Genomic DNA, 1067140 nt, shown 5'->3' on the forward strand with positions numbered 1-1067140 from the left:
AGCAAATAATAGAAAACCCAGAATAGTGCTCAAGGACGCCCTCTAGTGGTTAGGGGAATAATAGCACGGCCATCTGAGCAAGCTTTTGTTTTTGTTTTTTAAATCAGTGTTGTCATCGCAGAGGATTTGACAGCTTTTATTTTGAGCCTCTTAATGCCATCTGAACATTTACGTGTGCGAGTCTGTGCAGTGTTGACGCAATCAGGGTGAGAAAATGGCTATCTAAGCAGCAGTTGTGTCGACTCTGTGGAATGAAGCTAAATCATACCCCAGCTGTCAACTAGCTGGCCTTGTTCTTGTTGTTCAGGTGCATTTCCAGTTTTTTTTTTTATGCAGCCCCGCCGGGCAGGGGCCTTGCAACTCTGAATGTTACTACGATAGCAAGCGCTAACAACGCTAAAAACGTAGCAACGCGCAAGCAAGACTTTTGCAAAGACTTTTTTTAGGAGTGACTCCAGGGCTCAGCGAGCTGCGGGGTTGAGCTTTGACACAACATATGAGATCATTTATCTCACTCTGCTGCATCATCACCTCTGGGCACACGACACACGCTCGCTCTCACACATACAGCACACTCACATGCGCAGAGGAAGTCAGGTTGGTTGTTTAATTTCACACTTAAAGGCCCAAATGATTATTTTTGGTTTCGTCGTTTTTTATGTGACGTGCAGCCCAGACAGTGGCAGTCAGGCGGCATGTGTTGTGCAAAGAAAGTGCTGACCCAGGCATCCAAAAGCGACTCTTTGATGATTTGTGGAAACAACACCTCCGCCGTTGGCAGCTCGAGTGGGAAGACGCTCGCGTGCATACTTTGGATTTGCCGCCGCCGCCGCCTTTTCACAAGGGCAGAGCCGTCGAGGAACGGATAGCATGTCTACCATGCCATTATTTGTCCAGACGTTCGGTCAATGCATGACGAGCTCTAATCTGATCTCCACCGAGTCTCATCCGATTTTCCGAGAGCAAATTTCCAGGAGAGAGGATGCCGGCGGGCCGTCTGAAAGCCTCCGCTGACACCTTTATGAGTTACGACCGAGCAGAGGCGCTCGGGCGGCGCAACCTCCCGTCACCATGGCGACCCGGAAAGAGGACAAAGTAGGCAATTGAGCGGGCGGGAGGAAGGAGGAGGCGAGACAAAGGAAAGCCAGAGGAGGCAAGGCCATTGCTCAGGCAGCAAAGAAACTCCCGAAGGCCGAACGAGACGATGGAATGCAATGACTTGGACGGACGCATCACATGACCACCAAATGTGTAAAGTGTTATGTTGGATATAACTTTGGACGCTGGAGCCAACAAAAATATCTTCCCCCTGTGGTGCTCCCGTTTTGCTTTCTACTATTGGTAGTCTACTTCCAGAAAATCCGCCCATGCTCAGGAGGGATCTGCTCAGTCTTTTTTTTTTCTTCTGCTTTGCAAAAAAATATGCAGGTAACCCACTTGCCTGTCGCCGCTTGCCGGGCTGCCCGCATTCCCCAACGGAGCGCCTAAAAATATCTACTCGCGCTTCCCAGTCGGTCCCAGCAACGTTTCGTTACGTTATTGTGGCTGGCTGGAATGAAAATGCGGGAAGTAGAGACAGAGTGTGCTGATGGTCCAGTCTAACATCTGGATAAAGTTCAGTAAGTTGCAAGAGAATCGTGATGACACCGTCTAATATCTGCAATGAAATCAAGCGGACATCACCAGCCAGCCGATGTCGCCGCTCCTTCAAGCATTACCCTGTCACGTCATTAGGGCTTTGACTGCTCACGCCATCTCGTGATAAAGACACAGCGGGCCCGGTGAAACAAAAAGACAGCCGGGTTGCCGTGGTTACCACAATAATAGCAAGCGACACCGAGAACAATCGACAGTCCAAAATCCATTTTTACTTCTGCATTTTTTTCGAGTCAATACACTCACAGGTCAGATTCCCCTCCTCCCCCTAGAGACCACCTCCTGCGATCACCCCCCACTCCCCCCTCTCATCCACCTCTCTGTGCAGCGTAGAGGCATAACGAAAACGAAAGCGCCCTTGGACAAGGACGCCCGCAAAGGCACACGTGCAACCTCAACACACACACGCGAGCAATCTGCATTCAAAGCTGTGACTTCCTCCAAGTTGAACATCAGCGGCATCAGCTCACATCCATGCCTAATGCATGAACGACATACATACATACATACATACATACATACATACATACATACATACATACATACATACATACATACATACATACATACATACATACATACATACATACATACATACATACATACATACATACATACATACATACATACATACATACATACATACATACATACATACATACATACATACATACATACATACATACATACATACATACATACATACATACATACATACATACATACATACATACATACATACATACATACATACATACATACATACATACATACATACATAAAGCGTGTGTGCGGGGGCGTGTGCGGAGGCGCCTGCTTACGTGCAAAAACGTGTCACAAGGAACACAAGAGTGCAGTCAGTCTGAATTTGCTTCTGAGGAGAAGTTTCACGCAAGCACACGTCAGCCGCTTGCTTTTGCGATTGGCTGGCGACCAATCCAGGGTGCAGCCCGGCTTGCCGGGATAGGGCACGAGCGTCGTCTAAAACGAACAGATCATGGAAGGGATTCCATTTGTGTGCCCGCAAGCCATGAAACAACATTTGACGGATTCACTTAATAAGGTCAGAGAGGCGCTGCGTATGGATCTGCTGGATTGGATTAGCACATCGATACTGGAGCCTGTGTGTTCCAAATATACACACCCGGTCAAGTATTTGGCAAACAAAGAACGTCTGGAGCGATTTATCTCATTATACAAACAACGATTCTGATGAAGAACGAATAGTCGTCAAGGGTCATTCGGCTAGGTCGCATCCAGTGAATACGACGTTTCTGAGTTACGCCACATCGGCCGCCATGAGTTCGCTGCTAAGCGGGCCTGAGGGGGGAGGGGGCGCAGATGGCCTGATGCCGCACCGGCATGGAGGACGCAGCAGATGAAAATAGCTCCGGGGGCGACGGCTGACTCACGGCGCTAAGTGGCCGCAGCAGCGGGAAGTCACTGGCACTACGTGACCAGCCAGCCACTGTCAGTGATGTCATCACAGGTGTTTCTGCTCATCGGACCAATCCTTATCTCATTTACAGATTAGCAGTGGTTTGGTCGGTCTACTTACAAAACTGATTTTGCAATTGGCCTGTTCCTCACAAATACTCGACATGGTCAAGAGTCTATCGAGTCCGTCCTGCCAAATTTAGGAGGCCTAGATGTACTTGTGTCTCCTTTGAAAGCAAATTGGTTCATATTTAATGAGAGTGTGTGTGTGTTCAGGTTGAGGACATGCAGTCTCTGTTCGGCGGCGGCGAGCTGGGCCTGCTGGGCGGGGCCGGCAACAGCGGCGGCGCCGGCCTGAAGGAAGACGGCTGCGGCGGTGTGGGATGGCGCTCGCCACCGCTCAGCTCCGACAACGTCTACTCGCCATCACACTTTGCCCTGATCGCCGCCTACCAGGACATCAAGAGCCGGCTAGGCGGCCTAGAGCGCGAGAACAGCAGCATCAAGAGGAAGCTGAAGCTCTACGAGATTAAGGTGAACGCACTACTTCCTGTTTGGCTTTGTGTTGGCAAGCAAAAAATAACTGTTTACTAGGGGTGTAAATCGTGGGTTTTGTCACGATACGATATCATATGATACAAAGAACTACGATACTTGCCGATATCTTAAAGCCTGCTGCGATTCATTCACGATATATCGCGATATAGTGCTCTACAATCGATTTTTATTATTTTTTTTAATAAAAAATATAGAACAATATCCTGATTTATAACAATTCATACGCAAAATCAACAAGGTACTGCAAACTCTTTACTTAGGAAATTACAAGAGTATTGTAGTATACAAAGTGCTTATTTTAACACTGAACTTTGATGTCGTGTTTTTTCTTTAAATGTGCGGCGAGATTTGTGCTCCCTGAATATTTGATCACCGCATGGCAGGATTTACAAACTGCTCGTGTCTTGTCCGTTGAGCCATCTTTTCTTTGGAATCCAAAGTGCTTCCAAACGAATGACTTGAAGCCTAAAGGGCAGCAAATTTCCTCGTCTTTTTGGACACTAGCCATAGCACCAGCCCAGGAGCCGCGTCCTAGTTGTCGACTCCCCTTTCACGTGCCTGCTCTGCTCACAACACAACAACGCCGCGGCGCGCACTGCTCCCGAAAGAGGAAGCGAGCAACAATGAACTGGATTTCAAAATAAAGTCGCGTCTAATGTCCGAGGTCAAACACGGCGATATAAATCGATGTTTACGTTTAGCATCGATGCCAATAAATCGTAGACCATTATATCGATTAATCGATATGTATCGATGAATCGTTACACCCCTACTGTTTACTCTTATTAGGTCGATTATTTTTAAATTGACCTTCCACGGAAAGGTCAATAGATTTCCAAGGAAACCTACCGTGTTTTTCAATGCATGATGCACCCCCGTGCATAATACACACCCTAAAAACCGCATGTCAATGCTGGAGAAAAGCCTGTACCCATGTATAATACGCACCCAAATTTTGACTCTTACTTAAGTCCGTAAACATAAAATTATTTCAGAAAAAAGATCATCTTTGGGAACAACCGGATGCTATTCTGCCGGTCAGTATCACTGCGCATGCGGTAGCAAACTCGATAGCAAAGAAATGTTTCGGATTTGTGTAGGGTACATTGCGACAGCAAACGAGCAGGTGATCGAACAAGCGTCTGATACGAGAGCATTGTGTTCGTATGGAACGTGTTTGAAGTGAACAGCAGCGAAGAAAGGAACAAGGCAAAGTGTTGTGAAATAAAATATCACCTGTAATACGCATTTAGGTAGAGAACTGAACTCTCGCTCTTTATATAGCTGCCGTGTCTTGCGCATCCGTTCTACGCATCTGTAATGGCGGCCTCCGTATGATATCCGGTTTGCGATGGAGATTAAAAAACAAACAATATTTGACAATAACACACCATCAAGGATTGCACCATCGCATCAAATGATGTGTCGTCAATTATGAATTTTAATGACTAAGTGTGTTGGGCAGGATGGCTGAATGCGATGCGCGATTGACAACAAACAAGAAGAAAGGTGTGATTTCAAGTTTTATTTCGAGGGAGATTTTCTTCAAAAATTGTTGTACCCATGCATACATAATGCGCACCCCAGATTTTAGGACAATAAATTAGTTAAATTTTGCGCATTATGCATTGAAAAACACGGTATGTAAATTGACACCAGCTCAGTGGCCTAGTGTTTAGAGTGTCCGCCCTGAGACTGGAAGGTTGTGGGTTCAAACCGCGGCCGGGTCATACCAAAGACTGTAAAAATGGGACCCATCGCCTCCCTGCTTGGCACTCAGCATTAAGGGTTGGAATTGGGGGTTAGAAGGAGTGGAGCTCGTTACAAGTCCTAGGCTTCGTCTCCCTCCTTGCACAGTTATTGATATAATAATATGTGCTAAACAATAAACTAAACTAAAAACTAAACCGTGGTCCAATCTGCCCTCTAGTGGCTAGGGGTCTGACTCATACCTCAAATTATGAGTTGTAATTCAAGACAAAAAGCATTTTCGTCACCTCGTTTGCATCCTGAGGGAGTAAATCTCAAAATTTTGGCCGAATGACCCATCACGCTCTCTCCACTTGTAGGCGGAAAAAAAACATTACAAGCGAAAACGAGCCACGAGGTCGACACATGACTCAGAGCAGATGGAAGACGCTCAACTTTGTGACTCATCACAACTTCTCTTCACACCCTTTGAAAACATATTTGGCCGGGAACAAACTATGGGCCTTTTGAAAAGAAAGAAATAGTGTTGATGACCAAATGGTATTCCACCCACCGGACGCTGACTACATTTTCAGTCTGCAGCTTATTGGCCCCATTTCAATGCAAATGAATTCAATTGAAATGTTGCAACTTCAGCACCGGACAGCGCCGCGGCTTCACCGAGGGTTTCGCTTTCACTAAGTGTGATGAGCCCCGTGGATGTGGGCGGTTGCCATAGCAACGCCGTCTCAATCTATCACCGCGCGCACGACGTCGTGGTCATCGTAGTCTAAGATGCCCTCGTAAACAAAAATGGCGTCTTCGTGGGGGACTTCTTAGAAAAACACCTTTGTTCATTTCCACACTGCGAATCGAAAACGGGCCTCCCTGTTTTCTTTTAACGTTCTGCCAGCTTTCTTTGCTCCCTCCTACGCTATTCCATTACGCTCGCTCCCCCCCACCCTCCGGAATTGCTGCACGCCAAGCCGCAAGCAAAAACTGCCGTTGACTCACAGTCAGTCCAGGGGGGGACGCCGCCTCCGGCCCAAAGTCAGGTTCTAAAGAAATACTACAAAAAAACAAAACAATGAGTGGGTTTTTTGTCAGTTTTCCTCAAGACTCAGATCCACCTACTGGGAGAAAGAGGATTTTTTTTTCTTTTTAATTTACTCCCTCGAGAGGAGCGCCACGCGTAATCCTGTTACCAAGTGTGCTCAAACCCCACAGAGACTGATGCGCATTTAGGGGGGTGGGATGACGCTTGGAGTGTACCTAAAGCCCCCCCCCCCCAAAAAAAAGAACATTTAGAGCTCAAGCTGTACTTTCTTTTTCTCAGAGTTGAGCGTTTTGCTAGTGTCGCTCCCGGGAGGCCCTCGGTGCCTTTCGCTGTTTAACTGAGCAAAGACAGTTTGGCTAAATGGAAAAAGGTAGTTAAACTCAGTCCTCGTGCAGCCGTCGCAGAAAGGAAATAAACTACAAAAAAAAAACGCCCAAAGCTGACGGAAGGCATTCTAAATGCAAATGCGCTCGTTTATGTTGCTTACATAACACGTCGCTCATGTCGGCAACGAGCCCCCACTTTAACTCTCCGGATTCACTCATGTTGCAAACAGAATTCATCCATTAACTCAACATGTATACTTTAGTTCATTTTTTTTTTTAACACACTGGATCCGTCATAAAATATTTAGCATAGGAATGAGCTGCTCAGTTTAAAGTTGAAATGATTTGAATGGATAAAAAAAATCTTATAAATAGGAGGTAAAAAAAAAAGTCGTAGTTATCCTCAGTTTAATAATATTTTTTTACTCTCTAAAGAAAATTTTGAAGTTGCAACACGTGTAAGACGTGTTGTTATTTTTCACCCCCGAGCTCCGTCAATGGAACTCGCAGTCACAGCGTGTGAAGTCACACTTGAAATAAATAAAATACATCCAAATAAATCAGCCATCCGTTTTGGATTCGGCGCGTCCTAACACATTTCCTGCTGTGTGTTTTCAGTTCCCTATGATCAGCGAGTTTGCCGAAGACGCCAATTCGTACTGCTCCTTTGAGAGCAAAGAGACGGCGTTGCTGCACTCGGAGAACGACAATCTGCAGCAGAGGGTCAACATCCTCACGCATGAGGTGGGAATGCAAGTTTGAAATTGGAATAAAAAAAGAAACATGAATGAGCCAGGCAAGGGTTAGTTTGTTATATACGTAGAGAAAATTGTAATTGGCTATAAATGCCACAAGATGGCGTCAAAGTACTTAGAAAAATATTAAACAAAGCTACGGCCTGATAAAATAGTCCCACAAGTCTGTTGTAGTTTCAAGTCTCCTAATGAGGGCGCGCTGCAAACAAGGCAAAGCGTCCTGGGACGCCTTTAAGTCTTGAATCTGATGAACATGTTGGAGCTGCTGCCTGCATGTCCTAAAAGGACTCTTGCGTAACATCTCCCTCGCTGCATTGTTGGCCTGGTTTTTTTTCCCCCTTTCTCTTCTTCTTGGTGGAGAAGTTGGACAAAGTGGAGTAAAAGTGTGCCGCTCCGTCTCGTCTTTGCCCTCGCAGTTGCAGAAGAGGAAGGAGCGCGAGGAGCAGCTGGAGGATGTGATCCAAGCCTATGAGAAGATCCACATGGAGAAGAGCAACCTCCAGAGGGACCTGGACAAGATGGTCTCGGCCCGCTTGTGTCTGCGGCATGACGGCGTTGTCGGTGGTGATCATGTGACCTTTGTGCTTGCAGACGGGTTTGGTGGAGAAGCACGTGGAGCGCATCCTGGGCCTGGAGGCGGCGCTCCGGCAACGAGACAATTCTGTGCATAAGCTCAACTTGCAGCTGCACAGCAAAGACATGCAGTACCTGCAGCTGCATGCGGGGCCCGACGCGCACAGTGAGTGTGAGCGCTCGCCGACACACACACATACTTTTGTTCATCTCGTTTTTGCGAATGTCGGTGCAGTGCTGGACTGCCCAGCCATGACGCTGCAGAGCTCGCGCAGCCTGGACACGCTGTCCGACCTGAAGGTACAGCGGCTGGAGGCCGAGCTGGAGGGGGCGCGACACGAGGTGCAGGGGGCTTGCCAGCGAGAGGAGGAGCTCAAGGCGCAGTGTCAGCGCCTCAAGGAGGATGTGAGGCAGCTTCAGGGCGGCCAACGTGACAGGGTGAGGGACAGCGCGTTTTTAGCTAGCTTCAGGAAGATGCTAAAAATAGAGCAACTAATATGAGTGCTGTATCGATGAGCCAAGAGAGGATGGACGGTTTTATACTGCCCCCAGGTGGGTGAGATGGTCACACCAGTTGGAGCGTCTTATATTTAGTATGCTTCCCAGAATCAATCCATTCATAGAAATAGATTCCTCACGCTTTCGTGCGGCTGATTTCACGCTCTACTTTGGCAGGAGATGTCGTCGCCGTGCAAGCAGTGCGACGTGGAGTGGATCAAGAAGGTGGGAGATGAGCAGTAAGTCAGGGAGGGAGGGGCTGGGAGGGGGTGCAAAGATGGCAAAAAGTCATACGTGTCGCAGTCATTTCCCGATTGGCTGGAAAATCGAAACAAAGATGAAATTGAAAGAGAAACAAGAGACAGAATCGACCGCAGCCCACTTGAGGTGGGAAAAGCCAACAAAGGGGAGAAGAATAAAAGCAAAGGGTGAGCGTGTGTGTGCCACTCGTCTTTCCACTGTGGCTTGGTTTTACTCACTGCTTTCACATCCTCCCACTGAGAGCCCCCCTCGAAGCTTTCTTGTCATTCGGAGCATTTATTGTAAACGCTACAACTCTTCACTGAAAAGATATTTCAGCATTTTTATGAGCAAATGGGAGTTGGGGAGAAAAAGTAAAATATTGGACGTTTTGCCGTGGAAACAGAACTCGCACATCAGATAAGCTATTTTAAACATTTGTCTGTATCTTGTAAATATAATTTTTAACACCATTTTTCACTTCCTGAAGGTGTCCCTGAATTTATGTCTAAAACTAACATTTATTTTGTTCAGGTGTCTCAATACTTTTGTCGCATTTCCTTTGCATTCCAGTAATATTTCCAGACAACAAAAACAATCACCTAATCGCAGTTCTTGAACTCTTATTGTCATGTTTTAAGATACCACAAGATGGCGCCAAAATCAGAGGAGCTACGTTTAGCCTAGATTCAAAATGGATATTAAGGAGAGTCTTCACCCCTCGTGCATGTACACTACCAATGCATCTTGCAAAATCATCTTTAAGGCAAATGAGGTCACAAACGAGAAGAGGCCCATACGTGCGTCTCTGTTTCCAGGGTCAACCTGGCGCTGGCCTACACGGAGCTGACGGAGGAGCTGAGCCGCCTGCGAGCGCTGAGCTCCGAGCAGACGGAGATCCTGAGGAAAGCCTCGCAAGAGCAACACAGTCCGGGTGAGTCGTCCGCAGAGACACGACAGGATGCATCCATTTTGACACCTCCGCCTTTCTGATGCCACACAACTTGTTTTCTTTTTCAAGACAGGAAACTTGTCAGATATCGAAATTCTCAACCGCATTTGAAAAACTGATGCAATTTGTGTTAACGGTGTGCTTGCAGTCCAGCTGCACTCTCCCATCCACCACCAGCGCCACTCGCCCGGATCGCAGCGCCACTCGCCCATCTCTCAGCGCCACTCGCCGGTGGCGCCGCAGCCGCCCGCGCACCACTCGCCCATTCAGCAGCGGCGCTCGCCCGTGTTACAGCGCCTCTCGCCCGACACGCACCGCCGCTCGCCTCTGCTAGACGTGGGCGAGGCGGGCCCAGCCTCGTACTCATGCCGCCCGGCCAGCCAGCACCTCCGCGCCAGCTTCCAGGGCCGCCGCAGCTACTCGGAAGTGACCGACCCGTCGGCCTACCAGTGCCCGCCGCGCTTCTCCCTGGACCCCGTGGCCACGCTGCCTAAGCCCCGCCCCTTCATGGAGGCCTACTCCAAGCAGACGTCCCAGCACTCGCAGCACAGAGGGGCGTCGTCGCCCCACCAGGGTGCTGGCGGAGGAGACCACCCCAGGGAGATGCCCTTTCCCCTGCGCTTTGAGCCGCCGCCACCGCCCTCCGCGCAGGCCGCGCCGCCGCCCCCACCACCGCAGTCCTCCGAAGATGAGGAGGAGTGGACCTGCCCGCATCCCATCAGCCCGCCCAGGACGCTGGGCGTGCTCCCCACTGCCGTGCCCGGAGGCCTTATGAGGGGTTCGGCGCCCTGCTCGGCCTTCCCTGCCCCTCGGTGTCCCAACGCCCCGGGCTGCCACCCCCAGCCCGGCTACATATCAGCCGAGCATGCTCAGTCGTGGCCCTCCATCAATGTGAGTGTTGAGCCTTGTTAGCGTGTTGCTAATTGAGATGACATGAAAGACATACAAAAGAGGTTTTATAGACACCTCGGTTGACGCTAACGTTACCTCTGGCGTTTTGCTTAACGTGGGCTCATATAGAGCGTGACTAAGTCGACATTATCGACGCGTTGGGTCTATTTCACACGAGCCCGAGCGGTCGCGGCGACTCATACGAGAGCAAACGAGATGCGTAAAGACGGCCGGCCACCGCGACGGGCGTCTAACCGGCCACCTGTGTCACTCGGCAGCTCTGGATGGAGACGGAGGAGAGCGAGGTGCGGAGCTGCCCGCTGTGCCAGCTGATGTTCCCCGTCGGTTACCCTGACGACGCCCTCATCAAGCACATTGACTCCCACCTCGAGAACAGCAAGATCTGATCGCCATGGCGACCGGAGGACCAATGTGAGAGGGTAGCAGGGATTTTCTTTTATTTTAATTCATTTATTCTAAATAATGAAGTGGTGTTGGAACTTTTTCAGACAGTAAATTTCCATGGAAATTTAAACTGAGGATTCTTGAAATTTTCCAAAGTGGAAACTTTCGATGGGAATAAACTGGATATTTTGTGTAGTTTTATGAAATTTTATTTTTAGGATTTTGCGACCCCTTGTGGAGATTAGTTTATTTTTCAGCCGAGAGTCAGCCGTAAATTTGGTAAATTTATTCCTTTGAATTTCCATTAATTTCCATGGGAAGTTTCCAATCCTACAATCAAGCAAAATGGCCGCTTCTTTTTTTTTTTTTTTTTCCTGGTGCACAGCTCCATCTTTTGGATTTCTGAGTCCCATCCCGTGCTTTTTCTTGGGCTTTTTTGCTGGAGGTCCAAGTGGCTCTGCATGTTGGTGTCACCGTCACAGTCCAAACTTTAAAGACGATCCCTACAGCATGAAATATGAACATTTGTACTCATGTTATACCTTTTACGCTTGCGGCCTATTTTATTTTACTTTTTTTAAGTATCTTAGCACTTTACGCTAGCTTTTAGCCTCTGCCGTGTGTCTGTCTCCAGGCCCCTAATATACATTATAATATAATTCATATTGTAAATCAGTCGAGGCAGAAAACAAACACAATTTATATTTTTGCATCACGTTTGAGCCTGGTGGAAACTCACACTGTACAGAAAAACACAGACGAGGTGCACTGGGTGTCTGCCTAAAATAATAAATAAATAAAACAGCACGATGTCGGCCAGACCGCCCGTTTCAACAACAAACAGCAAAAAAAAAAAAAAAAACAGGAAAAACAATGTCTGAGGAGGAGCTCCTTCTTGATCTGCTGGCGAACTTTGATAAGACAAACGTTCACACTGATGTCAGCTCATCTGAGGTTTTATCACTCACATGAGCACGTCCGGCCTTTTGTGTGTGTGTGTGTTTTCGTCACAACGCCGTGTCAGCAAAAAATGATTACAGAGGTTTAGTAACGCATACTGGCGTGAAGATCCCAAAGTAACCAATTGACATTCCTGCACTTTCTGCTGTTTGAAAAGATTTTTTTTTTGAAAGGACTACTTTGCTGCCATGCGCGTCGCAGACTGATGACATCACAACTGATGATACGAGCAGAAGATTTGAGTCCCGATGTTGTCATACTGGCGTAGAAACATTAAAATTGTTATTCATTATTTAATAATTGAAGAAAAAAAACACACGCTGATAAACTACGAATAAGCATCTTCCACCCCAAATCTTTTTTTTTTTTTTTCTCACGTTGACTCAGGAGAACTATAAAAAGAATGCCAAGCAGAGGAACAATTCATGCTTGTCCACCATGTTTGCCCCACTCAGGAGACAAAAAGGCTTTTACTGATTGTGATGTTGTTTTGCAACACGACACAATGCTGCCAGTGGAGACGTAACGAGACATCTCGATGTCACTTTTTTTTTTTCCTCTATCTGTAAATAGCCCAACCAAATAAACTTGCACTGAAACTCGCTTCCTTGTCTTAATTTAATTTCAATTGAAAAAAACTTCACAAGTTTCTACTTCATAATTTCACACAATTGATGTCTTTGTGAATAAGTGAATATAAAAAGTCCACACACCCCACGTCCAAAGGCCAGAGGCTCGCAAATCTAAAGTGGGATTGTTGCTTTTTGGTTCATATTTCCGTCAAGTGCTCAACGACCACACACACAACTCTGGATGCATTTTTTTCGCACTAAATTTGGTTTACACATTTTGAAAAGGCGGGCCGCTTACCTCAGGAAGAGCAAAAAATGATAAAGATTACTGCACCACAAAACCACACGGGACGATGTCGACCTGCAAGCATGGAAACGTTCCATCAGCTGAACACTACACCCACGACGCACTACACACATACGGGTCAAAGGTCACATTTGATTTTGAAGACAGAAGAGCGAGCATGTTTGCATGTTAAAAGTGTTCCTCCGCCCACTAGGTGGCCACATAAACCACATCAACCGCACACAAGTGCTGTGCTGTCAAGATACTTAAAAATAAATACATAAAATAGCCTTTTTGAGAATCAGAGTAAAAAAAAAAAAAATTACATAAATTCAATTAAAAGAAAACAAATAATGCTAATGTATATTTTTTAAAAATCTGTGAACATTAAAAAGCGTATCCAATTTCATTTACAGACCAGAAAAGAAGATGCGAGCATAGATTCGAACCCTTAACCTCAGAGCCGAGAAGCAAACGTGGTCAGCGATCAAACATCGGAAGTGAACCGAACGTGACATTTTCCGTTGATACATGAGCGGTGAGGCGCTGTAGCGGTGACAACGTGTTCATTATGTCAGCTGGCACAAGGCCCGGATCCCCGATCGAAGGGCCAATCAGAGGAGGCCATGTCAAGGAAACACGCAACGCAAACAAAAACAACAATAGTCTTAATGGTACCATCATACTGCACACATGCACATGTTCTGACATCATGTGGTTGTGGAAGGGGGGGGGGTTGGTTCAATGGCGTCAGGCAGAGGCGGTGAACTGTATTTGAACCCGTGACCCACGTAAGGAACCCGTATTGATGACTGGCAGCATGTTTGCTCGCTGCAGCGGGCATCACATGGCCTGCGGGGATGGAGGGGGGCACCACGTGGGAGGGAGGGGTGGACGCCCAAGAGGAGATGACGACGTTTAAGTCTTTGGGTTAGCCAGCTAAGCTACATTATACCCATTGGGGTTAAACCGATTAATCGACTAAGCAACGATTAATTGTTTTTAAAATAATGTCATCGCTGTATGTTTTTACAGTATAATAGTGGAGAAGTAAGAAGTAGATGTATGAAAGGTGGATATGACCGCAAAGACAGTCAATAAAAAGTGGCGGCGGGGCGTCACTCCCACACCTTTGATGCAAAGCTTGCGTGGCAGGTACTCAATCTGTCAAATGGAGCGTTGGCGCCCTGAGGTAGTCGCAAGGAACATGCACAAAGGTTTTGTGAGCATGGAAGGGCAGCGGAAAAATTCTTGCTGGGCTTGATATGGGCTGAGCCAATATGGCGACGGCTGTCAGTCTCCACACAAAGAGCTCCACGGCCGTCATCATTAGCCGCCTGGCAGCGAGCGCCGGGGCCTTCTCGTTTCTTCCTCGCAGGCGGCGGTATCACAGCTCCGATCTGTCACCCCGCGCCCGCCTTAATGTGTGAAAGCAAGACGTGTTGCGCCTATTAGCACGTCTTGGCCAGGCTGGCACGCTGATCCCCGGTCCCCGGGGAGCCCGGCAATATGGTGCCGCATGGTGACCGCCCGCCAGCCCCGGCCGCCGCTGTCACAACACATCACGCCTCCCCGCCCGCCTTTCTGTCACAAGCGACGGCCCGGGGGGCGGCCTCCACGGTGCAAAACTTTTACATGGATGCCAGGGAAGCCAAATCATTTGGGATTTGACCAACAGGAAGTGAGGGCAGAGGTCAAGTTGGATGACATATGCTAGCTAGCTAACCAAGGATAAGCCAAGACGTCCTGTTTGTCAGCCAACGCATCATTTTATAGAATATACCAGATAGCTTTGGATTCCAACATGTCGCCACAAATGCCACAAAGCTTACGCCAGGCACAAAAGGTCATGTTCATGCACTGCTGTCTGAAAAGTCCAAAGGTCCGAGCCCGGAGCCACAGTGACACCGTGGCTCTGGGCGCTCGCCAGCCATCACCGCTGATCCTCTGTGCCATGGCCACAACGCTGCCCGCCGGGCACATGGCGGCACCGCGGCGGACGGCGGGCAGGTTCTGACCTGAAATTAAACAAAAAGTCTTCACGCCAGAGGTGACGCCTGGACAGTAACGGATATGTAGTCACTGTGCAAGCAAGCGAGGTCAACGCAGGGATGAAACAGGGCGAGAGGAGGCGGGCAAGGGTGGGGGGGCACGACTTCATGTGATCTGTCGCAGCTCCACGGCCGAGTGACCATGCGCGTATTAACGCTGACGGGAGCGAGAAGTGACACATGCCGGCCTTCGGGGGCCCTGACTATACGCCGCAAACGTCCACGTGCCATCACACGCCAAATCCGACTCACACCTGCACCGTTAGTATTATTAGAAACAACCGGTAGCGGGAAGAAACAAAGTAACCTTGCTATTGTATTGCAGTAGATTTTTCAGATAACTAATATTGTGCTGGACACTGCAGTAAAATTAAAACGGAAAGATAAAAGAAAAATGTAACTGTAAAAAAGACACGCACAAGGAGAAGACAAGAGGCTCTAGAATTGAGGCTTGGGGCACTCCGCCTAAGAAGAGCAGTGCTGGTATATCTCTTGGCATTAAAAAAGACATTTTCCGTCTTGTACAAGTGCAACAAGCGGGCACATTTTGGTCCCGGCGACGGATGAAAGGTGCCCGAGCAGATTGACGTCACTCTGAGCAGCGGAGGGCACGCGGCGGTCACTGGGGGGCAAGGCGGCGGTCAACGGGGGCTGCAACAACATCCCGAGGAGGATGAGAGGGGAGGCGAGGATGGTGAGGAGGGGGTGATGGTGTTGATGGTGTGGAAAGAGGGCAGGGCAGGGCTGAGGTGGGGCGGGGCGGGGGGGGGGATCGTAGCTGGGGCCACGCCGCCGTCATGTCAGAGGGTGTCAGGGGCAATCAACGTTACTTGTAATTTTCTGAACAATTAGAGTGCTTATATTGAGAACGCTCACCAGCTGACAAACACTGGCTCAAGGACTTCCTCACAGCTAACAGACACATGAGAACACACACACACACATGCATGAAGCTACACACTCGCACAAACACATATGCACTTGAAAGAATGCTCATTGCTCACTTTTATCTTGGAAGACAAAATCTACATAAGCAACATTTTATTTTTTTCAGGCGTGTGTGAGAGGTAATGTCTCTGGCAGGCCCTAATATGGACGTGTGTGTCAAGCTTTAACACGTTGAGTGCGTTTCAGGCTCTAACACGCTCTTCTGCTCTTCGCAGGACTTTTCACAAAGCTTCAACATCTCACACAATACGCACACACACACACACACATGTCCCCGTGACGCCTGTAGTTGCCGTGACATCCACGCAAGCGAGTCTCTGCCCACATCCTGTCCGCTCGCATCGACTGGTCGCTCGTCATGGGCCGACTCCCGTCTCCACCTCGCCCGGACAGGAAGCACGTTAGGACCGGCAAACCCGGGACAAGACACAAATGAGGACCAGCCGAACGTGACTTCATATTGCTGGCTCCACCCACAAGGCTTACCGTCTTTTTTGTTATGTCTATTATTATTCATTTTTTAACTGCATTCTGAGTTGAACAATTGCTGTTTACATGGATGAGAGGATGATAAAGTTGGAGGCTCAACAACACAAAGATCAGCCCCTCCGTCACGCATGTATAAATACAACCCCTGACCCCGGGGGCTCAATTCAAACCAGCAAGACTCCGCCCCCCCCCCTTCCTCCCCCTCTTTGTGCTCCTTGTCCAGATCCTTCACACAGGCCTCCTCCAATCACCTCCTCCTCCTCTCGTCGTCTAATTAGGATCTCGGGCCTCATTGGGGCCGCCGCCCTTGGCGTCTGAGGGCACCAAGGCTGATTCCATCTGACGTAACAAATCAATGCCACGGGGACAGATGCTAATTTTAATTAATTAAATGGAAGGGTCAGCTTGTTAAGAACAAGGACCAGAGGGGGGGGGGGTGATTTGTACCAGACAGAACTTTCTTCCTGTGGTCCCAAAAGTAAAATGAAAGAGAGGAGTTAAGTGATGGCGCTGAAAGTCAAAGCTCCAAAAATGTGGTTTGCGTCAAAAATAAACAAGAGTGTGACACATTTGTCTTAATATTCCCCAGCCCACCCTTTCAAGCCACCTCCACCTCGACCGTGACTCCGCCCCCCTGACCTAGTTTGGGCATTTGATCCCAACTGGAAGATCAGCCCCTAGAGGGGGCGCCGTGTCAACCCGCTGCCATGTCAATTGCTGCACAAAGGGCAGCCTTTGTCACTTCACATTTTCGAGGCTTTTCCATTGTTGTTCGTGGGGTACCCCCCCCCCCTCACACACCCCGTCCCCAAAAGAACTATGAGTTTAGGATTTATGGATCTACTAAATGTCATAACCAGAAATCTTTTGTCGCCGTGCGTGGTGGGTCTGAAAAAGTCGAATACTTTAGCCGGCGCTGTTTTGCGGGTGTCCATCAGGTGGCTGGCGAATGACTCAGAGTGGCGGGGCGTTTTAGCGGCCTGTCCTTTGATGAGGCCCGGCACAAATTAGCGCTATCTTTGCCAGCGCCACTTACTATTTCACAGCAGGAGAGTGAGCGCCGCTTCTGGCGGGGAGTTGGACCTGGCATCACGGCGGCGGCGGTGGCCGCTGCGGAGCCGCCGGTCGGAAGCCATCACACGCAGCCGGCCTAATGCCGCTGATGAGAAAGAGGCCGCCCGGGGGACCCGAGTGGCCCCCGGAGGTGCGGCCTCTCGGCGTCAGGTTAACCCGAGCTGACAGACGGGCGGCGTGGACGTGCACGCGCTTGCACACGCAGAACGTCGCGGAAATAGCCGTCGCTGTGACCATGATAACGACATTTACCCCAGAGGTTCATAAAGTTTTTGGGTCCAGCCACGCGAGTTGTGAGCTCGGCGACGGAATGAATAATACGTGACGGGACTCCCGTGATTCATAGGAAGCAAAACGGAAGTCGCAATGCTGATGATTGTTTTGCTGCTCCGATAGAGATTTTAGTTGGAGGCGAAAGAAAAAAAACGCAACGTTGATCTCCTGGAATGTCGTCCACCAGCGAGCCAGCTCCACTCGCACCAAACCAAAACGCCTCGGACCCCCGCCCCGACAGTGTAACTCATCCCGCCACTCTCGCTGAAACCGGAGAGCCACCATCTCGACTTCCTCCGCCAAGCTCGACATTCCCGCATTCCGTCGCATGCCCTGCCGCCGTTTGCCAGCCGGCTGTCGGGACCAGCGTTCAGATTAGAACAGTGACGTCATTACGCTTACTAGAAAACACATGCGGGAAAATCAGAGGCTCTTTCAAGACACCGTATCAATACTTCTACTTTTTTTTTTTTTTATCTTTGATGAAGAAACTTGCAGAAGGAAAAAGCTGCGTAGCAAATGAGGCAAGCGAGCACGTTGTCACTTTGGCTGGCATCCGTCGACGTGACGGGTGCTGACTGGAGCCCTGCGTTTGTCAGGCGAGGTGTCCGCAGTCAAAGTGCCACGGCCCTCCGTGTTGACACTCATTAGTGAGGGGGCTCGTATGCGGGGGCCAGAGGGCGGCGAGCAAGGCGAGAGGCCGCATCCCGCTAAAAATAATTCATTTCTCTTGATTGATTCAGATCGCGCTCGACTGATAGCCGCGTGATTCGGAAGGCCGCTGATCGGCAAGACTTCCGGTTGGCAACTTGTTGGCAACCCGAGTGGTGCTCTGAGGGGCCGGCCCGCCTCAACGGATTTGGACCACACCCCGCTCGCTTAGCGATCATTTGAACGGAGCCAGCATCTGAAACTCTGGCACTGTTATTGAGTGCCATTTTCACAATCTCAAATGTCAATGAACACGATAGAACGCTAACCGTTGTTAGCATACCGAGCATTTCATGACATAATAAATAGCTTTTGATCCAAAAAGGTTCTTTGGGTAAAGTGTCAGTGTTCAGAGTCACATGAGTGACATCATGATGGAAAGCTCGACTGCATGATTTATAATGTGAGGTCAAGTGGAGGTCCGGAGTGACCCACTGCACTGGATGTAGCATTGATTAGCCGCTAATAATAGCCGCAGGGAGTGGCAGCTTGTTGCTTGTTGAAGAATACATTTGCATTTTGCCAAGACGCACCGTGTGTGAACCCTGCTAAGTGTTCTGGTTTTTTTTTTTTTCCTTCATTTCTTAACATAGATGGAGTCCCCCCCAAACCCACCCCCAAGCCTTCTTCACACCCGACCTGCAGATCGCGAGGAACATATGCCGCGTTAACGACAAACCCGTGCCAAGCTGACACTCCGACAGGCATACCGGATAACTTCTAACGAGGTAATTTACGTGACGACTGATTAGCAGCTACATCACAGGAGGAGGCCCAAACACCATGCAGATACCACAAAGTTGTTAAAAGTCACTCAGCTGGATGAAGCTGCACCAAACTTAGCATAGCATGCAAACCAACGCAACGCCGGCACATTGATGTTGATTTAGGGACTTTTTGTCAGGCGTGCCATAAAGGCACGATGTGGATATTTATGGCACAGGAGGTGGCAGAGGAGTTTTTGTGCAATGGAAAGGCACAGCTGACTTAAAACATGAGTGAGGAAGATGATATGAGGGGGAGAAACAGTCATGAATGACTAAAGGAAAGAGTTTTTCTTGCCATGGAAAATTGGTGGTCGTGGTGAATGTGGAAGTTTATCAATATGCAAAACATTTTTGAAATTGGATTCATTGAAATCGTCTTTAATAATACTGACTGGTCAGCAGCAACGATGGTGTCTCCAAATTTTGGCACCAATTTCAAATCCTATTTTTCTAGCACATCAGGGTTTTGAGATATATTCATGTCTTGAAGGAACGGAATATATTGAAGAGATCTTTGTTTGACTCAACTAAGAATTGGATGAAGACGTTTGTTGACACAATTGATGACTTCTTGTCACGCGCGTGCACGCGCTGCACAGGGGGACACACCTCCGCAATAAGGGCGCGCGCGTGCGCTACACATCCCACACATGAGTTTGCACAGAGAGAGTGCTGCCAGTCAGTCGGTCGGTCGGTCGCAAAGTCAGTGACAAAGTCATCGAGGGAGTCGTGCAGTCGGTGTTGCAAGGGTCCCCGGTGGAAACTCGGGAGGAGACGCTCGCTCCCGCGTTTGGATGCGCACGCGAGCCTTATGACTTTAGTGGGGTCTGCAAATGGGCGGCACGGGTGGCAACCTCTACCTCAGCATGTTGACCGGCGCCACCGAGGCGCACAGCCTGGCAAAGAGCACCGAGGTGAACGGACACCTGCACCGCGGCGGGGCCAAGGACCCGGCCGAGCTCAAAATGGGCATCCAGGACGCGCGCTTCTACTACCAGGACTCCCTCGCGGGTGGCCAGGACGCCCTGGCGCTGCAGTACCACTCGGAGCAGGCGCTCGGCGGCTTCGGACACGCTGCGCAGCCGGCACGCTTTTACGCGCAGACGCTGGGTGGCTGCAACTACGCTGGCGCGGGCTCCCCGCAGAGGAGCGTCGCCCGGCCGGGCTACGGGGACGGGTTCCCGGCGGTGGGCAAAGACGCGTATCCGCCGTCGCCGGACAGCTTCGGGGGGGCGGCGGCGGCGGCAGCGGCGGCGGGCTACCAGCGGGCCACCGCGCTCTACCCGCTGCCCGGCTTGCAGCTGTGCGGCAAGACGCAGGCGCTGCTCAACAACTACCCGCTGTGGGCCAAGTTCCACAAGTTCCACACCGAAATGATCATCACCAAGCACGGCAGGTGAGCAATTCCACGTCACAAACACACTTGATCCAACTTTGTTTACAATCAACACTTCTGAAAGTTGACTTCTACGTACTTGATTTTAATGAATGATTTTTGATTGTATGTTTTTGAGACGCTTCTATATGTTCCAAATTGTGCAAAAATTTCAGATATTCTCAAACATATTTGTAATATTCAACGTGTTATCTGCATATATGAAATGATGGAATTTTATATTGAGGGATATGCATACGAATTTGACCAATCATTTAATATTCTTCAGAATTATTCACAAAGTGACTCAAATAAGTTGCCCCACTGTTTACTAACAGTATAATTTATGAAACAAAATTATATAGTTTTTATTTCAGAATTTTAAATCTTAATTATTGCACTATTGATGTGGTTGAGGCATATGTCGGCTTGCTTGACAGAAATATTTGATCGTAATCATATTTAAAATAACAGCCCCAGTGTTTATCGCTAAACATTAAACGGATATTGAGGCATTTAAATTACATTTCAATTTGCAGTTGGCTCGCAGTGCTTTGCATTGTTAAATTTGTAACAGACATTATCCAATTTGAATAAAAAAGTTTAGTGACATTAAGTTAATTCCCTGTTTAAAAAAATAATTATAATTAATAAAAGACCGCAGTTCAAAAGGTGCCACAGAGAAATATTTAATATTCTGCATTAAAAAGCTGTCAAGGTAAACTGAGTTGCGTCGCTGTTCAAATGCAGTTCAAAAGGTGCCACAGAGAAATATTTAATATTCTGCATTAAAAAGCTGTCAAGGTAAACTGAGCTGCGTCGCTGTTTAGAAATTATACAATATAAATCATATAACCATGATGATCATATTTACTAGATATTATTTAGACACTTGTTTGGCATGCAGTGACAAAAAATATCTGATCTCTTTGGTGTTTGAAGATTTCAACTTGACTTGGAAATTCAATTTACGTCCCAATAAAAATATTCATATTCATTTTGCACAGTTACGTCAAATTATTCATTCAACTTCACTAATTGGAAAAACGTAATGTTTTGATGCTGGCACCATTTAATTTCATGGAGATGGCACTTTTTCATTGAGTTTCAAATTGTTTTTTTTTTAATTAAGTTCTACATATTTTCAAAGCCTCTTATTTAATATCAACACGTAGTCAAACATTATTTCCCCACCTGTGACAATGAAAAAAAAAGAACATATTTCTAGGACAACTGCAAGACTTTGGAGGAACAAGCCGTTGACTGGCTTCAGTCAGGTACTGATTCAAATATGGAGGAGAGAAGTTGAACAAATCTCCAGAGATGGTGAAAGTTCACAAGGTGAAGCACCTTTGAAGCCGCTTTGAGCCTTTGCAGCTCCTCGGCCAGTGCACATTTTTAATAAGTCCCAAAAAAGAAAAATCATTTGTGAGTCCATCACAAGCGGTTGCAGAAGAATCAACACCTCCTTCGCACTTCTGCGTTCCATCGTATCTTCAGGGAAGGACGACAACTCTTTTCTACCTCGCTAAGTGTCAAAATAAAACTAAAATTACAATTTTTTCTCCACTTCTTACTAAGGCTAAATAGTTAATTGAATTCAAATTGACAATGTAATGTATTGGAAGGCCATTTTCAAATTGCAATTGGAAAAATGACATTTATAGCTTGTGTCATGGGAAAAATATTTGTATAATTTATAAATATGTATTGCAATATTTACAAAATAATACAATGAGGCGACGAACTATTAATATGATTTTTTAAAAGCCTGTTGAAGCAAACCAATAAATACTTTGATGTGGCCCATGATGAAATACTTGAAGTTTGATCCTTCTCAGAGAAAAGTTCAAGATCAAACTCTAAAATATGAAGGGGTAAAAAAAAGAAAAAAATCTTTTTTAGGTGTCTTCCCACAAGAGTTTCATATTCAAAGTGGGGAAACTCAAGTGGGTTTCTTTTCTATTTCAAGTCCTCACTGATGATAAGCAACATGTCAGTCATCATGATTTGAAAATATTTCATTTGAATATTAGGAAATCATCGAAAAAAGAAAGCAGAAGTGCGACCATGTCGAGTTGTGACAGTCATTTCCTGTTCACGCTTCATCTTTGCAGAAATGGCGCCCGAGCGTGCAAGCGAGCGCCTCGTCGGACAGCAAAGCAGGCGCTATCTCGAGTCAACAAGTTTCGCAGAAGCCCAAACTGACTCGTTAATTTTACAATAAGAGGTCAAAAAAGATCGGCTGCAAACTATGTCGTATCATGTTTTAAAATCTACACGCTAGGACTGGCACAAAAATTCTATTAGCGTCTATGGTGGTGCCAAAGCACTAAATTTGTCCTGGACAAAAAAAATCCCTCCCCTAACGTCATCATAACCACATAGAGGCCACAAGGTGGCACCATAGCACTATTTTTGTTGGAAAGAAGTCTCACCTTTAAGGGGTCCCTGGACCCAACAGGTTTGCGAAGCCTTCGGACTAAATATAGCATTCCGTGTTGGTGGCAGCTGCAGACTGCCACGTCGCGGTCACAGACGATCAGGCGAGCGTACGCGCTGACAAGAAGCCGACCTGAGCTCCTGTCCACATGCATCAGCAGGTGCACCGGTGCGCAAGAGTCAACCCCCACCCCTCGACCCGACGTCCGCTTCCTCTCCCGTACATTCGCCCCTATGCAGTACCAGCCAAAATGCCAGTACCGGACTTCCTCCCAGGACTCGCTAGCATCCCCGTTGACGGATGAACCGCCGTTTGCTGTTAGCATCAGTACAGTGGAAGATTTCCAGATTTGATTATCGAAGAATCACCTTCCAAGACTCTCCAGAGTGGATTGCAGTTACATTTGTGATTTAAAAATAAATATTAAAAAATGAACATGCAGCACTATAGTATCATCTAGTGGTCAACAGTGAAAGTACACCCAATACAAACCAAACCCAAAAAAACTGCCCAAGCGTCTGACAGAGCAACGCTAAAACAACACGACTCTAAAATGGCCGCCCCTCAGGTGCCCAGCCGACACCCGACAAACGCTTTCCTGCCTTTACACACCTCACTTGTTTTGATGCCGCCAAAGCGCCTGAGGGAACAATTATATTCATTTGCATAAGCGCATTTCACCTTAAGCTAAACAGCATTGTCAACATGCAGGAGAGCCACACACATTGTGTATTTGAAGCAAAAAAACATCTGGATGAGAAGTCAAAGAAATGTTTTGCTGGACTTACTGGAGTGAAGCAGCAGGAGGACACCAAAAGACGTTCTTTTAATCCAAACAAAGTGGCAGGTGAGAAAGAAAACATCCAGATAATCCAAAGATGCGAGTCGCTAGGATGAAGCAAACTGGGTAGTTAAGTAATCAACAGGCCCAGGTGGGCTGAGAATGAATCTGATTGGCTGGCACCAGAGGGAAAGGGGAGGGGCTAAAGACCTGAGCCTTAAATACTGTGGGGTTTTTTTCAGGAGGATGTTCCCGTTTCTCAGCTTCAACATCAGCTCGCTGGACCCGTCGGCCCACTACAACGTGTACGTGGACGTGGTTCTGGCCGATCAGCACCACTGGCGCTACCAGGGCGGCAAATGGGTACAGTGCGGCAAAGCCGAGGGCAACATGCCAGGTACTCTCATTCGCTGGGCTTCCACGATTTGGACTTTTGAGTGATGTTGTGATCGACGCAGGGAACCGGATGTACGTGCACCCGGACTCGCCCAACACTGGCGCCCATTGGATGAGGCAGGAAGTGTCCTTCAGTAAACTCAAACTCACCAACAACAAGGGCGGGAGTAACAATATGGCACAGGTAAGAACCCAACCCTGCATTTTTTAGTTTTAGATTTAGTTTTGATCTTTTTTTGATATTCTTGTCCACAGATGATCGTTCTGCAATCCCTGCACAAGTACCAGCCGCGTCTGCACGTGGTGGAGGTGAAGGAAGACGGCAGCGAGGACGCCTTCCACGCGTCCAAAGCGCAAACCTTCGTCTTTCCCGAGACGCAGTTCATCGCCGTCACCGCCTACCAGAACGCTGACGTGGGTGAAAGTTTCGAAGCATGAAATTTCACTGTCTGGAAAATGTCCAATTTTCTCTTATTGTTCTTCTTTCTTGTAGATAACACAGTTGAAAATCGACCATAACCCCTTCGCCAAAGGTTTCCGCGACAGTTACGACACGTGAGTGCAGTAAAATTTCTTTAGCGTGGATTTTAAAAGTCTACACACCCCAATTCAAATTCCATTTTTTTGGAGACATTTTCCAGGGGTGTGTAGACTTTTTATATGCATTACCATACTGTATCATTATTCAAAACGATGCACGTTTAAATGCGCTTTGCGATCATGTGTTAAAACCGATGCATCTGGTTAAACAGACTAAGCACAAAAAAAGGACAAGATTAAATAGAAGATAAGATTCTTGTTTTCATTGCGGTCAAACAGACAACATGTGATGGAACAAGATAACACGACAAAAAATTATTTTTAAGAAAATTACAGAAACAAAGTCCATTTTTTTCCAAGTAAATAGTCGTGCCCTTTGTGGAGATAGTTCATAGAAGTTTGAGGTTTTGAGGCAGGAAGTCACAAGTTTCCTAACCTCCCCCCCTTCCCCTTACTCCCCCCCTGTCGCCCGCCTAGTCTGTACGCACCGCCCGACCCAGAGCGCCTCACTCCCTCCCCCACGGAGAGCCAGCCACTCCTGCCTGGAGGTTGCTACCCTTCGGGGTACCTGCCGGACCCCTACATCGGCCCCCTGCCCCAGAGCCGTTTCTACGGCCGGGAAGCGGCGCTGGGCGGCCAGCAGCACAAGGACGCCCCCTCCAGCCCGGGGCCGCACTGGTACTTGCCGTCCCAGCAGGCCGTCACCCCCAACCGGCTGGACTTTGCTTCGTCCTTCGAGGGCGACTTCTCCGGGAACACCCTCTACAAGCCCTTCCCTCTGCAGACACCTCCGTTGCCGACCCTCAGCTACTACCCCGAGCACCCGTTTGCCTCCAGCAGCGTGTCCACCACGGCGGGGTGGAGCACCACCCGGGCCCCGCCTCAGTACCTGGCCAGTAAGCCGGCCCCCAGCCTGGCTTGGTTCCGTCCCATGTCCTCGTCGCCCATGGCGCCCGGTAACTCCAGGCTGCACGCCGCCCCCCTCCACCCAGGCCCGTTGGAGCCCCTCCCCCTTGCCGACAAGGTCAAAGACGGGGCGGGGGCCGAGCAACATTGGCTGGAGCCGCCCTCTGTGAAGTCGCCCGACTCGCTGGACTCGGCCCCGTTTGAGAGCGGCGCGAGCGACGTCAAGAAGAGGAGGGTGTCGCCCTACACGTCCAGCACTGAGAACTCGCCGCCGCCCAGTTGCGAGGCGCAGATGTGTGACAAAGACGCCGATTACTTTGGCTATTATGCTCACTGAGGCCCAATTCCCCACCACCACCACCACCAGACACCGCTTCGCTAAGCAATGCCACGTACTGGAGTACACGCTTTGTCCTCGTAGAATTACTCTGGCGCACTGGTAGAACAAGGGTTCGAAAAAAGAAGGCGGAAACTTTTTTTGTGCTGACTTTCAGTATTTCAGGATGCCAAGCGGCCATGACTAGTTGGAAAAAAAACGTGAAGAAAAGTCATTTTTCAACAACACTCTATTCTCGTATTTCATTCCGGAGAAGACGCCTTTATTCTAACAAAAAAAAAAGCTTTGTATTATAAAAAAATATTTTTTTTTCCAGAAAAATGTGACTTTTTTTCCTTTATCATTGCACCTTTTGTTTACCTTGATTCCTGCAGTGATGTCATATTTATCCACGACAATCATATCAGAGCTTTTTGATTGGCCTCACGCTCAGGTACGGAGGGAGGAGTCAATTCCGGGTGACCATAGTCGCGTTACATTCAAAGTGTGAAAAATTAAATTCCGTCCCCCACTCTGAGGTCAAAAATAAATCCGAACATTTGGAGGCGGTGACAGAGCATAGAGGTGAATCAATGGTTGGCGACAGTTACCGTGATCTCCCACGGTGCGTTTGAGGCCAGTGGGAAAGAAGAGCGTTGCAGGCTGCGGTCCCTTCTTCTTCTGTGGTCCCCCAAAAGTGGGTCACTCACACACCTGGAGCCAAACAGACACTTGTCACCGCTGTAAGCAGGAAGTGGAAAGTGACCACACAGACCCCGGGGGGGAAGGGGGGGGGGCAATGTCTGTCTGCGAGAGAGCCACCAAGTCAGAACCGCAAATGACAGAAGCAGTTCCAAAGGTAGTCGAAACTGAGCATCTTCAACGTGACTGATGTCTCACGCCGAGGTCACAACGAAAAATAAATGAATCAAATAAAACGGGGTTGCTGTGCATATTTGAAAGACAAACCAAGCAATAACCATCCTGCCAAAAAGTGAGATTTCTAAAAGTGTTATTTATTCAAGGTGGCACAATTGAGTAATGTTGTACTGTTGCTTCTTATTTTCTATTCAAATAAAAGCTTAAAGGAAACATAGTATGCATTTTTTCGCCCCCATACACACACACACACACACACACACACATAAAAGTTGAAATAACAGTGATCCAATCACGGCCGTTCTCAGCCGACCACGAGCGGCTTTTGTTTGTTTTTGTGCGCAAACATCACCACAGCGTGACACACGGGAGCTTTGCAAAGCCGGGATCCTCTCGGAGTTTCCAGTAAGTCTCATTTGTCAACCACACGTCGCGCCCGCAAGAATCTTTGGCTTTTCTGGAACGACAACACAAACAATTGGTTTCAACTTTTGATCATATCTGAAGGATGGGTGAACTGACTTGAAGAACGCCGGGACGTGCTCCTCTCCTTTCTTGCCGAGCTCCTTCCTCCTCTCCCTCTGCAGCTCCTCGATCTCGTCTTTCTTTCGGTCCGTCTCCTCCACTAGGCCCTCCTCCAGCATCCTGCTCATGACACAACGAGCGGCGGCGCGTCAGCAACGTGGCTACTTCCTGCAAACTGCTCCCAGTTTGTGTTTGCGACTCCTCTGACCTCTGGTCGGGGCGCAGGCGGCTGTCAGTAGGGGGCAGCAGAGGTTTGAGGTCTGCCGTGAGCTGGTTGAGCTCCATGGCAAAGGCGGAGAAGCCGTAGTAGATCAGGTGGTCTTTGGGTTGAGGGTCTGAGGAGGCGACACAAGCCGAGATGGGAGGAAGTGAAGACAGGACGCAGTGGAAGATGCTTTAAAAAAAAAAAAAAAAAGCTCACTTGGCTTCCAGACGCATTTGGGTGTGGGCAGCGTGTCACAGAAGATCCCCTCATGCCAGAGACCTCCAAAGCGGTGGATGACGCTGCCACTCTGGTCCAGCACGGTGCCCTGGACCTCGTTCTTGTTTGCGTCCGAGCCCCAGTAGCGAGACTGCAAAGGAGGGGGACGATAAAGCACAAACAAACGGGCGGGGGGAAAACTTTTAATAGTCAGCCGCCCACCTTGACAAAAGTGATCTTGCAGGTACACGCGTTGCTCTTCAGGTTGCGGATGGTGACTTCCCCGTAATGTTCCAGGTAGCGCTGCTGACTCAGCACGTTGTGGATGCACGTCACCACTTTGTTCCACTCGTAGTGATCTCCGTACCTGACGCCACAGCGATGAGCTCGTCAAGCAAGCAAACCTCTGCTGAAGTTCTCCAGACGTCCCGCGGCTTGGCTTACCTGGGAACGGTGACGTTCACCATCCCGGTTGGCACGATCTCCAGCGACTTGCCCCAAAATTTGTTCTTCCACCTCTGGTCTGTTTTGAGAGATCAAGAGGAGCAAAGATGAGCTGAAGGCCTGGCGCCGCTTTCACTTCTACGATCGGCAAGTCTCACCTTGCCAGAAGGAGTAGTTCTCGGATTCTGCGTGACAAGCGGAGATGGGCGGGTGGTGGCACACCTGATTCATAATGAGACATCAAAATTAAAGTGTGGCCTAAAGTGTGGAAGATTGCGTGGACAGATTATTGTTTGACCTGCTCGCTGATGAAACGAAAAGCGCCGTCTTCCCGCACGCACTCGTAGGTCTCTCCCAGAACCGGGTTGAAGGGCTTGTAGCGGTTTCGGAAGGTGGCGGTGGAGTAGCCCGAAATGGCGAAGGCGGCAATGTAGACCTGACGGAGAGAGAATATTTTTTGCCTTTTGCTGACTCCTATGTTTTTCCCGTGGCGTACCATCCTCTGGTAGGGGTCGGCGGTGGCGACGGCGGTGTCGAGCAGCTGGCTGTACTCCAGCTCCTCGCACAGTCGCTGCAGCAGGTTGACGGGCTCGTTGAGAGCGGCCGGCATGGACACACGAGCCAGGTCCTTGCCTGCGCCGCAACGTCCACGCTCATTTGTCATTTTTTGCCAGGCGGTGTGAGCTGGAATGTGCCACGACGTACCGATGTTGTTGTAGAGGATGGCCATGAGGCCCACGTGGCTGTTGTCAGGACACGGCGCGGGAAGCGTTGTTCGCTGGCCGTTGCTCTTCGGAGCAACGCTGTGAGGAGATCTGGAAATGCTGGCGCGGTACTTTCGGGTGGCGGATACTGCGGGAAAGGTCGACCCAAGTGAGGTTACGTTCCACTTACGACGGAATGTAGTCAATTTGCAGATGACTCACGATGTCCTTCCTCCGGCTCGGAGTTGGACGTGCTACCGTCGCTGAGTCCCGACTCATCAGACACGTCAGAGGAACTCCCAAACAGGAAGTCATCGCTGGCGTCGAAATACTCGGCCGTCGACTCGGCCACCGAGGGAGGCCTGCGGGATGATCGCCTCCCCGCTGCCACCTACAGGACGACACAAAGCAGATCGGGCTAGCGCACATTTAGTGTGGGGGGGGTGGACCTTGAAAAGTTTCACCTCATCCGTGTGGGAGTTGTCGATGTCATTGTTTTCCCAGACTCCCCGCAGCTTCTGCCGCTCTTGGCACAATGAGTGGTGGACCGTTTGGAGCGTGGCCAAGACTGAAGATGAGAAGAACCTTTGTGACTCAACTCAAACTGTTTCGTTGAGCTTCAACTATTGTGTGCGCAATACCTCGCCGTGAAACAGCGCAGATGTCCTGCTGGATCTTCTTGCCCTCTGCAGATGAGGCAGCGTTAAGGGGGGTCAACTGCGAGTAGACGTAGTCCGGGATGGATGGAACGGAGGCGCCCAAGTGGGAGGAGCTGCTCAGAGGGCCGGAGGACAGCTGGAGAAAAAGAAAAAAAGCACAGCGTTCAATTCGTCAACTCCACCAGAATAGTCTCACAGTTTAGTACCCTGTTTCCATTTTCAAAATGGTAACAAAATAAGCACTTTTTTGACCAGGCTTGGGTGACTAAAAGGGGCAGAGCTAGACAGTGCCCGGTGTTGATTGGAGGACACGGAACGGTCACAAAACTGCGCACATCTCAAGATCTGCCCACTAGGAACTCACCGATTTTGTCATCCTACGAACAGGCTTTTGGAATGGAAAGATGAAAAGTATTTTTGACCTGTGTATATATTTAACCCCCCCCAAAAAATCATATATACAGTATACGACATTCAGTTCCTTCTAATTGAAAAGTTGTGTCCCAATACTTGTGTCCATAGAAGACTGCTCACCATTCCCAGTGCTTCTACTCTGGATAGGGTGCGAGAGTGACCCCACACTTTTCCTGGCTTTTGCTTCTTTGGCTTCTCCAGGGAAATATTCTGGATTCAAATGAACCAAAATATATCATCAGGAGTTATAAAAAAAAAAAAAAAAAAAAAAGGGGGTACACGGCCAGGCACCTGTGAGCTGATGATCCGCTGCAGTTCCCCGTTGGTGAACGTTTGGCCCGCCTCCAGCAGCTGCAGCTTCTGGACAAGGCGGTTCAGTTCGGAAAGGTCTAAATTGCAACGGTTCAGTTCTGGAAGGAGGATTAGTTCAGTGAAGGAGCATGCGGCTTTCAACAAAACGTTTGAAACGGACCTTGAGCGCAGACATCAGGAGGCGAACTCTGCTGCAGCCACGCCGACACTTTGCTGTCGACAGCATCCTTGGCGGAGCTCGGAGGGCAACTCTTTGGCCGTCCGCCGAGGAAGGCGGCGTCCAGCGTTAGTCCGTTGTGGGCGCCGCCGTGTCCCGCCGCCGCCTCGTTTTTCTTGTACGAGCGATGCGCCTGTAGCTTGGTCACCCAAATGTAGAAGAGCTCGTGGCTCTTTGCCTTCAATTGCACAAGAAACCTTTAGCATCAAACACGTGAATGAAGTTATGAAACAAAACAATCACCTTCATGTGATACAAAATGTTTCCTGCGTCCAAATCGATCCGGTTGGACTTCTTGTTGATGGACATGACAGCGCTGCTTATGTCCAGAGAGCCCTGCACTCTTCCTATGGACACCTGTTAGCATTTTGCGTTAGCATACATCCTAAGAAGCATTGATGTCATTTCATCATATGCACTTACATCTTGTTGATTTTTACAATATCTCAAGATCCCTCCCTCCAGTACAAAGTAGCGCTGTACGAATAAAAAAATATATAAAATTAGACTGAAAAGAAATATTTAAAGAGACATTTTTAAAGGGCCAGTTATCTATTTAGTCACCTTGTGCCAGCCTTTAAGCGGCCACTTCCTCCTCTTGAGAAGATAACCTTCACAGACGCCCGGAGTGCTCCTCTCTTGAGGATGCTCCCCCGCGGCATTCGCTTCCACTTGGAAGTCGTCGACCACTTCCCAGTCTTTAATCAGCTGGAAGAAAAAAAACAGTTGGTTGCCCCGTTTTGACAAAAGTCGTTTTTCCAAGCGTCACCTGTCGCGAGTGTCGAGACGACAGAGTGCTGCTGCTGCGGGAGGGCGGAGCTTTGTTCCATGTGGGCGACGACTTCTCCAGGCCGCTCGCCAACGACTGGCTGCGATTTAGGGCCAAGGAAGTCATTTGGGAACGGCTACGATCCGATGCGACGCACCCCGCCAACCACCTGCAGGGAGCACAACAGTGTGATGTTTAATTTTCTGAGTCAAGACATTTTGTCTTCAGCTGAGAGAAGCACTAAAGACGACACGACACGTGCCGCAATTAGCGTTTCCCCGGCCGACTGCCAGGAGGATTAGTAACTTTGTCCTAATTGGTTTTTCAAGCAGACCCTGTTTTAGCAACACGAGTAGATGCACACTCCAATGCAAATAGAAAATTCTCACCACGCAGGAGACAATTTTTTTTAGGTGGTTGGGAATCCCTGATATTGAAAAAATATATTTTGTGGAGACAAAAATAGTGAGACACAGCTCTTCCAACACAATCCATAAATCAATCAGAGGATGGACTAGTTTGAAGTTAATTTTTGCTATGGACCACATAGCAGGTCCCATTGACCTTTGACCTCCCAAATCATCTCCCAAGAGGTGCACATGCTCTCTTCAGGTCCTGTGTTACGTAAACGGGATGAGAGGATTTGGTGGTGAGCTCGCTAACACACAACTCTCCACAATATTTTTTTTTAACTTCACCAAGGCCTGGCTTGATTGCTTTTTCTATAACTCCCCCTCAAAATAAAAAAAGATTCAAATCTGAAATTAAACTTTTTTTTGTGACAAACATAAATGTTCATTTCCCAAGCCCCCTCAACGAGAAAAAGTTCCTCATCGCAAGTAAACACGGCGGCCCAATCGTTTGCCGTCACCCTGGCCAAAAACAGCCGCTTTGACCTTTCTGAAGATGTCAGCGCTTTCTTTACAGCTTGCGGTCGGTTGAGATAAAAAGATATCCTAGCACCATCTCACTGGTACACCCCACAAAATATTTGGGCGATAACATCCACTCTTGAGCGCTCGGGCTGACTGGTGTGATGCGGTCAGTGGAGAGGATTTCATCTAAAGCCTTTAAGATGACACCGCACCCCCTCAACCGCAAACACCCCGTCAAGTGACTCGAGCACATGAAAATTTGTGATCGCTTGTGCTCCTAATATCTACAAGCAGTGATGTCATCTCGCACTTTGATATTCATCCATAATAATAATTCCAACATGTTATTCATCATCTAAACACTTTTTCCTTTTGATTCTGATTTATGACTCCTACCTCGATTTCAGCTGTGTGAATCATGGTCCATCCATCACAAGACTCTGGAGTGGGGGGGGTCTGCTATAAGAGAACCGGAATCATCAGTTCCGTCCGGGGCGGTTGTCGGCCACTTCCACACCCACGTCACTGACTTTGCCGAATAGGATCCACGTCAACGAGGACGCACCAGGACGTCCTGGACGTGATCCGTATTAGTGGGAATTACAGCAGGCAGCCCGCAGAGGAGCAGGTGGGGGTGGGTGCCGGTCTGTGTGTGTGTGTTACACCACCCTCTTCACGGTTGTGCACCTCAGATTATCAGACGCTAATCTGAGGATTAGCGGCCTAGGAGCTGCCGTTGCTTGTGCCCTTGTTAGACCACACCACCTACAGGCCACATGGTATCATCACGTCAATTTTGCAGTTTCTATGCAGCACGTTTATTAATTTATGATATGATATTAGGCGGCTCAGTGGGGCACTGGGTAGCACATCCGCCTCACAGTTAGGAGGGTGCGGGTTCGATTCCACCTCCGGCCCTCCCTGTGCGGAGTTTGCATGTTCTCCCCGGGCCTGCGTGGGTTTTCTCTGGGCACTCCGGTTTCCTCCCACATCCCAAAAACTTGCTTGGTAGGCCCATTGAAGACTCCAAATTGTCTCTAGGTGTGAGTGCGAGTGCAAATGGTTGTTTGTCTCTGTGTGCCCTGCGATCGGCTGGCAACCGGTTCAGCGTGTCCCCCGCCTACTGCCCGATGACGGCTGGGATAGGCTCCAGCACTCCCGCGACCCTCGTGGGGATTAAGCGGTTCAGAAAATGGATGGATGGATGGATGGATGATAGTTATTTTGGTCATCACTCAATTTAAAAAAAGCAACAGAGGCTTCAAACTGTTTAATGCCACTTGCAGTTGAAGTATAAATATGGAAGTCTCAAATGTGATCATAACATGTCTACTTAGTACATCTAAAAAATAAAACTCACACTCACAAAAAAACTTTCATGTAAATAATGATAATTGAGACCTTCAACGTCATCTCACGTGGTTTCCTGGGCTTCAGCCTGCTGCGCTACATACTGCTGCAACAGCGCCGTCAGGTGGGTGGGGTGCTGCCGCAGCAGGGTGCTGGTTTGCGAAACAATCAAGCTCAAGCCGCTCACCAGCTCGCCCTGGACCACGCTGACTGACGGCAGCTTGGCGTAGCTCGCCACGCCCTGCACACTCAGCAGCGTGTTCTCCACACATGCTCCTGTAAGAGACAATTTAAAATCTCAAAAGACCGCCTGAATGCTTCAAACATTTTAAATAATCAAATGCTGGTACTGTAAAACGCTCCAGAGACTTTGACTCAAAAAAATGAAAGGTACCTAGTAGAATCATTTGCGGGCTGACCCGCAGCGTGGACAGCATTTCTTTCACTTTAGGCTCTTTGCTGACAAACAGTACGGTGGGTCCGATGAACAGGGGAGCCAAGTTGCTGTAAATGCTCTCGCTGAGGAAGGAACGCATCACCTGCACACGAGCACGGAAGGACATTACGTGACAGTTTTTGAGCAAAGGCAGACACTGTGGATTAAAGCAACATAATCTAATAACAATTCTCGACAACAACGTAGAGCCTAGAGCTGAGTTTTTACATCCTGGTTGTTGTATTTGTTTACCTGGTTGGGGAAGAACTTGACCTTAATATCATGCTTGTGGAACCTGTTCTTGAGCATCATCATGTCATCAGAGGTGGAGCCATTATTCTGTGCCACAGCCACCATCTTGCAGTCACGGAAGACCTCCTCCAGGTCTTGCTTCAGCAACTTTATCAAGTGACTCTCCTGGACACAAAGAACTTTTAGTGATACATCCTCTTGAGCTGCGTAACGGTGACATTATGTTTACTCAAAAAGGATTGTTACCTGCTCCTGGACCACGACTGTTTCAGGTGGGTACGCGCCGGGGGGAGCCGGCGGCTTTGGGGGAATGTACTCTGTCACAGCCATCAACTTCTGTTTAAGGAAGTGCATTGGTTTTCTGTGGCGGGTGACAGCCCTGGAGCCATGCCGAATGGTCTGAGTTAGGGGGAGCCATCCTGGAAGATAAACATCTACATGAACGCCGGATAGTGTCTTCTTCTTCTGTAGTGACAGCAATGACGTATTAAAGGGGCGACGGAGTAGTATTTACATCGATAAGTACAATACATATGTGTATAAAGACAACTACTGATTAAAAAGGTCAGCAGTGAGTGAATTATTCCGAAAACTACCGTAGTGCTACCGCCTGTAGTAACAGCAGTAATACTACAACATGCTATGAGCTAAACGCACATCAGTTAGCTGGAATTTAGCAGTAGTTTAGCGATCGCCGGGGGGAAAAAATGTCTATAGATTTTTTTATATTATAAAAGCTCGCATTATCGCTACTCCGTTACGATGAAAGCTGCAGTGAATGCGCTCTATAAATTAAGATTATATTGTATTACCTGTTTTAGGTAGTAATATTGCACACAAGGTCGTCGCCATATTTGACAGGAAGTGTATTGCGGAAGTGACGTAATGCCACGGGCATAATAGCGGTGATATTTTTTATAAGTGTAGTAGTATTAGCAGACCATGACTAATACACGTAAATACCACTACTAAAGACTTCCACATTTGCTTTTCTACATGTCCGCGGTCATCCTTTTTGAAAGTCATCGAGACGATAATCCATGAACCATTGGTTTGGGTATGACACTACGTATACAGTATTATTTTGCTGTCAACCAAATGCTGAAGCTAAACGAAGTTATACATTAACGTCAGTAACAAAACTTACGCAATATTTTTGCGTAACGCTAACTCGTTACGTCACATGGGCGACAGGCATGAGGCGCATACTGTCATTGGGACCGACTGTATTATTTATTCGGCCAAATTGCGCTTTCCTTTCGCCTCCGACTGCGTGCAAACCGAGCGTCTTTGCACATTTTTTTTGCCGACAGTCGACGCGTGACAGCTCCAGCATGGATCTCAGTGACATGAGGAAGAAATACAAAGGAGACGAGGAGGTGAGCATTGCAATAACACTGAAGTCGTTCTTATGGATATCTTATTGAGATCCTAAAAATTGCGTATGTCTCCATTAATGCACATGCACGCTCTGCTACACTAATGAGGCGTTGAGGGTCTGTAGGAACAAATGAATATCACTGACAGTAGAATTGTGTTCATTTCAGTGTTTTGAGGAGAACCAGCTATCTTCTCTGGACCCAATTAAGCAGTTTGGAAGCTGGTTCGGTGAAGCCACCCAGTGTCCTGAGATTGGAGAGGCCAACGCCATGTGCATCGCCACGGCAACCAAGTGAGCAACCTCTTGCATGCATGTTCACAACTATGGTGAAACCTTTTACTTCAAAGTAAGTTGCGACTTTAAAAATAAATACTCAAGTATAGATACCTGAAATTTTTTTTCGCCTGCGTCAGAGACGGACGCCCGTCGGCCCGCATGGTTCTGCTTAAAGGTTACAGCGACAATGGATTCCGATTCTTCACCAACTACGAGAGCCGCAAGGGAAGGGAGCTGGTTAGTAGCTGCGACCTTTGACCTTTTGCATCCTCCAATCTCACCGTAATCATGCTGCCGTTCATCCACAGGAGGGCAACCCTTACGCCTGTCTCGTCTTCTACTGGGAGCCTTTGAACAGACAGGTGAGACAAAATCTCCTCTCTCTCTTTGTGTTGATCGATTTCCAACTTTTGTCCCCGGCAGATCCGCATTGAGGGCGAGGTGGAGCGAATCCCCTATCAGAGCTCTTGTGATTATTTCCACTCACGGCCAAAAAGCAGCCAGATCGGGGCGGTGGTGAGCCGGCAGAGCACGCCGGTTCCCAACAGAGACGTAAGAAGAACCAAAAGCAACACGCTCCTCAAACATTAATTTTTCACTGTAAGTTCATCATGTCGTTTTAGTTCCTGAGGGAGAAAAACGCAGAGCTAGAGGAAAAGTATAAGGACACACAAGTGCCGATGCCAGACTACTGGTGAGTAGCATTTCATTGCCCGGATTATATTTGACATTCACAGAAGCTGCTGTTCTGTTGTTTACCATGCATTTTCCTTCCGTCTACTAGGGGGGGCTATGTGGTGAAACCCCAGCTGATAGAGTTCTGGCAGGGTCAAACCAACAGGCTCCACGACCGCATCGTCTTCACAAAAGTGGCTGCAGACGCTGAGCTAGGCGAGCATCAGCGGCGTGGAGAAGGTTGCTGGGCTTATCAGCGACTCTCGCCGTGATCACCCGTCATCGGCGGCATCGAACCGCAGAAGCTCCATCCTGACTTTACTTGAGTGCTTTTTATTCTCCATAATGAGCAACATTAAAACACAGTAGTCTAGTAGGCCCAAGTGTTCATCAGAAAGGTACTACTTGTAATGCAAATAGAAAATAGTGAAAATGAATCAATAATTGACGCCTTTAGCAGCCCAGGCTAAACTTAGCTCCTTCCCAAAATACAAGCATGTCTCTCGGTTAGGAGGTGCCTCTCCAACATACTTCCTTGACACCAATGACAACTGTCCTACTTAAACAAGGTGATGGTGCTATCTTGTGGCCTCCAAATAAAAAGTACAAGCAACTCCACTAGGTGAATTTGTCAATTGCAAAGTATTCAGCTGTCCTCTGGGCTTTGTCAAAGCGCCGCTGATTGTGTCCACTGTGAGTAATTAGACATGTTTCACGTTCATGAATAAATGAACGGTTTGCTAAGACTGGCGTCAGTGAGCAATTTGTTGCCAGCAGGTGACAGCAGTGCCATCTTGGAGTATGACTTGCCAACCAGTGGGACATCGTCAGGTGGGCAGCAGGAAATAATCCAATTACATTTAATCAGTCTAAAAATGACTCGTTTGGATTTCCATGTGTGTTTAATCAGTACATGTTGGGTCGCATGAGGTTTTGGTTTAATGGCGTGCTATAAATAGTGTGTCTGGAATACAGCATTAAAGGATGACGTGATTGAAATTTGCAGGAATTTTTAAAAAGTTGACATTTCTAAGCAGGAACTGCATTGAGCACGCGCACAGGTGGTTTGGTTTGCCCCCCCTCTCTTCACGCGGTGGCGTGTGCAATATCGCAGCCGCATTAGAAAAGAAGGTAGAGAGAGCATCAGCTCCCCGTGCAGGTTCGGCGTGACGGGCACGGCACGGAAAGTTTCCACGCTCCGTTCCTCTGCAGCTACTGTAAGTCTGATCTTTGTTTTTTTCTTTTGTGAAACTTGTAAAATTGCAGTGAATGATTTACCTTATTGTGAATTATTTGTGAATTGTGAGAAGAGATGTGCTCACGCAATTCCTACTCCTCGGGCAAAGATTGAAGGAAAATGCCCGTCTTATTCCAAAATCGAATTCGCAGGTAGACAGCCTGAGAGTACTTTCACATTCAAGAAGCTTCTTAAAGTATTTTCTTGACAGTATATGATTACCTCCTTGAAAATTGTTTTGAAAATACACCTCTTCATTTATCTGTCTCGAGACTTTCTGTAACTGATAAATAGGATTCCATTTATGTTCAATTTGCGGCTCAAGATGCAGCTGGTACCATTGAGAACGGCAATTATGCCGTCACTTCTTTTCTTGGAGCATTTTGAAAGCCAAACTTTATCTATCTCTATCTCTATCTATAAGAAACGGAAAAAGCCGAAGCTCTGTCTCTCTGTCTCTCTGTCTCTGTCTCTCTCTCTGTGTCTCTGTCTCTCTCTTTCTCTCTCTTTCTCTCTCTGTCTCTCTCTGTCTCTCTCTCTCTCTGTCTCTCTCTCTCTCTCTCTGTCTCTCTCTCTCTCTCTGTCTCTCTCTCTCTGTCTCTCTCTCTCTCTCTCTCTCTCTCTCTCTCTCTCTCTCTCTCTCTCTCTCTCTCTCTCTCTCTCTCTCTCCTAAACATTTTACTGAAATGATTTTTGGGGGATTTTATTCAACCTTTATTCAGCCCAACATGTCGATTGAGCGCATTTGAGCCCAGTCAATAAATAATGTCTCAAAGTTAATGGCACCCAAGTGTCTTTTTACAATTGACTGAATGTGGTGTGCATGCTTTGCAGCAAATGCTTCATATTTGTGTTTTCGCCTTCAGTGTGCAAGAACAAATCAATCACAATGGCTACAGCGGAAGACATCATGGCCGTGATTTGTCTGACGCTTGTCAAGCTGCCCATGGTAAGTTTGGTTTTGGACCTTTTTATGAGGAAAGTCTTATAAGCATGAAAGACAGACCATTGCAGAAGGTTTGTAAGCAATGGCAGAACGTCAGTGTCTATCAATAACCTTGAAACTTCAACTTTTCCCATTGAAATGAATTAAAATGCTGTTAAGCCCAAAATCCAAAATATTGACCAAAAGAAAAAAGCGTGACCCGGGCCTACGCGTGACCTCACTATCAAGAGGTCAACATCACGCCCAGACTTTGGTAATCATGGCATGAATGGATGAATCAAACATGAAACGCTGCAGTCAAGATACAATGAGTCTTTTCTCTCGGGGGCATATAATTACAGATTGACATGGCCGGCGGAAAAGTGTTAGAAGAAACCTACCACAAGTGGTTACAGTATAAGGACGACTGCATCAAGATGATTGAAAATGAGCCTCTACCTGAAGGTATGGAGATGTTTGGCATATCTTGCAAATTGCAATGAGGCATGTAAATGTCAATTTACCTTGTCTTTGTCTTGCCTTTTGGAGATGGCTTGTTTTGCAACAGGACCTTTGATAGATACGCCTGCTGGCCAGATGCTCCTGCTGGATCTCTTGTGAACATCTCCTGTCCTTTCTACCTGCCCTGGTATGATCAAGGTATACAGTTGTAGAGAATTGCAATTTGAATTGTTAGTAAGCAAAATCATTTTGTCATTTTTTCTTTTCGTTTCAGTGTCGCACGGCGTGGTGCTGCGCCGCTGCGGCACCGACGGTTTTTGGGAGCGTGATGAGAAGGGCCACGTGTGGAGAGATAAGTCCCAGTGTGAAGAGGAAAAAGAGGTGGCATCCCAGGAGGTACAAAAGTTTGAAAAAAAGAAAATTGTTTTCTGTCAACCAGTGAATGGCATTCCTGAACAGATTTGTAGCTCTTTGTAATTGACACCATTTCAAACTAATATGTCGCCATCTAGTCGTTGACTGTGGAATTACACCACAAGGTGGCAACATTTGGACCTAAACAGAGTTATTCACTTTACAAAAAACGACTTTTATATTGGATGTGACACAACCTGTTCTGCTGACTAAGATTTGTTGGAATGGTTTTCCAGATGTGGCTCAAAAAAATGATGTTGAGCTTCAGGACGTTGTACACGGTGGGCTACTCCCTTTCTCTCCTCACTCTCGTTACTGCTCTTGTTATTCTACTGAGCTTCAGGTAAACCACCAAACAATTTTCAGTACTGCTATTGTTCTCCAGGAAGCCATTTGAGCATTTATTCGATTCTCAAAAAGGAAACTGCGTTGCACGCGGAACTACATCCACGTCAACCTCTTCCTGTCCTTCATCTTGCGAGCCGTGTCCGTCATCGTGAAGGACACCATGCTGGAACGACACTGGGGACGTGAGATCGTGAAACCCGGCGACGTGAGCGAGATGCTCAGTCATCAGGTGGGCGTGGCTTCTCGCCATCGGTCAAATATGAACTGACATTTCGCTTTTTTTCCGTTTCCTCAGGCTGCTATCGGTTGTCGGATAGCTCAGGCGCTGATGCAATACTGCGTGCTGGCCAACCACTACTGGTTCTTTGGAGAAGCCATTTATTTGTACTCGGTGCTGATTGCCTCGGTCCTCATCGACAGTAACAAATATTTGCCTTACATCTGTCTCGGCTGGGGTAAGCATCGTCGATGGTGATTACTATGGAAGAGCAGGTAAAACAACAGATTTTTATGATGTAGGAACTCCGCTTCTCTTTGTGGTTCCCTGGGTGGTGATGAAGATTCTGAAAGAAAACAAAGAGTAAGTGAGCGAGCGTACATGGCTGTCTAAAGCAGAATTGACTCATGGTTGTTTGTTCCTAGATGTTGGGCTGTCAACGAGAACATGAACTACTGGTGGATCATTCGTTCGCCCATTCTTTTTGCTTCGCTCGTAAGTAGGAGACTCGGGACGCTCGCCCCTCCCCTCGCCACGCCAAACTCAAAACCGTGTTTTTTTACGCACTAACTACAGATCAATTTCCTGATATTTGTGAAGATTCTGAAGGTTATTCTATCCAAGCTACGAGCCAACAACCAGAGTGACTATTACAGTTACAAACGCCGGCAAGTCGTGAAGATGTAGCTCGTAATTATAATGGTGAATTTAACTTTGAAACCAGGCTGCTGTTTATTTCACCTGACTAGGCTCGCCAAGGCGACGCTGACCTTGATTCCCTTGTTTGGCACTCATGAGGTCATCTTCATCTTTGTCACGGATGAACAAACGGCAGGAGTTCTGCGCTACTTTAAAGTCTTCTTCTCACTTTTTCTCAATTCGTTTCAGGTAGATCACCACGGCTGCTTAATGTACTTCACAATGTCACAGTCAAATTGAATTCTTTCATTTTTGCAGGGCTTTCTCGTGGCGGTTCTTTACTGCTATGCAAACAAAGAGGTTGGTTTGTTTTTTTTCAACCCATGTGGAGAAATAGGACAGAATTCTCACATTTTTATAATCAAACTCAGACGCTAAATCACTCCCATCACTTTTGTTGTGTACAGGTGAGGGAAGAGTTGAAGAGGAAAGTGCGCATCTGGACGACAGAAACACGGCTCGTGTGCTGTGGACAGTGACTAGCCGGCGTCAAAACCCGCGTGAACACTTTTTCTATCGCCACAGTGCCAGAAAGTAACAGATCCTCCGATAGCACAAGTTGGCCATCGCCCACCTCCGACAGTTCCCTATTCCAACGTCACATTCAGAGGGCTGACCAGTGTCATGAGGCCTCACTGTTACAATGTCCCGCAGCTATAACGGGCGATGCCGCCCCGCGGCGTGCAGATGGCCATGACGCCGTGCTGGTAATATCAACAGGCATGCAGGTGTCGTTCCAAATTCATCTTCAGGACCCTGTGGAGTCACTTCCACATGTTGCTGATTTAGAGTCAGACTAAACACTGTAATTATGGTTCATTTGAAAATATTGTATGATTTGTTTTTGGAAGGGGTAAAATCGTTGTTATTTAACATGTCTTGTCACTGGTTATAAAGTCTTGTGATAATGTATTTAGCAAGCTCTTAATTGTTGTCTTGTAGTGGGTTGACATAATTCACCCGGAACCTAAGTTCACGTTGCCGAGTTCCGGTGGGATGGTTTACACGTGTGGGAGTTTCCGGTTTAGAGTAGTGTGTTAGGATCTCGAAGGGAAAAGAGTCGGCCCGTGGTTGAGAGAAGCAAGTTATAAATGTCATTAAAACAACTGCCGTTGGCACCGTCATTTATCACTCCGCCTCCGACTCCAGTCCTTGCACACCACACTGGTGACCCTGACGTCAGTCCCGCTGAGGATTCCGGGACTGAACAGAATACCGAGCGAGACGGCATGGCGCATTCCGCCGTCCTTAGGCTGCCTGAGTTTTGGGAGACTTCTGCAGCAACGTGGTTCGCACAGGCGGAGGCTCAGTTCGCCCTCCGGGGAATTACGGATGACGCCACATGCTACTACCACATTGTCTCGGCACTCGGAAGCTCCACCGCGGCCAGAGCCGTAAGTTTCATCACTTCCCCTCCGGCCCAGGATAAATATGCAGGGCTCAAGGCTTATCTCCTCAGGATTTTTGAACTGTCGCGATCCGAACGAGCCCGGCGCCTGCTTGCTATTCAAGGCATGGGGGACAGCAAACCCTCTGAACACATGGAGATGATGTTAAACCTGCTGGGTGGGGAAGAGCCGAATTTTCTTTTCATTGAACTGTTTCTGCGACATATGCCGCCGCACGTCCAAACGGCCCTCGCAAATACGACTATTACGGAGCCGCGTGCTCTGGCGGAGGAAGCGGACCGTTTCTACTTGGCCACCCAGCGTTTCGCCCCTGGTGTGCTGGCCCCAACACGCAGCTACACGTCCCCAAGCGCTGGCGTTTCCCCTGGCAGAGGACACGCTGCAACTGACGGCCGCGCCAGCACAGGTTTGTGCTACTTCCATGCACGTTTTGGCGCCAAGGCTAAAAGGTGCCGCTCCCCTTGCAACTTCAACACGACGGGAAACGCCAAAGCCTGCGCTCAGTAGTGGCCGTGACCGCAGGCAAAAAGAACCGGCTGCTGTTCATTGAGGACTCCCTCTCTGGTCGCAGATTCCTCTGTGACACCGGTGCCCAGAGGAGCGTCCTGCCGGCTACGGTGGACGACGCCGCTGGAGGGTTGCACGGCCCGCCCTTAACATCCGCCAACGACACCCCCATCAGGACGTACGGCACAAAGACTGTGGACGTATGTTTCGGGGGTCAGCGTTTCACATGGGACTTTGTCACCGCCGACATCTCCTTCCCCCTGCTCGGCGCAGATTTTTTGTGCGCCCACGGACTGCTCGTGGATGTTAAGAATGGCCGCCTGGTGGACGCGTTAACCTTCTCCTCTTTCGCATGTGTCCGCGATGAGGGGAATTATGTGAGTCTCTCTAGTTCGCTCTCCGAGGGCGACGTGTACCAGAAACTCCTCGGGGAGTTCCCCAGCCTTACACAGCCCACTTTTGCCGCCACCACAGCTAAACATGGGGTCGAGCACCACATCGAGACCAAAGGCCCCCCCATCTACGCTAGGGCCCGACGGCTCAACCCGGAGAGACTGACGATTGCTCGGGCCGAGTTCGCCAACATGGAACGCCTTGGCATTATTCGCCGCTCTGACAGCCCGTGGGCCTCCCCACTCCACATGGTGCCTAAGCCAGACGGTGGTTGGCGCCCGTGTGGCGACTACCGCCGCCTCAATGATGCCACCACGCCCGACCGCTACCCGGTCCCCCATGTTCAGGACTTTTCGGTACATCTAGCAGGGAAGCACCTGTTCTCCAAGGTGGACCTGGTGCGGGGTTATCACCAAGTCCCAGTGCACCCTGCTGACATCCCTAAAACGGCAGTGGTGACTCCTTTCGGGCTTTTCGAGTTTCTTAGGATGCCCTTCGGCCTGAAAAATGCGGCCCAGTCCTTCCAGCGGTTGATGGACTCTGCGCTTAGGGACATGCCTTTCATCTTCGTCTACTTGGACGATGTCCTCGTCGCCAGCTCCTCGGAGGAGGAGCATGCGGCACACCTGCGGGCCCTTTTCACAAGGCTCGACCAGCATGGCCTGATAATTAACCCGGCGAAGTGCGTCTTCGGAGTGCCGTCGATCCAGTTTCTTGGGCATCTCATCGGCAGTAATGGGGCCACCCCCCTCCCGACAAAGGTGGAGGCGGTCTCCGCTTTTCCCCGCCCACGTTCGGCCCGGGGGCTCCGGGAGTTCCTTGGGATGGTTACATTCTACCACCGATTCATACGCCGGGCGGCCCACATTATGCACCCACTGTATGAGGCCCTTAAGGGTAAAACCCCCAACCAGGACATCGACTGGACCCCCGAGGGGATCAAGGCTTTCGAGGATACTAAGGCTGCGCTGTGCCAGGCCACCATGTTGGTCCACCCGTCGCCTGGAGCCCCGGTCGCCCTCACGACCGACGCATCTGACTACGCAGTTGGTGCTGTATTTGAGCAGTGGGTTGGTGGCGCCTGGCAACCGCTCGCCTTTTTCAGCCGCCAGCTGGTCCCTAGAGAGCGCAAATACAGCACATTCGACAGGGAGCTACTCGGCGTCTGGTTGGCGATCCGCCATTTCCGCTCCATCCTGGAAGGCCGTGAGTTTACGGTTTTCGTCGACCACAAACCCCTCACGTTCTCTATGTCCAAGGTGGCTGAGCCATGGTCCGCCCGCCAGCAGCGTCAGCTGTCTTTTATCTCCGAGTACACCACAGATATCAGACACATCGCCGGCAAGTCCAACGTGGTCGCCGATTGCCTCTCTAGAGCGGTCATCCACACGGTTCAGCTGGGGCTCGACTACTCAGGTATGAGTGCTGACCAAGCCTCAGATCCTGGGATCCAGTCGCTCAGAGACTCGGACACTGGGCTGCGTCTGGAGGAGGTCGCGGTTGGCGACTCAGGTGTCAGGCTGTGGTGCGACCTCTCCACCGGCCAACCTAGACCACTTGTCCCTGCCGGCTGGCAGCGGGCTGTCTTTGAGGCGATACACGGCCTGTCCCATCCTGGCAGAAAAGCGTCCGTGAGGCTGGTGGCTCAGAAGTGCGTCTGGAAAGGGCTGAAGAGGGACGTGCGGGCCTGGGTCGACTCGTGTGTGGCTTGTCAGCGTGCGAAGGTGCACCGCCATACCAAGGCCCCGTTGGAGCCGTTCACTGTCCCCGAGAGGAGGTTCGACCACGTCAACATCGACCTTGTGGGCCCGCTCCCCCCTTCCCATGGTTTCACCTACCTCCTCACCATGGTGGACAGGACGACCCGTTGGCCTGAGGCCGTCCCCCTCTCCTCAACCTCGGCTGCTGACGTGGCCCGGGCGTTTATTGGCACATGGGTCGCGCGCTTTGGAACACCTTCAGACCTCTCCTCGGACCGGGGTGCACAGTTTACTTCCGAGATCTGGAATGTGGTTGCTGGAGGCTTGGGCGTCAAGCTGCACCGCACCACCGCTTATCACCCCCAGGCTAACGGACTGTGCGAGCGGTTCCACCGCTCCATGAAGGCTGCTCTACGCGCCAGTCTGGTGGATGGCAACTGGGTGGACAGACTTCCCTGGGTCATGCTGGGCCTCAGGACGGCCCCTAAGGAGGACTTGCAGTCCTCGTCTGCTGAGCTTGTCTACGGCCAGGTACTACGTGTGCCTGGGGACTTCATTCCGGACGCCACAACGCCTTGGTCGGCGGCCGGGCAGCGGTCCTCCCTGCTGGAAGTTGCCGGGACGTTCGCACCTGTCCCCACGTCACGGCACTGCACCCCTGTTTCCCGGGTGCCCGCCAACCTACGCTCGGCGGGTTTTGTGTTCATCCGCCACGACGCCCACCGCGGGCCGTTGCGTCCGCCTTACGACGGGCCTTTTAGGGTTTTGCAGCACGGGAGTAAGAGCATGGTCGTGGACATCGGCGGTAGGCCTGAGACTATCTCGGTTGATAGGATTAAGCCTGCCCACGTGGATGTTTCCCGGACATTGGAATTGGCGCAGGCCCCACGCCGCGGACGCCCCCCAGCGCCTCGCCCCTCCGACCTGACCGTGCCCCTGCCTGCCCGACCGCCAACGCGACCGTCCAGCCCAGCGGTCTTTCCGGCGGCGCCCCCTACCCTTGACCCCCTGCCAGCCCCTGCCACCTACACCCGTTGTGGTCGGTCTGTCGTTCCTTTCCGGCGCGGGGATTTTGACTATGGGTGAATTCTGGGGGGGCATGTGTAGTGGGTTGACATAATTCACCCGGAACCTAAGTTCACGTTGCCGAGTTCCGGTGGGATGGTTTACACGTGTGGGAGTTTCCGGTTTAGAGTAGTGTGTTAGGATCTCGAAGGGAAAAGAGTCGGCCCGTGGTTGAGAGAAGCAAGTTATAAATGTCATTAAAACAACTGCCGTTGGCACCGTCATTTATCACTCCGCCTCCGACTCCAGTCCTTGCACACCACAGTCTCAGTGAAACTAAAAATTGATTATAATTTAATGTGTGCTCGTGGAAAGGGTTTATACAATTTTGTGTGAGTTACAGATTATGTTTCTCTATTGTTTTTTTCCTTATGTGTTCATTCAACGAGTTTTAGTTGGAATCCAACGGGAGTAACTGTTTTCTGTGAACTACATTACCCATAAGCGTTCGAGCCACTTTGACGTTTGTACGTCATGATGTCATCTCGTTCGCTGGCAACGGCGGAAAACGGAGCGGGAAGGACAAGATGCTTCGATAGTTGTCAATTATTTTTTGGGAATTTGTTTGCTACTCTTAGAAACATGGACTACTTCTTGTTAAGTACTTTAAAGTTTATATAGTGTAAAGGGAAAAAAACGCGTTCACAGAGTTTCTCGTGTGATTAGCACTACTGTATGTTCATGTTTGCTAATGTGCGTAAATGTACATGAAAGCTATTGGGCGAGTTGTCCTTACTTTGGGAAAGATTCCGATTCCGTACAATTCAGTCGACGGGTGCTTTGGAATTGATCCCTGTCAATGGCCGCCAAAGGTACGAAATTTGTAGTTAAAATGAACTTAGCTTAATGATATCTTTATCATTTTACATACACAATAGAACAAAATGACTGCCTTGGATATTACACAACGGAATAATTTTGATTTCTGAAATACTGCCTTGATGTCTAATTCGCCAATTTGTGCTTCTAGATGATTGGCAGCATCCTTTCGTCAACATATTCAAACATTTCCGACTTTTGGAGTGGCAAAAGGCATCCAAAGAAGGAGATGTAACACTATACAAGGTAACTTTTGTGTCTGATAATATGATTAATGATATGAATGACAAAGTGAGCGCAGGTGTATACTATATCATCCCTGAACAGTCAGGTTGTCCCATTTTCTTACTACTATCTGTCTTTTTGCCCCATTTGTTTACCACGTTAGGACAAGACCCTCAACAGTACAGCGATTCGAATCAGGGGTGCCGTACCTGACAATAGTTGCATACGGATTCCTAAAAACACGCACCAGTCTCTGGCTCTAACAGGACGATATTTCTACGTCCTCTTCAAGCCCAATCCTGGAAAACCGTTTTTGATCGTCCTGGATGTCACAGCAGAGGTACTCTAACAGCTGTTTAACTCAGAAGCTGGTACCTCAATTGATACCCTGTCTCGCTCTTTATGTGGCGTGACACAAAGGATGGCCGCGTGATTCGCATCTCCATCTCCAACATGTTCAAAGAGTTCAAGTTTACCTCCACGTCGCTTCTCTTTCCGTTCCAGTGCGGATCTGAATTTGATTGGATCACCAAAACGGCCAAGTTTCCACAGCAACGTAACATACGACATTGTGTATTATTCCCAATCGCACGTCTGTGCTTTGAGACTTGTTGTTGGCTTGGTTAGGTTACAGACCTCCAGAAGCCCCCAAGGTCCTCTGGACCTGCCTGGCGATGGATCTGCAGCATACACTCGCTACCTACCTCAACCATCTCTCTTACTGTAGCCTTAAAAGCGTCAAGCTCTGCGCCTACATGTCTGTTAAAAACGCTTTTACCAGCGACCTGCTGCTGAATCCCGGTGAGACTGCCAGCATCGTCATCACATAAATGAAACAATGAATGCTATTAGGACGACCCTCTCAGATCTCCTCGTCCAACAGAGGTTTCCTACCGTGATGCAAAGCTGATGGGCCTGCCCGCTTCCGACGGCGCTGGACCTATGCCCAGAGAAATGATGTTTCCTGTGCCCAAGGGTTCCACCTGGCAAAATTGCTACAATCATATCAGGTGTGAATGTATCCAGAAACCTGTTTTTCCTCAAATTGTGGATCAAAAATGATTTTTAGAACCTAACAAATTTACCTCATGTCATGGTGGAAGACGGCGATAAACAAAAATGCATCATTGTCGCTTCAGGTTCCCATTAGAAGGAGATCTGAACTGTGGTATCATACGAAAAGGTCCTTCCAAGATGGAGACCCGTGAGTAGGGAAAAATGTTACCGATGTCTAAATGTTTCTTTTGCAGCGTCAAATGATGTGATATATTTTTAGCAAGCCTCATGGAAGATGAACGCCAATCCCAAAACCCAGAATTAGTAAGACTGGTCATCAATAGCCCGCTACTTGCGGAAATCTTTTTCAAATGTTGCTTTCCTGTCAGGTGATCATACCGCAACTACCTGAAGTCGTCACCGCTGTCAGGAACGAGCCGCGGCCCGAGCAGGAATCGACGCCGTCCAGTCGACGCTCTACTCCGCCGCCGATTGTGACTGAGGAGGACGAATTCAGCCAACTCGAAGAGGAGGTGAAAAGTAAAAAAAAAAAATGTCATTGCTGTAAATGGCCTGTACTTATCAGTTTTATCTTGTCAGGTTGCTGAAAGCCCAAAGGAAATTCAGGTACGACGAGATGCTCAACAGTAAATGTAGCAGAAGCGAAGCACTTTGCATTTAGCGCTTCTGTTCTTCTCACAGAAGCTGTTGCCTGATCCGATTCTCCGGCTCAAAAGAATCATCGGTTTTGGAGGAGCCACCGCCAAATGTGTAGGCTTGATATTTGGCATTGTTGTTATTGGGCCTATTAACATAGTTTGTTTTTTGTTTTAGGCTTTATGGACCATGTCGGGCGATTCGGTGGTCTATCCATGTCACGCCATTGTGGTCTCCATGAAGATCGACTCCAACGAGCAGAGATTCTTCATTGGCCACACCGATAAGGTAAAACGGCAACACTTTGGTATCCAACTCGGCCGTGACTTTGACTTTGTAGTAAGCAAATAAAATTCTAACTTTGTCTGTGTGTCAGGTTTCTGCTCTGGCTTTTAATGGCAACACTACATTGCTGGCCTCCGCGCAAAGTGGACATTACTGCGTGGTTCGGATATGGAATTACCTCAAAGGAAATTGCATGGCTATGCTCAGGATGCAATCTCATTCAGTCACGTCACTAAGGTAATCAGAGGCTAAATGGGGATTTTGCATATATGAAACAAAGGCAAGCAGTCTGTTGACAGTAATTGCCTGCTTGTCTTTTCAAAGCTTCTCATACAGCGGCACCATTCTGTGCGGCGCCGGAAAAGACAGCCGCGGCAAAACGGCAAGTAGCTGTCAAGCGTAATAAACCAGCTTATACTTAGATACAAAAGGAATTTCAAAAGTATGGCACTCTTTGCTGGTTATAATTTCCAAGTAAATCGCGTGATTGCTTTTTTTTTTCATCATGTTTTGTAGTTGGTGGTCGTATGGAACACGGCTAACGTTGGCAACGGCGGCGAAGTGAGTCTCTTTGCCAAGACCAAAATGGATGTGGACATTAAAGCCATGAAAATTGCCAACTTTGATGAGACAAGGTAGTCTCCCTCCCATCCTCTCACAACCCTCATCAATTGTGGAAGTTGTAAATGCGATCTGGTTTTCAGGCTGGTGTCGTGCGGTCACGACAGCATTCGTCTGTGGCGGGTACGCAAAGGCACACTGCGCTCCTGCCCGGTCAACCTCGATGAATACGGCCCGCTGGACTTCACCGACGTGGCCTTTGAGGAGGGAAACTCGCCCCAAGAGCATCTTGACGATAGGCTGCTGTCAGTGAGCCATCTGCAAAGTGTGTCAGTTTCGTAAGGCTTCAAAGTTGTTTTTCCCCGGCAGGTTTGCCAGCTGCAGGAGCGGACACATTTTTGAAATTGACTACGCCCGAGTTGTCATTAGAAATGTCAGATGGTTGTTCCCTGTGCAGCAGCAGGAGAAGTGGCCTCTCAACAAAGGTAGGTTTGGCCATTCCTGAGGTGCAATGCTTGCCCTAACAACCGGCCAACAGAGAGGAGGTGTTTTTTTTGCTTGTTTTTTTTTAATTTTATTTTTAATTTTATTTTTTTTATAACAAAAGCACAACATGTCTAAAGTAGCAAAAAAAATAACAACGTTAAATCCCTGCTAGGAAACTGACAGCAGGGGTAGAATAATTTTCACATTGAAAGGTACTCACTTGGTGGAAGGCAATCATGAAGTCATTGGTGCTAAACATAGCTGTAGGTGGATTGCACATTGTGCTCATTAATATTGCAAAAAGCGGATATAATTAACACCTTGGAAGCCTGCGACCCTTGTGGTTTTTTGTAAGCGAAGAGAAAATATCATTTGCACCTTAAAATGAAATGTTCGTGAAAAAGTATATTTGAAGAAAAATTAACGATCCCCAGTTTGAAGGATTTTTTTGTTTGTTAACTGCCAAAATTGTGTGCATGTGTATGCTTGATCAGCTCCTGGCATCGCCATCAACAGCCTCAGTGTGTGCTCAACCTTCTGTGCCACTGGCTCCGAAGATGGCTTCCTCCGCCTTTGGCCTCTGGATTTTTCCGCTGTCGTCTTGGAAGCTGGTAGGTACCAAGCGATGTGGCATAAGCTTTGACTTGAGGAAATCAGGCCATCTTAATGGCGTGAATCCCCAGCAGAGTGAAAACAGCTCGCACAGCTGTCAACATCCAATGAGCCGGAAGTCAAAACGCTTTCATCAACGTGACCCAGATGCTAAACAGATTCTTACAGATTCTCTTTTCTCATTTCAAGCGAGACGATCACTGACTTTCCAAACCATTTGCTTTTTAGAGCACGAGGGCCCCGTGAGCTTGGTATCTGTGTCATCAGACAGCACGCGCGTCCTGACCGCCACCTTTACCGCTAACCTGGGGTTCCTAGATGTGAGCAGTCGGGGTTACAACACGCTGATGAGGTCGCACACGGGCGCCGTGCTCGGCTTCAGCGTGGACGCCATTCGCCGGCATCTCACCACCGCCTCGGCCGACGGCTCCGTGCGCATTTGGTCCATGGACTCCTTGCAGCAGGTCGAACTTTGACGTTTGAAACCGATCCGTCTTTGTTATCAATATGTTATGACAAATGACTCAAGGTCTTCCCGTGTTGTTCGCAGATGTTTGACTTTGTGTCAGAGGATAAACCATGTTCGGTGGCTTTTCACCCAAGCGAGCAGATCTTCTCCTGTGGCTTTAGCTCGGGCGTCGTCCGAGTCTTTGATAACTCCTGTGGCAAACTCTTGGCCGAGCACGAGTAGGCGTGAACACGTATTTGAATTGAAGCATCCATTTCCAATAATGATGCTGATCGTGTTTGTACGTCGACACATGGCAGCCACCACAGAGGCGAAGTGGTGGGCCTCGCCTTCTCCCCCGACGGCGACTGCATGTACAGCGCTGACTCCGAGGGCTCCCTGGCGCTCTACAACTCCTGCGACAATGACAGCCACGCCATCCGAGTCGTCTGTGCGTATACACGCTCGCCCACCAACGCTACCAAGATGATTTTCACACGTTGACTCGCTGGCGGTTCAGGTGGTGTGGTGGCCCGAGGCAGCGGGCGCGCTCCGGATGCTCTCACGGTGAGCTGCGACAGCCGCTGTCTGGCTTTCGTTGGGCCCTCAGAGTACACCATCACCATCGCCGACGCGCTGTCACTAGAAGAGGTAGCACCCGTCTCGCAGACCAAAATGTTTTGATTGAACCCGAACCGTGCAATGTTAACGGACGTGTCGTTGCCTCTTGTTTTTCCTCCTTCAGTCGCTCCGTCTGGATGTGAGTATTTTGGATTCGGAGAGCACCTTTCTGGACTCGGCCATGAAGGTCTGCTTCTCCTCAGCCTCCCCCGAGCATTTGTTGGTAGCGACGTCTGCTAACAAAATCCTCTGGGTCAACACCAAGACGGGCAGTCTGCTACGGCAGGTAGTTGATTTAATTACTGACTTCAATTTTCTGTTCCATAAATGGTCTGATTATTATAAAAAATTTTCGCGTGCATGTGTGTGACAGGTGTCCAAGGTCCACAAGCACTGGTGTTCCTCTCTGGCTGTGAGCAACGACAGAAAATATTTGGTCACGGCGGGACATAATGCAATTAAAGTGTGGGATTATAACATGCATTTTAGTATGAACTCGCAGGTACAAAAATAAAACGCACCATTTCTTGTCCTGTACTGCCATATTGTTAAGTGGTGCTTTGACATTTCAGGTGAAGAGTACTCAAACGTGTTTTGTTCCCCCAGACGTTTATAGGTCATAGTCAGCCCATCAACCAGGTGAGCTTTACCCCTGGACAACAAGGCGTGGTCTCAGTGGGGGACGCCATTTTCCTTTGGGACTTCCTGGCACACACAGCGGACTTTCCGCAGACCTTCCGGTACTAATCGCCATCATGTTCAATTCTTGTCTTTAAAATGGAAATGCACATTTTTGTGATGCATTGTCTCTACCCGCAGATTATCGCCGGGCTTTCCGTCAGCCTCAGGTACACTAAACGTGTTCGATACAAACCTCAGGAGTCAAATGCCGCCACGCATGATCTGATTGATCGTTTCAATTGATAAGCAGCGGATGAGATGCCTCGAGAAAGGGCGCCGCTACCCGCGTCTCCTCCGCCGCCACTGGATGCCAGCGTCACAGACTCCACCGAGGTTGAGCTGGACGACGGTAATGTGATGCAGTCGTGCCGCAAAAATGAACTTACCCTCCTCATTATACCTGCAGACATATTTTCTAACTATTGAACTAAAAGTGTCAATGAATCGAACCGTTGAGAGCACCGTAAATGATAGCAGTGGTGCCCTGAGAGCATTGCCAAGCTTGAGGCCGCTTGTTGCTTAGCAACAGATGCATAATAGCCATTGTCTGGATTTGAATTTAATCAGCACACAAGGTTTGCACCTTGTAAGGATGAAGCGATTCAGGAAATGCATGAATGAATGGCTTATCTTTGCTCAAAACGCAGGTGTACTGAATTTTGTGTCTTTGTTCTCCATCTTTGAGACTTGAGCGATGGACCGTCAACTCCACTAGTAGTCACAGCCACCGATTCAGAGCCGAGCTCTCATTTCGATCCCGCCACCACGCCCTTCTTGAAAATCACTGAACTCGCCAATAGCTTCAGACTGAGTTGCAAACTTCCAAGCCATGGTAGGTCTCCACCTTCACAATTACGTTAAGAATAAAATAATCAATGACGAGCATGATCTTTGCCATTTTGTAGATTTCACTGGGAAGAAGCCGGTGCATCCAGATTGTTATCGACACTTCATACCGCGATTTAAAACATCCACTCGTGATGAGGTCAAACGTCACACTTGCATACAAAAATGTCTTGTGTAATAATTTTTTTGGGACTATTTGAAATATTTTCTTGCATCCAGACGGCTGTGACTCCTCATCCAGGCAAAGCGGGTATGACACTGAAGTCAGTAATCGGTTACAATGGCAACGGGCGTGGCAACCTGGTTTGGAGCCCTGACCAAGGTTGTTCAAGATTAATGAGAAGAAATGCAAGTGTAGTGCAGCTCCTCTTCTCACAGGAACCTTTTTTCTGTTTTCCGGCAACTCTTTTTTTGGTCACAGGTTTATTTGCATACTCATGCGGGGGTGTGGTGGTGGTGGAGAATGTCAACTCGGGGCATCAGAGACATTTGCAGGGCCACGGGGAAGAGATCTCTTGTCTTGCCATCTCAAACGACGCTCAGGTAGGAAGAGACTGCCAAGATCTCACCATACTTGGAGTATGTTGTTGGACAATGATAGCCGACAGAAAACCGGGGCTTCTATTCAAACGCTCGTCCGTGTGCCCAAAGCTACATGACAGATTAAATGGCTCTGCATGAAAGTATCACCATAGAAGAGCAAGTGAACCAGAGGGCCCCCTGCCAATTTTCTCAGCAGGGCTCCCGCTCGTAGTTTCTGGCTTTTTTGGATTTTCAAGCCTTGCAGCCTAATCACTGAGTGGTGGGCTAGGTGCCTCCCAGAACACACTATGTCTCCAATTATCTGGATAGAAAAAAAAGCCTCAAGGGGCTGAAGGGCTTCTATTTTTAACTCAATTTCACCCTGAGAGAGCGGGATGGGGGTGGGTGAATTGCCGTACAGTAACTTATTTTGTCTGGATCTTTTATACTGCCATTGAGCATACAGTATATTAACATTCAAAGATGTTCAGTTTGATTAAAAAACAGAAATGCACACATTTTGTCAATGATAATTGGTCTAAGAGGCAAATGATTTCTTTTTTGTCCGTGTTGTAATTTTAACAGATTTTGGCCTCTGCCACAAGCAAAAGTGCCAGCGAGAGCCTCATTCGCATTTGGGCCCTCCAGAGTGGCGCTTGTCTCAATACCGTTTCCTACCACAGAGGGGCAGTGCAGAATCTCACTTTCTCCAAAGATGATCGCTTTTTCCTCTCCGTAGGTAAGTTGGGGGGGGAAAGGACCGAAAACATTGATCTGGGCTTCACTGCATAGTCCAAATGATATTTTACGAAGAAATCCGCTTTTATTCGCTACCATGTCAGGAGACTTCTCAGATCCATCAATGGCCGTGTGGTGCGGCGCCACCTTCCGGATGCTCTCCAGTGAGGGTGTGTTGGGGCCGATCCACGACGCAGCCTTCAGCCCCTCGGCGACCGGCCAGCTGGCCTGCGTAGGCAGCCAAGGGGTTTACTTCGGCCTCTTCACTGACAGCGGCCAAGATGGAGACCTCAAAGTAAGCAACTGATGATCCACCGTTTATTTTCTTCTGTATTAAAACTTCATACGTGGCCATGCATTCAGCTCCAGAGAGCGAGGGCACCAGTAGAGGTGGGCGACGTGGAGCTGACGTCTCTGTCCTACCATTCGGACATCTTGCTGTTCACCGCGACCAGCAGAGGACACATCTGCGCTTGGGACATCAAGACACAAAGCTGCTTTATGACATGGGAGGCCGACGAGGGCGAAATTGGTAAGTATAGTTTGGCGCTGTGTCAGGAAATGGAAATATAGGTACAACACTTTGTTGTGTTTTGTTTTGTCTTTCCAAAGGTGTGTTGCTGTGTCGAGCAAACAGCCTATTGACGGGCAGCAACACCCACTGGCTGCGACTGTGGGAGGTCGAAGCTGTGCCGCGGCGTATGAAGCTTCTGGCCAAGAAAAAAGAGTGCTTGTGATTCCTCAAATTGAATTAAATGACACAGATTATTCATTTAGAAAGTTTACATAATTTCTGAGAATTTTGTATTGTCCCCTGCCACCCCATTAATTGACCAAGGCTGCGCCGTGTACTTTTTTTGACCAAAACAGGACGTCGGTGGTGCTAAAGCAGGAGATCATGCTGGACGGTACGGCAGTCAGCGCCGCCTTTGACAACACGATGGACATGGGCATCGTTGGAACCACCATGGGAACATTGTGGTACGTCGACTGGTCGGACAACAGCAGCATTCGCCTCGTCAGCGGCCACAATGATAAGGTAACAACGTCGCAGTCGTTACTCAAACTTGACTTGAACCCGAAGGGACACACACATAAGCCTCCCCTTACTCGGGCTGAGTGCAGAGCTCAAAAATGACAAGGAGCGCGCCAATCACATTTAGACGGCTGAGAAACACCACACGGCGAAAGGCTGTCATTAAATTTGATTCTGTCATTAACACCCGCTTCGAGTAGAGCACTCGACTGAAAATCAGCTGGCCGGTAGTTCCTCAGTTATTAACACGATTTCTTTTCTTACTGAACGTGAAAACTCAATGTGTAATCAAAAGCTGTTCTGCGGTGCAGGTGAACGATTTGGCCTTTCAGGCGGATGAGAGCCATTTTGCCACTTGCAGCCAAGATGGCAGTCTGAGGGTTTGGACGAACCCCACCAATGAACTGGTGGTGCAGTTCCAGGTGCTTAATCAGGTGAGGACTGGAAAGAAAATCTTGTTCTTCTTAACACTGCAATTTAATATGCAGAATTGAATTTCAGTTCATTTGCTGCTTGCTATTTCAGCCGTGTACGTGTGTGTGCTGGAGTCCGTCTCCGGGCGTACAGCGTGTGCGCGTGGCGGCGGGCTACAGTGACGGCACCCTGCGTGTCTTTAGCCTCGCCTCCGCAGAAATGGAGCGCAAGTTGCATCCCCACCGCGTTGCAGTCACCGCCATCCAGTACTCCGCCAATGGTGAGTACCTCTCACGTTATTTTCCGTCCTGATAGTCTCTCATTTGGTCCATGAAATATTTGGATGATTTCATTGTTTTAACCCAGGTGATGTGATCCTGTCTGGCGGCAAGAACGGTCTCATAGCTGTCAGCCGCGCCCTGGATGGATCAACCATCCGTGTTTTCAGGGATCACAAAGGAGCGGCCATCGCCACCATCCAGTGTGTTCGTGAACAGGTCAGATTCTAGCCAGATGGCTATGCATATTGTAGGAAACATCTCATGAGGCACCTTGATGGATTCAAATGCTGAAGTGCATGTGCTCGTCACATAATCACACTCTGCAATCACATAAGAATAGTGAGGAACATTAAGAGGATGCTTTGAGATTAATGGAGTCAAGTATGATGGAGAATTTTTTTTTCTGCCGCATACAAGTTTCACCTCTTCAACTCTAATTAATAGTTGTTAAAAATGGGTTGTTCTTGTGAAGCACCACTTCATTCTCCAGCAAGAGTGCTGTTATCAAGGGTTTTTTGTCAGCTTCTGGGAGGACAAAGAGACCAACAGGCTGGCAATTCCTTTGCTCAGCTCCCACCCAAATTATGCAAGGCTAGGGATGGTTTGTGACACATTTTGAACTTGTTTAAAAGAAGAAGAAAAAACGTTTGCTGGAATTCTTCTCCGGGCATTTTGTAACATTTGTACCCCCTAGCAATTTGTTCCTCTTTCCAGTGTAAGGACTTTGGATTAGTGGGGAACGAGCTGTGGTTGGCTGCCAGCCTTGACAGGCGCGTCAGCGTCTGGGCGGCTGATTGGTTCAAGTGCAAATGCGCTTTACTCGACTGGCTCACGCTTCCCGCTCCTCCATATTGCCAGGTACGCTCACGGTACAACAAGGAAAAGAGCAGAAAATGCCACGCAGAATGTCAAGTGCTCCAAGTCAGTCATGCAAAATGAGTCATTCCAGTCTCCAGATTGGATGTGTCATTGTTTTATAATGATATACACGATGAGATGTCACAGATGAATGAATTTCCATCCTCGTATCGTATTGCAGGATGACAGCCCACCACCGAGCCTGGCGGCCTTCTGCCCAACAGACCCCGGCCTGCTCATCTACACAGGTTACGGAACTGAGAAAGAGCTCAGTTTCTACAGCCTCTACAAAAAAACGGTATATGCTGTCTATTGTGTATTTCGTAGCTGAGCCTGGCTGACTTTGTATATATATATTTTAATATGTCTTTGAATAAGATCATCAAAAAGATCGCTTTGCCTCACTGGGCCACATGCTTCAGCCTCTCCTCCAAGAGTCAACTCATAGCGTTGGGGTCAAAAGGTAACGTGCTGCCCAGTAGTCGCACGCACTTCTTGAGTGTTTGACACCAGCACCTGACCTCTCCTCGTCCTCCCAGAGCGGGTGTTGAAGCTGATCGATTGGACCAGCGGCAAGTTCCAGGACTTCTTAGAACACAGCGATTCGTTGCAGACGTGTCGTTTCTCGCCTTCAGGGACACTCCTCTTTTCTGTGGCTCATAATGAGATTCTGCTGTGGGAGGTGAATGGCCTCTGAGAAGGCGCTGTTGTTGTTTTTTTTCTCCCAAAGTTTGAACCTTGTAGGTTTATGTGCCTCGACGTCTTAATGCATTCTCATCTTTTATCTTTGTAGGATGAATTTTGAGTAAAGATAGTTAAAAGATTTTGACACTTTGCGGCAAATGTATTATTTGAAAATACAGATTAGACATTTTCATTTTATTCTTGAATGTACGTATTACCCAATAGGCAATTCTTCTTTTTGTTGCTCCTCAGAATTTGAATATAAAAGTGAGAAATATTTCATGTTTCAGAATGTCTTTTTTTGTCAAAGGTGAATCCAGAATGTTGTCTGTAAACAAAGCGCCGAGTGCATGAGATTTATCAATTACATTTTAGTTTTAAAGTTAAGGCCGGTTGTGTACAATGTAACTGTGTGTAATTCTAATAGTGTCCAGCAGATGGCGTGATTTGCGCGCTTCTCTTCCTTTTGAACCGGAAATGTACTAGTTCACCTTGTCCAAAAAACGAAGTAGAGAGCAACGTACAGGCGAACAGTTGAGAAGCTTTCGCCGAAGTTTTATCATTCCAATGAAAAACAAATGTCCCCGTAGCACAGCGGCGTGTCTGGCTGGTCTTCGAACGGGAAGTCAACATGAAGCAGGACGTGAGGATACTTTTGCTGGGGGAACGTGAGTACAGAATGGCGCTCTATGACAGCTGACAAACTGTTAGCCGATTAGCATATATTAGCCTTGAGATGATATTGTGGTTTTCGAGCTAAAACAAGAGAATGTTTTATGAAATGTTTTTGTTTAGAAGTGAATCGCTTGGCAGTTCAACGCTAGAGTTGGTTGGATTTGAAAATGATTGAACTAAGGCTGAGTTGTCAAACTTTTGCTGCATGTGTTTACATAATTGGTTAAATTTATTCCTTTTTAGTAGTTTTTCCCCCAGATAGCTCTGCTTTGGTAACACATTCCCTCAGACACTGTTTTAAGTTGAATTGAACGTGCTGTATAGCTGTAGAATCAATATCAAATTTATTTGACTCATTTTCACCCCCATCCCTCCGACCCTAACCCTGGTCAGCCATGGTGGGGAAGACTTCCCTCATCATGTCCTTGGTTGGAGAGGAGTTCCCCGAGGAGGTCAGTGTCAGAACAATTCAGCCTCTCTCTTCCAGAGTGTAGTGTGTTGGGACTTTGGCACGCTTTCTGTTTGTCATAGCTCGATAATATCTATATGCACTGATTAATGATGACTCACAGGTTCCGTCTCGAGCTGAAGAAATCACCATCCCGGCTGACGTCACTCCAGAGAAAGTGCCCACACACATCGTGGACTACTCGGGTAACTTTATAATAATAATTGTATGTTTATTTGGAATTTGCTTCCTGTTATCATCCAATATCCTTGGCAGAAAAAGAGCAGAGTGATGAGACCCTTAGGGAAGAGATTCTCAAGGTGAGTACACGGGTAATTGTATGAATGCTAAAAGAGAACACCCAAGGAACACTTTTTTTTTTTAAATTCAAAACTGTCATCCCGCATAGGCCAATGTGATATGTGTAGTCTATGATGTCACCAATGAGGACTCGATAGAGAAGGTATTTTCGACACTGAAGCGCTTTAAATTCTTTTCATATTCCTCACAAAATTCCAATTATCTTCCATGTTTTTTTTCCCCAGATCAAGACAAAATGGATACCTTTAGTCAACGGCGATGCAGAAAAAGGAAACAAGTATGCAGCAATTTTGGGAGATGTCAGTGAGAGGTGTTGTTTAATTTCATTTTATTAATCACAGAGTTCCAATCATCCTCGTGGGGAACAAGTCGGATCTGCGCTCTGGCAGCTCCATGGAAACCATTGTCCCGATCATGAACCAGTTCTCTGAGATTGAAACGTGCGTGGAGGTGAGTTTACCTTCTGCAACTTTCATTCAAATATTTACCCATGCCCGAGCTGTGCGTGCACTGCACTGTTTATTTTGTTTCCCCTCAAGTGCTCAGCTCGCAATCTCAAAAACATATCAGAGCTGTTCTACTACGCACAGAAGGCAGTCCTTCACCCCACCGCCCCTCTGTACGACCCTGAGGATAAACAGGTCAGCTCTTTTTTTTTTTTCTTTGTTTTTAATATAAATACCTCAATCATTAGTTGGTGTTTAGCGACTTAAGTCTTTCCCGCGCCACAGCTCAAACCTCCATGCGTCAGAGCGCTCAGTCGAATCTTTTACATCTCCGACCAGGACAACGATCATATCCTCAGCGACGCTGAGCTCAACGCTTTTCAGGTGATCATCTCACGCTTTCATGATCCAGTTTGAAGCGAAGCTGATTCACTGAATGTCTGTTTTCTTCTTTTTTTTTTTTTTTACATCCATTAGAAATCTTGTTTTGGAAATCCGCTGGCGGTGCAAGCCCTGGAAGATGTGAAGACAGTTGTGTGGAAAAACACTAGTGATGGCGTGCAGGACAATGGCCTGACCTTAAATGGTATATAGTAGAGATGCACCGATCCGATATCTGGATCGGATATCGGCCCCGATATCAACAAAATAGATGGATCGGGTATCGGAAAGTACAGCCGATCTGTGAGCCGATACTTTCCTTAATCTATTGGGACGCGGGCTACGTCATACTTCAGCAGCACGTGTGCCGCATGCCACGAGAGTTTTCTAAACAAACGCAAACATGGAGCGAACGTTAGCTTCTCTTCCCGGGGTTGCTAAGCGGACGTCAAACCCTGCGCGTTCGCTTCTCTTCGGGTTGCTAATGGGACGTCAAAGGCTGCGCGTTCGCTTCTCTCCCGAATGGGGGGGGGGGGGGGTTGGCGGAGGCTAATCGGATGTCAAACGCTGCGTGTTCGCTTCTCTTCCGGGGGGGTGTTAATGGGACGTCAAACGCTTTGTGTGGCGGGCTCCATCTAGTGTGGAAACTGAGAAGCTGAGCTCAAGCTTCTTGTGCGGGCCATATTCAATTATGTTTTCAGAATTTGCTGCGGGCCAATAAAAACTGGACCGTTAGTTTGGACACCCCTAATTTAGAGCAAAGAACTGTGTAGTCTGCCTGATGCCATTGCCTTTGGTCTTTTCTGTTACACATGTAGAGTTATGTAGCTTGTTAAGTCAACCATAATATCGGATCGGTATCGGGTATCGACCGATACGCAAAGCCACGGCATCGGTATCGGTATCGGAACTGAAAAAGTCGGATCGGTGCATCTCTAGTATATAGTTTATTTTTTTTATTTTTTACGCTGTGTTGTAATGTTAAATACTAAACGACCAAATATTGTAACTTAGTTCTGCCTGTATTTCACGTCTTTTTAATTGTAAGGATACCAACAAGTTATTTTATTAATTGGAGATTTTCTAAATGAATTTGACAACGAATTGGTTGTCAGAGTTTTGAAAAATTCTTATTGGTTGAGCACTACTAAATAGTCTTCATTGGGTGTATGAAATGTAACACTGTTCTTTTCTCTCCTCCTCAGGTTTCTTGTTCCTTAATACATTATTTATCCAGCGAGGCCGACATGAAACTACATGGACGATCCTCAGGAAGTTTGGTTACGATGACAACCTCGAACTGACCGACGACTACCTTTACCCCGCGTACGTCAGATGACATTCCTCTCGTCGTTTTGTGTTTGTGTTCACTCGCTTCGCGTCATTTCTTACGCTTGTTTTTAATCACGGCAGCCTCCGGGTTCCTGCGGGCTGTACCACTGAACTCAATCATTTGGGTCAGCACTTCCTGCAGCGGCTGTTTGAGAAGTATGATGAAGTGAGTCATGATCTCCGTTGATAGTTCTTCAAGGTCTAAAAATGGTCATCGTAAATCCCTTTATCTAATTTTTATTGCTCACTTGTGCAACTGAAACAGTCTTGCCTTCATTGTAGTTAGTGCTGCCCTACTTTTTATGGAACCAAAGCACATGTTTTGCAAATTATTATTTTTTGTTTAATATGTATTTCCCCTTTCAGGATAAAGACTCTGCGCTGTCCCCAGCAGAGCTGAAGAATCTGTTCTGCGCTTGTCCTTACATGCCGTGGGGCGCCGAGGTCTACGCGACTGTCCCGACAACCGCCGAAGGTTACATCTCCAATCGCGGCTATCACTGTCAGTGGAAGTACGTGCTGACTTTGTGGGATTGTTTAGCATCGGCATCGATCATTTCAGCTTTTTCACACACTTTCTTTTTTTCCCTTCACCTCCAGGCTTTCTGCTTACCTGGACATCCACCGTTGCCTGGAGCACCTCGGGTACCTGGGCTATCCGATCGTCACAGAGCAGGAATCGCAGACTGCTGCGGTCACGGGTGCGCCAATTGAGATATAAATGTTGACACAATAGTTCCAAGAATGTTCCCCAACCGTTATTGAGTCACATATTGAACAGAATGAATTCAAAAACGACCAGTGGGATTAATTGAATCCATTTTCATTGCAGTTATGATGTTATGATGTTATGTCAACACTTAGTCTTTGCTGTTGTTGACACGTGCAGTAACAAGAGAGAGAAGCGACGACCTGGCAAAGTGCCAAACGCAGCGCTCGGTCTTTCTGTGCAAGGTGATCGGACAGCGGGGGACCGGCAAAACGACCTTTCTACAGGCCTTCCTCGGCCGCAGCGCCGTGGTGTGACGCCATCCGGGATCATGAACGGCTAAGCTGCGTGTCACTCTGGTGTCTGACTGTTGCATCTCTTTACTTGACTAGAACAACCCCGGTAGCGGCAACGGCGGCGCCTTTTCCCCCTTCGCCATCAACACGGTCCAAATCAGCAATCAAGAGAAGTCCCTGATTGTAAGTTGCCCCGCCCTCACCTTTATGGCACCATTAGCAATGTTGACCGTGCTCATTACACGGTGCAGCTCCATGAGGTGGACGTAGAGGCGGACTTCTTAAAGGAGTCAGACTCCCGCTGTGACGTCGCCTGTCTCATGTACGACACCAGCGACCCGCATTCCTTCGACTACTGCGCCAGCATATACAAGGTAATTCCTTATCATCTGGTTATCTGAGATGAATTGGGGACCTTGTGTGACTGTTCACTGTCAACGGATTGTAATTTGTTTTGATTCAGCAACACTACATGGAGAGCGACATCCCATGTGTGTTGGTGGCCTCTAAGCAAGACCTGCCCGAAGTCAAGCAATTCCACGGAGTTACGCCAGCCGAGTTCTGCTTCAAGCACAAGCTGCCTCCGCCGTTGCCTTTCTCCCACACATTTCTCAAATCTACCACCGAGAACATCTTCACTAGACTTGCCTGGGCCGCTGTGTACCCGTATGTCACACGTCACAACCCACCGCTGCCCGCTTATGTTTTTTTATGAGCAGAAAGAAGCCCGGCGGAAGCCAGTTGTGGAGTTTTTTGCTTTAATTATGGTGCCACGTTTTTGTTGTCAAGTCTGACCTGTATTGTGTTTCTCCCCCACAGACACCTGAACGGCTCAGGCATGAGCAACACGTCCTTCTGGCTGAGAGTGGCGTTGGGCTCAGCTGTGCTTGCCGTTGTGGGTTTCACTATTTTCAGAGTGGCTGTCAGACTGAAATGAGCCCGAGACCCAGCTGAGTTTTGCATTTGTTTGATTGTTGCTCCGGCCATACACATTAAGACTCATTAGTTGTGTGTTTTGGCACTGTCCTCGTGTCAAAACAGTGCTGAGATCCTTACAATTCCTTCTTTTGCCACATGCATCTTTTCTTTGCCTTACCTTTACCTGTTTGACGCATTGATTCCACAGATGACAGTTTTATCAATTGGCTGTAAATGAGATTGAAATGTTTTTACGTGCAGTGTTACCTAAGCAGAATTCAACGGCAATGCCAAAACTACCGGGCTGCATTTCCAGCAGCTATCTGGAGCCCCAGAGTCTTAATTTTGACCACAGGATGGTTACGCCTTACGTTTGCCTCGCTATTAAGCTGCAACTAGTGATAGCATGTTAAATGCACCTAAACATTCATACCCCTTTTCCCCTGAGGATGTATTCAAATGACCTGGATGCCCTTCTGTATTTTTGTAATATTAGGTTTTTCATAAAGAGTCAACTGTTCTTAACATGCTCAATAAATGAACACAACACACCATCTGACTGCAGGAATGCATTGGAGTGTCGTGCTTACATTTACAGAAGCTGGCATCTCTCCGGCATTTCCCCGTAAGGGTAAAACGTCCTTCAAATTAATATGATTATTATTATTGATATTTTTTTAGACTAATTTGAATTTTCCAGGTTTTAGCCTGCCAGCTGTTAGTGACAGTTCCCCCACACCGCCATAAGAGGGCAGTGTCGGATGTTTGAGAGGCCGGTGGTCTATGCTTTTGGACGCATCTTCAACTTGAAGTCAGACTAAAAATAAGGTAGGTGTACTTAATGATAAGGTATTTCCATATAGTAATTTTTATCATAATTTTCCCTAAAACGTTATTAAACACCGTAGATAGTCCTTTTACTTTATTCATTCCGGTGTGGGAAATTAAATTGTCCCAGCAACAATATCTGCACATAACCACTGTATTGAGCATGACCTCCCGTCAGAAAGTGTCATTAAAAAAATAAATAAAAATACAGCTCTGGAAAACAAACATGTTTTGATATTTTGACTTTTGTTTGTATAATCTTGGCAAAAAAAATGCTCTGAATTACAATGTGTTTGAAATGTGACTTAATTGCAAGAAGCAGGTAAGTTGGTTGCTTGGCTATGTTTTTTTGTTTTTTTTCCAGAGCTGTACAAGTCTGCTCCTAATAAAGTGGCTGCAGGCTGCAAAATGTATTTTCATGATTCATCATGCGTTTCCCATACAAACACACTTGATGTGACCTCTTAAGAAATATAGTGTAGGTGTACCTAATGAAGTGGCTGCTAGTGCGTGATGTTTATAGTCCCGTTAATTGGTACTTTTGCCGCATCCGCCCTCATTTATGAACATAAAAACTTTTCAGACACATTTTCTTCTGTTTTATTGAATGTCGTTGTAAAGCAATGTTGATTAAAGGCTACGGGTTTCGCTCAATGAGATGGATGGAATGCACGGATCCGCTACAGTTAAGCACTAAGACCTCCACGACGTCACTACATAGGGACCACAAATGTCACAATCGCACAAGATGGAGTCAGTAAAGTAAAGGCTCTGATCATTTATTACACTTGTCGCAATGCTTGCAATGTGTTTGTCGAGTTGGTGCTGGTGCAGGATAGAGTTAGCAGAAGTTTGCATGGAATCTTACAAAAATAATACATAGTATACCAAAAGGTGTCCTTTCAGGAATATTTACACAGTCCGGTGGCATAGTGTCCCTTCACTTCCTTTTGCCCCCTTTAGCGGCCTTCTTTGCGGGCTTGGCTTTGGGCTTGACTGCCCTCTTGACCACTTTGGGTTTGGGCTTGGCCTTGCTCACCTTAGCCGCCAGGGTCTTCTTCGGCGTCGCCGCTTTCTTCACTTTTCTCAGCTTGCCCCTCTTGACCGCGGCCGGTTTTATCTTCTTGGCGACCGCTTTCTTGGGCTTCTCCGGTGCCTTGCTCACCTTCTTGGGCTTGGACACCTTCTTGGCAGGCTTAGGTGGCGCTTTGGTGGCCTTCTTACTCTTGGCCGCGGCCGGTTTCTTGATGGACTTTTTGGCGTCGTCCGGCTTGGTGAGTCGGAAGGATCCGGACGCGCCGATGCCTTTGGTGTGGCGCAGCATCCCGGAGTTCACCAGCCGCTTGAGGGCCATCTTGATCTGGACGTCGGCATTGTCGCCCACCTTGTAGTTCTTGCGCACGAACTTCTGGATGGACTGACGGGACGCTCCGTTTCGGCTGGCGTCGTGCACGATGGCCGCTTGGATCATGTCCGAGTATTTGGGATGAGAAGCGGGCTTCTTGGGCTTAGGCGTTTTCTTGGCTTTCGCCGGAGATGCCGATGTCTCTGCCATGGTCCTTTTATTTGTAGTATTTTTTTTTTTTAATTTGTTGACAAGTTCACGCTCAGACGCACTAAAACTCCTCCACGGCTCAGCAATAAAACGACACTCACCAAAACAAGCAAACAAAAAAAGCTTCGCCTTCGGAAAAAAAAAAAAAAAAGACCCAATGCGTCACTTTTCCTTGTCTAAACTAATATTTGACGTGTTTGCGGAGGCAGACGAACCTGTACGGATGATGTCTTAAGTGTCTAATTCCACAAGCGCTCCGACGGTGCTATGAAACCTTTCTGCGGACGTGATTGAGAACAGCAACTGCCAGCAGCTGATCTAGCGGACTCCATGGATCTCGCACTGTCCCGTTTGTGTTTTTTCATCCTCCAATTCGCCTCAAATATAACAACTGCGCGTCGATTCCGACCCACGCAACACAACAGGCCGGTAGCAGAGGCATTGGGCTTCCCCGGCACACATTCGCTGCGTGTCGGGATTCCCGAAGAACAACTTTTATTCCGCGAAAACCCTCTGGAAGTAATACGCGTCGCCAACAATTTTGCACAATTCGTCTTAAATTGACCCAAACAGACAAAACCTCGGGCAAAATCTTGTCATGCATATGAAAATTGAATCTATGCTCTATCGATTGCACGCAATCGGTTCGATCCACGGTTACGTTTTCGCTTTTAATACATGCTTACATTTTCCCAACTAACACACTCCGGCCACTGACTTCAAGTGACGTGGCCCAGATTATTTACTGTTAAACCTCGTATAAATATAATGTCACCGTGTCCGAGTCACAGGTGACTCTCCTGGGGATAGCGAGGGTTTGTTGGTGTCACGTTACGATGATTTTGTCAGCCCGGTTCGCTGTTTTTGCAGCGATTTGTTTACATGTGTCACTATGGCAGTCGGCGCTCCTTGTCCATTGTCAGGAAAGTTGCCAACACATCCCGACGTGACATGCTTCAGTCGTGGGTGCAACAAATATTCGTTTTATTCAAAGTTGCAATGTGAGGGGGGCTACTTGGTTGTGCAGATGTGCAGCCAGCTGCAAAGCGAGGCTGCGGCCCCAAAGTGAAGTCTTTGAGTACGAGGCGCTGCGCTTCTTTTGTTTCGGAACTGGCGCATCAGTCAATAACACTTTGGACGTGCGTCTTTTCTCCAATATTTCAGACATTCTGCTATCTTTTGGCAGCGCGATCAGCATTCATCTCCGTAGATGTAGTCACATCTCAGATTTTTATTGTCTTTTTTTTTTTTTTTTTTAAGCTACTCCTCGTAGCGCCATTTTGTCCCAGCTCCTGTTGTGCATCTCTCCCTCCCGAGACGTGACTCGATCGTGCGTCATTTGACACAGTTGAGTCGATCATCACTTTGAATTAGTAACTCCAATGGTTGGAGGGAACAGAAGACAATCACCTGTATGATTTTGGCGAAAGGTGTCCACTTGCTGTTTTTCTTGTAAACACAAACGTATGCAGATATGATGGATGGTTGGAATTTTAGTGGTGGGTTGTATTCTTTGGGAGTTGTGGACAAGTGCACCATCATTAGGAGGAGGGGATGATGATGATGATGCCCTGTTTATCCACACTAGCCCACTGTGGCTGCAGTTGCATAACAGCATAATAGCAACATGTCTTGACCACGTCAGAGAGCGATTGCTATCCTAATATTTTGCATTTAAGCCTCGATTGAATTTTTTGCCCCAGCTTGATGAACTCGGTTCTGGCCGGTAAAGGGTTGCTGTTGGACAAAAATGCAGTCTCTTCTCCCCGGCCACCCTTCTTTTGACCTTTTATTTATTTGTTTATTCAGTTAACATTCGGTGTGGCGCTAGATTTTAATGAAATGCATTTGTTTCATATTCAGTTGTGACATTCTAACTACATATATATTTGTATTATATACTGAGAAATTAATTTACATTTTCTTTGCGAAATGGGGGGGGAAACAATTCACAAAAAGATCGCTATGATATTGGTTGACTATATTTATGCTCGTGACATCTACTCCATAGTTACTGTAGCATAATGTCATTTTAGCCGCATTAAGTCCTTCAGCTGGCTCAAAGAATTGTGGGTAAACGTAACCTACCACTACTGCGCCGAAGGCCTTTGTGTACTTTGAGCACATGATCATATCAGACTTTGTTAAAGTCTTGTCATTTATTTACCCTCGACACGTCAAATAAGGAAAATTGAAAGAGAGGAAAAAAAAGTGTGAGCCCATTAAGTAAATCAATACTTTTCGAGATAAGTGTTCCAACCTCTTAAAAGTAAATGTGACTAATGCATACAGTGCTCATTTATTGAGGTATTAATTCAGTACGCTCACGGGCCAGTTTATTAGGTACACCCGCACAATGTAAAGCAACCCAATGCTACATTTAGCTCTAATCCCAACGTTAACCTTTGCCCATTTAATACCGAAGGATTTAGTCAGCCCGAGAACGTAAGGGTTTGACCCTTACGGCGGGGTGACGCAGCATTAGGCACACCTGCATAATCTAATGACAGCCACTACAAACACTGGAAACATTAGGACATCATCGAACATCAGTGTGGTCCTTGCAAGGGAAAAAAAAATAACATCTACTATTTGGATCAGTTTTGTTGCTAAACTATTTGATGATAAATGCCCTAGGTTTTGAGTGATATGGCAACACAAAGGGGCTCAAATCTGATTGGACGAAAAAATATAGCATACACATGAGCTACAACTGCTATAAAACGAACATAATAGACTGTTGGTAGTAAATAATAATAATTATATGTAATAAAAAAAATAGACGAGAAGCGAAAGCCTTGACTGCAAAAAACAAACCTGACACTAGAGGGCGCTCTTGGCTTGAATATTACCGCCCGTTGCAAGGCCAAGAAAATGCTCCAAGCGGCTGATCAGCAAAGTGGCACTTGTCTTGCCAACAAACAGTCATTAGAATCGATTCTCACATCAGAGAATGGAATAAACAACCTATTGATCTTACCTTTTTACTTTGGAGTCAACCTCCTTTCCCCTTTCTTGCCTCTTCCGCTTTGCATCCCCCCCAAGTGGTTTGCTTTGTGGACTGAAACTATGTCAGTCGCTGACCTCATTCATACGTCTGCCTTTTTATTTGTGCGAGTGTTTCCCCAAATCACACAAGAAAGGTTATTATGCCCAATGTGCAACGGGCCCTCAAGACAACATGCTGGATTGTTTGTGTTGGTGGACCTCTTATTCCCATGTCATCAAATCTTCTCGCTTTCAATTTCTTTCCTCTTATTTCAGCTCTCTCTCTCTTCTCGCCTCCCTCAGGTCACTTAATACATTTTTAATGGCGCAAACCTTCTCAGTGGCTGTCTGCTTGATAGATGGCCAGATTGTTTCCAAATGCACAAAACCGCCGCCTCCCTCCCCTTGTCTCTCCCTCACCTGGGCATCCTCGGGGAAGCAAGTGTGGCTCGACCCTCGGGTATTGGCCCAGAGGTGCGGCGGCCCTCAGCTTTAATACAAGGCGGAGAAACCAAACTTGGGTCATAGCGAGGTGGGTGATGCGCGCCCTCAGGGGGCCGGTTAAAAAGCGCATCAATGTTTGATCACTCTGTAATCATGCACCAAAAATCACAGTTCAGTTAAGTCGCTTAGTTCCTTGTAAAGCGAGAAAGCCCCCGTCCACACAAACGTGAACGCCGGCGGTCTAATTAATGCGTCCCGCCGCTTCGTCTCCCTGGAAGGCCTCGCCCGCCTCGTCTGTCTCCCACACATGAGCTAAACTGCTCCTTTGTTTGATCTGAGGATTAAAGGCAGAGCACACAGCTTTGGATGCTTTACATTGGTTATTGGCTTTCAATTAGCTAGAAAGCTCATTTCAGTGATGGCACAAATGGTGCTCTAATGACAGAGGCTCATTATTTTGGCGCCGCTATAACAGTAGTTTTGCGGTGACCAAAAACTTTGTGCTGTAACGTCTCATTAGCCTTTCCCACCCTCACAATGTGTCGAATCACTACTTTTGAGCACTAATATTAGCAGTGCTGTTTTTATCGGACCCAAACGACAAGACGCAAAACAGTTAATAATTACAATCTCCGCCAATGGCACAATGGTGTCTCAACCCTGACGCTTTTTCGTTGCTTGTTTTACGATTTGGGATTTACGTCCTGGTCTAAACACCCCCCCCCCCCCCCCTCGCATCACCCTTGGGTTGTGTCATTTTTTCAGTTAGATGCTCACGGAAGCATCCATCCGCGAGCCAAAAATTGCGGCCCTAGTATGCATATGTCTGTGGACAGCAAGCGTGTGTGTGTGTGTGTGTGTGTGTGTGTGTGTGTGTGTGTGTGTGTGTGTGTGTGTGTGTGTCGACTGTCAGTAGTGAACCGCAGTGGTGCCCATCCACTTCTCCCTCCCCGAGACGCCTAACTCGATCGCCACTCCTTCGCCTTTTCCCATTGGAAGAGCGAGGCCACCTCCTTTCCCTGGCTCATTGGTATGCATGTGATGATGCTGTGTGTGTGTGTGTGTGTGTGTGTGTGTGTGTGTGTGTGTGTGTGTTAGGGGAGGCAAGAGACAGGCAGCAGCAGTCAGTGCGATGGGATAGAGGCGGAGGAGAGTGAATGAGAGCTGTGTCAGGGTGCATGCTGAAGCTGGGTTGAGCCTCCACGCCAACGTTTGCAACACGGAGCCAGACAAGCTAACGCGGGAATTACAATTTCCAGCCAGTCTGCACGAAAATCTCCCTCCATCCTTTCCCCCGTCCGTCCTCAGCACCGCCGCCGCCGCCGCCTCTTGCCGCTGCTTCCTCCTTATGCCCTTGTCCTCAGCGGCTCCTTTCACCACCCTGGCCAGTATATGGATAGAAGCTCCTTTTTTCAGCTCATACAAGAGCAGGTAAGCGAGAACCGGCAACGGCGGTGCTGGTTTCCATGGTTACGGGCTGCCAGAGGCTGACACCTTACTCGTCTATCCAGGGAGGGAGACGCACAGCATTGATCAATCACCACGGCTGATGTTAGAATTGAGAACCGATTGAAAGGGGGAGGCGGGGGTGAATGAGTGTCGGACTACACGCCGCATCATGGAGCCATGTGGGTCCCGACGTTGTGAGGTCAGAGCGTGAAGGTGGTGGTGGGGAAGGGGGGGGGGGGGTTTGAATAACATGACAGCATGAGGAATGGATGCAGGGAAAGTGTATGAGGTTAAGAAAAGGAAGAGAATGGCGAGCATGTTGATGCATGGGATTGTTATTTGGAATGCTTGAATGACTTCTCCTTGGAGGGTGGAGAAGAAAAAAAATCGGACCACCGTTTGTAATTTAGCTTTATCCGAACCCAATATCGCCGATTCGTTGGTGGGGTTTCCGTTTTCAAAGCTGGTGTGGATTGAAGCGCCGCGTTCAAATTAGACTCCGGCTTGATTGACGGATGGAATTGTGCGGCCGTTGCTTTCAAAATAGAGAAATCGATTTACTGCCGCAGGGTTGCGGGGGTCAAAGTTGATTGGCGCATCAACAGGAACGAGAAGCTTTGGGAGGAGGTGTGTCTGTCTGCTCTGCAAACAGATTTTTTTTAACTGAATGTGTTTGTAACAAGCCCATGTGGACTGAGTAAGAGGATGCTCGCTTGTGAGTCATCTACGGGAGAAGTACTTGAGTAATGGCTGCTGACTGATATGATGAAAAGTCCATGTGCTCTTTGGTCACACCTCTTTTATCACTTGCTTCATTTTTTATCGAGCAACATCTTGAGACATTTCACATTACTTTCTGTTTCTGTAAAAATGTGACCTTTACGACTAGGCCAGATATTGCGAGAGATGAAATATATTAACCCTTACGTTGGAACAGTCCCATGAATTTGTCCCTTTAGCGAGCTTCCCATCAATGACTCATCAATGAGTGACTTGATGCAGGTCTTCAGGCTTGACATCAATGCTATTGATCGGCACGTTTATGTGACTCTTGTCCGTATCCTCACTGTACCGTGAGCGAAGCCACACTTGAACACACCGCAGTCTCATTATACTCAAGTCGAGACAGAATCAATCAAAAATTGGCTGATGACGAGTTTTTCCCACCTTTGGCGTTTAATTCGGAAATGAAATTTAAACCGTGTTTGACTGCATATTGAAGCAGTGATTTCTGACCCCCTCATACTTTGGTAGCACCTCCCTCATCGGAATTCATGATAAAATGTCGTCACTCAAATTTATGAAAATAGTCCTCGAAACGGAGTCTTTGAGGCGTAGCTTGGGCGTGGGGAAAATAATTTGCAATTGATGATGCTGTTTGATTTAAAACAGAACAAATCTACATATGGGCAAAGGCGGGCAATCAAATCAACTAACCAAAGCCTCCCTTTCTTTAGCTTTGAGCTAATTTAAACCTCTGATAAGATTGTGACGTGTCACCATATAATGCTTTGCCTTAGGCAAGACTACTAGCTTAATGCTAACACAGACAGAGAAAAGCCATAGACGGGCTAATGAATAGCATTTAAGGTTTGATGATTTGAATTTCTATAAATCAATATAGGCTGTTTTTCACAAGAGGGGGGGGGGGGGTACTGCAGGTGTAAAAGATATTGCAGCCTTGTCACATTGAACCCTGTGAAAATGGTGCAGAGAGAGAGAGAGAGAGAGAGAGAGAGAGAGAGAAAAAAACAAAGAGGGAGATTCGGAGTTGGAAGCAAACAGTGACAACATGAGTGACTTTATTAGGCTTTGTCTCCAGGAGGTTGCAAGGCAATGCTGAGCTCAGGCTATTCCCGGCCGCCGCTGACAAATGCCTCCGGTACGAGCGTGGCGACGTATGTCACACCTTCTGATTGTCTCCATTGCGCAGCAGCTGATAAGTCGCAGGACCAGCGTGCGCTGGGTATCACCTCCACCCGTCATCTGTTTATTTTATGAAGGTTATTTATACTATCTGGCGTGAGCACTGTGAATACTATTTTGACACATTTATGTCAGGCAGAAAGAATGAGGCTCTTACACGCTGTCCTCTTTCATCATTCTCTGACGCTAATTTGCATCGAGCTGCATTGGAACGCCGCCGCCGGCTGTTTGCGCGGCGTTTACGCGCCAGGAAATGGAGTTGGATTGTTTTGCATCAAAGACAATTCCTCAGGTCTCCCTTCCGGAAGGGGAGGAGAAGAAGCGAGAGTGGCGGATATAGTGACGGTCTGAGCGAGAGTGGCGGAGTTATTGCTCTTGGGGAGCACGGGCCGTGCAAATGTATTTACGTAACTGCCACCTTGCAAATGTGCTTTGTGTCTCCGACACGGAGTAATCAGTTAAAAAAAAAAAAGAGGCGTCAAGCTCTTTATTGATACTCCCAGCGGAATTTCCATACAGCAGAGGATTAATGAGCGTTTTGTCTCACCAAATTAGCTTAATGCTAGCATAAAATGCAAAACACCATAAACGTGCTCACGAAAAATGTTGTCGCGATAGATAAAGTGGAATCTGTATTATTGTGGGAATACAGTGATGGATTTTGAAAGTTTTGTCTGAATAATTTTCCAGTTCAGTTTATAGCTTTTAAATTAGTCATAAAAATAGGAGTGCAAATATAGACTCCTTCCCTTTTCGAAAATTACCTTTACGTTGGGAATGGGGACCCGGTAGTACAATTAAAGGATGTTTATTCCTGTTATTGATTATGAGAATGATGCCGTTTTGGGTGTCTTTCCATTCTGTATTCTTCGCATCATATCTTCTCTCTCCTCTCTGTGTCATTCATTTGCTTCTCAAACGCCAATATTTCGAGATGGAGGGTAGCGAGGGGCGGAATGGGGGACAATACACTAGCAACTGGTAGCCATGGCAACTTGTGCTATTTGTCAAAATGTCGCCGTCACCACTGTTGGTTAGCTCCCTCAATATTGCCCCCCCCTCCCCTCCCTGCCGCGTTCATCTTGTTTCTCATTCGTCAACTGCTTGGGCCTGCTCGCTAATTTGTGTCCGTGTAGCTCATTTTACTAATTGACGGGCCTAATTGGCTGCTAGGCACCATCCTCCACCCCCTTCTGTACTCAGCGAGCGCTTCCTTGTGTGCTCTCTTCTTCCCGTGCAAGGTCACACCAGCTCATCCATGATGGGAAGCATGTAGGGACCAAATCCTGCTGCAAATAGAAGATGGAATTGCTGAACACAAAGTGCGTAGCAACACATATAGACAAACAATACTCACAGGTTACGCCGAAAACAATATTTACTGATTTGCACTTGTGATTGGTTTCTTGACTATACATTATAGTGCCTCCTGGTGGCTTGGGTGTGCACAACGGAAGGAACAATATGACTACTTTCCTATTTAGACGTGGCTTTGATGCCATCTTGTGGAATCTTGTGGGTTTATAAAAATAAAAAAGTACAAAATGCGAATGCTGCCAGACTAACAGACAGTGGCGAGGCGTTGGGCTTTTCGATGTTTCTTTCCATGTCTGCCTCCTCGCAGACTCTCTGGCTGTCCTTTGCATCCTCCGCATCAGTCTCTGCCCGTGTGTGTGTGTGTGTGTGTTTGGACACTTGGGAGCTGCAGAAATATGCTGACATTTTAGCAGCCTTTAAGTTTTGGTGACACTTCCTGTGAGCCAGAACGGTGCTTAGAAGCATTTGTTCTATTGTTTTTCACCATGGCATGTGTCTTAAAAAAAAAAGACAGAAGGCAGCGATTTATAAAAAAAAAAGAAAAAAAAAGAAAAAAGATTCAGAACTGAATCTTGGTTGTTCGTATATATATTTTTTTGCCACGTGGGTGCCCGAAACATCAGCAGGACTGACTATGTTGCCTGGAGGAAACCATGTTCCAACAAATGTGCATAGAAGCCACACTTTGAAGGGATTAGACTCAGTTTTCATTCCTCGCTTCTTTTGTTTTATCTGTTTCTTTCTTTCTTATGTCAAGTTGCATTTTAGTTTGCAGCCAATCACGGTGAAGTGTTGAGAGGGCGATAGCGGCGTATGGATGTTGTCCTCCTTGTGCTCACAATTTTCACAGAAACATGCGTACATGACATTGGGAGTAAATAATCACTGCCCTGGGGAGAGCAGGGCCTACGTGTGTGTGTGTGTGTGTGTGTGTTTATTGTCTGCTTCTGAATTACTTTCTTTGTGTCTTCAGTGTTATGAATACAAATCAATTTATTAACACTAGCAGCCTTTTAGACTGGTCCATTACTTGCTGCCACTAGTACGGCTCTCTGGTGAATAAACACTTCCTGGAAAAGAAATTATACATGACTGCCTGCGTAGTGTAAAAAAAAAAAAAAAGTAGTGTAAGGGGTTGCCAGGCAACAGATTTTGTGTTTTTGTGCAAGCGTAACAACGCTTTGGCTTTATCAGCTATGATGTTAAAGGTTAGAACTATGGTAGTGATTTGAAATAAATCTGCATTACAATCACCCTAACAAACGATACTTTAAATTTTTAATAAATAAGTGAACTGTAATAATATTAATTATTTTTCGCTGAGGATAAAGAATATATGCCTGTGTTATATCAAATGTGTGCCCTCATTAAAACATGTCTCGAGTTAGTCAAACAAAGCAACAATTTGCTCAAAATGACCTCATGCAGAAACGCTTTGGTCAGAACGTGAACAGCGGCGCACCTCCACTGACTTCACCCTGATGCAACGTCTGAAAGCCCGCTCGTCCTCAGGACAACAAGGGGCTGTTGCTTTACAACGCCAAACCTTAATGAGACGCTCCCCCCTCCTATCTAGAGATTAGAAAATGAGACACTTCCCATAGTTTGTCCTCGGGCCTGTTTTGGAACAGCTTACAAATTAACGCTTCATTCAAGAGAAGACAAATCTTGGAGTCGTGCCTCCAAAAGAAAAAACAGAACTCCGCACACCATACTTTGTGCGACGCTATTTTAGACCAGCCACTTTTATGGCCCTCGCCCACTAAAATCAATTACTCCAAGGGCGCACTGGCTTTAGGAGTAATAACCTGCGGGGCTCAGTGAGAGCTGATTATAGAAACCTGACTGACTGACGGGAGGCTGCAAATGTGACTGGAAGGAAAGACTGTCAAACGGAACGTCCATCAAGTGAGCACATGATAAAACATTCACATTACTATGCTAGTTTTGTTAGCCTTTTACATTATGCGTTGCTAGCAAATCTCAGTTAGATTCTCACTGATAAATATTTCAATTGTTTTTTTCCTCCAGCTGGATCCAGACAACACCGGTTTCATCGCAGTGGAGAACTTCACCAGCCTGGTGGAGCACCATGAGCTGCAGCTGGACCCATCTAAACTGGACATGCTGTTAGCGCTGGTCCAAAGCAATGAGGACGGCCAAGTGTGTTACCAGGAGCTCATCGAGCTGGTGGGTGAACATTTTGGATCCACCTAATTTGGGTTATGAGCTTTTTAGCATTTTATTGGGTTGCCGAATAGCATTTGCGTGAACGTGCATCTTGTATCGTGCACATTGAAATGCTACCGCTGCTCTGACGTGACATTTTCAAGCAGGTAATCAGCAAACAACCAACAGAGTCCGTTCGTCTCTCTGGCCTTCTGCCCACCGTCTGTCCTTCCTTCTTCTGTGAATTCATGCCGCGTGCCTCTTCTCAGCCTCCATCAGTCACTTTTCTGACTTTTACAAGTACCACTCCCTAATTTGTGACAAATAATGCTCTTTTATTGGAGCCGTTCTCTTTATTGAGGGATCGTTTCGAGTCCATGCGTGCTGCCGTTGTCGTATTTGAATTTGTATCTAAAAAGCAAAAGCCAGGCTTTCATTTCAGCTTATGTAATTTTTGTTTCTAAATGTTGCATTTATTTTCTCCCTTCAGGAGATCCAATCAGAGGAGCACTTAAATAATAAGCACTCGTATGTGCTTTCAAGCCAGCCATGATTTTGTCACATTCCCAGAAGCATTCAAACAGAAAAGCAATCAAAAGCAGCAGCAGCAGTTCATCTTCTGATTTACCGTTTTTTTCCGTGTATAGTGCGCAAAATTTAACGAATTTATTGTCCTAAAATCTGGGGTGCGCATTATACATGGGTACAAAAAATTTTTAATTTTTTTTTTTTTTAAATTTTTTTTTTTTTTTTTTTTTTTTTTTAGAAAACAAAACCAACAACAAGACTGACCGACAAAGTCGTGGAACAAAAAGACAAGGTGACATTACCAAAGACAGGAACAGAAAGCAAACAGACATCATGACAGTAACACATGCAATGATCCGACGGTGAGCGAGGGGCAGACAGGACTTAAATACAAAACACGTTACATCAATTGAGGTGACACAGGAAGAGAGGGGCGACGCGAACAGAAACTATGGCAACCTAGACACATAGCAAAACTGGGGACGAGACGTGACAAATGTCCCTCGAAATGAAACTTGAAATCACCAAGTTTTGGTTTCCAAGGGTGTTTTTATTCCTCTTCAACGTCTCTCCCATACAGAGCCGCCTTTTTCACGTCCGCACGCCTCTTTCCCGTGCGCGCACGGAGCGCGGTGGTGCGTTTATGGGCAGTCCGAGAAATCAACGCCAACAAAAAAAATTACATCCAGCCTAGTTAAGACCATACCAAAGACTATAAAAATGGGACCCATTGCCTCCCTGTGTGTGTGACGATCATTGGGATTTAAAAAAAAAAAAGGTTTCATAAAAAAAAAAATTCATAAAAATTGGGTGCGTATTATACATGGGTACAGGCTTTTTTCCAGCATCAGCATGCCATTTTTAGGGTGCGTATTATACATGGGGGCGCACTATACACGGAAAAAAACGGTATTTTGAGGCATATTTTGAGGCCAATATGGTGTCGGACCATTCTCGACACTTTTTGATAGCAATCGCCACTTGGCTGCCAGCTACAAATGAAGCACTTTAGAATGAAAAGCGACTGTGATCACGAGGTTTGGGGAGGTAAAGGTGGGCTTTCATTTTTAAAAGATTTGGGCAAAAAAAGAGCGTGAGTATTTGGGTCAGGTTGGAACCAGCCACCACTTGGCTGGGTTGCTTTCAACTCTCGGCGTGAGTCCGTTTTTATTTTTACTCTTGTGGTTGGTGAACACAAATTCAAAGCCAAAACATGACTCCAAAAATCGGCCATTTTGTCTCGTACTGCTACTCTCCTTCCGAAGGTCACATGACCAAAACCATGTTGCGTTTATTCTTTTTTTTTTTTTTTAATTGTCGCCACCAATGAAAAGGCAGGCCTACGTGGACTTTGAACAATTTGTTTGTGTGTGTTATGGTTATTACTAATTAGTATTGAGCCGGGAGGTATTGATTATGTGCCGTGGCTAATTAATCCATCATGGACAATCGACCACAGCTGATAGCAGCATGTGCGATAGACAACATGCAGCTACCATGGGGGTGGGGGGGGGTTCCTCCTCATACACACACACACATGTGCACACACACCCGCTGTTGCCATTTAGCCCATTCAGCTGTCCCTTAAGGCTGTTACTATCTTGGTGCTCCAAGCCGCAGCATCCCTTCCAAAGGGACTTTTCAAGATTAACCCATTTTCAATGTTGATTTTCCCCCCCTTAGGTTATTTACCACAGGGACCATGTACAGGAAAAAAAAATCAACCAGTTTATAGTTAATTTGTGACATCAAGTGCATCAAAAGGTTCATGTGTTCATTGCCAAGATGATGTCATGTTTTGTTTTCTTCCTCCGAGTATTTCAATTTAATTCAATTTATCGCTGCATCGTTGTAGCATGTAATGGCTTTAAAAGGGTGTTGAGCATATTGAGATCAATTTGCCTTGTGTTAATAACCTTTTTATTTTATTTGTATTTATTATATATTTATTAATTATATTTATTTATTTGATTTAAGATGAGCAGCAAACGCTCCAGCAGTTTCCGACGGGCCATCGCCAACGGCCGCCGCACGCTGCAGAGGGAGATCCTGTTGGATGAGATGGGCCTGGGTCTCTACAAACGCTTCGTCCGCTACGTGGCCTACGAGATCCTTCCGTGCGAGACGGACCGACGCTGGTACTTCCATCAGAACCGCCTGTGCCCACCGCCGGTCTTCATCGCCATCATCACCATCGTTCAGGTGAAAAGAAAGAAAGGCCGGCTTTGATTTTCAAAGGCTTCCTCTAGTGGTCAACGAAAGAATCGACTTTATCAAGTCAAAGTCAGCTTTATTGTCAATCCCTTCATATGTCAAGACACACAAAGAAACCGAAATTCCGTTTCCTCCATCCCACGGTGACGAGACACAGTACACGATAAACATACAAGTAGACGACACAAAATAAAACCAAGAAGGCACAAACAATAACTAATAAATAAATAAAATGAGTGATGAATAAATAATAAACAAATAACCCAATAAATGAGAGGAGCAAAACTGAGCCAATGTGCGTACAGCAGACAGTAAGCATACCGCAAAGTACAGGACGCTACGCAGAAAGGGGGGGTGAGTTCAGGATCCTAACAGCCTGGAGTATGAAGCTGTTGGAGAGTCTGGTGGTGCGGGAGCACAGGCTCCTGTACCTCTTCCCAGAGGGCAGAAGCTCAAACAAAGAGTGAGCGGGGTGACTCACATCACTCACAATCGTGGTCGCCTTGCGGGTGAGATGGGAGGTGTAAATGTCCTTCAAGGAGGCGAGCGAAGCACCAATAATCTTACCAGCTGTGTTCACTATGCGCCGCAGGGCCTTCAAGTTGTAGTCAGTGCAGCCGCCACCCCAAACAGCAATACAGCTGGAGAGGACGCTCTCAATGGTGCCGCGGTAAGATGTAGTCATGACGGCCTGAGGAGCGCTTGCTCGCCTGAGTTTCCGCAGGAAGTACAGGCGGTGCTGGGCTTTCTTTGCCAGTGATGCGGTGTTGGTGGACCAGGAGAGATCCTCACTGATGTGCACCCCCAGGAACTTGGCGCTGCTCACTCTCTCCACCACAGCACCGTCGATGGTCAGCGGCAGGTGTTGGGTGTGACCCTTCCGGAAGTCCACAACAATCTCCTTGGTCTTGTCGACGTTCAGCAGGAGGTTGTTGTCCCTGCACCACGTGGTCAGAAGGTCAACCTCCAGCCTGTATTGAGTCTCGTCTTTATTGCCATTTTCTTATCTCTGATGGCAGATTATCGTGTTCATGTGCTACGGCATCATGCTCAACAAGTGGGTCCTGCAGACCTACCAGCCCGACTTCATGAAGAGCCCCCTGGTGTACCACCCGGGCCACCGTGCTCAAGTGTGGCGCTTCTTCAGCTACATGTTCATGCACGTCGGGTACGTAAGCGCTAGCTGCGCAAGCCGTGCGGCGACTTTGAAGCCACGGCCATCACTTGCCTTGTCTGCTTCCTCCTCAGCTTGGAGCAGCTGGGCTTCAACGCGTTGCTGCAGCTGATGATCGGGGTCCCCCTGGAGATGGTCCACGGCGTCTTGCGGATAAGTCTGCTTTATATGGCGGGAGTGCTGGCGGGTGAGTGACTCCTGATTTTCAAGGCCCATTTGATATATTTAGCAGGCTGGCTCACTCTACTCTGCGGTGAGTCAAATTTAGAAGACTTTAATTCTCACTTTACGGGTCAAGAGGCCCACTATGTAGACAAGTCCATTTCAAACAAACCGTGCTCCAACATTAAGTCTACTTTCTGGACCTTTTTTTTTGTAGTTTTTGCAAGTCAGCAATAGATCGACGCTGACCTAGTTTGCTTTTGTCCTTTGTTTGCAGAGTCCCGCCCCTCCTAAAAAAAATGCTTAGAACTTACTTTCCCCACTTGGCTGTCATTTATCAAGTTAAAGGTCTCCAATTACAATGAAGCCCACGAGCTAATTTTTGCATAAACTTGCGGGCCAAGTCCAAATTAGACTTCGTCGGTTGGCGAGCCGTCGTCCTCGAGCGCCGGGCTCGTTCCCATGCAGAGGTCACGGCGCCGCCACTGAAGGGAACCTCATTAGCGTTCATCCTGCGGTGAGCCACTTTGGAGATTTGTGGACTTTTCATGTGGCCGCTGATCAGCGGCTGGCTCTTCTCAATGCACGTCTCTCGCTAATGCGCATCAAGCCTCCTGCGCAAATCTCTCGCCCTTCTCCTTTCCAGCACCAACAATTTGGGGCATTTGGAAATCTCGCGCTCAGCATCATTTGATTACTGTTGCAAAGCGGATGCCTTGACGAGTCAAAGGGCTTTCATCTGATCAGTCGATACGACAAATGTAATTTGAGGGACCCCGTGTTAAATCACTCTCAACGGCTTGGAGTAAGAATCGGATGACTTTGACACATTTGTTGTTGTTAATGTTTCTTCCGACAAACGAGACGGAATAGGAAGAGGCGGTGAGGAGATGAAACGGACTGTGATGTGTTGCGGAGGCATCGCAAGTCAGGATGGGGAATTCAGAGCGTGAGTTTCTGTGCACGTGGGTGGAGTTTTCTTTCGTTTCATTTTTTCCGTCGGACGTTTGCGCCGTTGTGGGAATGAACACAGCCGGCTCACGGAAGTGGCTCCTCATTCTCTTTCAATTCGGCACAGGCGACATGTTTTACTGCGGATATCAAAAGTCTACACACCCCTGTTCAAATGTTTTTGTGATGAAATTGGGAAAGTAAAAATAAGTGATTATTTTCCTTTTGTCATGTGCATAAAAAAATCAACATGCTTCAAATTCAGCGCAACTAAATGTGTCCCCTGAACACACCGCAAGAACCTCCTCCACACCGCGGGCCTCCTTTCAAAGTGTTCCTTCCTCCTTTCAAACCCCAAATTACGCCGTCCCAAAAATAACGTCTGGCACTGTATATTTTGTCCTCGCTTGCGCGCGTGCTGGAAACGGGAACATTTTTGTCATTATTCTTTGCGCGTGCACGGACCTCCGTCCTCGTCCTTGATCCCCGGCGTAGCCGCGCCGTAATCCTTCACTGCTCTGCCGCGCCGACGCCAGATGAACGGGCCTCCTCGGAAAGACGGAGAGTGGAATGTTTTCATTTTGGCTACTGTTGAACATCTCCGTGTCGCAGGCAGACCGCGGGGATTTCCATCTTTCTCTTTTCCAAATCTCATCATCCCTCTCCACTGGCGTATTTGCATGGATAAAAATGCGCATAGAATTCACGCCCATTATAAACCCATGGAATTTAAAAAAAAATATTTCTAATGTATCTAACGAGTTTGCACAGGTTGCGGCCACCCATGCAGCTCGCTCCGTCAGCCTCCTCTCCTCGCGGGTAAATAAATCGGATCCGGCATTCCCGGAGTTTTATTTGCCGTCAGAGGCATCCCTTTGGCCGCAGTATAGTGCTGACTGGGCCACATCTCTTTGTGGCCGCCCCAACGTAGGCGATAAACGGCTCAGGAGAACATAAAGTAATCCTGCGTCCGGCTCGGGAGCCCAGACGCTCTCTTGTGCAGTCTTGTGCAAAATGATGCGGGCTATAACAATGACAACAGGATGAAGAGTTTAAAGATGCTGTTAATAGCGCCATAATGATTGCAAAGTACTTCCATCCTTGATTTGGCCGGAGGGATCCTACTATGGTAATCTTGCTATTTTATTTTTTAAACTATGGAACCACTGCAACCGACGGGCGTTGCCTCAGGCTCTGTCAGAGTTTGGCCTCAGCTCACTTTAGCGCCTTCATCTCAGCAAAAACGCCACGTAAAACCTTGAGGAGAGTCAACGTTTGCGCTCGCCGTTTAGTTTTCCGGCTCAGCCTCGAGGATTAGACCGAGGTACTCGAGTCGTGTCATTGACCCCTTGACCCCCACCTGCTCCGCACCCAGTGACGCGTTTTACCGTCTTCAAACGGATGTCACGGGCTCGTCGGGAGATTTGTGGTCCTCTGCGACGATGATGGCGGCACTAAATAATGTGTGCACATGATATGACGCGTCAGCTGCACGTTGGAATTAATCGCACACCTCCCGGCTTTGCTCCCGCAGGAATGTGAGACGCCTAAATCTTAAATCCTCGCTAAGCGGGAGAAGCCACATGAAGGCTCTTGTTAATATTCATACATAAAATGTGGAAAGTCTCACCAAAGAAGAGCTTTTTTTTTTTTTTTCGAGTACCGTAATTTTGGGACTATAAGTCGCTCCAGCCATAAAATGCCCAAAAATGTGAAAAAAAAACATATATAAGTCGCTCCGGAGTATAAATCGCATTTTGGGGGGCAATTTATTCGACAAAATCCAACACCAAGAACAGACATGAACGAGCAACAACAGGCTAAACGATACGGTATGCTAACGTGACAAACACAAACGAGGAGCTGAGAACGGGCCTGACGTAACATTCAGTTATTTTAAAAAATCTATTACATAAATAACACGTTTATAAAACCATCTGTGTCACTCCAATTCATTAAATCCATCGATCGTCCTTTGTCAACAATGCCGTGTGCCGCGCCGCAGTTCCAATTATTCCACAGGGCCATACAACGATATATAAACTATATTTTAAATAACTATCACATAAACAACAATATTATCAAACCATTTGTGTCACTCCAAATCATTAAATCCAGCGATCAAATTTCCCGTCCTTTATGTCATCCTGGTGACAGCTTTAAAGTGTTAATTACTTTATTTGATTTTAAAGATATCAAAGCATGTGAAGTGATCAACTATACTAAAAATAACATGTGAAGTGGTCAACTATACTTGTAAGTAAGTGATGTGTTAATGATCAAGTAAAAATTTGTGAAAAAAAACATATATAAGTCGCTCCTGAGTATAAGTCGAGCCCCCCCCACCCAAACTATGAAAAAAAACGCGACTTATAGTCCGAAAATTACGGTATTTGCTGTATTTTGATGAATTTTTATTTTATTGCGTGTAGGTCACAAAGGCCCAATTCGATTCCCGGTGGTGCACATACGATGGTGTCGCGCTCCGCTGTGAAATTGTAATTTGGTCCGAGCGAGCGTCCAAAACGGGCCCGTGTCTCCTCCGATGTGTAGTATGAGCCTTCATCTGCGCCCATAAATCTTCACAAAAGCAGCACCTGCAGGTGCAGCGGCGAGCAGAGATGAATGGCTGCGTAGCTCTGCTCTGATTACCATCCGTCTTTGCGCCATCGTCCCGCCTCGGGCTCGCAGTCTTTTTCGGAGACAATGTTTACTCTTTTGTGCCCACACGCTGAAATTGCACGGCGTACAGATTTGACATCTCGGCCCTCCGACTGTAATTAGAAAAGAAGACTTGTTTTGTTTTATCAGCTCTCTTTGCGTTTTCTTTATCAGCTCATTTGCATAATTAACAGTCGGCTGACGCCGGCATCTCGGCATTGCGATTTCGCCTGCTCGGAATTCTGACCGGCTCCGAGATGGCGGCTGCATCTGCAGATGCTCCGTTGTCATTCTCTGTTTGCCATTTCAATAGTCTGTTTACTACAGTGATTTTTTTTTTTTGCTTGCATTTGCAAGCAACAATTCTTCAAGCTTTTTGTTACCACTTCCTTGCCTTCATGTCAGCTAGCTTGATGGTAACACAATGTAATACACTGGCTAACAAAGAGCAAGCGTCGCAGGATGATAAACCTTTCAGCTACACATATTGGACCTAACCAACCACTGGTGATTTTTTTTGGTACTATTTTGAGAAAGGCCCAAAGGAAGGTGACTGGTGCGAGACAGCATGATGAGCAATCTGACCCCCTTTTGTTTCCCCCTCTTACTCTACAAACCCTTCACGCTCTCTGAGCAGGACAGCCGATTCTCACAATGATTCTTTCGGGTACCAAAAAAAAAAAAATCTGATGCTCTGCTTGTCTGCTTGTTTTCTAACTTGGTCTAACGTCTCCGCCCTCGTAGGTTCACTGACGGTGTCCATCACTGACATGCGTGCTCCGGTGGTGGGGGGCTCCGGCGGGGTCTACGCTCTCTGCTCGGCACATCTGGCCAACGTTGTCATGGTAACCATCGTCATCGTACTCACCGCTATACGGCTATTGTGTCAAAAAAAAATCCCACTCCCCCTCAAATTGCCAAATACTCAATCCTATTCTTTTACGTGCCACTAGAGGGAGCCGTATCACACTTTGAGAATCACCGCGCAAGCGATGTTAAATTCCGATAATCATTCCTCTCTTATGTTTCAACTTCTCTAATCACTCATACTTTTGGAGGGGATTTCCTTTGTAGCATGAAAAAAAAACAATCAGCAAATACAAAGTTGGGCCTGTCAGCATGTTTGATAAAGATCTCATTTCCATCTTCTCGCTGGCCTCCCACCGCGGTGCCCTCTTTCCCTCACGATATATGAATCATTTATCTCTTGTAATATTGTGACTTTGAAGGCCTCTTCTAGCGACAAGGCTTTATCGCCGTCTATTTTTATCCCGTGTTTTTAATCTTGCATGCCTGCGCCCGCTCGGGAGCAGGCTGAAAAAGTGGCCCTGGGTCCTTTCCCCCACAATTGCTCTCAGTCCATGTCACTTAAGGATCCACGGGATTGGCTCCGTTATTCATCCGAGGGGGATTTAAGGCCAACGTCAGGATGTTGCCGTTCTTTCCTCCTAGTAGGATCATGAGTGTCCTTTATCGCCCCCTTGTCTGTTTAATTAGTGGAGCTCTAATTAACAGAATGCCCCTGGCTTGGAGCGTGCGGAACGGCAGCCAGGTGCACGCCGTTCCAATAAAAGTGCCTCCCTCTCTCTCTCTCTCTCTGGGTTAATTTTGTTCAAAAAGAGCAAATAAAATGTTTTGGGGCGAAGCTGCTAATGAAGCCATCCGTTTGCGCTCGTTTCAGAACTGGGCCGGGATGAGGTGTCCGTATAAGCTGCTCCGCATGATCCTGGCGCTCGTCTGCAGTAAGTTTCCCATCCGTGTTTTTCTTAAATAAATAAGTGTTTTGATTGTGACCTTGTTTCCTGTTCCAGTGAGCTCGGAGGTGGGTCGGGCGGTGTGGCTGCGCTTCTCGCCGCCGCTGCCCTCGTCCGGGCCGCAGCCCAGCTTCATGGCCCACCTATCGGGCGCGGTGGTGGGCATCAGCATGGGCTTGCTCATCTTGCGCAGCTACGAGGAGAGCTTGCAGAAGCAGTGCTCCTGGTGGGTCATCGTCTTCTCCTTCATCACCTTCCTGCTCTTCGCCATCTTTTGGAACATCTTCGCCTACGAGCTACTGGGCGTGCAGATCCCGCCTGCCCCCTGACAAAGGCCCGGCCCGGCACGTCTGACTTCAGAACAGGTATTGATTTAAAATCATCCCCCTTCCTGCTGACATTGGCGACTCGACGGACACCTTTGCAAAATGAAGAAGTGTCTCTTTTATCAAAGAGGGTAGCAGCAGAACAAGTTCCTCGCATCTGTTTTGAGGAGCTTTTTTTGTCTTTTTGGACTCGCACTGAGTGGCCGTGCCGATTCATTTCGTGCCTCTGGTGAAACAAACAAAGGAGCGATGCCACACAAAAAAAAGGGAAAAAATCCTTAATCAAAACATGTTTTATTTTTTAGCTTTTATCATCAAGATGGCTGATTTTCCAACCGGTGAGGGGTTAATGATCATGTGCCGACCCCCCCATTAGCTCCACCAACACAAAAACGCAGACACGCTCAACTCCAGTGGGCGTCGCTCAGTCAATACCTCAGCCTCCACTTTTTTTTGTAGAGGAATCGAAGTCGAGTGAGGTGGGAAATTGTCGCTCTTTTTTTTTTTTTTCCTCATTTAATAGTGGATGTGTATATTGTCTATTTACAGATTTCAAAGGGTGCAAAAAAAAAAAAAGGCTACGATTGTTGTCCCTTACTTGACTTTATATAAACTTTACAAAACAAGCCATAGAGAGAACTCATTGGAGACACTTTTAAAAGAGAGGAGGACACAAGTGAGGACAGTCGAAAGTGCAAGCATGTAAGTTTAATTCAAATAAAAAAAGAAGTCCTGATGACGTTTTTTTGCATCATGCATTTTTGACTGTCTCCACAAAGGGGTCGTCCGTAAAATTCATTTTCTGCTTTGTGAATATTCCAAGTCAAAGAAGACAAAACTGTGCAAGTACACGCCTGTGAAACTTTCTCCTGTAGCAGACTTTTTTATTTATTTATTTTTTTCCCGCCGCTTGTACAAGTTGTTTATAGTTGACGGTTTGTTTTGCGCAAAGTCCTCGCCTACAGTGTGTGTGTGTGTGGGGGGGGAGGGGGGATTATAAATGATATGGATTTCTGTTGCACGATTCAAGCCGAGGATTGCATTTACTCCTTCAGCGGTCCAATTTTCACTCGTCCGATCAATAACTCATTTGAACGTCACTTGGCTTTAACATTTTATGCTTTTGCCAATGGGTTCATAAATTCCATTCCTCCGCAGGATGAAACCGTCGGGTGGGTATCGCCACTCGGCCAGACTATTTGGAAAATTAGGGGGGAAAAAAAATGACGGTGGTGTAATGGATAAGTGATGGAAGCCCCTTGTGGTCAGCGGTCAGTTTGAAATGTTATTGCTGGGCTAGGCGAAGATACACAGGAGTGATGAATAATGCATACGTACCCTGCTAGCCTGTAATGAAGAAAAAGAGGATGTTTGAGCGGAGGTTAATGTGCCTCTTTAACTTTAAGATTCATAGCAACTTGTAAAAAGGGCTCATAAGTGCTTTGGATTTTTATCAAACGCGCTCGTCCGCACACAAACCAAATGAGATCAAGGCAATTTAAAAATGGATACTGTGCAAAAATAGGAGGAAATATCTGAATGACAGGAGCCAAGTAAGCTCATGTTTTGCTTTCCGGAGCAGAATGCAGCATTCCATAATCTCGTGTGCCATATTGTTTATTGTGCTGTCACGCCCGATGCCTTGTCATTGCACACTGAAGGAGAAATGCTTTCTCATCGGATGGAGCAGGTGCTCATGAAAAATCCAAAAAGTGTACATGAGCTGTTTAATTATTAACGCCATACGACGTGTTTTTTTTTTTTTTTTTTAAATAGAGGAGGGAGACGATGAATGCGTAGCAGGGAAACTAATGTAAACAAGAGTGCAGCTCCGAATGGGAAGTCAAATATTCGAGGTTTGTGGTGGCTTTGCCCCCCCCCCCCCAAAAAAAATAAAGTCTTGCCACTTTTTGTTTAAGTTGTAGCCAAACGCGTCCATAAAACGGTGCCAAACTTACAAGGTTCAATCTCGCCAACAAGCAGACGCGAGGTTGCGCCAACACAGCGTTTACAAGATGAAGAAAAAAAAATAAGAAGCTATTTTTCTCTTCGTCACGGGAAAGCACGACTAAATTCACATGTGGGAAATTTGTATCTAAGTCCTCATGAATGATTTCATTCTCTATTCTATGTACTTTTTAAATGTTCTGAAACGGAACCATTTTATATTGTATATATATGAATATATTTTGTTTTATTTTGTACTGGTCATTGTATTTTGCTTTTATTTTGAAACAATATAATTAAAGAACAATACTGTGGCGAAAATCCAAAAGGTTTTTGTACCTCGTTTGTCTATGTCAGGACAAACTTGGTCACATTTTCTATTTTTTTAAATGGACAAATTCATTTATTTTTTGTTCCGGCGTTTGACATCTCTGAAAATCTAACGAGGGAATTCTCTTTGAACATGTCGAGACGTTTTTGTTGCTGTCAAATTTCATCAGCTGAGGTTGTAATTTGTTGTGCTACTGTCAGATCTTATTCAATTTTCTCTCTTTTGGATCCAGACACAAAAGTCTTAAAAAGGTCTCGGCTCGTTTCAAGTTAAGATTGCTTAGGGGGTGAAAACGTTTGATGGTAATTCTCTGAAAAAGTCTTTATTGCTCAAGTACCAAAGCGATTCACGTTTCTTTCATCTCGTTTTAAGTTTTTTGCTTGCTCTGTGATCAGCATCCATGTGCTCTTCCACCACCCCGCCGCCCTTTACATCAAGATCGTCAAGAAACGGGAGCTGCTGTTGCTTAGCAACGCTGAGCGCCCACAAACAGCGCTCCAGCCTTTGGGGCGTCCAATCGGGTCGGGGGTCCACTGAAAAAAATTCAAAATAAGCAGAAACTGGCGTCAGAACATGAAAGGCTGAGGCGCATGTAAAAAGTTGGAAGTCAAATATTGAACCTTTGTTAAGTCTGTTGGTCATCGCCACCATCTTGTTTTGGTAGAGTGAGTAGTGTTTGGCTGTGTACTGGATGGGTTTGAGCCCTGGCACGCTTTCCATGGCCTCGTCCGACATGAACGCCGCTTGATCGGGCGCTGCTGCAGCCAACACGGCTGCAAAAAAAAAAAAAAACTGGTGAAAACCTATTGAAAGTCAGAGGAACCTCGCTGACCTGAGGCAGTGGCCGGGCCGACTCCTTTCAGCGAGCTGAGCTCGGCGATGGCCGCCGCTACGTCGGGCAGGAGGCTGAAGGCCTTTCGGGAACATTTATCCACGGCGTCCTCGCTGTTGGACGACACCAGCTGCTGCAGACGGGGCCTGAACTTCCCCCTCTGGCGACGAGAACGCGGGTGAGGCACTGCGATCTTCTGCGTGTGTCGAGGAGCGACTTACAGTGAGCTTCCACTCCATCAACTTGACCACTTCTGCCAATGTGACATGTTTCTCGCACCGACTAGAGATGATAACGGGCAGCTCCTCTTGGTACCTGCGCACAAACCTTGGGTCATTTAAAGCTCCTGTTAATATATAGATTTAAATTTTAAATTGCATTGCACACTAGATTCTGCAGGGCTCATTTCTTACCACTTATCAAGCTGGAGAAGTTTCCCAGGTTTCTTATTCTTGCTCTTGGCCTCCACCACGTCCCAATATTTACCTTCAACTCTCCTCCATGTTGCAGGATGCTCGCACTCAAAAAGTCCACTCATGGCCGCACAGCAGCTCACAAAATCGCCTGCAAGGATATAAAGAGCATGGTTAATTACGTTCCTTTGCGAAATAGAAACCATAAATGGTCACAAAAACTCACGCAAACCTAGTTGAAAATGATTGTGACGTTTCCGCCTGACTCTCAGTGAACTCTCGCGAGAGTATTGTTCTACTATTATTTCCGGCAATGCAAGCAAACATCGGTGATCAGTGATCACATCTGCTATGGTTAGTGCATTTTGTCGTTGTTTGCTTTCATGCACCTCAAATAATTTTAAAAAATCACAAATCGTATATCATCTGCAATGCACGTAGGTTCGCGTTAGTGGTGCGTGACGTTGCTTGGTCGAGCCAGCTTGCATTAGCACCTCGCTGCAGCAATCTTCATGAAAATGCGGAGAGTTGAGCTATTTCCAGACACGGGACCTCAACCTCCAAACATGATGAAGGTAGGTCTGAGATCACGGAATTAATCAATCTGGACATTGCTAAAAGAAATGTGTACTGCATCTAAGTAACACGTTTGTGCTATTCAGAACTTTGTTTTGTTTCATTTGGTGCAACAGTGCCTCCAGCAAGTTGTATCTCCTGGGAGAGCATGAAGTGGATTCTGAGGTGTTGCTAAAGTTGAGTAGGTCAGTAGCTCATACTTTTTATTTATTGTGTTTTCAGGAGAGATATTGACGCACATATTTTTTCACTACGAGGTCTTCATGGGGCCGACGATATGGCTGTAAAAAGCAGTCTCAGATATCTCACAAGAATACAATTTCAGTTTGGTCTCAGTTTGCTCCATTTCTCATTATAACCCGCAAACTACGTTTTGTTTTTTTATTTTCATAAGAATGATCTTTCATCAACAACCAGAGAAATAATATAAAAACATATATATTATTAATATATATATATTATAATGTATATAATATATGTATTTGTTGAAAACGAATCTTGTTTTAAGCCCAAAAGCGCAAAAAGTGTGTATTTGGTGCCACCTAGTGGAATCGCCTATATTTATTTATATGCACAAAGGAAAAATGGCAGTTTACGTTTATATATTTTTTACATTATTTATCTGGTCGTATATTTTATTTATATATATATTAAAATATAGTACAGTAAAAATATGTAATATGATAAATAATGATTATTATTATTATAATCATTACTATAGTCAATGAATACATATACTATACATAGGAATAGTAACGTTTATAATATTTATTATTCGTTTTATATTTTTACTATATTATATTTAATATATACATATTTTTTACTATATTTGTTATTATATTGCCATTTTTCCTATTTGCATATAAATAAATATTGGCGATTCCACCATGTGGCGCCAAATACACACTTTTAATGGTTTTGCGCTTCAAACACAAGATTCGTTTTCAGCAACTATTGGCGAATATGCAAACTGCAAAAATGTTTACTAATATATATTTATATTAGATACATTATAATCTCGAATTAATGTAATAAAATATTATATATATATATACTGTTAATGGTTAGTTATATTTTATTACATTTAATTATTAAAAGGGGTGACATCATAATTGAAAATAGCCGCCCACCATCAATTGTGTTATGTGTTTGTGTATTTTTGCCCCACAGCGTGACTCTTAAGAAAGTGAGCGCTGAGAAGAACGACGTGTTTTTATTAATATTTATATTTATATTGCATGGCCTTTGTGAACACCTTAAACGATGTAATAAGTAAAAGCCTGTGATTTCTGTAGGAAGATGGAGAAGATGTCCCGGATCACCACAGCCCTGGGCAGCAGCGCCATCAGCGGCCGAACCATGTTCTGCCACTTGGACGCCCCCGCCAACGCCATCAGCGTGTGCCGTGACGCCACGCAGGTGGTGGTAGCCGGGCGCAACATCTTCAAGATCTACGTGCTGGAAGAGGAGCAGTTCGTGGAGAAGCTGAATCTGCGCGTGGGCCGCAAGCCGTCGCTCAACCTCAGCTGCGCCGACGTCATGTGGCACCAGATGGAGGAGAACCTGCTAGCCACCGCCGCCACCAACGGCGCCGTGGTGACGTGGAACCTGGGCAAACCGTCTCGCAACAAGCAGGACCAACTGTTCACAGAGCACAAGCGTACGGTCAACAAGGTGTGCTTCCACCCCACCGAGGTGTACATGCTGCTGAGTGGCTCGCAGGACGGCTTCATGAAGTGCTTTGACCTGCGCAAGAAGGAGTCTGTCAGCACTTTCTCAGGTAACGAGCGGCCAGCACCTTTCATACACAACGTGATTTGCACAATTACCCATTTGGATGACAGGTCAGTCAGAGAGCGTGCGAGACGTCCAGTTCAGCATGAAGGACTATTTTACTTTTGCCGCTTCTTTCGAGAACGGGAACGTCCAGCTGTGGGACATCCGACGGCCGGACCGCTACGAGCGAATGTTCACCGCCCACACTGGCCCGGTGTTCTGCTGCGACTGGCATCCTGACGACAGGTGCTTGTTAAAAATGGACGGGAAGAGCTCCAGGAGAAAAAGATATCAAATGTTGCTTGGGTTCTCTTCCAGGGGCTGGTTGGCCACGGGCGGCAGGGATAAAATGGTAAAGGTGTGGGACATGACCACAAACCGGGCCAAAGAGATCTACTGCGTCCAAACCATCGCTTCGGTGGCTCGGGTCAAGTGGCGCCCGGAGCGCAAGTTCCACCTGGCTACCTGCTCCATGATGGTGGATCACAATATTTACGTGTGGGACGTCCGGCGACCGTTCATCCCCTTCGCCACCTTTGAGGAGCACAAGGACGTGACCACAGGCATCGTGTGGCGCCACCAGCACGACCCTCACTTCCTACTCTCGGGCTCTAAGGACAGCACGCTTTACCAGCACATGTTCAAGGACGCCACGCGGCCCGTGGACAAGGCCAACCCCGAGGGTCTGTGTTTCGGCTTGTTCGGCGACCTGGCCTTTGCCGCCAAGGAGAGTCTGATCAGCGGCGACGCGAACAGGAAACCTTACCCCGGCGGCGACCGGCGCTACCCCATCTTCATCTTCAAGAAGCCCGACCCGACGGAACAGTTTGCGCACGTGTCCAGCGCTCTCAGCGTCTTTGAGACGGACTTGGACAGCAATCGTATGGACTGGTTCGTCAAGACGGCACAACTCTACCTCCTCGGCGGCAAGCCGTTCGCCGAGCTGTGCGATCACAACGCCAAGGTGGCCCGCGAGCTCAAAAGACCTCAGGTACGGCACACGAGAAGGTCGGAAAAATATTTCAGCTGGTTACGTCACTCACCAGGCCTTTTTACAGGTTTCCACAACATGGACCATGCTGAGGATCATGTTCTCTGACCCAGCAAACATCACCACTCCTGGTCCCCACCTCAGTAAACTTGGCACCTTACCGTTAATGAACAGGTAGCGACACAACTCCCTGCACTGTTGCTGAGCGGGACTAATTGACGCCACAAACTGTACTCTGATGCCTTCAGCTTCAGCATGAAGGAGATCGGAACCGGAATGGGCAACGAAAGCAGGCTGGAGCGCAGCAAAGGCGACGCCAGACAAGATAATATCCACTTGGAACCTGAAAACATCAGCAATAATAATGAAGGTGAGACATTGGAATAACAGGGATGAAAAATAAAACAGGTGACCAAATTGTTTCCCTTCAGAAAACGAGGAGACGGAGGGCAGCGAGGGCCAAGCCGACTACATGTTTGGCGATGCCGAACTGGATGACGACGATCTTTATTCAATGGAGCAGGATAACCCGACAGGTCGGTCAAATTGTGACATTTTTAGCTCTTTATCTGGAAAATGGACGCATGAGCTAAGTCATTCTTAGATAGTTGTGTCTACTCAATGCTAGCTGAGGAACAAGAGTGCACGCTGCCTCAGGAAGCCTTCCAACTGCGCCACGACATCCTGGACAATCCCTCGGCCCCCGAGCACCTTCAGCAGGACAAGGCCGACTCGCCGCACGTCAGCGGCAACGAGGCCGAAGTCACGTGCCTGACGCCCATCGAGTCCTTCTCGCTCATCTCCATCTCGCAGCCGCTCTTTACGCCCGACTTGCCCGCCAGCTTCTTCTGCCCCATCGTGCGCGAGATGCTCAGCTACTACGCCGAGAAGGGCGACGTGCAGATGGCGGTGTCCGTGCTCATTGTCTTAGGAGAGCGCATCCGTAAAGAGATTGATGATCTGACACAGGTAATCTCAGACTGTAAATCTGGAGGTATCCCTCAGGGATCTATCCCGAGTCCGTGTCTTTTTTCCATTTTTGATTTATGATCTTATTTTTTCGGATTACTCTGTTGATTACTTCCACCTCAAAGCCCCTCATCTTGGAATCCTCACAACATAACCAGAACCTCAGTTTACACACTTTTGTCTTTCAGGAGCACTGGTACACGTCCTACATCGACCTGCTGCAGCGCTTCGAGTTGTGGAACGTGTCCAACGAGGTGATCAAGTTGAGTACGTGCAGCGCCATCACCTGCCTGAATCAGACTTCCACCACACTGCACATCAACTGCAGCAACTGCAAACGGCCCATGAACAACAGGGGCTGGATTTGCGACAGGTACCGAGCGATGGTATATTCTGACATTCTCTGCGGTCAATAACCCATTTTTGGGTGTTGTGTAGGTGCCACCAGTGTGCCAGCGTGTGTGCCGTGTGCCACCACGTGGTCAAGGGACTCTTTGTGTGGTGTCAGGGCTGCAGTCACGGCGGCCATCTGGAGCACATCATCAACTGGCTCAGAAGCAGTCCGCACTGTCCCGCCGGATGCGGACATCTGTGTGAGTACACCTAAGCTCAGGCCAGAGTGTGATCAATCATCCATCTTTCCTTCCTTCTGTTACTTGAGGGTCGAAAGACTGAAGCGGAATCATGTTCAATGTGTATTTAAACAGATGATATTGAAAAATATTTTTCTGTGACAGCTGTACATTTGACATTGTGTTTTGCAAATCCTTTTGTAAAAAGAGCAAAGTCAATGTTTGTCTGAATGGAAAACTAGAATTTGTCAACTTTTGATTCAAATTCTTTACTTTTGGAGTTTTCTTGTGTGGTGAAGGTGAAACACTTTAAATACTTTCCAGGAGCATTTAAGTGCACTTGGAAATCGTGTTTTTTTAATACCTAATCTCAGTAAAAGGAGGAGGCGATAATTTGAAATAAATTTTTAACACTGCAATCACAATGATGAAACAATTTGATTTTTATCAAAGAAAACATTCAGCAGGACATTTACAAAACCACAAAATTGACTTTTAAAATTGTTATTTTACTAATATCGCTGTAGTTTTTGTTGAGGTGTTTATTTAATCAAATTGATTAATTTACTCATTTTGGTTTATTTTTCACATATATAATCAGGTCATTATTAAATGGAAAAAAGAGCTGAATTATCCAAGTTTAGTTAAAAAAAACAAAAAAAAAAAAAAAAAAAAACAACCTTGCACTTACTCCTTGTTGGGTGGATTAAAGAGTAAAGCTGTGTGGAGCTGAGGGCAATATCCCTCGCTTGGTGTCGCTCGACAGCATTGCCGCATGTCCTCCACGGTTGAGAACCACGCACGAGCACAAGCATGTGAGGGTCACGGGTCCCCCCACCCTTCGCCTCTTGCCTGCTTGTCATGGAGCCCCTCGGGCATCGACCACGTCTGGCGAGCTCCGGCCCATCCGCGTCTGGCCTGGTTTCCCTTGACATCGTTTAGGGTGGTCATCTTACCCTCCGTCGTTGCTGCACAAAGCCACTGTGACAAACATCAGACAGATGGAACTCTGTAACACAACAGGTACTACATTTCAACATGAGGATGGTGCTTTTTATTTACCTGGAAAGATTACGGCCTTTCCCAACTGTCAGATACTTTTTCAGGAGCGCTCAGTCGCCGCAGACTCTGAAGCACGGTTTGCAAGGTGTCGGCTGTTGAGAGGAAAAAAAGAAATGGCACCAGGGGAGTCCGATGTGACTTCAGATGGTTGTGATGGTCTTACCTAGTTCCTCTTCGTACATGTTGACATTCTTCACCAGCTCGGATGCGCCAGAGTCTGGCGGAAACCCGGCAACTACGAAATAAAATCAGTAAGACATGTACTGTAAAATTTGTATTTTTAGTGTTTACAATAAATCAAATATTTAATGAGATAAATGAGTAAAATTATATAGACTTTAATTCACCAATTCTAGCGGGAAAAAACTAAATTAATGGCCACTAGATAAATTTTAAACAAAAAAAGATAATAACCCACGGCGATATAAAAATGTATTATTCAGCGAAGCAACCGCTCACCTGCGTCACCTTTAGCACCGTTCAACAAGGCGAGCAGTTCCGAGCGACACGCTCGGACCTTGGTCAAGGTGGCGCTCATGTCCTGGGTCAGCCGGTGGTTCTCCACCAGCTCGCCGTGCACCCTCCTCCAGGCCATCTTGTCCTCCATCAGGCATCCCTCCATCACGGCGCGCAGCTCCTTTTCTTGGGCCACCTGACTCTGCAGGACCTCCACTTCCTCGCAGCGCTTAATGTGGACCACAAGGTGAGGCGGACGTTTGTCATTTATGCTTGGTGTTTTTTTTTTTTCCAATGGTCAGTTATGTGCCTGGTTGGGGAAGCTGTTTTTTTTTAGCATTACTTTGTGCAGCTGGATGGCCATCTCCTGCATCTCGGCCTCCAGCTGGTCAGCGTAAGACTGCTCCAGTGCGTCGCTAGGAGGTCGGGCGCTGCTGTGCCATCTCGCTATAGCTGAGGTCATTTTGCGCTTCGGCCCAAATAACCTGGAAAGTCCCAAAAGTATTTAAAAAGAGTTTTAAGCCCCAGTGTCCTTTCAAAATAAGCAGAGGCCTTACGTGATGCCAATTTCCTTCAGGTCATTCTCCGTCAGGGTGAGAAAAATGCGTAGATCGATGTCTTGCTCCTCAAGTAAAGGTAGGTACTTGGAAAAGCCGAGTTGTTCCAAGAATTCTGCCAGATCCTACGGGTTAAAAAAAAAAAAAGAAAAAGGTCAGATGTTTACAATGTGTAACAGCTCTCAAGTGAAAAGAACGCAGACATGCCTTTGGCCCACTGTAGGATGCCGCAACATGCGAGCATGTGCCTGAAGCTCCGCCGTGAGCGGCATCGTTGCCACCGTGGCGGGTTTTCCCTTTGGAGTAATGAGCTTTTGTTACTCGCCTCGAGCTGCTCTTTTTGCCCGGGTCAGAGTCCTGCCGGGGAGAGCGTTAGTGAGTCGGTTACGCGTGGCTTTGTTGGCGGGGCTTGGCGTACCTCGTTGCTCTCCACGGAGCCATCCCAGCCGATCACGTGAGGCAAACATTCGCTGCTGCTACTGCTGCTCCTCATGGTTGGCATGTCGTTGTCAAAAAATGGGCTCTCGTCTGCACGTTTTTTTTTTTAGAACTCAGCGACTCAAATAGCGTGGAAATAGCGACAAGCCATTTACCCCTGCTGCTGTTGCTCTGCCCGTCCAGGTCGTTGATGGGCGAAGTCACGTCGCGGTAGCGCATGCCGTCGCTCCGGTCGCTAAGATTCCCGCACGTCGCGTCGCCTTGGCCGGCCACGCGAGGCTCTGTCGTTAGAAAACAAAATGGCAACATGCACACAAAGCCTAAATGTCTACAGCGCAGCATTTACCGCTCGGTCTGCCAGTACGGCCGGCGCCTCCGACTCGGAACTTGGCGATGGCCTGGGGCCCGTCGTGGATGCTGACGCCTTTGGCTCGGCTGCGGCTGGCTCGCGGCCTCGGCGGGGCGCTGTCCGAATCCTCCGAGGAGCTGAGGTCTCCAAAGTGTTCTGAGATTAAAGTCCCTCATTGAGATATATGAAAATGCCGTTATCACCTCCCAGAACAACAAAAAAAATTACCACATTTGTTCTTCGGAGAGCGCGAGTCGATGAGGCTGGCTATTTTTGTGTAGCCGTACAACATGGCGAGGGCTCGGGCCGTCTCTCCTTTGGCATTGCGCTCATCTGCTTTCACCTTCTGTCAACGCATTATTCAAACTCAAATTGCCATTGCAATGTTGCTATACGTCATTTTCAAATCACACAAGGTCCTCACATGATCGAGCAGGTACTGAACGATGATTTCGTGTCCGGAAGCGGCAGCCTCCATCAGGGGGGTAAATCCAGAGCCAGGCTCCCTGCAGGGGCCAAAACCAAAAACTATGTCATAGCCAGCTTTATGCCAATGATGGAAGGTATCCCCAATTATTATTTTTTTTTACCTTACGTTAGCATTGGCGTTATTATCGAGCAGAAACTTAACCATCTGCTGGTGACCTGCGCTGGTACAATGGAACAAAGCTGTCCAACCCCGACAGTCTTTCACCTCCAACTCAGCACCTTGCTTTTGGAGCCAAATTGAAAACATTTTGACTTAGGCGTGACTGTAAGGAAGTGAAAACACTCTATTGGATGTCATTTTTGTACTTGGAGTAGAAAATAGGCGATGCTTTCATTCCCGCAGCTGGCGGCAAGCATCAGGGGCGTCTGTCCTTTGGCAGTGGTGGCATTGACGCTCACGCCGGCCTCCAGCAGGAGGTTGGCGATGTTGTCGTGGCCAATGTACGAAGCGTACATCAGGGGCGTCCATCCTCCCACGTTCTTTCCGTTCAGGTCCACTTCTCGCCTGAAGAAACACACTTATCAATTCCCATGCCATACTTATGTTGAAATGGGAGTTTAAGATGCTCTAGGTTATAAAATAAGAAAGCAGCCGAGGTGGTCGTTCGCACCTTTTGATGCATTCTGCCACCACGTCGTACTGTCCGATGGAGCAGGCGGTGTGCAGGTCCAGAGGGACGTTCAGGTCCTCGGCGATCACCAGGGACTCCCCCAGCCACAGGGACAGACTCACTCCCAGCTGCTCGGACTCGCTCGCCTCGTCGCTTAGCTCCGACATTGTTCTTTGTCAGTGTTTCAAAAATTAAGCCAAAGTTTCACTGCGGGTTATTAGCTACTAGGGCTAGCTTAAGTTAGTTAAATTTCCTTTTAAAGCAGACAGTTTGCCACCTACCCAGTAACGAATTAGCACTTAAGTGGTCCAACTTTACACAAACGTATGTCATGTAACCAAAAGTAATGACAAAATATGTTATTTTATTTTTTTTCTCGCGGTTAGCATGCTTCTCAGTTTAAAGTTGTGTTTGTGTTATTATCGAAGCCCCGCCTTTTCCGGTACTTCTTCGTGTTTACCGGAAGTAACGCAATAACACATTTGTTACTTGAATTTTTTTTAAAATATCTGTACTGTGAATATCTAAAATGTTGCTATATTGACAATAATCACTAGGCTAGCTTATACTTCTATTTCTATAAATTTCTAGTCATTTAAACTGGTAGCGCTCTTGGGGGAAACACATTTGTCATACCAGCATGTAAGATGCATTAACAACAATGATGGTGTTTATTAAAAACGTTAATACATACAAGTGTGTTTTTGTTTTTCAGTTATTAGCTCCACTCACTTTTTTTTAAGCAGTTCACAACATTTAAACTATTAATATTCAACATTCCTACAAAATCACAAAAAGTTGAAGCGAAATTCCTCTTTTGACGCAGCGCACGTCTCTTTGGTTTCAGCTCTTCGATAGAAAAATGATTTTTTGGGTGACTCTGACTTTACTTTGACCTGAGCAGATGTCCGTTCTGGAGAGAAAGCAATAAGAGGGTGGGAAATAATGAAACTGTTGTTATGTATTGTCACACAAAGATCTAATTATATATAGCCCACCATTCTGCATGAGTTTGAACTGCTTGTGTTTCTCTTCTTCCATTTTTTTTCTGTAGTCTCCTGCCATGGCCCTCATCACCTGCCTCTTCTTGACCAGAGGAGCTTTGGAGCTGCGCAGTGTTTTGAGTGCATGAGACGCGTCCTCTTCTGCAGGGAAAACAAAGTGTTACCACCACAAAAGCATATTCAATTGTTGATTTGATGTGCTAAATAATCGCTAATTTATGAAATTGATCAAAATGGTTAGTCATCATCTTCCCCATTGTATCCAATACTAACTCTGCTTGGAAGTGGCCTTCTGTGACTTCATTCCCAGCTCCAGCTGTTCAATACACCAGTCCAATTGCCTTTTAAACTGCTCTTCTGAGCTCTGAAAGACACAGTCACATCGAGTTGGCACAATAAAGTACTTGGTGTTGAATTAGAGGTATGTGGCAACTTTTGTGAAATACTAACCAGCTCTGTATTCTCGCTTGCTTGATTCCCTTCATTTGCACTTGTCTCTTGGGGTGCATCAGAGAGACCAGTTGTTTTTTTCTTTCCAGATTTCTTCTTTTTCTTGGCTTTAGATTGGGAAGACTGTTCATGTGGCGAGCTGACCTCCGATACAGTGGAAGAACTGTCATCTTGGATGCAGCGATCAACTCCTTCAGTCGCCGCTGCCATGATGTCTACACATATGTCAAGGTTGCGATTTGGTCCACTCTTCTAAAAAAAAAAATCCTCACATATGATCCAGTACACAATAACATGCACTACAGATTACATGACTAAAAACTATCACAGACAGTGGCTTCAGGAAAATGTATTTACCTAGCATCATTTGCTCGCCAATAAGGACTATTCACAAATGTGTTGATCTTGACTAAGATACACAAAAGTGTTATTTCAAAACATTCACATTTTTGATTCACGCCATATGAAACTTACCACGGGTGTTACGCCCAACAACATCCGTAAAGGAACATTTCTGGAGCGTAAAAGTGTTCCTCCTGGATCATGGCTGGGACATGGATGAACAAAATGGGGGATTGTTTTGATGAGTTACAGGGAATTTATAATAATTGTGAACTTTATGCGTGAATAGTGTCGTTTTAAGAAAATATAATAAAACCAAATGAAAGGAATGGAAACATTTGAAAGAGGGTGGGCTCGTCTTTCTTTCAGCCAATCATATTTCGACTACTCTTGGCTTTGAGCCAATCACTGAGGTTCAAAGGCGGTCACTATGACGCTATATATTTTGTTCGAGCGCTGCCTTTCTATCGACAACACTGACCTCGTCTACGGTGAAGACACCGCACAGCTCCACGGAAGGAAGGCAAACGTAAGTTCATGCATTTTTAATATTGCGTTAATCATTTTAATGCGATTTAATGTAAGCCTCGATTTAGTGACTTATTACAAGTTGGTTCTCGAACAAATCAGTCGTTTGCTTATTGTCAACAATACGGTGCGCGCCATAGCAACTAGCAAAGAAGCTAATGCTGCAAAAATGCAATTTAAAGTATCCTACACTGATAATATTTTACTTTAAGATTAAGGTTTTTTGCGACTTGAAATTACATATGACCAGGCAGTGTCTTTATATTGTGTGGGGTTTTTTTAAATAAAAGGTAACCTCAGTTACGCTACATGGCGCCATTTTGCTCACTTGAAAGCGAAACGTTGTCAAAGCCTACGTGCGTGACAGCATTTATGATTAACCTTTATACCTGACCGACATTTACTTTTAATTGCCTTTGTGTTAGGGAGTGTTGTTGGGTTTTGTGAAACGTGTGTTCGTGATTATTTTAGGTAAATGATGTCTAAATGGCGCCATTTTTCCGTCCATAATTGCTAGATTTCACTCTTGTTTTTATTTTTAGATATAGTCAAACTAGTGACAAATGGCTCGTACCAAGCAGACCGCTCGTAAATCCACCGGAGGAAAGGCTCCCAGGAAGCAGCTGGCCACTAAGGCCGCCAGGAAAAGCGCGCCATCCACCGGTGGAGTCAAAAAGCCTCACAGATACAGGTACTAAGCACCCTACTTTTCATCAAATAAAACCAAAAGACATCTCTTTTGTAATTAAAATAAGTTTGACAAAAATAGATATGTTGATTTAATTTTTGTCCTTAATTCCTAGGCCCGGCACCGTTGCCCTGCGTGAGATCCGTCGGTACCAGAAGTCCACCGAGCTGCTTATCAGGAAGCTTCCCTTCCAGCGTCTGGTCAGGGAAATTGCGCAAGATTTCAAGACGGACCTGCGATTCCAGAGCGCAGCAATTGGAGCCCTGCAGGTCAGTTGGTTAAATTTTCTTCCAAGGTGTAGGGGTGGTTAATTCTGCTGTGACAGTTTTGTTTCTAATTTCAGGAGGCCAGCGAGGCTTACTTGGTTGGTCTATTTGAGGACACCAACCTGTGTGCCATCCATGCCAAGAGGGTGACTATCATGCCCAAGGACATCCAACTGGCAAGGCGAATTAGGGGAGAACGTGCTTAATCTTTTGTATATAATTGGGGGGGGGGGGGGTAGTTTGACTGTTTTTGTAAATTATGAATTATCGGAATGTGCAGCTTTGTGTCACATTTGTATCTTTTTACATTCACAATAATCGCCATTTGTGTTCATCTCTAAACTCATTTCTCTCAGCCTTTCTCAGGGCAATTAGCTTGTGACATTTTGGTCATCCTATGTGTGCATGTCATGGGATTTCTTCCTGTAAATAAACTTTCCACTACCTCAATTGGGGTCTTTTGGGTTTGTTCTTTAGCTGTGAATAGACTGAAAGTTGCCTTCAATGTGACCACAAAAATGAAAGAAGGTTCGGCGGTGCTCGTTTGGTAATAAGGCTAAACATGCCTTTTTAATCAATGCAATTTAAATAAAACATTGTATTATACACACACATCCCAGATGTCATTTATTTTTTCTCATTTTCTTGATCAGCAAGCAATCCGGGTAAATGCTGGTATAGTTCCTTCTCCAACTGTGTGTCAATGTCCGACTCTTCTCTCATGACGCACCACAACAAGAAGCCTATTCCGATCACACTGATAGGGAGCACTTTCCACCAAGGGCGTTGGTACTGGCTCCCCATGGAGCGCTCCACTTTCCAAGTCTTGTGACTTGCCTTGCTGGTGGAGAAGCGGATAGGCTCATTATTCACCTCCTGGACGTCTTCAGGTTGTTCTGACTTGGCTAGCCGATGATGGCTCACCGAAAGTGGCCGCACTCTGTTGACGAAAAACTCATTAAAACATGTTCACACTGACGCCCCCCTAACCAAAGGGCCTTTAATACAATATAACTGCTGTTACAATCTCCCTTGCAGCCATGAGCAATGTAATTCATTAAACTGACTATCTGAACGCAGAATAACAGAACTGCAGTGGGAGGTTACATGATAACATCCAGTGGTCTAAAAGATTTCATCACTAACCTGCACGCATTGGTGTGACGAATTAACGTCAACGTCCCACGACTGAACGTTTTGCTTGTCAGACCAGTGAAAACGTGAAACATTGTAGCCTACGTTTTGTGCAAATTGTCATTATAGGACACACAGGTAAATTATGTATCCTTACAACTCAGGTCACGTAACGCGGTTGTACTCCCGAGAATACATTCCGACGCAACACAATGCATTTCCTCAGAATAGTTCCCCCCCCCCCCCAGCAAGAGACCGTAATATTTGTTGATTTGTTGCAAATGTAGTTGTTTGGTCCAATACGTCTTCATGGGTCATAATTGCTCGTTTTTATATTTATTTTGTATTATTTAAGTATTTTATTTCACAATTAGTATTTTGAAACACCCTGTGGTTTAATACACAAGCTCAGTTAGAGTTTGGGATTCACACACAGCGTTGTGCAGCATTTGAACGCCTCACAGATGCCGACCAATGACGCGCCTGTAATTTCATTCATTCGTGTTGCATGTTGACGTCACATCCTGGTTGTGCCGCATGCTGATCCTCGCCAGCGTGCGCTTCTCTCAGCTGCGTAAGTATATAACATTTTATCAGAATATCTCAACAGATATTTCCTTCATTCCATCGTAATGCATTTTCCTTTAAGGTGTTCAATCACGACTCAAAAACTTACCATTAAATTGTTGTCAGTAAGCATAAAATCAGAAGAGACATCAAACATAATGTTTTCCTTAGTATTGTTGACAAGTACTGGTTGTGTTTTTTCCAGGACTTAAATTGTGTCATCATGACTAAAACCAAATCAGAACAAAAGGCCCCAAAGAGGAAAAAGTTGCCTTCAAGTGTTGATGAGGTTTGTGTGGAGCAAACCATAAAATGCAAGAAGAGGGTGAAATTTGAGGTTAGTGGAACAATAATTACATCCGTTCTTCTTTGAAAGCACCTACAGGCTGTTTTTGTTTATTATCCAGGAGGCTCCGATTCAAACTCCAGACATCAACCTTCCGGTGGAGTTAGAACCAAAGACCAAAGTAAAGAAGAACAAAAAGAAGCAAAAGAAGACGCAAATAACAGAGCAAACAGAGACGACAGCGCAAATTCAGGTTTGACACGTTTAATATATATATTTATCTGTCTGTGTGACCATCATATTTGTTTTGACTCCATTGTATAAGATTGACCAATCCAAAGAGGCATTTGAGGAAAAAATAGAGAGCAGTCTCCTACAAACATTTTGTGCTTTTGAAAAATTTGAGTCATTGCGTTTGGGAGCGCTACGACTCAATGTCCTGCAGGGTGTCTGTGATCTCGACATGCGGCGTGATGATGTTCCTGTTTGGCTGAGCGCGCGCCGCACGCGGGCAGCAGTCGGCCATCCGCCTGAACATTGCGCGAAGACTCTCTCGACTGGGCCGGTGTGTGAACGGCACGAGCACCAGGCTGGCGCCGCTCCCCGCGAAGAAGACCAGCTCGGCCACGCTCAGCAACGCCCTCTCCCGGGGGCTCACCTCGCCCTGCAGCCGCGCCGCCCTCACCAGCGCCGTCATGTACAGGAGGTGACAGAACAGCAGCGTGGCGCTCACCGCCAGGAACGCCGGACCCTCGTCGGAACCCGAGAGAAACCTACGGTGTGATTTGCGTTGCAGCACGCAGCCGCATATCACAAGTGCCAGTTGGAGAACATAAGGGATCAGAAAAGCCAGGCACAGCTTTGCCACGGCGTACGAAACTCCAGCGTCCATCGGATCTATAAAACACTCCGTCTCCCGGAGAAGACCGTCCCTCGGACCTCGGGTGCCGGCCAGAAGAAGAGAAACCAAAGTCGCTATCACGAGCACCAGCAGCACGCAGACGCCAGGCCTCTTTATAATAGAGTTGGACGGAGGGTCATGGGCCAGGATGTAAGCCATCAGCGCCAAGACCAGCAGGCCGCTGAGCGACGCGACATGGACGACGAAAGAAAGCGCGGCGCAGCCTATCGCCGCCGTCTTCAGGCTGTGAGGTCGGTGTGCCACATTGTAGAAGGAGAAGAGAAGGAGCAGCAGTTGAAGGCCGCAGAAGGCCCACAGAAGCTCGGCCAGGCGGCGCCGCGCCCTATAGGTGTGCACCAAGACGTAGAGCAAGAAGCAGCCGGCGAGCAAGGCGGTGGCAGCCAGCAAGGAGTACGCGTGGTTTGCTGAGGACACGAGGTCGGCGGCCGCGATCAGCTCCAGCACGTCGGTGGGCGTCGAGGCGTTGACAAGCGATGCCGAGCTGTTGTCGAGTGTTTGGGTGCTGCTCTCATTTGACTGGAAAAAAAGTGCATCCATCACATATTTTACAACAAGACACATTTTGGAAAAACTACACAGAGCAATAGCGTTTAATTAAAGCTCTGCTTTTTTTTTAGTTACGAGACAATCGGATAGAATCTCTCGAAGGAGGTGACCTTAGATGTCTCGTCTTTTTACCCTTAGGCCCGAGTACAGCCATGTGAGAACGTTTGCCGTCTGCGGAGGAAACCTCTGCAACATATGTTTCTACTTACCATTTTTTTTTTTTTTTGAGCGGTTGGTTGTTGTCGTCACTCCCTCGTCTCGTGATCCCGTTCGTATCTCCCGGCCCGGTCGGCTGCCGTTTGAGTCGTACCCCAAAACGACGACGATGCTCCTTGAGACAGAAAGATTGTTACATCCCGCCAGTATACTTTCAGAGTGACTTCGTGGACATGTGATCAGAACATTTTCCGCCCCTCCTTTTTTTTTTCTCTCCTCCTTCACCTTGCAGACTGAGAACCGTTAAATGGTAGAGCATACTGGCTCCCTTGTTCCACCTCCCCTGAGAGTTGAATTTTGTTTTTGGAAATGGCTGTGGTGGGTTTTTTTTTTCTGAGTATTCACTGCTACACTTTTTAAACCTGCAATGCAACAGGAAGCCTTTTTTTGGTTGTTTTTAAGCATCTGTGTGGTTTGACACATTGCACTTTGCAGAGTTGCAACGCTGGCAACAGAATATCAGCATGATCTTGGTTTTAATCAGATGACTGACACATTGTCATTTTGAATAGGGGTGTGTAGACTTTAAATATCAACTGTATATCCCGCTTAAAATGATTTGCTTCTTTTGACCTAAAATGAAAAATACCGTTTTTTCCATGTATAATGCGCACAATTTAACTAATTTATTGTCCTAAAATCTGGGGTGCGCATTATATACATGGGTACAATTTAAAAAAAAAAAAAAAAAGCTTTTTAATTTTTTTTTTTTTTTTTTTGTAAGAAAATCATGGTACAACAATTTTTGAAGAAAATCTTGTCACGGATGGAGTGTGGAAAGGAGCAGGGCGACCAAGTGCAGCTTGGACCAGGGTTCATTGGAGGAACTCAAAACACAGACTTGGTAAACTAACATAACTCTCTAACAAAACCAACAACAGGACTGACCGACAAAGACGTGGAACAAAAAGACATGCTGACATTACCAAAGACAGGAACAGAAACCTGTGTTATTGTCAAATATTGTTTGTTTTCTAATTCCCATCGCGGACTGGACGTCATACGGAGGCAGTATCACTGCGCATGCGCACTATGGATCCGATGCGAATACCGTTTTTTTCCATGTATAATGTGCAAAATGTAACTAATTTATTGTCCTAAAATCTGGGGTGCGCATTATACATGGGTACAATTTTTTTATTGTTTTTATTTTTTTTTGTAACAAAATCATGGTAAAACAATTTTTGAAGAAAATCTTGTCACAGATGGAGTGTGGAAAGGAGCAGGGCGACCAAGTGCAGCTTGGACCAGGGTTCATTGGAGGAACTCAAAACACAGACTTGGTAAACTAACATAACTCTCTAACAAAACCAACAACAGGACTGACCGACAAAGACGTGGAACAAAAAGACAGGGTTACGTTACCAAAGACAGGAACAGAAACCTGTGTTATTGTCAAATATATTTTGGTTTTTAATCTCCATCGCGGACTGGACTTCATACGGAGGCAGTATCATTGCGCATGCGCACTATGGATCCGATGCAAATAGTCCTCTTCTTGACTGACAATGAATGTGATAGTTTAATACAATCGGCAAATAACAAAATGCGTAATACAGGTAATATTTTATTTCACAACACTTTGCCTTGTTCCTTTCGTCTCTGCTGTTCACTTCAAACACGCTCCATACGAATGCAATGCTCTCGTATCAGACGCTTGCTCGATCACCTGCTCGTTTGCTGTCGCAATGTACCCTACACAAATCCGAAACATTTGTTGCGGCTCCGAGTCACGACGAGGGGCAAGTTTTGGTTTCCAAGGGTGTTTTTATTCCTCTTCAACTTCTCTCCCATACAGAGCCGCCTTTTTCACATGTCCGCACTTTTCATTTGAACCTAAGTGATCGCGGTGGTGCCTTTACGGGCAGTCAGAGAAATTAACGGCAACAAAAAAAATACATCCAGCCTAGTTAAGACCATACCAAAGACTATAAAAATGGGACCCATTGCCTCCCTGCTTGGCACTCAGTATTAAGGGTTGGAATTGGGGGGTTAGATCACCAAATGATTCCCGAGCGCGGCGCCTCTGCTGCTCACTGCTCCCCTCTCACCCAGGGGATGGATCAAAATCACATGGGGATGGGTCAAATGCAGAGGACAAATTTCACCACACCCAGATGCGTGGGTGACAATCATTGGGACTTAAAAAAAATAAATAAATTGGGTGCGTGTTATACATGGGTACAGGCTTTTTTCCAGCATTGACATGCCATTTTTAGGGTGCGTATTATACATGGGGGCGCATTATACATGGAAAAAAACGGTAGTCAATATAATTACACTAAATTTGCTCTCCTTTTGTTTTGGTGCGATAGATTTCAGACCCAGCCAAGGAGGAGGACTTGAGCCCGGAGGAGCGGCGGATTTTGGAGAGGAAGATGAAAAAGATCATGAAGAAGAAGTTGAAAGCAGAGGGGATCATCCCAGTTAAAAGCGAAGAGTCAGGGCCCACCGCGTCCCAGCAGGCTTTGGATTACCTCACCAGGTAAGTCACCTGAAGTTCAAACTGCTGTGCTACTAGCTTAATGTTGGTCTTGAGTAACAACGGTCTTTTCAGCTGGGCTCACAATCGTGAAGCTTGGAGGTTTCAGAAGAAACGCCAGACGTGGTTACTGCAAAACATGTTTGATTCTGAACAGGTGAGCTAAATTTAGCCTGGGTTGTTAGCGGAAGATGTTTTCTCTTGATATTGTGACAATTTGCCACCAGATTGAAGATGAGAAGTTCTCATTGCTGCTGCAGTACATGGAGGGGCTCCGCGGGGGGTCGAGAGACACCACCGTTCAGAAGGCCCTGGTCCTGGTCCAGGAATCGGGGGAGGCGCCCGAGGATGCAAATGTCCAGAAGAGGGCGCACAGAGCCAGAGACGTTATCCAGATGCTTTCCTGAGCGTTCCAGGCTTGAACATCAGACAGCATCGTTGGTTACCTTGTTCGTACTCGTTAATCCACGTTATCCATGGGAACAAAAATAATTGTTCTCCTTTGTGGCAAAACACGTGTTTTGTTTCAAAATTTTATTTACAAAAATCAATTTGACAAATATTAAATATTTGTTATTCCAAGCATATTTTGGACAATATTTCTTCATCAATTCAAGCCTCTCGAAATTCATACTATTTAAAAAATTCATGACATGTTGGGAAATATCTTTCACAGCTCCCATTTAAAAAAAATTCAGTCTCCCAGATCAGTTCAGCGTATCTCGGAAATTGAAATCTCTTTTTTGTGGATGGCAGGAACAAAAATCCACTTTCTTATCCCGCGTCCTCATCGGCGACTGCATAAAGGCTGACATCTGCGACATAAAGCGAAAAATTAAATATCCATTTAGCCAACAAAAAGGTGATTTTTCAGCGAGTGAGAGTTGAACCTGGCTTTGCATCCCAAGCGATATTGTGATGAGTGAGCAGGGCTCGCAGTCTCGTAATCTCTTCTCGCTGTCTTTGGAAGTCCTGCCAAGGCCGCTCTTGTTAAACATGTTGAACAATATTGAACAAAGTACATCTCCATACCTCATTACATTTCTGTAAAGAGTTGTGTGCTTCTTCTTGAGCTACAACCTCGGGCAGCTTCTGGTTCACTTTTTGACCCCTCAGGAGGCCGGCAACTTCAAAAACATCCCTTATCAGATTGTTGTAACCCTGCAAGAGATGGCATTCAGCTTGGTGCTGTGCAATTAATGACCTGATATTTTTTTATTTACTTGCTCTGTGACGAGACCTTCATAGCGAGCCTGCTCCGCTTCATCCCATTCCTTTTGCAGCTCCTCATTCAGAGTTGGGTACACTTGAAAACAGCATGCAAATTAATAAGTTATAGAGAACTAGTCAAGTTTATTGACATAACTTGTGGTCTTACCTAAAAGAGAATGCGGGTGGCAAACAAGTGGTGTCTCAAAAGTTAGCGAGTAAATGCAAGTGCTTGGCTCTGACACTTGAGCGAGCTTGGTTTGGCTGCTGCAGGCAAGAAGCACCTGCAGAAAAGGACACAAGCTACGTTTGATACAAATTATCCCGATTTTTTTGGGAGTACTTTGAGAGTCCACCCGCCTTTGCTTCACGGTTTTTGGTGCCACAAGTGTCTCCGTCTCTCATCCACATGCCTGTAAAAGTGTTGTTGCTTATCTCCCACTCATGCCAGATCCTGTAAGCAGAACATGAAATAATTTTGGGTCACTGCTGAAAAGCCAGGCCAATAGCTGGAGAAGTCTTACCCCAGGATCCCATTGTAAGCGTTCCATCGGAATGACTGTTCATGTTGGGTGATGTTGTGAAATGGACAGAACTCGTATCGATACCTAAAAGTAGGATTTGAAAAAAAAAGTACATACATAATCCGACAAAATGTTTGTGGCTTAGTTTCGGAATAAAACTTACACTGATTGTGTAAGACTGAAACACCTTCCAGCCAAATGAAACAGATGTGAAGGTCCTAATGGAGGGAAGATGTTGAATAGCAATAAAACGGTGAGACTTTCTTTTATTAATATCCAAGATGGAATGAATGAATGTTGTCATAAAATGACATTAACGTTACCGGACACTGGAGATGGAAGCGCTTTAGCTTGAAGTCTGCTTCCCTGAGCCAGAATGTTGTTGTTCAACCTTAGGAGAAATATACAAAAGCACCGGTAAATGATGGAGTGCGGAGCAGTGGAAAAACAAAATGAAATTATTTATTTGACAAACCCAAATGTATTTGGAGCCTCGACAATCTTCATTTTTCCACCGATTGCATGGGTTGCTATTGAAAAAAAAACGTCAAACAAACGTTATTCACTGCTCATCTGTCGATTAATCACATGCCAATTACTCACCGAAAAAACACAGACACACAGCAAAGGCAAATATTAAGTGATGGGTCATACTAAAAACGCTGTACGTTTTTAATTTTAATGATTAAAATATTTTTTTTGACATCTTTGTCGCGTCTGAGGAAATCCAGTTGGGCTTCCGGGTTAGGTAGTCACGTGACAATAACACGTTTTGCGCACGCGCTGTTAACATTCGACGCACGTAGCAATTTATATACAATATTTTACAGTTTGTGGTATTTTAAAGGGAAGCGCAGATCAGATTTTTTTTTATTGAGACTGACACACTCTGCTTACTTGCAAAAACGGACATTTGGGGCTTGAAGTTTACGTGCTACGAATGTTTACGTAAATGCTAATGGTTTTTGGCTAACAGGAAGCATGTGTCGGCTGTTCAGACTTAACTTTTAAAGATAAATAATAGCTGCTTACAGTATATTAGACGAGGTTACAATATACGTTTGGTGTGCAAAATGGGACGTAAAAAACAGGGCAAGTTTGTGCGCCCTGATAATAAGGGAAAAGACAAACGACACAAAATGAAGGGCAAAACATTAGAGGCTTTTACAGAAGAAATGCACTGTGCAGTTGAAGGTAAAATTACAAACCGTTTTACCAAGTTGGCATTGCATTCTTTTGTTTCAAACTTTTTTTTTATTGGTTGCTGTTGATGCATATTTAAGATTAGAACTAATCTTGGATTATTATGATTTTCTGACAGCAAGTCTAATCAGGGATGAGGAGGGAGCAGAAAGTCCCCAAGTGAAGCTACCTTGTCCTCTTGCCATGTGGGAGCTGGGCCATTGCGACCCCAAACGTTGCACAGGCCGAAAGTTGGTCCGCAAGGGCTTTGTACGCAACCTGCGCCTCAATCAGAGGTTCAACGGACTCATTTTGAGTCCCATGGGTACAAAGTATGTGACACCAGCTGACAGGTATGTACTAAGGTTTACTTTGCAATAATTTTGCTTTGAAATGTCAACTGAATCAAATGTCTAATCCATCATTTTTATTTGACAGGGAGATTGTGGCCCAGAGTGGACTGGCAGTGATTGATTGCTCTTGGGCCAAACTGGAAGAGACGCCATTTAATAAGATGGTCGGAAGTCATCCTCGCCTGCTACCTTACCTGGTAGCGGCAAATCCGGTTAACTATGGGAAGCCTTGCAAATTGTCTTGTGTTGAGGCTTTTGCTGCCACTTTTTGTATCGTGGGTAAGGTTTACCGCATACAGCTGTTGTGTCGCATCTTCGGAGTGACTCAAAATGTGCACGTCCTGTGTTTAATGTTGCCAGGTTTTGAGGAACTGGCTGTGCTCTTGTTGAAGAAATTCAAGTGGGGCACTGTGTTCCTGGAGCTCAATAAAGTTCTGCTGAAGCGCTATGCCGCCTGCCAGACAGAGCAAGAGCTGCTTGCTGTAGAAAAGGACTTTCTCACCACGAAACCTGAGGAGGATGAAATTGGTAAAAAGGGAGGGGGGCTTTATTTATGTGAAAGTACTTTAAACTCAATAAAAATGACATATTTATCAACAAAGCTTCTTTTGATGCCATAAGTTATTGTTAGAGCACAACTTTCTGTTCACAGATCCATTTGATGTCAACTCGGGAGTAGAATGTATGAATCTCAACAGACGTCACTGGTGAGCGTCTTCTATTTCATTGGAGGACATCTTTTAATTATATTTGTGTTGATGAATGCCGTCATTAGAGTCCAAATCCAATTTTAAAATGATTGCATATGACAATATATACAGTCACCATTTTATGCTCTATTCCAATTGTATTTTGTATCATTTAAATTCAGGGAAGCTGAGGAGGAGGATTCTAGCGAGGGCACTGACACATCACAGGATGATGATGATGACGACGATGATGTTGATGATGAAGACGAAGATGGAAAAAACAACGATGACTCAGAAATTGTCTCGCAAGAAGAGGAAGTAGCAACAGCAAAATCATCACAGTAAAATGTATTTGAATTTGATGCTTGTAAGAACTGGCGGCCCAATATAAAGCCTCAAATGCTTTACAAAAGGTACATTTGGGCTTTGTTTTTTTCTTTTAAACCTTGTTTAGAGCATCTTTCCTGTTTTTCAGTCCAGGAAAGTAAAATACAAACACTGTGCTGCAGATAAATGAATTTTTAAAGTATCTGTACTTCAGTATTTATTTTTTGAAATATGTTTTGCTTTTACTCCCTCCATCTGTAACAAGATAGATGTACTTTCTCATCAAAACATACTTGTTACTTTTTTCTAGAGGATGACAGTCAAAATAATGTAAATAGACATGTAAAGTCAATTTTGGTTATGATATTGATTGATTAAAATCTGGTGACCCATGATAGAACAAAGCCGAACGTTTCAACAATATTGTGTGGCCTGCACTGAATTTGAGGTTCACCAATAGCAAGGGCCCACATAGTAGTTACAAACATTGATTTTATTTGCACCCAGTTAGCAATATTCTTTTTGTTCTTTTTTTTATTTTTTTTTCTACGTGAGGGAATACCACTTTTTCCCACCGCTTCACCTGAGTGTTGTAATGGAAACCGAGGTCAGTAAACGCAGCATCTTGCTTGCGCTACCTGGCGGCGTCATTAACTAGACCGGAGTAAAGACGCTCTGCGCAATTTTATTTTGTTCAAAAATTATATATAGAGATATTTATGTGATTATGGTTTTCTGGCGTCTGACGGGGCCTTTCCAGTAAACTGAAGTTGAGTGTTGTACTGTAAATGTGGCGAGGGGGGCGGACACAGCGGGACTCTGCTGTCCTGCGGTAACATTGTTGTGGAACGACGTCACAGCTCGAAAATGAAGGCGCAGAGGCAGCCATTACCGGAGCTTCTCTAATTATTTTATTCCAAATAAATACTCGCGGAAAACTCCCATGGCAAGAGCTACAAGTCAGCTGGTGAGTCTCGCCGCATCGACACGGAGGACACTACGAAGCCGGCGGTCCAAACGTGGCGTGTGGCGGCTGTTTGACAACAAATAGTTAGGACGGGCCTTCGTTGGAAGAGCGGTAGCCTAGCCGCAGAGCTCGTTCGAATGTTAAGACCACCTAGCAAGGCTAGCCCGGCTAATTCAGGGGAACTGCGGGTAAATTCCCCCAAATTATTCGGCTTTGTGGAGATTCCGTTTTGACCTGCGTGTGTGCTATGCTCGAGTGGGTTTTGTGTTAATTTAAAACCGACACGAAGGTTGTTAATTGTTGTACACTTTATGTTGGTTTGTATCAAGCTAATGCTAAGCTAAGCAGCTTCGCGCTTTCAATGTTAACTCTGGCTGTCAATATGGTGCACAAATAAACGACAACAATCGGGCTGACAAGCAGCGCAATGAAAATATGAAATGGCGAGGGGCCGAAGTTTTGAAGTTGCCTCCACGCAACCTGACGTGGAGCTAATTTGCAGGCTATTAGCGTAAGTTTGTAACTCGCTGTCAGCCAACCAGTGCGGCTTGACAAGGTAGCCCGAGAAAGTTCACACAGGCCCGGATACAGCCGGAATCAACCCGTAGATGTGTTATTGCGATCAGGCTCTAACTAGGAAACGTTTTATGGTGGAGCTGCGGAGAATGAGTCAGGACATAGCTTCTCAGTGCGGGCCGGGTGAGCGGATAAAAAGCGGATAAATGGCCACACCTCGGTTGTGAATGAGATAAAAGCGAGACCGAGTCAACTCAGCAACAAACTTAAAGGGAATGGTAAACTTGTTGTCTTGTGTGTTGTTGGCTCGAAAAGCACCAAAAGACGCCCTGGAATTGACAACCTCGCACTGTTTGTTGTCTCAGCGACGATGATGGCAATGATGGCTTGGTTTCATGCAAGCAGAAAGGTTCTCTAATGTGTAAACAAGGATAGTTTTGACAACATTGTCACCCGCTGTTCAAATGTCCAAAAATGCTTTCAAGCGCAAACAAAAGGTTTGAGATCATCAAAGCATGCCTGTGAACTGCATATGCTTCATTTATAGCGACTCTAGTCAAAATGAAAGTGCTCAATCCATAGATTTGTTCCGTTATTGATGTGATCTAATACATGACTTATGTTTACACCACACTCGCTTGCTCGAATTTTTGTGTAGTTGTAGGAAACTCTTCAAAGACTTGAGGTCAAAGTGTTTTAGTAGGCTCACAAGTTTATCTGGAGTAGATAAAACTGTCTTTGATACGAATTAATGATTCATTTGCTTGTATTAAGTCCAGGTACCATCATATGTTGTTTTGATTCCACTCCATCACGCTGCTGACCAGCGCTTTCTCTCTTCTTGCAGTACGATGTCGTGCCTATTCAGCCCAGCGTTGTCATTTGTACCCACTCGCATCCATCAATGGTAAGGAACCACCCCGACTTAAGCAGCAGCCACTGTCCCGGCATGGAGGGCTCGCCCTCGGAGGCCCGTGCCACCGGAGCGTCTGCCAGCGGCCAGGGCTCCGGCCTCCGTGCGCAGAAGGTGGCTCAGGCCCCTCAGCCTCGCAAGAAGAAACCGGAGGACTTCAAGTTTGGCAAGATACTGGGAGAGGGCTCATTCTCCACGGTATACATCTACATATAGATCACACATTCCTCTTCACTTTTTAATTAGGCCTGGGTAGCTGTTGCTACATGCTAGCATTCCTCTGATTAATGTTCTCGGATGACTCATCCTTTTTTCTTTTTTCCCCCTCTCCTTTTCAAGGTTGTTCTAGCAAGAGAGCAGGTAACTGGCAAAGAATATGCAAGTGAGTATTAAAATCTCGCAAAGGACTCAAAACAGACGCGCGTGTTTATACTCGTGCTCCGTCTGTGTTTCAGTTAAGATATTGGAGAAGCGGCACATCATGAAGCAGAACAAAGCCCAGTATGTGAAAAGAGAACGGGATTTGATGTCAAATCTTGACCACCCGTTCTTCGTCAAGCTCTTCTTCACATTTCAAGATGACGACAAGTTGTGTATCCTTTTGTGGGGCTGATACTGCACATTCTTTGCACAGAAAGCTTTTTTTTTTCTTTTTCCCCAATAACTGCTTTTGGCTTTCTATTGTAGTCGTCCTCCTTAACTGAGATTTCTTAGATTTTGGTCTCAGCTACGCAAAGAACGGCGAACTCCTAAAATACATTCGTAAAATCGGTTCATTCGATGAGACCTGCACTCGATTCTATTCAGCGGAAATCGTTTGTGCTCTAGAATACTTGCACAGTGTGGGGATTATCCATAGGTAACATATTGGATCTTATTTTAAATGTCTTTCCATCCTTTTCCGCGAAACTGAGACCCGATGTACTCCTTTGCAGAGATTTGAAACCAGAGAATATTCTTTTGAGCGAAGAGATGCACATCCAGATAACAGATTTTGGGACAGCAAAACAGTTGTCATCAGACAGCAAGCAAGGTACTTGTACTATTTTGTCTGGACATCTCCGTGGAATTAAACGTTGCTATTCGAATTTTGCAGCGAGAGCCAACTCCTTTGTGGGAACAGCACAGTATGTTTCACCAGAGCTGCTAACAGAGAAATCAGCTTGCAAAAGGTAACTTTTTCTTTTCTTTTTTCCCCAGCCTTTTTTTTTTTTTTAGTTGCATGCCATGAGTTAAATTTTTTGACAACTTTTTTTTATTATTATTTTTAGCTCTGACCTCTGGGCATTGGGATGTATTATCTATCAATTAGTGGCTGGTCTACCACCGTTCAGAGCTGGGTAAGTAACTGCGTGTTTAGTTTCATGACAAAAAATTAAACCAAGCAGGCAAAATCAATCTTGTTTTCTTTGACCCCTCCATAGAAACGAGTACTTAATATTCCAGAAGATCATAAAGCTGGAGTATGAATTCCCTGAGAAATTCTTCCCCAGAGCCAAGGATCTTGTCAAACAGCTTTTGGTAAGTCATTACATGTCACTTGTATTTTTAATCGTAGGAGCAGGCAAATATCAACAATCTTTTTTGTTTTCAGTCACTGGACCCCTCAAATCGGCTCGGCTGTGAGGAGATGGGCGGCTACGACCCTTTGAAGCAACACCCCTTCTTTGACACCATCTCCTGGAGTGACTTGCACCTGCAGACGCCGCCCAAGCTCACGCCGTACCTGCCGGCCATGTCGGAGGACGATGAGGACTGTTACGGAAATGTACCATCATTTTTCCCCTCATAACAGAAATTGGCTTTACTATACGCAGCAAGTCAAATGAAAAACTAAACGGCAATGTCGTTTGCAGTACGACGACCTCCTGAGCCAGTTCAGCAACATGCAGGTGGCCCAGTCCAGCTCGTCGCACTCGCTGTCGCCGCACGAGTCGACGCCCCCGCAGCGCTCCAGCAGCAACATCGAGCAATACATCCACGACCTGGACAACAATTCCTTCGAGCTGGACCTCCAGTTCACTGACGAGGAGAAGCTCTTGTTGCTGGACAAACAAACCTCGGGAAATCCATGGTAAGTCGTGTGGCCGTGTTTACAAAGTCACTCTACAATGATTAAGGGATGAATGATCGTTTTTGTTTTTTTTATTCTAATTTACACAGGCACCAGTTTGTGGAAAACAACCTGATATTAAAAATGGGTCCAGTAGACAAACGAAAGGTGAGTATGACTGTTTTTTTGTTTTTTTTAAGTGGTGCTCGACTGAAACCGGTTTCCGTCGCAGGGTCTGTTTGCCCGACGGAGACAGCTGCTGCTCACCGAAGGACCACACCTGTACTATGTGGATCCTGTCAACAAGGTCCTGAAAGGAGAAATCCCTTGGTCACTAGAATTACGCCCCGAGGCCAAGAACTTCAAAACCTTCTTTGTTCACACGGTACACACGACTACTTCCCAAATTTATTTATTTATTTTCTTTGAGCTTGTCGAGTCACAGCTGCGCTGGTTTAAGTACTCCCATATTCTATTTTTCATCAAATGTTATTCACAAATATCTTTGGTGTAACAATTTTTTGAGAATAACAATTTTCTGTTGGTCGCTGTCATTGCAGCCTAACCGAACATACTATTTGATGGACCCTAGCGGAAATGCCGACAGATGGTGCAAGAAGATCCAGGAAGTGTGGCGAAAGATCTATCAAAGACACCAAAATCCCGGCCTATAGGAGCGCTCCCGCATCCGCTTTGGCTCGGAGGCCAATCAGTGAGCAGAGTAACACCCTCTTTAGTGCCCTTCATCACCGCAGTGTAAACAAACTCTTTACAGACGCTGGCATCTAGACCTTGTTTGTTTTACTGAGTAGAATCATTGGGGGGGGGGGTTGGAGGCTACAACTTTGGATTCAGGGTTGCTTTGCTTGTTCTTTGTGCTCCGTGTGAGGCTTCTGTTGCCATCCAGTCCCGCTAAGCACATCTGGGGTTTTTTTTCTGTACATTCTCGGCGGAAGGTGAAAGGCAAGCTTGGGGGAACGCAGGGCCTCTCTATCTCTCTTCTATCTAAAATCCAAGGACTGTTTTTCCTGATATACCATCACGCAAAAATCATAATTGGTGAGAATCCCAGAATCGAATTCAACCGTATCCTAAACCTGTGTCCTATGTGCAAGCTGTAGACCCCCTCCCCCTTTAAATTTTTTTTGCGTCGAGCACATATCGTCCCATAGCTCCACCGCCTAGCGCGTGCTTGATTCACTCGGGCGCAATTACCAAATTCAAATGTATTTTTGTAAGCATCCACGTATTTCCACAGTATTTGAGTTGCTTTCTTGAACCGCGCGGTACTCGCTTCTGGCGGTCCGATCCAATTCCCAGCAGGGCTAACTTAGCGCCAGCCTTCTTCCACAGCTGTAAGCGACACAGGAGGCGGGGAAACGTGCCACTAGCTTGTACTTCGGAACCGTAAAGTCGCTTACCTTTTTTCTGCATGGCCAGTCGTGTAGCGCAGCCTTGCTCCTCTCTCTCCTTCGAGCACTGGTGATATTACACTACCGGTAGTTTATTCAAGTTTTTAAAAAGGTGGGTATTTTATTTTTAATTTTATTTTTTGGACTGCATTGGCAACCATAGCAAATGTTACTGGATGATTTGGCTGTTCTGTTCACTTTGCTATTTCTTTGTGATGTGAATTTTATTTTCATTTGTTTTCGGTGGGATCGATATGCGCATCTTTAGTGCATCATGTTGAAATATTCAAAAAAGAAAAAAAAAAAAAAATCCTACGTGCTGACCAGAAAATCGACTCCCAGCAGAGATTTAAAATACATCATCCTATCGCTCTTTGAAGCAATCACAGGTTTCTCCAGATGGCTGCCACAACCATTTTCTTTTGTCTCCACATTTGCACATTCAGCTCTGGTAGAACTTCACCCGAGTTACCTGAAACTCTTTTTTTTTTTTTTTGTGTTATTATTCTTTTAATTTTGACAGAGTATTTTCAGGTCCTTCTTTTTACCCCCCCTCTCCCAAAAGCCCCTCCTCCTTTTGGCTGAGTCTGTGTGCAGTGTGTGACTGGAATTTAGGTGGCCCTGAGGCTCGGCGTGCGTGCGTCCAAGAATATCTTTATCTGATCAAACTAAGCGATAAAATTGCTGTATCGGTCTATAAAGAAATTGAGGAAGCACTACGCAAGTGTTGGCCTCCTCCGCGCGGAGAATTTGTCGGAATCTAATAGAGGGCGGTCGGTTACATTGTGCGTGGAAAAGAAAACGCTCTACCTGGCTTGTAACTGACGAGAACTGTGATGTACAGATCATGTATTATTAAAATCCGAAGCGAGTAATGCAATGACATTAGGATACAGTTTTTGTATTTTTATTCTTGTATAAGGTTATTAGAGGGCTATTGTTTAGCCTCTAGTTCATTCTGTGTTATTTAAATTCTAATATATGAATCATATTTGGATTGAAGTCATGTTCAGGGGCCATGTTGTGTATGTTTTGAGATGTAAAGCCTTTGAATGTGAATAATTATTGTAAACTATAATATTTTACAGTTTTTCTTTCTTACTATATCATGCATTTTCTATTTGCTCAGTGATTTAATCATATTCCGATGATAATTTAATGACTCTGTTCATTCTCTCGCTGATTGTGTGCTCTAGGTCAGTAGATGTTGAATGACAACTTTTCCACTTAACGCTTGGTAGTCCAGTAATTAAAGCATGTAGGGAATTTAGGCATCCGAAGAAAGCCGCGTGTCTGTTTTTCTGTTAGGTCCGCAAGTCATGACATGGGAAAAGATGCAGCGTTTCACTGGCAATGGCTTCTCACATCCTGCAGCATGTAAATAAAGTATCAGCCCACCATCTGTGTTTTCTGTCTTGTGCAAATTACTACGGGCTACTCTCGGTTTAATGCAATTGTGTGCGACACTGTGGCGGCTCGTTTGAGCTTTAATCCAATATCCAGCCTCAGTTCCATGGACCAGTACACAATGTCCTCCCTTGTGGGAAGGACAACTTCATTTTACCAAAACTGCATGAGTTGGAAATGCAATTGTGCTACTGAGTGCCAGTGCCTGGGCTGAATTTGTGATTTTTGTTTCAACAAATTAAGTGAAAGACAATTTCATTTGCTTCCATTGGAGTTGAGCAATAGTGTAATCGAGTAGGTCATTTTGATGTCCGACTATTGAGATGAAGACAAAAGAGTGTACCTGTGCAATTACCTTTGTGTGTTATTAGGAATCATTCATAATTCTGCACACCAATGACATGTTTGAGAATTTGTTTGGATATTTTACTAGTGATAGGTTACTGGTTTATGACTCTAACTGGCTGCAGTGCAGAATATTGGAAAATCATACATTTGTGAAAGGGGTGTTTAATATTACAATATCGACACTGTACCTAAATAAATTACATTTCTATGACACAATGATTTCTTAGCTAATTAATTACAATCACTGAAGTTATTTAGTGTTAGTAATGCCACTAAATACTGCTCTAGGATTAGCGGTGCGCACATCTGATTGGTCAGTCAAAAGCAGACACGATCGCCATAACTATATTTTTCAAAATGTTGGGTAGCCCTGATATTGTCAAGATATAATTGAATAATTATCCTTAAAACACGTTTGCTCTTGAAGAAACTGGAAAAGAAAATACCTGACGGTTCTTGTGACGTCATCACAAATGTCTCATGGAGAAATACGCATGCGCGCAAGTGTGCGTGAGTGCGGGGTGCAGCGAGACGCGAGTGGGCGTGGCTTGGGCTTTGCGTGAGTGGAGCAAGCTGAGCGGTTGCGGTCAGCTAGTGAGATTTCCCGTCAGCCCCTCAGCGAAACAGCCGAGGCGAAGGCGAGGGATGGCGGAGAACAACTCGGAAAGTAGCGGCTCCGTTCACCGCCGGTGTTTGAGCCATTCTTCGGCGGAGAGAAGCCCCACGCCCGGTACGGGCTCGTCCAAGTGGATTCGTCTAAACGTCGGCGGGACCTATTTTTTAACAACTCGACAGACATTGTGTCGAGATCCCAAATCGTTTCTTTACAGGCTGAGCCAAGCTGACCCGGAGCTCGATTCCGACAAGGTAAATGCTAAAAGCTAGTTAGCCCTAGGTTCCGCACCATTCTGTGTTTTTATTTTTTTGTTTTTTTTATCCACGTCATTGTTGAACAGTCGGATGTTATCGCCGTAGCTAATTTCACTGTTTATTGAGTGTATTTCAAACAACGAGGGAAACGTAAACTCGACCCCCCCCCCCCAAGCTAGCTAGCTACCATTAGCTCATAGGCTGGATTCCTACAGTCACCACATGATGTTGTATTGCTATCTTTTGAGTTTTTCTTTTTAACGTAATCTCTTATATGTGTAGGTTATAGGTGTCGTTTTAGATTAAGTCAAACGGGTGGCGTTTGAACCACTTTTTCGTTCCATTTGCATTGTGTGACAAATTGGAAACTTTCTCTCGTCGAGGCCGTTGCATTGCGTTTCACTCGTCGACCTATTGGAAAATTTTTTTTCTCATCAAGAAAGGAAATTGTTAAAAAGATTCTTGCCACCATCGTGGTTTCATTCATATAGTTTGTCTTGAGTGTGTCATCTAATTTTGCTCAGTGTTTATTCATATTTGTTTTAATATCCTTTTGTTTCAACTTTCCAAGTGTATCAGAAAAGATATTTCAAACCTGTGAGTGAGCATCCAACAGTTCCTGGCCTAGAAGAATATGGCTAAGCTATAACAAGCTCCTTTAACTCAATCTTTTTTTTTTTTTTTAATTTTCCAAGTTCAATGGCGTTGTCAAGGGAACACTTTTCAAAGACATCAATGACATCAAGATGGCCTGGGTCATTATCCTGGAAGAATCCTTCAAGTAGTGCATGAATGAATATTAGAAATCTGGCAAAGAGGGCTCGACTCCATTACTTTGATGGGAAATGTGTGTAGTTTGGAAATGAAAGCTGTTATGACATGAAACTTTTTTAGACCCGCAGGCCTTACGAAAACGACAATGACGACAGCTTAATAAGATAATAACAGACATTTTCAGAATGTATACTTGTTCGCATTGTTAATGTTTTTGCGTTGCTATTGATTGTAGTCAAATATGAGTTGGTTAAAATATATATTTTTTAATATATATTTAGCCAGCCTATGTTGTTTTGCCATCTTTCGTAGCATTAAGTAAAGACTGGAACGCTTGTGTTGTGATGGATTAAGGAACAGAACGGCCCTTGTGTGTCATGCGGGCCGGGCCGTACTTGAGCTCGACTACACAAGGGGTGCCCCATTGGTCCAACGGCAAGCAGCCAGGATGCCAGCGGCGCTGGCACAGCGCCCGGCTTGAGTAAGGGGTCGTTGCCAAGTGTGGTGAGGTGCTGCCGGGGATGGATGGAGTCGCTCCTCTGCCCCTGAATGGCTTCCACATGCTCAGCAAGCAGGAGGAAGGAAGGACCTTGTCTGTTTGTGCATCTGTCGGTTTGAACAGCAAGCCGCCTGCGGGCTCTCAAGCCCGCCGAGCAACTGTCAAACACAATAACTTAGTGTCCGCGTGCGCCGCATGACACACTTTTGTATACGTTGCTGCCGATTTAGCACCTCTGCTGCGTTTGTTTTCAACTGCTTTTATAATCTGCCCTACTTTTTGGCCAATAGGGGCCGCAGCTCTTCTTGCTTTTTTTAATGCTGATATTTTAGCCTCCCAATCATCAGCTTGCCTTCGGGTCAGTTCATCCTTCAACGAGCTTCGGGTTATGTCCATCCCGTGTCGTAAGTGCGTGAGTGCTGCGTGATTTCGGAGAGTGCTCGGTATGCAGAAGATGCTGCATCTGTCAAACATGTAGGGAAGTGTAGAAAATAATACTAAAGATAGCTTGTCGAAGTATATAAGATGGTGATATTTGATAGTTGGTTAAAAACACACTTCTTGGTGGGGTGTCAAATTGACAATTTGGATTTGACAGCCTGCATTTTTTCAAAGGAGTGTAGACGATGCCCCCCCTCTCTCTCAAGTAAACGCAGCATTGTGTTTGTGTTTCGTCTAAAGCAATGAGAGCTTCATTTCTCAGTCATGCATGCTGACGCGCTTCCGCGCTCTTCTTAAAACTGCATTATTCATGTTGTTGACTGGAGTTTGTTTTGCACGTGGGCTTGGACTGAGGGAGAAAGTGCTATCACGTGCCAGGTCATTATTAATAGGCCCGTCATTTCTTTGCTCTTTTTTTAATTCCGAGTCATCCTTTGGCTGCTGTCACATTTGTTGCTGTCTTCATGTCTTTGATGTGACCAGAACTGTTTTTTTGTTTTCAGCCCAACAAAACAAGATGGGTGCACGGCAGAGATCATTTTTAGCCGACTCCTTTCAGACTACTCAAGCAAAGGCCCGGCCGGCCTGAGAGCCGCATGAATTTTTTAGGCATCCCATCACAAAACATTTGCGTTTCTCTCCACGTCTTCATTTACCGGTCGGGCTCTTCTGCCCCTTTTGCTGGATTGTGATACCTACGTGCCTTGTGGGGAGCGACTTGACTATTTAACTGGCACGTACCCCCAAATTGTCAACTTTCCCTGCTTTGAGAGCATTGTTTGACTATTTTGCAAAATATGAGAGCACTCCCTCCAAGGCTGTCTGGATGCCAAGCGTGTATTATTTAAAAGATGAAGCCCTATTTGACTATGCCATTACCGCTTCTACTCCAGGGGGATTCTGGCTCCTACGCTACAAGGATCAGACTTCCACTTGGCTAAGTAGCTGCGGTCACGTGACTTGCCGCCCTGCCGCGACGTCTTCTGTGCGCCTTCTCGTTCTCCCGCAGTGAGCGGTCGGTGTGCTTTCCGTGACTTCCCCGGGCCTCAGTTGTACTTTTGACAGGCTTGCCTTGAATTGAGGCTCGACTCCCACGCCGTCTCCAGATGGCTCTTACTGACATCACACGCTTGACACGTTTGCGTCGCGGCACGTATGCACGGGGGGGGGGGGGGGGGGGGCTGCGTTCTCGCCCCGTTTTCCACGCCCGGCCGCAAAATACGCCGTAACGTGGCTGACCCACACACTCAATTCTCCCTGTAGGGTGTTGACATGTTTTCCTGTAATCTGCCCCGTCACTGTCTTTTTTTTCCCTTGCCTGCTCAGGGATTTCGAGCTCCTTGTACCAGCAAACTAAATGAAGCACAAGTTGGCACGGAGCAAGAATAGAAGTCCGTTGGGCTCTAATGGGACATTTTTGGCTATGGAAAGAAGGTCAACGTGCCGTCAGGGTGCAGACATTCATCGGAAAAGAAAGAACACGTATTGGGACCTTTTCCACATAATTGGACAGACAAAATTAACTCGGCGCCCGCCCACACCGCGAATGCACAAACTGAAAGGGTTTGATTTTGATTTCTCTTGCAGATTAACTTGGAAGTTGCGTGTCAGAACAAGCCACCGGGCTCATCGGCGCTCGTAAACCGAGGCGCTCTCTCCTGGCCTTGGCGCATTGGGCCTGTTCTTCACAATCCTTTTCCGCTCTAATTGTTTGAACCCATCCCTCATGAGACAAAGTAGGCCTAATCAGAGCACTTGCAGAAATAGGGGAATACCCAGTGGGGTCAAAAAAGTAAAGTGATATCCCGAAGCTTAGCAACGTGGGAGCTGACCTCATCCAATCCTGCTTTGTTATATTCACATGATGATAATGATGCAATCACTGCGGTCAAAGTTAGGCAAATGCTCAAAATTGCAGGCGCTGATCTTACTGCTCTTCTTTTCAGGACGAAACCGGTGCTTATCTCATTGACAGAGACCCAACTTACTTTGGGCCAGTGCTCAACTACTTGAGGCACGGCAAGCTGGTGCTTAATAGGGACTTGGCAGAGGAAGGTAACCAAGATGATTGATGGATGCCTGTTTTTTGTTTGTTTGTTTTTTTAACACGCATTTCACAATTACAATGCAATAAATATGCATGCCTACAAAACAAAGTGTTGTTTCAGGTGTCCTGGAAGAAGCCGAATTTTACAACATCACATCATTAATAAAGCTCATCAAGGACAAGATCAGGGAAAGGGACTGCAAGACATCACAGGTAAATGCAAAAAAAAAAAAAAAGAAGGCAGGCACTTGAGCGGCCATTTTTTGTATTTCTACAAAAGAAAAAAAAAAGGTGTCTAAATTCTCTCTGCAGGGCCTTTAAGCATTTATTTTGTCTCAGGTGCCGGTGAAGCATGTATACCGGGTGCTTCAGTGCCAGGAAGAGGAGCTGACGCAGATGGTGTCAACCATGTCGGACGGCTGGAAGTTTGAACAGGTAACAGGAGTCGATGGTGAGGTGGTCGGGGCAGGTCGTGACATCCGCAGTCGTGTTTTCATGTGCTTCACCCACCCCGCTTCTGCTCACCTAGTCCCAAGCTCAACGTCGGAATTCGACAGCGAGCCAAAAGCGGCAAACGCCTGCTGCGTGAATGTTCCGCTACTGTACGTGACGCGAGCATCCCTTCTGTGCTCTGATTGGTCGTTGCAGCTTGTCAGTATAGGTTACGGGCGGGCCCACCGGTCTGAGTTTCTACTCATTGTGTCAAGGGAGGTGAAGGGCGAGGAGTCGGCTTTGGCAAGCAACAAAGCAGAGGTGTGTCCCACATGTTTCCGTCCACGGGCCGGTCACTGCATGGTCCCCTTGTTGCCCGTACACGTCGGTGGTCGGACGTTGGTCCCCCGTCTTTGAATTGAACCTCCTCGAATCATCGGTTAGACCCACGTGTTTTCTTTTGGGAAATCTGAAAAGTGAAATGTGGAAGTTGAGGTTTTCATGCCTGTTGAGTTTGTCCGGATTTTTATTTATTTATTTATTTTTTCTGAGACCAGGAACATGACTCCAGTCCAGCCTGTTGGAACATGCACACGAGGGACAAAATGTTTGCAACGATCTGGAACAGTTGATCCTTTTTCTTTACTTATTTTTTTCCCCCCAAGGTGTACACTAAGTTGCTTCATCCAGTGCTCATTGTTTTTGTCCGTCCTTTTGACTTCTTTTATTTACAGTAAAGTTACAATTATGATGCTGAGTGATTTTTTTTTTTTTTTGTAGTCCAAATGGGATTTGGAGTTGCATTGACTAGTTGTTTTATTGTCATAGATTCAGGCTTGTCTTTCTGGGCTGCTAAAATAGACCCACCCCCACTCTTGTTTTGAGTTTTTCACCACAACAAGCTCACGCTGACTCGTTCACGGTCCACACTGACTTGTGAAGTGGCACGTTTACCTCATGTGGTTGAATCCTCCCCGGCACATCACATTTGATGTCTTTGCGTTACAGTCTGCAGGTGATTGTGTTGTTTTTTCGTGAAACCTTTTTTATCTCGACCCACATCTTTCCTTTCTAGTCTTGTCTGTGTTTTTGTGCACCTGTTTGATGGCTCCAAATATCAATTTCAAACTTGAGCAATGTCTCTAAAGGACCAATTATCAAAAATAATTATTGGTTAATCTGTTAGTAATTGATTAGTTGTTGTTTTTTATTAACCGTTGCACATTCCTTAGCAAATAAAGCTACTGCTCTACTTGTTTTACTGTCATTTGAAATAATAAAAATTAAGTTTCAGAAAAGGGTAACTGATTTAGTTCCTCCCAGAAAACCCGTAAACATTCCCAGGTGAATTCCAAAATTGCTCATCTTTGCTGTGGTGTGTCTGTAGCTGGTCAGCATCGGCTCGTCTTACAACTACGGCAACGAAGACCAAGCTGAGTTCCTGTGCGTTGTCTCCAAGGAGCTGCACAATCAATCCTACGGAACAAACAGTGAGCCCAGCGAGAAGGCAAAGGTACGAGTGTGTGTCAATCCAAGTATGTATAGCCTGTGTATTGCACGATTTTATCTTTGGCCCTTGTGATTTTTTTCCCCCACATGTCCAACTCCCATTCAATCCCGTTGTTTCTAAAAAAAAAAACATGTCTCTTGTCTTGTGTGCCCGTCCGCATGCTGCATGTTGCTCAGAGCGACGATGAAGACACGGATTATGAAATGAACGATTCTGATTAGAGTTTAGCCCTTACGACGCACCGGTGAGCGCTCAACTGGCTGTAGTCCCCCCCCCCCCCCCCCCAACTGTTCCCTACCTAGTCTTTGGCCTTTTCCCTTCTCTCCTTGCTGATGCGTTCCTCCCATCCTGAGAGGTTTCTGACGTGCTTTCAGAAGCCTCCCGAGCTGGAAATGAACTTAAAACCAAAATAAGCACACAAACCAAAATTCCCCAAGCTTAGCTGGCTAGCTATCATAGCAGAAAGGGAAGGTGGCATCATTGCAGGAAGCAAAACTAAAGATCCTGAAGTTGCACAAACGTGCACATCAAGTAACACAAACAGGGGTGTGCCCCAAAATTCTCCAGGACGCTTCCGTAGTTCACGCTTCACCTCTGCAGCAAACGTACCGATAACATGACAGTGAGTCCAGCGTAATTTATTTTTTTCTTTGCCACCCAACAGATTCTTCAGGAAAGGGGTTCCCGTATGTGAAGACGACAAGTATTAGGAGCTCCAGGTGTTATGATGCAAACATATCATTCTCATGGAAAACTATTTGGCACAAGAGAGGAGATTCAAGCAGGCGGGATGATGCAAACATATCATTCTCATGGAAAACTATTTGGCACAAGAGAGGAGATGCAAGCGGGCGGGTGCTGTGCATTTATATTATGTTTCCCTCCATTTTTGTTTGATGTAAATATGACTGCTTACTGACAATTGGTGCCTGTACATTTGAACTGGAACTCCCCCCCCCTCCTTTTTTTTTTTTTTGAAAAGCTAATTGAAAAAAATATGGCCGTCGTCATAGTGGCCAGTGATTCTCTCAGGGTCATCTATCTATTGACTTAATGATATCCTCCAACTTGATCTGGCAAGGGATCCGGGCGCTTTTTTGTAATTCAAAGGCGTCACATTGTTTGGAGATGGCAAGAAGGGAATTTGCATTTATTTCAAGATAACAACCTGAAGTCAACAACTTTTTTTAGCAGCTTCAGTGAGGTTTGCGGCCGTGGTACCTACTGTATCATTTTGTAGCGCCATGCAGTGTCTTCCAACAAGGCCCCGACGCCGCAGATGTTTGTGGTAATAGTAGTCAAGCTTTTCTCTGCACTTAAGTAGGACATTTCAAACTCAAAATTGCTGCAGCTCATTGGAAAAAAAAAAAAACTACTCGCTTGTATATAATTGAATTAGAGATACATCAGAACTGCTTAATATGATGTAGTTCAGTTTGGCAGTCATGTTCGGAACTTTTTTTTGTTTTTCCCCAGACTGACTTATTGAGTCTATTGTTTTTGTTCGAGGGAGCAACTCATTTTATATCAGTTTTCGGTGGTAGAAGAAGTATTTCGGGGCGTAGGAGGATTGCGGACTGGAATTGTTTTGTTTTACTTTTTGAGGACAGTGAACAAATCTCTGTTCATATCCAGAGAACCTAGTTTTGGTGTAAATAATCAAAAAAAAAACCATTGATATTTAACTTTTTTGGGGGGGGGTGCACGTTTTGTACACTGTATAGAAAACTACAACTTCAAATTTGAAGTTGTTCTACTGGATCTTTTTCAACAACAGCAACAAACGAGAAAAAACGATGACCCTCTGTTTTGCATTTGTACAGGAATTAAGAAATTTCCGAGTGAGATTGAACAAGGTGTCTTTTCGCTATGAACATGCCTCGACATGTTTTATTAACACAAAGCCATACTTGGCTTTGAAGTTGACTGTTACATGATATTTTTCTTTTCGCCTGCCGTGTGCTAGATTCGAGTAGACATTTTGGAAATGAGTAGTTCATACACAGCATTACAAGTACTACAGTGGGGGCGGGGGGGGGTACACACTGTGCACATTGCTAACAGCCTGTAATGTTACTGCAAATTCTGCAATTTCTTTTTGAAACAGTTATTTTAGGCTTTGATGTGCATAGGTTGAAATTCACAATTCATCATTTGGTCTTGCCTTGTTTCCCCCCTTCCCCTAATGACCAAAATCCAATGTCTTACGTGTACTGCACACATCTTTAGTGTCAGGGAAGAGCAAAACATTTTTTCTTATTGCCGGCACCCTTTGTACATATAAACTCGTTAACACATTTATTCACGCATACACTTGACTAAAATCTTTTTCTAAGTATGGATGCATGTTTTTTTTTATATAGATTCACATTTCCCCTCACACAAGGGCTCTTTAAGTAAAAAAAAAAAAGAAAGTTTTTTGTTTTTTTTTAATTAGCAAAAAGCTTCAACCAGAGTCAACTGGAGGTTCTGCAAGTGCTGTTTACATTTGCGCGAGTATTCTGAAGCCTTCCGCCGCGTGTTCTGTGTTGCACTCCCGAATACACGTCAACGGTGTGTGAGCCCACCTGTGTTAATACGCACTCCGCGAGGACGGACGACACACGCGCTGACTAATTTTATGCCACTCCATTTGCCAGGCACTGCTGCAAGATTATTTTTTTCCTGGAGCTATATTATTACAAATAATTTATAAGTATATTTTAAAATATCAAGTAAAATGCTGGAGGGGCTTAACTGGGCCGTTTGGCAATGGGGCCATTACGCTATAGCACCCCTGAAACGCCGGTGTTGTGCCATCCCTGCTATCCGCCCCCTCGAGCGTTGCAGACAATCTTCTTTTCAGCCCTCCTCTTGGCAATTATAAAACTTACCTACTTGGATTTAGAATGGTTGTCCTTTTTTTCTTTTGAAAAGCGGGGGTGTACCTTTGCAATGATATTTTTCCTATTTTGCCGTTTGTGGTTCCGTCATCTCAGTGGAGATGTTAGGGCAAGGCCTTCCGACGCCTCAAGATGACCCTTGCGGCCCTTTGCGGTCGTGCAGTTGATCATGTGGCATGTGTAATATTTTTGTGTGACATAAAATCTTATCAGAGCTGTAGCCTACTACTCTTAAGTGCCCTGTTTGTTTTTGCATCTCAAATCATAAGCCACAGACCACCGCGATGCATGAATCAAGATAATGTCTTGTTTGTAAAAGAATGGATCGTCATTGTTTTCCCCTTTGGATCTGACAGTTACATTAATGATCAATGTTCTCATATCACTAAGTACATCACTTCTATATGATCTTATGCAATGTGTATAAACTATGAATAAGGTTAAGGAGATTATTCTGGTCTTGCGCAAGGTAAACCCAATAAAAAAATGTCATCCATATCTATGTGTGGATTTATTTTATGTGAAAGTAACTGCCACTAGAGTGGTGTCTTCTGGAAAGTGTTTTGATTTGAAAGAAACTATATAAAAAATGTAAACCATGTTTAAATTTGTAGCTCCCGCTGGTAATTCCGATTTGGCCACAAGAGGGCAGTATAATCAGATCACCAACTGATTCCGGAGCGCGGCACCGCTTCTGCTCACTGCTCCCCTCTCCCCCAGGGGATGGATTAAAATCACACGGGGATGGGTTAAATGCAGAGGACAAATTTCACCACACCCAGGTGTGTGTGTGACGATCATTGGGACTTTAATCTTTTATAATAAGTAACAAAAGAGTACGAGTCTCCACTACTCTCACAACAGTCGGCCTTGTCAATTGCGTTTTGCATTATATGGCCAAGTGCATTTAAAACCTTTTTTTTTTTTTAAATAATTGTTCACTGTCCCCCACAACGTTGGAAACACTTGGAATTGTTTTATGATGAATAGCGACCTCTTCTATGTTATACTTAACCGCTGCTCCCGTAGCATAGCTGCCCTAGATATCGCCAGTTTAGAAATACACAAAGCTAGTTCATTTCAAGATTCAAGAGTTTTTTACATGTCTATATATTTTTATTCAACCATAAGATGCTTTAATAGAACACTTAAGATGTTAGACTTGATACTTGTACAAATGCACAATGTTTTCAAATGTATCAGGGGTACAATACGCCCATTTTACCCAAAGATATTTAACCATAATAAGATAGAAATCGGCCAGCGTATCCACTCGTTCGTGAAACAGCGATGGATTTTCAATGGTCAAATTTTTTTAGTTCAATAAAAAGCACCCACGTATATTTGCCAGGTATTACCACGGTTGTTTGCAGTCAAGAGGGAAGTAGCACCTGTTGACGTTAATAATAAACGACTGAAATCTTCACGGTTTATCAGCAGAAGCTGTCAACCTAAATTAAAAAAAAAAAAATGCGAGAATGCTTGACATTAAAAACAAAAGACTGAAACTTGTATATCCAAAATGACGTTGAAATTAGAAGATTGTATTGAAGCGAAGGCGGAAGTACGCGACAGATGAAATTTTGCTCGACCCTCTCTCTACAAGTCTGGCTTGAGTCGGAGCGGGTGTTTTTTTTTTCTTCAGGAGGGAAACTTTACAAGGTTTAACGCGATTTGAAACCGTTTAATACGCAACGCTTGTCCCCCCCCCGAGCCAAAGCAACCACATTAAAAGGTACGTGTGCACGTCCGTGACGGAACGTGGTTGTTAAGTGACGTACAAAGCGCTTTTACCCGCTTCGTTTTGCGCCATTTTCGCTAGTTTGATAATGCACTAATGTAATGTGCTTCCCGGCGCTGACGTTCTTTGTCCTAACCCTAAACGTCTTGTTTTTGTTGAGTGGACTATCGAATCCGTCGCAGGGGGACTAGCGAAGAGTTATTCCGTGGTTCCGCATCTCGTTGGCGGAATATGTTCAAATTAAGTGTATTTGCGCCATTTTTTGTGCTGCATCAGGCCATGACAGTCGCTAACTGCGCCTGTTGGTTCTGGCGCACACGAGTTAGCTTCGCAAGCTAACCTGCTAGGTTGCTAATCAATGGGTTTCAAGACTTTTGACTCTGTCCGACGTAAAGAATGTCAAGGTAACGCAGTTACAAACAATATTGAGACTACTTTTACGTAGAATGCAAGGAGCGGAAGCGCATTAAACGGGAGCTTAAAGCTTGGAAGTAATGTACGTGCTAACCACGGAGTGGGGTGCTACTGCTAACTCTGTTTGCGACCGATCGCTAAAGACAAAATGGTCCAAACTGTCACTTTCAAACATAAAAGTCAGCGTTCACTTCAATTAACCAACGGATGAAGACGCTATATGGAGTGGCACAGTTGCTATGTTTGCGCTTTGGTTCGCCCGTATTAGTTTTGAAAGCATTTGTTAGAAATGCAACCTTTATCTTCAGTTTGGAGCAACAAACGCCATGTAATGAAAGAACATTTTATTTATTGCGGTAGCTGTCGCTATACATCGCCTGTATAGAAAGGTGATCAAACATTCAGGTTAATTGGAGTAAAAACTATGGCTCAGAAAAGTTCCTACAGTATGTCCACATACATTTACTGGCTTTTTGTTAAAACCAAAACGTCATCCATCAATTTGTACTGTAATATTGAAGCATTCATGCACTTGTCATATTGGCCCTCCAAGGGTAAAAAAAGAAAACTACAACGTGGCATGTGACAAATGAGTTTGACTCACCTGGTTTACTCGTATGTTTTAACAAAAGTTTTCCTCTTCAATACAGGAGTCCACAAATATGTCTGGCATTGCATTGAGCCGGCTTGCCCAGGAGCGCAAAGCGTGGCGGAAAGATCATCCTTTTGTAAGTATACAGCAAACCCTCACCAAAAAACAAAAGTTTGTGATAAATCCCCGTACAGTAAAGTTTGGTTTTCTTGAATGTCTGTTCTGTCTCTTCAGGGATTTGTTGCAGTACCAACCAAAAACCCGGATGGAACCATGAATCTAATGAACTGGGAGTGCGCCATCCCTGGCAAGAAGGGGGTAACGTTGCATAATCATTCTGTTTAAACAACTAATTCCAAGTGCGTTTCCAAGAGGTTATGAATTGTCTCCTATATCAAATGAGCATGTGTACCGCGTGTATTTTTCAACCTTTGCTTTGATTTCAAAACGAAACGTGATCGGGCGAGCCGTGCGAGTATTTGCGAAGCTGATCAGTTAATTGTGTGTCACCAGACTCCGTGGGAAGGAGGCCTTTTCAAACTGCGCATGTTGTTCAAGGACGACTATCCTTCATCACCTCCAAAATGTGAGTTGCCCTTTCCTAATCTGTTGACTTTGATACAAGTAGCAGCCTTAGTCAGTGATCGGAATTCCTCGGAAGCCGTGCTCTTGAGTCCGAGGCATATTGTCGTCTTCCTAAGATAGATTGAAATGTGTTCCTCCGGTTTTACAAAGTCTCTGTTTTGTTGTTCCATTGTAATGGTCAAAATATCCCCTAGCTGTATGTAAAATCTCCTGTTTGCTCTTTTGTTGTGTTGTACTTGATTTGTAACTAAGGCTTTTTTTTTTACTTCAGGTAAATTTGAGCCTCCTCTCTTTCACCCAAATGTGTATCCATCAGGCACCGTATGCCTTTCTATTCTGGAGGAGGACAAGGACTGGAGACCAGCCATCACAATAAAGCAGGTATGTGGTGCTAGTTAGTTCTGCTTCTTGTCATGAAAAAACAGGGTAGGAAAAAGAAATCCTTTTCATTTTGTCTGACTTTGTAATTTCTCCCACAGATCCTATTAGGTATTCAGGAACTCTTAAACGAGCCTAACATCCAGGATCCGGCCCAAGCGGAGGCATACACAATCTACTGGTGAGACATTGGGGGAAAACAAATGAATGCATTTTTTTTTTCTCCTGAATGTGTTTGTCACCAAATGGCATTTCAATGACCTGACGCTTATTCCCTTTCATTTGCAGCCAAAACAGAGTAGATTACGAGAAAAGAGTCCGATCACAAGCCAAAAAGTTCTCCCCCTCGTAAGGGCAAGGACGGGCTGAAGGAATCGCCTCCCTGCTCAGTCACAATGAATGTGCTCCCCTCACATCGGGACTTGCTTAAAGACTTGTATTTAAACTCTCCACATTCTGTGCCATCCACTTTGACCTGTCTTTTGTTTTGGCGCCGTCATTTTTGCTCTTAATGGCCGGTCGACGCGTAACGTTGAGAGGGGATCGGCGCTGCAGCACCCCGCTCGTTTCTTTTTTTAAACTGTCTTGTTTGGCGCGGGGGGGGGGGGACGCGACTTCGATCCAGTTTCACAGAGTCCACGCGAGCTGGCCGCCATCCACGTTGAAGGAAGAAAGTGTTTTTGTTTCTCTTCTTTGCCACATGTAAATGTCCGCGTCTTTCATTGTCAGTATTTCAACTGCTGTATAATGAATGGCACTTTTATACTGTCGTATTTCACTTAGTGTCTCTAGATGCTTCTGTCTAATTCCTTCCTGGGTTTTTCTATTCAGCATGCTGTAACATACGATAGAATCCGCCGCCTCGGCTTTCTTTTTGTTCATTCCGAGTCTTTTGTTGTCTGGATGAATAAAAAGGCGGCCGTGACCGAGGCGGGTAGGCATACCATTGTATCAGACTTTAAGGGTAAACGGTGCTTTGTTCATGTATGTGTTGACGTAAATAAAGGTTTCTACAAAAACTCTCCTGGTCGGGGCGTCGTAGCCCAAATTTTAATATTTGTTCCATCAAGTGGTGGGTTCATTTCAATTTCAGTGTGTTTGTTATTCGGTCCTTAGATTTTTGTTGTCCAATCACGTTTAGGACTCTGCTTTCATGCTTATTTGCACTTCAAAATCAGCCAATCGGATGTCAACATTAATAGCAAAAAACAAATCTACAAGTATATTTTATGTAAGATAATCGCGGTATGCTGGTTTAGAACAAAATGTGCAACAACTGTACTTAATCTTTACTTTTTAGAGAAATGGGACAGCAATCTTTAGGAAATGAAGACCAATGCATCAGTCAGTCAAAAATATATGAACGTGGGTAGATTTTAGCAAGCTACTTTTGTTTCCTTTCTTTCAAATGTTTTTCAACTATTGTTTGGAAATGCCTTGAAATGTACTTTATATAAAGTAAAGTTGCATTTTCTTGCCTGAAAAGATTTAATGTGTTAATGTCATGATTTTTCAAATGTATTTTGCACGAATGGTCCACTATGGTGACATGTTTTTACATTATTGGAAATTTCTTAACCCTTTGCAAATTAATTCCCGGAAACTTGTGCGGACTTCTCCAAGTCGCTCATTGTGCAGTATTCAGGGCAATAGCAGGGCGGAACGCTGCCGGCCCCGCGTGCCGCCAAACGTGCTGGTTGGTTTGGGACGTTTTCGTACGTCATCTCGTCGTGCCGTGCTGGAGTCTCCTCCACGTGGCTGTCTACTTGAAGCGTGTCCTCCGGCTGGAGCGTCATAGTCATGTTTCTTTTTGTGTCCGCCCAGCTCTGTCATCAGTTGTCAGAAAATTAAATGTTGGTCGCAGCCCCAGAGTGGCCACACTCACCTTAAAGTCACCGTGACAATTAGCGTACAGGCTCTGGAAGTACGGTTCTGGCGTGGGAACGAATTCATCTCGCCTCCGCCTGTACAACCAATCAGATGCGTATTTTGCCAAGTATGGGATTTGCGGCAACGACTTACTTTTTTAGCAAAGCACAGCCCAAAATCAGGGCCAGTGTGGCTGTCACACCTAAAGCCAGGAAGATTTTTTTGCCTTGTTTGGAAAGGAAGCCATCAGGTGGGGAATCTTAAGAAAAGCAACAAGGAGAATTGACATTCTTGTCATTCACTCAAACTTGTTTATGAGCCTCACCGGTGACCGAGTCAGTCCTCCAGCGGACCTCTTGTGACCAATCACTCCATTGGCCCTTAAAGTGTGTCTCGCTGGGCTTGGACCTGACCCTGGTGGTGTATTCCGTGTTCCCCTCAAGGTCGCAGTCATCCACAGAATAGTCCGTTTTGTCCGTGTAGTGAAACCTCAGCTAGTAGGGTGGAGAAGATGTTGATTAGCCCAATGTGTGACCTTTGACCCCTTCCGTAATACCCTGCCTTACTCCGCCTTTGTCTCGCCCATCGTAGAAACGGAGCTGATACTCGAGGTTGTCCTTCAGGACGGTGAGGCGACATTTTTCGTAGGTGTTTTTCCACATGAAGTGATGTCGGCTGGCGTTGTGGCTGACTGCCAGGCAGCACGGCGCGTTGGGCTTAACTGGGCAGTGATTTTTGTCATTTGCATCTCGAGCACACAAGCTACCCATTAAGTGTCAAGAAGACTCCCTACTGTGTTCCTTGGGCAAATATCTGTCGTCCAGCATGTGGCACGTCTTCGCCCCGTCGCTCGCGTTCCCACACAGCGTGATCTTGTACGTGTCGAAATCCACAAAATTGCAAGACCTCTCCATGGCGACGGAACACGAGCCGCGGCCTCCGCCGGTATTCGACAAATTGCATTTGTACATCTCGCTGCAGAGAAACCATTATTTAGATATATTTTGTATATTTATTACCAAAAGGCGGGCAAGGGAGGGCGCTTACTCGCTATACATCTTGTCAAGATTCAGCCAGTGGAGGCCGTCGTGGGCTGACGTTAGGTCGACGGAGCAACTGATTGTAAGCGTGAAATCATTGTCGCACTGAAAATTCTCACTCGTGTCTGCAAAATAAAAGTAAAGAAATTTGGAGAAAAAAAATCATTCGAGGATATATAAGTGGAGTAAAATAAAATACCTGTGAGCCAAAGTCCGGCGTGTAATAAAAGCAGCAGCAGCATCTTGAGCTGCTCCATCGCCTCGTCTCCTTCTCAGGTTCGTTTTGCCGTAACGCTCTATTTGAGTGACAGACGGCGGAAGGGGGACGTATCGTCCTCTCTCATCTGGCGAGCAGGAGAGGCAAGTGACCGCAAGTGAGCTGAAATGCGATTTCATCGCACTGCTCTTCTCATGTCAAAGGATGAGAATTAGCCAGACGTCGAGTGACCGCTGTCGGACGCTAGATTAGGTACGGCTAGAAACTCTTATCGTCCAGATCGAAATGTGTATGGAAGCATTTCAGTTTGGAGTCATTTCATATATTTAAGTTGTTGTGAGAGCTCTTATGCAATGCAGATTTATCTGCCCTTCCTGTCTGCTTTTCAGTCACACGCTTGTGAAATGGAAATATGATCATGGTGATAAGCTTTATGATTTCTTCGCACCACTCGTGTAAATATGTTTCCTTATTTGCAGATAAGAGGCCTTCAAATTTTGTGCTGAGCAGACCAAGTTGATTATTCTGCTTCTTAATAGCTTTGAATAAAAAAAAAAAGAAAAGAAAGAAAGAAACTTGCTGGCCACAATATTAGGTACACTTTTTAATGTAGTGCAAGGGTAACCTAGGTAGCTTGTTGTTTCTTATTAAGTGTGCAGTTCAGATCCAAGATGCGGCAGACCACTTGAGGGTCACTCGCAGGCCAGTTTGCCGTCAAAAGATGAGAGCGTGACGGCGAAGGCCTGAAGGGCGCACATGGGAAAGCTGTAATCCATCGAGAAGACGTCCTCGGAAACGCGACCGAACTGCATCACGATGTAGTCGCCTGGAAGACACATCCGGCGCGTTAGGCCGACCTCTTGTTTTGGCGGTTGCGGAAAAATAAATTCACCGTTCTCCGGGTGGATGATTTGGAAGTTTTTCACGGAGGCTTGCGTGACGCGGCCGTGGAAGTTTAGCACGTACGACTGCGTCTGCTCGTTCCAGCTGGGACATTTGTTGACCAGGGTCACTAGCTTGTCCGTGTTGTTGCTAGCGTGGCGCGCTAGCAGGGTTTCCTGCTCCTGTAATTGTCGCCGGGATTCTCGTTAGACATTTCCCCCCCTCACATTGTGACACCATACGGCGACCCCGATTGTAAACCGACATTTTTGGGCTGAATGGCCACCCTCTCGTCGTTCTCCAGCATTCCCGGGATAATCACCGTCATTTTACGAGGACCTCGGAATCCCAGAACGTTAGTTTCCTATCATAGAAATCGACGAAGTTCTTAAGTTAGCGGACCGACAGCTGACATTGATTCATTCGACTCACGTAAAAAATGGCGGCCAGCTCTTGTCTCACAGATTCGCATTCTTTAACGAAAGGCTTTTTCTCCGGGTTTTCTCCCCCGTTGTATACGATGAACTTTGTTCCCAGAACGTTGGACCTGGAACGTAAAAAAAAAACGTTACACCGACGAGATGACGGACTGTTTTTTTCCATATAGAAATCAACCTTAGTTTTCCGATGTAGCAGCTAGTGTCTCGGGACAGATTGGTAGGATCTGTTGAGATGAGATAGTTGGATGTTTTGCTCCTCTTCCTTTTACGGCCCGCCATTAGGAACAACTTAACACCGACAGAGGGGACGAAGAGTCAACTAACACGACAGTGGTGACTTCCATTCTGGAATTGATGAGAACCGACCCTCTTTCCGTCCTCTTTCTCCATGTGTAGGTAGTAAGTGGGGTACATGCCCTTCTCCATGCCTCTCCTGTCTCTGGTGACCCGACACTGGATGGTTACCTCTCTGGGGGCGGGCCGCAAGGCGAAGGCCTCAAGGTCCTCCAGCGATAAAGGAGAGGCCGTCTGCAGGGACAAAAATGCACTTGGACTTTCTTTCAAAAGTGAGTTAGGTCAATTTGCTCACTCCGTTAGTGCATTGGCTGCCGCTGCCGCCCGAAGATGAGCTCTCCTTGTAGTTGGAGTTGAGAGAGGCTAAGCTCGGCGTGTTTTTTTCTCCCCTCTTCTTTTTTCGTTCTTTGGCTTCCGTTTGAAGGTCTTCGTCCTTTCTGTCGTCGCTTATTTGGCACCTGGCTGTGGGGGACATTCAGGCGGCGTCATACCAGATAGTCACGTGGATGGCGCTCGCACGAGGACGTACACGTGTCCAGATGTTTCCTCCGAGATGTGTCACGGGATGGTGTCGGGCACTCGTCTTCCTCTTCGTCAGCGCTTTCGTGGCGTCCGTTTTTCTTGGGACTCTTCGGCTTTGAAGCCGACGTGTCGTGCGGGTGCTTCTCTGCACAAAAAGCCAACGTGAAACCAAAATGTTCTTGGACCTGAAGAGAGAACATCACGCTTACTTTTGCGCTCCTGTTTCGTCATGTTGCTGCTCTTCTGTCCATCGTTACGCTCTTTGGCTTTGTCTTTCCGTTTTGTTTTTTTCTCCCGGCCGTCATTGTCCTCCTCGGCTAGGAACAACACGTTCTTAATTAGTACACTGAACCCGTCGCCGAAATGTTCCGTTTGTTTCTCACGTTTGTCTTTCTCTCTGTTCTTGGTCTGCTGGCCTTCCGCGCCGACATCGTTGTCCTCCGTTTCGTTTCCGTCTTGCTCCGTGTCCAAGTTGAGCTTTTTGGGAGCGAACGGCCTCTCGGCAACCACCTCACCTGACACGGCGGCGGCCTCGGCGTCGTCATCCTCGCCCTCCGCCAGCGTGATGACATCCATCGGGTTGTCATGCGCGTGCTCCACTTGGTCTTGCATAGGAATGATTTCTTAAAAGCTTGTGAAGACGGCGGCGTATTCGGGTTTGACGCGGGGAACTGACCGCTCAGCGAGATGTTGCTCAGGGACCGGCTGATCAGCAGCGCCGTCTCGTCGGAGCGGCCTTTTTGTCTGCGGTTCTTCTGGCGGGCATCCTGGTTAGCGACCACCATTTGACAATCGGCACGCTTCTTTTGTTGCTTCTTTAGCAAAATAGATCGCTGGGACACAATTAGACAATTAGAATTTTAATCATAAATATTAGCAGGTGATTCTGACACAAAAATGCTTCTACGTAAAATATACTATATCAATGATTTTTTTTTTTTTTTTTTTACAAAGACTAATTTATTATTCAGCTTTCTTTTACACAAAATATTTGTTTTTACCTGATTGTCCAGTTTCTGCTGCCGTATATCCGGATCCTCCATATTGCTGAGCGTCAAAACGCTTCAAAACTGAACCAAAAGTGCAAAAAGCAGGGTGCAAAGAAAGCACTTAAAGCAATTAAAAGAGGACGCGGGCATGCAATGGCGGCGCCCTGCTCCATCTGACTGTCTGCTCACCTGCGTGAAGCAGAAGGCAAAGTGGATTAAAAGGGGATAATGTTCTTAAACAGTGCTACGGCTCAGCCAACGTGGACAAGGAACGCAGAAAGGACCAGGCCCCAAAGATGTGTTTACTCTTTCAACACATCATTATTTATATTTACCTCTCCGCAAATTGCTCCAAATGAAGAAAAAGCTCCACACCGGCAAGAAGCATATTGTGTTTTAAAATCAGGCGGCATCAAGCGGGTTGCCGAGATGCACAAAACACACCCCTCGACTTAATGGTTGCATGGAAGCGGGCTATCCGGTTGCCGTGGTTACAGACACGCTGCCGCGCTGACGAAAGATGGTTATATTTAAGTGGAAGCAACGTGTTTATTACACTTTAGTGCTTCTCAAACTTTTTACACCTAGCGCGGGTTTTATTCCGAAAAATAGATTTTATCTTTATAAAATACATCGCACAATGGGAAGACCAAATAATCACATGGAGGACATTGGAGTGAATATTAAATAGCATTTATTTCGTCATGATGCAATGGAATGAGATTTCAGTAAGAAACGGTTGCTTTCTTGATGAAGAAAGATGGATATATATATATATATATATATATATATATATATATATATATTTTTAAACCATAAACATGCAAGTACAGTACACGTTGCAAATATTTCACATTTGTCTTTTAGTCCTCGGACATGTAAATATGAGTGAATACAATCTCTTTGTATGCTAATATGCTACTCACACAATGTTGTTGTAAGTAGTTCATTAGGTAGTCACAGTGTTTTCTTGAAGTGTTAGCATCCCAAATAAACATGTACAAATGCCCTTTAATGCAAAGCGCACGACAAAATTATGTGACATGAGTTTAAAACAACCCAACAACAACAACAAAAAAATGCTAATCAGAATTTTTTTTTTTTTGCTTGGGACAGCATGCAGTAAGGCATCATTTCCTTGATCCCTCCTTTCAAAATTAGACAGAAACTTGACACACAATAGCGCCATAACATAAAAAAAAAAAAAAAGAAATGAGGTTTATGGTTCAAAGTCCTCCAGTTCCAGCAGCATGACCTTGGCCGTGTTCTGGAAGAGGGCGGCCCGGTTCTGCTGCTCGCCTTTTTTCACCCAGTGCCCGTAGATGCGGAAGGCGCAGCCGTCGATGAGCTTGCGCACGCCTCGCAGAGAGTAAGGATCCCGGGCCAGAACCTCGCGGGTCAGCGGGCGGGCCCGTCGGTAGCGGCTGTACATGCGGATGCACGCCAGCACCGTCACGATCAACACCTGAGCGGGAGGGAAACCCGCATCAGATCACGTCGTGGTTTAAAGGTTAAGAAATTGGAACTGTATATTGTGAACGCGCTCACCCTGAACGACTTCCTGGGCCTGAAGATCCGCACGTCTTCCTTCTGGTACTGACTGAAGAATGGATGCGCTAAGGCCTGCTCGGCCGTCAGACGCACGGCCGCGTCCACCACCAGCAACCTGGAGATCTAAATGCAAGTGGCGGGGTAAGCGGCGTTCTTTTCACAGCACAAGCGGAAACCTTCAAGTCAATCCAGCTCACCAGATCCTTGACAGTGTCCGAGCGGTCGTCCCACTCGGGCGAGCCGAACTTGTAGCGGCCCTCCATGATCAACCTGAGCATCAGCATTTGTTTGCGGTGCCAGAAGGGCGGCGAGCCGGCCAGTAAGGTAAAGAGGATCACGCCGCATGCCCAGCTGTGGTAACACACACACCATGTTAAATTGCATATATTGCAAATAACAAAAATAAGTAATTCCCCATTGTGCCACAAGGTGGCAGTAATGTACTATTTTGCCTGAATGATTATATGCAGAATGGCAAGTTACAAAGGTTCACGAAACAGTAATTAGTGTCAAGGAAATATGTTGGAGTGATACATCTAGTGGGAAGTGTGCACACTCTCTTCCAAATTTCTTATGTTTTAATAAGACTTTTCCTGATATTCTGCTTCCAAAATTTTAACCCACACTTCCTTGACAGATGCAATAAATGGGCTCCATCTTGTCCGGACTTACAGATCAACTTCCTTTCCGTAGCCTGGGTGCATTTCATCCATGGAGCATTTTAGGATTTCGGGAGCCAAATAACCGGGTGTTCCACAAAGCTCTAATAACAACAACAAAGTGCAACAATTTTTAAACGGGTGTCGCGTATAGCGGGAACTCACTGAACACTTTGATTCTCCCTCGTGTACCTCTCAGCTTCTCCCCGGGCTGCAGCTGCACCGAGAAGCCAAAGTCGGACAGTTTGATTTGTCCCTGGTCATCCAGCAGAATATTCTCGGGTTTCAGATCTCGGTGGATGATATGGCGGGAGTGGAGGTAGCGTACCGCTTCCAGCAGAGCTCGCATTATGCTCCTGCGTCGGTGTGAAGAGGTTAGAATGGTTTCTTTGAAACACTTTGGGGAAAATGTAGATGGCACATACCTTGTTTCTTTCTCACTCAGTGTAACTTTTTCTGTGAGGTAGTCAAACAGCTCCCCCCGTCTCATCCTGTCATTTTGTTATCGAGCATCACGATATTAGATACAAACATAACCAATTCAGTGGAGAGCCGTACTAGATTTAAAATGTTCACGGCAATTACCCATTCGTGCTATTCTACTTACAGGTCAAACACCAGGAAAATGAAGGTTGTGGACTCGTAGGAATCGACGAGAGTGACTAGGTGAAAGAATAAAGGGGTGTTATCACACAGGTTTGTGTTCCCAAGCAGGTCACGAGTGCATTTTGGACCTACTGATTGACGAGTGGCCCTTGACCATGTTGAGCACTTGGATCTCCTTGAGCGTGGAGGTCCTCACCTCCTCCAGCTGCTGAATGGTCATCTTCTCGGAGGTGATCTCAATGATCTTGACGGCCAACTCCTGCCCTGTGTGTCTGTGCACGCACCGGCGCACCACGCTGCTCACTCCCCTGGGAAGAAAACAACAACACTTCGACTGCTTGCTTGCGGTTGTACACAGTAGTCAAGGTAGGACTAGCTCCTCTCCACACGTCAACAAATGTATACTCTGCCTGTTCTACAGTGATCTCCTATTTTTGTTCCTCAATGGACTCACCGACCAATCACCTCTTTGGGGTCATACTTCTGGTAAAACTCCTTTGCACCCACCCAATCAGGTAAATCATCTCCAAGCACTATGTCTTTTGTCATGCTGACGGGATGGGACTCTTCAAACAAACACAAAAACAAAAAGGTTGTCAGAGTTCAAAGCGACACAATAACAGGAACTGCACTAGATACAGGGAAGTGTGTGCGTGTTGCATGCAGGTATGTACGTGTTTTCTGCTTGATCTTATTCCACACACGCAAGGCGGACACAGTTGAAATGTGTCTTCTCCACGTCTTTCTCATGTTCTTTGTAAAATATGATATCACTGATACTCAAGTCCCAGTATTGGCTGTCCGTTCACTGACCGTGCAAAGCTATTCGGTACTCACCATGTATGACAGAGAAACGCAAACAACAACCGCCGAGGGAGCGTTCAAAAGGCTGCAGTGTGATGCGACAAAGCTATTGTGAAGCCATCACGGTACGTGCGTCAGTGGCGACAGTATCCGAAGCGATTCAGCCCAGAATAAAACAATACATAGAAAATGATGACATTTTGACCGGATTAGTGCCCGAAAAGGTTTGGGAAATATTTTGGAGGTGTCAGTACCGCCCTCACGTGGTCGGAGTCCGTTGCAGTGTTTTGTTTTTTATTGCTGTTTCCCGCCCCCCACCCTTTATAATATGATTATAACCTACACCAAAAGCCTCAGAAATTAAACACAATTATTTTAAAAACTAGTAAACATAAAAATTATCCTTCGGTATTTTGCAAGCCAGCGACCTTAATTAGCGGAAGTACGAATTGCACTTCCGCTAGCTGCTCCGATGTCGTGAAGTGTTCATCAATTCACTCCGGAGAAGGTTTGTATCGTAAATAGAAACTGTTTCACTCGCGAACTTTATTACAAAATTATGCTATGCTGTTTGTGCGTGTGAAATAGTATTCCAGTCGACAAGCACTTTAACGTGCTAAGGCTGCTTTGGTATTAGCATTAGCCTACCTTACCTTAGCCAATAGAGCTAATATAAGCTAATTGAAGCTAAGTAAAAGATGTATTTGTCGGTTTGGTTTGGCACATATTACCCGAATTAATCATTCAAGTCTACGTTAATTCATTTTCACGACTGTAACTGGAGTTGTTTAAACGTGGCTAAAGTCGTTGATAGCTGTCAATACGAATCAATGAGTATGGTCTGTGCGTCCGCTGGTTATTTATAACATGTCTAAATGTTGTCTTACACACAAGGGGAGTCGAAATGTCAGGTGCCGGAGGAGGAAAACGTCCCTCCGGGGGGGACAGTCCCCCTGGCCCACCTGAGAAGAAAAGCAAAAAGGAGGAGAAGACAACCACCACTCTCATTGAGCCCATTCGCATAGCAGGAGTCTCGTCTACGGTGAGCCCATTCACGTGGCAAATCTGCCTGCACTTGAATTCAGCACGCTCACGCCTTTCTTATTTGATGTGCAGGAGGAAATGGACATGAAAGTGATCCAGTTTAAGAATAAAAAGCTGAGTGAGCGCTTGGAGCAGCGACAAGCGATGGAGGACGAGTTACGAGAGAAAATAGAGAAGCTTGAAAAGAGGCAAGCGACTGATGACACCACCCTGCTGATTGTAAATCGTTACTGGTCTGAGGTACTACTACACAAAACAATTGTTTGACTTTGACAATTTCAAGATCCGTGCTTAGGGAAAAAAATCTTGATTACAGCTGGAAGAAAGGGTCCATATTCTGCGCAAATGTATTGAACCAGAGGCCCCAGTCCCATCAACACCGGTTCCCCCACCTGCTCCACTTCCTGATCCTGTACCCATGGAGAAAGACGCTGTCAGTATCGCCTCACCAACCTCCGGTGTGCCGCCACCTCCACTTCCTGAGGCACAGAATGACAGAAAACCACCAGAGCATCAGCAGCAAGATGAAGTAACAAAAGAGAGGCATTCGGAGGCTCCTCAGCAGCCTCCACCACCCGATGGATCGGACCAATTAAACCCCACCGAGCCCCAACGGCAAGCAACCACAGGTTAGACGCTATATTGGTCACTCAATATTTGTGAGCCCTTTTGAAAAATTGTTGATTCTCGTGCACAGAAGCATTGCCGCCACCACCTCCCCCCCTGAGCGACTGCGCCAAAGGGTTCTTAGCCACGCTGGAGTACAGCAACGAAGAGGAGGTCATGCTGCATCTCCAGGATCGCATGCTGTTCAGCAAGGACGCCATCGCCTGCCTCGTGTGCGTCTTTGACAGGCTGCACAGCTGCATTGACGACATGTGCAAGCAGATCCAAGCTGCGGGTAAGATGATGGTTGCAAGATTCTGGCAAGTTTCAAATTTAATGGGAAATATCGAGTTTAATATTTTTTATTTTTTCCAACCTGCCTGCAGCGTGCGAGGACGAGAGCCTGGCCAGCGTGGGCGCCATGAACCGTACCCTGCTGGACGAGAACCGTAGACTGCGAGATCAAGCCACCCTGCTGCAAGGCCGACATCACAAAACATCCATGGAGGTGAGATGCCTTTAGACACGCTCGAGATTGCGGCTGCGTGCGCGTGTCCTAAACATATAAGCATCCCCCCACCCCCTCTTCTCCTGACAGTACAACGAATTGGTGGATAAGATGACCAGTGCAGAAACCAAGGTGTCGGAAATGGAGACCACTGTGGAGGACCTGCAGTGGGACATTGAGAAACTCAGAAACAGGGAACAAAAGCTCAACAAGCACTTGGCGGAAGCCATGGAGCAGGTGCAATTTCCTTATTTTGTCTGTTTTTTGCCACTTTGGACATTACGATGTTTGCTATCATCTGGGGCAAGCTCCAGCTCACTCGTGACCCGAATGACGGCAAGCGTAATTTAAAGCGGACATTTTTCTCACCCAAATGTTATGGATGCATCAGTGGGAAAATAAATTGCTATCATTTTTCAAAAATACCAGAGACGGCAAATAAATCGAAATAAACACAACTTAAACCCACTTGCTCAACGAGGTTAATTTACTGCTTTTTCATAGGTGGGGTGTAGGGGTGTAACGATTCATCGATACACATCGATTAATCGATATAATGCTCTACGATTTATTGGCATCGATGCTGAACGTAAACATCGATTTATATCGCCGTGTTTGACCTCGGACATTAGACGCGACTTTATTTTGAAATCCAGTTCATTGTTGCTCGCTTCCTCTTTCGGGAGCAGTGCGCGCCGCGGCGTTGTTGTGTTGTGAGCAGAGCAGGCACGTGAAAGGGGAGTCGACAACTAGTACGCGGCTCCTGGGCTGGTGCTATGGCTATTGTCCAAAAAGATGAGCTCCCCTTTAGGCTTCAAGTCATTCGTTTGGAAGCACTTTGGATTCCAAAGAAAAGATGGCTCAACGGACAAGACACGTGCAGTTTGTAAATCCTGCCATGCGGTGATCAAATATTCCGGGACCACAAATCTCTCCGCACATTTAAAGAAAAAACACATCAAAGTTCAGTGTTAAAATAAGCACTTTGTATACTACAATACTCTTGTAATTCCCTAAATAAAGAGTTTGCAGTACCTTGTTGATTTTGCGTATGAATTGTTATAAATCAGGATATTGTTCTATATTTTTATTAAAAAAAAAAAAAATCGATCGGAGAGCACTATATCGCGATATATCGTGAATGAATCGGAGAAGAAGATATCGGCAAGTATCGTAGTTCTTTGTATCGATATGATATCGTATCGTGACAAAACCCGCGATTTACACCCCTAGTGGGGTGCCTTTTACTCTTAATAATTCATAAGTGATTAATAACCTCTCTGGTCTATTTTTTTTTTTGTGGTCTGCAGCTGAAGTCTGGCTGCAGTAGCACCGGCAGCTCGGCCGGACTTGCCGGAGGCCAAATAACATTAACCATTCAAAAGGTGAGTGCTTGTTAACCCCCCCCCATTTGCAAATGTTTTATTCACAATTGTTTTTACTTTGCAGTTTGAGAGTCTTAACACGGAGCTGGAGCACATCCAGGAGTTAGCCAATAGCCGCATGGCAGAGTTGGAGAAGCTGCAGGTGGAGCTTCAAGAGGCCGTGAGGGAGAGTGAGAAGCTCAAGGTGACAGTGACCTTTAGTGACTACTTGAACCTTTTTGTTGCGTGGGTGCACGCGGGGCGTTGGGGTCGTCTAACTAACGAGCTGCTACAGTTTGCATGTTCACATAATACCCGTGAGGGTGGCAATTAAGCCCCGTTGGAATGTAGCGTGCATGACATCAACTGGAGCAACTCCCAGCTTTTCAGCAAGTTCCCATTGTTTGTTTTGTTCCTCCCAATCGGAACGGCCGTGTTGACGAGCAGCCAGACAAAGCGCAGCTCAAGTTAGAGTTCATTTAACTAAACAAAGCAGGTGTGAGGAAAGCGGATGGTTAATTAAATTTTTTGTCTCACAAAAATATGGCAATTGAGCAGAGGTGTGTTGTATTTTTTTACGTTTATATATCCACTGTATATAGTGATCAGGAAGGAGTGAATGATTGCAAACGCAGCCTACGCCTAAACCTTTGCCACTTTTTCTTTATTCCAGATGGATTTGCGTAATATTCCGGAGGAAGTTGTGAAGGAGACGGTGGAGTACAAGTGTCTGCAGTCCCAGTTCTCGCTGCTCTACAACGAGTCCCTGGGAGTGAAAACCCAGCTGGATGAGGCTCGGGCCCTCCTGCTTACAGCCAAGAACGCCCACCTCAGACAGATTGAGCACATGGAGGTACACTTCATTGTCTGCCCCCACCAAATTATTTCTCTTTTCTGCGCGATTGGCGATTGTTGAGACAATGCCTGTGACGTGCCCTATTGAGTGATCCCGCTGTGCGCATCTTTCCCCTCAGAGTGACGAGCTGTCCCTCCAGAAGAAGCTACGCACCGAAGTCATCCAGCTGGAGGACACGCTGGCCCAAGTGCGCAAAGAATACGAGATGTTGCGCATCGAGTTTGAGCAAAATCTTGCCGCCAATGAGCAAGCAGGTACTATAAAAGCCTCCGCGACAAACTGCAACAGCGTCTAGTAAAGCAAGTCATGATGCAAAAAAACTCAAATGTTTCCTGTTATTTACCCCAGGACCAATCAACAGGGAGATGCGACACTTAATCAGCAGCCTTCAGAACCACAACCTGCAGCTGAAAGGGGATGTGCAGCGCTTCAAGAGGAAGCTGCGCGAAACCCAGATTGAAATCAACAAGGTAGACGATTCCCGTTTACGCTGCCCGCTTTCAAATGTTGCCCACTTGCCATTTTGAAGTTCACGACGCTATCGATGACAGCAAAGGTTCTCAAACGACATGTTTTTGCCCAAAGCTACGCTGCCTGAGCAGCGACGCCGGCGTTCTGGCCCTGGAGGAGTCGAGCAGCGACGGCACGGACTTGAAGAAGGAGGAAGACGACGACCAAGAGGAGGAAGAGGAGAGGAGGAAGGAGCTTGAGAGGCAGCGGGCCCGTGAGAGGGAGCGTGAGGCCGAGCGCGAACGGGAGCGGGATCGCGAGCGTGAGAGGCAGCGCAGCGACGAGTTAAAGCGGAAAGACTCGGACACCTTGAAGATGCTCAGAGTCGAGCTCAAGTACGCACCCCCCTGACCTGACCCTGTTTAGAGTCCCAATTTCTGACCCTGGCCTTGTGTAACATCTTGTGGCTTTGCCGCCCTTCAGGAAAGCTCAGGAGTCACAAAAGGAGATGAAGCTCCTGTTGGACATGCATAAATCCGCTCCAAAGGAGCAGAGAGACAAAGTGCAGCTCATGGCAGCTGAACGCAAGTCCAAAGCAGAGGTCTGCCCCCCATCTTTGTGATTGTCTTTTACCTTGCGTGTTTGTGGCAGCATCATGTTTTGCTTCTGCTAGAAAGAAAAACAATGGAAACACAAGAGTACTAGAACATCTAAAATTAATTTGGAGCTTAGACAGAGGCACTTTAATTGGTAGCCGGTGCGTGCTAAGTCCCATTTAAGATGATTTTAAATATTTTGAACATGACCGCATCCCACTGAGAAGATAAGAGTATTTCAATTTATAAATTGTGCAGCGTATAATCTTCCCCACGTCCTCGTGTAGGTGGACGAGTTGCGGATCCGGGTGCGTGAGCTGGAGGAGCGCGAGAAGAAGGAGAGCAAGAAGCTGGCCGACGAAGACGCCCTCAGGAAGATCCGAGTGGCGGAAGACACCATCGAGCATCTGCAGAAGAAGCTGGCCGCCACCAAACAGGTATTCACCACACACATGTGCTGAGGTTTAATTCAAGATAGTTTAACATGGTGCAAGAGTCAAGGGAGGAGTTGCAGAATAACCTCTGTGTCGAAATGGGGGGGGGGGGGTTCTTTTTGGGTGTGCCTCTCTGGTGTAGCTTTGTCCAAGTCTCTCAGGTCACGGAATGACGCGACACATGTGGAAGGCTGCCCTGAGATCTCTCAGAGGCGGCGTGTCGCCTCAGCAATGTCGTAATTGCTCAACCTGAGCCACGACGACATGGGACACACCCACGTTGGCTCGTGTTTTAAAACGCTTATTACCTTTGACTTGACAAGTCTTGGATTTTTAATGTAGCTCTGGGGGGCTAAAGTCCTCCAAGAGCCATTCATGCCAAATTCATGAAAAAAAATATGACGCAAAGATTGAACGAATGCAAGCACTATTTTTTGGAAGGGGGGTTGTAATGCTTCCTCTGAGGTTTTCTGTGTTTTTAGAATAGCTTGGCCGCTCCAATTATTGTTCTTGTGGGCCTTAGGTTCTTTTTTTTTTTAGTGGTCTTCTTTTCTTAAGCGGCTCTTTCAACTGGCATATTGTTGAACACAGCGCTTGTCAAACTGCTATAAATTGTAGTTTTGGGGGGGGGGGGAACCTGCACGTCAACTTATTATGCAATCGAATGTGGTTATTTTTCTGTCTCTTCTGTTGGGGGGTAGTTACATTTAGTCGCGTCCTCGGTAAAACGTCTCTCAGGAGCTAAAATGTTGAAGCTGGTTGAAATGGTCCAATGGAGACTTGATAAGCTCGAGAGACGACGGTGCTCGGAGATCCTGAGGCACCTTCGGCTTGGGAGGTCCCGCCCACCTAACGCAGTCCAGACTGATACTGATTTAGCCAGCGCCTCAGGCCCCGTGTGAAGCAGTTGTTTTACATTTGTTCAGCGTGATTCCTTCCTGCCCAAAATCCGTCCGTTCAAGGCAAAAAGATCGGACATGGTGTTCTCTTTACAGGCTGACCATTAAAGCAAGGGAAGCAAATGCAGTATTGTATAAATTTGGTCCAGTTGCTTACGTCAAGTTTCATAGCTCTGGTCGTAACGGCAGGTGTCGAGCTGAGTTATTTGTTTCTCTGGAGGAGGAGGAAGCGCTGCTGAGCGAGATGGACGTGACGGGCCAGGCCTTCGAGGACATGCAGGAGCAGAACAGCCGGCTCTTGCAGCAACTGCGCGAGAAGGACGACGCCAACTTCAAGCTGATGAGCGAGCGCATCAAATCCAACCAGATCTACAAGCTCCTCAAGGAGGAAAAAGAAGAGCTGGCCGACCAGGTCCTCACCTTCAAGACGCAGGTGGGAGCCCAAAACCCTGAATGGGTTGTCACAACAAGGCGGCAAAGCTCTTGAACACATTTCAACGTAGTTCCTTTGCACCAAGATGCCACCAGATAGAGCCAAAACTAATTGCTTTGGCCCGAGTACAAAACCAGCAATGTGAGTTTTACCCCAATAATGGAGGATTTATAAATAGAATAAAAAAATCTACCAACAGGTCAATTTGCCTCACCATAAATACCCAAATCACTGTTGTTGCTTAAGAGAATACTCACCCAGCCTTAAATGTTACTGGCTGACCCGACCCCCTCCTTCTTGTTACCAGGTGGATGCTCAGTTGCTGGTGGTGCAGAAACTGGAGGAAAAAGAGGGAGTTCTTCAAAGCACGCTGGCCACCCTAGAAAAAGAGCTGTCGCTCAGGACTCAAGCGCTGGAACTCAACAAGAGGAAGGTGAGCAAGGCCTCGTGACTCACTAATGATCCGTCGGCACGCTTTGACTGTGCACAGATGGAGCAACGCGAATAATTGCTTGCGCCCGCTCGCTCGTCACTAAACATTCCCATGTTTATTCAAAGTCGTCAGTGTGTAATAAAGGTTGCGTCATTAGGCTTCAGTGGAGAGAGAAAAAGTCTACACACCCCTGCTCAAATGCCAGGCTTTTTAAATCGGTTTTTCCATAATTAATCTAAACTATAGCCTTTACGACACATTTGAGGGCGCCCTTGGAAAAAAAAAAAATAATTCTTCCCGGACCCAGAATGTTTAAAAACCCCTCGGCATATGTTTGTAAAAAGCTGTTACAGAGTGACATTGTTGGGCTTTTTTTTTTTTTTCTTTGTTTTGTTTTCTCCTGCTCCAGGCGGTGGAGGCCGCACAGCTGGCGGAGGACCAGAAGGTGCAGCTGGAGCACACGCAGGCCAAGCTGAAGGAGATCCAGGTCGCCGTCGCCGAAAACCGCACGGCCCGCGAAAGAGAGAGCAGCAACTTCAAGCGAGCGCAGGTAGCTTCACGTCAACTCCCTTTGTTTTCTATTTTGGAAAACGTCTCACCTCACTTTGGAAAATAATGCACTTGAAAGTATCAGCAAGTCTGAGTGGTCATATTTACTCACTGGAAGGTCTTCAATTTCATTAAAGTGGACTTAAAATTGAATTATTTCAATAAAGAACAGGAAGTTAATTTTGCAAAGTTTTTGTGCTTGTTGCCTAACTATTTGTAAGCATCAAACCTCAAAACTGCGAGGCAGACATGCTACCCACTATCACACCGTACAGCCCGCAATTTTTTTTTTTTAAATTAAGAAAAAAAAAAAAAAACTACTTGCAGGTGGGCCAAAATGAAATCTATAAATCTTGCTTCCCAGGAGGATCTCTCAAGGCTGAGGCGGAAGCTCGAGAAACAGAAGAAGGTGGAGGTGTACTCCGACGCTGATGAGATCCTGCAGGAGGAAATCAACCAGTACAAGGTGCGAGAAATTTGAGCGCGATGGTAAGGCGGGCCCGTTGCAACATCCGCAGTCCACTCTTCCTGTGGGGAAGAAAACGTAACCGTAAAATACGAGCGTGTCGTTTTCCCTCCTCGTATCGCTTTACCTTTTTTTTTTAGTGAAAGCTTTCCAGCGACGTGCTTGAATTGGTTTGTTTGTGTGTGCAGGCAAAGTTGCGCTGCCCGTGCTGCAACACGCGGGACAAAGACACGGTGCTCACCAAGTGTTTCCACGTCTTCTGCTACGAATGTCTGAAAATGCGCTACGACACACGCCAGCGTAAGTGCCCCAAGTGCAACTGCGCCTTCGGGGCCAACGACTTTCACCGTATCTACATCACCTAAAAAAAAACGGACATCCAAATGGACAAGCTTGTCTCTTCTCCCTTTGGATGTCCGCTTCAAGGTGTGGTTGCCACCTGGGGACAAATGTAAACGGACGGATGGACGGCTAGCGACCGCGTGTTGTCTTTGTGGAATAAACAGCTGTTAGTCAACTTGGTGTGCTGCTCTCCGCCACTTTCTTCTCACGCCCGTCGTCTTTTCTTCTTGAAGCCTTTCTTTACATTCCGGAAATGAAAACCGATGGATTTAAGGTCTTACTTACTTGCTTGAGCGTGTTTGTAATTTATAGAGCGCGACGCTCTGTGTGACATCATCGCCGAGTTCTAGAGGGGTTGAGAAGCCCGCAGAGACCCGACCCAGTTTGGCACGCCATCAGCGCATACGGCACTCTTTACATCACCTTGGCTCAGCTGGGCGTGTGGGCGGGTTGCATCAGGATTTTGTTTGTGTGTCTGTGTGTGTCTGCAGGTTTTATGTGTTGTGTTTTTGTGTGTCAAGTGTCTACTTTGTTGTGTGCTTTTGTTTTGTCTGCCTGTTTGTTTCAATGTCTGTTTTGTGTGTACGTTTCATGATTGTGTTGTTTTTATTGTTTTTCGCCTGTGGTTTGCGTTTGCGTTTCATGTCTGTTGTGTGTTTTTGTCCCGACAGTGGGTTTTATGTTTGAGTGCGTGCCAATTTTGAGTTAGATTTTTTTGTGTCTGCCTTTAGTGTTTGTTTCATGACTTGCTTTTCTGTGTGCGTGTTGTCTGTAGTGTGTGTCATGCATTTGCTTCTTTTGTGTGTGTACGTGTGTTCCCCTGTTGCCATGGCGCCCCTCGCTGAGTTTGACACAACATCTGCAGCTTATAGTGGCTCATTACCGTATGAAATCACAGCAGTGGAAAGTCTCAGCACATATGGGCGGCCGTTGCGCAGCTCCAGGTCGTCCTAAAGGTCGAGTAGAAAAACATCTGCGCGAGGACATTCTTTGAGCGTCATGAATGCGATGAGCCTCCTTTTTCCTCCTCCCGCCGCTCGTCGGCCGATGTGAACGAGCGCTGCGAGGTTGGCTCACGTCTGTTTGACGTTAGAACTTGTGGGAAAGGCAGTTCACACCATGTTGCGCAGGAACGCTTCCAGACTCCACAGAGAAGAGGGGAGAAAAAAAAAGAGTTAATTCAGCATTTGGGAACAGTTAGATCAACGTTCCAGGAGACTTTGTTATAATGTCAGCTAAACAAAAAAAAGTAAAAGTCTGCGATATAACTGCTTAAGCTTAAAGTGTGTTTGATACCTGAGATATGATCCACTTTTAATTACTATGTCACAACTAGAAACCAGCAAAACTGGAAAACAGTCAATACTAATACTGTTCTTGTCTGTCCGAATCGTTTCATCTCCAAAATCACAACTTTTAACCACGAAGGCTGATTTGGCTCAAACTGTCCCATTTCTAATACACTGGACAGATGAAATTGTCACAGCAACATATAGAAGCTGAAATCGATTTGGATGAAACAAAAATAGTCCCATGCAAATTTCATGGAGCAATAAGTTGACTTGAAGTAGCTTGTTGGCCCTGATTGTCCCGACTTTTAAGCAGGCACGAAAAGCTTTGGTGCTGTCGCACACCTCCAGATGTTCGGTGCGGAGCGGCCATGAGTCGACGGCCTTGTTATTGTGCATTTGCACGACTGCGGGAGGCTACGCCCTACCCCCAGACGCTAATAACACCACTCTGCGTCAGGGACACTCACATCTTCCAAAGTGTGAATTAATATTTTAATTTTGCACAGCGCTCTTACCAGGTGTGTTATTTGGGGTGGAAAGTGCAACATCAAATATTAAAAGAAAAAAAATCTGGAATTTAGACTTAGATTCCTATGTATGGATAATTTAACAAACCCGGCATCCCAGATTCAAACTCTAAACCTGACAGCATGAGGGGGACATGCAAATCCCTACACCCACTTTGCCACCCCCTGCGGTGTGTCCTGTTATGGCAGGATGGTCCGTTAGCTTATTATTGAAGTTTTCCCGAAAACAAAGCACGTTGCGCCATTGGATGTCATTACGGTTTTTTTCTCTGCGCGCCTCTGCACTGTGTGCGTGTGTGTGTTGGCAGCCAGCGGGGATGACGTCGTCAGGCGTGGTAATAACAATGAGAACACGATTGAATCCAGACTACAAGGTCTCGCACCCTCGCTCGCTCTCGTATGTTACTGTAGAATCAAACAGCACGTTTAAAAGTTTAATCATTTTTGCGCGTGTGTGTCCACTAGCTTGTCGTGTGCATGTGCTGAATGTGGGAAAAAGGGAGAAAAAGTTCACTGGTGGAGTTTCCGAGTGAAGTGGAGCAGTGTAAAGTGGATAGGAAATGACTCATGGCGCGCGCGCGCGTGTGTGTGTGAGTGAGCGTGGGTGTGTTCTCCAGTGTTAAAAAACACGGAGCACAGTGGTCCCGGTGAGTCACTCCGTGATGTTCACTTTTCCATGCTGACGACCACCGCGCGCTCCTCGCTCTAAGCGTGAACATATTTTAAATTATTTTTAATAGGTGTGTTTTGAGCGCGCGCACACAATGGATTCCCACGCTCTATGCACAATTTGCGGATTTTTTGTGGCGTTGTTGAGCGCGTTCCACGGCACGTGGGCACAAAAAAGTAAGTTTTGGTTGTTCGATTTAAGCTTCTTTTTCTGTGTGTCTTTTGTGTGTGTGTGCGTGTGCAGCGTTTCCTTTACCGGCTTTCATAGTTAACCGGTTCCGCATTCCGATGGCCTGATTTCAGAGAGCCATCATCCGCTTCATGCACTGTCCTTCAACTCTCGGTCCAAAGAAAATACATCATTAACGATAATAAACACGTGAATTTTCATCTGTAGCTGGATTTGACTCTGATTTCAGGCTGACCTTAAAGGCAACACCGCACTTAATATACAGTACAGCTACTGTAATTAGGTGTATGTCAGGTGATGCCTTCAAGGACAGTCCGAAGCAACTCCGACCGACTCCGAAGGCACCACAATGTAAGGTGATGCCTTCAGGGGTTGTGAAAACCACTGCTTTCCCGTGCTCATCAATCTACATACAATACATCTCGAGTTATATATTAGCATTGCCAAAGCGTTTTAACAGAAAAATAAAATAACCGTACAATATGAAATATCACTTTAAATATTGTCAATAATTCAAATTATGATTGACTATTCTATAATAATACACAAACTATGATTGACTTTTATCTTGGCCTGTATCATAAATCGATTATAAACAATCCAACTAACAGGATTGATCCTGAACAAAGAGTTTAGTGCGGCTGTTTTGCTAAGGCTTTGCATTGAATCCCGATGGAGGACAGCAGGCTGAGTTCATAGCAAAACACTGCTTGCCCTCAGATCGTTTCCTGATGCTTTCAAGCGCCTGTCTTGTATGCGTGTCGGCATGCGCGCGCGTGTGCGTGTGGCCTCCGCCACTCCAAACACCGAGTCTCCCACATCTGGATATCAGCTGCTGCTTGGCCCGCCCCCGTCTGTTTTATGACAAAACGCAACATCCCCACACCCAAAAAGACGAGACTCCCCAACGTCAGGAATGCGAAAGCCGGCGCCAGATTGCACACGCAGCCACGGAGGGGCGAGAAAACTCCCAGAGTGAGCGCGGACACGCGTGACGCGACAGTTTGCTGCGTTGCGACACGTTGCGGTGCAGACGAGCTTTGTCGGACGGGGGTCAGTTGACGGTCACGCCTACGCTTGCTCCTTCCTCCTGACCTTGGGCATTCCCGGAGTTCTTCCTCTGCTGGTGCCACATTTGCTCTACCACTACGCATTCCAATCACACTGTGCTGCACTAGCACACTAAAGATAAAAAAACAAAACGGCTAACGGACCTTGGTTCTGCAGCATACAACTGTGACGTCGACACACGACTTGTACAACTTGTAAAGCGTTTAATAAGAGTTTTACAATGTCAAAAAATCGGGAGAATAAGTACTCATTCCGTTTGTGGCGTTTAACATTGGGTGTTAATATAATAGTTCGGCACTGGACAGTATTTCATTTTTGTATATTTTTTCATGGTTTTCTGTCTAAAATGTACGTTTTGGTCTTTAAAATACAGTGAAATTACTCAACTGGGTATTGCGTGCAACGTTCAGTTCTGATTTCATTTTTTGAAAAAGACAAAAAAAAAAAAAACGGGGCACACATTGAAGCGTTCATCTGTCTGGCTGTCATGCAAACAAATGAAGACTTCCATTGTGTCCACAGCGGGCGGGCAGGCGGAAAGGAAGCCTTTCCCCTTTAAACACCATCTTGTTTTCATCTGGGTGACGTGCCGTGGAAGAAATACTAACAAGCCCGAGGAAGCCGTTTTTTTTGTTCAGTACACTGTAACGCCATTAAGTTTATTGTGGGTGTACGTCCACTTTCAACCACATGATGGCAGCACACGGTCGTGTTTAACACTAAATTGACTGCCTCAGTAACTTAGTGATCCTCTACTGTTTTTAATTAATGGGCATCTTTTGGCTTCTTTTCGTAATGTATACTGTCAGATGATTAAATTCGTATTAAATTTGATTAAATTTAGAGGGGGGCGATTTGTAGGTGCAATGGGTTATCCATTACTCTTGCTCTTTTAACAAGTTTTCTTGTGCGTAGGTAAATGTGGACTCTCGGAATTCTGGAATTCCGATCTGGACGCGTGCGTGCCGTGTGCGTCTTGCAAGCAGTACCCCAAGACACCGTCGTGCAACACATGTGAGACATATATGAACTGCTACTGAATTGAATTTAGCGTGCTTACCACTAGAGGGAGCCCGCGTAACCGCCAAGGTTAAATATTATTTCAAGTAAGGCCTCAAGTGAACCCAAATAAGAGTTGTGATCTGTCAACCGTAGGCAAATTGGTGGAGGAAACGTCAGACGTGTGGAAGCTGGCGGCCATCAGTAGTTTTTCGGTGCTGGCCGTGATCCTGGTGGGCGCCGCGTTCCTCATCGGCGTCATGGTGCATCGCCGCAAGTCACACAAACTGCCTCTACGAGGTATATCATTATTTGTTTGGTTTTATTATGATTACATCAGACCACTGAGCCATAAGGCATCATGATTATCCTTTTTTTACTTTTAGCCTGGACTGGATTGTTTTGTGTCTTGGTCCACGTGTCTATATCAGCAACTTTGTGACAGCTAACGTTATTTGAGTGACGGTAAAAAATAAAAGTCATGCAAATGTCACTTGTAAGCAAATGCTGGTAAAGGTGAGCATGTCCGTAAACCTTTACATGACACTTTTTTTTCTACTTTGTTTTGAATTTGCAGAACCAATTGAAGAAACTGCAGGGCCACTTTATCAAGCTTAAACCTTTCAGTGAGTGTACTTTTCATGTCATGTGATTGTCTTCAATGTGAAATAACTATGGGCGGGTCAAAAGATTGTATTCCCTTTATCTAGAGTCATATTATATATTACATTTTAACCTTCTGTAATGGTCGCTCTTTGTCTTCAGCAGCCTCATCTTCCTCTGGAAACACACTCATGTGACGTACAGAATCAAGCGGCGAGTGCTCCCCCCACCCCGATCTGACCCGGTGACCTTCAGCCACGTAATAGCATGAATGTAAGTATGAAGAGGTCAAAGGTCAAGCGAGTGGGCGGGACACGCTGCTGGCGTCTGTTTGAATGTAGCTAATGTTTAGGTGAAATGTTTTCTCTAGACAATCGTGCACTGTTACTGTGGCTCCTGCCAACCAAACCCGACACTATACTTATTTTTTTAGTCTGTGACTTTTCTGTTTCCTTTCCAAATACTCGTGGTTGCTTTTAATAAACACTTAGTTCTAAACCATGTACAGAAATCCAACTCCGGACACTATTAGGAATGATTCAGAATTTATTTTAGTGAGTGTATGGTTAAAATTTGAAGTCATGTTTTGAGAAACGAGCACATTTTAAAATGAAACTTTATTAGAGATTTTTTATGTCTAAACTTCATCCATGCCAGCTTGTGATTTTTAACTCCCTAATGATTTTAATTCTCCCCCAGAAATGTTGTGTACATGCACTGGCTTCTTTTGACCTAATGTGTCCTCTTATTGCTCTTTTTGTGTACCAAATGTATTTTCACAATAAATCTTTGAACTTTGTGGTGGTGGTGGATGGTGTGAATTTGAGTAGACATTGATCCAAGTCTTTCAATCACTGCTGTCCTTTCACCCTAAATGAGCTTGTAACAAAGAAGCAGAAAACGACACTTCTATGACAAGAGTTCAATATGACGTAAATACTGAGGAGAGCACTTTTAATCCATGAGGATTACAATAAAAAAATTAGCACAACGAGTTCTCTAGGGCCAGGGTTTCAAACTACCTTGAAACCCTAACCCTAGCGTTAAACCCTAGTTTGACACCCTAACTCTAGTATGAACCGTAACCCAAGCTTTAGATCCTACTTATTTTTTATTATGTTTATTAAATATAATTATATTATAATTTTAGATAATTTAATTAATACAATATATATCATTTAATTAATATATTATCAAACATATTGGCTTTTGACTATCATCAATAAAGCGTTTTTTATCTGTTACCTCTTTCCCCTTGGTACTGTCATCCGCAAACTCAATCTGGACTTCCACTGCTACGCTGATGACACCCAGATCTATATACGTACCACACCAACCCGTAACCCTTCCCTCACCCACTTTGAAACCTGCATCTCTACAATAAAAACATGGCTGACCCATAACTTTCTCAAACTCAACAGTGACAAAACAGAGCTCCTCCTCATAGGCACTAAATACTCCCTTAATAAAACTGGATCCATCACACTCACCATTGACTCCTCAAACATCACTCCCTCCCCTCTGGCACGCAACCTTGGCGTTATTTCTGACCCCACACTGTCCTTCCACCCTCATGTTAGCTCAGTTGTCAAGACCTCCTACTTCCACCTCCGACGCATCGCCAAAATCCGGCACTGCCTCTCTCTCCCTGCCGCTGAATCCCTCATCCACGCCTTCATCTCATCCCGGCTTGACTACTGCAACTCCCTTCTCACTGGAATCACTGCTCACTCACTGCATAGACTTCAACTAGTCCAAAACTCTGCTGCCCGCCTCCTTACCCACACCCGGTCCCGTGAACACATCACTCCTGTTCTCCACTCTCTTCACTGGCTCCTCATTAAGGAGCGTATCATCTTCAAGATACTCCTCCTCCCCTTCAAATCCCTTCACCACTTGGCTCCCACTTACCTATCCGACCTCCTACTGCCCCAACCGTCCCCTCCGATCCTCCAATACTTCACGTCTGACAGTCCCAAAATCTAAACTCAAATCCTTCGGTGACAGAGCCTTCTCCTGCACATCACCCCGACTCTGGAACTCTCTCCCTCAGTCTGTCTGTGACTCACCCACACTCCCCATATTTAAGTCCCGTCTAAAAACTTACCTCTTCTCTCAAGATCATGACCTCCCCTACCCATAACTGGTTTCCTCTTCTTAATTTTATCCGATTGTTTCTTCCCCGTCCCCCTCCCCTCGTGTATGTCTTTGCCTTGTTCCCTGTAAGCGTCTTTGGGTTTTTGAAAAGCGATATACAAATTTAATGAATTATTATTATTATGTAATGACACTAATCTACCAAAAGACGGCAGTGCCCCCATTCGCTTGTTCGCTTCATAAACTATCGAGTCAAAAGCCTATATGCTTAATATCGTACGACGTACGTATTTATTTAATTCTGCTTATGTGATATTTTAAACTAAACAGATGTACAGTAAAGTACTCATATGTTTAAGTTCTAAAAACCATATTGAAACTGAATTGAAATGACATCTACATTAAAGAAACAGCAATGATGAAAAAAAAGGAAATGGACATGTTCATTTTACGCTGGGTTACATACAAGTGAATGGGGGCACTGCCATCTTGCAGTAGCTTGGCGTCATTACATGAACATATACCGTATTTTCCGGACTATAAGGCGCACCTAAAAACCTAAAATCTTCTCAAAAGCCGACAGTGCACCTTATAGTCCAGTGCGCCTTATATATGGACTAAATTTCTAAATTCAAACTGTCCCGAAGCATTGTGTCATGAAATCAAGCATAAGTGGCCTGCTGAAGACTATGAATCATGAATCAAAAATACTATGGATCATTATTTTGTGATTATAAAGTGATTTGTTGCATCTGAAGTTGAAATAAAAAAGATAAAATGGAGAATGATTTGATTTGGATTAAAAATCTGACATGATGCATTAATGATGCATTAATTAATTATAGTCTGGTGCGCCTTATATAAGGATTAAGTTTTAAAATGGGCCATTCATTGAAGGTGTGCCTTATAGTCCGGTGCGCCTTATAGTCTGGAAAATACGGTAGTCTATGTACAATACACTATCGAATAAAAAAAGCCAATATTCTCCGGCAAAATCGTTTATAACTTTACTCGGTGATCGGGAGACCATGGATCAAGCCCAACACAAAGCAGTCTGTGAGATACAGTTGGAATAGTGTGAGACTCGGTTCTCCCGAACATAAGGGGAAAGTTTTCTCCATCTCACCAGTGTTGAGTTCAGAAATCCTTGGTAATTTTGTAATTTTCTTTTTTGTTGTTGAGCAAGTTCAAACTTGTGCCTACACTACCAAAACAAAATCGCCAAATTTACCTGGCAAAATGGCAGAACGGTTTTTAACTTTGCCCGGCGATTGGGCCCCACACAAAGCAGTCTTGGAGCTAAAATTGGAACAGTACAAGACTTAAACTCGGTTCTCTCGAACATAAGGCAAAAGCTTTAATCACTATACCACGGAGTGTTCTGCAAACAGGTAATAATTTGGTGCTTTTATCTATTTAATGAGACATATCCTATGAATAGATAAGAAAACAAGAAAACATTTCAACGCCAATATGGCTGAACGGTTTTTGACCTGGGATGGTGTCCAGCTTGGTTGGAGAGACGTTCGGTGCTGCCCTCCATTCCTCACTGGTGAAACACGCACGCGTCCAAATGTTTGACACATGTCAAACATTTCAGCTTGTTCTTCCTTTTGTCCACTAGGTGGTGCCAAAAGACCTAGTTTCTGCAGCATGGATCTGCTGGGGTGGAGCTACAAGGTTTTGAACCTGTGGCATCAACCTCTTGTCCGACGTGTTAACAGGTGACAATTTACTACAAACTTGGCATTGTTTAAGAGCACTTACCTGCTTTTTTATGCCTCCCTATTCCTGCAGAGCACTTTCCAGTAAGTATGCTGTTGGAAAACTGCCCCCTGCTGGCCAAAGGAACAAGCCCTCCAAAACCATGCAGAGGTTCCTCAAGGTTGCCTCCATTTTCAGAGTTGACGCTCAAATAAAATGTACTAAATGGCAGCTTGATGGCTCCCTTGTTTGTGTTGTGTGCAGGTGTCCACCCTGGAAAGTCTTAACATTACAGGAACTCTGGCTGCTTCCAGTCTACAGTTAAAAGTAAAACCTGTCAACTTAAATAGAGTTGTGTCAATGTTTCTTTTTCTTTACAGGTGGAGGTGGCAAATCCTGGTCCAGAAAGTGCAAAGCCTGCCGGTTTGTCTTCAGCCACAGATACTCCGTGAGCTCGTTAAAAGCCCTCTGCTGGTAAGAGAAGGAAAGTAATTTACATTTTAGCCAACATGTTTCAAAATTTGAATGACTTTTTTTTGTGTCCAGCGTGGCGCACCATCAAGAAACTGCTCGTAGCGGAAGCTGAGGACCAGAGCAAAGCCGCAGCACTTTGGTTTCTTTGTTACTGCCTCAACTCTAAGGCAAGTTGAGAAGTGAGACACTTTCAACGCTGCTCATTGCACATTCTTATCTTTATTCCATTAATCTTTTTTCCTATTTTCTGACAGGCAGCAAGGAACAAAATTAACTTCCTGGGGCATGCAGCAAGGAACAATCAGCAATACTCTGTGCCATGAACAACTCTACTTGTGCACTCGTATGTTTCACGCTAAAACATTTTCTGCACAAAATGTTGTCTTAACTTTTTACTTGGCAATCTTTTTGTCTCAGGTCCAGGTATGGAGTAACACTCGTCCCACTGACCGACCACTTGTCTCTCTGGCCGACCACTTCACCACTCGTCCCTCTGGCCGACCACTTCACCACTCGTCCCTCTGGCCAACCACTTCACCACTCGGCAACGAGCAGACTGCCATCAAACTTTGTGATTGAATGTTTACTCTGCAAAATAAATAAAGCTTTATTACAATAACACAACTTAAACTTTAAAACAAAATTACAAATATTTTCTTTCCAATAAAATATTTTATTTTCTTCCCCAACCCAAAATATTTCTGAATTTTCAAATCACAAAGACTCGCATTCCACTTGAACAATTTATTGAATCGAAAAGCAGTTTGAAAAGGCCCTGCCTGCATGGAAGCAGCTTAAGTGCTTGATGAGCTCAGGTATGATGTCTCTTCTCGTGGCAGGCACTAGGGAGAAGGTGACCACATGCAAACATCTCTCACTGGGACAAAACCTAAGTGCCAGGTACTCCACAGAACCACCACCACACACTTTTGGACAAGTATATCCATGACACTGACGCAAAGCAAGTTAGTTAAATATATGTTTCTCACTAACTTGGTCTGCATCAATGTCATCAAAAAACATATCCAGACAAGTGTGATGATGATGATATTGTGCTACTTGCGTTTTGGGAGAGATGTTAGCTGCTTGCATGCGCTCACCTTCTCCCTGGGGTGCCATGACAATATGACATCTCACATCAGCTCCTCAAGCACATAACACTACCAACTAACATACCTTATACGCATTTTTTTTTTTTAGATTTATATATATTTTTAAATTCAAGTCATTATTTGAAGAACAAAGTAGTACACTTTCACTTTTCATGTGCCAACTATGATCAGAAATATACTATTTAAGTTAAAATGCAGGTACATTTTTCAAAACTATACTTCTTACATTGACATGTAACTTTAACCATTGTAGAGCAGTTATTTTGTTTCTTTTGACTGATGCCCATAAATTCAACAGGACATTATTCATTTGGAAAATGACTAATTAAAATGTCCATTGATAACATTTTGGACGCCAAATATTTGAAGTCCTATATAACACGACCTTCTATATTTAAGATTAGGAGGCAAACGTTAAGGTCCATCTTGCTAGTCGCCAGAGCCATAATGCCAGATGGAAAATGGGGAGGTATCTTTCGAGATATGCAGATAGACAACCAGCAGCCGACGTGGAGCCTCCAGTCTTCAAGTTGGACAAAAACGTTCAAGTCAAACGCTTTCGTTGATGATCCATTGATTGACACCCGAGTGAGTGTTACTTGTGAGTGGGTGGGCGTGCTAGCTAACGCTCCACCTCTTGTTTCACGAGAGCTAGCGAGTTCCACTGACCTAACGACTAACAAATATTCTCCTTTCGTGTCATTGTTTACATGTGTGCATGACATACATACAGCAAATAGAGAGCTTGGAAAAAGTTGACATTACTCACTCGAAGCCCAAAATGGTAACAACCTGAAGAGCTAGCTGCTCGCTGAAGCGGAAATGTACGGTAGCCGAGAAAGCTCAATTCATATCACACAAAAGCGCGTCTTTGGCAACTTGCACGAACAGCGACGATTACTGCACGATATGAAAATATTGACATCTTTCAATCCGTTTAATTTTAGGAAATATTACCAAATGGACCTCCACTAAAATGGTCACAAAACATGTTGGGCCCGCCACTCCAAATTATAATAAAATCAACTCCCGGCAGTTGTCGACAGCATTTCATATACTGACCAGGAGATGGCGACAGCGTGGTCCCTGCGGACGATGTACAATACTTCTGCAATATTAGCCGGGTCAATAAATTGTCCTCATTTTGTTCTTTTCTAAATACATAATAATTTGCAAAGGATAAGAGCCAAGAGCCAAACAATTAAAAAGTCAGTTTTTGATGTCTTCTTTAGTACTGAATCAAATTCAAGGAATTGCAGTGGTATTGAAAAATAACAAAACAAACCTATCAAAATCACAAATGCCTAAACTGCTAAATGTATGAGAAAATGTCAGATAGACATGTTAAAACAATCTTAAATTGGTTCCATAGAGATTAAGTGTAAACTACATTAGTTCTAAACAAGAGGACTATGTTTTGAGGACTCCACTGATCATTTATAGGAAGCTCACAATATTGAAACATCAATAAAGGTGTACATTAGATTTCGGGGTGAAAGAATGACTTTAAAGGTGTTTTCAACTCTGTGAAATGTCAATAGTTTGTCAGCGTTAACGCCATGATCATACCGCATGATGGCCTTATCTTGTGACCTCATTGGGACACCTTTGTCTTTTAACGCCGTGCAACGCTTTGGTAGTGACATCCTTAAAGCTTTGTGTTGCCTTCTTCCTATGGTGCTTGCGGGTTGTCGGGTCACTGTCATCATGGTGATGTCAGTAACAAAAGAAACTGCAGGATTCTTCCTGCTTTAGATTGAAATTGCACTTACATTTCACTCCCCAGATGAAAAAGCCAACGTGGGTGTGTTTTGTGACCACTAGATGTCATCATGGCACACTAACAAGCAGGAGATGAGTCTTTCAGTGTCCTCAGTTTACATGGATGACATCACCAATCCTGCAGGGGAACAACACCAATCCACCCATCTATTTGCTTGTGCATGTATGTATTCATCTCAACTTAGTTCCAAGCCACTGATGATATCACAGTTCACTCGCCTGACTTTCATGCTTTTGCCATCTTTGGGTTCCCACTCAGTGACAGTTGATGTGAATGTAAATAGCTGTTAGTGATTGAGTGGTTTCAACAGTAAAAAGGATTGCTAGATATTAGCAGTTCACTTCCTCTATGCGGTTAGCTCTTGCAGTGCGAACTAGCTTCTCAGTTAGGTGTGAGATATCAAATAACAATAAAACATGCGTGTGTGCCACCTGTCGGGTATTAGTCACACAGGGGAGCCTCGACACAACCCGCCGTGCCTAATGACTTTCATTATTCAGCAGCAAATGTTGCCTCTCGGCTTGTGTTCCATGAAAGTGAACCTTTGCTGCAATAGCATTTTGTTACAAATACAGTTGGAGGTACATTTCCACAATCATATGAGATGCAATACAAAAAAGGGATGAATTGGAAATTATTTTCCTGATGTCATAATGACAGGCTTGCTTCATGTTTTGATTTGCTTTTTTAACATAGGAAAGTTAAACATCATACAGAGATCCCAATATGATGTTTATGGTAAAGGATCATTAGTAAGGTGCAATAGTCTTTAATTTGTTTATTGCCGAAAAAAAAAAAAATTGCACATTTGGATGCTATAGACGTCACGAGAAGCAGTTACATAACAGCTAACCAAAGGCCTAGGAAAGGAAGCGGCTCTTTGAGCGTCACGCTATCATGATTGCGCTCGATCTAGGTCAATCTGTGATTAGCCGACCGTACAGTAGACGAGTATCTGAGGATTATTTGCTGTCCACGGTGACGCCATTCGGTTGTGGCTCAGACCGGCCGTTGCGTCATTGCCTGAGCTTTGTGTGTCCTAGCTTCAAATGATGACATCATCCTGTGCCACTACTGCTTTGAGACATCACATCTAGTTAGTGATGTCACTGAGTGAAATATGGCATCATATGATGTGTGTGTGTTTGATAGGACATTGTGGTGGCCATTTCCTGGACAGCAGGTGAATTTGGCAAGAATTGGAATCTGATCCATGATCTCTAGCATGCTTATTGAAGCAATGATGTCATCAAATAGAGAGTTTATTTTGTCTTTCTTGGACATCTGCGATCATCGCGCCACTCTCGTGAGGGAGAAAGGGGGGGTTGGGGGTAAAAACAGGACGAGTGAGAAAATGTCAGGCACTGTGCCAACATGCGGGATCAGCACTATGAAAGGCCACATGTGAATCGCATTCAGCTCACAAGTGCACGTTATCTTACTGGAGCACAAGTTGGACTTACACAACTGTCCACATTCCAATTGTAGATGGTTTGGAAATGATCAGAAATAGACATTGGGCAAAAATGATGGAGTCTGCCAATTGCAATCAAGGGTGCAAGCCACAAGGCAATACAAACAAGAAATTGCAAGTCAATGTTGTGGATTTAATAATCCCATTACTGTTTATATACAGTATGTGTCTAATGGTCAAATTCATGTTAAGTGTTCATTTGATGTTCTGTACAACCAATTGGCAGGGTCTCTGCTTGCTCTAAAATTCCCCCTGTGGTAATCATGAATGTTTCATAATGGCTGCGAGCGTAGATCTGCCTCACAGACGAGTTTGATACAAAGCAGACTAAGCTAGAAGTGCACACTGAGTCACGTATACAGTAAGTCATATTTTGGAAATGGGCCACCGTTCCACTCGGGTACTAAAGAACAGCTGCCTTCATGTGTGTGCGATAGCCTGCAGGGTAACAAGCTGCTCGTTCACCTGTAAAATGTTTTTTTATGGGACACTTTTGTCTGGCTTCACTTTGGAAAATCTAATTTGAAGCATTCCAATCTCCTCTTGTCAGAAGGGAGGTGGAGTTACTTCGGACAGGCCCGGCCGGCTGGCTGCTTTTCTGTGACTGCACATTGAATAAAAGCCTTTTTTAAAAAATTTTTTATTGGGGACACACAAAAAATTTCATTTAGTACGCAGTAAACGCATTTGGACGGTAATATAACGAGTTATTAAGTAAACTTCTGAGTAACGTTTTCATTCATCAATTACCAAAAAGCCACAAAAAGCCTAAGAGTGGCTCTTTGAAAGCAGTTCCGATAAAACTGCTGCTATGGCAACATGCGCGCTAATCTACAGTTTACAGGCTTGCTGGTTTTCTTTTGCTCACATCGCATTTAAATGGGATTGGTTTGGTCCTACTGTATTGGAATACTGCTACAGTACATCATTTTACTCATGCCATTCAGATGCCTTACAGGAAATGGGAATGTCACTTCCCCCAGTGTGTGTGTGTGTTTGTTGAGGCTGGTGCTAATGCATGCAGTCAGGCAGCACTGATACAACAGCGAGAGCAGAAAGAAAGCCGGCTTTGTGTTCCACTCAGGATCTCGGACACAAGAGTGGCCGGAATGGCACACAGCCATTGTCGCGGGTTCATTGCGGTCTCACACACATTGCTGTAATCTTTGGCAGCTATAAACGCAGACAAGTTGTGTAAAGATTTGTCAGATTAAAATTGTGAAATGTGACACGACACTTGGCTGATTGCAACAAAACACGGAATGTTTGTTGTAATTTAAAAGCTTTTAGTTTGATTACTGTAACTACAGCACATGGTAAAAAAAAAAAAAAAAAAATCTAGTTTGTGCTTCTAAAGGGGGTAAAATCAAATGGACAAAAATGACATTGTTATTTCAGTGTTTGGCAGATGGTTGTGACAAATATTACAATTTTGCTCCTCAGCTCACCCTCAGAGGTCAATAGCGGGTGAAAGGTCACGTGTCTGCAATCGAGATTGACGAGAGGAGTGTGAGGTGCCAACACTCTCTGTCCCTGTTCTGCTAGCTGGTGAGTTCAAATTTTCAGCTACTTGCAATAAGGCAACTTTTTCAGAGAAATAACAATTAATTCATAACTAATCAATTATCAAATTAGGTGGCAATTACATTTATTTGTACTGATTTTCACGGCCTTCATTACAAATCTGGGTCAACTTGTGTTCATTAGTGTTCTTTTTTGTGTTGCAATTGTCGACATACATTTCAAATCCTCAGGAACTAGAACATTGACAAATTGGCACATGCTCTCATCATCAGTACTCATAGAGGAGCAAGTGGTGTGAACGTCAGTTTAGAACATGGAGTCTTGGATTTACTGTGCTTGTGCTAATGTGTTGGAAGCTTGTGGACAGCTGGTGTTTTGTGTTTACATCTGAGGAGTCAACGATTCAAGGAGACATACCGGTTGCTTGCTTTGCAGCTGAACTCGTCTCCTTCTATTCTATCCTTCATTTTGCTTTTCATCTGAGGCACTCTTTCGCGGTGAGGTGTTACCAAAATACCTTATTGGGGTAAAGAATAAAGAGGTTACCGTTTTTTTCCATGTATAATGCGCAAAATCTAACTGATTTATTGTCCTAAAATCTGGGGTGCGCATTATACATGGGTACAAAAAAAATATATATATATTTTTTTTAATCCGGATATGATACGAAGGCCGCCATTACAGATGCGCTTTCTTCTCTGCTGTTCACTTCAAACACGCTCCATACGAACACAATGCTCTCGTATCAGACGCTTGCTCGATCACCTGCTCGTTTGCTGTCACAATGTACCCTACACAAATCCGAAACATTTTTTCGCTATCGAGTTTGCTAGCGCATGCGCAGTGATACTGACCGGCAGAATAACATCCGGTTGTTCCCAAAGATGATCTTTTTTCTGAAATAATTTTACGTTCACGGACTTAAGTAGGAGTCAAAATTTGGGTGCGTATTATACATGGGTACAGGCTTTTTTCCAGCATCAACATGCCATGTTTAGGGTGCGTATTATACATGGGGGCGCATTATACATGGAAAAAAACGGTAGTTAACAATTCCTCAAAATATCATAACATAAGATCTTTATTAACACATTAAAAGCAATGTTTTTTTTCAATAGGTTGACAAACAATATTTATTTAGGTTCACAAAAATGATAAGTTAATTATCAGGTAGTCCACAAATATTGTGGGAATGGTCTCATACAGTCATACAAAGTGGGGGAAGTGGACGTACATGAGAAACCATTTATGAACAGGCCAACCCAGAAAAACACTCAGATTTAACCAAATAAAGTAGGAAGCAAGGGAAAGATGAATTGATAAACAGGTTTGATCAAAATAAAACCAAGAAACATTTTTTTTCATTAGATTCAAAATTGCCCCAATTGTTTGACTTTAAAAAAAAAACATCCACCAGGATGATAAAATATTATTTATCTCCAAAAATAAAATAATGAAAATAACACAAAACCAGGGGTGGACCCTGCATGTAATATATTGCCATAAATGAGGGTCACCCCCACTGAGTTGCCCTTTGCCCTCCTTAACAAATCGGAGGACCAGCAACTGATTCCATGTGCACAAGCATCCTGTCTTTTTTAAAGTTCGAATTACAAATTAGGGCCACACAAAAAAAATGCATATTGTAAAATTATACAAAAAAATCATTTTGAGAAAAATAGTCACAAAATGAAGAAAATAACATTGCTATTATACAAAATTAAAATTGTATTTTGAGAAAGGGTTGAACAGAAATATTTTTTATTCCGAAAAACAAATAGCCACATTTTTGTGAAAAAAAATTCATATTGTAGGAGAAAAAATCTTTACAAAAAAAAAAGACCCACTATAGCAAAAATAACCAAATAAAATCTTACAATACTTACTTTTTTGGTATCGTACTTGAAATCCTTCAATTGTCTCAATAAACCATTGTTTTCTTTAAATATTACAACTTCCCTTTTCTTAACTATGCTTTGTAGCCTTTTCTAGCGCCCAAAAGTAGTTTTCGCAATCCTACAACTTTTCTCTCGAATCATTTTTTCTTTTTTTTTTTTGTGTGGCCCTAATATGTCGTCATCTCAAGCAACCTGTCAGGGGTATTTCTCTTTTATCTTGAGATGATCCAACTCAAATTAGCTGTCATTATTAGCTTTGGAAAGCATGTGTAATTTTGCTATAAAAGATATTATTGACAAGTCATGCAAAATGTTTACAAAGAGTCAAAAAATGGAGTAGTCACGTCTCCCCCTCCCCCCACCTAGAGCCAGTTTTGCTGCTTTCGCAGAACCGCCTCGGCTCCCAGATAATAAAACTATCATCGTTACAAACAATGTTATATTAAACCACTAGTGATGTTTTCTCCTTGTACAACCCATCATCTCAAAAGTATACAGCTGTAGACATCGGTTGAAAAATAAGCCGTTGTATTTGCGGATAAGCTAGCATGAACCAAGAGGCATCTGCATTTAAGATTGGGAGGGGGGAATGCCCCAAAATTGTTAAGAACATGTCCTGTGTCATCAGCGCCAACGGTTGGTTTAAGAAGAATCCCTGATTGGCTAAAAGAAGTCAGGTGACCACCAGGTGAGGTAAGAAGAAGCCCCGCCTTGACGATGGGGATGAGAATATGGAGGCGTTTCCTTAAACGCGTGTGTATTTGTGTTTACATAGACATTTATATAGATTTTCCACGTACGGGTTCCAACCAGAGACAACGCACACGTACACACTGGTGCATGATGCTTCAGTCACTTGAAAACACTGCATTGCAAATTCCTCTGTCGTCATGCAGCACAGACAGTCGTGGAAACACAACAAGACCAGTGGGGGGGGTTAGGGGGGTCATTAATTCGGGGGGGGGGGGGGGGGAGAGAAAACAAAAAAAGGTTGGGGAGAGGGGCTGAACAAAAACTACAAAATTTGCTGCCTTGAACGTCCTTGAACATCACATAGAATCCTTGGGCATGACTATTTTTTTTTTCCAAATTCAGATATTTCACTTGTCATTTATGTAAGAAAAAACTAAGGTTTCACATACTCTATTATTACTATGTGTGTGCGCATCTTCTATTTTTTTTTTTTTTCACGTTTCATATTTGCATTGGTTTTCTCCTCTTGAAATTGTTCACCCAAAGTTTTTCTTGGTTTGCGTCTTTCCATATCTGTCCGTCGTCCATTCTTGCCACATCCATTTTTTTTTTGTTGGGGGGGTTGGGAGAAATCGCCCGCCTCGCCGGGGTTGGGCGGGGGGTTGGTGGGGGCGTGGCAATTCATCTCTCCGCTTCCATCGCTACGCTCGCCTTTTGCTCGGCGCCCGCGTGGGGGTTGACGCCCGTGGGCCAGGCGGGGCAGGGCTGTGTGGGGGGCTGCCCCTGAGTCCAGAGTCCCTGCGGGGGTGGCGGCACGCTGGGCACGTTGGGTGACACCCCCCAGCCGCCGACTTGCGGCGGCGGGGGCGAAGTGGCGGCCGACGCCGACATAGGGCTGCCGCTGTTGAAGCTCTCGGACGCCTTGAGCCGGGAGAACATGGTCAGGGCATCCGGGAAGTTGGGGGGTGTCGCTGGTGTGTTGGCTGGCGTGCACATCTGAGGGTAGGAAAGGAAAACCACGGATTAGTGCTTTTTCAAAACAGGAAATAGACATTTTGACCATGCGCTAATGATGCTCAGAAGCTCAAACATCCCTTTGCCGCCCCTTTTCATCCGGTTTCTCCAAGGTTGGCTCAAGTGACACCCTAGTGAGTATTTTAGTGTGTATAAACGTACAAATCAATTCATGATTCACTGAGCGACCAGGTTGTCTCTTTTTTCCTCACCATGAATAGACACCAAAATAACCTTATTGTGTACCAGCAGTCTTGCTGTTGTGCTGCCAGACAACACGCCCAAAGCACACACACACCAAACTCATGACTGTACCAAAAACAGCAACCAAGTGCCTGGAAGCTTGCATGGCCAATGTTTTGTGCCTTTCACCCACTTCCATGCCCAGCTTCCCCCAAGACATTTGTGACAAGGAAAACAACAACCTGCTGTATTCCAGCGGGAGGCAAAGGTGGAGCCACCTTCATCCAGGAGGCTTACCACTTAAAACAGGACAGACACCCAAGTCACAGACTTTTTTTTTCTTTTTAAAAAGAGGTCACCGCAGGCTCATTAATATAATCAGCCCGCCGATCGATTGGCCAGGCTCTAAAAACAAAGCGCCTTGGTGAACTAGTACTACTACGTAATTTAAAATCTTGAAAAACAGGATAGGCTGAAAAACACTGAGGCTTCATGGCACAGACCTCAGTCTGAGCCACTGTATCCTGTAATGCCATGGAGATTGCCACGCGCTTGACCTCGGAGTCGGAGCGGTGGTCCGAAAAACAACAGGAGAATAGCATTCCTCTCGAACAAGGGGGTGGCTGAAAGTGAACCAGTGTGCCCCCTAAAAGTGCTGCTGCTTAAAATTTCACAGGGGCACGCTTGGCTAGGTTAGACTGGACCATAGGTTCTCCCTTTGGCACACCGTTATGTAAGGTGAGCATGGTGCACTCCTGTCAGGAAGTGCTGGCTCATGTCTTTGAGGCCGTTTCCTGCGGTAAAACGACACCCTAGAAAGTACCCGTGACCTCTACCTTTTGTGAGCACACTACGGTGGCGGCTAATGTCTGGATTTGTTTATCTTCTGGGTGGGTCACTGTGGATTAAGCCTTCAATGTCCTTGAATAGAAAATGAAGGCAAAAACCTGACACCTGTCCTCTCAGGTTGTCTGCCAAGACCTCTGACTCATCCATAAACATACGCAGTTGCATTGTTTTGCTAACACATGCCCAGGCCACGTTTAGTTTTTGTTTGAGACTCAACAGAAGAATCGGAAAGGAATGTAAAAGCATCTGTCGCCACAGTGGGATCATTAGGAACAAACTGCCTGAATGTAATATTTGTCAACGATGTCACATTAAATTAGCCAAAAATTAATCATGGAATGAAAACAACAAAATGCCTCTTTGGAATCTGCCTTAAAAGATTAATCGAATTTAGTGAGGAATTCTAACATTCCAAAATGGTCAAAATAATCCGAATTACTTTGAAATGCTAACAACATCTGACTATAGAACCACGTTGCTCGGGGGGGACTGAGATTGTGGAAAAAAATATTTTCTAAAACGAACAATGCTCCATTTGTACCGTAAAGGTCACTTCAGCACCAGACTGTGTACTGTAAACAAATAAAGGATGCACATTTGCAAAGAAGCTGTTCAGAGCAAGGAAATGGGCACGATAAGTAGATTATCAAAAAAAAAAAAAGAAAACTCAAGTGAATGAAACAAAACAGTTAATGCTTAACTTTGTTTACTACGTGCTGAGCAATGAATGTAAAGTTAATCAAAAACTGATTAGGATGATTGGTTTTCTTTCTAATGACAGAAGCCAATGCTCCAAGTGGAAACGCTGCCGGGTATAATCCGAGCAATGTTAAGTGATCGAATCAAAGAGTGACTTAAATTCAAGAGTAATCTAGCCATTTGGGGGGAAAAAACACGGCGATAACAAAGAGTTGGGAGTTTGTGTTCAAAACACAGCCAACAAGCGAGGCGTTACCATGGGGACGACTGTTGTCAGGAAAGAGCGGAGATCTTTGAGGCTCTGTGGTCATCGCCTGGCAAGCCAGACTCGATGCCGTACCAGAAATAGGCAATGGCGAGCTTCGACTCACCGAAAAACTCCACCGTTTGTGAGCTGATCGTTGTTGCGTGTTTGTTTATGTGCAAACAGATGACATGGGAGGTATTTCAAACCTCACCAAACGCATTCCTGAGAAATACTCCCGAGTGTGTGCCAAGCTTAAAGGACCAAGTGGGGGTTCTCTCATTTTACATATTACGTTACGTTATCTTCAGTGATGCTACACCACAGAACAAACTCCCAGGCTTTTAATTTTTACAATATATGAATGGCAATCATGGCTCATTTCCTATTGCTCCGGCAAGTTGAGACACATAGTCGAAACCAGAAGTTTACACAGACTATAAAAAAAGACACATACGTGTTTTGAAATGAAAGCAGACTACAAGTTTCCCAGAGATAAAGTGCATTTGCAAATGAAGAAATAAAGATTGCATTGTAACACTGGTGTTATTTTGGATGGAATGTTTATGAGGAGAAAATTAAGTCAAAAGTCTTAACAGAGTTGCAACATGGCACTTGTGTACAACTCGGGCTAACTTGAAACACATAATAGATAACTTTCCTGTTTTTCCACTGGCAAAGTGCATGAGTTAATCACTGCGCAAAGTGAAAACATTCGCCCAATGAATCAACTTGCCGGCATGGAAGTTAAGACAGTTACCAACCCTGACCTTTCAACTCCTTCCCACTCAGCTTCAAGCAGCTGAAATCCCTTCTATGCGCACAGTTGATCATTAGCCAGTCCACCTCGTGTTTTTGTATGCTTATGTCAAATGTACAGTGAAACAACACGAGGAAGACGGAAAGACATTAGGAGGCCTGCGACGGGAAAATGATACAAGTGGGAGACTAAATGGAACATTTGTTGCACTCTGTAGTACGCGCTACAATGCCAAGCATGCTAACAATAGATGCCGTAGTTCACTCATGTGTAGGAAAATAGTTTGGCTTGGTAAAAGACCGGCTACGGAAACTGGGCCAAAGGTCATCACGAGTGAGAGCAGCTGCAAGGAAAGCAATCGGGTTCAGATTGCCAAGAGAAACACTATTTGTCACTATCTGAACGAGTCTAGTGCCATCACTTTGCTTCACTCGGCAAACTTGGGATCGTACACTGCTCGGAACAAATATCAGGATGAGAAAACGGCTTACAAACGTGATCCAGGCAAGCAGGAAAAAGGATGAACTAAGCTTGTGAAGGCGAGAGCACAGGAATAGTAAGATTAGATCTTAGCTAGTCTGTTTTCAAATGTCATCTGACCAAGCCAGACTGCCAAACGGGCCAATGTGACAGCAATGTTTAGCTGCAGAAGAAAAGCGGCTTCAAAGTTTCAAGTCGTTTTCCTGGCCTGACCGCAGCGTCGGGATGAGAGAAGTGAATTGGAAGCAGAAACCTTTCCGCTAAGATGTGTGTATTGAAAAGCCTTTGTGCAAGTGGTTAGGCTTCTGGGAAAGCTGTGCTCCAGGAAACGTGCAGGGCAACATGCTGGAACAAGAAAAAGCACTGCCCTAGCTAGCCACTTCAGATGTGGCCAACTGCCTGGCATGGCAGCCTCACCACTAGTGCACGGCCATGGGATTGCTCCTGTGCATGACAAAAAGCACACACATTGGGTAAAACGCATTAAATATCGTCTATGCTATTGTCTGTCTATTGTGGCTGACATACAAAGCAGGCCTTAGTAAGCCTGGCCAAATACCTGGCATTGGCATACTCCACTTAGCTAGACGCGTCGGTGCAAACAGTCTACCTTATTCACCCACCATCTCTAAAACGTCAACGTGTGACGACACATGGAAGGTGGTCCAGACACACAGAAATGAGAGCAGACAGTCGATGCGGTCCCGTCATGATTTATGAATGGCAAATTCTGCATCTGTGAGCATGGACATGGAATCACGTCCAAGTCTAATCTCGGAGATAAACACTACAAACCCACAGGAAGTGAAAGAAAGGCTTGCTTGCTTGCTCTAAAGAAACTGCACATTGACCTTAATAAAATGCGCTGAATTCACATTGATGGTAGTGATAACCAGCAATCACGGCACAATAAACTTTGTTTGTTCCTGACATTTTATCACACAGTATGGGGGTACTCATCCATAGGAGAGGCGTTGGGCGGTGCTAACTAACAAGATAGATTTTTTTTTATGACAGCAATTTACACTGCTCTAGGTTTTTTTTGTCTTTGTCCCATTATAACCCAGTCCCGACTTTGTTCCCGGGAAACCACATGGGTCCCTTGCCGCATTTTCTTTAACTGCCATAACTGTGGCAGGATTAAAGCAGGCTTTGTCACTGTGTTAGCTTCTCGGCTGAGTCACATGATAGGGCGGGGGGGTCACATGTTCCCGGACAGCTGTGGAAGTCATCCAGCTGGGCCACTTCCTTATTTCTGGTCACATGAGGATTCACTGCTCATGTTCATAGAAGCTGTACGAGGAGAATGTATCATCATGGAAACACAGCGCTCTGGGAAGAACAATTGTTTTTCCTTCCAAGATCTTAGAGAACACCTCATGACATGCAGATAGGATCAATCAAAGATTACACAACTGCATTTTTTTCCCAAACTGCCGTTTCAAACCCGAGTAGAAGAACGTCAACACGCCCTGATGAATCCTACGGTTTGAAAACAGATAACCGTTGAACAACTGTCCCACATGTGGGTTTATTTAGGGCACTGTGAGTGACACACTGCACACATGTAAGGAAAAACAAACACTCTTGACAGCAAGTGTGTGCGATTAAGGGCAGCACGTTTACAAGAAAAGTCAAGAAAAAAAAAACCTAAATGACGACAAGAGATTTAGCAAGCTAAATCTTCCCATGGTTCTTCTTGTTCTGGTGTGTGTGCCAAGTAACATTAAGAGACTCTTTGTCAATAAAAGGCACACTGGTGAAGCGGAATGTGAAGGCTCGTCTACCTTTAGGAACAGCCCACACCAGAAATACTCGGTTGCCATGGTTAAAATAAAAATGTATTTGAAAGAGAACCTCCATTGATGTCAAAAATGGAGCTGGATAGATTTTTCTCATCTCACTCTCAAGGTACCAGTTTGTGATTTAACTAGGCCAGAAAAAACTACCGTTTTTTTCCGTGTATAGTGCGCCCCCATGTATAGTACGCACCCCTAAAAATGGCATGCTGATGCTGGGAAAAAGCTTGTACCCATGTATAATACGCACCCAATTTTTATGAATTTTTAAAAAAAAAAAAATTTTTTATTTTTTTTTTTAAGTCCCAATGATCGTCACACACGCAGGGAGGCAATGGGTCCCATTTTTATAGTCTTTGGTATGGTCTTAACTAGGCTGGATGTAATTTTTTTTGTTGGCGTTGATTTCTCCGACTGCCCGTAAACGCACCACCGCGCACCGTGCGCATGGAGCGTGTTTGAAGTGAACAGCAGAGAAGAAAGGAACAAGGCAAAGTGTTGTGAAATAAAATATTACCTGTAATACGGATTTAGGTAGAGAACTGAACTCTCGCTCTTTATATAGCTGACGTGTCTTGCTCATCCGTTCTGCGCATCTGTAATGGCGGCCTCCGTATGATATCCGGTTTGCGTGTGTGCGAGAGCGAGAGAGAGCGAGAGAGAGAGCGTGCGAGAGAACGCTCAACCGTAGCGCGCCGCCGACCGCCCAACTGCACCGGGCTGGTCGATTATTGTGACAGAGCCGTCGCTGAAATTTAGAAGATATTTTTAAAGTCCTGATGTACTTTCTAAAATTTAAGTGGACCTCAGTGCGCACTGCGCAGGGAGCTTAATTTGGTGCGGTCGCGCAACCGCAGCGCGCCGGGCGCTCACTGTCGCATTGCTTAAAGAGCGCCTTTGTGTTTTAGGATGAACAGCAGAGACCAAAGGAACAAGCCAAAGTGTTGTGAAATAAAATAATACGCATTTTGTTATTTGCTGATTGAAACTGCTAATTAAACTGTGAATTGAAACTAATAGGAAGAAAACAACTCTCGCTCTTTATATAGCTGACGTGTCTTGCGCATCCGTTCTGTGCATTTTATTTCACAACACTTTGCCTTTCTTCTCTGCTGTTCACTTCAAACACGCTCCATGCGACCGCAATGCTCTCGTATCAGACGCTTGCTCGATCACCTGCTCGTTTGCTGTCCCGTGCGCGCACGAAGCGCGGTGGTGCGTTTATGGGCAGTCGGAGAAACCAACGCCAACAAAATAAATTACATCCAGCCTAGTTAAGACCATACCAAAGACTATAAAAATGGGACCCATTGCCTCCCTGCGAGTGTGACGATCATTGGGACTTAAAAAAAAAAAAAAAGAAAAAAAATTAAAATTTTTTTTTTTTTTTTTTTTTGTACCCATGTATAATGCGCACCCCAGATTTTAGGACAATAAATTAGTTAAATTTTGCGCACTATACACGGAAAAAAACGGTATCTTTATAGAGACACCTCGACTGCACTGTCAACCTGGTCAGACAAAAAGACATTTTCTACTGACTAGCGAGTAGAGACCGGCAGAGAAACTAATTAGTCGGTTCACTGACGGTTGAGAATCCTGGCAATGGCCTGGAGTTGATTTTGGTCTTTTATGCAATTGAGGCAAAGGGCAGGGCAGTACTTGGATTGTCAACTCGGTTCCAAATATTTAGCTTTTTTTTTTTTTTTTTTAAATAATGAATAACATGAGCCAATTTAACCCTAACTCCAACCCTGGAATGAAAGCAAGTGTTCAGAACATTCAGAGACAAATTGTTTTATTCTCATCAATTAATTAAAAAAAAAATAGGTTGCCTTAGCTATTTTGCATAATTGTAGTTGCAACAAAATGGTTTACTAATAACATATTTTGTTAGTATTGCCATTTTACATGATAATCATTAAGACTGAGAACACTGAAGCAGACTGAATTTAATCTCTACAGCAATGAACAATGTGCCATGCAAGATGGCCATGCCACTCTACTGTACTATTGTTGTGAGTCACACATGTAGACACACAATGAGCAACCTCAAAATACATGATAAAGCACACGGGAGGAGAAAGGCGTGCATGTTGGCATAAGCCAAAAAGAGAAGAAGAATTTGTGATTACGCAAGAACACACCTCTAAACACAACACTGCGAAAGATTGGAATGATTTAAATTGAAGATACTTTTGTTACGACAGGAGCCACATTGTTATGAAAACATAATTAATAATTGTGATTTACTCCTAAAATGGAGTTTGATTTAATGAATGACTTTCCCGGTAAAATAAGAAATGCACATGAAAGGAAAGTAACAGTTTAGGCATGTGGTGTTATTTGAAATTTGATACTGACAACAGAATCTGCTACCTACCGCGTACAAATATCACACCAATTTATTTCACGAGGGACCCTTGCGGGATAGAAGACATAACTTCTTATATTCATACTTCCATTCCTTCCTCGCAAGAAGACACTCAAGACCGTACCAAACATAGTAAATGGCCTCCTGAAGTCACACACTACGCCACGCCCTTTAAAGACATACGTCAAAACAGTAATGCTATGTGTTTACACTGTATTTAAGGGTACGCTTCTTTGATTATAAAATGACAAACTAGGTAGTCAAGGAATCACTGCGGTGCTTGAGATTTCAAAAGGTTAAAGGGTGTGTGTGTGTGTGTTTATATAGGCCCGACACCTTCTACTTTACCCTACAATGTTGTGTCTGCCCTCCCTCCCAAGGTTGCTGATGTGTCATGAGAGAGGGGGGAGTAGCAACAAGCAAATGAAATGAATGCAAGCACAGTGAGACTATTGAGAAAGGCACTGCCCCTCTTCCAGGAAACACTGTGTGTATTTTCCGCTCTCAACTAAAACGAATGTCCTAATAAAAAAAAAAAAAATTTTTTTTCATTTTATTAAAAAGCATTAGTAGTTCCTTCGTTTTTCCTCCTTGGAGGTTCTGTGTCAGCGTGGCTGATGGCTGTGTGTGTTTACAGTATTTCTGGAAGCTCACAACATGGCCGACATGTGCTTTGTTATTGTTAGTAACACACCAACCCTCCCAGCCTGTGAGAGTCGGTATCGCCCTTCATACAACCTAGGACAGTTTAATGCTTATGTCGATTGTTTAACTACATAAACAAATCAACATTTTAAGTTTAAAGATTTATTTTCACCCCAAACTCACCATTTGATGATGATGGCCATATGGGATATTTGTTTCTTGAAAAAAGGCACTGAGGGCAGTCTAAGAAAAAAAATCGAAACAAAACAGAAGTTAGATTACATTTTGTGTGTTTTATTGTCAACAGAGAAGCCAACGCTACGGTCGATCGTGACTTGTTTCGCAATAGAACAGGCATGTGGCGAAACAATTGCATGTCCGGGTTTGCAAGACAAAACGGTGGCCATTTATTGCGGAATTGCACACAACGCTACCGTGGGTCGGATTATAGAATTTAATCTCGAGTGAAGTCTAATTGGATATGCTTAGGGAGTGCGTTTCGCAACCCTGCTACAGCTTTATCTTGTGTGCAAAATTAATATTTAACTTCCAATTCCAGTGAAATGTTTGAAAAGCGCGTTTGTTGGACTACAACGAGGTAGGAATGTTTGGCGAGGCACACAGGCGCTAGCTAGTCGATCGTCGCAAACATAAACAGTCGCCGCGTGCAGACTTCATTTTCTTTTCCCCTCACCTCAAACTGCCAATGTGCCGCCTGCAGTAGCTGCTTCGCTTGGTCTGCTGCACAACCCGCCGTCAGGACAAACTGGTTAATCATGACTTGATGTTTAAGTTCATCCATTTTCGACGAAACCCGTGTCCTAAGTCAAAAGCAGACTTTCGACCGTTTTCCTCTTTTCTTCACTCGAGTTGTATTCCGTCTTCCTCCACTTCAGTCGTCCGCCATTACAGCCGGCTGGCCAAACACAAATATTTACTGTAGGAGCGGTGGGGGCGGGACCTCGTCTGATTGGCAGCGCTATTTAGCCAATAGAGTCAATACAATGCGCAAGGGAATTGTAGTGCAAAACAGGAGGCTCTCGTCTCACGCGTGTCTTTTAGTCGTGTATGACTGCCGTGTTCGAATTCCTAAAGATATACAATTCCAGAAATCACATGAAAAAGATGGATTTCAAACAGCAACTCAGAAAATGCAATACAATTCACGCAGTAGCTCTAAACAGACGTAGAAGTGTTCTCGGCGACAGTTTGTTTTGGACTACAAGTCCCACAAGCGCCCGCTTTGTTTGTAAAGCTCCAGGAAGGTTGACTTTTGTGAATGACGGCCGCTCTCGTCCAATTCTGCCGCTCGCAGCCCCGCTCTTTTGCCAAATATGGTAAACAAATCCACCAACGCCAATTACATCGCTCCGAGTTAATTTAAGGACAACCGATAGCCATGCGTGTAAAAAGCGACAAATATGTAGCGCACTGTTCCTACAGAATTTGCTACATTGTCGCCAAATAAAACGGCAGCATGTACAAATGTGGTGCATTTATGTTGAACTAATCTGGAACAAAACATCCGGATACAAGGCAATTCAATTAAATGATGAATAACATACTGTAAGCAATTGAAGGGAAATCAAATTAAAAGTTGTTATTATGAGCACAGGAAAACAGTCACGCGTGACTTGTTCAATATGACACTAACACACGTCAAGCACACTAACAACAGGATGCGGTGACGGAGCAGCATTAGGATTACGTAATTCCCGCAATACTACTTCCTTTGTTAAATTGCAGATGTGCAGCTTATAGTCAGACAAATGCAAGGTTCTGATTAAAAGATGGCATTTTCGTACAAACTGAGATACAAATCAATCCCACATAATGATGATTGCGACTTTGAAAATTTAAACGCTCTTTTATCAATGGCAGGTTTGTAGGAAGCAGTTTCACAACAATGTTACAGTTGGAAAGAACGACCTCTGGCGGACAAATGAAGATTTAACAGCCTTGACCGCATAATGTACAGCACACACATTACGCGTAGGGTCTGTTTTGCGACAGAGTTCCGTTCCAACAAGAGCGTCGTAATTTTTACGTAAATCGGAATTGCCACCCTAAATAAATTGCCACTTTGTTTATGCGGGATGAGGGGGTCTTTTTTATGCGTGTAAATGTTAATAAATATTAAAACGAATACAATAAATCCAATTAAAAAGTTGCATGCATGCATGATATTGTCAATACAATCTTAACTGACTGCAATTTTTGTTTTTCAAATTACGTGTACGTACCTTTGCTACCATCAAGTAATTCATTGATGCATGAATGTCATTATGAATGTGCGGTAGTTCACTTGAGTGTATTTTAAAGACCGACTAAAGGTCAATGATGCCATTCACAAGACTGGTGTTGTAAAAAGCCCTCATCAAACGCCTTTTCCCAAACCATTACATGTAGATGTGCTGTGTCCAGTACTGTATTCATGTCTGCTCGCTGCTCAGTCCCTGGTACTGGAAGACAGTGGGAAACTGGGCAACAATAGGAGCAGCTGTTCAAATATTTGCATGTCTCACCAAGCAAGGCCTTTGTTAAGAGGGGACCTGAACAAACCCGGAAACACTGCTAAAATCTGCCTCTCTTGGCGGGATGCGACAGCTGGCTTGACATAAACGTATGCACATTCTTTGAGTGTCAATGCATGGGCAGCGAGTGTTTCTCAGGGCCCCTGCCCCTCCAAATGTTCATTAGATGTGTTTGTTTCTTGGTTTGAAGAATAGAGATGATCTCATTTTGAAATACATGCCCTACATAACTGTTTAGCCAATTACGAAAAACAAAACAACAACAAAAGCATCTGTGATCATACTGGTGCAATAAAAGGGTATTTGGGATTTGTAATGCGGCATATGTCCACTTGATGGCAGTGTTTCGTTGAAAATCAGAATGACGCGCTCGACCACAACTGTTATATTAGAATAAAAAAAGAATAGAACTTTCAATTTTGGATGTAAAAATGAATAAAACTTAGAACATAAAAGTGCATGACCATTTTTACTAGACGTATAGTATATTACATCGTATAGAGTTATTACTGTGCAATAACATCCTGGTCTCCACACCTTTTTTGAATTTGTCTACACTGTTTGTACTATGTGTCCTCTCTGCATCCATTGCAGCCTGGTCATCCTGGATAAGGGACCTTCCCATCTGTGGTCTCTTCTCAAGAGTTCTCATTTCCCTTAGCTGGAGTTTTGAGTTTTTCCTTGCCCTTTTGGGAGTTTAAGATCAGGGGATGTTTGAGAATATTTGCCATTTTTCACATGTCCTGAGTGTTGTTAGTCACCTAAATGTTGAACAGAGGGTGTGTTTTACCAAAGTCAAATTCCTTGTTTGGCACGCTCAAACATGGCCAATAAAAAACTCTTGAATCTTGAATATTAAGAAAAGGTGAAATAGAATAGACTTACTATGGAATTATAGACAGGCCTATATCCTTTAATATTGTGCAGTGCAGTGATCAAATGCTCAGAAATAATAACGGTAAATTAATTAAAAAAAATAATTTTGATTGACAATTTTGATTTATTTGTTAACAATAAGTTAAGGTTTACAATGCTACTTAACACAGCTGCACTCGTGGATATATCTGACTTGTAATTCTGTAAGTAAAATATGTAATTATTCACAAATGTGGTAGCAAAATGTTCTTCAGTCATTTTGCTAACTCATCAAAATGGTAATTGTAAGGTTGCCTACATTATATAAAAGTAAAATAAAAAGTCAGTCATTTTTTTTCTCCTCTTTTTGACTTTACTAGTTAGAGTGTAGCCTACTGTACTGTACGTATGTAATAATAAAGAATATTATTAAGTGATTTGCATGTAGTCATCTGCACGAGGGCCCCTGACTACTCTGAACGCGACGAAATGCAGTTTGTAATAGACAGTCAGGGGTTTCTTTGTATCCCTAGGCATGCTAAAGTATCTCATAGCGGGACGTGTGGCGCGGAAGAGGTGCACAGGTCAAATTTCAGTGTGTTTAAAAGCTGGGAGGTGAAATGGAAATAGACTATTTGAAAAGAGGCAGAGGGAAGGAGAGAAAGGGCAAGGGCAAGCAGCCAATCACAGCTCCCTCCAGTCACTTGAAGTGATGGTGGGCAGTCTTTCCTGAGCTCTACGTTCATCTTATTGTACTTCCTCCTCGGCATCTCACGTATTGGCTCGACAGCAGTTAAACAGTGTTGACTCAAAAGCGCACCAGAGTCGACATGGAAGTGATCTAAGTGGGTGTTTTTTTTCCTTTTCCCTTCTTTTCATTGTGGTTCTACATGCGCCGCAGGAGACACCAAACCGAGCCCTCCTCCTGCCTCTGATGCACTTGTTGCGCACGGACCTGATGCGCCACTTGAGTCCTTGAAGAGGCAGGACGCACTGCAACAGGTGCAGGCGCAGCATCGTCTCAAAAAACAACTGAAAGGTAACTTTATAGTCATAGAATGCATCTTAATTTGTTGTAACACAACTTTATGTACCTTTGAATCCCATTACGCAGTGGTTATATTTATGGGAGAATTGTGCTTTGTCGCTTTCAGAATAAAAACGCAACTTTAGATGCCAATCTGTTAATTATTCGTCACGAAAAACCAGGATGCCGGTTCTGACGAGCCCAGACAACGCTAATAAGTTTAAGGAGAAATGGTTGACGGCGTACCCGGAGGATCAGGTCATCGCATCCGACTCGCCCCCCCTTGATGACAGCCTCACCAGCCTCCACTGGCTCCAGAATTTCTCCATCGTGAACGCAGATCCTGAGCGTCCCGGTGGGTCCGCGGCACAGGGCTGCTGCTCCTCCTCCTTCCCCTCCTCCCATCAGCACCTTTTTCTCAAAAGCTTTCCCAGAGGGGGCACCGACTCCCCCTCCAGCCCTCCTGCTGGGGACACGGCCGCCACGGGGATGCCGCTTTACCTCGGCAGCCCGGTCACCTCCGGAAGCGACACTACTCTCGTGCCGCGCTTCTCCAATTACGCGCATCTCGGCAGTGCGTTCCAGTCCATCCCAATCCAAGCTACCCCCCCAGCGGAGGTTGACTACAAAACAAACCCAAAAGTCAAACCGCCGTATTCCTACGCCTCGCTCATCTGCATGGCCATGGAAGCCAGCAAGCAGCCCAAAGTGACTTTATCCACCATCTACAACTGGATCACAGAGAATTTCTGCTACTACAGACACGCGGAGCCCAGCTGGCAGGTAACCGAAAACAGAGCCTTCCTTCTATATTATTGATGAGTCAGATAAATGAGTGTGTGAGCGAGGGAAGAGTAATTGACTCTTGTGTCACCATCATCACACATCCCAATCTTGTAGGAGAATTTTTGGGGGGGGACAACTATGGTGAAATACACAATTTGATGATGATTTATATTTTTATTACCAATGACGGGTGGAGCAAGCACTTGAGTGTGTTTGCTAATGAGGGCTCCTGAGAGATAGCTAAGCTAGCTATCAGCTAAACACAGCTGATTATGTTTTCAAAGTACACGACACAGCTTCCTTGAAAGCCTCATTAGGTGAATCTGCTTCCAAACAACAACAAAAAATACGTATCTCCTTTCCTCCAAGTTCTCCTCATTTGGTTAAGTCGCTCGAACGTACTGTTAGTGAGTTTATGCATGCGAGTGTCTGAAGTGTGATCAGTGGCTAACAGCAGCTTTTGTGTGTGTCGACTGCCACAACTATAAACGTTTTAAGTCCATTTATCTGTGATGAGAGCCACATAAGCTTGCACTGTAGCTAAAATGTTCCTTCTTTTCATAGAACTCGATCCGCCACAACCTGTCCCTGAACAAGTGTTTCAAGAAGGTCCCCAGACAGAAGGACGAGCCTGGCAAAGGAGGTTTCTGGCAGATCGATCCTCAGTATGCCGACATGTTTGTCAACGGCATCTTCAAACGCCGGAGGATGTCTCCAAACAGCTACAACAACAATAGCGGGGCTATCAGACAGAACAAATTGGTTCCGAGTAGCCACAGTACCCATAACAGCTGCCCTTATCAAAGTGGCAAGGATATAGGCAGCAAGCGGAAGAACCACAGTAAGGCCATAAGGGCGACTGAGTCCCCTCTTTTGGCAACGGAGGCCCCCAAAACAGACATCTTGAGGGGGGATTTTGACCTGACGTCCATTTTTGATGATGTCCTCAGCGGAAACTGTAGCACCTTTGAGGATTTGGACCTCAACACGGCGCTGAATTCGCTGGGCTGCGAGATGGAGGTAACCATGCAAGGGAGGCAGCAGTCGGCCGGGTTGGGGCACTGGTGCGGCCCAGGAGACGTCATGGGACCGAGCCAGCACCTGAATCCCTCCCAGTCGTCCTACGCTTATCTGGACATGAGCATCGCCTCGGCCGTCAACATGGCGGAGCTTCACGTGCCGCCGCAGCATCCGCAACAGCTGGACGGACAAGATCAGCTCCTACAGAGTCAAAATCAGCTGCAGAATTTCGAAGAGGCTTCCTCCCTGTTCCAGGAGCAGGAGGTGTCCTGGGGGGAGCTCAAGGAAGAGGCGCAGGCCAATCCACTGACTCTGGATCAGAGCTTTGGCCTGTATGAGGGCTTCTTTATGGAGATGCAACCATGGGAACGGGTCGAAGCCTATCTGTGATCATTGAGTCCCGCTTCCATTAATGTCCGATGAAAGCCTGACTTCCAGTCCAAGGATCAACCTTTTATTGTCTTTGTATTCAAACACAATAACACCACACATGTTGACTTTTACTCATTTCCCCCAAAAGTAGGGAAGAGACTAATCAACGTTTAGCAGCTATCTTAAGCTATATTATGTACACGAAGCAGCTTTGATTTCAACGTTGCTAACTGATGAACCAGGGCGAACGTTTAAAACAGTGAAATCTTTCAACCAGATGGACGAAAGACTACAAAGTGCAAATGGACGGCAGCCATTTTTTTGGGGTGAACTACACGTGAACAAAAGGCAGGATCCAATCAAAACGACTGAGCACTGTCAGAAGTGAGAAGACACCAGGATTCTATTTTGCTACATTAGCATTCAACTGGCTTTTTTGTTGGAACTAACAGTACAGTGTAAAACACCTAAAATGCCATCTCCAATGTCTATGCTGTGTCGTGATGAAAGTTGCAGATAACTTTAAAATGTATAGTCTGAAATTAGCATAAAGTTGTTTCTATATATTAATAATATTGCATATTCACTGCAGTATACACCATAAAACAGGAACGTTTGCCACTCTTCTGTACTGAAAAGGGGTGAAGGTGTAAAATGGATCGCCTTGTTTCTCAGTCAAACATTATGCACTTTGATAGGCAGCAGATCTAGTAGATGTCTAATATTCACGATGTCAGCGTTTATTTTTTCCGCTGTTGATGTTAGGTTTAATGATCACAGTGCACTAAAATGATCACCCGGAAGCTCCAAAATCGCATTTCTGAAGAAACGATATACTTTAAAATATTTTTTATTGGCATTTGACGTCAGCACAATTTGTCTCAGGTGTAAAAAAAAAAAAATCTCTGATAAATGCGCCAATTAATTTGCCCTACTCCTGCGCTGCCATTTATCACGTTTGGCGGATGCAATCCAGGTTGTGCCTGGTCAGTTCCCACATCAATTTGTGTGTGCGATCAAGTTTCATCTGGTTGTAAAATCAGGCTAAGACTATTGCAATAATGCATCTGGCTTAAAAAAAAAAAACACGTAGTTGCTCTCTTTGGTTGTATATAAATGTTATCTGAACTACAGTTGCATATACTTAGCATTCGTTGACTATATTTCGCCAAATTATTTTGATAAAAAAAAATATGCAGGTCGTTGGTCTTTGTTGATTCAGAAATCTTGTCACTGGGTGATACTGTTTCTTTCTTTTGATCTTTTTCTAAATATAAATGAGTTTGTCTTTGGAATTAATCACCTACTTTTAAACATGTATGAGAATAATAATGCTGTTGGACTGAGAGTAGTTAATAGAACCTCAACTGGAAAAAGGCCAGTTTGAATTGATGTATGGTATGAAGCGATTTGGTTTCTTCTTTATTCTTACAATTTTGTTTCCTTTGTACTTTTTTAAAAGAGCTGTTTGAACATGCAACCATGCTTCGATGCAATACATGGTGTCAATTAAAGAAATAATGAGAATTCAACAGTGTCCTTGCCATCCATTTTGTATCAAAACTGCAACTCCTCAATTCTAAAACTGTTTCAAACAACAAAAAAAAGTGATTCAACTTTGCCACGACTTGACCTATGCTATTCTATATATTATTAGCTCGTACGCCATCAACCTGATTTGTGAAGTACCATTATGAGGTTAATGATTACATATTGTGCTTTAAGTAGATTCAAACTTTATGGAGTGTGCTTCACTATTCGGGAGACGGACTGCGCTATTAGGCATGTCGAATTATGGCCAGTAATGATGGTAATTACCCATTTGCAATCCGCCGAGAATGACGAAGAAAGCCAAATTGCTTTATTATTGTCTTACCCTCCATTTCATTCTGTCTTTTGTCGATCAGGGCGCCCTGTTGGAAAAGCTCTTCCAAACCGACCGCCTCTGCCCATGCCGGCCGGGTTATATGAAAATACGTCTTTCCAGCCCAAATCTCTTTTTAATTGAAATTGTTGGCTGGCTCAAAGCTTCCCGGTGGCGGCAGGTCATGTGTGGAGATCTCCAGGAATAACCCAGATTCCCTAAAACAGCATGGGACCACTACAGTCAGATTCAAGTCCTCAGCGTGAGCAGTGTGCACTGACCAGCTGATGGAGAAGCTGATACTGTGATAGCCAGTAGAAGAACGTCACAATCTGGATAATAGGCTAAAAAAGTCAAATTGCCACTGTCTGTGTCACACGTGGTGCCCCTGTGCCGTTTCATTACACACAGGGAATATTTGTGTAGTGCCAGAGGTTTCATTGTCCACGCCCCTGCTGATGTGTGTGTACTCGGTGGACGCCGTGGTGGCCTAGATAACACTATCTCTGTGGAGCCAGAGGCCCGCGGTTCTATTCACAAGGCAATCGGATGAGAGACCGGGACTGCCCAGCACGCGGACTTTGCTCAAAGAAGGAGAAACAAGCGGCGAGCCATCTCTGCTTGCTTTTAATGGCTTATAACCTCCTCACTGGCGCCCCTAAGGGAGGCTGTGAACCAATCCATGTGTTGGTCACAGAGGCGGGGGGGAAAAAGGCAGAAAGATGGAATATGTGGCCATTTATTGCCATTGTGGCACCCTCTGGATCGAGCCTGATTAGAGTCACACATAAACAGGGTCAGCCAGCTTTGCTAAAGAAGCGCCCCTTCTCAGTGTGACATGTTGACAGAGGCTTCAATTCTCTATTTATTGGGGATAGCCAAAGACCTATTCAAGGGGAGGAGCAGATAAGACACATGATGGGGGTCCCTCACTAATTAGACCACTTAGTGTGGCATAAAGCAAGGGGTGCTGGTGAGAAAATGTCCAAAGTCTGCTTTATAGCCTTAGCGTATCCTCTGAGCACCAGCGGTTACATGTTAGATAGCAGATAAATGAAATTTCCTGAATGGCGCATGAACTCATAAAAATCCCTTGTCTTTTTCATTCATCACTAAAAGAAACCTTGTGGGGTAACCTTAACCTCTTTGAACCAGTGGGAAATTGTCATCCAGCTCTGGTTTCCAAGCTCTCATCACATATTGATAAAGGAAAAGACTGGAATGACATTCAACAGTCGGGCCATCCATTAATGCCCTTTCCTCGTTCTGGCAGAAGAGGAAGGACTTTACAATTATTTCAAAGTCTGTTCCAAGGATTTTGTTTCTGCATGTAATGCTAATGAGAGTACGGACTCGGATAAAAATTCTACATTGGTCGAAAACAAATCGAACCAGTTTGAGTTGTTGAAGCGGTTCTCTCGACAGAAAATCGGGTATGGGCGCCATAAGAGCGAAGGGGGGGAGGGTTCATTTCTCCGAATTTAGCGACAGCTAATGGAGTCTAGGTTTCCACTTTGTCAATAAACCCAAACAAAACCCTTCCAGATTTAGTTCCAGTTTTGATGTGCTAATTTGATTCATTCGCCGCACGTCGAGCGCACTAATGCACGTGTGCAAATGAGCACAAAACAACACTGCACACAAACAGATGGCAATTAGTGACAAGTGTGTGTGTGTGTGTGGGGGGGGGATCTTTAAGGCTAAAGAGGCTCAATTCATCTTTCGCCTATTTTAGGGTCTCGATGTTTTCCCCTATTGTTCAAATGAGTCGATGCTATGTGTGGATGTTTAATGAGAAGCTCACCTCACTAATGAATTTATTAGTTGTTTATCAAATGATTTTATCATTGGTAGTTGCCTCATTATGTAGTTGCAATACACCAGAGGGATCTGTGATTTAAATTTCCTGGATGTGGTATGTTTGCATTCACCCAATAGCAGAGAGCAAAATAAATTGTATAATTTCTGATATTTTATATTTTCACTTGTCTGTGAAGTGTTTTTCCATTAGTGCCATGCTTCCAGGTAGTTCCGGAGTCAGTCTAGTGGAAAACCTTCTGAGCATGGATTGTAATCCATGCACATTGTGGAATTAGGCTTCATTTGACTGTGAACGGTGCCCACGCCATTGTTTTGTGCATGTGGGGGCAGCCTCTTGTTACCAGATTGTGTTGGCAAGATGACAGGTGTCGTGTGTCATCATCGCTCTTATACGGTGTTGTACTTTCATCGTAACTCTATTGTCTCATGTTTTGGATTCAATCAAATCTCTACATGTCATTGTATCTCATTGTCAAGCGTCTCCTCGCTTTGAAACATATTTGATCATACGGTATATAAATAGTGCCGGGAGATGAATTAAAAAAATGATCCACACAATAGCTGACAAACAATCCAGGTTGTATGTTGTCTCTCACCCGAAGTCAACAGGGACAGACTCCACCCTAATGAGAACTAGCGCTCTCGAAAATGGTTGGCTGCAACGTTTCAACCTGAGTTCCACTGACAAAGCAATTTAAATAAAAAATGAATTAGAGAGCATGTCTATGCTTAAGGGGCGTGGCCGAGTAAGCAACGTAAGGAACAATACTGGTTGGTCTTGGACTGTTGGAGTTACTCGCGGCTCTCCTTTTTTTTTCTCCTCACCAAGTCAAGGTACCGCTGTCTGTTCTTATTTTACTGCAAAATACGTCTTTTGCCAGTCAATTGAAGTTAGGGGAAACAACACCCTGAGAGTGTCTTCATTTACTTCCCGGCATTTACGCTTGATAGAATCGGTCTAAGATTAAGCCTTGAATTAGCTTCAGCCTGCAAGAATCACTTGAGCATAAAAAGTACGACTGTCCGTATTAGCAGCCAGGGTTCCCATAATATTTCGACTCCAAATCATCAGTTTATAAAGCAATGTGTACGTTTCACAATATATGGCTCATTTTGGCATGCTTTGGCATCCAACAATCGGTGACTGAAAGACATTCCTGTCCCGTGTCTTTGGTCTCTGTGGTCGCAGGGAGCGGCTGATTGTCCGGCAGACAGAAAGGAGGAGGTCGGGGGGCGTGGGGGGCACACAGCTGCCTCAAGTACACACACAAACACAGATACAATTACATGCTGCCTTTTGAGGTAGGACAACCCCACACATGCCCACAGCAAGTGGATGGAGCCACGGGGCAGTGTGTCAGGAGGGTGAGTGTGTCTGGAGCTCTGCCACTCACACAGGGTCACTTACTATTGGTGCCAGGCAACAGAGGGAAGAAAAGAAACTTAGACAGTAGCTATAACGTTCCTGGAGCTCGTAAAAAATCTCTGTCCTGAAGTGACTCGATGTTTTGCTCTAGTTGGTTTAGATTTTTTTTTACCATAGAAAGAGCCACTTTTAATATTAAAAGTAAAAAGAACTGTCTACAGCGGCAGCTTTACATCAGCTTTAGAGAGTTGAACGAGAACCTCTGGTCTACTGGATAAACCTCCTTCCACCTCCGTGCATCATCCAAGACCTCTTAAAATTGCTGAATTGCCACCTCCTCCTTAACGCAAATACGGAAACTGTTCTTCCATTCTTTTCCCAATTTCTGCATACTCCTGAGGGCATTTATTTGATTAGCCGCGATTTGCTTTGTGAAGCGCTGAAGCATTTGGCTCACTGGGGGAGCGATACACCGCACATACACTTTTGACAGACAGGTGGCTTCAGCCACACTCAGAAAAGACATTAACACCGGATTTATGCAGATATGCATTTCTGAATTCTAATCTAGCTCTTCCTTCCAATAGTGTCTCGACAGTTCATGATGGGCACACAATGGGGCGCAATCTAATCTAATAGAGCAGTGACTCACAACCACAGCTGCTTTACAGCCATGACCTCACTATCCTATCAGGAAGTCACCTCTAATTACGCAAGGATGACAGTGGCGTGACACCCTATCTGCCAAGTCTTGATCACTCTAACCACGTACCTTTTCAATAATAAATATGTGTGTGTGTCTAGTGTGTGAAAATGACACCTGATGGACACACAATGTGGGAGGTATCCAAAATACTAACACTGGAAGAAAATGCAAACTCCACACAAAACCTAAAATATGGCGGATGTGCTACCTAGTAACGTCAATTCCACCTTTTTACTATATTTTTTTTAAAAAAGCCCTGCCTCCTTTGTTCATGTGTGAATACCCATTTCTCACCCACGCCTCCTTCTGATGACAACCAGAAATTTCTCCTTGCATGATTTTTTTGTTCTCACCCACACTCCCTCCTCTCCTCTCCCCTTCCCGACATCCAACCTTCCACCACAAGGGGTTAATTAAAACTGATTGGGTCTTCTGAGACCACACCTGCCTCTGACAGGTAAGGCATCAGCACTGTGTATGTGTGTGCGTGCCTCCGTGCCGTATGTGCTTAGCGCATCACCTTGCGATAGCGCACGGCCTCTGCTCCGCTGCTCAGAGTTCAAAGCGGTCCCATTAGGACGCAATGATAGCGATCAGTTTTTATGTCTGATGCTTTAATGCATATTCACCAACGCGTGGCCCGTTTTGCATTTGACTTTCCATTTGCATGCAATTTGCGGATACATATGCATTACGCGCTGAGTGTGCTGTGTCCCTGCTTGTCAGAGCCACTTCAGGGCCTCATGCTTGATGGCTGATTAGATGCTGTCTGTGGAACCAATCGCTGCTTGGCCTCAGCTTCATGCCTGTCCGCTTGTCTGTCAGGCAGAGAGCCACAAGAAGGAGGTGACACATAGTGACCTTATCGAGCATGCGAGGTGTTTGTATGTTGAAGCGAGCGCTATGTTGTGTAACAGCAGCTAGCAGGGGAGAGCTGCTGCGCACACGCACGCACATTGACACACGCGCTCCTTGCGGCTCCCAAAGCAAGCCTGGCGAGGAGAACAGTCAAATGAGCCACTTGAGAACAATGCGATTCAGTGTCTCCGTCGGGAAAAGGTGAAATATAACGCAAGAAAGAAAGAGAAAGAAAACGGAGCGTATGACCTTAAAGATCTAAACATCTCCAGATAAAATGGTAGATGAGAAACGGCTCGTATGGAATTATGCAAATACTGTACGTCATTGTGAACATCTATGTATGGCTTTGGTGGCTGATTTGAAACATACGAACAAAGAGGTAAACACGGCTAACATATGGAAATGAAAATTCAAACCACGTCTCGCTTACACTATTGTTCTCTGTTTTCGGAGTGATCTTGAAATGAAGCGATTGCTCGCTCTAGCAGTAAAATGCAAATGTGAGTCACTTCTTGGCTAGAATGTCAGAAATCGTTTTAGGCCCCAGGATTTTCCCTTTTAGATTTAAGAGTCACAATAAAAGTGAAGAAGAGAAGAGCCATTTTACTATTTTACTCCCGCGGTGCCAGTTTACGCGTTCCTGGCCAATCTCTATTGAGGGCCGGCTGATGTGGGCAGACGTACGCTTTTGCGCCGTCCTCTCCCAACATTCCTCTGTTTGTCTGCTCCTCCTTTAAGGACATGTAGTCTGGCCATTGTGTGTTTGTGTGCCGAGCTGGCCGGCTGGCATGGGCCGTGCGGGCGAAAGGGCCATGCGGGTAGAATGCTAACTCACTTTGATTGTTAAGGCATTTATAATACATGTGAAGCTGGACGTCGACTGTGAGCCGTCATGCCCAAAATCAAAAGAAATTGAAGTCTCACTTCTTGGAAGCCAGAAATCTACATTTAACTGTTGAAAGAAGTGAACATAAAAGGAGGAACGACAAATAAAGATTGACGTCACTCGGCTTTATTAGAGAATACTGGCAGAAGCTGTGTGTCCCGCTGCGAGGGGTTATGTTGCGTGAATGGTGATTTTAATTTTGCTTGTGATTACACCTCTAAATAATTGCATGTGCGAGTGTTGCTAAATGCTGTTGTTGAGAAAAAATAAATCCAAAGAAAGAATCTAATTGAGGACTAACAACTGATTGAAAATGTATCAATGCAATCCTCATCCTGATATTAAAGACGTCATTATGACTATAAAATGGGATTTCAACTTGATATTATGTGTGTGTATATCTAACTATATATATATATATATTATGGCATTAGTACCAATTGCTGTCAGCAAACAAAGGAGGAACCCCTTTTGTCCGAGGTCCAATTCCTCAGCTATACCCCTTCTGTGCTGTCTTGTGATTAGGATCAGAGCTCATGGTGTGTGTGTGTGGGGGGGGGCGCGTGAAATCATTTGTGGTTGTAATTATGGGCTCCCCTCTCCAGAGTAATCATGAGCTATTAAACACCATCACTCGGCTCAACCCCCCAACAATGCCATTTAACATCTCTTTTCCTCCGGGAGGCTGCGGCAAAGAGGCCAACTACCCACAAACTACAGTTGACACAGAGCTGTGTGTGTGTGTGTGTGTATGTGTGTGTGTGTGAACTGGCTTCCAAAAGTGAGACTGGAGGTTTCGCATGCTTTCTTGTTTTTTCGACGAAATTCAATAGCGTCATCACAGAGACAAAGGGTTTGGCCGCCCACTTACTGTATGTTGCAATGCTACCACCTTAAAGTTAGTTTCACTCCCTCGCTTACTAGAGTTTATATTACAGATTGGCTTTTTTTTAAATTTCATTAACATATTTTGTTTAGTCAGACTGCATTTTAGAGCCAAATTATAATAACTTTTATCAAGTAGACACAAAAATGCTTAACACAATCTCAAGAATGATTAAATGGATGACTTAAAAGGGAGAGTACGAAAATGAAGTTACATTAGGGAAAAACAGATGATTTTTTTGTTTTAACTGTGAAAAAGGATTTGCAAAATCGAAGTAAGTTATAGCCAACCGGTTATACCTCACACTAATCTAAAAACTAAAGGTGACCTTTTCAGTCGGTTGCTCCTAAACGGTGGAATGCACTTCCTTACAAGCTGCTCCTACTGTGGACATTTTTAAAAGGCAATTAAAAACATTTCTTTGAACGTGCTTTCTAAGTCACATTCAATGGCTTTTCTGTTGTTTCTTTTCTCATATTTCATCCTGATATTTTATTCTATTGCTGGATATTTGGATTTTTCATCTCAATAATGCCAAGTTATTCTCCCACAGGTGTGTTTCGGTGAGAAAGTAACAGGTAACGCTCGCGAGAAGATGAAGGAATCCAACAACAAAACAAAAGGCGAAATGCTTATTTACAATCAGTGACGCGTACTTAAAACCTGCGAGGATGACTATCGCTGCACTGAGGCAGCAGGAAGTAAGCAAATAGGTGAGGAGAGAAAACGGGGAGGAAAGGGGCGAGGAGGAGTGTTTATTCTCTTCTTCCCTCCTCTACTCTGTCTTTTCCCTCCCTTTTTTTTGGCCATTCACCAATGTGTATTGTGTGTGGGTGTACACACTCTCTCCTGCACACTTGAATCTTTTACTGATTACCTAACACACGGCACGTCTTTCTGAAGGGCTTTTAACGGTGGAGGATTATCAGGCAGACAGAGGCTTTTAACCCTTTGTTTGGCCTCCCTGCTCAAGACAGCCAGATGACAAATGAATGCTTTGTGTCTCCATAAACTGACATAATTGTCATTTGGCTGGCGATAAACACATGAAATTGCTGCTTTGATATTTTCCAAAGATTGTTTAGAGCCTTGCTGCTGTACACTATACAAAATGATTCTTTTTGGAATGTCAAACTGAATTTAGGTGGATACTTTTTTTTTGGGCTGTACAGTATACAAAATAATTATATTCGGAATGTCAAAGTGGATTTAGGTGAATAATTTATAGTGAGGGAAATGGGCTTGTCACGCGATAAGATTTATACCACTTGCTACTTAACATACAAATGTGCAGGTGTTAAGATGAGCTTATAAAGCAAAAAAAAAAAAAAAGATGCTAACAGCGCAAAAAGGCGTTACATCTGTTCAGATCGCGTCTAAATAGTGGAGCACCAGATTTAATTTTTTATTTTGGCAAGTAAGCACACGCAAACAGATACTGAGCCTCGCGAACTTGAGTGGATGATATTGGATTTCATTCATGACAACAACAGGCATCAAACACAGAATCATTACACAAATCAACCGAGTTAATTATTATCATTCTTTTTTTATCCTTACTATATGATGTAATTGACTGAAGCTTAATTAAAAGTTTTGAATTGAACAATTGTTTCAGTTAAGGTCAAAGAAATACAAATTAATCTCAGAGAGTTTGAGTTCATATTTTGATATCTGATTCCAAAGAAGTCATGACCCTAAATTACTGCAACACACATATTTGTAAATAGTACTAATATAGCAAATTTGGAATTGCACATTTTGATCCTTGTTGCCGTGATGTTTGAATGCATCATAAGGCAATATGTAACGCTCCAGCTTGTCATTTTAACGATGCTGTGAGATTCACTTCTTCAATTTATCAATTGATTAGAACTCACTTGAGTGTTGTGTTACAACAAGCATTTGTGATGAAATATTTAACAGAATAATATTTGACACAATAATGGGTGAGTCCACATCAACAAGTGAATAAAGGTGCTTGCTTCCATACGTGCCATCTCTGAGGTGGTCGGGTACTGCCCTCTATCCCCGCCTCGTGTTTTCCCTCGTTTTTATGTGTATGTCCTGCCCATCCTCTTCCTTTCAAACCTCAGTTTACCATAACAATAGCTGCCTGCCGAGACGCACATCGACCACCACAGACTACTGGCAGGGGCCCATTCACTGCCGCAACCTACCTTGTCTAATAAAGGACCCGGCAGGCCTGTTGGCTCAGCACCGCGCTTGTTGTGTCTGTGTCGCCTGCGAGACTTACCGTGGACGTACAGATGTTGGGTTTATGTACTGGGGTGAACAAGAAGGGGTTTTATGTACCCAGTAGGATGGCGTTTCACTCTGAAAGGACAGGAAAAGTGTTGAGGACAAATTGTTCTTGAGTGTTATTTGAAAGGAAAGGATGGGTGACCATATTGTTTGAAGATCACACGTGTCTGACAAGTATGTTGCTGTTTACCTTCCACGTTCAGAACTCGACACAAACATGAAAAATCGCTTGCGCTTCCAAGCTCCACAATGCTCTTTTCATACCGATAAATGGCCCAAAACACTATGTAGTGACTATAAGCAGCACAGGGAATGACTTATTGACGTGAGTACATTGATCGAAAGCGTTACAAAAGAAAATGTTGTTTTGTGTGATTCGTGTAACCCAACTCTTTGTGGTAAAATGAATATCCCAGAAAGTTGGCTCATCCTATTTTGAGCCTATTTGGGCTATTTTTGACCCAAATGTGTGTAGTAGGCTCCAGTTCAACAAAAACCATGAAGAGGATAAGCGTCGGTGAAAATAGATGGATGAAACTCTGACGAATCGCAATCACATTCTGAATTTATGGCGTCCTACAGATAATTGCCCCGAAAGGGCACAGAACACTACAACAAAACATCTCCCCGGTTAATGACTGGAGATCAGACAAGTTAGCGGGGCGACTGCAGCCTCTTTAGCAGCAACATGATTGGCCTCGTCTCAAGAGCCGCTTTCCCTTAAAATCAGTCATTTTTTCGTGGGGACTTTGTAAGATTTTGGTTTGATTGAAGAAGTGTTTGTGTGCTCAAACGTTATGTGTGTGCGCATACCTCAGACCTTGGGAGGGATGCTCGTACAAGTCCAAACTTGCCACAAAGGCTGTCGGAAATGAAAGATGACGGCAGGGCGAAGGAGGATGTTCGCAGCTAAATCCTACAAGGACAAACATACACCCAACGGTCACACAAACGTCGCGATATCCGATCCAGCGCACCACAATTATTGGCTTTTTTTTTCCATCTGTCGCCCTGTTAAACAGAGACATGAGAGAACAAAGACCGAGGAGCTTATCTGGAGGAAAAGTTACATCCAACGATTATTGACGCAGGTGACCAACAGTAAAGGAGAGTTGAAGATAAACCTGCCGACAAGATTCAGACTCTGTGTGTGTTCCTACTGCGTCTTATTAGAACGACAGGCCCAATGTTTGTGGATATCCGCTGATATGCAACCAGAAGGAAAGAGGCTGCCGTTGATTTTTCCTTAATCCCTTTAAAAACGTATTGACATAAACTGGGGGTCATCTATTGGTGGCATGGGGTCGCGTGCGGAATTTTCCACTGGCTTCCCCCAACACGGGACAGAGGAGAAAATGGCTAGACATCGTTTACTCATTTCAAGTCAGCGATACATCTTTTATTAGAGCCATTATCTTGAAGTTACATGACACATTAAGGCTAGAAAAAGTTTGAAATGATTTATCTTTGAATATTGGTGTGTAGACTTTTATAGCCATGTAAAAATAAGGTCAAGGTAGTCACCGTTCTGTACACAAACCGGTACTTCAACAGCAAACTAAAACAATTACCTTGTTTGTATGTCTTTAAATTTGTGTGTCACACGAGTCCTCTGACAGCTCAGGCAGGTCCAGACTCGCCTCGTACAATGATTAGCCCCGCTTGTCTTACACTGGAGACAATGGCCTCTTCCTTTGAGCATCTCTGTTGACCCACTGTTGACCAGCTGAAACGTAGCGAAACCAAACTGTGGAATCAAAGTTTTCCATTCGAAACAATGGGACAATGCAACGTGTGAAATAATTAAACCAATTGTGGTTTGGTGTCATTTTGCATTGCACAAATGACACATTTTGACTTGATATGTTTTTAAGATGATGGCTCAAGCATGTAAAGTGCAGTTATTGTAATTGCGAGTATAGTGGTACAGTTCCTAATAATACAGAATAAAAAAAATAAAACATCCTGTCCTTCATATACGTAACATCTTCCAGCTGAATTTATGATTTCCTCTGCGAAATATTTCTGCTTGGCTTTTTTTTCAGCAGGGCTTGGTCTCTACCCACTTCGAAAAGCCACATTGTACTCCTCCGTGCGAGTTTGACGTCGTTGAAATACAAGTGATGTATTCCATACATGCCCGCTTCTGCCAAAACAACAACAAAACATAAACAGCCACTTGAAATGTGCATGGGAATAGACAAGGGCATTAAAAAGAAATTGGGCACTTGGGCCTGCAGTGAATTTTCTATGCATGTTAAAAAGCAGGCAGAACTTTCATTTGTCATTCCAGGTGGTGTCCAGGACCATGTGGCTTCAGGGGGCCGATGAGATTACTTTCCATCGAAGCGGGCATAGGTGGGATCTTTGGACAGGTGCATAGCAGGCCTGCTTAGCCCCCCCCCCCCCCCCCCCACACACACACACACAAGAATCAGCACTCAGGCCATCAGGTTAAGGAGGCCAATCAAAAGTGGGAGGCATATATGTGTGTGTGTGTGTTGTGCTAGACTAGCCACAATGATGAGAGAGGGTCTGTCAGCGGCCACCTGTTAGCCAGCTGACGGGGTCTTGTTTCAGAGTCAACTTTCAATTTCTCTCATATAGATTCCCCCCAATATTTTACTATGAACATGAAGTTGAATGGTAGAGAGGAGAGGGGGCTAGTGTCTTGCGCCGTCTTGTTTGATGCTGGCTTGAAGCTAGCACCCACTTGATGTGGTATTACCATCACTATAGGGGTTGTAATAGATCTAGAGGGTCTGCAGCTGGGGGGTGGAGAAGAGGATTGGGTTGGGGCCACATTGGAAAATCCAAAATGAGGGTTGAGTGATGAAGGTAAGAAGGCATGCAGTGGACAGGAGGAGGGGACGTGACTAAGTAGAGGAGATCATTTCGCATGTCTGGTGGGGGCTGGAAATAAATTGAAGGAGGACTACTAATTCATCAATGAAGCAAACAAAATAATCAACAGAAAAAAAAAGATTATCCAAATAATCGTTAGTTGCAGCCCTATGATATTCAAAATAGTGTCCCCCCTGATAACATAGCTTTTTTCAGATATCTGTGTGCGAGGTTTAGTTGCCTGGTGTGCAGTTGAGAGCTGCCAACTATATATACTTTTTTTCACGATCGTCCCACCGCGCTCAGCCATGTCATTTGCTGTCCTGTTTCCTCTCCTCTCCACTTCATTGGGAGACTTTGCGAATGTATTCATATACTCCCCAAACATGAAGTGAAATGTCAAACGTTGGGCCAATCAATAACAGTGGCTAGACAGAAATAAAGGTCTCCATCATTCTATTTTTTATGTGCAGGAAAGGGAAGGGGGGAAAAAAGACAGATAGTGCAGTGAATCCCTTAAGAGAAGATCGGCGTCCTTCCTAAGCAAGATGATGATGTCGCTGTTGCTTGTGATGCAAATCACTGCTTTCTGTGTTTATGCTGCTCAGACTCTCAGTGCTACCTCTCTGGCCCAAGTACACACTTAGACTCATTTACGGACAAAATTTAATGAATGCAAGCGCAATGGCGCGTGTGTGCGTGCGCCATAATAGCATGTGCACACACAAAGCCAGCAGCATAACACACAGGGAGCACTGAGGGCACCAATAAGAGTTCAGCACACCAGTGTACCCTCTTGCTTGAATAATTCAAATCAGCCATGTTGTGGTGAATGATGCATGGATTAAGATTCAGTTGGGTTTTTGTTGCCATCTAGTGGACATTCACGATATTGCAGGCACTCCTTGCACCTAACGGACCAAAAGGATGATGAAGGACTTCAGGCCCTTACGTACAATTCCGATAACATCTCGTGCTCCAGTGGCGCAATCGGTCAGCGCGCGGTACTTATAAGACAGTAGCCAGCGGAGAAATGCCGAGGTTGTGAGTTCAAGCCTCACCTGGAGCATTTATATTAATTGGCAATTTTAATTTCTGACTTTTGTTTAAATAAAGGTGATATCACTGAGAGTGGACTGTTTAGTGATAAAGACTTGATGGAGTCTATAATCCCACATTGTGCTTTGAAAAAACGTATTTTCATGTAAAAACATCCCATTCTATTCCATTAAAGCCTATTTTACGTCATTATAATTCACCTGCATTTTTTTAAAACTTATTTCATCATCATAAAACAGAAAAATCAATAATAAATCCAAACATTGCTTTTGCAATACTTGAAGACCAACTTTACCTTTTCAAGTTATTGATTGTCATCTGTTTTGGGCTTAAAAAGTCAGCCCAGCAAAGGTCAAACCACATCTTTATTTACGCCTTCCTGCCCTGCCTTCCTGTTTAGATAACTTCATCAGATCGGCGTGGGTGTGATTTGCAGCGTTCTTTTGTGTTTCGGTTTGAATTATATGTCTGATGGAAAAGTGTGATGTAATTTGATCTAAATTGTCAATTTATTGATAGCAATGTGCGAATTTGTTTCAGGAACTTCACCAATATATGTGCTCATCAATATATGTGCTCCAGTGGCGCAATCGGTCAGCGCACGGTACTTATAAGACAGTAACCAGTTGAGCAATGCCGAGGTTGTGAGTTCGAGCCTCACCTGGAGCAGTTTGTACTTTATATACCGTAAGACTTTCTTGAACTAATAGATTATGAATGGTGGTTTTGTTTGGAAAAGTGTAATGTAATTTGATCTAAATTGCCAGAATTTTAAGCAATGTACGAATTTGGTTCAGGAACTTAAGCTAAACTAAAATATCCGCCATACGTGCTCCAGTGGCGCAATCGGTCAGCGCACGGTACTTATATGACAGTAGCCAGTTGAGCAATGCCGAGGTTGTGAGTTCGAGCCTCACCTGGAGCAGTTTGTACTTTATATACGGTAAGACTTTCTTGAACTAATAGATTATGACTGCTGGTTTTGTTTGGAAAAGTGTAATGTAATTTAATCTAAATTGTCAGAATTTTAAGCAATGTACAAATTGGGTTCAGGAACTTCAGCTAAACTAAACCTTCAACCATACGTGCTCCAGTGGCGCAATCGGTCAGCGCACGGTACTTATATGACAGTAACCGGTTGAGCAATGCCGAGGTTGTGAGTTCGAGCCTCACCTGGAGCAGTATGTACTTTATATACCGTAAGACTTTCTTGAACTAATAGATTATGACTGGTGGTTTTGTTTGGAAAAGTGTAATGTAATTTGATCTAAATTGTCAGAATTTTAAGCAATGTACAAATTGGGTTCAGGAACTTCAGCTAAACTAAAACTTCGACCATACGCGCTCCAGTGGCGCAATCGGTCAGCGCACGGTACTTATATGACAGTAACCAGTTGAGCAATGCCGAGGTTGTGAGTTCGAGCCTCACCTGGAGCAGTATGTACTTTATATACCGTAAGACTTTCTTGACCTAATAGATTATGACTGGTGGTTTTGTTTGGAAAAGTGTAATGTAATTTGATCGAAATTGTCAGAATTTTAAGCAATGTACAAATTAGGTTAAGGAACTTCAGCTAAACTAAAACATTCACCATACGTGCTCCAGTGGCGCAATCGGTCAGCGCACGGTACTTATATGACAGTAACCAGTTGAGCAATGCCGAGGTTGTGAGTTCGAGCCTCACCTGGAGCAGTTTGTATTTTATATACTGTAAGACTTTCTTGAACTAATAGATTATGACTGGTGGTTTTGTTTGGAAAAGTGTAATGTAATTTCATCTAAATTGTCAGAATTTTAAGCAATGTACGAATTTGGTTCAGGAACTTCAGCTAAACTAAAATGTCCACCATACGTGCTCCAGTGGCGCAATCGGTCAGCGCACGGTACTTATATGACAGTAACCAGTTGAGCAATGCCGAGGTTGTGAGTTCGAGCCTCACCTGGAGCAGTTTGTATTTTATATACTGTAAGAATTTCTTGTACTAATAGATTACGGTTTTGTTTGTGGGTGTGAACATAAGACACTCGTTTTGTTTTATATTAAAAGAAAAAACTGCATATTTTTTGAGTGATTTGGAAGGGACAGCACAATAACTTTTTTTTTTTTTACCTTAGTGAAAAGATATCATTTTCTTCCGGGTGTTGTTGAACACACGCCAAAGCATCACTGTCCAATCAGAGGTTTGAGCTCAATGCAGCAGGCATGTCATGTGGGCCACGCAGATTACATCCTTTAATCTGCCTGTCATGAAAATCCAACCACAGATGTTAAAAAAAAAAAAAAAAAAGAGATGATGGTGTAACAAATGTATCGATGGGTGTTGGGAATACGACAAGGCATTCTATCTTCAGCTTGATGGAGAGTTGAGAAGACGAAACCAACAAGTGTTAAGTGAGTGTTTGAATGCTTATGTTTTGGTTAGTGCATTTAGGAGCATCGTCGTGCAGTAAGCAAAAGGATGTGGTTGCACTTTGGTTTTCGTTTACTTTTTTAGGCGTGACGCGCTGAAGCTAATCGTCAGTTTGGGAAAATTTGTGTAGTTGAAGTAAATTTAATGTGACATTCTGAGAAATGAATGGTACTACGGCCTTGGTGACTCAAAATTTGAAGGTAAATGCTGATGATACATTCAAAGTGATTTTACATGACTGAAAAATAGAAGTGGTTAAGTAGGAAAACCCCTTTAACGCTTCAAGAAACATTTGACAGCTTTTGCTTTCATTTCTGTAGCTGGGGTGTTTGTTTTTGCAAGTAGTAACTCTTGAGGCATGAATGCTTTGTTTTCCAGCTAGTAACATGGCTGAGACAGGCACCGGGAAAAAAACAACTTGGCTCAAATTTGACATCCCAATCATCCAGCTGACATCTGATGACATGTCCACACAAAAGGAGGTAAACGCAAACAAAGATTTATTGTGTTTTCAGTTATGAGTACCACACTCACAGAATGAATTAAATGTAGATTTTACAAGTCTTGAAGCTGCTAGCAAGATTTGAATGTAGCCTCACTTCTCACGCCCCTCAGATAGCATGAATGAGTTTGGTGTATTGCCCGAAATGAAATTTGTTTGTTTGAGATTGTATCTTTTTTTTTTTTTTTTTAATGCACAATCAATCAAAACGTAAGGGAGACATTCAATTTACCTGATGATACGATGAGCAGGTGGTTGCAGCTGTATGCAGGAAGCCACTCATGCAGATGTCCACATTTTAAACACCAATTCTCCCTTGAAATAAAGAATACAATGTTCCATTAAATTCATTATTAACTTTGTTTCTAACTGGATTTAAATAACTGGGCAATAAACTATAATAGTCACCTGTGTGAAGCATCTTTTTATTATTTGCTCGTAAGCAAATAATTGACATAGCCTTTGGTCTTTAGATAGCACTGTAGTTTTTTGGCCACATGACGGCGCCAGAATATTACTGTTAGCAACCCACCACTGAGAGAATATTGTATTAGAAATGTATTGTTAAAATGCAAACATTGTAAAAATAAGATGGTAACATACTGTATATCGAGATTAAAAACCCGAGTAGAGAAAAAAATGCAGTCTAGCTTAGTTAGCTTCAATTAGCACCTAACAAGCTAGCGTAGTGACTAAGCACTCGCGATTATCATTCGCGTCATGGTAATCGTTTACTTGCGTTTCGTTTTCCTAATTTTTTCAGTAAACTACAATGCAACATGAAAAATAATGTTTAATACTTCCAGGACTCCGGTTGGTTTAAACCAAATTCTAAATTAAAACATATTTAAGCTAAAACATGTTGTTATAACACATTAGCATTTAAGCTTACCCTCTTAGCAATTTACCAGACCACAGAATGAGCGCTCAGTCGATGGAGAAAAGCTCCTCACATCAATATACACGTACAATTCATTGTCCTAACAAACACGAAACTCGTTAGATATTGATATGAGTGAATTAATTACTGTTTTACATGATTTTCACGGGAAAACGATTGCTTACCAGAATGTCTCCTTGACAATAAGATATGCGCTACAAGTGGCGGAGTGAGGTATTACTTCTGAATGGCCCATGTTTTCCAATCATAGGTTTTATGTGGTTTATAGATGGATTTATGTTTTTCGGAATGATATCGGCTTATGAAAAGGAAAATAAATTCTAATTGATTCTTTAAACCCAGTCCTATAATATGAACTGATTAGCTCCTGTTTGCAAATTGTGTGTTGCAGCCACTCAAACGGCAACGCAGTGTCAGCATGCCTGCAGAAAACCCTCAGGCCTGCCTGGCTGCCTTAGAAACATCCCAAAACTACCTCAGACCTCCTCTGGAGAGGGTGCCCTCCATCACATCATCCAAGGGGTTAGACACACACATACATGCAACCGAACAACCTCCCCAGCTGCCAATTCCTCTCTTATTATTCACTCCTTTTCATAAATAAATCCTGCAAAAGTTTTAACTTCTTCTAAATTGTCTTGCTGCTATTGCACCACTTTCTACTGCTCCCTTTTTTTCTTCTCTCTTCTTTTGGCAACGAGGCAGTGAAAAAAAAGTGCGCTTTGAGCGTGTCAACACAATTCCCCCCAAAGGCCGACAGTGCCCCAGGAGGGTGTCCACCATCCGAAGGCGGTCGTGCATCCCCAAAATACTGACTCGCCGACGTTCCTCTATACCCAAACAGATTATCAGGTAGAGAAATCTGTTTTTTTTTTCCTCACAAACTAAAATATCAACGAGTATCTTGGGTGATTCCAAGCATCCAGCATAAAACAAAACTTCCTGAAAGAAGTGACATATTTCCTATATGTAGGTGTCAGCGCAATTGTGTGTGTGTTTGTGTGCATAAGTGTGTGTCTCCGCGTGTCATGTCCAGGCAAGACTTGATCCCCACCCTCCTTTTCTTCTCCTCCCTGCTATGTGTGATTCCTCGCTCGTTCCTTTTAATCCTGCTGTGTTATGGAGTTCTGGTATGTTAGCGGCATAACACATGTTTACACACACACACACACACACACACACACACACACACACACACATAGAGATAATAAGGCAAAAGCGACACACAGACCTCATTCACACCGGGGGCTCCAAAGAGGGAGCCACATTGACTTTGACGAGGAACAGAGACTCTCATCTTGTTTTGTCAGGAAGTTTAATCCTTTTTGGCTGAATTCCACAGACACTTTCTCACACACTGAGACACAAAGCTCTGTCATGCTGCCGACACAAGGTCAGAGCATTTAGGATCCTTCAATTCCTTGAGAGCGCGTCCGGGACTACTTCATCTCCTTCCTTTTCTCAAACCTTTGATTAAATGAGCCCAACTGTGGATGTCAAACAGAGTCTGGACATGCGGTGATTATCCCCACTGGATATCAGGAAATCGGGATTTGTTTAGATTCACTGGATCTGACTTGAAGGAGTCGTTTTTGGGGACAGTGTGTTAGCCACGCTGGTAATGGAGGTGATAAAGCTCCATACTCACTGCCCCACTCAGGTATGAGCCGCAGCCAGGAACCTTACTGGGGCTCCATCAACAGGTAAGTAGGCTTTGGGACATCATATATATTTCTACATTTCCACTTTATTAGGATTTTGTACATGGATCACGTGCGAGTGAATGTAACGTTTGCCTGTCGGTGCTTGTGTGCATAGTTGCTTATCTAAACACCCACAAACACATAATAGATTCTAAAACCTCCATTCATGACAATAATTTTGTTTATTTTGAATATGGTGCATCATGGTATGTATTCACATTCAGTATTTTGGACTAATTATGGTGTGGATAAGATTTTTAAGTTGTTCCTAGGCTCCTCCAGCTGGGGTCCTTCACCAGATGATGGCTGTGTGTTTATTACTGAGTGTGCTTCTCTCCAAACATTTCACCACTATGGCGTCACAGTTGATAGATACACATAGGTAGACTGTATATACAGTGGAATCTTGTTTTTGTGGTTTGAAAGTTTCCACTAGTTCTGACTGGAATCGAAATGCACCAAAAAATCCTATCACAGGAAGTTTCTTTCATTTTCTTTTCAGGGGTACGGCGGACTGGTTTGGTGTGAGCAAGGACAACGACAGCAGCCAGCGATGGAGGAGGAGGAGCCTGCAGCACTGCGGCCATCTCTATGGGGGTCTAAAGGCTCAGGTGATGAGGGGCATGGAGCTACCCAGCCAGGACAACCTCTCCCTGACCAGCACTGAGACTCCCCCTCCCCTCTTTCTCCCACCCCTCCACCCTAGTCACCATCACTATGGCATGCCGAGGGTAGGCTTTTTTTTAGTACCTCTTCAGTTGACGCCCTCAAAGTAGGAAGCAAGTTTGGTTAGTTCAAGTAGTATGTGTAGTATTAGTTATATGGAATCACATTTGTTTGTATGAATGGTTAAATGTTGATCATGATATTGTAAATGTATTGTGTGTGCACAGGTTGTAGACCCCCTGGCTCGGGGTCGAGCTTTCCGCACGGTGGAAGAGATTGATGGCATCGGCGTGCTGCCAACTCTCCCCAACGCCTGCGCGGCCTCCCTTTGCTCATTTTCCAGCTCGCGTTCGGCCATCAGCAGGTTGCCACGGCGACGCAAACGGGAGTCAGTTGCCGCCATGAGCCTCAAAGCTGCCTCGGCATTGATGAAGGTGCTTTGCAAAACACATTTTGGTTCTTCAGTTGTCCATCAGGCAAATATATTTAACCGTTTGCGTGGACAGGGGCGTGCAGTCGGTGAAAGCGTGACAGGACGCTATCGCAGGCGGAGTTTCCTGCACCCCAGTTTTTTTGAAGATGACACAGTGGACTTCCCTGATGATTTGGACACATCTTTTTTCACTGGAGTGAGCACATACACAAATGCTTCCTGTCAGAAAGTGAGACTTGCCTGACTTCGTTGTCGTGCACTTCAGGAGGGTCTGCCAGATGAGCTCTCCAGCTATGCAGATGAAGTTTTTGAGACGGCATCCGAGGCCGCGCGCCATCATCTTGATGACGGCGATCTCACTGGAAGTGCGCTTGATAGGAACGAACTGGAGAGGAGTCACCTGATGTTGTGAGTTTACTGTAGATGTTCTAAAAAGTACAGAAAATAGATGAATGGATGGTGCTCTTATTTCCAGGCCGTTAGAACGAGGATGGCGCAAAGCTAAAGACGGCTCACTCGTCCAACCCAAAGTGCAAGTGAACCAAGAAGTGATGAGTCAGCAGCGTGGGCAAAGGATCACAGTGCCCGTCAAGAAGCTGTTCGCCCGAGAGAAGAGGCCTTACGGGCTCGGCATGGTCGGCCGTCTCACCAACCGAACGTACCGAAAGCGCATTGATAGCTTTGTCAAGAGACAGATTGAAGACATGGACGACCACAGGTACAAAATACCCAGAAAATCTACTTCTTTTTTAAAATATTTATTTATTTATTTATTTATTTATTTATTTATTTATTTATTTATTTATTTATTTATTTATTTATTTATTTATTTATTTATTTATTTATTTATTTATTTATTTATTTATTTATTTATTTATTTATTTATTTATTTATTTATTTATTTATTTATTTATTTATGCATTGGCGGCTCGGTGGCGCACTGGCTAGCACGTCCACCTCACAGTAAGGAGGGTGCGGGTTCGATTCCACCTCCGGCCCTCCCTGTGTGGACTTTGCATGTTCTCCCCGTGTCCGCGTGGGGTTTCTCCGGGCACTCCGGTTTCCTCCCACATCCCCAAAAACATGCTTGGTAGGCTGATTGAGCGCTCCAAATTGCCCCTAGGTGTGAGTGTGAGTGTGTGTGCGGATGGTTGTTCATCTCTGTGTGCCCTGCGATTGGCTGGCAACCAGTTCAGGGTGTCCCCCGCCTACTGCCCGATAACAACTGGGATAGGCTCCGGCAAGCCCGCGACCCCCATGGGGATAAAGCGGTACAGAAAATGGATGGATGGATGGATGGATGGATGGATGGATGGATGGATGGATATTTATTTATTTATTTATTTATTTATTTATTTATTTATTTATTTATTTATTTATTTATTTATTTATTTATTTATTTATTTATTTATTTATTTATTTATTTATTTATTTATTTATTTATTTATTTATTTATTTATTTATTTATTTATATTCACCAGGCCGTTCTTCAGCTACTGGATCACTTTTGTCCATTTACTGATAACCATCCTGGCTGTCACTATCCACGGCATCGCTCCAGTGGGCTTCTCACAACATGAGACTGTGGATTCGGTCAGTAACATATTTATATAATTGACCCTAGGAAGCATTCAGTGTAAAATAAGTAAATGCTACTTTAACATAAAAAACACTTTTCAGGTGTTAATGAACAAGGGTGTATATGAAAACGTGAAATTTGTACAACAACAGAATTTCTGGATTGGTCCAAGCTCGGTGAGTACCTACCTATCAACCTATACTGCATTGATTATTTTAAAGCTATATTTTATATTCCTATTTTTTTTGGAAGGAGGCGCTAATCCATCTGGGAGCCAAATTTTCCCCTTGCATGCGTCAGGATCAAGAGATCCACAAACTGGTGCAAGACAAGATGGTCAAAGAAAGAGAGTCGGGCTGCTGCGTGAGGAATGATCGCTCGGGATGTTTGCAGACTTTGCAAGAAGAGTGTTCGGTTAGTGCACTTATGACCTTTTCTGGAAAGCACCTTACCTTTAATGACAATAAATACTAGTTCTGTCTTCTAGACCACATTGGCATTATGGGTAAAGTGGCCTCAGCATCCCAGTGCTCCTTACTTGAACGGTAAATTACGTCAATATGGCGCAGTTTGCCATCAGGATCCCAGGTAAAATCAAATTGGTGTGTATGTTATTATTAACATGCATCACATGTTTTTACCTAGAAAGAAGTAAACAAAATGTTTCACCCCCCTCACATCATCTATTTTGTAGGATTTGCCAGGAACCTGCCTCTGTCTCGCCTCACGAATGGCCTGAAGACATTACCAAGTGGCCAGTGAGTATGGAGAATCTAGTGGTGAAATTAAAAAATAAATAATAATAAATAAATACAAATAAAAACAATCATCATGATCAACATAAAACCTAGAGATGAAACACAACTGTATTTTACTGTTAAAGTTAAATATAATTGAGCTGCACATAGCGACTTTTTCCTTTACCACTAGAGGGAGCCCTTAACTACAGTCCAATCTATGTGACCCCCAGGTTTGCACGCGATACAGTTTTGTGAACCACACCAATCTTCCCCACATCGATTGCACCATCACGGGCCGGCCCTGCTGCATTGGAACCAAAGGCCGGTAAGGATCCAATGTGAATCTATATTTATTTGTATTATATGTTCCAAGTCTTTTATTGGTGTTGTTTATTTACTGTAATTATTAATATTCGAAATTTAACAATACCCTGACTAAAGCAATCCTATTTGCATACTGATTAAAATATTATATCTGATAGATGTGAAATCACTTCCAGAGAGTACTGTGACTTCATGCAGGGCTACTTCCATGAAGAAGCCACTCTCTGCTCACAGGTAGACTACACATACACTAGTAAATTTGTTTAAATTGTTTTTTAAAACAGCAACATGAAGTTGAAGTTAGCCTCAAATTAGCGCAACGATTCTTTCTCCACTAGGTGGCGTGCATGGATGACGTGTGTGGCCTCCTGCCTTTCCTCAACCCCGAAGTCCCAGACCAGTTTTCCCGACTGTGGCTGTCCCTCTTCCTTCATGCTGGGTGATCTTACACCCTCATTGGTTAATCTTCAAACAAACCTAACTCTGCATTATTCCAAAAAATATTTTTATCATTATCCTCTGTAGGATTCTTCACTGCCTGGTGTCAGTGTTGTTCCAAATGACAGTTCTTCGAGATCTGGAAAAGCTAGCCGGCTGGCTGCGGATCTCCATCATCTACATGCTTAGTGGCATCACAGGCAACTTGGCTTCTGCTATTTTTCTGCCTTACAGAGCGGAGGTACAGAAATAATCTGTTTCAAGAAGTGTTATGTAGGCTGAATGTCCCAATACGTTTGTCTTTGTCCCACATCTCTTTCTTTCAATTAGGTGGGTCCTGCTGGCAGCCAGTTTGGCATCCTGGCATGTCTCTTTGTGGAGCTCTTTCAGACCTGGCAGATCCTGGAGAGGCCGTGGCGGGCGTTTGGAAAGCTGATTGCCATCTCTGTATTCTTCTTCTCCTTCGGATTGCTTCCTTGGATAGACAACTTTGCCCATGTCTGTGGTTTTGTCTCAGGATTCTTCTTATCCTTTGCCTTCTTGCCGTATATCAGGTGAATGATGATGTTGCACTGATAGATGAAAAGATTCCAACTACAGATTCATAAATGTCATTCTTTGCTGTTTCAGTTTTGGACGCTCAGACATGTACCGCAAGAGGGTCCAGATTTGTGTGTTCCTTCTGGTTTTTGCAGCTTTGCTCTCTTCATTGGCAGTCTTCTTCTATGTTTACCCCGTAAAGTGCGACTGGTGCGAGTACCTCACCTGCATCCCAATCACGGACAAGTTTTGCGAGAAATATGACTTGAACGCAAAACTCCTTTGACCCATGTCGGCTTGCATTGCAGCATTTTGACATGAAGAGATTCTGCTGCAGAATAAGGCTTTTTTTTATTTTTATTTTTTATTTTTTTTACAAGGTCAATGACTCCAATTTTCAGTTTTCATTTGCTTGTCAGCAACAGTTTGAACCATTCTGATCCAAAAATACCAAACAAATGCAATTTTGAAGATGTATATGAACATAGTAAATATTAACTTTTTTGCACTTATTTTTCCAATAAAAAAATATATTTCAGTACAGAAGTGTATGAAATATTCTTCAGCAAAGTTAATGCATCAATTCATTCTTCCCATCCAACCTCAAAGGAAATAAACTAATTAAAATATCGTGCAGCTCTTTTCTGTTGGACATTTAAATAAACATTTTACTGAGCTGAGTAAACACTGGCACCAGAACTCCTGACTCATTGTATAAATGCCATGTGAATATATGATAAGGTTATTGGCATGCGACTATGTACTCATAACGTCACGTCATGAGACCCTTAAGCAGTATCAGAAACCGGCTGAGCGTTTCACGCCCATTGGTTGCCCCGTGCAGCTTTGCAAGATAGCAGCAGTTATCTGCAAAAACCTACTCTGCAAAATTAATTCCTGAGCACTATATATTTGCTCTGCATGTAATATTTGACCTCTTGGAGAAATGAAAGTGAATGTAGAAGAATCGTCACCTAATCGAATAAACGTTACGTGAGCTCGATTTTGGTCAGACATCAATTTTCATCTGAATGCAATTATCACAGAGTCACAAATTTTTATTTATGGAGATGACCTTAATATAAACTCCAGTTTCCACATTGTGTCACATTGACAAAATGGAATCCTCATGCAAATAATGCACATCATACAGAAGATAGCATTCAGCCCCCACCCACATGTTGTTCTCCGATAACACAGTCAAGGGAAAACACCCCCACTACTTTGCACCCTTTACTACTACTTCTAGTTTACTTCGCAAAGAAGGAAAAAATTCATTCTCTTTATGAAATCTATGTGTTTCTTTCCTTTCATGTGCAGTATCTCACAATGCTGTCTAAGAAGGAGAAAGAGCTACTTGAAAATGAATGGGGGAAACTGACTCCTGTGGCTGAATACATTGGAGCTGATGCGCTTCTTCGGTAAGTTCAAAATTCTAGGTCAAGAAAATTTGGGTGATACAAAAATGTAAGGAGAAATTGTGGGGCAGTGATATTGATGTCAGGATTTTGGACCTCCTGGAATTTGATCTTAAAAGTGTTAAATACATACAATACTGAATGGCTTTATGGAGATATGCCTCAGCATTTATTTTGAAATTCTTGATAAAGGCATTTAGCTCACTGGATAGGTTTATTCGCATTCATTTATTTAAAAAAAAAACATTGCTAGTAAGATTTTCATGTCAGGTTATGCTAGCACTAGCATAAAAGCTAGAGAGAATGTCTTCATTGTAATTGTCTGTATCTAATTAAGAATGAATTGATTTTTGTGTATTTTGCATCAATTTAGGAAAAGTCATCAAATTTTAAAGTGAAAGAATGACATGTATTTTGACAGCTTCAAACTGAGCTAGCTAGAATGTTGGGTTAAGCTGGAGCCAAATAAACAATTGATCCTGCTTGTTTAAAAGATATTGAAAGCATTCCATATCTCGTATGGTTATAATTATATTTTTATATCGATTTGTGATTTTCAGAATGTTTACGACCTTTCCCGGCAGCAAAACGTACTTTTCCCACCTAGACATCAGTCCAGGCTCCGATCACCTCTTCATCCACGGGAAGAAAATTGTCCAAGCCATTGTTGAGGGGGCCCAAAACATCAGCAGTTTAACAGAAACTCTGGCACCACTTCAGACTTTGCACGCCTACGTGCTGCGGATAGATCCGTCCAACTTCAAGGTGACCTCATGACCTTATAATTTTTGATTATCACGCATTGTTTTACCCTTACTCCTTTTTTTTTCTCTCATCTTCTCCTGCAGAACTTCTCCCACTGTATGCTCGTGGCTTTGGCGGTTCACATGGGTGAAAACTTTACAGAGGTTTTGCACGCCGCAATGGACAAGTACCTCTCAGCTTTTGCAGCGGTGCTAGCCGAGAAATACAGATGAGACGCACAATATACAGAACACTTAATGTACAGTATTTATGTATTTATTATAATAAAATATGTGAAAATAACACAATGTGTGTACTTTCTATTCTCAAATCAGACGGCTGGTATTTATGGGTACACATTTTTATAATACTAATAGTATATAAATAAGAGTGGATCTCGATTTATCCATTGACTGAGAACTCCGATGGAAAAATTGGGAATGAAAACAACATGGAGGATAAAAGATTCTGAGACGCAAGCTAATCCCCATCCAAACTTCCTTTCTTGATATGTACCGTATTTTCCACACTATAAGGCGCACCGGATTGTAAAGCGCATCTTCAATGAATGGCCCATTTTAAAACTTTGTCCATATATAAGGCGCACTGGATTATAAGGAGCATAGAATAAATAACTCAACGTTGCTCAAACGTTAATGCAATCACAATATAGTAACACTCGAAATAGGGAAAACAATGACAACATATCAATAACTCAACGTTGCTCAAACATTAATATCACACAACACGCAAATTAAACACGTACAGCTTACTTTAATAAATTAGTCCTCATCCACGAATCCATATTGGTACATATATAAGGAGCACCGGATTATAAAGCGCACTGTCGGCTTTTGAGAAAATTGGAGGCTTTTAGGTGCACCATATAGTGCGGAAAATACGGTACAGTAAATTGCTGCTCTGGAAAGATTGTGTGCATTTTCTATAACCATAACATAGAAATAAACAATTGCAGTAATTTGCTTTAGGGAGCTTTTATTTCTTTAGGGAGAAGACAAACATATGGAAACACATGTCGAATCCCCATTTCCAGTGTCTGGGTTTAGTGGTACTGCCTTCCCAGAGCAGACACAACCACACTCAAGAACTTCTGCCAGGAGGCCTGGACGTCCGGGCCGAAGCTGGTTCCCATTTTGGCGGCAATGACGATGGTCAAACAGTCAGCCAACAACTATACAGGGCACAAATAAAACAATCAAATTGAGATTCATGAGTGTGATGATTTATTTTAGATGCTATTCGTTACCTTGAAGTTATCGGGATCCACATGCAGCTTCTCAGAGTGCAGCACGCTCAACTCAGCGTAGGTCTCCTTGATGTTGTCCATGTTCTTCAGAGCCCGGTCCAGACCGTGCAGGATCTTGGTGCCGTGGGCTGCGATCTGGGGATTGTTCTTGATGGCCTCGGCGTTGTAGAGGTTGCCGAAGGCGCCAAAGTATCTCTGGGTCCAGGGGTAGACAATCAGACACCTATAAGACGGACAAAATGTGGTCAGGTGAAGATTTGCAGGAATTTTGTTTATATGCAAATATAATTGAGTCCCAGTTTTACCTGGAAAGAGCCTTGGGGCCATCAACCTCGTAGTTCAAGCCACCCATGATGGAGGTGATGGTAGAACGCTCTTGATCAGTCCACACAACCATGTTGCCGCTTGTTTGTTTTGGTTCAAGCTTGAAGAGAAAAAAGCTGAATAGAGTTGGAGAGTGACGAGGTGGTCTTTTTAAATGTCTCCAAGGTCTCCCCACCCAGAAGGAGAAGCCGCTATGATAGGCTAGAGATGGAAAGATAGATCACAGACTCTTTCTAGAACTTTCTGGATGTTTCCACACAGACTTTTATATTCATATATTGTGTATAAAAACGTTTAACTCCAAGTAAGTCAATCAAAAACCCATAAGATGGAAACTAATTAAAAGTTATTTTGTAAAAATTGAAATGTTTATGTTTAGATTTTTGTATGAATTTATGACATCACCACATATTTGTCATATCCCACCCTGTATCATCAAGTGGAGTAATGTGCACTTTTAATTTCTGCTGGCTCTAAAAATATGATCATTTTTAATTTAAAAGAATGAATTAGTCGTCAGAAATGAATAAAGCATAACATTCATCGTCATAATTGAAATATTTTGTTTCTGTTCAGGAAAGCAAAAAAATAAAACAACTTTAATATGACATCTAAATGAAGAAATAATAACATGCTGATAATACAACATAATATTCCAGCATTAAAAATGGAATTTTGCACAAAATATCTCATTTGCTGGTTTATTAACCATTACAGAAACAAAATCATAATTCTAATTCCCAAGTCTGTTTATATGTGTATGTGGTGAACTAATCAATTTGACACTGTCTTTATTTTTGATTATGATAAAAATATGGACCCACATTTTATGATGATTATCAACTTTCCATTGATGTAAAATCAAATGATAGCTTTAAATGTAGTGTTATGTCAATGGAAACAGTTGGGGAAAAAAAACACAAATAAAAACATGAAATCATCTATTCTGTTCTCTAAATGACTGCAACAAATGACAATATTTATTGTCTTTTTACTTTTTACCCTAATAATTTTAACAGATTATTCTAATATATATGTTTTTAGACATCAATTATACGCATCAGTTATCTAATTAACTAAGAATATTCAGATACGTCTTTGGGATTTTCATGTTTGAATGTTATCTCGAGAAACCACACTGGTGTTATCTTCAGGAGCGCCCCCCTCCGCCCACTAATCCATTGCCAAAATTCACATATGGTTTTCTTAGAAAGATACCACATGGTTGTTAACAGGTTCAATTTTTGCAAAGTTAAAAGGTAAATGTTTTAAAAAATATAATGCAAGAAAGAACAGGAATATTTAACAAATAAAACAAAGATGAAACACAGAAAAGATTATGATAGTAACCAAGTCTTGTCAGACATTTATTCCATGCAGCAGTGTCAATAAATTATACATAAGCAGTTAAAAATGTAAATAAGCACAACGATTAATTGTCAATACTGAAGTGACAGCTATAAATTGCTGTTGTTTTGAACAGTGAGGCCGATTCCTTTATTGTTAAGGTAGACTAAAAATATTTTAAATCTATTTAAAAAAATATCTCTGTTTCCGAACTAGAAAGAAATGTCAGCTAACTTTTACCTGACAACATAAACACACAGTTAAATGCAGTCTAGCTCATAAAACTCATAAGGTAGCACTGTATCACACATATCTGACATCCCTGCATGATTTAAGTGTTTATTTTATTTCATTATATACCAAAATGGTTACTCGTCCTGTGCGTTGGGTGGGGGTTTGAAACGGTGAAGATCTGAAGTCAATGAAACAGATATCCAAGCTGTACACACACCTTGGTTAAAGTACAAACGATTTAATTATTTACAGTATATGTCGAAAGGCATATTAAATTCCATATACAATCCTGGAACATTCTATCAACCTTGCTTGCACACTTCTGTTCCACATTTCAAACACAAATCATATTTTCATTGTGGCGTTCTCAGAGTTGGCTGGGAGGAGGATCAGCCAGGTCTTTGAATCCAAGTTTTTCCAGTGGTTCCTTTGTCATGAGTTGACTGCAATAAAAGATGAAAGTACACAGAATATTTTAATTAATTGAGCATTCCAGTAAAGTAAAATGAATATTGAAACCCACTTTTGCATGCGGCATTCCAGGTAGGCTTTGGATTGAAGTCGGCATTTAGAATTGTCAAAGCTGCTGTCTTGTAAACATCTCATGAACGTCTCCTTGAAGGTGGTGCACTCTCCTAAAATACAAATAATAATTAGCCCTAACACCACCATTAACATATTGTTTGTTCTCAGTCACATTTACATGGACACGTTTATTCGGATTAAAATGCTGATCCTGATTAAAATGCTTCATGTACCAGGACAAACCCATTCTGATTAAGATTTTATTCCGAACGAGATGATTGGTTTAAATCAATTGATAATCTGATCACCGTGAAAACAAACCGTCGTTACTGCGCATGTCTGTGACGTCAGTACATGACGTCGTTTAAGACCGGAAAACAGTCGAAGCAGAGCGTGCTAAAGACATGGCGGAATCGGATCAATATTATCAGTGCCCATGAAAACACAACATCCGATCATAATATTGATCCAAAATGTTGTCCATGTAAATGTAATGACCCACAGTTAAACACATCACTGGCTGTCATGGCATCCAGAGTAGAGCTGAGTGGCAAAGCTAAGCATGAAGAAAGATAATAACACGTTAAACGATGTGTAACGTACCAAAGTGATCCAGTGGGAACGACCCTTTGTCAGGTGGTCGAGGTTTAAAGCTCTTCGACCCAAAATTCATTGCGGTCGACATGTTTTGGTTTGGTACGGGAGAGATAGTCGCAACTGTGACGTCAGTGCGCGTATTTATGACCTCACAACACACGAAGGCAGACATTTTAGTCGAGCCTTGCAAAACCGATGACCTTCGTCACAATAGGAATTATAATAAAATACACTACAAATTGCACAAATGCATTGCACGATGCTACGAGATGTTTTAAATATTATGTCGCGTTGGCTGACTAATATTACAACAAAAGTAATGATAATTTTGGGATCCAATACAAAATTCACTTACAGGCTCCATGTAATTTCATTATTATTATTATTATTATTTTATTATTATTATTACTATTATTATTTGTATTATTATTATTATCATCTTTACAATTATTATTATTGTCGTTATGTGCGTCGAAGCAAGCACCATACGTTCAGAGGACAGCAGTTTAATAAACTCACACGAGGATTCAGAGAACCAAATCTATCACTTGGTTGCGTTACATCCGGGGAGCGAGAGCAGCTTCTTCGTCTCAGCTACGGTAGCCGTGCGGGACATTCTTTTAGCACAATACACAATCATGCAATTATCTACATCCTCTCCTTTTAGAACATTGCCTCTATAAAAAATATTGTTAACTAAAAAACTGTAATATACAAATGTGACGTGACAGTCTACAAATAAACAAGTCTGCGTAAAACTGGCAGCATAAAACTTACTGAATTAACAAATTATTCCTCTTGGAAATGCACGAAGGTACACTTGGTAATAATAACAAGTATGTAAACAACCTTAGAGCTTAACTTTTTTTTTTTTCAAAACGCAACTAACAAACATGCAGTTCAATCCTTGTACTTCGGATTCGGCTTAGAAATCCGACCTGAGCGAGTCACATAAGCAGAACAATTGTGTGACACTCGGGTGGGCACGTCAGCTGGAGATGTTGTCGATTGCTCATTGGTGGAGTAGTGAGCAGATGGTTGAGAGAAGTGAGACGGTCGGGCATGTGGACTGGATAGAAGAGGGTCCGGCGGACTCGGAACCGGTGGTTGAGAGTGATGGTCAGAGTCGGCGTGCAAAGGTGGGGTTGGTTCAGCAACAGGAAGGATGTGACGGCGATTCCTCCTGTAGATGCCTCCGTTGGATTCAACGATGTAGGAGCGCGGCTCTTTGCAAGCCTGAACCACTTTCCCGAGGCGGTCATATCCCTCTGCAGTCTGTAACCGGACAATTTGTCCTCTCACAAGTGGCACCAGAGGGCAACTTGTTGCATCATAGTACTGCTTTTGAACAAGTCTTTTCCTTTGAAGCTGAGTAGAAACTTGTCCTGCATCCTTCATTGTAGGCACAAGCAGAGTGTTGTTGACAGGAAAGGTAGAACGTGTCGAGATAAAACTGACTGACATGACTTCAAACGAGCTGTGAGCACTAGATAATTCAGAAACTTTACCGTTTGGGGCTCTTGACAGGGTGTCGGAAAGGTACATTTGCTTGCCCTTTTTATAAACCAAGGTGATGTCAAAAGCTTGTAGACGAAGTAGCATCCTCTGCAGACGAGCTGGAGCTGTGAGGATCGGCTTCTTCAGTATAGTGACCAGAGGTTGGTGGTCTGTTTCAATGACAGTGTGCTTGCCATAGATGTAGTCCTTAAACTTAGTGCATGCAAAAACAACAGCAAGGAGTTCTTTTTCAATTTGCGCATAACGGGTTTCTGTATCTGACAATGTGCGAGATGCATACGCAATTGGCTTTCCATCTTGTAAACATGCTGCACCCAACCCATAACGGGATGCATCACATGTTAGCATCACAGGTTTCCCTACATCAAAATAAGAAAGGACAGGTGAGCTGGATAGACATGACTTCAATTCCTCAAATGCCTGTTGGTGTTGGGGGAGCCAGCACCATGCAGCGTCTTTGTGAGTGTGCTGCCTGAGTGGTGCTGCAATGTCGCTGAGATTTGGGATAAACTTCCCCAAGTAGTTCACCATGCCCAGGAATCGTTGCACAGCTAGGGCATCTTGCGGGACCGGCATCTCCGTGATGGCTTCTGTTTTCGTTGGATCGGCTTTCAGACCTTCTTTTGTGAATATGTGACCAACATAGCAGACTTGGTCGAGCCGAAACTTGCACTTTTGAGAGTTGAGTCTAAGTTTGATCTCTTGTGCACGATCCAATATTTTCTTCAGATTAGCATCATGTTCTGCAGCATCGCGACCTCCCACAATGATGTCATCGACTATGACAGCACATGGGTAACCGGCAAACAGTTGTTCCATTGAGCTTTGGAAAACTTCACTTGCTGAGTTGATGCCAAATGGCATGCGGAGAAATCGGTAGCGCCCAAAAGGTGTGCTGAATGTTGTCAACATGGATGACTTTTGATCTAGCTTTATTTGCCAAAAGGAGTTCTTGGCATCAAGCACCGAAAACAGGGTGGCACCTGACATTTTGCTGGCTACGTCTTCCACACTACGCATCGGATAGTGGGGTCTCTTTAAAGCATTGTTCAAGTCTTTTGGGTTGATGCACAGTCGTATCTCTTCTTTGTCTTTCTTGTGTGCTGCTACCATCGATGAAACCCAGTCCGTGGGCTCAGAGACGGGGCAGATGACTCCTTTGCTTGTCATGTTATCAAGTTCAGCTTTAACGCGGGCCTGCATCGCCAAGGGGACACGGTGCGCTGGACGCACGACTGGCCGTACAGCTGGATCTACTACCATGGAGTAGGTGATTGGCAGTTCTCCTAATTCATCGCTGAACACATCTTTGTATTTCTCTTTGATATTTTTGACAAAGTCTGTAATAGTCTCCGTGCCGACCTGGTGGACGTGAGGGCTGAATGTGACAAGTCCGAGACGCATACATGCACGAAATCCCAAAAGTGGAATAACATCACGCTCCACGAGGAAGAAGGGTAGCGTGTGTTGCTGTTCATCCAAGTAGCATGACAGTGAGACAAGACCTGCAGTTTCGATCTTGCTGCCGCCATAAGCCACTAGATTTGTAGACTTGCCACAGGGAATAATGTTCCCCTCAGAGAGTTGTACAAACATGTCCTTAGCCATTACATTACATTTCGCTCCGGTGTCAATCTTCATTTCGATGGGTTTCCCGTGCACATGCAGAGTGACAAAGCCTTCATCTCTATTTTTCATATGTGCATTGATAGTGTCCACAGAAATTCCATCTACATAGTATGTATCATCATCAGCGGTGTATTCTTTCTCTTGCTCGACCTTCACGTGATACACTGGTCTTCTAGTGGAGCTTTTCTTTGTGAAACTCTTTCTTTCTGTGTTGTGATACGCTGGCTTTGACTTGCAGCAATCCTTGAAATGATTCATCTTTCCACATTTGTGACATTTCAAGCCAAACGCTGGACATCTATCCCTTTGCGCTGGGTGGCTGCCTCCACAATGATCACAAGTAGTGATGTTCTTTGAATCATATTGATTTGCTTTCTTATTTCTTGACCTGTACAGTCCTCTATTGGAGCTTTGTTGTAGCGCATCCACAGGGTTTACTTGCAGAGTTAATGCTTTTGTGTTTTCCTCGGTCATTTCATAAATACGGCAGATAGAAATTGCCTTAGCGAGGGTCAAGTCACTATCGCGTAGCAGAGCCTTTCTTATACTGTCGTTGTTGATGCCACACACGATTCTATCACAAATCAATTCGTCCGTGAGCTCTGCAAAGTGGCAACTCTTTGCTTTTATCTTCAAATCACTGATGAAAGATTCAATAGTCTCACCTTGCTTCTGATTTCGAGTGTGAAACTTGTGCCTTTCCATCGTCTTGTTGTGTTGTGGATTGCACATTTCTCGAAATTTTCGCTTGAGACACGTGGGGTCTTCCCGAGACTCGGCCGGGACCATAACGGCTCCATTTTCTCCTGGCGCTCTAACTTCCGCAGCGTATACAAATGAACGCTCCCGTTCAATGGCTTCTGCTCCTGCAAGGTTGAGGAGGATGTACGCTTTTGTCTTGGCAGGTTTATCCGCGTGTGCAGCCTCGATAAAAATGTCATATTCACTTTCAAAAATACGCCAATTCTCGGCAACGTCTCCTTCAAAAACAAGAGGGTCTGGCCTGCGAAATCCTTCCGCCATAGTCAGCCTTCACTTAATTCCCCTCGCACTTCGGAGCACGGCGAAGAAAAAAAACACCACTCAATACACAGAGGGCAGGTCCGAGACGTCTTCTGACACCATGTCGTTATGTGCGTCGAAGCAAGCACCATACGTTCAGAGGACAGCAGTTTAATAAACTCACACGAGGATTCAGAGAACCAAATCTATCACTTGGTTGCGTTACATCCGGGGAGCGAGAGCAGCTTCTTCGTCTCAGCTACGGTAGCCGTGCGGGACATTCTTTTAGCACAATACACAATCATGCAATTATCTACAATTATTATTAGTAGTAGTAGTTGTAGTAGTAGTAATATTTCTACTACTAATGATAATTATTGTAATGATGCATCATCACCACTGGGTGTCGCAGTGAACATATGAGAGAGAAAGAGAGAGAGAGAGAGAGAGAGAGAGAGAGAGCGAGAGAGAGCGAGAGAGCGAGAGAGAGCGAGAGAGCGAGAGAGAGCGAGAGAGAGAGAGAGAGCGAGAGAGAGAGAGAGAGAGAGAGAGAGAGAGAGAGAGAGAGAGAGAGAGAGAGAGAGAGCATCCGGCTGACAGACAGGTGATGTTCATTCTGTTTGCATTTGCCTCCAGTCGGCGAATGCGCTTGTATTGTGCACGAAGACGTTCATTATGGAACCGGAGGGGACCAACCGGGTCCTGCAAGACGTACTCACCAGACCAGACAACGAGACGTGCGCGGACTGCGGAAATCCGGGTATGTAAAGTCCATCTTGACCACCTCTTGACACAATGCATTCACTGTCAGATTTTTTGGGGGAGGGTGGGGGGGGGGGACGCTATCAGGACTGGACAGTGTGTGTGTGTGTGTGTGTGTGTGTGTGTGTGTGTGTGTGTGCATTGTCATAGTGTGTGCACACCAGACATAAACTGTCCTCTCATGAACCTGCTTTGTTCTTGCAGCAATGAGAGTGTGTCCATTGTGAGATGATGGCATCTCAATGTAGAAGACTATTGCAAACAACACTGGATCTGGCTAATCTAATAAATTCATTTTGAACTACAGACATGCCCCAATCAATGATGATTTAATCATAATGTGTAATTCCAATGTGTATTTATAGTAAAATCACTCCTAGCGTGTTATTATATCAAATAAAAAACAGTTAGCACACTTTTTGTACCATGTCACCACATGCACAAGCTAGCTTTTTACCTTTTTAACAAATCTCCCTCACCAACTGTTTGTTGTCTCGTATACCTCCACCACGGTTCTCTCTGAAGTGGTATGAAGCCAAAGTGGCCTCAAAGGTTCCAGGATGGGCTGAATGCCCGGCACTTGGAGGCGAGCCCGGAGCCCGCTCAAGATGCCTGGTATGGTTCCTCTGAGGACTGGCTGCAGCAGAGCAACTCTGGAGCCAGACTTGCTCTTGCAGATTTTGGATGCAAAATCTTTAGGGTAGCTTGGAAGCTGGATAATAAAACAAATCTCCTTCCTCCTTTTACTCACTCTCCTTTAGCTCTCATTTGAATGTCACATATTCCGTGTCTGTGTGTTCACTAAGCGTCTGTGAGAGATGGCAGCTGTCAAGTGCATGAGATGTAGAGGATAATGTAGTTGCTTCTTATTGTCGCTCTCCCTCTCAAAAAAAATCTTGGTAGTTAAATGAAGACTCTATTCAACCCATGCAGACAGATGAGTGACGTAAAATGTATAACAGAGCGTTACCCCGGTAACTGCTGTTCTGGGTGACCAGGTGTTGCGCAAGATGCGGTTGATAATATAATTTCCACATTTCATATATCGGTTCGTGTGCAATTAAACGGCTCCTACACACAATTATTAATGATAAATTACACTCAAATGTGATTGATCAATTATTGATTGATCTTTATGCATGTAAGAGATGAAGCAGAGATCTGGTGATGAAAGTGGCAGTCTAGATCTAGATGATCTAATTTCAGTAGATCTGTTTCCTGTTTGCAAGCTAAACAGGATTTCCTGAAAATTACATTTTGCCATGCTTCTGTGCTTTTTAAACAAATGCACAATGAACTAGTTGTGCTTCAAACTCATCTGTACCCTGAAATCTTATTGTTGCTCTATTCCTCTCCTCTCATTTTCATTTCCCCTCTTTTCCCCCCAAACTCACCGGCCTTCAATCACCCTGCTTGTTTACTTCCTGCCACATCTCCTTTTTCCTCTTTCTCTTCTCTTGTCTTCTGCCTGCAGAGCCAGACTGGGCATCATTGACACTGGGTGTGTTTGTTTGCCAGGCCTGCTCGCTCCTTCATCGCAGCATCCCGCACATCAGCAGGGTCAAGTCCATTCGGGACACGTGGGAAGCAAGTGAAGTGGAGGTGAGGCTCTTACAGCAAGCTGTGGAGTGTGTACTTGCAATGTAATGTTCAATGACATTTAAGGAAGACATGATGCATTTCCCCACCAATGATTTCCCTTGAAAGTCAAACGCAGCTCATATTTTTGATGTGGCAGCAAGCTGAATGTTGTCTTGAATACAAGGCTGGATATGTGAAGTCATCACATCAGTAGTTAAACAGGCTGTCGGGAAAGACCTTGGGGGGGGGGGGGTGTTAATATTGTGAGTCATTCAGTGAAGGTTGAGATGTGGGAAGTGAGAAGGCAATAAATGGGAGTTAGTTGGACTGAAGTTGGATGCAAATTTTATTCCTACCACACGGGCACATTAGTATTAGTAGTTTAGTCAATATAAATAATTGATTGCATTTAAAAAATATATAAAAAAAAGTGCTCAAGGGCCACTTTTTAAAATGGGCAAATGGGCCAGTTAATTTTTTAGAAATAAAATAAAATCTGGATGTAAAGTCACAAGAATAAATACATAATCTATGAGATAAATGAGTGAAAATAAATAAATAAAAAACATTCATTTTGACCAACTGTATGCATAAACAGATAAATTGATGATTCATGCACCCAACCACATACAATTAAATATGATGCCGTCTTTTGGAGTGATAGACTTCAAGTGACCCTGTTTTCCCCAAATCTTTGCTCGTTTTCACTTCCAATGTAGATTTTCAAATCGTAGCCCTGATGACTAATCATACAACAGAAACCTACTGAGGGAAAAAAAAGGGAAAATGATAAGTCACTTCGATGAATTATTTAGTAGGATGATAACCTCATATATTCCACGGCCAATATTCGTCTACCTTTTGGACATTTATTTTTGTCCATCGGATTAGTGATTAGCATGTCTGTCTCATAGTGACGGGAACATCTCTGGATGGATTTGCACATTTTAAAAACTCCAAATGGGTCATTGTGACTTGAAATCAATCCAGGATGTTCCCATGAAGGCGATAAAGGGATTCATCAATCTATTAATGCAATCTATTGAATAATTACATCATTTTTTCCTGTCGTTCAGATTATGGCAGATTTGGGAAACAATGTCGCTCAGGCTAAATATGAGCAGAATGTTCCCGCGTTCTACTACAGACCAACGCATACTGACTGCAAGTAAGTACTCTCATATTTCAATTAATAAAAGCAGGTTTGAAGCCCCTTTTCGTGATGAAATAAATTAGATTTAATTTGGCTTTTTACACCAAACTTTATAGCCTAAAAACACATTGGCGTGCTGAGCACTCTTTTTATTTATTTATTTTTTTTTTTAATGTGCCGGCAACTATCGGCAAAGCACAAGGCTTGGGGTTGTTCCATTATTCAAGTAAATTAAAGTCAAGAAACAAACAGGTCTGTAGGATGGAATAGCAAAACTTCCATTTTAAAAGTTAGGCTGGATGAGGAATTCAGGTTTTTTTTTTGTGTGTGTCTTAAAATAGCAGTGACTTGCTCACTAAAATGAGGATGCTGACTTTATGTCTTGCTTGGTGACTACATGTGGAACTTCCCGTTATATAGGTCACATGATTACAGTGAACCCTTGCTTTTCACAGAATATAATTTACCAGAGTTTACAATTGCTCTGTGTCATTCCAATCAGTGTTTTTTATTTTTTTATTTTATGTACCATTTTACTCAAGTCATTGCATCATGATGAATTAATTCTCTAAATGAATGACGTCATTGTGTTTCCAGGATGCTAAGAGAGCAATGGATCCGGGCCAAGTATGAGAGGAATGAATTTGAGTTCATAGAGAAGCAAGAACCTTACACAGCAGGTAGAATCAACTTACTGACATATTGACACTGACAGAGTGCTAATAATTTAGCATGCACAGCACCATTTTTGGATGTGTCTAGTTTAGCCTGTGTCGTTAGCTCAAGATGAGTGTGTAAGGGCACTTGTGTGTATTTATGAGGAGCTGCTTTCTTATTGGCCTGTAGTGACCTCACCCATCCTTTGTTCCAGTGGAAAGCCATCTGCACACACACAGAACACACACACACACAGAAAATACATGACAGAGTAATACGAGTCATTCTATCAAGCTTTCTTCATCTCCGCCAAAGTGCATCTCTCCATTTTGTCTTTGTGTGTGTTTGTTTCAAGATCGATCGAGATAAGCTATTGGCAGTAACCTGGCCTCGATGCTAGGCCAATGTCGGCATTGATTGTAAATGCATAGGAGGGAAGTAGAGGTCGAGAGTCTACCGGGAAGAAGTCGTGGGTGGGGACAATGAGGGCAATTGATTGAAGAAACAATGCTAACAGAGGTGAATGTTTCATGTCAGAAAGTCGCAGACACAAAGGCTCATCTGTAGCCCGCCCACCCACACACGCAGTTAAATCCGTGCTTGGGACAAGAAGACAAAAGCTGAAAAAAATTGCTGGGGAGAAGAAAAAAAAAGAAAATGGAAATGAGAGCAGCGGGCCGGGAGAACGGAAGATATTACCATACGGACATTTATTGTACATGATTTTCCAAAACTGAATGTATTTAAAGCCGCGCTACTTTATATTTTATTCCCAACAAGGGATCATATCATCACATGATGTCTCATTACCTTTGCAGAAAACTGGTAATGGATGCTAATGGCTTTGCATGAAGTGATAAACCCACTGTGGGTAATCAAAGCAGTTTCACTCCCCTTAATGGCAATGGCTCCCCTTTTTTTTTTTTTTTTACACCGCCAAAGTGTGATAAAACCAGAGGGAACATGAGCCTTTCATGTCTCCATTACAATACTAATTATGAGACTTTTTAGATTCATTAACATGCGTAACAAAAAAATGTTGTTTCTCTCTCGCCACAAAACCTCCACAAATGAATAGATGCACTGAATCTCAATCCCATAAAAGCCTCAAATTTGCCTTATTATGTCTGTGCAGTCTAAGTATCCAATGAACTCTAGTACAGAAATTGTAATAAAAATGTTTTTTTTTTTGCAGAGATGTCCTCCAATTCAATACACAGAAATAGATACGGATAAGAAAGCATTGACAGAAATAGAAGAGCAACAAATAGAGGCTGAGCCTTTGGCCAAAATAGAACATTATGAACAATATATTACAGGGCTAACATTGCCCCTGAGTGGAAAGGAATTTTGTACTCGATTCTCTCCACTTTGACGTCATCTCCGATCAGCTGGTAATCATCTTTATTGTAAAGATGAAGCATTTGTGGTTAAAATAGAACAGAATATTAATAACAAGGATTTAATCTGGCGGAGCGACAATATGAGCCTTGCATTTCCTTCCAAATTCTGCCTTTTTTTTCCTCGGGTACACAGCGTCACTGCCGATGGTACAAATGTTCTCCTAGCCTGCCTTACTCAAACACATTTTTCACCTCAGGATACCGCGAGGGGTTTCTATGGAAACGAGGACGAGACAACGGTCAGTTTCTCAGCCGAAAGTTCATCCTGTCGGAGAGGGAAGGTGCCCTCAAATACTTCAACAAGCAGGATGTAAGCAATATTTGACTTTTGATCGTAAAGAAGTGCAAAACTTTTTACAGTGTTTTGTTTGCGTTGCTTAAATGCAAGGCTCGAGATCCCAAGGCGATTATGAAAATCGAAACCCTCAATGCCACCTTCCAACCGGCCAAAATTGGCAACCCGTGCGGACTGCAAATCACCTACCTGAAAGACAACAGCACAAGAAACATCTTTGTTTACCACAGCGACGCTAAGGTGTGTTAACACAAATTACTTTTATGACATATTTTCTTTCACAGCACATTGTTTTGGGGAAGCAGAACCAGAAAGTAAGAAGTTATGGGAAAGGAAGTATGATGGGTTTGTTGTAAAGCGCTGCGCCCTCTGCTGGCCAAGTAGCGGCGCAGCCAGTTCATTGGGTTCATTCAGCCTCCTTGTGGAGGTATCGATCCCACACTGCAGCATCCTCATAGCCAAAGCGCACAATAATATTTTAAAGCAAGTTTTTTGTTAAAAGCAGCTACTTTGGTTGTTGTTTTGACCAGGAAATGATCGATTGGTTCAATGCAATCAGAGCAGCCAGGTTCCACTACCTACAAGTGGCCTTCCCTGGAGCAAGTAATGAAGAGGTGAGGATGGATCTTTTTTTTTGCAAGGTTTTACATTTTCAGTATTGTTCTTAAAGATACATGCAGCAGGTCCTGGAATTTTAATTATTCATATAGCCTCAGCACCGAACATGCATATTAATCTCGAAATGTTCTTTAAGTGAAAATTGCGGGCATGCTAGCAAAACCAATGTTTAATATTTCACTCATGCTTCTTTTTCACTTTAGTTTTGTTGCTTTCCAGCTGGTGCCAAAATTGACCCGAAACTTCATGAAGGAAGGCTTTATGGAGAAAACAGGTCCAAAGGTTTGTATGTCAGTGATTCTTATGTTTTTGTCAATTTCTTTCTTTTTTTTTATGTTTACTTTTGATGATGCAGCACACAGAAGGCTTCAAGAAGAGATGGTTCACTATGGACGACAGGCGACTGATGTATTTTAAAGACCCTTTGGTATGATGCAACATGCACCACCTCTCTAATTTTAAATTTGCTGAGTACAGTAAATATTTTGTTTTGTTTACTGTGCTCCCAGGACGCCTACGCCCGCGGCGAAGTGTTCATCGGGAGTAAAGAGAACAGTTACACCGTTCTGCCTGGCCTACCCTCAACCATTCAGGGCCATCACTGGAATCACGGCATCACCATTGTCACACCAGACAGGAAGTTTCTGTTTGCTTGCGAGACTGAGGCCGAGCAACGGGATTGGATCGCAGCCTTTCAGAGAGTCATCAATCGGCCCATGAGGCCGCAGGAATACGCAGGTATCAGATTTGTTATTATTATTATTATTTTTTTAGCAGTGCTTCCACTTACACTATGTGGCACACAAACGTAAACAATCGAATATGTGGCGGTTATCAGAAGCTAACACAATGCTAATCCGCAACCCCCCCCCCCCAAAACTCAATGTAACTCTGCTTACCTTTTAGCATGATAACAGGGTGTGGCACTTTTGGGGGATGTGGGTGCTTCAGCTTGATAGTGACTCTCCCGTGATAATGTTTCAGACAGTGTAGCTCGGCTAGTAATGAGCTAATTTGTTGTTAACTTTGAATTACACTATGAATGACATTAACCTGTATTTTGTTGAATATCATATTTTTTTGCAGTGGAGGCTCATTTTAAACACAAACCCTGAGGCCTTAAAAATAACCAAGACTGAAGCTGGAGTTGGCCTGATCTTGGATCAGAACGAGTGTGACCATGGAGGAAAGGTGATGAGTTAACACAAGACAGGTTGATATTATCGAAAGCTTGATGTGAGGACAAAGAGTGAACGATTTGCAGCAAGCTGTGTGAGACATGTCGACCCACCCCTGGAATTCTGTCTCGTGAATGGTTTAATGACTTTGAACTCTGTTATGAAGTGATATTTACAATGAGTAATATTGCATTGTTAATTTATTGACTGTAGGCTGTGTGCGGTTCTACGTGAGTATGTTTTAAGTGAGTTGGAACCACTGGCATTGAAACCATGTTCAACATATATCTGCAAAGTACTGTTGACCACAAATATGGATTAAAAACACACAAACTCTCAGTGACCAGTCGCTTTTAACATAACTGTGGGAAAGTTCTTTTTAAACAGATGTTGCCTTTGTTGCTCATTGTGAAATTGTTGCTGCTGCTTTGAAGGATTGTAATGTGAAGAGAACATGATGATGAGTGTTTTATTTATTAGCCTTTTTTAAAGACCAGGATGATCATTTAATTGCAGTAATTGTTTGTTTTACGATAAAACCTTACACATACATCCATTGTGTTTGTCGTTTGTGTACACACAGGTATTTTTGAAATATTCTATTCTAGATTTTTTTTACGACACATTTGATAATACTGTATTGGAATTGAAATAATACGCCTCTCAATTGCTTTAGATGATGGGAGTGGCACAGATACATGTTACGTTTTTGGTGTAGAAATGATTTATATTATATATGAACCGATTACATTTTCTATAACACCACCTGACTCTATTAGCGCACAATTATGTGAAAATGACTCGAATTTGAATATATATTCTATTAAAAAAACAAAATTAGTTACATTATTATGTCCGATAATAGCGCGTTCCTTTTATTGCAACAATGCAAAGGAAATTTTCAAAAATAAGAAAAATGAACTTTTGCCTTTGTTTTGTCACGTGACCACGTGACGTTCCAGCAACATGGCGACTTCCCGTGAGAACGATGGCGCGTCAATAAGGAAAAGACGCCTGCGAGTTGGTTTAACAACTGAGGCGAAGTTTAGTGACGGCAGCAGCAGAAAAGATGCGGCGAACACAGTTGAAGGGACCAAGAAAGAAAAACTCCAGCCTTTACAAACGGGGACTTTCTGGCTCACTCGTATTGTACTACTGCGCTCCGTCTCCTTTATTTACTGTGAGTATGGAATCCAATTTCTTTTCTCCTTTTTGGATTTGCTTTATTTTTTGCCATAACCCCCCAGCATTAGTTTCCGTGGGTTCTCTCAGAAAGAATATAAATATATTACATATAATGTGGAAAATGTTAAATAATAGTAAATAAGATCCATAATTACCATTTTATGTCAACTATTTAATGACATTGTCATGGCTTTCCCATTGTTGCTTTTAAAGAAATCTTAATATGATTCTCCAATATTCCTTTTTCCTTTAGTTGTGGCGTTCACTGTCGCTTACAACCAGAATAAACAGCTGATTGGGGAAAACGGTCTGATGCCTTGCAAGAGCTACCTCAATAGTGTCAAACGCTACGTGGGAGGAAAGATAGGCATGGGTGCTCTGGCCTACACACCCTCCATCCTCTGGTTCTTGGACTGGAGCAATATGGACGCCAACCTCGATGCCATTGCCTTGTTGGGAATGACCTTCTCTGGTTTTATTCTGGTGACGGGAATGGCGAATATGGTGATCATGGGTTCCTTGTGGGTGCTGTATCACTCCTTGGTCAATGTCGGACAGCTGTGGTAAGTTTTGGACTCACTCAAATTTTAATTGACTTTTTTATTGGTTGGATACAAATATTTTTTTATTCCTCTGCAGGTACTCCTTTGGTGAGTTTACTTGATGATACTGTACCAGAACCTCCCCATCAAACCATCCTCAATCCACATCGAGCTGAACTTGCAGTGATTGTTATTCTTTATCCAGGCTGGGAGAGTCAGTTGTTGGAAACGGGATTCCTGGCCATTTTCCTGTGTCCTGTGTGGACTCTGTCCCAAGTCCCCCGCCGCTGCCCCCCTTCTTTTGTCTGCATCTGGACTTTCAGATGGCTAATTGTCCGCATTATGCTTGGCGCTGTAAGTAAAACTTTCTTCCCTATACAAATTTAACCGGCTCCAATCAAAAATATTTTGTTTATATTACAGGGCTTGATTAAAATCAGAGGGGACAAATGTTGGCAAGACCTCACCTGCATGGATTATCATTATGAGGTTGATTGATTTTTCTCTGTGATGTAAATAAGTAAAATTGGATTAGCCACTCTCATACATTTCTATTCAGAAATATTTCCCTTCTGCTCGCCATTTTCATTTCAGACCCAGCCCGTTCCAAACCCCGTGTCTTACTACATGCATCGTTCCCCTTGGTGGTTCCATCGCTTCGAGACTATGTCCAATCACTTCATCGAACTAATCGTCCCCTTATTCACTTTCCTGGGCAGACGAATGTGTATCGTCAATGGTGTGCTCCAGATCCTTTTTCAGGTAAAATTATTTCAACCACTAATACACCTCAGGCCGAATCTTTTTAGAATCGATTATTCCAGTACTTGTCAATCACATCATCCTTAAACAAACTATTGATCATTCCACGTCTAGGTTGTTCTGATAGTGAGTGGCAACCTCAGCTTTCTCAACTGGTTGACCATTGTTCCCAGTCTGGCCTGTTTCGATGACGCATCTTTGGACTTTTTGTTTCGCTCCGAAAGCGGGGCCAAGAAAGCCGTTTTGAAGATTCAAGATGAGGATAAAAATGGACAAACACCTGAAGCCACTAAAGGTATTTATGCTGTTGTCATTTACACTGAGGGAGTGCAGTGTGAAAAGTGGACTCAGATTTCACTGAAAACTGAAAACAACATTTACGTTATTTGGTATTGGATGCAGGAATGCGAGTCCGTCAGGTGGTCAATGTGTCTTTGGGCATTCTGATTGGCTGCCTGAGTGTTCCGGTCCTCATGAACCTACTGAGTCCCAGACAGGTGATGAACACCTCCTTTGACCCACTTCGCATTGTCAACACCTACGGGGCCTTTGGCAGGTACATTGTAGCAGTAATTATTTTAAAAAATGTATCTATATTTTGGGGTGCCTGACTTATCAACTTTCAGACCTGGACTGTTTTCACTCCAGTATTACCAAGGAGCGCACTGAGGTGATTTTTCAAGGCACTCTGAGTGAGGATCCAAAAGACCCGAAGGCAGTCTGGGAGGAATACCAATTCCTTTGTAAGCCAGGAGATCCTTACAGACGGCCGTGCCTCATTTCCCCGTATCATTACCGCCTGGACTGGCTCATGTGGTTTGCGGCCTTCCAGGTTTATTTTACAATTATGCATTCAGTAATTTTTTTTTAAGACCGTTTGATTAGTTTAAAAAAACTTCACGTTCCTGTTTCCCACAGACCTACGAGCAGAGTGAGTGGGTCATTCACATAGCAGGACGCCTGTTAGCTAACGATAGCACAGTTCTTTCGCTTCTGGACCACAACCCATTTCAAGACAGAGGGATCCCCAGGTATTGTGGGAGTCTGTTGATTTGTTGCAAAATTATCTTTACAAAAAAGGTCTACGTACACAACAATAATCTATGTTCAATGCAATACTTGTCGGTTTGTAACAAGCATAAACAAGATGAGTATTAACTCCTAATTTGTCTACGTATCAGGTGGGTTCGAGGAGAACATTTTAGATATAAATTCAGCCAACCGGGCAGTACCAGTGCAGCTGAGGGTAAGTGGTGGCTACGAAAGCGCATCGGTGCCTACTTCCCTGCTGTGGACCTTGCAGCACTCAGGGGGTACTTCCAGTCCAGGGACTGGCCACACCCACATATATCAAAACGGAAAAACTAAGGACATCACCGACTTTGACACACAGAGGAGGTAAAAAAAAAAAAGGTCTTCATCATATTGTAAAAGTTAGGTGTGAGAACCTGAATACATATGGGATCAACATTGTCCTGGTTTGTCTTTTTGTTTTTTAAACATATGCTGCATTTGACCAAAAAATGAAATGAACAAATAAGTCAATTGAAACATACAGTAGTGGTCATGAACTGCAAAATATATTGCATAGAATGGAAATAAATGTTGTATATACGTGTACAAATATTACTGTGTGCAAAGGAGTTGGGCTTATTGATTTACAGAAAATGGACAACCTGTGAGAATGTTTTCATTTTACTATGTGCATTGTAAAAATAAGCGCAGATGATATTCTAAAATCAGTGCCAAAAATCTCATGGCAATTTTTTACATCAATAATTTGCATGTCAGCGTGAGGAATGCCTGTAAAGAATGAGGAAAATTAACATATTCTTTAAGGGTAATTAAAACCCTTACGAAAAAAACATGTAGTAACCATAACACACCAGCAGATGGTGCTAAAAAATAAAAATAAATTCCCAATTAATATTTGAACACTATACAATGTCTTTAATGCTATACGTATGTTTAAAGCCTGGAACAAAATGTGCAGTAAACAATCATTATAATGAATCATATTTTAACATTTTGTTCTTCCTCGTTTAGTCCAAACATTGTCTTTTCATCAGCGAAGGCGTCCTGACATAATATTTTACAGACCTTGTCCCAACAGGTAAGTTTGTGGCATATTACCTGTGCAACACATTGTTGCCAGTGTTGTTTAGTAAATAAGGTGTACAAACAGTTGCTAAATATTCACTGTCGCGACATTGCTGAAATAAATCGCTCCTATGGGAAGCGGTGTAATTTCCTGGCTCGTCTCCCGAAGCGGCGCACAATGCGTAACCAACATTGAGGCAGATATGATGCAGCCTTGGATTTGTAGTGTTGCGATTTGTAATGATGCGCTTTTGAATCTTACATTAATCCCAAAAGCATGCAGCACTTTTGATGACATTTAATTCAATTGAGTGTGTAGTGCAACAAATTCAAATTATTCACAAAAGCGGGTGGGGAGTGGTGAGGCAACTAAACCGCTATTATTATTAAAATTCTATATTTACGCCTTGAGGGGGGGGGGGGTAAGTTTTTTTCCTATGGACTTTCCCTTTAAGCCCCCAAGAGCGAGCATTCCTTCTTCACTCCAATCAGCAACACCAGAAGGAAGAGAGAGAGATAGGGATGTTTACATTTTGAAGCGCATCCTTCAGTTACAGTCGCTGCCAAATATTAGTTATTGGTTGTTTTGTTTGCGTCATATAATTTAAAATATTTTGGGCTGTGTTTTTTTTTCTTTTGCTACGCGCGTCAGCCGAAATGATTTGGACGCGGGGGTGAACTTCAGCGTCTTCCTCGCAACGAGCTCCACTTCCACCAACCTGCAAGTGAACCAGAAGGAACACATTTACATCCTCGGTTTTGACTTGGTTCTTTCTTTTTTTCCCTCCGTTACCACATGCTGTTAGCACCGATTGTTACCAGAGCCATGTCCAGGAAGAAGACTTTAAAGGGCAAAGCCACCTCCAGGAGTCCCAAAGGGTCGCCAGGTATGGGCAGGACGGGAAAAGGTCTGGCTGCAGGTGCCTCGCCGACCTCCGGACTGGTTTACCCCAGTAGACCGTCCATAAGCAGCAGTGGCGAGTTCTACGACATTGCCTTCAAGGTAAGACAGTCCATCAAATTATTATTTTTTTTTTTTTGCAGATATATGTGTGCCCTAATTAGCTGCCCTCATTAGTCACATAGATGTTGCTGAAAAATTAAATTGTTTATTTTTGTATGTTTTTTTTTTTTTTTTCGCATAGAGTACACTGTTTGAATTAGACCTAATAATTTGTTCATTTTAAGTTTTGTCCCGCTGTACTGTTCAAAAGTCTTCCATCAGAGACTCTACACACTTCACTTTACAATTTGCCATAGAACAGAAGTTTCTGATTAGGCTGAAAGCAAAGGTGATTTTTTTTGGCTTTATTTTTATTTTATTTTTTCCAATTTAATTTGTTTGGAGTGTATGCAAATTCTTCACGGGAACCAGTAGTCACTTCACACTCTAATACTGTTTTAAGTGTTGCCCCCAAATCCTAATGTTTGCTTATTTCAAATTAGGCTCCATGGACTATCAGGAAAAATTTGCATTCAATCAATACTGCAGTCTAACCTCTTTGTGATACTGAGTACAAAAAAAAGAACACCGTTTTTTTTTTTTATATTCTTAGGTGATGCTCGTGGGAGATTCAGGTGTTGGAAAGACCTGTTTGCTGGTACGTTTCAAAGATGGAGCCTTTCTAGCTGGTAGCTTCATCTCCACTGTGGGCATTGACTTCAGGGTAAGTAGAAATTGAAGTGTACTTTTCAGTATATGAAGTAGCATTGATAGCATGTAACCATTGTTCTGCCATATAAATAACAAGTCTTGCCATTTGTATTCCACCTGAGACCAGAGATAGACAGCTAACAACAACAAAAGTATTATCATCTACACAATACCCACAATACATTGTTGGAAATACATAATGTAGTATGTGTTAGAGTGGTGCTCACTCTAACTTATTTTGCAAGAACCACACGGGAGACAATTAAGTCATTTTAGACACATTTTAGGCGGAGAGTCCATTCGTCGCTGTGGAGGTCTAACTCTCGCCTCCCACAAGAGCGATTTTATTAAGAGAAACAGGGTGGGGGTGAGAGTGGACTGGACAGAGAAGAGAAAGCCCTTGACCTCTAGTCAAAGCATAACGGGGGATGTTTTACGACATTGTGTAGGATGGGACAAGCTAGGTTATTTATTACTGGTTACACACCAACATAAGCATAAAACTAATCTAGCTAGGTTATTTATTACTGGTTACATACATCCCAACATAATCATACGATCAAGATAGTTTGGAAAACCTTGACAGTATGTTTTATTAATTACATGATTACCTAAAACAACATTGAAGCCTCTTCACATGCTGTGAAAGCTTTCAAGTAATTCATTCTAAAATGGGCTGTTTTGGTTTGGCTCCGCCCCCTCCTTTTTTGACCTTTTAGGTAATGAAAGAGATGGGAAATCAATGTGGAAATTCAACTTTTTCTATTTATCATCCCTGAAGGATAAAAGTGTCATTTGAAAATGAATTAAATTGATTGGGTCTGATGAGGACATTTTAACACACGTACCTGACAGCTGGGATATAAATGACAAATTTGCAATAAGAATCATTTTGTCTGCATGTCTGTTCCCCTCCTATGGCGTCTTCCCAAAATAAGCCAAGCAAATGTGATCAGGCAAAAAAAAAAAAAAGATGGAGCGCACTCATGCTAATAAGATTCCACGGGACAAGATCACCAGTGCAGAAGCTTATTTCTCCCCGTCTTGCATGGCCTACCTAATTCCTATCCTGTGGCTCGATTCTTAATTCTCTCAGTTGTAGGTGCGCAGGATTATATTTTTTTCAAGCCCTTAAAAAATTCAGTGATGTACTGGCTGACTGTCTTTGAGGTCAAAGGTTTCTACAATCGTCGCTTCGTTTCCCTTTCCAACAGCTTTAATGACACCTTTGTTGAGTAGGTAACCATGACAACGCGATGAATATGTGGCTATATTATTCATCAGATTCTGCCTAATTTGGCTGACAGATGGCTCACAGTTTTTTTTTTTCCCAAGCTTCATGGACGGAGGTCATCAGTCGAGAAAGAAACTGGTGACAACGCTAGCAGTCAGCGAGCTGTGACTAAAATTAGCTTGTGTTGACAACCTCGGGGTTGGTTCGTTGCGAATATTCTCGGCCTAATACCCGCTTTGCTTTACAAACTCTCTCAGTTCATTGCGCTCTGAATTTTGGAGTCATTCCAATTCAATCACAGTTGCCGAAGGAGGCCAAGCTGCTGTCGCGCGACAAGGTTCAAATCCTGATCCGTACTCTTGACGTGGATGGGTTCAGAAAAATATTTTGCATACACCATGGAAGCTTGAAATGTAAATACAGGCGTTATTAGCTCTTTCCTTGTTACTGTAGATATGAAATAAAACATGGGACTGTGCTCACCTGGCCTTCATAGATATGAAAATTGTTTTACTACTTGAGATTCAATCATGCGAAGGACTGTATGTTTATCCAGACGACTATAAAGTAGTCAGTGAGGTCATGGCACTCAGGTCTTTTCTTTGTATCACGCCAACAAAGAGTTATCATCTCGGTCTTCTTGGAAATAATGGGATTTTGGGTTCGACATTGAATTTTGTATACGCATTTGATCATCCTAATAAATAAATTAAATACAAACCTTTCTGCGAGCATTCAAGCTACCACGGTCATTTCTTCAAACAAAAATGAAAATGAAGCTTTCGATATTTATAGTTATCTGTGCGGGGGTGGTGCTGCAAAAGAAATTCAAAGAATAGTGCTCCAATTTAATGATAACAGTGTGGCATAATCTGCCACACACACACAAGTGACGGTGAGAATTTGGATGATAGATGGAATTTTCTCAACAGATTGAATTGAATGCGCCTCAGTAGTTTTTCACCAAAATATATTCAACACTCTCAATTTGTCTGGAGTAAACCAACCCCATAGCAGGATAAATCCTCCATTCTGTCATTTCGCTTTTTCTTAATCCACCTCCCATTGTGTGAAAACCTGATGAGAAAGTTTCAAAGAAACCTCCCAAAACAGTCACATGACCCTAAAACCTTATTTGCCTCAAACTGTGTCAGTCCTGCTGTATTTACCAAACAATATCAACAAAATACTGCAATGTGCTGCAGTAAGCACTGCTCAAGCTTGCCCATCATGGTGTACAACGGTGAGAGAACTTTGGCAGACATGTCCAATAAGATTTATCGCGCCAATGGGGAAACGTGTTAGCCGTATTCTTCAGATAATCCTGTCGTAACTCTAGAAATAATAAATGGCTTATAAGGGCACTATGGACTGCATGCTTAATAACACAAATACCCTGCGAACCAGGGCTGTGGACTTGGACTCGCGGACTCGGACTCGTCGGACTCTGTCATTTTTGACCGAGTCCACCGAGTCCGCCAATAAAAAAAATACGTTCAATTTTATTTTCATCATGCTGCTGAGCAGTGGCGTAGCCAGGAATTTTTCCAGAAGGGGCGGGCGCCCACAGGAAAAAAAATCAAACATCACCCACGCCGTTCGCTGATCGCTAAAACAACATCCGGGTCCGGGAGGCAAACGGTGAATGGATAACGTCGCGCACATAGAATAGCGCAAGCACATTCGCGCAAGACCGAAAGAAAAAAACGGCATGAAAATGAAGAATCGAAAAAGCTCGATTCTTTTTCAACCGGGGCGCAGGGAGTCCTAACCGGGCCGCCGCCCCGGCTCGCCCCGGCTTGGCTACTCCACTGCTGCTGAGAATGCACGTAGGAATACTGTCCACAGCCCTGTTTGCTTGCAATGAAGACTAATTTAGTTTTTGCGTGCGCGCCCACGCCTGCCTGCCTGCGTGCGTGCACGTACAAGACCCAGAATGCCCCGCGCGCAGCCAAGATGGAAGAACCCGGGAGCAGCGAGAGAACACTGTTTTGCCTCTAGATTTGGGGGGGAAACGGAGCGTAAGTTACGATCAATGCGGCCACGTTGAGTTGCACTTAGGCTAATGTTTACATTATGTACCAATGTCAAGGACGATTGCGTCACCCAGCTTATATCATTGATGTCTTTCGATAGTTGTGGGGTCGTCTAATTATTTGTGTTTAGATAAATGGCTGAGCTATAATGGTGTAATTAATGAGTAAAACTTGAAAGTATCTGTTTATTGTATTCGTTTATATGTTTAATAAAGACAAAGCCATCACAAAACTGTTGTAATTATTTACATTTTGATCTAAATCAGCCTTGAATAAAGACTAAGCAGTCACATGAATTAACAGAAAAAATGGACAGCCGGACTCGGACTCGGAGCAAAAATCCGACCGAGTCCGCAGCCCTGCTGCGAACAAACTCGTCATTCTATGTATACGATTAATACTATTATAATATATATATGATAATATTGTTTTTAAAAATGGATTTGGGAATTTTTAAATTACATTTTTTTTTTATGTTCAGCATTTTTAATAAATAAATAAATAAATAAATAAATAAATAAATAAATAAATAAATAAATAAATAAATAAATAAATAAATAAATAAATAAATAAATAAATAAATAAATAAATAAATAAATAAATAAATAAAGAGGTCTTGCATTGCTATTATTGTACACCCAAATTGGTACAATTTAATTTATGACAGATTTGACCGTCGCGCATCACCGGCACACGGTTCGTTAAAATAAATCTTCATTTGTCAATAGCTCAAAGTGTTTTATTTACCAAGCAGATTTAGTGGCACTTAGTTTAGAAAGTCATTTAGTGTTTTACGATCTGCTTCATTCTTGGTGGTGTTGTGACACTTTGCTTCTCAAATAGTGGCTGTTCCTAATCTAATAATAAATACCTTCGCCCAGTTCGCAGTTGCATCATTCATAAAAAGCTTTTGCTCCAATGTAGGTAGATTCCTCCTTTTACCACACTGAAAAGTAAACTATGCTACTTTTAATAAAATGTATCCTGTTGCTAACCAAAACAGGAGCTGCCACACTGATTTCAAAAAAACAAAAGGATGAAATCTGAATCTTTTAAATATAAAAGGCAATTCTAAAGATTTAAATTAAAATCTGAAGGTTTATCATCAGATACCATAACTGCAGCAATATCGTACTTAAGAGGGAATAAGTGTTTTGACCTCTTATGTAGGCAGACAAAGAAGCGGGGCAGTCTACTGAAATATTTCACAAAGGCTCAGGTTAAATACTTCAGTGACTGCATATAAATTGAATATAGAACAGAAAGGGAAGCGGTGGTGGAGAAAGGAGAGCAAGGCTGACAAATCCAGGACGAGTTGGATTAGTGCAAGAAGCACAATGAAAGCTGTTCGCAGCCAACTGGGGAAGCTCAGGAAGTTGCTAAGTGGTAAAAGGGCACTTGGTCATTGCGATTATGGATTTTTGTTTTGGGACCAGATAAAAAAGGATTCTGCTCCTTATCAGAATCACTGACCCAGCCAGTGAACGTGGGCGATCAGAATTCGATTTTCTATTAAGCCTGTGGAGGAGCCACACTCTTCGTAGTTAGACAGCCAGACTAAGTGGGTAGTGATGTTATAGAGTTTCAGTTGAACGCAAGGCCAAAAAAAAAAAAAAAGACTTTCTTTTATTATTTATTTTTATCTGAGCCATCTGTCTTTATCAAACAGTCTGCATTGTATTGTATACTTTTCTGTTTTGAATACATGGATTCATAGAAAATTATTGGGGGGGAAACGATGAAACAAAATCATTGTCGTTAATAAATATTCAGTCTGAAGTTCAAATATTAACAAGTGCCGAATCCCAAAAAAGTAAAAGTAAAAACCTTGCCATAGCCTTAGGTGCCTAAAAATTCAAAGCCATTATATAAAATTCATACCTTTTACTTTGATTTATAATCTAATCTTTTTTTTTTTACGTGCAATTTTACAACGTACCGTTCAGGCTGTACCTGTACATAAAATGCCCCGCCCCCCAAAAAGCAATTCTCCTTAATGCTTAATGTTACTAACTCTTGTCATTATCTCATCAGCTTCCTTTCCTTCCAAACTATTTCTTTCATTATCCTTTTAAAAATAAAAAAAAACAGCACCTACAGCAACAAGCACAATTTCAGTCCAAAGGACTTCATCATAAGTTATCGCCAACAGAAACCCCCCAAGCCCAAATCAGTCAAATCCCAAAATCTGCTCCAGAACAAAGAATCGTGCATACAATAAACATTCTTTCGCACATCAAAATGCAAAATGTACCCCAGAAGAAGTTTCCTAAATCTTCACTCCAGGAAGTGAATTTTAAACCAGCAAGATTATTACACTGTGTTGTAAAAGATTCCCTCTGTGGCCCATTGAAAAGTCCCGATGCATATTCACGGGTATCACTAAGCCTCATTGGACAGGAATGAGGGTAGCCCTTTTATTGTTTCAAGGCCAGTGCTGCCTAGCTATCCATTCTATTTAACTACTTCATCACTCTGCAAATTGTTTTCCCAAACACACTTTGTATTTGTATTTGTCAATTCAAAAGTACGCGTTGTGTGTGCAGACAAAATAACAATGCAGAGGAATTTAGTTTAGTATTCCAAATTTTTTTTTTTTCATATGCTTTCATACACAAGCAGAAAAAATCAAAGATGTCTAAGGAACATCTTTAACGATGCTTTTCTATTTCTGTACATACTGACGTGTAATTATTCGTAAACAAATATATTAAAGGAAACAAATCACAGGTAATTGTTCTAACTAGCCAGAGAAGATTAACAAACAACATGAATGCACGTTTCATGTCAGGTAATTAAAAAGACAACAAAAGGAGTGTGCCTTTGTGTTTGCAGGTTTTAGTGATTATAAAATAGCCCTTTGGATCCATCCCCTGCTTAATGCAGATAGGGGTGTTTTCTGCTGTGCCTCTATTTTTAAGGAGCAATTTAATGTTCATTGCAATATTTATGCTGCTTTTATTTGTGTCGGAAAATTTGGATGTTCAAAATTTTTCTGTGGGTGTTTTGCAGAATAAGGTGATGAGCATTGATGCCGTCAAGGTCAAACTGCAGGTAAGATAAAATCTTCTTTTAAATAAAGATAAAGCTAAATCCACTGCTTTGGTGCTTTCATTTTTTCGGGGGGGTAAATAAAACTTTCATACCTTACAAATGAAAATGTTGCTTTTAAAACCGCTAGAAATAAAATAAAATAAAATAAAATGAAATTAATTTTTAAGGAAAAATGCATTCAAAATAAATAAATAAATAAAAATTAAATATACGTAAATATATAAATAAATAACATTTTTAAGGAAAAATTCATTCAAAATAAATAAATAAATAAAAATTAAATATACGTAAATAAATAAATAAATAAATGGATGGATGGATGGATGGATGGATGGATGGATGGATGGATGGATGGATGGATGGATGGATGGATGGATGGATGGAGTTACATACATTATAGTAAGCCTAATGCCTTGTCTTTTGTAGATTTGGGACACTGCTGGTCAAGAGCGATTCCGGAGTGTTACACATGCATACTACCGTGACGCTCATGGTAAGACTCCCGTTTTTTGTTTGTAGTTGCTCGATCTCAATAGTACGATTAAGTTTTGAGCTATACATGTGATGTAATATGTGTGTGTGGGCCGGCCGGGCCTGTTGTCCATCGTTAAAACGGATCTGTCAGTTCTGTACAGCAATTTGCTCGCAGATGTTTAACAAGGCAGCAAGGGAGCCTACGAACCGCTCTTTCGAATCGTCAGTCTGTTCCTGACTTTTCAACAAAAGTTCGTTCTTTCTGACAAGCATTACAGGGTAAGAGTTTGCAACCCAATCACGCCACACCATTGGGAGATAAGTGGACTTTGTTATGACCTTGGAGAAGTCTCCGCCTTATAGCTGTTTTCTATTAAGGTTAAAGAACACTGAGCTTGTCAGGTACATCCACGGGTGGAGCTAGACGGGGGGAGCCGTGGGGGCAAAGGTCACGTAATTGACTTTTGGTATTTTCTGAATTTCCCAGGAATTTGATTCCACATTTCCACCTATTCCCCCTAGAGAACACATTATGAATTTCAATCAGGCAGCTATAAAAAAAAAAAAAAAAAACAGTTTGAGTGATTTAGCTCTTTCCTCTGCATTGTGGAAATGTCAAGATTTAAGGAGCATTTGGCTTCAGTGGTTCCATTGTATTAGGCCAAACCTATAAATATTCAAAACATTCGGTGGTGCTCGGACAGAGACCGTATTGTTTCACGAGTATACCACATTATTACAATACTAAATCAGTTTGGTTTGTTCAATTCATAATTTAACCACGTAAACAACCCTACGCAATAAGATGCCTTGTTGCTGTGAGCTCAGTGCACTTTGCCAGGCTCATTTCATGCAAAGGATGTCGCCAAGTGCAAGAGGTCCAGCTGTGTCCGGAACAGAACTGCATCTTCTCAGTGGAGCTGGCATTCTTCCATTTCCACAGCATGAAGCAAAATCACTGTGGTTGCAAAAAAAAGATGGAACACATACTCAATGGGGGAGTCAAATAATTTGTTGGTGAGAAAGACTTTCTAGGTAAGAACAAATTAGGTCCATTTTATGACAATTTCCTGCCAACTGGTTCCACATCTGTAACAATTTCAAATTTAAATTACTTTCAATTATTTTTTTGCAGCAACTCGCCTGACAACTTGATTTTATTACAAACTATTACTTTGAGAAATGAATCACTCCAGTGTATTTAAGGCCCAGGTCAACTGGTAAAAAATCACAGTTTACTTTCATGTGAATAAGACAGACCAAGGTCAGCCTGTAATTATTGCTGAAGATGATCATGTCAGAAATGATGTATGGCGACTGTCCTTTATAGATCGCGGCCTTGTATCCATCGCCGATCTACTCAGACACTCAGCAACAGATTGCGCAATTTAATCAACATACTGCGACTGTACGTGAATGCCAAGCAAATACAGTGCCTTGCGAAAGTATTCGGCCCCCTTGAACCTTTCAACATTTCGCCACATTTCAGGCTTCAAACATAAAGATATAAAATTTTATTTTTTTTGTCAAGAATCAACAACAAGTGGGACACAATCGTGAAGTGGAATGAAATTTATTGGATAATTTAAACTTTTTTAACAAATAAAAAACTGAAAAGTGGGGCGTGCAATATTATTCGGCCCCTTTACTTCCAGTGCAGCAAACTCACTCCAGAAGTTCAGTGAGGATTTTGAATGATCCAATGTTGTCCTAAATGACTGATGATGATAAATAGAATGGACCTGTGTGTAATCAAGTCTCCGTATAAATGCACCTGCTCTTTGATAGTCTCAGGGTTCTGTTTAAAGCGCAGAGAGAACCATGAAGACAAAGGAACACACCAGGCATGTCCGAGATACCGTTGTGGAGAAGTTTAAAGCCGGATGGATACAAAAAGGTTTCCCAAGCTTTAAACATCTCAAGGAGCACTGTGCAAGCAATTATATTGAAATGGAAGGAGTATCAGACCACTGCAAATCTACCAAGACCCGGCCGTCCCTCCAAACTTTCATCTCAAACAAGGAGAAGACTGATCAGAGATGCAGCCAAGAGGCCCATGATCACTCTGGATGAACTGCAGATAACTACAGCTGAGGTGGGAGAGTCTGTCCATAGGACAACAATCAGTCGTGCACTGCACAAATCTGGCCTTTATGGAAGAGTGGCAAGAAGAAAGCCATTTCTCAAAGATATCCATAAAAAGTCTCGTTTAAAGTTTGCCACCTGGGAGACATACCAAACATGTGGAAGAAGGTGCTCTGGTCAGATGAAACCAAAATTGAACTTTTTGCCCACAATGCAAAACAATATGTTTGGCGTAAAAGCAACACAGCTCATCACCCTGAACACACCATACCCACTGTCAAACATGGTGGTGGCAGCATCATGGTTTGGGCCTGCTTTTCTGCAGCAGGGACAGGGAAGATGGCTAAAATTGATGGAAAGATGGATGGAGCCAAATACAGGACCATTCTGGAAGAAAACCTGTTGGAGTCTGCAAAAGACCTGGGACTGGGATGGAGATTTATCTTCCAACAGGACAATGATCCAAAACATAAAGCGAAATCTACAATGGAATGGTTCACAAATAGACATATTCAGGTGTTGGAATGGCCAAGTCAAAGTCCAGACCTGAATCCAATCGAGAATCTGTGGAAAGAGCTGAAGACTGCTGCTGTTCACAAACGCTCCCCATCCAACCTCACTGAGCTCGAGCTGTTTTGCAAGGAAGAATGGGCAAGAATTCCAGTCTCTCGATGTGCAAAACTGATGGAGACATACCCCAAGTGACTTGCAGCTGTAATTGCAGCAAAAGGTGGCGCTACAAGGTATTAGCGCGAGGGGGCCGAATAATATTGCACGGCCCACTTTTCAGTTTTTTATTTGTTAAAAAAGTTTAAATTATCCAATAGATTTTGTTCCACTTCACGATTGTGTCCCACATGTTGATTCTTGACAAAAAATTAAACTTTTATATCTTTATGTTTGAAGCCTGAAATGTCGCGAAATGTTGAAAGGTTCAAGGGGGCCGAATACTTTTGCAAGACTGTATCTGCTGCAACACAATAGCGAATGAAGACGGAGGAAAAGATTTAATATGCTAATGTATTCCTCCAGTCTTCCAAATTGTGCAAGTTATGACTTGCCAAAGGAGACTTGCTTTAAAGGGCTGACTGATTTCCCAAAGATCTATTTTTCCTTGTGACTTTTAGAGATTTCACCACAGGAATGAACCTGAATGTGGGGAGAATTGCACCTTATATATAAATATTTTTTTTATTTTCAAAAGTATTTTTTTTTTCCATGTATAATGCGCCCCCATAATACGCACCCTAAAAATGGCATGTCGATGCTGGGAAAAAAGCCTCTACCCATGTATAATACGCACCCAAATTTTGACTTCATTTTTTTAATTTTATTTTTTTAAAGTCCTAATGATCGTCACACACGCATCTGGGTGTGGTGAAATTTGTCCTCTGCATTTGACCCATCCCCGTGTGATTTTTGATCCATCCCCTGGGGGAGAGGGGAGCAGTGATCAGCAGCGGCGCCGCGCTCGGGAATCATTTGGTGATCTAACCCCCAATTCCAACCCTTAATGCTGAGTGCCAAGCAAGGAGGCAATGGGTCCCAATTTTATAGTCTATGGCAGGGGTGGGCAAACTACGGCCCGCGGGCCACATCCGGCCCACGGGACCGTTTAATCCGGCCCGCCAACCCTGAACAAATTGTATTGTTAAACTTTTTTTTTTTTTGTCATTTTGCCTGCAATGACTGCGTTTTCCCAGTAGATGGCGAAGCGCTCGCCTGCGCATTTACTACCGGAAGCCGTGTCAGAAAGCTCGGTGCACACTCACAAGTGCGTGTACGTGCACATGTACATGGCGCACTCTCGCTCTATTCGTATCAGTCCCGAATTTAGAGCGTGGGCTGTGACATCTGCATTCTTGTAATTCGCGCGCTGAGCTTTCAGATGCAGTTTTGCGCTAAAGCCACCCACAAACCTTCCCTGGAATCCTTCCATTAAAATGAGTGGCCCGAAAAAAAGAAGTGAGTGCCGAGTGTTTAAAAAAGAGTGGCCAATTTGGCTCGACGTACGCGACGTGACGTTCAGCCACATCAACATCAACCCGTCACAGATCGAGGTAAACGGACCAACACCTCGGATCTCGCCTAAGAATTGCCACAACAAATTTTACTCCAGACTATGACGTACTAGCAAAAAAGGGAGACCAACAACACTGTTCCCACTGAAAATGAACGGGAGGCTCTCAAGTTTATTGTAAAAAAATGCATTTTGAATATGATTTGTACACATAGCAGGGATTGAAACTAGCGACCATTCTCATTTTCAAACAATGCAGGATGCTCAAGGACATTGATGCACCACCTATTTGCGACTAATCTTAACCTGTAAAGTTCTTAAGGCTTACTTTAAGGAAGTTTTCCCGTTTCCTCACCTCTGTTACCAGGTGTTTGCGAGTTAAAACTCTGCTCTGATTTTCAGATACCCCTCACCGTGTTGCTGTTTTGATTACTTTATTTGGATGTATGCTTTCACCGATTCTTCAAGATGATATATTTGGTCAGAATGTTTGCCGTTTGATGTGATCTCATAAGATAAACATCTTTCATTAATCTGACCTGCAGGCACTGAAGTGATGGAGACTGTTATTCATAATAACAGTGTCGTATTTTATGAGAATCACTGATAGCAGTTTTTTAGTGAATTATTTTTTTTTTAATGCTGTTAATAAATGCATTTTGTTTTCAAAAAACTTGTTTGGAATATCCATGCTTTACTACCTACTAAAGGCCAAGATCTTTTATGCAATGACCTTTACAGGTCGCTTATATGACTTCACACAACGCCTACGTCCATCTGCTCCTGGTCCGGCCCTCCGGTCCAAATTTAGAACCCAGTTCGGCCCGCGAGTCAAAAAGTTTGCCCACCCCTGGTCTATGGTATGACCCAACCGGGTTACTTAAGTCCGTAAGCGTAAAATTATTTCAGAAAATATATCATCTTTGGGAACAACCGGATGTTATTCTGCCGGTCAGTATCACTGCGCATGCAGTAGCAAACTCGATAGCGAAGTAATATGTGAGACTCTCATTGGGATCACCGATATTTGAGTGATGTTCCAGTTATTTATCACAATTAGTTTACCAAGTCTGTGTTTTGAGTTCCTCCAATAAACCCTGGTCCAAGCTGCACTTGGTCACCCCGCTCCTTTCCACACTCCATCCGTGGCCAGATTTTCTTCAAAAATTGTTGTACCATGATTTTCATAAAAAAAAAAAAAAAATTGTACCCATGTATAATGCGTACCCCAGATTTTAGAACAATAGATTAGTTAAATTTTGCGCATTATACATGGAAAAAAACGGTACTAGTGGTATCGATACTTGGTATTGACGTTTCCTCAACAATCGAGTACTGATAACAGTCTAAAAGAAATGATAATATTGGATGAGTGTTGAGTGATTTTTAGATTTACTGCACTTGCATCATAAAATATGCTTTTTTTTTTGTCTTTTCAGCTCTCCTTCTGCTCTATGATGTCACCAACAAAGCATCGTTTGATAACATTCGGGTAAGAAAAGTATCTGTCTCATTTCCATTCCATTCGTGTTCTCTCCATTCTTTCCAACATTAGTTATATATTCTATACACATAGTTGATGTAATATCACTTTTTTGAATTACAATATCAATGTGAACCAATTTTCTGACCTTCCATGTTTGATTTACACCACACAAGGGAATGTTAGAAATGTGCACAAAAAAAAAAATCTTTTAGTAGTATGGTAATGATGATGCATGGAAATTAGAGCTACTTTCCCCCTAAATGGACTTACTCTTTGTAGTTGGAATACAATTTTCCCTCTCCCTCCCTCAATTTGCCTCATCCATTCTGGGTGAATTACTATCCCTTTAATTAACACACAACAGAGTTAAATCTAGCAGTGTCATCAATGCTAATAAGGATCTAGCAAGCCTGGTGCGCTTACAATCACATCTGGAGTTGTTTGTGTGGTGTGCACGTTATTGGATGCCGAGCTGTCTCAATACACTCACAATATTCTCAATAAAATAAAAAAAAGCATCAGAGCAACCTGTTTTTGTTTTTTTTTATATATATCTTTAGTTGCAAATCACTGGCGGAGCTAGAGGGTGGCCCATGAGGGCACTGCACCCCCCAAAAAGTATGCCAGGCTAGATAATTGACTTTTGGGTATTGTTTCTATTAATCCAGAGATCTTTTTTTGTAAGGGACATATAGTGAATCTTTATTAGTGTTCCGAATAAAAGCTAGTGAAATAAAGTTCTGTTATTCATGTAAATACTCCTCGTAGGCTTTGGTCTATAATTGCAGGCTGCTATTGCGTACCCCCTCTCCCACTGTGTGAATCCATTAGCAACCAGGTCTCGGGGCGAAGGCCGCTGAGTATTTAGAGGGAAACAGACAATCATTATTCAGTGATTTTTCTAACTCAACAGCTCTTATTCTCGTTGCTCAGTGAAGTGGGCTGCTTTTATACAGCAGTTTTTTTTTTTGCTAGCAAACTATTACATAAATTATGTTGAAGATTTAACAACCTACTTGAACCTAACAAGGTCACGCGCTTACAGAAATCCTGTATTGTAATTAAGTTTCAAAATGGCTCTCTAAATCGTGAAATTCAGGTGTTCCACTCTGACTTGATTTGGAGTCGTGACATTTTGTATTTCTTCAGTGACATAGAAATAGAGATATAATATAATACGCCAGGAATTTCGCTTTAGAGTTGATTTACTGTGGGTCTTACTACACTGTAATTTACAACATGCCAATGTGCAATCTCTTGGAGACTACAAATGTAATTTGCCGTCACCGTGGTAACGACAGCCTCATTCATTGCCTAAAGATAACAAGACTGAGGATGAAGAATATGATTATACACATTTTTACAATTTTGGGGGGGATTGGACCATGATTATAATGAAACAGCATACTAATGATGGTTACGTTTAATAGTAGCGCTCCAATATATAATCATCCGATACGAGTCTTCACCGCATTTGGTATTGAGCTCCTTATCAGCGGCGCACAGCTGGTCCGTGTGACGCGATACGTACACGGCGATCGTCAAAGGCCACAGGTTTGCACCTAGACGCACCTTTTTGTTTTATCGTCCACTGTATGGTGGCTTTGTTATTCAAAAACAATCAACCTAATTCAGACTTGAGCTATTTTTAGCTTAAATTGCCAGGTGATGTTTTGCTCTTCAAGGTTGTTGCAAAAAAATCCCATCAAGCTCTCTGCGTGTCTATAAAATGTTATTTCCCAAAGCAGATTTGTTGACTCGCTTCATCTACTGTACATTTCAAGCTGAGTGAATTTTTTATTTTCCCATTACTTTTTTTCCTCCATTCCACTTGTTCGCTGTTTTTTTTTATCTCTGTTGAGCACAACACTTTCGTCAGCCTCTCCCTGGATTTCAATCTTTATATTTTTTTCTCCCTGTCTTGTAAATATTTAACACCAAAAAAAGAGGATAATTCTTTTTAACCCCTCACATAATATAATCAAACTAAATGTCTTTTTCCACAGACACAAATGACTACACTTGGTTTTGAAAGCAAATCAACTTTATATGCAAGAGCAACTTTGCTCCCCAAAAATTTGCATATCAGACAAAAACAAAAAGGGGGAGGCTATATTTAGAAATGACTGTTCTGTTTGTGTGAAGTGTACGGTTGGGGTCTCAGCATTTCTTGCTGATAACTGCCATCCCACCATTCCCCTGCCTGCAGCATTGCTTCCAGACTGCACAGCAGTTATGTACCCAAGAGACCCCGCCCCCTTCCCCTTGCTCATCTCAGTGGGCTCAAACCCAGATTTATAAACCTAAAACCTTTTCCCATCACATAGCATAAATTCAAATGAGTTCAGGTAATAATAGACACTTTGAACTTTTGGGGATATTTTTTTTTTTTTTATGTCAACAAATGCAGAATTGCTTTAACCTTTCCGGTTGTTTGTACATTTGTGATTAGTCATCACTTTTCAAGTGCATAGCATTTATTTTAGCATACAAGCTGCAATGTTTTTCAGTCTCTTGTGTTTTAGTTTTTGGCTTTATCACACTGTAAATAATTTCCTCATGCTCACTTTTACGAGCAGCACACATTTGGTGCTGCCATGAATGAGAAATGAGTTGTGCTATTTTTCTTGCCAGAGGACTTTTTTCGGGAACAGCCGGTGGCTTTTTATACGGCTGAGGGTTCGCCATCTCTACGCCGTATGCTTCATGGAAAACGTCGTCCGGTTTGGCGGAGCGGAGCTGCACATGGCGGAGCTCCTCGAGAGTAATCGCAGGCATTGACTTGAGGAAGGCTAAGGAGTCCGAGTGATGGCGACGGAATGGTTTACATTTGAAGGTGGGATTTTGTTTGGGATCAAGTGGAGATGTGTCGGACAGAAGAAAACCCGGATCGGGAACGGTGACGGGAATCGGCGTCTGCAGAGACAACCTTTTTGTGTGAGCCCGTTTGGAGGATGTGGTTGATTTGGTGCGTAACTTCCAACCAAGCGGGTCACGCCCCGTAATGACAGATGTCTGGACAGAAGAACAAGAAGAAGTCGGGGACGTCGATGGATGAGTAATGGAGCCTATCCCGGTAATGGGACTGGAGTAGCGTTGTCTCGGATGACGAGATGTAATCTGATGGGATCGAAGGGACACCCCCCGTTGAGGCGGTTGTGGTTCCCTTGTGTTTTTCTTGACAGTAATGACAGGGGAGCTGTTGCTATGGCAACAATCGGTGGACCAGCGGCGTTGATGGGAGCAGGAGGTCAGGCTGGTGCTAGAAGTTCTGCAGCATGATTCTTTACCTTCTTGTTTGTTGGTTGTGACCTGCCCAAGTCTCTCTTTGCGCACTCTGAGCTGTGTGGGACAATCCTGGTGATTTTCACCCATGCGAGGGTAGAGGTAACTGGACTTGTCCGTGTCATCATTAGCAGAGGAGCTTTTACTCATCTTTTTTTGGAGAGTTCACTCGCCCCACACACCACCTTTTGAAGGAGGAAGTGATAAGGGAAGTTTGAAAAGAGGAACGAAGTTGAGTCATGTTACACAACTTATATCCTTTTCACAACAAACATTTGTAAACCAGAAGCTGCAGTATGAATTTAGATTATTTCAAAGTTTAAAAACCTGACTAGAGCAAGTTTCATATCAAAATAAATAAAATAAAATAATATAATATAAAAAATAAAAACAATTAAAATAAAATTAAAAAATATATATATTCATGAAAATGAACAAATTCTATAAAGTAAAAATCGTCTCTAAAATCACATCTGTGCGATATAAATGGCATATATTCCGTCGAGTTGAAGCCAGCTGCACAGCAAGGGAACTGAGCCAAATGCAAGTCGACAATCCTGAACAAATTACAACTGGCAGATGATCCTTGCAACCAGCAAAAAGAAAATCCACTATACACGATCTTGTTAAAAATTAAAGATTAAATTTTAGATCTTGTTGTCACCTAATGTGATATCATTTATCCCCAAAACACATTCCAATTCACGTTACATTGATTTCCATGAATACAAATACCATTTACCTGCAATCTTGCGTTGAGCCGACCTCAGATAAAACATTTCTTATCAACTTCTTGGTATTTGTAAAAGCACCCCACCCAGAGACCAAGTCCAACCCTAACCGCAACTTCCTCAAATTGTCAAAGCAAGCACACACAAATTTGGAGACATTAAAGAGAAGTCCAACACGAAGAACTTTATTTTAAATTATGCTTGAGTCTGTTTTGAATGCCAGATAGCGTTCAAATAAAAAATAAGGAAGTCCAGTGATTGAATTTCCTTGTCTGTCTGCCATCTTCATTTCCAGATGGCTGAAATCAATGAAAAGAAGTCTGCCCTAGTTCATTGGGATGCTTATCACTGTGGAAGCAAATATCACAAGGGGATGGGCGCCATTTGGAAATCACTTTATGTCCTAGTTATAGATTGAGTATTACACTTGAAGTTTTCAAGCTCATTTCAATTTTGGTCGGTTGTTACGTAAAGGCAACACAAAATGTCGACCGCTATCGAATAGCTTCATTTTAGCTAACAACCTACTCCGGCAACCTGACACAAAGTTTGTTTTCATTTGAAATGCAACACTAATGACCATGCAAATTACAATCTGCCGTTATCAAACACTGTCAGGTGACTGTTGTTGCAAACACCATCTATTATTGGATCGCTATCTGGCCTCAAAGCTTCTTTGATTTTTGTCAAGCGACTAAAAATAATTTTAACGCTTCTTCTTTTTCCTTGTAGATGAAAATAAAACTTCTTTTGACCTTGACAGCAGTCACAGTCCATCACATGTTGGTTTTGAAGCTTGATCGCGTCCTATTTTCGAAGCCGTGTTCCTTCTGCCGCTTTCTTGTAATCCACCCACTCGCTACCTTTTTCTCCAGCATTTGAGTAATTGGCAGGTTGTTGACAGCCAAGGCCGCGAGGTGCTACGATCTCTATGTAATGAAGGATTGTAAATCCGAGCGAGACAGAACAAGGCTTAGGGTAAACTCACGGCTGAAGTACTTCATTTAAATACAGTTGCCTCTCACGCACAATAAATGTTGGCAGTTATGTCTAACCTTTGACCTCCGAGTAATTGTCTCTATTTTTCAAATCGTTCTTTTTCTCTCTCTATACTTGTGCAATAGTTCTGATTGATTTCCCCGCTTCTCTCATCTTCATGTTTTTCTAGCAACAAATGCAACCCAAAGAGACAAAAACAAAACAATATTAATGATATAAAACATTTACCGTTTTTTTCCATGTATAATGCGCCCCCATGTATAATACGCACCCTAAAAATGGCATGTTGATGCTGGAAAAAAGCCTGTACCCATGTATAATACGCACCCAAATTTTGACTCCTACTTAAGTCCGTAAATGTAAAATTATTTCAGAAAAAAGATCATCTTTGGGAACAACCGGATGTTATTCTGCCGGTCAGTATCACTGCGCATGCGCTAGCAAACTCGATAGGAAAGAAATTTTTCGGATTTGTGTAGGGTACATTGTGACAGCAAACGAGCAGGTGTTCGAGCAAGCGCAGGGGTGGGCAAACTTTTTGACTCGTGGGCCGAACTGGGTTCTAAATTTGGACCGGAGGGCCGAACCAGGAGGAGATGGACGTAGGCTTTGTGTGAACTAATATAAGGGACCTGTAAAGGTCATTGCATAAAAGATTTTGGCCTTTAGTAGGTAGTAAAGCATGGATATTCCAAACAAGTTTTTTGAAAACAAATGCATTTACTAACAGCATTAAAAAAATAATAATAATAATTCACTAAAAAACTGCTATCAGTGATTCTCATAAAATACGACACTGTTATTATGAATAACAGTCTCCATCACTTCAGTGCCTGCAGGTCAGATTAATGAAAGATATTTATCTTATGAGATCACATCAAATGGCAAACATTCTGACCAAATATATCATCTTGAAGAATCGGTGAAAGCATACATCCAAATAAAGTAATCAAAACAGCAACACGGTGAGGGGTATCTGAAAATCAGAGCAGAGTTTTAACTCACAAACACCTGGTAACAGAGGTGAGGAAACACTTCCTTTAAGTAAGCTTTAAGAACTTTACAGGTTAAGATTAGTCGCAAACAGGTGGTGCATCAATGTCCTTGAGCATCCTGCATTGTTTGAAAATGAGAATGGTCGCTAGTTTCAATCCCTGCTATGTGTACAAAACATATTCAAAATGCATTTTTTTACAATAAACTGGAGAGCCTCCCGTTCATTTTCAGTGGGAACAGTGGTGTTGGTCTCCCTTTTTTGCTAGTGCGTCATAGTCTGGAGTAAAATTTGTTGTGGCAATTCTTAGGAGAGATCCGAGGTGTTGGTCCGTTTACCTCAGTGCTTCTCAAATAGTGGGGCGCACCCCCCTTGGGGGGCGCCGTGCTATACCTGGGGGGGCGCGTGTGACCCTGGGGAACAGGCTTTTTTCTTTGCAGTACTAGAATAAAGTGTAATTGCGCATCTTCCCAGCAGGGGGCAGTGGCGCTCTCATTGTTACTTCTGTGACGTTTGCGACAGTGCAACATTTTACGATTTACAAGACAAGTTAGGATAGTCACGGTGGGGAGGGGGGGGCGCGAATAGTTTTCTTCTTGCTAAGGGGGGGCGTAACAGAAAATAATTGAGAAGCACTGGTTTACCTCGATCTGTGACGGGTTGATGTTGATGTTCATGTGGCTGAACGTCACGTCGCATACGTCGAGCCAAATTGGCCACTCTTTTTTAAACACTCGGCACTGTGTCCACCTTGCTTTTCCTTGGGCGACTCATTTTAATAGAAGGATTCCAGGGGAAGGTTTGTGGGTGGCTTTAGCATAAAACTGTATCTGAAAGCTCAGCGCGCGAGTTACAAGAATGCTGTCGTCACAGCCCACGCTCTAAATTCGGGACTGATACAAATAGAGCGCAAGTGCGCCATGTCCGTACTACTGAGTACGTACACGCACTTGTGAGTGTGCGCCGAGCTTTCTAACACGGCTTCCGGTAGTATTTGCGCAGGCGAGCGGTTCCCCATCTACTGGGGAAACGCAGTCATTGCAGGCAAAATGACCAAAAAAAAAGTTTAATAATACAATTTATTCAGGGTTGGCGGGCCGGATTAAACGGCGCGGGCCGTAGTTTGCCCAACCCTGAGCAAGCGTCTGATACGAGAGCATTGTGTTCGTATGGAGCGTGTTTGAAGTGAACACCAGAGAAGAAAGCGTATCTGTAATGGCGGCCTCCATATTATATCCGGATAAAAAAAAAAAAAAATTATATATATATATATATATATCACATCTCGCCCATTTCCGCCTTGTTCCAGTAGCCCACTTTACATCTAGGCGTTCTGGTTCCCCAACGCCTGACGCAGACCTTGTTTGTCCGGGCGACGTCTGAGCCGGCATCTCATTTGATTCTTTATCTCTCATCATGTTTATGAGGTAGGCGATATCGTCAAGGGTCTTGCCCACAGACCCACACTGGATGATGGTATGGCTCCGCCCCGACCAGTATCATCTCAGAATAACAACATGGTTGCTGTTAGACTGAGTGTGAGAGCCACTGTTCGGGATGAAACAGCCAAGATCCATGAGTACATCAAGGAAAAGGCCCGAACGGATGTCGTGCTCAGTGAATGTCTCAGACAATGGCAAACAGAGGAGGAGTGGCTAGAGACACCATCATGGGAGGACAAACCCCTACATGGGATGTACCATCGACAGATAAGTGAAGTGGCTGACATCAAGAAATCCTACCAATGGCTGGAAAAAGCTGGACTGAAGGACAGCACAGAGGCACTCATCATGGCTGCACAGGAACAGGCTCTGAACACCAGAGCAATAGAGGTCAAGATCTACCACACCAGACAAGACCCAAGGTGCAGGCTGTGCAAAGAGGCCCCTGAGACAGTCCAGCACATAACAGCAGGGTGTAAGATGCTAGCAGGGAAAGCATACATGGAACGTCATAACCAAGTGGCTGGCATAGTGTACAGGAACATCTGTGCAGAGTATGGACTGGAAGCCCCAAGTTCAAAGTGGGAAGCACCCCCTAAGGTGACAGAGAATGGGCGAGCCAAGATCCTGTGGGACTTCCAGATCCAGACTGACAAGAAGGTGATGGCGAACCAACCGGACATTGTGGTGGTGGATAAACAACAGAAGAACGCCGTTGTAGTGGATGTAGCAATACCAAGCGATGGCAACATCAGGAAAAAAGAACTTGAGAAGCTAGAGAAATACCAGGGCCTCAAAGAAGAGCTTGAGAAGGCCTGGAAAGTGAAGGCCTCGGTGGTGCCCGTGGTCATTGGGGCACTTGGGGCAGTGACCCCCAAACTGGAGGAGTGGCTACAGCAGATTCCAGGAACAACATCAGACATCTCAGTCCAGAAGAGTGCAGTGCTAGGAACAGCCAAAATACTGCGCAGAACCCTCAAGCTCCCAGGCCTCTGGTAGAGGACCCGAGCTTGGAGTGGGAGACCACCCGCGGAGGGTGAGAGGGGAAAAAAAAAATATATATATATATAAAAAATTAAAATTCCCCTCTCACCCTCCGCTGGTCTCGAACCCGGGTCCCGCTGGTTGATAGTCTGGCGACTATCCTACTGAGCTATCCAGCCGAATATATATATATATATATATATTTTGTACCCATGTATAATGCGCACCCCAGATTTTAGGATAATAAATTAGTTAGATTTTGCGCATTATACATGGAAAAAAACGGTATAATAGACACAATAGTCAAAGGACCCACTGCTGAATGGACTCGGAGGTTGTTTCTTTCCTTCTCGGCACAAAAGCTTTATTTCCCCTCAGCCAACGGAGGCAGCTTGACACAACCTTGAACCACTCCGATGCGTTTTCATTCAAGCTCAACACATTTCCTTCCTGTGGAAATTTTGTATCTGAGGGACATTCTAAAAGCTTTCAACCTTATACAGTTGCCCTGTGAAAAATAAATCCATTAATCCTACAAGGTTTATTATGTACTCGCAATATTAACGCACATTCATTTTTCAGGCCCCATTAGAAAAATAAAAAATAAAACATTTAAAAATTACCGTTTTTTCCATGTATAATGCGCCCCCATGTATAATACGCACCCTAAAAATGGCATGTTGATGCTGGAAAAAAGCCAGTACCCATGTATAATACGCACCCAAATTTTGACTCCTACTTAAGTCCGTAAACGTAAAATTATTCCAGAAAAAAGATCATCTTTGGGAACAACCGGATGTTATTCTGCCGGTCAGTATCACTGTGCATGCGCTAGCAAACTCGATAGCGAAGAAATGTTTCGGATTTGTGTAGGGTACATTATGACAGGAAACGAGTAGGTGATCGAGCAAGCGTCTGATACGAGAGGATTGTGTTCGTATGGAGCGTGTTTGAAGTGAACAGCAGAGTAATGGCGACCTCCGTATCATATCCGGATAAAAAAAAAAAAAAGAAAAAGAAGTATTTATTTTTGTACCCATGTATAATGCGCACCCCAGATTTTAGGACAATAGATTAGTTAAATTTTGCGCATTATACATGGAAAAAAACGGTAAAAAAATATAAATAGATAAATAAATAAAATGTTTGTAATAAATAAATAAATATTACAAGGTTTTTGACTTGTGTTTTTTACAAACTGGTGAGAGTCTGATTGGATTTCGATGTAATTGGGTGTCTCCTCAGAGAACACAGAGTGACAGTAATTACCCAAACAGATTATGCCTATAATCATCTGGGCTAATTAGGAAAAAATGGAAGTAGGAGAGCTTCTTTGCTGTAAATAACAATGCGTTAGCAATTCCATTTTTAATAATAACACACACATTATATAAGCTCATGTCATTATTTTTATCTTTGCCTTTGTTCCTGCTTGACGCCAATGTGTTTCATGCTCGTCACTAACCGCTCTTCTGCCAAGGGCCATTTCGAAAGCCACCCACGAGGAAATGTTGATGGATCTGATAAAAGCAAAAAGAGGCGTAATAATAATAAGAAAACTTCCAAACAATCTGCAATTTTCTTTCACCACTTGTGTTTATCATCAATCATCATCATCATCCCTCATCCCTCATTCCTTTTCACATCAACATTTTTTTTTTGTTTTCGCAGGCATGGTTGACAGAGATCCACGAGTTCACTCAGCAGGACGTAGTCATCATGCTGCTAGGCAACAAGGTAAGACCTTGTCAACGCTGTAGAAAGATGTCTTGATAGATGACCGAGTGAGTGACGAGGGTACATCATTGATTTATGACTTCTTATATTTTGTGGACCAGATTTACACTTCCTACTTCAATTTGCTCACAGCTTTAGAATCTCCAGCTGGCCTAAAATGCTAAATTTAAGTACTTCTACATCTCTCTGACTCCATTTATATGATAATACCAATAACTCAACACGACTGTGTAGTGTAAAAGGAGCTGCTCGTATTAGCCAGCTAAGAGTTATCACCCGAGACAGCAGTTCTCGCTTCTATAAAGCATCCCAGCCCACTTTCCCCCCCCCCCCCCCCCCTCTTATTTACAACTCGTTCATGCTAAACAAGATGTACACTATCTCCCCAGAAGAAGGCAAGTAAGCAGAAAGTCAAATGGACTATATGGGAAGACAGACAGTCCTTGAATGGTAGTTGCCACCAAGCAACAGTTGCTCATCTTGTTTGGCTTGGCATGCTGGAGGGCCAAAACATTACTGAGGCTATACAAACAAAGACTGGCTTGTAGAAAGATGCAGATTTCAAGGTTAAGCCCTGCAAACTGTTTGTCTTGAAGAAAAGAGAAAAAATCAAGGTTATGTAACACTCCTGTTGTTGACTTCCACGCTGTCACATTTTGGCATCTGCGTTTTTGTTGTTTTGGGCATTCAGCAAATATAAACACTATAATGTTTTCTAGGCCGACTCTAACCATAACAGGGTGGTGAAACGAGAAGAGGGAGAAAAACTGGCAAAGGTAATTATATTATTATGTTTTAATATGCACACATTAGCACTATAACTTTTTTTTTGCCGCCGTCAGATTTTTGCAGGGCATGACTCTCCATAGTCCAATCAGATTCTGTTATTATAATATACGTCTTGCACTTAATCCGTCCATATAGGTCAGGGGTCCCCAAACTTTTTCCTGTGAGGGCCACATAACCTTTCCCTTCTCTGATGGCGGGCCGGTGTCAGTTTGTAACAGAAAAAGTGTGACGATCGTAGGGGAGCTTAAAAAATTTATTGTTTTCCAGAAAGCCACACATAACCAAATAACGGTTATTTAATAACCCTTTCCAGGTTCTATACAGAAAAAAAGTCAGGAAACAAATAATAACACTATTAATGAAATAAATAATAACTAAATAACCCTCTCTGAGTTCTTCACAGAAAAAACTGGAAATAAATAATAACTAAATAACTCTCTCTGGATTCTTCATAGAAAAAAAACCATGGAACATTAACTTTCTGTTGTGCCATGCACAATCTTAACAGATAAAAGTTCAGCTCAGTTGTCAGAGCAGAACCTCTCTGACACATATGAGCAGTCTCTTAAAGTTCTTGTGTTCCTCCCTTATAATCATTTTGTAGGTTCCAGTAGGCTTGTAGACACCGCTGTCTTTTTTGTTAAAGTTTGATAGTGCGTCATAGTCTGGAGCAAAATTTGTTGTGGCAATTCTTAGGCGAGATTCGAGGTGTTGGTCCGTTTACCTCGATCTTTGACGGGTAGATGTTGACGTTGATGTGGCTGAACGTCACGTCGCGTACGTCGAGCCAAATTGGCCACTCTTTTTTAACATTCGGCACTCACTTCTTTTCTTCGGGCCACTCATTTTAATGGAAGGATTCCAGGGGAAGGTTTGTGGGTGGCTTTAGCGCAAAACTGCATCTGAAAGCTCAGTGCGCAAATTACAAGAATGCTGTCGTCACAGCCCACGCTCTAAATTCGGGACTGATACAAATAGAGCGCGAGTGCGCCATGTCCGTACACGCACTTGTGAGTGTGCACCGAGCTTTCTGACACGGCTTCCGGTAGTAAATGCGCAGGCGAGCGCTTCCCCATCTACTGGGCAAACGCAGTCATTGCAGGCAAAATGAGCAAAAAAAAAAAAGTTTAATACAATTTGTTCAGGGTTGGCGGGCCGGATTAAACGGTCCCGTGGGCCGTATCCGGCCCGCGGGCCGTAGTTTGGTGACCCCTGCTCTATTGTCTCATGTTTTGGATTCAATCAAATCTCTACATGTCATTGTATCTCATTGTCAAGCGTCTCCTCGCTTTGAAACATATTTGATCATACGGTATATAAATAGTGCCGGGAGATGAATTAAAAAAATGATCCACACAATAGCTGACAAACAATCCAGGTTGTATGTTGTCTCTCACCCGAAGTCAACAGGGACAGACTCCACCCTAATGAGAACTAGCGCTCTCGAAAATGGTTGGCTGCAACGTTTCAACCTGAGTTCCACTGACAAAGCAATTTAAATAAAAAATGAATTAGAGAGCATGTCTATGCTTAAGGGGCGTGGCCGAGTAAGCAACGTAAGGAACAATACTGGTTGGTCTTGGACTGTTGGAGTTACTCGCGGCTCTCCTTTTTTTTTCTCCTCACCAAGTCAAGGTACCGCTGTCTGTTCTTATTTTACTGCAAAATACGTCTTTTGCCAGTCAATTGAAGTTAGGGGAAACAACACCCTGAGAGTGTCTTCATTTACTTCCCGGCATTTACGCTTGATAGAATCGGTCTAAGATTAAGCCTTGAATTAGCTTCAGCCTGCAAGAATCACTTGAGCATAAAAAGTACGACTGTCCGTATTAGCAGCCAGGGTTCCCATAATATTTCGACTCCAAATCATCAGTTTATAAAGCAATGTGTACGTTTCACAATATATGGCTCATTTTGGCATGCTTTGGCATCCAACAATCGGTGACTGAAAGACATTCCTGTCCCGTGTCTTTGGTCTCTGTGGTCGCAGGGAGCGGCTGATTGTCCGGCAGACAGAAAGGAGGAGGTCGGGGGGCGTGGGGGGCACACAGCTGCCTCAAGTACACACACAAACACAGATACAATTACATGCTGCCTTTTGAGGTAGGACAACCCCACACATGCCCACAGCAAGTGGATGGAGCCACGGGGCAGTGTGTCAGGAGGGTGAGTGTGTCTGGAGCTCTGCCACTCACACAGGGTCACTTACTATTGGTGCCAGGCAACAGAGGGAAGAAAAGAAACTTAGACAGTAGCTATAACGTTCCTGGAGCTCGTAAAAAATCTCTGTCCTGAAGTGACTCGATGTTTTGCTCTAGTTGGTTTAGATTTTTTTTTACCATAGAAAGAGCCACTTTTAATATTAAAAGTAAAAAGAACTGTCTACAGCGGCAGCTTTACATCAGCTTTAGAGAGTTGAACGAGAACCTCTGGTCTACTGGATAAACCTCCTTCCACCTCCGTGCATCATCCAAGACCTCTTAAAATTGCTGAATTGCCACCTCCTCCTTAACGCAAATACGGAAACTGTTCTTCCATTCTTTTCCCAATTTCTGCATACTCCTGAGGGCATTTATTTGATTAGCCGCGATTTGCTTTGTGAAGCGCTGAAGCATTTGGCTCACTGGGGGAGCGATACACCGCACATACACTTTTGACAGACAGGTGGCTTCAGCCACACTCAGAAAAGACATTAACACCGGATTTATGCAGATATGCATTTCTGAATTCTAATCTAGCTCTTCCTTCCAATAGTGTCTCGACAGTTCATGATGGGCACACAATGGGGCGCAATCTAATCTAATAGAGCAGTGACTCACAACCACAGCTGCTTTACAGCCATGACCTCACTATCCTATCAGGAAGTCACCTCTAATTACGCAAGGATGACAGTGGCGTGACACCCTATCTGCCAAGTCTTGATCACTCTAACCACGTACCTTTTCAATAATAAATATGTGTGTGTGTCTAGTGTGTGAAAATGACACCTGATGGACACACAATGTGGGAGGTATCCAAAATACTAACACTGGAAGAAAATGCAAACTCCACACAAAACCTAAAATATGGCGGATGTGCTACCTAGTAACGTCAATTCCACCTTTTTACTATATTTTTTTTAAAAAAGCCCTGCCTCCTTTGTTCATGTGTGAATACCCATTTCTCACCCACGCCTCCTTCTGATGACAACCAGAAATTTCTCCTTGCATGATTTTTTTGTTCTCACCCACACTCCCTCCTCTCCTCTCCCCTTCCCGACATCCAACCTTCCACCACAAGGGGTTAATTAAAACTGATTGGGTCTTCTGAGACCACACCTGCCTCTGACAGGTAAGGCATCAGCACTGTGTATGTGTGTGCGTGCCTCCGTGCCGTATGTGCTTAGCGCATCACCTTGCGATAGCGCACGGCCTCTGCTCCGCTGCTCAGAGTTCAAAGCGGTCCCATTAGGACGCAATGATAGCGATCAGTTTTTATGTCTGATGCTTTAATGCATATTCACCAACGCGTGGCCCGTTTTGCATTTGACTTTCCATTTGCATGCAATTTGCGGATACATATGCATTACGCGCTGAGTGTGCTGTGTCCCTGCTTGTCAGAGCCACTTCAGGGCCTCATGCTTGATGGCTGATTAGATGCTGTCTGTGGAACCAATCGCTGCTTGGCCTCAGCTTCATGCCTGTCCGCTTGTCTGTCAGGCAGAGAGCCACAAGAAGGAGGTGACACATAGTGACCTTATCGAGCATGCGAGGTGTTTGTATGTTGAAGCGAGCGCTATGTTGTGTAACAGCAGCTAGCAGGGGAGAGCTGCTGCGCACACGCACGCACATTGACACACGCGCTCCTTGCGGCTCCCAAAGCAAGCCTGGCGAGGAGAACAGTCAAATGAGCCACTTGAGAACAATGCGATTCAGTGTCTCCGTCGGGAAAAGGTGAAATATAACGCAAGAAAGAAAGAGAAAGAAAACGGAGCGTATGACCTTAAAGATCTAAACATCTCCAGATAAAATGGTAGATGAGAAACGGCTCGTATGGAATTATGCAAATACTGTACGTCATTGTGAACATCTATGTATGGCTTTGGTGGCTGATTTGAAACATACGAACAAAGAGGTAAACACGGCTAACATATGGAAATGAAAATTCAAACCACGTCTCGCTTACACTATTGTTCTCTGTTTTCGGAGTGATCTTGAAATGAAGCGATTGCTCGCTCTAGCAGTAAAATGCAAATGTGAGTCACTTCTTGGCTAGAATGTCAGAAATCGTTTTAGGCCCCAGGATTTTCCCTTTTAGATTTAAGAGTCACAATAAAAGTGAAGAAGAGAAGAGCCATTTTACTATTTTACTCCCGCGGTGCCAGTTTACGCGTTCCTGGCCAATCTCTATTGAGGGCCGGCTGATGTGGGCAGACGTACGCTTTTGCGCCGTCCTCTCCCAACATTCCTCTGTTTGTCTGCTCCTCCTTTAAGGACATGTAGTCTGGCCATTGTGTGTTTGTGTGCCGAGCTGGCCGGCTGGCATGGGCCGTGCGGGCGAAAGGGCCATGCGGGTAGAATGCTAACTCACTTTGATTGTTAAGGCATTTATAATACATGTGAAGCTGGACGTCGACTGTGAGCCGTCATGCCCAAAATCAAAAGAAATTGAAGTCTCACTTCTTGGAAGCCAGAAATCTACATTTAACTGTTGAAAGAAGTGAACATAAAAGGAGGAACGACAAATAAAGATTGACGTCACTCGGCTTTATTAGAGAATACTGGCAGAAGCTGTGTGTCCCGCTGCGAGGGGTTATGTTGCGTGAATGGTGATTTTAATTTTGCTTGTGATTACACCTCTAAATAATTGCATGTGCGAGTGTTGCTAAATGCCTGTTCGTTGAGAAAAAATAAATCCAAAGAAAGAATCTAATTGAGGACTAACAACTGATTGAAAATGTATCAATGCAATCCTCATCCTGATATTAAAGACGTCATTATGACTATAAAATGGGATTTCAACTTGATATTATGTGTGTGTATATCTAACTATATATATATATATATTATGGCATTAGTACCAATTGCTGTCAGCAAACAAAGGAGGAACCCCTTTTGTCCGAGGTCCAATTCTCAGCTATACCCCTTCTGTGCTGTCTTGTGATTAGGATCAGAGCTCATGGTGTGTGTGTGTGGGGGGGGCGCGTGAAATCATTTGTGGTTGTAATTATGGGCTCCCCTCTCCAGAGTAATCATGAGCTATTAAACACCATCACTCGGCTCAACCCCCCAACAATGCCATTTAACATCTCTTTTCCTCGGGAGGCTGCGGCAAAGAGGCCAACTACCACAAACTACAGTTGACACAGGAGCTGTGTGTGTGTGTGTGTGTGTATGTGTGTGTGTGAGACTGCTTCCAAAAGTGAGACTGGAGGTTTCGCATGCTTTCTTGTTTTTTCGACGAAATTCAATAGCGTCATCACAGAGACAAAGGGTTTGGCCGCCCACTTACTGTATGTTGCAATGCTACCACCTTAAAGTTAGTTTCACTCCTCGCTTACTAGAGTTTATATTACAGATTGGCTTTTTTTTTAAATTTCATTAACATATTTTGTTTAGTCAGACTGCATTTTAGAGCCAAATTATAATAACTTTTATCAAGTAGACACAAAAATGCTTAACACAATCTCAAGAATGATTAAATGGATGACTTAAAAGGGAGAGTACGAAAATGAAGTTACATTAGGAAAAACAGATGATTTTTTTGTTTTAACTGTGAAAAAGGATTTGCAAATCGAAGTAAGTTATAGCCAACCGGTTTACCTCACACCTAATCTAAAAACTAAAGGTGACCTTTTCAGTCGGTTGCTCTAAACGGTGGAATGCACTTCCTTACAAGCTGCTCCTACTGTGGACATTTTTAAAAGGCAATTAAAAACATTTCTTTGAACGTGCTTTCTAAGTCACATTCAATGGCTTTTCTGTTGTTTCTTTTCTCATATTTCATCCTGATATTTTATTCTATTGCTGGATATTTGGATTTTTCATCTCAATAATGCCAAGTTATTCTCCCACAGGTGTGTTTCGGTGAGAAAGTAACAGGTAACGCTCGCGAGAAGATGAAGGAATCCAACAACAAAACAAAAGGCGAAATGCTTATTTACAATCAGTGACGCGTACTTAAAACCTGCGAGGATGACTATCGCTGCACTGAGGCAGCAGGAAGTAAGCAAATAGGTGAGGAGAGAAAACGGGAGGAAAGGGCGAGGAGGAGTGTTTATTCTCTTCTTCCCTCCTCTACTCTGTCTTTTCCCTCCCTTTTTTTGGCCATTCACCAATGTGTATTGTGTGTGGGTGTACACACTCTCTCCTGCACACTTGAATCTTTTACTGATTACCTAACACACGTCACGTCTTTCTGAAGGGCTTTTAACGGTGGAAGGATTATCAGGCAGACAGAGGCTTTTAACCTTTGTTTGCCTCCCTGCTCAAGACAGCCAGATGACAAATGAATGCTTTGTGTCTCCATAAACTGACATAATTGTCATTGGCTGGCGATAAACACATGAAATTGCTGCTTTGATATTTCCAAAGATTGTTTAGAGCCTTGCTGCTGTACACTATACAAAATGATCTTTTTGGAATGTCAAACTGAATTTAGGTGGATACTTTTTTTTTGGGCTGTACAGTATACAAAATAATTATATTCGGAATGTCAAAGTGGATTTAGGTGAATAATTTATAGTGAGGGAAATGGGCTTGTCACGCGATAAGATTTATACCACTTGCTACTTAACATACAAATGTGCAGGTGTTAAGATGAGCTTATAAAGCAAAAAAAAAAAAAAAGATGCTAACAGCGCAAAAAGGCGTTACATCTGTTCAGATCGCGTCTAAATAGTGGAGCACCAGATTTAATTTTTTATTTTGGCAAGTAAGCACACGCAAACAGATACTGAGCCTCGCGAACTTGAGTGGATGATATTGGATTTCATTCATGACAACAACAGGCATCAAACACAGAATCATTACACAAATCAACCGAGTTAATTATTATCATTCTTTTTTTATCCTTACTATATGATGTAATTGACTGAAGCTTAATTAAAAGTTTTGAATTGAACAATTGTTTCAGTTAAGGTCAAAGAAATACAAATTAATCTCAGAGAGTTTGAGTTCATATTTTGATATCTGATTCCAAAGAAGTCATGACCCTAAATTACTGCAACACACATATTTGTAAATAGTACTAATATAGCAAATTTGGAATTGCACATTTTGATCCTTGTTGCCGTGATGTTTGAATGCATCATAAGGCAATATGTAACGCTCCAGCTTGTCATTTTAACGATGCTGTGAGATTCACTTCTTCAATTTATCAATTGATTAGAACTCACTTGAGTGTTGTGTTACAACAAGCATTTGTGATGAAATATTTAACAGAATAATATTTGACACAATAATGGGTGAGTCCACATCAACAAGTGAATAAAGGTGCTTGCTTCCATACGTGCCATCTCTGAGGTGGTCGGGTACTGCCCTCTATCCCCGCCTCGTGTTTTCCCTCGTTTTTATGTGTATGTCCTGCCCATCCTCTTCCTTTCAAACCTCAGTTTACCATAACAATAGCTGCCTGCCGAGACGCACATCGACCACCACAGACTACTGGCAGGGGCCCATTCACTGCCGCAACCTACCTTGTCTAATAAAGGACCCGGCAGGCCTGTTGGCTCAGCACCGCGCTTGTTGTGTCTGTGTCGCCTGCGAGACTTACCGTGGACGTACAGATGTTGGGTTTATGTACTGGGGTGAACAAGAAGGGGTTTTATGTACCCAGTAGGATGGCGTTTCACTCTGAAAGGACAGGAAAAGTGTTGAGGACAAATTGTTCTTGAGTGTTATTTGAAAGGAAAGGATGGGTGACCATATTGTTTGAAGATCACACGTGTCTGACAAGTATGTTGCTGTTTACCTTCCACGTTCAGAACTCGACACAAACATGAAAAATCGCTTGCGCTTCCAAGCTCCACAATGCTCTTTTCATACCGATAAATGGCCCAAAACACTATGTAGTGACTATAAGCAGCACAGGGAATGACTTATTGACGTGAGTACATTGATCGAAAGCGTTACAAAAGAAAATGTTGTTTTGTGTGATTCGTGTAACCCAACTCTTTGTGGTAAAATGAATATCCCAGAAAGTTGGCTCATCCTATTTTGAGCCTATTTGGGCTATTTTTGACCCAAATGTGTGTAGTAGGCTCCAGTTCAACAAAAACCATGAAGAGGATAAGCGTCGGTGAAAATAGATGGATGAAACTCTGACGAATCGCAATCACATTCTGAATTTATGGCGTCCTACAGATAATTGCCCCGAAAGGGCACAGAACACTACAACAAAACATCTCCCCGGTTAATGACTGGAGATCAGACAAGTTAGCGGGGCGACTGCAGCCTCTTTAGCAGCAACATGATTGGCCTCGTCTCAAGAGCCGCTTTCCCTTAAAATCAGTCATTTTTTCGTGGGGACTTTGTAAGATTTTGGTTTGATTGAAGAAGTGTTTGTGTGCTCAAACGTTATGTGTGTGCGCATACCTCAGACCTTGGGAGGGATGCTCGTACAAGTCCAAACTTGCCACAAAGGCTGTCGGAAATGAAAGATGACGGCAGGGCGAAGGAGGATGTTCGCAGCTAAATCCTACAAGGACAAACATACACCCAACGGTCACACAAACGTCGCGATATCCGATCCAGCGCACCACAATTATTGGCTTTTTTTTTCCATCTGTCGCCCTGTTAAACAGAGACATGAGAGAACAAAGACCGAGGAGCTTATCTGGAGGAAAAGTTACATCCAACGATTATTGACGCAGGTGACCAACAGTAAAGGAGAGTTGAAGATAAACCTGCCGACAAGATTCAGACTCTGTGTGTGTTCCTACTGCGTCTTATTAGAACGACAGGCCCAATGTTTGTGGATATCCGCTGATATGCAACCAGAAGGAAAGAGGCTGCCGTTGATTTTTCCTTAATCCCTTTAAAAACGTATTGACATAAACTGGGGGTCATCTATTGGTGGCATGGGGTCGCGTGCGGAATTTTCCACTGGCTTCCCCCAACACGGGACAGAGGAGAAAATGGCTAGACATCGTTTACTCATTTCAAGTCAGCGATACATCTTTTATTAGAGCCATTATCTTGAAGTTACATGACACATTAAGGCTAGAAAAAGTTTGAAATGATTTATCTTTGAATATTGGTGTGTAGACTTTTATAGCCATGTAAAAATAAGGTCAAGGTAGTCACCGTTCTGTACACAAACCGGTACTTCAACAGCAAACTAAAACAATTACCTTGTTTGTATGTCTTTAAATTTGTGTGTCACACGAGTCCTCTGACAGCTCAGGCAGGTCCAGACTCGCCTCGTACAATGATTAGCCCCGCTTGTCTTACACTGGAGACAATGGCCTCTTCCTTTGAGCATCTCTGTTGACCCACTGTTGACCAGCTGAAACGTAGCGAAACCAAACTGTGGAATCAAAGTTTTCCATTCGAAACAATGGGACAATGCAACGTGTGAAATAATTAAACCAATTGTGGTTTGGTGTCATTTTGCATTGCACAAATGACACATTTTGACTTGATATGTTTTTAAGATGATGGCTCAAGCATGTAAAGTGCAGTTATTGTAATTGCGAGTATAGTGGTACAGTTCCTAATAATACAGAATAAAAAAAATAAAACATCCTGTCCTTCATATACGTAACATCTTCCAGCTGAATTTATGATTTCCTCTGCGAAATATTTCTGCTTGGCTTTTTTTTCAGCAGGGCTTGGTCTCTACCGACTTCGAAAAGCCACATTGTACTCCTCCGTGCGAGTTTGACGTCGTTGAAATACAAGTGATGTATTCCATACATGCCCGCTTCTGCCAAAACAACAACAAAACATAAACAGCCACTTGAAATGTGCATGGGAATAGACAAGGGCATTAAAAAGAAATTGGGCACTTGGGCCTGCAGTGAATTTTCTATGCATGTTAAAAAGCAGGCAGAACTTTCATTTGTCATTCCAGGTGGTGTCCAGGACCATGTGGCTTCAGGGGGCCGATGAGATTACTTTCCATCGAAGCGGGCATAGGTGGGATCTTTGGACAGGTGCATAGCAGGCCTGCTTAGCCCCCCCCCCCCCCCCCCCCACACACACACACAAGAATCAGCACTCAGGCCATCAGGTTAAGGAGGCCAATCAAAAGTGGGAGGCATATATGTGTGTGTGTGTGTTGTGCTAGACTAGCCACAATGATGAGAGAGGGTCTGTCAGCGGCCACCTGTTAGCCAGCTGACGGGGTCTTGTTTCAGAGTCAACTTTCAATTTCTCTCATATAGATTCCCCCCAATATTTTACTATGAACATGAAGTTGAATGGTAGAGAGGAGAGGGGGCTAGTGTCTTGCGCCGTCTTGTTTGATGCTGGCTTGAAGCTAGCACCCACTTGATGTGGTATTACCATCACTATAGGGGTTGTAATAGATCTAGAGGGTCTGCAGCTGGGGGGTGGAGAAGAGGATTGGGTTGGGGCCACATTGGAAAATCCAAAATGAGGGTTGAGTGATGAAGGTAAGAAGGCATGCAGTGGACAGGAGGAGGGGACGTGACTAAGTAGAGGAGATCATTTCGCATGTCTGGTGGGGGCTGGAAATAAATTGAAGGAGGACTACTAATTCATCAATGAAGCAAACAAAATAATCAACAGAAAAAAAAAGATTATCCAAATAATCGTTAGTTGCAGCCCTATGATATTCAAAATAGTGTCCCCCCTGATAACATAGCTTTTTTCAGATATCTGTGTGCGAGGTTTAGTTGCCTGGTGTGCAGTTGAGAGCTGCCAACTATATATACTTTTTTTCACGATCGTCCCACCGCGCTCAGCCATGTCATTTGCTGTCCTGTTTCCTCTCCTCTCCACTTCATTGGGAGACTTTGCGAATGTATTCATATACTCCCCAAACATGAAGTGAAATGTCAAACGTTGGGCCAATCAATAACAGTGGCTAGACAGAAATAAAGGTCTCCATCATTCTATTTTTTATGTGCAGGAAAGGGAAGGGGGGAAAAAAGACAGATAGTGCAGTGAATCCCTTAAGAGAAGATCGGCGTCCTTCCTAAGCAAGATGATGATGTCGCTGTTGCTTGTGATGCAAATCACTGCTTTCTGTGTTTATGCTGCTCAGACTCTCAGTGCTACCTCTCTGGCCCAAGTACACACTTAGACTCATTTACGGACAAAATTTAATGAATGCAAGCGCAATGGCGCGTGTGTGCGTGCGCCATAATAGCATGTGCACACACAAAGCCAGCAGCATAACACACAGGGAGCACTGAGGGCACCAATAAGAGTTCAGCACACCAGTGTACCCTCTTGCTTGAATAATTCAAATCAGCCAAATTCAAATCAGCCATGTTGTGGTGAATGATGCATGGATTAAGATTCAGTTGGGTTTTTGTTGCCATCTAGTGGACATTCACGATATTGCAGGCACTCCTTGCACCTAACGGACCAAAAGGATGATGAAGGACTTCAGGCCCTTACGTACAATTCCGATAACATCTCGTGCTCCAGTGGCGCAATCGGTCAGCGCGCGGTACTTATAAGACAGTAGCCAGCGGAGAAATGCCGAGGTTGTGAGTTCAAGCCTCACCTGGAGCATTTATATTAATTGGCAATTTTAATTTCTGACTTTTGTTTAAATAAAGGTGATATCACTGAGAGTGGACTGTTTAGTGATAAAGACTTGATGGAGTCTATAATCCCACATTGTGCTTTGAAAAAACGTATTTTCATGTAAAAACATCCCATTCTATTCCATTAAAGCCTATTTTACGTCATTATAATTCACCTGCATTTTTTTAAAACTTATTTCATCATCATAAAACAGAAAAATCAATAATAAATCCAAACATTGCTTTTGCAATACTTGAAGACCAACTTTACCTTTTCAAGTTATTGATTGTCATCTGTTTTGGGCTTAAAAAGTCAGCCCAGCAAAGGTCAAACCACATCTTTATTTACGCCTTCCTGCCCTGCCTTCCTGTTTAGATAACTTCATCAGATCGGCGTGGGTGTGATTTGCAGCGTTCTTTTGTGTTTCGGTTTGAATTATATGTCTGATGGAAAAGTGTGATGTAATTTGATCTAAATTGTCAATTTATTGATAGCAATGTGCGAATTTGTTTCAGGAACTTCACCAATATATGTGCTCATCAATATATGTGCTCCAGTGGCGCAATCGGTCAGCGCACGGTACTTATAAGACAGTAACCAGTTGAGCAATGCCGAGGTTGTGAGTTCGAGCCTCACCTGGAGCAGTTTGTACTTTATATACCGTAAGACTTTCTTGAACTAATAGATTATGAATGGTGGTTTTGTTTGGAAAAGTGTAATGTAATTTGATCTAAATTGCCAGAATTTTAAGCAATGTACGAATTTGGTTCAGGAACTTAAGCTAAACTAAAATATCCGCCATACGTGCTCCAGTGGCGCAATCGGTCAGCGCACGGTACTTATATGACAGTAGCCAGTTGAGCAATGCCGAGGTTGTGAGTTCGAGCCTCACCTGGAGCAGTTTGTACTTTATATACGGTAAGACTTTCTTGAACTAATAGATTATGACTGCTGGTTTTGTTTGGAAAAGTGTAATGTAATTTAATCTAAATTGTCAGAATTTTAAGCAATGTACAAATTGGGTTCAGGAACTTCAGCTAAACTAAACCTTCAACCATACGTGCTCCAGTGGCGCAATCGGTCAGCGCACGGTACTTATATGACAGTAACCGGTTGAGCAATGCCGAGGTTGTGAGTTCGAGCCTCACCTGGAGCAGTATGTACTTTATATACCGTAAGACTTTCTTGAACTAATAGATTATGACTGGTGGTTTTGTTTGGAAAAGTGTAATGTAATTTGATCTAAATTGTCAGAATTTTAAGCAATGTACAAATTGGGTTCAGGAACTTCAGCTAAACTAAAACTTCGACCATACGCGCTCCAGTGGCGCAATCGGTCAGCGCACGGTACTTATATGACAGTAACCAGTTGAGCAATGCCGAGGTTGTGAGTTCGAGCCTCACCTGGAGCAGTATGTACTTTATATACCGTAAGACTTTCTTGACCTAATAGATTATGACTGGTGGTTTTGTTTGGAAAAGTGTAATGTAATTTGATCGAAATTGTCAGAATTTTAAGCAATGTACAAATTAGGTTAAGGAACTTCAGCTAAACTAAAACATTCACCATACGTGCTCCAGTGGCGCAATCGGTCAGCGCACGGTACTTATATGACAGTAACCAGTTGAGCAATGCCGAGGTTGTGAGTTCGAGCCTCACCTGGAGCAGTTTGTATTTTATATACTGTAAGACTTTCTTGAACTAATAGATTATGACTGGTGGTTTTGTTTGGAAAAGTGTAATGTAATTTCATCTAAATTGTCAGAATTTTAAGCAATGTACGAATTTGGTTCAGGAACTTCAGCTAAACTAAAATGTCCACCATACGTGCTCCAGTGGCGCAATCGGTCAGCGCACGGTACTTATATGACAGTAACCAGTTGAGCAATGCCGAGGTTGTGAGTTCGAGCCTCACCTGGAGCAGTTTGTATTTTATATACTGTAAGAATTTCTTGTACTAATAGATTACGGTTTTGTTTGTGGGTGTGAACATAAGACACTCGTTTTGTTTTATATTAAAAGAAAAAACTGCATATTTTTTGAGTGATTTGGAAGGGACAGCACAATAACTTTTTTTTTTTTTACCTTAGTGAAAAGATATCATTTTCTTCCGGGTGTTGTTGAACACACGCCAAAGCATCACTGTCCAATCAGAGGTTTGAGCTCAATGCAGCAGGCATGTCATGTGGGCCACGCAGATTACATCCTTTAATCTGCCTGTCATGAAAATCCAACCACAGATGTTAAAAAAAAAAAAAAAAAAGAGATGATGGTGTAACAAATGTATCGATGGGTGTTGGGAATACGACAAGGCATTCTATCTTCAGCTTGATGGAGAGTTGAGAAGACGAAACCAACAAGTGTTAAGTGAGTGTTTGAATGCTTATGTTTTGGTTAGTGCATTTAGGAGCATCGTCGTGCAGTAAGCAAAAGGATGTGGTTGCACTTTGGTTTTCGTTTACTTTTTTAGGCGTGACGCGCTGAAGCTAATCGTCAGTTTGGGAAAATTTGTGTAGTTGAAGTAAATTTAATGTGACATTCTGAGAAATGAATGGTACTACGGCCTTGGTGACTCAAAATTTGAAGGTAAATGCTGATGATACATTCAAAGTGATTTTACATGACTGAAAAATAGAAGTGGTTAAGTAGGAAAACCCCTTTAACGCTTCAAGAAACATTTGACAGCTTTTGCTTTCATTTCTGTAGCTGGGGTGTTTGTTTTTGCAAGTAGTAACTCTTGAGGCATGAATGCTTTGTTTTCCAGCTAGTAACATGGCTGAGACAGGCACCGGGAAAAAAACAACTTGGCTCAAATTTGACATCCCAATCATCCAGCTGACATCTGATGACATGTCCACACAAAAGGAGGTAAACGCAAACAAAGATTTATTGTGTTTTCAGTTATGAGTACCACACTCACAGAATGAATTAAATGTAGATTTTACAAGTCTTGAAGCTGCTAGCAAGATTTGAATGTAGCCTCACTTCTCACGCCCCTCAGATAGCATGAATGAGTTTGGTGTATTGCCCGAAATGAAATTTGTTTGTTTGAGATTGTATCTTTTTTTTTTTTTTTTTAATGCACAATCAATCAAAACGTAAGGGAGACATTCAATTTACCTGATGATACGATGAGCAGGTGGTTGCAGCTGTATGCAGGAAGCCACTCATGCAGATGTCCACATTTTAAACACCAATTCTCCCTTGAAATAAAGAATACAATGTTCCATTAAATTCATTATTAACTTTGTTTCTAACTGGATTTAAATAACTGGGCAATAAACTATAATAGTCACCTGTGTGAAGCATCTTTTTATTATTTGCTCGTAAGCAAATAATTGACATAGCCTTTGGTCTTTAGATAGCACTGTAGTTTTTTGGCCACATGACGGCGCCAGAATATTACTGTTAGCAACCCACCACTGAGAGAATATTGTATTAGAAATGTATTGTTAAAATGCAAACATTGTAAAAATAAGATGGTAACATACTGTATATCGAGATTAAAAACCCGAGTAGAGAAAAAAATGCAGTCTAGCTTAGTTAGCTTCAATTAGCACCTAACAAGCTAGCGTAGTGACTAAGCACTCGCGATTATCATTCGCGTCATGGTAATCGTTTACTTGCGTTTCGTTTTCCTAATTTTTTCAGTAAACTACAATGCAACATGAAAAATAATGTTTAATACTTCCAGGACTCCGGTTGGTTTAAACCAAATTCTAAATTAAAACATATTTAAGCTAAAACATGTTGTTATAACACATTAGCATTTAAGCTTACCCTCTTAGCAATTTACCAGACCACAGAATGAGCGCTCAGTCGATGGAGAAAAGCTCCTCACATCAATATACACGTACAATTCATTGTCCTAACAAACACGAAACTCGTTAGATATTGATATGAGTGAATTAATTACTGTTTTACATGATTTTCACGGGAAAACGATTGCTTACCAGAATGTCTCCTTGACAATAAGATATGCGCTACAAGTGGCGGAGTGAGGTATTACTTCTGAATGGCCCATGTTTTCCAATCATAGGTTTTATGTGGTTTATAGATGGATTTATGTTTTTCGGAATGATATCGGCTTATGAAAAGGAAAATAAATTCTAATTGATTCTTTAAACCCAGTCCTATAATATGAACTGATTAGCTCCTGTTTGCAAATTGTGTGTTGCAGCCACTCAAACGGCAACGCAGTGTCAGCATGCCTGCAGAAAACCCTCAGGCCTGCCTGGCTGCCTTAGAAACATCCCAAAACTACCTCAGACCTCCTCTGGAGAGGGTGCCCTCCATCACATCATCCAAGGGGTTAGACACACACATACATGCAACCGAACAACCTCCCCAGCTGCCAATTCCTCTCTTATTATTCACTCCTTTTCATAAATAAATCCTGCAAAAGTTTTAACTTCTTCTAAATTGTCTTGCTGCTATTGCACCACTTTCTACTGCTCCCTTTTTTTCTTCTCTCTTCTTTTGGCAACGAGGCAGTGAAAAAAAAGTGCGCTTTGAGCGTGTCAACACAATTCCCCCCAAAGGCCGACAGTGCCCCAGGAGGGTGTCCACCATCCGAAGGCGGTCGTGCATCCCCAAAATACTGACTCGCCGACGTTCCTCTATACCCAAACAGATTATCAGGTAGAGAAATCTGTTTTTTTTTTCCTCACAAACTAAAATATCAACGAGTATCTTGGGTGATTCCAAGCATCCAGCATAAAACAAAACTTCCTGAAAGAAGTGACATATTTCCTATATGTAGGTGTCAGCGCAATTGTGTGTGTGTTTGTGTGCATAAGTGTGTGTCTCCGCGTGTCATGTCCAGGCAAGACTTGATCCCCACCCTCCTTTTCTTCTCCTCCCTGCTATGTGTGATTCCTCGCTCGTTCCTTTTAATCCTGCTGTGTTATGGAGTTCTGGTATGTTAGCGGCATAACACATGTTTACACACACACACACACACACACACACACACACACACACATAGAGATAATAAGGCAAAAGCGACACACAGACCTCATTCACACCGGGGGCTCCAAAGAGGGAGCCACATTGACTTTGACGAGGAACAGAGACTCTCATCTTGTTTTGTCAGGAAGTTTAATCCTTTTTGGCTGAATTCCACAGACACTTTCTCACACACTGAGACACAAAGCTCTGTCATGCTGCCGACACAAGGTCAGAGCATTTAGGATCCTTCAATTCCTTGAGAGCGCGTCCGGGACTACTTCATCTCCTTCCTTTTCTCAAACCTTTGATTAAATGAGCCCAACTGTGGATGTCAAACAGAGTCTGGACATGCGGTGATTATCCCCACTGGATATCAGGAAATCGGGATTTGTTTAGATTCACTGGATCTGACTTGAAGGAGTCGTTTTTGGGGACAGTGTGTTAGCCACGCTGGTAATGGAGGTGATAAAGCTCCATACTCACTGCCCCACTCAGGTATGAGCCGCAGCCAGGAACCTTACTGGGGCTCCATCAACAGGTAAGTAGGCTTTGGGACATCATATATATTTCTACATTTCCACTTTATTAGGATTTTGTACATGGATCACGTGCGAGTGAATGTAACGTTTGCCTGTCGGTGCTTGTGTGCATAGTTGCTTATCTAAACACCCACAAACACATAATAGATTCTAAAACCTCCATTCATGACAATAATTTTGTTTATTTTGAATATGGTGCATCATGGTATGTATTCACATTCAGTATTTTGGACTAATTATGGTGTGGATAAGATTTTTAAGTTGTTCCTAGGCTCCTCCAGCTGGGGTCCTTCACCAGATGATGGCTGTGTGTTTATTACTGAGTGTGCTTCTCTCCAAACATTTCACCACTATGGCGTCACAGTTGATAGATACACATAGGTAGACTGTATATACAGTGGAATCTTGTTTTTGTGGTTTGAAAGTTTCCACTAGTTCTGACTGGAATCGAAATGCACCAAAAAATCCTATCACAGGAAGTTTCTTTCATTTTCTTTTCAGGGGTACGGCGGACTGGTTTGGTGTGAGCAAGGACAACGACAGCAGCCAGCGATGGAGGAGGAGGAGCCTGCAGCACTGCGGCCATCTCTATGGGGGTCTAAAGGCTCAGGTGATGAGGGGCATGGAGCTACCCAGCCAGGACAACCTCTCCCTGACCAGCACTGAGACTCCCCCTCCCCTCTTTCTCCCACCCCTCCACCCTAGTCACCATCACTATGGCATGCCGAGGGTAGGCTTTTTTTTAGTACCTCTTCAGTTGACGCCCTCAAAGTAGGAAGCAAGTTTGGTTAGTTCAAGTAGTATGTGTAGTATTAGTTATATGGAATCACATTTGTTTGTATGAATGGTTAAATGTTGATCATGATATTGTAAATGTATTGTGTGTGCACAGGTTGTAGACCCCCTGGCTCGGGGTCGAGCTTTCCGCACGGTGGAAGAGATTGATGGCATCGGCGTGCTGCCAACTCTCCCCAACGCCTGCGCGGCCTCCCTTTGCTCATTTTCCAGCTCGCGTTCGGCCATCAGCAGGTTGCCACGGCGACGCAAACGGGAGTCAGTTGCCGCCATGAGCCTCAAAGCTGCCTCGGCATTGATGAAGGTGCTTTGCAAAACACATTTTGGTTCTTCAGTTGTCCATCAGGCAAATATATTTAACCGTTTGCGTGGACAGGGGCGTGCAGTCGGTGAAAGCGTGACAGGACGCTATCGCAGGCGGAGTTTCCTGCACCCCAGTTTTTTTGAAGATGACACAGTGGACTTCCCTGATGATTTGGACACATCTTTTTTCACTGGAGTGAGCACATACACAAATGCTTCCTGTCAGAAAGTGAGACTTGCCTGACTTCGTTGTCGTGCACTTCAGGAGGGTCTGCCAGATGAGCTCTCCAGCTATGCAGATGAAGTTTTTGAGACGGCATCCGAGGCCGCGCGCCATCATCTTGATGACGGCGATCTCACTGGAAGTGCGCTTGATAGGAACGAACTGGAGAGGAGTCACCTGATGTTGTGAGTTTACTGTAGATGTTCTAAAAAGTACAGAAAATAGATGAATGGATGGTGCTCTTATTTCCAGGCCGTTAGAACGAGGATGGCGCAAAGCTAAAGACGGCTCACTCGTCCAACCCAAAGTGCAAGTGAACCAAGAAGTGATGAGTCAGCAGCGTGGGCAAAGGATCACAATGCCCGTCAAGAAGCTGTTCGCCCGAGAGAAGAGGCCTTACGGGCTCGGCATGGTCGGCCGTCTCACCAACCGAACGTACCGAAAGCGCATTGATAGCTTTGTCAAGAGACAGATTGAAGACATGGACGACCACAGGTACAAAATACCCAGAAAATCTACTTCTTTTTTAAAATATTTATTTATTTATTTATTTATTTATTTATTTATTTATTTATTTATTTATTTATTTATTTATTTATTTATTTATTTATTTATTTATTTATTTATTTATTTATTTATTTATTTATTTATTTATTTATTTATTTATTTATGCATTGGCGGCTCGGTGGCGCACTGGCTAGCACGTCCACCTCACAGTAAGGAGGGTGCGGGTTCGATTCCACCTCCGGCCCTCCCTGTGTGGACTTTGCATGTTCTCCCCGTGTCCGCGTGGGGTTTCTCCGGGCACTCCGGTTTCCTCCCACATCCCCAAAAACATGCTTGGTAGGCTGATTGAGCGCTCCAAATTGCCCCTAGGTGTGAGTGTGAGTGTGTGTGCGGATGGTTGTTCATCTCTGTGTGCCCTGCGATTGGCTGGCAACCAGTTCAGGGTGTCCCCCGCCTACTGCCCGATAACAACTGGGATAGGCTCCGGCAAGCCCGCGACCCCCATGGGGATAAAGCGGTACAGAAAATGGATGGATGGATGGATGGATGGATGGATGGATGGATGGATGGATGGATGGATATTTATTTATTTATTTATTTATTTATTTATTTATTTATTTATTTATTTATTTATTTATTTATTTATTTATTTATTTATTTATTTATTTATTTATTTATTTATTTATTTATTTATTTATTTATTTATATTCACCAGGCCGTTCTTCAGCTACTGGATCACTTTTGTCCATTTACTGATAACCATCCTGGCTGTCACTATCCACGGCATCGCTCCAGTGGGCTTCTCACAACATGAGACTGTGGATTCGGTCAGTAACATATTTATATAATTGACCCTAGGAAGCATTCAGTGTAAAATAAGTAAATGCTACTTTAACATAAAAAACACTTTTCAGGTGTTAATGAACAAGGGTGTATATGAAAACGTGAAATTTGTACAACAACAGAATTTCTGGATTGGTCCAAGCTCGGTGAGTACCTACCTATCAACCTATACTGCATTGATTATTTTAAAGCTATATTTTATATTCCTATTTTTTTTGGAAGGAGGCGCTAATCCATCTGGGAGCCAAATTTTCCCCTTGCATGCGTCAGGATCAAGAGATCCACAAACTGGTGCAAGACAAGATGGTCAAAGAAAGAGAGTCGGGCTGCTGCGTGAGGAATGATCGCTCGGGATGTTTGCAGACTTTGCAAGAAGAGTGTTCGGTTAGTGCACTTATGACCTTTTCTGGAAAGCACCTTACCTTTAATGACAATAAATACTAGTTCTGTCTTCTAGACCACATTGGCATTATGGGTAAAGTGGCCTCAGCATCCCAGTGCTCCTTACTTGAACGGTAAATTACGTCAATATGGCGCAGTTTGCCATCAGGATCCCAGGTAAAATCAAATTGGTGTGTATGTTATTATTAACATGCATCACATGTTTTTACCTAGAAAGAAGTAAACAAAATGTTTCACCCCCCTCACATCATCTATTTTGTAGGATTTGCCAGGAACCTGCCTCTGTCTCGCCTCACGAATGGCCTGAAGACATTACCAAGTGGCCAGTGAGTATGGAGAATCTAGTGGTGAAATTAAAAAATAAATAATAATAAATAAATACAAATAAAAACAATCATCATGATCAACATAAAACCTAGAGATGAAACACAACTGTATTTTACTGTTAAAGTTAAATATAATTGAGCTGCACATAGCGACTTTTTCCTTTACCACTAGAGGGAGCCCTTAACTACAGTCCAATCTATGTGACCCCCAGGTTTGCACGCGATACAGTTTTGTGAACCACACCAATCTTCCCCACATCGATTGCACCATCACGGGCCGGCCCTGCTGCATTGGAACCAAAGGCCGGTAAGGATCCAATGTGAATCTATATTTATTTGTATTATATGTTCCAAGTCTTTTATTGGTGTTGTTTATTTACTGTAATTATTAATATTCGAAATTTAACAATACCCTGACTAAAGCAATCCTATTTGCATACTGATTAAAATATTATATCTGATAGATGTGAAATCACTTCCAGAGAGTACTGTGACTTCATGCAGGGCTACTTCCATGAAGAAGCCACTCTCTGCTCACAGGTAGACTACACATACACTAGTAAATTTGTTTAAATTGTTTTTTAAAACAGCAACATGAAGTTGAAGTTAGCCTCAAATTAGCGCAACGATTCTTTCTCCACTAGGTGGCGTGCATGGATGACGTGTGTGGCCTCCTGCCTTTCCTCAACCCCGAAGTCCCAGACCAGTTTTCCCGACTGTGGCTGTCCCTCTTCCTTCATGCTGGGTGATCTTACACCCTCATTGGTTAATCTTCAAACAAACCTAACTCTGCATTATTCCAAAAAATATTTTTATCATTATCCTCTGTAGGATTCTTCACTGCCTGGTGTCAGTGTTGTTCCAAATGACAGTTCTTCGAGATCTGGAAAAGCTAGCCGGCTGGCTGCGGATCTCCATCATCTACATGCTTAGTGGCATCACAGGCAACTTGGCTTCTGCTATTTTTCTGCCTTACAGAGCGGAGGTACAGAAATAATCTGTTTCAAGAAGTGTTATGTAGGCTGAATGTCCCAATACGTTTGTCTTTGTCCCACATCTCTTTCTTTCAATTAGGTGGGTCCTGCTGGCAGCCAGTTTGGCATCCTGGCATGTCTCTTTGTGGAGCTCTTTCAGACCTGGCAGATCCTGGAGAGGCCGTGGCGGGCGTTTGGAAAGCTGATTGCCATCTCTGTATTCTTCTTCTCCTTCGGATTGCTTCCTTGGATAGACAACTTTGCCCATGTCTGTGGTTTTGTCTCAGGATTCTTCTTATCCTTTGCCTTCTTGCCGTATATCAGGTGAATGATGATGTTGCACTGATAGATGAAAAGATTCCAACTACAGATTCATAAATGTCATTCTTTGCTGTTTCAGTTTTGGACGCTCAGACATGTACCGCAAGAGGGTCCAGATTTGTGTGTTCCTTCTGGTTTTTGCAGCTTTGCTCTCTTCATTGGCAGTCTTCTTCTATGTTTACCCCGTAAAGTGCGACTGGTGCGAGTACCTCACCTGCATCCCAATCACGGACAAGTTTTGCGAGAAATATGACTTGAACGCAAAACTCCTTTGACCCATGTCGGCTTGCATTGCAGCATTTTGACATGAAGAGATTCTGCTGCAGAATAAGGCTTTTTTTTATTTTTATTTTTTATTTTTTTTACAAGGTCAATGACTCCAATTTTCAGTTTTCATTTGCTTGTCAGCAACAGTTTGAACCATTCTGATCCAAAAATACCAAACAAATGCAATTTTGAAGATGTATATGAACATAGTAAATATTAACTTTTTTGCACTTATTTTTCCAATAAAAAAATATATTTCAGTACAGAAGTGTATGAAATATTCTTCAGCAAAGTTAATGCATCAATTCATTCTTCCCATCCAACCTCAAAGGAAATAAACTAATTAAAATATCGTGCAGCTCTTTTCTGTTGGACATTTAAATAAACATTTTACTGAGCTGAGTAAACACTGGCACCAGAACTCCTGACTCATTGTATAAATGCCATGTGAATATATGATAAGGTTATTGGCATGCGACTATGTACTCATAACGTCACGTCATGAGACCCTTAAGCAGTATCAGAAACCGGCTGAGCGTTTCACGCCCATTGGTTGCCCCGTGCAGCTTTGCAAGATAGCAGCAGTTATCTGCAAAAACCTACTCTGCAAAATTAATTCCTGAGCACTATATATTTGCTCTGCATGTAATATTTGACCTCTTGGAGAAATGAAAGTGAATGTAGAAGAATCGTCACCTAATCGAATAAACGTTACGTGAGCTCGATTTTGGTCAGACATCAATTTTCATCTGAATGCAATTATCACAGAGTCACAAATTTTTATTTATGGAGATGACCTTAATATAAACTCCAGTTTCCACATTGTGTCACATTGACAAAATGGAATCCTCATGCAAATAATGCACATCATACAGAAGATAGCATTCAGCCCCCACCCACATGTTGTTCTCCGATAACACAGTCAAGGGAAAACACCCCCACTACTTTGCACCCTTTACTACTACTTCTAGTTTACTTCGCAAAGAAGGAAAAAATTCATTCTCTTTATGAAATCTATGTGTTTCTTTCCTTTCATGTGCAGTATCTCACAATGCTGTCTAAGAAGGAGAAAGAGCTACTTGAAAATGAATGGGGGAAACTGACTCCTGTGGCTGAATACATTGGAGCTGATGCGCTTCTTCGGTAAGTTCAAAATTCTAGGTCAAGAAAATTTGGGTGATACAAAAATGTAAGGAGAAATTGTGGGGCAGTGATATTGATGTCAGGATTTTGGACCTCCTGGAATTTGATCTTAAAAGTGTTAAATACATACAATACTGAATGGCTTTATGGAGATATGCCTCAGCATTTATTTTGAAATTCTTGATAAAGGCATTTAGCTCACTGGATAGGTTTATTCGCATTCATTTATTTAAAAAAAAAACATTGCTAGTAAGATTTTCATGTCAGGTTATGCTAGCACTAGCATAAAAGCTAGAGAGAATGTCTTCATTGTAATTGTCTGTATCTAATTAAGAATGAATTGATTTTTGTGTATTTTGCATCAATTTAGGAAAAGTCATCAAATTTTAAAGTGAAAGAATGACATGTATTTTGACAGCTTCAAACTGAGCTAGCTAGAATGTTGGGTTAAGCTGGAGCCAAATAAACAATTGATCCTGCTTGTTTAAAAGATATTGAAAGCATTCCATATCTCGTATGGTTATAATTATATTTTTATATCGATTTGTGATTTTCAGAATGTTTACGACCTTTCCCGGCAGCAAAACGTACTTTTCCCACCTAGACATCAGTCCAGGCTCCGATCACCTCTTCATCCACGGGAAGAAAATTGTCCAAGCCATTGTTGAGGGGGCCCAAAACATCAGCAGTTTAACAGAAACTCTGGCACCACTTCAGACTTTGCACGCCTACGTGCTGCGGATAGATCCGTCCAACTTCAAGGTGACCTCATGACCTTATAATTTTTGATTATCACGCATTGTTTTACCCTTACTCCTTTTTTTTTCTCTCATCTTCTCCTGCAGAACTTCTCCCACTGTATGCTCGTGGCTTTGGCGGTTCACATGGGTGAAAACTTTACAGAGGTTTTGCACGCCGCAATGGACAAGTACCTCTCAGCTTTTGCAGCGGTGCTAGCCGAGAAATACAGATGAGACGCACAATATACAGAACACTTAATGTACAGTATTTATGTATTTATTATAATAAAATATGTGAAAATAACACAATGTGTGTACTTTCTATTCTCAAATCAGACGGCTGGTATTTATGGGTACACATTTTTATAATACTAATAGTATATAAATAAGAGTGGATCTCGATTTATCCATTGACTGAGAACTCCGATGGAAAAATTGGGAATGAAAACAACATGGAGGATAAAAGATTCTGAGACGCAAGCTAATCCCCATCCAAACTTCCTTTCTTGATATGTACCGTATTTTCCACACTATAAGGCGCACCGGATTGTAAAGCGCATCTTCAATGAATGGCCCATTTTAAAACTTTGTCCATATATAAGGCGCACTGGATTATAAGGAGCATAGAATAAATAACTCAACGTTGCTCAAACGTTAATGCAATCACAATATAGTAACACTCGAAATAGGGAAAACAATGACAACATATCAATAACTCAACGTTGCTCAAACATTAATATCACACAACACGCAAATTAAACACGTACAGCTTACTTTAATAAATTAGTCCTCATCCACGAATCCATATTGGTACATATATAAGGAGCACCGGATTATAAAGCGCACTGTCGGCTTTTGAGAAAATTGGAGGCTTTTAGGTGCACCATATAGTGCGGAAAATACGGTACAGTAAATTGCTGCTCTGGAAAGATTGTGTGCATTTTCTATAACCATAACATAGAAATAAACAATTGCAGTAATTTGCTTTAGGGAGCTTTTATTTCTTTAGGGAGAAGACAAACATATGGAAACACATGTCGAATCCCCATTTCCAGTGTCTGGGTTTAGTGGTACTGCCTTCCCAGAGCAGACACAACCACACTCAAGAACTTCTGCCAGGAGGCCTGGACGTCCGGGCCGAAGCTGGTTCCCATTTTGGCGGCAATGACGATGGTCAAACAGTCAGCCAACAACTATACAGGGCACAAATAAAACAATCAAATTGAGATTCATGAGTGTGATGATTTATTTTAGATGCTATTCGTTACCTTGAAGTTATCGGGATCCACATGCAGCTTCTCAGAGTGCAGCACGCTCAACTCAGCGTAGGTCTCCTTGATGTTGTCCATGTTCTTCAGAGCCCGGTCCAGACCGTGCAGGATCTTGGTGCCGTGGGCTGCGATCTGGGGATTGTTCTTGATGGCCTCGGCGTTGTAGAGGTTGCCGAAGGCGCCAAAGTATCTCTGGGTCCAGGGGTAGACAATCAGACACCTATAAGACGGACAAAATGTGGTCAGGTGAAGATTTGCAGGAATTTTGTTTATATGCAAATATAATTGAGTCCCAGTTTTACCTGGAAAGAGCCTTGGGGCCATCAACCTCGTAGTTCAAGCCACCCATGATGGAGGTGATGGTAGAACGCTCTTGATCAGTCCACACAACCATGTTGCCGCTTGTTTGTTTTGGTTCAAGCTTGAAGAGAAAAAAGCTGAATAGAGTTGGAGAGTGACGAGGTGGTCTTTTTAAATGTCTCCAAGGTCTCCCCACCCAGAAGGAGAAGCCGCTATGATAGGCTAGAGATGGAAAGATAGATCACAGACTCTTTCTAGAACTTTCTGGATGTTTCCACACAGACTTTTATATTCATATATTGTGTATAAAAACGTTTAACTCCAAGTAAGTCAATCAAAAACCCATAAGATGGAAACTAATTAAAAGTTATTTTGTAAAAATTGAAATGTTTATGTTTAGATTTTTGTATGAATTTATGACATCACCACATATTTGTCATATCCCACCCTGTATCATCAAGTGGAGTAATGTGCACTTTTAATTTCTGCTGGCTCTAAAAATATGATCATTTTTAATTTAAAAGAATGAATTAGTCGTCAGAAATGAATAAAGCATAACATTCATCGTCATAATTGAAATATTTTGTTTCTGTTCAGGAAAGCAAAAAAATAAAACAACTTTAATATGACATCTAAATGAAGAAATAATAACATGCTGATAATACAACATAATATTCCAGCATTAAAAATGGAATTTTGCACAAAATATCTCATTTGCTGGTTTATTAACCATTACAGAAACAAAATCATAATTCTAATTCCCAAGTCTGTTTATATGTGTATGTGGTGAACTAATCAATTTGACACTGTCTTTATTTTTGATTATGATAAAAATATGGACCCACATTTTATGATGATTATCAACTTTCCATTGATGTAAAATCAAATGATAGCTTTAAATGTAGTGTTATGTCAATGGAAACAGTTGGGGAAAAAAAACACAAATAAAAACATGAAATCATCTATTCTGTTCTCTAAATGACTGCAACAAATGACAATATTTATTGTCTTTTTACTTTTTACCCTAATAATTTTAACAGATTATTCTAATATATATGTTTTTAGACATCAATTATACGCATCAGTTATCTAATTAACTAAGAATATTCAGATACGTCTTTGGGATTTTCATGTTTGAATGTTATCTCGAGAAACCACACTGGTGTTATCTTCAGGAGCGCCCCCCTCCGCCCACTAATCCATTGCCAAAATTCACATATGGTTTTCTTAGAAAGATACCACATGGTTGTTAACAGGTTCAATTTTTGCAAAGTTAAAAGGTAAATGTTTTAAAAAATATAATGCAAGAAAGAACAGGAATATTTAACAAATAAAACAAAGATGAAACACAGAAAAGATTATGATAGTAACCAAGTCTTGTCAGACATTTATTCCATGCAGCAGTGTCAATAAATTATACATAAGCAGTTAAAAATGTAAATAAGCACAACGATTAATTGTCAATACTGAAGTGACAGCTATAAATTGCTGTTGTTTTGAACAGTGAGGCCGATTCCTTTATTGTTAAGGTAGACTAAAAATATTTTAAATCTATTTAAAAAAATATCTCTGTTTCCGAACTAGAAAGAAATGTCAGCTAACTTTTACCTGACAACATAAACACACAGTTAAATGCAGTCTAGCTCATAAAACTCATAAGGTAGCACTGTATCACACATATCTGACATCCCTGCATGATTTAAGTGTTTATTTTATTTCATTATATACCAAAATGGTTACTCGTCCTGTGCGTTGGGTGGGGGTTTGAAACGGTGAAGATCTGAAGTCAATGAAACAGATATCCAAGCTGTACACACACCTTGGTTAAAGTACAAACGATTTAATTATTTACAGTATATGTCGAAAGGCATATTAAATTCCATATACAATCCTGGAACATTCTATCAACCTTGCTTGCACACTTCTGTTCCACATTTCAAACACAAATCATATTTTCATTGTGGCGTTCTCAGAGTTGGCTGGGAGGAGGATCAGCCAGGTCTTTGAATCCAAGTTTTTCCAGTGGTTCCTTTGTCATGAGTTGACTGCAATAAAAGATGAAAGTACACAGAATATTTTAATTAATTGAGCATTCCAGTAAAGTAAAATGAATATTGAAACCCACTTTTGCATGCGGCATTCCAGGTAGGCTTTGGATTGAAGTCGGCATTTAGAATTGTCAAAGCTGCTGTCTTGTAAACATCTCATGAACGTCTCCTTGAAGGTGGTGCACTCTCCTAAAATACAAATAATAATTAGCCCTAACACCACCATTAACATATTGTTTGTTCTCAGTCACATTTACATGGACACGTTTATTCGGATTAAAATGCTGATCCTGATTAAAATGCTTCATGTACCAGGACAAACCCATTCTGATTAAGATTTTATTCCGAACGAGATGATTGGTTTAAATCAATTGATAATCTGATCACCGTGAAAACAAACCGTCGTTACTGCGCATGTCTGTGACGTCAGTACATGACGTCGTTTAAGACCGGAAAACAGTCGAAGCAGAGCGTGCTAAAGACATGGCGGAATCGGATCAATATTATCAGTGCCCATGAAAACACAACATCCGATCATAATATTGATCCAAAATGTTGTCCATGTAAATGTAATGACCCACAGTTAAACACATCACTGGCTGTCATGGCATCCAGAGTAGAGCTGAGTGGCAAAGCTAAGCATGAAGAAAGATAATAACACGTTAAACGATGTGTAACGTACCAAAGTGATCCAGTGGGAACGACCCTTTGTCAGGTGGTCGAGGTTTAAAGCTCTTCGACCCAAAATTCATTGCGGTCGACATGTTTTGGTTTGGTACGGGAGAGATAGTCGCAACTGTGACGTCAGTGCGCGTATTTATGACCTCACAACACACGAAGGCAGACATTTTAGTCGAGCCTTGCAAAACCGATGACCTTCGTCACAATAGGAATTATAATAAAATACACTACAAATTGCACAAATGCATTGCACGATGCTACGAGATGTTTTAAATATTATGTCGCGTTGGCTGACTAATATTACAACAAAAGTAATGATAATTTTGGGATCCAATACAAAATTCACTTACAGGCTCCATGTAATTTCATTATTATTATTATTATTATTTTATTATTATTATTACTATTATTATTTGTATTATTATTATTATCATCTTTACAATTATTATTATTATTATTAGTAGTAGTTGTAGTAGTAGTAATATTTCTACTACTAATGATAATTATTGTAATGATGCATCATCACCACTGGGTGTCGCAGTGAACATATGAGAGAGAAAGAGAGAGAGAGAGAGAGAGAGAGAGAGCGAGAGAGAGCGAGAGAGCGAGAGAGAGCGAGAGAGCGAGAGAGAGCGAGAGAGCGAGAGAGAGCGAGAGAGAGAGAGAGAGCGAGAGAGAGAGAGAGAGCGAGAGAGAGAGAGAGAGAGAGAGAGAGAGAGAGAGAGAGAGAGAGAGAGAGAGAGCATCCGGCTGACAGACAGGTGATGTTCATTCTGTTTGCATTTGCCTCCAGTCGGCGAATGCGCTTGTATTGTGCACGAAGACGTTCATTATGGAACCGGAGGGGACCAACCGGGTCCTGCAAGACGTACTCACCAGACCAGACAACGAGACGTGCGCGGACTGCGGAAATCCGGGTATGTAAAGTCCATCTTGACCACCTCTTGACACAATGCATTCACTGTCAGATTTTTTGGGGGAGGGTGGGGGGGGGGGGGACGCTATCAGGACTGGACAGTGTGTGTGTGTGTGTGTGTGTGTGTGTGTGCATTGTCATAGTGTGTGCACACCAGACATAAACTGTCCTCTCATGAACCTGCTTTGTTCTTGCAGCAATGAGAGTGTGTCCATTGTGAGATGATGGCATCTCAATGTAGAAGACTATTGCAAACAACACTGGATCTGGCTAATCTAATAAATTCATTTTGAACTACAGACATGCCCCAATCAATGATGATTTAATCATAATGTGTAATTCCAATGTGTATTTATAGTAAAATCACTCCTAGCGTGTTATTATATCAAATAAAAAACAGTTAGCACACTTTTTGTACCATGTCACCACATGCACAAGCTAGCTTTTTACCTTTTTAACAAATCTCCCTCACCAACTGTTTGTTGTCTCGTATACCTCCACCACGGTTCTCTCTGAAGTGGTATGAAGCCAAAGTGGCCTCAAAGGTTCCAGGATGGGCTGAATGCCCGGCACTTGGAGGCGAGCCCGGAGCCCGCTCAAGATGCCTGGTATGGTTCCTCTGAGGACTGGCTGCAGCAGAGCAACTCTGGAGCCAGACTTGCTCTTGCAGATTTTGGATGCAAAATCTTTAGGGTAGCTTGGAAGCTGGATAATAAAACAAATCTCCTTCCTCCTTTTACTCACTCTCCTTTAGCTCTCATTTGAATGTCACATATTCCGTGTCTGTGTGTTCACTAAGCGTCTGTGAGAGATGGCAGCTGTCAAGTGCATGAGATGTAGAGGATAATGTAGTTGCTTCTTATTGTCGCTCTCCCTCTCAAAAAAAATCTTGGTAGTTAAATGAAGACTCTATTCAACCCATGCAGACAGATGAGTGACGTAAAATGTATAACAGAGCGTTACCCCGGTAACTGCTGTTCTGGGTGACCAGGTGTTGCGCAAGATGCGGTTGATAATATAATTTCCACATTTCATATATCGGTTCGTGTGCAATTAAACGGCTCCTACACACAATTATTAATGATAAATTACACTCAAATGTGATTGATCAATTATTGATTGATCTTTATGCATGTAAGAGATGAAGCAGAGATCTGGTGATGAAAGTGGCAGTCTAGATCTAGATGATCTAATTTCAGTAGATCTGTTTCCTGTTTGCAAGCTAAACAGGATTTCCTGAAAATTACATTTTGCCATGCTTCTGTGCTTTTTAAACAAATGCACAATGAACTAGTTGTGCTTCAAACTCATCTGTACCCTGAAATCTTATTGTTGCTCTATTCCTCTCCTCTCATTTTCATTTCCCCTCTTTTCCCCCCAAACTCACCGGCCTTCAATCACCCTGCTTGTTTACTTCCTGCCACATCTCCTTTTTCCTCTTTCTCTTCTCTTGTCTTCTGCCTGCAGAGCCAGACTGGGCATCATTGACACTGGGTGTGTTTGTTTGCCAGGCCTGCTCGCTCCTTCATCGCAGCATCCCGCACATCAGCAGGGTCAAGTCCATTCGGGACACGTGGGAAGCAAGTGAAGTGGAGGTGAGGCTCTTACAGCAAGCTGTGGAGTGTGTACTTGCAATGTAATGTTCAATGACATTTAAGGAAGACATGATGCATTTCCCCACCAATGATTTCCCTTGAAAGTCAAACGCAGCTCATATTTTTGATGTGGCAGCAAGCTGAATGTTGTCTTGAATACAAGGCTGGATATGTGAAGTCATCACATCAGTAGTTAAACAGGCTGTCGGGAAAGACCTTGGGGGGGGGGGGGGGGGGTGTTAATATTGTGAGTCATTCAGTGAAGGTTGAGATGTGGGAAGTGAGAAGGCAATAAATGGGAGTTAGTTGGACTGAAGTTGGATGCAAATTTTATTCCTACCACACGGGCACATTAGTATTAGTAGTTTAGTCAATATAAATAATTGATTGCATTTAAAAAATATATAAAAAAAAGTGCTCAAGGGCCACTTTTTAAAATGGGCAAATGGGCCAGTTAATTTTTTAGAAATAAAATAAAATCTGGATGTAAAGTCACAAGAATAAATACATAATCTATGAGATAAATGAGTGAAAATAAATAAATAAAAAACATTCATTTTGACCAACTGTATGCATAAACAGATAAATTGATGATTCATGCACCCAACCACATACAATTAAATATGATGCCGTCTTTTGGAGTGATAGACTTCAAGTGACCCTGTTTTCCCCAAATCTTTGCTCGTTTTCACTTCCAATGTAGATTTTCAAATCGTAGCCCTGATGACTAATCATACAACAGAAACCTACTGAGGGAAAAAAAAGGGAAAATGATAAGTCACTTCGATGAATTATTTAGTAGGATGATAACCTCATATATTCCACGGCCAATATTCGTCTACCTTTTGGACATTTATTTTTGTCCATCGGATTAGTGATTAGCATGTCTGTCTCATAGTGACGGGAACATCTCTGGATGGATTTGCACATTTTAAAAACTCCAAATGGGTCATTGTGACTTGAAATCAATCCAGGATGTTCCCATGAAGGCGATAAAGGGATTCATCAATCTATTAATGCAATCTATTGAATAATTACATCATTTTTTCCTGTCGTTCAGATTATGGCAGATTTGGGAAACAATGTCGCTCAGGCTAAATATGAGCAGAATGTTCCCGCGTTCTACTACAGACCAACGCATACTGACTGCAAGTAAGTACTCTCATATTTCAATTAATAAAAGCAGGTTTGAAGCCCCTTTTCGTGATGAAATAAATTAGATTTAATTTGGCTTTTTACACCAAACTTTATAGCCTAAAAACACATTGGCGTGCTGAGCACTCTTTTTATTTATTTATTTTTTTTTTTAATGTGCCGGCAACTATCGGCAAAGCACAAGGCTTGGGGTTGTTCCATTATTCAAGTAAATTAAAGTCAAGAAACAAACAGGTCTGTAGGATGGAATAGCAAAACTTCCATTTTAAAAGTTAGGCTGGATGAGGAATTCAGGTTTTTTTTTTGTGTGTGTCTTAAAATAGCAGTGACTTGCTCACTAAAATGAGGATGCTGACTTTATGTCTTGCTTGGTGACTACATGTGGAACTTCCCGTTATATAGGTCACATGATTACAGTGAACCCTTGCTTTTCACAGAATATAATTTACCAGAGTTTACAATTGCTCTGTGTCATTCCAATCAGTGTTTTTTATTTTTTTATTTTATGTACCATTTTACTCAAGTCATTGCATCATGATGAATTAATTCTCTAAATGAATGACGTCATTGTGTTTCCAGGATGCTAAGAGAGCAATGGATCCGGGCCAAGTATGAGAGGAATGAATTTGAGTTCATAGAGAAGCAAGAACCTTACACAGCAGGTAGAATCAACTTACTGACATATTGACACTGACAGAGTGCTAATAATTTAGCATGCACAGCACCATTTTTGGATGTGTCTAGTTTAGCCTGTGTCGTTAGCTCAAGATGAGTGTGTAAGGGCACTTGTGTGTATTTATGAGGAGCTGCTTTCTTATTGGCCTGTAGTGACCTCACCCATCCTTTGTTCCAGTGGAAAGCCATCTGCACACACACAGAACACACACACACACAGAAAATACATGACAGAGTAATACGAGTCATTCTATCAAGCTTTCTTCATCTCCGCCAAAGTGCATCTCTCCATTTTGTCTTTGTGTGTGTTTGTTTCAAGATCGATCGAGATAAGCTATTGGCAGTAACCTGGCCTCGATGCTAGGCCAATGTCGGCATTGATTGTAAATGCATAGGAGGGAAGTAGAGGTCGAGAGTCTACCGGGAAGAAGTCGTGGGTGGGGACAATGAGGGCAATTGATTGAAGAAACAATGCTAACAGAGGTGAATGTTTCATGTCAGAAAGTCGCAGACACAAAGGCTCATCTGTAGCCCGCCCACCCACACACGCAGTTAAATCCGTGCTTGGGACAAGAAGACAAAAGCTGAAAAAAATTGCTGGGGAGAAGAAAAAAAAAGAAAATGGAAATGAGAGCAGCGGGCCGGGAGAACGGAAGATATTACCATACGGACATTTATTGTACATGATTTTCCAAAACTGAATGTATTTAAAGCCGCGCTACTTTATATTTTATTCCCAACAAGGGATCATATCATCACATGATGTCTCATTACCTTTGCAGAAAACTGGTAATGGATGCTAATGGCTTTGCATGAAGTGATAAACCCACTGTGGGTAATCAAAGCAGTTTCACTCCCCTTAATGGCAATGGCTCCCCTTTTTTTTTTTTTTTTACACCGCCAAAGTGTGATAAAACCAGAGGGAACATGAGCCTTTCATGTCTCCATTACAATACTAATTATGAGACTTTTTAGATTCATTAACATGCGTAACAAAAAAATGTTGTTTCTCTCTCGCCACAAAACCTCCACAAATGAATAGATGCACTGAATCTCAATCCCATAAAAGCCTCAAATTTGCCTTATTATGTCTGTGCAGTCTAAGTATCCAATGAACTCTAGTACAGAAATTGTAATAAAAATGTTTTTTTTTTTGCAGAGATGTCCTCCAATTCAATACACAGAAATAGATACGGATAAGAAAGCATTGACAGAAATAGAAGAGCAACAAATAGAGGCTGAGCCTTTGGCCAAAATAGAACATTATGAACAATATATTACAGGGCTAACATTGCCCCTGAGTGGAAAGGAATTTTGTACTCGATTCTCTCCACTTTGACGTCATCTCCGATCAGCTGGTAATCATCTTTATTGTAAAGATGAAGCATTTGTGGTTAAAATAGAACAGAATATTAATAACAAGGATTTAATCTGGCGGAGCGACAATATGAGCCTTGCATTTCCTTCCAAATTCTGCCTTTTTTTTCCTCGGGTACACAGCGTCACTGCCGATGGTACAAATGTTCTCCTAGCCTGCCTTACTCAAACACATTTTTCACCTCAGGATACCGCGAGGGGTTTCTATGGAAACGAGGACGAGACAACGGTCAGTTTCTCAGCCGAAAGTTCATCCTGTCGGAGAGGGAAGGTGCCCTCAAATACTTCAACAAGCAGGATGTAAGCAATATTTGACTTTTGATCGTAAAGAAGTGCAAAACTTTTTACAGTGTTTTGTTTGCGTTGCTTAAATGCAAGGCTCGAGATCCCAAGGCGATTATGAAAATCGAAACCCTCAATGCCACCTTCCAACCGGCCAAAATTGGCAACCCGTGCGGACTGCAAATCACCTACCTGAAAGACAACAGCACAAGAAACATCTTTGTTTACCACAGCGACGCTAAGGTGTGTTAACAAAAATTACTTTTATGACATATTTTCTTTCACAGCACATTGTTTTGGGGAAGCAGAACCAGAAAGTAAGAAGTTATGGGAAAGGAAGTATGATGGGTTTGTTGTAAAGCGCTGCGCCCTCTGCTGGCCAAGTAGCGGCGCAGCCAGTTCATTGGGTTCATTCAGCCTCCTTGTGGAGGTATCGATCCCACACTGCAGCATCCTCATAGCCAAAGCGCACAATAATATTTTAAAGCAAGTTTTTTGTTAAAAGCAGCTACTTTGGTTGTTGTTTTGACCAGGAAATGATCGATTGGTTCAATGCAATCAGAGCAGCCAGGTTCCACTACCTACAAGTGGCCTTCCCTGGAGCAAGTAATGAAGAGGTGAGGATGGATCTTTTTTTTTGCAAGGTTTTACATTTTCAGTATTGTTCTTAAAGATACATGCAGCAGGTCCTGGAATTTTAATTATTCATATAGCCTCAGCACCGAACATGCATATTAATCTCGAAATGTTCTTTAAGTGAAAATTGCGGGCATGCTAGCAAAACCAATGTTTAATATTTCACTCATGCTTCTTTTTCACTTTAGTTTTGTTGCTTTCCAGCTGGTGCCAAAATTGACCCGAAACTTCATGAAGGAAGGCTTTATGGAGAAAACAGGTCCAAAGGTTTGTATGTCAGTGATTCTTATGTTTTTGTCAATTTCTTTCTTTTTTTTTATGTTTACTTTTGATGATGCAGCACACAGAAGGCTTCAAGAAGAGATGGTTCACTATGGACGACAGGCGACTGATGTATTTTAAAGACCCTTTGGTATGATGCAACATGCACCACCTCTCTAATTTTAAATTTGCTGAGTACAGTAAATATTTTGTTTTGTTTACTGTGCTCCCAGGACGCCTACGCCCGCGGCGAAGTGTTCATCGGGAGTAAAGAGAACAGTTACACCGTTCTGCCTGGCCTACCCTCAACCATTCAGGGCCATCACTGGAATCACGGCATCACCATTGTCACACCAGACAGGAAGTTTCTGTTTGCTTGCGAGACTGAGGCCGAGCAACGGGATTGGATCGCAGCCTTTCAGAGAGTCATCAATCGGCCCATGAGGCCGCAGGAATACGCAGGTATCAGATTTGTTATTATTATTATTATTTTTTTAGCAGTGCTTCCACTTACACTATGTGGCACACAAACGTAAACAATCGAATATGTGGCGGTTATCAGAAGCTAACACAATGCTAATCCGCAACCCCCCCCCCCCAAAACTCAATGTAACTCTGCTTACCTTTTAGCATGATAACAGGGTGTGGCACTTTTGGGGGATGTGGGTGCTTCAGCTTGATAGTGACTCTCCCGTGATAATGTTTCAGACAGTGTAGCTCGGCTAGTAATGAGCTAATTTGTTGTTAACTTTGAATTACACTATGAATGACATTAACCTGTATTTTGTTGAATATCATATTTTTTTGCAGTGGAGGCTCATTTTAAACACAAACCCTGAGGCCTTAAAAATAACCAAGACTGAAGCTGGAGTTGGCCTGATCTTGGATCAGAACGAGTGTGACCATGGAGGAAAGGTGATGAGTTAACACAAGACAGGTTGATATTATCGAAAGCTTGATGTGAGGACAAAGAGTGAACGATTTGCAGCAAGCTGTGTGAGACATGTCGACCCACCCCTGGAATTCTGTCTCGTGAATGGTTTAATGACTTTGAACTCTGTTATGAAGTGATATTTACAATGAGTAATATTGCATTGTTAATTTATTGACTGTAGGCTGTGTGCGGTTCTACGTGAGTATGTTTTAAGTGAGTTGGAACCACTGGCATTGAAACCATGTTCAACATATATCTGCAAAGTACTGTTGACCACAAATATGGATTAAAAACACACAAACTCTCAGTGACCAGTCGCTTTTAACATAACTGTGGGAAAGTTCTTTTTAAACAGATGTTGCCTTTGTTGCTCATTGTGAAATTGTTGCTGCTGCTTTGAAGGATTGTAATGTGAAGAGAACATGATGATGAGTGTTTTATTTATTAGCCTTTTTTAAAGACCAGGATGATCATTTAATTGCAGTAATTGTTTGTTTTACGATAAAACCTTACACATACATCCATTGTGTTTGTCGTTTGTGTACACACAGGTATTTTTGAAATATTCTATTCTAGATTTTTTTTACGACACATTTGATAATACTGTATTGGAATTGAAATAATACGCCTCTCAATTGCTTTAGATGATGGGAGTGGCACAGATACATGTTACGTTTTTGGTGTAGAAATGATTTATATTATATATGAGCCGATTACATTTTCTATAACACCACCTGACTATTAGCGCACAATTATGTGAAAATGATTCGAATTTGAATATATATTCTATTAAAAAAACCAAAATCAGTTAAATTATTATGTCAGATAATAGTGCGTTCCTTTTATTGCAACAATGCAAAGGAAATTTTCAAAAATAAGAAAAATGAACTTTTGCCTTTGTTTTGTCACGTGACCACGTGACGTACTAGCAACATGGCGACTTCCTGTGAGAACGATGGCGCGTCAATAAGGAAAAGACGCCTGCGAGTTGGTTTAACAACCGAGGCGAAGTCTAGCGACGGCAGCAGCAGAAAAGATGTGGCGAACACAGTTGAAGGGACCAAGAAAGAAAAACTTCAGCCTTTACAAACGGGGACTTTCTGGCTCACTCGTATTGTACTACTGCGCTCCGTCTCCTTTATTTACTGTGAGTATGGAATCCAATTTCTTTTCTCCTTTTTGGATTTGCTTTATTTTTTGCCATAACCCCCCAGCATTAGTTTCCGTGGGTTCTCTCAGAAAGAATATAAATATATTACATATAATGTGGAAAATGTTAAATAATAGTAAATAAGATCCATAATTACCATTTTATGTCAACTATTTAATGACATTGTCATGGCTTTCCCATTGTTGCTTTTAAAGAAATCTTAATATGATTCTCCAATATTCCTTTTTCCTTTAGTTGTGGCGTTCACTGTCGCTTACAACCAGAATAAACAGCTGATTGGGGAAAACGGTCTGATGCCTTGCAAGAACTACCTCAATAGTGTCAAACGCTACGTGGGAGGAAAGATAGGCATGGCTGCTCTGGCCTACACACCCTCCATCTTCTGGTTCTTGGACTGGAGCAATATGGACGCCAACCTCGATGGCATTGCCTTGTTGGGAATGACCTTCTCTGGTTTTATTCTGGTGACGGGAATGGCGAATATGGTGATCATGGGTTCCTTGTGGGTGCTGTATCACTCCTTGGTCAATGTCGGACAGCTGTGGTAAGTTTTGGACTCACTCAAATTTTAATTGACTTTTTTATTGGTTGGATACAAATATTTTTTTATTCCTCTGCAGGTACTCCTTTGGTAAGTTTACTTGATGATACTGTACCAGAACCTCCCCCATCAAACCATCCTCAATCCACATCGAGCTGAACTTGCAGTGATTGTTATTCTTTATCCAGGCTGGGAGAGTCAGTTGTTGGAAACGGGATTCCTGGCCATTTTCCTGTGTCCTGTGTGGACTCTGTCCCAAGTCCCCCGCCGCTGCCCCCCTTCTTTTGTCTGCATCTGGACTTTCAGATGGCTAATTGTCCGCATTATGCTTGGCGCTGTAAGTAAAACTTTCTTCCCTATACAAATTTAACCGGCTCCAATCAAAAATATTTTGTTTATATTACAGGGCTTGATTAAAATCAGAGGGGACAAATGTTGGCAAGACCTCACCTGCATGGATTATCATTATGAGGTTGATTGATTTTTCTCTGTGATGTAAAAAAGTAAAATTGGATTAGCCACTCTCATACATTTCTATTCAGAAATATTTCCCTTCTGCTCGCCATTTTCATTTCAGACCCAGCCCGTTCCAAACCCCGTGTCTTACTACATGCATCGTTCCCCTTGGTGGTTCCATCGCTTCGAGACTATGTCCAATCACTTCATCGAACTAATCGTCCCCTTATTCACTTTCCTGGGCAGACGAATGTGTATCGTCAATGGTGTGCTCCAGATCCTTTTTCAGGTAAAATTATTTCAACCACTAATACACCTCAGGCTGAATCTTTTTAGAATCGATTATTCCAGTACTTGTCAATCACATCATCCTTAAACAAACTATTGATCATTCCACGTCTAGGTCGTTCTGATAGTGAGTGGCAACCTCAGTTTTCTCAACTGGTTGACCATTGTTCCCAGTCTGGCCTGTTTCGATGACGCATCTTTGGACTTTTTGTTTCGCTCCGAAAGCGGGGCCAAGAAAGCCGTTTTGAAGATTCAAGATGAGGATAAAAATGGACAAACACCTGAAGCCACTAAAGGTATTTATGCTGTTGTCATTTACACTGAGGGAGTGCAGTGTGAAAAGTGAACTCAGATTTCACTGAAAACTGAAAACAACATTTACGTTATTTGGTATTGGATGCAGGAATGCGAGTCCGTCAGGTGGTCAATGTGTCTTTGGGCATTCTGATTGGCTGCCTGAGTGTTCCGGTCCTCATGAACCTACTGAGTCCCAGACAGGTGATGAACACCTCCTTTGACCCACTTCGCATTGTCAACACCTACGGGGCCTTTGGCAGGTACATTGTAGCAGTAATTATTTTAAAGAATGTATCTATATTTTGGGGTGCCTGACTTATCAACTTTCAGACCTGGACTGTTTTCACTCCAGTATTACCAAGGAGCGCACTGAGGTGATTTTTCAAGGCACTCTGAGTGAGGATCCAAAAGACCCGAAGGCAGTCTGGGAGGAATACCAATTCCTTTGTAAGCCAGGAGATCCTTACAGACGGCCGTGCCTCATTTCCCCGTATCATTACCGCCTGGACTGGCTCATGTGGTTTGCGGCCTTCCAGGTTCATTTTACAATTATGCATTCAGTAATTTTTTTTTAAGACCGTTTGATTAGTTTAAAAAAACTTCACGTTCCTGTTTCCCACAGACCTACGAGCAGAGTGAGTGGGTCATTCACATAGCAGGACGCCTGTTAGCTAACGATAGCACAGTTCTTTCGCTCCTGGACCACAACCCATTTCAAGACAGAGGGATCCCCAGGTATTGTGGGAGTCTGTTGATTTGTTGCAAAATTATCTTTAAAAAAAAGGTCTACGTACACAACAATAATCTATGTTCAATGCAATACTTGTCGGTTTGTAACAAGCATAAACAAGATGAGTATTAACTCCTAATTTGTCTACGTATCAGGTGGGTTCGAGGAGAACATTTTAGATATAAATTCAGCCAACCGGGCAGTACCAGTGCAGCTGAGGGTAAGTGGTGGCTACGAAAGCGCATCGGTGCCTACTTCCCTGCTGTGGACCTTGCAGCACTCAGGGGGTACTTCCAGTCCAGGGACTGGCCACACCCACATATATCAAAACGGAAAAACTAAGGACATCACCGACTTTGACACACAGAGGAGGTAAAAAAAAAAAAGGTCTTCATCATATTGTAAAAGTTAGGTGTGAGAACCTGAATACATATGGGATCAACATTGTCCTGGTTTGTCTTTTTGTTTTTTAAACATATGCTGCATTTGACCAAAAAATGAAATGAACAAATAAGTCAATTGAAACATACAGTAGTGGTCATGAACTGCAAAATATATTGCATAGAATGGAAATAAATGTTGTATATACGTGTACAAATATTACTGTGTGCAAAGGAGTTGGGCTTATTGATTTACAGAAAATGGACAACCTGTGAGAATGTTTTCATTTTACTATGTGCATTGTAAAAATAAGCGCAGATGATATTCTAAAATCAGTGCCAAAAATCTCATGGCAATTTTTTACATCAATAATTCGCATGTCAGCGTGAGGAATGCCTGTAAAGAATGAGGAAAATTAACATATTCTTTAAGGGTAATTAAAACCCTTACGAAAAAAACATGTAGTAACCATAACACACCAGCAGATGGTGCTGAAAGATAAAAATAAATTCCCAATTAATATTTGAACACTATACAATGTCTTTAATGCTATACGTATGTTTAAAGCCTGGAACAAAATGTGCAGTAAACAATCATTATAATGAATCATATTTTAACATTTTGTTCTTCCTCGTTTAGTCCAAACATTGTCTTTTCATCAGCGAAGGCGTCCTGACATAATATTTTACAGACCTTGTCCCAACAGGTAAGTTTGTGGCATATTACCTGTGCAACACATTGTTGCCAGTGTTGTTTAGTAAATAAGGTGTACAAACAGTTGCTAAATATTCACTGTCACGACATTGCTGAAATAAATCGCTCCTATGGGAAGCGGTTTAATTTCCTGGCTCGTCTCCCGAAGCGGCGCACAATGCGTAACCAACATTGAGGCAGATATGATGCAGCCTTGGATTTGTAGTGTTGCGATTTGTAATGATGCGCTTTTGAATTTTACATTAATCCCAAAAGCATGCAGCACTTTTGATGACATTTAATTCAATTGAGTGTGTAGTGCAACAAATTCAAATTATTCACAAAAGCGGGTGGGGACTGGTGAGGCAACTATACCGCTATTATTATTAAAATTCTATATTTACGCCTAGGGGGGGGGGGGGGGAGTTTTTTTCCTATGGACTTTCCCTTTAAGCCCCCAAGAGCGAGCATTCCTTCTTCACTCCAATCAGCAACACCAGAAGGAAGAGAGAGAGATAGGGCTGTTTACATTTTGAAGCGCATCCTTCAGTTACAGTCGCTGCCAAATATTAGTTATTGGTTGTTTTGTTTGCGTCATATAATTTAAAATATTTTGGGCTGTGTTTTTTTTTCTTTTGCTACGCGCGTCAGCCGAAATGATTTGGACGCGGGGGTGAACTTCAGCGTCTTCCTCGCAACGAGCTCCACTTCCACCAACCTGCAAGTGAACCAGAAGGAACACATTTACATCCTCGGTTTTGACTTGGTTCTTTCTTTTTTTCCCTCCGTTACCACATGCTGTTAGCACCGATTGTTACCAGAGCCATGTCCAGGAAGAAGACGTTAAAGGGCAAAGCCACCTCCAGGAGTCCCAAAGGGTCGCCAGGTATGGGCAGGACGGGAAAAGGTCTGGCTGCAGGTGCCTCGCCGACCTCCGGACTGGTTTACCCCAGTAGACCGTCCATAAGCAGCAGTGGCGAGTTCTACGACATTGCCTTCAAGGTAAGCCAGTCCATCAAATTATTTTTTTTTTTGCAGAATTATGTGTGCCCCAATTAGCTGCCCTCATTAGTCACATAGATGTTGCTGGAAGATTAAATTGTTTATTTTTGTATGTTTTTTTTTTTTTTCCGCATAGGATTGCACTGTTTGAATTAGACCTAATAATTTGTTCATTTTAAGTTTTGTCCCGCTGTACTGTTCAAAAGTCTTCGATCAGAGACTCTACACACTTCACTTTGCCATAGAACAGAAGTTTCTGCTTAGGCTGAAAGCAAAGGTGATTTTTTGGGCTTTATTTTTATTTTATTTTTTCCAATTTGATTTTTTTGGAGTGTATGCAAATTCCTCACGGGAACCAGTAGTCACTTCACACTCTAATACTGTTTTAAGTGTTGCCCCCAAATCCTAATGTTTGCTTATTTCAAATTAGGCTCCATGGACTATCAGGAAAAAATTGCATTCAATCAATACTGCAGTCTAACCTCTTTGTGATACTGAGTACAAAAAAAAGAACACAGTTTTTTTTTTTTATATTCTTAGGTGATGCTCGTGGGAGATTCAGGTGTTGGAAAGACCTGTTTGCTGGTACGTTTCAAAGATGGAGCCTTTCTAGCTGGTAGCTTCATCTCCACTGTGGGCATTGACTTCAGGGTAAGTAGAAATTGAAGTGTACTTTTCAGTATATGAAGTAGCATTGAGAGCATGTAACCATTGTTCTGCCATATAAATAACAAGTCTTGCCATTTGTATTCCACCTGAGACCAGAGATAGACAGCTAACAACAACAAAAGTATTATCATCTACACAATACCCACAATACATTGTTGGAAATACATAATGTAGTATGTGTTAGAGTGGTGCTCACTCTAACTTATTTTGCAAGAACCACACGGGAGACAATTAAGTCATTTTAGACACATTTTAGGCGGAGAGTCCATTCGTCGCTGTGGAGGTCTAACTCTCGCCTCCCACAAGAGCGATTTTATTAAGAGAAACAGGGTGGGGGTGAGAGTGGACTGGACAGAGAAGAGAAAGCCCTTGACCTCTAGTCAAAGCATAACGGGGGATGTTTTACGACATTGTGTAGGATGGGACAAGCTAGGTTATTTATTACTGGTTACACACCAACATAAGCATAAAACTAATCTAGCTAGGTTATTTATTACTGGTTACATACATCCCAACATAATCATACGATCAAGATAGTTTGGAAAACCTTGACAGTATGTTTTATTAATTACATGATTACCTAAAACAACATTGAAGCCTCTTCACATGCTGTGAAAGCTTTCAAGTAATTCATTCTAAAATGGGCTGTTTTGGTTTGGCTCCGCCCCCTCCTTTTTTGACCTTTTAGGTAATGAAAGAGATGGGAAATCAATGTGGAAATTCAACTTTTTCTATTTATCATCCCTGAAGGATAAAAGTGTCATTTGAAAATGAATTAAATTGATTGGGTCTGATGAGGACATTTTAACACACGTACCTGACAGCTGGGATATAAATGACAAATTTGCAATAAGAATCATTTTGTCTGCATGTCTGTTCCCCTCCTATGGCGTCTTCCCAAAATAAGCCAAGCAAATGTGATCAGGCAAAAAAAAAAAAAAGATGGAGCGCACTCATGCTAATAAGATTCCACGGGACAAGATCACCAGTGCAGAAGCTTATTTCTCCCCGTCTTGCATGGCCTACCTAATTCCTATCCTGTGGCTCGATTCTTAATTCTCTCAGTTGTAGGTGCGCAGGATTATATTTTTTTCAAGCCCTTAAAAAATTCAGTGATGTACTGGCTGACTGTCTTTGAGGTCAAAGGTTTCTACAATCGTCGCTTCGTTTCCCTTTCCAACAGCTTTAATGACACCTTTGTTGAGTAGGTAACCATGACAACGCGATGAATATGTGGCTATATTATTCATCAGATTCTGCCTAATTTGGCTGACAGATGGCTCACAGTTTTTTTTTTTCCCAAGCTTCATGGACGGAGGTCATCAGTCGAGAAAGAAACTGGTGACAACGCTAGCAGTCAGCGAGCTGTGACTAAAATTAGCTTGTGTTGACAACCTCGGGGTTGGTTCGTTGCGAATATTCTCGGCCTAATACCCGCTTTGCTTTACAAACTCTCTCAGTTCATTGCGCTCTGAATTTTGGAGTCATTCCAATTCAATCACAGTTGCCGAAGGAGGCCAAGCTGCTGTCGCGCGACAAGGTTCAAATCCTGATCCGTACTCTTGACGTGGATGGGTTCAGAAAAATATTTTGCATACACCATGGAAGCTTGAAATGTAAATACAGGCGTTATTAGCTCTTTCCTTGTTACTGTAGATATGAAATAAAACATGGGACTGTGCTCACCTGGCCTTCATAGATATGAAAATTGTTTTACTACTTGAGATTCAATCATGCGAAGGACTGTATGTTTATCCAGACGACTATAAAGTAGTCAGTGAGGTCATGGCACTCAGGTCTTTTCTTTGTATCACGCCAACAAAGAGTTATCATCTCGGTCTTCTTGGAAATAATGGGATTTTGGGTTCGACATTGAATTTTGTATACGCATTTGATCATCCTAATAAATAAATTAAATACAAACCTTTCTGCGAGCATTCAAGCTACCACGGTCATTTCTTCAAACAAAAATGAAAATGAAGCTTTCGATATTTATAGTTATCTGTGCGGGGGTGGTGCTGCAAAAGAAATTCAAAGAATAGTGCTCCAATTTAATGATAACAGTGTGGCATAATCTGCCACACACACACAAGTGACGGTGAGAATTTGGATGATAGATGGAATTTTCTCAACAGATTGAATTGAATGCGCCTCAGTAGTTTTTCACCAAAATATATTCAACACTCTCAATTTGTCTGGAGTAAACCAACCCCATAGCAGGATAAATCCTCCATTCTGTCATTTCGCTTTTTCTTAATCCACCTCCCATTGTGTGAAAACCTGATGAGAAAGTTTCAAAGAAACCTCCCAAAACAGTCACATGACCCTAAAACCTTATTTGCCTCAAACTGTGTCAGTCCTGCTGTATTTACCAAACAATATCAACAAAATACTGCAATGTGCTGCAGTAAGCACTGCTCAAGCTTGCCCATCATGGTGTACAACGGTGAGAGAACTTTGGCAGACATGTCCAATAAGATTTATCGCGCCAATGGGGAAACGTGTTAGCCGTATTCTTCAGATAATCCTGTCGTAACTCTAGAAATAATAAATGGCTTATAAGGGCACTATGGACTGCATGCTTAATAACACAAATACCCTGCGAACCAGGGCTGTGGACTTGGACTCGCGGACTCGGACTCGTCGGACTCTGTCATTTTTGACCGAGTCCACCGAGTCCGCCAATAAAAAAAATACGTTCAATTTTATTTTCATCATGCTGCTGAGCAGTGGCGTAGCCAGGAATTTTTCCAGAAGGGGCGGGCGCCCACAGGAAAAAAAATCAAACATCACCCACGCCGTTCGCTGATCGCTAAAACAACATCCGGGTCCGGGAGGCAAACGGTGAATGGATAACGTCGCGCACATAGAATAGCGCAAGCACATTCGCGCAAGACCGAAAGAAAAAAACGGCATGAAAATGAAGAATCGAAAAAGCTCGATTCTTTTTCAACCGGGGCGCAGGGAGTCCTAACCGGGCCGCCGCCCCGGCTCGCCCCGGCTTGGCTACTCCACTGCTGCTGAGAATGCACGTAGGAATACTGTCCACAGCCCTGTTTGCTTGCAATGAAGACTAATTTAGTTTTTGCGTGCGCGCCCACGCCTGCCTGCCTGCGTGCGTGCACGTACAAGACCCAGAATGCCCCGCGCGCAGCCAAGATGGAAGAACCCGGGAGCAGCGAGAGAACACTGTTTTGCCTCTAGATTTGGGGGGGAAACGGAGCGTAAGTTACGATCAATGCGGCCACGTTGAGTTGCACTTAGGCTAATGTTTACATTATGTACCAATGTCAAGGACGATTGCGTCACCCAGCTTATATCATTGATGTCTTTCGATAGTTGTGGGGTCGTCTAATTATTTGTGTTTAGATAAATGGCTGAGCTATAATGGTGTAATTAATGAGTAAAACTTGAAAGTATCTGTTTATTGTATTCGTTTATATGTTTAATAAAGACAAAGCCATCACAAAACTGTTGTAATTATTTACATTTTGATCTAAATCAGCCTTGAATAAAGACTAAGCAGTCACATGAATTAACAGAAAAAATGGACAGCCGGACTCGGACTCGGAGCAAAAATCCGACCGAGTCCGCAGCCCTGCTGCGAACAAACTCGTCATTCTATGTATACGATTAATACTATTATAATATATATATGATAATATTGTTTTTAAAAATGGATTTGGGAATTTTTAAATTACATTTTTTTTTTATGTTCAGCATTTTTAATAAATAAATAAATAAATAAATAAATAAATAAATAAATAAATAAATAAATAAATAAATAAATAAATAAATAAATAAATAAATAAATAAAGAGGTCTTGCATTGCTATTATTGTACACCCAAATTGGTACAATTTAATTTATGACAGATTTGACCGTCGCGCATCACCGGCACACGGTTCGTTAAAATAAATCTTCATTTGTCAATAGCTCAAAGTGTTTTATTTACCAAGCAGATTTAGTGGCACTTAGTTTAGAAAGTCATTTAGTGTTTTACGATCTGCTTCATTCTTGGTGGTGTTGTGACACTTTGCTTCTCAAATAGTGGCTGTTCCTAATCTAATAATAAATACCTTCGCCCAGTTCGCAGTTGCATCATTCATAAAAAGCTTTTGCTCCAATGTAGGTAGATTCCTCCTTTTACCACACTGAAAAGTAAACTATGCTACTTTTAATAAAATGTATCCTGTTGCTAACCAAAACAGGAGCTGCCACACTGATTTCAAAAAAACAAAAGGATGAAATCTGAATCTTTTAAATATAAAAGGCAATTCTAAAGATTTAAATTAAAATCTGAAGGTTTATCATCAGATACCATAACTGCAGCAATATCGTACTTAAGAGGGAATAAGTGTTTTGACCTCTTATGTAGGCAGACAAAGAAGCGGGGCAGTCTACTGAAATATTTCACAAAGGCTCAGGTTAAATACTTCAGTGACTGCATATAAATTGAATATAGAACAGAAAGGGAAGCGGTGGTGGAGAAAGGAGAGCAAGGCTGACAAATCCAGGACGAGTTGGATTAGTGCAAGAAGCACAATGAAAGCTGTTCGCAGCCAACTGGGGAAGCTCAGGAAGTTGCTAAGTGGTAAAAGGGCACTTGGTCATTGCGATTATGGATTTTTGTTTTGGGACCAGATAAAAAAGGATTCTGCTCCTTATCAGAATCACTGACCCAGCCAGTGAACGTGGGCGATCAGAATTCGATTTTCTATTAAGCCTGTGGAGGAGCCACACTCTTCGTAGTTAGACAGCCAGACTAAGTGGGTAGTGATGTTATAGAGTTTCAGTTGAACGCAAGGCCAAAAAAAAAAAAAAAGACTTTCTTTTATTATTTATTTTTATCTGAGCCATCTGTCTTTATCAAACAGTCTGCATTGTATTGTATACTTTTCTGTTTTGAATACATGGATTCATAGAAAATTATTGGGGGGGAAACGATGAAACAAAATCATTGTCGTTAATAAATATTCAGTCTGAAGTTCAAATATTAACAAGTGCCGAATCCCAAAAAAGTAAAAGTAAAAACCTTGCCATAGCCTTAGGTGCCTAAAAATTCAAAGCCATTATATAAAATTCATACCTTTTACTTTGATTTATAATCTAATCTTTTTTTTTTTACGTGCAATTTTACAACGTACCGTTCAGGCTGTACCTGTACATAAAATGCCCCGCCCCCCAAAAAGCAATTCTCCTTAATGCTTAATGTTACTAACTCTTGTCATTATCTCATCAGCTTCCTTTCCTTCCAAACTATTTCTTTCATTATCCTTTTAAAAATAAAAAAAACCAGCACCTACAGCAACAAGCACAATTTCAGTCCAAAGGACTTCATCATAAGTTATCGCCAACAGAAACCCCCCAAGCCCAAATCAGTCAAATCCCAAAATCTGCTCCAGAACAAAGAATCGTGCATACAATAAACATTCTTTCGCACATCAAAATGCAAAATGTACCCCAGAAGAAGTTTCCTAAATCTTCACTCCAGGAAGTGAATTTTAAACCAGCAAGATTATTACACTGTGTTGTAAAAGATTCCCTCTGTGGCCCATTGAAAAGTCCCGATGCATATTCACGGGTATCACTAAGCCTCATTGGACAGGAATGAGGGTAGCCCTTTTATTGTTTCAAGGCCAGTGCTGCCTAGCTATCCATTCTATTTAACTACTTCATCACTCTGCAAATTGTTTTCCCAAACACACTTTGTATTTGTATTTGTCAATTCAAAAGTACGCGTTGTGTGTGCAGACAAAATAACAATGCAGAGGAATTTAGTTTAGTATTCCAAATTTTTTTTTTTTCATATGCTTTCATACACAAGCAGAAAAAATCAAAGATGTCTAAGGAACATCTTTAACGATGCTTTTCTATTTCTGTACATACTGACGTGTAATTATTCGTAAACAAATATATTAAAGGAAACAAATCACAGGTAATTGTTCTAACTAGCCAGAGAAGATTAACAAACAACATGAATGCACGTTTCATGTCAGGTAATTAAAAAGACAACAAAAGGAGTGTGCCTTTGTGTTTGCAGGTTTTAGTGATTATAAAATAGCCCTTTGGATCCATCCCCTGCTTAATGCAGATAGGGGTGTTTTCTGCTGTGCCTCTATTTTTAAGGAGCAATTTAATGTTCATTGCAATATTTATGCTGCTTTTATTTGTGTCGGAAAATTTGGATGTTCAAAATTTTTCTGTGGGTGTTTTGCAGAATAAGGTGATGAGCATTGATGCCGTCAAGGTCAAACTGCAGGTAAGATAAAATCTTCTTTTAAATAAAGATAAAGCTAAATCCACTGCTTTGGTGCTTTCATTTTTTCGGGGGGGTAAATAAAACTTTCATACCTTACAAATGAAAATGTTGCTTTTAAAACCGCTAGAAATAAAATAAAATAAAATAAAATGAAATTAATTTTTAAGGAAAAATGCATTCAAAATAAATAAATAAATAAAAATTAAATATACGTAAATATATAAATAAATAACATTTTTAAGGAAAAATTCATTCAAAATAAATAAATAAATAAAAATTAAATATACGTAAATAAATAAATAAATAAATGGATGGATGGATGGATGGATGGATGGATGGATGGATGGATGGATGGATGGATGGATGGATGGATGGATGGATGGAGTTACATACATTATAGTAAGCCTAATGCCTTGTCTTTTGTAGATTTGGGACACTGCTGGTCAAGAGCGATTCCGGAGTGTTACACATGCATACTACCGTGACGCTCATGGTAAGACTCCCGTTTTTTGTTTGTAGTTGCTCGATCTCAATAGTACGATTAAGTTTTGAGCTATACATGTGATGTAATATGTGTGTGTGGGCCGGCCGGGCCTGTTGTCCATCGTTAAAACGGATCTGTCAGTTCTGTACAGCAATTTGCTCGCAGATGTTTAACAAGGCAGCAAGGGAGCCTACGAACCGCTCTTTCGAATCGTCAGTCTGTTCCTGACTTTTCAACAAAAGTTCGTTCTTTCTGACAAGCATTACAGGGTAAGAGTTTGCAACCCAATCACGCCACACCATTGGGAGATAAGTGGACTTTGTTATGACCTTGGAGAAGTCTCCGCCTTATAGCTGTTTTCTATTAAGGTTAAAGAACACTGAGCTTGTCAGGTACATCCACGGGTGGAGCTAGACGGGGGGAGCCGTGGGGGCAAAGGTCACGTAATTGACTTTTGGTATTTTCTGAATTTCCCAGGAATTTGATTCCACATTTCCACCTATTCCCCCTAGAGAACACATTATGAATTTCAATCAGGCAGCTATAAAAAAAAAAAAAAAAAACAGTTTGAGTGATTTAGCTCTTTCCTCTGCATTGTGGAAATGTCAAGATTTAAGGAGCATTTGGCTTCAGTGGTTCCATTGTATTAGGCCAAACCTATAAATATTCAAAACATTCGGTGGTGCTCGGACAGAGACCGTATTGTTTCACGAGTATACCACATTATTACAATACTAAATCAGTTTGGTTTGTTCAATTCATAATTTAACCACGTAAACAACCCTACGCAATAAGATGCCTTGTTGCTGTGAGCTCAGTGCACTTTGCCAGGCTCATTTCATGCAAAGGATGTCGCCAAGTGCAAGAGGTCCAGCTGTGTCCGGAACAGAACTGCATCTTCTCAGTGGAGCTGGCATTCTTCCATTTCCACAGCATGAAGCAAAATCACTGTGGTTGCAAAAAAAGATGGAACACATACTCAATGGGGGAGTCAAATAATTTGTTGGTGAGAAAGACTTTCTAGGTAAGAACAAATTAGGTCCATTTTATGACAATTTCCTGCCAACTGGTTCCACATCTGTAACAATTTCAAATTTAAATTACTTTCAATTATTTTTTTGCAGCAACTCGCCTGACAACTTGATTTTATTACAAACTATTACTTTGAGAAATGAATCACTCCAGTGTATTTAAGGCCCAGGTCAACTGGTAAAAAATCACAGTTTACTTTCATGTGAATAAGACAGACCAAGGTCAGCCTGTAATTATTGCTGAAGATGATCATGTCAGAAATGATGTATGGCGACTGTCCTTTATAGATCGCGGCCTTGTATCCATCGCCGATCTACTCAGACACTCAGCAACAGATTGCGCAATTTAATCAACATACTGCGACTGTACGTGAATGCCAAGCAAATACAGTGCCTTGCGAAAGTATTCGGCCCCCTTGAACCTTTCAACATTTCGCCACATTTCAGGCTTCAAACATAAAGATATAAAATTTTATTTTTTTTGTCAAGAATCAACAACAAGTGGGACACAATCGTGAAGTGGAATGAAATTTATTGGATAATTTAAACTTTTTTAACAAATAAAAAACTGAAAAGTGGGGCGTGCAATATTATTCGGCCCCTTTACTTCCAGTGCAGCAAACTCACTCCAGAAGTTCAGTGAGGATTTTGAATGATCCAATGTTGTCCTAAATGACTGATGATGATAAATAGAATGGACCTGTGTGTAATCAAGTCTCCGTATAAATGCACCTGCTCTTTGATAGTCTCAGGGTTCTGTTTAAAGCGCAGAGAGAACCATGAAGACAAAGGAACACACCAGGCATGTCCGAGATACCGTTGTGGAGAAGTTTAAAGCCGGATGGATACAAAAAGGTTTCCCAAGCTTTAAACATCTCAAGGAGCACTGTGCAAGCAATTATATTGAAATGGAAGGAGTATCAGACCACTGCAAATCTACCAAGACCCGGCCGTCCCTCCAAACTTTCATCTCAAACAAGGAGAAGACTGATCAGAGATGCAGCCAAGAGGCCCATGATCACTCTGGATGAACTGCAGATAACTACAGCTGAGGTGGGAGAGTCTGTCCATAGGACAACAATCAGTCGTGCACTGCACAAATCTGGCCTTTATGGAAGAGTGGCAAGAAGAAAGCCATTTCTCAAAGATATCCATAAAAAGTCTCGTTTAAAGTTTGCCACCTGGGAGACATACCAAACATGTGGAAGAAGGTGCTCTGGTCAGATGAAACCAAAATTGAACTTTTTGCCCACAATGCAAAACAATATGTTTGGCGTAAAAGCAACACAGCTCATCACCCTGAACACACCATACCCACTGTCAAACATGGTGGTGGCAGCATCATGGTTTGGGCCTGCTTTTCTGCAGCAGGGACAGGGAAGATGGCTAAAATTGATGGAAAGATGGATGGAGCCAAATACAGGACCATTCTGGAAGAAAACCTGTTGGAGTCTGCAAAAGACCTGGGACTGGGATGGAGATTTATCTTCCAACAGGACAATGATCCAAAACATAAAGCGAAATCTACAATGGAATGGTTCACAAATAGACATATTCAGGTGTTGGAATGGCCAAGTCAAAGTCCAGACCTGAATCCAATCGAGAATCTGTGGAAAGAGCTGAAGACTGCTGCTGTTCACAAACGCTCCCCATCCAACCTCACTGAGCTCGAGCTGTTTTGCAAGGAAGAATGGGCAAGAATTCCAGTCTCTCGATGTGCAAAACTGATGGAGACATACCCCAAGTGACTTGCAGCTGTAATTGCAGCAAAAGGTGGCGCTACAAGGTATTAGCGCGAGGGGGCCGAATAATATTGCACGGCCCACTTTTCAGTTTTTTATTTGTTAAAAAAGTTTAAATTATCCAATAGATTTTGTTCCACTTCACGATTGTGTCCCACATGTTGATTCTTGACAAAAAATTAAACTTTTATATCTTTATGTTTGAAGCCTGAAATGTCGCGAAATGTTGAAAGGTTCAAGGGGGCCGAATACTTTTGCAAGGCACTGTATCTGCTGCAACACAATAGCGAATGAAGACGGAGGAAAAGATTTAATATGCTAATGTATTCCTCCAGTCTTCCAAATTGTGCAAGTTATGACTTGCCAAAGGAGACTTGCTTTAAAGGGCTGACTGATTTCCCAAAGATCTATTTTTCCTTGTGACTTTTAGAGATTTCACCACAGGAATGAACCTGAATGTGGGGAGAATTGCACCTTATATATAAATATTTTTTTTATTTTCAAAAGTATTTTTTTTTTCCATGTATAATGCGCCCCCATAATACGCACCCTAAAAATGGCATGTCGATGCTGGGAAAAAAGCCTCTACCCATGTATAATACGCACCCAAATTTTGACTTCATTTTTTTAATTTTATTTTTTTAAAGTCCTAATGATCGTCACACACGCATCTGGGTGTGGTGAAATTTGTCCTCTGCATTTGACCCATCCCCGTGTGATTTTTGATCCATCCCCTGGGGGAGAGGGGAGCAGTGATCAGCAGCGGCGCCGCGCTCGGGAATCATTTGGTGATCTAACCCCCAATTCCAACCCTTAATGCTGAGTGCCAAGCAAGGAGGCAATGGGTCCCAATTTTATAGTCTATGGCAGGGGTGGGCAAACTACGGCCCGCGGGCCACATCCGGCCCACGGGACCGTTTAATCCGGCCCGCCAACCCTGAACAAATTGTATTGTTAAACTTTTTTTTTTTTTGTCATTTTGCCTGCAATGACTGCGTTTTCCCAGTAGATGGCGAAGCGCTCGCCTGCGCATTTACTACCGGAAGCCGTGTCAGAAAGCTCGGTGCACACTCACAAGTGCGTGTACGTGCACATGTACATGGCGCACTCTCGCTCTATTCGTATCAGTCCCGAATTTAGAGCGTGGGCTGTGACATCTGCATTCTTGTAATTCGCGCGCTGAGCTTTCAGATGCAGTTTTGCGCTAAAGCCACCCACAAACCTTCCCTGGAATCCTTCCATTAAAATGAGTGGCCCGAAAAAAAGAAGTGAGTGCCGAGTGTTTAAAAAAGAGTGGCCAATTTGGCTCGACGTACGCGACGTGACGTTCAGCCACATCAACATCAACCCGTCACAGATCGAGGTAAACGGACCAACACCTCGGATCTCGCCTAAGAATTGCCACAACAAATTTTACTCCAGACTATGACGTACTAGCAAAAAAGGGAGACCAACAACACTGTTCCCACTGAAAATGAACGGGAGGCTCTCAAGTTTATTGTAAAAAAATGCATTTTGAATATGATTTGTACACATAGCAGGGATTGAAACTAGCGACCATTCTCATTTTCAAACAATGCAGGATGCTCAAGGACATTGATGCACCACCTATTTGCGACTAATCTTAACCTGTAAAGTTCTTAAGGCTTACTTTAAGGAAGTTTTCCCGTTTCCTCACCTCTGTTACCAGGTGTTTGCGAGTTAAAACTCTGCTCTGATTTTCAGATACCCCTCACCGTGTTGCTGTTTTGATTACTTTATTTGGATGTATGCTTTCACCGATTCTTCAAGATGATATATTTGGTCAGAATGTTTGCCGTTTGATGTGATCTCATAAGATAAACATCTTTCATTAATCTGACCTGCAGGCACTGAAGTGATGGAGACTGTTATTCATAATAACAGTGTCGTATTTTATGAGAATCACTGATAGCAGTTTTTTAGTGAATTATTTTTTTTTTAATGCTGTTAATAAATGCATTTTGTTTTCAAAAAACTTGTTTGGAATATCCATGCTTTACTACCTACTAAAGGCCAAGATCTTTTATGCAATGACCTTTACAGGTCGCTTATATGACTTCACACAACGCCTACGTCCATCTGCTCCTGGTCCGGCCCTCCGGTCCAAATTTAGAACCCAGTTCGGCCCGCGAGTCAAAAAGTTTGCCCACCCCTGGTCTATGGTATGACCCAACCGGGTTACTTAAGTCCGTAAGCGTAAAATTATTTCAGAAAATATATCATCTTTGGGAACAACCGGATGTTATTCTGCCGGTCAGTATCACTGCGCATGCAGTAGCAAACTCGATAGCGAAGTAATATGTGAGACTCTCATTGGGATCACCGATATTTGAGTGATGTTCCAGTTATTTATCACAATTAGTTTACCAAGTCTGTGTTTTGAGTTCCTCCAATAAACCCTGGTCCAAGCTGCACTTGGTCACCCCGCTCCTTTCCACACTCCATCCGTGGCCAGATTTTCTTCAAAAATTGTTGTACCATGATTTTCATAAAAAAAAAAAAAAAATTGTACCCATGTATAATGCGTACCCCAGATTTTAGAACAATAGATTAGTTAAATTTTGCGCATTATACATGGAAAAAAACGGTACTAGTGGTATCGATACTTGGTATTGACGTTTCCTCAACAATCGAGTACTGATAACAGTCTAAAAGAAATGATAATATTGGATGAGTGTTGAGTGATTTTTAGATTTACTGCACTTGCATCATAAAATATGCTTTTTTTTTTGTCTTTTCAGCTCTCCTTCTGCTCTATGATGTCACCAACAAAGCATCGTTTGATAACATTCGGGTAAGAAAAGTATCTGTCTCATTTCCATTCCATTCGTGTTCTCTCCATTCTTTCCAACATTAGTTATATATTCTATACACATAGTTGATGTAATATCACTTTTTTGAATTACAATATCAATGTGAACCAATTTTCTGACCTTCCATGTTTGATTTACACCACACAAGGGAATGTTAGAAATGTGCACAAAAAAAAAAATCTTTTAGTAGTATGGTAATGATGATGCATGGAAATTAGAGCTACTTTCCCCCTAAATGGACTTACTCTTTGTAGTTGGAATACAATTTTCCCTCTCCCTCCCTCAATTTGCCTCATCCATTCTGGGTGAATTACTATCCCTTTAATTAACACACAACAGAGTTAAATCTAGCAGTGTCATCAATGCTAATAAGGATCTAGCAAGCCTGGTGCGCTTACAATCACATCTGGAGTTGTTTGTGTGGTGTGCACGTTATTGGATGCCGAGCTGTCTCAATACACTCACAATATTCTCAATAAAATAAAAAAAAGCATCAGAGCAACCTGTTTTTGTTTTTTTTTATATATATCTTTAGTTGCAAATCACTGGCGGAGCTAGAGGGTGGCCCATGAGGGCACTGCACCCCCCAAAAAGTATGCCAGGCTAGATAATTGACTTTTGGGTATTGTTTCTATTAATCCAGAGATCTTTTTTTGTAAGGGACATATAGTGAATCTTTATTAGTGTTCCGAATAAAAGCTAGTGAAATAAAGTTCTGTTATTCATGTAAATACTCCTCGTAGGCTTTGGTCTATAATTGCAGGCTGCTATTGCGTACCCCCTCTCCCACTGTGTGAATCCATTAGCAACCAGGTCTCGGGGCGAAGGCCGCTGAGTATTTAGAGGGAAACAGACAATCATTATTCAGTGATTTTTCTAACTCAACAGCTCTTATTCTCGTTGCTCAGTGAAGTGGGCTGCTTTTATACAGCAGTTTTTTTTTTTGCTAGCAAACTATTACATAAATTATGTTGAAGATTTAACAACCTACTTGAACCTAACAAGGTCACGCGCTTACAGAAATCCTGTATTGTAATTAAGTTTCAAAATGGCTCTCTAAATCGTGAAATTCAGGTGTTCCACTCTGACTTGATTTGGAGTCGTGACATTTTGTATTTCTTCAGTGACATAGAAATAGAGATATAATATAATACGCCAGGAATTTCGCTTTAGAGTTGATTTACTGTGGGTCTTACTACACTGTAATTTACAACATGCCAATGTGCAATCTCTTGGAGACTACAAATGTAATTTGCCGTCACCGTGGTAACGACAGCCTCATTCATTGCCTAAAGATAACAAGACTGAGGATGAAGAATATGATTATACACATTTTTACAATTTTGGGGGGGATTGGACCATGATTATAATGAAACAGCATACTAATGATGGTTACGTTTAATAGTAGCGCTCCAATATATAATCATCCGATACGAGTCTTCACCGCATTTGGTATTGAGCTCCTTATCAGCGGCGCACAGCTGGTCCGTGTGACGCGATACGTACACGGCGATCGTCAAAGGCCACAGGTTTGCACCTAGACGCACCTTTTTGTTTTATCGTCCACTGTATGGTGGCTTTGTTATTCAAAAACAATCAACCTAATTCAGACTTGAGCTATTTTTAGCTTAAATTGCCAGGTGATGTTTTGCTCTTCAAGGTTGTTGCAAAAAAATCCCATCAAGCTCTCTGCGTGTCTATAAAATGTTATTTCCCAAAGCAGATTTGTTGACTCGCTTCATCTACTGTACATTTCAAGCTGAGTGAATTTTTTATTTTCCCATTACTTTTTTTCCTCCATTCCACTTGTTCGCTGTTTTTTTTTATCTCTGTTGAGCACAACACTTTCGTCAGCCTCTCCCTGGATTTCAATCTTTATATTTTTTTCTCCCTGTCTTGTAAATATTTAACACCAAAAAAAGAGGATAATTCTTTTTAACCCCTCACATAATATAATCAAACTAAATGTCTTTTTCCACAGACACAAATGACTACACTTGGTTTTGAAAGCAAATCAACTTTATATGCAAGAGCAACTTTGCTCCCCAAAAATTTGCATATCAGACAAAAACAAAAAGGGGGAGGCTATATTTAGAAATGACTGTTCTGTTTGTGTGAAGCGTACGGTTGGGGTCTCAGCATTTCTTGCTGATAACTGCCATCCCACCATTCCCCTGCCTGCAGCATTGCTTCCAGACTGCACAGCAGTTATGTACCCAAGAGACCCCGCCCCCTTCCCCTTGCTCATCTCAGTGGGCTCAAACCCAGATTTATAAACCTAAAACCTTTTCCCATCACATAGCATAAATTCAAATGAGTTCAGGTAATAATAGACACTTTGAACTTTTGGGGATATTTTTTTTTTTTTTATGTCAACAAATGCAGAATTGCTTTAACCTTTCCGGTTGTTTGTACATTTGTGATTAGTCATCACTTTTCAAGTGCATAGCATTTATTTTAGCATACAAGCTGCAATGTTTTTCAGTCTCTTGTGTTTTAGTTTTTGGCTTTATCACACTGTAAATAATTTCCTCATGCTCACTTTTACGAGCAGCACACATTTGGTGCTGCCATGAATGAGAAATGAGTTGTGCTATTTTTCTTGCCAGAGGACTTTTTTCGGGAACAGCCGGTGGCTTTTTATACGGCTGAGGGTTCGCCATCTCTACGCCGTATGCTTCATGGAAAACGTCGTCCGGTTTGGCGGAGCGGAGCTGCACATGGCGGAGCTCCTCGAGAGTAATCGCAGGCATTGACTTGAGGAAGGCTAAGGAGTCCGAGTGATGGCGACGGAATGGTTTACATTTGAAGGTGGGATTTTGTTTGGGATCAAGTGGAGATGTGTCGGACAGAAGAAAACCCGGATCGGGAACGGTGACGGGAATCGGCGTCTGCAGAGACAACCTTTTTGTGTGAGCCCGTTTGGAGGATGTGGTTGATTTGGTGCGTAACTTCCAACCAAGCGGGTCACGCCCCGTAATGACAGATGTCTGGACAGAAGAACAAGAAGAAGTCGGGGACGTCGATGGATGAGTAATGGAGCCTATCCCGGTAATGGGACTGGAGTAGCGTTGTCTCGGATGACGAGATGTAATCTGATGGGATCGAAGGGACACCCCCCGTTGAGGCGGTTGTGGTTCCCTTGTGTTTTTCTTGACAGTAATGACAGGGGAGCTGTTGCTATGGCAACAATCGGTGGACCAGCGGCGTTGATGGGAGCAGGAGGTCAGGCTGGTGCTAGAAGTTCTGCAGCATGATTCTTTACCTTCTTGTTTGTTGGTTGTGACCTGCCCAAGTCTCTCTTTGCGCACTCTGAGCTGTGTGGGACAATCCTGGTGATTTTCACCCATGCGAGGGTAGAGGTAACTGGACTTGTCCGTGTCATCATTAGCAGAGGAGCTTTTACTCATCTTTTTTTGGAGAGTTCACTCGCCCCACACACCACCTTTTGAAGGAGGAAGTGATAAGGGAAGTTTGAAAAGAGGAACGAAGTTGAGTCATGTTACACAACTTATATCCTTTTCACAACAAACATTTGTAAACCAGAAGCTGCAGTATGAATTTAGATTATTTCAAAGTTTAAAAACCTGACTAGAGCAAGTTTCATATCAAAATAAATAAAATAAAATAATATAATATAAAAAATAAAAACAATTAAAATAAAATTAAAAAATATATATATTCATGAAAATGAACAAATTCTATAAAGTAAAAATCGTCTCTAAAATCACATCTGTGCGATATAAATGGCATATATTCCGTCGAGTTGAAGCCAGCTGCACAGCAAGGGAACTGAGCCAAATGCAAGTCGACAATCCTGAACAAATTACAACTGGCAGATGATCCTTGCAACCAGCAAAAAGAAAATCCACTATACACGATCTTGTTAAAAATTAAAGATTAAATTTTAGATCTTGTTGTCACCTAATGTGATATCATTTATCCCCAAAACACATTCCAATTCACGTTACATTGATTTCCATGAATACAAATACCATTTACCTGCAATCTTGCGTTGAGCCGACCTCAGATAAAACATTTCTTATCAACTTCTTGGTATTTGTAAAAGCACCCCACCCAGAGACCAAGTCCAACCCTAACCGCAACTTCCTCAAATTGTCAAAGCAAGCACACACAAATTTGGAGACATTAAAGAGAAGTCCAACACGAAGAACTTTATTTTAAATTATGCTTGAGTCTGTTTTGAATGCCAGATAGCGTTCAAATAAAAAATAAGGAAGTCCAGTGATTGAATTTCCTTGTCTGTCTGCCATCTTCATTTCCAGATGGCTGAAATCAATGAAAAGAAGTCTGCCCTAGTTCATTGGGATGCTTATCACTGTGGAAGCAAATATCACAAGGGGATGGGCGCCATTTGGAAATCACTTTATGTCCTAGTTATAGATTGAGTATTACACTTGAAGTTTTCAAGCTCATTTCAATTTTGGTCGGTTGTTACGTAAAGGCAACACAAAATGTCGACCGCTATCGAATAGCTTCATTTTAGCTAACAACCTACTCCGGCAACCTGACACAAAGTTTGTTTTCATTTGAAATGCAACACTAATGACCATGCAAATTACAATCTGCCGTTATCAAACACTGTCAGGTGACTGTTGTTGCAAACACCATCTATTATTGGATCGCTATCTGGCCTCAAAGCTTCTTTGATTTTTGTCAAGCGACTAAAAATAATTTTAACGCTTCTTCTTTTTCCTTGTAGATGAAAATAAAACTTCTTTTGACCTTGACAGCAGTCACAGTCCATCACATGTTGGTTTTGAAGCTTGATCGCGTCCTATTTTCGAAGCCGTGTTCCTTCTGCCGCTTTCTTGTAATCCACCCACTCGCTACCTTTTTCTCCAGCATTTGAGTAATTGGCAGGTTGTTGACAGCCAAGGCCGCGAGGTGCTACGATCTCTATGTAATGAAGGATTGTAAATCCGAGCGAGACAGAACAAGGCTTAGGGTAAACTCACGGCTGAAGTACTTCATTTAAATACAGTTGCCTCTCACGCACAATAAATGTTGGCAGTTATGTCTAACCTTTGACCTCCGAGTAATTGTCTCTATTTTTCAAATCGTTCTTTTTCTCTCTCTATACTTGTGCAATAGTTCTGATTGATTTCCCCGCTTCTCTCATCTTCATGTTTTTCTAGCAACAAATGCAACCCAAAGAGACAAAAACAAAACAATATTAATGATATAAAACATTTACCGTTTTTTTCCATGTATAATGCGCCCCCATGTATAATACGCACCCTAAAAATGGCATGTTGATGCTGGAAAAAAGCCTGTACCCATGTATAATACGCACCCAAATTTTGACTCCTACTTAAGTCCGTAAATGTAAAATTATTTCAGAAAAAAGATCATCTTTGGGAACAACCGGATGTTATTCTGCCGGTCAGTATCACTGCGCATGCGCTAGCAAACTCGATAGGAAAGAAATTTTTCGGATTTGTGTAGGGTACATTGTGACAGCAAACGAGCAGGTGTTCGAGCAAGCGCAGGGGTGGGCAAACTTTTTGACTCGTGGGCCGAACTGGGTTCTAAATTTGGACCGGAGGGCCGAACCAGGAGGAGATGGACGTAGGCTTTGTGTGAACTAATATAAGGGACCTGTAAAGGTCATTGCATAAAAGATTTTGGCCTTTAGTAGGTAGTAAAGCATGGATATTCCAAACAAGTTTTTTGAAAACAAATGCATTTACTAACAGCATTAAAAAAATAATAATAATAATTCACTAAAAAACTGCTATCAGTGATTCTCATAAAATACGACACTGTTATTATGAATAACAGTCTCCATCACTTCAGTGCCTGCAGGTCAGATTAATGAAAGATATTTATCTTATGAGATCACATCAAATGGCAAACATTCTGACCAAATATATCATCTTGAAGAATCGGTGAAAGCATACATCCAAATAAAGTAATCAAAACAGCAACACGGTGAGGGGTATCTGAAAATCAGAGCAGAGTTTTAACTCACAAACACCTGGTAACAGAGGTGAGGAAACACTTCCTTTAAGTAAGCTTTAAGAACTTTACAGGTTAAGATTAGTCGCAAACAGGTGGTGCATCAATGTCCTTGAGCATCCTGCATTGTTTGAAAATGAGAATGGTCGCTAGTTTCAATCCCTGCTATGTGTACAAAACATATTCAAAATGCATTTTTTTACAATAAACTGGAGAGCCTCCCGTTCATTTTCAGTGGGAACAGTGGTGTTGGTCTCCCTTTTTTGCTAGTGCGTCATAGTCTGGAGTAAAATTTGTTGTGGCAATTCTTAGGAGAGATCCGAGGTGTTGGTCCGTTTACCTCAGTGCTTCTCAAATAGTGGGGCGCACCCCCCTTGGGGGGCGCCGTGCTATACCTGGGGGGGCGCGTGTGACCCTGGGGAACAGGCTTTTTTCTTTGCAGTACTAGAATAAAGTGTAATTGCGCATCTTCCCAGCAGGGGGCAGTGGCGCTCTCATTGTTACTTCTGTGACGTTTGCGACAGTGCAACATTTTACGATTTACAAGACAAGTTAGGATAGTCACGGTGGGGAGGGGGGGGCGCGAATAGTTTTCTTCTTGCTAAGGGGGGGCGTAACAGAAAATAATTGAGAAGCACTGGTTTACCTCGATCTGTGACGGGTTGATGTTGATGTTCATGTGGCTGAACGTCACGTCGCATACGTCGAGCCAAATTGGCCACTCTTTTTTAAACACTCGGCACTGTGTCCACCTTGCTTTTCCTTGGGCGACTCATTTTAATAGAAGGATTCCAGGGGAAGGTTTGTGGGTGGCTTTAGCATAAAACTGTATCTGAAAGCTCAGCGCGCGAGTTACAAGAATGCTGTCGTCACAGCCCACGCTCTAAATTCGGGACTGATACAAATAGAGCGCAAGTGCGCCATGTCCGTACTACTGAGTACGTACACGCACTTGTGAGTGTGCGCCGAGCTTTCTAACACGGCTTCCGGTAGTATTTGCGCAGGCGAGCGGTTCCCCATCTACTGGGGAAACGCAGTCATTGCAGGCAAAATGACCAAAAAAAAAGTTTAATAATACAATTTATTCAGGGTTGGCGGGCCGGATTAAACGGCGCGGGCCGTAGTTTGCCCAACCCTGAGCAAGCGTCTGATACGAGAGCATTGTGTTCGTATGGAGCGTGTTTGAAGTGAACACCAGAGAAGAAAGCGTATCTGTAATGGCGGCCTCCATATTATATCCGGATAAAAAAAAAAAAAAATTATATATATATATATATATATCACATCTCGCCCATTTCCGCCTTGTTCCAGTAGCCCACTTTACATCTAGGCGTTCTGGTTCCCCAACGCCTGACGCAGACCTTGTTTGTCCGGGCGACGTCTGAGCCGGCATCTCATTTGATTCTTTATCTCTCATCATGTTTATGAGGTAGGCGATATCGTCAAGGGTCTTGCCCACAGACCCACACTGGATGATGGTATGGCTCCGCCCCGACCAGTATCATCTCAGAATAACAACATGGTTGCTGTTAGACTGAGTGTGAGAGCCACTGTTCGGGATGAAACAGCCAAGATCCATGAGTACATCAAGGAAAAGGCCCGAACGGATGTCGTGCTCAGTGAATGTCTCAGACAATGGCAAACAGAGGAGGAGTGGCTAGAGACACCATCATGGGAGGACAAACCCCTACATGGGATGTACCATCGACAGATAAGTGAAGTGGCTGACATCAAGAAATCCTACCAATGGCTGGAAAAAGCTGGACTGAAGGACAGCACAGAGGCACTCATCATGGCTGCACAGGAACAGGCTCTGAACACCAGAGCAATAGAGGTCAAGATCTACCACACCAGACAAGACCCAAGGTGCAGGCTGTGCAAAGAGGCCCCTGAGACAGTCCAGCACATAACAGCAGGGTGTAAGATGCTAGCAGGGAAAGCATACATGGAACGTCATAACCAAGTGGCTGGCATAGTGTACAGGAACATCTGTGCAGAGTATGGACTGGAAGCCCCAAGTTCAAAGTGGGAAGCACCCCCTAAGGTGACAGAGAATGGGCGAGCCAAGATCCTGTGGGACTTCCAGATCCAGACTGACAAGAAGGTGATGGCGAACCAACCGGACATTGTGGTGGTGGATAAACAACAGAAGAACGCCGTTGTAGTGGATGTAGCAATACCAAGCGATGGCAACATCAGGAAAAAAGAACTTGAGAAGCTAGAGAAATACCAGGGCCTCAAAGAAGAGCTTGAGAAGGCCTGGAAAGTGAAGGCCTCGGTGGTGCCCGTGGTCATTGGGGCACTTGGGGCAGTGACCCCCAAACTGGAGGAGTGGCTACAGCAGATTCCAGGAACAACATCAGACATCTCAGTCCAGAAGAGTGCAGTGCTAGGAACAGCCAAAATACTGCGCAGAACCCTCAAGCTCCCAGGCCTCTGGTAGAGGACCCGAGCTTGGAGTGGGAGACCACCCGCGGAGGGTGAGAGGGGAAAAAAAAAATATATATATATATAAAAAATTAAAATTCCCCTCTCACCCTCCGCTGGTCTCGAACCCGGGTCCCGCTGGTTGATAGTCTGGCGACTATCCTACTGAGCTATCCAGCCGAATATATATATATATATATATATTTTGTACCCATGTATAATGCGCACCCCAGATTTTAGGATAATAAATTAGTTAGATTTTGCGCATTATACATGGAAAAAAACGGTATAATAGACACAATAGTCAAAGGACCCACTGCTGAATGGACTCGGAGGTTGTTTCTTTCCTTCTCGGCACAAAAGCTTTATTTCCCCTCAGCCAACGGAGGCAGCTTGACACAACCTTGAACCACTCCGATGCGTTTTCATTCAAGCTCAACACATTTCCTTCCTGTGGAAATTTTGTATCTGAGGGACATTCTAAAAGCTTTCAACCTTATACAGTTGCCCTGTGAAAAATAAATCCATTAATCCTACAAGGTTTATTATGTACTCGCAATATTAACGCACATTCATTTTTCAGGCCCCATTAGAAAAATAAAAAATAAAACATTTAAAAATTACCGTTTTTTCCATGTATAATGCGCCCCCATGTATAATACGCACCCTAAAAATGGCATGTTGATGCTGGAAAAAAGCCAGTACCCATGTATAATACGCACCCAAATTTTGACTCCTACTTAAGTCCGTAAACGTAAAATTATTCCAGAAAAAAGATCATCTTTGGGAACAACCGGATGTTATTCTGCCGGTCAGTATCACTGTGCATGCGCTAGCAAACTCGATAGCGAAGAAATGTTTCGGATTTGTGTAGGGTACATTATGACAGGAAACGAGTAGGTGATCGAGCAAGCGTCTGATACGAGAGGATTGTGTTCGTATGGAGCGTGTTTGAAGTGAACAGCAGAGTAATGGCGACCTCCGTATCATATCCGGATAAAAAAAAAAGAAAGAAAAAGAAGTATTTATTTTTGTACCCATGTATAATGCGCACCCCAGATTTTAGGACAATAGATTAGTTAAATTTTGCGCATTATACATGGAAAAAAACGGTAAAAAAATATAAATAGATAAATAAATAAAATGTTTGTAATAAATAAATAAATATTACAAGGTTTTTGACTTGTGTTTTTTACAAACTGGTGAGAGTCTGATTGGATTTCGATGTAATTGGGTGTCTCCTCAGAGAACACAGAGTGACAGTAATTACCCAAACAGATTATGCCTATAATCATCTGGGCTAATTAGGAAAAAATGGAAGTAGGAGAGCTTCTTTGCTGTAAATAACAATGCGTTAGCAATTCCATTTTTAATAATAACACACACATTATATAAGCTCATGTCATTATTTTTATCTTTGCCTTTGTTCCTGCTTGACGCCAATGTGTTTCATGCTCGTCACTAACCGCTCTTCTGCCAAGGGCCATTTCGAAAGCCACCCACGAGGAAATGTTGATGGATCTGATAAAAGCAAAAAGAGGCGTAATAATAATAAGAAAACTTCCAAACAATCTGCAATTTTCTTTCACCACTTGTGTTTATCATCAATCATCATCATCATCCCTCATCCCTCATTCCTTTTCACATCAACATTTTTTTTTTGTTTTCGCAGGCATGGTTGACAGAGATCCACGAGTTCACTCAGCAGGACGTAGTCATCATGCTGCTAGGCAACAAGGTAAGACCTTGTCAACGCTGTAGAAAGATGTCTTGATAGATGACCGAGTGAGTGACGAGGGTACATCATTGATTTATGACTTCTTATATTTTGTGGACCAGATTTACACTTCCTACTTCAATTTGCTCACAGCTTTAGAATCTCCAGCTGGCCTAAAATGCTAAATTTAAGTACTTCTACATCTCTCTGACTCCATTTATATGATAATACCAATAACTCAACACGACTGTGTAGTGTAAAAGGAGCTGCTCGTATTAGCCAGCTAAGAGTTATCACCCGAGACAGCAGTTCTCGCTTCTATAAAGCATCCCAGCCCACTTTCCCCCCCCCCCCCCCTCTTATTTACAACTCGTTCATGCTAAACAAGATGTACACTATCTCCCCAGAAGAAGGCAAGTAAGCAGAAAGTCAAATGGACTATATGGGAAGACAGACAGTCCTTGAATGGTAGTTGCCACCAAGCAACAGTTGCTCATCTTGTTTGGCTTGGCATGCTGGAGGGCCAAAACATTACTGAGGCTATACAAACAAAGACTGGCTTGTAGAAAGATGCAGATTTCAAGGTTAAGCCCTGCAAACTGTTTGTCTTGAAGAAAAGAGAAAAAATCAAGGTTATGTAACACTCCTGTTGTTGACTTCCACGCTGTCACATTTTGGCATCTGCGTTTTTGTTGTTTTGGGCATTCAGCAAATATAAACACTATAATGTTTTCTAGGCCGACTCTAACCATAACAGGGTGGTGAAACGAGAAGAGGGAGAAAAACTGGCAAAGGTAATTATATTATTATGTTTTAATATGCACACATTAGCACTATAACTTTTTTTTTGCCGCCGTCAGATTTTTGCAGGGCATGACTCTCCATAGTCCAATCAGATTCTGTTATTATAATATACGTCTTGCACTTAATCCGTCCATATAGGTAATAAAATGCCTCCCATATACCAGCGTACGTATTTATTTATTCATGGATGCTCATTTGTGTTATTGTTTGCATGGATGATTGGGGAAGGCTTGCTGACTTAATTTTCCAGGCCGTTTCACTCCGATAAGCTTGGAGAGGTGTACAAGAGTAAACGTGAACGTTGGTGGGAGGGGAGGGGGGTTTGTTGCGCATGAGCATCAGCTGTCAGTACAAAACTATTGTCATGATGGAACACACATAGCTTGAATATATATTTTGTCTTTTTCCTATAATAATAATCCTAATAAAATATTTTTTTAATGATGTAGTGCCACCAACAAAACAAGATTAGACACACTTTTTTGTGAAGATTTTATTCGCGATTTTCACAAGACAATATTGGGGAAATTTTACTTTGCTTCAGCGCTTGGTGTCATCACAGGAAAAAAGAAATATATATTTTGATTTATTTATGATTATTTATTTACTTTTTCCCCCATGCAGGAGTTTGGTGTACCCTTCATGGAGACTAGCGCCAGGTCCGGACTGAATGTGGAACTGGCCTTCACTGCTGTGGCCAAGTGAGTCACACACACAACCCCACAAAGTTGGCATTGTAAGGATATTGGTGTGGAAATTCCCGAAATATTTTTTATTAGATAACATTCAATCCATGATTAGATCCAAATCTGTATTTTAATGGATTTTCAAACCCAAGTGGATTAGTAGTCTGTCTCAGCAACCGTCTTGAGCCCCTTAAGTAATATTTCTTCGGACTCTTATTGAGCATCCATTTTGTTTACTGCTTGTCCCGTTTTGGGTTGCAAGAAGCTGGGTTTTATTCCATTTGTCTTTGGGCAGGGTTGCCCCCTGGACTGTGTTGCCAGATGATTACAAAGCACATATGGAGGCCATGATTGTCCACACTCATACTGCAGATGTGAATGTGAGAGTCGATGGCTGTTTGTGTGTGTGTTGTGATTGACTAGCATTCCTTGCAGGGGTGTAGAAAGTGGATGGATGGATGATTTAAAACACACCTGTTGGGCAAAATAGAAAGATGACAAAATACCTGTCTTCCCTGGGAGTCTCTCATCCAACCACCTTTTCATTTTGTCAAATTATAAGGTCATATCTTGAAAGAAATGGACACAGTTACTGGCCTGCGATCGCACAAAGTCAGCCGGGATGGGCTTAAGCATAATAATGAAAACGGTTGCTATAGAGAATGATTTCATGGGAGCCTTCTGTGTCTCTCTCTTTGTTAGAGAGCTGAAGCACAGGACCATGAAGGAACCCGATGAGCCAAAGTTTCAGTTGCAAGAGTACGTCAGCAAAGAAATGAGGACTGGCGGCTGCTGCCGCTCGTAGATCGCGTGTACGTGTGTTTGTGTGCATGCATGTGTGTAAAGGTAAGTGCCAGATGTACCCGCCCATAAAGTCTGTGCACCAGAGAAGTTTATTTATTGTCTTAAATTTAATGGTCCCCTGCAACTGTGAATGTAAAACTGAGCTTACATGTATACTCAAACATGCATGCACACACACACACATACAGCCCACTTACACGTTTCTATTGTCTGTGTTAGTCCTCCCCTCACAGCATCATGAATGTGTCCCGTGCTGTGCTGTGCACATGTTCAGTATTTATGCGAATTGCAATGTGTAAGTCTTGTTGAAATAGAAATGTAAAGTAGATAAGTTGAATATTCATTATGGTAATCAAGAGAGGGACTAGAAACTCTGAAGAACACTTTGTACAGATGTTTCATTGTACCTCATATGAGCTTTGTTTTGTAATAACTGTTTGATGCGTATTTTACCAGCAGATAATGTCCATCCTGCAAATGTGATGAGTTGCACTACATTATATATACAGTTTAAATGTGATATTTTAAATTAAACAAATGTACAGTAAAATACTCATCTGTTTAAGTTCTAATAACCATATTGTAACTGAATTGAAATGGTACATTTACATTAAAGAAAGAGCAATGATGAAAAGGAAATGGACACGTTCATTTTACTCTGGGTTACATACCAGTGAATTGAGGCACTGCCGTCTTGTGGCAGCTTGGCGTCATTACATGGCCGCTTCATAAACGATAAAGCCTATATGTTTAATATCGTACGACGTACGTATTTATTTAATTCCGCTTATGTGGGGATATTTTAAACTAAACAAATCTTCAGAATTTTGTTTGAACTTCCTGCCTTCAGCATATATTAAATTGTAACCTTTATCCGCCAAGAGCGCACTACAAGCAAGTTAATGGAAAAGGTTTGCCACCTAGTGGTAAGATGGTGTCACTGTCTACCCGACCGGTGACAACCTCCGGGAATCCCAAGGTTGCCCGTTGACTTTAATTTCCAGGGTTAACCGAAGCAGCTACCATAACAGGTAATCTGCTGGCGCTCGTGTGCATAGCGCCGTTGCCACGGATTGGCGGACGTGACGTCAGGCCCTTAGGTAAATTGAACACAGGCGTGTTGTTAAATACAGGTGAAGCAAAATGGCCTCCTCTTGAATGTCCACTTCACAGGTAGCGAATGTTTGTTGTTTGCTGCTGCTTCTCATGATGCCTTTTTGCTTGTTGCAGGATTTTCACACTTGAGGACCGCTACAGCGTTTGAGAAAAGCACAGTAACGTCACAGTTAACTTTGATTTGCTGCAGGTAGCACGGTGGGCTCTTTGTTTTTTGTGCCATTATTTCAAAAAAAAAATTTTTCCCCTACGTGGTGGTTTTTACTAGGGGCTTGAATGCAAATGTTTGTTTGACAAATTGTCCGCGTTTCTTGGTTCTGTTGAATATTCCATCCATCCATCTTCTTCCGCTTATCTGGGGTCGGGTCGCCGGGGCAGCAGCTTCAGGAGGGACTCCCAGACTTCCCTCTCCCCAGCCACTTCATCTAGCTCAGGGGTGGTCAACCAGTCAGAGACTAAGAGCCACATTTTTTACTGTGTCATCGCAAAGAGCACACATGCACACCCCCCCCCGCACACACGCACACGCACGCACGCACGCACGTACACACGCACACACGCACACACACGCACCCCTCTGCTCAGCCAAATTTATTGTGACATTATGTCACGCACCAACATGATAATGACAAATTGACTCCTACAGTACTAAAACCACAGACCACAGACCAAATTTTCAACAATGAACATTGTGTGCATTGTCTCACACAGACAAACTCTCAGTTCAACAAACTCCACAAACAAAAGCATACGTTTTTTCACTTACTATGTGTGGCGGGACATTTCGGGACCATTCGCTTTAGTTTGTCGTTTTCAGGAGACAAGATTTCAATAACGTCACTGATCCAAGCCAGTTGAAACAATGCAAGTGTGACAGTCTCTGAGTGCTTCGTAATTTTTTTGAAAAACTGTACCTATTTTTCTGCCTGACTTTTCAAAGTGTCCAAACTTGTGCTTGCGAAATTCAGCCCCTTTTGCAAAGTCCTTATCGATATTGGCATGAAGTGAGCTGAAGTGGCGCTGAACATTTGAAGCTTTTAAATGCGCTAATGACGTCCGACATATCAGGCAGAATTGCTTGCCATTACGTTCAACAAAAAACGACTTTAACTTTGTTAAAAACGTCCTGTGGTCATCGTCATATATTCGTTTAGCTGTGCATTTTGTCCTTGCCATTTTGGCCGGGTTGCCCACCCCTGGCTTAGCGTCTTTTCAGCTTTTCTGGACCTAATCGGCCCCAGTAGTCACAGTCGCCATTCATTAAAAAGCCAGCAAAACCAATCGCTTTTGGCTGTTGCGCTGATGAACTCACACCACTTTAGAGGCTCAGAGTCATTACTGTGCAATAACATGATGCTCTCCACACCTTTTTTGAATTTGTCTACACTGTTTGTACTGTGTCCTCTCTGCATCCATTGCAGCCTGGTCCTCCTGGAAGAGGGACCTTCCCATCTGTGGTCTCTTAAGGTTTCTCATTTCCCCTAGCTGGAGTTTTGAGTTTCTCCTTGCCCTTTTGGGAGTTTAAGATCAGGAGATGTTTAGAATATTTGCCATTTTTCACATGTCCTGTGTTGTTAGTCACCTAAATGTTGAACAGAGGGTGTGATTTACCGAAGTCAAATTCCTTGTTTGGCACGCTCAAACATGGCGAATAAAAAACTCTTGAAATATTGAATTGAAATGACCTTTACATTAAAGAAAGGGTAATGATGAAAAGAAAATGGGCATGTTCATTTTCCGCTGGGTTACATGCAAGTGAATTGGGGCACTGCCATCCTGTGGTGGCTTGGCGTCATTACATGAACCGCTTCATAAACCAAAAAGTCAAAAGCTTCATGTATGTTGAATATCGTACGTATTTAATTCTGCTTATCAGAACCTTGCGGGACACCATGAATTGGCTTTGACATATTCTTTATTACTTATATTTACAAATTAGGACTTAAATCCCTTTAGGCCAGCTCCCATATATAAAATAAATGCTCCAATCTGGCTGCTCAACTATCTAACCAGACAAGTAGAGAGATGAGGCCTTGTCTGAATCAAAAAGAAAGTCATTAGGCATCAGATATCTCCACAATCTTGGAGAGGAAAGGAAGATTGGATATCATAATTATCCTTGACACATGCAAACGAAACTTTTTAAAGAGTAGGTGCAGCCACTTAAATTGACTGTTAGCCTATCAATCAAGATTGATCATATTAAATCTATTAGTGCCTGTGGTAGAAAATCTTTTCATGGAGTAACAAACAAGCTCCTGAGACTCATTTTCTAAATGAATATTATGGTTATCCACTATAATTATTTTATTAACACTAAATGGCAAGCTGGATGAAAAAAATTAAAAAGCCAGAAAAAGGATGGAATTACACGGCTTAACTTCATTACTGTGTAATGTGCTCTGCGTCACATTTTATTACGTCCTGAACGTGCATGCGGCATAGCAACACAAAATAGCATGTAATATCTTTTATGTCCACACGAGGGCTCTCTTGCACTGTTACGGCAGCCTATTGTCATTGCTCTTGTGTTCTTTTGGATTGCGGTGAGATGGAGATGAATTTGTGTGTACCATGAACAGGACCATGGACAGCACCATGGACATGTTGCCATTAACAAAACATATTCAACACCTATGTACAATAGATTTATCAATATTTCGTTTTTGGTCCATCAGAAGGCTTTTTTTTATTTTTAATAATAATATTTATAAATATTAATAAATAAATACTAATAATTACTATTATTATTATAGTGAAGAAGAGCAGTCCATGCATTGTTTCATGATAAAGCCACAGAATTCTGCATGTGCGTGTATGTTTACGTGTGAATGTGTACGCTGGCGTGATTAGGCAAATAGTGGCAATCGTAGTGATGATGTTTCAGGAGGCTAGTGGCTTCAGGGGCCCTCATATGACCAGAGGACCATCTGTTACACTAGTTGTTCTTCATCTCATTAGACCTCTGTGAGGGCACCATAACCCCAGTTGCCACGCTGTACTGGTCAAAGTGTGTGTGCATGAGTGTGATTGTGTGTGCACATACTTCAGCAGTTGCCCAGCAGTCCACTCTCTTGCGCGAAATTGAGTAGGAACCCCAAACAAAGCCATGTGGCCCGTGTGTGAATAAAAGGTGGGTTTTTTCTCTCTCTAAGGAATGACACACATTGGAGCACACTTGGACTGCTCTTTGTCATTGGGCCTTTGTTTATTTTTCTATGGATATACAGGACTGTCTCAGAAGATCTGAATTTTGTGATAAAGTTCTTTACCGTGTTTTTCCATGTATAATGCGCAAAATCTAACTACCGTTTTTTTCCGTGTATAGTGCGCAAAATGTAACTAATTTATTGTCCTAAAATCTGGGGTGCGCATTATACATGGGTACAAAAAAAAAAATTTAATTTTTTTTAAAAATTTTTTTTTTTTTTTTTTTTTAAAGTCCCAATGATCGTCACACACGCAGGGAGGCAATGGGTCCCATTTTTATAGTCTTTGGTATGGTCTTAACTAGGCTGGATGTAATTTGTTTTGTTGGCGTTGATTTCTCCGACTGCCCGTAAACGCACCACCGCGCACGGGAGAGAGGCGGCTCTGTATGGGAGAGACGTTGAAGAGGAATAAAAACACCCTTGGAAACCAAAACTTGCCCCTCGTCGTGACTCGGAGCCGCAACAAATGTTTCGGATTTGTGTAGGGTACATTGTGAGACAGCAAACGAGCAGGTGATCGAGCAAGACTTGTCTGATACGAGAGCATTGCGGTCGCATGGAGCGTGTTTGAAGTGAACAGCAGAGAAGAAAGGCAAAGTGTTGTGAAATAAAATGCACAGAACGGATGCGCAAGACACGTCAGCTATATAAAGAGCGAGAGTTGTTTTCTTCCTATTAGTTTCAATTCACAGTTTAATTAGCAGTTTCAATCAGCAAATAACAAAATGCGTATTACAGGTAATATTTTATTTCACAACACTTTGCCTTGTTCCTTTGGTCTCTGCTGTTCATCCTAAAACACAAAGGCGCTCTTTAAGCAATGCGACAGTGAGCGCCCGGCGCGCTGCGGTTGCGCGACCGCACCAAATTAAGCTCCCTGCGCAGTGCGCACTGAGGTCCACTTAAATTTTAGAAAGTACATCAGGACTTTAAAAATATCTTCTAAATTTCAGCGACGGCTCTGTCACACTAATGCGACCAGCGCGGTGCAGTTGGGCGGTCGGCGGCGCGCTACGGTTGAGCGTTCTCTCTCGCGCGCTCTCTCTCTCTCTCTCGCACACACGCACACGCGCACACACGCAAACGGGATATCATACGGAGGCCGCCATTACAGATGCGCAGAACGGATGCGCAAGACACGTCAGCTATATAAAGAGCGAGAGTTCAGTTCTCTACCTAAATCCGTATTACAGGTAATATTTTATTTCACAACACTTTGCCTTGTACCTTTCTTCTCTGCTGTTCACTTCAAACACGCTCCATGCGACCGCAATGCTCTCGTATCAGACAAGTCTTGCTCGATCACCTGCTCGTTTGCTGTCTCACAATGTACCCTACACAAATCCGAACCATTTGTTGCGGCTCCGAGTCACGACGAGGGGCAAGTTTTGGTTTCCAAGGGTGTTTTTATTCCTCTTCAACGTCTCTCCCATACAGAGCCGCCTCTCTCCCGTGCGCGGTGGTGCGTTTACGGGCAGTCGGAGAAATCAACGCCAACAAAAAAAATTACATCCAGCCTAGTTAAGACCATACCAAAGACTATAAAAATGGGACCCATTGCCTCCCTGCGTGTGTGACGATCATTGGGACTTAAAAAAAAAAAAAAAAAAAAAAATTTAAAAAAAAAATTAAAAAATTTTTTTGTACCCATGTATAATGCGCACCCCAGATTTTAGGACAATAAATTAGTTAAATTTTGCGCACTATACACGGAAAAAAACGGTAAATGATTTTATGCCATGCAGTTCATATGATTAAAAAAAACATTCAAGTGGACAATTATTACTAAGACCTTTCTTAATTCAGTAGCTTCCAAATGACATTGTTGAATAGACAATATGTCACGCTCATTTTGTCTCCTGCTAGTTTGACTGGATTTGCACTTTTTTTCAGATGTTCTATTTGAAAAATGCGTAAACATTTTCTTTCTACAATTAATCAACATGGAAATGTTGCGGTACCAGACTCTTCCCCTCTTCACGCAGGTTAGTCAAGTTAAGCAATGTTGGCCCTCGTAGACAGGTCACAAATAAACGGCACAATTTGAGAGCTGTGATTACAATTCATTTTTTAACTTGTAAAGAGTTTGTCTTCGTAGCAGGACAAAGAAACACAGGAGTGGCTCTGGAGGTCTAAAACCTGTTTGGCAATGACAAAACACCATTGATAGTTAATTTTGGTGTTGGCCTTAAATTACGCAATTAATTTTGTAAACCTAGAAAATGTTGCGGAAACTCATTTTAAGCGGTATGTGACATTTGGCAGCAGCCCCGGTACTTTCAACAGTGGCGCAAGACTTTCAAGTTTTTAAAAGGATTGCTCGTCATTGTAGTGTCGTGATAATGAAAGTTATTAAAGCTTCAACTACAAAGATCTAAACTGTGAGGACATCCAGTTTCTACAGTCATCGTCGCCCACAGAAGCCAAACTCGCAAGTCCAAAGGTAACCACACAATTTGACATCATACTTTTACAAACTTAATTTGCTTTGTTAAGATCTACATTTTTTCTTTCAACATGGTCACATATACATAAAGCCCTTTTTATTTATTCAAAATTTGAAGTATTGTTTTCATTTTTGCAGAGATGGCATTTGCTCTTTACTCGTTGTTCCTCCTTTGTGGGATCGGTGGGCTGTTGACCCAATCTGTAAGTGAAAATCTCTTGTGGATTTAAATATCATATTTACTTATTGCTGTCTTCTGTAGTCTGATTTTCACAAATGTGCTTCTTCACAGTTGAATGAATTCTGTAATTTCGAAGGTTGGTACAATAACTACCTCAATGATACATCATCGTCTGAATTTCATAACATTTTAGTGAATTATCTTGTATTTTTTTTTTCTTTCAACAAACAATCTGACGACAGCATCTGTCCTAATGGCTGGATTCAGTTTGACTAGCGCTGTTACTCCTACCACGCTCGTGAAAGGACGTTTTTAGATGCAGAGGTATAAACAACATTATGTAATTCAGTCATCTGGAAAAATATCTAATGACTCAAATGAGTGAAATTATAATTTTTTTTTTTTCAGAGCTTCTGCAACGTTCTCGGTGGACATCTGGTCTCCATCCGCAGTTTCTTTGAAAATGGTTTTGTTCTTCATCTGCTTCCGAACGGTGGTAACGATAACGTAGCCTGGATTGGACTCCATGATAAAATTTCGGTAAAGCATCGGGCCGGTACAAAAATTGCGATTAATTCATGTTTCTTGTAATCTTTTTGTAAGTCTTATATTATGACTCATTAAAATATGAATTTCAGGATGAGGACTACATATGGACTGATGGCACCATTGTGCGTTTCACTGCTTTTCGTCTACAACCTGATGGATTTTTTCAATTGGTAAGTAAAATCCGTGATTAATGTTTGCGATGAAAATAATTCTGTTAAAATAAAAATTCACATTTAAACATGTTTTTTACAGAGGGATTTTGGGTGGAAGCACTTTGCACTGCGACGGCCCCTTTTGCTTCCAGCCAAGATATTAACTGTGGCTTCAAGCGTGATGGCGGGAATGGTTTCAGCCGTGGTTTAGGCCATCGTGGCTCTGGTGGCCGGTGATAATCTGTCAATTCACCATACTGTCTTCTGTCGCAATGTATTTCCCTAATCACGATGATGCAATGCAATGATAAAATATCAAATTCTAGTTTTGTCTTTTTGTTGTTGGTCAACTATTTCATTTTTTTTTATTTTCATATTTAATTCCGGAAGAAGATGGATGGATGGATTTTCATATTTGGTCCATTTTTGGTTTGTACGATTCCTATTTTTTTTTTTTCCCCACCTCAGAGACACGGACAACAAACTCACCTATTCGCCAGCACATTCGCACATTTGTTTCTTCAACTTTTATTCAAGAATATGCACACGTGGAAAAAAGATGAGGACAACGTGAGCGTACGCCAGGTGAACAAGCGGTGCTCCACAAATCACAAAGCCAAAAGAAGCGCTGACCGACGGCACAAACGGGCCCCGGGCACAACAGACACAAACGGCGCCAGCCTGAGACGAGCAGCACACATTTAGAGGTACCAAGAAAGATTTTTAGTGCGAGGGCGGTCGAGAGCAGAGCAGGGCAGGGCTGAAAAATGTGCCTTGGAAAAAATGTGCTTACGAGCTTAAATGTGAAAGGCTTCCTTCAAATTTCTTCCCCAGTTGGTTCCCATGTAAACTTTCCCATTTGAAGCATCTTAAATTGCAATTCCCCGCTTGCATTGATGATTGTTTAACAGTCGACGCCGGGAGGCTTGGCCAAGTCAACTTTGGTTTCCTACGACAGACGGACGGACAAGCCCCCCCCCCACCGAGGCAACCGAGTGAGCTTATGGCTTTGGGAGAACGCGGGAGTGGCTCACTCACGACGCTCGTTGCGGAATGATTCCAAACGTAACGTACCTTTTGGAGCGGCGCTTTGGGGGGGCTAGAGCGTGCTGCTGAGAATTTCCAACACTTGGGCGTTGGTCTGCTCGTCCGAGTCGGCGTCTTGTCCGGCCGCCCCTTCCGACCTTGCCACGCCCTCATCTGTGAAGATCCTGCGCACGTGGGGTCTCTGCTCTCGAGGGCGCCCCTTGCGGCTCGCCAGGTCACAGTCCATGTGGCTCACGTAGGTGGCGCCCTGCGACGGCGGCGGCGGGAGGTCCGGCTCGCGCTGCTTGGTGTAGACGCCCTCAGATAACGAGCCCGTTTCCTGGCTGTGTCCCCTCAGCCAGCGCTGGGGCCCGCTGAAATACTGGCCCCGGTGGCTCCTGGAGAGCAGCTTGCGCTTGGAGGGGGGGTTGGGGATGCTGCCCTCCCGCTGGCTCCTGGACACCGGGGGGGACGGCGACGTGCGGGGGAGCCGGGCGAGGGGCAGGGAGTGGGGCGAAGCCCGGGAAAAAGCTGCCAAGTCTTTGCACTGCGAGGGCGAGCGTGGGAGGAAGGCCGCCACAGCCGCCGCATCTTTGGACTCGTCTGGGCCTAGCGACGGGGGTAGCTCGTTCACGGCCAAGGCGCTGCACCTGGACAAGCAAAGATGAGCAAGGAGCTGGGCCATTTGTCGTCTAGCTGGAATATTATCTGGCGTGATTTGAGTTGGATTCAAGCAGTGCGGGACGCTAACCTGAGCTCCAGGATGTGCAGCACGTCAGGGGCGCTGCCCCCCAGCGAGCGCAGGGCCTGCGAAGAAAGCGGCTCCGCCTCCCGGGGGCTCAGGGCGTCGCTTGAGTCGTAGTCGCTGTCGGTGGGCAGGAAGACCTCGGATGAAGTGTCTTCGTCCCAGCCCGGTGGGGAGTCTGCAAAAGTCACAGCACGCTCGTCCGTCTGTTCAACAAGAACCTCAGAAGATGCCGCTGCTCACCGCTCCTGCACGGCTCGGGCGACGGCAGGTAGTCCATGGCGGAGGAGGTGGAGTCGGTCTTGCGCTGGCCGCTGGCGTGGCTGTCCGTGGCGAGGGCGGCGTCCACCAGGCAGGTGACAGGCACGCCGCCACAGGGCTGCTTGTAGCGGGCGGACTGCAGCGCCTCCGTCAGCCAGCGCAGGTCCCGCCGGCTCTCGTCCAGCTGCTGCCGAAGAAAATTGCGCCGTGAGCAGCCGCGACCCGTGTGCCCGTCCAGCCGAGGCGGCTACCTGGATGTAGTCGAGAATGAGCCCATGGCGGCGCTTGGCGGCGGCCACCTCGTCATCCGTGATGGCCTCCCGCAGCGCCTGCTGGGCGATGAGGGCGTCCAGGTCCAGCACGGTAGACAGGCGGCAGTACAAGCTGATCAACTTCTCCTTGTAGCAGCAGAAGTGCGCTGAGGACATAGCGACACGTTGGCGGCCGCGAGCAAACCAAACCAAATCCTGCCACTACTCAACGCTGACTCGGCGGCGCTTACCCAGCTCAAACATCTGCAGCGGCAGGTGCAGGAATCCAGCCAGCGGCGTATAGGGGTTGGGCTGGCCGGGGGCCGAGCAGACGTCATCGGCGGGCGGCAGCAGCAGCAGGAAGCAGACGCCGTGGCCCGCCTCCACCACTTCTTGGCTGTATAGGCGGAAATGGCGGGCCTGCCCGCAAAAAAGTCCGCGTTGGCGCGCTGCCCGAAGTGCCGGCGAGCGAGCGGACTGACGTACCTGCTGCACGCTGAGGTTGAGGTTCTTGAGCAGGGACTTGATGGCTGTCTGGAGCTCGTAGTAGAGGAGCGGAGCATGGCTTTCGGGCCCGGGCCGGGCCTCTTCGCCGCAGTCGGCGCCCTCGGTGGCCGAGAGCGTGCGGATCCAATCCCACTCCTCCCTGGAGACGGCATCCATCCGTCCGGTCGGTCGGTCCCAGCCACATTTGACAGGTCACGAGAAGAGAGTCAGGGAAGCGGCACGCTGGCCTAGTGGCTTGCTTGCTTGCCCGCCCTGCAGTTGTCATTCCATTTCTTGTCTATACATTTGTGCGCTCCCTTCTTTTCCTCCCTCCTTGCCTACTGCGTTCGCTCGCCTCTCTTTGCGTCTAAACTTCCTTCTTGGCATCCTGAAGTGACAAATGTGACAAGATCTCCAGACGGAGCCCGGAAAGCCGGCGCCGGCCCGAGACCCACCTGGACACGTTGGCGTTTTCCCGCACGCGGACGTGACACAGCACATTGGGGTTCCGCTGGGAGACCAGGACCCGGATCTGATCCACCGAGCTGCTGAGCTTCAGGTAGCCCAGGTAGAGGCCGGGCGCCAGGCGCTGGCTGCAGCGGCGCTGGTACGCCACGATGTCCTGCGCCGAGAAGGACAAAAAAAAGGGCCAATGTCTCCCACCGCCGCCGCCATCGCATGGGAGGCCAACGTGCTCACCTGCAGCGTGATGACGAGGATGTCGAGGGCGTAAGGTTCCTCGGGCGTGGACAGGGACTTGCGCTGACTCTGCACTTTGGCCACCGGCACCCACTTGCCGCTGAGGAGCGAGTGCTGGCCGTCGGCGTCGCGCGCCGTCACCAGCAGCACGTTGCCGTGGCGATCCTTGATGGGCTCATAGTGGACACGGCCCAGGTCGTGCGTGCCCAGCAGGTTCTGCAGCTGCCCGGCGGCGCTCAGCATCTTGTGGCGCGCCTGCAGCGTGGACGAGGCCGACGCCGCCGGCGCGGTCTGACGGAGCCAGCGCACGTCCTCCCACATGCACGACAGCTGCGACGCAAGCAAGCCTTTGGTCAAAGCACGGAGGGAGGCGACCGGCAAAAGATAGCGGCAAAGCACTACTTGTGTCTTAGCGGAACTCTGGGGGGCGAGTCATGCATTTAGCGCCGGGCGCAAGGCTGACCTTGGTGAACCACAAGAAGTCCTGCATAAGGGAGCTGCCGTACGAGTCGTCCACCTCCACAATGGGGATCTGCTCCTCGGCCGTCACCAGCAGTTTGTCTTTGTGGTAGAAGATGGCCGCCAAGTAGATGCCCCTGAAGCAGGCCCAAATAAGCCTCGTGCACCACCGCCAGACAAATGTCCCGGTAAAGCGCAACGTCAGCGGAATTACTGATCGTTTTGGTGGTGAGTATCAAAATGCTCAGGCCTTCCCGCCCGCTTGTGCTCGACCTTTTATAAAAGGGCAAAACAAACCTTTTCAGTGTCTTCACAAACTTGTTGGAGGAGTTGAAAAGATGTTTGAGGCTTCTGGACACCGACTGCTTCCTGCTGGAGTTCTGCAGCTTGGAAGCATCTGCGGCACAAACGCAAGCCCAGAACATCTTCGGCAAAATTCACTTTCTGCATGCTTGGAAATGCTTCAGGCAGGCGTGAACCGGCGCTGACTGGCGCTGATCCGAACGGCGGCTCACCTCCGCAGCAGTCGTGCGCGGCTCGGACTTGCTGCAGGAGGCGCTCCATGGCTTCCGTGTGACCGTGCCGCCCGGGCTCCTGCCCGTTGCTCTCTCGCCAGTCTGATGTCAAGAGAAGGAAAGGAAGAACAAATATCAAATGGCTTGATGGAGAAAACCATCAGCTCAGTCTCGTGCGCCTTTAGTGGCTCTCCGTCCGCTTTCCATCTGTTCCACTTGGACATTAGCGGAGCGCAATAACAGACGCCCACGCACTATGGCCCTCTCGGCACACACGTGAGCAGGCGCGTAGGCGAGCGCAGACGCAGGCGGAACTCGGCGGCTCGGGGACGTACTGGAAGGAGCGGCAGATGGCGGCAAGGAGCAGGCAGGCGGCCCCCAGCCCTTCATGTTGCAGGCCGACACTCGCACAAAGTACAGGCGACCCTGCGGCAGGACCACGGCAAATGCTCAGCGCCTGGACGGGCCCAGAGGCGGGCAGGCGGGCGGGGTCTCCAGCCTTAAAACGGCTCTGTACCGTGGTGAGGCCGGTGATGGTGCATTTCAAGCTCTGCAGGTTCTCCAGCAGCATCTCTCCGGCCAGCAGGGAGAAATCCTTCAAGCAGCTCCACTCCACTGCAGACACACACGCACACGTAATTGGTTCATTTGTCCTTTGATTTGAAATCAATAGTCCCCAGCGACAATGGCGATGAGGTCGTTAACCTTGCAATTACTCTGCTGCGGGCAACTAAACACCAGCGACCGTCAGCAGACACGCTTGTTCGTAAAGCGCCACCCGTGAGCGCTCATATTGTTGGTGTTGCGCAAGACGCCCCCCAGCCTACCTTTGTACTTGGTGATGACAGTGGGTCGGAGCTGCTGCGGTTCCCGGAAGGTGACGGTCAGCGTGGAGCTGCTGCTAACGCTCAGACGGACCGAGATGGGCGCCTCGGGGGGGCCTGCGAGCGACGCAAGCACGCTTGAGCTTCCGCCCAGCATCTTTGAACATGCGTGCGAGCATGCGGGTCTCACGTGCGTGCTGCAACGCCCCGCTCATGCGCTGGTAGAGCTGGCACCTCAGCTCCCAGGCCCTCAGCTGCTTGTCGTCCAGCGCTTCGGCGGCGCGGCGCTCCGCCTCGGCCTCTAGAGCCACCAGGTGGGCCTGGCGCTTCTCAGCGCTCACGGCTGCAAGCGCACGGGCCGGCTCAGTCGGGCATCGCTGCCATCCCCGCTTTGCGACGGCGTTGGAACTGACCGTGCGGCCCCTCCCTGGCGCCGGCCTTGAGCAGCAACTTTGCCACGTGCGCGTTGTCGCTCATGACGGCCACGTCGAGCGGCGTCAGGCCCCGGGCGTCGGGCGCGTTGAGCTCCAGCTCTTCGACCGTCAGGCGGCACAGGAGAAGGCGGACCGTGTCCGGGTCCTGCTGCTCCACCGCCTCAAAGAGGCACTCGCTGCCGCCCTGCATGGCCTGCACACAGCGGCCGGGCGTGATGTGGTGTGGCATGGTTATCTTTGCCTCCCGTGACACGTCAGACGAGCGTCCGAATCGCCGTTGGATTATTTGGAGCGCTGTCTGACTTGATTGCTATTTGCGAAACGTTGAGCCGTTGCTTGGAAACAAAATGATTTCTTTTGTCCCCGAGCACGTCTGGCAAAACGTAACTTAGCCAATCGGAGAGGTGAAATGAGGCTAAAGAAAAAGACAATCGGTGCCGTTTTAATTTGAGGCTTTTGGGCCCTTCCCGGGAAGACGAGCCCCAGACGCGAGCCGGAGGGCATGGCAAAAGGCTCACCGAGGCCTTGCGAAGGCGATCCGTCTTGCCCGAGAAGGCGGAGTCTTCAAAGGACGACGTGCTTCCTCGCAGCTTCTCCGACAGGTTGCGGTAGAGGCGCTTGGCAGCGTTGGGGGAGGCCGGCCCGCCCGGGACCTTCTTGCCTTGGGACAGCTGCAAGTTCTGCATCTGCTGGGTCATCGCGGCCGGCAGGCGTCTGCAGGCGGGGAGGGGAGGGCGGCCAGCTCAGACGCAAACGGGCGAGCCAATTGCAAACCAAGCAACGCTGCAGGCTCATCCCAACGTTCACATCCGCACAAGACGACGCAAGTCTGGTGGAAGCGCCGCTGCCGCTGGTAACCGTGGCAACAGTGGCGGGCTGCTTCACAGTGAACGCCTAGCGCGCGTTTGACTAACAACTGACACGTGGCGTCGGCGGAGCGTTTAAGTGTTAGCCGCCTGAGCTCATCCGAGTGACAGTGCCTGCTCTCGACTCAAAAGCTGCGCTCAAGTCAACGTTGCCAGTCATCCGTTGATCTCGGCGGAAAGCTCACCTGTCCAGGCTGAGCGAGGTGTGGGAGATTCCCGTGTAAAACTCCAGGTCCTGGATCAGAACATCTCCTGCCGCCGCGCGCCGGTTCCACCTCTGAGCCAGTCGCGAGAGCTTGCCGTCCGACCTGCCGACAAACGCAGACAAACGGCCGGCCGGCTTGAGATGAGATGAGCAAGTTGAGCACATTGCAGACTTGCAGGCAGCACAAAGACTTCAAGGCATTTCTTTTCAATCTCATGACTTTTCGGAAACCGACGTCAGAACACCGGCGGCGAGCATACTCACGGCGGAGAATTTCTAAGGCGGCGAGTCGAGCTCCCGAGTGGACTGCCGGCGCGTCGCGCAGATGTGGCGCCCTCCGCCGCGCCACGCGTGGGCGGGCGCACGCACGCTGCCGACAACGGCCGCAAACCACAGCAGAGGCCAAGACGGGCGTGATGAGTGGCGCGCAAGCGAGTGAGTGTGCGTGCGTTGAGGAGGAACAGAAGCAGAGGACAAGAGTCGAGCGGGAGGAGGCGGGGGAAGAGGAAACGTGTGCTCTGTTGCTGAAGAGCGAGATGAAGTGCACCCAGCGGATCAAACAAACAGAAGAAAAAAAAAGGTCCAGAGAATTGGCCTCAGGTCGGAAAATTAGGTACGCCCCATTCTGACTGACCAGAGGCGTCAAATTAATTGAGATGCCGTTCATCCCTTCCAGCCTGATGAGCGAGGGAGTGGTGGAGCCAATTGTCATTTTTTGGACATTGCTGCTTGATGCTCATGCAAAGTTGTCAACTTTGGGATGGCCAAGAGCCAACGCGTCTCCAAAGTCAAAGCGGACTGCAACAATGCAGGTTCCCGCCCCCGCTGCAGAGGACATCAAGCGCTAACGGCAGCGCTAACGGCAGCGCTAACAGCAGCGCTAACGGCGGTGCTCAGCGCTAACATCAGCGCAAATGGCTGCGCGAACAGCAGCGCCAGCTGATTGGTTGCGCAGTTTCCATGACTCCCATTGAAAGTAACAGGTGAACACCGGGGCGAACTCCCTGAGCAGCATTATGTGAAAATAAAATCCAGAAAGATGCTGGATATCACCGTGGAGTCGCATTCCATCATTTCTTTGCTTTTTGCGCTCTTAGTTGCCATGCATCTTGACATCGCAATTGGCCACGAATCACCATTCTGTCGGAAAGCCAAAGCCACCGCTTGCATGAGTGCGTGCGTGCACGTTCGCCTTCTGAACCGGCACCTTTGAACCGGGAGCGTGACAAAATTACTCACATCAATCAAAAGGTGGCAGCGGTGGCAGCACCAAGCTGCGCCGACACCATTTGGAGCCGCCTTTCCCACTTCCGCAAGTCAACAGCGGCAGCAAATTCAATTGTTGGAGCGCCGCCCGTCAAAACAGTATGGGCCTTTTCGGGCCGTGCTGATCAAGATCTTGTCTCGCGGTCGTTGATTCATCACTCGGCTCCGGGCGGGGCGGAAAGGCAAATCGGCAGCCGACGCAATAAAAGGAGCAAAGCGGCGGCACTGTACTTAGCGTTGCAGCCATCGCCATGGTAACAAGTAGCCAGAGGCTAGAAGGGACTTAATCAAAGTTGCCAATGCGGCAACTGTCAAGCGGCCAAAGGAAAAGAAACAAAGCGGTACTGCAAAAACTCATGGACAGTTAAGGGACGCTTCATTAGGGACACCAAGAGTCCAATCATTCAGTCCGGAGGCCGCAACTTACTTTTTTCTGGAGTCGAATCTACTCGGCGTTCCCAGACTCTGCGGAAGGCACACAAAAGAGAAAGACGGCTTCAGAAGCACGTTCACAGTTGCTGGTTTTGATCAATTTGATAAAAATTTTGCATCAGCCAAAGCGGACGATGCCAGCCATACAGGTCAAATGGCGCTCCATGTCGCAAAGGTGAGGAGGAGCCAAAGCTTTGGGGGATTTTCCAGGCGTGCGTGCATGCGTGCTTGGGAGCTCCGTGTCAGCGCGCTACCTGCGTTGCCGGGAAATGCATGACACGCCGCGACGGCAGCTTGCGTTGCTAACCGGGTTGCCTTCCAAAACGTGCGCTCAAGTGAAAACCATGTCAAGTGCAGGCCACGCTCAAAAACAAAGCTACATTTTTGATTTTGAAGCTCAGTTAGCTCTTACATAAGATGCTCTTTTGGGCAATTCCACACAGTTGATCTTCAAGCGCTGGTGGCTGGTACGACGGCTGCAATTACGGCCTTGCTAATTGCAGCTTGTAGTGTTTGGCAGCGTGGTAGGCGCACCACATCCACAACATGCTTTGCTTTCCATTGTCAAAAATGCGACGCAGCCAAAGGAAAGAAATAGACCCCGCTCGCTGGACGAGACCACACGGTTCACTTCATCCCCAATTTCGGAAGGTACGACAAAACTAATATGTGCCTTTGGTTGCCTCGCAACGGCCGCCAAACACCCCAACGGCCTTTTGGCCCCAAGTGAACACGAGACTTTGAGCCTCCTGATTGGCCGACGGACCACTCTGCCTGTTTGGTGCTTCCAAATCTAACACGAGGCCTCTGTGCGCTCAGCCGATGACTCACGTGGATATTGCGCAGCAGCTTGAGGTGTCGTCGCTCTGTGCCGGCCGGCCGCAGCAGTCGCTCGTCCGCCGACAGCGTTTTCCTGACGGCTGCCCGCTCGGCAGCCCCGCCCCCCCGGGCCGGGCGCCGGCCCCTCGCCCCTTGGGCCGGGCCGTCCTCCTCCTCTTCATCAGGCTCGGATGACAGCAGGGAACCTGGACAGGGGAAACCGGAGACGCCCGGTGTCACTCGACGCTCTCCGAATGGAATGAAACGCATCTTGTTCGACTTAACAACTGCTGAGCTCGGGAATTCATTCCAAATCAATCGTGGCCCTGCGCAGAAATGTTGGAGCAACCTTTTGAGAAGCGAGTTGGACATTTTACCGTCAATTGCCGATTTCCACTCTCAAGCTCAAACGCTCACCAGATTTCAATGGGAGGTTTGTCTCCCTCTGCTGGACAAATGAATTACCAAAACAAAACACCAGCACAACTGTTCTTTAGGGCAGGGCAGTGTTTTTCAACCGGGGTGCCGCGGCACACCGCTAAATATTGTCAAGGGTGCCGTGGGAAATTCGCCAATTTGTGCGCCTGTGCGGTGTAGCGCCCGGCAGAGTAATCATATCTTCCATCTCAGAAGGTGGCAGCAGCAGGTAGCGATTTGCCTTGTGCTTGCAGACGAAATAATTGGTGACGCATGGATGCAGCGGCAGGTATATGGGATGCCCATGCAGGTAGCATTGACAGCGACGTTGTCATTGTGGATAGCGAGACGCGTCGATAGTGACAGTGATGGAGAAGTTTTTTAAGAGGAAAAAATGCTGACACTGTACTCAGCACACACTGGTGTGCCGTGAGAGACGTTCAGCTGTGCCGTGGGATTGTCAAGTATTAATTACGGAGCGCATTGTAAACAGGATCACCAAACTGGTCATTTCGCGCAAGGCCTGGTCAGCCACTTGCTAATCGTGCATCCGTGGAGAATCGGAGAATCTTGAGATTTCATATTGTGTCGGTCTGACTGTATTGCATCGGCACATATTCAATTTATGTGTGTGTTGCTGTGTGCTTTTGCTAACAGTGACAGACACTATGACGGTTGTGGTGCATTTGTGGTCCAATGGAAATCAGAGCATGCAGTTCAACCGGAGAACCTGGATTGGTTATTTTTCACATACATAAAATAAACAGTCATGTCGAGACACCTCGACTGTGATAGCCACTCAGCTGCTGTCAGAACAGCAGAGCGTCTTTAAAAGTGACTTTGTTCTTGTTGCAATATTTATAGACCTAGTCTAAAACAGTAAACAAAATCATGTTGATTCTTTTATTTTAATCACAATCACTTTAGTTTATTTCTTACACCGTCTAAAACCTTTTTTAAAAACTGTCACTTTTATTTAAAAAAAGGAATACAATAGAATATTTAGTATTTATTTCTATTAAATTATTCAACTCTACCGCACCACCAGACTCTCCAACAGCTTCATCCTCCAGGCTGTTAGGATCCTGAACTCGCCCCCCCTTTCTGCGTAGCGTCCTGTACTTTGCGCTATGCTTACTGTCTGCTGTACGCACACTGGCTCAGTTTTGCTCCTCTTATTTATTGGGTTATTTGTTTATTATTTATTCATCACTCATTTTATTTATTTATTTATTATTTTGTGCCTTCTTGTTTTTATTTTGTATGGTCTACTTGTATGTTTATCGTGTACTGTGTCTCGTCACCGTGGGATGGAGGAAACGGAATTTCGGTTTCTTTGTGTGTCTTGGCATATGAAGGGATTGACAATAAAGCTGACTTTGACTTTGATATATATATAGGAATAGGAATTCACGTATTTCGTTGTAATATAACTGATTTTAATATAGGAGCATGGATTTTTGTTGGCGGTGTGCCGCGAGGTTTTTCCAATGAAAAGGTGTGCCGCGAATGAAAAAATGTTGGGAAACACTGCTTTAGGGAATAGGTTTTAAGCTGAACGTAATGTCTTCTTTTTCCAAGAAAAAAATGTAAACAACAAAAGACAAGTTTTTGGTGGGGGGGTGGGGTGCAATGGCTAAATTAAGGCCGCAAATCTCACAGACTTCTCAAAAGTAATTGCCGGATGCAGACCCAATTGGCCAGCAGACTATGGGCCGCACTTTGTCCACTCCCGACCAGACCGGAAAAAAAACAGTCTTGGCACAAGTTTTGCCAAAGATGCACAACAGGAAACTCATTAACGTTCCGACAACGGGTGGTGCTGACGAGCGCCGTGAGCGACACAGGAAGTCTCCGAGCATGCATGTTTGGACTCAACATTCTTCACTTGTCCACACATCCGCTTTGACCTTCAGCCCCATTGAGACGCTAACACGACCCGCCCCCCCTCCTTCCCATCCCGGAAGACGGGCATTTGGAAAAGCAAACCGAGACTGTTCCTCACTGAAAGATGAAGAATCAGGATTCAACAACTAGCATGCTGATTTGACCCACCTGCGGACTTCCAGCGAAGACCTCCGGGACCGGCGGCCAGACGGCGGCGCTTCCCGATGCTGACGGCGGCGGCGGGCGTGGACGAGAGGACGGGCGGCGACATCGGGTAGGGCGTCTCTTGGCCCGTGGCGGCGGCCCTCTCAGCCGTCCTGCTGGAAAGTCAGTCAGTTGCTTCATTGCGCTGTATGTTGTTGACATCCGACACGGAGTTGTGTCCATTATCACGTCCGTTATTATGTCGATGATGCTCTGTCGTAATCTGTCGATTGGGACTGTGAAGCGGATCAAAGTTTGGACCGCATCTTAGTCCTGAGGCGTTCGTGCCTCAATGTCAACTCTTCACGTCAGCGAGCGTTTGGCGGAGTCCCGTTTTTTTTCTTTGGCTGAATTCTGAGCCTGAACTGGAGATAAAATGCCACAAAGGAGGGAAACTCCAGCCATGTTTTTTTTGTGGGTCAGACCGCCATTTGAATGCTGCCTCAAAATATTGGCTGGCCGGGCGGTTACGAAAAGATGCGTCACGCCTTCCTACCTGGCGTCCGACACTGAGTAGCTGCGACTTCGCCATGAGCGCCGCTCACAACTGCCCTTTTGTTTCCTGCGCAGGACAAAGTTCAGCAGCTCGCTCCAAGTCAACATGACAGACGGCGCTGTTATCAAGTGGGAAGGCGGAACCAACTGCATGGGAAACGAGACCTTGGGAAGATGGCGGCGGCAATGGCGGCGCTTATCAAGCCATCAGCTCTTTGTGGCAGCCTGAAAAGAAAAGGCAACCAGAGCAGGCGCCGCCGCCGCCGCAGCCACCGCCTGGATCCCGATAAATATATTCACGTAGGTCAACGGGTCAAGAACACCCCGCAGGCTCAAACTAACGACTAATAGAAACATTTCAAGTTGGCCGGGCCGAGGAACGGAGCGGGCGTCATGACATCAGTCAGTCGTGTGACCCAGTCTGCCAGATTTCAAGTCACCTTTGACTTTTTTTTTTTTTTTCTTACCTGTGAGCCGACGAAGGCGAAGGGGCCCGGGCGGAGTCCAAGAGTCTGGGCAGCAGCAGCGAAGAGGGCATGCACAGCCACGTCTCCAGGTCCAACAACTTGGAGCAGCTCAGCATCTCCAGAACGCTGCTCGACAGACGACAAGTTTGGTCGAGCCACGCCACGGAAAAGCGCCCGCGACACCAACGTACCTCTCCTCTCCCACCGCCTGGACGTCGTCATCATCTTTGTCGTCGGCCGCTCGGAAGACGCAGGAGATGCGGGAGTCTCGCGAAGACGACAGCGGGCGGGTGTTCTCAGAATCCACCGACATCTTGGCCCATATCTGCACGCAGAAGAAGAGCACCGGGGAGCCGGCGCTGGGTCGGTCGCTTCTTAGCATGACGCTTCAGGAAGAAACTAATTTGATCAATATATGACGTCATATGTGATTGTTACTTTTTGCCCCGCGGTTGGCTGGCAACCAGTTCGTCGCCTGCGCCTAAGACTGCTTGACTAAGCTCCAGCACGCCCGCGAACCTCGAGAGAAGGGCTTCGAAAGATGAATGAATGAAAAAAAAATCAGCACAAAAAAAGACTTCCTTGTATCTCCGATTCAAAACATGTGTTGACGAGCGGAGTGAACGACACGTTCGGTGCGGCACGAGACGTACCCACGTGGAATGACGTGTACCGGCGTGCAGTGACGAACATGGCAAGACTGACGTCCAAGACAAGCTGACTTTGGCTGTTTTTTTCTTGATGTCGTTTCAACGTCACCGTGCAACTCCGCGTGCAGTTGCCACTTGCGCACTTTCGTCAACCGTAAACTGGCGTGTGACGTCAGGACGCCAAACGACGTACGAGGACACAGTCAGGACTCCAAGACAAACTTTCAAAACTTCGAAACGACATTAATCCTGTCGAACGTTTCAGATAAATTTGGAGCGAGCTAGCGGTTCGGAGTCGAGCAGTTCGGCTTGGAAAGAGCTGCCGCTGCTGCTTGTATCTTTCCTTACCGTCCTCGATGCGGCTTGCCTGCCTGCTCTTCCCGGAGCTCCAACATCTGCTCCGGCTGGGCTGTGGCCTGCTAACGTGTCTTTTGTCCTGCCTGCTCCGAGTAAAACATCCCCAAAATTACGGAGCAGGCTCACATTTCATTGCGGTATCTCCGCCGCACGAAGGCTTGCCTGGCCCAGGGCGTCCCACATCTGGGGGCCCGGCCCGCGATGATCCCGCCCACACGGCGGCCAAGCGCACTCTTCGGGCTCTTGGCCAGCCGCAGAAACCGCCGCCGAACACAAGTCAAACGGCCCAAAGTGGCTCCTTGTGTCACACGCTTGCTGCAAGAGTTCAAGTCCAAGTGAGCTGGAGCAATGGAGGGGGGGAGGCTGGAAGGGGGGGGGGGGACAAAAAGACACTTGCGAGGGAGGATTCAAGGAGGGGAAAGACGCGTACACTTGGAGGTGCAAGGACACTTGGCGGAGAGCTGGGGAAAAGTGGCATGGGAAAAAAATGAGCAAAGTAAAAAAAGAAACGAGAGAAGGGAGGGGAGACGAGAAGCTTCTCATTCCCAATTGCTTTAAAGCTGAAATGAGGAGTGGGCGGGGGAAACGGGCTTCAGCCCAACAGATCAAATCTGACAGGAAAGACGCGCGCGTGCGCAGATAACTTCATGTCCAGTCATTACTGCTTCCATTCAAATTCTTTAATTCTTATTCGTGCGTCCCCGCTGTGCTGTCCCGATTATTGTTTGAGCACGCAATCACGAAGAGGCCCCTCCCCAAATGCATAGGTGGGCGTCAAGTCCAAATGTAGGATTGCGCACCTTGAGTGTAGTACCGCCACTGGCCATGCAGGCAGCACTGAGCAAAGAGCAAAAAAAAGGAAACTGGTTCTTCCCACACAGCATAGTAGTAGCAGCTGTTCGAAGTTTTATGTTCATTTTTGTTGGCCCAAACCAGACACCGATTAGGCTTTTTTTTTTTAAAAAAGACAAGTGGGTCTTTGGCTTGCTGCATGGCTGTGCCATGTATACGTCCTCTCGTCAGAGTACACCGTGCGGGCCGTGATGTCACAAAGCCTGTCCGAGTCGTGGTTGCCAAGTCTTTGGGTGCCGTCAAGCCCTTTGTTACGGTCCACTTTATTCTGTGCTGCGTGGGGACCGCCAGTCCATATAGAAATCAGAGCTGCGTGCGTCCGTGTGTGGTCTCTCATTCCTTGCATGCTCTCGACCATCTCTCCTCGCAGTTACGCGTGCCGGCTGGATTGAGCTCAGGTCGTCCTTCTTAAGCCCGCAGAGTTAGTTGGTTATTTGTTTGAGGATGTTCGTGGCGGTACAAAGCCAGCAGCTGTCCGAGAACGATCGCAGACTTTTGGCGATGCAGGCCCTGTGCAGGACCCCCGACCAGGTGGCCTCCTTCCTCCCGGTGCTGGTGGAGTCCCCTCCGTTGCTGCCTCTTCCTCCGCCACCTACTGCTGCTGCTCGTGGGCCGTCCTCGTTTCCTCCTCCCTCCTCCTCCGCCGCCGCCTCCTCTTCCAGGCGCAGGCCCGCCGCCCGCTGGAGCGTCAAACCGCGCACCGGGCCGCAGATTCAGTAAACTCAACCAAAACATCATCATGATGAGAATGCTTTGTGCATGCGTGCGCGCGCGAAGCCGTTTAAGGCCATAATAGTGGACGGAATTGTCCGTTCGCGTTAGAGTAAAACGATTGGAGAGTCCAACGCGTTATTTTAGCAACACTTGGTCAACAACTTGAAGGACAAAGGACACTAGTAGGATATGAAGTGCTTGACTTGACTTGAACTCAAGTTTTGCGCAGGAACGTGACGTCATCGGTGAAGCTGGGCTGCGATCTGGATCTGGAGTTCATAGCTCGGAACTCGTGGAACGTGCAGCACCTCTCAACGGTAGCACAAAAATTAGCAGGATTTTTTTTTTTTCGCAACAAGCTTCCACAGGTGGCCAAAAACCTGACGTGTCGCAAGAAAGGTCAATGTCAAATCTCAAAAGGCTAACTGGGCTAAGGAGAACTTATAAATACACTAATCTCATTTGGTGTTTATATTTTGGTAATTAATGCTAACTTTGCGCATCTATTTGCGCCTACAGGCAGCAACAGTTTTGACTATGTTTTGCTGGCTTGTCATTGAGCTTCGGCTTCCTGTTTTGCGGCAGGTCTTCAAGTCGCTCGTCATGAAGATCCGCAAGCCGCAGACCACGGCCAGGATCTTCCAGTCGGGAATCCTTTTCTGCACAGGAGCCAAGAGGTCTGTGCGGGCCGGCATGCGTGACAGTCTGTCTGTCCGTCGTCGATGGGTCAAATCAGGGCTTTTTGTTGACTTGCAGCGAGGACGAATCTCGGGTGGCTGCCAGGAAATTTGCCTTCAAAATCCTGAAACTGGGCTACCCGGCACGCTTCCTGGACTTCAAGGTGCTCAACATAGGCGGCACGTGCAAAACCTTCCCCATCAATCTGGAGGATCTCTTCTCGGCCAAACAGGATCACTGCAGGTCAGCTCAAGGCCTCCTCACCGCACCATCAAACAGCAGTCGGCTAGCTTAATGCTAACACGTAACGGGTCTGCTAACAAAAGGGAACATTTGGGCAGCTTTCGGCGTTGCTTCGGTGCTTACGCGCCCCGTTTGGATAATTTCTTGTGTTTGCTCAGTTACGAACCGGAGCTATTTCCTGCTCTGCAATACAACTTCCGGCCCGGCATGACGGCGTCCATCTTTTCCTCCGGCTCCGTCTCACTGGTCGGTAAGTCAATCGGGTCACAGCGAAGAGCTTTGAGTGTCATCGAGAGCTGAAAACTCGTGACGGCTATGATCTCAAAAGTGGGCCAGGAGAAACGCTACCTAGCGCTTTACGAGAATAACAAATGTGGCTGGCCCGGGTGATCCGAGTGCTCACCACATTTCCCGTTTCACGCGGCAGGGGCTAAAACGGAGGACGAGTTCTACCGAGCCTTCGGAACCCTGGACGCCATTCTGAAAAACTTCCGGAGGACGTGAATGACCCCCCCTCCCACTTGCGACAGTCGCCCGCGTTCTTAGTGTTAACGTCGCATTAGCCGTGGCACTGTCGCATATGCCTCCCCTGAAATAAAAGCATATATCCACAGCATCACATCATATATCATGATGCCACTTAACTGAACATCTGTTGTCACCCTGACGCTCAAACCGGAGCAATCTTTGATTGAGCAAAGTGTTGCTTTGCTGCTAAATTATATTTTAGCTCGAATGATCATCAACAATTACAAGTTGCATTGTGATTGTTGATTGCTGTCTTCTTGTTAAGATGTAATTCTTGTTAAGATGTAATAAAGTGCAAAAAGTAAAAAAAAAAAAAAAGTGTCTTTTGTACGACTGCCACTAGATAGCGCCAGAGTTTAGCAAATCAACTTTAGGCGCTTCAACCTCAAGGAGTCAAAATAAAAGGTGTCCTTTGTACAACCACCACTAGATGACGCCAGAGACCAACGACGCGGTCCGGAAGGGAAAGCGGCACACTTGCCCCAGGCGGCCAAAATTGCCATCAAAGTCAAGTCAAAGCGGAAAATATGGTATTGTTTTTCTTATAATAAAACAATGGAATTTGTTTTTTGCTTCATTGACTCATTCCAAACTGCCACTTGATGATTTTACATGGCCATTTGATGGAACTATTTTGGTTCAGTACATAAATCCAGCTTTAGATGGTGACCCCTGACCTCACCCCGGATCAAAAGGCTCATGGGCCCGCCTCCTCACCCCTTACACCCCCCCACCCATTCCTGTCCACCTTCTCCTGCTGCTGCACAAGTAAATCCTGTTGAGGATTTAAACATGAAAAAGGGGCTTGGGGTGTGGAGGGGTGGGGGGGGCAGGCCAGATGTTCCCAGTTGGATGGCGAACACGGAAATGAGGAGCGGCTTCTGTTGTCTCTTTAACCCCTTCCACAACAGCTTTCAGAGCGCCGACCACATGGTCAAGGACATGTGACCCGCCTGACCCGTTGCCCTCGCCTCAGCTGCAGACGGCTTTTCCCGCAAAGTGTCCTTGGTGCACCCAAGGTACAAGATTCGATTGCGGACATTATCTTCTCGAGTGTAAGCAAATAAACACATTTTCTGTTCCAAGTTTCAGTCATGAGTAAGCCTTGTGCTCGTTCGCACCGGCAAGGTGAAGGCAGGAGAGAGTTAAAAGTTTCTGCTCTACATGTGGAGGAGGGGGAGGGGGGGAGGAGGGGGAGCCATTTTCCATCGCTCGTGCTCTTCACTCTGACTTTGGGGAAGTGGCGAGCACGCGTGGAAACAGCGAGATGAAGAAGGCCACGCAGTGGTGAGTTGCCACTTTGTTCTTCCGGGCTCAGCTTTGGGAAAGCGGCTAAAACGTCTTTTGAGCACCGCAAAACGTCACAAAAGTTTGAAGGGATGATTGTGCCTGGTGCCACCTAGTGGATGAGGGCTTGATTGTCCCGCTTGTCACAATACGTCAGTGCCTTAGATAGACGAGTTTGGTTTCTCACCGTGGTTGCAATTGCCGCCATTGCAGCCGCTCCGTCATCGGCCGATGAAGATGTCCCAACTCTTCCTGGCAGAAGACGGCAACCCGGCCACTTTCTCATACGAGAAGCTGAGCTCGGGCGCGGCCACACGGGTGGATGAGGCGCAGCTCCTGAGCGCGGCCACCGGGGGCGCCGAGGTATCCTGCCACCGCTGCGCGGCGCCCTTCGGCGCAGTGGCGCTGATCGCCGGCGCGGCGGTGACGGCCGTGGCCTACGCGTTCAACTCGCATGGCTCCATCATCTCCGTCCTGGGGCTGGCGCTGCTGGGGGCCGGACTGGGCTCGCTGGGGGCCGGAGTCGCCTGCCGGAGGCTCGGGATGCGCGGCAAGGGGGACCGCGGTAGGAGGGAAAGCCAGGCCGACCTCGTGATTGGGCAGTGAGATTAAAGCGCCCGTCAGGTGCTGGGCAACTTGAAGTCCTCCGGCATTTGATGGCGGCGCACGCGCTCCTCAAGGGCCCTTCCTCAACACCCTTACGAAGAACTTGGATCGTCTGCAAATAGAATGGCCTGCTCATTCTCTCGTAGGTACATCAGAACTATTGCTTTAATGTGTGTGTGTGTTCTGGTCTTTTGGAGACAAACTTGATCTTTGGCCACCATATTTTTTTATATAAACATGCACAAATGCCAGCCAAATATAGCTTTCCTGCGGGTGGATTTTTATTATTCATAATAATAAAAATACTGGAGTGTATTTTTATTTTTAGCGCCTTATTTATTCCTGCGCCCCGATGCACACCTGGAGGCTTTTCTGTGAATAAAGTAACCAGAAGTTGGTGTTCCGTTTATGTTCATGATCTTGGTTCGGCACGCTCAATTCTCGCAAGCTGACTCGATCGTGGCACCAGAGCGGCCCGGCGATCAAGTCGTGGATTGCTTCACTTTTGGGTTGCGTCGAAGGGGATATCCCATCTGTGCCCTCCCTTCCTGAGGTGTCTAATCACCCCCCAGACACCCGGGCGGAAAAGGCCTGGCACGCAAGGAGACTGGATGAAAGGGACCGAGGAAGAGGAAGACATCCACGCCCGCCACCTCAACTTTGACCTTCGCAGAAGGGCGGCTCGGCCCCCAAAGCGGTGCCAAAAACAGGCGGGCGGCCTTGCTCAGCCACTTGATTGACAACTTCTGTATTTTCTGCCTTTGAGTTCTAAAAGTCAGGTCCGGCCCTGGCAGGAGCCACGAATGGCAACGAGGCAGGAAGTTCACATTGTGTTTGAGAAGAATGGCGCCCCCCTTTTGGGGATGGCGACTGAGCACGAGGGACGTCATGCTTACCAATGTCCAGGCCAGGATCAGCAACGGAAAAAGCCAGAAAGAGCATCTATGTTGTTCTTTTTGTTGTTGTCCAGGCTTACGTTTGTTGGCTTTGGTGCTTTCTCTATCTTTATCGCAACGTGACGGCCAATAGAAATGGCTAAATCCTAGGGCCCGACTCGCCATAGGAAGAATTTGCGGCGGGCGCTGTCGGGCGGCCTGGCAGTGGGCCACCGAGTGCGGCTTAAGTTATTAAAAGTGAGCAGCTTTCACCATTGGTTGCTGACATGGAAGCTGGGATTAATTCCCGTCCAGGGCGGGCGGCCACCGTGCCTCTCATTTGATGTGTGGCCGCCCCCCGGACGCCTCGCCTCGCCCTGCCCAGCCCTGCCCGGGACCCTCGGGTCGCGCTATGAAGCGTCAGCATGGGTTTCATGGAATTCTACCTGGAAATTGACCCGGTCACGCTCAACCTGATCATCCTGGTGGCCAGCTATGTCATCCTGCTACTGGTTTTTCTCATCTCCTGCATCCTGTACGACTGCCGGGGGAAGGATCCCACTAAGGAGTACGCGCCCGACAACGCCCCGCCGGCCCCCGGCCAGTCACCCATCCGCCTGGTGGTCATGCAGAACTCGCCCGCCTCCGCCCGCTACGAGCCCGAGACGCCCACGCCCGACCTGAGCCGAGATCGCGAGAAGAGGAGCACCCTGGTGTGAGGGATCGGAGGGCGACGGCAAGGAAGTCCGAAGCGGGCTCCCTTAGCACCGTGCTCAGAGCCAAATAGGAACGCGACAGTGATGGATGGCCGACGGGACCAAAATGCTGCCCCGTGTGGACGGACCCATTTGGACAAAAAGCTGGCAGTGACCTTTGACTTGTTTAAGGACAATTTGCAGCAATGAGAGGGGGGCGTTTTGCGGCAATCGTAGCGCCCTCAAAAATCTCTTTGCGGCTAATTTTAACTTCCATCCCGATAGTAGGAGCCATAACATTACGTTTTATCGGATTCATTCTCATGCGGAAAACATAAAAAGATGGATATAAAGGACACGGGGAGACTAGAAGGGATAAAAAAGATGAAAATAAAGAAATTATTTTGCGCAACAACAGGAGGGGCTGCGTGTCACCAAATCCTCTTACGTAAAGCGACCCAGTGTGGCCTGCCAATCATCCATCAGAGCAATTGCACAATTATCGTCCATGTCTGTGGATTATTGTCTGCTTGCCTGCCGGAGGCGTATTAAAAATGTGTTTGTGCTTTTTTGTCCGTCCACCCGGTTGTCCGTCCGTCTGTCAGAAGCTTACGTAAACATGCAAACACGCAAAGCCCTGACGATGAGGACATTGCTCGTGCTTCCGCATCAGGGTGCTTCATTCCATGTCCATTTTCATCATTTTCAATTTGAAGCAGCTGTTTGTATTTGTCAATTCAGATCAATGCAGCAAATTTGAGCAAATGAATTAAAGGCCCCTGATGATCACAAACGACTTGGATCTTATTTTTTGCCTACCTACTAGCACTTTTGCGTCCACTTGCTAAGGAACATATAAAGGTTGCAATTTAAAGTCATTTCAATTTACAAATATTTATTCTCACATCACAAACTGGCATTTTCTTGGATGTATTCATTCACAAAAATATTTTACTCTTAATTTACTTGAACCAATTTGAACCAATCTTTGTATTAATTTGCCATTGTTGCCATTTTGGATTTATTTCAAATATTTAACATTTTTATTTGATGATATTGTATTTAGTGTATTCACTCTTCAGAGCCCCCTTTGGAAATCTGAAGTCATTGGCAATATTCTAATCATGTGAAATGGCAGCAGTTACGTATAATTTGTGGGCCAGCTGCTCCTTGCTAAGCTAAAAAAAAACGATTAAGCAAATATTGCTTTCATGTCCTCAAAAATACCTTATGTAATATTACTCACATTTGCAACTAAAGACGACCGCCAGCTTGTATTTGTATTGAATAAAATAAATATTTTTGTGGTAAAAACAATCCTCTCCCAATAAATTGTGTTCGTCATTTTATGTGATTATTCTGCCACCTGCTGGTCATCAGCGGAAGTGTTTATAAAAGTCACTAACGTTCACTGAAGGTGGATTCCAATTTTATTTAAGTCCCTAACCTTGTTGGAGGTACCGAACCCCACCCGTTTCATATGCGCATTCACCGAACCCCTCTTTATTAAAAAGAAAAGAAAAAAAATTCAAATTGAAGAGATCAATGTTTTTGACTGGAGCACAAAATGACCCGTGCATGAACATCAGCTTGTTCAAAGTACCAAACCAACACAATGCATGAACTCAAAACAAATTACATACCTGCAAATAAGCGCGACTTCTGCTGTTGCCTTTGCGAGACCAATTTGCGTCATCACAAATTTACACGATGAATCAGGCGTGTTTGTAAATGCGGAGGCTTTGCCGAACCCCTGAGACCGATTCACCGAACCCAGGTTAGAAAAAGTAGGGTTTTTTTAATGCAATATGAAGATTACAATTCGGATTCTTCAACTTAAAACTGACTGAGACACAGACGGTAAAAACACGGCTTCCTTTCCGGAAGCGCACGCGTATCCAAATGATTGCTCTGGGCGTGCATGCTTCTGATTGGATCGATTACCTGTGACAAGTTCGGAGAGGGCTGCTTTCACCAAAGGCCATTTGGCAACAATACAAACGCTACTTTTTGCTTCCAATTTTACCGCGTCACATAAGCAGATTCACGGGTGACTTTCAAGCCTCCCCCCCAAAAAGATAGTTCATTTATTTTTTTATTGGTGATGTGGAAAATCAGGAAAAATAAAGGAAATAAATGACACCATGAGGAAAGAAGAAAACAACACAACTAAGTGCTCCATGTTGGATTCGGGTTACATTCAGTGTGTCACAAATAGATTGTCAATTAAAATAGCGTCCTGCTTCAAATCTAAAAATGCACACAAAATATCCACGGCTGTACAAAAAAATTACAGGATAGAAACATGCCATTCGAGAAGGTCTGGTTTTTGGTCCGCACGAGTGTATGAAAGATGTGTTGATTTCTGCTCGTATCGAATATTTCCTTTCATATGGACACAGCGTGTATAAATAGTTCTCTTTGAGTTTTCGGACGTCGTAAAATATAGCCTTATAAAAAGAACCCACTTAGGAATTGATATCTCTCTTTTGCCCTTTTCCACGCGTACTCAGTTTGTGGAATACAATTGCGGCACGCACCCAAGATGGCGACGGCTCGTTGGCAACCACACAAAGACAGACATTTGTACGTATGTGTGCAGCCTGGTCTCACAGGTGTCCGTGCTGGGCCTCGTACTTGGCCAGGATATTCTTGGTGCGGCCCAGCTCTTTGCGGAGCTCGCTCACTTCCTGCCTGAGCGCCAGGTTCTCCTTCTCCAGGAAGGCAGCCCGGATGGCGATCTGGTTCTCCTTGAGGCGCCGGGCGTCGCGCGAGCGCTTGGCCGCCATGTTGTTCTTTCTGCGCCGGGCCCAGTATTTGTGGTCCTGCTCGGGGGCAACAAGAAACGCAACTTCAGTTCCCTCAACAGCGGCGGAGCGACAGCTCGGGCCAATGAGTACCAGATCCAACTTACCTTCAGATCTTCGGGGATGAAGACCTTGCGAGCCTTCTTCATCATGGGCTGGGGTTTCAGCTCCTCGGCCGAGAACTTGCGTTTGCGCGGGTCGAACATTTCCTGGCCTGGGACGCTGGACAGCGCCAGGTCCGCCGGGTCTGGATCGTAGCCCACCGAAACCTGGATGGAGTCCGGGTCGATGGGGCTCGGGGTGTTTCTGAAGTTGGAGAGCCCTGGAGGACAACAAGCGAGACGACGTTCTAGTCTTTTGCGTCTACTTTGGCCATCTTCCCAATTTCCCACCACAGGACCAACCGACAATAAAGCAGACTTTGACTTTGACCTCCCGTCGACTTTTCCTTGTGAAGGCAATGCAGTGACAGGCTGCGGCCAGCGGGTGGCAACAGAGGAAAGGTCTTTCCACACCTACCTTTAAATGTACCGAGACCGAGCGATTTAAACCTGTTTCAACAACGGTGCATGGCACCTCCAAGCCACTGGGTGGTGCCCTAGTTTTCTTTGGTGTGAGGAGATACAAAACAAGCAAGAATAACTGAACAACTTGACGCACCTGGCCTGTTTCGGAGCAGACAAGCCGGCGAAACATTGCGAATGGAGGTGGAGGCGTGGCCGCTGAGGTCCAACACGGAGGGCGGCGGCAGCAGGGGTGGCGCCGGAGGGACGTGGTGCTGGGCGGGGATGCCATTCTCCGACAGGAACTCCTCCAGGTCCATGTACTCCAGCTGGAAGTTGTTGCCGTCGTAGGGCAGCGTCTTGTCCCATAGGGTCGGCCCCAGGAAGGCCGACTGCGGGGTGCTGCAGTCCTCGTCCAGCTTCTTCTCCTTGTCAGGACCTTTGGCCGACGTCGCGGCTGCCAAAAATAAGAAAGAATGAATTTGGGCAAAATGAACTGACAGTAAGTGCACATTTCCAGAAGAGTTTCACTAAGTCCTAGCCAAGTTACCAGGCGGGATAGTTACATTCAGGAATGTTAGCAAAATTAGAGCAGAATTAGAATTACAATTTGGACCGAAACGTCCTGTTGCCATTTTTCCTAACGCTAAATGGACCAAAGTGCTCAAACTTAATTAGTAGGGGTGTAACGATTCATCGATACACATCGATTAATCGATATAAGGCTCTACGATTTATTGGCATCGATGCTAAACGTAAACATCGATTTATATCGCCGTGTTTGACCTCGGACATTAGACGCGACTTTATTTTGAAATCCAGTTCATTGTTGCTTGCTTCCTCTTTCCGGGAGCAGTGAGCGGCGTGTTGTGTTGTGAGCAGAGCAGGCACGTGAAAGCGGAGTCGACAACTAGTACGCGGCTCCTGGGCTGGTGCTATGGCTAGTAGGGGTGTAAATCGCGGGTTTTGTCACGATACGATATCATATCGATACAAAGAACTACGATACGATATTTGCCGATATCTTAAAGCCTGCTGCGATTCATTCACGATATAGTGCTCTACGATCGATTTTTTTTTTTTAAATAAAAAATATAGAACAATATCTTGATTTATAACAATTCATACGCAAAATCAACAAGGTACTGCAAACTCTTTATTTAGTATTGTAGTATACAAAGTGCTTACTTTAACACTGAATTTTGATGTCGTGTTTTTTCTTTAAATGTGCGGCGAGGTTTGTGCTCCCTGAATATTTGATCACCGCATGGCAGGATTTACAAACTGCACGTGTCTTGTCGGTTGAGCCATCTTTTCTTTGGAATCCAAAGTGCTTCCAAACGAATGACTTGAAGCCTAAAGGGGAGCCAATTTCCTCGTCTTTTTGGACACTAGCCATAGCACCAGCCCAGAAGCAGCGTACTAGTTGTCGACTCCCCTTTCACGTGCCTGCTCTGCTCACAACACAACGCCGCCGCGCGCACTGCACCCGGAAAGAGGAAGCGAGCAACAATGAACTGGATTTCAAAATAAAGTCGCGTCTAATGTCCGAAGTCAAACACGCCGATATAAATCGATGTTTACGTTTAGCATGGATGCCAATAAATCGTAGAGCATTATATCGATTACTCGATGTGTATCGATGAATCGTTACACCCCTAATGGCTAGTGTCCAAAAAGACGAGGAAATTGGCTCCCCTTTAGGCTTCAAGTCATTCGTTTGGAAGCACTTTGGATTCCAAAGAAAAGATGACTCAACGGACAAGACACGTGCAGTTTGTAAATCCTGCCATGCGGTGATCAAATATTCAGGGAGCACAAATCTCGCCGCACATTTAAAGAAAAAACACGACATCAAAGTTCAGTGTTAAAATAAGCACTTTGTATACTACAATACTCTTGTAATTTCCTAAACAAAGAGTTTGCAGTACCTTATTGATTTTGCGTATGAATTGTTCTAAATCAGGAGATTGTTCTATATTTTTTATTTAAAAAAATATATATATGTATCGATCGTAGAGCACTACAGCAGGGTTTAAGATATCGGCAAATATCGTATCGCGGGTCTTTGTATCGATATGATATCGTATCGTGGAAAAACACGCGACTTACACCCCTATTAATCAGTCATAGGTTATGAAAACCTTTGACGAAGAAGCCCCCATGCATCTTCTCTCATCCAGTTACACGTCCATGATGACATTAGGTTGTGTAACACACCAAGTAAGTCATTTTGGAGGAGTTGAAAGCAATCTTCTGAATTTAGTGTGCCAATCATATGACATCAAATGCCATTATTGCAACTCATCCCAATTGGACTCAATCGAGATGCACTTCCATATAAACACGATCTCAGTCAAGTTTGGCGACGGCGAACGTTGCTTCATAGCCAGCGACGCGCGCTCAAACGTGACTTTTACGTTTCCAAATGATGTCCCTTTGTCTTTATATTTCATGACACTCGTTTGCCGCCATGCACGCAGGCATTGATGCAAATGATGTTGCGATGAGCCAAGTGTGTTGTCTTACCGTCATCGTGCCTGGCGGGGAGCTTGACTGGGTTGTCCAGCAGCGACTTGAGGACTTCGTGCGCGGCGACGGCAGCGGCCGCGGCTGCGGCGGCGGGCAAAAAAGTTGCATTCGGGGCGCTGGCGTGCACCCGGGACATCTTGTCCATCCCGAAGCGCCGTCAGGAGAGAAAGAGGAGCGCGAGCGAAGCCTTGAGCGCAGAAAGGAACGAGCGTGGTCAGACGGGTGCGCACTTCCGGCTCGAGACGGCCAAGCCACAGCGCGGTTTGCTCGACCAATGATAAATGCGCACGACGCCGGCGACCAAACAGTTTTGGAATTGGTCACACAGCTGGTTCGAGCGACAAAAAGACATTGGTCGCACGTCCGCGGAGGGCTGCTGACGTCATGGCCAAAGACACGCCCCCTGTCGCTCACCTCTATCAATAAGCGCGCACACGCGCACCAACAAAACAAAAAGTTGTTTTTCTTTCAGTTTAAACAGGACAACGACGGTCAACAACAAAAGACTTTATTGACAAAAAACGAATCATAAAAAAAAGCTTCATTCGATCCATAGAACTGAAATAACATATTTTATCACGGTTATTCTCTCTTGCTTCAGTGTAATTTCCATTGTTTGTTCATGTAATTGAAATTATAGTTAAATTGATTTATTTTTCGAATTTTAGGGGAGGGGCGTCTATATTGGACTTACAAGAACGGGAGAAGTAAAAATGCTTTTATTCGAATTGAGAGCTTCCTTAATTTTTGGCATGTCAAGTACACTTGTGGCGACCTTTGACTTGGAAAGAACAATCTTCAAAGATCACAATCGCTCTTCTTCATGACGTTGATGTTTGTCTTTGCCATCACCACGCACACACGCGCGCCCACAGAGAATGCTGCATGGGTCACATGAGTGGGCCGGCTCGACCTACTTTTAACCAATCAGAGAATAGAGATAACCTGCACGCGCACGCGCAAGTACGCACACACGGACGCGTGCAAGCCGTCACGCCCCCCCCCCCAGCCTTGTCACATTGAACCTCATGTTTTCCACACGCTGAGCAAAACAAATGAAAGCAAGGGAGCATGGGAGTACAAGAAGAGAGACTCGAGGAAAACAAAGTTTCCAAATTAAAAAATATTGGCTCAACTTGCTCACTTTTATTTATGCCACAATGGGGAAACTTTGATGACACAATTACAATAAAAGTCACAGAAATGGACAAACAAACACAAAGAAAGACATTTGTCAAAGACTCACGCACATTGAGTTTCCACGGCAACAGGCAGCTCCACCTACATTTTGGCGTCCTGCTAGCCTTTTGCAGCCTCCGAGGTTGTCCTTTTCATCGTCATGGCGATGGCCATCGGCGCCCTCAAGGAAGTAGTCTGCATCAAAAGGCGAGACGGCGACAAAGAATGCTCTGGTAACAAACGATGACAATGACACAAAACTCCAACTTTGTCCAGCTATAAATAGTTCACATAGCAAACACGCACAGGGTACATATTTGAAGTACTTAATGCCCAGCTCAGGTACGCCTCCTCCCAAGCATGAGTCAACTAAACGCTGGCCTGGAGGTACTATCAGCAATCCTAGATTCTATTGAAAAAGGTGTGCCACAAGGATCCTAACTGGATACCTTGACACACTTTCCAAAAAAGGAAAACAAAGCAGTGTCACACACGTTCGCCTACTATAAATGCAACAAAAAGTTTGGCTTTCAGACAAATGCCAGTGATTGTTTGAAAAAACAAACAAGATGGCTGACGGTATCACATATGAATCCAATTCGCAAGCTCTTTGCGTTATGTTTTGCTTTTGACAATCTCGCCGGTGGCCTACAAACGGCCGAGAACAGGTGAGGACAAAAGCAAAGGGGGGGAGCTGCTGTTATGAAACAAGAGAGATGCTGACCCCCCCCCCCCCCACACACACACACACACACTCAACAAAACACAACACGTACACACGCCGACTGACCCGAAGCGGGCTTACGCAAGATTCAAGTCAGAGTGAAATCGATCGCCCGGCAAAGCACAAAGCGCCAGCGGGACGCTGAAAAATGGAGGCCGAGCACAATGGGACAAAGGAGGAAGGATCGATGCGGGAACCGCCCGCTCGATGCATTTGCGGTCATTCTTGCTAAGATATGCCCCAGAAAATGAAAAGCAGTTGCTCATGCTTGCGGACGCCAAAAGACGCTTAGCCGCGTTACCCACAACCTGTCGGCCGGCCCTCGAGCAAAGACGGCAACCCCCCTGCCGGGCATTTGAAAACCAGGCTCCGCGGCAGGCGGGCGGTCGTTAGCGCCGGGCGAGCCCACCCGCCAGCACTCAATTGGGTCAAAGAGGGCTGGAAGAGGATGAAGAGGTCCTTTGGCTACACTGCGAGTCTTGAGCTCGGCAATCTCAGCCTCCGGCCTCCTCGTGCTCCATCCCGTGGACTCCTCGGCCAGCTCCATCCGTAGCGCTCGGCCGGGTCTCTTCTGCCGCTCCCGCCGGTTCCTAAATGGGAGGACACGTTGCAAACAAAGTGAGCGCCCACTGCGTCTCTTAAATAGAAAAATAATTCATTTGCTTGAATTTAGAGTTTATCTTGCCATTATTTCATGACTGATAAGCTCATGAAATGATGAATATGTGCAATGTACGCGTAAACCTGCTCATATTTTCCTCCTTCACACACACAAGAAAGATGACACTCGGGAAGGAGGTCACAGGAACTGTAATGACATAAGACACACACACCTGACACACTTTGAGCAGGAAAACACTGCCAACGACGTGTTAGACGACAACGACCCAAAAACAAACACACACACGCCACAAACACAAGTGCTGTAAAGCAGCTGTGTGCACATCAAGTCCACACGCGTGTGCGCGTTGGGGCTGTTTACCAATATTGGGCTCGCGTCCTGAATATGGCAGGCGAGTGGCCAAGTTGGCAGTCAATCACATGGTTTGCTACTTCAACAAGCTTCTCCCTGTCAACCTGCACGGATGATGCCTGATCCAAAATCTGGGCCTCTTTTGGCAAGGTAGCGTGTGTGTGTGCGTGTGCACGCTACAGGTTGAGTAACCAACAGCAGGAGCTGTCTTGCTTCCAGCTGTGGCCTGTAAGGGGGGAAGGGCAGAAGGGCACTTTTGGCCAGGCGTGTGCACAACCACAAACAACGTGAAAAAAAAGGAGCAGCAAGTGTGCGGCGGATTTTGAGCGGACGAGGCGGCGTTGACGTGGCAACGGTGAGGTGAGCGCGTCTCAGATTGTCGTCACTATGGCAACGCGCACTTGCGGCCGCTCGCCTCACCGCTGGCATCACGCTCACTTTTTGACATCCTTTCCTTCCACCTGCTCTTCATTCTTTTGCGCTTTCATCCTTTCTTCCTCGAAAGCAATCATTGAAGAAAGAAAAAAAAAACGTTTTTTTGTTTTGACCCAAGCGGGCGGGCGTTGTGCCAATTGATTGGTTTACACAACGTGAGGCTTCAACAAACAAAAAACAAAGCAACAAAAACAGAACAGGAAGAATTTCCCTCCCACGCCCGCCCACCAGGACCACTTTGACTGCTTTAAAGGGAAAGAAGAAGGGAAGAAAAAAAAGTGGAGGTCCGCCCGCCTTACCTGATGAGCTATTTTAAAGCGCACGGACCCACACGCGCGCTGTCCCACGCACTGCAAGTCAAGTACAGGCAGCCGAATATTTATGGCACCAGGCAGTGGCATATATATATATATATATATATATATATATATATATATATTTTTTTTTTTTGCATTGATTGCGCTGTTCCTGTCGAAAAGGGCTCCTACGATTAAATCCTGGTTATAGCACGCCCTCTAGTGTCCTTCTTTGTTATGACACATTGAATGACATCCACTTGCGCTCCAACCTGTAAGGATGAGATTTTTTTTTGTCAGCATGACAACAACTTTAAACACTTTCCCACTTTGCATTTTCTAAGGTACGATTTTGTCACTGCGTGATGCTTTACTTCCACACTTGTCTTTTTACAATAAAGGCGTGAGGGGGGGGGGGGGGGGTTCCGGGTGTTGAAAGAAAGTGTTTTTTGAGTTCAGGGTGTTGAAATAAAGTGTTTTGTGAGTGCGTAATGCAAAAAGCAGAAGTGGCACGCTTCCTGCTTTAGGAAATCACAAAGACTTTGCCAGATGTCTCGATCGGACGGGGAAGCGAGAAGCACGCCGGCGCCCGGCACGCCGGCGCCCGGCACGCCGGCGCCCGGAGGCGTATGCCCGCCGGTGGGCATCCAGCTGGAGGGCATCATCCTGCCCCCGGTGCTGACGCTGGACGTGGTGCTGGGCCTGCTGGGCAATGCGGTGGCGCTGTGGGTCTTCTGCTTCCGGCTCAAGCGCTGGAACGCCAACACGGTGTTCCTGGTCAACCTGGTGGCGGCCGACTTCTTGGCCCTGGTCAGCCTGCCGCTGCGCATCCACGCCCTGCTGGCTGGCCGCTGGGTGTTTGGCGACGTCGCCTGCCGCCTCAACCTCTTCCTTATGTTCTCCAACCGCACCGCCAGCATCGCGCTCATGACCGTCATCGCCTTCTACCGATACGCCAAGGTCAGAGGTTACGCCCGCCTGCCCAGCCGTGCCCGTTTTCTCTGATGATGTCGTGTCCGTCGCCAGGTGGTCCACCCTCTGGGCCGCTTGACTCGCTTGAACAAGCGGCAGGCGGGCGTCTTGGCGCTGCTGGTGTGGCTGCTGGTGAGCGCTCCTCGCCTGCCCATGCTGGCCTACGACCACATCAAGCGCGGCCGCGGCGCCCCCCAGTGCTTCTTCTTCACGTCCTACCAGGAGGCCTCTCGCGGTAGCCCCGCCGAACGGCTCGTATAGCAATTCACATTAGGAGCGCATGCCGTACAGGCGACTAAAGGCCAAAAACCGCGTGTGGGCAGGCATCGTGATCCTGGTGGCGATGCACCGCGCGCTGACCGTGCTGGAGTTCGTGGTGGCGCTGGCTCTGCTCCTCTTCTGCTGGGTGCGGATTCGTCGCTCACTCATGAGCCACCGGCAGATGGGAGACGGCGGCAAAGTGCGCAAGGCGCTGCGCGTGTGCGCCGCCATCGTGGCCATCTTCCTGCTCTGCTTCCTGCCCACCAGCGTCACCACGCTGGGCCTGTGGCTGAGCCGCTCGCTGCGGCCGCACGACTGCGCTGCCTTCTACGCGCTCACCCAACTCACCATCGTCTCGCTGGGCCTCAACTTCCTCAACTCGGCCCTGGACCCCATCCTCTACGTCTTCTCCAGCTCAGTCTTCAGGAAGGCGCTCCTGGCTGCCGTGCCCCCGCGACTGCGCCGCTGTCGGGCGTGGGACGCCGACTCGTCCGAGAGCGGCGGCGCGTCTCGCTCCACCGGCCAGGTGGAGCTCGGGACCGTGAGGCCGACGCCTGCCGCTGAAGCTTTGTGAGATGCCACGCGAGCTCGTTTTTCTCCTCGACAAATCGTTCAAAGCACGACAATGCAATCATGCATTTCCTAATTATTCTGAAACATCAGTTTAAGTTATTTGAGGTAATGTTTTGTTTCAGAAGTGTGCAGCTTTCACTTTCAAAAAAGGTCGCTGACTGAAATCAAACATTCTGAGCATAGCACCACCAAGCGGACAAATTGTGCAACTACATCAACACGTCAACTCGTCTGTCTGCACGTTTGCTTGTCGAGGAGCAGCGAAAATAAATTCAACAGCAAGCGTGTCAATCAAAATGAAATAAAATTACTTACAGCATGCTGCGTTCACGTCCCGAGTGGCTCTGCATGTTGGTGTTGCTTCAAATATTGTTTTGTTTTGATTACATTAACAGCATAATTAAAACCCAATTACGAATCATAAGTGCTATAGAAAATTGATAAAGAGATCAAAAAATAAAATATGACAATGTCTCATCACGAGCAAGCCCGTAAGGTGTTTGCGGCTGCTTTGCATCAAGACAAAGGCAAATTGTGGAGACGTCACTTTTTAAGTGGACCTACTTCAGATGCCGCCAATATAAAACATCACCGTGACAACCTGATGGTGGGAGGAGAAAAAAAAAAAAAGGCCACTGTGGGCATTTAATTTCATGCTTCTTATCAGACAACTTGAGCATGGTGGTAACTAAAACATCTTCAACATAACCATGGCCATTCCAGCGCTGTCAACCACTCGATTAGACATTTAAGACCCAGTGCTGTTCAGAGTTCTAGTTCTGGAACAGATGGGTTGATTTTTCTTTGTAACAGCCAAGTATTGGCATGCTCACCCTGAAAGGCCAAATCAGGGCCAGCACTGCTGATAGCACAAGTGGGCCACTTGAACTCCTTCACGCAAGCTCTCCAGTAATCAGCGGCGCTATTAGCGGCCAGCACCAATTCACGGCTCATCTGGATAGAGGACCCTCAGCATACACGCGAGACAGAGACACCATCAGGCGCTGCATGTTTGTCTGCCAAAGAGCTTAAACAAAATGTCCCCGCCACCAGCAACAGTCAGTGAATGAGTCGCTGCTTCGTCCATAACCTCACATTGTACAGGTTTAATTTTAGAAAAAAAAAAAAATCAGTCACTCAGAAAAGCGGAGAGAATTTGAAAATATTTTTGGCCCACATTTGCCTAACAAATTAAGTCACATTTTAAAGCATCAAGCTAAGTGTTGAAACCATTTGAAACTTGAGCAGAAAAACTGATTAAAATTGAGCAGTTACATTTTTGAAATTACTCAGAATTATTACAAAGCAAAGTCATTCAAGTTGAGTTGCAGCCATTTATTAAATCTTATTCAGCAACAAATAAGCAAGCTGATTCTGGAAGAAGACAAATTAAACAAATGAACATTGAAGGGTCCATGTGCATCTTTCACCTCACAAGGTCTGTCTACAGTCTCTGGGAGGGAACGTAGGGATAGGCGACCCTTTGGGTGTAATGCATTTGGGACAATTCCTGTCGCTCTTGCTCATAGCCGTTGCGGTTGCGAACAATGTAAGTCGGGACCTCCATGTCGCCAGTAGCATCATCAACTTCTTCGTTGTGCTGCTCCTCATAGTCATCGCCGGGGAACTCGTCAAACACCCAAGGGGCACCAGGGATCTCTGACAAGTGGCCCGAACCTTTGCTAGGGTGGCTTGGGTTAGAAGAGCGCGCCTGGTGGACATTCCAAGTGGAGACACCGGCAGCGGGGTCCGAACCTTCAAGTTGAGAAGCGCCATGGTGGTCAGGGTCCACACGAGGGAAAAGCCAATGGCCTGCCGAATGCCAGTTAGAATCAGGATGAGCAGAGTCAGTGGGAAGTCTTGAGGGTTTGTAGCTGGAGGCATGATCTGGGACATGAGCTGACGGCACCTCGGCAGAAGCTGGCTTTCTCCCCCACTCTGTCACCTTGCCAGCAGCAGCACCACCGGGAACGACTGAGGGCTTGAAACTGGGTGACCAGTGGGAGGCCGAACCGTATGCAGGCCAACGGCCAGCGGGACCGCTTGCAGGCTGACCCTTGCCAATGGGAGGGCCGACTTGGACTTTCGTCAAAGGTGAGGCACCCGGATTGGCTTCTAGGTGCTGGTTCGGTGTGGCGCCGCCACTTGGCTTGTAGCTGGAGGGGCCGTGAAACTTAAATGGGCTGGTTGCTGCCCATCTCGGCTGCTTCTGAGCAGTGTCAACTTGAACGCCACCAGTTGCAGGTGTCATATGGCCCGGGTGCCAGTTGCCACTTTGACTCTCCGCAAGTTGGCCCTTGCCAGGAGGAGAACCCACTTTGCTCCAACTGGGTTGAGCCTTTCTGATGGAGCCTGTGGTGGGATGAAGAGCAGGTGAGGGTTTGTACCTTGGAGCTTGCCCAACTTGACTGGATGCTGACCAACTATGAGATGCTTGCTGTCCTTCACCTAAGCCGGGACTCACTTCGGGAGCAGCTGGTGGAGTGAAGCCTTGGGCCCAAGTTGGGGGAAGATGGCCACCTTCATTCCATACTTGCTGCCCATGCACAGTGTCAACTTCAGCAGGAGAGTGTTCATAGCTAGGATGTTTTACAACAAGTGGACTGTATGCTGACCATCTTTGTTGAAAGTTTACACCTAGATGAGGTGCAGGCTGTCGTTTCCCTGTTCCAGGACTCACTCTGAGCGGAATCTTAGAAGTAGCTGGTGGATAGAAGACTTGCTTGTATATTGCCCAACTTTGGGGAAGGTTGCCACCTACATTCCATACTTTGCGCCGCTGGACAGAGTCAACGTCAGCAGGGGAGGGTTCGTAGATGGGATGTTCCTCTTCAAATGGGCTGGAGGTTGACCAATAAGGTGCGCTAGGAACCTCAGGAGAGTAAACTTGGGCCCAAGGTAGGGGAAGATGGCCACCTTCATTCCATACTTGCTGCCCATGGCCAGAGTTAACTTCAGTGGTTGAGGGTTCGTAACTGGGGTGTTCCTCAAATGGACTGTAGGCTGGCCAGCTTTGTTGCACATGGCCACCATGACTCACTTTGACACCTTTGTTAGGAAACTCAGGAACAGCTGGTGGAGAGTAGCCTTGGGCCCAAGTTGGGGGAAGATGGCCACCTTCATTCCATACTTGCTGCCCATGGCCAGAGTCAACTTCAGCAGTTGAAGGTTCATAGATTGGATTTCGTTCAAATGGACTGTACGCTGACCAACTTTGATGCACGTGGCCACCAGTAGGAGGTACCAGCTGCCTTATACCTGTGATAGGACTCAATTTGACACCTTTGGGAGGACTCTCAGGAACAGCCGGTGAAGAATAGACTTGGGCCCAAGTTGGGTGAAGCTTGCCGGGTTTATAGCTAGGATGTTGCACACCAAATCGTCTGTACTCTTGTTCTTCCCCTGTTCCAGGACTCACTTTGGTAGGAATCTCAGGAGCAGCCGATGGAGAGAAGACTTGAGTGTAGACGGCCCAACTTGGGGGAAGCTTCCCAGCTGCATTCCGTACATGCTGCCCCTTGACAGTGTCAACTTGAGCAGGCGAGGTTTCTTGGATGGGACGTTGCATGTCAAACGGGCTGGAGGCTGACACACCTTTCTTGACACCTGAAAAAAGATGGTGGCCTTTCCCAGCAGGATTCTCAGGTGCTGTTGGCAAGTCATAGTTAGAAGGGTGCTCATAGATTGGATTGAACAATGGCCAAGTTGGAGGCAGACTTTTGCTTGGAGTCAACGAGAGTTTCCCCTTGACCGTGTCGACTTGGACTAAACCGGTTGCAGGTTGGTAGCCGGAAGGTTGCACATCACCCACTGCCCAGCTTTGTCGGTAGCCACCAGAATGAGCCACGTTGTCTCCCTTTCCGCTGACTGGCCTCTCGGAAGCAGTTGGAGATTCAATGCTGGACGTTGGCTCGTACAAGGCCCGATTTTGGGGCAGGCCGCCACGCACAACAGATGCTGGCTGCCCTTTGGCCGTGTGGGAAGGAGTCCCTTTCTCACCACCGGGAAGGACCACGGGAACAGTTGGAGCTTCATGGCCGGAGAGTGGCTCATACTCCGAAAGGTATTCAGCCCAACTTGGGGGCAGGTTGCTACCTGGATACGCCGTTTGCCGCTCCTCCAAAGAGTCACCTTTGACCTGATTTGCGGAGGGCTTGGAGCCAGAAGGTTGTTCGTGGACCGGAGTGTAGGATTCCCAACTGTGGTGGTGCTGGATACCTGGAAGCGCTGCTGGTGGCTCTGCCATTGCTATGCTAGCTTGATGCCCAGCATTAGAGGGGATGACTTTGGACGTTTGAGCAGAAAGTGGCCATCTTGAACCTGAAAGCACAGGTTTGGCAAATTGGCTATCAGCATGAGCAGGAGCACTTGAGTGCTGGTTGGAGTTTCCTGCATAGGCCGCACGCTGCGCATCAGAGGTTGCCGGGCTGGACTGGGACCAGCTTCCAGATGTGGGCTTGGCAGATTCGCTCTTAGGGAACCCGTGAGAGTATGTTTGCTGCACCGACATGAGAGAAGGGCGCAGGTCTTCAGGTGGCCCAGAATTGGACTTGAACGGAGGCCTGAGGGAGTCTGAGTAGAAAAAGGGGGGGGGTTCACAATGAGAAACTGCACTAAGTGTCTAAGTTAATGAAGCCACTCAAAGTTGGATACTTACATTTTTGTTGCACTGGGACACTTGCAGCATTGCTGATTATCAGCAAGCAGATCCAAGAAAACCTGTGCAAGAAAAAACATGGCATAGCTCAGCAAACATTCCAATACAAGTCTGGAGAGACAAAGAGAAGACGGGTAGCGCGCTGCACTCGCCAAGTCAAGTGGAAGAGCGCGAGTTCAAAGTTACGTTACCTTGCGGCGAGTCCGGGCCCCATGTTCGAAACCCAGGCGCGATGGCTCTGCACGACAGCGTGGGTTGAAGCGTGTGCGTGAAAGAAACACGCCTCGCGCTGCTTAAATGCTGCTCACGTCACTCGTTAGCCGCTATTCGACGCACCTGTGCGTGACATTAACAATACGCAGCTGCTGCAACGTCACTGATTGCAGTCGCGCATGCGCAGGGGTGTCCGCAAAAAATATGCTAAACTTGTTTTTGAAAATGGCATGTTTTTAATTAAAAAAAAAATATATATATATACAATACGTAAATGGTGTTAAATTGAAGTCCTTCATTAACATTAAAATTCAAAAGTAATCATAAGATACAGCGTCACACTTCAAAACATGCTTTCAAGTTTATGATATATAAATCAATAGAAATATATTGACATTTGATATCAAAATTGAATAATGTAATATGCAATCATTGAAAAGGTCTCAGTGCACAAAAAGTGCCAGCAAAAGTTCAGTAGCCCTGCAACTCAAATCTTCTCTTGATACACGGGCGGAGGGGGGGGTCAAAGGTGAACTGTGGGCCTTCAGCTTTTTCCCTTTCATCTTTGGTGGGCTTTCATCATCTCGTGGCCGGATGTCGGAACGGCCCGCAAAATGCGTGCAACCACGCGCTGTCCTCACACAGCTGTTTGTTATTTGGGAAGTCGTCATCATCATCAACGTGCATTTTGTCCTCTGACGCCACATTTGAATGCTAAAACAGGCTGCTAAAGAAACGAGTTCAAGGCGAGAAAAGATTTGGTCGAGTCGAGGGCTGCGATTCATTTATTTCATTAACTGGCGATTCTTTTTCAATTAATCGATAAATAAAACAAGTACATTTGCTGAAAAACGAGACATTGTTTGAATGGCAGGCAGGTTGTGTGAGCAGGTGTTTGTTTGCGCGCGTCTTCGTTCAAGGAAACGGTCAGCGGGTCGGGTCATCATAATTGAGAATCTGCTCACGGGTCCTGCACGTGACCCGGGACGGCGTAGGGGTCGGCGAAGGGAGCCACGTCCAGCGAGATGTCGGCCTCGCAGCGACTCTGCAGCGGCGCCAGGTCGGTGCCGTTGCGAGAGTCGGCGGACGCCGGCGCACGGTCAAAGTGGCGGCGGGGGCCGGCGAGCGCGCCGCCGGCCTCCTTGTGCACGGTGGTATCGTGGTGGTAGGACACCAGCTCGTTGCTAAAGTCCACGGCTTCCACGGCCGAGCTGGAGCACAGGCGGTTGCAGCCCAGGATGGTGGAGAAGGCTTTGCGGAAGTCGGCGTTGAAGGCGTAGATGACTGGGTTGAGCGACGAGTTGGCCCAGCCGAACCACACGAAGATGCTGAAGGTGGTGTCGCTGACGCAGGGCGGCGCGCCGGGTGCGTCGGCCGCCTGGCAGAAGGGCACTACGCAGTTAAGCACGAAGAAGGGCAGCCAGCAGAAGACGAACACGCCCATGATGATGGACAGCGTCTTGAGGACTTTGGTCTCCCGCTTGAAGGAACTCTTGAGCGTGCTCTCATCCTGCGCGGAGGCGCGGGCGCGTGTGGCCGTTGCGGCGGAAGCCGCAGCGCTGGCCGCGGCGGGCGCACGCTCCAGCGAGGAGATGCGGCGAATTTGCATCTGTGCGATGCGGAAGATGCGCGTGTACGTGCCCACCATGATGAGCACGGGGATGTAGAAGCTGATGAGTGACGAGGCGATGGCGTACGTGCGGTTCAGGCTGGCGTTGCAGTCGTCCGGCGGCGGCTCGGGGGCCACGGCCAGGCCCGTGGAGTTGAGGGCGCGTGCGTCCCGGTGCCAGTTGAGCTGCACGGGGATGAAGGAGATGAGGATGGACAGCGTCCACGCCACGCCGATCATGACCAAGGCAAAGCGGCGCGTCATCTTGCGCTCGTAGCGGAAGGGGCTGGAGATGGCCCAGTAGCGGTCCATGCTGATGATGCACAGGTTGAGGATGGACGCTGTGGAGCACATGATGTCAAAGGCCACCCACGTGTCACAGAAGCGGCCGAAGAGCCACGCGCCTGCCACCTCGGACACGGCGCGCCACGGCATGACCAGTACGGCCACGAACAGGTCGGACACGGCCAGCGAGATGACGAACGAGTTGGTGACTTTGGAGCGCAGGTGACGGAACTTGACCACGGCGGCGCACACCAGCGTGTTGCCCAGCAGCGTGGACACGATCAGGGCGCACAGCACGAAGCCGGTCAGGGCGCGACCCAGGCTCACGTCGCCGGGGGCGCCCGCTGGGGTGTCGTCGTGGCCGCGCTCGCCCGCGTCGCCCGCGGCGGGCTCCGGCCACTGGCTGCGCGCGTCCCAGGCGGTCATGGCTCGCTCGACTGTGCCCGAGGACGAAGCAGTGAAGCCAGCGCGCGCCCTCGTACTCGGTGCGCCCCCACCCTAAGGCACGCACACCTCACCTCACTCCCACCCTCCGCGCCTCGCCTTGTATCTCATTCCAAATCTGAATATTTACTCACGTGCTGCGTGCTAAGCCCCGCCTGTCATGTTGGTCCAACTTCACTTAACCCCCTAAACTTGTTTGGGACATACCTCATTTATTTCGCTCTTTCTCCCCGTTTTCATACAAAATGTCGATTGAACATGCCATCATCCGCGTTTTCTTGGCTTTGTTAAGACCAACAACAACCATGTTTTTTGTAACTAATTTTTGTTATTGAAGCATCTCTGACATTCACCAGACTACGTTTTACTCACGACAGCACATGAAATCACATCGGCGTTAATTGTTTGCAGTCCGTTGTCGTCCACTTGGCTGATGAAGTGGTGCGCGGGATGGCGAATGCCGTCCCCCAGTGGACAGAGCTGGAAAGCACTGCATTTCACCAGAATGGCAACTTTGCGTCTTCTACTTCCTGTTGGCGCGTAGCTTTTAGTGCGAAAGGCAGCCACTTCCGACGAGGCAAGTCCGGTCGGATGACATCAACGTCAGATGTTCAGCGGGCATGCGCAAACCGAGCGTTCGTGCGTGCATGCGCGCGCGTGGATGATTCAGCAGGCAGCCGGACGGTGATGTGACGTCAAGGTTCCCTGAAATGAAAACAGACGCGCCCCGGTGCAAATTCACCTGCTTTGTCCTCGTCACGGGCCTCCGCCGACGTGTGACGTCAGAAGTCCGTTCGCGAGCCACCGCTGTGTCGCGTCTCTATCAGCCGGGAAGGAAGCGAGAGGATACCCCCCGATGCCAGCCTGGTCGACACAGGTGAGCCCCCCCCCCCTCGGCCCGCCTCAAACGCGCGCGTATACATAGGCACAGAATATGTGTTTCTTTTATCATTTTTAATCTAATGTGCATGTGCGATGCCGCTCGCCAGGTAGCACATCCATGACAGGGATCTTAGGGTACATGTAGAAAGGCTCCCGCTCGGCCAAGCTACGAAGGAACCTTGAATTGGCCCTAAAGCCAACGGAGTAGATCGCACATCAGCACATCGTGTGGGTGACAGGCAGCAACACTTTCCCTCCCATTCAAGTTGGACGTGTTTGACCGCGCACATGCATGAGGCCAAATGTCGCACTTTGATATTTCCAGCGTGCCTGCCACTCAGTTACAGCACTGACTATCTGGTTTTAAGCCTTGAAAATGGACCAATAGTAGACGAGGAGAGGACAAATATTCCCTTGTGTTAAGCTTGATTGATGCATGATTGTTTACGTAACTGGAGATGAACGGCAAAGATGACAACTTATTGAAATGATGCATGTTAGCATTTCTAAAATAGTGTGTGTGACGACACACACACACAGGTAACATGTTAATGCAGAGCCGCACCTATTACAATTTACACATTTATAGTCTGTCGAGAGTTGGGGGCGGGTAAATATTTTCTTCTCCCTGGCGTATGGATCCAAAGTGGTTGGATCCAACATAAAGGACCAAGGGGGGCTCAGGCAATTGGTCCGGTGCCCCTCAGAGACAGAGCGCCTTTGTTCTGCATCGGTGATACTGCTGGCGAAGTTCGAGGACCCCCCCCCCCCCCAACACCCGGCCCCAATTGAAGACTTCAGCACCACAGAGAAGTCCTGCGCCAGGTTGCCATGACGCCGGCCGGCAGTTTGGGGGTCAGCCGTTCCCGCCATCAAAAGGGAATTCATTCTTTCACGTGTGAATTCATCAATGACGTCATTGTCTTTGTTTTGAACTCGCCGTGCGCGCTCTGGCCTTGCAAACTGGCCCCGCCCCTTTCGGTTTATCTGCCCAAAGGCATTGCGATACCTCCCGCCATTATCAGCCAGCGTACCTTTGAGCTCGTTCGGGTGATGTGGCGGTACGGACATAAAAGCGCCCATGGCAACCGTGGTGGGGGGGGTCTCGCTCCGCTCCTTTGGATCGTTTTGGGCCAAATGGAGGATGAAGAGAGACTGAGCAGGAAGCACGTGAGCGCCCTGAGGAAGAGAGATGAAGATACTGTTAGGATCCATCCAGTTCTTCTTCTGTCAGGAGCTGGCCTTGAGGTTGTGAAACAGCTCCACCAAAACAGGCCGAAGGTCACCTTAAGAGTCAAGCGGCGTGCTAGCCCTAGCACCGCTGTCCTCCCGAACGGGACGTTGGGGCTGGGCAAGTCCACGTGCTGGTGGTGATTGCGTAAGCGCGCTGGCAATCAGATGACTCCTTTTCCTCCCCGAGGAGCTCCTCGCGCTCCGATAAAAGCGCCGCTTATCTCGGTCTTGCCTAGCAGTGCTTCAGCTCGGCCTTTCTCGCTCTGTCTTGGCTTCAGCGACGCTTGTATTCCGTTGACGCTGGTTTTTGGTCGTTTGCGGGCGGCGCCGCTCGACACTTTCCGCGGCTGCAGGTAAACTTTGAGTTTGGATGGCGTGCGAGCAATAAAATATCGCCTGCAACGTTTCAATGTGACCGAGCGAGACTGAATTAAGTAAGCGTCAATACTTCAGCAAAAGCAAATATTGCTTCAACGAGCACAATTCAAATGATTTGGACAACGCCACTCGTGTAAAAGTAGGCAAACGCGCTGGGGTGAAGAGTGACGGCCTTCGTTCGACTTTGTCGCCGTGCTCAGCTCAGTCGTTATTGCTGCGTTCGAAGTTGCTTGGAAATAGGAACCATCAGCGAAGCCAACCTCGGGGAACAAAAGCAGCGTCTCGTTTGGCCTCACCCTAGCCCGGGGACATGCAGGCACGCGTGTGTGCGCGCCACCGGGTGGGTCTTACACGCTTACTGTGTCTGTGTTTACACACACACGCGTGTGTCACAAGGCAGTAGCCAATGGGAACACGCGACTGAAGTTGGTCTTTGTCTGTGTTTTTCCATTTTGTGACAGAGTTGTTAACATTGGCTCCCTCTAGAGGCTCAAACTAGTAAATTGACACATTCTGCAGAAGCTTCAAGTCTTCGAGTTTTCATTTGGTTATGAGATTCTTGGATTGTGGAGCGAGATAATGTACCTGCAGAAAATCCTTTTGTGATCATTTGGGAGTATAGAGAGCAAGAACTGCTCACAATGGCCACGGACTGAAGCGGTGAATAATTAACCGGGAGCGCCATCTTATACTCGTCTCTCGTTTGTCCCTCAGCTCCTCATCTTCTTGAATCACGTTGTTGCCGTCTGATGTCCGGTCCCACCATGCCCACCTTGGTGTCCAGGTTGCCCAAATTTGGCTCGTGGTCCAAAAGTTCCAGCCCGACACCCACCGCAGCTCGCCTGCCCAACGGCTTCTATCACCACCCCGGGCCCGCGGCCGGCGATGGTGCCGCCGACGGACAGTCGCCCTCGGCGAGACGGATCGGTACCATCTGCACGCCCGCTGAGCTGAGGAAACGCGCCCGAGCGGCAGACGGAGGCAGACAAGACATTCATAATGACGCCGCCCCTCGTCACGCTCATCCGCAAAAGTCTGCTGTGGACCCAAAGACGTCAAACAAATCACTTCCCACTTATAACGCCGGGCTTCCTGTCCCTAAAAGCGGACTTCCTGTCTCCAGAACTGGACTTCCTGTTCTTAAGAACAAACTTCCTGTTTCCAAATCTAGGCTAACCGGGTCCAAGAAGAACCTCAGTGGTCTTTCTGGATCCAAACCGCGACCACCACAGCAGTCGGCTAATTCAGATCCAACTTTAAGCTCCAGTCCCGGGTCCGGTTGTGGTTCTTTGCCAACGGCCGCCCGATCACTCTCCACCAGAAACCTTAGATCAGTGCCACCCTCACGCCTCACCAAAGGGGACGGATCCGGCCCATGTGGCCCGGTGGTACAGCGCCGCGCATCCCCCGTTTCCCTGCCCCCATCCCCCAGCACCAAAACGGGTCACAAACAGTCCGCTACTTCCTGTGTCCAAGCCGAGCCCCTCGAGAGTCAGAAGAAGTCTCTCCTTCCGGCGCTCAGAGCTAACGGCGTTAGCTATAAGCTATCGCGGCCGTCACTGGCCAAGCAGGGCCGGACCGCTGCGGAGGAAGCGAGCCGAGCCAGAGCCAAAACCAAAACTACAGCAAGGACGCCGTCCTCCACAGGAAGCAGTCCGGGTGAGATCAAATACTTGAAACGAGATCCTAACGAATGCTGAAAGTTGTGTCCCATTTTACAGAGCGCACTCCCGAGGCGTCCCAGGACGGGCATCGCATCCTCGCCGAGACTCTGGATGACATGTCCCTGTCGTCCGGCTCATCCGTGGACCACGACCGCACCGATCAGGAGTACATGGACGACTTTGACAACCTGGGTAAGGACCCGAAGCCTGGCCGGTCTAACGGTACAGAACCGTCCCCCCTTCCCTCACGGGCCGTCTGGTCTCCTAGGAAACGGAGGCGAGAGCCTCCTCCTGGCCGTGGCCCACAAAAACGACGACCCGGGCCGGTGGGGTGCCGGCGTTACCGAGGCAACGCGACGCCACTTCCTGGACAACGCTTTGGACTGGAACCACGAGACGCACGCTGGTCAGTTTGGATTTTTTTCTTCGAATAGGACATTCTCAAAAAGTCACTTCTGAACCGTCTGGTTTGTTGTCAGGTGATGGAGCCAATCACCTGAGCACATTTTCCCACCACAGCAGGTCCAGTCCGTCCGACTATCATGAGCAGGTGCACATCCAATGGGATTTTTCTATTTATTTCATTTTTTTTTATTCCTAACGAGCACGTTTGTTTTTCGTTGGAACCACCAGGGCGGCTCGTCCCTGGACCTGTCCCCCTCGGACAGCTGCGGTTCCGGGGGCATCTACATGTGGGACGAAGAGGGACTGGAGCCACTAGGGGGCGCCTCGCTGCTCACTGGGCCCATCGGTGCCTTTGACTCGGATGCCGACAGCAGTGTGAGACGCTCCCGCAAAAGATTTTGGACATTTCTTTGAGTGCTGTCGTCTTCCTATTTAGATGGCTTTATCTTAAAATGGTCTGATTTTGTCGCCATTTTTCCTCGCTCCCTTCTCGCAAACCAGGACGGCGTGACCCACTTGGACTCGTGCGATTTGGACGAGGACGACCTCATGCTTGACGGAGATTTTGCCGACGACATTTCACTCCACGGTGGTGGACAAACATCAAGACCAAGCGCTAGCGGCCAGACACGTGTCGCTCACCCAGCAGACGGAGACGGGACGAGGCGGCGGCTCCTCTGGGGGAGTCGCGACAGCTGCAGCGACGACAGCCCGCTTACGTTTCTTCGTCTCCCGATCGAGTGAGTGCGGGTCCGATCTGGTTGCCATGGTAACAGAAGTGAGTGACGTGCGTGTCATCCATCAGGGAGGCGAGACATGACGACGGGCAAGACGACGCCGGCCCAGATGGGATTCTCAATCTGGATCTCTCTCCTGAAAGGTGACAGCATAACAATGATGATCGCCTGTCGCTATTAAGCTAGGAGAGCCAAAAATGGCAAGAACTCACTTTGGATGGGCGTCTGGGAATGTGCCCTCAGGGACGGCGAGGTGGATGCCGAGGACCTGGCCCAAGACATGGGCGCACTGCGCTCACAGCTGGAGCTCCTCCAACAATTTTTGCTGCAGGTGAGACGAGCGCAAGGGCCCTGAGATGGCAGCAAAGCACTGTTTTTGTCTAAATGAAGCATCCACATTGTTGCCATGCTTATTTGAAACGTTGTGGCTTTAGGACGCTGAGGCGGATGACGACTCGCTCACCACCGACACGCTCAGTCCGGAAGACGGCGACTGTGCACAGGTGGGTGCGCCCGTCAACAAAGCGCGGGCCCGTTCGTCGGCTGTCCGGCGCGACCTGCTTTTGCCTTTGTGCAGGTGGAGGCGCTCCTGCAGGAGGTGCGGGAGCTCAAAGAGGATCTGAGGAACAAAGAGGAGATCATCTCGCAGCTCACCCACCAGCTGGTCAGGTCACATTTTCAACTACTCACACTTTACATATTAAAGGCTACCGTCATTGATGTGTGTGTGCGTGCGTAGGCACACGCCCCAGCAACAGACTGGACCGGGAAGACAGAGCAACACACACAGACGAGTGCCGTGGGGCCGGCGGGAGAGAGTGTCGCTTCGCAGACGCCTTGGAGGGAACGCACGGTACACACACACAATGTCAATGTGTGGCTGCAAATTTGGAGCCAATTTCACGTTGTATTGATGGGCTTCCCTCAGGCTTTCCCTCCCCCTGCCTTCCTCTCACCACCCTGGCAATACCAGCGCTCCAGACCCTACGGGGGGCGGCCCAAACCCAGCATCCCCTCCCACCTTGCTAGAAAAAGTGAGTGTCCGGGCTACTCGACTCGTCATCTTCATCCATTTGAGTTAGCCGCAAATGGCTGCTGAGCCTCAAAAACGGTTCAAGTGGCGCAGAGCCACTCCCATCGATATTGAGGGTGCGAATGAGCGCATGAATGTTGGTTTGGGAGGGGAAGAAGGCATCCGGCCCGCATTTGGCGCTTACGTCTCGGTCCGCTTGGCTAACACTGACGCACTGATCTCATCTTGTTTCGTCTTTTGCTTGCCGGCCTCCCTCAGGAGTGGAAACACTCGTGGCTTACTTCAGCGACACGCCCTGGTACGCACCGCACCGTATCCAAATCCCCCCCCCCCACACCTGCCAACGCGGCTAATCATTGCTCCATTTTTAAATTGTGGACTTTTCGGACATCAGAGTGGCACCTCGGTTTTCACGATTTCACCTCTGACTAAAAGCAATTTTTACGAAAGCCATAGATATTCTCAATCCAATTAGTCGGTTCCAGATATTCCAAATTATTTTCAATATCATCAAACACATTTTATAGAGAAATGTTACAGCTTTACAGAGTACAATAAAAGTAAGGCAGGTATTGATTGGCACCAGGTAGCAGTACCTGGTTATCCCTAACTGAGAAAAGGTAGAGAATCTGAAAACAGAGGCTCCACTGTAGATTTAGGGAATGCTCGCATGATTCTCACGGTCGACGTTTGTCAGTGGAGGGCACAAAAAAAAACGAGTGCATGGGCGTACGAGGTCGCCCGTCACCCTCTTGTAACTTTGCATGTCCTCTCTTAACCCGCCCCACGGACAGTGTCATGCATTATGAATGTTTTGCAGCAGTTGTGCTAGCTAGCTAAGATCAGGACAGATAACATTCGCTCGGCGTCAGTGTAGACTAGAGAAAGATCTGCTGGTCTTGAATATTAATATAGCTGATGAAGTACCATAAACTTGTACGCTTGTACTGCACACGTCATTCTTCTCAGCGCTCATTTTGTTAAGAGCATGCTGCGGGGCAAAAATACACATACACTTACCACACTGGTTTGGATACCCATGAATTGATGGTGGACGGACGTTTTGAATGTCGTCCCCTTGTGGTAAATGTCTGAAGCATATGTTGAAAATCATTAAATGAAATGAAATGAAATTGAAATTAAATAAATAAAACGAATTAACAAATAGAAATACAAGTATGAATCATATGAATGTACAAGCATATAAATATATACGTATAACTATAATTCTATTTTAATTTATTTCATTGTTTTAGTTGTAAATTTATTTTTCTTTTTAATTAAATTTAAACCTTGACATGATTTAAAGTTTAAATCATGTCAAGGTTTAAATTTTAAACCACTATATTACAGGGCTGCGGACTCGGTCGGATTTTTGCACCGAGTCCGAGTCTGGCCTCTTGACCACTGAGTCCGAGTCCGGCTGTCCATTTTTTCTGTTAATTCATGTGACTGCTTAGTCTTTATTCGAGGCTAATTTAGATCAAAATCTAAATAATTACAACAATTTTGTGATGGCTTTGTCTTTATTAAACATATAAACGAATACAATAAACAGATACTTTCGACTTGAGTTTGTTCTTAGGAGCAAAATCGCCTCAACCAAGTCAGCCTTCATCGCGCCGCGCTGATCAGACATGATAAACTTGAGCCCGGAAAACAGGCGCTCTACGCTGACTTGGCTGATTGGCATTGCTGTTAGTGTCCGAGTCGCTGCCTTGAGGCCGGACGGATAACGATCAGCTGTAACGAATGTAAAATAATATTTTTTAATCATTAATTACACCATTATAGCTCAGACATTTATCTAAACACAAATAATTAGTGACGAGCCCACAACTATCGAAACACATCAATGATATAAGCTGGGTGACATAATTGTCCTTGACATTGGTACATAATGTAAACATTAGCCCAAGTGCAACTCAACGTGGCCGCATTGATCGGAAGCAGGGCTGTGGACAGTATTCCTACGCGCATTCTCGGACTCGGTGGACTCGGTCAAAATCAGCACCGAGTTCGGCAAAAATGACCGAGTCCGAGTCCCCGAGTCCGAGTCCCCGAGTCCGAGTCCACAGCCCTGCTATATTACATTACTTAAACCATTACATTAAAATTACATTAAATTACATTAGAATTAAGTAAATGAAATGAATCGTTACATTACATTACATTACATTAATAAACCATTACATTAAATTACATTAGAATTAAATAAATAAAATAAATCAACAAATAGGAATACAATTAAAAATAATATTAATATATATATTACATATATATGAGTAAATATGTATAACAATAACTATTTATTTTAATATTTTTTATTTAATTATTTTATTTTTAGATTCCTTTCTTTATTATTTATTATTACTATTATTATTCAATTTAATGTAATTTAATGGTTTAAAGCATGTGCTTCAGACATTCACCACGAGGTGGCGATAGAATAATTCAAAACGTCCGTCCGCCATGAAGTCATGGGTATCTAGTCTAGTATATTACGTGTATGCGTATTTTTGCCCCCAACATGTCTGTCGTCCTCTCGCAGTGAAATGTGTAAAGCATATGCTTAAACCATTATAAGAATAATATAACAAAGTTAAGATAACAAAATTAAAATTAGAATACATTGGAGCCTCGGTTTTCGAACGTCCCGGTTCTCGAACAAATCGGTATTCGAATAATTGCTTCGGATCTCGGGCAAAATTCGGTTGTCGAACCTCGCGAGATGAGCCGAGAGGACCCGCATGCCAACTGACTCCGTTCGTTATTACGTTCTCGTTACTCTGAGGATTGCATCAACTCTAATCATGCCTCCAATGTGGATGGTAATGGAGGCTCCAAAGGAAGCAAGTGTATGGAAGTTTATCTGTGCGATCGGATTTTGAATTCGAATTTGTAGCACTGAATTTTTTTACATCCAATTTTTAACACTGAATTTTTTTTTGCATCTAAATCAGACTTTGAATTCTAAAAGCCATCGAATTTCTAGCACTGATTTTTTTTTCCCCTAAGACATTTTTTTCAATGTCTCAAAAAATTCAGTGTCAAAAAATTCAATGTCTTAATAAATTCAGTGTAAAAAAATTCGACATCTCAAAAAATTCTATGTAAAAAAATTCAATGTCTAAAAAAATTCAGTGTAAAAAAATTCGATGTCTCCAAAAATTCAAAGGTAACAGTAACAGTTAATACTGTAATACTGTAATGAACTTGAACTTCACGACGTTCCTGTTTCGACGTCACATGACCAATGGAGCGTAACTTGATTGGCTGAACGTTGGATGATTTGATACAGGGATCGATTACTTCTCCCTTGGTTACCCCGGATGTCCGCGCTGAATATTTTTACACTGAATTTTTGGAGACATCGAATTTTTTTACACTGAATTTTTTTAGACATTGGATTTTTTTACATTGAATTTTTTGAGATGTCGAATTTTTTTACACTGAATTTTTTAAGACATTGAATTTTTTGACACTGAATTTTTTGAGACATTGAAAAAAATGTCTTAGGAAAAAAAAATTCAGTGCTAGAAATTCGATGGCTTTTAAAATTCAAAGTCTGATTTAGATGCAAAAAAAAATTCAGTGTTAAAAATTGGATGTAAAAAAATTCAGTGCTACAAATTCGAATTCAAAATCCGATGGCACAGATAAACTTCCATACAAGTGGGAGCAGTAAAGCCATCCTAAAACACAAAGACGCTCCTAAAGCAATGCAACACTGAGCGCCCGGCGCGCTGCAGTTGCCCGATCGGACCAAATTAAGCTCCACTTAAATTTTGGAAAGTACATTAGGACTTTAAAAATATTTTCTAAATTTTAGCAACCGCTCTGTCACAATAATGCGACCAGCGCGGTGCAGTTGCGAGTTTGGCGGTGCGCTGCGGTTGTGCGATCGGACAAAATTAAGCTCCCTGCGCACTGATTCAAGATTCAAGAGTTTTTTATTCGCCATGTTTGAGCGTGCCAAACAAGGAATTTGACTTCGTTAAAACACACCCTCTGTTCAACATTTAGGTGACTAATAACACTCAGGACATGTGAAAAATGGCAAAAACAGTGTAGACAAATTCAAAAAAGGTGTGAAGAGCAGGATGTTATTGCACAGTAATGACTCTGAGACTCTAAGAGTGGTGTGAGTTCATCAGAGCAACAGCCTGGGGGAAGAAGCTGTCTCTATGTCTGCTGGTTTTGGCGTACCGAGCTCTATAACGCCGTCCGGAGGGGAGTAGTTCAAACAGACTGCAACCTGGGTGAGAAGGGTCTGTAGAGATGTTCGTTGCACGTTTCCTGGTCCTGGACAGGTACAAGTCTTGGATAGATGGGAGGTTGAATAATCTTTTCTCCAGTCCTGATTGTCCGTTGCAGTCTGTGCTTGTCTTGTTTGGAGGCCGATCCAAACCAGACAGTGATGGAGGTGCAGAGGACAGACTGGATGATGGCAGTGTAGAAGGTCTTCAGAAGCTCTCGCGGCAGGTTGAACTTCTTGAGCTGTCTCAGGAAGTACAGCCTCTGCTGGGCCTTCTTCCGGACAGAGTCTATGTGGCCGGTCCATTTCAGGTCCTGAGAGATTGTGGTTCCCAGGAACTTGAAAGTGTCTGAGGAAAGAATAGTATTACTGCGGATCAGGGCTGTGGACTCGGTCGGATTTTTGCACCGAGTCCGGGTCCGGCCTCTTGACCAGGAGTCCGAGTCCGGCTGTCCATTTTTTCTGTTAATTCATGTGACTGCTTAGTCTTTATTCAAGGCTAATTTATTGATTGATTGATTGAATATTTATTGATCCCCAGGGGTGGGGAAATTCAGGCCCCAGCAGTATTCATACCACAGAGTGGGTATACAAAAGACGCACAAATGGCATGAGCGCAACTCAACAGGCTCTCATAAGGCTGCCACACAACGGCGCCACAAAGAAAGCCAGAAAGTGCTCAAGATAAAAGCCATCAAAGCAAAACAAAGATAAAAGACAAAGGAAAAAAAGTAACTGTGGCCAACCAGCACCCCTCAATACAAGAGAACACCCCAAAACACACTAAATAGCCTCCACGGGGTCCATAGACAGGTGTAGGGGCAGTCCAGTTCAACGGCGCCCAATGGACCGTGGTCGTGAATCGGTGAAAAACATCACAAAGCAGGCAAACGTGTGAGCAGCGTCCTGGGCACCCAGTCGGGTGCACGTGCAGATGGTCACCACGGGGCTAGCATGGCGAAAGTCGTTGGTTCCGACGAGCACGAGGGAGCGGACTCCCCACAGGGGTTGCGGCTGCAAGGCCAAGGCGAGGGACCCGGTCATCACTGCCCGGATAAGCAGGAAGCCGCCGTAGAGTTACGCCGGTCTCGACCGATGATCCCGGTCCCAGGAAGAAAAAAAAAAAATACAAAATATCCGATCCGAAGAGATACCGAGGTGCGGTAGAAGGCACCAGCATCGCCGAATGGACAAAAAGACAGAAAGAAAAAGGAGAAAAGAAAGAAATAAAGAGGAAAAGAAAGAACACTGCTGGGAGGCAGCCACTTACGGCGCCATACCGAAAGAAAAAAAAAAGATCAAAATCTAAATAATTACAACAGTTTTATGATGGCTTTGTCTTTATTAAACATCTAAACGAATACAATAAACAGATACTTTCAAGTTTTAATCATTAATTACACCATTATACCTCAGACATTTATCTAAAGCAGTGTTTCCCAACCTTTTTTCATTCACGGCACACCTTTTCATTGGAGAAAATCTCGCGGCACACCGCCAACAAAAATCTGTTATGCTCCAATATTAAAATCAGTTATATTACAACGAAAGACGTAAAATCCTATTCCTATATATATGTATGGAGAGTTTTAATAGAAATAAATACTAAATATTCTTTAAATTGTATTCCTTTTTTTAAAATAAAAGTGAGTTTTTAAAAAAGGTTTTAGACGGTGTAAGTAATAAACTATTTAAAGTGATTGTGATTAAAATAAAAGAATCAGCGTGATTTTGTTTACTGTTTTAGACTTGGTCTATAAATATTGCAACAATAAGAACAAAGTCACTTTTAAAGAAGCTCTGCTGTTCTGACAGCAGCTGAGTGGCAATCACAGTCGAGGTTTCTCGACCTGACTGTTTATTTTATGTATGTGAAAAACAACCAATCCAGGTTCTCCGGTTGAACTGCATGCTCTGATTTCCATTGGACCGCAAACGCACCACAACCGTCATAGTGTCTGTCACTGTTAGCAAAAGCAGACAGCAACACACACATTAACGGAATATGCGCCGATGCAATACAATCAGACCGACACAATATGAAATCTCAAGATTCTCCGATTCTCCACGCATGCACGATTAGCAAGTGGCTGACTAGGCCTTGCGCGAACTGACCAGTGGTTCGGCGATCCTGTTTACAATGCGCTCCTCACTCGAGGATAACTATGAACTTCCTACTCCTAGAGTAGACATATCGCGCTGATACACTGCTCTGTATTGGAAGAGCATTTAATTGCCCTGTCTATCACTACATGCTTCTCACTTTGAACCAATTAGACGAAACTGGGCGGCACACCTGATGATTCGTCACGGCACACTTGTGTGCCGCGGCACAGCGGTTGGGAAACACTGATCTAAAGTAAACACAAATAATTAGTGACGACCCCACAACTATCGAAACACATCAATGATATAAACTGGGTGACTTAATCGTCCTTGACATTGGTACATAATGTAAACATTAGCCTAAGTGCAACTCAACGTGGCCGCATTGATCGTAACCTACGCTCCGTTTCCCCCCCAAATCTAGAGGCAAAACATTGATTGATTGATTGAATATTTATTGATCCCCAGGGGTGGGGAAATTCAGGCCCCAGCAGTATCCATACCACAGAGTGGGTATACAAAAAACACACAGATGGCATGAGCGCAACTCAATAGGCTCTCACAAGGCTGCCACACAACGGCGCCACAAAGAAAGTCAGAAAGTGCACAAGATAAAAGCCATCAAAGCAAATCAAAGCTAAAAGACAAAGGAAAAAAAAGCAACAGCGGCCACCTAGCACCCCTCAATACAAGAGAACACCCCAAAACACACAAAATAGCCTCCACGGGGTCCATCGACAGGTGTAAGGGCAGTCCAGTTCAACGGCGCCCAATGGACCGTGGTGGTGAATCGGTGAAAACATCACAAAGCAGGCAAACGTGTGAGCAGCGTCCCGGGCACCCTGTCGGGGGACGTGCAGATGGCCACCACGGGGCTAGCATGGCGAAAGTCGTCGGTTCCGACGAGCACGAGGGAGCGGACTCCCCACAGGTGTTGCGGCTGCAAGGCCAATGCGAGGGACCCGGTCATCACTGGTCGGATAAGCAGGAAGCCGTCGTAGAGTTACGCCGGCCTCGACCGATGATCCCGGTCCGGTCCCAGTGATGTGCTTGATTTGGTTCCCCCGTGAGATCTTGTTCCCCCTGCCGCGGTAGCGCGCACGCCTTATTTGGAAAGCGGAAAACCGATGTCGTACGGCGTCAGCACTATGTTGTTTTCAATAAAAACATGAAGAACTCACGTTTGCGTCAGTCAATTTAAATTTTTATAAAGGATTATTCTCATTTGATGTCTTTAAATTCATCCGCGTTCTGCCATTGAAGTCTGCAGACCTTTCCACATGCACTGTTGAGGGATCAGGATTGGCAGAGAGGTGTCTCTTCAGATTGTCCCCGTAACACCTCCTGGCTTTCCTGACCTCTCGGTTCAGTGTGTTTCTGGTCTGCTTGAACAGGTCGCGGTCGCCGCTCCTGTAGGCCTCCTCCTTGACTTTGCGCAGCCTCCTGAGGTTCGGTGTAAACCAAGGTTTGCCGTTGTTGTACGTGCAGAAGGTCTTAGTCTGCACACACAGATCCTCACAAAAACTGAAGTATGATGTGACAGTGTCAGTGAGTTCATGCAAGTGTGAAGTTGCAGCCTAGAAAACTCCCCAATCGGTGCAGTCAAAGCAGGCTTGGAGGTCCTGCCTTGACTCCACTGTCCACGTCCTCACAGTCCTCACCACAAACCAAGGCTCCACTGTATATCCAATATCCAAACTAGTACGCTTGTCAATTAAGAGCAATGTTGCGGGGCAAAATTGTGCATGCACCAAAGTTAGATGATGCGAAATAATGTTAAAAAAGTGATACACTCCAAAAACAAAGGTCAAAGTTGTAATTTGAAGATGTTTGTTTCAGCCACAGGTACTTTGCCCCCCCGAGCCACAAGAGCAGAACCCACTAGCCGACCATCTCGCAAACAGAAGCTCTCCCTCCCGCCCAGCTCAGCACTTCTCGCGCAGCCCTGACCGAGAGGCATCCGCGGATGCCTGGCGAGCTCCGTCGCCTCCTGAACTTTTTTTTATTTAAGAGGTTAACTTATTTATTGAGCACTGTGACCATGTTGTCCTGTTGCCAGCACTTTGTTTTGGCGCTTGTGGAACTATGCAAGACACGGCACGGCGCTGCGCTGTCCCTTTAAGCGGCGCTCAACACACCAGAGCATTTCTCGCCATCCGGCTTAAGGTGCATGCGCCGCGTGTGCTCGTACATGCTCTGTACTTGTTTGTAATCACTTGTTGGCATGAATGAAAAGCTGTTGAAGCCGCATTGATCCGGTGACCTCTAGGTCCGCGTACGGGTGCCCGCTTTGTCCTCAAGCTAATGGTGGTTCAACCATTATTGTGGTCATGTTCTTTCAAGTGACCTTTGGCCACTGCGACAAAGAGAACGCTCGCACGTGGACCCGAAGTTGGACGGAATCAAAGTTTGTTTTCCTGCTCTTTGGCTACAAGCTAGCAAGATTAAAATGGTGCTGCTGTGTTCCAGTCCATTGTCATCCTTTTCCTTACTGCCTCCATTTGAAATGGCTTTTCTAAAACACCTTTGGTCCTCCTCTTCATCGCCTGTCTTAGTGCAAAAAAAAAGGGTAACGAGGAGGAGGAAGCTAATTGGTCGCCTCTTCCTCCTCCTCCTCCTCCTCCTCCTCCTCCTCCTCCTCCTCCTCCTCGGCTGTTTCCTTTAGTTCTCACACGTCTAGAGAGTGATTCACCTGAGAGCAGATCGGCTGTAGTAGATAAAGACGGTTGCCATGGAGACGCAACGTAGCAAGCGGCCAATGGGGATTGAGAGAAAATACATCTCAACTTTGGTATTCTGCACCAAGCTCAACTGTCTTGTCTCCATGATGGAGCTCGTGCGTGCGCGCGTGTGACCGCCTCCTCCTTTTTCCATCTACTCGGGGCAATTGCGCCGTGAGGCGCTGTCAATATTTCATCAGCGCCGGTTGATGGGAGGCGCGCCGGATGAACAATGTTTTGATACTCTGGGAATTACCTGACCCATCAATCGTCTTTCGCTTGTTTAAATCTTGATCGTAGAAGAAAAAAAAAAACCCGACAAAAAAACTGAGGGAAAAAAAGATGAACTCAGTCATGTTTTGGCAACAGAGTGGTTATTTTACGCGCCTATTTTCTGCATGAAATCACACTCCAGCTCCAGTCAAACATAATACATTACTATTTATGAGGTTGGCAAGAATTCAAAAAAATAGTCATGATTTTTTTCATTACCCCTAGATGCTTCAAGGTGGCGCTGGAAAATGCAGATTCCATTAGACTGAATTTATTTTTACCCTCAGCTGCTTTTCCCTTTTAGCGGTTAGCTTTGCTTCAATGACAAACGACAACATGAAATAAAACGGGTGCGCTTCCGCTCCCCGTGGGGCGGCAACACAAACAGCAAAGTCAAGGCAAAAGGCCGACGGGGTGGATCCGTCCGTGCGCTGACAAACTCAAACGACAGTCTGACGGCCTAAAACATGAAGCCCTGCTCGCGACACATCTCTGCCGTCACATCGCTCACAATTAGCATCTGTGAACTTTTAAATCTCAAATGTGGTATCGGTGCCGGGTATCGGAGCACTCAAGCGTATCGTCCCTCTTTAAATGCACATGTTTTTTGTAAATTCAGATGACAACTTATCTTGTCCTTCATTTGTCATTCTATTTGGCCAAACACTATCAATATATGTTTTGAAAATCAAACGGCTGAAGCGGTCACAACATGGGAGCTCACATTTTTCTCCTCCAGCCATCAAATCAAGTAACTAGGCCAAACTGGAACTCCAGCACTTTTTAGGGACATTCCAAACAAAAACACGAGAGCATCCATGCGTAAAAAAAGCAGCGACGGCGTGCCGGTGCAGAGATGCATTTTGAATGAGTCCAGCTTAATCGTTGTCGTGATGATGTGAAACTGCGCTTATTCTCCTCACGGGGTCACTGACCTCAACGTGACTTTACTAGGCGATTGCCTTTTATTGCAAAGGCCCATCGAGTGACGATTGCGCGCATGCCTCTGCAAAATAACGTTTCGCTTCTGACAGACACACACACAGCGCACACACGCACGCACACGAGCAGCAGCAGCAGCAGCAGCAGCAGATGGAAGGCGGCTGGCAATTAACCTGCTGCACGGCTAACGCGCTAACTCAGCCAAGAGACGCAGCAACTTAGTATATTGTTTTGTTGTTTGCCAGGGAAGAAGCTGCAGCCCTCGTTCATTCAAATACCGGCAGAAGGGTGGCGCTCTTCAGACTCTTAATAATAATAAAATAAAATCATCATCGAGCCAGTTGCGTTTCACCTCACTTTGCAAAGGTTTGCTCCCCATCTGGGATACAAATTGCAAACAGGAAAGAAATATCAATGTGATATGTGCGTGTGTGTGTGGTCAGCGATGGCTATGAGCAAGGTTGACGTTGCGTGTGCCATCATCTCTATGTCTGAGGGTGAATGCGTGCGTACGTGTTGCCAGCAATGACCCGAGCAGCGATCAAACAGAGCATGAAAAAGAGTTGAGTGTTGTTGGTGTCTACTGCCGCCCGCCATTTTCTTGTGAGAGTACAAAAGTCCAAACGACAAGGAGATTGTAGAAAATAAGGGTTTGCTTTGTTTTGGGGCTTTGCTTCATTTCCCCTGCTGACAGCCAAGCTTTCAAATGTTTTTCTGCTCAGTACATTCTTTCACACAAATGAAATTTGTCTATACCGTTATGTGGCTTCTTCTCCGCCCGTGCATGCAACGAGTGCGTCCTCGCCTCACTCGGTTCGGCTCGGTTCGGCTACCTCCTCCTCGTCGCCAGGTGGCCAATTGTTCCACGCTGGCTCCTGCAAAGGGACAGCGCGCAGTTAAAAGGCCATTTGAGTGGCGTCGCGCCGTTAAAGAGAAAAACGACCCCGTCGCCTTGCAGATGGAAAGCGGCCCAACCGCAGCGCGCCGTTTACGGGACTCCTCAAAGTCGTTCAAGACTTTTTTGACAAATGGAAGGCCGGCCGGGCAGTCGATCGGTCGGGCGGGCGTGCCGCGCCGATGCCCTGCAATGATCTCAAGGCGAGACACGCTAAGGGCTTGAAATGGTGACAATGGTCCGCTTTCAAAGGACGCACAGGAAAGAAGTGCAAGCTTTCAAGCTGGAATTTGGATTTGTCCAACGAGACTAAGAAAAAAATTGGAAAGATTTGGAACACAAGTGTGTGTCTTTTTATCTCTGATAATAACAGCGTGAATCACAAGTGTTGTTCGCAGTTGGATAAAAAAAGAGGGAGGGAGCGATGGAGTTGAATAGGCTGACGAGGAAGAAAGGATAGCGAGACATTTGAATAGACAGCACATGAAAAGGCTGACAACATCTAATGATGGCTTCCATGTTTCGCTTCTCTTTTGCTAGGACGACAATGCAAATATTTGATTGTACCTGCACATGAAAGGCTTCTCACCTTTGACTCTGTGATGCATCCACAATGTTGTCGTTTTTTTTCTCTTCTCTTCGGGCCTCTCTGCAATGAACGGCGGCGGTCCTCAAGACCCGCATTGGCACTCCCCTCTGGTGCCGTCGTCATGGCAACACACAAGAGCGTACGCCGCACATGCGAGCGAGCTTTCGGCCTCCGACTCCATTCGGTCGTCGTGGAGACGATGAGTTTTTATCCGTCTTGTTCTCGAGTGCCATCTTGGAAGGTAAAGTGGCACTTTGAAAAAGGCGTTTGGCGTATCAACCTTTTTGATGAGAGTCGGGAAGGTGCCATCTTCACGTTAGCAGCATGGCAGAGGTGCCAATTTGTTCTTGCGGGAAGGTAGAACAGACTGGGGGGGAGGGGGGCTTCCAAATCTAAACATCCATCTGTTGGCTCCAGTCCAACAAAGAAAGGATTATCTTTTCTCTTGCTCAGGGTTGCACCATATTAGCGCCTAGTACAACCCCCAAACACTTTGTCTTTAATTTGCCCGCCGCGGGATTAATAAAGGATGGTGTTCTGTAAACGAGCGCCGAAGCTCAAAGAAGATCATTAAGGCTGGATTCCCGTCAAGTGGCCACTTCTTGACCTGCAAGTGAGAGCATAAAGAACAGCGAGCGAGCGTAGCTCATGCATTGGCCTCTTTTGTTCCGCTTGTGTCGGTCGGCTAAGGTGCACGAGCGAGCGGTCGGTGGGCCCGTCCATCTTCTGGTGACTTTCTGAGTTGCGACACGCGCCGTCGTTGAGTGTGACTTATGGAATCGACAAGCGCCGTTTGATTATCGCCCGGGGACAATTTGTTCCACGGCCATGAAAAAAGCACTCGGGCCGCAATAAATAAGAGGCAACTAAAAAAGTCCATAAATGGCCTCTTAGACACACAATTCGTGGAGAGCTGCTGGTTGGATCAGGTGTGGTGCAGACCCCAGACGATCCAGTCTCGTCACAACAGGCAATTAAAGCGCCATTTGCACGCTGGCTAATGAGTTGCCGCCGTCTTCGGGTTACACGGCGGTGGCTCCACTCCCGGCGAGCCCCCGAGGAGAAAATTGATATTTAAGCGCATGAATCAAAGAGCTCGGCTGAGGCTCGAGAGCTTTTTTGTTTTCCCACTCGGACCGGACGGATCGTTCGCAGCCTTTTAGCACGTCAACTGAGAAGATGGTTCGATAGGTATTTTAGCACGGATGGATTTTAGCGCTTCGGCTAGGAGAAGGAAGCGTGACAAAAAAGCTCGTCTGCGGACATCCAAAAAAATGACGTTTGCACTTTTTCTCATGTCCTCGGCCGCTCACGTCTCTCGTGGTGAAGCGTGTCCGCCGGCTGCCACCGATCTTTGTGGCGTTTGTCGGACAGCGTCGCAGCTCAACGCCTTCTGCACTTCACCGCCGATAACTTCCTAAGCTGCCTGAGAAATGTTGTGACGGCTCGGAACCTTCTCTCTCGGCCCCCGGAACGAAAAAACACAAAACAAAAAAGGATGACTCAGTTCCGAGCTCCATCAAGTCATGTCTTTCCTCCCATTTGCAAAAGGTCAGCGTGCGGTGTGTGCGAGCCAAGCTGCTAATGAACGCTCACCTCTGCTGACATTTTTTGCCCGCCAAACTGATTTTCAAATCAAAAGCCGACGAGACGCCCGAGAAAAACAACCGACCGGTCGCCTGTCAATGTCAGCTAGCTCAACTCAAAGACCAGCTGAAGGTCAAAAAATGATTTTCAGCGGTTGCGGCTCATCCGTGGGTTACAAAAGCACATTGGACGTCAATATCAAGCGAGCAAACGCTCTTTGGCTCTTTCCTGGATTGGAAGTCCCTCCTTGCTTGTTGCATTTCAATGAGGAACTGATTTGAAGGCGCCACTGTAGCGTTGCCATCATTACGCCAAAGCAGCAGCGCGGAACTCTCATCCCATTTGCATATATTTATGGTTAGCTTTCATTTCACGCCGCGCGCTTTCAGAGCTAATCGGAGCTCCTCGCTGTCGCACCGCCACTGACCCGTCTCCCGAGCAGGCGGCGTCTCGGCCCATAACTGCTCCGCCGCGACCGGACCGAACCTACTTTTACAGGCTCCGGCTGCCGGCGCCAGAGCGGGAGGTGTGAGCGCGAGCGACCGCATGGCCACGTCTCGAGTGAAGCTCAGCCCAACGCTGCTTTTGATGAAGACTCCTCGCCTGATTAGGAGCGCGATGTTGTGCACAATTGGGAGTCATCAAAGCCCTCAATGAGGTGTGTCGTCATCCTGGCCACCCCCCTGAAAATATTCTGCACGCGCCCCTGCACAGTATGGAGTCTGCTACCACAAGCCGTGAAGCTGACCGGCCGGCGGCGGCCTCGTCGACGCCGCTCTCACCCACCCGCATCTCTCGCCTGCAGGAGAAGCAAGACCTGCAGCACCTCAACGACCGGCTGGCCGTCTACATCGAGCGGGTACGCTCCCTGGAGCTGGAGAACGACCGGCTGCTGGTGAAAGTGTCCGAGAAAGAGGAGGTCACCACCAGGGAGGTGAGTACAAGTGGCGACCCGGGCCCCCTCGACACTATTGTGTTCACTTGGCCTCGTTTTTTGTTAACTCCCGTCAAAGTTGAGCAAAAATTACTCCGATGGAGAGTCTGGTGGGTTCACAGGAAACGTGGGTGGCGCCTGGCCAAATCATGAAACCGTTCATTTACTGTTTTTTTTTTCTTTCCACTAAATAAAATAAAACAAAACACCTCGTACTTGAGCTAATTTTGACTTCCCAAAGTCGAACTGGTTGATGTGAGAACGTTTGGAGTGGTAAAAAGCTGCTCGGAGCTTTCCAAATTTGAAAAGAAAGCGGTTGATTGTGCGCGCCATTTAGTACCGACGCCCTCTCCCTATTTTAACTACTTCGCGGATTGATATTTGCTTCCTTTTTTGATTCTCGAGTGGAACTGCCTCGACGTCAAACTGTTGAGCTCGAAGGGTTTTCTTCTTCTTCGGCCATGTTCTCTTAATAATGCACACACTTGGTTGGTTGATTACTTTGCCCGTTTATTTTATTGTCCGCAACACAGGAGGGTGAACATATTCGCACATCGCGATTTGTATGCAGTTTTCGCTACATAACCCGGAACAGGAAGTGAAGTCTTCCATGACCACAAAACAAAATCACCTCCAAAATAAAACGACAATTAAGAAGAACATCTTTCCACAACAAAAGATAAACCAACACATTCACACAGGAGAACATAAATCCAACACCCCCCCTTGTTCTCATGCTGTTAACCCATAGCATCTTGTGCATTTCCAAAGAACCATTTTTGAAACTTTTTGAGTCTCACTTTTGTAACTGGTTTTGTTAGTATGTCTGCAGCCATTTCTTCTGATGGACAGTATTCAGTGTGGATTTTTCCTTCATTCAACGCTTCCCGAATGAAGTGATACTTCACATCAATGTGTTTCGACCTCTGTCGGTTCACTGGATTTTTACTCAAAGCAATGGCCCCTTGGTTGTCCCCAAACAGTTTGACACACGTGTACCTTTTTCTGTCCATCCCGTTTAACAGTTGGATTAAGTACATGCATTCTTGAGTAGTGGTTGCAAGACCAATGTATTCGGCTTCACATGTCGAGAGTGCCACTGTAGGCTGTTTCTTTGACTTCCAGGATATTACTGGTCCCTCTTTAGTAAGTGCAAAACAGTACCCTGTTGTACTGCGTCTATCTTTTACAGAGGATGCCCAGTCAGAGTCACTGTAAGCAATTAGATCTAGATCCTCACTGCTTTTCTTAAAGATCAGTTCAAAATCATTTGTACCTTTTAGGTATCTGAGGACTTGTTTTGCTGTTACTAAGTCCTCTCTCGTGGGTTGAGCTAGTGTTTGAGATAGTCTGCTAACAACCCAGCTTATATCTGGTCTCGTACACGTCATGGCATATATCAGACTGCCCACTATTTCTCTATACTCCCTTGGGTTAACTGTCCCATTTGTATCACTTCCTCTACATATAGTAGTGTCAGTTTTTAATTCACACGGTGTGGATCTGGGTTTACATTCTGACATCCCAAAACGTTCCAACATTCTTTGAATGTACCTCTTCTGACTCATCCTGATTTCAGCCCCTTTTTGTATAAACTGGATACCAAGAAAACTGGATATTTTCCCCAGGTCTTTCATGTTAAACTTTGACCTCATTGTTTCTTTGAATATGTTCAACATGTTAATATTGCTAGCCGCAATGATCAAGTCATCTACCCAGATGATAACCAGCAGAGTTTCATGGTCAATGTCTTTCCTGTATACACAGTGATCAGAAAGGTTTCTTTCAAAGTCATTTTGTTCAAGGTAGTCATTCAAGAGTTTGTACCAATTTCTCCCTGATTGTTTTAACCCGTAAAGGGATTTCTTTAATTTGTACACCAAATTTTCTCCTGACTCTGTTTGCTCAAAACCTTCTGGTTGGTCCATGTATATTTCTTCCTCAATGGGAGCATTTTCATTTTGCTGTTCTGTACTTTCCTTTGAAGGCACTACATGCTCATAAGTCTGAATTTCTGTGTCACATTCATCAGTCTGTGTTTGTTGTTCAACCGTGTTCTTTTTGATAAATCTCACGAGTCTGTGTTTTGACACTTTTCCGGTGTGGGGGTAATAAACCAGGTATGCTGGGCTATTTTTACTATACCCCACAAATATTCCTTTTCCACATCTGGGATCAAGTTTCTTGTGATCATGTATGTATGCATAACAGTCTGACCCAAATATCCATAGTTTTGAGAGATCTGGTCTTTTCCCTGTTAACATCTGATATGGTGTACTTTTAGTCCTGTTACTGTAGCATCGGTTGCGAGTGTGTGCTGCATTTTGAATGGCATAAGGCCATAGTTCTTTTGGCAGCCCCTTTTCTAGTAAAAGACACCTCCCCATTTCAAAGAGAGTTCTCCATTGTCTCTCAGCTGTGCCATTCTGATGAGGAGAATATGGTGCAGATGTCTCATGCTTTATACCTTTTTCCCTTAAAAGAGACTGGAAGGAACTGCTTGTGAATTCAGTGCCATTGTCAGATCTAATGCATTTAACATTGCCATATGGTGCACAGTCAGCTAGAAACTTTGCTGTGGCCTCTGTGGTGTCACTTTTCTGTTTTAGAAAGTAAACTGACACTGCCCCTGAATAATCATCTGTGAATATTATAGCATATTTGTGACCACTTTGGCCAATTGGTTCAATGGGGCCGGCTAGATCAGTGTGCACCAACTGTAATGGCACACTCGCTTTTGGGTCACTTTTTCTGTTTCTGTCGTTAGTGAATTTCCCTTCTGTGCACACATTACAATCTAACATGTCACTGCCTGTGATTTTCATGCCCTTCACAACATCAGGTAGCTTTAACACATCTCTAACATTACAATGTCCTAAAATTTCATGCCATGTTTTCACATCACAAGTCAGATTAACAGTGTCACAGGACATCATGTCATTGAATGATGTTTCATTATTTACCGTTTTCAAATAGTAGAGTCTGTTGTATTCTTCGATGTAGAAGACTGTCCCATCTTTGTTCACCAGTTCACTCTGTCCCTTCTTGAAGATCACCTGTGCTCCATAGGTTGTAGCTGCCTTCACTGAAAATATGCTCTGAGGGTAGGATGGGATGAACAGAGCATCTCTCAACGTGATGGTGGTATAGTGTCCTTGTACGTCCTGTAGAGAGACGTTGGCATCTCCCCTCTTGAGTGCGACGTTATTTGTCCTGGATCCATCAGCAAGCTCCATGTAGTGTTTCTCAGGATCAAAAGTCTCATCAAACTTTATGAACTTGTTCTTCTCCGTAATGATGTGTGAAGTAGCACCACAGTCCACCATTAGTCCTTCTCTTATTATGTCATTAGGCAGAAGTCTTTGACTAACTTTAAATACAAAAGTCTGCTCTTCTTTCTTGTCCTCTTGTTTTTCTACAGTTAGTTTTGCATCATCTGTGTACTTGGTTTTTCTTCTACATGTTTCATCACTGTGTGTCGAGCTTCTATGGTAGCTACACCATTTAGGTGTTCCCTTTTGGCGACAATCTTTTACAAAATGTCCTCGGTTTCCACATCCATGACAGACGATTGAGGTTAAATTAACCTTCATCACATTATCTGTTTTTACTTTGTTGTCGAATTTCTCGGTTTCCTCATAACTTCGCAGGTTGCTTTTGAACTGTGTGAATGTTAAATCTTCACTGCTTTGAGTTGTGTGAATAGCAAATGGCTTGTAAGCTTCAGGAAGCCCCTTTAAAATCATAGCGATAATAAGTCCATCACTGATGACTTCTTTTGCATTTCTTAGGGAGGTCACTGCTTTTTCAGCTCGGATAACATAATCTATCACTGTCTCCTCAGGTTTCTTTTGTAAAGACGTTAGCTCTGTGTACAGTGCGATGATTCTAGGTTTGCCTTTACTATCGTAGTGGTCTCGGAGTATTTTTAAAGCTTTTCTTCCGTCGTCAGTTGCATCTCTCATTACCAGTGAAAGGCTTTTATCATCAAGGAACTGAATCAGTTCAGCGTAGCATTCAGCATTCTTCTCTGCATCTGGATTAGTGTCCGATAATATAGTGTCCTTTAGGCCAATTATCCGCATGTGGCCTAGCAACTTTGTCTCCCAGAGTTCGTAACCGTTTTCGTCTCCGTTGAACACTAACCTCTGCCATCTTCCTCCTGTTGTGTCACGCCTGGGCCCATAACCTGTTGAGCTCGAAGGGTTTTCTTCTTCTTCGGCCATGTTCTCTTAATAATGCACACACTTGGTTGGTTGATTACTTTGCCCGTTTATTTTATTGTCCGCAACACAGGAGGGTGAACATATTCGCACATCGCGATTTGTATGCAGTTTTCGCTACATAACCCGGAACAGGAAGTGAAGTCTTCCATGACCACAAAACAAAATCACCTCCAAAATAAAACGACAATTAAGAAGAACATCTTTCCACAACAAAAGATAAACCAACACATTCACACAGGAGAACATAAATCCAACACAAACATTTAACGACTCTTTGCTGGTTTTTTATTTTTGGCTCGTTTTCACAATATGCATTTACTCGAAAGCATCGCTTTGAAACAGATTTCTGTTGTTAAAATTAACATGGCACACGAAATTCTTTACAACGTTGACTATAAATTTGCAGCAATCGAAAAATCATCGCTCAGATCCAATCATCATTGCTCTTATTTATACGACACTGCACTTTAAAAAAAAAAGAGTTGTGGTGAAGCCTTCTGTAGTGACATTTAAAAACGTCTTGAGTATGGTATTAAAATATTGTGTGTATTGGTGAAAAAAATACAATTTTGACCATCACATTGTCTGCTAATCTTTGACCTATTCAAGACTTGAATCACCACTACTATTTATTCCATGAAAAACAATTACTTTTTTCTTTTTCTCAAATTGAATGGAGAAAAGTAGACCTTGATTTGTATCTGTTGTATCCAAGCAGCGATGCTATCCCGCCATACAAGTGTGCTGTCAGCAGCGGCGGTCAGCATCAATCTATGGTGGCAATATAAATAACCATTTATTTTTACCTTAGCGGTCACGTGGCATATGTCACAATGCAGTCAGAGATGTGTACTATGTGCCCGGTAGCGCAGAATCCCCCAGCAGCATTATCGTTGCGCCGCGGTGAGTCTGCAAAGTCGCCTTCCGGCTGTTGTTGTCTGCACAAACTGGTGTCAGAAGTGTGTCAACCGGCCAGTTTGAGTTTCCACGTTGGCCCAGCACCTCCCCAGCTGACTCAACCCAAACAACCAGAAAAAAAGCTCTTTCAAGAACTTCATTCTGCTTCTTTTCTTACTTTGTTACTTCTTTCAACGCGTTGAATGCCCTTTGAATCAAGGATCTTACATGATGACGTTTTGGTTGCCTTTGCAAGATGGTGGGTCTATGCCTGGTTTAGATAAGGGACCAATACCTTGTGGGCGTCAAACCGGAGCAAACGCATGCCACGTGATAGCGTGTGAAATGTGGCTCAGCGCATTTTTCGCATTCCTCGCTGTCCCAGTACATAGCAGCACTAGTACCATCGTAGTAAAAGTTCACATTTCTTTCGGCAGCTCCAAATGGCCGCGCCTGGCTGGAGATGAAACTACAAACATCTTGCCTGAGTAAAATGCCAGTTGAGAAAAATATTCGTCGGCATTCGTCTCAGGCCCTACTTCGCTCCTCGTTTCCAGTCCGTTGGTTGATTTCCGGAACAATCTTGTGTTCAGGTGCGCCGCCTGAAGCATCTGTATGAGACCCAGTTGGCAGACACTTGTCAGGCTCTGGACGAAACCGCAAAGCAGCACGCTCGGCTACAGATCGATCTGGGCAAAGCTCAGGCGGAGTTGGAAGAGGCCACACGCAGGTAACCGGCCATCTCGGGGACATGCCCCTTTGAGCATTTCGTGCTTGCGGAATCCCTAAAAGGTCCATGTACAGCAATGCTTTTTGTCCTGAACTAGAAGAACTTGGTCACAAGTCATACTAATAATACCGAGTTGACAGCAAGTGTGCGGTTTTGCCTCACTAGTACTGTCATGCTCTCCTGCCAACATGCCAAAGTCTTCCCACCAATGAGGACAAAAAGCATCTCATAGTCTGACGACAATTTCCTTCCCTGTGTGCGCCAGTGGCAAGAAGAAGGATGGGGACCTGGCGGCGGCCATGTCGCGGGCAGGGCCGCTGGAAATTCAGCTGAACCAGAGTGCGGCTGCGCTGTCCACGGCGCTCAGCCAGAACGCCGCGCTCTCCGCCGACCTGCTTGAAGTCAAGAATCTTCTGGCTAAGGTGCGTGCTGTTTTCTCAGTCACTTACACATTTCCTGGAAAGTCCAAAATTGCTTTGTTCCCTTTGAACATAACACAAGGAAATACTCCCCCGGAGGCACTTTGAAAGCTTTTTTGGGAGTGGAACAATGTGACCTGCTCTTAGTAAGCAGAGGAGAAAAAGTGATGAACCAAGTATATTGTGCATGACAATGACAAAGGCTGTTTCAAGTTATTCCATACAATTAAACATAAAAATAATGGAACGAAGTTAAAAAATAACAACTGAAGCAAAAAAGTTGTGGCACAGCTGTTGCGCGAGTGTGGCACCAACAGGTGGCCTTCAGTAGATATTGCAGTTTTTGCAGCTGTGCCGGCAGTTTGCTGCCACCTGTTTGCCCCAAGACCGAACATCTGCGTCACCCCCACCTAACCCCGCACTGTCTGTTGTAGCTGAGCACGCCGACACGGCGTTGATGTTGATTGGAACGCTTTGCAGGCAGAGGACAGCCACGCCATCGCCAAGCGGCAGCTGGAGGCAGAAACCTTGCGGCGTGTGGACTTGCAAAACCGCTGCCAGACTCTCAACGAGGATCTGGAGTTCAGGAAGACCGTTTATCAGGAGGTAAAGATGCGTTTGTCACACTTGCCCGTCCCGCGCAGTTGGCGCTGAAAACAGCACCACAAGAAGACGCTTTCTGCTCAAATGCCTGCGTAGGAAGTTCGCGAATCTCGCTGCAGCCAAAAGCAGAGAATTGTTGAGGGGGACTCAGGATCCAAGCAGGACTATGAGTTCAAACTTGCACAAGCTTTACAGGTAGGGGAACACAGGCGTGTTTGAGAAACTCTTGACTGAACATGGTGCGAGTGTGTGCGTGTGTGTGCGTGTGTGTGTGTGTGGGGGTGGTTAAGAGACTGAGAGAGCCGTGCCAGCTGAGCGTAAGAGAGGCTGCCTGTCAGCAATTCTTCCAATGAAACAACGTGCGCGTGTGTTTGTCAGGACCTGCGCGAGCAGCACGATGAGCTAGTGTCTCAGTACAAGGGCGAACTGGAGCAGACCTTCCAGGCCAAGGTGAGCAAGGGCCACCTCATCCTCCTTTCGTCTTGCACGGCTGGATTTACTCAGCCGGTACAAAACCATGTCACTTGTAAATCCAGCCCCACACAACTTTTTTTCCTTTATTTCATATGTTGTCAACCTCACCAAAGCTGGACAACGCCAAGGTGTCGTCTGCAATGAACGACAAGGCCATGTGCACAGCCCGAGAGGAGGTGCAGGAGTCTCGAACGAGAATTGAAACTCTGAGCTATCAGCTGAGCGCCCTGCAGAAACAAGTACCCGTGCCGGCCCCGCCCTCCGCATCTCGACCGCCTGGCTCTCCGCTGGCACCGTCTTAATGATCGAGGTTTGCGCATGCAGGCAGCCGCCGCCGAGGATCGTGTCCGGGAGCTGGAGGACATCTTGGCATCGGAGCGGGACAAGTACCGGCGCGTCATGGAGGTCAATGAGGACGAGATGAACGACCTGCGCGAGCGCATGAACGCGCAGCTCTCTGAGTACCAGGAGCTGCTGGACGTCAAGCTCACAGTGGACATGGAGATCAATGCCTACAGGAAGCTCCTGGATGGCGAGGAGCACAGGTGGGCCTTGTGGGGCCGTCGCAACGAGTCACTCATCATCTTGGTGGGGGGGGGGGGGGGTTAGTCAAACATTGACTGTCTATTGATTATTATCAAGCCATTGTCTCAACCTTAAATTGCTTCATGTTGCACAAAAATAACGATGAATTGTCCATATTTGGCAGACCGTAAGAATTCAGAATAGACACCATTCACTAGCCCGCCAGTGACGTTTTGTCGGTGGTGACGCGTGTCGTCCTGCTTTCAGGCTCAAGCTGTCTCCCAGCCCATCTTCCCGCGTCACCATCTCCAGGGTGACAGGCTCATCCTCGTCCCGCACCTCCAAACGAAGGAGGACAGACCTGGAGTCGGGCGACCACAAGCGTGGCGAGGAGCTGCTGCTGGCGTCTGAGGAGGATGCGGCGAGCGGCGGCGTCTCCATCTCGCCCACCGACATGGACGGCAACAAGGTCACGCTGGCCAACGACACGGAGCAGGTGCGTGCTTGGGCGTTGGCTCCTCCCTCTCTCGCTTCGCCAGTTGCTTCGCTCACTTCAAGAGTGGCGTTTGCTTCAGGACCAGCCGTTGGGGAACTGGAGACTGAAGAGACAAGTGGACGACGCTGTCGAGATCGTCTACAAGTTCTCACCAGAGTTTGTTCTCAAGGCCGGACAGACTGTCACGGTAAGATGGTGCCGCTCTCTCTTGCTCACTGCGCTCATGTAGGGTAATTGAAGAGTTTGTCCAAATTGTGTGCGCTCGACTAAAACGTGTTTCTGTGGAATGCACACTTGTGAAGCCTTTGCAAAATCTAAACATGTGCGTCTGTTCGGTGTGGCCCCGTCACTCAAACATGTCTCGTGTGTGTGCGTGCGTGCGTGCGTGCGTGCGCGTGTGTGCGATTTGCTTACTCGCAGGTGTTACTGAAGCTAACTTATTGTGTGTGTGTACGCGCGTTCGTTTGTATGTAGGTGGGGTTTGCACATGCTGACGTGGCCCAACGTCTGCCCACTGATCTCCTGTGGAAAAGCCAAGCTTCCGGGGGCACAGGAAGTGACATTACCATCACCTTGGTGAACTCTGACGGCGAGGTAACAACGTCTGTTCAATGGGCAATGGCCAAATTGAGTGGACGGCCGTGGGTTTCACGTGCCTCATGCTGTGTGTCCCCTCAGGAAGTGGCCAGACGCAGTGTCAGCAAGAAGGTGGAGAATGGAGAAGAAGAACAGGAGGACGACGACGACGAGGAGCCAATTGCGCACAAGAAGGTGAGCGCCCTAGTATTGCTAATTGGGACTAGCCTGTCAGTTTACCTGGAAAGTTAAACTGGGCAATTTAGAAAATAACCCAGTTTGAAAACTTTCCACGATAATTGTGGAGGTGCATCTCACGGAAAGGTGTCAGTGACGCCAAGCGATGATGACGGCGCGTTGTGCGCGAGGCACGCCATCAACGTGCAGCTGACCCCAAAAGGGGGCTCTTTGATGTGTTGGGGTTTTGCTGCCTTTGAAATAAACATTGCACTGGTGTGTCCCGGCAGGCCAAAATAGCGTCCAGGGAGTGCGCCGTCATGTGAAGCCTCGGCAGCAAGCGTCGGAGCTTCCTTGTGCTGTCCGTCGTATCCAAGCAAATTCCTGCTTGTTTGTTGGGCTGCTGCCGCGTTTTGATTGTAGCCCTCCTATGTTTGCCCTCGTGTTTGATTAGTTGTTGTTGGCCGCCGGACTCTCCTCGTAGATCTCTCTCGCTCTTTTTTTATTTTTTTTATTAGTTTTTGCCACCTTGATGAAGGGCTTCCGTTGTGCCGTCAACATACCATCACAAGTGGTGGTTTTTAACCTTTTTTTCCCTCTTTTATTTTGTTCATGTATCTCGCCATTTGATTTTAGTGTGCGCCCAACTGAGCGGCCGCACGCAGTTTGATCATCACCTTGCTTCTGTCAATTTTTTTAGAGCTACTCGAGACTGACATTAATTGTTCCTTTGAGCAGCTCCAATGTATACAACACTACAAAGACAAAAAGAAATTGTTGCATCCGTAGGGGCGGAAAATTCCTCAAAGTTTTTCAGTAAATTTACATGGAGGATCAAAGAACAATTTCAAATTGGAAACTTTCCAGTTTAAGTGGGAATTGCAGGTGATTTAATGGAAAGCTACACAGTCAAAAATCTAAAGCGGGGCTGGGATGCACGAATTAATTAATCATAGCTCACCTGTCCACCTGTCTTTTAGCAATAGATATGACGTTAGAGAATGTGATAAAATGTTGAACATAAGCACCCAACTTATAGTCAGTGCCTGAGAGACCTGTATTGTTATGTCCGGGGGGGGGGGGGCTGTCATTTTAACTGAACTTTTGTACCCACAATAAATGTTTTACATTTACTCAATCTTGACTGCTTGATGACTGAGTTGCGCATGCACTAAGCACCTGTGAGCTTTTGGGCAGGAAGGTCTGAAAATATGAAGTCTTATTTGTTAAATAGAAAAGTAAGTTTAACTGTCTGTTTATACTAGAGATGCACCGATCCGACTTTTTCAGTTCCGATACCGATGCCGTGGCTTTGCGTATCGGTCGATACCCGATACCGATCCGATATTATGGTTGACTTAACAAGCTACATAACTCTACATGTGGAACAGAAAAGACCAAAGGCAATGGCATCAGGCAGACTACACAGTTCTTTGCTCTAAATTAGGGGTGTCCAAACTAACGGTCCAGTTTTTATTGGCCCGCAGCAAATTCTGAAAACATAATTGAATATGGCCCGCACAAGAAGCTTGAGCTCAGCTTCTCAGTTTCCACACTAGATGGAGCCCGCCACACAAAGCGTTTAACGTCCCATTAACACCCCCCCGGAAGAGAAGCGAACACGCAGCGTTTGACATCCGATTAGCCTCCGCCAACCCCCCCCCCCCCCCCCCCCATTCGGGAGAGAAGCGAACGCGCAGCCTTTGACGTCCCATTAGCAACCCGAAGAGAAGCGAACGCGCAGGGTTTGACGTCCGCTTAGCAACCCGGGGAAGAGAAGCGAACGTTCGCTCCATGTTTGCGTTTGTTTAGAAAACGCTCGTGGCATGCGGGCACACGTGCTGCTGGCGTATGACGTAGCCCGCGTCCCAATAGATTAAGGAAAGTATCGGCTCACATATCGGCTGTATTTTCCGATACCCGATCCATCTATTTTGTTGATATCGGGGCCGATATCCGATCCAGATATCGGATCGGTGCATCTCTAGTTTATACCCTTAATAAAACGTTTAGTTTTATTGTAGGATATAATAAATCGAAATCAAAAGGGAACCTTGTTTTGAAAACGAAACACTTGGAGTAATGCACCTTTTGAGAACATTTCTTTGTGCAAATAAAAAATTGTCCAATATTGTGGTGGCTCTAATTAATGCAACACCACATAATTAACCCTTAGATGCATAAGTGGGTCAAAAATGACCTGGTGAGGTTGTTTTTTTTTAAAAAATATCTTTGTAATTGAAAACTGTTATTTCATATTCCAGGAATTTCTCAAAAAACGTTTTTGACATTATGCTATTGACATTTTTGTAGTATTAGTACCCCAAGTTTCCATAAGTGGATCAAAAATGACCCGCATGCATTTTCTATGAAACCCAATGGGAACCTTTGATCCTCATCAACTGTGGCTGTGGACCACACAATCTATATGAGAAGTGTCACTCACAAAGATATTTTACATAGCAAGAGCTGGTACATGTAAGTATTATCTCATATAATATGTACAAGACCACGATGTCAATTGGGAGATTTGAAGACATTCGCCGTACCTTGCGCTTTGATGATAAAAGGACCAGGGCCTTCCGGCTGGAAACAGAACACATGGCGGCCTTTCGTTAGGTATGGGACCTGTTTCTGGTCAATTGCCAACAGTGATTCATCCCCAGTGATTGTGTTGCTGTGGACGAACAGCGTGTGCCTTTCAGGGGTAGGTGCAAGTTCCTATAGTACATCCCAAGCAAGCCTGAAAAGTATGGCCTAAAAATCTTTGGGGTTTGTGATGCATGCATCCCCTATGCAATAGATGGCATAGTTTACACGGGGAGACGAGCAGGAGAAGTTCCGAAGAATCTGGGTGAAACCCTTGTCCAGCAGTCGTGTAGTCAACTTAGACACACAGGACACAAGGGACAACTTCTTCATCAGTGTGCCTCTTCCGCAGCATCTCTTGGATAAAGATTTCACCATTGTGGGGACTCTACGCCAGAACAAGCCAGATATCCCTCCTCTGGTTAAGCCTTCCAAGTCCAAGGAGGTTCACAGCACAGAGTTTGGATTCAATGGGAACCTTACCATGGGAAGCAATGTCAGGAAGAAAGGAAAAGCTGTTTTGCTCCTGAGCACAATGCACCACGACAAAGTAGTGGATGAAACTAGCGTGGAGAAAAACCCAGAAGTGATCACATTTCACAATAAGACGAAAGGAGGTGTCGACAAAATTGACGCAGAGGTGGCCACCTGAATGCCTACACCTTTTTCACACCTCAACACCCATATTTCAAGAGTGGCATCACCAATGCATGATGGCTCTTCCTCAAAGAGCTGTCAAAGGAGCTTGTCACACCACACATGAGTCTGCTGGAACGCTGCCCCCAGCTACAAACCCCGATTATAGAAACAATGGAAAGGTGGGGGGTGACAAAACCCACAACACAGCCACAAGAAAGTAGCAGCCTGGGCCAACCAAAGAGGAAGAGGTGTCAGATCTGCCCAAGCAGAAAAGACCGCAAGGTCAGCAATAGGTGTGTACCTGTGTGCAATGATCACAGCCAGAAGATGGTAGTTTGCCTGAACTGCAGGCAGTGATGAGAAAAAGAGGCAAAACATAGCCACACAGTTCACAGTTTTTCTATTGTTCCATGTAATTTTTCTTTTTCAAAAATATTGAAAAGTGAAAAATAGATATTTCAGACATTAAATAATTATTGTGTAAATAATGTAAATATAATACTAAATGTTATATAGTCAGAGTCAGCTTTATTGTCAATTCCTTCATATAGATGATTATTCTTGAGCAAAATGGCAAAAAATGGCGTAAAACGCATTCATTCTAATATGGGTCATTTTTCTTTATTCCCAATTCCTTCATATAGATGATTATTCTTGAGCAAAATGGCAAAAAATGGCATAAAACGCATTCATTCTATGGGTCATTTTTGACCCACTTATGGAAGAGTGTAGGGTTCAGTCACTCAAGGGTTAACACCTGTGGGGAGTCCGCTCCCTCGTGCTCGTCGGAACCGACGACTTTCGCCATGCTAGCCCCGTGGTGGCCATCTGCACGTCCCCCGACAGGGTGCCCGGGACGCTGCTCACACGTTTGCCTGCTTTGTGATGTTTTCACCGATTCACCACCACGGTCCATTGGGCGCCGTTGAACTGGACTGCCCTTACACCTGTCGATGGACCCCGTGGAGGCTATTTTGTGTGTTTTGGGGTGTTCTCTTGTATTGAGGGGTGCTAGGTGGCCGCTGTTGCTTTTTTTTCCTTTGTCTTTTAGCTTTGATTTGCTTTGATGGCTTTTATCTTGTGCACTTTCTGACTTTCTTTGTGGCGCCGTTGTGTGGCAGCCTTGTGAGAGCCTATTGAGTTGCGCTCATGCCATCTGTGTGTTTTTTGTATACCCACTCTGTGGTATGGATACTGCTGGGGCCTGAATTTCCCCACCCCTGGGGATCAATAAATATTCAATCAATCAATCAATCAATCAATCAATAGTAATTTGTCAGACCTATTTTTTTTTGTATAATTTGATCCATAAATGTATGACTGGATGATTATATCTTTGTGTATTTATACACATTTGGATGCGTCCAGGATTTATTCAACTCAAATATCCATTTTGGACGACATTTAAACATTTTGGTACTCTGAACCACAAAAAAGCTTCAAATTGCATTTCAAAAGTCGGCACGCATCGCATATTGTGGCCAGAGGTGGCGGCAAATCAGATGCGTGTGACAGCTGTTGCAGTAAAAAGGAAGCGAAGAAGAATGAACCCTTAGGACAGTGCACACGGCATCTGCCGAGTTATCACTTAGCAGCCGCGTCCGCCGGTGAGCGCGAGGGCAGAGGACAGCTGACGAGCCGCAAGGAAACGTCAGGCCGCTCAAAAGAAGACCAGCCTGCCGTGTTGTAAACATACTTCTTTATTAAAGATAAGAAAGTCCACCGAGCGGCGTGGCCATAAATTAAAGTCCTCCGTTGGAGCACAAAAGACAAGCGGGCGGCGGCCTCCCGAGAGCAAGCCAGCCGACGCCAAGCAAAAGTTGAACGCACGCGACCGGACCGCTTCGGCTGGAAAATTTAGGTGCGTTAACATTTGTGAGTGGGCGCACCACAAAGTGGACAAAAAACACTTTGACAAGGCCACACCTCAAAGAATAGTCCAGCTGTCGCCATTCAACGTTTGCCCGCCTGTGATGAGTGAGAAAGATCGCAGACATTTAGCATGCTAAGCTAAACTTTTCCATCACACGGCAGTGAAGAAAAAGCGCCCAGCGGCCCCAACGAAGCTTTGACTCACAATGGAGGAGGCGAGGAACGGGAACGGCGGCCAGACGGTCGACTCTCGTCTGTTTCACTCCATTCAGACCAAAAAAGGTTGGGTTTTTTGCGTGTGTTCGGAGCAGCGTCGTCACGGCAACCAGAGCCGAGCATCATCGCCTGAGATCAAATAGCGCTGACCCGTGCCGACATTAGCATCTAATGAAGTTTGACTTTTTGATTAGGGGGAGGAAATGAAACAAGATGAACTTTGATTAAAGATAACGATTGGGATTAAATCTGTCTGTCGTCATGGCGACGGTGACGTTCAAAAACAATTGCGGAGCGGCGAATGGAAAGCGCTTACTTTTTTTTTGAGCCATCGAGAAAACAATCACCGTAAATTTAGCTTCTGTCACGTGTTGGACTAACATTAGAAAACTTCTGGTGGCTATATTGAGATCCGTATATGCACGCCTTATATACACAATATATTTTGTAGAATGCGAGTTGAAAAGTGGAGAATATTCAAAATACATTTGGGGCCCACTTGTTGTTATATACACCAATTTACAGCAGCAGAAAAGTCAAGTGGCGGGTAGAAAAACACCTGGTCAGCCTAAATGGAGGTGCTGTGGGTGGCATCAATGGCTGCGGTGAGGGGTCCGGCCTGGTAGAGTGCCACCTTGCCAGGGCTCTGGCGGAAGATCCCCCCGTTGGGCGCCCTGTGCTTGCACTGCATGCTGGCCACCAGCTGGGGTGCCAGCACGCCGCTGCCAGGGTGCTGGCCAGGCAGCTGGGGCGGCGTCCGGCCCAGAGTCCCCCCAAGGTGAGGGTGGCTCACGGGCGGCGGCGGCGGCCCCTCCCTGGGCAGGAAGGTGGTCACAGAGAGACCCGGAGGCAGCAGGCCCGCCTGGCCGGGCGCCACGCTGCCCATGTCCAGCGCAGAGATCTCGATAGAGGGGCCGGGAATCTGCTTGTGGACCAAGTCCTCGTCCAAAAGACTGTTCATACGCCGGTGCACCTGTTCCAGGTTGACCTCCTTGTCCTACGAGGAGGGACACAGAGGCTGAGCTTTTGTCGCTTGCACGCGTGCAATGGCCGCCGCCCTTGCCGCCGCCGACGCCCGAGCACTTGAAATCAAACACGGCCACCGAAGTACGAGTCGAATGAAGGCGGGCTCTATTCTGACCTGTGCCAACGGCAAGCGCTGGCTGCCAGCCTCTCCCTGCGTCTGGCCAAACGTCCCTCCTCCCCTCGGACGGAGAAAAGTCACTATAAGTCAACGGACCCGAAACCAAAGCCAGCCCGTAATCCTTAGCGACCTGCACGACAGCACACAGCCAGCGTCAAACACAGCAGGAGACAACGTAGCCGTCTGCCACTCAAGATGAGCGTTTGGCTACTCGCATTCCACTTGAGTGACCCGCCGCCACCCAAAAAGGTCCTCAACAATAAGATAAGACGATGCTGAGCTCTTGCCAGAAACTAGATTCTAAAACTGCCTGTCGATGCGACAACGTGGCGGAAAATCACTACTTGTGTCCGAATCTGCCAGTGACGTCGCGCAAACAAACTTCACATCCGATTTTTATGATGACGTTACGAGGATCTTAGGATGAGCGCGGGAGTTTGCAAAGGCGATAAAAGGGATCTTAGGAAGGCTTTTACGAAGACGTGTCGGACATTCCCAGACACCTCAGCGTGTTTCACGAGGCGAATAAAAAAGGAAGGATAAAGCCGCAAAGGAGCCGAGCGAGCGGCGCGTCGGCGGCTTGTAAAGACGAGCGAGGCCTCAGGCGAGCAGAGGGGTGCCGTGAAATGATGCCGTGAAAACATGCAAAATGGCGGCAGATTAAAAAGGAAGCAGACGGGGCTCGGGCGGGATCCTTGGAGCGAAGCGCGGCGGGCAGCTGGCTCACCTCTTTGGGCGCGTGGCGGCGTCGGCGGCAGCCGTGGCCGCCCCACCAGGCCTCCAGGCCGGCCACCAGGCAGGCCAGCAGCAGCCCGGCGGCCAGGATGCAGAAGACGCCGGCGAAGCTGTGCAGTTTGAGCGAGCGGCCGTCCGGGTGCGCGCTGGCGTGGCCGCTCAGGTCGCAGCGCCCGGCGCGGGGCCACCACTTTTGCTTCAGGACGTCCAGGTCGCCTTTCTCCTGCAGCTCCAGGATCCTGTCAAAGAAGAAAGCTCTGAGGGAGCGCTCGCAGGAATTGTCCCGCAAAGTCGAGCGTGACCAACACGTCGACTTGTTTTTGGCAGCTGGGCTGACTTTGACTTGTTTTCACGCGGCACATTTTTCACCCCGCGGCTTTTTTCTCAGATGTGAGAAAAAAGTCTGAGCTCTGCATCCTTCTCAGCGGTGAGCATCTTTGAGGTCGTCACGGCCACACACGGAACAAAAAAACAACGCTTAAGATGATGAGTTGACATTCTGGCACCCGATGGCTTACTTTTGTGAGAAGAGGTCCCTGTAGGGACTGCCGTGCTGCAAGGCGATACCGTAGCCTTTGCTGCCGACGCCGCTGCCCGACACGGTGACGGCGCAGTCGTCGTCCGTCAGCGCTGCATACTCCAACGCCGCCATGTCCCACAAGAAGGCGTATGCGCTCTTCTTGGCCTGCGCCGACACACGTGCTCACAATCTCTGGGGAGAGCGCCATCGGCGGCGACACCCACCTTGCGGATGCCCTCCGAGGGGCTGGAAACGGAGAAGTCCAGGCCGCCGTTCTTGCTGACGGTCCTCCACAGCTCGGCGTAGGTGCCGTCCTGCTCCAGCGGGTTGGTGCCTTTGTTGCGCAAGTAGTCGTACACGGCCGAGTCCCTCACCGTGCCGTAGTCCACCTCCATCTGCCGCGACAAGTCCTGGAAGGACCTGCAATGGGTCAACCGCGGCACACCTTAATCAACGTCAGCCCACCCGGTGGACAAATAACTATGACGCGAGGCGACAGGTGGGCGGGGTCGCCGGCGTGTGCCAGGGAAGGGACAGTCAGACTAGGTAAGCAAAGGTCTCCCGTGTCCAAGCGGCACGCCAGCCACAATTGCTGCGTCAAGCCAAAACGGAGAAGCACTTCCTCTTCACTTTTTTGCATCTGCTCAATTTCATATGAATCATCTTACGCCGGGGGGCTTGTTTCTTTTTTCTTCAAACTTTGCAGTCCGTTCCATTTAGGAGCTCCTGCTGTGGATTTGTGCATGTTCAGCAGTGAGTTTGGGTTGCCATTGCAAGAGGGCCAAGGAGGCGCTTACCGTATGGCGTGGTCCATGCGGGACACGGTCAAGTACGCCGCCAAGTTAGCCGTGTACGACGAGCATACGATGAGCGTGAAGAGCCACCAGCTGCCCATGACGATCCTCAGCGCCACCGCGCCTTCGCCGCCTGCAAACACACGGGCGGGCCAAGCTCAGTGAGGGGAGGCACATGTTATGGCTTTTCTTTATGGCACCGCCCCCACCAATGACAGATTTGGTTACGGCGCTTGATGGTGGAAAAAGCGCACCAGGACAGACAAACGGAGCTGACCTTGCTGCACAAAAGCCCCGTAGACGATCCAGACGGCGCCATGCAGGGATCCGGCGACCGAACCTTCGGCAGGCTGGCCCGCCGGCGCGTTGCGGGCAGCCGACGAGCGCAGCGCCTGCAGCCGGTTGAGCAGGAAGATGAGGACGCCCACCAGCGGGACGGCGGCAGCGATGCAGGCCCACACGGCCAAGTCGAAAGGCACAAAGAGCGAGAAGATGTTGATCTTCTCTTCGGGCTTCCTCAGCAGGATCCCCACGCTGTAGTCCAGGTAGCGCTTGCTGAAGTCCACCACGTTCTCGCGCTCCGGCGTGATGGTGATGGCCGACACGGCCAGGTCGGCTCTCTGCGCCAACACAACATTTACGCTTGCTATTTGCCCACGGCAAAAGATGGCCGGACGCCATCGCCGGCATCGAGGGCTTCACCTTGTTGATCAGGTCGCCGATCATCCCATTCCAGGAGCCGTTGGAAAGCTGAGACCCGTATTTGCTATCCGACACCTGCGGGACCACCATTAACATTTCAGAAAGTGTAGAGTCAGTGAGGAGGGGCGCTCACCTGGTAGATCTCATACTTGAAGCCCAGGTTTTTGGCCAAAGCGTCCAGCACGTCAATGGAGAAGCCTTTGTAGCGTTTGGGCTGGCCCAGGATGTTCTCTGCGACCATCACAAACGGGTCCTCCTGCCAAAACGGTCGCTCGGGTCAACATTTACGACAACTATTGGGATGAGGTGTGAATTTTTGCTTGTCTTTGTGGTTGTGTTTGACGAGTGCATTGGATAAAATGAAGTGCGTACCAGCAGGGTGACCACTTTGACGGTGACTCCCTGCATGCCGCTCTCGATGCGGCTCTCCTTCAAACTACCGTTCAGGCCGCGCACCGGGTCCCACGTGGCCAACTGCCCAGAGGAAAAACAAGACAGGAGGTCAGCAGCGGCCAGCATTCAAACGCACGGCCGTAGCCATGGCGACAAGTTGGCAAAATTCCCGCTATTCATTTGACGGCGTTTCAAAGTTTGTGCCAGTGACGTGGGCGCCATTAGCCTTTTGGTGCTCTTTGTCTCCATTGTGATCACTGGCAAGAAAAGATAACAAAGTGCGCATTAGCCACCGCGGCTAATAAGCGGGGCGCGCGCCGCTGTCGATGGCAACGTGGTGCGAAGGGAGCTAATTAGCCTCGTTTGCTAATGCAGTCGGCGCTCGCGCGGCCGTTATTGTTCCTTAATGACCGCGCCGACCGATGTTAAGATGAGTGCAAGGCGACCAGCCCTAATTAGCCAAAACACGCTAGCCGAGATGAGATGGCAGCGCCAAAGCGACGCCCGCCCGCGCCGGGCCAAAAGACAGACATGCAGCTAACTCCTCACAGCCACATTGTTGCCGCTCAGAAGGTTCAAGGCCCAAACCTTCCCAATCCGATCGGCGTGATTGATTAGGACGCGCTTCATCTGCACAAGTCCAAAGGAGCACAACAAATGAGTGGCGAGCTACTGGATTTAATCAAGCCATCTGACCACAGGCTGACATCTTAATCAGCATGCATATTAATGAGCGTGAACATTTTAATGCGCATGCATATTAATGAGGCCACATGAACCGAGCAGCGGCATGCTAATAACGACAATCTGTCTTTGTGCATGTGTGTGTGTTTTCGTGAGTGCTCCATTAAGTGCGCGTGTGTGCGTGTATGCGTGAAGACCGCGGCCATTACAAAGTACACAGGGACTCATAACTCAAAGTGAGAGGCCAGATGATTAAATCTTCATTACTGCAGCAACCTTGCGTGTGTGTGCGTGCGTGCTGACACGTGGACCCCACAAGATGCTAAATCCCTGAAATGCCTTTGCATGCGTATGAGACAGGGTGTCAATTACACGTGCGTGTTTAATGAAAGCAAGCAGCAATGAAAATGCATGTGCGCATTCATACTAAGTAGTAGAATGCATAAGTGTGTGTGCGTGAGAATGTGGAATGTGTCACATCCACCACTTGGCGGCGCTGTGACTTTTGAGCAACCAAACACTTTAGCGCCTGGGTCGGCTCACCCGCTTGATGTCCTTGCTGAAGGTCTCGCCGAAACTGGAGCCTAGGATCTCAAAGTGGACGTGCGCGTTGGCCCCGGCATCCTTGAAGTCCATGGTGCCCGTCAGCCCCGTGATGTTGCCCTGGCGACACAGCACAAGTTCAACTGTAGCGCTTAACGTTCAACACACAAGAAACACTCGGTCACCAACCTTCCGGATGGTCTCCAGCATGGACCAGCCTCCGTTCCAGGGCTTGGTGGACTTCCTGATGCAGTTGAGGCTGGCCATGCTGTGCCACTTCCTGTCCTCCAGCTTCCTGTAGAAAGCGTTGGCTAGCATCAGCACGCTGTCGTACAGGTACAGGTTGGAGACCTGGCGGGACACCAAAGGGAGGAAGGTGCCTTTGAGGGCCACAGCTTGTGCTCTGCATGGAGGCCGAAGGGGATCCAGCTACATTTTCAGACAAAAGCCAACTTAGCCGTTACCTCCAGGTTGTGCAGGTAGCCTTCCCGAGGGTTGCACAGCAGCGACGAGATGCGATGGTTGTGTCTGACGCATCGAGCGCCGCCGTCTTTCCACAGCGGGAAAATCTGCCGGACGACCGTCATGCGCCCCGGCGCGCCGTCGGTAAGCTCCAGGACCTCAGCGTCGCTGATTTCCTGCAGCGGTCGGAAGATGTTTGGTTAAATGCCTTGCAAAGCGTACGCAAGTCACGTGACGTGAGCCCGAGGCTGAACCTCTTCACAGCCACCGGAATACAAATATGGATTTTTTTTTTTTATCATCTAGCAAACCTCAGCCGCATCACTGAAAACTCAATAAAAGATTTCCTCGTGGAAAAAATCCATGAGTTTGGTCCCTTTGAGCACACGCGCCGCTCGTAAATGGATCTGAGTGGTTCTTGAAGAGTAAAAGACTTGAGGAGGCCTCAAATAATGAAGACAAGCCAGATGTGACGCGCACCAAGGCTCGCGGCAGGCTAGCATGTAGCTTGACGTGCACATACACAGATACACTATGGATGGAGTGCATTTCTCGCAGCGTGAAAAAAAAAAAAAGCAAATGGGCGCATTAGCATCCATTTGGCTGCAGCAAATGGAAGCTAATGTGTTTGGCTCATCTCGAGGAAAATAAAAGGCGGGCAGTTTTGGGCCGAACGCACTCGAGCGTAACGTGTTGATGCTTTGATGTGGTGATGTGCTGTGACTATTAACACGCAACAAAATCACTGCAACATTTTTTTTGCAAGGGGGGGGTCACAGTTTGTTCGTCAAATATGGCAGACATGTTATTTTTTCGGTTTATGCCACTATTGTGCAGCTAATTGTTGATGAAAGAGACATTCACCTCTTAATCCCGCTCCCCTTTGAGTTAGCGATTGTTCTCCCCTGCAGGCGTTGGCGGTTGAAAGGCGAGCGGAGGAAGACGGATGAGCGAGTGGACGCGGGTGGCTCAGGAGCCCGGCGAGTTACCTTTTGTCCACTAATTATCTCATTAGCACTTCAAAGCCTCACGCTGGTCACTCGGAGGTGGTTAGGGGTCTCCTAAAATAGTTGCTTTGGAAGCTACGTTACACTTTGGGATCCTTTCAATTGTGTCAATTTGTTAGCAGAGCTCAGCACACAAAGACTGCAGTCATCAATCAGACGTTGAGCAAAATTGGATGACTTGACCCAAAGGCATTCCTCAAGGCTCTGTTCAAAGGCTTTATCTCTTTGGTTTAGCATGGTCATTGTTGCTACTTTTAAAGCTCCAGCATTAGCGTGTTACACTCAGAATGCTCAGCGTTTTGCTCCCCATTGCTATCAGTCAACCTTGTTTTGATTTTTTTATTTCCAAGAATTTTCATGAAGAAATGCAAAGCCTCTGAAATGTCTCGGGGGGAGCGTTCACTCTTCATGTTCATTAGCAAACGCTCCGTGTGATTAGTTAAAGCGTCACTTTGAAGCTGTGGTCGCAAAAGGGGGATTCTGCCCGCAGTGTGTGGCAAAACACGCACACGCTAACACGCTCATTGACACTGTTAATTGACTGCAAACATTGACGCTTGCAATATCAAAGCAGAGCAGACGGCGAGAAAAATCACCGCGTGACCGCAACGGCGTTGATGATGTCATAAAAGGACGTACCTCGTTGACAAATACCCAGTGGCTGTCCTTGGAGGCCAGATTGGTTTCCACCGCCTGCGCACATGACACAAGCAGAACATTTGTTTCACACCAAACGCAAACAAGCCTCACACGGCCGGCAAAAGTCACGACACCCGACACTCGGTCAAATCGATCGATTCGTCGCTGCGGTTTGTCTGCTCTCAACCTGCTAAGCATCAGGCCAGCCGGCGGCGGTCCATTTGCATTCAGGTGGAAGGAAGGCCATCAGGGTCGCCATGGCGATACAAATACATACAAGGAGAGCCAACACACCTGTGAGTGGATGCAAATGACACAATACCCCGGCACATCTAATGCCACCCAAGCCCTCAGCGCACCGATGCACGCATGTGCGCATTGTCTGCATTGTTACAATGGAAATGGAAGCAACATGCACCAGCCAATCACTGATAGACTACAAATTAATAGAACATGAGTCATGACCACGTTCACACACTCTCACATTCGCGTGCACACACACATGCATAACCACTCACACACAACCACGGCAAAAGTGCTGAGTCATGACTTTACATTCATGTGAATGCACACAAATGCACTTTGATACGCACGTGCCCACAGACACACTGACTGACTGATGAGGTGTCATTTTTACGCTGATCTTACAAGCCCCTCTAGCAGTCTGTTGCTAAGAGACCAGCCATCCAGCTTCCTGACCATTTGTAAGCAACATTGTGTGTGTGTGTGTGTGTGTGTCTTGTCACCACCCTGAGGCATCTTCTATCCTGCTCCTACGAATATACATCTAACATTGTGCCTGTGTTTGGTGCCAATGTGTGCATGCGCGTGGTGCCTGAGTGTCTGATTGACTCTCCCAAACAATATGGCTGAAGACAGACTACAGCTTCCAAAGTGCACATACGGCTATCTGAAATTTGTGTTAGCGCAATTTTTGTCAGGCTTAGAGCATGCGCACAGCAACATGTCTATGGGTCTTGCGCTCAACAAACATTTGACATGCACGTTTTGCCCACCTGCTGCACGAAGGCGTGTGCGGCATGCGGGCTGAGCAGCAGGATGGCGCGGCGCAGCGTGTCGCGGTATCGGTTGAGCTCCTCCGTCCTCATGGAAGTGAACAGGTTGCTGAAAGCCTGACTGATGTTCTTGTCCACCCGCTGCAGAGACACGTCCAGACCTTCTCGACACGCCCGGTCCAGGAAACCCTGAAGGCCTCGCATGTCTGCAATGGAAGACGCACAGGCTTTTTTTCATTGACCAAGAGATCGGAATCTATCCATCATTCGTGTATCTTCTGTCCATCAAGACCCGCGCAAACGTCCGGTCCAATCTTGTCTTGTCGTTGTGCACCACGAAAATCAGCACGGGATTGACGTCGTGTCGGTGGCGCATCGCGACCGTCCTCCATCTCGTTCCTCTGTGCGTCTCAGACCCGACGTAAATCAAATGCTCCGGTGGGCAAATGCACAGCGCTTGCCGCGTGACCTTCATGCCTGCTAAAATCAGATTTTCAGATTTTGCCATGGTGGCCACCTCATTTGGTAGACCCATGAATTCAGCAATAAATTGTCAGTCATCTGTCTAGCAAGTAGCAGCGTTGCGTTTGGGTCACGCTAGTTGTCTTCCATCATGCAAAGAAGGACGTCAGAGGAGATTTGAGGCCACCGACCCCATCGGCTTGTCGGCGTCGATCGGCTCGACCTCTCAGCCGAGCGGGGGACAAGCGAGGCGATAAGACACCTGTCAGCCGTCAGTCAAGCTGCCCGCCGAGGTGCCCGGCCTACAAGCTGACGCCAACAACCCACTGCGGTTGTTCCACTTTCATCTGCTGTGATGTCGCCGTCGCTAGGACATCACAGGTTGCTCAACATCATAACGCGAAATGGCGACCTGCCAGTTCCCTCATTCAATTGCAAGCTGCTGATTTGACGTTTGGACTCGTGCACGCACACGCAGGCCAATTGTCTGTCTCCTTGGTCCCAAAGACAATTAAACAAGAATTACCTGCATGCGTGAACTTTAGTGGCAGGGTTGTTTGCGAGGGCCGCTAACACGTAAAGCATTCCATTAAAAGGTCAGCGCCGGAAAGCAGATTGGCGCCGCCCTCTACTGGAGGGCGGCAACGAACGGAGGGTCGCTTCTTTCGAGTGCATGCTCTTGCCATCTTCTCCTCACGGTGATTTAATTGGCTGGTGGGCTTCAATTAAGGCCAGCGTGCCGCTAATTGACGTCCCGTCTCCTCGCGCTCTTCACCTTGAGCGTCGCAAGACACGAAAGGCGAGCAAGCGAGCGAGAGCCAGGCGAGCGAGCAAGCGAGAGCCCGGCGATTCCAAAGCGAGACTTTCATCCATCTCCGCTCATCCCGATGGACGGGCGCGGCCGTCTTGGCGCGTTAGCGTGACGCTACGTCAGGCTAATGTGCTGAATACATTTATGAAGATGTAGCGTGGCGCGTGGTTCGACCGGCTCGACCAGCTCCGTGCATGAGGGAGCCTCGCTCTTATTTCAAGTGCGCTTGAAAAAGCCACGGCAAAATCCTTGAAAACAAAAGGCTGCTTTGAAAAAAATCAAGACACGTACACAGCAAGTCAAGTCTGCTATAGTCCAGTCGCCAAGTCCACTCCCAACTAACACGAAGGAGCGAGAACACTCCAACTCAAGAGTGCACGAGGGAGGCCACAAGCATCTGACACGCTGGCGGCAGAGGGCGAGCGAGCGCCCTTCACATGAGCGCCTCGGCGCCGTCCCCAGGATGATGCAACCGGCAGCTGGCGAAAGGCGTTTTTCCCAAAGTGCAAGGCAGTACGTTCATGCGTGAGATTTCCTCTCAACTGCGCCGGCCGTCACGCTCAGGCTCAAATTTGGCCCGCTCGGAGATCCACGGCGCCCGTCACGTACCGTACTCGATGTCGTAGAAGACGATGAATTTCTGCCAGCGCAGCTCTTCCACCAGTGTCAGCATGACGTCATTGAGGCGCACAGGCGGGCGGGCCGCCAACGTGTACCCGCGCCCTCCCGGACTGGGGTTGAGCTGGCACGAGGTCCTGGGCGAGCCGCCGCCGTTCCTCTGCACGTACACGTGCGGGATGTGCATAGCGTCCGTCAGGGACTGCAGCGCGCTGGCCGAGGCGCAGCCCGTGGACGTCACCAGTGCCAGGATGCCTTGGTTCATCAGCTCGCAGGCTGCGTGCGGCCCGACACACAAAACAAAACAAAGGTGCGCAAGCATGAACTAAATGTTGATCCCCACATTTTCTTAGAGTCAGTCTAAACATCTATTGGAACACAAGAAATGTAAAAATAGCACGCAGACGCTCGCTCGGTTGTGTAACGTCTCGCTCGGCCCTCACACGGACGGACACGCCGGGCCAAAAGGTCTTCCCAGCCAGACGGATCAAGGTCAGCCGGCCCGTCGCTGACGAGAGCGAGCGCTCTATGAAGATGCCGCTTGAGCCAATAAGAAGTGAAATGGCAGAGATGGAATGACAAGGTGATGATTCTCAAGTCTAGTTGAAGCTCACAGCTGTTAATCACCACCTCATGACGACTCACGCACAGGCGTGGAGAGCAGCCATGGACAAAGCAAAGAGTTGTAGTTCATTTGTACACAACAGGGGGCATATCTGCATACTGCACCACACACACACGCGCACACACAGACGGAGGGCACTCAAAGGACTGCAGCAAAACAATGCGCTAGCTATCTGACTGAGCGGCCTTTTGATAATTTGCGAGCTGCGGCCACTGAAATGGTGCTCTTCAAATGTCAAACATCAAATTGTCTCGCTCTTTTGGCTTTTTTGCATGCGACAAAGCAGCCACACAAGGAGCACACACGCACAGCGACGGCCTCTTGGCTCTTTATGTATTCATGTCTTCTTTTTATGGCTGCTGCCGCTGCTGCCGCTGTTGCTGCCGCAGCGGACGGGAGAGATTACAATAGCAAATGAAAAGTCAAAGTATTGCCCGCTAACAAAATGGTAAGTTGGCGGTAAAGGAGCTAGCGCAAAGTCTGACTGGCAGCGGTTTGTGTTTCGCGGGAAGCACATGACAAAGTGCTGCCTGGTGTCCGTGAGCAAGAGCAGAAGTGACATGTTTGCACGCGACGCTTGTTTGTTAAGAGTGGGGCTCTGCGTTGCAATGCGTGCGCGACGTTCCGTTTTTCAAATGTCATTTAGCCGCTTGGGCTAATCGCTGACAGCTGCACTTTTATGAGCCGGCCTTTTTCTGGAGCTCGCAAAACGCCTTCGCCGCTTTTCAGCAAACTTGGAGCCTGCAGCTCATTAGCAGACGCTAGCTGCTATAGCTAGCCAGAAAAAGCAATTTAAAAAGGCGGTTTGAAATAATTTGGGGGGGGGGGGGGAACACCATCAGGGTGTATCCAAATTAAAAAGTAAGGTTTCAAGTGGTATGAAATGCTAAATAAGTAAGTGTGCGAGTGTGCGAGTGTGCACGTGCGCTAAATTTAACCGGCGGTGACTGACGTCCGCTTTGATGGCAACGGGAGACCGTGTGACCCTCCCTCAACTGCCTGTCGTGTTTCTTCTGGCTCTCGTTGAAAAATCACACAATTTTAGAGAAAAACTTGATCAAAGTCGGGCGTGATGAGAATCGCAGCCACTGCCGACTTTGGCCTTCCTCTGGCTTTCGGGCTTTTCCTTCTTTGTCATTTGGCCTTTGGTGTTTTTGTTGACTTATTGATGAGGTGCGACCCGCGTAGGGACACAGCACGCCACGCCACGGCCAGGAAAAAGGCCGTGCAGCTTCACTTTCATGCACTCCAAAGGGCCAGCACAAAAAAAAAAAAAAAGTTTGCCGTGGCTCGCCGTGCCGCTTCTATTTTTACGCGCCACTTGTCAACATCTTCAAGAGCTTGTGGAGTATTTTGGGCCTCTTTGGTCCTTGTATCATTCCAAGCCTCTTTCATTTAGCACACTTCAAATATACTTTTTTTTTTCACGTTTGCAATCGAGAAAATGTTTAAAAATATTCGCAAACGTTTGGACACAATAGACGTCGTATTCAAAGAGACATTTCGGGCCTGCCTGCCGCTTGCCCATGGCGCTTCCTTTTGTCATTGGTTGCCACATCAAAATGCTAAACTAACGGCTAACGCAATTGGGCCAGAACATGAAATGATCCGTTTGGCGTTTGGCTGCCTCAAGTAAAGAGATTCAAAGTTGGTGGAGCCTCCGGGCCGCTGTCACCCGCACACACACACACACACGCATGTTCATGTCTGTGGAAGAGCGCTTGATCTTTCTCTGCTTTTATTTTGTCATGAGGGCAAAATATGAAAGTAGAGAGGCTGAAAGGACTTTGGGGCGAGGCCAGCAGGCTGCTGCTGATAACACACACACACGTATGGGCATGCGTGTGGATGAAACGTCCCCTGGCCACTTGCCTTGTTTCTAGATTATCCACATTCACTGACACCCAAATTGACCTTAGCCACTACGTGTGTGTGTGTGTGTTTGTGGTTGAGTGAGATAGTGAGCTTTCCAATCTCTGTACGCAGACAAGAGCAATAATAAATTGCCCCTGCCAACACAAATTCGTTCTTTCAACTTCCCGGTACGGCGCTCGCTCACTCGCTCGCACGCATAGCGACACCCGCATCATCATCAATACACGCACCGGTTGGTAATTGGATTTCAAATGAGCAAAACGACAGCCGATTGATTACGAAGGCCATTAGGAGTTGCCGCGAGCCCATCGGTTGGTCTCGATGGCGGCGACAAAAACGATGGCGGCTTCCCGCCAAGCTTGACGCCATTTTGTCGCCTTCAGTGCGGCCAAGTCGGCGGCTTAACGCTGACATCCAATAACAGCTCCCGGCTGAAGTGGGCAACGTGAATGCTAGCATGTAAACACATGAAAGGTAACATGCACACGTGATCACGTCACGAGAATGCGGTGAGAAAAGCCGCAGTGTCAAAGCTGGGTCGGATTTCTTTCAATAAATGATTGAAATTGAATTATTTAAGGCCATGTTTTAAAAAGTACAGCTTTCAGCTGTCACATTTGAGAGATTGCTTTTAAATAAATCAAGATTGAATTTCTCATTCATTTGACTCCCAAAATTAGCGAGAGTAGCTCCATGGCATGGTGTTGTTGGAGAATATGAAGGTGATGAAGACAAGTCCAGGGAAAAGGAATAAGGGCTGCTCCATATTGCACTGCATTCTTCATCAACAAACAAGCCGCTATATCAGTCCATTAGGCAGCCGTTTGGTGGCTAGCATTAGCATTTAATTTTATTGCACTCTTTGTTTTGTCTTTGGCCCCTTTGGCTACTTTTAATGGGGGCGGGGTGTCTCACCTTCAAGCCATTTGCATTCAATTTCTTCCCTCGCTTGTCCGCACGTTGGCTCTTCGACGCATTTAGGGCTTTTGTCTGAGAAACGCTCATTATTCAGCTCAACCTACGCTATTTTTCTTCTCCCCGTCACACTTTTTGTGGTCTTTTTTTTCCCCCTTGCTAGTGTCGAGATAAACTTAAATATGTCCTGTGTGTTCTCTCTTATCGCGTCGCTGCGAGATAAAAGAGAACAAAGTGCCATGGCGCCACACAAAAAAAAAGCAAGGCACCGCAATCCTTCAACTTACTGCTTATTTTGGATGATCCTGCAAATGAGTATATTTCAGTCACAATCAAGTGCGACCGGTCCTTCATTCACTGTGCGTTTGGCTTCAGTGCCAACCACTCCAGCATTTCTTGGATGTTACAACAAAGGGAAACTTTGGATCACGTTTGCTCGAATGGATAAAAGCCACCGAACGAGTGGCTGCTTGCGAGAACAAAAGAGGTGTCGTGTCCGCTCAATGTGTCCGCTCAATGTGTCTCTTTTCAGCTCATTAGTCCGGCCGGTCTGACGTGCTGCTCACAATGGCGATGAACAAAAGCGGCCGGCACAGAGGTAGAAAAGATCTCATTACGGCTGTGCCTTTGCTTACGGCTTGGCAAAAGTACACGGCCGCCAGCGCCTGCACGGCCGCGTGCAAAATGAATGGAGACACACGCCGTCTGCTTGCAAGTGACACAAAAGACAATAAAAGCCTGACGTGTGCATTATTGAAAGGCCAGACGCTTTTGGCATCTGCTTGTCGATAAACGAGTCCGCCCGTAAAGCGGCGCTAAGCGAGCGCGTGCGGCACATCCCCGCTGCCCCCCCGTGCGCATCAAGAGTCGAGCCACCTGCCATTCATCCACTCCAGCCCCTCCCCTTGTTATGGAGGGGTCGGCCCAGGTCGGCGTGCACCATTCCCCTCCCCATCCCCGTCGTGCGGGCCCGATCGTCACGGCGATAACACGGCGCTTTTGTCGCCGACGTTGAGACGGCGCGCACGAGCGAGAACTGCCGCAGCAGACGGGCCGGGCCGGGCCGAGGCGCCCGAGGGCCTTGTGAATATTTCATGAGGTGCTCCTACGAAAACACAAACGAGAAGAGGAAAAACACAAGCGAGAAGACAGCAGCCGAGAACAATTGAGCAGCGACCGGTCCACTCCTTGAACACAACTTGAACTTATCTGACGACCGGACACATTTTTTGTCTGCGTGCATTGTGACATTGACCGGCGACCAATCCGAGGCCAAATTAAATCGGGCGGGATGGGTGCCATTTCCATCTGGAGGACAAACGTTGGTCTCCTTTTCCTTGCGACCAATCTTTTTAGACATACACCCGCAGCTTATTTAGGATGTAGTAGCAGACTACGTGTGTGTGTGTGTCCGCGTGTACACGCACACACTATCTGTTATCCAATCACACCAGAGTGTGATGACGCTGTCCATTAGCATTGAGAGACTTTGCAGATGTCAGCAAAAAAAACACACACACACTGTCCTGAGTTGTACCCTTGAGGGCTTGATTTGCAGATGACAGAGCATCTAACCTCAGGCGCAAAGCAGCTAGCTTGCTAATGCATCAGAAGTGGCAATTAGCATTAGCGTTTCACCAGAGGTTGTTTTTCAACAACCAAGCGCTGTTAACACCAATTCATGACATGAGACTGTGCAATTTGTACTCTTAATTACAGGCTAAGAAATAATGATGTTTAAAAGTGCTACCTCCCTTCCTCCGCCTCACCAGGTCTCATCTCCATGGCGACATCACCATGGTAACAGACTAAACAGTCATGCATGGCTCGGACAGCACGCATGCACAAGCCTTCGTTTTGGCGGCTTGTTAACACATTACAAACTGGTCCTTTTGTTTTGTTTTTTTGCTGGAATGGATTTGTGTCTTTTTCTTTCATTTGAATGGAAAGAGACGAGTTGAGTGTTTTGAGCCATATGACGGCTTGGACGTGTGATGTCACATCACGTCGGACTGTCCGAGCGAGCCATCTTCTCCTCACCTAACTTCCTTCCTGCCAGCGCGTTTTGACGGATCACTCCGGACATTCCGATAATGACTTGCCGGGGCTTGTCGCTTCCGCTCGGCAAGGCCCGTGATGGGCCAAGCCGAGGAGGGGAGGCAGCATGTGCGCCGGGAACGGCGCCCGCTTGGCTCTGGTTACCTTTTGGCCGCTCCCGAGCGGGTACTGGGCCTGAACGTCGGACCCCGTTTTCTTCTTGTACATCCAGGACCAAATGCTCCCTCTGCTTTGTGCAGGCAACACTCTGACTGGTGTTTTGGGTACCGAACGTCGTCTGAAATCGCCATGGTAACGCTCACTGGATATAACACGCCGCCACGTGTTTTCCTTCTTTTGTGCGCGACGATGGCGTGACGAAGCAGCAGCGGCGTTTTGCGGCACGCTCAACGAGGCGGCGGCCAAAGCTTCTTCATAATTCATCAATGGGGCATCAAAGCGACACAAGTCCTTATTAGCCGGGCACGCCAGCTTTCATTTCTTGCGTTTCTTCAGGGAGTTGCGTGGCGCCGCGACACGCGTGCCGTGCTACTCGTCAGGTGCCCGAGTCCTCTCAGCTCGAGAGGCGGCCGGCCGGGAGTGGACGCAAACGACCGCCGCGAGCGAACCGGGAGCGGAAAGTGGGACGCGGCGTCCTACCGAGCGACATTTTCAGACCTTCCGCCGAGATTGACGCTTTAGATTCCGCCACCTCAAAGTTGAGGAGTCACGCAGCACTCGCGGCGCTCGCGGCTGTCAAAATCAGGTCAGGCCACGTTCTCGGAGTTGCTCCAGCCGCGGGCTGTTTGCAAGGTGCTACTTTGCAGCCAAATCATTTTGCCCCTGCACGCTGGCACGGTGGTGTCATCCATTTTGCATCGCTCCTACAAGACAATATTGAGCCCTGTTTACATTGACGCGCGCCAATACCGCCTGCTCTCCAAACATCGAGAATATTGTGTTTGAGGTTTAGGAGGGGGCACGCTCATTAAGGAGGAAAAAGAGAAATGTGGGAACGTGCTAAGCTGGACAACAAGCGCTGGCAGGGAAAGAAAGATTTCACTTTTCTACTAATTGAACCTAATTGGGCAGGGTGGCACATGAATAACACTTTGACGATTGGCCTCGTTAGTCCGACTATTAACCAGCATCTTGGTCAAACAAAGCGGCTTATTAGCGAGGGGGGGGGGGGGCAAGGTCGGTACACAGATAGAACCAGAACCAGAAGTAAAAGCAAAGTCGAGACTACGACCGAACCCCGAGGCTATACAATGATATTTCCTAAAAGCAAAACTAGAACTAGAAGCAACCACAGGCATCGCTAAAAGGGGGGCGAACCCCCAGCTGGCGTCAGAACTTGGAGCGGAACCTCGGCCGCTTACCTTCTTGCACGGCCTGGAAAGGGTTGTTGGCTTGGATGAGCTTGATGGAGTGCGTGATCTTCTCACTCTGCAGCACGTCATCGCTCAGGCTGAGGTCCGACACGGCCAGCTGGAACACCTCGTCGTCCCGGGCCGCGTTCTCCTCAAAGATCGCACCTGAAGAGAATGCAAGAGAGCGTCACGACGGCCCAATAGGTAGAACCGCACATTCCCGTCTCTCAACAGAACCAGAGCTACACTAGCCGCGAGCCTTTGGACTCAGCTGCGGTCACTCGGCAGTTATTTGTCAGACGAGCGCCGAGCGAAGCTTCAAATGCCGTCTGACGGTCGCTGGCGAGCGCCTTCGGGCGCTTCCTCGTCAGATCTTGACGGCACCGTCTTGTCCTTGTGTCGAGCTTTGTTGTTGTTGTGTCGAGGTTTTCTCAACAAGAGCCGGCGGCCCAAATGCGTCTCTTCAACTGGGTGACGGCGCCGCATCGGTGCCGGTGATGGACCGTCACGGGGCATCCGTCAGCGGGAAATGAGCCGCCATCCACATCATCGTCATGTTGCTTGCGTTGACTGAGATGAACGCGTCTTCCTTCTCGTCCCACGCATCCCCGTCGGCCACCATCTTGTCCAAAGACTTTGATCCCATTGGCTTGACACCTGACTCTTGGTTTTTTTCCTCCTCACTGGTGTGTGTGTGTGTTTCAGCACTGGGTTTATAAGTGGCCAAGTGCGATGTCATCACTGGCAGGGCAGCATCACGTGACTGACAAATGGGCGCTTTGTGGTGGGCGCTTGATGCCTCGCCGGCTTCCCTTCCAGCTCCACTTGCCGCAGCAAACCAGATCGGCGCGCGTCGCCCGTGGCGGCGCTTTCCGTGCAAACCCCGCCCCTTTTTCAAAGTGCGTTTGATGACAAAGTGCGCGCGAGCATCTCGCCAGGCGCCAACAGTGGCCGTTTGTCCTCTTTGTCATGGGCGGCTTAAGATGTGGCGCACGTCCCGCTCAAAGTCTCGCTTCGCTCACTCGGCCAAAAGAGAGAGAGACATGGAGGAAGGACGGCTTCGTTCTTCGTCCTCATGTGCCCTGTGACCTTACGACAATTAAGACTCATCCAAAAAGTTGAGTTATTTGAGTAAAAGTAGTGGAAGAGTCGGTTCCGCCAGATGCGGTGACCCGTCCGCGGTGACCCGTCCACGGTAGGCAATGAGCGTTACTAATCATTGTCATCAGCTCACAACAACGTTTGCTTGCCTAAACAAGAGGCAGCGGTTCCCATGACAACGAGAAACCTCTGCACCTCATCACGTGACTTCTGACAGAACGATGCCCACTGGACTTCCGTCATCACGAATGCGCCCAACGTCCTGCACTTGACATCAGATTTTAGGTTCACGCCATTTCTGTCCGCCTGCGCCTCATATTTGACACACGTCACATTTCAGATCAGCACATTTCAGCTCGGCACAGCCAGTTGCCGTGCTTCGTCGAGCCGCAATGCCCCGAGCTGCCCATTTAACACTTAAAGGTGCCAGGTCAGGGCTTTGCATCCTATGTTTGACGTTTGCACCCACTCCAACGTCAACACGCCGCACTCTTTCCATGTTTAGATTCCACGAAGGTCGCCATGCATGCTTTGAATGAAGCCGACTGTCCCGTCAATGAATGAGCAACAGCTTGTCTTCCTCATCGCGCACCAGTGAAGGGGCATTCAGCACCCCGTCAAACGCCCCCCCCCCCCCCCTTCGCTAGGCAGCATCAGGACCGTATCACAAGCCCCCCCCCAAAAAAAAACAACAGACAAAAGGGAGCTATCGGATGCCTTACCGATGTGAATGATGGAGTCGGCGTGCAGCGTCGCTCCCTGAAACAGCAGCAAGCACGCGCGCAGCGCAAGCAGCATGCGGGGAGCCATGGCCGCGTGCACGCCCGCGCGCACGCAGGCACGCCGACGCCAGCCGTCGCCGCGTCCTCAGTGCGCAAAAACAAGACCAAGAGAAAAAAAGGCAAAAGCGGGCAGAAAAAGGAAAGCGATCCAAAGTGAGCCTGCAGCGAGTGGGAGGAAAAAAAGAGCAACAAGAAGAAGGTGACGAAAGAGGACAACGAGAAGGAGAAGCAGCTTCAGGACTGCGGAGGAAGAAAAGCAGCTGAGCCACCAGGATGAAGAGGAGAAGGAGGAGGAGGCGCAGGCAAGAGCTCTGCTCCGCACGCTGCGCCTTTGCTACACTGACGAGTGAGAGCGGGAAGGGAAGGGGGCTCTGCACGCAGACGCTCTTTTTCTAGCGTTGTCCTTTCTCTCTCTGTCTCTCTGTCTCTCTCTCTCACTGACTTTGAGCAGTGATCCCGTGACTGGTCGCAAGCCAGTGGCGGGGGACAACGGAAAGGTGCATTAGCAACCATGCTCCTTGAGAGCAGCTTAGTTCTGCAGGGGTCCAGTCTGGGTTCACTGTTGAGTCCGTTCAATGTTTGTGTGACTTATGCTTGGATGGCGACCACTCCAATGTTGGCCCAAAAAAATAAAAATCCTACTTGGAAGGAAGTGGTTACCATGACAACAAAAAACGGAATCATCATCTTCCAGGGGGAGCTGATGTCATCGCGTGACCTTTGACACCTTCCTCATATACTATGAACCAGTTCACTGTGTCAACTTTACAGCAACGCGCTCACACGCTGTTGGCGATTTGTGGAGCCTTGCTCCCTCTGCTGGCCACAGGCTAATACATTGTTAAAACAACCGACTTAAAAACAATCCAATTTGGGTTAGAAATTGGACCTGCCCAGGAAAACAAGGAACAAAGAAAACAATGCGGAAATGAACCTGAGCACACTAACGTGACCTTTGCTGCCCCCTGGTGGTCCGCGCCCCCTAAACAAAGCAAACGCGCATGCACGTGTTGTGCTCCGCTTGAATCAATCCAACCATAAATAACTATTTTATAGCTATAAGACTTCTACTGAAGGTACAGCTGCGACACACATTTAAAAAAAAACTAGTAAAATTGCAATATTATTTAAGAATATAGCAACATTTTACTCGCCAAAAATCCAGATTATTTGTACACAAAATTCATCCTCCTTTCTTCCTCGAGAAAGATTTTTGGATCCAGCGCTTTCATTGTGCCCCCGAAATTTAAGTCTATCAGTCTATTTAAGATTCCCATATATTTCTCCATCTTTTCGTTGTCCATTTGTCTTGAGATACAACACGATACGATGCTATTCCCTTCTTTATTGTACCTAGCACCCCCTCGTACACCTACGTTTTTGGCGCGCTTCATTATGTTCACTTCCTACTTCTCTTTGCCGCAAACAAGGTAAAAACCAACGTAAACTGTCCACAGTACATACACCAGAAAACTTCACGTCACTGCAGTAAACACAAAATACGGCATAAGACACAGAACAAATAACACAATAATAATATAATGAGAGGACAAAAAACTGTGTGAATATGCTGACGTTTTCGTACGCCTGCTAGAAGGCCTTGGTGTCGCCAACTCAAAATCTGATTAGTTGACGCAACAGTCTGACATTTATTTAATACTACAGGGCCATTCGGAATTATTTAATACTTCCATCAGTCTGTGATTCAAATATTTTTAGGCCAGTAGAGAAGGTCTTGCAGGCCCTGACGGCCCACCACTGATCTAAACAAAATTTGCTTCCAGGATGTTCGGCGACAGCAGTGTGTGCGCGTGCATTTGTGTCCTCGAGTGAGGTCGGGCGGCTGCCAAGCGTCACTCAAGAGAGGTTGATCGGTGTTTTGTGTGTTTAATTAAAAAATGGGCGCGGCGTGGTGCGACCATGAGTGACAGGAAGCGAGAGAGCGTCCTTTGGCAAAGGGATTAGACGCGGGCGTGTGCCAGCCTACGCGGGCGGCCTTTTCAAAAGCGAGCAGCGTGGCCACAAAGACAGCAGCAGGGAGGGAGGGAGCCCTGAGCACACCCCAGCCCACCCGTTGACCCCGGGCGGCTTTTGGCCGACACTTGCGGGCTCGCCAATCCAACGCCTTGGCGGCGGCAGCGGGCCAACGCGGGCCGACGATCAAAGCGCCTGGTGAAATCGTGAGCAAGGCAGCGAGCGGCTTGGGGCCAGGCCAGGCCAGGCCCCGTTAGGAGACTCCCACTGGTCTTTTGAGGGCAAACCGAAGAACAAACTTTTTGGACATCCAATAGTGGCACTGGTCAGCCATGATGAGCTCAGCCAAGGCCAAACCGGATGGATATCTGGAGGCTGATAAAACTCCAGTAAGCGATGCATCAGGCCACAAACTGGAGCCTTTCCCAGCTGTCTTTGGACACGAGTGTTTTTGCTCTTGCTCACAAACAATGAAAATCTTCCTTAAAGCAGAGGAACACCATACTTTGACTGTGGGGACCAACAGGAGGAACAACCGTCCTAAACACACACACACACACACACCTCCTGCTGCGTCACGTCTACGCTTCATTACAGCCAATCAAACGGCTCATTGACACAAGACTCGCACTGCAGATCAAACCCGACAGCGAATGGGATCCGGAACAGGGCAGACAATGGTTTGCACAAAGTTTGTAGGTGTCTCGATACTTTTGACCGAAACTCTGGATTATGTCCAATGCTTTTGTCCAAATTCCACATTTTCATATTCACAACATAATGTGTTTTCCTGTATAGGACAATGTGCTTGTATTGGGACAGCAACAGGATGGGAAAAGTCAAGATGCTCTTTGTGAGGTTTGGGAAGACGTGACGTCACGCGAGGCTCATCGCTTCATTTGGTGGCTTTCCAATGAAGGTTGAGCGTGCGTGTGCACTCGCGCGCCTCTAATCCCCTTTTGATGAACTCTCCAAAGTGGACTTCCCGCCGAGCGGGGCCGCCTTTTGGCTGCTGGAGCTGCACACGCCCATCACGCGGGCGGCAGCCACACGGGCGCATAAATGGGGCGGCCGGCCAGCCTCAAGCTCATCACACGCCGCCGCATGCAGCTGAGGAGACAAAAGTCGACGATGCCTCCGCGCAGAAGCCTCTTCACGCCTTTCATCCCGGAGATCCACGCGGTCCAGCGCGCCAGGCCCGAGGGCGAGCCTGGCAGTCCCGCGTGCACCCTCGTGCAGCGGAGGTTTGGAGCCGGTGCGGGCACGCTCCTCCATGGCCTCCCGCAGGCGGCGGACATGCGCACCATCGAGCGCACCCAGCGGCGGAGGCGCCTGGCCGCTAACGCCCGTGAGAGGCGACGCATGCTTGGCCTCAATGTGGCCTTCGACCGACTGCGCAGCGTCATCCCGCAGCTGCAGAGCGACAAGAAGCTGTCCAAGTCAGAGACGCTGCAGATGGCGCAGATCTACATCGCCACACTCAACGAGCTGCTGCGTGGCGGCAGCGGCACGCCGGAGGAGACGGAATGGGAGGAAGGGAGCGATGGGGAGGCTGTGCGCGGGGAGCCCCTCGGGGAAGAGGGGCCCAGACGAACGACCGCCAAATTCTGCAAGGACCACACACACTTGCAGCACTGCAGCCCAAAGTGACTTTTGGACTTGGGGTTCTGCTGACGCACTTCTTTGTCAAGTTTTGGACTTGGGCATCGGACCCGCTCGCCTGTTAATATGCTTGAAGTATTTGTTGCATTGACATGTTTTTTTTCTCTTTCTAAAATAGTCTCATTAAACTGTATTCCCTGCTTTATCTCTGGCTCCTTGATTGCAAGCAAAATTCCAAATAGCGTACAGCGGTTGTCGGTGCCTTGAAATACAAAAGGGCTGCAATGACGGACTTTCAGACGTTTGGAGTCGACTTGGAACAAAATGACAAATTGAGTGCCTGTTTGGTTGCAAAACAAGCAATTTTGGCCAAATTGGTCACTGTGAGTACAAATGAGTACAAAATGGTTGTTTCTGATGAAAAGGAGCAATTTAGGAAACTCGCAACAAGGAACTCGGCGGCAGGTATTAAAAGTAACAATTTTTATTCTTCTCAAAGTATGTACACGTAAGCAAAGAGCCATACAAACGCAGGCGCCCCGTTAACAAGCTTTCAACACGCAGGGAGAGAGAAAGAGGCGCAAAAAAAAAAACAAAGGGCTGTAAAAACTTGCAAAATGTAGTCCGAGCCTCCTCGCCCACCCGCTTCCCATCATGCACTGCCAACTTATGTACACAAACATCCTCCACGCTCCTCCATAAAGCTCTTGTAAACGTTTGGCTGTGCTTGTGTGTGTGTGTGTGTGTGTGTGTGTGTGTGTGTGTGTGTGTGTGTGTGTGTGTGTACTAATGAAACGTCGCAACTGAGAGGAAGCATGTTCAAGTGCTCTGGCAATAGGTGAACCCAAAACGGCAGGGATCCAGATGACAAACGATACACAGACCGCACACAAAAGAGGAGATGAGGGGGCAAACTGTAGAGGAGTGGAAATACTGACTGGAGGTCAACCGTGTGTGTGCATGTGCGTCTAGCAGTGCTCCAGATAGTCGATGACTTTGGAGATGGACTTGTGTCCAGTGGTGCCGATGTCACACTGCGGAGAGAGACGAGAGTTAGAGACACAGCAGTCGGCTCAGAGCAGCATAATTATGCACCCCCCCCGAACGGGCAACTTACTGTGAGGCTCATGAAGTTGAGGAACTTCCTGAGGAGCTCCGTCATGATGGAGAAATCCCCCTGAGGCAGGTTCTCTCTCACAGTAGTCACATTCATCTGAGGCACACACAGTACAAGAGTTAGCATTAGCTTTAGCGCACGCAGTCCATAGGTGGGCGTCACTCACGGGGCTTCCTTTGCAGAGGCAGCCCAGCAGCAGAGCCGTGTACGAGGCCACCATGGTGTCCTCCATGTGCTTGCCCGCGTGCTGCAGAGCTAAAAGCAAAAAGTCGGCCGTGAGAGACCAGCTGGCTGCTCAGAGCCAATTTCATTGGCGGCTCACCTTTGCTGAGGTCCAGCTCGCCGTTTTGCTCCTCCTCCTCCTTCTTCTTGTCGTCCTTATCCTCCTCCCTGACGTCCTCGTTGGCCACCCACTGGATCTCGCCACCCGTTTCCCGCCACTCGCCGCTCTTGTCGGCTGGCTTGACCGGCTCCTTGATGAGGTCGTCCGTCTGCGCCTCAGCCAGGGCGGCAGCTCGCTCCCTTTGCACGAACAACTGGGGTGGAACATAGACGGCGGCGGTTCAACAGGGGGGGCCGGCGCCATCGCCGTTGACGCCGAGGCGTACCCGCACAAGCGCAACGACAGCGCTCAGTTGACCGTCGCCGATGACGAGGTCCTGCTGGTTCGGTGGGAGGAGCACGGTAGAGTCGCAGGGACCCTGACCCCCCTCCGTCTCCATTTCCGTCAAGCAGTAGCAGTTCCTGGCGCTGTACTCCACCAAGTTGATCAGTAGGCCCAGGCCCTGGCCACACACACACACACGCACACGCACGTGAGCTACGCTCCCGCGGCACAAGCGTAACCATCTCACCGGTGCTCACCAGAACACGCATGTCGAAGCGCTTCTCCTGAGGAAAGTACTGAGGAATTCTGAGGACGCAGTTGAGTGCCGTCACAATCAGGCCGTCCTGCTCGCCCGTCTTGGTGCTGCCCCACTCTGCCAACACACACAAGGGGGGGCAGGCGTGCACGTTTACGAGTGTCTGCATCTGCACTGCATCCTTGCGTGCGTGCATGCGTGGGCTGACCGTTGTCTTGCGTCAGGTTGAGCAGAACGACGATGGTGGCCCTCATGCAGTTCTCCACCGCTTTGGCCAGCAGCGGCCCACCGCCGGCGCTCTGTTCACCGCCGAGCTCCCTGCTGTAGCGCTGGATCATGGCCTCGCAGTGCCGGAGCGCCCTGCGGGGGCGGGCAGCGCCGCGTAAGCACGTCATTTGCACTTTCCCTTCTCCCCAATCATTTGACACGGTGGAGTCGTCGACTCCGAGTCGGATCACGGCAAATCAATAAAAAAAAAAAAAAAATGGGCCTGATCAGAACGAGAGGCATTTTTACGGATGCTGGGGTGGTTATGCAACATCAACATTCGAGGCAATATGAAGACCATCGCTGGAAAGGCCAGAAAACTCAAGTACGTGTCACTCACTTGGCACAGGACACGATGAGTGTTGAGTCTTTGTAGGCGATCAAGTAGGTACTATTCTCCACGTGGTGCACCGTCACCTAAACACACACACGCGTGATGCACCGTGCTGTGTCGTGTCAACACGGCTGCCGCATGCGCTTACACTATCCAGCACATGAAGACATCGCTCAGCTCCCCACAATGACGACACCAGCTTGTCCTCGTCGTCCTCCGCTTTCATGTTGTCCACACACTCCTTCACTGTGGCGCCACACGCATTTTATTAGTGTGGAACACACGCAAAGACAAGCGTGGGTCAAACCTTTGTCCACCACGTGGTCCAGGCCCCCCAGGAGTCGCAGCTCCTCTTTGAACCAGTCGCCCGCCCGCTTGGACGTCAACGAGAGCAGCGTCTCCATGGCCAGGTGACCCGTCTGCGGGAAGGAAGACCCGACAAGGTCACACGCGCGACAAAGCGACGAGCGTGTACGTGAGTGTGAGCGAGCATGGCACCGTGATGTTCTGCAGGTCTAGATGCTTGTTGTGCACCGTGTCGCAGAGCTTGCGGATCTTTTCCTTCATCTTGCAGATCTCCCTGGCGCTCAGCTGGGACGCAGAGTCGTCGCAGCCGCCGTGGTTCGGCTCCAGCTCCAGCAGCCGGATCATCAGGTCCAGGGACGAGGGGTCCAGGTCCATGTTGAGTCGGTCGCGGCTGAGGATGTACATGAGGGAGGCGGTGCACATGGCCAGGTTCTGTGCGACGCAAGCAAAGCGAGCGCTCGGTCAAAAAAATAGAAACGCCACTGGAATGAAGGAGCTCAACTTTTCAAAGTCACGGGCGAGTTGGCCAGCGGGACTCACCTGGTGCTGGGGGGCGTCGCTGAGCGTCTTGAAGACCTGCGCCACCTTTCCTCCCGCCCTGAGGTGCATCCGGAAGCTGGGCATGGCGCAGCGCGTCGCCAGGCCAATCACACTGCACGCACGCGGGCGGACGGCGTGAACCAAAAGGGAAAGCGCCACCAGTGCCAGCACCAGCGCCTTGGCAGCCTGGTCCTACCTGAGGCAGCGTGTGTACAGCGGTTGGCCGCTCTTCAGGCCAGCGGCCAGATACTCAAAGTCGTCAATGAACTCCTGGTTCTCGCCAAAATCCACCACGTCGTTGAAGTGCTTCACATGCTGGACCACCGTGTACAGCTAAGTTGAGCCGAGAGCCAACATGTTAGCGTGGCCGTGCTAGTGCACGCACTGGCAGCAGTGTGCACACCTCCTTGTGCTCCTTGCGACACTTGAGGGCAATGACGTTGTCCTGGTAGGGGTCAGTGGGGATGTGGACGCATTTGGTGACCTTGGGAGGAGGAGGCGCCTTGAAGACCACGCCGTTGTCTGTGCGCGCTTCCGACACCTGGTGGGCAGATGCTCCTCCTGACGGCTGCGGCGACTGCGGAACGTCACGGGGAGATTGTCGGACCTGGCTGAAAGAAGCACTTGCAGGCGGCTGGCGGGGCGTCTTACGGGATTCGCCGGCGGGCGGTACATGAAGGACGGAATGGGTTCCTCTTGGCTCTCCAACGTCCAGTGGCGAGCGTTGTACACTGCTTTGGTGGGAGACTACAACACACACACATTTGTTGGATAATACTTTTAGTCATGACGGCTCTATCTCACCTTCTTCTGCGCACTGAAGATCCTCCGGCAGGTGTCGTGGTTCTTGTCGGCAGGCTTGCTGTGTGGGGGGCTTCCAGGGCCGGCGGCCGCCGTCTCGCTATCGTCTCCGGAGATACTAAACACATCAGTGGTGGCGACGCCATCCGGCAAGCAAGTGCCCCACTCTGTTTAAGCGCCGGGGGGAAAAAAAAGACAGGCAAAGATCAGCAGTGTCAAAGTGGCTTGGGGTTCTGAGCGTCGAACAAGTCAGAATGTTCAACTTGGAATCATCGATGGCGACTCCACACGCTTTGGAAAGGACCAGAGGAACCGCACCTGATCGGGAGGCGCCGCCCCGCCTCCGCTCTTTCCTCCGCTTAGTAGCCCGTCCGGCAAGTGCAGGGAGGCTCCCGACGGGCTCGACGTCCACGGGCCGCGTTTCCTCGGCGACCGCGGCCGTCTTCAGGCACATCGTGACTCGGGGCCCACAATTCTTGTCGCTGTCGTCTCTGTCGTCGCTCGTGTCGTCGAAACCAAAGTATCGGAGTTTGTACTTGGCTGAGCCGTCGTCATTGTCGCGGCTTTCCTGATGGGCGACGACTTTGTCAAAGTTATACAGGTCCGTGTTGGTTCCCTTCTTTGACGAGGACCGGTTTTGACTAAAGAGCAGAGAAACAAGTGCAGTCTAGCACAAGCGCATGCCATCTTGGTCACAAAATGCCTTGGAGGAAATTTTCCTGATTTGAAGAGCACGGGCAAACTAGATTTCGGCTGTGCGCCGATTGCTTCAAAAATGTCAGCTGTATACAAATAACTGCATTTTGGGTTTTTTTCCAAACAAAAATAAAAACTTCGGTACCTGTCGCACGGTTGCTCGGCGGCCCTCTTTCGCTGCCACGCGGCACCAGGCCGCTCGGCGGCGCCGCTAAAGCTAGCTGCGCTAGTTGAGCTGGCGGGAGCGGCTTCACCGGTCCATGCCTTCACGTCGCCCGCCTGATTGGTGATGTTGTGCATGGAGGTGGAGGTCTTCAGTGTGGCCGTCTGCGCCCAAGGCTTCCGGTCGCTGTCTGAGGCGTTCTGGTACCAGGCGTAGCTGTGCTGCTTCTCCCAAAACGGCGAGGAGCTTTCCGCTTTTTCTGCTGAAAAGACTAAATGAGCACGAGGTATCTTTGGGATTTTAAAACAGGTGCCCTGCCCACAATGGTGCTAACTACCTTGGCCAGCATGGTTGCTGTCAAAGAAGGGAGCACGACGCTGCGGCCATGACGGCTCCAGCGTGGAGGCGCGTACTTCTTCGCGGAAGCTGGTCAGGTTTCTGGAGTCCGGCTTGAGCCCTACTGTCTCCACCCGAGGGGCTTCCGCCTTGGCGGGCGACGACTTGCCGCCTCCACGAGAGGACACCGGCTTGGACTCGTCGTCACTATCAAAGCCAAAGGGGTCGTCCGAGCCGTCCCCGCCGAGTCGGCCTCGCTTGTGAGCAACCGGAGACAAAGAGCCCTTTGGCGCGCCGGCGCGCTTGGAGCCCACTTTGGCCTTGAAGGTGGTGTCGCCCCATTTTGTGCTCAGGGTGCCCCTCTTGGTGGACAGCACTTCGTCAAACTTGGACGTGCCCTGTCCCCCCTTGCGGCTGTAGGTTTTACCAAATCTCGATGTCATTGTTGCACCTGGCTCATATTTTCTAAGGAAGCAGAAAGATAGCAGGATTAGACAAAATGTCATTGTGGTTTGAGACAAATGCAAGCTCCACGAGGTCTCGAAACGATGGCCAATATTGTTGTCCTATAATTTGATCATCACTTGTTGCACTTCTGAACATTTACGAGCGATTTCTTGCTACCAAGTTAAGAATCTACGTCTGGTGTGTCTTTTGAAGAGACAAAATGGTGTGGTGTCATCTCAAATTCAAAAACATGAAGAAACTTCCAGATTGGTGAGTCAAAACAAAGCTAGCATTAGCCTCATAACAAAAGCTAATAAGAAGCCGTTGGCACGATCTCGTGCTTGTTGTTGGGGCGAGTGAAATATCAAGATGAGCGACGATTTAGTGGCTTTTAATCGGCAACTCGTATAATTCTTAGCAGCCCCTAAATCGTTAGCTTCAGCGTTAGCACTGATGCGAGCAAACGGCTAACAATAAACGCCGTCGTTCCGGGCCGCAGCGTCAAAAACACATTACACCGCCCGGCACTTGTTTTGAAAAACAAATTCATAGATAGATATGTGTATAGAAATGCGAAAAGGGTGTTGTGGAGCTTACTTGGTGAGCTAATGGGCCGATGGGAACAAACCAGCGGAGGCGTTAAACTGGCATCAGACCGGAGCGGAGGCCTGCTTGGCTGATCCGAAGCGCAGCATAAACAAGGCCAGCCACCGTCACCGGCGGCGGCCAACGTGTTCGAAGTCAAACGCTGCAAAGGCTAAACACAAGTTCGGAAGCGGCTCGCCGTCATTCGGAAGCAGGAAGGCCTGGACAATTGTCCGCTCTGCAAATTAAATCACACGCAATTGTTTCCTCCGGCTCGGGCGACCAAAGCCTTCCATTCTGTTGGAGCGACTTAGGTCAAGTTAAACAGCAAGACGGAAATTCCGTCAAAACTGTCCAGACATTAAGGGAAGGAAGCAAGCCAGTACGAACCAAAGCGTTTGTTATATTTAACCAGGTCGTTATCTATCATTACATATTCTTAAATGTTCATACCAGGAAAGAAAACATGGCTCAATTCCACGGAGAAACAATACTGCGAAATGATTTATTTTGTTTATTGTGAAAACTAAACTGGAAGTACATGCATTCTCACCCTGAGCTTAATAGACACCAATGCGGCGTTTAAGTGCCTGAGCGACATTCGTAAATTGTCATTTCCACATGACTGCACGCAAGTTACGAGGGTGGAGCAGGTGGAAAGCAAATTTCGAGGAGCCTCATCGCTTTCCGCAAGATGAGGAGTCTAAAGGATTCATCACGATCCAAATTGTCCCTAGGTGTGAGTGCGAGTGCAAATGGTTGTTTGTCTCTGTGTGGCCTGCGATTGGCTGGCAACCGGTTCAGGGTGTCCCCCGCCTACTGCCCGATGACAGCTGGGATAGGCTCCAGCACTCCCGCGACCCCCGTGGGGACTAAGCGGTTCGGAAAATGGATGGATGGGTGGATGAAAAATCCGGTAAAAAATGGCATCAATAAGTTCAGTGAGCAACATTGACACTGAATTATCGCGAGCGCAACTGTGGGTCCAACTTCAGCGTCATATCTGGTTGCGCGTGTGCGCTCGCGCGTATTTGTGCGCGCGTGTTCGCACACAGATAGCAGCAGGTTAAACATTAATGAACCCTTGTAAAGCTAACACCGAGACAGTGAACCTTTGGAGTTTGATATGATGTGATCTCACTCTCGCTCTCTCACACACGCGCCCGCACGCACGCACACACACACACACACACACACACACACACACACACACACACACACGCGGAAAGGCGCGCACGCACGCACGCATGCATAGAGTGGTCAGAATGACACAGGTCTGAGTGGAGGGAGGTGATCTCTGAAATTGCTCAGGTAAGTTTTGTTTTTTTTTCCTTCCAAAAGAAAACATCATAAGATACAAACATCAGCTTTGTTACATTTGGTGATGTAGAAATGGATGGAAAGGCTTCATTTGGTTCCGTGAGAACAAACAGAGGCGGTGAAACGAATGTGTGCAGTGGCTCGGTGCTAACATGCTAAGTGTGCGCTATCATGAGGCCGATTCACATGTTACCCGATCATCATTACGATTATTCCAAAAAACTTTCAAAACTACTTTTGCTGCTGTGACGAGTTGAAACACATTACAGATAAGCAAATCATTGTTAAAAATAAGAAAACCTTTCCCAGTCCTCTGGGGGGGAAAACTCAATTATCAATCTCATTGTCATTATTGTAACTGATTATAAACGATCTAAAGTTTTGCAAGTAATTTCAACCAGAAACGAGAGCATGAGTGACGCCTCTGCGCAAACGCAACTGATTGGTCATCACGAGGTGACGTGACCTGTTTCTTCCCATGACTTGACACACACACATGCACAAACACGCACGCACACACACAGCCATTTGACCTGCAGCCAGCTAACCTTTCTCCCCCCGGTCTTCGTCCTGCAGTGAGCTCTGCTAATTTCCTTGATTTGTCAAGCTGTCAATCAAAGCCAATGGAAACCAATCAGAAGGCAGGGGGGGAGGGACTAGCGGGAGCGCAGAAGGAGGCGGGGCTAAGGGCACTGGTGCAGAGGACGGGGTACCGCCTCCAGCAGGTAAAGGGGTGTGTCCGTGTCCAACTAACGCCCATTGGCGCAAACGTGCTAAGGCGCTCCGACATCCGACAGGAGAACGGCCAGCGGCGGTACGGCGGGCCCCCGCCCGGCTGGGACGGGCCCCCCCCAGAAAGAGGAAGCGAAATCTTTGTGGGGAAACTCCCGCGAGATCTCTTTGAGGACGAGCTCGTACCGCTCTGCGAGAAGGTGACAACGTCGCCGTCCTGCGTGGGACAAAGCATGGCATGCGTGGCACGCCCAGCTAACCATGGTTCTGGTGTTCTGGCACGAGTTCGGTCGGATCTTTGAGGTGAGGATGATGATGGACTTCAACGGCAACAACCGCGGCTACGCCTTCGTCACCTTTGGCAACAAACAGGAGGCGCGAGCGGCCACCAAGCAGCTCAACAACTACGAGATCAGGTGGGCGAGCGGGCGAGGGGGGGCAACGCTCCAGGGCTCCCCGTCTGATTGGGCTCTCCGCCTTCCGGCAGGGGCGGCCGCCTGCTGGGCGTGTGCGCCAGCGTGGACAACTGCCGACTGTTTGTGGGCGGCATCCCCAAGAGCAAAAAGCGGGAGGAGATCCTAGCCGAGATGCGCAAGGTGACCGAAGGAGCCGTGGACGTCATCGTCTATCCCAGCGCGGCAGACAAATCCAAAAACCGGGGCTTCGCCTTCGTAGAGTACGACAGCCACCGGGCGGCGGCCATGGCGCGTCGCAAACTGCTGCCAGGTGAGCCATCGCGGGCGCTAGACGCCGGCGGCTCACCTGGCAGCCGTCACGTCCCGCATCCCGGCAGGCCGCATCCAGCTGTGGGGTCACGCCATTGCGGTGGACTGGGCCGAGCCTGAGGTGGAGGTGGATGAGGACGTCATGGCCGCCGTCAAGATCCTCTATGTCAGGAATCTCATGCTGCACACCAGTGAGGAGAACATCCACAAGGAGTTCAATGCCATCAAAGCAGGTGGGCACCAGCCGGCGGCAGTGCCCCCAGGCAGCCCAGCGAGCCTGACTGGCGTGTGCTGCAGGTGCGGTGGAGCGAGTGAAGAAGATCCGAGACTACGCCTTTGTCCACTTCACGCACCGTGACGACGCCATTAACGCTATGAAAGCCCTCAACGGGAAGGTCACATGCACGCAAACACACGCCCGCGCGCGCATACGCGACAACGATGGCACTCAGGCAGCCCCGCGTATGCTGGCCCAGGTGTTGGATGGATCGGCGATGGAGGTGACGCTGGCCAAGCCGGTGGACAAGGACAGCTACGTGCGCTACACGCGAGGGACGGGAGGTCGAGGAGGTCGAGGAGGCCGAGGGGCTCCGCCGCCGCAGGACGACTACACTGCCCTTGCCCTGGGCCAGGTGCCGCAACAGACAAACCACTGGTTGGGCCAGCTGACCTCCAGGGTGTTTGAAACTTTGGGCGAGTTGACTATTTTGTGTCACGGTCAGGTGTACGACCCCACCGTGGCGTACCTGGGGGCGCCGGTGTTCTACGCACCGCACGCGTATGCCGCTGCCGCCCCAGCCCACTTCCGCTTCCCGGCCGCCAAAGGTCACTTCGCAAGTCGCGGCGTGATGAGGACGCCGTCGGTTCGAGGTCAGAGGTCCCCTTTACTCCGCTTCACGTTTGCACTGTCAATCAAACGACGACTACTGGACGATTGGCACATATTTTGGATGGCAGCAAAACTCCATCCGTCATTCGGTCAGTTGTTAATTTGCGCTAGCACGCCGGACGCAGAAAGCTTGCGGACCAGAAAAGATTCCGGCTAGGGTGCTGCAGCAACGTCCAGTAGGCGTTTATAATCAACGGGAATGCTGGGGAGGCCGTCTTGTCTGTCTGTCCGTCTGTCTGTCCGTGTTTAAGTGTGAGATTGCGGCTGATTGGAACCGATGTGGTTGGTTTCTCCTGTAGAAGTTTACATGAGTGTGCCTGTAGGGGCTGCGGGGGTGCGTGGGCTGGGCGGGCGGGGCTACCTTACATACGCAGCGGGGAGCGCTGGCGGCTCGTGTCGCCCGGGCGCCGCCCCCAAGCAAGCTGACGACAAGCTGTACGACCTTCTGCCTGGCATGGAGTTGACGCCCATGACGCCGGCCGCTGTCGGCCTCAAACCCGCCGCCCTCAAGCCGGCGCCGCAGGTGGGTGACGCTCATGCAGGTCCCGCTTAACACACGCGCCAAGCTGGTTCCGGTGTCATCTACCGACACACACAAACACAGAAGCACGAGCACACGTGCGGCACACAGTCACTCAGCGCCAGTACGCCTGTGTGCAGGTTCTGGAAGAGCTGTGCGAGAAGAACAGCTGGGGGGCGCCGGTGTACCAGCTGCACTCAGCCATCGGACCTGACCAGCGCCAGCTCTTCCTCTACAAGGTCACCGTCCCAGCGTTGGCTACGCAGAATCCCAACATGTGAGCGCAGTCTCGCCTTTGAGGTCCAGCCCAATAAGAGGGCCGCCTCTTGTTTTGGCCTTTGCAATTAGTTATCTGAGCACATTTAAACGAAGCTCCGCCCCTCACTTGAAGATAGGCAGCTTACTCGAGTGTCTCAACATGCGAGTCAACGTTGTGTCAAACAGGCTCCCGTTCACGCCAAGCAAGCTGAGCGCCGCTGTGGACGAAGCCAAGGCGCACGCGGCTGAGCACACGCTGCACACACTGGGGCTGGCCGCGGAGGGCCCCGACGCCACCCTCACCACGGTGGCCTTCCCAGGTATGTGAAGGTCCGTAGGCCACGCCAGCCGCAAGCGCCGGACCCGCCGGCTGCCGGGACTGAAGGCGCCTTCCTTGTCTGTTTCTTCTAGGTTACGCTTTGGCCGCTCCGGCGCCGGGGGGCGTGAAGCAGGACGGCGTCGCTGGGGTGGCCGCGTACGCCGCCTACGAGACCTACCCCGCCTACGCCGTGGCCACGCGACACGGCGACGCCTACGGTGTGTTCTAAGAGCTCCCGGGCCGCTTTTACTGAGAAGGCACAGAACGGTCTCCACCTCGGACGCCGTTTTCAGCCGGCCGCCATTTTCCCTCCTTTTGGTCTTAATCCACACGCACGGGACGTTTACATTTTGCTCCCACGATGGGCTCGCTGCTCGCCTTCACCCTGACAGTATTAAAGCTTTATTTTGATAGCGCAGCACACAAGCCGGCTCCTGTGTTCCATCCGCAAACAAACATGGCTGAGTCGGGACAGACAGGTAGGGGCAACGAGGGGAGGAGCAGTGGGTGACTGGCGGCCGACCAGCTCATTTTCGTCAGGTGACAGCTGACAAATGACCGATGGGGGTCCGAATGAGCGACTTTGCCACGTCGGAGAGTGTCATTCATCTTTCATTCTCTAATGGCAACGACGACGGACAGCCGTCACGCTGAGGTGTCATCGGAACGGGCGGACGCCACGGCCTCGGCGAGTCCCAGTCGCTCCTCCGCCTCCTGGCGGAGTTGGTGCTTCTGGACCTGAAACGGGAAACAGCCGCCCGCTCAGGTGCCGACCGCAGCGGTTCGCTTCCTTCTGACGGGTCGCGGCGTCTTACCTTTCCGGTGACGGTTAGCGGAAAGCTGCTGACAAACATGACGTAGCGAGGAATCTTGAAGTGAGAAATCTGCACATAGACAAAAAGGTCACTGGCGTACAGTCATGCACATCCGCTACTTCGCTCGCGCTAACGCTAGCCGAGACTGACGGCCGTGAATCTAACCTTCCCCTTGCAGAAAGCCTTGACGTCCTCTTGGCTCAACTCCTGCTCATCCTTCACTTTGATGCATGCGCAAATCTCCTCGCCCATGCGGGCGTCCGCCACGCCCACCACCTGCCACACATGCCAGGCATGAGAATGTCGCAGAGCCTAGGCGCCGGCGTGCGTGGAGCTGACCTGCACTTCATTGACTTTGGGGTGCGTGTGCAAGAACTGCTCGATCTCGGCAGGGTAGACGTTTTCGCCTCCTCGGATGATGAGGTCCTTGATGCGGCCTTCGATGCGACAGTAGCCGAACGCATCCAAGCTGCCGATGTCCCTGAGGAAGCAGGCAGACGCGTCCATCAAGTACGACCCACGGCGGCCATCCCGCTGGCGCGCCGACTCACCCGGTCTTGTACCAGCCGTCTTCGCCGATGCACTCGCGGGTCTTGTCCGGGTCGTTCCAGTAGCCCAACATGACGCAGTAGCCTCGGATCAGGATCTCACCGGAAGATCCCAACGGAAGCAGCTGCCCGTTGGAGGGGTTGATGATTTTGGCCTGCGGACACACCCGCCACCTTACACGTCACACACCGCGTTCGGTCACATTGGCGCGCTATTGGCCGTCAGGACTGGATGGAATGGAAGAACGCACCTCCGTATGGTCTATGATGTAACCGACCGTGTTGCACTTCCTGTCCATGTTGTCCAATGGCGAGCCACAAAAGGTGACGGGACTGTTTTCCGTGGTGCCGTATCCGATCTGTCAATCACGGGTCACGGGTTAGCGGGGAGGGCCTTCGGCGGCAACATCAGACAGGCGGCGGCATTCCCGACAACGTGGCAAAAGCCTCGAGCGAGTGGCACATTCCTTACGCAAGCGCTCCCTTGGCCCAAGGAATGTTTGAAACACGCGCGGGCGATTATGGCTCAAAGGCTCAGCCGCCAGCGGGCAGGCAAACTTCCTCTTCTCGCGGACGGACGACTTAGTTTTTTTAATTTTTCCCCTCCCGGTCAATGGGCCGAGTGTTCTGGCGAGTGGGGACAGCCCCCTGGGGGAGGAGGTGGGCGCCTACACGCCTTTTGCCGGCGCCCCAAAGTCGGGCGGCTCAGTCCGAGGACGAGATGCGGCGCGTGAGCTGCCTGCTGCTGCTGCTGCTGGCGAGCTTCCCGACGGCCGGGGCTGCACCCGGCCAGTGCCCGAGCCCGTGCCACTGCCATGGCGACCTGCAGCACGTCATCTGCGAGGGCGCGGGCCTCAAGAAGATCCCACGCGTGTCGGCGTCCACACGGCTGCTCAACTTGCAGAGGAACCCGCTGGGCGGCGTTCCGGGCGCCGCCTTCGCCGACAGCGGCGGCCTGGTGTCGCTGCACATGCAGCACTGCCAGCTGCGCCAGCTCGCGGCCAACGCCTTCAAGGGCCTGAGCCAGCTGGTGTACCTGTACCTTTCGCACAACCAGATCGCCAGCATCCAGCCCGACGCCTTCCGAGACCTGAGCCGGCTCACCTACCTGCACCTGGACCACAACCGCATCGGCGAGCTGGCCAAAGGCGTCTTCTCGCCTCTGGTCAACCTCTTTGTGCTGCGCCTGGACGACAACAAGCTCCGCCAGCTCCGCCCCGGCACCTTCGCCGGCGCCAAGGACCTGCGCTGGCTGCACGTGAGCAGCAACCAGCTGAGCACGCTCCACGCCGGATCCCTGGACGATGTGGAGAACCTGGCCGCGCTGCACCTGGAGCGCAACCAGCTGGCCGTCTACCCCGCTGCTGCCTTGAGCAAGCTGCGCGTGGTGGAGGAGCTGGCCTTGGGCGGGAACCCCATGAAGAGCATCCCCGAGCGCGCCTACAGCTCTTTCGGCCGCTACCTGGAGAGGCTCCAGCTGGACGGCATGGGCCTGGAAAAGGTCAGTGGGGGCCATGAGCCCAGCTCGCCCACCGTAGGCCCGCCCCTGCCTCTTTAGGGAAAGGGCCTTGATGGAAACAGGAGGTGGTCCGCCATCCAACATTGCGCATGTGGCGCCTGACTGGCTTTGTAAACAAAACACTCTGTTTACATGATAACAATCGTTAGCTGTAGTACAGAGAAAAGTGGAATCGTAGAACATCTTTTTAGCTTTCTATGTGGACATTTGAAAAATATAGAGGGAGGGAGGGAGGTAGGGAGCGAGCGTGGAAAAAGCTCAAGCGGTTATGCAACCATTGCGACTTTGCCGAAGCAGGTAAACAGAGTGTGTTTGTATGTGTCTCCGATGCACAGACGCCTCTTTGCGCGCCTCCCTAACAGCTCATCTGCGGGAGGCGGAGCGGGGGCGGGACTGGGCAGGTCCTTGTGTGTTTTTGTCGCTTGGGCTTGTCCCAAGTGGAAATTTCCAAGTGTCGCACCTGCACGAAGCTTTTCGCGTCCGTCTGTCTGTGCGCGCCGATATTGACACAGAATGAGAGGAGCCTTTCAGGCCGTCAGCGAGCTTCCTACGCTCGCCGACACCCGTGAGGTTCCCCTGCGCACTCACTTGAGCAGAAAACGCTCGTTTCAGATGTCGGAGGAGGCGTTCGCCGGCGTAACAGCGCTGACCCAGCTGGACGTCAGCAACAACAAGCTGCGCTGGCTCCCCCGCACGCTGGACTTGTCTCGGGTGGCCAACTTGACCGTGGCCAACAACCCTTGGAGCTGCACCTGCCAGCTGGCGCCGCTGCGCAGGTAGCATGACCCTTGTCGGCCCACCACAAGTTCACTGGCACTGGCCACCGCTCTGAGTTTCTTAAGCAAGCCCTCGTTGCTCTTTTCCTATCTAGGTGGATGGACGCAAACAGTCGTAAGACAGCGGACGCCGTGTGCGCCTCGCCGCCGGCGCAAAGAGGCAAACGGGTGCGAGACAGCACCGCCTTTGCCGCCTGCCGGCTCAAGCCCAAAAGAAACAAGGCGGCCGCACGCCACTGAGTGGCAGGAAAGGGGGGGGGTTTGCCAGGGAGCAATTTGCATTTATTGGCCTTCCCCTTTTTGAGGGTTTCAGACCAAACCGCTGACGATTCCCCATTAATGTCCCGTTTGCAGCGACAGGAATGAAAAGAAATGTTTTCCAATTGGAAGAAAAAAATAATGGACTTATTCAAGGGAAACAACGTAATTGGCAAGCGTCGCCTGCAGAGCGGCTGCAAAGTGGCCCACTTTGGCTTAGCCGGAGCACGACTTGACTGGACCAGACTGAACTGGACACGACTTGGCTGATTTTTGCCACGGTAGGGTGACGCTCCAGACTGGAACTGGCACACGTGCACGGCTTCCACTGACTTTCTGCCAGACGGATTTGTTTTTCCCGTTTGACATCGGCCCCACGACAACTGAACCTTTCCATGCGCTCCGGCCCAGGTGACAAACAACACAGGCTCCCCCAAAGGATGCCCCCCCCCCCCCCCCCCGGCTTGTTTACTAACGCCAACGCCTTCCCACACGTCCTGCCTGAGCTTCACGTTGGCACCAGCATCACATCGCTAATTCCGCTCAACGCCTCAATAAAAAAAAAAAAAATCACCACCTTTGCCCACTTTGCTCATTCCGCATGTCAAAAAACATTCCTTTGTCAAACTAGCTGCACTTTGTCTCCCTCTAGCGGATATATGACAAATTGCACACAATTTGAAAAAGGTGCCGCCTCACTCACCGTGATTTCCTTGATGCCCATGGTGGAGATGATGCGTTTGACCAGCTCGGGAGGGCACGGCGAGCCTGCGATGAGGCCTGCAACAACAAGGCAACCACAACACCACCAACATTTGAAAAGGGCGCTGCACAGATGGGGGAGAAAAAAAATAATTCCGCCGTCCGCTCACCTCCAACCACAGACGATAGGTCATACTTGTGCACGTCGGGCTGACTGGTCATGTCCACGTACATGGTGGGCGTCCCGTACACAAAGGTGCACCTGCAAGACACATTGAGAAATGATTTTGTCAGTCCTCCGAGGAGTAAAAAACATCTCGGAGCCATGTTGGCGCTTTGTCTTACTTCTCCTTCTGCATGGCGTCCAGGTTGTCTTTGCTGCTGTACCAGGGCGAAGGGAAAACCAGCGAGATGCCGTGGACGGCCATGCAGATGCCGCCGCCCACCGAGCCGAAGCAGTGGTAGAGCGGCACGGGCACGCACACTCGCGTGGAGGGCTGCGGCCGACAGACGGGGGCAAGGTCAATTCGGCGCTGCCGAGCGGGCGCCGGCCGAGCGAGCGGCCTCTCACCTGCCAGTCGAAGCCCACACGCTTGCCCACAAAGAAAGCGTTGTTGACTACGTTGTGATGCGTCAGTGTGGCTCCTTTGGGTTGCCCTGTCGTTCCCTGCGGGCAACGCATACCGTCGTCGCACATTTTCCACGGCAGCGGGTGGGCGGTTGCGCACGCATGCGCCTTACCGAGGTAAACTGGATGTTAATGGGGTCATCGCAGGACAGTCGGAGCTCGTGCAGTTGACGCAGGGAGCGCCCATCGCCCGCCTGCAGCACCTGGTCTAGGCTGAAGGCTCCGGGATGGCGGCCGCCGTCCAGCACGATCACACAGCGCAGATCGGGCAGCCTGCCGAGAAGGCGAGCGGAGTCACACGTTGCCATTGCTCGGCCCGACCCGTCGCTCATACCGGCTGCTGCGGATGTCTCCGGCGGGGCACGTGGCCATCTCTGGGCAGATGAGCCGCAACATTTCACAGTACTTTTGGGTCTTGAAGGCCTCCGGGCACACCACCGCCTTGCAGCCCACCTGCACGCACGCACATACATGCGCCCAAATCAGTCGGCTTGTAGAAAGCTCGTGCTGAAAGGAAGCACCGTGCACGTGCAGACTGTGTCTTTCTTGTCGGCTGTGGCACACCTTCCTGAGGGCAAACTCCGCCTCCTCCAGCTGATAGGCCGGGTTAACGGACACCTGCGGCGCGTGCCAAGGGACAAAGGTTGAGCGAGGCGACAGGAAGGAGGCCTCCGTAGCGCACCCACCATGATGATGCCCGCTTTGGCCGTGGCGAACTGCATCAGCAGCCACTCGTACGTATTGGGCCCCCAAATACCCAGGCGCTCACCCGGACGCAAGCCCACGGCCAGAAGGCCGGAGGCGGCCCGCTCCACCTGCAAGGGCAAAGCGGAGAACCGGCCCAAAAGTAGCGAGCTCACTTAGCTCACGTCATAAAGCTTCCAAAGCGGTGGGTCCACTCACGTCCTGGTTGAAGTCGCCGAAGGTCTTGCGCACGCCGTCCTGCACAAAGATGACGGCCTCCCGGTCGGGCCAGGTGTCGGCCGCCCGGACCAGCGCCTCGCCCACCGTGGCGTTGAGCAAAGAGAAGGACGACGTGCCGTGAGCGTAACTGCTCGTCAGCGTGGGAATCACCGGGGGCGCGTCCACGTGGATGCCGCTGCAACCGCAACAGCCGCACGCGCTACGTCACGTTTACTCTCCAAAATATTGGCTATGAAGTGGAAAAACAAAGCTCAATCACATAGTTTTCTCTCAGACCAGACTATACCGCCCGTGGCCAAAACATGCCACTTTGTCGTCATACTAAATCAAGATGGAGAATCCTCACACAATATTTCATTCAACACTTGGGTTTATGAAAATTTGCTTTTGTTTATACACAATTTTGAGGGTAGCTTTTGGTGAATTAGTGCCGTAGTAAACAAATAAATTCCATCAAATGAGATTATTTATTCAAATAGGAAATCTACAACAGATTTTTCTGTGTGTGTGTGGTCCCGCGTCCACCCCATTTCCCAAATCCCATTTGCGCCCCTGGACAAAGACGGTCGTCGGTCCTCCGCAGAGTTCCAAAGAAAGATTTTGGAATGCGGGTGTGGAGTTGCAGGAAGGAAACATTCCAACTGCACACGTACCCGCATACTATGACGCTCGGGACTTTTTGTCCTCGGTTTCGTGTCTTATTTTAGCGCAAAAACTCACCGACTGGTGGAGGCAAGCGGCCATGAGCGTGCACGTTTCCCCGTGCAGCAAGCGACGGCATTCCCGAGCAAAACCCTCCGGGACACGATGTTTGCAATCATGTTGGCTGCCTGCAAAAAAAAAAAAGCATAAGAGAGCAAGAGCGGGCGAGCGAGTGCGGACAAAACAGAACCCTGAAGCGGCAGTTCCGGTGACACCGGCCAGCAGGTGGTGCGAGTGGGCTGCTTTCGGTTGATTTAAATGTCTCGCAAACTTTTTGCACAAGCTTGGAAAGTGAAGACGAAAATAGCCCCTGAGGTCATCCTTGACAAAGGTCACAGCCCCTCTGCTGACCTTTGGGCTCTTGGTGTCTTCATGTTTGAACTTCTGACTCCTCCTCTTCCTTTATGTGCCTCTCATCTTTTGCAAGACGACAACAAAATATCAACACGAGAAGGCCTTTTAATTCTTTATATAACAGAATTTTATTGGCGCAAAGGAGCAGCAAGTCACAAGCGCCGATCACTCGGAGTAGAAGCTGTCGATGACCCGAAAGACGCGGGACATGCCCTGGTAGGGTGTGATGAGCGGTCGCAGGCCTTTCATGCTCTTGTAGTGGCCAAAGTGTTTGATCCTGTAGGAAGCGGCAGGGGCGTCGGCCGGGATGCGCCACTCCACTGTGGCGTTGCTCCGCCGCTCTGAGCCTTTCACCCAGAGGAACCTGCGGACGGCGTTGGGTCAGCCTCGTCCCCGCCGACACGCGCCTGCCTGCGTACGCACCTGGTCTCCCACGAGGCGTCAGTATGGACCAACGTCCATCTGTCGGCGCCAGCGTCATCCTGCATCTCCACCGCGACAAAGCTTCGATCCCTCTGATATGCGACGGGAGCGGGAATGAGCTCATAGTCAGACGCAGAAACAGAAGCCGGCGAGCAAGGGAGGCACACCGAGCAGAAAGAACAACGAGAGCTTCCTCACCACGTCTCCTGAGTGTCGGGGATTTCCTGCCACAAAGGTGACGGACACTACGTCGCCCTGGAACCCAAAGCCCGCCCGCCGTTAAGATTAGCCTTGAGCCATGGCGTGCGTGTCTCCTACCCGTCTGTAGACAGGGAGGACCTCCTCCAGGACATCTCCAAAGCTGCTGTTGTCCGGTTTCCTGTCAAGTGTCGCCGCGGGTAGCAGGTTGAAAAGATTCTTCTGGAAGAACGGAGGAGGCGGACCCGGGGCAAGCGTGCCAAGTCGGTCCTGCGTGATGACATCACGACTTGGTCAGCCTGCCGCCGCCGTGGCAAAGGTGCTCTTCTGTGCTAGTTTTACCTGAGCGATGGCGCGTGCCAAGTGGCTGAATTTCAGGATGTAGGCGCTGAGCGTGTGCGGGCCGTAGATGGTGGACGCGCCCTCGTACCTCTGAACCTAGACAAGGTGCCTCTATCATTGTTATCATCCGTCGTGCGTGCATGCGTGTGTACCTGGTACTCCTCGTAGGTGCTGATGTAGTGCGTGTACACGTTGCTCAGACCGGCGATCACCACGTCTGCGTCTGAGAAGGCCTCGCCTCGCTGAAGCTCCTGATGCACACGCGTGTAGTAAACAGTTATACACAAACTGTGTGCGTGTGTGTGTGTGTGTGTGTGTGTGTGTACACTGACCTGTTTAACGGCTTCTCTGAGCCTTCTGCCTGCCATGGTGCTGTCACACACGTGCACACATCGTCATCATGGTCATGCATTGCATCACAATGTATGAGTGCGTGTGTGTGTCTTACGTCATCTCTCCAGGAACAGCAACAACCGCTAGAGATCCAACAGTGAAGATCTGCACATCAACAATTTCTGGGTGCCACGGCAACGGCCAGTTCATCTACAGGCAGGCAGGCAGCCCGTTGAGCATTTGTTTTCCATTTGTGGGAAAGCGGGCAGAGTTGCGCTCACCTCTCCGGTGCTGAACAGGATGGGCTTGGGCCAGTGACATTCCTGCGTTTGGTTGGATGGCTCACCCAGCAGGGCGTCTCGGATGCCGTCCCAAAACGGGTCGCCCTCCACCGCACCTACCATGTGCAACAAGTAAACATGTAGTGTCCAAACGTATGTCAAGGTCCATGTAGAACCTTGGGTGAAGTTGAGGTCTCCTCCTCCATCTGTGGTTCCTGCAGCAAAACTGTGACCCAGCGCTGGCTTGCACGTCCTCACCTGCACAACACAGGAGCAAAATGAGACACAACGCGAGCGAGCGTGTATGCGCCAGGCGTGCGCGCTGACCGCGTGCGTGGCATTGATGTCGACCGTGACGTCCGTCATGTTGACCCACTGATGAGCCGAATAAACCGAGCCCGTCACTTGGTCCACCGCGCTGGCGTAAAGTTCCTGCGGACGCACACGCACAGGCTGCAACCGGATACTTGACATTATTGCATTATCCGCACGAGCAGACACCTTGGCCTTCGTGAAGATGTTATGGGCGATGATACTGGTGCTGTCAAACATGTCTTCCCCGGGTCCAAACGCTTGGCACTCCTTTGTCTGAAACGTACACATACTTCCTGTCATCTGTGTGTGGGTGCGTGGATGCGTGCGTGTTTACCCCTCCGTCAGGACACGAGCTGTTCAAGTAGTCACAGGCCAGTCCAGAGTTGACGCAGTGAGGGCCTTCAATGTTCGGAGTCACGTCACCAAGGTTACTGGAGGAGAAAGCAGCCACAAAAGCTGCCTGAGAGACACACACATGCACACAGACAGGTTGAGGGCCCGATTCAGGAGATCAAAGTTGTTGAGTTGGCGTCAGTCACCTACCTGTCCGGGGAGCGCGGCGGGGTTCTTGTGCTTCTCCATCAGGTAGGCTGCATAGCCCATGTTGTCGCTGCTCACCAGACGATTGGTGGTCTTCATGCTGACTGCGTGCACCGCGAACCAGCTGCAGGGAAGCTGGAGTTAGTGCGGGCCCGCCCAGCCCGGCTCCCATATCGCTAAGCTTACCCAAGCACGCCGATGCCATCCCCGTCCAGATCGGTAAACTTGAGAAGCACCATGTCTTTGTCCACGTTGTCGTCATACCTAAAGGGAGGGGCGTGGGAGTCGGTGACGGCCGCCGGCCCGATGACTCGCCGGGCGCGCTGACCTGTTTTGCTCCTCCTGCGGGTTGTTGCGGTAAGAATGAGGGCTTCGGTTGACGCTGCTGGCATCCACGCGTCCTCGATTCTTGTAGATCCGTCCCGGCCGCAGCGTGCTGTGGGCTCGCTCGACACTCTGGAACAGAGCGTGAATGAATACGCCGACTTTGATCGCCGGAACGGTTCAAGCGCAGACGGACCTTGACGATGCCTTTGACGAGCGGCTGCACCGATGACTTGAGGTAACCTTTGCTGCTGATCATGAAAAGCGTGTACTGAAAGTACCCGGCCGGCCCCGAGTGCGTGTGCGTGCCGCTCAGCACCACGTTGTCTTGCCGATACTGGTTGCCGTATTTGGCTTGCAGGGCCTTCAGGACCTGCTCACGGGACGGACGTGACATCACGCCGATGAAGCCGCACCGGCTCAGCTGCGTGCTTACCTCCAACCTGAGCCTCTGCGAGATCATTCCCACGTCCACCGTGACAAAGAGGACTCGGCGGCGACCGTCGTTGATGATGAAGGCGCGACTGAACAAACGGGTGTGAATTCCCGCAGCCGTCTGCTGAGGGTTGGCGTAGCCCATCTACACGTGCACACACACACACACACACACACACGCGCATGAGCCGTGCACGGCCTGAGGCACCTCGGCCAGTGTTGCCGATGTAGAGAGTCATCAAGCGACCAGAGGAAGTTCAGCCGGGGGTCCGGTGCAATCGGCGCGTCCCACTCCGATCAGGTAAGACGGCTTCGGGTCCGGAGTCGGGCCGAGACCTGGCACAAGCACACAAATGTTGACAGAAGGCCGCAGCGCCGCCTTCGGCGTGTCGGCGCGTCCTCACAGGTGGTCGCGCCGCGGGTGGCCGTCATGGTGATCAGAGTGACGCTGACGGTCGTCATGACCACAAAGAGGACGGTCAGCGTCACCTCCAGAGCGGAAAGTGTGAAACGCTTCCTGGCGGCCATCTTGTTGGCAAACTGGGACAGAAAAATAACACGGCTAGCTTTCGCTTGGAAGTCTCTACAAAAAGGACACACAAATTGTAAAAGCAAACAAGAGGAGACGACGACGGTCGAGAGGAGCGCAAGTCGCGCGTGAATGGAGGGAGGCTCGGTCAGCGACGGACCTTTGGCGGCGTTATCGAACGCTTCTGAAGCAAAGTTCACATATGCGGGTGATAAAGCAAAGAGGCTTTGCCTTTACAAGCAAATTGCATCGTAAATATTTACCACATATTTGCTTTTCCTTCTCGGATGAGCGGCGTCTTTTTCAAAAGCGACCGCGACAAATCAGCTCTCAAAACTATGCAAGCTTATTGGATGAGTTTTTTATTTCCTTGCTTTTCTAACAACAACAACAACAACAGTGTGACAACATCTCAAGCATCCACCATCACTTGCGGGAACGCAGCCGCCGCATGATGATCACGTGATCGCTTTCCTTTTCCTTCGGTTCCTCGAGCAGCGTCGCCTGAACACGTAAACACGGTGACACGTGTCAAGCAGGGGGGGGGGGTGCAAAGGTCGACGCACGCGGCAGGGCGTGCACACTGACCGAGTCCGGTGAGACGGTAAGCATCGGGGCCGCTTCCTTGCTGTAAAGCTTCCTGCAGCCTCGCTTGGCTTGGGTTGCCATGGTGACAGGGCGTCTGCAGAGGCTTTGAGCTGTGAGCCACAAACAAATCAATGTGCGTGTGAGAGGAAGCGCTCCCTGCTGGCAACGCTCAAAGAGTCTCTCACCCGCGCCGCTCGGGACGGAGAGTGATGGCGGTGCCGAGGGCGGAGACGGGCTGGACTGGCTGGAGGAGAACGGCGCCTCCTACCAACGAGGAAGAGGAGAAGAAGATAATGTTTCGGAGCGACTTTGTAATCCTCCCAAATTGCAGCCCGTCTCTCACCTGCGTCACCGTCCTCACGTTTGCTCGCTTGTTGTCGCTCAACGCCAAACCCTGGACGCACGCACTCAAACAATCAGGCCCAAGTTGGCGTTGGCAAAAGCGCCGCATTTTCTCACCTCCACTTGGCAGTTTGTCCTTTTCCTCACCGCTCGTACCTTCTGGATTTCCTCCTGCAGCTCCTCCACCAGGGGCAGCCTCCCGGGCGCCGGGCTCTCCTTGGGCTTCTTGTTCTCTTTCTGTGCTAATTTCTCCTGACACCGCCGCACCGGGACCTCGACACACTTCGGTTCTGGTGGTCGTGGCAATTTACCGGACGCCGAAGCACTCAGAGATGCCGGAAGATGGCACGGGCACGCACTCACCTTGCCGTCGCTCACCTTCCTCCTCCATCGTTCTTCGTCGTTCAAGCTCCGCCATCAGCTCCTGCAGCTGGTGCTCGTATTCCGCTTTCTGATTGGCCAGTTCCTCGGTGAGCTGCTCACACTTCCTGTCGCTGCGGAGACAAAAGGGATCAACAAGCAGCCACCGAGCGAGCAATTTTTTGGAATGCCCACAGTGGTCAATACCAGCGCATCTTTTCTTGCGTCACTTCCCGGATGACTTTAGATTGCTGGGCGCAGGTCTCCGTGGCCAACAGGCACTCCTTGCGTAGTCGGGCCATGTTGGCGTGGAAGTCGCTCTGGGCTTTGCCCTCCTGTGGCGACGGTCGCTGAATTAAAGTCCGGGCACGGAGAAGCGCATGGGCGCATGTCGGCCGACAATAACCTCGGCTCCGGCGTCCCGTCGGCCCTCGAGGCGCCGCAGGCGGGTCTCTGCCGTGGTCAGTTTGTCCTCGGCAGCCGCCGCGCGCTCCCTTTCCTGTTGCAAGTCCCGTTCCAGGGAGCTGACCTATTGCCAACCAAGGGAAAACACACAAAGGGAATAGGCGAGAAAAAGAGCAGGAGGAGAGGGGAAGAAAAATAATTTGCCTTTTTCTTTCTTACCTGTACCTGCAACGCAGAGATTTGGTCGACGAACATTTGGTTGCCTCGCGCCAGTCGACGAGATCGCCGCGCCGATGACGACTTGCTGCACTCGCCCTCCTTGGCTGCGGGGAGGAAGTGACATCATTGCACAGGACCGACGCCGGCGCCGTTCTCATCCGGGCGTCGTCCCGCAACTTGCCCGTCTTTCAAGTCAAGTTTATTTGTATAGCCCTAAATCACAAGCAGTCTCAAAGGGCTTCACATAGACAAAAATTGACAATTATTCTAAAAGCATCCCCTGATCTTAAGCTCCCAAAAGGGCAAGGAAAAACTCAAAAACCCCTGCCAGGGGAAAATGAGAAACCTTGAGAAGGGACCACAGATGGAAGGATCCCCCTTTCAGGATCACCAGGATGCTTTCCCGTGTTGTCGTCCTCTTGGTCCTCCTGCCCCTCTTCGTGGTTGGCCCGCTCCTGAGCAAAGCGGCCACGGAAACAGAAAAAGGAGAAAGGTAAGAGTGAAACAAAAACAGAAAGAAAAGAAAGGAAGATAACGATAAAAGCGCTCACCCGATTGGCCAGCAGCACTTGCGGCGAGATCAAGCTGTGGTCTCCCCCCGGAAGCCACGCCCTCCTCGCCTGCCCTTCTTCCTCCTCCTCCTCCTTGGTGGCAGAGCGTCACGTCAGTTGGTGTCTGGCCACGTTGCACGTGCAACACGTGCACTCACCTGGGTGCTCCGTCTGAGGAGGTTCTTGAGGATCTCCAGCCTCCTGTCGGCTCGTTCCTCCAGGATCTCTCGCTCATTCTTCAGACGCTCGCTGATCAAAGCGCCACAAGGTCACATTGGCGGCATGGCGGGACTGGGCAGGCGCTCCCTGGGCTCACCTGAAGTCCTTCTCCATCTGCTTGAAGATCTCCATGAACTCGGCACACACTTCTTCTCTGATTCGAGCCTCCTCAGCCAAGCCAAAGGTCGCCTCCCCGTCCGGCTGCCCCTGCCCGAGCCAGCGGGCCAGGGTTAGGTGCCGTCCCGTCAAAGCAAATTTTGCAACCACCAATAAAACAAAGCGCTCTACCTCGTCGCCTTCCTCCTGTGTGGTTTCCTCCGCGTCCTCATCCTCTCCTGCCACCACGTCCTCTTCCTCAGCATCGTCTTCCATCACGTCCTCCAGCGTCGTCTCCCAGACAAGCGTGGAGTGTGGGCGGCTGCGCACCAGCGCGTTGCGGCGCCAGTCGGCCTCGTTGATGAGGACCGACACTTCCATGGCCGACCTGAGCGAGGCGCCGTCCGGGCCGGCGGACCTCGGGTTCAACACCACCACCTGGAGGAAAAAAAAGTTCACCGCGTGAGGACCACTAGTTTTGGAGTTGACGTTTTCAAGGCTCGCACCTTCTGCGCCAGGGCGGAGAACTTGAGGACGTTGAGCGTCTCGTCGGCGCAGGATGACTCCTGGTTGATGTTGACCACCATGGACACCTTGCCGGCGCCGCAGAAGAAGAACTGAAGGAAGTGGGTCAGCTTGGACTCCCTGAAGGGAACGTGATGCGCGAACCTGCTCACAAAAAATTCATTAAAAAAACTGCAAGCTGCGAGTGGTGACAAACTGCGCTCGGGTGGCAGACATGCGGCGTACTTTGCGTTCTGCTTGATCCTCATGGCGCTGATGCACTTGCCGAGCGCCAGAAGCGAGCTGTTGATGTTCCCCGCTTCCTTGAGGCGCTCGCCCGTGTTGCGTGTGCGCGAGCATCGCTCCGAGCCGGCTAGGTCGCACAACACCAGCCTGCGCGCGCAAAAGCGGCAGCTGGTGAGTATGGCGTGCCGGGGGCGGGGCAAGATGTGGCGGCTACACTCACTCACTGACGCCAAGGAACCTGGGGACGGCGGCGGCGTCGACCCGCAGGATCCTAATGGAGAAGATGCTGTGGCTGCGCAAAGAAAAGGTGGTGAGAAGAATAAAAGAGGGAGGGGGAGGGGGAAGGGGGGTGTCACCTCCTGCTGGATTGCTGGTTGAGTCTGGTGGAGGCCAAGCTTTGGTTCCTCTTGCCGATCTTCACCACTTTCAAGGCTTCTTCGGAGCTGCTCACCTGGACCCACTTCAGGTCTACGCGTGGAAAGAATAGAGTTGCATTGCACATTAAACAACAAATAATAAGACGGCGGACAGACTTTTGCTGAGATCAGGACCATCGAGGCACCCCAAGTGGTTGTGTGCGGGGTTACCTTTGATGAAGGGATTTCCTTTGACATCCTGAGACAGACGCAGCGTCGTCCTCTTGACCTGTCCTCCCGGGACCTGAACGCATGCTCCCGTGAGTCCAACAGCCGTTCCGGCGGCACATTTCCATCGCTACCTGCTCCAGAAGGTCGTGAATGTTGTCCTTGTAAATCTCACAGAAGGAAACCCAGACGGAAAAGTGAAGGCGGGGCGGGGCGTCCAGAGACAGCCTGTCGCTCTCCGATACGCTGGCGACGCTGTAGTCGGAGCTCAGAGACGAGGCTGATGCAGACGCATGACACAAAGACATGCACGCAGCGTTAGCACACATCATAAATATGCAACAAGCGACAAGAGTGAGCAACCTTCAAGAAAAGTTGATCTGCCAGAGGAGGTACTTTTGTCATTCTGCAGAGACAAAAGAGAGAAGACGACAGTTGAAAAACTTCAGCTCATTGGACCAATCTGAAGACGTTTCGGGACGAGACCTCTCGGACGGTCCTCAGCAGACTCAGCTTGGCGGTACTCTCGGCTTTCTGCTGCTTCGGACTCAGTCGGCTGAAGTCTCGGCAGCGGTGAGGCTTCAGATGGCAGCCGGCGTGCAGACGACCTTCTACGCTGTTGAAGAGCAGCCAGAGGCAGCGTGGCAGCAGGCCGCCGTCGTGTTCTGGACCTGAAAACGTGCAAAGGGCCAGTTAGACGGGCGGGCGGGCCGATGGGCGGACGGATGGACAGCTTTGTCGCGCGCTGACCGAGGAAGGTAAAGGTCTTCCCGGCGTTGGTGACCCCGTATGTGAACAGCAGGCAGTTTTCTCCGTGCAGAACATCTCGCACCAAACCACGAACGGATCCTTCAAACACTTTCCTCTGACTGGCGTCCGGGCCAAACACCTGAAAGGAAGTGACATCATCTCACGAGTCATCAAAGAGGGCAAAGCGTGTGTGTTTACCTGGGTGAAGGTGAACCTCTGACCAGTTTGTGGAGGGACCTTGTCAGCCTGCCTGTTGGACTGCCCGCTCCTGGGAGCTTTGAGGACCACAGTGTGAGGTCCCTCGATGACCACGCAGTCCTGAGCACGTGTGCAACACAACTCGGCGCTCAGACGCCCTCAACCCGTGGGGCGCGTGTGTGGAGGTGTGCCGGTTACCTGTGACCGTCCGCTCTCTGCTCCCGTCAAAGGTCGAACCCTCAGGTAGACCCGCAGGTTCTCCGACCGGCTCTCGGTTTCATCCTGAGGACCGATGCGCACGACCCGCTAAATGAATCATTACGTGTGCGTTGCACCGGTTGACAAAGAATCCAATTTTCATTTCGACCTGCTGGAGGATTTTGCCACGGCGGCGACAACGAGAAGGATCGTCACCTGCTTTGGCAGAGCAGAGAATTCATCCAGGAGGTCTTGCTTGATGTCGTCCACCTCCACAGGGCCGACCCTCTCCAGTTTGGCGCCAGCAAAACATGACTCCATCACCTGGGCCGAAATGCGCGTCCGCCCGCACCAGTGAACACATCAAAGCTCAAATTAATCACCAACAGATTAGCTCATGAATCTGAGATGCACCTCGCCCAGTTTGTTGTTTTGACGCACTGAGAGAAGCGCTCTTGTTGCCAAACATAAGCGACTGTTGTTAGCATTAGCCACGGCTAACAAACTCACGACCACTCAGGGCCACCGTGTCTGCGTACGCAAAACGTTCGACGCAATGTATAACCCTTGTTCAAAGTGTTGCTGTTTTCCAAAAAACTCACTTTTGGCGAGTTTACGACAATCCCGCAGCTCTCTCGTTCGTCGTCCGCGCTCGACTTTTGAACGTGGAAGCAAAGGACCAATCATGAAACGGCACAACCGTGTTCTTCTTCGGGGTTTATGTGCATTATTTACCGCCACCTACTCGTACTTTTGGAACAACGCTGTCATTTCCGGTTTGTTCCTGTCAATCAACGAAATGGTACATTCCTTTTCCGGTTCGGTCATTTGTTTTCTGAAACGTTAATTTGTTGTAATTTGTTCCGAGGTGTAATTTGTTTTGTTTGTTAAAGATACACTTTTCAAATAGTAAATGAAGCTTTTACCCACAGCTTTATTTTAAATTGAATTAAATTCCACAACATATCAAGACAATGGGTATTTCTAACATTGTTTTTCAACTTCAACTTCATCAGCTATACACAGTTTGACCAGTAGGAGTCATCCAGACCATAACCAAAAGAAAACAAATGACCGACCATGAGGTACAAAACCGAATAAAGTGGCATTTCAATAAAACAAATCAACAACAGCAGAAATAAATTACAATTTTAGAAAAACAAATAAACAAAAGTCAAAGAAAATAGAAATACCAAAAGTTGAAACAAATGAGCATTTCTGAAAAGTGTTTTTTTAGTTTTTTTTTTTTACATTTACACTTACCAGACACCAATTATAGAAATGCAAGAAACTGTTTTGACAGTTTAGTCATTTTAGGGAAACAACTTTAAAATGTAAATTTGGTGGACTGATCATAAACATGTTTGGTGATCAGAAATCTTGGCACGGGAACATTGAACACGGCGACTGGGTGGAAATCGGAGCGGTGGCGTCGCGGAGGTTTAGGAGGGGCCATCGTGGTTGGGGTTTAATCCAGAGCAGCGTGTAGCAGGGTACCGTGATTCCCGGCCATCTTGGATTTCTTCATCTTGGCGATGGCCTTCTGAAGATCAGACGCGTGAATGGGACGGATGCAATCCTCTGACGGGCTGAAAAGCACAAAGAGCCAGATGGTAACGGCGTCCAGGGCGACATTGTGGAAGACGCAGGGCTCGAAGCTTATTTTTTGCCCAAGTTGCCCTCGGGCAAGTTGGAGAAAATTTTACTTGCCCGAAACAAAATTATACTTGCCCGAATTTTTTTGGAGTGGATTTTTACTTGCCCGACACATTTTTGCAATAAAAAAGACAACACTATAAGTTTTGCCTTCATATGCCTTCGTATCCGCCAACCGGAAACAAGCTCTGCTGGTGCGCAGGCGCAGAAGAGCCAGGGACGGGTGAGGGAGCATGCATTTAATTACGAAGCGCTTTGCCATTATCAATGTATTGCAGACTTACACGAGAAACTAACCGCTCCCTAGAAAACAAAATGTCGGACCAGAAGCGGCAGAAGTTGCGAGAAATTATGCACAAAATCATCTTTTTACAGCTTGAAAACATGGTATTATGGCAGGGCAAGTTCGGGCAAGTGAGGAAAAATTCTACTTGCCCGTCTGCCATCGCTACTTGCCCCAGGCAATCGGGCAATCGTTAGTTTCGAGCCCTGAAGAGGCATCACTCACCCGTCGTCGTCGTCGCCGCTGCCGCGAGTATGCACATAGTCTCGTACGCACAGCAGGGCGCTGTCGCGGCACATTTCCCGAAGGTCACTGCCAGAGAAACCCTCCGTTTCCTTGGCTATCTCTAAAAGCTCCACCGACTCGTCCACCTGCGGGACAAAGGAAAGAATAGAGGAAGCACAGGAGGAAGGAACACGGAGCGCCAAGAGGCACTCAGACGAGACGTGAACTCACGCTCTCGTTTTCCAGGATGAGTTTGAGGATTTGCTCCCGTTGATGCAAACTCTACGGAAATGCAGAAAAGACAAGAGATGAACGAGTGCGCACGCTGCAAATGTGACGGCCACAGCATGAGGTTGCGCACGCGTACCGGCTGGTTGATGTGGAACCTGGTGGGCATCCTCCTCAAGATGGCCGAGTCCAGATCTTGAGGTCGGTTGGTGGCGCCCATGACGATCACCTGAAGAGAGTGGCGGGCGCGTTTACAGAGGGACGAGGCTCGCGGGGGTGGGCCAGCGGTCGGCCGCAGTCTCACCTGACAGCGGTGGTCCGTGTCTAGGCCGTCCCACAGACTCATGAACTGCGCCTTCATCATGGCCGTGGCCTCGTGGTCAGAGCTTGAGCGATTCCTCAGGAACGAGTCTGCCAAAAAACGCCCGCGATGTATTAGGATTAGGGGTGTAAATCGCGGGTTTTGTCACGATACGATATCATATCGATACAAAGAACTACGATACGATATTTGCCGATATCTTAAAGCCTGCTGCGATTCATTCACGATATAGTGCTCTACGATCGTTTTTTTTTTTTAAATAAAAAATATAGAACAATATCCTGATTTATAACAATTCATACGCAAAATCAACAAGGTACTGCAAACTCTTTATTTAGGAAATTACAAGAGTATTGTAGTGTACAAAGTGCTTATTTTAACACTGAACTTTGATGTCGTGTTGTTTCTTTAAATGTGCGGCGAGATTTGTGCTCCCTAAATATTTGATCACCGCATGGCAGGATTTACAAACTGCTCGTGTCTTGTCCGTTGAGCCATTGGAATCCAAAGTGCTTGCAAACGAATGACTTGAAGCCTAAAGGGGAGCAAATTTCCTCGTCTTTTTGGACACTAGCCATAGCACCAGCCCAGGAGCCGCGTACTAGTTGGTGACTCCCCTTTCACGTGCCTGCTCCCGGAAAGAGGAAGCAAGCAACAATGAACTGGATTTCAAAATAAAGTCGCGTCTAATGTCCGAGGTCAAACACGGCGATATAAATCGATGTTTACGTTTAGCATCGATGCCAGTAAATCGTAGAGCATTATATCGATGAATCGTTACACCCCTAATTAGGATATAATAATGCTGCTCATAAAGACGTTTCTTCTGCAATTGTACGCGTTTATGGCAATTGGGCCGCTTGGATGCAAAATTCATTCATTCTTAAGAGTAATGTCCAACGGCACCCGTGAGCGCCTCACCTATCTCGTCGATGAAGATGACAGCGGGCTGCAGTTTGACGGCCAGGGAGAAGACAGCGGCGGCCAGCTTCTGCGACTCTCCGTACCACTTGTCCGTCAGCGTGCTGGGCTGCAGGTTGATGAAGCGGAAGCCCGCCTCTTTTGCCGTCGCCTTGGCGATCAGCGTCTTCCCGCACCCGGGCGGCCCGTACAGCAGGACCCCTGTTGGTGTGATCGCCGGTGAGAAGGAGGACAAAGAGGACAGCCACCGTGAAGACAACCTCTGACCTTTGGGGGGCTGCAGCAGTCTGGAGGCTTGGAAGAGATGTCGCTTTTGGATGGGCATGATGACGGTCTCCTGCAGCTCGGCGATGACCTCGTCTAGACCGCCAATGTCGCGCCACGACATCTGCGTAAAAAGGCCGACGCGACGATAACGTCACACCAGTTGCCTTTCTTTTGGTTCGTGGGTGCGTGCGTGCCGACCTGCATGCTGAGGGGGTCCACCAAGTGGGCGGCGATGCTCATCTCGTACTCGGACAGCTTGACGTCTTTGACGCCGATCTGCCGCATTAGTTTCTCCGCCTGTCAAAAGTAGTGCAGAGGCACACGGTCAATACATACGGTCAATACATACGGCCAAAGCTACAGCAGCCATTACGCGCGGGTGGCCAGAAAGCATCAACTGACTTGTTTCTGCGCTTCCATCTTCTGCTTGCGCGTGGGGTCGATGGCGTCCACCATCCACTTGACGGTGAAGTAAGTGATTGCGCCGAAGATGGTCAGGCGGAACAGGAGCCCCACCACCTCGTTCCTGCCCAGAGGCCGCGTGGCGTGTTCCACCGGAAGCTCCCTCAGCACCATCCCGCCGGCCAGATTCTCACGCCGCAAACTGCCTGAAACGCACATTCCACTCAAAGTCAAAAGGCCATCTCAACATGATGCAACACGTTTGGTCAGTAACATCCCTTAGATTTTGGTAAAACATCCATTGTAAATCATTGGCAAAATTATTGCAGCGCTCGACATAATGACGTTCATTGTCAGCACCCACATTATGGACTTCGTGTCCAGCTCTGTTTGGATCATTGCATGTCTCACGGAACGAATGAAGAACCTTCTCATCTATCCATCTCGCTTCCAACAATGAGCACATAAGTTTCCGTGCACCTTGCTAGCCATCTTTGTATTTATCTGTCTTTTTCCTGCATACATCTTTGGAGAAATGTATTTGTTCGAAAATGCATCCGGCGTTTTCTTTGTATTTCTTCCGCAGTTATTCTCCGCTTGCAAAAAGCCAAAGTAGTCAGCGTTGTTCTCGTTAACGTTAGCATTAGCACTAGCTTTAGGTTGACCTTCCGGGCTGTCCGCGCTCACAGAATGGCTCCCTGAAGTGGCACAAAACAAACATCCAGGCTAAAACGTCAACAAGCCAAAACAAATTTGAAACGGATCGCCGGAATTGACTCGAGTGTCCAAACGTACAGCGTGTTGATGACAGCTTGAGAGGAGCGCGTCCGTTGTGCTCGTGCTTCCGCGTTCGCTGCTTCTTCTTCTCTTCGGGCTACAAAGGAGCAGAAAGAGCACGAGAGCTCACGCCGCCCTCTAGCGGCCAAAGAGCTCCACGGCACTATGACATGTGTACGGCGGAACAAAACTTCCAAATTCCAAAAGAAATACAAAGTGAAATCAAAACAAATATAAAAATGACAATTGAAAAAATACTTTAAAATCGGTTCATTTTAATAATCAAATTATTATTTCCTATATTTTGATCTCTTAATGTAATGAAGTAGCCACTTACGCCAAAGAATTCTCATCCATCCATTTTCTGAACCGCTTGGTCCCCACGAGGGTCGCGGGTGTGCTGGAGCCTATCCCAGCCGTCATCGGGCAGTAGGCAGGGGACACCCTGAACCGGTTCCCAGCCAATCGCAGCTTGCACCCAGAGACAAACAACCATTTGCACTCGCACTCACACCGAGCCGCCAATGAATTTAAAAATGCTAAATTGGTTTATGTTAGTGGCGGCTCGGTGGCGCACTGGGTAGCACGTCCCCCTCACAGTTAGGAGGGTGCGGGTTCCATTCCACCTCCGGCCCTCCCTGTGTGGAGTTTGCATGTTCTCCCCGACCCCGCGTGGGTTTTCTCCGGGCACTCCGGTTTTCTGCCACATCCCAAAAACATGCTTGGTAGGCCCATTGAGCACTCCAAATTGTCCCTAGGTGTGTGTGAGTGCTTGTAGCTGTTTGTCTCTGTGTGCCCTGCGATTGGCTGGCAACCTGTTCAGGGTGTCCCCCGCCTACTGCCCGATGACGGCTGGGATAGGCTCCAGCACGCCCGCGACCCCCGTGGGGACTAAGCGGCACAGAAAATGGATGGATGGATGGGTTTATGTTAGTTACAACTTCAACTATTTAATCAGATGATTGAATACACGAGAATGAAAGTGTGTTAAAACAATAATTGTTCAATCCAAGACATGAAGAAATCGTTGTCTTGCTATTGCTCAATGTTGATATTGTTAGCTTGTTCTCAAGTGCCTTACCTGCACAAATCAAAGTGAAATAAATTCAAACACGCAGGTAAATGTTGCACCCCCCTGAATTGGATCCCATACTTGTATTATTGTTGTGCAGCACTTCAACTAGCAGGGTGGGTCTTACGTGTGTGTGCAGGACGACGCGTTGCCCTTTTTTTCATTCAGAGCACCGGATTCTTCCTAGACATTGTTCAAACGTGGGTGCCATACACTTAGAACACGAGACAGGAGAAGGAGAGTTGATTGTACAAATTAATAAGCATAAATATCACGTCCAAGCAGCAACCTCGAAGGCCTTGTCGGGTCCCGCCGTGAGAGAAATTTGTGCGTCTTTTGTCGTCGTTTTCAAACATTTGTGCGTCTTTTGTCGTCGTTTTCAAACATGCACGTAGTCGATGAATCTCAAAACGTCTGTCTCTCTTCCATTTCATCGTCTCAGAAAGGTCGCCTTGCACCTTCTCAAGTCTCAATGCGTAGAACCCGTCTTATTCTTCATCAAGTGGACGTTTCCTTGAGCGAGAAGCGTCAAAAACGCTGACGAATGTGCGTCCTTCACTCTTTGTCGCCGTCCTCGCTGCTTCCTGCCGAGCAAACGCAAATAGACAATTGTTTGTCTGTTTCCTTGATGGAGGCGGGCGTATGGCGACCCACCCGTCCTCACCTCCCACAGAGTCCATGTCCGAGTCAGAGATGTGCGTGATGGAGAAGCGGGACGCGCTGGAGGGAGACACGGTGAAGCGAGAGAAGCCAGCCGCTGACTTGCTCTCCAAGGGTTCAGCAGCGGCGCGGGACGGCGAGTCGTCAGCAGCAGCGGTCGCCGAGGATGTCGGCAGAGGCAGCAGGGGGAAGTCGTCCTCCCACTCGAAGCCCGCGCCTGACGTGCACAACAAACAAGGCCGGCTGAGCGGCTGAGCACCAAAACCTCCCGCTCGGCTCGGGACGGACACGCTCACTCTCTTCCGAGACGTTTCCGTCCGAGGAGTCGTCCGACACAACGAGCCTCTCAGGCCATTTGGTGCCCGAACCCTCTGCGGCCAAAGGGAACCCGTGTGCGCTCAGTTCCTTGGTGGGACTCTCCTAAAGTGGGAGGAGATGACGTACACATGAGCAAGTTTCTAGGCTGAACCTGGAAGTTGTAATATTGAATCAAAAGCATGACATAACAGTGTGGCCGGCTGCCGCTCACCTGATCGAAGAGATAGACGGTGACGTCATCAAAGAAGGACACGGTCCTCTTGTTGGCCGGCAGCTCTCGGTGGAGCTCGATCACAGCGGGCGTCTTGAGGAGGCCTCTCAGCGTGTGGGCGCGGCTGTCGTCGCTGATCACGATGGGCACCGGCTGCCACTCGTCCTCGCTTTCCTCTTCCGGGACACCCGAGGCGCGCGGCTCCTCATCCGACTCGTCGCTGTCATCTGAGCCGCCGTCCGAGCCGCCGTCCGAGCCGCCGTCCGAGCCGCCGTCCGAGCCGCCGTCCGAGCCGCCATCCGCCTCGTTCCCGGTTCCTCGGTCTTCTGATGACTTTCTGGAATTGGCTGCCTGCTGCAAGGCCACCTCGTCTTTGGGTAAGCCGTGCGGCATCTCGGGCCCTAAAGCTTTGTCCTTGAGCGGCCCACCCCTTCCTCCTTCTTTCTGGAACACGGCCGTGGACTCGGGCTCTTCGTTCAGGGCATAGAGAGCCTCCTCCATGGCTCCCACCACCTCTGCTGCCCAGTCTTCAAGAGATGAGCTTTCCTCGTGGGAGGGCCACTCGTCCAGGCCCCCTTCTGTCGTCGAACCGTCCAACGAGTCGTCTTCCGTCGAGCCCACCGCGGTGTCCCTCGGTGCGAGCCGGTCTTCATCGACACAACCGCCCGGGTTTTGACGTGCTCCCTCCTGTTCGTTCCCCACCTGCCGTTCGTTCTCATAGTCAGAGAAGTAGGCCGAGTCCCTGTATGGCGTCTCCTGACTGAGCGGCAAGAAGGGCGGTGGCGGCTCTTGAGGAGATGCTTCCTCCTTCAGGGCACCCGCAGGGCACTGCTCATCCTTCCCGCCGGTGTGGACGGCTGGCCGAGGCACGTCTTGCTCTTTGGCTTCGTGAGGTTCTTTCGGGACAAACTCGGGACTTTCGTTATTTTCCGTGTCGTAGCCGCTGTCCGTGGCTTTGGGGTAACAGGAAGAGCGGGGCCCGGAGCCCTCATGAGACCCGGGGACTGACTTCAAGGAATCCGCTGGTCCTCCCTGCGACTCGAAGGCAGGGGAAGCGTTCGGCTCGGCGGACTCCTCGGCAAAGATCTCCGAAGTGACGTCGGTGATGTCATCAATGCTGTCGTCGTCTTGGTTGTCGGGGATGTCGGTGAGGCTGATGCTGGAGCCGCCTCGGTCCAAACCGCTATCTCCCGCTTGACTGTTCTCTGACTGCGGTTCCGTCACGTGCGCTGGCACGTGCTTGCTCTCTGCGGGCGGCGGCGGACTTTGGCTCATGGCTTCCACGTGGGGCTTGGTCACCGGAGGATGCTGTGTGACGATGTCTCGCTTGATAACGTCTTCCGCTCTGAGCGCCGCGTATGGTGGCTCCTTGATCGGGGCGTCTTTGGACACGACCGGACCTCCTGGCGCCGGTGAGAGGTTGATCATCTCGTCACCGCTCGGGTTGTCTGAGACTTTGTCGTGACAGCCGTCGTTACTCACCATCAAGCCCGCGAGTGGATCTACAAAGTGCGTATGGCAACAGTCCCTCGGCGGCACCGCGTAGGGAGCGCTCTGGTGGCACGAGTACACGGAAGCGTCATAGCGCTCCGGAGACACCGAGAGGGGGTGTTGACTCACGCGGCCACTGTCATCTTTGGCTCGGTGGGCTTCCAGGTAGGCGACACTCTTGGGCAGGCTCCGGTAATGCGGAGCTGTCCAGCAGTGGTCCACGCCGGTGCTCGGCACGCCATAGTCAAAGTCCACGTAGGTTTCTCGTCTGCGGCTCCGACTGGCTCGTCTTTGGGGGCGACGCTGTTTGGAAGGCCACGTGTTGCACGCGTAGCTCTCGTCTTGGTCATCATCCACCCCTGAATGGCTGGCGAGGGGCCCCACGAAGATCGCCCTCTCCGTTTCTGTGTTAATGGCGACCGAGCCGCGCCCGCCGTGACTCGGCATGGTCTTCCGCAAGGAGCCCATCATGTCGTAGTAGCCTCCGGTCACCGTCTTGCCGATGATGGAGGAGTGACCGGTGTCCAGGTCCATGTACGGGTCTCCGTAGACCTGTTGGGGCGGACTGTCCAGGGAGGGGGGCACTCCCACCGGGTTCTCCAGCTCGCCCAAGGCCCGGCGAAGGCTCCTCGACCCCCAACTTTCTTGAAGTTGCTCAGTGGCCAGCTCTCCTCCCATCAGATAGCACTCAAAGTCCACGGGCGGGGAGTGCTCATAATAGTAACCTCCATCCCGGTCTTTGTAAGACACGTAGTGACTGGACTCCCAGGCTCGCAGCGGGCTGTCGTCGCACGCCTGGCCCAAGAGGGGCAGACCCTCCGTGGTGCTGAGGGAGATGGCGGGACTGGAGTCGTTGGAGTCGTAGACATTGCGGATATCCGCCGACCAGTAGCTGCCGCCCGCCTCGGCCAGCGACGGACAGGCCACGCAGCCGCCCGAGTCGACGCTCCCGCTGAGGAAGCTCCCGCCGCTCCGGAAGTCCGGACTGTAGGAGCACACGGAGCAGTCGGCCGGCTCCAGGCCGCAGTCTGCCGGCTCTTCGATGCGGACGTAGAATTCGCTGTTGAGCGACGGGCTGTGGGAGCTGAAGACGGGAAGCACGCCCGGAGCGTAAATGGGAGAAGCTCGGAGGTGGACGCTCTCCAAGCGGCAACCCGCCGGAGGGTAAAAAGCTTCACGGCTGCTGAGTGTGCTCGAGGACTCGGCGCCCCTCTGGGACTCTTCCGCCCTGGCCCGCTCCCAACGGTACTCAAAGTTCAGGCCGTGGCTGGTCTCGGTGATGGTCAGAACGTCATCCCCGGATTCAGAGTGGTAGCCGTCAGCGGATGAGAACTGCTGGAGGAGAGGGAAGGACGAGAAAGCGGACGGGAAAGCGGATGAGGGCTGCTCGCGAGCGTTGCCGCCACGGCCGCCGGGCCGCATGGATTTCCAGCGCCTCTCGAAATCCTCCTCGGCCTCACTGGCCCCCTTAGCGCACAGGTAGCTCAAGAGTAGGTGAACTTCCTCGGCGGTGGGCCTCTGATCGGGTGGGAGCCAGCAGAACTGCATCACCTCGTACCTGAAAGTCAGCCGCCAAGCGATGAGAGCAGGGAGAGCCGGATCTAGAGCGTGCTTTGCGTCTCACCAGCGTTCGGCCAGAGGAACTCGGAGAGCGGGCTTGGCCAGCCGCAGCTTCTGCTCCCTCACGGCGTGAGACAGAACTTGGCGGTCAGAGTAATGGCCGTAGGGTTGCTTTCCCAGCTCCAGCAGCTCCCAGATGGTCACTCCCAGAGACCTGACAGTCCAGAAGCAAGTCAAGTCCTGGGTTGAGTCTGGCCCATTGTGCCATCTAGGGATGGCGGCGGCGCTTACCAGATGTTACTCGGTTGGGTCTGCTCAGCCACCAGCAGGTTTCCGTGCACGTCGTCCAGCAGCTCTGGAGCCATCCAGCGAAGCGGCACATACGTCTGCTCGGCCGTGATCATGTAGTCGTCCTGACAACGAGACAGAGTCAATATGGAGGGGGGGACCGCCTTGGATTTGTCCAGCGTCCACCTTGTACTTGGTGTGTGACAAGCCGTAGTCGCCGATCTTCACGGTGACATCGGCAGTCAGCAGGCAGTTCCTCAAAGCCAGGTCGCTGTGTGGGCATGTCACAAAATGGTGCATAGTCTTTCTACTCTGGGAGAACAAAAGAATTGCACGAGCGGACCCGCCGCCTGGCGCCGAGGGTCCGCCGCCTGCAACAAAATCACTGATGCTGGAGTCTTTGAGCAACACTCGGGCAGCACCAGGATGTTGTTGCGGGAAGCGGCCTTTTCTGACATCTGCCACGGAGGCCCGCACTCGCTCGCGCTACCTGTGAGTGAAGTTGTGCGCGTGCAAGTGTTTGAGTCCGGAAGCGATGTCACAGGCCATCCTCTGGAGGAGTAGCGGCTCGGGGACGCCGTCGGCGTGCGCGCTGCTCCTCAAGTACGCCTTTACGTCGCCCTGGCAACGCAAGGCACTATCACATCCCGTGGCCGGCCACCGGAGGCAGCGTTGCTCCGGCAAGAACAAGCACTCACCAGCGGGCACAACTCCATGACCAGCAGGAAGGGCGACACGTCGGTGCACTGGGCCAGACACCGCAGCAGTGCTGAGTGCTGCAGCACCCTGAGGACCGGGAGGCCGGGCGTCATTCGGCGACGACCGTCAAAAAGGGGCAGAGGCGGGCGTACCGGTAGGGGCGCACTTCCTCCAGGAAGTGCATCTGATCCTCTAGACTGGCGCTGGCCTTCAGCTCCTTGACCACCACCTGACTGCTCCTCAGGTTCTCATTCACCTCCCCCAGAAGAACCTGCCACACGGACACGTGGACACCAATGCAGCAGGAGGACACACGGACACGTGGGTTGACACAAGGCAGTTTGGAATGGCGGGGGGGGGGGGGGGGCACACATACCCAGTCGTGAAGATAACGCGGATGTTGATGAGTGTGGAAAACAAGGATGGAGAGAAGAAGATGTTATCTGCTTGCAAACACTCGAGACACGTCATGATGAGGATTGCAAAGGGGTGGAACACTTTTTGGAAGGTTTCGCAAGGGCCGGCCAGCCGGCTCTTACCTTGCCGAACCAGCCGTTGCCGATCTCTTTCAGGTAGAGCAGACTCTGGCGACTCAGGTTGGACCATTTCGGGTGCTGTGCTGTGAGGACAGAGAACGGCGGTCCACGCGAGAGTCAAACGACGTCCGCTCAAAGAAACTCGAGCAGAAACTCGCTCCAGCTCGTTCTCGTCTATCCTTCTTTCATTGTGGGTGGAGGCGCAGACAAACGGGCCTTTGTGGTGTGACCCCACGCAAACACACAAACACACACCCTTCTCCAAGAATTGCACACAGGCCAGCCAGTGTCCATACTGGACGTGGCGTCATCTCCCACCACGCTGCTCATTCCTGACAGCCGCCTGCGTCCTCTCACTCTTTTGGCACCGCTTGGCACCAGTTAGCGCCCGTTATCATCCTGGAGCCCAAACACAAGCATGTTGCATGCACGCGTGCGTGGATTTCTGTCTGTTTGTTGTTGTTGTGTTCGCGGGCGCCCCTAATCAATACTGGCGTCGGTGCGCTAAGCCGCTTCCATCCGGCCTCATCGGCTTCCCAGCCGGGAAGTCGTTAACGGGATGCACTAGCGGCACTGCCGTCTAAATGGACCCAGCGATGCAATTAGGACGGGCCGCCCACTAGCTTGTTTTAGCTGAGGTGCTTGGGAAATTGGTTTCGTGTTGGACCCGTGCTGGGACTCACCTGCTGGCGCCGCCGCCCGCCTGGCGAGTGGCAGGACGTACACGTCCGGGCGGGCCTGCGAGAGCGGCGTGGACGCCAGCGTGTGGTAGCCCTCGCCATCGGCAACGTTGCGGAACTCCTGAAACGACAACGCATGAGTCACAAGTTCCACTGTGGCTTGAATATATTGTGCCGACAGGAGGGGGGGGCGGGGGGTATCTCCTCGGGTTCACTGCAGCGTCCAACTGCAAAGCCCGGTTAGCAAGTTGCGGGAAAACTCGGCCAGGTCCCACAAGAGCTCAGGAATGTGACCTGGCAACACCCCCGAAACAAAAACACACACAGACACACACTCATCCCCACCCTTCTTTCTTGTGCTTCCTCTGGTGACCCTCAAACACACACCCACACATTCACCCCCCCCCCTCCACTCAACATGCACTCTTCCTCCTGCACTCCCTCTCTCCCCACGTCCACTTTTCACATAAACCAGGGTGGAAGCGTGTTTGTCCGTGAGTGTGTGCAAGAGCTCGTCTACGTGCATTTAGTTCACTTGCACAGAAGATCACACGCACTTTTGCGCATACACACACACAACAGGATAAGAACACAAGCAGCTATAAAGTGCAACAAAGCCAACTGAAGAAGGTTGTGGTGCTGCAAGGACACTTACCTGACGCAGGTGACCACACACGCACACACGCACTCACGCACACATGCACACACGCACACACGCTGTGGGTGACATCCACTGTTGGAGCCCAGCGAGGAGAATGAGTTAGTTGAAGATGAAGAGGACAGCAGAGCGTGAGAGGAAGGCTGGGAAGGATGTGAGGGCGGAAGAAGGCGGAGCCAGGAGGTCGGGGGTCGTCCCCCTCCCTCCCTCGGGGAGAAAAAAAAATGGGGAAAAGGACGAGGGATGGGGGAGTTCACATACTGTGCTGGTGACATCACTAGCACAATTCACACATACATACCCACACACACACACAGTGTCCAGTTGTGGTCGTAGTGATGTGATTGACAGCTGTCACAAAGACGTGCAGACACAATGCACGTCTGCCACAGCACCTTGAAGCACGCAAGGTCACTTGGTGAGTTCGTGCCCCTTGACTGTGTGTATGTGTGTGTATGCGCCCGTGAGCTGACCTCGAATCTGGCGCCGCGGGTCTTCTTGCAGCACAGGCAGGCCAGCAGGACGAAGAGCAGGCCCACCACAGCGGACGCCCACACCAACGCCACCGACACCCACGTTGGCTCCGCCCACTCGCCCACACCTGCGGTACGGGACACCACACGAGAATCAGGACAAATCGAGCGTGTGTGTGTTGAGTGTGTGCATTTGCAGTGCGTGTGTGTGTGCGTGTTACATAAGAGTTGTGCGTGCACTTTTTGCGCTGCGGTGCTTGCTCAGGCACAATGCGCTTTATTCACTTTGTCGTCTTCCCGTCGAGGCGGGAATGTTCTTGGAGCATCCGGCGCCCGTCCGAGCGAAATACGAAGGATGCAGTTGCCATGGAAACAAGGCGCTCTTTCCTTGGGCCTTCTTCTTGTGGCCCAACGTTACAACTTTGCACAAACTCTGTCTCGCTCGTGGATTCAGACCGACGTAGACTGTGCTAAACAAAGCTAGGCTAGGCTAAAGGATTTTGCACGGACTCGATCGAGTAGTGACTGCACAGAGTTGTCATCAGGATGCTTATAATGTCAACTAACTGTGCAAATGTGATATTTTAAGAAGACCTGGCCTTTTGAAAAGCAATTGATTTGACTTGAGCTGTTTTTCCCCATTGTGGCCCTTAGGGCTTCCTTCGTCCACTGAAATTAGTTTGCTCATAATAATTCATAATTTAGTGCAAACATTCTGAAAACGACAATAGTCTCCCCGTGTCGAGACGACAACATTTTGATGCTTACGTCACATTATAATGTCAATTTCAGTTTTAAAATCAAAATCACAATATTTTTATGTCATGGTTATATTTTCCTTTCTTTTGACAAACAGACATCAGGCCTGACAAGATGCTAAAATTAGAAATGTTTTTCTGCTTTGATAGCCAGAAGCTGGAGCTTCGGTTGCCATGGTAACCTGCCGCACTAGATTGTTGCGTCATCATCAGACGCGATTAGCTGCTGATGAAGACAATTTATGATTAATGAGCCTAACGAAGCTCTGCCAGTGTGACAGCAAGGAGTCGCTCACGTGTGCACACACACACACACACACACACACACACACGCAAATCCCTAAACGGAATCGCAGTGCTGGAATGTTTGGCTCACCTGGGCCAATGGCGTCGGCGCGCATCCAAAGTGTGGCGCACATCAGCGCCAGCAGCATCTTCCTCGTCTTCATCCTCATCCCCATCTTCCTCTTCACTCCTTCCTCATCTTCAGCTTCATCCTTTCCGAACCGAGCCCGGCCAGCTGCGGATTGACTTCTCCTGAAAGGAGAAAGCTTCAAAGCGGCCAGGAAGGTTCCAGAGAGCAAGACATTCCCCGAAGGTGGGGGGGTCAGATGGAGGGGAGGGAAATCAGATGCAGGCTTCAGTGGTCTGTTGGGGCCGGGAAGGAAAAAGGGGAGGAGGGGGAGGCTACTGGCGCTGTCCGCGGTGCTGCTTGCGAGAACGCCATCTTGCTCGGTAATACTGAGGGGGAGGGGCGATGGGCTGCTGAGGGGCATTCACGCGCATGCGCTGAAACGCATGTGCGCGCACACACACACACACACACACACACACACATTCAAAGACAAACTTTGACCGCCACCCCCAATTCTCATAATCGTCATCCAAATCACCCAAGTCTCTTTATTCTTCATAAGTGCAACACTGCCCAAACTTTGTGTTTCTATTTCACAAAAGCATAATGTGGGGTGGCCACGCCCTCCCCTGGCCACCAGGTCGCTCCGCTCCTGCACGCACACACTAACACGCATACATACAGAAATACTTAGAGCAACACATGCAAAAGACAAAAAAAAACACACACAAAACACACAAACGCTCAAGATGAGGATGATTGCATCTCTGCTTTGGTCTTATGTAAACGCATTCATAATTCATGCAGCGCAACATCTACTTTCACTCTAAACACAAATTTGTGCAACGTGCACGCCTGCAGACACACGTTCTGTCGGGACCACGCACACACAGCCGCTCCTCCCTCCTCGTTAGCTTTTTGGCTAATGCTAACGATAGACGCATACTTCCTGTTTTTATTCGACCTCATGCTGCATGTCTGACTTCATAAGGTGTGTCTGACTTCATAAGACCAAGTCGGGTTGTTATGATGCGTCTAGTGTGTTGGTGGAGTGCACAGTGCATGTCACTTCTCACTGTCAACCCTCACCGCTGGCTAGCAGTATGCGAACGGGAGAGCCCGTAGTGTATGTAGTGCCTCCACGCGGCGACACATGGTAACTGGGTACAACACGGACCCACAAGGGACTCGGAGGAGGTTTGGCCCCTAGACGTGCGGCACGCAGGCCCACCGGTGTGTGGACACGCCCTGGTGCCCACGAACCAGCCCCCAACTATGGGTTAAATAGTACTACTACCCAGTGGGCTTCTCGGGAGAGGAATGGGCTAAGGGAGTTAACCCCTACAGAAAATCAATTTCCCCTTGGGTTGGTGTCATGAAGGGCATCCGCCTGTAAATAGTTTTGCTCTAAAAGTTTTCTCAGTATAGGACTCTCAACCACGAGATGGCCATAGACCGTCCCCGATGGAAGAAAGCCATATTGGGAATCCAGTCCAACCCAGCCGCGCCTGGAAAGCGGACTTTAAACCGATGATGATGATGCTGCTGCTCGAATGACGAAGGCACAGAGGCATCATGGGAAATGAAGTCCGACAACAGCAGCAGCGGTGAAAAAACAAAACAAAAAAACAGTAGTGGTGTAGTGAGCTTCAGTCACCGCTAGACGGCGGGCTCGTCAAGCCCGCATATGAAAATTTAAGATTTTATGGAAACTACTTCGAATAGTTGATATCTTTTGGTTCCTTTTCCGAGCAGGAAAAGCACGTGACAAGGTATGTGAGTTGACTTTGAGTTTTATCATTAACTTTTTCTCCTTGCCTTTTATTTACCCTGACAAAGTCACATTGCAGACCTCACGTGGCAGCTTTTAGAAGCGTTTTTATTGTGCGTCACAGTTACTCATTCACTTGGCACTTGATAAGCGTCTCTCTTTTCTGCTCTTATTACACATTACCCACATGATGGAAAATATAAAAAGTCACTGAAATGACGGGAGTGGCAGTCACAATGAAACTTGGTTTGAAAAACATGTGAAAAGGAACGTGCTCATATTGAAACATAGCTAAAAGGAACATGTTGAAAATAAATAAAGGTCGCAAAGAAAGAAAAGAAAAGCAAAGAAGAGACAAAGAAAAAAATTGTGGTTCCTGGCGCTCCAATCCGCTGCTGTCCTAGCAACAGGATCGAGAGTCCGGTTGGTGGTTGCCGCGGCAACCGCCCAGTAAACAGTCTGGCTCAGCAACGGGCCGCTTTTGCTTGCCAAAAACAATGTGAGACGCAAAACGGCACCGCCTTCAGCTGAGCGTGGCGGGCGGATACGTCGCTGAGGAGTCATCGGTGGCCACAAGCAGCAGCCGAGGGCGTGCAAATGCGCGTCATGACAATAAATAAAAAAACTACAAGGGCGGCTTTTCAGGAGTCTTCAGGGTGTCGAGTCTCGCTCGCTGCCTCAGGTCAGGAGCATTTGGGAGTGGTCAGAAATGTCGAGGGACGCTCAGAAGAATTGACAAAGGAGTGTTCACAAGCGCATGTAGAGCGTGATGAGGCCGGCTTGGTGCAGTCGCTGCCACAAGTTCATCTCCAGCATCAGGTCGTGGTTGATGAAGAACCCCACCCGGTGGTACTGCTTGTCATAGTAATGGTCCGAGTACTTTTTGTACTGTGGCGTCATGAAGCCGTATGCGCTGACACGGTCGCAGCTGTGCAGCGCCGCCAGTAGCATGATGGCCCCAGTCGATGGCCGGTAGATGTTGCGGTGCTTGGTTTTCAGGGTTTTGGACGGAAGGAACCTGCGAGGAAATGATGTCGTTGGCTTGCCGAGCTGGGCGAGGCAGGGCGGGGCTCCCTCACCTGTTTCGCAGGTAGCGGATGAAGTCGGGATGGTACATCTTCAGCTTGGCCGCCGTCACGTCCTTCCCGAAGTACGCCGTGGGGCTGAGTGTAAAACACGACAAGGTGATGACAAGGCCGAGTCAAACGGAGAAAAAGCTCGCACGCCGACGTGGCGCTACTGACTCTTTGCCTTGCTCCCGGCCTCGCTCAACCAGTGTGTGCTGGGCCGCCGCCTTCATCATCAAGTAGTCGCGGTCGTGGTCAGGCAGGAAGACGTAACGCGTTTCCTGCAAGGGGGGCAATGTCGGCGTCAGCATGCACAAACGTCCTCTTGTGCGTGCGCACGTGCGGGTCTCACCTGGGACTGAGGCGGGCCTCGGTATCCGGCGGAGGCGTAGCTCATCATGGAGTTCATCAAGGTGTTGGTTGAGAAGGTGTAGTGGGTGGTGCGGACCCCCACGTCTTTCTCGAAGCCTGTCACGACGGCGCCGTTTGTCCTGGGCCAGCAAAATCAGAACCGTCACTAAAGGGGCGATGTCTCAGAAGGAAACTCTGTCTCAAACGATGTGGTTCGAGACCCGATTTGACCTGACTGAAGTCATAAGTTCACCTGAAGACATAGTGGTGGCTGTCGATCTCTTCGCCCTTTTCGGAGTCCTTCAGGATCCCGCCGTTGCCCACCACGGCGCAGCGAATGCAGCCGGATCGGTTGCCGCGACTCGCCCAGTCGTCCAACATGATGCCGTTGGCGGACGAGTTGAGCAGCGCCAGCGTGTCCGACAGCACTGTCCAGAAAAAGTCACTCTTAACGCTGACTGATCCCTTTCCTCAAATGGGAAGAGGGTCGTGCGGGTCCCGACCGGGGTAGGTGAGGCTCCCCCAGCCGTTGGCACCCACGTAATGACTGAGGCGGCTGTATTGGGCGGGCGTGGCGTCTGTGGACTGCTGCAGCACCGGAATGTTCTTCAGGAACAGGCCAGCCACGTCGGAGCGTGGGACGCGGCTTCTGATGCCGTCGGGGCAGTCCTGTGCACATGTAGCCCCGAGTTGAATCCGTGCACAACTCTCTCTCTTTTGCACGATTCCAAACAAGAGTCAAAGCTAGTCTCTTTTGCACGATTCCAAACAAGAGTCAAAGCTTGAATCCAGCAAGCTGATATCTAAAGTGACTCGATTTGAACAAGAGTCAAAGAGCATTTCTAACCGGGATCGTCCGACAATGCACGAGGATTCTAACCTTGAGTCCAAAATGACTCTTCGCGAGATCGCATGACGACTCAACCATGACTCTTAGCATGAGTAGTCCCAACCAATCCCAACCTTCTGTGAACAGCATTCAAACATCAATTCAAGACGATTATTTTAAAGCGATGCCAGCATGAATTTAACATTCGACTGATTTTTGGACCAATCAGGCAGCAGGTTTGCACTCCACTCACAGTTTGCGGTGGGACGTCTTCGTTGGCGTAAGCATCGCCGATGAAGGACGGCTCGGTGGTTTTTCCGAAAACGTACGTGTCAGCAGCTGGCGAGGGAGTGGTGCTCGCCCGGTCACCATTGAGACTCGACTCAGAGTCTGGCAAATCGCTGCGGAAGACAGACAGACCATCTGTCAGCTGGGACCAGGGCAACAAGTAGAAGCACAGGAGGGAGGCCATGGTGACGCCAGCCAGCGCCAGCCGCTTCGGCGCCGACATCCCCGTGGGCACAAAAGGGGTGGGTGGGGTGTAGGGTGTCACGAGCACGCTTCGTCAGAAGCTGCCTGTGCTGGGGGCTTGGCTGTCCCCCGCCTCCACTGAGGGCGCATCAGGGGTCATGCGACGGTGGAGGCCGATTGAGGAAGTTCAGCGTCCGTCTGGGGAGAAGATCAACTAGTCAAAGAAGGACAATGAAGCGAGCGGTCGCCTATCCATCACAAAGAACGTTTGGACAGGGCGAGCTGATGACGTCGCAGGATGACGCTTGGAGCTCGGTCGTTCGACCTCGGTTGGCCACGTGCGAACTTGACGGTCGCTCGCGCTTATCTACATCCTGCTGGTGAGGCTCCACTTCCTGTCGCTTGGCCGTGTGGGCGAGCCGTAAACGCTTGTGACAAATATGGCGCTGCTGAGCAAACACTGAACAGGAAGTGAGGACCAAAGCTCGAGGGCAACGGCCTTCTTCTCACATGACTCCGACAAGTGTCAACTTTCCCACTTGGTCGTGTGTGACGGGGGCCCGCTGAAGGTCGTAAAGTGAAAGACAGCCCAACACATACACATGCCGCTCCTAGCTGGGACAATAAAGTGCAGCAGAAGGCAAGTGAAAATGCCACGAGTCAGCTTTCTTGTCAATCCCGTCATATGTCACACAAAGAAACCGAAATTCCGTTAACATGCACACAAGTCGAGTCAGTCCGCCTCACTTCTTGTCTTTTGTGGCAAGACAGGGAGGGGAGGACAGGGGAGGGCTGCTGCCTTGTCCTGCTCAACATCCGGAAATGAAACATGACCCCAACTTCATAAACTTTAACCACAGTGATTGTAAGCCGATTCGCTCAGGATTCCAAGAGAATTTGAACACGATTCCGAGCATAATTTTTACAACTCGATGAGATTCTTTTATGACTCTGCCATCATTTGAAGATGACTCCAAGCGACATGAAGCTTGCTTGCCTGCAATGTGATTCTTAAAATGATCACCATTGCGATCACGAGCACAATTCCAAGAATGATTCAAAGAGGACGAACGGCGATTCCAACATGAACACCGATCCGTGAACCGCCAACATTTCAAAATGTTTCATCCGTGGACGGAACCGCCAGCCCATCTAAGCGCGATTGCCGTACGATTCTAACACAGTTGTACTCGTAAGGGACTACTAAGCGCGACTCCCACGCGATTCTAGCGGAGTGGGTGGGGTCGGTGGGAAAAAGACCTCACCTGGTGCGGCTTTCCCTCGGTTGATCTTTGCGAGGACTCTGAGGCGCTTTGAGGAGTTGGAGGCGCTCGACCAGGCGCTGCTGCCGGGGCCGGGCCCGCCTACTCGGGGGGCTGGGCCTGGGTCCGCAGGGTGGGGCCACTGTGCGAGAGCAACAGCTGCTGCCGTCAGCGCTCGGCTCGGGGCCCTTCTTCGGCATGGGCCGGGAAGGAGGGGGGAGAGGGGGCAGCCAATGGGAGAGCGGCAACATGATGCTGCGCAAAGGGACAAAGGACATTGGCTATGTGCAACAGTTTGTTTTGAATACTGATTACTGATTTGCATATAGTACGTTTCCCCAAATTGCAAGGTCAACATTTAGCTGTGTCACACATGCGACATCTCTGTTGACTCATCATTGGCGCAGGAAGTCACGGAACAAATGGACCAAATAGAAAAAGGAAAGATGTAGTTTTAATTGAAAAAGGGGGCTCAACAAATGTCAATGGGCCCAAAGAGAGAGCGGCGAGCTCAGGCAACCCCACCCCAATAAATAGTGATTGAACGTAAACACATCAGCCCTGGCCGTTTGTTTTGCGCCCCCGCCACCTTCGACTTTTTTCTTTCGCGTCCACACATTCTTCTCAGTCCTCGCTGGCACGCCTCGACGGCCACGCACGCCGTCCTTGCCGACACGTCGTCTTCTCCTTCTTGAAAACATTGACTGAGCTTCTCCTCGGGGCGTGGGCCTGCATGGGCCTGCCTGCACGGGCTGGCCACAAAAACATCTGGAAAAGATCTGAAGCATTGTTGCCTGGGAGGGGGTGGGGCCAGACTGCGGGAGAGCTCAGTTGTGGCTGCTCCTTCCTGTCTGTCACTTTACATCCACAAATTTTCTTTCCTTCCCGCCTCAACGCGGTGCTGGGATAACGGCGGCCATCTCGGGTGTCGAGCCAAACTGACGTCAAAGTGCTGGCCGTGAAAACCGATACGGGCAAGCTCTCGCCTTGCACTTTGACATCAATTTTGGTGGACGGCGGCGACAATGGTGGACTGGTGGTCTTTCATCATCGGCTCGTGTCTGATAAGTACTTTGCAGTGGCATCATTTCTCCATCAGCTGCCTCCTTTGCTCCTCCCACAAGGCCTCCAGACGCTCTGCCCTCTTCAGGGCGGCCTAGCGGGCGACAGCAAAGCGCAGCGTTGATGGTCACCCTCCGTCAGCCCGCAGCGAGGCCAGGCGACATCCTGCTCCCGCCGCCACTCACCTCATGCTGCCGCCGCAGAGCGCCCACCGCCTCGTCCTTCTTCAAGATGGCCGACTTGACTCTGCAGGCGAGCAAGGCATTGTTTGTCAAATACGGACATCTTAAGAAGCTTTTAAAACGTTTTGCAACAAAATGGGCTCAAGTGAAGCCGCTTTGGACTCGATCTCAGTGGTCGTATTCAAGCAGGACTGCAAATGAAGCCAAAGCTTGTGCTAGCTCACCGGCAGTGCACTTGGTGGAGCTCGTCTTCCTTCTCCTTGGTGAGCTTGTCCACCTCGACTCGCAGCGCGCTGCGCGCCTCCTCCGTCTCGGCCCTGGCCTTCTGCGCCTCCTCCTCGGCCAACAGCAGGCGGGCACTGAACTCCTGCCGGACGGCCGAGGCCAGCCCGTGGCGCTCCTCCAGCAGCTGGTCCCGGTTCTCCACGCAAAGAGGAAAGACGTAAGTTGTGGACGAGTTGAGGCACAGTTGTGCAGACAATTGGCAAGCTTTCTCACTTGCGTGACGACGAGCAGGTCTTGCTCCTTGTGCTGCAGCGCCTCCTTGAGCACGTCCACTTGTTGCAGCGCTTCGCCGTGTTGCTTCCGCAGCTCTTGCTGCTTGTCCAGCGCCTCTCGCAAAGTGCGCTCTAGTTCCTTCAGCTCCACCTCGTACGTCTCCCGCACACGAGTCACCCTGAGCACGGAAAAGGAGAATTTTTTTGTTTTGGTCCAAAACAATTCCCCACCAGCCTGGAGTCACTTACCTGTTGTGAGCAACCCGCTCGCACTCCTCCTTGTCCCGGTTGGTCTCCTCCTCCAGCGTCCAGATGGCCAGCTGGATCTCTTTGTCGCGCTCCTGCCGCAGCTCCTCTCGCAGCTGCCGCTCGTGCCTGAGGAGCCCCGCCTCCTAACAGCCGTGCACGCCATCAGCGAGACGCGGCCCCTGGGAGCCGCCTCCCTCCGCATGTCTCACCTGCTTCTTCCTGTATTCCTCCTCCCAGCCAGTCTTCTCCTGTGCAAAACGCTCCTGCAGCTTCTTCAGCTCCGCCTGGGTCACAAATGTGCACTTTTACTTGGAGCCGGAGGCGGTATCCAAGTGCACGTGGGCTCGGCCCGGCGCTCCCCACCTGGTGCCTCCTCTCCTGCTCCTCTCTGCTTTTGTCCAGCTCCTCCCTGAAAACCCGTCCGGCCACGCTGGAGTTTTCCTCCATGCGCTGACGCAGCTCCTCCATCTCTGAGCGCTGCCTGCGCACGGATGCACGGCGGTGGTCTTTGAATGGGGGCCCGGCCTCGCTCGACCTCGGTCGGTCTTCCTACCTGGCCGCCTGCTGCGTTAGCCGCTCCTTCTCTTCAGCCAGCTCCCTGTGCACGCGCTTCCTGTGCTGCTGCAGGGAGAGCTCCTCCTCTTGGAGCTGCTTCTCAAAGTGTCGGCGGGCCAAGTCGCGCTCCCTGCGGCACTGCTCCTCCTTTTCGCTCTCCAGCTGCTGCCGCAGTTCCTCGCACTGGTGGGCGCAACGCTCGGCGCCGCGCTCCTCGGCATGCAGCAGCTCGGCCTCGTGGAGCGTGCGCAGCTTCTTCAGCTCCTGCTTGTGCTTAGAGATCAGCTTCTGGATCTCGGGCTCCAAACCTGAGCGGGATGCCGAGGATGAGAGTGGACGGACGGGCGAGAGAGCGGCGTGGCGCTTCTCCTTTTCACCATACCTTTGACTGTGATCTCTTTAATCTTCTTGGTTTTCTCATCGATCCATTTCTCCCGCCGGATCTTCTCCGTGACACTCATCAGCTGCTTCAGCTTCTTGATCTCCTGGAGAGGAGGAGGGGACCAAAGAATATGAAAAGACTGTATAAAGACCAGAGGCTGCCGCCAGAGAGGATGATGGCGGCGGCGTGGCCGGCGTGTGCGTGCATGAGTGAGAGACAGGTAACACCACATGGGAGGAGCAGTGTGCGCATGAAGAATCAGCCAAGGTGATGATGATGAAGACTCACGTGCACAGCGAGCATCCGGCAGGAGGGCCGGTGCGCGGGACAAATGAGGGAAGAGAAACAGAATAAGGAGGAGCAGAAGAGACGTTACCTCGCACAGCGGGCCCAGGATTTGCCAAACCTGAGGCGGGAAAGGAGACGGAGCCTCAGTGACGGCGGCAGCGGCGGCGGCGACGATTACGAGGAAAAAGAGGAAGAGGCCGTTAACATAAAGAAGAAAAGAAGATGGGCGCGTGGCGGTGAAACCCACTTGTAGCAAAATGCCCAAAGGGCCTCCGGCAGCCTCGGGGCGCTCACCATTTCGTGCTGCTCCTGCATCTGCGAGATCTTCTTGGTGTATTTGTGGTCTACCAGCTTGAGCTCGGCGATGACGTTCTCGCATCGCTCGCTCAGTGCTTTTTTGTCGGCGATGAGCTGAGGACAGACGTCGGGGAGGTCACGCCGGCCCACGTGGCAGCGTTTCGTTCGCCTGCCCATCTACCTGGTCGATGAAGGTGAGGTGTCTCTGCACCGTAGCTTCGTACTGGTCCCTCTGCAGCTGAAGGTTCCGGCTCAGTTCCTTCTCCGTCTCCTTCACGTGCTGCACCGTCAGCTCCCTCTGCTGGGCCTGACGCAGAAGAAAAGGTGGACGGTGAAGGGCAGCCAGCGCCCGCCAGGCCCAGCACGAGCCCGGGTGGCTGGGCGCCGGCCGGGTCCCCACCAGTGCGGTCTGCAGCATTTCCACCACACGCTTCTTCTCCTCCAGCTCCATTTTGATCCTCATGATGGAGCCGGACACTTGGGCGGCGGTGGCCGAGGCCGGGTCCAGTGCCGTCGCCTCCTCCTCCTCCAAAAACGCTGCCTGGACGTGCACAAAATGGCAATCAGCACGACAGACAGCCGAGGCGGGACGCGAGCGAGGGTGGCCAACCTCTCTGTGCGAGCTGGTGGAGCGCGGACGCTCCTGCTCCGACTTCTCCATCTCATCCAGGAAGTTCATGATGCTCTGCAGCTTGGCCTCCGACAGCAACGCCGCCCCGTCTGCCGCCGCCGGCAAGCTGAGCTGTACGTGACGCTCCAGGTTATCGGCCGTCAGCGAGTCTGCATCGCCGTCCTTTGAAGGACAATTTTTGATTAGACAAAGAACTGTGGGGAGGTCGGCCCCGCTTCCCCGGTGGCTATTTTGCTCACCTGCTCCATCCAAGCGTATTTGTCTTTGTTGTAAGATTTGGGCTGAGAGAGGACCTCGGGTTCCTCCTCCAGCAGTTTGAGTGTGTCCAGCAGGTCGTTGAGGGTGGACTTGGACGCGGCGCAGGAGCGGTCGTCACCGCCGCCACTCAAACGCCCGCGAAGACGCTCCTGGCAAACATGGCCGCTTTGAGAAATGGTGGCTCTTTGCACGCGAAGATGCTCGCTCACCTGGGAGCAGCGGGAGCCTCCACGACTGGACAAGGAGGGCGAAACCACTCGGAAACAGGACAGCTCGGCAAATTCTTGCGCCTTCTTGGTCTTGACGTCTGCCGTGGAGCTGGGGCCCATACCGGGAGGCGAAGCAGGACTTCTGGTGGCCAGGGGAAGCTTGGCGCCCGGCTGATGGATCAATGGAACTAATCAATGGTAGATATTCCCAAGGGCCCAGATTTTCTTTTTGGGCTAAACCTGGAGAGGGTGCACGTACATCACAAGGGTCGGGCTCGAGGAGCGTCAGGCAAGACAGGCGGGGTCTCGCCTGACGTATCGACTTCCCCTCGACATCGTCGTCTTGCTCTGCTCCGCGCTCCTACGAGGACAAAACGAGTGAGAAGCACAGCGAGCGCAGAAAGCCGCACGAGAGGGAGGATCTGCGATACCTGAGCACACGGCGAGCCTCTCCGATTGGACAACGCCGGCGACAGCGCCCCGAAGCTCCCTTGGCTCAAGTCGCCCGTCACCTTGCCATGAAAGTCTGCCCGTGTCGGCGCACAGCATGTCAGCGTGTGAGACACATCTCGCTCGCATGTACGCTTCTCTCTCACACGTCTGGAAAAAGCAAAGTGGGCCACCTGTGTTGTTGGCTTTGGCGTGCGTTGGCGACAAGTTGACGCTGTCGGTCGGAGACGCGTGGCTTGGGAAACTCTTGGCCGGCGTGGCGCCGCCCGGCCTCCGCTGCTCCTCATCCGCCTCGGCACCCTGATGCTGATGATGAGCTCCATGAAGATGAGAAGGATGCTGAAGATGCTGTGTTCTTTTCTGCTGCAGCCCCTACACTGACCGCCAGGGGGAGACTTTAGTGCAAGGCCTTGAGCGCAAGAAAAATTCAGTAATTGCTGAATTGATTTCCTTCCTGCTGATCCAAAGCATGAAGGATACATTGTTGAAAAGAACAAGAAATAAACAAAGCCATCAAGAATGGCTTTCTTAAACGTTGGCAGTGACCTGAATAGCAGCGAGGCGCGCCTGGCGAGCTTTTTCTTCCCGAATCAGCTTGCGCTGGTCCGCCACCGTCTCCAGGTGACTCTCGGCCTCGACTCGCGCCTGCCACTCCTGCTGACGCAGCAACTTTAAGCACGGACTTGACGGCCCTCCGCGTTGTGAGGCGGACCGGAGCGGACCTTGCGTTTGGTGTCCAGGATACGGCGCAGCGCCGCACGGTTGGCACGGCGCCGCCCTGCGTGACGTCTGTACCAGCGCTGGATGGTGACGGCTGCCTGGTTGACCTGCTGGATGAACCTGCAACGTTCGGATCACAATATCTACAGGTCGGTAAATGCAAATTCCTTCTTTTTTGGGAAAAACAAACCGCGCTACCTTTCGGCCTCCTCCTCTGAGACCTGGTTGCGGCGCTGCAGGAGCGGGCTGCCGGGCCCGGCGGGACTTTTGTTGTTGGCCGACGCAGCGGAGAAGTTCTTCTGAGACTTGGTGAGGGAGCCGCTCTCCAGAGAGACGTCGTCGTTGGCGTTGGCCTTCAGGAGGTTGCTGGAAGACAAAAGCAAAAGCAGCTGGAGTCCTGGAGCTCATCGCCCAGCCATCCGCCCGTCCAGAACCTACTTGAAGGGCGGCCTCTGGTTGGAGCTTTTGGGCGTCAGCGGCTTGTCGCCGTGGTTGTTGTGCAGGATGGAGGTGACGGCGTTACCCACGCCGCCCTTGTTGCTCCTGACCGAGAGGAGAAGTTGAGCCTTTGAGATGATCCGAAGGCTTTGGAGAGCAAAACCAACCTATTGTTGGCAGTGAAGGATGCGGCGGGGTCTCGCCCCTTTGTGCCGGCGGGTGGGTCTGCGGCGACGGCGCCCGCTGCCCGAGGCTGCTCATCCTGAAGTCACGGCAAAGGCAAAAGCGTTTGACAACGAGGCTCTGTGTGCTTGCATGCGTTGCACCATACCAAGATGTTCCAGGTGGTTCCGTCCGGTTTCTTTCGGCCGTCTGCGCCATTGTCCAACACAGTCAAGTAGTCACCGCTCTGGTGGTCTGGACTGCAGCACACACACACACGCGCGCGCACACGCACACACACACACACAGAGTGTAAACCTCACATTTCAGTGGAGGGGGAGGAGCTGGAAGTGCGGCTGCCCGAATGCAAGCTGTTCAGGCCGCACATTCCAGGACTCGAAGACAGGCGCCCAGGCTTCTGGTGTGAACAGATGCCGGACAATAGGCGCACGCTCTTCTTGTTTGGGCGGGGGCGGCCCCGGGTAACCTGACCCCGAGGTCCCGACCCTCCCCTGGGAGCCCGCACAAAACAAGCCAGCGCAGCTGCATCGTATTGTGCCAGCGTGACTGACGCCATTCTTGCATTTTTTTGTTGCCAAACATTTTGGTACCTGAGCACAAAGTGTGGCTGCTGGTTGACGTGCGTGGTGCTGTTGGAACGCCGCAAGTTCTTGACCGAGCGAGGGCTCGCCACGCTGTCACCCTGCGGAGACAGACGCACGTTTTCACCAGAACCGGGGCGCAAGTTTTCATTGCGTGGCAGTGGCGGCTCCTCACCAGGGTGTTGCATTTCCCTCGGGCCTCGCATGGTGCCGACACCGACACCGAACGGGCCAACAACTTCCCGGCGGGTGACACGCCGGCGCCTGGTCTTTTGGAGAAGGAGAGACGCGAGCCGGACAAGCTGAGGTCCAGGGCGTCCCCTGGAGGTGTGGCCGAAATGGACGAGGGGCTTCGCGTCGCGTGCATCCTTCACTCGACACCTAGCCACAAGACGACATGCGGGTCATTCACAACAACAAAGCAAGTCTCATCACCATGACGACCAACAACAAAAGCCACCTTTGCCTTCTGCTTCCAGGAAAGAAAAGTCCACTCACCTTAGCGATCCCGTTGCCGATGCAAAGCAGATGTCTAAACCCAAAAAGAAACGCACCAGTTAATGCTTTTTTTTTTTTGCACATGAAATATCCTGTGCTGTAAAGAATTCAAATGGATCAACTCTTTTGTTAAACAGTTCAGTATGCTGCCTCTAATTTATACCTTTGTTGCGTTAAGGGCTGACAATCAGCATATATTCTTGATCCTCTGTCATGAGCAACTAACTGCCAATCGGAGAGGAGTCAAGTGCGATGTCTCATTGGACCACTCGCGACTTTTTTTGCCTTTACTGCAGCAGTTGGATGTCAATCACCTCCAATAATCCCTTTTAGATGTGATAGAATTGCAGACCAGTCACGGTAAATCCAACGTAAAAGCGGAACGTGGCGAAATATAAACGCAACGTGCCGGAAAACAAAAACAATCGAGTCCGTCAGCCTGTATGATGCTAAAATGACAAAAATGCTCCCAACGACAACGACGAGCTCGCAGTGTCGTGAAGCGGCTAAAATGAGAAGGGATTAGAAAGCTTTCCGCTGGACATGTTTTCCATGTTTTTTTTTTCCTCCATGTTATGTATTGACTTGGAAGTGTTGTTTCTCGTTTGCATATTGCATTGTTTGGTATGCTCTACTTTTTGTTGCCCTTCTCCGTGCGGTGTGGAGGTGTGATTGGTCAGCGGATGAATATCATTGTGATGAGGCTTGTTCAGGAAATAAAAACACGCTAACAAAAGTAACGTGAATCTGTGCTCTTTACAAAGGTTATGTAAGAGAATAAACATAACAAAATTGGCGACGAGACTTAAAAAGGACCCTACAAATGCGGAGGTGGACCGGACACAAGTGAATAGTGCTTCATGGACTTGGTTGTGTGGACGTAAGTTTCGTCTGCTCGCCCCGAATTCTGCTCTGATCAAGCAAGCCGGAGGTGAGGACGGGTGTCGCTCAGGACCAAGGTAAAAGTGAACGGACGCCAAGAAAAGTGAAAAAAAAATAATAAAATGTCCGGAATCTTGGGAAATATGGACATATTTGACAGTTCGGTAGAAGACTGGACAACTTATGTGGAAAGAGTTGAGCAGTACTGCCTAGCTAATGAGATACAGGACGAAAGAAAAGTAGCTGTCCTACTCAGTGTCATGGGCGCCAAAATGTATAACTTACTCCGCAGCCTGGTCGCCCCAGCTAAACCGGCAGACAAAACATTTGATGAAATAATGCAGATAATGAAAAGTCATCTAAACCCAGCTCCATTGGTGATTGCTGAGCGCTTTAGATTTCACAAGAGAAACCAGTCAAGGACGGAGACGGTGTCAGAGTACATCGCAGAACTGAGGAAACTGGCCGAACACTGTCAGTTCAGAGACGGACTTTCAGATGCTCTGAGGGACAGGTTCGTGTGCGGGCTGCACAACGAGAGCATTCAGAAACGGCTTTTGACGGAGGACAAACTCACCTTGCAACGAGCAGTGGAAATAGCTGTTTCAGCGGAGACAGCAGCAAGGGATGCGACGGAGCTTCAAGGTAAAAACGCAGCCACAAGCTCTGTGTTTAAACTGCACACCAAACGGCATAATACCAAAGCAAAGCCCTGTTTCAGATGCGGTAAACAGTCACATGACCCCGCAGAGTGTTGGTTTAAGGATAAAGACTGCCGACAATGTGATAGAAGAGGGCACATACAGAAGATGTGTAAATTAAAGTACAGTAATGCAAAAGATAAACACAATATAAGAAAAGGACAAAAATTGCACAAAGTAGCACAGACAGATTCTGACAGTTCAAGTGAGGAAGAATTGGCTTGTTTAGGGCTGTGTGCTACAGAAGAGAATGACGGTGATGTGATTTGGCTGACACCAAAAATTAATGGAGTGCCATTAAAAATGGAACTGGACACAGGGTCAGCACTGTCGATCATATCATTCAACGACTACAAGAAAATGTTCCCAGACACTAAACTGTCACGCACCAGTGTAAAACTGAAGACATACACAGGAGAAAAGGTTGCACCACTGGGAAAACTCAAAGTGAAAGTGAAATACAGAAACCAAAAGTGCAATCTTGAGCTGTTCGTCCTTAAAGAGGGAGGTGTACCACTATTTGGTCGTAGATGGCTACGACAAATCAAGCTTAACTGGCATGAAATAAAGTCCATGCACATAGCCTCCAAACAGCTCACAGACATGAAGTTAACTGAGATACTGGATAAACATGCACATGTGTTCAGCGAAGGCATAGGAACAATGAAACACATCAAAGCACGTCTCGAGCTGGAAGAAGGTGCAAAAGCAAAGTTTCATAAAGCACGCCCTGTTCCATATGCGCTACGCCCAAAAGTTGAAGCTGAGCTGCAAAATCTCATGGATCAAGGAATAGTATCCAAAGTGGACTGGTCTGAGTGGGCTACACCAATCGTACCTGTTGCCAAGAAATCTTCAGACAAAGTGCGCATTTGTGGTGATTTCAAAGTAACTGTTAACCCTGTCATGCATGCAGACCAGTATCCACTCCCTCGCATCGATGACATTTTTGCATCTCTAGCAAATGGTGAGCACTTCACAAAGATTGACCTCGCACAAGCATATCTACAGATGGAAATGGATGAAAGTTCACGCAAGTACCTCACCATAAATACTCACAAAGGACTATACCAATACAACCGGCTTGTATTTGGTATTACAAGTGCCCCTGCGATATGGCAACGTGCAATGGACCAAGTGCTACAAGGAATCCCAGGTACTCAATGTTACTTGGATGATATTATTGTTACTGGTTGGGACAAAGATTCACACTTGCAAAACTTGAATGCAGTTCTAACAAAACTGGAAGAATATGGTCTAAAAGCAAACAAAAAGAAATGTGAGTTTTTCAAGGAGTCCATTGAGTATTGTGGACACAAAATAGACAAGCACGGACTTCACAAAACGCAAGACAAAATTGAAGCTGTAGTAAAATCTCCACAACCAGAAAATGTCAGCCAGTTACGCTCATTTCTTGGCCTTGTTAACTATTATCACAAGTTTTTGCCAAACCTTTCCACTGTGCTGCACCCACTGAATGCACTACTGCACCAAAAGGCAAAGTGGGACTGGACTAAAGACTGTGAACAGGCATTTACAAAGGCAAAGGAACTCATTATTTCAGACAAGGTGCTCACACACTTTGATCCAAAGCTTCCCCTATGTCTAGCCTGTGACGCTTCACCTTATGGCATTGGTGCAGTTCTGTCTCACAAAATGACTGATGGCTCTGAACGCCCCATTGCCTTTGCATCACGCTCTTTATCACCTGCAGAGCGTAATTATGCACAGATTGACAGAGAAGCTTTAAGCTTAGTGTGGGGTGTTAAGAAGTTTAACCAATACCTGTATGGAAAACACTTCATGCTGATTACAGATCACCAGCCTCTTGTTTCCATTTTCAGTCCGAAGAAAGGTGTTCCTGCTATGGCTGCCGCTCGTTTACAACGTTGGGCTCTCTTTCTTGGAGCACACACCTATACCATAGACTATAAAGGGACGAAACTACACGGAAATGCAGATGGTCTCTCTCGCCTTCCTCAACCACTGACAGAGAAGGCTACTGATCCTGCTTTAAATCTTCACATGCTGCAAATGGAACCGCTTCCGGTGACTTGCGCTCAAATAAGCAAAGAAACAAGAAACGACCCTCTGCTATCTCGAGTGTATGACTTAACTGTTAATGGCTGGCCAATGCATGCAGATACTGAACTTAAGGACTATTTCACCAGAAAAGACCAACTTACTGTGTCCCAAGGATGTGTCCTGTGGGGGTCACGCGTTGTTGTACCTCCCAAACTGCGATCCAAAGTTCTAAACTCGCTGCATGATGGGCACATGGGGGTAGTTAAGATGAAGAGTCTTGCTAGAAGTTATGTGTGGTGGCCTGGCCTTGACAACCAAATTGAAACTCTGGTCAAAACATGCAGAGGATGTCACCAGACTCAGCGCTCACCTCAGATTGCCCCTGTCCACACTTGGGAATGGCCTGTTGCCCCATGGCAACGCATTCACATTGACTATGCTGGACCTTTCATGGATCACATGTTCCTTATTGTGGTCGACGCTCATTCGAAATGGCCCGAGGTTTTCACTGTAAAGAAAGCAACTACAACTGTAACAGTGAACCAGTTACAGATGCTTTTTGCACGTACAGGATACCCTCTTCAGCTTGTAAGTGACAATGGTACCCAGTTTACTAGTGAGGAGTTTCAGATCTTCCTGAAAAGCAACGGAATAAAACACCTTACTTCTGCTCCTCACCACCCTGCAACGAATGGACTTGCTGAACGTTTTGTACAAACTTTCAAACAGTCGATGAAAGCCAGTAGGAGGGAGGAAGTTCCACTACAGCAGAAAATCGCCAACTTTCTGCTAGCCTACAGAAACACTCCACATACTACTACTGGACAGTCACCTGCAATGTTGTTCATGGGAAGAAACCTAAGATCTCGTTTAGATCTCCTGAAACCTGACATCCGAGAACATGTTTCAAACAGACAATGTTCACCAACTCAGTTACAAAGGAAACTAAGATCATTTGACATCGGACAAAAAGTATTGGCAAGAGACTATCGTAACCAAGGCGACAAGTGGCAACATGCGGAAATTTTGACACAAACTGGACCACTCTCATATACAGTGAGTGTTGAGCCTAATGTCGTCTGGCGCAGACATGTTGACCAGCTTTTGGACGCATCACCTGGAAATGCCGCTACTCAAACTACGACACCTACTGACCCACAAAACCCTAAGGACAGTACTCCAGCCTCTGACATCACCCCTGAGGAAAACATGTCCACACCAGAGATAATGGACATACACAAACCAATGACAAACCTACCTGATCCTCCTGGACGCAGATATCCTGAGAGGGTTCGCAAACCACCAGACAGACTTGATTTATAAATGTTGAAAAGAAACAAATGTTCTTTAAAAGAAAAAAAAAAAAAAAAAAGTTGTTAATATTTGATGTTGAAAATTGTTGTGAATTTTGAAATGCCTCTAAAAAGAAAAGTATACACTTAATAGCACATAGAAACATAGTACTATTATTTTTTTATTTGATGATTATTGGTGCATCAAAGCTGGAAGAGAGGAATTGTTATGTATTGACTTGGAAGTGTTGTTTCTCGTTTGCATATTGCATTGTTTGGTATGCTCTACTTTTTGTTGCCCTTCTCCGTGCGGTGTGGAGGTGTGATTGGTCAGCGGATGAATATCATTGTGATGAGGCTTGTTCAGGAAATAAAAACACGCTAACAAAAGTAACGTGAATCTGTGCTCTTTACAAAGGTTATGTAAGAGAATAAACATAACACTCCAAAACAAGAAGAAGCTAACGCGGGGCAAGCACAAGCTAGCGCTGGGCAAGCTAACGTTCGTTCGCGTCCGAAAAACATCGCGCAAACTTACTTGAGCGTGTGTAGAGCAGCAGCACATCGGAAGGAACTCTCCGAGGAAAAATATCGGAAAAGGTCCACTTGATGGGGGACGATCGACGCGCTTCGTCCGTCAACTGGGACGAAGTAAGAGCGAAAGCCAAACACTGAAAGTCAACATCTCTTCACTAAGACCCGTTAGTCCCGCCTCTTTTGGTAGCCTATTGGCTCGCACTTTGGTATTCGTCTCTCGTTCCTGCCTTTGATTGGTTAATATTGTTGCGCCTATAAGTAGGCGTGGTTACGAGTGACTAGCGATTTGGTTATCTTTATCTTCTTCATGGTTATTTTAGGATACAATGGGAGTGAATGGGAATGATTTTTCACCGTATCGAAGGCTGCAGTGAGACCCAACAAAACGACGAAGGCACACACTCCGCTGTCACTTGCCAGAAGGTGCTATGCATCTTCTTGAAACCTCATTGGAAAAGCTGTGACATTATGTTCCTCAAGGAAACCCACAGGATGTGTTGAGAGGAGGAGAAAGTTTCTGGCCAGCTGCACATCACAAGTAAAGCTGGCAGATGGCGACCTTTGGGGGGTCATGCATGTCAAAAGGCTTTAGGGGGTGGGCACGCTTGATGCGAGCTACGGGGACAAAGAACGGATTCCTGTGGACTGACTGCCGCAATACAAGTGACACGCTTGGACTCTTTTGTCACTTGAAGCATCATGTGGACGATGAGGGCGGCCTTCCTCCCGTCTCAGAACAAACGTGACTTCTTTGGATTGACAGACTGCACAGCTTCTTTTGCTATTTTTTTATTGAATTGATATATTTGCTGAAGCTGAAGTCAGCGTTGCACAATTTTTGCCTTCAAAGCATGCATTTCCTCTTAAAAGGAGGCACCGTTCGCCTTTCATAGCAAAATAAATACATCAATAATATTGCAGCTATACGGCAACATGTCAAGAAATATACTCGACGAAATCATGGAAATAGTCATGGAGGCCACACACGTTGCTAAGTGGACGGGATGGCAAAGTGGAGAAGAATGTCAGCAGACAACATCAAAGTGAGAAAGTCGTCCGGCACACCGTTCCTAAAGTGCCCGGAGAGGACAAACATTTCAATTCTCCACATACGTGTGCAGAGATGCACACTGGGCATGTTCCTCTTGTCAGTCAGCGGCTCGCTCGCTTGCTTTATCTGTCCGTTCTCACACTGTGGAAATGAGTTTGACTTCCGAAGCACTGGACACACACAAGAAATCAGAAAAGTCAAATGTAATTTGGTGAATCAAAATTTGTCGGCAGGCTGCAGCAGTTGCTCACCTGCCGGCGAAACGGAATGCCAGATCGTACTGCTCCGCCGCTGGCTCCGCCTGCCAGTAAAAACAAACAAGGGAGGAACGAGACGTGAGGACAGAGCGCATCAATCAAGAAATCCATCCATCCATCATTGAGAAGAGGGTCAGACTGCAATGGCGCCGCTCGCCGCTAGAGGGCAGCTAATAAACGCAAGTGTCAAAAACGGCTGAAACGGAAACGTTGGTGCTTCCTTGCATAAGTGTCTTTGTCAGTCACTTGCTGAGGCTGACGTGTGTCACTGCGGTCTCCTACGCACCTAACAAGCACCCCCCCCCCCCCACACACACACACAAAATCTTCCACAAGCATTTATGCAACTCTGCAGCAGGCCTACTTTTGACCCTTATGAAAGGTGACATCATCATCAGGGATCACATTTGACTGTCCTGACGACATGACTTTTTATTCGGTTGAGTGTGTGTTTTGCACCTGCACGGTGAGGCCGTAGGGGCGCGGCCGTCTGGCCGACGGGCGGACGTGGTGGTCGGCAAAGGTGACGACGGCGCCGGTGTCTCTGTCCAGAAGGTTTCCCGTGCTGCAGCTCCGCCCAGGATGGAAGCTGTGCATACCACACGTGTTTCAGCACCATCACGTGAGCAAGTCGGAGGAGACGTCACATGACACTTGAAGACGTGAAGCCAGCCAGGCGGAGGAACTTGCCTGTGAAAAGGCAGTCGGTCATCGCCGTCGTCCTCTGAGATGACACGCGTGTACGAGAAGGGAAACCATCCCCGCCTGAGGGTCGCGAGAGCAAAATGTCAACGCGGTGGCGGCAAGGACTCCAGAGCGCCAGCGGTGGCCCGGCACTCACATGCGCGTCTTCTCGTTCTCGCCGTAGTGCCAGCCGTCACGGGCCTCGGGCACCAGCAGCGTGACGGCGTCGCCTTGCTGGAAGCTGAGCAGCGTGCCGTTGTCGCCGGCCGCGTGCGAGAAGAGTGCCCGCACCCGCGCCGTCTGCCCGCCTCGCTCCTTCTTCTCCAGGCCCGCCGCCATCGAGCTGGAGCGCGGCAGTGTGCGAGGCTCCGCTGGCGGACAAGAACAAATCTTCTTTTCTTGTGTCACGTGACCTTGATGGGCAGGTGTGTGACAGGAAGCACATGTCGCCTTACCCAGCGAGGTCTTGCTACCGGCGGGCGCTGCCTTGCGTATGGGCAGCGTGTTGGAGTAGGACGTCTTGCCACGGGGCGGGGCCGCCGCCCCCGCTGCGACTTGGGACTCGGACCACTGCTGGTAGTGTTCGGCGCCGCCTTCCATCAACCTCTGCGACGACATGTGACAAACACCTTCAACATTCCTCCTTGCAAATTTACACCACAAGAAGTGAATCTGTAGTGAGTGAATCCAGCGCCACCTGTGGGCCGCTGCTGCCGCTTCGGAGCGCCGCCAGTTGTGGAGGTCCGACCAATGTTTTGGCGCCCGCCTCCAGCATGGCGCCGCTCATCTGCCGGCAGGACAACAAAGCAAAAGTGGCTGTAAAAAGGCCCAAGATGCTCACTCAATGGTGGAGGGTTTCCTGTCAGACTGGTCGCTATGACAACGCAGTCAGGGAACTCTCGAGTGTTACATCATTGCTTTATGTGCTTCTTGTTTCCATCACAGTCTCCTGCCCACACACACATAAGTGGGTCAGCGTGCTTGGCAATTTGAAATGAAAGTGGAGCCCACTCGACCGGATGGGTCGGCAATCTTGACATAGCGCAAAGCGTGTAAGCACATGAACGCGTGTTTTGCGCCACCAACCTGCGCATCCTTGTCGCCGCCATGCTTGGCGAGCGTCTTTCCACTCTGACTTTTGCGCCGCAGCTTCTTGAGTTCGTTCTGGCACTTTTCCAAACTCTCCCCTTTGCTCCTGTGCTCCGTCTGGTACTTCTTGAGCGCCGCCTGCGGGGGCAGCACCGGTCAGCGGCCGGCAGACGTGCAAAGGGGACGAGCGCTTGCTTACGTTGAGGTAGCGAGCGTCCATCTGCACTTTCTTCTCCAGCTCGGTCAGCAGCTCGTTGTGAAACGACTTGAGCTGCAAAGTAACAAAGAAAAGGTCAAGCCGAGTTTGGGATGGGAACCTTAGGCACACGCGACCCGAGTGGCGCTCTCACCATCTCCTCCAGCTGGATCTGAATCCGCCGGTGCACTTCGGCCATCTGCAAGAGGACCTCCCCTGCAGCAGAGCACACAAGCGCCATTAGACCAAGTTTGGGGCCACCACAAGCACCACCACCATGAAGCAGGATGAGCACGAGGAGCCGGATGAATGATGATGAAGATGACAAGAAGCCACATGAAGCACATAGTGCGGCATGACACGGGCGTGCGTGCATGCGTTACCTACATGCTGTGTCTTCTGAATGTGCGCCACGTTGAAAACACAAAAACAAAAAAAGGATTTTAGAAAAGGACTTTTTGCGCCACTTGTTAGGAAACATCGGGACGACGCCAACGGGAAAGTCCAGCCGACATTGTCGACTTATTTTTATGTCTTGGTGCGACTTGAGCGCGTCACGGTTGCGTGTCCGGCGACAATGACTTTCAACGTGACCTCGTGACCTCTCAAACACTTTTCGCACGCGCACACGATTGACATTGGTTTGACTCGCATTCACTGAAAAGAACGTGGCAACCTTTGTGGGCGGATGGCTAGCAGCGGCCCTTTTGTTCGTCTTTTGCAAGCGGAAGTGCAGCGGGAGCCTCTGGCCTCGCCTCACAACCATATTTGGTTGCCCCGGCGGAAGCCATACGGCAGCAGCGTCTTCCAGAGGAGCTCCGCTCGTCTATTTTTAGCAGCCGACATCTCTTGTCGGCGGAGAGAGAGAGCGAGCGGGGGCCAACGCGCCCGAGATGACGAGCATGAGGAGGCGGCGTCGCTCATTCGTCATCAGCTGTGACAACGCGCCTCGCCAACATAATGTGATGGCTTCCCCCCCCCCTTGGAAATGGCATCCACTCTGCCCCCCCCTCTCAAAAACCATAAATGTTCTCAAAAATGACAAGCTAAAGGCACGGAGTTATATTGTAGCGAATCCAGCACGCTGCAATTGAATTGCGATGTGCCTCTTTGGCAACTAAGGGGCGCTACGCTCGCTGCCATACAGACGGAGGAAGAAGATTGACCACCATTGTCAGACATTCCATAAGTGGAGGTCCAACAATGAAACCACGGGTCGACGACAAGCCACTGTAGAGGCGCCGGTGAGCGCTGTGACCCGACGCTGCACTCTCAAGTCGTGCGGAGGCAAACCCCGACTGAGGCGCCTCGCCGCAGCCCGCCGGCCGGCCGGCGCGAGGACTCACCGAGCTCCTTGGCGCCTCGGCTGTCGCCGGCCACCTCACCCATCTGCATCAGAGCGTGGAAGTAGCCTTTTGCCGCGGACGTGACACCTGCAAATATGGAAAAAGTCCACAGCCGTCATCTCCGGCGACCGCTTGGCTACTCGCCCTAAAAAACTGCACGCGAGGTTCCGTTAGCCACCAACGTCTCATGTCCAAGTCATAAATGCTATGGAAGCATCGATTGCATGAGTACGCCCTTTGCATCTTTTGGAGGACTAGTCGACGAGTTACTACTCCGTCCTCCATTCGACGCTGCCCTGCTCCCATTTCACAAGCCTCATGACGCCGTCTGGCCTACTTGCCGCCCGCCCCGGCAACATTTCCTGAATGTCTCCTACCGACTTCTTGATAACGTTGTGACGCGTATCTTATGGTTTGAGTTTGCATGCTTCAAAAGAGCGAAAAAGTCTCCCCTGGTCATGAAGCTTTGGGGTCCCAACCGACTCCGAAGGAAGCAGACCAAGCATGAGGTGAAAGGAGGACGACGGATGGATGGAAAGACAAACGCAAAGGTGTACGACATTCCAACACAGACACACAAAAGGAGGGACAGAGAGCAGCATACTCACTGGTCAGTGCTTTCTCGTAGCTTTTGCCCATGGCCACAAAGTTCTTCAGGCACGGGTTGAACTGCTCCATGATGGACTGCAGCGGGCAACAACACGCGTGGCGTGGCGTTAGTCGCTGAGTGAGTGAGCGCGACTGGCAACAAAAATCTCATCATGGCGACACGCAAGCGGCGCTTTAATGGGCCATGCACACACACACACACACACAGTAAGAAGAGTTGCACAAATGTTCGACCTTGAGCAATCACCCGCTGCACCTGCTAATTAGTTTTAGGCGCTTGTTTGAGGTCCAGTTGAGCGCAGTGTGACATCACAGGTCGGGTGACTTGCAAAGCAGCCGATAGCAGCACGAGACGGACTTGGATAAGCTTGGTGTTGCTGCGTTTGCATCTTAAATCAGCCAAATGGGAAGGGGCGGGGGGCAGAAAATGCACTGCATTGTTCCTCCAAATACATGTGAAAATGTCCTGAAAGGGAGTTTTGAGAATTCCCAGACTGAAAAGAACCGCAAACATTCTGGTGACACGGAAGCAGAACAAAAGTAGGGCAAACGTATGTGTGGCGGAATCTTTTCTTATGTAAGGAGAGGGGGTGCATGGGGCTCATGTGTGTGTGTGTGTGTGTGTGTGTGTGTGCGGTGAGTCAGCGCTTACATAAAGAGCAGCAGGTTGGCATCATGTCGGGCTGCAAATTGCTGCACAGCCAAGTGGTGCCATCGTAAACTGGTGGGGGTGTGGATGCGATGAGAGGCTGGGAGGGGTTCGTGGGGCAATTGGGGGGGATCATTTTATCACAGCCAACACCAAAGTGCACTTGTCAGTGTGTGTGGAGGGGTGGCATGCTGGGATTCCGAGTGGCACTGCAAGGAAACGCAGATGGTGTTGGTCTGTCTTTCTGTCCCAACAATAACAACATAACCTCGTCCAACGCACGCAACTCCCATCATCATCATCATCATCATCATCATCATCATCATCATCATCATCATCATCATCATCATCATCATCATCATCATCATCATCATCATCATCATCATCATCATCATCATCATCATCATCATCATCATCATCATCATCATCACGACTCAGTGGGTAAGCCTACACAGACACAGACACAAACACACACGGCATGAGTAAATGCGCGGGATGGCGCGCATGCAGCGCGTCACTTGGCAAATGGTCTTGGGGCTGGAGCCTCAAAATCTAATCACACTGGAGATTTTCTTTTACAAATGAAAAAAAAAAATCCACTATGCGGGTATTGCACACGGATGTTCTTTCCTTTGGTGGACCCCAAAACTAATGTGTGCACCCTCGCATGCACAACAAGCCCAAAGGTGCCCCGACGTGTGGGCAAGGAGAGCCACCGTTGCGTTCATGGAACGGACAAACACACAAATATAAAATGAGCAAAGAGCTCGAGGTTAGAGATAGACAGACACAGTCTGCAAAGTATGCTATTACCGATACGATAAATGTGCTCGCGATGTGAAAACCACCCCCAAAAAGTGTAAAATAAAATAGAGTTGATTAATCGATCATCCATCATAAATTACGTCGGTGTGTGCTTGTGTGTCCGTGGGTGCACGCGCGGGTTACCTTGTAGACGTTCTCGGTGATCCGGTGGACTTCGTCGGTTCTGGACATGTTTGCTGGCGAGACGTATGACTGCATGTGCTCTTTTATAGCAAAGTTTCCACGACAGCGTACCTGCGAACCCACGCGTGCGTGCACGCGGGCGGCGCTTGCAGAGGCGGACGGCGCCGCCTTCGCGGATCCTGTAAGAGGGGGACGCTGATGACGTAGGAGCCGACGCCGATCCACTCCAACGGCTCCAAGCTAACAACTCTGACGCTCCGACGTATGTTCGGATTTTGAGTAGTGGAATTGATCTAGTTCCGGCGGGGAAGTCGCGAGTCACTACAGGGCATTCTTTTTCGTTCTTTTTCCCTTAAGGGCGTCAGTCAACGCTGCGCCTCTGGCCACGCCCACTGCACTGCGTCGATCAGATGGACGGAGCACCCATTCAGGCAACGGGCGCACGCGCACACGACCTCCCCCGCCAAGCGCATTGTGATGTCGCGTCTTCACACCTTTTCTGCAACACACAAAAAGACACGCGAACGCACGACGTCGCACAAATCAGCGCTGAAGCAAGCAAACTTGTGTGATTGGCTGGACATGGCGCAGACGTCACAAGCCAGCAGCTCAAACAAAGGCGGTAAAAAGACACCAAAGAAAAAAAAGCTGAGGTCACCTGAAGGACGTGATGGTGCGCACGCCCACGGCCACGCTACTCCACGTCCACGCGCGTGATTCATTGGCGTCGGCGGCTATGGCAGGCGGTTAGTTGCCTTACTCGCAGATATGTCGCCTCAGGGCGTTCGGAACCGCTTTTTGCGTTCCCAATTTGCTACAAAATTTTATTTTGATCATTGTTCTTGCCTTTTCTCTTGTCGTAGTTGCGATATTTGTAATTTATTATTTGGATTTAATATTGCAAACACCCTCGCTCGTTTGAAGGTTCGTGGAGTTGTTGTGGCTTTATGCTCTGATAAACGATTGTAGTGTTGTCACTTATAGTGGGTTGCTTATTGCTTTAACAATAACACACGGAGGCAAGAATGCAGTACGAGCCGATCTTTACTGGGTGCTCCGTCACAACTACACACAGACCTCACCACACAATCACTGAATCTCCAATACTGACAGACAAACACAGTCGAGCACTGAGTGCTCGATCCAATCTACCACATCCCTCTTTTCCAACTGAGAAGTAGCTTATCTATCAGTTACGTTAACTCTTTGGTATCAACATTGATCAAAATTTCGACATGCATATTTCAATTATGAGCAAATCATGTTTCAATAAACCAAATGGCTTTCAACAATCTTTTCTGTTAAGCTTATTGTTTGGTGAATCATGTTGACCTTTCTTTTTTTCTTTCTCTTCGAACCTATAACAACAAACACAAAACATCCACCCTTTATTTTCTCCATCTTTTTTTTTTTAACACTAAGTGAGTAACAACATCACTTTATGTCAACCAGTGTAGCTGGCAGGGCGCCTAACTGCTCCGCCACTCCTGGTATAGCATGTGGGCGTGCTGTCCACAGACACAGGACAAGGGTTGCGTGGTACCGGTTCCAGTGGTAGTGAGTCCACTGTTGCAGTAGTCTGAGTTATGTTGAAACTCAGAGTCCAAATGTTCATCAGGGTGAGAGTCTCTGAACAGGCTTGGGTGTATCTTTCTCAGATGTCGCCTGGTCCTCCTGTGTGTCCTCCCTGCCGGTGTCTGTACAGTGTAGGAACGTGGTTCATCTTGCTGTCTGATGACAACCACTGGCTCCCAGCCGCGTTGCGTCTGCATGTGTACCGTGTCTCCTGGGGTCAACACTGGCAGTAGCTTTGCACGCTGGTCGTAGTGTTGCTTTTGTCGGGACTGCAAGTCCTGTATTCTTTTGAGAATATGCTGTGGGGCTGACTGTTTCAGCACAGCACTGGAACATGGAAGTGTTATTGAAACCGCCGCGGGGTTGAGTTCATTGACACTAGCGCACTAGCTGAGTTTAAGGTAACTACTTCCGGCCAGGTCTCATTCCGATTGTATATCTGTCTTCACTAAGAACTGAACGGCTCAAAATATGACTGTGAAAGGAAATTTTAAGCTTTCATTATTGAATATAGAAGAACCACGCTCCACATCGTAAAATATACGTGAAAAAAAAAATCAATCAAATCAAAGGATTATCAAGAGAAAGTTTAATGAATAAGGGAAAAAAGTCACACATCTCAATTGTTTGTACAAACGACGACAATTCCACTCGCCATTTCTCATTCAAGCGAGAATGATGCCGTCGCAAACCTCTTTGGATTGTAAAACTCAACCTTCGTAAAGGGAGGGGACAAAAAGGAGACTGAGGGTATAAATTGCTGGAATGGGTGGAGGCATCAGTTGGCCTCGTTCCCAAAATCCAAATTTTGGTTCCAAAAAAGAAAAGAAAATGCAACTTAACTCCTAAAACACTTTTAATGAAATATTTCACACAACATAACTAAACGATGATTACTTTAACAGTCCTTACTCACGTGAGAATACATTCATGTACGAATAAAACATCCATATTGAATACATGTTGATGATCCATCCATCCAACCAACCTTGTGACATCAACAACAATAAACCATGTTTGAAAATATTCAACTGAAATGACGCAAAAAGGAAGAAAATGAAACCTAACTCAATAATCAACGCAACCTAACTAAACAATGGTTATGGGTGGGTACCGTTACTTTAACAGATGCCATTGAAATGCTTCAGCTGTTAGTTATTTCATGGCAAAGCAAGAAAATGTCAAATGTACCCTTACTTGAATCGATGTCATTGTAAAACACAACTCCATCGAACACTCACTAACTTAACACATAATCAATCGTAGCTAACCTATGCTTACGGGCACTCCTTATGTTAACAGATGGAAGGGATTTATGATAGCAAAGCAAAACATCCTAAAATGAGCCAAAAGTGAGTGAGTGAGTGATTGTGTGTGTGCGTGTGCGTGTGCGTGTCATTCAAAACAGGTCGTGTTTCCAGAGTCAATAATTTCGACTAATCTAACGATGGATTTACCATGTCAAGTCAGTCTAAATTTGGCACCGTCTGCTGGTGAAATTTGGAACTGCAACAGCGCCAAACTGCCCTTTCATTTTGAGGAACTAACTTCCAACTAAGCGTTTGTCAGGTCTCTCTCGTTGTCAAGCTCCTGGTGAGATTCAGAACTGCACTTGAGCCAATTTGCCCGGGCCAAACCCGACACACATTTGCGCACTGCCATCTTACTTGACGAGCGCTGCGCAAATGGGTGACGTTGGGCAGCACCCACGTGATCCCACGGGGATGCCATTCCCAGGCTCCGCCGGCCGACCGCTCACTTTCTGGGCCGGATCTTCATCTCCACAAATCTCAGGCAGGGAAAACTTAATGAGCCCAAATAATCCCACTGTGCACTGCTACCGTCGCAGGTGCCGGTTGCCTTGTACAGCCCGTTCAGGTTGGACATGCGACAATAATTGTACCACCAAGCGCCCTTCCAGCTATTGGCGCAATTGACAGTAGACTTGTCTTGGTGGCGGTCTTTGGTGGTGAACTTCATCCCAGAATGGTAGGTGAATTTATCGCCTGCAAAGCACACAAACTTGCTTTTGAGCACACGCAGGCGGCGCAGACTCTCGAGTGTAAGGCGGGAGTCGCTACCTGCGGTTCCAGAATAGCCGCTCACAAGCAGCGGGTAGCCGTCCTTGTCGGGGTCCAGCGAGTTCCGGCCCACCGAGAAGTCGTCGTAGAGAGCGTAGTAAGTGTTGCCGTTGGATATGGTGAAGTCGATCCGCAACTGGTAACCGCCCGAGGCCGTCAGAGCGTGGATGTTTTGCAGGCCTGCAAACACGCAAAGGCGGCGGCGTCACGTCACGTCACGTCACGCAAACCACAAAGGCTTGACAAGAAGGATGTCTTGGTTTCAGACCGAGCCAGTGCTCTCCGGCGAGGTCTCCAAAGCCCTTGCGATAGTCGTTCCAACCCCGAAAGAAGTCGACGGAGCCGTCCTTTCTCCTCTGGATCACCTGCAAACGCACACGCGCACACCATCAGCGGATCAAACGAGCATGACTGGCCAACTGGACGTTCAGCATTGAAGAAAAGTGCCAACTTTATTGGAGAAGGCTTCACGAGGGGCACTTTGGGATGTTTTCTTTGGGGGGGGGTTAATGCACTTACGGTCCAGCCTCCCCCGTCCACGCTCATGTCGCAGTAAGCCTCGAAGCTGTCGGACCCAATAAAGAAGGTATGGATTCCATCTTGGGACTTTCCCGCCGCCATGACCTGACTGCAGTCTCTGGCCATGATAGCTGAAGCCCAAAAAAAAAAAAAAAAAGAATTTGTGAGAGTGCAAAATAGATGCCCGCTTTTAACAAACTGGACACGCTCGCTCGCTAGCTACCTTTGAGTTCCCTGTTAAGTGTGGGCTGATCCACCACCTTCTGCTGCAGGCTGGACAAAGCCAAACCGAAGTCGTGTAACTCCTTGTGCTCTTGTGACAGCTCCTACGCACCAAGCATTTGAAAGAACTGAAATGAGATCTCCAACTGGGACACTTTGTTTGCATCTTTCAATGATACTTTTGTTCTTAATCAAAGGAGATAGTAGTTTGTGTGTAAGAAGAGGGAGGGAGGGTTAGTCCTGAAATGTCCACATCACCTGAGATATGCTCTGGTAGTCCGTCTTCAGGTCTTTCAGTCTCTGACTCAGAAGCCCTTTGTCGCTGCTAATCTCCTCCCAGACTTTGGCCAGCAGGCTCTGACTCGCGTTGTGACTTGCCTTCAGCTCTGCCAATGCCGTCTGACTTGCCTCCTGACCTGCCTTCAGCCTTGCGAATGCGGTCTGACTCTTCTCCAGGTCGCTGCGAATCGCGGTGTGACTCCCCTTCAGCTCTGCCAATGCCGTCTGACCTGCCTTCAGCTCTGCCAATGCGTTCTGGCCTGCCTCCTGACCTGCCTTCAGCTCTGCCAATGCCGCCTGACCTCCCTTCAGCTCTGCCAATGCCGTCTGACCTGCCTCCTGACCTGCCTTCAGCTCTGCCAATGCCGCCTGACCTGCCTTCAGCTCTGTCAATGCCGTCTGACTCTTCTCCAGGTCGCTGGAAATTGCCGTGTGACTCGCTTTCAGCTCTGCCAATGCGGTCTGCAGCGCCGCCCAGTGGCAGGCTAAGTCGGTGCAGTTGTGGTCCGGGATGCTGTTGGGCAAAGTCCCTACCAGCGCGCCCAACTCTTTGACGATGTCCTGAGGCCTTGGAACACATAAAGCAGGGGTCCCCAAACTTTTTCCTGTGAGGGCCACATAACCTTTCCCTTCTCTGATGGGGGGCCGGTGTCAGTTTGTAACAGAAAAAGTGTGACGATCGTAGGGGAGCTTAAAAAATTGATTGTTTTCCAGAAAGCCACACATAACCAAATAACGGTTATTTAATAACCCTTTCCAGGTTCTTTACAGAAAAAAAGTCAGGAAACAATAACACTATTAATGAAATAAATAATAACTAAATAACCCTCTCTGAGTTCTTCACAGAAAAAAACCACTAAAAAAATAACAAAATAACTATCTCTGGGTTCTTCATAGAAAAAAAACCATGGAACATTAACTTTCTGTTGTGCCATGCACAATCTTAACAGATAAAAGTTCAGCTCAGTTGTCAGAACAGAACCTCTCTGACACATATGAGCAGTCTCTTAAAGTTCTTGTGTTCCTTCCTTATAATCCTTTTGTAGGTTCCAGTAGGCTTGTAGACACCGCTGTCTTTTTTGTTAAAGTTTGATAGTGCGTCATAGTCTGGAGTAAAATTTGTTGTGGCAATTCTTAGGCGAGATCCGAGGTGTTGGTCCGTTTACCTCGATCTGTGACGGGTAGATGTTGACGTTCATGTGGCTGAAACTGCATCTGAAAGCTCAGCGCGCGAATTACAAGAATGCTGTCGTCACAGCCCACGCTCTAAATTCGGGACTGATACAAATAGAGCGCGAGTGCGCCATGTCCGTACACGCACGCACTTGTGAGTGTGCACCGAGCTTTCTGACACGGCTTCCGGTAGTAAATGCGCAGGCGAGCGCTTCCCCATCTACTGGGGAAACGCAGTCATTGCAGGCAAAATGACCCAAAAAAAAGAGTTTAATAATACAATTTGTTCAGGGTTGGCGGGCCGGATTAAACGGTCCCGTGGGCCGTATTCGGCCCGCGGGCCGTAGTTTGGTGACCCCTGACATAAAGGGTATACATGAAGCTGCCATCAGGTGTGTGTGGTGGTGGTGGTGGTGGGGGGGGGGGGGGGGGGGGGGTATTGTAACTTGTGGTGGTCAAGTGCGCGTTCATTGCGTGCGCGCGTACCTGTTCAAGTGGAAGAAGACGATGTTTTGGATGACAAGCACGACCAAGAGGAGCGTCGGGACCACCGCCAGAATGGAGCCCCAGCGTATCTGAACAAACGGAGCGCAAACGACGTCTCAGGCGGCAGCGTCTCTCTCACTCTCTCACTCTCTCTCTCTCTCTCTGTCTCTCCCCCGACGGAGCAAACGACTTGCAACTCGACCAAGCCATTCGTCAAGCGCGTGCACGTGCGCGTCCATGCGTACCTTGCGCTTCGGTGGTTCGCCGATCAGCTTCTGGGTGCTTTGGTTCATCTCGAACCACTTGTCATTTGACATTTGGCGCTCTCCTTCTATTCCTGCTTACTCCGTACGACTGTCCCCAGCTGTGCTGCGTGCGTCTAATGGCGTATTTTGTGTTTAGCCAAGTGACGTGAAGTTTTCTTTGCACTTGATGTTGCTTTTGACCTTGTTTGCGCCAACGAGACGGGACGGGACGACACCTCTGTCTGGGCTCGGTCGGTACATTATCGCGAGAGAGCGCAAAAGCCCGACAGAAAAGCAACGGGCACAAGGTAGACAACACAAAATGCGCCCCCGAGCAAGTTCAAGTTGTCATTGACAAGATTTCTTAGATTGGTTGCTTGCTTGCTTGGTTGATTGAATGTTCTTTATTTATCTATCTTCCCACGTTTGACGCTGTGAATGCGTGCGTGCGTGCGTGCGTGTGACCAAAAGCAAAGAGCGCATGTGTATACGAGTGCGCAAGAAAGAATAAAGAGGAGCAATACCAAACGCCACCATGGTGTGGTGTCTTGTCTCCGATCAGAGGGACGTTGAAACTGCAAAGCCAACGAACTGAAACCCAAAAAAGACAAGAGCTCTCAAAGCCATGTAACGTCGCGAGCCCGGCGCTACTTCAGACAAAAAGGACGCAACTCCAAACGGCAGACTTTGTCGTCGAGTAATCAATCATAACACTACATTTAATTGATAAGGCGCCTTTCAAAGCACTCAAGGTCGCCGTACGGACATCGAATTGCATGCCAAAAAAAAAAAAAGAAAGGACTGGAGCAGAGTGATGGACAGATAAGCTGACTCACGTCTCTGAGCGGGCGACGACCACAGACTCAGATGCTCCTTCGGACACGCCGTCGTCAGTGGTCCCGGAACGGTCCTAGGGTCCAGATGAGGGACGGACAAAGGTGTGAATTAATTTAGTCAATTTGCAGCCTTACTCTGTCTCTTCCAAAACAAGTGGTCCTAGTAAAAGACGCCTGAAGACCTATTGACAGTATTGTCAAAGTCTGCTTGATTGTCAATTTCTTCACGTGCCAAGACACACAAAGAAACCGAAATGACCTTCCCACTATCCCACGGTGACAAGACATGATGAATCAAGAATAAATAAACAAATCACGTACTGAATAAGAGGAGCAAAAATGGAGCAAGTGTGCAAGTGGTGAATTGTGACCACTAGAGGTCCTCGGTTAACCAAGGTTCACAACGCTACGTCGCATCTCCCAATGTTACACGCACACACACACACACACACACACACGCTCACGCACGCACACACTACGTTGGTGACTAATATTGACATTTTCAAGATTGATGCAATATTTTCTGCATGTCCTTTATACTATTGTTGTATTATTTACACGTATGAAAGCATTTGTGAATGTTCCCATCACAAAATATCCACTTCAACGTTTTCAACAAATGGACGCTTGAGAGGGTGCGGTCACGCAATGGCGGCCTCGCCTGCCACGAGGCAGACGAGGCCGTTCCCTGCGACCACCCCAAAAAGATCTCTTTTTTTTTTCTTTCCAAGTTGTTCTCACTCCCATCAATGCATATTTGGATGTCAAGGATCAAATCAAACGGAGGGTGCCTTTTAGGAAAGCGATCCAAATATGCATTGATATGAGTGAGAACAACTTGGAAAGAAAACGATCATTAAAAGATGTTTTTTTTAGGCCGAGTGTAAGGGCCGCCTTTGAAGAAACCGATCAAGCTTGACCAAAGTATTGATAGTCAAACACACGCATGCACTTTAATTGATGCAATTACCACCTGCATGGTCTGAAGCTCCATCTTTCTTTGCAGTCGGGTCAGCGTGTTGACGGCAGCAGAGGAAGCCTGGCAGGGTGCTTGACAGTAGTTGGCTCCAAAATGACACACACGCATAAACCAAGACGGCCTGGGCAAAGTCACTGGAGGAGCCAAACCTAACTCTCTCGGCCACGCATGCGCACACACACGACAACGGTCGAATCGGTAAAATTCCAATGGACGGCAAGGAAATGACCTTAAATGGAGCCAAGACGGCCTGAGCGTGCGTCACTTTGCCGGGAACGGGCGAAGAAAAGAAGACGAAACTTACCTCCCATTAAGGGGAACTTTGTTCTCAAATTGATACTTTTCTTGTGACGTTGGCAAAAAAACCTTTGGTATTTGTTCGTTGCCGATTGATGCCTGGATGCAAGCAAGTATAACCCACCCACCCACGTCGAAGCGAGCCATTTCGAGTGTAATCTCACTGAAGGAAGAGGGAAGAAGAATTTTCTTTCATGAGATAAATAATCGTCAAACAGTTTGGAGATGCTGAATCATTTCAGGGACTGTAAAGTCAGTCCACGTGCTGCCTGCCAATTGGCCAGTACTCAAGGGCGGCCCACGTCGAAAGAGCCCACATCCAACTTTTTCACCTATTGCCAAAAGATATGGAAAGGAAGAGTCACGCCTCTTTTTTTTTTCTTTTTTTTTTTTAAACACCGAATAATTCGAGCTGCCTTCTTTTCTGGTAGTTACAAAAAAAAAAAAAAAAAGAAAGATTTGATGGCCAGTTGCAAGTTTGTTTTCAAATGGTGCCACCTGCATGGCTGACAAGAATCAAATATGACAGAGATAAACTGAAATCATATATGCACCCAAAAAAATCAACAAGGTATATTTCTTCTCACGATAATCATCAACCAGTTTCAAGATGCTGAATCATTTCAAAGACTGAAATCCAGTCCACATTCTGTCATTCCGCCTGCCACTCGGGGAGAGAAAAGTTCTTGTTGGGGTGTTTTTTTCAACTAGCAAAGGAGCACATGTTGGAATTTCACACCTCGTAAAACAAAGCGAGAGAATCATCTCCGCGACTATCAGTTCCAGAGAAAAATTGTTGTTGGGCTGTTTTTTTGAACTCGCCAAGGAGTAGCAAAGGAAGACATGTTGGAATTTCACGCCCACCTCGTAAAACAAAGCTACAAAATCATCTCTGTGACTATCTCCCTCCGCTCGCTCCTCAGCGCCCTTGGAAGAGCGCGTTCCCGCGGAGGCCCTTTGTACGTGTGCACGCGATATTACTTGGGCCACCTTTGTCCAGACATTTCCGGATCCCATCTTTGCTTGGCAACGTCAAATGAGCAGGTTGTCACGTTTTGGAGCTAAATGCAGGCAAGCAGGAAGGATGGATGGATGGATGGATGGATGGCTTAATTCCTAAAAGACACTGGCGGTTTGGAACCAAGGGGGTGTCGTGTCCGGTCCGGTGGCGTGCTGGGCGCCATGTTTCAGGTTCAAATCCAACCGGGCCAATGGCAGAATAGCGTTGTGTCACGTGACTCCACTATTTAAGCGCTGACCACAGGGGAAACATTTGAGCCTAAAAAGACATCATCAAACACATACATCATTAAGGTGGTTAGCAGGCTACTGTAGCGTTTGAATGATGTTTTATGTTGCATTATCCATTTTCCATGACTCAAACGATAGGCAGTATATTTACGTCTCTTCTAAAATGCAAGGTGAACACGACACCCCCTTGGTTCCAAACCGCCAGTGTCTTTTAGGAATTAAGCCATCCATCCATCCATCCTTCCTGCTTGCCTGCATTTAGCTCCAAAACGTGACAACCTGCTCACTTGACTTTGCCAAGCAAAGATGGGATCCGGAAATGTCTGGACAAAGGTGGCCCAAACGTGCACACGTACAAAGGGCCTCCGCGGGAACGCGCTCTTCCAAGGGCACTGAGGAGCGAGCGGAGGGAGATAGTCACAGAGATGATTTTGTAGCTTTGTTTTACGAGGTGGGCGTGAAATTCCAACATGTCTTCCTTTGCTACTCCTTTGCTAGTTCAATAAAAATGCCCAACAACAATTTTTCTCTGGGACTGATAGTCGCGGAGATGATTCTGTAGCTTTGTTTTACGAGATGTGAAATTCCAACATGTCCTCCTTTGCTACTCCCCTGCTAGTTGAAAAAAACACCCCAACAACTACTTTTCTCTCCCCGAGTGGCAGGCGGAATGACAGAAGGTGGACTGGATTTCAGTCCTTGAAATGATTCAGCATCTTGAAACTGGTTGATGATTATCGTGAGAAGAAATATGCCTTGTTGATTTTTTTGGGTGCATATATGATTTCAGTTCGTCTCTGTCATATTTGATTCTTGTCAGCCATGCAGGTGGCACATTTGAAAAAAAACTTGCAACTGGCCATCAAATTTTTCTTTCTTTTTTTTTTTTTTTTTGTAACTACCAGAAAAGAAGGCAGCTTGAATTGTTTGGTGTTTAAAAATAAAAAAAGAAAAGAGGCGTGACTCGACAAGACGTCTTCCTTTCCATATCTTTTGGCAATAGGTGAAAAAGTTGGATGTGGGCTCTTTCGACGTGGGCCGCATTTGAGTACAAACCAAGCTTGCCTGGCCAAGTGGCAGGCAAGCACGTGGACTGACTTTACAGTCCCTGAAATGATTCAGCATCTCCAAACTGTTTGATGATTATTTATCTCATGAAAGAAAATTCTTCTTCCCTCTTCAGTGACAAAGAGGAAAATTCAGTGTGGAAGAAAACAAGTCAAACGCACGAGCGCACCGAAATGGCTCACTTCGACGTGGGTGGGTTATACTTGCTTTCATCAGGCATCAATCAGCAACAAGGAAATACCAAAGTTTTTTTGCCAGCATCACAAGAAAAGTATCAATTTTACAACAAAGTTTCCCTTAATAAGTCTTGGTGTGTCTGGGAGGTAAGTGTGGTCTTCTTTTCTCCGCCCATTCCCGGCAAAGGCCGTCTTGGCTCCATTTAAGGTCATTTAGCGGTGCACCTACTCCTTGCCGTCAATTGGAATTTTACCGATTCCACCGTTGTCGTGTGTGTGCGCATGCGTGGCCGAGAGAGTAAGGTTTGGCTCCTCCAGTGACTTTGCCCAGGCCGTCTTGGTTTGTGCGTGTGTGTGTGTGTGTCATTTTGGAGCCTACTACTGTCGAGCACCCTGCCAGCCTTCCTCTGCTGCCGTCAACACGCTGACCCGACTGCAAAGAAAGATGGAGCTTCAGACCATGCAGGTTGTATAATTGCATCATTTACAGTCCATGCGTGTGTTTGACTATCAATACTTTGGTCAAGCTTGATCGGTTTCTTCACAGGCGGCCCTTACACTCGGGCTAAAAAAAACATCTTTTAATGATCGTTTTCTTTCCAAGTTGTTCTCACTCATATCAATGCATATTTGGATCGCTTTCCTAAAAGGCACCCTCCGTTTGATTTGATCCTTGACATCCAAATATGCATTGATGGGAGTGAGAACAACTTGGAAAGAAAAAAAAAAGAGATCTTTTTGGGGTGGTCGCAGGGAACGGCCTCGTCTGCCTCGTGGCAGGCGAGGCCGCCATTGCGTGACCGCACCCTCTCAAGCGTCCATTTGTTGAAAACGTTGCTATTTTGTGATGGGAACATTCACAAATGCTTTCATACGTGTAAATAATACAACAATAGTATAAAGGACATGCAGAAAATATTGCATCAATCTTGAAAATGTCAATATTAGTCACCAACGTAGTGTGTGCGTGCGTGAGCGTGTGTCTGTGTGTGCGCGTAACATTGGGAGATGCGACGTAGCGTTGTGAACCTTGGTTAACCGAGGACCTCTAGTGGTCACAATTCATCACTTGCACACTTGCTCCATTTTTGCTCCTCTTATTCAGTACGTGATTTGTTTATTTATTCTTGATTCATCAGGTCTTGTCACCGTGGGATAGTGGGAAGGTCATTTCGGTTTCTTTGTGTGTCTTGGCACGTGAAGAAATTGACAATCAAGCAGACTTTGACAATACTGTCAATAGGTCTTCAGGCGTCTTTTACTAGGACCACTTGTTTTGGAAGAGACAGAGTAAGGCTGCAAATTGACTAAATTAATTCACACCTTTGTCCGTCCCTCATCTGGACCCTAGGACCGTTCCGGGACCACTGACGACGGCGTGTCCGAAGGAGCATCTGAGTCTGTGGTCGTCGGCCGCTCAGAGACGTGAGTCAGCTTATCTGTCCATCACTCTGCTCCAGTCCTTTTTTTTTTTTTTTTGGCATGCAATTCGATGTCCGTACGGCGACCTTGAGTGCTTTGAAAGGCGCCTTATCAATTAAATGTAGTGTTATGATTGATTACTCGACGACAAAGTCTGCCGTTTGGAGTTGCGTCCTTTTTGCCTGAAATAGCGCCGGGCTCGCGACGTTACATGGCTTTGAGAGCTCTTGTCTTTTTTGTGTTTCAGTTCGTTGGCTTTGCAGTTTCAACGTCCCTCTGATCGGAGACAAGACACCACACCATGGTGGCGTTTGGTATTGCTCCTCTTTATTCTTTCTTGCGCACTCGTATACACATGCGCTTTTTGCTTTTGGTCACTCGCATGCACGCACGCACGCACGCATTCACAGCGTCAAACGTGGGAAGATAGATAAATAAAGAACATTCAATCAACCAACCAATCAAAGAAATCTTGTCAATGACAACTTGAACTTGCTCGGGGGCGCATTTTGTGTTGTCTACCTTGTGCCCGTTGCTTTTCTGTCGGGCTTTTGCGCTCTCTCGCGATAATGTACCGACCGAGCCCAGACAGAGGTGTCGTCCCGTCCCGTCTCGTTGCCGCAAACAAGGTCAAAAGCAACATCAAGTGCAAAGAAAACTTCACGTCACTTGGCTAAACACAAAATACGCCATTAGACGCACGCAGAACAGCTGGGGACAGTCGTACGGAGTAAGCAAGAATAGAAGGAGAGCGCCAAATGTCAAATGACAAGTGGTTCGAGATGAACCAAAGCACCCAGAAGCTGATCGGCGAACCACCGAAGCGCAAGGTACGCATGGACGCGCACGTGCACGCGCTTGACGAATGGCTTGGTCGAGTTGCAAGTCGTTTGCTCCGTCGGGGGAGAGACAGAGAGAGAGAGAGAGAGAGAGTGAGAGAGTGAGAGAGACGCTGCCGCCTGAGACGTCGTTTGCGCTCCGTTTGTTCAGATACGCTGGGGCTCCATTCTGGCGGTGGTCCCGACGCTCCTCTTGGTCGTGCTTGTCATCCAAAACATCGTCTTCTTCCACTTGAACAGGTACGCGCGCACGCAATGAACGCGCACTTGACCACCACAAGTTACAATACCCCCCCCCCCCCCACCACCACCACCACCACCACCACCACACACACACACACACCTGATGGCAGCTTCATGTATACCCTTTATGTGTTCCAAGGCCTCAGGACATCGTCAAAGAGTTGGGCGCGCTGGTAGGGACTTTGCCCAACAGCATCCCGGACCACAACTGCACCGACTTAGCCTGCCACTGGGCGGCGCTGCAGACCGCATTGGCAGAGCTGAAAGCGAGTCACACTGCGATTTCCAGCGACCTGGAGAAGAGTCAGACGGCATTGACAGAGCTGAAGGCAGGTCAGGAGGCAGGTCAGACGGCATTGGCAGAGCTGAAGGCAGGTCAGACGGCATTGGCAGAGCTGAAGGCAGGTCAAGAGGCAGGTCAGACGGCATTGGCAGAGCTGAAGGCGAGTCACACGGCGATTTCCAGCGACCTGGAGAAGAGTCAGACGGCATTGGCAGAGCTGAAGGCAGGTCAGGAGGCAGGCCAGACCGGATTGGCAGAGCTGAAGGCAGGTCAGACGGCATTGGCAGAGCTGAAGGCAGGTCAAGAGGCAGGTCAGACGGCATTGGCAGAGCTGAAGGCGAGTCACAGGGCGATTTCCAGCGACCTGGAGAAGAGTCAGACAGCATTGGCAGAGCTGAAGGCAGGTCAGACGGCATTGGCAGAGCTGAAGGCGAGTCACACGGCGATTTCCAGCGACCTGGAGAAGAGTCAGACGGCATTGGCAGAGCTGACGGCAGGTCACAACGCGAGTCAGAGCCTGCTGGCCAAAGCCTGGGACGAGATTAGCAGCGACAAAGGGCTTCTGAGTCAGAGACTGAAAGACCTGAAGACGGACTACCAGAGCATGTCTCAGGTGATGTGGACATTTCAGGACTAACCCTCCCTCCCTCCTCTTACACACAAACTACTATCTCCTTTGAATAAGAACAAAAGTATCGTTGAAAGATGCAAACAAAGTGTCCCAGTCGGAGATCTCATTTCAGTTCTTTCAAACGCTTGGTGCGCAGGAGCTGTCACAAGAGCAGAAGGAGTTACACGACTTCGGTTTGGCTTTGTCCAGCCTGCAGCAGAAGGTGGTGGATCAGCTCACACTTAACAGGGAACTCAAAGGTAGCTAGCGAGCGAGCGTGTCCAGTTTGTTAAAAGCGGGCATCTATTTTGCACTCTCACAAATTCTTTTTTTTTTTTTTTGGCTTCAGCTATCATGGCCAGAGACTGCAGTCAGGTCATGGCGGCGGGAAAGTCCCAAGATGGAATCCATACCTTCTTTATTGGGTCCGACAGCTTCAAGGCTTACTGCGACATGAGCCTGGACGGGGGAGGCTGGACTGTAAGTGCTTGAACCCAAAAAAAAAAACCATCCCAAAGTGCCCCTCGTGAAGCCTTCTCCAATAAAGTTGGCACTTTTCTTCAATGCTGAACGTCCAGTTGGCCAGTCATGCTCGTTTGCTCCGCTGATGGTGTGCATGTGTGCGTTTGCAGGTGATCCAGAGGAGAAAGGACGGCTCCGTCGACTTCTTTCGGGGTTGGAATGACTATCGAAAGGGCTTTGGAGACCTGGCCGGAGAGCACTGGCTCGGTCTGAAACCTAGACATCCTTCTTGTCAAGCCTTTGTGGTTTGCGTGACGTGACGTGACGCCGCCGCCTTTGCGTGTTTGCAGGCCTGCAAAACATCCACGCTCTGACGGCCTCGGGCGCTTACCAGTTGCGGATCGACTTCACCATATTCGACGGCCGCACTTACTACGCTCTCTACGACGACTTCTCGGTGGGCCGGAACTCGCTGGACCCCGACAAGGACGGCTACCCGCTGCTTGTGAGCGGCTATTCTGGAACCGCAGGTAGCGACTCCCGCCTTACACTCGAGAGTCTGCGCCGCCTGCGTGTGCTCAAAAGCAAGTTTGTGTGTTTTGCAGGCGAAAGTCTCACCTTTCTCCATTCTGGGATGAAGTTCACCACCAAAGACCGCGACCAAGACACGTCTACTGACAATTGCGCCAACAAGTACAAGGGCGCTTGGTGGTACAGAAATTGTTACGCGTCCAACCTGAACGGGCTGTACAAGGCAACCGGCACCTGCGACCTTAGCAATGCACTCTGGCTAGATTTGCGGCCACCAAGTTATACCTGCCTGAGATTTGTGGAGATGAAGATCCGGCCCAGAAAGTGAGCGGTCGGCCGGCGGAGCCTGGGAATGGCATCCCCGTGGGATCGCGTGGGTGCTGCCCAACGTCACCCATTTGCGCAGCGCTCGTCAAGTAAGATGGCGGTGCGCAAATGTGTGTCGGGTTTGGCCCGGGCAAATTGGCTCAAGTGCAGTTCCGAATCTCACCAGGAGCTTGACACGAGAGAGACCTGACAAACGCTTAGTTGGAAGTTAGTTCCTCAAAATGAAAGGGCAGTTTGGCGCTGTTGCAGTTCCAAATTTCACCAGCAGACGGTGCCAGATTTAGACTGACGTGACATGGCAAATCCGTCGTTAGATTAGTCGAAGTTACACACACACTCACTTTTGGATCATTTTAGGGTGTTTTGCTTTGCTATCATAAAATCCCTTCCATCTGTCAACATCAGGAGTGCTCATAGGTTAGCTCCGATTGATTATGTGTTAAGTTAGTGAGTGTTCGATGAAGTTGTCTTTTACAATGACATCGGTTCACGTGAGGGTACGTTTGACATTCTCTTGCTTTGTCATGAAATAACTAACAGCTGAAGCATTCCAATGGCATCTGTTAAAGTAAGGGTACCCACCCATAACCATTGTTTAGTTAGGTTGCGTTGAATATTGAGTTAGGTTTCATTTTCTTCCTTTTTGCGTCGTTTCAGTTGAATATTTTCAAACATGGTTTATTGCTGTTGATGTCACAAGGTTGGATGGATGGATGGATGGATGGATGGATGGATGGATGGATGGATGGATGGATGGATGGATGGATGGATGGATGGATGGATGGATGGATGGATGGATGGATGGATGGATGGATGGATGGATGGATGGATGGATGGATGGATGGATCAACATGTATTCAATATGGATGTTTTATTCATACATGGGTGTATTCTCACGTGAGTAAGGACTGTTAAAGTAATCATTGTTTAGTTATGTTGTGTTGAATATCTTTGAAGTGTTTTAGTAGTTAAGTTTCATTTTCTTTTCTTTTTTGGAACCAAAATTTGGATTTTGGGAACGAGGCCAACTGATTAATTCCTCCACCCATTCCAGCAATTTATACCCTCAGTCTCCTTTTTGTCCCCTCCCTTTACAAAGGTTGAGCCTTACAATCCAAAGAGGTTTGCGACGGCATCATTCTCGCTTGAATGAGAAATGGCGAATGAAATTGTCGTCGTTTGTACAAACAATTGAGATGTGTGACTTGTTTCCCTTATTCATTAAACTTTCTCTTGATAATCCTTTGATGATTGATCTTTTTTTTCCTCCCCACGTCTATTTTACGATGTGGTGGGAGGTTCTTCTATATTCAATAATGAAAGCTCAACATTTCCGTTCTAAGTCACACTTTGAAGCGTTCAGTTCTTAGTGAAGACAGATATCGTCTGTGTATCAGGGGATGTTTGAGAATATTTGTCATTTTTCACATCTCCTGAGTGTTGTTAGTCACCTAAGCGTTGAACAGAGGCTGCGATGTACCGAATCTTTGTGCTCAAAGATGGCGAATCGAAACTATTGAATCGACCCTCAACATCGGAATGAGCCAGACCTGGTCGAAAGTAGTGACCTTAAACTCAGCTAGTGCACTAGTGTCAAAGAACTCATCGCCGCGGCGGTTTCAATAAAGACGGCTTAACCCAACCGCGAGTTACCAAATTGCGCCTACCTAAGGGCAGGGCTGTCCTACTCCTGTCTTTTTGCCAGGCCGCATTGTAGTCAGAGCTTCTTTCGGGAGGGCCATTATAAACTGTCGACCCGAACCAATGTATGAGCACCTCGTATTCTATGCAGTCAAAGCTCCAAAACAAAGGGACTTGTCAAACCTCGGTTTTCCCGGTTCTCGACCAAATCGGAATTGGAACGCAAAAGTCGAGATGTTTTTTGTTTTTTTTTCGCTTCGGTTGTCGAACAAAATTCGGAAGTCGAACCTCGCGAGATGAGCCAGGAGGACCCGAGAAAACCCGACCGTGCAGCCCGGATGCCGACTGACTCTTCAATATTCAAGAGTTTTGATTCGCCGTGTTTGAGCGTGCCAAATAAGGAATTTGACTTCGGTAAATCACAGCCTCCGTTTGTTAGTGCATTTGCGTTACTTTGACGATTGTATTAAGCAGAGATGGGGACTCGAGTCACTGTGACTTGGACTCGAGTCGCTGTTTTGATGACTTGTGACTTGACTTGACAAAAAATGAAAAAACTCGAGACTCGACTTGGACTTGGAAGTTAAAGACTCGGGACTTGACTTAAGACACGATGACTTGAATGACTTTGTTATTTAGTTGATCTTTTCAGTTTGAATATCAAATGAATAATACATTTAAAAAAATAATCTTGATAACACGGTAGGAGCGCAGGCTGAGAATGGCGTTGTCATGATTGGATCACTACCCTGTCAATCAATCAGTCGTGCCCTCTCTACCTACCGAACGAATGTGTCGATTGGAGAATCGTGCCCCTTTATATCAGACATGCACACACGTCAGCGGGAGCGATACCGCGAGTCATAGGGGTGAACGATTCATCGATAGTCGATTAATCTATATAATGTTCCACGATTTGTTGGCGTCGATGCTAAACGTAAACATCGATCTATATCGCCCGTTTTTGACCTCGGACATTAGACGCGACTTTATTCTGAAATCCAGTTCATTGTTGCTTGCTTCCTCTTTCCAGGAGCAGTGCGCGGCGTGTTGTGTTGTGAGCAGAGCAGGCACGTGAAAGGGGAACCGACAACTACGCAGCTCCTGGGCTGGTGCTATGGCTAGTGTCCAAGAAGACGAGGAAATTCGCCCCCTTTGGGCTTCAAGTCATTTCGTTTGGAAGCACTTTGGATTCCAAAGAAAAGATGGCTCAACGGACAATTAAAATGATTGTAATTAAATGGTTCAGAAATGCACTTTAAAGTTAATGGTATTACAAAAAAAGAAAGAATATTCATTTTTCTTTACTTAGTTACTAGGAATTTGATAAAGTTCAGTGTTAAAATAAGCACTTTGTATACTACAATACTCTTGTAATTTCCTAAATAAAGAGTTTGGAGTACCTTGTTGATTTTGCGTATGAATTGTTATAAATCAGGAAATTGTTCTATATTTTTTATTTAAAAAATATATATATGTATCGATCGTAGAGCACTATATCGTGATGCATCGTGAATGAATCACAGCAGGGTTTAAGATATCGGCAAATATCGTATCGTGTGAAAAAAACCCGCGATTTACACCCCTAGTGGCTACCATTTGGGTGCAATTTTTTGGGTGGAAATAAAGTCGAGTGATCAGTTCGATCTTATTTCTAAAATTCCAATTTGGGAACTAGGTTGGCCTCGAGAGGACCGACTACCCGATGACTGTTGTTGTGGCTTTATGCTCTGATGAACTATTGTAGTGGGTTGCTTATTGATTGCTCGAACAATAACACACGGAGGTAAGGATGCAGTACGAGCCGATCTTTACTGGGTGATCCGTCACGACTACCCACAGACCTCACCACACGATCACTGAACCTCCAATACTGACAGACAAACACAGTCGAGCACTGAGTGCTCGATCCAATCTACCACAGGAGTAGTCGGCTCTTTGGTTTCGCCCGTTAATCAAGAAATGCTAAGAAAAACAAGCGTATGCTGCTCCCTAGTGGTCAAAACGAACAGCAGCAGCAGTGCCACCGATAAACGCTTGGAAAGCAGATTTAATTGACGCAATAAAGGAGTTTCTCACACCAGAGGAAGTTTTACAAAAATGCTTCCATCTTGCTGTCTGCTTTTATTTTAAAATCGACGCCATTAAAACCGAAAACAAAACCAAAACAATTTGTGTATTGTATTGTATTAACAAGAAAGTTAGCAATGTTATGTTTCCAAATTGCAGGGCATGATGGGTCTTCTTGGAAAAATTATCTTCACGCTCGGCCCTCAAGGTTGTGGAGAAGCTGAAGGTCATTAGTCTTCCATCTTCACGCGGCCAACATTTCCGCCTTCTTCCTCGGACGTTCGGTCGCTAAAGGAGATGACAATGGGTTAGGCGTAGAACATTTGGGGGCCTCTTTGCATCGTGCTGCAAGAAGACGGCGCCCGAGACAAACCTGCTTTCTCTTCAGCGGCCTCGGGAGCGTTGGGCAGTTGGTGCGAGGGGACGTCCGGAAGCAGCACGTCTTCCTGCGCGAGGTCGCCGGAAAGAAAAAGCAGCATCAGAACGATGAGGCCAAGATAGTAGCGGCGACGCACCTGAGTGATGGCCTCCAGCTCGGCGAGAACGGCGTCTTCATCGTCCTGGGACAACGAACCCGACAACATCTCGTCGATTTGCTGAAAGGGGAAGATCGCACAAAACAAATTGGGCGTTACTTACAGTGCTCATATTTCAAGCCGATCATTTATGAGGGAGAAAAAGCAAAAGAGTCACGCCCACACACCCTCTGATACTCGATGGCGTCCTGCGTCTCGTCCAAGATGCGCTCCACTTCTTCCACGGACATCACCTTGCAAGACAGATGACGTTTTGCAGCCCGCATTGCGACAATGAGCCGATAGCAACGACACGGCAGCTGGCCGCCGACGTCACTTTGAAGCTCCACTTATGTTGTGGGCTGGTGATGGCGCCGTGACCAACCTGCTGCATTTTCTTCAGGCACTCGTTCCCCACGCGCAGGCCGTCGATCACCTTCTTCTCAATCTGGGCGAACTCGAGGTCCTGAACCTGAAACACGATCAAGATGGAGCAACGGTGAGGGAGGCCAAGACATGGGGGCGTGGCCTCGCAGTCACGGCCGCCCCACCATGCGCTCCAGGTTGCTGATCTGGTTGTCCGTCTTGTCCAGGAGTTGATCCTGGTAGCGCTTCTTCTTCAACAGCAGGAGCGCTTTACTGAAGGGGACAAAAGTCAGAATCTCTTAGAAACGCGGTGCCGTTTCCGCTTTGCGTAGTCGCCATGCCGAGATGGACGAGGCTGCCGTTTGGGGTCGCAAGTGCAGTGGACAAAAAGTCCAAATGGGAAAGGCCCACGTTGGCGCGCATCGTCGTTGCAATCGGTTCAAAGAGCACCAAGACAAAGACGTGTCGTTGCTCTTCACTCACGCTTCATTTGCCTTGATGTGAGTGGCAGCCTCGCCGATCAAACCCAAACGCTTGGCTCTGGTTGTTTACAGTCAACTGATTTCCTGCCTGTGTTTGTTCAAGAAGACCGGGGAAGACAACTTAGGTGCACCGTTGTGAGGTTGGAGACAAAATCCCAATTAGACTTTCTTGCCCCATAGTTATTGTAGCTTCTGCCATTAGCAGGTAGGCGCAGATCCACTGTGCCAATGTTGCTGGTGTGCTTTCCCCCCAGCTGGGACTTACTCTTTCCTTCCATTTTTCAGCAGCTGCTTGGCTAACAGTCGTTCCTTCTCCAACTGCAGCTCGATCCTCTTCTGGTACTGCCTCAGCTTATCTCGTTGCTGTTTCAATTGCTGAAAAGACGCAAAACATTCGGGTTAAACATCTCAGCCTACCAACAGTCATCAGCTATAAATCGAGCTGGCCATCACGATATGTTTCCGTGATTGACATGGGCCAATTGGCACAAGTTTGCCTGTGGTCCCATGTGTTTTTGTCTCCGATGCTAATTGCATGCATCAAGTGGGCATATACTGACCAAAACGGCCTTGTCTTGTTCCGTCACTCGAGTCTGCTTCTTTTTGGCAAGCAGAGTCCCCATCGTGACGAAGCATAACAGCCGGCGCCGTCACATAAATCAGCGTACAGCTCGATCAAACGATGATTTGTGTTGTTACAGCTGATCAAGAAAAAAGACAAGCTTCAACAGTACTGCCTAGCTAACAGGATGACACCCGGAAGTAATACGGTGGCTGCGCGGGGACAAACCCAAAAGGCTTAAAATGGAAAACGCGTTTTAGCCATAATGACACACGGGATCAAATTTTACACGGGAGAGTGAAATAACCTAGTTTGCATACAATAGAGCGATATGGAAACCACGCAAACCAATTGAACATCACCATCCGTTCACCATCAACACATTTCACCGCGAGAGGACCACGTTGCGGGGCAAAAATACGCATAAATGTAATGCACTGGACTGGATACCCATGAATTGATGGTGGACGAACGTTTTGAATTGCTCTATCGCCATCTTGTGGTAAATGTCTGAAGAACATGCTTTAAACCATTAAATTACATTAAATAAAATAATAATAATAAATAATAAAGGGATCTAAAAATAAAATAACTAAATTAATTAAAATACAATTATTGTTATACATATTTATTTATATATACATAATATATTAATATTATTTATATTTGTTGTTATTTCATTTATTTAATTTTAATGTAATCTAAAGTAATGGTTAAAGTAATGTAATGTAATGTAATGGTTTAAATCATATAATGGTTTAAATTTAATTAAAAAAAGAAAAAAAATTACAACTAAAACAATGAAATAAATGAAAGTTATACGTATATATTTATATGCCTGTATATGAATATTTATACGTGTATTTATTAATTCATTTCATTTATTTAATTCTAATGTAATTTAATGTAATGGTTTAAGTCATGTAATGTAGTGGTTTAAATCATGTAATGTTTAAATTTAATTAAAACAAGAACACAAACAATGAAATAATTAAAATAAAGTTATAGTTATACACATATAAAATATAGTTAGTTATATGCTTTTATATAATTATTTATACTTGTATTTCTAGTTAATTTAATTTCATCCACAAGGGAGCAACAACGCAATTCAAAACGTCCGTCCACCACGAAATCAAGGGTATCCAAACGTATTTTTTCGCCCCGCAGCATGCTCTTAAAGCAGTGCTTCTCAAATAGTGGGGCGCGCCCTGACCCTGGGGAACAGGCTTTTTTTTTTGCAGTACTAGAATAAAGTGTAATTACGCGTTTACTACAGCAGGGGGCAGTGGCGCTCTCATTGTTACCTCTGTCACGTTTGCGACAGTGCAACATTTTACGACTTACAAGACAAGTTAGGATAGTCACGGTGGGGAGGGGGGGGCGCGAATAGATTTCTTCTTGCTAGGGGGGGGCGTAACAGAAAATAATTGAGAAGCACTGTCTTAAAGTAAGCGCTGAGAAAAATGACGTGTGCAGTATAAGCGTTAGGGACTCAAATAGGCTTTATGTGTGTGGAGCGCATAATTTTCGATCGGCATTCGTTCCCACAATGCAACGGGCTGTTTACTTTCAATCTAATGTATTATGGGTAATTGTCTTCAGCTTCTCAATATACGTTGGGGGATCAATTATTCAAAACCAATAAACACATCAGATGAATACAAAACAAAAATAATGTAATACATTAATTCAGTAGTTTCAGGGGATCAAAATTAAATCCCCAAAATAAAAGTTGCCCACCCCTGGTACTCAGCTGGGTCTGCATCAGTGTGAAATGAAGGGACGGGATCTAAAGACCAATATTGTGATCATGCTACTTAGAGCTGCTTTGGTGCTTCCATCTTGGGACGGATCACATTTCCACAAAATTCAAAGAAACCTAAACTAAATAAGTCCTTTCATGCCTCCTTCACCTGTGCCTTACAAAAACATCATCAGCAAAGCTGGCATTTGTGTGTTCATAGTGCACGTTGACAAAGAAGTGGCTCGAGCGTTGATTTGGCAGTGTGAACGCGGCTCAGGAAATCTTACCCTCCATCCATCCATCTTCTTTTCGCATTCTGCTTCAGTGTTTTCACCCTGGACGATTTGCACTTTCAAAAAAGACATGATGAAAAAAGTCCCCTTTGTGCTGTCCGTTCCTCAGATATCGAGATATCAAGACATTCTGGCCTTCACGCAGCTGCCGCGGCCTTTAACGTAGGCTTCGGTAAGCCGTGCAAAAGGGCTGCTAAAGATTTGGCGCCACACACGCAGTGTTTTTGTTTTTTTTGCACACAGTAGGTGATCACAGCTGTCGAACAACACTGTCGCCGCCGCGGTTGTCAACGGAGCGGTCGTCGGGGGTCTGTTCGTTTGACAAGCGGCGCCACTGGAAGGTTGTGCTGAGCGAGCCCGCCTGGTCGTCCTCATTCTCCTGCTCCTTGGCGAACTCCAGGAAGACCTGAAGACGAGACACTATTTGTACCTAAATCTATTTCTCCCCCATTAAAAACATTTTTGGGCTAGGCTTGTGCATTTTTGGCTCAAGTGATGCTTGAGAACAGTACAAGCAGTTAGTTAAAGTCTCGAGTTGTTTGACTGGGGGTGTGGCACATGTGCGTCTCACCTGTTCCAGAGTGGACTGCGAGAAGTTGTATTCCTCAAACTTGTACGTTTGCTTCACTGCGCACACACACGACAAAACCCTTAGTTGATGACATCACCACATTTGCCGTGTGTGTGTGTGTGTGTGTTTGTGTGTGCGTGCGTGACTGACGGCGCTCCAGCTGCGAGAAGGCGGTGGCCAGAGAATGGACGTCCTCCGTGGGGATTTTGTACGCCATCAACGTGGCAAAGCTGTCGCGAGAAACACGCCATCAAACGACACGCGCGAGAGCCATCGGCCCTCTTTCAAAAGGCGTGTTGTCACCTCTCCTGTCTGGAGGCGTGCGGAAAGATGGCCACGATGTCCTTGTGCACCAGCGCCGTCAGGTGGAGTCCCGCGCCGGCCTCCCCGAGTTTCAGCTCCAGGCTGTAGCTTCGGCCGTACTTGGCCTTCAGGTGCTGGATGGAGCCCAGGCACCTGCGGGACGGACGTAAAACGGGTAAGACTTTGGAGGCTTGGGGCGAGGCGCAAAGACAGGACGGGACGCGCCTGAGCCGGCCCGACACCAGGATGGCCACACGATCGCACACGGCCTCCGCCTCCTCCATGTAGTGCGTGGTCAGCACAGCGCCGCGCTGGTGGTCCCTCAGGGCGGCGCGGATGGCCCTCCTAAGGAGCAAAGAGAACCAATGACAAACTAAAAAGCGCATTTGTGTCCGTGTCATGGAGGCAGGCTGACCACACGCGCTGTTTGGACTCGGGGTCCATCCCGGCCGACGGTTCGTCCAGCAGGAGGGTCTCGGGGTTCCCGATCATGCTCAGCGCAAAGCAGAGCTGGCGACAGAAGCGCAACGTCAAGAGCGCCGCTCGCTTTTGCGCAAGCGGCATCGGGTGCACTCACTTTTCTCTTGAGTCCTCCGGAAAGAGACTTGGCCTGCTTGCGCTCGTGCTCCTTCAGCTCCAGAGCGTTCAGCACCCTGCGCGACAGCAGCAAAAGAGTTCCAAAGGTGCCGAGCCGCGCTAACGGATCTGAGTTGACGCACCGCTGGATGATCTCGGGGGCGTCGCGTGCCTTCAGCCCCTTGACGGCTGCGTAGACCTCCAGGTGCTCAAGCAGTGTCATCCTGGGCCACAGCGGGTTGACCTGGGGGCAGTAGCCCACGTGCTCCGGGGGGGCGCCCCACGACCCCGTGCCAAAATCTCCCATCAGCACCTGAGGACACCAGAGCATTTGTTTATAAAGAAGTGATTTGTGCCAACTTGTCAGATATATTTCCTCCATCTTGTTCATTTCAACTTTTGATGTGACTGAACGGTTTGGCGAAGTGCTCGAGCGGCGGCGGCGTACCTGTCCAGCCGTGGGCTCCGTCTCCCCAGACAGCATGTGCATGACGGTACTCTTGCCCGATCCGTTTGGGCCCAACAGTCCGAGAACCTCGCCTGGAGAACGACGACATGCGACGGCAGTGATCAGTGATTTGGTCATTTCCAATTTTGGCTGGCTCACAAGCGACCTTTTCGAACACAGAAGGAGACGTTCCTGGTGGCCACTTTTCCACTCTTGCTGAGAGCAAAACCTTCCCTGCGACTTTTGTACATCTTCCTCAGGTTGCTGGCGACCAGCACTGGCTTCTATGGAGAGGAAGGGTGGGGTGGGGAAAAAATAAATAAAAACTCACCGGGTAATGCAGAGACGCGAGCAAACTTGGCTAACTCTCACAAGGACACTTTGTCACAGAAAAACGTCGACTCGTACCTCGTCGCCGAGGTGGCAGGTGAGCGCCTCTTTGACCCTGGCCTTCTCCATCTGGATGTCGGCATCCTCGTGCCAGTCCGGGCCGTCTTCGGGGTTGCGTTCCACTTTGGGCCTCCGCGCCGATGAAATCCTGAGAGGACGACGCAAAAAGAGAGTTGGCCAAGACACGTGGCAACGTGAAAGCGGCCGCTGACCTGCACAAGCCGTCCGTCCTGAAGGTCCTCCCGCCGTGACGGCGCTCCAGCCAGCGCAGGAGCAGCAGCAGCAGTACGCACTGTAGGTACGGCTGGGCGCACAAAAACACAACACACTGCTGACATCACAAAAGCAAAATGCCGCCTACGACACAATGCTGCTTGTCGCTCGACTTACCGCAAAAACGGAGACCAGCAGATTATTGAACACAAAGTCTTTGTCAGGATGCGACGATGGCAGGAAAGAGGTCTGGGCAGCATCAATCATTTAGTCAGTCAAGTCCAAACGGGTCGGGTGCTACTGGACTCGTACCGTAGCAATGCAGCCCAGGCAGCCCATGAGCGGGTAGAGCGGGTTGAAGATGCACAGGGTGTTGTGCACCAGTTGCGTCACCCTGTTGCTGTTGCTCACCAGAGGAAGGTGGACCAGCGAGCCCGACACCACGCACGCCTGACGCCGACAAGGCAACGTTTGGAAGAGAGCAAAAAGGGCGGGGCTCATCCACACGACGGCGGCGGCTCACCATCATGCAAACGATGGACATGAAGTCCCGGTTGCTTTGCACTCGAGAGAAGCTGAAAGACCAGACGTACGTGAAGAGGACGACGGCCGGAACGAAGCCGGCACTGCAGAAGATCTGAGGGCAAGACCGAGAGGTCAACGTCAGGCGTCGTTGGTGCGCCTCGCTCGGACAAAAAGCGACGGCGGCAATGCAGACCACGGCGCTCAGGTTGCTGGCCGTGAGCAGGTTGTCGCCGTGGAAGGAGAAGAGGGTGACGCTCATGCACGACACCACCAGATAGAAGAGGGGTACGTCCACGGCCGCCTGCCCGCACCAGTAGGCCGACGGGAGAAGCCCCGACATGCGCAGCGTCGAGCAGCACTTGAGCTGAGGGCGGGCCGCAAACACACAGTTGTCATTTGCATTCTTTTTTTTGTCCTCGACAGCCGCACGCTCACCTCTCGGTCTCGCACGTGCTCCATGGCAAAATAGGCGGGCATGCCGGCCGTCAGCATTCCCAGGAGGACAGATTCGATGACGATCAAAACGCGGGAGACCACCAGTGGCAGTTGCTGTGGGACGCAAAGGAGACAACCGAGTCATGATACGCAGTCGATGTTTATGTTGCCTTCCGAAAATGAAGATTCCCGTGCAGCAGCCGTACTCACGTAGTCGAAAGGTTTGCTCCAAGTGTGGATGCGGGCGGTGCTGTTGAGGCCTCGCAGGAGAGCGTTGCTCAGGATGTTGACGCTGATGGGCAGCGAGTGTACCGTGGTGCTGTTGAAGCCCAAACTGTACGTGAAGCCCTGCCAAGCCCACAAGCCAAAGACCAAGCCAAAACATCCCTGTGTCAATGCCTACGCTACAGGGAGAGGCGGATCGCTTTGCGTTTGCGCCATTGCCTGCAAAAAAGCAACGCAAGCCATCTTTTTGTCTCGTTGCGACGTCTCAAAACAAAACCTTGCCGGATCCCGTCACGTTGATGGCGGCGCTGTGGGGAGCCGCCGCCATGTAGTCGCTGACGTTGCTCAGCTCCACCGCGATGCCCTGCCCTTCCACGTTGTGCACAAAGTCGGAAATGTCCGCACCTGCGGCGAAGGGACGCGTGAGTCCGGCTAGCGAGACGGGCGCAAATATCCCCCCCGGCTCACCTGTGGAGTTGCAAAGCAGGAGGCTGCTGGCGTATCTGCGGGGAAGCTCCTTTGGGGCCAGGAGGTACACGGCGGGCAGGAACCGGCGGCTCGGCGAGTGGACCAGGATGTTCCCGGTGAACAAGGACAAGAGCAGCAAGGTGGCCACAAACACCAGCACCAGGGACAGCCTGCCGGACAAGCCACACACACACGCTTTCTGGCTGGCCCACACTCCTCCGTGCGGTGCCGCTCAACTCACACGTAAATCAGGGCCTTCCTCTCGCGCCACAAGTTGAGCATGTGGAGCCAGGCCACACAAGCAAACTGCTGGCGCCACAGCGCCACGCCCCGCGCCAACTCAGCCCGGTCTGAGAACATCAGCAGCCGCTGGTCCGACTCGTCGCCGTAGAGCGTGGCGCCGACGCACTCGCCGCCCTCCGCTACCTCCCGGTTGAACACGCTGTAGTCTTTTGTTTGGCAAAACAAAAAAAAGATGTCACATGACAGGGATTGAAGTTGTTCTAGAAAAAAAAGTTGTGCCCTTTTAGTTTGGAGGCGGATGTCACCTGCTTTGTCCACTTCCGTCTCCGCCTCCAGACGCAGAAAAACGTCCTCCAGCGTTGTCATGGAAACACCATAGTTGACCAAGCCGAGGTTGGGTCGGGCATCCAGTTCTGAGAACAAACCTGCCGCCACAACAAAATGAAAGCATCCGGGGGCGGGGGGGAACAAAACCAGGCGAAGGCGTACCCGCAAAGGCATCCATGCTCTCGAAAGGCAGAGTAAAGTTGAGTTCCGCTTCCTGCTGCCGAGTCAGCTTGGCTTTGGGAATGTGCTGCTGGATCAGCGAAGAAATACTGGCCACATCGGAGCGATCGCTGATGGACATCCTGACGGGAGTGAGAGAGGTGAGGCGGGGTTCAAACGAATGAAAGGTGACGCTGGCGCCAAGTACCTGAGATGATAGCCCACGCCGCACTTGGTCTTGAGATAGATGGAGGAGCCCACACATTTCAGGCGGCCTTGCGAGATCACCGCTTTGCGATCTGGACGCACCACACGCACAAAACTCACAGGGGGGGGTCCCTGTGTGTGTGTGTGTGTGTGCGTGCGTACCAGCGAGGATGTCGGCCTCGTCCATGTAGTGCGTGCTGAGGACAATCACTCGGCCGGCCCTGCGACTCTTCAGGAGGGACCACACTTGATGTCGGGAGGACGGGTCCATGCCGGCCGTGGGCTCGTCCAGGAGAAGGATCTATAAAAGCCGCGTCGTCAAACCTGAGCCAGAGTGTGTCGCTGGACAGAGTGAGGGACGTACCTTAGGGTCTCCCAGGATGGCGATGCCCACTGACAGCTTCCTTTTCTGGCCTCCACTCAGATTCTTGGCTTGAGCAGACATGATCTTCTCCAGATCTAGATCTTTCAGCACTTTGGACACCTTTTTTTTTTTTTTTTTAATCAGAATAAAGACCTATTAGACATTTTGTATGTTTGATCATGACGACGAGATGAGAAAGCTTCCGCCACCGTTACCTCGGCGTCCACATGGGCCGGCGGGATGCCTTTAATAGCGGCGAAGATGTTAAGGTGCTCCTCCACGGTGAGGACATCAAAGAGGATGTTAAACTGCGGGCAGACGCCCACCAGCCGCTTCATCTCGGGCCCGTCAGCAATCTCCACCAGCGGGGAGCCATAAATGGTGGCCGAGCCGCCGCTGGGCGGGCAGATGCCGCACAGGATGTTTATCAGCGTGGACTTCCCGGAGCCGCTGTGGCCCAACAGAGCCGTGATCTGGCCCTCGTAAATGTCAAAGGTCAGACCTGCGGACGGAAACGTGGCACTTTTGACGGTGCGACTGCTTTTTGTGATGCAGATGATGCGGTGTGAAAGTGTGGCCAACCTCTGAGGGCCTCCACGGTGTTGTCTTTGTCTTTGTACACCTTGCTGATGTTGTTGATGCTGCCGGAGAGGCAGAGCGCACACAAATGACAGTTTTCAACACACGTTTGGGATGGAGGAGAGGCCGACAGACTTACCGGATGGCCTCTCTGCCCCGGAACTCCGGCGAGACGGCCTCGGTTGATTCGCCGGCGCTGGGAGTGCCGTTCACCTCGGCTTCGTACGGCGTGGTCACTTCTGTGTAGCGCTCGCTGCGCTTGGACCAGTAGGACGGTTTCAGGAAGTAGAGCAGGGACCTCCGCATCCCAAACTCGCCTGCGGGAAGAAAGCATTTTTCCACCCAAACTTGTCAGGTCCCATTTGCTCCCATTGAAAGAGCGAGCGGGCGGGCAGACTCCTGAAAGCGAGCGCTCACCCGGCAGCACCTGGTCCAAGTAAATGGCAAGCAGCAGGTAGAGAAGGCAGTCCACAGCCAGCATGAGCAGCGGTATGTAGAGCGGATGAGGCCCGCTGGCCAGGGAGCCCAACATGGCACCGCCCCCTTGGGCTTCCAGGTACACCACCTGGGGGGGAAAGAATCCATAGCATGCAATTAAAGATGCGCTTATGACTCGTTTGTTGGCATCGGTCACATTTTGGAACTTTGCAAAAGATAGCGGCCGGCACCTGCGCAATGCCAATGGAGAAGGCCGAGGGCGAGAGCAGGCAGAGGACCCAGACCAGCGCTTGCGGGAAATCCGTCATCAGGATGGTGAAGAGCGACAGGCATCCGAAGACCACCGTCAGCATGGAGCCCACCGTGCTGGCAAACTTTGGCTTCTTGAACATCGGCGTCAGCATGAAGGAGAAGAAGATCTGCGCACACGCAAACTTGCTCATCAGCCTGGCAAACATTTACAGCCATTATTACTCACCGAAGTGAGTTGAGAAGGTTCACCAAAAAGAACTCTGCTGCCATTAGGTGGCTTTGCGGTACTATCACACAGTCAATTTCAGGCTTCGTTTGGACAAAAGTAGAGCTGTCAGCCACTCACGGTGGAAATGCCGTAGAGGAAGTTGAGGGAAAAGACGAGCAGGAAGTTGCTGTTGGGGAAGAGCGCCGTGGAGGTGGCAATGATGGACATCAGGACGGACATGGTGCCCACCAGGACGGCGTACAGCAGCCCCCACGACATCCTGCGGATGAGCCGATGGGCTTGGAGCAAACGGTCAGCGGTCACTCGGGGCCGGCGCCGCGCGTTTACCAGAAGGCCGTGTCGCAGAGGCCCATCATGCTCATGGTGTCTTTGATGCGCCGCTCCTTCTCCGCCGCCACGTTGACGATGAGGAACGTGACGAAGGGAGTGAAGGCCAGCACCAGGTAGATGGAGATCAGAGCGCGCGGGAACTTGTGCACCTCCACCCAGCCCGGCTGACCCATCATCACCGCCTGCACGTCCATCTCACTCCACACCGCACGCTTGGTCTGCATCTGCGACCAGTCGCAGGCGTAAGCGCCGCGACCGCATGGATGGTGAGCGAGCCTCACCTGGATGATGGCGGCGTCAATCAGCGACTGGAGGCGGATGAATCCTGAGTACCAGTAGTTGGCCGCTCGGCAGTTGCTGGTACTGCTCAGACAATTGCCTACGGTACAAAGCCGCGCGCAGAAAGACGCGTGTGCGCATGCTCAGACGGGGCAGGACGCTGCGCGTGCCGTGGATGGCGTGCCATGCAATGCCCCGCCGCTACCTATGGACTCTGTGAAGTCACTGGGCTGCGGCAGCTGGTTGTAGGGAAACCGCAGGCTGTAGGAAGTGGCCGACGGGTCCGTGAAGACCACACCCACCAGGCCGGATGGATCGTAAGAGCTGGCGTTCTCCAGAGCCGCCTCGCTGGCGAACGTCTCCAACATGTCGAGGAGGTCTGCATAACCGTTCAATGTGTTGGTGTGCAGGCCCATGTTTGCTAATATGTTTGGAGGTGTGTGCGCCTTACCCATCTCACGGGCCACCTCGTCCATGATGCGGCTGGTGACGTTGGTGACGGGCGTGTAGCCGAGGGCAGCGGTGAAGATCACTTTGTCCGATCGCAGCTCCATGGTGGACACTCCATTGTAGTAGATGTGCGGATTTTGATTGCTGATGACGATCAACAGAGCCAGAAGCAGCAGGGGCAGGATCACTTCCTGCAAGCACACCGGCAGAGCGCAACATCGACCTTTACACTGCTGCAGCTTCACATTTGTTCCTTCGACGGTGTACCCGAAAAGAGACCCACCTGCAAGCTCTGCTGTTTGGTCCTCCACTTGATGAGCAGATTTTTGTGTAGAAGACTTCGGGTTTGCTGCCACACTGCAGCATTTCGGCTACTCCCGGCGTGCTTGGCGTGCATGACGTGCGTACCGCAGCTCGTCTGCTCAATGCTGGCTTCACCTGTAACACACGCATGCATGCAAGTGCCGCAAAACAAAAGGCACACGCACGGAAAGTGCACAGAAAATCTGTCAATTCCTTCCATGTTTTCATACACCAATAAGATGAAAGCAAACACGCACTGCTTTTTATCACCACCAGCTCTCAAGAAAAAGAATGATAAAACACCCAGGCAGCTATCACTATAAAGTCCGACGGAAATAGAAAATGAACAAATGTTGGACCGCCAAGCAGCTATTGTCCAAACTACAGAGATGGTTACGCCCTCTCTGGTTAATATTATTTGCTTTAATGCTGCCGGGAAAGTGGATGCAATTAGAGTCAACGTTGCTAATAACAATAATAATATTGTCATCAATCCCTCTTTGGCAATAAAGGCGCTAAGACAACGATAGAGCCCCCAACCGTCAGACATGTTGGCGACGAAAGCTAAAAAACATACATTTGATAAACTCACGTAGGACACGAAGATTATGAAGGCATTTAATAAAGCCTTTTGCAAGGTGGATCTTTTTGGGTTCGTATAGCGTTCGTCTCTTACTTCCTGTTGCCAAAGTGCACGCCCCTCACAACACGACGTCGACCAATCAGAATCGCTCCTGGTATGAGTGACAGAGGTTTGCATCAATCAGATGAGGCGACAGTTGACATCAGAAACGCGACTTAAAGAACAAAAAGACGCAAGTCAACGTGCAACAAATCAGGCGGTGCGCATAAGCCCCCGTGGTAACAAAGATTAAGTGTGACAAATACCACATGAAAATGACGTTATATAATAAAGTCTTTGGACATCACAGAGCTAAATGTCCTTTTTTTTCTTTGATACGCTGACCAATTACAGCCGTCTGTTCTAACTCATGCTGCCTTCCAGAACGTTTGCGCACCTCCGACATGGAAAAGGGACTGGAATTCCACCTTGAACTGGTTGACATTCAAACTATTTGAATTTTCTAGAACTGACAGACACTCGCACAATGCAATAGTTTTAATTTAGGAAGGGTAACAAAAATATAGAAACGACATGCAATTTCTAATCTGAATGTATGAACACTTCAAACCTAACATGCAGGAAACTCCAAACCCATCACCCTTTCAAACAAAGCAACTCTTGTCAGTTATATCTCCCCGCTGCAGAGGAAACTTGCGGAATGCCTACTGAAAACATTGGAAGGAACGAATTAGGTGAACTGCAGGAAGCGCTGGATGCTCGGGGGCACGGGAAGCTCGGCGACCGCGTCCGTCCTCATCACCTCCTCTGGTCCCATCAAGGTCCTGATGCGCAGCCGGCACAGGTGTGACAGGTCGGGGACCGAGTCTACATGGAGGACGAGGCGAGGCGGCGGAGAAAATGTTACTGTTGTCAGAAAATCAAAATGAAGCCATTTCCTAGTGTTGCTACCAAATTGCGGGAGTGGGTGCCACGTCTCCTGCGCCCGTCTTCGCCACAGGATGTTTTTCAAAGCGGGCGACATCGTCGACCAGTTGACAAACTGCAGCAGGAAGTTGAGCAGCTCGCTGTCGACCTTCTCGAGCCTGGAAGCGCAAAGAAGGAAAAGGTAGCACGTTGCCAGCGCGTAGGTGAGGCGAGCAGCGGACGCGGGAGCCGCACACGATGGAGCGCTGCAGCGAGTCTGGGTCCAGTCCGGCCCGGAGTAGCGGCGGCAGCCAGTCGACCGCAAACTCCAAGAGCTTCAACGCCGTCCTTAACATGTCGTCCAACTCGGGCCGCCTCAAAGCCACCTTGCTCGAATCGCCGCGGGGGTGTCGCGGGGGGTAAAGCCACCTGAAGTCAGTTTACACATTTGTGAAGGCTCCCCGCAGTGGCAGCGGCTCGTCGAATTCCAAACATATTTTGGAGGCAGAAATAGAGGCGCTGGGGCGAACGTTGCTCACCTGTGTTCCAGGACCAGCTTGAGCAGGCTCGAGTTCTTTTGGCCTAGCACCGGCTTCCACTCCCACTTGTGCAGCGCCGCCCCTGCCGCCAGCAACATCCCAGATATGTCACTGCGAGCAAGCACGTATAGCACGTCAGAGATGCGTAATGTATTGCAGCGTTCACACGATCAAAGTCAAAGCGGGTGAGCTGTGACCTGCCTGTATCCGCTGTGGAAGGCGAAGCTGAGCGGCGAATGAGGGCCCATCGAGTGCAGGCGGCTCTGGGCATCCGGGCTGAAGCCTTGGTCCAGAAGCAGCGCCACGCAGGCTGCTTGGCCACCCTGAATGGCCAGGTAGAGCGGGCTCACTAAGCCCTCGCCGCGGTCGCATTGGCGAATCGTGACGGGCAGCAGCCGGCGCAGGATTCTGCAGACGGAGGCCGGCGTTAGCAAAAGCAGAACGGGAACTTCCACTGTGTCGTCTACTACGTCGCAGCTTCGGATGCACGTGCGGCCACGATTGTCAGCCCGGGGAGAACCGCGTCTCACCAAAACGTCACCAAGTTATTTCCACCTGGGCGAGCCCCGTTTAGCGGAGAAGCGAGCGGCTACCCGAGGTGGCCGAACTGTGCGGCGGCGTGGATGGGCAGCTGGGGCCAGTCGTAGCTGCAGTTCAAGTTGGCGTTGGCGTTGTGCTCCAGCAGCAACTCCACACAAGACTCGTGACCCTGCTGGGAAGCCAGCATCAGGGGTGAGGCCATGTCCGATGCCTGTGCGTTGACGTCGGCACCTGGGGACGGGGGCGTGGGGGCATTTCTCTTACCAAAGAATCCACTTTTCTGGATACGGCCCTTGGCCGAGATGACCCTGTGCTCACCTGCGTGGATCAGGATCTCTAGACATTGTTGCCGACCGTGCTTCGCCGCCAGGAAGAGCGGCGTCATATTGTAGTCGTCACGCACCTCCAGCTCGGCCGACTGCACTAGCATCCGCACGATGTCCACGTGATCCTACAAGACCGGGGCCAAGATTGAAACATGTTCATAGAGGAGGTCGAAAAGGTCCTTATGAGCTCAACGTTTCCTGCGTCTGACTTTCTGCGATGAACCAGATATAAGACATTTGAACAAACAGCCGGTGTGTGCGCGTGTGGACGCTCCTGACCCGATAGACGGCGAGATGAAGGCAAGTCCAGCAGGTGGCCGTGTGCGATCTGTTCAATTCTGCCCCCTTGTCCATCAGCAAGCGCACCACCTCTATGTGGCCGTTGTCCACCGCTGCCGGAGTGCACTTGTTACTTAGCTGCTGGGATGCACACGCACACACCTACACACAGAGTTCTACCTGCATAAAGCGGACATGAGAGGTCGTTGGTGAGCTGGTCTATTTTGGCTTTGGATTTGATGAGGCGGCGTACAGCCCCTACGTGGCCCCCTCTTGCCGCCAGAAAGCAGGCCGTCTCTCCCTCGTGGGTGCTGGAGTTGACGTAAGTGCGGAATTCCGACAGCGAGACGCCTGCACATGGGGAAAAGTCTACTCGGGTGGATGTGGAGTAAAGAGCTTCTCCTATTGTGTGCTGCTGATGCAAAAAGACTGCTGCCACTGGACCTGAAGAGGCTGCCCACCTAAGCAGCGCCGTGCATAACTATCAGTGGTGCTTGGGCTCATCAAATTCGCCTGGCTTTGGAAAGAAGAGATGCTTGTAGCCTCTTTCAAAGATCTGTCCCAGAATAGTGGCCTTCGTGTAACTCAATTAGACTTTTCATCACACATTGGAGAAGGCTGCGGGTGCGCTTACCGGTTCTGGCGGCCGAGAGAATATCCTTGAGGCAGCCCATCATGCCGGCGTGGGCCGCCTCGTGGAGGGGCATCCAACCCCGGTTGTCGGTACAGGACACACTGCGTCCCTCGCTAAGCAGCCGCCTCAGGCAACTTCTGTCGCCGAGGCGAGCGGCGACGGCCACGCTGGACATGGTGTCCACATAGCACGCGCTGAAGTCCATCCCTGAGACGACGCTAGAGAGGCGGCGACATGTTGTACGTGTTGGATGCGGAGAAACTCAAGTCGCCAAAGCGGGAAATAATTGGAGCAGCGGAAAAAAAACCTCAGTCTGGGGTGTTTTGGTCCATCTCAAACTCAAATCGCTTTGTATTCTTGTCACTTTGTCCTCTGTTGACACAGCAGCGATTCCCAAAAGGACACTAACGACATAATGCGCGAAAACCGCGTCTGAACGCCGATTCTAGAAATCACGACGAAGAGCGAGACCACCAGACGCGCGTTCTTAATCAGTCGCAGTTTTATGACGTCATCAAAACAACCGGAAGTGTAGTTTTCCTACAAGTACTCTATTTCCGTTGTAAAAATAAACAGAATCAAACTGTTGAGAACTTTCTTTTGGTATGGTTGTTAGAATAATTAGTTTTGCTGATGCGCTGGTCGGCCTGAAACCGAAGGTCACATATCTTCGCTCAAGTCAACATATGTGCCGGCTAGCCTTGGGGAGTCCTTATACTCCCTACCTTGTCTTACCTGTGAGAGGCCCTCACTAGTTAAGAACAGAACATCTCTGTTCTTTGTTCTTTGTTAGTTCAAGAGAAGTCCTTTCTCTGTTAATTGTTTTAGAGACAGTTTTTAGTTATCCCATATTTACTCAATGTTTGTTTAAGTAGACTTCATGCAAGTTATCTCACATCTACTTAACGTTTGTTAGAGTGTTTGCACGAGAGGTATCTGATTATTTACTTATTATTATTATTATTGTGTGAAATGTAGCAAGAAAGTCTAGAGCATTGTTTTACAGAGACACGGCATCCAGGTTTAGAGATTGCAGCCAGGAACGAGGCTGCCAACCATCTAAGAACAGACTCTGCATTCCTGGGGTCACGGATCGGCCAAGGCCATGCGGCCTCGCACCACACAACATTATTAGCTAGCTGAAACAGCGTTGCTACAGACACACTCTCCCCTCCCTTTAGTGTAGCAACGCCTCTTGTAACCAGGGCAACCCAAATAAAAAGAGGAGATAGTGGTGGGGGAAGTCCAGAATTGGTGGAGGACTGTGAACTGGGCCCTCTACCTAATTCTCCTCGCGAGCAAAAGAATACTGGTTGTCTTCTCCTCTTTGTTTCCAGTTTGTAAATAAATGTCTGATGGTATTTAGACCTGACAATGGTGCGACAGCCTGCTGATTTTGTTTTATTAGTTTTTATTTTGATAAGTAACCGTATTCTCAAATGCTATGCTAGCAAATACTAAAAAGTCATTCAAGCTTGGTAAAAAACAACAACAAAAACCAGTGGGTTTGCATTTATTGTTGTGCCATGAGATGCTGAAGTGTCGTTACGTATTTGAGCTTGTCCCGTGGGTCCCTGCTTTTGTTGCGGTTAGCTCGGTTGACGGTGCCGATGGAGTGCACGGAGGAGCTTTTCTTGTTGAACGAGTGCGAGAGGCTGCTCCGCGACTGGCCAGCGTTGTGGTCGAACTGCATGAGGCAGAAGATGAGGTCTGAGGGCACCAGCTCGAAGGCGTAGGGCGGATTGGTAATGACGTATCTAAGAAGGACATTGAGGACGCCGACTGAAACAAACACTGTGACACCTATGGCCATTAGGACACAAGACTCACCGCTTGGTGCACTGGCTGTGAGCGTTAAGATGTCCGTCACGTAACCGATAGATGCCAAAACAGAGCATGTTGTATGTTTTCAGGGCTTTGCAAAACAGGTCGCCGTAACAACCGCCATCCTACAGAAAAATGAAGCATTTCTCACCAAACTACCACAGCAACAAGTCAACAGGAATGCTGATGCAAGGCCATCAGTTACAGCCTCACCCCGAGGTCAGCGAAGGGCCCGTCGTACAAGGCCAGCTGGGCCACGCGACAGCGGTCCCTGTTGGCCAGCGTCTGCGGCGTGCTGTAGCCGCCCCGCAGGGCGTTTTCCTCTGCCAGCAGTCCTTCCAGCTCCGGGGTGGCGCCGCCCGTCACCAGCGTGCGGATCAGCGTCAGGATGTTGTCGTTGAAGTACGTCTAAAGGAGGAGCACCGTACAAATACTTTGTTTTTACCTGCTATTATAAATATTTTTTTAGGTGGAGTGCTGCACTTACAGCGCTCATTAAGGAGTCCAGCACACTGACTGCAAAGGCGGTGCCGCAGGCAAACGGCTGGGTCAGGTAGAGCTCCGTGTCGGGGTCGTCGTCGTCGTCCTGGTCCAGGAACTGAACGTTGGAATCGTTGACTACAAACATCACGCAAAAGAAAAAAACATACGGACATGCTTTAAGATATCACAATGAGATCAACCATACAAATGTGACATTTGAACAGCAAGCATGATAGTTTAGATGTGAAGAGGATTTGTGTTTAAAATTTTCTAGCCAAAGAAACAACTCCAAGCGGAATGTTGTAAAACGTGGGCCCAAAGGCAAAAAGAAGCGCTGAGACCAAGCAGACCCATTTGTCAGCATCTTCTCTTACCCAGCTCGGTAATCATTTGTATGCCGGTCCCATTGCTGTTATCCTGAGTGAGTGAAACGGCAGGCGCTTTTTGGCCCGCCTTTGCTAACGGGCATCGAGGGATAAACACGGGTTACTCCAACACGTTAGCGACGCAGGCGCTAACAGACGCACGTCAGGCCTACCCAGTTCAGTTATGATGGGAATGTTGGCCCCCGTCGTCACCAAGGTGTGACGCACGCGTCCGTGGATCGGGCTGTTCTCGGGAGACGACCGCTCCATACCCGGTGGCGTGAAGCCTGCGAGGGGCAAACACAGACGCAGAATTTCAATATCCTTTACAATTTCAATCAATCAAGCTGTCCCACAGTCTTTCTTGAATCACTTTAGCGTGCAATTTCCACCTATACATCTGGGTCGCTACGGCGCTCACCTTGGGAGTTGGCCTGCAAGACGCCGATGCTGTCGTCAAAGATCATGGATTTGATGTTGAGCGAGGCCAAGATGCACTCTTTGTCCTGCAGCGAGGCGTCATCGATATTGTTCTGATTGGCTGACAATACGACACACATGTCACACAGGTTGATGTTGACGGCCCTGAGGTCGGCTCGACTCAGCGGCGTGCCCTTATCCGGAGGAAAGGGGGTGGGAGATGAGAGAATGGAAATGTTGTTAGGCCATTTACATCTTTACGACTTCTGTGCATTGAAATGATGTCGTCTGATACCATTTGCATCAAATAATATTGTTAGCTGAGCAGGGTTTCCAAAGATCACCTAAAGTTAAATTACATTTGCACTGAATATATTCTAAATAAAAATAAAATAAATAAATAAATAAAAGTAAAATAAATTCTAAACTGACATTAAATCAGAATTAAAACAAAAGAGATTTCTATTCCATAGGAACCGAAGTGAGGTGCAATACAAGTGGCACAATGAATGAAGGTGACTGACGGGCAGGATGGAGACTTTGGGGAAATTGTGCAGCGTCTCCCACTCGCGCTTGAGGTACTCCAGCGAGCCCACAAAGACGATGTGCTTGAGCTCGTGGTAGTGGAAGTTGCTGGCCCTCAGCGGCATCACAAAGTTGCGCAAGCCAATCACTGCCGACTTGATGTCACCGAAGATGCACACCACCACGTGACCGCTCAGCACAGTCATGGCCGCCTCACTTCGAGTCTGACGAGGAGAAAGAAGCAAGATGAACACTGAAAATGACTTTGGTTCGCTATCCAAGGTCCTGAAGTGGCGTGTGGGTACTTGTGCCACGCTCACCAGGACGACCTTCTCAATGTCCTTGGACGGGCACCAATGGAACATCCCCGTGGAGTCGTATTTCTTCACATTCTCGTCCACGCTTTCCATCTGCTCGCTGACGGAGATGAGGAGTGGGTCGTGTCTGAGGGAACAAGCGTTGAAAGATGATTTCCTGCCATGTCAGCCTTTTATCTGGATTGTTGACCGTGGACGATATTTGAAGCTACTCAAGCTGCAAAAGCCGCTTTCAGTTTTGTTTCTTTGCGTCCGTGACCCAATTGAGCGCTCTGGTTAAACTCATGATTCTCTGCACGACGTTTGAGCTGTGAACTTGAATACAATAAAACGGAGGTGTTACCGTTGCAGGGCTGTCCTACCGTAGGATCTTTGGGGAGGAATTGGGGGAATTCCTCACGCCTCCATTACGCTGCTTTTTTTTGGATGACTGTTGGTCATCTTCAACTGCAACGACATCATCCGGCTTGCATAGTCACATCACAGTCGGACAAAATAGTCTCCACACTTTTTGTCACTCTCATTCCGCACTGCAACGTTTTTATAAAACATCCCTTTACTAAATCCATACATAATGGAGTTACATAGTGCATGACAAACAAAATAAAGCAAAAACTTTAAAACGTTGAGTGACGAGAGGAGAGGAAGGCGCACTTACTTGATTTGATGTATCCGTTGTAGGTGTTCTTAGCTGGGGGAGAAAAAAAAATCAAACAGAAAATATTAACGAGAGGAGCAGCGCCACAGATATATACATTAATATTCCTCAAAATTGAAAAGAGAGCGATGCTTTCGTCGTCGTTCAGACGATTTAATTTGAGTGTAGCAACCTCTGCTGGTGATTTGCTGTACTGCCACAGACTCAAATGGGCAGTCGAAATGTTTGCAAGTAGCAGTAATAAAATGTCAGCTTTTGTTTGATATCCTTGGCCTAAGTGGACAAAACTAATGGGACAGCTACCCGCGATTCCCCAACTTACATTTTTTGCATCCGCATTTCTTTATGCGCTTGGGATCCGTGACGTCATCGTGGCACGCTTTGCAGTAGAACAACGCCCTGTGGACGTGAGTGAACCAAACAATAAAGGAGTGTAGCAGCAAAAATGAATCATTTGTCAGAGTTACCTCTTGACTTCTTTGGCGTCGCTGGCAATGAAGAAGCCCAACGTCCCCTCCTGCATCTTCACATGGTTGCCAGGGTTGATGAGCGTGCTGATCAACAAGACCAAGCGACATCATTATGGATTGAAAATCTCTAATTCTTGACAATCAATGAATAGGTTACCTGCTCTCCCGCTGATCAGACTTGTACTCGATAGCTATCAACAGCAACTTCAGCTTCACGTAGCACAGTCTGAAAAGAAAGGAATCATTTTCAAAAGAACGTACACTAAGCAGCTCGGTGGTGCAGCATCATCACCGAGTACTCACTCGCAGATAACAGGAAAGGACAAGCCCACAAAGGCACTTGACAGGTACTCGGTGTACATCTCGTTGGCGACGCCCTCCAAGTAATACTTCTGCCACGTGTCCTCCTCGATCTGCGCCATGGTCAAAACAAAGGTAAAAAGCGCTTTGGCCAGGTTGAGCGCCACTGTGCTTCTCAAGTACCTTGATGAAGGACCTCATGGAGAAGAGGTTGGCCAGCATGGTGGACAGGCCCTGAGCCAGGCAGCTCTGAGCGATGAAGCCCAGCTTGAGCTCGGCCAGGCAAATGGCGTCGTCCCCCTCCTTCCAGTTCCAGCTGGGGATGTTCAACAGATGCGCCTGAAAATGTCCATGTAACCATCATCCTTATCATCTAAATAACACGGACAAGAAATCAATCTACCGTTTTTTTTCATGTATAATGCGCCCCCATGTATAATACGCACCCTATAAATGGCATGAAAAAAGCCTGTACCCATGTATAATACGCACCCAAATTTTGACTCCTACTTAAGTCCGTAAACGTAAAATTATTTCGGAAAAAAGATCATCTTTGGGAACAACCGGATGTTATTCTGCCGGTCAGTATCACTGCGCATGCGCTAGCAAACTCAATAGCGAAGAAATGTTTCGGATTTGTGTAGGGTACATTGTGACAGCAAACGAGCAGGTGATCGAGCAAGCGTCTGATACGTGTTTGAAGTGAACAGCAGAGAAGAAAGCGCATCTGTAATGGCGGCCTCCGTATCATATCCGGATTTAAAAAAAAAAAATTTTACCCATGTATAATGCGCACCCCAGATTTTAGGACAATAAATTAGTTGAATTGTGCGCATTATACATGGAAAACGGTATGTCCACTCGACATCTTTGAAAATGGTGGCCTGCACTCAATGATTGTAAAAAAACAGGGTTGACCTTGCCTACCTTGTTGTGATACTGCAACATCTGAGTGATGATGCGGATCTTTGGGTGGTAGTTCTTGATGGAAATGACCCTATCATGACATAAAAACATCAGGACTTTCGATTATTTTCTGGGACATTAGCTGGATGACATGACTGACCATGTGGCTCACCTCATAATGTTGGAGGCGTCCTCGGCATCTGGATCGGCGCAGTATTTATTAGCTAAGATCAAACAGGCGTCGGCTGATTCGATCTGTGGGTCAAAAGAAGATTTGTGTCTAAATTGGGTGGTGAAAATGGGCTGGGCTAAGCTGGGCGCCTTTACTTTGACTCTGGCCAAATCGTGAGGGTTGAGAACGGAGCCCTGGTAGAACTCCACCTGGGTGAAGTGACGTTTGAACAAGGCTTCCAGCTCAAGATTAGGGGAAATACTGAAAAACAGAAACAAAATCAGTGACACTTTCAAAATACACTGCAACACAAGTTGAATTTGTGTTTGTTTGTTACTCACTTATGGAGAAAAACAATTTCTACATTGACATCATCCCTGTCCTTGTGTAGGAAGTCTTTGAGGAAGTTGGAGACGCTCTCCAGGGTGATGTGGCCGCACACCACGATGTGCCTGACGGGAAGACCGATGTTTTAGTGAACTTTCCAGTGGGGCGCACGGAGACAAGAGTGCCATGCAACAGACAGACATGAGAAGCGATCAGCGTTCAGGTGATTAAGTCAGGCCGTGAAAGGGGGAAGGACGAACGAGCACTGAATGGGATGGAGAAAGCGAGCGGGCCAGCCGTGACCGAGCGTTGGGGGATTAGGAGGGGGCGGATCAGAGTTGATTTAAAAGGAGATTATGACATCCACACATTTTCCATTTTCATTTGTCCAACAAAGACAATTTAAAGATAATACGGGCTTAGATCTTTACATGCTGCTCTAAATTGGAGAAAATTGCTTTAAAAAAAACTCTTCAACAGATGACCTAAAAAATAATGGAGCACCATTCTGGTCATTTTCTTCTTCTTCACTACTGTTTAAGGACAGATTTTATCTTGTTAAAGGCATAACATTTGTATTTGTCTTGAATCATTTTATTTTGTTTATGTAACATGTCTTTGCATTTGTTTATGTAACATGTCTTTATATTTTATTTATATTTTTTTCATTCCATTTTGTATTTTGTAAATATGTCCAAAACATTAGTTTTAACATTCAAATTTTATTAAATATCTTTTATTTTGAAAATTTGTCAAAAATATTGTCATCAATAAATATATGAAAAAAAAATGACATGATGCGGTGTTAGTTGTTGACAACTTTCTTGAAAGAACATGTCATCACTTTGTAATGTCAACATGGCTAAGCAAAATGAAGAGGAAAAAAAAATGGCAGCAAAAGCCAAACGCAGAGCGGCGGGGGATAAAAACAGCGTGATCCAATCCAAGGGTCCACATTAAACATAATTGAAGCAGTTTAATGTCAAGATTCAATGCGGGGAATGAAATTGTATCATACATACCCTTTCTTTCATGTTTTCCACATCCTTTGGCCCAATATACATAAAATGATTGTCTTTCTCATCATTTGTGAGAAACACCTTTAAGGGAAACGCGCTACAGCGCTAATAAATTGCCACGCTTCGAATAACTCAATAGCCCATAAAGCCATATTTTTCATTCGAGGCAACACTTTGGAAAAGGTGTTTATTTCTTGCCAAGGGCCGTGCGGAGCAGTAGACTAGTTGTTCTCAAACTTCTGAAATCCAGCACTACAAAGTATATTTAACATTATTGTAAACTAGGGTAACACACACACACAAAAAAAGATAAAGCACAGCAGTCTCATTTCATCTGGCTACCTCGGCAAGAAAACAAAGGAAACACATTTTGTCAAAATGTCACCGCCGTATGTAGCTATGTCCTGAGGGTGTAGGTCAGACTGAAGAAAAAGGCCAAGAATGTTCCAGAAGCAAAGCGCCAAAAGAAAGAAGACAAACAAGAAAGCACAGCCAAAGCCAATTAAAATCGTTTTTCCCCCCAGCGCTGGATGAAAAATAAAGCTCCAGCAAGCTACAGCTAAGTAAATGAACAATAAATACACTATATATTATTTGATGTGTTTACATTTTTATGTGTACTATACGATTATCTGATCGACTTTTAAGAGATGTACTGGAAATGGGACGGAATGATTAAATGATACACAATGCCGGAGTGAACGCAAACACAAACAAATACACAAAACTGCCAGGCTGATTTTTTTTCAGACATGGTACAATAAGTATGGAGTGTCACGAAACAAGCATAGCGCAAACTATCGACACAAAAATGGAGTCATGTTTCAATATACTACAAATATGTTAGAATTCTACAAGTCCAAATATTACAAGAAATGTGAGGGAAAGGGGAAATACTATAAGTAAAATTTGGAGACTAGTCAACCCGTGGATGAGTCAACATGCCGACTAGTCAGTTCCACTTTGATTTTAAAAAGGAACAACACAGCAACAATTTCTAGCGAGCGGACGCGAAGCAGCGGCAAGACAAGAAGCTGACAAAAGGAAGGCAGGAAGGCAGGAAGGCAGGCAGGCAGGCAGGAATGAAGAAAGGAAGAAAGAAAGGAAGAAAGAAAGGAAGAAAGAAAGAAAGAAAGAAAGAAAGAAAGAAAGGAAGAAAGAAAGGAAGAAAGAAAGAAAGAAAGAAAGAAAGAAAGAAAGAAAGAAAGAAAGAAAGAAAGGAAGAAAGAAAGAAAGAAAGAAAGAAAGAAAGAAAGAAAGAAAGAAAGAAAGAAAGAAAGAAAGAAAGAAAGAAAGAAAGGAAGGTTAGGAAGGAAGGAAGGAAGAAAGGAAGGAAGGAAGGTTAGGAAGGAAGGAGGAAAGGAAGGAAGGAAGGAAGGAAGGAAGGAAGGAAGGAAGGAAGGAAGGAAGGAAGGAAGGAAGGAAGGAAGGAAGGAAGGAAGGAAGGAAGGAAGGAAGGAAGGAAGGAAGGAAGGAAGGAAGGAAGGAAGGAAGGAAGGAAGGAAGGAAGGAAGGAAGGAAGGAAGGAAGGAAGGAAGGAAGGAAGCATGGCCCAGGTCTTCAGTCACAGTGTGACTTGAACGCCGAGATGTTTACATCTCATATTTCTCACCAGGAGAAAACCAAAGAAAAAGTCACACAAAAACCACACCGAAGAACATGGTTGGACTTACTTTCTGCCTCTGGTCGAGTTATAACTGCCTCCGTATTTCTTCCGATTAAGGATGAGAGCGGCAATTTCTGGCACGTAGCGGGCAAACATGGCCTACATGCGTGGAAAAGAAAAAGCAACACACACAAAAAAAAAGGGGGGGGGGGCATGCAGGAGAAGCCTCAGCTGGGGCCTCCCGGAAAATACTTACTTTCTGCCATTAACGGCACTATAGGAACCACCGTATTTCTTGCGGTTGCCTATTAACTCTATGATTTCAGGCACGTAGCTCGCAAACATGGCCTAAGGAGGACACAGGAGACAGAAAAGGTCGAGCAGAGTAAAAAAAAAAAAAAAAAAAGGGCAGGCTCACTAACTTGAAGATTTGGTCCCAGATTTGGCAGGTAAAGGAGATTTTTCAAGGCGAGACATTGCACACTTAACAATGACTGCAAGTGTGTTGCGTCAATGTAGCCTGAAATTTGATCCAGTTACATTGCCAAAAAAAAAAAAAAAAAAAATGAAAATGGTGCAGCAATATCAAATGTTGTCAATTGCCAATTTGATGAGGCGTCACGACGAGGTCCATACTTGAGGGGGAAAATGAGACGAAGTGAATGCAGGAAGTTTCATGTCTGATACCTTTACACAACAAACTACGAAAGTGAAATCCTTAGTTGCCATGTTTAGGTCAACAAACACGCCAAACTATGATTTTCGACAATGCCCTCGATGCAAGTCATCTGTCACGGAGTCTTTAGAGATTTTTTTTTTTTTTAAATGCTGCATTTATCAAATGGTGTCATTGCAAACCATTTCAGTTTGGGTATTTGTTGTAGTCAAGAAGGGGTTTACAAGATTCAAAGCTCAGGAGGTCAGGAAGTGGAAAAGACGGGGGGGGGCGAGCCACCTGAAACCGCAATGCTTGAACAATTCACGATAAATAGTCAGCTATAAGTGACTGACACGTGGCAATTGTGTGAATGCTGAGATAAACAATAAAGTCACAAGTCATAATTTTGTTCCTTTGCATTTTACCGAAATATTTGTCTCCAGTGTTTCCGAAAATGAAAAAATGATGACTTCTCTCAGCATCGGCACAATCAGATAACATCTCTCTTTTTTTCAATGAAGGAGAGGGTTTTCTTTACCAGACCACCAAGGATGAAGAAGACCATAAAGAGTCGGCCCAGGGTGGTTTTGGCATAAACGTCGCCGTAGCCCACCGTGGACATGGTGACCATCAGCAGGTACACGCATTCCCAGTATGAAAGCGCTTGAGAGTTCTGAAAGTTCTCCCAAGGATCCCCGGAATTCTCCACCTGGAATCATACGTGGAAAACGGACTCACACTGGGAACCGTAATAAAACGCCACAAGATGGCAGCAGAATACTTTTTGTTTTTATTAAATGGGGATGAAAGTCCACAAATCACTTCAAAATAGTTGCTTAGTACACAGATCTTTTCAATCATGTGGAGATCCAAAAGTAAAAAAATGCTCAGTAGTCCAAGTAGGGTAACGAAGTATTTGTACTTGGACTAGTGAGCGAAAATCAAGCGCTAGGTGGCAATGTGTGGACTTACCAAATGAATGAATCCGGCTGCCGTGAGCCATGTGCTGATGAAGATGGAACACAAGTTGACCAGCTTGATGGAGTTGCTGGGACAAACAAAAAGAATAGTTTCATTCACAGCATACAATTGCTTTTACATTAAACATGGAATCTTGTATTCTCATAAAGCAAATCAAAGAGTAGACACTCAAGAAAAAGAAACGAGAAAAATTCTTACCTCGTCTTGAGTATATTCAAAAACTGTAAAATTTCCGAGAACTGTATCAACCTCAAGGCCCTTAAGAACCTCAAGCCTGCAGGGCAAAAGCAAAAAAAGAAAAAAAAAAAAGAAACAAAATAAGTCCTTGCATGTTAAAAATGAAAGAAAAATGACCTGAGATTCAATCTCACATCAGCTTCAGCGGATTCATTTCCAAACTCAACAACACCCGGGAAAAGCTCCCACTGCCACGTGCAACTTATTTTGTGAATGGTTGAAGACCATTAAAGCCCGCCAGCAGCTGGACGTGTCACCGCCACACCAAAATGGACCAACGGGAAGCAAAGCTATGGTTGCTTTGCGCACGTCTTACCCCAGTAGGAGACGGCTCGGAAGCAGGAAGCCAAGCTGGAGCCGCCACTGTTCTCCCGCTCGTCTTTGTCGTTGCCATTGCGGATCCGATATCCCTTCTGGAAAAGCTCGCCGGTGGATTTCTTGCGTCGCCTTGTGGCAGACACTGTTTGGATGCCGTCGTCGGGCCCCTTGTACACCAACATCTTGGTGGGAATCATTTGCGAACGTCTTTCGCGTCCAAACTAGAAACTTTGGTCCTCTGCACTAGCCCGCTAGTGCGCTTGTGGCCAGCTTAAAGCCGTCCCAATATTACCGCGGCACAACGGCGTATAAGCTCCTTTCGGATTCATCCCGAGAAGTGGGAACAAGCGTGTCCATCAACCTGACCTCAAGGTCAGCCCTTAGAGCCCACAACAAATGTCCTATTCCCTTAAGCTTCGCAAAAGAACAGCTTGTTGTTTTTAAGCGGGAAAATGACGACCACGTGACACCGTGCGTGTGTCGAACGCCAGGAGAAAATCTGCGGTACAGTATTTTAATTTTTTTTTTTTGCAAATCCCAGAAATAATGCCAGATGCTGTACAGTAACAAAGCCATTGCACTGGAGAAACATTTGCACAATTGTTAACTTTTGGCATTCATTTAGTTAGAACCAATAGTCATACAGTGTGTTCTCTATTGTACTGAATTAATTTTAATGTATTGGATGTTTTTCACATTTTAGTATTGGATATTTTAAATAGAAAGACTAGTACAAACTAATATGAGGTGTCAATACAGTATTGGAATCAAAACGATCAGAAATAAATCTCTTGAAATATAATCAAGTGTCTGATGTGTTGACACTACAGTGACAGTGGGTTAGAATCTCCACTAGGGGACGCTACGCTTAAAATTATACTGGCCGGTTCCACCTGAGTTTTGGCAACATTCACAGCCCAGATGACATTACGCAACAAATTTGTCACACTTTGTGTTTGCTTGTGTGTGCGCGTGCGCTTGACTTTGTTCCTCACCAAACGAAATAAACATTTAAAGCCATCTGCAATAATCCCCGATAGTCCCTCATTTCCTGTCACCATCAAAGCCGGTTACGGCATTGTACTCGTTTGCCCGCCCACCTTCCAAAATCATGGCCCAATTCCACTCCAGTGCGATTCGCCTGCACAGGTAGGACGCACGTGTAGCACAACACTGCGCAAACACTCACACACTCACACTAGGGTGCAAAAAAACGCCAGAGTCTGAGAAGCGGCGCGGCGAGGAAGTTACCGAGCCAGCTCCGGTTGAGGTAGACGGACACGAAGACGGGCGGCACCGTGAAGAAGTCCACCACCGAATTGACCTCCAGCCAGAACCACAACTTGTCGCTGGCGGCGATGAACTGCCGATGACAACGTTTCATTTGGCGGGATTACTTTCATGCCATCCTCCTTTAATAATAATAAGCACAACTTGGATTTATTGTTATGGCGTCAGCACACCCAGGTAGGATTCAAATGGATGTGCATTTATTTGGGTATTCAGTTTCAAAATTAAAATCATGTATTTTACAAAAATAATTATATGATTCTAGATTTGTATTTTTTTTTTTTATTCATTCACAATGAAATGTGGGTTGGCTACTATAATAACTGAGGACATTGTGATTTGTTTTGCTGTGACTCACTCGGAGGCCAAAGTACAAAAGGAAGAAGATGTTGAAGGCCATGTCGATCTGCAGCGTGACATCCTTGTAGAAGTTTTGACACGACTCGATGGGACTGCGGGACACACAGACCCGAGAAAAAAATGCACGTCAGCGACCATCGCGTCACCATGGAGATTTCGGATGCTCATCATTCATCGTCTTTTGTCCGCAAAAGACGTCAGGAAGAAGCGTGGCTTCGTCATCACCGGTGCAGTGGACGGCAACGTGACGCATGCACTCACGAGCATTGTCTCGGTGCGCACCCGGCCTTGAGCCTTAAAAAGCTGCTACGCACGCATGCACATGAGCATGTGTGCGTGTTTAAATTTGATTTGGGGTGTTGAAAGCAGCAGTTTAAGACTTAAGTGCATGCAAAGGTTGCGTCCGCCAAGCAGTCATAAGAAATGTCGGGGAGCCTCACCCTCAATAAACCCTCGTATCTGGCACAAATAAAGAGAAATCATTGAAGCAGGCACAAGTTAGTAAGGATGCTGCATTTATTTTATCATTGCTGAGGTTGAACTTTATTAACACCTCACCTCAAAAAAGCCTTTGGTCAAGTTTATACCATGCATTATTCGCCAGGTGGGCCATCCATTTAAAAGACTCAGTTGATAAAACACCTCAAATACTCTTTTTGCCCCCTTGGGAGAACATAATGAATATGTTATATATTTGATTGGCTTTATTCTGTAATTGTTTTCAAGGAGTAGACACAATGCCCCAAATACAGGCTCTACGGGCAAAAAAAAAATACACTGCACTGTGCCTTCTTTTGTACTGTCAGGAATAATTAATATTGTATGAGCTCAAATAATGGCTTCCACTTTATTGAGGCAATGTCACAACTAATCGCTTGGTGAGTTATCTAATTGGGGGGAAAAAGATCAACTGCACCTCAAATAGCCATTGCTCCAATTATTTTTTATGACACATTAATACAAGGAACAAAATAGCATCCCAGACAGAAGAACTGAATGCTGCTCGATTTTCATTATCCGTCGGGTGTTACTGATAAACAAATAGGTGACTTTCATCAAATTAATTTCAAACTCATTTGTTACATGGGAACAAACTTCTGACCAAAGTGACTGGGATGTCCTCGCCCATTAAACTAAAACACAAACGAGCAGCCTAGACGGACGGGGCAGCCAAACAGCAGCGCACTGTGACCGCGCGTCCGTCATCGAACGCAGCGCTAATGACAGGAAGGAAAATCCGGATTGTGCCAAACCCAACTGCAAATTTGAACCCAGGGCAGTGAAAAATGAGTACTGGAACAAAGCCAAGGGTTGAAAGTTCACCACTCATCGGTTGAAAAGGTAACGAGAGCACGGCGTGAAAGTGGACACCGGCCCCTGTACGTGATGGAGCCGCCCCAGCCGAGCCGCCTCCGTTGATTCGTGTCGCAACGGCTTCCTGCTTTGGCTTCTTCGACCTTTTGTCTAATGAGCGAATGTTTTTACCCACAACAGGAACTTTGGACTTTCCCTGAGCTTCATTGACCTTTACACCATGTTGGCACGCAGACGTTTGGGTGGCAATAATTTCAATGGCACCGTTAGTAAACAAAGCCCAAAACATGTCTTGGTACATCACTCCCGATGAGAAGTCATACTCACTTTGAGGAATCAATGAAGTATATCATCAGAGCTCCGATGCTGAGGGCAAACACCAGCACCACCTGAAAGATGGGGAAAGTTGATTGTCACATGGCGACGTTGTTGTTGTTGACGCAAGGATACAAATGAAGGCTTGTTTACCGTATCTGTGTTCAATGAGCAAAATGCGTTTACACACTCCTCTCTTGTGTGTAACAAAAACGGCAAAGTGACGGATGGCGGCATCGTCTTACAAGCAAGCCAGTAAGCGAGTGCGTGTGGATCCAACACAAAATGTCTTCTTTTCAAACTCATTTTTGAAAGTTGGAGCCCTTTAATCAACATTCTCATTTAAAAAAAAGTTCTTCAATAAATAACGCTTTATTAAAACATCAAATCATATCTTCTGATCCTTTCACAAACTTCAGCTACCACGTGATGCATTAACACAACCTTATCCCGATAAGTGTGGAAGCTAGCGGCTATGTTAGCCACAAAGGGATTCGCTCGAGTGGGTTAAGTGAATTTTGACAAAAAGGAGCTCAAACACACATTCGTCGAAACTTCTCGGCACACTTCTTAACAACAAAAAGACGACCTCCTTTCTCTTCCTTCCCTAAGCACTCCTTACACGCAGGCGACAAATATGTCTGCACCTGTTTACGTCTTTTCCGGAAAAGAACGAACTTAATTGCACGACGAGCACGGAAGGTAAAGACGGTGTCTCTCATTGATGCTTCACCATGATTCGCTAATGCCACGAACATCATATTATTTTCTTTATTGTTACAAGACAATTTAATCATGCTTCGCTTCTCATCAGCATACTCTAATTTCCTATCATTTTGAACGAAATATTATTTACATTTAATTTATAGTTACTTTTAAATTAATTGCACGGCGAGGACTGACGGTAAAGACGGTGTCTCTCATTGGTCAACACCCACTAGTTTGCTGCGCCCTGATTCGCTAATACCTCGAATATCGTACTTATTAACTTTTACTCATTGTTATAAGACAATTTAATAATGCCTCAGTTCTCATCAGCATATTCTAATTTCCTATCCTTTAAACGAAATACACATTGGATTTATTGACATTTAATTTATAGTTACTCAATTACAAGAAGAAAAAAAAACATGTTCACAATTTACATAACATTATATTGTTGATATTATATTCACACTGTCAGTGTAAATGCCGCCTGTACTCAAGTCAGCCAAGTGTCCCAGCATCAGTGTTGCTGCTATTGCACTCTATTTATGTTAATAGCCAAGATGTAAAAGATGAGTTGGGTCTTTAGAGACTCATTAGAAGGACACCCTCCGTCACTGGGACGCGACATCAACAAACCACAGCAGACAATTCAAAAAATGCCCCAACAGGCTGCAGAGCTAATGCCACCAGCTCACAACATCCGGTCATTTCGGAGCAAAAGTCCAGAAACCTGTTGTGCTTGCTGCAGGAATTTTGCCAAATGACATTTTTGACGGTGTGAGGCCTAAGAAGAAGAAGTGGAACAATATCCACTGTAATAACACTTGAAATAAATAACATGAGTTGTCAACTTGACAAGCAAAGCACTTCTACTCTAAATACGATACTCAAGCAAAAACCATAACTGTAGCACCAAATAATAATGGCATTGAATGCACTCAAAGTGAGTGCATGATGTTATATAGGTTGCACAGTTACTAGCAGGGAAATATGATCATGCGTGTGAGCAGGACACATGTCACCCAGCGTATGAGCGCCACTCCAGTGCCGCAAACGGCATCTCTGTTTTGATTTAAGCCTCCCTGGCAGCGGCCCAAACAGTGGCGGCACAGAGACAAGGCTCAAAGAGCTTAGCGTGGCTGACGTTCGCTCACGAACACCAAATGTATGTTTGGGCCCTGAAGACAAGGCAGAAGAGGATTCCCTCCGGCGTCTGTCATTCAATCTTGCGGACTTCCTCGACATGATGGCCTCTCGTAATGCGAGATGGCGTGCGACTCATTAGCTGCTTTTATTGGACAGAGGCTGAAAGGATGCAAAGGCGGCGTACGCGCCAGTGGATCGAAAAATAAGTCCTGCTGATTGGAGAGAGGAAATAGAGCAAATCTCCAGCATGCAACCCAGGTCAACAAAATAGAAACACTGTACTTTCCTAACCAGAAGAAATAATTGATTTGACACTCTCCCACACAGAAGACAAAGTACCGTTTTTTTCCATGTATAATGCGCCCCCATGTATAATACGCACCCTAAAAATGGCATGTTGAAGCTGGAAAAAAGCCTGTACCCATGTATAATGCACACCCAAATTTTGACTCCTACTTAAGTCCGTGAACGTAAAATTATTTCAGAAAAAAGATCATCTTTGGGAACAACCGGATGTTATTCTGCCGGTCAGTATCACTGCGCATGCGCTAGCATACTCAAGATTTTAGGACAATAAATTAGTTAAATTTTGCGCATTATACATGGAAAAAAACGGTACTTAGCTTAGACATTGTGTCGATGTTGGATGACAACGCGCAATAAGGCATCGAATGACACACGGGATCCCCCAAGGCACGCGTGTCACCACCAACGCATTGTCTGCAAAGTCAACACGCTTTTATTTCAGGCTCCCGTGAGCTAATAAGACTTTATTGACTCAAACACGACTTACTGCTAATTAAAGGAGCAGACTGGCAAAATAGAACAAAGTAAAAATACCACATTTAAGCCAACGAAAAGCTTTGAGCGGGAGAAAGCTGAGGGAAGCACAACTGTGCAATTTTATTCTTTATCCTCTGCGGAGAAGGGCTAATATTACAGCAATAAAATGAGTATAGCAGTATAAGAGTGTAACTGGGCGAGTGTGTGTGACAATGGGCTTTGGCGTGGCCCATTAAAGAGCCGAACACACACAGGTCTGCTAGTTAAGCCCCCGTTGCCGTGGCAACGCCACACGACTGCTGTACTTCCAGTTCATGTGTCATGTCGTACCAGCTGCGATGGGGGGGGGGGGGTTACGTGCTACTGTTTTGGTCGGCAACACCACTTTGTGCTCATATTTGCTTAGGAAAGCCTTCTCTCTGAACTGAGGTAATTCCACTCATTACCCGAGTGAGTCGACTACCCTCACTTGACCAGATGTGTTCTCTCCAAGGGGGATTATGGGATGCCAGCGTGTGACCTTAATACACTGTTTAAAGCTCCCCCCCGGGTCTTTGTCCATCTCGCCGAGACGGGCCGGGCGACCATCATCGGACGCCGAGTACTCACCAGGACTCGTCCCGTCAGCGTCTGAGCGGAGATCATCACTCCCGCCCAATCTTTCACCGATGTCATCCATCCCACCTCGCTGGCCGCCGCCGCCTCGTCTTTGTCGGTGCGTTTGAGGACGCCGTCAACCGGGGTCAGCCGGTGCGGTTCCTGAATGAAAGTGGGACAGAAAATTATATATATTTTTTTTTTTCTTTGATTGGGAGTAAAGTGGGGGATGGCTTGACTGAGTAGAGCCTAGCCTGAACATCACCTGCTTCAACATTTCTGTGCATAATCCTTCTAAAAACAAACAAACAGCAAAACAAAAATAGCCAAGCGTTAATTATGTGCTAAAACCGTGCAGCTCTTTTCCGACACCTCACTAATCACATTCAATCGAGGGCGGCGCTCGAACATTCAATTAGTTGGCGAGGCCTTATGCTGCAGTCGAGGAAGGTCGAAAGTCGGATTTATCGCGCTCGGATTTTACCAGTTCCGAAAGCGTTGGAGGCGAATGTTGATTTCGATAGATTGTTGGTTTTTCTCATTTATCACAACACAAGTTGTGTCCAGCAAACCTTCTTCAGAATGTCCTTAATTAAACATATATATTTCATTAATTTCACCAAATAATTTCATCGGGGGGGGGGATGACATCCAATTATTCTCCCGAGGCTTTGATTTGATCTGAAAAGGTCGCAGGCAGAAGAGGAGGTATCAGAGAGTGGCATTTGCCGCTATTGTGATGAAAAAAGAAGTGCATCTATTATTCAAAGTGTCAGAATAGAAATCAGATCGCTTCAAGGATGCAAGGGGCCGAGGCGAGCTTTAAAAGTCCGTCCAGACCACGTTGAGCAAAGCACAGCGGGCGGGCAGGCAGACACTCACCTTGAAAGAATGGCTCACATTTAAAGACCTCTTTTTTACTCGTGCTTATTTGATGTATAATTTAGTGTACTTTTAACAATAAAAAAAAAAAACAGAAGGGCAAACTTTTAAAATTGGAACAGCGTCTGGCTCTCCTTGCCCATATGCATCACAACATTGGGGTGGCAAAGCAGCATGCTCTCAAAAAGTCAAAACAAAGAGAAAAAAAAGGGGAAAAAGATGCTGGTGCAGTTGCAGTTCCGAAAAGTGCTAATGACATGATAGATGTGGGCCAAGTGGAAGGAGGTGGGCGGGGCAGGTGGGAGGTGTTCCTCGTGCATGCAACTTCCAATTTACACACAAGATACAGATAGACTATACGTCGAAGAAGCATGCACACACACGCTCCTCGCTTGCTAGTTGCTTAGCAACCACCACAACAACAAAAGATTTACACGGCACGCGTGCAAGAACCTGACAATGCACTTCCAAGCGGATGCATTTTCAGAAAGATAAATAAAGAAAAGAAATGACGCTGGAGTGTTTGTTTTTGGTGAACGCTTAGGCCTAATACCGACGGCTAGTCTTTTTATTTTTTATTTTTTTAGATGCTGTCAACAGTTGGCCCGGCCATGAGCACCAATGTTTTGGTGGGTCGACGGCGCACATCATACCTTCTTGTCTCGGCAGTGGCAGCAGACGCTCCACAGATACTTGAGGGTCCGCCACAGCAGGATGATGAAGAGCCCCCCGAAGAAGGTGACCATGGACGAGGCGAGGAAAGCCCACCACATGCGCTGGCCGTTGCTGTCGCACGGCACGTCGGGCGAGAAGGGGATGATGACGTTCATCTTGGCCATGTGTACCGACGGCTCCGAGCTCAGCCGCTCGCGGCTCTTCGCCATCTCGGGGCCGCCCCTTTCAAAGCAGTTTGATTCGCCGGTGCTCGGGGGCCATCGTGGCGAGTCGGCGGCCGGGGTGCGGCGCCTGCCGAGCGGCCGCAAAAGTTGGGCTGGCTGGACGTGGCTCGGTACTGCTGGGGGCCAAGTTGCTAGCAAATGGGAGGATCCAGCGTGCAGGCGACGCCGACGCGCCTCGCTTCGTCGTGCGTCATCCGGTGCGTAAACGTCTCGTTCGAAGGTGGAGGCGCTGAGAGTCAGTTCAGAGTTGACGCTGATTCTGTTGAATCCGCTGCACGATTCTTTTCCATCCCAAACGACGAAAAAACAATTGATGGTAAGGTTTGCGTGGCTGCTCGGTGTCTGACCGTCGCACGCTGGGAGGGGAGGCGGCCTGGATTCTGGCAGATGTACAGGTGGTGCTGGGAGGAGGGATGAAAGATGGAGAGATGGAGAGAGAGAGGAGGAGGAGGCGGCGCTAAAGAGTGCAGACCTGATGCTTCTGGGCACAGGCCCAGAGAGGAAGTTCTTTACCACCGAATTGAAGCTTTTTTGTCAGAGGCAGTGGCGTTGGCAGTGTAGACGGCGCCCTCTTGTGGACAAACATCTGAACTACTTTATTTATTGCTTTTTGGAATTGCATGCAAGAAAGGGTGTTTGAAAAGAATGCACAAACAAATTTGACCATGTCATCGTCCGTACCCTTTTTAATCAGAGTCAAAAGAAAAAGATGATTGTTATTCCAACAGATGAAATGTTGGAAGATGCGAGTCGCTAACCAGGACAACCGACAAACATCCCTTTAATGCAACCCAGCTAAAGGAAGAATGCAAAACGCAATTGACAACTCAAGTAGAAAACACACACAAAGTGAAAAGCTGCTGTTATGTGCTTTGTATTACACTTGTAGCGTAGAAATAAATATATTTAAAATGCGTGGCACGCTGACATCATAATGTGAGGCCTGAAATGATGAACAGAGGGTGGGGGGAAAAAAAGTCTGCTATGTTGAATACCATTAAGCTCCATCTCCATGATTTGATAAAAATAGACAAATATCTGGTGAGCGGGGCAAAGGTGCTCCAGATTGTGTCGAGGAGTGCTTCTAGATAGAAACGCATATTGCTGTCGTATTTTATACGAGCGTCAACAACTATTTGAGGTACAGTACATCGCTCTGGTTTTGGGTGTGTTTGTGGAGGTCGCGGGCAGTGGCGTCAGCAGTTCATTTACCCCGATGATAAAGTTGTGCAGATTTTTTTTTTTTTTCTTCTTCGGTACCCGTTTTACGGCGCTCCGTCGGGGATCCACAGAACTTTATTCTGCTCCTGCTCCACGATGGTGACAATCTGAGTGCAAATGTAGGACACGCTGCCGCCTTGCACGACACCTGATCAAAATAAAAAGAGGCGCATGGGTGTTATTTATGAGGGCGGGAATTTGTGGCTGGATTACGTGCACAATTCAGAGTTGTGCTTCTGGTCAATGTGCAAGTTTGGACCTGTGAAGAAGCGGCTGTACTCCTGCTCCGTCTTCTGGGCCGCCTCAAACTGCTCCTTGGAGAGCTTCTGCGAGAGTTTATCCCGCAGGTACAAGGGATCCTTCTGCTCTCTGAGGACGCACAAGAGACCGCCGCCGTCAAGCCACCCGCGTTAGCGTGCCAGCGCAAGGTCGCCAAGATCCCATTCGGCTTTTGGCACAGCGCGAGGCCGCTGCGTGTTCGAGGATGGGGGGGGGGGGGCATTGTCGCCGCCTACGCTGACCGGGCTTTCCCTGGACAGTTGCCACACAGCCGCGAACGGAAGGGGAGGCTTAGAGGGAATCAATCTCCTCCTGCGTGTTATGGACACGTGCGGCTTGCGGAAGTACGTGACTATAAAATACCATTATCTAGTCCTCTCTTAGTGAGTCCTTTGCAAAAGTAGGATTAAACACCAAACAGTACATTTAAATGTGTCTTAATTGCCACAAGATGGCAGCAAAGCAACATCAAGGCAATCCACGTATAAAAATGATGTCATCATTTCCTGTGGGTTGGCATTGGTAGTATTTGTTGGGTTTGTGAGATGCTGTGATTGATTATGAGGGGGAAAAAAACCAAAAAACGACCAAAACAAACTATGCTTGTACTCACTTGATCTGCTTTGCATTTTTGTAGCGGATGAAAATGACGATGGGGTAGACATGAACGCTGTGGAGGCGTTCGATGGCGTGCGCCCCAATGTCGAGCAAACAGTGAGAGTCCTGCCAGACAATGTTTCAAACGCAATCGACGTGAAGGTTTTCCCGTTTTGAGGAAGCGTACGGGCGGGCGGTGGACGAGGTGCACCGCATTTACCTTCTCCGTGATCTCCTTTATGGAGGCCACGGTGGTGACGTCAAAATGGCCGCTGCGTCGCTTGAAGTCGATGAAGACGCAGTCCTTCACGCCTCGCTCGATAGCCTGCTGGGACGCCTTCATGATCTCTGCCAATTGATATTGAGACGGTGACTAGATGTCGCGAACGCTTTCAATCTTCAAATCGAGCATCCGAGAACTCTCGGCGGGCGGTGCAGCTTACCCGGTGGACAGCGACTGAATTTGGCGGGCGCCTCGTTGACCAGCATGTCCTTGCTAGCCTCGGCCAGTGGCCCCAAGATCAGCACAGGTCTGGGGGCTGAGCACTCCACCTTCTGCACCCGCTGATAGACGAGGCACGCGCCATCTGAGCAGGCAACGAGACAAAACGTTGGTCGTTTGCAGCAACATTTTGATCCACGTGGCAAGCAACAGACAAAATTGGGTCGTCCCGTCGGGAACCAAGTTGAGCCGGGAAGTCTCACCTTCGGCCATGGGCAAGTAATCGGACATCATGGCTTCGGATGCCATCAGGTCTTTGCCGTCTTTGGATCCGTTGCGCTTGTGCTTCACCCTCCGGCGAAAGAAGGACCTCCGGGCGGCGGCCGACATGCTTTTGCCACCGCTGCCGTCGTCCTTGACGTCGGCCAGGCCGTGCCTCCGGTAGAACTCCTGATCCATCCTTGGGAGAGCGGCGTGGGTCAAGACGAGAAGCGCTTCTCCTTCTCTCTTCAGGCTTGACTTACATGAACTTGCTGGGAATCTGCCCTCTCTCCAACTTGTGCGCCTTCTCGTCAAGGCGCCACGCCATCCAGTAGCCAAAGTTGCCGTTGGGCAGCGTGTCCTCCACGTAGAGGATGTCGTCCTTCTTGAAGCTCAGCTCCAGCTCCACGTCGGCCTCTCTCTCGTAAAGCGATCTGGCGGAACACGCAAACCGCCCACTGAGTCGTGGCCCGCTCTGCCAATTCCACACTTTGGCAGAGTGTCATAATGTCCTGACTTTGCATACCGGATGAAAAATCCATCTCCGGGTAGCTCTCTGACGGCGGCGAGCTCGTCCACGCAGTTTTGAACCTTGACCGTGATCGTTTCGGCCGGCTTCAACAATTCCAGATAAGCCTCCTCTTTGGTTTTGTTCTTCATGCTGATGCCGTTGTACTGTTGGGAGAGAAAAAAAAAAAAAGGAATGAACATGAATCAATACAAAGCATGTGACATTGCTGAAGATACCTCCAGTATCAGGTCTCCAGGCAGAAGGCCATCGAGAGTTTGAGCAGGGCTGTCTTCATCCAGGCTCTCCACAAAGATGCCGTAGAGGTTGCCTCCACAGATCTGCACTCCCAGCTCGCCCTGGACCCTCTTCAGCCTGACCAGACGAGGCAAAGCGCCGACAGGAAGCCTGGCCGGGAGCACGATATGATTTTCCACATTCCCCGAGTTACCCAATACCGGTGACTACTAATGATGAAGCGTTACCTGGCGGCGGCCCGCGTGGAGGGGGGCGTCGCCATGCCCTCGTCCTGCTTGCTGTCGCTCAAGGAGCGCTCGTCCGGGGTACTGGCGCCCCTGTCCCGCGGGGTCGGCCGGCTGCCGACGGACTCCATGCGAGAGCTGTGGAGGAGGAAGAGTAGCGGTCAGTCGATGACTTTGGAGCGCGGCGTGTGATGGTGCCTACCTGGATCGCGAGTGATTGCCCAGCTGAAACATGTGAGGGTTGTACTGAGCCAAAATGGTGACCGTGTCACACTGCTGCCCGATCACCAAGCGCGCCTGCTGCTCGTTGGCATTGCGCAGATTGATGCCGTTAAACTGGACACAGGCCACATTTGTCACACCGGCTGTCAATTTAACACCCGTCCCCCTCACTTTTTTTGTACCTCCAAGAGCTGATCTCCGTACTCCAAATGAGCTTGGTGAGCGATGCTTCCCGCAGTCACTTTGGACACAAAGACACCGCCGTTCTCACCGCTCACGATGGAGATGCCCAGCGGCTCGGCTCCTTTCTGCACCGTTAAGTTACGCGGCTCCTCCGAACACGGCCTTGGGGACGACCCAAAACACGTTTGATGATGTTTTTGCTTCCATCACGAGCGGCGAGATGGGGCCAACTTACCTGTCCTTCCGGCTGGTGGATATCCTGAGCCGTGTGGGGACGGAGATCGCTGATTGGCTACTGACAAAAAAACTGCCGCCTGAGCCAACGGGGGACGTGGGAGGCGTTGCAGGCGAGCTGCACTCGGAACGGGAGCCTGCGGGTGGCCAAGCGCCGCGTGATATACTTGGGTCTGCTCCCAGACCTTTGTCCATCATTTGAAGCGCAGTCCATACCTGCATCGGATCCAGTGGAGCACGGGTAACGAGTCGATGGGATTCGAATGCGCTCGGCCCTAAACTGCAACGCGCTCAGGGAGACTAAGAAACACAAACGAGTCATTGCGAGGAAAAAAAAAAAAAAAAAAGTATTTCAAGTTTATAAAAGTTTATACAGTACCCAGTCTGGCGCTGGAGGGGAGGGAGTTGGTGCCGTGAGGCGTCGGGCTGCTCTCGCCAACGTCCCCTGTGAGCTTGTGGTAGAGGTCCACACTGTGGCGACCGTGACGCTGGGCGCTAAAACGTCAAGTGGCCGTCATGACATTCAATGATTGTCAAAAGACGTTTTGAAAAATGTGCAGCAGACTGACGCCACCTTGCAAGTGACCGCACTTGGACGTTGGAATTGCCGCTCTGCATCTGGTTATTCCGGCCCGGGTAGACTGCGTTCCTCGTCACCGAGATCTTCGCCGGACTCGGTGCTAAGCCTCGCTGCGTCGGTTCTGAAAGATGATGGGGACTTTATAAACAGACGGCGGTGGGAAAGACAAACTACTCCAACACGGCCGGATGACGTTTTGCCGACTTACGTGCAACGGCGCTGCTGTAGCTGGGCGGCGCAAGGTGCATGCTGTAGCGATTATTTCGCATCGGGGAGAAGCGCAACAAATCCATGGGCTCGGGGGAGTGCTCGTCGTTGGAGAAATGGTGAATCTGGCGGTCAGATGATATCGTTGACTCCAACATGAGATGCAGCTATTTTTATTTTGCAGCTTTCTTTCCTGTGTTTTCCACAAACCTGCACGGGAGGCGGGATACGCAGCGGTGTCACGTTCCGCCGCAGCGCCGGTGCCGATTTGGGCCGGTACCTTCTCTTGTCTGGCTCGCGGTGTGGACTCCCGTCATCATCCGCCGGCGTCTTGGACTCTCTTTGAGGAGCTTCGGCCGAGTAGTAGAGCTGCTGACCGCCCTCCCCGTCCGTAACGGGCTTGGGAGAAGCCGGGACGGCGGAGTCTGACGCCGAGCTGCTCTGCTGCGAGTGCTTGAACCTGAACGTGTCGCCGGGCGGACCTTGGGAGGATTCGGCCAGCGAGCTCTGGGGCGAGTGTCTGGGCAGCTGAGAAAGCGAGACGTAGTCCAAACTTGGAGGCGCTTCCGCTCTCCTGAAAGGGTTTGCGTCAAAGATGGACTTGCGTTGTTTGGCTCTCTTGTAGACGGAGAGCTGTGCGCACTCGGCAACGGACGCTCCGCCGATGACTTTGGGCCAAGTGCCGCCGCCAGCCTTTGGCGCAGGAGCGCTGCAGTGGGGCAACGCGGGCGTGAAGGTGAAGGGCCGCCGGTGGAGGTCCCGCCTCCTGTAGCCGAAGTCCGCCAGGGGTTCCGAGGGGCTGCGGGAGTGTAGCGAGTCGCCACGAAGGCCGGCGACATCGCCGCCGTCGCCACGCGCTCCGTCGTCCTCGCCGCACCCCAATTCGCAAGCACAGCTGTCGGCCTGCGTGCGTTCGGCGCTACGGCAGCTTTTGCAGACTTTCTCAGAGTCCCTCAGAGTTTCGTATAAACTCTGGCCGGAGCAGCTCTGCGGCAGGAACTGATCACAAACAAATCAGATATGTCATGAACATACTGAATATGAATGTCAGTTCATTATTTTCAAATGGATCAACTTGTGTTTCGTTAAAAAAAAAAAAAAACTATTTATTTATTTATTTTTAAGAAGTGAGCAGCTGTCACCTTGGCGAGGGAGATGCAGAGCGACTCGCGGCATGTCCTCAGCAGAGCGTCACACTCGGCCAGCGACTTGTTATCCAGCGGGATGCCGTTAATCTGAAACGTTAGGTCAGTTAGCCTGTGTTTTTACTGTTTTTCCCATGAGGCTAAAATGCCGCCTGAGGCCCGGCACACTCACAGCTAACAGCCTATCCCCGACTGCCAGATGATTGTCTCGGACCGCCGGACCGCCCGGCGCCAGCGAGGCGACAAAGACTCCGCTTTCCAGGCAGATGCCGCAGTCTGAGAGGACAAGCGACAGTGGCACGTTTCGATTCGGTTAGCACCAGAACAGGGCAGATTGTTGCAAACCTTTTTGTCCGGCGAGGTTTATCTGGACAGGAGCGGCGACCCGGCCCCCCAACGACTTCCTGCGGCGGACCACCATATTGATCACGCCCTCGCCGCTCAGCACGGCTTTGACGGCCTGCTTCCCGTCTTTGCTGGTCAGGTCCACGTTGTTGATCTTTAGCAGCCAGTCGTTCACCCTGCACGCAATTGAATTGTCTTCTATTTGACAACGGGAAGCAACAAATCCTCGCTCACCTTAAGCGGCCCTCCGCTAGACTTCCTTTGTCCACCTTAGTGACAAAGACGCCGCAATCTCCCGGTAAATAAGGATCGTTCACACCCTCGGCGATGTCAAAGCCCAGCGCTTCCAAATCCATGTCCATGTCCTGCGTGAAAACAAAAGACACACGACTTGTTGAGTGGCTGCGGATGGAAACAAACAAAGCCGTTGGCCTCACCCTGCGCTTCTCAAACTCCACAACTTCCGTCTCCCACTCCACCGTGTCCATGTCGATGGCGGAATCGTGCGAACTGTGAGCCATGAGCTGGCGGAAGCGAGCCTCCTTTTCCAGTTGGTCCTCCATTTTGTCCCTGCACAACGTTGACGACGTGAGGCCGATATAGTTGGGCGACGCATTTTCCCCTTCACTCACTTGAGTTCTTTGAGCTCCCGCATGGCGTCGTTCTTCTGCTTCCTGGTGTCGTCTAGATTCCTCAGCGCGTCGGCCAGGTCGCTGACGGCTCGGTCACGCTCTCGTCTCAGGTTGTCGCACAAGGTGCTGCGACGGGGACGGCAAACTCACTTTGGGCGCGTGACAACCACAAAAACTTTAGAAAGGACGCAAACTCACCGAACGCTTTCCCGTTCCGCCACGATCTTGTCCCTCTCTTGGAAGGCCCAGTCCCTACGACACTTGGCCACCTCGGCCTCCTGCAGAGCCTCCTTCAGCTCCTGCCCCACGGCCTCGTATTGCTTCCTCAGCATCTCGATCTCTTTGTTGGCTCGCTCTGTGTCCATAGTGGCCGAGTCTTGTTTCTGCATTGGAGAAAAGACGCCGACTGGATTGAGCGCAAAAGTAACATAGGATGCCAATGTAATGAGCTTTGGTCATACACATTCACTTTTTTTTTTTTTTTTTTGCTGCGGTTGAAAAGTAGGTCAGCTGTGATGTAATTAAGGAGCAATCTCTCATTGGCCTTGCTCTGGACAAAATTAACAGGGCATTAGGGAAAGCATTAATTTAGCCTGTGCTGGAACTGATTCCTGTGGCGCTTATTGTTGGGATTGATTATTTGACCTCCAGAGAATGCCATCATTTTCTGATGGATTAAAAAAAAAATGAGTGGAAGCGTGGCAGCAGCTGGACAACCCTAAAAAATATGACTATTATATGAGATGACATGAAGGGATTATTGTCATGGGGGGGCGGGGGGGGGGGGGGGAATCAATCTGGCGTCTGCGTGCTACCTGTCTGGCCTGATAATACTCGCGCAGCAGCCGGTCCCGCTGGACGATGGCCTCGGTCCTCTCCTTGCGGGCGACGTCTCGCTCCTCGCGGACCGTCTCCATGTCCTTGCAGGCCTGGCTCAGCTCCTTCTGCGCCTCTGCCTTGTCCTTCACCTCGTGGCAGTACTTCTCCAGAAGCTCGTTCTTCTCGCAGAGCGCTCGGTCCCTGTCCATCAGCGACGACGCCAGTTCCTTCAAAGTGACAAAGCATCCATATTGATGGGTTGATGCCCCTTCCACGGCCACTAGGGGGCGGTCGACTTAGTCGGTTGGTTACCTGTCGGAGGGCCTCCAGCTCCTCGTTGGCCACGCGGCGCTCCGAGGACGTGTTCTTGAGCTTGGCCTCCGCCAGCTCCAGCCCGGACTGGAGCCGCTCCACCTCCTTGATGACCTGGTCGCGCTCGCTCATGATCAGCCGGTACTCGCTGATGACCGAGTCGCGCTCGTCCTTGTACTTCTCGCACTCTTTGGCCGCTTTAAGATGCTGTGTTTTGAAGCGCGTGGCCTCCGTCTGCAGCCGCTCCATCTCGCGCTGAAGCTCCACGTTCTGCGTGGCCGCCTTGGACAGCTCCTGCTGGTCCAACCTGGGGCGGGCCAGAGGAAGTCACATACTCGCCAGTGTTTTTTCCCCCTTTCCCTTACGTACGTGCGTATGGACGAGGAGTACTGCTGCTGGTAGAGGACGGCGGCGTCCCTCTGCTTGGTCAGCACGTCCAGCTGCTTCTGAAGGCGCCGCTTCTCCTCCAGCGCATGGTCCAGGCGACTCAGGTCGGCGTTGTGGTCGGCCGTCTCGTCGTCGTAGCGCTTGCGAAGGCCCTCGTAGTCGCTCCTCACGCTCTCCAGTTTGTCCACGGCCGAGTCGTACAACTTGTTGAGGGCGTCCGAGGAGCCTTCCCGAATGGCCTAGAAACGAAGGCGCAAAGCCAAGCAGGATGCACAGATGTGTCAATTATCCACGGTGAGCTCGGCGCCCCCCGCTGGCCGGCTACCTGTCGATGCAGCAGGCGCATGTCGGCCACCTCTCGCTGGTGGTCGTCTCGCAGTCGGCGCAGTTCCTCGCAGTTGTGCTTGGCGTGGTCGTGCTGGCGCCGCAGTTGCACGTTGTCCAGCCTCAGCGCCTCCAGCTCATCCTTGAGCTGGCCTTGCTCGCCCGCCAGCCGGCTGTGCAGCGTGCTGAAAAACAAAATACGAGCTCAGATGTCAAATGTCCACGCCCTCTAGTGACACGTGAAACAATGTGCGGATTAAATGGTCAAATGTCTTGAATCTGTTTTTACTCTTGTCCTGCACAACAACAAAAAGAGAGGTTGGCTTGTCTGAACGCACTTTGCTGATTTCACAACGGAGCAAACAGGTTAGCGGTAAAGAGAAAATAGTTTTCCCAGAAGTTGGGCAGGCTAAAAGTAGTGTGGTTGAGTGTGTCAAAAAGCCAGATGTTCTCTCTTGGAGCTCATTATCAAGCTAATGACTTCAAATGATGCTCTTATGCAACTTGGACAGTGCGTGAAATGAACTCTGTGATTGATGTGGCTTGTGCGTGACAACAGGTCAAAACAGCAAAATCAAGTTGAGAAACAAAACTGCAATCCAAAGAGAAGCAAATCTCAACTATAGCAGAGGAGCTTATGAAAATCCAGTCAAAGTTGCAAGATCATAATAACAACAACATATAAGGGGAAAAAAAAAAGTTCAGATTTGATGGCATGACTTTGCACGCAAAGTAAACGAGAAGGAGCGGCTTAAGCGCGGCAATAATCTCAATAATTATCTTGAGCCGCCAACGTCTGGCCAGATGTCGCTGGGGAGGGGAGCGCTCGCAAACAAACCCACCGGCCGGCTTCCCTTTTCCGTTTTTATTCCTAAACCCGAGGAGGTGACAAGAAATGCTGCGCCTGCGGCATCTGGGTCGGCACGCTAATTACAGAGCCTCATTTGGCGTGTATTCTTTGAGACTCGTTACTTCCAAACTTGCAATCTGCTGCTGCTGCAAAAAAAAAAAAACACTCACTGGTAGAAGTCTGCCTTCTTGACGGCCTCCTCGCACCTCTTGAGGGTGCCGCTGTGCTGGTTCTGCAGCGACTGCAGCTCGCCCATGGCCTTCATGCACTGCAGCTTGAGACGTTCGTAGTCGTGGCCCGCTTTCCAGTTGGGCCTGTTGAAGAGAGACAGACATCCGTGGTTACCCGCTTGCCACTTTTGTTTACACTCGAGCCGCGACGCCGCTACTACCTGCAGTCGTCAAAAGTGCTCCCGGGCGAGGAGAGCGCCAGCCGCTTGCGGAGCTCGTCACGCTCCCGGGTCACGTGGCGCAGCTGGAACAGGAGCGTGTCCATCTTGTCGTGCGGCCGCGTAGCATCCGCGTAGGCCGGCGGCGGCGGTGGCGAAGAGTTCGGAGTTGGCGTACCTGAAACGGGCGAGACGCTAGCACCGCAAGCAGCCGCTCCTCGGAACTTGTCGGAGGACTCTATCTGGCATAACTGGCGCCGTGACCCAAAGCTGGCTTTCTATTTCAGGCGGCATGGTGGAGTGAGCAAAAGAAGCCGCTCTGTGTGCATGTGCGCGCGGCGTCACTAAATCCCTCTCATATCTGTGTAATCAGCAGCATGTGCTTGCTCAGTCTCAACGGAGACGGCCGGGCCGGGCCGGACCACTGGCTAATACAAGGCCCAGATTTCCCCCACCAAGTTCACCACGCAACTAACTCACCGGCGCTGCTGAGGGAGCCGCTGCTCTCGGAATCCGAGGGCATGGCGGACAAGACGCTGGACGCCGACCCTGCCGGGAAGCAAAAACACAAACAGGGTGACCATCTGCGGCCTCGGATCGAACATCTCGAGGCCTCCAAAGAAAGCAAAAGGACCACAAAAACACAAAGAGCCAGCCGGGGGAATACCAAGGTGGGACTTTCCGCGATCGGGCCGGTGAGCGTCGCTAATTATCGACCTTGAATAGCGGGCCCCGGCCTTTTATCTACGCTGACAAGATGACACGGTGGACTGGTGGAAGTCCCCCCCACCCCTTCCTTTAGAGCCCACCGGGTGACTCGCGAGAGACACAAACACAAGACACTGGATGCAGGAAGACTCTGTTAGCAAGGCAGTCAGCTGGAAAGGCTCAACACTGTCCTTATTGTCAAGCCTGAATACAAATCAAAGTGGCTGAAATGGAGAGGCCAAACTCGGCTGAATGCAACACAAGCACAGAGCCGGACTTTACGGCCTTGAGGACACAACCATTTTTGTAAATGATTTTAAACATGCAAGCCCGGAGAAAGTATCTTCACGCCTTGTTCGCTCCTTTTGCACGCACGCACCTACCGGAAGAACCTGTCCGCCGTGTCGACTCTGCCCACTTTTGCTGTTCTTTAGCGCATCGTCGCGACGGCTTGTCACGTGTGCTGCCTAATTGTGAAACACGGTATTAAAAAAAAAAAAGGTCAAAAGCCGGCAAGGGAAGCTCACGGCGCAATGCCCGTCTTCCTAGGAATAAATGCAGGCAGTAGGCGTGCATCGTTGGCTCGTCGCCATTCAAGCTAGCTGACAGCAGAGTGGAGTCGCAAAGCGGGCGCTGACGAATTTCCATCAATGTTATTTTGTTAATCACACATTTGCTGCGATGCCTTCGCCTGTGGGCAAGGAGAGCTCGTTATGACAAAACAAAATATTGATATTTACGCTTGAATAACATTTCATTTAATCCCCAATAATTGCCAGTGAATTTCCCTGAACTTCAGTTAAGGAAGCAAAACAAAATGTTCTTTTGTGTGTGTCCATATTGACCCTTTGTCCTTACAAAGCGCTGCAGGACTTATTGATTTGCCTAATGGTTAGATTGACTTTTAGCTCCATTAAAACAGGCAGACGCTGGATAGACCCCAGTGACCCCAGTGATCATACTGGTCACCAATCACAGGCATATTTTCTCTTTTGACACCCCTAAAATAACTTGTCATTCCCTACAGAATTTACAAGATGGCACCAAAGGACTACTTTTGTTCAAATGAAGGACCGCTCCTTACTTCAAATCACACTTTGGCTGCATAAAAGTTGGCCAACAATTATTTCGAGACTAGCTCCTACAAGTTTGCGTCTTACCGGTGCTGTGGTCCAAGGGCCCGGGAGTGGTGCCGGTACCGGTGTGCAGCACCGAGTGCAGGTGCGGGTTGGTCTCCTCCAGGGCTGAGCAGAAGTCGGCGAAGTGGTCTCGGTCCTTGCGGAGCAGAATCTTGACGAGGAGCTCCACTTTCTCCCCGCCGGCGCCGCTGCCGAGGGTCAGTTCGTGTCGCTCGGCTGTGCTCAGCGTGCCTCCCCGGGACAGGACCTCCACGAGCTGGTCGGCGTCGGTGACGGACTCTGCCAAGTTGTGATGACACTTTTGCAGAAACTCTCTGTGCAGCGGATCCATGGCTCCCCACCACGTCCAGCAACAGCCTCGGCTCGCTTCAGGCTAATCAAATCCTTCGGCCAAAGACTTTGGAAGCTTTTAGTGAGAAAAAGAAGACGAAGAGGAAGGAGAGCCGACCTGGTTCGGTTGGTGCTAGACGACGAGTAGCCATGTTTGTTGACGGCGCCGAGATGACAACACTTTTTCCCCCTTTTCTTTTTCTGTCCCTCCCCTCGTCGTCAAAGCCCAGCTCGATCGGCACTCCGAGACGCTTCCGAAGGGCACGGCAGTTGTTGGGACATGTTTGAAAAATGGGCAGAAACTAATGCCAACTTGCTCAAAACAAGGTTAAGAGCACGAACGAGACGGACAAGTACAAGAAATTGGAGCACTCGTGTTTCGAACCACGGGATTTTTTTTTAGGTTTTAAGAGGGCGGGGCTTGGTGGTTGGACGCACCTGGCTCGCGCACAGTCAGTCAACAGAGCATAGAAACACAACACAGAGTCGTGCTACAACCCTCGCGGCTACGTAGACTAACGAGGTACGGTCAGCTATCGCGATAGCTCGATAGCTACTACACTAATAGCAGTTGTTTTGCAGAGGATAAAGAATATATGCCCATAAGTATTGTTACAGTGTCAGTTCAATACAAACTTGTTAGTTGGTCTATGGTATTTTTTATTGTGTGTTAGCATTAAGATAGAAAAAGTGCACCAAACAAATATTGCGATTGACTCCTTGTTGGACAAACAACTAGACATCCATCACGTCGTATCACAGCAACCTCCACGGGCATAGCTTGCAACAATGCCATCTTTAAGAATAACTAGGGATTGAAATCCCAGCATAATTTGCACATGGTCTTCATGACATGAGCTATAATATGGAGTAAATCCAGTTCAATGCAGGACGCTGTGTCCATATAGATCAGCACAAGCACACACATTCCCCAAGAGGGGGGCGTTGCAAGGCTGTAAAAGAAAAAAAAAAGCGTAAATGTCACACTGTTGTCTTGGAGCAAGTTGTGCCATCATTTAGGGCCGCTCGTGTCTTCCTAAGACTGCAAATTGGGGGGGTAAAAAAACGAAACAAAAAAAACAGGACAGGCAAGTCTTGCTGTTTGTGGCAATTATGACACATTTAACCGCAGGCATCATTCAGGGGTGATGACAAGTATATAAAGGAGAACCTGTAATGTCACAGGATATTAGAGCAACATAAATGAATAAAGAATTTAATGAAAATCTAACACAATTTTATGGATGTTCTAGGTATCACCGCAACTTCCCATATTTTGCCGTATCAAATATTTATCCCTGGTGGCCTGTTTGATAATGGATAAGCGCTAGTCAAAAGGAAAAGGTGCTGAGCTGAGTCATTTGTAGTGCCCATGGATGGGGCAATCCAGGCGTCCATAATATGGCCGCTATTTATAGCGACGATGATGCCGTCCGCTCGCTTTGCTGTCCTCAAACATTTGGTCGCACCTTTAATATGTACTGTACAGCCTGGGAAAGGGTGAAAATATCTAATACTCAGACTCGGGTAGGATGTATTGTGTGTGTATTTTTAATTGAAATAACAACGATGATATTAGTTGGTGTGTTTCATACATGTCAAGCTTTAAAACGATTGTCAAATGGAAAAAAGACATTCAGTTGCAAAATGTGTTGACAGCGCCCTCAAGTGGCCCTAACAAGGAAGTCCACTGGTTCAGAACTTTCAGAAAACCAGTTTGAGTCATCTAAAGCGAAACATATAAGGCGGTGGTGTTAACTTTGCATAGGCTAGCAGGCACGAGGAGTTCAGGTTAGTGCATAAGTAATAATTGCAGATATTTAGCACATGAATCACAATTTGAAATGTTTTGGCGACCCAAAAATACTTCTATCATACGTTTATAAAAGAAAACTACTGCTGACTTGGCAAGAGTGCTTAATGAACGAAGTAAAAGATTGAAGTGATGAGTGAAACTCATAGCCTGCCACTAGATGGCGGCAGCAGGCATCACAACATCCACCCAGAATCAATTCAATTCAAACACGGAGGTGTCTTGAGGTATACCTGAGCCAAATTATGACTGTTTTCAGACGGCTTTCCGGGGACGGACGTCTATGATTCTGAGATGCCGATCAATGAGGTCTATTTGGCAAGCTATGACAAACACGGCTAAATAATAACAAGGCGTCTATATACGATATAAATTTGTCGCTGCGGGTTGTATTTTAAGTATGTACTGTATGTCCCGCCCTCGTGATGCAGTAGGTCTTCCTTTTTTTTTAGTCGTTACCACCGCACAGCTTCAACAGCAACTTCTTATAGTCACCGGAGGTGTCGCCCTGACAACACACACATTAGGAAGACATGATTTATTTTATTTTTTTTCCAATCTCGAGCCATTCGCAAGTAGTTAAAAGGCAAGTACTGGCAATGAGACTTACGGAGATGTGGGTGTACAGCGACTTCCCGTAGGTCTTCACGTACGCCTGCCTGATGTCCAGCATGTCACTCTCGGAGCGGGACACCATAATCCGGACCAGAGTCCTGTCCTTGGTCCCGGCACCCTGTCACCCAATTGATATGATATTAGCATCATTTTAACTTACCGTCATAATGTCAATAAGAAATGTTTATGTGTCTCGGCTAGCGAAATGATGCCTGTACCTGCATGGCCTTGTGCAGTCGCTCGGCAAAGTAGGCGGGGGTGTTTTTGATGCATTTCACTATGGGAGGAAAATGTGTTAACATTTCTGACCATGGTGCTGCTATTGCAGATGAGAAACATAGTTTTTTTTTTTTTTTTTTTTAAATCCATCTGTCTACCAAATTGGCACTTGACTCACCCACCGCCACCATGCCCGACTCCACGTTGCCTGACATTTCTCTGCAGATGCTTTTCTCGATGTCACGCCCGCACATCTGCTGGTACTCCTGGAAGACTAAAGCAAGAGGTCACTATCAGAGGTTTGTATCATTCCTTAATAAATAAAAAAATCTTTCCCCTCAAAATTTTGCTAAATTAAATCCTACAAGCAACGGCAAATGAAAACTAGGACAAGCTGTTTAGCTACCTGCCCGCAGGTGAGGCTTGCTACGGGCACATAAGATGGCGTTGAACTGACTCTCGTCCGTGCCCACTTTGTTCTCCCCCGCGGCGTACAGTTTCTGTCAAGGAGATGCGCAAAAATATGAACACGGAAAGCAACGCCAAGGCGAAAGGAGACGACTGCAAGATGTTACCTGAGCGTCTTGTTTAGCCAGCGATATGTCCACATTTTCCCTCTCGTCACGATTGCCCTGAAGCAACCAAACAAGAACGTAAGGATTTGACCGGTTGGAGGAGGGCAAATATTGGCGACGCCGAAATCTACCTGACAGAGAGAAACCAGGAGTCTTCGGAAATGACCGGAGGTGTCGCTGTTGATGGCGTCCTCCAGACTTTTACCGTACTCTGGAAACATTTTGGGCAACTTGTAAGTAAAGGTACATGAAGCACTTTATTCGGGTCTTTTTTTTTTTTTAAGTTGATAACTAACCTGCTTTGTAAATCTGGACAATTTCTCGAATCTCCGCATTGGAGCGAGACGAGAGAATCTCAATCAAGCAAGCTTCGTCCGTCCCGGCACCCTGGACAAAAAAAGGGGAATGTATCCATGGAATTATCTTTTTTCCTCAAATTATATTCTTGACTCGTAATACGTGGGAACCTGCCAACCTTGATTGCCTCTCTGAGTTCAGACGCGTCAAAGTAGGCCGGGCTCTTCATCATGGACAGAACCAGATGCTCAAAGTTTCCAGTCAGCTCAGACTTCAAATCGTGGAGTAAGTCCTGCGGTTGGGAAATGTGGCAAATAAAACCAGAGGGCGGCCAAAGCGAGGAGAAACTTTCTCGACGATGAACACCAGCAAACCTTTCCATAAGTTGTTTTGTAGGCTGCCACCATGGGAACTCTCTGCTTATTGCTACGGCTTCCCAGAAGCTCAATGATGGCGTTTTCGTCAGTGCCTAGGAGGAAAAACAAAAATGCAGATTGTTATGGAACATGCAGGATTACAAGTCCCAGTTGCTCGCCAAGTCAAATTCAGTGACTCACCGAAACCCTTCATTGCCTTCCGAAGAACTTCCACATCCCTCAGAGGATCGGCCCCAGGAAAGTCCTTAATAGAGCCCCTGTAGCCCTTCTAGTTTTTCCAACAGAACAAAAGCTCCAATTAAAAGTGCATTTTGCTCTACGGAAATTTGTAGAGTCCAGTACAGTGGTCATCTTACAGGGATGGCGGGTGCCTGAAGATTGGATGGAACTCCGCCGCCATAGCCGCCGCCTCCGCTGGGGTAGTTGGGCACAGGTTGCTGGCCTGGCGCCGCCCCCCCGGGGTATCCCTGTGGAGGGCCACCTGGCTGAAAACAGAGGACAGTCAAGTTAAAACTATGAAGAAAAGACGTGATGGCCTCTCATGGTAAACAAGGTTCATTGTACTGGGAAGATTTTACATACTGCACCAAAGCCTCCTGGTGCCGCCCCCCAAGCACCACCTGCAAGTCGAGACAATTTTTTTTTTTTTGTTGGAGCCATAGGGAAAATGAAGCACTTGAGATGTTACCTCCTGCCATGGATGGATAGCCTCCTCCTGGCTGAGGCTGTTGGTATCCTCCAGCCTGAGGTGGGAAACCTCCAGCTGGGGCAGGGTAGCCGCCACCCTGGGGAGCATAGCCGCCCCCAGCTGGAGGGTAACCGCCCGCCTGGGGCGGATAGCCACCGCCTGCCTGGGGTGGGTAGCCGCCGCCTGCCTGGGGTGGGTAGCCGCCGGCTTGGGGTGGATAGCCCCCTGCTTGCGGCGGGTATCCGCCAGCCTGAGGAGGGTAGCCGCCCGCTTGTGGTGGGTAGCCGCCACCTTGTGGTGGGTAGCCGCCACCTTGTGGTGGGTAGCCGCCCGACTGAGGAGGATAACCTGGATAGCTCATCACCACCTGAGAGTAAGAGGAAGTAGCTACTTCTTTAAATGTCACCAACAGGAACATGCTCAGTGTGAAATTTTAGTTCCTTATCTGGTCCCTCAAATCCTTGCAGTTCTTTTATGTCAAAGCAATGGCTGTTGATAAATATGGTTGGCTGCAAAACTGACCCGTGTTAGTTACGGTTAGACTACAAAAGTGCACTATAGATTCCTGCTCCACAAGACCTTTTTGTGTTTCTTCCCTTCATTGGGTTGTTATTGACATACCACAACCGTTGCTAGTGACTGACTAATACTCATGAAGAAAACAGCCTGTTGCAACCAACGGAAGAAATTTGGAGAACATTGCGCTCTTGTCCACTTACTTACCCATAGTCTAACCTTTTTTTAATTATTATTTTTTATTTGTTTTTACTGTGATTTCACCATTTTTGTTATTGTATAATTGACTTTTATTCCATGCACACCACTATGAATGGAGCAATAGTTGTTTCACATTTGAAAGGTGCCATTCAATAAAATGCATTATTTTTGCTGTTATTACTGCATATGTGACGTTTATTGTATATTTTGAATTATCATGTTCATTTGACTTTGGAAGTCTAGATTTATATAAGTTTGAGGAAGATGACCATGGTACGAGGAAATCAGTCATTTCCACTTTTACAATTATTCTAAGTGCACCGGAAGGTAGCATCACACGGGCGTGTGGATTTCGTAATCTTACATTTCACAAGCTCGTCTTGGCAATAAAGATAATATGACAAAGACTTCCTTTCGAAATATGTAATGAGACGATGTATTCGCCTGATGTCAGTTGACATTACATAACAACAGCCCCTTCTGTTTCGCCCCTGCAACCCCGGAGGGAGTTAGCTTCCTTTTAGCATCTGCCTTATTAGCTCGTCAACTTGCGATGGAGAACAGCGAAACGATCGTAACAATACGAAACCCGCTCGTTTGGTCGCAATGCTATTACGCTACGTTTATCGTTGCTTTTACAAAAATCTGTTGTTTTACTTACGTGTTCGGGGTTGAGTGTGCTCCAGGAAGAGAGAGTCTATAAGGGGAGTGGAAGCAGAGGGCGTGTCCTTTAAGAACAATGTTTGGGGGAAAAAGAAAAGACAACCTTTGCACTCTGTGGCAGCAGTACTGAGTAAGGATCATTGATTAATATAATCATTTAAAGTCCTCACACTATTTACTTGGGCAAAAGTACAGATCCTGTACTTTATTGGGAAAAAAGCCCGGTCAAACGTGCAAGGTTTTCCATTTAAGCGGAACAAATGTGCGAAGAGACGCGCGACCTTCGGACCTTTTTACAGACGGACAAAACCATCGCAGTGTTTTGGTCATACGTATTTTTCTCAATTGCCCTTGTTGTCACCCAATCACGACTTTATTTCTTATAATGAAAAGTAACACTGTTAAAAGTTAGCATGTCGAAGAAGGAATGTGACCGCTTCGAGTATTTGCAAACGCTCGTCACGGAGTTTCAGGACACCGATTGTGATGGTAAACTATAATGTATCGTGTTTGTTGTTTATGCCAATTATGATGCCTGTGTTTTGTTGTTTTTGCCGCTAGAGGGCGTATGCACGCCTTGTGTAAAAAAAGATAATTGATTATGTCTGTAGCTAATGAGATATGTTGTGAATAATTGTGTTTTAATTCATTTTGATAATAAATTTTCTTGTTTGGCATGCAAATTATTTGTTTCCAGAGGCAAAGGAACAAGTTCTGGCTAACTTGGCCAACTTTGCGTACGATCCGAAGAACATGGAGCACCTAAGGCAGCTCCAGGTGGCTGATCTCTTCCTGGACATGCTCACAGAAGACAATGACAACTTTGTGGAGTTTGGAATAGGTGCCGATTCCCATGGCACAACATGTTTTTATGTCATAATTAACAAATATTTTTTGTCCCTGTTGACTGCACCAGGGGGGCTGTGCAACCTCAGCATGGATCCAGAATGTCGCGACCTCATCCTGGAGAGCGATGCCATCGCTCTAGTCACAAACTGTCTGTCCAGTCCGCGGGAGGAGACAGTCTTGTCGGCCATCAGCACCCTCATGAACCTGTCTACGCCGTCATCACACCCGCACATCAGCGACGTGGCTGTCGTGGAGTGCATGCTGCGCTTCTCCCTGTGCGAGAGCCCTCGCCTGCGCAACCTGGCCCACGTCTTCCTGCAGGACTATTGCGACAAGGAGCAAGTGAGCCAGGCCCAGAGGGGGATTGCGGGACGGACGCAAACTGCGCTTGGTATCCCACTGCCCAAGGACTGAAGAAGGAGCTATTAAGGGATTTTCATGGACTTTTGAGTCAACTATATGGGCACTATAGTACAGACGTTGTATAAATCTTTATTTACATCTTAAATTCAAAAAGACAACAAACGAGAAGGTCCAACATTTGACACAAATACTAACCCAAAACCAAATAAATAAAACATTGAGTTGAGTGCAATTGTAAGAAGGCAACTTTGAGAAATTGCGGTACATTCAAGGCCACAAGGTCAGTGTGTTCAACGATTTCATCCTTTTATGATTAAAAAGCGCTTAGATGAAATCAGGAAATGGGCATTGTAAACAAACAAGGCAGCAAGTCTGTTTAGGTGTCTTGGGGAGTACCGTGCACTCTGAATCGATACATACACGTGTATTCCTGGTGGCCCCAGTTGGACAGCACTTGCACCTCAATGATTTGGAAGGCACGGTCATTCTCCTCCTGTGTATTTGAAGAAAAAAAAGTTAACTTAATCATAGATGAGAATAAGAGCAGGTGTGCAAGTGCAAACGTGGACTGACGGTGACGTGGTAGGTCTGCACAGCTTCTCCGTCCTCCTGATATGTGTATGAGCCCAGCAGCGTCCCCCGCTCCTGACTGGCGTCGTCCAGACCCTGAAGGACAAACCCGACTCAAACGCCGACCCGCTGCAGGACTTTGTATACGGCGAGGCTTACATAGACTTGGAAGTCTCTGGGGGCACTGCGCAGGGTGCCGCTGGGCGCCAAGGCTTTGGGGATGTGCTCCAGGGAGAAGGCGGTGGGGAGGATGCTCATTGACAAGCGGATCACCAGGAAACCCGCTGAGCCTCGGAAGGCCCAACAGTTCCCAGGATGGACGTTTGGCTGCGAGAACAACAAGATATAGATTTTACATTGATATAGATGTGAATTAGACATTGCATTCTACCCTATTACTGTACATGCAATCATTATTTATTTTAGTTTTTTTATTCATTGCATCCAACATTGTGAGAACAAAAAGTCCTCCTCACCTGGATAACGACTCTCGGAGACTGTGAGAAGTACCAAAGAGGAACTCCGAACAAACTCAGCAGTGCTGCTTTGGTCTCGTACGTCTCAGAACAGCGAGTGCTCAAGATGCTGCCACCTGTAGGATAAGAATGACAAAATTTGAAAAAGAAAAAAAAAAGTCAAACAGCATAGCAATTTGTCACCACCTCCAGACTCCAAAGCGTAGTCCGCAAGGCCAGTGCGGTCGTAGGAGAAGAGCCTCAACGCGTTTTTTACCATCAGGTTCACGTCCTGCACACACGCAACAAGCCAAGGTGGTGTTACACTGCAAAAAAAAAATTTCAACCAAGATTCCCAACAGGTAATTTTTAAGTTAAAGCAATTGACATCAGCACCTCTCGAGTAAGCGCCTCCTCACGGCGGCGCTGATCTAGATGATGGCTGATGTTATGAAGGACGCTGCGCTCCAGTGAGGCCAGAGACGCCCGCAGATCGGGGAAGCCGGACTCGGACCACTCGTTCCCGAAGAGCACAGTACGAACTCCCTGCTGAACCTGAGCTGAGATCTGTTGAGGAGCAAAAAATGAGAAAAGTAAAATTGGGCAAAAAAAATACTAGTCAAAGTTGAAGTTGTCTCACAGTCTCCTGGTCCAATTGTTGACATCCTAGAAGAGCGTCCACATCACGCCTGATGTCCCTCAGCATTACCTCCAGGCGGCCCACCTGTGTCAGCAAGTCATAGTGGGATTTGAAACCCATTTTTCCCCCAAAGAAACGCTTTTATTTTGTGAGGCTGGTGATTGTGTGCTCACGAGGGAAGGAGGAGGAGGCAAAATAAAAAAAATAAAAATAAAAACATACCTCCTCCTGGGCCTCCAGTTTCTGCAGATTCACTTCCACAAGATCTAGACGAGACATTTGGCTCTGCAGCCAAATTAACTCCTGAACAAAAACAACAACACTTAGTAAAGGCAAGTGTAATTCACCACTGAAGCACTATAAAAAAAACTTAAGAGTGTGACCATCACGCTGTTATAGTTGAAGAGAGTATTTAAACATGACCCTTGCGGGAGGGCAAATTCTCCAAGGACCAGAAGTCATGTGACCACCTGCTCCCTCTGCTGTTTGTGGTCATTCATTTGCCTTCTCAGCTGGGCCATCTGGCGCTCCACCAGCCTGCTAAGCCACATTTTGCCGCTCTGGTCGTTGTGCCGCAGTTGCGTGTGCATCCGGATCATCTCGCCGTGTCTCTGCTCTGCCCTCTGATCGCCAGCTTCCACACGCTCCCAAAGCAAGGCCAGGCTGCGCTCCAGATGAGCCAGGCGTATCGACTCCGCCACTTGCTGTGATAAGATGAGCGGTTCTCCGTCTGCTGCTTGAGACAAACTTACTTCTGGCCAGGAGTGGCAACGTGGTCTAAGAATGTCAAGCTCACCTCCTGCGACAGGGCAGGGGTAGGGGTAGGGCTGTCAGAGATGCTTAGAGCAGGTAGACTGTCCAGGGCAAACCAACACAAACCTAAAGACATAAGAGCATACTTGAAAATTTTGTTTGATATAAAGTGATGTGTGAGCAAGAACTTACTGAAGGGGATGACAAAAACAAACAAGAGCGCGAGGGGCAACCTGTAGGGCACAAATGGTAACATGATCTTTCTTACCTCAAGCAGCTATGAATGCTAAAGATTGTTATTGGGCACTCTGTAATTACCGAGTCAACATAGGGCCGTCACCAAGTCTGCTGATCCACTTTAACACGCCGCCCAGGTTGGACGACCGACCTGCACAAACACACACGTCATTAAAGTCAAGTGATATACCTTCGCAAGCAAATAAAGAGCGGAGATCAAAAAGCTGAGTATCAGGATGCAAGGAGATGTTTTCTACAACCCGCTAAGGAGGAGGAAGAGGACAGCCACTAGAGGTTGATTAAATGTCAGACACAAAATATGACAAGATCATAATCAATGCAGGAATCTCAGCATCTAGGAAGAAGACACCGGCGACAGAAAGAGAAGATGAAACGCTCAACAATGAGTTTTTGGCCTGCGAGGGGCAATGACCCGCAAACGCCGACGACAAAATTGTCCTGGTCAGAGTCCACAGCCGTGAGGTCAACCAACACAAACTGCACACTGAAGAAACAACGCTCCTTCTTAATTGGAGGCACAACTTGGCACGAAGCCACTTTATTAGGGTACAACCTGCCCAATCTATTTATCTAAATAACTGTGAAATTAATGTCAAAATTGTTCTAACATTTCCTTTTTGTTTAAGATTGTGCTGCTGTACCTAATTTTGTGGCCAGGGAGAAAACAAACTTTTGAGGCGGCGGCAGTAGCAGCGGCGTCAAGTTAACCTGTAAACACAGTGATGTTCCACATCAAGTGGCAGAACGCCCGGGCCCGAGCGGACCAAGGCGAGCCGCCGTCGTCAACGCGAGTCTGCTCTGCGTGCTGTTTCTCCTTGCAGTCATCACCTAGAAGTGGCAGCGGTGAATGAATTTGGGGGGGGGGAAAAAAAAAAAAAAAAAAAAACAATGCGGGGCCTGTCAATGGTAAATGAGAGAGCGTAGGCGTTAACTTACATAAAGATCCGTTGGGGTGAAGCTCCCTCTGCTTGGCGCTCATGTTGCCGCCGTGGTCCGTACGAGCTGCAACAAACACAAATGCAATCAGGACAAAAATATTCTTGCTCACACCGTTGCTGTCACAGCACCCACGACTGGGGGGAGATTTGCATTTCTCCACAGAAACAGCCAAAGTCAAAAGAGGTGCAGCCTATTTGTGTGAGGGGGGAAACAGCACATGATCTAAACAAGAGTTAAAAACCAGCTGAGTGAGTGGTAACAAGGACAGAGAGGGTTAGGGTTAGTGGACAACAACACTAGTGGAGAAGGTGAAGCCTCACTGAAACTGGATCTGTAAGTTCCTCAAAAGTTGGTGAGTTCATCAGAATCCACTTAAGACACCCAGATCAAACTCCCTGCCAATGTGAAGAAAACAACAACAACCTCTTACAGGCAGGACGGTCATGTTTATTGTCAACCTGACACATCCGCCAGGCACGAGCGAGTATGGAGCGGCAGCGGGCGGCTGCCCTCCTTGTGACAAGCAGGAGCGAGTCCAGCCACAGCACATCTGCAAGAAGCACATACCGAGAACCGAGGCAGTTGGGATGTCACTGGACATAGCTGGGATGTTTAACCTTGGCGGAAAGTGGGCAGCACCAAGACACAAGTCATCTCACCTGTTCTGAATGGCTGTCTTCGCTCCTTGCAATAGATGGTGGAGGCTTCCGGGACGGATGAGTGCGCCGCCGCGTACAAGACGTTTGAGGTGCTGTGCTCGCTCACGCCGCAGTTGCCGTCTTTGTAGGAAACTCGAGTTGGTGTTTGAACAGAGTGCTTGGGATGACAGCGGATGTCGGAGCCAATAAGAACGCTGTCGGCCATCGTGCTGTTCTGCTCCTCCATGATGGTGCCCTCTGGGGGGGGGAAGTGTGCAGTGGATACAAAAAGTCTCCACAGCCTTGTTTAGTTTGTTTTTTTTAATATTGGAGAGGTTATTTAAAATAATTAGAGTTGCAAAAGTGCACAGACCCTCTTAGAAGTGGGGAAAAATTAAGCCCACCTTGCTGCTTCTTACCCCAAAAGTTGTCAGCTCCCGTGCTCTCCTGCATGGAGGCCTCGTGGAAGGAAGACTTGTCCAACAAGGATGAGAGCAGCGAGGCATCGGTAATGTCGCCGTGCAGAGACTGGTTGGAGGATTTACGAGGTGTGGAGGAGAGGAGCGACTCCGAACAGGACGCGGACTGTTGCAGAGGACGGTGCGATTTCAACATCCTGCTAGGAAGCAGACAAGATGAGAGACAGAAGAAAAATAATTTTAAGGCAAGGGTGAAACAAGTAAACACTGACTAACCTTGCGTTTCTCCAAGCATTTCCTCCCATGTTGAGGGAGGCGCTGCCGAGTGGCAGTCTACAATCCAGAAGGCTGTTGTCCAGACGTTGGCTGCGTCTGGACATGCTGCCGGGCTCGTCGTCCGAGTCGGACGCTGGTGACCAGTAACCGGAGCTGAGCAAGCAGAGAAAAGTTAGCGTGTGTTACTCTCAAAGATTATGACTAGTTATCTGACGACCATCAAGATTTTTGTTTTCACTGTTAGATATTACATTTTCACCTTAGCAAGGCTTTATTAAGCTTGAGCAACAATAATAATACAATGACTTTCAATTTTTTTTTTTTTTATTTAAGATCTGTTGAACTATAAGATCGTAAACAAAGACACTCATAAATATAGGTTGTCTTTGCTGTGCTCTTCGCATCAGATAGGTCATGTGAAGGCCAGGCACATGGACCAATACAGCGAGTACGCTGACAGCGCAGTAAACATCAGCATACACACACAGGTCAGTCCAGCCCCAGCTGTGTAGATCCTCATCCTTGTCACCGACGCTCATTTCAGGTCAGACACACGTCCGGGACATACATCTTACTCACAAACTATAACAAAACCCAGTTCCTGTCGGAACCTTGGGTCAGCGAGATGTCTCGGCCGCCTCTTGTTCACACGCAAACAACTTATACTCTGATCCAGCATTCCAGAAAGCTCGATGTCCACGACTTACCAACAGCTATTAGGAAGCTTCCCCGTTTGAATCAGCAGATCAGCTGCTCTGCTGTGGAGGCTAAACGTCACTCAGTCTTTCTGTAATCCTCCCTGGATTAGACGGCAGTCCGCACACTTTGAGACAATTGGGAGGTGAGAAGATCCTCCTGAAGGAAACTGCCATTAGGAAAATCACAAAAACACAAAAGAAGTTCAGTTTACACTAATCACAAAACGAAAACCTTAGGGGGCAGGAAATGTGAGTAATAATATACGCCATAGAATAATATAAACCCAACCTAAATGTTGGGGGTGGCAAGTTACTCCTAATTGATTACTTGACATGTTTAGTTTGAGAGTGCAGAGACATTTTTATCCACGCTTTGAGGCATTTAAATTTATCGTGAACTTTCAGCCAATTATATCAGACATGGCCGGAAAAGCACCAATCACATGATGTGGGGGGCGGACCCCCGCCAAACCCGAATAGTGGTACCGTGTTAGCAGTCAGTATTATGAGTTAGCGCTTCAAAAATGTCTTACTTGTGCCAAAACACAACAAGCGTAAACAAAACACCAACCGCAGCCGGCAAACTGAGTAATTTCTGGACTGTCCACGGTCCGGAGTTACCCAAAAACGACAGATATCTAACACAATTGAAACTAGCAAGTAGACTTTCTATGAACTTAATTTATAAATTCTTTATTCGAAAACTCGAAGAGCTGGCAATCACTTACCAAGGTTCAGTACAGAGAAAAGTCTAGTTAAAAATACGTAGCGCATATAAATCTCGACAATTAGACGTAACGGAAACTTAAGTCACTTACCACTTGATTGGTTACCACTGATTTTTATAGCGTCTAAAATTAAACCACTGCCCCTTGCGGTTGGCAGGATAACTGTCCCACAGAGAACTGAACAACGAAGACAGACATAAAGATACAGAATAGAAAAGGGTCCAATGGGTGAGTTTCAGCTTGTTATTATAACAGTTTACTTTCTGTATCATGCTTTTTAATTTTTTCATCGTCGTATTAGGAAACGAATAATGGATTGAAGATAACGTTCCTTTGACACGAAAAAGGATGTGAGCGAAGCGAACTATCTCTACTTACCCAGATGTGACCCGGAAGTGTAATCTAACATGAGGAAGAAAGAATTGACCTTTCGCAAATCGCACGTGTGTTGGGAGGAAAACAAGAAAACAGGTTCGTCTCCAAATTCTAATGACATTAAATGAAGTGCAGATATACAACGTTGTTACAACTCAAACTGTGTTCGTGATAGTGTTATTAATGTTTTACTTGCTAAACTTTACTGCTGTAAAGTTTCCCTAAACCCGATATCGAAATGTTTTGTTAGTACGACTCTTAATACAACTCGATATTACGCCCCGTTTGCTGGTTCAATTTCCTGTTTGGACACTCTCATAACTTAACAAGAAATATCCTTTCCATTCTGTAGATATAATTTGTGTCACATCGTACCTTCTCATCTTATATGGATTGATGAAGTAATTCGACTGACGTTTCAGGTTTCGAACCCATCATGACGTCATTATCCTATCAGCTGAAGCGGCTGGCGCTTCCTCAGAATGATCCAAATCTACTGTCTCGCAAAGAGGTCACCTCACTTCTCTTTGACCCCAAAGAGGCGGCTACCCTCGATAGAAGCACCTTTTATGCTCTTGGTGAGTCTTTCTCTTCAGTCCCCTTTGCGTCTCCATTTCTCTCTCTGCAACCTTCAAAACATTGCTTTTCTGCAGGCTGCACGGGGCTGGAGGAGCTGCTGGGGATCGAACCGGCCCTCCGGGAGTTCCAGGACTCTCTGTTCAGCCGTGCATCGGTGACGCTGGAGCGCAGTGTTCAGTCCAAAGATGTCAACAAGAAGCTGGATGCAGACATCGCTCTGTTCCTCACCCGCATCTCCCCGTACTTCCTCCTCAAGCCGGCGCACAAGTGCATCGAGTGGCTGGTTCACCGGTAACGTCTTCTAAATGTGAAGATTCAGTCAACCCTGAGCCACCCGCCAATGTAAAGTAGATTTGGAAGGTTGCTTGTTGTTTGTGCGCAGCTTCCACGTTCATCTGTACAACGTCGAGAGCCTGCTGGCTTGCGCGCTGCCTTACCACCACAGTAACACGTTTGTCCGAGTGGTGCAGCTCCTCAAGATCCAGGACGCCACGCACCGCTGGAATTGGCTGCAGGCTCTGCAGGTCAGATGTGCTGATGTCTGCTGATGGCTCCCAAAGCCAAGTTCAGCTAGCAGCGAGACTTAAAGCATGTTTCCTTGTTTAGAAACCAGGCGTGCCACTGGCCAAAGGGACTCTGGTCACCCACTGCTACTCGGACTTGGGCTTTATGGACTTTGTCTGCAACATGGTCACGACGTCAATTGAGGTAGCCACACTGGCATGCAAATATTATTCCCCCGCACACACACACATAGGTGTCAATATATCAAATTGGCATTACAAAAAATGGACGAAGAAATGTTAGCTAGTATTATTTGTTGATTTCTTTCAGGCTTTTTCCGGACGTTCCAAGAGTTTCTCCCAGCTGCGAGTGGTCTTCTCTTTCTACGCCTCCACCATCGTTTCGGCTCTGGATGCCGTGGACAAAGTTTCAGACACGATCATTTCAAAACTTCTGCCGTACGTGCAGAAGGTACAGATTTCTTAACATCAACTGCGTTTATAATCTGAGAATTTGCGGATGCACTGTGCTATAAGGTCATAACGACTCGTTATGAGCATTCTTGTCCTTCTGAAAACGGAATGGATATCATGCCATTTGTCCCGCCCCCTCCTCTCAGGGCCTGACGTCGGGAGTGGCCGACTACAAGGCGGCCACCTACATGATCGTGTGCCAGATGGCGGTCAAGGTGGTGATGGAGGCGAGTCTGATCAACACGCTGGCCGTGCGCATAGCCAAGTCTCTGCTCAAAGAGCCCGTGCTGGCCAAAGAGGGGCTGGGCTGCCTCATCGTGCTACTGCAGAGTCAGAAGGAGGGCGCAGCCGGGTCCAGGTATGACGGAGCAACAGTTGGCCGTCTTGTGATGCAAGAAAAGTTACGTTTTTGTATGTGTTCAGATTCTGCCACCACGTGTGTTCCATGCCTGCGCTAGCATCCACGCTTCAGCTCCTGGCCACCACCCACGACGTGAGCCCTCTACTACGCTACCTGCTGCCTCACCTGGTCCACGCAGTCTTTGGCAGCTCAGGTGAAAACGCAACCCTGGCCAAACGTTGAATACAGAACGTTTGAACATTTTATTGTGTTTTCCACAGACGACGCGCACGTGCTGGAGTCGCTCTTGGACTCGGTCCCCCTGACCAAAGGCTTGGACGGCTACGTGGCTCGGTAAAATAAAAAAATTAAAAAAACTTTGAGACGTTTGATGAATTGACACCATCCAATCAAGGATCCTTCCTTATGTCTGTAGCTTGCTGCTAGACGATTACCTGAGTCAGACGGAGCTCGCCGTGGACAACGTGGACACCCTCAACCGGCGTCTGCAGCCGCTGGTGCGACTCTTTGAGTCCAAGTGAGTGCGCGAAGTGAGTGTGCCCAACGTGGCCTTGTGGATGAGCGCAAAATGTTGGTCCGGCCCAGGTATTTGGCGGCTCTGGACGGGGTCCTCTCGCGTCACGCCGCCAACATCAGCGACGAGGAGCAGAAACGCCTCTTCCACCATTTCCTCTCTCTGTCCATAAGCAGGGGGAAATTCCAGGTGCGTTGAATAAAGAGTCAAGAGCAAAGCGTTGAGGAAAAACGCGGTGTCCATGTTGTTGCTTTCAGATCATGGGCGACTCGGATACGTCGCTGCTGCTCAGCCTGAAGCACCCGCAGGCGTCGCTCCGAGTCTCGGCTCTGGAGCACCTGAGGAGCCTGGCGGCGTCGGGACAGGTGTGACTGGAGACCTCGCGGGTTCTTCACGGGTTCTGCTTCGTTCTGACTTTTTTTTTTCCCCCTCTCCCCAGCTTCAGACTTTGGACCAGGACTTCCTTAAAGACGCTCTGATGGAGCGCTTGAAGGACGACGTGGTGGAAGTCGTCAGTGCGGCTCTTCAAACCTTGGAGGTCGGCTACATTTCATATCGTTTCTTGAGCAACCATCTTGGGGCTAATGTTTGTTTTCTTTCAAAAACTCCAAAGAGCTTGGACTCTTGTGATCAATGAAATATTTTTAGTTTGGCCCAGCTGTAGAGGAAGAGAAAGGAACTAAGCCTGATAAATGAATGATCACGCGTCTTTTGTTAAATTCAATTGGATTAGATGAGCGTGTAAAGTTTTTTTTTTCCCCCCCCCCAGATGCTGTTTGACGTTCTGGACACTGAGAGCACCGTGTCCAATTTGCTGTCTCTGCTGCAGAGAATCGATCAACCCGAGGCCGACAGCTGGTCAGAATTTGGGCTTTTTTTAGTTTGTCCTTTAATTATACTTTGTCAAAATAAACATCAACCCAACAGTCTCCTTTTCGGTTTCCATGACGATTGTGCGCGCCCAACCCCCCCCACTAGGCTGCCAGTTTTAACCGAAGCGGTGCGTTTATTGACCGATTCCCGGCTGGGGAAGGGGAGCACCGAGCAGGTGGAGACCATCGTCTGGGGGCTGCTACCCTTCCTAGTGGTCACCAGCTGTCGTCCGGACTCAGCCCAGCTCCGCCTCGCGCGCTGCGTCGCCTGCTGTGCCGCCGTCGCCAGCCATCCACTCACCGCGAGCTGGGCGGAAGGTAGCAGCCAGACCCCTCTACCGGGTTTTCCCCAACTGCGCCTTGAGCCACAAAGTGTTTCCTCTTTCCACACAGAACTTCAGCAAGTGATAAAGCAGAGCTCCGAACTGGACCTTGTCGGTTCGGCCAACCAGCGTCTGGTCTCCAGGCTGAACGAGAACCTGGCCAACATGGATCACCTGGCCAAACGTCATGCTGTAAGTTGTCGATCGTTGACATGTTTCGACAGTAGAAATGACTTTCCTCCTGTTTTGCTCCTCAGATGGAGAATTTTGGTGTGTTAGGGGAGCAGCTGCGCGGGCGCGGTGTAAGAGGCCACACCTTCTTTGCGGTGATGACGGAGACTCTTCTGCTGGGCTTGGCGCAACTGAGCGAGACGGAGCACCTGCTCACTGCCCAGCGGCTCTTAGCTGTTCTGGAGCCTCCGCTGCTGGAAGTCACCAAGGCGGATGGCGCCCAGGTGAGACAAGCAAGCGCGCTAACATTCTCGCCACAGCTGGCTCGGACCTAAGCGCATGTGATGTCCAACAGGAAGTCCTGCCTTCTGCATCCTTCGGCGAGGCACTGTCCTTGTACCTGAGCAAATGCGACCAGCAGCCCGGCGGGCAACACCAGCGAGAGGCCAGCCAAGTGATGATTTGGCTCCTCCGAGACTTCATTTCTTCTCTCAAGTGTTTCGATGGCGCTTTCAAAGGTGAGCGAGGCTTTTGCTTTTTCCCGCCACTGCAACTCGATGGGCTTAAGTGCTTTTTTTTTTTTTTTTGCCAGCCGCCGTGTGGTGGAACCCGGAGAAGCTGGACGCTAACACCTGCTGCTACTTGGGGCTCATCTCGCGCCTCTTCGCCCTCGTCATCGGCGGCGCCGATGAGGGGCCGGCGGCCGGCAGTTTTCGAGAGCTGGCCAAGCTTCTTATCAAGGTTTGATTTGTGCAAATTTGACTCGGAGTCCTTTAAATCCAACTTCCTTTGGACGTGCCCCGCAGGTGCATCTGTGCGATGCGGCCGCGCTCTTCAAGTTCCTCTGCCTGCTGTGGGGATACGGTGACAACTGCGGCGACCAGCTGGGCGTCCGGGTGGACGCCGTCCTGCACGCTCGGTCGCTCTACGTGGGCGCCGCTTTACTGAGCGCCCAACCTGCCACCACGCTGACTGAGCTAGCTGGAGCCAACTCGCCCAGTAAACAATTGAACATTGTCAGATGCAATGACCTCTGACTAACACGGGGCGGCATGTGTTTTCCAGTGGTCCCGGCCTTGCTGTGCTGTCTGACCTCTCCCGTCCGAGAGATCCGAAGAGTGTCCATCAGCGCTCTGCAGAGCCTGTCGGGGGCAGACGCTACTCCCTTCCAGCCAATCATAAAAAAGCTTATGTCTACCTGTGAGGAAATTGTCGCCGACCCGTCGTACTTGAGCACGGTGGGGACCTTCACGTGGCATCGCTATGCCATACAAACACTTGCCAATTTAGGACCAACTCTCATCTCAGGTGGCTTTCCACCCTCAGGTTCTGGGCCATTTACACGAGGCCTGCGAGTCGGCTAAAAAGACGTCGTCGCTGCAGGCTTCCATAAATCAACTGCTACTGAGCGTCCAGTCGCCATGCTGCCCGTCCTATACCGCCACCTGCCTCCTGAGAGCGCTGAGGCACGTCAATGGACAGGTGAGTGCGGCGACACTGTACCAGAACATCTGCGGCACAGAAGTCTGAAAGCCGTCTGTGTGCGCTCTTCTCAGACCGTCCTGTGCACTCTGCTACCCGTGCTCGATCGGCTGCTCCGCAACGACCCCGACATGCCCGCTTTGCTGCCGGACGAGACCCGGCTCTTGCAAGTGGTCCTGGGCAAGTACAACGAGGCGGCGGCCCCTTTGCTGGCCGCCGACCACAATTGTCTGGACCTGCTGCTCAAAGCCATGACGACTTCCACCGCTCCGTTGTCGGGCATCCCCAGCTGCCAGATCATCGCTTTGCAGCAGGTCAGAGCTGGACTCAGATGGACAGCCATTCGGGTTCAGGTCAGAAAGGGCCGTTTGAAAACCTTGCGGAACTCATCCCACAGATCACAAAGCCGTTCTTCGCCGCCCTGGGAGATCAGAAGGTCCAACAGAACCTTCTGACGGCCTTGTTCGACCTATTGCCGGAAAGCAGGAATCCGATACTTGCCGACGCTGTCGGCAGCACCTTTAAAGCGGTGAGCGCTAGCCGTCTCGTCTCCCAAATCAAAAGTTGGCGTCAATCATCCGAAGTCTAGAACATCACCTTTATTCTTCTTCTTATTTGTGCAGATTGCTGTGGATGCTGAGCTGGTGGCTAACGAGCTGGCACCGCCAGAAAAAGCCAAGGTCACCGTGACGCTTCAGCGAACCCGCAGGAGCCGAATTTTGCAGAGGTGGACTTGATATATGTTCATCGCATGACATTTCCACCGGAAACTCCTCGGAAATAACGACAGCTCACTTCTCAGGAAAAGCGACGAGAGTGGCGATGCACCGCCAGAGGGGGGCGCCGTTTCTTGGCACAGAGTCACTTTGATCCTGGAGCTGCTTCAGCACAAGAAGAAGTTGAAGCGAGCCCAGATGTTGGTGCCGGTTCTGTTCTCGCTGCTGGCCAGGTAACGCTCCAAGATGGCCACAGGACAGGACGGGAAGCGCCTTGGTGATGCTGACTTGATCCCGATTGTTGCTCAGGAGCCTGGAGGCGTCGGCCCTGGAGCAGCCCAACATAGAGTACACCAGGCAGCTTCTGCTCGGCTGCCTGCTCAACGTCTGCAACAAAATGGCGCCGGACGGGCAACCTAGTGGACCAGGTGGGCTCTTCTGCTTGCTCACGTGTAGTCCTGTTTAATTTGGTGCTAAACTTCAACTTCGAGAGCCTTGAAAGCTCTTTTGGAAGATCTTCCAAACTGCTGGTTGCAATTCAGAAAAAAGAAATGTTCCACTTAATAAAAACTGATTGTCACTCGCAGATGTCCTGGAAGAAGAGAAATTCAGCGTGGAGCTGGTGGTCCAGTGCATTCGCGCGACAGACGTACCGCAGACTCACCATCACGCTCTGCTGCTGCTGGGCGTCGTCGCCAACATCTTCCCCGTGAGTCGTTTTGACTTTTTCCACTCCCGTGTGAACAAATCTGACCTGAGCTTTGGGCCTCTAGGAGAAAGTTCTGCACAACATCATGCCCATCTTCACCTTCATGGGCGCCAACATCATGCGCCTGGATGACGCCTACAGCTTCCGAGTCATCGACAAGACGGTCAAGATGGTCATCCCAGCTCTGATCCAGGTCGGCCACGTTTGCAACTGGAATGGGATCCAAATGCAAAGCCGAGCAGCGCCAGACGCTGTGTTTTTTTTTGGTTGGTACGTCACGGCCTTGGCTTTGCCCCTGCAGGCCGGCGGTCAGTCGCACGGCAGCGTGGACGCGGTGGTGACGAAGATCGTGCACGTCTTTGCCGACGCGCTGCCTCACGTGCCCGAACACCGGCGGCTGCACATCCTCGCTCAGCTGGTCGGCACGCTGGGCCCGGCCCGCTTCCTCTGGGTCCTGATGCTCCTCTTGTTCAAGCTTCACACCACACAGGCGTCTAGCTTAGAAAGCGAGAAGGCAAGTTCTGCCCCCACCACCCCACCCCTCCACCCCCCAAGTACAAGCCAGTCAGCAACTTTGACGTACTGACCAAGTTCTGGCTCCGTTGGTTCCCCAGGAAGCGGCTCTGGAGCGAGACGTGGACTTCTGGATCTCGGTGTGTTGCCAGTTTGAGGTCTCAGAGCAGCTCACCTCTCTCATCAACATCCTGAAATTCCTCATTCAGCTGCCCGACGACAAAGAGGACGGTGAGAACGTTATTGGCCGCAATGCACATGCTAACGCCACTTGATGCAAAGCGATCCAAATTTCACATGAAGTAAATTTGTGACATCTGTCAACTGACATATTCTGTTTACAGTTGGTGCCCGGCGAGGAGATGGTAAGAAAAAGAAAAAAGGGGAAGAGGAGAAGGTGGAAGAGCTGATCTTCAGCGTGGAGGCCCACAGCGGAAAGGAGTTGAGACACTTCAAGTTCCTCTCCGTCTCCTTCATGGCTCAGCTGCTCGGCTCGACCGCATTCATCGGGAAGGTGAGCGGGGTGGTTCACAGTTGGAGCACATAAAAAAAAAAAAAAGAAAAACATCATATTTCTTTCTTTTTTTTTTTTTTTTTTCCTTTTCTTTTCACCCAGGTAGCGGACACTCAGGACGTTGTCGACGAGAGTGGTGCAAAATCTCTCCAGGAGTTGCAGCAGCAGTGAGTTTGCATGTCATCAAATCAAAGGTATCTCTAAAAATGGCTGCTGAACAAGCATCCTTTGTCCAGGCTGTTGGAGGACAACCTGCGTTACATTCAGTGCGTCACTCGCTGTGTGGAGGAGAATGCCGACAGGCCCATGGCAAAGTTTTGGAGAGTTCTTCTCAACAAATCCTACGACGTTCTGGATAAGGTGCGTGCTTTGTCGGTCAATTTTTATTGGCGTACCGAGTTGAGTAAACAACCCGTTGTTTCCCTTTCACAGTTGAACGCTTTGTTGCCCACGGACACTTTCATCACGGTGATGAGGGGGCTGATGGCAAACCGGCTGGCGTCGGTGAGGAGGAAAGCCATGGAGCTGCTCAACAACAAGCTTCAGCACAAGACGCAGTGGGCGGAGCAACAGGTAGCGTACGCAAAGTACAAACGCTGACATCACTCTTGCTGTCAAGCAAAACGCGAGTCGCATCCAAATGTCTCTCTCCCCGCAGGTCAGCGTTCTCTTACAGCTCATCGGCGACCTCCTGGACATTGTGGGCACGCCACACGGAAGCGGGGCGGAGAAAGCGGCATCCGAGCTGGCCGTCAACAGGCAGACGGCGCTCTACAGCCTCAAGCTGCTCTGCCGCCTTTTGGGCGCAACTCATCAGGAAGCCTTCGTCCCCGTCCTGCTGCGCATGGTGGACCTGGTCGCGTCGCCGCACCAAGAGAAGAACGTGACGGCCAGCGCCCTACTGTGCGCGGCCGAGGTGGTGGGCGCCCTCAAAGCCCTCGCCATCCCGCAGCTGCCGAGGTAAGCGCCGCACTTTGTGTCTTTCTGTCGGCTTATGGCTAAAAGTGGGAAGTTCCTCCCTGTAGGTTGATGCCAGCCGTGCTGCACGTGCTCACTGATGGGAAGGATGTGCTGAGCAATGAGATTTACTTGCTGAGCGCCGTCACCGCCCTCCAGCGTGTGGCTGAGACGCTGGCGCACTTCATCAGCCCCTACTTGCAGGACACCACCTTGCAGGTTTGCCACATTGTGTTGTCATCTTTCATGGTTGTCAGGGCTGATTTTTATTTATTTTTTTGTAAAAATTGAAACTTTGCAGGTGTGTCGGCTGACGTGCCTCCTCGAGAAGTCTTCGTCGTCTTCCTCCGCAACCAATCAGCTGTGTGTGCGTCTGGCCTCGCTCAGGAGCTCCCTGGCCACCAAGCTCCCCCCCAGGGTCCTCCTGCCCGTCTTGACCAAGTGCTACCACATCATGGTGGTGGACAAAAAGGTGAGCGAGAACATGCGCAATCTGCAAATGTCCTCTCCCTTGGCCAAGCAGTTATTGAGCAGCTTGTTCCCCCCTTAGGACCAGCTGGGGGCATTGATGAGCATCCTCAAAGAACATCTCGGCCACATGGAGCGCGAGCCGCTCAGCTTTCACCAGTCTGAGCTCACCGACTTCTTCCTCGCTGCGCTGGACTTCAGAGCCCAATTCTGCCAGGTGCGTCCATCCATCCGTCCGTCTGTCCATGTGTGGGACCTTCTGACCTTTTTGCTTGGTGCAGGGCGACCTGGCGAGGACGGCTCTAATCGAGGGCAGCGTGATGGATTGTCTGCTGGTCATGGTGATGAAACTATCGGAAGTCACATTCAGGCCGCTCTTCTTCAAGGTGACGCTTTATTGCTTTAGCTCAAGGTTTCACATTTATTTGATTCAAAAATGGTTTTGTCATCCCTCATATTGACTGTGCAACTGGATTTTTATTTTTTCACTTTCTCTCCCAAATCTAACTGAAAGATTTTCTCTTTTGCTTTCCTCAGCTGTTCGACTGGAGTAAATCGGGCAGCAAAGATCGCCTGCTGACCTTCTTCCGACTGTCCGACTGCATCGCCGAGCGCCTTAAAGGTCTCTTTGCCCTCTTTGCGGGAAATCTGGTCAAGCCCTTTGCAGACCTCCTTCAGCAGACCAACATCTCCAAGACGGGTGAAGCTCTTCATCTTTTGTTTCTTATGAGAAACGAATGTGCTCGTTTGCACGCGAGCATTTTGCTCCGCCGCTTCTCAGACTTTGGCTTCGTTGTTCAGACGAGTCGCTCTTCGATTCCGAGCGCGGTGCCGAGAAGAGCAACCAGCTGCTTTGCTGCGTCCTGGACTGCCTGTACAAAATCTTCTTGCACGACACGCAGCGCTTCCTCAGCAAGGAGCGAGCTGAAGCCCTCCTGGTGCCCCTCGTCGACCAGGTGAGATTGTCATGGCCGCCGCCCAAATGATGACAAAAGTGTCTCTGTGCAACCGGCTCAGAGAAGACCTTTTAAATTGTCAGCTGGAGAACACGCTAGGTGGCGATGAAGAGTACCAGCAGAGGGTGACCAAACATCTTGTCCCGTGCGTGGGTCAGTTTGCCGTGTCGCTGGCGAACGACGCCCAGTGGAAAAGCCTCAACTATAACATCCTGCTCAAGAGCAGACACGCCGACGCCAAGGTAACAGTGCCTGAGCTCCTTCGGTGACGCGCGAGTGTCCAAGTCAACGCCATGTTCCTCTTCTATCAGGTACGCTTCTCCTCGCTGCTGATGCTGATGGAGCTGGCGGCCAAGTTGAAGGAGAACTACATGGCGCTGCTTCCGGAGACCATACCCTTCCTGGCAGAACTCATGGAGGGTCAGTGCAATCTCTAAATAGTACCCGAACATGGACAAAACAAAATGAAGGCGCCAAACTAACAAAGTGCATGTCAGCTTTGTTAGCCCAAACGCAAGCTATGAAATGCAGACGTGGCTTGAAGCAAACAAACAAAAGGCAGGCTTGAGAGTTAGTTTGTGTAAGTGGTGGTGAGCCGCTCGTTCTGTTTGTGTTGCAGACGAGTGTGAGGAGGTGGAGCATCAGGTTCAGAAGGTGGTTCGGGAGATGGAGGACATCCTGGGAGAACCGTTGCAGAGCTATTTCTAACACGCGCATCATCTCAAAATGGCCTGCCCTTGAGGTCCTCATCATGAAAGCAGAACATGGACTTCTGAGCGTCTATATTCTATTTTTATAATCCTACTGAACATTATGCAAGTGTCTGTTGGCAAGCTCTTATTTTTTGCTGTCTGCATGAGGTTACTTCATTAAAAAAAAAAAAAAAAAAAGGTTTTCTGTGGGGAAGTCTCTGACTTGTATTGTACCTGAAATAAATTGCCACAAGTGTAACGCACTGCCATGTATACTTAATTTTGAATTATCTCTAGCAATGGTGGGTACCTTCTTGTTTTGTCTGTTCAATGATTAACATGAGTGACGTCACACTGTCCCGGGTGGCAGAGCTTGCTCGCTCTCTCTTGCTCGCTCTCTTCCTCTCTCTCTGTGCGTCTTCTTGCTACTTCATTCAGCACCATGCAGCGTGCCAGGACGGCTCTGCAGCTTCTCATCACCTCCACGACATGTCATTTTCCTCCTCATCCTCGCCATTTTCACCATCCTCACCGTCATCTCCAGGAGATGCGCTCCGTGGGGATCGTTGGAGCGCCTTTCTCCAAAGGACAGGTGAGGTCAGGTGACCTCGGCTCCGTACTTAACCTGCTGGACCATTTAGGGCGGTGCAACAAGAATAGCAATTTTGTTTGTGGGGGCCGTGGCACAGCCCCGGGATGGTGTGGAGCTCGGACCGGATGCGATCCGCGCCGAGGGACTCGTACGTAAGCTGCAGGCGCAAGGTAACAATTAATCTGCATTTTACTGTCTTCTGATTGGCTGGTCAGAACAGAAAGCAACGACATGCAGTTTTTATCACAAATTCATGTCGTGCTCAGTGTTGACTGTCACGCAAGCGCTTGCTCGTTGGCTCTCTCCCACTTTTTCACGGTTACATATTGAACAGCAGACTGGTTACTGTGTGCTCAACCGGTTGACTTTGCTCTGTACGACACACAGACACTCAAGTTGACTGGCCTTGTTTATTTCAGAGCAAACAATTTTAGCACAAACATGAATGATGTTTGCTTTTCTGTATGGGAGCCCTGAGAGCATCACGTGTCTTCCCGTCCCGGCAAGACATCATCTTTTTTTGTCCCTGCAGGCTGCGTGGTGAAGGATTACGGCAACTTGACATTTGAGGACGTGCTGCCCGACGAGCCAGTGGGGCGGGTGAAACATCCCCGGGCGGTGGGCAATGCCAACCTGAGGCTGTCAGAGGCGGTGCGGGCGGTGAAGCGTAATGGACACACGGCGGTCGTGCTGGGCGGAGACCACAGGTCGCTCGCTTGCTCGGCACGCTTTGTTTTGGCTGTGGGATAAATTGAAAACATGATACCGCCTCCGCCATCACCTTTTCCAGCCTGGCCATTGGCTCTGTCCACGGGCACGCGTCAGCTGTGGGGGACGTGAGCCTGGTTTGGGTGGACGCCCACGCCGACATCAACACGCCGCTGAGCACGCCCACGGGAAACATGCACGGCCAGCCCGTGTCCTACCTGCTCCATGAGTTGCGCCCAAAGGTCAGCAAAAAAAAGAAAGGCCAAATATCTATTTGCGCTCGTTTGCTTTTTCTTCAAAATCAGATTCCAATCCTGCCCAACTTCTCCTGGATGAGCTCGTGCGTGTCGGCCAAACATTTCGTCTACATCGGCCTGAGAGACCTGGACCCCGAGGAGCAGTAAGTCTTCTTTCGTCTGTGTGTTCCTGTTCCGGGAGGGCTTGATCATACTGTGCCTTTTCCCCCCGGTGCGCAGTTACTTGCTGAAGCTGGCGAGCGTGAAGGCCTTCTCCATGACACAGGTGGACGCTCTGGGTGTCGGCCGAGTGATGGAGGAGACGTGCGACTTCCTGTGTAAAGACGGGTAAGTGTTCTAGAAGCTCGCCACGTGGTCGGTCCCGCAGTCACTCGATGCCTCGGAGCAGGGCCAGGAGGCCGATCCACCTAAGCTATGACGTGGACGCCTTGGATCCGGCCGTCACCCCGGCGACAGGGACGCCTGTGCCGGGCGGCCTCACCTACAGGGAGGGCGTGTACATCGCAGAACACATCGCCAACACCGGTCAGAAACGCACACATGTCCTTTAGACTTTGCTGTTCCTGTGCATTTGTCAGCCCCTCGTCACACGTCTGTTGTGTTTGTTCAGGGCTGCTGTCGGCAGTGGACGTGGTGGAGGTGAACCCTGCGGTGGGCGTGTCGGAGCAGGAGGTGCGGCGCACGGCCAGGGCCGCGCTGGACGTTCTGCTGGGCTGCTTCGGACGCCTGAGGGAGGGGAACCACCCGGATGAGTTCCGCCTGCCTGACGCGTGACTACTCCAAAAGCGAGGCCCCGCACCCCTTTCTGCATTTCCTCATAATCCTTCAAGTCTCGCTTAAGGTCCTACTTTTTTTCCTCTTGACTTAGACCATTCAGAACCTGGTCCAAGCGTTGTGATTTCCAAGCACGTCAAAGGTGCTTGTCCAAGAGTGACAAATCCTTCACTTGATTAAAAAAAACAAATGAAGCCAAAGAAGCTCACACACTTAACTCTTTTATGTTGTCATTACATATTTTTATTTATCAAGTTATTGAATCAAAAGAATGTGCTCATTGTTAACTTAGTTAAAATTTAATTCTGATTCACAACTTTGAATAATTATTTTTCAAGAAATAACTGGTAAAAAATGTACAATAGATTAGACAACTTATTTACGCAATCTCTCCCCAACATGCCAAAGGCACTCTTGAGTGGAACGAAACCTGTTTAATTCTTCAAGCAGCCAACAGGAAACCCATTTCAATATTCCAATAACTAATTATTCAGCTTCAGTGCTTGTTCTTTTTCGCCAAAGACGATGGTCGTCGTGGTAACCGGACACCATAGCATGGAGTCAAGTGCCAAAGTGCAGTTGGGCCCCATGTTGTGTTCAAGAATTCTGCAGGCCGCAGCGCCTCCTGAACTCCTGACCTCGCTCGTGCAGCCACTTGTTGGCCACTGGGGAAGGCAAAACACAGTGACATGACTGATTCCAAATGGCCGGCTCATCTTGCCGGGACTCACCCCACTTGCTCCCCACCAGGACAGGACAGGCAGCGTGGGAGGTCTGGTAGTTTCCCTTCCCGTTGAGCCGAAGGTTGTACCAAAACACAGCAGAGCCCTGCGGTCATAATCATGCCATTAAAGTCTTGGCAATACATATTGGCTTGCAGATGTGCACCGTTCGCTCCATAAAATGTGATTTTCCAATTGGAATATTTCCACGAGCCGATCCAAATGAGTCTTGTCTAGGCTGCGTGACGTGTTTGCAAAAAGAAAAACAAACCTTAATGGGCCAAGCGACAGCGCCTAATTCGGTGAAGACAGTAGCCCCCCCTGCCGGCACCTCGCTTATCTGCAGCACAAAGGGGAAGACATCAAGAACCTTGGTAAAATCTATCCAATGTGTGCTTTTTTTAAAAATTATATTTTAACTGACATAAACTAGCCAGGTGGCGATTCGGTTTCCAGTGCCCAAATTACTATAAGGTTCTTCAATCTCGTCCTGTGGTGAGAAAAAAAAGCCAAAGAAGCAGAAATTGAATGTTAAATGGAAAAAAAAAAAAAATTGTCACCCTTTTAATGGACAAATGCAAACTTTCGTGATGCGTCTTGTGAAGATCCCAATTCCGTATGAGCCATAGAATTTTTCTCTTGCTTCTAAAGATGTCTTGTTTTTGCCACGAGAGGGCGCAATATACCTGAAGGATCTGTGAGCTCAAGTGCCAGGATGCCATTTTTTTTACCTTATTGTGACAGGCGTGTCATGGCTTTAAAGAGTGCCTGGGCTCAATTATTGACTTGTAGCAGGAGAAATTGAAAGTCAACGTGTGTCGTCTTTCTCGTTCCTAATTAAAAGGGGTATGAAAATGTGCCGACAAGGCCTCATCTTGGACAGAGAACGCATCTATGGATTTACCCCTTGAAAGTCGTGATGAGGTTCATACTGTCCTCCCACGCCGTAGTTGGCCACCTGTGCAAGTAAACTTGTGTTGTTGTTTTTTCTGCTGCTGCTTTTTAGGCGAGAGGTCGGCCGGAAGGAAGTTGTCACCTGCATGGCCTCAGCCGTGGTCGAGTCCAGGCCTGTGATGTCGCTCATTTTCTTGACCATCTTCGCCACACGCTCATGCTCACTGTCTTCCAGCCAGGCACTGAGGAGCAATTCCCGATGCGAGGTAAAAATAACAGATATGTGCAGGTTGCACAAGTATGCACACCCTTGAATGCACGCACACAGGCTAATTAATTGGACAAAGAGTTTTGCTGGTCTCATGAACAACCCCAATTTTTTTGCATGTATGACATTTAGTCTGAGTTCTTTTTGCAAAATAGCTTCATCACCAAAAAGTACAAAAATGTCCGTCTATGCACGAAATGCCATGTCCTTACTTTTGGGAGATCCTGGTTGGAACGGCGTAACTGCGATTTTCTTCGTAGTTGCTGACTCTGGAGCGAATCAGCTAGGTCGGCCGTGCCATCACACGGTTGAGTCGAAGACAGAGAGATGGGTGGAGGCACGGGAAGTTAAGCAAAGAGCAGAAAGATTCAAATGGCATTCATCCATTTCGGCGGACTGACTTTGGGTCTGGCCAGCTTTTTGTAGACGGCCATGTCCTCGTCCGTCACAATGTCGTAATAGCGGACGATGCGGGGCTTGTCCCACAGGTCTTCCTCTTTGACGGGAGCAATCACCAAGTTGGGATGGCGCTGGTTGTCATAGTAACGGCAGAAGAGGCGGCTTTGTCTGCGCGGAGTCTGTCGGAAAGAAAAGCCGAGCGAGTGCAGAGCGTGCTTCTGGCAAGGCCGCTTTGCGGTGTCTTCTCACCATCTCAATGCTGTCGCCGCGACACAGTCGCTCGTACTTGGCGTTGTGGTCACCTCGACCCTTGGGCACCTCGGCCGTCTCCTCGCCCGTCTTCTGTTTCTCCAGGTGGTGCTCAAAGTACCTGAGATTCTTATTGGCTCGCTGGTTTTCCGGATCTTAGAGTAAATAAAGGGGCAAATGGGATTGAATCAAGTTCGCAGCCCTTAGGCGTGGTTCCGACTCACCGAGCTCCAGCAGCTTCTTGGTGGACTCCAAGCCACGCTCCAGATCTCCTTGCTTGAGAAAAGCAAAGCTCTGGTAGTCCAGGAGGGTGACGACCTCCACGTTTGCGGCCATGTCGCCCTCCTCCATCTGCTTGAGGGCTTGCGACAGCCACAGCACCGTGTGGTAGAAGTCGGACTCCTTGTATGCTGCCATGGCCAGGTCATAGCAGTCGTCCACCGTCAGGACGCTCGGGAGCACGGAGGTTCCTGACGAGAGAAGAGGGGAGGGGCACTTACTTGCAAAGACTCTCCGTAGCAAAGGCGCTCGCTCTGTGCCGCTCCTGACCTGGCAGCTGGCCTTTGGCCAGGGTGTCGGTGTCCAGCTGGTACGTGTCCTGCAGTCTCAGGAAGGCCTCGGCCACACCTGTCTGGTCATCCTCGCCGGGAAAGTACTGCCGTTTGGCGTCCATTTCCGACATGAAACCTGAGGCACCAGAGACGCGTGCGGCCGGCGTCAAAACTTACCTGCCGCTAAGATTTGGCGACATTTGTGTCTTCTCACCCACCGTCCGACACCTTGCTGCGCACCAGGCTCTCCAGGTTGCTCCACTCGCGGTTCATCCTCTTGAGAAGTCTGAAGGCGTTGATGGGGTGCCCCAGGAAAACTTCAGGGTCCTGGATGGCCAACGCCGACAGGTTGGCCACCCTCTGGGCCCAACTGCGGACGCCACCATCGTCAATATTTTCTACTCAGCGTGCCAAACGTAGCCGCCAACGTCTGACCTTTTGACAGTCTCTAATTTGGTCTCCTCGGCTCGGATGTAGTCCTCCAGCGAGGTCAATAGGTCCTTCTCCGTGTGCAGCAGCTCCGTCATTTGACCTAGTCGTTTGGTTGTGTCGGTTAAAAAGAAAAAGGACGGCGCCAAAAAAAGATTCCGTAACATCGACAGTGTCTGTCCAGCACGTGCGCCTCAATCTATCTACGCTGCTTAATATCAGGACGAGACTCACCTATGGAAGAGAAGAATTCGTCAGCTGAGGAGAAGCTGATAACCAGCAACAGGCAAAAGAGCGCCATGTCTAAACGCAACAGAGAATTTTATTATAACGATTAGGTTGGCGTTGCCTTTATACCTCACGCGTACACACAGGTGCCGGAATAGACCACGGATGTTTATGATCTTCTAAACATTGTGTATTATCAAATATTGTCCATGGAACATCTGAACTTTTTTTTCGGTTCATCTGAAAACAGCCGCACCCGCAGTTACCGCTGACGTTCATTTTTACGTTCACCCCTGGAAAAAATAAATTTCATTCGGACATATTTTTTTTCCCGAAAGAGCACGCAAAAACAGAACCATACCCTTGCCGGTGGAACGAACACCATGTCGACATGCTTTCTCTTGAGAAGTCATTCTAGTTCAACAACTTAAGTCAAATAAGAATGTTGCCTTTCAAGTCTGTTGTTAATTGTTCACAATTGTCAATGTTGTCAGTGAAAAATAAAAAAGAGCGAGAGAAAGAGAGCTCAGCTTGGGTTGAAATTAAAATCAATGCCTCTGTGACAAAAATAAGAAGCAAAGCTTTTATCTGTGAGTGCTAACAAGTGAATAAAGACAAAGACAAAGTTTCGTAATAAAGGCCTTATACGCATAAACGCCACTCCCAACTGCGTGCACGAGAGGCATGGTATGGTCTTGATGTCCGCCGCCCCTCCACAAATCTACTACATGACTCAAAAAAAAAAAAAAAAAGAAAAAAAAAGGGGGTCCTAAAAGTACCTCTTGCAGTCAAGTCCATCTCATGTTGCAAGAAGATTAAAGCAACACCCACAAAGAATAATCCAAGATTAGATTGAAGCCTCTCAACAGTTTGAAGAAAAAAAAAAGTTGCACGAACTGGTGACAAAGTTAGACAAATTAGCTCGCTGACAAAATGTCCAAATATTGTCAAGGTGTTGGACGCACCTAAAGCGCCAAAATCAGATAAGGTCCAACGATATGTTGCAGATGCACTTTGTCAAATTGACAGTGTCCGATTTCAAGGCGCTTCTGGGAGTCAGTTCCCAGCATCCACCATGCACTTGTCGCATCTTCTCGCATCTCTTTTCTTGCCAATGACGATGGCCATTAACGACTTGGACTGGTTTCTTTATTTCTTTTTTTTACTTGGACTTGGAGATATCTATCCCAGCAAACACGCCTTGGATGTGCACGTAATGGTATGGTAGCTGTATAGGGCGCTGAATCCCTAAACTGCCTAGGCGCCATATTGGATGTGGCAAAAACATTTTTGACTGGTTCGAAAGCCGCTTGCGACTGTTCCGACTTGGTGCTTTTGACAATCTTGAAAGGTCCTGCGTTTTAGACGCATTGCTTATCTTTTAGATTCCAAACACCAGCAGAATGCATGTGAAGTGAAAAGAACGAGTTTTGAAGAACGACTTGGTCGCTGCAGAACATTCTACTGCTCAGGTCCCCCTCCTTTCCCTCCTCAATAAAGAAAGCAAGTGAGAAGTGAAATGTTGGATCCGGATTCTCAGATGACGCAGGATCAAGGTACTGTAAATGTAGATACGTAGTATACGTAGCCACACTCTTTATTCTTTTTGTAGTGAATGTATGATCAGTTGAAAGGAACTGTTTTTTTTTTAGCTGCCCCCAACAGTACAATGAACATCATAGCCTTAATCCCATTTTATCCGCATGAATCAAAAGGGACACATTTACATTAACAAAAACTCTCAACTGCCAAAAGAAAGCTCAAACGTATGCAACACAATCTGTAAAATGGATACACTTGGTGTTCAGAAATGCCAGTCTATGGTAGATCAATAATTCCTTTAGCCCACATTGCTTCCAACCAATTTTGTGTGACTGTTGCTCTTTTGTAAATAGTTTATAAATGTTACAATTTGCATGTCTGATTGACTAAGAGATGACCTGTTTTCCCCACAAATTTATTGTGGTCAAGAAATGGGAGGCAAAGTTTTTGGGCCACCTGCGATTGCAGGATTTGAAAGATGTTATCTTAAACGAGCCCACAACCGAGGAAGAAGACGAACTACAGCAAGACGCTGGAAAGAATGAGGAAGCGTATGCAGAACTCATTCAGTTTTTGGATGACAAAAGTTTGTCGCTGGTGATGCGCGATGCTGCAGATGACGGGCGAGGGGCCCTACAGATCCTAAGAAACTACTATCAAGGCAAAGGCAAGCCACGCATCATAAGTCTCTACACAGAACTGACATCACTACAGAAGTCTGAGAGTGAAAGTGTGACCGAGTATGTGATCCGGGCAGAGACCGCAATCACAGCGCTGAGAAATGCCGGTGAGACATTAAGTGATGGACTATTGGTAGCAATGGTGTTAAAAGGTCTGCCGGAGTCCTTTAAACCATTTGCAATCCATGTCACACAACGTGATGAAACGATGCAGTTCTCTGAATTCAAAACAAAGATGCGCAGTTACGAGGACACAGAGAAGATGCGGGCTGAAGCAGATGATAACGTGATGAACGTACGGCAGAGGAGAGCGAGACCTGACAGACCAACTGACAGAGGAGCCGAGAGGAGCGCCGCGGAGGTGGTGTGCTTCAAGTGCGGCCTGAAGGGCCACATGGCCAGAGCCTGCCGGCGTAAACTGTGGTGCAGTCATTGCAAGAGCAGCACACACCGGGACGCGACCTGCAGGCGGAAGCAGCGCGTCAACCGGGACGACGCACGGAGGGTCCACGGGGAGACTGAAGACCAGGACCGAGACGAGTACTTCTTCCGAGTGAGCGAGGGGGCAGCAAGAGTCGACGTGAGAGGCCTGATGGTTGACTGCGGGGCTACCTCGCACATCATCACAGACCTGGCAAAATTCAAGCGGTTTGATGACGGGTTCCAGGCCGAGACACACTGCGTGGAGCTGGCGGACGGCACGCGGTGCAAGGGCGTCGCGGAGCGCCGAGGTGATGCAGAAGTCTGCCTGATCGACAGCACAGGTAGACACCTGAACGCAACGCTGAGGCAGGCGCTGTACATCCCATCCTACCCACAAGACATCCTATCCGTGAAAGCAGCTACGGCCAGGGGAGCCACTGTGGTCTTCAAGGAGGAGAAGAACGTCCTCATCTACCAAGACGGTACGAAATTCCCCATCCACGTACGTGATAGACTATATTATTTGCATACAGTACATGATGATGATGATTGTGATCATGATCAGTGTAAAGGATGTCATGATATTCAGACGTGGCATGAGATACTGGGACACTGCAACTATAAAGACATTCAGAAATTACAAAATGTTGTTGATGGCATGAAAATTAAGGGGTCAATAAGCAAACCTCAACATTGTGAAGTGTGTACTAAAGGAAAGTTTTTCCAAACCAGGAACAAAGATCCTGATGTGAGGGCTAAGACCCCTCTAGAACTAGTTCACACAGATTTGGCAGGGCCAATCCATCCAGAATCTAAAGAGGGTTACAGATATGCAGTTTCATTTACTGATGATTTTTCCAGCACTGTTTTTGTGTATTTCTTAAAGAACAAAAGTGACACTGTTCAAGCTACAGAAAGGTTTCTGGCTGATGTAGCCCCATATGGCAAAGTAAAATGTATCCGATCTGATAATGGTACTGAATTTACAAGTAAATATTACCAGACTTTGCTCACTAAAAACGTGATTAAACATCAGACATCAGCACCGTACTCTCCTCATCAAAATGGTACTGCTGAGCGCAATTGGCGAACACTTTTTGACATGGCAAGGTGTATGCTCATTGATAGTGGTTTGCCAAAACAACTATGGACCTATGCAGTCCAAACTGCTGCTGTGATCCGGAACAGGTGTTTTAACAAAAGAACAGGGCAGACAGCCATCCAGATGTTGACAGGAAGAAGACCAAATTTGTCTAGGATGCAGAGGTTTGGTTCAGAGTGTTATGCCTATAAACAAGACAAGAGAAAGCTTGATCCAAGGTGTGAAAAATGTGTTTTTATTGGGTATGATAAAACCAGTCCTGCATACATTGTATATTCCCCTGTCAGTAAGAAAGTGCAAAAGCACAGATTGGTAAAGTTTGTGGCAAAATCAGGTGTAGAACAACAAACACAGACTGTCACATCTGAGGATGATGACTTTGTAAGAACCAAACCAAGAAGTCCAAATCTTGTGTTCGGAGAACAAAAACCTGAAGTCAGCCACCACCAACCACAACAAGAAAGAGCTGAGATCAAACGTGAGCCTGATGGTAGCCGTTACCCTACCAGAGAGAGAAGGCAGCCAGACAGATACACAGATTGTAATGTGTCCAAATATGTGTCTGATGATGAAGAGACTGATCAAGTCCAGAGTAACATTGATTACTGTTATCGTGTAATGTTTAACATACCTGTGTCATTTTCAGGAGCTGTAGCCTCAGATAAGGCCAAAGAGTGGGTTAAAGCCATGGATGAGGAAATGCATTCACTTAAAGAAAACAACACATTTACCCTGACCAATTTGCCAGAGGGCAAGAAAGCAGTGGGGGGTAGATGGGTGTATGCCATTAAAACAGATGTTGATGGTTCTGAGAAGTACAAGGCCCGATATGTTGCTAAGGGATATAGCCAGAAGATGGGTGTGGATTATGGGGAGACATTTTCTCCTACAGCTAATATGACCAAGCCTGCAACAAAATTTAAGTTGGCAAAATTTGCTGGATTTATGTTTGGGTCTAACTAAAGGAAAATGGACTTGTTTTCTGACTAAAATGTCAAGGTACTCTTTTCTTTAGGTTTATAATGTGAGAGCAAGTGGGGGTGTTGAGAGATGCTCCCAATTATACATTTTCTATTGTATGTTTTGTCATATGTTTAAATAGTGTTATTTTCTTATGATAGTATCTTGATTATTGTATGATTGGAACCACCTGTGAAGACCCGTTAAGTGGGCGTGTTCAATAAAAAGCCTTCCTGCATGCTGCACAGTTGGGTCCCTACAAGCCAACGCCGCAGTAGTCGCAGTGAATGGTGTCCAACAGAGTTGATCGGCCTCCTCGTCTTTCTTTATTTTATTCCACCGAGTTTGCTGTGATTGGATTCCACGCATGTACCTGCTGCTGTATGGCTACTCTGCCAACAGAAAGTATTTTTCTTTTTGAAGAACCTTGCCTTTTACAGATGCTACGATGTCTGCCATCTTGAATAGGTTAGTGTTGTTTGACACCTTATCCAGCCACATTGCAAAACCCCAAGGCAAATCCACATTTATACATACATAAAATTAACCAACACCTGAACAAGCATTTTTCATCTCAACAAATAAGAGGTCATCCACCTCTAGGTTTAAGAAGGTATGCTTGGGTGAGTTCAGAGTAAAGCATCATAAACGGAGCCAAAAAAAAAGTATAAAGTCTACTCTTGTCTTGCTCTATCACACTGAACGGATTCAAGTACAAACTCTCTATTTAGAACGGACCAGACAAAGGCCTCGAGGTTACAAATAGCATGCAATCGACTGATTGCTAGAACATATTTAAAACAAAGAGTCAAATTGCCCGTAAGTGTAAGTGCGGACGGTTGGTTGTCTTTGTGTGCCCTGTGATTGGCGGGCAACTGGTTCAGGGTGTCGCCCGCCTACTGCCTGTTGACTGCTGGGATAGGCGCCAGCACGCGCACAACCCCCGTGGGGACAAGCGGTACAGAAAACGGATGGAGGTCATTAATCGAATACCCAAAAAATGGTTACAGAGAAAGACCACCCATAAAGCACCAATATTGGTCTGTTGCCGTCATTTGAAAGAATGTCACAAGCCAAGCGTCTGCTGCATTTCATAGCATGTAAACATGGTGGACCATCAACAACGCGGGCTTTATTTGACTACTTACTGACGCTCTGTACGATTTTTATACAATATTATTTTATTTCTTACTGAAGCCATGTACAATTTTAATATAATATTTAAGGAGTCAAAACTGAGAGTATATGAAAGGGAAAACAAAATGCTGACCTTTTAAAAATAATGTTGTACAACTGCAGGCACAACTGGTGATGTTGGCGGTCGTTCATTCGTCAGAGTGACCGTTATTTGTACTTCCTCTCCATTTCTTGTTCTGCTATGCAGCACAGTGACCTGGACACATGGCACGCAATTGTGTGCAGGAAAAGGGTCAATCATCATTTATATTGTCAAGGACAAGATTGTTACATGCCATGTGCTACTGCCGTCACCTTGTCATCGAGTCTTTGAGGAAGAAACAGGACTGCTCCATCAAAGCAGTGAACAGAGCCCAGGACTTGCTCATGCTGGAATAGGGCTGTTCTAAGGCGACGGGCCTCCATTGGCGGATTGAAGTCCACATGGTACTGGTACAGAACCCATTGAGGACGGGACACGATGCGAAAGAAATTGGCCGACAACTGAATAGCCGAGCCACTTGATCCTGAAAAAGTCAATATGCAGATATTTCTTTTATAAGAAAAATTGATCCCGTCACTCCCGCTGATTGAAAGTCAATCATAAGAGGTTGGCAGTCGAAATATCAACAATGAATATTCATGTGCTTTTGAAATAACATACCAGACTTTGACGTTTTGACATGCTCCATCGTCAGCCTGGTGTTAATGCCGCCATCATGGAAATCTCTTCTACGCCCAACTCTTTCTCCAATCTTCACCTGCCGAAATCCAACTGAGATCTCCAGAGCAGCTACAATGCAAGGCAGTGAGAACCAGTAGTTGAACAAAGTAAATAAAATAATATAACTGTCATATTTCTCAAGGATTACTATTGTTGCTGATGACAAGTTCAGACTACACCATTTTTTGTCATTCAAGATGGTCGTTTCGGCCTAACGATAGACAAATTTAGATAATTAATATCCCCTCTGCCCTATATTGTTATTGTGACAAGACTGTAGATTAGGGCTGTTTGATTATGGGTACAAGTGTGTGTGCGCGCACATACACATGCAAATAGAACCATGACATCATGTAAAACAATACCTTCTTCAGTAAACGGTACCAGAGCTTTCTTCTGCCTCCCTCGACCAACCAAACCACCTACTTCTTTTGCTGCAACATCTGGTGCAGGTTCTCTGGACAGAGTCTTGCACGAGCAATAAAGATTAAAAATGCATCATTTGCCATGACTGTTGCACAATCCCTCATGTAACATTTGGAATATATAGTTTTTGACAGAATCTCAAAATGACTTCAGAGTGTCACACACCTTCATAAAATGTACATCACGTTATGCATGGAGCGACTTTAAAATTGGGGCATCGCCAGTCAAATCTAATGATGATGGCTAGGGGTGTAACGATTCATCGATACACATCGATTAATCGATATAATGCTCTACGATTTATTGGCATCGATGCTAAACGTAAACATCGATTTATATCGCTGTGTTTGACCTCGGACATTAGACGCGACTTTATTTTGAAATCCAGTTCATTGTTGCTTGTTTCCTCTTTCCGGGAGCAGTGAGCGGCGTGTTGTGAGCAGCGCAGGCACGTGAAAGGGGAGTCGACAACTAGCACGCGGCTCCTGGGCTGGTGCTATGGCTAGTGTCCAAAAAGACGAGGAAATTGGCTCCCCTTTAGGCTTCAAGTCATTCGTTTGGAAGCACTTTGGATTCCAAAGAAAAAATGACTCAACGGACAAGACACGTGCAGTTTGTAAATCCTGCCATGCGGTGATCAAATATTCAGGGAGCACAAATCTCGCCGCACATTTAAAGAAAAAACACGACATCAAAGTTCAGTGTTAAAATAAGCACTTTGTATACTACAATACTCTTGTAATTTCCTAAATAAAGAGATTTATTCAACTGATGTCAAAGTGATGTCTCTCCAAAAGTTTGAGTGGCCCCAAAAGCAAAGATGTTTCAGCTCTCGACAGCACAGATGTTCGCCCCAAAAAGGCCCTCGCGCTTCTTGCTCTTGCCCCTTGCGCCCCTGCGCCTTGCGCGCCCGCTCTTGTCCTTCGCGCCTCTGCGCCCTGCGCGCCTCTTGCTCTTCGCGCTCTCGTTCTATCTATCTGTTCTCCCCCATCATTTGTACCTCGTAAGACAACAGCTGCGGTCCGAGTCTCACTCTACTGGTTACTTCCGATGCCCTTAAAAGGGCATGGACAAAGGTCTTCCTGGTCACGGACGAATGGCCCTTCCATATTCTAAGTACCTACACATTGCTGAAACTAGAGCTTCTCTGTACCGCAAAAATAGCTTAGGGTCTTCTCACTGCTGCAAGGTCGCCATTTAAGGTGACATACAGTGACGCATAGAATCCAAAATTTACCTCACTATAAAACCCAATATCTATCTAATGCGCATTTGATGGCATCATCGGGCCACAATACATTTCAATATTCATGTACGTTAAATCAAAACAGCGATTAGTCCAATAATTCTATTTCGATACCTCGCCATAAACAAATAACAGAAAAAAAGCATTTACGTTCAAAGTTCCGATACATTATATACATGTTGTTTCGCATACTTACGCAACAACAACGAAGTCTGTCGATGAACTAAAGATTCTGTGGTGGTCTATTGATAGTTTGCGATAATTGATGTGGCGCATGTGAGCCTTGCGAAATCATCCCGCGTGCAACATACAGTAAGGTCACCGCGTTAACCATACTTAAACAAAATTAGTTCGCAAATAAAATATGCCTTTATTTAGAATTTAATCAAATACGATACAAAGTACGGAAAAATGTTATTTCCGAATTGTTTGCGGAACTATTTGTTTTCAGCGCAGTAATCTGTTTAACACATTGTCAAACTCAAGGCCTGGGGGCCAGACACGTCCACCACATCATTTTATTTGGCCCGCGAAGACAAATTGTGCATCAAATTCGTGTCATTACTAGCGTTGCAAATTTTCTTCACTTAGCATAATATCTTTTTTTTTAAATATTTGACCGGTTTTTACTCGTTTGATTTGAAAACGAGTTATTTGTCAGTTAGTTTTGTAGCTTTCACTGATATAATACTAGGTTCTCATACATTTATTTGGGTTGACAGTCATAATGACCCTCTGAAAGAAGCACGCTACAACAAGCACTTTGAGATTCCCCCAAATGTAAAGTGCGTTATAAATATAATTTATTATTATTATTATTAACAAGGGCCATTGTAAAATTTAACAATTGTGCGTTTGCAGGTATAGCAGCAATACAAAGCAATTTCATTAATTGGCAGTATATGCAAAGACGCACTCATGGAAACACCTTTAAATCATAAACATACACGGGCTATGACAAATCTGAGATTGTCTGGTATGAATTCAATTCAATTCAAATCTTCTGTTGAAGCATATCAACATACTTGGTGTCAATGTGTACATTTTTTGGATGAAGGAATATAATAATGATACGTAGGTAATAAGGAGATGGATGGATGGATGGATGGATTAATGTGTTTCAAGTTAAAACAATAACAAAACTATATCACCCTTTCTATGACAATTGAAGTAAAATATGCAATAGTTCATTTAAAAAGTACAAACCAGATAAAACACAATACTACGTGCATTCATCTAACCATCTGCCAGCCAGCCATCAATTTAGAGAGTGACTGCAAACCTTGCGTTGATCTACCTGTTGAACTCATGTTCCTTTCATCCGTCATTCATAAACAAAGTCCCAAATACTCTCCCACCTGGGGCAGGATCTCATCACCGAGCAATAAAGGGCACAACCTCACCCGACTGAGTACTATGGTCTCAGATGTGGTAGTTCTTATTTACACTCCCTCCTGTCTCCAAAGGCAAATTAATTTGTGTAAGGAGCTGCCGTTATTTGGGAAATGTCATCTCGTTAAAGTGTGGAAGTTAATTGATACTTCCGCGGTGTTGTTCTTGACTGCGGGCAGCTTCATACAGAAACAAGACAAGCTGTGTTTGTACTCAGCGGGGCCTCAGAGTGCTTCTAGTTTTCTTCTAGAGCTAGACTTGTGCTCACTGATGGTGTGAGCGACAGATGACTTTTTAACACCCTCAACACTCCCCTACGGGTCTCCCATTAAGTTCCATGGGACAAATGGGGTCGGCCCAGAAGAGCAAGCGCTCCCACGGTGTCACGAACGGAGTGTGGATGGTGGAGCTGGAGCACAGCGACCAAGTGCAGCTTGGACCAGGGTTTATTGCAGCAAACTCAAAAGACATACTCGGCAACTAACATAACTTACTGGGAAAATCAATGGCAGGAACCGAACAGCGACGTGAGTCTCGTAGGTCAAAGCTCCATATACAGTACTTGCCTTATCAGTTTTTTTTTTTTTTTTTAAACATGATCAAATGTGACCAAGTTTCTGCAAATGTCTTATTTATGTTGTCTACAAAATCACGTGGCACTCAAGAAATGTCCTTTTCCCATACAATCAGATCTCGGGTCACCAGGGATTGTCAAACGGTGGTCTGCTGTCTTCTCGTGGTCTATGGCGGTATTGCAAGTGGCCCGCTAATTTTTAAATAGAAAATAATTTGAACTTTTTTTTAATTAAAATAAAAGTCACGTGGCAGTTCATTTCACAAAAGGCTCATTTTCCTCACTTTATGGTCAGAAACTGCTGTTTTTGCTGAAACCAAGCCATGTTCTTCTGCTGCTCTCAAGCATTTATGTGCACCGGTCAATAAGTATTTGGTACTCCCAAAAATGTTCCTTGCGTCCGTTTCCTTGTTCTCCCCAGATGAAGCCTTGGGATACTCGGGCCATTTCGGGAGCGGGGTGGGCTGGGAGGACCAAGATGAAAAGAAGCTAAAAGAAGAGGAGCAAGGAGAAGAAGAGGAAGAGGAGGCCGATGATGACGGCTACATCTGATAGTAGCCCAAACGGAGAACCGGGTCGCAGCCTTTGACACCATTCAGGGACAGCGATGATAGTCAAGAGGATTTCCATGAGGTGACAAGCAAATTCTTTTTGTCTTCGATATTCCGAATTGCCTCTATTCTAGCAGACTTTTTATTTTGGTTTTAACTTGAATAGGTCTTTGGATTATTTGAATGACAATGTGGCATGCTTAGCTAGGCCTGCTTTCCGCCTCTTTGGTGTCATGTTAATATGAATAAGAATGTACTTTACTCATTAGGAAAGAAGTCAATATACGATTGATAAAACTGCAACTGTATTGCTCCAATACGATCAAAAGAAAACAATGAAGTGACACAAATCTTGATTGGGCATTTCTATGAAGCACCACCAGAGGTTCAAAAGGTGACTAATAACAAAATATTGGTAAATCGGAGACAAAAAAAATGTTTCTCAATTCAGAGAAAACCCCAAACATGTCAAATGGAGGTCAATGTGGTTTTATATTGGCACTGGGTTCAATCTTCAAGTACAGAGGTTCCTCATTTCCAAGCAAACTACAGAATCGAAGGGATTTTAAAAAAAAATAAAAATTTAAGGCGCACGCGATGCAGCACATACGTGACGACGTCGTTCACGACTCCCTTTGCGCTAAAATGTCAAACTTGTGCGGAGACCTGAGAGCAGCTTGAGTGTTTGCATCCAGAGGGTTGGACTGCACGTTGAGCCACTCCAGTGCCGGCATGGCCGACAACATCTCCATGGGGATTTCTGTGGGTTCAAACAAGAAGAGGCTAAAAAATATATGCCTGTGAGTATTGTTAGTTTGTGTATATCAAAGTTGCATAAAGCCACGCCACTGATGTGTTAGCATGATGATAGTGGACGTTTTGCGCTTGTTTGTATGTAAGTGTCAATACCAGAGATGTTGTTCCCCTCTAGGTTGATCCTCTGCAGCGTGGCGATTTGCGTGAGCTTCTCGGGGAACGCCGAGAAATTGTTGTTGGCCAAGTTGATGCTGGTCAAGTGCCGCATTTCCTCCACTGAGTCGGGCAGTTTGCTGAGAACGTTTCCGTGCAGGTCCAGCTCTGAAAAAGGTGTGTGTCAATCAAGGGAACTGCTTCCTTGCAACATTTGACTATGAATTCGGCACCTCTCAGTTGAGTGAAGGTGGAAAAGAATTTGCTGCTAATGGCCTTCATCTCATTATCGGCCAGGGTGATGACTCGGATGTTCTCCGACACGCTGCTGAGAACCTTGAAAACGCCGTCTGGGAATGAGATGAGCTTGCTGTTGGACAGGTCTGCGGGGAGAGCAAAAAGACTTGAAATGGTGATTCCCGAAAGAAATAAAGAAATGGCATCCTCCACTGCTACCTGCAGGTTCACATATAAACCGAAGTCAAATTCCTTGTTTGGCACGCTCAAACATGGCGAATAAAAACTCTTGAATCTTAAACAAACGACACCCAAAACAAATACAATTTAAAAAAAATAAAATCATACCCAGGTGATCTCGTCTCTCCTCGACGGTCGCGTTGATCCTCCGGGCTACGTTAACCACCGCCTCTGCCATTTTGTGATGCGCCTATGGCAGGTCATGTTCCATTTAATTATACATCATAGAAATATTACTTAGGGGTCATTTTCATCTAATTTTTATCTCAGGTGAAATTCATTTTGAAAATTTCACTAGATGGATGAACATGTTTTCTGAAAATACTAATGACAATTTTGACCATGTAGTATTTTTTAATATGATAAAATGTATTTTCCAAGAAAGCCAGCAATAAACACTATCTTAACTTATTTTGTCCTTCTTTACCATCCCGGAAGTGAGTACTCCCAAAGCGGAAATGCATTTTCCTGATGGTCGATGGCGGGCGCTAACACTGTTGGACCTGGTTGTGTGCCGAACCATCTGTCGTCATAAATACAATGACTAAATGTGTAACCACTAAACATGCATAGTCGCTTAACGAAAAGGAAAAGTTTAACAAACACAAAACAATGCAGGCGCATTTTAGTCAAGGTAAGATCCCATTCTCATGTATGAATGACACATGATCTCGTGTGGCAAACGCCACACATTCGAGTGGAACTCGAATTACTTCGTGACAGTCGCATTATATAGCGCTCATTAACACCAAGTTGAACTATATAGTGGCATTATATGAGTTATTTCACGTTTATTTGTAGTTTAAAGTGGAGGAAAGATGAACTTACCGTTACTATTTTGTTCCGTGCCGGAAGTTAGCCGGCCGGTAGCTAATGATAGCTCACCTGACAAGTTTGGTGTGTGCTATTTTTAGCAAATTTGCAAACACAAATCAACTGAGTGGTGACCAGATCGCAAGAAAATTTGACTAATAACGTATCAAAGTTTACTATTCTGATATTATATGTTTAATTTAAAAGCTGGGCCACTATTAAAAAAAAAAAAAAAGCTACATGTGAAAAGCGCTTCTCGTGAGCGTCAAAACTGCGTAAGCTAATTGCAGTCAAGCGTCCGCTCAGATTCAACATCAAATATGAAAAAATGTTTTTTTAACCCACCGAGGCCTTGTAACGATAAAAACCATGTGAAGACAATAATATATACTAAATTTAAAGTTTCGGCTCAGTTTTAATCTCTTGAGCGTCAAAACTGCGCATTATAATGGCAGCCAGATGTGCAAAATTATTTCATATGCAAAATTAAACATAAAACGTGTTAAAATGAAAATTAAAAAAAAATCTGCGGGGTGGTATGCTTGAAATATAACGCCAAGAAAATAACAAAAATATTTTTGAGTCTTCCTGCTGCAGTTTCAATAAAATTTGTCTTACCTGTTGGTGCTGGTCCACTTTTCTAAGTTACTTAAGCCTACTTGCTGTCGCTCTGACCGCATGGTACATATTTGGTCAGTCAGTGAAATGTATTGCATAGGCCCTCAGCATTTGCTAGATTTCCCTCCTCTGTCCAATGCTTTTGTTTTGCTGCTGCACAACTCATTGTCGACGAAAAGTCGACCTTTTTCTCTCCTTTGTGTTGTGAGCTTTTGATCGTGACGCGCAGTCACGCGCACTTCAGGTTGGCAAAAGCTCGTCGTTCTCAAAGTAAACAAAGCCTTTTGTGTCATTTTACGGAGGCAGAGTGAGACGAAAAATGACGGTAAGCTTTCAATAACACACACAACACATTTTAGTTGATTTTGGTTCAGCTAGCAGTTGTCACTCACCTGGAAGGAACCAGATGCTTAGTATTATTTTCTTACAAACATACTAAGGACTCCTAAGAGCAGCAAAATGAAGTTTTACCATTGGACAGCATCTCAAAATAAACATAAATATGGGCATTTTTAATTCTTCACAATAAATATACATGAATTTACATATCATACAGTGCATGGTGAAAGAAAAAGAGGGCCCCCTTTTTCGCTTTTAAGTGTTTTTTTTTTTTTAGGTCTGTTTCCTCGGCGCTCACTGGCAGCCGCACTCGTCCACCATCATGTCCTCATGATGCCGGAGGAGCATCTCGCCGTTCTCGTAATAGAGCATGCTCAGTGGGCTCATCTTGGTGGGGGCACAGCACGGCGGGACCACTCGGCTGGGGTGGTAATGTTTGAGTAAGCTCTGCGAGGGGAGAGAGAGAGGGTGAAGGCACGAGGCAGGCGGCCATCACTTAAGTGGATGGATACAGCCATGCTATGTATGCTAAAGACCGTGCCAAATTGGTCACCCCAATTGACTTTGTTCCCGTGCATTACCATGTTTCCCACTGACCTGCATGTAGGCGTGATTGGTCGGGTTGAGGTGGGCGCCCAAGGGTCCCGGGCAGGAACCCTCACAGCGGTAAGCGTTGTACCTTTTTGGGAAGATGATCCAGGACCCCCAGCCGATGTCATTAAAATCCACATGCAGATCCACTCTGCGGCACAGGCCATCGTCGGGCCCCCGTCCGGGGGCGCCGCTCGTCCGCTTGACATGACCCCGCTTGCTCCTGCGCCTCTTTGGCCGCCCAACCTCGGCCGGACTCAAAAATTTGGAGCGCCGGGCCGTGTGAAGCAAGCTGGCTTTGGTTTTGGGGTTTCCGTCGGAGCCCGTGTGTGAGAAGATCACCAACAAGGCTCGGTGGGCGAGCTCAGGTGGCGCCGCCTCTGCCTCGCTTCTTGCCCGTTTGCGGCGCCGAACCCCAACGGGGGATTTCTGCCACAGCCAGGCAAGCAGGGGCCCCGTCATGTTGAAGACCCTCCAGCCGCCGGAGGAGGAGAGCAGGAAAGACGGGCCCAAGAGCCCCACCCGCTGTGGCTCTCGACGGCAGACGCCCGTGGCCGGGTGGCACGCGGGGCCGCGCTGGTGGTACACGGCCACCTGTGTGTCGGGGGCGCCCGGGGGGAGCCGGATTCTCAGCTCGGCCGCCTGGATCTGCTTGTCGGGCAGCAGGTCGCGGAGGTCAAATGTGACTGTCCACTGTCCGTGTCTGTACACCAACCCTGGTGGGGAGCCAGACACAAAACGGATAGTCGACTGCAGCTCATGTGCCACCAACGCGAGTTCCTTATTTTTTGAAGTGGAGGAATTTGGCAATTGAATTTGGCGCGTGTGCCTTGGAGCCACAAGGGACGCAAATTTGGAGTGGGGGTGCGCTATTATTATTCAAGGTATGGTTGAAATTAGGTTGAAAGAGCGTCTTCAAGATTTGAGCATTGAGCATCACATGATCAATTTAATCCACTCAAAGCAAACAGCCGCCAAATTGGCCAAGCGTGCAAGGTAAACCCAGCCGGCCGTTTTCCATGACGGCGGGCAGGATGGCCTTTTGCATTTCCTCCTCAGCCAAACAAATAGGTACAAGCGCTTGACACCTAACAGCGAAATGGGGGCCGAGGCCGAGGTATCAAATCCCCTCTGCTAATCTAATCAGGGCAAGTGTGAAAAGGGAGGAAAAAAAGAACTAAGGCAACTTGTGGAGTAGAGATTTGAGCAGGAGGGGGCGCGTCTGGCGAGATGCGCAATCAACATGGTGCAGCAAAAAAAAAAAAAAAAAAAGCGAGAGAGGGAGTGCGCGAGGTTTGCTTTGAGAATTAGGCTGATCCTCACCCCGAGTGGGATGTGGATTGCAGCCGCTCCGCTCGTCTGGCATCCCCTCCCACACCCCATCCACACCCTCACGCAACGCCCTGCCCTTTGCAGGAATGTCAGCCAAAATGTCTGCAAAAGTACCTTTCGCCATCAAACTCCTCACTATGTCCGCGCGCTTCTCCGCATCTTGCTCCGCCGCATCCGTCGCGTTGGCCTTGAAGTTGCGGTAGAGGTGCACCATGTAGGTGGGAAGGTGATGCGCTCCCGATGTTCCGCTTCCTCCGGCGGTGGCGGCTCCTCCGCGCTCCCGTAAGACGCGAAGCCCAGCTCCTTGGCGGGCCTGCTGCAGGTGGACTGTCCGGGTCGGCTGGTGCTGCTGGAGCAGGAGGAGGAGGACCGGCAACAGCGGGGAGGCTCGCAATGAGCGCATGTCGGCCCCCGAGAGCAATAACAATTTTGGCCCACATCTCCAGGGGTGTCTTATATACCCCCTAGACACCCCCCTCTGCACCTCCTCCTCTTACCTTCCCTCCTTTCATGTTCCACAAGTAGCTGAGAACATTAAAGGAAGTTGACATGCGTCCTCAAGACGTGCTACCTGACAGCTCAGCAGCCATTCAGCTGCTAATGAAGGCGCCTGGGCGAGCCGGGGTGCGTGTTTACAAGCAACCACCGGTTCACTTTCCACTATTATTAATTGTGATCAATTGCATGCAGTTATATACAAATAAACAACTTATAATAGATTTTTGCAAACAATTTTACAAACAATCACTAATGTTGATCATAATAGCGACTGAGAATTTGTTGATTCAATGTTTTCGTTTCCAATTTCACAGTTAAGTTGTTGTTCGTGCGCTCTCCAGTGGACGAAACAAATGATTACAGCTAGTTTTCTTGAAAAATTGCAGTTCACGTTTCGTTGATGTTCTTTTCCCACTATTTCAATATGTGCCGTACATTTGAATAACCGCTTTTCTTCTTCTTTCAGCATTGCAAGCATGAGTTATCATGTAATGAAGTTAATATTTTGCTTGAAGTTGTCATTAATCAGCCTTTTCTCCCCTGTCGTTTTTGCACATGCGCAGTTTGACGCCATTATCCCTTGTGGAATCTCTTGTCCAACTCCCCGAGAAAGAAGGGGGGGGGGCGGCAGCGTGACGAGGGAAAAGGCAAGCCACCGGCTCCATCCTGTTCCCGGTTCCCTTCGACCCCCAAACGGCTCGTTTTTGGACCCTTTTTGACGCCTCGCGAGCTGCAATGGTGAGTTCGTGTCTTGTTCAAAGTTTTTTTGATGGGGTAAGCACTTGGTTTCGTGGGCTCCGGCTCATTTCTTTCCTCGTCCTCCTTCGTTTTCTGTCTCGCCACGAAGATGCTAACTTTAGCCTCTCCCAGTTAACTCAAGTTGTTTAGAACCGTTCAAAAGAAACAACCCACAGCGTTTTCTTGAGACCAAAAACCCATGTGTTTCGAGGGCACCCGAACCCCACTCACCAGCATTTGGAAAAATGAAGAGCATAAAATATATAATAAATCAGTACATACATACATAAACCAAACCAAATTCAATAATGATCAAGGATAATGATAGAAAAAAAATAATTAAAACCGTATTGCCACGCCCCCCACCTTCAACCCCAGCGCCTCTTCTGTGTTTTGAATAATTGTCTTTTGTCTAGAATAGTTCCAAAATTCTCCAGTTGAACTTCCATGCAAATTTAGCAAAAATCTTAGTAGGAATTTGCTGTTGCCTCACATCGAGCAATATTGTTTAATTTGTCCAACGTCCATATTCCCATACCAGCGAGGACGAAGCAGAAGAATTAAGTGCCCTGCCACGAGAGGGCACATACTGTGCTTGTTGTGCTCTGGGTATGGAAACAAGGGTTCCCACGCCCTCGTCTTTGGTGGCACAGCTGTTTGAAAAAGGACAAAGAGAACTTCAAGTGTTGTGTTTCCAAACATCTGCAGCTGAAACGGGCCCCTCCTGGCATGATCAATGAATCCCAGCCAGTTTGGGGCAGCGGCTTAAAGCCGACTTATTTGCCCAGCTGCGAGCGCTGTTTGCCTGCCGCTCGGCACATGTTAAGCGCTAATGAATGGACTGATTAGACCCTCGTAGCCACTTTGGCTTACGCGATGTCCTCCGCATGCGGTCGTCAGACCCTGTCTTGTTTGCCTGCTGTCTGATGGTTTCATTCAAGTTTGGCAAAAAAAGTGATCAGGCTTTTCCTCAGTTCCTCCCTATGAAACCAAGACAAGTTTGTGAGCCACTGGTGTCTGGAGAGTCTTGTTAAAGGGTCTGCGGCGCACGAGTGCGTGTGGGAGGCAGCGTGTCGCCAGAAGGCTGCGCTTGTCGCCATTGGACGACAGCGAAGGAGGCGATGAGTAAGCCGCGCGTCCGGGACCGCCCCCGCATCCTCTTTTTACGCTGCGGCGCATGCTTGCTCCTCACCGCGCTGCACCGCCTGCACGGCAGAACAGAAAAAAAAAAAAATAGCCGTTGACGGGATGCGGGACCGCATCCTGACCTGCCTGGCGTGCCGTGAGCGGGCGCATACTGATTGATTTGCGCACATCGGAGAGACGCCAGCCGGGACGCGCGACTGAGATCAACGTTTTTTGGGGACGGCAAGTGAGGCGTTGTTGTCATCGTTTCTCCAACGGTGGACTCAGGAGCTGAGCGTCAGGTACTTCATCCCCTACACAGGCCTCACTCAAACTGAAGAGCTGACTCATAGTTCCTGACGGTGTCGTGCAGCGGTGGGTCAACGTTTGGGTCAAATGGGTTGGTAGTTATTTCAAAACAGCGTGAAAACAATTAAGTTTTTCGTCTTTGTCTCTGACGTTGAAGTGTTGCACGGGAATCGTCTTTGTGTCCCAATATTTACAGAGCCGACTGTCGATCTGCCCTTGCTCTCCAGCCCGGGCTGTAACTGGCCCCAAGTCACATTCCATCTTGGGTCCGATGTGGCCACCCTGCGCCAAGTCGCTCGAGTCGAGACGAGCCAACGTACGGCTTAAACCTCGCCGACCGCATGCGGTGGCGGTTGCGCGCAGAATGTTGCAGTCGGTCGAGGGGGCCAAAAACCTGGAATGACTGCAACTCAGTCTTCCACTGAAAGAAATTACAGACGACCGTTTAAAATCTAGAACTGCAAAATCTTTTTTTTTAGTCGCTTGTTACTGGGCGGAAGCGCGACCGCAGGATTGCTCATGTTCATAGCACCAGCACGCTTTTTTCTCTTTCTGCCAAGCAATCGAATTTGTTTGCAAAATAGCGTTTTGATGCCCAGAACTTGGGAACAATGCATTGAAGGGTTCTCTACGGTACAGAGGAAGTCTGAGCTCATTTCCCTGCCGCATCCATTTTGGAGCGCAGGAAGTGGCAATGTCCTGCGCTGACACGCGTGTGCAACCTCAAAGAGGATGTTGCAAAGCTTCCTCTCAAGGTGCGCCTCCTCTCGAATGGTGTCATGCCTTCGGCAATTTGAAATGCGCTCGTTTCACATGGCAACAAATTTGGGAGACATCCCAAATTGTTCTACGTTTCTGTCCGTAGAAGCATGGCATCCTTTCTCGGGCCAGCGACAGCCAGATGCATCCTGCAGCTGCAGGCTCCTTCCTGCCTCACGCCGCTTTTGTCCCCAAGACGATGGCACGCCGAGGTCGGGACGCCGGTGGAATTTCAATGGGCCACCCCTGAATGGCCCTACGCTGGCAGGAGCGTCGGGTCGGTCGCCATGGTTTTCTTCCACCCGTCGCGCGCTTTGGATTCAAAAGGGGCAGGCATCCAGAGTACGGCTCGCCGCACAGCTGACTTTTCTTGGGGTGGGTGGGGCGTATTCTTCATGTCCTTTCAAAATAGCCAGCGTCTTTGTTTATGTATTTAAATAAAATGATGGCTGCTGGGAGCAAGGTCTCGTACAGCCAACGTGACTTGGGCGTCAGCCATCTGGCCACCAGATGCACCGCTCCAACGTTCTGTCTTCCTTTTCCTCTTTTCTTTATGCAACCTCCCCCTAGTAGGACGACATGTGAAAGGGACGGACGGACGGGGCATTGGTGGGTCTCCGTCGTCCCGCGTGGGCTCTAGAAAGAACTTTGCAAAGGCTTTGACTTGTTTGCTTTTTTTGTCCTTGCGGTAGGCTGATTCTAGTAAATGAGAGGCTGGAGATGCTTTTGGTATGTGGTGAGGACTCAAATAGATTTGGCTATATTCGGCAATACTTGCCATTATGGAATGACAACTGGTGGACTGAAATATTTACTTCAGGATGGGACTATTTCTGGGAATTGGGACCACACCTCAGGGAAAAGGGGTTTCTTATGAACTTGAAGGTCCACTTGGGTCGGAAAACAAGAGGAGAGCAGCGGCGGCTCACCCAGCACTCGATTTCACATCCAGTCTCGAGCCTCCGTCCAAAAGTAGACTTCACAGACACGTCCGCCCATGTCCCTCTTGTTGATAGACTCCATCGGTTTTGCTTTCAATCCGCGGTTGCACGCTATGGCCTGAAGAATGTAAAAAAAATAAATAAAAATTGGTCACACCAAAGTGCAGTTTCCAAAGTTAAATTGCCAAACAGATAATTTGATGTAAATCCTGTTTTGCTGAACACTACGCCTGTCCACAGCATCAGGCTTTGGGCATTATTTATGTATTTATTTTGGTATCAATAGTTGTACTTCCTGTTTGTTAGTGTGCTTGCTTTGTGCCCCGCAGCCACGGGCGGAGTATGGGTACGACTGCCAGTGCAGCTCCGCCGCCGTCGCCGCTTGAAGGTGTCCTCGGCAACGGGATGGCCGACGGCAGGCCGTCGCTCGGCATGAGCCCCTTTCACACCGCCGGCGTGCACAGCAACAAGGCCAAGTCCATTATCACCAACAAGGTCGCACCCGTCCTCATCACGTAAGTCCCTCCTCGAATACGTCTTCTGTGGATTGGCTGTCGATCCCCTTTGATCACCACGGAAGGATTTTGGGAGCCTAGACACCCCACCCCCACCCCTTCCCCCCTGGGTCATCTCATTTGTCAGCGTAGGCTTTGTAAACGTTGACTGGTAATTGAATTGACTCCTCACACCATGCTGCCGTGTGTGTGTGCGTGTGCGTGCGTGTGTGTGTATGTGCGTGTGTGCAGGTATAACTGCAAGCAAGAATTTCAGATTCACGATGACATCCACAAGAGCAACTACAAAGTGGGACGGCTATCGGACGCCATGCCCGAGCATTACCTGGTGCAGGTACTACGTAGGAATTACAGACACACACACACACACACACACACACACACACACGCACACACGTATATGGAAAGGCATGCAGCGCGGTGCAAGCACATTGTCATGCGGCGTTTTATGAGGCAGTGGGGGTGGATTGTATCAGGAAGGCGTGGTGTCGCTTTTCTCAGGATTTTGATGTGCCCCCTCACTTGCTTGCTTGCTCACCTTGATACTTGATCTTTCATGGCATCTTTTCGCACTTGCAGTTTGCTTTCTATCCACCCATCAAAGGTGGCAATTGTCTTTTGTTATCTTCAATCTCAAAGGATATGCAATCGTTTGTCCAAACTGCTCTCTGATTAAAAAAAAAGAAAAAATCCTCCCAGCATGCAAGCAGTGACCTAAATAGCATTTTTGCGCACGTTCAAAACCAAACACTAGCCACCAATTAACGCATTTCCTACCCTGTAATCTCTTGGGCATCAGTGCCAATGTGAATGACGACGATGGCACATTTGACCGCTGTGATAGATTTCCTCGCCAGTAAAGCAAAAGCCATGTCCTTTTTGCTGCAGGTTGAAATGTGAAACCACTAGATGGCAGCAGACACTAGACAACTGTTTGCCAACATGGCACAATTTTGATGGGAAATTTCATAGCGCACCACCAAACTCTAGTGTCAGAAAGAAATGAAGTGACGCGAATAAAAAGCGGCGATTTTATGCTATTTTGACTTTTTTCATCCAGCTTCTATTCTGCTTAGCTTCCAATTTTGAACCATTCACTCTCACAAGCACACCTCTGGAGAGCCGAGTGGGAAGGACGTGTGCTTATTGTGCCCTTTTCTACCAGGCTGAGTTCTTCATGGTGCAGGACGTGTACAGCAAAGCGGACGTCCTCAGCACGACTGGCTCCTTCGGAGCGCCCAACTTCCGGCGGGTGAAGGGATCGTACCAGCTCTACGGGATGGGTCAGCCCAGCCTGAACGGATTCAAGCGGGTCTTGCAGATGCTCCAAGCACAAGGACACGAGGTCACCTACCGTCTTTGGTGCTTTCGGAGCACGTAGGTGGCACTTCAATTCTGCTCCTCTGATGTTTCTTGTCCTTTGTTTCCCCGGCCTGCCAGGAGGTTGTTTTTGTCTGCGTGCGAGAAGAGCCGGTGGTCTTCCTGCACAAGGGCGACGACTTTGTCCCGTACACTCCCAGGAGGAAGGAGAACCTCCATGAGAATCTCCACGGACTGGAAAAGGAGGAGCCGGTGGAAATGCTGGAGCTTACCATCAGGAAGGAGGTGACTTGGACTTGGGCTTGGCTTCTTTTGTTTGGCATGATGGCATGTGTTAAAAACTAAACAAAACAAAATTACAAGCAAAACAGAGGTAAGGAAAAAGATTGAAATTGGAGAGTGAATTTTTGTTAAGAAAAACAAAGCATTTAAGGTCACCGCCCCCAGTCACTCAACGTTGTTTTTTTTTGGTATGGTCGTAAAGTGCTCTTTTTATCTTTCATCCTTTCTGTTAGCTGCACGACTTTGCCAAGCTGAACGAAAACATCTACTACGTTTACAACGACATTGAGTACCTGAAAGGCGAGCCTCAGAAGATGGCGATCACATGCGAGGAGGACATCCACGTGACGGAGGAGGTTTACAAGCGGCCCGTGTTCACCATGCCGGCCTACAGGTGCTCGCCGCTCTCCTTCGGCCATCGCTCGGCAACCGCTGACCGCATTTGTGCTCGTCTTCTTTGCAGCTATTACAGATTACCGCTACCTGTCGAAGGAGCGCCTTTGGAAGAAGACTTTGATGCTTTTGTCAACATCCTCAGGGTGAGCCCAACTAGCCTTGTTAAGCATCAGTCAGGTTCGATAACTATTGTCGTCGTTTCGTCTATCTATCCGTCGCCCTCCCAGGAGAGTCCCGGCTTGTCCCTGCAACGCGACATGCCACCCGCGCCGCCCGCGCTGCTCTTCAGCTGCCAGGTGGGCGTGGGCCGCACCAACTTGGCCATGATCCTGGGCGCCCTGGCCATCAACCGCCTCCAGGGCAACTTGCGCCCCCAGTCTCCGTAAGGGCTCATTAGCCATTATTAGTCCGTATTTGTTGAAAAGTTAAACTTTTTATTGCCATACAACAATTGTGTCCTTGTAGAATTGTGGAGCCGGCGGAGGCCCTTCCGGAGGCCAGACCTGTTTTCCGCATCATCCAGTCTCTGGTTGCCAGGCTGCCAAATGGACAGCAAATCCTTGAGGAGGTGAATTTCTCTCACCAGATTATATTCAGGGATGGTGGAATGGTGACACCTATGTGTGTTTGCGTCGTCAGGTGGACCAGGCCATTGAGCTGTGTTCGCAAATGCACAACATCAAAGAAGCAATATACGAGAACAAAAGTAAACTGGAGGGCCTCGGAGATGATTATCAGATCCAGGTTGGTGCTTTTCTCTGTTCCTACCTGGGAGTCTCCTCCTTGGTGAATTGTACATTTACAACCAAGGTAAAATTAGAAAAAAAAATAGCTGCAATAGATTTTTCTGAATTTAGAATGAAGCCTGACAAATGTTCTTCCTGTGTTGCATGTCAGGGAAACAGCACCAAAGAGTACTTCCTCAGCAGAACCCGGCAGAGCTTGGAGCGCTACTTCTACCTGATTGTGTTTAACGCATACCTCCACGAACAGGTGAGTGTCTTCAATGAGTGCTCGCTCTCCCGGCCGCTAAAGCCGCGTGTCGCCATTGCAGTATCCCCAGGCCTTCGTGTCCAACTTCAGCCAGTGGATGTGCCGCCACACTTGGCTCTACCGCCTGCTGGCCCGGATGGACCTTTCTGAGCTATCGGCGTCGCCTGAGCTGGTCACCAGAGGAGCCCGTGTCTTGGTGAGCCTCCGCTGAGGGACTATTGGGGAATATTTCCCCACAATGAGTAGTTTTCAAATAATTATTCAACATGGGAAATGTCTTAGAAAGAATAATTTTACATTAAAAAGTCATTTTTTTTTATATTTAATTGACCATGAAACTGCACGATTTGTTTGTTGTGCAGGTGGCCGGCGAGTATTTAGCACCCGACGTCCTGAGCACCGCCAAGGAGATGAAGGCGCTCAACTTCAGACGCGTGCCCAAGATGCCCGTGTACGGAATGGCGCAGCCCACGTCCGAGGTGGCGCGCAAACCCCGCCCCAACGTTACTTTTTGTTTTTTCCTTTTGAACAAATTGTCTATTCTTGATTGCGGTATTTTTCCTATTGATGCCCCGCTCGAAACAAAAGTTCTTTTTTTTTTTCGTGCGTGTGTGCGCAGGCGGCTGGAGCCGTGCTGGCTCACCTGATGGACGAAAAGCGCAAGCACAGCCGCGTTCTGTGGGTCAACCTGCAGGAGGAGCTGCTTGTCGAAGCCAACGGGCAGATCTTCACCCCCAGGGAGCCCTCGCGCTTGGATCAGCACATTGCCGTCCCGGCGTCAGACCCGCTCGTCATTGAGGTCAGGAGGGAACGTTTTCAGGGAATAACATTGCTGCATATGCCAACTCACTTGTTCTGGACCTTAGAAGCTGGAGGCGTCCCTGAAGGACGAGATCTTGCGAGCCCAGAAGTGGTTGGAGGTGACTCTGGAGCAGGAGAAGCAGATGAAGATGTTCAAGAGCGTCCTGACGGCACAGGAGGTCTTGGTGCAGCACAAGAAGGCCACGCCAGCCCTCAGCTACAAGCGCGTCCCTCTGCCCGACTGCGCCGGCCCTCAAGAGGAGGTAGCCGCGAACACTTTGAGCCACAAAACCCTTTTGACAAATCGAGTTACTCAACGTTCGTGCAGGATTTTGACAAGCTTCTGGACGCCATGAAGAGCTCGCTGGCCGAGGACTCGCGCTCGGCCTTCGTCTTCAACTGCTCCAACGGCAAAGGCAGGACCACCACGGCCATGGTGCTGTCCGTGCTCACTCTGTGGCACTTCAACGTACGGCGCGCCGCTCGCTCTCGCCTGACCGCACGATGAATTGGACCAAGACGCCCGTTTCTTGTCGCCCGCAGGGCTTTCCGGAGTTTCCCGAAGACGAAATCGTGAGTGTCCCTGATGCCAAGTACACCAAAGGGGAATTTCAAGTAGGTTGTCACACACACACACTTTTTTCCCCAGCTGATAATAAATGTCTGGATAGTCACATGTAAAAATACATTAAATATATATACATATACCCTTTTTTCCCCATCCATCTTTCCACGTCAACTTCTCCAAAGTAGTTTTACTTAGTTTTATTCCAAACACAAAAGAAGTCCACTTTATTTTTGTTTTGCTTTTTTTGGGCTCTATGATTATTTCTGTCTTGATGTGGTAACACATTGGGGAAAAAGAACATTTCTCTGAGCGTTTACTTTCTGCTGTGCCTTGATGAACGCAATTAATCTTGAATGTAAACCAGCATCTTCTGGCGGTGTGGCCGGGGTTGCCATGGAACAAGAATATTTTATCCCTCCCCCCCCAAAAAAAAAATTGTTGTGCAATGGCCTCAACATGCCACAAGATGGCCCTAAAGCCACATTCGCCTGTGAATGGTCCTCCTGCGTGCTTCTCCAACCATCCCTGGTGTAAGATGTTATCATTGTTTTTTCTTGACAGGTGGTGATGCAGCTGGTACGTCTACTCCCCGACGGCCATCGGATGAAGCGAGAGGTGGACATGGCCCTGGACTCAGTGTCTGAGACCATGACGCCCATGCACTACCACCTTAGAGAGATCATCATCTGCACCTACAGACAGGTGGGGGGCCACACTTTACACCTCAAAAGGAACTTGCAGACGTGCACAGTCCATCCGTCACAACATGCAAAATAAACTTAAATATTTCTCAAACGCGAGTGCACTCACCGTTGGTGCCCCCGAGAGGGGGCCGGGGAGCCTGCTGTGCTCCTTTTTCCCCCCCCTACCTCACATGAATGAGAGGGATGTAGGCACGAGTGGCCGAGCGTGGAAAAATTGATCATGATGTAATTTAATGGAAGCCACTTGGATGAATTAGAGCCAAGAGAAGCAGCAGAGGAAATGAAATGTTCCTCAATATCCGTCACAGGATTTTCAGATAGCTCATCTGTCGCTTTTTTGCTTGTTGCAAAGAAAATGCCCTGACAAAATGCAAGTCTTGATTAACAATTGGCGAAATTTGTACTCCCGATTGGTTTCGACCGTTTTTCTTATTCCAAGCTAACAAAGCTGTAGGAGAACAAAAGGAGCTTATGGCAGACAAGCTCTGCTTTATGCTTTTTGGAACAATGTCATCATTGCGCCTCCGCGTACCATCAGCTGTTGCTGCAGAGGTGGGAGGCACCCGGACCCGCTCGGCAGGCCGTCAATGGCCCTTATTGTCTTCGGCCAATGTCTGTCACTCGGCGATTTTTCGTGGAAAAGAATCCCTTGCGGCGCTCGCAAAGGTCAATTGCTTGCAACTTCCATTTTCAGAGTCGATAGGAAAGGGACAGCGGGGGGTGAGATGCTGAAGGGATGGAATGATTCATGGAATGATTCATCGAAGCCAGCGTGGTCTAATGGCGAGCTGGTCTAATTTCAGACTTCGATGGTTCAATCAATCATTCGACTATGAAATACGTAGGTTGAAGCCAAATAAATCTCTGCAACTGTATTTATCTTGGACTTTGCTGCTGACGCAAATGAGCTAGCAGAGTTCAAATCCGAGTCGAGATGAGGCCGGATTTGTCCAGAGGCCATGCGTTGGCACTGCCCCTCCCCCCTTTTCCGCTTTGCTTGGAAGCAGCGGCAGGCCAGGTGCTAAACAGTGCCAGATGTTGCCGGAAGAGGGGGAAACCGCACTCCGCTTCCCAGCCCCCCTCCTCCACTTTGCCAGTGGTTGGAAAAGATGCATTTTTACTCTGAAACCCGAAAGCTTCAGAGGGGCCCACTCAAGGGGCTTTGCTGTAAATCTCTGCGCTGCCAACCAGCCGTGACCCCCGCATGGGGCACATGCAGCACTCGGGAGGCCAATTGCGGTCATTGGTTGCCCGTGATTGTCGACATTGCCATTTCATCGATGGCTTTGACACTGGCATCACTTTTGTCTGTGTTCCATCATGTCAGTCAAACGTTTTTCACACGCGACTGACATGCATAGGCACTTTTTTTTTCTTTCTGGGACTAGTTAAGTTCAACAGAAAAAAAATTACAAGTTGGTCAATAGGCAATCGATGGAGGCTTCAATGTCCACAGTGACACGGCACGTGAAAGAATGCATATGCATATTTTCTCATCACGTGGGTCTTGCCGCACATCTCATGCATCTGGCTGGCTCCTGAAATGCACAAATTAAGGACGAACGAGGGCAGATCGCAGCGTGTCCAAAAAGACGGGCCCCCGCGGTTTGGACGGGGGATGGAAAAATATTTGGGGAAAAGGGAGAAGGCCTTGCGAGCAGTTTCTCCAAGGAAAATCCGGGAGACGTCTCCTGGAAAGATGGAGGATGGGAGTGCAAGCGGAGTTGAATGCTTCCCAGGAACGTGCACGTTTTCTTAGCTTTGTAACATTACGTGCTAGGGGTGTAAATCGCGGGTTTTGTCACGATACGATATCATATCGATACAAAGACTCACGATACGATATTTGCCGATATCTTAAAGCCTGCTGTGATTCATTCACGATATATCACGATATAGTGCTCTACGATCGATTTTTTTTTTTTTTTTAAATAAAAAATATAGAACAATATCCTGATTTATAACAATTCATACGCAAAATCAACAAGGTACTGCAAACTCTTTATTTAGGAAATTACAAGAGTATTGTAGTATACAAAGTGCTTATTCTAACACTGAACTTTGATGTCGTGTTTTTTCTTTAAATGTGCGGCGAGATTTGTGCTCCCTGAATATTTGATCACCGCATGGCAGGATTTACAAACTGCACGTGTCTTGTCCGTTGAGCCATCTTTTCTTTGGAATCCAAAGTGCTTCCAAACGAATGACTTGAAGCCTAAAGGGGAGCAAATTTCCTCGTCTTTTTGGACACTAGCCATAGCACCAGCCCAGGAGCCGCGTACTAGTTGTCGACTCCCCTTCCACGTGCCTGCTCTGCTCACAACACAACAACGCCGCGCACTGCTCCCGGAAAAAGGAAGCAAGCAACAATGAACTGGATTTCAAAATAAAGTCGCGTCTAATGTCCGAAGTCAAACACGGTGATATAAATCGATGTTTACGTTTAGCATGGATGCCAATAAATCGTAGAGCATTATATCGATTAATCGATGTGTATCGATGAATCGTTACACCCCTATTACGTGCTACTGTCTGTGGGATGACTTTAATGTGAAGAAACTTGACATTTGCCACAGACTAAAAACACTCCGGGACTGACTCTTGTCCTAAGTCTTGCAGTAGCTGTCTCATTGTTTTTTCATCCCAATTGTGAGCGATCGAGCTCACGTCCTCGCCCTCCTGCCGACTTTGCAAAGTGCTGCGCTCGCCTTGACGTGTGCGCACACGTCCAGCCTAAACAACCCAATGTCCCCTTTGGCCTGACCTTCTGTAGCCCCCCAGGGTGACCTTTCAGTCGTCCTCGCGCACTTCTATTTTCTGCCCAATTGACACACGAAGAACGTCGGAACTTATTCAAATGTTTTTCATAGCTGCGTAATTTGCACGAGGAGTAAAGATGCACGTAAACGAAATGAATTGTATGCATCGCGAGGGTCCCAACTGATGATTTTCCAAGCTGTTCCCGAGGCGCTCTTTCACTTGCTTGCACTTCCTTGTCCTTCAGGTACAAGAAGGGGGTGGTGGGAGGCTGCTTTTGCCTGAGGCCTTCCTCAAGCCTGCAATTCTGATACAGCGAGTACCTGCGGGAATTGAATACCGATGGCGAAAAAGAGGAATTTGCAGGCAGCAGTCCACTCTCCAGACCCTTTTGCTCTTTGTCCAGACATTGAAAATGCATCCATGATACACACACACACAAGTCATCATGAGGATTTTTTCTTTTTGTGCAGCATTTGAGCCAACGTTCAAGCTATGCATTCTCCCGGGGGTCATGACGCACGAGACTTAACAGAGTCGCAACCGCAAGAGTACAGACTTGCATTAATTTGCTGCTCTTCTACACGATGCGGTTTCCAGCCAGCCAGCTCCAAGAAATCCACCTCTACTTGCGGGGGATTTCACAGTGACGATGTGGCTGAGCAACTGGAAAAAGACAGATGAGCGCAATCTGTAGAAGCCATTAACATGGAGGCGATGGCTGCTCGCTACTGAAGCCAGATATCTGTTTTGTCAAATGTTAGCTGCAAGTTTGATTGTTTCTTGTTCTACAAATAAGGCTCCAAAAATGTCTGCCCTCCCAAAAATGCAAACTCAAGTCAAGTCTGACCGGATTCCTCCAGCTCTGATTAGCTTTACAATGGGACAGAGATGGATTTTTGACAATGTTGACAAAAGATATCCCCCTCGCCTCCGTATCCTAATTCAGTACAGCCGTGGCATTTGCTCCTGCTTCTCAGATGCGCTATTTGAAAATGCCAAATTCGTCTCATTGGAGGGAAAGCCATGTTTGCAAACGAGGCTTTGTTTTTCCGCAGATCAAAGGTGGCAAATCGGAGAAGGAGTGCCATCAGCTCCTGCTGAAGAGCCTCCAGTATCTGGAGCGCTACATTTACCTCATCCTCTTCAACACTTACCTGCACCTGGAGAAGAAGGACTCCTGGCAGCGCTCCTTTGCACTCTGGATGGAGCAGGTAATTGCCATTGTTGTTTGTTCACATGGAGGGGGGGCAGTGGGTAAACTCTTCCTCGACATAAAAAAAACTCAATGACCTAAGTCAAATTGCAGAAAATATCGCATATTGCATATGCCAAACAGCAAATGTGTCTTTATTTATTCAAAGTGGGGAAAGCGGACCAACAAATACAAGCTCTTTGTTGTGATTCTGCCAGAAAGTCCCCGGGAAACACGGGCCACAGCAAAAGAATGATTGAAATTCGGCGGCTGAAAATCTCCGCCGCCTTTTTGTCCTTGTTGGGGCGGAATGAAAGCGGGGCGGAATTCCAAAATGGACTGGAATAATCAGTGAGAAAACAGCTGTCAGAAAAATATGCTCGCTCAATGGAGGCATGTCCATCCTGTTATGAATATCAAATACGCGCTCGGCGTCTCAAAAATGTGCTCGCTCACGTTGGGAACCCGCACGGAAGATTGCATAGCAAAGCCTTCCCGTTCTCCCCGCTCTGTTCAAAAGTGACACGTGACAAAGGAAAGGATACCATGAAACATTTCCTTCCTTTGCAAACAACAGCACCATTGGTGTCACCGCAGGGGTCCGTCTCGACAATCCTTCCCAATGGCATTGAGTGAAGGGAGAACAGACGAGTGCGAGACCTCATCTAGGTGACATTACCGTGACATTTAGGGACGTCGCCTTCATCGGGAAGCCACACTGTAGCACATTTTAAAAATGAACCTTCTGCTCAGCGGATCTTCATTTTCACTGATGGTCAACACAGCGGCAGCCAGCCAGCTTGGCAGCCAACCCCTGGGGAAAAAAGAAAAATAAAAGCTTAGGCACCGCTTAACTTTCTGTCACTCTGAGCTGTCATCAGCGTGGCCAACGTGTGGAGTGGCCTACATGCTGCTGAGCCTGGCGCCTTCCCAACCAATCACGGCTAAATGGCCCGCGGGCACGATCGTTAGCCTGTCACCAGTGACCGTGGCGGGATCGTCCATGACAAGCCCCAAGTGTCAGGGGTGGTGGCGGGGGGTCTTCATCGCCACACACACACATTGTTACGCAAGCTGCCCTCTTTGATGGTTGGTGACTGTCCAGCCCCAACATGACCTGGCTCTAATTTAATAGCAGCCCTGAAGGCAGGAGCCCATTATTCACAGTCACACATGGTGGTGACACACATGGAGTCTCTTATAATATGAAGCCCCATGCATGTAATGGGGGGAAGATTGTATTTTGTGGCCCCATACACAGTACTGCGGCTCACAAAAGTGAGCTCAAAATTTTTTGTTGCGATTTTAACAATAGTTATGGACCCTCGCACATTGGCGGTTTAGCTTTTGTGAAGTCATATTTTTGGGGGAAGTTCTGTCTGTGATGGGTGGGTGTACCCCAGGGCTCTTCTACGGAGCCTCTAACTTTCCCCATGGTTATTATTGACTCGCCCAACAATCTGTTCTGAATGCCACTGTGTGTTTATCATATAATCATTTATTCCATGAAAGACGTCTCACCAATTCATACTAACAAAATTCAGAATTAGTTTTATCAAGATGAACTTTTTCCTACCAAGAAATCTTATGGTACGCTCTGTCAGAGATTCTTTTCTTCAAGGGTGAAATTGGACGCCGCGCTTTTTAAATAGATTGATTGGAATCATTTTCCTCACTCACTTGCATCTATCCCATTCTTTTCATCATTCATCCATTTTAACTTGCATCAAACCATTCTGTGCTTGAAGAGAAAAAAAACCCACCGCCCTTGGTTCGATGCCCATTTTTGGGTGGGGGACAACATTTTCCATGTGACTTCTTTTAATCTCATCCAAGATACTGTGTTTGTTCCCGCTACCACCAAACATTTTTCTTTCCTAGTTTGTACTATGACTTTCTTCTGTCTGACGTACAGTTTGTGCCTGCATGCGCCGCATATTTGTTTCAATGTCTAAAACCAATCAGTTGGCTGCATGTTGATGTATGACGCGTACATCTTCTCACTTAATCTTGCACACGCTGCTCTGTTTGGCACGGGCCTTTTGTCTTAGCCCTCGCTGATTGTGGCGGATATGCTCCTTTTGGATCCGCAAAGTCCTGCGCATACATTTCTTTGGGGTTACTAGTATGGCAGAGGTTTTTTGTCCTTGTGTTGGCTCCTCATCTCAAGGGGCTGTTTCAGAAGAAGAATAAAGCTACGTGCGACATTGCAGTGACGCAAGGCCACATAAACGGCCCCAACATTTTTGTGTCCTTGGATTCATCGAGGCCCCGTGTGGTCTCGTCGGCAGGTGGCCTCCAGGGCGGGAGTCTATGACGTCCTCAACCGGCTGAGCTTCTCCGAGTTCAAGAGCTCGCCGGACCGCGTCTCGCCGGCCCAGCTGGCCCGGCTGCGCTGGCGCTGGCAGCAGCAGAACCTCCGTCCGGAACTTCCTTTCCGAGGGCATTTCCTCTGAGGGGAAGCGCGCCGGCACGTGGACTCGAGTCTCTCTTTGAATGGCATGTGATTTGACAAACCTTGACTTTGACGGTAAAGGCGTGGGAGGCAGATCTGACGTGGCGTCGCGTGACGGTGTACTAACTTGCTGCCCGAACCTTTTCCAGGGTTTTGATTGTTTACAGTCTTAGCAGGTGGAATTTACTTAGTTGCTCATCAAACTTACTTCCTCTTCGAGCTTTTCTCACCATAGTCCTTGTCAGTTTTTCCTCACAAGGTTTGGACTTGTCAAGTTCGAACTTTGTTCTTGAACGACTTTGTGTTATTTCTTTTCCTATGATGACTTCTCTTCAGAATACTTTGACTTGAGTCTTAGAAAATGACAACTTATTTACTAAACTGTATTTTTTCGCATAAAATTAAAACTTTTGTTCTCTGCATGTTATGACTTAAGTGCTTTATTCTCATTTAAAAAATAGAAGATGACCTTTTCATTCCCGTGGGAGTTTGACTTTATTCTCATTGAATGACAGTAATTATTTCTCGTGATATTATCTGTCCTCATGTTTTTCCTTTTTTTTTTTTTGTGGCCTCCCTGGCGACTTATCGCCTGCTCATCTGGTAGTGCGGGTATCTCGCTGTCTCATTTCTTGATGCGAGGAGGCAGACAGATGCGGCTTTGTCACCCCCGGCTCGACGGGCTCGGCGCTGGCGTCTTGGCTCGGCCGTAATGAGGAGCTTAGCCGGATCAAACGCCCTAATCTGGCCGGCTCGGCTTTTTCATGTGGACGGCTCTCCGTCCCAAAGTGTCCCCCGGCGAGCTCTTTGAAAGTCGGATACCCCGGCTCGCTTCCCATCTTGTCTTATCTCAGCAGTGAGGAAGTTGTCCTGGGGCGAGGGGGTGAATGTGGGCGGTATGTTATTGCAGCAGAACTCTCAAAGTAATTTTTCCACTTTTTTTGCTGGTCATTCTATGATTTGATTCTGGCTGTTTTCAACTTCATTCTCCTCAAATGACAAAGCCCTTTTCTCATAATATCCCGACGTGTATCGTATAGATTAGATGTGTTTGATGCCACTTTTTTTTTTACTAACCGCCGCAGTATAACACCAAGTGCAAAGAGGGGGGCGGGGGCGCCTCGGATGCTACAAGGCCCCCTTCCTTCTCTTTGAAAGCTTCTTTGTGATCCGCTACGCCGTGAAACCCGACCCGAAGGTGGTGAAGGGTTTCAAGATTACGGTGGACAATGGGCGCCATTGACAGGCGGGAGGTGGCCGGAGGATGTCACAAAACAGACGGACGGGAGGTGAGAGGCGACGCACGCCGACATTGTTTTCAAAAGATCGTTGTAATCTGAAATTTAAGATGCTCAAATTCACCTATTACACACCTGGCTGCACAAGTTAATGAAAAACCTTTGCCGGATGTAGGAATACCGAAATCCGTTCCTTCCCAAGTCAGCGTGTCCTATACGTGCCAAAGTTTATGGCCCACGCAAAAAAATATGTCAACACGCCCATATAGCAAGTCAGTAATTAGTTTTGAGAGTCGACATTGAAATAGTGTCCAAACATATTTTTTTGGCCTTTGGACACTGAAGCTGTCAGTGTCCACGGGCGGGTCAAGGCCAGACAGGCAGAATTACACAAGTCGCTGGCTTTGCCACTCGGCACAACAAGACGTGCAGCTGCTTTGCATTGTCTCCAACCCCCCCTCAAAAAAATGCATATTTTCTCAGCACGCTGGCACTTTTCAGCTGACGGTGTCAAAGACGCCCGCTTGTGCTAATCAAGGCCAGAAGCGAATCTTTCCAAGTTGGTGGGATTAATTACATCCCGGGAGGGGAGCAGATGTCTGACGTGAAGTTTGGATGTGGAAATTCTTCGTTTTCTTTCTCTTCCTCCTGTTCTCCGTGTGTGTATATGTGTGCGTGCAGCAAACCACAGCAGTCGCTTGGATGGCGCAGGCAGTCATTTGCCCCAACAAGCTTCTAATTGAACGCTAGGCTAGATTGCGGAATGCACTCGGGACGGAAAAAGCGCACAAAGCGTCATCCTTCCCATATCGCACTTCTTCCACGGTCAGCTCCATAAATATTGGGACGCGGAGACCCTGAAAAACTTTAATTATTATTCTGTTTGCTATAGTGGTTATTATTAAAGTGACGTGTGCATGTCAGTGAGTTTCCATTCCTCTCTTTTGACCACTTATGAAATATTTTTCCCGTTGTTACTTGTTCTTCAGGTTGGGGATTGTTTTTTTCTGTTTGCTTTTTTCCAGGCTTGGTTAAATATGCGCTTGTCTGGAAAGGACGGAAGGCAGGCGCTGCTTTTCGTGGAGCACAGACTCTCTCTCACACACACACATACAGGCACTCGCACTCACTATTGTGTGTGTGTGTGTGTGTGTGCGTGCGTGGACTGCGCAGCACACAGCCAAGTGAGCTCGCAGCGGCGCTTGCACGACTCGCAGATGTTCCTGCAGCGGGAGCGAGCGTTGACTTTGTGAAAAGTTCACGAGGGGAACTCGGAGGCTGGATTACAGGGCAAGGCAACTTTCTTGCTCCTTCCCCGGTCATTTGCTCGCTCGCACCGGGCCCGGTGGCAGTCTGTCCGTCCGTGCGTCCGTCGGTCATTCCTCCCCGCCGGGCCCCCCTCCCACACGGATGGCCCAGCGTCGGTCTGTGGCGCTCAGCACAGGCCGAGAGACTGCGCGCAGCTCGCAGACTCGGGCGCCGGGACAAGCTGCCGCGTCCTCGCCGGCAATCCGCTTTGACGACTTTACGCGTTGAAATCAAAACAACAACAAAAGGAGAAAAAGCGGCGCTTCAAAGCCTCCGCTATGGGGCACGTGCACGTTCTCATGTGCTTTTCACTCAGTCAACTTTTGCTGGAGCTTTCTTTTGCTGCAGGGACATTTGGTGAGTGGCTTTTCATTCAATGCAAATAGGCGCTCTTTAAATCTTTGCACGATGTGGAATGTGCGTTAACTCTTTCGCTCAGTAAGTTTGTGCCAAAAAGAGAGAGAAAAATTGAATGTCGGTGAAGGTCTGGATAAGGTCGCCCACATTCGAGTCTCAATAGACAGTCATGGTGGAGGTTGCAAAGCATCATTACATTATGTTCACAGAATTGTTGAGCCAGACAAATATGCAAGTCCGGGGCTTGAGTTTATGCTGCCGTGGGAAATCAGCCGGTTTGCTAGCTAGCTACTTAGTAACTAACACACAAAAACATTAAACATTACAATATAGTTAGGTAAAGAAGGTTGACGATTTCCACAAAACAAATTTTAGTGCAAATCGGAGAGAGGTCACATCCGGCCTCTTTTCCCGCGAGTCTCACGCCCTGCTGCAACACACCTGACTCAGAAGATCTCCGCTTGTGAATCAGGAGTGGGACTGGGGTTCCCTTACATGTGCCACTTAGACAGTTGGCGCAGTCACTCCGTCAGGCAAGAATGTCCACAAAATGACGTTTTACTGCAGATCCGGGACTAAAGAGCGGGCCGAGGTCGATGACATAGTCTGCAAAAAGGAAATGTTCCATTATGTTCCACCAAATTGCCTTTGGGTGCAGATCCAGCAAAAGGCGCAGATACACTGGAGCTGTCGGTCGCTGCAGGGATACGCGGTAAGTGGCCGTCGAGTCCATCCTCAACTTCCACCGCCACTGCCTTCAGCTGTTCACAGTCGTCGTGAGAAGCGCCGCGAATACTTGGGCATGTCCATTGCGTCATGTGACTTTTTGACGCTCCCTCCAGAAAATCTCTCCGGCAAGTTAAACGATTACGACCTCATGGTTCCATTCAGCACCGACTCCCGCGGCCGCTTCAAGTCTCACGTGCTGTCTGTGGACGAGGAAAGGAGCAGTGGGAGGAGGAGGACCAGGGTGGCCCGTGACGCCTCCCTGGGCTCCTCGGACTCCCCGTTGTTATTCTTCAACGTCACCGTCTTCGGACAAGAGCTGCATTTGAGGCTGAGGGCCAACCGGAGGCTGGTGGCCCCCGGGGCCTGGCTGGAGTGGCAGGAGGACTTCCAGACCAAGGGGGAGCAGCGGCTGCGCGCCGACTGCATCTTCACCGGTGACGTGAGCGACGTGCCGCACGCCGCCGTGGCCATAAGCAACTGCGACGGACTGGTAAGTAAGCGCTGCACTGCACGGCTTCTTCGCACGGCTTCTTCGCACGCACACCAAAGTAAACAAGCTCACTATGGCTTGGAGAATCAGGAGAATGTTTTTGTGTTTTGAGTCACTTTAGAAGGAGCCTGCTAACCACAGAAAGTCTTCCATCCAGCAAAAGGCAAATAAGCAAATCCCAGCAAGGTGGTGCCGACAGAGGGGGGGCACGGGCCTTGGGCTCATCAGAACCTGCTGCATCGAAGTGCAAAGCCAGTCAACAGATGCAAATTGATGAAGTACAACGTGAAGTAGCGCACATGCTAATTAGCAGGATGTCAAATGACACTAATTAGCCCTTAAATGAGATCCAGATGGCTTTGGCACTCTGATCGGCACCCACCTTCACTGAACGCGTGCTCCGTCAATTGTGTAACTTGATCGCAGCCTGACGCTCAAAGGCAGTCCAACGCTTGTGCGGGCTTTGGAAAATGCTTTCATGCTTTCCATGTTCCACTTGGCCAACTTCTCCCTTGAAGAAGCAAAAGTACTGTAGACATACCCGGTTTGTGTACTGACGTATTGCTCTCCATTCCAGCCCGCGTTAGACCATATGTGGCCAAGCCCTTCAGGCTCTGAGTCACACCTGCCTGCCTGCCTGCCTATTTCCTCCCTGTGGCGTCTCACGTACGGTCGGACTTGTCTCTGCACGCAGGGGGTGTCGCGCGGCGATCGAAATGACAAAGTCTGCTGGATGTGTGCAGAGACGGCTGATGAAAGAGGGAAGAATGCGGGCAGGGGCCTTCTCATGTTGTTTTGAGGACTTCCCTTACTTGGAGAAGAGACGAGCTGTATTTGGCCTATAGAAATGCAATCGCTGGCAAGTTACCAAGTGCTTGCTCGTGCTTTGTGCAACACTCGCAATTGGCCCAATCAGGAACGAGTTCGGAATTTTCTTTCTCCTAAAGTACTTTTTCCGAAGTAGAGCGCGTGAGTGTTTTTGCCACCTTTCCCTGCAGCTGGAATGAGGTCCCCGAGGTGCTAGACGTTCCTATTTTCCAGCCGATTTGACACCTCGCAGCCGTACGGCTGCTATTTTCCAAGCTCACGGCAGCATCGATTGGTGATGTCGGTTCCACCGCCGCTGACGCCGCGCGTGCTATTTGCTGCACGTGCGCAGCTGGCGCACGGAGGGAGGCCACGTGTAACAAGGTAATGAGAGGTCTATTTGTGTGCGAAGGCTTGAAAAGAGGACAGGGCCTCCTAGCAACCGCCACCTTCAAGGTGTCAAACTCAAGCACCATCGCCGAACATCACCCTGATTGATTTTGCTAGCACTGTATTGTAGCAAGCACAAATACATTGTGTAATTGCTAAAGTACTTTAGTCGGTGGTGTTGTGAGTGATGTCAGCAGCTGCGTGCGAGCCAATGGGGCTCTGAGCTGTGGCTGCATTTTCCCAGTTGGATGTGAAATTGGGCCTTGTAAAGAAAGGTCAGTAGCGCATTGAGGGAGTTAGTGCCCCGGGTGAAAATGTAGCAATAAAAGTAGCATTCCGTCATCATCTGATGCTGCTGCTACTACCCATCTGTCCAATCATGACCAATCATGATCAGCGTCTCGCGGCGTCCTCTCGCTCGCCTTTGCCGCCCCTCCCCGAACCCGACAGCCGAAGCAGACTTCCATAGGCGTGCTTATGTTTACACTCTGCTGCGCTGTCCAGATGTTGCCTCGCTTTCCACCCTTCCCCTCCCCCTGATGAAACGCAGAGGAAGTATGACTTGGCGTTTCCCGCAACCCAATTTTCGCCTCTGCTCTGCTCTGCTGTCTGACGTCTCAAAATGAAAATATGTCTTTGCTTTTTGGCAGAAGGTTGCCTGCTGAGCAAGCCGTGCGCTTTGTGTTCTTTGCAGGCAGGCCTGATCCGCACGGATGACGGCGAGTTCTTCATCGAACCTCTGGAGAGGGGCCGGCGGGACGCCGAGTCCGAGGGACGCGTGCACGTGGTCTACCGCCGCTCGTCCCTCAAGCGCGGCGACGAGCTCCGCAATCAAGGTGAGTCCCCGACACCTGAAAGAGCAGGGTTGAAAAAAAATTCTTAAGTGTGGAAAAAGATCGACTGAATGAATACGAGCTCTCTCGCGACAGTGTCCGACTTTGGCACGGCGGTGGCGGAGCTGCCGGCGGCCGCGGATCTGCTTTGGCGCCACGCGGCGGAGCCACAACGCAAGCGCCGCCACGCCCAGAAGGACGACTACAACATGGAGGTGCTGCTGGCCGTGGACGACTCGGTGGTGCGATTCCACGGCAAGGAGCACGTCCAGAACTACGTGCTGACCCTCATGAACATCGTAAGTCGGGTCGTTGGGTTCCTCGCACGTGAAGTGTCATTTTCCCTCCACCGCGCCTCGGCTATTCTTTTTCACACTGTTTATGGATTAGAGACGACGTTGAAGGAAAAAAAAAAAACTCTTCAGCTCATTCATCGTGGGCTCGAGCAGCTCCTGCCACCATAATCTTCTTAGCTGTCCCAAATCCCACGAGTCAGATTTTCACAGGGCGCCGGTTTCACTCGGTGACAGTTACCAGCCAGAGCCCGCCCGCACGGTGGTCTGATAAGCCGCAGCGGCCGGCCTAATTAAAAACTTGATTTGAGTTCCATCATGGAAACGCTTGGGAGGGCAGCCTGACACCGTCTCTACTTACCAATGTTGCCTAATTAAAGGTGTGGAGAATCTGCCGCTCTAACAGCAAAATTCCGTCACGCTTTGTCACTCAAGTACTCGTCAGTACACTTGTGCCAAAACACCATCGTGTGGCACGAGTTCTCTTTCTCCTCTACCGCTGCTTTAGCTTCACAAAATACTTGGACACTGCACCGCTGCTGACGATTGAACCCCAACGCCTGCGGCGTCTGCCTTTCCATTTGAATCGGCATTCTCCCAAACAAATATCAGCATGTAAGCCACTTGAGCTGTGCCCTCTTAAATCCCCCCCTCCTCCGTGGTGCCACCTGGAGGAAGGCTCTCCGCGAATTGATTAGTGAACATCCCGTATGCGGGAGAGCAAGGTGGCCCATTGAGGTGCACAATGGCCGCCTTGTTGCGAGCGAGATACGATGCTGCGTACAAGCTGGGACGCCTGCAGCTGCTTCTCACGTTTGCAGGCCGCCCTTCCTCCCCTGTGTGTGTTCCGCCTGGCTTTGCAATTATCCTGGTGCGCTTGGCCCCCTCAAGCACATAGCAGGAACTTACATCTGGAAATGGGGGCGGCGGTGTGCATATGCAACTTCCATATTCGCTAGTGGAGTGCTTGCTAAGCATTTTACACCCAGCGCCAAATGCTCGCCAATGTACATAGACGAGTACTTTGACGGTGTTGAAGGGAGTCCCCTCGCTGACATAGCCTTACTTACTTCCAGGTTGATGAAATCTACCACGATGAGTCTTTGGGAACCAGCATCAACATCGTCCTGGTGCGCATGATCATGGTCGGCTACAGGCAGGTGAGACGGAAAATCTTCTTTTCATATTTCAACTTTGTCTTGTGAGATCAGTGCTAAGTTGAAGCAATGAATGAGTTCAGGGTTTGCTTGACGCCCAGCGGGTGTAAGCCATGTTGCTTTTGCGTTGTGTGGCGGCGGGCGGGCGGGCTGGCTGACGCAGTCCATCAACCTGATCGAGCGTGGCAGCCCATCGCGCAGCCTGGAGCAGGTGTGCCGCTGGGCCAACACGCAGCAGCGCGCCGACCCCGACCACGCCGACTACCATGACCACGCCATCTTCCTCACCAGGCAAGATTTTGGTCCCGCAGGTATGCAAGGTACTGTATTCGACTCTCGATCGAGGCCTGTGCAGACTGACTGCTGAATTCTGCTTGGGGAGGTAAGGGAAGGGCCAGGCGCCCATCCAACGCCCTTTGACAGTTGACCTTTCGCTAACCGGCTAAGGCATCGGATGGAAAAATGGAGCGCTTTTAGTGCCAAAATATATGGGAGTTATAAGGTCAAAGATCTCCCTTTAGTTTGATATTACGGAACTTTTTTTCCCCCCTAACTTATAGCTAAACTAAAACAAAATTCATTTCTTTTGTTTAACCTCAGTTATGTGCAATTTTTTCTAAAAAAAACAAATAATCTAAACAAAAAAAATTGACAAAATTGAAAAATTGCCTATGACAGCCGTTTAGCGACTGGTCAATTGAGCGAGCGGCTCTCCGGAACCCGGACTGGACGCCCGCCCCCCTTCACTGGTGCAAAAAGTGCATTCAGTCAACGTTTTTGGCATGGAGTGAAAAATCAGAATCATTTCTCACACAAGCGCAACCTTTCCGCGGCTCAAGTATGTGCACGTCTCCGTTTGACATCATCCATGTTTTCAAGTCTGGCCAGTCGCAACAAAACTTCCTCTGTGCTCAAGTTTGTAATCTGTTCAAGCGCACGTGTCACGTTTGGGAGGCGAGGTCACGTTGTTACCTGCCGTGGCTGCTATTGCCTCGGCAACGGCCTTGTTGCGATCACAACAACCGGCGCCGCCTCGCCGGAACGACTTTGAGGAAGGACCGCCGCCTGACCAACGGGGTCTCGTCCTTGCTAAGCAGACATTGCACCGCCTTGTCAAAGTTTGACTTGAAGGCAGGAGCTTCTGTCTTCAAATACATAAATTCCCAGGGAACATTAAACCTCATTATACTTTCATTGTGCAATCAACCGTTTGGTTCCTGTGCTGGTATTGTCGGTTAGCCGCATAGCAAGCAAATCATTTTCTGCAACTGTTTGTCAAGGAGCATCTTTGTCTTCGCTCGAGCGCTTTATTTTGACTGTGCTGCTGCCGCCGCCGTGGCTTTTGTGTACAAAGGGAAAACATCTGCATCCTCCTGAACTCTTTGCATTTGCCTGCCACTTGAAAAAAAATGGCATTGGAGTCACGCGCAGGTCTGCAAAGAAATACTGCAATGGCATCGGCGCTCAGCCTCTTCAGAGCTCCGCTGGCTTTTTTTTCCTTCTTTTTTTAATGTTCGCCTCCCTTTTTCTGCTCTTTTAGCTGCATGCCAAAAACCATCACAGAAGCGGCAGCCCTGCACACCTCTTGATCGAGTTGATTGATGTCCGTGTGCTTTGCTTGGTCACGTTTTCATCTTTTTGGCTTTATTGTCGACCGGCTGCGCCTTTGAGATTGAGTCAAGCCCGAGGTGGCTCGCTACTTACGATCAGTCCATCTCCATCTTGCACAGAAACAAACCAAAAATGCACATCGACTTGTTGTGGCCGTGTCTACGCAAAGGTCAGGCGTGCCTCATAATGAGCTCATGTTGTTGTTGGGCAGGTTACGCGCCGGTGACGGGCATGTGCCACCCGCTGAAGAGCTGCACGCTCAACCACGAAGACGGCTTCTCCTCCGCCTTTGTGGTCGCTCACGAGACGGGACATGTGTGAGCGCCGCCGCCATGGGAGTTGCGGTCAACAGCACTCCTCTGCATTCACGTTCAGCGGCGACTCAATGTTTTTGTCTCTCGTCCGCCGGCAGGCTAGGGATGGAGCACGACGGGCAGGGCAACCGCTGCGCCGACGAGACGGGCATGGGCAGCATCATGGCCCCGCTGGTCCAGGCTGCTTTCCACCGCTACCACTGGTCCCGCTGCAGCAAGCAAGAGCTCAGTCGCTACATCCAGTACGTTGCCGCCCAGCCGGCCCTTTTGCTTTAGTCGCTCTGGTCCGCATTGTACCCTTTCGCCCCTCAGCTCATACGACTGCCTGCTGGACGATCCCTTTGAGCACAAGTGGCCCAAACTTCCCGAGCTCCCCGGGATCAATTATTCCATGGATGAGCAGTGCCGCTTTGACTTTGGCGTGGGTTATAAGATGTGCACAGCCGTGAGTACAAGACAAAAAAAACAAACAGCGGCGTGGCGCGCCTTTCCCCTGCCGACCACCTGTGCTCCGTCCTCCAGTTTCGCACGTATGACCCCTGCAAGCAGTTGTGGTGCAGCCACCCTGACAACCAGTACTTCTGCAAAACCAAAAAAGGCCCACCAGTGGATGGAACGGAATGCGCGCCCGGAAAGGTCGGTGGGGGGGGGGGGGGGCATAAGCTCTCGAGTTTGATTTATGATCATTTGTAGCTAAAAACAAGGTGAGAGCCTGGCAACAGCAAGTCTCACATGGCAACGTCTAGTTTGAGAAGCCGCTCTGCAAGTAAGGGCTTACAAGTGGCGCTCTTGACGCCGGCTTATTTTGTGTGCAAAGTGGTGCTTCAAAGGCCATTGCATATGGAGGTCCAGCCAGGAGCCTCAAGGCCACGACGGCAACTGGAGCGCCTGGTCCAAGTTCAACTCGTGTTCGCGGACATGCGGGGGCGGCGTCCGCTCCCGTAGCCGGCAGTGCACCGACCCCCCGTGAGTGGACGGCCGGCGCCGCCATGTTTATCTTCAGCTTGCCCTTGGGGATGAGCGCACTGTAAAGGTTTGTGTGGCTGTGTGCCAGGCCGGCGTACGGCGGTCGCGAATGCCCGGGCTCCGCCTTCGACTACCAGATGTGCAACACGGAGGAGTGCGTCGGCCCCTACCAAGACTTCCGTGCTCAGCAGTGCCTCCAGAGGAGCAACAAGTATCACAACAACATGAAGCACACTTGGCTGCCTCACGAGCACCCGGACGGTAAGAGGCTCTCAAAAGCGGCGAGGCACACGCGGCTCAGATGACGGTTGTCGTCACCGTTGTTGCCGTGTCGGCAGAGAGCCGCAAGTGCGAGCTGAGCTGCAGGTCCAAGGAAACGGGCGAGGTGGTCTTCATGAACCAGGTGATGCACGACGGGACCCGCTGCAGCTACGCCGACCACTTCAGCGTGTGCGCGCGAGGAGACTGTCTGGTACGCGCAAACCTTTTTGCTCTCCAACCACGTCCGGGTCCGACTTTGCTCGTTAGTCGCATATTGGACCCGAGCGTGCTATGGCACGCGGTGCGTATGAGACTTGATGTCTTGACTTGTGGTCTTTGGTCCCGGCAGCACGTGGGTTGCGACAAGGAGGTGGGCTCTTACAAGGAAGAGGACAAATGCGGCGTGTGCGAGGGTGACAACTCGCACTGCCGCACCGTCAAGCTGACGCTCACCAAGACGCCCAAGAAGAACGGTAACACCCGCCGACGCTCCCGTTCTCCCTTCGTGTTTGACCGGCTCTACGTGTCGGCAGGGATGCTACAAATGTTCGACATCCCGACGGGCGCCCGGCACATCGTCATCGAGGAGAAGGACGCCTCCCCTCATGTCATCGGTGAGCAGTGAGGGGCTCGCCTGACACTGGAAGGCTTGATGGGCTTTCGTTGAAAAGGTCGAGACTGCAAAACTAAGCGGTCAAAATCAACCTGCTGCGGGACACGGCCGATTTTTCATTTTCCGTTTCGCTGTTTGTTGGATAATCCTGGCAAAGCGGGAACAAATATTTGGCAGTCAAGACTCAAAGGGCTTCAAATAGTTTGCGACCCCTGCTCGACCCATTCGCTCCGCAGGATCAGGGATCTTATAACGCAGCGGGATGTAACGGGTTAAAACTCAGAGGCGTCCCTGAAAGTGACGTGCTGTTGTGATTGTGCTCTTGCCAGCGGTGAAGAATCAAGTGACCGGCGACTTCATCCTCAACGCAAAAAGCAAAGACGCCCAGTCAAGAACTTTCATCGAGAACGGTTTGCAGTGGGAGTATGCCGTCGAGGACGGCAAGGAAACTCTGCGAACCTCCGGTCCTCTACACGAAGGCATCTTCGTGATGGTCAGCGAGCGAGCGGGCATTCCGTCAGCTGGCAACGTTTGGCTCCTCATGATTGAATCGTGCTTTTGGTTTGGATTTACCGTGGGCAGGTTGTTCCCCAGGAAGAGGAAGCCAAGATAAGTCTGACGTACAAGTACATCATCCACGAGGACCTTCTGCCTCTCATCACCAACAACAACGTTCTTCTGGCCGAGTTGGATTCCTACGAGTGGGTGCTGAAGAGCTGGTCGCAGTGCTCCAAAGCTTGCGGCGGAGGTCAGTGAGTGCCTTCCTCTCTACACACACACACACAGACTCCCTAAAAAAAAGATGTCCAGATTACAAATTGTTCATGCCCCAAAAATTGAAGAGGTCAGATAAATTGTCCCATAATTTCAGCTGGAATGTGGAGAACACAAAGTGGCATTCCTTCCACATGATTTTTTTTTTGGCTCCCTCAGGCATCCAGTACACCAAATACGGCTGCCGGAGGAAGAGCGACAGCCGCTTGGTGCACCGCAACTTGTGCGATGGCAACAAGAAACCCAAACCCATCCGCAAACAATGCAACGCCCACGAGTGCAGCCAGCCTGCGTAAGTCGCAATGGACGCCCGCCCGCTAGTCAACGAATGCTAGGCAAGCGTGTCGGCGTGTCCTTCAGGTGGGTGGCGGACGAATGGGGCGCCTGCAGCAAAACCTGCGGCAAGCAAGGTTTCCAGATCCGGACGGTGCGCTGCATGCAGGCGCTGCACAACAGCACCGGCCGGCCCATCCACAGCAAGCACTGCTTCGGGGAACGGCCACCGCCCAAACGAGCCTGCAACCACACGGCGTGCCCCGCCCAGTGGAGGACGGGGGCGTGGTCGCAGGTGAGACCCGGGCGAATTTGAAATTGGCTCTCGGATGAGTGAATGAACCAGCGGCGTCTGCGCGATGCGCTCTAGTGCTCAGTGACGTGCGGACAAGGCATCCGGCAAAGGCAGGTGGTGTGCAAGTCTGGGGACAACGCGCCAGGAACGTGCCAGGGAGACGAACCCGAGACGGTGCTCATCTGCAAACTTGACGCTCCGTGCCCAGGTACACTCAGGCAAATATCCAACCAAGTGTTTTTTGGACTCAATGTGTTTATTTTACTGGATGCTAGCAAGTTTGTGTTTGTAGTTCCAGACCAACCACCGCCCCCTCTTGGCTCGGACAATGTGACCATCCAAGATGAAGCCCTGCGCCAAAGCGTGTTGGGTCATCAAACCGTGTCAAGTAAGTCGCCTTTTCAATGTGAGGTGACACCTAATTCCTTCTAGCTGGCCAATGTCTATCAAACAAATCGACTCTTGCATCTTACGTGATCAAATGTCTCTTAGGCAAGGCGTGCCAAGGGGACAAATCCATCTTCTGTCAAATGGAGGTTCTTGTGCGCTACTGCTCCATCCCTGGATATAACAACCTCTGTTGCGAGTCATGCAACAAGAACCTGTCCACGGCCTCTCCCGAGCTATCCAACGCCACCGCCAAGGCCTCGGCAGAACCCCAGACCAATTCCTCCGGCAAGTTTCATGCAGTTTCCCTCACTGCTCACGATCCGACACAAACCACAGAAAGCGACATCAGGCGGGCACGGCCCACCGCCCAGACCCCCGCCCAGTCTACCGTCGCCACCTCGACACCCACGGGCGGCACCGCTGACCCGGGGCCTCTTCTACCTCCAGGCGACGCCTCCCTGAAGGAGCGCAGGTCCGGCAGCACTTTAGGCCCACTGGCCGCAAAGTCAAGAAGGGACCGTTTCGGATCCGAGAGAAACTCCAGTCACAGATGAACACAACGTCATCAACGTCATCTCAAACAATGCGGCGTTTAAAAGACTGCCTTTCTCTCGGTCTTTTTTTTTTTTTTTTAATCTGCAGACCGATGACGGTTACCTCATCCAACCTCCAAAGAGCCACCGACGTGGGATCGGTGGCTCTGTCCTCGGTGCTGTTTAAACGAGGTGCCTTGAAAACTGTACCGTTGTTTGAACCCCAAGTGCAGCAGAACTACTCGTGAACCGGTCATGTGAACTTGTGGAGTCTCTGGTCGAATCCAGAAGAAGACCAAAGTGGCATTTTTGGTTTTGCTCCTTCAAAGCTATCAAATGTTCCTCTCTGCCCTTCCTGACAGGTAGCGGGACTGCTTCTTGTTCGCCACCAGCGCTTTTCGCACTCGGCTCGCTTCTGCTTTGACGCCAAAACAAAAAAAAACATGTCCAGATGTTCGGACTGTTTTTTTTTTTCGTTTTTTTTTTAACTCTTTCTGCAAATAATGTAAATAGTGTAAATGAGGCTGTCAGGTACAAAAAATATATAATACTGCAAGTGGCTTGTGTGTGCGCGCGGAGGTGCTCTTGTATAGTTGCTGTACAAACCAAAAGCTTAAAACGTGAATATTTATTGAGTCTTTGCGTGTATACGTACCTCTGTAAACAGTAAAACACTCAAACAACAGAAAACATCTTTACCTTTCTATTTGAGGAGGTGCGAGGAAATTGTTGATGCGGCGACATCACGTCGTCGTCAGGCAAGCTAACGAGCAAGGCGTTTTATGATTTGCTTGATTCTGAACATGCATACTCGTCATCAGACTGGGACACATCCACCATTTAAAAGCCTCTCTTTTATTGCACTTTTTATTGCCAATTGGAGGTTGTGTGTGTGTGTGCGCGTGTGTGTGTGTGCGTACAGGTATAACTGCAAGCAGGAATTTCATATTCACGACATCCGCAAGAGCAACTACAAAGTGGGACGGCTATCTGACACTATGCCCTAGGATTACCTGGTGCAGGTACACCATGCAGATTGTATATATTTGTGTGTGTATGTGTGTGTATGTTTCATGAAAGTGCATTTCGTTTCCAGGGTCAGCGCGCGTAATGGGACTGACATAGGGGGCAGAGCATCAGTCATCAGTTTTTTACTATTTTGCCATCTGAAACGAGTAAAGAAAAGTCCAGCATCAGTTTGATTTTCAATTTTTATTTCTACAACGTTTATGGAAATACTTGACGGACCCTCTCTAAGTTCTACTGCGTGTAAAGGTGTTCAGCGAGGCAAGCCTTTCCATGGTAGTGGTAGTTATCCTGAGAAGTCACGGGGTGGCGTGTGCGTAGCCGAAGAAGATTAGTTTAAATTGACGAACTTGACGTCACGTCTGTCGGTGACTTGATTGGAGTAGTGATGTGGATTCCATCGTTCGTCGTTGATTCGTTCAACGAATACCCCCCACACACTCACTGATCCGTTTGTTTTTTTATTTAACATCCAGTGGAAACAACCCATACACATCAAACAATACAATTAGAATGGATGGATTACTTGGTAATTAACACATTTCTTTCTATAATACAGTGCTTCTCAAATAGTGGGGCGCGCCCCCCTTGGGGGGCGCCGTGCTATACCTGGGGGGGCGCGTGTGACCCTGGGGAACAGGCTTTTTTTTTTGCAGTACTAGAATAAAGTGTAATTGCGCATCTTCCCAGCAGGGGGCAGTGGCGCTCTCATTGTTACTTCTGTGACGTTTGCGACAGTGCAACATTTTACGACTTACAAGACAAGTTAGGATAGTCACGGTGGGGAGGCGGGGGGCGCGAATAGTTTTCTTCTTGCTAAGGGGGGGCGTAACAGAAAATAATTGAGAAGCACTGCTATAATACAACATTTCTTTCTATAATACAAGACCTACACACTGATCCGTTGGCAACAGTCTCTCGCCCGGTCGTTAACGGGAAGTTGCGTCACTGATTCGTTCATGAACGGAAAATTACGTCCCTGACCGGTAAAGCCCCTCCTCTGTGGTAGATTGGAATCGAGCACTCGGTGCTCGACTGTGTGGTCTGTCTGTATTGAGAGTCGGGGAGATGTTGACTGAGCGGGCAGTAAAAGATCGACTTGTACTGCATCCTTGCCTCCGTATATTATTGGTGAAACAACCAGTAAGCAACCCACGGTTAGTGACAACACTACAACAGTGTATCAGAGCATAAAGTCACAACAGGAGCGGCACAATTCAGGAAAAGTGCTCAGCTCGCCGAGAAAATGCGATTTAAGCAATAAAATTAAAAATGCTTATAAAACATAAACCAAACGTTGGAGGTGGTCATTTCTTCATGCGCAGTGATAAACTCGGCACTCTAAAGCACCCGAGAGCGTTTTTTTCGATGCCAACCTAACCAGAGTGACGGGAGCGGCACAATTCAGAAAAAGTGCTCAGCTCGCCGAGTAAATGCGATTTAAGCAATAAAATTAAAAATGCTTATAAAACATAAACCAAACGTTGGAGGTGGTCATTTCTTCATGCGCAGTGATAAACTCGGCACTCTAAAGCACCCGAGAGCGTTTTTTTCGATGCCAACCTAACCAGAGTGACGGGAGCGGCACAATTCAGAAAAAGTGCTCAGCTCGCCGAGAAAATGCGATTTAAGCAATAAAATTAAAAATGCTTATAAAACATAAACCAAACGTTGGAGGTGGTCATTTCTTCATGCGCAGTGATAAACTCGGGACTCTAAAGCACCCGAGAGCGTTTTATTCGATGCCAACCTAACCAGAGTGACGGGAGCGGCACAATTCAGAAAAAGTGCTCAGCTCGCCGAGAAAATGCGATTTAAGCAATAAAATTAAAAATGCTTATAAAACATAAACCAAACGTTGGAGGTGGTCATTTCTTCATGCGCAGTGATAAACTCGGCACTCTAAAGCACCCGAGAGCGTTTTTTTCGATGCCAACCTAACCAGAGTGACGGGAGCGGCACAATTCAGAAAAAGCGCTCAGCTCGCCGAGAAAATGCGATTTAAGCAATAAAATTAAAAATGCTTATAAAACATAAACCAAACGTTGGAGGTGGTCATTTCTTCATGCGCAGTGATAAACTCGGCACTCTAAAGCACCCGAGAGCGTTTTTTTCGATGCCAACCTAACCAGAGTGACGGGAGCGGCACAATTCAGAAAAAGCGCTCAGCTCGCCGAGAAAATGCGATTTAAGCAATAAAATTAAAAATGCTTATAAAACATAAACCAAACGTTGGAGGTGGTCATTTCTTCATGCGCAGTGATAAACTCGGCACTCTAAAGCACCCGAGAGCGTTTTTTTCGATGCCAACCTAACCAGAGTGACGGGAGCTGTGGTAGATTGGAATCGAGCACTCGGTGCTCGACGGTGTGGTCTGTCTGTATTGAGAGTCGGGGAGATGTTGACTGAGCGGGCAGTAAAAGATCGACTTGTACTGCATCCTTGCCTCCGTGTATTATTGGTGAAACAACCAGTAAGCAACCCACGGTTAGTGACAACACTACAACAGTGTATCAGAGCATAAAGTCACAACATGGTGTCAGAAGACGGAGTTACGGAGTAAGTCAAGGACAGTATTCAACACGTGTTGACCGAAGATAAGCGGCAAGCTAACGGGAGCTAACACAGCCGACATGGAGCAGTTCAGGCCACCGTCTCCGCTGATAATCACGGGGAACCTCGCTGAAAACTGGCGCAGGTGGGAGCAGCGTTTCCAGCTCTATATGGTTGCTTCTGGCGCGGTGGATAAAAATGAGGGGGTTAAAATTGCCATCCTGCTCCACACTGTCGGCGAAGAGGCGCTGGAAGTGTATAATACACTTGCCATTACCCCAGAAGGGGAGGAAGCAACGATGGAGGAAGTTTTGGAAGCATTCAGAGGCTACTGCAGTCCACAAAAGAACGTTGTTTTTGAACGCCATCAGTTTTGGTCACACACAATGTCATCAGGAATATCGGTGGACAGATTCATCACAGAACTACGTCAGAAGAGCAAGAACTGTGAGTTTGGAAGACATGAAGATTGTTATGTCCTTACTACTTTCCGGGTTCTGAGGTAGCAAGGAAGGTTCGGGCAACGACGTGATGAATACTGCTTTATTTCTTCAACACCGTCCGTTCACAGGCCGTACATCACAACACTAAACGTCCCCGAAGCTGCCCCTCCCACTCCCGGAGTTTTCCCCCTACGGAACATGCGTTAGCCCAAAATATACAACATCTCCTCCCCCCTTACAATGAACATGCATGAACAACACGGAATTACGCACCTAGAACTAAACATCCCCATAACTCGGGTCAACCGCGAACCTATAAGTCCAAGCGCGCAGGAGCTCGCCGCTCTCTGATAGGATATCTCCTATCTGGGGGCACAGGATCAGCTCCACGGTCGACCAATGGTGAACTTGTTGCAGGAGCTTCTGCAAAGGAAGAAGTCAGAGTCTCTGTCTCATGCGCATCCTCAGCTGGGACTGGTGGCGCGAGCGTGATTGAGTCCTGCACTTGGGAGGGTATGGGAACCGGCGTTTTGACGTGGGCAGAGCTATCAGGAAGATCTTTGAGGGACAGCTCTGCTGGCCCTAACTGAGTCTGCAGGAGTTGATCAACATGTCTTCTCCATACACCATCAGACGTTTGGACAGTATAAGATACTGGTCCCGTTTGCGCAATAACAGTGGCAGGAATCCACTTTGGTTCGCCACGGTAGTTCCTTGCCAACACAGAGTCTCCTGGCTTGAAAACTCTTCCTTTGCCCTCCTGTCCTCTGCACCTAACCTGTTTTTCCTGCTGACCTTGGACAATGTCCTTCATTGCTGAGGGCTTCAAGAGGTCAAACGTGGTGCGCAGGTCTCTCTTTAGCATCAGGCTAGCAGGAGATGTCTTGGTGGTGGCATGCGGACTGTTCCGATAGGTTAGTAGGAAGTGGTGCAGTCTCTGATGTAGTGTTCCTTGTCCTTGTGATGTTTTCAAGGCATGCTTCATGGTTTGAACAAATCTCTCAGCAAGCCCATTTGTTGCGGGGTGGTAGGGGGCCGACTTAATGTGTTGGACACCGTTAGCTTGCAGGAACACTGCCATTTCTTGTGAGACAAATTGGGGTCCATTGTCAGAGACTAGCTGGGCAGGAGATCCAAACCGACTAAACAGTTCCCCTAACTTTTCGATAGTCTTTTCTGCAGTGGTTGATCTCATGATAGCCACCTCTGGCCATTTGCTGTGTGCATCCACAGCAATAAGGAACATCCTGTCCTCCACTGGTCCCGCAAAATCAATGTGCACCCGGTGCCATGGTCCTTGTGGGAATTCCCAGGGGTGAAGAGGCGCTAGTGGAGGATTGTTCCTGACTCGGTGGCATGATGGACAGCTTTTGGCCAACTCTTCAATTTGTTGATCCATGTTCGGCCACCAAAAATAGCTTCTCGCTATTTCTTTCATTCGGACTATTCCGCTGTGTCCCGAATGCAGTTGCTGCAGCACTTTTGAGCGAAGTGACCGTGGTATGACCACCCTCCTACCCCAGAGTAGACACCCAGACTGGACAGACAGTTGCAATCTCCTCCCGAGGAAAGGCTTCAGACTCGCATTATCGCCAGCAGATCGACCCTTAACGACAATGTCCACGACCGCAGATAACTCCGGGTCATTCCGAGTTTCCCTTTTTACCTGCACTGCAGAGACAGGTGCTCTCTCCACCTCCCTGAAGTAGAAAAGGTCCACCGTGTCCGACTCCGGCCTTGTGACAGGCAAGGGCAATCGGGACAAGCCATCCGCATTGCAGTGGAAGTCTGATTTTCGATACCTGATGTCATATGCATGCGCCGACAACAACAAAGCCCACCTCTGCAGTCGGCATGCAGCAAGAGACGGTATTCCAGTGTGCGGACCGAGGATGGTGGTGAGGGGCCGATGGTCCGTCAGGAGCGTAAACTTCCTCCCATATAAGTATTGATGGAATTTCCTAACTCCAAAAACAATGCTCAGTGCCTCTCGTTCCAGTTGAGCATAGTTAGACTCTGTTTTGTTCAATGTCCTCGATGCAAAAGCGATTGGCTTTTCCTCACCACCCGGCAGGACATGAGAGAGAATCGCCCCTACTCCGTAAGGAGAGGCGTCACAGGCGAGCTGCAGTGGAAGTGATGGGTTGAAGTGCGTCAGGACCTTGGACGTAGTCAGCGCTCCTTTAGCCTTTTCAAAAGCCTCCTGACAGCTGGCTGTCCACTTCCACGTTTTGTCTCGGCGTAACAGTTCGTGCAGGGGTTGAAGCAGTGATGACAGATTGGAGATGAAGCGTCCGTAATAGTTCAGCAGACCTAAGAAAGATCGTAGCTGGCTGATGTTTTGGGGTGGGGGCGCGTCCACGACAGCGGCCACTTTTGATGGTGCAGTGTGCAGTCCTTCTGCATCGATCACATGCCCCAGATATTCCACAGATGGCTTGAAGAAGTCACATTTGTCCTTACGGACTCTTAAGCCGTAGTCCTTCAGCCTTTGAAGGGTAGCATCCAAGTTGCGCAGGTGCTCGTCATCGGTAGATCCAGTGCACAGGATATCGTCAAGGTAGCACTGTACCCCAGGCAACCCACTAAGGATCTGATCCATCGCTCGCTGAAAAAGTGCCGGGGCTGACGTGATGCCGAACGGCAGTCTGCAGTATCTGAAGAGACCCTTGTGTGTGTTAATGGTCAACATTTCACGTGACTCTTTTTCTACATGCATTTGTAGGTAAGCCTGACTGAGATCTACCTTACTGAATTTTTGTCCCCCACTCAGTCCAGCAAACAAGTCATCAATTAGGGGAAGTGGATATTGCTCTGCTGCTAACACCGGGTTAAGTGTTACCTTGAAATCTCCACAGGTCCGAATTCCCCCATCTTTTTTTGGTACGGGAACGATGGGTGTGGCCCACTCACTGATGGTCACCGGCTCCAAAACCCCATTCTTGACCAGGGCGTCCAAGTCAGCTTCTACCTTGGATCGGATGGCGTATGGTACTGGTCTAGCTTTCATAAACACAGGCTTGCTACCAGGTTTGACATGTAACTTAACGGTTATATCTTTCATGCTGCCTAATTCATCACGGAAAACCTCTTCGTGTTTCTCGAGTATTTCTTGTAGCGGAGAGGAACGGTGTGACAGTTTCCTTATCGCTTGCCAGTCCAGCCGGATTCCCTGTAGCCATGTACGCCCCATTATGGCAGGATGATTTCCCTTGGTCACATAAAGGGGAAGCCTTTTTGTCCGCCCATGGTACTGAACAGTCACATCCGTCATCCCTTCCATGTGCACTCGATGTCCCGTATATGCCTTAAACACTGTGTCTGATGGACGTAGTGGAAGGTGCCTCATGAGTTTCCTGTAGATCTTGTGTGACACTAGTGATGCCTTTGATCCTGTGTCTATCTGCATTTTCACCACATGTCCCTCCAACTTGGGTTCAGCCCAGTAGCCACCTGAGCTCTCACCTACATTCATCGCTCGTATAGTATTTACAGGCACTTCTTCCTCCGAAGAATCACTATTTCTTCCATCATCATGGCAAACGGTGCGCACATGCCTTTTTTGTTTATATTTCATATTGTCACTTCTGTTCCCAGCCCTTGAGCTTTTGTCCATGTCCTGTTTACTTCGGCACGCCCGCTCTATGTGCCCTCTTTTTCCACAGTTACGACAGTCCATCTCTTTGCACCAGCACGTTGATGCAAGATGTCCAGATCTACCACAGCGAAAACATGGCCCTTGCGTGTTCGGTTTATCATTGTTGAGTTGGTGCACTCTTTCTGTAGCACTTAGTTGCTGGGCCTCCTTTTTCGCCATTTCCATTGTTACACTGATGTTAATGGCCTTCTCCAAAGTCAAGTCACTTTCTGTGAGTAATCTCTTCTGTGCTGCCTCGTTCCTAAGTCCACATACCAGCCTGTCTCTCAAAGTGTCATTTAACACATCCCGGAACTCACAGTGTTCAGCCAGCTTGCGTAGGCCCGCCACAAACTGGGTGACCGACTCGCCCTCTTCTTGGCTGCGTCTGTGAAATCGGAATCTTTCTGCGATTACCAGGGGTTTCGGTGAAAGATGGTTTGCCAGTACATCCACTATTTCTCGGTATGTTTTACTGCCGGGCTTTTCTGGTTGCAGTAGGTCACGTAGCAAGGTAAACGTTTTCGGCCCCATTACACTCAAAAACGTGGGCACCAGCTTCTCCTCCTTTATATCATTAGCCATGGCGAAGTAATCGAAACGCTCAGTATACGAGCCCCATTGTTCAACACTTTCGTCAAAGGGACCAATTGAGCCAATCATTCCGGCCATTACAAGTTCCTGTTTGTATGGCACTGCTTGCCCTACAGACGTCTCCCCTCAGCAGGCCACTCTTCTTTTTTTTCTTCGCCACACTACTCACGACGTTGCCACAGTCCACCAATCCACTCCACCCGTCGAGACGAATCCGGCCAACACGCGTCAGTCCAGACGTCCTCGTCGCCAGTTTTGTTATGTCCTTACTACTTTCCGGGTTCTGAGGTAGCAAGGAAGGTTCGGGCAACGACGTGATGAATACTGCTTTATTTCTTCAACACCGTCCGTTCACAGGCCGTACATCACAACACTAAACGTCCCCGAAGCTGCCCCTCCCACTCCCGGAGTTTTCCCCCTACGGAACATGCGTTAGCCCAAAATATACAACAAAGATGACATGATAAGGGATAAATTGGTGTTCAGCATTAGTGATACCCATCTGAAAGAGAGACTGTTACGTGATAATGCACTTACTTTACGCAGAGCAATGGAAACATGTAGATCAGCAGAACTCGCCAAGTCACAAATACAAGCGATGCAAGCGTCACCTGTTGTCCATGATGCCTCAGTGGATGCGTTAAATAGAGCAAGAGTGCAAACACGCAGCTGGGACAAGAACAAACCAAGCTACAAGAAGCAGGTAATGACTGTGTGCCGTAAATGCGGAAACAAGCACGAGCCTCGTCAATGCCCAGCTTACGGCGCTGTGTGTCATAAATGTGGAAAAAATAACCACTTTTCAAAGGTGTGTAGGGGTGGCTATGAGAAAAATAGCCATTGTAAGACAAAGACTGTAAACAATTTAGAAAAAGAAATGGACTGTTTATACATAGGCATGATTGGAAATGGAACCAAGAAAACAGCACACCAAACAAAGGACACTGTATGGCGCGAAACAGCCACGATCAGAGGTGTTGCAATTGACTTCAAGCTGGACACTGGTGCTGACGCTAATGTGCTGCCCAGGCAGCTATACCAGCAGCTACCAGGTCCCGTTCAGCTGCGTCCAACAAAGACTATGTTGATAGCTTTTGGAGGGGCACGCCTGACAGCAGATGGTGTTGCATCTTTAGAATGCAGAACGTCTAAACGCAAGGCTGTGCTGGACTTCCACGTGAGTAGCCAAGCAGACAAGCCAATTCTAGGAGGGGAGGCTTGTGAAGAGCTGCAACTGGTGAAGAGGATGGGGTCGCTCGCGGCAAAGGCTCCACAACAACAACAACCGCCAGCCACCAAAGAGGAGCTACTACTAAGATATGCTGATGTATTCACAGGATTGGGGGAATTTCCTGGAGTTCATCACATACACGTCGACCCCAGCGTCACTCCTGTGATTCACGCATGCAGGAATGTACCCCTCTCCATCATGGATGCGCTGAAAGTGACAATCAAAGACTTACAAAACAGAAAAGTGATAACACCGGTGAATGAACCAACAGAATGGGTGAACAGTCTTGTTGCCACTAAGAAAAAGAACGGGTCGCTGAGGGTGTGTTTGGATCCTTGCAACCTGAATGAGGCAGTCAAGCGCCAGCATTACTCCATTCCTACTCCTGAAGATGTGCGCAGCAGACTGGCTGGAAAATCCATCTTCTCCATCTTGGATGAGAAGGATGGGTACTGGCAGATCAAGCTAGATGAGCCATCATCTAAGCTCTGCACCTTCAACACGCCGTGGGGACGCTTTCGCTTCCTCAGGCTACCATTTGGGATTAAGTCGGCCAGTGAAGTCTTTCAACAAAAGAATTGTGAGACCTTCGGCGACATTCCAGGTGTGTACGTCATAGCAGACGACATGATTATAGCAGCATCGTCAGAGCAAGAACATGATGAAATCCTGCAGAAAGTAATGGAGAGAGCAAAGTCTGCCAATGTGAAATTTAACAAAGACAAAATCCAGTTCAAAGTGAACACAGTAAAATATATGGGACACATCATCACGGCAGCAGGACAGAGGGCTGATGACGCCAAGATCAAAGCGATTGTCGACATGCCGACCCCGGACGACAAACAAAGTCTCCAACGCCTGCTGGGAATGACAAAATTCCTGGCGCAGTACATACCAAATGAAGCCTCACTCACGGCACCCCTCAGACAGCTGCTAAAGAAGGACGTAGCATGGCAGTGGTGCCCACACCACAGCGCAGCACTACAGACGCTGAAGTCTACCCTCACACAAGCGCCTGTTCTGAGGTACTACGATCACAAGCAGCCGCTGACTCTGCAAGCAGATTCCTCAAAGGATGGGCTGGGAGCCTGTCTGCTGCAGGATGGCCACCCGGTGTGCTATGCATCAAGAGCGCTCACGGACACTGAAAAAAGATATGCGCAAATCGAGAAAGAGTTACTTGCCATAGTGTTTGCTGCTAAAAGGTTTCACCAGTATGTTTACGGAAGAACAGTAACAGTGCAGTCTGATCACAAACCTTTGGAGGTCATTGTGCGCAAACCACTGAGCAAAGCGCCAGCACGGCTGCAAGGGATGCTTCTACAACTACAGAGGTATGATTTGAATGTGACATATACACCAGGCAAACACATGTACATCGCGGACACGCTCTCACGCGCCACAGCGTGCAATGACAGTGGCAATCTCAATGAGAACCCTTGTGATGAGAGAGTTGTGTATGCCTTGGAAGCCACAGACGCGTTGAGTAACGAAACACTTAGCCAGCTGAAATCAGCAACGGCAGCAGATGGCGTGTTACAAGCTGTATGTGAGAGACACTTGAAGGGTTGGCCCATGAAAAAGAAAAGTCTGGACAGTAAACTACACAGTTACTGGCCAATGAGGGACAATATCAGCATCGTGAATGACATTGTGATGGTCGGAGACAAAATCATAATACCCGAGTGCTTCAAGAGAGTGATTTTGGAGAAGCTGCACCTTGCACACCAAGGCGTGCAGCGTACTAAAGCTAAAGCGAGAAAAGTCCTTTACTGGCCTGGCATGACACGAGACATAGAGACAATGGTGGAAAAATGTGTGCAGTGCCAGCAGCTACAGCCCAGACACCAGGCTGAGCCACTCATTCCACACCAGGTTCCTGAACTGCCATGGATGAAAGTTGGAGCTGACATCTTCGAGCTGCATGGTCAGTCATACCTGCTGTTGGTGGATTACCTGACAAAATATCCAGAAGTGCTCAACCTGACTGATAAAACAGCTCGCACGGTGATTCAGAAGATGAAGTCTGTCTTTGCCAGACATGGGATACCTAAGGAGGTAGTGAGTGATCATGTCCCATTCGCCAGCTATGAGATGCAGTCATTTGCAGCTTCATGGGAGTTCAAGCTCACACACTCCAGCCCAGGTTTTCCCTCTTCAAATGGAATGGCGGAGCGGGCCATAAAGACGGTAAAACACGCGCTGAAGAAAGCAGTGCAGACTGGCACTGACCCACATCTAGTGTTGCTGTCGCTGAGAAACACACCGGTGACAGGACTAAACCTGACACCTGCACAAATGTTGATGGGTAGAGTCCTGCGCAGCACACTTCCATGTTCCAGTGCTGTGCTGAAACAGTCATCCCCACAGCATATTCTCGAAAGAATACAGGACTTGCAGTCCCGGCAAAAGCAACACTACGACCAGCGTGCAAAGCAACTGCCAGTGCTGACCCCAGGAGACACGGTGCACATGCAGACGCGACGCGGTTGGGAGCCAGCGGTTGTCATCAGGCAGCGAGATGAACCACGCTCCTACACTGTACAGACACCGGCAGGGAGGACACGCAGGAGGAACAGGCGACATCTGAGAAAGATACACCCAAGCCTGTTCAAAGACTCTCACCCTGATGAACATTTGGACTCTGAGTTTCAACATACTCAGGCTACTGCAACAGTGGACTCACCACCACTGGAACCGGTACCACGCAACCCTTGTCCTGTGCCTGTGGACAGTATGCCCACATGCTATACCAGGAGTGGCAGAGCAGTTAGGCGCCCTGCCAGGTACACTGAATGACAAAGTGATGTTGTTACTCAATGTTAAGAAAGAAAGTGATGGAGAAATTAAAGTGTGGATGTTTTGTGTTTATCGTGAAGTGTTATAAAATGTTATAGGTTCGGAAGGAAAAAAAAAAAAAGATTGTTGAAAGCCATTAGGGTTGTTGAAACATGATTTGTTTGTAATTGATATATGCATGTCGAAATTGTGATCAATGTTGATACCAAAGAGTTAAGGTAACCGATACTAGATAAGCTACTTCTCAGTTGGAAAAGAGGGATGTGGTAGATTGGAATCGAGCACTCGGTGCTCGACTGTGTGGTCTGTCTGTATTGAGAGTCGGGGAGATGTTGACTGAGCGGGCAGTAAAAGATCGACTTGTACTGCATCCTTGCCTCCGTATATTATTGGTGAAACAACCAGTAAGCAACCCACGGTTAGTGACAACACTACAACAGTGTATCAGAGCATAAAGCCACAACATCCTCCATCTATCGCCCGCTGCTGATTGGTCGTTCGCCCTAACATGTTGGAATGCGGCCCCGAGGACAAGAGCTTGACACCTGTGACCTTTGACCCTGATATTTCCCTAATAAAGTCGCCTATTAGGTACACTTGAAAATGGCGGTGTACCTAATGGAGTGTCCGTGTGATTCCCTCGTTAAGTGCACCTGCGTGAAAAGTTTTAGCTCCTGTGGAACGTGAACGTGACCAAAAACTTTTCGCGCAGGTGCACTTAACGAGGGTCACTTGGAAAACATGTTGGAACGCGGCCCCTGAGGACTAGAGCCTGACACCTGTGACCTTTGACCATGATAGTTCCCTAGTTGGCCCGCGGGCCGTAGTTTGGACACCCCTGATTTATTATTTATTCATCACTCTTATTATTCATTGTTTGTGCCTTCTTGTTTTTATTTTGTGTTGTTTGGTTGTATGTAGGTCGTGTACTATGTCTTGTCACCGTGGTATAGTGGAAACGTAATTTCGATTTCTTTGTGTGTCTTGGCATGTGAAGAGATTGACAATAAAGCAGACTTTGACTTTGAACGGGAAAGTCAGGATTCGTTCCCTCACTGATCCGTTCACGCGATGAACTGGAAATACAAATCACTGACTCGTTCACTCCGTTCAGTTGGTGAACGGGAAATGCAATTCATGACTCGTTCGTGAACGCGAAGTTCCGTCATTTTCTTCTTCGTTTTGATTTACAGCGTGGTGGCACCAGCTTCAATGCGCATTACCGACACCTACTGGTTGAAGTCATATGAACTGAAAAAAGAACGAATCACTTTAGGCGCCCAAATGGCTTGGATATTTCACCCACGTAAAATACACATTCAAGTCGAGACACCTCGACTGTGATAGCCACTCAGCCGCTGTCAGAACAGCAGAGCGTCTTTAAAAGTGACTTTGTTCTTAATGTCGCAATATTTTATAGAGCTACTCTAAAATAGTAAACAAAGCCATATTGATTCTTTTGGATTTTGATCACAATCACTTTCAATAGTTTATTCCTTACACTGTCTAAAACCTCTTTTCAAAAACTGTCACTTTCAATTACAAAAGAAATACAATTTAAAGAATATTTAGTATTTATTTTTATTCAATTATTCGACTCTCCGTACATATATAGGAATAGAACTTTACGTCTTTTGTTGTAATATAACTGATTTTAATATAGAAGCTGGTGTAACACTTAACAGATTTTTGTTGGTGGTGTGCCTCGAGAATTTTCCCAATGAAAAGGTGTGCCGTGAATGAAAAAATTTTGGGAAATACTGGTCTAAGATGTATGACGTTTCTGTACACTGGTGGGACAACTTGGGCACACCGCTTGTCGGGAGTCTTTGACGTCGCTCGTGATGCAAGCGGTTGAATGTCGACAAGGCGACAAATCCATACGATGACATTCCCAGGTGGATCCGGGATTATCTTTGTGTTCCCGCTGATTGTGGGCGTGGATTTCAAGGACCTCCGCACCTCCGATGGTCTCTGGCAACAAGAAGACGCAAGCCGTGTTGCGACACAAAAGGTCTCTTTGTGAGAGAACTGTGATTGAGAGTGACTTGGTGCGACACAAAGAAATGCCAAAGAAAATGAAAAAAGGTCCAGAAGAAACTTTTCAGGGGCCTACCTGGTTTGTCGGCGCCGGACGCTCCATTCCACCTGGGGTAGCACACAAACAAGCAGAAAGGCAAACGTGAAGGACAATGACTTGGAGCGAGCGGCCACTCACCCGCCTCGCTGCGCCGGGCGGGAAGACGAGGGACCAGACGCCGGCAGGCGGGCGGGCCGGTGGCTCGCCAAGTCCACTTGTTTGATCATGGCCGACACCAGCTCCTTCTCTGCCGGGACGAGATATTTGCAAAACTTGGCACTGTTATCAAAGAGCCATTTCGACAGAATATATGAGTGCAAGGCAAATGAAATCAAGCCATCAAAATTCTTAATCTTTGCTGCCATGAAAGGATGAGCCTGAGCAATGGCGGCGGTGTCGACACGGTTCCGCGGCCAGCTAAGCTCGTGTCACCTCTGTGGCCGGCCAACAGCAGCCAACGCTGGACCGCCCGCAGCGAATCCGTCTGCAGGATCTGACAAAGCAGCTCCAGCACCTGCACGTGGAGACAAAGAATACGTCGGCCACGGCCTCGCGACTCACGCTTCGCCGCCTGCTGTTACATTGACAGGACATTACAGCCACGCCGGATGTAAAGAAGCGAGGATGCGCTACCATAAGTTCTTGATCCTGGAAAAGTTGGTGCCGGTCCAGGCGCTGGGACGGATGTCGGCAGGGGTGAGACTTGGCGGTCAGAGGGACCAGTCGACCAGTTTGGGCCGAGTATTGGGTCTGGCGTCTGACCGGCTCTCTCTCAAGTCGGACCTGCCGTACAGTGAGCGTAACACGTCAGTTGCCGCGTGGATGAAAACCGACGTGGCGCCAATTAAATTTGTTTGGTGACCGAATGAAGGAAAATTCAGGTCTATTCAGGTCCCCGAACTGCAGGCCCAATAGCTTGTTTGGCCTATGGGAAGAGAGCAAAGCGTACGCTACCTCACTTGTGTCTTGAGAAGATGAATGAACTTTGACCGCCAGCTCTCTGAGCTCATCTCTCCAAGCCTCGGAAAACACTGCTGGCCCAAATTAAAAGCACTCTTCTTCAACTGCATTCTTTAAAGGCACAATATATATATATTATTTTTTTTCTTACCTGCTTTGCTATCACAGTGGGCTCGATGAGGCGTAAACGCCAATGGCGGCAGGCTGGCTCGCCTCTGGTCAAGACTCTTAAGTAGCGGGTGCGGAAATAAGGAGGAGCTGACCAACCAGTCGTCTCTCACCGTGCACACGGGCCTGCCATTGAGTCCTGAGTGCGGACAACGTGATGTTTCTTGTGGAGTTGTGGAATCACGCATCCAGAATCTCATTTTGCCCCACTCGAGTTAAGGATCTGTCGATACGACACTTACCCAAAATTATCCCGCGTGGCCAAAGCAATGAAAAAAGTGCGGCAAGAGTTCATCAGTGAGGCTCCCAAATTGGGCGGCGCGCTTGCTCACCTTGAATGTGCCTGACACGATGCGGGTGCGGGTTGTGCCTGGAGAAGAAGGAGTGGTGGCTGAGGGCGCCGAACCTCGGCGTGCCTCTCGTCGCCGGCGCCACGTGAAACTCGCTGGGACCCTCGCTCGGGGGCCGGCCCCCCTGTCCGGACATGTTTGGGGAAAGCCGCGTGGAGGCTTGGAAGCGGAAAGAGAACTGCGTTACTTACAGCTCGGAAAAGTCAAGTTGTGACGGTCACTAAGAAACCGGAGCGCGTCGCGTATCCGCACAACCGCTTCATTGACACCTAAGTACACAAAGAAAACACAATGCTCCAAATGGGCCATTTTGAAAAAGCACTCTTTAGTTGCCACTACAATGCGGCAATGGGCTTGATTAGACTGCACTCAACTGGAAAGCGTCAGAAAAGAGCCGGGTGATTAACCCTGAGGGGGTGGGGGGTGGTACTTGACTCATTTTGTAACGGCGGTTATGAAGTGATAGCAGCAGCGGGAGCAAGGAAGGGAAGACGGAGAGGAAGGGGAGGGGTGGAGAACAGAGAGGAGGAGGAAGGAAAGCACCAGGGGTTCAGGAGAAGTAGAGAGGAGGAAAGAGAAAAAGCAAATTGTGATGGGCGTAGGGAGCAGGAGGGGAGGAGGAGCCAGCATAGGAAGACGATGGCCAGATTGGGGAAGATGAAGAGCTAAAATGATGAGGAGGATGGGAATGAGATGTAGGAGAAAGAAAGAAAAAGGGGAGGAGTAGCAGAAGAGAAAGGGGAGCAGGTGGAGGAGGAGGAGCAGAACGTGATGAGGAGGAGAACATGAACTGGGAGGAGGATGGGGAAGAAGGAGCCGCAAATAAAGTCGATGGAGGAAGACAAGAAGGTGCAACACAGGAAGGGGGAGAGAGAGGCGTGAGTCAGTGAGGGATGAAGGAAGACAAGTAGGACAAGGTGGACATAGAAGAGGAGGGAGAATGGGCCAGTGGAGCAACACGTGGTAACATGTGAGGAGGACTCAAGTAGATCTCTTGTGACTCCTACCTTTGCTAACCGTGGGGAGAAGGTGGCGGGAGCCTGTGCTGCCTCCCCCCTTCCCCATCTAGTAGAGGTCAACGCACGCAGGCAGCCGACTGTCACCCACGGCGATGTCGGCGGAGCGCTGGACTTCGTTGCCGGGTCCCAGGATCACGCCGGAGGTGCTGCGCGAGACGCTGCGCTACTACAACCTGACCCGGCAGGAGTTCATCAGCACGTATAAGATCCCGCCACTGGTGTACGTGGCGGAGCTGCCGCGCGGCGCCAAGACGGCGTTCGTGCTCATCTACGCGCTGATCTTTGGGCTGGCGCTGAGCGGCAACAGTCTGTTGCTGTGGGTGGTGCTGAAGAAGCGCGCCGCGCGCACCGCCACCGACGTCTTTGTCTGTTCGCTGGCCATCAGCGACCTGCTCATCACATTCTTCTGCGTGCCCTTCACGCTGCTGCAGAACATCACCTCGCAGTGGGTCGGAGGTCAGCTGCTCCTACGTTTTTGCTTCAAAACAATAACAAGTAGGCTTTGTTGCTTTTTGTTTTGGAAATTCTCCAAATAGCGCACGAGAAAAATCCAAGGTGCATCTCTTTGATTGTCCTTGCACAACTATTTGATGTGCATCTCCAAAATGTGTCATTCAAAATGTTTTATTTAGCCTTTTCTGATCTCGCAACTTTTTGTAGCGCCATTTTGTGGTCTTTGAGTGACGTGACGCGGTCTTTGCTTGCAGGCGCGCTGGTCTGCAAGGCGGTTCCCTTTGTGCAGACCACAGCGGTGGTGACGGGCATTCTCACCATGACCTGCATCGCCATCGAGAGATACCTGGGCATCGTTTTCCCGCTTCGGATGCGGCAACAGTCTGCGTCCGAGAGAGCGTACAAGATGCTGGGTATCGGCCGAGCCTTCCTTCTTTCCTACTCTTCTGGCACTTGACGGCATCAAGTGTGTTTTGCGCCTTTGTCGCTGGCAGGGCTGGTGTGGACGGCCTCGCTGGTTGTGGGCTCGCCCATGCTCTTCGTGCAGCAGCTCAAAGTGAGTGAGAGCATTTTGCAAAAATCAAGCAACTGCCATTCTGCGGCTTCTGCATCCGACTCTCCTCCTTCTCGTCCGGCTCAGGTGAAGTATGACTTTGTGTACGAGCGCCGCCACGTGTGCTGCCAGGAGATCTGGCAGTCCCGCAGTGAGCGGCAGGCCTACACCACCTTCATCATGGTGGCTCTGTTCCTGTTCCCCCTGGCCGCCATGCTATTCCTCTACACCCGCATCGCCTTTGAGCTGTGGATACGCAAGAGGGTGGGCGACTCGTCGGTCCTCAACGCCATGAATGACCGAGAGCGCCTCAAAATGGACAGGTGGGAATTTTGTCAAGCTAGGAAACGTTTTTTTGTCTGTGCAAAAACGACATCTTGTTAAGGACGGGAGTTTTTCTTGCCAAGCAAATCGGGAACACTCAGGGACCCGTAAACATTGGCTAAGTCGAGACCAAAAGATTCACCCTCGCTTGAGTTGAGCGTAAAGAACAATCCAGAAGCTTTCTGACTGATAGCCAACTTGTGAGTTTGTCTTTGACAGGAAAAAGAAGAGAGCCGTCAAGATGATGATCATTATCGTTTTGCTGTTCACCGTTTGCTGGGCACCTTTCCACACGGTCCACATGCTCTTCGAATACCGTAAATAGCAAGACGACAAACTTGCGCCTCGGCCGTCCACGTGCGCAACGCTCCATCGCCACTTTGCGTGTCGCTCCTTTAGACGACTTGGAGAACAAGTTGGACGACGTGACGCTCAACATGACCGTCGCTGTGGTGCAGGCCATCGGCTTCTTCAACAGCTTCAACAACCCCATCGTCTACGCTTTCATGAACGAGAACTTCAAGAAGAGCTGCGTCTCGGCGCTCTCGCGGTGCACGCGACGGCCCGGCCGGCGGGCGGACGTCCAGGAGCCGCCCGTGCACTTCCTCAAGCCGCAAAGAAGAGAGGCCTTCCAGGAGTTGCACTCGGACGACGGCACAAAGCGGCGCCTGGCCGACAAAGGCCCGTCCGCTTCATTGCGCGGCAAGAGCTCCCTGGGCCTAGCCGGAGAAAAGCTCTCCACCGTTCAGACGGGGCTGGCCGCAACCTCCGACTCTCCGGGGAAATGAGTTCATTCTTTCGTTTACTGTTTCCTAAGGTTTTGCATTGTATTGTTGCTATTGAGAGCTTTTTAAAAAGCACTTTGCTTCAAAAGGTGCAATATAGGCAACAACCTATAACCTGCTGGTATTTGAAAAATGAATAATGCTAATGAATAAAATGAGCCAATGTGTTAATCAATCTGTGAAGAGGGTTTTTGTATTGTTTGTTTGACGCGCAACACCTAAACTGATACGCAAAGACAAACAAGAGCCGGTACCTTGTAGGACGACGAGATGCGCGATGTGGCGCCGGTCGATACTCATCCCGCGGCTGACCTTGGTGTACTGAATCCAGCCGCTTCGATTCCCAGCATCTTCTGCACCTGTGGCAAATTGAAAGCACCACTATGACATTAGGGTCACGACCTAACAAGGAGCGCTTGTGAATCTTGGGGGTTGTGAATCTTTCACCTTCACAGTTGTGATGAGTGTTTTGCTGGAGGAGTGTTTCTTTACTACTAGAGTGCTCTCACCTTGGAAAGCTCAGCCTTCAGTGGTTGTCTCTCAAACCGATGATTCACAACTTTTATTAAACCTTGTCCTTGTGTGAAAACACCGTAAGTGTTGCAATAAAAGATAAACACGAAACAACGGTTGGGTTAGCTTATCATTTTTACTTATTTAAACCATAGAACATTAACGAAAGGGCCGAAATACATTCTATAACTTTGGCAAGGTTTACCCGGAGTACAATAAATACACGGCTATGAAACATTTTAACATCCTTTGTGTTTATAATGAATAATAAAAAATAAAAATTCATATTCAATACTGAAGAATACACGACACCGTTACTATTTATCACGGTACGTTGGCACACTCTAGTGGCGTAAAACCAACCGTTTTACTAAGAAGGGAATCACAAACGATGAAACAGAACGGATTAATCGAGCAAATGTCAAATACGAAAGGACTTCCCTTAACAGTTTGAAGTTCTGGTTTTTATTCTTGTGTCCATGTATTTTTATTCAAGAGGACATGTTGCAGCGGCAGAACATCAGTTAAGCTAATTTACGCCAGTTCCTACCGATTTGCGACACTTTTCCTTTCCTAGACTTTTCAAAATAAAAGCGTCAGATCTTTTACGATAGTACATTGTATTATGGTAGTGGCATTACAGTACAAAACAACAATGAACAAAATGTTGAAATTCAAAACGTAAAAAAATAAATAACCCCCTCCCAAAATTACCATTATATTAAAGCTTTTTTTTTTTTTTTAATGCCCATGTATATATTGTAAGGGGATATAACCTCTGACCCATACCAAGCGAACCTACTGCCACTGCTGCTTACGTCTTTCAGAGGAATCTGGTTTCCTGGAACTGGTCCTAAATTTTATCAAGATAAGTAAACTTGAGGCAAATGTTTGAGACATGAACCCCCCCCCCCCCCCCCCTCCTAAAAACACACGACATACTACTTGTGTCACTGTAACAAAACAGGAAGATAGTTTTATTGTTTGTCCCCTTTCCTTGAAGGTTTTTCTTTCTCTTTTTTTTGTCACACACAAGCACCAATTCACACGGTCATATGCAAGAATTGACCTCACGGTGTCAGCACACAAGTCAGGCAAGTGCACTGTCAGCGACTCCCCCCCTTTCCTTGAAGGTAATGGCTCAGGTTCACATTTAATGGCAAGACATTCAAGCAGTCACCTTGGCGCCCCCCACAGGCTGGCCGCAGCATCTACTTGAGCTGGCCACAGTCTGTGATGGTGATCTTCTTTGCAGTGCGCCCCGAGGACGAGCCCAAGGCCTCCACCTTCCTGACCACATCAAGTCCCTTGCTGATGCTGCCAAAGACCACGTGGCGACCGTCCAGCCTGCAGCGGGGCCCAAACTCAACGTCACACGGTGTTCCGTCCCGCGCCTCTCTTATCACCGGTCACCTACCAATCTGTCTTGCTGGTGCAGATGAAGAACTGCGATCCGTTGGTGTTGGGTCCTGCATTGGCCATTGACAAGATGCCTGCGGGAGGAGAGCAACACTTTTCAGAGTCAAAAATGATCAGCCTGATCATAATGAATGAACTGTGCAGCTTTGGTTTGGACATCCTGATTGCTAATCATAATATGACAATAGATTGTCAAGTGCCTTTCAAATGAGCTAATATGTAACCGTTGCCTACCAGGACCAGTGTGCTTCAGCTTGAAGTTTTCATCGGGAAACTTCCATCCGTAAATGGACTTGCCACCTGTTCCATTGTGGTTTGTAAAATCACCACCCTTAAAAAGAAAACAAAAATTATTTTTTGGGGGCCAAAAACAAGATGTTGCAGGTGCGTGCATTTACCTGACACATGAACTGAGGGATGACCCGATGAAAGGTGGAGCCCTTGTAGCCAAAACCGTGCTCCCCCGTGCACAGCGCTCGAAAGTTTTCTGTTGAGAAGAAATGTATTTCTCCATATGCACACACAAGCCCGCACGTATAAAAAGAAAAAAAATTGTGCAAGATTGTTGCACAAGGCCACAGTTCGTCAATCCTCCCTTTACAAGAATGAACGTGCGTGAAAGTTGTCCTTCCCCATTACAGTAGAACGGATGACCCAACAAACACATACTCCTATTATCTCCAAATATGAACTTCTAAATTAGCATTTTATTGAATGCCACCACACAAGGAGCATTAGGATCAGACTGGAAAGAAAATAAAGTTGAGTAAATAAATAAAATGAATAAAATTCATTGAATAAATTGAATTCATTGAATAAAATTGTAGTATCACACGGAGAAATGTGACACGAGTTTGAATTTTACAGGGCGCATGAGAATAAAGACAGAATATTATATGTGAAATTTTATTTTCTCGTGCACACTGGGTTATTTTATATTATCATCAATAATAAAACATGCAAGATATTCATTTTGCAATATTCATGAATGGTTAAACTTTGTCCGCAGAAATGTTGCTGTTGACCAGCGTTGGTAGCACTAGCTAGGTGGTAACTAACATGTTTACAATTTCCTTACCTGCAGTTTTTGGCACCACTTCAGCGTTGAGCTTGTCAAACCACACAAACACACAAGAATGTGAAAACGGCACACGTTAGTTCAGTTGCGACAAAAGAATAAACATGTCTTCAAAGTCAAATCAATGTCAGCCATTGTTTTGTAAACATGTCTCACCTCGAACGTTACCCTGCCGAGAGGCTCGTTATCGGCCGAAATGTCAAAGTAGACAGTCGGGTTGCTGACAGCCGCCGGGCCGTTGCTGCACAGTCTCGCAGCGGCCAACGCCAGCGAGCACAGTTTCAAACGGTTCGATAGTAGAATCATTTTAGCTTAGAAGAAAAAAAGATTTTTTTAAATTTGCCTCACAATAGTCATGAACCGCACGCCGTCACTCAGCATGCCATAATCACGGCGTTGTTCCTTACGTAAGCGGAAGTAGAAAACCGACCATAGACACCGTTAGGAACACTAGATTATTTGAGGCAAGGTCGGCGGCGGTGTCACAGATCGGCCATTTTAGGAAAGGGACCAGCTCAGGTGCACATAAACGCTGCATTCTTGACGGATTTACAAATGCATTCGTTTATTACAAACGGCATCTCTGACGTTTAGCTGAAAAACAATGCAATTTGAAAATCGTCTGTGATGCGTAATTGACAATTATTCTAAAGTCTGTTGACTGTAATCTTATGATCCAACAGCGTTGCCCCAAGATGGCCGCCCTGTGACGTCACTTATAAAAACAAAATAATTAAAAAATAAAATAAAATATAAGACCGGGTATGATATGAATGCATATTTATTAGATAAATATGAGGGTGTCACATGGTCTAACTACATACCGCAGCTCTGCAAGACTTTAAAAAAACCTGTCAGTATGAAATGATTGTACATAATACAAACACAGACCGTGGCTTGTCCATGATATAAAAATGTGGCTTTACTTACAATCTTCTGGACAAATTTTGCTTTTCCTTTTGTTTCTTTAGTATAGAAGAGACAGAGAAGAACATTTCATTTAACACAATAAGTCCCAAAAACTGGGGCTCAAACTAACAATTTCCCACTTCCAAAGGAATGGTTGAAAAATCTTTTATTATTCGGAGCAAACAATGCACATTCCCAGGGAACATGAATACATTTCTGTTCACGTCTCTATTTTTATTCACATATATACAGAAAACCTCGCTTTGTCCTGTAAATTTCCAGACCTATATATATATATATATATATATATATATATATATATATATATATATATATATATATATATATATATATGTCTGGACATTTACATATATACATATATATCTATATATCTATATATAGATATATATAGATATATATGTGTGTGTGTCCTTTAATGTGATTGTGCAAGTACAGATTGAGGATACACAAAAGTGGCTCAACTGTATGCAAGAAACGAATCAACATGAATTCATCCCATGTTTCATACTAAAATAAAATGATATGGCAGTGTATGGTCATTTTTTGTCAGTGTGCTGAACTGCAAAATGATTTAAATGACATTTTAATAAAAAGCGTAGGGAGGCTCCAGCAAGAGACAATTGCTTCTGAGCCTAACAGAAGGATAAAAGAGTAAAAAAATAAATTATTAAAAAAGAGCAAGGGATGAAATTTTCCATCATAAAAATACTTTTTCTATCATGTCAAACAATACAGAGGATTTATTTAAAATATGCTCTTTAAAAATATCACTGTACTGACAACAATGATATTCACTCACATTCATTGAAAGCCAGCAAGCACAAAAAAATAAAAACAAGTGTGTAAGTACAAAATAAATTATCAAAACAAGGGAATGTGAAATTTATATGGCAACAAAAAGTAGTAGTAGTAGTATTAGTAATAATAATAATAATAATAATAATAATAATAATAATAATAATAATAATATAATAATAGACTAGAGTGAGATATTGACTTTCTGGAATTACGGATAAAAAGGCAAAAATACATTTAAAAAAACATAGGTGACCCTGTGGGCCAACAAAAAAACACAAGCTACAGTGACAGACGTCAGGTTTCAAGCCTTACAGAAAAATCATTTAAAAAAAACACAAAATAAATTATAACAGAAGGGGGGACAAGGAGTTGACATGTATATGGCCACAACCCCACAACATGTTTTATGACAAATATAATAAAATCTTTATTGTGTGTGTGTTTAAGGACAATGTTTTAGAATGTGTCTTACAGATATATGCCTGGCACATGTTTAGTGTATTAACAACAAATGTGATCCCACTGAATACCAGCAAATTACAAAAATTGAAACAGTTCAGTATCTTTGACAGGCTGTGCTTGCTTAAAAAAAAAAAAATCAAAATATAGAATCATGTTGCTGTATGATGAAACAAACAGGAGATTATTTTGGAGTGGCCAAGTGTGTCTCATGTGAGGAGGATGAGGACAGACAACTCGTATTTTTTATCATTGATATGAAAATATTGACAATGATATTAACAGCAGCCACAATAGCACTTGTTAGAAAATAATACATTTGCATACTTCTGCTTCAAACGGACGCTGGCAGTCAATCAAGGAAAGGTTTGCCATGGCTCGGATCAAACGCATGCACGCATCGCGATCGTGCACACTTCACTTTGTTTTCGCCCTTTTGCGGTTAGCCAAAATGTGTTTGCTTGGATGAGGCAGAAAAGAACGGTAAATGATTTCAGCAATGTGCCTTCCCGTGTTAGTGTTGAAATCAATCCAATATGATTGATTAGCTTGGCACACTTTGCACATTGTGTAAAAGACTGCCAGCAGTGTGGCCTTTTCATCGGCCATAGGTCGAGAAAGTCGCCTTAAATGAATCCTCAGATGATTTTTGATCTTTGTCTGAGGTGGCAGTAAATAGCTTCGGAAGTGATTTTCCACGCGAGCTTGCAACGTGATCCAATAGAGCGGGACGTGCTCAGAGCCGGGAAGCGGACGAGCCCATTTCTACAGCATGAGCGGACAAAAGTGATCCACGAGGCAACTCGGAGACTGCGAAGAACTGCAGCCTAATTCACTCGTTTGTGTCAACAATTTGGGGGGGAAACACTTTCCTTTGTATTGATGGCCACCTGAAATGAATTCCAGAAGCATCCAAAATTGTGGCTGGGGTGACGCGCTTCAAAGACATTCCGGAAAGTATTGACATGGCTTCAATTGGACACCTGGCCAATGTTGAAGCAAAAGTGATGCGGTGCTTTCAGGCCGCCCGATGCTGCCGAGCGTAATGAGTCCAAAGCAAACCATCCGGTCAGGTCGGCTTCTTGTTTCTCAAGCAAAACTATACATGAGGAAGAAGAGAAGGGGAGTGCATCTTTGTTATGTTCATCAAGTACAAACCTTTTTTCATTTATATTTTCTCCTTGTTTTGGATTTTTGTCAGTTGTTTTCAAAGAGCGACAGGAGGTCATCGTTGCTATTGCTGGGGAGGCCGGGCGGGTCCAAGTAGGACAAAAGCTCGTCCGGGTTGGCCAGCTCTGGAAGAAGCTGCGGTAAAAGTAAGAAGAGGGGAGAAAGACAAAATGAACAATGGTGCTGGCAAAAGTGTGCACACTTTCTTAAAACCGAGGAAGCTTCGGCGTTCAGGTGGAAAGTTTAAATGGAAGCCAAAACAAACCAACTTGAAGTTCTTCTGATTAACCATCAAAGGTTTAGCCACGCCCACCCCAAGGATGACAAACATTCGTCTGACCTGTCCATCTTTCCATCCATCTGGACATGCATCCATCCCTCCATGTCCCGAAATTAAGACGGCTTGCGTGTGCCGGCGCTACTCACGTCTAAAGAAGGTTCGGGCATGTCCGAGCCGGCTTGGCCGTCCAAACTGCTGGAAGTGTTGAAGGTCAGGTCGCCATGAGGGTGGCTGTTTGCACCGGGCTGCTGCTGCTGAAGAGGAGGAGGAGGGGCCGGCGGGGGTTGCCGCGAGGGTGGAGGGGGTCCGCCATGGTGGAGTTGTTGCTGTTGGTGCTGCCCCGACTGGCCACTCGAATGCGGCGACCCGTGTATGCTCTGCTGCAAGGTGCCGTGCGGTGGCTCGTTGGCGGAAGGGTGAGGTATCTGCAAAAGAAACACACACCTCAGACACGCTTTTGGAAATGGTCACCAAGGGCAATGGGGGAATTCCAAAACCAACTCACTGAGTCGGGCACGCTGTGGGAAAGAGGCTTGTCGGCGGCGTTCATCAGGCTGCCGGGCAAGTCGGGCTGGTGCGACAGTTGAGGCCCGTGCATGAAGTCGTTGACGGACGTGGCGCCCGGTGCTCCGTGCGGGAACTCAAAGTTGCCGTGGTAACTGTTGCCTAGGGGAGCGCCGGGCCACACGTCAGCCGGCTTTGGAACGGCTCCCGCTTTCTTTGCAGGCGGGCAAACGGCCTACCTTGAGTGGCATATTCGCCGTTGCCGGCGGCTTGCTGCGAGGGCCCTGGTCCCAACTGAGCGATCATGTCGGTCACGTTGGGCATTATCATCTGGCTGGGGCTCATGGTCTTGAAGCGCTTGGCCAGGGGAGCGTCCGGGTCCTCCTTGATGTGGATCTCAGACTTGATGGCCACGGGCCGCCAGCTACACGTCGGGTCGATCGTCACCTCCTCCAATTCGGAGCTGAAGACGGAAAGGAAAGGACTTTATAAAACAAAACAAAAAAAAAAGAACTAGTAAGGCTAAGGATGTTGTGTTTACTTTTGAATGGCGTTCAAAATGCCCCACATATACTGGTCCACCTCCAGCCCTTCTAACAACGCCGTTTTACTGGGAAGAAAGAGAGAGAGAGAGAGAGAACAAAAAAGACTTCAATGAATTAACCATAATGGACCACTTTGGCCTCTTTTCGGCGATCAAACGTACTTGCACACAGGACATCGCCACGTGCCTCGCTCGCAGTTCAGTTGGAGATACGATTCCAAGTCGAAACACTGCAAAACATTCCCATCATTATTATTTTTCTCTTTTTTCTCCATGCTGGCGGGTCACTGGCCGCACCTGAACGTGCTTGCAGTCGTGGCCTCTGGCCGGCAGCTGGATTCTCCGGAAGGTGATGGGACACTTTAGCGACACCTTGATGGCCGTCTGCTCCACGCCGTCCTCGCCATTGAGCCCGGCGTTGCCCGAGGACGAGGCTACGCTGCTGAAGTTCCTCTTGACTTGACAGCGAGGACAATGAGCAAACAAAACACACATCAAAGTCAAGTCAAAGCGGCCTCCACTCTTCAGCTGGACTTCAGCTGTCGGCGGTTGTACCTTTGGTGATGCAGTGCTCGGCCGGCAAGAGCCTCTTCTTCAGCAGACCCTGCAGGACGGAGCGGACCGACGGCCTGTGGACCAGCTGTAGCACAAACAAGTGCGACTGCGGGGAGCAAACGCAAACGTTGAGCAAAAGCGGCCCGCGTGGGACACACCGGTACCAGCGTGTGCGTCTTTGCACTTACACAGCAACAGGCCGTGACGGTAATCTGGATGGTGTTCCTGCCCGGTTGGCAGACGTGCTTCAGGTGCAAGGGCTTGTGGGAGGTTTTGTTGTCTCCGCGCTCGATGGTGAGTGGCGTGGCGTTGACGCTGACCTGCACCGAAGCCGGCCAGTTGGTGTTCATCTGCCGGTCCTCGTGGTGGTAGCATTTGAACTGCAGCTCCAGGTCCGACCTGGAACCGGGAGAGGATCTTTGGATTCATTCTCAAGGCCTCAGCCGAAATGCCGGGACGACGGTTCGCGGGTCCAGGTCTCCCAAAGTCTTACCTCCACATGAGCGTCTGGTGTACCGAGGGCCGTAAGTGGAAGACGTGATTGCTGACTGCCAGGTTGTGCTCGAGCCTGAAGGGCTCCAGAACCACTCCGTCGCGCACCGGGAAGGTGAGGCGCAGCTCCTCGTTGTGGTTAGCTATTCAAGAGGCGGAACACTCAGACTGGTCGGCCGGTCGCAATACCGAGGCCAAGTTTCTCTCTCGGTTACTCACCGGGCGGAGGAGGAAGAGCACTAATATTTGGTTTGATGTCAGGAGGAAAGGGTGGCTTCACATCCTGACTGGGTGATAAATACGGAGGGATGTTGCTTCCCGGGGTCATCGGAGGGGTGGGGTTGCCCGGTACTGGGGAGTGGGGGTAGTTGGCCATCGGTCTGGGTGGCTATAGGGAAACAAGAGGGAATACGGCATTTGAAAGCAAAGCGCAAAAGCTAGCGTCGCTAGTGTCATTGTGGACTCACCCCGTTCATATTAGCCTGGCCGTACTGAAAACCGCTGCCAGAGAAGTTGGTGCTTTGGCCGTTGAAAGATGGCTCTTGCTGTTGTGTAAAAAACAAATTTTAAAAATTAGAATATTTTCCCAGCAATCAGAATTTTGGATTTGTAGTGTAGCGCACCTTATAATACTGGCCGCCCATGGGACCAGTGGGTGGCGGATATTGGGAGTGGAGCGGCTGTCCCGCCATCCGCTGGCCGGGGTAGTTGCCCGGCGGCAGCGGCCTGGAACCGGCGGCTGTCGGGTACTGGCCCTGCTGGCTTGGGAACTGGTTCGCTCCATACTGCTGGCCCCCGTAGTTTGACTGTGATTTGGAGAGCCGTTCAAGCAAATCAGCAAAAAAAAAAAAAAAACTTTCAGCAAACCTCTCACCTCGCCGGGATAGGGCCTCTTCATGCCCAGCACTGGCATGCCTTGTGCTTGTGCTTGGGCTCGAGCTCCGCCGTAGCCTTGCTGGGGCATCCGTTGGCCGTGGCCTCCGAAGGGCCCCATACCTTGGCCCCGCGACTGGTTCATCCCCATCGGCGGGCCGCTCATGTTGGATGCGTTCATTCCCGAGGCCATGTTCCCGGGGAGGGAGGCGGGTCCACGAGGTCCCGCCTGGCTCATGAACTGGCTAGTGTAGGCCTGGTTTGGTGCCATCTGGAAGGAGGAACTCATCTGGAAGACAAAATAGGGCTCCATTTGCACCCGAGAGGCCTGGAACGTTTGGTTACCGTGTTTGGGCTTACCGGTCCGTACTGATTCATGTCCTTGTTCTGAGTTTCCTGCAGGGCGGCGACGGTGGCCGTGGCGGTGGCAGTTGCCGTGGCGGCAGCGGCGGCGACGGCAGCAGCAGCAGCTGCCGCTGCGGGCTGGCTGAAGTCTGACGGCGGACGCGAGTGTGGAGGCATGCCCATGCCTCCGGGTCCGGAATTGGGGCCCCCGGCGTAGCTTCAAAACACAAACGCCACATATTGGCTGCACTGGAACCTCGACTCTTACTCTTTGGCACTTCCATTCATTTTAAAGGCAAAAGATTATTCAAGCGGTTTGCGTTCACGTTAGCCCGGTGACAATTTTGAACTTACTTGCCAGCAAACCCGCCCCCGCCAGGGTAGCCGGGCCGTCCGTACATGCCCTGCTGCATATAGGCCTGGTTGGCGTTGCCTTTGCCGGGGAACTGCTGCTGAGCACCGCCGAAGTGAGAGGCGTTCATCCCGGGATTGGGCGCAGACATCCCCGACGCCATCGGGTTGCCGCCTGGGTTCATGGGATTGTTGCTGTTGCTACCCAACACCTGGAGAGGACACGGTAGGCAGACGGTTTTCAAGGTCAGGTTGACGGCCCCTCGCCGCCTCACGGGCCGGGAAGCCAATGGTCACCTGGCTCTGCGAGGTATTGGTGACGCCCCACACGGTGGTCACCACCGACAGTGAACCCGGAGGCTGATTGGCATTCTGTTGCCAGGGAACCGAGTCGTAGGGTGAAGACCCGTCACTTTGGGGAAAAGCAAAGCACCAGACCCTTCTTGTGAGCCTTTCACTAGTGACAGGCGCAGGTGAAATGCGGTGACGGTTCTGAGGTGACTGACCCGTGCGAGAAAGCAGGCTTCATGGAGCTCATGGGGGGCTGCATGGGCACTTTTCCAGGGGGCTCGTTCTGCCGGCTCTTTTGGTGACGCAGCAGGAGGAGGCGGCCCAGCTCTTCGCACCACGACGACAGAAGAGCTGCAAGAGAACGCAAGGAAGCACAAGAAAGCCGTTGATCATTTGGTCTCGACGGGAGGGCCGGGTGAAAGTGCCGAGTCGTCCGTGCATGCTAGCGAGGAGTAGCTCCTTCCCACATTGGATGTGAACCGCGAGCCGCGTTCGCCGGCCTCGGGTCCGTGCGATTTATGTCAGTAAGTACGGAAAGGCGAGCGAGCGACACATATTTGTCGACCAACAAAGTTTTGATAACACCCAAGACGGACTCACTGAGAATACGAACGCAGGATGGGCGCAGCTCCGCACAGCAGCCGCCCATTGGGGAGATCGTTCCCGTTGCTGCCAAACGGTCCTGAATCTCCAAAAGCAAAAGTTGCTGGCGTATCTGTGAGGTGAGCGCTACAGCGATAAAGTGCCGAGAGTCTGGCCAGGAACGCCGCCTCAAGTAGGTCAATGCGACTCACAGAAGATAACGGAGGCCATTTTGACCCCCTCGTGCACGAGGCGCGCAAGTGGGCCAAACGGGCTCGGCGGCTGTCGCGGCGGCCGGAAAACCAAAGCCAAGACGCTCCCTTTGCTGCCTTTTCCACCGTGTTGTTTTCATTCTTTTGCCTTTTCGTTTGTCACAAGTTGTCCAGAGTGTCCGAGCAAGCCGTCAGTAATTGACTTTGGGACAAATTCAAACTGGACGGTGTTGTCCTACAAAGCAACCCAAGTGTCCATCTTGCATGTTGCTTGCAGGACAAACAGGAAGCCGCCAAAGCACAGATGATGCACAAAAGGAGAAGGCATCAGCTGCAACCGAGGCGCGAGTCGGTTTTTAAACGCTCGCAGCACAGTGAGGACGTCAAGAGCTGCCGGTCTCGCCCGCCGACAGCGCCCTTCCCAAACATTCTGGCTCCAAACCCCCGCTGCCTTGCGCCCAGGGGCTCTGCCTCCTCGCTCTCTCCCGCCGTGTCCGGCGACTGCCTGCACAATGCGCATCAATTATTCATGGCCGGCCGGCCGGCTAGTGGATAAGAAGAACAGGGTGAAAAACAGAAGCAGCGACGCCGGTCACAATGGAGCCGGTGGCTCCCGTGCACGCCAAATAGCCCAGAGAGAGCCCGACGACGGCGAGGACTAGCACACTTGCAGGAGGAGCCATGTTTGTAGTCCGAGGAGAGGAGGTGACAAATGATTGAAGCCTCCGAGACGAGGAAGGCCGAGGCGAGAGAGAGAGGCAAGCGAAGGCTCATTTCCTCACCTCCGTATTGATGCGCCTTCCTTTTTTCCGCTTAGCGATCCATTGTATGCTCTGCCCAGACACACAATCACATCCACTCTCGCTGGCTGGCCAGCGAGTTCGCACACACAAACACACACTCGCTCGCTCACTGCTGCGTCCGTCGGTCCGCCGGCAGCACAGAGCCTCCTTGCCAGCAGGCAGGCAGGCAAGCGGAGGAGGGGAGGCGAGGCGAGGGGAGGGGAACAAGGAGAAAAGGAAGGGAAAAAAATGCAGGCAGCTCACATTTCAAACTTGCAAAGAGAGGGGGTGGGGCCAAATGTGCTAGACTGTCTGTGCCTTGGCCTTGCTCCAGTTACATGCCCCCTCCTGCATGCAAAAAAAAAAAATGATAGTGACTGTTCTGTGAGGACAATTTCATCCATCACAATAGTAAAGGGCAATGCAGGAGGAGGAAGAGGAGGCGGCTTAGTGGTGCTTTAGTTTCCTGTTGGGCAAGGGAGGGGCCAATTAGACCTCATCAGGTTTGGATAAATAATGACACAAGCAACATTGATCATTGACACAGCAGACACCTGTGTGGAAGGTTTTTTTTTTTGGATGAGATGTGCCTCTGACAATCGCACCACGTTTTTGCGGTTGCGCCTGGAAAAAGTTCCAATAATAACAGCAAGATAATTGTGCAACTAATTGGTCGGATTGACGGTTGGATGCACGGCTTCGGTCGTGTTGCAACGCGGGTGACCACCGTCCGAGGTTACTCCTTTTTATCTTAAAAATAAAAAAAGGACAAACGAGACTCGGGCTGACTGATTACCTCCCTGAATAGCTTGCTTAAGCACCCCCCTGCCCCCCTTTCACAAGGCAGGAATTCCAAGAGCCTGTTGAGGCGCAAACAATCAGGAGCGTACCATTCCCCCAAAGCGGTGATGAAGGCTTTTGCTTTAGGGGAGACAAACTGTACGACGACGCTCGGGCGTTCACCCCGGCCCCCAATCATTTGATGCCCTCCGCACAATCATGCATTAATACAAGCGGGTAATCTGGCTCACAAAGAGGTCACCGCTGGGGCCCATCCCCCACCTTCTCCTCCCCCCGGAGCGCATCCATTCAAGCCGTCGGTTGTCCGACTCACTGAATGACACGGCGGGATTTTCTGCTCTTGTCAAGAGCAGCTTCAGTCAACGCTAAAAAGCAAATCGGCTCAAGTACGACACACGCAGATCCACAAAAATCAACTTTTGGCCAAGATTCTCATTTAGTTGTGCACAGGACAGCCTCAACGGGCTTCGCCATCGTCAAGCGTGGTGCCGGCCAGCGTTGATGTGTTTCAGCCTTGGTTGCTGAGTGATTGCGACAACCTGACAAAAAATGCAACAGGACCCGAAATCGTCCTTTTTTGAATGGTCACTTCATCGATTTGAATTGCTGGTGCGCCCCCGTCAAAAAAGGCAACACAACTAAGGCCAAGTCTGGTCACATTCCACAACAGGAGCCCCACCTCCTTCAAGTTTTCTGGGAGGAAATAAAAAGTTTGGACACCCGCGACTCTCGTTGCTGGGCAACAGCACCGCTGGTTGTCGGGGGGACGGGTGAAGGGCCATCTCCCTGGCTGCCACAGAAGCGTTTTAACTAAATCCTTCACAAGGGAGGGGGAGCACGCTTTTGGAACGCGGGTGGGCTTGATTTTGGAAACCACGCTGAAAGCGGAAGGAGAAACCTCCACCGGCACAACAAAATGGCGCCTGCCTTCTTACCTGCGGACTTGGGCGTGAACTTGTCCCGGTTGGCAGCGCAGACGGCCAGCAGTCGGTAGCCCAGGTCCAAGTCGAAGCCTTGCTGTGCCGCCACGCGGCTCACCACCTGAACCGGGCGAGACAACGTCACGCATGGCTGGAACTCCTTCTTCAGGGACGAAATGGCGGCAAGCTGGAAAGCGTCTGGTGTGTGGCGTTACCGTTAGACAGCCCATTAGGCTCTGCTCAAAGGGCCGCTGGAAGGCTCGTGGGTCGCCGCACCAGTCCAACAGCTCCGTCGCCGCCGTTTGGAAATTGGACGGATTTTGTAAGTGCTGCACACGTAGGGCCAGAACAAAAGAAGAGAGAGATAAAGACAACAAAAAGTCAACTTTGGACTTTGTCCTCCTATTTTGTCACGTTTGGACCCGAGACATCCGTCACGTCAACGTTGCTACAGGCTTTGTCCACGTCGTCCCCAGATAAGAGGTTGTTTTTCCACCCAGCCATCTTCAGTAAATTGTCCATCACTTCAACAGCCTCCAGTCATTGTTTCCAAATGAAATTAGCGTCATTCCTCAGCATGCAGAAATTAGCAGCGCAATGATTTGGGGTTTTGCTTTGGAGCGCGAGATTCAATCAGGCTGACACATTGCAATTTCCTCCACTTTATCATGGCTTTTGCTGCTAATTCATCATTGCAGCAACAAAATCAATTTATACGCTGGACTGAGAGGAGTCAAGGGGGATGGAGGGGGGGCTACTTAGGCTAGCGTGTCACCTTTCCCAGCGTGTGACACACAATGAGCCCTGCCTTGTTTTCCTTCCTGGTGCCTTTTCTGTGCCCCCCCCCCCCCCCCCAAATAAAAAAAAAACAGACAAAGCATATCTCATTCCCCGGCCGGCGTGTGTCTCACCTCACCTGTTTGATACACTGCAGCCGGTCATTGGTCTGCTGTATGTGTCTGTCCATGGACGGGATGGAGTTCATGTCGCTCGCCCCTCAGTGGCCCCCCGCCGCTCTACCGGCCGCCCATCAAACTGCAAGACAAAGAGCAGGTTGCATGATTTTGAATTTGCCAGCGGATGCGCTTTGAACGGCCCTGCTCGCTCGGTCATGTTACGCCGCAGCCAGCAGGTGTCTCCACGGCCACAGCTTGCTCCTTCCTTCTCTCTGCCCTTGGCTTCACTCCCAGCCTTGCTTCTGGAAGATCACACTTCCTTCTCCAAAAGATTGCTGACCCTCCAGCTCAAACAAGCACCGGCCGTCGAATCCATCCCAACTTCCAAATAAATGCTTGTTCCTCAACCACTTGACAGCGCACGTGGGGCAAGATGGCGCTAGCGAGCCACACAGCCGCCTGGTCGCCGCTAACGTACTTAAGAGCATCACTCCGGGGGTGCCACACTTCTGCGACGGTGTGTGAAACAGGCCTGTCAACACACACGTGTCGCCGGAAGGTAGCGAGGCGGCTCTCGTGTCGGCACGCGTGGGCCTTGAGGTGACTAATTGCCGCCACAAAAGCCTCAATGCTGTGTGTTTAAGGGCAGGTCCTGACTGGAAGGACGACCAAGAGGAAGACAAGGAGGAGGAGCAAGCGTCTCGTCAGCATGGTTTTAATGAGCTTCGATTGCGCAACTTTCCCAATCCGGGCGACACTTGCCTCAGTTAGGCAAACCCAAGTCATCAAAACACAAATCGCATAGCTTTGAAGGTTTTAGTGTAATGCTAATAAACAACACAAAAGGCCATTAACCGGAAAATGAACTAGCGGGGAGGGGGGGGGGGGGTTCTCCTCCTGGTCGCGGTGGTCCAGGTGTCTTCTCGGCTCGACACAAGGCTGCATTTGTTGAGAGCAGCAAAAAAAAAAGGAGGATAGAAATGTGGATGACTTCCATTGTTGCTTCCCAGAATGTGGCCTAATCCTCCAGCAGGCTCCATCCAGAACTGCCACAGAGGATAATATGAGACTGGACCCCTTAACCCCCCCCTACCGCATGTGCACACTCACACCTCCCACCACTGCTCTTTAACAGGCCTGGGAATGGATTTCTTTTATTTAATGTGCTTCGGTGTGCAGCAGCAAAATGTGAGTGAGGGCGGGTTCACCCGCACACACTTTACCGACGGCCCCCCCTCTCACCACCACCTGCTCACATACGCATCGCCTCCTGAAATTCCTGTGGGAGCCCCACACGTCCAGAAGCACATGAGATTGTGCAGCCATCGGGCGCATCTGCAACGTGATTGGAAAACCAAAGGCAGAGTGGTACAAAAAACGTCAATTTGGCGAGGAAAACAAGAGGGCCACAGGCAATATGTCTTCTCTAACCGCTTGACATAGCCCCGCCTTCTCACCGCGATGGCGGAAAACGCACTTGTGCACAATGTCGGATAATGTCATCTCCAGACAGAACCATTTTGCCCCACGATACATGGCGGACATATGGCAGTAGGATCCACTGCACGCTAATGCCCGGATCTGAACAGCCAGCAAGGTCTATTAGCATACAAACACCCATTTGCGTTATTCCGGCAGCGCCGACAATTTCCTGGATGATTTAGCCAAAAGATGCGCCGGCCGATTGCAGACAAGGCGCCGGACGTACGCCGTCTCTATTTACTCTGCAGCTGGCCACTTTTCAGACTGCAATGCTTCCTGGGGGATGGGAGGGGTCGGGTTAGCCAAAATGGAAAGATCCCCCGTTTGGCCGGAGAGGGGAGCAGTATCATCGCCGTGCCTCATGCAATGTGGATCAAAACAAAAAAAAAAAAGAAAGAAAGAAAGGGAGCGCTTGCGTAACGCAGGAGCACGATGTTAGCCTTGCCCGATTGGACCGCCCCTCCCTACCTCCCTCCCTCCATCCCTCCCTCCACTTTCCCCAGTCGCAGTCACAGGAGACGGATTGTTCTGCTCGGGCCCGCTTGGCAAAGGCCACGGATGGGAAAAGTGCAGCGAACACTTCCTGCCAGGCCCGGCCCGGCTGAGTCAACCTTCGGCCGGGGGCACAATGGCGCGACGTTAGCGGAAAAAGAAAAAAAGAAGCAGCCAGCGCTGTCACCGAGCTTGTTCCTGTTTGCCCATCTCCCTCATAGACTCTGACTTAGAACCCTCATAAGGAGGGGGGGGGGGACTTGTCTGAAGAGGCCAGAATGAGCAGGAAGTGTGTAAAGGGGAAGCAGTTCATGCAGACGAACATCTGTGATATTTCTTCATGACCCCCCCCCCCCCAAACAGGCGGGAGGAATCTAATCAAGCTCCCTCAGCCGCGTGCTTAAATGCGACGCGAAGGCGCGGCTCCGTCTGTTCGGGAAAGCCCGAGGGCCCCCAAAGAGAGGAGGCTTTATCTTATTCCGCTTGCTCCTGGCTATTTGATTGAAAAAGATCAAATGATGATTGTGATTAGGATTAGCAACAAACACCAGCGCTGGAGAAAAGACGTGGAGTGATTTAGCGCCACTCGATGACCACGCGCAGGCAAGCCGCCCAGTTTGCACGCGACGGCAGAAGATATTCCATTTTCTTCTGGCGATTTCTCTTGCCCCTTTCAATTTGTGTTGACTTGTTCTGTAAATTCAAGTTGATTACCATTTTTCTCTATATGTATAATGCGCAAAATTTAACTAATTTATTGTCCTAAAATCTGGGGTGCGCTTTATACATGGGTACAAAAAAAAAACTTTACGGAGGCCGCCATTACAGATGCGCTTTCTTCTCTGCTGTTCACTTCAAACACGCTCCATACGAACCCAATGCTCTCGTACCAGACGCTTGCTCGATCACCTGCTCGTTTGCTGTCACAACGTACCCTACACAAATCCGAAAAATTTCTTCGCTATCGAGTTTGCTAGCGCATGCGCAGTGATACTGACCGGCAGAATAACATCCGGTTGTTCCCAAAGATGATCTTTTTTCTGATATAATTTTACGTTTACGGACGTAAGTAGGAGTCAAAATTTGGGTGCGTATTATACATGGGTACAGGCTTTTTTCCAGCATCGACATGCCATTTCTAGGGTGCGTATTATACAGGGGGGCGCATTGTACATGGAAAGAAACGGTACTTAGACATGTAATTTATACCTTGAACTATTCTAAAGTCAACATGCATTATTATTTAACAGTCAACTGTTTCCAGTCACATGACTTAGTTTTGAGAAAAGGATAAACATTTGTAAGTCAGACCCATGCCAAGACGTTGGACAAAATGAGGCCAAGGCGCGACAGTCGCCATGACTCAATGGCAGCTCCGGTAGAGCCGAGAAAGCAGCGCTTCTTTTTCTTGGGTTGGTGAGGTCATGTTGGTTCTTAATGCAGGGTGGGCTATTTACAGAACCCCCCACCCCCCACGCTACAAGGCCCCGGAGCGGATCCGCCGCCACAAAGCTCCATGTAGCGTGCAGTCATGCGGACAGATGGACCGACTATTCAGAGCATCCAGCTATGTGTGACATATTTAGGCCCGCCCCTTCCGACACAACCTTGCGACTTGTCGGCGAAAGGGATGTGAGTGGCTGAAGTCGAGCGCGATTGGTAGCCGGAAAGCAGAAGACGAGCGGCAGCCGTGACTGGATGAACGCTTGATGAGCGCCATCGATGCCATCTTGACAAAAATTCCAGCAATTTTCAGCCGCATTGAGGGCAATTTTTGGGAATCTTTGCCGACACACACGCACTGCTGTTTAAATTTAAAAATCACGAGAAGGCGGCACGCATCCCGAAGATTCATGTTCAAAAGCACAAGCGCATGCAACGCAAGCTGTGATGAGCTTTTATCTGGCTCGCATGACGGTTTTATCATTTTAGCCGGCAAACAAAGGAAGAAGGGGGTGCGTTTGTTTACGGAGCGTCAGGAAATTCCAGGACAGGCACGATGACTCGGCGAGCCCGTCCGGCCCACGTGACCGCGAAGGCACACACAGGCCAGATTGTTTGCGTGTTTGCGCCGAGGCCGCGCGATAACAACGTTTGGACGGGGACAAACGTCAAAGCGACGCTCACGGCCCAAAGCGACTGAGTCGCCTCGCGTACAACGTGGAGCGCTTTTGGAGTGCCTTAGCGGCCATTCCGTTTTCTGCTGAAGCTCAACTTTGGGATATTTCACAATGTCACGGGGGGGGCAGAAAAACAAAGACTCTTTATCCGCGTCAATGGCACCGTTGTACTAACGCTCGTTGAGCACGAAGGAAAGAAAACACAAAGTTGGACATTTGTGAAGAGGAGGGGAGGGGGGAGGTTGAACCCGGCCGGAATCTTCTGCTCCAGTCAACATTGTCAGATCAGCTGACGTCATCAGATCTAGGAATCCAACACCGACGATACCGAGAACCGAGAGCAAGAAGTGCGTCGCTCGGAGACGAGCGGCGACAAAAACATATGGTTTGCGCCGAGGCCGCCTGAGAGTGCCGACTTGTGACAAAAGCAAGTCAACTGCCTCAAGGCAGCGCACGTGAGCGGCTGTCTGGCACGGCCGGCCGACAAAGCTTCTTCTGCACATCCTGCTCTACTTTAAGCTTTGGCACGCCGAGCGACGACGGCAAGGTAGGAATACTTAGGAACCGAGTTGCCAAGGCCGTCGCCCCGTGCCAAGAACGCCGCACGCTACACGTGTAGGCTGGCAGGCTGCTGCTTTTGTGTGTCCAGCGGAGGTGGACATGTGGGCGAGAGGGGGGCGGGGGTCTCCATCCTTCCTGCGGGCTTACCAGAGGCCTCGCGCACTTATCAGTTCCAGATCTCAGGAGAACAGAAAAGTAAAAGAGAGAGCACTGACAGGAAGGGGAGTTTTTTTTCCTTCAAATCTCCTCCCTGCGCGTTTTCCTTTAACACAATGTCTGTCCCTCACATTTCACAGAGGAAAGCAATGATTCATCAAGCGTACACGCTACGCTTCACACGTGAAAGCGAGTGACACTCGCAGAGGAAAAGCTTCCGAGTGAAACGTACGAGAAGGATCAACGCTGACGGCCTAACAGCAATATTGAGCACTCCGGGGAACAAACTCAAAATGCATCCAGTGCCCCCCCCCACCCCCCATAAAAGAAAATAACAGCTCACCTGTGGTGCCGTAAATCGTGGAGTCTTGACCTGGGAAGAGCGCCCCCCGCCCATCCACACAGCAGCAGCACCCGAGCCTTCTGGTCCTACACAGGCGAAAGAGGCAAAGGTCAATTGTTTGGACAGGAAGCCGACACAGCGCTTTGATTTCGGCGCTTCTGCACGGATCAATATGCGCTCGTGCTCGGCCAAGGCGCCATCGCTCGCTCTCATTTGCGGACCGGCTTAAAAATACACGCCTCAGCAAAACGGGGGCAACAGCATTTCGCTCTCAGAAGCCATCCCGAACCAGGACCGAACTCTCCAGGAACGCACTTGTTTCCCCTGGACGGTAACCTTGGCAGAGGCTGGGGCAGAATTTTAAGAATGTGCAACATGACAAGGTGAGGAAGAAAGGTGAGGGGGGGGCCTGCTTTGGATGCCGTCATCTTCAGCCTTGCTCATTATGAATTTGTAGCAAGTCGTGGCCGGCTAACCGAGTCAATTGTGCTCAAATGGTCTGCTGCTCAGGAAATGCTGACTGGGACGGTCGTGGATTTGGTAGCAAACAGCTCGCCGACCTAACTAGCAAATAATCGGCCGGCTGAAGACGCACTGGTTGATGAACTCAAATCTAACGGCGGCTATTGATTGAGATGTTTTGTTAGCGGTGGCTTGGTTGAAAATGTCCGTGAAGCGAGAAAGGCTCATCTTTCCGCTAACAGAAAAGTAAGCAGGGCGGAATATGGAGACTATGGATCAGAACCGTGTCTGGCTGCGCCCCGCCTCCATCACTAAAGAGTCATAAACTAGCACAAGTGGCGACTCACAAGGGTCACGCTACGACAGAACACCCCCTTCCGCCCCCGAGGCACAGATTAGGTTTCACATTCCAACCTCATAAATAACACACACACGCACATTGAGGAGGAATGAGACAAGTCCACTTTGGTTTGGGACGGTTCTGAGCCGGCCGCAATTTTGTCAGCGAGCACCTTTGTGGGCTGAATCCCGCCTCGGGACGCGACCTCGTCATCCTTCTCCACCCGGCATGGGCGCGACAAATGATCGGCGCTCCGACGGTCGTAAAAGACTCCGCTGAGTTTTCCAACAAATCCAAATAGAGCAAACGTGCGTTTGCCGCCATTGTGGTGAGACTAAGAGGTCACTTGTGTTTTGACAAGAGCCCAGCGGTGCGGCGCGGCACGCTCGTGTGTTTGCTCTGGATCCCGCTCCATAGAGTGGCATCATTGCCGCTCTATTATAGCGGCGGATAGATTAGATTAAGGGAGATTATGCGGCCAAAGGGGCTCCCTCAAAAAGAGCAAAAATAACACACTCGGGGTTTAGCGTGCGAGTCAACAGCGGGATTAAGGCAAAGAGAGCCGCGTTGAAACCCGAGGCTCACGTGCACAAGTGTCCTCTTTCAAGTCAAAAGCAACAAATGCGCCCGGCGCTGGCAGATGGAAGGGCCCATCTAGCAATCGGGCCGCCGCACTCCTCAAAAATGAAGTTTGCGGGTCAGAATCTGCTCCACAGTGCGGTTTTCCTTTACAAAACAATTCAGATGGCATTTCAATACATTTGAATGGGGAAAATCGATTTGCCATGCCAGTACAATGAGCTCATTACAATGTGTAAGTCAAGGTCCCGCTCGACTTGAGGTAACATATAAAACCTTCAAAATGAGGCGTCTTGGATTTTATTTTTGTCAAAATACGATAGCCGGGACTCGTTTAGAGTACAGAAAACACGGCGATCGGCAACAAGGCAAAATATACAGCACGGCGGTGGCACGCTACGACGCGATTAAACGGTTGTGGTGTCTGGCCGCATTCCCGGCCGGCACCTCACCCGCTGTGGATCCTTCTCCCCTGAGCCGTGTTTTCAAAATAGAAGCTTCATATTAACAGTCAACAGTCAAGATGACAGCGTGCCTCTGTTGTTTTAAAAAAAAAAATGAACTTGACCGGATAGCGAGGGGGTACAAATCAGCACACACACGTCCGACACCAAAAACGTCGTCCTGTACAACCTAGTTATGCTTTCAAATCACAAACTAAAAAAAAAAAAAAACTGTCAGCCATCATCCCGCTTCTTGCTCAATTTCTCCGCTTTTTAGTCAGAAAGCGGCATTTTGGGTGATAGCAACGTGTTCTACTGCTGCTAACAAAAGAAGGGCAAAAGCTAGCAAGAAAGGAGAGTGTCTATTCTTTCCTGGGCTTGTCAGAGAACACATGACCGCGTGGCTGCAGAAAGATGAGCTCAAACTGCGGGGAAGTGCCAATGCTCCAACAGCGGCGGGGCAGGAAGCGAAGGAGTTCATAAATAGTGGTGGCCAGACGCACGTGCTGCTTCGCACATCCGTGCGCGCCTCAATGTGCCTTTTGTGCGGCGGCCGGCTGGCTTGTGTTTCCACACGCTTGACTTGAATGGAAGGAAGGAGGTCAGGGCCGCTGGGCTCGGCCCCTGTCGGTCGTTCGTGCAAACCTGCTGCTGCTGGGGCTCCGTCAATGCTCATTTATGATGATAATGAGCCGGGTGCAACTTTGACTGTTGCCAGTCAAGGGGACCTGGTGCACAAATCAGAAACCATGGGCGGGGGGGCGACATGACAAATGTAAACAAGACGAGAGGAAGGACACCGCCTGCAGCGGTGACAGCAGCACCATCGGCTTTCTGGATGCTGCACCATCACACTGCAAATGTGTGTCATTGTCTGGAAGTCATCCACTTCTGCCAGCCCAGCAGTGAATGCCTCTATGCACAAAACGACACTGGGCGCGCTGATCCTTCGTCAAAGACCATCAAGTTGTCATCAAGCATCGAGACGGCAGTGCAATGCACGCCCTCGTGTGCCACCGAACTCTGCACTGTACGCGCGCTTGCATGCATGCGCTGCCAAATTGGGGAGGAAGGCTTCCATTTCAGGAAGACTCGCGTCGTGGACTGCAGTCCCCACTGTTGAGCCTTTTCCAGTCATCCTGCAGCGTGCACACATCAGCTCAATAACCCGCAGCAAGCAGACAAAAGCTCTGTGCTTTTGAAAAGGGAGCCAGAAAGCAGAGCAGAGCATTTCCAAGCAACGTGGAGTTGTTTTGCACAGCGCGCCGTGTAAACAAATCACGCCGGATGCACGCAAGCTTTCCCCGGTCGAGCCTCCTCCAAGCCCAAGCTCGTTGCGCCAACCGCAGGGAACCCGAGCAAATGCCCCCTTCGCCGGGTTGCCGGTGCGAGCGGAGCCTCTACGGTTCCGATTACTCCTTTTGTTGATGATCGGAAACAATCTGCTGAGCCCGAGTGCCAAGTGAGGAGGACAAAACAAGACAAAAGCTGCCCGAGACGAGCGAGCAATGCGGCCGTATCCGCACCTCGGCTACGGCGAGCGTCGGCGGAGACTCACCGGCGGGGGAAGCGGAGAAAGTCCTGGCTAATTGTCGCCTCTTGTTTGCAAATAGTGTCCCCGCCAACGGCTCCACACCAGCGGCGAGTAAAGTGGAGACACTCCGGCGGAGCGCACTTAGTTCAAGTGTCAAATTACAACGGCTATTCTATTACCGCTGGGACTGGAGCGCCGCGGCTGAGCGGAAAACCCGGCCCGGAAAGTGCTGCTCCATGCCTTTTGGTCAGCTGCTTTGAGATACGAGTCAAACACGAACCGTATCTTAAATCATTCTTTCCTATTTAAACTCACGACAATTCCACAAATACATTTGAGTATTTCACAAATTCTTTCTTGTCCTGGTGCACTTTTATTGTGTAATAAAATACAAAATCACGTCTGTGATTAATCCAAACAATGGCACAATTACGGAGAACATTTATCTAAAAAAACACACCAAAATAAACCCCCTTCCTTCCACCTCTGCTTCCACAAGAGGGGGGGGGGTCCAGCCTGCATCCAGCTTGCATCCAGCCTCCATATTTTGCGGGTGGCCGCTGTCTGATGGAAAGCTCTGAATAACAAAGACATGTTTGAGAGCAGCAGACCGCAAGGCATCGGCGGCAGAGGCAGCCATGACTGTGCCAAGCACAAGCAGCAGCATCACAACTACAGAGGTGCCAAAAGTAGCTGCATTGGGAAGTGACCCACCTCGGGTTCACAAAAGAGGGATTGTCTACCACCTGGGTTTATGTCACCCACAAATCTGGATTGTAATCCAAACACCCAAAGCCAATTTCTTGGAGTAAACGAATCAGCCAAGAAGTTAGGGCAAATGAAGTTTATTTTTGGGATCCAATTAACCCAATTGGTCCTTTTGTGATGTCATTGATTCATGGACTTTTGTCACGCGTAAATAAAATTAAATAAAAATCTTTGGTCAATCAACGCCTTGTACTTTGTGACTCCCCCCCCCCCCCCCCTGCAAACAAACAGAATGACCCGCTATGGCCCCTTTCGAGCGAATCAAAAGTTACAAACCAGCTTGTGTTGCTGTCATTGACTTTAAATTGGGAACGGAAAGAGAAGTGGGGGTCGGGGGGGTGGGGGGGCTGACTAGACTTGTGTGTTTGAGCCCCCCCCCCCCCCCCCTTTAGCCCGTGTGTCTACCCCAGCTGTCTAAAGTTAGGGGGAGGGAGCGGGCCGGGACAATAGACGCCATTTGTCCTGCTAAAAGGTGACAGGAAGCATTGATTTCACTCAGCGTGTGCTGCTGCTTCTTCCTGGAAAGCAGCTTTGCTTACCTTTTAGCCTCCCAAAGTCCACGCTTGGCAATTCAAGATTCAAGAGCTTTTTATTTGCCATGTTTGAGCGTGCCAAACAAAGAATTTGACTTTGGTAAATCACACCCTCTGTTCAACATTTAGGTGACTAACAACACAGGACATGTGAAAAATGGCAAATATTCTCAAACATCCCCTGATCTTAAACTCCCAAGAGATTATTATACAAAATATATATGTTAAAGATCGCTATTTATTAATGTTAGCAGCAGCGCCAAATTCCGTACCTCAAGTCATATTTGTCATTCTTTGCAGAGGATAAAGAATACTTGAGGATGCCGACATTGTCTGTCTACATGTGCTGATGCACCATCGTATGAGAGATTCGTTGTTCTGCTGGATTGAATTGGATTGCGCAAGGCCCGCGTGGCGATTCCGCTTAATAAAAGCCCGCCGGCGTTGGGAATATCACGGCGCGTGAATGAATGTGTTTTTCTTTTGTTTCTGCTTTACCTGACAGGAGGTTAACAAGCTATTTGCAGCCCCATTACGGCGCAGAGCGGAAAGCAAGTCAATTAGGCTCAAAGCCTCGCTGTGTTTGTCTGCCTGCTGATTCACTGCGGTTGGAAAGGTGAACTTTTTATTAGCGGCGAATAGTTATTACGCTACAATGAGGACGGCGGCCTGGAAAACAGAAAAGACGAGTTGCTCACGTGCGGGCTGCGCTATAACATTAGCTCTGTCCCTGATGGAGTGGACGCGGACCCGAGTCAAAAGGCAGTGCGTAACTGGAGGGGAAGTGCAACTGAACATTTTGACGCACGCAAAAAGAAGAAGTGCGAGGTGGGAAGTTGCAGGCATGAATATTTTAACTTTTGCAAAGGCTGCCGAAAAACATAAGCGCCGCAACAGCGCTGGTGCATCATTTACAAACACAATTAAATACATTTCCGGGAAATAAGAGGACATACCAGAAGACATTGTCTCTTGGAACTTGAAGGTTCTGTTGAAGCTTTGGCTCAGACCTAGATGGCAAACATAAGAGTCCATGTTTACAATTGTCACAATAAAAGTCACCTTATCTTTTTGTTTCCCAAACGGCAGTGGCGGTCGCGTGCGCAATTAGTTCATGTTTATTTTCCTCTTGGTTACTTTAGCACGTTGCCACAGCGACGGCACAGCCTTTTCCGTCCAGTGGACTTTTCACAAAGAGGCTGGCCGGGCCCATTGATTTGTTTCTGTCACAAGACAGCGCCGGATGGATTTCATATATTATCTGACGCCACTCATGCCCTTTAACGGGAGATCGATTTGGCCCGGGACCGAGCTGAGTCAGGCGGGCCGCCGTGTCGCCTTGACGTTTTTGCTGCGACCAAATTGAATCTTAAAGCTTGTTGACGGCTACAAAATTTTACAATGGCCAAGGATGGCCAAAGTCCACGATGTGTTTTGATAAGTCGCCGGTGCTAAGAGGCCTCAGAGTGGACGCTGGAGAGGATCCGGTTTCAAGGCAAAATGGGTCCCAGCTGTCAGAAAGCAAAAGTTTTTTCGCTTGTCACAGAGCCGGGCTGGGACACGTCTCGGTGGGAAACGGCATAATTGGCCATCAAAATGTGCACCCCTTCAATTGTTTTTGGATTTGCATATTATTGACTCTTGAAACAATTTCATATCCTGTCGAATAGTACAACAAACAAAATATGGATGAATCATAGTTATGATTCAACTGACATGCTCCTCCGTGGCAGAAGAATCCTCCCTTCCAAAGGAGACGGGGGAGCAGGGTCCCCCTTTTTGCTCCCTAAATCCAAGGTGGTTTCCAAGAAAACCCAACAGGAATGTGTTTCATTAACATTCTTGGTGGAAAGCATCTGCACGTTTCCTTCTTCTGGCTTCTCGTCTTCTTAGTCTTCTTGTCGCTGATCTCAGCCAGCAAGCCCTTGATTTGACCCCCAGCACCACAGTAAAGAGTCACGACGGTTGGCGTGGGGAACATGTCACTTGGCCTCCTCCCTCCCGGCCAGCCCCCTGCCCCCACGCAACTCAGGCTGAGGCTAACAGCGACGCCCCCCCACCCTCTCCATCCCTTCGTTGCCTCCCATCTCATTTGGGCCTTTGCGGAGCAGCTGCTGCCCACAGAACGCGGGACTCACATGTGAGCACATGAGTCACCAGATGTCACCTTTTGCTGCCAGGCCGCTTTGCGTGCAGGCGGGGCAGACACACACACGCACGCTGGCAACATCTGAGAACCGATTGGACCGACTCGGCTAGGACACCGACACCTACGGTCCACTCGGCACCTTTGCACGCTGTCATATGCAAAGAGCCTGCCGTTAAGAGATTTGCTTCCAAATACACTATTTTATAACATAGCTATGACCTCAATCAAATGCACTATTTTTATTATTATTATAATACGTAAAGAAATATATACTGACACGTGCTTTTGAGCGCGTTAGCGGTAGACGACGGGTGGCTTTGCCGCCAGCTCGCGCCGCAAGATGGCGGTTGGCGGCGAACAAATATTGAGAGGCGCTGCAGAAGACATCAGCGGCAGTCCAAATGAAGTCAACGGATACGTGATCCCTCGGGACCACCTTTGCAATCTGCACCGGCTTCCTGAACAAAAAACGTGCCCCCCCCCCCGTTTCTCAGAGAAGCAAACGCTGACTTTGAAGTCTGCGAGGCTGATGATAAATATGCTAATAGGTAGGGGGAGTGGGGAGGAGAGGCTCCATGTTGCCACCCATGGTTCAATAATAACACACGGCTCGGCGCGCCTCAGAGGCCTTTCTGACAAATCAGCCGTCTCGTCAGGATTAAAAGAAATACTTTAAGAGTGTGGATTGTCTCCACTCATATGATTGAAACGCTTTGACATAATGCCGCCTTGTTGCGGCGGTGGCAACAACGATGACATCGGTGCTGTGTGAAGCGAGAAGAGAAAATGTCTCACCTCCCTGTGCAGCCAACACATGCGACTCCACCGGCACACCTCCATTGGTCAACTTGCGCCGCCTCGTGGTCACTAGAACACGGTGCAAACAATGGCTCAACAACAGTGTCTGGCTGCTAAAATCTTTCATTTTTCAAGCTTCAACGCTCCCTCATCCCAGTTCACCAACGCTGGTGACCACTGGTACGTTTGGGGAAAATGCATTAGGGTTTGTCGTGGCAACTTGGGATGTTTTTTTGTTTTGTTCTGGGGGGTGTGGTGTTAAGTGTTTGTACTGCTGTTTTATTCTGAAGGGCCAAACAGGAAGTTGGGGTGGGGGGTGTTCCGGTGATGTGGAATGGCTGCGAGTTTAGAAGATATGAGACGCAAATAAAGACCGTCTAGTTGCTCTACAAAGTGTTGGTTGAATCCTTACGCTCGAAACGCGACATGGTGTCAGAAGTGGGATCGACTGTAAGAGCTTACTCGCCGGGGATTGAGAGTAGGTCGTGCTGGAAGAAAAAGTAGCCCTCGCCACACGCAGAAAGATGTCGGAGGGTAACGCAGGAGCTAACGTGGCGACTCCACCGCACCAGCAACAGGCTAATCCGCCCCCGAATGCCACATTCACCATTCAGCCTCCTGAAGCATTTGATTTTTCAAGGCCACAGCAATGGGAGAAGTGGATACGGAGGTTTGAAAGATTCCGACTTGCTAGCAACCTGCACCTGAGTTCGGAAGCTAATCAAGTGAACACGCTCATCTACTGCATGGGGGACGAAGCAGACGACATACTTCGAGGTCAAGCTTTATCGGACGCGCAGAGGCATCAGTACCAAGCAGTAAGAGACACTTTAGACATATATTTTGTGCCCAGAAAAAACATAATTTACGAGAGGGCTAGATTTAACCAAAGAGTACAGCAAGTTAATGAGACTGTAGACTCATTTGTCACTGCCCTGTACGCGTTGGCCGAAAACTGTAACTACGGAGCCTTGCACGATGAGTTAATAAGAGATCGTCTCGTCGTGGGACTGAGAGACACCAGTTTAGCTGAGAGACTCCAAATGGACAAAGATTTGACGCTGGAAAAAGCCGTGAACCAAGCCCGGCAGTCAGAAGTCATCAAGAGGCAGCAAACCGATATAAGAGGGGAAAAGAAAGCGGACCTAGATGCAGTGTCAGTGAAATACAAGAGAGAAAAGTATTCTACGTACAAAGCCCCAAGTCTACCAAAACACAAAATGGCTAAATCACCAAATGAGAGTCAGTGCTACAGATGTGGTAGAAGCCCAGCACATGGCAAAGGACAGTGCCCAGCGAAAGATGTAACCTGTCATACATGCGGTAAAAGAGGACATTACAGTAAAGTATGCAAATCTGTTAAAAATGTACATATGATTGAAACAGAGAAATGTAACGAGACACCTATATTCCTTGGTTCAGTACATGCAGGTTCAGATCCTTGGTATGCAGACATAACCATCAGAAACCACAAAGTCAGGTTTAAAATAGACACTGGAGCTGATGTTTCTGTTATCCCAGCCCAGATGTACTTTTGTATAAACCAAAATGAAACAGAGCTGTGTAAACCAGATAGACCATTGATTGGACCAGGTGGCACTCCACTCAATGTTTTAGGTATGTGCAAAGAAACACTGTGTAAAGGTGAACAAAAGATTCAGGAAAATGTGTATGTTATCAGAGACTTACACATGGCGCTGTTAAGTAGGCCAGCAAGTGTCAAACTAAACCTTGTGTCTAGAGCAGATAGCATAGACATTAAAATGTTGAATGAGAACTACCCTAAGTTATGTCAAGGGTTGGGTTTAATGCAGCAACCTTATACTATAAAGTTGAAACCTGATGCTGTGCCTTTTTCCCTTTCCACACCAAGACGCGTTCCCATTCCTTTGTTGGGAAAAGTTAAAGAGGAACTGGAAAGAATGGAGTCAATAGGGGTGATCAGCAGAGTTGAAGAGCCAACTGAATGGTGCTCAGGTATGGTCCCAGTGCCTACTAAGAGTGACTCAGTGCGCATATGTGTCGATCTCACCCACCTCAACGAAGCAGTGTGCAGAGAAAAGTACATCCTGCCTTCAGTTGAACAGACACTTGGATCCCTGACTGGAGCAAAAGTCTTCAGCAAGCTCGATGCAAACAGAGGCTTCTGGCAGGTTCCATTGGCACCAGAGTCAGCACACTACACAACATTCATTACCCCATTCGGACGCTTCCATTTTAACAGACTTCCGTTTGGAATTGCCTCAGCCCCGGAGCATTTTCAGCGGAGAATGTCAATGATTCTCAATGGGCTGCCTGGCGTGGTTTGTCACATGGATGACATCCTCATCTGGGGGAAGGACCAACCAGAACACAACGCCAGACTTCACACAGTGCTAAACAAACTTCAAGCGGCCGGTGTCACGCTAAACATGGACAAGTGTGAACTGAGCACGCAACAGGTGAAGTTCCTGGGACACATTTTGTCTGCTGAGGGAGTCAGACCAGACCCGGACAAAATAAGAGCTGTGATAGCAATGAAGGAGCCGTCAAATGTCAGTGAAGTGCGCAGCTTTCTTGGAATGGTTAACCAGTTAGGAAAGTTTATCTCTGGTCTGGCTGAAAAAGACAAGCCCCTGAGAGACCTGCTGTCAAAGAAAAACCAGTGGGTTTGGAGCCATGCGCAGCAGAACGCTTTTGATCAGTTGAAAAACGAGCTGGCATCCACTCCCGTTCTCACGCTCTATGACCCAAACAAGGACTTGAAAATGTCGGCAGATGCCTCGTCTTATGGACTTGGAGCAGTCCTATTCCAGAAGGAGAGTGAGGAGTGGAGACCAGTAGCATATGCTTCACGTTCCTTAACAGAGACTGAGCAGAGATATGCACAGGTGGAAAAAGAAGCGCTTGGATTAACGTGGGGATGCGAAAGATTCAAAGACTTTCTCATCGGGAGACATTTTTCCCTAGAGACTGACCACAAGCCACTTGTCAGCCTGTTGGGACAACAAGCACTAACAGAACTTCCACCCAGGATTCAACGGTTCAGACTACGGCTCATGAGGTACAGTTACTCTATCTCACACACCCCAGGAAAAGCACTTCTCACTGCGGATACACTGTCACGCGCACCTGTCAATCAAGAGACAGACTCTAAAGCTACGGAGGAACTACTAAATGATACAAACATCTATGTGAACGAAATAGTCAAAAACCTACCTGCTAGCTCGACATATATCACACAATTAAAAGAAGAGCAAAAAAATGACAGTGTATGTTCGGAACTCATGTCATTTTGCCAGAGAGGCTGGCCAGACTACAGCCGTCTCATAGGTCCAATCAAAGCATATTGGCCACACAGAGACACATTAACAGTCCATGACAAACTGTTACTGAAAGGCACCAGACTTGTTATTCCTACCACTATGCGCAACAAAGTCCTGGTAGCTCTCCATGAGGGACATCAGGGCATGTCAAGATGCAGACAGAGAGCGAAAGAGGCAGTGTGGTGGCCTGGTTTGAGTAGCCAAATAAATGAGCTTGTGAAAAACTGCACCACGTGCATTAAAGAACGTGTCAATCCAGTGGAGCCTTTAATGCCCAGCGAGCTTCCAGAGAGACCATGGCAAAAAGTAGGTGCAGATCTTTTTACACTCAACAACAGCAACTACGTACTTCTGGTGGACTACTATTCCAGATTCGTGGAGATAGCTAAACTGACACCCACTAGATCAGAAGACGTTATAGTACACCTAAAGTCAATTTTTTCCAGACATGGTATTCCGGAATTCTTCTACAGTGACAACGGACCTCAGTTCTCTAGCCAACAGTTCAAAGATTTTGCTGCAGCCTACGGTTTCAGACATGTAACCAGCAGTCCAAGGTTTGCACAGAGCAATGGTGAGGCTGAGCGTCATGTCCAAACTGTTAAAGGACTACTCAAGAAGGCAAAAGACCCGTATCTTGCACTGTTAGCTTACAGGGCGACCCCTTTGGCTAATGGATATAGCCCAGCTCAACTTCTAATGGGAAGAAGACTTCGCACTCCAGTGCCCCAGCTCCCTTCGTTGCTTGTTCCCAGACTACCGAACAAGGGCTTTGTGGCGTCGAGGGAAGGGGAGATGAAGTTGAAATACAGTGAGGGGTACAACAGGCGACATCGTGTGCGAGATCTTCCTCAACTGTCACCAGGACAACCGGTATGGATCACGGACACTAAGAGTGAAGGGACTGTCATTTCTTCTCACTCAGCACCCCGCTCTTACCTGGTTGAAGGTCCTTCCGGAGCCATCAGGAGAAATAGACATCATCTACTGCCAATGCCGGAAACTACACCAAAGATGGCAATCCCAAGTACACCTATCAGTCCAACAGAGGATACCTTACCAACACCAAACATAAGTGAGTCCCCTGTCCAAACTCCAAAGGCAACAAGTCCTGTCAGAACAAGGTTTGGCCGTGTTGTCACAAGGCCACAAAAACTGGATTTATAAGCATGTATGTATGAAAAGAAAAAGGAAATGTTTAAGAGTGGTGTTACATGAAAAGAAAAAGGAAATGTTTAAGAGTGGTGTTATAAGAAAAGAAAAAGTTTTTCCTTCATGCAAAATTAGTACGTCTTCATGTTTGCAAAGAAAGGGGGATGTGGTGTTAAGTGTTTGTACTGCTGTTTTATTCTGAAGGGCCAAACAGGAAGTTGGGGTGGGGGGTGTTCCGGTGATGTGGAATGGCTGCGAGTTTAGAAGATATGAGACGCAAATAAAGACCGTCTAGTTGCTCTACAAAGTGTTGGTTGAATCCTTACGCCCGAAACGCGACAGGGGGGGGGGGGGGGGGGGGGTTGTACTGTCCCTGGAAATAGAAATACAATAAGACTTTGGTGAGATCATCACATTTTAAAATTGCTAACTTGTGGGGAACATGTGACAAGGCTGGCTGATTTTTTAAACGGGTGCAATCCACAAATTGTACTGCACCTTAATGCCAACTTGCAGCTAAGGAAGAAGCAGACCTGATGGATGGATGCGCTTTGTGCACCTGACGTGAGGAAAGGCATGAAGAGGAAGGCCTTGCTCCTCCATGGCAATCAGCTGCTTCCCTCTCACGTCACAGCAGAGCCGAGCATCTATCTCCACCTGCAATCAGACCCCTCCTCCCTTTTCCATGCATACTTTGCGTTCCAACCAGGGCGCGCACGCCCCCCAGTGGCGTAAACGTGTACAGCGAGGAGGAGCCGCGCTTGCGTGCGCGCCGTTCAGCTAGAAGAAGAACGAAACGTCTGCAACTGCACGCAGGTAAGAACCGGCGCCATCGAGACCCATTTGCACAATTCCGCAGAAAAAAATGCCGAGCGGCCCGCATTCGCTCCATCAACCAGCCGTGAACGGTACCGTGCGCGTCCGCGTCGGCTCACGCACGCAGAATGTCACAATATTGCGTTTCGGCTGCAATGTGTCATTCCATGACGTGTTTTTTTTAAAGCTCTCGGTCGCGTGCGCGGGTCGACGGGCGTCGTTCGGCGCGTGCGCGCGGCATCCTTCGAGCAGGTTCTCCCGCCGATGTACGAGCGTGCGCGGTTCTTTGTGTCGCGCGTGCACGTTTCGAGAGGCCTACTACTTTATTTTAGAGCATACAAGCAACGATGGCTGACGGTACCATTCCCCCCCCCCCGAATATTCTTGCATTCGACCTCCCTCCCATTTGATGCTGACGTTTTCTTCGCGTGCGGCCTTTTTTCCCGATCTAGTTCAAGATGCACATAATAGAATGTGCACAGATTCTTTGTCCTGGCACGATGCAGCTAGGCATTTTTTCAGACTCGCCTCTAGATGCGAGTGACACCACCACCACGTTGTTTTTTTTGAGAAACGAACGGTCTCTTTCACTTGAGCCACAAGCTCGCAAGGTGCCAGTGGCTCAAATGAACTCACAAAAATGAACTGACAGAGAGCCAATAATTTATTTGTAATAAATTTGAAAGGAGTCCAGTTGACTCAACACAAAACATGGAGATTGACCTAAACAAGCAAACTCAAACTCAACAGTCAGCAAAGATAGTTGCTGTTGCAGAAGCAGTGGATATTTGAACACAAATGGTGGAGCAACACAAGCAAACTGATCATTATAACAGTGCTGCCAAAAATGATGTGGGGTCATTCAGGGTGATGTGGGCTCAAGGCCTCAGGGCATGTGTCAATGACAACACAGCTCCATTGAGATGAGGCTACTTAGCATAAGTTAGTATGAGGCGTTCAGGTATCAAGCTAGCATTAGCATTAGCGAGCCAGGAGGTGCAAAAAAACAGAAATGTGTTCTTTTGTGACTGAGTGTGCGCATGCGTGCGCGCCGGCCTGGAACAGCCAAGTGGGTCAGGACCAATCAAGCGCAAAGTGGAGCTGCGGCGGGTCAAAATTGTTGGGCGCTCCTCTGGTGGCGTCCAATCACAGGCAAGCTGTGACACAGTCAGCGGAACGGGACGCACATCCTGTTTGCTCAAGTGGGCGTGCTCCTGCTCTGTTTGCTACTTTTTAAGCTTGGTTTGTTCTTCCGGGAGAGGTGAATCGACGGCATCTGAGCAGGCTTTTGAATCCAAGAGCTTGAGGGTGAACATATACGTTGGCGCGTGAACGGCCGCACGTGGCCCATTTTGGGGTCGTGAGAGCATTGAAGATTTGATTTTAGAAATGGAAGGCGGGCTTTCTGGATCGTTGCATGCAGAAGATGGGCACTTTGTCACCTTGGCAAGCAAAAAGTCAATCAATGCAAGTTAGAAACCTGATGAAATTTCCCAAAATGAAGGCCTGACAAAAGTCTGCATCTGGTTGCCAGGCCCACTTCAACGTGAATTTTGAAAATCCCGGCTGCTGACCACCGCCAGTCCACATGACATCCACGCGAGCCACAAGCTCGTTAAAGTAGCGAGGATGCTAACACTTACGCCTCTTCCACGGGCCCCATCCTGGTGTGTTTGCCTTGTTTGGAATCGTTCATGCAGATGCCTGAATGGCGGTTTTGTCCACAAGCGCCGAGGGAGCGTCGCTAAATGGGACACGAGCGCGTGCACGGTCCGGCTTGACACAGCCACTGTTACTGTGAAAAGTGACATCATCATTTGGCGTTGGTTGTTTAGTGCGAGTCGGACCACTGGAAGCCATCTTGTGTCGGAGGCAGCAAGTGCCTCATGTCATCACGCAGTCCTTCATTGTGTGTCCTCCTCCGCAGCCTCGCCGTCGCCAGCATGGACCACGCCACCGCCAATGCCAACATGGCCGCCTTGAGCCTCAACGAGCACCATCACGAGAATGGCGTTGCAGGTAAACCTGGGCCTAGCCGCCCTCAAGTTAGGCCCGCCTCACGACCTCTTGTTTTGACCCCCAGCTCATGCCGCCAAGATGGATAACGGAGCCGCGGAGAAGGTACGTCCTCATCGCCTGTCCTCCTTTAGCACTAGTGCTAATGTAGCATTGTGACGTCCACACGGCCGTCGTCCAATCAGATAGCAACCTCACCGTCGTGTTTTTTTTTTTTTTTGCAAATTGCAGAAGTCTCAAACTCCGGTGAGCAAAATGTCCATCAGAGCTCAGCCAGGTACATCCACTCCGAGATGATCAATAGAAACACGACCCAACCCGTCACGTGAGCGGTGTCACGTGACCCACGTCCGCTCTACGCTCCAGATGCCACCAGCGGCCAGAGCAGTCCCGGGACACCCAAGTCTCCCTCCAGTCAGGCGTTGGCCGGCAAGCCGGTGGGCGATGCCCACAAGGTGAAGAAAGTAGCAGTGGTGCGGAGCTCCCCAAAGTCGCCCGGTTCCCTGAAGACCCCGACCACTCTGGCAGCCGCGCCGCCCATGCCGGACCTGAAGACAGTCAAGTCAAAGATCGGATCCACCGGAAACATCAAGCACCAGCCAGGCGGTGGCAAGGTAAGCTTTCCGGTCGGTGCAAAACAGCGACGGGTGGGACTTTTGGGGCTGACGCGGAGATGCTTCTTCTTGTGCAGGTGCAGATCCTGGACCAGAAGGTGGACTACAGTAACGTCCAGTCCAAATGTGGCTCCAAAGCCAACATTAAACACGTGCCTGGAGGCGGTAATGTGAGTGAGACCCGTCACCGCTTCGACATAGCAGCCACGTAGCATGCCAAGCCAGTCAAGGTGGTGCTGCACTTTGCTTTCCTTCAGCTTCCTTCTTCTTCTTCTCGTGCAGGTTCAAATCCTGGAGAAGAAGTTGGACCTGTCAGGTGTCCAAGCCCGCTGCGGCTCCAAAGATAACCTCAAGCACACCCCGGGCGGCGGCAAGGTGAGGCGCCATCTCGGTACTGCGTCGCACGCTCCTGGTAGGGGTCGCGTTCGAATGAACGCTCACGTCTTCAACCGTCCCCCTTCGGTGCCTTGTCGTGGCGCCTGGACCTTTTTGGCGTGGTAACTGGCATCTCTGCCGTGTTGACTTCCAGGTTGAGATTGTGAACAAGAAGTTGGACTTGAGCAACGTGCAGTCCCGCTGCGGTTCCAAAGATAATATTAAACATGTCCCCGGTGGCGGCAATGTGAGTAGCTCACTGCTGATGGGCTGATGGACAGCTCATAACCCTCCCCCCCTCCCTTCAAGGAGCAAATCCTTGAACCACCTCACCACCACCAGACCAGACCACAGCCATCTTTCACTTTGAACACGAGTAGGCCTGCTACTGAAGCGCCCCTTGTGTGTCCGTCATGTTCCGTTCCCAATTGATCTTTGACCTGCCGGACGCTCCGCAGGGCAGCTGTATGATGGGGAAACGTAGACGTGCCAAAATGGTGTGGGGGGTGGCGGTGTGGCAACGTTCCGTGACTTGCCCATGAGTGATTTGAGCGTGGCCTCTGTTCTCCCGTCAGGTCCAAATCGTCCACAAAAAAGTGGACCTGAGTAGCGTGTCATCCAAGTGCGGCTCCAAAGCCAACATCCACCACAAACCAGGTGCACAAACGCATACATCCGGTCAAGTGGGTTGACCCACAATCACTTGATGGGCGCTAATTTTGTGTCCACCAGGTGGCGGCAATGTGGAGATAAAAAATGAGAAGCTGGATTTCAAAGTTCAATCCAAGGTGGGCTCACTTGGAAACATCAGTCACGTGCCAGGAGGTGGACAGAAAAAGGTAACATACCCCGAGACCTGCTAATTAGGGGTGCAAGGGTACACAGGAAAACCGTCCGGTTCGCTATGCATGGGACAATCGGTCCTAATGGACGACTTGTCCTTGTGCCTGTCCGAGCTGGTCATTATGAATTCAGTTCATCCCAGATTTAAACAATTTCAATACGACTACAGCAGCTACTACTCATACTTGTTCATATAAATATTTATTCCAAAACGATAAATCATGCTTGTTGAGTATTGCTGAAGTTTTCTGCAATCTTAGTAATAACAAATAGCATTTAATAATCCAGAATAATCAGAATACTCATTTGTGATGCAACAGTTAATGATCAAATGAATAAATATGAGATTTATTTTGAAATGATAAAATCAGTCAACAAAAACAAATCCAATCCATTACAACTTTATTTGGAGAGTCCATTTTACAAGAGCTGTTCACATCCAGCAATGGGACAATCACAACAATCATGAAACACAAGAGCAGAAGTCCAAAACTAAAGAACTTAAAAAAAAAAAAAAAAAGGGACAGTGAAATGAGTCGGCGCATGCCGCGTGTGGGTGATTTGAAGTCTGCTTCGTCCCTCCTTCGGCGCATTCCTCCTCCTCCTCATCATCATCATTATTATTTCAGTTTGCACTTGGATTTCATTTCTGTTGACTCCATCACGTTTATTTTTGTTGCATGCGTCTCACCCCTCCCCTTACCTTACCTTACCTTACCCGTCCGGCCTAGCGAGGGAAGAAAGGCGAGCTGAGCCCTTCCCACGCCGCCACCGCCCCCCCTCACTCATCTCAGACAGTCTGGCCGGCAGCCGCCAAGATGGAGGACGCCAGTAAGTAGCGACGCGTCGTCGTCATCATCATCTTCGGTAGCTGGCGTTCACATCATTCGCTTGCTTCTCCAATGAAACTTCGGACGGGCACAAAGGGCCCTGAAAGTGAGCCCCGTTGGTGACGACCGTGCGCCTTTGTGTGTTTGCGTGCTCGCAGATCGAGAGCCACAAGCTGAACTTCCGTGAGAGCGCCAAGGCGCGTACGGACCACGGCGCCGAGATCATCTCCCTGGAGGACTCGCCCACCCGCCAGCTCAGCACCGTGTCGTCGTCCGGCAGCCTCAACATGGCAGATCCGCCCCAACTGTCCACACTGGCCGACCGGGTCAGCGCCTCGCTCGCCCGCCAGGGGCTGTGAGGGCCCTGCCGGCCGACCGGGTCAGCGCCTCGCTCGCTCGCCCGGCAGGGGCTGTGAGGGCCCTGCCAAACTCCAACCCCCCTCCTCTTCCTTGTCCCGCTGCGTCACCTTCCCCATCCTCCTTCTCACCGGACTTTTCGTAGCCTCTGTCACGGTTGGATCGTAATTCGTATTAGGGCCATTTGACTTGGAGTGCCGCATTCACCGCCAATTGCTCTCAGCCGTTCGGGCCTTCCGAAATTTTAAAGTACAAAACAGTCCTGTTGATCAATTGCCATCTTGGAGCCAATCATTTTAGCACCCCCGCATCTTAACCTCTTTCATAGGGACGTTGGCTGCTGTCGTTGAATCCAAGTTGTCTTCACTTTCCTCCTTTGTGCCCGTTTTGAGGCTTGCCGGCCTGCCAATCTTCAGTTGTCACTATCTTGTCCGAGTTTGATGACAACGTTGCCGCCGTCCGTTGCTCTTGAGGCGGGGCGGCGATGTTTAGAAACGTTGTTGGCCAAATGAGGAACGTCAAGCGCTTTTGAGCAGTATTGTCAGTTGAGTTGAGAGAAGTGAGCGACGCAAGTCGATTTCCTGTGCCGCCATTTTGTTGTCGATGTTTGATGCATATTTTCACCTTCGTGTGATCGGAAATCCTTGGGCAGGTGTCCGACCTCATCTTCCGTAGAATATCTATTTATAGTTCCAGTTGATTGACAGTAATGGGTCTTTGTAAAGTATATAGCCAATGGGGAGGGGGGGGGGGGGGGTCCTGCTGTGACATCACTTCCTGCATGAGTTGCCAAAAGGAAGTGAAGCCAAGCGCCATTTGTTTTGGGTTTTTTCCACACGGAGCCGCCAGATTCGATGCTTGTGCGTTTGCAGGGTAATGCCACTTTTGTCCACAGTGTGTCGTGTTTTCTTACCAGAGATGAGTTGCATGCTAACTAACTTCTTCTAACGTGTCACTTGACGACCGAGACGAAGACGATGATCTCCGTGAGCCGGTTTCCATAGTAACCAACTCACAAGCTGTACAGTGGTGCAAATGTGATCGTTGTATTTGCGCATTTAATGTTTGTGTTTAACAATAAAGATTACAGAGTCACCCGAGTCTTTTTAGTCTTTTTATTCTTTGTTGACGTTTGAGGTCTATAGCTAATAAAAAATATATACCTATATATCGTCGCTAAAAGAATCTGTAGAGATTTAAGGACTTTTAGGAGATGAGGTTTACGACAAACTGACGCAGACACTTTTAGGATTAACGTCCTGTTATTTTTGTTTAGTTTTTCACCACGGCCCGTCAACGTTTCTGTCGTCACTTCGTGTCCGGTAGCGGGGACTCCTTGCTACCATAATTCATTCTCTTGTTCACTTCAACCTGTGAACATATGATTGCCCTCTGCGTCGTATTCTGGATTGACTTACTCCACTTGCACAAAATCAAACATATTGCACTGACCCCTTTGGAAATTATAATTGCAAGAGGATTGTGCGTAAGACTTTGGGTGGTGGTTCGTCCTACTCTTCAGAAATTTAGCAATACTAAAGTTGTTACGGTGCCATAATCGGACAGGCAAACAAATGGCAGTTAGCTCATTGAGAACATTCAAAAGACAAGCTAACGTCAATTTTCCTCATCAAAAACACATACCGTAATTTCCGGACTATAAACCGCACCGGACTATAAGCCGCACCAGCTAAAATTTGGGGATATTTGAGTTTTTTTCTTATATAAGCCGCACCAAACTATAACCCACACGTGCGCACGAGTTATTTACAAAGAAAGACAGTACAAAGAAATCTTTTTTAAAGTTTTAATAACATACTTTAACATGTCTTTCTAAATGCTGGCTGTGACGCAGCAGTAGTACTGCAGCAACACGGAAGTGTGTACGTGAGTTATTAAAGAAAGATGGTACACAGAAAGCCTTTTTAAAGTTTTAATAACACAATTTAACATTTCTTTCCAAACACTGCCTGTGACGCGGCAGTAATACCGCAGCAACACGGCAGTAACACAGCACTAATGGGGCTGGATTAAAAAAAAACATACCGGTAAAAGTCACTCAGACGCAGCGGTAACACAGCAGCAACACGGTAGCACAGCACTAACAGGGCTGGTTAAAAAAACATACTAGTACTTCATCGTCTTCATCTTCCTCCTGTGCACTGAAACCATCGAAGTCTTCCTCCTCAGTGTCCGATTGGAATAGTGTTAGATATCCTTCGCCTCACACTTTCTCAGTCTCTCTTTCATCGTCGCTTTTATGCATTTCTTCTAGTGTGATGAGGGTCTGTTCATGCTAATCTTATTCATGCACGAAGCGCTAAATTACATTAAACTAGCGAGCGACACGTATCGCTCCAAAGAAGATGTGACCGGGAAATAAAGAAAAGGGTGAGGCAACACAATGTCATCAACATCAACTGCCTTTAACTTAAAAGCGGCATCATATGCATTTATTTTGTCCCCCATAATGACAGTTTGTGTATAAAAGCTTCCTTTCAGTAATGTCCGTCTTGATCTCGTTCGGTCTCTTCTTTGTGTGAATTATACGGCACTATTTGCCTGGCGGATGGACATGCGATCAACATACTACTTTTCTCCCCAGTGACCGTGTCACATATCCCTCCGCCCAGCAAAGCGGTGCCGCACAACAGCAGTCCACAGCCTTTTTACGAGTGTATAAAAGTGATCAAGTCATCACAAAAATCACGGAAAACATCCTATATAAACCGGACCGGACTATAAGCCGCAGGGTTCAAAATTTGAGAATAAAGTCGCGGCTTATAGTCCAAAATGTACGGTAAATTGTTTCTAAAAGAAAGAAGAATTATACTGGTGGGATCAGCAAATCCTGATATCGCATCAAAAATTGTTCATAATGATGTTATTGTTTGCGCCCGGACCGAATTGGCGGTGGCTTCACACGTCACATCTGAAATAACTTTCTGACTCTACAAAACCAGATGTATAAAGATAGCTTGTTGAAACTAACCAATGTGAATGTTTTGGAGGGAATAATATTGTGTCGACGTACCACCGCGGTCGGCTCCTTTTCTCAATTTTTTCTGCCCTCTTTACACAAGCCATTTCTTCAATTGATAATTAGTATAGTCTTCTCATCAATACGAGAAAATTCGGCACTAGGGTCATAGTTCTCGGACAGAATTAGGTTTACCTCATCCGTATACTGTTAGCATGCGGCTATCACGAGAGACACGCTCGACTTTAAGCCTCTTAACAAAAGTCTAGCGCAGGGGTGGGCAAACCTTTTGACTCGCGGGCCGAACTGGGTTCTAAATTTGGACCGGAGGGCCGAACCAGGAGCAGAAGGACGTAGTGTTTGTGTGAATTAATATAAGCGACCTGTAAAGGTCATTGCATAAAAGATTTTGGCCTTTAGTAGGTAGTAAAGCATGGATATTCCAAACAAGTTTTTTGAAAACAAATGCATTTATTAACAGCATTAAAAAATAATAATAATAATTCACTAAAAAACTGCTACCAGTGATTCTCATAAAATACAAGACTGTTATTATGAATAACAGTCTCCATCACTTCAGTGCCTGCAGGTCAGATTAATGAAAGATCTTATGAGATCACATCAAACGGCAAACATTCTGACCAAATATATTATCTTGAAGAATCGGTGAACGCATACATCCAAATAAAGTAATCAAAACGGCAACACGGTGAGGGGTATCTGAAAATCAGAGCAGAGTTTTAACTCACAAACACCTGGTAACAGAGGTGAGGAAACGAGAAACACTTCCTTAAAGTAAGCCTTAAGAACTTTACAGGTTAAGATTAGTCCCAAACAAGTGGTGCATCAATGTCCTTGAGCATCCTGCATTGTTTGAAAACGAGAATGGTCGCTAGTTTCAATCCCTGCGATGTGTACAAATCATATTCAAAATGCCTCCCCTTCATTTTCAGTGGGAACAGTGTTGTTGGTCTCCCTTTTTTGCTAGTGCGTCATAGTCTGGAGTAAAATTTGTTGTGGCAATTCTTAGGCGAGATCCGAGGTGTTGGTCCGTTTACCTCGATCTGTGACGGGTTGATGTTGACGTTCATGTGGCTGAACGTCACGTCGCGTACGTCGAGCCAAATTGGCCACTCTCTTTTAAATGCTCGGCACTGTGTCCACCTTGCTTTTCCTTGGGCGACTCATTTTAATGGAAGGATTCCAGGGGAAGGTTTGTGGGTGGCTTTAGCGCAAAACTGCATCTGAAAGCTCAGCGCGCGAATTACAAGAATGCTGTCGTCACAGCCCACGCTCTAAATTCGGGACTGATACAAATAGAGCGCGAGTGCGCCAACTCCGTACTACTGAGTACGTATACGCACTTGAGTGTGCACCGAGCTTTCTGACACGGCTTCCGGTAGTAAATGCGCAGGCGAGCGCTTCCCCCATCTACTGCAGTCATTGCAGGCAAAATGACCCAAAAAAAAAGTTTAATAATACAATTTTTTCAGGGTTGGCGGGCCGGATTAAACGGTCCCGTGGGCCGGATGTGGCCCGCGTGCCGTAGTTTGCCCACCCCTGGTCTAGCGCCATAAATATTGATTAAATACGGTAATGTATATCTTACGGTATGTTATTGTAACTTTGTGTGAACAACAAGCAAGCAAAAAGCAACAAACTGTTGTTTGTCGCCATCTTGCTCACGCACCTGTTCTTGATGAACTTTCTGCCGCCTCCAATTGACCCACGGGAGTGACGTCACTTCCACCAGTTACGTCAGTTCCTTGTTTGGAGGTGTTTGGGTGTTGTCCGGTGTAGGTACCGTCTGTGATACAAAGCAAAGTTTAAAAAAAAAAAAAAAAAAATTCAAAGAACCACATTAAGTGAAAAAAGGAAACATTAAAAAAAAAGTCACAAGAACCAGCATCATGAATAAAAAGTCACCAACTATATAAAATACTGAATAACAATTTAAAAAACGAGACAGGCACGTCACAAGTAAAACATTCAAGTCAATAAATGAATCACATCAAGAACGTCAATCGGAACCATGGCCCAAAACAATATTGAAAACACTAAATGAAGGTGAAAAGTGACGCGCGTGTGACAGCCGCGCCAATATGACATCTCATCCAAGTTCTGAGGCCACAGCTGCACGCACACTACGACATCCTTACTGCCTGAGTCAAGCTGAGTGGAATTTGATGGCAGCATGTACGCAGGAGTTCCGGGAAGACTGTGTTTGGTCTGGCCATCAACACATTCGAGGACATTTTTTTTCTTGAACGCAGGTCATCGCTGGAGCAAGACGTGAGCCTGGGTCGAGCTCGGAGCGGGGCTGAGCTGGATGGCAGGACTGCGGGCCGAGAGTGTTAGTGCGCTTTCACATGTGGTTGGGGTCCATTTGTTGGACTCTTCCAGGTGGGCCCGATCCAGAGCCCAACAGTTTATTCTCTTAAAACAAACCAGCGAGCGCTATAGCGACGCCGACGCCTGGCACAGAGGAGAGGACAGGGTGTTGTCTTGGCCTGTCCTTCATCACTAATTCTTCAAATATGTGCGCTCGTCCGACTGGGCTCATAAAGCACGACATGCGTGTGTGTGTGCGCGCACGCGCGCGCGTGTGTATGAGCGCATTCATTACGCAAATCCGCTTATACAAGTGTTTTGTGTTTTTAAAGAGAAAAACAGAACTCTAATGTTTCATGTAAAATGTAAAGAAAAAAGATGAAAAACTCCACTAATTATTCACGGTGAAATATGGGTGAAGAAGTGGGATACCGCCTCTGATTTTCACAGAAGAACAAGGCTTGTTCTCCACCCAAAAGTATAATTGTCATGATTTTTTTTTTTTTATCTCAAAGAAACAAAAATATGGTCCGCGTCTCCTCCCCGCCCGCTGACGTCACAGGCGCTGGCCAATCCTTTAAAAGCGCACCAAGTCAGCACAGCTTCACTTGGCCGCCAGCTTTGCAAGTTTCAATTGTCAGGACTCGCTTATTTTCTGTTCTCTTTCCACGCATGATGATCGCGCTAGTGCTCGCGTGCGCGCTGCTCGCCCCCGCCAACGCCTTTTGGCGCTCCAAGCGCTCTGCCATCGGCTGCCCCGAGACGTGCGACCCGTCGCGTTGCGCGCCGCCACCCTCGCCCGCCGAGTGCCCGGCCGGGGTGGCGCTGGATGCATGCGACTGCTGCTGGGCGTGCGCCGCCGACGAAGGTGACCCGTGCGGCGAGGACGAGCGGCGCTGCGGCGACGGTTTGACGTGCACGACAAGCGACGGCGTGGCGGCCACGAGCACGGTGCGGCGCAGGGCCAGGGCGGGCGTGTGCGCGTGTGCCAACCCCGAGCCCGCCTGCGGCAGCGACGGCATCACTTACGCCAACGTCTGCAAGCTCCGACGCGAAACCGTCCGCGCTCTCCAGGCCGGGCGGCCGCCCGTCATCCTTGTCCAGAGAGGCGCGTGCGGCCATGGTGAGTTGCAGTGGTCGTCGGAGCGGGTGTGGGCGCAGATTTGTGAAATAGGGTGTGTGAAATACCCAGCTTGGCTGCAAAGTTGCTACAAAAGTGCTAAGTTGGCATCGGCTGTGCGCGTGCGTGCATGCGCGCCCAGACTAAACTTGTTGTTTCCCCTTGGAACGTTCCACATTGTTGAAATGACATCCGGTCACCACGGCAACACACTGTTGTCATTTTGCCATCTCGCAAGCAGTGACGAAGTCTCCAAATAAGCCAATGGATTCAAACAGTGGTCGCCGAGGGTCTGCAAGCTGTAGCTGGCAGAAGCCCAAATTTCTTTGCAGTTAATCGCGTTGTGGTATTATTTCAGTTTCTATCGTTTCTATAACAAACTTCTGGTCTGAAGTTGGACCGAATCAGTCCCGTGACCCACTTTTGACATTCCTGCATGAGAAAAGTATTTTTCCTTCCAAAACTTTGAAGTGGATCCTGAAGGCTGCTGGCTGTTTTGTCAACTCGCTCGACAGAACTTTGGAGCCTGGAATGAGGTCTGCGGCGCGTTTGTTGCCATGACTCACGGCCGGTAGACGATTGGTCGATCGCTCGAATGTGGGTCAGACGTTATTTAAGCCAGATTTGAGCACATTTTTTTCTTTCCCGGTCCCTGTGCAGACAAGCCGGGATCCAGTGTCAACGCTTGCCCGGTGACTCAGAAAGCTTTACCAGTTGAGGCTCGTCCGCCTCCAGATGGGATCAGATAGGATCGGATTGCGGTTCGTGGCTCATCGCTTTCGAATTGGCCCGCCGACGTGAAAAGAAGGCCGCGGACGAGATTAAAGTCGTTGCCAAGTGCACGTCCTCACCTGACCTCATTCTGGAACCGAGGCGCTTACCAGTCGGAGCACGCCGCTATCTGTGTCGCACGCCCACCTTTCGGCTTTACAACCAATTAGGACTCGCTCAGCCATCAACGTTTGCCATTGGCGTTTGTCTTGTCTAACACTTGAATGAAGTCAAGCGTAGCGCTATGTTGACCTCTGAGGGCCCATCGGGTAGCGGCGCCGCAGTTCCTGAAGTCTGACGTCCTTTCTTCAGCAGGTCAGAAGAACCCCGATAGTCTTCGCTCCAGGTATAACTTCATCGCCGACGTGGTGGAGAAGATTGCGCCGGCCGTCGTCCACATCGAACTTTTCCGCAAGTATGACGACCGAGTCGGGGTAGCTGGGTGTCGGCATGCCGTAACGATCCACCCCCTTGCTCGCAGGATGGTTTATTCCAAGCGGGAAGTGGCGGTGGCCAGCGGCTCGGGTTTCGTTGTGTCCGAGGACGGCCTCATAGTCACCAATGCTCACGTGGTGGCCAATAAGCATCGAGCGAAGGTCCGCCGCAGCCGCCCTGAAGCCGAGGTCAAGGTCGGAGATGTGACGTCCGCTGTATCGCCCGCAGGTGGAGTTGAAGAGCGGCGCCACCTATGACGCCAAGATCTTGGACGTCGACGAGAAGGCCGACATCGCCCTCATCAAAATCAATGTGCCTGTGAGTCGGGTACAACTTTGACACGCAGCTGCAGAAATAAAAAAAAAAAAAAGCCAGAATCAAAATGAAGCTGAGGCAAAGGAGCCACGCTGGGAACTGATGGGCCCAGTTTTACCTTTCAGACCAAGCTGCCGGTTCTGCTGCTGGGCCGTTCGGCGGAGTTGCGCCCCGGCGAGTTTGTGGTGGCCATCGGCAGCCCCTTCTCGCTGCAGAACACCGTCACTACTGGCATCGTCAGCACCACGCAGCGACGAGGCAAGGAGCTGGGCCTCCACAACTCCGACATGGACTACATCCAGACCGACGCCATCATCAACGTGAGTGACTCCAAAAGGCAAAACGCGACCCAAACTTGCTTTGACCTGCATTTTTGCGCTCCTCTTTTCCGGGGGCAGTACGGCAACTCGGGAGGGCCACTCGTCAACCTGGTAAGTGCTCGTCCGCTCGCCGAGTCCTTTAGAAATGGGCCAGTGTGCGTACACATGCGCCTTGCAGGACGGCGAGGTGATTGGGATCAACACCCTGAAGGTGACGGCGGGAATCTCCTTTGCCATCCCGTCTGACAAAATACGACAATTCTTAGCAGAGTCGCACGAGCGCCAGGTCAAAGGTACGCCTGAGCACGCATGGACACGTTTGTTGTTCTGTCGCCATTGTTTTTTAATACGCTTCTTTTTGGTCAAGGGAGGAACAGCGGGAAGAAGAAGTACATCGGCATCAGGATGATGAGCCTCACACCAACGTGAGCGCACGCGCATGTACACATTGTGACCCCATGGCGGTGGTGGGAGACGCCCCAGTGTTGTAAATGCCACAACGTGATCTATACTCTGATTCGCGCCGCTCTATTATTACCATGCCGGAGTGGCGCATAATGACAGAGCGCTGGAAACGTGGGACAAATGTGCTTGGGAACGCTGCAAGTGGTCATCGCATTGTCACCATCACGCCAAGAAAAACTTTGGGCCGCCCAGTAGGATTAGTGACCAATAGAAATAGAACAGAACGCTTCAAGCCTACTTCCATATTAACTTCTCACGGAAATCTTGAGCAAGAAACACAAAGGATCATTTCCTGTTGCAAAAAGTGACATTTTTTGTCCCCAGTCTGGCCAAGGAGCTGAAGGACAGACGGTCGGACTTCCCGGACGTCACCTCGGGCGCTTACGTCATCGAAGTCCTCAGCCGGACCCCCGCCGAGGCGTGAGTGTACCAACTTAATGGAAAATGACATAACACTCCGTCACGGGTCAGCAAACTCACGGCGGCCCGATGGTGTGTTTTTTGCGAGCCAGCGCCGGTGTGCGGGAGAGCGACGTGATTATCAGCATCAACGGCGAACGCGTGACGTCGGCGAGCGACGTGAGCGCTGCCATCAGGCGCGACGACACGCTACGGATGGTGGTGAGGCGAGGCAACGAGGACGTCATCCTCTCAGTCGTGCCTGACGACGTCGAGCCGTGACGAGTCGCCCGGCGCCGTGGGCGGAACACCCGTCGAGGCTAAGGACGTCATGAACGGACCGACCCTCGAGACCACGCGTCGCAAGCAAAGACACCAAAGACGCACGCGCCACCAGTGGCCACTTGTGCTGGCTCAATGACTTGACTTGTGTTGGGGACTTGTTTTTACGTGTAGGACCATTTTTCAAGGATGAAAATACAATTATTTTTAACAGAATCTTGGTGGTGTTTTATTGCCTTTTTTTGTTGTCTACATTGTTGTCTGGACCTGAGCCGCGGGTGGGTCGTCGGGCATAGGGGCCGCGGGCTCCCCCTGCTGGAGGGCGCCGAGGAGCACTCTGTCCAGCTTGTGCTCCAGAGCGTCCAGGCGGCGGTCCACATGCTCCTTCAGACGCCGCTCCATTTCCTCAAGGCGGCGCTCCATGGACACGTCTGCTGTCCTGAGGGACAATCAACAACGTTCTAGGGCTTGGGAAATAGTCTTTGCTGTGCTTTTATTACGATGCTAAGCTCACGCTAGCCAACCACAACACGCCGATCTTTTAAGAAGCGCTTGCCCAGTTCATTTGGTGACTTGGAAGAAGATTTCTGGTTTCTGCCTTTGATGGCAAACAAAAAATAAAACATCAGCAAGAAGCTGCGCTGACCGGCAAAACTCCGTCACTCGCTCACCGCCACAAAAACTTTTTGGAAAGCCTGGGACAGCTGTGGAAGATTAGATAATGTATGACAAAACCTCACAAAACAAGAAGGCGTTGACATGAATGGGAAGACTTGAAGCAGATGTCGGAATTGATGTTCGTCCAAAATGTTTTCGCTTGTGCAACATATGATCCCGCAAGGAGACTGTAGCGCCAAGCCCAAACAGATTAACACCATGAGCTCAGCACATGAAACACGCAAGAAAAGGGTTGAGCTTGGGAGAAAGGGGGGGGGGGGGGGGGGGGGTGAAAGTTGTTACATAAGGGGATTACAAAAGTAGATTGAAAACAAATTTGTGTTTGGAAGCATTGTCCATTTTTGTCGCCTCACATGTTTCCCACGAGGACAATAGTAGCAAACGCACGCCATGTTTTATACCGCTAACTTTAGCACGGATGTGCGTAAGTTGTGTAACCTACTGTGTGTTGTTGCGCTCCAGTTTGAGTGGTGTCAGCTGAGCGCAGAGCTCGCGCAGCAAGTCGGGTGAGACGGCGCCCGCACCGTTGTCCCGGCTGCCCGACAGGAAGCGGCGCGTCATCTGGGCCAGCCGGTCATCGGGAGCTGGAGGAGCGGGCCCTGGCAGGTCCGCTGGACCCTGTGTGTCAAAAACAAGTCCTTGTCAATCAAGGGCAGGTTCGTCCCATTCGTGCGCAGTATGCTATACGCTACCTGTATGGTCCCAACACACGGTGGGGTGGCCAAAGAGGACAAGAGTCCCCCGCCCATCAGGAGCGGCAGAAAGCTGCTTTGGTTCTGAGGGCAAGCACCATGTGGTGAGCACAGTCGCATTCACATTTGCTGCCATTCATGGCCGTGTCGGTCATCTTGCGTGCACTTGGCTACCTTCTGCTGGAAGTGCAGCATGTCCATGAGGTTCTGAGCCCCCGGCGAGAGGTCGCCGCCCATTCCGTTCACCAGACTCTGGACCTGCTGCAGGTCGATGGCACCGGCATCTCGGGGCAGGCTGGGCTGCAGAGGCCGGAGGGCCACCACCACGCCGCAGAGCAGCACGCTGCTACGACCCGCCAGAGAGAGCAGCTGAGGGGGGAGGGATTTGATTTTTGTTTTCTTTCCACAGAGTCCTGACTCGGACGCGGTTGGTGGTATGCCGGGAGATTTTGGAAACGGTGCAAAAGTGAGTGCGCTTCATCACCTTCACGTCACATGACGACGGCGTGTCGTCGAGGTCCAGCTGCTTCCTGTAGAAAGGTCCTCTGGCCACACACAACGACAAAAAGTCCAACACAGGCCTCGGAAATCACGGGCGGGAGGCTTATTGACCTGTCGCCATCCTGGATGTGGTCTTGCTTCTGGCCCCGGACAGTGCCGCAGTATTCCCCCGTGGGCAGGTATACCTCCATGGTCTGCGCCTCGCTGATTATCGTCAGGCGGCCGATGGCGGCGACCCCGGCGAGGCCGCAGCTCAGCATCAGGACGCAGGGTTCGCTCGTGTTGGCATCCGCCCTCTCCAACAGGACACCGTCGCCCCTGAGACGCAGTTTAATAGATAGCTGTGAAGCTCCTGAAGTATGCAGACGACACCACTCTCATCGGACTGATCCAGGACGGTGATGAGACTGCGTACAGACAGGAGGTGGAGCGGCTGGTCCACTGGTGCAGCCAAAACCACCTGGAGCTGAACCCGTTCAAGACCGTGGAGATGACAGTGGACTTCAGGTGAGACCCTTCACCACTTTTACCCCTCACTATCCGCAGTAATACTATTCTCTCCACAGACACCTTCAAGTTCCTGGGAACCACAGTCTCTCGGGACCTGAAATGGACCGGCCACATAGACTCTGTCCGGAAGAAGGCCCATCAGAGGCTGTACTTCCTGAGACAGCTCAAGAAGTTCAACCTCCCGCGAGAGCTGCTGAAGACCTTCTACACTGCCATCATCCAGTCTGTCCTCTGCACCGCCATCACTGTCTGGTTTGGATCGGCCTCCAAACAAGACAAGCACAGACTGCAACGGACAATCAGGACTGCAGAAAAGATCATTGGAATCAACCTCCCATCTATCCAAGACTTGTACCTGTCCAGGACCAGGAAACGTGCAAGGAACATCTCTACAGACCCTTCTCACCCAGGTTGCAGTCTGTTTGAACTACTCTTCTTCGGACGGCGTTATAGAGCTCTGTACGCCAAAACCAGCAGACACAGAGACAGCTTCTTCCCCCAGGCTGTTGCTCTGATGAATTCACACCACTCTTGGAGTCTCAGAGTCATTACTGTGCAATAACATCCTGCTCTCCACACCTTTTTTGAATTGTCTACACTGTTTGTACTACAAGTCCTCTGCATCCATTGCAGCCTGGTCATCCTGGAAGAGGGACCCTCCGATCTGTGGTCTCTTCTCAAGGTTTCTCATTTCCCCTAGCTGGAGTTTTGAGTTATACCCTTGCCCTCTTGGGAGTTTAAGATCAGGGGATGTTTGAGAATATTTGCCATTTTTCACATGTCCTGAGTGTTGTTAATCACCTAAATGTTGAACAGAGGCTGCGATTTACCGAAGTCAAATTCCTTGTTTGGCACGCTCAAACATGGCGAATAAAACCTCTTGAATCTTGAACAGCCCTTTAACTTAAGCAACGGAAAAACATCACAGAAAACAATCTTGCTATCTTCTTGGGTCTTGCACTGGCCCTTGGTGGCCAAACAACCGGAAGCGGAACATTACAAAAACAGATGAAAAATTGGGGGCTTATCGCTCTACTGGCATTCTCAACCTAAGTGGCTTTCCTACCCGAGTGTCTGCATCAGCTTCTGTTCCTCTTCGCTGCCATCATTATCCGGCACCATGGCGTCCACCGTAAACATCACGTCAGCCGGGCTGCGGCCTTCGTCCTGACACCGCCAGGCCGGTCCCATCTTCACAGCCACGTCTACTGTGGGGGCTCGATAGGGATGCATATTGTTAGAATTTTAGCAATGTCAATACTCCTAATTGATGTCAACATTTATCAATGCTCTCACTGATTTGTTTGCAAGTAAAACAAACAGCAATATTTAGCTTTTGATTGATTGAAGATGTGAACAAGAAGATATAAAAAAATATTCATTTTTAACAACCATTTTATTGTTGCAAGGGGTAATAACATGTAACACCTTCAATGTAAGCTTTTAACAAGTCAACAACAAGTAACAAGTAAGTGACAGTGATGCTGTCCATTTCAAATGAATGCTTTATGAATTGCTAGTCATCTTTGTTTTGTTTTCCCTCTTTTAGCGAGAATGAATGGGCATTCTTGCGTGCGGACTTCTGTGGTAGCTTTGCAGAAAAACAATACAACATAACATTAACGGCCAGGTATGTTAGCGGATATAACATAGCAAGCCTACTTACCGTGACTCGTTGTCAAAGCATGGTCACAAGAGCTGGAAGGAGTCGTTAAAGCTGTGGCGTTAGCATTAGCATTAGCCGCTCCATGTAAACAGTCTAACACGGGGCGGTCTTTTAGCTTTATCCCGTGAGCACACTCCAAGTGCGTCATAAGGTTGCTCGTATTTCCCCCTTGGCAGCAACTACTTTCTGACAAATGGTGCATTGAGCAGATTCTTCAGTCACTTTTATGAAGTTAACCCAAACCTTTGAACGATTCGCTCTCACGGCTGACATGTTTGTTGTGAGACGCGGTCGCAGGAACCTTACGTCATCAACGCATGCGTCATAATTAATTGACGGTCGCTGAATGAACAAGGGTATAGTTTAGTATGCATACCTAACCAGAACCATTTTAAATAGCGGCAAAAGAAATACAATGTGCAAAGTGAATCATGAGAAAGGGTGACAAATATTTGCTCGTGTGCCCACTTAGCTGACAAAAGGCTAACCTTACGTGCACTCCAATGACCGCTTTGGTTCATCCAGGAAATTGTCGCTTTAGATTTCACGCCACAAACACACACACAAAGGAATGAACCCTTTTTTTGGTCTGGAGCGAAAAAGGAAAAGTGTCACAACAGTTTGATTTTACATTTTAATTTCTACGACGAAAACAGAATAGCCTACAGCACGAGGAACAAAACCCGCCGGAATCCTGTTATTGGATACAAAACCTTAAAAACTAGCAGTTTCAGCTGAATAAAGACAATGCAGATCATGTTGATCAAGAACATGCTTTTGGGCTGTGAATAGCTGCAACTCTTTCATTCAAATCAATGCAGCCTGCAATTGGGCCATTTTGAAACGGGCTGGACCCTTCATGAGGAAGAGCACCTACTTTATCTATTGAAGTGGACAGTGGGGATATAAAGAAAATATCAGAGGAACAAAAAGGTCAAACACAGCTGAATGCGTATTACATATGCGAACAGGAGAGGCTAATGAGGCAATTTATTTTGCTACTATTGCCGTTAAATGCGCATAGGGTGGAGCATCAACAGCAGCATGTCGGTCATGCCGAGCTCAGTGACATCACTTGAAAGAAGAAAAGAAGAGGGAGAGATGGCGGGACATGAGGGCTCCTGGAGCCCCTCAATAGGCGAGGTGGTGCCTCAAAATGTCCCGCAAGCAGCGAGGGAAAGACATTTTTGTTTGGGATGTGGATCAAACTCCAGAAGATCTGAGTTGGTAGAGAGAGCAGAAGGAGATGGAAAAAGAAAAGAGAAGGATGGAGAAGCAGTTATCTGTAAGAAATCTGTAAATAAATACGACGGCTAAGATTGTGATTCATTGCTATGGAATGTTGTCAATGTTACAAGAATTGCAGCCCAGTCAAGTCCATCAGGTGAGCAAACTGATGTGTTATATAAAAGAAAAAAAAAAGCCCCCAAATATTTAACCCACAAATGCTCACTGAGAAAAAAAATCACCCACGATAATGAGTGTGCACATAATTTTATATGTATGTATTCTGAAGTTCAGGACTCAAAGGCCTGGTCGTACCTTCCTCTCCGGATGTTTCTGGATCCGCAAGGATGCAGGCAAGAAGATGGAGAGAGCAAGAGAGAGAGAGAGACAGATGGGACAGTGAGTGGTGAGGCTCAAAACTCTTTTGAGTGAGATGCTTTGCAGCCCTGCTGCATGCGTGTACTTACTTGAATCCCCATCCAGTGCCTCCCAGGACGATGGCAGCCACCAGGATGGCACCGGCCACCGAGCCAATGATGATGTTGGTACCGCTCGGACCTGCAGAAATTCATCAGTGGAAAATATATGCGTACGAGGCGCCATCACTTTTACCTTTATGTTGCCCCAGGCCCTCGGCTGGCGTGGGAATGGGAATGGGGTCAAACACGCTGCAGTCTTTGCCGGTGTAGTCGCGATCGCAGATACACTTCAGCTCGTTGCTGCACGTCTGAAAAGGGGTTCCAAAGGTCAAACGCGATCATTAACCCAGAAAGGGCGTGTGGCGGTCTTACGCCGTGATGGGAGCAGATGCGCGCCACGGACGAGCCGGGACACATGCTGAGATTGAAGTTGGTGACCGGGAGGCAGCGGCGTTCCAGGCACATCATGTCGGGCCCGCACGGTGTCCCGTCTTCCACGTAGCCCAAGTCCAAGCCGTCGTCCAGCACAGCGTGACCGCCCCTTCAAAAAAAAAAAAAGTTTTTTGTCTTCATTCATCCATATAGACTGAGGATGTGGACAATAAAGAGAATTGAATGCTCACCTGCAGTCAAAGTATCTGTTGTGATGATAGATAGTCAAACCGGTGAGTTTGCCCTGCAGCTCGCCAAAGCTGGGCTTTTGGCTCACGTTGGTGCACAGCAGCAGACCGCATAGAACGTCCCTGAATCAAAAAAAGGCATTTTATTAGCCTCGCTGCTAAATGGATCCTATTCCCCGTCTCACTCACTGTTTGTTACAATTCAGCCATCCCCGGCCGCCGGGCTCAGGACCGCAGTTCCCTTTCTCCGTGCCCTCCGAATTGAGTTTTTCGTAGCAAAATCTGTCAGCGGCGCCTGAGGGTGGGGAGCGAGCGAGCGAGGGGGGGCGTCAATGGAAAATAACTTTTGTACAGCAGAGCCTTTGGCATAGCCTTACTGTAGCCCCACAGGCTCCTGCACTGGCTGTCTCTGGTCTTACAGCGGCCTCCGTAGCAGCGGCCCTGAGGAGGAGGAGGAGGGGGTCAAGGGTCACAGTGGAGGAAAACAGACGTTGGGCCGGGGCGATCTTACCCGGCTGGCCTCGCACGTGTAGCCGTCCAGTTTATGGACATTGTGAGGGCACTACCGGGCACAAAACGTATCATGTGGATAGAAAAAGCCACAATAAATCTTTTCAAATCCTTTTTTTCGGGACCTCAATTTTCATACCTGGCCGGAGTCCCCTACGCACGTTTCTGGGATGTCACAGTCGTTGACGGCCTCGCGACACGTCACGCCTCTCAGTTCGTACTGTCAAGACGATGGAAAAATATATATATAACGGTGCCATATGACGGTTTAACGAAAACCACGTCAAGAACTAACCTTGCAGTCCTTGCAGCAGAGGCCGTTGCTGCACATGGCATTGTGGGTCAGTGTGCACTTCTTGCAGCAGTTTGCCCCGTTGCGGGTGCACTCCTAGCAGAAGAAACTTTGCCGTATGTTTATGATTACAACACGCTCATGGAGATGGAAGGGAGAGAGGCGTTACCACGAGTGTGCCACAGTCGCACTCCTCACCCAGCTCCACGTATCCGTTGCCGCACTCGGGCGGGTCCAGCAGCTGCAACGTTCAATGTCGGTTTTAGTCCCAAAACACGACAAGATGGCAACAAAACTATTAGTAATATATTGCTTTGGCGCCATCTTCTGGCTTCTATCAGCGATGATTTGTCTCTTTCACCTTGCTGGGCTTGTTGAACAAGCAGCTGCCGCCGCCTTGCTGTAGAAAGCGGAGATACTCGTCCACGCTGCAGCGAGAGAACTTCCTGGGGAGGTAGTAGCTGAGCGATACAAACAAAATAGACAACAGTTACGTTTGTTTGGCTGAAAAGATTATTTGACTCATTTGGACTAACCCAGTGTCCTCCATGATGCATCCCAGCCACGGGTCTGGACACCTGCAGTCTCCTGGAAACACAAAGCAAGCGTGCTCAGAACGATGATGGAACAATATTTAGCTTGAGATGGAGTCAATTCGTAACAATTGAACAAAAAATACAAAAACATTCCCACTGGCCGTTCTTGACGAGTGACTTAAGCCAACCTGCAGCAGGTCTGTCCTTATTCCTCAGCATTCCGATGTTCTGGCCCAGGCTTTGGCACAGCGTGATGGCCACCGGGCCCATGGCGCCATACTGAGCAAACAAAGCATGTTAGCTGGGTGCTGGCAATGGCAAGAAGTTCTGAAGGCTTCACCTCATTGATGCCACCACCTCTGTTGAGCGAGCAGATTCCGCCGATGTAGGCGGCCTCGCTGCGGCTGCTCATGAACGTCCTCCCGCTGCGGGGAGAGCGAGGGACATGATGCTTTTGGACGACGGTTGGCCGAGTGTCAAAACCTACGAGAGGAGGTGCACGGCGTCGCAACGCTCGCGAATGCTGGCCTTGCGGTACTTCATGAAGTCGCGCAGGGTCAGCAGGGCGTCGTCGCCCACCGCGATGCGGTTTTCCGACGACCACGTTTCCATGGCGACCAGGACGATGCGCGTGTTGAGCTGATCCTTATAGATCTGCACACGTGTGACGAGAGTCGTCAGTCTTTCGTTGTTTGCTGAATCACTTTTGCGTACTATGGAAAAAAGAAAAAAAAAAAGAGAACTTGCCGCATCCGCCATGTTCACCACCGCTTTGGCAAAGTTCTTTGTCTTAAAGGTCGAGCGACGCTGTTGGACGAACTGAAGAGAAGAAACAGCATGTCAAAAAAGTGCCGCAGTTTCAAAACGTCTTTTTTGTTTCTTTTCTAATAAAGGTAATTTTAGTTGGCGTCACCAGTTCATGGTCATTTACGACCATCAGTTCGATGTATTTGGTCTCGGTCTGCACTGTGCGTTGACCCCGGCGCACCTGCAGGGGACAAAGCCATTTGAAAGGTAGAAGATGCAATCTTTTAAGGTTTTACACTTGGAGACAAATAGAATACCGTTTTTTTCCGTGTATAGTGCGCCCCCATGTATAGTACGCACCCCTAAAAATGGCATGCTGATGCTGGAAAAAAGCTTGTACCCATGTATAATACGCACCCAATTTTTATGAATTTTTTAAAAAAAAAAATGTAATTTTTTTTTTTTTTTTTTTTTTTTTAAGTCCCAATGATCGTCACACACGCAGGGAGGCAATGGGTCCCATTTTTATAGTCTTTGGTATGGTCTTAACTAGGCTGGATGTAATTTTTTTTGTTGCCGTTGATTTCTCCGACTGCCCATAAACGCACCACCGCGCTCCGTGCGCATGGAGCGTGTTTGAAGTGAACAGCAGAGAAGAAAGGAACAAGGCAAAGTGTTGTGAAATAAAATATTACCTGTAATACGGATTTAGGTAGAGAACTGAACTCTCGCTCTTTATATAGCTGACGTGTCTTGCTCATCCGTTCTGCGCATCTGTAATGGCGGCCTCCGTATGATATCCGGTTTGCGTGTGTGCGAGAGCGAGAGAGAGCGAGAGAGAGAGGGCGCGAGAGAACGCTCAACCGTAGCGCGCCGCCGACCGCCCAACTGCACCGGGCTGGTCGATTATTGTGACAGAGCCGTCGCTGAAATTTAGAAGATATTTTTAAAGTCCTGATGTACTTTCTAAAATTTAAGTGGACCTCAGTGCGCACTGCGCAGGGAGCTTAATTTGGTGCGGTCGCGCAACCGCAGCGCGCCGGGCGCTCACTGTCGCATTGCTTAAAGAGCGCCTTTGTGTTTCAGGATGAACAGCAGAGACCAAAGGAACAAGGCAAAGTGTTGTGAAATAAAATATTACCTGTAATACGCATTTTGTTATTTGCTGATTGAAACTGCTAATTAAACTGTGAATTGAAACTAATAGGAAGAAAACAACTCTCGCTCTTTATATAGCTGACGTGTCTTGCGCATCCGTTCTGTGCATTTTATTTCACAACACTTTGCCTTTCTTCTCTGCTGTTCACTTCAAACACGCTCCATGCGACCGCAATGCTCTCGTATCAGACGCTTGCTCGATCACCTGCTCGTTTGCTGTCCCGTGCGCGCACGAAGCGCGGTGGTGCGTTTACGGGCAGTCGGAGAAATCAACGCCAACAAAAAAAATTACATCCAGCCTAGTTAAGACCATACCAAAGACTATAAAAATGGGACCCATTGCCTCCCTGCGTGTGTGACGATCATTGGGACTTAAAAAAAAAAAAAAAAAAAAATTAAAAAAAAAAAATATTTTCTTTTTTTTTTTTTTTGTACCCATGTATAATGCGCACCCCAGATTTTAGGACAATAAATTAGTAAAATTTTGCGCACTATACACGGAAAAAAACGGTAACAACAACTGACTTGTCGTTTTGATCGTCTCAAGCTGTTGGCAAGCCTCTTCCTCGCCTCCAGGGCAGACCAGTCGTCTCCATCCCGCCTCTTCCCGTCTGCAAACAAGATGGCAGGAGAGCAGGGGGGGGGGGGAGAGAGGGCTTAGTCATCAGACGGGTCGGGTATTTTTGGTGCGCGGAGAAATCAATAGCATAAGGGCCACGGAAGAAGACAAATGGAGGGGGCGGATAGAAATTGAAGATGTCCAATGTCAATGCAGTCTTAACCATGTAACGAGAATGAAATGATGCTGACTTGAGATTCTTCCTAAAACCCTGACCGGTGGGGGGGGAATAGGTGACTTCCACCTTGACGAGTTGTAGCCCTACCTGGAGGTGGAAACGGGAGGAGGTCGATGCGAGGCATGTGATACACGACATGGTCCGCCTGCGGAGCAGAACAAAAAGAAAAGTTAGATTGGATTTGATGTAAATATCTCAAATGTTATAAAAGCTTGTGTGAGGAGAGCCTGGCTGATGCATAATGAATTAACGGATCACTCAGCGGGCGGTCATAATGCATGGCGCATTGGAGCCGGGGATGAATACTTTATGAAAATCTGACATATAAAGCCAAGGACACAACTATTAGTGGGGGGTGAAGGGCTGCTATTGATCCGCCTCCCTCGTCTGTGTAAGTGAGCTCCATTACCAAAGGAAAATTGAGCTCTTCCGCTCTGTCCTACCACTTTTCACTAGTGCACACAATCGCACCTCGCCAAAGTACTGCAGGGCACCTTACAAAGACACCCCTCAGTTTCCAGTGGAAAATTCCAATGACAACTTTGAATGACTGAGAGGTGTTGGATGCCAATCCCATCAGGACTCACCTCGCCACCGCCCGCCGGTTCGATCCCGTAGGAGACGTTCCCGTCGGAGAACATCCCCCTTGGACGAGTGACATGCAAAATGCAGAAGGGTTAGGTCACGGGACTGGATGATGGATGTGTGCAAAGTTTCTCACCACAGGCCGCGGCAGGTGGACACAGCCACCCAAGATCGGGGCAGCCCTCGCAAACGCCCGTGGTAGTAACAGTGTTCGCCTCCCTGGGAAAACAATCGACAAAGTCAAAAATTTGGAGGAATGCCATCAACTAAAATACATCCAGGACTAACTTGGGACAAGTGGGGGGCTGGAGCACTTAGCCAGAGAGGGCTAATAAATAAATAGGGGGGGGGGTTAGTGAAATTGCCTGACGCAGCACTCCTCGTTGAACTTGGAGGAGGAGATGCACATTCTTCATATAATGGACACCGGCCGCCAAGGGCAGAAAAATATTAAATTGTCATGCACGGCGAGCCCTCACAAATCAGTCACAACACCTTGCCAGTGGAGAGGACGTGCAATTATTATTCCGTTTATTGCCCTAATCTTTCTTCATGGTCATTCCACTATTTGAAATAATTGTTTATACACACTGAAGCTCCTGCGTGTTTGGGTTTAACACTGGGAAATAAAACCTATTTGAATTCCCCTCACGCCATTGCCGAGTAGAGCCGCTGTGGCTTGCTGCTGATTACCATGACAACCGTCCACTGATTGGTCAGCTACACTGTGGCGGAGAAACACGCGTTCAGCGACAGCGGAAGACGCGGTTATTGTTTAGTTCTGGTCCGGAAAAAGGACGGAGAATAGGTGTCGTCGGCTATTTAGCGCATCCTGCTTGTTGTCCTCGGTGAGAGGGGTTACCTTCATCTGCGACGGTTGCCCGTCCTCTTCAAAGTCTCTCTCCACATAGTCCGTCGACAGGAGGTGACTAGAGATGAGAGAAGGACAAAACAGGGCCTCTTTCATTTGATTATCGGGTATCACTTAACACAGTGTTAGCACCAGTGCAAATAACGTCAATCGTGGACACACGCCGTTACACCAAGGACACTAGGTCGAGTTGATGGAGTGACTTTACTTACTGGTTGAGTTCCAAGTCGAGGATAAACGAGCTGCCAAAGGCCTCCACCAGGAAGCTACTCTGGGCCAGATGCACGGGCTGGCGGGAGTGCGAGAGAAACAGCAACAAAATATAGGCGCTACAGAATATCTCTCAAATTAATCAAGTTATTTTGAAAAATCAACAGTTTGCAATTTTTTCTTTATCATTGCAATTGTGATTTAATATGCAAGAGTATGAAGGTCATGATGGCGGGATAGGTTTTTAAGGCACCCACCAGCGCCCTCGTCGAGGAGTTTTGGACGCGGGTGTCGAGGTGGCTGTGGAGCAGCTCGTCCTGGGAGTGGATCTGCTGCAGGAGCCTTTTGGGCTGCACGAGAACTTCAGTGGGGGGCTGCCAGCCCTCCCTCACACCTACAAAGCACATTAGTGTACTTTTTTTTTATTTTTAATAACAGTGACAAATTAAGAATCTATCTGCAGGATTACAAAATAAAATACAACTTCACAGTCTTTACAATAGTTGCCTCATAATAACAAATGCTTATTCGACGCAACGGTTTTCAATCACAGGACCCGAAAGGAATGACATGGTAAGAAAGAAAAAAAAAATCCAAATGCAATTCAAAAGCAACACTCACCCGACACGGAGCACCGCGCATACACTGCGGCGAACAGCAGCCATCTGACAGGACGCATGATGCTCACATAGTCCCCGCTGGTGTCCTCCTCGGTGCAGGCGCCGTCAAGTGAGCAAGCAGGAGGCGGGCAACAGGAGCGCAGCACGGTGGTGGACGGTTGCCAGCCCGAAACAACGCGGTTCCCGTGGACACCGTTTGAGCGCTCTCAACCCACGCGCTGACACTCAGAAGAAAAACTAAATGGTTATTTCATCCTCTTCCATACGTGTCTGTTATCGTTTTGATGAGCGAAAAGGAAGTTACTTGGAGTTCCTTGCGGGACCAGCTGGTACAGCTTAGTATTTCTGCCACTTGGAGGCAGTAGAGAGTCAATAACATGGCACATTAATAAAATGATCACATAGTTTTCATCCACATCTGCTGTGATGTTATATTAAGGCAAATAGGCAACCCCCAAATGTTTCATGCTCCATTAAATCAGCCTTTAGCTTGCAGGTAAATCATTTCTACACTCATTTGTTCTATTTTATTTCGTTTTAAAAAAATATATTTAAAAGCACGGGGAATTTCACTTCACATTCAGCAAGAACATTTGGGCCCACCTACAAAGTGTTGTTTTTTTTCCCTTCCCACGTTGATTCCATCCTGGAGGGAAGTGTGAGGGGCTCCACTTTTCCCAGCACTTTGCATGTCTGACCATCAAGACAAGTTCAGTTGGGATCTGCTCCAAAGCACTTAGAGTAATTGAATAATGCCCCTTTCAGGGAAAAGCAAAAGTGCGTGTTTCCAGACAGCTGCTCAAAGATTGATGTCACAACAACATTGGGAGCAATTTTGCAGATGTCAAAAATAAACAGACATGAACACACAGCTGTAAACACGTTTTACAAGACAATGCATGGCGTCCAATGAGTTCATAACAATGGTCCATCAAAGTGCAGTCAGTGAAGTACCTCAACAATTTGCACCAGCGTCCTGGAGAATGTCGAGGGTTCCCCAACAAGGGTGGCTGGCCGCAAGGCGCTGTGCAGCCGCGACTCGTAGCTGCTGTCGCTCATCCACACGCACGGCCTGTGGATAAAGTCCGTGTCTGGCTCGCCCGCTGCCGCCGCGTCGCTCGGGCCCGACGGCGACCCGGTCTGCACGGAGCCCAGGCCGGTCAGCAGCTCGCGGTCCCAGTCCGAGTCGGACGAAGCCGGGGAGAGGCACGCTACGTCGGGGATCAAGGCCGGGTCGATACACACCGAAGGGGATTGTTGGAAGTCTTGGCTGGAGAAGCGTGACAGGATCTTTGGAGCAGGCGACCATCTTACTTCAACACTGTGACCCAATAATTTGAATGGAGAGAATTGTCTGTCTCCCGCGGGAGGACACATTAGAGCGCCTGCATTTGACTGCACCCCTTGAAGAGTCGTCCTCGCAGAAAAACACAGCTCAGCCTGCATAACGACGTGACCTTCCGATCGTGAGATGTCCTTTTCTTCCATCCTTTTCCTTTTCCTGCAATCGCGGTCGCAGCTGGAATGGCGACGACGTTTTCGGGGGTTTGGAATCGCCGGGTGAGATTGCTTAAAAGGGCACGGGGTTTCCTTCGCTTCTTCTGTATTGGACACTGGAACAGAAGGAAACAAGGGGAAGGAGACCGGAAACGATTCAGACACACTTAGCGTTGTCTCCATTTCACATTGATAATCTCCATCGGAGTTCTGAGGACTGAGGACAGGCGGTTCAGAGTATAAACTGCGGGTCTCTGTGTCCTCGGCGGAGAAGACTTGCGGGCTGAGGACCGGTGGCATGGAGTACGGGTCAATAGATAAATCTTCTGTAGCAGGGCAGAGGGAGCGTGCTGGAGGAAAATGGACTTGTGGCGCCATGTCCAAAACAGCCAAGGGCACAGTTGCTGCGTGGGTGAGGTCGTCGGGTTCGGGGCACGGGAGATCAGTGGACGTCGTGGCTGGAATCTGGACGGGATCCAGTTCCTCGGGTGATTTCACGAGCTGAAGCAGAGAATTCTGAGCAGGTGCGGGGAAAGAAGATTGTCCTTTCAAGGCTTGAATTTCATGCTCCAACTCGGCGTCAGTCAGAAGCTCAAGTTCACAATTGGCCGGGATGGGCAGAGCATTTGGCGGCCTAAAAAAAACAAAAAACAAAGCAAAAAAAAAAAGTGAACAAATGAGCTGCAATTTCTTTCAAGTGACCCTGAGCGCAGCTCACCTATTGGGCACATCTTCAGCTTGCTCGGAAGGATGGAGGTCGAATGCGGGAAGCATTTTGCACACCAGCTGCTCCAAGACGTCATAATTGGAAGTCTTCGTGGCAAAGGCGCGATGCTGATCAGACTCCAAGTGCTGCAGGAAGACAAAGAAACACAAAGCGAATCCCCCCCCCCAAGTTACAAAGAAGTCACAGAAAGGTTGAGGAGCAGATTCTCACCTCAGGTAGGTTGGTGAAGGCGCGAAGGCAACATTCACAGTAAGAGATGCTCTTTTTGCGGGGTGGCCAAGGCGACAGGGTTCGAGATTTCCCCTTACTACCGCTTTCCACTTTGCTCTTTGGCCTGATGGGGGAAGCGACGACCCAAGACACAACCATCAGTACACGTTGACGGCGGAATTCATAGAGAGGTAAGCGAAACAATTTGAAGGAGCAACCTGGATGGATGGTCTCCTTGCGCCGTCTTCTCAAAGCGAGGAGGGGGCGGCGACTCGAAGGGACTGAATCGGCCCAAGTAGTACAACGACGGGAAGCTCATCGACTGCATATTCAAGGGCTTGTACCTCCTGTTCACATCAAACAGCGCCAATTATTATTATTATTATTAATCATGACCGTGTAGACTTTTTGTATCCACCGTGCACTCACCTGCTGACATCTTCAATTTTGAGGTAAGGCAATCGCAGAGGCTTAGCTGTCAAACAGAAAATATATAACGTTCAAGCAGATGACATCTCCTTTGACAGTATTGCGACATTTAGCTCAACTAGACGAACCTTTGACAACATGACAAGACGACTGCTTGGTGGAAGTCCTCTGCGGAAAAGGCACATAGGCAGTTGAGGTTCCACCACTATTTCTCACTCTTAGTGCCTAATTCCGTTTGAAGTTGCTCACATGATTTTCCTCTCTTACCTCTGCTCGGCTGGATTTCTCGACTCGCTCGCTGTTTAACTTCTTCAAGTAAATAAGAACATCTGCGGTGACATTAAGGACTTTTGGAGGCCTCAACCTGGAAGATGCCTAAGCACTGGCACTCGCAGACGCCATCTGCTGGGCGCTGAGGTTCACTGCATCAAATTACATTGCACTCATTGGGTGGCAAAAGGAAAGGATACCATCCACATGGACAATGTGAACGCCCCACGTACGGGCGTTAGTCAACACGCTGCTCGCCTGCACCCGCTCCTTCAAAACAGAATCAAAATGCATTTCTGTTCAGGAAAAAAAAAAAAAAGTCTGCAGATGAGCGACTTACATTGTTGCGAATGGCTTTTTCAAGCAGGGCTTTTCCTCGGCTGCCGCAAGCCTGGAGGAGACAGTTGGAGAGTAGGAGTGGATCAAGACATTGACGGCGTACCGATTAACTGATATATGTGGCGAGTGACCACATTTCTGTCAGGCGCATTAATAAATGATCCGCGTAATACGTACCACTGGCCGAGGAGTTGGCGGTCGCCGCTCACCGCCTTCAAGAACACTTTCTTGCTGCTTGACGGGCCGCCGAGGCTCATCGCTCCCCCTTTTGCATCCTGTAAGCTTTTTCTCCTCAGAGGCTTGTTGACTTCCCGTAACCACAAAGCTCACGTCTCTGTGAAGGAAGCTCTCCACGCTCTTTGGAAAGTAGAAAAAGGTTCCGTCAGTTCCTGTGCGACTAACATAGAAAGGCACAAGACCTACCCCTCCGAGGAGAGATATAGCTTCCAAAAGCAGGGCTGCGGGACGTTTCTTCACATTGTCCAGATAGAAGGTTTTCCCTTCTAGCTTCTTATTTCCAGGATGAAGATTTCCTAACAATCCTGGCTGCAGCATGATATTCCTGTTGGTGCAGGGTTAACATAGAAAACGGTTCACATAACCAATAAGAAAACATGTTAACAAGTATGATCTCTTAGCATCACAATAGCTGTCATATTTATTTTCAAACTTGTTTTGGGTGCATACGAGTGTGTTGGATATTAATGTTATGTTGTTTAAGACCAAATAAAAGTGATAAATGATTAAACAGCGTAAAAATATCAAATTAATACGACAGAGGCAGCCGGCTGCTAGCCAACTGCTAGCTTACAGAGCGGCTACTTAGCTTGTTAGCTGCAACTTCGACTAACCAAATCGTCAGGTTCACTGGATGTAAAGCGCTGTGTTGGACTCATATGTCTTTCGTGTCACCACGAGGACTGAAATTCGCGTTACTTACCTCTGTGAAGTTTTTAGTGGAAGATTTCTGCTTTTGTTAAGGGTTCCTAACAGTAGACGGAGACTCCAGCTACCGCCGATTTTTTTGAAAACACCGGCGGAGAACGAGTCACTTCCGGCAAAATGTTGCATTTGAGTGCCTCCTACAAAATAGTAATTTTAACAACTTCGAAAGTGACATGGAAATAGAACTGTCTGTATTTTTCTTGGTTGACTTTAGTTGGTTTGTGGGCAAATTTGGATTTCCCATTTGGAGGACTGTCCAACGTCAACAAGAGTTAATTAATTTGCCAACTTTATGGGAAATAATTTGGGAAATAATTTGTAAATTCATATGCACACAGTTTAAATTTTTACAGATGTGTATATGTGTATATATTTTATATATTAAATCACTGTTGAGAAACACTGATTAAAGTGTCTAACTTGTGACTCGTGCTCCAAAAGTGCAATTGAATATGAAATGCACACATCAAAAAGGCCACTCGATAAAAGCAACGCATTGCAATCCAAATGGTGTGTTTTTAACGGCGCCGTTGACAGATTAGCGCAGCTTCCAGCGGGTGACGCCGATGCGAGTTGACGTGGACCAAACCCGCAATGTCCCAGAGCCATCTGCGCCTGTCAGCTTGGCCGACATCAGTGGCGCAGTCTCCACACGGCCGTGACACATGTCACAAACTTTTACATGTCTGCTCTTTTTCGGCACAGTGCTGCTGGGAAACGTCTAAAAATCGTTTTTGCCAAAGAAGCTAACGAGGTTTCTCAAATTGAAGCGGAGGCCGTAACCGGATAAGCATATTGACATACGCTGCATGGGTATTTAATTGATACATGCTGGTAATGTCTAGTCTGGGAATCCCGACTCATCACTGTATCAGCAATTTAGATCGGTCGGCCGAGTGCATTTCTGAGGCGGAGCAAACCTGAGCAAATAGAGAGCGAAACGAACCAATCGGCAGAGACCGGACCATCCGGTCCGGATGTGATCTGGCAACCCGAAAGCCGTCCCCCCCCCCCCTATATCGTTCTAAATAAATCCTGCCAGGAATAATGAAGCAAGTCAGCGATATTGTGGGCTGCGTTGGATATTTGAGGTGATTGCGGTTACTCAGCTGACGTGAACTTTGAACCCTCTCCGATCAGCACTTTTGGCAAGGTAATCCATCATGGTGCTTTTACTGTCATGAGGAGGAGGGAGGGAGGGGTGGCGTCTGCAGCTGCGAGTCAGCGGCTAAGTGGCGCTGCTTAAAGGCAATCATGTCAGTCCGCACAGGCCACCCGTTCCAAAGTGGACCTGACGGGCCGCGTGGGAGCGTCACACACCACGACATTTGTGAAGGCTTACCATGAAATGATGGAATGTTAAAGAAATCCAATGGAATGTCAAAGGACAAATGGATTTTGCATCCATCCAATGGACATTGTGCTGCTCTTCTGGTCTATGTGCCTTGGCCACCTGGGGGCAGTATAAGACAGACATACAGTCACAGCTTTTCTGCCAATAGGAGATATTCTTCGCAGAGGATCAAGAAAATACCAGCCTGTGTGCATTGTTATCTGAAGCCTGAAATGTGTATTGCATATTGTGTTCAAATATGTTGTTTGAGAGTGGACGCCGCGAGGAGGAGGAGGTGGCGGCAGCGTGTACGCTGACAGGAAGCAGAGACAAGGACAGAGATACTGGTGTCGTGTTAGTGCCCAGCATGTTCAAACGTGACGCTAAGGACGCTAAGCTAACTTGACAGCACCTTCTCGTCCACGCTTCCCTCTCGTGGTACGCGGCGGGCCCGCTCTGTCATGGCGGCAGGACCCGGGCCACCCGGCCTGCGGACAGCCAGCCCCCTTCAACGTGCGTCTGGTCACCTCGTGTGCTCATTTCTTCCGATATGCGAGCTACTCGAGGTGATCCGAACACTACAGTGAATGGAGCTGTCACTTCACCTTCATGTCGAAAAGTGATGAGCTTAACATGGACATCACGTTAGCTCCTCAAAGGCGGAGCTTTCCTACTAATTAGGCTGTTGCTTTTGTTTTTGTTTCCTATTGACTTTTTTTCTTGAATTCCTCCAAAGATATAAGATGTCACAGACGGTGGGTGGGCCTCTAGCGTGACTGACTGATAGACGGACAGACTGTCATTCTCCGAGGTCACCTCAAATACTAATCACACACAATGGTATGGACCTGAAAGTAACAAACAAAGTCCCAAAAAGTGCGTGGCGAAATGTCATGACAGGCGGAGGTTTCACTAACACTGACGCAAGCTAATGAGAGAGCCAGAGGTGAAGCCCACGTCGACCCGTCGCCTGACGTCGGGCGCCGCTGATTGATGCGCTCCGGTCAAATGAGGCAGCAGCCTGAGTGATTTGACACTCGTGTGGCAGTGACACACGCTAACGCTCATCGGTGTTGATGGGCCCCGGTCGCCGGGGCCCGCCCGCCCCACTTATTTTTAATCCCTTGTTCTTTTTTATTCCTGCCTCGGCTCTTCTCGCTCGTCTCCTTGCCACTTCCGATCAGGGTCGGGGAGACGGAAGCCCTCAGGTGCTCGCTTATTAAGCATCGGGAGACGAGACGAGATGAAAGTAATAACTGGAAGCCGGCGGCCGGCAATCGGGTGGGCTTTCCACCGTCTGACCAAACGTTGGCTTCAAAATACACATTGGCGAGCATTTGGACTTTGACGCGACCTGCGGTGTTCTCATTTTCTATATGTGTGTTTTGTACTTGAGTTGCGTGCCTCGAGGTAAGAAAGAGCGAAAGTTGTAGCGCTGGTAAGTCAAGCAGCCGCGTATCATGGCGCGATCTGCGTGGCGCTGGCAGGGCCGGGCCCTGACAAAGCTAATTAGAACGGGACATGATACAGCACTCACAGCGCATTACGTGCTCGCCTGACAGCGGCGCAGCTGAGCGACGACAAGGAAGACGACCGAGAGTACACCGCCGGCAGTGACGATAACTGTCGGACGCGTCGCCAATATGCGTCTCGTCAAGATGGAGAGCTGTCACCTTTTGTTAGTGTGTGCAGCCGGCCTGCTTATTTGTGTACACAGAGGCTCTCGTTATAAAAATAATGAAGAAAGCAAAGTCCAACCTAGTTCAAATAAGAAACTGTCGACAGTCGGTTGCCACAGCTTGTTTGCAGAGTTGGTGCTGCTATGTGAGAAGAATCCAACAGGTGGCGTAAGACTCCTGCAACAACTCAGCCGGCCATATTTTGATCTTTAAGCAGCTTGAATGAAAAACAAATAATGACATCGACTTCAGCTTCTACATGAATATGCACATAATATACAACATAACATATAATAGTAATAATGTGTTCAAAAGTTGCCTCACAGAGGTGCAATAAAAAAGACAAAATAGCAAAAACAGACAACCAAAAAGAACCCACAAAAACATACCATCAATCTTTAAAGGCAATTTTGAACAGCAACATTTTGACGCATGCCAACTTGGGCAGCAAGTTTTTTTTCCCACCCTAAAGAACTTGCAATAGTGAGAAAATCCTCATGACAGTGCTGAGGTGGACGCTGAGACTTCAGGCATGCAATCTCCAAAATCTCTAAATGAAATGTTTAAATTGTGTAGAATGTTAATAATATTGGGCCAAATTCGTATTTGAATGTTTTTTTTTTATTTTGCTACTTTGTATAAAAAAGTGAGAAGCAGCGGCCTGGAGTAATACACACCAGCATGCGTTGACAACGCTGTGTTTCATGTCTCTGTCACCTGAGACCGAGAGGCAGGCCTCACAGAGCCAGGACCGCATCCAACACTCACGCAGCGAAGGTGTGGGCAGATGAAAGCGCTCTGCCGAGCGGGGTGGGGCACCGGGGGGGGGATCATTTCATTCCAGGCATCCAAAAACAAGTCTTGTTTTCATTTCTACGCAGCGGCGCTCTGCCTTTTGTTTCTGATAAGATGTATAAATGATGAGCTGCCTGACAAAGTGAGGCAAAGAGGTGGCGGGGATGAGGAAAGGGGGGCCTCAGGCGGCGCATCAGTCATGCTAGCCCTGTCAGCAGGTAACTGATGGGGGCCCTACAGGCACAAAAAACCCTTTTAAGCAAAAGAGGGGGCGGAACTGAAGCTGTTGTCGGCGGACTCCTTTTTAACGGACTCTTTAAAGCTGCCGCTCTCAAAATGGGGTCCCCCGGGGGCCCGCGAGCCACAACTAGGAGCTAGCCTGTAATAATGATCATTTAGGAAAAGTGCACTGTGTGATATAAAAACAAAAAAAAAGCTCCTTATAAGCTTATCTCTGATACGCAGGATGAAGAGCAACGTTGGCAAACGATTGACGGCTGGCTGAGTCATTCAACATCAAAACACTGGTACACGTTGAAATTGGAAAAAACATTTTGAAACAATTGCATCATGCAAGATTTTTGCTCTGGCGAATTAGAAGGGGGGAAAAAAACATTTGTTAATTCAAGTTGACATGTTTGATATTTTCATTGTGTATTTTGGGTCACTTTAGAAAAAGTCATCAAATAATGCCATATATATATATATTTTTTGGTAAGGGTTAAAAATTGCTGCAAATCGATGGCGTCATATAAGTGTTGTGAAAGAATTCCCATCGCTCGACCAGGCCCAAAGAGGATGATCTCACCGCGTGAATAAATCTCTTTTTTATGTGCTTTTGAACGCAACGTTTAGCTTTATGGTTCTGTTTTGCTTTCGTCTCGCTGCTCTCGGAAGCATCGATCTACGTCGCAGGCCAAGATTGACTCCGCACGTGTGTGACTACTACGACAGATCTCGAGACCAAATTTCGCCTTATGGTGACGAGCCGAGCATCGTCTGTACGGAATGGTAGTTTAGTGGTGAAAGCTAGCATGATCCAAAATGAAACATTTTTATCTTTTGCTTGAATGAAAGTCAAATTTTTGTTCAGGTAGGGGCGGGTGTTGATGGAGCACCTTCTGCAGCACAATTACCAAAGTGTCGGCATTAAACTGATGAACGAGTGCTTTATGTGTAGGAACTGCTGAAATTTTAATATGGCTCTCATTAGGCACTGCCAGAATGTCTTTGCGATGGCACCGTTCCAAGGTCACGCCAGAGGCTCAGAAAAATAAAACATGAAGATAAATTAAAAGTGCCTCCATCCTATTGACGAGAAGCAAATAAAAAACACCTAAAATGTTTGAAAATAAAAAGCGCAAAAAAAAACCAATAAAAAATGGATTCCGCAAATGTATCGAATTAAAAGAGAAACAAACGCACTAAAATTGTGAGCAGAGTGAATCAACAGGCGGCCCGCGGGCCGAATACGGCTTGCTGAAGCGGCCAATGTGGCGCCAGACACATAAAGGTAAAATAAACATCAAATAATAATGTTTTTGATTTTATTTGAGGGTCCGGCCCCCAAGATGATAAAATTCTGGCCCTTGACCGCCGGCCGGCCGGCGCACGACTACCCATCAGCCCTCCAACAACAATAGTGGCTAACGCCATCATTCATGACACATTGTATAAACAGTGTAAGCCATCAGTGGTGCCAATCAACGTGATTGATTGCGGGCCGCCTCGAGTGAGGAGTGACGCGTCAGGAAAAAGTTGTTCTTTTCCTTTTTCTTTTTTCTTCTTCTTCTCCCAAGCAGCAGATTGGAGGGCTGCCACAGAAAGCGGTGATTAATGTGCTCTCCACGGGTAATCCCACACCCCGGGCTAATGAAGGAGGAATCTATCACAGGGCAGATGTCACCGTGACAGCGCTCCAAGTAGCTGGGAACAATTTAGTTTCTTTGCCGTAATTGTTCCTGAAAAGTCCCGATGTGTCGGGAGTGAGGAAAAAACACGATGACGCTTCAAAGTACAAGCGCGTCCGACTGCATCATTTAGCGCTCGTGTGGCAAAAAAAAATCAATGTTGACCTCTGATCACAAGGGATGTACACATGGCTAGCTAGCAAGAAACTAGCGTGGCAACGTCAAATACAAGAGCGCTAACGTCAACAACCACATTTTTATTTTTGTCATCAAATGGAAAGTTTTATTGCCGTCAAATATGAAAGCGTTAACAACATTGTCAGCAAGGCCGTAATAAAACTAACGACGCGCCGCAAAATCTGCCTGTTGATTAGTCGTCACATGCTACTCGTGAATCAATTGGCCGCCGCAATTTGAGCGCCGGCGCTGGCTTTAAAGTTTAACGACACGCTTTACGAGGCGCACTCCAACGTCGGCCGGCGCCTCCCGACCGGCCCGCTCGTCATTCTAATTGCTGCTGCCATTGCGGACGGACAACATCCACCTCCTCGTGGTCGTTTCAACAGAGGGGCCGGGCAGAGGTCGCGCAAGACCTTTTGGGAACATTCTTGTCTTGAGCCTATTTGCGTTTGGCTCGCCTCAAACCAAAATAGCAGACCGTCTCGGCCCTTTTGGAGAGTTTTTTTTTTTGCGGGTAGCCTGGTAACGTCTCACAAAGTCCACGTTGCTTGGGGCGCTCTCTTCCACAATGGAGTTCACGGCACGCATGTAAACATGAGCCAAAAGACAGGAAACACCTTTGCGCGGGTGTTTCTCCGCTCGGGCCGAACAATGACTGACCCGCTCGTAGCCGCAAAACAGAAGGGCTCGACGTGCAGCAAGGTGACACCATAATAAATATTGTATTCCGTCAGCCCGCCGTGCTGTCAGTCCGCCGGCATCAAACATCTCCTGCAGCAAAGGATTCCTTTCAAGTGTACGCTAAATGATTCATGTCGCCGGCCGCATTGTTAAAAAGGCCACTTAGGGGGGCAGCGCTTGGCTTGTCTGAAAGCATACTGCGCTTGTTCACAAATACAAGGGGGGGGGGGGGGTTGGCGCTGACGGGACAAAAGACTCAAATTTGGACATAAAGAAGCAAGCTAAGTAGCTCACTTTGTTTTCAAGAAAGTGTCTCAGCTACTCTCGGTCGGAACAAGACGCAGAACAATTCCGTAGCGACATGTGAATATAGCGTCGGAGCTTTTGATTTCTAACTTCGTAAGGCTCAATGCGGAGTCCAAACACATTTCCTGCCTTTGCAAAGCACAAGCGAGCGCAATTGGAAACGATGCGGTGTCACAAAGGCGAGCAAGCTGCTTTGTCTGCGCCAAGCTCACATGAATCCAAAACATTTGCACGTTGACAACATGATGGATGACGCGCGGTTAAGTGGTTCGCCTGTCGCGCAGGCTCGCAAAAGCACAAATACAAATGGGTGAGTTCTCACGTGGCGTCAAGCGCTGATGTGCTACTAATTAGAAAATGAGACCGCGTCAAAAGCGTGCCTGGTGTGCGCCGATGTGCAAATGCTCTGCAATCGTTCATATTAATGAGCCTCAACGCCTTTCAGGTCTTCAAGTTGTCTCGACCGATAAAACGACCAGACTGTATCACTCATTTTGGGTTATGTTTTCAGTCCAATTAAAAATACATATGTGGGGAGGGGGGGGCTCTATTTTTCAAATAGCGTGTTATTAGCGTGACACTCGCGCATTGTTTTCGTGCCTTTTGGTGGCCTTCAATTGTCAAGGAGTGAGCTGAGTAGTTTCATTTGGATAGAAGTAGAGATTTGTCGCCATCTTGTGGCATTTACAGGCAATTGCAAATATTTTGCTCTATTTTTGTAAAGGACCAAAATAGACATAGTGGAAAAAGATGGTGAAATGTAAATAGGCCGGGGTTCACCATATGTTTGGAAAACGCAATAATAATCTGATCCGGAAGGTAAAAAATGATTCAGTGGTTTGTGCGACGGAGGATCCACGCCGTGGCAGCCTGAGCGATGCGGCTCACTTGGGCTCCAGAACAAAGAAAAGGACCCCGGTGCCGGATAAATTTGTCAACGTCCTCGAGCCTTCAGGTGCCAGCGTGCCCTAGCTCGGCCCAGCCTGAACCGGACCGGCCTGACCCCGACCCCCTCTCTCAAGATAAATACCTCTGTCAACATTCACCTTCAGTCCCTGGACGGGTGCAAATTCAACTTGTCATCCATCATCCTTCTCTGTCATTTTCCTCCCCCTTCAGTAATGACTTTCGGACCTTGGCTCTTTTTTTGCTGTAAGCCATGCTAATTCATTTTCACCTTTCTGACTGCAAGGTGTCTTGATTTTACTCGTAACGTTATTAGCGGGATCTGCACGAGGGGGGGCGTCTTATTAATTGTTGTTTTGGTGTCAGAGGCGCCGTGTGCACCCGCTGATTTAATCATCTAAATTCACCGCCGTGGGAGCTCGCCTGAGCGACGCGACATGGCCGCCATTGCCGACGTAACGCCGATTAGCCAAACTGGGATGTTCATCGCATGAGCGTCGCACTTTTGCTCGTCACGTCTTGAAGGATGGCTTTGAATTTGAAGTTAGCAGGTTTATGTTCATTTTCATTTTAGACTACAGCTTGATTATAATTCAATTATTCAAAACTTATCTTATATAAAAAATGTATAAAAACGTTTTACAAAATAAATGGCCACATGAGACCGATTTATTTTGCGTGGGGGGCAAATGAATGCAACAATTTGCTTGGTGATCCAGATTGAAAGGACTCCATGTCAGAGACATTGATAAGCAGCGAGCTAGCGTGTCCTGACTAACGACTCGGGGGGCCTGGTCCCTCACAGGTACCATCTTGTTTGCCTCTGTCCCTCAGGACCTCGGCCCCCCAGAGACCTGAAGAGGCTTCTTTCTCCTCACCTGGCCACCCGCTCGCGACTCCTCTAATGACGAGTGCGTCTGCTCGGCCGGCCTGCCCTGCGTTGCAATTAAGTCGCGCGTGCGTTGAAGGCAAAACACAATGTTGGTCCCAGTGGGGCCCAAAGCTGCAAACTAGGCCTGATTAAGGTGGCGTCAGTCGATGACCTGAGGGCCAGCGACGGACTTGATGCTCACCTGTAGTGAGCCAAGTTTTTTGGAGGGGTGCAGCAGTGACACGTTTGAATCATTTCGACGCGAAGCGAGGCAACAAAGACGGACGGATCCATAGACAAGCCACGCCGACAACGGGCCAAACACTCGGAGCTCGTGGGGCCGGCCGCCCGTTAGTTTGCACGCACTTCATGTCGGATGTCCTCAACCGCGGGGCGCCCGGGCCGACCCGCCGGCCGCGTCATGTGCCAAAACACGTTTGTGTCACTTGTCAGTCTGGATGGCGCGGCGCGTCACTCTGGACATCTGCGCTACTGTATGTGACAAGGAGGAAGCTCCCGAGGCCGGCGGGGCGGCCGGCTGGCCACCGCGACGCCTTCCACAAATATACATGCAGTCATTTTGTATCTCGACTCAATCTTCCCCATCATAATAAATGAAAATGCTGCTAATGTACCAATATTGCTTTAGAAGGTACTTTTGAGTCCTTTTTTTTGACTGCCACTTGCCACAGTCCGCCTTTTGTTCAAATGCAAGTAAAAAGCTCTGGTGCGCTTTGCAAACATGACTACAAGGGAAGACGTGCTGTGAAGCGGGATGAATAATGGAGTGATTCCCAGAGAAGGCGGCACTCTTGGTGGCAGGAGGTTAATATTCTCACATGTCATTAGGTGGCCGGGCCCGAGTGACGGCTCATTGAATCGGGCAGCAAATGATTTCCTCATGCCGCGGAGAACGGAGAGCTTCAAAGTGAAGCGAGAGGGGGGGGCGAGGTCAAGACAAGCACTCCGCTTTGATTAATGAGCGTAGCTCGGCAGAGGTTGCCGGTAGGTAAGAATGTGACGCCGAATTGGATGTGAAAGCGGGGCGGCGACTTTAAGCTGGATTTGACCCGGCTACAGAATTCAGTCCCACGCGGCGCGCACCGTCACCGTCGGGCTGACTTGATGGCTTGTGACGGCCAAACTCACACACCCTCTGGCTCGTGTAGTCACGGCTTTTCACTTGTTGCCTGACAGCTTTAGCAAATAGTTGCACGAGCACTTAGCCATACTGGACAGAAGTGTCCGTCTAACCTCCAAAAATGAAACACTCGTGATTGGAATTTGTTTCCAGATCACAAATATCAACTTTTGAAAAACATGGAGGTTTGGATTAAAAACCGGATAGGAATAAAAATACTTTATTTACACAGCCCATATCAGAAAAAGTAGAACTAAACTGTCCACAAGTTTCAATGTCCAAATTCTTCTCCCCTCACCGAGTCCTTTGAGGACCTTCCGGCAGTAATAAGTTTCACTCCGTTTGTAAACAACAAAAGTCCTAATCTCCTTGATCTCCGACTGTGAACAAACGGCGAGGAATGTGATGTGAGCGACGTGCCTCCTGGTCGGCCGGCCGGCCAGCCGGCGCTAAACACCAGCGAGGACAATGTGTCGCTCACACACTACAACAACAAAGGAAAAACGCAGACAAGGCAGCTGGAAAAACCTTTTAATTAGCGCTAATTAGCTTAGCGGAAAATGGTCGGCGGGCTAGAAGGGATTCGTCAGCGCGTGAGAGATCAGAAAGATGGGAGGTGCTCACGTTTCTTTTTTTTTTGTGCTGAGTCAAAAACTAATAAGGAGGCCGATAATGGGACCCGTGAGGGTAACGGCCCAGGTGGCGACACGTAATCCTCGCTCGGGGCTTCAACTTTGTCCCGTTTGTCACCCATCGGCAGTGTCTTTCTTCAAGAATATCACAATGGTTTTCTAACAAGAAATAAAACGACGTAGCAATTCCGAAACCGGTCAAGGAATGTCTAATTGCTGGTGACATTTTCCCTTCAAAGTGCCTTTAAAGTTACCATTAGCCCCCCCGCCCGCTTCCGTTGCGGGCGAGGTGGTCTTTCTTGTGCAATGGAGCCAGCGGGCCGTGAAGATTGTCACTTCAAAGCTGCACCGGGAATACGTCGCCCGTGTCAAACTGGGATTAAGCCTTTTTTCTTGCGCTACTTCCGAATTGGGCCCATTTTGGTGATCAGCGCAGACAAAGCCCACCGTGTGATTTGAAGTCTCATTCACTATTGTAAATAAGCAAGGGGGGAGAAAAACAAGCCCGCCCGAGTGTCATCTGGGCTCGACCTCCTGCGAGGAACCGGGCATATTGCATCATCTTACTCATTTTGCAAAATCATGACGTTGGATTTCAAAATTTTTCACGACCCCCACGCCTGCTCGACCATTTCTCACAATAAGGCACATGTTAGCGGCGGAGAGAACTTGCTTAAAATTCAATCCACTTTGGCGTCATTATCATTCATCAAGATAACGAATGACTCCTTCAGAGTATGGTAATTATCGTTTGATAAATCATCAGCAGAAAATTAACTGGACGTCAAAACATTCAGGGGGCGAGGAAGGGGTGATGAATGGAGGATGATTGCGGTGATAAATTGCGTTAATCTGGCCGCTGTGAATCCAGCGAAACGGCTAAACAGCTCAAGATGGATGGGGCGCGCCAAAAGCTGCAAGGTCACAGCGCCGGGCGGCCGGCGCCCCAATAAAAGAAAACCATGAAAGTATGCGGCCGACTCCAACAGAGGCCAATTTAACTAACGTTGATTTTGACTTATTAAATTCAAAGGATGAATCCATAACGAAACCTTGTTCTCCAGGGAAAACTAACATTGTGACGACCAGCTGGGCTCCCTCTAGTGGTATGTGAAAGAATCACATGCAACATTTGACTGGGTAACTTTTGCCATATTTAAATGAGCATACGGGCAACTGCACATTCCCTGGTCAGTGACGAAAATGTGAATAATCTCCGGCCACACAAAGTATTGGCTAAGTGACAAATATTCCTTTAATGTGGTCTGCAATGGGTGAATGCTCTTACGGTGAAACCATCAGCAATTACCTCCCTGTCAAAGCTGCAGGTGACAGATTCTCCCCCCCTCATCACCACCACCACCACCGCAGCCCGAGCGAGCGCTATCATCAAGCCAACATGAGCTTCATGTGACGGCAACTAAATCAACAGCCCTGACAGACAAATGGGCTGCCTTGGAAAAGCTTGGCCCATCAGGCCCTCCTGGGAGGAAAGAACCAGCTGAGGAGATGAAATAGGACAGATTTTGTATGTACGCTCTGTTTCCAGAATATGAGAATTCAGAATGCGGCGCGTCCCTTTCATCTTCTGCCAAGTTGCAGTCATCATTTTTACCTTGGGCTAGCTTTGCCCTTACCGGCCGTGCAAAAACAGGAAGTGCAGAGGAAGTGCGTGCGTGTGAAGCGGACAGTCATCCCTCACGCACGAGCTCGATGGGTCAGCGGTGTTTCAAAAAGGTGCACTTGCATGTGAAGGGACGCCGACATTCTAGCGTAATTGCCTCGCTCGCGGCCGGGCCGACGCTTAATAAGCCGAGTTGTTGTTAGCGGCGTGCGAGTTTGGAGTGGAGATGCGAGAAAGTGTAGCTCCAAAGCGGCGCGCATACCTTCGGCCACACGCCACTTTTCACACCCAGGCCACACGGCAGCATTCGACTCCATCCCGGTGGCGTGACACAGCTGCGAAACACTTGCCGCCACTCTTTCACCTTTTGCCCTGTTGAACTTTGGCCCCCACAACACGCATACAGTCAATTCCGAATATTGAACTGTACGTTCGGGATCAAGCCCAAATTTTGGAGTTACAAGCACCAAATCAACTTGACTCAAAAAGTGGCCGTGCCTTGAGGCCATCGCGATCCGCAACTGGAGGACATCTCGCCGGGATCCGAAAGCCTCATCAATAACTTGCTTGGTAGACGTTTGTCAATACAGTTTGAAACGCTGCGGCGCTACTCCTCGTTTGTCACGATTATTGCTGAATTTTGAAGCTGTCGCGAGCGCAAGCGGCGGGAGATCGATGAGCGTGCGCCGACGCCTTTGGCTAACGGCTCGCTCGCGCCGGCAAAATTGCCTCTCCATCTATTAGCTGTCCGTTGAGCCTCGACGTCGGTGTTAGCGTTGAGCTGGACTATCATTTTGTGCCTCCGCCTTGTTGATTAGACCTGACAAGGGCACGTCGCTAGCGCCGAATTCCACGCAGATTGCTAATAAATACAGTTATGAAAGAAGATTTACACGGCAGGAAAGCGCAAGTGTCTTGGCGTAAAAAGGCAACAATGGCGATCGCTGCAAAAGAGCTTGAAAGTTAAAGCTGATGGATGGCTTGTCAAAAAAATAATTGCGGCGCCCAGAAAGTGGCTCTAGGGGGGAGGGGGGTCTTGCAGCCTCGAGAGCGTGATGGGAAGTGACAGTGGTCTGTCAAGACGCAATGGCTGCCCACAGTCGTGTGAGGGGCCGGCAGAGAAGGCAGCACAGCGGGAAAGCGCCGTTAATACCTCGACAAGAAAAGGAATCCGGCTGTCACACCTGCTCGGCCGCTCCGGGCCGGGTCGGACGCAATACGGCGGCGATGGAATACGGCGCGCCGGGGTCGGCCGGCGGGTACAAATCAGCCACGGCAACGGTGCTTCCTTTGCTTGTGACAATTCATTAATCACTCTGACAGGTCCGACCTTATTACACGGGATGGTTGACACTTGAGCAATTGGATTGTCAACGGTATCCTATTAGAAATGCAATTCAAATTGAATCCCGGCCCTCTTGTTGTAATTCCCACAAAGCCTGTTATCTTTTTTTTCGGGCGACCTTGAGAACCAAGCGCACCTTTCCCGAGATACGCGCTCGGAGTAAACATACATACAGCTTCCTCCAGGAGCTAAGTTTAGCCCGGGTCGTTAATGGAAGTGACTTTTACAAAACTCAAATTAACAAACGATTTGACTCCGATTGTCCAGATGGACTTGTTTGTGAATTGACGGACACGGTAAGGCGGCTGATTGGTCAACATCGATACGCGTGGCGCCAGCTGATCCATCCTGACTCGGCCCGTGTCGCGAGAATGACAGTTGGGCAAATGCGTCGCGATGCTCAACGCTCGCGGGTGACCGCTAGGAGTCCTAATTACGAGCTCGGCGAGAGAATTAATGACCGAGAGGTGGGAGCGGCAGCTGGGCAACCGGCGGGGACGGCGCCACCTCACCGCCTGACATTTGCTCACTACCGGACCACCTGGTCGCCCTCGCCGACGCGTCCCGCTGACACACGAGTCAGCCAAGTCGCACGCTCGCTATCTTGATGACCTGCCGTTTAGAGCAAGGAGGTGCCCTGATGTGCGAACAAGATTAGCAAAAACATTTTAGCATGGTACATCATTGAGTACAGGTATACTATATTTAGCCAGTTTTTGAAAAGGATGTCAATTCTGACTGGAATGAATATTCTATTGTGTATCTCTGAAGCTTTACGGAGCAGCAAGTGATCCATTTTTTTGCTCCCTCCCGTGACAGTAGCAGCGAGCCAAGCTCAATGCACTTTATATCCGATCAACGGCACTTGATGATTTGCTGCCGTTTCCAAATGTCTTTTCTATGAAAGCAAACGGCCGCGGCTACTTGTTAATAAACCCAAGGTCTTCCTCGTTAAATGCGTCACTCTGGGATTTACATGCGCGAGCGGGCGGCCATTCCTTGGCTTGAGCCAGAGGTCACTCTGATTTATGAACGTCTCATCTGGCAGACGGCGGCTGACGTCAAGTCACTTTGGGTGCCGCGTGCGCACTAAACAGCTGCTACAGCGCCGTTAGCATTTTATATTTTCAACCCAACGCGGGTCTCTTTTACGTCAGCCCAGGGTGGACGGTGGTGGCCACGGCCCTCTCGGTTCCCACCTCTGCACGCCCATGCTCAATGGCTTGTCTTCCTTACAGGAAACAAAGGCTGAGTAATTTTGCCATGTTCCGGTCGTATGACACAAGTGGCGGCCAAGCATCTGAGTGCGCCTGCCAGCGTGTGCGCGTTTCACCTCCCGGCGGCTGTCAGTGTATTAATCACCGGTGATGTGCGCTGCGACGGGACGGCTGCAGGAAATAAAGACACGGCGGCGGTGGCAGGTGTGCCGCCCTGATGTGACTCCATCAGACAAGAGGCTCGCTATTGACAGGGTGAGAAGGGGGTGGGGGGGGTGATGGCTGCTCAGGCAGGCGGGGAGGCAGCCATCACTCCTCCTCCTCCTCCTCCTCCTCGTCTACGCTCAGTCACCTTGGCTCTGACGCAATGTCATCAAAGTGTAGGCCATTATTCCCGCCCGCCACCTCACAGGAGCATTACTTCAACATGGAGGGAAGGGCTCAATGTTAAGCCCAAGGACAATACGTTAGCAGCGGTTTGAAAAAGAAACAAAAATCCAGACCAACGATGACCTTTGTCATTTACTTCTAAAAGGACGGCAACTAAAGTATATGATCTTAATCGGTAACTTTGGCCTGATTTGAGTGACCAAAGTTTCAGATGAATGACAAATCCCCAGAGCGTCAACGCTGAGACTTGGCCTCCAGAACAGAGCAGGCGGCTTGTTTAAGAAACAATTAGCAGCATACGCAAAGCGATCCGCAGCCGGTGCGAGTGCGCCGAGTGCGGCAATGGCGGCGGCGGTGGCGAAGGGCCCCTTCAGCGTTGATTTATCGCGCTGTCACCTCCGCAAGGCAACATAATTAATAGGAGCGCCCACTTCTAATTCCGCCCACTTCCGCGGCCGGCGGATGGCTTTTGATTTATGACGGCCCGGGACTTTGCCTTCTATCACTTCATTTGCTCGTTATTTATGCTGATGAGCAATTTGGTGGGGTCGCCGTCGTCGTCGTCTCGCTCGCGCCTAATCAAAGAGAATTAGGGTGAACTGCATTATTTAGACGCCGCTCGTTCATCTTGGCCTTCCACCACATTTCAGTTTAGCGTGTTTGCAGCTATTCTCTCATCCTCTCCTTTTTACAATTTTTTTTCTGGGATAGAAATATATTTTCCTCCTTTTTTTTTTTTAACTTGATGGGCAGTCACTCAACTTTATGGTTTTATTTCTTTACGCCGTAAACATCTACAAGTGAAAAACAAATGCACACGCAGAACAATCAAGGCACGTTTCCAAGCGTCCGAAGCAGAAGAAGCAATTTCACTCTCCATAAAGCGCAACCCTTCACGGCTTCCCGAGCAAAAGGCAACAAACTCCCACAGAAGCCACGACACACACACACACACAGCCCCAAGGTGCTACGTCAAACACACACACACATAAAATGGATTCTCCCTAGCCGAACAAGTGAATCATGGTCAGCGCGGCGGTAATGCATCATAAACGGCCTTGCAGATTAATACGCGAAAGCCAAATAAATCAGGTGGCGTTGCGGCGGGGTTTGCTCGAAAAATTACACCCGTTGCAAGTGTTATGATCCCGCAAATGCGATTGCCAAGGTTAAATTGTATATTACTGTTCAAACAAATGGAAGCGGCGGCCGGGCTTGGCAGAGCGACATTACTTAGCGTGCTTGCAGCCAAGACATTTTTAGAAAATAAAATTTAAAAAAAAAAGGCTGGATTAAGATGCACTAAACAAATAAAAGTAGTCAAGTTAGTCATTTTCATGTTACGGTAAATTTCACCGACAGGGTTATTGCGTGTGGAAATATTCACATCAACGTTGCGTAAGCCGCCGTTTGACGTTAACTTGACCTAACGTGTACCCGAAAATATACTTAAGTAGAGTTGTGAAGTATTTATGCTGGCTGCCGAGAGGTAATAAGATGCAGAGCTCACAAAGAGCGGTCAATACATCCGTCGATAGCCGGACGGCGGGCGGGCGGCCATCTATCAGGCGGCCGATCGATGGCGTTTTTCTAACAATGAATCCCGCCAAGTGATAGCTTTCAAATAAACGTGGGGAAGAGCAACCCGATCGTCCTCTGGGGAGAGATCCGACAAGTGGAAAAGCTCCATGCCTGTGCCCCGCCGTCTGAGGAGTTGCAGAACAACGGCGATGGCCTATTGGAGATTAGATCATTGGACAACGCCGAGGTAGACGCGGAGCCTCACAAACAATGACTTGCTTGGTCGTTTTCCAGACTGGCTGTTGGTTTTAATTGTTTGGACGGAAATTGATCAATGCATCGAGCATAAATATGATACTTGCTCTTTTCCCCGAACAAAGTGTCGCCGTGCTCGATAGTTGGACAGCCGGCGGAGTCGACGAGAGAGCGGGATGGCCTCAATGGCAGCTGCTGATTATATTGCGTGCTCTCATCAGTCCTGACGTGATTTGATACCCCGGGCGACAGCCGCGAGACGTTCATTAATCACGGCGGCTCGCGGGAGCAACGCCACTTAATCCGATGACGCCATCCGTCGTACGACTTTACGCAAATCAATCACTGGCAGCTAGCAACATTAGCGACATCCTTGATTAAGAGCTGCAGAGTGACAAACCTTTCCTCAGGCGGCTCGGTTCAAGGCGAGGACGGGAATCGTTAGGCATCGACTTAGTTCTGTCATTTAATGGCCATCCGGCTAGTTACGCTAACCACTCGCCGGTCCGTGTAGCTCTTCGCTTCCCTGCAATTATCATCAAAGAACATCTGTTTGTTGTTCCTCCGCCGCAAGTGGCCCAGCCTCACCTTGACCCACACTCCCAATTGTGCGCCGTGTTATGAGTGAAAATAAACACAACCAGACTAGGCTCGGCCTTTGTGAGAACAGGGCGTTCTCAGGATACGGGCCCACTTCCTTTGATGGGTACCACAGAAGAAGAAAACGAAGAAGAAGGGAGTGCGGGCTCTGCAAATATAATGTAGACGACCTCAGAGTCCACGCCTGTCGGCTGAATGCTGAGGGATGATCTTCTGACTTATTTGCGACAGTGTCAGCACCGCACTTGAGTCACTTCTCGCCCGTTAGCTAGCTCAATTAACAAAGACACGCGAGAGATGGCGCCGGCCCGAAACGGGGACATCCAAAGTTCAGCGTGACGGCGTCGGCTTGCCAAAACACGTTTGATGTAACTATGTGGGCCATTCCACCATTGGTGGGCATTTTATAAACATCAAGTTTCAAATCATCCATACACCAAATATGTAGCTAGTCAGTTAGCTTGTTGCTATTTAGCTTGTTGCCATCTGCTTATTTTATTAGTATCCTGTGTGGTTAGTTTGCACTAGTATAAGATGAGATGAATATGTCAGCATCAATCGTGCTGGGTTCAAACCCGGGTGGTGGGCGGGACCTTGAGAACGCCTCGCTCACTTATCTCGCTGTGAGGATTCCGATATTAAAAAGCAAAGCGGGATAAAGTTACGAGAGGGAGGTTCTCATTTGCCGGAATGTCACCATCAATCTGGAGGGGATTGTCACGTGCCCTTGAGCAAAGATGACACACACACCCTGCCTTTCATTTATCATGTGGCGCCAATCAGAGTGAAAAAGGGCTCCTGATTAGTTGTGCTGTGCAAAGAATACATTTTGAAAAAAAAAACTACAATCGATTGCTGCAATAGAGCAAATATGAAGTCATAAGAAGCGATTGAAGTATCCTGTCCTGCTGCATCAGCGTCAGCGTCGAGGCACTTGTTACGTCGCTCGTAACGAAATATGATTCGATGAAATATGATAGCGTCAAAGCGGCACACGGGTCTTTAATGTAGAACGGCTGTAGCCGAACTCCATGCTCACCAAATAATACATCACGCCTAATTGATTTTCTGTCAGTTGCCGGGAAAATAAAATACTTTTTTTTTTTTTTTAATTATGCACGACGACCAGGAAGTAGCTTGAGGCTGTGCTAATGTCGGCCTGTCCTCATAATGACCACAGCCGCGAGTTAAACAGTGAAAAGTGAACCCCTAAAAAAAGTAATCGCCTCGGTGCAGAATTTATTTGGAAAAAAAAAAAAAAACATGACACAAAGCAGTGGCCTAGTAAAACAAAAGTACACATGAGAAAAAAAAAAGCCGCATATTAAGAAATTACACACACGAGTGCTCAGCTGCCGGGCGGATTAATGAGCATGAGCAAGCGTTTCCCAAAGTCAAGCTAAGCCGCAGCCAAAGACGGAGAGGGGTCAGCGGCGGGCCAGCCTCTTAAATCAGAGCAAAAGGCCGACCCCGTTGTCAGGCCGCCACTCGTGGGAGGAAGCGCCGGCAAAACAATGACCAGGGCCGAGGGAGGGAGGGAGCCAGCGGCGCTGCTTTTTTCCACCAGCTGGGCTCATGAAAGCATCTGGACACAGGCGAGGGTCACGACCAACTGTTTGTTATTCCCAAGCTAAGTCATACTTGACATTAACGAGGTGACGCGCCCGACATGCTTACGGACTTTCCAGCCCCAAAAAGTGATTCATTGGCAAACGGCTTCGCATCTGCCTGTGCGGCTGAAATTTCCCCTTCGCGAGGAGGATTTATAATTCATCCTCTCGGCTAACTTGTCTACGAGTAAATATGGTTTTGTGCGAGGCATTAGTCAGTGTTAAGTCATTTGTTGATACGTTCATCATCGGTCATTTGGCTTTCCGCGCGAGATGACGAAGATACGCTTCCACAAACAATCCGACATCCGAGGTTAAGAACACACGAGGATAATAAATTGCCCTAGTGTCATGTTCAATTTCCAGCAGGGGCTTTAGTCTGTATTATCCATAACAGGATTGAAATTGTTATCAGGACGTACAACAATCCACTTTGCATCCTGCCCGCTGGTGATTCATAGCGGGGAAACGAGCCTCACATTTTCCACACTGAAAAACGGCGCTGGCGACGACACGGGCGCACTTGATGTACTCGGATGATTGTTTGAATAAATTGCTTCCATCCGGGCCGCCGTTCACACTCGCGCTATCAGTTGTGATTGTCTCGGGGTGGGCGGCGACCTTCCTGCCTCCCTCGGGCAGGACGGGCCTCGTGCGCGGTTCCCGTCTTTTGTCAAGGCGAATCAAAGACGGCTTCCATTCTCAGCTGCAGACCTTTGCACCTCGACATCACGCGTCCCACCTTACAGCATCTACGTACGATACAGTCTCATCGCCGTGACGTCCGCTCCATCATTAAAAGCGGATCCTTCATCCGGATGCAAATGCGAGGAGTCGATACGTGGCAGAGCGTGAGCGATGGAGCCGCAGTCCCCTTGTACGCCGGAGCCTATTGACTTCTTGTAGGCTTTTTGCAGAGAATTTGAAAACAATCAGCGTGCGGCGCGGCACAATGCAGAGGCATTAATCACAAAAAGGGGGCCACTTTATTCCGCCGCACAATAAAAGGGGGATTGTCGCAACAGCTGCAAAGCCTTCCGCCGAGGCCGATGATTTATGTGGCCGCGCGGCCGTAACGATGAGCTGGCGTCATTGCCGTATCGACGGGCTTCCAGATAGATTATCCTCATTGATTGCTTCACGCTTTGTTGATAAGCGGGCGCGGGCGAGAGATACGGAATACTGCAAAATAGTACATAGGCAGCTTTTACACTACACGGCACCGCCCCAATTGGTTAGCATGTTGCGTGTATGAGCACCGTAACATCGAAGCTAATTCACTCTATGGAATTTCCCATCGTATGTTAGCATTAAGCTAGGAGACTTTGATGAGAAGAAATGACATTACATTACATGCAAAAATATATCTCCAAAAAAAAAAAAAAAGAGGTTTCACCGACAAACAAAAATGGTGGTTTAGTGGGCCCGAGAATAAGAAGAACCAAGAAAATACCAAAAGGGCCTTCAAGATGAGTTAGCGGAATGCTGTGTTTCCTAACTCTCGGCCTCCAAAGTTAAAAAGGTCAAGCGCGACAGTGGCTGAATAATGAGTCACAGCCAGGAGAGTTCAGATGTTGGAAATCTTCATAGCGCAGTGCTCATGATTCATGGCCGAGCGTGCTTCCTTGGCTCATACATCATGTGAGGCTTCTTGGCGACCCAGCCCCCCACCCCCCCCTCCAGCCTGGCCAAGGTCATCTGAAGGAAATGATGCGGCTACATCCCAAGATTTATGAGAGGTTCTTTTACTTTGCTGCTCGTGTGTTTACAGAATACATTGACTCCCCCCAGGCAGGAACTGCCTCGGCCCCTGCGGCTTTTATGAGAGGGCCCGGGCGTTTATTGGGTATGGCTAACCATGCTAGATGAGTGCTAACCGTGAAGCAATCACAAGCGCTATCCAAGGTGGCAAGGTGAAGCCTATCACTAACCAATTTGAAAATGGCTCGCCGTGTGATCGTTCTCATCTCATCTTTCCCGAGTGGAGTGCCAAATTAAACAAGGGAAGGTGCGACGCAAAGAATTCAACAAAAAGTGCTCGCTTAGCAGTAAGAAAATTGCTGTGGGATTTGTCTTGCCCGAACGGCCGGGCAGGTAATTCCTCTCTGTCTTTCATGGTGTTTGTCGGCGTTAAGTTGCCGAGCCTCGGCCCCGTAGATTCTCGCATCCACTTCCCGCATTTGTCCATCCATCAATGGGCGGGCGCACTTTGTCAGCGCCGACTTCATCTTGGCGACGGCAATCGCATACGAGAGTCGCCCCCACTTCCGCTGACAGGGAAGCCCCTGACGTCAAATGTATTTTTTAAAATTTAACAGCAGGGAACACAAATGAGACGCTGATGGGGGCTTATTAACGACCAGGACATTTTGGCAACGATCAGCTTATAAATGGTCCCCCGTCAAGGCTCTCCTAAAGCCCCAAACGAGTCTTCTCGCTTCAGCGCTCCCGTCAGCTAATAACAAACGACGGCCATTAGCCGTATTGTTAGCCGCGACGCCCCCGAGAACAAACAAAAGATCGTAAATAACAATTTGCAAGGGGAAGCCTTTAAAGAAGAAAGATGGCGGAGGAGGTTGCCAGAGATGACGTCGGAGGGCTTTGAAGGCAAGATTGCGGGAAGGCTCTGCCAAACAAAGCCCACGGCCGAGAGCGAGGAAATACAGCTGGCCCGAGCATTTTTGATTCAGCTTTTGTTCCCTAATATTTGGACGAGCAATTCCCAAACGTTCATTTCTTTAAGTAGGATGGGGAAAATAGCCCAAAATATTTGCAAGGAAAGGCGCCTGCTTCTTAACAATATCCACCGTGGCCCGGGAAACTTGATCCACTTATGTGACAATTCAATAACATAATCCAAAATCCGTGACGACTTTTAACGAGATTATGTGCCCCTAACGCAGCGGAGACTTGTGGCCATAAAGGAAATAAGTTCATCAAAACACAGAATAGGAAACGGAGCTATTTTGTTGGGTAATATATATATAATCATTTTGCAAAGAGTTGCTTTTGGCTAACTTAGCTCATCGCTAACGCCAAACACAAGCTCATTGATTGCAGTAATGTACGGCGACAGCCCAAGGAGTGAAGAATGTCGGGGAATAACGAAAGGTTGTTTACCTATGGCGACATGAGAGACACAGTTGGGAAGTGTTTTGTTTTGCTTCGTTTTTTCAGCAGGGCGGCGACGCTGACGGATGGACAGAAGTGACAGTGCGGTATTCATCCCGCACGCTCCGCCGCCGGCGTTTGGACACGGCAATAAATCAGCCGCCCTTCCGCCGCTGTATCTACAGCTTATTACAGCCGGCGTGACAAATAAATAATAATCCCTGTCAACGAGGGCCTTTTGCACCGCATTGCACTGCAAAGCCTCCATCCTTTCATGCTCTTTTGCTTTTACTTGGATTTTGCCTTTACTTAACTTAAAAAAATTCACAAGATGGGATGCTTGTAATGTTAGTGTGTGACCGGCATCTCACCCAGAAAGAATTGTGTGGAATTTGGGCCTTTCCCGTGAATTTCACAAGCACTCATTAAAGATTTACGGTTCCCCAAAACATGTTAATTGGCTTCAAGTGGGGGGAACAGGCCGCACAAGCGTGCTGACTACGTCGTGCCAGCAACAGAACCAGCAGCAGCAGGTGGAGGCCAAGACTCCAAAGCAGGCCCGACGTGCTCGTGTATTGAAATAATAGCTGACAAAGACGTTGAGCGTTTGCGTCAGCCTAATAGGCCGCGACACCCGAGCGGCGCCTTGCCTTGCCTTTAATTTGTTGTGACCGTCCAAACGGTTGGCTGGATGGGAGGGGGGGGTGCGGGTCGGGGGGGGCAGGTCTTCAGTGGACACAGTGACAGCAAGCGGCTGTGAGATTTCTTTTTTTCTTCTCGAGTGGGCAAACAAAGACGGGGAGTTTTGACAGGAGGGTGTCGCGGCAAAGAGATGAAATGGCAAGTGAGTGGCGACCACCGCCATTTGCGTTTTGTTGCATCAGCAACGGTGGCAAATCGGGCATTTCGTCAATCGGACACTTGCGTGTCAAGGTACAACTTGTTAGCAAAGAGTGGGCATTTCTTTTCACGCGTTGGCTGGCTTCGGCTTCGAGGTCAGCGGACTTTGCCGGCGAGCATATGCCGAGCCAATAAATTCATCAATTGTTGGGATTGTTTCCCCGGCAGTGGATAACTTGATTATTTTCACGCGCATCTATGTCAAATCCTTTTGCGCAGGACAACTCAATTCTGCTCTTTATCATAGCGATCATTAATAACTGTCAGCCGTGCTGCCTCATTAGCATCAGAGCTACATTTGTTTCTGCACACAGGCTGATTATTTCCTACAACAGGCCCCGGCCAATTACTTCGGCGGGTGGGGAGGGGGTGAAAAGGTATCACATAAATCAAAAGCTAACAAGGTGGCAAATTTGAAGTTATCCCGATTGCGAGAGACGCCCCGACTAATATGTCACTGTCAGCCGAGCGCCACGTACACGCATGCCAAATATATCATCCCAAGGGGTTCTCTCCAAGGGGCGGGTAGCGTAGCATTAGCATATTCAGAGCATAGGTGGGAAGGAAAATTTAAAGCGACAAAGTTCCAACATGCCGGCGCCGTCTTTACAGCTTTTACTCTTTGCGTGATGATGTTCATCCATCACGGGCCGACAGCGACATACATGGAGGCGACGGCAAACATGCAAAGGCAGCAGCGGAAAGAACATTTGCTGAAGTGGCGCGCACGCTCTGAAATACAATCAACAGTCAACTTGCTCGGCCTCGTCCCTCATTCTGAAGCGTAAATTGAGCACCGACGAGAGGGAAAGTTTTGATCTTCAGCAGAAGTTAGCGAGGGTTATCTTTGGCCGTCCATCTTGCCTCCCAACCCGCCGCAGCTGTCTTCTTCTTCCTCTTTCTTCTTCTTCGCGAGCAGACAGCGCCGCTTAATCTTAATGTGCGTCACGTGCCACGGCGGCCGGGCCCCGGAGTTCCTCACCCAGGCGGTCCAATTCATCAACATCTTCCACAAACGTCCCCGGCTGCACGGCCCAGATGATCTGGCCGCTGATGTATAGGACGTCGGGCGGAGGTGGCGGCGCGGCGCAACACTTATCAGATTGCACATTATGCACTGCTTTGTACTGCCCGGGACAAAGAGAAGACCAAAGTCCGGACAGGCCCGCCTCACTTTGCTGAAAGACTGGGCCAAGGTGGCTGGCTCATTTCGATGAAGTGCGCCTGGGCCAATTCATTTGTAAAGATCCAAATTCAGATGGCGGACGGCGACGTCATCTACTTTACATCCTTCCACTCACAATTACCGCATAGATGGAAAAGCGATAGCACTACCGCCGAGTCTTAGAAGCAAATCTTTGAATAGACAGAGAGTCTGAGCATCAAATGGCGCGTCAAAACAAATCAAGAGCACCGAATGCTAACACCGAGGCTAACAAAGAAGCCGCGCGTGCTAACGCTGGCCTGCTCTACGGGTGCGCCTATAACTGCAAGTCAGGGCCCACGGAGGCCATGTGTTCCCCATCAAGATGAAAGCACGAGTTGCTCTTCGGAATGATGTCTAACACGTAGTCCCGCTAAAAGCCGAATATAAATCAAGTTGTCAGCACGGATGGCAGATGGAAAACACTCGCGACTCGCGATACAAGAACAAAGTCAGCCCGGGCTAATCCTTCAAAGCACCGCTCCGATTTGGTTTTTACGATGACCCGCTAATGTAAAAATTACGCCTGACAATATAATCTGGATAACCTCGCCGCAGCCGGCCAACGACCGTAAAGCACCAAGCCCCCCCTCCCAGCGCCCGTTCTGAACCGAGGCAATAAAGCCGTGACACTTTTACGATAGCGTAATTAACAGCGCGCCCCGACCAAATTAAATCAATGTGCCCATCTAATATCATTTTCTCTAGTTATGCAAATCAAACATGCAAAGCTCCTTGGAATGAAGCCGTGCGAATCGCTTTCACGCGCTATCGTCCGATCAGACCTCTCGACACGGATGATGATGATGATGGGGGGAGGGAGGGGTGTGTGTGTGTGTGTGTGTTGGGGCGCTTTTAACCACTGCACTGATTAGTGACAACATGGATGATAACAGCTTGAAATTAAAACAATGCTCATTGATTTAAGATCGAATGGAAGCCCGGCATGGGAAAGAAAAGTCCCTGGAAGGCCTTCAAGCAGTTATTCATGTTGAAACGGAGCATAATCAGATCATCCCTTTGAGTACATTTGCAGTTCAGTTGTATTTAACTTTAGGTACAATAACAATATTGTAATGTTGCATATGGATTTGTAGCGTGAAATTCAAGTTAGGTGTCCCTGTAATAACCTGTTGCTGTTTTTATCTTAGCCTTTAGCTTGCAGCCTTTTCCCTATATGTGAGACAAAAGGGAGGCTGCGGCAGTGGAAGGCGAGGGTGAGAGCGAGCGAGTGCAGTCTAATGGCGCTGATTAATGACAAGGGGCCAGAGGAGAGCCGGGACACAGGCGCAGGCAACATATATCATCCCTTCTCATCAGTCTCTGCACCTTTGTGGCTTCCACCCAGCCCGGAATAAAAAAAAACGAAAAAAAAACATGCACCGGCAGGAAAAAAAAAAAGAATCAAAAAAAAAAAAAAAGCTTCCCCAGTGATTTTCATATGGAGATAGCAGCTGGGCAGGCAAATGACATGTAGAAAAAGACATAATGAGCAAACGCGGCGGCGGCTTTGTGCGTCATCACTCACCCCCCACTACACTCGAGCACTCGCAGTGCTTAAGTCACATTCCCAAGGTCTAATCTTCTCGCATGGAAGCGGCGATGACTTATTGGCTATTTATGAATAGGCGCTGATGATAAATGGCGCCGCATTTATCTACATAAGTAAGTCGGAGTGCCGGCGCGGAGGCCGTTACGCCGCCATCATCGGCGCAAAAGCCGTCGGACCCCAGCTGCGAGCTGTTCACGGGGTGCATTTTTGGGGGGATTTGCACGTTTAATTAAGAGCCACCTTGTTAAGACCAAAAGACAAACATTTGTGGAAAAATAGCAACAGGGATAAGGAAAGCCAAAAATCCAGATATTCAAAATGTTTGAGAGTCACGCTAACGTCGTTGTGAGGCACCTTGCGAGGGCAAAACGAGGCGTCTTAATGAAGGTGGCGTCAGCGCCGGGAGCTTGTCATTTTTCATATGCTTTCCCCGCAAATGTCGGACACCTCTTCACGGCCGCCGTGCTAATGCTCCAGCTGTCAGCCGGTTGCACTTATGCAAGAATAAGCGAGGCTGGACAAATGCATTCAGATGCCATTCATCGCCGTTAATGATTTCACAGCAACGGAAATATGTCGGCGCGAGGTTGTAAAATAGAACCATGAGAAGTTGTAAAGAAATAAGTGTAATCAAGCCCTTTTTCATTTTCATTCACTTTGAATTTGTTGGTGCCCGAAGAGCCTGGCGGCGTTGGCGGCGGCGGCGCAACGTCTCTGCGGTTGTTGTGGCGTCGGCGCAGCGTGACAGCGGCCCTTCAACTCTCGTGTTCCAGAAGCTTAGACGCGCTTGTTTGATGACGGCTTATCCCCTCAGCTGACATATTATGCTTGGACAGGCCTCTGGCTGAGCCGCCAGAACAAGCTACGGTGGGGATTAGCCCCCGCGCCGGCGCTAATGCAGTCAAACTGTCAGGCAGATCAAAGCCGCTCACTTCAGATTAAGACCAATTAAACGGGGTGGCGCTACACAAATTAATACTTGGAGCGCACACGCACACGCCGCAACAAGGCAGGCGGAGAAGGCGGTTGCCTCGGGCCTGGCCGGGCCCCGAACGGAGAGGGCCCCACGAGAGATGGCTGACGTTGCTCCGCAGCGACGACAACATATTTGGAGGAGGAGCTGAGGTTAGCTCGGTTATTGCGAGAAAGTGAGCGAGCGTGCGATAGCTGCTACGATACTAATGGCGAGGAAAAATAACAAAATGCATCAATGCTAAGGATGGAAAAAAAGATATGACAACTGCCAAAATGACATCGTAGGTTTGCAATGAGACGTGTCCTACTTGGGTCCACGTGGCCGACAAACGCAGATGTGGGAGCGGAATGCGCTCGAAAGATGCCGTCGCTCCCGTTTTGCGGCGTGGGAGGCGCGGCCATACCTCATTTCAGAGAACAAATGTGCTTAAGTTATTTCTGAAGGGAAGGCAATCTGTCAAAGGCCGGCCTGTTTTGGCATGTGCCAGAGCGCCGCTGAGATCACAGACTCCGATTCTGCTTGCAATTACCGCCAGAGGACCTTCAAGGCAGGCAGGCGGCCATTAATCCTACTTCTGGCCCTGGACGCTTCGACATGTCAAATATTTCCCACTGTCCTCTGTGGCACGGCTCGAGGAAGAGAGAGAGAGAGAGAGAGAGAGAGAGAGAGAGAGAGAGAGAGAGAGAGAGAGAGAGAGAGAGAGAGAGAGAGAGAGAGAGAGAGAGAGAGAGAGAGAGAGAGAGAGAGACGGAGCAGAGCGCAAAAAAAATAAAAATCAATGGCGGCCCACTTGGCTCCGGCCAAGTAATTGCTGCCATTATGACTGCCATTATGTTTGCGTTACATCACTGCAAACTCTTGATTGAAATGTACGGACGTGAAGAAGGCAAAGAGAGAAGACAACCGCAATTAACGAGCGGAAATAAAAACCTTCGAATGGCTCCTTTTCCAAACAGCTTTAGGCCACAGCTCACAGCGAAACGCTCACACGCACACCAACCGAATGAAAGGTGCAAGGCACCACTCTATACGTATAAAAACAATTTGTAACTGCTTGACGGATTGGTGTCAGCGTGCGCAATAAATTCAAGTTGAAGAATGTCATAGCATCCTTCCATATTTCTGGCCCTTGGAGGAAGTGGGACGGCCCCGATTTATGCCTTGGAAAGCTGAACATCCAACTGGCCCCGCTCGCCATCTAAATCAAATTTACGACGACTGTCAAAGGCGGCCCGGATGGACCAAATCATCTGGCCTTCGCGTTGTTTTTTTTTTTTCTTTTCTTCATACGGGCCGCCTAACAAGCGACTGCGGGGTCTTTGTTCGCTAACGGAGGTACGAGATCGACACGACTCACGTCTTTCTTTCTAATATTGTATTTATTGTAATAAAATTGGGCTGTTCTAGCTATACTTTTCCAAATTAGGGGACCACCGGCACTGCTTCACCCTACAAGCTTCCACACCCCATCGCTCACAATGCCCCCCCTTTCTCCCCATCACATGAATCGTGCTCAACAAAAGACGCTTTGAGGTCATGCTCTTCCTCTTCTTCTTCTTTGCGTAAGCCCAAAGACAAGGAAGACTTAAAAGGGGGCTTATGAGGATAATGCTAAGAGAAAACACATGCCGTTACTTTGCCATGAATTAGAAAAAGTGTCAGATCTGCACGGAGGGGAAAACGACTTTACTAGGGGTGAAATCGACTCATTGGACTTTGCTCATCAAACGGCGTAACGGTCCGTGCTCGCGATTAATACGCTTGAGCTCTAAAGCCGCGCCTTTCGCCCCCCCTTCCTCTTTTTTTTTTTTTTTTAGATTCATCGCCCCAAGAATCCTCCACGGGGGTTTTAAAAACTTCAAACGCGGTCTCATAAAATAGTCAGGAGGTGTCAGACATGTGCTCCCCCGCACTTCACCTCCAACGCCGCCGGCACGACAACACCAAAGGCTGCCATTGATTTTGAGCAAAGGGTTACGCCCCCTGAAACTATTAAAATAATACAAGCCACTAGCGAGATATATTTGACTTCCATCATCTTCTGCGCGGACATCTGAATGGAGTTAAACGGACACGCCGGTATATTTTCCGAGCCTAATTCCGCACCGATCGTCTTCGTGTATGAGCTAATAAAATCAGCTTTACGGAAGATCCCAGACAGATTAAGTCACTGTCCGAAGAATTTAAAGCTCGCTGGGCTGTACATTCAAAAACAGAGGTCAAAGAAAAGCCAACGGAGATACAAGCCGCTCGCTGATCCTTTGCCAATCCACTGGAAATGAAACATTCCTTCCTGCGGGTTCATCCGCTAAACACAAAATATATACCGTGTTGGCTTCACGCAGCAGCGCTCTGGAAACGGGAAAGTCATCTCAAACGTGGGATTGATAAAAAGGAAGGGAAAAAGATCAACGCAAAGAATTAGCAATTTCAATTTATTATTGCCATACGCAAAATGGCTTGGGGAAAACGTCTGCGTCGATGTATTTATTTTTTGTCTGCATCGAACCGAAACTTGAAAAGCCATAAATCAAATAGACTATTGAAAGCCATTAGCAGGGCTGAGGGATAAAAAGTAGTAATGGTCTCGTAAAACTGGCGGCAGACGTTCTTGATCGTGCGTATTGAAGGCAGCCGACAGATTTTTCTCCACTGATCAATGTACAGCGCCGCAACGAAGGGGCTATTTATTTACTGGAGCCGAGGGGCAGAAACGTTACCGTTCTATCAAGTGGCTGCGCTGATTTGCAGCCAGCTATTCAGGCTTTGGTGTGTTTGAGTGTCTCATCATCATCTGAAATCTACTTTTTAGGAAGAAGGCCTCTGTCTGGTTTTTGAAGAAGAGTGCAATTTGACAACGAGTTTGGGGCGACGAGCCGAGGAGCCGTCAGAGCGAGCATTTGATCACTAAGTCGACAATGAAGTGGTAAGTGTCGAACGGCTGCCTGACGCTAATACCGGCTGGAACCCCTAATCCCGCTTGTGAAATGTGACAAAATGGGCGCGGAGGCCCCGCTTTACGGGAAATAATCTGCCCATCACAGACGCTCATCCCGGCCCCCGGGTGTCAAAACACGCTACCTGCACATTTTCCCCCGCCGGAAATTAAATCGGAGGGATCAAAGATTACCTCGGCTATGTTATCAGTGAGACCGGCAAACAACGAAAAGGACCAACAAACAAAACATTCATTTGGGACGCGCCTCGCTAATCCTTGAGTGACTTGACAAAGTTTGCGCAAAGTTCTTAATGTGGCAGGTGTCGGGCGGTGGCGGCAGCGGCGGCGGGACGACGGGGTGAAGCTAACGCGTGCTTACAGCATGACATCCTCACCTGCCAGATTCGAGGGGCCGACAGCCGACGCTTAATCTGGGCGGGTTTCGACTTCAACCGCTCCTGACCAGCTTTGACTAATCGAGGAGACGACGTGGAAAAAGAGCCTTCAAGCGTTGCCGCCATCTTAGATTTCCGCCACCTCAACTTGGCCCGTGCGAGAAGAGGAGGGCGGCGTACGCTGACTTCTAAGTATCCCAAACGTCCCGTCCTTAAGCGCATCGCGCTGGTAACGTGAGCAGACAACTTCTTACTCTGTGCCAGTTTCTTTAGGAGGGGGGTAGCGCCCGACCCCCCCAGCCCGTCGGCCTTCAAAGGAAAAAGCGAGTCTATTTTCTTGTCATATTTCCTTGAAGGACGTCTCGCCGCTCTAATTCCCGCACTTTGGTTCAAGGTGCATTAGCGCAGCTACCGAGGTGATGGGAGCAATTTCAAAGTGTCATTCAGCGGCGGAAATATCGCAGCGTGTCTCGTGCGGGGGCTGCCTCCGTCAACTCGCCGCTAATCTGGATCTTATTCACTCGACACCATTTACTTGTCAGCGCTTGGCTCCGGCACGTCAGATCCTAATGAGATCCGCTTCCAGACACGTTGAGAGCTATCGAAAGTGAAAGGTCAAATTCAGAATGCAGGAAATGCGAGCCACGTATTTGGTGTACAACTAACAAGGAGCGCTGGAGAGCGGAAGTGGCGCGACGACGCTTTGGAGTATAAAAGGCCGGTCTTGGCTGGCAGACGGCAGTTAGTTAAGGCCGTTAATTTCCCCGCAGACGCGCCGCTGCGGGCGACACGCTGGGGCCGTACTTAAGCATTATTAATGTGACAGGCCTCGGTGCAAGGCCAATCAATTAAACAGGAGCAATCACCGTCGCCTGGATGGCGGGCGGGCGGCCATTTTAAGGAGCCGAGGGGGGCGGGAGAGCGGCACAAAACAATAGCACCTTGCAGCCGTCATCTGGCCTTTTTAGCCGTCACGTCCAATCGGCCCGTCTCTGCCTTGACGTGGCACGAGAGCTCTCACGTCGACGCAGCGGGGAAGGAATTGGAGCTCGCGTGCAAATGCAGACGACCGGAGATTTTTATTGGCTTCTTTCTACTTTTGCAAAAAGGCGCCTCTAGTGGCCGCTTAGGAGGTAACATTGATTTGTAAGGAACAGGAAGCACACAAAGCCCAAGTAAAGCTGAGGAAGCTTCGCACATCCAGATTGCTCAAATCTTTTGAGACCCGATGACGTCGCCCGCCGACGTCCGACTTTGAAGCTGCCGTGTTGGCGGAGGGGTCCGACCCGTCCATAAACGTGTCCCGCCTGGGTGAAATACAAGTGGGAGATTTGGGGGCTTTCTGTTTAAAAGTCATGAATTACGACGACAGCGGGGTGGAAAAATGTGCAGCCATTTAGGGAGCGAGCCGGGAATTTGGTGCGGCGCGCCTCGGCGGCCCATCCATCAGGGCCACAATAAAAGAGTTTTTGGCTGACTCTGGGAATTTATGGTCGCCCTTCCCTGTCCTAATAAGTCAAGCCGGCGTGTCAGCGGCTGACAGGCCGTTGCCGAAAACAGCGGCGGCGTCATCAATCAAAAAACACTTGCATCTGTTTAGCTTTTGCCTGATCAGCAAGACATTTATAGGCTATTGAGTAATAAGATAAGTGGTTCTCCTTTCAAAGGGGGGAATTGGAGAAATGGAAGATTTCAGGATGAATGGCAACCGCAAGACATTTTTATAAAACATTGTAAAGAGTGTCATTTTCGATTTTGACTGAGGCTATTCATTTAGTCCAGATGTTCCATTTTGAACTGCTTTTTTCAGATTGGGAACGTACCTGCAGTAGTCCAAAACAATTCTTTCGGCCAATCTACTCATCGATTGCACAGGTGTCAAACTCAAGGCCCGGGGGCCAGATACGGCCCGCCACATTATTTTATGTGGCCCGCGAAGACAAATTGTGCATCAAATTCGTGTGTCGTTACTAGAATTGCAAATTGTCTTCACTTTTAATAATATCTGGGTTTTTTCTAATATTTGACCAGTTTTTACTCGTCTGATTTGAAAATGAATTACCGTTTTTCTCCATGTATAATGCGCAAAATTTAACTAATTTATTGTCCTAAAATCTGGGGTGCGCATTATACATGGGTACAATTTTATTTATTTTTTTATCCGGATATGATACGGAGGCTGCCATTACAGATGCGCTTTCTTCTCGGCTGTTCATTTCAAACACGCTCCATACGAACACAATGCTCTCGTATCAGACGCTTGCTCGATCACCTGCTCGTTTGCTGTCACAATGTACCCTACACAAATCCGAAAAATTTCTTCGCTATCGAGTTTGCTAGCGCATGCGCAGTGATACTGACCGGCAGAATAACATCCGGTTGTTCCCAAAGATGATCTTTTTTCTGAAATAATTTTACGTTTACGGACTTAAGTAGGAGTCAAAATTTGGGTGCAGGCTTTTTTCCAGCATCGACATGCCATTTTTAGGGTGCGTATTATACATGGGGGCGCATTATACATGGAAAAAACGGTATTTGTCAGTTTGTTTTGTAGCTTTTACTGTATATAATATGAGGTGCTCATACATTTATTTGGGTTGACAGTCATTTTGGCCCTCCGAAAGACTACAATGCGGCCCGCGAAAAAAAAAAAAAAAACCCTGATCTACTGGTACGTGCAGATTAAAGGTAGCTTTTTTTTCCTCAAGAACCACAGAGAAAAGAAATGTAGTCAAGATGGCGAGCGACGTCCTCGCGTTCATCTTTCGTTAAGATTACAGAGGCCGAGATGATGGATGGCTAAGTCGGAGACGACACTTCCCCTTCTCTCGATTTTGATTTTGCACGCGGCAGTGACCTGAATGTGACTGAGGAGAAGAAATGCAGACGGCTGACAGATAACTGGCAAGCAGGACGGAGAAGTGACAGATGCCAGGCTGCATTCGGGAGCAGAAAGCACGCCAAAACACGTCAAGCGGATGGACGGAAAGACGGACAAGCGGTGTGCTCCCCAAGCCGTGGGTTATTTCTTAATGACTCATATGTGCTCCAAAAAAGAGACTCTGTCTTGTCAACATGGGAAGTGGAAGAAAAGGAAAGAAAAGGAAGCTCGAGTGGCACTGGATGACTTGATAGTTGCTCTGATTTGGCTCCAGACTAGTAATAACTAACTCACAACGAGGTAAACAAAGGTGAAAGGTCAACTTCTTATAGTCGAGAAAGGGGGACTCCATTTGGCCACGCCCCCAAAGAACAAAAACTATCTGGTAAAAAAAAACTGTTTAAGCCGGCATCTCCACAATTGGGTCCGACAGACTACTAGTTGGGCTTTGCGCCTTTTCAGCCAATATATAATCCAAATTGTTTGGCTTCATAATTTTAATTCTAAGTTATTGAGACGAGACAATCGCTTTTTCTACAGCTTAGTGCAATAAAGGTCGCGGAAACACTGGATGAGATCATCTACGTGCGTGCCGTCGTCGCAAATCCACCCATGCAGAGTGCGGGCAAGCGCACAGAGCCAATTACGCGAGAAAACACCGCGTTAAAAGGGTCCGCGAGCGTGAAAGACACTCTCGTGGGGATGCTGCACGTCATTTTCCTTTCGTCTTTTCACCTCGGATCAACTCTTGCAAACTGCGATCCATGCGGACAAGAGCGAACGAGCGCGCACGGGGACGTGGGCGGGGGCGGAGTGATCCTGCCTTCCTCCTTTGACGCACCAGCGCCAGCCACTCTTCCTCCTCCTCTTTCCTCCTCCTCCTCCTCCTGTAATCCGAGCGCGCTCTCGGACCGGCGACCACACTGTCACAGGACGCCGACGGGAGAAGACGACACATGCGGAGACCACACGACACAGCACGGAATGTCCATGCGCGTTCATAAGGATTTAACGCTTTCGGGTTTGGCCGTGCGTGTCCGCAGGAGGTTTGACGGCAGATTTTGAAGGGCACACGCGCACGCATGCATTTCTCAGCCATTTCCACGAGCTTTGGGTCATGATCACATCGCCCACGGTGACCGTCCTGAGACACAGCACTAATTCAGCGTGGGAGAGCCGCTCCTCGCCCGGGGAGAGAGGCGCACCGAGCCCCGACAGCCGCCTGTACGCGCACCGCAGCACCACCGCCCCCAACAACTCCGTCGTCTCCTCTCCCGCAGACCCAAACCGCCAAGCCGGCCGTCTGCCTATCAAGCTGCTAAAAATGCTCACGGCCCGGGCAGGACACATCATCCACCCGGAGTACCTCCAGCCGCTGCCGTCCACGCCGATAAGCCCCATCGAGGTGAGTGCCCCCCCTCGTGCATGACACCACCCCCCTAAATATGTCGACAGCGCGTAACTGCGATGTATTCTGCTTCACAGCTGGACGCCAAGAAGAGCCCACTGGCACTTTTGGCTCAAACATGCTCCCAGATCGGGAAGCCGGACCCCCCGGCCTCCTCCAAGCTTTCCTCTGTGGCGAGCGGCGGGGACAAGGAGAGCAAAGCCGGGCCGCTGAAGATCAGCGACATCGGCGCGGACGACAAGTCGAGCTTCAAGCCCTACGCCAAGTCGGCGTCATCTTCGGACAGCAAGAAGGAGTCGATCCTGAGCGGAGATAAGAACGGTTTTCGGGTGCCGAGCGCCGCCTGCCCGCCGTTCACGCCCAGGACCGGCAGCCGGAGCGCGAGCCCCAGTTCTTGCGCCTCTGCCTCACCGCTGCCGTGTGACGGCAAACCGGCGGCGGATAAGGACGACAAAAAGGAGTGCGAGCGCCATAAAAATGCGTCGTCGCCGGAGAGCGGCAGAACGAGTGGAATTAGCCCCGATGGCAGCCAGGAGAGCGTGCCCGGGTCAAAGGTCGTCACAACGGACTCGTCATCCGTCACCTCGTCTGTGCTGGGCTCTGGACTGGTGGCTCCGGTTTCCCCCTACAAGCCCGGCCACACGGTTTTCCCCCTTTCCTACCCTGGGAGTTTAGCGGGCGCTTACGCGAGTTACGCGCAGCCCTTCCTGCCGCCGGGCATGAGTCTGGAGCACGCCAAGTCCAGCAGTCAGCTCCTGAGTGCTCAGTTTGCGGCGTGCAGCAAGGCCGGGAGCAGCCCCATGGCAAGGGCATCCCCTCCCTCGCTCATGTCCGCCGGCTTGTGTCGGGACCCGTACTGCCTCAGCTACCACTGCACCGGCCATTTGTCGGTGACCTCCGGCGCCAACTGCGCGCACGACGCCGCCGCCTCGGCCCTCAAGTCGGGATACCCGCTCGTGTACTCGGCGCACCCGCTGCACGGCGTGCCGTCGGCGGCGCCGTCCTTTGGCGGACACCCGCTGTATCCGTACGGATTCGTGCTGCCCAACGACCCGCTGCCCCACGTCTGCAACTGGGTGTCGGCCAACGGCGCGTGTGACAAGCGCTTCTCCAGCTCCGAGGAGCTGCTGGGCCACCTGCGGACTCACACGGCCTTCGCGGCCGGCTCGGAGAAGCTGCTCGCAGGCTACCCGGGCTCGTTAGGAGCCATGGCCTGCCACGTGCATTTGCCCTCCGGCGGCAGCCCGGTCAGCCCCGGCGCGGCGCTCGCCCTGCGAGGGAGCCCGCATCACCCGCTCGGACTGGCCAGCCGCTATCACCCGTACTCCAAGAGCCCCCTGCCCGCCCCGGGAGCCCCCGTGCCGATGCCCGCCGCCACCGGAGCCTATTACTCCCCGTACGCCTTGTACGGCCAAAGACTGACCACGGCCTCGGCTTTGGGCTACCAGTAGCGGACCGAATGCAAAATATAGCGATATACACGTTTATAAAGGAGATTTAGGCCCAACGAGTTTTCTATGTAGGGACGGACGGGATCCATGCAAGGGATGGATGAGTGTATTTATTTGAGATAGCTTCAAGCGTGACTTCAAAAAATAAAAAAGAATTATAATATCACTCTCAACAGCGTGGATGTGCATTATTTGGGAGACGAAATGATTTGACAACGAAGCGAAACGAAACGGCGTTGTCCGTGACTGATTTGATTGCTTGCAACTTCAATATCTTTTTACAATCTGAAAATACTCATACGACTAGTCCAAATGCGTCTGCCAAGTTTATTTCTGGGGTTGAACAGCGGCGACGACATGAAAGGGGTCAAAATATTAGGAACGGCTCATTAAACGTGCTATTAAAGTCATTAAAAGCCGGAAGCGCGCCATTTTTTGTCCTGTATCATTTCGGGCCACATCTGTAATAATAAAACTTGGCCCCCCGAGGGCTTTATTTTATTGATGGAAAAGAATACAATGTTTATGATGATGGCTATTTGGAGCACTTGCGACTAAAGTGTTGTTATGACAAGCGGTCCTCCGAGGTTTTGCTTGTTTTTCAAATTTTGTAACGCTCTCGGGGGGGACTCAGAGGCCGCCTGTTTTAGCTCGTGCAGATGGAAGCTTACTTTTTATTTACACGCGACTTTGAAACCTGCTCAGTAATTCCATTGCATGTTACATACGTTTGTGTTTTGTCAACTAAGAATTTGCACACCGGTGAGAAAACAACTCCCAAATGAACTTACCTGAACATGTACCTCACTAAATTGAGGTACCAGTGAACTCAACTCCAAAGTGGTGGTGGTTTGCATATTTGCCTATTCACAGATTCATTTGGGAGCGTACAGGCAGTCAAGATAAAAAAAAAAAAAAGACTCACCTATTTGCTGTCTTCTGTTTCCTATCTGCTGGTAACTTGGTGTTAAGGAACTGTTGACAAGAGTTGAAGAGCTACTTTTAGACAAAAGTAGTCATTTGCCACCATCTTGTGGCAGGCATCTAAGGAAATGCTTAAAGCTTCATGAGTGAGCAAGAGAAAGACACTGCAAATAATTGACAATCCCTTGGAGTTGTCATAAAAAAAGACAAATGTGGTACTGTGTTTAAATAAAAGTGAACAAGCAGGGTTTTTTTGTGAATAATGGGAGATGGCTTCCAAAATAAGTCCACAATTTTGTGAATGCCAAACCACAAATATGCTTGTGGTCCACTGTACACACACACACAACGATTTTTAAAACTTTGATGACACCAGCATTTTTAAAATGTGGATTGAATTTTTTTTTCATTTTAAAAATGCCTTTTGTCACTTTCTTAACCTCCCTTGGGACTATTTCCGAAAAACACAACTTGCGTGTTGAATTCCGAAAGAAAAAAAACAAAGGTTAAGCAATTAAATTATTTGTACAATTTCAAAGGTCATTGTAGAGTTAATTGTGCTGAGCTCAGCCCAACATGATTTAAAATGTCTTTCTCCACAGTTGGAACGGGTTGGATTTGTCTCTATTCGTCACATTTTCGGTCGAATGTGTTTATTTCCATGCACTCATTGACTTGAAGTGCAAATGTGTTGTGGTGTGTTTGTGTCAGCGCTGTGGCAAATTGTGTAACGGACGCACTTAAGCCTTTTTGCTCATGCTTTGTCGTTTGAGCTGAAAATAGTTGCAGTTTACAATGCGTGACTGACACGAGCTGGCCTCGCTCCCGGAGGCGCCACCTGCGGCCCGACTCGTTTTCCAACACTTGTTCTCCACTCCACTCCTTTCTATCACTTGGCAGGCTGCCGTCAAGCTTATTAATGATCCAAAGGCAGGAACCCCGCCCCCCCCCCCCTTCTCCTCGTGACCCGTGCAGAGGCCGCTCGGCTTGAAGGCCCAATTTGAAATGTGAAGGAAGTTGTGTGAAGTGGTTAATTCCGCACACCTGCAATATGACACAGGATGAATGGTGCAAACTCAACAAGATTAACACAGGTCTTAATGAGAGCGGCCCCCGACTGTTACTCGGTCACAAGATGGCGCCAAAGCACTAGTTTTACACAAGACATGGCACTGGCCTGAGTGACAAAAACAGCCGAGAGGGATTCCAATTCCCCCAATTGTGTGTGCGTGTTTGTTGCATACACTCACAATAAGTTGAGGAGTTGCTCCCATGCGGAAAGTTGCCGCGTCGGCAATCTGTCAACGCACAAAAGCACGAAGGAGCAAGGGTGAGTTGAATGTTGGGCTTTGCGCCGCGCTGCACACAGTCATTTGCACCCGCCACATATTTTCCATGTCTGTCATTGGCCCACAACCTTTTTTTTTTTTTTTGTGGTCTCCAAAAAACGTCTTGCTCACAGTTTGTCGACTGCCACTTCCGTGTGATTGATGACGGCCAGGCCTATTGTGTGTGTGTGTGTGTGTAGATAGCTAATTAACTGCAGGCTGACTGAAGAGCAAGGCAAGCCTCCGATAACCTGGTCCTTTGGCCCGCCCCTGCTCGGCGGTGGCATGTGGAAGCGCTTACTGACAAATTTGCGAGAGGCGCAGCAACGTTGACTAAGACGAATGGCCGCCGAGAACGGCAAACAGCCTCTAATTTAAGCGTGTTTAAATGTTTGACACGCTGGCACCGCGCCTCGCCGCTGTTCGTGCTCCCTCGTCGGGGGAAATGCGGCCAAAATACCCCCCGCACACACACCCACACTACCTCCGCCCACGCTTAAAATTACACTCGGCATCTTGATGGCGGGAGCTTTTGTTGCTTGGAAAACATGTTAGCTGCCTTATAATGTTTAGTATGGCCATTTAGTATCGCCGTGATACCGTTTATAAGATATAGATTGTCTTACGAAACTCGGCTAATTTAATGCTAACGCTTTAAAAATGAGTATAAAATAAAACTCTGCGTCAAAGTCCGATGGTGACAGTGGCTGAATGATGGCGCTGACCGATGAGAACTTGATTCCTTGTCGCTGAATGAAGAAAAAAAATAGTTCCCAGGGAGCGACAGTGATGGAAAATAGCAAGGAACACGAAAAAGCGAGTTGCTTAATATAGTTGGAAATGAGAAATGGCACTTAAGTGGAGCAAAATGCATAATGGCAGATGGCAGACCGTTCCAGGTGACACTTTGGCCAGTGGAATATGACAAACGAGCACGTGCTGATACGATCCAGTCTGCCATCTGCTTAAATGGCTGCCATAATGTACAGCTCGTGATAAGGCTTGAAGAGCAGCAGTTTTGCTTTTAATTGCTTTTTAAAAAAAATCCATCTGCAGCAAGTGGCATGCTATTTTTCACGAGACAAATGGACAGGTTTTTTTTTTTGCGAGATTCAAAATTAGAGCAGAAGACAATCAATCATTGTATTCCCTCACCTCCTACTTTTCGACCTCCGACTAAATATCGCATGGCTGTTTTTTTTTTTGTTTTTTGTAACCCTTTCTTGACCTAACCTTGTGACATAATAATGTAAAGGGATTGTGTTGGTGTTATTATGATTATGTTTATAATGGGGGCAAGTCAGTTACTTACAGATTTTCGAGATTAGCTGCAGGGTGATTGTTCATATCAACTTTGATAGGATTTTTTTCCATCCATCCATTTCTAAGCTGCTTTGTCCTCTCCTAGGATTTAAAGAAAAGAAAATTAGCAGTGTTCAGTCTGAGAAGATTGTGAAAAGATTTGTTTTCCTCAATTTCACAGCACTCCGAAAGGCACGCAAGCATTGTCAACACGATCTGATTGTAATTTCCTAATGGTGAACGATGAGGACAGACGTTTCAACACATGACGGAATCGGAATGAGTTGGCGAGTTGGCGGCCAAGTCGTGACTCTTTCGCAAAGATGTGGCGAAGGAGAGGCAGGATGCATCCGAAGCACGTTTAGCGCCGTGCCTGCTCAAACGCGGCTTGTAATGACGCCCCGCAGGCATTTGGAGGCAATGCAAATACTTGTACGGCAGCCAAGACTTTTGGTGTAACGCAAGGCACGGATCAAACATAAAACAAGAACAGCGCTTGAAATGGCGCTCTAACAAGGTGACTTATATGTGCGAAAACATGAGCTAAATGTCAAGTGTGTTCATAAAACACCCTGTAAATTTGGCCCGCCGCCGGCTCCGTGTCGTTCACGTTATGACGAGTGGAAATAACAAGCCGCTTTTGGTTTCCGTCGCCCTGAGTGTTGAGAAATGGCTAATGACATTTCCCATTCAAAGAGAAACAGCATCTGATGCATGATTGGACAAAACAAAATATTTTGCGTTTCAGAATTGATACAATAGATCGTCCGTCTAAACGTGGCGCACCACCATTTGTGTTCCGAGAAAACCGCAACGGACCGCGTGAGGGATCCCATGCTGACTAGATTAGCTGCTGTTTTTTTTTTTGCAGGAAATGAAAAGCAGATGTTGTGTACAACATGGCGCTGCTTTGCGCGGGAGACGCCAATCTAAGCGCGAACAGCGAAGACAAGAGGTCAATTTGAGGCACACCGGCTGTTTGATATCTTTCAAACATCGGCCTTTGCCGGAGGCTAACTACGCGGCCGCGCCTTCGTCATTTGCATCTGGAGGACGAAGGTTGGAAACGTTCTCTCCAGCCCACTCAGGTGCAAAGCCGTCGTCCATCTTCGCTCTGCTAATTATTCTGTAATGTCAAGCCATCCAGATGCTTTTAGACTTTCATCGTTTCAATGAAGGCAACTTTTCACCGTGTTTGTTTGAAAGCTAGCGCCAAAATATTTTGCATAAGAGTGATGTTGTTATGAGTACAGTGATCCCACACATCATTAGAACACATTTTTATGCATTTTTTACGGTTTACGGTAATACCTTGAGGTTTTGAAGGATTTTCATTTCAAGTTTGCTTGGAACCACTTTGGGCTCAGCGGTAACTAGCTAAGCTACTCCTTTGCTAACACAACGGCTGAAGGGAGCGCAAATGGATTTTAGTAGCCGAGCATTTTATATGAAGACTCGGACAAGGCAAACATTTACTGGCAACTCGGATTATTTCCCACAAATTGCCTATAAACTTGACAATTTTCTGCTCGGTAAACACCGTCAAGCAAAGCAATAGTTGTGTCTCCCGGGGACGTTTATCAACAATCTGTTCCGTGTGACTAATGACGATGGCCCGCCGCCAGACGGATTTAATGACGCGCCACTCTCATAGGTACGGCTTATTAAATGTTGCTAAATGTTTGCTCGTAAGTGTAAAGAGCGTCGCCATTAGCGGCTTAAGGTAGTTCGAGAGAGCCATTACGAAGGGCCGCTTCTCTTTGCTAGCCGAGTGAACAAGCAGGCTGAAATTTGCCATTTGTGTTTGCCTTGCAATCATTCGGAAAGTTCAAAGAAGTCAGTATGTACTATTTTTTTTTCACAAGACATCTTCAATTCAAGCTGGCCCCCGCACCCACATCTCGCACCAGCTCAATGGGCCGGCCCACAACAAAGTGGGTGCCCCGAGTTATCATCCATCATGGTGGCACATCAAACACATCCAACTTGCATCGTTAAAAAAAAGAGTGATGTCGAATAGTCAGAGCAAAAGTTAGATTATGAAAGAACGCAAAGAAGTTGCATTGTTTTGTTTTGAGCATTTCTGAGAATCAGGACATCGGGCTCTTTTTTTTTTTTAACTATCTTTCATTTATTGCAGTTGGCTCACAAGACTAATGTCAAACAGAACATCTCTGTATTATTTTCAAAAGCGGGAACGGGCAAACTGATTCGGCTATATGGGAAATTAAGCAATAATTGCACATGGACTTCATTCATATCAACGAACACACACCCTGCCCTGCAATTCTGATGGCTCTTGGTAGATGGCAGAGCCCCACCAAGGCAACCATGAAGGATCCAAATCAGAAAAGGCCCCAATTCCTGAAGCTCTACAGTAGCTGAACACTGGCCATCTGTCCGCATGGAAGAATCTGGCGAGCGAGCTCCAGAGGGGTTCTGGTGCCGCTGAATGCGGGCCTTGTGGATCGGGTTTGAGGTCTTGTCAGCGCTTGCGGACGCGAGGCCTCATCACGAGCTCCAGCAGGCACCTTCTAGTGTATCTTCACCCCATCGCATTGACTTAATGAATGGACAAGCGACTCGTCTGTTCGCTTACCGCGAAATGAAACCGAATAGCCTGCCTTCTCAAATTGGATTGAGTTTGTCTTTTATTTCTCCTTTAATGAGCGGTCCGCAAACACGGCGGCCTCGCCCACTCTGGGCGTCGCACGTCAGCTGCCGTTCCAGATTAGCGCTGACTAATGAGGATTCAAAATGGCCCTTATCTACATGAATGTCTTTTGATTTGAAAAGTCAATATGGGCTGTGCGTGTGGGGAATTTCCTAGCGCCGTCATCCATTACGAGGAGAGGGGGGGCTGGCCGTTGCCGCGAGATTAAGCCCGTCTTGCTATTTTTAAGGAGCGCTACATTTGTATTTATTACATTTGCGCATCTCGTCACGCTCTCCGTCTACATTAGAATGAATGAAAAAGGACATCCGGAGTAAGCGGCCATCTATTTGCCAGACAGCGGATCAATGCGCTGCGACGGTGGGATAGATGAAGCGATAGTTTACACGTTGCCGTTCCCAAAGTATATTCCCGCTAGCAGGAGACATCGCTCAATTTAATGAAAGAGCCCGGAGCCGTAATGACCCCGGTGATTCATAGATCGGTAAAGGAAATCAATCCCGCATCACTTATGCGCAGAAACACGATCCTCAGCATCCTTAAATCTCGGCGCCGGGTAATAAACGGTAAACTATAGCTTACATTAAACTGCAACGTGTCGCCGGCGTGCCGGATAAGACGGATGAAGTTCATTAGAGGGCTGAAAACAGGCAGGCGGGAGTCCAGACATTGACGGCAAAAGGCTCGGGCCCCGGGCGGCGCTTTGTTCACCACGCCGTTGTTTTCCGCTGATGATTTAGCGCGGCGACACGCGGCACCCGCGAGAGGACTTGATTTTCATGTTTGCCAATCTTCGTTTATACCTGCCCGCCGCCAACGTAAATACACTTTTACGGCTCCCGGAGAAATGCTTAAAGCAGCGCTTTCTCCGCGACCTGTACGGCAATATCCTTGACGGATGGCGCCGGGGTTTTGGACGACGCCCCAGAGACTTGCAGTATCCGGGATTTGATTGGGACTTTTACATTTGAGCAAAAGGTTCGCACAGGGCCACATTTTGGATTCCGTTGTCATCTTTTTTGAAATAGGATCACATTGGCCTGTTCCTCCATCATCCATTTAGTACAGAATATGCGATACGATTTATCAGAAATGGGAAAAAAAAATGGAGGCTAGCCCACGCTGTAACGAACGCGTTAAGTTCAAGCGGCTAAATGCGTCTTTAGCCCAAACAATGAGCACTTTAACAAGCAGCTTTTGGATGTATTTATCGTATTAGTAGCAGTCTGCAGAAGTAAGATGGATGTCTTCCCGCCGATCAAGTCATGAGTTTGGTCTGAGGAAGCCAAAAAGGAACAAGGATTCTTTTCTAGTGCGCATTCTCGACTAACTAGGCCATATGACTGAAAGTAAGACAAGTGGGGCAAGTGTACTTTTAAATGTGGCGCAAACATTCTAATGGTGATCCCGCGGGTTTTTGTGAATGTGAAGTTAAGAATTGCGGATTTTGCTTGTCAGAGCAAACAAAGAGTGTCGGCTGAAGGGCAAGGAAGCCGCAGCCGGCGTTTCCTTCTCCTTTGTGAGTGATTTAGGGCACCGGGATGATGTTAAATAACTGTAAATCCTTATCTTTGACTTTGCTGGAGCTTTATGGCACCTTCAACCGCAGTTCAGACACGGAATGGCCGTACCTTCTGCCGGATGTGCAATTTATGGCTTTATTACTCTTTGTAGAAAAAGAGAAGAGAAACATAATTGAAAGGAAGCCCGGGCCGGGATGGAGACGAGTCATCACCGCGACATTTTTACGGCTCGCATTTTTTATGGCGAGAGCGAGAAAAGAAAAAAGGCTAGATGCAATTTTCTGATGCGTCCGCAAACGCTTAGCATTAGCTTAGCGCCGCGCGTGGAGGTCATCAAGCGGCGAGGAGTCACGAGTTTGCGCTGGCACTCGCCTATTTTTTCTTGCCCCTAGTGACAAGAAGCCCATTGTTGGCCAGCGATAAGGCTTCAGTGTGCACAGTAATGAGAATTAAGAAGGGGCATAAGTCACGCAAGAATTGGGTGACGGCAGATCAATAGATAGTGGCCGAGCCTCGGGGAGCATCGGCGAAGAGGAGCCCCTTTGTTTGCGGCGCGCTAGCAGGGAGCGTGAGCCGAACGCTGGCCCGGGAATTAACCGTCCGAGCTAAGAATACATCGGGCTCGTAAACAATTCTTCAGAGTTGACCCGCGGCCTTCTACTGAAAACACTGGAATATGTCGATTTGAGGTCGTTCCAACCTCTGTGAGCGGATTTAATGTACAATATCAGTTACATTTTGTATTTTCCCGATGTGCAAAATATACAGTCAGAGAGCGAAGACCCCTCGTGTCCAAAGGTCATCTACCAAAAACGTTTTTGAGCCTTTTAACCGCAAGCTTGTCTAATTTGGCCGTCAATCGGCAGACTCGTTGGTCTTCACGTCGTTTGAGACGACGGCGGCGGCAAAACGAGTGGACCGAAGACGCCCCGCAGCAGAGAGAGAGGGTGGAAACGCATTAGCGCTATTCTTAACGGCGCCGCGAGTGATTAGCCACAACATGTGACAACTCGGATAAAAGATTCCCCGCCTGTGAAGTTGTTGGGGCAAATGCATATTGCGCCCATCGTGTTGAGAGCTTCTCCTCTTAAACGCGCCGATCAGCCGTTGTTGCCTCGCATTATTCCCGCCCCGTGCACCCCGGCCCAGTGAGCAACGGCGCCAACTAAAGATATTAATTAGTAGATCGCTATGGCGGCTAGGCGTTTTCACTATTCATAAATTCCAAGCCAACGGGTTGCGATTAATTATAAATTATGTAAAAGGTTGGCGTGAATCATTTAGCACGACCCATCGGACGGGGAGCTGGCTAAGCACGTCGCATTTACACACTCGACGACAAGCGTACTTAGTGGCAAGAACCGCGTCTTAGTAGTTAATAGGCTGCCTTTTGTTTGTATTTGAGGACATGAACGCATTCGTAATAGACTATATTTTTCTTTGCCTATTTTGGGCATACTTTACTCCCTATCCCCACAAATGGCAAACATTCTATTTGTAATTACCTACAGGTACCACAAGATGGCAGAAAATACCTTTACACATCCTTTAGAACCGTACCTTTTCCGGCTACTGAATATTTGTATCGCCAATGTTTTTCAGGTTGCACGGGTTAAACAATTCAATTTCCGTTAAATATGGATGAAGGGATTCATCGCGGCCCCAAATTGAAAATGAATAAGATAAAAAGGAAAAATGGGCGACACTCACGTAAATGCATTTTGTACAGATGTGACTGTACATGAATGTCTCTTTTCTTTGGTCCACCCCCTCTCTGCATTTGTCAGACTGATGCAGTGTCAGGAACAAAGAGTACATTTGGTTTGAAGAGGGCTGTCAAATCAAACTGTCATGCGCCACTCTCGAATGGAGTCGTATCGCTCGCTCATCCGTCACTCAAGCGGAGAGGGGGCAGGCGAGCGAGTTGAAAGGACCGATGCTTCAATGACGTTTCATTTTCGGATGAAGCCGGTGATTGATGGCGCTCGTTTAAAAACTTTTGACGTCGCTGATTATTATATATTTTTTATATTTACGACACAGCCTCCTACACTCATTCCTAACAGAGCATCAAATGTGATATAGTGAAGGCCGACACATGTCAAAGTAGCTAAGTGATACAGCGAAGGCCGACACATGTCAAAGTAGCTAAAGGCCTCATAAAAACAGAGGTTCAGATTCAAGTCCAGCAACGGTGTTTTGACCTACCACAACACTCTCCAGTGAAATGGAGTGCATTCCTCCACAGGACACTTCCCAACTGGAGTGGGGTGGAAACAGGACCTCTTCTTATTTGGACAACCTGGATAGTGGAAAGCAGAGAGTTAGCATCATTTTGGACAAGAGATAGTTCACAGCTTGCCGAAAGGTCGCATTTCTTTATATAAATGATGAAATAAATATAAATGGATTTTTTTAAATGTGTCTAATTTTTTCCTCAACATTTGTGTATTTTGTTTTAAAAGATGTTTTTGTATTATTTTTATTTTTGTGGTAATTGGTACATGGCTTTCAACCATAAGGTGACAAACTTTTCGGCTGAAACATTCTCAAAAGTTCAAGAGCGCAATTTTAGATAAGACAACACTGCACTCTTCTGTTTGAGAGCCTATATTACACGACAAAGCAAACAAAACAGGTCTTGTTTACCCACAAATGCGTCAGAGAAATACAATAATATAGGCAGTATATGCAATTATATCATAAAAAGCTATTGTTATAATTCATGCGGAACTAACGTACTTGGGGGGGGGGGGGGGGGGGCTTTGAATTCAAAACAAGCTTGATGGATCACGTGATCATGCATGACTCGATCGTTTAAGCTTGGCTTCAGGGCTGGAATTCATCCATTGCGACCCGAAAAGGAGGGCAGCGAGCAACCATCACACACGACCGAGAGGTATGCTTGTTATTATCCTCACTATCGCTTGTTATTATCATCACAAGGAATGCTAACCCCCCCCCCCCCCATTTTGCGTCTAATATACATACAAACATTTTGTATGACTTTCCAAATCACAAATATAGTTTTTTGTTTTTGTTTTGTTTTTTACATAACGCCACCTTTTTGTGGTGTTTATAAAACCAACGTAGCATTTGATGCCATTTAATCCAATTATTTTTGGTAATTTATAAAGAACGTCACTGTGAAGATGCGCATGCGTAGTGACATGTTTGTACGGTATGAGGGACCCCCCCCCCCCCAACACGCTCGTGGTGACGGCGCACGTCGTGCGACTCTACTCACGACGTACGGTTAGGTGACGTCATGACGGCGAAGGCTCGCGGAAACTAAGCCGCTCTTACCCATTGTCGCTGTTCGTACTAGTAATTGGCAGTTTATACAAGTCTATTCTCGCCATGGCCTTTCGCGACGTCTCTAAAGAAGCACTGGTTGGATCGCTCACACTGGGATTTATTTTTATCGCGGGATATTTGTTCGGTAAGGCAGACAGATTTGTTTATTAATTTTACTAAGCTTAAAGTCAAACAATGATTGCTACCGCGACTCGCGACAGACTTGTCCTTCACTGCGTCTCGTATTATTTGCCTTCCGTTGTAACACACATTATACGTATAGTATAACGTATACGTTAAAGTATGAATGACTTCACATTTTTTCATTGTATTTGAGTCTTAATAAAATCGTATTTGGAAGAATGAACGGAGACGTAGCATCTATAATAAGAATATGCACAGATGGATATTTCTATATGTAAATATTGTAATATTTAGTCATAAGACATTTATAACAGTTTCATATTCATTAATAGATTTGTCTTGTAAAAATGTCAAAAGTAGCCAAGTCCAATACTTTTAACAAAACCTACTGAAGCAATTGTACAATAAAAAAAATGGAATTATTGTAATGTAGACTATGAAACTATGAAAAGGTTAACCAATGTCATGCATTTATACTGTATAAAATGTCAACTAAAACTGCAATTCTTGAAACAAAGCTAACAACCAGGAAATTTGTAGACAAAAAATACAAGATGTCACTCACACAATGGAATGTTTCCAAGGTTAAGAGCATGCGTTTTACTGGTTGAACATTACAAAAGCTATTGATGGCATGGAGATTACGTAACTGCTCACCGTCAACACCGAGCATGGTCCACTTAGGCTGTGATAATAAACTTGTTTTATATACCTACAGGGAAGAGGAAACGTTTCCAAATGAACTTCTCCAAAAGTCACGGCAAGGGGCAAAGCAACCCGCTGATGCAGTACGTCCTGCGCCACTCCATGAGGGAGCATCCCGCCTTGGCCAACCTCAGACTGGTACGCAGACCCAGGATTTTGCTAAATACAACTAAGGCTAGGAGAGATTACCTTCACCCCCCCCCCCTCCCACACACACACACACAATAAAATAAAGAGAATATAGTCAAATATAAATCTAAAAAAAACAAGACAATGTAAACACATTTTATAACTCGTAATTGAGCCGACAGTCCCAAATCTATAATCTGTACTGTTTGTATTTTCAGAGGACACTGGAGCACGACAGAAACGCAATGATGGTCTCCTGCGACCAGTCGCAGTTCATGGCCAATTTGGCTCGACTGATCAAAACCAAGAAGGCCATAGAGATCGGTAATGTGTCATGAGCCTTCGTCACCACCCCAAACAAGTTTTTTTTTTTTTAAACATGCCTTTTATACCACGCGGTCGTCACCTATGAATAACCCGGTGTTTTGTTTGTTTTGGGGGCGGTTGCAGGCGTGTACACAGGTTACAACACCCTAAGCATAGCGCTGGCTTTACCCGATGATGGCGTGGTGGTGGCGTGCGACGTCAACAAGAACTATGCAGACATGGGAAAGCCTTTCTGGCAAGAGGTATAAAAACAAACAAATAAAAAAATAAAACCACTCTTACAAGTTGAGAATTATTTTGACTACTTTCTTTCTTACAGGCAGGAGTGGAGAAGAAAATTGATCTCCGCATTCAGCCAGCATTGGACACTTTGGGTAAAGTTAGAAAATTCCTCCCGATCTTTTGCAATTAAACGTGCTACCAAAAACTGTTTGGAAGGGCTGAAAAGTCATTTCCATTCATTTAAATAGGAAAAGTCAACTTTTTTTCTTTTTTCTTCAGAGGAGCTTTTGGCTGCCGGCGAGGCCGAAACGTTTGACTTTGTCTTTATCGATGCCGACAAAGTCAACTATGAGCCCTATTATGAAAAGTCTTTGCAGCTCATCAGGAAAGGCGGCATCATCGCCATTGACAACGTAAGCCCCCCCACAACACGCCCGTTATATGTGGACATTTGAGTTGCGAGGTGGAACATTTGGGAGTCATTTTGCCAATTGTTGTGGTTTGCGCATCCATCCGTGCAGGTCCTGTGGGGCGGCAGGGTGTTGGCACCCGCCGCGGACGACCCCGACACGCTGGCCATTGACCGGCTCAACAAGAAGCTGCACAGGGACGCTCGGATCAGGCTGAGCATGCTGACTGTAGGCGATGGTCTCACTCTGGCCATCAAATTATGAGCATAAACACAAAGCCATGATGCTGTGTTTGGTTTTAGTCGGGATGAATTGACCTCATTTTGTATTTCCTCAACTAGACTGTTTACTATTTACTCAAGTGCAAAGAGTAGTAGGCGTTTTAAACTGACAGTGTGTATTTGGTGACACTAAGTGGTCAACTAATAGAATGCAATGACATGAACAAGCATGAGCTAGCTACAATGGCGCTGCGGAGAAATACATGACATAAAGTTGAGTAGGATTTTCTTTCAAGGAATTTTATATGACACATTTGTAATGGCAAAGGCAATGAAATCATTTCATTGAAATAAATGCCCTGGATTTTTTTCCGCCTGCATTTTCTTTGTTAAGAATAAGCAGCACCATAGTCAGACATCATACAAGAAAAGAAGAAGAGCTTTAATCGGTAAAGGTTGACTAGACTAGTGTGCAAAAATAACAGCTCTGATGTACACTACTGCTCACTTGATCCGATTGTCAACATAGAATCAAACAGAAAAGATTGTGGCTCTTAAAGCATTGCAAGTGTTCTTAATTTAGGAGTTGTGGCTCTCCCATTTTTTATGTTTATGTAGATATTCTTATATATTGTTTTGTTGCTGATCAAACAGGCACACGTTTTTGTATTCTGGATCAATTGTAGCAGGTTTGGGTAGTCATTTCTGACCCGTATGAATTCATTGTGACTTACGACTGAGAGGAGACTATCAGGGGATGTTTCAGCGGCGCTCGAGAATAGCGAGGGGAGATAATTTTTTTTTTCTTCTCCATCTTATTTCACTCGCTTCGGTGATCCTCATGCCTCCAATTCCAGTCCCAGGCCCAGTTTGTGACCGCCGGCGTTGAAGTTTTTTCCATCCACAAGTGCAGACAGCACAAGTTTCATACCTTGCGACCATAAAACATTATAAGGCTTGTTTTCCAAAGAAAAATGTGGCAATTGAAAGGCAAGATATGAAAGAATTTTCTCACCGGGCCGAAGAGTCTGACTGTATCCAATTCCAACCAAGCTGGCATTGTTCACCTTGGCCTGGATAAAGGAAGACCATTAATAAACTGGAAATAAATCATTCACTGTCACCAAAATACTTATGTTGACATGTAAATCTTCATATTCAAAACAAATAATGATTTCTCAAGTGATGCAATGATGGTTAGTTAACGAGACTGACTGATATGGAGGAACTGGAGTCCATCTGGTATTTGGCGGCGATCCCAAAACGAGTTCCGTTGCTGCCTGCTGCCCACGCCAAATTGACAGCCGTCTCCAGCTGCTCGTTCACCTTCTGGTAAATAGAGCCTCCAAATTCACAACCGTTGTTTCTGGAGAAACACAATATACCTTTCAGTTGAGTCCTGTCACATACACCCACACACAATTATCCCCGCCATGCGTGCGTACACGTTGGTATGTAGCTGGAAGTCTCCCGTCTTGTAGCCGATGGCAAAGTTACTCTGGAGCATCCTGGACTTGGCCGTGTCAAAGCTCATCTGGTAGCCGGCCAGCCAGCCTTCATAGCCGGCCACCGCCGCACCGTGGAGGGTGGGACCAGCAAAGTCCAGGTCCACATCCACACCGGCGTGCAAGTACTCCCGCTTGTAGGCAGCCTTGATTTTGCCACTCTTCTTGCTGCGAGACATAGCACTTTCCTTTTATGCTGTGTATTTGGGAAGCATTTCATTTATTCGATAACTGCACATACCCTGCGTTAGGTGAAAACGTGGTTTCAAAATTAAATTTCAGGCCTTTGGTGATCTAAACAAAAAAAACAGAGTTATTGTGATGTTGAGCCAGAAATTTTGCACCTTGCGATCTATCAGATACCTACCTTATCCTCAATGCAGACTTCCGTGCCAATCGTGTTCTCTGTGCTCCACTTCTCGGTGAAGGTCAGTCCGTATTCGTCCCACTTGTACTTGGTCTCCAGGGCTCCCGTCACCTTGCTAGTGTCCACATTGGACGAGCCGGATGTTTTGAACTCCTGAAATGAACGCACGCTGAAGTCAGTCCATATTGTTCCTATCCCACAATGTGTTATAGTAGGTACTACCAGTAAAATACTCGACTCACCACTCCACTTGATGACTTTGTCTTGACATCGAGTTTAACCAGTCCAAAACCTGCAAGCACAATGGCAATGACATTTGTTAAGAGGGGTTAAATAAAAGAAAAGGGGTGAAAAAAAACACAATTACCATATCCTTTGTTGAAGATGTCCTTTGCCGACTTTCCCAGATCTGCATATGGTGGAGGGACTGCCATTGTACCAGTTGATTACGCACCTGCGTACATTATTACGAGAATTGCAACAGGGACTACATTAACACTGTAAATGTTCAAGCAACGCCAAACGGTTCTCGTTTTTTATTAACACATTGTTTTACTACTAAGGTTAATTTAGGGTACGATGGTGGTACTTAAAGGCAACGTTTTTCAGGTGGCGCTTTGTAAAAATGTCAATACTGGTTAAGTTAGTAGGTGTACAGTAGAAGGTATGCTAGCTAAGGGCGTTTTCTAGCTAGCAAATATGACGCTCGGTATTTTTTAACGAACTTATAACGTCTGGAGATAAACGAATAGGTTTATTGTCAACTGTGCAACTTACCGTAGAATGTTTTATTGTTGTCAACGTTGTGGTAATGTTTAATTTTGAGTGTCGGAGAAGTGCCGCCGGCCGGTTCAGGTCGATTGTGGCTGTGGAGGAGACACGGCGACCTCATCGGTGTAAAGCCCCTAAAGTTGTCTGTGGTCTGCCTGTTTAAAAATAAAAGATGAAATGTTTTTTAAAACTTCTCAATCCCCTATTTGTGTCAGTTTAGTTCCGTACAACACGTATAAATATGAAAGTAATTTTGAATCTCGATCATTCAAATAAAAATGGATTATTTCTCAAAAAGTATCTACAGGCATATCGGAAGGCTCTAAATCACTATGGTAACCGCAGTGGCAGAAGGTCGACGCAACATTTTATATTTTCAATTTAATAACATAAAACAACGATGACATTTTTTGTAAACTACCCAGACTAACAAAAAAAAAATCAGTTACACTGCACATTCATCGGTTTCAAAAACCGTAATGGAGTTCAATATCAGATATTACATGTTTGCATCATATTCTATCGACATAACATTTGACGGCATAGCTTTATTGGCACATCTTCGTGGATTAATGAAGTAAAATTGCATTTCTTGGTCGACGCAGCATTTCTTCACCAAGCCACCAAAATAAACTTGTCACTGACTGCCCATGAACTCTCTCCAGACACAGGCAGATGCCATTTACGTGATATATTTCACACGTGATGGGTGTGCAGGACTCACATTGCTATGCAAACATTAATTTTCCACATTTTGTCCTATTTAACATTGCAAATATTATGTGAAACCATGGCTGTGGCTATTTTTGTAACATTGTTACACAAATATTCCGACAAGGCAATCAGTACAACTTAAAAACAAGGAGAGGAAAAAAAGCCTAGTGCCTGTGTCCCTCACACAAACACACAAACAATTTTGAGCAACAGTAAACATAAGTCTGAGGTGTGTGCATGTTGCTGCTTGAGTACAAAGAACATAAAAAGTTGAATAAGTTAACATCGATTTTAGAGATATCCCTTAAATAACATTGTTCTTGCAGAAATACTATGTCAGGAATGGGAAATCTGCAGCACATGAAACACGCATGGCTCCATCAGAACAAAATATCTGGACCAACAGGTAGTTATTTCAAAATATACACAAAAACACTAATATTTATCATTTCCTGTGCATCCATTTTTTTAAACACATTTTACATGAACGACCCTGTGAAATTAAGTCCGAGATTTGTTTCTGAATCCATTTTTGATGTAGTCATTTTCAGATGCTGTGTGCAGAATCATGAGTGGAAAAATGAATATAGCAAAGCGCAAAGTCATTGGCAATTGGAATCACACTGAAGACAATTTTGGCTGATTCTCATCTTGACCAAACAAATCCCAGAAGTCAAAGGCAGGCTGTGTAAAATCCCTCGGACGGACGGCGCCCCCCTCTAGCCGATGATGGATTTGAGGACGGCGGGCTTCGAGAAGGGCCAGCAGTACTCGTTGGGCACGGGCCCGTTGACGTTGCACTCGAAGAAGGAGAACATGGGGAACCAGATGCGTGCCCGGCGGCTCTGCTGGTAGGCGTGTGTGTTGGCCAGCGTATGGTAGTACAGGAAGAGGCGCGTGGTGATGTAGAAGGCGATGAAGACGTCGATGGAGTAGTGCTCGTGCGCCGCCAAGATGAAGAAGATGCCAAACAGGTTGAGCACCCATGACAGCGTGTGGATGAAGTGCCAGCTGCGTGGGGTGTCTGCCCAAAATACACCAGTTCGCCTTTAGACGCAACGGTACCAGTGCACTTAAGCAGCCAAAAATAGATCGATGTTTAATTAAGTTTGGTTACCACTAGAGGGCGCCAACATATCACATTTGAAATCACTGACTGGATTTTAGGGATTTGAAACACGGCTATACGATGACGAAATGAAGGTGTGCAACTCACACTCTGTGACAAAGAAGTTGAACAAGGTGATGACGACGGTGTGGCCGCTGAACATGTAGTCGCCGCAAGTGTGCACGCCCGTCAGCGTCATGCCGAAGCCGCTCCAAATGGCCACAGCCCGCCGCAGCTTGGCCCACGTGTCGCCGTACATCTGCGTGACGACACCGCTGATATCATCGCAGTCTACTGACGAATTAAACTTCCGGACGCGCTCTCGGCACCTATGTTACCTTTCCGGAGCACTGCAGGTGCTGCCCCGGGACGGACAGGGAGGTGACGAACATGGTGATGCAGCGCAACATGAACACCGTCCCCATGAGGCTGCACATGCGCCGGAGGAGAATTGACCTGCAGGACAAACAAGTAAGCAAATGGATGTTAAACTTCCCGGTGTCCCGGAAGCATGACCGTGTTCAGTCAAGACACAAGATATACGTAAAGTTCTTCTTAGCGGTACCTATGCTTGTGCCACAGTAGAACTAGCAGCCAGATGATACACAAGATGACGCCGCAGGCCTCGGCCATGGCGAAGGCCCACGGGATTCGAGGCACGCTGTGGACAAAACCAGCCATTGATTTCTTTTCCTGTCCAGCTGTTTATACAAAACAGCGTCGTCGCGGCACGACAGTATTTCAATTACTATTGTGCTGTGTGTTTTACGACCAACCTGTCCAGAAATATGTCGGGGAGGGGCCGGTACGTGGCCATGTCGGGGACCCTCTCGTGCACGATGACCATGACGAAGGAAGTGAACCCGAACACAAAGACCACGTAGACGGAGCTCAGCACCGTCTTCCAGTACTCGGGGTCCAGCCGCCGGGTCTGCAGCTTGAACTTGCCGTTAGTGTACTTCTGGTACTCCTCGCCGACGGGCGCCGTGTCGGCGCCGTCGCAGGCCTGCGCCGGCTCGCCGTTGCATAACCAGTCGCCCGAGCCGGTGGGCGAGTGGCCGTCGAAGGGCAGGCCCAGCTCCTCCAAAGCGTCCAAGTTCTGCTTCTGGAGCTTGCGGAGGGACGCCATGAGGCGCTTGATGTCGCCCAGCACTTTGAGCTTCAGCGGGGGCGAGCGCAGGTCATACTCGCTGAGGGCCAGCAGGCTGCTGCCGTCCAGCCGGTGCTTGTGGCACAGCAGGTCCACGTAGTCGCAGAAGCCCTCATCCTTCAGCCACTCGGCCACGTGCTTGGGCGTCCAGCGCCGGACGCTTGGCGGGATCATTTCACAGGCGTCCGAGGCTGGAAAATGACAGTAGCAACAACAACAAAACGAGAATGTTATGCACAAAATACTGTAATGCAAGGTTGTCAAGTTGAACAAATAATAATTGTAACACCGATAAATGTAATTGCTCATTGGTTAAGTATGTGATCTTGTTGAAATATTATTTCAGTGCAACAGGATGTAAAATGTTGACGTCGGTACTATTTTAGGTTTTGTTATTACATTATTGGTGACGTGCTGGAAACATTACCACTGCAGTCAATAGTTAGCATTCCAATGATTCCTTGCTAAGTGCACACAATTAAGGCGAACAAAGAGGCTTTAACCACAATTTGAATGACACGAACAAGTAGAAGGAATGACAAAGGTAATATTTCTCAACGACGGAGGCTAAAAAGTAGAAAAGGAGCGACCGAAGCTAGCTTTGCATTTGCAAAGGCGGCTAGCGAGGTGTATGCTAGCGCCGTTAGCTGGGATTTTGGGGTTCGCTCACCCGGACTCAGTTCAACAGAAGGACACTGGCCGGCAGTCGTGGCACGTCGGAATTGCAAAGGTCGGTCAAGTGGAAGGTGCACCATACCATCTGTCTTGTTGCTTTTCCTAACAATAACATCGCGGTGCTCGTGCGGAATCATGTCACATGTCGCACTGTTTACACGTCATACGGAAAACGGGAGGGACTATTCACAAAAAAGGCGCAAGCAAAAAAAATAGTCACATACAACGGCTTCTAAATGTGAATATCCGTTTATTTGTGTCGTTATTTAACTAATCCTATCAGGGATAATTTATATTTAATTAATTTATGATATTACATGGAGATGGTACAAGGATGTTACTGTTACTCATTAAGTGCAAATTCTAATCATTAACTTGTCTTGGGATTTTCATCAATGTGTATAAACACAACAGAACCCTCAAAAGGTGAAATGGTGTTCTTTCCTGCTAACTTGTTTTGTGTTTAAAAAAATAAAAAATAAAAAAAAAGACTTGCAAGCTGGAATCTGATCCTGTCTTTGTGTGCGAGTGCTCCCGGCTGGGATATGCTTGAAGGAAGATGACACCGGAATTATTTTAGGCGACATTAAAATAGCCCAAAATGTTGCCGGGTAGATTACAGCCGAGGACGGCCTACATATGTCGTCTGGCTGGCTCGCAAGTAGACAAGTAAGTGGCTCATCGCTTGAATACTGACTTTAACTACCTCGTAATGCATTGGGATGTGGGACAGGCTGCAAAATGGCTATACTTTGGGAGACTTCAAAATTTGAGAGGAAAAACAAAAAGTGTTTATTTATTTTTTTAAATATATGTGCTAGATTGTGTACAAAAAGGCAAAGTGGCGCATTCAGACTTGCCCAGCCGCCCGAGGAGCTTCGCCAGCCTCCCTGATGCGTCCGCCAGGTACGAGAGCCCGCCGGCGTCCCAACTCCAGAGGCTAATGTGGACCAAGACGGGCAGCGAGTGCAACCACATGGACCAGGTGCAGCCCAGGATCTTCTTAGGAGACATGTACGTAAGTCGGTCCTGAACCACCAGTCGAGGAGTCTGCGCCGCTATAGACTGAAACTTTTCTTCTCGCTTGAGGTACGCCGCCAAAGACAAGCGCAGCCTGAAGGCGCACGGCATCAGCCACGTTCTGAATGCCGCCCACGGGAAGTTCAACGTCAATACGGGCGCCACCTTCTACCGCGACGTCAAGGTGGCGTATCACGGCGTGGAAGCCTTCGACATGGTCACCTTTGACCTCAGCGTTTTCTTTTACCGGGCGGCCGACTTTATCCGGAGCGCCTTGAGTTCGCCCACGGGTGAGTGTTTCTCTTCCTATTTCTTCTTCAGTTACATACATCGTGTTTGTGCGTGTGCAGGGCGAGTGCTGGTGCACTGCGCCATGGGGCTGAGCCGCTCGTCCACGTTGGTGCTGGCCTACCTGATGATCCACGAGCGGATGACGCTGGCGGAGGCCATCGTGGCAGTCAGCGTCAAGCGCAACATCGCACCCAACCGCGGCTTCCTGGAGCAGCTGCGGGCGCTGGACGTCGAGCTGCAGTCCCCCAGACACAAAGCCACCGGGGGAACTTGAAAACAGAGCAAAACAATTTGTTTACGTCCAGATACACACGTTTTTATGTCAATGTTTCCTCAAAATTAAAATTGTTGCTCACAATGATTCAACTGTTGAAAATTGAAAAGCATTTCTTCAAAGTGCAGCAGTGGAGATGGGCGCCTTGTGGGAGGTAGAAGCGTTCCAGCTCAAGTCAGTCATAGCATCGCAGCCTCTAAAAATATCCTCGGCGTTACACGATCTTCTCTTTTGCCGTGACTCGCAGCCACCGAGGACGACCGGAGGGGTGGGAACGACGGAAGCATGGGCGATCGGCACGGCGACGACGACCACAATGACGTCACACCCAGCTGCTATGAGCTGGACAAGATCCTCAACCGAGGATGCGTGGCGTACACCCCCTACAACCAGGTGTGGCCTGGAGTTTTTACATCGGTGACGAGTGAGTCGGAAACATCCCATTTCTGAGACGCGTTAAAAGCAGAATGTGGAAAAACGTATTTTGACTCCGACAGGGCGACGGCAAAAGACAAGTTGAAGCTGAAGCAGCTGGGAATCACGCACATCCTGAACGCCGCCGAGGGCACGTGGAATAACGTGGATACAGGTGCCGGTTACTATGGCGACATGGATGTGGTCTACCACGGCGTGGTGGCCTACGACACGCCCTCGTTTGACCTCAGCCAGTATTTTTTCACCGCCACCGACTTCATCCAAACGGCGCTGGCTGACCCTCAACGTAAGAGTGACTTCTCTGTCCGACGGGAAAAGCAGAGCGGCGTGTGTCCGAAACAGTGTGTTTGTGTGGCCGCAGATAAAGTGCTGGTGCACTGCGTGATGGGCAGGAGCCGCTCGGCCACGTTGTTCCTGGCTTACCTGATGATCGGTGAGGGCGTGACGCTGGCGGCTGCCGCCGAGCACATCAAGACGCACCGGAGGATCCTGCCCAATTGGGGCTTCCTCAAGCAGCTGAGGCAACTGGACGCGCAGCTCGCGCACGAGCGGCGCGACGGCGCCCGCCGGGTCGGCCGAGTCCAGGTGACATCTACAAGGGGCGGCGAAATAAGCGTGTCAACATTTGATCCACTGACCGACTAACTCTGTTTTGCAGCAGAATGTTCTTACGTTGTATTGCTGCAATAAAATCTTTCATACATTGATGATTGAGGCAGCAATCATTACCTCTTCCGGAAATTCTTTTTTTATTTTGGACGTGTCATCTTGGCTGCCTGAAAGAAAATAAAGAAACTGGAATTAGATGGGGGGGCGGGAATGCATGCGTCATGCTGACAAAGTGCAATAAGGGACTTGCCCCGCCCTATAGGTCAAACCTGGAAGGACACCTTGGCCTCTTCTCGTAAGCTGTGGGCAAAAGCACGCAGTCGCTCTGCATGCAACTTTTGGCAAAGAATGAAAGCGTTAAAAGGCATTGTGCAAAATATCAACGAAAGTAATATCTTCTTTATTGTTCTATATATATAGCTCTAGATAGATCATATTCTGAAGTGTACAAAGAGGGAGATAAGCTCACGTATGGGGACAGAAATCCGTCTTGCTTTATTAAACAGAAAGCTGCCTGGAGGAGTTGTTACAAAAAGACTTGAGAATTATACATACGTAGAGCAATAAAACCTCTCAAAGCGCAACTGAAAACGAGGCTAAAAGTTTGACATGTTTTTTTTTTTTCTTCTTTTCATTTTTTTTACATTATTAGCATTAACAAAATAGAATTTCATTTTTTTACCTAATAAAAGGCTCGGCATGTTGAAAATGGCTTGCTATTTGTTAAGCACGACACTTGTACAGTACTACTCAATGCACTGTCACTAAAGGAGAGACCCAAGCATGCTAAGGTTTGCCACTTTACAAAAAACAAAAATAGGTACAATAATTTAAATATACAAAGGCGCGACTATGGTACAAACTAAACGGTCTTGCGTGTGTTTTGCACTGTTGGACAGTTAACACACTCAACAGGTTCCACTCGTGAGCAGGCACATGAAAAATGGCTTCCGTGGGAGGCTGCTACGCGGCGACGGAAAGCTGACCTCAGAGCCTCGGAACCTGCCGCGAATTAAATAGAATTTCATTTCGTCTTCAACATCACCGTGTCGTGTCGTAAGGCTTCCCATCTTGGAGGAACAAAAATACTTTTTTCTTTTCTTTTTTTTTTTTAAACACGTGAATGAAAATATTTGCATTCTTTCCAAGTGCTGCTGCTGGTTTTTGTCTTTAAAGAGCAAAGAAAGAAAAAAAATCCATATATTTATATAGACCAGTCACAAAAATGAAGAATATGTGCTTTGGGGTGAAATCTCAGGATGATGTTAATAATCAAGGAAGTCAAGATCTGAGCAGAAACGCCTCAGAAAATTCTGAAATTTGCATTTTAAAGTGGGGTTGTCTCTCTATTGAAAAGTTTCTAGAGGGTCAAGTTGGGTGTACTTTGGGTTCATCCTGAAACGTCACCCGAAGGGCCAACACTTCATTTTTGCGCAAAGACGAAGAAGAACAAAGGCCAACTCAGTGCATCTAAAGCCGGGAGGCGGCAGGTTACCGCCTGATGAAAGGCCCTTTCAACGATTGCTTGGACACGGCCGGGTTCATGTAGCCGTGGTGACCGGCCGGACTGTACATCATGTTGCCGTGCGGCGGCGCCGCCACGGACTGCTGGGCGTATGGCTGCGTTCCCATCATGCCCATCTGCATAGAGTACTGGGGCGACTGGTTCATGTAGGCGGCGGCGGCGGCGGCGTGGCCGCCGTGGTAGCCGCTGTTCATCATGGGCTGGCTCATACCGTAGCCGTTCATGGCGTTGAGCGGCGCCATGTTCATGGAGTTGTAGGCGGGCGCCGGCATGATGTTGACGCTCATGTTGACCCGCGGCATGGCCGCCAGCGTGCGGGCCGGCGCTTGCATGGCCACGCCCTGGGGCTGCCGCGCGTACATCTGCTGCTGCTGGTGGTGGTGGTGCTGCTGCTGCTGGTGGTGGTGGTTGTGGTGGGGGTGGTGAGGGTGGTGATGGTGCGAGAGCGGCGCCGACTTGGAGCGCGCCGAGCCGTGACTCTTGGCCGCCATCTGCGGCTGGATGCGTTGCGCCGGCGGCACGCCCACGTTGCGCTGGAGCATCACGGCCGGTGGCGGCGGCGGTGGCGTCATGGCCGCCTGCACCTGGGGGTTGGGATGGCGGTGCGAGCTCTGCGACAGGGACACCAGCCCGGAGTGCTGCGCGGAAAGCGAGGGGCTGTTGGCGTAGGACGTGATGGGGTGCGAGGGCGAGTGGTTGAAGGCTAGCGAGCGGGGGTGCTCCATGAAGGTGTTGGTGAACTGCTGCAGCTTTGCCAGGCTGAGACCCGACGACTGCACGTAGTGGCCGCCGGCGTACTCGCCCTGGTGGTTGATCCGCTCGTAGAGGGCCAAGTTGGGGTTGCCCGTCTCGGGGATGTCGGGCAGCTGCACGGCGGCGGCAAAGTTGGCGGGGATGGCGCACTGGGCGGCGGCGTCCTGCGAGACATGCTGATTGTGGAAGTTGTGCGCGGCGGCATGCTGATTGTGCTGGCTGAGCTGATTGTGCTGCAGGTGCTGATTGTGGTGGTGACTATGCTGGTTGTGTTGATTGTGCTGATTGTGGGGGCCGTGCCTGGCGTGCTGCTGGCCGTGCGGGCCGCCGCGTTGGCCGACGCTGGGGGGCCGCTCGGTCGCTGCTGCCGCCACACAGCCCTGCGGCGACTTGACGTTGCAGTGAGGCGGAGAGCTCAGGCTGTTCTGCGGAAGCATGCCGCAGGCGCCGGGGTTGATTTGCTGGCTGACGGCGCAGCTGCTCTGGGCCAGCCCGGCGGGCGGCATGCCGCCGTAGGGGCAGGCGCCCTGGGGGGGGCCGGCCCCGCAAACGCTACCCCCCATGGTGGAGTCGTAGCTGCTGGGGTTTTCGTAGTTCTCGGTGGTGCTCTCGATGCTGCCCAGGTCGCTGAAGCCGCTGTCCACCACTTGCTGCGAGTGGTCCGACACGGAGGGCACGTCCATCATGGGACTCGTCTCCAAGTTATGGATGGAGGGCACCGAGATGGCGCTGTGGTCGGGGCTGATCTGCGCGTAGCCCCCCACCTCCAGGATGGACACGGCCGGGCTGCTGACGGAGCGCACCGACTGGCTTGGATGGGAGTGCGCCGAGGAAAGCGGGCTGCTGAGCTCCGACTGCGGGCAGTCTTCCAAAGGGGTGACGGCAGCGTAGCTGCGTGCCTTCCTGCGGGCGTCCTGGCTCTCCACGCAGTCCTGGAAGGCCACGTCGCGCTCGCTCTCCCTCGTCAGTGACCGCACGGCTCGCGCCGTCTCCGAGTCTATCTCTGTGCAGATCGGGGGGCCGTCCCTGAGCGCGGGACTGATGGGCGGCCTCTTGGCGGGCGGAGGCGGCAGCGGGTGCCCCTGTGGAGGACTGGGCGGGCTTTCCTCTTCAGACTCACAATCCACAGCTGCCGCTTGGGCCGGAGGGAGCGGCGACATTTCTTTGGTTTGCGCCTCTGCATCCCGGTTGCATTCCGGGGGGACGCTGGCGTCATCTTCTTGCCGACTTGACGCAACGTCCCCGTCGACTTCTTCGGGAGCTAAAAAACATTCACGCGTTTCCTTCGAAGCATGCGACGCCCCGAGGTGGCTGCTCTCGGGCTGCGTTGTCTTCTCTTGGTTTTCATCTTTAAGCGCAAACTCCGTTCTGGCCATCACCTCCTCCTCCTCCTCCTCCTCCTCTTCCTCATTGGGATTATCAGGCGACGCGGCGACTTCAGCGCTGCGATCCACATCTTTGGTCGGGGAGTCCGGCTCGTGCTCGCTATCTTGCCGCTCGTCATCTCTGCGCTCCGGCGAATCGTCGCCGTCCTCGTTCCCGGGAGACCCGCTGACGGGCGAGCGCCGCTCGGCCGGGCTCGGGGGCTCGGAGTCGAAAGCGGGCCGGGCCCTGCCGCCGTGGAGCTCTCTGTGGGTTTCTCCCCGCTCCTCCTCGGCCTGGATGAGGTGTCGCTCCGCTTCGGTGGGTGTTTCGGGCGGCGTGTAAAGAAGATTCAGCTTGAAGCCCATTTTGCGTTCGTTCTTGAGGCGCCACTTGGGAGGACCTCGTTTGACTCCTTTGGGCCAGCCTTTCTTTCGCTTGACGGGACGTGGTCTGCCGGGTCTCTTGGGGCGGACGTCGGCATCTGCGGATGAAAATCATGCAGACCCGTGAGGCCCGTGCTAACCACTAGCACAGTGTTGCTTATCGCCGCTCGTACCTTTGTTCCATTGTTGAAGATCTTGCTGCGGCTTGTCCTTGAGCCTCGGTCGACCTCTCCGCCGTTTCACAGGTGCTATCAGGCTCTTGCTCTCCATCTCCTCTTGTTCATGTTCCAACCGCGCCACGGGACCCTCGTCGTCAGAGTTGTCGAAGGGCTCGTTCAGGACCTCGGTCGTCTCGGAGATGGTCTCGGTTGTGACGCTGCTGTTAATTCTTTTCCGCTTGCGCCCCCTCTTGCTCCTCTGGAACACAAAGAACACCATGACGAATAAAAACCAGAGTCGACATCAGCAGCAGTGAACACAAACTATTATCCATAGCTGCAGGTGGTGGGGGGAGGCTCCGGATCACAGCGGGGCTCCGCCAAAGCCTCGGCGGAATTCATGAATATTTAGCCCAACTTTCATCTCGCCAACTAAGCGCGAGGGGTGGAACATTTTACGAGGCTTATTGGGCTAGACCCGGAGGAGATGTGTCATGACCACAACAAACAATCCAAGTCACCTTTCGTTTGTCCAGGAGGACGGGCGGCGAGCCGTCCGAATCCACGTCTTCGTCCGCTTCTTCTCTGCGGTCGCGGTGGCCGAGGTTCGGCGGCGGCCGGGCGCTTCGGCTCCACGACGGAGCGTGGCGCCGCTCGTACGTCCTGTAGGGCACCTTGCAGTGCATCTTGGTGAGCGTCTGCCTGCGGGCGGGAGGGGCGGCGGCGAGGCTCCCTCGCTCCTCTTTCAGCCAGCAGCTGGCCTGCTCCTTCAAACGCTCAGCCTGAAAATGAGTGGCGAATGAATGCCTGCCTGCAACACGCAGATCATCTAAAGAGCGCCGTCAAAGGCGCCCAAGTGATTCACAGCAATGTTGACAGCGAGCGAGTAAGCGGGCGCGCCGCCTGCTTCTGGCCTCCGTTTGAACTCGGCAGCTCATCATGCAAATGTTCACTTCACGCAGGCACTGTCTGAGCGGGAACCTACATCCATCTCCGCCTCCCGCTCCTCCTCAGAGAGGACGGCGCTGAGCGAGGCGGAGCGCGACCAGCGCAGGGCGTCTGGGTCCACCTGGTGGCGACGCGGGGCGGCCCGCAGCCTCTCCATGTGGCCGTGGATCAGTCCTTCTTTTCGGATCAGCACCACCCTGAATCGTAGACAACAAAATGACTGAATTACAACAACGCCCGACACCAGCTGCACAAAGACGAGAGTGAGAAAACTGACCGTCCGCCCCGTCTGTCAATCATGCCCAGGTGCTGCAGAGTGGCAGCAATGTCGTGGGGACAAATCCCCGTGGCCCTGCTTATGCCTTTGACGCTGACGTGTTTATCCGGCCGCCGATAAAAATACTCCAGGAGGACACTTTTCCAATACGCCAGGTAGGATAAGCGACCCAGGTCTGACAGCGGCTTCTCAGGGGAGCCCGCTTGTCCTTCTTGCCTGGTGAGAAGGTAACCTAAGAAGAAACGCAAGAAAGAATTTTATTTTATTTATTTTTTAATTTGGCGAGGACATGATTTCACTTTCCAATCGTCAAAGAGAAGCAATGAGGATACAAAGACTAAAAAGTGCTTTTGCCATAATCGGTCTGCTTTGGTAAAGAAAGGGCCATTCTTAACAAGGTCCCTTCGCTCCGTTCCTATCAAGAGGAAAAAATCTGTTCATCTAAACAGCTCCACGGCTACATCTTCCAATAAAAGCTGCCAATTCAGCTGCCTTCAATCTCCCTTAATCCTGCCGTCTTTGTTACCGCCGCGCTCTCAATATCACAGTGTGTCTCAATGGCTCCCCAAAGTGAACAAGAAATCAAATGCGCCATTATCCGCCGTGCTTGAACAAAGCAGATGTGGAAATTCTCTTCTGGCAACCGACTCGTCGGCTACGCTCAAACCGAAATGTGGTGGGCACAAAATACGTGGCTATTTTATCACTCTAGAGTGGACGAAATAAATAAAAAGGAACTCACTGAAATCAATAAGGAAGCGTCCGAATCCTTGCCGCTGGTACTGAGGCATGATCATGATGCAGGAGACGTTGTATTTCTGCTGGCAAAGCTTTTCCTGCAAGGAAAGGGATCCAGCGTGTCAGAGAATTTACTACACCTGGCATTTTTTTTTTTTCCTTCCAGATTTTTGCTTACCTTGGAGAAGTAGCCCACCAAATGACATCCCTTGTGGTCGTTCTTGGTGAGGATGTAGAAGAGGAAGGGCTCCACGTCGTAATACAAGGTTTTGTGATCCAGGAAGAGCTTGGCTAACAGGCAGAGGTTTTGGCAGAACAGCTTGCTGACATTTCCGTCAACCTGAGCGGGGAGGACAGCAGAGAGTTGGTTTTGCGTTTTGTCCTCACTGTCGACAAGGCCGGGCTCACCTCAAAGACGGAGAGGCAGTCCTTTCGGTAGATCTCGTTGGCCGGCGGGTGGAACCAGCCGCACTTGTTTGCGTGCCTCTGGAGGATGCTTTTGCTTCTCATGTACTTCAGACAGAACTCGCACAGGTAAAGCTTTTGTAATCTGGCAAAAGACACGAGGAGGAAAGCTGCCGTTTCCGCAGCCAAAAGGAAGCAGCGGACGGGGGGTGGCGTTTGGGAAATACCTGGAATATTCGGGCGGGTACGGTGACGAATACCAGGTTTGCACTTCGTACTTGCCAAATTCGATAACGGCCGGGCGTCGCGTGGCGTCCGCGTTCATTTGACATCCCGTCCTCTGTTGGACAAAAAGTCACAAGAGGAAAACAAAGTCACAAATAAAGTACGAGTCGATTTTTGTTGAGCGAAAAGTAAAAGTGGTCCCGGTCACCTGCGCGGCGACGCGCCGGACGCTGGCGAAGGTCTCCGCGTCCTCGTGGGTCACGTGCGCTCCGGACATGGCCGCCACCGAGGCGGAGCGGGCTTCCTGTCTCACCCGCAGCTCCCCATGGTGGCCTATCAGATAGCGAGCGGCACAAGGAACAAACGGTGAATCATCTCCTCGCTGCCTTCCATGCAAATGCGCTGGTAAGCCGCTGCGCAGCTCGGGTGTCTCGGGAGAAAATGTTGCTAATGCATCATCTTTGCATGTTTATGTACGAGGGGGGAGAGATCCCTCATGGAATGAAGTGAAACTAAATCACTCTAATTGCATAACGGCTTGGGTGTGCTTAGTCATCCTCCGAGAGCCGGCGAATTGACAAGCAGAGGCAGCGAAGGCAGCGCGGGAATGGACGCAGATGATGAGCCATGCAGGCAGGATGTCAAATTTAGGAGGACGCTATTTGGGCTACTTTGTAGCATTTAAGAATTCTGCCGCGAGGAGGGTGACTCAGCCACAGTGGCTTACAGTCATCATGTCATCTGAGTCAGTGCGTGAGGCGAGGTTGCGGATGAGATGTGATGACGGCGGCCCGGACGTGACAATGGGGTGTGTCAAGGACAGAGGAAGGAGGGAAAGAGGGAGGCAGGGAGGAGGGTTAGTGGGCCATGCGCCATGAAGGATGGAAGCCACGTCAACTCCGCAGCCAAGTTAAGAAAATCATTCAAATTAGGCAGGAGATGAGTCCGCGGGGGGGGGGGGGGGGGTTGGGGGGGGGGAGCGTTGTATCGGCGCCGCTCGGTCGGTCGGGAAGATAAATCATGATTGCAAGCGTTGAACAGAAAGTCAAGAAGCAGCTTTACAAAGTGTGGAGGCTTTCGGAGGGCCTTGCTTACCATGATTACTCTCTGGCTTAACTCTCGCCTCTGTCAAGTCTGGCGAGGGGGGGGCTCCCTTCGGGGGGCTCACTTTATACCTCAGCCTGCCTAGCGTCCTGTGCTTTTTAAGGAAGGGGTTGCGCTTGAAATGGCCCAGCGACTTAAAGGCGTGTCCTCCGGGTCGGCCCGACCCGGCGGACGTGGCGCCGAGCCGCTTTCGGCTAAACTCGTTCTTTCTGCGGCACTGGGACGCGTGGGGAGAGTCCTGCCTTTGCGGCGCGCGTTTGGGCGGCGCGTAGCACGCCAGCCGCTTTTGCCGCGACTGTCCCTGAGTGGCGTAAATGTGCGAGAGTCCGTCAAACAGTCCCTTCAGCTGGCTGCTACTGCAGAGGCTTCCCAGGGAGGGAACGCTCGACTGGCTGGAAGAGCTCTGGGGCGAGTTTGCCGACGTGGAGCCGGCCGACGTCTGCGAGGGCGGGCTAAATCCCGGTGACGTCGGGGCGGCCATCTGGTGACCGGCGGCGACCGGTGCGGCGAGCGGCGGGGCGAGCGGCGGGGTGACCGCTGCGGCCACATCGCCCGTCGGGCCTAAGCGTTTGCTGGCGGGCGAGTCGCCGGCTGCGGCGCGCGAGCGACGCCCCACGGGGGAAGGGGTGAAGAATTTGGAAAGCCCGTCGATGAGCCCTTTGGTTTTCTTGTTAACGCCGAGCGCAGGTGGCGTGGCGAAGGAGGGCGTGAGGAGGGGAGTGACGACGGCGGCGGTGAAGGGGGAGGTGGGAGTCGGGATGGTGAATCGGGCGGCGTCCGGAACTCCGGCGTCCTTGGCAGATGCGCCATGACGGGATGAGGTGCGCGCGCTAAACTTGGCACCCCTACCGGGCGAGCCTCTTCCTCCGAGCGCCGCCGTGGAACCGTCGCCACTGCTCGGACACCTACGGGCAAACGGCACACTTGAGAAAGCACTTCGCAAACGCAGCTGTGCCGACGAGCCAGTTCGGGCGCACGCACGTTTGTTGCGTGAGCTTGTTGGCGGGCCGTGCGGCGACGGGCTTGGCGTATCGCCGTTTGATCTCGTCGGCTTTTCTGTGCAGCAGCTTCTTTGCGTTCTCCTTGGGCCTGCAGACCTGGCACTGCCACGTTCCTGGAGGACATCCAAACACACAGGCACACTCAGCAACGGCTTCGTTCTGAGCGTCCACCTAAACGGACTTCCGAGGCTGGATTGGCAGGCACGGCGAAGCCTCACCTTTGGGCATTGCGGACACGGGCGGCTCGCAGCACTCCATGTGGAAGCCCCGGTCGCACCAATCACAGAAGAGCATCTGGTCCTGTAGGAAGAGCCCACACGTGTCAGCGACGCCTTCAAAGTGCTGCAAGGCAAGGCAAGGCAACCAACCGTTTGGTGGAAATGAAAGGAGGACAAAATGATGATGAGTGAGCGGCGGGTGGCTAAAAATGGCCACCAGGTGACAGCGTTACTCTAAAAACACCTCACTTGACTTTGTTTGCGTATTCTCACAAAGCAGGCTCTGTTATTTCGACACTTGCCAACAAGAACGTTTGGAGAGGCCAAATGGGAAACTGACTTGGCCTTTGCAGGCACCGAGTAGGAAATCAAGCAAGCAAATCTATTTTCCTCAACTCCCTCTGCACTATCAAATGATTTGCTGCGTAATTAAATAAAACAATGACTTAAATAGTGAATTTGTCCAACAACAATGACTTTTTGGCAGAGAAGGTGTTTGGGCAACTTACCGCATTTCTCCCTTGGATTCGGCAGGAACTGCACGTTTTGCATTCGATGCATTGCCACCGTAATCGTTTCACTCGGGAGGTCAACTCGGGGGAGAACTTGAGACACGAGGGATGTCCTGGAGGAGCAATTGAAAAAGGCAAACGGGCGAGCCCTTTTAATCAATGTTGCCACCGCAACCTGTTTAAATATTAACAAGCCCGGCGCCAAAAACTGGCATCAGCGGCATGCGCGGTATGTCGTATATTTTTTTTACCCCTCCTGCTCCGAACGCAGTCTGATCAACACATCCGAGTGGCTAATTGCAGATAATTTGATCCTAATGAGGCAGAAAGCGCAGCGGCGCTGGTATCTAACAGAAGTCGATGCGTGAAAGTCAAAAAGCCCCGCGTCATGCTTGTAAAGCCGCCGTTTGTGTACACTTAATGAAAAGCACCTCCACGCTATTTACGCTGCAAAAATGTCACGCCGGCGATGATCGCTCGCGGCAGTTAAAGTAATTGCGTCTCCCACGCCGGCAAGCGCAAAAATGTCAGAAAAAGAAAAACGGCCAGTCAAAAATGATGACTGAGACGTTGATTGACTTACCGCTGCTCCCGCAGTCGGCGCAGGACAGCAGCTCCTCCGGACGTTTGTCTCGGTTGGACTCTTTTGTGCCGAGACAGAAACTGCAGATTGGGATGGGGTCCACCCGCAGCTGAGAGGAAACACAAAATGGACAAAGTGTTCAAGTTTGCTATCGACTAACAATTTTCTTTTTGACAGTGGCGTTCGGATTTCAACTCGAAATCCAACCGGCCGTGCGGATCTGAAAGGGTTCCCCCCCATGTTTAAAAATGACAGGAATGAAAATGCCATCACATTGGTCTGGCTCCGCCTCCTGACCTACAGACGGCTGCTGCTTCGCTCTCCGTGTCAATTAGATGCGGGTCGGGGCGGGGTACTTGGGCTGTTTACTCCGGCGTCAATGATGACTCTATTTTCCAGTCGGCCTAGTCAATATTTGACAGCGGGCTTCCACGCGGGAGACTGACGGGGAATCAAATGGCGCCGCTCGCTCGCTCGCTCGCTCGCACCTTGAGGATGTCCCTCGGTGGCACAAAAGTCGATTCCGGTCACATTGCCGACAATGCAGGTGACAACACGGCTGTCGAGTTGATCGACGCAGAAGAGGCACAATCACGTCTTTGTCATTATGAAATCATTTTCAGATGCGTCAAACAATAGGCTCACTTTGCTCTTGTGTTGTAACCAGCATTTTTTTTTTGGTTTTGATTGCAATTGTGTGTTTTACTCGTCATTCTTTCTTCTTAATGTGACGTGAAACAAAGTTGAAGTTTTCGCGGGGGGCTTGCAAATGCCAATTAGAATGTTGTGAGTCTTTGCAGCTGGGAAGCAGCTAATATCAGCGTAATGGTGACAGAATGTACTCCAATCATCTGACACTTGTGCAGCACATGAAGACGTTTTTGGCTTCTTTTAGTCATCTTGTGTTCCGCTTACATAACTTATTGCTTCTTCATGTGCAAAAAGTGTCACGCAGGGTTGGAGTTGATTTATCTCCTTGAGATACAGTTCCTTTGAAAGGGATTATGTTTATCTTTGCTCTTCTGTAGGAGTTTAAAAAAAATAAAATAAAAGGATGCGTTTGATCGGAAACAGGACTGGAATTAAAGCTGCTGATAAAGCTCTTTTGATTGGAGCAGACAAACTTCTTTTTTTTGCTCTTGGCCAAACTTGGTTGCCATGCTTTATAAATGATGGTCTTTGCCCCGTCCAAGCCCCCACCCTAAAACAAAAACAAAAAAATCCACAGTACCATCCAAGGCTAATAAAAACAAGATGTACGTCATCTTAACGAGCAACAGAAAGCAGCGACTACAAAGACTTGCATTGATTTGTGCTCCAAACACGACATGTGCCGAGAGGTCACGACAGCGAGCAGCCAATGGCCGACCCGGAATCGGGCTTCAAACCGACTTCATTGGCAAATCGCTCTGGTCTGAATTAGCGATTGCTACGTTTTTCCTTCTCCCTTGCTGGTGACCTAATCCGAGCACAAAGAATCTTTAGGAGCTTTTCCATCTGCGCTTTAAGGCAGGCAGCGGTGGAGACCGCCCTCGGGAGACAACTTACTTATAGCGGCAAGCGTAAATGCCGACAAACATAGAAACACCCCGAAAGCGCTCTGGATTTTTGGACTCAAGACAACAAGTCTGGATCCAAGAACATTTTAGACAGCGTATCATGTTCCCGGTGATCTCATGTCATCCGGGAACACGGCGTTATTCCTGCTAACGGCAGGGCACAGAAAGCAAAAGGAGAATACGACGCTGATGATTTTCTCGGGCCAGTCTAAATTAAGTGCATGACAGGAAATGACGGCGCATGAAAAGAGCAGGCTGTCCTGAGCGAGGGGGTGGGGCTCGCGCCATTACAACGCCGCCGCTGCTGCTGTTGCCGGTGGTGGAAAGAGAGCTCAAGTGGTTGCATAACACAGTGGGGGGGGTGTTGGGAGGGGAAAAAATCTAATTCCTCGCCTTTGTTCCTGGCACAGTCTCTTTAGACTCTTTTAAACGATGAGCCAACAGTGCTCTTTTCCAGCAGTGGCGGCAGCGTACCTGTTTTCCTCAACACATAACACCAAAAAAAAAAATAGCAAAAAAGGTGCCAAATAGAAAACAGACGTGAGACCCATCTTAGTTTTTTGAATTTTTTTTTTTTCTTTTTAGACGCAGAGGGCCCCAACCACAGACAGTCACAGAGATGTGGTTGCAGAACTGGAGGTGTGACTTTTTGATTATTCACTGTGAAACTGGCGAGGAACGAGGCGGCGCTCTCTATACGTGCACATAACCTCCACGCCGCCACTCATCTCGAAAAAGACGGAAAAAAAAAAAACAACCTTTCACACTCATCACCACACTGCCCAAGAGCTGCAGCTATCGCGAATGCTACAAGTCAGATTTTTTTTTAAAAAAGTGTATTTTATTATTACCGTTTTTTTCCATGTATAATGCGCCCCCATGTATAATACGCACCCTAAAAATGGCATGTCGATGCTGGAAAAAAGCCTGTACCCATGTATAATACGCACCCAAATTTTGACTCCTACTTAAGTCGATTAACGTAAAATTAGTTCAGAAAAAATATCTTTGGGAACAACCGGATGTTATTCTGCCGGTCAGTATCACTGCGCATGCGCTAGCAAACTCGATAGCAAAGAAATGTTTCGGATTTGTGTAGGGCACATTGTGACAGCAAACAAGCAGATGATCGAGCAAGCGTCTGATACGAGAGCATTGTGTTCGTATGGAGCGTGTTTGACGTGAACAGCAGAGAAGAAAGCGCATTATTTTTATTTTTTTTGTACCCATGAATAATGCGCACCCCAGATTTTAGGACAATAAATTCGTTAAATTTTGCGCATTATACATGGAAAAAAACGGTAATCGTGATATGTGCAATGAGAGGTGCATGTTTATTTTCCCTACTGTACTAAGACGTTGCACAGTAGCTTTTCAACTAGCGACGCGTTTGCTCAGCTCTTTGGTGTCCGACGGCGAGCCGTCATCGAAGGTGATGTTCTCGTCAGACGTGTTAAAAGCGCCAAGCCGGCGGCGGGCGGCGGCGGCCGACAGCCTCGCGCCACCGCGTGTCGCCTACCACCCCTGAGGCGCTAAATACGGGGAAAACAATGCCGCCTGCAGGAATTTGGGACAATCCTTTCGTGCCCCTTGGGGCTAAATTCAATTTACACAGCGTGGAAACGCTCGACGTGGGAAAAGACTCAACCTTGCGCATCTCCCTCCCTGTTGCTCGGAATTGTCTAAAGAATATTGTGTCTCGCCACAGCCTCTTTGAGGCACATTAGTTGTCAGCCGTCCCCCAAATGATATATAATTCAGCGCGAGGCGGCCGACCACATCCTTTCTGGGTCACTTTGGCTGGGCTTATGTAACCTGTGGGAAGCCGGCAGCAAAGTGGCGACCACACAAGCGTCGCACCGCACCACTTCCTGGCTAGTGGCGCTCTCTTATACGACGGAGATCGGCAACTACCCCGCAAATTAAGCGTTGGGTCATCAAGTTAAGGCAAGTTAGTTGCATTTTAGGCTTAATTTTATTTCTCTCTTTTATTTCAAATATACCTGTTCCTGCTCATGGGGTAGCAGCGCCGCTGACGTCAACGGCGAAGGCCTGGCCACGGGACACCTGGGGGTCCCTCCGAGCTGGTACCGCGGGCCGTCTTTGAACAGCCTGCCGCTGTTGACCGAGCGCTTGGCCGCCAGCCGCAAGCGCTGACGGAAGGCCGGGTTGTCGGCCGCCTCGGCGAGGTCCTCCTGGTTCCTCAGGTACCTCTCGATGTTCTTGAGCGAGGAGCCGTGCGTGTTGTCCAAGCCCTCGATGGCCCTGCGCAAGATCTTATTCCAATCCAGGTGGCGGAGTTCGCCAGAACTCCATATAGATTCCTTTGACGGGACGGGCGAGGCGGGAGGCGGGATGGACCCGGTACTCGCCGGGTCCTTGTACGAGGCGCTCCCCTTGTTGGTAACCTTGAGAATAGAGCCATCGCGCACGCTTAATTCCAACTGCTCCAGGACCGTCTTGCGGTCCAGTCCGTGCAATGTCCCCACCGCGTGGGAAATCCTCTCCTCCGAGGGCCGCTGCTTCTGCCTCTTGATTTTCTGTATGGCCTCCAGAATCCACTCCGTGAACAGAGGGTTGGCGAGTTTCACCATGGTTGGACCGGGAGACTCACAAAAACGTTATCCATGCGGAATCCCGCCTGCTGCCAAGCGCCAACGGGTACATCCACATCCTTTGGCGAGGTCAAAAAAAAAAAAAAAAAAAGATATGTTCCACAGCGCCGTCCAAATTGGCTTGTCAAATCCGTATTGTTAAGAGGACCGACGATGGAGGGGAAAAACAGTCAGTGATAAATTCCACAACCAGCCTTGATGATGTCCCAAAATCTGCCAGGAAAATAAAAAACGGTGGTAATGTGCACTTGGAACTAGCCTATAAACGAGACAAAGACAAATGGTTAGTAATGATTATTCCAATTTCTTTCCATACACTCGAGTCAAATTGACCCAGGAGGGTTATTGCAGTTACTGAGAAACAATCGTAAATCCAGTATGACACCAATTCTCAATCAGATAAGAGCTTGTATCTTATTAGAGCTGTGCATAATGTTCAAATTGTGCACAACGTTTCACTGGCTTGCAACATTAAGAAAGTGATGCTTTGTAAAGTTATAAACAATTTATTGGGACATTTCACTCTCCAAATAAAACCTGTAAATCATCGTTACGGAAGAATCAATGGAGCTTTAATATCAGTATGCCACTAAATCTGTTCAGACGGAAACTTTCCGTTTTGGAAAGAATAAAAAAAAAAGTCTCCAAGTTTGGCTTTTTTGGGTGACATATCCACGAACGCGACAAACTCCACGGGCATAAACTACCGCACCAACGTTGTCACAGACGTCCGACCACCGAACCGAAAGGACGACGACAAGGTGGTCCTCGGGGCTTGAAGCTGCCCCTCACGCCACTTTGTTTTTATCTGTTTTGACAGCTCAATGGCCGTCATAACAAAATGCACAACGCCAGTCGCACAATCGATGCTCGCTCCCTTGACAGCTGACGATCAAAGCCCTCAACAAAACACAAGTCAGTGAGTAACAAACCTTGCGCTCCAAATGAGTCCGATGTGGACAATAACATTAAAAAAAGAACAAAAACACGCAGCGACTCCGCTGCATAAAATGCCAGGCTTAAAAAGAGTCGTCACCTAAACAGTCGCCATTTTGTTCCACTGTTGTAGTTTACGGCGAATCCGACATGACGCTGATTACAATCCAATGGAGTCTCATTAAAGCTCTCCGACACTAATGTGCCCTCCCCTAACAACTTCTTTATTGGCCGGGAACGGAGCACATCCGATGGGTGGTTTGATAAGGCGCCTGTCAATTTTCACAAGTCGGCCGGTGCCATTGGCTAGCCGAGCTGTCACTTGACGGGCGCTCGACCCGCCCTCTTAAGGTGGCTGAGCACCGCTTTGCTTAAAAAGCCGGAAAAACGCTTTTATTCACGTATCTGTTTTAATAAATTCCCTCTTGCGAGGACACCGAGGGGAACCATTGCCATTTGACCCCATGTTACGACCTCGCGAGGCGAATATGTTCATCAAATAACATCACGACGCCGTTCCACCTTAACGACGCATTCCTCCTTGAAACGCTTCAAAGTGGCTCGTTCATTTTTTACGCTCTTAAATGATGCATTACAGGGATCTTGCATGGCGTAAACGCCGATAAAAAAAAGTGGGAAAGCGATCCTAGGAGGCGCGTTTAACGACTCCGCAGGGACGATCGGGTTCAAATAAAAACGCGTGAAGGCTTGTCGTGGAGGCGACTACCGCCAGCACCAGCGGCAGCACCTCCACCTTCCCTTTTTATTCTTTCCCCGCCGTTAATTCCCTCGACAATTCCCCATAAACGCCCCATTAAGCGGTTTCAAAAACGCACGGCCTGTGGGGTTCTCCGATCTTTCGGCGATGACATGAAACGTCCCGCACGGCGCATGTTGCGCAATGCACGCACGCACCGTCTTTTATCGCCATTAAACTCGCAAATCATCCCTGCAGCCAAAATAGTGCAGAGTTGCATGCATAGAAGACGCGGCGACATGTTTTTACCTCCTCCAAGTTTTCCAGAGTGCTCTCGTCTACACGATGACGACGTGATGACAAAACGATGCTGAAGACGTAATCCGAGATGCAGAGCTCGCTGCGTGGAGAGCAGATGATAACAACTAATTGAAAGGTTAATCTACATAGCAGCCTGTGACAAAATGGTACCCTCCCTCTCCTCCTCCTCCTCCACCACCCCCTCCTCCTCTTCCTCCCTCCTTCCTTTTTCTTCACTGGAGTGGTTCACATATAATATTACACTGTAGGCACTCACCTGCACAATCCATTGAGTGCAAATGGACAAGTCGGATGTGACATGAACAAGATGTTGATTTTCTTCCAATATTTAAACACGAGAGCAGTGATTCCTAAAACTTTTTACACCACCTAAAAAAACTTGCCTCTTCAAGTATCACAATTTAAAAAACGAATATTGAGAAATTATTCAAATCAGATCGGGAACTGGATGTTGTTTTGCTTTTCTTGAAATACATATTATCCAAGTGGAGACTATGGTCCTCAAGAAAAATATGTAAAAATAAAAAAAAGAGTAAAGCTAAATAAAAACTGAGAACCATGCGGCGAAAACAAATCTGCTGTGGCTGACTTAACCAAATAAATAAATACATGATGACAATTATTTGTTTCCACATACATTGTATCCAGGAGGAGACTACGGGTTGGCCTGCAACATTTTTTTCTTTTCAGCGTTGGGCGGCCAGGGTTTGCCACGTTTCCACGGACACGTTGTTGAATGTGCGAGCAGTTAATTAGCCGCAAATCCGACGTGCGACTGCCGCCAGTGGGGGGCAGGTGGACAGACTCAAAGAAAAGAAGGGGGCTGCCGGGTTTCCCCATCAATGTCAAGCCAGGGGCCCCGGCGGCTCCTCCATCATCATTCCAAATGGATGAGCATGTCCTTGCCAACTACCACACAAACACTGGTGCCCATCTGCTGAGGGTCTCACAGCCAGTCTCCAAGTTGATAATGCACATCATTTGTAAATCAAATCAACTTTCCCCATTGAAATGAATGAAAATACCACATTTGCACAACTTTTTTTCGAGAGGGTGCCCCACATTTTGGTAGCACATTGAGCGTAAGAACTGCAATGGCTCCACCGCTCGGGTTAATGGAGCGAGGCAAGAAGTTCAACTGAGAAAGTGAGAGCGGCGCAGAGGAAGGAAAAAAGGTGCCTCCATTGTCATGACTTGATCATGTCTGCCTCCCTTGTCGGTGTTTGTCTTTTGCCATCTGTCATTTTGAAGGAGGCCAATGAGCCAGCTGCCATGTGAGTGGCCATCTTGCCCAATCACAAATGCGCACCCCCCCTTCCCGCTTCCTTCCTCCCTCCCAACACCCCCCCCCCACCTTTTCAGGACTCATCTGTGCGGAAGAAGCGGCTTTTGAGGTTTATTTTATTTAAACAGATGTGGTTCTACTTGGGAGTTTTGCGTACACTCAAGAGTTTGACTCAAAAGCACCATTGGGTGGACATTTATTAGCGCTTGCTCCCAGGATGCTTACTGTGAGTAGAAAATAAAAACGACGTACGTACATAAAATCCCGAGGCTCACGCACGCACGCATGCACGAGCGTATTGGTCTAGTGAAAGTCGGGCTTTTCCGGGAAGGTGCAGCCCACTCGGCGGATGATGACATTGGCGGCGTAGTGTCCCGCTCGGATGCACTCCTCCAGGGGATGCTCCTGGACCAGCGCTGACAGGAACCCTGACAAGTAAAGAATGCACTTCGCACACCGTATTTATAAAAAAGAATTCCAGCGTACCTCCGACAAAGGCGTCTCCAGCTCCGTTTGTGTCCACAATGTGGTTCTGGTCGATGTCCAGCACGGGGAACATGGTCACCTTCTCACCTGCGAACAAAAAAACCCCCATCTCGCATTTAGTTCTTGTCAAAAAAACAACCAAAAAAACAACAACAACAGGTGTGCTGGGCAAAATAACAGACGTGTTAAATAAGATCTAGTTTTACTATTTGTTTTATTTATTTTTAGCCAATGTCTATAGACTCAAGAATCAGCCTTGCGAAATTGGTGTCGTTTTCCTGCGGGGCAAAACACACACCAACACGACACAATGTTCTTAAATCAACACAATAATCTCTTTCTATTCGGCAGTCAGGCGCTGGCGATTCATCGCACTCTTAACGGGTTTTTTTTTCCCCCTTCCTGGCACATTGATGACAAATAGCAACCCAAGAAGAGGAGCGGGCTGACGAGTAGCGTGTCGCGGCCCCTCTCCAAATCATTTGGACACAACCAATACCGTCACGCTCAAAAGAGACAAAGTCGACGCTTTTTATGCTTGCCGTCGATTTTGACCCGTGGCAGGAAGCCCCTCAAACTAATTGTCCATATCAAACTCCTAATTTATTAATAGCCTGACTGGAATTATTTAATCGACGAGTCAGCCTTTATCAGTGTCATAGAGAATAGTTTTTTTCATAGGACTTTTTTTTTTTTTCGTACGACCGTCATGTCACACGTGTGGCTTTTGTCATGTCACCGCTGACAACGGAATTGTGCGTCTTCTCCTAATCGCCTCATTAAGCCTCTTGTGTGGTGCCGATTAACACAGAGAAGGTCTTTCAACAGGACTCTCTTTGAAATTAGTTTCAATTAAGCCCTTTAATAGGAAGCGTTCTTTTCAAAAGCTCCAACCGGCGGCGAACAAAGCGGATGAACGTGCAGCGCAGATGCTCCAGTAAGTGCACAGCTTCCACAAAATGATTGTCTTACTTTTAACCTTGAAACAAAAACACGTTTGGTCAAGGCGTCTTTTTCACCTTTGTCTGGAACTGCACAGTTGAACAACACCCTCTGTGTGAGAAACTTCTTCCTCTTTTTCTGGAACGCTTCCCGTTGCGCGGCGGCCAAAAAAAAAAAAAAATGGAAACGCAGCGAGAGGAAGAAATCGCCTCCTTGGCAAAAGCGAAACGTTGGGAAAGGAGTCGACACTGAATCGGCTTCTCTGCGGCGGCGTCAACTTGAAAACATTACACATGCCTGTAATTACCGCAACCGCCGGCACGAGGAGCCTCGCCAAGGCGTATCCAGAAAGACGAGACGTGAGAGAAAACATTTCAACGTGCCGTGCCAGCATAACTTTTTTTGCCGCTAATTGATTTCGGCTAATGGGGCGCGGGTAACGTCCTTCCCCTTCGATCCTTTAAGCGATTAAGGTACGCCGATGCCCTTGCATACGGGCAAGGAGAGCCGCAGTTAAAGAAAAAAAAAAAAAACTAGCCTAAAAGAAAAGAGGCCTTGGAAAAAAATATCTGGAGTGCGTTCAAGTATTGTGAAGTACTTGCCGGCGTGTCGATTCCTTTTTTTTGGACATCTGGTGTCAATAGTGCAACTTCAAAGTGGAGGACGCCTGACGGCTGCAGCGGCCTCTTCCGTGTCGGCCATCTTTTGAGGCCACGCATCTGTCGTGGACGTAGACGCGCGACCGCGAGTGGGGCAAAAGTATTGCGGTTGGGCGAAAGTATTGGGACGAATTAGAATGGCTCGTAAATATTAGGAAAGGAAAATAAACACGTCAATCTCAGTGGAAGCAGTTTTGGGTATCTACCGGCGGTGGCCACGGTGTCGTCCTTGCCCTGCGTGAAGACCACCACCCTGGGCCTGGCTGGGTTGTCCTTGGGCAGGTTTCTGGCCAGCCTGGCGATCTCGCCGATGTCATCCGTCTGCAAACAAATATCCAAATTAACGAGCTGCCCAAGCAGCGGAAATTCATCAAGTGCCGAGGATCAATACGAGGAAATGATCACAGAAGCTGTGAGTGGGTGGCTAAAACAAGCACGCACTATTGATGCCAATTCCTTGGAAAAAAAAAAAAAGCTTTGCGCAGTCAGTGAACAAAAGTGACTGAATTCTTTCATTACTTGTGTGGTTTTTTTTTGACGTTCAACTTTTCATAAAAATGCAGTACGCTTGCCTTTTGACGGCGACGCTGAAAAACTGTTGAGAAAAAGCCGTGTTGCTTTATTATTAACTCGTCGTGATTTACAAGCACGGCAGCCCAAAGGCGGGGAGTGATGAAGCACCCTCAACCCAGTAGAGGGGAGGGTCCTCCAAAAACAAACCCCCAAAAAATGGCGTGCTGTTGAGCTTTTCCACCTCTAAACGCTTTCCAAGTGTCATTTAATCAGCCCCGAGAGGTCCGCGGAGGCTGAGGAAAAGCGGGCGTAACGCTCTAAGTAAGTGCTAATGGTGAGGTTAATGCCGAGGCTGTTTGCGAGCCAAGCTAAGGACGCGGCGCGGCGCTGCGAGGGGGGAGAAGAAAGCAATTTGTCAGCGTGACTGCGTAGAAGCGCTTCGCCAGACAGCCGACGCACCAGCGCACCAGCACATGAGGCTTCGGCACGTTGTCGCCCTTCGCTTTTATGTGCCCACCATAAAAAAGGTGCTTGGGGGGGGGGGGGGGGGGGGGCATAGCGAGGCATTGGCAGGTGGTGCGTAGCTTCAGCTTAAAAACAATGACATCAAGTTAAAAACAAATATTTAAGAAATAGGATAGTGTTATTTTTGTTTCTATTTCTGTCAAAAAAACGGTGTTCGGTTATTGCGTGCCATTGCTCCTTGGCGACTTATGGAAAAAAAAACGGCTTGCTCGATCCGTCGTCTCTTAAAAAAAAAAAAAAAAATTTCAATAAAGAACATCTGTACACGATGTCGGGCGAGCAAGGGTGCGTCACGACACAGAGAGAGAGAGATGCAGAGAAAAGGAGAGAGAGAGAGAGAGAGAGGGAGGCAGCTGAACAAAGAAACCATGACAACTGCCCAATTGCCATGGCAACAGCAGTGAGGCCCGGCGAGTCTAATAGCGCATCAATCACTGTCCAAAAAAGAACTTCATTATCAGCAGAAATCAAGACGAAAGGAGGAAGCGTCGGCACGTCGGCGTGTCGCTTGCCGACGACTCACCTGGAAGTCCAGCTGCTTTGCGAACGTGGCCGCCTCCTGCAGACACAGAGAAAAAACATCAAGCTATACATTACAGAAAATCAAATGACAATAAATACCAAAGGTACAAAAATAAAGAATTGTAGAAATCATGAGCCTCGTGTGTGTGTGTGTGTGTCTTGCAACAAAGTGTCTAAAAAGGCATCAGAAGGCGCACTGAGAACGTTGACGTTGTCATCGGATTAAACGATCCTCGGGCTATTTTCAGCACGCTTAAGCTAATAATCCACAATTTCATGGGCAGACAAATGAGCGAGGGGAGCGCAACTCTTCACTTGACTTTTTGCCAACATACCATATGTGTCAGCAAAGGAAGCCTTCATAAGTTCATCTTCCAAAGACTGCAAAACGTATCGAAGATAAGCAAACACCAAATGGCCGAGAAGACGTAGGAAGTCGGCCATCTTTTCTTGCAGCACTGCAAGGTCTGAAATTTCTCAAACTGCTCTTTGTCGTCTTTCTGGCATGGACAAAACCCACCAGAGCAGGCTGTGTGTTGTTGTTGGTTTTTTTTCCTCTTCCATTTAACTAATGATCTCGCTAATATGCCGTGTGACTCATGTGGCTCCATAACTGCACGTCACAACTAAGGTCGGCAGGCCTTCTCCTGGCCGGTGACTCATCTCGGAGAATGCGAGAGCCGCTTCAATTAAAAGCGGGCTGGCTAGGTTCAATGACACCTTGTGACGGCTCTGCCAATTCCCGTTTAGTGCCTCGACCCCCTTGTGCGGTCACACGGACTTTGAAAGGCACCCGTATGGGAACGTGGGCTCTTTAGTTTTTGTTCCAGCTGAGCTGTGAAGGGGACAGCTTGAAATTAGCACGGCTCCCGTTTCAAAACAGCCCTGCACTGATTGTGCGCTCAAATCAAAGCGAGACAACCGGGCCAGAGTTCCTATTAAATTGGTGCAATATTTGGGAGCGAGAAATTTGGTTCATGAGCGAAGCTACTTTTCATCCCAGCAGCAATATAGATAAATGGCACGCAAACATTAAGAAGGCCAATCAGTCGGGGAGATCAATTCTGTAACGACGGTCCCGTTTGTCTCAAAGAGCGCAAAGCCGAGCGCAACGCTTCCATGGCCGCTGCCCTTCTTTTGTGCGCTGCTGCTTTATGTCCTACGCTCAAGAGAGCACGTTGCTAAATCGTTGCTAATTTTACGGCCGGTAATCATTTCTCTCGTCGGGGGCCGTATTAACTCCTGCCGCTAAAACAAAAAAAATAGAAAGGGATGGTTGTTCCCGTGTCAGGCAAGTCGTCCGCCTCGGCGCCTATTTTGGTTTCCGGAGAAGCGTTCCGACATGAATCCGTCTGCAAACGGGCAATTATCCCCAATCATTCAAGTCAATAATGAGCTTGTGGAGGCAAAGCGCTACGGTGGCCGCAGACTGCGCAAAACACGCAGCGTTTGCAAAACACACTTCGGGAGGCTCGGAGCAATTAGCAGGGAGGCAAAGTGCTAGAGCAAGCCATAAATCAGAGTTTTCTTCCGGCTGTGTGCACTCAACTTTGAGAGTTGACTTTCTTTTGGGCTTGCGAGGAAAAGACTCACCGTCTCGTTACCAAACAGGATGTCCACGTAAGGCATGAGCTCCATCATGGCGGCGTTGAAAAACTGACAGATGAAAGGCGCCGACAGGTTTATGCAGAAGAGTTTGTTGTTTTGCGAGGCATGCTTGGCCACCTTCAGCATGGACTCCGGAGACACGGTCAGGAAAAAGCCCTGAAAAGACCACAGCGACCATTTTGCATTTCAAAATGAGCCATTTGACATTTTTCAATTCAGAGCGTTGCTCCATTTACAAATTGGTGTAACACGATCCAGAATGGCCGCCACAGAGTAAAACATTTGAAGTGCCAATTTGTGGGTGGAATTATTGAATGGAAAGAAGGCAAGGGGGTTGGGGGGCAGTCAATTTGGGACAAAGCCTGCGGTGGGGAAACAACGCGCTCGTATCCGATGATGGCTGAACAAAAGTCCGGTGTGGACTCCCCTTACTGAGAAACAAGAGAAGCGCCGTCGCTCATTGTGTGAGTGGCATACAAATCGGGCAAGAAAACAGTTTTAAGTTTCGGGTGGAAACCCGACACAGAAGTGCTGCCCCGCTTTGATACGGATCTGCTTGACCTTGTTTTCTAGCGACGAGCCGCTCTGTAAAACCAGTCGGCCGCTCGATAACACCGAAGCCAATAAGGAAGACTTTCAACTGATCCATTTAATCCTGCCTACTTTCTCCGGGGGTCGGGCTGCCGGCGCTCAATTAAAAGCCGCAAGCTAATACGACGACACGGTCACGACGGCAAAGACTCGTCAGGTAGCATCTGTCTGAAAGAAGACAAAAGGCGGGAAGTCGCGGCGCGCTAACGGCTCGTCGGCAACCTTGACATGTTTCTTTCGCCGCGTGCCAACGGAGATTGTCTCCTGACACCGCCGCTTCCAAACAAGCTGATCAAAGGCTGCCTTCAATATCCTGAGGGCCTGTGAACTTTGAAAAAGTGACTTCCCCTCGGCCAGAAGCATGACGCCACATTTCTCACAAGTTAAGATTGAAAATACTGCACATGAACTAATGCCCCAAAGAGCTTCTTTGACTTTTTATCGTGGAAGTGGAAAGTCATCACAGCGCAATGAGGATGCAAGATGCCTTGGCTGCCTTTCAAATCAAGGTAGCGGCGAGGCGGATTCAAAAGTCCCATGGTTGCGACTAAAATTCCAGTTTGAATCCGCAACCGGCCGTGAACTGGAACATGGTAAAGTCTTCAGCGGCGTTGCCGGGGCGTGGGATGGAGTGGCGAGGATAGCGGGGGGGCCGCTTTCAAAGCGTCAGTGTCTCATTTGTGCCGGCGACGAGCATGAAGTCGACATTTTCGCAAGCCGCCGATAACATCTGCCTCTCGGTTCCCGTCCGGGAGTCGTGTTTTGCTCCGGCTTATCAGATTGTCGCCGCCGATTGCGTAAAGCCGATTGTAGCCGACGACCTAGCCGCAGAATTGCTCGCCACTGATGACTGAAGCGACCTGCTCAAGGCTCTCCTGAAACGTCCGATATTGATATTAGGGGGCAACTCTTACCTCACCAGTTTGGAATTAAAAACGAGGACTCCCCCCCCCCCCCCCCCCGGGATTTCAGCAAATATTTCCAAAAGGTGTCACCGCGATGGATGCAAAGCAGTCGGCCGGGGGTCACTCGAGGTCAAATTCTGCCACGGAGCCAAAGGAGGACAGTGCTCCAGTGTTTGCTGTCGGCCCGGCGAAAGCCGGCGCAGCGGCCTGGAAAATTACAGGTAATTGGCCGAGCCATCGAATCCAGTTTGGCTTTGCCCGAGAGCCTAAAATAACAAAGCTGTGATTGCTGGAAGGCCCCAAAGAGTTAATTTGATCCACGTTTCTACACCCACCTTGAAATGTACCCCCCCCTCCCCTTTGCAAATACTCTCCATCTGCCAGATTACATTGACGCAGCGGGAGAAGGTGAGGGGAGCGGCCTCGCTCACGACTGGCTGAAGGCTGGCTGTCAAGCTAAGAATACACTCAGACTGTTTGTATTGAAAAAAGATGAAGTGTTCCACCTAATTGGTGCTGGGCCACATGCTGCAGCATTTCAACAAAGGAGCCTCTTTTCCTCACCTGACTGACTGATGGACATCCGCCACCTTTAAACTTGACCCCCCCTCCCCCCGAAGTTTGCTAAGTAAGCTGTCCATTAAGGAGCGGTGAAAAGGTGTCGATGTCGCAAGATGGACTGGTTCGGTTGCGAGCGGAGACACGTTCACGTAGCAACATCCAATTTAAAAGCAAGACCCACCCAAAACGGTGCCCCAAAAAGACGGACGGACAGGATTGGCGACATTTTGGTTCCACCAGACCATTCCCAGGACGAAACCCGTCCGTCCTGTGGAATTTAGCTGCCCAACTGGAAATGTCAAGCCTAAAGCTGGTTTAGCTTCACGTCTCATTTATTCGACACTAAGCGCTAAGGTGGGGTGAGAGCATTTCAAAATGTCAACACAAATAAAAGAATCAACTCAAAAATGCAAAGGGAGGTCACGAATAGTCACTAACTGGAATAAAGTGGGTTGCCAAAAAGTGAGCCAAGGCTTCCGAAATTGCTTAGCAGCCCTTTCTAATTGAGCGTCGACTCGCTGTACATTTCCTGAACCGCATTTGCCGATCTTTGCTCCCAAAAAATGATTTAATTTACGCCCGAGTCAAGCTGAGGTTTTCGACCTCGCCGACACTAACAGCGTGTTTTACGCTCACAACAAGCAGCAAGTGCGGCTCTGCAGAGAGAGCAGGAAAGGGGGAAAGAAAACGGGGGGAAAAAAAAGGCCAAAGAGAAAAATCGATTGCCCGCAGGCAAGAAGTGTGAACTTTCATACCTTAAGTCCAATTTCCTTGAAAGCGGTGGGCCTAAAATCACATCAAGCTGAGGCCTATGCAATGGTTTTTTTTGGGGGGGGGGGGGGGGGGGAATATTCAAGAGGGGCCCAAGCGGTTTTTAGTGGAGGATTTTTTTTTCTTTCTATTTATGGTGTTGACTTCCTCCCCTCTATAAAAGCGCTCAAATATTTGTGGCAGAATGTTCCCTCCCGCTCCAGAGTGCCGCGGGCGGGCCAAATAAAAAGAATTAGCCACCCGGCGACAGTTCGTGGAATTTGGATCTTTCAGGCATCAGGCTGCTGTGCCAAAGACATTAAAGGGTGAATAATTGGGTTTTAATTTCACGAGGCCTCGGCGTAGCCACCGAAAGCAAACCACGTAAGCTTTTTAGCGTCCCCGAAAGAAACAAAAAGTCAAAAATTGGAAATGCACACTTTTTCATTGTGTTATTTTGATGGAATGAGCTCTCAAAATGAAACAAGCCGCCGCATGAAAAAGAGCCACTTGAAGAGAAATAGTTGCCTTCTAATTGGGGCAGAAGAGAGAGACCATGTCAGAGTAAACAAAGTCTGATCGATGGCAGGGATTAGATCCAGAACGGAGCCTTTGCTCAAAGAAGGGGAGGGAGGGGGAGGAAGACGGAGTGCACCTTGTAACCACGTGTCGTCAACTTGATCACATCTCGTTTTTTTGCGTGACGGGAGTGCGGCCGCATTCACGACTGTTTCCTTAAAATGAAAAGCTCCCGAGCTAACATTAAAAACTCAGGCATCAAAAATGACTTTTTGTCCTAAAACTTATTTGAAAGTCTTTGTAATGCATAAAAGTGTTGTTAACAATCCTGACAATTTTTTTTAAAAAATGCAGCGATTGACCGATTTAGCTACAACGAGCAAATAAATCCGGCGCGGCGTTCGTGGAGGTGCCCGGCGGGAAGTAAATCACGGCTCAAAGCAGGGTAAGTCTCCTTGAACCTCTGCCATTTGATTAGAAATGAGGTTAAACAAGCGCCATCATAAATATGTCATGTTTGGAAGAGCGCGGGGGCCATCGGCGCTGAGCACTTAAAGAGCACTGCGGGCTCAATTGCCGCATGGCATCCCTTTGTCGAGTCAATGGCCTCTCCGAGACTTTGGAGGAGGTTGCTCTGTTTTCAGCATTGTCATACAAAATGGAAGCGCGAAAACGGACCGGGAAAGTGAGTAGTTTCATCTGCTGACAAGGTTTACAAAAAGCCATTTGGAATTATTATTGTTTCATTTTGTTTGAAATTCTACGGTAACATTTGAATTTTAGTGTATTGTTGATTGAGATTTTTTTTCTTCCCCTGACACATTGGTGTGTTCGGGAAAAAGCTTTCTTGATTTCTGGCATGCCAGAGAAAGGTCCTGCGAGGATTACATTGGCTAAGCTCTTATCACTCCAGGAAATTCGCTGGAAAGTGCACCGAGTAGAAAATCAAAGGAAAGCGTTATTTTTTTCAACTTTCCGCTCACTGAGAAAACTTATTTCTCCTCAGCCACTCTACTTTTCGTCACGCTGGAATTTTCCATGCGGAAAATGTAAAGGCAGGTGATTGGTAGAGAGGGAGTCAGTTAGTCGGGAGGCCTGCCGCTGTTCAGGACAAATGTTGATTATTCGCGCCATGGCAACGAGGGTGGGACGAATATCAACGCATACTAATTTGGATGAACATTTTCTCTCTGCAATAAAATTTGTCAGCGTGGCCGGCGAGTGTTACCATCCCAATTATCGACTTTCCCGCTCGCTAATTGGCCGGCGAGTTTGCCGGTGAAGCGAGCGTGTCATCGGGCCCGCGGGGAGACGACGGCCATTAGCCGCAGGACACCCCCTTATTGAGGAGCATCGAGGCGGCGCCTGGGCCAACTCGATCAATAAAATTTGATTTGGCGCAATGCAAATGGCCACGGCGCTCGCTCACACGGCGGGATGATGCCGCACGACTTCTTCCGGCGCCGTTCAATCATCATTAGCCTTTCTCAGGGCGTCAATGAAAGGGTATTTTTCCGGGCATTAATCTGCTTTGGTCATACTTGAAGCGCCGCGTGTCAAGAGGGAGATGGCTTGGCTCGATGGCGCGCCCTCTACTGGACGGCCCGACCCAATCCGTCCCATCAGCGGTGCGGACGGCACGGGACATCAACCTCACTCATTTTCCTCCGGAGGTGACTAATTGGCACGTGCGATGGATGCCTGCCAGCGTCCAAACGAGCTCCGCAGTCTGCTGCAAACCAATTAGAGGGAGGCGTTATTTCTCCGTCGGCAATGGGAAATAATCAATCCAGCCGTTTCTGAGGGGAGGAAAAACTCGTGTGGAGCGGTGGATTTTCATTTAATAATTAAAGTGAGGGTGGGCAACCTATGGCTCAGGGGCCCAAAGTCCGCAAAATGTAACGGCCCATTGAACGATGACATCAAGATGCATGCTAAATTGGCGTCAACTTAGCATGTGGCTCCGAGCCGATTCAAGAAATAAATAGCAATGCTATGTAATTAATCACTTTTTGTCCCTTTTTTTGTTTAATTTTAGCCGCCCTCGCTTGCGTGGATGCATGCCCTTCTTGTGTGCATGAGTCAGCTTGCATCTTGTGACAATGGAGGGCCGGGAGGAAGGCTTTGTCAAAACTGGGCCGTTGTTATTGTTTTGATTGCCCACCGCCACCCCTCCCCTCTACGATTGCGCCACGGCATCTGCAACAAAGACACGCACATAGCAAGCTTCAAAAAGGACTCGAGGTCTGTTTTGTATTTACGGCGGCCGGCAATCTCGTTCGGAGGGATGCGGCCACCATGTCGGGTGCTAATGGGAACGTCCCTCAAGGCTCCGGCCATCGACACAACCGGAAAGGAGGGCGAGAGGAGTCGCTGAGAGTTGTTGCATAACTCTGCCGGTGTGCAAATGTTTGGACCGATCATTTTGAGCTGACCCTCAAAATGGCTTCTGAAGAATAATTAAGAAAAACTTTATTTCGCTCGGGTCCGAACAGAGTGCAACACATGGAAAGTAGATCACAGGCGACTTGTTAGTACGAGATGTTATTTTTGACACTTTCCAAATTGTCCAAATGTTCCAGGACAAAAATCCGTGAAGCCTCCCGAGCCGCTAAGAACAAACATTTCTGAAAACAATTTCTCAGTTGACGTGCTTTGCATTTGAAAAAATAGTTTTGGAGGGCAAGGCCGGCGAATACTTTTGCCTACTCCGTTTCTACGAGCTCGAGTTTCACGGCCAGGCATCCAAATACTTATACCGCCCCTTGAAGCTTTGGCTAAATTTGTAATGCCAGCGCGTGTGTGTGTGTGTGTGTGTGTGTGCCGCTCAAGTACATCGACAGTGTGTTCTCATCCCATCGGGAAGAAAGAAAAAGAAAAAAAACACCCGAGGCGCTATATTTAGTCACATGGTGGCATGTGAGCAGTCTCCATGACAACAGAGCAAAAATGTCATCCTCCTCCACTCAAGATGCCTTCAAAGACGTCAGGGGAAAAAGGTTAAGAGGTATAAACGTCGGGTCAACCTCCGACTTGGCGTTAACAACACAAAGTAATGTACTGCCGGGTAATGAGCGGCTACGCTAAGTCGATGGAGCGCTTGTAAACGTTACGAGGCCATCGCTTCTCCTCAAAAGCCGCACAAAAAAGAAGGAGAAAGTCGATGAAAAGGATTGGCGCTTGCCGATGGAGGGAGGCCAAACTGGCAGTGGGGGGGGGTTGTTCTCGTGGCAGAACGTAAACAAAGCAGGAATGCTAGGAAGAAAATAAATAGAGAGGAATAATCACAAGTTGAACATCTGCTAGGCACTTGCACGCACGCACACGTCATGAGTGAAGACGAGCCACATCAATCAACGACTGCTCAAAGCCGCAGCCACAAAATTGTTCATTATGTACTCCAAGTACTTCTATTTTAAAATGTTTCCTTTTTAAATTTCTTTTAACAAGTAAACATGAGATTTTTTCGATGGATGCTCTTAAACATGCCTTCACTGTGCAAGTGGGAGGAGCCAAATGTCGCCGCCTGGTATTGATTCCATCGAGGCTCAGGCGCCATAATAAAAAAAAAAAAAGGGCGGCTCGGCACTCTAAGCCTCCATCTTTTTGCCCAGGAGACGTCAAACACCGCAGAGTGAATGTTAATCAGACACTCAAGCGGGTTGGCCGCACTCCCTGGTGAGAGTATCAACACGTGGCCATCAGGCATTATTCGCCGCCGCCAAGTGGCTCTTTATTTTCCCTCGCCTCGACAAATAATTACTCAAGTCTATTCAATTAGGGCAGACGGGCGGGGGGCGATTCTCAGAGGTAGCATGAGTTGTCGATGCGGAGGCCGCCGAGGGAGGGCGACGAGGTGAAGCCAGAGTCGACATGCAGATATCCAAGTTTGGAAAATGGAAACTTAGCGGGAATAAAAATGGAAAAGTTACAAGAAAACTAAACTCAGATGCACAAGAAAAATGAAGTCGTTACTTTCTACCAGTGGTAAGCCTAGCTAGCGCAAGCTCGTGCTCACTCTTACTCGGTCGGGTTGGGGGAGACCCGCCCACCTACCCTCGCACCCCGACAGCTCATTACCACTCAATTAGGCAGGTGCAGACCAGGCGCAATGACGCCCCCCCCCCTCACGAAGGCAGCTCACTGGCGCGGAAAGACAGACACTCGACGGCCGAGCGCCTCTTATTAGACTTGATTGAAATTCCATAATTGGCCACACATGCCGAACGATCGGGACGGCGCCGCCGTCGTCAAGGATTCACAAGACTTGCGTGCCGGCAATTAGGGAAGGATAATCGCATGCAATTGACTAAAGTGTCAGCTTGACGAAAAGGGTGCCGCTCCCCCAGAGCTCCAGAGGGGGGCGCCGGACAAAATATCGCTAAAATATCGTTATTTTACTTTTTTATCGTTTTGTTGCCAAATGAGGGTACATTTTAGATGAAGCAAAATATGACTGTATTGATACACAAATGTAAAATTTTAATATTATGCCTGAGCAACAGGGGTGTGACTAAATATTATGACGACGTTTCATGTTGCGATAAAGCGCACGGTTTAATCTGGTGATCCAGAACGTGTTTCACGGCTGTCTGGCAGGGGCTGAGAAAAGGGCGGGAGAAAAACTCACAATCCCTCCGAGCAGCTCGACAACACGAGGGGAACGCTGACCCTCGGGAGAGTGGCTTGGAAGATGAATTGATGTACAAATGTATTTAATAAGCCTGGCCACAAGTCAAACCTGGCACCAAAATGCGGCTCGGATTGGGATTGGCGGCCGAGCGCCATTGTAAGTGATCGCCTGCAAACAAAGCGGGGACGCTGCCAGTTTTTGACCGCCCCCCGCCCTCCATTTTTCCCCCCTCCTTCCCTTCCTGCATTTTGCCTCGTGATCCCTCCCGAGCAATGTGTAAGGACTGATGGGGGGGGTGCTTTGCACGGGGTGGCGCAGTGTGAGTAGTGAGGAAGAAGGAAGAGGCGGGAGGAAAAAGCAAAGCTGCAGATAAACAGCAGCGGTGAGGAAGCTCAAGGTCAGCTTGAGGACGCTCGCCCCGCTTCGGATCGCCCGCTCGTAAACAGATCGATGTCCATTTTGCATTCTTGAAGAATAAGAACACTTGAAGTGCAATATTAACGACGCTCGTAATTTATCAGAGTCATTACATCATGATGAGACATGTATTGAATGGCAAGAGAGAAAAAAAAACAGTTTCATCCTGCTAGGGGACAGCCAATTGATTGTGGAGGTTTTGTTGTTGGCCAGTTGGCAGAGGGCGCACAGCGTCTCCTCCATCTCTCCTTGGCTCATTTTGGACCATCTGCGCCCGTCGGTAATTAACGGTGCCTTTTTACAGCCAATTGTCTGGCGCCCTCCCTCTCCATCATCAACCCGCCTGTGACCGGAAGGTGCACTGTTTGTTTTACAATAAAAAATAAAAATCTTTTGAATATTTCCACTGTTCCCGTTGCATGGCAAGTTAATGCAAAGTGACAAGTTGAAGGATGCATCCAGCGGGAGGAGATCAAATTACAGGGCAAAGCGCTCAGTGGGAAGAAAAACAAGGCGGTGGCGGGAGCGGTGATGCTGCAGAGTGGATAAAAGAACATGATGATTCCACATTAGAGGGGGGGGGGGGGGGTGAGTGGCATTGAGAAGAAGGACGGGAGGGAGGGAGTTAGGGAGGAAGGCTAACTGGGCCAGCATGAAGACATGATCCCGAGCAATTAGAGTCACTCCCCACAATGCGTCAACACGTCAGCCTACCGCTCTGACCTTTCGCGCAGGGCCGGGACCCGAACGCAATTTCGGCATGTCTCGTATTCTTGCATCTCGAGGGCACACTATCGATTTCATTAGCCTCCGCTAAGCCTGTGGGGAAACATCGCTATCATTTTCTGTTCGGGTGCATTTTTGCGACAATTGGGGATTTCACGGGTTCTCTATTTGGATGGCCATAACGCAATATCGATATATTTTACGAGGAGGAATAAACTCGGGCGTCACACGTCAAAACAACGTGTTGCGATACAGAATGGGTGTGAAATCTCAAAACAAGGCCATCATCACCTTTTGTCTCCTGATCTAGTTTGGACACACAAGCATCAAACGTGTTTATTATGCCCGTCAGTCTCCAGTCTGTTAGCGAGTGTAAGTTCTTCTCCCCCCGCCCCGTCCTCTCCGCCCCTTTCCCATCCTCTCCCGCCTTTGTTATTCCTCTTTGTGCAACGCCTTGCCTAAGGAGCCCCATTTCCTAGCAACGGCCTGCCACCCAGTATTTGGCAGCGTTTCAACATTCTCGCTCTTTGTGGGAACCGCCAGCGCTCGCTCGCTGCTTGCCTGCTCTCTTGGCTTCCGCCACCAGCCATGATGATGAAGACAGAGAATGTGACTTGCTTGCTAATGAGACGTCAAGGCTAAAAGGATGGTGAGGGGTGATGGTGCCACTTACTGCAATGTAGTAGACCTTGGCTTTGGTCACCAGGTCCCAGTTGCTATCCAGGTCCAGATGCTGCTCCTTCTTGTAGCATTGCGCTGCCGCCAGGTTGGCCACTAGGGACCTGTACAGGAGGACACACACACCGGACTCAGTTAGACCACTTCAGGCCTACTTCATATTGACAGCTTCCATATTTTCAAATCAGTGCATTTCTGGAAAAGTCTCATATTTGTGGGTTTTTGTATCACATGCATGGCCAAGGCAGAACTGTGAGGGTTGGAAAAAAAAAAAACATGCAGGCCAAGTTGCTTGTGAGTGCTGATGGCGGTGGTTAGCTGGGAGTGGCGGCTATCAAAAGGGAGGCAGGTGGCATTATGTTAACACGGGCCATTAGGTAGCGGACGGACGGGCGGGTGGCCTCTTTATGAGCGAGCGAGTGCCACAATCTGAGCTCCTCGATGAGAGGAGAGCAGGTGCTGCGACACAAAAGCGCTGGCTGCACTGAGCCCATTTCAATGAGTGCAGGCAGAGCTGACTGATCGCAAAAATTCTGACCGGGACTTCAAACTAATTTCTCACGACTCCATCTTTGTTGTCGAGTTTGGACTCGAGTCCAATCGGCATCCGATTGGAAGTCATTGACAACCATGGGCCGGGCGACCTTTGGCGCCGTCTGAGCAACAAGAAATATTCCGCCGCCAGACTCCCCGAAGGCACCGCGTGACCTTTTCACGACTTGACATCAGACAAGTTGGGTCGCTGACGCACTCGCTGGCTGACAAGCCAACACTGAGCAATTTCCCTTTCAACTCATTTATAGTTGAGTGATTTTTTGGCGTGTTCCTGTCATTTGTGACAAACGGGGGGTGCTCACCGGTTGTCGCCGGTGATGCAGGCGGCGCAGGTGCCGGTGGGCTCGCAACTCTGCTCGTAGTAGCGGGCGTCCACGTGCGCCTCCTCCGACTTCTTCTTCAGAATCTCGCCGAAGCGGTCGGTGCCGATGCAGCCGAAGAAGGTCGCCACCTTGTGGGGCTTCTGGATCATCCACTGGGGTAAAAACAAACACCCTCAATTTTTATTTTTTTTACACTTACGGTGGTACATTTTAGTACATTTTGCATACGCTCAAGCCTTCCAAGAGTCCTACGATAATGTGTGGGATTTTTAAAATCAAAGCTCCCAAAGGTTGCACATGTGAATGGTGTGGAAAGTGCTGGACATAATCGTGCACTCTTCTTCTTCTTCTTCTGCTGCCGCTCTAACCTTCCTTGCTGCGGGCGCCTGGCACTTATCAAGGTCAGCGGCTCGGGTACACGTCAAGTCCAATCTGATTTTGCCGTCGCTGTGATGAGCTCCAAGGTTAGGCTGTAAATAACGACATGTGCCGAGCGAGCGGCCGCTCAGGTGGGAATACATGCCCCCCCATGTCCCTCAGATGACAGCGTGGTGAATCACAGCAGCGCCCTTCTTCTCCTCCTCCTCCTCCTCTTCCTCTCTCTCTATTTGACCCTCGGCTGTACTCTCACTGCCAACTCAGCTTGTCATTTTGCAGGGTCGTTAACAAGCGCACATACACTAACACGCGCATGAGTACACGGTGCGCCCACGCAGAGAAAAAGCTTGACAAACACACACACACACACACACTTGTGCTTATTGCCAGAAGCTGCCTTCCTCCACTAATAAAAGCAAATCGGCAATAGATAAGAAGAAAATGTCTGAAAATATAAATGGACAGACATTTCCACCCCGGAGACAATCCTTCTCCATTCACAGATGAGGCGCGGTAATGTTGCTTTTAGGGCGGAAAACGACTGAATGTAAATTTCCATGGGAAGTTAAAGAAAGGCAATTTGGGAAACATTCCAAATTGGAAGCATTCCACGGGGGGGAATTACAGAAATGAATCACTTTGGAGGATGAATATAAACACTTAACCGGAACAGAGCGCTCTGCTTACGCAACCTTCAATTTGGTAAATTCTTGCTTTACTCCAGATTTATCCCAAAAAATGCTCATCGATTCCTACGGAAAGTTTCCGCCTTTCAAAATTGCTGTCATTTGGAAATTCTGCCTGTAGCTCCAATAATACATTGGAAATGACTCTAGCAGGTTTCCATCTCACGGACACTCGGTCGGGTGCGTGGGAAGCAACTTTGACGATGGCCTGCACCTGAACTGAGAAGGCCGCTTTATTTTTATTGGGGGCTCCTGCTAAAAAAGAAAACGCATGCCGCTATCCAGTTACGGGCGCCTTTATGTCCTCTGCAGACTTCTGCGGACGGAAATATCAACGATGAGCTTCTCCGCTTGCATTAGTCTGCACAGGTAAGCAGAAAAAAAAAAAAAAAAAAAGCTCTGAGCTCCCGGCTGACCTTGAGACACCCGCCATTCAATCAGCCGGCAACGTTGTGCCATTAAAACCAGACTCAACCAATTGTGCATTAGTCAGAATACATTTTTGCATTTTTCTGGAGGGGAGAAACCGTTGCTGCGATAACCTTCCAGATTCCTTTTGGCTGGTGTGAAGATGCGCCAGGCAACGCCGCCAAAGCCATCCATCATCCATCACCTCAACACTCCTCCCGCACGAGTGATAAATTAGCCGCCGCCTGGTCTCTGGTGAAAAATATGGCTGTTAATAGCAAAGCATAAAGAAGGGAATTCGTATCATCACTCCAAGCGGATAATAAAGGACGAGCGGCGATTACTACAAAGCTGTCGTAATTCTGCTCGGGTTAAGGCACCCCTCTGGACTCCCCTCTGGTAAATCACAGCACTTGCGTCAAACAAATGGAAGAGGCTCCATCCATCCAAAGACAAATGTTGAGCATGACACACTGCCTGGAAAGACCATACTTCAATATTTCATGGTATCGGTTTAACTTTTGGTGAAAGCCTCTTGAAGGCATTTCTCGAGTGGCTTCCAGAAATGCAATATCCTGCTACAGGTGCACATTCTCAAGAGGGGAACCCTCCGTTTGGTTACAGCAGATGACGCGGGGGCCCTCCTGCTCGCCGACGCTCGGCCCCTCGGCGGAAGGCTCCGGGCGTAAATTCAGACGGCGCTATAAATCAAAATATAGATTTTCAGCCCGCCGCACGTTCCCAGGAAGGGCTGCAATAACAATGTCATCCGACTCGGCCCGCTTGCCGTTATTGCGCTTGGCCGGCGGCCGACGCGGGGCCCCGAGCGTCCTGCGTGTTTTACAAAAGAGCGATGGAAACGTTACTGACCTACTTAACGCCTGGCATGTTAAGGTAAGACGAGAGCATTTGCAAACGCTCGCCGAAAAATGAGCGACCCTCGCCAGATACGACACCCGCCGTCGCCGCCGTGCCAATTCTGCGACTTTGCGGACGGCCAGGAGAAGACAATGCGCTCCATGGAAGCCGAGTGAATCATGCTGTTGCTATTTCCATGATTGCTGCGTGCGCCAGCGAGGCCGTCCGTCTGCCAAAAAGTGAATTTGATCACATTCATGTGTGCTCTCCCATTAGAGCAAGCACTGGAAAACTTGACTGCGGTGGCGGGATGACCCGGCTGACCTTTTTTTTGTGACTACGATGACCTCGACTACAACAAGCGATTCTGGACAGTGCCTTTTCTTTTTTCTCAAACTTAATTACCCTACTATGGTTAGACGTCGACCCTAGCGCTAACTGAAAGCTGACCTCAAACCCTTACCCGAGCCGCAACCCCTAAAAAAAAAAAAACAATACAAATCAGATGTTTGTCTGGCTGCCAATTCGTGGCAGCAAAAAACAGCAAGAGGTTTTTTTCAGCCAGCAAATGGACTGTAAAGTGCACATTTTTTCATTATTTTTCTTCTTGCCGCAGCGCCTCCTGTTGGCTTTGGCAGCTGGACGGCGACTCGTTGGCCGCTGCTGCGCAGACCCGCAATTCTTCAAGAGAAGAAGCGAGGCCGTGCCGCAGCAGCGCCGGAGTATACGCTCCAAGTGTTGCGCAAATCTCTCCTAAAAGGTCAATAAACGTCGACGGGGGAGAGCGCCGCGCCGCGAGAGGGAGTGGAGTACAAGACAACAAGTCCTTCGTGGGAGTAATTACGAGCGCGCTCCGAGCGGCGCTTAAGCGTTACGAGCCAGTCGCTTGGTGCTCTGAAAACGCAGCCGGGCTCAACTCAAATATTTGCCGCCGAGGGTGTGAAAGAGCTCATTTGAATAAACACATCTTGACTTTTGGGATCGCGAAACTAGCATCCTTCGAGTGCTTAAAAAAATAATCATTGGAGCCGGACTGAAGAAAAGATAATCTAACAAGAGTTTCAAAATGACCGCAGCTGCAATCGTTTTTTTGCAGAGGATAAATAATATATACAAGTAAGGCCACGTGCGGCTATTATTCCCTTTAATGCGCACTTGACAGTTAATAGTGATCGTTGCACACTCTAAGACGGCGTTCTAATGGCGGACGACGGGAAAAGCTGCCCCCCCGGTGCTTTTCTCCTGGAAAATTGCAAACAGCTGCCAAAGCGGTGCTTAGCAGTAACATGTTTAGCTTAGCTTATTCCAGACGCTGAAACAAGTTTTTACCGCATCGTTTATAGCGTTCATCCTTTCGGTCAGGCAAAACGCCCACTTTGCCGACGTCTCAACGTGTGCCATTTTCATAGCGGCGTGACAAAATTCATTCTGCTCAAAAGGTCTGTTTGCAGCGCGAGTGTTCTGTTTATGTACAGTGAGTCGATGCCATATGGAGCCACGCGTGTGGAAATAGTCCACGCCGGCCGGCCACAGATGGTGGGATGCAAACATACTCGCGTACACATTTGTCTTAGCAAATCTTCTGCTACCACATACTGCTATGCAGAAATTTTATTCTTACAGCTCAGATGAATTTGAAGTTAGATTTGGGGATCAGAGTCGGATGGACATTGAAGTAGAACTAAGTCAAGCGCGTTTGTTTCTGTGCTCGAGCGGAGGAATGGCCCGATGAATGCAGGCCTCCCTTTTGGCTCAGCCTCCACTCTGGATTTGTTTTGGGTTTTTTCCCCTGCTCCGTCTTTTCATTCTCCCGCCCACTCGGCGCTGAAGTGGCTGTGACGACGCTTCGCTTTTTGTTGTGGAGAGGCGAGCACGACGTGTCCTAGTTAAAGTCAGCCAGTTGGGCAGACAGCCCCATCTGTAATTACACAATTACCAGGGTGGAATCTGTCATGACTTGCTTAGTGACAGCCATGTTTATGAACACAAAAGAAAGTCCTTCAGGTTTTGCTCCCGCCACCCCTCCCTGTTATTCTCCTCCAGGAAAGCACGATAAGGCCAAAAATAGCCTCCGGGCCATATTGACGTGTTGTAAACAAAGCCCAAATTTTAACCCAGGCTTCAAAACCTCAACCCTAATTTGAGAGGGAAACCTTAAATAGCTGCACAATGATGCCGGACCCTCACGGTGCTAAATTCCAACTCTAATGATGACATATTATCTTAATTGGCGGAGGGATGCGAATCAACACGAAAGACGTGAACGCGGCCATTTTTTTTGTGTGTTTTTTTTACGCGAGGGGCTGTCATAATCCTCGCCGCCGGCGCAGGCGACAATTACACCAGACAGACGGCGTCATTGTTGCGCGCCGCTCGGCTATTATTGCAGCCGACAAAACCGCTGACAGCTCATCGGCAGCCGCTAATCCCGCAGGCTGTTTGAGGTTGCGATACCGCATTCCCCGTGCGGCGCTCGATAATGACGGGCCGGGTGCGTACCCCTCAGCATCTTCAAGTGTCAGACAAGTACAAAAAAACATTAGCACTGTTATTAGTGCGACGAATTCGAGGGACGAAGAACTGAAACCTAACTGAGCCTAATTTGAAACCCGGGTCACCTTAACTTTTTCAAAGGAAGAGTCGATGTCCAATTTTCTTGCCACCAACATGGACAATTGTCGTCATCGAAGCAGCTCGGCTTTGCCGGGGCGGCTCCCGTTCTCACAGCCGGCTAATTACATCGTATGGCGTGATACCGACATTTAGGAAACATCAAGGAAATAACATGGCGGCTTTGGAAGCGCCCTTGCCAATTAACTTTTATTACTTTACAGCTAAGTAGTTGACATTCCCAGCAAAATAAATGGCTTACGGTTCTCACGACTGGCTAATTACAGAAGAGGGCACCGATAGGTTTATGACACATCCGATTCTTGTCAGAAAATGAAATGATTGATACTCAACGCTTTTCGCCCCCGCCCCAACCCCTCCCCCATTTTTGGCTGCCTTGACTGCAGACTGCTCGGCTCACCTTCCAGTAAAAGTAAAAGCTTGGCACTTTTTGTGCAAAGGAGCCATTTGTTCAGGTGAAAAGGGAACTTGCACGCTAAGCAGAAGCCGGACAGTACGCAGGCAGGGGGGCGGGCGGGCGGTGGGGGGGATCCCACATTCATCACACGCGAGGATGTTCATCAAAAAATAATTGCCCAGGGCTTTTATGTACACTCCCCATGAGGTGGGGAAAGGGGCTCATACAATGTTTGCTGCTTCAACCTTTAACTCTGAGGTTGACCCTCACCTCGGATGGTAATCACAAGTTAATTGCCTGCGGATCTATGCACTACAATGTACTTAGTACCATCGAGTATCATTTGGCACGCAAGGAATATTTTTTTTGTTTGTTTTTGCATTAAAAACAAAAAACTGGCTGCAAGGTTTTTGCAAAATTTCTAGCATGTAATAAGCCTCGGGTCCTTTTTTCCCTGAGTTTGTTGAAGAGCTTCGGTAAGAATAGCAGCACATGAGACCCCCACAGCTCCTTTCCTGTCTCCCCCCCCCCAGCCCGCGGATCTGCTCCAGAGAGTCGCACGTCTGCAGAGTGTCAAGTCGCTAAGTTGAGCTGCTGCTCTTGCCGTTGCTGCCATAAAGCCGGTGGGAGAGCTCGGAATAATCTCGCCGATGTTAATGATGCAATTTATATGTGAGGGCCATGCGCTGTTTTGGCAGAGTCTTTCCGACTCTTCGGGCCTGCAGCCCCCGCCCGCCCCCCTTCATTGCTCGATGGTGGCGTGGGCGGCGGATGTCAAGAGCAGCGCTAAGTGGCGTTACCATTAGTGTCTGTCTGTCTGTGACTGTGCCGCAGCTTTTTCTTCTGCATCCGCTGTGCCCTCACCTCCGCATTTTCCATCTTGGCCAGTCGGGTCTGAATCGACTCAAAACTGTTGTGGGCATTTTTATGCGCTAAACAAAACAGCTGTGGATACGTTGAACGGGCGCGGTACTGTGTTCCAGACCCTTGTCAGTTTTTCCATCCAAACATAAAACAAATATCTCATTTGGATTTCATTTAGTGCCTGGCACGTCACGACGACTCGCTAAACTTTTGAACTCGGGAGGGAGAAACGGTGACGGTAATTGCAGGCTGTGCTTTGTTTCCTGAAGAGAAGGGGAAAAATATGATGCTTTCAACTCAAAGTGTTTTTCCTCTCTTGTTGCTGAGCAACACAGGACAGAAATGCGCCTGATAAATTTTACTGTCAGACACACTTGATGATGCTAAAAAAAAATACAAAAAAAAATAAAAAAATCAATCCATCATTGCGTAATCACTGATATCAATTGTGGTGACACTTCATCATGCTTGACACTCCAAATGATTTCTTATTATCCAATTTTTCTCTTCTTTTTGGCCATTTTTTCTTTTTTTATTGCTTCGTGTGTGGCGAAATGTCACCGACTATAATTTAGCGTGCCGCTCAGTGTGCTAAAATAATAAACACGAAGCTATTTTTGAGAAGCGAAAGACGAGCGAGAGCTTTAATAGCGCGGCGGCTAACATTTCCGCCGCTGGATGATTAAGGTGCAAGGTCGGGGCTCTTAGCGAGACCCGAGTCGCTAATACCCAATGTCCAGTCGCGAGGAGTGCGTGTCCTAACAGGCGTCATTAGGCGCAAGGAAGAAGGGAAAAAGGCCTAATGGGCTCTTTTAGCGACGAGCGCTGGATGGACACAAAAGCGCCACTCTTTCTCCTCTTGTTGGCTAAGTGGTACCAGGCGCAGGAATTTCTCCATTTAGCCCGTCACTGCTCTTTATTTGTTTAAGCGAACCAGCTAGAAAAGGCAAACATTAGCTCATGGCGTGTTTTCACCCGGAGAAATAAGTCAATGAGACATCAGACCTCCCATTTCCGAAAAAACTTGGGGATTGCTCTGCTTTTTAAATCCAACTTTGGGTGAGACACATGCGTTTCCAATTAGCCGGGCCCCCGTTCGGCCCTTCTGCAATCGAGCGGGTCTGAGGAAATGTTCAACAGGCATCATAAGCTCAACAGAGAGCCCCCCACCCCCCCTCTTCTTTCCAAACGGTAATCAAGACGTGGCTGTAAATGGATGACACGTACTGCAAACGCTGCAGAAAATCGGAATCAATCAAGAAAAGCCGAAAGGGTCGCTGACACGTTCGCCAAGTCATTTGTCTCTTTGTTGCAAATGAAGCAATGATGCTGATTTGTTTGGATTGGAATGAAAACACTATTTGCAGGACGGAGGCAATCATTCTGGTTTTGACACCTCGGGTGAATTACACAGACTAACCTGGGCGATTTTCACCGAGTTCTGCGTGGAACCGCCGGCGTGATATTCAACTTCTTTCCTCTTGACAATTTCTTCAAACCTGAAAAAGGAAGCACAATTGGTCTCATTTTAATAGTCACACACTAACGGCGGCCATTTTCAATCGGCCGACTGACGGGCCCAGGTGGCGTGAAATTGCACTTGTTAGGAGAAGGTGTACATCACAAGCATGGGCGCTTGTCTAAACACGGAGTCAAGCGGCGTTGCCTTTTTAGGCTCTTTTTTTACGCAGGCTTGGAATTCCACGGGCAGGACAAATAAACACGGCTTGGAGCGTGCTGCGGAGTCACAGCCTCCGCTGCACTTTTCCTTTTGCTTCTTGAACAAACGCTAAGAAAATAAACACATGAGAAGCACTTTTGTAAACAGGCTGCTGTGACGCTCGAGTGAACCCCAATCGGCAAAAGAACCGAAGCTGTGAAACCCGTGTGCGATTTTGCTATGAAATGAACATTTTGCCAGGACCTGACTGATCTACTTCACAAGCCAACAGAAAACACGATCCTGTATTGGGTTACATGGCCAGCGATGCAGCTGCTGTTTCGATTTGTTCCCGCAATTGACGAGCAAAATAATCCGCTCGGCGCTCCAAATTCTGGCCGTGTCTTAATGTACCATGGCGAGAGTTTGGAGCGAGTGTGAAAGTAACCTTTAAAGGCTTCAAAGGAAGTCTTCATATCGTGTCTCGGGGCGCTCGAAGGAGACCGGGATACGTTTCTAAAAAAGTTTCCATGTGAGTAGAAAATAAGCTAACCAGGCGGCGAGGCGGGAAGGGGGGGGCCAGACACCTGTTATGATTTCTTGACAAAGGAGGAATTAAAAAGCATGGTGGGTGTTCATAACATGGAGGCTGCCAAAGAACTCCAGAAGTCATTTTGAATCTGCTTCTGAGGACCCCCCCCCCCTCTCTTTTCCCGTCTCCTTCCTGGAAATATTTGCTCCACCTTTCAGTGCAGGGGAGAGGGGGGGCTCGAAAATCCCGTCCGAAAAGGGAGCAGCTGCCTGGAGACACCCACAACCAACATGTGATCCAACACTAGTGGCAGCGTAAACAGCCACCCCCCCTTCCTCGGCCATTTAGGGGGAGAAAATCCTGATCCGTTGAGCCGCTGGCGGGAGGGGAAAAAGAAGGGATTGTTTTGGACAAAATGTCCTCAGCCCCTAAACACAAGCACGGTGGTGGTGGGGCGGGCTGCTGACTCCATGAGACATTCAAACATTCCTTTTGCCCAAACTGGGTCGGGGCAACACACGCCCAGCTGCTCTGTGAAATGAAATGCAGGTTTGTCAACCGCTGTAGTGACTAGCAAATTTCTGAAGATGGCGCCGTTGCATCTTTGCCTCTTGGTGGACTTTGTACCGAGCCCTCCGGTTGAACCCTTAAGATTTGGAACCGTGAGGTTTGGGTCCGACACGCTGGCTCGTTTACATTGGCGTAGAGGAGCGCTTCCCTTCAACTAGCACCCAAAGTGCCTTTGAGTGACTCATGACTTCCTCTTCGGTCTCCCCCCCCCCCAAAAAAAATGAGTAGATTACTTACACGAGGCAATAATTCACAACTTGCTCCTCTTAAGATCTTACACGAAGGGGGGCGAGCGAGCCCCATTTAGGCCATTTCTCTTCACGGGCCTTTTGAAGTCGGCCCTTCCCGATAAGAGCGGATGAGTGGCCGAGCGAGAGCGAGTCGCCGTTAATCAATGGCTAGACTCGCGAGGCCTAAAGCGCCTGGAAGAGTCCCAGAGTGCTTGAGCGTGCCGGGGGGTCATTTATCTGCAACGATCACCGCGCCACCTTTAATTGCCTCCTTTGCATTTAAGCAGCTAACAAATCATCGGGACGCGGGAGTATCGAAAAGCGTCTCCTCCATCACTTCTCAAGAGAGGCCACGAGGGAGGCAGGACTCCTTGGCTTGCCCGCCATGGGGGAGTCTAAGCGTGAGTGGGCTCAGGTATGTTTGGGTAAACCCCCGTTGAGCGGGAGAAAACAAGTGCCTATTACCTCCAGCTTTTGGGTGCACAATTAAGGGCTGCGTAATTACACGGCCCTGATGGGGGACTAATTGCGTTACAATGTTGCAATAATAAACACGCTGCCCCGCTTGTTGTTTTCCTGCTCTCCCTTTCAATTAGACCGCACTCGCACGAATCATTTGCTATCACACTTTTTCTTGTCGTTTCTTCTCCTCCTTTTCTTTGCACTGCAGAGGGTGGCGTTGTTTGTCACAGTGCGCCAGCGGCAGCAAAGAGTAAAAGGAAGGGGCGGGCCAGCGAGCGGAAGGACGCCAGGAAGCTTCTGGCATTTTTCTTCTGAGGATTGAGACTCAAAGCCGAGACGTTTTCCTCATCTCGGAGATTGGCCGTCCAAACGTCAGCCCAGATAGAGCAGCGTGACTCGATTAGTCTCCCTGTTTGAATAGAGAAGCTGCTGCCATCCTGAGTGGCTGCCGGCCGGTGGGGGAGAAATCAAGGATGGCTAAAAATAGCCCCAAAGCGTTTTTTTTTGCGGAACACACTGTTACGCAGCGGCCAAGACACCCACATATTAATTATAATATGCTCGAGGAAGCTGAGGATTGTCAAGAAGGGAGGGAGGGAGGGAGGGAGGTAGCAAGCTTGACGGATCATGTTTGTTGCACCACCTGGCGGCCGCCAACAAATACCAAGCGCCAACGCTTTGATTTGACATAATAAAAGGCTCCAAAGCCATCCAAGCCTGCGGTGGCATCAAGGTGGCGCATCCTCTTGGATATTCTGGGGATGTAAGGCATGTGGCGGTCATGTCAAATAGGGCCTTCCGCGGCAGCCATGTCACATTCATGCAAAGGCCCCACTTGACGTTCAAGCGCGTCGATCAAACACGACACTGATCTCTCAATTAGTGCTGGCGTGCCGTTTATCTCTACACTATCTTTATGGCTCGGGGATCCGCCGCCGATGGATGCTGGCGACCCGCCACCCACGCTACTGGCAGGGGGCGGGATGGAGCTGACTTCAATTACTCGAGTGGCACCACTCAGCAAGCAAGGCAGAGCGGTTGTCAGGTGTCGACACACTGACGGAAGCGTGAGAGCATCCCGTGGTGTGGCGTCGCTTGCTTGCGCTGGCGATTTACCTTGGCTAGCTCGAGTACGCGCTAAGTAGTCGAGTAGATCACACACGCAGTGGCAAGTGTTGAGCTTGCCTCTTTGTTGTTTGCACTCCTGGTAAGCAGATTGAGTGCGAGGCAGGTGGGGGGGGGGTGCACACGCAGCGGGGGCACACCTCCGCTCATGATCGTGTGAAGATGATGCCTGTGTCTCACCCCCCTCCCTCCTCGGGATCAGAAACACCTCCCTTCTTCCCTGTGCCAGCCCGCTAACGTGTCTTGAATTATTCATGCGGCAGAGAGGGTCACACGCAGCACATAATGAGGACTTTGCAATTGTGATGCGCTTAATCTGCATTTAGCGCAGAGTAAGCGGGAGACTGAAGAACTTCATTGCTAGGCGCCTCCTCGAGATCCGGTGTTTGGCCACATTGTCATCTCCTGCAGAAAGGAGGCGGGCCATCCCCCTGATGGCATGTCATTTCCTGCTGAGGAGAAACAGCAGGCGACTGTTGCCTCCTGGTGGACACTAAATAGAGTTCCAACTGAAATTGCTCAACCCAACCAGAGTGACAGTGACAAATATAATCCGAGTACCACAATTTATTCTGCTGTGTTTTGTACATTTCTTGACATGCAAACCGCAAGGCACAGACAAGACACTTTTGCACTTAAAAATATACTTGGGCAGAAAGCAACATTACATTATAGGCTGCGCCCTCCTGTTGCCAAATAGTGGGCGTGTCACGTTCAGGGCTAATATATACCACGTGGCTATTTTAGGCTCGGGGATGAATGACCAGTGCGAGCCCTAATTTGGTTCCAACGCACGCTTTCTTATTTAGTTTTTTTTCTTTTGTGTTTTGATTTACTCACAAGGCCTTGTGTTTGTCCTCAGCAAGGATCTGATCGTTGGGCTTCAGTCCGTACCTTTTCAAGACACAAAGTAGACCAATTTTGGTGCCGTTACTCACAGACAAATGGAGATATGACGGAAATTAGACAAGGCCGCCCGCTTCACTTACTTATTGAGGAAGTCTTTGTCCACCACTGCAATAATGTCCAGTAGGGGGTTGCCCATCCCAAAAAGTGTGTTTTCACTGAAGATACAAAAAAGTACAACAAACAGCTGCTTAACATGAGCTTTTGTAGAGTCGAATGAGGTTTAATTTAGGAATAAGAATCCCATGAAAAATTGCAGAGCCAGTCAGATTTGATTTTTCCAAAATAGAATTACCAGAATAAATTAAATCTCATCATAAAAAATAACAATATAAAATAACTGCTTGATTTAACAGTGTTTGGGGAAAATGTTTTCATAAAATCTATCCTCGTCATATAGTGTTGGGTTGTAAATGTGGTATCTGTGGGCAAAGTCTGTCACGATTACATGTTGCTCACCCTTCACCACAAACTGGTGAAAAAAAAAGTTACATTGAAGCAGATAAAATTAAACAACAAAAAAGTTAGGAGAAGACATTTTGTTTTTTTTCAATCCAATTCACGCCCAACAGTTATTTAAATCCATCAAATTACACGACAGGAACCACCAATGTTTCCTTTGACATCACGGAAAGCGTGTCACAAGTGTTGTCTTACCTCGGAGCGGTCATTATTGTCTGAAAATGGATTTTAAAACACCAAAAGAACTTCTTGACAGTGCTGCAACGTGCTGCTGACAATACAGGAAGTCTGACTGTGTAGACGATCATTTGATTGGCTGGCAGTGGGAAGGCGGGAATTGCGGGCTTCCTGGCGAATGATTGGCTATGAAGTCGGAAAAGTGCTGAGTTTGTGGTAACTGGGAAACTCTAATACTAACAATATAACGGTACACATCATGACATTTTGAGTGTATTTTAATTTGTATTCGTACAGTGATTAAAGTGCTGATGTGGGAAACAATTGTACATAAAGCGTGACAAATGACGAAAGTGCTGACTGGTAGTAAATGCTAACATCTTAAATTTGTCGTCACTGATTAAGATAAACAAATCCGAAATTAAAAAACTAATATTACTGTTTCTTTCATTTTTTACGAAAAACCGTGAATAGGCATAGTAGCTTGTTCACGTGACTAGCACCCTCCACAACGGCTAGCGGTGATTAGCATCCGCCCTGCCCGAGAAAAAGACACCAACCGCGGCGTGAGACGTGCCTGGAGCCCGGTTCGCAGCCGGCTCTGTGGTAGCAGCTAGCTACGTGGGCTAATAGCACAACAGCTACCTAGTGAAACACTTACCTCAACGATTTCTTCTTCCATTTGGACGCATTTGTGTCTTCGTGGGACATTCTTGCTTATTTGTTTGATGTTGCTGTTAAAGATGACGGAAGAACTCGTGATGAAACACGCACCCTAGCTTCCTTTTGAAACGATAAAATGGTGCCAAGTACACTGCGAGGGAGATTCTTATCTTTAACTGTGACTATCTCTGAAGGTTTAACCATGAATTGGGTCTTAAACAAATAAAAACATTTTAATGCACACAAATCAGAATGTTGAGGGGACGTATTTGTAGAAAATAAAATCTCTGAAAAGATTTCTTAAAAATATTAAACTCTCTCATGAATAAAATCTGTAAAAATGTTTTCATTTGACAATAAAACAAAATAAATTCATTTTAATTCATCTTCTGAACTGATTATGGAAATAATAAATACATTTATTAACAAAAATCTAGTTTATTCTGGGGCGTTTCTAACTTTTGCCCCTAAAATAATACATTAAATTCAGTTAAAATTTACAAACTTCATTTTGGTTGCATTTTAACACCGATAATCAACAAATGACCAAACATACCTCAAGTGCTATAAAATGCTTTATTACAAAAAAAAGGCAAAGAATGGTGAACGATGGAGAGGCTTGTGATTGTGGCCAACGGAGTACACTTAACATGATCCACACACAACTCAGTCAGGTATTTGCATAGCAAGGCAAGTGTGGCTTTACACGCTTCTTTTGTTGTGCAAATAACATGTCAATTGCAAAATCTGACCCAAAGGCACGTCGGCGGTCTGTTTATGTGTGTTTATTTATCGTTACGTATGGTGACACTGCTTTTTTTTTCTCGTTGGCGTCCATCTTGACCAAAATGATGCTATTTGTTCTTGACCGTGATTGTACATACGACTGCGTGGTGTTCTTCGGGATAGTTTTCGTCCAACTTTCTACAGCATTTTAATCTCTACACATAGTGAAGTGTCTGATGAACAGTCTTTGGCAGAGAAATTTTGCAAAACATAAAACCAACATAAAAAAACAAAAGAATGTTTCTTTTGTATGCTTGTGATTCTACAGCGAGTAGTGTAAACCAACGATTCCCAATGATTCAATTCCCCTTAATTGGTCCAAAACATCAATTCTATTTTCTCTTAGTCCAGCTATGGTGTTAGCATTAAGCTAGCAGGCTTTAGCGCATACACAATTTGGTGTTGGAATATAAAATGTGTAGTTCTATTTTTCTAACGTAAAATACTAAATGTGCCTTGGAAAACACTAACACAAGCTGTGTCGGCAAAAAGCCGCGAATAATTGACGCCCAAAAAAAGTTTGATTGCCTAAAGGTGCAGCATGAAGGCGACAAAACAGAACTTTAGTCTAAAAGTACCTCCTCTACTCACTTCAACCTAGTCCCTGGTGAAAAACAAATACTTAAATATCTGCAAATCCAGCAATGGCGGACTGCAAATATTCCCGTTGAGTATATTGCGGAGGTGAGACGCAACGATCAGTACAGCGACGACATATATGTTGTAAGAAATCCAAGGTCTAATCCAAATATATACTGTATATTCCCGGGATTTGTCAACACATTTGTATACACGTTGGACGTCAGAACGGAAGCCCGGGCGAGGCTTTGTGCGCCCACCGAGTGCGGTCCTGGGTCCTGCCGTCTTTTTACTGGTACCAAGGCGTCTTGCGGACCCAGTGCAGGGTGAAGCCGGCGTCGGTGCGGATTTTGATGGACGCTGCCTCGGCCTCCCGCACCGTCTCCTTGACGGACTGCATCAGGTTCTGAGCGTTGTGGACCAGCATCTCGGTGGCCTGGAGGGAGAAGAACAGACCATAAGATTTGGAATGTCCACAGCAGGCATGCCATCCAAAACCCTCACCTGTTCCGACTCCTCTTCGCTGATATTGGTGCGACCCAACATGGTGGCCTTGACGGTGGACAGGATCTTGAGTTGGGTGCTGATGGTGGGAATGCGTTCGCACACCTGTAACGCAGGAAAGGAAGTCACTCGGGGCCACTGGAAAAACGTCGGTCGATGTTACCTGGAGCAGGTTGGTACGGATCCGCTTGTCCGTGCACTGCTTGGCCACCTCCTTGGCGAGCCGCGTGACTTCGTCGGACGCCTTGGCGATGTCCTTGGCGCACTGGATGAGGGCGCGCTTGTTGCCCGTGCTGCCGCGCACCAGGCGTGACATCTCCGCCATGAGCAGGGCCATGCGCTTGGCCGCACCGATGATGTCGTTGCCCTGTTTAAGAGCAGTCGTAAATGGCGGCACTTGTCCTCGGGTGGCCCGCGTTTCTGAGCGTACCTTGCTGGACCACTTGCGGGCCTCGTCGTGGAGCTGCCTGGCGGCCACCATCATGGGCTCGTTGACCATGTCGCCGGCCATCTGCTCGGGGAACTCATCGTCCTTCTCCTCCGGCGGCGGCGGCCTGGGCGGAGGAACCTCGCCTTCGGGAAGAGGGGGTTTGGGCGGAGCCGGCTCGTCGTTAAGCTGCGGGCCATAAGAATATTTCCAGTCCTGTTTGATCCGTTCGTTTTGGAAGCAAACTTTGTGACAACAAATAATTAGCTGTATTGGGCAGACTTACGTTGAGTTGATCCAAATCAGGAGGCGGCGGCGGGAAGTCGGGCTCCTGTGGTTGGAACGCCTCCCTGACCTTTGCTACGGCATCGAGAATCTTGTAGCCCGAGTCCAGGAAGCCCTTGCGAAGATCTGCAAGGCAAAGAGCTGTCAGAAGGTCGCCCGAGAGGCAAGAGGCGGCGCGCCGGACCTACTGGGATCCTGGATGTTCCCCGCCACGGCTTTGGCGTCCATCACCATGGGCGAGATGGTCTGACTGAGCTGGTCGGACGCCGCCTTGACCGCCTCGCGGAATTTGGGGTCCTCCGAGTTCTCCACCTCCCGCTTGGCCACCAGGAGGATGCGGTTGGCCCGACGGGCGATGCTGGTGGCGCCGGCCACCAGCATCTGTGGCTGCTGCATGTCCATGGCCACGCGGCACTTGTCCAGGTCCTTCTTGATGGCCTCCTCCGAGGCGTCCAGCAGGGACTTGGTGTCGATGGCCTCGTCCACAAGACCTGAAAGTACGGACGTTGGAGGTCAGCACCAAGCTGCCTACCAAACCGCAAAATGTATATGCTGATTCCCGGTACCCGTCATCTTCTCGACATTATCGATCCACTGATTCTTCATGGTCTCGAAATGCTCGTAGGCAGCCTGGTTGCCGGGGTTTCTGAGCAGGATCCGGGCAGCGGAAACCACCTGCACCAAGAGTCGGGCTCAATTCCAGAGCGGGTTTGGAAAAGACTCCCTCGAACCAAAGTACCTGCGGCGTTAAGTCTCGGGTGGACCTGACGGCCACCTGGATGCCCTCCACCGTGCTCTTGTTGGCCGTGCCCACGGCGGCCGCCTTCTCCGCCGTGGCGCCCAGCCTATTGGCGTGGTTCTCGAAGTTGGCGGCCCGCTCGTCAAACACCTGTTCAGCCACAAGAATGGGAACGGCGATAAATAGAGAGTTACATCACACTGGCAACAAACTTCTGACCTCATCCCTGTTGGGCGCGTCCAGAGGTGCGGTGGCGGCCACGGCCAGTAACTTGATGGGCGTGGTGGTGTCGCTGAAGATGTCGGAAACTTCCTGAGTCATAGCCGCCTGCATTTTCCCTTTCAGGTCCTGGGAAGAGACATGCAGATGTTAGCATTGCAATATGTCAACCACGGCAGCCGAGTCATCTCACTTTGAGGGCTTCCTGGAGCTGGTGCGCGATGGCGCGCGCCTGCGGGGAGTCGCCCTCGCCGCGAGCCGCCAAGTCGGCCAACTGGACCATGAGCTGCTCCACCTGCTCGCATTTGCCCAGCAGCTCCTGTCTGTAGGGGCCCTGCAGGGCGTTGGCCAGCCTGCGGCCCTCCGCCACCAGCCCGCGGATGGCCGCCTGGCCTGAGGACACGTGGAAAGAAACTCAGTGTTCGCCACATAGGAGGAGGGAGGAACTCAAAAGAGAGCACGGACCCACGCCGCTGTCGTCCACGCCGGGGTTGTCGATCCAGCGCTGAGCCTGCTCGATCTTTCCTTCCAGGTGGACGTCGGCCTTGGCGGGCCTGCTGTTGGCCACGGCTTTGTTGGTCTTGGACTGCAGGTTCTGCAGGGCCGTGGCGATCTGTTTGGCCATGGTTCTGGCTTCGGGGGTGTCGCCTTTCCCCCTAAACAAACATCCTCATATGATGCCGCACCAAGCATGTCTTCGGTCCACTCGCCAAGGCCCGAGTTCTTACTGTCTCCGGAGATCCGACAACTTGGCGGTCATGCCGACGATCTCGCCGATGGAACGGAGGATGTCGTCCCGTTCCTTGGGGTCCTCGCACATGTCGGCGATCTTCTTAGCCTCCATGAGGAGAGCCTTGATGTTGTCCTCCCCCTCCGGAGCACCATTGGGGTCGGCCAGCCAGCTCTGAGAAAATTAAACGTGAAAGGGTGGCGTCGTGGGTCTAATGGGTCTCCTTGCGAGGGTGTGGCGACTCACCTGGGCGGCGTCCATTCTCTTGGCGATGGCCTGCTTGGAGTTGGTCATGTCCTCCAGCTTGCGAGCGGCGTTTTTCACCTTGCCGGTCAGGACGTCCAAACCTTGGGACACCTGCTGGGCCTTCTGCATGGCGGCCGGAGAAGCGCCGTGACCTCTGAGCATGTAAAACACGTGGACACATTTTATCTTTTGGAAGCTCAAAGTTGCTACTTGGCGGTCTTGCGGCATCAGTACCTGGCCCTCATCTCCGACACCTGGTCCGTCATCTGGCCCAGAGTCTTGGCAGTCGCCAGGATATCCCTGCGCTCGCGCCCCTCGCACAACTCGCCGATTTTCCCGGCTTCATCCAGGATCTGGCGGACGGCCTGCTCGCCTGCGTCCCCTGCGGGCGCAAGACTGGTGTCTGCCGAGCGTTCTGTGACGAAGGCCCGCCGGGCGCTCGTACGAGCTGGCTACCTGCTGGGGCGTTGGGATCTCGCAACCAGTTCTTGGCCTGAGCCATCTTGGAGTCGATGAGCCCCAGAGCTCGTTTCATGGCCTCCGTGTCCTTTAGGGGAGGAAATCCAGACGGAAATGTCACTCAGCTGAGCTTCATGACGGCACGTTGACGGCAAGATGAACTAGAGTCCGACTCTAGTCCATCGTCCGGGCCGCAGACGTGCAAAATCCAAAGTCAACCAACAGCAAATTCTTATTGTTAACCATTCCTCAATCCACGCCACTTCATTAGCATCTTGTTTGCACGCTGCAGAACAATGGCGGCACAAAAGAAAACACAGGACAACACACACACTGCTGAGACATGCAGCTTCACAAGCCGTGACAGAGAGGGAGGTGACGCTTACCTTCTACACAAGGAGGGAAGTGAAAGAAGAGTGGGAAAAAAAAAAAGAAAAAAGGAAGAAGAAGAACGACATAAATACAAACATTGTTCTGGAAATTGATGTCGAGAGGAAAAAGGTGAGAAGAGTAGATTGAGCAGTTTGGAGTGATGGAAAATGGGGAAAGATCTATAAATGTGTCAAGAAATGATTCTGCACAGCCATGTGACTGAAAAAAAAAAAGTGTGCGTCGTGTCGGGCGCACCTTGTTGGCCCAGGCGTCCTCGTCCCAGGACGTGAGCTGCAGCACTCGGATGATCTCCACAATCTCGCCGCTCATCTTCTCAAAAGTGAAGTTGCGGTTCTTCAGGGCCTCCTCCACGCCTTGGCTGCCCGACGTCTTGGTGGTCACGAAGATTTTGATACCCGAGATGAGGATGGGCAGCAGCTCCTTGACCGTGTTCATGGAGTTAACCAGCATGACGCGGTGCTCCTGGTGAGTCAGCTCCTGTTGCCGCTCGTCGATCATCTTGGCCATCTTGGTCATTCCTGGGCAAGACCAAAGGGTAGCTTCAGCCTTGCCTCCACACCGTGACTACGTTTCCCTCCTCTACCTGGTCCCAGGTTCTTGGTGTAGGTGATCAGGTCAGCCATGGACTCCACCACCTCCGAGACTTTCAGGTACTCCAAGATGCCGTTGCATACTCGGATGATTTTGCGCACCTGGTCGGAGAGGAACGTTCAGAAGGACCGACACCTTCGGGACACGGCGGGAGCAGGGTACCTCGGCCTCGTCAAAGGTGAGGAGCAGGTCCGAGGTCCCGGAGAGGATCCCCCGAGAGCCGTCGATGAGGTAGTCGCGAGCGGGAACAGAGTACGGGTCGGCTTTCAGCATGGAGGCCGCCTTGACCAGTTTGGTGCAAGCATTCTCCACTCTGGGGAAGAAGGACGACATAATTTTTGACGGCGGGAACCATCGGACGTGTCCTTCAGAGCATCGGACCCCCCTCCAGGTGCTATATTTAGCAAGCGGCCAGGCCAGCGAGGCATTCCGACACATGCCTTGACGGATGACGACGGGGTGACGATGTGACTCGGGGGCGCCAAATGTGTCGGGCGGGCCATCCTGCATTCCTGACCTTGTGGCCAAGGGGGGTTCTGGAGATATGCTCTCGCTCGGTGACATGCACCAGACAGCAGCTGAGCGCCGCTTAATGGTTAAAACGATCTTCTTAAAACAAACAAAACGCCGCCCTTCAAAATAGATACGGCGCTACTTTGGCTTCCGAGACGTCCTGAAAGTCAAGGCGTGGACTGACCCGTTCAATACGTTCTTTATGCTCCAGCGGGCCGAGACGCGACGGCGCTCAACATGCCAAGCGTGACCTTTACGCGGGCGGAGAGCACAACGAGTCCATCGAGCCGACTTACTTGATAAACGCCGGCGGCATGTCCCTTTTCATGATCTGGTCGTCGGTGGTTTGGACGGTCTCCTTCCCGACCTAGAAGAAGAAGATTTGACGTGAACTAAAGATCTTTGTATGGGGGCTCCGGTCGTCATGATGTGTAAAACAGCTGAAGAGCAAAATGACTCTATGGTGACCTAAGCGCATTCAGGGGATGCTCCTCACCCTTCTAGCATCTGGTATGAGAGATTCAGTCAGGTCCAACACACTCACTTCTTCATGTCTTGGTGTCGCGCCATATTGTCGAGTCAACTGTGACGCGGCGTTAACTAGACGAGGAAACAATTGTCGGACCCCCGACCGAGGGGAAGTGCCGCAAGCGAAAAATACGTTGCGTTATCATTATTTGCTTTCCACTGACAAAATGAAACGGAGGGTGTGTTGAATTCTGCTAGTTCCACATTGGTGGCCATCACCTTTGAGTCCATGTTGCACAAGACTGTACTTGTGAGGCGTGTCCCTTGAGACTTGCCCTTCCTGTTCCAAACTGACACTGAATAGGATTCAAAGAACCGCAACAAAGCAACACTTGTGGAAGATTTTCCACCCGGAGGAGGACACACAGGGCTCGATTAGAAGTACGCGTGCAATTGCGCCGAAGCCGAGCCGCACCCAGAATTGCTGACCGTTTGATTTTGCACAAAGTCAGCACGTGCAATGTGATTCAGCAAAACGACGTGTGTAAATGGCGCAATGTGCCGATTGCGTCTCCGGGGACAGCGCAACACAAACAGGAAGCCAGTGTGTGTCCCGGGCATTCCTGTCTTCATCCCAAAGTCTATAAAAAGGAACTATAAAAAATGATGTCGGCTCAAAGTTTGAACTCCAACGAATGGCGGATCAAAGTAGCGTCCCGCTTACAATAGCAACGCTCCTTTTTTTAGCCGCGTACATTGCGGCCTACTCCAGGCTTGTCGTGGAGGTTCTGAAGCTCAAGAGCGACCATACCAGAGGTCCAAAAGAAACACTATCGAAGGGGTACATTTCAAGAATTTGTTGCAAGAGATCATCCATCAGAATTCACTCACAGGAAGCGTGTGCGCAACATGTGGTTTAGAACGCAAGATGCAATTCGGTTAAGACTTCCTGTTCCTTAGGAGGAGCGAGCCACCGACTCCTCACCGCTCAAGAATATGTTCTGGAAGTATGGAAGTTTATCTGTGCCATCGGATTTTGAATTCGAATTTGTAGCACTGAATTTTTTTACATCCAATTTTTAACACTGAATTTTTTTTTGCATCTAAATCAGACTTTGAATTTTAAAAGCCATCGAATTTCTAGCACTGAATTTTTTTTTCCTAAGACTTTTTTTTCAATGTCTCAAAAAATCCAGTGTCAAAAAATTCAATGTCTTAAAAAATTCAGTGTAAAAAAATTCGACATCTCAAAAAATTCAATGTAAAAAAATTCAATGTCTAAAAAAAATTCAGTGTAAAAAAATTCGATGTCTCCAAAAATTCAGTGTAAAAATATTCAGCGCGGACATCCGGGGTAACCAAGGGAGAAGTAATCGATCCCTGTATCAAATCATCCAACGTTCAGCCAATCAAGTTACGCTCCATTGGTCATGTGACGTCGAAACAGGAACGTCGTGAAGTTCAAGTTCATTACAGTATTACAGTATTAACTGTTACTGTTACCTTTGAACTTCACGACGTTCCTGTTTCGACGTCACATGACCAATGGAGTTTAACTTGATTGGCTGAACGTTGGATGATTTGATACAGGGATCGATTACTTCTCCCTTGGTTACCCCGGATGTCCGCGCTGAATATTTTTACACTGAATTTTTGGAGACATCGAATTTTTTTACACTGAATTTTTTTAGACATTGAATTTTTTTACATTGAATTTTTTGAGATGTCGAATTTTTTTACACTGAATTTTTTAAGACATTGAATTTTTTGACACTGAATTTTTTGAGACATTGAAAAAAAAGTCTTAGGAAAAAAAAATTCAGTGCTAGAAATTCGATGGCTTTTAAAATTCAAAGTCTGATTTAGATGCAAAAAAAAATTCAGTGTTAAAAATTGGATGTAAAAAAATTCAGTGCTACAAATTCGAATTCAAAATCCGATGGCACAGATAAACTTCCATATGGAAGTATTCACGGCATGGCTAGTCCAGAGAGAGATAACACAGGGTTCCGTTTTTCCTCTGAACTATGAGTCATGAATACATAACCAGACGTGACATCATAGTAATGTCAATGTTATAGGGTTGCCATGGCAACTGGAAACAGTGACCGACTCATTGATCAAAAGAATGAAAAGAAATAAAAGGGCAACCACACAAACGGAGGATTGGATTATTTTTCCAGTAATTCATTGGCAAATGAACTCCAGTGAACTGACAGAGCAAATTCATTTGCAATTATCATGTCACGATTGTTGAAATATGTAGAAAACAACCACCAGAAAGAAAATGACCGCACACAAGAACTTCCCTACTATCGTAACAGCATTAAGGTGCTTTTCATTTCCTCTCGTGGTTTTTTAAGCGTAGTAATTTATGTTTCGAACGGTTTGAGGGAACCCACATGAGTTTCGTTTGCTTTTGCTTTCAATGCAATTCAAAGCAGATGATCAAGGAAATTAATGCTAATTAACTCCTAGTTGTTATGAAAACAAAGTGTTTTTCTGGGTGTGGCCTAAGAAGAGATTGCACAGTTTCGTGAGTTTTATCATAGACTACAGGGAAAAAAAAATGTTTTGACTTGGTGGAGGGATGCTCACTCCTTCCCTGCAGAGGCATCCAAGAATCTGGAATTGGGCAAGTTTCTTTTCTTAATTTTACTGTGCATGTTCCAGCAGGATAAATACACGTTATTTTTTTATTTAAGATGCATAATGTGTAGTTCTAGTGCACAGCCGTGGCTACGTGAAGCTACGGTAGGCAGCAGGGGCCATTCCCAAGGGGAACAAGGGCGTCAATGCCGTAGCACCCCCCCCCCCCAAGGTAACTTGAGTCGCATTTCCACCTCTTTGATGGCCGTCTAGCAAGGTCCAAAAAGTTTTGTTGGCAGAGCTACAGGTAGTAGTCGAAAAAAAGCTGCAGGAGTCGGCGGTTCACTCACCCGGACGAGGTTGCTCACCGCCGCCTGCACGGCTGCCACCGGTGCCGTCAAGTCTGGGATCGCCTTGCCGTCCACCTCGCCCTCCTCATGCATGATCACCAGATGGGAGATCTGCTGAGCCACCGGCTCCAGGATACTTTCTATCGTCTTAGTGTGAAACACCGGCATGGCGATCGAAGTCTTTCAAACAACGCTGGAGAAAAGCGGTGGAGGTCAAACTTGCAAGCACCAGAGGAGGCCGCTTCTCCTGGTCAGACGAGTGACTTTTTTTCCGTCCCTGCAAGCTCGGACCCTCGGCCGAACCATCAAACTCCCTTGCACAAACTGAACTAGCTCGACGTCACGTTACGATGCCCCGCCTCCTGGCCAATCACAAAGGGGGAGGGTGGGTCTTCTTCGCTTCCTATTGGCCAAGGCCAGACGTCACTCAACATCCCGAACCTTCCTTGTCTTTTCCGCATCCCGTTTGGAGATCGGAGCGTTGCTGACTGGAATTACGTAATAGATTCTCATGCCCTAAAAAGGCAAATATGCGCGTGTAGTGTTTGTCACATTCCACACGCGGAAATTCGACCGGTTGGACGTGTTCTCGCTTTTATTTGACTCATGCCACGGCTGATCACACTGCAGACAAAATAACATATCCCCAAGTTGCCTGAATAAACATGATGCTATTGAAATAAGTAAAATGATAAAAATGTCCTTTTATGGAGCGTTTCAATTGGTCAAAATACGCCATAGTTTTAAAATGGACTGTCATGATGTTATATTTTTTAAATAGTTGCCCTTTAAAGCGTATAGCACACAGGGCATTCAAATAATTAGCAAAACTGCATTTAATTTATTTTATTACAATCATGCATAATGGCTTGTATTCGTAGAATAATCGTATAACCGATCATAATGATTGCCTTGTCTGTTTATATTGAAGAAAAAACAGTATATCAAGATAATACCATCTGACAGCACAGTTGTGGAAATCCTGATTTAATATGAAAAGCAGCAAAGAAATTCGTCGAGAATTCTACAAAGGGCTCATTTCCTAAGGAACGAGGGCCTGAAGACGGAATAGAGGAAGTTTGACGACCTGCATAAAAAGGTCAATATAATATAATATAATATAATGTAATGTAATGTAATGTAATGTAATGTAATTAATGTAATATAGCCATGCTGCGGGGCAAAAATACACATCCACGGAAAGTACTAAACCGAAACCCTCCAATTTGAGGGTTAGCGGAGGTTTTCAATTGCTCTGTCGCCCCCTCGTGGTTTAGGTCTGAAGCACATGCTTAAACCAGTAATATCAATATACGCATAATGAATACATACTAATAAATATATAATAAATGTATTTGATGAAAGTGCAATATTAAATATAAAATAAAATATAATAGTAATAATGAAATAATTTTATATTTATATATTATTTTTAAATAGTTTTCTCCGGGCACTCCGGTTTCCTCCCACATCCCAAAGACATGCTTGGTAGGCCGATTGAACACTCCAAATTGTCCCTAGGTGTGAGTGCGAGTGCAAATGGTTGTTTGTCTCTGTGTGCCCTGCGATTGGCTGGCAACCGGTTCAGGGTGTCCCCCGCCTACTGCCCGATGACGGCTGGGATAGGCTCCAGCACGCCCGCGACCCCAGTGGGGACTAAGCGGTACAGAAAATGGATGGATGGATGGATAGATTTATATATTATTTATCTAATAGAATAGAATAGAATAGAATAGAATAGAATAGAATAGAATAGAATAGAATAGAATAGCAATGCTGAGGGGCAAAAATACACATCCACGTAACGCACTGAACCGAAACCCTCCAATTTGAGGGTGAGCGGAGGTTTCCAATTGCTCTGTCGCCCCCTCGTGGTTTAGGTCTGAAGCACATGGTTAAACCAGTAATATCGTTACACCCTTAATAATGAATATACGTATACTAATAAATATGTAGTATATTTGTGATAAAAGTGTAATATTAAATATAAAATAAAATATAATATAATTATGAAAAATAATAATTGTGTATTTATATATTATCTTTAAATAATGTTATATTTATATATTATTTATCTAATATAATATAATATATAATATAATCCATCCATCCATTTTCTGTACCGCTTAGTCCCCACTGGGGTCGCGGGCGTGCTGGAGCCTATCCCAGCCGTCATCGGGCAGTAGGCGGGGGACACCCTGAACCGGTTGCCAGCCAATCGCAGGGCACACAGAGACACACAACCATTTGCACTCGCACTCACACCTAGGGACAATTTGGAGTGTTCAATCGGCCTACCAAGCATGTTTTTGGGATGTGGGAGGAAACCGGAGTGCCCGGAGAAAACCCACGCGGGCCCGGGGAGAACATGCAAACTCCACACAGGGAGGGCCGGAGGTGGAATCGAACCCGCACCCTCCTACCTGTGAGGCGGACGTGCTACCCAAGTGCGCCACCAAGCCGCCATATATAATATAATATATAATAATATAATATAATATATAATATAATATAATATATAATATATATAATATAATATATAATATAATATATAATATATAATATATAATATATAATATATAATATATAATATATAATATATAATATATAATATATAATATATAATATAATATATAATATATAATATATAATATATAATATATAATATATAATATATAATATATAATATATAATATATAATATATAATATATAATATATAATATATAATATATAATATATAATATAATATATAATATAATATATATAATATAATATAATATAATATAATATAATATAATATAATATAATATAATATAATATAATATAATATAATATAATATAATATAATATAATATAATATATATATAATATAATATAATATAATATATAATATAATATAATATAATATAATATAAGGCGGCTCGGTGGGGCGCTGGGTAGCACGTCCGCCTCGCAGTTAGGAGGGTGCGGGTTCGATTCCACCCTCCCTGTGCGGAGTTTGCATGTTCTCCCGGGCCCGCGTGGGTGTTCGCCGGGCACTCCGGTTTCCTCCCACATCCCAAAAACATGCTTGATAGGGCGATTGAAAACTCCAAATTGTCCCTAGGTGTTAGTGCGAGTGCAGATGGTTGTTTGTCTCTGTGTGCCCTGCGATTGGCTGGTAACCGGTTCAGGGTGTCCCCCGCCTACTGCCCGATGACGGCTCCAGGGGTCGTCCGTGGGGACTTAGCGGTTCAGAAAATGGATGGTTAATATAATATAATATTGATATTACTGGTTTAAGCATGTGCTTCAGACCTAAGCCACGAGGGGGCGACAGAGCAATTGAAAACCTCCGCTAACCCTCAAATTGGAGGGTTTCGGTTCAGTGGAAAACAATTGAACACTATCACTTTACCTGTAGACTTTTCTGGTCATCGTTTTTACCATTGTTTATTGTCCGAGGAGGAGGAGGAGAGTGAAGCGGATAGTTCTGCCGTCATCCCTGAGAAAGTGCTCTCCTCCACCCTGAGTCCGAGTCAGAGTTGCATGATGCTCTCTCTCTTCTCCCTCCACCCGCCTCCTCGTCTTCCCTCTCTCTCCTTGGGCTCGCTCGGCTACCTCGCTTGTCACTCAACCTTTCCTCAGCTCTCACCATCTTTCGGAATATCCCAGTCGCGTTCTTCCCGGTGCACCCTGCCACCCGCCGTCATCATTCCCTCCCCGGAGAGCTCCGCGCTGGCTGCCCAGCCCCTTCCGCGGCTTAGCATCGGGCGCAAGACCCTGGTGGCGGCCGCCGTGGGGGTCATGCTGGTGCTGGTCCTGGTGGTGCTCATCCCCGTGCTGGTCAGCTCCGTCGGAGGAGGCGAGGAAGGCGGTGGCAGGTTTGAGATGCTGGGCACCTGCCGCATGGTGTGCGACCCCTTCCCCACCGCGGTGGAGCCGATCAACGCTGAGCAACAGGTGGACGAGCGGGCCGACCCGAGCGACACCAGCGTCGGGCCGCCGGTGCCCACTTTACCTGCTCACGCCTTGCAGGGTAGACCCGGGAGACCGGGTCAGCCCGGTCCCCCGGGGCCCCCCGGAGAGCCGGGCCCGCCGGGACCCAAGGGACCTCCCGGGATTCTGGGCTTGGGGGGTACGGGCTCGGTGAGCACGGCCACCTACAACACGGCGGCCCGAGTGGCTTTCTACGCGGGGCTCCGGAACCCGCAGGAAGGCTATGACGTCCTGCGATTCGACGACGTGGTGACCAACATCGGGGGGAACTTCGACGGCGCCACGGGCAAGTTCACGTGCAAAATTCCCGGCACCTACTTCTTCATATACAACGTTCTGATGAGGGGAGGAGACGGCACCAGCATGTGGGCCGACTTGATCAAGAATGGTCTGGTGGGTAATCCTGACATACCTTTTGTGAGGTCACACCAGCTAGAAGAACCTCATTACTGTTTGTAAACTCCTTTAGAAAGTCAACCGATTAGTCAGTGATTGAGAAAACAAAACATTGTAGCCTTCTTCTGAATGGCCCACAGTGCCTGTATGTGAGACTCGACCAAGCGTCGCCATTTCTGACTTGATGAGTTAGGAAAAGCTACATCACACAGCGGGGCGAAGCCACCAGTCCAAACGGTGAAGTCAAGCGTTCATGTGTGTCCTGATCTCAGCTCCTACTCTCTCGAAGCCCGCAAAAAAAAAAACCACACAACTCTGCCAGATTGCGGGAAAGCGAGCCGAGCGTGGTGCGCAACCGACGTCGCCCGAGGTCTCGACAAACAAGTTCAAAGCGCCTTGAAATACCAAATACAAACTTTTGACGTCCGTGCACGTAGCGTTTATCGCGCGGCCGGCCCGGGCCAGGCGGCGCAGGCGTGAAAACGAGGTATCGGTTACGTTCACGGATGATTTGCTGATGTCTCTGAGGCCTCGGGCCTGACGCTGATCAAACGGCACGCAAATGTGAAGTGAAGCGCAAACATGATGGGAGGCCAGATAGAAGATGCAAGCGCAAGCAGCAAAGGCAACCTCAATTGAGGCAGACACACTTCAAATATTCGGAATGGTGGCTACATTCACGCACGAGACCAAAGCCGACGACAGATGCGTCCTGACCGTGCGAGGCCAGCCGCTTCCCACCCGTCAAAAGTTAGAAGGGGGACTTTGAACGCCCTAACCCTCGCCCTATGGTGTCTGCATGACGCCGATGATACGTGGCACTCGATACATAAATAACTCCCGATGGATGCGGAGGGGTCGTTGGCAGCGCTGCGCATCCTCTCAGGCGAGCTGAGTCAAGCCCAAGCTTTACACTCGAGTCACCGCCTTTTCATACACACAGAGGATTCCTCGCCTCAGCAGATTTTACGTCAATGACATTATCGTTATGATGTGAAGGTGGCATTGTGAAACTTGTTGCCGCCATCTAGTGGTCAAGTCTAAGAAAGTCACGAAATTCACGCTGTCAAGTTACCTGAAATTGTTGCACTTTCTTGGGTTTAGGTCAGGGCGAGCGCCATCGCTCAGGACCAGGACCAGAGCTACGACTACGCCAGCAATAGCGTCATCGTGCATTTGGATGCGGGTGACGAGGTGTGCATCAAGTTGGACGGGGGCAAGGCGCACGGGGGCAACAGCAACAAGTACACCACCTTCTCGGGCTTCATCCTGTACGCGGACTGACGAGCGCCGCTCGCTGACTTGGGTCGAGCTAAGCTGACGCAGAAGCTGCGGGTCGGCGGCGAACCGGCTACCTCTTTATCCCCGTGTGGTTTCTTTGGGGAGGGAATTTATCAGTGTTATGAATTCTTCTTGTACATTTCACGGTGAATCTTGTCCACTCAAGTCGTCCCAAGTCATCCCAGCGTAAAACCTTTTCAAATCGTGGTGATTCTTTCACGTCATGTGCATCATGCATGCAAAAAAAAAAAATCCACCAAGAACCAAGAAAGATGTTCAAACGTATACATGAACAGTTTTTCATTAAAGAAAACGTTCATCACGTCAGCAGTTTTCTGTCTTATTCCTCAAATGTTGTCTGATTAATCGCGCAAATCTGAAGTTCCGAAAGGAAAGGAGAGCGCTCTCAAAAAGTCAGAAGAGCGACAAGCTGATAACAAACAGCGGCGAGCGGATTGCGTCGCCGTGTCAGAGCATCACGGTTACTGAATGCCTCGGAGACAGACAGCTCACTTCCCGCAGACGCAATTAAAAGTGAGTGACCGCGCCTTGGCAGAGGTCACCCGAGCCACGGGGGGGCGAGGAGCTGGCGTCCTCTCGGGCACTATGAGCGCATCGTCACATTAGAGACTTCATGTCGCAATGTCAAAGACGAAGCGACGCTTTTAGGCCCGACCAAAGGAACAAGAAGCATAAAGTGGACTCCTCCCTTATTAGGCCACGTGGATTGATGCGGCCCCCGGGCCTCGGGTTTGACACCCGTGATGGAGATTGATTGCGAAAGCTTTTCCAGAAACTCCCCAAGGCCATCCCGCAAAGATGTGCGAGCGTTGGGGACAGCCTACGGCTACTTGCTCCTCACAAGCCTTGTTTTTGTTTGCGCCCATTAAGTCAGCGAGAGCATCCGAATTAGAGCCGGCTCCATGACCTCCTACGCGATGTTCCGGCACAGTCTACGTTGACGCTAAACCAGCAGGGACGAGAAGCGAGCTAAAGAATGTTAGCGTGTCACATGCTAACACTTCCTAGCAAGATACTTTGCAGCCAATGGAAAGCAAACAGAGCAGAAGGCTTGCTGGGGCAATAGGAAAGGGCTGAGAGGCTGGCGGTGGGCCTACATGTGTGCAGCCATGCACACAGCCACGCCTGCCCGCCCGCGTCCTGGCGGTCCTCGGGAGAACGTGACGGTGTATACGCGTCCTTGGCGGGCATCACGCCGCGTTTGGAGGAACAAGTCCAGTGTGTCAGTGACTCAACAGGCGTGGCGCCCCTCGTGGCCCCCCCGACTGCGCCGGGTCTAACGCACGCCGACAGGTTGACTCATGCGGCCAGGGTTGCTCTGCTGGCGCATTGCCTGTCTCTTCACCTCAGCCCGCATCGGCGGGATGCGGCATGACAACGCGCTATGGAGGCGCTGGCCGCGGCTGGCCCCGGCCTAGCGTGACGCCCGACGCCAGAGTTCAAGATGGCCGCTTCACGCTACCCGTCGGCGTCGAGCTGCATTTGCCGGCTGCACGCCCTCGGCCTTGCTGCCTTCTGACTTTTATACTTTCAGAGAATAGTTCTCGAGCGACTTTGGCACGCCGGCAGGACAGTCTTCGTTGGCCGAGACATACGAGGTATCAAAAAGCGAGGGCTACTTGCACAATATGTCATGAAGACAAACAAGCACGCATGCGCTGGTTCAGATAAAGTTCAGGCTTGCAAAACGTGTTGCTTCGCTCATGCGCTGGTGTACGTCCGCCCATCGCTCCGCATTAGCGGCGCTGTGGCTCAGAGGGCCCCGGATCTAGTCAAGTGACACACATCAGCAAGGGGGGGGGGGGGGGGGGTGACATCATCGCTTCAATTTTCCTGTCCGCGGGTCTCATCTGTCCAAGAAAGTTTTCCATTATAATAGAGCCTGGTCAAGATTCCCCCATTTGCACATTGGCCCGCCGGCGAACAGTCAGGAAGACGATGTGAGAAACAGTGTTTGATTTAGTTTATCTTAAAACTGGCGTGGATTTACAGAGTGCTCACAGAGAGGAGAGAACAAGGACAGCAAAGAAGAAAAAAAGTGGACGAAAAAAACAGTCGAGGTGATGGAGTCACTCACAATTCATCAGAATTGTCTTTTTATGAGCAGTTTACGTTCAGTTAAACAATCCAATACTCCTTGTGGAGGTTTCTTAAAAACATTATTGGTTTTGAGAATATACAGAAAACCGTGCCGGATTTAGCAATTTTAAATGGATTGTCGCCGGCCAATTAAAACCTTGGACAGCAACCATGACTGCTAAAATGTATTTAATAAAGTGAGTGTCAGTTGATTAGTGATTAAAGTGCATGCTTTGTCCTTCTAAATCCCGTGAGAAGGGGGCTCCAGTGACTAACCACTTGCCTCTTTGCTGTCATCCGCTAGGACAAAAGCATCTTGACGGCGTAGAGGAGCATCGCGCCCAGGCCGGCGGCGGCGGTCACAGCCAGCACCCGCACAGGGAGGAAGTCCATGGAGTCCTCCAGCTTGGTGTGCAGCTGCAGCACCTGGCGCTGGGTGTCCTCGCGCGTGCCCGAGTTCTCGATAACGTGGCTGGCCAGGCCGCGTTTCTCCTTGAGCGGCATTTGCGCCGCCAGCCGCTGCTCGGCCTCCTCCGCCGTCAGGTCGTCTCGCTGCATCAGGCGCGCCAGCTGGGTGGCCGGATCGCTGGCGAGCGCACAAAACACACTTGCTACAAAATATATTCATTTTAAATATCCGATTGACTTATTTGACGGATTGATGCATCAGCGTGGTCTTACCAGTAAACAACAACAGTGTGGTTGAGAAACTGCGTGAGCTTTCTGGCTTCAAAGAGAAGCGGTACGTCCAGCACCACGTAGCGATACCCTAAAAAGAAAATGCACATCTTAATGTATGTTGTTTATATTGTGTCAAATCAAGTCGTACCTCTGATGAAGTAGAAGAGGATCTGCTTGAGCATCTCCTTATGGATCTCCGGGTGTGTGATGGAGTTGAGCAGCTTGCGTTTCTCCTCGTCGGCGAAGATGAGACGGCCCAGCTTCTGCCGGTCGATCTCGCCGCTCTCCAGCAGCACCTCGCGCCCAAAGTGGAAGATGATACGTGAATGGGCTGGCGAGCGGGGCTCCACCACTGCGTTGGGAAAGAATAAAATCACTTTGGTTCTCATTGAAACTGATGCTGATGAATTTGGGCTGCAAAATGACCTTTCCGGGCCACAACATCTGCGTCGATGATGGGGCAACCAAGTTCACGCAACATCGACGATACCGTGCTTTTTCCTGAGGAAATGCCTCCCGTCAGGCCCACCAAATACATCTCCTAAAAGAGAAAGAAATGACATGAAATATGAGAAATATGAGTCTAAGCTAAACACGTTTTCCACTGTGTAGTTAAACAAGGAAGTGGAGTCATTGTAATAAATAGTAACTGCTTGAATTATCGACAAAAAACACTTTGGGGGCTTTCTTACCTCGTAGATTTCAGCTGCCCCTTAAAGGAAGACGAATGGACACTTGTATAGCCAGGCTTCAAGCTAACGTCAACAAGCTAAATGTCGACGACAGCATTACAACAACCCCAAATGGACAAAGATAAGAAGCCATCGTCCTGCTTAGCACGTCTCGGCAACTTCACACGTCATCGGTTACTGCTATTTGTCAAAATGTCAGCGTGAAATCTCTTGAGGTCAACTACATGCTAAAAGCCGGATGTTTTGAATCGATCGTGTTACACTAAAATAGCTCCGGTATAGCGAACAAAAGTTTCCGCATACTTGCGCTCGACCAGCAAATAAGCGACTGGACTGTACACAAACATTTTTTTACGAAATATAAGTTTTGTTTCAAGAGATAGAAGTAATGAAAGCGGTAATATATTTATTCACACCAACCACTGCATTTTGAATTCAGATGAATTCAATGTCAATATAACACAATTCAAAACAGTTTTGAGATTGGTTCCACACACATTCATGTCTTATAATTATTTATTTATATATTTATACATATATATATTAACAAAGAGTTCCATATATATTATATTAACAAAGAGTTGTCATTTAATATTTTTCTCTGCAGCAAGACTCAAACCATGAGTTGTGTTTTTTTTTATTTTATAGAAACAAAAGACCCTTCAACAAAACCATTTTTAAAAAAAAAAACTTTTTATTCTGGACTCGCGTTGACCACCTCAGCAGCAGCACCTGTTGAATTTTGGGAGTATTTGGACCGCTTCCCTTTGTGAAGAGTTTCTCCACCGGCTTCATCCTGCTCCCGCTCCAGCCGGCCTCTCTTGACAAAGTGCTCGATGCGTGACTCCAAGCTCTCGCAGAGTGGACGCTCCAGCAAGGGCCGGTACTTCCTCTGCCGGCTGCCTTCCACCAGCAGGCATAGGCCGGATGACACCCCGCCTGTCAATCAATAGCTTGGCTTTGAGTTTTAAGCATACGTACAGTTGTTCATTTTTGAGAATAAAACCATCAAGGTGTAGCCTTCTCACTTGTAGCATCCAAGCCTCGAATCATGTCGCGTAGAACGTGAGCCTTGACGGCGCTCTCCGTCCAGTGTTGCTGCAGAGAAGACATGGCGAGACCCAGCTCCTCGGCATCCCGCTTCCAGCTCAGGCCGTCAAAGTGGCAGTCGTAGAGGACCAGCGGGTAGTCCACCGCCATGCTGGATGGAAAAAGGAAAAAAGTCTCAAAGACATGGAAAGCTGAATAAAATGTTGTGGTGAAGTCACCTGTATTGCGGCTTTCTGGGGTTATTGTGAACATCGAGGAGGCTGTGGATAATTTCTGGGGCTTCCAGCTTCTGTCCAATCAGGAGCAGCACAGCCATCATGCAGCGAACCTGCAATGTCACAACAAAGACCTTTAGCTTTTTTAGCTACGAAGAACCCAGCGTTTTTTTGATACCTGGTGGTAGAGGAAGGCGAGTCCTTTAATCTCAAACACAAACAAGTCATGCGGGTGCGTGCCGTCGGCGCGTTGGGGGTCCGCCGGCTCGACTGTCGCCGACAGGATGGTCCTCTCAAACTGCAGGACGCCGTTGCCCACGTCCATCTTGCACAGGTTACGGAAATCATGGGTGCCTTCGTACCTAACGGTGAAGACATTCATTGTACTTCCTGCCTTTCAATGTTCTGCATGTGGCTCGGTGAGCAAAGACACATCATGCGCAGTAACTAGAATTTATTGGAGCCCACCTTTTCGCTGCGTCCGTCATGGCCGCCACATCTAAAGAGCCTCGCGGAAAGTAGTAGCGGTACGTGCGGGACTGGCAATCGAAACGAGCGCTGAAGCCCTCAGCGGCAGGAGCCCACTCTAAAATCCGGATGTCCCGAGGTAGGACTCTGTTCAGCATCTTCACGTAGGGAAGCTCTGGGGCGGCGGCGGTGTCCTGTTTACTGTCTTCAGGAACGGAGACGCCCAAACCGGAATACTGTGTGGAGCGCAGGTCGATTGTTATCACCTGTGAGATGGGAGGAGAGGATGAGGAAGAGGATGTGAAAATCTCCAAACTCAGAAAAGTGATGAATTACCTGGGAAAAGGCGCTGACACCTTTGTCTGTGCGTCCGCACCGGTGATAGTTGGAGCTCTGGCGATCCTGGATGAGGCGCGTCTTCAGGAGGGCTTCAAAGAGCCTGGCCTCCACCGTGTTGTCCGTGTTCTCCTGGACGGCAAAGCCCTGGTAGGCCCATCCCAAGTAGGCTAGACGCAGAGCAACGTGGCGGCGAGGGTGTGCGGAAAAGTCGAACGGTCGCTCCTTGCAGGCTTTCTTTCCTTTTTTACCATTTGTCTTATTATTATTGGGACATGCATTGGTCTCCGTGTGGTTCCCATTCAGCTGGGATTTGAGCTTCTCCACTTCCTCCTCCAGCTCCTTTATTCTCTGGATTAAGGTCTCAGACATTGTTCTTCAAAACCTAGCATTAAAAATGAATCATAACAATGAAAAGTTTGCTAAACTGAGTAGTAGTAGTAGTCGTATCTTCTACTACTAACAACCCATTATTAATCATACGATTAGGTTTTTTTAACGCAAGTACTAGCTAATATTACAATAAAATGGCCATTTACCTTTACATTCAACGTCAAGATAGTTGACAAGCATGTATATTGTTGGTTTTTTTTTGCTTTTCCCAGCCGACTTTTACGGATTTGTTGTCTTTTGCGCGCGGCGACTTTACGTGCTGATTTTACGTTAGTTACCAGCAATTTACGGTATGAGACACTTCCGGTCTAAAAGTTACCTGGGAATTGGTGTCCATTACGGAGAAGGCGTAAATGGACGCCGCAAAACAGTCTGCGAAGATTTGCTGGTAAGGAAAACTTAAAATAATTGAACATATTTGAATAAAACTCAAAAGTAAATTGTGCTGTCAGTAATCTGTAATAGCGTTACCTTGAGTTACCTGCCTATGCAGGCGCGTGCAAGGCATGGCCTGCTTATTGTTTTTTTAATTAACTCACCAAGCATTTAAATTAACATCGTGCAATATTTGTTGAAATAATAACAGCGTTTTAAGGAAAAAAAATAGATGAATTAAAATGTCATTTACAGTGAACCCTTGCCAAAACACCCTCTCAAACTTAACAATTACCCGAATGAATAGTTGAAACCCTAAAGTACCCCAACTTTGACCCTCTAATTTAATTAAACCTAATTTGCGTTAGGGATTTCTGGAGAAAATTATAATGACGCCCAAAATTGAGATTCCTCTAGCTGAGACAGCTGTGCAAACCTCTCCACGCTATACTCGGATGTAATCAACCCCCAAGTGATGTTCTGGCACAACCTTTACATAATATTTCAAATAATACTAATGGAAAAAAAAAATAAGCAAAAGGTTGTACATAACTGGCAGCAAATACGAATCGAAAAAGGTTATTCCTAGCCCCTAAAAAAAAATCTAATTAATTCTAGTCTGGACCACCTGCAGCCATGATAAGGTTTTATTATCGTGGATGGCACCTGTTGCATCTCAAATGTCTGAGTCAAATGTCAAAAGTGTGTTTCTCTCTGCCATATATTAATCACATGAGGTCAGAGAGTAGTTCTTTACAACTATAATAAATCTTGTGGCGTGATGACTTTGTTCTTTCCTCATTCCATAACTCTATTTACTCAGTATTAATGGAGGTGGCGAGCAAAAAAATTAAATGCATAATATGTAAAAGCACGCTAGCATAATGATAACACACAATGCAAGGTGCCATTGATGGGCTAACGGAACTAGCATCAATGCTGCCGTAATGGCCTTTTAATACCCAAATTACCGTTTTTTCCATGTATAATGCGCCCCCATGTATAATACGCACCCTAAAAATGGCCTGTCGATGCTGGAAAAAAGCCTGTACCCATGTATAATACGCACCCAAATTTTGACTCCTACTTAAGTCCGTAAACGTAAAATTATTTCGGAAAAAAGATCATCTTTGGGAACAATCTTTGTTATTCTGCCAGTCAGTATCACTGCGCATGCGCTAGCAAACTCAATAGCGAAGAAATGTTTCGGATTTGTGTAGGGTACATTGTGACAGCAAACGAGCAGGTGATCGAGCAAGCGTCTGATACGAGAGCATTGTCTTCATATCGAGCGTGTTTGAAGTGAACAGCCGAGAAGAAAGCGCATCTGTAATGGCGGCCTCCGTATGATATCCGGATTAAAAAAAAAATAAAATTGTACCCATGTATAATGCGCACCCCAGATTTTAGGACAATAAATTAATTACATTTTGCGCATTATACACGGAAAAAAACGGTAGTTTTCATGTCTAGTTTCAATCGAGTGTCCGCTCTTGGCATTCTTATGGAAAACAGGCTGCAAAACCATAAACGCACGGGAACAAGAACCCGTGCCAGCTTTGTGCCTTGATTTTGCTTTTTCCTGTTTGGAATTCCTCAGAATCGACTGAAACGATAACGGCGATAGCCTGGAAATGAGCCGGGTCAGCGAGCGGCCCGGGTGGGGAATGTCAGGAATATCAAGTTGGTGTACGAGACATCCATATTAGGCCAAGAAGCGAGCATCTGCTTCTTTTCAAAACTGCGGTTTTTGAGCCCACCGTGAGAGATCCACATTGATCTAAAAACGATCTTTGGGCCGCTGGGTGTGATTGCGTAAGCGGACGGTGGATTTCGCCTGCTTTGGGCACCAGGGGAGCTGCTGGTAGTAAATAACGTGACCCCGGCCCCCCTCCCATGTGCTTCCAATGTACACATACCAACGTTCACATTCTTCACCACAGATGTCTCCTTAATGGGATTGTTCTACGCTAGTCTTTGGTCTACTGAAAAGAAAGCAACAATGCAATAATTGGATGATTTACTAATGACCTCATTCAATTTAATTAGAATATTGTCAAGGTGACAGTAATCAATAAACAAAAAGTAACAAACAGGGCCACACCCTCAACAGAGTAGTTTGGGCGCATGAATGGAGGTGAAGATGTATCGTTTGTCGCCCGACTTGCTTTTCTTGATTCCAGAGAATTTTCTGGTAGCTCTTTTGTTTTGTCGTCCACGACTGAGCTCATTTTCTTCAGTAGTAGTCGTCATCACAGCTTTTTTGTCTCCTCCACGCATTTCCTCGCTTGCTCTGACGTGTCCAGTTGTTTACCATCACACGTGACTGTGTGTTTTCGAGAACGCAGGGCGGCAAATCAAGGAGTTTCCTGCATCCCTCAAGGGAAGGGTGGGTCTCCCATGGGGTCACGCCGCGTAATCTCCTCCCGACATAAGAGGCTTTTTTGTTTTTTGTCCAGGAGGAGGCCCGTGGGATGGCTCTCTCAAAGTGAAAGTCAGCTACTATTTTAAAACGCAAGGATGGACGAGGATGGTGGCGAGCCAAAGACTTATGTGTCCACTGTGCGCCTGCTGCTCCGGGGGGGCACACGCAAAAAAACGGAGCCTCTCGCCGACGCCACGGGGATGAGAAACGCCGCGGCATTCTCATCTCAGACAGGTAACGTCTCACTATTTCTGCTTTACGGCCGTTTGTAACTCGAGTGCATCTGCCGTCCAAGCTTTTGGCCGTTGTTAAGAAGCCTTTAACAGCTCCTTTTGCGAGGCTGCGCTTCACGCTTGACCTTTTTTTAAATCGGTAGCCTTTTGCAAGAGGACGTCGCGGGGCGCCGCCGACTTAATGACTTTCGGGGGTTCGCGCGCCGCCACGTTGAAACGCAAGCCGCCGGCGCGGCACTTTGCCGTCTACTTGAAGAAATAAACGCCTTACTGCCGATTGACGTTCCAGTGGCTCTAAGTGGTACGTGCTGAAAAATGGAAGCAACAAAGAGGTAGAGTTACTCGCCACTCATGCTGCTACCATATTTCCGAAAATAGACGCCGTGCTGCAGTTAATCACCGGACGTGTTGGTTGTCCGCTGTGAGAAATAAGCGCCATACCACTTATGAAGTTTTTTAATGCCGTCCAAGTGAGACCTTGAAAACTATATACGCAACAAAGAGCTATTTTGAAAAAATAAATTCTGTGCGGCTTTGTAATCACTCACATGATAATCATGATTTTTTTTTCTTAGGTGAGAAGGTCCATCCTCATCAAAATTCAGCTCATTATACAAATGGCGTCGCCGGAGATGCAACAGGATTGAGCGACCAGAATTCCTCCCACGGTGCAAAATTACACAGTCAAGGTATGCGTTTAAATTAAAAAAAAAAGATCAAGTTCCTCCCTTTGAATCAAAGTTGCATTGTGAGCTCTCCAAACAGAAAAAAGAACACGGTGCAATCCAGACACGATGGAGCTAACGGCAGAAAATACGCAAGATGCTGAAGCCGGTACGTGACACACGCCATTTCCCGATACATGATGATACATGATGATGTCATGAAATGGCGATACAGCGCCACAAGAGGGGGGTTTGGTGATCACGTGACCTCAATCACTAAAGTCTCCAGCTCACCTGTTAGTGGCAGGTGAGGCGAAAGCAATCATAGCTGCTCACTCGTGATTGGTCCCAGCGTATTTGAATCCGCCAATCACGTAGCCCCGCCCTCCTCTTCAATTTGGCCAGGTAGAGATCAGTTGGACTTGCAAACAAAAGGCCCTGCAAGAAAATGCGACATTTGGTGAGAGTTTGATTTGACTCACTGGTGTTTTCTTTTCAAGGTTCACCTGTGGATTTTGTCGACCCGCCGGAGCACGTGGCGGTTCGAAAAGGCGAGGAGGCCCGCTTGCACTGTGACTTCCGCGCTACCTCCGGCCCCGTGGCCTGCTGCTGGATTTTCAACAGAGATAAGGTCTCGGCATGGTTTCCATCTGCGCCATTTTGGGAGTGCAAACGTGGAAGTAAAACAGCGACACCAACGCCACTATCTAGCTCTCTATTGTTCCTTTCGCAGGCGGTTCTGCCCGACCCCAGGATGTCCGTGAGTAGCCACGACACGCACAGCACTCTGGCCATCTCCGAGGCCCACCCGGACGACACGGGTTCTTACACGCTCATCGCTCGCAACCGAAGCGGTTGCGCCGAACACACCGTCTCCCTCAGCGTCATACGTGAGTATCGGGGTGTCAAATGTTCTCCTGAAAGCCAAACGCTCACTCCGGTCGCGTTCTAAAAGATCGTCCCGACCCGCCCGCGTCCCACCCGATGATCTCCCAGCTGTCGGCCGAGTCTCTGGTCCTCTCCTGGACGGGTCCCAGCTTTGACGGCGGCACGGCCGTGTTGGGTTACATCGTGGAGGTCCGGCGGCTGGGTGCCGACGCATCTGGCGACTGGACAGAAATAGCCGAACGCTGTAAGAACACCTCCACCCAGGTCAGCTCGGGTCTGGAGCCCTACGGGAAGTACCGATTCCGAGTCCGGGCCTACAACGCCGAGGGCGTCAGCGAGCCCAGCCAGGAGTCGGACACCGTCACCATGGTCACCACCAGTTAGTTATTTTGCCCCCTTTGAGTAGTTCCTGTTCCAGACTGACCACTCACTTGACCTCCAGCACTTTGTCTTCAGAAAAGGAAGACATGGGGCCTTGCGTCAAAGTGGTGATTGAAACTAGACAGGAGCTTCAGGACCACTACAACGTCCACGAGAAGTTGGGAGTGTAAGTTCGGTGCTAATGGATGTCCTGCGAGAGGACTATTTGGTTCTGATGCCGCTGACTGTTGTGTTATCCAGCGGGAAGTTTGGGGAGGTGTTCCGTCTGTCCCACAAAAAGTCAGGCGAGGTGTACGCCGGCAAGTTCTACCGAGCCAAGACCGCCAAAGAGCACTCGGCCGCCCGCCAAGAGATTGAGCTGATGAACTGCCTGCATCACCCCAAACTGGTCCAATGTCTGGCGGCCTACGAGACCCCCACCGAGACGGTGATGGTCATGGAGTAGTAAGTGAGCGAGAGGTGGCGCCGGAGCGTGGCCGGATCCCAACTTAATATTTTTGTCCGTCCGTCGTAGCATCGCGGGCGGGGAGCTTTTCGAGCGCATCGTGGACGACAACTTTGAGCACACTGAGCCCACCAGCGCCGGTTACATGCGGCAGATCCTGGAAGGCATGCTGTACGTCCACAAGCAGAACATCGTCCACTTGGACCTCAAGCCCGAGAACATCGTCTGCACCGACCACACCGGAACACACATCAAGATCATCGACTTTGGCCTGGCCAGCAAACTGGGTGAGGAAATTGGGGGGGGGTGGCACTCTGGTGTATTTCTGTCTGTAGCTCCGCCCACCTGTCCAATCAATCAATGTTGGCGGTTTGTGTGCCGTTTGCAGAAGAAGGCAAGCCCCTGTTGGTGATGCACGGAACGCCCGAGTTTGTGGCCCCCGAGGTGATCAACTACGAGAACGTGGGAGTGGAGACCGACATGTGGAGCATCGGGGTCATCTGCTTCATATTGTAAATAAATAAATCACACGTCGCTACCCTGCTGGGAATACACTTTGAAATCCTAGAGGGAATTTAATTCTCATCGCCCAGTTTTTTTTGTCTATAAATAACGCTGTGGCAATGGCGAGGCGCTGCCATCCTGGCTTACATGGCACTATCCAATCCCCTAACACCCGTATTACACCAAGGACGTGGTTTTGAGACGAGGCGCAAACCTCCGCCAAGGTTCAGTGGGCCAAATTTGGATCTTCACCTTCATAGTTGCCCCCTTCTTAAAGATCTCGCTACAACGAACTCCTGCGGGGGTCAGAGAGCCACCCCCCCCCCCCCCCCGAGTTTTTTTTTTTACAACAGTCTATATTAATAGGTTAAAGCATCCCTAAACTCATAAATACAATTCCAAACTCATAAAATTAAATGGCAAATTTGTTTTGAAAGCAGGTGAACACTTCCAAAGCTCTCATCATACCAATTAGCACTTTCATAGAACAAGGTGAAGCGCCTACTGTCACAACAACATAGTTCCTCTGTCTCAAATTCTGCAAGATGGCGCCAAAGCAACATCTTTTCTAAAATTGATGGCTGGTATGCTTCCCCCTCCAGGCTAAGCGGAGAATCGCCCTTCCAGGGAAGCAACGATGCCGAGACCTTCGCGCTAGTCACTGCCGCTCGCTACGACTTTGACCCGGAGAGCTTCGAGGACATTTCCGATCAAGCCAAAGATTTCATCAGTGGTCTTCTGAAGAAAGACCGCAGGTTGGTCGCAAGAGCCGGGATGTGGCTTGCCCCAGAAATTGCGCTAGGTGTTGCCCCGCCCCCGTCTTACCTGTCAGATGTTTTTGCTTCACCTCCCCAGGAGTCGGATGTCATGCATCGAGGCCCTGGTCCACCCCTGGATGGCCGCCTTCACGGCTCTCAGCCGCAGGCCCACCAAGTCCCTCAGGAAGGAGAAGATGAGACGTTTCCTGGCCAGGTGCAAGTGGAAGGTAAATAGAGAACCCAATAAAAAACACACGCATTTGGAAACCAGCTTTCTTTACAACAGCGCCATCTGCTGGCGAACACAACTGTGGTCATGCGGTTTCTTTCTCTGACTTTTAGAAAACCGGCAAGGCTGTTGTGGCCCTGCAGCGCATGGCCAACCTTTCCAACAAGCCAGACTCTTCTGGCAGCCCCTCAGATGGTAAGACTGCTCAACACAAGCAAAACATTTCACAGCATCACTTTTTCACATTGTGTACAGCCTTGTTTTTCACCTGCTAATTCTCCGTAATGACAATGTGGAAAAAAATGCATTAAAAAAAATCCACATAACCGCAGTAATTCTATGCCAAGCTTTTTGTATCATTAAAAAAGACTTGAGGCTAGAATTCCTGCCTCAAGTGCACCAAGCGTGCATTGAGATAAGGAATTTCAAAATACATTTGCATACAACCTTTATCGCTGTGTCGCATGTAGAATTTTGAAAGGGAGGGGGAAAAAAAAAGAATGTATTCCCTTGTGGATTGAGGCGATGACAGAGTGAAGCTTCAATGTGTACGGAGCTCCAGGTCCCGGAGCGACATCTGCGTGGCGGTCGGCGGTGTCACGTAAAGCTCACTTTGCGTTGGTTCTAGAGCCGAGCTGGAGCCAAGAGGCAGAGGAGGCCATCCGCTCGCTGGATAAGGAGCTGCACGGCGAGCCTCGCTTCCGGGAGCCCCTGCAGGACGCCAGCCTCCCCGCCGGAGCCACCGCTCGTCTGGCGTGCCGAGTGGACGGTTAGAACTGGCGCTTCATTAAATACGACCTGCCGGGCGAAGCGTGCACACAAGATGCATATAGCAGGAAATATTCTGATGCTTTTAATGAAACAAGACAAGCACAACATTGGGATGCTTGCTTGTCCTCCAGGTTACCCTCATCCGGAGGTCGAGTGGTTGCGGGATGACGAGCCGCTGCCCGAGACCTCCCGAGTCAAGACTGAATACGGCCCGGACGGCCGCTGCGCGCTGGTCGTGTGCGGCGTGGACGCGGCGGACGCGGGTGTCTACGTGTGCCGGGCCAGCAACCAGCTAGGCGCGGCCTCGTGTTCCGCCCGACTCAAAGTAGACACGTGAAGGGGGGAAAACGTCAGTTTAAGTATTTGTCCTTTTGGAAGAGTGCATGTTATTACGAGGTCACATGATTGCATTTAAAATGCCTCAAGTTTTTTTTTTTTTTTTGCATAGTCCATGTTGTTCACTGTGAATCTTTTAATAGCATTCGTAATTAAAAGCTACATTAGAAAAAGAAGAATCGCTTCCAAAGACACTTTATTTCATAGTTAGACTTGGCCGGGATCCCAAACGAAAACATTCACAAATGTCTTTTCAGCATCTATACAATTTATTTGTGGAAACAATAATAGTGAAATGTTCTGTCCCCCTTATTAGCCCAAAAAGTTGATTTTAAAAATATTGAAGCTTCTTGAAAGTCCATAAAATGCACAATTGGATAGCTTGTGGGTAAAAGACATCTGTATAAAAAGCACTGACCCAGAATTGGGGAGAAACCGAAAGCAGGGCTGCAAAGTTCATCAAATATATCTAATGTCCCCTCTTAATGTGAAATGGGTGAAGACTAAAGAGGCACTCAAGTGTGTGGTGATACTGTTAGACTTTTCTACCGTGCCGCCCGCCTCTGCTGCATCCTCTTCTGTAGAAGATTCCAGGCCTTTAATACCTTTCAAAATGGGGAGGGATGGTGAAAAGTAGGCGTGGGAATGTGCTCGGGGGCGGCGGCTCACCTGTTGGTGGGTGACGTCGGGCTCCCACTGCGTGCTAAGCACCACGTTGGCATGCTCCAGCCGCTGGGTGTCAGAACTCTGATTTTGCAAGCGGCGCCGGGCGTCCTCGGCCGCAACGCCGTCTCGCTGCATTATCCGCGAGACTGCCTGGAGAAAAAAAAAAGGCTCATTGACTTAATTGGACCTATTGGACTCCTGCGGCTAGTGAGTGCACCTCCTCCTCGGGGATGATGGTCACCCACACCTCGTGGACCATGTCTGTCCAGCCCGCCTCCAGAAGGACCGCTGCATCTACCACGCATACGTCTTTGCCTACAAAAATAAAAAAGTTCCACATGCTCTGTGCTTGCCCCAAATGCAAACGAGTACCTTCTTCCCTGGCTTGGCTGATTCTGTTCTTGACGAGAAGCGCAATTTCAGGCCACACTATGTCCGTCAGCGCTTTTAATCTTTCCTGAGGAAAAAAACAAAAACAAATGAGACGGGAACTCCAAGCGTGTCAAAATGTTTTCTTACCTGTTGTCCAAAGACCTTCTTCCCGAGAGCATGTCTGTTGATGGTTTGATCTTCATTTAGGATATCTAAGCATGAGTAAAAAAAAAACTAAAGTGAGGTTTGCTGGTATTCCATCTTTGGGTGCGCGGCCAAGTGCGAGCCTACCCGATCCGAATTCCTCCAGGATGCGGCGGTAGGCGGCGCTGCCCAGCTCGTAGACTTGGTGGCCCAGCTTGTCGCAGTCGATGCGGACGGTGCCTAGGTCCTCCAGGCGCTTGGCCACCGAGCTCTTGCCGCTGCCGCTCCTGCCCGTCAGCCCGATCACATACGGCTGCAGAGGGAGATCCGGCGTGGCCTAACCCGGGGGGACAGCGAGAGTGGAAGGACTTTTCATAATTCTTGTCAACAATAGGTGGCAGGAACGGACTGACCTTGGGTTGGTTGAGGAGGGTTCCCAGCAAGCGGGAGCGCAGGCTGGACGAGCTTATCTTCTCCTCCTCGGTTTCGGAGTGATGCGCATCCTTCAGCAGCTGGATTTCGTGAAGAACCAAAGCGGGAAGGCCCTGATATAGGAAGGACAACAAAGTATGCATGTCAGTGACGCTTTGTCAACCAACAGTGGCCGGTCGGAGGCTACTTTACATTTTCAATGCGTTTTCTGTTGACAGCCTCACCCCCCTTTCGGGTCTCCTCGCTGACCACGATGCAGCGCAGGAGGGGGTCCACTACCGACACCCCGAGCGGGTCATCCAGGGGCACGATCTCCACCTGCAGCGAGGGCTTGACGTCCCTCAGGAACTCTTGGAGCCTTTCCACGCGCAGCTCGTACGGCTGGATCAGCTCATTCAAGACCTTTTCTGTGGGCAACAAGGTGGAAGTTAGGAGCGGGTTGAATTGGAATTCCGAGAACTCACTTTTTAGCATTCCCTGGTGGCACACGCCGATGAGGAAGCGTCTGGTGGCGAGCAAGCATGACACGTTGAGCAGGGTCTTGTGGGCCCCGTGGAGGCGGTCGAAGGTGCCACCCACCACCACGTCCGGGTACGTCTCCAGCACTTTACCCTGATCCTTCTCGCCGCCCTCCAATTCCTCCTCAGGCTCGACCAGCTGCGGGGGGAGCAACACCGAGGGCAGGCCGGGCCGGCATGCATAGCAGCATCCGGCGTAGCCCTGCAGGCACTGCATCACCTGCTGCGACTGCGCCGGGTCCCGTGCGGGGAAGTCCGTCAGTAGCACCTCGGGGGAGTGCGACAGGTACTGCGGCGTGGGGAAGGGCCCTCCCTTGCCACACGAGGGGTGGATGTGGGTGAGCAGGACGCGGACATCCAGGTGCGCGCACACGTCGGCTGCGTTGCTGTAAAGCCGCGTGATGAGCGAGCACAGGTCCACGGCGGGCGGGAGGAAGACGGGCCGCGCTTGGCCGCCGCCCAGGTTGAGGCCCGGGTGCAGGTGGACATAGAGGGTGCGCTCTACCAGCTGGGCGGCCGAGCGGAGCACGGGGGCGATGCGCAGGGTGTGGAGGGGCGACGTCAGCACCAGGATGCCCGTGCTGAACATCGACATGGTCCTGGAAAAGCAGCATGGAGGCAAGACTACAGATGAGCAACTTCAATTCAAAAAGCCAAACTACTGGACCGAGAAGATTCGAGAGTAATTGAGTTGCAATTTCCTAGAAATGCCACAAGACGGCGACAAAGAACTGAGTATAGATTAGCGCTGGACTTCTTTAAAAAATAAATAAAAGGTTTATTATGTAGGAAAGTCATACATAAATGTTGTTGTTTTTTTTAGGAAAAAAACAGGACTGTATATATTTTTAGAATTATTGATTATATTTTCATGTCCTACGTACTGTAAACAAATCAACCAAATTTCTGAGTTGCACTGCCAATGATCAGAAGCTTTTGTGGTCTCAAACAAACAGCAATGTAGTGCAAGATAAATTTATAGTACACAACATTTCTGAAATCCATAAATCATTGGTAGGAAACCATACAATAGATTTATGTTAGCAAAACTAGCAAGACAGCGCGTCATCGGTGACAACTGTCAGTCGGGCTTACACACAAACCTCGTCCACACGATCAAGCAAAACGATCAAAAGGGTGATTTTAGACATAGTGTGAACCTACCTGCTTGTTGTCGTTTTGTTGATCACACAAGGGAATGTTTAACGAGCCAGACCAAATGGTTAAACAGCCACTTTGACATAGCAGCTCATGAAGGGATAGTGGGCGGACTGTCACGTGACTCTCAGTCTTAACTTGATTGGTTGATGAAAACGGCGGTGGTTCATGGGATGTGGAGTTCACTGGCTACTTTATAGCAAAAATACAAGTTGGATGAAAAAAATGTGTTTTTTCCGAAAGCCCTTTTTTTTCTCCTTCCCATCTGATACATATAATTACCCTGTGTCATCAATTCTACTGAAACAGTTTTGATATTCTTGATACATGAATACACAGTCTGTGAGATTGTTTTGAAATGTTTTTATATTTGAGGAAAATCGCTTGTTTGTACAAAACATAATAAAACCAATCCAAGCATTACATGTTGGGCTACAGAGTAGAAAGAGTTGCATGAGGAGGCCCCGGGGGTTGGCCGACGGGGGCAGCAAAGGCATTGCATAATTAGCAAAAAATGCACTAACAACATTGGCACGCGTAAAAAAAAAAAACCAGAATTCAAGTCAAATATGTTACGTAGTCACATTAAAGCCTTCTTCTTCAAGCCACATGACTGATGCTCAGTAAGATTGGTTCATTTTTGACAAATTCAAGTCGGTATCAAAATGTGTGTGGACCACAATATGGACGCAGCACCCGGAGTGACTTGGGCAATGGGGAACGGACAACCACGTTAGTTGGCTTTCTTATCTACGGCGCTCTCCACGGCCGCGGTGTCGTAATGGCACTTCTCCACGCATCGCCGTGGAAACCATCCACGGATGCGCTCCCCTGCTGTAAAGGGATTAGAAACCGGTGAATCCCGCTGCACTAGCTGCCATCATTTGATTCCGATTGCATTGTTGCTTTTACCTCTTGTTTGCTCCTCGTTTAACACTTTGTCTCCGTACATCCACCACCTAAAAGACAACAAGACACACACACACACACACACATGTATATCGTGCACAAGATGCCTCCTTCAAAACCCAAAGAGAAGAGACTGACTTGGTCCCGCGGGTGGCCAGGATGGTGTCCCCCCGTCGCAGGGCTATCCTGGGCTCCTCTGTGCAAGGGGTCCGGAAAAAAGTTCGGATGCCCTTGGTCATGGGGCAGCAGGCGCCATTGTAGTCTTCCACCGCCAGATACTGGACCTGCTGGCCGAGTCACACCACAAATGGTTATTCGACCAGGCTTGTGTGTCTGAATTAAGAATTTCAATTCAAGAAATGTCGCTTCATCTGTAATGTAGAAATCCTGGCCTGGCATCTGCTCGTCGCTTGGTACTTACACTTCTCACCCGTTTGTCGGCCTTCTGCTTGAGTTGCTCAATCTGCGTGGATGAGACGAACGTAATTAAAAGGGAGGCGACGGCTACATCGACGGAAGGACAAAGGGACAGGATCTGACCGTTAAGGTGTGCTGGTGACACTTGTGGTGGACAGGCCATATGATGCCGTCTCCTTTGGGCACCCCCGACCACGTGAAGACCTCCTTCAAGTTGAGCCAGCGGCTGCCAAGGTCGTACGGGAAGATGAACTCCTCCTCGGTTTGGTAGTGCTGTATTCGGTCTTTGGCCTGTTTGCCCGAGTCAAAAGAAGTAAAGTCAAAGCTATGATTTAGTTTGAATAAATACATTTATATAACTTTCTGCCTCCAGAGTAAAAGGACTTTGCAGTGAGGGAACTGGAAGATGTTTGCAGAGCAATACTGCCACCTAGTGGCGTTTCACAGTTATTGACAACCATGAAATAAAAGACAAATCCCCCATCAAAATTGAACAAAATGGCACCATGACAATCAAAAAGAAGAAAAAAAATCAAAAGAAAGAGCACAAAGAATAATAGGACAATAAATCTGACCTTTTCTTCGATCCAGGACTCTATTGAGGTTTTATTTTGTAAGATGACTTTCATCTGAAATTGAAAATGATAAAAATATGTATATTTATTTACGAGCGCAACGTCAGCGCCGATGGGAAGGCACCTGTATGACGAAGAGCATGCCGACAGCGATGGTGGTGCCGAGCGCCAGGCCCAAGGCGAAGAGTGTGACGGCAAAGGCGGCCACGTTGAAGGGCACAAGGGGCTGGCTCTGATGAACGGCGCTCATGTCGATCTTCACCGTGCTCCACCCGAATGAAATCTGCAGGAAAAGCGTCGTCGTTGAGCTTTTTACAATCTTGAATCCGTTAAGTGCGCTCACCCTCTCGTTGAGCTGCGTGTACATGGTCATGATAAAGATGGCGGCGGCGTGCGTGCAGCCCAGCGGGGCCAGCAGCAGGAAGCTGGTGAAGTAGGCATGGTTCTGGTGGCCACAGCAGTTGTTGATCCAGGGGCAGTGGTGGTCCATCTTCATCACGCACCTGCGGGATTCAACACATAAGTTTAAAAACAGATTTGGTAGACACGATATGGGGTGTATAAAAATGGTGTGGCGTCTAAGTTGTACCTGTTACACTTGCGGCAGTGGTGGGACCTCGGGGCCTTGAACCCTTGGCACACTTTGCAATACTGCAAGTACTGCATGTCCTCTTGATTCTCCTGTTTGGGAGGGGGCGGTGCACGCATAAACATTAGGTGGGGAAACCTCCCAATCCCCACGCAGAGCGCCCACTCACCGGCTTCCAACTAAAAGGGATGTACCCCGGCCCGACAAACATGGCGTTGAAGTAGTTGTAGAGGATGAGGACGGTCCAATTGAGGAGCATGATGAAGTTGATGCTGCCGCCGGACGTGTCTAGGGGCCAGTACCAGATGATGGAATCCAGCACGGCCACGGTGGAGCACACGGCGATGACCGACAAGGCGATGATCGGCCCCCAGTGGCACAACCGGCGCACCTCGTGGAAGCTGTTCCACGCCACCGAGTTCATGACGATGGAACGGGGACTATGTGAAAGGGAACGGTCCGACGGGTTACTTTGTGTTATCTACTAAAATCAGCGGTGAGGGTGGTGCACATCGTTTGACGTTTCTGCTTCCAGTGAGACAGTAACAAGATTTATCTGGACTCAGCAGAACTGCCTGTGTGCCTTTCTCGTTCGTCCCAGGAGTGAGCAGCATCCTCTATCTTAGGATACAATCCAGCTCCCCATCTTGGAAGGGAAAAAAAGAGTAAAGAGGACATTTTGTGAATAAAAAGAATTTAATTTAATTAATTTAAGTTCCTTTGACCAGCTTGGAAGCAGAGCAAACATTTTTCTAAGTAAACTACTTCACTGAACCACACAGGGTCAGGTAATGTGGACCAAGAAAAATATAACAAGAAAACACATCGTATGGAAAACAAACTTTTTTTCTTTTGGTCAATATTATCTAGTCTTATACGTCACATCACTGGCTAGTCGGCTAACTCGTTAGCAGCCAGCTCAAGACAAGCGTAAAAAAACCATTACGAAAGAGACAATATAAAGGGCAGATGCTAATGTTACTTACGGATTTAAAAATCACCGTTTGCGCTGATATTTGGCTTTGAATAACAATAAAAAAGCGATCACTTTAGTTTCATTGACCAAACCAGCCACTTCCTTGTTTTTTCTCCCTTCGTCTGTGTAGGAACCTTCCGCATGTCGTAGTATGACCCGGACATTTTAGGAACATAATCTCTACCCTAACGTAATTATTATATTTCGATATCAAACATAAACATAATTCTATTTAAATATGAATTAATTGACAATCCTTTTTACTACATAATATATTTTTGATTAGCAGTTTTACAAAACATAAATAAACAAATAAACAAAAGGATCAGTGCTTTGCCGGACATATTTTACTGACACACAAGGAAAAGACACCCTGGCACCGCTGTTTTTATTATTGAGAACGTGAAACCTCCGAAGAGAACTTCCAGTAAAACCACACGACGTCATGTCTTCAGACTTCGAAGCCTACGAGCAGGACTTTGGAACCATTACGGCAGAAGTGACCAACAAAGTCGGGAGAATTCCCAAACTGAGTGGAGGTAGGAGAGTGCATTGCTTCGTGCCTAGTGGCAAGGCTAGCTAATGTGTTGTTCACACCAAATTTTATCCTTTATAAGTGGTTGTAAATTTCATTGTTCAATTTTGTCATAAAAAATATAAGCAAAAGTCCCATACCCATGAATGAATCGCATATTTTTCTGAGAGAAATGACAGAAAAATAATGAAAATATAATAACGTAAATAAAGCTCCTCCCCTAAATTTAGCATTATTCCTATCAATACCAAATGTAGGAGGGTAGACAGAAAGATTCAAATCAGAAATTGGGAATTGAATTTATATATTCCACACATTAAACTGGCAATTAAACATGGAAATGAATTAAAATTACAATTACAAATTGAGTCAGAAGTCAACTATAATAAGGGAAATCAATTTGTAAATTTAATTGCTCCATTTCTGTGAAACAGCAAAGGAAAATTTTGGGTTGAAAATTGAACCTGAGATTGAGTCATATGTATAATCTGGAATACAGTGATTGATTTGGATTTAAATAAATGAATTGTCTGCCAAGAAAGTTCTCTATCGCGTGCTGCAATAACGACACGCCACCAATGTGTAAATATAGCTTCAAATGTGTTCTCTCCTCCCCCAGCCAATTCCATCATTGGTACCTCATGCGGTGGGGGGCAAGGGGGTGGTCTGTTGTCACCAAGCGCCTCCTGATCAATATGTCTTCTCCTCTTCTTCCCTTTCAGAAGAGAAAACGCAGCTGGTTCTAAATGTCGACAAACAGCTTGAAGAAGTCAGAGAGTTGGTACGTCTTTGATGGCTCATTTCCATTTCCCAAATAACCGAGCGGGAAACGTCAACCGTCGAGGAGGCTCCCCCACTTGCGCTAATGTGCTTGTTTTTGTTTTTTTTAAGCGACACTCGCCGTGACACGTTTCAAGCCGAGCGGGAGTCCTCATGCAAACGAGCCTGACAGGAGACAAATTGTCTGCTTATGTCACGGTGATTAGTCACGCATCAAATGCACTTGCGCCTCATCCGCACGGATTTTTTTTGTCGGCGTGTTCCTCCCGTCGCAACTTTCACGGTGGCGAGATGAGTGACGCCGCTTTGTGATCTACGAGCCAGCGCGCTTAATTAACAGCACGCCACTTTTGTGCTTTGCTGAAGTTGACTATTTCCAGAGCCGTCACGCCATATGTAAACGAAATCAAGCTGTCAAAGTACACAGATGTGCGGTGCGACAGGAAGGCTGGCAAAACCCAGGGAATTTGCCTAATTGCAAACTTTCCATTGTAATTAATTATCAATTTTGATGATGTCGACCGAAATTGATGTCATAGTGGGCTCGGGTTGTGAAGTGACCAGAAGTATCTGGTCAAAAACGACTTTTTATGTGAAAGCAGCGTACTGACTTTGAATGCCATGATTTCGGCAGTTGGAGCAGATGGACCTGGAGGTGCGGGAGATCCCAGTCCAGAGCCGAGCCATGTACAACAGCCGCCTGAAGAGCTACAAGCAGGAGGTGGAGAAGTTGGAGAAGGACTTTGTAAGTACTCGTGGCGCTCGTTAGACTGATGCGCCCATAACGATTATTTGTTAATAAGTTTCAATAATCCATTTCTTTACATTACGTAAGCATGACAGTAGTGATCCGTAAGCATTCTTGCTAGTCACAAAAAAAATGACTAAAAGGTTAAAAACAATGGAACTGTCCTCAAGCAGTCATTGGCCACTAGAGGGAGCCGGCGTCGCACATATTGAGTAGGACCGACGTAAAGGGTGTCATGAAAAACGGCCCGAACGGATGCGCTCTGCAGAGAAAAGGGGCGCCTCTCAACCGCCGCTTTGATCAGGCAAAGAGGAGGCCCGACGTTGGCTTAATCTCATCAAATTTATCGGGTAAACAGAGCCCGCCGCGTTCAAAGGAGCCCGGTGCTGTGTCCCAGCGGGGACGGCGGGGGTCCGCACGTGTCTGCTGCGTCTTGGCAACAATGCGACGTTTTTTTTCTTTTTCCTTTTTTTGCTTTTAAAATGATCACTTGTCAAGACTGGGATGGCTTTTGACATCTAAATGCAATGAGATGTTAGCCGTAAAATAGTCTGCACTAGTGATGACAATAATTGCTATTTGGAAAATAAAATTCAGATTAAAACATATAACGTCTTTCGGATAAAATATAACACGATACAATTTTTTTTTTTCTCAACAAAAATGCAAAGAAAAAAATCATGAATAAATTGGAATTGATTTTGGGCGAAAAGAATTGAACGGATTGAAAAGATTTCGTAAACGTCCCTGCTTGCCAGTCTGCCTGTTGCTCTTTTGTTCCGGCTGATGGCGACGTTGCTCCACGAATCTAAAAAGTTCATGACAAGGACAATATTGGGTTTCATTTAGCAAATCACGCTAATGTCTGATGATAAACGACATCCTCTTATTGCTTTGCTTGATCTCCCCTCTTTGTAAAAGAGATGTGGAAATAATGTTACGTCAGTGTCCTTGCGGGACAAAAGTATGAAAACATCTCTGACTTCAGAGTTTGATTTCACGCTCGTATTGTAACGCCACCTAGTGACCCCAAAAACTAATTTGACAAGCAAATGGATTTGCGCGTCCTTGACTTTTTCCAAAGTCATTAAACACGCCGAATGACGCTCAAGTGGGAAGCGGGTGCCGGCGGTGGTCAAGGTGGCGTCGGCCTGAGAAGCGGGCCGCTATTTTCCACTCTCACAATGAGTCGAAGGGAGGCGTCGTTGATCAGATCCAGTTCGGACCGCAGCCAGAGTAGCCCTTTGTGAGCCCGATACCATTTTGTCCAGACACTTCTTTTCAATCCGCCGTCATAATTAGCGCGCGTGTGCGATTTTATTCAAAGATGGCCGCTGTGACCCCTCCCCTCCCCTACTTACTTATCTACTTCACTTCAATGAGGCCTCCGTCGCAGTCGGCGCGTCATTATACTCACCTTTTTTCCTCCTGTCTCTTGTTTAGCGTTTCAGTCACGGTCAAGTGGGATCTGCCACTGCGCCTTTTCATTTGGAAATAAAAAAGCGGCTCCAATGTCCGCCCGGGGAGATAATTAATGCCTTTCCAAAGCCCAACCTTGAAACGCGCGGCTCTTTATTTGCCAGATCGACGGATGAGCCCAATAGAATGTTGGCGCCCATACAACTTTCTTTGTGCACTCTTCTTTTTTTTGCGCTCTATCGGTTTCGTCGGCGACCTTCTCGAAATAACTTCCGCTTTCAAACGGGCCCGACGACACCTTATGTGTGTGTGTTTAACGAATGCCCCCCCCTTCCCTCGCGCTTTGTCCGCAAATGTAATCAGTTCACTGCAATGCGGGCGAATGTTCCTCGCAAAAAAACCAAACTCAAAAAAACGAGGTAAAGTGGCGCACTTTGTGTCATAACGCCGCTAATTGCTCCATAAGGGAGCTCATAAACGGCCCCCTTTTAAACACTGCCTGGCATTTTGTAGCTTTTGGGAAGGCGTTTGTTTCTGCAGTGTGGATCACGCTCCTGGCATGAACTTTTGGAGCGAATGCAAAATCATTGTGAGCCTGCAAAAAGTTGCAACACTTCACTGACGTGCATTTTTGCCCCTTGGGAAAATTGAGATATTTATTTTATGTCCTGTTTTTTGTTTCTTCATGTTCCCAGCAGCCGTGATATTTAGTCCTCACATTTGTAAGCATGAAGATTCACAGGCTTTTTTTTTTGTGTGTGCAATTAGCGGTCGGGGACGAGTCAAGGTTGTGGAGGCTTGACCGAAAAATGGAAAGTTTTGAATGTCATTTTTATTTTTCCATCGAATTTGAAAGCCGAGATGTCGTCCCCGCACCGTTACACACTCGCATTGTTGTAATCCGCCATGTTTTGACCTCGGACATGATGGACGGACACGAGTCGGCTGCTTTTAATGCCGCCGCCGCTGTCTCGCTTGTTTTAATTCCAAAGCAGATTGTCTCTTTTCATGCTTCCGGCGGCGCCATCAAAAAGTCGAAGCGCTCGCGGCTCGCGGCTCGCCGGGCGAGATTTAAGATGTAAACAAACGGATCTTGTTGTCGGACACTTGCGTCCTTCGCCTCTTTGGCGGATTTGTGGCGTCGGGGCTCGTCTTGAACAAGTTTCCGGATAAGCCCCTTTTTCTCCACGACGCTTGCACTTTATTTTCCGGGATTTGATATTTAAATGTCGGCGGCGGGTCAAATCGGGCTCGGAGGACGTGGTCACACAAAGAACCGTGTTGACGCGGAGCCCGTTTGGCATCCCAATTGAAGTCCGTGCTAATAAGCATGTTTAATGATCGTAAGATGACTAAGCTTTCCTCAGATTGGGAAAGCGTCTTTCAAGGAAGCCCAAGGACGCAGAATAACTTGAAAATAGGAGCTTCCTCTTGGAAAAACCTTAAAATTTGATTCTTAAGTCAATGCGGCTGTTCTTTTAGCACATCATCGACCACGTGGTGTCTTCACGCGACACTCGTCTCGATGGCCCGCGGCCTTTTTGTTTGTTTGTTAGCCTGCAAAACGGTCTCCTCTCTCGCTTATCTCTTTCGCAGCCCCTCGAAAGTCGCACGCTCACTGACAGCAATCGGTATAGCTTTCAGACACTCGTCTGGCTGTGCAAAAAAAAAAAAAAGAAAGGAAAAAAAAAAGGCCCTCCCAGGGTCCCCGCGCTGTCCTCGGGGCTCGTGTGATTGAGTGACTTGCCGTGAGTGGGGAGGGGGGGGTAGATAATAAGGGAGGGAAACATAAAGACGTAGGGCGATGATATGATAACAGCCCCCCCCTCTCCGCCCGCCCAACTAGCGCATCACTTTCTTCTTCGCCATCCTACCCCCGGCCCGGTGTCTGCAGCCCGTCCCGTGCAGCGCCGCAAACCACAAGTGACATGTGACACCCGCTCCCCAGTCATGTGCTGACAAGCGGATACTAGAATAGGTGACAATAGTTTTTTTTTTTTTTCTTTGCCAAGACTGGCTTAAGTAGGGGGGGGGGGGGCGTTCATGAAGTATTCATGAAATATATTATGAATCATTGGCTTCTCTCTCGCTCAGTTTTTTTTTTTTTTGCTTTTTGAATAACAGAAAGAGAGTTTGTGTAAAGATTTTTTTTTTTTACAATTAAATTGGCTCTCTGCATCTCATCCTAAGTGTGTCTAATGAGCAAACACCCTTTTGGAGTCTTTTTTTTTTTTTTTTCCTGCCAAATTGCAATCTGCCAACGCCTTGACCGTTATTTTTTTATTTCGTAGCGGTTTCGTAGCACCATAATTTGACTTCTTTTTTTTTCGTCCATCAAAACTGTCCTATTGTTGCAAATTCCAAGACAAGACCCCCCGGAAAGTGCTTCAGGAGCGTGCATGCTAGTAGGGCGCAAGGTGGGGGGGCGCAGGGTCTTCTCATCAGCATGTGAATGTGTCCCGCCCGCCATGTGAAATAACAAAGTAACATCTCAATATGTCGCGATAATCATCCGGCTAATTCCCAACGTGCGCGCCGCCGTTGGATTCTCATGCTAATCAAGTCGGCCGTTGGTGAGCGACGGCGGTCACGTTACAAGAAAAGCCAAGATAGTCCTCGCACGGTCTATGTCCGCCACAGCGCACACACACACGGACCAGCGTGTCCGCCTTTTGTGTCTCGCTTTTTTTATTTCCTCATGACAGTTTTCAATTTTAGATAAGAGCCAGAGAAGAGACATCAAACACAAAATGAATCAGAAATGGAGGTCAGAGGTCAGCCTCCTTCCAAAGTGCCAGATGTTCCAGAAACTCCATTCCACTGTTGTCTCCAGTATATTTTTTTCATACTTGTACATTTTCAAAAACATTGTCGTTTCTAGACAGAAATGTGCAAAGATGTGTATAATGCTGTACCAGCACAATATAGTTGAGCAAAAAAAAGTAAAAGAATGTTTTTGTGAAAAAATTAGTCGCACATACGACAAAAGTTTAGAGAATTATTTTTAATTTAATTAAATAACTTTTTTGAGTGAAACAAAAGTACAAAGCAGAGAATGCACATTTTTTAGGAAAAACATTTTCAAATCAAATATTAAGGATTGTAGAGGGATTTTTTTTTAAATATATTTTGAAAACAAAAGTCATGTAGAAAAATAAAATACAGGACAAAAAAAATCACCTTTTTTATAGACAGATTTTCTATTGAGTCATATATTAAAGAAAATATCTAATTTTGCACTATTAATAAAAAGCAGACGCACGCACACCCAGAGCAGCTTGCACGCCTTTTGTGTCTAGTTTTTCTTTTTTTTTTTTTTCTTCATGACAGTTTTCAATTTTAGATAAGAGCCTGAGAATAGACATCAAACAAGAAATGAATCACAAATGGAGGTCAGAAGTCAGCCTTCTTCCAAAGTGGAGGAACGGGTTAAAAGTGAAGGTATTTCTTTGCTTTTCGACAAAAAAAGGAGGGGGGGTGAGGAAGAAATATGTGTGTGTGTGTTGTGTGAACGCTGCGCAGGTAGCCACGGGCTAATGGGCCGCTGGTTGCCGGGCTTGCCAGGTAGCCGGCATCCCCGTCAGGAAAATCCCTCCTCCACTTTGCTGTAATCTCACCTTTCTCTCCGGTGCTGACCCGGGAAGGCCCGCTTTATTCCCCCAGTAGCCCCCCCCTCGCCTCTCCCTCCCGACGGCTCTGCTCTATCGATTCCCTCCCGTGAACCGACGCTGTCTGCCTGGCTTCGGCACCGGCAGCACCTCGCCCCCATTTCTCGGATCCTCCCGTCTCGCTCTCTCGCCTTTCCACGTCCGCGCGAGGAAACAAAACGGGGCGCCTTTGATTTTTCATTAGGCGCACCTCCATATTTTAATACGGGTTTAATGGAGAGCAAGTGATGCGGGGGGAGCTCCTTCAATCAAAGCGCTCCTTCAGTTTGCGTTGGGTCGGCACTCCTCCGCTTGTCGTCCTCGTCTTCGGGCCACTCGTTAAGGCCTCAAATGACTCGGCGGCTTGCTGCTATCACACGGTTGCAAGCTTGAAAGCCCCCCTACGGACCCCCTGGGGGGGGACGCTGTTTACTCTGATACATGTTGGTCACTTTAAGTGAAATGGAGACCCGAAAGCAAACGCAAGTCACCTCACTCTTTGCACTTGATGATTTTTATTTTTGTGCGTCCATGTGTGTGTGTGTGTGTGGGGGGGGGGGGCAGACTTTTGCATTTTCATGGCAGGCGCCAACCTGTGAGCTAATGAGAGGGGCCCCCATGCTGTCATCTGAGGCGCCCGGCTCCTCTTTTCTTCACCGTCGTTGCCTTTCTCTCCCGAGGAGGCTCTCTCGTGCTTCTTTTTGTTTCAGTTTTATTTCCCGTGTACAGTAGCCCCTCGTCGGAGACGCAAATAAAACAAATGGCACACCCCCTACCCCCCACCCCGTGCTTGCTTACATCTTGCTCGCTTTCCACTTTGGATAGTGAAGAGGATGATACGATACACTCAATGAGAAAAGGATGAAAATAAAGTCTGATTTTCAAGGCAAAAAATGTTTGGATAAAAAGTTATTTTGAATAAAATATTGTAAATTTTCACAAAGGCGGCGCTGGGAAAAAAAAAAAGTCCCTTTGCTGACATTCCTGTTGGGAGGCGACGGAAGGTGCCAACGCGCTTAATTGCACTTCACGCCATGCCAGCAGCCACCAAACAGCGCTCGCAACTTCAGGGCCCCTCATTACACTCTGCCCCTGGCTATTTTTCTTTTCTTCCATTTCTCTCTCCACGCCTTTTATTCCCCCCCATCTAATGAACTGTTTATATTTTTGTCGCTGGCTTTGCGGGCGCACGCCATTATTTGCAATTGTCCCGGTGTCACTCGTGGCTGCGGGCAAAAGGCACAAAGAACGGTTGGAGGGCAGTCGCACTTTGGAAATCATTAAAAATGCTCGGAATGCGCCGGGAGATTTCAACAATAATAACGATCGCACCCCGGAATGGAGATTATTCAAAAGCCGTTTGCATAGCTCACATGAATTGTTGCTTTTGCTTCCGTTAGCTATGCCAGATGTTTTTTTGGACACGGCAGCAAACGGCAAGAAGCTAATTTAAAAAAAAGAAAGAAAATTTAGCTTCTCCAAAATGTTCCTCGTATCTCAAAATGTGTTTCCTAAAGATAATTTTGTTTTCTCAACAGACCTAAAACTTCACTGACAGATCGCTTCTCTTCCAATAAATGACGGAAAAGCGCAAACATTTTTTTCTTGAAATAGAAATTCCATGTTGCGATTGTGGAATAATGTACACGGAGGATTATGCAAAACAGATTATCATATCTGATATGAATATTATGCCTGTATCTGTAATTATCTTTTGATGGCTGGTGATGAATGTTTTTTTTTTTTTTTTTTTGCATAGCTCTCCTTGTCATCCTTTCATTTTTTCTTTTTGACAGGACACCAGACCGTGTGCGGCGGCACGGTTTTGATGGCTCTTGTATCAAGTTAAAGACGTAGCTTTGTACTGTTCCTGGTGCGCGCTTCTGGGAATAAGATGCCAAAATTCTCACCTAAGATTAGAAAAGTGACAAAAGACAGAAAAGGTTTTTTAAAGAAAAGAAAAAAAAGCCTCCTCTCTTATAAGCGACCATTTTTTTTCGGAAGACAAAGCTCGAATAAGGAATTATTTACTGTGTAGCCATCTTGAGGAGGTATAGAAAGTCTACACACCCCAGTTTTGCCACTTAAACAAGTGCGTGTTGACTTTTTGTCTAATCACTTTGCAGTTTTCCTCAACATTTGTCTGCTTCTTATCAAGCGTGTCAGCGTATTAAAGCGCAAATGGCGGCCCCCGAGTTGCTGTTTGACATGAAATGGCAAGGTGCTAATCATTGGGGGACGCCTTGTTTTCCAGAGGGGGAATGCGAACGCGCCAGCGACGCTTTCATTGCGCTGACATTTTCCCGTCCTTTTGTAGCTTTTTGCCTTTGTCAGCCGTCGCATTCGCACCCAAGCAGCTATTTAGAAACATCTCGCGTCGCCGTTTGTTGTTTTTGAAGGCATCCGAATCAATGGCGTTTGCGACGCTTCCCCGTCTCAATTACGGCTGCAAGTCGGCGCTCCCCCTAAGTTGCGCCCGGGCTCTTTATGATGAAGCTCCACTTAAATGCAAGACGTGGGCGGGTTTTTTTAAAATATTTTTTTTGCTTGTGTTGTTCCCCTGCAAAATCAGGAGCGCTTTAGCGAGTTCACAAGGTTGATGCTGACTCTTGTCTTGATGTGTGAAATTGGAACGCAGTGTCCACTTAGTTTGCACTTCCACAGCACACCATCTTGGTTGGGTTAAAAAAAGAATTAAAGTGTTATTTTCTGAGACATTCAAGTTTTCCTTACAAATGGTTGTCGTAAATATTCAAGATTACTTATTTACGTCTGACTTTTTATCTTGAATTATTATTCCAAAATTCTCACAGAAAAAAATTCCTCAAAGATTTTTTTTCCCCTAAAATTAAAACTTTTTGTCTTGAAAATGTGAAAAAACAATCACCATTTATTAAATCTGAACACGACCTTATATCTATGTGGTGGCAAGACATTGGCGTCCTAGTCCTTGCAGAACTACTGTCATGCTTTTTGTCAGATTATCTTTTCCTCCAAAACAGCAGTACGGCAGCGACAGGTTCGTGCGGGCGGGCTGGGGAGGGGTTGGATGTTGGTGTTGCAAACGCGTCTAGGTAAACAGTTTTAGCGCGCGTGCTGTCGCCGCACGCTCAGTTTAGGAGAGCGCGCCAACACTGTGTTTTTCCACGGGCCGGGGCGTCTGTAAACAAGCGCTCTGTCGCCAGCCCGCTCCTGCAGCCGCTTGTCAACTTGCTGTCTTTGTGTGTGTCTGCCCCCCCCACACACACACACTCACAGTTTTTGGACACGGCATTCCCTGTTGTTGTCGAGACTTTGTGTGCACGCGCGCAAGGCAACCCCACGCAAGCGTCTGATGAATTATTCCCTGTCTGAGTCCCGGCATCGGCGTTCTTATGGAGGCCACCGGTGCAGCGGGATGACAGCGGTGACAGCCGAGCCTCCAGTGCCCCCTCCCACCAAAAGATTTAGTGCTGACAAGTGCGACTTCCTCGTAATAGCGCCGCTCGCACACACTCTCGCTGTCCCACTGACTCGTCTTGATTTGATTTTATTCATGCGGGCAGTACCCGCGCGGCACAAGTTTACCTCCTGCACTAGAACAAGATCCTGCTTCCCTGCCTCTCCCCTAGCTGGGACCAATTTTGTGCAACAATTGATTCTTATTGAACCCACACGTCCCTCCTTATACATTTTTTAAGGCCAGTATATTAAATATACAAAGTGAAAAAAACAACAAATAGTGATTAAAAGATGACAAAAGAAATGTGCTGCTGTTTTGGTTAGCTAACCTGGCTTTCAACTTCAAAATCGATGGCTACCCCATTACAAATGTTTGCGTTTTGCCGGTCTAGAAGTTGTTGTTGTTTTTTGTGGCCCATTTCCATTAGGGGGCCCTCGTGCTTAAGGAATGCCTGCTTGCTTTCGTCTTCTTTTTTTTTTTCCTCAATGCACAAAACAACAGCACTAAAGCATATTTCTCCACTTGCTCTCCCCCTCCCCTCCTCCCCTGCTTCCCTTTTCTTTTTTTTCCTTCCTCCCGGCAGAAAAGGTCACGCATCGCCTACAGTGACGAAGTGCGCAACGAGCTCCTGGGGGACGACGCCAGCTCCTCGGAGAGCCAGGTGAGGCGCTAATCAGCCCCGGCCCGAGCGGCCGTCGACCGGTGCGGGAGGCCGACTCCGGGGCTAGGGGGTTGGGGGGGGGTGGGCTCGGTCGCTTTCGGGGTGGGCTCCCCTCATCCTTGCCAGATCTGAGAGCGACGCTGGCGTATTGTCACCAAGTCATGCGGAAGCAACACTGTTTAATGCAAAGCCGGGCCGACGCGGGGCATGGGACCGGCCAGATTGGCGGCACCCGCGCGCACAATGCAAAGTGGCGCTTCAATAGCAAAGCGCAGTCGCGGCGCAGCTGGGTATCGCCCCAGAATAGACCCGCAAACACAAAATGGTCATCATGTCGGCTTCTTTGCAAAACAAGCCGTGTCTTCTCAAAATAGTCCTGGAATCTAAATTCACGTTAAATTAATTAGCAGTGTTTGTCACAAAATCAAATCATTTTAAAGTGAAAAAATCGTGTAACTGACTTTGGAAGTTTGTAAAACTATCATAATAATGAGCCTGCATTGCATGGACTGTAAAATGCTTATTTTCCCCCTTGACCTCGTTTTGCATTTGAAATCTCGTACTAAATTTTTTATCAGCAAAAAAAAAAAAAAAAGATTTGGTTGAGTATTGCATTGCGGCTAAGAAAATGAGCACTGATGAGAAGAAAAAAAGTTTAGAATTACATTAATAAGACCACATTGTATGTTGTAGTGTATAATTTTTTTTTGCATTTCAAATCTTGTTCCAAGTGAGTTTTTTAAAATGATAAAACAAAAAGCCTCACACACAATATGGTGCATTTTATGAAATATATTATTGCCCTTAAATTTCTAACAATTTCGTGCATAAGTCAAATATATTCAATCACAGATTTTTTTTTGCAATTGTCTTCAAGGTGCAAAATATGTCTTATCGTCTTTTAAAAAGCGAAATAATTTTGACTCTTTGAAACATTGTGACCATTCAAAATGCAAAATTGCATTTGTCCAAAGCTAAATGACATTATATTTAAAAGTAAAATATGGCATGTTTTTTTTTTCTTCCTTAACATTCCCTCATTACCATTTCAATGATGATTCACCATCTTCCAAACATACGTGCGTGTGTGCGCGTGCTCCAAAACAGGCCGCGTAATTGAGATGCATATTTCTCCGACAAATTAGCGAGACACAAAAGTGACGCGCACACGTGGAAAAAAAGATCGGCTGTCACCGATGTCACCACGGAGACGCTGATGGCTGCCCGTCAACAAGAAAAAGTTTAACAATAGATTTTTATACAGCTTGGAAAAAAATTAACAGACAAATGCAAAGTTATCTTTTTTTTTACCCCCCAATACAAATAATTGTGATTTCTAGCATTAATTTACAGAAAATGAAAAATGGTTAAAGTATTCTAAAAGATTATTTTTGGTCTCTAGTTTTTTTTTTGCGTATGACTCGAATTAAAGGGAATAAAAGGAACAAAATCAGAAAATGCCCAATTAATTGATAACATTTTGTTGGATTTGTATGAAATGCATTTTAAATTATTTAAAAAATAAAGATATTAAAATATACATATAATTCACACAATACATTTTTAAAAATGTACTAAACATTACATCTAACGCACAATTTTTAAAATTTCTCCATAATTCATACGCATTGTTACTATTATTTGAACGCATCTTTGAAAGGCCTTGAATGTTTTTTTTCTATGGAACACAATATCCTTCATGTAAAGTAAACTCAACAATTTTAGTTTATGTTTGTAAATTATTATTTGCGCTCTCAATAATCCTAAAAAATACACAATGCGAGTATATATTCCATCGTAAAACTTCTCCTTTTGCGTTGAACATAATTGTCAAGTATTCAGAGTATTTACCAAAAAAAAAGAATTTGTCCAACCAGATGGGGAGAGAGGGGGGGGGTGGAAGTGGGATCAATTTAATTGCCGGCCATTTGTTAAACGGGAGCCCGGACGCTATGGCAGAGGCCCTCGCCCCGTCGCCCTCGCCCCACCGCCCGTCATTACGGCTCGCAAATGCGCCGCTTACAAGGCGAAAGGATTCCCAGCTTAAGGAAATAACGTCCCGGCGTCCCAACTTGCGATAATGGCTAAAGGACCGTTTAATAGAGTCGGACTTTTCTTCGTTATCTGTACGCCGGCAGAGACGGAATTGGCGCTATCACGTGCTAGGCACATTTTTCGCCCTCCCCGTCTTTTTCGGGGGTTTTTCCTCCCGCACGCACACATAAACGACACGCCGAATAGTTTCGATTTCAGTGGCAGCAGAAGGCTTGGCCACGAGAGATTGCGCCGGTTTCAGCCGGCACCGACCAGATTTTTCCCGAGCTACAAAGGAAGCGCATTACCACTTGTGTCGAATTCCGTATTGGGGTGAGGGGAGGTGGGGAAGGGGGGAAAAAAATCTTTTGTTTGGGGAAAAAAAAATGCTGATTATCATAACAGAAAAATTGCAGCAGTGCAATTTTGAATGCTGGCTGGCTAGTTGGTTGGCGCCAGAAAAACACAAGCCGAAGACGGCATAATTACGACATTCACGGCGTTCCACAATGCGAGCGGGTCGTCGGCCGCGCTAAAGACGTCGTCGGGCGAAGGAAAATCAAGCTTAAACAAAACAAAACAAAAAAAAGCACCATCTCAAGCGGGCTTTTGTGCCAGTCCTCCCGTGAGGATTGGCAATCGGTCAGGCGGCACAAACGAGCCTAGAAGAAGTTTTGTTTGGCGGGCCATTGAGCGACGCTTGGATCCAATAAGCCCCCCCCCCCCGCTCCCACCCCACCCCACAGCGCCTTCGTGTCGTTTTAAACTTTGCCCTTTTAAATCAGCCAACCTGCCGGTGCGGACGGAATGAAGCAGTATCTTGTTAGCAGTGACCCAAGACAAATATTTTCTTTTTACCCGTAAAAGCCCGCGCATTCAGAAACAACTCACAAAAGTAGCTATTCCCCAAAATTGGGAAGAATGTTTTATTTGCGTGCAGCATAGCAGCTAAATGCTGATGCAGCATGTTTGCTTTAAACTAATTGACTCATTTCAGAACCGGCTCGGTATTTAGGAGGCGATAGCAAATTTGGATGAACTCGAAAAAATGCCATCCTGAAGAATTTGCCAAAATGACATTTGAGCGACACTAAAGTCCATGTTTTGACACTTTTTTTTCCACCGTAATGTGGAGCGTTGCCTTTCTGTGACTCGGCGGCTAATGCTAGCTGATGCTGCTAGGCGGAGCTCTCCACTTTGGCGCCGTTGTTTTATGTGACAGCGCGACGACTTGATCTTTGTTTGTTCGGCAAAAAAAAAAGCCAGCGCTCGGCTGCGTTTAGCGCGTTTGTCTGCTGATTTGCGAACGCTCGGCGTGCAAACAGAAACGTCGTCAAGGTTAATTTGGGCGCGCTGTCGCGTGATGGGTCCCTCTTCCTGCAACTGTTTCCTCTCACATCTTTTTCACCCTCTCCGTTTCTCTTTCCCCGGCTCTCGTCATCATGCAGTTGATAAAGTTACGCGAAGAGGTAAGTGCTTCTCTGACTGTTTGCCATCAAATTTCCATTTGCCCTCCTCGAGCGCAGCTAGTATTGGGCGAGACTGGAGCGGTCGGCGACCAATCGCGGGTCACATTGAGATTAACGAGCACACTTTGGCGCCAATCTCAAGAAGCGTTGTCGTCCAAAGTCGAATCCACCCGTCCACCACGCGATACAATAAGTCGTTGACGTCGTCGTTTACTTTTGTCTTATTTCCGTCCGGGCCCTTGCGACGGCGGCTTTTATTAGCAGGTGCAGCCACGCGGCGCCTTTAAACGTTCCAGCTGCTTTTCTCTCTCTCGCCGCCACGTTCCTTTTCAAAGCCATTCATAATTTACGAGCACCGACCCAGCAGGCCCGGATGCGCCGTTATCCCGTTTTTGGCTTCCCCTTTTATTTAGTTGTGGCAGAGTTTGCCTGCCTTTGCCTTCCTCCCACACTTGAGTTAATTTCCTCCCCGCCTCGGGGTCGGGAGACACCTCGTGTTTACCTCACCTGTCGACTCCCCTTTTCCGACGGATCCGTCGGCCTAATGGGCCCGGATCGGGTCCCCCTCATCGCCGTCGGCCTTCAAAGGCGGGAGCAGCTTATACGCACTTAAGCTCGGCTTTAAAGAAAGAGGGGGGGGAAAGAAAGATACTTTTTTTCTTCAGCCTTCTCTCTTCGGCTGCAAAACATGTTTAAATATTTAGCAGCCATATTCACAGCTGTTTGACACTTGTAATTCCTCGTCTTACAAGTCCCAAACAAACGGCGCGGAAGATCACACAGTCAGTCGGAATCACAGCTGTCATCATTATTCACTTTGACTCACCCCCTCCTCCCCCGTCCCTTATTGAAATAATAAGGAAATCATCTGAACTTCGGAAAATGGCGATAGAAACCGCCCGTGTTTGATATTGGAGAGAAAAAAAACAAAAAACAACACACCAGGACGAAGAGCGAAAATAGAGAGATATTTCTTTTGAGCTCCGGCTCCGGAGCTTCCTCTTAATAACTTTCAACTGAGGAGCGCCTCACCGTGCACATTTAGAAAAAAACAACAACAACATAATTTTCACGCCTCCTCAGACGAAATTGTCGGTGTCAGATGAAAAAAGGCTGAGGAGTCTGCGCTCCTTTTTATCGAGGTCATTTTTCGTATGGCAGCCGCAGGGGTCGGCCTTCGATTTGGACTTTGCAACGTCAGCTCAAGTCTTTTCGTCACGTCACAGTCGATCGTTTACGGTACTTTTCTGCCGTTATTAAATGATGAATCGACATAGCTAAAGATCCCATATGTCAAATTTTGTATTAACACTTCTGGTAAAATTCAATATTGTAGAGTGGCAAGGACTTCTTATGGTCTTGCCTTAAGTGAGGTATTCTATTTTTTAAAGTATTCTCCCCCCCCCCCAGTAGGCTTGTGTCACTATTAGGCGTGTCATTATTGCATTCTTAGCGGCTGAACCCTCACCCTTTCGCCTCGGGTTCTTTTGCCGTCTAACTCGGGGCGCATTATTCTTAATGATCCCACACACACACACATGCGCGGTAGTCTGCCACCACCGGCGCGCCGCCTCCCCCAACCGGGCCCAGAACGAAGCAAGAGAAGCGAGAGCGATTCAGGGGGAGAAGGCTTTGAAGTGGTTTCCCATCGCAGCGAGTCCGCCGGCCGTCTCTCCCCGAGACGTGTCACCTTTTGCCAAGAGGGAATAGAAAAATCACGTTTCCAATGGTAATGATAACATACTAATCACTTGGGCTTCTTTGAAGAAGCCGGGGGAGTGCGCCACTCTGTCACAGCCGCGCGCGGTCGAGGTGCGTCGGCTTCAACGCCGCCGCCGAGCCGAGCCGCCTCGGCTCTTCCGCGGGGGCTCATTATATAGCCCAAACGCGCCAGCCGCCAAAGCTCTGCCACCGCCTCCCACTTCCACGCCAAAAACAACTCACTTCTTGCCGCTTGCCCCCCACCACCACCACCCATCTCGAGCCTTCCCTTGATTTAGCGACAAAAAAAAGAGCAACTTCCGTGTTTGGAAGGAATGCACGAAGGCACCTTGATTTACAAGTTGACTTCCTTTCCTGACCAAGCGCACGTTGAACTTCAGCACTATCGTCGATACTTCAGTGTGAGAAAACGTGACAAGGAATTTCTTAGTGCAGCCTGGCACTTCTCGTTATGATCCCCCGCACCATCGATATCCCCCCCTGTGTTTCTTAACGGCCAAACATATTACATCGAAAGTGAACAATACGTGATATCGGCAATCGCTACTTTTTGGTGACAGCTCACGGGACAAAACTTTTTATCTTTGGTCCCTTTCCCAAGTAAGAATAGTTGACCGTAAGAGCTCTCCGAACGAGTCACTATTTTCTTCCTTTCCTCCATCCTGAGCCTGCCCCGGACGAGAGAGCCTCTCTGCTATTTGAAACGACATCCGTCAAGAAGATGGAAGCCGAGTTCTCTCCATCCGCTTCTTCTTATTGTCAAACTTTGAAAAGTGTGTCAACTCATTTTCAACCCGCCTCCCCCCCTCCTCGTGTTTTTCCATCTCCTCTGAGTGATTAGCCGCTACATGTTTTGACAGCTCGACCCAATCTCTGCATTTTACCCCCCCCCCACTTTTCGCTTATGCGGGGGCCGTCAACTCGTTTTGGTTGTTTTTAGAGTGTCAAAAATACGAGAGAGGCCATCAAACGGCGACCCTGTTCGTGTAAACACATCTGAAATTGTTGTTTTTGGACGAGGGCGCGTTGTCATCCCGACATGGTTGCTTATTCCATCACGTTTGTCATCAGCGAAGGTTATCGGCAAAAAGAAACGCGTTCCTCAATCAACGTTTGTGATTGTGCTCACGCGTGCTCCATTTTGTTGTAGAGAGCGCATCTGCTGGACAACACAGAAAAGCTGGAAAGGTCATCGCGGCGACTCGAGGCCGGCTACCAGATCGCCGTGGAAACCGGTACGTACGTCTTCTTGTTTGGGATGAGCGAGCGGCGGCGGCAAATTGGGAGGTGGGCGGAAATACGGGTTTGCGTGGGGGTCGGGCTGGTGTTTGGCGGAGAAGTATATATTGAAAAAAGAAAAAAAAAAACGGCTTCCTTGACGCCTGATGACATTTTCGGGTGCACATCAAAGGTGAGTGAGAAAGCGAGCGACACATGCGAAAGAGGAAAATTCATGCATACGCTACGCCGAGTGTCTTTCTCAATGTGTGTGTGTGTTTTGGTGTGTTTTTTTTTCCCTTTTCAAGGGTCTTACAAAAATAAACTAAATTCAGGTGGAAGAATTTCTAAATAAACATCTCCCTACAAAGTTATTAATAAGGTTGTTTTTATCCTTCTATAATTCTGTCACCTCATTTGGTTCTTAAATAGATTTAACCAGTTAGCGTACAGTTTTTTATTTCTTTTTTTTTTTGTATCCCGTCTCACTTCCTCGCCGCGGCGTATTCCTCCGAGAGGTATCAAAGCCGACTTCTTCAAGTCTCGTTCGGCGGCTTCCGTTGTAGTTTTCCAGAAAGTTTGTCAATTTACACTATAAATGGCGTGCGTGCGACATTGACACCTTTAATAATTCAAGTCGAGGAAGGACCGCAGACTTTTGATGCTTTTTTTTTCTATTCCCGGATTCATAAACACGAGCTGCCTGATGCTTAAAAATGCGCGTAAACCGCCGTCGTCATCCGTGCTGAGAATTCTGCGAAAGCAAACCGAGCGGCTGGGATCTATTTTCCCGTGGAGGGAGGGCATTAAATAGGAATAAGCTAGCTGCACAAGCGCTAGCCACTATTCCGAACTTTTTTATGGATGCGTTTTTTGTAACCACAAAATGTACGTGTGCATTCGGCTGCCAATCGTGTTCAATAAAGTGCACGGGCGACTAAACGTTTGATCTCACCAGCCTGGCCACGCTGACCCTCTGTCATCGGCGGCCGACTCATCCAAGAAAAATCCCGCCGAGGTCCCGCACGCACGGACGGCGGGGGTCGATGCGTCGCCCCGTCGCGTTTAATCCGTGACCCCTGACTTTACTCGGCTGTCGATAGCGGCCCTCTGCTCGGTCGCACAGCCTGAAATGGCGTCGCCGGCTCGGGTCAAACACGCAGTGCATCCCCCAACAAAGAAGAAGGAAACGTCGGAAATAGCTGCACGGGGCACAAATGCGAAACATCAAGAATAAAAACGGCCTTGGGAAAAACAACAACAATTGGCCTTAAAATCTGTGTTGTACTAAAAGAAAACACTGGCAGATTCTCTTCATAAACAAATTATAACCAATAAAATAGAAATGCATCAGTACCAAGGTTAACCAGCTTACAAATTTTCATTTCAGCAACATTTCACTTCAAAGTATTTTGAAATATTCAAAAGACCGCCAAAAGTGGAACACAGACTTTTTTTAAAATTTCATACGTATATATATATATATATATATATATATATATATATATATATAGTATATACATGTCATTGAAAGAAGAAAGAACCGGTGTTGAAATTCCCCTTTTTCTTTCTTTTTTTTTTCCTCCAAACCGGAGCGTCGTCTCTCGTAATGACCGCTAACAAAAAGCCGGGATGCGTGTGGGTCAGATTTAAAGGGAGGGGAAACGGGAGGGGGGGTGCACTTGTTCTAAGAAAAGACAAATCTTCACAATGTGTCATCGTCACATTTTAACTTTTTTTTTTTTTACTATTCTCAGCGTCTCGAGTGTATTTAAAGAAAACAAAGGCTTGTCAAGAGCAGTGAGAGCCCTCAAAGGGATAGCGAGCGAGCGAGCGACTCTTTGGACACGCCGCGCTATTTATTTACCACACGCACGCGCGCACACACTGACGAGCTGGCTTTTCTGTTTGTCTCATAAATAAAGTCGAGAAATTCATTAGGAAAAAAAAAAGAAAGCTAAAAGACAAGTCGCGGCAACAAGCAGACTCAGTTAGCTTTGCCTCTAAAAATAATCCTTTTAAATAATCTGCGGAATTCAAAATACAACTGTCATTAATCTAAATTAGAAAACACAAATAATAAATTGGCATTTGTCAAAACGTGCTTGCTTACTATTTTTAATTCATTTGTGAATATTTAAAAAATAAGTCTTTTCAGTTGGGCCTCGTGTGATATTTTTGTTGAATTATGAGGAATGGAAATAAATTAAATCCCTTTTTAAATACGGCAATGATGATACGGCAAAAGTGACGAGGGAGACAAAGGCAGATCCGAAAATGGTGAGCGACAGGAATCAACCAAGGCAACACAGCTCATGAGGGATTGATTTCACTCATGTTTCGATAAGCCGAGCGATTCGGGCTTTGGGGCCTCTGAGGTCCCCCGAAAAAAAAAAAACTGTCAGGTAGGGAGCACCGCGGGCCAGCTACTTTATTAGGATGGCAGATAAACTGATTGGAGCTTGTCAATCAAAGGTCCCAGCGATTCACAATCGGGCTTGTGAGTGGAGGCAGCCCACACTTTGGTTCTTTCTGGCCTCCTTTTCTGCTCACTCTCTCTTGATTAATTTTTTCCCCGTTATAAATCATTGAAGCGAGCAACAAAGTGGCAGCGGCAGAGGCTAAGCTAAGCGAGGACGCTGTGATGATGTGACGATGCTATTAAAGGCCGCACCGGCTTGTTTTAAACCGCTTTGATTTGGGGCTGCGGCGCGATTAGACGAGCGGGGCGGGCGGGGTCCGATGAGTCGACGCCACACCGAATTGTTCGGCGGCAGCCAGAATTTAAAAAAGGACAAATAAATACGGCATTTCCTCAATTTGTCGTTGTCTTCTGTAATGCGCAAGCCCCTTCCTATTATTTTGACTATATTAATAGTTTCAACACTAAAAATAATATCAAACACAATAGGTTTGCTAAACTTCCCCAAACAATTGATAGATCTGATTAAAAAAAAAAAACAATAGTAAACTGGGGATCTGTAAAAATAAATTGCGAATAAGGAGGGCCTCATGCCGACACTAGGGGTTAAAAATCTGCCACAAGTTTTCCCCAAATAAAACAAAAAACTCAAAGTTTTTGTCACTGAAATTTGTGTTGTTTCCAAACATTGTAAAAAGGTGAATTGCCACTGGGGATTTTGGGCCAAGCTGGAGTGTGTTGATTCAGCTCTTGCCGTCCCGTTGAGGGCTCCGTATGCTCGCTGGCCTTTTGTGTACCCAAGGTCTTTTGTCCGGCGGCACCTTAGCTAGCTAGCGCAGTTGAAGCGTAAACAAGGTTTTTTTTTTTTTTGCCTCTAAATCCCCACGGACCGGCTCCGTCCGAGATAATGGCGGTTTATTGCGGCCCTCGGCTTTCTCGTTGCCCTTTGCGCTCCCTTTCCGATCGCCGGCCGCCCCTTCCTCCTCAAACAGATTAAAATTAAGCCGGCAACATGTGAGGACGGAATTAACACGTTTAACCGCTCTCCTCGTCCCACATCCCATTTTCGCCTCGGCTGATCCCTGCCGCCGCCGAAAAAGAAGCGACGCGGCTGCAATTTTAATGACTGGCGACTGTTTTTTGAAGTCTACATGAAAAAAAGAAGCCCGCGCCGGCCGTTTGTGGCGGCGCTAGATACGGCGGGGGCCGAGGCTCAAACCCGTGATTGGCGGGGGGACGAGCGCCGCGGGCGCCGACTCTGGGGCTCCTCGATAGCATCGGTGTCATTTTCCTCTTCTCGATAAGACGCCTTGCTGACAAAGTCCGATTAGGTGGGGGGGGGGGCATTTTGTTGCTGGGGGGGGGGAATAATTACAGCGTTGCCTTTCATCCGCCGATAAACAGCATAGCCGCCACTGGATTTTATTTTTTATTTTTTTAAAAAAGAGCTGAAACATTTACATTCAGGAAATAGAGTTAACTAAATTTGAAGAAAAACACACTTGCCCCCCCTAACACCCCTCCTCCTCTTTCAAAACGTTTTTTTTTCTGAGGCCTCCTTTCCTCCAAGCTGTGAAATATTTACGTCCCGGCTGTGGGCGCCACTAATCTAACAATTATCAAATGACGGCGTATTCCGTGTGAACGCACAATGCTACATTGTGGCGGCGTTGCGAAGGAATCATTTATTATGCTATACCGCAAGGAGTGTCCTTTTTTTGTTATTTTTTTGTTTTAAACAGACGAATGAAAAGAGAACTCCTCGGAATTTGCAAAGCACAATGTGGAATACAGAGAATAAACAGTCAATGTGCTCAGGAAATAAATCCGTATGAATTCTAATAAATGGCATGTGGCACAAAAGTTATTAAAAAAAAATGCTCTTCTTTTTTTTTGACCCTCCTGTGACATTGTTTCTCAGGAAGAAAAAGATTTGACCTGGGTGTGTTTAATTATCTAAACTTGTAAAATGCAGGATGAAAAAAAAACAAAAACAAAATAAATGCCAGTTGGATCAAAAGTACATTTCAAACACCTGCTCACTCAAACCTGTGTCTTGGAAATAAGCAGATATAGTTTGCTATTTATAGGTTACAGTGACTAAAAAGACCCCCCCCCACACACACACACACAACACACACTCTTCTCAGTTGGCCTTGTTGCATGCTGAAGAAAAAGTGTAGCATTGACCTCCGGCTGACACGGAGAGAGCTGGAGGAGGGAGGGATGGAGGGTGGGTGGTGGGCCTGGGGTGGAGGGGGGGGTTGTTGGTCGTAGGAAAAAAAGAAAGAGCCACACAGCAAGCAGAGAGCCGAGACAACAACTGTGAAGAGCGGCGCAGGGTTCAAGAAAAGCGCTTTCAGAAGGAAATGGAAGACAAAAGCGAGGACTCTGAGCCCCCCCACGGGCGCTTTAAAGGGCCGCTACATCTGAGGCGCCTGCCGCCGCAATATTTAAGACAAAAAAAAATAACGCCAAGGGAGAACCGTGCGAGAGAGAGAGAGAAAGAAATCACGCAAAAACGTAACACAGTGGGCCACCGATTGTGAAATTTTGACATTTTTTGCAGAACAAACAAAAAATCCAAAACATTACCTGGAACTTGACCAAACATCAGCCTTCCTTGTGTGTTTTTATTCGTAGCGTGCAGGCGTGACCTCGACGTTATTTTCCATTCAATTCATTCCTCCAAGTCAATATGACATTTGTGAAAGAAATGTTTTTTATTTTAGATTATCTGGGTCAAATGATTTTATTTTGTGAGCAATTCCTCTGCGGGTTTTATTATATCGAATTTTACCCTTGGCCCAAAATTGACCTGACTTTAATGACCACGTTCAACATTTTAGTTTTCTTTTTACTTGTATACATCAGAAAGGTAATCATTTTTACTATAAATATTTTATATCTCAATGATAGTGTTTCATCTTAAAAAGGAAATTACAGAAGACTTATAAATTTGAATAAAGTATTGATGTCACTTTGTCCCTAGTCCAAAAAATAAGCAAACATGCAATTCACATTACATGGTGTAAATATAAAAATATTAAATTGACATGAATATTGTCTTTCTTTGATTAGTGCCCCTCTCCTAAAATAAATTACAAAAAATATTTTATAATGCGTGTTTTTTTTCCATATAGCTCTTGCATTAGTATCAACCTTCTATATAGATGATGCCAAATTCTAAATGCCAGTTACTGTCAATATTAAGACCATTGTGCAGGATTCATAAATAAATAAGCAACTCCATGTAAACAAAAACATCCTTGTTTTGCAAGCAGCCATTTTGTTCTTTAGCCATCAATCTTTAGTGTTGTGTAAGCAGCGGATCGCCTCCTATTTTTCACATTTTCAGATGTAAAAAAAATAAATAAATAAAAAAAAGATGCAGCAGCAGATGCTGCAGCATCTGTGAAGTTAGAAAGCCTCCAGGAAGTCCCGCTAAAGAAAACGCGTCTCCATCTTTGACGTGCGCCATTAGCTGCTTCTTCATCTCTGCGTCTTGTGAAGCGCAATTATCCCGCAAACACGGCCAGGCGCATTAGCCGTCTCCATCTGTCCTCTGTGGGACCCCCAGGCCCCTCTCGTCCGTGTCAAAGGAGTGTCCTCCTTTAGCCGTCCCGGTGGCCATCAGACGGGCTGGCCGGCCCTTTAAGGCGCCCGGGCGACATGAAACGGAGCCGGGCCGGGATATCGACTGCTTGGCCCATCTGCCTGGCAGTGGGTGGGGGGCGCCGACCTTAGAAGCGCTCGGCGGGTGCTACTCCAGCGCATCACGCGACTCTAGTCTACAAACAACGAGCAGAGTCGGGCTTTGTCACCACGTGGCCGGTCGTATATGAGTTTGCAAACGAACGTCAAGCTTTTTGCTCCTCGTATACTCGCATCGTTCGAAAGCTTTCAGTGGCAAAAGTAACAAAAAGCTTTTTGTCACTGCAAAGACCGCTAACCTTAGGAGGCTGCCGCTCCAGCGCCTCACTCACGCAACTTTTACGAGACAAAAGTATTTGCCCACAATGCTAGCAAAACTGTTGTTGCCGCGGGAGGGCAAAAGGAGACAAAGCTTTTTTTCTTGGAGGTGGGCCTCAACCTTAGCGGTGCTCCACACCTGAGTGTGTCACTCAGCTTGAGTCATACACACTTAGAAGATAAAATTGTTTGTCATCATCTAAGCAAACAGAAGAAAACTAGCGTTGCCAGGGTTTTTTTTTTTTTGTCTTGGGAAAGGCGCTAACCTTTGGTGTGCTTCGCCGCCGCTGCTCGGGCGCGCCACACAAGAATGGCAGTCTCACTTTGAGAAGGCAAACTTGCCATATTAGGCACAATCACATTTGTCCAGGGGGGGCGGTAACCGCCACCCGAGCGCGTTGGGCGGCCAAGTCGCACGACAACAAAACGACAGTTGTTTACGTGCCTTCTGTGTTTGTCCAACGGAACAGAAGCAGAAGCTTTCAAGAATGCACTTTAAAAGCCAAACACTATTTCTTCCTCTGCTGCATTCTTTTCTTCGGTAGACAGGCTGCGCCCTTGAGCTGCTGTAGAAAGCGCCGCCGTTTGCTCTCACCAGAAAATGCCGGAGGGGACCCGCACACACACACGAGCACACACACAATAATCGTTTGGTCGGCTGTGTGAGCCCAAGTTCCTAAAAAGAGAAGGCGAAAAGAAAGAAAGTAGTTCTTCATCCATCCGCTTGTGCTTTTGTACTAACGGCACGCTAATACATTAGCACCTGTGTCCTAGAATGATATGCTCATTCTGGATCAGGCAGGAAAAAAAAAGAAAATAGATCCTCCTGTGTCCTGCGCTCTAATCGCTGCGGTGTCAACTTTGAGTGTTGACTAGCAGGTAGAAAAGGCCGGCTAAGTGGTCGACATGGTCCCCGACGCTCACATCAGTCGGCGGCTCGCCGCGTGATATGCGCGGCGCGCTAATCCTGAAGGGTTGATGTGCGCGGCGCTCGGGTAGCGGCGGGGCCGATCGGCTCGGTTCTTCCCCGAGCGCGACTCTGATCTCGGGTTAGACGGGCATCAATGGAGGCCAACCGCCGCGTACTCGACGGCCGCCTGCCTTTTTAAGTGTACTTGTGAAGGACTGGCTAAGGTGGCCTAAGGGACCCCTCGCTTGGTCTGGACCTGCTCGCACTTTGATGCCAACGTGCGTGTCTTAATGGCAACGCACCAAATTGATGGAGACTTTGGAATGTTGCTGCTTCAAACGCATATTTTTTTTTCTCGCCTCCTCTAATTCATTGCTGGGAAACCCACCGACAGTGAATCGTAATCATCCAATGAAGAGCATGCATGTCTAAAAACGTCTTCACGTGTTCCCTTGAACATTTCTTTACGGGGGTGTGGCCTAGCGAATAATGTCCGACAGCGTCGACTTCCGCTCCAGGTAGTTTACCACATAGTGTCAAGTCTCCACTGCTTAAAGTCGTCTTATTGATTTGGTCTCAAGTCTTGGTCTTGCCTTCAGATCCTCAAAGTCTTGGTCTTGACTTGCTCTGAACTCCTAGTCTTGGTCTTGATTTGATCTGGTCTCCTTAAAATCGTGATCTTTACTTGGCCTCAAATCCTCAAAGTCTTGACTTGGTCTGCATTTCTTAGTGTTGGTCTTGATTTGGTCTGGTCTCTTTAGGATCTTCTGAGCTTGAGTCACTGAAACTGTTTCTTAATGGAAGGTTTATTCGAGCGTCTGCTCTAATTAGTGTTTAAATCCACCTATTTTCCATAAACATCAAAATCCTGACCAAGAAAATGCACCTTGTCCGTTTTGGACACGTATGGCCAGGGGGATCCAACAGTGGCCGACAATCAAAGAGAAATTATGCAAACGTCCTCACCGGGCTCCAAACTGCACACGTTATCCGGCGTGGACGTTTCTGCGATCCGTGGCGTTGCTTGCCAATTCTCCTCTCACTTCCTGCGCTTGAAGTTGCGTGTTGTGCAGGTTTTAATGAGCTCTTTCGACGTTTAGGCCTTAACCAGCAGCTCTGTGCACAATTCTTATTAAAGGAATTCATGCAAATGCAGAGCAAAGGCAAATGCCTTGACACACACACTCACACACACTTGCTTGCGTTCACACAGAAGACATGATGCTGATTAAAATCTGGGTTGGTTTTTTTTTTTCTTCTCCGACAATGACATTCACGGCTTCTGCTACATCGTAGATATTGAGTCATTGTTTTGATAGCTTTTTGGGGTTGTTATGGTCCTTATGTCGCTTTTCCTAATCTGGATGATCTTGGAAGGTCCCCCCATGATAAACGAGGGTTCGCTGTAGTCCTCTGTGACAGGTTCAGCCTTTTCTCCGGCGGAGCCTTCGCTCTCAATTTCGACTGACTGCGGCGACCGCGAGTGAGGGCAAATGACTCTGGCAACCTACCTTCAGTTAACTTAACAAGTCTCCATACGTCAGCTCCGTCTTTGATCTAATTGATTTGACTGGTTTGAACATATTCTTGCACAGAGAGAAGTTGTGAATTTTTTTTTTCGCGGTACTTCTGCCAAGATGATCATCAGAGAGACGCAGGTCATTAGTCATTCGTGGTGTTGAATGTCCATCAATAAGATGTATTTCGGGTGGGCGTGTGGCGACTGTCACATTTGTTCAAATACATGAATCGAATCATTCCAGAATATTGGTCTTGACTCGGTCTGGACACTTCAAAAGCTTCGCTTGTCTGGAACACTCTAAATCGTGTTTTTGACTTTGTCCTGTTAGCTCTGGAGCCCGAATAGAAAATGCTCTAGAGCCTGCTGACATTTTCTTGGCCCTCGGTGTTGCTAAAAGGGTAGCGTTTTGCGAACGAAGGTTACGAGACGGAACATAATGAACAACTGGGTCGAGGAGATATGAAGGCGCTAAGCCATGCAGTGATTTATAGGTTAATAGAAGAACCTTGAAGTCACATCTTAAACGGACCGGGAGCCAATGTAAGTTGGCTAATAGTGGGGTAATGTGATCAAATTTTCTTGTCCGTGAGAGCAGCCTTGCAGCAGCATTTTGTACTAACTGTAGACTTTTGATGCGGGACTTAGGAAGACCAGAGAATAGTACATTACAGTAGTCCAGGCGCAACGTGACAAACGCATGTATAATAGTTTCCGCATCACCGGTCGAGAGGATCGGACGAATCTTTGCAATATTACGAAGGTGATGGAGGTGATTTCAATGAATCAATTCACATAATCTTTTATGTCAGTTTTGAGTATTTGCACGGGTCTTAGGGTTTTGTGGTCTGAAGTGGCGTGATGCGAAAAGGGCGTGCGTCTTGAGCCACCTGGATTATTTGGGCCAAACACGAAGAACCCGTGTCTGTCCGGGCCCCTCTTCTATCCACCGCAGGGCCTCGGAGCCATGAACAGAAGGTGCCTCCTCATAACTCGCACCTGAGCTCCTCCCAGCTTGGGACTGAGCCCTTCTACATCCCCACTGCCTCTCTCACTATCCTCTGCATCTTCTCTCTCTGGCTGTGGCCTGGCCTACTTTTACCTCTCGCATTCCGGACCCTTTTGATGTTGACTTTGTTGGCCCCGTCCTCAAACCATGTGTACAGAACTCTCCAAAACAGCCCCCCCCCCCCCCCCCTTTGCTCACTTTGGCGTGTTTATGACGATACATTTCACACGCGGGATTGCCGATCGTCTACAAAGTGAGCATTAGCTGTGCTCATTATCAAAAGCCGCTTGAAAGTCACCTTTCTTTTTCAACGTTGCTGTTGTTGTGGTGGATGCCTTTCCCCGACTCAGATCTCTTTGGCGTCCTTTTGTGTTGTTTTAACAGCAGGAAGCTACATAGGCCAATATCACAAAGGTTGCTTGTGATTCATTGATTTGATAGATTTATTTGTGATGACTCTTTTTGGGATCCAAATCAACCAGCCGTAGTATCAAAATTGCTCTCTCATTGAACTTCCCACCACACCAAAGTTGGAGCTAAACTCCAGTTCTTCTATTATTGAGGCAAGTCACGGCTGACATACTGACGTGTGTCTGTGAGACTAATAAGGTGCTCGTCTATTCTCCGCGACGTCTGAGGTGGTAATTAGCGGCCGGCTTTGAGTCGGGCCAGCCGAGGGTGATTGGGGGGTGGGGACTGCGACCGCCTGTTCCCCAGCCCTGATGGAGGTTATATTTTCCGCGACAACTGGACCAGAGTAATCAAAATGTGTTAATAATCCCTTCAAAGGAGACTCGGTGGCTTTGAGAAGCCTCAGTGAACGTCAATCCCCTCCCAAGTTTCTGGCACCCCCTCACCCTGGCGCACCCTCTGTCACTCTATTCTCATTTGTTTTGGGTTTTTTTCCGATCCCCTCCCTCTTGATCTTATCAGCCAAGCCGTTTTGTTTTTTTAAACGACTTTGCTTGCATCGCTTTCTTCAGAAGTCAGACTCCCGTTTTTGCACCTAATCCAGGGCTGGGCAAAGTGTGATAGCTCCACATGATAAAATGTCAAAACAACAAAAAGTTTTTGTTCCAGGTCAGACCAGATGGGGTCTGTCCAAATCTCGCCCTTAAAAGATTGAGCGTATTAATCGATAGACCATTGATCTACGGTCAGGGGAGTAATATCGGTTTAAAAAAAGTTTAGGTTGGGTGCATATTGATCAGAGGAAGGCTAGGCAGCTCGGAGGATATTGATTGGGCGCAATTTGGATTTAGGGTGTTGCATATGCTTGAATGTACAAGCACCTGATGCAAAACAAAATACAAGTAGCCATTACCCTGGGATTCATTTGTCCAATAGCAGATAGCAAATAGTCCTGCTGGGGAGGGAACATGGTTGCGCTCAAGGGCCAAATGAGCTTTTTACAACTAATAGATGAGGCCCTGAAACACAAACTGAACCTGGATCAATGCAGGCTTTGGGGAAGGCAAAGTCTTAAGTCTTCACCTGGCCTGGATTCATCTAAGTCATGGTCATGCCTTGGTCTGGAATACTCCAAAATCTTAGATCAAAGTCCGGGTCTTGTCTCCTCAAACTGTGGATTTTACTCAATCTTTAGTTCTTGGTCCTGACTTCATCTCAATGGCTTGAATTGTTGGTCTTGCAATCCTCAGCGGTCTTGACAGGGTCAACCACAGTATAGGTCAAGACTTAGTCTGAATTCCTCCGAACGTCAGTCCATGTGGTCTTGACGGCTACTACTTGCCCGTCTCCATTTTAATTTAAATGTCAACGACATGTCTCATTATGTAGTCCAGTCGGTGGGCTATGTGTCAGTATCAGTTTGAGACTTTTAAAAAATGCATGGGGGTCCGGGGGTGAGGCCAGTTTAGTCCCCACGTCTCCGGAGAAGCCGATGTCTGGTACGAGAAGGGGCTGCGGTTAATAGTCATACTCGAGCCGCAGCATCAAAAAGCGATAACTCTACCGATCTTGGACCTGTGGCAGTGATTAGAATTCCTTCAAGGTTTGCCAGTTTTGCAAGGCAACGTTAGCTCACGTTAGCAACTCATCCTCTAATCGGTGACGGTTCGTTGTACATATTTATCTGACATACCAAGAATACTGGCAACATATCAGAGAGAGCGAATGAGAGCAAAATTGTCTCGCAGTAGCGCTGCAGCTATCCGCGCCGTATTCCGTTGGCAGGTGAATTTCTCTGTATACATTTGTATATCCACGGGATAACCAGCGTGGCTGCGAGCGCTCAAGAACTCATTGACTTTCTAATGATTAGCGGTCAGGCCCCCGGCCTATGCTCGTACCAGGGACTTGGCCCGAGCCGCCGCTGCGAGCTCCCCCCGGCCGCTCTCGCGCAGCGCTATCGACGCGGCCCCGCCCCCTCCTCCTCTCTTTGGCCTTCCGGCGTTCATGTCAAAGCCCATTAAGCGCCCGGTTCCGCGACTACAAGAGCCGGGATTTGGTTATTTTTTTGCCCGGGTTTGTCTTTCTTGGCTCTCATGTCTTTCGCCTCCATCTTCTCTTCCACCTCCTCCTCATACCAAGGCAAGCGTGGAGAAAAAAAAAAAGGAGTGACCTTTGACAGGGCTTGTTCCACTTGCGCTATATGTACAGTTACGTATCGATCCGCGACTGCCGTTAGAAACTATAGCCAACAGACTCGGGAAGTTGACGCCGCTTTCAAGTCCTACGCAGTTTTTTTTCTTTTCCTCTTCCAACCGGGGAAAGTTTTTCAGATGCATATTGACCTCTGAAAGTCCCGTAAGCCACGAGTTGAGAAATAACATCCATATGTAATCTTTTATTATGTTAATTTCCCAATCTTATGAGGTTTTTTTTCCTCGTGTTTTGAAGGAATAAAATCTTTCCAATAGTCTGCAAAGAAATGGTGCGGTGGTCCCAATCTGGCCCCCGGGCCTCGAGTTTGACCCCTGTGTCACGGCGGTAATTACCCGTGTTTTTGCAGCATGTGAAAAAACGAAACACAAGTTTTCTTAGCCAGCTCTTTTTTTTTCTTTTCTTCCTTTTCTGTGACAATTTCCCAAGAGAGAGAAAAGTGCCTGTCAACAACTTTGTCCAAACTACCCAAAACATCACAGCTCATCAATCCATCTTGTTGTGTGCATTCCTTATTTATTTATGGAACGTTCTTTTTTTTCCATTTGAATGCTATGACAGTGATGGAGGAAAAACAACAAAATGACAACCACACCAAAAGCACCTGAGGGCATGTGCCAACACATCCCATCAGTGTCATGCAGCCTTGATCCGCACGCCCCCCCCCCCCCCTCAACCTCCTCCCCCACCCCTGCCAGGATCTCTGCAGGTAGCCTCCTTGTATTGCCCGCCACCACGCCCAATTAAACGTACTTAATCAGCTTTCTCGCCCAACTGATTGTTTTGAATTACGATCCGATGACGGAGCATCGGCGAAATTACGTGCATACAGTAGAGCGGCTGGTTTATTTTGACGAACCCCCCTCGGGCTTTGGAGATGGTAGCGGCGGCATCACAGGCCCGTAAGATGGATGCCGCCCGCTTGTGATCTCCACTTGTCAGACACGCCACAAATCCAAAAAAGGCACGCACATGCACGGGCGGGCAAAGTCATCTTGCATTGATGCCAGGCTGCTCGCCATCCGTCATTGACGTGAGAGTGCTAACACGCTGTTGATGGATTAATTGAACAGTTACATTGGCTTCGTGCTTTCATCACACTTTGCGATGAATCCGATTTACGCTGCATCCTGGAAGGTCAACGATTCTCTCATTTGCGGGTGCCTCGGTTAATTCCATTGCCGAAAATTTTCAAGACACCTCAGCACCAAGTCTCAACGGGAGCCTGAAAGGTGCTCCGACTTTTGATGGCTTGAAGCTAGCGACTGTATCCTCTGGATACCCGCGTCTTTTAAGGTCACCGCGCTGTAAGAAAAGCCTTAAAAGCACAAAGGCGGCCAACTTGTCCAACAACACAAAACACCTCACCCCCCCCCTTGGCAGTCCTCCCTTTTGTCTTGCCAGACAAAAGCGCATCCAAACGCGAGTGAGCGCTACGACAACAACGGCAAGAAACATTGAGGTAGCCCCCCTTTTGTTTAGCGCTGCTGTGCTAGCTTGGCCCGGTAAGGGCTTGTGACAGAGGTGATGTCTAAATTAATCATTCATGCTCTCTCACACGGGCTACAGTAACGGGCCTGAAATATTAATGGCCGTTGCAGAATAAATTTGATTCCCCTTTTCTCTCTGTGATTATAATCCACCGGCGTGCTTGCACACACATGTTTATTTATGCCCTGGAGATGCGGAATGGGGGTCACTATTGGGACTTGGTCCAAACACACTCGCATGAATTGCTTTTGGTTTTCCTTCACCATTTGCACTTGTGTACCGCCTCCCGTTTTATGAATATGTGCATTTTTTAGGAGAGCGACTATCCATGAAACATGACGTGCTTGTGCCGTCACGCTATCATGTAGCCAGCGGATTTTTTTTTTCCCATGACCTGTATTGCCATCCTCTCTCTTCAAGTAAACCTGACTTGATGCCAACTCTGACCAGTGTTGGGAGTGAAATGGAATATTTCAACCCCTAATTTTATTTACACTTCGGTGTTGGTCCAGGGTCAGTTACCTTTTTAACAAGGGTGCTGACTTTTTGGGCCTAAGAAACTTCCGGGCTACTTATTTTAAGTTGAGTTTTCGGGCTACTTGTTTTTCATATCTTTGCCGTACAGAGTCTCGGATGCTGTCAATTTGTCCATTTGAGGTCGGAGTGATGACTTTTTTTTGAAATACCTGATTTTGTGTTTGTCACAGTCATGTGGCTGCCGTTTCCTACTGATGCCTTCCGCCCGCACTGCACTGTATCGAGCTGTCAGCACGGCAGCCGGCGACTGTCATCTTGCCGAGATGGGTCATTTGTCAACGTCCAGACAGGCAATTCCCATTGACACCTAATAGATCCGGCAACTGGCCCGGCTCGTTATTCTCCGTTAACTTTGCCGATGGAGACGGCAACCGGGAAAGCTGACAGCCGCTGCATGGTCGCAATTACACCGATGAACCTGCGTTTTTTTGTGCTCTTCTGAAAAAGACGGTGTCACTTTGTTTTTGTCACGGACTAATGACAAACAACGCGCTCGTCCAAAAGTCCAACTCGGAGCAAAGTTTCCCGATTGGACGCAAAGTTGGTCCTGGCCCCTTTCTGGCACCGGGGCCTTGCCCAGGTGCCGTCTGTGCCATTGGCAGAAGCTGGCAGACTTTGGGCACGGCACGGGCCCCCGCTGCCCCGCTTCTTCCTCAAAGACTGGCCTCGTCCCTGCTGCTCCGTAGCCCAGGGAGCTCATTAAGGCCAGACTTCCTCTTCATTTAATCCATTTTTCATAGCTTAAAAAACACTCCCTGATCTTAAAAAATCCCGGCTAATTTCAGCTTGGAAAGATTGAAAATATATCATCACACAGGCCGTGTGCCTTTTTTTTTTTTTTTTTTTACAAGACATCAGAATGAAATGTTTTCATACATTTGTCGGTGTCAAGACCCGTTTAAGTTCTGTGAACCTTTTTCGTCGGGTCCCCCATGTTAGTTTAGCGACAGAATGGACGCCTCGACTATAGCTATTTTTTCTTCGTTTTGTTCCATCCACGTTAACATCCTCCAAAGTTGTCTCAGGCTTTGTCCTTCATCTTCTTGGAGGACAAAGGCTTTTTTTCTTCTTCCCTTGTGCAGCAAGCCAGGCTATGCGAGCATTAATATACCTCCCAGGTACAAAGCGTCTCCTTGGCTTTTGACACTTGTTTCGCAAAGGCTCTCTCGGGGAGCTGCGTACACATGCGGCCGACGGATGAGCTTGAATGGCTAAGCGGGCTCCGCCGCCCCTTCGTTAGCCCCGGTGACCGGCGTGCGGGGGGCCGGGTCAACAGCCCCCGGGGTACGCCGTGGCCTGCCGGGCCGGGACCCCGGGCCGGGCTGTCAAGTGTCAGCCTCAATCAAAAACGGCGCGTGCTCATCTCGAGATGGAAGATTTGCATGGTGAGCTGCAGGATTTTTATTGTTGTAAATGTGCCGACTCTGCATTTATGGGCTCTCCTGCTGCAGAAAGCAGAAAATGGATTTTTACAAATGCATTTTTATTCTCAAATAGATGATGGAATTATAAATTAGTTGTCTTTAAACGTTGACGGAATCTGCAGTAAATAAACATGGATGTTTTTCTTTTTTAATACTGGCCGTCAGAGCTCCGCCATTGTGCCACGTCCTCTTCTATGTACCGTACAGTCGTTCTCGTCTTGCGCACGTGGCTTTCAAACACAAAAAGTGAAAGCAAGAACGAAAGAAAGGGAGGCAGGAGAAGTGTTTTGAAATGCTCTCACATGCGGCGCCACGCCGCGTATTCACAGCGGCGGATGACAATCGTCATCCTTCCAGATGCAGACCCTCGCTCGCTGACTCGCCGTTAAATGAGGCGCGGGATGTCACCAGGCTGCCGTGCATAATAGCGCCATTTTTGTCCTGAGAGCGCAGTGGCCTTGCCCCTCCTCCGCCCCCAAGTCAAAGACAAACTTTGTGCCTTTTGTCCTCCATTCACAGTCAATGTGGCTTCCTCAACATCACAAATTGGAGTCAACGTTTGCATTTTTCCCAGTACAAATGCAAAGCTGACCGCCACACACATACACACAACTTTTGAAACTTATCTTTGTCCAGCTCCTTCACGTGGGCGGGCACAATAACAAAGTATTCGGTTGATTTATATAATCAGCAGCGGTTGGGGTAAAGATGCGGGCCTGGTCAAAAAGATCCAAATGAGCTTGATGCCGCGTCCCGTTTGTGACAAGTCTAATGAAGGCCTTCCGAGTTAGCGGAGAGGACGGCGAATCCTCGCTAATCAGCAACCGCCCACCTGCTTGCCTGCATTTGATTGGCTAATGAAGTGTTTCGGAGGATTAGATCTCTTTTTGCAGTTTGAGAGGATGGGCAGGGAGGGGAGGGGAGTGTGCCCGAGGTGTGCTGTTGTACACGTAATTGAAAGGCAAGAAATGCTGCGTTTGCTTCTTTGATCTGCCCGTCAACTCTCTTGATTAAAGACGCCCAAGACTTTAATCAATGCTAATGCCACGATTAGCGCTCTTAAACTGTTGGAAATGAATGGCAAGTTTGACTTTTTCTTTTTTTTTTCTTTTCCTGCCCGGGAACACTTCTCTTCCCGGGTCCACTTTGCCGACAAATTGGCAAACTTTTTGCTAACTGTCAGATTGTGATTTGTGTATTTTGCACCAGTCGCCTTAATTGTTGTGGTAGTTGATCCATAGCCTGCCCTCCATTGATTTTGAAATGAACACTTCCTCGTGTTGCAATTTCCCAACGGCTAATGGACTCACGAAAAAGTCTTTTTTGGTCGTTATTTTGCGTAATGGTTCGGAGGTGACTTTTAATTCTGTGCATTTTTTTTTTTTACATATTTAAATTCCATTTTTTTTTAGTTTAATTGTAAAATCATTTTCTCAACGCTGGAAAAAGGAATGAATACGTCAGCTCAGCTGTATTGGCAGTCTGTTCAATTTTTCTTGTCCTCTTTTTTTAATTGACGACCTCAAAAAAAAAAAAAAATCCCACTTTGTCACGCCCCAAGCACCTAAAGTCCATTTGTTTTCATTTGGATGCTTGAGTAAGGAGCGCTCGATTAAGTCCGCTCAATTTGCGCTGACCGTTCTTTCAGCACCGGTCGCTGTTCACGTTAATTTTCATTGTGAGGAGTTTCTCCTTTTTGATTTGCTTTGGTGATTGTAAAAATTGCATGTCACACAAACTATTAAATATGAGCAGCAGAGGAAGTTGCTTTTCAAGCGAGCCAGAGTGACTTCAATAATGCAAATGTAAATTGGACACGTCAAGACTTTGAAACAGAAAGGGAGGGGCGGTGCACAAATGCAGCTTTCAATTTTCTACCCCTTTGCTCATTTTTAAACAAATGCGTCTATTAGCCGCCGTTCTGCCGCTGGCCCGGTCCGCTCATTTATACCCATTAAAGTGGCATCTTAAGACCACCTTACTGCTCGCCGCCGTCCCGCCAATTGTCCATAATCAGCCGTTTAAAGCGGCGTTGGAAATTTTTCCGGCGCACCGCGCTTCGGTCTGACGGACAGGCAAACGATCCGGCAGCGGCGGGGGAGCGAGGGGTCGAGGGAGGAGGAGAACCCAGAATGATGAATAGGCCAAGTTGAGTGGCCGACTAACGGAGATCTGTCTTAATCAGAAATGATTTGTCAGAACAGGAGCCGTGCGGGGTCAGGGCGCCGGCCATGAATAAAACACAGCCCGGCCCGGCCCGGTGAAGAAAGCGGCTGCAAATGCACCCTGACGGTTCTCCGACGAGGGCGACTCGGGATACGCTGATGTGGATTTTTGTACTTTGACTTAGGCAATTAGGCTCACATGAAGGTGTGCTTGTGAAGGAAGCCTCATCCAAAACCCGGCTCCAAAACCCCAACTTTTAGCAATGTCGCAACTCGGTCAGCAAGTTTGTTGTGCGCGTACTTAAGGGGACCACGCTCGGACTCGTTGGCCTCATGGCCTGTGGGCTCGGCATCATAAATACGTCCCGGTATGGTGCCTGCAACTTGGATGAAAGGTGATGAAAGTGTCACCAGACAGTTGTGGAACTTGTTACTCCCCTGGAAAAAAAGAAAAATAAATGTACAAAGAGAGGTAACTTTAGGCACCGGGGAGTTTCTGGCAGTCGACTGCTCGACTTCGTCTGAGCGACACCAAATGTACTTCCCGAGCATCTTAAAATGATGACTTCTCATCCGCGGTGCCATCGTACAAATCAATTCCTGGAGAGACTCATGGATTCTGAAAGCGACCATTTCCCCGTTGGCAATTTTCAATTTTCTCCGCTAATTCTTTCCTGCGGAGGAGCGAGCAGTTAAATGTAATAATGGGCTTGTTAACTAGACCTTGGGGTATGGCGGCCATCTTGAGACGCCAAAGTCATTTCAATTGTTAATCGCCTCTCAAACTGCCAGGGAATATTTGACTGGCTAATGAGCAACAAGAGCGAGGCAACAGTTGGTCCGTTTCTGCTCTCCGGCTCTTTTTTTTTTTTTTTTTTTTCCCCCACTCCTCGATCTTGATGATGAATGTGTGCATTTAGTGCAAATGGTCACGATGAAGTCGAATGAAGATGAATGCAAATGTAGATAGCTGCCAGAAAATGAAGAAGGCTCCAAACGTTAAAACCAATCAAGCCTTGCCATTGACACACACACACAAACACAAACCAACGCACACATGGATTTGTGTTAACAAGCCGTTATTGAACATTGTCAGTCAGTCAGCAAAGAACTTGAGCGAGCCATTAAAAAGTTTTTCTTTTGAGAAGGTCATTATCTAATTTCCCGTCTCAGACGAGGTCACGACACGACAGCATTGAAGGAGATTTTAATCTCGCCAAGCTTCCGTGAGCCAATATATTTATTTTATTCATTTTTTTGCTCAAGGGCAAGCGTTACCATTTTGGTCCATAATACCTTTCGAATTTGACGCTTCTTTTCATATCGGCGTGGATCTCGACCTCTGCGTAACGGAGCGAATTTTTCGTCGGAGTCGTTGAAGTGGAGTTGCGAACAAACCTTGGGCACGATCCGAGGCCTCGTTTTCAACGGCAACTTTCCCAATCATCTACGTGCCTGACAAAAAAAAACGCGTGTGCTTATTTGTCTTTTTAACTGAAGATTTCCGTTGGCGCCGCCTTCCCTTGTTCTACTCGGGTAGCGCCGCTGTGTGTTATTAATACCTGCGCTCAGTCTTTTTAATCTCTGCTATTTGTCACATGTGAGTGTCTGACTGCGCTGTTTAATCTGGGTATCCTTCAATCTGTCTGCTCCCGGATTAGAAATTAATGAAGGCAGGAAGCGACGCATTTGAGTCACTTCCAGTGTCGGGGAGCTAAAAGCTTCCGAGGGATGAATGGAGTGTCATTTGTTTGACGCCCCCCCCATCTCGCAACAATGCCATTTACTTCTTCCCCCATTTTTTCCTTCCGTTGCACACTGCCAGATGTAACCCCATTTTTTCTACTTTTGTTTTTTTCTTCAGCTCCCCCCCCCACTCCTCCAAAACAGGCGCTCAGCACGTGGGCCCTTTGGTGTGCGGCACCTGTGTAGTGTAATACAGTCAGCGAGTGTGTTGTTTACCTCGCGTTTGTTTGGTGCGCTTGAAAGCCCGTCTTTGATCCGCGCCAGGATTCTTCACTCCCCTCTCGATTCATCCTTTCGCCTCCATCAGTTTTAAACGCTAATGCTGCAGCGGCATTGATGGAAGGACTGGGTTTTTTTTTGGGTCATATCCAAGTCAAGGGACAGCAGCTAGACAGTGACCACATTTTGTTTTGTAATTGCGTGTCCCTTCACGCTAACGCCGCTGCTTTGTTGTTTTGCAGAACAAGTGGGTCAAGAAATTCTCTCTAACCTTCACACCGACCGTGAGAAGATCCAGAGGGCCCGAGAGAGGGTGAGTGTTCCCGTGGCGTGGACGAGGCAGGTAGCCGAGAACCCCCACCCCTGGCAGCCCCGCCCCTGGCGGCCCCTCAGCGCCCAATGCTTAAGGATCACAACAAGGCAGCAGGCCTCGCTCAAAGGAAGTCAAACATCTCCTTTCAAAAATGCTCCACCGTGTCTACTGAGGCTACTTGCTCGCTCTTTCTTTTGCTGTTTTTTTTTTTGACTCTCTACTTTCTTCCCGAGAGTCTAGCTTCCCCCCCTACACTCGCACAAACACACGCGCATTACTTTCAAGTCCGTTCGTGAAAGCGAAAAGAAGCCAGGAGATGAAGCGATGGAGTTCAAGAGGTAGTTAACAACCACTTTGCCAGAATCCAGATATTTGATGCATCAAGATTTATGCGGTTTTGAACTGCCCCCTCCTCCTCAAAAAAAAAAATGCCACACACACGCATCAAGTGCTCCAGTCTGCTCAGCGGTATTTCAATTTCTAAAGGTCCCAAAATGTGCTCAGTTCTCCAAATTGCACCTAGAAAACAAACTCAAACTTGACCTTCTTCTCCCTGCAGCTGCGAGAAACGGACGCCAACCTGGGCAAGAGCTCCCGCATCCTCACCGGCATGCTGAGAAGGTAAGCGGCAGGTAGGAAAGGCCACTTGGAACCTCCATGTTTTGTTCAACTACTTGCCGGGAACTTTTCCTCCGCCCTCTCGTTGGTATCCCGTCGCCATCAAACACTCGATTCAAACACAAATAATTCAATACGCCTTGCTGCGCCGCCCGTGTCTACACACACACGCGTGTGTTCAATCACATCTCCATTTCATAAAGTGGCAGCCTCCTGAACCGCGACGCCTGGGTTTTGTCTCCCCGCTCCCTCTTTCTTGTCGCCCCCTCCCTGGCTGTGGCCCCACTGTGGATTTTGATTAAGAGTAATATGTAAATGACAGCGCCTAAATGTAAAACCGCGGGGCCGGGAAGGAAGTGCCAATTGAAATGGACGCTTCAGTGCCCGTGGACAATTTGGGGCGGCGACAAGAGAGGGCAGACCGACTGTAACCCATATTTCTGCATATGTCTCCATTTTGTCACGTTTGATTACGGCAAGAGGAGGGGAATTGCCGTGTTGGGGGGGGGGGGCGCTCGCTCACCCGTAACTGTCCGACAATCATTCATCATCCCGTCCCCGGCGCTAAGTAAATAACACACTTATTTCAATATTATCATATTCATGTTAAAGTTCAGCTGTCAGCTAATGGGAAGACTTAATCAGACGTAGCGTCCCGCCGACCCAGCGCCCGTCTCGTGCCGGCCCCCCTCAAATCAGGATTTATGAGGGCTTCTCAAAAGCAAGCGCAAATATTGAGATTGTGTCGGCACGCCGGTTGGGAATAAAAGCGAAACGTGGCTTTCGAGTAGCGAGAGGCGAATCTTAACATTGAACGTGTCCCTCCTCAAAGACGTCATTCTGTCCCTCATCCCTCAACTGTCAAGACCTCGGCAAAAAGTAGCGAGTCGGTGTCGGGAGTCTTTCTCAGTGGGAACGGCTTTCCCACGGATCCTTCCAAAGTCTTAAAATCCGTTGGTCAAGTTTGGATTGTAGCAGTTATTTGAGCAACTCCAGCCCCTGAAAAACATAAAGGATGCTTCACGTTTTGGCCAGCAATTTCCAGGGCGTCAGGCGGTCCCTGACGCAACGTCCCGAGCGCCAGCGAGCGAGCGAGCGGTCCGCTTCCAAGCCGCCTGGCATGAATATGGAGCTGTTCTGCGGCGGCCCGGCCGGGAGCTTGCTTATCTTTTCCGTCTGATATCCAGGCCCCTCCATTCCCATTTCAAAGGGAGGTCCACCCGGGGCCTGGACTTTTTCATCTGCCTGCCTGGCGACTGAGTCGACCACCTGCATGTGGGATCAGCTGCCGGCCAGGGTCCGACAGCCTCGCTGCTTCGCTCCCCCCGCCCCGCCTCACTGCCCCCTTTGACGGTGCCCACTGCTTCCCATTGCCAGAACAAACCCCGGTGGTCCCCAACCGGGTCGACGGTCCATCGGGAGGCTCCTGCTCACCTCAGATTCTTCCAGATCCAGCAACATTCTTGCTGATTTGGTTTCATATGTGACAAAAAGGAGTCAAGCCATATCACCAAAAATCAAACCCCTTTCAAGTCTTGCTTTTTTTTTTTTTGCAAATCAGGACAAAATTCCCTTTTGTTTTGAAGATGCGCGGCATTCCCAGTTCGTGGCCGTCTGCGTCAATGTAGGTCACTTGACTGACTGCGGCGTCCCGGGGCCCGCTTGAAGCGCGCAATCGAACAAAACGATTTGATTGTGGCGATAATTGAAGTTGAAAGATGGAGCGCAGCCTTGTTTACGTCTTTCGCCGTCGCCTTTTGTACTCTCCCGTTGATTTATTTAGTGTTGACGCTTATTTGTAGGGCCAGACGTGAAGGGGCGGGGATTTCCACAACAGTGTCTGGGGAAAGTTTATTTACTCGCACAATGTGGCGGGACACCAGGCCATTCTTTAGAAAAATGCTTTTGATCAGTGTAGACCCCCTCAAAAACAGTTCCCTTTCTTTTCGCGAGCCTCATTAGGACCAATGACTCGTTGTGTTTCATGGCTGCTGTTTTGGTTAGCAACAGGGTTGCATTCCGTTTTGAAAGGCGCCGGCCACTGTGGCCGTTCATCACATGGCCCGAGTGGCAGAACATTCCCGGCGGATCCCGTTTTCATGTGATCTCGCCACGTTGTACATTGAAACGTGTTTGCCACATTGTGGCCTCCCCTGTGGGTCACTCGGCTTTTCATGTTCAAATGTCTTGATTCTGGCAAACGTGTCCGATCGTGCCTTTTAACTTGTGCAATGGGCGCAGCTGCGCCGTGTCCACCAATGCGTGCCAGCCATTGAGAGCGTTTGCTTGGCAAAAGATGAATTGGGAACGCAAAAATCACATTTAAGAAGGTGCTGCTGTTTTGGTCAGCAACTGAGTTTGAATGTGCTTTCCTATGAAATGAGATCATTAGCCATATTTTCTGCATTTGTCTAACATGGCGGCATGTCAGCCGATTTTTTTATTTTTTTTTTCCCTTGACATTTTAAGTAGACGTTTATTTGTCTTGAAGTAAGTAGCGCACACAGCGGTGGGCGCTATTTGAGGAATTGTGGCATGAAAGCCAAACAATACTTACACTGGCCTAATAACGGGTTGTGTGTTTGGACGGGCCGCCGCTGGGACAATGGCAGCCTTGCGCGCCTCATCCTCATTACTCGCCAAACAAGCGCCGCCACCGCCACCTCCTCTCTCTCCTGGCTTGCCCATTAGAGAACGCTGATGAGACGCTTTTTATTTGCCACTCTTGAGGCAGCTCTTTGGAAAGAAAGTAGGCGTTTTGGAAGTTGGCGCAACTAATTAAGATGCTTTCGAACCTTCCGCTTCCGAACCTTCCGCTTTCGAACCTTCCGCCCGGAAGTAAAGCCACAACGGGAAGAGGGCGATTTTCGCCCCTCATCCCCGCTCCAAAGAACTTTTGGACAGGTAAAGCCTCGCTGGCACCCCTCCCCACCCGCCAAGCATCACCCCCATCCTTGTGACGGGCAGAATCAGAGGCTGCCGCGGCCCAACAGGCGCTCGACGGTGGATCAAAGTGGGCGGGTACCCTTGGAGTGACACCTGGAGCCACTTCAAGGGACACCGGCGCCACTGATCTCCCGCCGTCTTGTCGGAGTGACAGTCAGCGGAGGTTAAAGGAGGGCTGGGGGGAAAAAAAATTGCTTGACGAAGCATCACCTCACTGACGATGCGTAAGGAGCGCTGGAGATGTGTTGATTTATTCTTATTTACCATCCAGAACCGGCTTGTTCTGCATTCACCTCTTTGACCAACTTGACCCGAATCTTAGAAGACGTTTTTGGACCAATATAGTTGATGTCCGCTGCTGACTGATTAGATTTTTGGGAATTTGCAAGGATGCCTTTTTTTTTGACGTACGCCAAAACCCAAGTCGGGCCGCAAAAGCCGTCCGCGTTTCCGTCGACGATACCCTGTAATGTCCGATGCCTAGCCTCCGTTTTTAGCCTGCGCGAGTCGACAAAGTGTTGTGTAATTAGGCGGCATACAAGCTAATCCCTGCAAGAGCATTTGGCATTCGTCTGGCACGTTCCAAACATAAAAGTAAGAAGTGGAACGAGTTCCGCCGCTGGCGATAAAGCGGCCGCGATACGCGCTTTTGGCCCAGACGAGCGCAGCGCATGTTCAAGGCTTGGCTGAGCCTTTCGGGGAGTCGAGCGGTCACGCACGCTCGCTAATGACGGGTTGCGTGGAAGCCGCCGCTTGTGTTTGTTTGGGGAGAGCGCTACTCTGCCATGAAGTAGCAGCCCAGCTGGCAACCCTTCTCCCGCCGCCCCCCCTCGCCCTCACAGACTGGCATGCGCCGGGCGATCTGACAGAGGAGACAAGCTTTTGGCCTCGCACCCCGGTGCGAAGCTCGGCCCGTTGCCAGCCGCTGGTGGTCAGGCGGGGGCGGGGGGGGGGGACTCCACCGCGGTCTTCGCGTCTCCGTGGCGGCAGGGTTCTGGGCTTGCACCTCGACGGCCGACATCATCACTCTGCGAGCTGTCTGGCGCAGGAATTTGCTACTGTACTGTATAATTGGCTATTTTGACTGCTGGCAGCCAACGCCCGTTTTGTCCACGGCGACATAAGGCTCGCATTACAAACAAGTTACAGCTCTCCACAGACCAATCTTGTGCGCTTTCCAAAAAGGTCACAGCCCCTGTTTAGCTGCGCCGCAGTTTGGGAAGATATTTGCAAAGTTACCGTTGCTACGTCGGGTCAGCTTTCCACCTGACTGGAAGCTCCAGGGAGAAATTCGACATGTAGGAAATCATGCAAAACAAATCAAGATAGACGACAAGAACATTTGACAGCTATAAAAAAAAGGCAATATTTTTCCTGCAGAATTCTGATGACTTCCCCAAATAATTTGGATGTCATTCGCTGCTGCGTGAACTTTAAACCCCCTCGATTCCCTGTATTCCGAGGGCGCCAGCCTTGTAACATCGCTCGAGCGTTGAAGGGAAGTCGTGAGGACATTGGAGTCTTGGCCTAGCATCTCCGCGTTACTTTCCCCTCCCGTCTCCTCACCTGACCCGACTGCATCAGCGGGTTGGGTATCGCACGCACACGCCACAAATGTTTTCCCATGTTTTTTTTTTGTGTCTCTTAAGATGTCCAAGCATCCTAAAAGTTTCCCCTTGACGCTTTTCTAAACACGGGTTACCAATCTTTAATGACATGGTTTGTTAGAGAATTGAAGTGGGGCACCATGTTAGCAAAGCGTATCATAGTCAGCTCAGCACACCGCATCCACAGTGTGCAAAAATATCATCTGCAAAAAAGCAACCCTGGAAAAACAAGACCTTAAGCACACTTCATCATTTGACGGGCCTCACCCGGAAAATGTCGATGTCCTCTTTTTCTTGCCCCTCCCTATCTTGCCAGTCAATCAGCTGTGCGCACGGGGTCCGGCATTCCACTGGCACCGGCCGTTCCAGTCCATTATTAGCGGCGTGAAGCGCGGCATTGTAAAGCAGAACAACGGGCAAACCTCGGGACCATCAGAGCTATCGGCACGGTGGAGAAAGAGAAAGAGCCGAGCCTGTCGCGCTGTCAACGGCCCCATTGTTTGCGAGCAATTGTGCGCGGAATGCGGACGGTTTAATGGGGACGCGTCGCTGTCTATTGACTGGACGGGGGACGGACGAGAGCTCGTGCCTGTTCCTGCGCCGCATGCATCGCACAACATTCTTCTTTTGCCAGTGTACAAGTAGTGTTGCTTTCCGAGATGACGCAGGCCAATTGTCCCCCCCCCCCCCCCTCACCGCCCATTTTCTGTCTCCTAACGGTAAATGTTAAGATCCAGGAGCGGATCAATGGCGGTTCTCTTTTGATGTGCCAGGACACGTTACGAGCCGCGGCTTCTAATTGCAGCGCCGAGCCGGCGATCGATGTCGGCCGTAATTGCCTGACACGGCCAACGGCTGCGAGACTTTATTATCATTAATATTTAGACATAACGTGGGAGGACCAGAGTCGGGGCTAAATGTACACGAGCGGTGCGAAGCTTTGATCTCGCCCAGATAAGTAGATCGATCGGCGTGTCGGTCGGTCAGAGGGAAAATAGGTTGTGCGAGTGGCGAACAAATTAGAGACGCCCGCTCCTCTCGGATGCTATTGAATTTCCCTGGGAAGTTTCCTTTCAGCTCCGGGGGGGGCGTAGTAAGTTGAAAGGTCAAGCGAAGCCCTCGTCCAATCAGGCGTCCTCAACTTTTGGCCACCGTCTCATTAGCGGACTAACAATGCACAACTTCCGAGGCACTTCAAGTTCGGCAGTTTAGGGCGCAGAATAGCAACCCGGAGTGAGTGGGGACCCCAGATCCATTTAGCTAAAACCACCTTCAGCCAGTTTGTGAACAGGTCAAATCCAAAATGCTGCTGCCAATCCATCTGGACCAGATGAATGGCATCGGGGTCTTTCATAGAAGCGGTGCAGCGCCGCTTCTTGGGCATCCCCATCTGTCCCCCTGCAAATATTTCTGTCACATGAAACAAGTGGCAGCAGAATGTTGCAGATTAGCGGTCCTGTGTAAATAATGACACTTGGCTCCATTCCCTGCTAATTAAAGCGCATTTACTCTTCCCCAAAACGCGGTCCCGCTGGGACGATACACGGCAATTAGCCGCCCCCCATGATGGCCGATCATTTCAGATCCGTCCATACGCGTGCGGGTATGCATATGTTCCGCCGCCACGCGGGGATGACCTCGCAATTAAGCGCCCGAGACGACTGGACTTCCTCGCTTTCCTCTCTTTTTGTGAACTGAAAAGCGTTTTTGCAGCCGACCTCCAGCTTGCAAAATAAAGCAATGAAAACAAACAAGGCCCTGAAATTAGATTTGCCCAAACAGAGCATTCCCTCTCATTTCACACAGCGCTGTGGCTTCCAGACCAGAATAGAAGCGCCACGCTACGCCACGCACGCACGCGGCCAAATGGGCCGCACGCTCGCTGTGGCACGGCGGCGCCTGACCAACAATTGCCCTTTCGCGCTTTCACCGTAGCCGTGTTGCAAATGCACGGAGTGAGACCAGTGAGGCCTTTTGGCTGGGTCCCCCCCCCCCCCCTCCCGCTTTTATTGGCCCGTTCTGTCGGCGCTCCTTGGCCCGCTTCGCCGTGTGAAATGAGCGAGTCTGGCCGACCCGACGGCTTCGCCAACGTTGCCAAGAATGCCGCTTGTGTTTTGCGCCTGCCCGGCCGGCCGGCCGTGTGCTGAGTGTGTCGTTTGCGTTGCGCTCGCACACTTTGCGGCGGGGCTGGAGGGCGCGTTGCAAAACGGCCCTCCCCTCCCTTCCCTTTTCTGCTGACTTTGCACAAGGAACGGCCAAGTATGTGAAGTTTCACATGGGTGCTGCAATTAGCAGTTGTGCGCAATACCTCGCCATTGCCACTAGGGTGCCATTTCGGAAGGGAAAAAACAAAACGACGTCGACATGATTGTTGGCACGGGAAAGTTACGTGTGTTGACGCGGCGGAGTTGTTTGCATCCTTTAAATTTGGGTTCCATCTTGTCCTGAGGGTCCGCCCCGCTTTCTTTCTCCCACGGGGGGGAAGGCGAGGGGCACGCTTGAGGCGGCTTTGGCAAATATCATTTCCAGCTGCTCCCCTTGTGATCGTCGGCGGCTGTCACAAGTCGGCTTTGTGTAGCAGCCGCGCGACGAGGTGTCACAAGTGGCTTTTGTTTGCTCTGGCAGCTTCTTGTTGTCTTTTACTAGCGAGCGCAAAGTATCGTGTCAAAGTTGTGATCTCAGTTTAGCGTAAAGCAGCTTTGCGTTTGATTCGGGGAGCCCGGCGTGCTTCCCACTTTTACACTTTTCAATTCCTGGGCCGGGCCGGGCCCAGTCAGAACAGTTTGCACATTCCTGCCAGCGACGGTATTTATTTTTTTTCCTCTCTGTGAGACAGACAAGCGCCGGATCTGATGGGCCTCCTGCCAGAGCGCCGCCCGTCACAAAGGCTCCTTTGACAGCAGGTCGCTGGGTTAAGCAAGCAAGAGGCAGACGGAGGCGGGCCGCACAACCAAAAAGACCTTTTACCTGTTGGCCCCCAAGATTCCTCGACCATCCACACAGTTTTCTGTTCCTTGTCCGACATCCCAGATTTTAGCCAGGCCGGCCCGTCAAATAACTCCCGTTGTAAATGTTGCTGGCAAAAGATGTTGAGCATTAAGAAGAAGGAAACAAAAACGGCACAAACAGCCTCCATGTTTGTGTTGATACCTGGGGACCCCAATATCAAGGCCTAGTTTTCAGGTCTCGGCCCCTCCAAAAGAAAAATATTTTACAGCCAAAGATGTTTGTGGCTTTTCTTTAGCCCCCCACCTTTTGCCCTCCTCCTCCCCAACTCCATCTCTCCGTCCTTTGTTTTTCTCTTTGGTGTTTACTCTTGAGGGAACTCTCCCAGTGACCAAGAAGGGGAAAAAAAAAAAAAGTTGATCATAAATACTTGATGGACAGTCCCTCCATGAATGTTGCATCGTTGTGGGCTTGTGATGTGGCCAACACTGGAATACTGATGGATCGCCACGCTCTGCTGACCAGTGACCAAAAAAAAAAAAAAAAAGCCATTGTGTGTTACCCGGCATCTCTTGTGATGCTTCTGCGCAACACCTAACCCTCAACTTGTAACCCAGGGTTCCTGCAAATATGGATTGGCTCTCTCTGGCATTTGCAGAAAGTCCTAAAACTAAGGCTACTTTCTCGCTTGCCACCTTTACTTGTTTTTCAGGACTGAGCACTTGCGTTAGTGACCATCCAGTCTTTTATGAAATCAATATCTCTTCGGTCCACCTTTCTTCTCCTTTCCCAGAGTTTCCCTCTCCGTCATCTTAAAGAGGGAAGGAAGTGAAGTGTGTGTGGAAATTTAATGGCAAAGCATGGATTATTTAGCTTGACTAAAAGGCTCCCTTGTCGTGTCAAAGTGTCTGTAGGAGGACGTTATGCCTGCGCACCTCCAAACGCTGTCCGTCAAACTGTCGACCAGCAATATTACGTTGAGGACAAATGTTGATGACAAAAGGATGACCCCAAATTGTGACTCCACCACCCCCCCAAAAAAAAAAAAATTGCAGTGGCGTCATTCTTCCTCCTTTTCATCTTCCGTGTGAGAGAAGGGGGTCCCAGTCTTAAAGTTGCTGCCAGCCAGTCAGCCAGTCTCGTTAGCCGCCTCAATTAAAAATGGATGAACCTGTAGCGCCTCCGTAGCGTTCTCCTGCGAGCGAAAAAAAAAAAAAGAAACCTTGATCCTAGCTCATCCTGCAAAATAAAAACCTGTTGGACTTTAATGTGCGTGATATCATTCGTTTTCAACATAGCAGGTCAAACGCTTGTGAAATTGAGCAACTTTAGCCTGATGCATAATCAAACTTTTTATTGATTCATTTATTTCCAGCCTAAAAAAAGGCAAACTTTGTAATCATTCCACTTGCGCACCTCACTTTGGGAACGCCTCCCCCCCCCCTCCCTCTTCCATCTGCAGGGAATCAAGTGATGATCTTTCCATAATTCATTAGCGTAAACAGCTTGCAATTAAGCGTCGGGACGAGCGGGCGGCGCTTGTCGGCGGCAGCTGCTCGGCCCGAAAGGGGCTTCCAGAAAAAAAAAATAAGTCAAATGATTTCTCTTGAACGGCCCCTGGGGAGCGATGGGCGCAACGCGAACTCAACTTGTTTGTATTTACATTAACAGCCGGCCAGCGCTCGCAAGCGTCATATGAGGAATTGGAAGAAATCATAAAAAAAAAAAGAAAATTTTGTGTGTGTGTGTGTGTGTGTGTGTGTGTGTGTGTGTGTGTGTGTGTGTGTGTGTGTGTGTGTGTGAAGCACAGTGCAACATTTATTTGTTTTAGTTTTGCTAAGTCGGGGATGCTTTTGGCCGGACCCTCCCCTCAGCCATGTCCATCACTCAAACCATTTGTGAGCACATTGATCTTGCCCTCCCCCTTCCTCCCTCTATCCCTCCCCCTCTCCCCCTTTCTGGCCCGGCGTATGTTGGCAGGCTCTCGGCGGGGAGAGCCAGAGCGGCTCAGGCAGCCATTGATTTTGATTTGATGGGGCTTGTGGTGCCGAGAAGATGAAACTAACTTTGTTCTGAGCGGACATGTTGTTCGGGTATCGAGCGGGAGGGGCCGAGCACAATCTACCCGAGAGTTCAAGGCGCCATTTTGACCGAAACACTTTTCCCGGTGTCAAAATACGAGGTAAATGGATTTCTCCAAAAAGAAGTTAGCATTCTATTTGCACTCGCTCGAGTTACGAGCACGCTCCCGGAAGAAATTCAAGTTGCAACTCAAGGTAGCGGAGCGACGAGAACGGCATCTAGGTCGGAGCGCAGACGCGCACGGCGAGGTGCACCTCGCCTCTCGTTAGCGCCTAATAAGGCTGCGGCGGGAAAGAGAAAAAGGGAAGACCATGCAAGAAGAAGGAGGAGGAAAAATGGGAGATTTTAAATTTTAATAACACTGCTGCAATTTTGTAAATCTTTCCTGACAGAAAAGTCCTCATTATTTTCATGTGGTCTCCGAGGGGCCTCTTTCCCTCGCCCCCCTTTCCCTGCAGCTAAATGGACCCTCGCCCACCCGCTCGCTCGCTCGCATCCGTCTGTCGCCGTCCTTCTTTTTCTCACTTTTTCACCTGTCGGACTAAAAAGCAGACGAGTTTTTCAATCTTTTTAACTCCACCATGTTTTGGCGTCAATTTGACAGTGGACGGGCCTCCGCGGACATAAACTTTGTAGCGGGACTTTTGTCAAACAATTTTAATTTGGCTGCATGGAAAAGTTCCGTGCGTCAGCTTGACATTGAGCGCACGTCAAGGTCGAGCTGGCCGCAAAAAGGCTCCAAAATGACACTCATGCGTGTTTTTGGTGAGCGTGACGAGCTCCGCTGGCCCCGTAACACGCGCCAAAGTGTCTTCGGCTTCGCAAGGAAGAAAGGGCGGAGGGGGGCGGCAGGCAGGAGAAGTTCAAGTGTGAAGAACACGCAAATGGTTGATCCTATCCTGACACGTGGCGAGACGGAACACAACTTATCAAACCGCATCGGTCCTGCAGTTTTGACAGGAGGGGGGACGGAGGCAATCTTTCCCCTCGCTGAGCGCTCGAGGATGTCGGCTGCTACTTCAAGGCACGGACGGGAAGTGTGTGACTTAACCATTTAGTCGAGATCTTTTTTTAATCCGCTAATATCAATTCTGTTAGCACCCAGGCTAAAGCTAACAACCTCTGGGGTATTTGGCTGGAATAAATAATCACAGTAAATAATGCATGCCAATTAATAGCAGGGAGACGCTAAAGAGGCAAAAATCCCGCCACTTTGTGTAAATGGAGCCGTGAGCAGGAGATGGTGGGCAGCAAGCCGGTCCGGGGTGACTGCGCACCCCCCCGGTGATAAATGACCACCACTTGGGGGGGTTATTCATCTCCCGCTTAGGAGCGGACAGCGCGCCTCGCACCCCCCCAACCTCGGCCTCTCCTCCACATGTCAGCAAATGTGATAATTCTCTCATTTGTCAGCGGCAGCCAGTGTGGAGAATTTTTTGGGGAGGCACAAATGCATCAGCGCTCGATCTGTCTTGTCGACATTTTAGCACATGCACCCCCGCCCGCCCGCCTCCACCCCACGCTCCGTCCTCCTCCAAAGTCAGCCCTGGTCAAAATGTTTTTATGGTAAATTCCATCATTAGTTTGCGCTTTTTATGACTTCCAGCAAACTAGAGAGATGGGTTTTTTTTGTTTTTGTTTTTCTCTCCCTGCTTGCAAATAACTTTTTGGGGGCGCACCTCTGTAACTTTTGTTTTTCACATTGTTATTTTTGACCTCCTTGTTAAGCACAGATGGAACTCAAACGTCCCATCCTTCTATAAGTGTCCAAAACATTTGGTGTGTTTCTAAAACCTGAATTTTGTCTTTGTCTGTGTTTGCAGGATCATCCAGAATCGCGTGCTGCTCTTCGTCTTGGGAGCCTTCATCGTCCTCACCATTATCCTGGCCATCTATTTCAATCTGCGGGGCCACTGATCCTCCAAACACACACACATCCATCTTGACACCAACACAAACACACACACGCGTGATTAATAGCGACAAAAAGTAATTAGGACAAATGGTCACCATGAATCAAGCTTTTCCAATGGCTGACAAGGACTTTTTTTTTTTTTTTAAACCCCTCCTCCTCTCCAACTTCTTGCTTGGTTTTTGTCGATCTTTTCTCCTCCGTCATGCTCCGGCGTCCGTCCGTCTCCAGGGACAGAAATAGATTCATGGCGTTGATCTTGGCCCCTTCCACCGCAAGGCACATTCGGAAAGTAAATGACGGGCAGATCTTCATTCTTGGTTGTTGATGTGCGATGATTCGTTTGGTTCCAATACTTTTTAACACATTTGCGTTCCCCTCTCGTCGTTTCCACTTTCTACCGTGTGTACTAACGTTTAATTGGAAATCATGTATAGCTTGGAAATGTTTATGTATGTATGTGATTCTGCTATTTATTTATAAAGGCGTCTTCTTGTGCTCAAACTGTATTTTCTGTGGAGTCCAAAAGTGGTTTGAATGGCTTCAACTTGGAATGTCAAACTTGTGACTAGCATCCTTAGTTAAAAGAAAAAAGACCTTCCGCGTACAATCAAGAAAACAAGTTGATTTTCAGCTTTCTTCTGCGTCGCAAGTTTGAATGTGCGACGTGGTCCTTGTCCCCGCTGCTTCGAAAGCGTCAAATTTGCAATTCAAGGCCGGCGGTCGGTCATCTTTTTTTTTTTCCCTCTGCGATAAGTGGGGGACGCATTCCCCCTTTCCCCTCCATCCTCTGCTTCAAAGTCTCGTATTAGCAATTGACAAAATAGGGGCCCGTCCCACGCTGGGCGAGGGCCTTCCCATCCCGTGCTGGGGGGCCGGCCCCCCCAATGTTGTCATGAAACGGGAACGGGAAGTCAACCAGGCAGCGCGGAGGGGGTGCGTGTAGGCGGGTTAATGACCGGCCACTGATGCGTGTGTTCAGCCGAGCTACATGCTCTTGTGTTTCCACTGTCTCCCCCCCCCCCCCCCCCCTCCTGCCACCTTTCCTACCGTCTCCCTCCCCGCCATCCCCCCAGCCTGTCAGACGAACGTGGCGGGCGGCGGCGCCTTCTATTTGAAGTTGTAATGGTGTCAAAAAGTCAGGGCTGACTGACAGACGTCAGTCCCACAGGGCCTCATTAAAAACACCGCCACTTGACAAGGAAATAATTGAGCGCCGGCGACAACCTGAGGGAGGGGGGCGGCGGGGAAAGGGGGTGCCTGCCGACTATGCACCCCCCCCTCCTCCGACTCCTTTTTAGATGTTTTTATTTTCCTGTCATTACTGTCGCCGGGCGATTATGTTCGTTAAGAGGCAGCATTAAAAACCAGCGAGGAGAGAATTGTTTGCAGGGATATCACCCCCCCCCCCCCCTCCTCCTCCAAATGTAGGTTGGGTCTTCCCCAGCAGGTAGGTACGGCCAACATTCCCCCTCCCTCCCACCACCCACGCATTTTCAAACGATCGTTTACACCCCCCCTCCCTTCCCTACCATCTCAACCCCCCCCCCCCTCCACTCACACACATGAAAAAGTGTCTCAGACCACTTTTTCAAATCATTGTTTACATCATTCCCCCACCCTTTCAGCTAGGAAAAAAACCCTCCATAAAGTGCTGATATCATGCCACCCCCATCCTCTTGGGGCGCTCCTGTGGGAGAAACAAAATCTCTCTTCTCCCACCTGAGTGTTTGTCAGCCATTTCCTATGACAAGGAATGTTGATGGGAGAAGCACCAAATGAGGGGGGGAGGTTCTCCTGCCTAAAGAATCCTGCCTGCGTTGTACAACTCCCCGAGGAGATGCAACAATGGTGTCATTTGAGCGGCACAATGAATCCCCCACTATTGTTGACCCCCCCTCGCTTGGCGGGACACACAGTGTAGTGTTACGCCGTTCAGAAAGGGCGCCACGTTCTCCGCTTGTACGGCGGAAACAATGGCTTTTTCGGCCATCGGGGATTGAGCGCTTCTTTCCGTGGATCCACAGTGGATCACATTGCGGTCCAAAGAGGCAGAGACTCATTCCTGCCTTAGATGGCGTGGACGTTGATGGAGAGAGAGCGAGGAGCTTTTATTCGCCCGGCCCTCCACCCACCCAGCCAGCCAGTCGCACTCACGCGCGCACGCCAATTTACTTTGCATGCGGCGTCTTAGCCGACACGATCCTAAATTTCCAACTGGGAGGAATCAGCGCGTTCAAAAGGCGGCCTGCCAGTCACGCTCCGCCCGTAGCCCGAGATCTGAGCGCGGCGTGATAACCCGCGACATCTCGCCGCGAAAAAATGGCGAGCCCATCAGCTTTGATGGAGCACATCCGCCGTGACAGGCTACTGAAGAGCTCGCTAATGAACGAGGAGGGGGGGGGGGGCTCAGCGCTGGCGTTGGGGTGCATTTAGCGCTTGCAATGAGCAGATGGACAGACGGAAAGTTTGCCGTGAAACACCTTTCATCCAGGTGGACAGTCATGCGGAGAACCTGACTTAAAATATCTCAGCTGAAGAATCAGTTCCCATCCCGGGTGAATCTTGAAAGGTCACGTGATCCCCCGTGACAGTTACAAATAATGAGACTTTTTCTTGCTGTAAACAAACAGCCGTCTTTGGAGGCATAACGCAACCATTTTTGTTCATATCAAGGACTGCTGAGGACCCCCATGAGTTGAGGCCATATTGATCCCCCCACTCCTCACTCATGACTCTGGGATTACCCATTTTCTCATTCATTTTTAAAGACGACTCATGAGATTCTTCCGTACCCTTTTTCCGATTTTTTTTTTTTTATTCCATCAATCCACATGCACCCCCACCCACCCCTCCTGTTTCCCATTGCCCCGGTCCCTCCTTGACCCTGAGAATTGTCATTCCACCATAGATCACAGCTGCTGAATATTAGGCCTTACAAAAACCCTTCAATAAAATATGATGAAATCGTTCAATCCCAAAAGGCGGCGGAAGAAATTTTTATCATCTGAGAGGAAAGATTCTCAAACTAAACTTACTTCTCACAAGAATATCGTCACAAAAAAAGTCCTCAATTGGGATCAAAACTAACATTGTGCACGGAACGTTTCAGCACCATGGACAGCAATCCTGCACCCAAATATATTGTCATTAGCAAAAAGAGTATTACTCCAAAAAGTAAAAGATATAAAACGACAGGAACGTTTCAGCACCATGGACAGCTCCAGTGGCTTCCTCCTGCAAGGATTCAATCCTGTACTCAAATTATCGCCATTAGAAAAAAAGTATTACTCCGAAAAATAAAGAATTATAAAAGAACGTTTCAGCACCACGGACAGTTCCTAATATAAGTGTTTATATTACTGCCAAATGCCTCATTTTGTTCTGTAATGGATTAAATACACCACTGGCCGATTGCTCTTCCTACTTTCTTCCTTCTTTTCAATTGCCTCCCCCTCTTCCCCATCACGCGCCCCCATCCTCCCTCCTCCTCCTCCCATAGCTGACAGGGAGTGGAGGTCACCCGGAGAGGCTCCTCGCTGATGGATGCCACTCGGCGCACGGCGCGCCTCATCCGGCCGAGCCGGCGAGCGAGCGGGGGGAAATAAATAAATAAGTAAGCAGCGGCATCAAAGGGATGTTCAAAAGGAAAACAAAGCCTGCGTGCGCGTTCGTTTGCGAGACACGCACACGCGTGTAGAGTGAGAAAAAAGACACACTTTTAGGTGGGCTTTTTTTTTTTTTTGCTTTGCTCTCCAATGACATCCAGCTGCAGACAAAAGAAGGTAGAAAAACGGCAAATGTTTGATGTTTTGCACATCCGGATACTATTTTGGCGCTTCCCAAAAAGCAACATTGCTGATTTTGGGAAGGGGGGGTGCAAATGGTGATTTAATCAAACTGATTGAGATATTGAGTAGCCCAACGGAGCAGTTTTTGGCATGACATGGCGTTTTACGTGATGGCAGCTAACTGCAACACTTCTGTACGCGGATTGGAGTAGTCGCTTCTATTTGCTCTTGTTGCTCTTTTTTTTTTTTTGTAGCCTGCTAGCGTGGCCTTCACATACTCAGCATGGGCTCAACACATGAAATATTGAGGAGGCAGGGGGAGGTTGGGTGGGGAGAGGGGGGGGAGGCTGCTGTATCAGCTCCCCAAATCAAAACAAACTGATTAAAACCCCAGAGCCTTTACCTTTCCAATTGTTGTATGGTATTTTCATTTATTTTGGATTCGATTCATTTTGAATTCACTTATTTGCATTTTTATTTTATGGTTTTTGACTTTCCATGTCAACTGAGCTCTTTTCTGAGCCTCTCTACTGACATTTGAGTCCAGTTGAAAGAACACATTGTCTTGCAGCCCTCTAATATTTGCCTGCCTTGCTTCCACTTTCATTTCCACAGTGTGATGAAAAGATTTTTGAATAAACTTACAAAAGGGGAAGCAAAGAAAGAAGGGGCCTGATGACATCATCCAGTCTGCTGTGTTACCAAAGGTCCAAATTTGGTTTGTGCTGGGGTTTCTTTTCTGAAGGTGTAGTGGTGGGGTTACCAGAGGGGTTGGGCGGGGGTCTCTGCTTGTGATTGACAGGAACACAGAAAGCGTCGGCCCGGTTTGACGGGCTCACCTGTCAAGGTGAAGCCGAGGTGCTCTCTCAGGGCCCGCCGCCACTTTCCGGCGCAGCGTAGCGCACCGCTGCCCTGATTGCCTCTCGATGGCGCCGATAATTAGCAAAACACACACACGCTCGCACTTCAACATTTGACAAACAAAAATCCAAGCTGTTGTGTTATGTTAGCATTCTTGCTAATGGGACTGTTTTGTGTTCTCTTGTTTACTACTTTTTATTATTATTATTCGGGTTTGAATTATTTTCTCATTTTCCTGTTCTTTCTCCTTTCGACATGACTCGTACTCTGAAGCTTTGTTTTGTGACGTTTGAAGCCCGCTGGTGGCTGTCCGACTGCTTGCTGTTGCACAAATTGCCCATCGAGCCACATTTGAAATGTAGATTTCGCCGACCGTCGTTTGCACGATGGCGGCGGTCCCAATGGCGTTTGCGATTAAATCTCGACAACTTGTGCAGCCTTAACAAAGGCCGAAGCGTGCATGTGGCTTCCTCCTGCGCCGGACAGCGCTAGCATGCTAATGCGGCGGCCTTAATAGCCCGTATGATGAGACTTTATCTATAGATTGTGCATATAATCAGCAAACTAAAGGCGCTGACCCTCCCGGGAGCGAGTTCACCTGCTGACACTTGACATCTTTCTAATTAAGCGGCGAGGTCTAATCTCTTCCTCCTCACATGACACCAAGTGTCCAGCCGTCACATTACGGCCCGCCATTTAATATGCTTATAAGCAGCATGTATTATTCACATATGCAGATGAGCTACTGTGCCCAAACAGACTTTTTGACACTGGTACTGGCGGACCTGCCCTTCTTGCAATTTTCATTTGCGCACCGACAAAGACAACAAAGTTTGCTGCCAAGGACACTTTTACCTTTCAGAATTTTGTGAGTCACATTGCTCAGTACAGACCCGCCCCCCTTTAGAAAATAAAAAAAAACAAAGTGCCCAGCACATTGGCTCCATTTTTGCTAGTCGTCGTTATTTACCAAATAGCATCCGACAAAGATGAAGTGAGATTTTTTTTTTTGCCCCCTCCTGATTGAACATCAAAGTAGCAACGCCCCCCCCCCTCCCCTTTCCACTCCTTCCGGGATGCCCGCCCCCTTCTATTAGGCGGCCTTAAGAACATAGGGGAAAGCATCCATTTGCGCCACATCAATGGCTGCTTGCTAATCAATTGAAAACGACACTTGTATGGGGATGCAAATCTAATCTTTGTCTTATTAGAGCTTTTAGAAGATGCCTGTTGGGTTTTAATGTTATAAAATGAAAGAAGAGGCCTGTGCGTTCTTTTTTTTTTTTAATCTCAAAGACGCCGAGGCGTTCGTAACGGTCCGAATCAAAGCCCTGAGAAGATGGCGGTAATTACTGCTGGAGTTTTGCCTATCCTTATTAATATTGATCAAATATGACTGTGATCTGATGATGAATTTAGAAGGTAGCTAACGAGCGCCGAGATCGGAATAGAGTGAAATTTCTCAAAGTGGCCTAGCTTACGAAAAAAATGTTTGGAATTTTGAATTTGACCAATTTTTACACATTTGAGTAGATGTGCATCATGAGAAATTGCTATGATGCTTCATGATGTAAAAAGTTTGCCAAGTCCTTGCCCCACGAGAAGCTTGTCACCAAGCAGCTAATGGCCTTAGCTGGATAACGTCGGCCCAAGACGATATGTCATCCAGTGGCCCGCAATATTCATTATTCATCACAAGGAACAGCGGCGGGCGAGCAGGGGGGTTGCCAAAGGCTTCAAAACTCATTAGCGGCGCTTTCATTGAAATTCATCTGGCCGAATCCTGCAGCCGTGTGCGGCGGACGCTTCCATTGTTGGCGTCACATGGAAAAACGTGAAAATCGGAAATTAGACGAGTAGAATCGCTCACTAGCTAGCTGCTAAGCAAATGTGAAAAAACAACCGCCACAATCATCCATCGACGTCCTTCAACAGTTACATACGGAAAAAAAAAAAAAGCTAGCGAGTCGCTAATAAGGCCCAAAGTAAAAGGGATTTTTCTCGGAGTACACAAACGTAAGCTTTGATTGCGTCTTCTTCGCTGCAAGCGTGGGAGTACCTTTGCAAATGAAACCAACTTTGTAAACATTCTGATGAATACATTTACTGCGTTTGCACCACTTTCCCCGTCCTTTATTATATAATGCGCTCTCTCGCCAGCGTAACCTTGATGATGTTTGCCGTCCCTTTTGACTTTGCACAATGGCACCGAGACGCCGTCCCTCCGGCTAATGAACGGCACACGTTGGTCTCGTTTGTGTCGCCGTTTGACTCAAGGTCAGCCGCCATTGTCCCGCTCGTTAATCACTGCGCGGCGTCAAAAAAAAAAAAATCAACCAAGAAAAAGATTATTTTCCGAGAGTCATCCGCAATGGAAGAAAATCAGCCACAAATGCAAAATGAGCAAATGAGCGTCAAATTCAAATGGGAGGTGAAAAAACTGACCAAAGCACAACAACGGTTGGAAATGCAAAAAGCTCGGCGGGCATTTATGGCGGAGACTCTGGCCCGCCCGATTGACTTCCTGACAAGCTGACTTGTTTGCTAAAGTTCATGTTGTTCGCGTGGGGGTCAAGTCTCAAATTCCATTTCGGCAAAATTTGATCAGCCACGAGTTTTTTGGGGGTTGAAGCTGATTTGAGAAATTTCAAGGGAGCAATTTTGGAGCCCTCAGTGCATTCATTCCAAATGGGCTTCCAAAAAGCCCTGTTGAGGCGCCCCAAAGGAAGGCAATTCAATTGTGCTTTTTCTAAAGGCCTGGAATGTCGTTGGAGGATGTTGAAGAAGACCCTCTTACCTCTTTTGCTTGTATCACAAAACACAACTCCCGCTTCCTGTTTGAGGAAGAGTCTTCAACAAGATGCTCCCGGCCTCTAAAAGGACACTTTGTCCCTTTTCAAACCCCAAAAGACAAGATGTTGGATTTGCTTGGGGGTGGGGTCAACAGGACCCACGTCTGCTTTTTTTTTTTGCTTTGCTAATGCCAAGCATTTCGATTACCATTACGTTTGCCATTTCCCTCTCCAAATTGGTCAAAAGTCCATGGCTCTAGTAGGGAGCCCTGTGGAACTGATTTTGCCGTTAAATTAGTATTGCAGTACATATTTGTGCAAAAAACACCAAAGCGGCCCACGTTTCATTTTGACTGAATTAACGAGGCTCAAGCAAAGCCGCTATACTGTATGGCTGAGCACCCTTTTATTTCATTTTTAAAAAACAAAACACACAGCACTGCATAAAATAGCCCTTAAGGCTTTGGTAAACAATTCACTTTTACATTTATTTTAGTGACGTGCTCAGATGTAACGGCTGCATACAGAAGCTTTTTATTTCCTTTTTTTCCCTCTAATGATTAGTGCGCTGAGGGGCCAAGGGAGCAGGCTTGCTATTCTCGCAGCATATTAAAGAGAAAAATATATCTAATTCTAGCTATCTGTATATTTGGGCTACTTTTGGGGCCACATGTTTGCATAATGACTGGATGGTCAGCTCTCGCTTCTCTATTTTGATGTGCAGAATCCAAATCCCTTTGTGCAAAGATTAGCACAGCTACTAATTAAAATGGGAAGCATCTTATTGCATTGCGGACAATTTACGACGCAAGGTATGAAAAAAAAAAAAACAATTATGACTTTAAATGACATCCAAAAGGCACAGTTGAGAATCAGTTTGTATAATGTTAAGCAATTTTATTTGGATTGAAGTCACAACAACAGTCAGGCCGGACATTCGCAGGCCCAAGCGACAACCGCTCGGCACTCGGCTGCTTTGGCCTGGAACATGTGGGCCCTGAGCTGAAGGGAACATGTGTGTGTGTGTGTGTGTGTGTGTGCAGCTTTTACGTGCACGCACATTCTCTAATGTCATGTTTAGATTTGTGTCATTTGTTTCTCGTCCATGTGAATTTCATCGTAGATGGTTGCATGAAACCACAGCTCAAAAGAGAGACGGCATGTTCTGAAATAAGGAGATAAGGTAAGCGGCGCTCATCATTGATTTATATCACGCGCACACACACACACACGCACATACACACACACAAGCCCCAGGAAAAGGATGCAGTATTATGCCCCCTCCTTCCTCCTTTTATTTACATTACAGGTAATAGGGTGGGTTTTTGTATTGTAATTTCCGTGCTTGAAAATAAATAGCTGGAAGTAAAAAAAAAAACACCTTCACAACCTCCCTAATGTGTTTATTTTATTATTTTATTTTAATCTCCGTTCACGTGTAAAAAATGTATTTGGAATAAACAGTTTAAAGATGGAATTGTTTTATTTACAAATTTGGAACAGCTGATGCAGTGGGCAGAGCATTTCTTTGTCAACGTCCCAGTTTAAATAGAAATGCCTTTCTTATATTCTAATCTGTTTCCACAACTGTATTTTTTAACCTTTTGTCTCAAATAAATGACTGCAAAACGATTTCTAAATAATAATAATTGTTATCATAATATTTGACCTCAAAATAGAAAACAGCACATCTTTCTTTTCTTTCTCATTTTTAAATATGCATTTAATTTCCAAATTATAATTCATGTGCATATGTTTAAACAATTCTCTTTTGTTAACCTTTGGAGCGAGAAGGTTGCAAAATGGTGCCAAGTAAAGAAAAAAAAAAAAACCCAAGCATGCACGTTTCTTCTTTTCTGAATGTGCTGCAGTTTCATTTTTGTCCAGTCCACCTGCAGAAGATGACGATACAAAATGGAATTTAAACTAAAGACTTTGAGCAGCCGTGAGGAATTCAGGATAGTCCCACAGGACATCTCACCTGCCACTCAGGAAGGGTGCAACATGGGGGGAAAAAAAAGAATCTCTGTGAGGAAATGTTACCTAATATGATGAAAAAATAGATCAGTGCACACCAAACAAGGGTTCATCGTGCTTTTTTTTCCCTCTTCCTTTTTTTCCAAGCAGGCCTTTGAGAAGGTGAAATATTTAAAAATGTAAATATATGTGAGGGTGAGGGAATGGTGAAGCTCGTTCTTGTTTGAGCCCGCCCATGTGTGCTTTTATTATTTTTTTCTCATGTGTGCAACAACTCCTTTTCTTTTTCCTGCAGTGTTGCCTTCACTGTCCTGTCTCACATGCTCCATCACAGCCGGCTTCCTCTCTCTCTCCCTTTCTCCCTCTCGCTCTCTCTCTCTCTCCTCCTCTTTTCTTTTTTTTCTATTTATGAAAACGTCACTTCAAGTCCCTCCCTGTTTGAATCTCATTAGTTTCTTGTGTGTTTCTCCCTGTCAATAATCCCGAATCCAGACTCTCTCTATTTCCATCCCTCTCTATCTGTCAATCAGCGCCGCCTTTGAACTGAAAACCACTCCGACCAACTTCAACTCTCTCAATCCGAGCACCGCGGCTCCTTCTCCGGCTTCCCCTTTTCCACCAAGAGCGCCCTTCTTTTTTTCTTTTTGGGACTTTTTTTCTGTGGGACCGCGAACGCCACACGCTGTGTGTCTCTGCGTGCGGGTGCGTGCGTGTGTGTGTTTTTTTTTCCCCAACTGGAGGGGGGCAACGCCGCCAACGACACCCCCGAAGTCGCGGAAAGTGGCACTTTTTTCGACGGCGAGGGGTCCTTTTTCGAAAAAGAGCAAAAGTTTCTCCTTTTGGAGATTTTCCCCCCACCACCACTACCGAGAGCAGCAGCAGCAAGCTAGCCGCCTTTAGTGAAGCTCGTGGGGGGGAAAAAGCGCAGCGACATGCCGCAACTTAACGGCGGTGGAGGGGACGACCTGGGCGCCAACGATGAGATGATCTCCTTCAAAGACGAAGGGGAGCAAGAGGAGAAAATCTCAGAGAACTCGTCGGCCGAAAGGGATTTAGCGGACGTCAAGTCGTCGCTCGTCAACGAGTCGGAAACAAATCAGAACAGCTCGTCCGACTCGGAGGTAAGTTTTGGAGCTGCACGCAGCTGCACCGCCGCCACCCCCCCGGACAACTCCGAGGCGAGTGGCCGCCGCCTGCGGCTTGTGAGGCGGCTAAATCGTAGCGAAAGTTGTGCCTCGGGGCCCCGCTAACGCAATTTCTGTGTTTCACTACTGTTTGGTTTTTACTTTTGTCGTCCCCCCCCCCCCCACCCACGCCAACCTCTCTCAAGGCGGAGAGACGGCCTCCGCCGAGGTCTGAAACTTTCAGAGACAAAACGCGAGAAAGTTTAGAGGAAGGTGAGTTCTTGGTTTCCATTTGAGACACCCCCGCGGTTGTTTGTGTCTTTTGGGTTATTGTTAAAAAAAACTTTTGCCCCTTTCTTCTTTTTCTTTCTGCCTCAACCACAACCGCCATGTTAGCAGCGAAAAGGCAAGATGGAGGGCTGTTCAAGAGCCCACCGTACCCGGGCTACCCGTTTATTATGATCCCCGATCTCAGCAGCCCCTACCTCCCCAACGGATCACTTTCCCCCACAGCACGCACAGTAAGTTGACCTCTTTATTTTCGGTTGTTTTCCCTGCAACACACCGACGCGACACGCGGGCGAGCCTTTCCACCGGCGGCCGTCTCCGGGAAGGGTGCAAAAGTGCAAATGTATTGCAAAAGTCGAATTTTTGCCACTGTCCGTGAAGTGTACAGTTGGCGCGGCTGTCATCGCTGCTAGCATGCTAAGTGGCTAACGTAAAATGGGCAATAAGTTCAAAGTCAAAGTCTGCTTGCTGTGCATATTTAATTTTATGTGTTAATAGTCATCGTTATTATTCGTGATTAAAAGATAATAATAATCACAATTGCAATGCACTTCTTTAGTTAATGAATGATGCATTTGGCTGGTGTTTGTTCAACCCTCATCAAAAATGCCCTTTTTTCCTCCACAATGTGAAAGCTGCACCAATGAAATATGCAAATGAGCTGCAAGTGTGCAGCTATTTGCATGTGCCCAAAAATAATAATAAGAGGAGGTAAAGGGCTTATCCAGCCATTTTGATTGTTTTCATTCATTCAGAGGATTGTTTCTATTTTATTCGGTGACGTCGAGCATCTGCAAATGTAAAGTTCATCAATAAATTCACGTTATTTATTTAGCCGAGCTTTAATTATGCACCTCGTCGATTCCCACCGGGGCTCCGGCAAGCCTTAAGCGCCGTTACCCCCCTTCACCCACTTTCCTCCTTTTTTACACGCTCCCCTTATTTTATTTTAAACGTTTGCAATTACAAGTGGAGTGCTTTAGGACCTGTCATCTCATTTTACAAGGTTAAGGCGAAGGCGAGGCATTTAGGAAATTGGAACCCTGCAAGCCGCAATACACCCCGCACCCCCCTTTTCTGCACCACCTATTTTGTTTCCTCCATTTTCTATTGTGCGCACCTTGTAAATGAATATTTGTAACATGAGGGTAAAATTGTTGCTCCCTGCTCTTATTTTTTGTGAAATCATTTACTGTATTTTCTCATCGAAAAGAAAAAATATTTTACTTGACCACACCCCTTTTCTTTTTTAATCCATCGCCGCTTGTCATTTATTGTCATTAAAAGCGACACATACGCGCACCAATGTCAAGCACGAGGAGTCCCGTGACGACGCGTTGCACTTTGCTCTTTTGATTCCACCTTGGCGTCATCTTTTTTTTATACCCCCCCATTATCCCTTATTGCGATTTCCCATTTAAAAAAATGTGATTCACTCGAAAGGAGCATCTCCAATTTAAAAATGTTCTCAATTAAATGTCGCTACATTTTAAATTCGCTTGTTGAAATGTCCGTAAATAAAAAAGTGTTAATTTCACACAACTCTAAATTTGAAGGCTATGAAAGAAAAGAATATGGTGGAAGCATAGAGAGTTTTGTTTTCTTGCATTTTATCAAGGTGGGTCTAAACAAAATGTCTGCGCTCGTGCCTGCAGATAGTCTGTAAATAACGCTCCCCCCCCAACACGCACCCCGCTGTGTCCAAGCCATTAGCGTCTTTGAAGTGGTCGGTGGCTCTAATATCAATTTATTCGACTCCGAGTCGCCATTAATAATTCACCTGGACATTGATTAGCTGTCTGTTAGGCGGCAACTCGCAACCATGATGGAGGGAAAAAAGAGGATTCGGATTTGGGCGTCTTTTGTTTTTTTAAAGCTGAACGGCAGGGGGGGGGGGGGGGTTAACATCATTTGCGTGACCTCTGGCGGGAATTTGTTTAGCCAAGGAAAGCCGAGTCCAAAGAAGCTGACAACTTCGTGCCATTGAAGCATTTTTACGTGTTCAGTCGTGGACAAAAAAAAGCAACTTGCTGGGCTGCACTCGGCCTTTTTTTAAATTGAATTTTTATTATTATAAATGGTGCGTCCGTGTGGGCTCACGTGACCTCAACAGGCAGATGCCCCCCATCCGTCCGTGTTGACCCACCCCTTGGAGGTTTGGCTACGGGAATGTATTCGCATGAATAAAAATAGCTTGTCCGCTTTTTTTTTTTTTTTAAACACACCCCGTTTCTTATTTTCTTCATTTGAATAATGCATGTGGCTTTTTTTTTTTGTGGTCCCCAGCAACACGCGACGACGGGATCCTTTTGTATCCGTTCTAATTGGCGCTTGGAGCCACGGTATCTCAGCTCAACATGGCGGCATTGTCGTGACAACAATGCGTCATCGTATGGATTACGTTTGTTTGCCCTCCTGTAAATGGATTTTTTGGGGGGATTTGAAGGATTGCGTGTGTGTGGGTCGGGTGCCGGTGGCTGCTCGACACCTTATCAAATTGGCTTTACATGCTAATGGGGTCTAATTGGTGTCTGCAGGGGAGTTGGGGGGGAGCGTCAAAACCGCGCAAAGTTGCAGAGCCCCTTTTGTCTTGCAAATCACTTTTGTTGACAAAAAAAGTACGGCGGTGGAAGCTTGGACATTTTTTTTCCCCTTTTCCACGTCTCGTAAAATCTGCTTTGCATTTGACGAGTTAACTTTGGGTGGTGGGGGCAGCGGGGTCTGGCACACGTAAACGCCGGGCCTGCGAGACATTAGCGGCCTCGCATTCTCTCGGCTTAATTAGTCCAAAATGTAATTGTTCACGCTCTGCCAACAGCGAGGAGAGAGAGAGAGCGCTACAATTCTTTTTTTTTTTTATGATTTTTTTTTTTTTAGCAAAACAATAAATCACTCGCATATTTGCGCCGTGATTCACGTGGAGGCTCGACCTCTCCCCGGCTCGACATGTGGTAAATTGTGAAGTCAATGAATCGCAGATGTAGGGCTGCAGGAGGGAAAGGCGGGGGGGCATACATGAGGGGAGTTTGGAGAGGCAGTACAGTAAGCTTTTGTCAGTGCCTGGCCAATGAATGGGAAAGATTCTTGCCGTAAATATTTACCGACAAGATGTGTGTGTGGAAGTTTTTTTTTTTCTTCTCCCCCATCATCTGCTCGCGGAGCTTAATTGTCTCATTCGGAGGATGTTGGCGGGCTGAGCTGTCATCGTCTAAAATATTTAAAAATAAAAATGTGCATGTGTTTGCCATCAGATTTTTAACTGCTGCTAAAAAAAAGAGATGGGGAGGGGTGGGTGAATTCAGCATGTCAGGTTTGGATTTTTTTTTTTTAAAATGAACTTTATTGACGCTATTGTTTTAACATCTTGACATAATTTTTAGTTTTGTCGACAGGCTTGCACAAAGGCATTGGTTGAGCAGCTGTGCGCTAGTAAGCCCCCTGCCTGCCCCCTTTTTAGTGTACCCCCCCCTCTTCTTTCAGCTGCACTCCCCAAACCACCCACCCTCCCGCTCTCGCTTGCTCCTTCTCCCGTGCATTTCTATAGCCACCGTTGCAGCAGCACACAAAGATAGCACTGTACATTGAGAGCGCCAACTTTTGTCATCCTGTTAAATATAGGTTCCATCCCCCCCAACCGCCCCCGCCACCCCGCAGGCTGTTAAAGCCGTGCGTGTTTACGTACCTCCGTTTTCTTTCATCCATCTGTTGAATCTGCAGTCAAAAGTTTTCGGTTGAGTGAGCGAGCGAGCGGGTCTCTAACTTTACCTCCCCTCACCTTGAATGCGAACTTGAAGCGGGCCCAAGAGATCACTATCAAACTGCTCGTCAATCGCGTCTTTCTGCCAGGGTCGCTCCCGAGCGCCCCTTAAGCGCTGACGCCGCCGCAAACTCGCAGTGGTGGTTTGGAGACTTGCTCGAGGTTAAATTCAAGTTCACTTACATGAACTGAAATGTGACAAGTACAAAAGTTGCATTTTCTTTGTTCCCCAATTGGGTGGGAGTCTAAATCCACCGTTTTGGGGTTGCTTGTGGTTAAAATTCAAGTTCATTCACACGGGGGGGGGGAGCAGTAGAGTGGGAGGGAAAGCGCAAGAAAGCGGGAAATGTGTGGGAGTGGGGGCGGGGACGCCGCCAAAGCGGTTTCAGGGGGCAGCGGCGTGGGGCGGCGGGGTCACGCTCACAAAAGCCGCCTGAATAGAGTGCGTCATTGCTTTTAATGGCGGGCTAATGAGAGCGGCCCGGTTCCATGTCCAAGCATCATCGATCATGCCACGTCCAAAATATTCCAATCATTTTTCTTGACCTACTTTGGCAGCACGGGATTTGTGCTCCAGATAAAAATAATGTCGTCTTCACAACGTTTCTCACCTATTTTTAGTATGTCCGTCGGCATCTGCGCTGCCAGTCATTTTTCTATGCTTATAATTTAGATGTGCCACTTTCATCTCTTGGAAATGGGCTTCGCTGCGTACTAAATGCAGATGAAACTCCGGCCTGTGTATTTTTAATCTACTAATTAAACTTTTAATTGCTCGGAGGAGTTATGTACAAGTGTGTAAAGAAAAGAAAAAAACCTCGGCGCGAGGGCACTAATGAGGCGATCCGCCATGAAAGGTGGTCGACGCGTAGCCACATGTTAAAGGTGAGGGAGATTTGCCAGCGCGCGCGGCAATAAATTCATCTGCTAATCTACGGATTATGGCAGGATTTGCACGTTAAAAGACAGGAAAAAGTTTGCGCCACGACTTGGAAATGCAAAAGGATAATAAAGTAAACCCCCTTAGTCTGGAAGAGTGTTCGATTTTCCTGTGTTTTTTTTTCTCTTAATCCCTTCCCTCCCTCCAACGAACAAATTCCAGCGGAAAAGTAGATTAAGAGTAAATTCCAATGTTGGCTCCTAAAGCAGATGTTGGGAACCTATTTACACAATAAAAGGGACGGACAGCTGTCAACTTGTGTACAGCTGCAGATAACGTGAACAGCTCGTTGTGGCCCGAGCACGCCAATCCTTGGAACGAAGGAAATGGATTAAGATCGCTAAGTGTTTATTTTTTTGTCACGTTCACTGATGCCTTAGTTAAACTTCCAATTAGTTTTTCCCACAGCCATCTCAAAGTGAATGTTAGCATTATGCTAGCTTTTTTTTGCAGCATGAGATGATAAACGTTAAACACCATCAAATGTCGGCCGAGCTAGCCTCAGTTTGTTCATTTCGAGGTCCAGATAACGCAAATCCAGTCACTATTTCAATCAATGGAGGCCGTCCAGCCGACCCGAGTTGTCACTTTATTCATTTGGACAAATTGCATCACCCATCAGGCGGAGGTCAATTCCAAAATTGAGCAAATTGACTCGCAGCATCAAGTGAATTGTCAATTGTCCTCCTTCCCTGGAGGGCTCAAGCGACCACCGCCATCCAGCCAATAGGGACGGACGGACGGACGGAATGATTGACAGGGAGAGCGGAGTAGGCCGCCAGGTGGTTTGGCACTTTTGAGGCGGAAGACCATGCAATCTAGTCACCCTGAAATGACTTGTTTGATTGGAGTAATGACCAGTCGGACGCAGCGGCGTGCGGCTTTCACCGCGTTTCCGTCATTTGTCTCGCTGCAGGCCCGAGACGAGCCATGCCGAGCCCAAACGATGACGGATATATTGGCTCTCCTGCGTAAAAAGAAAATAAATAAAGAAAGAAAACCCCGCAGATCTTTGAGTTTCCGCACCTTGGGCTATATCTTCCGTAATGACGCGTCTGGAAACAAAAAGTTTGACGTTCCCAAGTGGCAATTTCTTTTCCTATCTGAGGGAGTGGGACACAGAATTTTTTTGGTTTAGTTTGGAAGCCACATAAGCGGATCAACCCCTGTCGAGGTCCAAAACGAACACCGCAAAATGTATCGTTGCTGATGCTATCCGCTCAGGACAAACTCTGAAATAACGCAGTGTTCCGAGTCTGGACACACAAATGTGAGCCGTTCCGCTTAAGTGGCTTAACATCATAAAATCAACGTCTCCGATAGGAAGGTATTTTAGGTCCAAATCTATCGGCACGCAATCCAAAGGTTGTCTTCCGATACTGCCTATGAATCAGAAACCGCCGCCCCCATAATGAAAGTTGAGATTAGAAGTTGGCATCCCCGTGTCGCGATGGCCTGTGTGTCATGTGATGCACGTTGCAGTGCCCTTTAGAATCTGCAGGCTCCTTATCTTCACTTTTTACAGCCCTTTCTATCTTTATTGCCCGTCACACTTGTTCATATTTGGAATATCAATAAAGATAAGTCGTCCGCTTCGTGACAAAATGTGGAGGAGAAGACTGGCCGGGTCATACCTCGCTGGCTCGCTTTCGTTGGCCTCATCCCCCCCCTGTCTGGCACGGCCCAGGCAGCAGCTGCACAAGAATGCCATGGACGCTGTTTGAACAGTGGCTTGCCTCAGGAGCGTAGCGCAGGGAAGGAAGTAGCTGCATGTTTACACAGTTGAATTGTCCTTTGCCCTCCCCCTTCCTCCCCCCCTCTAGTGTCTAATGCACTTCTGTTCAAACATTCCCAAGTGTTGAGATGACCCCGACTGAACAAGTGCTCAATGCCTGCCTAGCGCTCTGTCTGGATGTTTGGCTGAACGGAGGCATGTACTTTCTGGACTGCGCTAGAAAGGCTGCGTGTTTAGAGACAGATGAAGCGACGACGCGTTGTCCGACAAGGACCCCGACATTGACATACGGCCCAGTCGTCAAGCTAATTGTTGTTTGAATTAGCCGTTATGATCCGATGACAAATGTCTCGCGCGCTGGCCGCCAGAGCGGAAAATGTTTCTAGGGGATTGGCATGATCTTTTGCGAGTGTGTAAACCTGGCTTCAACAAGATGGATAAATGCAATTATTGGGTAGACCTGGAGTGGAGGAAATCCATTTAAAGCCCGTAAAGCTCAGCAGGATCCGCGCTTAATTCATTTGGCCAATTTGCGGGGTGATGTACGAGTGTCAGGGCACATTAGTCAGGCTGGCCGAGAAGTGTGTGTGGCGGATCACCGGTGCGGACGGACGTGGCGGCCGCGTAGAGATTACGGAACGCGAGTTGCTCGAAATTTACTTGGTGGACAAAACAAATGAAGCTTGGACACGGAAGTCACAAAAGATGCAGTGTGTGCACCGTGCGGGATTGCATGGCCAATGAGGTGGGGAGACGCGGCGGCGGCAGTCCGGCGCACGCCTGAGTGAATCCAAGCCCCATTTACCGCGCTCAATCAGGTGCCGTCGTCTCTAGCCTACCCCGTGTGTCCAAGCCCAGACAAAGATTTTTCTGTCACCAGATCGCATCTCAAGATAAAGCACTGCCATGAGAAAATTGCTCTTGTGGTGATGTTGATGTCAGGGAACGTTGCATTCCTCCTTCCCCAGCGTACTGAGCGATGCTGACGTTACGTTTATCGTCCGATCGGAAAGGTTGTCTCACTCGTCAACGATACGCTGATGGTGGAAATTTGCTTCGTCTGCTATTGTTTCGCCAGAGTAGACTCACTCGACGCTCGCTAGAGCTGAGCGCTATGCAAAGACGGCGGTTAGCGTAGTTGAGGGAAGCGTGGTTTAAGCCAGCGTCTGACTATCAGGCATGCGACAAAGCCCTCTCTGGCTACGATGCCGCCGCATAAGTGGTTCACATCATTCTGAAGTGGCTCTTGTCAGGTTTGGACGCAGAGTGCGCGTGTTAGCATTTGTCACCTGACAGAAATGCGGCCGGGCCGGGTGTGAACGCCGAGGCTTATCCGAGACAGGTGCCGGTGCTGGGCCTCGGCAGCTGGAGGAATGACTTAAGGCTCGGGTCAAGTTCGGGTTAGAGGCCTAGGCTTGAATTCCCCTCTTGACCGGGAAGGAGACTCGTTGAATGGCGGTGGCTGAAACGAGCTGAATGCGCCTTTCTCAACCAGTGAGCATCTTTTGGTCACAGTCTTAGTCCCAAATACGGTCAGTAGGATCCAAAACCAGACTGAGTCGATTTTTATGCCGTGTTGTAGTTTGCATGCAAAACTATGACAGTGGCAGTAAGTTTTGCTTCGTTTGTCAATTTCCTTGGGAAATTTGAATTCCTTTATCACTGGAGATTCTGTTGTCATTCTTGAGCTACAATAAAACATTTCAAACATTTTTCAACACCTTGTCACGCAACCCGATCAACCGCCCTGTGGGAATTTACAAAGCGTCTCGCTGATGCTCATTTGAACTATTTGTTATGTGCCAAAAACGAAAGAGTCAGATTACCGTCCAAATATCCATGTAGGTGAGACGGTGATTCTGTTTGAATTAATACTAGCAGCTCGGTTATCTGACCTTTAGACCCGAACTTTATATTGTGCCCTGAACAACACTGCGTTCTTTGAATAGAAATTTGGCATGACGGCAACACAAACATGGAACACATTAGCAATGGAGCGAAACTGCAGCGTAACGGTCTATGGGCTACCACAGGAAGTCTCTTTGGGGCACTCCACCTCATCCTGGCGAGTGAAAATCCTGCGCTGTAACTTTGCATGTGCATATGTCATCATCCCCCCCCCCCCCCATTCGGCTGCTAACTCCCGCCCAAAGTGCTTGCCCAATCTCCAGGGAGAACAACTGTTTCAGCAAGAGGAATTCCCTGCCCTGACTGGGAAAAGGGAGAACTTGTGGAAGTTTTCTATACGCTCCAGCGGATCGTTTTACATCGGCGGACCAGTCGTCTTTACACAACTGTTCCCAGTTAGTGGCGGGATGCCAGTCCTACTTTGGTCGCCAGTTGGACAAATGTTTTTCACTACCGCTGGATTTAGTTTCACACTATGCAGCTCAGTTGTGAAGGTATTCAAGGGATCATTTTCAGTGTCTCAAATAGGGATTATAGGGAAAATTTCAAAACGTCACCTGGAGAACATGCAGGGAATTCTGAATGTATTTTTGGCCAGTCAGCACAGATAAGGCAGAAAGAGCCCCCCCCCCGACCCCCCCTTCTGGCTTTGGAGCGACAACAAAATGACAAAACCGTCGATGAGAGTCTCCTTTGTTGGCTCCTCGGTGAGGTGACGAGATGCGGTCAGAGACGCCAGAAAAAGTCAACCTCTAATTGCTTCCAAATGATGATTGAGGCATCAGCATGGGTGGATGCTGCCATGGGATCGCTTCCACTCTGGGGTTTGGAGCTGGAAGGAGTGCAGCCCACTGGGATTGCTCCCCAATGACAAATGGTTGTCATAAAATAGACCCCCGTTGCCACAGAAAACCCAACTTTTCTTGGCATACGTTGTGGAGACAATATTTTCTTCATGTTTGGAAGCGGTCTTGCCGTGTGGTTTCCTCGCATGGGCTGCCTGGAGCCGACTGCTTCCACATTAGCCTTCTGCTCTGGTTTTAGTTTCAAGAAAAATACAGCTTGTGTATTTTTCTTAATACCGCAGCGATCAGTGCCAAATTTCCCCACACAGTCATCCCCTTGTATTCTCAACTCTTTTGCGAACTCAGTCCCAAACAAGAGGCACACCTGCCCCTGTCACCCACTGCTGCCTTTCACCCCACTTGTAGCGGACCCATCCAGTACTCGCCTCGCTTTTCGGCGTGCCGCGATTTAGCAAATCAAGCCAGTAATGATTCAATTGGGCATAAAGTAATTGCGAGGCGGCCTGCTTGCCATCTGTCCGTTGAGATTAATACTCTGTGTAATTAAATGTGACCTTGGGGGAGATGACCAGATTTAAAGTTTGAGAAGAAATACAGAGCTATAGATACACTGGATGATTTTCCACCCTGCCTAAGAACGGTGGCGAGGTTGAGACTGAAGATTGACAGTTCGTGCGGGGTGTTGATAGCCTCGACGTCAACTGCTGTTTTAACTCTTATTTTATCTGTGGTTTTTGTACGGACTCCTGAGCTTTGGACAGCATCCAGAGACTACAAGGCCTGCTTCTCCTCAGCACTCCTGCGGGGTCGGCGTAAAGGACCCTGCAAAGCTCCGTTATTGGATTTCAGGCCTGATCTGGTTGTTTTTGCAGCGTAAACAGGACATTAAAGACAGGGGGGTGCTCGGGGGTGGGGGGAGATGGTGAGCTAATGAGTCTTTGTGTCAGTGTGAGCGCGGCGGGGGGCGGCTGTGCTTGGAGTTTTCAAGCCTTATCCCCTGCATCCGCCATCGCGGTGACACGCAGTGAAGAAGAGGAGCCTCCACCCCTGCTCTCGTCAACAGAAACAACAGATCTGTAAAAGACATTAGTATGGTTCAGTCTGTGCCTTGCAATACTTCCGCACAGTTCTTCTGGGGAGGAACAACATCCCTGTCTCCGCCGTACTAAAATAACCATTCTAATTGCTATGGCTGTGTTATGGTGCGGCCACCTCATGGCAGGGAGGCCCGATTGAGGTGGCATCGACTGATAGGGGACAGGGCGATGAGCTCCTGACTGACCTCCAAGGAACTTGCTGGAACGGAGCGCTACTGTTAGCACTCCCCTCGGTCCAACTTGAGAGATGATTGAAGGTGTAAATCCATCCATCCATCCATTTTCTTGAGCTGGAGTCTATGAACTGAGAGGTGGCTCACACCTTGGTCATGTTGCCTGCCGATTGGAGCGCACTTATTAACAAACGACCAGGACTATTTATAGTCAATGATGCTACACTACCCTGAGAAATCTCACCCAAGCACAGAGTTGAACCCCAAACCTCAGGGGCAGACGTCCTGACCTCTATACCACTGTGCCGCCCAAGGTGTAAATCAGATCAGCATCCCATCAATTCAAGCTAAACATCTGCCCAGCATAGCTCTTCTCAACTTGTCTCTGCCAGGCATCTACCCTTCAAACTGCCTTGGAAGAAGACAATACTCCAATTCCAGCAGCCGGAAATCCCTCCCCTGCCATCCCTCTCTCAGTATGTGCTCTGATTACCTCTCCAAACTGGCAATAAGTTGATTGCTTTACAGAGATGATGTAAGCCTCAGCCCTAGGGTACATCAGGTTGGATTTCTTCTTCTTTATCTTGTAAAGCCTAAATTAACAGCTGGTTTGGTCTGAGTTCTCCCGGATCTGACTAAAGGATTAGGCTCGGTTCTCATGCGAGTCAATCCAGTTTGATTTATTGCAGGTCTATCAAAAAAAAGATCAATGGGAGTCCTTTTGAAAGTAAATCCTTAATCGCTCTTTGCACTTACGTGTCATCATAGTGATTTTTTCTCTCTCTCGTTTCCCATTTCTCACTCCCTCATTCGTATTCTTTCCATACACCTTGTCTGCACCCCGCCCCCCCTTCTCCGACACCACACCTTCCCCCAATAGTGATCCGCCCCACCAACAGTATCAGGGTAGCTAGATAGATTTTTTTTTTTTCTTCAGCTCTCATTAGTGAGCCGTTCAGGCAAGGCAGCTCCAAATCGGACGTTAGCATTCCGTGGCCGTGCTCGCAACCTTTGTGCTGCTCTTGTTTTGTCTTCACTGAAACTTTCCTGTATTAAGCCCGTCGCTCATGCCGGGCTTGGTAATAAGGAAGTTGAAGAATTTATGTGTTTGGTTCTTCTAACCTCTGACTCTGTGATCCATATTTATGAACACAAGGCTGAAATGACAATGCTTCAGAAAAAAAAAAAAAGGTTCCGGGTGGGATGCTTGGTTCCCTTGGTTATTTTGGATACTTTGATTTTCGTCCAGTTTGGTTCGGTTCAGTACGGTACACATTTTTTTAAGACTATCACATAGCCGACGCGGCAAACACAACCCAGATCAGTATTCAGTGTCATGCTTTTAAGAAACATGACTTCATAAATCCAGTGCAGGGAGGCTTGATATGACCTCACCGTCCAAGCGTGGGAATGTGTCCAGTCGCTCGTGTTGACGACACCGTCCTTAATGATTTGAATGGTTCCTAAGGATCCTGTTTTCAGATTGTCCGGCAATCGTTCACACATCCCGCGCCACGAACCGATAGGTCGGAATTTATTTGCCAGAAACGATCCGGGCTAAATTCAGGTGTGTCACGCTGGCACGCTCGGTCGGCCCAGCTGACTGGCACATAGACCCGGCCGGGGTTCTGCAGGGGTGGGGTGAAGCGGGCTGACAGGATACGTGGGAAGGAAGGGGCTTGCTGTCAGCCAGCTGGACCTCTTAATCCCACAGCCTTGGGGAAAGGGTGTGTGTGTGTGTTTTTGTCTCCTCGTGTCAATTCTAACACACACCTCTCGCAGTACTGCGGCCCAGCTGAGTCCACGTGTGTGTGTGTGTTATTGCCCCACTAAGACCATGGCTTGTTTACCGTAGTCCTGCTTTCTAACGTCTCGCAGCACTGGAGGTGAATTATAGAAATTATTGAAAAAAAAAAGAAGATAATTGTTTACTCGACCGTCGCCGTGTCAACGCATTTTGGCACGTTGTAACCAAGAAGCCACTCTCATCCAATTCTTCTTGTTTACCTCATCTTTAGCAACATTTCTTCCTTCTTGTATCACTATTATTGTTATGCTATATATTTTTACACTCTCTCTCTTTGCATATATTACAAGCTTGCAGGCTAAGAGCTCGGGACTTCCCCACACCACACACTCCAAGCGTTTGATCGCTTGCTTTGGAGGTAACATCAAACGGCGCAGTGCAGAAAGGCAGCTACTACTGTGAAGTTCAATGTTCAACTTGATGGCTTGGCTGAGGGCTTTTCCCTCCCCACCACCTTCCCAACCCACCCCCTCACGCTCTCTCCTCCTCCAGCCTACCACCACCACGCCGCTCCCTCGATCCCTCTGCTGCATCTCTCAGCTGACAAAAAAAAAAGCCAACACAGTTTGCAGCCGATTTTTATTTATTTATTTATTTTTTATTACCTTCAACCTCACCTCTATAGCGTTGAGGTTGTGCGATTGCAAGACCTCCTCCCCACCTAAATTTCAAGAGTACACAAAGGTATTGCTGTCTGACCTTTCTGGTTAGAAAGTGCAGCCTCCTCGTGTATATTTCAGACGGTTGCATCAATGCCAAGCGTGAGTGAGTGAGGCTTGCTGCAGGAGGGGAACGGCAACATACTCTTATTCGGGGAATTCATCTTCCCCGTGTTTAACTTGGAAGACTGTGACTGACAATTGCACTAGTGGTCCACCCCAAAATCAAAATCGTACTTGTGAGATGTAATGATCTCCATCCAGGCTGTCGGTGCGCGTTAGCGCCCGGCTTCCCTCGCCCCCGGAGCGAACTGTTCCCTTGCTAATAGATGCAAAATTAAGCTGATCAATAGATGGCCTGAGCTCATTATTGACACGTTATCTTCGGCGTGGGATTTTTGGCCGGGGGGCAGGTGTGTGTGTGTGTGTCTGGTTGACAATGCAGAGCGTGAAGATACAAAAGTGGGAGGGGGCGGGATAATATTTACATGAGTCCATTAGCCTCGCACAACTATCGTATGAAATCCTAAAAGGAATCTTATGTGTTTATAAATCCATAACTTGGAGCTGTCTTTGGAACTTGAGTCGCGATCCGCCATTTGTGATAAATATTCCGAGCTGGACTGCTTCCAGGTGCACAAACAGGTGCCAAAGAGACCCAAAAAATCTGGCTGGGTTGCTTTTGTGAGGATTAATTGCCTGTGTGTGTGCGCCGTCTCTCCTGCGTGATACTTTGGGATTGATGAATATGTGTAGGTGGATTGTTGCGATAGCGCGGCGGCGTTCCCGGCGAGTCGGAAGTCTTTGTTGAAGCCTGAGAGTGCACACATTGTCTCCCCGGTGAAGAACGGCTTCCTTATATTCCGTCTGCCGTTTAACTAATTCACAGCGAACTCGCAGAACAAAAAGGGAAAGAAAGAAAAAACACACAGAAAAAAACATCAAGGGCAGCTCTCCTCGTAGCGCTCTAACAAATAACGACATTCTCCGGCAGCGCTGCATAGTTCACACCCTCGGCTCAGCTCGGTTGCCGCTTCACCTTTTTAACTGTGAGGGTTGCCTGACCTCCTTCCAACCTGCCTCCTGGCCTTGCCAAAAAGAGGCCTGCAGAAGGACCCACACCAATTGGTATTGATAAATCACACCGAGAAAAGGTTTTATTGAAATTCAGGCAACGTCACTAAAGTGCAGCGGTGTTTGGGACACTTGGAATCCATGTGTGACAGGCTCCGAACGATGGAGGCGGACCGGTAAATCTAGTTTTGGTGGCGTGAGCGCTGGTTGATAGCCAATTACACGATGACGGGGGATCGTTCATCGTCACGGGATCCTTTTGAACGACCTGCTTGTTGACCGCAAATGTCTCTAGCGCTCGAGCCAAAAGGACAGAAGACTTGAGTGTGATAATTATTATGATTGTTTCTTTTTATGTTTGGCCAACTTTTTGAAAGAGATTGTCACGTCTATGTTAGCTAGCAGGATTTTCCAAAACCTCGTTTGTTGGCCTTATTGGTTTTTCAATTGCGGTTTGTTAAGTAGCACAATCGGGCAAATCTTTTAATCAGCACCTGCAATTATTCCAAAAACCTTTCATCCCTGTTGGTGAATTATTTGTGCCAAAATATTTTGAAAAACATTTGTTAGTTTGGATGACGGCCGAAATGTTTTTGACACCCATGTGGTTTTCGAGACCTACAAAGGCCAGCTCTGTTGGTGTAGGAAACGGCTTAAGGAAAGTGTCGCCCTTTGCTAAAGGCACCAGCCAAGGCCCGTTCATTAGTCAGGCTGATGGAAGCCTCGCCATCTCCTGCTAGCCCTCCATCCTCCCTGTCGCTATTTATAAAGCAGCCAAGATCCTCCGAATCGCACGGGATGAGGGAAGGAGGAGGGAAGAGTTTGAAGAAATGCAACACTGTTGATTCCTCTGAGGCTAATTGAGAAGGTGGTAGATTGCAATCAAGTCACACACGTTCTATCATTGCACCCTACACTTTGTGGAGTAATGGACTTTATTCACGGCCAGTCAAATCCGGTTCAACTATTTTTACAATTCTGAGGAGATCTTTTTCACCATGTCGCAATAATTACTGGCGAGCAGAAGTGATCTCCGGCGCCATTTTGTTGTTGTTGTTTTCAATCGCTTGCATTCTGTGGGCTTTTTTCTTTTTCTTTACAAAGTGGCGAGCAGTTACGCAATCTTCACCATTTACTGGCGACTCGGGTCGGTATTTGTCTAGCACAGTTGTCCGCACCTGTTAAGTCAACAGTAGAAGAGCCAAAACTGTATTTATCTCGCCAGCTCAGCAGGACAAACATTCACGACAGGATGGGCCGAAAGTCAAGTGTTTCTTGACGGAGTTTTAAAAGCACTAGATTGGGTCGAAAGGTCAGCCATCCATTTCACAAACGGATATTTCTGTACGTCGGTGGCAGTCAACAGTCGGATTCCAGACGACAAACGTAAACGACAGCAGCGGTGAATGAATATGTGAGGTCGAGCGTTGAGGTTGAACAACTTTACAAGTGTACTTTGACAAGCAAGCCTTAGTTTCAAGATGCAAGTCAAGTCTGTGTTTGGTAGCGAGACAGGAGAGGCCGCGTGGGCATCCCCCGTCGGAATACATGTTTATTTGTAAGAGTCAGGCTGAGCTCCTCCTGCAAGGAAGAAGAGAGTCTCTGAGCTGGTGCATTTTGGACCGGCACGGCGGCCCGAGCGGAACCCCTCCCCCCCCGAGTGGCTCCTGCTTTGGAGTAAGGATAGGCCCAGTGGACCCATTCCTACCCCGGGCCTTCCCGCATTCCACCTTTATTTTCCCGCTTGCGGAATGCCTCTGGCTATCAATGCAGGTGGGGTGTATTTTTTTCCCCTCCTTCTCTCCAATATTTACTCATAAAATGTGTATTAGCCAGACCAAAGCTGCCCGTGTTGTCCAAACGGTAGCTAGTTTTGTGTTGAATTTGCCCTGCTCTGTTCATCAAGTGAGTTCTGCCAAAACATCTGTATCTGACCGATTGTTTTTCAAGCGCGCCGGGATTTCAAAGAGGAAGAGTTAAGCTTCCCCTGACCTCTGTCTGTCGCCCCCCAAAATGAAGTGTTCCATCCTCAGCAACTGTTGTTTGCGTCTTGCCTTCCACCTGCCACTAAGGACGGACTCTCACTGCAAACAGATCAAGTGAAAAGGCGGCCTTGGATCAGATTGTAGTCAAACTGCCGGGGTTAATCCGTTAATCTCCGGGTAGTTTACTCGCACAGATTTTGTTTTTGCTTAATGGGCTTCTCTAACTCGTCTTTATCTCGTCAGACTTTAATAAAGCTCTTTAATGATTGGGTGTAATCTGCATGCTGTCCGCGCCATCTCCATATTTTGTTTCGTCCTCTTTGACCAAAGATGTGGCTTCCAGGTGTGCACAAATTTCCGAACAATCGTGTTTTGCGGGCCCCGTCTGACAGATGGCTTGGAGATCTGCGATACACAACAAACCCAAGCTGTTTGTCTGTTTATAACCCCCCCCCCCCCCCCTCTTGTGCAACCACCCAAATTTAACACAGCCTGTCCAACGGTCCTCCGCTGAATTTGAGTGCCACATCTAGAATTCTGCTCGTTTGATCCGTCCGGTGCCCTTAAGTTGCAATCCCGCAACCAACAAGCTGCGCTTTGGCTTCTGCGTCAGCCGTCATGTGATGCAATATATCAGATGGCTACTTGATTGATGGGTAGCTTGATGGAAAAGGTCTGGAAAAGTCCTGGTCTCTCTCCATGGACTTGGCCTTAACGGCTGGAACTTCGTTGACTTGTCATTCTTTTAGATAGATACACATTCAAAGACTATGGGTAGCTGGTTGTCGTTTCAAAGGAGTTTGCTCCATTTATATTCCGAATTTGGGGCGAAGTCCATCACTAATCTATCCTTAAGTAAAGTCATAACAAAACACTTCAATTTGGAGTCCTGTAAGAATTCCTGGAATTATTCCAACTGCAATCCCCTACCAAAAAGTTTTTGTTTGCCTGGGATGAAAAAATGTGACCCAGCAAGAGTTGAGTTCATCGCGGTACAATCATTTGGAGGACTCCGTTGTCTTTCACTTCATCAGAGACAATTGAGTCATTCAGGGGGGAGAGAAGGGTGGGCTGATTGGGGTGAAAAGGGGGCGGGGGGGACAATCTGGGTGGTTCTTACAAGGTGGGGGGTTGTCTGAGGGGTTGAGCGACAGCGGAGACCAGAGAGTTATCCTGGAACTCGCCAGCAATTTGTCACTTGGGAATGGCTCTTGAGTTACTCGGGAGGCCCCCTCATAGCGGGAGAGTTTTCAGGTCGCGGCGGAGTGGGCGGGGGCTTGGGACCAGCAGCGAGGGGTCAGAGGTTGTGGCCTACTCAAGCCCAGGCAGTGTGTCCGTTGATGGAGGGAAGAAGGGGGGGGCCGAGGACGGTGGGGGTGTTGCTCGGAAAAGACGTCGCTTGCCAAGGCTCCCTTTTCTTGGCAAAGCTGCAGGAGACATTGCACAGGGCCAGCTGAAGTGGGGCCACTTGTTAGCCCCCCACCCCACTCGACCCACTGCCACTCTTGTCACCTTCACGCTCCCTCGGAATGTTCCCTTCCTACAGCTGAGTTGACGTATTTGTGCGCATAGACTCGTCTTTGAGCGAGTTGGCTCGTTGCCGCTGTACGGCGGCACTTCTGCCAAATTGGACCTGGCAGATCCGCTCGGTCAACTAAAGCAAGTTACGTTCAGGGTTTTACGTTTCTGACCCCACATCGCTGAGAATCTGAACTATCGAGAGGCTCTAACGCACTTTTTAACGACTTCTAGAAAGATACAATCCACCCCAAAAAAGGTGACCTAGCAAGGGAGTGAATGCCGAACAGCAATGAAATTCAAGACATGAACGCACTTAAATATCTTTGGAAAACAGATAGGCGCACAATCTATTTACGTAACTTGTAATCTGATAATTGTGAATGTTTAGGATAGACAACTAATGTTTTCATGAGCTAGCTAATGTTTGTAACGTTGTTGCTCGGTGAAGGCAGACTCGCAGGAAAGCCTCACAAACACTTTTGAGAAAAGTCGGACAAATTAATTGGGGGAAATTTCGTTTTATTTGGAAAGACTGGTTAATGAGACATGTTCTCCGACCGCGCATCCAACATGGCGGCTTTTTTCCTCTCGGTCCGTCGTGGCAATTAACACCGGTTGCGTAGGGGGTCCATAAATCCTCAACTCGTTTTTACAACTGTTCTTTTTTTTCTCCCACATATAAACAAGCATAAAAAAAGCACTAAAATCTGTCTCGTGGTTCTAAATGAGTAGTGGAGAAACACCAGGCAGACCCCCCACCCTCCCCCTTGCAGGGGTTGTAACCGTGGTCATGGAGTCAATAACTCCCTCCAGCGTCGACCACTGGCAGGCACCCCGCGGTGAACTCTCCGCTAATTACCACTGATTTAGACACAGTCTCGGGAAGGGTCGTGACACGCGCTCTCGGACCAGCGCCGACTCAAACGCACACACATACACGCACGGACATGCATGCAAAGCAGCGGCCACCCAAAAGAGGTTTAGCGCACCAAAAAGGTAGGAAGAGTCGCTCCGATAGCATCTCTACCTCGAGCTAATTTCCTCATGTGGATGTCAGATGGTGGGAATATAGCCGACAAAAAAGCCAGTGTGCTAAACCAAACAAAAAGGTTCTCTTCTAGCAAACGAAGAAACCCAAAGTCATAAAAAGTCGGTGGTCTTCTTGTTTTCAGCCGAAATAAAACTTTTTTTGGAATATCAATAAAGAAGTAGTTGTTTGACTTTGTCCCATTTCAAAGAAAGCGACGGAACCTAAAAGCAAAAAAAAATGTTGTCCTCCGGGAAAAGCCACGACGTGCATTTTGACAAACGTCCGTTCCTGCTTATCTGTTTTTTGTGACGTGGGTGGGTTGACGTTGAGCGAGAGCGAAAACGGTCCGATACGGGCCGAGTCAATCATTTACGGGAGCCGTCAGGAGGTCTAGCCTGGTGAGACGCCACGCTCGCACCTCTTTATAGCTCCCAATAAAAGACATGAGGTCACTGGCGAGCCGCTAACCGTGCAACGCCTCCGGAAACGCCGCGGCTAGCTACAGTTGAGCCGGAATCATGCCATCCATCCATCCATCCATCCACCTTGCATGTTTTTGAGTTAGCAAATGTCCTGTCTTTTTTCTTGTTTGGCATTGTTAACATGTTTTGTTCCCTTCTTTGCGTTTGTCTTTCCTTTCTTTCTTCCATCCAGTACCTCCAGATGAAATGGCCCCTGCTAGATGTTCAACCAGGAGGTCTTCAGAGTAGACAAGCACTTAAAGACGCCAGGTCCCCGTCGCCGGCGCACATCGTTGTAAGTAGAAACTGTTTTTTGTTTTCTTCCCTCTCTCCCGGCGGTTCTTTAACCCGCAAAACAAAATTGTTTTTCATACGTGGCGGGCCGAAGAGCATTTCGGGCAAATCACGAGCCTCCTTTTGTGCGGCGAGGCGTCTTGAAATAGGCTGTCAAAAGTTGTGTGGCAGACAAAGCCAACGCTCACAAAAGAAAAGCAGCGGCCTAGGTCGCTCCTTCGCTTCCGTCGTTATTTTTAAACCCGCCGCTTCAGCGGGGCCCCTTTTTCTTGCTCGGTTATTTTAGGAGTCGCTGTAAATGAGTCCTCAAACCGGTCGTGGGCAGGTAAATAGCGGCGCTTGTTATTTTCCTTGAAAATGACTCGGTGACGTGACATCTTGCCACGCAGCCCCCGGAGTTTGGAAATCAAGTTATGCTTGTAGCTGCAACTTTTATTTACACTTGTTTTTATCATGGCCAAATATGGCCGCTATTTTGCTTGCGCTTGAAATCCTACGAGTCTGCTCAACTATTTATATTGATTAGCATTTTGCGATGACAAATTTTTGCTGTTGACGAATTTTTTGCTGTTGACGAATTTTTGCTCAATGTCAATCTTTGCCGTTTGCAGATTTTTAGTGTTTACAAATTTTTGCCGGATGTTCCCCATTTGTGGAGCTTTGCTGTTAGCTTTAGCTCAGCTAATGAAGTTGAGCCAGTCCAGTTGTGAAGGGGTCTTTGTTTGCCCGAGAAAAACTCTTGAACTTGCTGATAAATAACTCAGTCGGTTCATTTTTTTTTTTTTTTGTCTTCTCCTCGTTCTTTTCCCCTTCAGCGCACAGGCCGCAAAGCTCCGAGGCATTGCAGCATCGCGCTCGCTTGCGAAAGCACGCACGCAGACAAGTTGCTGTTAGCGCGCGTGATGAAATTGAAGGTGAAACGCAGCTTGTATTGTTGCCGCTCCTTCTTTCCTCCTGCTCCGGCGTCCACCGCTTGACTGCGAAGGTGCGATTGAATGTTTCCTCAGTTTGCATCATACCGACTGTGTTGCATTAAGAAAAAAGAAGAGGGGGGGAAAGCCAAAAAAAAAAAACAACTCGACGGGTTACCGTGGACAGCGAGCCGATGTTAGCCCCGCCCGTGTCACTCAATCAATCATTTTTCTGATAACTTAGTGTTAGGCTCAATGTTATGACATAGGGAAAGTGGGCGTGGCTAACAGTACCTCACATTCTGATTGGCCGCAGTTGCTTAATTTGCCGCTCTCAGAATTGGGGCATGAGCCCGAACGCTCGCACGCTCGCCCGCATCAACGTCTCAAGAGCCAACAATGTGGCCATTGTCTCGCCGGCTTTCATTGGCAGCGGGGGACGGCGCGAGTGTTAACCATTTCCCCGCCGTGCCTCAGCAACTGTGTCATTGTGGCAAAAAAAAAAAAGACTCAGGGGAAGGGCCGCTTGTACGAAAATTAGCGCAGAGGAAGTGATGGAATCTCGACAATTTTTACGGTCACGTTGCTGCTTCGCTAGCTTCACGACAGAATGAATAGTCGGCGGGTGGAATTCACCTTCCCCTCCGGATCGCGCGCGGCCCGGCGAGACCTTTTCGCTCCCGACGACGTTTGCTCAAGGGATCACGGGGTTGATGTCATCAGACGCCACGTCGGGCCCGAGGCTGTTGTCTGGACGGCCTCTTGTTTCCGCAGACACTGTTGACTCTGTCAACAAGATAACAATGACTCAAAGAGTCACGCTGATCCTTTAATGGACGCTTGCAATCGAGGACCGGTTTCCGAGAGGCCCGCTTCGGAAAAGAACATCTTGGGAATGACTTCTTGATTCTTCCACAACATACTTGAGGAGTTGTATGTATTTGTGCGTGTACACATGATGGCAACGGAAACAGACTGAGGTGCAGCATATTGATTTCTCGGAGCCAGCCAGAAAAGGGCAGGGAACTTTGCCGAGGAGAAGCACCCTAACCTTATGCGCACTGACCAGCTCGCCCGCCCGAAAGCAATCCGACAAGTTGCTTTCTCGGCGCTGAGATCACCGGCTTCTATTTGCACTCGCGCTTAACCCCCCGACGGCCGGCCGAGATAACGCGCAGCAGCAGCTGCATGTTCGGAGAGCCCCGTTGGGAAAAAGCAAATGAATTTGGATCGGCGCCCTCCAATCATTGAACGCATTTTACCCGATTTTTAATGGCCATGTTTTTGTTACTCATGAAGGGCAATTTGTGGATTTTGTTTTTTTTCGCTCTCCACCAAATTCCGGCAGGAGCCGCCCGGGCAGCCTCATCTTCTCCCCTCAGAAAGCTTGCAAAACGTCGGCAATGTACTAAAGAGTGTAATATTGTTTTAACAAGCAGCCAGCCAGTCGGAACAGCGGCGTAAGCGGCAACCGGCGCGCAAAGGCCCTAATAACCCACTCGGACGTGAGGAGGCCGGGTCCGCCGAGACGAGCTCGTGGGTTTGAAATCAAGGGGATGGCGGATTTTCCTGGGAGGACGCCTCCCTTTTGCATATGTGTGTGTGCGTGCGTGTGGAGCTGATATAATTGTGTGACTTGGGACCGTCCATCTTTGCCTTTCAGGGGCCCTTCTGCTGGGAATTCCCTGGACAGTCAGATCTGAGCCTTCACCAATTTCATTTGGTGAGAGACCTTTGAATTCCCCAAAAATATCATGCCAGATTTTTTCTGGGGGTGGGAGGGGGGTTGGGGGTTGATTACGCACCACATAAATTAACACCTGCTAATTGATGAATTGAAAAAAAAAAAGATCCATTTTAATGAATGATAGTTTGGGATCATGGTGATAATCAGACTGTTTGTGCTTGCTGCTGCTTTCTTGTCGCTTTGCTGCTCGTCGGCCCCTGTCAGCTTTTTTGCTAACCAAACTAAGTCTTTTCTCTTTCTTGTTTTCTGCCCCTCCTTCTACTCACGCTTTTTTTGTCCGCTACTTATCCGGCCGGCCTGGGTGATCTTGCTGAGCCATTGTGCTTTAATTTTCTTGTCGTGTGTCTTCATATCACACTTGTGACATGTTTTTTGCCCAAATCGTCTCCTGCTTGATGCTCCTCTGAACCAGGGCAGGTTCTGAGGTGCCGTTTTCATCAAATGACGTCGAGAAGTGGAGATACTTGTTGAGCCCCGAGTCTGTAAAGAAAACAAAGCACCCAAAAAACTTGTCTTGTGAGCAAATAATAGATGGCTTGCTGGATGGCTATTTAATGAAGCGCACCCTGCTACCATATAATTGCCACTTTGTCTGGCACCTTGTTTTACGCATCTCTGCACGTTTGCGCCGTTGAAATAGATCCGCTTGAAGCCTCCCGGGGCTGCGACATATTCCACGGGGCCGGGCTGGGGCTTTCCACATCGCAACAACACATCGCCGATGTCGAGTCCTCTGAGCGTTTTGCAAACATGTTCGAGCTGGGTGGGAACCTCCTCCACGCCCACTTGTTTAAAAATGGATTTGACAAATCAAAACAGAAACAAAGTCAAAAACGTGGCCAATTAATGTCATTTCTGATTAGATAATGACATCCTTGATGGCTCAAATCTTAAAGCGGCATTGCCCCGGGACTTCCTCTCGAAGCTCTTGACAAACTTGTTGACTCAACGCACTCTTGACTGTAAATACGACGAGCCTTTAAAGCTGTACTCGAGAAGAGCCAAGAGGAATTGTTGCTTTTCACCGAGCTCTCTCTCATGCGATGTCTTTGCTAGAACTTGTTTGACGAGGTCTGGCAAGATCATGTTTGGGTGCGCCCGTCGGTGTCGCGCTTTTTCACGTCCGGAGTTTCAGATGACAGCTCGTCAGACGGAGGTCAAGTGGCAGGCGTCACATGTCACGGTTTACGACGACTTGAACTCGTTTCACCCCTGCGCCGGCGGCGGAGCTAAGTAGGCGTCGGAAGAATGCGCTAATCACGCTTTACTCGCTGCATCAACAATTAGGGTCAAAGTTTAGAAGTAGCATCAATAATCCAATCTATTGCTGACCAACTGTACAGTGGCGTTCTTTTTCAGTGCCGCCCCCCCCCCCCCCCCTTCCCCAAATTTTGGCAGAGCAGCGGTCGCTGAGCGACAATGGCTGGCTGCGCTACTGTATTACACCGAAGGCCGTTTCACTGGGAAACTTGTTTTGACACAACTCCAGGTGTCTCATTGTTGCCTCTGCCACGGTTCAACAGATTTACCAATTAGCACTGGGCTGAGGCCACGGGAAGGAGGAGGAGGAGGACGAGGGAATACAACGGGAGACGGACGGCGGGGGCCACCGCGCTAGATGGGGGGGGGACAACGATTAGGGCTGCAGTGATGGAATGAGGTCCCCAAAAAAGCCACAAAAACATTTGACAAAACCACACAAATGGAAAATAGACTAAAGAGATTAAAAGAAATACATTTATTTTAGGCCCAGAAAAAAATTGACAAAATGAAAAAAAATGTATTAGATGAAAATGAGAAAATAATCTAAAATAGAAATAATAGAAAAAAAAAAATCAAATAGAAAGGAGTACAAAAATGCAATGTGATTAAAATCAATTCAAGAATTTGGCAAAAAAACCCATTCCAATTATTTTTACCCAAAAGTATTTGACAAACTATTATGAGAAACATATTTTGAAAGCGTCCCCCTCCAAAAGTTTTTTTTTTCTTCCAACAAGCAACCTCTGTGACGATTTCAACCTTTAAACGCCGTTCCTAACCGCCAAACATTTTCTGCAACTTATCGATAAAGTGTATGCTGTTGTGTGGGCTTAATCACATTTCCGGGCTCTTTCTCATTGCCTCGAGATGAGAACCTTTTTAGAAGTATAGGTGAATGCAGTTTTGCCTTTCATAAGATGCGTGTGAAGCCGCACGGACGCAAACATGTAAGGCGCGCACGCTCAAACAAAAGCGAGACGAGCTTCATTGTGAGCATGAAGCGAGACCAGGGCCTGGCCAACAATGCTTGTGTCAGCCATTCAGGGACAAAAAAAAAAAGAAACATACCGCTTAATGTCAAGAAGTGCGTCAACTGTGCGAATCAATTCCGAGCGTTCGGGGGGTCAGGGTTCTTCTTCGGTGGTGGAATTTGCGGCTTGATGTATTATTGATGTATTGTCAACTTATAATTGCATTGGATGTCTTGCCGGCGTCACACTAGCGCTTTTACTTTTTTTGTTTTTGTTTCTCCAAAACTTTGAACCGCAGTGTTACGTGATTGGTGGCGGCCCAGACAAGAAAAGTATTTGAATTCCCCGAGGAACAATTTCAAGTTTTGGATGAATACACGGTGGCAGTCAAATTTGTACGCTGCTCCGGAACGTCGAGTGATTCCAGAGAGCACTTAAGCCGCCCGCCAGGCCAGCGAGTCTTGTTTGCAGGTCGTGGACGCTCAATTCGCTTCGTCACCATTCTCTCAGGTTGGCCGGGTCAGACAGAACCAGACTAAAGCTCCCCCAATTTATTTGATTTGGGTACCTCGCCTGGAGTCCGTCGGATTTGTACGACTCTCGTTTTGGTGTTTGTTTTGTCGCCGCGTATGCGTTTCTTTTTCCTAATGCTCAGTCTTCCGAGTCGACGTCGGAGTGGCGGGCTTTTGTTTTGGAAGGAATTTGATAGGTGTCGTTTGCTCTTAGCGTGCTTCCCCCTTTTGCTGCCCTAGAAGTTTTGTCCACTTGAGCGAGACAGGTGATGATGATGTGATCACAGCGTACGCATACCTGTGCAGGTGCGCACATGCTCGCCTAGTTACTCACCCTTAACCTAGCGGTGTTATCGCCACAAATTTGCCCGTGGGAGCGGCGCCAGTCGAAACATTAAAAATGCTCTCCCAAATGAATACCGGCCAAATGTTAAGCTACCGTTGCGAACGTCAACAAAGGTTGCATGAAAAAAAAAAATAATTCAACCAGAAATATTTGAAGAAAAATCAAATCTATTCCTTGTGCACAAGTTAATATTTCAAAGTTCGAAACATCAGATGAAAAATACAAAATGATGAGATGAAAATATGACATAGCATAGAATAGTCTGACAAATATCACACATGCTCAGGTAGTTCTCTGTATAAAAAGGGACAACTTGAAGATCCTGTTAAAAACAAAACAAAAGAACTGACAAGGAAAATCTTTCAGCGGGAGGCGAGCATGACGGGGTGAAAAGGAGAAGTGGATTTGGCGAGATTAAGGGGGGATCATCGTGCTTGATGGCTCAATCCTGACGGCATATCGGGGGGGAGACGTCCAAACTAATAACGGCAGAGCGGCCAAAGATGGCCACGGACGGCTACAAACCAGGCCTAGCGTCCCTTCATTCGCGATATTAGCCCATTCGTATGTCTCGTTAACATTTTTCTAGTTAGCCCAGCTGCGCCTAGGCACTACTTTGCGTGACAGATATTGAAATCAAAAGCCCCGGCTGTGTGATTGGCGCTCGACAGGAGCCGCCTTTCCCTCGGCGGGCTCATTAACGACGATGACGTTGAATTTACAAACAATCCTCGTGCTCCTCAAGATAATCTATCATGTCTTTTTTTGTGTCATTGGAACGTTTCTCCATCTTGCGTCGGAACAAGTTGAAATTCTTTGGGGGGGGGCCGGATCTGGAGCCACTCGGGAATAACAATGCTTCCCTCGAGCGTGACTTTCCTACGGCTTTGTTGCCGCAATTTAGCCTCACTCTTGTTTTCTGTTTTTTTTATTTTTCTCTCTGCCCGCTTTTGTAATGTCTCATTGTCACTCGACATTGCGCCTTGAGATGGTTTTATCTGACAACTTGGACTTGGCCAGCTTGGAGTTGTGCTTCTGTGTACAATATTTAGAATTCGAAATTGATTTGAAAGTTAGGGTCAGTTACCAAAAGTGTTGAGAAGAACCCGGACAAATCTGTTGATTCTTGAAACTTGCGGAAGAAGTTGCGGTTTGGAGTCAAGGTAGGCTTGCAGTGAGGCTCTCAGCGTTTGATTCCAAAATACTCAATGGGAGTTTCGCGCATTTCAGAATCTCCGGGGCTGCCTCCATCCGAGGAATTGATGAGCCGGCCAGATGAGCGTGCTCGACAAGCTCCCTTTGGCCGCCGTCGCTAATGCGAAGCACATGCCGGCCCGTCGAGCATCTACGCACCTGTTGAAGCGCTCTTTGGCCTGAGGCGGGCCGGCCGGAACCGGGTTCAAGCCGGAACGCTCGTAATCCTCCTTGACAGAATGTCGTCCTTGTGTTTGGCCAGGCGTTAGCGCGTGTCACGAGCGCGCGTTGCTCTTCCTGCGCTCTGCATGCTAATGGACGTGTTTGTGTTTAGTCACCTGGCCCGCTGCCACCGAGGCCCTCCGGACCTTCTGGTTCCGGACAAAATGCGGCCCCAGCTCCCACTAGTCACTCCCTTACCTGCTCTGGCGTCTATGGCGTGTCGACGAGCCTCTCCCGCCGTTTTAATTACGTCTCATCGGCGCTGATGGCTGCAAACTAGAACATGAAAGGCTCCAGCCTTCTACACGTCGCCCCAGCCGGCTTCAGAGAGCCTAAAAAGGCGATCGGTGTGCCGCTGCGAGTTCCCTGCCGGAACGAGTTTGATGGGCTAATTGTAGCCCCCAGTGGACCAGCAACGCACATCACAGCAAAAAAAAAAAAAAAAAAAATGCACCTTTGGATGGACGTGCCTTTGATTCTGTCCTTCAATACACAGCCGTGCCGTATTTCTATAAATCGTTTTTGTTTTGTTATTTGAGTCGCGTAGGCCTTCCGGTGACACTTTCTCTGTCTGGGCCATTGGACAACAGGAATCTCACCCGTCCGCGATTCCTTTATGGTCAGTGCATCTAATAGGCCCTGCAGACCTTTTTGGCAAACAATGCAACGCGCAACACAAAGCGGCCTCAAGAAAGCCTCTGCCCGTCCGTCCGTCCGTCCGTCCGTCTTTTGCGTTTGTATTCCTTTTTTTTTTTTTTTTTTTTTGCATCAAAAAGAAATCAATACCCAAAACTTCTGAGTGCGTGTATCAGTTTATCCTCCCGTCTCTCTTTAGCGTCATGCCACGGGAGAGAAAAAAGGAGGGGGAGGGCACAAGGAGATGACACCGGCTCGGAAAGCCGGGAAAAAATCGATCGGAGGGAACTCGCTCCCGTCCATGGAAACGCCGCTACGGGAAGGCAAAAGAGATGCGATGGTGGAAAAAAACGTTTGTTTGTTTTTTTGTTTTTTTTCTTCCCCCCTCCTCCTTTGCTACTACCCAGGGAGAGAACATCTGAACAACATTCTCAAAGAGTTCTTTTGGTGAGGTTGACTTGCGCGCTTAGGCTTTGTTTCATCCAAGTGTGCACCAGCGCGTGTACAAGTAGCCGGCCGCCTTTGGAAAGACTCCTCGTGGCGTGTTACGGGCTACTCGCTGGACACGCATGCCCTGCAGGAGGCCGAATTATGAATACAACATGAGTAAACACACACCTACGTACGTGCCATTAAAATAGCGCTCGCCGGGTTTGAAGCAGAAGCAGCCTCCAGCACCGAGCACTCGACCGCTGCATCCTGTAAGCCAGGACGTCGACTTCCCGTGATAGGCAAAAATGGAATTTTAATTTGGCGAGTTTGGTCTCAGATCTGGGCTAGGACTCTCTTTGTTTTGCGCCGTCTGAACTTTGACCTTTAATAGCTTCTCCTTTATTTGATTGGAATTAGTTTCTTAGCAACCTGAGCACGTGGCTGCCTCCCGCAGGACTGTTCGGGTACTACACAATTGTTTGCACGATTGGAAATTTACGATTTGAGGAATGTGCTCTAATCAGCTTCATTTTGGAGTGATTCGCACTCTAATGTATTCTTGGATGCTTGTAGCGTTGACTTCCGTGATAAAGCCTCTTTCTTCTTGTTTTTTTTTTCTTTTTCTCGAGGCAGCTGTGAACAAAGAGCACAATAGCACGTGCAAGCTCGAACCACAATTCCCAGCCCGAGCCCCCAAATGCCATTCAGTCAGCTGGTAGAGTGACGGTATGGAATTGCCTGCTGCGTGGGGGGGGGGGGGGGTCAGCGTGACTGTTGGCACGGTTGCCACCTCGCCACTCGGATGCGGCGGCGATGCGCCTTCGCCTTTCATATTGTCGCCGCTTCCTGTTTTGAAGGAGCAAAATTTCCTCGCAGATGAAAAGGCCCGCGCTTTTGAAACGTGTCCAAGCGCAAATGTGAAAAAAAGGGGGAACGACAGCTGATCTGTAAACATCTCCATCGAGGGGTCGACGGAAAAGGAATTGTGAGGAGGAGGAGGAGGGATGGAAATGATACATTCATTTGCCGTCTTCTTCTTTTGCGTCTATTTTTTTTGTTGTTTTTGATTCGCCGATGAAAGCCAGGCGGCGTTTTTTGTTCGCAGCCAGCTGTATTGCTCTATTCAGGGTGCGGGGGGCACGGAACCGCACGCGCAGCTTAACCCCCTTCCGAAAAAATGCTTTGTGACATCTGCATCCACGCAGCTCTGCATTCAACGCAGCCGGCGAATATTTATAGAGCCGTTTGTTTTTTTTTTAACCCCGACGCTCTGATCGCACCCCAAAAAAAAACCTTCAGAGAGGATATTTTTCATCAACTCTCGCTGGCTGTCACATTTGTTTATTGGCCGATCAGCTGCTGGACACCTCCTCCTCCTTTTTGGTCTTCTCTCACTGACCTCTTAACTGGCTCTAATTGTAGCCTTCAGGCGTCGTCAAAGGAAATGTCGCGAAACAAAGTGCAACGGGCCGGCCGGTGGCCTCAAATCCAGACCGGGCCGTCGTTTGCAGATAAGGCACAAATTCTGAAAAGGGGCGGCATCCCATTTCCCCGCTGGCACAGCTACTGTAAATTAGCACTCCCACGCGCTTGCAGCGGCGCCACCTTGGGGCCGATGGCGAAATCCAGGAGAGAGGAAGGGCCGGCCGCTCGCCATGCGGGCCTTTGCCGGCTCGCTGAGCATTATCGATGGAGAGCTGCAGACGGGACCGAGCCGCTGAAACGTGTTTGTGTGTGTGGGTGTGTGTGTGAACGAAATGCCGGTGACCCCTAAAAGCTGCGACCCGTGAAGAAAAAGGGAGGAGATAATCACACTGAGACGAAGTCTTGGGCCTCATTTGTTCTCTACCTTGTGAGGTCTTAATCCAGCACAGCCTGCTGCTCTTCATTTTGACAGCACGTTTACCCCCCCCCCCCCCCTCCTCCCCCCTCACGGCAATCTGCAGTGGGTCCTGCGAACCAAAGAAACCCAGCGTGCCTTTTTTTTTTTCTCAGGCGTGTCATAATGTCCCCATAAAAGACGGCAAGGGCTTCATTTTGTGTCTTCTCGCAGAAGAGGCATAATTAAGATATACAGTCTACTCAATATATAGACTGAAAATATAGAGGAGCAGACCTGTGGTTTTCGTCTTTGGTTCAAGTGTGTGTGTGTCTGTGTAGTTAGAGCAGCGTGCTATAAAAGGCTAGCGACTCGAGCTTTTCCCTTTCAGCGTGTCGGGGTCAGCGCCAGCCAAGTGTACACGTATACATGCTTGGATTGAATTGGTTGGACCTGAAAAGGTGTGTCGTGAGAATTTGGGATTTATTTTTTTGTCAGGTTTTATTTTAAATTTGTGATTTCTTTTTCTCATTTGGCAATCAAATTGCGATGTTAGTTTGTGCGCATTGTTTTTTTTTTTTGTTGTTTTTTTTAAGGAAAGAACATAGACAAAAAAGTGGACAATAAAAATGGAAATGCCTTGTCCTAAAGCTCTGCCTATTGCGCATCCCTATGACCCCACACGCACATTTTCAGTTCTGCCTCAGTTGTTTCAGGGCTTTGTGACTTTCTAATGCAAACTATCCATCAATAGGTGGGCGTCGCCGGTGGCAATGAAGACGGATTGAATGGGTGGCTCCGTAATTACGGCGGCGGGACCATTGAACGAGCAGCCGCGCGTCGCCGCCGCGTTAGCGCTCGATGGCGAGTTCGGATCCGCGTCGTGTCGTCCCTAATGGCGAGCGAAAGCGTCCCGTCAGTCATCACCTTCGAGCATCCCGCTCTCTCTCGGCAAGTAGCTCCAATTGGCCTCAAGTGTTTGTTTATAAAACTAGACATGGCAAAAAAAAGAAACATCAGTCTGAGCAATTAACCTCACCTCCGCTCATTAAAAATCTCGGCACACATGAAAGCGCAAATTTGTCCAAAGTCATTTGCAAAGTTAGGATATGACCGAATCATCAGACTCCTTGAAGAAAAGGACCTGCAAATCCGTCAACGTATGCGACTCCAAAACTTGTTTTTTTAAGCTTGTCAATTTGTGGCGTTCTCATTGAAAGTCCATTTGTGCTAATCTGGGAAGGACGCTGCCATAATTGCGCAATTTCTTTTTTTCATTTTGATATTTAGTCCCGAAATGGCTTAATAGCCCCCCTTTGAATAATTGCAATCCAAATAATTACAAATGTGCCATTTGGCCGTTTTGGAGTTGATCTCATCTTAAAGCTCGCCCGCTAAGTCTGCTACAGAGGCTCACGTTAGAATCACCGAATTAAAACCCAAAACAAACACAAAAAGCAAACTATCCCAAATTGTGTAGCCGAGTCACGCCGACGGTCCATTGGAGGCGAGCAAAACATTTGCGCTTGTTAAAATGTTTTCTTTGGCCTTTTGTCCGTGCGAGTGTATCGCTGGCGAGCCTTTTGTCTCGTCTTGAGCCCCGAGGCAAACGGTGGCCCGAAATCTGATTAGGCTCCATTCTAAAGAGCGATATTTTCATCCCGCTGATTCTCGGCACCGCGTCCCAGCATCGGGCCGCTTAATGCCGGGAAAAGGCCGCTCTTTTGACAGATAGTAGATACTCCCCCGCGCGGCTTGTTTGGACTTCGGATGTCTTTTCGCCAGCGACGAGACGACCGAGGAAATAAAAAGCATCTAAATAATGTCCGCAGATGAGGAATCAATGGGCCGGAGCAACGCGATACGCATCGCGGGCGTCTTCCCTAAAGTCGCTTTTGTGCGGGCCCCTCGGAGATGTAACTCAAGCAGAAGGAAGCCGCTGACAATGGCCGCATTTGGACGCCCAAAATAGCCTCGGACTTAAGACGGATGGACGGCTTTATTGAGTTACGCCGTCGTCAGCCGCGACGGGCGGGAGGCTTCCGATTTCACATTTTAATGAAACGCGCGGCCGCCGATCAATGGCACCGTGAAACACAAGATTAAATCAAATCAAATGCCAACAGACAATCATTTTATACTCTTTTGTAAATGCTGATATTCACGTTCTTTCGATTGCATTTTTTTTCCTTTAATGTTAAGAAGTTGAAATCTTGACTTTTTACAAATGCAGAATATTATTAGTATACCCTTAAAAATATATTTTTTTACTTTTCTAGATTATGTACTTTGAAATGATAAAGTAGACAAATATTCCTGCTACGTAAATTGCAAAATCAAAAAAATGAATATAGAAATAAAATTTTAAATGATTCATTTATTATTTCGATTGAGCAAAATATTTAGAAATTGTTTTAAGGTGCAGGTATACATCGTAAAATACAACACATTTAATTTCCAATAAAAATGATTTCAGTTTAAAAAAAATATTAAGTATAGGAGAATAAATTGGTGGATATCATTTGAACAAATGCTGTGCTTGTTTACCAAACAGACACAGCAGAAGATGTCTTTGTGAGATTACGCGCATCGAATTCTATTCCTTTGAATTTGTTAATGGCGTTCATCGTTGCGAGCGCTTTGTTTCCGAACGCCACATTTAGGCTACTTTAGCGCATCATTTTTTTCTGAAGCGCCTTTAAAAATAATCTCAGGGCGATGGTGTTGGGTTTCAACTGCTGTGGGGAGTTGTGATCTCGTCTAATGAGAAATAATAATAATATATAAAAAAAAAAAGAAGAATGCAGCTTTGACACAAAGCGTCGCCGCACTGAGGCGGCCAGATAGACGGGGGATTAAAAAAAAAAAGGGAGGGGGGGTTAAAAAAACAATTCTTGGCCATTTCGATGAGATAAATTTAATTTCTTTGCTATTTGGAGGTCTTCTTTGAAAACAGGCAATCATAATGAGCACATTCAAAACCGGAGAATAGATTTTGCCTCCCGCTTCAAATGAGCCGGCGTTATCGGCGTCCGTCATTCGCGCTTTCCCATTTTCCAGCTGCTAATTGATGTTTTTGATGTCGGCTGGGGAAAATTTGAAGCAAATGTCATGTGTGAACCGGCGCGGAAGTTAATAAGATTGACTCCGTCGGGCCGATGCCGCAACCAACGCGGAATGGGGAAAGGGGGGCGGCGAATTTTCTTCGTCCGTCTGGCGAGGAGTGAAATTGACACTGTCGGACAAAGAATTTCACCCGCCCGCAAATAGAAAGTGTTTGCTTTTTCTCCTTAGCCCAATGTTTTCTTCCCGATTGGGGCTTCGAGTTTTTTTTTTTCGTTTTAACTTTGGAACAATCCACATTTTTAATGCTGTTTTGAGTTTGAAAAGCCGCAGTGCTTCATAAAGGCTGAGCTTAGGAAAACAACAAAAAAGAAAATGCGGCGATATAAGTCGGGGTCAGCGCATCTGCTCGGCCGACCTTAAATCCCTTCCGAATAAAAGAAGTGCCACCGAGCTCGTACCATCTTGCGGCATTTAGTCGGCGCTGGCGGCTAGCCAAACACGTTACAAATAAAAAAAAAAGAAAAACACTTAAAGTAAAAAAATATATATATTTCTGCTACGTTTATATTCATTTAGTAACACTCAAATCGATGCGATGCGTCATTTGGATTATTTCGCTTGGCTGCATTTTTTCTAGCCTAAATGGGCCACGACCCCCTCCGGGCACTTTTCTTTTTGAAACTCAAAAAACAAAAAGTAGCCTCTGCTTGCGTTGAGCCCTTGGAGGATCGCGGATAAGGGACATTATTCTCAGAATAGGCAATTAATTCCTCTGGCAACGATCGGTTGGAGTGTTGCCCCCCCACCCCACCCTCTCGCCCTACCCTCCCTGCCTCCATTCGCCATTTGAAATGCTAACACAATGAAATATTTTTCTATTGGTCGACGTCCCCTCGGTTAAGCCGCCACCGGCCGCCGGCGAAGAATTTCATCGACTGATGAGACCACAGGCGTGCCCGATAAAAAGGTTAACTGTACGTGACACGCACACCGAGTAGCCCCCCCCCATCCCTTCGCCCTCGCCGCTACCTTGAACTCGCAAGTTCGCCGTAACTTTTGTTTGACTTTTGCCACGTTGTTGCCGACAGCGCTTGTTTGCTCATGAACATTCTTTTCCCTCCAAATTAAAATTGTTAAATGACGGCGGTTAAAACGGGAACGTAAGCGGCCTTTATGGGTCCATTGTGTTGCCGTAAATTTACCAGAACGTACTTGAGATACGAGCAGAATTGGTTTTGTCTTTTCTGGATTGCCGTAGTTTCCTATGAGCAAGTGATGTGGCTTTATGGTGGTAGATTGACGTGTTGCTTCTGACTGCAATGTATAGTTGATGTTGTAGATTCCCATCTTGCGTGTTGTGCAGCTTCAGGCTCAATTGTGGCGCCGCTCCCGCCACTCTACGTTTTGCCGTTACACAACCCGCCATCGTGTGTTTCTCGCCGCCTTTGTGTTTCCTTATCTGGGTTGTGCTGCGCGTGCATAGTGTGCAGAGTTAAAAAAAAAAAAAAAAAAAAGAAGAGCTGCACATTTTCCCCTCCTTCAGGGACGAGATGCGGTCGACCACCCGGGAGTGGGAGCGGGATGGTGTAAAAAATAGAAAATTCGGGGTGGTGGCAGGTGAGTCGCCTGGCCACGCCACGGCTTTGGCTTCTTCATGACAAGATGCCGTTGATTGGAAACGGCGGGCCTGTTGATCAATCCCGCCGACGCGACAGCTTTGCCGTGAGGCCCGCCAACTCTTTGGAGTGTGGCGGCGGCGGCGGCGGCTGAAGCTCAAGCGGCACAACCAGCAGCAGCCGCAGCAGCTCGCCTGCCCGTTTCGCCTCACTAATTGGCACAGCTTGCTTTTTATATACAGGCAGTTGTTTATCATTTTTTTTAATGCCACCACTTATCCCAGGCTGGACAAAGAATGATATTTTTTTTGGGGGTTTGAAATATATTGACTCCAAATTAGGAAATTTCAATAATTAGAGCCGTTTATTTTTAACCTTTATTAAATAGTAATTATATTAATCATAATACAATTTAAAAATGATGGGTAATTTTTTTTGTCAAAATGTCTTCATCCAAATGTGTCGTAGTTCAATTACCTCATTAAATAGATTTTTAGATAATTATATTTAAAATAATTTAAGATTAAATAGATAATTGAATTAATTGGCATCAATGATGAGTTAACAGCATTTATTTGATTCAATATATAATTAGTTTTAATTGAATAATTTCTAATACAATAAAAAAATTGAGCAGGAGTTAAAATCAATTTCCCCCTCAAATATTTAAACGTGTCAAAGTTTGCGCACCCCGATTTTGGGGAATTGCATGGTGAGTTTTTCCCCCATTAAATTGACCCCCCCCCCCTTTTCCATCACATTCAATTACTTTAAAGTCTATCTTAACGCTGCATGTAAATGACATGTTCTTATTGTTTTGCCAGTCGTATTACAAGTTGAGGTGGTAGCGAAGCAGGCTGGGTGAGGTGTGTGTGTGTCGGGGGGGGGATAGTGATGTATGTGCTGCTGGCTTTGTTCCATCTCTATTTTTTATTAGAATTTTTGTTGTTGTTGTTGTTAGTGCTGGGATGTGACTGTAGGCAATCTGCATCAGCGCCTGATCCGCAGAGGGGCTGACTGCGGAAAAGCGAATCAAGTCTTTGTCAGTGGGGATGAAAGGAAGAAACAAGCTTTTATTCCCCCTTTTTTTTAATTGCAATTTTTTCCTCCACTGCTTCAATTCATATATCCATAATTAAGTGAAGCTGTCATTTTCTTCCCCAGCTGTTTACAGCAATATGCATTTGATTCATCACATGCCCCGCATCCCCCCCACCCCCCACCACTCTTTCCAAACCTCGCGCTAACTCCATCAAACAGGCAAGTAGGTTGCACAACGTCAAGGCAATTGTCAGCAAACGTCTGTTTTGTCGCTTTGCTGACTTGTCGCGACACGGCGGGCGCGTCGCGCTCTTAATTCGGCCGCCTGACAAAATGAGGCAAAAGGCGGGAGCAGATAAGTAAATGTTGAACCGTCATCTGTTCTCAGGGCCCTTCATTAAGCTTAGCCCGCTCACGCCTCTTGTGGCACTTAATATTTATCATCAACTTGTGATTTAGAGTCCAAATATTGATGCAGTCTTCGGTTTGATTTTTGTTGTTGTTAAAAGTGGCCTTTTTCGAAAGTCCCTAACGTGACTTCCCCAAGCCCGCCGGAATTAATGTTGACGTGGATGGCGGTCGGCAAAGATTAACTTACTACCTCCACCCAGTGGCAATCGCAAGAAAAAGAAAGTGCGGCTGTGATTGGCAGCGCGCCGCATTTAATGTTGTGTGCCTTAAGCCAAGTGTGTGGGGGGGGGGGGGGGGGGCGTGTAGTGAGAACACAATAGTGGCGCTATCTCCCTCGCACTCTTGCTTTGTCTGGCTCATTGTGCGCCTTATTACACGCCGCATTTGCCGTGAAGAATCCTCCATCCTGCCTTCTTATCGCCGCCGAATGTTAACGGCGATTGTCGCCGCGTTGCCATTTGGATCGGAAAAGCACTCAGGCCAAAACGGAAATGCGACGTCTTTTTTTTTTTTTTTTGGTCATGCAATTCCATATGCTGTGTAGGATTCCACCCAAAAAATCGAAAAGCTTTTGCTTGCGGCCTTGTTTGCCTTTGGGGAAAAATTTGCTGAGCGCCCCAAAAATGGTTTGGGACTCACGGGGGGAGCCGGATCCTGATCCGGGTCGGAACGGGGTGGGTGGTGAGACTCTCACCGTGAGAGGGCCCCGTTCTGGTGATCAAAGCGTGGCTTGTTTTATGCATTGCGCTTTGAAGCGGCCCGCGTCACCCACAGCACTCACTTCATCAACTTGACCAGTGTCTTAATAGCAGATCAATAAGTTTCAAAGTCGCTGCGTTAATTTGATACCAGCGCCGATGTGATCACGCTGGGCCTCTCGCTCTCTCTCCCTCCCTTTGCCACTAAAGCTCGCTCACTCACCCTCCACTCAATCTTTTTTTTTTTTTTTTTTTAGGCGGCGGGATTAATTTCCTCACCAATTAAAAGGTTCTTTTTGGAGCCTTCATGAAAAATGATAACCTTTATGGAAGCAAAAAAATAAATCTCTATGATGTCAACGTTTGAGAAGTCTTGAGAAATCAAAATTGATCATATGGATATGACTTTAGCATTTACGATATTTATTATTACTTATTATTTCAAATGAGTCTTAATGTAATTGACTCATTGAAAACATTTTCTTTACATCCTATTTACGTATTTTCAATTTTCTAATCCCACAAAATGAATCATTTTTTGGAGGCTAATTTACGGTTTTGACAAAATGTATTTTTTTTAAAATCAGCTTTGTTTCCCACAAATTTGCTAAAACATTGGCTTTCAATAAAATGTAAAACCGAATGCAGCCTTTGTGTCCACGAAGCAGACGGATAAATACGCTCGACGGCTTTTTCGGCACAACTTTCCCCTGCGCTCGGCATCGACTTAAGAAAAGAAAAAAAAAAAGAAACACCATCTGTGTGCGGGATCTGCACCTGGAGAACAAAAGCCAATTTAATGTGTTCATCTAAGGGTTGCTAATGGTATTAGGCCAGCCCGGGGGTGGTCGGCCCCCTCGGTGGCGTCCAGCGAGAGCCACCGCCTCGACCTCTCGTTCTCGGGGCGGCTGCCGTTTGTGCCCCGCATGTGCACAAAATGATGCCAGCAAAAAGAGCATAACCTCTCTTTTACAATTTGGCAATTATTATTATTTGACTTTTTTTTTTTTTTGCTTTTGTTGCACACAGACACATTTTGTCTTGTGAGAAAATAATGGTTGGGAAAGGCGCTACTAATGTTGGAAAAGTAATTCCACCTAAAGGGCAGAAATTCATATTTACAATTTTGAATGATCTTTTTGTCTCTGAAAACAAATGTAATTATTCATCTTTTGGATTTGTTTTACACAGATTTATGTGGCCCTGAAAAAGTAATTGAGGCACAACGGCACTTGCCTAAGGGGACAAAATAATTGTCGGAAAGTCAGAATATGCAAAATTGCTAGGAAAGGAATAAAATTGTTTGAGGAAAAAAAAAAAAAGGATGGGCAAAATAATGTTAGAAAAAAATAAAACGGCTAAAATAATTTGGAGGAAAGTAGAAAACAAATGTGAGGCAAGTCGCAAGATAATTTGGGAATCGTTTTGGTTTCTTGGAATTCTTTTTCAAAGCGACACGTTTGCTGCCTTCTTTTCTTCTTTGCTCCCTCTTCTGCCGCCTGTGTGGTCCTCGGCGGTCGGCCCGGCGGCGCTCCGCCGAGGGAGACGGCCGACGCCGGGGGTCCGGCGTTTTCTTAATAAATCTTTCATGATGAATTTAGGCAGCGCTCGTGGCAAAAATCCATTCTTGTCCGCACAGACAGAAAAGAAAGATGACTAAATCGCGTTTCGCTCATCAAAACAACCAAATACATGATTTCAAGTCTATTTCCCCCCGCTTTTTTCTTTCTTTCTCTCTTTCTTTTCCAACCCCCCCTCAAGTAAGTGTGGAATCTTGCTTCATTAAAAGTGTATTAATCTGGCCCGGTCTCGTGGGAGCCACCTTAAAGACGATGTTGTGTCATTTTCTTTAAATTGTCAGGGGGTGGGGGGGGGGGTGCGATGTGAAGGGAGAGGAAAAAAAAAATCTTCCAGATTTGGTCCCTGTCAGTCAGAAATAATTGTGTGCTTAATCTTGTCCCTGATGGATGACTCGGAGTTCAGCAATGGGCCAGCTCCAATGACAAATACAATATTAATATTCATTAAGCGCTTTGACAATGCTAATTTTGATGCCGTCGTAAAAGGGCCTCGCAAAGTTGGCGGCCAAAAGCATCAGAGCGCTGCGCAAGGTGGCGAGATAATTTGTGCTGCTTTAGCGAGGGAGCGGGCGAGCGGCGCGTTGCGGCGGCGGCGGCGGCGGCGGCTTTTAAAGTCTTAAAGCGGAGAAGAAGAAGAAGGAGAGGGGAAAAAAGGAAGGGGGAAAAGGCAAGGTAGCGCAAACAAAATAAAAGAGAAAAGGCAAAAAGTTCAGACGCATTGGAAAGCGGGGCCGCGGAAGTAATACGATCAAGAGAGCAGGCCGGAAAACATTTGACGCCTTCCTTCCTTGGGCGCAAAATACTTTTTTTTGGTTTGTTTTTCATTTTGAAAAGGCAAAAACCCTCCACAAAACTGGCAAGAAAAAGGAGAGGACGCCCAACATGGTAAGTCGACAGCGCATTCTTGATTTTTCGTCCCCTTTCTTTTTCTTGCATCTTTTTGATCTTTTCAATTATCAGCATTTGAAGATCAATAGTCATTTTTTATCTGCGTCGGTTGAAAGGCTCACAGCGGTGGTGAGCGGCACGGCGAGGCGGCGGCGCGGCGGCTGCTCGGATCACGCGCGGCTTTAAGAGCGGGCTTCCTCCTCGCGCCGGCACCACTCGGCCCGCCGCCTCCACTTTGGCCACTTTTCCCCGGCTTTTAGACATCGGCGGCGTTTTTGTGCTCGTTGACGCCGAGTCGGACGCAGATTCGGAAGCAGCTCGCTCGCTCTTTTTGACGCTTTTCCCCCTGCAGAAAATCTCCGGAATGCTTTTTCCACCCTTCGATTTTGCGTCTAACGCGGTGTGACCCGCACTGAATGGAGCGTGGCTAGTTTTTTTTTTTTTTTTCCCTCTTCTCCTTTCTGCCGGGTGGGGTGGGGGGATTACTGACATGACGCCCCGCTGCTCGAGTTTAGCCAAGTTAGGGCAACTCCTAAAAAGACGCACCACTCCACTCGCCTTATGTCCGCCGAGCCGGTGAGTGAAAGCCTCTCTTCTTTTTCTTTTCAATTTATCAAAGACGGCAGACGAGGACACAAAAGGGTCGTTGGCGGGAGGGGGGGGCGCTGGATATGAAGACGCGCGAGGGGGAGAGCGAGGGAGTCCCGGCCCGGGCGGACGGCGTGACGGAGCGCCGCGTCGGGTCCGGCCGGCATCGGCCGGACCCCGAAGGGCCGGCTCGACGGCCGTGGCGGCCGGCGTCTTATCGGCTCAACCCATCGAGCGAGGCGTGAGCGAGGGGGGCCGCCGCAGACGAGGTGCTGCCCCCCAGTGGATTAGAGGCTGACATGGCGGTGGGAGTCTGCTTGGAGTGAGTGCACGAGCGCGAGTGGCGGCATGCGCGTTTTAACCAGGAAGCGAGCAGCATCCCAAATCGGGCTCTTTTAAATGGTAAGACTTTTTACACTTTTCATGTTTGGAATGCGCAAACGCTGCTTCACTCCTGCATGCCTTTTGAATACCACCGAGGATTTAGTTCGATTTTTGTCCGTCCGGGCTCTCTTTGGGTCATTTCGAACACTTATGTTGCTAAATGACAGGCTGACAATTTGGATGAATGAAAGGCAGCGTTTGATTGCTTTGTCCTGATGGGCTGACAGGCGTGAATTAGTTCAAGATGTCCCCGTAAACATCGGCGGGGATTTTGCTTGCGCTCGCAAATCAATCACGACTTTCATTGTATTTATTTAGGAAATGATTAATTTGTCTTTCCTGGAATTTGGATCATTTGTCCCACGTCTCTCGTTTATCTTTTGTAGTTTGCCACTCTGTGTTTTGTACGCGACTGTGATCAATATTAACCTACAACAAATAAGAGAAAAGTCTAAATTGAACTTTTATTATTCAAAATATTTTTTAAAAGAAGAAAGTTTTAGTGCACTTCCTTTTTTATATACAATCAATCACTTTTTACTATAAAACCATTTTAAAACTATTTCATTTGTTTATAATTTAAACTGAATTGTGATCCCTGCTTTCATTATTCTTTAATTGTACTTTTAGCGCTGTAGAAACTATTCCTCAGTTGTTTTTTTTGTTTTTTTTTAAGGGGGGGGTTTGTTGTTGTTGATGCTGCTGTGGCAGCGCGTTGGCGAGCTGTCCATCACTTTGAGTTTAGTAACGAAAGTCCACATGGGACAAAAGGGAGGCGGCGGGAGCGCGACGGGCCGATCGGAGGGGGAGGGCGGGCAATTAGCCGCTGCCTCGTCGGGGGGCTCTTTTACTTGTCAAGCCGGGGAGCTCGCTCCCGCCTGCCTGCCTGCCCACCGCCACCCCGCGCTATTGTGCGGGACATTCCCTCTGCTTTGTTTTGCCTGTTGGGCCTCGGGACGGGACTCACCGCAGCGCGGCCTGCCATCCGGATGCTGGGCAAAATTTACATTTCAATTGACCTATTTGGAAAAGTTCGGAAGATGCAGAAATTAGGCTTGGATGAATTTCTCCTCCTCGCAATGAATCAATTTGTTGGAATTGTTCAACTTTTATTTAGCTTGGTTGAATCCATGAATATTCTTTTAGAGGAACAGTGCACACGTTTAAATCATGTATGCTATAAATATTTAATTTGATGCGGTTCTCGTTGTTAGGGGGTTGCCATGTTAGCTCCTTAAAGCTCATATTTGGAATTTAAGGCCATCAAAAATAAAAATTTTAACCAAAATAGATTTAAAAATTTTTATTTGCAAGACATTTTAGAATTGTTTCAATACATTTATAATTACAGTATCTGCATTTAAAGCATTCTGCAGTGGCGGCGATATGCTTTGCTTTTATTTATTTATTGTAATTTAATAAGATTTTATTTCCATGTAAAGGCATTCATAGTTGCTGTCACTAATTTGGCAAAAGTGATGGAGAGAGTTTAGAAGGTGTTGGGTCATGGATAGAGCCTTTTTTGGGGTGAAAATGTGCAACTCGTAGGCCTAAAATGGCCTGCTAGGACATTTGATGTGGCCCTGCCAATTCAAAGATAAACAAAACTTTTGTATTATTATTATTTTTTTAAAAGGCCAAAAATGACGGCAACAAAAATGACTCCGCCTCTCCACCCCCAACACACAGACAGGCACAAACTTAGAGCAGTTTTATTTTTATTTTATATCAAATATACTTTTGCTGCCCGAGGTCATTTCCCCCTCCGCCTCCACTTGTCACGCCGCTATGGAAAGTTTGGGCGAGGAGAGTGCGTAATAGATGAGGCGGGATTAGGTAGTTGTAGGCCCCGCAGCCTGCCGGAGAGCTGCTCAAATGACTAACACCCTTGGGGAACAATGGTCAGCCACGGGCGAGTGTAAAGAGAGAGTGCACAATGAACACAAGTTCACCCACACACTTCACTCAGCGCGGGAAGGCGGCGAGGCAAGAAGCGGCTTAGCAGCACGGCAAAAGGGAGCTTCTGCTCACTGCGCAAGGGAGGGCATAGCGGGGTGGGGAGGGCTGGGGGGTCGGTCATGTACCCGCGGGACAGACCTCCGGCTGTGTCGGAGGAGACCGGAGTCCTTGGCCCGGGACTCCTCCAGAGGGTGGGCGGCTGGCATCTCAATCTGAGCACTTGGGTGAGTAGGCCGCACCCCGTTTTCCCCCATTAAGGAAAGGAGGGCGAGACGTAAACATGACAAGTGTCATACCTTTTTAAAAAGTCATCATCATTTGTTTGTTTATTTACTCGACAAAACCGTATTTAATCAAAATGCTGTCTTATCGTCGGGAAGGAAACATTTTGACAGCCTAGCGTATTCTTTTGTGTGCATCCCATTCCAAATCTTGATTGCCAGACTTTCAAGTGAATTTCGGCAAGGCTGATTGCATTTCAAAAGGTGCTTTTGACACAATACCGCCCGTTTAACTCTGGTACGAGAGCTCAAGAGGCTGTTTATGTTGAAAAGTGTAGTGGGTTGTGGGGGGGGGCGGCTTGAACGCACGTGCGAGCCCAGGCGTCAATTTGTCAACACCTCCACCAAATAGCATTTGGTATTTAAGCGCGCCACTTTATTTATGTGTGACACATCACAACGTGTCCTCTCCGCCATTCCATTTGATGTGCCGACTATCAAAGACGCGGCAAGCGGGGAAATGAGCGTCGACGAGCGACCTGAGCGGCAGCGCGAGGACGGGGGAGCAAAGGCTCTGGCCCACATAATATTTTTCTTCCGCACTCTGATCAAGCAAGTCAGCGTGTCACGACTGTAAAGTGAATAATTAAGTTTGATAAAACATCTCGGGGTGCCTACCCCCCCCCCCCCCCTTTTTTTTTTTTTTTTCGCCCTGGGATATGCATCCCCTCTCATAAAAAACAGATCATCACTTCCGGATCAATCCCGGGCTGGACCAAGGATATGATTTGTGAGGGCTAATCAGCGCCGGCAGATCCAACCTCTGATAAGCCTTTAGTTTGTCTCGGCATTTCATATTCCATCGCCGCTAATCTTTTAAGTATTCCTTTTAGATTGTCTGCCTGAATCTGAGGATTTGCTCTCAAGCCTCAAAGGGGCATTCAACACCCTTGCCCCACCAAAAAGTCAAATAATCGCGGGCTGACATTTATGATATTAAACTTACTGGAGTGATTAAGCTCCTTATGATGCGCTTGAGTTTTTGTGCCTGGTGTCAAGTCGGCCAGCCACCTCTGGAATGCGCAGGGCCCAAGAGGACCCCAATCCATCACGCCACTGTCATCCCTCAACCTCCTCCCTGGCCCGGCCACTTGCAGCTCATTAGCGGCCGGCGAGCTGTTGTGACAACTCATCATATCATGACACAAAGCAGAAGAAAGGCGGCGGCACTCTAGCGTAGGATGGGCCCTCCGGGGGCCCGTAAGGTCAACACCTTCACATTTAGGCGGAAACGAGGGGCCAACAGCTTTTTCCTGTCCGGCCTTCACCTCGCCGCCCCGCTGCCTTTGTCTGCTTCTGTCCTGCTGTCACTTTCGGAGCCTCTGGGCTAGCTCTTGCCCGGCCGGCCCCCCTCTCTCCCTTCCACCCTGAGGTCTGATTTGAAGCATCACATTGATTTGACCGCCTCCCGGGGGCTCTTTTTACAGTTGCTGACTGCTCTTTCCAAATGTAGATTAGTGTTGGGACTTGTGGTGGACCATCCTTCGCTTATAGGTGCTCAGGAATTTGCTGACATTTTGCCTTCTTCCGCATTTCCCATATGTCTTACTACCATGATGATTCTCGGTGGACTGGTCCCTGAAGGGTCGGGCGCCAAAAAGTATAGACGTGCTAGGAAAAGTCACTAAGACCTAATATAAGCCCCAGAGTAGGAAGTAGGAGTAAAACGATGAAGAAATAGAAGCGCCGGTAATATCAGTAGCTGAAGCGGAGGTGGCAAATCCCACGCGTAGACTCGAGTATGCCGCGTTAGTCAGCAAGCGGCGCCCTGAGTGTCGCGGACAATCGAGGAAGTCTGCGTGCAGTTCATTGACGCCAGTTGTTTTGCAGGGTCTTGTGAATGTCTTTTGGAGTCTTGAAAAGCTCGGCCGTCTTTATTGTCTGCTGCTATTTTTGTTTGCTCTAGTGACGAAGGATGCGAGTCAGCGGGGGTGTCGGGCCAGGAAACGTTCTTTCTTCTTAGCCTGGCCCTTGTGGAGAAGCCTCCCACGTCGCTCGCTTTTGTCTCTCTGCGCTTTCTTGTCTGTTGTGCGATAGAAGCCTCCCCCCAAGTCGAGTGCGAGGTTTCAGAGCAGGTGCGGGGCCTCGTTCCTGCCGGGACCTTGCCTCGACGGGATCGGGAACCCTAGCGGATGCTCTCATTGGAGGAGACCGAGTGTTTAACTCGCCACACATCAAACAAGACTGGAGAATATCTCCAATTCTGGTTTTGAGGTCTTCTCTCTCTGTCCCACGGCCCAGGAATTCGGATTCTCAGACCTGGTCTTGCAGTTTGTAATTCAGACAGCATTGGAGCTTGATATGAATCCGTCATTTTGGTGGCAGAAGATTTTGCGTACTGTAGCAAAATGCCGAAAGGCGGTTTCTGATGTAAATCCGCCACACTCTGGCCCTTTCCCCTCCCTCTTTTTAAGTTGGGACTGGGGCGTTTTGAACTGTGCTCTGAATAGCCGAGGCGTGTGGACAAAAGACTTACTCCAAATGGCCAGTAAAGCTTTTCACAACGCACATGAAGAATCGACAACATTCTTTCACATCATTACCCGAGGGAGGAGCAGGGATTCGTGAAGGAGGAGGTTAGGAGGTGAGAGGAGGGAGGGGGGGGGAGACTTGGGAAAGAGCGACACAACTCGTCATCTGCATGCGGCAGCTGTCATCATCTTGTTTTTTTCCTCCCCATCATCCGTCTATTCTGGATGTGCGGATCAGATCGCGAGCGCCTCGGTTTGTGTTTCTTTCTAACGAATCCCGTTGCAGCTCGCACCCCGACGCCTCCAACTCGACACGCAGGCACACATGCACCCCCTCCCCATCCCTGCTCTGCACAGCCCCGCTCCTCCACAGCCTTTTCAGCTCCGGGCTGTGAATGAGTCCCAGGAGTCTCGCTTGCCTCCCTGGAGTTCTGCAGGGGGTTCATTAATCTTTCATTGGGACCATGGCAATAGGGAATGTCCCCCCCCCCCCCCTTCCCGATCCCACCACCCACCTCCCCGGCCACCTTTCACAATTCTCCAAACTATATAGAAAAGATTCCGGAAGAAATGGCACATACCCGAGTCCAAATATTCGTCGCGGTCTCCCAAAACATTGGGGTAGACCAAGTCCAGATTGATATGTGGACTCGGATGCCCCCTCGTCCCATTAAACCTACATCTGCCACAGTGGATTTTTTTAGGCATATATTTAAGTCACTAATGAGGTTGTGTGAGGGTTTATAGACAACACACTCAAGCAGATCCACCCCTTTGCTTTACCCCCCCCCCCCTCTCCCAGCCCCTCTTGAACATATCATCCATGTTATGATAAGCCTGATTAGTGCTGCTTCTTTGGCTGCTGAGGGCAGGATAAGGATGTGTGGGTGAAGGGGTGAAAGCCACCAGGCTAATCTACAGCAGTGCTCTAATCTGGTTATCTGGTGGCCGGGGGTACGGTCCCAGGCCCGGAATTTAGGGGGCCCCGTGGCAGCTCCACTGTAATCTTTGGGTAATTGAAAAAAAAAAGAAGGGAGAGGATGGACTGCGCCACTTTAGGAGCACAAAGAGAAGATTACATAGCTCCAAGTAATTTGGCAAAAATGGAGAAATGGATTTTCAGCTACTAACCCTTTTAGTGGCAGAATGGAGAATCGGGCCCAAGCGAGGAAGACGAGGAGGGAACAGTGGCACGTTGACCGAAGCCGCTAATGACTCTGGATTTACATGCGCTGTCTTGATTTTGCACAAGATCGATTACATGCGTTGCCGCTGCGGTTAAAAGTGCCTCATCACGCATCGGGCCCCAAATGAGAAGTGGCAACCCCCCCAGGGCCTCATAGACTCTCGCTGAATTCCGGAATGACACCGCAGAAGTGTTTTTAATTACAAACCGCAGTGGTTTCACTGAGGCCCGGCGGTTTGGCGCCTCCTGGACACTCGGAAAACGATATGCTCTGTTTTTACGTTTCTACGAATATTAACCTTTGGTCTATTTTCTTTCTTGTTTTTCTCTCCTGCAGTCGAATAAGGTTCCAGTGGTTCAGCACCCTCACCACGTGCACCCTCTCACACCACTGATCACCTACAGCAATGAGCACTTCACACCCGGGAACCCTCCACCACACCTACAGACAGACGTGGACCCCAAAACAGGCAAGTGTAGCAGCTCTGGATCAAGTAAGCACCAGATACCTTTTGTACTTCACTTACAAGACTTGAAACAAAGACTGCTTTTGTATCTGAAGACTCGGGTCCAGGAACCCGAGGCTTATTTCGTTCGACTCTACGGCCGATTCTGTGATTATGTATGCGACTCAATCCCCCCGTGGGTCGCCCAGTTTTTTCACATTAATCATCTTAAGACCTGCATCGGAGCTAGACCTGTAGCCTTGTTTTGTTGATGGCCTACCTGCCTCTTCACGGTGAACCATTTTGTTCTATTATCTAGTATTTCATTTGTTCCCACTCATTCATTTAGGTAATGATGTTTGCCTTATTACAACGGCCCTTACGAGCGGGGGAAATAATGCACCAGCTGCTGTTTAATGCAGTGCCTAATGGGGCGGCCTAATCGGGACTCAGTGTTTAATTAATTAACGAGGCGTATTCGGTCTGGCGGGCTGCTTGTGTGACTTTTAGCGGAATAAGGCTCCGAAATGCGGGAGAAGGAAGACACGGTCACTCTGGTCGTGTTGTGGGCAGGATGGAGAAACCTGCAAAAAATGTCACGCTAGCTAATGAGCCTTACCTGCTACGACTTTCGCTCCAGCCAAAGCTAATGAGCGATTCAAATGAATAATGAACTAACCTTAGCGACGCTAATCCAACTCGCATATGACGTTAAGTCAGAATAAACATCGGAAGCTAGCACTGGCACACTAGCTCAACTCAATCCAATGCTAATATGAGCTACTTTGATCCGCCTTATTGTTATTCATCTCCATACAGTCACAAGGCACACTCTTACTACTACACCATCCGTAGCATTTGATTGATGTCGCTAAATCAAAGGAGCTGGCTCCCCAAAGGCGGCTGTACCTTTTTCACCGTTGGTGACACCAAACAGCGATTGCGCTAGTCACCAATTAGCCTAAATCGCTCGGCTAACAATGTTTAACAGCTGCGTATTTCCGCTAGCTTTTGTCGCGCGCGCGGAATGATGTGGCTGACAGGGAATGAGGAGCCCAGCTCCCTGTGATCACATGCAAACGGCGTAATGATATTGTTGAGTTTTGTTAACTTCTAAACAGCCGTCATTTTACATCATTCATCTCCAGAATTGGCGTGACAAATGTGACAAGGATGGTGTCGGTGTTTTATTTTATCATTCCCTTCTTCCTCCTCCTCTTGCACTTCTTCTTCCTCACCTCTCTCTCCTCTCCGCCTCCTCCAAACACATTGCGTCGCTGTCGCCTGGTGAGGCCTTTGATCAGAAAGTGTGATTTTTTTTTTTCCCTTTTTTTTTCTTTCCCGTTTTTGTTTTTGCGGCGTGTACACACCTGCAACAAGGCTTTCTCCTCCTCCTCTTCCTCCGCCTGTGATGTGCGCGACATCTGAGATTGTGACAAAGGATTTGATTCTCCATCTTGTCCACCTCTTCTCATGTCATCTTCTTTTTTGTGCAGGAATTCCAAGGCCTCCGCATCCTCCAGATATTTCTCCTTATTACCCTCTGTCACCTGGCACCGTCGGCCAGATCCCCCATCCCCTAGGATGGTTAGTACCACAGTAAGCGAATCCTTTTTTTTATATATATATACACACACACACACACACATGCTCTTTTTACTTTGTTCTTTCACAGGTTGTGCAAAAAGTTCGGAAAAGTCCACTTTCGGAATTGTGTATAAACAAACCTCGAAGACGCACATTATGAAAAATGTGCATTGAAAAGACGAAGCCGGGCAAAAAAAATTGTGAATAATTGACGCTGACAATGAAAGATTTAGAATTGCCTATTGATGCCACAAGATGGCGGCAAAGCACCAAATGAAACTACTCCCCTCAAGTCAACCTAGTTCTTTAGTCACATATGCAATTATTCATTTTTTCTGCCTGATCTCCAAACTGTTTGAACCGCAGAATCCCATAGATTTTTTTTTTTTTAAAAGAGCGCACACTACTTTGCATGTCTCTGCAGGGTCAAATTAGAGTAAATGAACAGCGATTGCCCGCCTTTTACCCGCCATCCCGCACGGGGACTCTCCCTGGGTAACTCTTGTCAACACTTGTTAATATGACAAAAGGCTACAAATTAAGCTCTGTTAATTTAATGTTTTCTCGCCGCTGTCTAAATAGCGGGAAAGGGCCCCCGAGCACCGCCACGCCGCCCTTTGATTTGCTGCACTTTATTTTCGGTATAAATTTACATTCATTATTGTTTGTCTTTTGGATGTGTAGGGCTCAATTAGCGTGACGGCTCCATTAAAGGGAGCCGCACTTCGTCTTTAATTATCACAACAAAACACCTCGTTCCAGCTCAGGGAGGGGCGCAGCGAGCGCAGGGTTATAAAATTTAATTAGCCGCCACCATCAAGATTTGCGGCGTTCAAAATGCTCGGGAGTTTATTCCCACCCCGCCTTTGATCCGCCGCTCGGATTTTTGTCCCCGATCAAATGAGAAGAGAAGAAGCCGACTTAAGGGGGCTCGCTAGCTTCTCCTCCCTTGTCTGTCAACCTTGTTTCCTTACCTTTCTTCTTTTTCTTCCCAGGCAAGGTCAACCTGTTTATCCAATCACGACAGGGGGCTTTAGACACCCCTACCCGACTGCGCTCACTGTCAACGCATCCATGTCAAGGTGAGTCGAGCCCTCGCCTCGCCGCTAACTCGCGCGCAAACTCGTCTCCCTTAAGGATGCCTCCCCTTATTCAAAAGGCCAAATCTCCAGCAAGGGTGCTCAAATATTAATTCTATTTATCTCCCCGCCCCTTAATGAGGCCCCCGAAGAACATTTAGCCCCCGCCGCACGTCAGGCTGGTGCTAAATCAGCCGGGCCGCGTAATTGCCAGACGTAAACAAACGCCGCGGCGCTTTGAGGGGGGGGGGGGACGAGGCCCAGTTTGGCGTATACCAACATTTATGCTCATTATGTGTGTACTCGTAAGCATTTTGCATGTGTGTTTTTACCCTTTTGGTGGTTTTGTCGTCATATTGTGCCTTGAGAAACTTGATATTGTGCGGCAAACACTCCACGACAACACTCGCAAACCATTGTCGGCCATTTTGCAGCAGTCCTCCAGGACTAGCTGGAGTTTAATTACAAAAGCAGGTCCTCTAGGCGTTGCATTTCAACCTCTGTGACGTTGATGGATGGCGTCTGAGGAGGGGGAGGGTGACTTTTCAATCCAGCTCATCTGTTCCCAAGCCCTTAAATTGTCCTCAATAACGCGCCCAAGCCCAACCTTATGGAAAAGGCCTCTCCAGATTGCCCTCGCTGGAGCAGAGGTCCCGACATCTGGCAGTGGCGTCGGCGTCCCAACTGGGCCTTTAAAGTGACTGATAATTTGCTCTCCACATTGTCATCATCCTCTTTCCAGGGTGGCTAATTGAATCTGCCGGCTGCGGGGTGTGTGTACCGAGCTAATGCCCTGTCATGAAACCCCTAATTTAATTACCCAATAGAAGAAGGGAGGGAGAAGGCGGGGCGCCGGGGCTTGTGAGGTCTCCAGAGAAGGCTTGAACACATCCAAATCACTTTTGCTCTTAGGCTGACAAAATGTAGCTCGGACTAAAAAGCGAAGCGCGGAGAGCCTGTCGCCGTAATACGCCAAGGCCGAGGATTGATGGGAGCAGGAGGCCAACGCTCGCTCATCATCAGCATAGAAAGGAAATGTCTGTCGTCCTCTTTACACCTGACCCCAAATTAGCGGACAGAAAATGGATCTGGTACCTGCTAGCACCTTGCACCTCCTGTTAAAAATGCATCACGAGGTGGGATAAAATGATTTTGGATAATGATGGGGGTCTGGCTACCTGTATTGTGTGCTGTATAGCGCCTGTGTCAGGTGGGCCGCCCTTTGATACGCCCCCACCTCCAGCCCGCCGAATCCCGCTCCTTCTCGGCCGCATCATTACACATTAAACAGGCACAGGGGGGGGTTGCGCTTCACGTCAGCAATTAAGCGGCACGGCTTTGCGATGTCGCCCCCACCCCGACACACCTTTCCGATTGAGACGTAGGGACCGGGGGTCGGGGCGGAGCAACCATTCCTACCGTTCAATTTCTGTCTTGATTAAATTGGTCCGAGGCGCCGCTTTCCCCGACGACGACGATGACGATGCCCCCTGCTCTTCAAAGGGATGGCCGTCATGTTTTAACCATAACCTGGGCCCGCTGGGGAGGGGTGCGGAGGGGCGGCAGGCAGCGGCGAGGTGGCGAGGGGACAGGAAGAGCAGAAGAAGGGAAAAAAACAGATTTGGAACAGAGGAAATTTTAACAAGTGCACAGAGAGGCAAAGGAAAGGGAGGGAGGAAGCAGCGGTGGCGGCGGCAGCCCCTAATGATGGGCAACGCGCAAAGGCCCGCCCGCCCCGCCGAGCTCCCCATCAGCACATGACATGGCACAAACACCAACGTGTCAGGGATGAAGGCAAGAGAAGGCAAAAGAGTTTGAAGGGTGTGTGTGTGTGTGTGTGTTTGGGAGCGAGAGATGGGGAGGGGGGGGGCGGCGCCCTCGCTCTCCCCTGAGATGGCCTCCAACAGAAACTAGTTGTTCCTGGCGAGTTTATCCTCATCATTATATTCTGGCTCCGAGCCATGCAGCCAGACACGGCGAGATAATGAGCGCACACACGCACGCAGGGAAAAAGAAAGAGGGAAAAATCTTCCTTTTTTGCCCTCCTTCTTCATCCCTCGCTCTTGGATGTTTGGTCCCACGGTGGCCCCGCACTGTCAACAATGCGGATGGATGGGTCAATGTGTGCCCATTCCTGCGGGAACGGCCCGCTTTCACAAATTGACGGAGAAGACCAAATGAGCGCCGATGAGCCGCGTTGACGCTCGGCGCCGCAATTGATCCGCTTTGATTGGCCGGCCCGGCCAACTCGAGCCGCAGTAAATGCACGCTCAGCAGCTAAATGGTCGTCGCGCCTTTCAACTCTTCCCATCTGCGAAAAAATGTTCTCTCCACACAATCCAAGTTTCTCAAGTTGCATGATGGATATTTGAACGCATTTGCTGCTGTTGTTGTTTTTACATGTGAGCCACGGCCCCATTTCAGCCGCGTCCATTCTGACCGATTTACACAGTCTTCTGTCCTCTAGGTTCCCTCCACACATGGTGCCCCCCCACCACGGTTTGCACACCACCGGCATCCCGCACCCGGCCATCGTCACGCCCAACGTCAAGCAGGAATCCTCGCACAGCGACATCAGCTCCCTCAACAGTTCGTAAGTACCTGGCCGGCACCGGCGTGGACTTTTCCTTCCCCTTGGTAGTTTCCCAACCTGTTTGTCTGCAGGAAACAGTCGGATGCCAAAAAGGAAGAGGAGAAGAAGAAGCAGGTGCACATAAAGAAGCCGCTCAACGCCTTCATGCTCTACATGAAGGAGATGCGGGCCAAGGTGGTAGCCGAGTGCACGCTGAAGGAGAGCGCCGCCATCAACCAGATTCTGGGTCGGAGGGTGAGTTGCCTCGCCGGAGATGCCGCAGGGTCCGGAAGCGCGTCCCGCTCACCTCTCACGGCCGCCTCTTGCAGTGGCACGCGCTCTCCAGGGAGGAGCAGGCCAAGTACTACGAGCTGGCCAGGAAAGAACGACAGCTCCACATGCAGCTCTACCCCGGCTGGTCGGCCCGAGACAACTATGTAAGTTTTTAAGTTTACAAGTCGGAACGGAGTGTCAATTTGCAGGACGTGGCGAAAATTGGAAGGTGGTGCTGAAAACGAAGCGCCAACAGTTTGTGCGAGTGTTAGTTAGCATACTTTGTAACAAAAGAATCAGTCACATGGGGCTCATTACGCAAGGTTGTTGCTCTTCTACTCTCTTCTCCGAAGTAAATCTTTCGATTTTTTTTTTTCTTCTTTTCTCCTCAAGTCCAAGTGTGGTCTTTCCCGCTTTCTATTATTTGTATCTGATTGTTTACTTTGGTGTTGACGCCGGCCCTCACGTGCTTGTTTTTAGTGCCGCGTAAATCCGGCCCGGCCGACGATTGGTCATTTGAGTCCGCTTTCGGGAGCCCATCAAGACAAATTGAGGAAAATAAGGCCGAGTTAGCGAGCGGCGCCGCACCGAAACACAATTCTCGTCAGGCTCCCGCCGACCGCGGGGCAGAAAAAGAAGCCATGAATAAATAAATAAACACAAAGACGAGTTGTTCATGTTTTGGGGCGTCCTGCAATATAATAACTAAGGTTCCTGTCTATGTCTGTCTCCCTTTTTTGCCCCTCTTTCTATTTTCTTGGCGGCTAACCAACAGGGGAAAAGGAAGAAGAGAAAAAGGGAAAAGCAGCAAGCGGAGAGCAACGGTAAGCGAGCGGCAATTATCTCCCATATTAGAGCGGGCCCGTCATGTGTCAGCCGCATGTGACGCCCGCTAGATAAAAGTCAAGCTAGTTTTGTTGTATGTGCGTGCGTGTGTGTGTGTGTTTGTGCTGCTTTTTTTTTTTTCATCATAGCCATGCGATGCAATATTTAAATGGTAGCAGCGTTGTCTGTGCAGTAACACCCCCCACCCACCTCCCCCTTCACTGTAGTCCTCCCTTGCTAATAACAGATGAATATGCATGAACCCACCCCCTTAAGACCCCAGTCCCGTAATCCCCCCCCTCCCTCCCTTTTTGCCCGTTAGCATTGTGCTTATATGTGTAGAGTGAGTTGATGGAATGAAGTGTTTTTCTAACACTTGCAAATACGCTTCAGCGAATGTGTGAGTGTGTGTGTGTGCGCACTAACTGGGCTGCCCCCTCGCTTGCTTTTGATCACAATCGAAACCAAAATTAAGGAGGTTTCCTCATCCTGTGACTGCTCCATCTTTCATAATCCACATATTTTCTTGGCATCATGCTTTATTTTTCTTCCAATATTTTGTTTTTTGGGTGACGGTGATCTCCTCTTGAAGGCCTCTCTATCTGTTCTTGTTTTTGTTGCAGAACACAGAGAATATTTTCCAAACCCTTGCCTTTCACTCCCTCCGATTACAGGTGCTAATGTCATTTTTGACTCTTAAATATACTAACTTGTTTTTTTCTTCCTTTTTAATTGATCTTGATCCGACCGCCGATGTTTTCTTTTTTTTTCCCCCGCTGCCTTTTATTGAAATGCTAAAGAAAGAAAAAAAAAACAAAAACATGATGTTGTTGTACGCCGAGGTCGTTGTTATCGTGTTTGTGGGTTTGATGCCGGCCAGGGTAAACCTCCTTAATGGACCAAACGCTCCCCCTCGTGCCTCGGCTGTAGGCTCGCATGCTCACATGAGATTATTTCAGGCCACTAGCGAAGGCCAGCGACCAGGCATGGGACGCAAGATCTAGTCTGAAATTATGTTAAGTCAGAAGAAAAAAACATTTATGTATAAGAAGAAAACACACATAAAAAAAAAAAAAGGATATCTAAAACAATGGCCAGCTGTGAATAAAAAATTCGGTTTCCTGATTTGTGCCCATGCCTCCGAGCGGCTGAGCAAAAGTATCGGGCCAGTCGCGTTCCCTTCCGGCTTCTAGATGCTCAACCTCGGCGAGGGCTAACAGCTAGCTGCCGCTTTTGACGAATACCTCCTCGCTTTGACAGTCTATTGGGCTTGTATTAATATCCCGATTTTCAACTCGTGCATGGAATGGAACTAATGCTTGGAAGTCACCTGGCCCGAGTCTGGATCGACACCGCCGAGGTCATATGACTCGCCAAATTGTTCTCCTTAGGTTAGCGTCCGATTGTTTCCGACGCAAGCGGTGTCGATCCAGCCGCGAGGTGCGCGAGCTGACAATAGCTGGCGACCTGCGTAGATTCTCTCTAACTCTTTCTCTGTATTTCTTTCCTACTTGTGCTTTGCCTTTGTTTTGTTTTTTTGGGTGCTATTTTTTTTTTTTCTCCCCCTTCTTTGCTGGCGTCCCCCCGTCCCCTTTCTTCGGCATCAGACCTGAGCGCTCCTAAGAAGTGTCGAGCGCGCTTTGGGCTCGACCAACAGAATAACTGGTGCGGCCCGTGCAGGTGTGTATGGGGTGTGCTGGCACCGGGTGTGGGGGGAGGGGAGGGGGTGCCGCCGCGCTGGGACTTCCTCCTTTTTTTTTTTCTTGGTCTTTTTCCCCCCTCCCTCCCTTCCTCCTGTTTGTGTCGCCGAGCTACGTCAGCTTCCTCCAGTCGCGCCCTGCCGGTCTGCGGTCTATCTGCCTGCCCGAGTGCCGCTTGTATGAGTGCGATGCAATTTTTGGGGCTTTGTGGACTGGCAGGTGAGGGCTTGGGGAGGTCCCGAACGGAGGAGGTCCCAGTGTCTAGCAGCCTAAACCTCAACCCAGGCTCCACGTGTTTTTGTTTTGTGTCTGTGCAATGACGTGTCCATTTTTTGTTTTTGTTTTCTTTTTTCCTCCTGTGTGTGTTTTGTTTGTGTCCGTACCTCTTTGGCTATAACAGATGCAAATACCCCAAAGAAGTGTCGTGCCTTGTTCGGGCTTGACCAGCTGAGTTTATGGTGCAAACCGTGCAGGTACATAACTTGCCTGAATGAATTGGAGGAAGGCCACCAACCGCCACCAGGCTTTTTTTCCTCCCTCTCCCTTTTTTTCCACTTGATGATTTTCTCTCTCGCTAAAAACACGTTTCCATCGGTGTGCTTAACAGATGGCAAACCGCTTTTTCCTGCAGTATATATTAAAAAAACAAAATGGAGTCAGTTAGAGCCAGTTGGTAGAAAATGGATTTCTGTCCAATATTTTTTTTCCTGTCCCGGTAGAAATCCATTTTCTGCACTCCCCCTTATTAACTGCCATGTAATATCCAAATTGGCGCCCCCCCCTACCCCCCTCCCACCCTTTTTGTCCCTTTTCTGGAATAACAATGTGATGCTAGCAGATATTTTAATTTTAGCCCTGCTTCCTCTTGAGGGGCCCGCTCAGTGACACTCTTTTCTGTGCTCCTCCTCTTCCTCATCCTCCTCCCTCTTCTTCCTCCTCCTCTTCCTTCCCTCTTCAATAACCCTGACTTAGTCCCTACCTGTTGTCTTTCTGTTCTGACACAAGCAGTCTTTGAATTGGGAATGCTTTCATGGTAGGTATTTGTTTCTGCTAAGTACATAACCCAGCCCCCGACCCCGCCCATCCTTTCTCCATTTGTGTTGTGACGACCGCGTCCTACTTCGACAGATCACGAGATCAGGCGCCGTAATTCCATCTTCATTACCGGAGCCGAGAGGTTAAGCGTCCTCTCCGGGGCTCCCCTCGCCCAAACTCCGGCGTAATTTCCCGGGAGGCGGCGGGAGCCGACAAAAAGCAAGAAAAATCAATACCGGCGCAGTCGATGCGCGTGTTAAAAAATGGATATGAGCTCATTTGTTGCTCTTGGACGGACGCTTAGCGGGAGCCGGGCAAAGCGTACAAAGCGGCAAAACGATACCCCGCCGCGCCCGCTGGATACTATTCCCAATGTTCCGCCTCCTGGAATTGCATGCGCAAAAGCTCCGCCTCCACCCACCGAGCATGTACAATGTGCTTTGTTGGTGTTGCTTCATCCCCAGTAATGTGCTCTCTCTGGTTTTTGTGGCCCCCCAAAATTGGACGCAAAAAGCCTCCCTGTTTCTTTTTTTTGTTTGTTTGTTTTGCTAGTCTGAGTTTCCCTTGTCGCCTTGGGGCGGGTTCACCGCCAGGGTCAAGGCAAAAGCATGAGCGGGGGCAGATCTCACCCCCCTCAACCAAACGCAGCCCGGGGTGATCACCTTAAGACCGGAGAGCGGTCCCGAACCCGGCGGGAATGCAAACGTGAGGCCGTGACCCCTCCTGTGCTCGCTGGCTGGCTGGCTGGCTTGTGTCTGTGGGGCAGCTTGCTGCATTACTGAGTGTACAAACTGGGACTCCCTCAGGAGGAGGAGATCGAGAGGGGGCCAGTAGCTCAGTCTCCAGCCCCAATTGGAGCTTTTCTCCGCACAGAAATCTGCCTGGCCATTTGAGCCTTTTACACAGCCTTTGCTGGATTGCATTCAACAATCTTGCAATTGGATGACACTTGTTGGAGCACTTGACACTCTTGTCCCTACTTGGACGCACGAGCGTCGTCTCTGCTTTGAAATTGAATTCTTGCTTTTGCTCAGGACCGAAAAAATAGTGCAAATCCAGAGAGCGAGCATTACTTGATCTTTGTGTCCATTCCTCATCACCGCCACGCTCATTTCCCCCGCCTGCTTGGTGTCCTGTTTCCTGCTCTTAGGGGTCGGGCGGGTGGGTGGGAGCATTACCCAATCATGCATGGTGCTTTCACGCCGGCCGCCAGCATTAAATCCAAAGTCTGAAAGATTGTCTTGTCTCGCCTTGCCCTTCCCGATCCAGGAGGAAAAAAAAGTGCATTCGCTACATCCAAGGTGAAGGCAGCTGCGCCAGTCCTCCCTCCTCGGACGGAAGCTTCCCAGACTCCCCCCCGTCCTCGCCCTCCTCTGTGGTCCCGTCCCCTTCGCCAAAAGAGTCCAAACCTCAGACTGAACAAATGCAACCTCTCTCACTGACTATGAAAGCCGCCCACCAGCCGCTCCTCGCTCACCCGCACCTCCTGGCCGGGCCGCCGGAAAACCTCTCGACGGCGGCGCTGGGTGGCAAAACGCTGGCCCCGGAGCCCGGCGAGGTCCCGCCCTCGCGGCTACCGGGCCCCTCGGTGGTGTCCCCCGTGGCCCGGCCCTCGCCACTGCTGTGTCATTCCCACTCGCTGCAGCCGCTGTCGCTTGTGACCAAGTCTATCGAGTAGCGGTCGGAGCCTCTTTGTCCTTGTTTGCTTCTAGCCGCTGCTAGCTAGCTAGCTGTTGTTTTCTTTTCAACTTCATTGGTCAATATTTGACCCGCCAAGGAAGCGTCGCGTTATCCGGGAGCTGCAGCAATAGCTCGTTAAAACTTCTTATTTAAATCCTTTGACTGGACTCATGCTTGTTGAAGACGTCGGAGCCAGAATTTCTCTGGTCCAATGGCGAGCTCCGGAAAGGCACTTCATCCGGGTCGTGGTCATCGCGGCTGACGGTTGTTGAAAAATCTTTCCACGGCTTTTTCACTTTCGCATTTGAGTCCAGTTGCCAGGATTTGCAGATGGCCACGACTCCGATGACAGACGGCCGATGAGTTCTAAATTTTTCCAGAGAAGCTTTTGGTGACGTGGGTGACTGAGAATGGGTCCTACTTTGTATGTTTTCTTTTTAAATTTGGAACAACGGCGGACACACGACGAGCTAAAGGCTAGCGTTGGTTCTCGTTCTTTATTTGTATTAAATACGAGCTTGCGAACCAATCACACCCCTTCACGCAGCGCACCAGGGCGAGAGGCGAGCGGCGACGCCACACCGAGGAACAACTTTGAATTGTGATGTTACTTGTTTAAATGTACAGAATCGAACAAAATGGGGGGGGGGGGGGCTGACGGGCTGGTCGGGTCGGGGATACTATGTTAATTATGCATTCTTCCACTGCTTTTTCTTTGTTTACCTTTTCGGGGAGGGTTGGGGGTGGGTTTATGGGTGGGTTGTCTCAAGGGGTCGTTGGATTGAAAACGTCACCACGCTAGGACCAGTAGTATTTATTGCTTTAGAGATTTTGATCGTTGTATCTTGTATGTGTCTCTTTTCTTTTTTGACCTTTTATTTCCTTTTTTTGTAATGTTGTACAAAATACTTTTTCTTACGGTAAGCACTACCTACACTATATATATATATATATATATATATATATATATATATATATATATATATATGGAAAATGGATCTCATATATATATATGAGATCCATTTTTACAAGGTTTTAAAAGGCCTATTTTTTTTTCCGCCCCATCTTTTTGCGCAAAGCCAGATTCCGCTCTCGTCTCACCCAGCCAACGTATGCACATATTTGGAAGAACGCGTCGATAAGCCATCGTCCGAACACGCAGTTCCTGTCGTCGTTTTCTGACTGTTGATCCGCCGTGTACAGATTTTTTCCGTGCCAAATTTTAGGCGACGATTTCATCTGCGCTCCCACCCCTCACCCAGATCAGACCAGATCACGCTGTCAGGATCCTCTTCTTATCCTATGAGTTCAACGCCATCGTTTTGCTGTGACGTTACATAGAATGCTATGTATGTAGTATAAATGTTGCTATAACAAATGTGTTTGGTAGCAAATTGTCAAATATTAAAAATTTAAACCTAATTAAAAAAAAAAAAAATGACGGGCATCATACTGTATAAAACCCACACGGGCCAAATTCTGTATATTAGGAGGTTCATAAAAAAACTATCAAATAAGAAAAAAAAAAAACACAAAACTGCCACTTTTAAGGACACTACTACATATAGGTAGGTAGGAAAAAAAATAGGCATGTTGATGTTGCAAGAGGCTGTAAAATATTAACGAGAAAAAAAAAAAGCTCCATCCACTCGGTGCCATTGTAGTTGACATGACGCGACTGTAATAATCTGTCGATTTCTTCTCTGGTTTATTAAGATGCTAATGATAAATAGTTTGAATGTTTCCTTAACGGCTGTGATGTTCCTGTTCTCTTTTCTGCTCTTTTCTTTTCTCTGTTTGTCTGTTTCTTTCTTTCTTGCTTTCTTTCTTTCTTTCTTAATTCCTGTCCTTTTCAAATGGTTTGGCGAAACCATGATTTTTGTAATGAATCAATGTTAATGCTGTACAGTCTCTGTAGCATGCGGTTCTGTATTAATAAAAGCAACTTAGTATGTGCACGCCTGCGTCGTCCTTTTGCTCCTGAGGGAAAATGTTTTGAAACATTTTGTATTGATAATAAAGCAAAAATAAATAAATAAAGGAAACTGCAAGATTTGTGGTGAAGTGCAACATCAATCATCATCGTCATCTGCAACACACATGAGTTGCTCCTTTTTTTTTTTTTTTTAGGCTGGTAATTGCTAGTTTTTCTTCTAAGAAGAGTGCAACATGAAAAGTTTGTCTTTTACTCCATAGATTTACAGTCCGTGATGTGAGCGAAGCTACGGTAATATTAAGCCACCCTTGCCGAGGACAAAGATTAAATGCCCGTGAGTATTTTTGGCTGTCTACATGTGTTGCCGCACCGTTTGTGTTCAAATGATACATAGGTGCTGTTTGTCAGCTCGTCTACGGCTTATTTTAAATCTCCGTGTATGTCCTTTGGCAGCTTTTTATTCCGTACATCCAATACACTAAGGTATTTAGTTTGACCTTCAAACAACGGACTCAACGGTGATTATGGCGCCCTTCCATCGAGGTTATTGAAGCCGGGCGGCGTCACGTTTTCCTTCTTTTATTTGTTTCTGTAAGTGTCCAATTGCCACTGCGCTTGCTTTGCTGTATGGATTCTGAACACGTATTCTGCTATATGCCTGCCGTCCCCCAATCACGCAAAGAACATCCGGGGGGAGGGAGGGAGGGAGGTTTGGGGCTCTTTGTTCCTTGTGAATGTAGAGCCTGGAGATGCACACTTAATGCATCGGTGTGGGCCTCGCCCTTGAACTGTCTTGGCGCCGTGTAAACACGCAAGCGGTTCAATTTCATAGTGAGGAGAACCAAAGGCTTTGTATCGCCCAGTAAAGAAACACCGCTTTTGATGTGGCGGCTCCACAACAACGGCAACCAAGGCCGATGCTGCCGGCGAGCGCACGCCTGCATCCAGCACGCCGCCGTTAGCCAGGTTTCAGCTCGCCGCAGTCACAAATGTCGTCTTGTTTTTTTTTTTTTCTTCAATCCTGAACGCTTTTCACCCAATTGAAAGCTTTAACATTTCCAACATGTGAAGTGACAAACAAAGATGAACTATTTTTCTGACAAATATGTTGTCAACTTTACACCGGGCCCCGACATTTTGATATTGTATTGCCCCCTGCTGTCGACTGAAACTGATGTCAAAGTGGCTTTGGGTTGGCCTTGCAAAAGTCGGGTGAGCGGTGAGGTTGGCAACGCGAGCCCGAGGGCACCCATGTCAGTTTTCGGGTGACGGCAGAACAACTTCAAAATGTCCGACCCCAAAGATGGATGAAAGCAGGTGCGTTCGTTGTCTTCATCCTTTCAAGAATGCAAAATTAATCCGAATGCTACATCTCATGGGGGCACTTAAAACATCTCGCTGCAGAAATTTAGGACTCGAGTTCCGCTTTAAACTGGGAAATCACATTTTTCCAAAGTTAAATTTGTTATTTTATCGTTTTTTCCAGGCCATGCCAGCAAGTCACCCTCATCCACGTGCTCGCCGGCTGACTGATGAGCGGCTGGTGTGTCACCTTGGCGCCACAAGCGCCCTCCTCCCTAATGATGGCGCTGTGCCGCGCAGACGGCTAACTAGCCTCAGAGTGGAGCGAGCCCCCAGGCTAGTGCCACATCTTTCCATCAAGGTCCGCCTTCATCCCGCTTTGCGATGGGACACGCACGCACACACACATGCACGTGTAGCCGATGACAAATAATTCATATTATCTGGCACGGCTGAAAGTTTGCCACAGTGCCTCATTAAGCAGTCCTGACACTCCCGGGCTTAATAGCGCACCTTGCCGGGTGCCTTTTCTTACTTTTTTTTTTTTTTTTTTTCTTCCCCTTCCTTGATTTGAAGGTACATCCCACTAGTGGGCCTCGGGAAGAAAAAAAAAACGGTTGTTTTTCCACCTTGTCAAGGTGATGCAACTTCCGCGGCTGCCACATATCAATAATAATAACAACGCGCTCCTCTGGGTCGGTCGGCAAAGGACGATCACAAGAGCCGCTGAGAACTGCACTAACTTGTATTCATTCATTTATAATATTCAATATTCATGTATTTGTTGTAAATAAAATATTGGACTAACTCATTTAATCAATTTTACAACAGTTTTACATATTCAACATTCATTACATTCGTTACTGACATGAAAAATGTAATTTTGGATAAATATTAAATAATTGGAACATTTTAAAAATGAAATTTGACAAAACCTTTTCTCACTGTTCTCCAGCCCAGTGGGTCTAGCCACCCACCTCCAACTGATCATTTTTAGTGGCCATTTAAAGCCTCAGCTTCTTGCGACTGGCGAGGTGGCTTGCCGAGAGAGACGACAACTCTCTGGTAAATTCCTTCAATCTGCTTCATTGAAAAAGAAATCAGCTTTTGTACTGACGTAAAAAAGAAATGAAGCGAAAGAAGGAAAATGCATGTTTGGAACTAAAGTTGCTTTCACTTGCAAGAGTGCACGTTTCCCCCCTGTGCGCTCGTTCCACGGAAAAAAGTTTCCTCCTCCTCCTCTTGTCGATTCCCCTGTAAAAAGTGCGTGCGCGCTCTCGCCCTGAGGACAGCGTGCAACGGCGCACCGCACATGCCTCGTAGGCTCGCCAGGAGCTCGGCGGCTCTCAACTTGACGGATTGCCACTCCGGCAAACGCAAGAAGAAGAAAAAAAAAAACACCCACACTGTTGCTTGACTTGCGTTTGCCTCCGTGCACAAAAGAGGAACATCTTCACCCCCTCGCCTGTCTCTGCTGCCTTTTGTTTCCTAATCTTTCTTTCTTTCTTTTTACAGGCGCAATCAAGCACTCATTGCGGGTGAAATCCTGCCAAGGATTGCCAATCAAATGGCCATGAATTGATTTCAGCCTCTGAAAATCCACCACAGTTCTTTGGGGGGTATGTGCTTTTAATTTTTCTTGTCACTTGACAGGGAGCGTATCTGAAGTGCACTTCAATTTTCTGGTGCAACATAAAGCAACAAAAAAAAAAAAGTGATGCCCAGGAGCAGCTTGTTATTTTAATCAACTAAATGGCTGTGTTTGTATTTTTCGCGCTCAGGCCAAAGCCATGTCGAATACAAAAATATTGCTTGGCACCATCTTGTGGCATCCTGGTGGAAAAGGAAAAAAAAAGAAAAAATCGAAAAAGGGGGCCCCTGCTCCCCCCCCCTCCCACATCAAAGCCCTGCCCTCAGGCATCGTCTCGTGATATTTATTTATTGAGATGATTTTGCCGGGGAAACCCCCCCCCCCTTTGATATGTTGCCTGGCGGTCCTGGAAGAAGGTAGGTCACGGGGGTCACGAGGGGAGCTGGCGGCTGGCAGAGCGGGTCGCACAGCGCCCCGATGTTTCCAGATGATGCGCGGGGAACGGACGGGGCGGTTCCTATTGATCACGGGGGGGCATTGATTACCGTTAAAGGGCCAATTATTGTCTTCCTCCGCCGTTTGAAGGAGTGCGGCGCACATCTGTAGGAATATTGGATTAAGACGTCCGCAAGTTAGCATCCGGCAGGAAGCTACACAAATGTTTGACAGCGAGCAAGGCAACGCCGTCATTTACAAGCGCACTGGCCTCTTCTTATTTATTTATTAAGTTCCGAAATGCAAACTTTTCAATGATAAGTGAATACTTGAAGATATTCATTTAGCTATTATGTTTATGCACTCGGGCGCTGCTGCTCATTGAAGCGGCGCCGCTTGCAGAAGGGACCATTTAACACGGATGTTGTCGTGTAAACAAATGCAGCCGCCCCGTCCCCCTGAAATGAAGATGGATGCGGGCTGCTGGGATTTAAAAAAAAAAAAAAAAGCAGCGTCAACGATTGGCGCCGTCCTCGTGCGCTTCATTCAAAGGGGGGGGGGGGAATCAAGCAAGGCCAAATGGTGTCATCCATCAGGACGGACGCTGCAATTTGCCATCTCGTTTCTCATCCATCAAAATGTTAGGCGAGGGCGGGCGGCCGTTTGCACGCCACCAGCAAGTGTCCTCAGTGCGTCACTCACTCAATGCGAATTTAATCTTACGGAATTATCGCCACAAAATGGAGTCATGGCAACATGAATTTCATCTCACTTTTATTTTTGGAGTGAGCTCGGTCGGGTTTAATTTTGTCACACGTTCGACGTCCTCTTGCCGGCTTTTGTGAGATAAAAAAAAAACGCGCTGTCGTGTCAGGAACTCAACCGTCATTAACCCGACACGTTGACCTCCGACCTGCGGGGCAGACGACAGCATGCGCGCGGCATTGTGCCGCGAGGCCCTCGCGATTTATGGCCGTCAACACATTGAACGTCATTTGAATGTTTGCTACCACCACGACGGTGGCGGCGACAGCCTTCTCCTGTCAGCCGTCCTCACGGCACTTTTCGGCCCGCTCGGATCCAAGCGCCAAACAGAGCCATTGTTGGCATTTTTCCGAGTTGTTGTCAAGTGCGAGTTTGCTAAAAGAAAGAATATGCAAAAAAAAAAAAGTCTGGCATCCACCGCACCGGGCTGGGAGATGTTCTAAAGACCTCCTCTCACTTTTGTGCCAGCTCGGCTTTACCCGAGCGGCGTTGCGTTTAAGTTCCCCATCTGCTTGTCTTTGCGTTATCTCGCTCCAGGGCAGGCACCTTGCCCAAAACACACACACTCACACACTTTCATCCTTGGGATGATGACGCACTTTTTTTTTTGTGCAGCCCACACACACACTCACACACTCCCCCATCCGTAGCTGAGATCAAGAGGAACGCGGCGGCCTCCAGAGAGAGGAGGCCGCTAACTTCCTCGGAGCGTTGCGATGGCAGTCGGGCGGGCGGCTCCGTCACGACTTGGGCATTGGGGAAGGACGGCGCAAAGGGAAGCAAGACCACGTCAGGAAAAAGAATGAGCAAAGTTCTACACTGAAAAAGAGAATTTCTTTTTAGCAGTTTCATCTTCATAGCACCAATTCAGAAGGAAATTACGGAAAAAAAAACATTCATTTTTTGAGGGGGGGATTCTTGTTGAGTAAAACTAGACCGAGCATTTTGGGCTCAACAATGCCTTGACCTTTGATTGAAAAGAGGGAGCCATAAAACAGATTGTTGTATAATTTGTGCAGACCCCCCGCCGAGGATACGGCGCGCCGTCGTGTTCGCATCGGAATTTCCTTCTCTCAGCGCCAGTTTGCGCGCGACTGTGCCAGGGCCTCGTTAACGCTTTGAACATTCATCGGCCTCAACCGAGAACGGTGACGGAGAAGAAGGATCCCATCCCAAAAAAATGAAAAGCCACACAATCTGCGCGTGCACAAGAAGTGGAAGGAAGAGCTGCTGGAATGAGGCCTCGCGGTCGTCACGCCCCTCCCCTCCCCGCGCTCGCGTCTCCTGAAATACCTCTCGTTGGAAAGCCACGGACGGCGTTCCCCAGGGATCCTCTGCTGGTATCATTAGCGCGGCTCAAGTGGCGTACAAACTTCAGCAAAACGTCAAGCGAGGGGAAATGTGCTCACATTGCACCTCTCCCTCTTTTTGCTTTCTCGCTGTCTGATGCCGCCGCCGCCGCCGCCACACTCCTCTCCCAAATTAATATTTCTCCAAATAAAAGTCGGGGACAACTTGAAACTAGCGAGAAGAAGAGAGACTCGTGTGAAGTGGCGCCTCCTGTCTCATTCTTGTGGTTTTTAGCGGCTCCATCTTGTAAATGATGAGGTCGGCGTTTGGCGCACCCGCACACACGTTGTGTGCATCAGCAAAAATGTTCCTCCCCAAAAATTCTTTATTGTCCCTCCCGAGGAAATTCTGTCAGCGCTTTCCTGTTGTCGTGCACGTGCAGGCACACTCGAGCACTACGCAATCGCTGCTTTTTTTCCCCCCCATTTTGGAATTCCACATCTTTTCATGACATTCCAAGTCCCATTTTTCTTTCAAAATGCAGATGAGAACAAATGCCATGAAAATATTGTTGGCCACCAAACCTGTGAGCCCTGTCAAACAAAACAAGCACGCCTTTCCGTCAGTTTTTGTAACATTTCAAGCGGACGTGTTTCTATTTCTTTGGGCAAAGGCCAATTAAGTTCTGCGTCGCCTCGCCGGCCAGTGAGCATATCTTCCTTTTCTACTACGACCGCGACGTAATTGCAAGCTGCGCTCGGCTTCTATAAAGAGAGCGCTTGAGCCCGTTATCATGGCGGACCTCACAAGCGCTCGCTAACGAGCACGCGGGGCCAAACGTACAATTTGACACCATACATTATGTCACCAAACTGTAGACATTCAAAAATAGTTTTGCCTTCCGACAAAACATTGCGGTGAACCTCGCCGTTGGATCGTTTTCAAAGTGGAGCGGAAAAAAAAAAGAGAGAAAATAATGTTGACTCTGTTTCATTGTTGTTTCAGAAAAGGAGACGCCGTTGTCGGCCTTAACCAGTCACATGACCGCACATGGGATGAGGCAACTACAAAAGTGAGTGACTTCACATTCATGACTTTGTAAACAAAAACAAAGATGCATTAAGTCGCAAAAGGTCAGCCGAGCACCAAACAAGTAAACTGAGGTCACGGAGCAAACAAAAATCCAGAGTCAAGGTAGCGTTCGCCGGATGTTGTCACCAGAATTGCAATCGACTCGCTTCTCGTCAATATTGCTACTTTGCATATCAATCCCGCCCTTGAACGCCTCAACGTGTTGCCGGTCATTATTTATTAGCCGGACACAAAAAGTTCAAAGACGAACGGGCGCGCCATAAGCAAAATAGCCCCTCGCGACGTTCTCGCTGCGTGCGCGGACGTCCACGACAAGTGCGGCGAGGCGAGGCGAGCTTTGATGTGACAATCATTCCCGAGTTAATTTGTCTTCAATCCCCAGCGCTCACGGCGACCATTGTGCAGTCATCAAGTCAAAAGAACACAAGAAGACAAAAAAAAGAGAGAATAAAAAAAAAAAAGCAGCCACTTTTCTGAACAATGTTGTCGCTTTGATACGTAGCTTCAGGGGAGTCCACCTAGAGGCCAAACGGGATCACTGCACGTGTCCTGTGCGACCACACGTCACACCTCAAGTTTGCCTGGAAAATGCCAATCTTGCTTTTAAATATTTCATGTTCAATATTTTGATGCTCAACACACTTTTTTGCGCGTCACGATTAAAGAATGGCTTGAACAAACGCTGCAAAAAGATAAATATAAAATATTACATTTTACACATATGTTCTGAAATAATACGGAATATCGAAGTTAAATGTGCGCGTCACGATTAAAGAATGGCTTGAACAAACGCTGCAAAAAGATAAATATAAAATATTACATTTTACACATATGTTCTGAAATAATACGGAATATCGAAGTTAAATGTGAAATTATTAAAACGTATTACATGATGAATAATTTTTGCAATATTTATATTAATATGATTAAATTCCTGTGTGACGATTTTATTTTCCTAATATTCTTACAATATTTTTTCCCCTCTTAAAACTCATCTTTTATTCTAATGTCATCATAATATCAAATGCATCCAATCTGTATCTAATGAAGTGCCTGGCTATGTTTTGTCTTCTCCTTCCTTGTGCTCTTCTGCCACCTGGTGGTTGGCGTGTGTATGTTTCCCCAACCCTCCCACCAACATCCAACACTGCTTGTATAGCTGGGAAATTCAAACAATATAAGCTCGTCCCCTCTTGTTGTTGAATATGTGTGTGTGCAATGTGTGTCATCATGATGACAGTTGATAGTTCTTTTAATGACCAACACAATTAACTTCCAGATAGCTAAATAGGGCCTCCTCAGTGTGTTTACGTTGTCATTAAAGTGACGGCCAAAGCGGCGGCGGCGGGCCCTCATTTGCATAATTGAATGGAGTCGCGCGCGTTGTGGACTCTGGAGACCGCACACGTCATCATTAAACGTCCTCCTCCTCCTCCTTCGTCTTTTTCTTCTTTTTTCGCCATAACAAAGATCTTTAAAAGGATGAGGGGGTGTAGGGGGGGGGGGCTCATTACTGACAAATGTAGCTGCACCCCCAAACATCCAGCAACGCTGATGCAAATCCGGCCGCGGCTCAACTTTCCCAGTCGAATTCCTTCCAAGAGCAAGCTCGTAAGCATGTTCCCCAAACGTTCACTTTTTGACATTCTTACGGCCAGCATCCCCCCCCCCTCCGCCCAACACAGGATGTGACCCAAAAGTTACGCAGGTGAAATTACAAGCAGGTGATCCAATAATAGCCGTGCCGCAACCATGGCTAACAAAACCCCCATTGTGTGTGTGTTTTTTTTTTTTTTTGTCAGCTCCCGAGCCGAGCGTTGGCATCACAAGTGAAGTGTTTGACGTTGGGCGAGGGGATGAATCAGAGAGGAGCCCGTGACCGTTTCTCCCAAAATATCCTGGAGGAGAAGTGAACAAAGGAGCCCACCTGCCGGGGGGGAGCACGAGCGCAACGCAGGAGGGCAACCAGGTACACGACACTCCAGCGCAAATAAAAATAGAATATCGGCCCTTACCCGAATCAGCATTTCAAAAGTAAAATGTGCATTTTAATATTTATAAGGGACAAGTAGTGCTTCTCCTGTGAGGGGGAAATAAACATAAATAGAAAAAATAAAACAGATTAATATTTAAAAAAAAAAAAAAAAGATTTCAAGATGAGAAATGTAAATTCCACAAACAGGTTTTTGGACGGACATTTCCAATGACAAATATGCTTAGTTTAAAAATATGAAATATATGGTGGCATACAGTAGTAGTATAAGAAAAATACTTATCACACTAAATATAAACCGATATTTTTTTATCAAATACTATATAGTGAAGGAATTCTGATGACTAAACACATAATCCACGTAAAATAAATGGTCGTGTTATTTTTAACGTGAAGACATGAAACCAATCAAATGTGTACATTGGAATATTTAATGGTTTAATACAAATATGTGTGACGGTGTTCTTGACAAAATATTCAAATATAAAATGAATGTAAAAAATTAAATTATAATGAATCAATGTACAATATGATTTATATACCTTTCTAAATTCTCTCAAGGTGGTGTATTCTTATCACACATTTTTGCAGTTTAAGCCAACTCGTAATCCCAATATTACAAATGTGACCGTTATAATATTGAGCGGGAAAAAAATTGACCGAGCGTGACTTCATTGAATCGTTCCAGTTGCATCCTCCCAGCTTTTTTTCCTAAATTCATTTAAGTAAAGCAGTTTGACTCGCAATCGATGTCAATCTCCCCGCCCGACGATTATTATTGATCATAACTCAAGTCGATAGGGAAAGTGTGACAAATGTCAAGCTCCAAATTTTATTTTTTTGTCCTGGGCCAGCATCCTGCAGAGATGCGGGTGTCTCAATGATGCGCTCCTGGAGATAGCATCTTTCCATTTGCCCCACGGCATTACCTCTGTAGGCTGAGGTTTTTTATTATCGGGCCCGCCGCCGCCGCCGATAACGACGTTCCGCCCTCGCTCTGCCGCTAAATGGCCAGATTGTTTACGTGCGCGCGTGCGTGCGTGATAAGCCTCGGGAGCAACACTCACTCCATCAACACTTGAGCATCTAAATTAATTGTAGCCTGCTTTGGTTCAAGTGTCAGCATAGTAAAAGCTTCCGAAATAACCCAATAGTAGCATTTTTATTTATTTTTCTGTTTCTGTTGGCACAGCCGGGGGGCTGTGCCAACAGAAACAGAAAAAAAACCCTAAAAACCCTAACCCCCCCAACAAAAAAAAAAAACCATAGTGACTGAAGCAAACTATTTTTCCATTCCCACATCAGAGCCCAACCTTTCCAAAAGAAAACAAGGCGGGCCGCCGTGTTATTGCATGAAACACGTTGGCTGTTTTTTTTTGCCGCGCTACAAATCAGTTGTGACACGGGCAATCTGTGCGTCCACGGTGGAGAAAAAAATAAAAAAGAGGGTTCAAACGCGGCTAGGGGGAGCCTTGTCGGGCGCTAAGCGCGCAATGCAGCTAATGGCCTCCCGTCTACGTCTGCCGGCTAGCGCTTAAAAACTCTTTGGCGCTTTCATGTCCCGGCGAGCGACGTTCCTCTTTGGGACCGCCGTCCCAGATTTAAAGGCCTACCGCGCGCCGCCGGCCCTTTGTTTTGCCGTAAACTCTTGTTTTTTCATCTTTCGCCGTTCCTCACGGGGGCATGTTGTCGTCGTTTTTGGAAGGGGGTGGGCGGGGGGACGTCGGCAAGCGGGAGTTGAAATGGAAGGCGCCTCGCTTCCTTTTGCGCTTGCTCCTTGCTTTGTGTGTCTCTTCTCGTTACGTAGGCTCGGAAGTTTTGATCAATGTAGGTTGAATTAGCCGTCATTTTTGCTGTGTGTACTATATACTGGAATTATTATTTGGCACGCAGATTTTCTTATGCAGTCGGGCGAGGCCGTCATATCTCGCAGAGAATGAAGAATACCCGACCGTGTGTTTACTTGTGCTTCTTCACCGTTTGTGTTCCACTATTGATGCTAGTTTAGTTGGCCTGAACCTTCACTACCGTAATTCCACCGCAAGAGGTGCAGCCAAATAACTTCTGGAATTCACAAAGGCCCTTCTTTCTCCCGCCTGTTCATCTTACAGATGTCTACCCGAATGCTTGGAACACACAAGTAGCTGAATGCCTGATTAAAAATAAAAAAAAAGAAAGCAAAACGAGATGGAGCCGCGCAGACGTGTGCGACGATTCAAAGCTCTTGAAGTCAGCCAGTCAGCCAACCAGCCAGGTGTGGAGTGTTTGGGAGATCTCGCGTTTGAAAGAACTTGTGAGAGACGCCGAAAGAGAAGGAGAGCGCACGGCAAGCGTTTGAGAACAATGCGCCGTGCGTAAACAAGTCCTCACATCTCCAAAAGCGAGCGGCAAATGTTTGAAAGTCTCCTTTTCCACGCTGCGCTCATTAGCATGGCGAGGAAGTGCTTCTCGCCGCTTGGCTTTGTGACGTCCTTTCTTGCTTCCTTGCACCTCTGTCCTCCCAACTTTGGCACAGGGCTTAGCCTTGTCCAGAACCAGATTTTGTTCCTCCCCCTTTGACCTGGCACTTTTCATTGGGAGCACGACTTTGTGTCTTGGGAGCGGGAGCGCTCTCGCCATGCGGAGACGCCGGTTTCCTTTGCCTCGATTTTGTGTGATCTCGCCGCGTTGTATAACTCTTTTGCGCTGCTCTTGTGTCGTCTTTTTTTTTTTTTTCTTGGATCTTTTCGAAATCCCTCCCTTGCTCTTTCTGCGAGTTGCGTTCCGTATCGACCGCTCGCCGCTTTTTAATGTTGCGGCAAAAAAGGCCCGGGGCTTGCGGCTGGGTGGTGATGGCGGAGGGAGGGAGGCAGGGAGGGGTTGACTCCTGCCGCCCCCGTAGTGAACTCGGGCTCCCCACGCTCTCGCAAGTGCACTTGCTCTTTTCTTCTTGTCTTGCCTCTTCTTTTCCCGCTTTCCCGCACCCCATGCAAAGATCACCTCATGGAAGATTAAGATGTCGGAGCGGGATATTTGCACAAATAACCATCAAAGCGGTCCCGCGGGGGGCGCCAGAGAGCGCCGCGCTCACGGAGGCCTCGGTCCAAAGCTGCCAGGGAACAAACGGGATGGCTCCTCCGCCGGTCGGCCCCTTTTCAGATCCCCTCTTGACTCGCCTTTGTGTCTTTTTTTTTTAACGCTCTTCAGCGATCGATGCACTTCGCCGCCGCCTGAGATGAGCCTTTAATGGGACTTGAGCCGCTGATATCTCACTCCTCGTCTTGTTTGATTGCCAGGCTGCGCTTCCCGTACGGCCGGGGGTCGAGCCGAGCGGCCCCCGTTTGTTGGCCTGACCTTTGTTGCGGCAGCTAATGCGGGACGACACGTAGCCGCTCACCAGAGTTTCGATTTTTGGCAGAAATAACCGTTTTCCATCACGGCGAGCGCAGCTCGTCCATACAGTAAACGAACATCACAATCGAGTCCTCGATGGCATCGCCGACAAACTGTAAAAGATACTTTCAAGCGGCGCTCGTCTTTCAAGTGCCGTTCTGGCGCTTTTGACGTCCCCCAACGTCCCCCCATCCAAAAAAAAAAAACCACTCTGCACTAACGGCGCAGGTTTGACGACCGTTTGAAGGCTCAGCGGCGCTGACAAGCGCGTCACGCGTAGCCATGTTTTGTGTTAATACGACAAATTAAATCAGCCCGCCGAGCCCCCCCGTCGGGAATTCCGCACGCAGTCGACGCTCGCTGCGACAAATAGCAAACGTTTGCCGTTGCTGAAGCCCCCCCGCTGCAAAATGGCCGTTTTTTGTTTTTTTTGCATCCGCCCAAGATGAGGTCATTGGGAGTAAATGATGTGCTTTGTGGCCCCTGGCCCACCCCCTCCGTCTTTGCCAATAGGAACCTCAAAGACACCGACCCTGGCGTGTTATTGATCGGACACTCGATAGAAGGTCACGAGGGGTCCGGCTTTTGTCCCCCCTCTCCCCCCCCCAATAATTCCATTTCCCACAACGCTCTCAGCGGAGACATCTTGAGTGGCTTGCAAATGTCAGGGATTTTTTTTGTATTAATTAATTGTTAATTAGCTCCCTGAGGCTCGCTCACTAATTGAGAGCCCAAAAAACGATAGCGCCGCACAACTGGTACATAAATTAACCCGGGTATTAGAAAAGAAAAAAAATAGACAAGCCTTTCAATTTGATTTGCGTCTTAGGCTTCCTCAACGTGTCAGCCCAACTTGTCAAAAGCATCCCGTCGACGTCGCCAAAGTTTTGTAGCAATTAGCGAGGGCCTCGCTTGTCGCACTCAAGTTTTAGCACTGCGTAATTAGCGCTAGTGGAAAGACCCCGCCCCCCCCCCACCGCCGCCTTTGTCAAGGACTTGAGAGACGTCGGCAGAAAAGGTTGGCTGCGGGTGGGCGGGTGAACGTGCCACGCTCACGCCTGTTCCTCAATTACGCCCCCCGGCGTCACACGTCGACGCTAACGCAAAGTCTTCCGACCTCATATAAATAGATCGCTTGGATCAACCTGGCTTTGGATTTTTAATTTAAAGTGTGACATCAGTGGCGTCAATCTTAAAAAACACACAAAAAAAAAAAAAACGCAAGAGTCTAATTGCGAGGTTCACGGCAGGCTTGATTTGACTTTTTTTCGTTTTTTGTCGTTTCGAGGCATCGCGGTGACAGTAAACATGTGAGAATATTGGTTTTGTCTATTCAAGTCGTCGGCTGGCTCGCGAAAGTTTGCGCTCTTAAAACAAATAGGTCAAAGTTTGTTAGCGGCGGCAAAAGTTGAAGATGAAAACGCCCCACCGGCTCGTCGAACTGCGTCAATATTCAACATTTCCACGCAAACTCATTATCGGCAAAACTTTTGCTTTATCTGATGACAAAAACCTCTTCGACAGAATCTCCAAATTTGGACTTTTTGATCAGAAAAACTTTGAGGACTTTGTACTTGATTAAAGACGACGTTTGTTTTTTCTTGGATAAGAAACTTTTTTATCCAATGGAACGTTTCAACCTGCGCTCTTTGTCGAAATGCACCAACCATGTTGTATTGTGTGGTTCATACCGGAAGAGTTTCAGATGTTAAGTCTTTTTTTTTTGTATCCCGTCGTCTGTCATAATCCCCTTGGCGGGGCCCCCTCGGATCGATCGCTGCCCGCTATTGACACGACACCTGCCGAGGGCCGGCATTAAGCCGGCCCGGAGCCAATGTGGTACTTCAAAAAAAAAAAGAAAGAAACGTCCGCCGCCTTTCATGTTTGTCAACATCATCCCGCCAATTTGCATAATGACCTTAAGAAAAAAAAAACAGACAAGGGTAAAGCTGCTTTGTCGTTTGTCTGTCGCCTAATTAGAGAGAAGCGAGGGGCCGAGGCTGCGATCGCCTGCAGGAAGGCGCTGTGATCGCCTTGACAAAGCGCACCTTGGCTAATGAAAGCCCCTTTTCGTCTTAAAAAAAAGAAAAAAAAATCACCTTCCAGACGTCTCGCTAGACAAAAGCGCTGAGGTGTCACTTTAACGTGCATGCAAATGACAGCGGCATGTCACAATCATTTATTGATGAAGGAGGTCACCGACGGGGTCTGCGCTTTAGCTGAGCCCGCCCAGGAGGCGCTCGTGTTTCCCATCATGCCTCACTGACGGACGGCCAAGACAGACAAGGACGCAGAAAGGAGGAGGGAAGTTGCAAAAACATGAAGGCGTGCATAATTAGGACTTTTCGAATAATGTGGCAAAACGAGTCCAGCAGAGGGCACTCTTCTTGCTCGTGAGCTAATTAACTTTTTTTTAGTGGAAGCTAATTGGGTTGCTGCGTTTCCCTTTTTTGGTTGGGAATGAATAAGAGTTGTTTGTTGTTGTTTTAGTTGCACAATTCCATCTTATCCCAGAACGTCCTGACGGTTTTGTGGCCCGAGCTGATGTTCCCCGCTGTCTCTGACTGCGCACTCGGAGGAGGGGAAACAATGTGTGTGAAAGTGCGCAATTTACTTCCACTCCCCTGCGGAACAGGCCCCTTTTCCCGCCGTCGTCAAACGGAATGACTAAACGGCGGGGCTCTTATTAATTTAGAAGCTTACGGGCGCGACGTGGCGTGATTGACAATGTGATAAATGTTATTTGAATATGCTTGACATGAATTATGTAAGTGCAGAGCGATACGCCGCCGGTGGCTTTGTTGGCTCCCTCCAGCTCGCCGCCGTTCCTCTAAAATAATTGCTGTACAATATGGAGGGCCATCCTTTCTTTTGTTTTTGTACTCCAGTGTGCAGTATACATTTATCGATCGCCTTTCCTCTAATAGATGTTCTTTCAATTCTAGTAAGACACACTTGTGTATTTGCGATGTTGGCATGATGTTGACATCCTTGCAAGGACTTCCTGTCCTGCTTGATGTTGTTCAACACGCACGTATTCCGACGGCATTCACGTGACGCTGAAAATACCTTGAAAAGGTTTGCGACCTGCATTGCGCAGTTGCTCGATGCAATTTTTCACATCTTGGTGTATCTCAGTATTTATTGGTTTATTTAAGAGATACATGACCATCTATGTTTGAATGCGTCATTTTTTTTCTGGAGAAACGGCTTTAAGAGCAGTTTTTCCTCCTGGTGGGTTTTTGTCCCACGTCTCCTTCTTCTCGCAGCTCCTCGCCTTTGTTGCAGACATGGGCGCGCCTCGGCGGCGCTCTGGGACGGCCCCCGTCAATCACGGCTCCACGCGTACGGAGAAACATTTCAAACGTGGCCTCAAAGGCGACGCGTGACAGGCGAGCGTTTGAACGTGGCTGTAGCGCCCAAAACAAACGGCAAAAACAACGGCGGCGCAGGCGGGGAGGACGACTCCCCAAAAGTTAAAAAGAGGCGAGAATGTGGGTCTTGACGATGAGAATTAGATTGTGGTGTTTTTTTTTTAATTGGGCCGGAGCGGGACGTCCCGGCCGGTCCGTTGTGCTCCTCAGAGGCCTCGCTGGTGCGCTTGATTTCTACCTCCTTTGCTCGTCAGTGCCGGCAGGAAAGCGAAAAATGAGACGAGGCATCTTCGGAAGAGCTCGTCAATAGATTGTACATTGTCAAACCCACTTGTTAGCTTTTCCAGTCGGATGCTGAGTCATCAAACTTGCTCACGATGAAAACGCCCATTCAGCAAACCGCATTGCTGATGATCTGTCTCGTTAGTGTGCCCGCTTCATATTTGTGAGTTGATTTTTAAAGTCACCAAAATGGCGCTCTTGACTTGTTGAGACTTTGCGCATCCTGTCATGACAGACCGAGTTCCATATTGCCATGTGAAATGATGTGCAAAGCCCTGAAAATAATTTATTGGACCTAAGAATAATCACAAGAACAAAAAAAAAAGCCATTTCTCGGGGCCTGCCTAAAATATCCCCACAAACGTCATCAGAACAAACAAAAAAAACGTCCTATCAAATGCATAAAAAACCGTGACGCTTCCAAACAAGACTTTTGAACATTTCAAAAGGCAAATCAAAGCAACAAGAGTGATAAGCACAAAGGGGGCCCCGACACGAGCAACCGCCGTCTCTCCGGCCCGGCCCGGCCCGGCGTGGCGTGTGACACTTTTGACTTGTTTGCTTTGAAAGCACTCGCGTGTGCGCTGGGGGACGCAGGTCACGTCAGCCTGAAAGTGATTTTGTTTTTCCTGTTTCCAAGCGCTCCCTCGCACGTTGCACGCTCGAGCGTTACAAATGTTTAGATGCAAGCAAACAAATGCACTTCCAAGCTACAACAAAACACAGACCAAAAAAAAAGAGTTCTCATGGAAGCCTTTGCTTTGGCTTCCAGTGCCCTCTAGTGTTGGAAAAGGATTTGTCACCTTCATCTGGCTAAGATTGGACAGGACAGAAGAGCTACCTCGATTTAAAATAAAATAAGGAAAGATAATGTGAGATAAAACACAGTGACATAATTTTTTTGAAATATGAGATACAAATCATGATTTTGTAGTCACAACAACAAAATGTAAAAAACAAATGTCGCGTCCATTTAAAAATGTCCCACAAATTTTTTATTGTATTTCTTATTTAGTTCATAAATTTGCCAGTAGTGGAAACCTCAGCATTTTTTTTTTTCAGGTCTACTTACGAGTCACATGCAAATAATTACAACTGTTACACACTATACATGTGAATAAAAATATATTCTAAAAAAATAAAGTTCTTAAAACAACCCCAAAGGAGGATGAAACAAACAAGAAAACAAAATCTTGGAAGGTCAAAATAACACTTTTTTATCTTTAAGGATGGAAGCTAGCAGGGTAAAAAGTTGAAGCATGAATAGCATTTATTATCGGCCTTAATGAATTCAAGGCGGCTGTGTTTTTGCTTCTTTGAGCTGCCGAGGAGCAGCAGCAGCAGCTTCTTGTGCTTCTTGTGCTTGTGGTTGCGGCGCAGTCAGAAGCTCATTTCAAACAACTCGCAAGCTCCCCTCAGGACGCCGCCTTCTAATGTCATCACTTCAACTCCACTAATGCCGCGCTTTTATTTCGTATGCGCGGCCGCTGCGGGACGAGGCCAAGAAACACACATTCAAAACAATTCCAAGACTTTTTCTATCTGCTCTTATTTGCAGGAGACGCCTCGTTCGCCGTTTGAGTTTAATTTGAGGCCATGTGATCATGAGGCGCCGGCGTTATTGATGCTAAGTAAAAGGGATGTACAGAGGAAGCGGACTCCTCATTAGGTACACCTCCACGATGCCATGCAGAGGCCTTTTTGATATAATAGCAAGTTGAAATTTCACGTACAAAAAAAAAAAAATGCCTACGCCCCCATCTCCCCCTCACCTGCCGGGACTCCTCGAAATAAAATTCAAATGGCCTCTGGCAAATTATAAAAAAAAAAAAAAGCTTTCATGCTGCCATGTTGAGAAAAAAGTGCAAGCAGTCAATCAAAGTCAGTTTTTTTTTTTTTTTTTCTTTCCTTTAAAACGGATGAAGATCATTATGAGCACAAGTTGCCCGGGCAGGAGTTCCGGCGACTAATGTGATCAATAATTGATAGACGGTGCAATGAGTCGAGATATAAATAAATACATTCAAAAAAAATAAATAATAATAATCTGCCGATTTTCCGCCTCCCCTATGGTGCGCTTATCACTTGCTGTTGTCAGAACCCATTTGCTTTCATGACAAATTGGAAGATGGCAACGAGCGCGGCACACGTGTTTAGAAAGCTGAAACACAGGGATGGGCGGGGGGGGGGCGAAGGGGGCTCTGGACTGGGCAGAGTGTGACTTATTTGACAGGAGGCCATGTGAGGCACTGAAGCTCAACTACTTGCTGTAAAGGTCCATTCCAAGTTTCTGCGGCCGCTTTAGATTCTCCGTCCGTCGGCTCTGTTGACGGACTCCTAAATGTGGACTTTAAGCTTTAAGCGTACTTTGACTAAAACTTCCAATCTGAAGAGTATAATTGACAGCTGCACGCACGCACACGCTGTCTGGCTCCGTCCGAGCGCCTCCCGTCTGCTTCCTGCTCTTCCAACAAACTGTTTCCTCTTAATTATCCCCCCAGAAAAAAAAACGGAGCACATCAGAGACATGGCGGCAAATCCGAAGGCCCTGGCACGGGCTCACAGCGACGCCGGCGTCTGCCGTTCCCGATAGAGCGCTGGCGCTGGCAGGGACAAGAGAGGCGGCGGCAGCGGCTGGAGATTCGGTAAGGACCGTTTTGCCGGCTCCCTATTCTGAGAGGCTTACTTGGCTGGCGTGCTTTATTTTTTTTTTTTTGCTAGCCGTCTCGCACGGGAGCGCCATTGTTTACGCCTCGGCGGCGTGCTGCTTTTGAGAGAGAGCGAGGCTGGCACGCTATCTCGCACGGCAACATTTTGGGGGTGACGCTTGTTCTATACGGCGGGGTCAGCCCACGTTTTGGATTGCACGAATCGAACATCCCGACGCCGCTGTCAAGCGACTGAAGTCTCCTCGTTGGCACGCTACTGGCAGACTGAGGTGCCCGCAAACCCTAGCGTGCATGCTTGTTATTCACAACAAAGTTGAGAGGGGCGGTTAGTTGGTGATGTAGAACCTCACACAGCCCACCTTTTGGTCTTGGCCTCAAATTGCTGAGTCTAAATTGGGAACCTCAGGATGATTATTGGCATCTTAGCCATTTTCTTTTGTGAGGTCAAAGGCTAAAAGTTAATCAGGTCCGGGTTTCTCCTCACTCGGCGGGGTGTGCATGGAAAGAAGCGCCATTTGATGTTAGCTCGCCTTCAGGGAGGTGAGGCGGCGTCGGGAACATTCGCGCAACTCGCCTGGCCCGTTTGCTGTGATTGTCTTTCCACAAAACAACAACAAAAAGCCAGTGTGGAAATAAAGAGGGGTCGCTCGTGCTTTGTTTTGCCGTGAAAGGCTAAAAGGTGTGGGTGACCTTTCTGCTCTCGAGTGGGAGGGGCTGCAAATTGATGCCATTGCTTCCCAACATATCTGTAAATCACAAACCCTAACTCCTTGATGCCCCTTACAAATATTTTTCCAGGAGCAATGGGTAGAAAATTGTCCCCCGCTGGACCCTTTTTTTTTTTTTTTCTTTAATCCCCCCATTGCTTTGTTGTTAGGAGGCCACGCACCCTAAAGACCTTTTGTTCTGCCTTTCAAAAGCTTCCACGCTTGCTTCTATAGGTAAACTCTAGCACAGAGGAGATAAGTGGACAAAAGAGGGCCTGGCGCTAAACGCCACGAGGGAGGATATAAAAGGAAGCACCAAATACGCAGGCGGGCCGTCAGGCGCTAACATGGGCAAGGTAGGACGCAGTTCTAATTAGATCGCACGCAAACGGCTAGCAAAATCCCAGAGTGACGGCGCTCTCTCTTCTTCCAGATCATCTTCTACGAAGGCCGTGACTTCCAGGGCCCGCAGTGGGAGTGCGGCGGCGACTGCGCCGATACCTTGCGCCACTTGGGCCGCTGCAACTCCATCCGGTCCAGCGGCGGTCACTGGGTGCTCTACGAGAAGGCCAACTTTGCCGGCTACCAGTACGTCCTGGGCCCCGGCGACTACCCCGACTTTGGCAGCTGGATGGGCTTCAACGACCGCATCCGTTCCTGCCAGATGTTCCCGCCGGTGAGTCAATCAAACAGACAGCTCCGGCACCCCCCCCCCCCCTCCTCCTCCTCTCCCTCCCCCTCCCTCTCCCCAGCGCGCCCCGGTGCACCGCCGCTCACCTTGCACATCAAATGATCGCCTTTTCAAAATGGATGTCAATCAGCGGGGCTTTTGATTCCATTTCGAGATCCTCTGGCAGGTCACGGCATGAAAGGCTTTGGCTGCCAGGCCCACAAAGGAGAAGCAGTCATCCTTTAAAAGGAATATCAGACAACCCCATAAGACTCCGCTGCCTTCATTCTAATTCTGCTAATCACACAAACGGCTTCTGGCGCTTTCAGGCAACGCCGTGCAAATGTTTAAAAAAAATCTAAACTTGTGTCACGCCCCTGAAAGTGTTGCTGCTTCAAGGTGCGCTGCCTTTCAAAGTGAAAGATTATCTCGGGCCAGAGACAACAAATTCCAAAACTGCCGTCATACTTGCCAAAGTCACCAAGAGTAGATCAGCAATCTGCTTTCCCCTGAGTTGATTTTATCCAAAGCCAAGCCCGAGATTGAAACCCGACCCCGCTTTCCAGTACAGGGGCTCGTACAAGTTGAAGCTGTTCCCCCGTCCCGACCTGTCGGGCCGATCCACGGAGGTGACGGACGACTGCCCCGACGTGGCCTCGCGCTTGCGCCTGAGCGACGTCTACTCGTGCGACGTGGCCGAGGGCTTCTGGATCATGTACGAGCACCCCAACTACAGGGGGCGCCAGTTCGTCCTGCGCCCCGGCGAGTACCGGGCCTGCGGCGACTGGGGCAGCCAGCAGCCGGCGGTGGGCTCGCTGCGTCGGATCAAAGCCCTCAAGGCCAACGAGTAATAAAAGTCGCAGGCATTTGCACAAAAACGCGCCTTTTGTCACGTTATTTCGCCTCATTTGAGATTTTGGTCATGCAACGCCCCCTGGAATTAAGACTGCCCAATCACATCGCGGCACGCAGCTCAAGGTAAGTCACTAAAGTCTACTTTGTTGATTTGTAAATAATTTTAAAAAATAGCGTTATGGAGAAATGTTGACCTCCTAAACAAATTTTCATTTCAGCAGATGTTGCAACTCCTATTTGACTTATTTTTCTTTTTTCTTTTCCTGCTGCATGAGGAAAAGTTGCAGACGGGCCGCATTTTCCACAGCGCTTAGCCGCGACAAAGAGGCCGTCGGTGCAGCTGGGCAAGCCTGCTGACTTGACGCCATTTTGCCGCACTTTTGTTCGTGCGGCTCACCGGCTCTATAAAGGCGCTGCCGCGTGCACAACGTGGCCCGAGGCGATCTGCCGTATTTTCTGATCACCCGCCGCCACAATGAGCAAGGTAAGTGGCACAAATACAACATTTACACATAAAAAAAAGAACTTTTTCTACTTGATTTGTATATTTTTTTCCCCACCCCTACTTAAAAACCATGTTTTTTGTCAGATCATCTTCTTTGAGGATCGCAACTTCCAGGGCCGCCACTTTGAGTGCAGCGGCGACTGCCCCGAGATGCAAAACCACTTCAGCCGCTGCAACTCCATCCGCGTTGAGAACGGCTGCTGGGTGGCTTACGAGAAGCCCAACTACGCCGGCTACCAGTACATGCTCCACAAGGGCGACTACCCCGACTACCAGCGCTGGGCCGGATTCAACGACTGCATCCGTTCCTGCCGCCTGGTGCCGCCCGTGAGTCCGCCCACTAGTACACACACACGCGCGATCACACAATAACACTTCATTTTGATTTGAATGTAAAATATGTTTTTGTCAAAGAATGCATTCTTATTTATCTATTTTTATCTAATAATGTGATTTTTTTTTGTTTGTTTTACGGAAAAAAAACTTTCTACTAGTAATGTTTTTCAACAAATTTGGAGTTTTGTCTTCTGACAAATTTTGTGGGTACCTTCAGAAACTTTGGAGATGCATATAAAATATGACAAAAAAGGAAAATCTCAAAAATCTATCCACAGAAATGACCCAAAAGTCAGTATCAAAAATATCTTTCCAAATGCGCATTTGTTTAAAAAAAAAAAACACGGATGGATAGGCCGAAAAGATTTGCTGGCTTGTTTTTGTTGCGGCCGCAGTACAACGGCAGCTACCGGATGAAGATCTTTGAGCGCTCGGATTTCGGCGGGCAGAACCTGGAGCTGATGGAAGACTGCCCCGACCTGAACGAGCGTTTCCACACGCGCGACATCTCCTCGGTCAACGTGATGGAGGGCTACTGGATGCTGCATGAGCACCCCAACTACAGGGGACGCCAGTACTTCCTGCACCCCGGCGAGTACCGCCGACACAGCGAGTGGGGCGGCGCCAGCCCCACCGTGGGCTCGCTCAAACGCGTCAGCCAGCTCGACTGATTTGTCGCTCGTTCTCATCCCGCCGCCACCGAACTTCCTTCCCTCGATGTCTCGTCTATTTGGCAATAACCAAATAGTCCCTCGGTAGAATGTTTTTGCCTTGCCCCCCCCTGCCCAAATCCACACAGAAAATAAAATCTTCAGAAAAGTCAGTTTGCGTTTGGTTTCTCAGTCCCAAAACAGTCAGCAAAAACAGTTTCATCATTAAAAAAAAGATACATTTTCTAGATTAAATAGAAAAAAGTTTGTATCTCCAAAGTTTGTGAGTTTCGTGGGAATGGATGTGCACCTCCAAACACAAAAAATGGATTAAAAGAAAACTCCAAAATTGTCAGATGAAAACCATCAAGCTCCAAATATGTAAACTTTCTTTTTCTTTGGAAAAAAACCCCCACACAATTTTGTTAAAAAAAAGACCAAAAATAGAAAAGTAATATTTATAATATGAATTTTACTATTTTATTTTTATTACTGTATTTATATTTATTACTTTTATTATTTTAACTAAAAATATAATATTTTTAGTTCAAAAAACAATACTTGTTTTAAAAGTAATGACATTTTTGCTCCTCTAGATTTTCTTTTTTTTTTGGGGCTGGTACGTTGGCTGGCACGTTGTCAGCCATTATCATCAAGGCGAGTGGCGGCCTCCATCTTCCTTTGTAGCCGGCGCCGCTATTAAAGAGCACTAGAGGCTACGAGCGGATGTACAACAAGTAAGCGTCTTTAGCAGATCACATGGCGCCATGAAAGACGTCCACGTTAGATCCACATCACAGGCCTCAAAGACATGCCGCGCCACGCCGTCAAAGTGTCCCGCGATTAGCCCCGAGCCAGCGGGCGGGAAACGCGCCCGCAACCCCAAAAAAAAAAAAAAAAACACAAAACCCGCTGCTCATGCATTTTGCAGCAGCCCGCGATTCCTCTTTCAGAAATAAATATCAATTATTGAAATTGTTAATTAGGCGCCATCTAATTGGCCGGGATTCGCATGAATAAATCACTCTGGGCATTAATTATTGACTGCTGAGGAGAGGAGGAAAAGAATGAAGCGCGTTTGCCGCTCTCTTAAGATCAACATTGAGAGGAAATATGAGTTTTGGCCTCCAGTAATGTCCAATTAAGGGATTTCCGCCTTTTTTTTTTTTGGGGTGCACCAGTCAAGCGCTTTGACTTGTCGTACGGATGCACGATAATTCCCAGAAGGGGGAGGAGCGTCTTTAAATCAAGTGGGCGGTTGAGGTTCGGGAAATGTCCGCTCATTTCCTCCCAAATTAACATTGCGGCGGAAATGACAACTTGGCAAGTCGTCCCGCTCGCATGTCCTGCGTACGTTTTACGAGTGGGGAAAAAAAACGGGACGCGTGCTCCACTTTTTCCCGCCGTTTGAAGATTGCAGAGTTTTGTCTGCATCTCTTTGGTGCCGATTGAAGGCTAAACTAGTGCGTTTTTTTTTCCGCTTGTTTAGATGATGAGAAAGGCAAAGGAGAAAAAGAGGGAGAATTCCTGTGATTCCCATTGTGAAGTCGCCTCGCGGCTCTTTTTTCATTTGTGACGGCCGGATAATTAAACCTCTGTAGTATTGCCTTGCATCTTTTCTCTTGCTCGCCCGCCCCACTTGCATCAACGGCAGATTCCCCCCGTGGGCCCGACACTCGCAAAGACATCAGTAGCGCTGCTTTCCTTAATTTGGGGTGGCTGCGACCAAATGCTCCCCGCCTTTGAAACTAAATATCCAAATATTCTTTTTTAAGGCGTTTTTTTTTTTTCCCGATGTTCTTTTTCAAGAAGAGGCTTCATTTAAGAAGCCGTCATCTTCTCATGACTCCCCAATGGAAAGGGGAGTGCCTCTTTTATCTGCTTTAATTGCAATGTAAATTCTGTGATCAGCAGGACGTGTTCACACTGAAACAAAAAAAGTTAGTCTGTGAACTACTTTTGTTAGATTCAAGCTTATTGTGAGAAATGATATGCAGCAACGTTTACACATCTTGAAATTTTACCTTCCATTTCTTTCTGACGAACAAAAAAAGACTCAGTCGGCGGTCGGCATGCCCGTGAGGCCGTCCGCGTTCATGCCCGCCTCTGCTTTTGCAAGTCACCCGGTCCGAAGCAGTCGCTGTCGGCCAAAGCAGAGCTGGCGTTGCAGAGGACGCGCGCGGGCGCTGTCCAGCTGCTGCAAGGAACCACTCGGCTGTGTCCTCTGAGACAAAAAAAGAAAAGTACAGATTTGGCCGCAAGCACTTTTGCCTCATCAATAAGTTGGACTTTCTAGGGAAAGTACTTGGCGAAACTCTGGATGGGTTTATCCTTTTTTTTTTTTGCCTAAATGAAAAGGGAAAAAAAAAAAGCTTCCAATTTTGCAAAATGTAAAAAAATTCTGCAACGTGAATTTGTTTATCCTATAAAAGTGACTTGCCATTTTATTATTTTTGTTGTTATTCAAATAAGAGAAAAAAACTCAAATTTGTTGCTATTGTTTTCAGGCCAGCGGTTTTGCGTGACAATGTGCGTGTTCCACGGCCGCCTCCATCTCGACGCAGCACTCCAGGTCGCCGTACTCCATCTCCCGTGGGCCAAATGTCAGGTAGGCGGGACTCGCCACCTGAACCAGCGACCAGCATAACTCGATTGTCATGGGGGTTAAATGCACTGCGTTATTCCATTATTTCGGCCCTGTTTTCTCTCTCGGCCGCTTTTTGCTCTTTATCTCAGCCTCGTCCTCATCTGTTTTTTGTCCATCTGACTGTCGAGTAAGGAGCCGAGTTTACCTTGAGGCTCTGGGCGCCTCACAAACCAACACAGCCGCTTTTTTTAATTGTGTGTCTCCAGAGAACTTAGTGCTTGTGTATTTTTGCACAGCTCAAGGAAATGCACAACTGTGAAGAAAAAAAGGACTATTTCGGAGAAGATTCAAATTGGGTGTGCAACACAAGGTCCCCAAGGTCGGCCTTACCGCGCTTTTGTCTTTGGCATGGGCATGCAACCAAAATAACCGCAGCCGCACAACTATGTCAACACGGCCCGCCCTGCCCTAACACTTGTGCAGGCTGGTTCGCCGGGTGCACTCGCAATCGTCGCTCGCTCTTTTGCACTCGCGGAAGAAAAGTTGCTTTTGAAGATGAGCGGTGGCGCACTGGACTGCAGCGTGCTGGAGGAGGACTGGCACAGAGGGCAGAGCTACTCGGCTCACTGGCACAGCCTCGGCGTGTCCCGCTCGCAAAGGTCAGCAAAGTGGTCAATCTTGTCAGCGTTAGCGCTTAGGCTTTCTGAGTTTCGGTACAGCTTAGTCTGGATTGCCTTTAGATTGAATGTAAACAGGAGCAGGCTTCAAATACGAGTTTAGCTTTTAAAATTTGGGTCTGTCAACTTTCCAGGCCTACAGTGAGCGAGGCGCGGCGCTGCGAGAACTACTGGCAAGCCAGGCGACTCCTGCAGCGCTTCCTCTCGGGCGCCATCGGACACGGGCCGCCGCCGCAGACCGACAAAAAGGTTGAGCTGGGAAGCCAGCGAGCAACTTGACAGTTTCGTGTCGGAAAGCAAGACCACCGTCAAGATGACGTCGCCGAGGTTCCTGGCTTGAAGGGTTTACCGATTGTTTTCCGTCAGTGGATAGAAAAGTATGTTGGCTTTTTTAATAAAGCACAAAGCCAAAGTAACCACTTTGTCCCCTTTGCTTTCATTTGAAAATATGAATCCTACAAAATTGGCAAACGTGATGCCAGGAGGATGATCACATACTCTAATTTGACCGCTAACATGTGGCAGAATTCCACATTCCAAATAGTGCGAGAGTGTGTGTGTATGTGTGTGTGTGTGTCCATCTGCCAGGGATGAAGGAGGTCTCAAGGGAAGCAGTTTGATGACAACGTGGCAATTTTCCACTGCAGTTCAGCTGCTGCTTACACTGGGAATAGGCCTTCAATTAATTGAATCAGCGGCTCAAAGTGTGTTTTGTCAGCTGGCCTTGGTTGCTTGCGCCGTTCAAAGCCTAACATGCCCCTTTAACCCCCCCACACACTACATTGGCCGACGATGACATTGCAGAAGGTTTCCGAACAACACAGATGACATGTTTGTCTTGTTTTTATGTTTGCAGAATATTTGGGAGCAAAAACCAAGCTGCGCTCCGGTGCCGACTGTAAGGGATCCTCTGAAGAGTTAAGATTCAAAGGGAGCTGGCAAAGGCAAACGTGGACTGATGAGGAAGATGGTGGAGATCTGTTGAAGGTTGGACGCCGGACCTGAAAGCAATGATGCGTCCATTAGCGTGGCTAATCTGATGGCATCGGTGCCGGAGGGCAGAGAATGGAAACGTAGGCAAATGCTATCAGGATTCAACACCGACGCCCCCGCCCCAAAATCCAAACAACAAAGTGAGGGTATAAAAGGAGGCTCCGAGGCGGAAGCTCGGCGGCAAACTGACTTTTATCCGCAGGGGACGAATGGAGCAAAAGGAAAACGACACAGCCGCCATGGCTGCCCGCTACCAACGCTTTGACCCGGCGGCGTATCTGCAGTACAACTACACGCCACCGCGAGCCGACTTTGACAGAGAGGACAGCATCGTGCCGTGGAAATTGGCCCGGCTACACCGAGCCTTCGCCGAAGGTAAGCGAGCGGTACCCGGGCCGCTCCGCCTGTCACCGAACTGCTTTTGCTCAGGCGACATCGGCGGCGAGCTGCTGGTGGACGTGGGCTCCGGGCCGACCCTCTACCAAGTCCTGAGCGGCTGCGAGGTCTTCGACGAGGTGGTCCTGACTGACTTCCTGGAGTCCAACCGGGAGGAGCTGCGGCGCTGGCTACGAGACGAGAAGGGCTGCAGCATGGACTGGACGCCGTACCTGCAGCACGTTTGCAAGCTGGAGGGCCGACGGTATGACACCACACTACGGTTCTCTCGACTCACCTGAACTCGGCTTGTGACTCTCAGGGCCTCGGCGTGGACAGAGAAGGCGGCCAAGCTCCGCCGGGCCATCAGCGACATCCTCCCCATCGACGTGCACCGCCCGCAGCCTCTGGACCCCCGCAGGTTCCCCCCCGCCAAGGCCGACTGCCTGGTGTCCTGCTTCTGCCTGGAGAGTGTCAGTCCCGACCTGACCGCCTTCACCCGGGCCCTGGGCCACATCGGCACGCTGCTGCGGCCCGGGGGCCACCTCCTGCTCATCGGGGCCCTTGGGGAAAGCTTCTACATGGGGGGGCCCGGCCTGAAGATCCCCGTGGTGCCGCTGGGCGAGGCGGAGGTGTGCGCCAGTCTGAAGGAGACGGGCTACACCCTGATCCGGCTGGAGGTTTACACGCTGCCTCAGGACATGCGAGTGGGGGTGGATGATGTGACGGGGGTGTTTTTTGCAAAGGCAAAGAAGGATTAAACAGGTGCTGTCCAAAAAGTGTATTCTCCTGAGTTATATGTGCCTTTGCTGAATGACTTTCTCATTTCAGATGGACAAGAGATGGAGAATGCTCTTTATGTTAGATGGTTACACATCCCCCCCTGCAGTGCAAAAACAGATACTACAGCAAACCCAAAATCAGCCATGCTCTGTGTTTTAAAATGAAAGAATGACTGTGCATTTCATTTTGTTCATATAGCAAATAAATGTATGAAAAAAAAATACATAGATTAACAGTTTAATGTGTTCCTGTATTGAAAGTGGACATACAAAAACAGATACTCTATTTAAAAAAAAAAAAAGCAAATGGAATATGAAAAGTATATTTCTAGATTTTTTTCTCACATATTATTACTTTGATGTAAAAAAATCAATTTACTCCGAATTATATTTATGTATTCATTTCTGTGTCGTGAAGTGACATCATCTCTTGTGTCTTCATTGTATTGAAACACCATAAAGAGTGAATTATCTCTCCGTTTATTCCAAACGCAGTTCACTGACTAATAAAGGCACTAGATGATACGCTTCAAAAGTCATTCTGGAGCTTTTATTTGCAACCAAGCATAAATATATCGAATGCTAGTGTGCAGGACACACGTGAAAAGCCCCATACAAATGTCCATTCAAATGCTTCCATTCTCTTTAGCACCATCTTGTGGCGTCGACAGAGATGTTCTTCCACACACTGTCTTTACATGCCATCTCCAAGCATGCGTGCACACAAACTCCTGTCCACGTCTTTCTAATCTCATGCCATCTCACTCGTCGGCCTCCTCCGTGGCTCGTGACGCATCCGGCGAAGGTGACCGATCCCGCCGCGCTTTGTTTTGCACGCTAGCGTCTGCCAAGAAAGGAAGCAGCGGGTTGTGTACAGGTGTGTAGCACTGAAGGCGTGTTACGATCTTTATTTGATTTGTTACCCGAATCCGACAGCGTGCCCCCGTCATTTTCATCTCCAGAAGGCGTGTCGTCCCGGTCCACGGAGCTCGTGGAAGACAGGTGCACTAGGGCCAGCCTCTGCATGGCTGAAAGTAGTTTGTTAACCTGTTACCAGTTTGTTATCATAACAGCGTCTGTGCGTCCATCCCATAATCCGGGATGATCCAGCACAGACTCACATCTGCCGCCCTAATCTTACCATCAAACACACCGGGCTTTTTGAGACAGATGTCGACCACATGTCCGTTTTTGCAATTGTTACATCACGGTAAGAGACAAATGCGGAGCCCACTGACCTTTGAGGGAAGGTGGCTCGTAGGTGCTTGGCGTTTTGTCAGACGTTTTGGATTTCAGGACTCCGTTTTCTCCTCCGAGACACTGCAGCAGGCACGGGGAAAATGCCACCGGGGACACGGCGGGCAACACACGGCAAAATGGTACCAAGCTGGCGTACCTGGTGAGACCCGGGGTCGTCTTCCGGCGATAGCGGGTCCGTCAGTCGGAAGAGGGTGGCAGGCGTTGGCCTTCGACGTCGAATCTGAACACAGAGACGCTCGTGATTCAATTTGAGATCAGAACACGTTTTTATTTGACTTGTCCTGTTAGGGGTTGCAACAGCACAGCATCATTTTCCACTTAAGCCTATTAAACATAAATATTGTATTAAAGTTTTTGGTGTGGGCTCTTTTATTTTCAAACAATCAAATAAAAATTGAGAAATTAGGAGTTAAATTAGAAAAACATTTACATGGTGTAAAAAAAAAAAAAAGGTGCAGTTCCCCGTAGACACCACAGGAGGGCAGCAGATTCTTCTGATCACCACAAAGCGCTCGATTCAGTTCCACTGAATTGCTCGTCACAAAATGCCACTAGGAGGCGTCAAATCACAACGTTTGTATGGTCCTGAGCAGCAGGCGCAGGTTTGATTCCCAACCTGTGCCAGTTCAAAGCCCAGTTTAAAAAAACAAAAAACAGGTGCTTGCATAAGAGCCTCAAGAGCAAATGCTCTGCCAAACAAATCATGAGATAAAAAAAAAAACTAACTGGCAAATGTGTGGGAGGCTCATTTTATTCAGTTCTTGCTTTATAAAAATGAGTATATTATAAAAACAAAGGTCCTAGTGTTATTTGGAATGCATAATAGAGGTGAGTCATAAACACTGCCGAGAGTTATGCAACTTCATGTCCTATTGTAGCTCCCATTCTCCACGCAAGTTGGATGGACATGACGAGGCAAAAGAGCTTGTACGAGAGCCCTCAGCACCCGTGTTTTGCAACATCACATTTTAATATTTGTAATGCTTTATCCCTCATGTCAACTTCTCCTCCACTCCTTTTGAAACCTCATCACTTTGAAGAGATGCAAAAAGTCAGGCTTGCACGGCTCAGCTTAATCCCTGCGCTGTCCATACTCTACTGCCAACAGGCGCTAATACATTAAAAAAACGTGAGTCCTACTGCTCCTCGTGTTACGTAAGTAGGGGCCACTTCAACACGGGGGCAGGGGGCCAACAATGAACAACCAAATTCTGTGAAGTTTGCTCAACGTTCGCTGCAGTCCTTTTATTTGAATTGAGGCCACACCTCAGTTGGATGGTGCGGTGCTGTCCTCTTGAGAAGATTCATACTGATACCCCAAATACTGTATTGTCCCCCTTTTGGGGGTGATAACACGAGGGTACCACAAGGTGTCGCAATTTCACGGATAGTCGTACGAGTCACGTTTCTTCCTCTGCGCGCATACTTGAACAGTCCGATGCATCTGTAAGGCAGAACTTTGCAATGGAGTCTATGCCGCTTAATAAAATCATTAGGCATCGATCTAACCATTTATCTATCTGTGATTTGATGATTGCAGCAGCACACCATCTGCAGAGGACACATGGCACCTGTGAACCTGAGGTTCGCTATGGAATCAATAATGAAGGGGGAAAACATGCGAATTTTAATACACGTGTACTGTATTTTAACAACGTAATATTGTTCTGTTTTTATATCGTTTAAAGAAATGTCTTGCAAGTCTCTCCATCTGCTAATAAATGCCTTGCATCCATGATTCTCACCAGTTCCACTTGTCGCGGGTCCAGCTGGAGGGGCACCGCCGAAGGCACCGAGAACTGGATCTTCCTCTTAGCATCGCTGTCCTCCGGCTCTCGCTCCGCAGTCATGTTGATCCGTGCAGGTAGAAGGGGCTCCATCATCACACGTGTCCAGCCTCGTCTAGAATAAAATAAAATAAAAAAAGTCCAATCTGTCTGCACGGTCAGTCCCACTCCCACTTAAGCATCCTCGGTCACGAAGCAACACAGCAGCGCGTGTTCGTGCGAAGGAAGGCTTATGACGCGGCCGGTTGTTGCCGCAGATATCGCGAGACCTCGGTGAATTTTAGACGGGGCTTCCGCGTTAACCGGTGGGCTTTAGGACCTTGCGCTCTTCTGGCTTCAAAATTAAATATAGCCGCGACAAAGTTTTGACAACGCGGAAGTAAGAAAGATTTGTATAACCGGCACCAACAATGTCTTCCAAATACCTCCAAAAAAGACGTATGACAGTGAACAATATTTGTCGTCTTCAAACCGCTTCAGGTAGGCTACCGGAGGTAACTTGTACCGCACTGTACAGAAGCGACAAAAGGCAACGCCTCGCCCGAAACAACAACAACATATGAAAGCAACGTGGCACAAAAGAGAAAAAACACGACAAAATGTTACTGCTGGTCAAAACGTTAAGCGTACTTTAAAAGCCTAATTTCAAGCACTAGCCTCGACTTGTGGTTTAAACAAGTAACGACGTCCCAACCGGGCCATTAAGTCAATTGAATTGCAGTAACGCTTTACGGCCACTAGATGTCAGCCACTGCCAATTCTTGTGTACAGAGCCTGCGGTCTGTCGTAAATGTATTTATTGCTTCATGTTTGTGAGCAGTGTGCTTCTGGGTGCTAAGTACACTGATCGACTACCACTGACATAAATTGAAAATGATTACATTTCAACCAAGAACTATTGTTTCGATTTATGTGTTTGTAAGTCCCTCAATCTGTTAATAGATGCCTTGTACCCCCAACCTTGGCTTGACACCACAGTTTAAAACCATACTGCTATTTTAAAACCCGAATCCAGACTTGAAACCAGCAAGGGGCGAGACCTAGTTTACGATAATGGGGTTACGGGTGTCACCTTTTTTTGCGATTGACCCCATATTTTTCCCCATTCTAAAACACACCCAGTGTGAATCTACTCACTTACGCCGCTTATTTCATTTTGCCTTTCAGAGCCCGCTGACAGATGGCGAGTTCTTCTCAACCGCCTCCCCCCCCTCAACACCTCACCCAGCCGCCCGGGGGGAGTCGCTCTCTGCGAATGCGGCCGCATGTCAATCAGCAGCTCTCATGTGATGGCTCTTGCCAATGACGTGCCAGCCATGTGGGCCTGGCATCGCACGGCCCCGCCAGGCGAGTCGCCCGCGCGCTTCCTCCCCTCGCGCACGTCTGAGCTGCAGACAGAGGCACGGTGGCGGCAGAAGAGGAAGAGGAAAGTAGAGGCACGAGCACGCAGCACACAACACAGCCTCTTCTTCGCCCTGCGCGACTCACCGTCGGCATGGTGTAAACAAAGCGAAGGTAGGGTCTTCCGAAATCCGCGTTTCAACTTCTTTGTGTCCACCTGCATCCCATCATTCGTCCACACGGACAACATTTGGTCATTCGTGGAGCCTCATTGCAAGCGGCAGTAAATATAGAAAGATGGTGTGTGTGGCTTGAATCCTATGGGTAGCACGCGCAGGATAAACGACAATTGTGTTTATTAATTTTGGCTGGAAAAGAGGAAAAAAAATAGACATGAAATTGAGAGGATTTCATGCTTTTGACTGTTTTTAATTGATTTTCACTCAATGAATTGCATTTTTGTGCCACTTGACAAATTGTGACGTGCTAAAATAGTATGGAGTCAAGATGAGGCATTTGCTTTTTTTTAAAGCATAACAATCTAAAAATCATAATTCAAAGCAAAATTGATGACATTTTAGAGTTTAATCAAGGTTGTTGGAAAAGTTTTTTCAGTTCATATATTTAATATAGGTCTTCGCCGGGATTCTAAAAAAGTATATGCGTCCTACCATAATAACATCTACTGCCTTCCTCTAAAAGGTGTGAATAACAGTATTTAAATGAACAAATAATATATTTGTTTAGACTTATAAATGTTAAATATTTTTTACCACAAAAGGTGGTCTGCTTTTCGGTCAGACCATTAGGTACACCTGCACACCACGCCACGCCCTTTACAAATATAATTGACAAAGTGAATGACCACCTCTGTGTGTGCGTGTGCATGTCGTGTATTGCAGTTGTACCTAATGATGTGACCTAGCGCATCCATTTGCAACTCATTTTGTGGGTGTCATGAATCGTAGCTCGAACGCATCAGTCTCCAGCCATTTTGTTTCATTGATGGTGTAACTAATACCCGATCAACCCTTTTTTCTTTTCTTTTTTATGTCACCTTATGTTGCATGTGTACCTGGTACATCATTCCCATTTGTTTATTCTGTTTGTGGTGTACATAATAGTGTGACACATTTGCAGCCATTTTGTCTCTTGTTAAAGGTGTCCCTAATAATCTGACCGGACGTAGCCATATTGATTCATCCCATCTTTATTTTAATGTGCCAAATCATATGACTCCGGACATCAATTTCCAGCCATCTTCTCTCATCATGCTGTCAGTGTCCCTAATAAAGTGGCCCGGGACATGTTGCTGGTGTGCCTAATACTGTGACCTGAGACATCCAATTCCAGGTTTTTAAAAAAAAAAAAAAAATTCTGCTCAACCTTTGTCCATCCACATTGTCATATTCTGTTGCATCGACGTCCCTAATCATTTGAACCGACACATCGACGAATCCATTTTCCATCTGATGCCATTTTGTCCTCTGTCCCTAATGAAATGGCCTGGCACATTCAGTCCTTGTCTTTCGTCCCCTCATCCCATCTTCAAGTGTGCCAAATGATGACTTGAGACATCCATTTTCAGCAACCACATTTTTCGTCTCATCCCATTTTTTGGGGGGTGAGGGGGTGGGGGGGGTACCATCCAACTTCACCCTTGTATGACATCATAGAGTGGATATAAACAGCGCACGCGGGACCCCGCCTCCTCTGTTGCAGGTGACAATGTTAAGCCGTCTCTTCAGTGAGGTTCTACCGGACGTGCAGAGGTTGGCGGCGGACTGGGCCGACAACCCGGACGGCGGGTTGGGCAAGGTGAAGAACGAGCAGGAAGGGCACCTTGGCGCGGAGGACGAGCTGGACGAGACGCGCTGCGGGGGCAGCAGTAGCCGAGCCGAGTCCGAAATGGCAGATGAGGAGGAGGACGAGGAGGAGGGGGACGAAGATGATGATGATGATGACAATGAGAGCGGTGTCCACGAAGGCACCGGGGATAAAGGCAACAAAAAACGCGGTCCGAAGAAGCGCAAGACGAGTGCGGGCCGCCACGAGCGCTCCAAAGTGCGGCGGGTGAAGGCCAACGCCCGGGAGCGCACGCGCATGCACGACCTCAACTCGGCGCTGGACAACCTGCGCAAGGTGGTACCGTGCTACTCCAAGACGCAGAAGTTGTCCAAAATCGAGACGCTGCGCCTGGCCAAGAACTACATCCTGGCGCTGGGCGAGATTTTGCGCAACGGCAAGCGTCCCGACGTGGTCAGTTACGTGCAGATGTTGTGCAAGGGCCTCTCGCAGCCCACCACTAACCTGGTGGCCGGCTGCCTGCAGCTCAACACACGCAACTTCCTCACCGAACCGGATGCGACGCGCTTCCACATGCCCGGCTCGCCCTTCTCCTTGCATCCGTACTCTTCTTCGCCGTCGTCGTCGTACCGGTGTCGCCTCGCCAGCCCCAACTGCCAAGCTCCGGGCGGGGGCCCCCTGAACCTACGCGGGCACTCGTACGCCCCCGGCTATGAGGCCGCGTACGCTCCGGGCGGGGCCTCCCCCGACTACCTGAGCCCGGACTACGAGGGCCAGCACAGCCCGCCGGGGTGCTTGATGGGCGTGGGCGTCAGCATGGGTGCGCCCGGCAAGCAGCAGGAGCTCGACGCCGAGCGGAACTATCACTACTCGTCTATGCATTACTCCCGAGCCGGACGCGGTTTGACGTTTGGCCCTTCGGGAACCCGCGGCGGTGGCGGCGCGCACTCCGAGAACATCCCCCCCTTCCACGAGGGCCACCACGAGCGCGCGGCAGGCCCCTACGAAGACATCAGCGCCTTTTTCCATAACTGAGCCACGCACTGACTGATTTGAGCGACAATCCTTAATCTTTTCCTGTAATCTGATTACATGCGCTTCTTAATTGTACGGTATTCTGTGTGCGCGCGCAAAACAACCTGACATATGACGTAATATAAATGAAATGCACAAATAAAACATGATTTATAATTGTCTCGTGTCATTCACGCTTGCGTGGACTGTAAGTCTGCATTTTAAGCATTTTAAACCAGATTTTTAAAGGAATAAAATATAGATGATATTTCTTTCGGAGGTTCTGAGACAAAATGGTTTCATGCATTTAATTCTTGAAAAAAGTCAACTTGTCAATTTTGCATCTACCACTGACTTGTATCAAGTCCTTTACACAGGTTAAAAATAAGTCAGATTTTTGCAATTTTTTTCTAATGTGTATATTTTGATGCCGTTTGGTACTCTCAAAACAAACCCGTTTTTCCTGATTTAATGGTCTTTTTTAGCATAAGTATGGCATGCATTACTTTACATGTGTACGGATTTTACATTAATAACCACTTGGTCCCAATATACATTTCTAACCAACCACCTGATCCTTACACGCGCTAACATTCGATTCATTTTGAAGTACACTGGTGCACGGAGTTTTCTTTTTTTTTTTCATTTTCACTAGTGTGCAGGCCAGACATCAGTGAGTGATTTCCATTCGATGCGAATAATAATAATGATAATAATATTACTCGGAACATGCAGGCGCCATGTTGGACCATCGCCCGTGGTCCCATATGCTGCCTTGCTGCATGGTCAAGTGTGCGATTAGGCTCTGCAGGCACATTCTCGTATATCCAATCCAAAAACACACAAATATAATGATGAGCATCTAAATGATTCAAACTGAAACGTGCCAACTTTAAATTTAAATTAAACAGAACGTTATTTTCTTAAGTAATAATAATAATAATAATCAAGAAATGAGTGAATTAATAATGCACATGCTGCCTTTTAAAATGCCCACTCGAAATTAAATTTGTAAAATTACGCGCGTTGTTTTTATTATACGAGAAAACTAAAATATAGATCAGTACAGGCAACCCATGGAAAAATGTGCTAGTGTCATAGCGATAATTAATAACACGCAAATTGAACAATTGACATTTGAGTTGAATTTAATGATCTGTTAGTTTAATATCGTACCATTAGATGAAAACATCTACTGTATACATTTTGGCAACATTGTGAGTTGATTTGAGATTGTGACGGGCGCGCCTGTGCACTTTGCGTATATGCATATACGTCCTGCATCAGAGTTTTGCGGGCCGATACAGGTGAATCACATCAAATCACCGCCAGGACGCTGCGAGCACGTCCACCGCGCACGCGTGCACGCTGGCCGCCCGTACAGCCAAGCCACTCACGCGCACGCGCGCCGCGCACGCTGCAACTCGGCCAAACGTGCACCGGCCCTTGTGGGAGGGCCCCGGTGTTTCTTTGCTAATTCCACCAGCATCTGTTCATTACTCCTGCACAGTCTGCTGCATGAAAAAAAGATTTTTATTTTATTTCAAGCATGCAGGAGAATGTTGTTGAGCTCATTTATAATATCCGATGATTCCTTTTTTTTAAAAACATTTTTTTATTGTGGTTCGACGCATACTTGAATTATTATTGTTTGAGTTTATATTTCTCTTTGAGAATTAGGGGCTTCACCTTAATTTATTTGTAATAGGGATTTAATAACCAATTCCAATCAATTAGTTCGGCCTGTTTGTTAAAATGAAAGTCCCTTCAGAAATGTTGTGCGTGGTGTAATTCAATAAGCCAGCAAACTGTTCGTTTTGTTTGAAAGTGTAGCATCTGCATCATTTGATACTCACGTGATACATTTTATTAGTAGACTATCCCTGCAAAAAAATGTTTTTACTAACACAAGTGTCATTGAATAAGTTAAATAAATGGGCAGGGAATGCTTGGATAAAAACTGCGTACCCAAAAAAATGTTCAGGCAAGTTTTGTATGTTGTCTCTTTGGGATTGCAGTGATAAGCTCTGTTGGTAATCAAAATAATAGCACTTAAAGTATATGAAATAAATTAAAACGTAAAACAGCGATTAGTGTTTCGATGTGTGGTTACTTGACAAAGTTCTATGCTCCCATGTTTTTTTTTTGGCGGGGGGGGTTCGTGGTCCTTCCCCATTATTGTCATGAACAATTTTGGTTTTAAATGTCACTTTTCCTCGGCATCTAAAAGTATAAATATTATATTTTCCCCCAGTTGACAGTTCTCAGAAATATGGAGTGCACTATGAAAAGACGATAAACATATTCATAGGAGTGTTTTGTTGACTCTCTAGTTCCAGCTCTTGTCATGGAGCCTCATTAGCTTGTGCAGGTGTACCTAATGAAGTGGCCGCCGAGTGTCTATTATGCGGTGGTGTTTGCTGCACAGATGGCAGGAGTGTTTTTTTTTTTTTATTTCTTTATTTATCTTTCAGGGAGGGTGAAGGAGAGGCGAGGAAGAGGAGGGCGAGTGAGGAGGATGCCGGTGAAGCTGCCGCCGCCATGGCACGGTCACGCGGGCAGCAGTAATTGGCGGCCATATTGAGGGGTTTGCAGTGCTGCGGGGTGGGCAAACTCCCAGCTGGACCTGTCAGATGGTATTCACTCCAACTCATTGCCTCCATTTTTGTTGTCTTTCCTGCATCATCCCACTGCACGTTTCTTCTTTACTTGTTTTTTCATCCTTTCACCTTTCTCTGCTCGAGGTCAATCTTTTTTTTTTTTTTTTAATCGCGATAATTAGTCATCAATCTTAATGTGCCACATCTCCCCGAACGAAAACATCTGCATTGTAAATAGCTAAATGCTTACCTTTGCCAAAGATGAGCAAGTTACACACAAATTAATAACTAAAACAAAATGTCCTTTAGTTAAGAATAAATTATTTAAAAAAAAGAAAAAAGACTGCAGAGATGTTTTTTTCCGGTCCTTATGTCGATGGCATCACCGCATCGAGACGTGAGCGGTGTGGGCTTGTCAAAGACTAATGAACATCTGTCACGGAATTCAAACGCACAGATGCTCTCAACACACGCACACACTCGCACGCGCACAAACACACTTAAATCGCCGTCCTCGACTCCTCGGCCGCCACCCGCGGCTTTCCACTTTGACCTCAAAGCGTGTTTGACCTTGAGCAGATTTTACCTCGTGGGCTGCCGTCTGTCGCCCCGGGTGCTCGTAATGACAAATTTAATAATGCTTGGCCAAACTATTAGGAATGGCTCTTGGTCGGATGCAGTGTGATTTTAACAAGAACAGCGTGAATACTTTAGCCAAACTGCTGTTTTAGTTAGCAACAACAATTGTTCCTGTTCATTTTTTGTCTGAGGAGTGCAATTTAAGCTGAGGCGTTTAGTTATTCAAGTGGCCTACCTGAGGCACGGCGTCAATTAGAGGGGACGCCAATATTTGCATTGCCATGACTTTGTCAAGTGGCTGGCTCTCGGTTGCGAGTCGACGGAAGGGAGCGCGGATTAAAAGATTGTCAGAAGAGGAGCAGAGAGGAGAGGAAGCTGGGGGGGGGGGGCACTCATCCACTGAATTTGAGGGGGGGGGCGCGTAGAGACATACTGGTATTGAACATATGCTCATGCATATGCGCTCATGAATGAATTTATGCGTATAGCAACATAAACGCGCCTCCAATTAGGAACTTAGCGACGGAGTGACTTTTAAAAGGACGCCGCCATTCGCTAAAGTGTCTTCAAGGGCTCACAAGATTGACACGCAGCGGGGAACAAAGTCGAGACCCTTCAAGGTACTTTCTAGCCGTTCTTGTTTTGTCACTGCGAAGATGAAGTCGTGCAAAGGGAATAATCGTTGAAGTGACATCTGAGACGGAACAACCTGCATCATTTGTGGGGATAATATGTGATCATTAAATTGCGCTTTGTGAAAAGGACAGATTATCATTGTTGTCCTAGATTAAAACAAATTTCCAATATTGCACTATTGTTGCATTCGTAAACCAACAAAAATTCTTGAAGTTGCGAAGTTTGTGTTGCTTTATCTAATTCTGCAGAAATGATAAGAAAGTGATGCATCCAGATGCCACTCGGACCAGGTCGTGAGCATCCGACAGCACGGCAAGCGCGGGGGAAGCTCGGCGCCGTCCGACGAGATGAATAAATCAAACCTCTCCCCCTGAATTAATCTCTCTCAAGTTAAGATTCTATTAGCAACGAGTTTGGACATCTCCATGGCAACTGCAACTCCGCCGGGCCTTCCCGAGCGGCTTTGCTAGACGCCGTGACGGGTTACGCTGATTCGTGTACGTTCAAAGTTGCGGCGCGGGGGAGCGTTTGAAGGCTGCAAAACAACCTGACGTCGCCTCGCGTCCACGCTCAAAGCGCGGCCGCGACCGGCGAAGCCCTCGCGTGCGCATGCGCCTCCATCTTTCCAGTTGCCAGACGCCGCCAAGTTGCCAGAGTGGCAATGCCAGAGGGAAGGAGGCGCCACATGGCTCATTGATGGCGGGGCCAGCTGGGGGGGGGGTTGCGCCTGTGTGTGTGTGTGTTGAATTTAGTGGGGCTTTTGTTTTGCATGTTAAATTCCACAACATCTGTTCAGTGGGCAGCCGCATAGATACCAACCGGGCTGGTGTGTGTCAAAGCGTAGGCGGGGCTTTTTCACTTTATATCCAAAAAGCCACACTCAATTCAGACAAAAAAAGAAAAATGAGTCCACTATTTTTATTCTGTATTACAACCATTTAAAACCGTTGCTTGGTCTCAGAATTGTACTGGCGGGCGGGCTCGATGAAACATCAATAGTTTGTTTTAGGAAAGTGCAGCAACGATGCCTTGTCTTTTTTTTATAAAAAAACAAAAAACAACACAATTTGTTTTTGAAGTTCTCCGCCGTGCTTACAAAAGAATAAATTCATTGTGGTGGAATAAAAGAAAAAACAAAAGCAGAGTGATTACGTTTCCTTCACACATGTTCATTTTGCCGGCGGCTGATTAATGTGACGTGACCATCCCAATTTGTTGTTCATCACAACAACTGGGTTAAAAGTAATTTCCAGCATGGTCGCGTGGAGGCTTTTCCACTAGCTGTCTGCAGGTGTGTGTGTGTTTGTGTGTGTGTCAGCCTCTCATTCTTCACACACGGAGGTATGCGCATATAAACACACATACACACACAGTCCTTCTCTTCACCCCCGCTGGCACTATGGGCAAAAAAAGTCTGGCCCACCCTCCTCCCACTTTCATTTATCTGCCCCCACTTGCCCCCCTAACGCCCCTAAGCCCCCCCATCCCCACCCGTGGCAGCCGATGTCTTTCGCAGCGTGGCGCGCCATCTGTTGTGTTGTCCCCCCCCCCCCCCCCCCCCCCCCCTTTCTGCCTCTCTCGCTCACAAACACACCAACCATCATCAACTCGGTCGCTGAGAAAATGTGCGTTCCGGCATGGCTGGCTTGCAGCCTGTGTGATGTGGTACGCAAATGGGGAACGCTTTTAGTATTTCCTTTTCAAGAGCCAAAAGTGATTTGAGATCACGCGAGAAATCCGACTCATATCTCCAAAGTGTCTGCGATAGAAATTCTGGAGACACGTTGTCAGTAGTTTAAAAAAAAAACTCATATTAGTGTTAGCTAGCGATAGTAAGAGCCCACAAAGCAACGTTTTTGCCCTGATCTTCTGAATTGTTCCCAGATTACGACGAGGGAGCGTCCAGAGAGACGCCGGCGTCGAAAATGGATGCGCTGCATCGGCTTGGGCTCACAAGCGGAGAGACAGGTGAACTTTGGTGAGCAGACCTGAGATGCCGCTTGCTTGAGTCTTTTTTTATTTTATTGATTAAAAACTCAATCCGACATGACATCAATTGTAATGTATAGCGCTTAATGTCGTTTAATATACAAATAAAGCCCCCTCCCCAATGAATGAGCGAGCCACACGGCAGCTGTCCACCTAATTCCTCTTTAAGCAAAGCGCTCGGGCTCTGATTAAGAAAACGATCCGGCCTTTAATTTCCTCCTGACACCGCTTAATGCCTTCGGCACGTCTCAATCCGACCCGATGAGTCCGGCTCCTCTCCTCTCGCGCTCCGCTTGCATGACGGCGAAGAAAAACAGATACAAGAAACACTAGGTTGGCCAAAGTTTGCATTTTGAAGTAGGGTTTAGAGTCTTGGGTAGGGTTTTAAATCAGGACTTAAATGTGCATTCAAGTCAGGGCTAGGCTTCGTGTCATGCCGTGTTTCAAATTGGGGTTTAGAAGGTCAAGGTAGGGAGCCAAGCTCGGGTTAAGACTCGACTTGCCTTTTTTTCTCCGTCTTCAGTAGCAGCTCATCACATTTGACATTCTTCCTTTGTCTCCCTTTTTCAGTAACACTCGCCGTGAGGGTTCATGTTAGCACAGACGCCGCCAATGAAGCCTCGGTAAACACCAGCCTCGCTCGGAGAGCGCCAGCCACCCGGGCCGCCATGTGGCACGTGTGTGCGCACGCCGAGCGAGGTGGCGTTGCTAGGAGCACCAGGTTGCGTGCAGACAGCGGCACACACACACACACACACGCTTGACACGGCAGCCTGGCACTCAGGAAGAAAGCAGTGGAGCAATGCCAACAAGACCCCCACAAGAGAAAGTCCCAGCCGGGCCTGGCCCAGCCCGGCCCCCCATGAGAGTTGAGGCAGATGATCATGCGGGCTCCGCATCTAAAGGCGAGGGAGATTAAGATTCCAAATGAGGCTATCAAGACCGAGTCTGGGTTTCAAAGAAGGTTTTGAGCGCCACTCCCAAGGTTTAGAACCGACGAAGCCTTTTGGATCAGAGGTGAAACGTCTTCAGCAAACAAGAAGAGTCCACTCGCCCCTCGACTCAACCTTGACCGCCCGCATGACCGCCAACGTGGATTTACATTTCCAGCCGCGGTTTGGCTTTGGCGTCAGGGCGCGTTTTCTTTCCCGCAGCTCGTCTTTTAAAAGGGGGCGGGCGTGGTGCGAACAGGCCGCTATGCAAATGAGGCAGTTATTACCCCACTGCTCATCAAGCCGCGCAGAGGAGACATTAATAGGCTGATGAATATGCATGCGGATTTGTTAATTAAGTTAATTATTCTGCTGAAAATGCATTCGTCTTCCAAGGACATCTTCCCCAGGATTTCAACCTGCTCCGCTCATTAGTCATGCGATGTTTCACGCGGCTGAGAGAAAAAAAAAAGAAAAAAGAAAAGGGGGGGGGGTTGTTATTGTTGTTTTCGAGGGGGGGGCACATAATGTGTTTTAATGTCACGTGTTCACAACAGGATGCTTTCAAACTGCCCATCAAGGCGTCGGCACCTCCTCCTTCTCCACGCCTCTTTTTCCTCCCCCCCCAAATATGATCGCCTCCCCTTCCCCAAAAAAGACATTCTCATCCTCTCTTTCCTGCATGCGTGTGCTTCCTTTCTAGCTCGCCGCCTTCTCCCTAATTGCATATTAAAACCCTTTTAAATGAACTTTTGCTGCCAACTTTCCAACACATTAATTAATTGTTTGAGCCAATTAAGTGGCGCCGTGCAAATGAGCCTAGTCGCAAACGGTCCTGTAGGAGCCCCCGCCCCCCCATATTCCTCCTCCTTCTCATCATCATCTTTCCTACTTGTCTTCCTGCTTCCTCTTCCCAGCTGCCCTTACACTTCAAGGCACACGGCGCCACGGAAGCAGAAAGCGCCCCCCTCACCCCCTTTTAATGCCGCGGTGTTTCCTGGACCGTGTCCAGCCTTCAGGCACCTCGCTGATCTCAAACTTTTATGGAGAGAGAAAGAAGCTCATTCGAAAAGCTTTAAAAAGACAATGGCTGACGTATGCTCGTAATGCTTCTGATGTCACCATTCTGCCCAATATGCTTCATAGACACAAAGCGAGCTTGTGTAACGATTGAGGCTTTCATGACAGGTTTAGAATTTGAGGGCTTTAAATAAGGCTATTCGGCTTTCAATTTTGGGTTGTATGTCTGCATCGAGCTTGTAAGGTTATGGCTTTGATTTTGTGTTTGGAGCTTCGGTTAGAGTTTCACAATTGGGTTCTGGTTTAGAATCCAGATTTTAAGACAGAGCCAGGTTTTCAAATGATGGTTTCAAGACAGACATCTCTAGCTGCGGGAATGGCATCCAGAAACGAACTTGGATGTGGACCAGCGTCGGCAGTTGAACTTGGCTAAGTCCCGGTGGCGCTGTTGCACCCGGCGGATTAGGCCGGGCTGGTGCCAGTCTCCGTCCCTGCACCACCCCTTGGCAGCGACAGGAACCCAAAGGGGGCCCAGGCGCGTGGCCGCCATCCCCCCGGTTGGCAGGCTAAGGTGAACTAGCCTCTGATTGATGGGCACACCTTCATTCAGCCCAGCGTAGGCCCCGCATTGCCCCTTTGTTGGCACCGGTGCCCGTCGCGGCGTCTCGCACGTGCCAATTGCAGCTCTGCTGGGGCACATCAATTACAAAAGAGAACCTCCGCCCCTCCTTTCCTCCCTGGTGGCTGTGGACTGCAAGCGTGTGGGTCCTCAATAGGCCAAGCTGTGTGAAGAAGGCTTTACTGAATGCCCGTTGCCTCGCAGGTCAAGTTAGGCTTGCAAATTAGGATTTCAAGACAGGGGTGGGGTCTTAAGCATTAGGGCTTTAAATTTGGGTTTCATGCCACAGCTTTGAGTTGCAAATAATTTTGAGGCAGGGTTGTGACTTTAAGCAGGCTTTAAAATTTGGCTTTCAGGCCTGGGTTTAAGGGTTTAGGCTCTCAAGCAAGTGGTAGGGTTTCAAATTATGCTTCAAGACGGGGTTTCAAGCCAGGGTTGATTTCAAATGAGTGTCCCGAGACAGGCCTTATGGGTGGTACGGTGCAGCGGCTGACAGACAAGTCCTAATGGTTGGTGGCAAAAGCGTCCCCGGAGAGTCGTGAGCGAACGCGTTGGCTGGCGCAGGCTCAGCTGCTCAACTGGGCTCAGGTGCACCCTTCCCATGTCGTCTCATCCACTTGCTTAATTACCTCCCTGGCACCAGAAAAAAAGTACACATTGTTAAAAGACGGCACTCATCACCACGGGTCGATTAACGAGACGCTTCAGGGGTCACGCTGGAGGGAACAAAACGGGGTTGGCTCGTTTGCAGCAGTCGGGTGCCATCTAGTGGCAGACCATGTCACTGTTAATAGTGAGCGCTTTTTGTTTGGGTATTACGGTATCTACGGAAGCCGTCACGGGTCGTCAGGGAGGAAGCGCGAAGCGGACACAATGGCGGCGGTGCCTGGTGTTGTCATGCAGCGCAGTCCTGCCACAGAAAATGCAGTCCCGGTTCCGCCGGCGGCGGGTCACCCTCACGGAGAACGAGTGAAAACAGAAGAAGTGACGGGTAAGCGTTATTTACTTATGGCCCCCGCGAACCTCCGCTATCCCCTTTCGCTAGCCTGGCTAAGCTAGCGAGCGGAGGCTAACGTTAAGGTAGCATCCAATTTGGCCTCAGAAAGTTTTCACTTTTATTTTTTAATTGTAGGTTGGAAGTATTAACTACATTTACAGTCTGAATACTTCTCGGATACTCTCTAAAGGAGTCTATTGGACGATATACCGCTGCCTTGTTTCGGTCATAACGCAGTAGTATATGTATTGCAATATATGCTATGAATATATTTAAATCGCATTTAATACACGGCTAAGCAATATGGTCTCAAAATAACAATTTAACAGAATTGCTTTCTTTAAAGGGCATTCAAATTACATTTATATTCGTTAAAATGTAAATTGTCCTTACAGATCATGTTGGGACTGTATTTACAGCCGTGGCTATTCAAGTCTCCTTGTGATACAAAATTTGAAATAGGTTCTGTTTCCTGCTGATAAAATTGATGAATCGCCCAGACTTACTGGACATTCACCAGAAGTTGAACTGGCGTTTTTGTTTTCCAGAATCGGAGAAGCAGAGTCGCATGGCTGCCTTGCTGGAGAGGCTTCACGCCAAGCACAATGCGTCCCGCCCGTGGCAGGAGACCAGCAAGGTTGTGCGTCAGGCCATGGTGAGACACACTCATGATATTGACAATTACAATTACGGTGGTACATTGACACACAAGTAATCCAGGTTATAAATTTAATTCTGCCCAGACAAACCCATATTTTCCCCAAAAATCAATAGAAAATATTGTTACCGTGATGCCTTGTAGGAAAAACGCGGGATGATGAACGCTGCCGGTCACCAGCTGCTGCTCACCTGTTTGGAAACCCTGCAGAGGGCGCTCAAAGGTGAGATGGACACCTTTTCAAAGCAGCTTTTCCACATTTTTAGGAACATTTGGCTTTGAGTACTTTCATTTCCAGACACTGGAGCGATTTGTACACCCATTCTGACTTTTAGGTTCTAGTATGTTTTGATTCTGGATGTGTTCAGTTTTGGGTATCAAACAGCCTGTCCACATTTCTACTCAAAGCTTTTGGTTCTGGGGACTTTTCCAAGTTTTGGCCTCAAGGCCAACAAAATGAACTGATTCTCTGTCCCTCTGTTTTACAGTCTCATCTTTACCTTCTATGACAGATCGTCTTGAGTCCATAGCGAGACAAAACCTGTAAGTGTTCACATGTACAGGAAACGTGTTCCAATAGAGAACTTTGCTCAGGTTTGGGGTCTTTTCTTGGTCAGGCTGGGCTCCCACCTTAGCCCGTCCGGAACCGAGTGCTACATCACTTCGGATATGTTTTACGTGGAGGTGCAACTGGACGGCGCTGGCCAACTTGTAGATGTCAAAGTTGCCCATCAAGGAGAAAACCCCACGGTAAGACCTTTGTGTAGGGAGGGGGCTCACAAATTCGAGCTTGGTTGAAGATGCTGTCATATCAAAACAAATGTGTTTGTTACAGAGCTGCCCCGAGTTGATTCAACATCTAAGGTGAGCTTAAAATTTGACGCTGGTATCAGTGAAGACGTGTTAATTTCTTCCATGTTTTTTTCTAACCAGAGACAAGAACTTTGAGGAGTTTTCCAAGCATCTCAAGGGACTGGTCGACCTGTATAAGCTTCCCGGAGACAAGTAGGTTTTGCAATGTTACTTTGTTTTGAAGCCCTCCCAGTTTTGGTGTCCATTTTGACGGATTGATTTTTTTTGCCTTGCAGTAAACTGAAAACCAAGATGTACATCGCCTTGCAGTCTCTGGAGCTGGATCTCACCAAGATGATGCACATGTTTCGGTGACTTCTCCTGCCTCACTCGTGCGGCTCGGCATTAACGGCCAGAATATGAAAGGCCTTTTCATCCAAATGTAAATTTAATTGAACATTTCCTCATCCACCTACCTTAGGCTGGCAACCAACGCCAACGCCGTGGAGACGATCCTCCACGGCAGCGTGGGCCTGCTGACAGCCAGGAGCGGCGGTCATCTTGTCACCCTCCAGTGCTACGTGTCGCCTTATGACATATTCGAGGAGGGAACGGGCGTGCACGTCAACCTGGCGGACGCCAACGGTAAAAGCCGATGCGGGATGTTGCTGAGTTAACCGCTTTGGTGTGTTTTTTTTTCTGACAAGCTGACTGTGTCAACAGTGCCACGCTCACTGGGCGTTAGCGTTTCCGTCAGCATCGAGGGAACGGCCAACACCTACAAGCTCCCCATTGCGCCGCTCATCACTGGATCGCACCCGGTGGACAACAAGGGGTAAAGCAGATCTTACGTTACATACGCTGGTATTGCAAAATCCATTTTGGAATATGACAAATAACATAAGTAGGAAAACGTGATGAGCTCGGAACACAGATGTGAAATCAAAGGCATGCTGTCGTGATTGATTGAGTTTGATTTGTTTCAGAACACCTTCCTTCTCCACTGTGACCACCTCCAACTGCGTAGACCTGCCCGCTTGTTTTTTCCTCAAGATGAATCAACCCATGCCATTCTCACAGTCCTTTATTCACAGACTGGGCAACGCTACAGGTGAATTTCATAGAAATCATGCCATTTTGCAGGATAAATGCAATCAATTTGCATCAGGGCCAATTTGATAAATTGTGTGTTTTCCAGCAATTCCTGTGTTTGAAAGCACCCCACGCATGTCTGCACTCTACCAGCTGATCGTCCAGAGCCAACTTCAGTCCCCAGAGGATGGGGGTGCCACTCTGCCGCCATCCCACAACATGCACTTCTACTCAGTGAGCAGATAGCACTTTTTTTTCTTCTTTATTCCTTCTAGTATGCATCCTGACACATTGTGTGCTGTAGGACTTGAGTAATTAAATCACTTTTATAAATTGATTTGAGGGGGAATCAATTGGCATAGAATTTTTTGAGAAGGGGAAAAAAATACTTTTTTGTGTGCTCTAACAGGTGCTGCCAGACCAGCAGCACTGCTACTTTCTAAACTTCGACGCCCCGGTGCAGGATGGTCATTGCCTACAAGGTGCCCTGGTGAGCAAGATCCCCTTTCGCCACCCGGCTCAGGTGCCCCTCCTGTTGGACATCATTCGGCATCAGGCGGCCTACAACACTTTGATTGGCAGCTGTGTGAAGCGGACATCCATCAAAGAAGGTAGCCGGACCGCTGTTGAGTCTGGTATGGTCAGCCAGCAATGCGGATCAGTTCATTTTTGTTTTCATTTGGCTTTTAGACAGCGTCGGCCTGCTGCAGTTTGAGGTTTGCCCCCTGACAGACTCGAGCTTCAGCGTCTCTTTCCAGCATCCCGTCAATGAATCGTTAGTCTGCGGTAAGCTCTCACACCCAAACAATTTGAGAAGCGCTGTTAGGTTGCTAATTAAGTTAGCATTAGCAAGTACATAGTTGAGTCAGCCTGAATCCCACTTGTGGTGCCAGGAGCAGTCCACACAATGATTCAATGCATCTTTTTTCCCTTCGCCTTTCAGTTGTGATGGATGTGATCGACTCCAGACAGGTGTCCTGCAAGCTTTATAAAGGGCTGTCTGACGCGCTCATCTGCACCGATGATTTCATTACCAAAGTGGTCCAGAGGTATTTGTCAAATAAAATTACTTGCGTTGAGTATTATATATTCAAGTAATTAGTTGGTCAAATGAATTATAAATTCTCAATTCTTGTCTCAGGTGTATGTCCATCCCTGTGACAATGCGGGCCATCCGGAGGAAAGCGGAGACCATCCAGGCAGACACTCCAGCCCTGTCTTTGATTGCGCAGACGGTGGAGACCATGGTGAAAAATAACCCGCCGCCATCCGGCAGTCCCACCTACAACATGCCAGGCGGAGATGGCACGAACCCTATGGGGCTCCTGGGACTCACCGGCGGCAGCACACCCACCGGAGGTGGACCGCCCGGCGGGCCTAATTTTACCGGGCCCATCACCTCTCTGTTCGGGATGTCTTGCGGCGAAAGACAAGGAACTGAGTGCCAAGCTCAAGTTGGGCAACAACAGCAGGCGCAGCAACAGCAGCAGCAGCAGCAACAACAACAGCAGCTGCAGCAGCAGGGTCAAAGCCATACAGATGACTATAGCAAAGTGACGCAAAATCCAATCCTGACCAGTCTTCTGCAGATAACGGGAAGCGTGGGTTCCAGTCCCAGCTCGCAGAACGCGCCGCCGCCTCACCAGACTCCTCCGCCTCCGACGTCGTCGCCTGCTAGCAACACCAAGAATCATCCCATGCTCATGAACTTGTTGAAAGACAACCCTTCGCAAGACTTTGCCGCCCTGTACGGTTCCAGTCCACTCGAGAGACAAAATTCGTCCTCCGGGTCACCTCGTACCGACAGCATGGGGGCCGCTTGTCCCGGAGGAGGCGTGAAAGGCAAGAAGAAGCGCCCGCGAGTGCCAGAGAAGGGGGGCTTGTTGCCAGGGACTCCCGGTGCAGGGGGAACGGCCGCAGGTGCTTTGGGCATGAAATCTCAACAGCCGTCGTCCATGTCGCACCATCAGCACCACGCGGTCACGCACGAGGACGATTTCCATCGCGAGCTTTTGTCGATGGATGTCGACGCTTCTCAAAACTCCATCTTTGACGTCAATCTGCCGGGGGACGGCCTGGACACGCCCCACAGCATCACTCCGGCTCCAAGCCAATGCGGAACCCCGCCCTCCGGCCCCAGCATGCCTTATCCGCCATCTCATATCCAGGCTCAGCCACCGCCGGGCGCGGCGCCTCCCCGCATGGTGCGTCTCTCCAGCTCCGACAGCATCGGACCGGATATCACGGAAATTCTGTCAGATTTGCCTGAGCAAACTGGTAAAGCCGGCAGTGGAGGCCAGCATCCGATAGGTGGCGGCGCTGACGAAGCAGGCCCGCTGGGGACCCCTATTCGCGACTCCTCCAGTTCAGGACAAGGCAGCGCCGTGTTTGACTCGGCAGACATTTTCAACGCCAACAGCAACGAGAACCCTTTCACGGACGCTGCCGAGCTGATCGCCGAGGCCGCGGCCACACCCACCAGCGATTCGTCCTCCAATAACTTCTTCCCGGATGCGGCCGACTTCAATCCCGACCTGCTGAATTCCGGTCACGGCATCTCCCAGAACTGCTTTGAAGACAGTTCTCCGAGCGCCGACGGAGACATGGATTTGGTGAAGGGTTTCGGCGGTAGCAGTCAGCAGAACACACCGTCGGGTACGCCCCAGAATCCCACGCCGCACGGACAAAACACCCCGGAGCCCTCACTGAAAGACCCTTTTGATATGGGGATGTTTTTCGGAGGCAACAGCGGCACCGGCAAACCACTTCTCGGTCAAGCGCCGGATTTGGGAGACACTCATTTCGGAGGCTCCCAGAGCCCCCTCATGATGGGCTTGGGGCCGTCATGCGTCGATTTCAAAAGCGCAGAATCCAAAGTCAAACAACAGAGCCTCATGCGCCAAAAGGACGAGAATGGTGGCGGCAGCGGAAGTAGCGGCTCCGGAATGGGAAGCCTTTCCGCTGAGGGCAAACAGGTGAAACGTAGCAGGACTCCCTCCAGCGAGGGCAAATCCAAAGAGAAGCAGCCCAAACGTAAAAAGCTGGACCCAGACGGGAAGTCGCCCTCCCACAGTTCAGGCGGACGGCCGTACACGCCACCCAGCGGCGGCTCTGGCTCCGGTGGCAGCTTGAGCGGAGGAGGCTCCAAGTCTCCGGGAAGTTCGGGATGCTCACAGACGCCACCTGGCGGCGCCACGCCTCCCATTCCCAAGATTACCATTCAGATCCCGAAGGGGACGATAACCGGTGGGAAAACCTCCTCCCATAGCGGCTACACGTCCAGCAGCTCAGCCTTGAGTGGCACCGGCGGAACCGGGGCCACAGGCAGCGGCAAAAACCACCATTCCCATTCTTCATCTGGGAAGATCAAATCCAAGGAAGGCTCCATGGCGCAAGGCAACAGCTCCAAGTCAGGGAGCAGTGCCGGGATCAGCGGGGGACCGTCCCATTCTAAGGGTTCTTCTCAGGGAATGGGAGTCGGTAAGCCGGGCTCGTCCCCAATCGCCAAACACGGGCTCTCTGGTGCAGGAAGCGGCGCGAGTGGACTGGGGACCGGTAACAAGATAAAAACTCAAGGCGGTAAGCCTCCTGGGTCGCTTATGAATCCCAACATCAAGCCCAACATCTCCCCTTCTCATTCCCGCTCCACCAGCTCTGGTGAAAAACTGTCTTCGCCCATGAAAATCCAGCAGTCCCAGGTGCCGGGAACTCCACCTTCCTCGAAGGCCAAATCCCCAATGGGCTCGGGAGCCGGCAGCTCCGGGGTTTCCAAGTCTTCCTCTGGGGGGAGCAGTATGAGCTCCCAAAAGCCAATGAGCGGGACGCCCTCAACTTCCACATCCTCCTCCTCTAGCTCCTCCTCTTCTTCCACTTCCATGAGCTTCTCTGGAGGCTCCCAGTCCCAGTATAGTGCAGGGGGTGGTGGAAGTGGCGGAGGCGGCGGCAGTGGGGGAGCATGCCAGAACAACGCCAACAACCCAAACGCTAAAGGCAAGTCTCCTAGTCGAAACAAGAAACCATCCCTCACGGCGGTCATTGACAAACTGAAGAGCGTGGGCGGTGTGGGGGAAGACGGTTGTGAAGTCGGACCGCCCGCGGGCCCGCCTTGTCCCGGGGCCCCGAGCGGCAGCGTTCCTGGAAATGTGCCCCCTCCAAACATGCCTCCCATCAAGCACTCCACATCCTCCCAAAGTGGAGACTACAAGCGGGAGAGGCCTGATAAAGAAGGGAAGGCTAAAGTGTCCGTTTCGAGCGGCCCCGGTGGGGAGAAAAAGTTGATGGACCCCAAAACAGGAGCGGTGAGCGGGACCGGCCTCGCCAAGATCATCATCAGCAAACCCGACGGAGGCTCGCCCAGCATCAAGGCGAAAGTCACGTTGCAGAAAGGCGGCGGCGAAGGCCCCGGCGACTCCATGCGGCCGCAGATCAACAGCCTGAAAGCCTCACCCCTGTTCAGCGGCTCCACGCCCAAGCACGACCGCTCATCCCCGAGCCACAGCCGCTCGCCCGGCCACACGCCGCTCAACCACGACAGCGAGAGCGAGTCGGGCAGCAGCTCAGTGGCCGAGAAGTCCCATCAGAACAGCCCAAGCTCTGACGACGACCAGACGCCGAGACCGCTCCCCGCCCAACAGGACTACATGAGCGCTGTCCCACTGGGCTCCGGCGAGAAGCACAAAAAACACAAAAAGGAGAAGAAGAAGCGGGAACGCGAAAGGGAACGGGACAAGGAGAAGAAGAAGACATCTATGACAGGCGGCCCGTCGTCGCATCCCGTGAAGGCAGACGGCTGGTCCCGCTCGCCCATCTCGGCCTCAGAGTCCTCCTTGTCCATGCTCGCCTCTGAGCGGCCCTCGCGCTCCAGTCCCATCTACATGAGGAACGAAGATGACGACCTCATGGACTCGGCGCTCACCGGCAACCTTTAATGTCACCATTTGTAAATATTTCGTTTTTATTTGATGTTTTTTTTAAGGTGAAGTAATGCTCACAGGTCACTATTTGTGGATATGCAAGATGTAGGTATTTTGAATTCGGGATGTTTTCTTCCAAGGAGCACAAACAGAAAAATCGAAGAATGTAAATGTTTTTATTTAATTTTGTAAAATAAAAATACCAGAGTGAAATAAATGCATCCCAGAAATACTGTTTGCGCAATTTGTGACCTGAGTGCATTTGTTTTCCTCAACATGTTTTGTGTGCCTGCATAGGTGCAGCTATTTTGGTTAGCAATTCTCTGCCTGACTCTTTGAGGACTAATGTGATTTCTTGAGAAATGAACATTATTCTTGCTCTACCTTTTGGTGTTCAAGCTGACTAGATTTTAACAATAACGGATTTTGGAGACTGCCCTTCTTTCTACATGTTCAATAAAGATTTGAACTTGCATTCATGTCCTAACTTCCTCTCTTTGTTTTTGTTCACAGCATCGGCAAAGTCCCCTAGGAAGTAAACGTAAAATTGGAGCGCTGGTGAGAAATGTACCTTTCGCCCTACTTTGGAGCACTGCCACTCAAGTACACTAGAGGGCGGCATTGTATCAGAGATGCATCAAAAGGTGACTCCGTTTTAAGCATATTATGCAACATTTGAATTTATATAGCCAGCTAGTCTATTATTAAATAGAAGAATTCCACAACTACGCTGTGTTCCATATGACTGACATTTGATTGCAAAGAAGTAAATAAATGAATCGTGCACTGTAAGAGCAAAATCAATGCTATATGTGATACATTAAAGTCATTGAATTTCAATTGTATCTCCAGTGACCTCCCAGTGGGCTCACCCATCACTCATCTTCATTTAAAGCCTTCAGCAGCAGCATCTGCTGCTGCGGCTTCATCTTCTTTCCATTGGAATGACAAGTAGTCTCTTAGGATTCTGAAAAGTTTGGCCTAATTGTCTCCTTCTTAGGCACAAACTTGAGCATTTGTTTCCTTCTGCCTTTGAGCAGAAACGCACGCCGCAACAAGCGCCTCATTAGAGCGGCCGTGCGGACTTGAAGCAATTTGTCAAATGTCAGAGAAATTGAAAGAGAAAAAAGGGGGATGGGGGGGGGGAGTGCTTCTCTGGTCTTGCCAGCCTGAAGGAAAGAAAAAAAATGCAGTCTTATGCGATAAAATTTCTGCTCAAGTGCAATTCAGTTGTATTAAACTGTACAACGCTTTTGCCATTTCAAATTGATTTGGATTTTTTTAACTTGTATGTGCATTTTTAGGTGGTACTTGTAAAGAGGTTGGAGAACCACAAATGTAGTAAGTACCACATGGCTTTTGTTGATTTCATTAATTGTGGCTTCATTAAGAGTAAATGATTGGCCTGTATGCAGATATGATCACTCTTAAACAAGAAATAACATTGTCCTCTGCACAGGAAACACATGTAGGCCATGGCTGCTAAAAAACTCTTCAAAGTGATGAATAATGGAGCTTACAAGGCCTACGTCTTACATCATAAAAGAGATTTTTTTTGCCAATCAGGAATTAGTAGTTTTGACCCATTTAAGGCAATGTCCAATCAAAGTGTTGGAATGAATCTTTATCATATCAGCAGCATACATAATTTAGATTTTATTGCACGTGCTTTACCACGCAATGTCCATTTAAAGGCCATTGAGCAAAATTCCAGGACAATTTTCCCCAAACAAAAACTTGATTTTAGTAGCAAAGTCCAACGTTAAAGAATGGACGCAATGTTATTGGCATTTGACCAGATTAGCATTTAAATTTATTTCTGTAGGGGCAAATTAGAGATCTGGGCTTTTTCCTTTACCACGACGAAATTAACATGCAAGAGCAATGTGAGAGGTCATTAAACTCAAATCAAGGCATCACTTTGGTACAATACTTGAAAATGTAAAACTGGTAAGTACAGTACAGTATGATGACTGGGGCGTGTCTTGCTTTACGTCATTGGGCAAATAGCAAAGTACCGCCCACAACCTTGGGCCCATCCAATCACCGGTTTACCTCCGCCTTATCGGCCATTTTGGGCCAATCGGGACTGAGGTACGCGTGACGTCACAGGGAAAACAAAGTTGCCATTGAGCGCGTGTGGAATCATACTGTATAGTCGAATAGTGGAGCGGCCAAGTGGATGAGCGAGAAGCCAGCCGGCATCTGCAAGATACCGGCTCCTGAATAGACTTTAAATGCATTGAATTGACGCCTAGTCGTTCCGTTTAAGTCAACAACCGGGACGCTCTCTAGACGGGATGCATCGTCCCAATGAAGACGCCGAACTTGGACGACCTCCTGCCGCCATGTCCACATCGCCGCTCTCCTCTTATTTTCGCCGCTTTTCTCTTCCTCACGACTAAGAAACACAGACTTTCTTTTCAGTTGTCATGACGGAAATCAGTGAGAAGGAGAACGAGCCACAGCGGCGGGACCTCCAGAGACCACCGTCCACTGCGCCCAGCCAGCCAGAGTCGAAGGTATGACCACACCTCCACCCATGCCATATTCATTTTGGGCACCCCAGATGTAATTTAACCACAATTTGAAGTGTATTATGCAATTTGCTATTTATGAAAGGTTTTAGTCTGTTAGCGAGACAAACTACAATCTTGCATAACACTTAAGCTGCATTAATTCTTCTTACCTGACCACTCGCTCGTACAGGCACACGTCACGCTGAGTGCCTGTGCTGAACATTTAAAAGCCACAAACAAAGCAAAAAATAGTTTGCATCCGCCAGCCCGCACTGGCAAAACAAACCTCACAGATGAGGAGTAAATTGGCACTGTCTTGCAAAGATAAGTAAGTGAATGTTGAAAATGTTGTGGCAGGTGCTTTAATTTATTTTGCTTTATTCATCATATATGTACTATGTATGGCCAAGTGACATTAATGTATAATCTATTAAAATCAGTCTGATTGCTGAGTGTCTACGACTTTAGTTAGTGACAGAATACTAGAAAGCGACCTACTGTAGTAATACTGCCCATCTCTGAATATAGCACCCCACTTGTTTTTTTTGTTCTGGCAGTCTTTTGCGACAAGAGCTTTCTCTGTTCTTCAGTCTGTGCGAGGGAAATAAAAAATGAGCATAGAGACTAGTCTTTGCCCGAGGGTTCTATAAATAGGCTGTTGTGAAGAATGCTGGGATAAATTAATGATTGAGTAGAGGGTGTGTGCGAGGGGGGGGGTAGAAGGGAGGCAAAAAAGGATGTAATGGAGATTTTTCACCCCTCTTTCTCAATAGCCTGCACATGAGAGAAACTGTAGAATTGACGCTGATTGAAATACATGGGGGAGAAAATATTTTTGAACGCCCCCCAAAAAAAAGTGGGTCAACCGAGGCAGCTCTTCATCGCTCACGCTAATTGGTATCTTCACTCCCAGAGGAAGGAGCACAAGAGCAGCTACCTGCTTAGATCAATCGGACGTTTTAAGCGCCACAAAACCCAAAGTTCTCGTTGTTGTTTAGTGCAACGACGACATTAGCTAAATGAGCCGCATGCTGCTTCACCGACAGCGCTAAACAAGTGTTCACCTCATCAGCTCGCTTTTATTGAGCTCATGATGAAAGGACTGGCGGATTCACACCAAGGCGGATCCGCTCAATGAAACCAATCAAACGGGAATTTTTAAAAGGCTTATCGATTGGCGTCCGCTCGCAAGACGTGGCAAATTTGTGAAGTCAGGAAGTCGGGAGGAGGAGGTGGGGCAAGGGTGATGGAGATGGAAGGGGAGAAAAAAAGCCTGACTGCAAAAGGACGTTCTTTGAAAATAGGACTTTTAGGACAAATGGCGTCATAGCGCTAAATCCCCTCCGTGCTGTCCTTGTGTTGTTTTTTCTTCAAAGGCACTCATGCATGATTCATGCTCATGTACTTCCTGTTTTGATGTCCGCCGTTGCCTACTTGACGTGTTTGCGTTCCTTCCAGTTGCAGCGTCTGAAGCGCTCGCTGTCCTTCAAGTCTGTGATGCGCAGCAAGAGCGTGGACAACTTCTTCCAGCGTAGCCCCAGCAACTCGCGGCCCCCCTGCACGCTCATCATCGCCCCAACGCCAACCGCCTTGCCCGAGTTGCCCCTGGCCTGCGAACGCCCGCCTGTTCTTTCACCGTCCGTCAGCCCCACCTCGTCGCTGTTGTCGCGCTCGCTATCCGTCAGTCCTGCGTTGTCCCTGAGCGCCAAAGTTGAGCCCAAGTCTTCAACCCCGCCCACGGCACCTCTCAAGACTCACTGTTTCCACGAGCACGTCTTCCGCAGGCCGGCCAGCTGCGAGCAATGCAAACATTTGATCCAAGGTAAAACCATGTACACACAGTTTTAATTTTCTCTGATCCCCATTTAGGCTGTAAACTAGTCGGGCCTGTCCTGTGAAATCCCTTCAGCCAAGGCTTTGTGGACTGAAATGTTAGATCCATTACATTTTACATGAATGAGAAAATTCAAAAACAAAGATACCCGTCAATATGCTGAGCACTTCAAGTGCTGGTTTTAAAGGCCAAGTAACCTCTTAGGAAATTGTTTCTAGACCCAAACGAAGTTGATTTGTGCTTTGTTGTCAGTGCACAAATCTTACCGTGTGTCTTGAAAAGCACTACTAAGCCAATGCACTCCAGGGCCATCATCTGTATGCTTTCAGTCTACCTCTGTGAGTTTCTCTCGATGCAATGAATATGGATGTCACCGCAGGTAACTCCAAGCAAGGTCTACGCTGTAAAGCCTGCAAGCTCGCCGCTCACCTGTGGTGCTCGTCGGAGCTGTCCCAGCAGCCCTGCAATGGCAAGGTAGGGAAGCGGACGCGAACTAGCGTCAACGTACTTGGCAATGGCTTAACGTCACCCTTGCTTACTTGCATTAGCATTTCGCGTTGTTGCAACCACGAGGGGAAAACGTTGAGCCAGCCAATAATCGCACAGACGTGTTCTCCTGATTGAGTTGCTCTTCCGTTGCAGTACGAGTAATCCGCTTCACAGTGGGCGCACATTTTCGCACGGTTAATCGCGGCAGAGTGCGCTGCGCGGTGACTCACGCGAGGCTACAGCGGCATCTGAACGCTGCGATGGTTGGTCTTTGAGTCTCTTTAACGGGCTTAGCCTCAAACCCCTCAACCCCCCCGTCCTGTACAGAGAGGATCATGTCAGCGCAAATCTAAAATGGCCCGCAGACGATTAAGACACTGACCCACGTGCGAAAGGTTACAAAAGGTACATTATAAACTAGAAAATGGTTCACGTCTCGTACGGCACTGAGCGGCTTTTGTCACGCTTCCGCTCGCTCTGTTGACGTCTTGTCACGACACTACATTTCCCTTCCCCTCTCTTTCTCTGCCTCGAAATCAATATCTGCCCCCCAACCAGCTGGCCCGGCTTAATTCAGTGTGAAATCCGGCGCCTTTGAGGGCACGGAAGCGAGCCGCCGTCGTGGCTGTCCTTTTGGATGGCCGCGCACTCATCAAAGCGGGGATTGGACATTTCGGAAAGCAGCCGCACATCCGCAGAACTTGCCGGGGAGTCGCGCGCTGAGCAAGCACACTCGCAAATGTGCTTAGGTAGTCATGATGTTGAGCGGCTTCAGCCTGAAATATTCATTCCGTGCGGAGGATTTTTATGACTCTTTATTTCACACGTGTTCTTTCCTCCAAGATTTCAAATGTTTGGGTATATTTTAGGCAGAGAAGGTTTACTAGTAAGAAAGCACTGCTGTCTCCCAGTTTTGCAGCTGTTTTTGCAAAGGTGACCTTTTTGTGCGAGTGGCCATCTTTGAAGGTTTAAAATAGACCAAGACATAAACGCTGACAGCACCCAAGTGCATGCTCACGTTCAATAGCGGAGCATGCCCGTCATTGTTTTTAATTGAAGCCGCTCCGTATTCTTGCTGCCGTGGCATCAGCGTTACTTGAACGTAAAGAAAAACAGTTTCATTAAAGAGACCTGCTGAGCACAGCCTCGCCTCAAATAATGACCTGCAGGGACACACTAAAGACATTACCGCACATTTCCATTCACGTTGTCTCGGGCAAAAATTTTTAATGTTTCACTGTCATACGCGACTATAATTAGACGACAGCATCAAGGTGAGAAAAGCTGCCTTTGTAATTTATCCCGACGAGCGTTGTATTCCTCGTGCTAAATAAAGCTCCCGCTGATCCCGCTCTCGCTTGATCTTCCACAGTCTGCCAGTGGACGGTCATTTTTAGTCGTCAAGCCGCTTGATAATGTGTGTGCACCATTTGCTGCTTTTTCTCACCCTCACCTAAGCCTGCGCTTTGCCTCACCTGTCACCTCTCGCACGCCGTCTCTCTCCAGACGGGAGCTTTTAAGCGAAACTTCAGCTCGCCTCTACTAACCAACGAGTCGCTGGGCGTCGTCAGGGAGACTCCTGAGGTGCAGGGTGAGTGAGGGAGTGCGTGTGCGCGGCCGCTGTTGTTCATCAGCTATCGGATGTCCAACCTGTGGCACGCTTTGTCCCGTCGCAGAGGTGGACCCCGCCACGGTGGACCCCGTGTACGAAGCGCTGCGCTACGGGACGTCACTGGCTCAGATGAGTCGCTGCAGCTTCGGCAGCATCTCCGAGTCGCCCCGTCACGAGGATGAGGAACTCCCAGACAAGCCGGAGAATCAGCCAATCGCAGAAGAGGAGCCGATTCCAGGAAGTAAGTTAAGTTTCTGATCATCCGATGTGGTGTCCACAATTGTTTGGCCATTCAACACACTCTGCATTTCTTCTTCCTCTTTGTGTTCATCCAGTGCTCACGCCTCCTGAAAGCGAGAAGGCAGATTCCGAAGAGCGAGTCAGCCTAAAGGTGCGCCTTTACACATCCTCCTCTATTTTTTATTTTTATTTTTTTGCTCTTCTTTTTTATCCTCTTTTTCTCTTCCTCTTCTCCATATGATTGCCTTCAGACTCCTAAGCGTGTGGAGGTGCACTCCATGCACACCTACGTGGCTCTCTACAAGTTCCTGCCTCAGGAGAGCAACGACTTGGAATTACAGTCAGTCCTATTATTGTTATTAGTGCAGTATATGAATTTATGTTGTTGTTTATGCTTGCGTTAGTGGTAGAATGAACTATGGCTCATTTCCCTCCTCCTAAACCTGTTATGACAGGAAGAGTGAAGAGAGCTATGGCACCCACCTGTAATCTGTGCACCACAAATCATTTTGTGACATAAGTGACACGTTCCACAATAGAGGAGAACTAAAAAAAGAATAATGAGAAATCAGCCTGACTCATGAATTTGAATTAATGTCTTGAATTTATGACGCTCTTATTCAGCCCTAATATACGATTGCAGCTAATGCTAGCCGCTTCTCGTGTGTATCCTCCAGGCCCGGCGATCGCGTCAAAGTGACAGATGACGCCAATGAGGACTGGTGGAAGGTGAGTTTGTAAGCGTCGTCGTCGTCTTTGTTCTCTTGGCCGCTGTTACCTTTCGTGAGCAAATGCCATCCTGGCACTTGTGCAATCAGTCAAGCCTCCTCCAGTCCAACGAGGCAGCCAGACTTGAGAGCCGCCCGCTTGCCTTTGAAAGTCAAGGAACGTGGGTGTTAGCGTGGGGGGGGAGAGGATGTCGTCCGTGTTTTGTAGTGTTGACCATATTTGTTGGATTCGCCAATTATTGCGCGTTTGACGCTTTGTGTTGGCCGCGGTGTGGGATTAGCGCGCCGCAAACGCCGTTGTGTCGTTTGTTCTTACGTTGTTAATTATAGGAACCGGTTGTTTTTGTTTTAGCTCATATTCAAATAGGCGTAAATAATCAGCAATCCCAAGTAAATAATGATTGAAATAACACGTGCCTATGCAAGCATAAAAAAACGAGCCACATGCTGCTTCACCAAAAGATAATCACAAGTATCCTGTCCGGTAATTTGGCCTTTACAAGTGTGTGTGTTTTTGTGATCAGGGGAAAAGCCGCGGCAAGGTGGGATATTTCCCCGCCAATTTTGTGCAGCGGGTGCGCCCCGGCGAGCGAGTGTGGAAGGTCATGGCTGGTTTCCACGGCAACCGAGACAAAGGCCAGATGACGGTGAAAGAGGCCCAGGTGAGCTCTCACGCACACACGTAGACAGAATTAGCGAATACATTAAAAGCAATGTATGTAAATGAATGCGTAAAAGTGCTGAAGTGACAGAATACATATTTGCATTGTGACACAGCGTACTTGTAGTCACATTTCGGAAGAACCTTACATTTTTCCCAATGTCTCTTTTCCCTCGCTCCCAATCCATCGTCCCTAACGCCACCCACCTCATCCTCGTTGTTATCCCATCGCTTGTGCATTTCTTTTATTCCACTCATCTTTCGACATTGTTCCCATTCCTTTCCCCTCAATTGGACTCCGGCCATTTTATTGTCCGACTATTCATTTCTTGCCCATAATTCATCCTTCCCAAATCCTGGCTTGATCACACCATCCCTCGCCCCGCATTGTCCCGCCGCAGATCTGCGTAGGCAAGATCGAGGAGACGGACGGTTTCCTGCGCTTGAGCAGCGGCAAGAAGCGAGGCTTGGTGCCGGCGGACATTTTGCTCGAAATATGACGTCTGCTAATAATAGTACTGATAATTGTGATCACAATAAATTGACGGAAGAGTCCTCGGGAATGTTTTTCCCACCTCCAAACGCCCTCGCTGACGGGGTAGGGAACAACAGCTTTGCTAGTTTTGTTTTCTTTCCAGCTACTCACCGTGTAGCGCAATGTGGGAAATGTAGCGTCAAGGAGAACGAACGGGAAGACAGGCTACCTCACCGCTAACTCAGAAAATGCGACAGGACCACGGGAAGCCTACAAAAGGCTTTGTTACGTGTGTTCAGTCTCGTATTCATTATGTACACAATAATAACAATAGTCATAGATTACATCATCACTATCAACAAGAGAAACATTGAGGCGCTGTTTTCACGCTAGTCATGAGCTGTGAGCTAAATCTTATTTATGTTAGCATCTGCTAAAAGGGATACGTGTAAATGTCTCTACACCATTGCACCTCTGCTAGTCTGTAAATTCAACACTTCCAATTTGCCTTATCTGCTGCACTCATCCTGTATGTGCCGTTACATAGTGCGTCTCGGAATGCCAGCGTTTAAAAAAAAAAAAAAAAAAGATGTAAAAGCAATAAGTGTAAATAAAACATTCATGCTACTCTGCGACTAATACAAGCATTGATACCACAATTATAACAGAGCACCGTTTGTGTTTTTATTGGCACTCTTATTGCATCTTAACCACTTTTGTCCATTATGAATCTGGAAGGTATTCACAGTCAAAAAGACATTTTCTGTTCGACCCATTGCAGCATTCTGAAGCAACACTATGCACAGCCCATCGAGTTACTGGCTCTGTTTTGTCTGCACATGCATACAAAAATACACACCTGGGCTCAGGATCCTTTTTTGACTTGCCATATTGCGTATTTTGCCGTCGCCCAATAAAATGCGATGAATTCCTTCACTTCTTTGTGTGCGCCGTCATTTGTTTGACAAGCTGGTTGATAGCCTGTGTTGCAATTAAGAATTAGCTTACCGCTTGGCTGAGATGTTAAATTTTGAAAACCATTTATGAAACATTAGAGGAGAGATGATTCAGCGAAAAATAATTCAAGCATTTTTTATTTTTTTTTTTACATTAATTAATCAGTACCCAAGAAGTAGCCATAGGATTCCAAGAGGTTGCTGACCTCGGGTGTAAAATGTTAGCAGTGCCAAAAGACCATTAACGTGACCAATAGAAAAGTCAATTAATTAGCCAGCCTCAACGGGGAAGAACGTTTGACATCCATCAATGAAAATTGCAAAGCTGTGTGATTGAGCGCCATCTTATGGTGTCGTTAGCAAGTCGGTGGGTGGGCTTAATGACGGGAAGCCGTCAAATCAACCCACACAAGACATTTTGTATCTTTCTATCCTTGTTAGTCCCTTTTGTTTGTTTGCAGATCTTGGGAGGATCCATCACGCTTACGGTCCCCTCGCCTCCATCCGGAGGAGCCCCGACTCGCCTGCTCGTAATGAGCGCAAGTAATCACATTAACGCCCAATAAAAGTCATTGGCAGCGGAAAAGCTGCTGGCAGGCCATGGACAACACTGGCACTGCCAGCGTGCACCGTGCCGCCATTTCTCAAATCATGACCCAATTTTGTTATCAAACTGAATATACAGTAATATGATTTTGGAAAGATGCACGTGTGGCAGGACATCAACTTGCTCTGCTGTCATTTTTTCAAAGATTTTTTTTTTTTTTTTTAATTACAAGTCCAAACCAAAACGTCTCTCCTCTTGTTAGGGTGTGCTTGAAACGTCAGGTCGACGTCTCCTTGTGCGTTCACACTTGAATCTTTGACAGCTCGGGGGAAACGAAACGTCCACCTTGCAAAATGCGGGGGGAAATTGTGCACCAAAAATAACTCTTGATGACATGTGCGACTTGAGAGGTGAGCAACCTTGGCAGAAAATAAAATAAAAAAGACAAAAACGATAGCCAATAATAGTTCCCCCCCACCTTGGTTCCCAACATGAAATGATCATTTGAAGGTACAGTCACAAAAGACCCTCACAAATAGTGAATTCAAGAATGGCAAATTTTACCGTACTCGAACGTGTCCTTAAAGTCGGGGTGAATGCTGCTGCAGGCGGCTCCAGGTGGCTGACTCAGCGATTCTCACAGATGTTTTTTTGTTTGTTTCCAGATGGATTAAGCCCATGTGGCACATTGTGGGAAGTCAACTGTCTGCTGGCCCACCTCCACACCTGCTTCCTTTTTGATGTTGTCGCCCCTCCATTCCCTACATGGCCATGGAGCAGCAGAGGTGGCAAAAGTACACAAGTAAAGGTGCGGATATATTATCGTTTGGCCCGATTTAAATTTTGAACTATTTGGGATAAACGTTAAAAATGCATCCATTCTTTTTCCTCTGTCAAGAACAACTATTACTGCCCAAACTGAGGTGGCAGGATTGGCTCAAGGTCTGCCCAATACTGCTCCCAAGAGGCCAAAACGTGCACAACAAAAGGTGCAGCACCATGTCTATTGAATTGAAGCAAAAACGCTTGGATTTAATGTAACAATGTCATTACTGTACAATTTTGTAAAGATTGTCGAGATGCAGGGATTCTGCACTGATAGAGCTTTAAATTAAACGGGTCCAAATCAGAGATACCAGATGGCAAAGGATTTAAATCCCATGCCGTAGGATGTGGGCGGGGTCAACATGAACCACAAAATTCAAATGACTCTGCTCCAAAGCACGTTCGGCCTCCTTTTTTTTCGTCGCATCTTTTCATCTCTCCCTCTGTTGGCAGCACTCAATTACCGCCGTTGGCGCCGAGTCGCACTTCAAATGGAAATTAGTGTTTTGTTGCTTAATGTTTAGACACGTAAGCAACATGCATACAGTGAAAAAGACAAAAAATAAGTCCATAACAATTGAATTCATATCACATTTGTCACCCCGCTGTTAATTAAACTTCTCCAGCTTACAAAAGTGAAAAAAACGAATCACGCTGCGGCTTAACTTGTTTAGCATTTTAATGGGTTTAGTGTTTGCTGACTTGTTTATTATTTAATGAAACGTTTTTGTTTGCTGCCTCCAGCTGTTTTTTGCTTCCCCGCTTAAAGCTCCGCCTCCAACTATATCTGTTTATAAATACAATGTGTGCCAAATGTTGAATAAAGCATAGCATAGGCCAGACATGGGCAAACTACGGCCCGCGGGCCACATCCGGCCCACGGGGCCGTTTAATCCGGCCCGCCAAACCTGAATAAATTGTATTATTAATTTTTTGGGGGGTAATTTTCCCTGCAATTACTATGTTTCCCCAGTAGATGGGGAACCGCCCGCCCGCGCATTTACTCCCGGGAGCCGTGTCAGAAAGCTCGGTGCAGACTCCCAAGTGCGTGTGCGTACTCAGTAGTACTTAGTAATTTCATCTATCAGTGCCAAATTTCGAGGCTGTGACGTCAATATTCTCGTAATTTGCTGAGTTTTCAGATACAGTTTTACGCTAATGCCACCCACAAACCTTCCCCTGGAATCCTTCCATTAAAATGAGTGGCCCGAAGAAAACACGTTTTCCAATGTTTCTTAACATTCGGCACTCAGTGGACACTCAGGTTAACGGACCGACAACTCGGCTCTATCCTAAGAATTCCCACAACAAATTTTACTCCAGACTATGATGCACTAGCAAATATGGGAAACCAACAATACTATTGATTTCTTTATTACTTTATTTAGATGTATTCTTTCACTGATTCTTCAAGATGATGTATTTGGTCAGAATGTTTGCCGTTGGATGTGATTTTGCCTCATTAGATAAACCTATTTCATAACTCTGACCTGCAGGCGCTGAAGTGATGGAAAATGTTATTCATCATAACAGTGTCGTATTTAATAAGAATCACTGATAGTAGTTTTTTGGTGAACTATTTTTTTAATGCTGTTAATAAATGCATCTGTTTTCAAAAAGTTTTTTAATATCCATGCTTTTATCTACTATAAGTAAAAACCTTTTATGCAATGATCTTTACATGTCATTTATATTACTTCACACAAACACTACATCCATCTGCTCCTTGTTCGGCCCCCCGGTCAAAATTTAGAACCCAATTCAGCCCGCAAGTCAAAACGTTTGCCCACCCCTGGTATAGGCAGACCTCTATTTTGTTTAGATTTTAAAAAACAGTTTTACCCTTAAAAATTAACATGAAAATTGAGCAGATGTACAAATACAAGGCGTACGAAAATAAATTGCCCTCTGTCGTATTAGCAAACTTCTGTCAACCTCCAGTATGGAAGGTCCACTATCCTCTGAAGTTGAGTAAAAATAGTAACAGCGAAGCGGCTCAGTGACGTGTATTTATGTTAGCTCCGTTGTTATTGTTGCATGTGGAAAATGTGACTCTGAGTGCGTTGAGGGCTGGGCGTAATCGTGAAGAGCGGCTCATATTCCTTGCCGTCGTCTAATCCCATTAAGTCTCACGCTCCAGAAAACAGCGGCGCCTCCCCGCAATGAAGAACCAAGATGAGGAGAGTCACAAAATGGCCTCCGCCTAGTCCCCCCCCCTCATGCGGGCTCATCTACTTTACCTGAGATGGCTCTTTATTTTTACACACAGCAGGATTGCTTTTATATGGCGACTCCATAAAGTGCTATACTGATAACGCTAATAAAATGTGAATCATAGATTAAACCAGGCAGGCTGATTTGAACTCATTCACCGCCGTGGATGGAATCCGGCCGTTTATACCACTGGCGTGAAATGGTTTGTTAAAATTCAAGCTTACCTGTGGACCTAATGAAGAAGTTGGCAGAAACAACAGTATTTAAAAATCTAACCTCCACACAGAAGAAAAGCATTGACCAACATGTGGTAACATTAACCTCATTTATTAATAACCAAAGCAGAGATGCAGTCGCTATTTGCCAGCTTCATCCTCCTTGGCCAAGTTCTTCATGAACTCCTCCCTCTTGGCCTGGAGACGTTCCTCTCTGCGCCTGCGAGCCTCCTTTGTCTTTGTGCGGCGAGCCTCGGCCTGGTCGCTGCGCCAGAGGACACAAGTGTTAATATTTATCCTGATAGACATTTCTAGACAGTATTATCATTTCAGTTGTGAGGCACGCTGCCAAAAAAAAAAAAAAAGCTGGGAAGAGTGTCAACACTCGAATCCAGCAACATTGGCGCCACCCAGTGGACAAAAGTCGAAATTACAACAACAGTGAACTCATATTGATTTCATTCATTGGTGTGTGTGTGATATATCCTTGATAAACCCTCACGAGGGTTTAATCAAATTGAAATAACTTACGCCAGGAGCTTCTTGCGAGCCTTGTCTGCCTTCAGTTTGTGAATGTGCTCCATCAGGATGCGCTTGTTTTTGAACACGTTACCCTTGGTCTTCAGGTACAGACTGTGGTACCTAGACAGGTAGGTGCAACTTTCAGTTAAACGCAATGAATTGGGAATAGAGAGAAATCGAAGATAACACTTCCCGCTTACATGTGCCTGTCAATCTTTTTGGACTCCCTGTAGCGGCGGAGGAGACGACGCAGGATGCGCATGCGCCGCATCCACATCAGCTTCTCGGGCATACGGGCGTTGGCAGTACCCTTCCTCTTACCTGCAAAGCCAAGAAAGTGAGTTTACAGTTTTGTTCAAAAGCCATTTTATTGTATCAGTTGACTTCGCATGACCAACCGTAGCCCATGTGACGGCCTTTGCGGCGCGCCAGCGTGTTCTTGCGGCAGCGGGCACGGGAATGCACTGTCACAGGCTTTCTGATAATCAGGCCATCCTTCACCAGCTTGCGGATCTGCTGGCCTGTTGTGTAGAATTGCATTGAAACAATTTAAGATGGCACAAATAAGCGATAACCTGTAGCCGGTAAAACAACTCACGCGAGTTGGCATTGGCAATCTCATTGGTCTCGTTTGGGTCCAGCCAAACTTTCTTCTTGCCACAGCCCATGACGCTGGACGCCAAGCGCTTCTGAAGCCTGAGCATACTGGGGAAACAAGTTGGATTAGATGCAATTATGTGACTGACAAGCCATTACACCGAATTTGAACCATTTGCAAAATTGTCATGGACATTTTCCACCCAAACTGGATCGTTCACTTAAAGTAGCAGCAAGCTTGTTTTGACAGTTACTCCCAACAATGTCGTCGGGGATGATTTACTATGGAAAAGATATTGCTTTGATTCCATTGTTGAACTGTGATAGCATATTCAATGCATTAAGTGAATGAAATTTATAGCAGACTTGTACTTGAAATACCTTTGTCCCTGAAGGTGTGAAATCGTAAGTCAGAGTTGCAATGGTTCCTGACACCGTCTCGACTTGTTTACCTATGTGTTGTGACGTCAGGCATGTCTGTAAAGTTAGCACCGGGCCTAAATTAGCAATTTTCTTCCATGACGTTTTAAATCTCATCAACCCCTGACGGAATGTATCTACTGGTGTTTGAAATAAATTACCCGGAGCCCATGAGAACCGTTTGTTTACGAAAATAAAATACATCTGATCGTGGAACAGCAAGGAAACTTACCTCATGCCTACGGCGAGTTTGACATAGACAGGAGAAACTAGACAGTGTAGTCGCAACCATTTCAGTCGTCGTCAAGGGTCACCAGCACATCCGCGGCTACAAAAGGCGAAATAAACCCGTCGTTTGCAATTCATATGTAGCAATTGGAATATCAATGGCTCACAAATTAATGTGATTCTTGTACGTAACGTATTAAAGTTTTAGCATTTAATTCAACACCCCACCCTCGAAGAGTGGTGTGCTCCACGTGAATGCACTTCTGTTTTCCACTCCTAGAGGGCGAAAAATGACAACTGATTTGAACGAATCATGTAGTCCCTGATTTAACCCGGCGGTGGCAGTCGCGTTTGTTTCGAAGGGATTAGAAGTAAACGCGAAGAAGACGGGAGACACTGCATGAATGAACGCACTACGTCATGCATAGTCATAATGTGCCTCCCCGTGATTGGGTTTTGTACTTGATCTCAGCGAATCCGAGATAAGACAATGTTATCAATATTAATGAGGAGCCTGAGGCGTTTTGCTCCAATGGACGAAAGGCTGTAAGCACCGCATTCTGTGTGCCGGGGCCGGAGACGTCAGAACGGCTTAGCGTGGCATACGGTACCGCATTACCGACGGCGGCCGAGCTCTGTGGAGTGGACACTAGTGTTGACAGGTTATTGGATTTTTTCATAAATACGAGTCAACGTAATGCGACATTGAAGGTAAGCCCCCTATCGCCCCCAACCCCCCATTCGCCGCCTTGCTAGCAAACCATCGGTCGGCTCGTGCTGTCATTGTCATGGAAACAAGCAACCCGTAGCATCTTCCATCAGTTAGTGACGTTGGGGACCGCAATCGAGCGACTTTTGTACTACGTCGCTTTGAGTCGCGTTACCTCCACGGTGACATTGAAGTGTAAGGGCTCAAGTGCCCCCCGATATGCTTCCTAACTCAGCCAGTCTAAGGTTATCCCGGTTAGCATGTGGCCAATCCTAGTTCCGTTTAACGTAGTGATGCAGTGTGATGCCAGACGTCCAGCTCACCATTGTTGTCTGTGCGACCTGTTATTTGCATGCCCATCTGTCACTAGACAGTTTGACCTGCTTATTTAAGAAATCACTTGAAGGGGATCTCAACAGTCTTTTGTCTACCTCCCCGAGCATCCTTGTGTGAGTCCAAACCAGATTATTATTCATGTAGAGTTTCCATTCATGATTTAAAAGGTCTCCACAACATGATATGTGCCCCTCAATTTGAGAAGGATCGATTCAAACCAATTAGAGATGTCTTGAAAAGGGAACACAGATGGCAATTAGCTTAAGTTTCAAATGAAAAGAAAATGAATTATTTGAACTGAAGCAAAAACTGGGAGACCATTTTTTCCTCCGATCTGTGACAGCGTCGTGGAAACAAGCTTCCACTGTTACCCAATGGCCACGGCTTCTCATTCCTCAGCTGCTTTTGTTTGGCTCCCAACAGTCACCCCATGACGGGGAGTACTCTCGGCCAATGACCCTGTTCACAAAAAAGCCCACTCTGCCCCCTCATCGGTGTGCGCGCCGGGCACTGGTGCTGAAACGCAGCACCCACACTGGACGGTGGACCATCCATTCATGAAAGGGACTTGCCAGCTGAACTACTAACTAGTGTATGCATACTAAGTTGTGTCAAATAATGCAGGAAATTAAAGTCCAATTGTGCAAATATTCATACTCCCTGGGACTCATGCAGGGCTAAAGCTGACCATGTCACAATCATGTCAAATGTTTTGTTTTGATTTTTGTCATTCCACCCAGGTGTCCAGTTCGAGGGTGTTGGGTCGGAAGGGGAGGAGAAGAAAAGGCCATGGAGTTGTCGGACGGCCTGCTGCTGCAGGTCAACAACGGCGAGCAGTGGTGCAACCGCTGGAAGCGGCCCAATGATGACTCCGTAAGAGTCGCCCGCCATAATCGGCACGCGTTCAAACCCAGCAGATTGAAATAGTTCCAACTTCAAATAATTCACTGTTAGCGCCCTTGCATTTCCGCTGCGCATACCTTTGTTTGTACAGAAAGTACATTTGTGTAATATATCTCCTTTAGGACCGCAGCACCAGTCCGTCAGTTCTGCGCTGCGTGGCCACCACGTGGAAGGAGGGGCTTCTGAACAGGAAGAGGCCCTTCGTCGGCCGCTGCTGCCACTCTTGCACGCCCCAGAGCTGGGTAACCTTACACACTGCGGCTAATTAGTTCTTAGCCATTAGCGAAATTGACGTACCCCAGCAACAGACATTTGAGACTACACTATAATATACTTTAAGTGCATAAAGAAAGTTGGATCGTTTATATTGGGCAGCTCACCGAGGGCTGGTTCTTAAAGAATTCAGAATTAGTGGGGCAGAAGAGGCACATTTTCATTCATTCATTTGCATTCCCATCACAGGAGAAGCTGTTCAACCCCAGTATTCCGTCGCTCGGCCTGCGTAACGTCATCTACATAAATGAGACCCACACCAGGTAAACATGTCTTTTTCTCATATTATGTACATGTTTTCATTCTCCTTTTAGCGTGTCCCAAATACTGCTCTGCTACCTGCAACATGATGGCAATGTGAGCTCAACACAAGAAGTGAGCAATATCACTCGTGTTTTTATACTATATAAGGCAGTTTTAGGTGATTTTTGCCTCTTGTGCACCCTTTGAGGCGTCACTAGTTGTGGAAACACGTGTATTGAATTGTGCGAACCATTGGAGTAGACGGGTAAATAATTAAAACGTCGGTGGAGTCACATGTATGCGACGCTGGTTGAGTCTTTCCTTATATCCAAACAAGTTTGTTCACAGGGAATAACAAAGTCAATGTATCCACTTCATCCGTCCTCATTAAACCTTTATGAGGTGGACATTTTCAACTGCAGTGCAAGCGGTAATAAGAGCAGCGTTACATGCAAACCAAAAGTGTTCGTTCCCCCCCCCCCCTCAAAATTCTAAAGTAGAGTTATTTAATACAGCTGTAGTCCAAAATGAATCAAATTCAGCTAAATGAAAAGCTTACCTGCTGGGTTTTATTTGCTGTGTGCAGGCAACGCGGCTGGTTGGCACGGCAACTGAGCTATGTGCTCTTTGTCATGGAGCGGGACGTTCACAAGGACATGTTCCCCCGCAATGTGGTGGAAAACGTGCTGATCAGCAACAGGTACGAAATTAGATTAAATTAAGAAGTTAAGAAAGAGGCAATCGCCACTGTAGTCGATTTTTTTTTGTTTTGTTTTAAATGTGATACTTGATTGTTGGGCGTGCACTCCAGAGCGCCAAATGTGTGCAAGACGTCTTTGATTCCTTTTCAACGACGTGCTTCTGGTGCAGTGTGGAGAGTGCCGTCTTGAGCGTGGCCGCTGATTTGGACGAGGCGGGCGTCGCCTCCAGCCGGCCCTGTTCTGAACGCGGCAAGTCGGTCAGGAAAGTCAAGCAGAAAGCCCGACGCTGCCTCCAGCAGATGGTGGCCAGCGTGTCGCCCGCCTTCATCAGGTACGTGCAAATGCATCCTCATTAGAGACGCGGCGGCGACCCCATCGCATCACCGGGAGCCAATTTTTCCCGGTGCAAGTTTTTCCTGTCTGTCTATTCCAGGCTGACAGGCTGGGTTCTGCTGAGGCTCTTTAATGGTTTCTTCTGGAGCATTCAGATCCATAAGGGCCAGCTGGAAATGGTCAAAAAAGCAGCGGCAGAGGTCAGGGGGAAAAAAAAAAACTTGTGGTGGAGCAATTGATGAGAATATGGAGTCCGAATTGCACATGTTGTCTGTGGCTCATGCAGCGCAACGCTCCAATGGTCTTCCTGCCCGTCCACAAGTCCCACATCGACTATCTCCTCATCACGCTCATCCTCTTCTGTCACAACATCAAGGCGCCGCACATTGCCGCCGGCAACAACCTCAGCATCCCCATCCTCAGGTGAGCCTCGCCTCGCCTCGCCTCGTATCTGCACAAGGGAGAATGCCAAGCGCCACTTCTGTCCTTTCAGCACCCTGATCCGAAAGCTGGGAGGCTTCTTCATACGGCGCAAAATGGAGGAGTCTGGGGACGGCAAGAAAGATATTTTGTACAGAGCGCTCTTATACGCTGTAAGTCTTGCTTTTGTATTTTATCTTGAATTAGTTCACCCCGCATCTCACTCCGCTTCATTGAAGTCTTAGCCAAATATGCAAATGTAACAGCTATGACTTTTTTTTTTTTTTTATCTGAAAAATTTACGTTTCAAAAGAGACTCATATGACTTAATTCTCATAGTTTCAGTTTGGTTTTCAGCGTGGCCCTCGTACTCCTTTGTAAACAGACGTAAATCCAGTTTTAGTAATGCCTATTATACATGCTAATCTGCTGTTGCTAAAATAGCAATAGAATTCTGCAAACTTGCAAAAGTAGAAAAATGTGCCTTTGGTTGAGAATATGCCTGTTGTCTGTGACACGCTGCACTTTGCATCGACCCGCAAAAGTAATTGCGCGTTGAGCCAATAAGATAAGCGCTATCAGCCGAGGGCAGTTTTGTGTGTGTTTGTTGGGATTATAATGACCGACTCGTGTCGGTCGACCTTCAAAATTGTGCCTCGCATCTCATCGAGATGACAAGAATAGACGGAGAGAAGGCCTACTCAGCAATATGACCAAATCTGTATGTACCTGGCAGCGATCCCAACATAGCAAAAGTAAATGTTGTTAAGTCCCCAGCCGCGTCTTTGCAGCTGAATCAATCCAAGCCGGGGGTCTATTTCAGGACAACCCCCCCCCCCCTCAAACACACACACACACACACAAATGTCCTCAGGCTGCATTGAAAGGATATGGTTGCACAACACTGCCTGTGTTCAAAGTCTGACTTGCGGGCCATTTCTGGACCTCTTTTTTTTTTTTTTTTTTTTATCACCTGTCTGTTCAAGGTGTCTTTCAGAACTTTCTACTTGCTCTAACGTTATTTTTCCTTGATAGCGTTTAGATATTTTTCCCACTATTAAATTGCATTGAAACAATAGTTATTAATGTGACAAAAACTATCAAAACATTAATTTCGATTTTTCCTTTCCAGTACACAGAAGAGCTGTTGCGTCAGCAGCAGTTCCTGGAGGTTTACCTGGAGGGAACGCGCTCCCGCAGTGGCAAAATGTCCACAGCGCGCGCCGGCATGCTGTCCCTCGTGGTGGACGCGCTGCACTCGGGCGCCGTCGGCGACGTGCTGGTGGTGCCGGTGGGCATCTCGTACGACCGCATCATCGAGGGGAACTACAACAGCGAGCAGCTGGTGAGGCTGCTCATCGGCGACATCTGCCAAAGCTGGCCGGCCGACGGGGCCATGTCTGAAATGTTGCGTTCGAGCAGGGCAAGCCCAAGAAAAACGAGAGCTTGTGGGGAATAGCCTGCGGCGTGTTCAGGATGCTGAGGAAGAACTACGGCTGCGTCCGCGTTGACTTCAACCAGCCCTTTTCCTTAAAGGTGAGGAGGGCCCTATTGTGAAGGACTTCAAGTCCTAAGAACATGACTGAACCTTTTATACCATGAACGCAGGAGTACCTGGACAGCCAGAGAAGCCGCCATGTGGCCCCCCCGCTGTCCCTCGAGCACTCCTTGATGCCCACCATCATTGATGCGCAGTAAGCAAGGCATTCTTCCTAAAACCTTCCAATAAAGCCTCTGAGATGTCTGCTCGCTGCAGGCGCCGTCATTTGCGCACGCCGCTGGAGTTGACATTACCTCGGGACTACTCGCATCTGGCCGTTTCTTTGTACGCGACTCGAAATGAGACACGGCAAACGATATCTTTCCGAGACGGCTTTTCTTGAAAATGCTTTCAGGCCCGACGCTCAGCTGTTTGACCGTCAGGAGGAGGCCCTGCAGAACAGAGAACTTCCCGAAGACCTGTGCCGACGACAGCTCATTAACAACCTGGCCAAGCACGTTCTTTTCAGTAAGCCAATGTCACGTCCCAAGGTGCCTCATTGGAAAAGCACGACTGGGCTTGCAGCAGCAGAAACCGGTTTGTCCTGCACTTTTTTCAATGGGCTGCAGCCAATCACAATGCCCTCAGCTGCGTGGCATGTTGTTTTCGGCCAATAGGATGCAGGAGGAGTTGGAAGGGGTAAGTGGGGCTGGAATGCAACACCAGTGCCGGTTTTCTGCTGCCTTCCATCCCCACTAAGGAATGATGCTTATCATGACTTGGAGTAACCCTCGCACGTTCCACTTCATTTTTCTTCCAATTGTATGACCAAAATCATGTCTTGTATAATGTATTCCGATTGAAATTTTCATCCATATTGTTTAGCGGTACCGTCCGTTCAGTTTCAGGCCTCTCCTGTCTGTCTGCATATGAGTAGATAAGCACCATGCTGCCACTCTGTCTATTTCTGTGTTCACCATTCCTTTTGTCATCCCCCCCCCCACCCCCTTGCAGCGGCTAACAAGTCGTCCGCCATCATGTCCACGCACATCGTGGCCTGTTTGCTGCTCTACCGACACAGACAGGTATGTCTGCTCGTTTGTTAGTCGAATATTCAATTGTAAAATGAATTGACCTCTGGCAAGCAAGGTGAGGCAAATGTCACAGTAACCCTAACCTGACTGCGCAGAGATCAGGTTGCTTCCCTGATCAGAACTTTGAAGCACGAGTGCCCCCTGCAGGAACTGCGACGCACATGTGATGAAATGTGAGCTTGCTTCTCTTCTCGCAGGGCGTGGCGCTCTCCAAGTTGGTGGAGGACTTCTTCAACATGAAGGAGGAGGTGCTGTCGCGTGACTTTGACCTGGGCTTCTCGGGCAACTCTGAGGACGTGGTGATGCGGGCCCTGCACCTGCTAGAGAACTGCATCGCCGTCACCGGCGGCGCCAACCGCAACGGCGAGTTCACCATCGCACCCGGCCACACCGTGCCGGCCCTCTTCGAGCTCAACTTCTACAGCAACGGCCTCTTCCACGTCTTCATCGCCGACGCCATCGTCGGTACGTTGCCGCTTTCTCCGATCTGGTGCAAAAGAAAAAGGGGTTAACTTTCAAAATGCATTTGCGCGCAGCCTGCAGCATCCTGTCCCTGCAGCGGGAGCAGGCGGCCGAGTTTGAGTTGTCGTCGCCGGCGTCGGCACGAGATCCCGACGCCGCGGACGCCGGTTCTCCACTCAGTCAAGAGAAGCTCATCCGCAAGGCCGCCGGCCTCTCGCACTTCCTGGTCAATGAGGTGGCGGTGGCCTCGGTAGGTTCTCTGCTGCACTTTGATCATGCACGTGACATAGAGTCAAGCCTGCCTGTTTGCACCCTGCAGCCTTGCCAGACTATTTACCAGGTGTTCCACGATGCCGTCACCCGCCTCATCCAGTACGGCGTCCTCTATGTGGCCGAGGTCTGTTTCGAGAGAACCGCCCTACCTGTGCCCTTGGCAATCTCTGTCCTGATGGCCTTTTTGTGTGTCAGGAGGACCAGGAGGAACTTAGCCCCAGTCCCACCGAAGAACCTTGGCCCCAAAAGTTCCCCGAGCCGCTCTCCTGGAGGAGCGACGAGGAGGACGAGGACAGCGACTTTGGGGAGGAGCAGCGGGATCGCTATCTGAAGGTTCATCTTTGCTCTTTATAGTCTTCCCGGGACTATTAAGTTTGAGGAGCATTAAATCAGAGTCTGCTTCCAGGTGAGCCTGTCGGCAGAGCACCGGGATTTCTTTGTGTTCCTGCAGCGGCTCCTCAGCCCCGTCCTAGAGGCCTACGGCGGCGCCGCCATCTTCGTGCACAGCTTGAGTCAGCCCATGGCCGAGCCAGAGTACACGCAGCGCCTCTTCCGATACCTGCTCACGCGCACCGAGAGGAGGATCGCTGCTTACGGTGATTGCGCGCGAGCCGCTGCTTTAAAAGATGTACATCGGCGTGTTACGACGCTGGGGTTGTAAAAGTGAAGAGTTTCATCACCATTTCAATCAATTTCGATCCAAATTTTGATTTGAACTTGTCTTCACGATTATTTTTTTATTTTTTTTTTGCCTCAGGTGAAAGTGCAACTCATTACCTGGTGAAGAACACAGTGAGGACATTCAAGGATCTCGGGGTAACCGAAATATATTCAGAACGTTTACCTTTTAGGAATTTGATGGGACTCGCGGCGTGTGTTTTGTCCTCAGGTCCTCAAGGAGCGACGAGAGGAGCGTCTGACCACGCTGGAGCTGAGCGCCACCTTCCTACCTCAGGCCAACCGCAACAAACTGCTGCAGTACATTTTAGGCTTCTGCCTGCTGTGATCCCCGAACCTTGTCGCTTCAGGCTCCCCTCCGACGTCACATAAGGGCTTCTTACTGGTTCTCTCAAATATATGATTCTAGGTGCTACCAGGAAGTGCCTTCATAATTTACATTAGCAGTACAGCTCCATATATCCAGTAGGCAGCCAAGCTGTCTTTTACAGAAGGCATCCATAAGAAGCGAGTAGAAGAGCTGTCGAGCGCGGCGGCGTAGTGCGCAATCTAGTCTAGTAGTGCACTTTGCTAACCTGTCAAGTCATTTGGGCTGTACTCAAGAAGCCTTCGAAAGAGCACTGTAGCCTTGTTTCCTCTTATTGTCACATTATCGCAGAGCCAATGTAGGTGGCGCTCCAATGTTGTTTTTACCATCAACTTTCATGTCTAAGATAACTAGTTACCCAAATATAAAATCAAATTTTAGCCGATTTGGAGGGTTAGTTAGTAGTAGTAGCTAGTATAACTTTCCTGGAGGTGAATCATTTCCCAGTTTTCCGGTACCCGCCGTGGTACGTTGCCCAATGGGTGAAACGACTCTGCATGTTCCCATAGCAACTATGAGGACGGCGGCAAATGAGACTGCTGATTATTTTGTTGTTGGTAGTGGTATTAGTTTATTTTAACACATGGCCACCTCACAACAGGTCTTAAAAAGTAGCAAATGTCTCTAAAGCAACAGAAGGTGTGCGTGGAAGGTCCAAGTAAGTCTACTGAAAGATTTTCTTGCAAGCATACACGGTTATTTAATCTTTCAACCTGCACGTATTGATGCAGATTTGTACAGTAGGACGGCGGCATGTCAAAGGACAAAACGTACATAGATGTTTGAATGATTTGGAATGTGGCAGACATTTTGTGAAGTTCAATGCCACTTTTATGGACTGTACTGCATGTTTGCTCTCAAGGTCGACTTTGTGTTGTATTTAATGGTCCCAAGTCTGTGAATTATGTTGAGGAGGAGTCCTGATGAATGTATTGTGTTGTCATGATTGTCCAAAACTCAGGTGGACTTGCTGTGTGGACAAAGGAATAGGGACGCCTGGCCTTGACTGGAAGTCAAAACGAAGACAATAACATCACACGGTACGAAACACAAGTGACACAATGTCAGGTTAAAACGCTTGTATTATGGAAGCAGGTGACCCTATTTTAAATCTACTGTCTTGGTCTTTTTTAATGCATGTTAATTCCGTATCACAAAAACACTATATATGTAAAAAGTCATAAAGACAAGAATCACCAGCCAAGAGTAAAAGAAGAAAAAAGTCCAGCATAATTGTCAGTAGGTTTGTAAATAAAATAGTACAAGAGGTTTAGTGTCTTTATTTTATCTGCTGCACTACAAAAAGAAAATTACACAGGAGGTGCTGTTTATGCCAGAGTGAGTTTTCAGACACATTGTAGTGTGGTCATGTGTGTACTGGATGAAGCCAGACGTCCAGCATGGAGAAACTAATGCAGGAGTTGGTCTGCACTTAAGTCACTCTTGACCCAAAAAATCTTTTTGTTTGGCTTCCCATTGAGCAAGGCCTGCAAAGACATAGCGTTTGAGTTGGACCCCTTAGCAACTCCATTTCAGCTTTAATTTACTTCTGCTCCGTTTGCCCTCTGTGGCTCCTACCGTGTTACACTGCAATCGACAAAACTCACCGGAGAGAAGGCTTTTGTCCACCTCTACTGGAAAAGTCATTGGATTAGTGACAAACGGCAACAAAAGGCAAACATTTGCTCGTGTGCATTTGGTTAACTGCTTTATATGACAATATGTATGTGTTTTACATTGTGTAATGTGTTGGTGTCCCCCCAAATAAAGAGCAAGTAGTCAAATACACATTCTTGACATGTACAAAAAAAATGCATAAAGTTATTAGGTACACCTGAAAGAGCAATGATGAAATGGAAATGAACATGTTCATTTTACGCTCGGTTACATACAAGTGAATAGAGGCACTGCCATCTTGCGGTAGCCTGGCGTCATTACATGAACCGTTTCATTGTAGACTCAAAAGCCCATGTTTAATAAGATATTAATTACATATGATATATTAAATAATTTGTTTATACATATATATGTATACAAATGTATAATTTATATATCGTTTTTATTATAATCATTATTGTTATAGTTATTATAATATATATATTTCACTAGCTGACCAGGAGATGGCGACAGCGTGGCATCTGAAGACCATGGATTGTTTGTTCTGCTATAGCCTAGGTGACTGATTCACAATTTGGTTTTGTCTGATATCAGATATTAAATAAAGAAAGCCAACTGGCTGATTGATTTGTTTTAATTGAGAGGGAAAAAAAACAGCAAAAGCATTTCACTAGCTGACCAGGAGATGGCGACAGCGTGGCATCTGAAGACCATGGATTGTTTGTTCTGCTATAGCCTAGGTGACTGATTCACAATTTGGTTTTGTCTGATAATAGATATTAAATAAAGAAAACCAACTGGCTAATTGATTTGTTTTAATTGAGAGAAAAAAAAACATCAGCAAAAGCATTTCACTAACTGACCAGGAGATGGCGACAGCGCGGCATCTGAAGACCATGGATCGTTCTGCTATGCCGGTTTAAAAAAAAAAAAAAAAACGTAATTAGCGAGGGGTCAAAGGTCAAAGTGTACGGTTCAAAGTTCACCCAGGGGTCAAAGGTCGGTTCAAAGTTCACGGGGTCATGTGCACATTTTCGATTTTTAACTAGAGTTGAAAGTTCAGGGTTCAAAGGTCACCCAGGGGTCACCACGGGGTCACCACCGGGTCACCGCGGGGCCACGGGGTCACCACGGGGTCACCGCGGGGTCACCGCGGGTTCAAAGTTCAGGGTTCACTTTTTTTTTTTTTTTTAGGTTAACCTTTATTTAAACCAGTGCTTCTCAATTATTTTCTGTTACGCCCCCCCCTAGCAAGAAGAAAACTATTCGCGCCCCCCCCTCCCCACCGTGACTATCCTAACTTGTCTTGTAAGTCGTAAAATGTTGCACTGTCGCAAACGTGACAGAAGTAACAATGAGAGCGCCACTGCCCCCTGCTGTAGTAAACGCGCAATTACACTTTATTCTAGTACTGCCAAAAAAAAAGCCTGTTCCCCAGGGTCACACGCGCCCCCCCAGGAATAGCACCACGCCCCCCAAGGGGGGCGCGCCCCACTATTTGAGAAGCACTGATGTAACCCAACGTAAAATGAACACGTCCATTTCCATTTCATCATTGCTCTTTCTTTATTGTAACTATCATTTTAATTCAGTTGCACTATGGTTATTAGAACTTAAACATATGAGTAGTTTACTGTACATTTGTTTAGTTTAAAATATCATCGCAGAAGCAGGATTAAATCTATACGTACGCCGTACAATATTAAGTCAAAGTCTGCTTTATTGTCAATTTCTTCACATGCCAAGACACACAAAAAAATCGAAATAACGTTCCCACTATCCCACGGTGACAAGACATAGTACACAATATACATACAAGTAAACAACACAAAAAAATAAAAACAAGAAGGCACAAACAATGAATAAATAAGAGTGATGAATAAATAATAAATAAACAAATACAATAAATAAGAGGAGCAAAAATGGAGCAAGTGTGCTTACAGCAGACAGTCACAATATAGCGCAAAAGTGCAGGACGCTACGCAGAAGGGAGGAGAGAGTTCAGGATCCGAACAGCCCGGAGAATGAAGCTGTTGGTGAGTCTGGTGGTGCGGGAGCGCAGGCTCCTCTACCTCTTCCCAGAGGGCAGAAGATCGAACAAAGAGTGAGCGGGGTGACTCACATCACTCACAATCGTGGTCGCCTTGCGGGTGAGATGGGACATAAAACATAACATACAGGTTTTGACTTTATGAAGTGGTTCATGTAATGACGCCAAGCTACCGCAAGATGGCAGTGCCCCCATTCACTTGTATGTAACCCAGCGTAAAAGGAACGTGTCCATTTCTTTTTTCTTTTCATCATTGCTAATGTAAATGTCATTTCAATTCGGTTACAATATGGTTATTAGAACTTAAACATATGAGTACCTGGCTGTACATCTGTTTAGTTTAAAATATCATCACATAAGCAGAATTAAATAAATACGTACGCTGTACGATATTAAACATCCAGGCTTTTGACTATAGTTTATGAAGCGAACCACTGGTAGATTAGCGTCATTACATTAACCGCTTTATTGACGATAGTCAAAAGCCCATGTTTGATAATATCCATCCATGATAATATATTAATTAAATTATAGATATTATATTAATTAAATTATCTAAAATAATATTTAATAAAAATAATAAATAATACTAATAATAACAAACAATAATTATAATAAAAAATGTCATAGTATGATCAAGACTGAGATATCTGTGATATCTGAGATATGTGATATCTGTGATATCTGAGATATCTCAGATATCTGAGATATGTTATCTGGGATATCTGTGTTATCTGAAATCTGTGATATCTGTGATATCTGAGGTATCGGAGATATCTGGGATATCAGATATCTAGACAACTTAATGAGTGCGCATTTTCGGGCATTCTGTCTGTGATCACAGATATCACAGACTATTATTCAGTCACAGATTGCCATGTGTGTGATATCTGTGATATCTGCAATATCTGAGATATCTGTGATATCTCAGATATTGCAGATATCCTAACCCACAACAAACCCAAAGAATGATTGTGTGCATGTGTGTGCGCACAAATGCGTTTTGCTTGTACCCATGCATTTAAGTGTGGGTGTGAACATGCACGTGTGGGCAAGGCCAGGGTGGCCTGGTTACATAACTGACCCCTGGCCTGAAAAAATCTCCCAGTCCGGCCCTGCCTCAAGGCCTACCGTGACGTTGCTAAAAAAGGCTTATGAGAAAAGGCAACAAACTACACACTGCAACTTCTTTGCCTTGCATGGGTGTATATAATGAAGGAAACAGTTTCAAAATATTTTACAGGTATCACTGTGGACGCATGTGATGTTACCTTTGAACAGTCCGGCTCGCCATAACGGCGCCTCCAGCCCCTAATTGCAAGTGGTAGAAAAAGTGGGTCAAACAGTCAAAACGATCACGGGTGCACTCTGCTGCTTCCGTGCGCAGCATCCATCCGTGAGTGTGATTGCTTCCTGGAGGTCCCAAGCAAGGAAGTGGGAGGAATGAGACCTTCAAAGGGAGCCAGAGCCGATAATCCGCACTTAATGGCCACGAGCGGCAACTCGGTTTGACGAGCTCACATCCGGCATTGGGGATGATAACACCAAAACACACCCTTCCAATTATTATTTTACAGGACACATTAAGTGTGCACACACTTGAAAAAAGTTTCATTTTTTGACTGTAGCGGTAATTGCGTCTCTCCAAAAATGCAAGCAATGCATTTACTGTACTTGTGTGACTGACCTGAGTGTATAATGACACACTGGAGCGGCTCTTTTACATGAGACGAAACGTTAGCCTCCGCGAGGCGTCGGCCTGCTGTCCGTGTTTATGCAGCGTGCTAGTGTGCCAGATAGAGAGCAGCTTTGTGTGTAGTGTGGAACATGTTCCCTTCTTCACTTCCCCCACCTGTACTGTAAGAGATGGAGAGGAATGTGAGCGAGAGAAGGACGGAAACAAGGAGGAAAAAAGGGAACAAATCAGACGAGGATGAATAGGAAGCAAAAGGAAAAAGAAGGGAGGATGCGTTTGGGAGGAAAGGGAAGGAGAACTTTGTGGCATCTGTGGAGAGTTGAAAGATTTCCATTTTCATGTGTTTTGAGGCAACTTAAATTTGAAAGAATGACATTTCGTATTTTTATTGCTGGCAAATGTCAAACTAGGCCAGATTTTACCCAACAGTACATAAGGGTTCATATAAATGCATGTGTGTGTGTGTGGTGAGGCCCACTGTGTTTTTAGTCGCAAGTCACAGTTGGCACGCACACACACACACACACACACTACACTACTAATACAACACTCACCACTCTATTTTTGCTTTGCTCCACGTTATAAATGTAAAATCCTCTAATTATATGCGTCAAATGTTACATCCATGACAACTCTAAACGACGGCCCACAGAAGCCTTTCATTATGGGCCACGTTAAAATAAATACCGTCACACCTTGTTCCTTCAAGAAGACAAAACAAAGCGACATGGAAAAAGTGCAAGAAGAAAGGAGAGGCCGTCTTACACGGTCAAGCAAAGTCAAAAATAAAAATCTTAGGAGAACACTTGCTGTTCAGCTCCCTTTGCAAAACATCTCAAACATCTGAAGTTTATTAGCTATGCGATTGGTTAATTCTGAACTCCGCCACATTGTTGCAAACTAGAAACATCGCAATTTAAGGCAAGATAGTGGCTACACGATTGTAATTTTGAGTGCTAAAGTGTCGTGAAAGCGGCATACTTGGAGTGCAGCCAGAAGGCCACAAATGGGAAGCATCCATTCAGTGCCTCTTAAATCTGCCCCCCCCCCCACTTCTTTTTAGCAGCATATATACAAAAGGCTGCATTGATGCGAGCAAACCCTGACGCTTTTTTTGTGCTCCTCGGCTGGCTGAGGAAGTCCAAAAATGGCAGCACATTTTGGACTACGGATGTATAAAGTCATCGATGGCGTAACGGTGCACATGAGTGATATAGCCCTTAACCCCTTTAATAATTAGTTTGGTTTTATGGTGCGGCAGAAAATACATTGTGGCTTGAGCACATCATGCAGGCGTCTGGGGTTTTAACACCAACGCAGCTTTTCATTGGGAACTTTGCGCTGGCCGCTCAACCGACAAAAAAGCTCGTTGTTTAAGCCGTTATCTAAAGTGGCTGAGGGCAAAAAAAAAAATCTAATCTGAGTGATAAACGCGGATTGAGAAGCAGTGAAAAGCAAACAGGGTGAACATAGTTATTTTGGTTCAAGTCTCTGGAAAAGGTCACACGCCCAATGGCATCCAAATCACATGAACACACGGTACAGAAATATGTAAAAAGAAATACAACAATAAAAACATATGTTGACTTTGACCTGCAATGCATCAATTCATCGGTTTAAAGCGACTTCAGTGCTGGAAAGATGGAAAGCGGAAACTAAAGCACATGGGGTCTATCACATATACCCATGTAGTTCCTGTTGTGGCTTAGAAGTGACAAAGGGAATTTGAAAACCAAAGA

General features: G+C 47.6%; 122 protein-coding genes, 9 long non-coding RNA genes and 14 other non-coding genes across 308 annotated transcripts; 80 read left to right on the forward strand and 65 right to left on the reverse strand.

Moving 5' to 3' along the window:
• The first annotated feature begins 3378 nt into the window (after positions 1 to 3378).
• On the forward strand, positions 3379 to 12600 carry tbkbp1 (TBK1 binding protein 1). Of its 2 annotated transcripts, XM_061265064.1 has the most exons (9): positions 3379 to 3627; positions 7342 to 7467; positions 7895 to 7999; positions 8070 to 8217; positions 8287 to 8489; positions 8727 to 8788; positions 9608 to 9723; positions 9890 to 10632; positions 10911 to 12600. In XM_061265064.1, the coding sequence occupies exons 1-9, from the start codon at positions 3379 to 3381 to the stop codon at positions 11037 to 11039; spliced, it is 1881 nt and encodes a 626-aa protein (XP_061121048.1). In that variant the 3' UTR covers positions 11040 to 12600. The 2 variants fall into 2 exon arrangements, with proteins under 2 accessions (XP_061121048.1, XP_061121047.1); XM_061265063.1 differs by having other exon boundaries at positions 8070 to 8489.
• Positions 12601 to 19829: 7229 nt separating this feature from the next.
• Positions 19830 to 27017, forward strand: tbx21 (T-box transcription factor 21). The gene is made up of 6 exons (XM_061264259.1): positions 19830 to 20564; positions 24010 to 24164; positions 24226 to 24347; positions 24419 to 24577; positions 24657 to 24718; positions 25181 to 27017. Exons 1-6 carry the CDS (start codon positions 20002 to 20004, stop codon positions 25944 to 25946), a joined length of 1827 nt encoding a protein of 608 aa, XP_061120243.1. The 5' UTR covers positions 19830 to 20001; the 3' UTR covers positions 25947 to 27017.
• osbpl7 (oxysterol binding protein-like 7) lies at positions 26921 to 32752 on the reverse strand. The gene is made up of 22 exons (XM_061264258.1): positions 32675 to 32752; positions 32541 to 32603; positions 31270 to 31438; positions 31065 to 31208; positions 30924 to 30977; positions 30744 to 30857; positions 30444 to 30678; positions 30263 to 30381; positions 30092 to 30181; positions 29540 to 29693; positions 29363 to 29466; positions 29121 to 29289; positions 28900 to 29046; positions 28691 to 28827; positions 28493 to 28630; positions 28353 to 28416; positions 28195 to 28273; positions 27973 to 28117; positions 27751 to 27901; positions 27538 to 27664; positions 27327 to 27449; positions 26921 to 27261 (listed from the first exon to the last, which is right to left on the reverse strand). Exons 3-22 carry the CDS (start codon positions 31393 to 31395, stop codon positions 27153 to 27155), a joined length of 2529 nt encoding a protein of 842 aa, XP_061120242.1. The 5' UTR covers positions 31396 to 31438; positions 32541 to 32603; positions 32675 to 32752; the 3' UTR covers positions 26921 to 27152.
• An 18-nt stretch (positions 32753 to 32770) lies between these two features.
• mrpl10 (mitochondrial ribosomal protein L10) lies at positions 32771 to 35133 on the reverse strand. Of its 2 annotated transcripts, XM_061264265.1 has the most exons (6): positions 34995 to 35133; positions 34429 to 34601; positions 34183 to 34347; positions 33889 to 34033; positions 33546 to 33770; positions 32771 to 32909 (listed from the first exon to the last, which is right to left on the reverse strand). In XM_061264265.1, the coding sequence occupies exons 1-5, from the start codon at positions 35032 to 35034 to the stop codon at positions 33559 to 33561; spliced, it is 735 nt and encodes a 244-aa protein (XP_061120249.1). In that variant the 5' UTR covers positions 35035 to 35133; the 3' UTR covers positions 32771 to 32909; positions 33546 to 33558. The 2 variants fall into 2 exon arrangements, with proteins under 2 accessions (XP_061120249.1, XP_061120248.1); XM_061264264.1 differs by lacking the exon at positions 32771 to 32909 and having other exon boundaries at positions 33400 to 33770.
• On the forward strand, positions 34269 to 37260 carry pnpo (pyridoxamine 5'-phosphate oxidase). 3 transcript variants are annotated; one of them, XM_061264260.1, is made up of 8 exons: positions 34269 to 34454; positions 35496 to 35561; positions 35730 to 35854; positions 35977 to 36076; positions 36148 to 36201; positions 36263 to 36391; positions 36463 to 36533; positions 36624 to 37260. In XM_061264260.1, the coding sequence occupies exons 1-8, from the start codon at positions 34404 to 34406 to the stop codon at positions 36784 to 36786; spliced, it is 759 nt and encodes a 252-aa protein (XP_061120244.1). In that variant the 5' UTR covers positions 34269 to 34403; the 3' UTR covers positions 36787 to 37260. The 3 variants fall into 3 exon arrangements, with proteins under 3 accessions (XP_061120244.1, XP_061120245.1, XP_061120246.1); XM_061264262.1 differs by lacking the exon at positions 34269 to 34454 and adding an exon at positions 35097 to 35239; XM_061264261.1 differs by lacking the exon at positions 35496 to 35561.
• Positions 37261 to 38901: 1641 nt separating this feature from the next.
• LOC133143020 (glucagon receptor-like) lies at positions 38902 to 41728 on the forward strand. The gene is made up of 11 exons (XM_061264746.1): positions 38902 to 39141; positions 39226 to 39336; positions 39413 to 39534; positions 39789 to 39895; positions 39973 to 40129; positions 40196 to 40355; positions 40420 to 40480; positions 40543 to 40612; positions 40694 to 41005; positions 41075 to 41116; positions 41224 to 41728. The coding sequence occupies exons 1-9, from the start codon at positions 39045 to 39047 to the stop codon at positions 40802 to 40804; spliced, it is 996 nt and encodes a 331-aa protein (XP_061120730.1). The 5' UTR covers positions 38902 to 39044; the 3' UTR covers positions 40805 to 41005; positions 41075 to 41116; positions 41224 to 41728.
• Positions 41729 to 46376: 4648 nt separating this feature from the next.
• Positions 46377 to 57942, forward strand: wdr90 (WD repeat domain 90). 4 transcript variants are annotated; one of them, XM_061264742.1, is made up of 43 exons: positions 46377 to 46702; positions 46861 to 46955; positions 47098 to 47274; positions 47355 to 47490; positions 47562 to 47735; positions 47818 to 47944; positions 48074 to 48138; positions 48211 to 48254; positions 48320 to 48463; positions 48531 to 48557; positions 48633 to 48701; positions 48765 to 48875; positions 48964 to 49109; positions 49197 to 49254; positions 49389 to 49507; positions 49577 to 49738; positions 49803 to 49918; positions 50414 to 50530; positions 50760 to 50995; positions 51082 to 51218; positions 51300 to 51430; positions 51500 to 51630; positions 51725 to 51886; positions 51974 to 52102; positions 52207 to 52340; positions 52420 to 52448; positions 52529 to 52630; positions 52967 to 53113; positions 53187 to 53266; positions 53347 to 53449; positions 53549 to 53670; positions 54235 to 54388; positions 54492 to 54682; positions 54751 to 54919; positions 55000 to 55120; positions 55258 to 55426; positions 55735 to 55857; positions 55949 to 56117; positions 56204 to 56334; positions 56833 to 56976; positions 57158 to 57274; positions 57355 to 57439; positions 57516 to 57942. In XM_061264742.1, the coding sequence occupies exons 1-43, from the start codon at positions 46690 to 46692 to the stop codon at positions 57671 to 57673; spliced, it is 5274 nt and encodes a 1757-aa protein (XP_061120726.1). In that variant the 5' UTR covers positions 46377 to 46689; the 3' UTR covers positions 57674 to 57942. The 4 variants fall into 4 exon arrangements, with proteins under 4 accessions (XP_061120726.1, XP_061120728.1, XP_061120727.1 ...); XM_061264744.1 differs by having other exon boundaries at positions 55000 to 55114; XM_061264743.1 differs by having other exon boundaries at positions 52532 to 52630.
• Positions 57943 to 58137: 195 nt separating this feature from the next.
• On the forward strand, positions 58138 to 63742 carry rhot2 (ras homolog family member T2). Its single transcript, XM_061304460.1, has 19 exons — positions 58138 to 58328; positions 58729 to 58787; positions 58908 to 58989; positions 59060 to 59103; positions 59193 to 59246; positions 59329 to 59381; positions 59446 to 59554; positions 59644 to 59745; positions 59836 to 59934; positions 60028 to 60136; positions 61137 to 61257; positions 61345 to 61429; positions 61630 to 61775; positions 61864 to 61964; positions 62153 to 62283; positions 62365 to 62451; positions 62520 to 62642; positions 62732 to 62934; positions 63088 to 63742. The coding sequence occupies exons 1-19, from the start codon at positions 58292 to 58294 to the stop codon at positions 63203 to 63205; spliced, it is 1863 nt and encodes a 620-aa protein (XP_061160444.1). The 5' UTR covers positions 58138 to 58291; the 3' UTR covers positions 63206 to 63742.
• Positions 63743 to 63886: 144 nt separating this feature from the next.
• Positions 63887 to 87553, forward strand: rhbdl1 (rhomboid, veinlet-like 1 (Drosophila)). 3 transcript variants are annotated; one of them, XM_061304461.1, is made up of 8 exons: positions 63887 to 64014; positions 75725 to 75883; positions 78368 to 78592; positions 79624 to 79772; positions 79853 to 79965; positions 84297 to 84397; positions 85234 to 85294; positions 85364 to 87553. In XM_061304461.1, the coding sequence occupies exons 2-8, from the start codon at positions 75818 to 75820 to the stop codon at positions 85633 to 85635; spliced, it is 987 nt and encodes a 328-aa protein (XP_061160445.1). In that variant the 5' UTR covers positions 63887 to 64014; positions 75725 to 75817; the 3' UTR covers positions 85636 to 87553. The 3 variants fall into 3 exon arrangements, with proteins under 3 accessions (XP_061160445.1, XP_061160447.1, XP_061160446.1); XM_061304463.1 differs by lacking the exon at positions 63887 to 64014 and adding an exon at positions 73643 to 73698; XM_061304462.1 differs by lacking the exon at positions 63887 to 64014 and adding an exon at positions 73719 to 75601.
• On the reverse strand, positions 64599 to 65831 carry LOC133171264 (histone H1.0-B). Its single transcript, XM_061304471.1, has one exon. It carries the CDS (start codon positions 65567 to 65569, stop codon positions 64955 to 64957), a length of 615 nt encoding a protein of 204 aa, XP_061160455.1. The 5' UTR covers positions 65570 to 65831; the 3' UTR covers positions 64599 to 64954.
• A 663-nt stretch (positions 87554 to 88216) lies between the features above and the next one.
• On the reverse strand, positions 88217 to 89457 carry zgc:112496 (uncharacterized protein LOC541336 homolog). Its single transcript, XM_061304464.1, has 6 exons — positions 89382 to 89457; positions 89156 to 89306; positions 88964 to 89069; positions 88743 to 88902; positions 88531 to 88683; positions 88217 to 88443 (listed from the first exon to the last, which is right to left on the reverse strand). Exons 2-6 carry the CDS (start codon positions 89278 to 89280, stop codon positions 88268 to 88270), a joined length of 720 nt encoding a protein of 239 aa, XP_061160448.1. The 5' UTR covers positions 89281 to 89306; positions 89382 to 89457; the 3' UTR covers positions 88217 to 88267.
• On the forward strand, positions 89438 to 94291 carry wdr24 (WD repeat domain 24). 2 transcript variants are annotated; one of them, XM_061304458.1, is made up of 12 exons: positions 89438 to 89509; positions 89597 to 89730; positions 89848 to 89916; positions 91027 to 91511; positions 91576 to 91753; positions 91826 to 92498; positions 92566 to 92672; positions 92747 to 92868; positions 92930 to 93034; positions 93127 to 93467; positions 93656 to 93840; positions 93906 to 94291. In XM_061304458.1, the coding sequence occupies exons 4-12, from the start codon at positions 91031 to 91033 to the stop codon at positions 94072 to 94074; spliced, it is 2361 nt and encodes a 786-aa protein (XP_061160442.1). In that variant the 5' UTR covers positions 89438 to 89509; positions 89597 to 89730; positions 89848 to 89916; positions 91027 to 91030; the 3' UTR covers positions 94075 to 94291. The 2 variants fall into 2 exon arrangements, with proteins under 2 accessions (XP_061160442.1, XP_061160441.1); XM_061304457.1 differs by having other exon boundaries at positions 89467 to 89730.
• A 167-nt stretch (positions 94292 to 94458) lies between these two features.
• anks3 (ankyrin repeat and sterile alpha motif domain containing 3) lies at positions 94459 to 98459 on the reverse strand. The gene is made up of 15 exons (XM_061304459.1): positions 98002 to 98459; positions 97697 to 97895; positions 97492 to 97613; positions 97326 to 97407; positions 97130 to 97247; positions 96899 to 97057; positions 96708 to 96833; positions 96533 to 96642; positions 96322 to 96471; positions 96115 to 96239; positions 95901 to 96042; positions 95561 to 95786; positions 95265 to 95336; positions 95102 to 95193; positions 94459 to 95020 (listed from the first exon to the last, which is right to left on the reverse strand). The coding sequence occupies exons 1-14, from the start codon at positions 98166 to 98168 to the stop codon at positions 95111 to 95113; spliced, it is 1881 nt and encodes a 626-aa protein (XP_061160443.1). The 5' UTR covers positions 98169 to 98459; the 3' UTR covers positions 94459 to 95020; positions 95102 to 95110.
• A 185-nt stretch (positions 98460 to 98644) lies between these two features.
• Positions 98645 to 100088, reverse strand: lg18h8orf33 (linkage group 18 C8orf33 homolog). 5 transcript variants are annotated; one of them, XM_061304469.1, is made up of 6 exons: positions 99930 to 100007; positions 99813 to 99864; positions 99456 to 99707; positions 99279 to 99369; positions 99000 to 99146; positions 98645 to 98914 (listed from the first exon to the last, which is right to left on the reverse strand). In XM_061304469.1, the coding sequence occupies exons 3-6, from the start codon at positions 99663 to 99665 to the stop codon at positions 98790 to 98792; spliced, it is 573 nt and encodes a 190-aa protein (XP_061160453.1). In that variant the 5' UTR covers positions 99666 to 99707; positions 99813 to 99864; positions 99930 to 100007; the 3' UTR covers positions 98645 to 98789. The 5 variants fall into 5 exon arrangements, with proteins under 5 accessions (XP_061160453.1, XP_061160449.1, XP_061160450.1 ...); XM_061304465.1 differs by lacking the exon at positions 99813 to 99864 and having other exon boundaries at positions 99930 to 100088; XM_061304466.1 differs by lacking the exon at positions 99813 to 99864 and having other exon boundaries at positions 99456 to 99704; positions 99930 to 100074.
• Positions 100089 to 100217: 129 nt separating this feature from the next.
• h3f3d (H3 histone, family 3D) lies at positions 100218 to 101729 on the forward strand. Its single transcript, XM_061264723.1, has 4 exons — positions 100218 to 100326; positions 100868 to 101016; positions 101129 to 101282; positions 101357 to 101729. Exons 2-4 carry the CDS (start codon positions 100889 to 100891, stop codon positions 101483 to 101485), a joined length of 411 nt encoding a protein of 136 aa, XP_061120707.1. The 5' UTR covers positions 100218 to 100326; positions 100868 to 100888; the 3' UTR covers positions 101486 to 101729.
• Positions 101730 to 101819: 90 nt separating this feature from the next.
• Positions 101820 to 102610, reverse strand: LOC133143013 (ubiquinol-cytochrome c reductase complex assembly factor 4). Its single transcript, XM_061264724.1, has 2 exons — positions 102426 to 102610; positions 101820 to 102219 (listed from the first exon to the last, which is right to left on the reverse strand). The coding sequence occupies exons 1-2, from the start codon at positions 102506 to 102508 to the stop codon at positions 101907 to 101909; spliced, it is 396 nt and encodes a 131-aa protein (XP_061120708.1). The 5' UTR covers positions 102509 to 102610; the 3' UTR covers positions 101820 to 101906.
• A 271-nt stretch (positions 102611 to 102881) lies between these two features.
• LOC133142885 (uncharacterized protein C7orf50) lies at positions 102882 to 108019 on the forward strand. Of its 2 annotated transcripts, XM_061264501.1 has the most exons (6): positions 102882 to 102987; positions 103186 to 103317; positions 103388 to 103519; positions 107266 to 107435; positions 107508 to 107589; positions 107660 to 108019. In XM_061264501.1, the coding sequence occupies exons 2-6, from the start codon at positions 103204 to 103206 to the stop codon at positions 107837 to 107839; spliced, it is 678 nt and encodes a 225-aa protein (XP_061120485.1). In that variant the 5' UTR covers positions 102882 to 102987; positions 103186 to 103203; the 3' UTR covers positions 107840 to 108019. The 2 variants fall into 2 exon arrangements, with proteins under 2 accessions (XP_061120485.1, XP_061120486.1); XM_061264502.1 differs by lacking the exons at positions 102882 to 102987; positions 103186 to 103317; positions 103388 to 103519 and adding an exon at positions 105262 to 106233.
• On the reverse strand, positions 103515 to 105180 carry LOC133142881 (uncharacterized). Its single transcript, XM_061264497.1, has 2 exons — positions 104944 to 105180; positions 103515 to 104704 (listed from the first exon to the last, which is right to left on the reverse strand). Exons 1-2 carry the CDS (start codon positions 104944 to 104946, stop codon positions 103691 to 103693), a joined length of 1017 nt encoding a protein of 338 aa, XP_061120481.1. The 5' UTR covers positions 104947 to 105180; the 3' UTR covers positions 103515 to 103690.
• Positions 107950 to 109928, reverse strand: gnptg (N-acetylglucosamine-1-phosphate transferase subunit gamma). Of its 2 annotated transcripts, none has more exons than XM_061264499.1 (11): positions 109769 to 109928; positions 109641 to 109695; positions 109489 to 109556; positions 109329 to 109383; positions 109166 to 109249; positions 109002 to 109095; positions 108811 to 108925; positions 108656 to 108738; positions 108465 to 108593; positions 108323 to 108404; positions 107950 to 108247 (listed from the first exon to the last, which is right to left on the reverse strand). In XM_061264499.1, the coding sequence occupies exons 1-11, from the start codon at positions 109815 to 109817 to the stop codon at positions 108207 to 108209; spliced, it is 855 nt and encodes a 284-aa protein (XP_061120483.1). In that variant the 5' UTR covers positions 109818 to 109928; the 3' UTR covers positions 107950 to 108206. The 2 variants fall into 2 exon arrangements, 1 of the variants encoding a protein (XP_061120483.1); XR_009710293.1 differs by having other exon boundaries at positions 108189 to 108247; positions 108473 to 108593.
• On the forward strand, positions 109911 to 112120 carry tsr3 (TSR3 ribosome maturation factor). The gene is made up of 6 exons (XM_061264498.1): positions 109911 to 110359; positions 110487 to 110700; positions 110786 to 110979; positions 111061 to 111228; positions 111353 to 111407; positions 111572 to 112120. Exons 1-6 carry the CDS (start codon positions 110239 to 110241, stop codon positions 111732 to 111734), a joined length of 915 nt encoding a protein of 304 aa, XP_061120482.1. The 5' UTR covers positions 109911 to 110238; the 3' UTR covers positions 111735 to 112120.
• Positions 112121 to 112523: 403 nt separating this feature from the next.
• pdpk1b (3-phosphoinositide dependent protein kinase 1b) lies at positions 112524 to 118977 on the forward strand. The gene is made up of 14 exons (XM_061264458.1): positions 112524 to 112683; positions 114047 to 114310; positions 114452 to 114494; positions 114568 to 114705; positions 114827 to 114971; positions 115048 to 115145; positions 115209 to 115284; positions 115384 to 115452; positions 115537 to 115633; positions 115707 to 115880; positions 115969 to 116186; positions 116276 to 116333; positions 116398 to 116550; positions 116726 to 118977. Exons 1-14 carry the CDS (start codon positions 112660 to 112662, stop codon positions 116837 to 116839), a joined length of 1671 nt encoding a protein of 556 aa, XP_061120442.1. The 5' UTR covers positions 112524 to 112659; the 3' UTR covers positions 116840 to 118977.
• Positions 118978 to 119874: 897 nt separating this feature from the next.
• On the forward strand, positions 119875 to 129285 carry kctd5b (potassium channel tetramerization domain containing 5b). Of its 2 annotated transcripts, XM_061263970.1 has the most exons (7): positions 119875 to 120199; positions 123863 to 123971; positions 124085 to 124176; positions 124303 to 124398; positions 124612 to 124716; positions 125783 to 125908; positions 126570 to 129285. In XM_061263970.1, the coding sequence occupies exons 1-7, from the start codon at positions 119978 to 119980 to the stop codon at positions 126597 to 126599; spliced, it is 780 nt and encodes a 259-aa protein (XP_061119954.1). In that variant the 5' UTR covers positions 119875 to 119977; the 3' UTR covers positions 126600 to 129285. The 2 variants fall into 2 exon arrangements, with proteins under 2 accessions (XP_061119954.1, XP_061119955.1); XM_061263971.1 differs by lacking the exon at positions 124612 to 124716 and having other exon boundaries at positions 119877 to 120199.
• Positions 129286 to 130363: 1078 nt separating this feature from the next.
• Positions 130364 to 133517, forward strand: ube2ib (ubiquitin-conjugating enzyme E2Ib). Of its 2 annotated transcripts, none has more exons than XM_061264750.1 (7): positions 130364 to 130522; positions 131593 to 131670; positions 131769 to 131852; positions 132048 to 132120; positions 132391 to 132500; positions 132599 to 132678; positions 132786 to 133517. In XM_061264750.1, the coding sequence occupies exons 2-7, from the start codon at positions 131605 to 131607 to the stop codon at positions 132847 to 132849; spliced, it is 477 nt and encodes a 158-aa protein (XP_061120734.1). In that variant the 5' UTR covers positions 130364 to 130522; positions 131593 to 131604; the 3' UTR covers positions 132850 to 133517. The 2 variants fall into 2 exon arrangements, with proteins under 2 accessions (XP_061120734.1, XP_061120735.1); XM_061264751.1 differs by lacking the exon at positions 130364 to 130522 and adding an exon at positions 130622 to 130932.
• Positions 133518 to 133632: 115 nt separating this feature from the next.
• LOC133143023 (interleukin-21 receptor) lies at positions 133633 to 135894 on the reverse strand. The gene is made up of 8 exons (XM_061264749.1): positions 135606 to 135894; positions 135414 to 135531; positions 135160 to 135341; positions 134933 to 135087; positions 134692 to 134860; positions 134520 to 134625; positions 134383 to 134461; positions 133633 to 134323 (listed from the first exon to the last, which is right to left on the reverse strand). The coding sequence occupies exons 1-8, from the start codon at positions 135661 to 135663 to the stop codon at positions 134087 to 134089; spliced, it is 1104 nt and encodes a 367-aa protein (XP_061120733.1). The 5' UTR covers positions 135664 to 135894; the 3' UTR covers positions 133633 to 134086.
• A 320-nt stretch (positions 135895 to 136214) lies between these two features.
• On the reverse strand, positions 136215 to 138348 carry si:dkey-220f10.4 (tubby protein homolog). Its single transcript, XM_061264593.1, has 10 exons — positions 138145 to 138348; positions 137971 to 138078; positions 137769 to 137906; positions 137535 to 137701; positions 137312 to 137473; positions 137121 to 137233; positions 136938 to 137052; positions 136771 to 136869; positions 136516 to 136687; positions 136215 to 136449 (listed from the first exon to the last, which is right to left on the reverse strand). The coding sequence occupies exons 1-10, from the start codon at positions 138335 to 138337 to the stop codon at positions 136316 to 136318; spliced, it is 1401 nt and encodes a 466-aa protein (XP_061120577.1). The 5' UTR covers positions 138338 to 138348; the 3' UTR covers positions 136215 to 136315.
• Positions 138349 to 139555: 1207 nt separating this feature from the next.
• Positions 139556 to 142644, reverse strand: phkg2 (phosphorylase kinase, gamma 2 (testis)). Its single transcript, XM_061304689.1, has 10 exons — positions 142404 to 142644; positions 142021 to 142132; positions 141699 to 141874; positions 141568 to 141622; positions 141386 to 141451; positions 141153 to 141316; positions 140974 to 141064; positions 140499 to 140652; positions 140299 to 140424; positions 139556 to 140215 (listed from the first exon to the last, which is right to left on the reverse strand). The coding sequence occupies exons 2-10, from the start codon at positions 142113 to 142115 to the stop codon at positions 139970 to 139972; spliced, it is 1173 nt and encodes a 390-aa protein (XP_061160673.1). The 5' UTR covers positions 142116 to 142132; positions 142404 to 142644; the 3' UTR covers positions 139556 to 139969.
• Positions 142645 to 142754: 110 nt separating this feature from the next.
• On the forward strand, positions 142755 to 151525 carry LOC133171371 (E3 ubiquitin-protein ligase BRE1B-like). The gene is made up of 20 exons (XM_061304688.1): positions 142755 to 142878; positions 143265 to 143412; positions 143487 to 143654; positions 143731 to 144043; positions 144112 to 144315; positions 144407 to 144528; positions 144619 to 144765; positions 145839 to 145913; positions 145978 to 146097; positions 146566 to 146745; positions 146867 to 147002; positions 147097 to 147218; positions 147334 to 147593; positions 147682 to 147799; positions 148082 to 148231; positions 149348 to 149560; positions 149868 to 149993; positions 150403 to 150543; positions 150907 to 151008; positions 151197 to 151525. The coding sequence occupies exons 2-20, from the start codon at positions 143275 to 143277 to the stop codon at positions 151371 to 151373; spliced, it is 3012 nt and encodes a 1003-aa protein (XP_061160672.1). The 5' UTR covers positions 142755 to 142878; positions 143265 to 143274; the 3' UTR covers positions 151374 to 151525.
• A 2060-nt stretch (positions 151526 to 153585) lies between these two features.
• On the forward strand, positions 153586 to 157500 carry si:rp71-1c10.7 (tumor necrosis factor receptor superfamily member 12A). 2 transcript variants are annotated; one of them, XM_061304691.1, is made up of 5 exons: positions 153586 to 154015; positions 156015 to 156113; positions 156255 to 156398; positions 156676 to 156724; positions 156867 to 157500. In XM_061304691.1, the coding sequence occupies exons 1-4, from the start codon at positions 153934 to 153936 to the stop codon at positions 156714 to 156716; spliced, it is 366 nt and encodes a 121-aa protein (XP_061160675.1). In that variant the 5' UTR covers positions 153586 to 153933; the 3' UTR covers positions 156717 to 156724; positions 156867 to 157500. The 2 variants fall into 2 exon arrangements, with proteins under 2 accessions (XP_061160675.1, XP_061160674.1); XM_061304690.1 differs by having other exon boundaries at positions 153588 to 154015; positions 156864 to 157500.
• Positions 157501 to 160130: 2630 nt separating this feature from the next.
• Positions 160131 to 163006, reverse strand: LOC133171374 (uncharacterized). Of its 4 annotated transcripts, none has more exons than XR_009718772.1 (4): positions 162858 to 163006; positions 161366 to 161564; positions 160566 to 160973; positions 160131 to 160347 (listed from the first exon to the last, which is right to left on the reverse strand). It is a non-coding gene; the product is annotated as an uncharacterized LOC133171374 (long non-coding RNA). The 4 variants fall into 4 exon arrangements; XR_009718771.1 differs by having other exon boundaries at positions 160131 to 160471; XR_009718770.1 differs by having other exon boundaries at positions 160131 to 160970.
• Positions 163007 to 168892: 5886 nt separating this feature from the next.
• LOC133171219 (UBA-like domain-containing protein 1) lies at positions 168893 to 179448 on the reverse strand. The gene is made up of 3 exons (XM_061304376.1): positions 179202 to 179448; positions 178691 to 178750; positions 168893 to 170456 (listed from the first exon to the last, which is right to left on the reverse strand). Exons 1-3 carry the CDS (start codon positions 179307 to 179309, stop codon positions 170142 to 170144), a joined length of 483 nt encoding a protein of 160 aa, XP_061160360.1. The 5' UTR covers positions 179310 to 179448; the 3' UTR covers positions 168893 to 170141.
• A 2906-nt stretch (positions 179449 to 182354) lies between these two features.
• On the forward strand, positions 182355 to 186633 carry foxj1b (forkhead box J1b). Its single transcript, XM_061304375.1, has 3 exons — positions 182355 to 182935; positions 183051 to 183706; positions 184274 to 186633. The coding sequence occupies exons 2-3, from the start codon at positions 183107 to 183109 to the stop codon at positions 185117 to 185119; spliced, it is 1446 nt and encodes a 481-aa protein (XP_061160359.1). The 5' UTR covers positions 182355 to 182935; positions 183051 to 183106; the 3' UTR covers positions 185120 to 186633.
• Positions 186634 to 195190: 8557 nt separating this feature from the next.
• On the reverse strand, positions 195191 to 203669 carry LOC133171222 (uncharacterized). Of its 2 annotated transcripts, XR_009718691.1 has the most exons (8): positions 203639 to 203669; positions 203466 to 203553; positions 202982 to 203107; positions 202806 to 202888; positions 201771 to 201902; positions 197328 to 197482; positions 196570 to 196672; positions 195191 to 195828 (listed from the first exon to the last, which is right to left on the reverse strand). It is a non-coding gene; the product is annotated as an uncharacterized LOC133171222 (long non-coding RNA). The 2 variants fall into 2 exon arrangements; XR_009718692.1 differs by lacking the exon at positions 202982 to 203107 and having other exon boundaries at positions 203466 to 203665.
• trnai-uau (transfer RNA isoleucine (anticodon UAU)) lies at positions 199576 to 199669 on the forward strand. Its single transcript has 2 exons — positions 199576 to 199613; positions 199634 to 199669. It is a non-coding gene; the product is annotated as a tRNA-Ile (tRNA).
• Positions 200235 to 200328, forward strand: trnai-uau (transfer RNA isoleucine (anticodon UAU)). The gene is made up of 2 exons: positions 200235 to 200272; positions 200293 to 200328. It is a non-coding gene; the product is annotated as a tRNA-Ile (tRNA).
• Positions 200491 to 200584, forward strand: trnai-uau (transfer RNA isoleucine (anticodon UAU)). Its single transcript has 2 exons — positions 200491 to 200528; positions 200549 to 200584. It is a non-coding gene; the product is annotated as a tRNA-Ile (tRNA).
• Positions 200747 to 200840, forward strand: trnai-uau (transfer RNA isoleucine (anticodon UAU)). Its single transcript has 2 exons — positions 200747 to 200784; positions 200805 to 200840. It is a non-coding gene; the product is annotated as a tRNA-Ile (tRNA).
• Positions 201003 to 201096, forward strand: trnai-uau (transfer RNA isoleucine (anticodon UAU)). Its single transcript has 2 exons — positions 201003 to 201040; positions 201061 to 201096. It is a non-coding gene; the product is annotated as a tRNA-Ile (tRNA).
• trnai-uau (transfer RNA isoleucine (anticodon UAU)) lies at positions 201259 to 201352 on the forward strand. Its single transcript has 2 exons — positions 201259 to 201296; positions 201317 to 201352. It is a non-coding gene; the product is annotated as a tRNA-Ile (tRNA).
• On the forward strand, positions 201515 to 201608 carry trnai-uau (transfer RNA isoleucine (anticodon UAU)). Its single transcript has 2 exons — positions 201515 to 201552; positions 201573 to 201608. It is a non-coding gene; the product is annotated as a tRNA-Ile (tRNA).
• On the forward strand, positions 201854 to 210435 carry LOC133171216 (inactive rhomboid protein 1-like). 6 transcript variants are annotated; one of them, XM_061304371.1, is made up of 20 exons: positions 201854 to 202052; positions 202450 to 202553; positions 203866 to 203996; positions 204180 to 204326; positions 205680 to 205908; positions 206071 to 206277; positions 206350 to 206472; positions 206542 to 206684; positions 206752 to 206994; positions 207758 to 207869; positions 207957 to 208031; positions 208108 to 208269; positions 208343 to 208443; positions 208550 to 208613; positions 208826 to 208920; positions 209096 to 209153; positions 209258 to 209358; positions 209445 to 209598; positions 209688 to 209911; positions 209988 to 210435. In XM_061304371.1, exons 2-20 carry the CDS (start codon positions 202458 to 202460, stop codon positions 210181 to 210183), a joined length of 2661 nt encoding a protein of 886 aa, XP_061160355.1. In that variant the 5' UTR covers positions 201854 to 202052; positions 202450 to 202457; the 3' UTR covers positions 210184 to 210435. The 6 variants fall into 6 exon arrangements, with proteins under 6 accessions (XP_061160355.1, XP_061160354.1, XP_061160353.1 ...); XM_061304370.1 differs by having other exon boundaries at positions 208111 to 208269; positions 209078 to 209153; XM_061304369.1 differs by having other exon boundaries at positions 201856 to 202052; positions 209078 to 209153.
• Positions 210436 to 211049: 614 nt separating this feature from the next.
• hbae4 (hemoglobin alpha embryonic-4) lies at positions 211050 to 212367 on the forward strand. The gene is made up of 3 exons (XM_061304378.1): positions 211050 to 211318; positions 211876 to 212080; positions 212164 to 212367. The coding sequence occupies exons 1-3, from the start codon at positions 211227 to 211229 to the stop codon at positions 212290 to 212292; spliced, it is 426 nt and encodes a 141-aa protein (XP_061160362.1). The 5' UTR covers positions 211050 to 211226; the 3' UTR covers positions 212293 to 212367.
• A 671-nt stretch (positions 212368 to 213038) lies between these two features.
• Positions 213039 to 213791, reverse strand: LOC133171220 (hemoglobin subunit beta-1-like). The gene is made up of 3 exons (XM_061304377.1): positions 213632 to 213791; positions 213327 to 213549; positions 213039 to 213251 (listed from the first exon to the last, which is right to left on the reverse strand). Exons 1-3 carry the CDS (start codon positions 213721 to 213723, stop codon positions 213123 to 213125), a joined length of 444 nt encoding a protein of 147 aa, XP_061160361.1. The 5' UTR covers positions 213724 to 213791; the 3' UTR covers positions 213039 to 213122.
• A 1658-nt stretch (positions 213792 to 215449) lies between these two features.
• Positions 215450 to 216518, reverse strand: LOC133142731 (cytochrome c oxidase assembly protein COX19). Its single transcript, XM_061264201.1, has 3 exons — positions 216360 to 216518; positions 215755 to 215866; positions 215450 to 215674 (listed from the first exon to the last, which is right to left on the reverse strand). The coding sequence occupies exons 1-3, from the start codon at positions 216439 to 216441 to the stop codon at positions 215599 to 215601; spliced, it is 270 nt and encodes an 89-aa protein (XP_061120185.1). The 5' UTR covers positions 216442 to 216518; the 3' UTR covers positions 215450 to 215598.
• Positions 216519 to 221068: 4550 nt separating this feature from the next.
• On the forward strand, positions 221069 to 228701 carry LOC133143121 (arf-GAP with dual PH domain-containing protein 1-like). Of its 4 annotated transcripts, XM_061264894.1 has the most exons (12): positions 221133 to 221262; positions 221790 to 221964; positions 222783 to 222866; positions 223922 to 224013; positions 224596 to 224678; positions 226256 to 226368; positions 226447 to 226593; positions 226884 to 226967; positions 227191 to 227253; positions 227327 to 227398; positions 227481 to 227709; positions 228058 to 228701. In XM_061264894.1, the coding sequence occupies exons 2-12, from the start codon at positions 221794 to 221796 to the stop codon at positions 228084 to 228086; spliced, it is 1167 nt and encodes a 388-aa protein (XP_061120878.1). In that variant the 5' UTR covers positions 221133 to 221262; positions 221790 to 221793; the 3' UTR covers positions 228087 to 228701. The 4 variants fall into 4 exon arrangements, with proteins under 4 accessions (XP_061120879.1, XP_061120880.1, XP_061120878.1 ...); XM_061264895.1 differs by lacking the exon at positions 221790 to 221964 and having other exon boundaries at positions 221069 to 221262; positions 222739 to 222866; XM_061264896.1 differs by lacking the exon at positions 221790 to 221964 and having other exon boundaries at positions 221129 to 221262.
• Positions 228702 to 229104: 403 nt separating this feature from the next.
• Positions 229105 to 232264, forward strand: LOC133143132 (lipase maturation factor 1-like). The gene is made up of 11 exons (XM_061264908.1): positions 229105 to 229329; positions 229588 to 229897; positions 229974 to 229984; positions 230082 to 230230; positions 230300 to 230365; positions 230471 to 230638; positions 230753 to 230933; positions 231041 to 231194; positions 231287 to 231470; positions 231557 to 231669; positions 231820 to 232264. Exons 1-11 carry the CDS (start codon positions 229116 to 229118, stop codon positions 232004 to 232006), a joined length of 1737 nt encoding a protein of 578 aa, XP_061120892.1. The 5' UTR covers positions 229105 to 229115; the 3' UTR covers positions 232007 to 232264.
• Positions 232265 to 233221: 957 nt separating this feature from the next.
• On the forward strand, positions 233222 to 257822 carry LOC133143151 (ras-related protein Rab-26-like). The gene is made up of 8 exons (XM_061264943.1): positions 233222 to 233741; positions 234295 to 234405; positions 240675 to 240716; positions 241143 to 241209; positions 246735 to 246787; positions 256888 to 256953; positions 257673 to 257729; positions 257796 to 257822. The coding sequence occupies exons 1-8, from the start codon at positions 233535 to 233537 to the stop codon at positions 257820 to 257822; spliced, it is 630 nt and encodes a 209-aa protein (XP_061120927.1). The 5' UTR covers positions 233222 to 233534.
• LOC133143128 (uncharacterized) lies at positions 248804 to 250966 on the reverse strand. The gene is made up of 2 exons (XM_061264905.1): positions 250809 to 250966; positions 248804 to 250251 (listed from the first exon to the last, which is right to left on the reverse strand). The coding sequence occupies exon 2, from the start codon at positions 250214 to 250216 to the stop codon at positions 249230 to 249232; it is 987 nt and encodes a 328-aa protein (XP_061120889.1). The 5' UTR covers positions 250217 to 250251; positions 250809 to 250966; the 3' UTR covers positions 248804 to 249229.
• A 7114-nt stretch (positions 257823 to 264936) lies between the features above and the next one.
• Positions 264937 to 273429, reverse strand: LOC133171415 (uncharacterized). Of its 3 annotated transcripts, XR_009718775.1 has the most exons (8): positions 273399 to 273429; positions 273226 to 273313; positions 272742 to 272867; positions 272566 to 272648; positions 271531 to 271662; positions 267074 to 267228; positions 266316 to 266418; positions 264937 to 265574 (listed from the first exon to the last, which is right to left on the reverse strand). It is a non-coding gene; the product is annotated as an uncharacterized LOC133171415 (long non-coding RNA). The 3 variants fall into 3 exon arrangements; XR_009718777.1 differs by lacking the exon at positions 272742 to 272867 and having other exon boundaries at positions 273399 to 273422; XR_009718776.1 differs by lacking the exon at positions 272742 to 272867 and having other exon boundaries at positions 273226 to 273425.
• trnai-uau (transfer RNA isoleucine (anticodon UAU)) lies at positions 269336 to 269429 on the forward strand. The gene is made up of 2 exons: positions 269336 to 269373; positions 269394 to 269429. It is a non-coding gene; the product is annotated as a tRNA-Ile (tRNA).
• Positions 269995 to 270088, forward strand: trnai-uau (transfer RNA isoleucine (anticodon UAU)). Its single transcript has 2 exons — positions 269995 to 270032; positions 270053 to 270088. It is a non-coding gene; the product is annotated as a tRNA-Ile (tRNA).
• On the forward strand, positions 270251 to 270344 carry trnai-uau (transfer RNA isoleucine (anticodon UAU)). The gene is made up of 2 exons: positions 270251 to 270288; positions 270309 to 270344. It is a non-coding gene; the product is annotated as a tRNA-Ile (tRNA).
• On the forward strand, positions 270507 to 270600 carry trnai-uau (transfer RNA isoleucine (anticodon UAU)). The gene is made up of 2 exons: positions 270507 to 270544; positions 270565 to 270600. It is a non-coding gene; the product is annotated as a tRNA-Ile (tRNA).
• trnai-uau (transfer RNA isoleucine (anticodon UAU)) lies at positions 270763 to 270856 on the forward strand. Its single transcript has 2 exons — positions 270763 to 270800; positions 270821 to 270856. It is a non-coding gene; the product is annotated as a tRNA-Ile (tRNA).
• On the forward strand, positions 271019 to 271112 carry trnai-uau (transfer RNA isoleucine (anticodon UAU)). The gene is made up of 2 exons: positions 271019 to 271056; positions 271077 to 271112. It is a non-coding gene; the product is annotated as a tRNA-Ile (tRNA).
• trnai-uau (transfer RNA isoleucine (anticodon UAU)) lies at positions 271275 to 271368 on the forward strand. Its single transcript has 2 exons — positions 271275 to 271312; positions 271333 to 271368. It is a non-coding gene; the product is annotated as a tRNA-Ile (tRNA).
• Positions 271611 to 280155, forward strand: LOC133171410 (inactive rhomboid protein 1-like). 7 transcript variants are annotated; one of them, XM_061304770.1, is made up of 20 exons: positions 271611 to 271812; positions 272210 to 272313; positions 273626 to 273756; positions 273940 to 274086; positions 275436 to 275664; positions 275827 to 276033; positions 276106 to 276228; positions 276298 to 276440; positions 276508 to 276750; positions 277478 to 277589; positions 277677 to 277751; positions 277828 to 277989; positions 278063 to 278163; positions 278270 to 278333; positions 278546 to 278640; positions 278816 to 278873; positions 278978 to 279078; positions 279165 to 279318; positions 279408 to 279631; positions 279708 to 280155. In XM_061304770.1, the coding sequence occupies exons 2-20, from the start codon at positions 272218 to 272220 to the stop codon at positions 279901 to 279903; spliced, it is 2661 nt and encodes an 886-aa protein (XP_061160754.1). In that variant the 5' UTR covers positions 271611 to 271812; positions 272210 to 272217; the 3' UTR covers positions 279904 to 280155. The 7 variants fall into 7 exon arrangements, with proteins under 7 accessions (XP_061160754.1, XP_061160753.1, XP_061160752.1 ...); XM_061304769.1 differs by having other exon boundaries at positions 277831 to 277989; positions 278798 to 278873; XM_061304768.1 differs by having other exon boundaries at positions 271613 to 271812; positions 278798 to 278873.
• Positions 280156 to 280769: 614 nt separating this feature from the next.
• LOC133171414 (hemoglobin subunit alpha-D-like) lies at positions 280770 to 282087 on the forward strand. The gene is made up of 3 exons (XM_061304781.1): positions 280770 to 281038; positions 281596 to 281800; positions 281884 to 282087. Exons 1-3 carry the CDS (start codon positions 280947 to 280949, stop codon positions 282010 to 282012), a joined length of 426 nt encoding a protein of 141 aa, XP_061160765.1. The 5' UTR covers positions 280770 to 280946; the 3' UTR covers positions 282013 to 282087.
• A 671-nt stretch (positions 282088 to 282758) lies between these two features.
• On the reverse strand, positions 282759 to 283511 carry LOC133171413 (hemoglobin subunit beta-1-like). Its single transcript, XM_061304780.1, has 3 exons — positions 283352 to 283511; positions 283047 to 283269; positions 282759 to 282971 (listed from the first exon to the last, which is right to left on the reverse strand). Exons 1-3 carry the CDS (start codon positions 283441 to 283443, stop codon positions 282843 to 282845), a joined length of 444 nt encoding a protein of 147 aa, XP_061160764.1. The 5' UTR covers positions 283444 to 283511; the 3' UTR covers positions 282759 to 282842.
• Positions 283512 to 286800: 3289 nt separating this feature from the next.
• LOC133171412 (arf-GAP with dual PH domain-containing protein 1-like) lies at positions 286801 to 294429 on the forward strand. 4 transcript variants are annotated; one of them, XM_061304775.1, is made up of 12 exons: positions 286849 to 286995; positions 287513 to 287687; positions 288506 to 288589; positions 289650 to 289741; positions 290324 to 290406; positions 291984 to 292096; positions 292175 to 292321; positions 292612 to 292695; positions 292919 to 292981; positions 293055 to 293126; positions 293209 to 293437; positions 293786 to 294429. In XM_061304775.1, the coding sequence occupies exons 2-12, from the start codon at positions 287517 to 287519 to the stop codon at positions 293812 to 293814; spliced, it is 1167 nt and encodes a 388-aa protein (XP_061160759.1). In that variant the 5' UTR covers positions 286849 to 286995; positions 287513 to 287516; the 3' UTR covers positions 293815 to 294429. The 4 variants fall into 4 exon arrangements, with proteins under 4 accessions (XP_061160762.1, XP_061160760.1, XP_061160759.1 ...); XM_061304778.1 differs by lacking the exon at positions 287513 to 287687 and having other exon boundaries at positions 286801 to 286995; positions 288462 to 288589; XM_061304776.1 differs by lacking the exon at positions 287513 to 287687 and having other exon boundaries at positions 286838 to 286995.
• Positions 294430 to 294830: 401 nt separating this feature from the next.
• LOC133171354 (lipase maturation factor 1-like) lies at positions 294831 to 297992 on the forward strand. 2 transcript variants are annotated; one of them, XM_061304665.1, is made up of 11 exons: positions 294831 to 295056; positions 295315 to 295624; positions 295701 to 295711; positions 295810 to 295958; positions 296028 to 296093; positions 296199 to 296366; positions 296481 to 296661; positions 296769 to 296922; positions 297015 to 297198; positions 297285 to 297397; positions 297548 to 297992. In XM_061304665.1, exons 1-11 carry the CDS (start codon positions 294843 to 294845, stop codon positions 297732 to 297734), a joined length of 1737 nt encoding a protein of 578 aa, XP_061160649.1. In that variant the 5' UTR covers positions 294831 to 294842; the 3' UTR covers positions 297735 to 297992. The 2 variants fall into 2 exon arrangements, with proteins under 2 accessions (XP_061160649.1, XP_061160650.1); XM_061304666.1 differs by lacking the exons at positions 294831 to 295056; positions 295701 to 295711 and having other exon boundaries at positions 295462 to 295624.
• Positions 297993 to 298139: 147 nt separating this feature from the next.
• LOC133171357 (ras-related protein Rab-26-like) lies at positions 298140 to 327713 on the forward strand. 3 transcript variants are annotated; one of them, XM_061304672.1, is made up of 10 exons: positions 298140 to 298479; positions 299272 to 299468; positions 300009 to 300119; positions 306357 to 306398; positions 306825 to 306891; positions 312418 to 312470; positions 322571 to 322636; positions 323353 to 323409; positions 324044 to 324120; positions 324808 to 325548. In XM_061304672.1, the coding sequence occupies exons 2-10, from the start codon at positions 299292 to 299294 to the stop codon at positions 324908 to 324910; spliced, it is 753 nt and encodes a 250-aa protein (XP_061160656.1). In that variant the 5' UTR covers positions 298140 to 298479; positions 299272 to 299291; the 3' UTR covers positions 324911 to 325548. The 3 variants fall into 3 exon arrangements, with proteins under 3 accessions (XP_061160656.1, XP_061160655.1, XP_061160654.1); XM_061304671.1 differs by lacking the exon at positions 298140 to 298479 and adding an exon at positions 326140 to 327713 and having other exon boundaries at positions 298900 to 299468; positions 324808 to 324951; XM_061304670.1 differs by lacking the exon at positions 298140 to 298479 and having other exon boundaries at positions 298901 to 299468.
• On the reverse strand, positions 314487 to 316649 carry LOC133171355 (uncharacterized). Its single transcript, XM_061304667.1, has 2 exons — positions 316492 to 316649; positions 314487 to 315934 (listed from the first exon to the last, which is right to left on the reverse strand). Exon 2 carries the CDS (start codon positions 315897 to 315899, stop codon positions 314913 to 314915), a length of 987 nt encoding a protein of 328 aa, XP_061160651.1. The 5' UTR covers positions 315900 to 315934; positions 316492 to 316649; the 3' UTR covers positions 314487 to 314912.
• Positions 327714 to 330325: 2612 nt separating the features above from the next.
• On the forward strand, positions 330326 to 332890 carry LOC133171360 (uncharacterized). 4 transcript variants are annotated; one of them, XR_009718765.1, is made up of 9 exons: positions 330416 to 330430; positions 331131 to 331222; positions 331570 to 331680; positions 331822 to 331886; positions 331976 to 332000; positions 332107 to 332188; positions 332273 to 332404; positions 332503 to 332583; positions 332666 to 332890. It is a non-coding gene; the product is annotated as an uncharacterized LOC133171360 (long non-coding RNA). The 4 variants fall into 4 exon arrangements; XR_009718763.1 differs by having other exon boundaries at positions 330326 to 330430; positions 331131 to 331680; XR_009718764.1 differs by having other exon boundaries at positions 330675 to 331680.
• Positions 332891 to 333077: 187 nt separating this feature from the next.
• Positions 333078 to 346863, reverse strand: ankfn1 (ankyrin repeat and fibronectin type III domain containing 1). Of its 6 annotated transcripts, none has more exons than XM_061304661.1 (24): positions 346322 to 346863; positions 345515 to 345648; positions 345324 to 345449; positions 344326 to 344474; positions 341866 to 342059; positions 341030 to 341067; positions 339317 to 339439; positions 338784 to 338979; positions 338245 to 338458; positions 338022 to 338174; positions 337835 to 337948; positions 337525 to 337622; positions 337343 to 337433; positions 337008 to 337109; positions 336790 to 336889; positions 336497 to 336629; positions 336034 to 336363; positions 335790 to 335956; positions 335335 to 335494; positions 335100 to 335268; positions 334849 to 335015; positions 334580 to 334784; positions 334343 to 334514; positions 333078 to 334241 (listed from the first exon to the last, which is right to left on the reverse strand). In XM_061304661.1, exons 2-24 carry the CDS (start codon positions 345634 to 345636, stop codon positions 333665 to 333667), a joined length of 3900 nt encoding a protein of 1299 aa, XP_061160645.1. In that variant the 5' UTR covers positions 345637 to 345648; positions 346322 to 346863; the 3' UTR covers positions 333078 to 333664. The 6 variants fall into 6 exon arrangements, with proteins under 6 accessions (XP_061160645.1, XP_061160646.1, XP_061160642.1 ...); XM_061304662.1 differs by having other exon boundaries at positions 334580 to 334781; positions 344326 to 344477; XM_061304658.1 differs by having other exon boundaries at positions 344326 to 344477.
• On the forward strand, positions 344291 to 345735 carry LOC133171361 (uncharacterized). The gene is made up of 2 exons (XR_009718767.1): positions 344291 to 344431; positions 344932 to 345735. It is a non-coding gene; the product is annotated as an uncharacterized LOC133171361 (long non-coding RNA).
• Positions 346740 to 349642, forward strand: LOC133171356 (uncharacterized). The gene is made up of 6 exons (XM_061304668.1): positions 346740 to 347898; positions 348126 to 348213; positions 348482 to 348573; positions 348653 to 348817; positions 348976 to 349067; positions 349245 to 349642. The coding sequence occupies exons 1-6, from the start codon at positions 347627 to 347629 to the stop codon at positions 349319 to 349321; spliced, it is 786 nt and encodes a 261-aa protein (XP_061160652.1). The 5' UTR covers positions 346740 to 347626; the 3' UTR covers positions 349322 to 349642.
• An 880-nt stretch (positions 349643 to 350522) lies between these two features.
• Positions 350523 to 351553, forward strand: LOC133171358 (transmembrane protein 100-like). The gene is made up of 2 exons (XM_061304673.1): positions 350523 to 350632; positions 350846 to 351553. The coding sequence occupies exon 2, from the start codon at positions 350864 to 350866 to the stop codon at positions 351236 to 351238; it is 375 nt and encodes a 124-aa protein (XP_061160657.1). The 5' UTR covers positions 350523 to 350632; positions 350846 to 350863; the 3' UTR covers positions 351239 to 351553.
• A 147-nt stretch (positions 351554 to 351700) lies between these two features.
• si:ch73-256g18.2 (small integral membrane protein 36) lies at positions 351701 to 353601 on the forward strand. Its single transcript, XM_061304674.1, has one exon. It carries the CDS (start codon positions 352539 to 352541, stop codon positions 352830 to 352832), a length of 294 nt encoding a protein of 97 aa, XP_061160658.1. The 5' UTR covers positions 351701 to 352538; the 3' UTR covers positions 352833 to 353601.
• A 1284-nt stretch (positions 353602 to 354885) lies between these two features.
• LOC133143118 (hepatic leukemia factor-like) lies at positions 354886 to 359026 on the reverse strand. 2 transcript variants are annotated; one of them, XM_061264889.1, is made up of 4 exons: positions 358648 to 359026; positions 356276 to 356575; positions 355723 to 355937; positions 354886 to 355636 (listed from the first exon to the last, which is right to left on the reverse strand). In XM_061264889.1, the coding sequence occupies exons 1-4, from the start codon at positions 358793 to 358795 to the stop codon at positions 355418 to 355420; spliced, it is 882 nt and encodes a 293-aa protein (XP_061120873.1). In that variant the 5' UTR covers positions 358796 to 359026; the 3' UTR covers positions 354886 to 355417. The 2 variants fall into 2 exon arrangements, with proteins under 2 accessions (XP_061120873.1, XP_061120875.1); XM_061264891.1 differs by having other exon boundaries at positions 354886 to 355633; positions 358648 to 359019.
• A 3750-nt stretch (positions 359027 to 362776) lies between these two features.
• Positions 362777 to 364430, forward strand: LOC133143119 (hydroxycarboxylic acid receptor 2-like). Its single transcript, XM_061264892.1, has 3 exons — positions 362777 to 363217; positions 363284 to 363464; positions 363553 to 364430. Exons 1-3 carry the CDS (start codon positions 362807 to 362809, stop codon positions 364062 to 364064), a joined length of 1104 nt encoding a protein of 367 aa, XP_061120876.1. The 5' UTR covers positions 362777 to 362806; the 3' UTR covers positions 364065 to 364430.
• Positions 364431 to 369894: 5464 nt separating this feature from the next.
• LOC133143152 (D(1)-like dopamine receptor) lies at positions 369895 to 371253 on the reverse strand. The gene has a single exon (XM_061264944.1). The coding sequence runs from the start codon at positions 371251 to 371253 to the stop codon at positions 369895 to 369897; it is 1359 nt and encodes a 452-aa protein (XP_061120928.1).
• Positions 371254 to 371902: 649 nt separating this feature from the next.
• Positions 371903 to 386438, forward strand: LOC133171350 (serine-rich coiled-coil domain-containing protein 2-like). Its single transcript, XM_061304655.1, has 14 exons — positions 371903 to 372148; positions 374479 to 375423; positions 375486 to 375620; positions 375697 to 375834; positions 375908 to 375978; positions 376062 to 376208; positions 376335 to 376573; positions 376639 to 376713; positions 376814 to 376901; positions 377005 to 377073; positions 377148 to 377234; positions 377310 to 377423; positions 377499 to 377604; positions 385807 to 386438. The coding sequence occupies exons 2-14, from the start codon at positions 374514 to 374516 to the stop codon at positions 385914 to 385916; spliced, it is 2289 nt and encodes a 762-aa protein (XP_061160639.1). The 5' UTR covers positions 371903 to 372148; positions 374479 to 374513; the 3' UTR covers positions 385917 to 386438.
• A 5230-nt stretch (positions 386439 to 391668) lies between these two features.
• LOC133171352 (lamin-B2-like) lies at positions 391669 to 402168 on the forward strand. 2 transcript variants are annotated; one of them, XM_061304657.1, is made up of 13 exons: positions 391669 to 391907; positions 397624 to 397760; positions 398026 to 398182; positions 398660 to 398785; positions 398879 to 398977; positions 399161 to 399232; positions 399370 to 399495; positions 399581 to 399801; positions 400049 to 400277; positions 400357 to 400464; positions 400752 to 400871; positions 400956 to 401048; positions 401321 to 402168. In XM_061304657.1, the coding sequence occupies exons 1-13, from the start codon at positions 391689 to 391691 to the stop codon at positions 401354 to 401356; spliced, it is 1743 nt and encodes a 580-aa protein (XP_061160641.1). In that variant the 5' UTR covers positions 391669 to 391688; the 3' UTR covers positions 401357 to 402168. The 2 variants fall into 2 exon arrangements, with proteins under 2 accessions (XP_061160641.1, XP_061160640.1); XM_061304656.1 differs by lacking the exon at positions 401321 to 402168 and having other exon boundaries at positions 400956 to 401256.
• Positions 402169 to 405814: 3646 nt separating this feature from the next.
• LOC133142847 (uncharacterized) lies at positions 405815 to 406594 on the forward strand. Its single transcript, XR_009710287.1, has 2 exons — positions 405815 to 406119; positions 406293 to 406594. It is a non-coding gene; the product is annotated as an uncharacterized LOC133142847 (long non-coding RNA).
• On the reverse strand, positions 405941 to 425910 carry LOC133142846 (glutamate receptor ionotropic, delta-1-like). Its single transcript, XM_061264444.1, has 18 exons — positions 425525 to 425910; positions 423711 to 423866; positions 416868 to 417152; positions 414986 to 415191; positions 413970 to 414023; positions 412326 to 412499; positions 412051 to 412212; positions 411862 to 411981; positions 410614 to 410715; positions 410375 to 410497; positions 410242 to 410316; positions 409817 to 410159; positions 409543 to 409672; positions 408970 to 409165; positions 408744 to 408910; positions 408218 to 408464; positions 407488 to 407620; positions 405941 to 407343 (listed from the first exon to the last, which is right to left on the reverse strand). The coding sequence occupies exons 1-18, from the start codon at positions 425610 to 425612 to the stop codon at positions 406940 to 406942; spliced, it is 3165 nt and encodes a 1054-aa protein (XP_061120428.1). The 5' UTR covers positions 425613 to 425910; the 3' UTR covers positions 405941 to 406939.
• A 2710-nt stretch (positions 425911 to 428620) lies between these two features.
• On the forward strand, positions 428621 to 429208 carry LOC133143153 (transcription factor Atoh1-like). The gene has a single exon (XM_061264945.1). It carries the CDS (start codon positions 428621 to 428623, stop codon positions 429206 to 429208), a length of 588 nt encoding a protein of 195 aa, XP_061120929.1.
• Positions 429209 to 429628: 420 nt separating this feature from the next.
• On the reverse strand, positions 429629 to 436108 carry LOC133171444 (wings apart-like protein homolog). The gene is made up of 20 exons (XM_061304830.1): positions 435628 to 436108; positions 434585 to 435048; positions 434230 to 434509; positions 433707 to 434029; positions 433392 to 433555; positions 433239 to 433334; positions 432991 to 433164; positions 432784 to 432920; positions 432588 to 432699; positions 432240 to 432479; positions 432049 to 432160; positions 431890 to 431987; positions 431748 to 431824; positions 431349 to 431500; positions 431142 to 431257; positions 430886 to 431062; positions 430600 to 430813; positions 430444 to 430532; positions 430278 to 430373; positions 429629 to 430194 (listed from the first exon to the last, which is right to left on the reverse strand). The coding sequence occupies exons 2-20, from the start codon at positions 435024 to 435026 to the stop codon at positions 430129 to 430131; spliced, it is 3165 nt and encodes a 1054-aa protein (XP_061160814.1). The 5' UTR covers positions 435027 to 435048; positions 435628 to 436108; the 3' UTR covers positions 429629 to 430128.
• Positions 436109 to 436829: 721 nt separating this feature from the next.
• Positions 436830 to 440766, forward strand: a1cf (apobec1 complementation factor). Of its 3 annotated transcripts, none has more exons than XM_061304833.1 (13): positions 436830 to 436926; positions 437512 to 437660; positions 437733 to 437867; positions 437953 to 438083; positions 438155 to 438393; positions 438461 to 438625; positions 438690 to 438787; positions 438869 to 439024; positions 439115 to 439262; positions 439581 to 439804; positions 439942 to 440078; positions 440246 to 440379; positions 440471 to 440766. In XM_061304833.1, exons 2-13 carry the CDS (start codon positions 437559 to 437561, stop codon positions 440605 to 440607), a joined length of 1806 nt encoding a protein of 601 aa, XP_061160817.1. In that variant the 5' UTR covers positions 436830 to 436926; positions 437512 to 437558; the 3' UTR covers positions 440608 to 440766. The 3 variants fall into 3 exon arrangements, with proteins under 3 accessions (XP_061160817.1, XP_061160818.1, XP_061160820.1); XM_061304834.1 differs by having other exon boundaries at positions 439605 to 439804; XM_061304836.1 differs by having other exon boundaries at positions 440246 to 440389; positions 440471 to 440609.
• On the reverse strand, positions 440765 to 447475 carry acsf2 (acyl-CoA synthetase family member 2). 2 transcript variants are annotated; one of them, XM_061304831.1, is made up of 17 exons: positions 447269 to 447475; positions 446528 to 446723; positions 446311 to 446439; positions 446189 to 446242; positions 445959 to 446077; positions 445738 to 445897; positions 445568 to 445663; positions 445342 to 445493; positions 445167 to 445258; positions 444998 to 445074; positions 442418 to 443233; positions 441993 to 442100; positions 441745 to 441896; positions 441533 to 441674; positions 441359 to 441469; positions 441194 to 441262; positions 440765 to 441116 (listed from the first exon to the last, which is right to left on the reverse strand). In XM_061304831.1, exons 1-17 carry the CDS (start codon positions 447367 to 447369, stop codon positions 441024 to 441026), a joined length of 2667 nt encoding a protein of 888 aa, XP_061160815.1. In that variant the 5' UTR covers positions 447370 to 447475; the 3' UTR covers positions 440765 to 441023. The 2 variants fall into 2 exon arrangements, with proteins under 2 accessions (XP_061160815.1, XP_061160816.1); XM_061304832.1 differs by lacking the exon at positions 442418 to 443233 and having other exon boundaries at positions 447269 to 447467.
• On the forward strand, positions 443668 to 444925 carry LOC133171447 (chondroadherin-like). The gene is made up of 2 exons (XM_061304837.1): positions 443668 to 444036; positions 444132 to 444925. The coding sequence occupies exons 1-2, from the start codon at positions 443774 to 443776 to the stop codon at positions 444274 to 444276; spliced, it is 408 nt and encodes a 135-aa protein (XP_061160821.1). The 5' UTR covers positions 443668 to 443773; the 3' UTR covers positions 444277 to 444925.
• A 265-nt stretch (positions 447476 to 447740) lies between the features above and the next one.
• On the reverse strand, positions 447741 to 451431 carry asah2 (N-acylsphingosine amidohydrolase 2). Of its 2 annotated transcripts, XM_061264556.1 has the most exons (20): positions 451200 to 451431; positions 451043 to 451131; positions 450797 to 450940; positions 450557 to 450733; positions 450365 to 450492; positions 450223 to 450300; positions 450040 to 450160; positions 449831 to 449956; positions 449683 to 449769; positions 449509 to 449613; positions 449358 to 449439; positions 449182 to 449297; positions 449016 to 449110; positions 448900 to 448939; positions 448720 to 448818; positions 448568 to 448663; positions 448346 to 448495; positions 448226 to 448282; positions 448028 to 448119; positions 447741 to 447968 (listed from the first exon to the last, which is right to left on the reverse strand). In XM_061264556.1, the coding sequence occupies exons 1-20, from the start codon at positions 451321 to 451323 to the stop codon at positions 447770 to 447772; spliced, it is 2205 nt and encodes a 734-aa protein (XP_061120540.1). In that variant the 5' UTR covers positions 451324 to 451431; the 3' UTR covers positions 447741 to 447769. The 2 variants fall into 2 exon arrangements, with proteins under 2 accessions (XP_061120540.1, XP_061120539.1); XM_061264555.1 differs by having other exon boundaries at positions 449182 to 449439.
• A 239-nt stretch (positions 451432 to 451670) lies between these two features.
• On the reverse strand, positions 451671 to 457359 carry LOC133142911 (kinesin-like protein KIF20B). Of its 5 annotated transcripts, none has more exons than XM_061264551.1 (27): positions 457187 to 457359; positions 456801 to 456908; positions 456585 to 456668; positions 456387 to 456506; positions 456189 to 456327; positions 455925 to 456109; positions 455802 to 455844; positions 455573 to 455718; positions 455442 to 455514; positions 455211 to 455322; positions 455075 to 455146; positions 454855 to 455001; positions 454611 to 454773; positions 454297 to 454542; positions 454106 to 454215; positions 453948 to 454038; positions 453790 to 453882; positions 453585 to 453693; positions 453239 to 453342; positions 453021 to 453143; positions 452822 to 452949; positions 452618 to 452748; positions 452372 to 452544; positions 452256 to 452306; positions 452098 to 452176; positions 451913 to 452022; positions 451671 to 451828 (listed from the first exon to the last, which is right to left on the reverse strand). In XM_061264551.1, the coding sequence occupies exons 2-27, from the start codon at positions 456903 to 456905 to the stop codon at positions 451751 to 451753; spliced, it is 3015 nt and encodes a 1004-aa protein (XP_061120535.1). In that variant the 5' UTR covers positions 456906 to 456908; positions 457187 to 457359; the 3' UTR covers positions 451671 to 451750. The 5 variants fall into 5 exon arrangements, with proteins under 5 accessions (XP_061120535.1, XP_061120534.1, XP_061120531.1 ...); XM_061264550.1 differs by having other exon boundaries at positions 453245 to 453342; positions 456585 to 456692; XM_061264547.1 differs by having other exon boundaries at positions 456585 to 456692.
• Positions 457360 to 457498: 139 nt separating this feature from the next.
• Positions 457499 to 461795, reverse strand: atad1b (ATPase family AAA domain containing 1b). 2 transcript variants are annotated; one of them, XM_061264554.1, is made up of 10 exons: positions 461684 to 461795; positions 460889 to 461094; positions 460685 to 460783; positions 460487 to 460607; positions 460220 to 460420; positions 459281 to 459387; positions 459116 to 459205; positions 458980 to 459030; positions 458756 to 458894; positions 457499 to 458174 (listed from the first exon to the last, which is right to left on the reverse strand). In XM_061264554.1, the coding sequence occupies exons 2-10, from the start codon at positions 461060 to 461062 to the stop codon at positions 458053 to 458055; spliced, it is 1104 nt and encodes a 367-aa protein (XP_061120538.1). In that variant the 5' UTR covers positions 461063 to 461094; positions 461684 to 461795; the 3' UTR covers positions 457499 to 458052. The 2 variants fall into 2 exon arrangements, with proteins under 2 accessions (XP_061120538.1, XP_061120537.1); XM_061264553.1 differs by having other exon boundaries at positions 457499 to 458173; positions 458749 to 458894.
• A 128-nt stretch (positions 461796 to 461923) lies between these two features.
• aatkb (apoptosis-associated tyrosine kinase b) lies at positions 461924 to 471795 on the reverse strand. 4 transcript variants are annotated; one of them, XM_061264663.1, is made up of 14 exons: positions 471446 to 471795; positions 470312 to 470439; positions 469184 to 469301; positions 468504 to 468583; positions 468117 to 468220; positions 467964 to 468051; positions 467756 to 467886; positions 467452 to 467536; positions 467269 to 467390; positions 467042 to 467191; positions 463927 to 466975; positions 463694 to 463817; positions 463402 to 463614; positions 461924 to 463321 (listed from the first exon to the last, which is right to left on the reverse strand). In XM_061264663.1, the coding sequence occupies exons 1-14, from the start codon at positions 471528 to 471530 to the stop codon at positions 463293 to 463295; spliced, it is 4506 nt and encodes a 1501-aa protein (XP_061120647.1). In that variant the 5' UTR covers positions 471531 to 471795; the 3' UTR covers positions 461924 to 463292. The 4 variants fall into 4 exon arrangements, with proteins under 4 accessions (XP_061120647.1, XP_061120646.1, XP_061120649.1 ...); XM_061264662.1 differs by having other exon boundaries at positions 468117 to 468235; XM_061264665.1 differs by lacking the exons at positions 469184 to 469301; positions 470312 to 470439; positions 471446 to 471795 and adding an exon at positions 468756 to 469049.
• A 1490-nt stretch (positions 471796 to 473285) lies between these two features.
• st6galnac (ST6 (alpha-N-acetyl-neuraminyl-2,3-beta-galactosyl-1,3)-N-acetylgalactosaminide alpha-2,6-sialyltransferase) lies at positions 473286 to 477548 on the reverse strand. 3 transcript variants are annotated; one of them, XM_061304364.1, is made up of 8 exons: positions 477179 to 477321; positions 475696 to 476111; positions 475117 to 475282; positions 474867 to 475041; positions 474615 to 474753; positions 474440 to 474543; positions 474275 to 474358; positions 473286 to 474213 (listed from the first exon to the last, which is right to left on the reverse strand). In XM_061304364.1, exons 2-8 carry the CDS (start codon positions 475951 to 475953, stop codon positions 473943 to 473945), a joined length of 1197 nt encoding a protein of 398 aa, XP_061160348.1. In that variant the 5' UTR covers positions 475954 to 476111; positions 477179 to 477321; the 3' UTR covers positions 473286 to 473942. The 3 variants fall into 3 exon arrangements, with proteins under 3 accessions (XP_061160348.1, XP_061160351.1, XP_061160349.1); XM_061304367.1 differs by lacking the exon at positions 477179 to 477321 and adding an exon at positions 475494 to 475579 and having other exon boundaries at positions 475696 to 475825; XM_061304365.1 differs by lacking the exons at positions 475117 to 475282; positions 475696 to 476111 and having other exon boundaries at positions 477179 to 477548.
• A 63-nt stretch (positions 477549 to 477611) lies between these two features.
• Positions 477612 to 490274, reverse strand: cep131 (centrosomal protein 131). Of its 4 annotated transcripts, none has more exons than XM_061304362.1 (29): positions 490094 to 490274; positions 484656 to 484689; positions 484333 to 484538; positions 484167 to 484258; positions 483725 to 483815; positions 483561 to 483655; positions 483394 to 483498; positions 483154 to 483321; positions 482958 to 483075; positions 482782 to 482889; positions 482409 to 482607; positions 482217 to 482311; positions 482045 to 482146; positions 481786 to 481956; positions 481558 to 481725; positions 481298 to 481480; positions 481088 to 481228; positions 480869 to 480994; positions 480685 to 480801; positions 480479 to 480508; positions 480103 to 480205; positions 479719 to 480028; positions 479529 to 479646; positions 479375 to 479449; positions 479166 to 479308; positions 478918 to 479095; positions 478644 to 478840; positions 478423 to 478483; positions 477612 to 478331 (listed from the first exon to the last, which is right to left on the reverse strand). In XM_061304362.1, exons 3-29 carry the CDS (start codon positions 484522 to 484524, stop codon positions 478260 to 478262), a joined length of 3558 nt encoding a protein of 1185 aa, XP_061160346.1. In that variant the 5' UTR covers positions 484525 to 484538; positions 484656 to 484689; positions 490094 to 490274; the 3' UTR covers positions 477612 to 478259. The 4 variants fall into 4 exon arrangements, with proteins under 4 accessions (XP_061160346.1, XP_061160345.1, XP_061160347.1 ...); XM_061304361.1 differs by adding an exon at positions 484819 to 484981 and having other exon boundaries at positions 480103 to 480508; XM_061304363.1 differs by lacking the exon at positions 480479 to 480508.
• LOC133171215 (uncharacterized) lies at positions 485218 to 489945 on the forward strand. The gene is made up of 2 exons (XM_061304368.1): positions 485218 to 486182; positions 488083 to 489945. Exons 1-2 carry the CDS (start codon positions 485660 to 485662, stop codon positions 488163 to 488165), a joined length of 606 nt encoding a protein of 201 aa, XP_061160352.1. The 5' UTR covers positions 485218 to 485659; the 3' UTR covers positions 488166 to 489945.
• A 646-nt stretch (positions 490275 to 490920) lies between the features above and the next one.
• On the reverse strand, positions 490921 to 497406 carry LOC133142886 (brain-specific angiogenesis inhibitor 1-associated protein 2-like). 2 transcript variants are annotated; one of them, XM_061264503.1, is made up of 12 exons: positions 496922 to 497406; positions 495324 to 495399; positions 493524 to 493585; positions 493373 to 493444; positions 493171 to 493311; positions 492782 to 492871; positions 492540 to 492690; positions 492242 to 492455; positions 492091 to 492165; positions 491860 to 491989; positions 491395 to 491444; positions 490921 to 491313 (listed from the first exon to the last, which is right to left on the reverse strand). In XM_061264503.1, exons 1-12 carry the CDS (start codon positions 496994 to 496996, stop codon positions 491280 to 491282), a joined length of 1170 nt encoding a protein of 389 aa, XP_061120487.1. In that variant the 5' UTR covers positions 496997 to 497406; the 3' UTR covers positions 490921 to 491279. The 2 variants fall into 2 exon arrangements, with proteins under 2 accessions (XP_061120487.1, XP_061120488.1); XM_061264504.1 differs by lacking the exon at positions 495324 to 495399.
• Positions 497407 to 499068: 1662 nt separating this feature from the next.
• LOC133143154 (fibrinogen C domain-containing protein 1-like) lies at positions 499069 to 503135 on the reverse strand. Its single transcript, XM_061264946.1, has 7 exons — positions 503113 to 503135; positions 501577 to 502165; positions 501320 to 501422; positions 501097 to 501227; positions 500846 to 500942; positions 500578 to 500757; positions 499069 to 500502 (listed from the first exon to the last, which is right to left on the reverse strand). Exons 1-7 carry the CDS (start codon positions 503133 to 503135, stop codon positions 500252 to 500254), a joined length of 1374 nt encoding a protein of 457 aa, XP_061120930.1. The 3' UTR covers positions 499069 to 500251.
• A 4970-nt stretch (positions 503136 to 508105) lies between these two features.
• Positions 508106 to 512826, forward strand: LOC133143155 (fibrinogen C domain-containing protein 1-like). The gene is made up of 10 exons (XM_061264947.1): positions 508106 to 508120; positions 509460 to 509533; positions 509778 to 509844; positions 510521 to 510609; positions 510752 to 511508; positions 511663 to 511765; positions 511855 to 511985; positions 512138 to 512234; positions 512318 to 512497; positions 512573 to 512826. Exons 1-10 carry the CDS (start codon positions 508106 to 508108, stop codon positions 512824 to 512826), a joined length of 1767 nt encoding a protein of 588 aa, XP_061120931.1.
• Positions 512827 to 516552: 3726 nt separating this feature from the next.
• On the reverse strand, positions 516553 to 518677 carry chmp6b (charged multivesicular body protein 6b). The gene is made up of 8 exons (XM_061264079.1): positions 518460 to 518677; positions 518165 to 518274; positions 517603 to 517690; positions 517437 to 517523; positions 517240 to 517305; positions 517052 to 517132; positions 516910 to 516982; positions 516553 to 516824 (listed from the first exon to the last, which is right to left on the reverse strand). The coding sequence occupies exons 1-8, from the start codon at positions 518520 to 518522 to the stop codon at positions 516781 to 516783; spliced, it is 612 nt and encodes a 203-aa protein (XP_061120063.1). The 5' UTR covers positions 518523 to 518677; the 3' UTR covers positions 516553 to 516780.
• A 1271-nt stretch (positions 518678 to 519948) lies between these two features.
• On the reverse strand, positions 519949 to 529767 carry abca5 (ATP-binding cassette, sub-family A (ABC1), member 5). 2 transcript variants are annotated; one of them, XM_061264207.1, is made up of 38 exons: positions 529408 to 529767; positions 528796 to 528950; positions 528514 to 528703; positions 528268 to 528441; positions 528065 to 528162; positions 527781 to 528007; positions 527571 to 527712; positions 527203 to 527391; positions 526952 to 527099; positions 526674 to 526851; positions 526538 to 526596; positions 526171 to 526457; positions 525956 to 526075; positions 525754 to 525892; positions 525593 to 525683; positions 525388 to 525527; positions 525204 to 525323; positions 524897 to 525104; positions 524656 to 524825; positions 524465 to 524592; positions 524173 to 524310; positions 523963 to 524076; positions 523721 to 523891; positions 523526 to 523639; positions 523315 to 523452; positions 523180 to 523251; positions 523002 to 523093; positions 522808 to 522937; positions 522566 to 522683; positions 522400 to 522491; positions 522095 to 522264; positions 521953 to 522028; positions 521791 to 521885; positions 521601 to 521720; positions 521376 to 521528; positions 521223 to 521302; positions 521073 to 521128; positions 519949 to 520907 (listed from the first exon to the last, which is right to left on the reverse strand). In XM_061264207.1, exons 2-38 carry the CDS (start codon positions 528907 to 528909, stop codon positions 520752 to 520754), a joined length of 5007 nt encoding a protein of 1668 aa, XP_061120191.1. In that variant the 5' UTR covers positions 528910 to 528950; positions 529408 to 529767; the 3' UTR covers positions 519949 to 520751. The 2 variants fall into 2 exon arrangements, with proteins under 2 accessions (XP_061120191.1, XP_061120192.1); XM_061264208.1 differs by having other exon boundaries at positions 529393 to 529767.
• A 153-nt stretch (positions 529768 to 529920) lies between these two features.
• On the reverse strand, positions 529921 to 533139 carry asb3 (ankyrin repeat and SOCS box containing 3). Of its 3 annotated transcripts, none has more exons than XM_061264209.1 (10): positions 532930 to 533139; positions 532623 to 532840; positions 532169 to 532339; positions 531989 to 532101; positions 531437 to 531834; positions 531045 to 531251; positions 530844 to 530954; positions 530560 to 530733; positions 530350 to 530483; positions 529921 to 530265 (listed from the first exon to the last, which is right to left on the reverse strand). In XM_061264209.1, exons 2-10 carry the CDS (start codon positions 532825 to 532827, stop codon positions 530129 to 530131), a joined length of 1650 nt encoding a protein of 549 aa, XP_061120193.1. In that variant the 5' UTR covers positions 532828 to 532840; positions 532930 to 533139; the 3' UTR covers positions 529921 to 530128. The 3 variants fall into 3 exon arrangements, with proteins under 3 accessions (XP_061120193.1, XP_061120194.1, XP_061120195.1); XM_061264210.1 differs by having other exon boundaries at positions 531437 to 531614; positions 531702 to 531834; positions 532623 to 533139; XM_061264211.1 differs by lacking the exon at positions 532930 to 533139 and adding an exon at positions 532450 to 532544 and having other exon boundaries at positions 532623 to 532764.
• Positions 533140 to 534119: 980 nt separating this feature from the next.
• LOC133143259 (calcium-activated potassium channel subunit alpha-1-like) lies at positions 534120 to 552963 on the reverse strand. 7 transcript variants are annotated; one of them, XM_061265119.1, is made up of 29 exons: positions 552257 to 552962; positions 550734 to 550883; positions 547500 to 547561; positions 545857 to 545950; positions 545460 to 545571; positions 543852 to 543927; positions 543645 to 543720; positions 543211 to 543381; positions 542271 to 542362; positions 539404 to 539514; positions 539218 to 539323; positions 539063 to 539145; positions 538912 to 538981; positions 538168 to 538323; positions 537988 to 538097; positions 537842 to 537910; positions 537682 to 537768; positions 537537 to 537613; positions 537215 to 537247; positions 536919 to 537003; positions 536560 to 536683; positions 536239 to 536463; positions 535716 to 535908; positions 535468 to 535581; positions 535304 to 535387; positions 534934 to 535064; positions 534660 to 534854; positions 534453 to 534571; positions 534120 to 534379 (listed from the first exon to the last, which is right to left on the reverse strand). In XM_061265119.1, exons 1-29 carry the CDS (start codon positions 552485 to 552487, stop codon positions 534136 to 534138), a joined length of 3480 nt encoding a protein of 1159 aa, XP_061121103.1. In that variant the 5' UTR covers positions 552488 to 552962; the 3' UTR covers positions 534120 to 534135. The 7 variants fall into 7 exon arrangements, with proteins under 7 accessions (XP_061121103.1, XP_061121104.1, XP_061121108.1 ...); XM_061265120.1 differs by lacking the exon at positions 535304 to 535387 and having other exon boundaries at positions 552257 to 552961; XM_061265124.1 differs by lacking the exons at positions 535304 to 535387; positions 542271 to 542362 and adding an exon at positions 542082 to 542173 and having other exon boundaries at positions 552257 to 552457.
• A 197-nt stretch (positions 552964 to 553160) lies between these two features.
• LOC133143257 (disks large homolog 5-like) lies at positions 553161 to 565523 on the reverse strand. 4 transcript variants are annotated; one of them, XM_061265115.1, is made up of 34 exons: positions 564789 to 565523; positions 564012 to 564095; positions 563401 to 563469; positions 562924 to 563098; positions 562703 to 562846; positions 561714 to 561867; positions 561341 to 561597; positions 560972 to 561278; positions 560656 to 560886; positions 560039 to 560223; positions 559841 to 559966; positions 559646 to 559778; positions 559443 to 559573; positions 559209 to 559384; positions 559036 to 559139; positions 558861 to 558953; positions 557929 to 558717; positions 557720 to 557843; positions 557506 to 557632; positions 557311 to 557426; positions 557148 to 557231; positions 556933 to 557068; positions 556697 to 556859; positions 556495 to 556628; positions 556296 to 556430; positions 556050 to 556218; positions 555829 to 555977; positions 555566 to 555736; positions 555305 to 555501; positions 555043 to 555186; positions 554820 to 554947; positions 554616 to 554725; positions 553983 to 554092; positions 553161 to 553871 (listed from the first exon to the last, which is right to left on the reverse strand). In XM_061265115.1, exons 1-34 carry the CDS (start codon positions 565096 to 565098, stop codon positions 553768 to 553770), a joined length of 5769 nt encoding a protein of 1922 aa, XP_061121099.1. In that variant the 5' UTR covers positions 565099 to 565523; the 3' UTR covers positions 553161 to 553767. The 4 variants fall into 4 exon arrangements, with proteins under 4 accessions (XP_061121099.1, XP_061121097.1, XP_061121098.1 ...); XM_061265113.1 differs by having other exon boundaries at positions 561684 to 561867; XM_061265114.1 differs by having other exon boundaries at positions 559443 to 559566; positions 559645 to 559778; positions 561684 to 561867.
• Positions 565524 to 566630: 1107 nt separating this feature from the next.
• On the reverse strand, positions 566631 to 571203 carry LOC133143260 (annexin A4-like). The gene is made up of 15 exons (XM_061265125.1): positions 571060 to 571203; positions 569682 to 570048; positions 569576 to 569613; positions 569350 to 569478; positions 569174 to 569261; positions 568991 to 569085; positions 568795 to 568908; positions 568616 to 568706; positions 568451 to 568530; positions 568320 to 568376; positions 568151 to 568244; positions 567923 to 568018; positions 567744 to 567802; positions 567521 to 567643; positions 566631 to 567418 (listed from the first exon to the last, which is right to left on the reverse strand). Exons 2-15 carry the CDS (start codon positions 570040 to 570042, stop codon positions 567359 to 567361), a joined length of 1485 nt encoding a protein of 494 aa, XP_061121109.1. The 5' UTR covers positions 570043 to 570048; positions 571060 to 571203; the 3' UTR covers positions 566631 to 567358.
• A 71-nt stretch (positions 571204 to 571274) lies between these two features.
• armc7 (armadillo repeat containing 7) lies at positions 571275 to 572499 on the forward strand. Its single transcript, XM_061265126.1, has 3 exons — positions 571275 to 571550; positions 571759 to 571902; positions 571978 to 572499. The coding sequence occupies exons 1-3, from the start codon at positions 571475 to 571477 to the stop codon at positions 572322 to 572324; spliced, it is 567 nt and encodes a 188-aa protein (XP_061121110.1). The 5' UTR covers positions 571275 to 571474; the 3' UTR covers positions 572325 to 572499.
• Positions 572383 to 578312, reverse strand: LOC133143262 (SUN domain-containing protein 2-like). Its single transcript, XM_061265127.1, is given in 18 exon segments — positions 572383 to 572766; positions 572847 to 572939; positions 573003 to 573170; positions 573320 to 573435; positions 573506 to 573590; positions 573695 to 573865; positions 573939 to 574022; positions 574161 to 574241; positions 574409 to 574689; positions 574692 to 574817; positions 574884 to 574924; positions 575010 to 575079; positions 575658 to 575777; positions 575886 to 575951; positions 576548 to 576784; positions 576946 to 577142; positions 577222 to 577374; positions 577929 to 578312. Coding segments are annotated over 17 exon segments (2157 nt in total). The 5' UTR covers positions 577326 to 577374; positions 577929 to 578312; the 3' UTR covers positions 572383 to 572649.
• A 677-nt stretch (positions 578313 to 578989) lies between these two features.
• heatr1 (HEAT repeat containing 1) lies at positions 578990 to 590089 on the forward strand. The gene is made up of 45 exons (XM_061264445.1): positions 578990 to 579118; positions 579445 to 579600; positions 579676 to 579892; positions 579984 to 580125; positions 580208 to 580309; positions 580436 to 580576; positions 580725 to 580936; positions 581002 to 581132; positions 581200 to 581272; positions 581355 to 581456; positions 581525 to 581642; positions 581711 to 581818; positions 581893 to 581991; positions 582223 to 582311; positions 582432 to 582643; positions 582719 to 582840; positions 582906 to 583103; positions 583175 to 583337; positions 583412 to 583560; positions 583626 to 583818; positions 583885 to 584057; positions 584146 to 584301; positions 584376 to 584615; positions 584699 to 584830; positions 584925 to 585028; positions 585104 to 585250; positions 585327 to 585445; positions 585605 to 585726; positions 585791 to 585919; positions 586028 to 586244; positions 586345 to 586470; positions 586584 to 586753; positions 586856 to 586920; positions 586990 to 587113; positions 587186 to 587326; positions 587412 to 587713; positions 587779 to 587929; positions 588012 to 588182; positions 588261 to 588395; positions 588460 to 588564; positions 588716 to 588878; positions 588980 to 589134; positions 589218 to 589376; positions 589446 to 589554; positions 589754 to 590089. The coding sequence occupies exons 1-45, from the start codon at positions 579055 to 579057 to the stop codon at positions 589840 to 589842; spliced, it is 6495 nt and encodes a 2164-aa protein (XP_061120429.1). The 5' UTR covers positions 578990 to 579054; the 3' UTR covers positions 589843 to 590089.
• A 130-nt stretch (positions 590090 to 590219) lies between these two features.
• Positions 590220 to 593722, forward strand: arg1 (arginase 1). 2 transcript variants are annotated; one of them, XM_061264450.1, is made up of 8 exons: positions 590220 to 590423; positions 590516 to 590588; positions 590951 to 591125; positions 591209 to 591368; positions 591432 to 591526; positions 591603 to 591710; positions 591772 to 591908; positions 591994 to 593722. In XM_061264450.1, exons 1-8 carry the CDS (start codon positions 590316 to 590318, stop codon positions 592155 to 592157), a joined length of 1020 nt encoding a protein of 339 aa, XP_061120434.1. In that variant the 5' UTR covers positions 590220 to 590315; the 3' UTR covers positions 592158 to 593722. The 2 variants fall into 2 exon arrangements, with proteins under 2 accessions (XP_061120434.1, XP_061120432.1); XM_061264448.1 differs by having other exon boundaries at positions 590220 to 590418.
• LOC133142849 (prolyl 4-hydroxylase subunit alpha-1-like) lies at positions 592378 to 596519 on the reverse strand. Of its 2 annotated transcripts, XM_061264446.1 has the most exons (15): positions 596259 to 596516; positions 595904 to 595972; positions 595676 to 595772; positions 595459 to 595610; positions 595239 to 595376; positions 594914 to 595159; positions 594690 to 594844; positions 594443 to 594619; positions 594254 to 594324; positions 593916 to 594015; positions 593784 to 593837; positions 593304 to 593369; positions 593151 to 593219; positions 592889 to 592985; positions 592378 to 592822 (listed from the first exon to the last, which is right to left on the reverse strand). In XM_061264446.1, exons 1-15 carry the CDS (start codon positions 596308 to 596310, stop codon positions 592755 to 592757), a joined length of 1611 nt encoding a protein of 536 aa, XP_061120430.1. In that variant the 5' UTR covers positions 596311 to 596516; the 3' UTR covers positions 592378 to 592754. The 2 variants fall into 2 exon arrangements, with proteins under 2 accessions (XP_061120430.1, XP_061120431.1); XM_061264447.1 differs by lacking the exon at positions 595904 to 595972 and having other exon boundaries at positions 596259 to 596519.
• A 1406-nt stretch (positions 596520 to 597925) lies between these two features.
• On the forward strand, positions 597926 to 600712 carry LOC133143180 (uncharacterized). The gene is made up of 2 exons (XM_061264972.1): positions 597926 to 599024; positions 600291 to 600712. Exons 1-2 carry the CDS (start codon positions 598040 to 598042, stop codon positions 600605 to 600607), a joined length of 1302 nt encoding a protein of 433 aa, XP_061120956.1. The 5' UTR covers positions 597926 to 598039; the 3' UTR covers positions 600608 to 600712.
• A 1095-nt stretch (positions 600713 to 601807) lies between these two features.
• On the reverse strand, positions 601808 to 603290 carry LOC133143181 (uncharacterized). Its single transcript, XR_009710370.1, has 4 exons — positions 602870 to 603290; positions 602445 to 602573; positions 602096 to 602307; positions 601808 to 601997 (listed from the first exon to the last, which is right to left on the reverse strand). It is a non-coding gene; the product is annotated as an uncharacterized LOC133143181 (long non-coding RNA).
• Positions 603291 to 607166: 3876 nt separating this feature from the next.
• Positions 607167 to 609705, reverse strand: lrrc20 (leucine rich repeat containing 20). 5 transcript variants are annotated; one of them, XM_061304739.1, is made up of 6 exons: positions 608908 to 609141; positions 608507 to 608602; positions 608188 to 608269; positions 607836 to 607985; positions 607603 to 607770; positions 607167 to 607453 (listed from the first exon to the last, which is right to left on the reverse strand). In XM_061304739.1, exons 2-6 carry the CDS (start codon positions 608600 to 608602, stop codon positions 607317 to 607319), a joined length of 633 nt encoding a protein of 210 aa, XP_061160723.1. In that variant the 5' UTR covers positions 608908 to 609141; the 3' UTR covers positions 607167 to 607316. The 5 variants fall into 5 exon arrangements, with proteins under 5 accessions (XP_061160723.1, XP_061160725.1, XP_061160728.1 ...); XM_061304741.1 differs by having other exon boundaries at positions 608487 to 608602; XM_061304744.1 differs by lacking the exons at positions 608507 to 608602; positions 608908 to 609141 and adding an exon at positions 609511 to 609705.
• A 438-nt stretch (positions 609706 to 610143) lies between these two features.
• On the reverse strand, positions 610144 to 612913 carry ndr2 (nodal-related 2). Its single transcript, XM_061304746.1, has 3 exons — positions 611887 to 612913; positions 610447 to 611156; positions 610144 to 610296 (listed from the first exon to the last, which is right to left on the reverse strand). Exons 1-3 carry the CDS (start codon positions 612173 to 612175, stop codon positions 610144 to 610146), a joined length of 1152 nt encoding a protein of 383 aa, XP_061160730.1. The 5' UTR covers positions 612176 to 612913.
• Positions 612856 to 628550, forward strand: pald1a (phosphatase domain containing paladin 1a). Of its 6 annotated transcripts, none has more exons than XM_061304735.1 (21): positions 612882 to 613008; positions 615308 to 615478; positions 616472 to 616657; positions 616889 to 616991; positions 617823 to 618002; positions 618098 to 618262; positions 618493 to 618653; positions 618723 to 618798; positions 618883 to 619037; positions 619121 to 619223; positions 619295 to 619399; positions 619553 to 619648; positions 619710 to 619844; positions 620011 to 620127; positions 620268 to 620447; positions 620515 to 620712; positions 620778 to 620918; positions 620993 to 621064; positions 621579 to 621719; positions 625537 to 625692; positions 627965 to 628550. In XM_061304735.1, the coding sequence occupies exons 2-21, from the start codon at positions 615312 to 615314 to the stop codon at positions 628127 to 628129; spliced, it is 2802 nt and encodes a 933-aa protein (XP_061160719.1). In that variant the 5' UTR covers positions 612882 to 613008; positions 615308 to 615311; the 3' UTR covers positions 628130 to 628550. The 6 variants fall into 6 exon arrangements, 5 of the variants coding, with proteins under 5 accessions (XP_061160721.1, XP_061160719.1, XP_061160718.1 ...); XR_009718774.1 differs by lacking the exons at positions 612882 to 613008; positions 627965 to 628550 and adding exons at positions 614176 to 614435; positions 624726 to 625237 and having other exon boundaries at positions 625537 to 625677; XM_061304734.1 differs by lacking the exon at positions 612882 to 613008 and adding an exon at positions 614177 to 614435.
• Positions 628551 to 630406: 1856 nt separating this feature from the next.
• Positions 630407 to 642450, forward strand: LOC133171399 (A disintegrin and metalloproteinase with thrombospondin motifs 3). The gene is made up of 23 exons (XM_061304745.1): positions 630407 to 631031; positions 631690 to 631743; positions 631874 to 632250; positions 634142 to 634283; positions 634377 to 634579; positions 635650 to 635733; positions 635894 to 636050; positions 637553 to 637658; positions 637754 to 637897; positions 637968 to 638100; positions 638178 to 638291; positions 638473 to 638621; positions 638710 to 638882; positions 638960 to 639093; positions 639232 to 639355; positions 639416 to 639496; positions 639825 to 639988; positions 640078 to 640243; positions 640429 to 640561; positions 640630 to 640837; positions 640913 to 641045; positions 641130 to 641225; positions 641330 to 642450. The coding sequence occupies exons 1-23, from the start codon at positions 630953 to 630955 to the stop codon at positions 641779 to 641781; spliced, it is 3606 nt and encodes a 1201-aa protein (XP_061160729.1). The 5' UTR covers positions 630407 to 630952; the 3' UTR covers positions 641782 to 642450.
• A 3418-nt stretch (positions 642451 to 645868) lies between these two features.
• Positions 645869 to 650461, reverse strand: LOC133143062 (uncharacterized protein K02A2.6-like). Its single transcript, XM_061264813.1, has one exon. It carries the CDS (start codon positions 650089 to 650091, stop codon positions 646096 to 646098), a length of 3996 nt encoding a protein of 1331 aa, XP_061120797.1. The 5' UTR covers positions 650092 to 650461; the 3' UTR covers positions 645869 to 646095.
• Positions 650462 to 655522: 5061 nt separating this feature from the next.
• On the reverse strand, positions 655523 to 658750 carry tbata (thymus, brain and testes associated). Of its 3 annotated transcripts, none has more exons than XM_061264817.1 (9): positions 658609 to 658750; positions 657584 to 657760; positions 657235 to 657390; positions 657078 to 657154; positions 656757 to 656906; positions 656556 to 656637; positions 656262 to 656370; positions 656160 to 656191; positions 655809 to 656017 (listed from the first exon to the last, which is right to left on the reverse strand). In XM_061264817.1, exons 1-9 carry the CDS (start codon positions 658664 to 658666, stop codon positions 655809 to 655811), a joined length of 1050 nt encoding a protein of 349 aa, XP_061120801.1. In that variant the 5' UTR covers positions 658667 to 658750. The 3 variants fall into 3 exon arrangements, with proteins under 3 accessions (XP_061120802.1, XP_061120801.1, XP_061120800.1); XM_061264816.1 differs by having other exon boundaries at positions 657078 to 657157; XM_061264818.1 differs by lacking the exon at positions 658609 to 658750 and having other exon boundaries at positions 655523 to 656017; positions 657078 to 657157; positions 657235 to 657474; positions 657584 to 657713.
• On the forward strand, positions 658713 to 660891 carry qrfprb (pyroglutamylated RFamide peptide receptor b). The gene is made up of 6 exons (XM_061264814.1): positions 658713 to 659076; positions 659328 to 659486; positions 659568 to 659629; positions 659714 to 659949; positions 660170 to 660267; positions 660350 to 660891. Exons 1-6 carry the CDS (start codon positions 658713 to 658715, stop codon positions 660736 to 660738), a joined length of 1308 nt encoding a protein of 435 aa, XP_061120798.1. The 3' UTR covers positions 660739 to 660891.
• Positions 660892 to 662193: 1302 nt separating this feature from the next.
• Positions 662194 to 664167, reverse strand: LOC133143065 (peptidyl-prolyl cis-trans isomerase A-like). The gene is made up of 6 exons (XM_061264819.1): positions 663902 to 664167; positions 663746 to 663776; positions 663066 to 663154; positions 662902 to 662998; positions 662666 to 662741; positions 662194 to 662595 (listed from the first exon to the last, which is right to left on the reverse strand). The coding sequence occupies exons 1-6, from the start codon at positions 664049 to 664051 to the stop codon at positions 662460 to 662462; spliced, it is 579 nt and encodes a 192-aa protein (XP_061120803.1). The 5' UTR covers positions 664052 to 664167; the 3' UTR covers positions 662194 to 662459.
• A 341-nt stretch (positions 664168 to 664508) lies between these two features.
• LOC133142860 (zinc finger MIZ domain-containing protein 1-like) lies at positions 664509 to 684240 on the reverse strand. 3 transcript variants are annotated; one of them, XM_061264461.1, is made up of 23 exons: positions 684067 to 684240; positions 680685 to 680770; positions 675551 to 675669; positions 674850 to 674963; positions 674650 to 674755; positions 671553 to 671688; positions 671344 to 671458; positions 671050 to 671258; positions 670711 to 670912; positions 670352 to 670639; positions 670101 to 670283; positions 669945 to 670022; positions 669697 to 669865; positions 669479 to 669620; positions 669174 to 669384; positions 668986 to 669091; positions 668728 to 668888; positions 668593 to 668660; positions 668428 to 668496; positions 668126 to 668349; positions 667888 to 668048; positions 667529 to 667807; positions 664509 to 667237 (listed from the first exon to the last, which is right to left on the reverse strand). In XM_061264461.1, exons 3-23 carry the CDS (start codon positions 675617 to 675619, stop codon positions 667130 to 667132), a joined length of 3198 nt encoding a protein of 1065 aa, XP_061120445.1. In that variant the 5' UTR covers positions 675620 to 675669; positions 680685 to 680770; positions 684067 to 684240; the 3' UTR covers positions 664509 to 667129. The 3 variants fall into 3 exon arrangements, with proteins under 3 accessions (XP_061120445.1, XP_061120443.1, XP_061120446.1); XM_061264459.1 differs by having other exon boundaries at positions 674850 to 674977; positions 675550 to 675669; XM_061264462.1 differs by lacking the exons at positions 674650 to 674755; positions 674850 to 674963; positions 675551 to 675669; positions 680685 to 680770; positions 684067 to 684240 and adding an exon at positions 672914 to 674641.
• A 164-nt stretch (positions 684241 to 684404) lies between these two features.
• Positions 684405 to 687273, reverse strand: LOC133142861 (uncharacterized). The gene is made up of 3 exons (XR_009710289.1): positions 687060 to 687273; positions 686300 to 686353; positions 684405 to 684619 (listed from the first exon to the last, which is right to left on the reverse strand). It is a non-coding gene; the product is annotated as an uncharacterized LOC133142861 (long non-coding RNA).
• A 1316-nt stretch (positions 687274 to 688589) lies between these two features.
• Positions 688590 to 693087, forward strand: LOC133142945 (uncharacterized protein K02A2.6-like). Its single transcript, XM_061264603.1, has 2 exons — positions 688590 to 692468; positions 692545 to 693087. Exons 1-2 carry the CDS (start codon positions 688815 to 688817, stop codon positions 692668 to 692670), a joined length of 3780 nt encoding a protein of 1259 aa, XP_061120587.1. The 5' UTR covers positions 688590 to 688814; the 3' UTR covers positions 692671 to 693087.
• A 346-nt stretch (positions 693088 to 693433) lies between these two features.
• Positions 693434 to 699694, forward strand: LOC133143223 (microtubule-associated protein tau-like). Of its 3 annotated transcripts, XM_061265062.1 has the most exons (11): positions 694798 to 695230; positions 695491 to 695582; positions 695647 to 695684; positions 695811 to 695856; positions 695946 to 696193; positions 696271 to 696363; positions 696476 to 696568; positions 697144 to 697225; positions 697301 to 697407; positions 698143 to 698242; positions 698400 to 698577. In XM_061265062.1, the coding sequence occupies exons 1-11, from the start codon at positions 695193 to 695195 to the stop codon at positions 698426 to 698428; spliced, it is 966 nt and encodes a 321-aa protein (XP_061121046.1). In that variant the 5' UTR covers positions 694798 to 695192; the 3' UTR covers positions 698429 to 698577. The 3 variants fall into 3 exon arrangements, with proteins under 3 accessions (XP_061121045.1, XP_061121044.1, XP_061121046.1); XM_061265061.1 differs by lacking the exons at positions 694798 to 695230; positions 698143 to 698242 and adding an exon at positions 693434 to 693563 and having other exon boundaries at positions 698400 to 699694; XM_061265060.1 differs by lacking the exon at positions 698143 to 698242 and having other exon boundaries at positions 694796 to 695230; positions 698400 to 699694.
• Positions 699695 to 704419: 4725 nt separating this feature from the next.
• Positions 704420 to 708232, forward strand: LOC133171436 (serine protease HTRA1B-like). 3 transcript variants are annotated; one of them, XM_061304814.1, is made up of 10 exons: positions 704420 to 705032; positions 706116 to 706215; positions 706282 to 706396; positions 706464 to 706553; positions 706676 to 706870; positions 706949 to 706981; positions 707049 to 707163; positions 707238 to 707295; positions 707660 to 707755; positions 707848 to 708232. In XM_061304814.1, the coding sequence occupies exons 1-10, from the start codon at positions 704435 to 704437 to the stop codon at positions 708014 to 708016; spliced, it is 1569 nt and encodes a 522-aa protein (XP_061160798.1). In that variant the 5' UTR covers positions 704420 to 704434; the 3' UTR covers positions 708017 to 708232. The 3 variants fall into 3 exon arrangements, with proteins under 3 accessions (XP_061160798.1, XP_061160796.1, XP_061160797.1); XM_061304813.1 differs by having other exon boundaries at positions 704506 to 705032; positions 706113 to 706215; XM_061304812.1 differs by having other exon boundaries at positions 704505 to 705032; positions 706113 to 706215; positions 706676 to 706981.
• Positions 708218 to 712374, reverse strand: lg18h10orf88 (linkage group 18 C10orf88 homolog). Of its 2 annotated transcripts, none has more exons than XM_061304817.1 (8): positions 712064 to 712374; positions 711464 to 711605; positions 709999 to 710205; positions 709871 to 709931; positions 709561 to 709755; positions 709387 to 709470; positions 709137 to 709312; positions 708218 to 708455 (listed from the first exon to the last, which is right to left on the reverse strand). In XM_061304817.1, exons 1-8 carry the CDS (start codon positions 712263 to 712265, stop codon positions 708266 to 708268), a joined length of 1257 nt encoding a protein of 418 aa, XP_061160801.1. In that variant the 5' UTR covers positions 712266 to 712374; the 3' UTR covers positions 708218 to 708265. The 2 variants fall into 2 exon arrangements, with proteins under 2 accessions (XP_061160801.1, XP_061160800.1); XM_061304816.1 differs by having other exon boundaries at positions 711464 to 711614.
• On the forward strand, positions 709309 to 710945 carry LOC133171439 (uncharacterized). The gene is made up of 3 exons (XR_009718788.1): positions 709309 to 709490; positions 709796 to 710394; positions 710454 to 710945. It is a non-coding gene; the product is annotated as an uncharacterized LOC133171439 (long non-coding RNA).
• Positions 712375 to 712706: 332 nt separating the features above from the next.
• Positions 712707 to 721023, reverse strand: LOC133171435 (disintegrin and metalloproteinase domain-containing protein 11-like). 2 transcript variants are annotated; one of them, XM_061304811.1, is made up of 27 exons: positions 720657 to 721023; positions 720293 to 720429; positions 720038 to 720114; positions 719817 to 719883; positions 719091 to 719173; positions 718957 to 719014; positions 718457 to 718514; positions 718098 to 718183; positions 716581 to 716655; positions 716415 to 716486; positions 716155 to 716321; positions 716008 to 716092; positions 715856 to 715946; positions 715668 to 715719; positions 715493 to 715592; positions 715301 to 715372; positions 715135 to 715227; positions 714979 to 715059; positions 714841 to 714891; positions 714707 to 714770; positions 714519 to 714624; positions 714333 to 714452; positions 714082 to 714250; positions 713903 to 714017; positions 713758 to 713848; positions 713606 to 713623; positions 712707 to 713282 (listed from the first exon to the last, which is right to left on the reverse strand). In XM_061304811.1, exons 1-27 carry the CDS (start codon positions 720712 to 720714, stop codon positions 713267 to 713269), a joined length of 2262 nt encoding a protein of 753 aa, XP_061160795.1. In that variant the 5' UTR covers positions 720715 to 721023; the 3' UTR covers positions 712707 to 713266. The 2 variants fall into 2 exon arrangements, with proteins under 2 accessions (XP_061160795.1, XP_061160794.1); XM_061304810.1 differs by having other exon boundaries at positions 712707 to 713623.
• Positions 721024 to 721159: 136 nt separating this feature from the next.
• dbf4b (DBF4B-CDC7 kinase regulatory subunit) lies at positions 721160 to 770937 on the reverse strand. 5 transcript variants are annotated; one of them, XM_061304807.1, is made up of 17 exons: positions 770844 to 770937; positions 764449 to 764540; positions 763059 to 763106; positions 761810 to 761859; positions 728164 to 728301; positions 726415 to 726525; positions 724551 to 724689; positions 724305 to 724484; positions 724129 to 724179; positions 723989 to 724058; positions 723786 to 723847; positions 723647 to 723686; positions 723519 to 723564; positions 723308 to 723436; positions 723090 to 723213; positions 722871 to 723004; positions 721160 to 722786 (listed from the first exon to the last, which is right to left on the reverse strand). In XM_061304807.1, the coding sequence occupies exons 7-17, from the start codon at positions 724680 to 724682 to the stop codon at positions 721598 to 721600; spliced, it is 2157 nt and encodes a 718-aa protein (XP_061160791.1). In that variant the 5' UTR covers positions 724683 to 724689; positions 726415 to 726525; positions 728164 to 728301; positions 761810 to 761859; positions 763059 to 763106; positions 764449 to 764540; positions 770844 to 770937; the 3' UTR covers positions 721160 to 721597. The 5 variants fall into 5 exon arrangements, with proteins under 5 accessions (XP_061160791.1, XP_061160792.1, XP_061160790.1 ...); XM_061304808.1 differs by lacking the exon at positions 728164 to 728301; XM_061304806.1 differs by lacking the exons at positions 726415 to 726525; positions 728164 to 728301.
• LOC133171437 (zinc finger protein 503-like) lies at positions 758899 to 761052 on the forward strand. Its single transcript, XM_061304815.1, has 2 exons — positions 758899 to 759430; positions 759511 to 761052. Exons 1-2 carry the CDS (start codon positions 759143 to 759145, stop codon positions 760882 to 760884), a joined length of 1662 nt encoding a protein of 553 aa, XP_061160799.1. The 5' UTR covers positions 758899 to 759142; the 3' UTR covers positions 760885 to 761052.
• A 440-nt stretch (positions 770938 to 771377) lies between the features above and the next one.
• Positions 771378 to 774459, forward strand: LOC133142933 (catechol O-methyltransferase domain-containing protein 1-like). Of its 2 annotated transcripts, none has more exons than XM_061264592.1 (7): positions 771378 to 771534; positions 772795 to 772919; positions 773129 to 773234; positions 773361 to 773479; positions 773557 to 773611; positions 773739 to 773872; positions 773981 to 774459. In XM_061264592.1, the coding sequence occupies exons 2-7, from the start codon at positions 772815 to 772817 to the stop codon at positions 774131 to 774133; spliced, it is 672 nt and encodes a 223-aa protein (XP_061120576.1). In that variant the 5' UTR covers positions 771378 to 771534; positions 772795 to 772814; the 3' UTR covers positions 774134 to 774459. The 2 variants fall into 2 exon arrangements, with proteins under 2 accessions (XP_061120576.1, XP_061120574.1); XM_061264590.1 differs by lacking the exon at positions 771378 to 771534 and adding an exon at positions 771906 to 772077.
• A 52-nt stretch (positions 774460 to 774511) lies between these two features.
• Positions 774512 to 776882, reverse strand: LOC133142932 (voltage-dependent anion-selective channel protein 2-like). The gene is made up of 9 exons (XM_061264589.1): positions 776740 to 776882; positions 776330 to 776416; positions 776205 to 776254; positions 775963 to 776115; positions 775837 to 775889; positions 775536 to 775763; positions 775306 to 775456; positions 775106 to 775163; positions 774512 to 775021 (listed from the first exon to the last, which is right to left on the reverse strand). The coding sequence occupies exons 2-9, from the start codon at positions 776394 to 776396 to the stop codon at positions 774930 to 774932; spliced, it is 852 nt and encodes a 283-aa protein (XP_061120573.1). The 5' UTR covers positions 776397 to 776416; positions 776740 to 776882; the 3' UTR covers positions 774512 to 774929.
• A 217-nt stretch (positions 776883 to 777099) lies between these two features.
• On the reverse strand, positions 777100 to 780724 carry LOC133171402 (sphingomyelin synthase-related protein 1-like). 2 transcript variants are annotated; one of them, XM_061304753.1, is made up of 6 exons: positions 780376 to 780715; positions 779332 to 779896; positions 779121 to 779216; positions 778894 to 779011; positions 778664 to 778814; positions 777100 to 778471 (listed from the first exon to the last, which is right to left on the reverse strand). In XM_061304753.1, exons 1-6 carry the CDS (start codon positions 780515 to 780517, stop codon positions 778167 to 778169), a joined length of 1377 nt encoding a protein of 458 aa, XP_061160737.1. In that variant the 5' UTR covers positions 780518 to 780715; the 3' UTR covers positions 777100 to 778166. The 2 variants fall into 2 exon arrangements, with proteins under 2 accessions (XP_061160737.1, XP_061160738.1); XM_061304754.1 differs by having other exon boundaries at positions 778395 to 778519; positions 780376 to 780724.
• Positions 780725 to 781019: 295 nt separating this feature from the next.
• On the forward strand, positions 781020 to 782052 carry LOC133143156 (dual specificity protein phosphatase 13B-like). Its single transcript, XM_061264948.1, has 4 exons — positions 781020 to 781041; positions 781202 to 781394; positions 781470 to 781690; positions 781751 to 782052. Exons 1-4 carry the CDS (start codon positions 781020 to 781022, stop codon positions 781963 to 781965), a joined length of 651 nt encoding a protein of 216 aa, XP_061120932.1. The 3' UTR covers positions 781966 to 782052.
• Positions 782053 to 782190: 138 nt separating this feature from the next.
• On the forward strand, positions 782191 to 783107 carry LOC133171403 (dual specificity phosphatase 29-like). The gene is given in 4 exon segments (XM_061304755.1): positions 782191 to 782373; positions 782376 to 782389; positions 782463 to 782686; positions 782762 to 783107. Coding segments are annotated over 4 exon segments (645 nt in total). The 5' UTR covers positions 782191 to 782250; the 3' UTR covers positions 783046 to 783107.
• A 367-nt stretch (positions 783108 to 783474) lies between these two features.
• kat6b (K(lysine) acetyltransferase 6B) lies at positions 783475 to 799492 on the reverse strand. Of its 5 annotated transcripts, none has more exons than XM_061304748.1 (17): positions 799321 to 799492; positions 796767 to 797637; positions 793205 to 793313; positions 792619 to 792734; positions 792110 to 792233; positions 791872 to 792004; positions 790882 to 791795; positions 789995 to 790119; positions 789789 to 789901; positions 789565 to 789706; positions 789335 to 789496; positions 789161 to 789254; positions 788419 to 788650; positions 788179 to 788338; positions 787715 to 787975; positions 787209 to 787452; positions 783475 to 787133 (listed from the first exon to the last, which is right to left on the reverse strand). In XM_061304748.1, the coding sequence occupies exons 2-17, from the start codon at positions 797355 to 797357 to the stop codon at positions 784501 to 784503; spliced, it is 6153 nt and encodes a 2050-aa protein (XP_061160732.1). In that variant the 5' UTR covers positions 797358 to 797637; positions 799321 to 799492; the 3' UTR covers positions 783475 to 784500. The 5 variants fall into 5 exon arrangements, with proteins under 5 accessions (XP_061160732.1, XP_061160734.1, XP_061160735.1 ...); XM_061304750.1 differs by lacking the exon at positions 799321 to 799492 and adding an exon at positions 798415 to 799233; XM_061304751.1 differs by lacking the exon at positions 799321 to 799492 and adding an exon at positions 798311 to 799233 and having other exon boundaries at positions 792110 to 792191.
• Positions 799493 to 800716: 1224 nt separating this feature from the next.
• Positions 800717 to 829706, reverse strand: LOC133171406 (adenosine kinase-like). 2 transcript variants are annotated; one of them, XM_061304761.1, is made up of 11 exons: positions 829538 to 829706; positions 828321 to 828395; positions 828172 to 828225; positions 824173 to 824251; positions 816510 to 816682; positions 815648 to 815756; positions 805858 to 806028; positions 804266 to 804301; positions 802911 to 803025; positions 801104 to 801190; positions 800717 to 801045 (listed from the first exon to the last, which is right to left on the reverse strand). In XM_061304761.1, the coding sequence occupies exons 1-11, from the start codon at positions 829585 to 829587 to the stop codon at positions 800921 to 800923; spliced, it is 1074 nt and encodes a 357-aa protein (XP_061160745.1). In that variant the 5' UTR covers positions 829588 to 829706; the 3' UTR covers positions 800717 to 800920. The 2 variants fall into 2 exon arrangements, with proteins under 2 accessions (XP_061160745.1, XP_061160744.1); XM_061304760.1 differs by lacking the exon at positions 829538 to 829706 and adding an exon at positions 828895 to 829033.
• A 390-nt stretch (positions 829707 to 830096) lies between these two features.
• On the reverse strand, positions 830097 to 839787 carry vcla (vinculin a). Of its 4 annotated transcripts, none has more exons than XM_061304758.1 (20): positions 839418 to 839783; positions 836307 to 836377; positions 835660 to 835810; positions 835490 to 835598; positions 835141 to 835424; positions 834511 to 834604; positions 834289 to 834436; positions 834055 to 834208; positions 833807 to 833982; positions 833544 to 833734; positions 833272 to 833471; positions 833079 to 833207; positions 832860 to 833009; positions 832687 to 832795; positions 832309 to 832611; positions 832122 to 832246; positions 831839 to 832024; positions 831572 to 831775; positions 831409 to 831513; positions 830097 to 831340 (listed from the first exon to the last, which is right to left on the reverse strand). In XM_061304758.1, exons 1-20 carry the CDS (start codon positions 839583 to 839585, stop codon positions 831194 to 831196), a joined length of 3204 nt encoding a protein of 1067 aa, XP_061160742.1. In that variant the 5' UTR covers positions 839586 to 839783; the 3' UTR covers positions 830097 to 831193. The 4 variants fall into 4 exon arrangements, with proteins under 4 accessions (XP_061160742.1, XP_061160743.1, XP_061160740.1 ...); XM_061304759.1 differs by having other exon boundaries at positions 834511 to 834601; positions 839418 to 839780; XM_061304756.1 differs by having other exon boundaries at positions 831572 to 832024; positions 839418 to 839787.
• A 3399-nt stretch (positions 839788 to 843186) lies between these two features.
• LOC133142970 (C1q-related factor-like) lies at positions 843187 to 845325 on the forward strand. The gene is made up of 2 exons (XM_061264666.1): positions 843187 to 843789; positions 844897 to 845325. Exons 1-2 carry the CDS (start codon positions 843205 to 843207, stop codon positions 845074 to 845076), a joined length of 765 nt encoding a protein of 254 aa, XP_061120650.1. The 5' UTR covers positions 843187 to 843204; the 3' UTR covers positions 845077 to 845325.
• Positions 845326 to 847158: 1833 nt separating this feature from the next.
• On the reverse strand, positions 847159 to 848817 carry dcakd (dephospho-CoA kinase domain containing). Its single transcript, XM_061264070.1, has 5 exons — positions 848547 to 848817; positions 848281 to 848395; positions 848003 to 848206; positions 847855 to 847942; positions 847159 to 847759 (listed from the first exon to the last, which is right to left on the reverse strand). The coding sequence occupies exons 2-5, from the start codon at positions 848390 to 848392 to the stop codon at positions 847474 to 847476; spliced, it is 690 nt and encodes a 229-aa protein (XP_061120054.1). The 5' UTR covers positions 848393 to 848395; positions 848547 to 848817; the 3' UTR covers positions 847159 to 847473.
• A 227-nt stretch (positions 848818 to 849044) lies between these two features.
• pus3 (pseudouridylate synthase 3) lies at positions 849045 to 855353 on the reverse strand. Of its 2 annotated transcripts, XM_061264087.1 has the most exons (8): positions 855213 to 855353; positions 855001 to 855144; positions 850616 to 851000; positions 850280 to 850545; positions 849990 to 850173; positions 849815 to 849924; positions 849575 to 849747; positions 849045 to 849485 (listed from the first exon to the last, which is right to left on the reverse strand). In XM_061264087.1, the coding sequence occupies exons 3-8, from the start codon at positions 850985 to 850987 to the stop codon at positions 849241 to 849243; spliced, it is 1350 nt and encodes a 449-aa protein (XP_061120071.1). In that variant the 5' UTR covers positions 850988 to 851000; positions 855001 to 855144; positions 855213 to 855353; the 3' UTR covers positions 849045 to 849240. The 2 variants fall into 2 exon arrangements, with proteins under 2 accessions (XP_061120071.1, XP_061120070.1); XM_061264086.1 differs by lacking the exons at positions 855001 to 855144; positions 855213 to 855353 and adding an exon at positions 851155 to 851303.
• LOC133142672 (myosin light chain kinase, smooth muscle-like) lies at positions 853611 to 859197 on the forward strand. 5 transcript variants are annotated; one of them, XM_061264080.1, is made up of 16 exons: positions 853612 to 853772; positions 853843 to 854042; positions 854617 to 854730; positions 854795 to 854875; positions 855207 to 855337; positions 855440 to 855596; positions 855662 to 855973; positions 856051 to 856141; positions 856216 to 856419; positions 856490 to 856707; positions 856809 to 856932; positions 857527 to 857679; positions 857780 to 857909; positions 858025 to 858106; positions 858540 to 858680; positions 858814 to 859197. In XM_061264080.1, the coding sequence occupies exons 2-16, from the start codon at positions 853904 to 853906 to the stop codon at positions 859017 to 859019; spliced, it is 2283 nt and encodes a 760-aa protein (XP_061120064.1). In that variant the 5' UTR covers positions 853612 to 853772; positions 853843 to 853903; the 3' UTR covers positions 859020 to 859197. The 5 variants fall into 5 exon arrangements, with proteins under 5 accessions (XP_061120065.1, XP_061120064.1, XP_061120067.1 ...); XM_061264083.1 differs by lacking the exon at positions 853612 to 853772 and adding an exon at positions 854185 to 854373 and having other exon boundaries at positions 853905 to 854042; positions 854783 to 854875; XM_061264082.1 differs by lacking the exon at positions 853612 to 853772 and adding an exon at positions 854185 to 854373 and having other exon boundaries at positions 853905 to 854042.
• coasy (CoA synthase) lies at positions 859198 to 862444 on the reverse strand. Its single transcript, XM_061264085.1, has 10 exons — positions 862315 to 862444; positions 861097 to 861749; positions 860825 to 861039; positions 860614 to 860745; positions 860348 to 860537; positions 860204 to 860268; positions 860057 to 860141; positions 859902 to 859999; positions 859688 to 859834; positions 859198 to 859623 (listed from the first exon to the last, which is right to left on the reverse strand). The coding sequence occupies exons 2-10, from the start codon at positions 861743 to 861745 to the stop codon at positions 859564 to 859566; spliced, it is 1641 nt and encodes a 546-aa protein (XP_061120069.1). The 5' UTR covers positions 861746 to 861749; positions 862315 to 862444; the 3' UTR covers positions 859198 to 859563.
• Positions 862445 to 862656: 212 nt separating this feature from the next.
• Positions 862657 to 865917, reverse strand: zdhhc6 (zinc finger DHHC-type palmitoyltransferase 6). Of its 2 annotated transcripts, none has more exons than XM_061264534.1 (11): positions 865785 to 865917; positions 864968 to 865444; positions 864799 to 864890; positions 864553 to 864712; positions 864334 to 864492; positions 864210 to 864263; positions 863758 to 863925; positions 863639 to 863680; positions 863356 to 863501; positions 863221 to 863267; positions 862657 to 863142 (listed from the first exon to the last, which is right to left on the reverse strand). In XM_061264534.1, the coding sequence occupies exons 2-11, from the start codon at positions 865220 to 865222 to the stop codon at positions 863042 to 863044; spliced, it is 1224 nt and encodes a 407-aa protein (XP_061120518.1). In that variant the 5' UTR covers positions 865223 to 865444; positions 865785 to 865917; the 3' UTR covers positions 862657 to 863041. The 2 variants fall into 2 exon arrangements, with proteins under 2 accessions (XP_061120518.1, XP_061120517.1); XM_061264533.1 differs by having other exon boundaries at positions 863356 to 863504.
• Positions 865918 to 866101: 184 nt separating this feature from the next.
• vti1a (vesicle transport through interaction with t-SNAREs 1A) lies at positions 866102 to 916416 on the forward strand. Of its 4 annotated transcripts, none has more exons than XM_061264537.1 (9): positions 866102 to 866313; positions 867032 to 867090; positions 867724 to 867834; positions 876929 to 877006; positions 880489 to 880509; positions 883382 to 883466; positions 903731 to 903801; positions 904361 to 904433; positions 915824 to 916416. In XM_061264537.1, the coding sequence occupies exons 1-8, from the start codon at positions 866220 to 866222 to the stop codon at positions 904424 to 904426; spliced, it is 585 nt and encodes a 194-aa protein (XP_061120521.1). In that variant the 5' UTR covers positions 866102 to 866219; the 3' UTR covers positions 904427 to 904433; positions 915824 to 916416. The 4 variants fall into 4 exon arrangements, with proteins under 4 accessions (XP_061120521.1, XP_061120519.1, XP_061120522.1 ...); XM_061264535.1 differs by having other exon boundaries at positions 866103 to 866313; positions 904361 to 904422; XM_061264538.1 differs by lacking the exon at positions 880489 to 880509 and having other exon boundaries at positions 866103 to 866313.
• A 9252-nt stretch (positions 916417 to 925668) lies between these two features.
• On the forward strand, positions 925669 to 985367 carry tcf7l2 (transcription factor 7 like 2). 29 transcript variants are annotated; one of them, XM_061264301.1, is made up of 15 exons: positions 925669 to 926454; positions 926664 to 926730; positions 926857 to 926978; positions 945892 to 945993; positions 948567 to 948626; positions 972552 to 972684; positions 974157 to 974259; positions 975243 to 975329; positions 977779 to 977919; positions 977991 to 978153; positions 978228 to 978335; positions 978932 to 978995; positions 979620 to 979670; positions 981097 to 981169; positions 983001 to 985367. In XM_061264301.1, exons 1-15 carry the CDS (start codon positions 926266 to 926268, stop codon positions 983407 to 983409), a joined length of 1872 nt encoding a protein of 623 aa, XP_061120285.1. In that variant the 5' UTR covers positions 925669 to 926265; the 3' UTR covers positions 983410 to 985367. The 29 variants fall into 29 exon arrangements, with proteins under 29 accessions (XP_061120285.1, XP_061120282.1, XP_061120299.1 ...); XM_061264298.1 differs by lacking the exon at positions 981097 to 981169 and adding an exon at positions 980604 to 980676 and having other exon boundaries at positions 925674 to 926454; positions 926854 to 926978; XM_061264304.1 differs by having other exon boundaries at positions 925677 to 926454; positions 926854 to 926978; positions 977794 to 977919.
• Positions 985368 to 986838: 1471 nt separating this feature from the next.
• On the forward strand, positions 986839 to 1005862 carry LOC133142788 (gamma-crystallin M2-like). Its single transcript, XM_061264338.1, has 8 exons — positions 986839 to 987010; positions 988165 to 988268; positions 991736 to 991802; positions 993625 to 993791; positions 1003345 to 1003488; positions 1004454 to 1004575; positions 1004653 to 1004895; positions 1005456 to 1005862. Exons 6-8 carry the CDS (start codon positions 1004567 to 1004569, stop codon positions 1005738 to 1005740), a joined length of 537 nt encoding a protein of 178 aa, XP_061120322.1. The 5' UTR covers positions 986839 to 987010; positions 988165 to 988268; positions 991736 to 991802; positions 993625 to 993791; positions 1003345 to 1003488; positions 1004454 to 1004566; the 3' UTR covers positions 1005741 to 1005862.
• Positions 1005863 to 1005911: 49 nt separating this feature from the next.
• Positions 1005912 to 1007408, forward strand: LOC133142789 (gamma-crystallin S-1-like). Its single transcript, XM_061264339.1, has 3 exons — positions 1005912 to 1006228; positions 1006334 to 1006576; positions 1006981 to 1007408. The coding sequence occupies exons 1-3, from the start codon at positions 1006220 to 1006222 to the stop codon at positions 1007254 to 1007256; spliced, it is 528 nt and encodes a 175-aa protein (XP_061120323.1). The 5' UTR covers positions 1005912 to 1006219; the 3' UTR covers positions 1007257 to 1007408.
• A 442-nt stretch (positions 1007409 to 1007850) lies between these two features.
• Positions 1007851 to 1013188, forward strand: LOC133142786 (phenylethanolamine N-methyltransferase-like). Its single transcript, XM_061264334.1, has 8 exons — positions 1007851 to 1007972; positions 1009743 to 1010481; positions 1010634 to 1010876; positions 1011356 to 1011632; positions 1011695 to 1011867; positions 1011922 to 1012132; positions 1012190 to 1012632; positions 1012699 to 1013188. The coding sequence occupies exons 5-7, from the start codon at positions 1011702 to 1011704 to the stop codon at positions 1012626 to 1012628; spliced, it is 816 nt and encodes a 271-aa protein (XP_061120318.1). The 5' UTR covers positions 1007851 to 1007972; positions 1009743 to 1010481; positions 1010634 to 1010876; positions 1011356 to 1011632; positions 1011695 to 1011701; the 3' UTR covers positions 1012629 to 1012632; positions 1012699 to 1013188.
• LOC133142790 (protein phosphatase 1 regulatory subunit 1B-like) lies at positions 1013185 to 1016415 on the reverse strand. Its single transcript, XM_061264340.1, has 6 exons — positions 1016327 to 1016415; positions 1015655 to 1015811; positions 1014046 to 1014129; positions 1013888 to 1013969; positions 1013573 to 1013677; positions 1013185 to 1013493 (listed from the first exon to the last, which is right to left on the reverse strand). The coding sequence occupies exons 2-6, from the start codon at positions 1015790 to 1015792 to the stop codon at positions 1013411 to 1013413; spliced, it is 492 nt and encodes a 163-aa protein (XP_061120324.1). The 5' UTR covers positions 1015793 to 1015811; positions 1016327 to 1016415; the 3' UTR covers positions 1013185 to 1013410.
• LOC133142785 (neurogenic differentiation factor 2-like) lies at positions 1015999 to 1046652 on the forward strand. 2 transcript variants are annotated; one of them, XM_061264331.1, is made up of 14 exons: positions 1016002 to 1016176; positions 1016864 to 1017211; positions 1037198 to 1037328; positions 1037989 to 1038025; positions 1039112 to 1039206; positions 1040662 to 1041025; positions 1041417 to 1041511; positions 1043033 to 1043117; positions 1043203 to 1043379; positions 1043474 to 1043529; positions 1043630 to 1043718; positions 1044056 to 1044107; positions 1044631 to 1044768; positions 1045169 to 1046652. In XM_061264331.1, the coding sequence occupies exons 3-14, from the start codon at positions 1037317 to 1037319 to the stop codon at positions 1045265 to 1045267; spliced, it is 1299 nt and encodes a 432-aa protein (XP_061120315.1). In that variant the 5' UTR covers positions 1016002 to 1016176; positions 1016864 to 1017211; positions 1037198 to 1037316; the 3' UTR covers positions 1045268 to 1046652. The 2 variants fall into 2 exon arrangements, with proteins under 2 accessions (XP_061120316.1, XP_061120315.1); XM_061264332.1 differs by lacking the exons at positions 1037198 to 1037328; positions 1037989 to 1038025; positions 1039112 to 1039206; ... (7 more) ...; positions 1044631 to 1044768; positions 1045169 to 1046652 and adding an exon at positions 1018760 to 1020034 and having other exon boundaries at positions 1015999 to 1016176.
• On the forward strand, positions 1028742 to 1037171 carry med1 (mediator complex subunit 1). Its single transcript, XM_061264293.1, has 16 exons — positions 1028742 to 1029223; positions 1029778 to 1029884; positions 1030032 to 1030110; positions 1030376 to 1030430; positions 1030505 to 1030637; positions 1030723 to 1030751; positions 1030821 to 1030892; positions 1030976 to 1031050; positions 1031161 to 1031324; positions 1031403 to 1031514; positions 1031666 to 1031790; positions 1031878 to 1032005; positions 1032181 to 1032382; positions 1032462 to 1032557; positions 1032715 to 1032820; positions 1032913 to 1037171. Exons 1-16 carry the CDS (start codon positions 1029106 to 1029108, stop codon positions 1036697 to 1036699), a joined length of 5388 nt encoding a protein of 1795 aa, XP_061120277.1. The 5' UTR covers positions 1028742 to 1029105; the 3' UTR covers positions 1036700 to 1037171.
• Positions 1046653 to 1050095: 3443 nt separating the features above from the next.
• Positions 1050096 to 1052034, reverse strand: LOC133142787 (large ribosomal subunit protein eL19-like). Of its 3 annotated transcripts, XM_061264337.1 has the most exons (7): positions 1051771 to 1052033; positions 1051500 to 1051595; positions 1051120 to 1051226; positions 1050920 to 1051042; positions 1050722 to 1050842; positions 1050531 to 1050641; positions 1050096 to 1050264 (listed from the first exon to the last, which is right to left on the reverse strand). In XM_061264337.1, the coding sequence occupies exons 3-7, from the start codon at positions 1051223 to 1051225 to the stop codon at positions 1050141 to 1050143; spliced, it is 585 nt and encodes a 194-aa protein (XP_061120321.1). In that variant the 5' UTR covers position 1051226; positions 1051500 to 1051595; positions 1051771 to 1052033; the 3' UTR covers positions 1050096 to 1050140. The 3 variants fall into 3 exon arrangements, with proteins under 3 accessions (XP_061120321.1, XP_061120319.1, XP_061120320.1); XM_061264335.1 differs by lacking the exon at positions 1051500 to 1051595 and having other exon boundaries at positions 1051771 to 1052034; XM_061264336.1 differs by lacking the exon at positions 1051771 to 1052033 and having other exon boundaries at positions 1051500 to 1051764.
• A 130-nt stretch (positions 1052035 to 1052164) lies between these two features.
• On the forward strand, positions 1052165 to 1061307 carry gpam (glycerol-3-phosphate acyltransferase, mitochondrial). 4 transcript variants are annotated; one of them, XM_061264295.1, is made up of 22 exons: positions 1052165 to 1052477; positions 1053235 to 1053403; positions 1053552 to 1053684; positions 1053837 to 1053956; positions 1054177 to 1054250; positions 1054817 to 1054930; positions 1055101 to 1055262; positions 1055365 to 1055464; positions 1055551 to 1055687; positions 1055758 to 1055857; positions 1056817 to 1057029; positions 1057107 to 1057220; positions 1057293 to 1057378; positions 1057580 to 1057761; positions 1058179 to 1058249; positions 1058456 to 1058723; positions 1058795 to 1058970; positions 1059040 to 1059117; positions 1059189 to 1059326; positions 1059400 to 1059589; positions 1059751 to 1059809; positions 1059883 to 1061307. In XM_061264295.1, exons 3-22 carry the CDS (start codon positions 1053601 to 1053603, stop codon positions 1059997 to 1059999), a joined length of 2583 nt encoding a protein of 860 aa, XP_061120279.1. In that variant the 5' UTR covers positions 1052165 to 1052477; positions 1053235 to 1053403; positions 1053552 to 1053600; the 3' UTR covers positions 1060000 to 1061307. The 4 variants fall into 4 exon arrangements, with proteins under 4 accessions (XP_061120279.1, XP_061120280.1, XP_061120278.1 ...); XM_061264296.1 differs by lacking the exon at positions 1053235 to 1053403 and having other exon boundaries at positions 1052165 to 1052428; XM_061264294.1 differs by lacking the exon at positions 1053235 to 1053403 and having other exon boundaries at positions 1052166 to 1052477.
• The last annotated feature ends 5833 nt before the right edge of the window (positions 1061308 to 1067140 follow it).

Source organism: Syngnathus typhle, linkage group LG18 (genome assembly GCF_033458585.1).
Source record: "Syngnathus typhle isolate RoL2023-S1 ecotype Sweden linkage group LG18, RoL_Styp_1.0, whole genome shotgun sequence".
Classification (NCBI taxonomy): Eukaryota; Metazoa; Chordata; class Actinopteri; order Syngnathiformes; family Syngnathidae; genus Syngnathus; species Syngnathus typhle.

Coding starts and splice junctions, on each gene's coding strand:
- LOC133171219 (XM_061304376.1), bottom strand. CDS start 179,309: ATGGATGAACTTAAACATCAAGTCATGATTAACCAGTTTGTCCTGACG. Junction 178,751..179,201: donor CGGCACATTGGCAGTTTGAG/GTGAGGGGAAAA, acceptor TTTTTTTCTTAG/ACTGCCCTCAGTGCCTTTTT. Junction 170,457..178,690: donor ATGGCCATCATCATCAAATG/GTGAGTTTGGGG, acceptor TCCTACCCTCAG/ATGTGCACGCCAGCCAACAC.
- LOC133143023 (XM_061264749.1), bottom strand. CDS start 135,663: ATGGAGCAGCTCAAGATGCTGCTGCTGCTTTTATTACACGCCGGACTT. Junction 135,342..135,413: donor CTTGACAAGATGTATAGCGA/GTAAGCGCCCTC, acceptor GTTTCTCTGCAG/CGAGATGTACAAATGCAATT. Junction 134,462..134,519: donor GGCTGTGCTTTGCTAAAAAA/GTAAGTCGTTGC, acceptor TTGGTTGTACAG/GCGGAGGCGAGATGAATTCG.
- zgc:112496 (XM_061304464.1), bottom strand. CDS start 89,280: ATGAGTGGACTTTTTGAGTGCGAGCATCCTGCAACATGGAGGAGAGTT. Junction 88,684..88,742: donor CGGCCCGGCCACTGCCTCAG/GTCAGCGAGGTT, acceptor TTTTTTTTGCAG/CCGTGTTGGCTGCAGCAGCG. Junction 88,444..88,530: donor GACCAACAGACTTAACAAAG/GTTCAATATTTG, acceptor AATTTTTTTCAG/TGGACCCCCGACCCGATTGG.
- rhbdl1 (XM_061304461.1), top strand. CDS start 75,818: ATGCTGTTAGCGCTGGTCCAAAGCAATGAGGACGGCCAAGTGTGTTAC. Junction 75,884..78,367: donor ACCAGGAGCTCATCGAGCTG/GTGGGTGAACAT, acceptor ATTTGATTTAAG/ATGAGCAGCAAACGCTCCAG. Junction 79,966..84,296: donor TATGGCGGGAGTGCTGGCGG/GTGAGTGACTCC, acceptor CCGCCCTCGTAG/GTTCACTGACGGTGTCCATC.
- tbx21 (XM_061264259.1), top strand. CDS start 20,002: ATGGGCGGCACGGGTGGCAACCTCTACCTCAGCATGTTGACCGGCGCC. Junction 24,165..24,225: donor AGCCGAGGGCAACATGCCAG/GTACTCTCATTC, acceptor TGATCGACGCAG/GGAACCGGATGTACGTGCAC. Junction 24,348..24,418: donor GGAGTAACAATATGGCACAG/GTAAGAACCCAA, acceptor TCTTGTCCACAG/ATGATCGTTCTGCAATCCCT.
- LOC133171220 (XM_061304377.1), bottom strand. CDS start 213,723: ATGGTTGTGTGGACTGATCAAGAGCGTTCTACCATCACCTCCATCATG. Junction 213,550..213,631: donor GGCCCCAAGGCTCTTTCCAG/GTAAAACTGGGA, acceptor TCCGTCTTATAG/GTGTCTGATTGTCTACCCCT. Junction 213,252..213,326: donor TGGATCCCGATAACTTCAAG/GTAACGAATAGC, acceptor TGCCCTGTATAG/TTGTTGGCTGACTGTTTGAC.
- LOC133142731 (XM_061264201.1), bottom strand. CDS start 216,441: ATGTCGACCGCAATGAATTTTGGGTCGAAGAGCTTTAAACCTCGACCA. Junction 215,867..216,359: donor GTTCCCACTGGATCACTTTG/GTACGTTACACA, acceptor TTTGTATTTTAG/GAGAGTGCACCACCTTCAAG. Junction 215,675..215,754: donor CTGGAATGCCGCATGCAAAA/GTGGGTTTCAAT, acceptor CTTTTATTGCAG/TCAACTCATGACAAAGGAAC.
- LOC133171264 (XM_061304471.1), bottom strand. CDS start 65,569: ATGGCAGAGACATCGGCATCTCCGGCGAAAGCCAAGAAAACGCCTAAG.
- foxj1b (XM_061304375.1), top strand. CDS start 183,107: ATGCCGGTTCTGACGAGCCCAGACAACGCTAATAAGTTTAAGGAGAAA. Junction 183,707..184,273: donor ACGCGGAGCCCAGCTGGCAG/GTAACCGAAAAC, acceptor TTCTTTTCATAG/AACTCGATCCGCCACAACCT.
- LOC133143155 (XM_061264947.1), top strand. Junction 509,845..510,520: donor CCACACCATGGTGGCGTTTG/GTATTGCTCCTC, acceptor CCGTTTGTTCAG/ATACGCTGGGGCTCCATTCT. Junction 511,509..511,662: donor ACTACCAGAGCATGTCTCAG/GTGATGTGGACA, acceptor CTTGGTGCGCAG/GAGCTGTCACAAGAGCAGAA.
- LOC133143260 (XM_061265125.1), bottom strand. CDS start 570,042: ATGAGCTATCCAGGTTATCCTCCTCAGTCGGGCGGCTACCCACCACAA. Junction 568,909..568,990: donor ACAAAACAACTTATGGAAAG/GTTTGCTGGTGT, acceptor TCCCAACCGCAG/GACTTACTCCACGATTTGAA. Junction 567,803..567,922: donor GTCGGGCATGGTGGCGGTGG/GTGAGTCAAGTG, acceptor TTCCTCCCATAG/TGAAATGCATCAAAAACACC.
- LOC133143154 (XM_061264946.1), bottom strand. CDS start 503,135: ATGTCAGGGGTCACCAAACTACG. Junction 501,228..501,319: donor ACTTAACAGGGAACTCAAAG/GTAGCTAGCGAG, acceptor TTTGGGCTTCAG/CTATCATGGCCAGAGACTGC. Junction 500,503..500,577: donor CGGCTATTCTGGAACCGCAG/GTAGCGACTCCC, acceptor TGTGCTTTGCAG/GCGATAAATTCACCTACCAT.
- atad1b (XM_061264553.1), bottom strand. CDS start 461,062: ATGGTGCTGAGGGAGCTTCCGGTGGAACACGCCACGCGGCCTCTGGGC. Junction 460,421..460,486: donor ACTGCTGCAGCCCCCCAAAG/GTCAGAGGTTGT, acceptor TCACACCAACAG/GGGTCCTGCTGTACGGGCCG. Junction 458,174..458,748: donor AGCGGCGACGACGACGACGG/GTGAGTGATGCC, acceptor TGTGCTTTTCAG/CCCGTCAGAGGATTGCATCC.
- LOC133143257 (XM_061265113.1), bottom strand. CDS start 565,098: ATGGATCCGCTGCACAGAGAGTTTCTGCAAAAGTGTCATCACAACTTG. Junction 554,726..554,819: donor TAAAGGAGATCACGGAGAAG/GTAAATGCGGTG, acceptor ATTGTCTGGCAG/GACTCTCACTGTTTGCTCGA. Junction 554,093..554,615: donor AAAAATGCAAAGCAGATCAA/GTGAGTACAAGC, acceptor GTGCGTCCTCAG/AGAGCAGAAGGATCCCTTGT.
- abca5 (XM_061264207.1), bottom strand. CDS start 528,909: ATGCACGCCAAGCACGCCGGGAGTAGCCGAAATGCTGCAGTGTGGCAG. Junction 527,392..527,570: donor TCCTCTACGGCATTTCCACC/GTGAGTGGCTGA, acceptor GCGTGTGCGCAG/ATCTTCTTCTCCTTCATGCT. Junction 521,129..521,222: donor CTTCTCGCAGCTGGAGCGCC/GTCAGTCACGCA, acceptor GTGTGTGCGCAG/TGAAGCAAACGTACAAGTTT.
- LOC133171215 (XM_061304368.1), top strand. CDS start 485,660: ATGTCCGGAATCTTGGGAAATATGGACATATTTGACAGTTCGGTAGAA. Junction 486,183..488,082: donor GGATGCGACGGAGCTTCAAG/GTAAAAACGCAG, acceptor TTCCATTTTCAG/TCCGAAGAAAGGTGTTCCTG.
- LOC133143152 (XM_061264944.1), bottom strand. CDS start 371,253: ATGACCGCCTGGGACGCGCGCAGCCAGTGGCCGGAGCCCGCCGCGGGC.
- LOC133143121 (XM_061264894.1), top strand. CDS start 221,794: ATGAAGCCAAAGTGGCCTCAAAGGTTCCAGGATGGGCTGAATGCCCGG. Junction 224,679..226,255: donor GCAAGAACCTTACACAGCAG/GTAGAATCAACT, acceptor TTTTCACCTCAG/GATACCGCGAGGGGTTTCTA. Junction 226,968..227,190: donor CTGGAGCAAGTAATGAAGAG/GTGAGGATGGAT, acceptor GTTGCTTTCCAG/CTGGTGCCAAAATTGACCCG.
- LOC133142786 (XM_061264334.1), top strand. CDS start 1,011,702: ATGGAGCAAAAGGAAAACGACACAGCCGCCATGGCTGCCCGCTACCAA. Junction 1,011,868..1,011,921: donor ACACCGAGCCTTCGCCGAAG/GTAAGCGAGCGG, acceptor GCTTTTGCTCAG/GCGACATCGGCGGCGAGCTG. Junction 1,012,133..1,012,189: donor TGCAAGCTGGAGGGCCGACG/GTATGACACCAC, acceptor TGTGACTCTCAG/GGCCTCGGCGTGGACAGAGA.
- ube2ib (XM_061264750.1), top strand. CDS start 131,605: ATGTCTGGCATTGCATTGAGCCGGCTTGCCCAGGAGCGCAAAGCGTGG. Junction 132,121..132,390: donor TCCTTCATCACCTCCAAAAT/GTGAGTTGCCCT, acceptor TTTTTACTTCAG/GTAAATTTGAGCCTCCTCTC. Junction 132,679..132,785: donor GAGGCATACACAATCTACTG/GTGAGACATTGG, acceptor TTTCATTTGCAG/CCAAAACAGAGTAGATTACG.
- a1cf (XM_061304833.1), top strand. CDS start 437,559: ATGGAAACCAATCAGAAGGCAGGGGGGGAGGGACTAGCGGGAGCGCAG. Junction 438,788..438,868: donor TGAAAGCCCTCAACGGGAAG/GTCACATGCACG, acceptor ATGCTGGCCCAG/GTGTTGGATGGATCGGCGAT. Junction 440,380..440,470: donor CACCACGGTGGCCTTCCCAG/GTATGTGAAGGT, acceptor TGTTTCTTCTAG/GTTACGCTTTGGCCGCTCCG.
- phkg2 (XM_061304689.1), bottom strand. CDS start 142,115: ATGACAAAAGACATAGTGCTTGGAGATGATTTACCTGATTGGGTGGGT. Junction 141,452..141,567: donor ATTTTCCTGGTGTTTGACCT/GTAAGTAGAATA, acceptor ACAAAATGACAG/GATGAGACGGGGGGAGCTGT. Junction 141,065..141,152: donor GCCCGGGGAGAAGCTGAGAG/GTACACGAGGGA, acceptor TGTTGTTATTAG/AGCTTTGTGGAACACCCGGT.
- LOC133142860 (XM_061264459.1), bottom strand. CDS start 675,619: ATGAACTCCATCCCGTCCATGGACAGACACATACAGCAGACCAATGAC. Junction 674,978..675,549: donor GCTGCAGTGTATCAAACAGG/TGAGGTGAGACA, acceptor CTTTTGTTCTGG/CCCTACGTGTGCAGCACTTA. Junction 674,756..674,849: donor GCCTAATGGGCTGTCTAACG/GTAACGCCACAC, acceptor CGCCCGGTTCAG/GTGGTGAGCCGCGTGGCGGC.
- LOC133171414 (XM_061304781.1), top strand. CDS start 280,947: ATGCTGTCTAAGAAGGAGAAAGAGCTACTTGAAAATGAATGGGGGAAA. Junction 281,039..281,595: donor GGAGCTGATGCGCTTCTTCG/GTAAGTTCAAAA, acceptor TGTGATTTTCAG/AATGTTTACGACCTTTCCCG. Junction 281,801..281,883: donor TAGATCCGTCCAACTTCAAG/GTGACCTCATGA, acceptor CTTCTCCTGCAG/AACTTCTCCCACTGTATGCT.
- LOC133171399 (XM_061304745.1), top strand. CDS start 630,953: ATGGGGCACGTGCACGTTCTCATGTGCTTTTCACTCAGTCAACTTTTG. Junction 631,744..631,873: donor GGTCGCTGCAGGGATACGCG/GTAAGTGGCCGT, acceptor CGCTCCCTCCAG/AAAATCTCTCCGGCAAGTTA. Junction 638,101..638,177: donor GTTATAAGATGTGCACAGCC/GTGAGTACAAGA, acceptor TCCGTCCTCCAG/TTTCGCACGTATGACCCCTG.
- LOC133171216 (XM_061304369.1), top strand. CDS start 202,458: ATGGCTGAGACAGGCACCGGGAAAAAAACAACTTGGCTCAAATTTGAC. Junction 204,327..205,679: donor ATACCCAAACAGATTATCAG/GTAGAGAAATCT, acceptor TTTTCTTTTCAG/GGGTACGGCGGACTGGTTTG. Junction 208,032..208,107: donor TCTGGATTGGTCCAAGCTCG/GTGAGTACCTAC, acceptor TTTTTTTGGAAG/GAGGCGCTAATCCATCTGGG.
- LOC133142945 (XM_061264603.1), top strand. CDS start 688,815: ATGTCGGAGGGTAACGCAGGAGCTAACGTGGCGACTCCACCGCACCAG. Junction 692,469..692,544: donor AACTGTCACCAGGACAACCG/GTATGGATCACG, acceptor ACCTGGTTGAAG/GTCCTTCCGGAGCCATCAGG.
- LOC133171371 (XM_061304688.1), top strand. CDS start 143,275: ATGTCAGGTGCCGGAGGAGGAAAACGTCCCTCCGGGGGGGACAGTCCC. Junction 148,232..149,347: donor AGCTGGCCGCCACCAAACAG/GTATTCACCACA, acceptor GTTTCTCTGGAG/GAGGAGGAAGCGCTGCTGAG. Junction 150,544..150,906: donor GCAACTTCAAGCGAGCGCAG/GTAGCTTCACGT, acceptor CTTGCTTCCCAG/GAGGATCTCTCAAGGCTGAG.
- tbkbp1 (XM_061265063.1), top strand. CDS start 3,379: ATGCAGTCTCTGTTCGGCGGCGGCGAGCTGGGCCTGCTGGGCGGGGCC. Junction 8,490..8,726: donor AGGGCGGCCAACGTGACAGG/GTGAGGGACAGC, acceptor CTACTTTGGCAG/GAGATGTCGTCGCCGTGCAA. Junction 10,633..10,910: donor AGTCGTGGCCCTCCATCAAT/GTGAGTGTTGAG, acceptor GTCACTCGGCAG/CTCTGGATGGAGACGGAGGA.
- LOC133171406 (XM_061304760.1), bottom strand. CDS start 829,007: ATGATCGTCTACACAGTCAGACTTCCTGTATTGTCAGCAGCACGTTGC. Junction 803,026..804,265: donor CAAAGCAGCTGGACTTCCAG/GTGAGTCGTCGG, acceptor ATTTGTTTGCAG/ACGGATGACATCGGCGAGAT. Junction 801,046..801,103: donor TGGAGACGCCTTTGTCGGAG/GTACGCTGGAAT, acceptor TTTACTTGTCAG/GGTTCCTGTCAGCGCTGGTC.
- LOC133171436 (XM_061304814.1), top strand. CDS start 704,435: ATGGTCCGCGTCTCCTCCCCGCCCGCTGACGTCACAGGCGCTGGCCAA. Junction 705,033..706,115: donor GAGAGGCGCGTGCGGCCATG/GTGAGTTGCAGT, acceptor TTTCTTCAGCAG/GTCAGAAGAACCCCGATAGT. Junction 707,296..707,659: donor ATGATGAGCCTCACACCAAC/GTGAGCGCACGC, acceptor TTTTGTCCCCAG/TCTGGCCAAGGAGCTGAAGG.
- rhot2 (XM_061304460.1), top strand. CDS start 58,292: ATGAAGCAGGACGTGAGGATACTTTTGCTGGGGGAAC. Junction 59,746..59,835: donor ACGACCCTGAGGATAAACAG/GTCAGCTCTTTT, acceptor CCCGCGCCACAG/CTCAAACCTCCATGCGTCAG. Junction 60,137..61,136: donor CAATGGCCTGACCTTAAATG/GTATATAGTAGA, acceptor TCTCCTCCTCAG/GTTTCTTGTTCCTTAATACA.
- kat6b (XM_061304748.1), bottom strand. CDS start 797,357: ATGGTGAAACTCGCCAACCCTCTGTTCACGGAGTGGATTCTGGAGGCC. Junction 792,735..793,204: donor CGCCGACTGCGGGAGCAGCG/GTAAGTCAATCA, acceptor TTGCTCCTCCAG/GACATCCCTCGTGTCTCAAG. Junction 787,134..787,208: donor TCTTCAACAATGGAACAAAG/GTACGAGCGGCG, acceptor TTTCATCCGCAG/ATGCCGACGTCCGCCCCAAG.
- asb3 (XM_061264209.1), bottom strand. CDS start 532,827: ATGGACTTCAGCGCGTGCTATGTGGACACCATGTCCAGCGTGGCCGTC. Junction 532,340..532,622: donor TCTCTCGGCCGCCAGAACCG/GTAAGCGCACCC, acceptor CCCCATGTGCAG/GCGTCTCGCTGTCGGAATTC. Junction 530,484..530,559: donor TCGCTGCAGCGCTCCATCGT/GTGCGGCTCCCG, acceptor TTGCGCTTCCAG/GCTCGAGAAGGTCGACAGCG.
- st6galnac (XM_061304364.1), bottom strand. CDS start 475,953: ATGTCGGCGCCGAAGCGGCTGGCGCTGGCTGGCGTCACCATGGCCTCC. Junction 475,042..475,116: donor GGGGAGCCTCACCTACCCCG/GTCGGGACCCGC, acceptor TTTTCTGGACAG/TGCTGTCGGACACGCTGGCG. Junction 474,544..474,614: donor GAGGCCCGCCTCAGTCCCAG/GTGAGACCCGCA, acceptor CCCCCCTTGCAG/GAAACGCGTTACGTCTTCCT.
- LOC133143062 (XM_061264813.1), bottom strand. CDS start 650,091: ATGGCCGGAATGATTGGCTCAATTGGTCCCTTTGACGAAAGTGTTGAA.
- LOC133143118 (XM_061264889.1), bottom strand. CDS start 358,795: ATGGACAAGATGTCCCGGGTGCACGCCAGCGCCCCGAATGCAACTTTT. Junction 356,576..358,647: donor CCCCGCCAGGCACGATGACG/GTAAGACAACAC, acceptor TATTTTTGGCAG/CCGCGACGTCGGCCAAAGGT. Junction 355,938..356,275: donor TCTGCTCCGAAACAGGCCAG/GTGCGTCAAGTT, acceptor GTTGTCCTCCAG/GGCTCTCCAACTTCAGAAAC.
- LOC133142911 (XM_061264547.1), bottom strand. CDS start 456,905: ATGGAGTCATGTTTTGCTGGCGCCAAACTGGAGAGGGTCGGCCCTGTG. Junction 452,950..453,020: donor GACGGGACGCCGGAGCCGAG/GTTATTGTCGGC, acceptor CCGTCGCCACAG/GAGGGCAAAGCCCAGAGCGA. Junction 451,829..451,912: donor TTACCGTCTCACCGGACTCG/GTCAGTGTGCAC, acceptor TTACGTGTTCAG/GCGACGCTGCTCGAGGAACC.
- osbpl7 (XM_061264258.1), bottom strand. CDS start 31,395: ATGACTTCCTTGGCCCTAAATCGCAGCCAGTCGTTGGCGAGCGGCCTG. Junction 30,182..30,262: donor AGCGGATCATCAGCTCACAG/GTGCCTGGCCGT, acceptor ATTTGAATCCAG/AATATTTCCCTGGAGAAGCC. Junction 29,290..29,362: donor ACAACTCCCACACGGATGAG/GTGAAACTTTTC, acceptor GTCGTCCTGTAG/GTGGCAGCGGGGAGGCGATC.
- LOC133171447 (XM_061304837.1), top strand. CDS start 443,774: ATGAGAGGAGCCTTTCAGGCCGTCAGCGAGCTTCCTACGCTCGCCGAC. Junction 444,037..444,131: donor CAGCTGGCGCCGCTGCGCAG/GTAGCATGACCC, acceptor TTTCCTATCTAG/GTGGATGGACGCAAACAGTC.
- wdr90 (XM_061264742.1), top strand. Junction 49,508..49,576: donor GCCAACTTTGATGAGACAAG/GTAGTCTCCCTC, acceptor TCTGGTTTTCAG/GCTGGTGTCGTGCGGTCACG. Junction 53,671..54,234: donor CCATCTCAAACGACGCTCAG/GTAGGAAGAGAC, acceptor TAATTTTAACAG/ATTTTGGCCTCTGCCACAAG.
- LOC133171402 (XM_061304753.1), bottom strand. CDS start 780,517: ATGATTCCGCACGAGCACCGCGATGTTATTGTTAGGAAAAGCAACAAG. Junction 779,897..780,375: donor TTCTGTTGAACTGAGTCCGG/GTGAGCGAACCC, acceptor GTCATTTTCCAG/CCTCGGACGCCTGTGAAATG. Junction 778,472..778,663: donor CAACTTCTTTGTCACAGAGT/GTGAGTTGCACA, acceptor TATTTTGGGCAG/ACACCCCACGCAGCTGGCAC.
- coasy (XM_061264085.1), bottom strand. CDS start 861,745: ATGTCGATGTTCAGCACGGGCATCCTGGTGCTGACGTCGCCCCTCCAC. Junction 860,746..860,824: donor ACAGAAAACGCATTGAAAAT/GTAAAGTAGCCT, acceptor TTCCTATATCAG/GGCCTTCCCGCTTTGGTTCT. Junction 860,000..860,056: donor CAGCCAAGCCAGGGAAGAAG/GTACTCGTTTGC, acceptor TTATTTTTGTAG/GCAAAGACGTATGCGTGGTA.
- LOC133143132 (XM_061264908.1), top strand. CDS start 229,116: ATGGCGACTTCCCGTGAGAACGATGGCGCGTCAATAAGGAAAAGACGC. Junction 230,934..231,040: donor AACACCTGAAGCCACTAAAG/GTATTTATGCTG, acceptor TATTGGATGCAG/GAATGCGAGTCCGTCAGGTG. Junction 231,195..231,286: donor ACCTACGGGGCCTTTGGCAG/GTACATTGTAGC, acceptor TTTTCACTCCAG/TATTACCAAGGAGCGCACTG.
- LOC133171413 (XM_061304780.1), bottom strand. CDS start 283,443: ATGGTTGTGTGGACTGATCAAGAGCGTTCTACCATCACCTCCATCATG. Junction 283,270..283,351: donor GGCCCCAAGGCTCTTTCCAG/GTAAAACTGGGA, acceptor TCCGTCTTATAG/GTGTCTGATTGTCTACCCCT. Junction 282,972..283,046: donor TGGATCCCGATAACTTCAAG/GTAACGAATAGC, acceptor TGCCCTGTATAG/TTGTTGGCTGACTGTTTGAC.
- LOC133142849 (XM_061264446.1), bottom strand. CDS start 596,310: ATGACTTCTCAAGAGAAAGCATGTCGACATGGTGTTCGTTCCACCGGC. Junction 594,325..594,442: donor AAAAGCTGGCCAGACCCAAA/GTCAGTCCGCCG, acceptor CGGCCGACCTAG/CTGATTCGCTCCAGAGTCAG. Junction 593,220..593,303: donor TCGCCACCTGGCTAGTTTAT/GTCAGTTAAAAT, acceptor TTTGTGCTGCAG/ATAAGCGAGGTGCCGGCAGG.
- LOC133171412 (XM_061304775.1), top strand. CDS start 287,517: ATGAAGCCAAAGTGGCCTCAAAGGTTCCAGGATGGGCTGAATGCCCGG. Junction 287,688..288,505: donor TTGGATGCAAAATCTTTAGG/GTAGCTTGGAAG, acceptor TTTGTTTGCCAG/GCCTGCTCGCTCCTTCATCG. Junction 290,407..291,983: donor GCAAGAACCTTACACAGCAG/GTAGAATCAACT, acceptor TTTTCACCTCAG/GATACCGCGAGGGGTTTCTA.
- LOC133142785 (XM_061264331.1), top strand. Junction 1,043,118..1,043,202: donor GGAGACTCCTGAGGTGCAGG/GTGAGTGAGGGA, acceptor GTCCCGTCGCAG/AGGTGGACCCCGCCACGGTG. Junction 1,043,530..1,043,629: donor AAGAGCGAGTCAGCCTAAAG/GTGCGCCTTTAC, acceptor GATTGCCTTCAG/ACTCCTAAGCGTGTGGAGGT.
- gpam (XM_061264295.1), top strand. CDS start 1,053,601: ATGGAGTTGTCGGACGGCCTGCTGCTGCAGGTCAACAACGGCGAGCAG. Junction 1,054,251..1,054,816: donor ATAAATGAGACCCACACCAG/GTAAACATGTCT, acceptor TGCTGTGTGCAG/GCAACGCGGCTGGTTGGCAC. Junction 1,055,465..1,055,550: donor TCAAAAAAGCAGCGGCAGAG/GTCAGGGGGAAA, acceptor TGGCTCATGCAG/CGCAACGCTCCAATGGTCTT.
- LOC133143128 (XM_061264905.1), bottom strand. CDS start 250,216: ATGAGTAAAAGCTCCTCTGCTAATGATGACACGGACAAGTCCAGTTAC.
- LOC133143065 (XM_061264819.1), bottom strand. CDS start 664,051: ATGATTCTACTATCGAACCGTTTGAAACTGTGCTCGCTGGCGTTGGCC. Junction 662,999..663,065: donor TCCCTCAGTTCATGTGTCAG/GTAAATGCACGC, acceptor TTTCTTTTTAAG/GGTGGTGATTTTACAAACCA. Junction 662,596..662,665: donor TGCACCAGCAAGACAGATTG/GTAGGTGACCGG, acceptor GCCCCGCTGCAG/GCTGGACGGTCGCCACGTGG.
- lg18h8orf33 (XM_061304465.1), bottom strand. CDS start 99,953: ATGTTGTTGGGCGTAACACCCGTG. Junction 99,370..99,455: donor CAAGCGAGAATACAGAGCTG/GTTAGTATTTCA, acceptor TGTGTCTTTCAG/AGCTCAGAAGAGCAGTTTAA. Junction 98,915..98,999: donor GTTCAAACTCATGCAGAATG/GTGGGCTATATA, acceptor CTTTCTCTCCAG/AACGGACATCTGCTCAGGTC.
- LOC133143180 (XM_061264972.1), top strand. CDS start 598,040: ATGCGCGATGCTGCAGATGACGGGCGAGGGGCCCTACAGATCCTAAGA. Junction 599,025..600,290: donor CGTCCTCATCTACCAAGACG/GTACGAAATTCC, acceptor TGTCATTTTCAG/GAGCTGTAGCCTCAGATAAG.
- LOC133143156 (XM_061264948.1), top strand. CDS start 781,020: ATGTCGTCTGGCTGGCTCGCAA. Junction 781,395..781,469: donor AGGATCTTCTTAGGAGACAT/GTACGTAAGTCG, acceptor TTCTCGCTTGAG/GTACGCCGCCAAAGACAAGC. Junction 781,691..781,750: donor CGCCTTGAGTTCGCCCACGG/GTGAGTGTTTCT, acceptor GTGCGTGTGCAG/GGCGAGTGCTGGTGCACTGC.
- LOC133142932 (XM_061264589.1), bottom strand. CDS start 776,396: ATGGCAGTCCCTCCACCATATGCAGATCTGGGAAAGTCGGCAAAGGAC. Junction 775,890..775,962: donor AAGTCTGCATTGAGGATAAG/GTAGGTATCTGA, acceptor TTTTTTGTTTAG/ATCACCAAAGGCCTGAAATT. Junction 775,164..775,305: donor ACTCCAGTTCCTCCATATCA/GTCAGTCTCGTT, acceptor TCCTTTATCCAG/GCCAAGGTGAACAATGCCAG.
- qrfprb (XM_061264814.1), top strand. CDS start 658,713: ATGTCGGCGGAGCGCTGGACTTCGTTGCCGGGTCCCAGGATCACGCCG. Junction 659,630..659,713: donor TCTTCGTGCAGCAGCTCAAA/GTGAGTGAGAGC, acceptor CGTCCGGCTCAG/GTGAAGTATGACTTTGTGTA. Junction 659,950..660,169: donor GAGCGCCTCAAAATGGACAG/GTGGGAATTTTG, acceptor TGTCTTTGACAG/GAAAAAGAAGAGAGCCGTCA.
- si:ch73-256g18.2 (XM_061304674.1), top strand. CDS start 352,539: ATGGGTTTCATGGAATTCTACCTGGAAATTGACCCGGTCACGCTCAAC.
- lg18h10orf88 (XM_061304816.1), bottom strand. CDS start 712,265: ATGCACCATTTGTCAGAAAGTAGTTGCTGCCAAGGGGGAAATACGAGC. Junction 709,756..709,870: donor CGTCGTCATGTGACGTGAAG/GTGATGAAGCGC, acceptor CTCCCCCCTCAG/CTGCTCTCTCTGGCGGGTCG. Junction 709,313..709,386: donor CGTGTGTTGGGACCATACAG/GTAGCGTATAGC, acceptor TTTGACACACAG/GGTCCAGCGGACCTGCCAGG.
- LOC133171444 (XM_061304830.1), bottom strand. CDS start 435,026: ATGACATCGAGATTTGGTAAAACCTACAGCCGCAAGGGGGGACAGGGC. Junction 433,335..433,391: donor TCTTCAGTGCGCAGAAGAAG/GTGAGATAGAGC, acceptor TGTGTGTTGTAG/TCTCCCACCAAAGCAGTGTA. Junction 432,161..432,239: donor TAGACCTGCAGAACATCACG/GTGCCATGCTCG, acceptor TCCTTCCCGCAG/ACGGGTCACCTGGCCATGGA.
- LOC133142789 (XM_061264339.1), top strand. Junction 1,006,577..1,006,980: donor CCTGCCGCCTGGTGCCGCCC/GTGAGTCCGCCC, acceptor TTGCGGCCGCAG/TACAACGGCAGCTACCGGAT.
- ankfn1 (XM_061304658.1), bottom strand. CDS start 345,636: ATGTCGGTGGATTCTGAGAACACCCGCCCGCTGTCGTCTTCGCGAGAC. Junction 338,175..338,244: donor CGCCAGGGAGGGGCCGCACG/GTCAGTTCCAAC, acceptor GTGCGCTTGCAG/CCGTGAGCGCTGAGAAGCGC. Junction 335,495..335,789: donor GAAAACGCCAACGTGTCCAG/GTGGGTCTCGGG, acceptor TGCCGTCTCCAG/GGAGGAGTGGGATTGGATCC.
- wdr24 (XM_061304458.1), top strand. CDS start 91,031: ATGGAGAAGATGTCCCGGATCACCACAGCCCTGGGCAGCAGCGCCATC. Junction 91,754..91,825: donor GACTGGCATCCTGACGACAG/GTGCTTGTTAAA, acceptor GTTCTCTTCCAG/GGGCTGGTTGGCCACGGGCG. Junction 92,869..92,929: donor CATCAGCAATAATAATGAAG/GTGAGACATTGG, acceptor GTTTCCCTTCAG/AAAACGAGGAGACGGAGGGC.
- gnptg (XM_061264499.1), bottom strand. CDS start 109,817: ATGACCCATCACTTAATATTTGCCTTTGCTGTGTGTCTGTGTTTTTTC. Junction 109,557..109,640: donor GAGGCTCCAAATACATTTGG/GTTTGTCAAATA, acceptor ATTTCTCCTAAG/GTTGAACAACAACATTCTGG. Junction 109,384..109,488: donor GCTTCCATCTCCAGTGTCCG/GTAACGTTAATG, acceptor TCCCTCCATTAG/GACCTTCACATCTGTTTCAT.
- LOC133142787 (XM_061264335.1), bottom strand. Junction 1,051,043..1,051,119: donor GATTGCCAATGCCAACTCGC/GTGAGTTGTTTT, acceptor TCTACACAACAG/GCCAGCAGATCCGCAAGCTG. Junction 1,050,642..1,050,721: donor AAAAAGATTGACAGGCACAT/GTAAGCGGGAAG, acceptor CTACCTGTCTAG/GTACCACAGTCTGTACCTGA.
- vti1a (XM_061264535.1), top strand. CDS start 866,220: ATGTCTTCAGACTTCGAAGCCTACGAGCAGGACTTTGGAACCATTACG. Junction 877,007..880,488: donor CCAGCTCCTCGGAGAGCCAG/GTGAGGCGCTAA, acceptor GTCATCATGCAG/TTGATAAAGTTACGCGAAGA. Junction 904,423..915,823: donor CTCACCGGCATGCTGAGAAG/GTAAGCGGCAGG, acceptor CTGTGTTTGCAG/GATCATCCAGAATCGCGTGC.
- pnpo (XM_061264260.1), top strand. CDS start 34,404: ATGTTTACTCAAAAAGGATTGTTACCTGCTCCTGGACCACGACTGTTT. Junction 36,202..36,262: donor GGGAGCCTTTGAACAGACAG/GTGAGACAAAAT, acceptor TGTCCCCGGCAG/ATCCGCATTGAGGGCGAGGT. Junction 36,534..36,623: donor GTGCCGATGCCAGACTACTG/GTGAGTAGCATT, acceptor TCCGTCTACTAG/GGGGGGCTATGTGGTGAAAC.
- LOC133143153 (XM_061264945.1), top strand. CDS start 428,621: ATGGGGCGGCCGGCCAGCCTCAAGCTCATCACACGCCGCCGCATGCAG.
- hbae4 (XM_061304378.1), top strand. CDS start 211,227: ATGCTGTCTAAGAAGGAGAAAGAGCTACTTGAAAATGAATGGGGGAAA. Junction 211,319..211,875: donor GGAGCTGATGCGCTTCTTCG/GTAAGTTCAAAA, acceptor TGTGATTTTCAG/AATGTTTACGACCTTTCCCG. Junction 212,081..212,163: donor TAGATCCGTCCAACTTCAAG/GTGACCTCATGA, acceptor CTTCTCCTGCAG/AACTTCTCCCACTGTATGCT.
- LOC133171352 (XM_061304656.1), top strand. CDS start 391,689: ATGGAGTCTGCTACCACAAGCCGTGAAGCTGACCGGCCGGCGGCGGCC. Junction 400,278..400,356: donor TGGCCAACGACACGGAGCAG/GTGCGTGCTTGG, acceptor CGTTTGCTTCAG/GACCAGCCGTTGGGGAACTG. Junction 400,465..400,751: donor AGGCCGGACAGACTGTCACG/GTAAGATGGTGC, acceptor GTTTGTATGTAG/GTGGGGTTTGCACATGCTGA.
- LOC133142886 (XM_061264503.1), bottom strand. CDS start 496,996: ATGCAGTCATACGTCTCGCCAGCAAACATGTCCAGAACCGACGAAGTC. Junction 492,691..492,781: donor GCGGCAGCAGCGGCCCACAG/GTGGCGCTGGAT, acceptor ATGTCGTCGCAG/AGGTTGATGGAAGGCGGCGC. Junction 492,166..492,241: donor GAGAACGAGAAGACGCGCAT/GTGAGTGCCGGG, acceptor CGCGACCCTCAG/GCGGGGATGGTTTCCCTTCT.
- LOC133171355 (XM_061304667.1), bottom strand. CDS start 315,899: ATGAGTAAAAGCTCCTCTGCTAATGATGACACGGACAAGTCCAGTTAC.
- dbf4b (XM_061304804.1), bottom strand. CDS start 725,198: ATGCAACATTTTGCCGGAAGTGACTCGTTCTCCGCCGGTGTTTTCAAA. Junction 723,687..723,785: donor AGAAATCCAGCCGAGCAGAG/GTAAGAGAGGAA, acceptor CCTTTTCCGCAG/AGGACTTCCACCAAGCAGTC. Junction 723,005..723,089: donor CCTTCACCAACCTACCTGAG/GTGAGAATCTGC, acceptor GTCTTCCTGCAG/CACTTGGAGTCTGATCAGCA.
- med1 (XM_061264293.1), top strand. CDS start 1,029,106: ATGGCGGCGGTGCCTGGTGTTGTCATGCAGCGCAGTCCTGCCACAGAA. Junction 1,031,325..1,031,402: donor CAACCTGGCGGACGCCAACG/GTAAAAGCCGAT, acceptor CTGTGTCAACAG/TGCCACGCTCACTGGGCGTT. Junction 1,031,791..1,031,877: donor CAGACTGGGCAACGCTACAG/GTGAATTTCATA, acceptor TGTGTTTTCCAG/CAATTCCTGTGTTTGAAAGC.
- tbata (XM_061264816.1), bottom strand. CDS start 658,666: ATGGGGAAGGGGGGAGGCAGCACAGGCTCCCGCCACCTTCTCCCCACG. Junction 656,371..656,555: donor GCTGTTGGCCGGCCACAGAG/GTGACACGAGCT, acceptor TCGTCCCGGCAG/AGAAGGAGCTGGTGTCGGCC. Junction 656,192..656,261: donor CGCCCGGCGCAGCGAGGCGG/GTGAGTGGCCGC, acceptor GTGCTACCCCAG/GTGGAATGGAGCGTCCGGCG.
- LOC133171350 (XM_061304655.1), top strand. CDS start 374,514: ATGTCCGGTCCCACCATGCCCACCTTGGTGTCCAGGTTGCCCAAATTT. Junction 375,621..375,696: donor GGACGACTTTGACAACCTGG/GTAAGGACCCGA, acceptor CTGGTCTCCTAG/GAAACGGAGGCGAGAGCCTC. Junction 376,714..376,813: donor CTGGATCTCTCTCCTGAAAG/GTGACAGCATAA, acceptor ATGTGCCCTCAG/GGACGGCGAGGTGGATGCCG.
- zdhhc6 (XM_061264533.1), bottom strand. CDS start 865,222: ATGAACTCGGTGGCGTGGAACAGCTTCCACGAGGTGCGCCGGTTGTGC. Junction 864,891..864,967: donor TCCCTTTTAGTTGGAAGCCG/GTGAGTGGGCGC, acceptor CCTCCCAAACAG/GAGAATCAAGAGGACATGCA. Junction 864,493..864,552: donor ACACGCAGCTCAACGAGAGG/GTGAGCGCACTT, acceptor CTTTTCCTGCAG/ATTTCATTCGGGTGGAGCAC.
- LOC133171358 (XM_061304673.1), top strand. CDS start 350,864: ATGAAGATGTCCCAACTCTTCCTGGCAGAAGACGGCAACCCGGCCACT.
- heatr1 (XM_061264445.1), top strand. CDS start 579,055: ATGAGGAAGAAAGAATTGACCTTTCGCAAATCGCACGTGTGTTGGGAG. Junction 582,841..582,905: donor ACCTGGCCAAACGTCATGCT/GTAAGTTGTCGA, acceptor TTTGCTCCTCAG/ATGGAGAATTTTGGTGTGTT. Junction 589,377..589,445: donor GCAGACACGCCGACGCCAAG/GTAACAGTGCCT, acceptor CTCTTCTATCAG/GTACGCTTCTCCTCGCTGCT.
- ndr2 (XM_061304746.1), bottom strand. CDS start 612,175: ATGCGCTCATTGCGAGCCTCCCCGCTGTTGCCGGTCCTCCTCCTCCTG. Junction 611,157..611,886: donor GAGGAGTTTGATGGCGAAAG/GTACTTTTGCAG, acceptor GCTCCCCACCAG/GGTTGGTGTACAGACACGGA. Junction 610,297..610,446: donor CCAATCACGCCTACATGCAG/GTCAGTGGGAAA, acceptor CTCCCCTCGCAG/AGCTTACTCAAACATTACCA.
- LOC133171356 (XM_061304668.1), top strand. CDS start 347,627: ATGTTCGTGGCGGTACAAAGCCAGCAGCTGTCCGAGAACGATCGCAGA. Junction 348,214..348,481: donor ACGTGCAGCACCTCTCAACG/GTAGCACAAAAA, acceptor GTTTTGCGGCAG/GTCTTCAAGTCGCTCGTCAT. Junction 349,068..349,244: donor CGGCTCCGTCTCACTGGTCG/GTAAGTCAATCG, acceptor TTCACGCGGCAG/GGGCTAAAACGGAGGACGAG.
- pdpk1b (XM_061264458.1), top strand. CDS start 112,660: ATGGCAAGAGCTACAAGTCAGCTG. Junction 115,881..115,968: donor ATGAGGACTGTTACGGAAAT/GTACCATCATTT, acceptor TGTCGTTTGCAG/TACGACGACCTCCTGAGCCA. Junction 116,187..116,275: donor CAAACCTCGGGAAATCCATG/GTAAGTCGTGTG, acceptor TAATTTACACAG/GCACCAGTTTGTGGAAAACA.
- anks3 (XM_061304459.1), bottom strand. CDS start 98,168: ATGTCGGAGCTAAGCGACGAGGCGAGCGAGTCCGAGCAGCTGGGAGTG. Junction 97,614..97,696: donor TCGCCTATTTTCTACTCCAA/GTACAAAAATGA, acceptor TGGCTCCAAAAG/CAAGGTGCTGAGTTGGAGGT. Junction 97,408..97,491: donor AACGCCAATGCTAACGTAAG/GTAAAAAAAAAT, acceptor TGGCCCCTGCAG/GGAGCCTGGCTCTGGATTTA.
- LOC133142788 (XM_061264338.1), top strand. Junction 1,004,896..1,005,455: donor CCTGCCAGATGTTCCCGCCG/GTGAGTCAATCA, acceptor CCCGCTTTCCAG/TACAGGGGCTCGTACAAGTT.
- LOC133143151 (XM_061264943.1), top strand. CDS start 233,535: ATGCTGTTAGCACCGATTGTTACCAGAGCCATGTCCAGGAAGAAGACT. Junction 233,742..234,294: donor TCTACGACATTGCCTTCAAG/GTAAGACAGTCC, acceptor TTATATTCTTAG/GTGATGCTCGTGGGAGATTC. Junction 246,788..256,887: donor CATCGTTTGATAACATTCGG/GTAAGAAAAGTA, acceptor TTGTTTTCGCAG/GCATGGTTGACAGAGATCCA.
- LOC133143119 (XM_061264892.1), top strand. CDS start 362,807: ATGTCTCGATCGGACGGGGAAGCGAGAAGCACGCCGGCGCCCGGCACG. Junction 363,218..363,283: donor CCTTCTACCGATACGCCAAG/GTCAGAGGTTAC, acceptor GTCCGTCGCCAG/GTGGTCCACCCTCTGGGCCG. Junction 363,465..363,552: donor CTACCAGGAGGCCTCTCGCG/GTAGCCCCGCCG, acceptor GCGTGTGGGCAG/GCATCGTGATCCTGGTGGCG.
- LOC133171435 (XM_061304810.1), bottom strand. CDS start 720,714: ATGCGTCCTGTCAGATGGCTGCTGTTCGCCGCAGTGTATGCGCGGTGC. Junction 715,373..715,492: donor TGTTCAACAAGCCCAGCAAG/GTGAAAGAGACA, acceptor TGAACGTTGCAG/CTGCTGGACCCGCCCGAGTG. Junction 714,251..714,332: donor AACAGATACTTTGACTGCAG/GTGAGCATTCAA, acceptor TTTTTTTTGAAG/GGGCGGTCACGCTGTGCTGG.
- LOC133143259 (XM_061265118.1), bottom strand. CDS start 552,487: ATGGCGAAGAGCCGCGAGCGGCTGAGCTCGGAGCCGTCGGTACACATG. Junction 543,382..543,644: donor CAGCCGGATTCATTCATTTG/GTAAGTCCACAC, acceptor GTATGATTCCAG/GTGGAGAATTCCGGGGATCC. Junction 535,065..535,467: donor TCCCATCATAACTGAACTGG/GTAGGCCTGACG, acceptor TGATGTTTGTAG/TCAACGATTCCAACGTTCAG.
- tsr3 (XM_061264498.1), top strand. CDS start 110,239: ATGGGACGTAAAAAACAGGGCAAGTTTGTGCGCCCTGATAATAAGGGA. Junction 110,980..111,060: donor TGCCACTTTTTGTATCGTGG/GTAAGGTTTACC, acceptor TAATGTTGCCAG/GTTTTGAGGAACTGGCTGTG. Junction 111,229..111,352: donor ACCTGAGGAGGATGAAATTG/GTAAAAAGGGAG, acceptor TTCTGTTCACAG/ATCCATTTGATGTCAACTCG.
- aatkb (XM_061264662.1), bottom strand. CDS start 471,530: ATGGGGATGAGGATGAAGACGAGGAAGATGCTGCTGGCGCTGATGTGC. Junction 467,537..467,755: donor GCGCACAACTTCACTCACAG/GTAGCGCGAGCG, acceptor ATGCCCACACAG/CGACCTGGCTTTGAGGAACT. Junction 463,818..463,926: donor CCGTCTATCTCTTCGATCAG/GTGAGCGGCAGC, acceptor CTCCCACTTTAG/GAGAGTCCCACCAAGGAACT.
- LOC133142846 (XM_061264444.1), bottom strand. CDS start 425,612: ATGGCTCCCCGCATGCTGCTTGCGCTGCGCGCGTGCTTGCTGCTGTTT. Junction 410,498..410,613: donor TCAAAGTGGTCACCCTGCTG/GTACGCACTTCA, acceptor CCGTTTTGGCAG/GAGGACCCGTTTGTGATGGT. Junction 409,673..409,816: donor CGGGGCTTTTGTGCAGCAAG/GTCAGCTCCGTT, acceptor GTGTGTTTGCAG/GCGGCGAAGGCGCGGTGGCG.
- LOC133171354 (XM_061304665.1), top strand. CDS start 294,843: ATGGCGACTTCCTGTGAGAACGATGGCGCGTCAATAAGGAAAAGACGC. Junction 295,959..296,027: donor TCCGCATTATGCTTGGCGCT/GTAAGTAAAACT, acceptor TTTATATTACAG/GGCTTGATTAAAATCAGAGG. Junction 296,923..297,014: donor ACCTACGGGGCCTTTGGCAG/GTACATTGTAGC, acceptor TTTTCACTCCAG/TATTACCAAGGAGCGCACTG.
- vcla (XM_061304756.1), bottom strand. CDS start 839,585: ATGCCGGTGTTTCACACTAAGACGATAGAAAGTATCCTGGAGCCGGTG. Junction 833,983..834,054: donor AGAGAATGGACGCCGCCCAG/GTGAGTCGCCAC, acceptor TAATTTTCTCAG/AGCTGGCTGGCCGACCCCAA. Junction 831,514..831,571: donor TCCGTACCAACCTGCTCCAG/GTAACATCGACC, acceptor CCTGCGTTACAG/GTGTGCGAACGCATTCCCAC.
- LOC133143020 (XM_061264746.1), top strand. CDS start 39,045: ATGGCCGGCGGAAAAGTGTTAGAAGAAACCTACCACAAGTGGTTACAG. Junction 39,337..39,412: donor CCTGCCCTGGTATGATCAAG/GTATACAGTTGT, acceptor TTTTCGTTTCAG/TGTCGCACGGCGTGGTGCTG. Junction 39,535..39,788: donor AAGAGGTGGCATCCCAGGAG/GTACAAAAGTTT, acceptor ATGGTTTTCCAG/ATGTGGCTCAAAAAAATGAT.
- LOC133143223 (XM_061265060.1), top strand. CDS start 695,193: ATGCTAACACTTACGCCTCTTCCACGGGCCCCATCCTG. Junction 696,364..696,475: donor ACGTGCCTGGAGGCGGTAAT/GTGAGTGAGACC, acceptor CTTCTCGTGCAG/GTTCAAATCCTGGAGAAGAA. Junction 697,226..697,300: donor CAACATCCACCACAAACCAG/GTGCACAAACGC, acceptor TGTGTCCACCAG/GTGGCGGCAATGTGGAGATA.
- kctd5b (XM_061263970.1), top strand. CDS start 119,978: ATGGCGGAGAACAACTCGGAAAGTAGCGGCTCCGTTCACCGCCGGTGT. Junction 124,177..124,302: donor GGGACTGCAAGACATCACAG/GTAAATGCAAAA, acceptor ATTTTGTCTCAG/GTGCCGGTGAAGCATGTATA. Junction 125,909..126,569: donor AGCCCAGCGAGAAGGCAAAG/GTACGAGTGTGT, acceptor GCCACCCAACAG/ATTCTTCAGGAAAGGGGTTC.
- LOC133171410 (XM_061304768.1), top strand. CDS start 272,218: ATGGCTGAGACAGGCACCGGGAAAAAAACAACTTGGCTCAAATTTGAC. Junction 277,752..277,827: donor TCTGGATTGGTCCAAGCTCG/GTGAGTACCTAC, acceptor TTTTTTTGGAAG/GAGGCGCTAATCCATCTGGG. Junction 278,334..278,545: donor AAGACATTACCAAGTGGCCA/GTGAGTATGGAG, acceptor TGTGACCCCCAG/GTTTGCACGCGATACAGTTT.
- pus3 (XM_061264087.1), bottom strand. CDS start 850,987: ATGTCTGAGACCTTAATCCAGAGAATAAAGGAGCTGGAGGAGGAAGTG. Junction 850,174..850,279: donor ATGACGGACGCAGCGAAAAG/GTGGGCTCCAAT, acceptor CTTCACCGTTAG/GTACGAAGGCACCCATGATT. Junction 849,486..849,574: donor TCGAGGCTTGGATGCTACAA/GTGAGAAGGCTA, acceptor ATTGATTGACAG/GCGGGGTGTCATCCGGCCTA.
- pald1a (XM_061304735.1), top strand. CDS start 615,312: ATGGCATCCTTTCTCGGGCCAGCGACAGCCAGATGCATCCTGCAGCTG. Junction 615,479..616,471: donor TACGCTGGCAGGAGCGTCGG/GTCGGTCGCCAT, acceptor TGTGCCCCGCAG/CCACGGGCGGAGTATGGGTA. Junction 618,003..618,097: donor TCCAAGCACAAGGACACGAG/GTCACCTACCGT, acceptor CCGGCCTGCCAG/GAGGTTGTTTTTGTCTGCGT.
- LOC133142672 (XM_061264080.1), top strand. CDS start 853,904: ATGGACGAGGATGGTGGCGAGCCAAAGACTTATGTGTCCACTGTGCGC. Junction 856,708..856,808: donor TGGCCTGGCCAGCAAACTGG/GTGAGGAAATTG, acceptor TGCCGTTTGCAG/AAGAAGGCAAGCCCCTGTTG. Junction 858,681..858,813: donor TCTGGCGTGCCGAGTGGACG/GTTAGAACTGGC, acceptor CTTGTCCTCCAG/GTTACCCTCATCCGGAGGTC.
- LOC133171357 (XM_061304671.1), top strand. CDS start 299,262: ATGCTGTTAGCACCGATTGTTACCAGAGCCATGTCCAGGAAGAAGACG. Junction 299,469..300,008: donor TCTACGACATTGCCTTCAAG/GTAAGCCAGTCC, acceptor TTATATTCTTAG/GTGATGCTCGTGGGAGATTC. Junction 300,120..306,356: donor CTGTGGGCATTGACTTCAGG/GTAAGTAGAAAT, acceptor GGTGTTTTGCAG/AATAAGGTGATGAGCATTGA.
- lrrc20 (XM_061304739.1), bottom strand. CDS start 608,602: ATGGTTCGGCACACAACCAGGTCCAACAGTGTTAGCGCCCGCCATCGA. Junction 607,986..608,187: donor GGAGAGACGAGATCACCTGG/GTATGATTTTAT, acceptor CTCTCCCCGCAG/ACCTGTCCAACAGCAAGCTC. Junction 607,454..607,602: donor AGAGGGGAACAACATCTCTG/GTATTGACACTT, acceptor TTGAACCCACAG/AAATCCCCATGGAGATGTTG.
- LOC133142970 (XM_061264666.1), top strand. CDS start 843,205: ATGCTGGTGCTGGTCCTGGTGGTGCTCATCCCCGTGCTGGTCAGCTCC. Junction 843,790..844,896: donor ACTTGATCAAGAATGGTCTG/GTGGGTAATCCT, acceptor TCTTGGGTTTAG/GTCAGGGCGAGCGCCATCGC.
- LOC133142885 (XM_061264501.1), top strand. CDS start 103,204: ATGACTAAAACCAAATCAGAACAAAAGGCCCCAAAGAGGAAAAAGTTG. Junction 103,520..107,265: donor AGACGACAGCGCAAATTCAG/GTTTGACACGTT, acceptor TTGGTGCGATAG/ATTTCAGACCCAGCCAAGGA. Junction 107,590..107,659: donor ACATGTTTGATTCTGAACAG/GTGAGCTAAATT, acceptor ATTTGCCACCAG/ATTGAAGATGAGAAGTTCTC.
- mrpl10 (XM_061264265.1), bottom strand. CDS start 35,034: ATGGCGACGACCTTGTGTGCAATATTACTACCTAAAACAG. Junction 34,034..34,182: donor TCAAGTTCTTCCCCAACCAG/GTAAACAAATAC, acceptor GCTCGTGTGCAG/GTGATGCGTTCCTTCCTCAG. Junction 33,771..33,888: donor CCCGCAAATGATTCTACTAG/GTACCTTTCATT, acceptor TGTCTCTTACAG/GAGCATGTGTGGAGAACACG.
- LOC133171437 (XM_061304815.1), top strand. CDS start 759,143: ATGATCACATCGCCCACGGTGACCGTCCTGAGACACAGCACTAATTCA. Junction 759,431..759,510: donor CGCCGATAAGCCCCATCGAG/GTGAGTGCCCCC, acceptor TCTGCTTCACAG/CTGGACGCCAAGAAGAGCCC.
- acsf2 (XM_061304831.1), bottom strand. CDS start 447,369: ATGATTGCAAACATCGTGTCCCGGAGGGTTTTGCTCGGGAATGCCGTC. Junction 445,494..445,567: donor GTGTGGGCTTCGACTGGCAG/GTGAGAGGCCGC, acceptor TGTCGGCCGCAG/CCCTCCACGCGAGTGTGCGT. Junction 441,470..441,532: donor CCAAAGTCAATGAAGTGCAG/GTCAGCTCCACG, acceptor CATGTGTGGCAG/GTGGTGGGCGTGGCGGACGC.
- LOC133142790 (XM_061264340.1), bottom strand. CDS start 1,015,792: ATGATGGAGCCCCTTCTACCTGCACGGATCAACATGACTGCGGAGCGA. Junction 1,013,970..1,014,045: donor ACGACCCCGGGTCTCACCAG/GTACGCCAGCTT, acceptor TGCCTGCTGCAG/TGTCTCGGAGGAGAAAACGG. Junction 1,013,494..1,013,572: donor GGGCACGCTGTCGGATTCGG/GTAACAAATCAA, acceptor CTTTCTTGGCAG/ACGCTAGCGTGCAAAACAAA.
- dcakd (XM_061264070.1), bottom strand. CDS start 848,392: ATGTATTTGGTGGGCCTGACGGGAGGCATTTCCTCAGGAAAAAGCACG. Junction 847,943..848,002: donor CCTCTTCTACTTCATCAGAG/GTACGACTTGAT, acceptor TTTTCTTTTTAG/GGTATCGCTACGTGGTGCTG. Junction 847,760..847,854: donor CACACTGTTGTTGTTTACTG/GTAAGACCACGC, acceptor TGCGCTCGCCAG/CGATCCGGCCACCCAGCTGG.
- si:dkey-220f10.4 (XM_061264593.1), bottom strand. CDS start 138,337: ATGGATGTCATCACGCTGGCGGAGGGCGAGGATGACGACGCCGAGGCC. Junction 137,702..137,768: donor GAGGAAACATCTGGACACGT/GTACGTCCTCGT, acceptor TGTCCCCCACAG/CCAGGTGCCAAATAAGCGAC. Junction 137,234..137,311: donor AGAAAGAGGACGGAAAGAGG/GTCGGTTCTCAT, acceptor GTCGGTGTTAAG/TTGTTCCTAATGGCGGGCCG.
- arg1 (XM_061264448.1), top strand. CDS start 590,269: ATGCAGCGTGCCAGGACGGCTCTGCAGCTTCTCATCACCTCCACGACA. Junction 590,419..590,515: donor CGCCTTTCTCCAAAGGACAG/GTGAGGTCAGGT, acceptor GCCGTGGCACAG/CCCCGGGATGGTGTGGAGCT. Junction 591,126..591,208: donor GTGCTGGGCGGAGACCACAG/GTCGCTCGCTTG, acceptor CACCTTTTCCAG/CCTGGCCATTGGCTCTGTCC.
- h3f3d (XM_061264723.1), top strand. CDS start 100,889: ATGGCTCGTACCAAGCAGACCGCTCGTAAATCCACCGGAGGAAAGGCT. Junction 101,017..101,128: donor AAAAAGCCTCACAGATACAG/GTACTAAGCACC, acceptor CTTAATTCCTAG/GCCCGGCACCGTTGCCCTGC. Junction 101,283..101,356: donor CAGCAATTGGAGCCCTGCAG/GTCAGTTGGTTA, acceptor TTCTAATTTCAG/GAGGCCAGCGAGGCTTACTT.
- cep131 (XM_061304360.1), bottom strand. CDS start 484,524: ATGCACGCGACGCGAAGCCCCTCGTCCATTTCGGCCACACCTCCAGGG. Junction 483,499..483,560: donor TCCTTCACTGCCAACAATAG/GTTGGTTTTGCT, acceptor CCTCTCGGTCAG/GAGCAACAAGGGCGGCGTGG. Junction 478,484..478,643: donor CTCCACCAAGTGCACTGCCG/GTGAGCTAGCAC, acceptor GCTCGCCTGCAG/AGTCAAGTCGGCCATCTTGA.
- asah2 (XM_061264555.1), bottom strand. CDS start 451,323: ATGGCCGCCAGGAAGCGTTTCACACTTTCCGCTCTGGAGGTGACGCTG. Junction 449,770..449,830: donor GCTCGTGTCCTGACGGAGGG/GTAAACACGCAC, acceptor TGTACGTTTCAG/ACAAAGGAGTGCCAAGCGTT. Junction 448,664..448,719: donor GCACCTACGAGGAGTACCAG/GTACACACGCAT, acceptor CACCTTGTCTAG/GTTCAGAGGTACGAGGGCGC.
- armc7 (XM_061265126.1), top strand. CDS start 571,475: ATGTCGAAGAAGGAATGTGACCGCTTCGAGTATTTGCAAACGCTCGTC. Junction 571,551..571,758: donor TCAGGACACCGATTGTGATG/GTAAACTATAAT, acceptor ATTTGTTTCCAG/AGGCAAAGGAACAAGTTCTG. Junction 571,903..571,977: donor CTTTGTGGAGTTTGGAATAG/GTGCCGATTCCC, acceptor TGACTGCACCAG/GGGGGCTGTGCAACCTCAGC.
- tcf7l2 (XM_061264298.1), top strand. CDS start 926,266: ATGCCGCAACTTAACGGCGGTGGAGGGGACGACCTGGGCGCCAACGAT. Junction 945,994..948,566: donor CGTCGCCGGCGCACATCGTT/GTAAGTAGAAAC, acceptor TTTGCCTTTCAG/GGGCCCTTCTGCTGGGAATT. Junction 978,996..979,619: donor GCAGCAAGCGGAGAGCAACG/GTAAGCGAGCGG, acceptor TTTTTGTTGCAG/AACACAGAGAATATTTTCCA.
- LOC133142933 (XM_061264590.1), top strand. CDS start 771,996: ATGGCCTTTCGCGACGTCTCTAAAGAAGCACTGGTTGGATCGCTCACA. Junction 772,920..773,128: donor CCTTGGCCAACCTCAGACTG/GTACGCAGACCC, acceptor TTGTATTTTCAG/AGGACACTGGAGCACGACAG. Junction 773,612..773,738: donor GCCAGCATTGGACACTTTGG/GTAAAGTTAGAA, acceptor TTTTTTCTTCAG/AGGAGCTTTTGGCTGCCGGC.
- chmp6b (XM_061264079.1), bottom strand. CDS start 518,522: ATGGGGACTCTGCTTGCCAAAAAGAAGCAGACTCGAGTGACGGAACAA. Junction 517,524..517,602: donor TCAGCAACCTGGAGCGCATG/GTGGGGCGGCCG, acceptor ATCGTGTTTCAG/GTTCAGGACCTCGAGTTCGC. Junction 517,306..517,436: donor GCCTGAAGAAAATGCAGCAG/GTTGGTCACGGC, acceptor CTGTCTTGCAAG/GTGATGTCCGTGGAAGAAGT.
- si:rp71-1c10.7 (XM_061304691.1), top strand. CDS start 153,934: ATGGATTCCCACGCTCTATGCACAATTTGCGGATTTTTTGTGGCGTTG. Junction 156,114..156,254: donor GACACCGTCGTGCAACACAT/GTGAGACATATA, acceptor TGTCAACCGTAG/GCAAATTGGTGGAGGAAACG. Junction 156,399..156,675: donor ACACAAACTGCCTCTACGAG/GTATATCATTAT, acceptor TTGAATTTGCAG/AACCAATTGAAGAAACTGCA.
- LOC133143013 (XM_061264724.1), bottom strand. CDS start 102,508: ATGTTTCACGTTTTCACTGGTCTGACAAGCAAAACGTTCAGTCGTGGG. Junction 102,220..102,425: donor CGTCACACCAATGCGTGCAG/GTTAGTGATGAA, acceptor TTTCGTCAACAG/AGTGCGGCCACTTTCGGTGA.